Consider the following 1,130,363-nt stretch of genomic DNA (forward strand, 5'->3'; position numbering starts at 1 on the left):
ATTACAGGCGTGAGCCACCGCACCCGGCCTTGCTTTCAGGATCTTCATGGGGTCTCTTCACCTCCTTCCCCAACCAGGCCTGTTCTCAGAGTCAGCTTTGGTAAAATAGTTCACTCTGGGATATAAATGGTACTGTACCCTCTCCCAGGAGTCCTGTATTTTATCAAGAGTCAAAGTCCTGGCTGGGTGCAGTGGCTCCCGCCTGTAATCCCAACACTTTGGGAGGTCGAGGCCAGTAGATCACTTGAGGTCAGGAGGTCAAGACCAACCTAGCCAATACGGTAAAACCCTTTCTCTACTAAAAATACAAAGATTAGCTGGGCATGGTGGTGCGCACCTGTAGTCCCAGCTACTCAGGAGGTTGAGGCACTAGAATTGCTTGAACCCAGGAGGCGGAGGTTGCAGTGAGCCAAGATGGCGCCACTGCACTCCAGCCTGGGTGACAGAGTGAAACTGTATAAAAAAAAAAAAGGAATCAAATTCCTAAGCCAAATAAATGCATCTATAGTTGTGTAAATTAAGAAATCTGCCATCCAGGTGGGGAGGGGGTACCTGTTGCATCAGCAGGTTGATGGCGGGGCCCTGCCTGGTCGGTGTGGTTCTCCCTCTCCCAGGCCATGTCACCTTGTTCAAGTAGAACATTTATTCCTGCCCACCACAGGCATTTGACTCTCTGGAATTCATGGGAGGTTCTAGAGTGCGTCCGGCTCTGTGTCAACTACCACTGTGCAATTCCTGCAAAGGCAGTTGAGGCGGGGGTGGAGTAGCCCTGAATAAACTGACAGCCAGAGGACTGGGATATCAGCTGAGAACGTTCCCATGGAAAAGAAAAGTCCAGCCCCTTCCAGCAAATGCTGCCTGGCTCTGCAAAGAGTGCCTTGTCATCTCATTGGCATTGCTTCTGTATTTCTTTCCTATTTCAGACCAGAAGTGAGTGCATGGAGGATCTCTGTGAGCTGGTTTTCTCTATCTTCAGGATAATCCAACCTTTAGTAACAAAAGCAGAAAAATCTATTCCTATCCTTTGGCTCCCAAGTCCACATCTAAGTGATTCGTCCTAAGGATGTATTTCCAAAATTGTTTTTAAATCTTGTTTCAGGCCAGGAGCGGTAGCTCACGCCTGTAATCCCTGCACTTTGGGAGGCTGAGGTGGGTAGATCACCTGAGGTCAGGAGTTTGAGACCAGCCTGGCCAACATGGCAAAACCCTGTCTCTGCTAAAAATACAAAATTTAGCCACGTGTGGTGGCGGACACCTGTAATCCCACCTACTCGGAAGGCTGAGGCAGGAAAATTGCTTGAACCCAGGAGGCAGAGGTTGTAGTGAGCCAAGATGATGCCATTGCACTCCAGCCTGGGCAACAGAGTGAGACTGTCTCAAAAAATAAGTAAATAAATAAATCTTTTTTTAAATAAAGGTTGCTAGTATTATGCATGATTACATAAAGTGGGGCCTACCCAGGTCCCAAATGACAGGTGGATGAGCAAACTTTGGCCCCCATTTGAAAGAATACTATGATAAGCTTAAAAATGACAAAATGAAATTCGTCAAAATATAGAAAAGTATATATGAAAGAATGTCCAGGGAAAATATTGGAAACCCAAACTGCACAAATCAATCAGTTTCTCCCTGCAGCCCTGTTGATGAAAACTGGAAGAGTTCAAGAAATAGTTATGTAAAATTTAAATAAAGTCCATGTTCTTTTTTGTGGGTATTTGTGTGCTTAAGTAATGTAAGTATCATAATCCCTAAGAAAATACTTTCTAACTTTTAAACATTGTTCACTATAAAATTATCATTCACTTTCTTCAAAAAATAATAAATTATTTTAATAATTGCTAATTGCTCTGTCTAGAGTTAGGTGGTTGGGATACAGAAGTAATTGCTTCCTGGCATTCAGGAAAGTACGGGTCTTGTTTTGACCAGGCCTCTGCCTTCCCAGGGTTACTCCAGGAATTGGGATCTAGAACAGCATATGTTTACACCCAAAGGTGGGAGATCACTTTCTCAGGCAGGACTGGTCCTGGACTAGGGAAAACTACTCATCTAGCCCAAATGACTTGTCCTTCCAAAGAAACTATTCTGCTCCCCCAACTAATAATATTAGCCATATCAAGATTCTTAGCTGCAAACAAGAAAAAATTTGCCATGGATAGTTGCATAACAATGATCATTATTATCATCACTTTTGGTGCAGTTGTTGTATGCAGGCACTGTGCTGGGCTCAATGGGAAGGGTTTTATGTGCATTATCTCTTTTTATCAACAACCTAGAAAAGAAGGCAATTACTTCCTGTTATGGATGAAGGAACTGAGGCTAAGAAAGGCTGAGAAACTTGCCCAGAGACCACAGATTTAGTAAGTGGTAGAGGAGATTTTCAAAGCTAGAGCTGACTGCCAAGCTTGAGGTCTTAACAAGCTTAGTTTCTGCAATGAAAATCCTGCTGGGCTTCAGTGAGAATCCAGCAAGCTGGTGATGCAGCCTCCATCCTTGGTGGGCCCCTACTAGCCTTAATATTTCAGGGCAGTTTCCAGGAGAGCTGGCTGGAGTCAGTGGTTGGCATCCACACGCAGCAGAGCCATGAAGCTGGCTTTCCCAGCAGCTCACATTAACTGGCAGTGGCAGCCAAGGCAGGTCAGAAGCAGAAATGCTCTCAGGGCCTCAGGAAACATCTGCAAGTCCTCAAGGAGACAAGACCTGCCCCCTTATCACCTCTTCGGGGGAGAGAGTGGGCCTATCCCATCTGCAGGGAAAGAATGAACACATTGCTTTTATTTTCCAAGGTGTGTTCCTGTAAATGAAACAATTCACTGCTATGCAACTTTTAGGATTGGCCACTTGAGAGCAGGCCTTGTACTGGACAATGGGGTGGCAGTCCTGAAATCAGAGCCACCACCTGCCTGCCAGGGCTTGTGGGGCAAGGGTGAAGATGGTGACAAGTGACAAGCAGTATTTGCAATTCAAAGTGAATGGTGCAAGGAAAAGGGGATGTGGTGTAAGGGGGAGAGTATGAACTTTGGAGTCAGAAAGTTCTGTTTCTTCATGTCCTGGTTGTGAGACTTTGGGCAAATTTCCTAACATCTCGAGGTTGTTTCCTCATCTGGAAGAAATGTAAATAGTTATACTTGTATTGCATAATTACCATGAACATTAAAAGGTACAAGTATATCAATACTTAAAATTGCCTAGCAGATAATGGGAGCTCAATAAATGATAACATTACTAGTGTTATTAAAAAGGCTCAGTTGGAGGATCTATAAATGGTGTTGTTGAAAAGAAAACAGAAGGGACATATTAGCTGGGTTTTGATGGGGAAGTAGGAGTTTGTTGACTAGCTGGTAGGCAGGAAGGGTTTTCTAGTTAGCAACTTAGCAAGGACAGCTTTGTGAAGGAGCATGGAACATCCAGGCAACATGAGTGGACCAGTTAGGAGCTACTGAAATATTCCCATCAAAATACAGGGGCGTACCCCTGGGGCAAGATGACTCTCTGACGTCCACTTACTACTATTCTCAAATAAAGGACCATGAACAACCTCTCCGTGTAAATTCATAAACCAGCATTCTTGTTAGCTACGCTTCCTGAAATGGAGCAGCCTCCAGGCCCATGGCCTGACAATCCACAGGGAACAAACAAAGCTGAGAATCAGATTCCAAGAGCCCACGCTCTTCCTTCTCTGGAGTTAGACAGGCTTGAGTTTTCATTCCTGTCCTTGCTGTGTAAACTTGGCAAGTCACTCATCTCTCTTATCTTTCAGTTTTGCCATCTGAAAAATGGGAATAATTATACATTACACAGAAATTGTTATACATTATCACAGTACCTGGTGCATGGCAGGTGCTATCTATTCTTTAGAGAAAGGAGCTGCTTTCTTGCCTGAACTTATGGCAGAGTGAAGGCAAGACTGACATATTCTGGAAGAAGCCCCACAATCTCGACCATGAAATATCAAAAAAAGACTTTCACAAAAATGGCATAGGATAGATGTTATTCTGTACTTTGCTTTTTTCAATGAATAATACAACATGTGAATACATTTAGATCTTTCTCTCTTTTTTTTTTTTTGGAGACGGAGTTTTGCTCTTGTCACCCAGGCTGGAGCCCAATGGCACAATCTCAGCTCACTGCAACTTTCGCCTCCCAGGTTCAAGCGGTTCTTCAGCCTCAGCCTCCGGAGTAGCTGGGATTACCGGCACCTGCCACCATGCCCAGCTAATTTTTGTATTTTTAGTAGAGACGGGGTTTCCCCATGTTGGCCGGGCTGGTCTCGAACTACTGACCTCAGGTGATCTGCCTGCCTTGGCCTCCCAAAGTGCTGGGATTACAGGCGTGAGCTACTGTGCCCAACCCTTCTCTTTTTTAAAAATTGAGAATTTTACAGTATTATTACAGTATTAAAGCTCACCCTTTTAAAGTGTACAAGTCAGTGGTTTTTAGCATATTCATGAGGTCTTTCTTGCAATCATCACTATTACCTAATTCAGGACAATTTCATCATCCCAAAAAGAAACCCTGTATCTGTTAGTAATCATGCCCCATTGCCCCCTTCCCCTGCCCCCAAGGACTGCTTATCTTATTTTCCATCTCTATGGATTTGCCTATTCTACACATTTCATACAAATGGAATCATATTATATGTGGCCTTCTGTGTCTAATTTATTTTATGTAGCGTAATGTTTTCAAGATTCATCCATGTTGTAGTATGTACCTCATTCCTTTTTATGGCTGAGTAATATTCCACTGTATGGATATAATACCATATTTTATTTATCTATTAGCTGATGAGCATCTAAATTGCTTCCATTTTTGGCTATTATAAAGTAATCCTAATTTCTTTAAGTAGTTGCCTTGTATTCCATTAATTAGAGGTAGCATAGTTTAGTTAAGCACTTCTTACTGAAGGATAGTTCTGGTCTTCTTCATTGTTTGCTAAGCAAAGAAAGATATTGTTACCACAACATCCTTCTAGTCTAAGAGATAGTCAAAACTTACCCCATTTCCTGAGGGAATTATCCAACAGAAGCAAAAAGTTGTATTGCAAAATATACTAATTGCAGCAATTTTTGTAGTAACACAAAATTGGGAACTACTTAAAGAGTCCACAACAAGGAGCTCTTTAAGTAAATTCTATTGTTCAATTAAATAATGTACAATTACTAAAATGATAACTATGAAGGCAATATAGCAACAAGTGAATTGCAAATGGTGATCTTAAGTGGAGGAAAAACCATGACAAAATGCAAAATGGCATCCCTTGCCCACACTGGTTCTCGCGATAGTAAGAAGTAGGGCTGGGAAGCACATCCATGCCCTCTGGCCTTGAAATTCCTGTCTCTGCCATGTCACAAGGAGGAACAGAATCCAGGCTTCCTCACTAAGGAGCAGGCTGGGGATCACTGCCACCCTACAACTACTGTGGGTTCTAGGAGAGGGCCCGCTCAGGAGAAAGGAAGGCTCCCCTCCCACGTGACGAGGGGAAGCTGAAGTCACTGTTGCCTTCCCTAGATTTTGAAGGTCCTGACTCCCTAGGTCCCCAGGGAGTGGGTCATAGCTAGGCTGTATAATGGTGACGAGAATTGTGGACCCAAGTCATCCTGGTGGCTGTGGAACCAGTTGTTCATGAAGATAGTGGGTGAACTGTTGTGATGAGTACCTTCCAAACTTCCTGTGTGTGGTGCTGGGGTCTCTTGCCAACGTCCAATACCTAGGACAAATGCTGACTTCTCAGAGTGCCACCTGGCACTGTACTTTCCAGAGTAGTCATTGCAACTACATTCAACAGCAGTAACTGTGAATCCATTCAATTGAACCAATAATGTGAAACTGTTATTTATTTATTTATTTATAAGATGGAGTCTCACTCTATTGCCCAGGCTGCAGTGCAGCGGTGCCATATTGGCTCATCGAAACCCGGGTTTTGAGCAATTCTCCTGCCTCAGCCTCCCAAGTAATTGGGATTACAGGTGTCTGCCACAACGCTCAACTAATTTTTGTATCTTTAGTAGAGACGGGGTTTCACATGTTGGCCAGGCTGGTCTCCAACTCCTGACCTCAAGTGATCCACCTGCCTCGGCCTCCCAAAGTGCTAGGATAAAGATGAAACCCACCACGCCCAGCCTGAAACTGTTTTTTAAAAGTATCCTTCCTGCCTGTAATCCCAGTACTTTGAGAGGCCAAGGGGGTGGATCACATGAGGCCAGGAGTTCGAGACCAGCTTGGCCAACATGGTGAAACCCTGTCTCCACTAATACAAAATTAGCTGGGCGTAGTGGCGTGCACCTGTAGTCCCAGCTACTCAGGAGGCTGAGGCAGGAGAATCACTTGGACCTGGGAGGCGGAGGTTGCAGTGAGCCATGATCACGCTACTGCACTCCAGCCTAGGCAACAGAGTGAGACCCTGTCTTAAAAAATAGAATAAAAATGGCCAGGCGCGGTGGCTCATGCCTGTAATCCCAGCACTTTGGGAGGCCGAGGCGGGCGGATCACGAGGTCAGGAGATCGAGACCATCCTGGCTAACATGGTGAAACCCCATCTCTACTCAAAATACGAAAAAAGAAAAAAAAAATTAGCCGGCCGTGGTGGCGGGCGCCTGTTGTCCCAGCTGCTCGGCAGGCTGAGGCAGGAGAACGGCGTGAACACAGGAGGCGGAGGTTGCAGTGAGCTGAGATCGCACCACTGCACTCCAGCCTGGGCGACAGAGTGAGACTCCGTCTCAAAAAAAAAAAGAATAAAAATAAAAAAATAAAAGTATGCTTCTTATTGTCATGATCATGTAAACCACAATCATTGCCATTAAAAGTACACAATGTAGCAAAACCAGTGATAACCTGTAGCCTTCAAAGTATTATTAATAAGAGAAATTTATCCTCAATGGAGCATGTTGGTTGGCAGCTTATTTTTTTGGATACTTATAGTTGTGATGTTTACGTTGTGATTTTGTATTTTGTATCGACCATAAATTATATTTTTTTATTTCTAAACCTTGTAAACAAAAAATATACTAACACAGAATTTTGTTAAAGTTTATATGAAGGAATATAAAAAAAAAACATTTTCTAGTATTCAGGAAAGTATATAGTAGCTTCCCAGTCCTCTGCTACCAGCTTCCAATCAGCTCCACAAACTGTGAAACTGTCCCTAAAATGTCCCCAGTCTTAGGGAGAAGTTTGAGATTATTAGGGTCACAGCTACACTGCTGTAACAAAGAGGCCCCAAAATATCGTGGGTGCAAAAACATCAAAATTAATTTTTCTCTTACAAAACAAAACAACCAGGCTGGATTGGTCAAGTGATGCCGCCATAAACAGATACAGTTTCAGCCAGGAGCGGTGGCACATGCCTGTAATCCCAGCACTTTGGGAGGCCGAGGCAGGTGGATCACCTGAGGTCAGGAGTTCAAGGCCAGCCTGGCCAATATGGCGAAACCCCGTCTCTACTAAAAATACAAAAATTAGCAGGGCGTGGTGGCGGACACCTGTAATCCCAGCTACTCGGGAGGCTGAGGCAGGGAGAATTGCTTGAACCCAGGAGGCGGAGGTTGCAGTGAGTCAAGATGATGCCACTGGGCTACAGAGCAAGACTCTGTCAAAAAAACAAAAAACAAAAAACAGGTAGTTTCCCTGTTGGTCTCCATCCCCTAAGGTGTCATTATTTGCTTAATCAAGGCTGGGTTGCTAACTCTGGGAAAGGAGGAAGAACCAACATTCCAGATAAGGAGCTTAAATCTGGAGATGACCCAGAAAATGTTCACATCACTTCCTTTCAATATTTGGTTAGTCCACACTTAACCACATGGTCACATCCAGCTGCACAGGAGTCTAGGAAATGTAGCCTGTAGCTGGGCAACTGTGCCCAGGAAGAGGGGAAGAATTTGGAGGAATAAGTAGCCATCTGCTACAGAGATTCTTTTTAATTTAAAAAATTTACAACATAAAAGAATTATATTACAATCCCATCATACAACTACTGACATTTTTCTATTGTTCTTTCCACATTTGAAACATGTGTGTTCCATGTATTTTTATAAAGTTGTAAAAATAGTATGTATGCAATTTTACATTCTACCAGAAATAAAACAGTATAATGAAAATAACATTAGATTCAAACAATGATATGCTATTTTTTTACCTATGACATTGGCAAGGTCTTTTAAAAAACCACAATAACCAGTGTTGGAGAGATCATGGGGAAATAGCCACTCAAACGTTACTCATGAGAGTGTACACATGTGTAACTTCACTTGGAGGGCAATTTGGTGATACATTTAAAAGTTTTGGCCAGGTTTGGTGGTGTACACCTGTATCCCCAGCTACACGGGGAGGCTAAAGCGGGAGGATGGTTTGAGCCCAGGAGTTTGAGGCTGCAGTGAGCTACGATCGCACGACTGCACTCCAGCCTGGGTAATGGAGGGAGACACTGTCTCAAAAAAAAAAAAAAAAAATTTACAATTTAACCTAAGGGGAAAAATGTAGAGATGTGGGTACAGATTTGTATAAAGGCTGGTTGTCGAAGCCTTACTTATGCTAAAAAATAGAACTAACCTAAATATCCAATGGGGATTGTTTAAATGAATTATGATTCAACCTTCCACAGAGATTAGAATCATGCTCTTGAAGAACACTGATGATGTAAAAAGTCTGCTAACATATTAAGTGAGAAAGCACATTACAAAATGGAATATATGTTCTGATAATTTTTGGTAAAAATTATCCATAGCTGTAAAGAGGACTAGAAGAATATTCACCCAAATGTCAACAGTGGTTCTTCTGGGTGAGTGCTATTGACAGCGGTTTTTACTTCCTTATTTACTCCTTTTGATATTTTTCAAATATTTGGCAATAGACATGTATTAGTTTTACAATAAAGGGGTTATTTAAAACACTGAATTAGACATACAGAATCCTAATACATTAGAGCAGAAATGATCCTTGAACTCCTTCATGTTTCAAATGGGGAAACTGAGGTCCAGAGAGGGTGAGTGACTTGCTAAAGTAACACAACTAGTTAGAATTGAGATTTGAACTGAAGTAGTTTGTCTTCAAGGCTGGTGTTCTTATCACTATATAACTAAAAAAAAAAACAAAAAAAAACACCTTTTTTTTTCTTTTTCTTTTTGTAGTCAATGTTCTGCTGAATAAAAAGAACTTTTCTAAAAACAGCTTGACTCCTGGCAGCTTAGTCAGTGTTGAGGTACACAAAAAAACAAAGTGTCTGTAAGTCCTTGGAGAACTTAAAACAAAACAACTTAAAACATACACACACAACAAATTTCTGGTACATCCAGTGCTTATAAGGAAATATACATTGGGAAAACAAACATTCACACTGATAGAAACAGGATATGAGTGTCTCATTCATTCATTCAAAAAATATTTGTTGCGCACCTACTACATGCTGTTTTTAACACACTAGATCCTGGTAATCAATGGTAAACAGACATGATTCTCACTCTTCTGGTGCTTACAGTATTTAAATTCTGCTAATGTTTGTTGAACATCTACTATACACTTTACATATTTTTAAAGTTTTTTTCAATATAGAGATGGGGGTCTCACTATGTTGCCCATGCTGGTCTCAAACTCCTGGGCTCAAGTAATCCTCCTGCCTTGGCCTCCCAAAGTGCTGGGATTACAGGCATGAGTCACGACACCTGGCCAACGCTATACATTTTTTACAAACCTTTGTCATTGTACTATACCAATAATATTAACCCCCACTTTATGAGTTATAATTTAGCTACTAAGCATTGTAACTAGGCACTATTTCTAATCTTACAACAGCCCTATGAGATAGGTATCATTAACTCTATTTCACAGATGAGAGAACTAGAATCATAGATATTAAGTGGATTTCCCAAGATTACACAGACTAAGTGACAGATCTGTTTTCTAATGCTCATCTCATTGCCCTTAAACATAGGGTCCTCTTCCCACAACTGTAGCCTCAACCTCGAGCACCCACTCATTACAGAGGTTAAATAAAGGGCTAGGACTTAATGAATTTAGACCATTTCAGACTTATTGAACTTATTGGGATGGAGCCCAGGAATCTGCTATTCTTTTATTATTATTATTATTATTTATTTATTTATTTATTTGAGACGGAGTCTCGCTCTGTCGCCAGGCTGGAATGCAGTGGCGGATCTCACTGCAACTTCTGCCTCCCAGGTTCAAGCGATTCTCCTGCCTCAGCCTCCTGAGTAGCTGGGATTACAGGCATGCGCCACCATGCCCAGCTAATTTTTGTATTTTTAGTAGAGATGGGGTTTCACCATGTTGGCCAGGATGGTCTCGATCTCTTGACCTCGTGATCTGCCCGCTTCAGCTTCCCAGAGTGCTGGGATTACAGGCATGAGCAACTGCGCCCAGCCAAATCTGTCATTCTTGATAAGATCACTCTATAACTTGTATCTGTGCTAAAGTTCAGGGGCCACCGCCCTTATCTGTAACCTGGAATCCTACAATTCAATCTCCCATTAGAGAATGTATCCTTAGGTCTCAGGTGGAATGTACCAATTCTCAAATTCCACTAGGGGACAGTATAGGCCAATATGTCTAGACAAGTGGCACACTGTGGAAGACTGTGGAATCAATCACTGATGACATTCATTCATCCCTGGACCAACAGCGAGGGCTTGTCGGCTGCCAGGCACTGGGCTGAGCAAAGGTGGATGATTTCTGTAATGCTATTTACAAACTTAGAAAGCTGCTTTGGGGCCAGATGCGGTGGCTCAGGTCTGTAATCCCAGCACTTTGGGAGGCCGAGGTGGGTGGATCACCTGAAGTCAGGAGTTTGAGATTAGCCTGGCCAACATAGTGAGACCCCCATCTCTATATTGAAAAAACTTTTTAAAAATGTATAATGTATAGTAGATATCCAACAAACATCAGCAGAATTTAAATACTGTAAACACCAGAAGAGTGAGAATCATGTCTGTTTACCATGAATTACCAGGATCTAGTGTGTTGAAAACAGCATGTAGTAGATACGCAACAAATATTTTTTGAATGAATGAATCAATGAAGTACTCATATCTTGTTTCTATCAATGTGAATGTTTGTTTTCCAGTGAGCCGAGATCGTGCCACTGCACTCCAGCCTGGGCAACAGAGTGAGACTCCATTTCAAAAAAAAAAAAAAAGAAAGAAGGCTGCTGTGGAGTAATGTGGTATGTTGAAAAGCAGGACCACGGTGTTTTGTGGTTTCTCCCATCAAAAGGTAGATCTATTTCCTCACGCCTTGATTCTGGACTTGCTTTGACCAAGAGAACATGGTAGAAGTGACTTGCAGAGTTCCAGAGCCTAGACCTCAAGGTCTCACTGCTTCTCCCTTTGCTTTCTTGGGAGGCTTCTGGCATTGAGTTCAGAAGCCTAGGTTGAAAGGCCATGCAGAGAAGCCCAGCTGTCCCAGCTGAGGCCCCAGCCTCGTGGATAAAGCTGTCTTAGCCCACATATTCCCGGACCAGCCACCAGTGATTGTAAGCTGCCTGGTGAGCCCAGCAGACCCAGTCAACCCGCCAAATTGTGAAAAATAACAAATCATTATTTTAAGCCACTAAGTTTCAGAGTAGATTATTACACAGTAATAGATAACTGATAGACGCGGCCATGCACAGGGGATTTTTTAAATTAATTTAGCAATTCTTTAACTGAGTGCCTGCTTTGTACCAAGTATTGTATTATCTCACGTGTTAGGGATCTGTGCCTTGTGGAACAAGATAGAAAAAGCCCCCAGCCTCATATGGGCGAAGACGCACAATAAATTAGTAAATGGATAGATATACGGGGCAGTATAATACCATATGGAATAAGGGCTGTGAAGAAAAACAAAGTATGGAGTTCAAGAATGATTGAGGGTCGAGATCAGGTTCTTATAGACAGAGTGGTCATGGAAATCTTCTCTAGAAAGGTGAAATTTGAGGATAGCTGTGAGTACTGAGAAGGAGCAAAACCTGTGAAGATCCAGGAGAAACACTTCCATTTCAGGCAAATGGAACAATATCTAAAAAACTCCAAAGCGGGAAACATCTTAGTATACGCAGAGTACAGCCTGAAGGCCAGTGGGATTTGTTAAATGCAATGTTAAATGCAAATTAATACAAATTTGTTAAATGCAACTGTCAAATGTGAATTAATGGTTTAACTTGTTAGGCCGGGCATGATGGGTCATGCCTCTAATCCCAGCACTTTGGGAGACTGAGGGGGGCAGATCATGAGGTTAGGAGTTGGAGACCAGCCTGACCAACATGGTAAAACCCTGTCTCTACTAAAAATACAAAAATTAGCTGAGCGTGGTGGTGCGCACCCATAGTCCCAGCTACTCAGCAGGCTGAGGCAGGAGAATCGCCTGAACCTGGGAGGTGGAGGTTGCAGTGAGCCAAGGTAGTGCCACTGTACTCCAGGCTGGGTGACAGAGTGAGACTTCGTCACAAAAAAAAAAAAAAAAAAAAAAAAAAGTTTAACTTGTTAAACTGGTGTAAGATACCATTTTAACTTATTTAGGATTCCCTATACTTCAATTTTCTTAACACTAAGAACAGGGTCATGTCAGTCACTCACATTCACTGAATGCTAACTCAAATGAATATCATTCTAAACTATTTGTCAAAATATGTTTAAAAGTTCTTTATTTTTCTGGCTTTTGAATCAGTAAACTATTTTACACTTTTCTGTAGCTCTTATTGCCTTTAGTGTTACGATGCTCAGAATCTAATCTTCAGATCTAGACTACCTCATCAAAGAACACTACGGGAGAAAATATTTGCAAACTATACATCTGACAAAGGTCTAATATCCAGAATGTACAAAAAACTTAAACAACTGTGCATGCAAAAAACAAACAACCCCATTAAAAAGTGGGCAAAGAGTATGAACAGACACTTTCAAAAGAAGACACACATGCGGCCAACAGGCATATGAAAAAATGCTCAGTATCACTGATTGTTAGAGAAATGCAAATCAAAACCACAGCAAGATACCATGTCACACAGGTCAGAATGGCTATTATTAAAAAGTCAAGACCAGGCGCAGTGGCTCACACTTGTGATCCCAGCACTTTGGGAGTCCGAGGCGGGTGGATTACCTGAGGTCAGGAGTTCCAGACCAGCCTGGCCAAAGTGGTGAAACCCTGTCTCTACTAAAAATACAAAAATTAGCTGGGCAGGGTGGCGGCCGCCTGTAATCCCAGCTACTCGGGAGGCTGAGGCAGGAGGATTGCTTGAACCTGGGAGGCAGAGGTTGCAGTGGGCTGACATTGCACAATTGCACTCGAGCCTGGGCGACAAGAGCCAAACTCTGTCTTAAAAAAAAAAAAGTCAAAAAATAACAGATGCTGGCCAGGTTGCAGAGAAAAGAAAGCACTTATACGCTGCTGGTGGGAGTGCAAATTAGTTCAACCATTGTGGAAAGCAGTGTGGCAATTCCTCAAAGAACTAAAACCACAGCTACCATTTCACCTGGCAATCCCACAGCTGGATAGATATCTAAAGGAATATAAATTGTTCTACCATAAAGATAAATGCATATGTATGTTCATTACATCACTATTCATAATAGCAAATACATGGAACCAACCTAAATACCCATCAATGGCAGATTGGGTACAGAAAATGTGGTACATATACACCGTAGAATACTATGCAGTCATAAAAAAGAACAAGATCAGCTGGGCATAGTGGCTCACGCCTGTAATCTCGGCACTTTGGGATGCCGAGGCAGGTAGATTACCTGAAGTCAGGAACCAAGGCAGGAGCCGGCTCCCTCAGCTTGCAGGGAGGTGTGGAGGGAGAGGCGCCGGCGGGAACCAGGGCTGCCCACTGTGCTTGTGGGCCAGCGCGAGTTCCGCGTGGGCGTGGGCTTGGCAGACCCCGCATTCAGAGCGGCTGGCCGGCTGGCCGGCCCTGCCGGCCCCAGGCAGTGAGGGGCTTAGCACCTGGGCCAGCAGCTGCTGTGCTCAATTTCTCGGCAGGCCTTAGCTGCCTTCCCACGGGGCAGGGCTCGGGACCTGCAGCTCGCCATGACTGAGCCTCCCCACCCCTCCGTGGGCTCCTGTGCAGCCCGAGCCTCCCTGACGAGCGCTGCCCCCTGCTCCACGGCGCCCAGTCCCATCAACCACCCGAAGGCTGAGGAGTGTGGGTGCACGGCACGGGACTGGCAGGCAGCTCCACCTGCAGCCCGGGTGCGGGATCCACTGGGTGAAGCCAGCTGGGCTCCTGAGTCTGGTGGGGACTTGGAGAACCTTTATGTCTAGCTAAGGGATTGTAAATACAGCAATCGGCACTCTGTATCTAGCTCAAGGTTTGTAAACACACCAATCAGCACCCTGTGTCTAGCTCAGGGTTTGTGAATGCACCAGTGTACACTCTGTATCTAGCTACTCTGGTGGGGACTTGGAGAACCTTTCTGTGGACACTCTGTATCTAGCTAATCTGGTGGGGATGTGGAGAACCTTTGTGTCTAGCTCAGGGATTGTAAACGCACCAATCAGCGCCCTGTCAAAACAGACCACTAGGCTCTACCAATCAGCAGGACGTGGGTGGGGCCAGATAAGAGAATAAAAGCAGGCTGCCGGAGCCAGCAGTGGCAACCCGCTCGGGTTCCCTTTCATGCTGTGGAGGCTTTGTTCTTTTGCTCTTTGCAAGAAATCCTGCTGCTGCTCACTCTTTGGGTCCACACTGCCTTTATGAGCTGTTAACACTCACCGCGAAGGTCTGCAGCTTCACTCCTGAAGCCAGCGAGACCACGAACCCACCAGAAGGAAGAAACTCTGAACACATCCCAACATCAGAAGGAACAAACTCCAGACGCGCCCCCTTAAGAGCTGTAACACTCACCGCGAGGGTCCACGGCTTCATTCTTGAAGTCAGTGAGACCAAGAACCCATGAATTCCGGACACACCGAGGCAGGTAGATTACCTGCAGTCAGGAGTTCAGGACCAGCCTGGCCAACATGGTAAAACCACGTCCCTACTAAAAATACAATTAGCTGGGTGTGGTGGCGGGCACCTGTAATCCTGCTACTCAGGAGGCTGAGGCAGGAGAATCGCTTAAACCCAGGAGGCGGAGATCGCAGTGAGCTGAGATCGCACCACTGCGCTCCAGCCTGGGTGACAGAGCGAGACTCCGTCTCAAAAAAAAAAAAAAAAAAAAAAGAAGCCTCTGGGGTGAAAGAAATCTTTCTGCAATGATTTCTATACTTAGGGGCAAGGAGGGAAGTGCCTGCAGCCTGGGTGAAGGGCTGATGGAGGTGGCAGAGAGAGACTACAGGCCAGGAAGGTCAGCTGTTGCTCACCCAGGTGTTGTCTTGGGACAATCACGACCTACTTCCTACTTCTTCCCTTTAGAAACCATCAGCATAGCCAGGCCACCTGAATCAGTCTTCCAGGAAAGCAACATGCCCTAATAAGGAGAAAAGTTAAGTGAAATTAGAGATTATTTCCCGGAAAGATGCCTCCTATCACTGCTGGTTGTTTAGTATAAATTTAAGGGCAAATACCTGACCAGAGGATAACTCTCACCTAGAAAGATGTGATTAGACCAGAGGGATCAAGAGGGGTTTTGGGAGCCGGGCGGGGTGGCTCACGCCTGTAATCCCAGCACTTTGGGAGGCCGAGGCGCGTGGATCACAAGGTCAGGAGTTTGAGACCATCCTGCCAAACATGGTGAAACCCCGTCTCTACTAAAAATACAAAAAAAATTAGCCGGGTGTGGTGGTGGGCGCCTGTAGTCCCAGCTACTCAGGAGGCAGAGGCAGGAGAATGGTGTGAACCCAGGAGACGGAGCTTCCAGTGAGCCGAGATCGCGCCACTGCACTCCAGCCTGGGCGACAGAGCAAGACTCCATTTAAAAAAAAAAAAAAAAAGAAGGGTTTTGGACAGGTGTGGTGGCTTACGCCTGTAATCCCAACAGTTTGGGAGGCTGAGGTGGGAGGATCCTTTGAGGCTAGGACTCGAGACCAGCCTAGGCAACACAGTGAGACCCTATCTCTACAAAATACAATAAAATAATCAGCCTGGTGTGGTGGTGCACACCTGTGGTCCTAGCTACTTGGGTGGCTGAGGTGGGAGGATTGCTTGAGCCCAGAAGTTAAGGGTGGCAGTGTGCTGTGATCACGCCACTACACTCTGGCCTGGGCGACAGAGACTCTATCTCTTAAAAAAAAAAAAAAAAAAAAAATTCGGGGGGCACTCTGTGACCAGGGCTTATCTCCTTCTCTCTCCTTAAACCCAGTGGGAGAGACAGACTAGAGACTGGTCCTCAGCCCTTCCCCCAGAAGTTGCCATGCAGAGTGGCTGATACCCCAGGGGAACAGGAGCTCATTGACCAAACTAATTAGCCACCTGAGGAGTACAAACACAGTAAAAAGAGGACAACGAACATCTACCATCTGAAGCAAAATTATTGGAATAGACCAACCAAGAACATGCACGGTAAATAAACTTAGGAAAATAAAGATAAAGCAAGAACAAGAAATCATTCTGTACCACTTTAATGAAGTATACTTAACATACGATAGACTACACATATTTAAAACATTCAATTTGATGAGCTTTGACATAAGTATACACCTGTCAAACCATCACTATAATCAAGATAATGAACATCTCAATCACCCCTAAATCTTCCTGTACCCCTCTGTCTTAGTCTGTTCAGGCTGTTATTAACAGAATATTATAGACTGGGTGGTTTATAAACAACAGAAATGTATTTACTTATTTACATTTTATTTTTTGAGACAGAGTGTCATTCTGTCACTCAGGCTGGAATGCAGTGGCGCGATCTCGGCTTGCTGCAACCTCTGCTTCCCGGGTTCAAGCAATTCTCGTGACTCAGCCTCCTGAGTAGCTGGGATTACAGGCACCCACTACCACTCCCAGCTAACTTTTTTTTTTTTTTTTCTAGTAGACATGGGGTTTCACCATGTTGGCCAGGCTGGTCTCGAGCTCCTGACCTCAGGCCATCTGCCCACCTTGGCCTCCCAAAGTGCTGAGATTACAGATGTGAGCCACTGCACCCAGCCAACAACAGAGATTTATTTCTCACAGTTCTGGAGGCTGGAAGACCTTGATCAAGATGTCTGGTAAGGGCCAGCTTCTTCATAGACACCTGTCTTCTCACAGTAACCTCCCAGGCAGAAGAGGGAAACAAACTCACTGAGTCTCTTTTATGAGGACACTAATCCCATTCATGGAGGCTCTGCTCTTACCATCTAATCACCTCCCGAAGGCCCACGTCCTAATACCATCACCTTGGAGGTTAAGATTTCAATATATGAATTTTGGGGGGACACAAACTCAGACCATAGCACCTTTGTGGTCATCCTTTCCTTCAGCTCCATCCCAGATAACCATTGGTCTGCTTTCTGTCACTGGAGATTGATTTTATAGATATAATTTTGTATAAATAGAAGCATATAGTGTGCATTCTTTTTATCAGGCTTATTTTACTCAGCATCATAATTTTGAGGTTCACTCATATTATTGTATATATTGATAATTTTTCCTTTTATTGTTCAGTAGTATTTCTTTGTATAAATAGATCTCAATTATACATCCATTTATCTGTTAATACACATTTGGGGGTGTTTCCAGTTTGGGGGTATTACAAATGAAGCTGCTATAAATATCTAGGTACAAATCTTTGTGTTGATGTATGGGTTTTTTTTTTTTTTTTTTTGAGACAGGGTCTCACTCTGTTGCCCAGGATGGAGTGCAGTGACGCAATCTTGGCTCACTGCAACCTCTGCTTCCTGGGTTCAAGCAACTCTTGTGCCTCAGCCTCCCAAGTAAGTGGGATTACAGGTGCATGCCAACACTCCTGGCTAACTTTTGTATTTTTAGTAGAGACGGGTTTGTGCCATGTTGGCCAGGCTGTGTGTTGATATATGTTTCTATTTCTTTTGGATTAAAAAAAAGCTAAGACTGGAATGGCTGTGTCATATGGTAGGTGTCTATTAAACTTTAAGAACCTGCCACATATTTTTCCAAAGTGGTTGTGTCATTTTGCATTCCTGTTAGCAGTGTATGAGATCCCCAGTTGCACCACATCTTCTCTAGTACTTGGTTTGGTTGGTTTTTTAAATTTTAGCCATTCTATTTAGATGTTTCCCTGTTGACTAATGATGTTAAGCATCTTCTTAAGTTCTTATTCAAGTATCTTCTTTTTTTTTTTTTTAGACGGAGTTTCGCTCTTGTTGCCCAGGCTGGAGTGCAATGGCGTGATCTCGGCTCACCGCAACCTCCACCTCCCAGGTTCAAGCGATTCTCCTGTCTCAGCCTCCCAGGTAGCTGGGACTACAGGCATGTGCCACTACACCCAGCTATTTTTTTTGAATTTTTAGTAGAGATGGGTTTCACCATTTTGGCCAGGCTGGTCTCTAACTCCTGACCTCAGGTGATCCGCCCGCCTCAGCCTCCCAAAGTGCTGGAATTACAGGCATGAGCCGTCATGCCTGGCCCTGTCTCTTTCAATTTATAGATTCTTCCTCCACCCCTTTCATTTCCTTAGAATGTATCTGTTGAAAAACCCAGGCCATTTGCTACAGTTTCCTGCAGTCTGGATTTTGCTGATTTTATACTCCTGTTGCAGTTCAACATATTTCTCTATCCTTGGTATTTCCTGCAAATTGGTACCTAAGTTCAGAGAATGGTTCAAACTCACGTTTGGTTCCTTTGGCAAGATTACTGAGGGTATTTGGCATGACTATAGGAGACACATTATGATTTGTTGTCTCTTTGTGATCTTAGGAGTGGGTGAAGCTCAATGCCTATCTATTCATTCAGAGGAGTTGCAAACTGGTTATATTCTATCTTTTTCCCATTTAGAGTTGGAATACTTTTATTAAGAGGAATTTTTCCCCATCTACTATTTGGATGCCCAAATAATATTTGCTTTTTATTTAAAGTTTAATAAGTTTAATGGAATGTTTTAATATTGGTCACTCAGGGTGTATATTCTCTTGGTATACTTTCAATTGTAGTTTCAACATTTTTAAATTTCTGAAATGTTTTCTTGAATTATATCTTTTGGCATTTGTTCTGTTCCTCCCTTACTTGATTTTCTTCTTTAGGAACTCCTATTACCTGTATGTTTGATCTTTGCTGCTTTCAATATTTGTCAATTTCCCTCAAATCTTGTTTATCTCTTCATTTCCTTTTTATTTAAACATATCTTTCTTTTTCACTGTCTTTTATCTCTTAAATCATTATCTGTTTATCTGTTATTATTATTATTTTTGAGATGGGGTCTCACTCTGTTGTCCAGCCCGGAGTCAGTGCTCAAACATGGCTCACTGCAGCCTGGACCTTCCAGGCTCAAGTGATCTTTCCACCTCAGCTTCCTGAGTAGCTGGGACTATAGGCACATGCCACCATGCCCAGCTAATTTTTTTTTTTTTTTTGTAGAGATGGGGTTGCATCATATTGCCCAGGCTGGTCTTGAACTCTTGGGCTCAAGTGATCAGCCTGCCTTGGCCTCCCAAAGTGCTGGGATTACAGGTGTGAACCACCATGCCCAGGCTGATGTATTTGTTTTTAAGTTAGTCTTGGTCTGTTTTATGGTGTCTCCCTGGTGTGTTTTCATTGTCTGTAAGGATGTTAATCTGCTCCTTCTTCGCATTTTTTTCTTAATAACTGTGTATAGAATTTGATCTTGATACTTTTATATTATTTTTATGTAAAATTTGTTTTCCTGACTTTTTGGAATGAGTGTATGTTCAGGCAAGCTTTTCAACCTTCTCAGAGCAGTCCCTCTTCTCTTATGTATGGATTCAAACATATTGCAAGTTGCTTTCTGGCATTTCCTGCCTCTGTCTTTATCCTTTCTTGAGTCTGGGCCATCTCTTACTTTCCTCTCTTGTCCCTGTCCTGCTCCCAGGAGTTTTAGCCCCAGGAGTTTTCCCTGGTGTGGGGCCTTGTCCTAAAAGAGAGCCGATCAGCCTCAACTGTTTATAAGGGCTACAGTGCTCCAGCCCTTTCAGGCGTTCTTGCCTTAGGTCCTTGTTCTCATCCACTGTTGGAGAGCCTCTCCCAGCTTCAGCTGACATTTTAGGATTGGCAGCCCAACTCTCCATTGATCACCTGTTGCCTATTTTGGATTCTCCTGTTCTCAGGCCTCTCATATACTATCTCTTTTCCTTCCTTCATTTTCCTCCTACAAAAATGTTCTTGTGGCAATAGGTATTTCGCCTCAACTACTGTATTCTGGGGCTCATGAAGTTACCTTGTACCTAGCTTTGTTGAAAGTACTGTCTGGGCCCTTGGTTTTGCTATTCAGTTGCTGGGTTTTTTGTTTGTTTGTTTGTTTGTTTGAGACAGAGACGCCCAGGCTGGAGTGCAGTGGCATGATCTCAGCTCACAGCAACCTCCCAAACTCCGCCTCCTGGGTTCAAGCGATTCTTCTGCCTCAACCTCCCGAGTAGCTGGGACTACAGGCGCATACCACCATGCCCGGCTAACTTTTTGTATTTTTAGTAGAGACGGAGTTTCACCGTGTCAGCCAGGATGGTCTTGATCTTCTGACCTCGTGATCCGCCCGCCTCGGCCTCCCAAAGTGCTGGGATTACAGGCGTGAGCCACCGCGCCTGGCCTAGTTGCTGTTCTTTGTGTGGATTTGAAGAGATTAAAAACCAGGCTGGCACCACCACCAACCTGCTCATTTTGTGTTTTCAGTTGTTTAATGATTTTTGCCTTCAAGTTCTAGCAGTGTCTTCTGTGTTCCTATATTTAATAAAGACCCGATGAGTGATACAGTTCCACCAACCATGCATCTAGGTTAGCAACCTAGAGCCAGCAAACAAAGAGTATCAGTTTATAGAAAGTCTGTATCTAGAATCCTTCTACTAGCTTACAAATCTCTTGGAGAGTTACTTCCTCTATGGAACCTTGGTTATCACCCTTAAGTAGAACTTCTTCCTTCTTGGTGCTTCCTTCATGACACCTCTTGGGTTTTGTGTGTGTACTATCCTAGGGAACCTGAGCTCCCAGAAACAGTGACCATACACGATTAATCTACATATCCCCAGGCTCCAGCACGATGCCTGATACAGAGTAGAAACCTCATACGTGTTTCCTGAAAGAGGGAGTTTGAGCTAAAAGATGCCTGCAGCTGTATTATATAACTAAAAAAAAATTAATTATTCTTAAAAAAACTCATGCTCGGCCGGGCGCGGTGGCTCAAGCCTGTAATGCCAGCACTTTGGGAGGCCGAGGTGGGCAGATCACGAGGTCAGGAGATCGACACCATCCTAGCTAACACGGTGAAACCCCATCTCTACTAAAAATACAAAAAATTAGCCGGGTGCAGTGGCAGGTGCCTGTAGTCCCAGCTACTCAGGAGGCTAAGGCAGGAGAATGGCGTGAACCCAGGAGACGGAGTTTGCAGTGAGCCAAGATCGTGCCACTACACTGCAGCCTGGGCGACAGAGCAAGACTCCGTCTCAAAAAAAAAACAAAAAACAAAAACAACAACAACAAAAACTCATGCTCACTGTGGGAAACTTAGAAAATACAAAAATAAGCAAATAGAAAATATTTTTCTCATTCTTTTTTTTTTGAGATGGAGTCTCACTCTGTCGCCCAGGCTGGAGTGCAGTGGCTTAATCTCCGCTCACTGCAACCTCCGCCTCCTGGGTTCAAGCGATTCTCCTGCCTCAGCCTCCCGAGTAGCTGGGACTACAGGTGCGTGCCACCACGCCCGGCTAATTTTTGTATTTTTAGTAGAGATGGGGTTTCACCATGTTGGCCATGCTGGTCTTAAACTCCTGACCTCAGGTGATCCACCTGCCTCGGCCTCCCAAAATGCTGGGATTACAGGCATGAGCCACTACACCCAGCAGACGTGCATGTATCTTTATGGTAGAACGATTTATATTCCTTTGGGCATATACCCAGTAGTGGGATTCCTGGGTTGAATGGCAGTTCTGGTTTTTAAGCTCTTTGAAGAATCACCACACTGCTTTCCACAATGGTTGAACTAATTTACACTCCCACCAACAGTGTATATGTGTTCCCTTTTCTCTACCTCTCCAAAGTTCATTCTTTTTTTTCTTTGATACGACAAAGTCTCACTGTGTTGCCCAGGCAAGAGTGCAGTGGCGTGATCTCGGCTCACTGTAACCTCTGCCTCCCAGGTTCAAGCTATTCTCCTGACTCAGCCTCCCAAGTAACGAGGATTACAGGCACCTGCTACCATGCCCAGCTAATTTTTTTTTCGTATTTTTAGTAGAGACGGAGTTTCACCATGTTAGCCAGGCTGGTGTCAAACTCCTGACCTCAGGTGATCCACCTGCCTCTGTCTCCCAAAGTGTTGGGATTATAGGCGTAAGCCACCAGGCCCGGTCAAAAAAAAATTTTTTTTTTTTTTTTTTTTTTTTTGAGACAGAGTCCTGCTCTGTCTCCCAGGCTGCAGTGCAGTAGCATAATCATGGCTCACTGCAACATATGCCTTCTTGGCTCAAGCAATTCTCCCACCTTAGCCTCCCAAATGGCTGGGACTATGGGCGCATGCCACCACGTCTGGCTAATTTTTGTATTTTCTGTAGAGATGGGGTTTCACCCTCTTACCCAGGCTGGTGTCAAACTCCTGGGCTCAAGCAATCCACCAGCCTCAGACTCCTAGAGTCCTGAGATTACAGGCCTGAGTCACTGCACCTGGCCATGTTATTTTTTGACTTTTTAATAGCTATTCTGACTGGTGTGAGATGGTATCTCACTGTGGTTTTGATTTGCATTTCTCTAATGATCAGTTATTGAGCTTTTTTAAATATGCTTTCTTTGGACACACACATGTCTTCTTTTGAAAAGTGTTCATGTCCTTTGCCCACTTTTTAATGGTTTTTTTTTCTTGTAGACTTGCTTAGGATCCTTACAGATGCTGAATATTAGACCTTTGTCAGATACATAGTTTGCAAATATTTTCTCCCATTCTGTAGATTGTCTATTTACTCTGTTGACAGTTCCTTCTGCTGCCTACTGATGTCTTAGCATGACATGCCCTATGATAACTGGAAATAAAGTAGAAGGCAAGTACAGTATTAGAACACATTTAGGCTGGGTGCGGTGGCTCACTCCTGTAATCCCAGCACTTTGTGAGGCTGAGGTGGGCGGATCACCTGAGGTCAGGAGTTTGAGACCACCCTGGCCAACATGGTGAAACCCCATCTCTACTAAAAATAACAATTAGCTGGGCATGGTGGTGTGCGCCTGTAATCCCAGCTACCTAGGAGGCTGAGGCAGAATTGCTTGAACCTGGGAGGCAGAGGTCACGCCACTGCACTCCAGCCTGGGCGACAAGAACAAAACTCAGTCTCAGAATGTGCAGTAACCTTAAGTGCAAGAAAGTCCTTGGTATAATTAAACGTCTTCTACAGCAACGGAATCTGGCTCTCATTACTAGCTGCAACTCCCAAATTTTCCACTAGGTGGCAGAACAGGCTAGATAATAGCCGGGGGTTCTCAACCTTAGTGGGCATCACAAACACCTGTGGGTCTTCAGCCCCAAAGTTTGATTCATTAGGTCTGGGTGTGGCCTGATAATTAGCATTCCTAACAAGCTTCCAGGTGATGCTGATGTTTCCAGGTGATGCTGGAAGGAAAGTACATTTTGTGAACACTGGATTACAGAAAATCAATGTAGACCAACCCAAGGCCCATTCACCCATCCATCCATCCATCCATCCTTCCTCCAGTTTACTTTGTAGTTCTAGGTGATGTGAGCACAGAGAAGAATGAGACATGGTTTGTTCTCAAGACATAGTCGGGTGAGGGAGAAAAGGAAAATGAAAAAAATAACTCTTAGTCTATTATTTCCACCTCTCCATTTCTTCCAATATACAGACTTCCTAAGTGTTGTTTTTCTCTTCTTCTGTCAAATAGAGTTTAAGCCTTGTGCCCTTAAAGCCTGAAAGATCAACTAGCCCAAGAGCTGCCTTACATGGCTAAACCTGCTGAACTAAGAAACTCAGGAATGTTTGCTATCCTATAAAAAGTTTCAGATAGAAAATCTCCTCTCTGAACTTAGAAGCTGGAGATATAAAAGCACACCTGACACCCTCGAGTCTGCATTGAGTAAAAATAAAACACAGGATTACTATGTTCTTAGAATCTGTGCTTGGCTGCTTTCCAAAATGAATTCCTCATTTTAAACTTCAATATATATTATGGTTAATTTGGGGAAAAAACATTTTGACTCATGACTGTCCATATTTTCCTTTAAATAGTATTGTTGACTAGCTCTAATCTTTGGTACTGGGTCTTACTAGATCTACTTTTTGCATAATTTGTGATGTACCATATAAACCAGTAATATGTAAACAGATTGTGTATAGGTTTACTTGACACAAATCCTTTTTATGTAATGAAAGAACACTTCAACGCATGTCTTGGGTTGAACTATTATTTCTAAATCAGTGATAATTAGATTAGTGAAATTTTATTTATAGCCATAATTCATCTCGACCAATGATTTCACAAGTATTTGAAAGTGTAATGGGTAAAAGATGCAGACAGAATTCAAGAGATACAAATAAGCACACATAAAAATATGTCATTTTCTCTCTAGTCCCCTCCCCCATAAAAATGTTGTCATGTGTTAAAGAAATGTCAGTTAAAGCAACCTTGAGATACTTCCTTTATATCTATTAAATTGGCAAACATGTTTAGAAATGTTCTTTCTTGACTCGGGCAGTGGTTAGACAAGTGTTCACTTCATAACTATTCGACAAAACTGTGTGTTGTATGCACTCTTCTGTACCTGTAACAGAAAATACTAAGAAAAAATTCCACTGCTTTTGCGAGTAAGTCTTCTACTGGAACTTGTTCTAAGGAAATATGCACAAAGAAGTTCTCTGTAGTATCTTCTAAAAAGCAGAACTGGAAACTACCTAATTATCTACCAAAACAGAAATGGTTTAGCAAATTACAGTAATGAAGGAAAATTACAAAATATTATGGTAGTTGTAAAAACCTAAAGCACATTTTTGAGAATGTATTACAAAACAATGATTTGCAGTACATAAATCCATACACATGTGCATAAGGATTAGAAGAGAGTATTAAAAATCGTAATGATAAAGGAGCTCTGGGTAATTTTCTCCATAAGTTTTTATTACTGTTAGATTATCTTTACCACAGAGAGCACAGAACATGTGGTTAAAATGCAAAGGACAGGAACATCCCACTGGCAGGGACTACTCATGTCTAATCACAGTGTGATCATTAAATATTCTCTCCAAATGTACTCAGAACACTTCAGATGTTTACAGGATATGGCAGAAGAGGGACGTCTAAGAGAGGAAAAGCTGTGTGGAATTGATCTTTCATTTGCTTCTGATCTTTTATTTTCAATTTTAGATGCTCTGGAAGTTATTTTTCTTCCAAGTTTAGATAGCTCTTAAGACAATCCATGGAATTCATTAAAATCTCAATGAATTCCTACTCTCAATCTTACAATGTTGCTGGGGAAACCAGGTATTCACTTGTATTTTGGAAAAAACTGAGAATCAAGGATGAAAGTTAATAGTTGTCTACTGCAAAAGGTACAACAGTATTTATTGCTAAATGAACTGCACCACTAACCTTACACAAAAATGCTCAGTGAGGCTGGAGTGGGGTATGGTGGTCAGCAGAGGCTTTAAAGATAGTGGGAGATCAATGGGATTAAAGCCTGGCCCTAGGACTGGTGGAAAGGAACATCAAGAACTTTCCACGAGGATGGGAGATTAACACCCAAAGCGCAAGGGTGGAAATAAATAGAGGAGCAAGAACTGTTTGCTCGAAGAAATTAGCTAGGGCTCCATGATGTTAAGGAATCCAGATGTGCCCTGATGGTAACGGAGAGTTACCAAGATTGAACAAGAGCAAGTAAGTGCTCAAAGAAGTGGTTGGGGAGACTCCCTGGAAGCAAAGCATAAGACAGGTTGAACAGTGCACACAAGTGGTGAAGGCAGAAGGCAGCAGTCGGGATTTGAAGAGACTTGAAATACAGAAAGAACAGACAAACATGAAAACATGGAAAAAATCCAGGTGTGTGGGGGCTGAAAATCAGGGCTTCAGCCTCACCACTTACTATAACTCCTCTAGGCAATGAATCACTTTACCAAGCCACAGCTTTCTCATCTGTAAAACAGGAATGACAATCTGCCCTTAATGATGCTGTCAGGGGATCAAAGGTGCAGGGCCGTGGTACTCAAATGACAAGAAGCCCCGTAAGTTTAAGTTAGTAAGAAAGAACTCATGCAAAGATGTGCTGGATAGACACATCCTTGGGCAAAAGAGAGGAAGACTATTCCAAGGTCTGGAAGCAAAATGGGACTTTTACCCACCCCATCCCTTCATTTGCAACTATTCATGAAATTCACCAAAATTATTTCCTTGTGTTTTACCTTTATTGTTTTGCTTTTTGGATCACCTTCAGAAATGGTTATATTGTTGAGTTTACCTTCTAGAAGATGCAGAAACAGTAAAAAAACAGAGCCACCTCAGATCACTCAAGGGGTTGTTCTATTTTCAAAAACACACTGACTTTTGAAAAGTCCCTGCATTGGTTGGATAAAATGTCTGAAGTGGTTGGGGGGAAAGCAAGACAAAGTCTTAACTACAGAATATATTTTTAAGGAAATGCAGCTTTATTACTTTCAAGTACAAACAATAACTTGGGCTTGGCTAACCAAATTTGCCTAATTGAGGGAATCTGCTTTAATGTACAGATATAAATGATTTATAGTTAACACAATCACTCACGGGTAAAAAGAGTGCTTCTATGATGCAAGAAAATAACTTCTCATCTTAGAGACATCTTGTTCCACAATCACCCCACTATTTGCTTAAGCAACCTCTTCTTCCCCCTACCCCACACAGTTCAAATATAAACTTTATCTCATGCCCTCTAAATCACAACATACATCAAATTCGTGAAATATGAGTTGATTACTTTTTCCACATTGCTATAGATGTTGGATTGCTGACAGAACTATCTCTTCAACCTGAGCATTCTCATCAAGTATACTAAGTCTAAATCAGTGAAATATGCCTGTTCACAATCTGAGTACAAAGACACCAAAACATGAGCTTTTATCATCTGAATTACTAATTTTCCAGGGTTGAATATTAAAAACACATATTTACTTGGGCACATTTATGAAGAGTAGAAGTAGCTGAATTCTTTAGGCTGCAATAATTAAGTGGGTTTACACTGGTCAGGATTGAATTACTAAATTTAAACAACTGAACTGTTCCAGGAAAGACAAGAAACACTGAAACATCCTAACAGCAAAACAGCTTTTTGCACTGAGCGTGACCATTCAGTCTGATTAGGCTGATGGGAATGGTGCAAAGACTACTCAGTAATCCATTTGAGGATTTATTCTGAAAAAAGTTTACTTTCCTAGAGCAGGCATGGGGAACCTTTGATCAGAAACACTGCCAAAGATGGCTAATGGGCATTGTGTCAAAAAAGTGAATCTGTTCTTTTCATCAGACATTCTGAGGACAGCATAATTCTCAAGTGTCTTGGTTGTCTAAACCAAGCGAAAGCACCAGCGTAACCAGGTAGGAGGGCTGTGTCAAGAAGACGGACCTAAAGGGCTTCTCCCCTATCCTGACAACTGTGTCCACAGGCAAAGGTGACAGTATGCCCTGCCCGGACTGCATCATGAGTAGCAATCTGATTCTGCTCGCTTCCCAACAGAGAAAGGCAAGTGGCTTCATACACCAAGGCCCAGAGGAAGAGGCACAGAAAGCTATAAAAGTGATGCTGGGGCCGGGCACAGCAGCTCACGCCTGTAATCCCGGCACTTTGGGAGGTAGAGGCGGGCAGAACACGAGGTCAAGAAATCAAGACCATCCTGGCCAACATAGTGAAACCTCGTCTCTACTAAAAATACAAAAATAGCTGGGCGTGGTGGCACGCGCCTGTAGTCTCAGCTACTCAGGAGGCTGAGGCAGGAGAATCGCTTGAACCCAGGAGGCTGAGGTTGCAGTAAGCCGAGATCACGCCACTGCACTCCAGCCTGGGGATAGAGCAAGACTCTGTCTCAAAAACATACAAAAAAAACAAAACAAAACAAAAAAAACAGTGATGTTGGTAGGATTCACCTCTAGGCAATCTGGAAGCCACACAGTAACAACTTCAAGTTGCCAGCTGGGTTTGGTCAAAGAAATGTGTAAAGCCAGGATCCACTATCCTTAGCTGATTCTGTTAGATCAAAATGCCTAATACAAACAATTTCCTCATGTCTAAAATACTGTTTCCGAAAGTTATTTCTTTTGTTTTACAAATAGAGAGCAGTAATCATTTTCCTATGAATACTAGAATGATTATATAATCCTCATTCAAACCTCACACCAAGTGTTTTCAACAGCCAGAACAGAGCAATTTTTAAACTACGAAAAATGAAGTGCAAACCTTACAATTTCATAGCAATGTTCCCCACGTTTCACTCATGAACAGCTATCCAATTGCATGCACCTTCCTGCAGAACTTCTTCCAAGTCCAGTCCTTCCACTGGAGGGGCTTTCTTCCTATTTCTCCAATAGGTCTAAAATGTCAGGTTACAGTCAGATTTGGCAATGTGTATTACTTCAAATGATTGAGCTGGAGGAAACTACATTCCTTTGGAATGATGACAGAATCTATCAGAAACTTCACACATCCACTCAGCTCTCCTGGATCCCTGTCCACACCATGAAGCCTGAAGTTGTTATGATGGCCTTTATGAACCTGAAAGAAGCCGCTGGCTTCCACCACACCACAGTGTCACCCAAGAAATCCAATCCTTGTAAGAAAGGATAGGGCTTATCTTCTCATGACTTAGAATTTTTCAGAAATGAGAATATTCACAAAAGAGGGAAAGGCAATTCCCTTACCTATGCGCTAAGGAAGCCAAAGTCAGTGTGTGCAAGAGCTAGCTCTCAAAGGCAATGAAAGGAGAGTAAAGAATAGTTTTAGTTATCCCCTATCCACTTCTCATTCTGACTCCCCACTTTGCTTTCTTTTGCAAAAAGGATGAGCTAGTTTTCCATTTTTATAAAAACTGGCGATAGTATGAATAAACCCAGCATCTATAAAGTAGTTGAATAAAATCTCAGGCCAAATAAAGGCCTCCATAAGGAAGAACTGACATTAGGACTCCAATTACTGCCTGAAGTTCTGCTGTCAAAATCCAGCTGCATGATGATGCCACTGTACTCCAGCCTGTATGACAGAGCAAGACTGCCTAGGAAAAAAAAAAAATTCCAGCGGCACCAAGTACCACCTTGATGACTTCTGTATTCACCACTAAAAACTGAAATAGAACATACTATATACAGCTTCAAGTTTGTCACTTTTTAATAAAACTTTTCCCACAAATGATTATAATTACTTGCCCTTTGAAGCTATTGGATAGATCTGAAAGTGAGGTAGGGTGGGGATGGTCATTAGATCAGTAATAGTTATCTGTTCAGGCTCGATAAAAAGTAAAAACTCGGCCAGGCGTGGTGGCTCACGCCTGTAATCCCAGCACTTTGGGAGGCCAAGGCAGGTGGATGACCTGAGGTCAGGAGTTCAAGACCAGCCTGGCCAACATGGTGGAACCCTGTCTCTACTAAAAATATAAAAATTAGTTGGGTGTCATGGCAGATGCTTGTAATCCCAGCTACTTAGGAGGCTGAGGCAGGAGAATCACTTGAACCCAGGAGGCGGAGGTTGCAGTGAGCCAAGATCGTGCCATTGCACTCCAGCCTGCGCAGTAAGAGCGAAACTCTGTCTCAAAAAAAAAAAAATAATAATAAAGTAAAAAGTCATTTACCATCATCATTGCCCAAAGTCTCCTGGGGCTTCTGCAAAATAGATTCAGTTGTGATTCCGGTTCTATTTCTAGAGTACTAAGCAGAGCTGATGCACAGAACTCAATGTGAGATAGATTAAACCCAGATTTTGTGGGATGGGGGAAGATATTGTTCTTTTGCTTAAACCCCACAGAGTTTCAACATGGATATTAATGATATCTGTCCTTGAAATTCACCATTAATTTCTATCAACTTCACAGCACTCAGAGGTCCAGAGTCTGGCTCTATGCTAATGCAGATTCTGCAAGAGATAGGTCCCCACTCTAGAGTTCACATCATTCTCAGCTCTGCCAGCAACCCTTTTTCTCACCTGTAAAATGGATATGCTTTATACTGGAGTCAGCAAGAAGGAATAACTCATGTTCCCAGACATAAGCTGTCACTGAGGTTCCAATTCTTATGTTCATCTTCAAACTACCTTCCTATTGGTCTGTGAATGAAATACATCCCTCCCCACCACCCTTGTAATACAAGGGGAGACAGCTGAAGAGCGGCTGAGATTTTTCTACTGCTTGCTCCCTCTACTCTCTCCCTGATTGTGACCACTAACATTTCCACTGCTGAATCACAAAATTACCTAACTTTAGAGAGGGAGGAGGACACAATCTGGCAACCCAGGGACATGTTTTGTTTGGCTCACCTTATTTCAAATTTTCTTTAATCAGTTGTAACGTTTTAAAAATCCAGGATTTCAAATAAAAATCTGGATTTCTAGCTCCTCCTGAAACAATGTGAAGACCTGCCAACCCTGGGCTTGCTTCTCCTAATGACAAAACAGAGCTGAATAACTGCCCTATTAGATCAACTTTCCAGGGGACAGCACAATCCTCCCCAGAATGTTTTACTCATTTATGTTACCTGCACGGCTCCCTTAGGCATTTGGGTTTGTGAGCCCTCATCTAGGACAATTCCCTCACTTAAAAGATGAAGAAAATGATGGTCTTAGAAGAGAAAGTTAACTTGCCTGAGGCTGCAGATTAAGTTAGAGGCAAAGGAGGAAGTTAGGTTGGGTTCAGGTATCCTTCTAGTATAGCATACTGTGTCCCTATTTAAACCATGGCTTCTATCAGCATTTCTTCAACCAATTACTTAAACTGTCTAAGTGGAATCAGCTATATTTTCTACATTTCCCTTTTATTCATCCTTTTCATATAATTGATGTTCTTATAGAAAACTCTGTAACAGTCATTTCATTTAAATATTATCCGACCTGAAAGAAACCATGAATCAGGGATCAGACAAAAATACATGATCAACTTTTACACATTTCAGTAGGTGAAGGACCAGAAAGAATCTTAGAAATCACTGAGCTTCATACCTGGCTGTACAGACAAGGAAGCTGGGACCCAGAGAGGGTGCAGAGTTCCAGGGTAAGAGGCCCGGTCTCTAACCTTCCAGCTCACTGCTCTTTTCTGCTATACCAGGGCACCGCTGTGCAGTCATCCAGGCTGCCGGGGACTAGCTTCCCCGACATGGCAACAAAAACTACAGAACTCGCTCACATCTTAAACATGGCCAACCTTGACTCTGCCAAGATATAAGGTTTAGAATGAGTTGCTAACATTCAATTTACAGAATTGGATTTGAACTGGAAGACAGACTTTCCTTAGCACTGGTATTTGGTGGAAGTTTATAAACTGGTATTTGGTGGAAGTTTTAACACTGGCTCTTATAAGAGCTAAACCCCGTGTGAGGAAAGTTGCTGTAACAACATCATAGCACCTTTGCTTCAACTTCAAAAGAAAAAAAGGCTATGGTAAAAAGCTTTAATAACAGACAATGTGATTTCATAGGCAACCAATTAGCAGATTAATGGATCATTTAACTTTCTTTACTTAAAACCAATACTCCACTCAAGAAAGATGAACCCAAAATGCATCCTCTAACACTGACCAACATAACTAAGTACAAATGAAGTCAATGGTGTACCCCATTAGCATGCTGCGTTGTATGTCAATAAAACAAGCCCTCCCCCACCCCGAGCCCTGGCCCCTGGCAAAACATAGATAAATGATTGTGCACTGCGTGATGATACCATTAGGTGAGAACTTTGGTTCATGCAGTCGGCTGCCGCAGAGGTTGCACCCAAAACCCGCAGCCCCGGCACCCAAAGTCAGTCAGCGGTGGTGGCTCATGGTGTCAGCCGTGCTCCTTCCACAACACCAGGTGAATACTGTGGTCAGGCATGCTGGTGGCAAAGACCAAGCCCGTGTCATTGTGCCCATCCAGTCCATTCAGCCAGGATGCTTCGCCTGCCAGGAAGCTTGAGCCTCTCTTTGATTTCCTGTACTCTGGCAGAGGCCAGCGACTAATCAGGCTCTCTGTCCGCAAGTCCATGATGTACAGGTAGCGGTTGTCAAACAGCAGGGCAAAGATATCTCCAAAGCCAAGCAAGGCCAAGTTTGCTATCTCAGGAGTCTTGATGACCCTACAAGGATGAGAGTTAGGGACTGTGAAAGAAGGCAACCTTGCTTCTGTTTATGCTACTGTAATCTTTTCTGGAGATATTTAAAACCAATATTAAATTCAAGCAAATTTAGAGTTAAATGTTTTTGATAAAAAGTAAAATATAAGGAGAAAAGCTCAGCCCACTTATAAAAAAGCCGGGAGCGGGAGAGGTGCGTTCAGTCATTATATAATATTGGCATGGAAGGGAAAGGTGGTGTTTGATCAAAGTTTTTTTTTTTTTTTTTGAGACAGGGTCTCACTGTGTTGCCCACACTGGAGTACAGGGGCGTGATCTCGGCTCACTGCATCCTCCACCTCCCAGGTTCAAGTGATTCTCCTGCTTCAGCCTCACAAGTAGCTGGGACTACAGACGGCTGCCACTGCACCTGGCTAATTTTTGTATTTTTAGTAGAGACGAGGTTTCACCATGTTGGCCAGGCTGGTCTCGAACTACTGACCTCAGATGATCTGCCCACCTCGGCCTCCCAAAGTGCTGGGATTACAGGCGTGAGCCACCGCACCCGGCCTGATGAAAGTTTATAAAAGTACAAAACATCTATCCAGGCTAGAAAGGATCTTACAGATAACATTTAACTAAACAATCTATTTTTAAGCTGTGAAAACCAAAGCTCAGGCAGAGTAAATGCTTTGGCTAAGGATTCACAATTTGTCAGTTACCAGTGAGAACTAGAAGGCAAGAGTTAACTCTTACCACTAGGTAAAAAGATGTATTCATCAACTCCTAGAATACTGGAACACCCTGAAGCCCAGAAGAAACCTGAAAGCCAAGTGACTAAAGTGCTACTCTACTCAGCAGGCAGCAAACAAATGGGTTTCTCTCTAAAAACAGTAAAGGCTGAAAATATTTAAAGTTTCCCAAATAACTTAGAAACATTTATTAATAATAGATTCATAAAAAGTTATTATGAAAAAAACTAGGGAAGAAACAACTAGGGGAAGCAGAGAAAAGTAGGGAGTTGGGAGGACAGCCCTAACTTTCTCAGAGGCAGTTTCCAAGACATCAATGACAAAGGCTAGGAGACACCTAGCTAAACAGCAGCACAAAGGAAAACAAAAAACAACTTAGCTTCTGTTGTCTGCGCCCTTAGTGAAGCAAAAGATTAACAAGAAAAGCTGATGTCCTCTTTGGAGGAACTAAGAGCTGAGCTACCAGACAAGCAGTAGACAAATACTGCTCTGTGACATATGGTGGGGCTCCTGTGGGAGGAGAGTTTAGCCTAGGTTTTAAGGACACCACCAAACTAGTATAGGTTCAAGAGAGCAACCAGAATGGGAGGACCTGGAGACCAGGACAAGGAAGAACAGCTGAAGGCTATCAGCTGAGATGGGGAAGGAAAGAGTTGGCAGGCATAGGGTAACTGTATATGAGGATCACTTCTGAATAGTGAAAGATGTGTAAGAGACAGCCCAGACATTATAAGCTTTAGAAGACAGAACTAGGATCAGAGGCAAAGAGTTACAAAGGAGCCAATTTCAGTCTCATATCAGGAAGGATGGGGGACATTCAATATTTATCAAGCATTTACATGTGCAAGGCACCGAACTTCATAATTAACATGTTATCTTTTTTAATTATTTTTATTTATTTATTTATTGAGATGGAGTCTCGCTCTGTCACCAGGCTGGAGTGCAGTGGCGTGATCTCGGCTCACTGCAACTTCCACCTCCCGGATTCAAGCGATTCTCGTGCCTCAGCCTCCCGAGTAGCTGGGATTACAGATGCCCGCCACCACGCCCAGCTAATTTTTGTATTTTTAGTAGAGATGAGGTTTTACCATGTTGGCGAGATGGTCTCGATCTCAACCTTGTGTTCCACCCGCCTCAGCCTCCCAAAGTGCTGGGATTACAGGCGTGAGCCACTGCACCCAGCGTGTTATCTCAATCCTCATAATGCAGTTAGGTAGAGGTATTCTCTCCACTATATCAGTAAACAAGACTAAAACATCTTGCCATGAGTCATACAGCTAACATAATGCAGGCCTAGCAAATGTTTTCTGAGTATCATAGGTGCTGAGTGCTGGCTGGGCCCCTGAAGAGAGATAAGCAAGATAGTCTTTGCCCCTTAGAAGGGGAGGGCATAGCATATAACTGCCAGAGTATGTGAGAACATGCTCAGCACAAACACTCCAATGGATATAACAGGAGTATCAAGGAGTGAGCAAATCTTTCTGTCTTTTATAGCTGGACCTGGAAGAATATTTTTTCTCTTTCTTGAAGAAGAAATGCAACTGGGCAATATAGATAGAATACGGAAAGCCTGTCTAAATTTTACAAATTCTCTCTCATGGGCATGTGTTTCTCTTATAATTAATATCTGAAAAAAAAATCTATGATACTAAGAATATCAACAAGACATCACTTCTATGAAACTAAGAAAATAGTTAACAGGTGCTGGCCCCTGCTTGAAAAGCAGAGAGTAAGCTCACCTTCCCAGACTGAAAATGGAAGAAACTTCTGCTAAAAGAGGTAGACATTTAGATTAGATGACATGTTTGAGAACATCCAAAATCAATCACTGAACACTCCCTATGGTGTCAGCCTTTATAAACAGGTTTACAAGATGGAGTCTGATCCCAGGGAAAGCAGTAAGTTCAGATTAACTTCAAGTAAAGGGGAATCAGAGGTCCCAATATGTGTGTTCCAAATGAGTTATAACTGATAACTCATCCATCATTTTCTACTTAGATGACTCATATTCATTCACTCAACAAATATTTACTAAGAGCCTAAAGTGAGCTAGCCAATGTTGGTACCAGGATTTCGGCAGTGAATAAGACAAAGTTCCTCACACTCAAACTATCCAATACTGAATTTCCTAGTCAAACCTGTTTTTTCTATTTCTTTACTTGCTCATTCACCCAGGTGCTCAAGCTAGGAAACGTGGCAACCATCCAATTCTCCTCCTCCTCCTCATTCAAATCACAAATTCGATCACCAAGCTCTATTGATTTTATGCCCTAAATTTTTCTCTAATTTGTTCACTAATATATGCACTACCACAGCTCTAGTCCAAGACACCATCTTTTGCCTGCACTATTGCCAACAGCTTTCTACTGACCTCCCCACATCTACTTAGTCCCTTTGAATCAGTTAACCTCACATACAACCTGATGTTATCACCTTGTTTCAACTTCTAAACTCTTTGATGGCTCCTTATTGTGCCCCCATCTTTAGCCATGCTGATGCATTTAAGGAATTTCCTTCAATTTCTCAAATGTACCTGAGGCTCCTTTAACCTCAGGGCCTTCGAACGGACTAGTGTCTCAGTCTAAAATTCCTCACTGTACACCCACTCCTGGTACTTAGTTAAGGCATTTATACTCACCCTTTAGAGCTCAGCCCAAATGTCTCCTCTTAGAAGCCTTCCCTTACTCCACAAACTAGGCAGGGCCTCAAAGTACTCTGTACTAGGCTAGGCTCCTCTTAACCCAACCATTAAACAACCTGTTTGCAATTAGCTGTTTAACATCAGTCTTCCCCATCCTGCTGATCGGTAATTTCCCTGAGTTTGGTAAGTACTTCTGCTGTTTCCCAATGCATACCACAATGCCTGACACAAAGGTGGGTGCTCAATGAATATCTAAAGAATAAAGTAGTGGTGAAATAAACAAAGGCAAGTGCAAATTCCTACAAAAGAGATCTAAAGGAGGCTAGGAAGCCGGGTGCGGTGGCTCATGCCTATAATCCCAGCACTTTGGGAGGCGGGTGGATCACTTGAGGTCAGGAGTTTGAGACCAGCCTGGCCAACAGGATGAAACCCCATCGCTACTAAAAATACACAAAATTAGCTGGGCATCATGGCAGGTGCCTTTAATTCCAGCTACTCGGGAGGCTGAGGCAGGAGAATCGCTTGAACCTGGGAGGCAGAGGTTGCAGTGAGCCGAGATCACACCACTGCACTAGAGCCTGGGTGACAGAGTGAGACTCTGTCTCAAAAAAACATAAAATAAAAACGAAAAAAAAAGAGGCTAGGAAAAACAGCTAGAAAGTCTGGTAGGTCCCACATCATAACAGAACACAAAAAATAGGTGGCTACCGGGTTAGGGCTCAAGATCTGTGAAGATGAGCTGATTCCAAAGACTGAAACACAAATATGTTGCAGAATAGAGCACAGGTCTTGACAGGTTTGTGGCTTTCACTTTGATCACTTTAGAAATGGAACCAGACATCCCTGCTGTGCAGAGTCTGGGTCCTTGAACCTAAGTAACCTTACATGCTGTAGAGATAACCTAACTCAAGCAATCACATCATATCTCAGACTTATTGAGTAACATGCTGTTATTTGTGCTTTGCTTCTTTTCAATTAGCTTCAAAGCTAAGTAGCCCTACCTGGTCCTAGCAACTGAAGCCAGAGGATTTGTAGTAGGTTTCAACAGAGGTTGGTTTATCTGTGTTTGGGAGGAAAAAAGCAGACACAAGACAGACTCTTTTCGGAGAAAAAATCTGAACCTGGCAACTCCTACCCGCAAACAATCTTACAGGTTTATTATTTAAAACTATTATTCAAACACTAAAAACTAGCAACTTTCATCTAGGACTCTAGAGTCTCTATATGCCACTCTGAGTCACAAGCATACATGAGAAAGCAGATGTGGGACCAAATTAAACCCTTTAGAGATGCTAAGCATTAAAACAACTATGACATCTCTAGCCCACCTTGCCTTTGCACCTTCCCACCTAAAATTTTAATTCAAAACAAAAACAATATTGAACTATAAAAGATGTGATTTTCCCATGGTGATTACTTGAATATTTTGCTTTACAAAATATCAGATTCTTTCAAAACTTTATTTTCCCCTGTTTTTGGTGTCCCTGGCTTTCTAGTACCATAAGTATATACCTATTGGATAATCCAGCCATGCATGAATGGACGAATGTTGGAATACAGTGAGAGGTGGAATGCTGGGCAAGGCCCCTACCCTGTCTCAGCTTCAGTTTCCCTACCTACAAGAGGAAAAGCTTAAACAGATGTTTTCTAGGAAAGGTTTCAGTCTTTTTTCTCAAAGCATAAATATCAATCATTTCTATAACTGATTCTGACAGCTCTGAAACCTAACTGGTTAGAAATGTTGGTCTGATTCCAGGAAGACATAAATGGGGTTGTAACTTTGTGATCAGAGAGATGTGGCCCACCAAAGTTTTGTGGTTATTGTGATCAGATCCACACGAGCTGACCTCAAATAGTCATGCATAAAAACAATGAAGAGGCCGGGTGCGGTGGCTCACGCATGTAATCCCAGCACTTTGGGAGGCCGAGGCGGGTGGATCACGAGGTCAGGAGATTGAGTCCATCCTGCCTAGCACAGTGAAACCCCGTCTCTACTAAAAATACAAAAAATTAGCCGGGCATGGTGGCGGGCGCCTGTAGTCCCAGCTACTCGGGAGGCTGGGACAGGAGAATGGTGTGAACCCTGGAGGCGGAGCCTGCAGTGAGCAGAGATTGTGCCACTGCACTCCAGCCTGGGCGACAGAGCGAGACTCCATCTCAAAAAAAAAAAAAAAAACAATGAAGAGAATGTTCAATTTTCTGTACTCCTCCAAGTCCTGAACCATGCTATGGGACGCTAACTTTTTGAGTTGTTATTAATAAGTGTGTGCACAACAGGTGTGAAGTACAGTAGGTTCAACAAATTCAAACAGGTTTCTTTACATGGGTCCTCTCAGACTTATTATTAATAAAGATCTGCCAGGTGGTATACTAGGTCCTCATCACAAGCATTTCATTTAATAGTCACTTTATAGATGATGAAATTGAGCTACAGAGGAGTTAAGAAACTTATACTAAATCACACAGCCCATTAGAGATGGCACCACATCTTAAACCAAGGTTTGTCTATCACCAAAGTTCTCTTAATGACCACATGGCACTGGCTTCCATCAGCCCCAAATATGCTAACAGATACTGTCCTTCTCCAAGAAGAGCCTATGGTATGCAGTGAATCACAAAATTATTTGTCTATGGACTGCTGCTTATTTACTTCTTTGGAGGGAAACCCTGCAAATTTTATTTTTCTCTAAGTCTCTGTCTTTCTACTAGTCAACAGAAGGTCACTTGATCCCTAGATACCACTAAAGTTTACCAAGTTTGTAAAACAATGCAGAATTTCAACAGAATATGAAATAGGACTTAAAATATTAGAACTTATGGAGATCTGAAAGATCTTTTCATCCATGCCCCTCATTTTCCAGAAAAGCATGTTAAATCTGAAAGAAGTGGCTCATGACTCACAGTCAGGCAGCGGACGTTCCAGTACGTAACTCTTTTTCATTTGCTTACTTCCTCTAAAATATTTTTCCTGTCTGAGATGTTCAGTATATATAACCCTGTTTACAAGTGATACAGTATACATTTCCTAAAAGCCAGCTACTGACTGGTACATCCAAACATTTAGTCTTGTCTTTACTACTGAACTGCAGCAGGCTTTCAAAGGTAAAGCGTGAGGTCGAAGGAAACATTACCTGAGAATATCATAACTGGCAAAGTCCCACTGGTAGAGACCAAGTGCTGAACTACAGACAATGTATTTGCCATCAAAATGAAGTCTTGGCTGCAGGCAGATACTTCTATCCTCAGAGACAGACAATGTCTTTAAGCACTTACAGTTGATTTCTCTCCCAATTGGCCAAATCTACAGAAAAAAGAAAATGAGGAAAGATGAGAGATCACATCACTACAGAAAAGCTTGTCCTTAAAATGGTCTGCATTTGTGAAGTCAGATAGAAAGTGAAGTATACTGGAAAGACCCCAGGTTTTATAGCCAAGAATCACAGGTTCAAGTCTTAATTCTCCTGTGCAATCTTGGGTAAATTATTTAATCTCTCTTAACTCCAGCTCCTGCAATGAAGATAATGCCTATCACACGGGACAGTATAAAAGATCCAATAATGGGCCAGGCACGGTGGCTCGCGCCTGTAATCCCAGCACTTTGGGAGGCCTAGGCAGGTGGATCACCTGAGGTCAGGAGTTCAAGACCAGCCTGGCCAACATGGTGAAACCCTGTCTCTACTAAAAATACAAAAATTAGCCAGGCGTGATAGCACACGCCTGTAATCCCAGCTACTTGGGAGGCTGAAGCACGAGCATCACTTGAACCTGGGAGGCAGAGGTTGCAGTAAGCAAAGATTCTACCACTGCACTCCAGCCTGGGTGACAGAGTGAGACCCTGTCTCAGAAAAAAAAAAAAAAAAAAAAAAAGAGATGCAGTAAGAATGTGAGAGTACTTTGTGAACTCTTTGCAATTCATTACAATAAATATTTATGTTTTCATAGTTCAGATCTAAGAATTAAGGACGGTAGGAGATATGTAAAAAAGTATTAAGAATGGGCCGGGCGTGGTGGCTCATGCCTGTAATTCCAGCATTTTGGGAGGTCAAGGCAGGCGGATCACAAGGTCAGGAGTTCGAGACCAGCCTGGCCAATATGGTGAACTCCCATCTCTACTAAAAATACAAAAATTAGCTGGGCCTGGTAGCAGGCGCCTGTAGTCCCAGCTACTCGGTAGGCTGAGGCAGGAGAATCACTTGAACCCAGGGGGCGGAGGTTGCAGTGAGCCAATATTGTGCCACTGCACTCCAACCTGGGCAACAGAGCGAGACTGTCTCAAAAAAAAACCAACAACAAAAATTAAGAATAAGCTGAACATAAATTTATGTGAATTTCTTTTTCATTTACAAATCCAAGTTAAGAAACTACACAGGACATAGAGCTAGCAAATCATCTCTTCTTCCGGTGGGTTTAAAATGGCTTGGACTAAGACACTCCCCCTCCTCTTCCTAGAATGTTCACCCTTTGCCATACCACTTTCATTTTCTTATGTTTTCCAGTTTTTCTTTAATGAAGCAAATTAATGGAGAAAAAAACTCACCTTAATCTCATATTTGTCTGCACTTAAGAGGATGTAGTCTCCAGGACTGTGCAAGAGAGACTTGACTTTGCACTTCTGCAAAACTACCTGCAAATGTAAACCATGTTACGGAAAGATCCTTTTAATGCTGCTCCTATAATGATTTTATTCTTTAAATTAAAATACAAAAATGAGCTTAACATATGCTAGAATAGCTAAGCCATAACTCCATTACCAAATTAACCTCTACTAAAAGTTTTACTACAATATTCTCTGTTATTAGCAGTATCTAAAAGTGTCTAACGTTAGCCAGATGAGGTGGGTCACGCCTATAATCCCAGTGACTCGGAAGGCTGAGGTGGGAGGATTGCTTGAGCCCAGGAGTTGGAGGATGCAGTGAGCTATGATTGCACCACTGCACTCCAACCTGGGCAACAGAGCAAGACCACAACGCTTAAAAAAAAAAAAAAACAGTCTAAACATTGGCAGCATTTAATCTTAGCATTCGTCTAGAAGCAAACATTAGGACTGATTTTTTAAAATTATAAAATGTAACTTAAGAGAGGGAACAGAAAAGAAAAAAGCCCGTAGACACTGACGTAGATGCAAATGATCTGCTTTCATAACTATGTGAATCATAAATGAAAAAGCACTGGACTTGGGACCAGAATCTGCCATATGCTGACTTTGCAACCTTGGACAAGACCATCTAAACTCGGTCAGTTTCTTGATCTTTAAAACAGGAGACAAGCACCTATTATCTTACCTCATTTAATTACAGTAAAGATAAAGTAACAATGTAAATTATAGTAGTAACAAAATAAAAGCTAACATTCTGTTAGCACTTGAGATAAGTATATAAACATCAGGTTCTAGCTATTTTTGCAATCAATCAGGCTAAGGTGAGAGGGGAAGCAGGGTTCACTCATTCAGAAGTCTGGATTGCAGACTCAACTGAAACAGACCTATTACTAAGTATCAGGCACCTTGCTGGGTGCTGTCCCAACATTTCATTTCGTGTTCACAGGAACATTTAGCAGATGACACAGCTCAGGTCCTGAAGGTGGAGTAACTTGTCCAAGACATCACCGTCAGTGTCCTAGCCCCAATCAACTATTTTCCACAACACCAAACTGCCTTACACTATATAGCTTTTCCATGTAAAAAGTTAACATGGGCTAGGCACAGTGGCTCATGCCTATAATCCCAGCACTTTGAGAGGCCGAGGAGGGAGGACTGCTTGAGGCCAGGAGTTCAAGACCAGCCTGGGCAACACAGCAAGACCCCCATCTCCACACACAAAAAATTTTTTTTAATTAGCAGCTGGGCACGGTGGCTCACGCCTGTAATCTCAGCATTTTGGGAGGCCGAGGTGGGTGGATCACCTGAGGTCAGGAGTTCGAGACCAGCCTGGCCAACACAATGAAACTCCGTCTCTACTAAAAACACAAAAAATTAGCCAGGCATGGTGGTGGGCGCCTGTAATCCCAGCTACTCTGGAGGCTGAAGCAGGAGAATCACTTGAACCCGGCAGATGGATGCTGCAGTGAGCCGAGATCGTGCCACTGCACTCCAGCCTGCGCAACAAGAGTGAAACTCCATCTCAAAAAAAAAAAAAAAAAAAAAGAAATTAGCTCAGTGTGGTGGCACGTGGCTGTAGTGCTAGCTACTCGGGAGGCTGAGGTGAGAGGATCACTTAAGCCTGGGGATTCAAAGTTGCAGAGAGCTATGATCATGACACGGCATTCCAGCCTGGGCAACAGAATGAGACCCTGTCTGTATTAAAACAACAACAAATGATTCTTCTTTGTTTCCCACAGTGAATCTGCAAGCCAGGTGGCTTTACCTTAAAGACATATCCTTTATGGGTGCCCTTTTCATTATTGCCAGGAAAATCTAAGTTATGGGCATCTTTTGCTTAGATTACTGCCAAAGCCTAAATGGTCACCCTGTATCCACTTGTGCCCAACTCTAGTCCATTCTTCATTCAGCAGTTAATTTTCCTAAAACATAGATCGCACCAGACACTTGCTCAGAACTCGTGGATTGCTTCCTAGTACACTTCTGATGATATCCACCATACTTACTGTGGCCTTATAAATCATACAGGATTACCACCTCTCTGCCCATCTTCCCAACTACAGCATGGCTCCACTGGCTTATGTCCAGGTCATCAAATGTTCCAAGTTCTTTCCACCCGCTGGGCCCGTGCATGTATTGCACCCTCTGAAACAATCTTTCAGCTACTCTTTCCACAGCTATCTCCTATTTATTCTTCATGTTTAACCCCCTTCTCAAAAACTTTTTTCTGAACTAATTACTTTCCTATACTTTTTTTTTTTTTTGAAAGAGTCTCACTTTGTTGCCTAGGGTGGAGTGCAGTGGCACGATCTTGGCTCACTGCAACCTCCGCCTCCCCAGCTTCAAGTTAATTCCCCTGTCTCAGCCTCCTGAGTAGCTGGGATTACGCCTGGCTGATTTTTGTACTTTCAGTAGCGACGGAGTTTCACCATGTTGGCCAGGCTGGCCTCGAACTCCTGGGCTCAGGTGATCCGCCCGCCTTGGCCTCCCAAAGTGCTGGGATTACACATGTAAGCCTCTGTGCCTGGCCCTAGACTGTCTTATAGAACACTGTACTGTTCCTTCACAAAACTTAACACAATTTGAAATGATATATTTACCCATGAAATTGTTTAATAAAACTATTTCTCCTATTAGACTATCATCCACAGGGTAAGGACTGGGTCTATTTTGCTTACTCCTGTTTTCTCAGCCCCCTCATAGAATGGGATGGTAAACTCAAGAAAAGTGCTTCTGCGTGGTATATCCATTATTAATACTGCATTTGATCCTCACAACAATCTTGTTTTTTTTAAAAAAGAAAACATTACAATATTTTACTAAAGATCCTGTACAGTTTTCTTTGTCCTACTTCTTGTAAGCGTTATTTTTTCAAAATGAAAATTGCTTTTCTGATTAAGAAAGAAACATGTTTATTCTAAAGGGAAAAACACGCCCACAATCCCACCAGAAATACCCACCTTCAACATTTTGATGCATGAACACATTCAGAAACCGGTATCACACTCTACATATTTTTTTGTATGTAATCTGTTTTATTTGCCCCCTCTATCCACCTAATATATTGTGGGCAACTTTCCATGTCCATAAGTCATTTATTTGTTAAACCATGTATTAAGTACCTTCTACTTGCTGGTCACTGTTGTGTACCATTATGCTTTGTAGGTACAGCAATTCCATCTTATGACTCACCTAACACTTATAAGGCAGTGTCTACCATCCTCCACGCCCTCCCTCAAAAAGCCTGATAAGCAGGAGACTTCTTCCAAGTCTTCCTACCTTGGTGACCCATTCCGTGTGCCCGGTGAGTGTGTTCAGGCATGTCCCAGCAGATAAAGCCCATACTTTCACAGTGAAGTCTGCAGAGCCGCTCACCAAGATATCCAGTTCATCATTGTAGTCCACGCTAAATACTAGTGCATATAATTACACAAAGTTAAAACATGTCTCTGTCAGTGGGTCTTTTATAATAGAGTTCAATAATGTTTATTTTCCCCAATTATATAATTTCCCAACCAGAGACACCGTAAGAATGATGCTATTCAACTAGCAATTTTCTGATAAAACTATTTCAAAATTCTTACTATTATAGCTTATTATTCTAAGGTGGAAAGTCCTAGGAATAATACAATCTCTTTTATTTGTGGTAGCTACAGTGAGAGGCAAAACAAATGTTGGAGATAATGGCATTCCTTCTTAGGACTGCCTGCCTGACACTACACAATACTTTATCTAATTTATGCAGGAAAACAAAACGTACATGGTCCTACTCTGATACACACTAACAGTAAGACAAAATATAAAGAATGGAAGCTGCAAAACAGCACCCAGACTCAAGAAAACCCAATGTAAAGAGAGAAAAAACAAAACAAAAACAAGGATCTCAAAGGTTAGATTAAGCCATTAACTCAAAAGTGTCTGAATTTCTTCACAGCTGTATCCCCAGCGCCAAAAACAGTGTAAGCTGTATAGTGTGTACTCAAATATTTGTTTTCAAATGTATACCAGTTCTAAAGGAACATTAGGGACCCAGAGATGAAGACACTGATTCTTCCTTTAAGGAACTCAATCTAAGTAGGGAGTGGAGGAGGAAGCCCAGAAAAAAATAAATGTTTACCTCTTGCTAGGGAAACATCAAGGAGAATGACTAACTCTGCCCAGGGGTATCAGGGAGGACTTCAGGGAAGAGGCGATATTGGAGATGGGCCCTAAAGGATGAGCAGAGTTTATCAAGGAAAGAAAAAAGAATACTGCAAGCAGAGGGAATAGTAAAGGTATGAAGTTAAGAAAAACCTCAGCAATGTCTAGGCAACAGTAATAAAAATTTTTAGAGCAGGGTTCTCAAAGTTGATCAGGAATAAAATCACCTGGAAGTCATGGTACATCTTAACATTGTGGAACATAACACTCAATTTAACATATACTTCCATGCATACATGCACCTTCAAATATTAATTTCTAACAAGTGGTAGCAGACAGCAAAGACTGAAGAAGAGTATATAGGAGGACAAATAAAATGAAGCAAAAAATACGTGTTTTTATTAGCCTAACGGCTAGTTTTACTTCAAAGAATCACTAAGCACCAGGTACAGTGCAAGTAACTCCAGTCACATGGGTGAACAAGACAGATAAGATCACTGTCCTTATGGAGTTTAGTCTGGTGGGGAAGCAAGATTATATTTGTATGATGAGCGGTCTACAGTAATACAAGTTACTGGGAAATAGAGGGACGCAACCTGTTAAGGGAGTTTTGGAAGGCTGCTCATAAACGTAATGCTTGACATTACAGACTATGATTCTCAGAGGCTAAAGCAGTGGGTAAATGGGGGAAAGGAAGGGAGCTGCTCAACACAAGAGGCTGGGAAATAGCTCAATTTCTACACAAAGCCTCCCCACCCCCGCCCCCGCCAAAAAAAAAGCAACAGAGAGAGAAGCTCAAATCTCAAGGCTATATTCAAATGACCAGTTTTTGCAAAATAAGGATGCTATACATTTATTAGGAAACATTCAGGTATGTTTCTTTCGCCTTATCTCTAGGTGGTAGCTTGTTTTAATCAACTGTCAACCAAGCTCAAACTGGATGTAATCTGTGTAGACCACACAATCTAAGAACCACCGTCACACCAAAGAACTTTCAGCCCTAATGCTACAAATAAAGTGGAATTTACACAAGTAGGATTTACTCAGTTCAGAGGTATGGAATCTGATAAAAGCCAAGGGACTGTCTGTTCAATAGGATATAAATGAAACAGGAGGGGGGAGAGAGAGAATGAGAGAGAGAGAGAGAAACAGAGAGAGAATGAAAACTACCCTTCCCACCAGAAGGGTACACACATAGAAGAAAGCAAGAAAAAGCAAAACTGGGTAAAACATTCGAAATAAGAGTAACTAGAATAAAGGGAAATAACTGCAATGACTAAGAAAGAGGGTTGAAAAAAGCAGGTTAAATTAAAAAAAAAAAAGCATTTCACATTCTTGGCTCCTGGCTTAAAAGGATGAGGCTAAGTTGTAAAAACCCTTGAAAAAGGGCAACCCACCCGCCCCCGTGTGCCCCCGAAAGTGCTGGGTCCTGGCTCCGGAACTCCATTCCCAGCAAGCCACAGTGTTGTCAAAGGAGCCTGTCACAAGCTTCTGTTCATCAAACTTCACCGCTGCACAAGTGTGGGTCTGGATGCCATAAACGCACTGCCCTGTGCTCACATCCCACAGCTTTGCAGACAAGTCATCTGACCCTTCAAGAGAAAAACAGGGAGGTTAATAAGAAAACAAACACACTAAAGAAGGAAAATCAATCCCAAAATCATGGTGTTCTTCAAGAACATTAACGGTCCCTTCCTCTAGCACTTTACTTTACCACTGAAGAAATCAAAGCACGGAGAGAGTAACACAACTTGCTTAGAGTCACCAAAACGGAGTCAAAAGCACTAGGACAGAATCCAAGCTTTTTGGGTGAGACACTTTCCCTTAACTTTTCAGGCTACAGAAGGTCATTAGACTAAAAGCATCCCTTGGTGCTTCCACTTGAAAAATTTCATAAATCCTTGGCTATCACGAGCTCTCTGATTTGACTTCAAATAAATAGGTATTACACATGACTGCATGTTTACACTTGCATGCTTGTCCATTACCCAACAGTTCTGAACAAATAAGGATTGTTAAATAGTAAAGGTGTTTGCTGAAATATATTCCACTCTAAGGCAAGTCAAGGACAAACCTCAGAGCCTGGGCTAACTTCTGCAAAAGCTAACTGCTAATTGCTCCAGTCATCTTGAAATACGTGAAGGAAGAAACCTCAAGGAAAACCTGGGATAAATTATCCCCAGATATTCACAACTCAACAAAAAGTTTGTAAAGCCTCTTAAGATTCTGAAGGGAAAAGTTGGCTTTATTTCTGCCTCTGATGAAAATTCTATACTAATCATGGTGACAATTCAGGACTTTGCTTTAAGTTTAAAATCCTAATGATTAATTCATTCTTACAATGACCCTTCAATAAGCCTCAACAAATAAAAAGACATTTTTGAGAATCCACTAAATACAGTCACTATGATAATGGCACAGTATCCTAGGAAAGCACCAAATGACCAGTTTTTAAAAAGCTGAAATGACTAAAGCCAGCCACAATTCTACCTTCAGTCAAGAACCACTGTTTGAGACAATGGAAAAATAGCCATCACTTATGAAAGAGCTAGAGTATGAATTTTAACCTGGGAAAACTATGATAGCATACTGAAATAAAGACTGTATTTATTGTCACTTTGCTATTTAGACTGTTTCCTTCTGTATAAAAAGAGGGGTAGGACTTGGTTGGTTCTCAATGGCCATGTGATACAACTTTATCAAAACACACAGGCAGGTCCCTATTTTCAGAGAGTTTAACTTGGGGAACATCTGAGGCAGGGTCCAATAATCTTAAAAGTTTGCCAGGTGATTCTAACTCATCAGCAATATTTTGAGAGCCAATGGTCTAGAACGGTGCTATCCAACAGAAAATATAATGCAAACTGCAGATATAATTTAAAATGTCCTAATAGTTACATTAAAAAAGAAATGTTGGGCCGGGCGCAGTGGCTCATGCCTGTAATCTCAGCACTTTAGGAGGCCAAGGCAGGCATATTGCCTGAGCTCAGGAGTTCAAGACCATCGCGAAACCCTGTCTCTACTAAAATAAAAAAAATCAGCCGGGCATGATGGCGCGCCTATATTCCCAGCTACTCGGAAGGCTGAGGCATGAGAATCGCTTGAGCTGGGGAGGCAGAGGTTGCAATGAGCTGAGATCACGCCACTGCATTCCAGCTTGGACTACAGAGGGCCTCCACCTCAAAGAAAAAAAAAAAAAAAAGAAATGTTAGCCAACATGGTGAAACCCTGTCTCCACTAAAAAAAATACAAAAATTAGCCAGGCATGATGGCGTACGCCTGTAGTCCCAGCTACTCAGGAGGCTGAGGCAGGAGAATCACTTGAACCCGGGAGGAGGTTGTAGTGAGCCAAGATCACACCACTGCACTCCAGCCTGGGCAACAGAGGAAGACTCTGTTTCAAAAAAAAAAAAAAAAGAAAATGTGTTAAAATAATTAAATGTGTTTAACTCAGTATGTCAAAAATGTCATTTGAACATGTAATCAATACAAATATTGAGATATTTTATATTCTTTTACATTGTATGTCTTTGAAACCCAGTATTTCACACCTCCATTTGGACTAGCCACAGCTCAAGTACTCAAAAACCACATGGCGCTAGTGGCTACTGTACCGGAGAGCGTAAGCCTAGATAGTCTTTAAGGCCTTCAGTTCAGGCATGTTGTGACTGTATTCCTAAGGAGCTAGAGTAGGAAAGGAAATCATTTTAGGTCCTTTATGAGCTTGGTTTTGGTTACCAGTGTTCAACTGGGGTCTCATTCATTCATTCAACATATATTTATAGAACTTCTGTGTCAGGCAGGATTCTTGTTCTCATGGCACTCAGTCTACTTGGGAAGACAAAAAGGCTAAACAAGCAATAATAATTCAGTATAGTAGCTGGCAGGCACTACAAAAGCCCATAGCAAATACAAGGAGAGGACAAGAAGAGAAAACATCTCAGACGAGGCTCCACTGAATTTATGACCATGCTCTATAACACGTGCCTTAGGAACTGGCATGATTGGTTCTTCAACTACACTCCTCTTTTGTTTTTAAGCTGGGCTTTGGTATAGGACTGTTTCAAGAAAGAATATCATGGCAAAAAAAAAAAAACCTTTAAGTTTTAACTAATTTAAACCTAAGGATGAATAAGTTAGCCAGGCCAAAACAAAACAAAAGGAATAGTATATACCAAAACTTTTTCTGTAAAGGGCCTGATAGTAAGTATTTTAGACGTTGACCTATTGAGTTGCAATTACTCTCTTCTGCTGGATTTGGCCCACAGTCCACAGTTTGCCAATCCCTGGTATATACCTATTAAAGCAACTATTAAATATCTCTATATGCAACACAAAAATTATTGAAAAGGAACTGGGATCAAGTCATAAAGAACTATTTGGAATCATTCAAAAAACCGTCTAGGAGTTATTTACAATGCTTGTCAAAAGCACTGCCTAAAACATGAACACTGATTATGAAAACAGTTCAGTCTGACTGCGAAATAGTGGCAAGGTTTGGCTGCAGAACTGGGTTAGGAGGTTGTTTAACTATGACCTTATTTGCATATCAGAAAGATCACTATGGCTATATCATGGAAAAAGGTTTGAAGGGGGGAAAACTAGAGGCAAGAAGGCAGTTAAAAACCAGGGGAGAGGACAAACAAAATGTGACACATACATGGAATATATTTTATATACATACACACACACACACACACACACACACACACACACACACACATACACACACACACATATATACATACATGGAATGGAGTTATTCAGCCTTAAAAAGGAATAAAATTGGCCGGGTGTGGTGGCTCACACCTGTAATCCCAACACTTTGGGAGGCCGAGGCGGGAGGATCACCTGAGGTCAGGAGTTTGAGACCTGCCTTACCAACGTGGAGAAATCCCATCTCTAATAAAAATACAAAAATTAGCCAGGCGTGGTGGCGCACGCCTGTAATCCCAGCTACTTGGGAGGCTAAGACAGAAGAATTGCTTGAACCCGGGAGGCGGAGGTTGCGGTGAGCCAAGATGGCGCCACTGCACTCCAGCCTGGGCAACAAGTGCAAAACTCCGTCTCAAAAAAAAAAAAAAAAGAATAAAATTCTGAGATGTTATGATATGGAAGAACCTTGAAGACATCATGCTAAGTGAACTAAGCCAGCCACAAAAGAACAAATACTGTATGATTCCACTTATATTAGGTTCCTAGAGTAGTCAAATTCATAGAAAGTAGAATGGTGGGCCAGGCATGGTGGCTCATGCCTGTAATCCCAGAACTTTGGGAGGCCGAGGCTGGTTCACCTGAGGTCAGGAGTTTGAGACCAGCCTGGCCAACACGTTGAAACCCCGTCTGTACTAAAAATACAAAAATTAGCCAGACACGGTGGCGCATGCCTGTAATCCCAGCTACTCGGGAGGCTGAGGCAGGATAATCGCTTGAACCTGGGAGGTGAGGTTGCAGTGAGCCAAAATTGAGCCACTGCACTCCAGCCTGGGCACCAAATTGAGACTCTGTCTCAAAAAAAAAAATAAAACAAGCAAGCAAGCAGAATGGTTGTTTTGCCACAGGCTGTGGGGGAAGGGGCATGGGCAATGTTTAACTGACAGGGTTTAGGCTGGACATGGTGGCTCATGCCTGTAATCCCAACACTTCAGGAAGCTGAGGCAAGAAGAGTGCTTAAGCCCAGGAGTTAGAGATCATCCTGGGAAACATGGTGAGACCCCATCTCCATAAAAAATACAAAAATTAGCTGGGCATGGTGGCACACACACGTAGTCCCAGCTACTTGGGAGGCCAAAGTGGAAGAATCGCTTGAGTCCAGGAGGTAGAAGTTACAGTGAGCCAAGATCATGTCACTGTACTCCAACCACTCCAACCTGGGCTACAGAGTGAGACCTTATCTCAAAAGAAAACCCCCCCAAAAACAAACAAAAAAATTGGATACAGTTTAACTATATAGTGTATTATATACTGTTTATACAGTTAACACTGTATAGTGTTTAACTGATACCATTTTAGTTTGGGAAGATGTAAAGTTCTGGAAATGGATAGTGGTGATGACTGCACAACAACGTAATGTACTTAATGGCACTCAACTGTATGCTTTAAAATGATTAAAATGGTAAATTTTATGTTATGTATGTTTTCGCACAATTTGCAAAAAAAAAGGTTATCCAAACTAATTATTTAAACTAGTTTTTATAGGAAAACATTGTGCCAGTTTTACACCCTAAAAAAAAATAATAATAATCAGGTTGAGTCGAGTTCCATTTATAGTGATGCAAGTCTACTCCTGAGAATCCTTTAGGAATCACTGTTCTCTGCTCCTTTCTGGCTTTATGTCAGCCTCCCCTCTGGACTCCCATTTGCTGCACTGGCTAACCCAACATGTTTTCAAAGAGGTCACCAGTGATGCAGCATAGAGGTGAAAGAGGACTAAAGAAATGTGGACTCTCACACTGCACGAAAGAAAAAAATCCCTCCCCATTCAGTATCTTAAAAATCTTAATAATACTTTAAAAAAAATCAGACTATTGCACAGAACTCTAGATTTCAGGCTTCTCTTGAAGTCAGATCTAACAACTCTGACCCTGAATCCCACCCACATGGCAATAATTTATTACAATGGAGCACCAGCTGCACTCTTTAGAAAGGCAAGTGTTCTTGATTTGCTATAGTCCACACAGAGACTTTTACCTCAGTCAGGTCATCTTCCTGGTCCCAGTGTGTATGTTCCACAAGAAAAAACTGCTCTAATTCATCCGTGTATGCCCTCACATTGTTTTTCAAACAGTAGGCATCCCATAAGTAAATATCTACTGAACAGCACAAAGCATAATAGATTCCTTTCTTACCATTTCAGAAATAAATTGCGAAAGAGAAAGATAACTACCTCAATGTCATTAGCCATTAATCTCTTCAATAAAACTGTCTATTGCTTACTCAAGGCACTAATGTGAGAGTCACTAAGTTTATTGCCAAATTCAGGGTTTCCCAATTCCACCACAATGAGAATTCAATCTCTTAAGTAACAAGATGACACAAACACATGTACAATTCTGTCACAAATACCTCTCTTCACAGTTCCAGGGATGCTGCTGTTAGAAAAATTAAACTAATACTTTGGATCATTTTCAACCACTGCACAGCGTAATTTTAAATATGCAAACCTGATGAATTTAATCAGAATAAAAATCACATTAACATACAGACCCACCAAGAGAATAATCTTAAAATGTAGAATTGTAGATATTAACTTTCCAGGTAGTTAGAGAATTCAGTGAATATTTCCCATTTACTTCCACTCCAAGTAACTGCAGTTTTTACTACATTTCAAAAATAAGGTTTGATGAGAGAAGAAAAAAACTTTTTAAAGCAAGAGGACCTAGGCATAGTGGCTCACACCAGTAATCCTAGCATTTTGGGAGGCTGAGACGGGCGGAGTGCTTGAGCCCAGGAGTTCGAGACCAGCCTGGGCAACATGGTGAAATCCTGTCTCTACAAAAAATACAAAAAGGATCCAGGCATAGGGTTGCTCGCTTGTAGTCCCAGCTAAACCCGGGAGGCTGACATGGGAGGATCACCTGAGCCCAGGAGGTGGAGGTTGAAGAAAGCCAAGATCACATCATTGCACTCCAGGATGGAGCTACCCAGTGAGAGGTTGTCTCCAAAAAAGAAAAAAAAAAAATGCGGCTGGGTGCAGTGCCTCACACCTGTAATCCCAGCACTTTGGGAGGCCGAGGCAGGCAGATCATCTGAGATCAGGAGTTTGAGACCAGCCTGACCAACATGGTGAAACCCCTTCTCTACTAAAAATACAAAAATTAGCCGGGCTGTGGTGGCGCGTGCCTGTAATGCCAGCTACTGAGGAAGCTGAGGCGAGAGAATCGCTTGAACCCAGGAGGAGGAGGTTGCAGTGAGCCGAGACTGCGCCACTGCACTCTAGCCCGGGTGACAGAGGAGCTCCTGTTTCAAAAAAAAAAAAAAAAATGCTACAGGTGGTTGTGAAAAAATGGTCAACTGCCAGTAGGAGCTCCAAGCTCCAAGATGATACTGCATCTTAATATTTTTTTTTTTTTTGAGACAGGGTTTTGCTGTGTTGCCCAGGCTGGAGTGCAGTGGCACAATCTTAGCTCACTGCAACCTCCACCTCCTGGGCTCAAGCGATCCTCTCACCTCAGTCTCCCAAGTAGTTGGGACCACAGGTGTGAGCCAGCACACCCAGCTGTTTTTTTATTTTTTTGTAGAGATGGGATTTTGCTATGTTGCCCAGGCTGGTCTCAAAACTCCTGGGCTCACATAATCTGCCTGCCTTGGCCTCCCAAAGTGTTGGGACTACAGGCATGAGCCCCCTCATTTGGTCAACTGCATCTTAATCTTTTAAAATCATGAGGCAAAAGAGACATGGAAAAGCCATCACCACAACAGAGAAAGTACATCAAAGCCTAGAAGAACTGGTGATGTTGTTCTAGTAATCAGGCTTGTAACACAAGGAAAATAAAGTGTGAAATAACTTCAGGATGACAAACCAAACCATGAAATGCTTTAAATCAAATGTTTATTTTCCAAAACCAGCAGAGTGTCTAGCATTTCAGAGAAAATATCACCACATAATACATACCCTTAATGAATAAAGAAATGCATTGTAAAACGGTCTTGAGAAATGATACATCTCAACATTAAAAATATTTAAATTGAGTCTGGTGAGACTCCTGAGGGAGAAGCAAGTTACTTAACACTATATTGGTATGGCATCAATTCAATCTATCTGGAAAGGGCACTAAGAAGAGCTATAAAATTGGGCCGGGCACGGTGGCTCACGCCTGTAATCCCAACACTTTGGAGGGTGGATCACCTGAGGTCAGGAGTTTGAGACCAGCCTGGGCAACAAGGTGAAACTCCGCCTCTACTAAAAATACAAAAAAAATTAGCCGGGTGTGGTGGCGCACACCTGTAATCCCAGCTACTCGGGAGGCTGAGGCAGGAGACTCGAACCCTGGAGGCAGAGGTTGCAGTGAGCCGAGATTGCACCACTGCACTCCAACCTGGGTGACAGAGTGAGACTCCATCTCAAAAAAAAAAAAAAAAAAAAAAAAAGAGCTATAAAATAATTCATACTTCTGTATCTGGTGATTCTACTTTTAGACTTCTATCCCAAATGAATTCAAGGGAAAAAGAGGTAATACAAAGACACTAATAAAAACAGAAACAATCTGAATATGCATTGATATGGTTAAGCTTTGTGTCCTCACCCAAACCTCATCCTGAACTGTAATCCCCAGGTATTGAGGGACAGACTTGGTGGGAGGTGACTGGATCATGGGGGTGGCCCCCCATGCTGTTCTCATGATAGTGAGTGAGTTCTCTCCAGACCTGATGGTTTTATAAGGGCCTCTTCCTGCTTCACTCACACTCTCTCTCTCCTGCTGCCTTGTGAACAAGGTGCTTGCTTCCCCTTCGCCTTCCGCCATGATCATATTGCCTTCTGACATGATTGTAAGTTTCCTGAGGCCTCCCCAGCCATGTGGAACTAGGAGTCAATTAAACCTCTTTTCTTCATAAATTACCCGGTCTTAGGCAGTTTTTTTAGCAGTCTGAGAATGGACTAATATATGCATTAATATGGAAATGGCTAAATAATGACTATTGATATATTTACAAAAAGGAACAGTTTATACCGTAATACACAAATGTTTATTGGAAGTTATCTTGGATGAAAAAGAACACCAAGTATTTCTATATATTATATACAATGTAAGGAAACAGGCATTGGGATTATTAGCAAGAACTGCCTGGAGTTATTCTAAATGCTGCCTAAGAATTATTTACATTGCCTGTCAAAATGTATTATCTAACACATGGGCATTAGTTATAATCATATACAGAAACACACGTCCATTACAAATGGAAAATAACATATAATTTTAAATTTTTAATAATTATATTGTTTCATAAAATTACTTAATTGCCTAGTTAAAAAATATCCAGCTCTCTCTGTTCCCAGGCCCAAACTCCAACTTCTACTTCTTCTACTTAGAATCACAGGATTTCAGAGCAAGGAAGAAATATCTCCTTTCATATATACATATATATTTATTTTGAGATGGAGTCTCACTCTGTCACCCAGGCTGGAGTGCAGTGGCACCATCTCAGCTCACTGGAACCTCCGCCTCCCGGGTTCAAGCGATTCTCCTGTTTCAGCCTCCCGAGTAGCTGGGATTATAGGCGCATGCCGCCACGCCCGGCTACTTTTTCGTATTTCAGTAGAGACGGGATTTCACCATGTTGACCAGTCTGGTCTCGAACTCCTGAGCTCAGGCAATCCACCCGCCTCGGCTTCCCAAAGTGCTAGAATTACAGGCATGAGCCACTGCGCCCGACCTCCTTTCCCATATTTTAAAGATACAGAGAGGTTAAGTAATTTGGCCATAATGATCTAACTACTTGCTAGGATTAGATACCAATTTTTCCACTGTTTTTTTCCTCAAATATCAGTGCCAACAGAAAAAGAAACAGAATTTAGCAACAGAGGACTACACATGGAGGAAACACAAAGAAAAAGTAATCTATAGCTTTGTAATTCACATAATGTTTAAAAGACAGTCTGAAGTGTTTTTCTCATAAAATTTTATAAAAATGATTGTGTTCTCTAGAGAGAAGGAAGAGGATAAGGGGGGGGAACCACTCAGGATTAGAGAAAAAAAGTCACTGTACATATCTCATATAATCAACACTTGTCATTCTCAAAGCTCAAGACTGGTTCAAGATTACACCCTATGAAATACAAAACAAAACCCAAAAAGCAGTTTCAACATCTCTTACCTGTACAGAGAAGTCCATCTTTGTAGTAAAGTGCATACACTCTGGCACTGTGTCCAATTAATGACGAGGTTTCAAAGGCTTCATGGTCCTCCAGTTGCTTCATTCTCAAAATAGCCTTCAAATAAACCTTCTTCCAGTGCAAAGCGTCCTGAACAGAATCATCTATCTGCCAGCCCAAATTTTTACATGCAGTCTGCCACACCTCTGTACAGGCACTTATCACCTTATTCCACTGTTTAGAGACGAGGCAGCATGTGAGTAAAGTCTGAGGATCGAGCCATTTTAACAAATAAAAACTGAGCTCCAGGGGAAGGAGTTTGAGGAAGTCCCGCTTGAGGAGAGTCTCTAGGTTATTGGAGAGATGCCTGAGCTGGACTGCCCCACTCAGACTAATCAGGTGATCCAGAGTTTCATTTTTCTGCAAGTCCGTCAGAGAAAGAAATGTAACAGAAATGTTATCAAGCCATGTCTCAAAGTCCTTTCTCTCCATAAGGTTATGGAAAAATTTACCTGTGGCACATCAAAATATTGTATTAGTTCTGCTCAAAAAGACTGTTCAAGCAAGACTGCTAACAAATGAAGTATTAAAAATTAGTGTAAAAAATCTGCCATTACAACTTTATGCGTAGTTACATTACAACTTTACAGTTAATACACCATATTTATCTGAACACTTTCCATGCACACAAAAGAAAACACATTTGAGAAAACATACTTTAACAAATCATGAATCCAAAACATGTCAGTGAAACAGACTGGCGTGTGTGACTTATTCCTCTTGAAGTCTAGCACGTGCTACATGCATCTTCATAGTAATAGATTTACCAACAATTCATTATAAAACAGTATATTTTACAATACACCCTTCCCCCATCAAAACCATTATAAAACAATTTCCTTAATGAATTCCTTAATACATTCTATTTGGGTACTAAAATCACAAAAGCAAGCACCAGGATGTGACAATCAGAAACAGTCTCCTGAGCAGTAACCTGAGACACTGATTGTCATGGCAGGCACAACCTGTCACCAAAATCATAGAACTGACTACTTGGTTTTGCAACAGATGTTCAGATGAAAAGGTTTAGGGAAGAAAAGCAGGTGTGGTAAGTTATCTGCCTCAGGAATTCTGGTTCTTCCAACTTCTTTATGGCACTGCCTGTTTAGAACATGAATTATAAAAGAACTTATGTGGCTTTAGTCTGTTTTTCTAAACCTCATATGAGCTAGTGACAACTCTTAACCACGTGCCCCCGAGAGCCATGAGGGGTCCTGGAGGCCTGCACAAATAAAGCAAATTAATAATCCTGATGTTTATAAAACACCAGAAAATAGACATTATCATCTTCACTTTGCAAATGAGGAAACTACAGGTTAGAGAAGGTATGTGATTTGCCTATATTCACAGGGCTACTAAATAGCCACAGAACAGACTGGACGCCAGTGCTCTCAAGATCAGGTACCAAGCTCTCTCTCTAAAATAAGTGACAACCAGGAGAACCACGACCAAGTGGTAAGATCTGGAGGTAGTGTGTCTACCCGTTAGACCATTTTCTCCTTTAGGAGAATGACAAATTGCTCCTGAGCTAACTGTAACAAATAATTTTTTTTAAAGTATCCTGTATTAGTGTCAACAGGTGTTAATTCACTCTTAATGAGGATTAGACTAATGAAAGATTACAAAAAATATAACCAGTAAAAACTATCTTTCTCAAGACTATGTGTTGATAGATGTTAATGCTGGGTGATGTGTACATAGGGATTTATTATTCTCTTTATTTCCATATATTTAAATATTTCCATGGTTTAATAAAAACTTTCCTTCTGAATACTCAGTTTCTCACAAGACTGTCATATTAATTTTAAAAACATATGTCCAAATTAATGTGAAAAAGGAAAGTTAATTTCTTTCCAGACATATCACCTAGATCAGGTCTACACAAAAAGCAAGATCTCATCTTTCAACTTTGATAATGTAAGGTGAGTAAAATTGTAAGTGTCCAATATCAAATTTGGCAATAACATTCTTAGACAAATAAGCAATCTGATTTATTAGTAGAAGCAACCAAACCTTGCAATCACATCATCTGCTAACAGTTTTGATTTCTGGAACTGTGACTAGACTTCAAGATAATACGTTTCAAGCCAAAGTTTGGGCTAGAGAAGATTTATTAATCTGTATTAAAAATTTACCTAGCTGACAAAAAATAATCAGATGGCTAAAAGTTTTATCGACTTATCACGCAATAACAAGCCCCCTCCTTCCTCTAAATCCTAACAACCCTCTTATCTATACAACATTTCTTCAAAATCTCTACTTCTAAAAAATAATAATTTGCAACAAGACAAAGCAATTATCTTCTGTGGGCATCTGCATATTGTCACAATAGCTAGTTAATTAATACTGGTCAATTAAAAACACACACCAGGCTGGGCACAGTGGCTCACGCCTGTAATCACAGCACTTTGTGAGACTGAGGTGGGCTCGGCCGGATCACGAGGTCAGGAGATCGAGATCATCCTGGCTAACACAGTGAAACCCCATCTCTACTAAAAATACAAAAAATTCCCCTGGCATGGTGGTGGGTGCCTGTAGTCCCAGCTAGTCGGGAGGCTGAGGCAGGAGAATGGCGTGAACCCAGGAGGCGGAGCTTGCAGTGAGCCGAGATCACGCCACTGCACTCCAGCCGGGGCGAGAGAGCAAGACTCCATCTCAAAAAAGAAAAAAAAGAAAAAAAACCACACACCTGCTCCTGAAACATTTTTAACAGTGAAAAGTGTGGTGTGGCAAGCTTCCTCCATCACATCTACACATACATATATACACACATACATACACATGCTGACACACATCTATTGTAGAAATGCTTGTATTTAAGTGAGCTGAACTGTTATTCAAACGGCTACAAGGCAAATTTAGAATACTCATTAAAATATTATCAGGTTCCCATCATTCACAAATATCTAAGAGACATACTATAATATGCCAAATTCACATGTATACCTATGTAACAAACCTGCACGTTGTGCACATGTACCCTAGAACTTAAATTTAAAAAAAAAATGCCAAATTAATGTGCCCATGACACCGCTAAAGATTACGGAAGAAGCTTTTTCAGAGAGCACATCTAAAAAAATTCAGCCATGTCTCAGATTTATATATTCTCCTAACTCTTAATAAAAAAAATTTTCCCAACTCTTAGATTGCCTTTTAAACCACTCAATCCCTTGTAAGATTGAGCAGTTCACCTCTGATTATTCTGAAAAAGGCATTTTTTTCCCTAAAAAAGCAAGTCTCACTAACTGCAGAATGCACTATTTAAAAAACACCAATTTTTACTTTTCTGAACAGATCAACTAACTTTGGAGGGGGCCTTCTAAGGTAACAGGTCTAAACTGGACTCTTTTAGGCAGCCTCTAGAAATATCATACACTGGTTGCACAAACCTCAGGAAATGGGATTTCAATTCAACATGAGGAGCTTTTAAATCTCAGCGCTTTCCAACAATGGAATAGCTACCTCCAGAGTAGTGAGTTTCCCATTACCACGAACAGTCAAGGACAGTTGGACACAGAGGCAGAATGTGATAAATGAAAATACTTTGGAGGTTGGCCAGATGTTTTACTGATTCAGCCACTTCCTATGTGATTATGGGCATGTCCAACTAACTTTTAAGCTTCAGTTTTATCATCTGTAAAATGGAAGCCATCATCCAACTTGAAGGGTGAAACTCAGAAATATAGCAGGGACATGCTTAGCACAGTGTACAGTCTAGCGGGTAAAAACTCAAATGGTACTTTTTGTTAGTTTTACTACTATGAACACCTGGCAGTAAAGATTTCTGTGACACTAAGGGTGGAATGGACATGACCACTAACATCTCTTTTGACCCTATCATCTTATCACTAAGTTTCTCTTCAAAATACCTGGAAGAAAAACTCAAGGGCTCAAACTTACTAGGGGTTTAATTTTATAAAGAAGAGCACCTGTTTATTGGAGGCTCTAGTTTCCCAGTAGGTGCCTTATTCTACCCACATTCCCTGCTGTTTGGCCCCCTTACCCTACGTCCCTACCCCAGAGTTAACATTCAACTTGCCCTCTTGCCTTCAGTATCAATAATCACAAAGTGGGTCATGCAACAAAAAGACTCCTAAATTGGAAAATGAGAGCCTGGGTTTGGTCTCAGGTTCTGCCATTAACTCCCTATGTTACCTAGGCAACTCACATATTTATATTGGTTTTAAAGAAAAAGTACCACTGGTAAACATTATCTCATTTCATCTTCATAACCTCATGGAAGGTATCAGTAATGCCGCCCTTAACTAACATTAATGAGGAAATTTACGGCTCAAGAAGTGGAGTGGCCTTCCCAGAATGGCACAGGAAGTAGCAGGCTCAATATTTTGCCCAGTACCCATTCTCCCAAAACCTATACTCAGAGGTATTAGAGACAGGACCTTCTGGAAAACAGTGTAAATGTGTTTTCCCCTCCTCCTCTATCAGAACCTGGCCTAGTCAAGAGTGAAAGCAACATAATTGTTAGTGGTAGAGGGAAGGAGGCTTCATTTCCCCCTTTTCTTATCAAACAAAGAGCACAGAGGCGCTGAAAATGTATACACACCTATAAACTTACATATGCATAAAATGTATTCTGAATATTCAAGAAACTGATAACCCTGGTTGCCTCCAGAGAGAACTGGAGAGCTGCAGAATAGGAATGAGGGGTCCCTTTTTATTGTATACCTTTTAAAACTGAAAACCATGTTAAGTATAATATACTATCAAAAAATAGCCTTTAGTTTTAAGGTGAATTTTTTTAAAGCTTTGAAAGAATACAAATAATGTTTATAAAATATGTGTTCTGCAACTCCACTTGTTGCTGGGTGACCTTGGGCAAATCACTTCACCTGTCTCATGCCCTGTTTCCTCACTTGTAAAATACAGCCAAGAGCATTACCTACAAGGGTTTTTATGAGGGTTAAACAAGACAGTGCAAGTAAAGCGTTTAGCACAGTACTCGGCACGCTGTAAGCCTACAGTAAATGTCAGTTACCATTATTACTTAGCATTAATATTGTTATCTTTGCTTTACTTCAAGCAGCACCCCACATACACACCTGTTTTCATGGCATACCCACAATTATGGCGCAGTATAGCGCTTTGTACTTCATAAACCACCTCATCACACTTCATCGTCTTTCAAACGTTTGGTAGCCCTGGGACATCACTGTTAACTCATTTCGCAGCTAAGGAAATGGAGGCAGTAGGAGGCAGTAACTCCAAAACCCTGTTTTCCCGTCTCTAAAATCCAGATCCCATCAACCCATTCGTTGCTCCCAGGTCCCTTGCTCTCGGAATCGTGTTCCGCGCGGCACTGACCTGAGCGAGCGCCCCGGGGCCCGGGACCTCGCGCCGGGTTCACAGCTACTAGGCACGCTCGGACCGCCAGAGCCTTGCAGCGGCCGGGTCCGCTCCGCAGCCATGGCGCCTGCAGGGAAAGAAAAACAGCCAAGGCGCGGCGGGTCAGCAGAGCCGCGGGCGCCTAAGAGTCCCCTCCCCGACCGGCCCCGCCTCGCATACAGACCCGGACCTGCGGCCGCTGCTCCCGGTCCGCAGCCTCACAGGGGAGCGGCTTCCGGTGCTGCCTGCGTCATCTCCGCGCGTCCCTCAGCTCCGCGGCTCCCGGCGGAAGCGGCTGCACTTCCGGTCCCCGCCCGGAGGTGGGTGGTGGGAGGCTGGAGGCCGGGAGTAGGGGTGGGGAGAAGAGCGTCCCGGGAAGCTGAACGCGTGCCGCGCGGCCCTCACGGTGCTTAGGCTGGGTGCAACCTAGAACGGAGGTTCCTTTCGTACCGTACATCCAGGTTTGCACAGCGCGCTTATGTCCCTCCTCCAATCTGATCTTGCACCAGCTCTGCAGTAGTTTTTCTTATTATCCTCATTTTACGGAGGAGAGGGAGCTGTGGCTTAGAGAAGTTAAGAGACGTGTCCAAATTCATACAACCTGTTGGGCACCTCTTTATCCCGAACGCTGTTCTAGGGGATAGGGTTAGTGAACAAAAAACGCAAAAGCCCCTGACCGCCTGGGCCTTACATCTATTAGGAGGAGGAAGACAGATAAACTAAGGCTCGTGCAAAGGAGAAAAATAAAGCAAGGTAAGGAGGTTGTTGAATGAAAAGAGACAGTCAAGTGATGTAGATTTGAATGAATCACAACGTTTACACTCTGGCTGTGGCCCGGTTACTTAACCTCTCAGACTTTGCTTCATCTGCATAGCAATTATAGTGAGGTCCCCATCCGAAGGCTCTGAGGATTGAAGGAAATGAAGCATGCAAACCTTTTGGCGTCAAGAACTAAAACTGAGCTAAAAAATCCCACGCACTCTTTCTCAACATTTTTTGTGTACCATCTCACTCAGTTCCCACAACAACCCCACAAGCTAGTAACTATTATTAGGCCCCTTTTTAGAGATGGGGAAACTGAAATCAAAAGAGGTTTAGGCATCTTGCCTAAGGTCATAGTAAATGGCTGTCATAGGATTTCAACCCAAACCGACTTCAGAGCACAAGTTATCCTTTTTTTTTTTTTGAGGCAACGTATCACTCTGTCGCCCAGGCTGGAGTACAGTGACACGATCTTGGCTCACTGCAGCCTCGACTTCTCCAGGCTCAAGCGATCCTCCCACCTCAGCCTCCTGAGTAGAAGGGACCACAGGCGCGTGTCACCATGCCCAGCTAGTTGTGTGTGTGTGTGTGTGTGTGTGTGTGTGTGTGTGTGTGTATTTTTGTAGAGTCAGGGTTTCGCTATGTTACCCAGGCTGGTCTTGAACTCCTAGGCTCAAGTGATCCACCTGCCTGGGCCTCCCAAAAAGTGCTGGGATTACAGGGGTGAACCACAATGCCCAGCGCACAAGTTATCCTTGTTTCTCTGTAAGGGTTCCTAAGCCATACATGCATACACGCACATTCACATACATCTTATACCAACACTGTCCAATAAGCTTTTTGCCAGTGATGGAGTTGTTCTGTTGGTGCTGTCCAATAAGGCAGTCACTAGTCTCTTGTGGCTACTGAACATTTGAAAAGTACCTGATGTAAATGAACTAAATTCTTAATTTTATTTAATTTTAATTTAATAGCCACATGAGGCTAATGGCTACCATGCTTGATAGCACAGTCCAATAATATAGACAATAAGAGAGACACATATCCAGTAGATGGTAGAGCATGGCCAAGGTTCCAAGCATCCTGACTTCATTTAGGGTACTTGAAACATGGGAAATAAAAATTGATTATGTGGGGTGGAAGTCAACTACGGTGTCCTAAAAGTAAGGTCTCAAGAGAGCAAATTTGATTTGCTAAGCAACAGGATGTCACTCTAGACTTCTAAGTCAGAACGTGACTGATCACAGCATTATAAGACATTTAGGAAGACAGATATACAGATTGGATACTCTCTATGAAAGGGAAGGCAGTACCAGGGTAATCAAGAAAATCAAGCACCCATATCTCTTTGGAGCAAACATTCTCAACCCCAGTACAGTTTGATGAATCAAATTGAAAAGTCCAGATGGAGCTGCCCCAGAGATAATATTGTTTGGACCTCTCATAACAAAGAAACCAAATTGTGCAAATTTAAGCCCAGAGGGGATCCAGGAGCAAAATTCATGACTATAAAAAAATTTTTAAATTGCAAAGTGGACGTAATATTTAATTAAATACAAGACCTATTGAATTGTTAAATTCAGAATATGTAAAAATTCCCTTTCATTTGATATTTTTAGGTTAGATTTTTCCCACTTTGTAAAGATTTTCAAGATTGTATGATGGTTGCTGAGAAAACATAGCCAACTTTAAATATAAGAAGTTATTCCTGGCCAAATAATTACAAAAGCTGTTGTAAATGGCAGATAGGAAGATCAACATGTTGGATGTTGAAGGAAAGGACGAAATATAGCCTGGCATGAGAAAAGAATGCTCAGTATAATTGCTTGTGTGACAGGAACATGAAAATATGCTGAATGTTGTTTCTTTTCTCGAAATAAACTTGCTGGTAGAAATGATGTTTGGGATAATTCCTACACATGCATACTCCAGGAAAGGAGAAAACATCAAATGTTTAGTTTCTTCAATTCCGGCTAAAGTGGACTGTATGTTGTCTTCCATTTTGAGCTAAACTTGCCTGGGGAGGTAGTTTAGATGACTTAAAATTGATTTAGTAAAGTGCTTGCATAGCCAATACTAGGGATTCTGAATCCTTCCCAATGAGCCATACACCAGACCTCACCATATGATGTTTCTTTGGGAGAAAATAATGCACCCACTAGGGATGAAAAATCTTCCTCTATGTCTAGTACAGTTTTTGCATGTGTATGTACCAGGGAGCAGGCATTACTCCAGCTGTTTGGTTTCTTGAGATGCACTCCAAAAAAAAGTATAGGATATATCTACTTGTGCAATGATGCTATGGAGAAGTGATCTGGGTAACTGTTCTTTGAACTTCCACACACACTTTACCAGGAACTCAGCATAAAGACATGGGGTCAGTTTCATGAAGTACACAGGGTTGGAAGCATTTGAAGAGGTTTGCTTTGTCTGTTCTTTGTTCTGGATTCACTCTAGCTGTAACATGATCAGCACCCACTCTCCTATGCAGTCAGCAGGTATTCTAGGATAAAAGCTCAGGTTGATTGGCAAGAAACCTTATCCTCAAAAGTTGAGGCACAAAGTACTTTACTGCAATTGCTGTTAGACTAGAGTGATCCTGAGATGCGTTTGGGCATAATTGGCACCTGGACTCAATAATTTCTAAGACCCTGAAGTTGCTCACAGGCAACATGCAAGTAAGTTTCTTACAATCTTTAAAGCATTTGATATCTAGTAAAATAGGCTTTGAGGAAGCTGAAATTTTTTTCTATGTGTAAATGAGAAAATGGAAAGGAGTTCAGATTATAATTGCTGGGTTTTTTTTGTTTTGTTGTGTTTTTTGACTGTTTAAAGGACATGGGGGCCAGGTGCGGTGGCTCACGCCTGTCATCTCAGCACTTTGGGAGGCCGAGGCAAGCGGATCACCTGAGGTCAGGAGTTCAAGACCAGCCTAGCCAATATGGTGAAACTCCGTCTCTACTACAAATACAAAAATTAGCTGGGAGTGGTGGTGCATGCCTGTAATCCCAGCTACTTGGGAGGCTGAGGCAGGAAAATCACTTGAACCTGGGAGGCGGAGGTTGCAGTGAGCCAAGATCATGCCACTGCAGTCCAGCCTGCGCCACAGAGTGAGACTCTGTCTCAAAAATAAAGAGAAAGAGAGAGAGCAAGGAAGAAGGGAGGGAGGGAGGGAGGGGGAGACAGAGGGAAAGAGAGAAAGAAAGAGAAAGAAAGAAAAGAAAGAAAGAGAAAGAAAGAGATAAGTAAAGATAGGAATTGTGATTCTCCAATGGTTAAGAGCGAGCTTTGGGGCTGGGCACGGTGGCTCTCACCTGTAATCCCAGCACTTTGGAAGGCCGAGGCAGGTGGATCACCTGAGATCAGGAGTTTGAAACCAGCCTGGCCAACATTGCAAAACCCCATCTCTACTAAAAATACCAAAATTAGCCAGGCGTGGTGGCAGACGCCTGAAATCCCAGCTACTCAGGAGGCTGAGGCATGAGAATCCCTTGAACCCAGGAGGCAGAGGTTGCAGTGAGCCAAGATCGCACCACTGCACTCCAGCCTGGGTGACAGAGCGAGACTCCGTCTCAAAAAAAAAAAAAAAGAATGAGCTTTGGAATATGACAGATTTGAGTTCAAATCATGCCCTATCCCAACCTCTTACCCACTGTGATCCTGGGCAAATTACTAAACCATTAAGCTACTCAGATGCTCAGCTTAATTACGAAAATAACATATCTGAAAGGGATATTACCAGGGCTAAATGAATTAAGACACATAAAAGTGCTTATCGCAATGCCTGGCACAAAAGCAAGTGCATAATAGGAGGTAACAGTTATTATGGGAGGCTTTATTGATTGAAGATCCAATGAAAAGGGATTTAATTCATTTAATGTTCCCTGGCTCTGTTATACTACAATTCTGCACATGCCCTTTCAGACAGAAAGTTTCCATCTGTGTTGATGAGGTAGAGTAAGCTTGGCCTAGGTCTATCTTACATCTCTGAAGAGGTGCTATGCAGATAGCAGTAATCTGTCCATATTGATGGAAATGTCAGATAGATTAGGAGCCATTGTCAAAAGAAACTCTGATTCAGTATTAGATTAAATTGGAAAGTCATACTAGAAGAATGTAAATATTTGATAGTAGCCAGGGTGTCATGGCTAACAAAAGCAGCCACTTCATGGAAAAATAGCCCCTGACTTTTGTAATTAGAGAAGAAATGGATCCAGGTGTTCCCATTCAAGAAAGAACATCATGTATTTTCCTACAGGTTTTTATCACAGTGATACCACTTGTTAAGTTATATCCATGTGTCTGTGTCCAATTCTTCTTGGTAATCCCAATGTCCAAGACAAGTGCCTTGTATATAGTAAATAAGCTTTTATCCAAACAAGCAAGAAAACAACCAACTAACACTTTACTCAGTGTTCACTTTGTGCCAAATACTGGAATCAGCAGCACTGGAGAAGACAGAGACACGATGCCTGCTGTCCAGGAGACCATAATCTAGTGGAAGAAATAGATAATATATCACAATAAACACTTAAAATAGAGTGTACTGCTAAATGCTGTGAGAGGTCCGTATAGGGTTCAATGAGGGCAAAAACAGGAATAGAGGTGAAGCCTGAATGAACACGTGTCCTTTCCTTTTTTAGGTGACTTTCTGCAGACTTCGGACTCACCAGTGGTGTTTCATTCTATTTAATGTCATCCTATTTCATGCCTTGCTTTTTGGGACTGACTTTGTGGAGGAATACTTTCTGCATTCTTTGCCTTATATAGATGTGAAAGTTCTTGAAATTAAGAATAAGGCAAGAAAATTGAACATCGAACCCCTAAGAAGTAATCTCTCCAAATATTATGTCCTGAGCCAGTCAGAAATATGTAAAGGGAAGAACATTTTTTTGCTGTCTCTTATCTTCAGTAGCCCAGGAAATGGAACAAGACGGGACCTCATTAGGAAAACTTGGGGCAATGTGACCAGTGTCCAAGGGCATCCCATTCTCACACTGTTTGCTCTGGGAATGCCTGTTTCGGTAACTACCCAGAAAGAGATCAACAAAGAATCCTGTAAGAATAATGATATAATTGAAGGAATCTTCTTGGACAGTTCTGAGAACCAAACCCTGAAGATCATTGCAATGATACAGTGGGCTGTGGCTTTCTGCCCTAATGCCCTGTTCATTCTCAAGGTGGATGAAGAGACGTTTGTCAATCTACCAAGCTTGGTAGACTATCTTCTCAATCTGAAAGAACACCTAGAAGATATCTATGTAGGAAGAGTTCTTCATCAGGTTACACCCAATAGAGATCCTCAGAACAGAGACTTTGTCCCTCTTAGTGAGTACCCAGAAAAATACTACCCAGATTACTGCAGTGGTGAGGCCTTTATAATGTCCCAAGATGTGGCTCGAATGATGTATGTGGTTTTCAAAGAAGTACCCATGATGGTGCCAGCTGATGTGTTTGTAGGAATTTGTGCTAAGTTCATTGGCCTTATACCCATCCACAGCTCAAGGTTTTCTGGGAAAAGGCACATTAGATACAACAGATGTTGCTATAAGTTCATTTTTACATCCTCAGAAATTGCAGATCCTGAAATGCCCCTAGCATGGAAGGAAATTAATGATGGAAAAGAATGTACACTGTTTGAGACATCCTATGAGCTCATTTCCTGCAAACTTCTGACGTACCTTGACAGCTTTAAACGTTTTCACATGGGGACCATAAAAAACAATCTCATGTATTTTGCTGATTAGGATTTCTTTAATTTTCCTTATGAGTCTACTATTTTAAAGTTACCTTCTACCCTGTTATGGAAAGCATCCCTTCTTTCCCATGTTTTATGTAGGTTCTCTGAATCTTTAATTTTATTTGCAAAGGTACAAAATGTTTTCTGTGCTCTGGTGTGCTCAATTACTGAGATCTCAAATTTTTAAAAAATTTAAGTTGGTGTAGCATAATTCTTTTCAAAATGAAATATTTCTCTCAAAAGAGAGAACATTATGTTTCATTGTTTATTTAGTTTTCGTTTTTTTTTTTTCTTTTGAGACAGGGTCTGGCTCTGTCACCCAGGCTGGAGTGCAGTGGCGCAATCTCGACTCACTGCAACCTCCACCGCCTGGGCTCAAGGGATCCTCCCACCTCAGCCTTTTGAGTAGCTGAGACTATAGGCATGTGCCACCATACCCGGCTAATTTTTTTTTTTTTTTTTCGGAGACAGAGTCTTGCTCTGTCGCCCAGGCTGGAGTGCAATGGCACCATCTCTGTTCACTGCAACCTCTGCCTCCCAGGTTAAAGCAATTCTCCTGCCTCAGCCTCCCAAGTAGCTGGGATTACAGGTGCCTGCCACCACGCCTGGCTAATTTTTGGTATTTTTAGTAGAGGCGGGGTTTCACCATGTTGGCCAGGCTGGTCTCGAACTCCTGGCCTCAAGTGATCCACCCGCCTGGGCCTCCCAAAGTGCTGGGATTACAGGTGTGAGCCACCACGCCTGGCCTAATTTTTGTATTTTTTTATAGAGATGGGGGTTTCATGATGTTGCCCACGCTGGTCTTGAACTCCTGGGCTCAAGTGATCCTCCCACCTCAGCCTCCCAAAGTCCCAAAGTGTTGGGATTATAGGTGTGAGGAACCGTACCTGGCCAGTACACAATTCATTATAACTAAGTTTTTTTTTTTATAAACTGACTAGTAAAAATTATGTATATTTATGTTGTACAACATGTTTTGATATATGTATATGTTATAGAATGGCTAAATCAAGCTATTTAACACATGCATCACCTGACATACTTTTTTGTAGTGAGAACACTTAAAATCTACTCTACTAACAATTATCAGATATTGATATATTGCTGTTAATTGTCATGACCATGATGTATGATAGAGCTCTTGAACTTATTCCTCATGTCTAACAAAAATGTTGGATCTCTTGGCCATATCTGCCAAGTTTTCCCAACCCCCAGTCTCTGGTAACCTCCATTTACTCTCTGTTTCTATGAATTTGAGTTTTTTTACACTCCACATATAAGTGAGCTCATGTGCTTATTTGTCCTTCAATGCCTGGTTTATTTCATGTAACATAATGCACTCCAGGTTCATCCATGTTGTTGGAAATGACAGGATTTCTTTCATTTATAAGGCTGAATAGCATTTTATTGTGGATATATACCACATTTTCTTTATTCATGCACTGGTGGACACTTAGATAGATGCCACTAATCTTGTGAATAATGCTGCATTGAATGTGGGGAGTGCAGATATCTCTTTAACATACTGATTTAATATCTTTTGGATATATTTCCAGTAGCGGAATTGCTAGATTGTGTGGCAGTTCTATTTTTAATTTTGTGAGGAACCTCCATAATGGCTGTATTATTGGTTTACCATAATGGCTCATTGTGGTTTTACTTTGCATTTCCCTGATGATTAGTGGTATTGAGCATTTTTTTTTCATATACCTGTTGGCCATTTGTACTTCTTCTTTTGAGAAATGTCTATTTAGGGCCTTTGGTCATTTCTAAGTCAGGTTATTTGGGCAGGGCACAGTGGCTCATGGCTGTAATCCCAGCACTTTGGGAGGCCAAGGCAGGTGGGTCACCTGAGATGGGAATTCAAGAGCAGCCTGGCCAACAGGGTGAAACCCCGCCTCTACTAAACATACAAAAAATTAGCTGGACCCGGTGGTACGTGCCTGTAATCCCAGCTACGCGGGAGGCTGACACAGGAAAATCGCTTGAATCCAGGAGGTGGAGGTTGCAGTGAGCCGAGATCATGCCACTGCACTCCAGCCTGGGCAACAGTCTGAGACTCTATCTCAAAAAACAAAATAAAATAAAATAAATAAAGTGATTTGCTTTCATGCTATTGTGTTGTTTGAGTCCCTTATCTATTTGGATATTAACCCCAGAACAGATATATGGCTTGCAAATATTTTCTCCCATTCCATAGCTTATCTCTTCACTGATTGCTGCTTTTGATATGCACAAGCTTTATAGTTTGGTATTATCTCATTTGTCTATTTTAGCTTTTGTTGCCTATACTTAAGGGGTCATAGCCAAGAAAATCTTCGCCCAGACCAATGTCATGGAGCTTCCCCCACCTATGTTTTCTTCTAGTAGTTGTACAGGTCTTACATTTAAGGTCTTACATTTAAGTCTTTAATCCGTTGTGAGTTGATTTTTGTATATAGTGTGAGATGAGGGTATACTTTTATTATTCTGCAGGTAGATATCCATCCAGTTTTCCCAGCACCATTCATTGTAAAGACTATCTTTTTCCCATTCAGTGTTCTTGGCATCTTTATCAAAAATCAATTGACTATCAATGAATGAATTTATTTCTGGGCTCTCTATTGTGTTCCATTGGTCTGTGTGTCTATTTTTATAGTGTACATGCTGTTTAGATTACTGTAGCTTTGTAACAGATGTTCAAATCCAGTAGTATGATGCCTTCGGCTTTGTTATTTTTGCTCAAGATTGTTTTGGCTGTTCAAAGATTTTTGCATTTTCATATGAATATTAGGATTTTTTTTCTATTTCCATGAAAAATATCATTGGAGTTTTACTAGAGTTTGAATTGAATCTGTATGTGGCTTCAGGTAGCAGGGACATTTTAACATTAGTCCTTCCAATCCATGAACGTGGCATATCTTTTCTGTAATTTGTGTCATCTTCAATTTCTTTCATCAACATTTTACAGTTTTTATTACACAGATTTTTTTACCTCCTTATTTAAATTTACTCCTAAGTATTTTGGGTTTTTTTTCTTTTGATGCTACTATAAAAAGGATAGTTTTCTTTTTCAGATAGTACATTGTTAGAATATGAAAATGCTACTGATTTTCATAAGTTGATTTTTTTCCCTGCAACTTTACTGAATTTGGTTGTCAGTTCTAACAGTTTTTGTTTGTTTGTTTTTTGTTTTTGTTTTTGTTTTTGAGATGGAGTCTCGCTCTGTTGCCCAGGCTGGAGTGCAGTGGCACGATCTCGGCTCACTGCAACCTCCGCCTCCCAGGTTCAAGCAATTCCCCTGTCTCAGCCTCCTGAGTAGCTGGGACTACGGGCGCCCGCCACCACACCCGGCTAATTTTTGTATTTTTAGTAGAGACGGGGTTTCACCATATTGATCAGGCTAGTCTCAACCTCCTGACCTCAGGTGATCCGCCCACCTCAGCCTCCCAAAATGCTGGGATTACAGGCGTGAGCCACTATGCCCAGTGCAGTTCTAACAGTTTTTGATGGAGTCTTTAGGGTTTTCTCTTATAAGGTCATATTGTCAGTAAACAGTGACAGTTTCACTTCTTCCTTTCCTATTTGGAAATATATATATTTTTAATTTTTATATTATATATATATATATATTCAAGACAAGATCTCGCTCTGTTGCCCAGGCTGGAATGCAATGGCATGAACACAGCTCACCGCATCCTTGACCTCCCAAGTTCAATAGATCCTCTTGCCTCAGCCCCCCGAGTAGCTGAGAATACAGGTGTGCACCACCTCGCCCAGATAATTTTTGTATTTTTTACAGAGATGGGATCTTGCCATGTTGCCCAGGGTGGTCTTGAACTCCTGGCCTCAGTGATCCTCCTGCCTCAGCTTCCCAAAGTGTTGGGATTACAGGTGTGAGCTGCCACACCTGGCCTATTTGGCTAATTTTATTTCTTTTTCTTTCCTTTTTTTTTTTTTTTTTTTGAGATGGAGTCTCACTCTGTCGCCCAGGCTGGAGTGCAATGGCGTGATCTCAGCTCATCGCAACCTCCGCCTCCTGGGTTCAAGGGATTCTCCTGCCTCAGCCTCCCGAGTAGTTGGGATTACAGGCACCCATCACCACTCCCGGCTGATTTTTGTATTTTTAATAGAGAAGAGGTTTCACCATGTTGGCCAGGCTGGTCTCGAACTCCTGACCTCAGGTGATCCGTCTGCCTCGGCCTCCCAAAGTGCTGGGATTACAGGCATTAGCCACTGCACCCAGCCAATTTTATTTCTTTTTCTTGTCTATTTGCTCTGGCTAGGACTTCCAATACTATACTGAACAGAAGTGAGAGTGAGCATCCTTGTCTTGTTTCTGATTTTAGAGGAGAAGCTTTTAACTTTATTTTTCTGTTGAGAATGATGTTAGCTATGTGTTTGTCATGTGTGACTTTTATTGTGTTGAGGTACATTCTTTTAATACTTTATTTTTGAAAGTTTTTATCAGGAAAAAATGTTGAATTTTACCATATGCCTTTTTTGCATCTATTGAGATGCTCATATAATTTTGTCCCCTTCATTCTGTTAACGTAGTGTATCATCTTTATAGATTTGTGTATGTTGAGCTATCCTTGCATCCCTGGGATAAATCCCACTGGATTATGATGAATAATCCCTTTCATGTGCTGTTGAATTTAGTTTGCTAGTATTTTATTGAGGATTTTTGTACCTATGTTTATCAGGGATATTGGCTGGGATCTTGTTTATTTGTGGCTTGTAATTTTCTTTTCATGTAGTCTCTTTGTCTGGCTTTGCTATCAGGGTAATGCTGACCTCACAAAATGAGTTTGAAAGTATTCCCTCTTCTGTTTTGAGGGGAGAGTTTGAGAAGGATTGGTATTAATTCTTCTTTAAGTGTTTGGTAGATGGCTTCAGCAGTTGGTGGGAGATTTTTTATTGCTGATTCAATCTCTTTACTCTGTGCTGGTCGGTTCAGATTTTCCATTTCCTCATGATTTAGGATTGATAAGTTGTATGTGTCCAGGAATGTATCCATTTCTTCTAAGTTATCCATGTTGTTGTTGTATAATTGTTCATAGTTGTCTCTAAAAATTCTATTTTTTTTTTTTTTTTTTTTTTTTTGAGACGGAGTCTTGCTCTTTCGCCCAGGCTGGAGTGCTGGAGTGCAGTGGCGTTATCTTGGCTCATGGCAACCTCCACCTCCCAGGTTCAAGTGATTTTCCTGCCTCAGCCTCTCTAGTGTTGTGGGAATCAGGAGGACCAGAGAGACCTTGGGGTATATACAGGAGGATCTTTATTGAGTGCACTCAGACCCAGCAGACTTAACATCCAAAAACTAGGCCTGGAAAAAAGACAGCACTTGACTTTTATACACACTTCAAAAAGTGGGTGGGCTAGCTTGAAGCAGGCTTATAGTGGCATGAAAGCAAGGATACAGAGGCAGAACAAAGACAGTTAATCAAATTGTGACAGGTTCATAACTCAGGATTACACATGGCCGTTGTTATGCAGCCCAGATGTCTGTTATCTAGGTTTGCTCTAGTGCCTAGCACGGGCTTATCCATAACTTTCACTATGGTGCCCAGGTGGCTGTATCTCAGGCCTGCTCAGATGGTTTATGGCCTTCACTCCACTGCTTAGATAAAACAATACTTGAAGTTACTAGTTACAGAGAACAGGAATCTATAAACTCATACCATAAGAGAAAGGAAAATTTGTTTTTCTCCTCCTGATGTTGAGGGAGTGCTGGAAGAGTTCTTCGGGGCACATTAGATAGTATTAGCAAGACTTTTCCTGGGTCTGGGCTGTGCCTGTCGCTGCTGTGGGACAAGTCAGCCTAATACAGGAAAGCTTATTTCTCTCTCTTTTTTTTACATTTTACTTTTCTTTATTTCTTTAATTTCCCACCTCACTAGTAGCTGGGATTACAGGTGCGTGCCATCATGCCTGGCTAATTTTTTGTATTTTTAATAGAGATGGGGTTTCACCATGTTGGCCAGGCTAGTTTTGAACTGCTGACCTCAAGTGATCACCCGCCTCAGCCTCCCAAAGTGCTGGGATTATAGGCGTGAGCCACCATGCACAACCAATTCTTTATGTTTTTGTGTTATCAGTTTTAATATCTCTTTCATTTCTGATTCTGCTTGAGTCTTATCTCTATTTTTTTCTTATTTAGTCTACCTAAGGGTTTGTCAACTTTATCTTTTAAAAAAAAACAACTCTTAGTTTCATTAGTCTTTTGTGTCATTTTTCTGGTGTCTACTTTTTTAATTTCTGCCCTGATCTTTGTTATTTCCTTCCTTCTGCTACCTTAGTTTCTTCTTCTTCTTCTTGTTTTTTTTTTTTTGTTGTTGTTGTTTGTTTGTTTTTTAGACAGAGTTTCCCTCTTGTTGCCCAGGCTGGAGTGCAATGGCACAATCTCAGCTCACTGCAACCTCCACCTCCCAGGTTCAAGCAATTCTCCTGCCTCAGCCTCCCAAGTAGCTGAGATTACAGGCATGCGTCAGCACACCCAGCTAATTTTTATATTTTTAGTAGAGATGGGGTTTCGCCATGTTGATCAGGCTGGATAGTCTTGAACTCCTGATCTTGGGTGATCCATCCGCCTCGGCCTCCCAAAGTGCTGGTATTACAGGCGTGAGCCACTGTGCCTGGCCAGTTTGTTCTTTTATTTTTTATTTTTTATTTTGTTTAATTTTTTTGAGGCAGAGTCTCACTCTGTCACCCAGGCTGGAGTGCAATGGCACGATCTCAGCTCACTGCAAGCTCCGCCTCCCGGGTACCCGCCATTCTCCTGCCTCAGCCTCCCGAGCAGCTGGGACTACAGGCGCCCGCCACCATGCTCAGCTAATTTTTTGTGTATTTTTAGTAGAGATGGGGTTTCACTGTGTTAGCCAGGATGATCTCGATCTCCTGACCTCATGATCCACCCGCCTCGGCCTCCCAAAGTGCTGGGATTACAGGCATGAGCCACTGCACCCGGCCATTCTTCTTTCATAGTTTCCTTGAGATGTAATGTTAGGTTGTTAATTTGTGATATTTCTTTCCTTTTGATGTAGGCATTTAGTACCATGAACTTCCCTTTTAGAACTGCTTTTGATGTATCTTACAAGTCTTCATTTGTCACAAGATATTTTTAAATTTCCCTTTTAATTTATTTGACCCAACATTTGTTCAGGAGCATATTATTTTATTTCCAAGTATTTATTCATTTTCCTTGATTTCTCCTGTTACTGATGTCTAGTTTCGTACCAATATGGTCACAAAAGATACTTAATATGATTTCAATCTTCTTAAATTTTTAAAGACTTTTCTATGGGCTAACATGATGTATCCTGGATAATGTGATGTGTGTGCTTGAGAAGAATGTGTATTCTATTGCTTTTGGATATAATGTTTTGTATATTTCTGTTAGATCCATTTTGTCTAAAGTGTAGCTCAAGTCCAGTGTTTTCTTATTGATTTTCTGTTTGAATGATCTGTCTATTGTTAAAAATGAAGTATTGAATCCCTACTACTATTGTGTTATAGTCTCTCTACTATAGGCTTTGCTCTGTAATTACCCTGAGGCTTACATAAAACACCTTACTACAGGCTATTTTAAGTTGACAACAACTTAATTTTCATTTTAATGTCATACTCAAACTGTATGCTTTTATTCCCCCTCCTCTCATGTTTTATGCTTTTGATGCCACACTTCATACCTTTTTATAATTTGTATCCTTTAACCAGTTATTATAGCTTTAGTTGTTTTTAATAGTTTTGCATTTAATCTTTATACTATATACTTTAATCTTTATACTTTATACCAGAGATATAATTCATTGCCCACTGCCACTGCAGAAATAGAGAATTTGGATTTGACAATGTGCTTACTTTTTCCAGTGACTTTTATATTTTCATATGTTCTTATGTTACTGCTTAGCATCCTCTTCCTTCAGCTTGAAGAACTCCCTTTAGCATTTTTTGTAAGGCAGGCCTAGTGGTGACAGACTCTCTCAATTTTTGTTTAAGTCTTTATCACCCTTTCATTTTTGAAAGACAGGATTATTTGATATAGTATTCTTGGTCAGCAGGTTTGTTTTTTTTTTCCTTTTAGGATTTTGAATATACCATTCCATTCCTTTCTTGACTGCAAGGTTTCTGAAGATAAATCTGCTGATAGTCTTATATATGTTCCATTGTATGTGACAATTTGCTTTTTCCTTGCTGCTTTCAGCACTTTCACTTTGTCTTTAACTTTTGACAATTTGATTATGATGTGTCTTGATGTGGGTCTCTTTGGATTTATCATTTGCTGTACTTTGGGCTTCTTGGATCTGGCTTTTAATTTCCTTTCCTAGACTTGGAAAGTTTTCTGTCATTGTTTCTTTGAATATATTCTCTATGCTTTTCTTTTTCTCCCTCTCCTTCTTCTGGTACACTAACAATGCATAAGTTTTTCAATAGATGTTGTTCCATAAGTCTCTTAAATTATCTACATTCCTTAATTTTTTAATTTTTGCTCCCAGATTGAATGATTTCCAGTGACCTGTCTTCAAGTTCATTGGTCCTTTCTTCTGCTTGATCTGGTCTGCTGTTGAACCCCTCTATTGAATTTTTCAGTTTAGTTATAGTATTCTTCAGATTTGTAATTTCTGTTTGGTACTTTTTTATACTTTCTTTTTGTTGAAATTCCCAGTTTGTTCTTATATTGACCTCTTGACTTTGGAGAGCATCTTTATTACTATTATTATTATCATTATTATTATTATTATTATTATTGAGACAGAGTCCACTCTGTTGCCCAGGCTGAAGTGCAGTGGTATGATCTTGGCTCACTACAGCCTCCACCTCCTGGTTTCAAGTGATTCTTGTGCCTCGGCCTCCAAAGTAGCTGGGACTACAGTCATGTGCCACCACACCTGGCTATTTTTTTTCTATTTTTAGTAGAGATGGGTTTCCACCATGTTGGACAGGCTGGTCTCAAACTCCTGGCTTCAAGTCATCTACTCACCTCAGCTTCCCACAGTGCTAGGGTTACAGGCATGAGCCACTACTAGCAGCCTATCACCATTATTTTGAATTGCTGTCAGGTCAAACAATATCTCCCATTCGTTTGGGTTAGTTTCTGTAGAATTATCTTGCTCTTTTATTTGTTTCTTCATTTCCCTTGACTCTCTGTGTTGGTTTCTGTGCATTAGATAAGACAAATAACTCGTCCAGTATTGTGAGGCTGGCCTTATATAGGAGAAGAATCTCACCTATCTGTCCAGCCACCCGCCTTGGCCTCCCAAAGTGCTGGGATTACAGGTGTGAGCCACCATGTCCTGCCTACAGTATAAGTTCTTTCATGTTTTTGAAAGAAACTGGAACAAAAGATTTTATCATATTTTTTATATTCATAGGATTTTTCTCAAGTGTGAATCTGTTTATGTTTTTGAAGGTACCTGATATATCTGAATGCTTTCCTTATTCCTTACAAGGAACAGGTTTTCTATGCAGTTTGAGTTATTTCATGTATTTGACAGAAACTGGAAAGGCCACATTTTTTTAATGCTCATAGGATCCTTCTCCATTTTTAATCTATTCATGTGTTGGAAAGGAACTGGGATAATTAAATGCTTTCCTACATTCCTTTCCTTCATTGGATGTCTTTGTTTTTTTGTTTTTTGTTTTTGTTTTTTTTTTTGAGACAGAGTTTCACTCTGTCACCCAGGATAGAGTGCAGCGGCTCATTGCAGCCTTGAGCTCTTGGGCTCAAGCAGTCCTCTTGCCTCTGTCTTTTGGTTAGCTAGGACAACAGGTGTGTACCACCATGCCTGGCTGATTTTTCATTATTTTTGGAACAGATGAGGTCTCACTACGTTGCCCAGGCTGGTCTCGAACTCCTGTACTTAAGTGACCCTCCTGCCTCGGCCTCCCTGAGTGCTGGAATTAGAGGCATGAGCCACTGCACCTGGCCTCTATTGCACTTTTCATTGCATTCATTGTATTTTTTCAATTCCAGAATCTTTTTAATCCAACTGAATATATTTATTACAAGTGCATTGAGACTATACAGAATCATGGTTAAGAACACAGACTGTGTAGTCAGACTGCTTCGATTCAAAGCCCAGCTCTGCCCAGCTGTGTAACCTTGGGCAATTTTCTTAACCTCTCTGTGCAGTCATTGCCTCGACTGTGAAATGGGGTAAAAATAATATGTGGCTCATAGGGTTCTTAACGGAGTTCAATGAGTTAAAATATGTTCAGCAGTTAGAACTCATAGTAAGTACCATATATATTTATGCTATTATTTTCATGTTGCTACTTATCTGTCATACACAAAAGGTAATTTTTCCCCCTTTTTAACTGACATGTAATAATTATACATATTTATGAGATAAAGAATGATATTTTGACGCATGTATACAATGCATAATCAGCAAATGAGACTAGTTTCCGTATCTATCACCTGAAAAATTTGTCATTTCCTTGTGTTGGGAATGTTCAAAATTTTCTCTTCTAGATTTTGAACATACACAGTAAATTATTGTCAGTAATATTCACCCTACAGTGCTATATAGAACACTAACTTATTCCTCCTATCTCGTTGTAATTTTGTATCTGTTAACCAACCTCTCTATGTCCTTGCTTCCCAGCCTTTAATAACCATAATTCTTTTTCAATTCAATTTTTTTTTTTTTTGAGACCGAGTCTCGCTCTGTCGCCCAGGCTGGAGTGCAATGGCATGATCTCGGCTCACTGCAACCTCCACCTCCCAGGTTCAAGCAATTCTTCTGTCTCAGCCTCCTGAGTAGGTGGGATTACAGGCAGCTGCCATCATGCCCGGCTAATTTTTGTATTTTTGTAGAGATGGGGTTTCACCATGTTGCCCAGGCTGGTCTTGAACTCCTGACCTCAGGTGATCCACCCGCCTCAGCCTCCCAAAGTGCTGGGATTACAGGCATGAGCCACTGCGCCTGGCTCATAATTCTTCTATTTCTATAAGCTCAATTTTGTGCTCCTTCCCACAATTGAATGAGAACATGTGGTATTTATCTTTCTGTGCCTGAGTTATTTCACTTAACATAATGTCCTCCAGGCTAATCCATGTTGCTGAAAATGACAAGGATTTGTATCCTTTTTTATGGCTGAATAATATTTCACTGTGTATATATATATCACATTTTCCTTTTCCATTCATCTGTTAGTGGACATTTAGGTTGATTCCATATCTTAGCTATTGTGAATAGTGCTGCAATATACATGAGGGTGCAGGTATCCTTTTGATGTACTGATTTGATGTACATCAGTACATCAAATACCCAACAGCTGTAAATACCCAACAGCAGGATTGCTGGATCATATGGTAGTTCTATTTTTAGTTTTTTTCAGAACCTTTCAGACTATTTTCCATAATGGCTGTACTAATTTACTTCCTACGATAGTGCATTCCCTTTTTTTCTGCATCCTTGCTAGCATTTATTATTTTTTGTTCTTTTGATAATAGCCATTATAACTGGGGTGAGATGATATTTCATTATGGTTTTACTTTGCATTTCCTGGACGCTTATTGCAGTTCCTGAATTTCTGGATTTTTAAAAAATAATTTCAGTCTCTGTTAAATTTCTTATTTTGATCACTTCCCCCCAATTTCGTGAATTGTTTCTCTATATCTTCTTGCAGTTTGCTCAGCTCTCTTAAAAGAAATATTTTGAATTCTTTGTCAGGTAATTTGTTACCTTTGTTTCTTTGGGGTCAGCTACTGGGAGATGATTGTGTTCTTTGGTTGATGTTATGTCTCCTTGTTTTGTCATATTTCTTGTTGCTTTTATGGTAATGTATGCACATGAGATGGAACAGTCACCTCCTCCAGAATTTATAGGCTAGTTTCACTATGTAAAGATCTTCCCCTGTGTAGGGGTGGCAAGGGCACTTGCTGAGTGGGGTGCAGTGAGTGATGCCAATTCTCAGCTATGCCAATGTTACCAGCAGTCCTTTCTATATTCTCTGTATTTTTTGCTTCATTGTGTTGCTGAAGATTTTTTTTTTTTTTTTTGAGACAGGGTATCTGTCACCCAGGCTGGAGTGTAGTGCATGATCATGGCTCACTGTAGCCTCAACTTCCAGGGCTCCAGCAATCCTCCTGCCTCAGCCTCCTAAGTAGCTGGGACCACAGGTGTGTGCCACCATGCCAGGCTAATTAATTTTTTTTTTTTTTACTACAGGGTCTTGCTATGTAGCCCAGGTTAGTTTGCTGCAGATTCTTTAATGAACCCTTCAGATCTTTTGGGCTAGTTTGGTTTGTAAATAGCTGTCTATATTTGTTTGTTTTTGTGTTTTGTTTTTTGTGGAAGGCTGAAGGTTGGTAACTCCTATCCTGCCATCTTGGTGACCTCCCCTCTCAGGCTCTTTCAAGATGTTCTCTTCATGGTCTCTCTTTTTTTTTTTTTTTTTCCTTAGGGCTAGAGAATATGTTTATACGCTTCCACATTAGGTTCAGATGCCCATGCCACATATGGCTTATGGGGTGTCTCTGATGTTTCAACTCATTTTCAAGTATTTGATTCTAGCACCTTTTCACAAGCCTGTAGAGCACAAACAGGCTTTCCCTATATGTCATCATATTTCAATAGTGCTTTATTAAAGGACAGATGAATATGCAGCTTTATTGGGAAATGTTTACAAATATCAGAAAGGACTAATCAAGCATCCTATATAAAACTTTCCAAACCTCTGAGGATGCCTGTGAAGGAGGACAAAGTATACTATACCCAGAAATCTTAGTACATTCAAGTATCTGATATTTGCTTGGGGATAATCTAATCATTCTACACACATACACCAAGATTGGTCATTCTGTCAGGGCATGTTCTCAGGAGGGGCTGAGCAACTTGTGGGCAGCAGGCTCTCACTAGTGTACATTCCAACTGAACCCTCAGCTCCAGAAATGGTGCTACATGGGGCCTGGACTTCCTAACATCTGGGTGTCCATGAACATATGGTCACTCTTCCTCCTCTTGCGTCCACCTGGAAGCCATCTACATCCCCAGCTCCAATCTGCCTTTCATGGCTGTGCTTATTCATGAATTTTGTGATACACATGCTGCCTGGGGGCCTCCTTTTCAGAAGATGGGTGTCTCCTAGTTGGGCCATGGCAGGAACACCACCACTGTCCTCACTGGGGGCCATCTTTTCTGTTCTCTGAAGCTCAGGGAGGTTGAAGACTAACAGAACTTGAATGAGAGACACCCTGATAATATTAGCTCCCATTTGCTTTTCCCACCCCCCTCCACCAAGAATCAGCCAGATATTTCTCTCTTCTCTGTCCCTGCCTCCCAGTTCCTCACATCTGTTACCCTCAGATGCCCTTGGTACCTGGTGTGATATAGGCGGGCAGTGGTATCCTAGCCCTGAGCACTTGTGGCACCTACACTACACTGGGGTGACCAGGCAGCAGGATCCCACCCTTCGACCGGAGAAAAAGGCTCCCATCATCCTCTGACTCTGCCAGCCACGACAGAGCCCTAAAATCCACAGGTGCATCCCAAAGGTCCAAACCACCTTCTGTGCCTAACTTATTGCCCTGGTGAAGTAGATTCAAGTATTCAATACCTGTTTGAGGATAACCTAATCATCCTACATACATACACCTGAGTTTGTCAGTCTGCCAGGGATACTCCCTGTAGACCTTCTCCCATCAGACTTATATGACAGGGACTGACCAAGGGAAGAAAGGGCCCTTATACACAGAATACATTGTGGAAAAAAAGTGTGTGTGTGTGTGTGTGTGTGTGTGTGTGTGTGCTTACATATCTATAACCAAGAAAAATGTAACCAAGTCTTATTTTGCTTTATAATTAGTGGACTTTTAAAAATCATTCTATGGTACTGTTATGACTCAGTGATGGCAGCAGTGACTCAGTGATGGTGGTGAATGCTCAGAATTAAAAGGAAAACCTTAAATAGGGGAATTTTTGTAATAAAATGTTATTCTTGGCTGGGCGCGGCAGCTCATGCCTGTAATCCCAGCACTTTGGGAGGCTGAGGCAGGCATATCACCTGAGGTTGGGCATTCGAGACCAGCCTGGCCAACGCGGTAAAACCCTGTCTCTACTAAAAATACAAAAATTAGCCGGGCATGGTGGCGCACGTCTGTAATCCCAGCTAGTCACGAGGCTGAGATGCGAAAATCGCTTGAACCCCAGAGGCGGAAGTTGCAGTGAGCCAAGATCGTACCACTGTACTCCAGCCTGGGTGACAGAGCAAGACTCTGTCTCAAAAAAAAAAAAAAAAAAGTTTCTTGTCTGCAAGCAGGAAACATTTTAGTAATCTGGGTGGTAGAACTGCAAGTAATGTGAATCTATTAGCCCTCTAGTTTATATTAGCTTAAAACTTCACTAGTGTAAAGAGTTGGATGTCTAACTTTTGTCAAGTTCTACTTAGGCAGTATTTCACAGATGGGTGCAACAAATTCACATTTCATGTCATGAAATATACCCTATATTCATTTCCTAGGGACACTATAATAAAGTATCACAAACTGGGTGACTTAAAACAGCAGGAACTTATTCTCTCATGTTTTTGAGGCTAGAAGGCTGAAATCAAGGTGTCAGCGCCCTGTTCTCTCTGAAGCCTGTTGGGAGAATCCTTCCTTGTTTCTTGTAGCTTCTGCTGGTTGCCAGCAATCCTTGACGTTCTGTGGCTTGCAAACGTGTAATTTCAACCTCTGCCTTCACCTTTACATGGACTGCTGTGTGTCAGTAACTTCACATCATCTTCCCTCTGGGTGTCTCTGTGTCCAAATTTCCTTGTAAGGACACTACTCATTGGATTAGGGCCCACCCTAATGTCATCTTAACTTGATTACATCAGCAAAGATGCCCTACCTCCTCTCCATTTATTTATTTATTTATTTAGAGACGAGAGTCTCACTCTGTCGCTCAGGCTGGAGTGCAGTGGTGTGATCTGGGATCACTGCAACCTCTGCCTCCCGGGTTCAAGCAATTCTCCTGCCTCAGCCTCCTAAGTAGCTGGGACTACAGGCATGTGCCACCATGCCCAGCTAATTTTTCTGTTTAGTAGATGGGGTTTCACCATGCTGGCCAGGCTGGTCTTGAACTCCTGACCTCAGGTGATATACCCGCCTCCGCCTCCCAAAGTGCTGGGATTACAGGCGTGACCACTGCACCTGGCTTCCTCTCCATTGAGGAATATGATCATGTTCACAGGTACTGGGGGTACCTGAACTTGAACACATATTTTTGGGGAACATTATTCAACCCACAACACACACTTTCTGATTTCTCTTGTGTAATGATTAGATCAGTAGTTCCCATCTTGGGGCTCTTGAGATTTTTAGGTGTTCCCAAAGTTATATACCTTGAAAGTCCCTGCCATGACACTTATTAGACCAGATTTTTTGATATGTTGTTAAGTCATCCTGACCCTGTTTATGTACAAACTCAATCTTTGTGTGGTTGATGGTCTACATGAGATATGTCAAGTGTTTGTCAATGGATTTGGTCCATAGTAAATGTTCACTAAGAGGAAGAGGCAGTATTTAGGAACATATATTCTATGTTAAACAGCCTAGGTTGAAATGTTGACTTCTCTTATTTGCTATGCGATCCCGTGCAAGTTCCTGAATTTTGCTGTGCCTTGGTTTTGTTATATAACTCCTGGAAGTGTGACGATGGCCACATGAGTTCATACATGAAAACCTCTTAGAAAATGCTTGGGACACATTAAAAACTCAGTAACTGTTAGCTACTATTACCTTCAAAATATAACCAAGTGACAAAAGGGGAGTACAACTAATCCTCAGAAAATCAGATTAATATTCTGGCTTTGCGACCTGTACAAAGTACTTAATTTCCCAGTTTAGTGCCTTTGTCTGTGAAATGATACGTAACTTTTATGGCTATTATGATGATAAAGTAAGAAATGCATGCCAAGTGCCTAACATAAAATCAATGCTAAGAAATGGTAGCTATTATTAGTAATAATGATAAAGAATTTTGCAAAAATTTCCCTTTAAATCCTAGGCGTTGGTCATATTGAATTACTTGTAGTTTCTCAAACATGTTCTCTTGTTTTCATGTGTACCTGCTGTCTTGCTTTGCTACTCCACTGTATTCTTCACTTGATTGCCTCCTACTAGTTCTTCAAGATGCAGGTGTTTCCTTCCCTGGAAAACATTTCCTAAAGTCAGGGGACGTGTTTTCTGTTTTCCTCTATTATTGTACTTCTTATACTCTCTAATTTTCTATTGACCTATTTTCTTCCAATATAAGACACTTTCTTCTTGTGTGATTTTCAGATAAGCTACTAAAGTCTTGGTTTCCTCATCTGTGAAACAGGGATGTAAAAATTAAATGAGATGCACTTGGCACTTAGGCCAATGTCTAGCACCTTCCCCAATCCCAAGAACATAATAGGCAGTCAACAGGTGTTTACTTATGAAATGAAAATAATGATTTACAAATTTTATTCAATCTAAAAAAAAAATCAGAATGTGTAGACCATACATAGGAGAGAGGGCATCCCCCCAAAATCTGATGTTAAGTGAATAAAATCAATGTCATGAAGCAGAATGGTGGTTGCCAGAGGCTGGGGAAAAGAGGGAATAGACAGTTATTGTTTAATGAATACAGTTTCAATTGTATAAGATGAAAATAATTCTGAAGATGGATGGTGGTGATGGTTGTACAACTTATGAACATATGTAATATACTGAACTGTACACTTAAAATAGTTATGACAAATTTTATTGTATATATTGCACCACATTGAAAAAAAATCAACATCATGAATGAGATTAAAACAAAGGTCATTTTAAGAGAATATTTCTCAGGCCAGGAAAGACCTGGTTATAGCCTAATTAGTAGTGATATTAACAGTAGGGGACTAGTCAGCATGGAAACACACACAAAAAACAGAGTCACGTTGCCAGGGGAGATGATCAATCTGGGGACTAGATAATTCCAGTCACTTTAAAATAATTTTGTTACAAAGCAGGGGTGGTTTATCAACTTCACCACGGCCTAAAAGAAATATGCTCATGCATAAACCTCTGAACAGGTGATTTGGTGTGCAGAGTGCTTTGGCTTTGCTGTTTAGAGAGAAGAACACTGGAAAACAGGTGGGTGTAGGTGTTGTCAATGAAAAGAAAGATTATCCTTTGTAAATTAATGAGATGGTATCCTGATTTATGCATATGTCCCTTCTGTTCTGAGTCTGTTTATTAGGAGTAAGTTTCCCTTTCTCTGATCAACTCAAGATTGACTTTATAGGTATGAAAAATCCAAAGCAAAACCCTCAGCAATCATGACCTACCAATAAATGAAATGACAGTTTAGGAATCCTTCTGATCCCCCAAAACCACAACAGGGCAAAGTTCATTGGTAAACAGCAAAAAAAATTACATGAACACTATAAACATTTTTTAGATATTTTGTCTTTTTTTCAAAGGAATAATAGTAACAAAAAAACAAGAGAGCTCATAAAAAGTATTCTGAGTATAAGGAACATAATCTTAATATTCCATACTACTCATTTTTCAAAGAATATATCCAAGACTTTGAAAGTGGAATCAGAAATGGAAAAAGGACCAAAAAGAAAAAAAAAGATAGTGAAGAGAATCCAGAAATAATTTGGTGGCAGGTTTTTATTTTATTCATTTATTTTTGAGACAGAGTCTTGCTGTGTTGCCCAGGCTGGTGTGCAGTGGCAAGATCTCAGCTCACTGCAACCTCTGCCTCCCAGGCTCAAGCGATTCTCGTGCCTCAGCCTCCTGAGTAGCTGAGATTATAGGTGTGCGCCACCATGCCTGGCTGATTTTATATTTTTAGTAGAGACAGGGTTTTGCCATATTGGCCAGGCTGGTCTTGAACTCCTAGACTCAAGTGATTTGCCCATCTTGGCCTCCCAAAGTGCTGGGAATTATAGGTGTTAGCCACCGCGCCCAGCCCTGAAGCAGGCTTTTAGATAAGATTGCATGTCCATGAAAATTTTGAGGGAAGAAAAAAACTTCCACCCTGTTGCAAAGATTAAGGCAGTGAAAGGAATCTGAAAAACACTGGATCTATTATGACCAAGCTTGTCTGCTCTTAATGCATTCCAAACTCCTAGTTCCACTTTGCATTTCAATGTAGAAATATAACAGTGTTGGTAACAAAGTAACATCTGACATTCCATGATAATTCTTGGGGAAAGGAAGTCTCTTTTGTGAAATATAGATGGAGTCAAATGCCTTAGGAGAAGTTTTGGTCAAAACGTGGTCCTCTACATGAGCTCTAGAAGAAATCATTCGGCTCCTTCTACTGCTGTCGTGGAAACAGGTTTCACATAGTATGGCCCTTCACTCAGGTAAGTTCTGAGCCTCAAATAATTTGGGTTCCCAAAGATTTCTGCAATTGTCTTGGAATTGGCAAGTGCTTTCACTAGTTCATATTTGGCATCCTTTGAAGCTTTGTCATGCTCCACAGACCGGTCCACCACATATTCTACAAAACCTGGACTGTTAAACATAAGTTTCTGAGCCCAGGGTTGGTTTGCAATGGCCTGAAATGGAAGGCAGAAAGAATACAATTCCCCTGAGTGGAAGTTGTTTGTTAATGGGATGGCACAATATTTACAAAGAAATCTGGCAACATGAACTTTAAAAATGTTACCTTTTGTCTAAGTAAATTCCTTCCTGAGAATCTAACTTAATAAAATAATCTTAAATATGAAAAATCTTTGTATACAAAAATGTTCATAATAGTGTGAAAGTTACAATATAAATATCTAATAATGGGAGAATGGTTAAGTAAATTATGGTATATAGCAATAAAAATAAACATTAACAATAATGTTTACAAAAAATAGGAAATGATACAGGTAAACCTGTTATATAAAAAAAGCAGATTCAAATTATAAACAATGCATGATTACAACAGTGGAAAAATAAAAACTAAAGTAGAAAAGACTAACCTCAAGATACTCATATAGTGCACAAACATTTTCAAGAATGTTCATTGTGGTATCATTTGTAAGATACTATCTAAATCTTCATTTATAGGAGAATGATATATTGTGGCTATTCAATGAAATACCAACTTTCTAACTGCCTCTTTTAACATAGACAAATTTTAAAAAAACGTAACATTGAAGAGAAAAAAAAAAAAAGCAAAAACTGCAATTACTTTTGCACCAACCTAATGGAATGATACAAACAGCATGATACCACTTACAAAGTTTATGAATATCTAAAATACTGTGTTTTATTTAAGGATACACACAATATGTAGTAGAAATATGAAATCATTTATGGGCCCTGACTTTGTGATAGTGATTTTATCTAAGAACAGAGGAAGGGGAATAGGACTGGGCAGAGGTAGCAAGATACAACTATATTTGAAATATTTCACCAAAAATAAACACACACTAATACAAAAACTAAAAGGAAATACACCAAAAGGTAGAACTTTCTGTGATTTTAAAAAATTCTACTTCTAAGTCTTTTCCAAATTTTAAGATTAAGTTTTTCAAAACCTATTACGTTTTAATGAAAAAGAAGTAACAAGTTTATGGCCTAGTTTTTTCCTCTCAAAATGTGTTCCACAGACAAGTAGCATCAGCAACACCTGCGAGCTTGTTAGACTTTCAGGATCCCAGGCTCTGCCCCACAACTACTGAATTAGAATCTACATTTTAATAAGATTCCTAAGATTAATGTTTGAGAAACTTTGGCCTGCTTCACAACCAAGCATGAAAGTAGGCAGAAATAAAAATAGTTATCCCAACCAGTAAATAGAAAATTATTTCTACAATGGAACCAGCTAAGCACAGGATAAGGTAGAAGAGCAAAACCAAAATAAACTAATAATGAAAATACTAAGCAGGATCCAAAATGGCCATCTCATACAATGACCATTTACAAGGGTGAAGCAGTCTTAAAGAAATGTTTCTGGCTAGGCGCGGTGGCTCACGCCTGTAATCCCAGCACTCTGGGAGGCCGAGGCGGGCGGATCACAAGGTCAGGAGATCGAGACCATCCTGGCTAACACAGTGAAACCCCGTCTCTACTAGAAATACAAAAAGAAATTAGTCGGGCATGGTGGTGGGCGCCCGTAGGCTAGCTGCTCGGGAGGCTGAGGCAGGAGAATGGCGTGAACCCGGGAGGTGGTGCTTGCAGTGAGCCAAGATCACGCCACTGCATTCCAGCCTGGGCGACAGAGCGAGACTCTGTCTCAAAAAAAAAAATGTTTCTGAAGATTATAGGAATACCTGTATCCTTCAAGACCCAGATCCTGTATCGCATCCTCAGGAAGCCTTCCCTCTTTTGTCCCTGCCATTTTCCTTATTCCCTCCCAGTCTAGGCCATGTATGCTGTCTGAGATCCCATTATTGATATGATTACTAAAGCGATTACTATCTTGCTATGCTGGGGCTACAAAGATAAATCAGATATGCTTCCTGCTCTCAGCCAACTCTACTTAATAGGTAAGACAAGTCGATAAATAAACATTTGCAAAATAATATAACAAATAGAACACAAAGGTATAATCCTTACCACAGCTGTAATTATATAAGTAACTGTACAATTATATTTACTGCCTGGCTCCTTCAATAGACAGGAAACTACATGAAAGGAAGGTCTTTATATATTTTCTTCACTGTTGTATGCCCTTCACTGAGCAAAAACGGAAACTCAACAAATATTTGCTGAATAAATAAATGCAACATATGAGAACCAACATTGTTTAACTCAACCTTGTCAATCTGGGCAAAGTGTGCTGAAGACAAGGAGTTAGTCCTTGACGAGTGAGTAAGAGGTTAAGAAGCAAAGTTAAGGAAGAGTGTTAGATACGGAGACCCCAGCAAAGGTCCAGAGACACAAAACAAACAGTTTGGTACCACTGGAGCATTAGGTGCCAGAAGCCTTATTTTCTGCACGGGAAATAAGGATTAGGAAGACCAGGGCTAGGTTAATAGAGGATGGCAGATAAAAAGTCTGGAATTAACTGTGTGATCCCATAGCATCCTGTTCAAACCTCAAACAGCACCTAATATCTTTTACTGAAACAATCTGTTTACACATCTGTCTCCTTACTTAGTCTCTAAGGTAGCAGAAGGTAGAAACTATACTATGCACTTGTGCATCCCCAGAGATGGCACAGGCTCTGGCTCACTGTTAAGTACTCAAGTGTTGAGCTGGCAGGGTCCCAGAAGGACCTATGGAAGTGAATACCTACCGTAAACACTTTTAAGGCAGCACAGTGTAGTTCAGGGAAGGGCTGACTACTAATGCCACGGAAGAGCTCCAGTGGATCCCGAGATAAAGAAGAAAACCAGGATTCTGTCATCCTCAGAAGGTCATCAGTCTGCTGCTCAGGCTACAGGAAAGAAAAGGAAAATCTCATCAAAAGTTAACTGATCTGGAGAAAAGCACTTATTTAGAAGTCAGACACCTGAGTGCTGATGGCACTCTGTCATTAATTTGTTGTGTGAAACTGGCTAAGTCTGGAGGACTCTTTCTCAAATCCAGCCCAGACCTTTCCCAGTTTTCTTTGAATGTGGTTGATTAAGCAGTCTCTAGAGTCTCTTCAGTTCTAACACTCTATGATTCCATTTTAAATTAAAAATGTCACTAGTCATATAATGAGGGTTATCTTCTTGTATTTACTTCATCACATTTATCATGTTGATTCATACAGATTTATTCTCCCAAACATATCCCACTGTCCTTCATTATTTCCCTACCTACTTACTGGTAAGTACAGAAGAGATGAAATTGCATCCAAACATCTAATTTTTAGCTCCACTGGGGCATTCTTTGATTGATGTCCTATTCTCATAAGCAAGCGTTCAAAGCGAGTTCCTTTGAAGGATAACAGTGAGATTCTTCTTTATTATGGTAAAATATACACAACATAAAATTTACCATTTTAACCATTTTTAGTGTATAGTTCAGTGCTATTAAGTACATTCACACTGTTGGGCAACCATCATAACCATCCATCTCTAGAACTTTTTCATCAACCCAAACTGAAACTCTGTATCCATCAAACAATAATTCCCTTTCTTCTCTACCCTCATCCCCTGCCAACCACTATTCTACCTCCTGTGAACTGGACTCTTTTAGGCATCTCATCTAAGTGGAATCATACAATATCTGTCCTTATGTGTTTGGCTTACTTCACTTAGCATAATGTTATCAGTGGCGCAGGCTTCCTCCATGCTGTAGCATGTGCCAGAATCTCATTCTTTTTAAAGGCTGAGTAATATTCAATTGTATGTATATACCACATTTTGTTTATTGATTCATCTATCAATGAACATTGGGTTGCTTGCACCTTTTTTTGGTTATTGTGAATAACGCTGCTATGAACATGACTGTACAAACATTTGTTTGAGTCTCTGCTTTCAATTTTTTTTGGTATATACCTGAAAGTGGAGCTGCTGGATGAAGGAAATATAAAATGTACAAGGGTTACAATTTCTCCACATCCTAACACTTATTATTTTATGGGTTTTTTTTTAAAGTAATAGCCATCCTAATGGATATGAAGTGAAAAATGAGATTTTTTTAAAGTATGCTCTCATACACTATGACCTCTACCAACCTAAACCAATACAAAAATAAGCATGTAGTCAGAGAACCAGTGACAGGCCTAGAACACATAATTACACGCAACACAGCATATATAAGGCAAAGTTATAAAACTGGAATCAAAGGACCTGGACTTGAGTAGCAGCTGCCATAATTTGTATGACCTTAGAAATTTTCTTAACTCCTCTAAGTTTCATCTACCTTATCTGGAAAATGAAAATGACAATGTATGTTCTTTGCAGGACTGTAAAACGATTGTCATAGGTAAAAGCACTTAGAAAACGACATATAACAAAAATATTAGCTGTGATACACAACAGCGTATTAATTTTCTTTTTTTCTTTTTCTATTTTCTAATTTTTATTTTTTTGAGATGGAGTCTTGCTGTGTCACCCAGGCTGGAGTGCAATGGCGCAATCTCGACTCACGGCCCAGGTTCAAGCGATTCTCCTGCCTCAACCTCCCGAGTAGCTGGGATTACAGGCGCCTGCCATCACACCTAGCTAATTTTTGTATTTTTAGTAGAGACCATGTTGGCCAGGCTGGTCTCGAACTCTTGACCTCAGGTAATCTACCCACCTTGGCCTCCCAAAGTGTTGGGATTACAGGCATGAGCCACCTCGCCTGGCCTCTTTTTAAATTTTTTTTTTGAGATGGGGTCTCACTCTGTCACCTAGGCTGCAGTGCAACTGAGTGATCAAGGCTCACTACAGCCTTCACCTCCTGGGCTCAAATGATTCTCCCACCTCAGCCTCCCGAGTGGCTGGGACTATAGGCATGCACCACCACAGCTGGCTAATTTTTTTTGTTGTTGTTGTTGACGAAGCTGGTCTTGAATTCCTGGGCTCAAACGATCCTCCCGCCTTGGCCTCCTGAAGTGCTGGGATTACAGGTGAGATAATTTTCAACATATGTGTCTCAAGAATTTTAATAATTGGGCTGCATATTATTTTGTGTGTAAAATTTGTTGTGCTGTTGATCCTCATGGATGTTCCATAAAAGTATCTTTCTTTCTTTCTTTTTTTTTTTTTTTACAGAGTCTCGCACTGTCGCCCAGGCTGGAGTGCAGTGGTGTGATCTCGGCTCACTGCAACCTTTACCTCCTGTGTTCATGCCATTCTCCTGCCTCAGCCTCCCGAGTAGCTGGGACTGCAGGCATGCACCACCACGCTTGGCTGATTTTTGTACTTTTAGTAGAGACAGGGTTTCACCATGTTGGCCAGGCTGGTCTCGAGCTCCTGACCTCAAGTGATCCACCTGCTTTGGCCTCCCAAAATGCTGGGATTACAGGCATGAGCCACCATACCTGGCCTCTTTTTTTTTTTTTTTTTTTGAGATAGAATTTCACTCTGTCACCCAGGCTGGAGTGTAGTGGCATGATCTCAGCTCACTGCAACCTCCACCTGCCAGGTTCAAGAGATTCTCCTTCCTCAGCTTCTCAAGTAGCTGGGACTACAGTTGTGCAGTACCATGCCTGGTTAATTTTTGTATTCTTGAGTAGAGATAGGATTTTGCCATGTTGCCCAGCCTGGTCTTGAACTCCTGAGCTCAGGCAACCCACCCACCTTAGCCTCCCAAAGTGCTGGATTACAGGCATGAACCATTGTATCTCTTAACATGCCAAAAGTATCTCTTAACATGAAATCTTATAACAAACTTTTATTTTCCTTTCTCAAAATTTCATAAATATTCACAACAACCCTGAGAAGCAGTTGTTATGCCATTTTTATAAATGAAGAAAATGAGGCCTAGAAAAGTGAAGTGAGTAAATGAAGTTCAAAAAGCAAAGTCAGGGCTGGATACAATGGTGTGGACCTGTAGACCCAGCCAATCAAGAGGATGAGGCAGGAGGATTGCTTGAGCCCGGGAGTTCGGGGCCAGCCTGGGTAACAGAGAGACACTCTCAATCTCTTAAAAAAAAAAAAAAAAAAAAAAAGAATAGAAAACCCAAGGACATGAATCCAGACCTTTCTGACTCTAGCCCGTGGTCTTTGTACCATGAAATCTAGTCAAAGAAGACATCATAGAGGGGAAACAGGAAACAATGTTTGGTTGAAATCGATTGGTAGAAACCTAAACCAATGAAAACCTAAACCAGTGAAAAGTCAAAAAAAAAAAAAAAAAGGTTTTCCGTAATAATTATTAGATTTTCAGACATGAGTACAAGGTCATGGTTAACAAGACTGCCACCCATAAAATAGTTTCTACAATGTAGTTAACCCACCAGCAAATGAACTTACATATTGAACCCCTGTCAAAGATTAAGATATCCCTGAACAGGGCCAAGTCATACCAACCTGTTTTCTGTAAAACCTGTTTTCCTTCAACATTGGATCCCAAGATTCCAACTGTGTCTACAGCTACACCAATCATAGTGGGGTCCTGACTTTCTATCATTTCAAAGACTTTTTCCACAAAGATAGGATAACGCTCACAGATCTGTTGAGGACTATCCATGACAGCCAGGTTTCCAAAAAACTTCACGAATCCTAAAGAGATTTACAAAAATATATTTTAATAGGGGAACAAGACAGCATGAATTGCGGGCTCTATGACTTCACAGGAACAGAAATGAACTGCAGGCCAGAAAAGCATAGAAAGGTTAGAGTAGTGTGTTGCCTGGAGATCAGAGAGACCATTAGGAGATTCTGAAGGACCTGTGATGTGTGATCCTGAGAGAGGGCGTCAATGGAGCTGGGACCAGCTATTGAAGTACTGGCATATGCAAGAGGGAGAACAAAGAAAAAGGACCAGTGGATACAAATTACAGGAAGGCAAGTTTAGACTCATTACCAGGAAGAAATTTTTAAATGGATATGTTCATTAATAAAATAAGCTAGGCTACCTAAGGCAGGCATACATCTCCAATTTCTGGAAGTGTTCAAGAAAGACTAATCAACCAAAACCCAGAATAGAATGGCAAGAGTAGATCCTACAACAGATAAAGACTCCCACTCAGAGATGTGATTAATCTGTGAAACATACTGTAAATGTCATTACTAGTATTTTTATTTATGTTTTTGTTGATATTCAAAAAGAAAAATATCCTAATGTTCTAAATAGCACTGATGTTTCCAGAAAACCAAAGTCAACAGTACGTAGCTCCAAGAGCAACAGATTCCACCTCAATAAGAGGCTATAGGTATCTTTTTAAAAAAATTAACTTTTAACTGACAAAAAATCATATATCTTTATTGTGAACAATGTATTCTGAAATATGTATATTTAAAAATTATTTTTTCTGCTTTCGTGAAAAATGTCATTAAATTTAAAAATTTTGGAGGGAATGCACTGAATCTATATAGTGCTTTGGGCAGCATGAACATTTTAATAATATTAATCCTTCCAATCCATGAACATAGGATACCTTTCCATTTATTTGTGTCTTCTTCAATTTCCTTCATCAGTTTTTATAGTTTTCAGTGTACAGATCTTTCACCTCCTTAAATTTATTCATAAATATTTAATTTTTTTTGAATGCTATTGTAAATGGGAATGTATCTTTGATTACTTTTTCAGAGTTCACTGTTAGTGTATAGAAATGCTACGGATTTTTATGCACTGATTTTGTATCCTGCAGCTTTATTGAATTTATTTATTCATTCTAACAGTTTTTTGGTGGAAACTTTATTCTATATATTAATAAAACATTACATCACTTGCAAACAGGGAAATTTTCACTTCTTTCTTTCCGATTTGGATGCCTTTTATTTATTTATCTTGCCTAATTGCTCTGGCTATAACTTCTTGTACTTTGCTGAATAGAAGTGGTAATTGTGGGCATCCTTGTCCTGATCTTTTTTTTTTTTTTTTTTTGAGATGGAGTCTCACTCTGTTGTCCAGGCTGGAGTGCAGTGGCGCGATCCTGGCTCACTGCAATCTCCACCTCCCAGGTTCAAAGGATTCTCCTGCCTCAGCCTCCTGAGTAGCTGGGACTACCGGCACCCACCACCATGCCCGGCTAATTTTTTGTATTTTTAGTTGAGATGGGGTTTCACTGTGTTAGCCAGGATGGTCTCGATCACCTGACCTCATGATCTGCCTGCCTTGGCCTCCCAGAGTGTTGGGATTACAGGCATGAGCCACTGCGCCCGGCCTTGTTCCTGATCTTAGAGGAACGCTTTCAACTTTTCACCGCTGAGTATGTTAGCTGTGGGTTTGTCATACATGGCCTTTATTGTGTTGAGATAGATTCCTTCTATACTTTATTTGTTAAGAGTTTTTATCATAAAAGAAAGGTGAAATTTGTGAAATGCTTTTCCCGCATTACTTGGTTGCTGTCTTTATTCTGTTAACATAGTATATCTTATTTATTGATTTGTATATGCTGAACCCTCCCTGCATCCATAGGATAAATCCCACTTCATCAGGGTGGATGACCCTTTTAATGTGCTGTTGAATTTGAACTTGGTTGCTCTAGATATCTTCTAAACGAAATCAGCTCATTAAGGAAATCAGCTCTAAAGGAAAACAATCCCTGTCCACTCCCTACCCCAACCCCCTGATGTCAGAGATAACTCAGAAATAAAACACGCACCATCATTTCCATAGGCATCAGTGTTCCTTACCTGGCAGATAGAAGCTAGAGAAAGGGTCTGAATCTGCCCCAACAATTATATTAGAAATTTGGTCAATTACTCCTTCTTGAGCAAGATATTGTCGCCCATGATGAGTATATGCCAGTGATGTCACCATTTCTATACAGGTGGCTCTAAAATGTCAGAAGGACAAAAACAAGGAGATTTTGCACAGGATTTGCATAGTTTATAAATTGCTCTCATACAGGTTATCTTATTTAATTCTTCTTATCACATTCGAAAGGTCAATAATCTTGGCTCCTCTTTTCACATGAAGCCCTAAGGCCTAGAAATTTGCAGTGACTTCTCTGTAATCATATTGTTATTATAGGCAGAGTTTAGATTTAAATCTTGACCTTCTGATTTGAAGTCCACTATTGTTTCCACTATAACCTAGCTGCTTCCTAAAATATTTTCTAAATTTGTGTTTTATTTTGAAATATCATACACAAAAGTAATGAGAATACAATAAGCCCCCATATACACATAACCTGATTTTATGGTTATGAAGATTTTGCTTTACTTATTTCATCTCTTTTCCCTACTTTTTGCTGAACTATTTTAAAGCAAATCCTAGTCACCCTGCCATTTACCCCTGCATACTTTAGTATGCATCTCTACAAAACACATATGTTTCCTTACACAATTATAATGCCACTGCCACATATTAAGAAATTAACAATAATTCTTTGGTATCATCTCATATCCAACCATGATCAAAGAAAATAACTAAAAAATTTATTTAGTTGGTGGTTGATCCTAAACTGTTTTGACTGACCATTTACAGGTTTTTTTCTATGTCACAAAATTTGATACAATGCTAAAAAATAATTAACAAAATTAATTGTCTCATTAGGTTGAGACACTCAAATGCACTGAAGCAATGTAACTAGTGACTGATTTACTCATATGGGTTTAATAAATTCAGCCATGTTTAAAGAACACAGGACAATCAGAAAATCATTTAAGATAAGAAAAATCAAAACCTATATACACAAAGATAACTATAATGCTATCATAACAGCAAAATACTTGAAGCAAATCAACTGTTCAACAGTGAGGAGGTATTAGTAAACTGTGGAATATCAACAAAAGAACATTTGGCAGATATTAAAGGGGATTTAGGGAATAGCGGGTGGAAGAGACTGGAATTAACATTTCTTTGAGAACCTATGTCAGCCATTGTACTGCTTTCTATGGTCAATTAGCTTAATTCTTACAATATCTTTTTATTTTTTTTGAGACGGAGTTTTGCTCTTGTTGCCCAGGCTGGAGTGCAATGGCACGATCTTGGCTCCCTGCAATCTTCACCTCCCGGGTTTAAGCAATTCTCTTGTCTCAGCCTTCCCAGTAGCTAGGATTACAGGCACCCACCACCACGCCCAGCTAATTTTTTGTATTTTTTTAGTAGAGACAGGGTTTCACCGTATTGGCCAGGCTGGTCCTGAATTCCTGACCTCAGGTAATCCATCCGCCTCAGCCTCCCAAAGTGCTGGGATTACAGGCTGTGAGCCACTGCACCTGGCACAATATCTTTTTTAGTTACTGTTCTGAGAGATGAGGAAACTGAGATGTAGAAAGCTTATAATTATCTGTCCAAGGCCAAACAGCTAATAAATAGTAGAGAGGCATGCAAGCCAAGTCTTCCTCATTTTGAAAAGCTCATATTCTTTTTTTTTTTTTTTTTTGAGACAGAGTCTTACTCTGTTGCCCAGGCTGGAGTACAGTGGTGCAACCTCCACCTCCCAGGTTCAAGCAATTCTCCTTCCTCAGCCTCCTGAGTAGCTGGGAATATAGGCACATGCCACCATACCCAGCTAATTTTTGTATTTTTAGTAGGGACAGGGTTTCACTATGTTGGCCAGGCTGGTCTTGAACTCCTGACCTCATGAATCGCCCACCTCAGCCTCCCAAAGTGCTGGGATTACAGGCGTGAGCCACCGCACCCGGCCTAGCCCATGTTTTTTCTATCATGCCATAGTGTTGCTATTTAACAATGCCAAAATAAATGAATATGATAAAATATTAGTAATTCAAAATGGCAGTTACCACATGATTGCAACTTTTTAAGAGCACACAGGCCTAGGGACATGGAACAGAGTCACTTGAAAGTAGCTGAATTGTCATGTGGGGCTTTCCCAAGTTCCAGTATGTTGTCACGATGTAACTTGAACAATTTTCTAAAGATCCCTCCTTCAGGACACACATCAGTCATGAGATTGCAACCTGGGCAAAGTCTCTAATAGAGAAAATCACAGATGTCCCAAGGTTGTTTCCCAGCCCTTCAAAAGAGGATATTTCACTTTAAGAACTCAGTCAACACACCTGACCAACACATCCTCACCAGTCAGCTCTCTCAGGAGCTGGGTTACCAATCCACTTGTGGTACAGTAGTTTAAAGATTCTGGTGACACGGAAGAAATCTCTATAATTAGCTGAAATAAAAAAAAAAACACAGAAAAAAGAAAAAGGTCAAATCAGCCCTACGCCTGATAGATCTCATTTTAAGTTAAATGTAGGACTAGGTACTTTTTATAAATGAGTTTTAAAAAATCCATTATTTGTCTCTTTAAGTAGAAAAACTTCAGTGAACGCATAAGAAATTACTTTGGCACAGATTATTATTATTATTATTTTTGAGACAGAGTCTCACTCTGTCACCTAGGCTGGAGTGCAGTGGCGTGATCTCAGCTCACTGCAACCTCTGCCTCTTGAGTTCAAGCGATTCTCGTGCCTCAGCCTCCCCAGTAGCTGGGATTACAGGCATGCACCACCACACCTGGCTAATTGTTTTGTATTTTTAGTAGCGATGGGGTTTTGCTATGTTGGCCAGGCTTGTCTTGAACTCCTGCCCTCAAGTGATCTGCCCGCCCTGGCCTCCTGAAGTGTTGAGATTACAGGCATGAGCCACCATGCCCTGCCACCTTGGCACAGAAATGTTCCATTATATCTAGGTGTATCAGCACTTTCCCGCCCAAGCAATCATCAATCAGGGTACAAAAGCCTGAATCAGCCACAACAAACAGATTATAAAACCATTCACTCATTCAGGCATCCTGTCAGTCAGTCAGTCAGTCATTCACTCACTCATTCAGCAAGTATGTTCTGAGGTCTTACTGAGAGATATAGGAAGACACTGAAGGGTTTTAAGCAGAGAAATGACACAATCAGATTTGGACTTTTAAAAGACCATTCTGACTGCATGAGAAGATAGACTAGGGATGATAAAAATGGATGAGTGGAGACCAGTTTGGATGCAAATATAGTAGCCCAGGTGAGTGACACCAGTAAGTTAGTCTAGGGTGGTAGAAGCTGTACTAATGAAGAGAAATGCAGGGGTTTAAATAAAATCAACAAAATATGATGACCGAATGGATATGTGGCAAGGAAAACAGGCCTCAGAATGAGCCAAGGTCTAATACCCAACTAAGCAGACTGTGAGACACAGCCAGTTTGTTGTCTTATTTTTTATTAGGGGGATAGGGTGGATAAGGAAGATCAGGAATTTGATTTCAGCATGAGTTTGAGTGGCCTAGAATATACCCAAGGGGCCAAGAGTGAGTAAGCAGTTGAGCATGAAGGTTCGAGCTCAGAAGAAAGGTCTCAGTTGGAAGTTTACATCTGAGAGGCATCATCACTGATGGGAAGTGAAATCATAAGTGAGTAAAACTGCCTAGGAATGAGTAGAGTACCGTGAAAGCAGGGCTTGGAACTCTGTTTTCATCAACTCCAACAATTAAAGATTCAACGGAGGATAATGAGCCAGGAGGCTGAGAAGAAACTGAGAGGTAGAAGGAAAAGCAGCATAGTATGGTATCATGACATGCAAAGTAAGAAAGTGTTCTGAAGATGGAATTAGACTATAGAGGATTCTATTTCAAACATGCACCCTATTAACTGTGTGGTCTTGGATCAATTGCTCCATCAATATGAGGTTAATGATAACAACATACAAAGTTTACTGTAAGAATTAAAGATAATATATGTGAGTATTTTAGCATAGTGCTTAGTACAAAGCTGGTACAAATAAGGGCCATTTCTTATTACTACTACAAATTTTTTCAAGTCTGGTTTCAATATCTTCTCTATCATAGTAATTATATTGCACTGTAAATATATATATATATATAAAAAGGGTCTTGCTCTGTTGGCCAGGCTGGAGTGCAGTAGTGCAACCACGGCTCACTGCTGCTTCAACTTTCTGGGCTCAGTTGATCCTCCCACTTCAACCTCCTGAGTAGCTGGGACGACATGCACATACCACCATGCACAGCTAATTTTTAAAATCGTTGTAGAGATGGGGTCTCACTATGTTGCCCAGGCTGGTCTGAAACTCCTGGCCTCAAGGGGTCCTCCTGCCCTTGCCTCCCATAGAGCTGGGCTGTAAGTATTTTTTATGACTGTCTCACATACTAGGCTGGGAATGCATCCTTATATTCCCAGCACCTACTGTAGGGCCAAACACAGATTATATACTTAATGAGCCATCTTGCTTTTCAGCATAAGCCAAACTGCATTCTGCTTTGTAAGCATGAGAAAGTGTGCTTTTTATCTTACCTCATACACCCTGTATCGAACAATGTCATTTGTTTTCATTACACTTTTCAAATCATCCAGCAGATTGCTTTCAAATAAAGCCTCCAGTCCAGCTTGGGTTAGTGATATTCTTGACAGGGATTTGATAGCCTTATAACGAAAGAAAATATCTCTTACATTCCCAAAATGCAGGTTATTATCTACTTCATAAGAGTGATGTAAAAATAGTGCATGGAATGCACCTTGCCCATGTTTTAGCTATTATTTATAATTGGAAAAGACGCAAGGTATCCCCCATAGAATTATGATGGATACTGTAGATATGTATATCCTAGAAAATGAAAGGGGTTTACTAGTATTTACTTGACAACCATTTATTTTACACAATCCATATGAAGTTGTAAATTCCATTACGCAAATCATCCATTCTAAACCTTCACCTCTCAATTCAGAAGGCCTTTCTTTATCTTTTGGGACACCGATGTCTCTGCACATTTAAGTCAATGATTCTAGTAGACTCACCGCTTTTGCTACAGATAGATTCTCTCCACCAATGCAATAAACAATTTGTTTTAGTAATTCAGCATTATTTAGAATCTCAGTAACAGCATCAGAATTTTCAACAATTCTTCCAATCTGAAAGAAAAACAATCAGAAACACTCTTCTAAAGTAGGGCAACATACGGTAAACACACGATGGTCCAATTTCCTTAGTGCACAGTTATTTTAGGAGTTAGTGATCACAGCTATATATCAATTCATTAAAAAATCAAAATGACCTAAATTCATTCAGTCAAACACACATATGGTATAGTCACATCTTTGAAAGGAAAGAAAAAAGAAAGTGGGTAAAGAGGTAAGATAGTTCAGTGAGTGAAAACAATACAAACCCAGCTCTATGTTTAGCTACACTGACCTTGCACAAATTTTAGCCCCATTTCTTATCCGTAAAATGGGAACACAATATTTAATTCCAGGATAGTTACGAAGATTAAATGAGACCGAACAGGCAAAGCACCTGCTACAGTGTCTGGCATATAAATGGCCAGTGAATAAACTGATATCTTCCCCCTTTCCCCCAACCTTTTTTTTTTTTTTTTTTTTTGAGATGGAGTCTCACTCTTTCGCCCAGGCTGGAGTGCAGTGGCGCGATCTCAGCTCACTACAACCTCTGCCTCCTGGGTTCAAACGATTCTCCCACCTCAGGCTCCTGAGTAGCTGGGATTACAGGCACCTGCCATCATGCCCAGCTAATTTCTGTATTTGTGTAGAGACAGGGTTTCACCATGTTGGCCAGGCTGGTCTTGAACTCCTGACCTCAGGTGATCCGCCTGCCTTGGCTTCCCAAAGTGCTGGGATTACAGGCGTGAGCCACTGTGCCCAGCGCCCTTTTTTGCTGAATAAACACAGAAAAGGAAAAACAGTAGTTCAGTATCTACTGAGTAACTGTTTAGCTCCTAACATTTCAACAAGATAATCCTTAGCAGCAGCTCTTCACTCAAATAGCAAGGATGCTTTGGTTACCAGGATGATAAGAGTTACTGTCTTAATTGTTGGTTTAGTGACCTTTACAATAGCATTTGGTTCATCCAGTGTAAAGAATCTAAAATGGCAGAGAGCTATTTGAACACATAGGAATCTTTTTCTTTACACTAGGAGCTCCTTGAAGGAAAGTAATCAGTTTTGTTTATCTTGGTAACTCTAACAGCATATGGCACCATGCCTGGCATGTAAAAGGAACTCAGTCAGTATCTGATTAATGAATGATTTAGATGGTACTTAATGGAACTTCTTTCTTTAGCTTGTATCTCCCAGGTTATAGTTAGCTATGCACATTGGAATAGACCACACATTTCCTAGGGGGAAAGAGGGAGCAGAGGAGAGGGGGAGAAGGAAGAGGGAAGGAGAGAGAGAAATACTGTGCTTTCTTCATCTTTCTGTCCCAGTGCAGAACCTGGCCCAGAGCAGGTGGTCAATGTCGGTTCCTAGTAGAATTTCATACCTGGGAAAGAGTGAGGATTTTTACAGAATCATCAGGGTGAATTAGTCCCCTCTGCAGGTCAACCCTGAGGTTCCGGGCCACGTGAACCGGTTCCATAGCTTGGAGCAATCTCTCCAGAATGGATACACACAAAGTAGTCTTTTCCCTGAAGGAGACATCATAAATCTTATTAGTTCATATCCTGCCCAGGTAGGAAGTAACAACCTAATAATAGCTGAAGCTTGCGTCAGCGTCTCCTCCACACAGACTTCTTTTTGAAACAGCAGCTTTCACTCACCTACTAAACATTTGCTAAGTACCTATTATGCGCATTGCCTGTGCTGGGGCAACAGAGAAGAATAAGATATGCACTCTAGTCTTCTTTTTTTTTTTTTTTTTTTTTTTTGAGGTGGAGTTTTGCTCTGTCGCCCAGGCTGGAGTGCAATGGCCTGATCTTGGCTCACTGCAACCTCCACCTCCCAGGTTCAAGCAATTCTCCTGCCTCAGCCTCCCGAGTAGCTGGGATTACAGGGGCCTGCCACCATGCTGGGATAATTTTTGTATTTTTAGAGACGAGGTTTCACCATGTTGGCCAGGCTGGTCTCGAACTCCTGACCTCAGGTGATCCACCTGCCTCGGCCTCCCAAAATGCTGGGATTACAGGCTTGGGCCACCGCACCTGGCCTTTTTTTTTTTTTTTTTTTTTTGAGACAGAGTCTCGCTCTGTTGCCCAGGCTGGAGTACAGTGGCACGATCTCTGCTCACTGCAACCTCCGCCTCCTGGGTTCAAACAATTCCCCTGCCTCAGCCTCCCGAGTAGCTGGGACTACAGGTGCATGCCACCACACCCGGCTAACTTTTTGTATTTTTAGCAGAGACGGGGGTTTCACTGTGTTAGCCATGATGATCTCGATCTCCTGACCTTGTGATTCTCCCACCTCAGCCTCCCAAAGTGCTGGGATTACAGGTGTGAGACACCGTGCCTGGCCCGATATATTCTCTAGTCTTAAGGAGCTCAATACAATGAAAGATACAGAAAAAAAAGGCAACTGTAATCCAGATAAATAAACGCTATGGGCTAAGACTAGAAACTATAGGAGCTTAAAAAAGAACAGAGGGTACAGGGAAGGCTTCCCAGAAGGGTAACATCTAAACTAAATTTTAAGAAAAAGTAGGAGTTATCCAGAAGAAAAGTGTTCTAGGTAGAGGGAGTAGCAGCACATGAAAAGGCAGAGAGGAATAAGACATAGTATTATACTTTCAAGGAACAAGTAGTTTGGTATGATTGGGGTCAGAATGGGAGAGAGGTGGTGAGAAGGTAAAAGGGTGAGGTGAAGGACAAGAACTGAAACTGAAAAGATGCACAGAAGCCAGATTCTAACAGGTATTTTATGTCATGCTTGGAATTTAGACTTCTTCCAGAAAATCAATGGCAGGCCATAAGTGGTCTTAAAGAAGTAAAATGACGAGATCTGACTTATAGAATTCACTCTGCACCAGTGTTAGGGGAAGAATTTTCAATTACAAGGCAGTAAATGGTGAGAGGTGATGAAGGAGTAAACCAGGGGAGCAGCAGTGAGGATAGAGAGAAGAGGGAAGAACTATGTAAGAGAAACTGATGACTACCAGTGGTAGATACAGAAGATGTTTTCAGAACAATTTTCTTGTCTCTTAATAGACACTACAAATAAATGGGCTAATATATTGTTAGTAGTAGTACACAATTCAACTGATACAACCTTTTGGGTAGGTAACTACATGATACAAATGAAAAGCCTTAAAAATGAACATACTCTTTTAATTCAGGAATTTCACTTTGCATAATTGAACCTAAGGTAGTATTAAGAATGTTTTTATACCAAAGATAATTGAAAACATGCTATTTTCACAAAACTTGTACACAAATGTTCACAGCAGTGGAAACAATCCAAATGTCCACCAAGTGATGAAAGGATAAACATGTGTTATGTGCATATAATGAATATTATTCAGCCATAAAAAGCAATGAAGTAATGATACATATCACAATATGAATAAACCTTTAAAATATTATGCTAAGTGAAATAAGCCAGACACAAAAGGCTTCCTTTTGAGAATGATTCTGTTTATATGAAATGTCCAGAATAGACGAATCCATATAGAAAGTAGATTCCGCTAGGCTCGGTGACTCACGCCTGTAATCCCAGCACTTTGGGAGGCCATAGCAGGTGGGTCACCTGAGGTCAGGAGTTCAAGACCAGACTGGCCAACATGGTGAAACCCCATCTCAACTAAAAATACAAAAAAAATTAGCTGGGTGTGGTAGTGGGCGCCTGTAATCCCACCTACTTCAGGAGGCTGAGGCAGGAGAATCGCTTGAACCCAGGAGGCGGCAGTTGCAGTGAGTCGAGATAGCGCCATCGCACTCCAGCCTAGGCGACAAGAACGAAACTCTGTCTCAAAAAAAAAAAATAAAATAAAATAAAGTAGATTCCTGGTTGCCAGAGGCTGGAGGAACGGGGAAGAGGAGGAATGAGGATACTTACAAGTATGGTTTTCTTTTCCTTTTAAAAAAAAAATGTGATTACAGGTAAAATTTACCATTTTAACCACTCTTAAACGCACAGTTCTGTGGGAATAAGTACATTCACTTTGTTGTCCAGCCATCACCATCGTCCATCTCCAGAACATTTTCCTCTTCCCAACCAGAAACTCTGCATCCATTGAACACTCCCTATTCTCCCCTCCCCAAGCACCTGGCAACCACCATTCCACTTTCTGTCTCTCTAGATTTGACTACTCTAGGTATGTAAGTAAAAGCATACAACATTTATCCTTTTGTGTCTGGTTTATTTCATTTAGCACAACGTCTTCAAAGTTCATCTGTCAGAATTTCCTTTCTTTTTGAGGCAAGATGTACAATATCCCATCATATGTATATACCCCATTTTGTTTATCCATTCATCCCTTCATAGACACTTTGGTTGCACATGTGGGTTGCATTGCTTCTGTGCCTTTTAAAATTTTAGCCAATCTAATAGTGTGCAGTAGAATCTCACTGTAATTTTAATTTGTATTTCCCTATTTAATGTTGAATATCTTTCTACGTGCATATTTATCATCTGTACTTTTTTTTTTTTTTTTTGAGATGGAGTCTCGCTCTGTTGCCCAGGCTGGAGTGCGATGGCGTGATCTTGGCTCACTGCAACCTCCACCTCCTGGGTTCAAGTGATTCTCCTGCCTCAGCCTCCCGAGTAGCTGGGATCACAGGTGTCTGCCACCAAGCCCAGCTAATTTTTGTATTTTTAGTAGAGATGGGGTTTCACCAGGTTGGCCAGGCTGGCCTCGAATTCCTGACCTCAGGTGATCCACCTGCCTTGGCCTCCCAAAGTGCTGGGATTACAGGTGTGAGCCACCATGCCTGGCCCCATCTGTACTTCTTGTTCAAATCTTTGGCCCATGTTTTAATTGGGTTATTTATTTTCTTGCTATTTAGTTTTGAAAGCTCCTTACATATTCTGAAAAGAAGTCTTTTATCAGATATATTCTTCACAAAGATTTTTCTCCATTTGTGACTTTTCTTTTCATTCTCTTAACTGTATGTAACCTTCGAAGAACCGATTTTTTTTTTTTTTTTTGAGACTGAGTCTCACTCTGTTGCCCAGGCTAGAGTGCAGTGGTGCGATCTTGGCTCACTGCAACCTCTGCCTCCCAGGTTCAAGCGATTCTCCTGCCTCAGCCTCCCGAGTAGCTGGGACTACAGGTGCCTGCCACTATGCCTGGCTAATTTTTGGTATTTTTAGTAGAGATGGGGTTTCACTGTGTTAGCCAGGATGGTCTCTATCTCCTGACCTCGTGATCTGCCCACCTTGGCCTCCCAAAATGCTGGGATTACAGGCGTTAGCCACCGCGCCCAGCCAATTTTTGTATTTTTAGTAGAGACAGGGTTTCACCATGTTGGTCAGGCTGGTCTGAAACTCCTGACCTCATGATCCGCCCACCTCAGCCTTCCAAAGTGCTGGGATTACAGGCGTTAGCCACCACCTAGCCTGAAGAACCGAATGTTTAATTTTGATTAATTCTACTTTGTATCACTTTGTTCTTTTTTTTAGACAAGCTCTCTCTGTCACCCAGGCTGGTGTAGTGGAGCAATCACAGGTCACTGTAGCCTCCACCTCAGCCTCCTGAATAGCTGGGACCACAGGCATGAGCCACCACACCCAGCTCAATTTATTCTTGTATAGATCATGCTTTTGGTGTCATATTAAAGAAGTCTGTTTAACTCAAAGTCATACATTTTTTTTTCCTGTTTTCTTCTAGAAGTTTTGTAGTTTTAGGTTTTATATTTAGGTCTATGATCTACTCTCATACACTGCTGGTAGAAATGTAAAATACTATAACCACTTTGGAAAACAGTTTGCCAGTTGCTTAAAAAGTTAAATATACACCTACCATACCATCTAGCCATTTCATTCCTAGCTATTTACTCAAAGAGAAAAGAAAGAATATTTTTATGTAAAGACTTGTACATGAATGCTCACGGCACTGTCATTTGTAATATCTCCAAACAGAAAACAATTCAAATCTCAAATGTTCACCAACAGGGGAATGGATAAAAAACTGTAGTACATTCATACAATGGACTTACACTCAACAATAAAAAGGAATGAACTATTTATTCATGCCACATAGATAAATCTCAAAATAACTATGCTATGTGAAGGAAACCAAACAAAAGAATACATAATGTATGACTCCATTTGTATGATCCCTTCCCCCCATGTCTGGCCAAAATAAAGGGCAAGTTCATCTACAGTGAGAGAAAGCAGATCAGTGGTTGACTGGTTGAAACAGGGAGAGATTAGCAAGGGGTATGAGGGAGCCTCTGGGAGTGAAAGATACATTCACTATCTTAATTGTGGCGATGGTTTCATGGGTATATACATATGTCAAAACTTGCCAACTTGTACGTTTTATTAAGTGCAGTTCATTGTATATAAATTATACCTTTGAAAGCTGTTTAAAAAAAAGTAGTGGTACGTTAAACTGCACAGTGCACAAATTTCAGATCCTATGTGACCCTTCTTTGCCAACGAGCCAAAGAGTTAATGCTTAAAATTAGTCTTGTTTGATTTTCATGTTCTAAAGCAGTAATCTTAGGACTTAAACTCTCTCAAAAAAAACTGTCAAGATTCTAACTTACATCTGCAAGATCAGATTGTGAACCAACACACAACAACTTATGTGGTTTAGCCAGGATAACAGCAAAGTATCTGAAGACTGCCAGATACTATCCAGAGAATTATTCCCACAAGGTGCAGTTGGTATCTACTATGTATCCAGTTCTGAATTATTCTGTCTTTAAATTCCATTAAAATTGTTCCCTAAAGCACTGCTCCTTCATTCAGCAAACTATCTTCCCCATGGACCTGAATCCTCAAATTCTGCCTCACTTCAGTTCCTACTGCATCTCTGCTGTCAACTTGCGGTATGACCTCTGGAAGTCTCTTCATCTCTAATAGGAGAGGTTGGACAAGGTGGCCACTCTAAACTCTGTGAGTCTCAAATTTAATTGGGCGTATACTGCATTATGTGCTGGGCCCTAAGAGGGATGCAGACATGAACAAAATGCGGTCACTGCCTTCAAAGAATTTACAAACTGGAAATAGACACACAGAGAACTATAACATAGGTAATAGTGTCAATTATCATTAACAGAAATAACAATAATGTCCTTTAGCAGATCTAAGGAGCAGTCATTTGCAACTGGAATAATTGAGAAAAATATTTTGGAGGAGATGGCTCTTTAGTGGGCCTAAAAGGATGGACAGAATATGGACAGACAGCAAAGTATTTCAGTTAGAAAGGCTGGTATGAGTAAAGTTAGGAAAGTGCAAGTCAGGCTTAAGGAAAAATAAGGGTGCCACATGGTAGCTGGAGCAGATGAAAAGAAGTGGAGTGGAGGAAAAAAGTGAGGTTGGAAAAGTAGGATGGAAATATACTGTAAAGGGCCCAAATGGCATTCTAAAAACTCACTACAGGCAATGGGAAACCACGGAAAAGATTAGCACCAGCTGACTCGAGATGTATGCTCACTGGGGTTACAAGGTGGGAAGGAATTTGCTAGAAAAGGAATTTGCTAGAAAAGGAATTTCAGAGGTAAGGAGAAGTCAGACTAACACTACAGACCTAGCAATAGGGAAAAAATGAGGGCTTGAATTAAAGAGGAGACAAATAAGAGACATTTCATAGGCAGACCCAAATAATGTTAACTGATAGACATCATGAATGGAGAACACTTACAGAAAAGGAAGGAATCTTAGAAGGTCAGAGCCAAGAAAGCGCTCTGAAATCATCCACTGTTGATTCAGTGGTTCATAATCTTTTCAAGTAGTAAGGTCACTTGAAAGTCTTTGATCACAAACATTTCAAAACTCTTTTAAATGATCAAATTATCAAATACAAAGTGGTTTTTTTTTCCTTTTTTTCCCCAGAATCCAGGTAAGAATTATAAAATGTTTTTTTAATCTTTTTTTTTTTTTTTTTTTTTTTAGACAGAGTCTTGGCTGGGCGCAGTGGCTCATGCCTGTAATCCCAGCACTTTGGGAGGCCGAGGCAGGCAAGGCAGATCACTTGAGGTCAGGAGTTCGACACCAGCCTGGCCAACATGGTGAAACTGCATCTCTATTAAAAACACAAAAAATTAGCTGGGCGTTGTGGTGGTGGCACGTGCCTATAGTCCCAGCTACTCAGGAGGCTGAGGCAGGAGAATTGCTTCAACCTGGGAGGCGAGGTTACAGTGAGCTTACATCCTGCCACTGCACTCCAGCCTGGGCAACAGAACGAGAACCCGTCTCAAAAAAAAAAAAAAAAAAAAAAGGGCCTCACTCTGTCACCCAGGCTGGAGTGCAGTGGTGCAATCTTGGCTCACTGCAACCTCTGCCTCCTGGGCTCAAGGGATCCTCCCCCTCAGCCCTCTAAGTAGCTGGGACTATAGGCACGCACGCCCAGTTAATTTTTTGTTTTGTTTTGTAGAGACAGGGTTTCACCATGTTGCTCAGGCTGGTCTCAAACTCCAAAGCTCAAGCGATCCACCCGCCTCAGCCTCCCAAAGTGTTAGGATTACACGTGTGAGCCACTGCTCCCGGTCTACAAAGTGTTTTTATTATTATTATTATATTATTATTATTATCTTGAGATGGAGTCTCACTGTGTTGCCAGGCTGGAGTGCAGTGGTGCAATCTTGGCTCACTGCAACCTCCACCTCTCAGGTTCAAGTGATTGTCCTGCCTCAGCCTCCCAACTAGCTGGGACTACAGGTGTGCGCTACCAAGCCCAGCTAATTTTTGCTTTTTTTTTTTTTTTTTTGAGACGGAATCTCACTCTGTTGCCCAGGCTGAAGTGCAGTGGAGCGATCTCGTCTCACCGCAACCTCTGCCTCCCAGGTTCAAGAGATTCTCCTGCCTCAGCCTCCAGAGTAGCTGGGACTACAGGCACGTGCCACCATGCCCGGCTAATTTTTGTATTTTTAGTAGAGACAGGGTTTCACTATGTTGGCCGGGTTGGTCTCGAACTCTTGACCTTGTGATCCACCCGCCTCGGCCTCCCAAAGTGCTGGGATTACAGGCGTGAGCCACCGTGCCTGGCCTAACTTTTGTATTTTTAGTAGAGACGGAGTTTCACCATGTTGGCCAGGATGGTCTCGATCTCTTGACCTGGTGATCTGCCCGCCTCAGCCTCCCAAAGTGTTGGGAATACAGGCGTGAGCCACTGCACCGGGCCTACAAAGTGTTTTTAATCAAACACTACGGATGTGTAAAAAATCAAAAATAAAAGTTGTCCTACTATTTTCAGACCCACTTCCCTATTAATAGTTTCTGGTGTACCTTTGCAGATATTTGCAATGTTATACAAGTTTTACATGCCTGTGGGGGTTGGGAAGATTGTAATCCTTTTTAAAAATTACAGGTTAAAATTATAGATTGATATACCCTGCGATTTTCTTTTTCATTCAACAACACAGAGATTGGCCGGGCGCAGTGGCTCACGCCTGTAATCCCAGCACTTTGGGAGGCCGAGGCGGGCGGATCACGAGGTCCGTAGATCGAGACCATCCTGGCTAACATGGTGAAACCCCGTCTCTACTAAAAATACAAAAAATTAGCCGGGCGTGGTGGCGGGCGCCTGTAGTCCCAGGTACTCGGCAGGCTGAGGCAGGAGAATGGCGTGAATCAGGGAGGCGGAGGTTGCAGTGAGCCGAGATCGCGCCACTGCACTCCAACCTGGGAGACAGAGCGAGACTCGTCTGAAAACAAACAAACAAACAAAACAAAACAAAACAAAACACAGAGATCTTTCCATGTCCACATACATATATATACATCTACCTCAATAACTTAAATAACTGCACAGTGTTACAGAGTAATAGCGCATAATTTGGAATCCTCTGTTAACGGATATTTAGATTGTTTCTAGTGTTCTGGTGCCACACACGATATGTTATATTCTTGCATATAATGTTGTAGGGTCCTCCAGTCGCCCCCTTTCTTTCTCTGTCCTGATGGAAAATCAGAGTGCCTTGATTGCTCTCTGACCTAGCCAGCGGCAGGTTTCCCTAGCAGGCTTGACCATAAACCAGGGGCCTTGAACATTCACAGGCCTGATAAAGGTACCTAGGTTGTTGCCCAAAACACTGGAAGAAACTGGCCTCAACCCTGAGCCAAATTCCTTTAAACTCTCATCTGAACTCCATACCCTGACCCCCTCACTGCGGACATACCCAGGAACACCTTTCTCCCGGTGTCCGTCTTGACAATTTCTGCAGCCCTCTGCAGGTTTCCCCCTAAACGCTTTTGGACTGATCGCCTTGGCATTCAGTGCTTCTTTTTCTGTCATCCCAACCAGCCACATCTCGGGAAGGTTTGAAGCACTCCCTCGTGGGAACTCTCTTGCCGCTGCTTTTGGGGCGATTCCAGCCTCGGGTTCGAAAGAACAAAGTAACTGCACATTTTGTGCGCGTATACTTGCATTAAATTTTTTTAACAAGAATGACTGGATGAAAAAGCATGTGAATTTAAAATGCTGATGGTTCTTGCCACATTGCCAGGATAGGATCCTTTTAGAAGGGGAAACAAATCAAGAACCTGTACAAAGAGATGTGGAATGCTCCTTGTAAGTGGACAGCTTTGCTTTCCTCCTTTAATTTCTATTTGATGAAGAAGGCAGTGCCTCACTGCTCAGAGGCAGCGAGGCCAGGCGACGGGAGAAAACACCCTGGGGCACTCTCAGAGGCTGAACCTGAACCCCATCTCCTGCCTCTGAACCCAGGATCCTTCCTTCTCTGCAAATTTCGGCTACTTTCCACCTCCCCTGTGACTGGGAAAAGCGCTGTTCTTGCCCTCAACCACTCTCATGTCCATATTTAGGGGTGCCCCTCTCCTCGGCTCAAGCCCCCGGGGTCCTCTCACCTATGGTTCTCGTTAAGCAGGGAGAAGAGCGGGCCGAGGCGCAGCTCCGCCGCTTGCTGGCGAAGCTCGTTGAGCGGCACTGCCTGCAGCACGGAGTGAAGCGCGCGTAGCTCCTCCAGCGGCGCTTCCAGCCTCGCTACCTCTCTCAGCAGCGCCAAAGCCTGGGCTGCCATCTTGCCCCCCGACGCAGGGGCTGGCCCAGCGGCCCAGTTCCCGGGGCGCTTTCCTGAACCTCGCGAGATCTGATCACAGCCTCCTTGTCCCTGAGATGGCTATGGGGCTGCCAAGCCTCGCGAGAAGCCTCCGTTAGGGCCGTGTCAACTGTAGCCAGTGGTTGCGGCTCCCTCAGTCTGGCGTCATCTAGGTCGCTGCTCAGGGAAATGCGGAGGCCAGTAGGCTTACGTGTTTACCGCGTAGGGCAAAGCCTTGCCAAATTCCCGGCCAGCGGAGCGGCGAGGGTGGGGACTCACGGGAAGTTAAACAGCCTCGTCGGCGTCCTCGAGGCTCCAAAACCAGGCTCTAGGCGGGGACGACTGCAGCCGTTATGGAGGCCACCGCGGCTACGGCCGCGGCTGAGGCCTCCCCAGGTGGAGCGGTGGCCTGGAGGGGAATCTTGATCCTGGGCCAGCCACCTGTCAAGAGGAGGCGGAGCGTCATGCCTCTGGAAGACTGGATGAATATTCTCCAGGAGCCTGACGAAGGCGTGAGTAATAGGGACGTGCGCCGCCTTGTTGGTGTTGATCAGTCCACCAAGGAGAAGCAGCTGGTCGCAGTGGCCGTACCTGTAATCCCAGCGCTTTGGGAGGCCGCGGCGGGAGGATCGCTTGAGCCCGGGAGTTCGAGACCAGCCTGGGCAACATAGTGAGAAACCCGTCTCTACCAAAAAGAAAAAAAAAAAAAAAGGAAAAAAATTAGTGCGGTGTGGTGGCACGCACCTGTAGTCCCAGCTACTCGGGAGGCTGAAGCGGGAGGGTCCCCTAAGTCTAGGAGGTCGAGGCTTCAGTGAGCGGTGATTGTGCCACTGCACTCCAGCCTGGGCGACAGAGCAAGACCCTGCTTTCCCCTCTTGTCCTCCACTACCCTCAGGAAACCAAGAAAGACCAGCGTGGAGAGTTGGTCGCCCATCTGCTCTAAGCTGCTGTGTATTCCCCTGTAATGTAAACATCGTGAAGGTGGAGACCCAGTTAACCTTTTAGGTGGAAGGCCAGATGACAGAGGGCGGCATCTGACCCGGAAGGCCCTCTGCAACCAGGCCAAATACATCTACAGGGAACCAATGGGAAACATCTGGGGAGGACAACCCAAATAAGTATCATGCGAGCAAGGGATGGTTTGAGAACTTTAAAAATCGCTGCTGTTTTGCAACATACGAAGTTGATGGGGAGGAAGGACCCTTAAATCCTGAGTGGGTATCGAGTATTCCAAGCAACTGGAGAGAGGCTTTGTGCCTCAACAGGTCTTCAACGCCAAGGAGATGACCCATCTTTTGCAGTGCATGCCTTCCTACTTTTGGGGCAAAAGACAAAAATCTGGAAAGCTTAGAGGAAGCTAAGGACAGGATTTCCCTCATTTTTTTGTGGCAGTGCCTCAGGTGACAAAATGATAAAACCACTGCTGCTTTACAAAGACTCTAACACCCCACTTGTCTTTTAGAGATAAACGCCTTCCTGTTTTCTTGTAATCACACCCAGAATCACCACTGCCACTTTTTGGATTAGTTTTACAATTTTTTTATCCATCAAATCCGAAGTCATTTAACAAAAAAAATCTGGAAATCAGAATGTTGCTAACTGTGGACAGAGGTCCCAATCACCCAGATTCATTATTCTTTGTTCATTCTAATGTTGATACTGTGTTTCTCCCTCAGGAAGGCCCTAGCTTTCTTCAGCCCTTGGGTCAGGGTATAACTGAAGCATTTGAACATAATCAAGCATATGTTTGACCACTTTGCTGACTGTATTGAAAAAACCCTCACCTTACTCTGAAAGAAGCATGGCAACAGTACAATATTGCCGATGCTTTGGTAGTGATAAAAGAGGTGATGGGTGATATAAAATCAGCCACTCTTAAGCTTGCTGGAAACTGTGGGAGGATGTGTGAATGATGCATATTTCCCTAGAGCTAATGAAGAAGTTAAAAAAAATCTTAGTGTCTGCAAAACAGGTGGGTTTAAGATTTATTGATATTAGGGAAAGTGAAATTAATGAGCTACTCAAGTTTCTGTCTTTGGTCATCACTGAGAGTCTATTTCCATAGGAAGAAGTCTTTGCAGAGGAAATTGAATGCTGTCTGATGCTACAATTCATATGGATCCTTTCCTGGATTGAAGCCTGACTTTTAAAAAAGGTTTCAATAAATTGCTTATACCTATGAAGAGATGCAAAAGAACCTTCAAAATAAAGCAAAGGACTTGAAGAAAGAGAAGGAAGACATGAAGAAGAGGATGTCATTTAGGTGAAGGTGATGGATACAGAATCTGAGTCTGAGGGGAGCCTGGTTGACAGAGAGACAAAAAAAGAAATTTTTTTTTTCTGACTAAAAAAAAAAAGGAAATTTTGTTAACAAAATCAAGAATTTAAAAAAAATGCTGTGAGAGCTGATCTATGCATCTGGTTTGTGAGCCAGTATTCTGTGATGGCTGCAGTTTTTAGAGATCCTAGTAGCTCTACACATCTGTCTTCTGCTTTCCTAGAACCTGGGCACCCCATGGATGACTCACTGCTGGTTTTGTGTGTGTGTGTGTGTGATTTAAAATTACATTCAGTCAACTCTATAGCCCTATGGGCTTTTTGAATAACCAAATGCTCAACAGTTCTGTAATCTTTCAGGTTGCTGTGATCAGTCCCCAAGGAGTCTACACTCTCAAAGAGACTGGGAAAGGCCTGTGAGACAATGGGATTCTTTTTTCTAGAGGTGTAACTCTGCCTGTGTTTGCATGCCACCTCCAGAACCACTAAAATATAATTTCTCAGTGGGTGACTGAGTAAGACTGGCAGCAATTGCAAAAGCAGATTCATGCCATGTGTCACTCTTCACAGTCAGGAACTTATTTACCTCTTGGAACTTTCCAAAGGAACGATGATGGTGGCGGTAATGTCACATTAGTATGGAGCCCTTAAATTCAGCAGTGTTCAACCTGAGGGAAGACAGAGTAGGTCAATTCTCTTGGCAGCAGCTGAGGGAAGGAGAGAGCAGGGAGCAGGGCTCAGATAAGGTTTGTTTGGCAGGGTCCAAGCACTTCATGGAATGGAGACCTTTGGCTGTCAGAGATCTGAGGAAGATTTGTCAGGGCCTGCTACACTCTGAGGGCTTGCAGTTTGGATGGTTGGGAACACTTCTTCCTTGCACTGATGGTGCTCCTATTTCTATGACACGTGTACTAGTTCAGACACAATTTATTGTGTTCACCAATTCTATGCACAGCAATCAGACTGAGATTGAAATCCAGTATAATATTAAAGGTGATCTGGGCCAGGCGCAGTGGCTCATACTTGTAATCCCAGCACTTTGGGACGCTGAGTTAGGGGGATCACTTGAGGCCAGGAGTTTGGGACCAGCCTGGGCCAGAAAATGAGACCCCATCTGTAAAAAAAAATTTTTTTTAGGTTAGCCAGGCATGGTGGTGCATGCTTGTAGTCCTAGCTACTTGGGACACTAAAGTGGGAGGATTGCATGAGCCCAGGAGTTCGAGGCTGTAGTGAGCTAAGATTGTGCCTCTGCACTCCAGCCTGGGTGACAGAGCAAGACTCTGTCTCTAAAACACACACACAAACAACATCTGACAAGGCATTTCAGCCTGGAGTCAGTCAAAAAATCTTAGAGGTCTGTAAAGGAGATGACTATGCTGTTAGGGCTGTGGTAGAAACCTTTAATAACAAGTGAAAAGAGCTTGTATTTGCCAAAATGAACACAGGATATGATTCTTTTTTTGCTTTTGCTTTGGAGTTGTATCAGCTCTGTGCGGTCACATGGGTATCTACAAATCAAAGCACCCATCAACCAGATGCATCTCTGAGAGTTAACAGCAGAAGGTGGCATAATAAAAGAAGTTCTCGGTAGTGAAAAAGGTTGGAAACCACCAGCTAAACCAATCCTCTTGTACCAATAGGAGATTCAAGTTGAGAGGTGGGAAAGGGCCTATCTCAGAGTAGGTGCTTGAATACTTCTTACTAGAATGAAAGAAGGAACTTAAGATCACACAGCCATGTTACTGCAGGACGGGGAATGGAACCTAGGTCTTCTTATTTTTGGTTCAGTGTTAACTCCCATTCTCTAAGCAGACTGGGCCTGTTATTCAAACTGCCTTCCCATAGGTGCTTCCCTGCTTCTCTCCTCACCCAGAGAAGGACTTACAAACAGCTTATCTTCAGAGGTTTTGTGCCTGATAGTTATGGAATGTGCTGGTTTGAGCAGGGAGGATGTAAGGGGAGGGAATGCTAAAAGCCTGTCTACTTAGAGTCAGGTTTCCTGGGTAAGTCCCTGGAACCCCATCCCCTTCCCCTTTCTTGAGACCCCAGGACTTGCTCCAGTAACTGCCACCCTGTGCCTTTGCTTCAGGGCCATGCTGGATAAGGAGCTGGCTGCCTCTGTGAACATCCTACTCAAGGCATCTTCACTGTGAGTTTTGCTGTTGCCATTGGAGGGGGAGTGGGGGGAGTGTGGGGAGTGCTAGGGTCAGGTCCTGGCTGGTGTAAAGAACACTGAATTAAAGGAATTGTCAGAATAACTCAAAGGCATTTAGATAATCAACAGTCCATTTCAGTGTTTTTATTCAGAGATCGATCGATCAGTGGGATGTTGTCCAACAAAAGCAAAAATAGACTGTATAGAGAAGGAAGGAAAAACTGCATAATTTAGGAACAGTATATCTTGTTTGCACATTCTTTGGTTAAATCAATTAGCCTGCTGTTAGGAAGGAAGTCTGGGCATTTTATCCTTGAGTAAACCAACTAGGGATATCAGAGAAAACAGTTTCCAATGCTTTTGGATTCTCCAGAAAACAGACAGTTTAGCATATATGACAGGCTGCTTCTGCGTATTGTCTACCTTTCATTTCATTAACAACTTCACTTTAGAAGCCTGGTCTGCACCATTTCCCTCATCACAATACTTTAGCATCCTGGCACTAGCTGTGCAGGATTTGTCGTACGTCTTCCTTTCCCTGATGATCATGTTTCTCATTTCCTTCCCTCTCTCCCTTACACCCTCAAAAGAGAGAGACATAATATACATTCTCAAGGTCATATAAGCTATATAATGAAAGCTACCTTTTTCTCCCCAGTGATGTTATTTCCTCAGTGGCTCACACCATCTGTAGTCATAGTTCCCAAATTTGGCCATGCGGTCTATCCCTGAACTCCAGCCTCAATCTATTCAATTAGTCGCCCTGAGGATGGGGCCCAGGTCTCTGAATTTTTAAAGACTTGTATAGATAAGTCACATTTAGCCAGTCTGGGAACCAGTGTTGGGAAATTGAATAGAATTTCATCCTACTATTTCCTTTATATGCCCATCCTTTCTCGTGATGTATTATTTTGCCACAGTCCTGTGACACAGGAAGGGCCAGTGGCCTTGGTCATCTTAGATTTGCCCTTGTTGATCTTCTCAGGGTAAATGTCTTTCCTTTCCCCTGATGGTGTTCTTATACTGTCTTCTGATCATCATTTCTGACTTTGTTTTCAGCATCTAAAAGTTTCCATAACTATAAGGCTTACTTCTTCCCTGCAGTCTTCCGTGTTTTTAGTTATTCATTTATGGGCACTCTCCTTGGAAAGTCAGTGATCAAAATAGCACTAGTGTGTAGGATGAGCACTGGAAGAGCTCAAGCAGAGAAGACATAGGAGTTTCTGCAGGGCTGTCCTGGGGTGGTTCTTGATGAGGCCAGTTGGGGAAAAAGCTAGGTGGCAGATGTTGGCACACTATAAGAAAAAGCATCTTGTGAAAACCTTTAAGTTAGATGGACTTCATCAAGAGATGATGAACCTCCCACCTCCAGGAATGTTCAGGCAAATGCCAGATGCATGCATTGGAATCGTTGGACCAGATGACATGTGAGGCCTTGGTCAACTCTAGACTTGTTTATATAGGCTTGGAAAGATTTTAAAGTTTTCTCCTCAGTAGGTCACTTAGGTGGGCCAGGTTTGACACTTCACTGAGCTCCTCTTAGGAGCATCATAATTTGGTTTTGTTCCCTTCTCCAGGTACTTTTGGGAGGGAAAAATAGAAGCCACTAACATCCTGTTAGTGAGGATGTGAGTGTAGGGAGTCTTTTTTTTTTTCTTTTTTTTTTGAGACGGAGTCTCACTCTGTTGTCCAGGCTGGAATGCAGCGGCATGATCTCAGCTCACTACAGCCTCTGTGTCCCGGGTTAAAGCGATTCTCCTGTTTCAGCCTCCCAAGTAGTTGGGATTACAGGTGCCCGCCACCATGCCCGGCTTATTATTTTTTTTGTCTTTATTTTTTGGTAGAGACAGAGTTTTGCTATGTTGGCCAGGCTGGTCTTCAACTCCTGGACTCAAGTGATCCACCTGCCTCGCCCTCCTACAGTGCTGGGATATAGGCATGAGCCACCACACCCAGCCTGTTGTTTGTTTTTTCTTTTCTTTTCTTTTTTTTTTTTTTAACCATTAGTGCAAATGTCAACATAGTAAAAGGATAAATAATAAAATAATATTGTTATGAAAGTAGTTTTGACCCCATGGACCCCCTAGAGTCCTGGAGATCCCCATGGGTCAGTGGACCTTCACTTTGAGAACCTCTAGTATAAACCTTTATCATTCAGAAGTGGAATTTTTGGAATTGGCATCACCTGGGAGCTTTCAAGAACTGTAGAATCTCCTGCTCACCCCAGACCTACCGAATCAAATTATAGTTTAACAAGACCCCCAGGGGATTTCTGTGCACATTAAATCTTGAGAAGCACTGGTCTAAACCAGTGTTTCTCACCGCTGGCTGCTATGTATTAGCATCACTTGGAAACATTTTTCAAACTACCAATTTAGGCCCCACCTCACAGATTTCGACTTAATTTGGCCAGGGCGGGGATCAAGTATAGTGGTACTAAAAAGCACCTTTCTTTTTAGATGACTCTAACGTGGTCACCTGAACCTTCTGAGGTTGACTCTAACGTAGGGCCAGAGATGCAAACCACCTATATGGATGATGAAACCTTTTCTTTACTCCTTAGGGAACTAAGATTCTGTGAATACACCGTTCCCCTGGGTCTCAAACTAGCTCTAGAGGAGGCCCTCATGATACCACCTCAGCAGAGGTGAGAGAGTAAGGAACCATTGGTAGAGCCAGTACTGTGGAGAAATTAAAATTTAACTGGTGAGGGACAGCTTCAGGGTTAAGAGAGTTGGACCTCCTACCTTGAAACCTGGCTCCCCACCTGCCACTGTTCCATAGTGCTTGGAAAATATGAATATTTTATGTGCCTCAGTTGCCCCTTCTGTAAAATTGGGATTATACTAATGGGTTGTTATGCATATGGAAATTAATATGTGAAACCTGTACATGAAATGCTTTATCAGTCTCAGCTCTTATTCCTAATGTGTTAAAAATGTCTTTGAATTCTGTATGTCTGCTTATAAAAACACATAAGTTAACAAAATTCATTATCCTCAGGCACCCAACGTACAGAATATTTAAGCATACATTTGAAGCAACATGTGAATGTATACATATGCTGTGATTTATTAAGCATGTTACGGGAACTTTAAAACACCTCATTCAGCAGAAAGGAGGCAGAGGATTATAATCCTCATTTGACAGATGGGACACTGAGGCCCAAGTCCTCATGTTCCTTCAGTCTAGAAAGTGAAGAGAACTTGCACTGTGTGACAAGGGCCAGGCGAAAGACACAGGAGAGGAAGATAGATTCCTGTAGACCTTGTTTGTCAGGGAAGATCCCTTGGGAAAGGTCAGTGGTTGAATTGGACCTTGAGGGACAGAGAAGTTTTTTTTTTTTTAAGCAAGAATAGGCTTTTGATTGATCAGCAGGAGCAGGTGGAATCTAGGTGGGCAAAAGAATACAGAGATACTGGGGGAGGGGGGATTGTTTTGGGAAGTGATGTGTATAGGATAATAATAAAAAGAGTAGCTCACATGTAATGAATGCATACAGTGCCAGCTGGTATACTGGGTAAGTGCTTTGTATACCTTGTGTTAATTAATCCTCAGCAGTCCAGTCATGTAGGGCCTTTTTTTTTTTTTTAAAAATAGGAGCATTTAAAGAAAACTAAGTGACTTGTCCATAGTCAGACAGCTAGTAGGGGCAAAGTTAGAATTTGAACCCATGTCTGTGAGACTCTAAAGCTATCTGGCCTAACTGGCCACTTATTGACAGATGGGAAACATAGGCTAGGGAGTGACAGGCCGTGGGCCTGGACAGGTGGGGTGCGGCAGGTTGCAGAGGGCCTCCCTTGAGGCTGGCCAGTTGGGTTTTATCACGAGTTGATTCTAATCATAGTCACTTATAGGGCTTTGCTTTCTCTCCAAAGGCTGTACATCCTTTTGAAATCCCAGAGATCTTCAGTCTCCCTGTGGATTAAGGAGATGTGCAGTATTTAAAGTGGCTTCAGGAAGGCATGGAAGAGGACTGAGTGGGGAAAGCTTTTTGTGCATGCTGCTGGCTACCTCCAGCGGCTGCCTCCAGCCTCCATCAGCTGCACTCTGGGGAAGAGGAGGCTGCCTTCTACCTCCCAGCATCTCTGGATTTCATGTTCCTGTCAGCACAGAGGAGCTAAATGGCCTGTAGAGGCTGAAGGTCTGAGGCTCCTAAAGCTGGAAGAAAAGGCTGGGCCAGTCAGGCCAAGCAAGAACACAGTGTAACTTGTCTCTGAGTGCTTCATGGTTAAGGGGGCTAAGCAGGCACAAGGGCATGAGGATGGTTATATGTACAGACTGAGGGGAAGAAGCAGTGAAGATGAGACTTGCCATCTTCTTGAGTCAGTAGGCCTGCCTCAGGTGCCTAGGATGTAATTGCTCTGCTGCTTCTCATGGGGAGGAGTGGCCCTCATGACCTTGTTTACCTGGAAGAGTGTGGGATGAATGCCTCCTCCTATGGGGACTCGCAAGTGCTTTAGCAAAAGGATAAATTGCTAATTGTGGCATTTCGTGGATCAGCAGGATTATTTCTCCTTGCTAAAGAGGATTTTGTTGGTCCTGAATTCTGAGGAGGTGGGACTAGGAATGGGCTCCATGAGCCTGTGTATGACTCAGGGAATATTAGGACTTTGGCACAGCCTCATGGGTTGGGAGTAAGTCTTGGCTCTTCCCTAGCCTGAATGACAGACATCAGATCATTCTGGTGCTTTGTCCATGAAGATGTAGATTCTGAGCCCACCCAACTAATCTTTTCACTTGAGCACAGAAACAGCCCCGGGAATCGGACAGACCCGTGTCTTTCAGGTTTGCTTCACAGAGCCCCAGGGGTTGACAATAGGTGCCTTGGAGACTGCCTGCATGGGGATTTTTAAAAAGCTTTCTTTGTTAAAGGTTTGTAAACCACTCCTCTGAGCCTGTTTTCATTTTATAGATTATTCAGGGAACTGAACTGCACAGAGATCCAGAAAGTGGGTAGTGCAGGCTGTAGTGCTGATAACTACTGTACTACTTGGATCTTTGTGCTCCCAAATACCAAATGGAAGAGGATCTCTGAGAGTCCTTTGCAAAGATCTTGTAGGGACTTTAGGCTGGGGCCTTCGGAAAATTCCAGAGGATTCCAATGGAGATTTTGAGGGACTGACTCAGAAGAACAAAGAGAATGATAATGGTGATGTCCCTGCTTTTTACAACAGATCATGTTCTGATATATATGCAAATCTGTGTAAAGTAAACCCTACCTAAAATGTACTGGGGACCCAAGATGGACTGCCTGTATTGCTTCCAGGATAAAGTCCAATTTCTAGCTCTGGTTTTTATAACCTTGCTTCAGCTCACCTTTTCCGTCATCATCCCCTCCATCTCCTCTCCCACGCTGGGAAATGGATGGCTGCACTATACTGTGTGATGTTATTGCTATGTTCATGCCATCCCCTCTGCCTGGAATGCCCTTCTGCATGAATGCCTGTGAAATGTTGTTGCTCCTTTGTATGGCCTGGCTTCCGTGGTTGGCAGGAATCTCTTCTTTCGTGGTATTCCTGTCATCTTTGTGCATCACAGTCAGCTTTGTATTCCTAGCTTGTAAGCTACTTGAGGATAGGGGCATGTCTGAATCTATTTAATCTCTTGCACCTGTTTGGCAAATTGATGTTTTAAGTATTTAAATAACTAAAGCTCTCTCTACAGTACATACTCACTTTTGATTTATGAATTGGCAAAATTCAACTTTTTTCCTTGAATATTCTTAAAGTGAGATGAATTCCAAAGGAGAGTGTTCTGTGTGTGGCCTTCATTGAGTGGTTTTCTGTTACCAGAAAGCTCTTGGTGGCCTTCCTCTTCCCTGGTGTCAAGGTTGACTGTTATAGGAAATGGGAGGGGAGAGGGCCGTTTCTGCCACGCATTGTCCTAGGTTCTTAACATTATTTAATCCTTATAATGCAATGTTATCCTCATTTTACAGATGAAACCTGAGACCAAAGAACATGTAACACATAAAGTACATTGCAGAGTTAGGATGTGAACCCAACTCTGATTCTAAACCTAATGCTCTCACTCTTTCATTCAGAGGTTCAGTCAGTTCTTTGTAGGCTGTAGATCCAGAGAAGCTGCCGTAGCCAACAATGAAGTTGTTAGTTTTTAAAACATCTATGTGGTAAGTTGGTCTGGCACTTAAAAATGTATTGTTTCCCAGGCACGGTGGTTCACACCTGTAATCCCAGCATTTTGGGAGGCCGAGGCAGGCGGATCATTAGGTCAAAAGATTGAGACCATCCTGACCAACATGGTGAAACCCCGTCTCTACTAAAAGTACAAAAATTAGCTGGGTGTGGTGGCGCATGCCTCTAGTCCCAGCTACCTGGGAGGCTGAGGCAGGAGAATTGCTTGAACCCAGGAGGCAGAGGTTGCAGTGAGCCAAGATCATGCTACTGCACTACAGCCTGGCAACAAAGCGAGACTCTGTCTAAAATATATATATATATATATATTGTTTACTACTCACCACAGATCTGCAGGAGTTCACTGATCTCTAGGATCTGCCTTAACTCCAACTTACATGTTTTGGTCACTATTACAAACTGTCATCCCAGAATGATGCTGCAGAGGCTAGGGCTAGGACACAGACCAGTGTTTCCATGTGGGAATTCCCTCCCAGTATTTCTTAGGAAATGTATGTTTTTTGAATCCATAATCCCTAGAAAAATCAGTTGAGGAAATGAGAAGTATTGTAATTATTCTGTGAATAGTAACACTTACCATTATGGAGACATCACTAGTTTGAAAGAATCCAACTTCATCAAATATTAACGTACCGAGTTGAAGGCTACAAGAACTGAGACAGGAGCATAGCAGAGAGAAACGGTCACCATCTCATTAGCCCTATTTTTGGTTGTTGTGATGCCATTACATCTGTATATCTGGCCATATCAGCTGCTAATGGTGAGTTCTTGCAAACAAAATGATTTGATAAACAACCTACCATACTTTATACAAATCTTATGGTGTTCCGAGAAATAAACTTTGGAAGCAAAATAAGTTAACAGTCTGGACACGATTGATTCTATATTCTGTTTACCTTGCTCTAGGCTATTCAAATGTTATATTTATTTGAACACTATCCAATATATGTTCCCTGGCATCTTCCTGTCTTTTAAATATTCTCTGTACGCTACAGTTCTTTGTAAGTAAAAATAAGCTTAATATGTCTACTTAGCAAACAAAGTTTTTCCAGATACCTATAATAATGAGGAAAACAGTATAAAGAATGAAGTATTTGAAGAATAACTTATAATTTGGGGGATTTCTGAGAATTCTACTTCTTTGTCCCTAATTTCCGAAGGTAAATGTTTGTTGTGAATTTGGAAACACTAGACTACAGAAAAGCAGGCACTCTCTAGCCTGGGAGGCCCACTGATCTTAGGAGGGTCCATATAGCTGCTTATTGCAGACCTTGCACTAGAACCCAGGTCTTTTGACACCTGGTGCCACTTTTCATTCCATTCCATTAATTATAGCCCAGAGAATAACCACCACCACCCCCAAGTCCCATTGTGGTTTTATTCTGAGGACAGATAAAAGGTTGAAGCTGATGGAGTGGTAGAAAGAAGTGGGAGCCATAGTGAATGAAGACGTTTAAGGGCAGATATTAACACCACTGAGTCCTTCATTCGGGATTACAGGTTACACTTTACCCCTCAAACTGTAGAATTCAGTGGAATCCATGGCCTTTACCTCTCTATAGATGACCTTTTTCCTACCCCTTTACATCTCCTGTTTTTTTCCTCTCCAAACTGCCCTAAATTTAGAGGTTTATTTTGAAGTAATAATCAGTCACACACAGCAAAGTCTCTCCCAACACATGGGGAGCAGATGTGCTGGGATTATCACTGCCATTTGAAGGGTGATAAAACTGAAGGAAAGGAATCTGACTAAAGTGGCACAGGTTAGAACTAGCAGAGTCAGGTCTAGAACTCATTTCATATTTCTAGAATTGTGTGATGATGTACTGATAAAGTTTTACGATGCCCGGATCTAAGTATTATAATAGTGTCAATTTCTAAGTTCATTTTCCATCTTTTACCTCTCAGTGGCACTCAACTAATGTTTTTTGCCCCCAAAGGTCGGGTACTCACAAAAGATTCCATATTCTCTCTGGCAGTAAGGGTGAGAATGTTGCTGGCAGTGGTAGGAGTGGCAAGGTGGCCAGAGGACAGGGTCCTGCCATTCCTCCTCAGCCTCCAGTAAACCAAGTGCAAAAGCCAGAGCCAATTCCTTCTGCCACCCAGCAGCTAATTCACTATAGGGAAGACAAGTGATTGTTCAAAGGGAGGTTTTAAATCATAAATCAGACACATTAATTATAACTTTAACAAATGTTATTAAAAGCAGCAATTAAAAACCATGAATCTTTTTGAAGGTGCAGAGGGTTATAAGGTCAGTTGGCAGTAATGCAGCTATTATCTGGTATGAATGAAATGCTGGGGTGGGGAGTCAGGGTGACCTCATTAGGCCTTGTGCTATCTTCCCAGGTGGTGCAGACACCCCCTCCCTCCTTTTCCCTCTCCAGGCCCACAGCCTCCCCAGAGCCCAGGTAGGGAAGGTCCAGATGTACTATAACAGGATTGCTCATCCCAGGCTATCTCAGAAGTCTGGAAAGCAGGCCTAGAAGGTTGCTGGGCTCTCTGAAGCCAGGCAGGAAGCTACAAATTGGATCCCAGTTCCCACAGCACCCCTGGGCTAGGGGTTGGCTTCTCAGCTCCCCTTCCACCTGGCCCTAGTTGGCCCCTGTGGCAGCAGCTGTGGGGCTGAAAAGGGGGAAGAACTGGGTCCAACGCCAGCTCGTCTATGCCTGGGCTGTGCCAGGGAAGCAGAGGAAAGTGGGTGGGCTGTGCACAGGAGGTGAGGTCCCCCTTAAAAGGCACTGTGGGAGCTGAGGTCTAAGATGGGGGGGCATCTAAACTATCTCAGGGACCCCCTGAACGCTCACAGGTAGAGAGGGGTCAGGCCTAGCAATGGAAAAACAGCTCCTGCAGGCCTGCTGCCCCGCCAGTGCCTCTTGCTGTACTACCACCTTCGCCTTCCTGCTGGCGGCCTGCAAAACCAGCCAAGCTGGAGGCCACAGCAGCAGTTGGCAAGGCTGGTCCCCATCTGGTGCCCACCCTCCACGTCAAGGCACTTTTGTCCATTTTCCAATCAAGTGAGTCAGTTTCTAATATCTCTGGAAGCAGCAAAACATCAGGGGTCCTCTTCCCCCTCCCAATTTTGGTTTCCCTCCAGATGAGGCAGAATTTGAATGTTGGTTCCAAAAATTCTCTTTCAAACCCCCACTGGCAAGGGCTTCCCTTTGAGGGAACCAAATGATGCAGGCTCTTTAAAAATTTCAACCTATCCCAAAAAGTGATTGTCCATTTCAGGGCAGGGCAAGGGATATGAAAGAGGGTGAGTCCCCTGTGCTTCCCTATGGGACCAATGCTGGTTGATGGGCTGAAAGAAGGAGCGGCCACTGAGCTTTCACATTTAGTTGCAGCACCTGGGCCCTGGAAGTGGGCCAAGGGAAAGCCAAGGGAGGAGCCAGCAGGCCCAGAGGGACGGTGTGGCTCTGTGTGTGTACACTTGGGCATGTGGTGGTGTGGCCGTGTGGGGTTGTCTGCATGCCTAGAGCTGAAAGTACAACACATGTGGATGGAAGCTTGTGCGAGTGGGTGTGTATTGTCTGCTGTGTGGTGTCTGGTGGGTCTGGGGATGGGAGGCACCAGAAACAGGTTTAGCAAGACATGGTTTCCCTCCCACCACTACCACCCCCCACCCCCGTCCCCCAGGTTTGGAAGGATGCCTCCATTCCAGCAAGGCCAGGCCCAGCTCTATGGCGACTGAGGGGGTGAGGCCAGAGAACAGAAGACTTCTGGGACCTCCAAAGCTGACATTGGCAGCCTTCACTCTCAGCCTTAATACCTGGGCCCTGGTGCTGGTGCCTTCTGAGGCAGACCCAGCCCTTTACTCTTCAGATCCTCACAGGCTTTCACAGGGGCTCTCTCCCATCCCACCACCTCTCTCCGAGGGTAGTGGGGAGTGGCAGGAAAGTGGAAGAGAAAAGCACTGAGCAGCATCCTCTTATCCACCTTCTCCCATGCTCTCTCAAAGGTGCCTGTTATGTAGTCCCTGGGAGGACTGGCTGCCCCACGGGTCACGTGTGAAGGGGATCCAGTGGAGGGACAGCTGTGCACACACAGGATGTGCGAACACACCCAGAAAGGGGCGAGAGAGGTCAAGGCACACAACTGGGGACAAAGACCTGGGCCTCAGGAGGAAGGGTCCCAGCGCAGGGGACACAAGGTCAGAGAACAGATAAACAGAGTTTGAGGGGGTGTGGAGTGTGTAGAGACACAGGCACAGGGGTAACGAGCCTGAGGAGGCCCTGGAACAGAGCTGGTACAGCAGAGAGACGCAGGCCTTGGCCTGGCAGGCAGGCAGGCAGGGCATTCTGCCAGGCACTTGCAGCTCTGTCCTGCTTCCTTCTCCCACCCCAGCCTGGAGAAAGCTGGGGAGCCTATGGCTTCTGCTGCTCCTCCTTTGGTTTTCAGGACCCCTGGCACCCCCGGGGGCTAGTCAGTAAGGGGTGGTCCCTTCCCACTCCACCAGGTACTGAACCTTGCCCTCAGGTGTGACCCTCCGAGCCAACACCTGGTACTTCTCCCCACAGGCCAACCGCCCAGCTGCACCAAAGTAGTTGGTGATAGATGACTTGAGGTGGGACAGGGATGAGTCATCTTCACTGATGCTCTCAAATGTGTGGCTGTCAATGCCTTCGTCTGGCCGCTCGGGGACTGAAGCCCCCTCTGCACTGCTGTCCGAGGGGCAGCGTCCATCCAGCTCAGCTGCCCACCGCTTTGCCCGCAGGGGCATGTATGCCTTGGCTGCCAGCTTCCTCTTTCGGCTGCCCACTGTCCATCTGTATCAGAAGTGGGAGAGGAAGATGATGAGAATGAGGTAGAACAATCACAGTAAATTCCTCTCCCTGAGTCCTCCCCTCAGTACCAGGAAAGTGGAAGAGAAAAGCGCTGAACAGCATTCTCTTATCCATCTTCTCCCATGCTCTCTCAAAGGTGCCTGTTATGTAGTCCCTGAGATAATCTATGCCTTGGGCATAGATTATCTCACCAGATCCTCACAAGAGCCCTGCGAGGAGGGAAACTGAGGGTCCAGAGGAGAAAACCAGGTAGGGAGTGGCAGAGCCAGGATTCAAACGTAAGAACGTCCAACTCCAAAGCATATGCTCTTAGAGCTAGGATCCCGGCACTGCAAAAGCACAAGAGCACCATTCTCTGAGCCTCCTGAGGCCATGCAGTGCAGAGGCCCTGCTTATCCCACCTTGCCTCTCACCAGACTGGTGGAACAAGATAGGTCACATAGGGCTGGGGGTTAGGGACTGAAGGACCCTGTACCCTAGAGCCTGGATGGAGAGACTGACAGACATCACACACACACACACACACACACACACACACACACACACACACACACGGGTGTTAGAGAAATGGACACACAGACACACAGGACAAGGCACAGATTCAGATGCTTAGAGACAGAAACCAAGACCTGAAGTGCTGGTGAAACCAAAGAAACAGGAAGAAATAGGCCAGGCATGGTGGTGCACGCCTGTAGTCCCAGCTACTCCGGAGGCTGAGGCATGAGAATCACTTGAGCCTGGCAGGCGGAGGTTGCAGTGAGCTGAGATCATGCCACTGCACTCTAATTTGGGCAACAGAGTGAGACTGTCTCAAACCAACCAACAAACAGGAAGAAAGAAAAAACAGGCAACAGCAGAGGACACCTAGACAGATGTCAAGAGACACAGACTCCAAGACAGACCTCTACAGGCATTATACCATTGTCCTTTTTTTTTTTTTTTTTTTTTGAGATGGAGTCCTACTCTGTCACCCAGCTAATTTTTTTTGTATTTTTAGTAGAGGCGGGGTTTCACCATGTTGGCCAGGCTGCTCTTGAACTACTGACCTCAGGTAATCTGCCCACCTTGGCCTCCCAAAGTGCTAGGATGACAGGCATGAGCCACCGTGCCTGGCCAGGCATTATACTTTTAATTCTACTTTTGCAAGGGCCTCAAGTATCTTAAAATACAGTGCAGCTTGAGTGCAGAGGAAAGCCCTGTGCTCGACCACTCCCCGTACTGCTGAGGACCAGCTGTTGCCAGACCAGTTGTACTGGAGATAGGCCCCCAGGGATTTCTGTCCCCACTCCTAAATCTTCCACCCTGCAGGATGCCATCTTCTGTCAGGCTTCTAAATAAACGGCTCTTTCCCTTAGAGACCCCGGAAGACAGGCACCATATTCAGACAGCCAAGAATCAAGGTCAGGGAACTCTGTAGTCCAAGAGGCAGAGAGACACCCAAGCTCATGGCACGTGGAGGCCAAAAGTGAAAGAAACTCTGGTCCAACAACCCCAGAACTGGAATCGTCCAGTGAGAGGTGTGTACAAGCTTCTGCAGCAGGTGAAGCATTCCAAAGGGATGGAACCACGGGAGGCTGAATGCCTATACTTAGGTCCCATCTAAAGCCCCGTGACTCAGAACCAGAGGGTCCGAGAGCCAGACTCACAATTGCAGAAGGCCAGGTACTCCCCGCCAGAGACTGAGACACATAGAATGAGCCACACATTACAGAAGTGGGAGGTGGAGGGGCTGAGAGGAATGATGGTCCTTGCAAAATGTGAAGGCCAGACCTCTAGGAAGCTCACCTGGAGTCATAGGAGAGGCTGGTGGAGGCAGAGCCAGAGGTGCTGGCAGCGTCGGTGGAGTCGACATCTGAGAAGAAGGTCTGGCCTGAGCTGGCACTGAGAGGGGCAAGACCGTGAGCCTGCTGGTGGCCCGGCCCAGCAAGTTCCTGCCAACCTGGCCCGCAGGTTCCCCTAACATGCATCCTTCATCCCAGTGGAGGCCCGTCTTCCCACAGCTGAGCTTCCCACCACCACACCTGTCTGTTTCCTACCCAGCCACCCTTCAAAGTCCAAGAAGTCAAAAAAACCTCCTGGAGCACCCTCCCCTGGCGGTGACGTAAGCACTGGTGTCAATAACTCGAGCGTGATCCAAGGCACCTGTGCAACACTTCACAGGTCAAAAGTGCTTTCATTTGCATTATCTTGTTTGAGGAAAAGAGCTGAGGAGGTTCAGAGAGGTTAAGGGATTTAGGTAAAACTACATAGCTAGTACTGATAAGCAGGGTCTGGAGTTCAGGTCTGACTCTAAAGCCCTCCTCTGTGTCCTCAGGAAAATACTAAATGACCTTTAATAATTTGGAAAATAAAATGATGGAAGATGCAGTTCCTCCCTTGGACATACTTAAGCATGGGGTGCTATGGAACTACAAAGGAGGGCGTCCAGCACAGCCTGGGGAGGGTTAGTAAAGCCTTCCTGGAAGAAGCAGGGTCCTGAGTTTTCAGATGGGCTAGGGCAAGGCAAAGGGTATCTCAGGCAGAGGGAGCAATACGAGCAAAGATGAGCAAGCATCAAACAGCATGGTGAGTGTGGATAACCATGGGGCAAGGTGGGGAGGGCTGGAGAAGAGGGGAGGGCTGTGGTGCTCTGGGAACAGGGATGTTATGCTGAAAGCTCTACTGCAAAAAGCCCCTTCAGACAGACCTGCACAGCAGGGATCCTTTTAACTGAGGGCTTGGCTTTCTGCTTGGTTCCCTCCCTGTCTCCAGAGCAGACCTCTGTGCTAGGTCCCTCACTGATACCTTTTTAAACTTTGAATTTCATCCAGCGTGAAGTCAAATATGCTAGCCAGGTGGTGGTTGGTGCTCCAGGCTGAGGTGAAGTCACTCTGTGGACACAGGAAGGAGAGAGGAAGGGTCAGACAGCGAGTATCAAATCCACCTCCCACACAGGCTGCCTCCTATCCAGCCAGGGCCGCTGAGGGCTGGGCCCTCCCTAGGGTAAGACCATCACCTTTATTCCAAGTCCTGACCAGGGAGCCAAAGTCATCCCAGTTCTAGCCCTGCCTTTGTCTCTAGCTGACTGTACGACCTTCACGTCTCTGGACCTCAGTTACTTCAACTGCAAAATGGGGACAATAACCCCTGCCTTGCTTCACTCTTACAGATGTCAGGAAGTGCAGTAAAATTAAATAATGCTTCTAAACCGCAAAGTGCTGGGACATGAGGCATTGCTAATACTACTGCCCACAGGGAGGGCTTCAGGGAGGTGGTGGGGTTACTGAAGGAGGAAAGAAAGTGCTCTGGAACCCTGGTTCCAGGCTGGGCTCTGCCACTTTGATGTGTGGCCTCAGGAAAGTCACTGCCCCACCCTTCCCTCAGTGTCCCTACCTGGACAGTGGGGACAAGAATATTACCTGCCTTTGCCCCCCAACTTTGGATTCCTGGGAGAACTTGGGGGGAGATAAAGCAGGGGTCTTAGAGTGCCTGGCTTAGCTGTAATAGGGACTGGCTTCTTTAAGGGACATGAGAGAGTCCTCTGGGCCTGGGGGACTTAGTTTTCGGCACAGGAAGCCCTAATATGTGCTGACCCTGCGTATGAAAATGGAGAGTAAGAAAACAAGGAACTAACACTGGGAATAGCATCTTCCAGCAAAAACTTTGATCTTTTTCTTCTATAAACTCGCCTTTTCTGCTGCTGGAATTCGTGAGGCAACAAACTGTGGAGACAGAAGAGGGAGAAGGTGGCCCCGTCAGAGCCTGAGGGCCCTAGGGTGGCCCAGAGGGAGGCGCCGCAGGGGCGGGGGTCACAGCAGTTGGGGAGACAGGCTCTGAACACAGCTGCACCTTCACAGGGAGGCCTGGGGAGGAGGGAGAGTCCTCAGGAGCAGTAGGGGTGGGAAGGTGTGGAGAAGGTATAGTGGGCAGAAAAAGAAAAGGTGCCTCCCCAGGCACATGCATCCAGATGCCCTGCCCCCCAGTGCCAGGATGAGGGGGCTCAGCTGAGCCAGGAGAGAGAGGGACCCCTCACACACCCTGCCTTCCCCTTCACCTCCTTGCCCAAGTCCTAATCCAGCAAGGCTGGGTCCTCAGATCTGGCTTTTCCTCCTTGCGAGGTAATAAGGGGGCTGTGGTGGTGAAAGGAGTTGGGGATCTGGGATCTGGGATCCCGCTCAGCCACTATCTAGCCCTCTCAGGGTCCTACAGCTGGGACTGGCTGGGTGCAGGTCCTCCTTGCTTGCTTGGAAGCAGAGAAACCGAGTTTGGCGGCAGCCCTGGCCCCTGGGTCCCCGAGCACTGACCCAGGCTTGCTCTTTCCTCTCTTACGCAGCTCAGAGGAGGCGCTGTTCTCATTTGGCAGCAGTCCTTTGTCAGGCAGCAGCTTCCCTGGCGGGTTGGGTGGGACGCGGATGCGCAGGCGGAAGATGCACTTCTTCTTCTTGATCTCCTTGCCGCAGAGGAACCTGGGGGTGGGCAGTGGGAGGAAGAAGCTCTGGAGTCTGTCAGTCCATCCTCCTGGGGAGTGGGGTCAAGCATGACACAAGCCTCTCTGCCTCCTTGGACCCAGAGCTAAAATCCGGATGGTCTCTGCAGATGCTGACTTCCTCAAAGCCCATGGGATGCGGGGTTCCAGGTAGCAGCTGAGAACACGGCTGGTGCCTCCTCCCTGTGCTTCCTCCTGCATGAGTGTGGTTCTTGCTGCTCTTCTCCCTTTTGTTTGCCTCAACCAGCCCCAAGGCCACCTCCTGCAGGAAGCCCTCCTCCAGCTTACAGTGGAACTCCTATGGTCAAGATACTGGAATCTACTTCATTCTGTTCTCTGGTTTCCCCAGGAGACTGAAAGCAACACCGGCTGGGCTCCTCTGAGGCTGCAGAAGTGACTTAGACACAGCCCTACCCTCTTTAGTACAAGAGGCCACCTGCCCTCCCAATAGAGGACTGTCCATTGGGAGGGCAGGTGGCCTCTTGTACTGAAGAGCAGAGCTTTGTCTGGGCCCTAAACCATGAGAATGTGGAAGAGAGAGTGGATAATTCTACCCAGAGGTGTCTGGAAGAGTTTCAGCGATGAGGACCTTATTTTATTCCCCACCATGACCTCAGCACCCAGACAGGCCCGACATAGAACAGCAACTCAATGAATACTTGTTGATGGAACGAATGAGTAAAAAAGACTGAGGCACATCCTAGACAAAGGGCAGAGCATGAGTAAAAGTGCCAGGTAGGAAACCAAGGACTCAGGATGGCTGGCACCCAGAATACAGAAAGCAAAGGGACAGCGGCAGAGGACGCGGGCACAGCCTGGTCTTAAAAGGCCTTGAGTGCCAGGTTCAGGAGGCTGGGCATGCCTCTGTGGTGTAGTGAGGGACATGGCCAGCTGTGTGTGCTGAGAACCCTGGATGGGAAGACAGGGGCTGAGGGATGTCTTCCACCCGAGGATGTAGCCCACCCGAGATGATGCACCCATCCCTCAGTGCCTGGCCCCCAAGGCCTAGATGTCTAGAGCCGGAGGGGCCCTCAGAGAGCAGGGGTGCAGCCCCCCTACAGAGCTGAGCCCAGTACCAAAATACGGCAGGCTGCTGGGGTGGTTGGAGTGGCTGTGCAAAGGAGGTGGGGTACCCCCTGGATCTCGGAGAATGGAAATGATTCAGAGAGAAGGGGAGTATCAGAGAGGCAGGGAGCATAGCCTGAGCAAAGGCTATGAGGTAGGAAGGAATCTCACCTGTAGAGGGCCCCACCACACTCCCTCCCCTCCCTGCACGCACCGGCTTTTATAACTGTTCAGAGCGTTGAGGAGATGTGGTCCTCGATCTGTCACTGGGGTGCTGGTGAGCTGTGGGAGAGCAGGCCAGCAGGACATCAGACCCAGGCATATGGCGCATGGGGAGGCCCAAGCCCCTACTCCCTCCCTTCCATCTCCTGATGCTTCTGAGTCCTTCAGGTGAGGACCACTGACTCACTCCAGGATCTCAGAAAAGCCTTTTCACCTCTCCAAGTTCATTCCCATTTGTAAATGGAGAGAATACTTCCTGACCTAACTGTATTGAGAGCTTTAAAAAGTCCATACCCTTGACCCAGTAATGCTACTCCATGGAATCTATCATGGAATCTATATATCTGCAGATATAACACGAAATAGGAACAAAACTTTACATACAAAAAAAAATGGTGGCATTGTTTCTAATGGTGGACAAATGGGAAAGAAACTGCCCAACAGGAAGGAAACAAGTAAACTATGGTAGAAACCAATGCAGCCATGAAATTTGGCGGGCGCCTATAATCCCAGCTACTTGGGAGGCGGAGGCAGGAGAATCACTTGAACCCAGTGGGAGGAGGTTGCAGTGAGCTGAGACCGCGCCACTGCACTCCAGCCTGGGCGACAGAGGGAGACTCCGTCTCAAACAAACAAACAAACAAAAAATTTTATGAAGATTCTAATAATATGGAAAAGTATAATGTATACTAAAAAAAAGATTATTTAAAATTGTATATACTGTATCATTTAAACGATAAAACAGAAAAAGATATACATAGAAGAGAGTCGGAAAGGAAATGTACCCATGCATTAGTTCTAGTGATTTCTGGGTGGCGTGATATGGATTTTTTAAAAAGTATACTTCCTTATACTTTTTGGTACTTTAAAGATTTTCCACCACGAATATGTACAATTAAAAAAAATTAGAAAAAAGTTACTAAAAACCAACTCTACGTATCTTTTAAGGTTTTATAATATCTATTTTTTTAAAAAAATTATCAAATACTGTAAATGAAGATGTTATTACATGAAATATTTTGCAAAGCATAAAGGTTATTCTTTTTAAATTCCTTTTCATCAAAGAAAGATTTGGGGCAGTCCATAGAGAAGATGCCTCACTCTGTATGTGGTGGAGAGGATTCTAAGGATGTCATTAGGGAAAAGAAGACACAGCACCCCCGTGGGAGTGATTAGGGAGGCCCTGGCTCCAGCTCTGGCTCAGCCTCAAAGCTCTGCTGACCACGGGCAAGTCACTCTGCAACTCTGACATTCCGAAAGTCTCCGTTTGTAATTTCACTCCGTGGATCTGAGGCTTCCAAGGCCCTTGGTGACCCACTATTTAGCATAGGATCAGCAGTGGGCAGACCCACTCCATGTTGCAACCTAGCCAGGAAATCTGGAGTGGGTCAAACACTCAGCAGAGAGCTGTGTTCCAGCCAGACTTGATCTAGGGCCTCAGCTCCCCTCCACTGAACTGGGGAGGCCCCAACCTGCCCACTGCCAAAATCTGGGATTAGGAAGGCCCTTAAAGGACACAAGATCAGAGGCCTGGACTCAGGGATGCAGCAACTCAAGGGTGAGAGTTCAGAGACTTCCATCCTAGTCCTGCACTGCGTGGCCCTGGGCAAACCTCTCTGCCTCCTGCCACTGACATCCCACAACCCCACATACCTTGCCAAGCTGCAGGAGCTCCCAGTGGTGGTTGACAAAGGCCAGAATCTCCTCAAAGTCAAAGTACTTCTTCTTGCTCTGTACCCCCAGATTATAGAGGGCCAGGTGAACCACATCCACCCTGGGCAAGGGGGCAAGGAGGTGGGACCAGGTGAGGTGGCAGCCTGCTCAGCCAGGGTCACAGCTTTCTGGGTCCAGGCTGAGAGACAGGGGCAGGGTTGGGACCCAGTAGCTGGAAATGGAATTGTTCCAGGAGGGAGGAGGGAGGGGAGAAGCTGGGAGGAGCAGCGGTGGTTGGACTAAGCCCCACCCTCTCACCATCGCAGGGGCAGCCTCTCGATGTACTCTGGGCCCTGGTTACACACGGAGCAGAAGAACAGGTAAAACCTGTGGGTGGGTAGAGACGGGGGCCTATGGTGGGAGGGGCTCTGACACCCCCACCCCAGTCCAGCCCCTTGATCTCCTCATTCCCCACCTACCTTCCCATAATCTTCTCACTCCTAGGACTGCTGGCCACTGGGGGTCAAGGACAGGGCAGGACAGGGACTAAGAGATACCCCATATTCCTTCTAACCCATGCCCTCAATCTCCTTCCCAAATCTTGCCCTGAAGCGTGGCTGAGTTCACAGAGAGTGAGCTGAGCTAGGCTGGGCTGCCATGGTCACCCTCTTCCCCTCTGAGACAGCCACACACGCAATCACAAATGACATGAGACACCAACCAAAAGATGCATAACATCAGGTTTGACATCCATAAGGACTCCATTAGCTTTGCTCCGTCGGTTAGAAGCCACATTAAGCCATCCATTTCCCCAGTGACTCCCACAGCAACCCTGGGCAGGGCTGGCGCAAGGACTGTGTCATCCCTTCTTCCCCAGACACTTAAGAGACTAGGGCATAGGGAAGGCAGGCATTTATCTAAGGTACTCCAGAAATCAATGGCAACTAGGGATGTGGCCCAGCATACTTCTTTATTGCCTCCTGGCCCTGCATAGCTAGGGGATCCCCTACCTTGAGCTGCCTCCAGTAAACAGGTAGGCATACATTGTCACAGACCTCCTCTTGTCTGGAGCCTGGCAGTCAACCTGCAGGAGTTGTTGCTGCCATCCCTGCCCTCTCCCCACCACGCCCAAGGCCCACTTGGACCAAATTAGCACCTACCGGTCTCCAAACATCATGGGCTCATTGAGGCACTGGGTGCAGGCCTCGTGGAACCACTGCCTGCACCGGTAACATTGCAGCATCCGCAGGTACCATCTGGAGAGACAGAGGAGCCAAGGTCAGCCAGGACCACACCCCCAGTCAGGTATGAGCTTCGGCAACCTTTCCCAAGTTAAATTTGCCCTCCACTGGCAGAAAGGGAAGAGAATTCAGTTACTGAGCACTTAGGCTGTGCCAAGGGAGGACCTGAGAGTTGGACATATACTCTCATTTCACCTCACCACCTGGTAAAAGATGGGACACTGTCCCCATATTACAGATAAGTCACAGGTGAAATGGCTTGCCCTAGCTCACAGGCAAGTGGAGGATGGTGATTCAAATTCTGGTTTCCCTAACTTCAGAGGCTGTGCTCTCCTTGCCATGCCACAATGAAGCCACCATTTCTGGACTTGCTGCTTCCCAAACACTGCTGACAGGGAAACGTTTGCCTTGGAGACTTCACGGGAGAATAATGGTTTCTGTAAGCTGCACGGGGGCAAGACTACATCTGGCTTTTCTCACCTGCAACTGTATCTGGCCTATCATGGTCATCCAACAACTATTCATGGAATATGAAGAGCAAAATGCTCAATGCTTCATTGACACCTTGTCAGGTGAGCTCCAGGTTAAAACGCAGATTCCTTGGTCCACTGCAGACCTATTCAATCTTTGGGGAAGCCTCTGGGATGCATTTTTAACAAGCATCCTGTGCAACTCTGCCCATAGGCGTTGAGAAACACTGCATTAATGCAGGAAAGGTTTCCATAAGCATTTCTCCATCTGACAATACTTGGGGAAGCTCATGGGCCTGAAGTTAAGGTTAAGCCCATTTGAGAGATGAAGTAGTTCAAGCTTTGCCCAAGTTACCCAGCTGGAGCTTGGGGCTGAGATTCAGGACTTCAGGGGGTCCTGACGGCTGAACTTCCTGAGGGCAGAGACCCTCCCTCTTACATCTGTGGTTCCTTCCACAATGCCACGTGCACTCAGCCCAAAGAAGCAAGCTCAACTGCCATGGCTACATAGAGGCCCAGGTCGGCAAGGAAGAATCAAAGACTCTTGCCGCAGAGCCAGGACAAGAATTCCCTCCACAGTGGCCCCGACATAGCATGCCCCGCCCCCCGGCCCCCTACCCCTGCCTGATTGCACATCTCCAGGGAAAAGAATCTTTTCTATTTTTGGAGACAGGGTCGTCCTGCTTTGTCGCCCAGGCTGGAGTACAGTGGCATGATCACAGCTCACTGCAGCCTCCATCTCCCAAGCTCAAGTGATCCTCCCACCTCAGCCTCCTACGAAGCTGGGACTACAGGCGTGTGCCACCGCGCCAGGCGGGAAAAGGATCTTCATATCTCACCAGCAGCCGGTTCCACTGACTCTGACTGTGAAAAGGTTATCTTGACTTTCATGCATTAGTACCACCACTACCACCAGTAACAGCTCACATTTTTTTTGTTTACCAAATGCCAGGCACTATGAGAACCTCTATGTGAATTACGTAATTCATGCTCTGCTCATAATCACCACATGATGGGGAAACTATTCAGAGAGCTGAGGCTAAGGGGTTGCACAGCTGGTAAGGAGCAGAGCTAGGACGTGGACGTCCTGGGAGGATTCGCACTGTGTCCGGCCCAGGCTCTTAACCACTCTTCAATACTTCCTCGTTTCCTACAAAGCTCCAAGGTAACACCTCTGCCCTCCAGCCCTGCTCCACAGTGCTAGATGCCACGCGGAGCCGGCCTTCTGTTCTCCCCTTGAGGTCCCGCCCCCTCGGGCCCCACCCCGAGCCCTTCCCTTCAGGGACCGCCCCTTGAGGCCTCGCCTCCTCAGGTCCTGTTCCCGAGGCCTTACTATTCCCTCCTCCCCACCCCGCCCCTCCACAGGGTGCTTCTCGACCTGCCTCACCTCCCTGGGGCCCTGCTTGGGCGGTCGCAACCCGCCAGGCCCGCCTCCCGAGGCCTCGCCCCAAGGTCTAACCTTCCGGGCCCGCCCCCCGAGGCCCCGCCCTCAGGTCCAATCTTCCGGGCCCACCCCTCGAGGCCCCACCTCCGCAGCGGCTGACCCCCCCCTCCCCGAGTCCCGCCCCCGAGGCCCCACCCCCGCGGCTGACACTCCAGGCCCGCCCCTCGAGGCCCCGCCCCCACAGCGCAACACACTGGGCCCGCCCTCAAGGTCCCCGCCTTGGCTGACACGCCAGGCTCGCTCCCTATGGGCGGTCCCTGCTGGCGATTCTTGGAGACCTGCCCTGCCGCCCGGGGGGCCCTGACCCCCTGCCTTACTCTCCGGGCCCGCCGCAGTAGCAGTAGCATTGCTGCTGGTTGGTGCGATGGGGCGAGTCCCACTCGAGCTCCTCGGGCTGGTAGGACAGCACCATCTTCACGGCCTGCAGCGTCCTGGCGATGGCGCCCTTCTTCAGCGCGCCGCCTTTCTGGGGGGAGACGAGGGCCCCAGTCAACCACCAGGTCCGGGTGGACCACGCGAGTCAGCACGCGGCTGTCTATTGAGGGAAGTGCTGCCAGGGCTTGGGGGACCCGCAGATATTCCAATATAGTCAGAAAAGCAAGGAGCTTTTTCTCATTAATTCCAAACCCATCCCCTCTATCCCAGAAGGAACTCCGTTGATAACAGAATTAAGAGTAATAAGCGCAATAAAGGCAACAATTACCAACATGTATTTACATGGATTTTCTTTTTTAATAGTAAAGCATCATTTATTGGTCCCGTTATTCCCGACACCAAACCCATCTCCACTTTACAGTTGAGGAAACTGAGGCTCAGGGAGTCTACAAATCCTGGCCAAGGACAGTGGCAGAGGCGCTATCTGTCTCCAAAGCCCAGGTGTGGCCCTTCTGCTTGGAGCTCAGACTCTGTGATGGGAGTCTCTGGTCTGCCCCACTGGAGGAGGCAGGAGAGGCAGGGACTGGGGAGGATGGAAGGCTCACCCGCACAGCCAGTGCGAAGATGCAGCGTCGGCAGAACCAAGGTGTGAGCAGGGGCTGGTCAGCACTGCCCGCTATGGGGATGTGGCACTGCTGGTGGTAACCTACGGCAGAGGAGGGGGCGGTGAGCGCCCACAAGGACATCGTGGCCCAAGGCCAGTTGGCCCAAAGGAGGCAGGGCTGGGAGGGCTGAGGGAAGTCCTAGGAGCTCTGCCTGCCAGCTGCCGGGAGCCTGGCTGCTGGTGCCCACCAAGATGGCCAAGTCAGTGTCCAGGCTGGGAACTAAATGACAGCATTGGCCAGTTGTGGGGTTGGGGGGGACACAGGAAGGTCTGACTTCAGTGCCTGAGCCCCATCTTTCCCACCCATCCTCTCCATCTAGCTGGGCCCCAAATTACATACACCATCATACCCTCCCAGCTTTCCCCAGGATCTCTTCCCAAGCCCTCACTTACAGCAACTGGCCCCCTTTCACCCTGCAGTGCCAAGAGAAACAGGAAGCCAGCTGAGGCCCCAACAGGCTGCAGCAGTACCCGTCAGGGGCCAGTGCGTGGGGACCTATAGGTCGGGGCCTTCTCAGGGCCCTGCTCGCTCCACTCACCCAGGCCACACTTCCCGCAGATGAGGATCTCATTCAGCGGCCCTGATGTCTTCCCTAGGCAGATGTTGCACTTGGGCTCCTCTCCTGGAACACCGGCTGAAAGAGAGGGCCTCGAGGGTCGGGTCCAGCTCACAGGAATGGAAGTTTTATACTCACATTCCAGATGCCCAGCCTCTAATGTCTGCTAGGCCTAGCGCTGGGCCCCACATGCCACCTCACTGAATCTCCCCAACCACTCTGAGATGCCTATCATCATTACCATTCGAAAGATGGGGAAATTGAGGCTCTGAAAGGTTAAGTCCCTTGCTTAGCTAGTAAGTAGGTGAGGGGGGGATTAAACCCATGGCTGTTTGACATCAAACCCTTTGTTCTTTTGACACATCATGCTGCCTCTCCCGCCTTATTTAACTTGTTTTGTTAAATGGTTGTTATTTTCTTAAAACTTTATTATGGGATAATATAATTTGTTTGTTTGTTTTGTTGAGATGGAGTCTCTGTCACCCAGGCTGGAGTGCAGTGGTGTGATCTTGTCTCACTGCAACCTCCGCCTCCCTGGTTCAAGCAATTCTCCTGCCTCAGCCTCCCGAGTAGCTGAGATTGCAGGTGCATGCCACCACACCCAGCTACTTTTTACATTTTTAGTAGAGACAGGCTTTTGCCATGTTGGCCAGGATGGTCTCGAACTCCTGACCTCAAGTGATCCACCTGCCTTGGCCTCTCAAAGTTCTGGGATTACACGCGTGAGCCACTGTGCCCAGCCTAGAAGTTATAATGAAACTCCATCTTCTCATCACTTATGAACTCATGGCCAATCTCGTTTCTACTATATTCCCACCTACTTCTCCTTCCTGTAATTATTTTAAATTGAGTCCCAGATACCCAATAGTTTTTCCATAAATATTTCAGTATGTATTTGTGAAAGATCAAGACTCTTTTTAAAAAACATAATTAAAACACCTCTACTGCACCTATAAGTTAACATAATTGCTTAATATCATTAACAAATTCAGTTAATGTTCTCATTTCCAATTGTTTCTTAAGTACAAATACCTTAACAATTTTAAGTCTGTTCTTTTGAATCAAAGTCCCCAAGTAAAGTCCATACATGGTGACTGGCTGATGTTTTTAAAATTGCTTTTAGTCTACAGGTCCCCTCTCCATCTCTTTTTTTCTTTGCATTTTATTTTGGTTGAAGAATAAATATGTTTTTATGTGTGAAAGGTTTGTATGTATACATTAAACACATTTTGATACGTGTTTGTCTTATTTCCCCAGCATGCTGAAAATTTTGTAAGGGTAGAAATGGGATCTCTTCGGCCGGGCGCAGTGGCTCACGCCTGTAATCCCAGCACTTTGGGAGGCCGAGGCGGGCGGATCACAAGGTCACGAGTTCGAGACCAGCCTGCCCAATAGGGTGACACCCCCTCTCTACTAAAAATACAAAAATTAGCTAGGCGTGGTGGCACGTGGCTGTAGTCCCAGCTACTCAGGAGGCTGAGGCAGAAGAATCACTTGAACCTGGGAGGCAGAGGTTGCTGTGAGCCGAGATCAAGCCACTGCACTCCAGCCTGGGTGACAGAGCAAGACTCTGTCTCAAAAAAAAAAAAAAAAAAAAAAAAAAAAAAAGAAATGGTACCTCTTCATCTCTGTATCCCCAGGACCTCATAGAGTGTGGCATGTAACAGGTGTTCCAAGACGTTTGTTGAATATATGGCCAGGCAGGAACGTTGCCTCCTATTCTTGAACATGCTCCCAGGAAGGTGGTGCCCACAGTGCATCTCAGTAAGTCCTCACTGGGTTAATGAAGCAATGGATCAATAACTACAGTGGTGCTCAGCCTTATGCTCTCATCTCAGGAGATGCTAGAGGGTCACCATTCTGCCCGGAAGGGGCAGTTCTGGCTAGGAGACAAGCCACTCTTCAGCTGATCACTGTGGGTACCTCCAAGGAGCCTGGTATGTGGTGGGCCTCCACAGGAGGTCAGCTAAGGTGCATGGTCTTCTCCATCTGGCTCCTTATGCTTTCAATAAGGGGGTAAACCAGGAGAGGAGATCCTCATTGCTTTGGATATTTATATAATACTATTTCAGGGGTTGGAGAGGAATCGGTCTGCACTGGCCACAATTTCTTGGAGAAGGGGGCAATTCGAAAGCTTTACTAACTGGCTGAGTTCTGCAGCCTCTTCTTGGCAGGCTTCTTGGAATCATCTCTTATTGTAACAAATTCTTTTTTTTTCTTTTTCTTTTCTTTTTTTTTTTTTTGAGACAGAGTCTCGCTCTGTTGCCCAGGCTGGAGTGCAGTGGTGTGATCTCAGCTCACTGCAACCTCCTGCCTCAGCCTCCCGGGTAGCTGTATTTTTAGTAGAGACAGGGTTTTACTGTGTTGGTCAGGCCAGTCTCAAACTCCTGACGTCAGGCGATTCACCCACCTTGGCCTCCCAAAGTGCTGGGATTACAGGTATGAGCCACTGCGCCTGGCTGGTAACAAATTCTTGAGTAACAGCTTCTCTAAAACCAATAGTACTGAGCTAAGCATTTTACATGGATTAGCTTACCTAAGCCTCCCAACCACCCTATGAAGCCAGTACTTTCACTATCACCTCTCACATGAAGAAACTAAAACTCAGGTCATATTACTTGCTCCTGCAAATGCAGCTAGTAAGTGGCAAAGCTGGAACTTGGTCCAAGGTCTACCTGACCCTAAAATCTGCTTCTTACCCTGCTAGGGGCCATGTCTCTTCTCCTGTTAGAGTATAAATGGCAAACAGGTTTCTCCTCTTATGCCAACTCTGATTGACAGGCAGTAGCTGCTTGGGGCTCCAAGTTGAAAGTACATGTGTTGTCAATGGCTACTGATGTCTGTTGTGTGTATGGGAAGGGAGAATGGTGGCAAAGATGGCCCTGACTTGCCATCTCTGCAAGGGAGAGATGTCAGCTTTCTGAAGGCAGGGATGATACCCAACCCAGATTCATTTCAGCCCTAAAAGCTGGTCTAGCTCCATCCAGGCATGTCCATCTTCACCCTGCCTGGCTCACCTCTGCTTTATTGGTTTTTCTCCCATTCCTCCCAACTCCTTGCCCCGTGGAGAAGGCTGCTTCCATTAGTTTTATTCATATGTTAAATCAGGGACACTGTGCTTGCATCTAGAGCTGACAATTCTGAATACCTGGGCACGCCCCCTTTTCTAGCCCAGACTGACGCAGAGCTTTGAGCAGCTGCAGCTGTAGTGCAGCCAGGAAGCAAACGCAGGCCTGAGGCCCAGTCCTGGCCCTCCCAGCACCTCCCTAAGCTACCTTCCCCACCTGCCCATCCTCCCTCCTGGGGTATGAATTCTCAAGGGGATGACTCATGTCCTAAGTACCTTCCTAAGTCAATATACAACCAGATTTGATCATCATCACAGGTGGGCTTGGGGTTCATGGTCAAGGGCAGATGCCAGGAGTAAGAGATGGAAGGACAGAAGGAAGAAATGAAGGCAGCAGAGGAGAGAAGACCTGGGGAGGTTGGGGGCTACCCGAAATGTTAGGAAAACTCACCATGCTGTATGTCCTTCCATAGGACCCAGTATTTGGAATTATCTTCGAAAGTCACGAGGCAGCTTTGCTTAGAGCTGCTGACCTGGGGTACAGATAGGAAGGAGCAAGTGAGAAAGGGCTGGGGAAAAGCCAACCTGGAACATAGTCTTCCTCCCCCATTTTTGTCTCCGTATGTTCCAGAAAGCAGGGCTAGAAGGGGAAGAAGGATGGCAGTTCCTGGACAGGGTGTACTCCTAGTCACCTGGAGTCGTACAGCCAGGGACCGATGGATGGCAACTTGGTCAGAATGTTGAGGACAGAAGCACAAGTCAGATGCTCCTCTGTGATCCTCTCAAACCTGACTTTTTTGTTTTGTAGGCTCTCAGAGCACTTTTCTAAAGAACTAGTTGGATGATGTTGACCCTAGGGATGGTGCCTGCAAGACCAGGCTCTGGCCCCTCCCACCACCAGCTTTGGGCATGAGGGACAAGAAGGGAATTCTCCAGCAATCCCCCTGCCCCCTGGTCTGACAGCCAGGCTGGAACATGAGCAGAGAGATTCTGAGTCTGAGAACAGGGGCCAGAGAGGATGGGTTTACCCTCTTGATCTTCCCGAGGTAGTACAGGCCATCTGTCCACCGGCACAGCACATACTGGCCCTCCGTCAGTTTGGACATCAAGTCTTTGAAGTTGTTCTTGACCTTCGCCAGGGCCCCCTTGTTGGGGAGGTGGCTGGTGGCACCATAGGAGTCCCGAGTCCCTGGATCCAGAGCTCGATTCTCCATCAGCTTCCCCTGACACTGGGAGAGAAAGAACAGGGTTTTTGCTTCTTGCTTCCCTGCTTCAGAAAGCCCATCAGGGGAAGGAAGGAAACCACCATTTCTGTACCCTGTGCTATAAGCCAGACTTGGTTATTATCTCACTGATTCCTCGTGACCATCCTATGAGGGAGACATTATTATTATTCACATCTTACAGATAGGGAAACAGGTGTGGCAAGGAGAAGAGGCTGATGGGCCAAAGGCAGAGCCATGGCCCATACCACACTACCTTTTAAAGAGAATGGATCTCTCAACCCACACAGAACAAAGTCCCCTACCCAGCGGGCCTGAACCACTCCCTGTCTCAGGAGGCTGAGGTTTTATTCCTTAAGCAAACACAGTCCATGTGCTCTGGATGGAGGATCTTCTCCAGGCAAGCAGTTGGGTTTTGTTTTTACCCCCAACCCCTGCAACCATCCCTAACCTGAGATCTGTCCAGAGAAAATTCACCTAGAAAGGAAAACTGGGTGGCTTGTAGCTAGTGTAGACTGGGTCATCTGTCTTTTGTAATCCCCCCTTCTGTTCTCAATTATGAGATGATTTAATGGAAACCAATTCTGGGACATTTAAACCCACTTATGCTTTCACCCAGATACACATTTGCTCCAAGCAGTGAAGTCATCCATCCCCATGCCAGCCTCTCCACGCCTGTCTCTCACCATCCTATTCAACGTGCAGTTCACCCATCGATTTCTCTCTCCCTGCCTGTGGTACTGCCTTCATGCATCTCAAACTCCTCCAAGCAATTAGTTGCCACAGCCGGCCCATTTTAAGTGCCATGATTTCTGGCTTTCCAGCTCTAGCTTCCATCCTCCTGCCCTGGTCTCAGTTCAGGCCTCATCTTTTGCTTGGGCCATTCATTCATTCATTCATTCACCCAATAACAGTTTCCTGGGCCTTGTGCTTACCTCCACTAGGCACCTAGGGTGGGGAACGGTACTACCAGCACCCAGTGCTAAACAGGCCGTTCCTGCATTCCTGCCTCTCCACCAGACTCTTCCGCAGGGCCACCAATTTCCTTCCAGAAACTTTCTGGGGCTCCCCACTGCCCTCACTGGTGCTCAAAGCCGTCCCTAACGCCCCCTCCTTTCTGCTGGGCTCACCTGGCTCCAAGTCCCTCCACATGCTCTCCACTACAGCCACACACAGCCTCTCTCTTTCCCCGCGGGCCTACTCGGGTCTCCTCCTTGTGGCCATGGCGCTGGGCACCTGGTGTTGTGACTATCTGTTCACAGGGAGAGAGTCCAGTGCCTGTTTCTGTGTGGTGCGTGTGTGTACTCCTGTGAGACTGGGCAGGATGATGTCTACGGCATTGTGCCAGGGAGTGTGTGAAGCTAAGTATGTGCGGGGCCCTGGGGCGAGCCAGGCACTGCAGGGGTCTCGGCTCCCCAGATGGTGGCGTGGCCACGACCTTCTCCACCCCCACTCCCATCTCCTTTTTCTCCAGCGCAGAGCGCACAGGCTCCCGGGCAGGGGATGCGGTCTGAATCCCTGTCCTCTCCCTGCCACCTGGCTCGCCCGGCGCTGCGAGGTCCCCGCCCGCCCGGCCAGGGGCCAGGCCGGGGCCGCTGCAGGTTCACAAACTGACACTTCCTCTCCCGCTGCGCCTCTAGGAGCCGGCCGGGTCGCCGCACCCGCCTCCACCCTGGCCGGGCGGGGGCCCCCGGGTGGCGCCCCCCCAGCCCCCGCCTCCGTCCTCCCGGAGCGGGCCCCCGCGGGCTGTGATTGGCTGATTCAAACCCATTTGCAAAGAAATGCCTGTTTGCGGGTTCCCGTCTGCGTCCAGTTCAAATCCGCGGCACCGGGAGCGCGGGGCCGGGCGGGGGCAGGAAGCGAGGATGATTCATGCGCCGGGGCCTCTCCCAGGGCGGCCGTTGGCTTTTTAAAAAGGATGTTCAGGAGGGGGGAAAAAGCTTGCAGAAGCACCCCCTTCGGGTTCAGCGCTCCTCTCCTCAGTCGCTCGGACGCCAAGCCTCCCCCATCCCAACCCTGCCGCAGCCTGACTTCGGACGTGAGCGAAATGCCAAACGCCCGTCTGTCCTTCCCCCACCCCGATAGGAAAATTAAAGATCGGGGGCGAGGAAGAACGACCTGTCACCCATGCCCCCCGGGGCTCGGGAACCCGGGTGGGGCCCCTCTGCCCCGCAGGTAACCTGCACCCCCGGTCCCCACCCCCGAGAGCCCCGCTCCGCAGGAGTCTCACCCCCCGGAGGCGTTCGGGCCGCCAAAGTTCAGGGAGATTTCGAAAAGAGAGGGATGAGGGCCGGGAGGGGAGAGCGTGGCGGGGAGTCCGCCCAACAGCGCAGAACTCACCGCGAGGCTGCGTGTCCGCCGGTCCCACTTGGAGTCTGGCCACCAGGCGCATCGGTGGCGGAGGCGGCTGCGCTCGGCCCGCGGCTGCCCGGCCGAGTGTCCGCCCGTGGGGCCGGGGTCGGGGTCTCGGCGGGGGCGGGGCGGGGCGGGGGCGCCGCGGGGAGGAGGGGGAGGCGGCGGAGGGAGGGGCCGGGGCGCTCAGGAAGGGGCCCCCCGGGCGCGGGGCGCCATCTTTTTCGCGTTTTCCCGCGAATTATTGACGTCCCGCTTATGTAATTAGCGGGGGCCGCGCCGGCCTCGCCATTGGAGCCCGCGGCCGCCGGGCTCCGCAGCGCCGCCAGCCCCCGCCCGCCCCCGCCCGCCCCGCGGGCGCGCATCCTCCGCGGCCACTAGCCAGGACCCGGGCCCCCCGCCGAGGAGCGGCCACACCGCGGCGCACACGGAGACGCCAGGCAGCGCTCATGGCGCACACGACCGCTCGCACACTTGTTGAGGAAACACAGCTCTGCGCGCAGGCACCGGCGGACCCTGGCACAGACACACAGCAGGGCGGCGCGGACCCTTGGCGCAGACACAGACCCAGGACGCCCAAACAGGCCACACAACACCTTGCACTAACAGCACAGGCGTTCGGCACAGAGACACAGCACAAGTATAATGTAGATACACAACACACAGTGCACAACGCATGTTGTTCCGACACAGGTCAGAACACACCACAGCATGTACAGGACACAAACACACCACAAAGAGAAGTACTGTACACACCAGCCATAGGCATAGATACACAAGGGGGAACACACTGTACACAACAGAGACACACAACAGAACATGCATGTAAGGTAGACGGACATAACACATAAAGTCACAACACAGACGGGCAAGAGACACAAGTTTTCCTGAAAAAGTGGCATTCAGATAGGTTGTGGAAATAGGTTAGTGGGTGTGCCAGGTGGAGGGAATTCAGTGGGCTAACAATGCAATTTTTAAAATACGGGTTAAGGATATCAAAAGGCAATTCACAAAAGAGGAAACCTACATGGCCGAAATAGCCCCAAACAACAAATTGCGTAGAGACACAGTGCACAGAAATACATGGTACAATCGCAAATATATACCACACGCACAACATGTCATGTAAATAAAGGGCACACAATGAAAGACAACATGCACAGAGTCATAGGAATGGCAGATGGAGTCAGTGGGCAGAGCTCCAATCATAGGGACCCTGCCCTGTGGGGGAAAGGCAGACATGGCCCCACCCAGACTCACTCTTGGGGGAAGGGAGGAAGAACACTTACCAATAACCCCACCCCCATCCTTGCCCTCAGTCCACAGCGCCCACCTCTGTGGCTACCATCCCACTCTGCAGACACCCCCACCAGACAGGGATATGTGCTTTCATGGGTGTGGCCAGTGGACAGCACCTTCCCCCAGAGCCTTCCCTGTTCACTGTCAGTTGCTCACTCTGGGCCCTCTGCCTCCTGGCCTTGGAGCATGATCTGTGCAGCCCCCCACCTCACCTTCTCAGCAGAGATCCAGGAGTCCTTTCACCTCCTTCCTCACTTCCTTCTGCCCCTTGATCCCCCTGCTCTCACCTGCCTCACTGCCCCATTCTGGATCCTGGCGCCTCAGCAGAACCTAGCACTGCTGAGTACCTGCCTGAACCTGGAAGGAAAGCCTGGGAGCAGCCCCATGGCACAAAATCTCCCAATCCTGGAGAGCACATTTTCAAGTCCCAAAGGGGCCCTAGGATTGTGCTACTTAACCATGTTCTGCCAAGAGAAGGTGTGTCCAACGCGGGTAGGGCTGATGATGGGAGCAGAACACTCCCACTAGCTTCTAAGCTGGCTGGGTCTGCCTTCAGGATGCTGGGGGACAGAGATGATAGAGCGAAGTGCTCACCTCTGAGGCTACAGGCCAGCTCCACCCATTACTGGCCATGGGAGCCTGAGTGTGTCACTTCTTTCTTTCTTTTTTTTTTAAACAATTCTTGCTCCAGAGACTTTAAGTCTTAAGCCTCCGTGTCCTCACCTAAATAGAGTTATTGGGAAGGTTAGAGTTAATGTATGCAAAGCCCCTGGTGCCCAGTAGGTGTGCAGTAAGTGATCATTGTATTAATACTTTGTTAAGAAATTCTGTATTCAGAATCTTGATTGCCCCACTGTGTGGGACTAGAGCGGGGGGATGTGAGACACACAGGTGGATGGGAGACACACAGGTGGATGAGAGACAAGGAACTGGCAACCTCGTGGAGGAGGCGGTGTTGATGCATAGATAAATAAGAGGGGATTGTGCTGTGAGCTGCACGTGGAATTGAATTGTCCTGGCTTCAAGTCCAGCTCTGCCTCTGAGCCAGGGCGGGGTCTTGGGTTAGCTAGACCCTCCTACACCATGTTTCTTTATCGGTTGAAAAGAGGGTAATAATACTACCCATCTCGTGGGGCTGTTGCATAAATGTTCAAATAAGACAATGAAGGAGCAGGTGCTTTTGTAAACTAAAAAGTTTGATATGCAAAATAAGAAGTTAAAACACTACAGAACAGGAAATTATAAATGCCACAAGAAAGGTACGGTGTCACCAGTGATTATTTAGAGGCAACTCTAAATTCGAATTGAGGAAAGAGAACAAGTTTCCCGGAAAAAGTAGCAATCAGTTAGGTTGTGGAAATAGGGAGGTGGGTGTGCCAGGTGGAGGGAGTTTAATGGGCTGACCAACAATCCAATTTTTTAAATATGGATTAAGGATATCAACAGGCAACTCACAAAAGAGGAAACCTAAATGGCTAAAATAGCCTAAAATGTGAAAAGGTGCTCAACCTTATTGGCCACGTGAGAGACGCAAATGAAGAGAACTGTGATACACCATTACACATCCACCAGATGGGCACGGAGTCGAGTCTGTCAATATAGGGGGGTGGGGGGTGAGGATGTCGCACAGTTGGGACCCTCAAATACCTATGGAGATATGAACTGGTAAAACGATTTTGGAGAACAGTTTGGCAACTTGTAAGAAAGTGGAAGATACTCATAGCTACAATTCAATGACTCCACTCGTCATTCAGCGCATAATTGTGAAAATTTAGAAATTAATGAATTATCCATGAACAGCAGTCCAGATAGGCCAGGCACTGTGGCTCATGCCTGTAATCCCAGCACTTTGGGAGGCCAAGGCAGGTGGATCACTTGAGGTCAGGAGTTTGAGACCAGCCTGATCAATATGGTGAAATCCCGTCTCTACTAAAAATACAAAAATTAGCCGGGCATGGTGGCGTGTGCCTGTAGTCCCAGCTACTTGGGAGGCTGAGACAGGAGAATTGTTTGAACCTGGGAGGTGGAGGTTGCATTGAGCGAAATCGTGCCACTGCACTCCAGCCTGAGTGACTGAGCGAGACTCCGTCTCAACAAACAAACAGCAGACCAGATAGATTAATTGTGATGTAGTCATACAATGGAATAATATACTGGGAGTAAAAATAAACTAAGTCTGCAGCCTCAACATAGTTACACCCTAGGAAAAAAACTAACATCAAGTTGTAGCATAGGTACAGTGTGACACAAATGATAAAAAATGTTTCTTAACGCATTCAGCTGGGCCCGTGGCTCAAGTCTGTATTCCAGCGCTTTGGGAGGCTATGGTGGGAAGATCGCTTGAGCCCAGGAGTTCAAGACCAGCCTGGGCAACATGGCGAAACCCTATCTCTACTAAAAATACAAAAATTAGCTGGGCATGATGGCATGCACCTGTAGTCCCAGCTACTTGGGAGACTGAGGTGGGAAGATTGATTGAGCCCAGGAGTTTGAGGCCACAGTAAGCCATGATTGTGCCACTGCACTCCAGCCTGGGTGACAGAGAGAGACTTTCTCAAAAACAAACAAACAAACAACAAAAAACCCAAAGAAATACAAAATAAGCTATGTAGACATTTTGGGGCTACAGTCAGCTAGTAAAAGTATTGAAACATGCATGGGAAATCAAAGACCCTAGATTTAGAATAGGGTAACCTTTGGGAAGGGAGGGACAGGAATGAGATCAGAAGGAAGCACATCGGGGGTTTGTTTTTTTTTTTTTTTTTTGAGAGAGTCTCGCTCTGTTGCCCAGGCTGGAGTGCAGTGGCGCGATCTCGGCTCACTGCAACCTCCGCCTCCCGGGTTCACGCCCTTCTCCTGCCTCAGCCTCCCGAGTAGCTGGGACTACAGGCACCCACCACCACGCCCCGCTGATTTTTTATATTTTTAGTAGAGACGGGCTTTCACCGTGTTAGCCAAGATGGTCTTGATCTCCTGACCTCGTGATCCGCCCACTTCTGCCTCCCAAAGTGCTGGGATTACAGGCGTGAGTCACCGTGCCTGGCCCACAGGGGGTTTAATTCTATCTGTATGTTTTATTTCTTAGAAAAAAAAATTAAAATCTGAGGCAAGTATGACCAAGTGTCAAGATGTAACAGAGCTGGGTGGTTGATCCATAGTTGTTCTCTCTGATCCTTCTCCTTCTCAAGTCTAAAACTTTTCCATGTTTGAGATATTTGGTGATTTTAAAGGTGGGAGGGGCAGGAAGCTATGAGGAGATTGCAGCAGAGGAGGTTTTGATGATAGCATTGCTTGTTAGGTGTCCAGGGTGGTTACAGTGCACAGTGTCCCCTCATGCATGGGACTGATCACCCTTCTTATTTGTTTGTTTGTTTATTTGAGATGAAGTCTTGCTCTGTTGCCTAGGCCAGAGTGCAGTGGCACGATCTCGGCTCACTGCAAACTCTGCCTCCCAGGTTCAAGCAATTCTCCTGCCTCAGCCTCCTGGGTAGCCGGGGTTCCAGGTGCACGCTATCACGCCTGGCTAATTTTTGTATTTTTAGTAGAGATTGGGTTTCACCATGTTGGTCAGGCTGGTCTTGAACTCCTGACTTCATGATCCACCAGCCTTGGCCTTCCAAAGTGTTGGGATTACAGGTGCGTGCCACTGCACCTGGCCCACCCTTCTCTTTTAAGGCTTGTCACAGCGTGGTGAGCCAGGTGTGGCAGGCATCAGGTCCATTTTGCAGGGGATGAAATGGAGGTTTGGAAAGGCGTAGTGATAAACTCAGTGTCACACACAATAGAGAGTCAGGGCTTGTCCCCTCTGCTCAGCAGTGTCTCAGTACCTCTCTGTCCAGGGAGACCACCAAAGGGCCAGAGAGCCCTGAGAGAAGGTTCCCTGCCTCCCAGTGATCCATCCTCTTCCTTCTGCTGTGCTATTCTATGTTTTCTTTCAATTAAGGACAATTTGGAAAATGTCAAAAAGCACGAGGAAGAAAATAAAAGTAACTTGTGATTTTCACTGTTACTTTTAAAATCAGATTTATCGAAATATACTTCACGTATGACAAATTCACTTACTTAAAATATACAGTCATTATTTTGAGAGAACATCATTTTCTTTCAGAAATACTTATTTGAATACCAAACAAGTTAGCCTATATGAAAGTGCTCTACAGCCAGGCACAGTGGCTCATGCCTGTAATCCCAGCACTTTGAGAGGCTGAGGTGGGCGGATCACCTGAGGTCCGGAGTTCAAGACCAGCCTGGCCAACATGATGAAACCCCATCTTTACTAAAAATACAAAAATTAGTCGTGCATGGTGGCGGCCACCTGTAATCCCAGCTACTTGGGAGGCTGAGGCAGGAGAATCTCTTGAGCCCAGAAGGCGTAGGTTGCAGTGAGCCGATATTGTGCCATTGCACTCCAGCCTGGGTGACAAGAGCAAAACTCCATCTCAAAAAAAAAAAAAAAAAGAAAGAAACTGCTCTACACACAAGAGGCTTTTCACAAATATGAATAATTATTATTACATAATTTTTGGAAGTAATTATTATGCAGGTGACCAGTTAGACGAGCCCATGTTTTATGGCCTGAATTTCGGGGTTGGTTTATCATGTCCTCAGCATGGAGGTGTAGAGAGTTTTCAGATTACAGTAGAAAGCACGGTTATTAACACCAGTTTTAAAAAAAATGGTTGCCAGGGTCAGACTGTGACCTGTTGGCATGCCTGTGGCCTTGGTTAGCTGCCAAACTATAAACACCTTTACCTGTGGCTTTTGTGGGGAAATGAGAGAAGTCTGCCTGCCTTCTCTGTGAACCCAGGGGGTGTAGAAAAGAAAGGGGAGCCTTCACCAGACACTGGAGATCCTATTTCCCTGCCTTGCCAGCTTGCTGTGGAACCAAGGATCCCTTCCCTTGTCTAAATTTTAGTCTCCCCATCTGTTAAAGATAAAGTGGTGGTTTGTTCACCCTTTCAACATAGTGCACATGTGTAGCGAACCATGCTGTAGGCAGGCACCATGCTAGGAATGACAGGCGTGGCATGAAGATGAATAAGATGCAGCCTTTGATCTCAGGAAGCTCCCGGTCCAGCCGGGCACGGTGGCTCATGCCTGAAATCCCAGCACTTTGGGAGGCTGAGGTGGGTGAATTGCCTGAGCTCCGGAGTTCGAGCCCAGCCTGGGCAACTTGGTGAAATCCCATCTCTACCAAAAATACAAAGAATTAGCTGGGCATGGTGGCATGCACCTGTGGTCCTAGCTACTTGGGAGCCTGAGGTGGGAGGATCACTTGAGCCTGGAGGCAGAGGTTGCAGTGAGCTGAGATCACACCGTGCACTCCAGCAGCCTGGGTGACAGAACAAGACACTGTCTCCAAAAAAAAAAAAAAAAAAAATAGAAGCTCCTGGTCCAGAGCTAGGGGGTGGGGCTAGGGGGACAGACAGATTGATAGATAATTGTGGGAGGGTGTCGAGACAAGGAGTGATCAGGACAAGGAGGGTCAGACCACAATGACCTCTAAGTTGCCTCTGATGGCAAAATTATTTGATTCTATGAACTCAGTCTAAGCTTTGTTTCTCCCTCACTCGGTAACCTAGGATGGGTCACTTCTCTAATCAGGGCTTCAGATGGACTCACTGGTCAATATATGAAGTCTAGAACAAATGAGTTGCTCCCAGTCATTCTTTATAAAGGTTGTTATATAAAGATTTGACCCACCAAAAGCTGCATTGACTATTTGCGAGATATTTTGTCTTCTTGTTTTTTATCAATTAGGTCTACATACTACATTCAATTAGAGATTTTGATTGATATGATTAAAACAGTGTGATCATAAAAGACTGACTCAGATATAGTTAATTAAAGATACCTTTAAAGTTTTCCCCACGTTAAAATACAGAGGTGTCATTTTATTAATGAACTCCAGTATTTACAAGGCATCCTTTCTGGAATCAAGCAATCCATGAGTCGATCCGCGTGAGGTGGATGAGCTCCTGGCCCCAAGCTGGGTGTGTAGGAGAAAGAGGAAATGTATGAGATGAGAGCTGCTCCCCGGGAGCCAAGGCTCTTGCTGGGCATTTCATGAAGGAGACAAGATATAACCAACTGCCCAAGATATAGCCAGAGGAGAGCAAATAAGAAGATAGTGGATACAACAGGGTCATTTGTATGATTCAACTAGTATTGGTGGAACTGAGGTTTGAACCCAGGTGATATGGTGTATTCAAAAGCTAATGCCAGTCTGGGCACGGTGGCTCACACCTGTAATGCCAGCACTTTGGGAGGCTGAGGTGGGCGGATCACCAGAGGCCAGGAGTTTGAGACCAGCCTGGCCAACATGGTGAAACCAGATCTCTACCAAAAAATACAAAAAAAAAAAAAAAAATTAGCTGGATGTGGTGGTACACGCCTATGATCCCAGCTACTCCAGAGGCCGAGGCATGAGAATCACTTCAACCCTGGAGGCAGAAGTTGCAGTGAGTTCAGATAGCACCACTGCACTCTGGCCTAGGAGCGAGACTCTGTCTAAAAAAATAAAAATAAAAATTAAAAAAAGCCAATACCAGCCACTCATGTAAATCCCAACTACTTAGGAGGTTGAGGTGGGAGAATCATTTGAGGCCAGGAGTTCAAGACCAGCCTGGGCAACATAGCAAGACCACATCTCTAAAAATAAAAATAAATTAGCTGGGGTGGTGACATGCACCTGCAGCGCCAACTACTCAGGAGGCTGAAGTAGGAGGATTGCTTGAACCCAGAAGTTCGAGGATGCAGTAAGCTATGATTACATCACTGCACTCCAGTCTGAGCAACAGAGTGAGACCCTGTGTCTTAATGGAGGGAACCTTCCAAGTCAAGTTTTCCAACTTCTCATTTTCAGATGGGGAAACGGATATCTAGAAAGCAGGAGAGGTTCGGCGCAGTGGTTCACGCCTGTAATCCTAGCACTTTGGGAGGCCGAGGCGGGCAGATCATGAGGTCAAAAGTTTGAGACCAGCCTGGCCAACATGGTGAAACCTCGTCTCTACTAAAAGTACAAAAATGAGCTGGGCATGGTGATGTGCGCCTGTAATCCCAGCTACTGGGAATGCTGAGGCAGGAGAATGGCTTGAACCCAGGAGGCGGAGGTTGCAGTGAGCCGATATCATGCCACTGCACTCCAGCCTGGGTGACAGAGCAAGACTCTATCTTGGAAAAAAAAAAAAAAAAACAAAGCAGGAGAGGTCTGGCCAAAGTCCTGCAGGAAAGACGCATTCAAGATGAAGTAGTAAATCAGCACATGAGCCATAAGTGGGTCCAGGCCTCTGCCCCTCCCTTGCCCAGAGATGTATGCCATGCCACTTTTGTCAGGTCCCCAGCAGTCCTCTTGAGTTTTTTAATTGCCAAAATTTATTTTAAAATCCTTCTGTTTGAGTGTTCCATGACATGTGACCTTCTTATGAGTTTCAGAGGTAATCCCTGCCTGGGTGGAGGAATACCTAAGTGACCTTCAGGACCTCTTTCAGCTTGGAGAAGCGGAAATTCTGTTGCCAGAATTCCATGGCTCTTTAAAGCTAATCTTCACTCTTTTACAGCTCTCAGAAGGAACTCTCACGTCTGGCCTTTCTCTGTTGTCTGTTCTGCTCCCTGATCTTCGGCTTAAGTTGGGGCAATAGTTCCAAGAGGTTTAGCTGGGACCATTCAGATCTGTGTCTTATAGCTGCTTCTTCCAAGATTACAATTCAAAGTCCCAGATGCCTCCCCCTGCAGAGGAGAGGAAACATCTGGGCTGGAGCTGCACGGAGAGAGCCCAGCTGTGTGGGACATCCCTCAGGGTAGGAGCCTGTGAGCTGAGAGCTCTTCATTGCAGATGTGGTTCTAACCATCGGGGTCTGGGTCTCACCCATGAGGCTTCGACAGGCCCCAGGCATGTGTGTGCAGGGAATCTGAACAGTCAGCCTGCAGGAAAGAGGCTCTGGGGAGTTATATGTGGCTGGTGTGGTGGCAAGTAGAGTTTGTATGGACACCGAACCAAAATAGAGAAATGCGAAGGCAGCTAGACAGAAAGTGGGTGGGGGGAAGCATTCCAAGGAACAGACCTCTGCAGCAAGGAGCTTGGTCTGTGCAGGTCACAGGGAAAGCAAAGAAAAACATAGGCTCAAACCACGAGTCATTTATTCACTCATCCTTCACGGCTAACCACAGCATTTAGCCATGCACTCCTGGTGTGACTATGGAGATCCCTTCCACAGCCAGATGACCCAATGTCAGCTGGAGTGTTTCCCACTCCAACGGCTGGTTCATCCAGCCTGTAGTCACCGCCCTCTGGCAGAGGCACCACTCTGGGCTGACCCCTCTGTGATGGTCAATTTTATATGTCCACATGACTAAGCTATCATACCTAGTTATTTAATCCAACATCAATCTAGGTGTCGCTGTCAAGGCATCTTAGAGATGTGGTTAACATTTATCATCAGTTGACTTTAAGAAAAATTCCCTCGAGACCAGCCTGGCCAGTATGGTGAAACCCTGTCTCTACTAAAAATACAAAAAAATTAGCCGGGTGTGATTGCACACACCTATACAGCTACCCGGGAGGCTGAGGCAGGAGAATTGCTTGAACCTGGGAGATGGAGGTTGCAATGAGGCGAGATCGCCCCACTGCACTCCAGCCTAGGTGACAGAGCCAGACTCTGTCTAAAAAAAAAAAAAGAAAAGAAAAGAAAAGAAAAAAGAAAATTACCCTCGATAGAGTGAGTAGGCCACAGCCAATCAGTGGAAGGCCTTAAGAGTAAAAACAGGTTTCTGGCTGGGTGCGGTGGCTCACATCTATAATCCCAGCTCTTTGGGAGGCCAAGGTGGGCGGATCACCTGAGGTCAGGATTTCAAGACCAGCCTGGCCAACATGGTGAAATCCTGTCTCTACTAAAAATGCAAAATTAGCCAGTCGTGGTGGCGCGTGCCTGTAATCCCAGCTACTTGCGAGGCTGAGGCAGGAGAATCGCTTGAACCTGGGAGGCGGAGGTTGCAGTGAGCCGAGATCACGCCATTGCACTCCAGCCTGGGCAACAGAGTGAAACTCCATCTCAAAAACAAAAACAAAAACTGAGGTTTCCTGGAGAAAAGATTCTGTCTGAAGACTCAAGCATCAATTCCTGCTGAGTCGCCAGCCTGCTGGCCTGCCCTATAGATTTTGGACTTGCCAGCTCCCACAATCATGCAAATTAATTTCTTAAATACATCTGTTTATGAACAAACACACACACACACACACACACACACACACAGACACACACACACACACACACACAGATGGTCCCTGAATGATGATGGTATGCCTTATGATTTTTTGGCTTTACGATGGTGCAAAAGCTATATGCATTCAGTAGAAATCATACTATGATATTTGGTAGGTTAGGTATATTAAATGCATCTTCCACTTACGGTATTGGAGAAGCCCCATCGTAAGTGGACAAGCATCTGTATACATACCTAGTGTATCTCCCATTGGTTCTGCTTCTCCAGGGACTGACCGACCCACCTTCCTTCACAGTCCTTGAGAACGGAGCTCGTCCCCTGAGCACCTAATGACACGCGTGCACGTCTCTTGATTCCTTGTCCTCTTGCAAGTCCCCACACGTCTGTCGCCCAGACTGGAGTGCAGTCGCACGATCTCAGCTCACTGCAACCTCTGCCTCCCAGGTTCAAGCGATTCTCCTGCCTCAGCCTCCCAAGTAGCTGGGACTACAGGCATGCGCCACCACTCCTGGATAATTTTTGTATTTTTTTAGTAGAGAGGGGGGTTTCACCATGTTGGTCAGGCTGGTCTTGAACTCCTGACCTCAAATGATCTGCCCATCTCGGCCTCCCAAAGTGCTGGGATTACAGGTTTGAGCCACCGCGCCTGGCCCAGCCTCCTTCTTCACACTCATGACCCTTAAAAGGCTAGAAGCTCCCAGATGGGAATGGAATTGCAGGGAGAACAAGCTTGGTGGCAGCTCGAAGAGCTGAGAGGTGTGGAACCCAGCACTGAGCCGTGAACTTATGTCTGCCTTTCAGGATGCAGGCAGCAACCTGGACAACTGGGTCTATCTGCTGTGATAATTCTCAGGCCTTGGCAAGAGAGGCTATGCCAATATTTTCATGGCACCCAAAAATGGTTTTCCTGGGAAGAAACTCCTTGGTCAGTGTCCACAGCACCAGGGGAGGTGGCTATTTCCTGCCATCTCTGTAAACAGGATGGAGACCAAGGGCCTTGTATCAGTTGGAATTCTTGATTATGAGCAACCAGGACCAACTCTGTCCATCCAAAGCAAAAGGGGGACTTTCTGGAGGGTACTGAAGGTACACAGAATGAACAAGAGGCTGGAGAACAGGCTTGGACAAAGGGCAGGACCAAGAGAGGAATTCTGGCCAAGGGAAGGCTGCAGGCACAGTCTGATCCAGGGTTCTCTACTGTGGGTGAGTGATCTCCAAGGGTCCCCTCACCACTCACTCAAGAGTCAGCCCCAAGAATGATTATCTGATTGGCTAGTGTTGCATTTTCCATGTGCCTGTCCACTAGCCAGGCAGGATAAGATGCCATGGAAGGATTTAGCTCCACTAGGATTTCACAGTGATGGTGGCCTTGGGAGGTGGGTGCTAGTTTTATCCTTCCTCAAAATGGGGAGCTCCTCCAAAAAGGAACCAGAATTTTAAGGTGGGGGTGGATGCTGGACAGATCATAAGTGACAGCTAAACCTCTTGGAGCTATTGCCCACCTTAGGCCAATAACAGATGAGGCCAGGCGCGATGGCACACGCTTGTAATCCCAGCACTTTAGGAGGCTGAGGCGGGCGGATCACGAGGTCAGGAGTTTGAGACCAGCCTTGCCAACATGGTGAAATCTCGTCTCCATTAAAAATACAAAAATTAGCTGGGCATGGTGGCAGGCGCCTGTAGTCCCTGCTACTCGGGAAGCTGAGGCAGAAGAATCACTTGAACCTGGGAGGCGGAGGTTGCAGTGAGCTGAGATCATGCCATTGTACTCTGGCCTGGGCGACAGAGCAAGTCTCCATCTCAAAAAAAAAAAAAAAAAAGGACCAAGGTAGCCTGGGCGCAGTGACTCATGCCTGTAATTCCAGCACAGGAATTGGGAAGCCGAGGTAGGAAGATCCTTTGAGCCTGGGAGTTCAAGGCCAGCCTGGGCCACATGGCGAAACCCTGCCTCTACGAAAAATTAAAAAATTAGCCTGGTGTGGTGGCAGGCGCCTGTAGTCCCAGCTACTCAGGAGGCTGAGTTGGGAGGATCAATTGAGCCTGGGAGGTTGAGGCTGCCTTCAGTGAGCCATGATTGTGCCACTGCACTCTGGCCTGGGTGACAGAGCAAGACCCTGTCTTGAAAAAAAGAAAGAGAGAGAGAGAGAAAGAAAGAAAAGAGAAAGAAGAAAGGAAGAAAGAAAGAAAGAGAAAGAAAAAAGAGAAAAAGAAAAAGAAAGAACTAACAAGAAAGAAAGAGAGGAAGGAAGGAAAGAGTGGACAGGCTCTAGGATCTGGACTGGACTTGGACTTAGAATCTGGACTTGGACAACCTAAGGTCAGGTTCTGCCATGTATTAAGCAATGTGGATAATAATGGCACCCACAGCTCACAAAATTGCATGTGAAAACACTTTGTAAACTATAAAGTATTTTGAGCCCTGGAGGGCAGTGGGATGGGACCATCATGCCTCAGGCAGCTTCTCATCTCAGTGCCCAGTTCAAGACCTGGCACCCAGTAAATGTCCCATAAGTGTTTGCTGAGTGAATAGATAAACAAGTGATTATCATCATCCTTTTAACTTGATCTCAGCTTTGCAGAATAAAAACAGGCAGATGCTGTTGGACCCTGATTCAGGTTTTGTGAGCTGAGGCCTCACAAATGAGCCTGCTTTTTTTTTTTTTTTTTTTTTTCCTGTTAACGCTTTTGACGTTTTCATTTTAATATGTGAAACCTGGCTACTTGTCTCAGGGAGAGTTTATGGAAAAAAAGCTTCCAGCTGGCTTTGGGCAGCCCATAAAAATGTACTGAAATGTCTAACTTTGACCAGTTAGAAATTAGGAGCTGTTGGGGGATGCAGGCCGGTGACGCCACTCGCCCTGGTGAGGCCACTGAATTTCAGTAATTAGCTCTCTGGGCAGGAGGACTCGCTCCTAATTCCTTCCTGGTTCCGAGTCAAAGGATGAGGCCCTGAATCTGTTAAAGAGAAACCACAGCTTTCAGATAACAGACAAACATGTCTTTAACACACGCAATCTTTGATTCAAATGATTTCAAAGGGCATGGGGGAGGGAAGGGTTTTTGTGAGCTTTAACCGAAGCCGCTCATCAGAATGTCAGCTCTCCAAATCCTATCCTTCCCTCAGCTCAAGTCTGACCTCCTCCAGGAAGCCCTCCTTGGTAACCCCAGCCCATCACAGGTTTGTTCATCCACACGACTCCTTGCTTTAAAACTCTCCAGAGGGTCTGCCTAACTTCATGGTCAAGTTCAGTCTTCTTAGTTTGGCATACAAGGCCCTTTGTGATCTGACACCTTCTCACCTGTGTAGCCTCTTCTCCTACTCTCCACCCCCACCCTTTAACCCAGGTGCGACAAACAACCTTCACCCCTCTCCCCGGAATTTGGGCCTCAGAGCCTTGGACTGTGTTTTTGCCTTGATGGGGATTTTCCTTCCCCTTCGTCATGTGGCTGGATGGTCCTTATTCCCAAAACTCACCCCAAGCCTCTCCTGCAGGGGTGGGGAGAGATTGAGCCCCCAGGGCTGGGTTAGGTATCCCTGCTCATGCCCCAGAGCGCCTGGGTTTCTGCTCATCACAGTTAGTGTAAGGATCCATTTACTCATCTGCCTCTCCCGCCCTCTTCCCTTCTCTCCCCTCCTCTCCCCTCCTTTCCCCTTCTTCTCCTCTCCTTCCCTCCCCTCCCCTCTCTGAGGAACTTGGTCCAGCTACAGTCAATATCTAGAGAAGGTATTGGCCTAGAGAACCTTGCTCAATCTTAAGCCCGCACACCTGCCGTACTTTGGGATCACCCCGGGAACCTTAACATGCTGATGCCTGTGTTCTTATCTTCAGAGACTCTGGTTTGATTGGCCTGGATGTGGCCTAGGCATGGGGTGAAGAGTGTGGGTTGAAAAGCTCCCCGGGTGGTTCAAGGTGCAGCCCAGGTGGAGCGCCACCATAATTTACAGCACACGACTCAAGACCCACCCAGCCACTTAGAGGAGCTGCACTCCAGGCACCTCGGGGAGTATAACCTTGAACTCGGAACCCCACTATATTTGCCATATTTGTTGTGTTGAAAGAAAACTAGTCATCTGTTTATCTGAGTCAGTAGCATTGAGCAGCTGTATAGTCCCCCACAGGCCCCACCCAGTCTTCCGTGCTTGTTAGGAGAGACGGAAGCATCACAGTCACCTGGTAGAAGGATGCCTGTCTGAGCCCCACCCCAAATCCAAGGAGCCAGACCAGGGACCCTGTGCTATAAACAAGTCTCCTGGTGATCCTTCTGCACACAAATGTGCCAGGGCTCAAAACATCCTAAAACAGGCTGCAAACCCCTGACGCCTTGCAGAGCCAGGTAGGAAAGTTCAAAGCAAAGAAAGGCCTCCAGGGGACCATGCGGGGACTGGAAAACGACTGGCTCTAGCAAATTCTTGTCCTTTGGGAATGTGGGCCCCATGTTGTCAAGTCCCTCTTTTTTAAAAAGAGAATGCCAAAAATCTGAATTTTTAAAAAGGTGAAACTTGTTTAAAGCTGACAACTAATTCAAGCCATTTAAGTACACAGCTCAGACCAAACAAAACTTACCTGGGACCTGAATTTAGCATCTATTACCAATGTTTGCGGCAAACCCCACACGTGGATGAAGCTAGAGGGTGGTGTGCTTGCCTGGCCTTGTCTCGGCTCTCTCTTTTTTGAGCTGTTTTCCTGCTATGGGACTTGGGCCAGCACGGAGTAGGAGTGGGGAGGCGGTGGGGAGCGGGTACAGGAAACGGCCCCTGAGACTTGTGCCGTACGTGCAATTGGGAGGCTGTTTGGGGACATTGTTCCTCACGTTTAACAGTGTTCTCTTCATGCCAACTCTCTAAAAAAATACCTCTCAGGTCTCAGGGCCTAATAGAGTTTTGATTTGCCTCAGCAATGGTGTGCCAGTGTCTTATGGACACTGAATTGCGTGGGATCAAGTTTTAGCTGCTAGAAAGGTCAGAGGGCAATTTGTGGCCTGTCCCCATGGCATATAGGACCTCAAGGTCCACACTTGTATACCTGTCATTCCTGGGTGCTTCTGACCTTTCCAACTTCTGTTTTTCGTTTGATGCTTGTCACATGACCACTCCTGTAAAATTTTATGCTTGTATATCAAATAAAGAAGTTAAGTGCTTTCTGAAATAAGGCATGCTATAAATAAATAAGCCCATAAAAATAGTAAGTGCTGAAAAAAAGGGTTATTGAATACATGACTACTTGAATGATTCATTTTGTGGTTGCACACAGGGCCTTGCACAGAGCAGGTGTTCAGGAAATGAGGGCAGGATGGTAGAGTGGAAAGCAGCAGTTTAGAGATGGAAAGACAATAGCCCTGCCATTTCCTAGCGACTGGGACCTTAGCCAAGCTGACTAACCTCTCTTAGCCTCAGTTTCCTCGTCTGTACAATGGGGACAATCTCAGTGCCACCTTATCAGAGTTGCTGGGAGGATTGAGTAAGATGATGTAAAGTGCCTAGCATGTAACAGGCACTTAATAAGTGGCAGCTGTGATTATTTCAACACCAGAAATACCCTCATCTATGAATGTCATTGTTAAATGACTTAGTAAAGGCAGTAATGTGTGCAACATGAGTGAGGACGCTCTCCCTTTGCTCAAGCCAGCTAGAGTGTGACAGAGAAACCACATGGATTCACTGGGTCAATAAAATGGGGAGGCCTTCCAGAAGCTCTCGATTCCCTCAGCTCCTTGTCCCAGGTCTCTGCTCCCCTCCACACCAGGGCCCCTCTGATTATAGCAGTGATGGCAGGTGGCTCCCTGTCTGAGTGTGGCTGCCCCATCACTCCCCTCTCAGCATGCTTATGTGCTAAAGACCCTGTCCTGTCTGCCCCCGTCATCCAATCTCTAGCCCTAGCCCTGTACATTCCCTTTCTGGAAGCCTCTGGCAGTTTTCTGCAAGCTTCCCAGCCCTGACTGATCCCTCTCCTGGTCATCACTTAAGTGAGCAAATTCATCTTTGAACGGTTCCTTGACCTTTTGCTTGACAGATGCACGCATGCTTTAGAAAGCACACGTCATGCAGTGCACAGGAGGTGCACTCAGAGATGACTGAATGTAGTGTCTGGGGCTCACTCCCTCTGAGGGTTGGACACCAGGCAGACAGTCAGGAAAGCAACTCTCTAATACTGTTACGAGGGAGAAAATACATCATATAGATCCCTGCGATGGAAGGTGGTCTATGGTGAGTTGTAGGTTTCCCTAAGGGCCTAAAATTTATTCATAAGAGGCACTGTTGCATAGGGCAGTGGTTCTCAAAGTGTAGCTCCAGACCTGGAGCATCAGCCTAGACTGGGAGCTCTTATAAATGCAAAATCTCCAGCCTCACTCCAGAACTACTGACTCAAACCATGTGGGGCCCACCCAGCGCTCCCAGTTTTCACAAGCCCAGGGGTGATCCCATGTAGGGCCGGTTTTTGGACCACTGGAATGGTGGATTCATTTGGAACCTGTCACCTCATCTGTCAACAGGGACGACCCTAATCATGGCAGTGGCTTCTGGAAGGGCCACGAGATGAACGTGGGAAGCCTGCCTGGCACGTGGTTGGTGCTGAGCCACCGTCCCCTAAGACTGATCACCCACTACCTTTGGAGGGTCAGCTACCGCCTGGCGCTGTTCTCTGTCAGTCATGGAACCCAAGATAAGGGCTCCAGCAGAAAGGAGAAACAGGATGGAGGTCAGGGAAAGCTGATCTGAAACTTAGGCTAAGGCCCTGAATGCCAACCTTAGGACCTCTCTTTGCCTCTGTCTGCGGCGGAGACTCACATGTTTCCATTACTTTTCTGTAATACAACAAAGCAACGGAATCCTTGGGATTCTGGCCATCCCGGAGGTACCTCCCGGGTCCGTGGCGGGGCAAGCCCTTTTTCCACGACGCCTCCCACCCGCCTCGTCTGCTTTGGCCGCGCTCCCGCGAAGGCCGCGGCGGGAGGCCCCTGATAGGGCGCGCAGGCCCCGGCTGCCAAGAGAAGGCCGGGCGCGGGCCAGGAGCCGGCGCCTGCGAGCCAGGGCAGCCCCGCGCGTTTGGAATGCGAGCGCCGCTCAATGCGTTCCATATGGCGGCGGCGCGGGCCCACCCGGCCGCCCGCGGCTCCCCAGCCTCGCGCCCGCCCCGCGGGTTCTTGTCGATCTCCCGGACCCACCTGGGCGCTGGGATAGGGACCACGGATTACCAAGACCAGCATAGTGCAGGGCACGTAGGAGGCATCCGGAGGCTTTGATGAATGAATGCTAAATACACGACTTACTGGTAGAAGGCGTCAGAGAGTCGACTCCTTAAATAACCCAGCACACAGTCCGCCAGCCTCGGCTCCACCAAAAATCGATGGGAGCCTGCCATGGGCGAGGACCTTCTCTTGTATTTGTGTAATCCCAGTCCCAGATCCCCGACTGGTCAGGGACTTTGTTCTCCAGCTTTGCCCAAGATGACAGTTGGGCTCAGAGCTGGTGATGTGACTTGCCCAAAGTCACACAGGTAGCAAGTAGCACGTCGGGATTTGAATCCGGGTTAAAGGACTCCACGTCCAGTGCTCTTTCTATCCAAACTCCAGAGGGAGGGGACCCTGCTGACACCTTAATGTACCCTGGCCTCCCTGGAGGCTTTTCTCATTGGAATCCCAGAGTTACTAAGACTTATAAAGGATAGAACTGTCCCCTTAATCCCGGGCATGGGGGCTAATGCCAGTAATCCTAGCACTTAGGGATGGAGAGGTGGGAGGATGGATTCAGCCTGAGTTCGAGACCAGCCTGCGCAACATAGCAAGATCCCGTCTCAAAAAAATAAAAAATATGCCAGGGTGACAAAGAGAAACTCTGTCTCAAAAGAAAAAAAAAAAAAGATAAAATAAGAAAACAAAAAACAAAAACAACAAAAAACCCCAAAACAAAGCATAGAACCCCCCAGTGAGCTCTACTTTGCTCCCCTCTCCCAGGGTTTTGAGCTTTAAATTTAAGGACAAGTGATTGCCTTAAAGAGAAGCCTGTGACTTTCATGTTGCGTTTATCTAATTAGCTATAATGGCACTTTTTTTTTTGAGTCAAGTTCTCACCAAGGCTGGAGAGCAGTGATGCTATCTTGGCTCACTGCAGCCTCGACCTCCTGGGCTCAAGTGATTCTCCTGCCTCAGCCTCCCGAGTAGCTGGGACTACAGGCATGCACCACCACACCCAGCTAATTTTTGTATTTTTAGTAGAGATGGGGTTTCACCACGTTGGCCAGGCTGGTCTTGAATTCCTGACCTCAAGTGATCTGCCTGCCTCATCCTCCCAAAGTGCTGGGATTACAGATGGGAGCCACTGCGCCTGGCCAAATTATACACTTTAAGTGGGTAAATTGTATGGTGTGTGAATTGCATCTTTAAAAAGCTGTTACCAAAAAACTCCAAGCTTTGCTGCTCCTCACTAGCCATGTGACCCTGAAGAGTGACCTCACCTCTCTGAGCCTCAGTTTCTTTATCTGTAAAATGGGCAGGATAAAAGTAGCTGCCTCAGGAGGTTGTTGTGAGGTTTTAAGGGGAGGAATTATGTAACAAGTTAGCATGGTACTTGATATACAATAAAACCTTGATAAATAATAACACTAGCTAGTGTTTACTGAGGGCTCACTCGTACCTGGCACTCTGCTAAGCTCTTAGGTCCATGATCTCATTTAATCCTCTAACCACTCTCATGCCAATTGTGTAGTGGAGGAGACCGAAGCTTGGACAGATGAGGCACAGATTAGAACCCTGAAGCTTGGGTTCTGAACCATGAGACAGTGTTGGTTTTTGTGTAGTTTTATGTTTGTATGGTTCTTTTTTTTTTTTTCTTTTTTTTTTTTTTTTTTGAGACGGAGTTTCGCTCTGTCGCCCAGGCTGGAGTGCAGTGGCGCGATCTCGACTCACTGCAAGCTCCGCCTCCCGGGTTCACGCCATTCTCCTGCCTCAGCCTCCCGTGTAGCTGGGACTACAGGCACGCGCCACCACGCCCGGCTAATTTTTTTTGTATTTTTAGTAGAGACGGGGTTTCACCGTGTTAGCCAGGATGGTCTCGATCTCCTGACCTCGTGATCCGCCCGTCTCGGCCTCCCAAAGTGCTGGGATTACAGGCGTGAGCCACCGTGCCCGGCCGTTTGTATGGTTCTTTTAAATTACTGTAACCCACTTCATTTGGAGATGCTGCGTTGCACACCCTGAAATGAAGTTTCATCTACTTATCCACCTCCTTCCAAATCGATTGTTTCCCTTTCTCTTGTGTAGGATACTTTATAAGGTATAACACGCCCCCACTGAAAGGCTGCACGAGACCTGGCATCTGCCCAGAGTGTAGTGGGCAGGGCCCACAGCCCACCCCTGTGAAGTGTTAGGCCTTTGGGAAGAAGGCCCAGGCTAGATGACTTGCTTTCAAGCCCCAGCGCTGCCACCTCCTAGCTTGTAGAGACCTCCTCGCCTTGGTCTTGTCATCTGCAAATATGCGGATTACGATCATATGTACTTGCCAGGGATATTGGGAGCTTGCTCACAGGCTCTCAGAAGCCCCAGAGCCTCACAATCGAGTTCTCCTGAGACCCCCATTGGCAGGGAGATGGCAGTCCTGGGGCTGGCCCACGCCCAGCAAGCTCCCCAGCCAGCTGTGCTGAGGCGGCAAGTGCTAAAAATAACAGTCACGTCTTGCAGGGACACAGGCTGGCCCAGAGGCAGATGGGAGTCAGGGAGGAAGTGGTGGGGATGCACCACCAGGACTCTCCACCTGCAGTGTGAAGATATGTGGGTGTGTATGGGGGATGATTCCTTTACCCAGTGCAAGGCCCCTAACTATAAAGGAGCTTGGTTTCAGGTCACATGGAGTGGGTGGGGCCTGTTCCCTGTAGCCAAGGCACTGAAAAAGTCCTCTAGTGCTATCCAGTGGAAATATTACATGACCTGCATATGTAATTCTAAATTTTCTAGTAGCCATATTAGAAGAAAACAAGAAGCAGATGAAATGAATTTTAATATACTTTAACCTATCAAATTTTTTTTTATCATTTCAACATGTCATCAATATAAAAATACGAATGAAATATTAAATTCTCAGCCGGGCATGGTGGCTCACACCTGTAATCCCAGCAGCTTGGCAGGCCGAGGCAGGCGGATCACTTGAGGTCAGGATTTCGAGACCAGTCTGGCCAACGTGGTGAAACCCCATCTCTGCAAAAATACAAAAAATGAGCCGGGTGTGGTGGTGGGCCCCTGTAGTCCCAGCTACTCGGGAGGCTGAGGCAGGAGACCTACTTGAGCCTGGAAGGCAGAGGTTGCAGTGAGCTGAGGTCGCATCACTGCACTCCAGCCTGGGCAACAGAGTGAGACCCCGTCTCAAAAAAAAAAAAAAAAAAAAAGAAATATTAAATTCTCTTTCTGATACTAAGTCTTTGAAATCTGGTGTATATTTCAGACAGAGCATCTCAATTTGGATCAGCCACATTTCACGTGTTGTGTGAGTTTCAAACAATCTCTCTAAGATTGTTTGTTTTGAGACGAAGTCTTGCTCTGTCTCCCAGGCTGGAGTGCAATGGCACGATCTCAGTTCACTGCAATCTCCGCCTCCTGGGTTCAAGCGATTCTCCTGCCTTAGCCTCCCAAGTAGGTGGGACTGCAGGCACCTGCCACTACACCCAACTAATTTTTGTGTTTTTAGTAGAGATGGGGTTTTGCCATGTTGGCCAGGCTGGTCTCGAACTCCTGACCTCAGGCGATCCTCCTGCCTTGGCCTCCCAAAGTGCTGGGATTACAGGCATGAGCCACCGCCTCCGGCCCTGAGATTGTTTTTTCATCTATAAAGTCAGGAAAATAATACTTTCCTCTGAGGTCTGTTATCAGTATTGTGATACTTGCAAGAAAAGCGTATGCTCAACAAATGAGTGCTATCATCATTTTATCATGGCTATTTAAACAAATTAATGTGCAGTCTGTTCAGAACTAAAACTGGATGTCACAGCTGATAGGTGTTTTTGTACTTTTCCCACAACATTATGCTGCTTCTAGTCATGAATCAAATCACTGGACTTAAGGGTTTGAACCTGGCATAAACTGATCTTGGTTCAAGTCCTGGCTCCTGGTGCTTGTGTGACCTTGGGTGAGTGATTTTTTACCCCTTGAAGACTGGGTGTTCTCTACTATAAAACAGAGATGATAATAATCACACCTTCCTGATGGGTTTTTTATGAAAGTTTCATGGAGCGATGTAGGTAGAGCCTGCAGTGCCGTGTCTGGCACTAGCTAAGCACTCCATGATTGTTTAAGATTATCTTATTCCGGCCAGGCTCGGTGGCTCATGCCTGTAATCCCAGCACTTTGGGAGGCCAAGGCAGGTGGATTACCTGAGGTCGGGAGTTTGAGACCAGTCTGGCCAAGATGGTGAAACCCCATCTCTCCTAAAAATACAAAAATTAGCCAGGTGTGGTGGCAGGCGCCTGTAATCCCAGATACTTGGGAGTCTGAGGCAGGAGAATCTGTTGAACCCAGGAGGCAGAGGTTGCAGTGAGCCAAGATTGGACCACTGCACTCCAGCCTGGGCGACACAACGAGACTCAGTCTCAAAGAAAAAAAAAAAAAAGGCCAGGCGCAGTGGCTCACACCTGTAATCCCAGCACTTTGGGAAGCTGAGGCAAGTGGATCATGAGGTCAGGAGATCCAGACCATCCTGGCTAACATGGTGAAACCCTGTCTTTACTAAAAAGTACAGAAAATTAGGGCATGGTGGTGGGCGCCTGTAGTCCCAGCTACTCGGGAGGCTGAAGCAGGAGAATGGTGTGAACCTGGGAGGCAGAGCTTGCAGTGAGCCGAGATCACGCCACTGCACTCCAGCCTGGGCGACAGAGCAAGACTCCGTCTCAAAAAAAAAAAAAAAAGATAAAAAGATTCTGTTATTCTTACACTGGCACCCCCACAGTGGACAAAGCAAGTGGCTTCTGCAATTGGCATCCTTACGACAACATGGTGAAGTTAGAATTTTCACTCTCATGGCAGAAGTAGAAGCTGAGGCTTAGTTAGCCTCTGCTCTGGAGCTCAGTAGAGGAAAGTAGATGCTGTTTGTCTCACTGGGGCTAAGCTTTTTTGAATGCAGAGGCTGTGTTACTCTCCCCAGCCCAGGCTGTGAGCACGGTGTCCTGCCCACAAGCTTCTAAATCCATCAGCTCCTCCAGTCCCACAAGGCAAATCCCCTCCTCAGTTCCCCCAGGGTGAGTCCCAGCATGACACTGGTGCAGGACACTGCCCTTCCATGCCTCAGTTTCTCCATCTAAAAACAGTTGTGATCATTTCAGCCCTGGCGTTGGTATCAAAAGACCCGAGTGTGAATGTTGAGTTGGAATGGCCTTGAGCAACTGACTTTTCTTTTTTTTTGAGACAGAGTCTTGCTCTGTCACCCAGGCTGAAGTGCAGTGGCACAAGCTCGGCTCTCTGCAACCTCCACATCCTGGGTTCAAGTGATTCTCCTGCCTCAGCCCGCCGAGTAGCTGGGGTTACAGGCATGGGCCACCATGCCCAGTTAAGTTTTGTATTTTTGGTAGAGACAGGGTTTCGCCATGTTGGCCAGGCTGGTCTTGAACTTCTGACCTCAGGTTATCTGCCCACCTCAGCCTCCCAAAGTGCTGGGATTACAGGCGTGAGCCACCGCACCCGGCCTTGACTTCATTTTCTTAGTTTCTGTGTCTTTGCCTGGAAGAAGGGGCTAATGGTAGAATGTGATAACAGGATGTTAAGTGAAAAGGGAGAGCCCAAAACAGTAATCAATATGATTCTAATTACATTTTTAAAAGTCAATCTACATGTATGTGTTTGTATCTACTTTCTCAAAAATGCAAAGAAAATCAACCAAAATGTTCCCAGTAGTACTCTCTGGACACTGGGCTCATGGGTGATTTTTGCTTTCTTCTCTATATGACTTTTGTACTTTCCTAGTTTTTCTTTTATTTTCCTTTTTTGGACAGGGTCTTGCTCTGTCACCCAGGCTGAAGTGCAATGATGTGATCACAGCTCACTGCAGCCTCCAACTCCTGGGCTCAAGGGATCCTCCTATCTCAGCCTCTTGAGTAGCTGGGAGTGCAGGCATATGGCACCATGCCCAGCTAATTTTCAGTTTTTCTATAGAGACGGGATCTTGCTATGTTGCCCAGGCTGGTCTTAAATTCTTGGCCTCAAGCAATCCTCCTGCCTTGGCTTCCCAAGTGCTGGGATTAGAAGCGTGAGCCATTGTGCTTGGCCTAGTTTTTCTATAATGAGTATGTGTCTCTTACAATCAGGAATTAGTAATTGAAGGCATAAATAATAGTTGCCCTTACTGCCCAGGGTTGCCTGAGGATTGCCTGTGGACACCCGTGAGGTGGCCTCTGTGAGCAAGCTTGTATGGCACTGACTGCTTGCCCTGCCCTCCTGGGGTGCTGCCAGGCTGGCATCAGTAGGTACCACAGGGCTTGCCCTTTGGCTGGGGGTAGAGGGACCTACTGCCTCCATGAAGATATGATCTCATCGAAGCTGAAGATTTCACCCAGAAAGGAGAGGAAGGAAAGAAACTGGAAGCAAATACCTGATTTCTTTTTTTTGTTGTTTGAGACAGAGTCTCGCTCTGTCTCCCAGGCTGGAGTGCAGTGGTGCGACCTCAGCTCACTGCAACCTCTGCCTTCCGGGTTCAAGCAATTCTCCTGCCTCTGCCTCCCGAGTAGCTGGGACTACAGGCATGTGCCACCATGCCCAGCTATTTTTTTTGTATTTTTAGTAGAAACAGGGTTTCACTATGTTGGTCAGGCTGGTCTCGAATTCCTGACCTCAGATGATCCACCCGCCTTGGCTTCCCAAAGTGCTGGGATTACAGGTGTGAGCCACCACACCCAGCTGCAAATACCTGATTTCTAATGCCAGTCCCATCCCTGCCTCCTTGGGCCAAGCACTTGGCTTTTCTGGCCTTAGTTTCCTAATCTGTAAAAGAGGATTAAAGGGTGCTTGCCACACCGTTGAGGGAAGGGGTTGCATGTAGCCCCTCGGACCCTTGGCTCATTTGGATTAGGAGTCACAGAAACCAAGTAAGGAGTGCACCTTATGGCCAGACCCAGGGAGCCGGCAGCACCTGGTATTCTAAGTGCACTTCAGGGGCTGTTAAGTGATGAGGATCAGATGTTCCTCCCATCCAGCAGGAAGCAGGGGAAGGTTCTGATGCCCCAGTCAAGTCTGACTGGCCGTTGGGGGCAAAAGGTGTGACTGAAGCACTGACAAGGTGGGTGGAGGCACTAACCTGTAACACCTCCTCTGGCTTGGAAAGTTTTGCTTCATCAACTACAGCTGGAACCTCCGGGGGCAAGGCAGAAGGGCCAGAACAGGGAGGTCTTCTACTGAGGGGCTGTCATCGATGTCCTGAGACATTTGTGGAGCTTCTGGTATACACAGTGCAGACAGTTTCCCCTGAGAAGCTGATTGTCTAAAAGTGACACAAACCCTCTTCCCTGCCACGTGCCCCCGAAAAGCCCATCAGAAACCTGAATGGCTTCCCGTTGCCAACTGAAGCATCCTCACCCTGTACATTAGAACCCCCTGCGGAGACTTCATCCTGATGCTCAGGCTTTATCACTTACGGGGGTGAGATTCTGTCACTGGTGTTTTAAAAATCTCCCCAGCACCTTCGGGAACTGCTGGGGGTGGGGGACCTACTGAATCCACCCAGTGAAACGGTGGCTTTGCCTGCATCTTGCCTCCCCCACCCTTGAATCACCTGTAAAAGATGCAATGTCACATCTTTGATGCACTTAACATAGAGCTTTGTTGGAAAAGAAATCATTCAGTGTCTTAAATTATCATCTCATCCTGCTTTCAATAGGCCCAGGGTTACCAGCAGGTGCTCTGTGGGCAGGGCGGGGGGTGGGGGGGGGGGCGGTGGGCACTGCTGCATCTGATGCTGTCTACACTCCAGTTCATCTGACCCTTCTGACTCCCTCCCCCATCCTGCCACACAGACCCTGCCCTCAGCCAAGACAGCTCTCCGTTTTCAAGTCGGTACTCTTCCCTTTTCCCCATCCTCTGCATTTCACAATATTCTCAGGCTGAGCTTAAAGGCCTGAAGCCTTCCCTCCTTCACCAGCTGGATCTGGGATTCTGTGCTTTCTCTAAGCTTCTCCTACTCTCAATCATAATGATCTACTTATCTGCTCATTTCCTCCACTGAACTAAGAGTTTCTTGAGTCCAGAGTGCACATCTTGCCTTTCTCCCTTCAATGTCGAACACAGTTAACAGGTGCAGGTGTCAATGAAGCTTTGCTGAAAGAATGGCTGCATCTCATGCTCTTTGAAGAGAGTATGTATCTCTTGCCATCAGAAATAGGCAATCAAAAGTGTAGAGTAACAGCTGTTTCTCATGGGGGCTTGTTCTACAAATCCCCCCTTGGGCTCAACACTCGGTGAGTAGGGATCAAGAGGTTATTGCTAGGACATCAGTTTCAGGGCCTAGACCCATCACTCGCTAGGCCAGACCTTCATGTGTGACATCCAGCTGTCAGCAGGAAGAAGTCAGTCTCCACTGCCTCCACAGTCTCCGCTGCCACGCTGTCAGCCGTGGGAACAATAAAAAGCAGCCCCAGAATGTTTGCTGCTGTCGTGCATGGACGACACCATTGCACATAAAAGCACTAGTGCTCCATTATTGCAGTTGGGCCTCCTGAAAACCCCTAGAGCTGGAGAGGGCAAGGGAGAGGCTTCCTCTGATCTTCAGCTGAAGGACTAAGCATGACAGGATGCCAGGCTTAGAGCCCAGCTGGCCTGGGTTTCTGACCCATTGAGACTGCCGTGCCACGATGCTCCGTCACCTCCTTTGATCCTCCTGTATGCTGGGCTGGAGAGAACAGGAAGGGCTACTGACCCATTTTTATAGAAGCAACCCTAACGATTTGAGCAATGGAGTCTGGCACAGGCTCAGCAGGTGGAGGAAGAGTAAGCTGTCAGGAAAGCAGCAGGGGAGAGTAGTAGGGTCCTGACTTGTCTCAGGGTCTTTGGAAAGTTGGGTGTGGCCTCCAAGGTGAGAAGATAGGTGTGGGCCACCACCAGGCCATGACAGGCGGGCAGTATTGCCCAGGCTTCTCTCTCCAGTCTGTCCTGCGTGGCATCTCCTTTGAGGGTCAGAGAAGCCAGGGAGGGAGGCAAGCTGGGGTGGGTCTCATTATAGAAAAGAGAAGACTGGGGCTAAGAGGGGATGTTCCTGCCAGCATGCCAGCCTCTGATGCCACCTGCAAAACTGGTGGCACCACCTCAAACTCAGCAATGGCCTTTTCAAACCTGGCTCAGTACAAACAACTCCCAAACCATACACTTTAGGAAAACTTCGAAAGAGATTCTAAAAATTATTTCTTTGGGGTTATACATTGCTCAGTGGCTTGGAGGTCCTGATCAGTCTGCTGAAAGAAGTGGATGCCTCAGTTAATCAGGTGTTACGGGATTCTGGAAAGCACCAAAGGTGGGGCCTCTAGGCAGGAAGAGGAAAGTTTATGCCCCTCTTCTTCTTGAGGTGCCTCTGGCTGCACCTGGGAGCTCACAGTGACTGGGTTTCACCTGCATGAAGTGACGTGGTGTTTAGCTGATGGAGGCACAGGATGTGGGGGCTGGGTGTGCTCCTGCGTGTTGGGGAAGCTGAGCTGCCAGGCCCAGGGTGGCAGGTGCCCTGTGGACCAGGTCAGTCCAGTGGGGGTTACTGAAGGTGAGTGAGGAGCTGGGAGGACAGGAAGCTCCTGAATGTTTCCAGAACCCCTGTAGCTCTAGGACTCACCTGGGCCAGGAGGCCTAGAATGAGAGACTTTCTGGGCTGGAAGGAAACTTAAAAGTCTTCAAATCCAACCCCCAATTTGAAGTCCTAGTGGAGCCGTCTGGGTTTGCTTGTTCACCTCCAATGACGAGCCTGGACAGACTGCATTCAAACTGGCACCCCATCCCTTCCACCCGGTCCTGTTTCTGACCCTGGAGAAAAAGAGAGCAGGCCTGTGTCCAGGTCTCCCTGGCGGCCCTGCAGAGATCTTCCTAGCCCGAGAGCTTCTCTGCTTGGGTCCTACGGTTCCAAGCCTGGTTCCATTTTCTTCTCATTTGGTGAGAGTCCACCTCAACATTCGGGGCCGGAGTGGCTCACTGGCCTCCCAGTGTCGCATGGTCCGTGCAGAGGGGAGCAGCTCTGCCTGTCTCCTTCTGGACCCTTTGCCTTTGTGGGCCCAGCCCACGTCCTGCCATCCTAACCAGATGGCCAGCCCGAAGTCGACCCCTCAGTCTTGCTTGGATCATGCCAGCCTTCACCCATCTTTGTGCCCTGAGGTCTTGGGTGCCAAGGGCAGGGCATCACAGTCCTCTGGCTAGCTCCCTTCTGAGTTGGAGCTCCCTCAGGAGCCCCGCCCACCCTAAGTGCTGGTCTCCACAATGCACTTGAGGAACATTGTGTCGTCCTTCACGTAGGCGTGCTTGGGTGACTGCAGTTTGCTGAGGGGGAAGAAGAGTGGGCATCCACTGGCCACGTTGGTTTCACTCTGGGGCCTCTGGAAGGACGCTGAGCTTAGGTCAGGCCGGAAGGCGTCAATGGCGTGCTCACGGTTGTTCTGGTCCAGCAGCATGAAGGTGACCTGCAGGGAAGGGATAGGTGGGAGATCAGGCCCTACAGCAGCAGCGCAGCTTGGAGGCCCAGGCTTGGGCTCAGAGCTGTGCTCCACACCTACTGCCTGTGCAGCCCCTCAGACCCTTGGCTCATTTGGATTAGGAGTCAGAGAAACCAAGTAAGGAGCGCACCTGGCGTATGGCCAGACCCAGGGAGCCAGCGGCACCTGGTATTCTGAGTGCACTTCAGGGGCTGTTCCATGATGAGGATCAGATGTTCCCTCCAGCCAGCAGGAAGCAGGGGAAGGTTCTGATGCCCCAGTCAAGTGTGACTGGCTGTTGGGGGCAGAGGGTGTGACTGAAGCACTGACAAGGTGGGTGGAGGCAATAACCTGTAACACCCCCTCTGGCTTGGAAAGTTTTGCTTCATCAACTACAGCTGGAACCTCCTGGGGCAAGGCAGAAGGGCCAGAACAGAGAGGTCTTCTACTGAGGGGCTGTCATCGATGTCCTGAGACATTTGTGGAGCTTCTGGTATACACAGCACAGACGGAGGTTCCCCTGAGAAGCCGATTGTCTAAAAGTGACACAAACCCTCTTCCCTGGCACATGCCCCTGAAATGTCCATCAGGAAGCTGAATGGCTTCCCGTTGCCAACTGAAGCATCCTCACCCTGCACATTAGGACCCCCTGCGGAGACTTCATCCTGATGCTCAGGCCTTATCACTTACGGGGGTGAGATTCTGTCACTGGTGTTTTAAAAATCTCCCCAGCACCTTTGGGAACTGCCGGGGGTAGGAGAACCTACTGACTCACATCCAGACCAAAGCGGCACACCTGCCCTGCCCCACCTGTTTCCCCAGACCTGAGGTCTCTATTCTTGACACCCTCCCCTCATGCAATGCTGCTGTTCACCCACAGGAAATGCCTATCCCCCAAACCCCTCTATAAGAATTATGGTGTGTTTTTTTTTTTTTTTTTTTTTTTGAGACAGAGTTTCGCTCTTGTTGTCCAGGCTGGAGTGCAATGGCACAATCTTGGCTAACTGCAACCTCTGCCTCCTGGGTTCAAGCGATTCTCCTGACTCAGCCTCCCAAGTAACTGGGATTACAGGCATGTACCACTATGCCCAGATAATTTTTTGTATTTAGTAGAGACAGGGTTTCACCATGTTGGTCAGGCTGATCTTGAACTGCTGACCTCAGGTGATCCACCCACCTCGGCCTTCCAAAGTGCCAGAATTACAGGCGTGCGCCACCATACCCGGCAAAGAATTTTTAATAGATTGTATTTTTTAGAGCAGTTTTAGGTTCACAGCAAAACTGATTAGAAAATACAGAGTTCCCATATACCTCCTGCCCCCACCCAGTACACAACCTCCCCCACTATCAACATCCCCACCAGAGTGGTAGTTTTGTAACAATTGATGAAGCTGCATTGACACATAATTATCACCCAGAGTCCACAGTTTACATTGGCATTTACTCTTGGTATTTCACTTTCTATGGGTTTTGACAAATGCATAAGGACATGTATCCACCATAACAGTATCAAACAGAATAGTTTCACTGCTCCCAAAATCCCCTGTGCTCTATTCATCTCTCCCGGCACCTACTCTTGGACAATCACTGATCTTACTGTCTCCATAGCTTTTGTTTTTGTTTTTGTTTTTGTTTTGAGACCAAGTCTCACTCCGTCCCCCAGGCTGGAGTACAGTGGCGCGATCTCAGCTCACTGCAACCTCCACCTCCTGAGTTCAAGCGATTCTCGTGCCTCAGCCTCCAGAGTAGATGGGATTACAGGCACACATCACAATGCCCAGCTAATTTTTTGTATTTTTTGTAGAGACAGGGTTTCGTTATGGCTGGCCTCGAACTCCTGGGCTCAAGCGCTCCACCTGCCTCGGCCTCCCAAAGTGCTGATATTACAGGCGAGAGCCTCTGTGCCCGGCCTATCTTCATAGCTTTGGCTTTTCCAGAATGTCATATAGTTGGAAGCATTCAGAACATAGTCTTTTCAAATTGACTTCTTTTACTTAGTAATATGTGTTTAAGTTTCCTCCCTGTATTTTCATGGCTTGATAGCTCATTTCTTTTTAGCACTGAATAATATTCCACTGTCTGGATGCACCACAGTTTATTTATCCATCCACCTACTGAAGGACATCTTGGTTGCTTCCAAGTTTTGGCAATTATGACTAAAGCTGCTATAGACATCCTTGTGCAGGTTTTTGTGTAACATAAGTTTTCAACTCCTCTAAGTAAACTCCTTTGAGTCCAAGGAGAGCAACTGGCTATATCGTTTGGTAAGAGTGTGTTTGGTTTTGTAAGATCCTGCCAAACTGTCTTTCAAAGTGGCCGTACCATTTTGCATTCCCACCAGAAATGAATGAGAATTCCTGTTGCTCCACATCCTCGTCAGCATTTGGTACTGTCAGTGTTCCAGATTTTGGCCATTCTAGTATGTATTAATATGTAGTGATACCTGCCTCCTTCCTTTTTCCTGAAAATTCTGCTAGTTCAGGCTAGCCTCACGGCACCTCCTCCCAGAAGTTTTCCTTATTTACCCCACGATGTGAAGGAGGAAGAAGAGTGGGCAGCCACTGGCCATTCATTCCATCCCTCCCTCCCTCTTTCCTTCCCTTCCTTTCTTCCTTCCGTTCCTCCATTTCTTTCTTTCTCTCTCTCTCTCCTCTTTCTTTGAGGCAAGGTCTCACTCTGTCACCCAAGCTAGAGTGCAGTGGCAAGGTTATGGCACACTGCAGCCTCAACCTCCCAGGCTCAAGCAATCTTCCCACCTAAGCCTCCCAAGTAGCTGAGACTACAGGCATGTGCCACCACGCCCAGCTGATGGTTTTTATTATTATTATTATTTTATTATTATTATTTTATCAATAAAATATTTTTAATGCCTACAATTTCTTGTATACATAAATTGCAAAACTTTCACCTGTATATGCGAAAGTATATTCTCTTGCAGGTCAACAGCACCAGAAAATAAGCTAAGCTATCTAAAAAATTTTTTAACTTGATTTGTCCATTATGTAAAAGACAGGATGGATTTAATAACTCCAAAGAAATCTCTATCTCACTGTTAATCATACACTAAACGTCTGAATATTTAATCACATCCACTCAGAAAATAAATTGTAATCTAATATATTCAATACATTGAAAATAAAACAACCAGTCTCTCTTCATATATTTATTCTCTTTCCAAACATGTTTTGGTCTCCTGCTATATCTCAGAAATTTACCAATAGCTGCTTTTAAGTTACAAAATACAAAACAACAATTTATTTCTTGGAGAAAATCTTGGGGATTACATTAAAAATGAAAATTTTAGTTCCCACATTCTTTTTTTTTTCTGAGATGGAGTCTCGCTCTGTCACCCAGGCTGGAGTGCAGTGGCGCTATCTTGGCTAACTGCAACCTCCGCCTCCCAGGTTCTAGCGATTCTCCTGCCTCAGCCTCCCCAGTAGCTGGGATTACAGGTGCATGCCACCACACCCAGCTAATTTTTTTATTTTTAGTAGAGACGGGGTCTCACCATGTTGGCCAGGCTGGTCTCAAACTCCTGGTCTCAAGTGATCCGCCCGCCTCGGCCTCCCAAATTGTTGAGATTACAGGCTTGAGCCACCATGCCTGGCCAGATGGTTTTTATTTTTAGCAGAGATGAAGTCTTGCCATGTTGCCCAGGCTGTCTCAAACTCCTGAGCTCAAGCAATCCTCCCACCTCAGTCTCCCAAAGTGCTGGGATTACAGGTGTGGGGCACTGCACCTGGCCATGAATTTTATTTCTATATAACCTTCAGGAAGATTCCAGACATTTTAGCTCCTGGACTCATGGAGCTGGAGGGAGCCCTAGTTACTAGATCTGATTGTTTTATAAAAAGGGAAACTGATAACACAGAGAGGGTGGGGGACTTGCCAGGTCACATGGCCAATTCATTGCCAAACCAGGACTAGGACTCAGGCTTCCATGCTCCCCACCTTACCCCCATCACCTTCACACCCATACCTTGTTCCGGAAGGGCCACGGCAGCAGCGCATCATACTCCCCTCTCATGATCACGATGAAGAGCGACAGATGGGTTCTCTTTCCAGTGCCATCTCCATTCAGGTACAGCCGCAGGCACAACTTGTAGCCATACTTGGCAGTGTAGAAGGCTGAAACGCAGAAGCCAGAGGCAGTTGGGAAGTGCTGGACTTTGCAGATGTGGGACTGGGATCCAGTGGTCAGGCATGCCCAAGGTCAGCGGCTCAAAACCATGAAAGATGGGGTTAGAACCCAGCATTCTTCTCGAGTAGGGTGTCAGACAGGAATGGGCTCTTGGGGGTCATCTAGCTTAGTGTTTGTCAGCTGGCCATCCAAGTCATACACTGCCGGGCCCCACCCTCAGAGTTTCTCACTCAGTGACCCTGGGGTGAGAACTGAGAGTTGGCACTTCCAGCAAGTTTGCAGGGGTTGCCAATGCCACTGGTCCTAGGACCACACTCTGAGAACCACTGATCTAACCAACCTATGTTTTACAGTCTGGAAACCAAGCTGAGAAAAACAAAGTGGCTGGTCACCATCTCACGGTATGTTGGGGACCCAGCAAGAATGAGGGGCCAGGCTTCCTGCCTCCCAGCAGCAGTTTCTTTCTGCTGCCCTATGCCAACTGGCTGGGGTCCCCTGGAGGCTGAGGGTACATGGGGTGACTCACAGTTCTGCCCTATGCCAACTGGCTGGGGTCCCCTGGAGGCTGGGGGTACATGGGGTGACTCGCAGTTCTGCCAGCCATTCTCAGGTGGCAAAACCCTTTGAGGGCTGAATCATACCTGGTGAACATGCACAGAAACCCCCTGGGCAGCTAAAGGGGCCATCCCATGAGAGCATGTCCTCTGGCAGAGCGCCCTTCTGGGAGAGGCTGACTGGGGACATGAATTGGGGGCAGGCAGGAAGAGGGTGGAGGAGGGACAGGCTGGCAGTCTGACTCATCTTTGCCCATTACGTTTTGGTAGAACAGGAAGCACGAGGTACTGCTTGCTTTTTCCCTCTTTGAAAAGAATTGAGGGAAAAAGGTCTACAAGTAGGGCTCGAGGCCACCCCATGAAGAGAGCTGTCCCAACACAGTGGGATGAGCGCTACTCCTGCAGGAAAGGAGTCCCAGCCCTGCTCTGGGATTGTGACACACTCCGCTGCCTCGTTAAAAAAAAATTGTTTTTTGAGAGGGTCTTGCTTTGTTGCCTGGACTGGAGTTCAGTGGCACCATCATAGCTCACTGCAGACTCAAACTCCTTAAGCCATCCTCCCATCTCAGCCTCTCAAGTAGCTAGGACCACAGGTGCAGGCCACCATGCCTGGCTAATTTAAAAAAAATTTTGTGGAGATGGGATCTTGTTACGTTGCCCAGGCTGGTCTTGAACTCCTGGCCTCAAATGATCCTCTTGCCTCAGCCTCCCAAAGTGTTAGGATTATAGACATGAGCCACTGCACGCAGTCTGCTGCCTCATTTTTTGCACAAATATATGCACTGTTATATTAACAGATATCATTTAGTTAAGAGAAACACTTGCCAAGTAATTACTTTATGCAAGACATTGTGCCAAGCCCAGGGGCCCCAGAAATGAGTAAGAACTGAGTAAGACACTCATTCACATATGCTACCTGCAATCATACACAAGTGCATGTGTCTTACTCAGTTCTCTAATCTTATTTCAGACTGTCGGCTCTCTGAGGCCACGGTGTTCACTTGTGAAAATCATCATCCACATCCATCTCATCTGCACATACTGTGGCCCACAGCACACTTTCCTTCACATCCCAAACCCATGAAGTGGGTAACAGTTTTGATTCCTATTTGCAGAATGGGACTGACATTCAGGGAGGAGAAAGGGCCTGAATGTCAGTCAGCTGGGGCCACCGCTATGTGTGGCTGAGAGCCACAGGGCAGAGCACGGTTCACCCACCAACCTGAAGATCCCAGCATGGTTCCTGCCCATGGTGAGTGGCCTGAATGGGCACTGGCCTAAACTGGACACAGCGTGTCTGTCACAGAGCTGGCAGTTTTCACTGCTTGCTTCCTGGGTCCTGTGGGGCCTGTTTCCCCAGGCAGGTCTCTGTGCCCCTGGGAGGTGTTACCTGGGGAGAAGAGGCTGACGGTCCTGCCACAGGCCGACTCATGGCACCGCCTGGTGACATTGGTGATCTTCCACAGGAAAGTGCCATCGAAGGAGGCCTCCTCCATGAGGCGCAAGCTCTGCTCCAGCTTGCCCAGGGCCTGGTCTTTCTGGGCCAGGGTCTGCTGAAGCTCCACCACCTGTAGGGAAGACTGTTCAGCCAGGAACACCAGAACCCGGCTTGGGGATGGGATGGGAATGGCGGGATGTGGAGATTGATCTGCCCCAGATGTGTTTTGCTGACCACGCCTCACTCAGGTGTGCGTCTGCATCTGAATGTGCTGCCCCCTGCCTGGCCTTCCTTTTCCTTATCCACCAGGAATCCAGCTCATATGGCCCCTCATCTGGGAAGCCTTCAACCACTGTCCTAGCTTAGCTGCTCTCTTTCAATATGTTCTTACAGAGCCCTTACAATGATTTCATGAGACATATTTTTCTGGCTTCCCTACCAGATGGTCTCCTCCACCGAAAGCTGGGCCCATGCTCATTGTGTCTTTGTGTCCATGCCTTGCATAGTACCTGGTATGTAAAAGTAGAGCTGGGAAGTTTGTGGGTGAAATGAAGGTATAATTGTGGCTTTCAGGGAGGCTGCCTTTTAACTGGAGCAAGAGTTACATAAATAAAGGCTAAAGCCTCAGCCACTCCAACTCAGCGCCTGGCCCTTCTAATAGCTTTCCCCAATAAAATGGAAAGAATATAAATTTATTCTTGGGTGTGCTCAGGTAGGGAAGCCATGAATGGAAGTGAGCATCCTTAAAGAAAATTTAATCGTTAATTTTACTGATGGGGAAGGTCCTGAGAGGGAAAGTGACTTGCTCAGACCCACACGGCAGGTGGCTCTGATCACCTGCTGTAATGGTAATTGCGAATGGTGAGGCAGATAATGGTAATGGTGAAGCAGGAACTAAAATCCAGGCCTAACTCAATATGAGACAATGATGTAATGTTACTGCAAAAGAAGCAACATTAGAATGGTCATTGGCTACATTAAGAAAAGTATAGGCCAGGCGCGGTGGCTTATGCCTGTAATCCCAGCACTTTGGGAGGCCGAGGCAGGTGGATCACGAGGTCAGGAGATCGAGACCAGCCTGACCAACATGGTGAAACCCCATCTCTACTAAAAATACAAAAAATTTAGCTGGGTGTGGTGGCACACGCCTGTAATCCCAGCTACTCAGGAAGCTGAGGCAGGAGAATCGCTTGAACCTGGGAGTGGAGGTTGCAGTGAGCCAAGATCACGCCACTGCACTCCAGCCTGGGCGACAGAGCAATACTCTGTCTCAAAGGAAAAAAAAAAAGAAAGAAAGAAAAGAAAAGTATAAGCTCTAGAATAAGGGAGAAGACAGCCCTGTTGGACCAAGAACTGTGGCCAAGTGGATTATCTGGAGTCAGCCTGGTACCATACTCCAAGCGTACAGAATTCTTTGGAGACTGAGCCAGAGCGTAGGATGGCAATGTGAAGCAGCATGCTCTGAGGAAGACGTGAAGGCGCTGGGGCTTTTAGCCTGAAAAGGGAAGCACTCAGGTAGGACAGAATCTGACCCTCCATCCCTGAAGGGCTGTCATGGGGACTAGAAGGTGGATTTGTCTTGTGGGCTCTGAGGGGCAGGGCCAGGAACAATGCAGGGAAGAGACAGGCTGATTTTAGCTTAGTACAAGGAAGAACTTGCTAAGAGTGGAATATGTCCTGCACTGGAATGAGCTGCTCAGGGAGGTGGTGTCTTATCACAAAAGTTCAAGCAAAGGAACCGAAGCACTGGATGGGAGGTTATGACCTTGACTACAGCTTCTAACTCAGCGCTCTTCCTGGAAGGGTGTGGGATAAAGGGGAGATACGTTTTGATGGAGTGACTGCTGTAAGCAGGATGAATGATTAGGAGGAAGCCTGTCTGCCGCTCTGGAGACAGGATGGGGCTCAGCCGGGCTTGAAGGCAAACCTGCCTCCCACACTCACCCTCTGCTCCAAGCTCAGGATGCGCTCACGGTCCAGCTGGCTCTGGTGGATAGAGGTGGCCAGGGCCAGGTGGGAGGCCTCCACCTCCTTGTTGAGGACAGCAACAATGTTCTCAAACACACGCAGCTTCCCCTCCAGCTCAGCCAGAAGCTTCTCCTTCATGAAGTGCTGCAGGGCCAGCTCCTCCTGGCTCTCGGAGCAGGGTGCCCGGTAGCAATCGACCTCCAGGTCCCCCGCCACTTCCACGGCTGCCTGCAGCTGCAGGTCTGACAGGTTCTGCTCCAGGGCCATGGGCCCAGACTCCAGGCCACAGCCCAGCCGGGCCTTCCACTGTTTCATGAACCCCAACAGCAGGTTTAGGTGGGAGGTCTGGGAGGTGACCTCATGCTCTTGCACAGACTGTGGGCTTCCCTGACAAGAGAGTGGGGCTGATCAGTGAAAACAGAGGTGGAGTGAGGACAGGGGAGCAGTGGAGTGCCCTGCTATCAAAGGTCACCAAGGATTATTCATTCACCCAGCAAAAAGGAGTGGCTTTCTGTACAGTGGGAGGGATTCAGAGGAAGACCCTGGCATCAGACATGCCCACGATGAGCCACATGCATTGCAGCTTCTAATTCTGCCCTGCCCTGGAGTGCAAGGATGATTCAGGACCATGGAGAGGGGCATTGGGGGTGGGGGTCATTTTAGTGATGTTCTGCCTATGCTTAGGTAAGACATTAGGAAGAACTTCCCTGAGTACTGTGATGACTTAATAGTAGGCTCTGATGCTTGGGAAAGTCATTAGTACAAAGGACATCCAGATGAGTGGACTGATGTTACGGGAAAATCATGGAGGGGCTGCAGTGGGGAGACCTGGAGGTCTGGAACCATAGTGGATAGATCTCCTTTCTCACACTCAGATGCTTACCTTGAAGGAGCAGCCGACACCTGCAAAGGGGCACCCAATTCCAGCCTCAGCCACCTCGGGGTGAGCCTGGAAATAATAATCACATCACTGAATGTTATAGCGATCCCTGTGGCTACCCTGGGGCTCTCTTCAATGCACCAGGATCCACCAGGGCAGGAGATGGCTTGGGCCACATGACTTTGCACACTGCTGTTCCCTTTGGCTATCTCCTTTCCACCCTTTAAGCTTCCACCCTTCCATGACCTTCCTTCAAAACAGGACCTGGGCCCTTACTGTGATCCTGGGCAGCACTGCTATTTCTCCTGTCAGGGCACAGTCCACACAGCTCCGTAATCATCACTCACTCTCTGGTTGCCCCGACTGGTCGGGGGGGCTCTGTGAGGGCCATGGCTGTGTTCCCAGTGCTGAGGGCAGTGCCTGGCACAGCTGAGACACTCAGAACACACTGACTGCATGAGTAAATGCCTCCCTCCTCCTGAAGTTCATGGGGAATCTTGGGCTCACAATTCCCATCTGCATCCCTCCTTGGCCATCTATCCTTGACTGAGGTGTGTCCACTCCGCACAACTTTCCCTTCCAGATAACATCCAGCCTGAGGGAAGGGATACAGGAGGGTCTCAGTGCTATTATAATAGCAATTTGACCCCACTGTTAGCCTATTTAGGTCTGAAGCATTTACCAAATGCTTTCATGGCCATAATTCTTCCTAGGGCTCCTTACAGCATGGTGGGGAAGAGAGGGTGGGTTTTTATTCCTATTTTACTGATGAAAAAACTGAGGCTCACAGAGGGGAAGGGATTTGCCCAAGGAGGCCGAGCTGGGAGGCAGCACAGCCACAGGGCCCCTCCCACGCACATCACTACCTCTTAACAGGAGTCAGCCCAGGAGAGATGGGAAAAAAGTTTTTCCAACATATACAGTCATGCAACAGGAATACATTCTGAGAAATGTGTCATCATTGTGTGAACATCATAGGATGTATTTACACAAACCTGGATGGTATACCCTGCTACACACCGAAACTCTGTGACAGCGTATTGCCCCTAGGCTACAAACCTGTACAGCACGTGACCATACTGAATACTGTAGGCAATTGTTAACACTGTAAGTACGTGTGTATCTAAATATATCTAAACATAGAAAAGGTACAGTAAGAATACAGTACTATACTCTTCTGGGACCATCGTTGTATATGTGGTCTGGTGTTGACTGCTACATGGCACATGACTGTATCTTCATAAAGGCTTGTATCCAGAATATATAGAGAACTCTTACAACCTAATAAGAGACAAATGACCTAATAAAAAATGGGCACAGCCAGGCTCAGTGGCTCAACACCTGTAAGCTCAACACTTTGGGAGGCTGAGGCAAGAGGATTACTTGAGGCCAGGAGTTCAAGACAGCCTGGGCAACATAATGAGACCTCATCTCTACTTAAAAAAATTTTTTAATTAGCAGTCTTGGTGGCGTACACCTATAGTCCCAGCTACTTGGGAGGCTGAGGTGGGAGGATCGCTTGAGCCCAGGGGTTCAAGGCTGCACTGAGCTATGATCACATCACTGTACTCCAGCCTGGGTAGCAGAGAAAGACCTTGTCTCTCTTAAAAAAAATAAATGAATAATGAACAGATACAATCTATGAAAGTATCTTATAAAGTTAAATCATACTTATAAAATAATTTACTTATAAACCATACTTATAAAGTTACCATACAATCCACACATTTCACTCCTAGGAATTTACCTAAGAGAAAGTAAAACATATGTCTGCACAAAGGTGTGTATGTGAATGTTCATGGCGGCTTTGTTCAAAGCAACCCAAATGTGTCATCAGCTGGTGAGTGGGTAAACAAATTGGTCTATATATACTACAGAACAACCAAATGGAATTAAATACCAGCATAAATAATAACATGGATGAACCTCAAAAACATTATGCTAAGTGAAAGAAGTCAAACACCAAAGACTACATACTACCTGTTTCCATTCTTACGAGCTTCTAGCAAAGGCAAAACTAGAGTGACAGGAAGTAGATCAGTGGTTGCCTCCTGGAGCTGTGGGTGGGGAGGGGACTGACTATGCAGGGACACAAAGCAGCTTTATCCCGTGCAGAAACATTTGCCATTTGACTGTAGTGGCGGTTACATGATTATTTATATTCATCAAACTGTACACTTAAAATGAGTGAGTTTTATGGCATATAAATAAAATCTTGATTCTATAAGCGCTTTGTTATTTATTTATTTTTTTTTGAGAGAATAATCTCATGGAACCACGTGAAAGGGGATTTGGACGAAAGCAGGAGAGGACAGAGGTCTTTCGGACTGAGCAAATACAAAAAGTCACACTAGTTATTATTCTTTAAAAGTAACATAACCAGAGAGCTGTGGGCTTAATGAGTACAGTTGGGTTGAGACACAGAACACAGCCCAGCAAAGGCCACCCTGCCCCCACCCCCACCCACCAACTGCCCAGGGCTTCAGGGACAAGTTGTTCCCAATAAATAATAGAAAACAGATGTTCTATGGAAGGCAGGCAGAGGGCGGCCTTGGCAGGGAGACCGTGCTGGCTTCGGGAAGTCTGTGGTGATGAAACCTCCCCAAACATGTAGCTTTTGACATGTGAGAACAGTGGAGGGAAGATGCTATGTGTAGACCTGGCTCCTTGGTGAATATACCTGGGGGAGCCTTTCAGGTCCCACCCCTCCCCACAGGTCCATGATTCCAATAGTCTGTGGTTCTAAGGGTCAAAGCTTGGTGGGAGAGTCATAAAAGAGATAAGAACATGAAAATGATCAAGCTAAGAGTGAAATTCCAGACATCACCCCGCAGGTGGAGGGGATGTGTCTTTCAGCAGCGGAGCTGTCCTGGCGTTGTGTGAACAGCAAATGTCTGTTTTAGGGAGTGAAATGCTATTCAGATGTAGGGACATCCTTCTGTGATGCGTGTACAGATGTGGACTGTGATGAGCCTTGAACAGTTGCTGGAGAAAGGGGCAGGGGTGACTTGAGAGGCTTTCAGAGGCTTCTCCATCATCATTATTCATTCCTTAGAGTGCACGGGAGTTCAGGATGTGGCCTCTGGAGCCAGCCTTTTGGGGTTCAGAGCTTGTTTCTGTCACTTCACATACTAGCTTTGTGGCTCTGGGATAGTTACTAACTCCTCTGTTCTGCAGTTTCCTCATCTGCAAAATGGGGATAATAATAATACCCCCTTACAGGGTTATTGTGAGGATTAAATGAGATAATACATGTAAGCACTGGTATTAGTTACCCATTGCTGCTGTAACAAAATACCACAAACTTAACAGCTTAAAACAACACAGCTTTATTATCGTACAGTTCTGGAGGCCAGGGGTCCTAACATGGAAATGTCAGCAGGACTGCGTTGCTCCTGGAGGCCCAAGGGGAGGATGGCTTCCTCCCTTCCCCAGCTTCTCAGGGCTGCCTGCACTCCTTGGCTTGTGGTCCCTTCCTCCATCTTCAAAGCCAGCAGTGGAGCATCTCCCCTTCTCTCTGACCCTCATCTCCCTCTTCTGAGGACACTTGGGCCTCCTGGATAATCCAAGGTCACCTCCCCATCTCAGAATCCTTCATTTAATCGTGTCTGCAGAGTCTGTTTTGCCATTGTTATGGGCTCAGCAACCCCCACCCAAATCAGATGTTGAAGTCCTAACCACCAGTATCTCAGAATATGGAGACAGGGCCTTTAAAGAGCTAATTAAATTAAAATGAGGTCATTGGGGGTGGGCCCTAATGCAATGTGACTGGTATCCTTTTAGGAAGGGGAAATTTGAAGAAGGACCACATGAAGACATAGGGAGGGGACAGCCATGTCAAGGCAAAGAGAGAGGCCTTGGAGGAAACCAACTCGCCAATACCGTGCCTTGAACTTCTGGCCTCCAGAACTGCGAGGAAATACATTTCTGTTGTTTACACCACCCAGTCTGTGCACTTTGTTATGGCAGCCCTGGCAAATGCATAGAGCCATGTGAGGTCACATACTCACAGGTCCTGGGGATTCACATGTGGACATCTTTGGAGGACATTATTCTGCCTAACACAGTGTTCAATAAATATGAGCCATTATTACTAATAATAAATTAATAGTAATAATGGCTCATATTTATTGAAATTATTCCATACTACTACTGAATACTTGTTGAATACTACTGCTACTAATAACACTAATAATACTAATAGTAGTAATACTACTAGTATTACTACTAATTAGTATTCTTATTCCTGTGGATTAAGCACTGCCCCGGGACATCTCCCAGTCCCAATCCCTCAGTGGCTGTCATATACATGTATCTCATTTAATCCTCACATCACAAACTCTTTAACAATGAACTCTCTAAAACTCCATTTTCCCACTGGATTTCCTCAAGGTGGTGAGGAACATTCCTAAATGAACAGGACCAAAATATGTTTGAATGTTGTCCCATAGGATCCCTGTGACAATCATCTGAGGCAGGTGGGGCTGTATTAGAGTCACCTTAACACAGGCAGAAACAGAGGGAATGGCTTAAGGTCATGCTGAGCTTGTGAGCAGAGGAGCTGGGCACACCTGTGCATTCTCTCTCACAGTTGTGAGCCCCTGCATGGGCTTGCTGCTCTCCTGGCACTCATGTAGACACTGTCCCATCAGATCCTCACAGCCATGAGGGGGAGGTTGGGGCTCTGAGGTTCTGCTTCCCTCGGGTAGGTGGAGAAGCCGAAGCCCAGGGGCGATCAGTGACTTCCAGGAGGCAACGGGGCAGGCGAGGGGAGCCCAGGAGCCTGGAGTCCGTGTGCAGGCTCCGTCCTCCCCACCATAGTGTCCTTGCCTGGGGTGGCCTCACTCAAAGGCCAGGGACCGAGGGGACAGGAGAGGGAATCAGGAATCAGACTGCATTGCAGGAGAAGAACAGAGGATCTGTCCTGGGCCAACCCTGTCTGGTGTCACAAGTGGCCCCTGTGTGAGTGGCCTCACTGCTTGCAAATTGCTAAAAATAAAGTGTGCAGTGGAATTTCCTCCGAGGAGGAGACAGAAACAGAGAAAACAGATTCCCAGCCCTGAGGGAACACTCGTTCTTCTGTCTGGGTCTGAGGAGTCTCTGCGTGTGTGGTGTTTCCGGCCACCCTGGCTACCCAGGCCCTTTGTGGTGGGGTCACAGTGGGCCCTAGCGGGGGGCCCCATTCTGAGACCTGGGGCCTCCGGGAATGTGACTGTTAAGAGGGTGCTGGGAGCATGAGTGCCACCTCTGCAGCCCCTGCACAGAACAAAGAGGATCTGAGCAGGCCAGGCACTGCCTACCCCCACACTGGGCTGAGGTCAGGGATGCCCGGAGGGGCTGCTGTGACTCAGGTCTCAGCTGGTGCTGAGGGGGTGCTCTACAGTCACATGGGGAGCTTGGTCAGTCTGCCACTGTCCGCCCGTTCCTGCCCTCCTCTGTAACTGGGCCGGTTTACTCTCTGTCAGCCTCTGCTCAGCTCGACCGCCACCTCCTCCAGGAAGCCCTGCCTGATTCTCCTGGTTGAACATAGTCTTGCCCATTCCTGTTTTTCCCATAGCACTTGGTGGACTCCTGCACTAAAGCCTGACTGTGTTATTTAAGCAGGTATGAAACATTTAGGGGAGGATTCCTTGTGTAGAGGCAGCATAGAGAAGATGCCACCAGCTCAGGAGCCATGGGTTAGAGCCTGGCTTTGCCTCCCACTTGCTGTGTGACTTTGGTCCAGGCACACCTCCTCATGGAGCCTCAAAATATTACCTATTGGTAAAATAGGGCTATCACCGCCACCCACCACACAGGATGTCACAGGATCGGGGCGATTACAGATGAACACTGTCAAGCTCAGAAGTGTAAGGTTTGGGGGTTTATTCCCAGGTATCACACTTCAAGGAACACAGATAAACAGAAGCGCATTTACCCCAAATGCACAGAGACTGGGGAAAGACTGCTCAGTGTCTTTCCATGGAGGCAGGACTGACTCCAGGGATAGGAGGCTAAGTTGCCTTTTGTGACCTCAAGGGAGACAGACAGACTTCAGCTCAGTACAAAGAAAGAGGAGAATGTTGCATCACTCAGAGCTCCCCAGGGTAGGTGTGGTTGTTTCATGGAGTAATGACCTCTCTGCCATTGGAAGGACATGGAGCCACGTAGCATGAATCCAGTACAGAACAGAAATTGGACTAGACAGCTTAAACCCTTGTCACTTTCTGAGTCTAGACAAATTAAGGCTTTACTGTGAGCTACTGGCATCAGTTGTCAGCTTGCTTTTGACCTTCTTGAATGGGCCTCAGGGGGAGGGGGTGGGAGAAACAATCCCATTTGCTGATCCTCAGCAGACAGGACTGAAGATTATCTCCAGCCCCCTGGCATCCCCTCCTTCACTGTCACTTCTACAGGAAGATCACGCCAGGCAAGTATCAAGTCTCTAACTAGGTCAACATTAATCCTCTAATATCTGCTTCTTACATTAGGTAATCAGTCCATGGCTCTGGGCACTTCTTTGGGAGATAATCATCTAATGAAGTCACAGGCTGGGGACAAACTGATAAGCAGATGGCATGGGAAGTGTTTGCAAGGAGGGCTGGTCCTCAGCCCTCCACCCTGCCTCCATTTCCCAGGTTGCCCCAGATGTGCAGGCAAACTTAGGAATTACCACACATGCAAAGTGGTGACTTATCATCAGCCACTTTCCTTTGGTCAAAAGTCCCCCAAAGTTCCCACTGGGGCAAAAGTCAGAGGAGTCCCTGGTCCTTCCCCTATGTGGCTTTGTGTAGGTGATCAGACCATGACTTACCGCCCCTCCCCACCCCAGCTTTTCACCAGAAGTCCATGACTCCACGAGGTGGGGAAGCCAGCAGGGAGGGGAGGGGGCTGATGCCTCTCAGAGGTCTGCCCGCATTAAAGAAGGCTTCTTTGCTCCCAAATACAGGCAGCTTCCTCTCCCATCCTGTAGCCTGTTAGGGTGCCTATAATTCTACCATGAATTATAGTGCCTTCACTTGGCTTAAGGCAGCAAGTTTCAAACTGTGCTCTGCAGGGCCCTAGGAGTCCCCAGAACCTCTTAGGGGCTCGGATAGGAGAAAGAAATGGGGCAATTAACAGGTCGGGGCTCCAGGATCCCCCTCCATCAGAATGCTTTTACTTTCATCTGATTGAAAAAGATGAAAAAAAGCCATTGGATTAGGAGATATTAAAATATCTATGTGATCTAAGATTTACACAATAAATGTGTATTAATTTTGTTAAGAGGAAAGAATAAAACAAGCTAAAAACAACAGTCCTAGAGCATTCAAGCAGGTAAGGGCCTTTTGCAAGTGAGGCATAGTGGCTCACAGAGTTGAGGGTCTGCTTGTGTCTCACAGCCGATCCACCAAGAGCCAAACAGTGAGGCTCAGGGAGTTACTCCACGGAGCAGCATATCATATTAACTCTTACCACGTTGCAGAGTGTAAAGTTCCAAGAACATGCATTTGGTCCTTACTCTTACTCTCTGAGGGCCTGCCGATGGAGAGGTTGCTGAGAAGCAGATGGGAGAGTGCTCAAAACCAGCTCTGGGTGGGACAGGAAATTCCCCTGAACTCTCTGAATGAGAGGGACCAGCTCAGAGAAAGGAGAAGGAGGTGTGGACACTCGCCTGCCTCTGGTCCAGCGGTAGGGGGATAGCTGCCCTGCCAGCACTGCTATCACGGTCTGGACATCACAGATCCTGGAAAGGCCTTGCAGAGCTGACTTAATATCCTCATTTTACAGATACAGAAACAGGGCCTGGGAATTGCTGCTAGCCAAGCAGAGAATTATGCAGAACCACCCCTGGACATCAGGCTCCTGATCCCTGGGCCACAGTTTGCTGCAAGAAGAGGGCTTTGGCTGAAAGGAGCCAGGCACTTCCCAGTGGAGGTAGAGAGGGCGGCTGAGCAACGAGACTCCTCTGCAGGTCTCAGGGCCCCGTGTGTAAACAAGAGGATTTGATTTTGAGCAGTGACTCCTGCCTGTTTGGATTCGTGGACCAATACGAGTGTGTTTTTTTTTAAATTGAGAGATTAACAAAGAGATTGTCATCTTTTTAATTTTACTTAGCAAAGGCTTTGCCAAAAACTATCATCTACGATTACATCCTTTCATTTATATAAAGACATGCATAGGACAGACGCAATCTCAGAGTAAAAGTTTGGTTTTATAAATGGAAAGAATTTAGTTTACATAAACTGATTTATAGAATTGCCTTATTTTTATCATTTTGTCATGAGCTGGTGGGAATGGATCAGTTCTGGATAGCATGTGGGAACCTCTGAGCAGGACATGTAACCTATGAGGGTCCTTCCAGCTTGGGAGGGCCAGGGTTCTAAATTGTAGCTCCTGAAAATGTCTCTCTGGCCTATCACACTTCCAAATGTGTCTCTTATTCCTAGAAGCACCGTTTGACAGAGCTCAGGACGTGAGCTGATAATGGTCTCTCCCCACCTAAAGGCAAACAGAGGCAGACAGAACCATCTAGATGAGGAGTTTGCTAACCTTTTTTATGTAAAGGGGTGGATAGTAAATATTTTGGGCTATGAAGTCTTTGTTGCAAGTACTCAATTTTATATAATTTTCATGTGTCCCAAAATATCTTTTTTTGTTTTTTTGAGACAGGGTCTCATTCTGCTACCCAGGCTGGAGTGTAGTGGCACGATCATGGTTCACTGCAGCCTCGACCTCCCCAGGCTCAGGCGACTCTCCTACCTCAGCCTCCAGACTAACTGGGACTACAGGCATGTGCCACCATGCCAGGTTAGTTTTTATATTTTTTGTAAACATGTGGTTTCATCATGTTGCCCAGGCTAGTATCAAACTCCTGGGCTCAAGCTCTCCGCCCACCTCGGCCTCCCAAAGTGTTAGAATTACAGGCATGTAATTCTATGTAATTTGAATTCTAACACTTCAGAATTACAGGCATGTTTGTCATTTACCAAGGGGTTTATATTTGTTATTATAAGAACTTTTTTGATTATTATTGATTGGGGCTCATAACAATTCTGTGATGCAGAAAACAGTTTTACAGACAAGCAAGCTGTGGCTTGAGAACATTAGCAGTGCAGCAGGCCACACAGTGAGAGAGTGGCCTCACAGCCTCGAGAATTACAGGTCATTATGCATGGCCTATCATTCTTCTGATTTTTTCAACCATTTGAAAATATAAAAACCACTCTTAGCTCGTTGCTTAGGTGGTGGGCCAGAATGTGGCCCATGAACCGTAGTTTGTGGACCCCTGGTCTGGACTGTTCTCACTCTAAGTCTATTGCCAGGTAGCTTTAGGCAAGACACTTCACCACTGTGAACATCAGTCTCCTTATTCCTTATAAAGCAAATTCAGTCTGGACTCAGGACTAGTTGGGAGGTGCCTGCCAGGGGTGGAGTGGGCAGCTGTCTACTTGGCTTCAACCTGGAAAAATCAAGACAACGGACAAATGCCTTTCTGTGATGTGCCAACGTACCTTCTCCTGAGTTCGAAGACGGCTTCCTGGGCTTATAGACTGGAGGTCTTCCCCTCTGCATTTGGGGCAGATCTGATCCTCGCCATTCCTGGGGAAACATGGACAAAGCCTTGGAGAGAGGCACTACAGCTCCCTGCACCATCCACTCTCCTGACAGCTCCAGAAGCCTCAACTATCAGCAGGGTGGTGATCATGTACGTCCACAATCCCAGAGCCACAGTTCCTAAATCGCAAAACTGCCGAGTATCCCACATTTTTTGGTAGTTTGCAGTGAGCTTCCTGGGCTGCCAAACCTGCCGTGACTGCACTGACCGGAAGCTATTATAGCCCTTACTTGCCCCACTTAGTGTGAATATATACATGTTTCATTGCAGAAACATTAATGTGCTTGATTACAGGGCACTGCCGCATTCCCTGCCACAATTACATGATGCCCTGATTTGCTTTTCTAAAAAAAATTCTGAATTACAAAACACATCTGATCTCAGGGGTTTAGGCAAAAGATTGCTGACATGTGACTATATTTGCTCTTCTCATTTGGTCCTCCATTTGGTTTTGGTCTTATATGTTTAGTAATTACAGAGGATCATGGCCTATTAGAACAAGAAAGGGCCTCAGAGAACATCTGTCCTAGAGGTTCTTAATCAGGAATGGGTGTCAGATTCTAATGGGTAACACCTGGGTACCCGTGGGTTTTTTGTCTGTTTTTTGGGGGTTTTTCTTTTTTTGAGACAGGGTCTTACTCTGTAGCCCAGGCTGGAGTGCAGTGGTGCGATCTCAGCTCACTGCAACCTCTGCCTCCCAGGTTCAAGTGATTCTCATGCCTTAGCCTCCCAAGTAGCTGGGATTACAGGTGCACACCACCACACCCAGCTAATTCTTGTATTTTTAGTAGAGATGAGGTTTCACCTTGTTGGCCAGGCTGGTCTCAAACTCCTGACCTCAAGTGATCCTCCTGCCTCGGCCTGCCAAAGTGCTGGGATTACAGGCATGAGCCACTGCGCCTGGCCAGCAACTGTGTTTTTACAAAGCTCCTGGTGTCTCTGACCTGCTACCGCTACCGAGATAGTCTATTTTACAAGTGAGGGAATGAGGCCCCAGAGGGCATGTGGATTGGTCAAGGTAGAGTGAGTCAGGAGCAGAGCTGAGTAGAAGCTCTTCAGGACTTAGGCCTCAGGCCTCAGCCCTCCAACTTCCAATCAGCTCCCTCCTCTGCCAGGTTTTGGAAGGAGGGAGAGGGGAAACCAGGAGACCCACTACCAGAGCCTGAGCTGAACCCTGACAATCCGCTTGATGGTAAAACCAGTGAACCTCTGCTCCTCCACCTCCTGGCTGGCCTTTCCACGGCCACAGCCTCTCCTCGCTATTCTCACAGCCTCCTCCTTTGTCGTCATGTTTGAACTTCTCACTTGCCTGATTCAGCTTTGCCACCTTCTTAAGCTGTAAAACCGCAAACAAAAGGTCATCACATGAGATAGTTTAAGGGCATATTTGCCAGGAAACTGACCAAAGCTGACCTAATCTGTTAGGCCTCAGTGTTCTCATTTGTAAAATAGGATCATAATAGTATCCACCCCTCTAAGTTGTGCTGAGGACCCAAGGGCAGAGCATTTGGCACACAGTAGGTGCATAATTGCTTAAAGAGGGATGTCCACAATAGTACTGATATCATGCCTTTCTGGGTTGTTAATATTTTAAGTATCATTAAATACACAAATATATATCGATCTCTTTGTCCCCTCCAAAAGGGTTCCCAGCAAACGGTCTGAGGTGATGAGCAATGCTGTGGAAGGAGAGATATTCGTCTAACAGTTTGTCATTCACCAAGAGGTTTATATTTGTTATTATAAGGACTTTTGTGATTATTATTCATTGGGCTTCATTAACAATTCTATGACACAGAAAACAGCTTTACAGACAAGCGAGCTGCGGCTTAGGGACATTAGCAGAGCACCAGACCACACAGTGAGACAGTGGCCTCACAGCCTCGAGGCTCTCCTCGGTGTGGATGGCTTTCCCCTGTGGGAGCTGATGCCTTTCTGTGGCTTCCTCTCCTTCCACCACAGCCAGAGGGGCAGTGTCAGGGAGTGTGAGAAAAGGGTGTGGAAACTGAGGCCCAGAGAAGAAAAGTCACCGCCTGAAGTCACAGGCTCCTCTGCCCCTCACCTCCCATCAGGGGTCCCTCCCTGGCACCCACTTTCTGCCCACCCTCCGCTCCTCCATCACCTCACCTCGGGTTCTCAGAGAGACAGCCTGCACAGCAGAGAGCCCTGGGCTCCTTTGGGTCCTGGCAGACGGTGGGAGGGCACCCAAAGGGAAACTCATTCTCATCAGGGGCCGGGCGAGGACTGCTGCCTGAGCTGGAGGCCATCTCAGGGTTCCAGGCTGGCCAGAGGGCCTGTTTAAGTTGCTCCAGGGCAGGGGACCAGCCTTGTGGAGTCCTGGCCTGGGCCTCACTCTCTGGTGAGTAGGAGCTCTGATGACTTTATCTTCTTCTCTCTGGCTTGTGTGGTTCAACGTCACAGCTGAGTCACAGCAGGGATGGAGCAGGAATTACCCTTTGTGGCGATAAAAATCCCCTGGATGGTGACTGAAGGCTTTAGGAGTGTCCAGTCATTTTTTTTTTTTTTTAGAGTGAGAAAAAGCAAGAGAGCAAGTCAGAGAAAATGACCCGTGTCACAGACTCTCAGAAAGCACAGTGAGAGTTCCCCTGGTTGAGAATCGCAGGCTGCCGCTGGCTTCCCCCACTTCCCTGGGCACATCGGAGGAGGGGGCCACAGCTGGTCCCTGGTCTGTGTTCCCTGGCACCTCTGAGCAGCCTGGAATTCTCAGTGGGGGTGCTCACCTTCCTGGTGGAAATCCCCAGGGTGTTGGAGACAGGTCCAAAATTTCAAGTTCTAGGCGCTTTTGCTCTGCTCTGTTTGGAGTGTCTGGGTGACCTCAAGGAGAAGTCACTTCCTCACAGTGGGTTCTGATGACTCCATCTGTAAAAAAGAAGTTGCAACAGGTGGCCTCTGGGCTGTAAGATTCTGGGACCCTATCTTGCCTGGGACTGAGGCAACCAGAAGGAGCAGGAAAGCCCTGATGAAATCCAAGGCCTAGGACCACAGACTCCTCAGGGCCCTCCCCACACCACCCCACTCAGGAAGTCATAGGTGGCTACATGCTCCGGTCAGGTGCCACCACTTTACTGCCTCAAGGAGAACAAAGCGCTAAACAAATGCAAGATCACAGCAGCTGGTCTCAGCATCCAAGTGGGATGTAGATCCACATTTGCAGGAAAAGTGCACTGGGGAAACGATGGCTCCCAGAATGTGTACTGTGTGCTGGGCAACAGTTTCCCTCCAAATCCTTACAGCAACCTGCAAGGAATTCTTCTGCAGCTGTATATAGGGTCAGAGAAGCAAGATGCCTGGTCCAAAGGCACACAGCCTCTGGTAGTGGAGTGGGATTCACACCAGGGCTGTGGGGCCCCAAGCTCTGTGTGCTTGGGATGGAGATCAGAGTACCCAGCTCTTGTCTCATCTATCAAATGGAGAAGACAATCCCTACACATCTTTCCATCCTGCTTGGCTGCTACAGAGGTTTTGCAAACTTTCACAGTGGTTTCAGATCATGGGTTTTGAGGTCAGACAGAGCTGAGTTGAAATCCTGGGTCCACTGCTTACTAACTGTGGGCCCTGGGACAAAGTCCTTAACTTCCCTGAAACTCAGATTCTGCATCTGTAAAATGGGACAATAATACCTATTTCACCCATTTGTTGTGATGACTAAATGAGATAGTGGGTCAAAGTGTGGTGTGTAACCCAAGTGAAGTACTTGAATGACATTTGGCTCAGATGGTGACTACAGGCCTTCCAGCTCCTCAGAGAAAAGGATTAAAGTGGTGCATTATGCTTATACTGTGCTTTCACGTCTATCTACTGGAGCCTCAACAGGTGGGCAGGGCAGGTCATCTGGCCTGAGATACATTAAACTGCCCACCTGCCCTGGTGTAACACCAGGGCTGCCACAGGCTGGTGGCAAAGACAGCACGGCATCTTACCGCCACAATGTACATCAGGACCTCCACCCCCATAACAAACGACCTCCAGGCCTGCATCAAGACTATCAGAAGACACTCCCTTTTAACTGTGTACCCCATACCTGCAAGCTTTCCTGCAGCCAGCCCTACCTGTTCCCTCCTTCCCCTGGTTTGGGATAAAACAGGCACCCAAGACTTCTCTCCCCATCTGTGGGTCCCTTCTCTCCCCTCCGGCCTCAATACCACCCTCTCTACCTGCTCATTCCCACGGACATCAAAACGTGCGCAACCTGCTCTAATAAGAAAAGGGAAAAATAGTACTACTTTTGGGTACCGTCTTACGTAATTTTACAGACATCATCTCATCTAATTTTCACTCTGTGAAGCAGGTATTGCCATCATCATCCCCACCTTACAGATGAGAAAACTGAGGCACAGAGAGGCTAAGCGACTTGTTCAAGGTCTCACAGCTAGTGAGTGGGGACCCCTGAACCCAGAGCCAGTCCTGTAACCACGCACGCTTTTAAAACACTCTTTATTCTCGTCTCCAATTTCTACATCTACTCTCGCCTCACCTAACGGTAGAACTTCTAGAAAAGATTGTCTATACAGGCACTTGGATCTCCAGGGAATCATCTCTCCAAGTGTATACGCATGTCGGGGACGCCAAATGCCCTGGGCCCGCCCCAGTTTCTATCCAACCAGCCCTCCTGCCAGCACCTGACCCGGCTCTCAGCCCTTCCTTCCGGAATCCCTTCCTTTCCCCGGCTTCCCGCATCCTCTGCGGGGAATTCCCCCCGCGTCTCTGGTGGCTCCTTATCCGTCTCCTTGACCCCTTTCTCTTCTACACTGGGCCTCCATCGGCTCCATCCACGAGGAGTCTCTCTGCGCCGCGTGTCCCCATCTCCCACTCGTCCTTTGGGGCGCCCCTGCACCAGACCCCACTCCCACGGGAAGTCTCCGTGGGCCGCCCCATGATGAGGCTGGGCGCCCCGCTCTGTGATTCCTCGCGCCTGCCGGCGCCAGCACAGCCCCCGCCGCCCGGCTCTGCAGGCTGAGCCCCCAGCCAGGTCGGTGAGCCCGCCCGAGGGCGGGGGAGTGTCGCGTCGCCACCTCCACATATCCAGTTGCGAGGGCAGCGCTGGGAGCCAGGCAGCGCCGGTGCCCGCGGAAAGAGGAATGAGCCCCTGCGGGGCCGGGGCGCCCGCGGCTGGGCTGGGGGCAGTTGAGTCCGGGGCGGTCTCTGCAGCCGAGGTGCCAGGTCCCCGGCTGCACCCGAGGAGTCCCCGCCTCAGCAAGCGGGAGCTGGAGCGGGGAGTTCGGGGCGAGGAAGGGGGCCGGGGAGCCGCCCTGCGGTCCCGGGGCAGGGGTGTAGGGCAGCCAACCTCGGCGCCGCCTCCGCCACCGCCTACCGGCGGCCAGGCCCGGAGCTTCCGGTGGAGTGTGAAGGACGCAGCCGCACCGGCGGAAACCGGCAAGGCAGGGCCGGGGCCCGGGGCTGCTGCTCCCCAGACCGCCGCGGGGCGGGGCGAGCGATCCCTGTGAGGGGAAACTGAGTCTGAGGGCCGGGTCTGCGGCGCCACGGGCACTGTGCGCCCAGTTAACTGACACGCGTGTACGCAGCTCCTCCGCTTGCGGGGCTCCTGGCATCTGGTGCAGCACCTGCGCGTGTTTAGTGCTCAGTAAGATGCCCCCTGAAAAAACAAACACAAACCGGGAATTGGAGCCCCCACCCTGGTCCCCTGCCTGCCCAAAATCCGAGTAGTGAGAAGGTGAAGAGGAGTAAAACCGCAGTCTTACCTTTCTTGGATTTCTCCAGAAGATCCTAGCACAGTGCCAGGCTCGCCCAAGCTTATTGGGTTGGAGCAATCAAGTGATAGTACTTGATAGTACTTGATCAAAATGATAGTACTAAGTGGTTCAAGGCACTGTGCTTTTACAAACTGGATATTTTAAGGAACCGTTTCTGTTTTCGTCTAAACACACACACACACGGTCGCTAAATCCTTAAGAATATATTAATCAAAATAGTTATGGAACTTAGTGTTGGGGTAGAATTTTAGATTAAAAGCTACACCTTTATTTTTGCGAACTACCAATTTGACAAGGGCTCCTTCTCTGTCAGATGTCTTAACCTTGTAGGACTGATGGTGGAGGGAGGGATGAAGCTGCCCACCTTGTTGGTTTGGTTTTAACAGCTCAAAATCTCTTTATGTGTTAGGGTCTTTTTTTTTTTGAGATGGAGTTTGGCTCTTGTCACCCAGGCTGGAGTGCAATGGCCCAATCGCGGCTCACTGCAACCTCTGCCTCCCGGGTTCAAGTGATTCTCCTGTTTCAGCCTCCTGAGTAGCTGGGCCCACCACCACGCCCACGACCACGCCTGGCTAATTTTTGTATTTTTAGTAGAGACGGGGGTCTCACCACGTTGGCTAGGCTGATCTCGATCTCCTGACTTCAGGTGATCCTCCCACCTCGGCCTCCCAAAGTGCTGGGATTACAGGCATGAGCCACCGCGCCTGGCCTAGGGTCCCTTTTTATGTCCTGACTCTCAACTGGATTGTAAGAGCAGGGAACGATCTTTTACTTGTTTTTTAACCTGGCATGCCTGTAAGACTCTCACTTATTGGAGGCAGAGCTGCTGTCCTCCAACTTCCGCTAGACAGGCGGAAGCTGCGGAACACAGGGTACTCTAGTGAAAGGGGGACCTCAGAGGCCCACCTGGGAGGGAGATGCTGCTTGTGGACAAGCAGAAGATCTCAGGGGCCTCTAAGAGAGAATTTCTGCAATCTATGGGCAGGGGCCTCTAAGAGAGAATTTCTGCAATCTACGGGAGGTTGCCCAGATGTAGCCTCTGTGGGGCCATTCAATTCTACGGGAAAAGGATTCAAAGAGTTAAGTGTTTGAATTAAAAATTGATGGACTCGGCCGGGCGCGATGGCTCACGCCTGTAATCCCAGCACTTTGGGAGGCCGAGGCGGGCGGATCACAAGGTCAGAAAATCGAGACCATCCTGGCTAACACGGTGAAACCCCATCTCTACTAAAAATACAAAAAATTAGCCGGGCGTGGTGGCGGGCGCCTGTAGTCCCAGCTACTCGGGAGGCTGAGGCAGGAGAAGGGCGTGAACCCGGGAGGCGGAGCTTGCAGTGAGCTGAGATCGCTCCACTGCACTCCAGCCTGGGAGAGAGTGCGAGACTCCATCTAGAAAAATAATAATAATAATAAAATAATAAATAAATAAATAAAAATTGATGGACTCTGAGTCAATTAGTCTGATAGTTTTCCCATCATCAGAAAACATTTAATTATCTTTGACCTTGCCTTTTCCTGGGTGTTGTGAAGTTAGAAATAACATTCCAGCAAAAATTTGGGAAGAAATCTGGGGTTATTTGTTGAAGGGAGTTTCTAAGTCTAGTGATTTTCCCTAACTCAATAGATTTCCAGATTTTAAGAAAAGAAACAAAGCACCTCTGAAGTTATTTGAATTCTAGGCACCAAGCAATCCCTGGGGTTTTTCTAGTTGTTTATGGGACTGGCCACTTTGAAGGCGCAATGGGGATTTCAATTTCTGATGGAAGTGCCAGTGACACTCATGGTCAGGTGATGTGGTTCAGGGGAAGAGCTTGGCAGATGGATCAGGGACATGCTCTAAGATGCCAGTGATGAGGAAGACATTGATACTAGCCAGCTCACTGCCTCTCTTTGTCATCTGTAGCTACCCATGTGTCCTGTTCTAACAGACTGGTTTTTCTGTGTGGCAATTCTTCCTTTCATGGACTCTGGAAACAAAGACTCTTCCAAAGGTGGGCACACTGCACAAGGGCCTTTTGAAGAAAAGTTTCTCAAGGATTTGGGGCCTATAAAAGCCATTCTCTTCTGTCCCACCCACCCCTTCCTCTCTGCCCTAAGCCAGTGTAAGTGAAAAGAGCAGGCAGTCTGACCTCACTCTCTTCATGTGCCACATCCTGTTTTCAGATTAATGAGCTCATTTGCTGGAAATTTACCAAGGGAAATAGTTTAATTTTGGAAAGTACCAAAAACTTATCTGTAGTCATTCAGCTTCATTTGGGGGGCTCTTGAAATGGAGGGGCATCACCGGAGGACCTCTGAACGCCCAGGGAGCAGCAAGGCAACAGAAATTGAAAGCGAGCCCAGTGAGGCTGAACCTGACTCAGAAAGGAAACAAAATCTTTTGGAGGCCACTCATGTCTACCCAGTTGAATTTTTTTTTTTCTAAAAATAACTTTAAAAAGAGAAATAGTTTATCTGGCCAAAGCCTCATATCTGGTGGTCTGACCATGGAGCCATGACTGAGGAACAAGAAAATGAACACAGGGAAGCAGGCAGTGTTTGAGCCTCCACCCTCTACCTTCTTGTCCATGTATTAATATGTTTGGCTTGTTCTAAGAGGCACGGAAAGGCTTTCAGTCTCCAGTTTTGCCCCAATCCCTTAGCAATCCGACCCTTGACATTGAAGTTGTCTGCCTAACCTAGTAGCCTTTGTGGCTCCTGCAGCCAGGGGGATTCTAGATGATCACAGATTTGCAAGCCATTCTGCATTGGAGATGATGAGATGATGGAGCACAAGTGATGTGCACCCTAGACTTTGCCTCTAAGCATCCAACCACCTCCTGGCCTGCACTGTTTCCCAGAGTAGAGATTTATCATCCATTCTAAGCAGAATGAATGGAACACGTAAGTGAATCCAGCCGGCTAAAGGCAGCCATTTGGGCAGGCTCCTGTTTGTCAACAGCCCTTAAAATGTGGAGCCCAGAATGGTTCTCACTCCCTCAACCCCAGTCAGCCCTTTGGTGCCTTCTTCTTATTACCAGCAGCACGCCTTGTCTCTGTCATACGGCTTGTGTTCAGTAAAAACAATTAGTGAACAGCTTTTCTGTTAGCATCATTTTAATCTGCTCTGATAACTTCTGATTCTTGAACCAAGAAATTTAATTAAACAGATGATTACAAGCTGTCAGCAACCTATCAGATTAGAAGACCAAATGGTACTGGGTTCTTCAATCCAAATTCAGTATGTCCCTTTGGCACATTACACAGAACTGATATCAACAACAAAACAAAGAAATAAAACATGATCTTATAAAAATGACAGCATAACACGTGTACTTTTTGCTATGGTCTGATTATTAAAAATGTCCCAAATTTCCTTCTGTTAATCTCCATCTTGGTTCTTATTACACTTATAATAACTAGCATTTTTAAAAACGTGCCTGTTTACAGGTTTTTTTCTTTCTACCACAGAATTATGAATACACGAAATTGTAGGAATATATGAAAATGTGTATAGGAATATATGAAATTAGATGAATTAAAACCATGAAAGTAAAGCTGTATCTGATTTCATTGTTGTTTCCCCTGGCTTAGCATGATGCTAGTTACATAGGAGACATCACTAAATATTTATTCAATAAATGACTAATATGCAAGATGCTATTAATACAAATTTTACTTATGGTAACAATAGTTAATGATGATTTCCCCACCATCAGAAAACATTTATTAAGTATCTTCAACCTGGCCTTTTCCTGTGTGTTGTGAAGTTAGAAATAGCATTCTAGGAAAAATTTGGAAAGAAATCTGGGGTTGTTTGTTGAAGGGAGTTTCTATGTCCAGTGATTTTCTCTATCCCAAGAGATTTCCAGATTTTAAGAAAAGAAACAAAGAACCTCTGAAGTTATTTGAATTGTAGGCACCAAGCAGTCCCTGGGGTTTTACTAATTGGTTGTGCACTTTGAAGGCGCAATGGGGATTTCAGTTTCTGATGGAAGTGCCAATGACACTCGTGGTCAGGTAATGTGGTTCAGGGGAAGAGCTTAGCAGAGGGACCCTTTGATAGGGACATGCTCTAAGATGCCAATGATGAGGAAGACATTGATACTAGCCAGCCTACTGCCTTTCTTTGCCATCTCTGGCTACCTATGCGTCCTGTTCTAAGAGACTGGTTTTGCTGTGTGACAATTCCTTCTTTCATGGACTCTGGAAACAAAGACACTCCTAAAGGTGGACATGCTGCCCCAGGGCCTTTTTCCGGGCTACGGAATTATTGCTCTTTCTTCACACTCACCTTTGGGAGGCTTGGGTTCCCTGGCCACTGGCTAGTACAGCACAAGAATAACGCAGTGTTCGAACTCAACAGCTGTTAACATCTGGCTGAGGAAGGATACAGTATGAAGGTTCCCATCTCACTCTATCTTGAGGACTCAGCCTGAGAGAGAAAAATCAAGGAGTGGGGAAAGCTGTTACTCAGAAATCAGAAGATTTGCTTTGATGTTGGAGGACTGTGGCGGAAAGTTCCTCCCATCCTTGAACCTTATTTTTCTTACCTGCAAAGTGGGAGAATGACTTCAGGGGAATCCTTCAGCATGAACCATTTAATTCTTTAAACTTTAATCATTCAAGCCCTGGTCCTGGGGAAGAGGCACATTCTCCCATCTGTTGAGGGGCTGTTCTCCCCACCTGTACTTGGGGTGGTACCAGGAACCCCTATAACGGGTGCTGGAAGCTTCCACTAGAGGCATGGTCTTTTTGGACTCCAAACATTTTGTGCGTTTTTTTTTTTTAAGGGAAGCTATGTGAAAAACCTCCTCTGATGGATTTCTTTCAGAGCTCAAGCCAGGCAAATTCCCAGCACAAGCCAAGGCTTGGGAGCAAGAATATGTAGCAGGAGCAAGAGGCTAAGAACCAGGGTGCAGCTCTCACTCTCTCAAAGAATGCACAAGCTGGGGGTCGGGAGGGTTGTGAAAGTGGAGTTGATGTTTGCTCATCTCTTCTGAACTCCTTGTCTTACAAAAGGGGAAATGGGGGCCCAGAGAGAGAAATGAACTTGCACAGTCAGTCCAAGGTCCAGAAGCCTCTTCCTCTGTATTCTGATGCCCTATTGTCTCAAGACATCTTAGTAATAACTCTGTCCTTTTATTCCTGCATTCGTTTCTCCTTGGATATGTCTCCACAAGACTGAGTTTCCTGAGGGCCAAGAAGCAGGGCACAGACATCTCTGTAGGCTCCTTTGTGCCTAGCCTGCATCTTGTACACAGTGGGGGCCCAGTAATGATATATTAAGAGGGACTTCTTTGCCTTCATAAGAGGATTCTGGGATACTAGGAAATATTAACCCTACCTTTCACACCTGTGGGTTACCCAGATGTATTTAACAAATATGTGTTTAGCTTCTACCATTAGCCTTTTTGCAATTTTTTTTTGTTTGAGATAGAGTCTCACTCCTTTATCCAGTGTTGTGATCATGGCTCACTGTAGCCTCCACCTCCTGGGCTCAAGTGATCCTCCCACCACACCCTCCCAAGCAACTGGGACTACAGGCATGCACCACCACGCCTGGCTAATTAAAAACAAATTTTTTTTTTTTTTTAGAAACAGGGTCTCACTATGTTACCCAGGCTGGTCTCAAACTCCTGGGCTTTAGTGATCCTCCTGCTTTGGCCTCCCAAAGTGCTGGGATTATAGGCATGAGCCTACAATCTTTTTGTAAATTTTAAAAATAATTCTAGCATATATATCTAGCAACACTTTCTGGAGATCATTGTCTTAATCATTTCAGATGTGCACTTGTAACATTTTAAAATGCAAAATCAAATAGATAAGAAAAGCCATTCTGTCTACTGCCATCCTTGGTTACTATCTTCTGTAACCAGTGCCCAGCTGCACAGCCAGAGAGCTGTGGGTAGGGCCCATGGCTCTCTCTGGCCCCTGTGATTGCTGAAACTGGAACTGCTTGGGGAGCCCTGGGGCCCTGGCACCAGCTCCTGCTCAGTCCTGCTTCTCCTTTCACAGGGAACATGTCTACACACCAGCTCTCCTGAGCAGTCTTGGAACCCCTCCAAGGACAGCCCTGGACACTGGCCAAGGGGGAGGGTGCCCCTGGGAAGGACGTATCTATCAGGAAGCAGAGACTGTGGCAGGCAGGCATACACACGCACATGCTCGCAGGATGGCTGGCTTACCCAAGATTTCAAAAGAAGTTGGAAATCTGGATTTTTATGTGAAACGACTTGATTTTTAGAACACCCTATAAGCCAAAAAATAAACCCAAACCAAATGAGCATCCCTATGAACTGTGTCTGTGGGCCACTATTTGTGACCTCTGGTAGAGCCTGGCACTCCATAAACACAACAAAAGCAGATGTGTGAACGTGCCCACATGTAACTCACCCGGGCTGTTCACATTGTTCATCCAGATGTGGACCCTGCACACACATAATAGAGACCTTCATTGGACATTGACACACACATAGTATCTCCCGGGATGTGGTTTTAATATTTGCACTTTCCACCTAAGGAGACTGAATGTCAGAAAGATCTCTAAGATCATGTCAAAATCTAGGCTGCCTGACCACAAAGCCAGTGTTCTGAACCGCTGCACAAACCACCACCCAGATGCCTGCACTCTGAATTAAAATTGCCAGTTACTTTGCATCCTTCTCTAAACTAAGCTTTATGAATTTAGAGACTGTGTTTCATTTGCTGGTGCATCCCATCACCTGGCACTATGCCCAGCAGAGCACAGAAGGTGCTCAATACGTACTGGTGGGATTGTACCCACAGGCTCATACAAACGTGTACAGACAGGGCACATGTAAACCCACATAGCCCCACCATGCTGAAGAACACATGCACACTGACGTTCCCACATGCACACCACCCACCTCCATCTCCCACCCGCCAGGGCATTGGACCCTAAGCTGGGGCAGCCCAAGTTTCCCCTGCCAGCCCCCTGCCAGCCTTGCCCAAAGCCTTCAGAAATAGTTTCCTGGAAATCTCGAGGCGGCTGTGGTGTTCTTTTTCCTAACTCAGGAGACAACTCAGCAGTTTTGTTTTTCAAAGTCTGAGACTCATAAACCTGGAATCCTTTCTTCATTTTTTCCACCAGAATTTTCCTTGGCCTGTTGCCTTCCCCCAGGGCCTTGGCTAGGAGGTTACACTCGGAGCGCCCTCTGCCGGGCACTGTCCTCCCAACCTTGTGGGCAGTTGCAGATGGGACCTGCCCCAGGCTGCTTTACAGATGGGAACCTAAGTCAGATGGTGGTAGTGAGGAGAGGTTAGAGGATACTGGCCCATTGCAAGTGTGTGCCAGTGTTATTACTAGCAAGGGATCTTTTGTGATTTTTTTTTACGTTTTTGAAAATAAAAGAATAAATAGCTTCAAGAGCTCAGATGAAGGCCCTCTGCTCTCCCAAGGGCCTCTGTGTGGGGCAGATGACAGAGGTTTGGGAAAATCACCTCATTCAACTTTATTCTTGGGTCTCCATCACATTTAATAAGTGAGGAAATGGAGACACAGAGAGATTTTGGGGGAAGAGGTGCGAGGAATATTTATTGAATGGCTGCTATGTGCAAGGTATACTTATGAATCTCTGTCATTTCATCTTGGCAAATAAACCTGTAGGGTAGTTGCTTTTGTTTCCATTTTACAGATTAAGACATAGAGGCTCAGTGAGGTCTCTCAAGGTCAGAAAGGGAAGGGGAAGAGCTAGGATTTGAATCCAAATCTTCTTTTTCTTGGCTTCGTAGCCTCCTGGATTTTTTCCATTTGGCTGCAGGTCTGAGTTCAGTGGGGCCCAGGGTGGAGCCTTTGTGGCTGGACTCATCAGAGGCCAGGGTTCCTTGGCCTGGCTGCCCAGAAAGGCAAGCCTTTCTCCTTGTACACTACCAGAGAGCAATCTTTGGGGGACACAGTCTTTAGGGGACACAGGGGAATGGGTCAAGCAGCCCCACCAGGACTCAGAGCTGGGAATAGGCTCCTGGGACTGGCAGCTGTGCCAAGGCCCCTTAACAGTAAAAAACAGGATCAAATGCCTTTATCAACCAAACGCATGAGAGGCTCCAAAGGGCAGGGTTTTTTCTGGGAAAGAAAGCAGGTCCTGAAAGGTTTTTGTTTTGTTTTTCTTCTTAATGGGACCCTACATTTCACCAAGAGTTAGTCACTACCCTCCCTAATCCATCCTCCATCCTGCAGCGCTGTCCAGAAACTTTCAAAATGTCTCAGTTCCTGCAGGAAAACATCCAAACCCTTTATCTTGTTTGTTTTTGGTCTGGCTTGGCCTTATCTTCCACTTGTCTCATATAAGCAAACTGCTTAAGGGTCTCTGTCTGCACCTCCCTTGAGTCCCACTGCTGGGTGTTTGCTTACATTACTTCTCCTCTCAGAAATAACTTCATTTCAGTGTATCCAAACCTTAGTCATTCTTCCAGACCCAGCTTAGAGGCCATCTTCTCCATGGAGCCTTCTCCACTGCATGCAGCAGAAATGAACCTGCCTTGTACTTGTCTCATGGGCACATGTTGTAGTTCCCCTAATAGACTGAATCCCTTAAGAAACAGTGTTGGATTCATCTTGGATTCTCCTATATGGGTATGAGTGTGTGTGTGTGTGTGTGTGTGTGTGTGTGTGTGTGTGTATGCATGCACATAATAATGTCAATGGTAGTTTGAGAAGGGGAAACATGGTGAGCTTTGTCTCATGATAGCATATACCAGCCACCCAAGAAATCTTAACAATGAGATATGGGCACCATTTTAGACAAACAAGACAAAGGAGAGGTGGCTCTGCTCAGATCAGCCTCAATTCCTAAAGTTGGTGTGGGCAAAGAACGCTGTTCCCATGGACTAGAAGCAGGCCATGCACAAGGAAGCTGATGTGAAAGGCCTCTTAGTTTTGTCCAGTGGGGGAGGGTGACAAACTGAACACATTGCTGGATTCCTACGGCGGCAGAAGGAGTGAACGATGGGATACAGTGTGGTGCAATGAACGTGGAATGGTGAAAGGTCTTTAGAGACTGGGGGAGTGGCCCAGCACAGTGGCTCACACTTGTAATCCCAGCACTTTGGGAGGCCAAAACGGGTGGATCACTTGAGGTCAGGAGTTCAAGATCAGCCTGGCCAACATGGTGAAACCCCATCTCTACTAAAAATACAAAAATTATCCTGGCATGGTGGTGCACGCCTGTAATCCCAGCTACTCAGGATGCTGAGGCATAAGAATCACTTGAACCTGGGAGGTGAAGGTTGCAGTGAGCCAAGATCATGCCATTGCACTCTAGCCTGGGTGACAGAGCAAGACTTCTTCTCAAAAATAAAAAGAGAGAGAGAGATTGGGGGAGTGTCTAAAAAGCCCATGGACATGCCCATGAAAGAGTCCGAGTCTGCTTTAAAGCCCTTGAAAGCCATCTTATGGCAGTACTGGTCAAGTAAGCTCTTCTGCTCCCCTTTCTTCTACCTTTCCTCCCTACCAATCCCTCTAGTGCTGGAGAGGTCAGAAGTCACAGCTTGCACAGCAATGTGAATATACTCAACACTACTGAACTGTGCACTTGGGAGTAGTTAAGATGGTAAATCTTATGTTACGCATTTTAAATTTATTACAATCTTAAAGAAAGAAGCAGCCACACTAAACAGCCTTAGTAAGCTGAGAAGGAAACTCCAGGGAAAGAAGCAGCTGCCCGTGACACTATTCCCAGCTATAGGGGTCCCAAACCTGCAGCAAGCCCTGTTTGGGAGAGAAGATTGTATTTTAAATCAAGTTGAGAATTTTGCTTTTGTATGGGACTGAACATCAAATTTATGAATAGAGTTGTTTGGTGACTGAAGTGATCATAGGACTTTTTAGTTCCTAAGAGTGATCACAACAGTCATAAGATGCTTGAGTTTTCCTTAAAGGATAGAGAAAGGATATCTCTCCCTTCCCTTTGAATAAATCTTTATAGGGAGCTGGAAGGCAAAACAAAGTTGACTTATGAGTATGCACAGGGAGTCCTACTTACTTAATTTAGCAATTATATTTGCTTTTGTAAAATGGGATCTCTCCTTCCATTATATTTTTCTAATTGGTGTTGTTTGCCTCTATCACATCTTCCAAAGCAACTAAAAGCTTGGGCTTACCTCAGATAAAGGCACTTAACCATTACCTGAAAGATCAGCTGTGCTTCAGGCTTTAAACCCTTAATTGCTCGGTATTCTCATGTTCACAGGTTGAGGGACTCAGTATTAACGTGCCTTTGTTGCAAGTTCTTGTAAACAAAGACAGTAAAATTATGGTTCTGATGTTCTATTAATTGTCATTAATTTATACCTACCAAGTGTCAGGTCTTGTGCTTAGGATACAGAGAAGAACAAGATACAGCCCCTGTCCGCCAGGAGCTCACAGTGGGATAGAAGGCCATGATAAGAAATCAATGAGAAGGCTGTGGGTGGCAGGAGCTCCAGCACAGATGTGTTTCCAGAGAAGGACTTACAGGGGCTTGTCCTGAGTGTACCCTTGATGCTGGCACTATGTCTGGCCCATGATAAGCTTCCTGTCCCAGGCCATGTGCTTCCAGGAAGTTATCCTTGCTTAATTCTATGTCTACTCCGATTACTTCTTTACTTTATCATCTCAGCACTTTGCAATTCAGCCTTGTGTTCATTTACCCTGGTGCTGCAAATACAGGGAACACACATAATGCACAGGATACTGACATGCTGTGTATCTCAGGGCACTCAGAAGAGCTGAAGCTATGATTTGAATCCATAAAGTTTGACATCTGCTTCCCATTCGTAGGCAGTTATTACAAAGTGGCAATCACTGCCTTTGTGATGATCATAAGCATTTTTCATGCTCCTACCTAGTCTTTAAAATGATTCTTTTTAGAGGCTGCATAATATTTCATGGAATATGCATTCTGTCATTTACATGTAATTATGAGTAATAATTACAATTTCCCCCTTTCGAACTATTAATTTATATGTCAGGTTTTTTATATCACACAAAGTACTTCAATAAATTACAGTGGTATTGCTTTATATACCATAATTCTAGATTCATAGTAATTCTAGGCTAATTCCTACTTGATATCTCCACAAGAATGTCTAAAAGGCTTCTTAAACATAACAAAGCCCTGACAGAAATCCTTCTTCTCTTCTGTATTTGCTTGTGAGCACTGGGTAACAAAGTGCCACAAACTGGGTGGCTTGAAACAACAGAGATGTATTCTCACACGGGGCTGGAGGTTAGAAGTCTGAAAGCAGTTTCGGCAGGGTTGGTTTCTTCTGGCCGGCTCTGAGGGCGGACCCGTCCCGTGCCTCTCTCCTGGCTTCAGGTGACAGCAGTGGTTCTTTGCCTTCCTTGGTTTGTACATGCATTACTCCAATTTCTACCTCTGTCTGCATGCGACCGTCCTCTCCCAGTGTCTGCATCTTCACGTGAGGTTTTCTCTGCGTATCCCTGTGTCTACATTTCCCTCTTCTCATAAGGACACCTGTCATTTTAGATTAAGAGCCACCCTATTCCAGTGTGACTTCATCTTACCTTAGCTAATTACACATGCAACAAACTTATTTCCAAATCAGGTCCTACTCTGAGGTACTGTAGATTTGAATTTCAACATATCTTTTTGAGTGACGTAGTGTTCAACCCATAACATCTTCTTTCCTTGTTTTCCTAAATGTGTACCTTCTCCTGTCTTCTCCAGCTGTGTAAATGGCATCTGCAGCAGTGCAAGCCAGGAATCCGTGAGTAATCCTTGACTCCTCTGCATTCATTACCCCACCCTGATTCCTTCAGCAAATCCTCTCAGCACCACTTCCAAAACTATCCTGAATTCATCCCTGTCTCTTCATCTCCATTTCTTCCTTTCTAGTTGAAGCTACTGTTACCTGTCACATGACAATGGCACCAGCTCCTCACTGGTCTCCCCTGACTCTGTTCTCATCTACAACCTGGTCTCATGCCCTTTTGCTTAATACTCTCAACTGCATAGAATCCAAACATCTCACCAGTTCTTACAAAATCCCAGTGATCTGGCCCCTCTCACTTCTCTGACCTCATTGTCCATCACTTGCTTTCTTCGATCCAGCCACGTCAGCCTTCTCGCTGTTCCCTGGACCCCTGGGTCTTTACACGCACCAGCCTGGACCTTCATGTGGTTGTTCCTTCTTGTCAAGAAAATCTCAGCTTAAATGCCACCTTATTTAGTGATATTTGATAGACCTTCCCTAACCATGCAATCTAGAGCAGCCACTGAGTCATTCTATATCATAGAACTTTTAAAAAATTCTCTGCAGAGGCCAGGCGCGATGGCTGACACCTGTAATCCCATCACTTTGGGAAGCCGAGGCAGGCAGATCACTTGAGTTGAGAGTTTGAGACCAGCCTGGGCAACATGGTGAAACCCTGTCTCTACTAAAAGAAGAAAAATTAGCTGGGCATGGTGGTGCGCACCTGTAGTCCCAGCTACTCAGGTGGCCGAGGCAGGAGAATTACTTGAACCTGGGAGGCGGAGATTGCAGTAAGTCAAGATCATACCACTGCACTCCAGCCTGGGCAACAGAGTGAGACTCTACCTCAAAAAGAAAAAAAAAAATTCCTCTGCAGAGAATTTAGTAAATATATTATTTTCCCTCTTTAAGTGGGTATTTATTGTCTTTTTCCTCAATTATAACATAATCTCCAGGAGAGCAGGGACTTTGTTTATCTTGATTACACCATCTAGAACTGTGCCTGGCATGCAGGAGGCACTCAATAAATATTTATTAAATGAATAATCTTCCACAGAAGATCTTTGTGTACCAACTATTTTTTTTTCCTTTTGGGAATTTATATAAATCATTCAACAGGAGAAGGATTACTGGATCAAGAAATATAAACATATTTTGGCTCCTGAAATGCATTGTCGAATTGCTTTGCAGACAGATAAGATCAGTTTTCATTTGTTGGGCAAATTTTCAAATCCCAAGTGCCAAGACAGTGATTTCTGGTATGTGGGAGAGGGGGGAGGGGAAGGGAGAAAGGAAGGAGGGAGGTGGCGGAGGGCAGGCATAGGCCGAATCAGAGCTGCTGTCCCTGGTGGGTCAATGGAACTAGAAGCAGCAGCAGTAGTAATCAACCAAGCAGGCCCACCCTCCACAGCGTCTCAAAGGCCCACGCAGGGCAGGAAAGATCTGCTGTATGAACTTGGGTCTGGCCACAGGAGCCAGAGTGAGCAGAAAAGCTGACAGGAGCACCTGCTCTTCGGCTTGCTGTTGAAATCCTGAAGGCTGGGTCAGGGGCCAATGAGCAAGTGGGAGTGAGGACACAAAGTGAGGCTTGGATCTGGTACTGAAGGCTCCTTTGCAGAGGCTGTTTCTGGGTTGCAGCTACTCTGCTTAGGACACGGGATCTGGAACATTAAGTTACACAAGGACCTCTGTCCATAAACCTCCAGGAACACAGAGGCCTCTTCACGTAGTTCTGCTGCTGCCAGGCCCATTCAGCAGCATGCTGGCCCTGTATTCCTTTGCTTCCTGCTCCGCCACTAGAGCAATGGCATAATTTTTAAAAAGTGAAATAACATGAATAACATTTGCTAGGAACATTACAAAAAAGGTGAAGTTAAAAAAAAGAATCCCTAAGAACTAATACATAGAAGCTGAGAATAAATTAATCAGACTAAGGTACCAGTTGAGTAATCCTTATCCAAAATGCTTGGAACCAGAAGTGTTTCAGATTTCAGATTTTTTTCAGATTTTGGAATATTTGCATATACATACAATAAGATATCTTGGGGATGGGACCATGTCTAAATACAAAATTCATTTATGTTTCATGTATACCTTATATACATCCCCTAAAGGTAATTTTATACAATGTTTTAAACAATGTTTTACATGAAACAAAGTTTGTGTTAAGTACTTATGTGTGGAATTTTTCATTTGTGGTGTCATGTTGGTACTCAAAAAGTTTCAAATTTTGAAGCATTTCAGATTTTGGATTTTCAGATTTGGGATGCTCAACCTGTAATTATAAAATTATGGTAATTAGAAGAAAAAAAGAAAAATTATTAAAACCGTACAAAAGTTAACAGGATGACCCATCCCAGACCTATAGAATGAGAACCTGCACTTTCACAAGCTCTTAAACAACACTTCTGAAACTTTAACATGCCTATAATATTCCTGGATTTTTTTTTTTTTTTTTTTTGAGATGGAGTCTCACTCTGTCACCCAGGCTGGAGTGCAGAGGCGCAATCTCGGCTCACTGCAAGCTTCACCTCCCGGGTTCACGCCATTCTCCTGCCTCAGCCTCCCGAGTAGCTGGGACTATAGGCACCCGCCACCACGCCCGGCTATTTTTTTGTATTTTTAGTAGAGACGTGGTTTCACCGAGTTAGCAAGAATGGACTCGATCTCCTGACCTCGTGATCCACCTGCCTCGGCCTCCCAAAGTGCTGGGATTACAGGCGTGAGCCACCACGCCAGGCCTGGATATCTTATTAAAATATAGATCTCCGAGCTCTGCTCCCAAGATTTTCTGTTTCAGTAGGTCTGGGGTGGGGTCTGGGAATTTGCATTCCTGACAAACTCCCAGGCGGCCAGGGACCACACTTTGTATAGCATTGTTCTAAGGCTGACAGTCCTGAGGACCAAAAGAGGAAGGCAAATGGGAAAATTCGAGGCACTGGAGGAGGTTGTTTTTTAAGATAGTGGTCTTTTCCCAATTTTTAAAAAAGCACACCAGGCAGTCTCTGTCTATGGTATCTTAGCACAAAGATGCTTTTTGTTTTTAATGCTATGTTTATATTTGTGCAAGATTCTACATTTTAAAATTTCTCTCACTTGTTGGATCTTATTTCATCCTTGCAACAAATCTGTAAATTGGGTTGGGGGAAATTCTTTCATTATTTTTAAAAGATAGAACTGAGGCCTAGAGAGTTAAGACAGCTGGAAATCACACTCCAGCTGACTGCCACAGATTGTGGGCTCCTGAGTTGGCACTAAGGTGTTTTTCCTAATCATTATAACCCATTAGGGCTGATAATGTTACTTCCGCTTTCTAGATGGGCAAATTGAGACTTGATGAGGTTCAGGAACTCTCCCAAGGCCACAAGTCAGGGCAGCTCCTCTGTTTCATGGTTCAATGTCTTACTTCTTCACTGTATCACTTCCCCATACTAACTCCTCCTTTCTCTCTCTGTCTGTCAGTCACACACACACAACATAGCCAAATCAGTGAGCCATTTTAATTTCGACACCCAGCATTTATTTAATGAACAGACCACAGTTTGGCCTTTCGCCTTTAGAGGTGAAAGGAGGAGGCAAGAAGAGGATGAATGACGACCAGCCTTGCCCCAAGGCCCTAACAGACTCAGGAAACCTTTCTGCCTTCTCCTCCAACTCTAAGCATATCTCCTTTCCCTTCCTCTTCCTTTGCCCTCAGAGAATTACAGTCTAGTCCTGGCTCTAATTTCCTAAAGGTTCTTTATTTGGAAAATATATTATTAAGCCAAACAATCCTTTCCTTAACTCCAATTTCTCTTGTCTCATTCAGTTTCAACCCCCCTCCCACCGACCACCCTTCCAACACCAACACACACACACACACACACACACACACCCCTCCAGCCTAACAACAACAACACCAAAACCCTCTGATTGCTCCCAACTCATCTGTTAGACATGTTAGCCCTGGCCCTCACCACCAGGCTCGGGTCTCTGCTTGCCCCTGCAGGCAATGTTTCTATTAGGCCCTGAGGAGACACCAGGCTGCATATAGGAAGGCAGAGGAGCCTGGTGCTGCGGGTTCTAGCCCCAGCTCTGTTGTGGAACCCTCTTGGTGAGTCCTGGCTCCTCCCTGGGCCTGCTTCCTGGTCTGTGAAATGGGGAGGCATTGATGAGATGATCTCTAGAGGATCTTTAAATGTCAATATTTTATGAATCTAAGTAGGATGTTCACAGGTAAAAAATTATTGAATTTACCACCTCTAGTGTGCCAGAGAGGTATTATTACCCAGCCACAAGTTACTTTTATTGTGCCAGGCACTGTGCTAATCATTTTATGTGCATTATCTGTATTATCTCATTTGAGCCTTGCAGAAATCCTCTGACTTGGGTATTATTAGTACTTCTGTTTTTCAGATGTGAAAACTTCACCTTTTTATTAAAGCAGTCAAGTAGATGTTTTCTTGACTATTAAAAGTCTCTCAGCACTGAAGGGACATTAAGCCCCCTACCTTGAATTGCCCAGAAACATCCCTGGAAGGTGGCAGCTAGACTCTGCTCAGATGGCCCCAGCAATAAGGAACTTGGACCTGACTCTACTTTTGAATGGCTATGGCTATAAGAAAATGCTTCTTCACAGGGAGCCAAAACTGGTGTCTCTGTAACTCCTGCTCATCTCAGTGGTGGGAAGAATGCGGTGTTCAGAGGCCTCACTTGGGCTTCTGTCCTGGCCTTTCCATTTATCAGCACCATAATCCTAGACAAGCTGCTCCTCTGGACCTCCATGTTCACAGGCAAAAAATGAAGGAATCGGATGAGATGAGCTCTAGGTCCTTTCTGGTGTGGGCATTTTAGATTTGTATAATTCATGACTGTGCATGTAACATACACATATCTGACTATAATGATGGAAACAGAGAAGGAGTGGAATTTTGGTGGCGGGGGGCCTCTGTCAGGTATGAGGCTGTGAGCATGGTGTGTGTATGTGCATGTTTCTGGGACAGGGGTCTGTGAAAGAGAAGAGTGGCCCTGGACAACTGGCGTGAGGCCTCGGTGTCCCTGGGAGCCAGTCTGGTGCCCAGAGCCAGGCTGGGGTGTTCTCTGTGTCTGATGTCATAGAACATCAACATCAGACAAAATGGATCCATACTAAAAACGACTACTCTATAATCATGTTTGAGCAGGATATAAAAACAAGAACATTGTCCAAACCACAAAAATGACCACACACACCCTTTTCCTGGCTAAAGTGAGTAAGTGCTGCTACTTTTCCTCCCAGCTAGAAAAGAAATAAGATACTGGGTCATAGGATTGCCCCTGCTTCCTGAAAGCATCCAATCCAGAGTAAAGTTCCATTTCTTTGAGGCTCCTCCCAAATACTCTATCACAAGTACAAATCCTATAATAAGGCTTTTCTAATGCACTCTCACCGAGAAGCCTTATGGTCCCCATGGTGTGTGTTCTCCCTTGTTGCAAAGACTCAATAAACTGAAACTTGTTCAGTTCCAGGTATTCCTGGTTGTCTTGATTGGAGGGAATTGATAAGTCTATAGCTTTCATTAGATTCTGAAAAGGATGTGTATGTGGCTGGAGAAAATCCCACAACCCATGCTGATCAGTCCCACTTTAAATTCATGACTAGAAACTTCAAGTGGACCCTTAATACGAAGAAGCAAATATATTACAAGTCCTTAGTTGGTTCAGCCTCCCTCTCTTTTAGATAACTGTCTCACCCTTCTTTCCTCCCGTCACACCTCCAATTGCTCCTCCCTATCCTCCATCTCAGGTGATGATCTTCATCCTACTTCTCTGAGAAAGGGACTTCCACAGACTCTCACCACATCTACCCCTTGCCAGCGTCTGCTGCATGTGCTCAGCTTCTCTGCCTACAACCATGGGTCATGGATCAGGGATCGGTATGCTGCTGCCCAAGGGCTAAATCCAGCCTGCCTAGTCCATGCCCATTCTTTTCTGCATTATCTATGGCTGCATTTGTGCTACAATGAGAGAGTTGAGCAGTTGCAATAGAGACTTATGAGAATTATGGCCCACAAAGCCTAAAATATTACAGTTATTTTAATGCATGGCTCTTTACAGAAGTTTGCTGACCCCTGGCATAGGTGAGCTAGTCATGTTCTTATTTAAAGCCAAGTCCTCCACTTGTGCTCCAGATCCTATCCACTCTTACCTCTTCAAGGACATTACTCTAGTAGTTCTCCTTTCTCTCTCCTGCATCGTCAATTATTTACTCTTTACTGAGTCATTCCCTTTAGAACACAAATGTGTTATTTCTTCCGTCTTAAACTTTCCTTCACTCTACTCCCCTCAATCCATTTCTTTGCTCCTTGAATGAGTTGTCCATACTCCCTGTCTCCAAATCCTCTCCTCCTATCTACTCTTAAATCACTCTATTCAGGCTATTCTTCCCACTACTCCACCCAACCTGCCCTGTCAAAGTCACCAATGCTAAACCCAACAGCCAAGTCTTCATCTTACTTCTCTCTGAAGCATTTGATACAGTTCAACACTCTTCCTCCCAGAACCTCTTTCTTTTGTTTGGCTTGAGGGGACCTCATCTCTTGTTTTTTCTCCTAATTCAATGGATCCTCTATCTCTTTTCTCTAATAACTTCATCTTGGAATGCTCAAAATGTCTATCCTTGGTCTTCTTTTTTTCCACTCCTCTGTCTGTATTCACATCCTTAGTGATCTTAACTAGTCTAATGGTTTTAGTATGCTGATGATTCTCAGATTTATGTTTTTCAGCCCAGAGCTCTCTCCTGAACTAGATAACTATATGACCAATTGCCTTCCAGGCTCCTTCACTTGGATGTTTAATAGATTTCTTCTAAAATTCAACACATCCAAAACTGAACAGATTCCTAACTCCCCACAACCTGCTCCATCTGCAGCCTTCCTAATCTCAGGCAACTCCATCTTTCCAGTTGTTCAGGCCAAAAGTCTTGGCATCATCCTTGACTCCTTTCTTTCTCTCACACTTATTTCCACTCTATCAGGGAATTCAGTTAAACCTACAATATTAGTCCCTTCAATTAAGCCTACTGTATTAGTCCCTTTTGTATTGCTATAAAGGAATACCTGAGGCTGCATAATTTATAAAGAAAAGAGATTTGTTTGGCGCACGGTTCTGCAGGCTATACGGGAAGCATGGTGCCAGCATCTGCTTCTGGTGAGGCCTCAGGAAGCTTACAGTCATGGTAGAAGGGAAAAAAGAGCCTAAGTGGCACATGGTGAGAGAGGAAGCAACCAGCTAGAAGGAGGTGCCAGGCTCTTTATAAACAATCAGATCTCGTGGTAACTCACAGAGTAAGAACTCTCATTACCATGGGGAGGGCACCAAGCCATTCACGAGGGATCCACTCCCATGGCCCAAACATCTTCCACCTCGCCTCACTTCCAACACTGGGGATCACATTTCAACATGTGATTTTGGGGGACAAATATCCAAACTGTATCATTTACTTTTAAAGTATATCCAGAATTCAACCACTTTTCAATACCTCCACTGCTACCACTCTGGTCTGAGGCACCATCATCCCTCACCTAGTTTATTACAGTAGCCTCCTATCCGTTCTCTTTACCCTTGCCTTATTTTCAACAGCAGTTACAGTAGTCCTTTAAAAAGGCAAGACAGACCATGTCACTCTTCTTTTCAAAGCCTTGCAATGGCTCCTGTTTCCTTCCAAGTAAAGCCAAAGCCTCTTCCATTGGCTTCATAATCTGCACCTGCCACCCCTGCTTCCTTGCTTTTCCTGTGACACACCAGCATGCTCCTGCCTTAGGCCGGACACTATGTACCAAGAGTGCCAGGAACACTCTCCCCTTGGCTAGCTATGTGGCTCACTCTTTCACATCCTTCAAGTCTTTGCTCAAATTTCACCTTCTCATTGAAGCCCACCCTGACCTGGCCACCCTATTTAGAACTGCAACCCCTCCCCTGACCATTACCAGTCTCCTTTAGTCTGCTTTTTCTTTTTCCCATTGCTCTTATCACTTTCTGAGATCCAAGACTAATTGCTTAATTATTCTCTTTATTTTTTATTACATATCTCTCCCAGTTGGAATCTATGTTCCACAATGGCAGGGATCTTGGTACCAAGCACCTAGAATTGGGCCTAGCCTGCAGTCACCAATCAATACATGTTTGTTGGGTGTTGCTGAATACATCAGCATCATAGGGTCTGGAAAGAAAGACTAAACATGACTTTGGTCCAGAATTTCTCACTGAGAAATATGGAGCAAGGCTGCTTGCCTCAACCTTGGCTCACAGACCTCCACGTGTTTTCTTAAGACAGAGTATCTTAAACGTCAATCATTTGCATGCCAACTGCATGATTTTTGCCCTAAGAATAAACTTACTTTTATTTACTCAATACTTTTTCTTAAATAGACTTACTTCTTGGAAAATAGATTTATTTTGGAAGAAAATGTTACATCATGGCTTTGATGTGCTAATTACTTTTTTAAAATACATGTTAAAATAAACATATAGCCACTAAAGTGAACAATGTGCATCGTATCACCTAAGAACATCTTGCTTACCCCTGGGGAAACCTGCCTTAAGCGTTGCCCCTTAACCAGAAAGGCCTTCCCTGTACCTCCCACCTACCCAAATCCCAGTGTCCTTCTACAGAAAGCCTTGGCAGCTCTTCCAGCTTACTTCTCTGCACTGTCTCCATACTTACAGACAAAATATGTAAGCCCAGGCCGGCCATAGTGGCTCACGCCTGTAATCCCGGCACTTTGGGAGGCCAAGGGAGGTAGATCACCTGAGGTCAGGCGTTCGAGACCAGCCTGACCAACATGGCGAAAACCTATCTGTACTAAATACAAAAAATTAGCTGGGTGTGGTGGCACATGTCTGTAATCCTAGCTACTTGGAAGGCTGAGGCAGGAGAATTGCTTGAACCCGGGAGGCGGAGGTTGCAGTGAGCCGAGATTGCGCCATTGCACTCCAGCCTGGGCAACAAGAGCAAAACTGTGTCTCAAAAAAAAAAAAAAAAAAAAAAGAGAGAAAGAAAGAATGAAATACATAAGCCCAATATTTGGATGCTTATATGCCGTTTGGTTTTTCCTGTTTCACATCATAAGATTATAGAACATCTTCTTAGCTATAGATAAAAGAGACATTAGAGTGTCCAATTCCCTTATTTTATAGGCTATCAAAGAGATTAAGAGGCTTGTCCCAAATCACTGCCAATTAGGGCCAAAGCCAAGACTAGAACTTGGGTCTTCTGATTCTCTACACTGTAGGGGAATCCACAAACACTTATTGAGTCCCTATGATGTGCCCGACATTGTGCCAACTACAGGAGATACTGGCGAATAGAACAGACTCAGACCTTACCTAAGTGGAGCTTTCAGTGTGGTCACGCTAAACTAATAATTCAATCTGATTAAGTAAATCATTGCAAGAGCACAAGTGCCTTGGAGGAGAAGTGCAGGGTTGGGTAATGGGCCCAGCCTGGTTTGGAGGGTCACAAAAGCCTCACTGAGAAAATATGTTCAAATGCATAGGAGTTAGCTGAAGAGGAGCTGGCAGATATTTTAAATGGTGCCAGGCTAATTCACAAAACCTTCTTTGATATTTGACAGCTGCATTGTGGGTTAATTAGGCCACTGTGGCCTGCCCTATTTGCCAAAGTGCTCAGGAAAAGGCAGTCAGACTCCTGTGCCTTCGAAGCAGCACCAGTGGTTCCCTCCTCCCAGCAAGGAAGTGACAGGAGACACCGAGAGGCCTGCTCTGGAGAAGGTCTCCTCACCCCTCGCTGACAGGGAGTGTGGGCATCTTGAACATGACACATTGGTTGTTTTTGCCAAGGGAGTGCCTACAATGTGAGCTTTGACATTAGAGAAAAATAAGTCCTTAGTCCCTGGAAGTGGAAAATCTTAGTGTTATTTACAAAGGCACACTACAAGGCCTTGTGTAGCTTCACCTAACTAGTAAAAAGCAGACTCTTCAAAAGGAGATGCATTCCAGTCTCTGTTAATTACCGTTACATCCGGAGGTCATCTTCATGTTTCCTGTGATAGTTCAGTGGGGCTGGTTAATCTGTGTCTAAGAAACTTCTACTATATCCTGCCTTACTGTTAGAAAATTCAACCCAACAAGCAATATGTAGTGATGTGGAACAGAGATGTATTTAAACTGAGATAGAGTCTTGGGGTTTGATTTCCAATTCTTTTCCTTACTAGGTTGGGAAAACTGCTTTACTTTTCTGAACCTCAATTTTCTTTTCTTTTTCTTTTTTCTTTTTTGAGATGGAGTCTCACTCTGTCACCTAGGCTGGAATGCAGTGGCATGATCTCGGCTCACTGCAACGTCCACTTCCTGGGTTCAAGTGATCCTCCTGCCTCAGCCTACTGAGTACCTGGGATTACAGGCTTGCTAAATTAGCCTGGCTAATTTTTATATTTTTAGTAGAGATGGGGTTTCACTATGTTGGCCAGGCTGGTCTCGAACTCCTGACCTCAAGTGATCTGCCCGCCTTGGCCTCCCAAAGTGCTGGGATTACAGGCTTGAGCCACCATGCCAGGCCTAAATCTCAATTTTCTTATCTGTAAGATGGGGATGATAATGATAATAATTTCTGAATCTTGTGAGAGGCTTGAGACATTAAATGAGAATATATGCGAGAGCTTTTTAATATGATCTGAAGTGCTGCAAAATGTCACTTAAAAATTAACTTCTGTTATGTATCCTCTTTTATAAAGCTCAAATTGAGGCTCAGAGAGAGACCTGGTTAGGGCTGGAGAAAGGTCTCCCGATCCGCCACTCAGTTTCTTTTCACCAGGTTGCTGCACTGGGGCCTGTCTTTTAGTAAAGCAATTGTTGGCGAGAGCAGGTTCCTGGGGGAAATGAACATGTGCCGGAAGGGAGGGAAAGAGAGTAGAGGGTCTCCCTTCAGGGGTATGGAGAGGGCAATGGACGGGGAGGGGGCAGGGACAAACCCACCTACCTTCTCAGTGCGCTGAGGGCTCTGAGGCTAAGCCCGCTCAAGGTTAAGGTTCTCTACTGCTGACTTTCTCCATCTCTCTCAATTTGCCTGTCTTTGTGTGGTTGAAGCTGATCTAGCATAAAATAACAGGCTTTTTAGCACAGTTTGAAAGCAAACTCAGGCTTTAATGATCAGTTTCCTGTTCCTTGGTATTTTCTTTCAAGCAAAGGCCATGTTTTTGTAATACTCCCTTTCAATGGACTGTTCTTTCGGCCCCAGCAAACATTCCTGAGTGGTAGGTTTGAGGAGGTGTTCCAATTTATTGTTTCCGGTGTCCAATAACCTTGGAGGAGTATCTGTCTTCATGCCCTCCAAGGCCATGTTATTTCAGAAAGTTACAGCATTTGAAATCATTCTCTAATAAAAGCAAGTGCCACTAATTCTAAGTAAAGTGAGCTTTACAAATAAGACCAGCTATGAATGTTTAAAAAAAGAAGAAAACAAAAAAACGAACTTCAACAACAGGAGTCCATAAGTGCAAACTGTATGCAGCTGAACTTCAGGAATTTTAGCATCCATTTAAAAAGATATCTTCGGCAAATTCATCTAAATTAGCTAAAAATGCTTGACACGATGAACATGTTGTGTCTCTAGGCCAGTATTCAATCCAGGTCAAGGAATCTAAAGGGTAGATGTACCTACCAAGAAACAAAGTGTTTGTGAGGTGGCCACAAAACAGAAAAGCTGAATTTGATTTCTTTATTTTTTTTTGAGACGGAGTCTTGCTCAGTCGCCCATGCTGGAGTGCAGTGGCGTGATCTCAGCTCACTGCAAGCTCTGCCTCTCGGGTTCACGCCATTCTCCTGCCTCAGCCTCCCGAGTAGCTGGGACTACAGGTGCCTGCCACCACGCCCGGCTATTTTTTTTGTATTTTTAGTAGAGACGGGGTTTCACCGTGTTAGCCACGATGGTCTCGATCTCCTGACCTTGTGATCTGCCCGTCTTGGCCTCCCATAGTGCTGGGATTACAGGTGTGAGCCACCGTGCCCAGCCTGATTTATTTTATAAGAGCCCAGCTGTGGTCAGGTCCCCAGGGGTCAGGCTGTCCGCCAAACTCTTCTGTACCGGCCTCTCCTGGGGAGGGTTCACAAACCCTTAAGGAATTGTAAAGCTGCCTGGGGCTCCCATATTAAAGGCAGAAAGTACATCTATTTCAATGACTAGTTTCTAAAAGCAGATAATACAATACATATTTACACATTTTCCTCTTTACAAACAGTCTGAGAACTATCAAGGGAGCTGGTGTGGTGGTTAGGGGAGGTCCGGTGAGTACTTTCAGATTCATCATCAGGTCCAGACACTCAGATGGTTAATCAGGCAGCTAAGTCCTCAGCTGCCACGATGGTTTTAAATCATTCTTTGCTTGACATTAATATTATTTAGTTCAAAATGGTTTGTTGGTTAAGAGCAGGGCCATAAGAAACACGTAGTGTATTTAAGAATAAATTATACTCAGTTTTGGAGGGAAGATCAGTGACTGAAAAATATTGGTGACTTACCTGAAACTGAAATTGTATTTTATCTGGAGGGCTTCTTTACCCATAATTAAGTACTGTCTTCCTTTTACCAGCTCAGCGTTAGTACAGGTTACCTTTTTAATGAAGGTAATCTCAGAGTCTTTCTCAGCAACAGCTTCCCCTGAGAGACATGCAAGTCAAGTAAGGTTATACCATTCATGTTTTAATGTCACAATTATAAACTCTCAAGTTTTCTGGTTCCTCGTGGCTATTGAGAGGTTCATGGCTAGTGGACAGCCGTGATATCCATGTGGTTAAGGCTTCAGTCTCTGGAGCCAGACTGCCTGGGTTAAACTCTAAGCATGCTGCTTCCTGGCTATGTGACTCTGGGAAAATGATTTATGTTATCTGTATAAGGCCTTAGACCCTCATCTTAAGACTGGGCATGATAATAAAACCTACCTTGTAGAACCATCGTGAGATTAAATGAGTTAATACATGAAAAGTGCCTGGAACATAGTAGGAACTATGTAAGTACTTATTATTACTCTTATATAACCAGAATTAAAAGAACCTCTCTACAGTTGAACAACATTAATCTCCACATTATATAGTAAAATATAAAATTATTTGGTATTTGGCAACTGTTAACTTTGTGGAAAAGTACAAAATGTGAAAGACTTGGAAAACTTCAAAGATAGTAATTTTGGGATTCTCAAAGAACTCACAAGTAGCCAGTTCCCCTACCTGGAATGCATTCCTCCCCATGTTGGCCTCTTGAATTTCATTTATCTTGAAAGTCTCCTTCAATTCTCACAGTATCCAGTAAAATATTCCTGGATGCTCTTTGTTTTAAATATCTTTCTGTCTCCTCTTTACCTCTTTTACACTTGAATTTCTGTCACAATTTTTTGTCCCACATCTGTCCTTCTAGCTAGACTAGAAACTTCTTAAGGCATGGACTGTGTCTGATTTATCGCTATATATACAGGGCTGATATTTAACTATTAAGTTCTGGCAGAGTCATCTTAATTGTTAAGTCCTGAAAAACTTCTGAACCAATTGGCAAATAGTGTATAATAGAAACTGTGTAAATGGTAAACTTTCATTAGTGATATAAATTTCAGTGTACACCCATTAGTTCAAGCTGATTTCTTAGGCTGCCCTGATGGTGTAGATTCCTATTACGTCAATATCTGAGCAACATTACCAGTACTATCTGCCATTTCAGCCCCTGTCATAGTAAGCAGTGTAGCTGTGTGGGGCCTTATTATTTTTTAAGCTTCTCATCATGGAAAATTTAAAGTATATTCAGAAGAGAGAACAGGCAACTACCCTGGGCTTCAACAATAACTAAACTTTTATTCTTCTATATCCTTACCTATTCTAAGCACTCTGTGCTTTGGAGAAATACCAATTTATCCTTATCCTCAAACTACAGTTTGCCCTTGATTCTAAATGGCTTATGGTCACTGTGCCACAATTCTTCTGTAAGTAGTGTGTGGTATTTTTATATTTATAAAAATTCAAAATTTATGTGTTAAAAATGGGCCCAGAATGAGGAGATGAAGTATGCCAATGTTTCTTAACATTTCCTTTTAAATATCATAAAATGCATCTTTGGATCTACAGGAGAACAAAGAAGAAATGATACTAATAAAAAAATTGTAGCTTGGGAACCATCCGATGCTATGAAAAATTCAGAACAGTCTAAAATGTCTTTTGATACTATGCAAGAATCAGTATCAAATAAAACAAATAATTTGTATTTCTGGAATGAAAAGCACTTTGTTATTTCAGTAAAAAGAGAATGGCTTATTACTGCTTGTAATATGAACATTGGATGAAAATGTTGCTCAAAAGTTGGACTGTGGCAACATCAAAGTTCTAAACACTTATTTCATTAGAATGGCAACTAGCCTGCAAATTAAAAAATTGTGACCATCAATGAAGAAAAAAATAAAATAACTTCACAAATAAGTTTCATACAATGAAACTTTCAAAATAACAAAAATTTAAAAAAAATTATCAAAGTGTTGATAAAGCAAATACAAAATTGAAAAATATTACTAGAATTTTAAACTCTAGGGTATGGTTAGTAATAATCAAGCTGGGAGGCTGAGGAGAGAGGATCCCTTGAGCCTAGGAGTTTGAGACCAGCCTGAACAACATAGTGAGACCCCGTCTCAAAAGAAAAAAAATCAAGCATTTTAGGACTTGAAATATTTGATAGAATTTCAAAAGAGAAAAAAATTTAGTATAAACATATTATTGCAATTTAGCTTTATGGTCCTACTTATTGCAAAATTTATATCAATCGAAATGAGGCCAGGCACGGTGGCTCACACACGTAATCCCAGCATTTCAGGAGGCTGAGGCGAGTGGATCACTTGAGCCTAGGAGTTCAGGACCAGCCTGGCCAACATGTAAGACCCCATCTCCGCTAAGATACAAAAATAAGTCAGGCGTGGTGGTGCATGTCTGTAATCCCAGCTACTCAGGAGGCTGAGGCAGGAGAATCACTTGAACCTGGGAAACAGAGTTTGCAGTGAGCCAAGATCGTGCCACTGCGCTCCAGCCTGGGTGACAGAGTGAAACGTCATTTCAAAAAAAAAAATGTAATCCCATTCACAATAGCCACACACACACAAAAATGCCTAGGAATACAGCTAACTAGGGAGGTGAATGATCTCTACAATGAGAATTACAAAACACTGCTCAAAGAAATCAGAGATGACACAAACAAATGGAAAAACATTCCACGCTCATGGATAGGAAGAATTAATATTGTTAAAATGGCCATACTGTCCAAAGCAATTTACAGATTTAATGCTATTCCTATCATTTTTCATAAAATTAGAAAAAAACATTTTAATATTCATATGGAACAAAGAAAGAACTTGAATAGCCAAAGGAATTCTAAGCAAAAAGAACAAAGCTAGATGCCTCCTACTACCTGATTTCAAACTATATTACAAGGCTACAGTAACCAAAGCAACATGTTACTGATACAAAAAAAGACACGTAGACCAATGGAACAGGTTACAGCACCCAGAAATAAAGCCACTATCCTAAGTGAATTAACACAGTAACAGAAAACCAAATATCACATATTTTCACTTATAAGTGGGAACTAAACAGTGAGTACACATGGACACAAAGAAGGGAACACTAGACAGCAGAGCCTACTTGAGGGTAGAGGGTGAGGATTGAAAAATTACCTATTGGGTACTATGCTTATTACCTGGGTGACAAAATGATCTATATACCAAACCCCCAAAACATGCAATTTACCCATGTAGCAAATTTGCACACGTATCCCCTGAACCTAAAATAAAAGTTGTAAAGAAAAAGAAATTGGACAATTACGCAATTGAAAAAAACATTTTGCTGAAGTTTTAGAAAAATGAATTCAATGAGAAATATTTATACGAACATCTTTAAAAAATGTTTCTCCCCAAGTAGAATATAAGCTTTAAAAAGGCAAGAGCTCTGTCTTATTTGAGTTGTATCTTCTGTGTTTAATATAATGCCTGGCACATAGTCAGTACTAAATAGTTGCTGAATGAAGGAACGAATGAACGAATGAATTCTCACCAGTTTTGTAGATATCCAGAAGGGTTGCCTTGTACTTGACAAAAACATTTTCTACAGTGATGGATGTGATGCTAACTTTATAAGCTGGCAAAAGACAAACAACAATGAAACAATTCAGTCTTAATACTATTAATGCTATGTCCAGTAGAAGCCAGAATTTGTCAAACACGAGAAATGAAGCATGGCAAACTATTATAGTTCTTATTTCCTCCAAGAAGCCTTCCCCAATCCCCTCAGTCTGATTCAATCTCTCAATCTATTAGAATCATTAGCCCTGGCCAATGTTATAGAACAGGCTGATTAGAATAAGAGACATATTTAATAAAATAACAGAAGCACATAAAACAAACAAACAAGATAAACCTTTGTTAGATGTTAAGTTCAGAGGCTGATCCTTTAAGATGAGTGGAGTCATGCCCATGGGCATCTTTTGAAGAGCCCCTTCATTCTCTTCTCCATGGCCACAGAGGAGGCCTTATCTCTCATTCAGGTCTACCATGTGAGCTTTCTTGGTTCCTTGCTTTGCTTCCTCATATAGTTCCACTGGCTTTAATCCTTGGTTTTTAGGATGATTCTGTTTTCTCACTCACCCTTGCTTGGCAACTACCTAACAAGAGCTGCCTACAATCCTGTTTTCCCTTCATTCAGATATCAATGTTTGATGCATAATGTGCTTGACCTCAGGTCTGGAAAGACCAGCTTGAAGGGACCCATTCTTTCTATGTGGCCTCAGGAGAGATTTATTTTATTTTTGCTTTTGATCTATTTTTTGTTTTGAAATTAGTGACCTAAAAGATTTGTTCATTCTAGATATCCCTCAAGTCTTTAAGTCTATCCCAGATATAGATTGACTGATTGAGAGGTAGCTAGGTGAACTCATCATGGCAGAACCAGGGGCTATGTAAATTAGTGGCTTAAAATGCATGAAAAGTGTTCTGACTTTCAGATTCATAAGTCTTTATAATGGACATGGGCAATGTACTTACTATGTGGGCCTGGGTACAGAGAGAGAACTACTTAATTTTGTTTCTATTCTGTTATTCTGGCTTGTAGTCCAGAAAAAGCCAGCGAAGTCTTTTCTTGAAACAACACAATAAACCCAAATTGCATTTATTCTCTGTGTTAAAATAGATTTCTGATATTTTAGATTTAAAATAGTTCTAAAATGGAGGGAAGAAATAATTTAGTGGAACTTTTGTTTGTTAAAACAATATAGTATTCTCAAGTCTTCATGTATTTAACAAACTGCAGTGGGCCTAGGCTGAGTCAGGCAGCTTTTTAGCTTTTTTTTTTTTCCAAAATCAATATAAATTCAAAGAAAGAAAAGTTATTAACCATATAAAACTTATTCTGTTGCCTGAATTACTATTAAGAGAATTCAGTAGACTTCGATGGAAAAAATACTGGAGATCAGGATGCATCTTAATTCTATTACTTGCTTTCTGCATGACCTTGAGCAAATTATTTAATCTCCCTGAGCCTCAGTTTCTTCACTGGTAAATAGTGATAATACTCTGTTACATTTTTTTTTTGACAGGGTCTCACTCTGTCACTCAGGCTGGAGTGCAATGGCTTACTGCAATCTCCACCTCCCAGGCTCAAGCGATCCTCCTACCTCAGCTTCCCAAGTAGCTAGGACTACAGACATGAGCCATCAACGCACAGCTAATTTTTGTATTTTTTGTAGAGACAAGGTTTTGCCATGTTGCCCAGGCTGGTCTAGAACCCCTGAGCTCAAAGTGATCCACCTGCCTCAGCCTCCCAAAGTGCTGGGACTACAGGCATGAGCCACCGCACCCAGCCCTCATGAAGTTCTTACGAGACCCTTTCCGTAAGAATGAGAACCCTTTCCATTGCAATGAGAAACTGTTTATGGAAGCTGTTGCTAAACACAAAGTACCAAATTGGCTGTGTTTATTTTTTTAATTTATAAATAACACCCTTCAAATTTCTTTCTTTCTTTCTTTCTTTCTTTCTTTCTTTTTTTTTTTGAGACAGAGTCTTGCTGGTGTTGCCCAGACTGGAGCGCAGTAGCACGATCTTGGCTCACTGCAACCTCCTCCTCCTGGGTTCAAGTGATTCTCCCGCCTCACCCTGCTGAGTAGCTGGAATTACAGGCACGCACCACTATGCTTGGCTAATTTTTGTATTTTTAGTAGAGACAGGGTTTTGCCATGTTTGCCCCAGGCTGGTCTCAAACTCCTGACCTCAGGTGATCCACCCACCTCGGCCTCCCAAAGTGCTGGTATTACAGGCATGAGCCACTGCGCCCGGCTCCACCCTTCCAATTTCAAAATGAAAAAATGATTTGAGATAGTGTACAATATGCTCTCTCTCTCTCAAAAAATGCCAGCAATAAACATCAAAAACTGAATAGATAACAAAGGAGCTAATTTTATCAGGAACTGAGACAAGGCTACAACTGTACTTGAACACTAATTTAGCTCTAAGCGCTGGACAACTAGAAGCACTGAGATTTGCTTTTTCAAATGGAGAGTGTCTCAAACATGGATTGCAATCTTGAATATATTAAAAATTATTTGGTATTTATATTTTTACCCTGAAGATATTTTTTTAAAAACCAAGCCCCCTAAATCACCTTTGCCTCTGCCTCTGGTCTATCAATTGGAAGAGTACAGAACTGAAATCTTATACCTCTGTGGCTTCTCAAAAGTTCCCTTTGACTATGTTTTAGTGCCTGTAATTGAAAAAGCTCTATTGTGGGAAAGTATCCTGGCTGGGTATACATGTCACTTCTATTATTTATAATGAAAATCACATTTCTTTGCTGAGGAATAAAAACTTTGCATGTTAATGCTAAAAATCGATGGCATTTTCCTTCAGGGGATCACATGGAATGTTGTATTCATATAATCACTATATAAAGTTTTTGATCTTTCTAACTGAACACATATTCATAAAATTTCATGTTTAAAGGAGCTATATTGAACTTTTGAACTCACCATATGCAATCTCTGGTTTACATGCTGTTTGTTTTCTTGTCTCTGCAGAGATTGTCAGATCCAATTCTTCCTGCATTTGCCCACAATCAGCTGGATTTTGTGAAAATTGGTAAAAATAAGGTTAATGGAAAGAAGTAGACACTCTTTCCAGGAGTAAACACGGTTTCTCATGAGCCCAGAGACAACCCAATATAACCTTACAAATGTCAGATTTCTAAGACCTGCCCATTTTCTTTTCTTTCATAAAGTGAAATATTACATAAAGAAAACAAAACAAACAAAAACAAAAAACAAAATCTTGAGCATGTCACAAGCTTGTCTAACCCATGGCCCGTGGGCAGCACACAGCCCAGGGCAGCTTCGAATGCGGCACAACACAAATTCGTAAACTTTCTTAAAATATTATGAAATTTTTCTTGTGATTTTTGTTTTAGCTCATTAGCTATTGTTAGTGTTAGCGTATTTTATGTATGGCCCAAGACAATTCTTCTTCCAATGTGGCCCACTGAAGCCAAAAGATTGGACACCCCTGGCATAAGACTTATTGTTAGACTGGGTGGCTACTCCACATTCAGGTCTTTAGAAATGTATGTGGTTCCCTTGATGAAAGGGGGAAATTTTCCATTTTGAGTATAATCAGAAGTCCTTTGAAGGACCCAAAATGATAATGTGACTGATTTATAGCTATAAAATGGCACAATAAGTACCTAGAAAATGTGTAGATATTGAGGATTTTGAAAAAACCAAAACTAACTGAGACCCTCATGGAGCCAGCTGTTGATTATTGGTGAGTTCTGGATCTTTTCCTTGGCCAAGAAGGCTTTCTTCAATTTAGGAAAGACTAAATGGAACTGGACAATAAACCGAATTCCATTAACTGGGAAGTATAAGAGAAAAGGAACAGAAGCTAGTGGTTCAGTGCTGAGCCTCTTGTCTTATATGATAAAAAGACTAGGTGAAAGTAAAATCTCACATCATGTTGCCCCTATAATATTCAACAACCCTCTCGATGGTGTTTCCCTGCCTCTGTACAGCATGAACTATCAGGTTGTTCAGGAACTGTGAAAATGTAGTTTTACAATGCTCAAGGAATCATTAGCTTTCAATTAGCTGAGATAGCATTTCTACTTCTGAGAAAGAACAGTTTACCAAACAGTGTCCCCCAGATTAACCTCAGGTTATGAACGACTGCTTTAAATAAGCATGCAGCCTAAATATGTTAAATAAAGTTTACCTTCTACACACTTGCACGCGGCTCCTTCACAGACTTTCTGAATTTTGATATTGGAAGTGCTATAAAACATGGTACACTGTTTATCTGTGGCAACAAAAGTGTGGTTAAGAGAAGTGGTTTGATTGAAGAACAACACATTTACTAATTGGCAAGTGTCTTACATGGAGCCTCAGAGATTGCTTATTTTAAACCCTTCTTTTTATAGCTAAGGCCCAGGGAGGTAAAATTATGAATTGGCTGTCCTGGGAAGGGTTCCGCTACCCTCAGAAAGATCTCCCCTTTTTCACTTAGTTCTGTGCTTGAAACACTCGTTTCTCAGAAATAAAACATTTGATGCTTCTCTAAGTAAGAGGAAAATAAATTATGTTGCATGAGGATCTTTTGAAAGAGTTGGAATTGTTTAGGGTGGACAAGGGAAGAAAAGCATATATCTATGTATCTCTATATATCTATCTCAAGGGGAAGAGGGACTATGTATGTTCTATGTGATTTCAGAATATAAAACTAGAATGAATGGGTGTCAGAGTTTTGGTTCACTTCAAGAATTTTCTAACAAGTAGAACTGCCCAAGGTGGAGTCATCTGTCTTGTGATCCAATAAGCTCTCCAACCACATAACATTCTCAAAAATGGCTGAATAGTCAAATGTGGGATCACCCATTCATAAATATTTATTGAGTTCACATTCTATACCCGACGCTGCGTTAGATACTAGGGACACAAGAATGAAAACACCCTGGGGTTGATGAAAAAGACATACAAATAATTGAATGCAATGTGACAGCTGCTATAATAGAGCTATCTGCAAAGTGTAACAAGAATATAGATGGGCTAGAAGTTGTTCTGGGGGGATTGAGTTGATTTCTCTCAAAAGGAGAGATATGATTTATCTGTGAACACCATAGATAAACCTGAGGCAAAGAATATTGAAGTTGGAGGCACTATAATCCAGTTATTTTAAATATGAAGAAACTGAGGACTGAGGTGAAACGGTCTGCTCAATGTCAAGAAGTAGTTTATGTACAATATTTTGTATGCAGTAGTTTTGAATGTTCAAATTGGGACTTTCATGAAGAGTGGTCCCTAAGAGAGGCAATACATAAAATTTACAGGACTCTAGTGGATTTCTAAATGTTCTGGAAAGAATACAAAGTATTCTTCTGAAGAAATGTTAGCATGGAGTTGATTACCTGGTCTGTGGTATTCGTACACTGTGAAAGTGGCAGGACTGAGAAACCCAACTTCAAAGAGTTCAAATATCCGGAATCGTACACAAAGGAAATCACTGGAGGGAATCTGTTTAACAAATTCAAGGATTTAAGGAAATTATGGAGAGATGATATTTATAATCTTTTAGCCTGTATATTTTGAATAGTAATAGTAAAGGAAAAATGGTTGCAGGTGGAGCTTACCGAATTCAGTTGCAGAATAACATGTCCATCTTTGATTTGGTAATCAGTGAATAGTTGATCCACCCCTTCCACAAGCTAAGGGGGAAAAGAGAGAAGCTTGAATTTCATTTCATTATCTTTTTGTTTAAATGCATTCACCTGTTGATGAGATAGCACAATGCAGGGATGTGATCTGTAATTCAAAGAAATTGAAGAGCAGTTCCTCTTCTTGAAAAAGTCTGAACACATTAGCATATAAACTCATATTTTACAGAGCATGCTAGTGTATGCTTCTGCTTCACTTTGATAAATCAAAACTTAGGTTAATTATGTTTTGAAAAGAATATTCTGGCCAGGCCTGGTGGCTCACGCCTGTAATCCCAGCAGTTTGGGAGGCCAAAGCCAGTGGATCACCCTGATGTCAGGAGTTCGAGACCAGCCTGACTGACATGGAGAAACCTCGTCTCTACTAAACATACAAAAAAATTAGCCAGGTGTGGTGGTGCATGCCTGTAATCCCAGCTACTCGGGAGGCTGAGGCAGGAGAATCACTTGAACCCGAGAGGTGCGGTTGCAATGAGCCAAGACTGCATCACACTCCAGCCTGGGCAACAAGAGTGAAAATCCACCTCCAAAAAAAAAAAAATATTCTGGGTGATTCTATAAAAGTGGTATATTCAAATGAAAGAAAGTAAAATTGTCTATAAAATAATTCAGAAAAGAAAATGAAGCATTCACAACACGATTTAAAAGAAAACACATACGGCTTTTAAGTCTTCTTCATTTGCACTGATTCCAGTAGGCAAGGAGATGTCCATCACCGCATGAGAGGATCCAGATGATGATTCTTCCCTGCTGGGCTTGTAGCTAAAATAAAAAAGAGGTTAGAAAATATAATAAATAAGTGAATAAGAGTCTTTAAGAAAGGACACTCTTCCTTAGTAGACCTTAATTTTTAAATTTGGGTCTCCATTTATTTGCTTTTCTACAATGTATGGGTTAAAATCTCTGACTTTAGAGTTGCAAGAGATCTTTGAGTCATCTATTCTCTTTCCTCACTTGATCAATAATCTCAACAGACCACTCTACTGGAACACAGAAGTCATCCACACCAAGCTAACTAGCTGGGGAAACTCAGGATGAGAGTAAGGCACTGGTTCAAGGTCACATGGCTAATTCATGCAGAGCTACAGAAGAATCCAGGTCTTTGGATTCTCACGTTAGTTCATTTTCTAATGAAGCATATTCCAAGGAAAAAATCAGTTGTATGTTGAAAAGAGATTCAATAAACATGTCCAGGAAAAGCTGGAAGAAAATACACTAAGGCAAGGCACGGTGGCTTACGCCTATAATCCCAGCACTTTGGGAGGCCAAGGCAGGCAGATCACTTGAGGTCAGGAGTTCAAGACCAGCCTGGCTAACACGGTGAAACTCCGTCTTTACTAAAAATACAAAAAAAATTAGCCGGGCTTGGTGGGACACACCTGTAATCCTAACTACAGGAGAATTGCTTGAACCTGGGAGGCGGAGGTTGCAGTGCGCCGAGATCGCAGCACTGCACTTCAGCCTGGACGACAGAGTGAGAATCCCTCTTTAAAAGCAAACAAACAAACAAACAAACCCACAAATATTAGTAGCTACTTTGGATGGTGAGATTATAAGCAATTATCTCTTTTCTTTTTCATGCTTTTCTCTATTTTCTATATTTCCCATAATAGCTACTTTATATAGAAAATGTTTCAAGGACTGTCCTTTCAGTAGGAATTCTGCTAGTAGGAATTTAAGCGGAAATGCAAAAAGGGCACAATGGGAGGGTTTTGTTTTTGTTTTTGTTTTGTAAGAGAGAAAAGAATACTGAAATGGAGAATCAGGAAACTTGGGTTTTATTCCAGTTCTGAGATTCCCACAAATCATTTCCCCTTTCTAAGCTCATTTTCTTATTTGTAAAATTAACTGTGAAGAAGTATAAGTTTGTGTTTTAAATTTATCTTTATAATTCCCAGGCTTTGGTTTTGGGTGGCAGAGGCTTAGAGCTACCATTAAGAGATGTTAGAAGACATAAAAGAGACAGGCTGGCGGGGCTGAGGCTGGGGCAGAGACAGACGGAGTGTGATTCTGTAAAAGTTGATTTCAGGTTCCAGCCTCACCTCAAGATGCTTGAAAGGCAGCTGGATGTTTGAGAGTGAAGCTTGGGAGAGCAGTCAGGATTAAAGGAAGAAATTAAAAGACAGCTTCATAAGGGGTAAAATGAATTGATCTCACCTACAGGTATGAATGTTGGTGGAAGAGGAGATACTAAGCAAGTTAGTGAGGGGTCAGGGCATATCTTTTCCTCAATGACACCTCATAGAGCATATATAATGCAGTCCCAGCTGGGTGCGGTGGCTCACACCTGTCATCCCAGCACTTTGAGAGGCTGAGTCAGATCAGCTGAAGCCAGGAGTTCGAGACCAGCCTGGCCAACATGGTGAAACCACTTCTCTACTAAAAATACAAAAATTAGCTGGCTGTGGTAGCTCACACCTGTAATCCCAGCTACTTAAGAGGCTGAGGCACGAGAATGGCTTGAGGCTGGGAGGCAGAGGTTGCAGTGAGCTGAGATCGCACCACTGCACTCTAGTCTGGGCAACTGAGCAAGACTCTGCCTCAAAAATAAATAAATAAATAAATAAATAAATAAATAAATAAATAAAAGCAGTCCCCATTAGAAGTCATAGATGTAATATTTGCCACAATAAAGAAAAGTATTCTAAAATCTCTGACTCATAAAAATTTAACCCTATTCTTCACCAAATTAACAATTTAGAACAGAATATAAAACACTTGGAACTCTAATGTGACATCCGAACATCTCCCTAATTGGATGGGTAGAAGCAGAGCACTCTTGCTCACAGATGCAAACACTTTGTCAGCAGGATGGAAAAGGGCCTCCCGAGTGGAGAGTGTCTATGAAAAGGTTGCTGGAGCCTTGATGACTGGTTGCCATGGAGACTGTTTCAATGGTGGAACAGAAATCCTCCTTTCAAGAAGCCCTTTGCCTGCTGCCAAAACCAGCAATCTTCCCCAAAGGCATTTTGTTGTGAGGGAAATGAAATCCTTTTTTCTTTTCTTAGGAATACAACAGAGAGGTTGTAAAAAGGTAAATACACGAAAGAGACCCTCTGAACACAGAAACTTCATGCTGGCATTTTTTAATCAGGAGAGAGAATATTTGAAGGCAAAGAAGTTCCTACATGAATAAGTACTACACAGTTCCTTTTGGAATTTACCCAACCTAACTTCAGTGTCAACAGAGCCAAAAGCATATTCCACCCGCCTTTCTGGAACATTTTGTCCCCAATTTGTAAAAACCAAAGGATAGACTATTCAAGATTGCATTTCTCCTTGCTTTCTTTTGTATATTGATAATCTGGAATTAGGCCTCCTGACAATGAAGTCAAATGAATGAATTTTTGATAACAGCTTTTTTCTGTACGGCAGAATTGTGGATAATTAGAACTGGCAGAAAACTTGAGATAAGGTAGTGCAATATCTTTGCTTTATAGAAGAGGATTGGAGAAGTAAACTGATTTCCTGAAGGTCACTGGAGTTCTTACTGGTAGAGGCTATCCCACAGGTGTCTCACCCTATCAGAGAGCTCTTCTTTATTGCAAGTCTAGATGCCTCCCTGTAGGGTCCCAGGCACTGATTCGAGCTCTGCCCAGAAGTTTGCTTACACTTCCCTTTGACAACTGTTACAAATTTAAAGGTAATTGTGATCATGCTCCTCCCCAGCTGGTAGGTGCCCAAGGGTAGGAATGGCATTTAGGGGGAAAGAAGCTGCCTGGGAAAGGGCGACCTTACTGGAAAGACATTAGGGAATGAGGAAAGATGTTTGAGCGGGAACAGAGAGCAGGGACTGGCCACAGAAGGAAGTAGGAAATGCTGGAAGGAAGAAATGCTGATGAGGAAGGAAATAGGGCTGAATAGTGAAGGAATCCTAAGAAGCGATTGGGCTTGGGACATAGAGAAGACTGGGAAACAGCTGGGAGGGAGGCAGGGAGAAACTATGTGCTGTTCCTTGGGATTAGTGGTCTTAGATTACACTGATTGAAAGAGGTGGTTTAGGCTGAGCGTGGTGGCTCAGGCTTGTAATCCCAGCACTTTGGGAGGCTAAGGTGGGCAGACCAGCTGAGGTTAGGAGTTCAAGACCAGCCTGGCCAACATGCTGAAACCCCATCTCTACTAAAAATAAAAAAATTAGCCAGGCATGGTGGCATGTGCCTGTAATCCCAGCTACTCGGGAGGCTGAGGAAGGAGAATCACCTGAACCTGGGAGGTGGAGGTTGTAGTGAGCCGAGATCACGCCACTGCACTCCAGCCTGGGAGACAGAGTGAAACTCCATCTCAAAAAAAAAAAAAAAAAAGATGTGGTTTAGATACTGGATTGAACATCAGAGGTTGGGGATTTGAGCCCCTAGCTCTGCCTCTAACTCTGTGAGCATTTGGCAGGCGACTTTATCTCTTTGGGTCTTAGTTTCTTCATTTCCAAAACAAGAGGATTATGATATCATCCCTAAGGTCCTTCTCAGCTCTCATCTTTTGCACAACACTATTGAATTTCCAAGTTATCCACACTGGGTGCATGATTATAAGTAAAATCAGCAAAATGCCATCCACAGATATCACTGTTATTGACAATACAAGAGTTAAGAAAATAGAACACAATAGAAAGGACTGAGGGACGATGGAAAGAACAGGGAAGAAGTCTGTGTTTCAGTCCTGGCTCTACCACTCTCTGATCACACTGTGTGATCACCAAAGCCAAAAGTATATACATATTTTCAAATACCTACATATTCTTTTCTTTTTCTTTTTTTTTTTATTTGGAGACAAGGTCTCAATTTTTCGTCCAGGTTGGAGTGCAGTGGCGTGGTCACAGCTCACTGCAGCCTCAACCTCCTGGGCTCAAGCAATCCTCCTGCCTCAGCCTCCTGAGTAGCTGGGACTACAAGTGTGTGCCACCATGTCTGGCTAATTTTTAAAATTTGCTGTAGAGATGGGGTCTGGCTATGGTGCCCAGGCTGTTCTTGAACTCCTGGGCTCAAGCAATTCTCTCTCCTTGGCCTCCCAAAGTGTTGGGATTACAGTATGAGCCACTGTACCCGGCAAAAAACCTACACTTTCATAAATGTTTTAGGATGGTGGCTGTGGTAAGCAGAATAATGGCCCCCAAGGGTGTCCATGTCCTAATCCCCTGAACCTGTGAATATGTTACCTTATGTGGCAAAGAGAACTTTACAGATGTGATTAAATTAAGGATTTGAGATAGGGGGTTATTTGTGCAGGCCTAATGTAAAGACAAGAATCTTTATGAGGAAAGGAAGCAGGAGAGTCAGAGAAGGAGGTGTGATGATGGAAGCAGAGGTCACAGTCAGATTGGAAGATGCTGTGACACTGGTATTGAAGACAGAGAGGGGCCACAAGCCAAAGAACACAGGTAGCCTCTAGAATCTGGAATAGGCAAAGAAATTCTAGAGCTTCCAGAAGGAATACAGCCCTACCCAGCTCCTTGATTTTGGGACTTCTCACCTCTAGAATTGCAAGATAGTAAAACTGTGTTGGTTTAAACCATTACATTTGCAATAAATTGTTACCTAGCAATAACAGGAAACTAATACAGTGGCCAATTGAGGCCTCGGTATTTAGTTGGGAGAGGGTTTAACATCAGTGGTTCTCAACCCTGGCTACCATTAGAATGACCTCTGGAGCCCGGGACATTTGGACAGCTCTAAGAGCTCTCCAGCTGACTTCAATGTGCAGCTTGAGTTGAGAATCTAGCTGATAATGGATTTTGTTAGGTAAATGTGATTTTTCTAAGTAAGAGAGTAGGGGCTGTTTTTGAGAGAATCTTTTATATTTTTTTCCTAATTTTTTAAATCACATTTCTATCCCTCTGAAAGAGAAAAAATTAATATTACACTGTTTGAATCAGAAGACAAAACAGACAGAGAAAACTATTATGAGCAAAACCAAGGCTGTTTTTTATGGTAAGTAGCAATTTAAGAATATATATGTTCTGCATTTTTAAACAATTGAACAATTTTGTATCTTCTGGACATACCAAAATTTGAAAATATGTAAAGAAACAATACGTTAACAAAAATGAGAACTTGGAGTCTATGCTCCCCTTTGTGGAAATAGGCTCACCTGGCACATGCTACTATGCGTTTGTAATCAGAGTTTCCGTAGCCTCTGTAGTGGGATGCTGGCACATAAGACAAGAAAACAAACAGACAAATATAAGAGTAAACTGTTTTCAGCTGCTTTGGAACCTGTCAGAACAGAATCATTAATGAGCAAATCTTTGAACACACTTAAAAATGATTTGTGATTTGGAAGTTTAGATACTTTCAGTGGTTCTAATGGAAATTCATGGCTATTGACAATACCAGGAAGTCTTTAAATAATTAACAGTTCATTGCTCTCAAATAACTTATAATTTAATGAAGAAATTATTAAAGATAAATATGTATTGGTAATATGTTTGGGGGATGTTGGAGGGAGGAAGAACAGATGCCTTAATTTGCTGGTAGTTGGGAAGTTTCCTGTAGGAACAGGCTTCTGAGCAATAGATGGAAAATATCAGGGCAGAGGCAGCAACATTCATTCTGACCCTGGAGGCAATGGGGAGACCAGGAGGACTGGAGTGTGCAAGTGGACTTGCTTTTGGACCAGGAAGGGAGAACCAACCAGCAGAGGGATGTGAGGGCCTTGGGTTAAATAAAAGGGTCAGGGGTACATTTAAAGAAAGGATGGTACAGGAGAGACTAAAAAAGAAAGGGGTACAGGAGAGACTAAGTTAAAGATGGAGGCAGAGAAATGTTTATTTTCTGGGCCCCTTGGAATACAGAAAGGCTAAGGGATGGAAAACTAACAGGGTGATAAGAGAATTCAAGGTCCCAGATTGGAAGGCTAACACAAAAGTAACAGAAATTCCTGGTTCTGGAATTAGACCTTAATGTGGCTTTACAACTAGTTACACTCTTTAAAAATAACATAGTCAAAACAATTTATTGATCAATAGCAAATACATTTAGCTTAGTCATTGTTATTTAATATTAGCTTCCGACTATATTAAAGAGTTATCTATTGTAAAAAATGGAAGTAATATTTACTTGGATGTCAACCTGCTAAAGTATTTGGTTAAGAAATTTCACTTTTTGAGTAAGCACATTTTTACTAATCAGAGAAGCTCTCTATTTATACACATGCTTTATTTTTAGCCAAAATTACAGCGTAAATCCTGCTGTTTTTACCTTCAATATCCTGAGTATCGATTTTCAAATAAAAGCTGCAAACTTCCTCAGAGGTACTGGTTTTGTGAACTACAGTTGTTACCTACATTGGGGACAAGTAAGCAAGAAGATTCTATTTAAAGTGGGAAAGTGACAAAGGTATTATGGCAACACTGCTGCTGCAGATGGGATGCTCGAAGGATCATTTTCATAATCCAGCACAAATGGTGTACATTAGTGACTCATTTTTCCAGCAGCTGGACTTTAAGCAAACTCCATAATCTAAACCTGAGAGGCCCAAAGTAAGCAAAAAATGACTTCTGGCCGGTCAGAAGCTTGGTCTAAATTCCATGCAGTCAAATCTGGGCACCTCACTCTACAGGAGAGTTCCCAAGGTTCTTGTTTTGAACCTTTCCACTTTAATTTTACACACAACAGCACAAGGCTAAGAAGTGTGGGTTTCTTCCAGCCACACGCCATCATGGCAAACAACAAATTATAGGTGTGTATGAATGGGCAGAGGTGCTGCCAGAAGTAGATATATTGACACCAACCAGAAGTGGCAGAAAAGTGGACAATCTCTCCTCCCCCATATAAACTTACAACAGTCCTTGAAGGAATGAATGCACTAAAGATAAGAGCGTGATTAAAATTATTAATAGGATGTTAATTTATGCTCAGAACATGCAATTTAAGAATGCATGAAAATACTTAAACAGCCTAGAAAAATTTGCACCTGCCAGCTGGGCGTGGTGGCTCGCGCCCATAATCCCAGCACATTGGGAGGTCAAGGTGGACGGATCACTTGAGGTCAGGAGTTTGAGACCAGCCTGGTCAACATGGTGAAACTCCGTCTCTACTAAAAATACAAAAATTAGCCAGGCGTAGTGGCATGTGCCTGTAATCCCACCTACTTGGGAGGCTGAGGCAGGAGAATTGCTTGAACCTGGGAGGCGGAGGTTGCAGTGAGCCAAGATTGCACCACTGCACTCTAGCCTGGGTGACAGAGCAAGACTCCATCTCAAAAAAAAAAAAAAAAAGAAAAAAAATTGCAACTGCCAAGTGGCTAAAATGAAGAAATAAGTCTTTATGAATAACACATAAATCCCCCAAAATCCTGGATAAATGAGATGGGATAGAAAACATATATATATACAATGCACATATGTACACAGATATATGTATATACACATATGCCATATGCGTATACACATATATAATCATAAAATTATATATCTCTATAAATATATATAATTTCTATAAGTATACAGAATGTATACATATAAGGATTAAATTTTTTTGTGTGTGTGAGACGGAGTCTTGCTCTGTTGCCAGGCTGCAGTGCAGTTGTGCCATCTCGGCTCACTGCAACCTCTGCCTCCCAGGTTCAAGTGATTCTCCTGCCTCAGCCTCTGAGTAGCTGGGAATACAGGCGCACGCCACCATGCCCGGCTAATTTTTTGTATTTTTAGTACAGACGGGGTTTCACCGTGTTAGCCAGGGTGGTCTTGATCTCCTGACCTCGTGGTCTGCCCGCCTAGGCCTCCCAAAGTGCTGGGATTAAAGGCGTGAGCCACCATGCCTGACCAACATTGTTATTTTCAAAAAAATTGTGAGGATAGTTACAAAGATTGCTAGAAAGATTTACATAAGTGAATCCCACTTTAGTCATGGTTACCCAAGCCCAGATTTCTGTGACTTTGTGGCAAAGCTCCTAACTTTTATGTTACCTAGTACAAATGGACACATAACTCGTTATTGGATATCAATTAAATACTTACATGTACTGTAGCCAAGCCACTGCCAAATCCTGTACTGACAATGAGGTCATCATTGAGAAGCACCTGGAAAGATAATAGAGAAACAAACCATGCTTTCTTTCATCATTTGATAGGGAGGGAGGATAGAGCTATGAAAAGTGGGTTGACATGTACCAGCCTCCTCTCTCAGAGCTCTTCTGAGAGTAACTGGATGAGACACTGAAAATCCTATGCCCATGGCAGGTGCTAAACAAGGCTGGTATTTCCCCTTTCCCTTCTACATGTAAATAAGATGTCTGAGATCTCCTGAGTGAACCAACAAAAGCAACATGTCAGAGGTCACTTCTGGTTACATTTTCATTTACATATGGCTATGGTAAATCTGGATCTTCATCTCCTTTTGCCAACTGAATAAATTCCTTTCTGTGCCTAGCTCAGGAATCAGCATCCTGTGTGCCAATGGAGATCGTTTTCATTAGAACCCAGAGCAGGGAACCTCCACATAACTTGAAAGCGGGTGCATCTATCTTTGGTCCTCTCTGAGCTCCTCCTTTGCACCCCTTTTCCATCTCTTGATGATTTATCTTTTCCACTTGTCACCGCCTTTGTTTGCAGAAACCCCTGGTACCCCACCCCAAACCACTAGCACCCCACTCAAGCCTGCCAAATCCTTAGTTGCTGCTGCTCTTCTTCCCACTCTGCTAGGAGGAAACTGAAGACATAAACGGAGTTAAGTCATTCTCCTCTCCAGAGAAACTCTGTCATCCAAATGCTCCCTAATTTGTGGAAAGTACAGGAGAGATAATTTTGAGCCCGAGGGGTTGGCACTTCCTTTACTCCAAGCCTCCCCTTTCCTTTGCTTAGCACAATAATGCAAGATGGATTGGGCATATGTTAAAGTTTCTCAATCCTTCCTTCAAATTTTAGTAAATGTAGGAAAGTAGGTCAACATTCTTGTTCTCCCTGATAGAATATAGCAGCATTTGTTGGAAAACAGGTGTCTTGAGATACTGCATGTGAAAAGCATGCATGACAAATAAGTTTGGGAAATGCTGTGCACTGTGCCCTGCCTCTGCCCCTTTTCACACCCAGAGTCACCACACTTAATCACATACATGTTACAGAACAGGGGAATTCTGGATTAAAGAACTTGTTTAACTTAATTTAAATTAATTTGTTTAACTTAATTAATGCACACTCAACCACCTAACACTCTTTCATGGAACACATTTCAGGAAATGCTGGAGTAGAAAATTCCACACTGGATAATAACAGCCCAGGTTTTACATGGAAGCAGCATCCTGGGCTGGGGTTTAAATTTTGTTAGGATGACAAGAGGCCTCTTACAGCATTATCCCTATAGAGAAGAATAATTTCAGCTACCTCAGGTAGCTGGAAGGTCAAGAGATCCTTCTTAGAGCTTAGACTCAGAACATGAATCTCCGGTGAACTCTAAATGATCCCAGGGAAAGGAGACATATTCCCAAACTAGGGACCACAAGCACAAATGCCTGCAGAGGCCCGGGCACAAAGCAGGTATGAACATAAATGCACATGCATACGTCCTGTGACTGGTGGGGACTGCAGTAAATTGTAGAAGCCATGCCAATGCCTGGTGCTTTGCTTTCAGGTCTTTTGGTTTATCAAGGGAAGTTGGGAATCAGGTTTTTATTTGAAATATCTGGATCCTTAAATGTTGGCATATATCTATGTCTATGTTTATATCCATATTCTTTTTTTTCAGTATGGGCCACCAGTTTGCAATTTTTGCATTAAATTTTATTTCTCTGCTGGGCATGGTGGCTCACACCTGTAATCCCAGCACTTTGGGAGGCCAAGGTGGGTGGATCACCAGAGGTCAGGAGTTTGAGACCAGCCTGGCCAAATGGTGAAACCCCATATCTACCAAAAATACAAAAAATGAGCCAGGTGTGGTGGCAGGCGCCTATAATCCCGCCTGCTTTGGAGGCTGAGGCAGGAGAATTGCTTGAACCCAGGAGGTTGCAGTGAGCCGAGGTTGCGCCATTGCACTCCAGCCTGGGCAACAAGAGCGAAACTCCATCTCAAAAAAAAAAAATTATTTCTCATGCTTGTTTACTTTTAACAAACACCAATTTGTGAAGGATGTCAACAATGAGGATTATTTCCAATTACTGTACATTTAAATATACTTTAAAATAATGCAAACACAGTAATTAGAAAAATATGTATCAGCAGCTATATGTGGGCAGCTAATATTAATATAGAACCCAGTTTTTCCAACATGTCTTGTTCTTTGTGAAATTTTCATAAGCCATCAAAGTTACCACCTTTAAAAATCCAGCAGTAGCAAAGGACATGGGGCAAGGAGCTGGGGACCCTAAAGGCCAACTCCAACCTGGCCACAGTCTGCATGTATGACCAGGGCCAGAAGGGACCACCAGCAGCCTCCCAGACATGCCTTCCCTCCTACGCTCACTGTACTGCTCTGTGCGCTGTTATCTATGTCTGGAATGTTCTTCCTTTTTCTTCACTTGGCTAACTCATTCTGATTTTTTCAGATTTAACCCACACATCTGGACACATCTGACAAACTCCCTCCATCTTTCAGCCAGGATCAGGAGGGCCCCTCTGTACTTCCATGTACCTATCAAGACTCTTATTTTTCACTATCTGCTTAAATGACAATCTCCCTGCACTACGCTGATTGTTTGTGTTTTATTTTTGAATCCTCAGTGCCCAGGATATAGCAGGCATCCCTGTTTAGGACATAGCTGACACTCAATATATGTTTAAGTAGTGAAGAGATAGATTTATAAAATAAAGAGTGGAACAGATGATTTCAATGGTCTCAGCCAATTGTAAAATACTACAGAAAGTTCTTCATTTACCTCTACTGGCCTCCCAAGGAAATTCTTGTCTGTCATTTTATAATTATGTAAGGCACCTTTATGCTTGTAAGAAACATCGATGTCCATACTCAAGCGGAGTTGTTTAACCAGGAGTGAATATTCCGTCAGGCCCTCAATGGCATTGATTGTGTCCTGTCAGCAATCAGCAAGGCACAAAAATATGTTTAGTTTATTTATGTACTCCCTATTTACAAATGCCCTTTTTATGAGAGGGTAGGGCAGCATTGTCTGGAGATGAAACTCCAGCTGACTCAGTAAGACTGGTTAAGAGCCCCATTGTGGAGGTGGAAGAAAGGTCTCTCCCTCCTCAATAAAGATGCTGTTAGCAGGGACAGGAAGGAAGTGTGGCCTCAGATCTGGGTCCTCTATATATTCTGCAAATGTAACCTCAGGCAAGTCACTGTTTGCAGAATTCATCTGAGTCTTTGAACAATTATCTCTTCCTCATCCTTTAGTCTGACCTTAAGTATCTCCACAACAAGGCCATAAACTCCCCTTTCCCGTTATTCTCTGTTTTAAGGTTCCCTTTTTGCCCTTTCTAGCATTCATCTCAATTTGTAATGCTTTTATTTATAGTTTATTGTTGGCCTACCCCACTGCAATATAAGATTTGTGAGGCAAGTAGGTAATATATTTTTCTTGGTGCCTGCTGTGGTTTGAATGTGTCCCCCAAAGTTCATGTGTTGGAAAGCTTGGTCCCCAATGTGGCAGTGTTAGGAGGTGAGGCCTAATGGGAGGTGTTTGGGTCATGGGGCGTACCACTTTCATAAATGGATTAATGCTGCTTATTATAGAAGTGAATTTGTTATAAAAAGATGAGTTTATACTCCACTCCCACCAACCCTCCACTCTGCCTTCTCTTTGCCCTTCCACCATGGAATAATGCAACAAGAATGCCTTCACCAGGTGCAGCCCCCCTGATCTTGGACTTCCTAGGACCCAGAACCATGAGGTAATAAATTTCTGTCCATTGTAAATTATCCAGTGTGTCGTTTTTTCTGTTACAGCAACACACAATGGACTAAGGCAATGTCCATTGCATTTAGCAGGTACATAAATATTTGTTGAAGGAATAAATGAATAAACTTTATCTTTCTGGACCTCATCTTTCTCATCTATAAAACTGAGAAACATGACTAGATCAGAGATGTTAAACAATGTGGCCATTCCCTCTGCCTATATCTGTGGCGGCAAATGCTAATCAATAGGGCAGTCTTTTCTGCTAACCCTATAATTGTACCCAAAATAAAACACATTACATGGTCAGTAAATTAATACTGAAGGCCCTCTCTACATCTAAATTACATATATATAAATATACACACTCCATCATTATCTAAACATCCAGGCAACAGGGAAGATATTAACATTCGATCTAAACTTTGAATATAAACATGTATTATACGACTACATAATAATTAGTTGTAATAAAAATACATACTCAAATGAGTTTACATTAAATAGCTAGATAGATTAACATGTAACAATCAGTATTTCTCCCACTTTTTATTTATTTCGTTGTGGAGAAGGAGCATCAGTACCTTTGTCTACATGGCAACCACTATTTATTACATAGGATATGATATAATTGCCAATAACCTTACTAGCCTTTCATGGTGATTTAGAATCATGAAGGAAGTACTGGGCTTAAAGTCAGGAGACATGAGTTCTGATTCTGGCTCTGCCATGAATTCCCTGAGTAAAACTCCCTGGGCTAATTTCCTCTTCTGTATAATAAGAGTGTTGACGCAGATAACCTGTAGGGGTCCTTCAATTCTAGGCATTATTCATATCTATTGCATGCTCATTTGGTGGACAAAGGCATGGAGGCCAGATGAGTGTGGTGGGGGAGAAAATAAAAATGTCTACAGGGAGATGAAACAAGACAAAGAAATGTTACCTGGGTTGAATAAAAGCCACCTCCATACCTCTGCTCTTCTGATAGCCATTTGATGACTGGGTTAACATAATTTATATCTTTCAAGTTCAGACTGGTGAGTAAAGCATAGGCAGTTGTTTCTACCATACGTGCCGTACCAGTGTTAGGTACAGAGCTGTCTTTATGCTGAAGATTGTCTTTCCAAAAACGATAAATGGGTGGATTACCTGAACATCAACAAATTCCATTCATTAATATGATTAAAAATGTGAATTTGACATAATAATTCTACCAGGTGTATTATGGCCTTCCAGTTTCTAGAAGCTACTTACTTTTTCTTGTTAGAGGAACTTCCTGAAGATGACCAATGCAAAACGAGATCCCTTAATATGGTATTACTTGTCTTTACACATTGAGCATCCCTAATCTGAAAATCTGAAATATGAAATGCCCCCAAAATCTGAAAGTTTTTGAGCTCTGACATGATGCCACAGGTGGGTAATTTCACCCCTGACCTCATGTGATGGGTCACAATCAAAATGCAGTCAAAACTTTGTTTCATGCACAAAATTATTGAAAATAGTGTGTAAAATTACTTTCAAGCTGTGTGTAAAGTATATATGAAACATAAATGAATTTCATGTTTAGACTTGAGTCCCATCCCCAAGATATATCATTATGTATATGTAAATATTCCAAAATCTGAAAAAAATCTGAAATCTGAAATACTTCTGGTCCCAAGCAGTTCAGATCAGGAACACTCAACCTATTTTTTGTTTTTTTTGTTTGTGTGTTTTGAGACAGGATCTTGCTGGCACCCAGGCTGGAGTGCAGTGGTGTGATTGTAGCTCACTGCAGCCTCAATCTCTTGGGCTCAGTGATTCTCCCACCTCAGCTTCCTGAGTGGCTGGGACTATAGGGGTGTGCCACCATGCCAGGTTATGTTATCCAGCCTGGTCTCAAACTACTGGGCTCAAGCAATCCTCCTACCTTGGCCTTCCAAAGTACTGGGATTACAGGCATAAGCCACTGCACCCGGCCTCAATCTGTATTTTAAAATCAACATAGTACACATGTACTAGGAAGGGGCAGTTTAGTAGAGTCGAAAGTGCAATAAACTGGTATTGCACCCAGCTTCTAGTCTTTCTTTTGTTGCTAACTTACCATGTCACTTTGGGCAAATTCCTTTAGTTCTGTGTGACTCAATTTCCTAATACCTATAGTATAGATAATACTTTCTTCCATGCAGTGAAACTCAAATGAAATACTAAAGTAAAAGATTTTGTAAACTAGAAAGCACCATGCATATATAAGGGATTATTATTATTATTATTATTACTGACACTAAAAAATAAACTGGAGAACCTTTTTCCTGATAGGAAAATTTACATCCTGGAAATTATGAGATTAAACCTAAAGCCTTAGTTCAGTCTTTCATTATTTCTTTCCAATTTAAAGCACTCAAGACAATTTCGTACATGCAGCACTTTTCATAAATTAGGCTGTAAATTATATTTGTTATTTAAACCTGTAAACCTCAAATCCTTTTTGGAACAAACTATTTGTTTTAAAAAAAGTAATGCATATTTGGAAATCATATTTGAAGGTTAGTAAAAATTTTGATGTGTATGTTTATAATTCATAACTACATTATTTGCATGACCTTGAAAATGATATTGACCCTTCCTCTCAGAGTCTCAGATTTGCTGTATTTAAAATGAAGAGTTGAGTTTAGGATTTTAAAGAAACCCAACTGGAACAACTCTTGGATTATTAAGTTCCCTTCTAGATCTTAAATTTTATGATTTTATGACCCATATCTCACAATACCCAAGACATTTCTTTTGTGTTATTTTTGAAGTATCGTACAAGTGGTTTTGAGGCATATGTTAAAATATAGTAATTTTAAAATGATGGCACAAATCATATTTTGTAGATGGTCATAAACCTCAGTAAGATTTATAAAGCCTTAGCTAGAAGAGGACTCCAAAGTGCCCAACCATGCTAATAATCACTGCTACTCTCTTTCTATTTTTTGTCTCTTGACCTATAGGAAGCAGTATCTTTATTCTTCAAAACCAAACACATACTTTTATAGCAAACCTGGTAAAATATAAGCCAGGTCATGCACTCCTTTGCTCAAAATCCCCCAGTGGCTCCCCTTTTCACTCTCAAAGCTGAAATTAAAGTTCTAGGGCTCCTTCTGGTCCCCACAGCACATTGCTGTGGATAAGACATGGGCACTCCTTGCTCTAGGTGGAAGCAGCCCTAAACTAGGGTATGTGGCCGGGGGAGTGGAGCACAGGCTAGATTTCAGCCTCGATTCACTTGATTGCTTAGGTACTTTGTCCACGGCACAACTGTTTACAGAAGCCCTGAAGAGTCTCTCTAATGCCTTAAATGACCTTCCCTTGCTCCCTCACTTTTTCCTTACCTGACCTCACTTCCTACTCCTCTTCTCACTCCTCTGCAGTCACACTGGCCTCCTTGCCATTCTTGGAGCACCAGGCATGCCCATGCCTCAGGGCATTTGCACGTGCTGTTCTCCACCAGGTACTTCCTTCTAGATAGCCACAGGAATTGCTTCTTCACCTCCTTTCAGCTCTTGACTCAAACACCATCCTCTTAGTGAAACTTAAGCCCAGTCAGCTTGTCTAAAATTACAATGCATCCTCTCACCTTATTTTCTTTCCCTGCTCTATTTTTCTTCATATCAGCCATCACCATCTATTCATAAAGCTTTATTTATTTATCATGTTTGTGTCTCCCCAGTTAGAATTTAAGTTTCATGATGGCCTGGATTTTGGGGAGCCTGTTTTGTTTATTCCTTTATTCCCAGAGACTGGAATAGTGCCAGGTATATAGGGGGTGTCCAGGGTGTACATAGGATACTCAATGCATATTTATTGAATAAAGGAATAAATAGAGGACAGGTGTGGTGGCTCATGCCTGTGATCCTAGCACTTTGGAAGGCTGAGGCAGTAGGAGTGCTTGAGCCCAGGCATTTGAGATCATCCGGGGAAACACAGTGAGACTCGTATCTGCAAAATATAAAAAAAAGTAACTGGGTTCAGTGGTGGGCACCTGTAGTCCCAGCTACTGAGGTGGGAAGATCACTTGAGCCCAGGAGATCGAGGCTGCAGTGAGCCACGATCATGCCACTGCACTCCAGCCTGGGTGACAGAGCGAGAACCTGTCTTAAAAAAAAGAATAAATATTTGCTGAATGAATGCATGAATAAATGAATGAATAACGGCACACATTACATCGTATTGTGACGGTTTGTTCCTTGAGGACAGGAATTGCATCTTACTCAAGTTCACATGTCACCACCCACTTCCCAGACTAGCAGACTTTATGTCTTAGTGAACACTCACTGAATACATGTATGGAACAAGTTATACCTTTAACCAAAGCTTCTCTCTTCAAAGCTGAAACAATTGAACGAAACTGTGGGTGAGTTTTATCTCCCAGGGAAAGAGCATACGCAGAAATGGCCAATGTAAAGGTGCTCTGGGCTGGCAGTGTATTTTCAAGCAGAAAGTTGTCAGCTTTAATTAGAGCTGTGTCGATTTTCTGGAAACAAGAGAAGATACTTCAGTTTCTATGTCAAGCAACCACCTATCAATTGATATGAACTACCCTCAGATCCCACTATCCTGGAGCAAGCAATATGGGGGTGAAAAGAGGACTGACCTAATGGAAATGGATGGCTTCTCAGTGAAGCAAATCCCTCCGAGAGAAGGAGCAGAGCATAATCTTGGAAGGGACAATGAGGTTGTCCAAATCAGGTTAAGCTTTTTGCCTCTGAATTCTCACTTTCCTTTTAGAGGTTTTGTGCCTTTAGTTTCTGAGTACACCGTCAGACCTAGCCTCCAGGAAGAAAAGGCACCGAGCATAGACACAATTTCTTTTTTTTTCTTTTTTTTTGAGACGGAGTCTCGCTCTGTCGCCCAGGCTGGAGTGCAGTGCTGCGATCTCGGCTCACTGCAAGCTCCGCCTCCCAGGTTCACGCCATTCTCCTGCCTCAGCCTCCGGAGTAGCTGGGACTACAGGCGCCCCGCCACCACGCCCGGCTAATTTTTTTTTTTTGTATTTTTGGTAGAGACGGGGTTTCACCGTGTTCGCCAGGATGGTCTCAATCTCCTGACCTTGTGATCCGCCCGCCTCGGCCTCCCAAGTGCTGGGATTACAGGCGTGAGCCACTGCACCCGGCCCATAGACACAACTTTTATTGTTCCCTCTCAGCGTAGTTGCAACAGGCACACAGGTTCAAAAGGAGTTACACTTAAAAAAATAAATAAATAAAACAATAAGTAGCAGAAAGAAACCCTAACTGCCACAGTACTTTTAGATCCTAAGAATGCCTGGGTAAATAGTCCCGATCACTAGTCCTGACGCCACCAAAATGGTTGTGTTGGGCAAGTGGGCCAGCAGAAAGCCTGCTGCGATGCTGCTAACATCCTGCCTGCCTCCTCTCCCAGCTCCACATGCATCTCTCACCCATGTGGCCACTAGGTGCCTGGGAACTAGTCTTCATTGATTATTTTGTCTTGTTAAGCTTCTGAAACAAACTGAAAACAAATGGTTTTGTTTTGTGCTTCCAGTTTTGCAAATCCACTTGAGATTTTCCATCTCAACCTTGGAAATCTTCTATGTTGATTTACTTAGGTGGCTCATCACTTTTCTCCCGTTTCCAAGCAAATGTTGTTTGGAAGGATTTGGAGGATACACATTTGCTGTTGTGTATCCTCAGTACTTGCATGATACAGAATGCTTTCACTATAGGATAACAGTAACATATAAAGCAGGATTTAGCAAAGATAAGACAGAGAAGCTGGGGGCACTGGATCATTCTTCCATCCCAGTCCCAGCTATCAGTTTTAGACCCAGCTCTACAATTTATTAGCCTGTGACACTGGGAAACTGAATTCACCTTACTTAGTCCTCAGCTTTCTCAACTGCCGATGAGTAGGTTGGACTAGGTGGTCTCTAATATCTATCATTGTTCTGAAATCTTTCAATTCTGGAGTTTAAGTTATTTTCAAGTTATTGGAAAGAAGGAAAAGAAGCTTTTGAAACAAAAGGTCTTCTGATTGGTGGCCCCTCCAGTATATAGTACAGAAATAGATGATGGGTGTGAGAGAAAGAAAACTCTTACTTACCACCAGGGGGCATATATCGAAAGCCTTTCTAATTCCAATCACAGTAAAGGCTGTAAGATATAAGCTGTTCTCTCGGGCTTCAACAGGCAAGGTACCCTAAAAAGAAGCAATGTTTTAAAAGGGGAGTGAAATGGTGTCTTTAAGGCGAAATGACCTGATTCTACTCTGTTTTTTGTTTGTTTGTTTGAGATGGAGTCTCACTCTGTCACCCAAGCTGGAGTGCAATGGCTTGATCTTGGCTCACTGCAACCTCCGCCTCCCGGGTTCAAGCCATCCTCCGGCCTCAGCCTTCTGAGTAGCTGGTACTACAGGCGTGCACTACCACGCACGGCTAATTTTTGTATTTTTAGTAGAGACGGGGTTTCACCATATTGACCAGGCTGGTTTTGAACTCCTGACCTCATGATCCGCCCGCCTTGGCCTCCCAAAGTGCTGCAATTACAGGCGTGAGCCACCGCACCTGGCCTCTACTCTGTGTTTTAAGCCTTATCTCCCACTCTTTCCCTTCCTGCTTCCCATTTCTCAATAAGCCCTGGGTCTATCTCGCTTGAGTGCTTTCACTTGCCCATCTACCTCCACCCCGTTAAACGAGAGGTCTAAGATATCACTTCTCTGATCTCTAGTGAACTGTCTGAAGATCGCTTCACTTCAGATATTATGGGAAAGACCTTTGTATATTTTGCTTGTTCACAAAGGAATTTCTTGCAGAATTACATTTTTTTCTTCTTCTTCTTCATCCTCCCATAATCAGATGAGAATAAAACTCAAACTAAATAAAACTATTGCTAATTTGTGCATTTGGTTTCCTTACCTGTAATTTTATTGGTTGATACTGTGAATTTTCCTTGAAAGATCCATTATCTAATTGATAATTCTCAACTAGCCACAATAAAGAATTACAAATTGAATTTTGGTTCTGCTCTACGTATTTATTTACTTGTCCAAGTACTCTTAAAGCAAAAGCTGTTAACCTTTAAGACAAAATCAAATAAATAAATATTTAGAACGCTGAATCCCTTTTGACTTTCAATTAATTTATACAACTTTATTCTTTAAAAGAAAATAACATTTTAAAACATGCAATTCCAAAGTAAGTCATCATTTTACAAAGGAAGGGAAGATTTTTGGAATACCTCCAAAACATTCGGTAAACAAATGTGAACAGCACATCTTCTGTGATTACAACATTGTCCGCTAGCACACAAGCTAAAAATTGATTCCTGATGATAAGAATTACACTCTAAAGTTAAAGATAACAGAGATAAAATAAATAGTTTTGAGTCAAGGCATTGACCTATGAACATGAGACATGAAAGAGTAAATCACAAAATTCTAGATTGTAAAATTTGTGCATTCCATGGAATCTAAATTCCTATCTGAGGCCCCAAGTCCCCTTTCCCAATGTCCCTGGAGTGTTTATCTCACTTGTCCTTGAGTGCTGCCATTGACACAGAACTTACTACCCCACAGGAAATTTTAATGATCATTATTACTTAGTCAAAAAGCAATTTCAAGTCTCTACTAATACCCATCGAAGAGTATCAGAGAGGATTGGGTTCATCCCCCCATAACATCTCTTCACTCTCTCAGTCGCCCAGGAGGCTCCACTCCCCAGGTCCTCAAATGTCTGAGACTCAGACCACTTGACTTGCTCTCCCACTTCCCCCACTTAAAAAATTTGTGTTTCTTTTTCATTTTCATTTTTTAAATGTATTTTAAGCATTTTTTTAAAGAGGTAAAACCCTCACATGATTCAAAAATCCAAAAGTGAAGCCTGGGCGTCATAGTGAGACATTGTCTCTACAAAAAATGCAAAACATTAGCCAGATGTGGTGGCAGGCACCTATAGTCTCAGCTACTTGGAAGGCTGAGGTGGGAGAATTGCTTGAGCCCAGGAGGTAGAGGCTGCAGTAAGCTGAGATCCTGCCACTGCATCCAGCCTGAGTGAGAGAACTTAAAAAAAAAAAAATCCAAAAGCACAAAGGGATATTTTATGAAAAGTCTCCTTCTAGCAGTCCCTGTCCCCCTCCACCTCCCAACAGAAGATGACCATTGTTTCTTGTGCTTTCTTCCAAATAGTAGATACAAGATATAGCCTTCCCATCTACCTTTCCATCCCAACCACACCAAAATGGTGGGAGAATGTTTACATTATCCTGTACTTGGCTTTTTTTCCATTTAGTAATATGCCTTAGAGATCTATATTAATACATAAAGTTTCCTTGTTCTTTTACAAGTGATTTTATACATTAAATTATAGTATTTTGGTACAGATGCACCAAAGCTATTTAAGCCATTTCCCTTTCTGTAGACATTTAGGTTGTTCTCAGTCTTTGCTCTAATTGATTTAATTATTTTAAAGATTTTTTTTTTGATATTAATCGGAACTTGCCCCTCCACAACTAGGTGCCTTTTCCTAATTCTTTCTCTAGAAACATCAGAAATTTATTTTCTACTCTATTGACTTTTAGGGGGTAAGAGTTGAGAGCTCCTCTCTTTTTAATCCTCCCACACTGCTCTCAAGGATGAGAAATACTTCTACGGATTGCTCAGGTTCAAGGACACTCACATTTTCAAAGATTGGCCCACATTTTACATTGGGTCTCTCTTGGGATTTTGGCTTTTGGAAGTCTCTCTTCTTTTAGCAGGCTAGAAAGGCATATGAGTGCAGTTATACGGCCAGGCTGCCTCTCCACTTATCTATACATCTGTATATATAAAGATGCTTTAGTTACATCTTTGAAAAAAGGCAATGGCAATAAATAGAAACAACGGACTCATCCTTTGGGATCAATTATAAAGATTAAATATATGAACATACTTAAAATAGTTCTGGATTATAGTAAGTATTCAATAGGTATAAGCTCTTACTTTTTTTTTTTTTTTTTTTTTTTTTCAGACGGACTCTCTCTCTGTTGCCCAGGCTGGAGTGCAATGGCGCAATCTTGGCTCACTACAGCTTCCACCTCCCAGGTTCAAGCGATTCTCCTGCCTCAGCCTCCTGAGTAGGTGGGACTACAGGCACGTGCCACCATGCCAAGCTAATTTTTGTATTTTTAGTAGAGACAGGGTTTCACCATGTTGGCCAGGCTGGTCTCAAACTCCTGACCTCAGGTGATCCACCCGCCTCAGCCTCCCAAAGTGCTGGGATTATAGGTGTGAGCCACTGCACCTGGTTTTTATAAGCTCTTACTCCTATCTCTCTTTCTCTTTGGTACTCTTGGGTGTCTCATCCCTGGTATCCTTAAGGAGTGAGAGTCTAGACAGCACTTCCCTAAAGGTAAAGCAAATACAATTCGCTCTAGCTTTTTGCGTTCTCCTCTTCCCACTGACCTGTCCCTTGGAGACTGCCCTGAAATTCAAATTTTAAGTGTGACATGGAGGAAAAAAAGAAGTAGGCTATTTGATTTGCTTTTGTTCCAGACCCTAGGCTACCTCTACAAGTGCTTAATATGGTCTAGTTTAGTTCCTCATGTTTTACAGTAGGGTCTGGGACTAAAAATTTAGAGTAGAAAAGAATTTTTTAGTCACCTTGAAGAGAAATCTGGCAAAATCTGATGAAACTGTAAATATGCATTCCTTATGTTCCAGCAATTCTATCTCCTGGGATATACCCTAGAGAAACTCTCACACATGTGCACAAAGAGACATATGAAGATGTTCATTATCATATTGTTTGTAATATTAAAATTTGGAAATGGTTGTCCATCAAGATAGGAATAGATAAAGAATATATACTATGTGATATATTTGTAAAATAAAATACTGCATGGCAATGAAAAGGAGTGAGCTATATTTACCTATACTACTAGATCTAAAGTAACTAAAAAGTATTAAAAGAAAAAGGTAAGTTACAGAATGATAGGTATAGTATGATACTAGTTATAATCATTTAGAAATACAAAAAGGGACTGTAAACCCATCACTTCATTTTGGAAGCAAATAACCATTCTTTCTTTTACAATGCTTAACTTTCTTAAACAGTGCTTACTTAAGAATTCCAGGAACTAGCCATGAGATAAAAATCAAGGATGTGAAATGTCCCCTGGAGAAGAAAAATACTGAGCAGTTAATCTACAAACCTGTTTCAGTCTAGCTGACCACTAGATGGCCCGTTACTCAAGATAATAATCAGAACAAGACATGCTGACCTGTACGTAGCTAACTCTTGCACACAGTTTTCCAAGCCCCTTCCTCTTTAAAATCCCTCTGGCCAGCCTAGGGCATTTGGGATAGTTTCCTGACTCTAGTCTGCCATCTCCTTGGGTTGCTGGCTCCTGAATTAACCTGCTTTTCCTCCCACCAACCTTAGTCTCTTGAGTTTGGCATTTGAGCAGTGAGCAGCCAAACTGGAGTTAAGTTACAGCTATATGATTTCATGTATATATATACTATATAAAATATTAAAAATGTTCTGGAAAGATGCATAAACTCATGATAGTGAATGCCCTTGGGGGAAAGAAACAGAAATAAGATGGAGGCTTGTAGTTAAAGAGAAAAGTTCAATATCCACAATGTTCTTTAAAAAAAAAAAAAGACGAATATAAAAAATGTTCATCATCATCAATTTTGGGTTTTGCTAATATGAATGATATTCGTACTTTAAAAAATCTGCTTTGTATTTCTCAAGAAAAGTTTGAGGGTATTTAGGTGCTGGACATTTTCTTCTATGTCTATTATTTCTTTCAAGGAACTCATGGAGTTGGGTGTATGTTTCAGTCTTGCCCCAAACTCTTGAAAGGCTCTGAGTGTTTACTGAGAGGCTGTTGTACCTTCCTGTGGGGCTTTCTGCTCTCCAGGCATCTATTTCCCAGGTCCTGCTGTGTCAGTTTCCAGTCTTCATTGACACTCACTCCCACTCCTGCATCCTGGGTTATCCTCTGGTTGGTGTGCTGCAGGGGTCTATGAGCCTTTTATTTATTTTTTTATATTTTTATTGTTTTATTAAAGACAGGGTCTCCCTATGTTACCCAGTCTGGTCTGGAACTCCTCTGCTCAAGCCATCCTCCTGCTTCAGCCTCCCAAAGTGCTAGGATTATAGGTGTGAGCCACTGTATCTGGCCCTGTGTGTCTTTTGAAGTGTGTCACCCACACATGGTCAGACCTAATCCTAAGGTATAATCTATGGAACTTGGTAGCTGATCAGAGGTAAAGCCAAAAGGAAAGGAAGGAATCAAAAACCAACTGATGATTCTGACTTGATCCATGGGGGACAAAGGGCAGGGTATTGTTGTGCACTGAGTAAAGAAACAGAAGTGTATTTGAGGAAGAAAATAATGAATTTGGCACATATTGTGCTTGAAGGATCTTTGGCTTCCGGAAACCTAGAAATATGGATCTAGGACATTTCCTAACTTCTTAGGAAAGAAGTTAGGCCTTGAGACATTGATTAGGGGGCCATTGGCCTAGATGTTATGGAAATCATGGGCAATAATGAGACTGTACCAGGGGAGATTACAGAAAATAAGAGGGCCAAAGATAAAATTCTGGGAGATCTCAATAGCTAAAGAAAAAAAACTGGCCAGGCGCAGTGGCTCATGCCTGTAATCCCAGCCCTTTGGGAGGTTGAGGTGGGTGGATCACGAGGTCCGGAGATCGAGACCATCCTGGCCAACATGGTGAAACCCCACCTCTACTAAAAATACAAAAATTAGGCATGGTGGTGCGCGCCTGTAATCCCAGCTCTCAGGAGGCTGAGCCAGGAGAATCGCTTGAACCCGGGAGGCGGAGGTTGCAGTGAGCCGAGATCGTGCCACTGCACTCCAGCCTGGGAACAGAGCAAGACTCCGTCTCAAAAAAAAAAAAAAGAAAAAAGAAAAAAGAAAAAAATCTAAAATTAAAGTATTCTAGGTTGTAAACTCCTTAAATATGTTTCATATAGAACCTACAAAGCAGCTGGCACACCGTTTTTATTAAATATTTTGTCATAGCATGATGGTTTTTTTGTTTTGTTTTGTTTTGTTTTTTGAGACAGAGTCTCACTCTGTCACCCGGGCTGGAGTGCAGTAGCGCGATCTCGGCTCACTGTAACCCTTGCCTCCTGGGTTTAAGTGATTCTCCTGCCTCAGCCTCCTGAGTAGCTGGGACTACAGGCACATGCCACTACGCCCAGCTAATTTTTGTATTTTTCATAGAGACGGGGTTTCACCATGTTGGCCAGGATGGTCTCGATCTCTTGACCTCATGATCCGCCCGCCTTGTCCTCCCAAAGTGCTGGGATTACAGGCGTGAGCCACCATGCCCAGCCGGTATTTTTTGAAAATAGACTGCCATATGGACTCTTAATTAATTCAGACTATCTTTCCCTCAAATCATCAGAATTTTGGAAGATATGTTTCATTGAATAAATACTTACTGAGCATCTACTATGTGCCAGGTAGGTACCAGGCACTAGGGATACTTAGAACTTCCCGCATGGAGCTTATATTCCAGTGGGGGAGATACACAATAGTGGAATAAGCAAGAACGTTAGTAATCACACTGAGGAGAAAAGAAACGATATGAGGTGTTGGGAGGGGAGTGGATTGCAATTTTAGACATTATGATATAGCAGAGGCCTCCCCAAGGTGACATTTGGTAAAGACCTGAGGGAAATATGAGAGCCAGTCATGCTGACACCTAAGGAGGAGTATTCCAGACTGAGAAAACAGTGCAAAGGCCCTGAGGTGGAAGCATGCCTGGTGTGTTTGAGGAAGGCTAGTGGGGCTGAATTGGAGGGAAAGAGAGTATAGGAGATAAAGTAGGAGACATGAGGTGGAGCCAGATCATACAGAGCTTTGTAAATCACAATAAAAAGTTTGGTTTTTACTCTGGGTAAGATGGGAAGCTCCTAAATGGTTTTGAGTGGCATGATCTAACATATGTTTTAACAGGGTCACTTCAGTTGCTGTGTTGAGTATATACTGAAGAGGATCAAGGGCTGAACCCAGAAGACTAAGGGAGACTAGTGTAAGAATCCAGGTGGGAGAGGAAGGTGTCTTGGAACAGGATAGTGTGGTGGAGGTGGTGAGAAGTAGTCAAATTAAGGATATATTTTGAATCCATATCTGCTGGATCAGATGTGAACGGTAAGAGAAAGAGAGGAGTGAAGGATGACGAGGCTTTTAGCCTGAGCAACTGGAGGAATGGAGTTTCCATTATGGTTATTATTCTTTAGTTAATTAACCACTATATGAAAATGCAACTCAAAATCTTCTACTTACCAAGTGCTAGCACTTCCACCCTTCCACACACTGTAAGAGTAGTCAGCATTTCTGTAGGACATAATGCTCAACATCCCTAAGAAGCACAAGAAAAAGAACACGGTGCTTAACAGACCTCCGTTTCTACTCAAAGAACACTTTATCAGGCCCTGAGAATGGTAAGCTTCCTTTGGTGTTGGGCAGCAAGCATATGCTCTGTGGCCAGCATTGAACTTCTCAAAGGAAGTATATGAATTGCTCGAATTGGGAATTATCAAGTAGAACATTCTGATCTCATTCGAAAAGGAAGGAAGTGTTCTGTAGTTTGGAATGCAGGTGCCTTGCCTCTCATTCAGGCATTTTGGTAAGTTGAGCCAAAATGCTACAGAAATAATATTTATTTATATAGTAGAGTCCATCTCATGATTTTTTTGCTAAAATTCTCTTACAAAGTTTTCTATAATTCACAACTTAAATATTAGTTTAATAAAAATATTAGTTTAGAATCACCCAATTTTTATGTGAAATACTTTTTTTTTTTACCTTCTTTTAATTTTTTCTTCAGTTTCTGCTTTTCAATTAATGGGTCAGAATGAAAAATGTTCCAATGATTTCCTGTTTCCAGGTAGTGAAAAACATAGAATACTGGGACAACGCTCATCAGCTCCGCCTCTGCACTCCCTTTGGGGAGGTGGGTTAGGATATTGATGCCTTCCTGACTTAGAACTGCAGACAAGATCTCACCTACAAGCAGTCCTGAAACAAAAAAGATCAAAGTAGACACATTGCTTTTTATTAACTTCTAACAGTATGTTCTCAAGAGAGAAGAACAACCATCTAGAGATGGTTCTTCCCTTTTTATCTAGGCAGTTGACTTGCTTCTCAGAAACGGGGTGAGAAAAAAAGATCCGGTTAGGAACATGAATTTGAAAGAAACAAAAAAAAAAAAGACTTTAAAAATCACTAAAATATGGTGGTAGGTAATGTAATACAGTGGACTGATTGCTGCAAGAGAACATGGCAAATTAGTTGCCATTCAACCTGTTAGCTTTAGACATTATAAACCATATTTACCAATCCCTTCCAGGAAGCAAAGCAAAGAGCCTGAACAGGGAGTGCTGACATGACTGTCTATAATTCACTGTGCAACCTTGGACATGCCACTTTCTTTTATATCCAACAGCAGGGTTGCACATGATCAAAAAGATCCTTTCCAGTACTAACATTTTGTGATTCTAGGGTTTTATCTGAGATAAAATGTAGTCAGGACATTCTATCATTCGGTAATATGTTATTGAATTGTAAAGCCTGGAGACTAAGGAAAACCTAGTCACTTGTGCAAATATCACTTCTGCAAATGTATGCGAGGGGAGGAGAATCCCTGCTATGGTTTGAATGTATATGTCTCTCCAAAATTCATACACTGAAGCCTAATCACCAAGGTGATAGTATTAGAAGGTGGGGCTTTTTGAGAGGTGATTAGGTTATGATGGCTCCACCCTAATGAGTGGGATTAATAATCTTATAGACGAGGTAAGAGGAAGTTCTTCACCCCTTTTTGCCCTTTTGCCTTTCCACTTTCTGCCACAGGAGGATACAGCAACATATATCCTCATGGAAACAGAGAGCAGCCCTTGCCAAACACCCAATCTCTTGATGCCTTGATCTTGGACTTCCCAGCCTCCAGAACTGTGAGAAATAAATTTGTATTATTTATAAATTTTGTTATTTTGTTATGGCAGCATAAATGGACTAAGACAACCCTTCTGGGACCAGTACTTCAGCAGAGCAGTGCTGTTCTCGCTAGGCCATGTGCAGGCCATAGGCCTTCTCTGGAGCGGGACTGGCCACTAAGACCATGGAAAGTTCTTTAAGTCTAGAAGCAACTGGACCCCCATTTTAGAGACATCTTTGAGCCAATGACAGTCCCTACCTTCCATTGGAGGAGAATGCATCTCCATGTAAATCAGGCCGTTGGAAGAAGATAGTGGGAAAAGTGATTAAAGGTTTGAAAGTGGGGGTGGGTAGGGGTGGAGCACTCCTAAAGGTAGATTTGTGTGTGCTACTGAACACGGAAGTGGAGAAACAGAATAATCATGAGGATATTTGATTTTTGTTTGAAGCACCAAGTGAAATGAGAAATAAAAATGGCATTTGTTAATTTACCTTTTACACTCAAAATCCTTTTGATTTCTGTTTTGGGGACCAAATCTAAGGGTATCCTGTATGGGAACTCCTTTCGTCTGCTAATGGTACCTGTAATTTAGAAAATTTGGATTTATACAGAGTTTCCAGGGGAAGACTGTTTGCAGATTATTTATAATGTATCTACTTCCAAAGAATATTTCAAAATAAAAGACTTATAATTAGACTATTAAAATTTTAAAAGAAAGTTAAAAATCATCAAGGACTTTAATCAAACCCTAGGCTTGTATAATCTTATTAAATAAAGCATTAAATTTGGCTGTAAGCTTCCTGGTCATTATAAGATGTGAAATAAATAGGTTATATAAATCTTATTCACCAGCAAAATATAGCATGCCAGCTTGCCCAAAGACAGAAAATTGTTCCTGGAACTGAAAGCTAAGAATAACTAACATGTAATTTCTTAATCAACTATATATTGAACATTAGCTCCACAGGGAAGTATGATCTGAAATTCTTTCCACCTTCCCTTCCCAGTCTAGTTTTGATACTTTTTAATCTATGGGCAAAACAACAGAGTTTTAGCATACTGGTATCAGATAATTTTTCTACTGTGATCACTGGTTTATGTCCAAAAAAAGGTAACATTGATCATTCTACTGATAGAGTACCAAGCATGCTACTAAGTTCTTTAAATGAATTATTGCATTGGATTCTCACAACAGTCCTCTATGTTAGGTCTATTTTCATTAGTTTAATTTTATAGATGAGGAAATTGAGGCTTAGAAAGTAACGTGTTCAAGGTCCCAGAAACAATACAAGTGGAGCTGCAATCTGAACTCCAGAAGTTTTGCTGCAGAGCCCACACTAGTCACCACAAAGAGAATCCACCTCCCATTGTCCTGCTAAGAAAGCACTCTGGGGGCAGGAATCATTTCTCATTCCAGCTGTAGTCCTGGCACTTAGCACAGACCCTGGCATATGGAAGATGCTAAAGAAAAATGAGTCACATTTTGCAATTTAATGGACAAGCCACATGGCTTTCCTAAAAATGCAGGAACATTCCTCATAAAACTTCTTTCTTCATTAATCCTTGATAAATGCAGAGGATATATCAAAATAAAATTCAGAAGACATTTAAGAGGTTTGCACTTTGAGTGAAAGAGCATGAAGTTCAAAAAGAGCTTAGTATATATGTGACGCTGGGCAAGATACAACCTTTCTTAGCCTCAATTTGTTCATCAGTTAAATGGAGATAACAACATTTTCCTCAAAGGATTTTTGTGGGATAAAAATAATATAGACAAAGAGCCTGGCATACAATTCATGCTCAATATATGATACTTATTACAGATAGCCTTGAGATTATCTAGATTTGCTCCTTCACCATTTTCTCCATTGAAACCTGCTCTTGACTATTTCAATTCCATTGGCAACTCTACTACCAGGTGGAAAAGGTAAAGAGAAAGTTAAAACTAAGAGAAGTTAATTTTATTCCTCATCAGTGATCACGGTAAAAGACTCATCAAGACATCACATAAAAAGGCAGGTTCCAGACAGATTAAAACATTTTAAATTCAAATCTATAAAATTAACAGAATAAAATATCCAGCAATGTCTTTGTGAACTAAGAGTAGAGAAAGACCTCTTAAAGATTACCTCAAAAATATATAACCATAAGATGAAATTATGATGGATTTGACTACATCAGAATAAATAATTCCTTTTCAAACCCATGAAGGCTTGTTGTTGCTCAAAGAGGTACATCAGAGACAAAATCAAGAAGAAATTTTAAAAGGATAACCCAAATAGAAAATTTAAAAACGTGCAAAAGATATGAATAGGCAATTGACAGATGGGAAACCCAAATGGACAAGTATATGAAGAAATGCTTAAAATCATTAGTAACCAGAAGAATCCAAATTAAAACAATAATGAGATAGTGCTTTATACCCATTAAAAATGCCACATTTTAGAGAGGCAAGTGTTGGTGAGGTTGTGGAGAGACGAGAACCCTCGTGCACTGCTAATGGAAGTATAACCATTCTGAAGGGCAATATGACAGGACTAAATGGCATTAAATATGTATATATCCTTTGACCCAGCTCCTGGATATATGGTCCAGGTAAATGCTAACATGGATTTTTCAAGGGAAATATATTGTATATACAGTGATGGATAAAATGGTGAGGGAACATGCTCTGAAATTCTATGTAAGAAAAATGAATTAAGTATACCTATAACAATAGAGTTATATATATATATATTTTTGAGACGGAGTCTCGCTCTGTCGCCCAGGCTGGAGTGCAGTGGCGTGATCTTGGCTCACTGCAAGCTCCGCCTCCCGGGTTCACGCCCTTCTCCTGCCTCAGCCTCCCGAGTAGCTGGGACTACAGGTGCCCACCACCACGCCTGGCTAATTTTTTGTATTTTTAGTAGAGACGGGGTTTCACCGTTTTAGCCAGGATGGTCTCGATCTCCTGACCTCGTGATCCGCCCGCCTCAGCCTCCCAAAGTGCTGGGATTACAGGCGTGAGCCACCGCGCCTGGCCGAGATATTTCTTTAAAACTAAGCCTTGAGTGTAACAACTTAAGACAGAATAGGATCTATAGCACAATGTTACATATACATAGATTAAAGAGGTACATACATACAAAACAACATTACCTTTCTATTCAAAAGTATACAGCAAACACATTTGAGTGGGTACACTTGGAGGAAGGGGAATGGGAATGGGGTCCGGGATGAAGGAAAAAATAAAACGAGAGGGGCCTGCCTAAACCAATGAGGATGGTGTGTCAGGAAATGAGGGAGTGAGAAACTTAACACTCTGCATTTGAGATATGAGACGAGTTGGGAGAAAAGGGCTTATCAGGGACAGAAAGCAGAAACTAAAGACTAGAGCTAGTCTTAAGCATTGAGTCTCTGTGTTTAGTCTTTTTTTAAGCTGGTGTCACACAATTTTAATTACTATATACTGTTTGTTCTCCCTCATTGATATATTTTTTCAGATTTCCTTTAACATTATAGTCCATTTATTTTTCCAAACACTTTTTAGCATTTTTTTTTAACTGAACCCTGTAAAGTATCATAGTTGTATAGCGATTTCAATATATAAATATCAGAAATAGGCCGGGCACAGTGGCTCACGCCTGTAGTCCCAGCATTTTGGGAGTCCAAGGCTGGTGGGTCACTTGAGGTAAGGAGTTCCAGACCAGCCTTGCCAACATGGTAAAACCCCGTCTCTACTAAAAATATAAAAATTGGCCAGGCATGGTGGTGAGTGCTTGTAATCCCAGCTATTCCAGAGGCTGAGGCAGGAGAATCGCTTGAAATCAGGAGGTGGAGGTTGCAGTGAGCTGACATGGCGCCACTGCACTCCAGCCTGGGCAACAGAGTGAGACCCTGTCCCCCCACCCCACAAAAAAAAAATAATAAATATTAGAAGTATTTAATAAAATATCTGAAATAAGCTGAACAGAATTTTTATCTTTTCCCTCTTTAGCTCTGCAGAAATCAGGAAAGCTGCCTAAACCCAAGTTGCCTAAAATGTTAAGGGAAAAAAGTCATATGAGAAGATTGGAAAGAGGCACAGATTTTTGTTTTAACCCAGATTTTCTCTACAGAGATTTATTCCCAGATAAAAGATTGTTCCTATCCTGTGGCCTTGATGTTCACACCTAGGATGAGTAAGGCAAGACTGCTCTGGAAAATTGTTTGCAATAATGTCAGCAGAAGAAGCATCTGTGGTGAAAAAAAAAAAAAAAAGAAAGAGAAGCCAAGGACACAGTGGCTTTTGAGGCTTGATATAATTGCATGAGGCTAAAACCCTTGAAACTTGTAATATCTCTACCCATAGATCATTCACAATGAGCAGGCAAGGAGGAGGTCTGTGTGAAGAAAAAATTGGAGAAACAAGTAAGCATGTGGACGCATGTACATAGATGGATTTTACTTTTTATTGCTCTACTGAAATAACACTCCTCAGTTCATGATACTCAGATGAATTAAAGTGTAAAGGGTATTAATTCTTTGCTTTCCCAGAGGAAATGACACTGATGATAGTGATCATGATCTGTAAGTAAATTTTTTCCCCATTGTTATATCATTGAAATAAAACAAAAATTATTGATACAACGTTAAGATAAGTTGTAAGCATTTAATAAGAACTGCAGTAATCTGTCTTCTTTAGTTGAAAAGAGAATGGTTAACTGGCCACATCCTAAATTTCATAAATACATGTATATGTATTTAGGCCTTGATTAAGTACTCAAATGTTTGCAAAATTCTAGCTTTGAGAAGATTTGGAATATCTCAATTGAAGGAAAAGTAGGGAAGCAGGAGCAATGAGGAATGGGTTTGTTTAGTGATTAATTAGCATTATTATGTTTTCAAATAATGCATGTTAATTATGTAAATGACTTTTTCTTAGGTGTTCTTTGGACTGTTGGCTCAATAATAATATATTATAAATTATTATTGTGATGGATAGACAATGAATAATATATGAGGGAAGTCATGCAATTGTTACTATTTCAAGGCCTTGCATTCAAAATTAATGGAATTATTATTGTTGTGTCTCAGTCATTCAGATTATAGTAGTTGTACTATAATGCTATCAAGAAAGATAGTGATCTAAGAAGTGGATACTTTTTTTTTTTTTTTTTTGACACAGTCTTGCTCTGTCGCCCAGGCTGGAGTGCAGTGGCACGATCTCAGCTCACTGTAACCTCCACCTCTCAGGTTCAAGCGATTCTCCTGCCTCAGCTTCCCAAATAGCTGGGACTATGGGTGCCCACCACCATGCCCAGCTAATTTTTGTATTTTTAGTAGAGGTAGGGTTTCACTATGTTGGCCAGGCTGGTCTCGAACTCCTGACCTCAAATGATCCACCCACCTCGGCCTCCCAAAGTGCTAGGATTACAGGCATGAGCCACTGTGCCTGGCCAGAAGTGGATACTACTGATTTTAGACAATTCACTTTCTGAAAAATAGTGTTTTAAGTTACATACACACTTTAACTTCTAAAGCAAAAGATAACATATAAAATAAAAAATCATTTTGCCTACCATAAATACCCCTAGGATCCAAAGTAACACCAGAATAGCTTTCCCTTTTGACACCTTCTGGCTAAAATAAAGGCAGAAAACATTCAGTTAAAAACATAAGTTTATATAACCTGAATTCCCTGGATCAACTTTTCTGGACCACTTTTCAAACTAAAAAATTATTTTTCTTGGAAAAGGCAAACTATGTATAAATACTTACATGGATATAAGCAGCAATAAGATTTTATGGCTATTTGCATATTGACCAGAGCAAATGCTTAAAAAGAAGTTATTTATAAGCCAGATAATTGTTCTAAGTGCTTTATATGTATTAACTCATTTAACCTCTAAAAACCTCTATGAGGTTGGTGCTGTTATTACTCCCATTCGACAGATGAGGAGACTGACACACATGGAAATCAAGTAACACTGTCACACTGCTAGGAGGTGATGGAGCCAAGATTCAAGGCCCAGCAGCCTCGCTCCAGAGACTGCATGGAACCACAGTGCAAGGATGCATGGGAATGTGCTTTGCACAAAATAAGTCGGTACATGTTTACTGAAGTGAATTTCATAGCTGAAAACAGAGAGTGAAGAGCCAGGAAATCCAGTCTGTCATTAATTGGCCATATGACCCTTAGCAAGAATCTTAGTCCTTTAAAAGTACTATTATTTTTAATTGGTAAATCATACTTATATAAAATATTAAAATTATATAAAAATATTAAAATTACATAAAAATATTAATGTTAATAGCGTGAATACAATTAACAGACTGTGGGTAAATTGTACTTAACAAATTATACTTTTCTTCTTTTTTGGGACTGTTTATTTGTTTATACAATGGAAAGTTTTCTAGACTGCAAGTTCTTTAAATTCAAGGGCCATGTCTTATTTATTGTTTTATCTCCAGTTCCTTGCATAATGTCTGGCACATAGATTTCAAGACACATTTTCTGAATGTATTAAGGGGAAAAAAAAGCCTGTGTACCAATTGTACCTGTATACCAAAAAAAGACGTGTACCAATTGTTAAAATTAGATATCTCTGGGTATGGGAATTATTGATGATTTTTATTTATCTGTCGTTTTTCAGTATTTTATATTTTCTACGAAACAAATATTGTTTTATTAAAAATTTTTAAGCACGATTTCAGACTTACAGAAAAATTGCAAGAATAGTACAAAAAAAATCTGGAATAACCTCCATCCAGTTTCCTTAATGCTTAATGTTTCGTTAAATTTACACTATTGTTTCTCTCCCCCCCCTTTCTGTGTCTCTCTTTTGCAATAATTTAAGCATAAGTTATTGAAGCATGTTTTTCTTACCACCACTCGTAATGTTTTTACTAAGATTTCTTTTCCAAACCAAGTCTCCAGTGAAAAATTGATGTTGTGAAGGCCAATTTCCAGAGGAAGCACAGTGAATGTCACCAAGTGACTGGAGGAGCCCTCTACTTTCTGGCGCACACATTTGGAGGACTTTGTGCCCTGATGATCAATGACTGGGCTTTCCGAAGTGCAGATTCCCTCCACAGCAGACATTTTAACACAGAACTGAAATACAAGTGAAGAATTATATCAAAATACATTTTTTTTTTTTGAGACAGAGTCTTGCTATGTCGCCCAGGCTGGAGTGCAGCGGCATGATCTCAGCTCACTGCAACCTCCGCCTCCCGGATTCAAGCAATTCTCCTGCCTCAGCCTCCTGAGTAGCTGGGATTACAGGCATGCGCCACCACACCCAGCTAATTTTTGTATTTTTAGTAGAGGCACGGTTTCTCCATGTTGGCCAGGCTGATCTCGAACTCCTGATCTCAGGTGATCCGCCCACCTCAGCCTCCCAAAGTACTGGAATTACAGGCATGATGCTGTAATCCGTGCCCAGACTCGAAATACTTTATCTCTAAAAAAGTTGACCTTGATTATGCTTGTCTGGACACAAACTCTCCACTTTAACAATGTTAAAATAATCCCTTAGATTCTAAGGCACAGAAGAAAGTTCATTTCAGATTTCCTAACATAGACACACAAGTTGCCGTAGAGTTTAGCAATGCAAACAGATGTCTAGAAAAGTCAACACTGTCTCAGAAACATCTTACCTTTCTTAGACTGTTACGTACTAAATTGGGTACAGAGCTCATGCTGTTGTGATAGCACTTATTACCCTGTCTCTTTACATGTTTGTGTTTCAGATAGTGGGAGCCTTAGGCTCAGGTACTTTTTCATTTTCATCTTATTCATTTTTGTATCTTTTAGCTCAGCCTCTGGTATTCAGTAAATGATGGGTTTCATCAAAGACTGAAAATTCCCTATATCGGCATTCAAGGCCCTGCCCATTATGTCCCCAGCTTACTTTTCTAATTTTATCAACTTCCCATTTGTACCCCATTTTACAACCAAACTCTGGCTCCAGAAAGACCTGGATTCAATTTTTGGCATTCCTCTTATTAACTGGTGATGGAAACTGGTTGCATGAACTCTCTAATCCTCCATTTTCTCATCTTTGTAATGGGAATAATAATAGTGCCCACTGACTTCTGGCTCAAATAGTAAACATTTTTCATCTTCCCTCCAAATTCTGGTGAACTGATAGAATTGAGAACTATACCCAAAATAATAAATCCATAAAATCCAGAATAAGTCAAGCAGGTAAACAAAAGAGAGCACCAGCTATTCAACCACTAATTTTGAGGAATTTCTTGAAAACAGAAAGTTCCTTTTCCTTCTTAACTATCTTCTTGGGAGACAACCACCAGGGTGGGAGAAGCCAGAGCAAAAGACTATTGGATCACCTGCGGCCAATGATTTCCTTAGAACAGCAGGGGAGGGTGGGGAAGGATAGATATAGAAGAGTCATTTAATACAATTCAGCATAATTGCATTACAAAAACTCTTAGTAAATTGAGACTAAAAGGAACTTTTGAAACTGATAGAAAATATAAAAAAAAAAGTGGTTCTGGTTTCAGTAATAGCCAAATAGCTTATATTGGGCAACCTTTCTGTAAAAATAACCACAAACTCTAGACAAGATACATATTAAAACAAACTACCTGCAGATACTAGAGAGTGGGAGGGAAAGTGACACTTGGGAGAAGGGAATGACACTGAATAAGTGTCCCGCTTTTTATAGCTTTACCCTGAGGGCAGGTCCCATTGGTGCCTTGGAGTGGCTAAAACCCCAGTAGAACCTGACATCATACTGGTTTAGGAACTAGAGGACAAAGTAGGGAATAGTTACCACAGCTGAATAGTGAAGGAACTCCAAGTTCTGTGTATAATCCTTGCTCAAACCTGGCTGACCCTTGACCTATGCACAGCACAGATTTCTAGCATCCAGCTAAGGCTAAAAATACTGAACTGAGATTTCAGAGTCTGGAACTGAATCCAGCCAACTGCCTGCTAACACACACACACACACGAAAAATCTTCAGAGGAATGTAATAGAATCCAGAGTCTTTATAATATTTTTATTAATAAAGTAGAAGATTCAATCCAAAATTACTAGATAAAAAGAAATAGGAAAGTGTAACCCACACTCAGGAGGAAAGGTAATTAACAGGAACTAAGCCCAAAATATCACAGATGTACTTGTTTCTTATTTTGATATGATGGAAATGCACTGAAAATTTAAAGATTAAATAAAATATGGCAGTATAGTGATATGCATGACACTTTAAAATGCTGTCAAGTTGGCTGGGCATGGTGGTGTGTGCCTGTAATCCCAGCTACTTGGGAGGCTGAGGCAGGAGAATCGCTTGAACCTGGCAGGCGGAGCTTGCAGTGACCCGAGATCTTCCCATTGCACTCCAGCCTGGGCGACAGGGCGAGACTCTGTCTCAAAAAAAAAAAAAATGCTGTCAAGTTATATATAATTGTGTTATTGCAAAGGACATACAAAAGAGATGGCAGGCTAGATTTGGCCCATGGTCCATAAATTGCTGACCCTTGATTTAGTTCATAAAGCAAAAGGATAAAGAGATGTAAAAGATTCAATATGGCAAGTCAATTTCCCTTATATTAATTCATAAATTCAGGACAATATGAAAACCCTATTATAATTTTAAAAGGAGAATTCAACAAACTAATTCCAAAGTTTATCTGGCAGAGTAAATGTGTAAGAATAACAACATCAAAAACGTTTGAAAAATAAGAATACCAGAGAGTACTTGCCTAATAGTTATACAATATAACCACAAATCTATGGTACTTTAAATCAGTGTGATACTGATGTAAACAAAACAGAGGAGAGAATCTATAAATAGATCCACATATATGGAAATTCAATATATATGGGGGCAAGATGACATTTTAAATCAGTTGGAAAAGCATGAATTCCTTAACAAATACTGCTGGATCATCTGGCTATTTGGGATTAGATCCTTATTTCAGATAAAAAAATCTAAATGCTCACAAAAAACTATAAAAGTACTATAGAAAATATAGAAAAAACAGTTCTTTAGAAAAACATTTTATTTTAGGTTCGGGGCACATGTGCAGGTCTGTTGTATAGGTAAATGGCGTGTCGCAGAGGTTTGGTGTGCAGATTCTTTCATCATTCAGGTAATAAGCATAGTACCTAATAGGTCATTTTTTGATCTTTACCCTTCTCTCACCCTCCACCCTCAAGCAGGCCCTGGTGTCTGCTGTTCCCTTCTTTGTGTCCATATATACTCAATGTTTAGCTCCCACTTATAAGTGAGAACATGCAGTATTTTGTAGAAAAACGTTTTTAAAACTTGCAGTGAGAAAAGATTTCCAAAAACACAAAACTCAAATGACATAAAGGAAAAGATCTACAGATTTTATAACATACAAATTAAAAACACTAATAACAAAGTTAAAGACAAGTAGCAGATTAAATACCAGCAACATTTATAATCAATAAAGAATTTATAGCTCTAACATACAAAGTGCTCCTGTAAACAATAATAAGTACATTTGTTGAGTACTCACTATGGGCCAAGTACTATATTTACATGAATTAGCTCATTTAATCTTCAACTATGAAATAGATACTATTATCATCCCATTTGTCAGATGAGGAAACTAAGCAAGAAGAAGCTAGGTAACTTACCCCAGAAAAAAGGAACTCAATGGAAAGCAAAAGAAAGGATATTAAAGTAGTATATAGGATATCATAGAATACATGAAAGAAGAAATACAAATGGCCACAGACAAATGAAATGAGGTTCAACATTGCTAGTAATCAGGGTAGTGAAATAGAAACATCAGTGACATATCACTTGTGTCTGTCAACTTGGCAAAAATTTTATGTGTATTAACAAACAATATATAGCGCGGTCTTTCATGTTTTTAAATATTATGTAGTTGTATTCATTGTGTATACATATTATTCTGCAATTTGCTTTTTTCAGCAATGTTACATTTTTGAGCTTTAATCAAAATGATGCATGTAGTTATCTAGTCCATTCATTTCAATTTCTGTATAAGTGTTCATTGTATGAATAAAAGAAAAAATGTTTATTCCCCCAAATTATAAGAATGTGAGGGATCAAGGCTACCTGCATACACTTGGTAAGAATGTCAATTGATGGAATCCTTTTGGAAGATAATTATGGCAATATTTATTATCAGAAGGTAAAATGTCCATGCCCTTTAGCCCAGTTAGTTCACTCCAAGACAAAACATCTATCCTACAGAAATATACATGTAGGAAGATATGTATGCATAAATGCAGACTTTGCAAAATCAGTTATAATAGTGAAAACCTGTAAACAACCCAAATGTCTTTAATAGAAACATGGTTCAATAAATTATAGTATACCCACCATGTGAATTACTGTGCAGCCATTAAAGTAATGAAGTAAATCTGTATATACTGATATGAAAGGATGTCTCTGATAATATTATTGGTGGAAACACAAATTGCTGAGGCAGTGTGTGTATATATATATATATGTATGTATATATGTATAGATATGTACATATATGTATATATGTAGATATGTACATATACGTATATATGTATATATACGTATATATATATATGTATATATGTATATGTATATATATGTATATATGTATATATATGTATATATACGTATATATGTATATATGTATATATATATGTGTGTGTATATATATATATATATATATATATACACACATACCTACACAAGCCGATTTTATATGTCTAAGACTAGGTGAGCAGAGGAGCCCTTGCTGATCTCAATCCTACAGTTGAGCAGAGTTTGGCTGTGGCCTCTGTGCCTTACCCATCTGTTATGGCCACCTATTTATGTGTCTATCTCAAATTACAATTTACATGGTTTAAGAGTGACACCTCCTTAATCATCTACCAAAATCCTTTGGTAGCCAAGATCAGTGTGAGTTATAAAATTATGCTGAGTCTGTTTTGATGAGATGGTCTGACTGTCTTAGTATCTCAGTTTCCAAGCCTCAAGCCCATCTTGAATCAGGATTTTGAGACATGAAAACCACTACAGGAACCTGATGGAGAAATGGCCTTTGGTATCTCTATCTGAGTTATGATTATCTTAAATTCATGAAGCATTCTGTCTGCAGAAAAGCTAGTGGGTTTAAAAGAAATAATGTAAAGGCAACTTTACAGCTTCTTAATCAAGGTCCTTCTCCAACTCTTCACGTTGTATTTAGGGTGGTGGGGATGGAGCCAAATGAGGGAGGGCAATTCCACAGGGCTGAAGATGGTGGCATGATTCATAGGATTTATGCAAACCCTGTGAGTAAATTCTAAGGAAGAGAAATGAGTAACATTTTGATTTTATTTCTGTAAAAATAAGATAATACTGGCCGGGAACAGTGGCTCATGCCTGTAATTTCAGCACTTTGGGAGGCCAAGGTGGGCAGATCACAAGGTCAGGAGTTCGAGACCAGCCTGGACCACATGGTGAAACCCTGTCTCTACTAAAAATGCAAAAATTAGCCAGGCGAGCTGGCACATGCTTGTAATCCCAGCTACTCAGGAGGCTGAGGCAGGAGAATCACTTGAACTTGGGAAGCGGAGGCTGCAGTGAACCGAGATTGTGCCATTGCACTCCAGCCTGGGTGACAGAGCAAGACTCTGTCTCAAAAAAAGAAAAAAAAAAAAGATAATACCATCAGTATGGTAAATTCTGATTACTTAAGTTTATTCCCCATTTACATCCTGTGGCCAAGTAAAATTTGTGTGTGCATTCTCTGATATTTAGTGTTACCTGATGAAACAAGTTTATATGGAAAAGTTCATTTTTACTGAAAATTAAAATTGTGAAAAAAAGAGTGACATTTCTTAACATGATTTGGATTGAAAAATGAAATTGGCATTTCTATGACAAAGAGTAAGTCTGATTTTCGCTGATCATTTTATCAATGAGGACTGATTTTTCCAGTTAGATTATATGACAAACATATTACATAAATTGAATAAGCTAAATGTGAAGCTCCAAGATATAAGATTAAAATATATTGATAAAGGGGTAATAAAATTGACAATATTTTTATTTTATCAACCTTCCTGATAAAATTGGGTTGAACAGCAATGCCTACCTCTATAAAAATGAAAAATAAGAATAGAATTTATGCCAAACTCTCTCTCATTTCTAACAATAAATAACATTTATCCATAACTATTAAGCCAATTGAGAGAAAAATTTCATTTATCTAATGAGAAGATAATTTTTTTTTTGAGACGGAGTGTCGCTCTGTCGCCCAGGCTGGAGTGTAGTGGCGCAATCTCGGCTCACTGCAAGCTCCGCCTCCCGGGTTCACGCCATTCTCCGGCCTCTGTCTCCCGAGTAGCTGGGACTACAGGCGCCTGCCACCAAGCCTGGCTAACTTTTTTGTATTTTTAGTAGAGATGGGGTTTCACCGTGTTTGCCAGGATGGTGTCGATCGCCTGACCTCGTGATCCACCCGCCTCGGCCTCCCAAAGTGCTGAGATTATAGGCCTGAGCCACCGCTCCTGGCCGAGAAGAGAATTTTTAAATAAAATTTTATTTCTATATTTAATAACTTTAGAAATATGTTATTTTATCAATAGTATACTAATAATAATATTTGTAATGATACCTAAATCCACATATCATTTGATACTTGGAATTTTACAATCATGAAATTTTAAGATATTTCATTTTCAATGTATGTGCATATTTTTGTTCATTAAAGTATAATAAGGTGATCAACAGAAAAAAATTCATGCATAAAATATGTAACATTAGGGGAGTAAAATGGAAATATGAATTCATTGAGGAAAAGGAATGATATGTAATCTGTTGCTAAGAGCTTATTCGAGCCCAGGAGCAGTTCCTCATGCTTGTAATCCCAGTACTTTGGGAAGCTGAGGCAGGTGGGTCACTTGAGGTCAGGAGTTCGAGACCAGCCTGGCCAACATGGCGAAACCTGTCTCTACTAAAAATACAAAAATTAGCCAAGCATGGTGGCGTGTACCTGTAATCCTAGCTACTCAGGAGGCTGAGTCATGAGAATTGCTTGAACAGGGGAGGAGGAGTTTGCAGTGAGCGGAGATCGCACCACTGCACTCCAGCCTGGGCAATAGAACAAGACCCCATCTTGAAAAAAAAAGGCTTATTTGAGCATTTAAAAAATTGATTGCTATGGTATTTGGAGTCTGCTATACATAAGTTTGATAAAACAGTTTTATTTTAAGATACCAATATTTAAATATTTTAAAAGTAATAGATTGCCATCTTTTAAAAAATGTATGATAAAAATTTTAGATGCCAATTTTAAAATGTGTCAGAGGGCAGAGCGAGACTCCGTCTTAAAAAAAAAAGTGTCAGAGGGATACATAGTTTTTCCAAAACAAGAGGGTATGTAAGCAAAATTTTAGGAAACCACTGAAATTCTAATCTCTAAGAATAAAGTTAGTGTTTTAAAAAAATATAGCTAGAATTTTGGAACACATTGAATTCTCATGCAAAGTTTTGTGACTGTGATTTTCAAATCAAATCAGTCAGCCTATTATATAATTCTCTTTAGGGGTGTGCTGGCAAAGAGAAGATAAATGGTGGGTCCAATCATGGTTGGAATTGTGTCCTGGAGTGAGATAGGATCCAGGGAGTTGGCATAATTTTAGTCAGTGTGGTTTTAATGATGGCTGGTGAATTCTAATCTGAACAAGGAGTAAAGTAAAAAGAGCAGGGAAGTAAAGGACAATAAAAGGGATTGAGTCAATGGACTGAAGGTTTCAGTGATGCTACTGACCCAGAGCTATGGAAGTAATCTGGTTAATGAGTTAGGAGGACAGGAAGGAGGTTGTCACTGGATGGTGAGATGTGAATGTCTGAAATCAAGATTTCAGAGAGGATGATAAGATCTATAAAGTGAAGATGAGTATGAATGGCTAAAATGGAGGAAAGGGTTGTTAGAATCAAGGAAATCAAGGAACTCTGAGTATAGGCAAATAAAGGAACTAAAGATGAATTCACCCTTCTCTGGACTTCCACAGCACATGGATTATCTTATGCAATTTATTCTTTCAATTGAAGTTACATGAATACCTACTTGTCCTTCCTCCTTCCTTCATCCCTTTAATTCACATCCCTACACATATAGTACAATGCTCATTTTAAGTGTTTGGTTTCTATTGCTGAACTGAGTTGAACTTCTACTTTTTTGTGTATGGTAATTCCACTAATAGAATTCTCAGAAAACCAGAGAATGTTTCCTTTATCCCATAAATATTAACACCTACTTACCTGCATCCCAGAAGTCCTATAGTTGTAAACAGTTCCTTTCAATTGGATCTGTTCTCCTCGTACAACAGAATATGGTATATTCATTTCCAGGAAGACATCTTTGAACACCTTTGCCTTGACAGTATCAGCAACACATATACCTTCAGCCCAAAGTGGAAGCAAAGTAGAATCATATTAGGAAATTCCTATAATGTTTTATTGGTATTAAAATTTCTCACATTTGCTTTACTTCAAGGAAAAAATAATATTAGATCATGTTTTTCTCTGAACTCTCAACTCATGTCCTTGAATTTTCTATTCATTGATCTTAATTTCAATAATAATTAGTATTAACAAAAAACTTCATTTATTCAACAAATAGTTAATTCTATTTAAGGCATGAGAATGTTTATCAACTAACACACCAAATCTTTTTAGATATTCATTATTGGCTCCATGTTTAATGAGTATAAAATTTTGATTGTGGAAACCAAGATTTTAAAACAAAAGTAGCAAACAAACAAACAAAACCATTCCTGAAGCTATTTGGAAAGCATCTGCACTTAATCATCATAAAGATCAGCCCAAGAGAGTTCATTTATTTGTTTCTAACTCTACACAAGCTCCCAGTCAGTGAGAAAAGTGAAGGAAAATAAAGACTTGAGGCTGGGTGCAGTGGCTCAAGCTGTAATCCCAGCACTTTGGAAGGTGGAGGTGGGAAGGTTGCTTGAAACTAGGAGTTTGAGACCAGCTTGGACAACATAGCGAGACCCCTTCTTCATTTACAAAAAAAGGAAAAAGAAAAAAAAGAGAGGAGTGAAAGGAGAAATCAATATGTTCAAAGATGTGGGTATATCCAAGTCTTTTGGTAATACATAAAAAAAAGAATATTTTTTAAAAATTGCTACCATTTAAGTCCTGGGTAAACTAAATAGATACTAACAAAGAATTACATCTTGCTAATCAAATCACTATTTAAATGCATATATCACTTAAACCTGCTTACCAGTGTTTGAAATGCCAACGCCTTGAATTTCCCAGGTGGTTAGAGAATCAGGTAGGGCAAACTGCAACTGTTTTCTGGAAGTTAAAATGTTGATATTCAAATACAGTGGAATATTGATTAACCCAACTTAACAGAGACATCCATTAACAGAATTTTTGCTTCAAACTACTTTAGAGAAAGAAAAAAATTCACGAGATGAAATCACATCATTAAGGAAAACCTCATCAAGAAAAATATATTCAGTAACTCTCTTATATATTGCATGTTTTTAGACATTGCACCTCTATGATGAGAATTCAAGTTCAGAAGAATGCCTTTGAAACATTGCAAAATCCAAGCACACAAACAAAGAAAAAGATGTTTGTTGTGAGTATATTCTAAAATAGGGAAGCAAAGTGATGCATGTTAGCACTGCTCAAAACAAAGTTGACATAACTAAAAACTGCTGATTATGATTAAGCTTGTATATTTATTTACAGCTATTGTCTACCAACTTTGTATCAGGTATAGTGCTGAGTACTGAGTAAACAGCACTGATAAGATACAGTCCTGCTCTCAGGCAGTTTACAATCTAGTGGAAGAAATAGTTAAGTAAATAAATTACACTGCACTGTAATAATTGTACCAATAAGGCATTATAAGAGTTCAGAGGCAGTGTGCTTTCGTTCAACACATTTATTTTCAGTATCCTAGGCCAAGTCCTGGATATAAAACAGTAATCTGAATTTAGTTCATGCCTTTGAGGTATTTACATTTTAATGTGGAAGACAGGAAAGTAAACAAGTCATTATAATACAATATGATACACACAACAGGGTTAATTGAGGGTGCAATTAATCCAATCACTGGTAGTGTGGGGAGCAGTGGCCAGAAGGTTTACTAGAGGACATGCTAGCTAATGGGTAATGTCAGATGAAATGGACAATTGTGTGGAAGAAGGATTAGAGAAGACAAGGGTAGAAATAAGGAGATGCGTGAGGAGACAACTGCAGGCCTTTGAACTCATTCCTTGCCTTCTCATTGGAAAACCAGTGCTTTAAGCCCATCTAAGAAGAGTATGGCTCGAGGACTCAGCCCATCACTGTTTTCAGTGGTATAGAGGAAGTGTTTCCTTAAAATGTGTTGAATAGAAAACTTTAAAAAGAAAACTTTTCTTCCTGTTTATTAATGTTTGTTTTATAGTACAGATATTTTAGGATAAAAATAGTGGCTTAATATAGTGTATCGCACATAGTTGTGTGTAGTAAATGCATAATGAAGTCAAATAAAATTAAATGGAATAGCACCCTTCTTCATTCTGACCTGGAGCCAATCACCAGTACGATGTATATTAAAAAAATAAAAATTTAAAAAAGCAAAGCAAAACAAAACAAAATTTGATCAAATTGCAGGATCATCTTAACTCCTATGCAAGCTATTGGGAAATGGGTAGTTTCTAGATTTTTGGCCATAATACTTGCATTATCCACATTTCTTTCAAGGAAACATGAAAGAAGTATAATACCTTCTGGGAACAAGATGAACTTCCCACAACCAGCTTTCTGGAAAATAACTCCGAATTTCTGGCTTGCTTACTGGTAACAGGGTCTTCATGTCTGGACAAAAAAATCATATTCAATTATGGAAAAACAATATAAATTCTACTTATAGGTGAATTTTAAAATATGGCCATTAATCTGTAACTTAAGCATTTTCTGAAAGGTAAATAAAACATTTTGTTTAATGCTTCCAAAATAGAATTATAGGCAGGGTGCAGTGGCTCATGCCTGTAATCCCAGCACTTTGGGAGGCCGAGGTGGGCAGATCACCTGAGGTCAGGAATTCGAGATCAGCCTGGCCAACATGTTGAAACCCCGTCTCTACTAAAAACACAAAAATTAGCTGGGCATGGTGGCGGGTGTCTATAGTCCCAGCTACTCAGGAGGCTGAGGCACAAGAATCACTTGAACCTGGGAGGTAGAGGTTGCAGTGAGCCGAGATTGCACCACTGCACTCCAGCCTGGGTAACAGAGAGAGACTCTGTCACAAACAAACAAACAAACAAACAAACAAACTATAAAGGCCTTAGGATTTTTCCACTAATAGCATTGGCAAAACAAAGCATTAAATATCTTTAATGATTTTTTTCTTAAATTGCTAAATGTTTAGTATTCCTGAGATTATACAAGATATCGATCAGTCTATAAAGTTATTTGCACTTATATATATAATTGTAATAATTGTGTTTATATTAGAAAAAAGGAGGCTTTATATGGTTCTCTGCCTTCTTTAACTTGGTAATTTGTTTATATTTACTTTAATAAAAATGGACTGAACTTCTGTTTTCATATAAGATGCCTTAATAGAAAACAAAACATGATATGCAAAATAACAGTTTTCAGACATTAGAGCATAAGCAAGACTGTGATCTCTAAGAGAAAGGAAACAATTAGGTGAAACCTAAAATTGCCCCAGCTTACTGCCTAGAGGCAGTTTACAGACTAGGGCAGGGAGAGGAATACAAGCAGAGCCTGATGATTTTGAAGACTTGTGGCAACACTGATGGGAGTTTTGCAAGGCCAACTTGTCTGGAATGAGGGAGAGTTCCAGGAAGGAGGGGGCTGCAGAGAGAGACTTCTATCCAGCTGAAGCCAAGCCAGATGATTATAGTTGAAAAATTGAAAAACGAAAAAATATATGAGAGGGGAGAGCAAGATGGCTGAATAGAAGCCTACACCATTTGTCTTTCCTGTTGGTACACTAAATTTTAACAACTAACTACACACAAAAAGCACCATCAAGAGAACCGAAAATCAGGTGAGCAATCACAGTACCTGGTTTTGACTTTACATCACTGAAAGAGACATTGAAGAGGGCAGGAAAGATAGTCTTGAAGCACCAATGCCACTCCTCCCACATCCCCTAGCAGTGACTGTGCAGCATGGAGAATCTCTGTGTTGGGAGAGGGAGAGTGCAGTCATTCTGTGGCTTTGCATTGAACTCAGTGTTGCACTGTCACGGTGGAAAGCAGAACCAGGCTGTACTCAGCTGGTGTCTGCCCATGGAGGGAGCATTTGGACTGGCCCTAGCCAGAGGGGCATCGCTCATCCCAGTGGTTGGAGCTTGAGTTCCAGCAAGCCTCCCCACCATGGGCTGGAGTGCTCTAGGGCCCTAGGTTAACTTGAGGGGCAGTCTAGGCCACAAGGACTGCAATTTCTAGGCAAGTCCTAGTGCACTGGAAGTCCTAGCCAGAACAATTAGACAAGAGAAGGAAATAAAGGTCATCCAAACTAGAAAGCAAGAAGTCAAGTTATCCTTGTATGCAAATGATATGATCACATATTTGGAAAAACCTGAGGACTCCACCAAAAAACTATTAGAACTGCTAAATGAATTCAATAAAGTTGCAGGATATAAAATCAACATACAAAAATCAGTAGCATTTCTATATGTCAATAATGAACAATGTGAAAAAGAAATTTAAAAAGTAATACCATTTACAATAGCCACAAATAAAATTAAATACCTAGGAATTAAATTAACCAAAGAAGTAAAAGATTTCTACAATGAAAACTATAAAACACCAATGAAAGAAATTCAAGAGGACACTCAAAAAAATGGAAAGTTATTCCATATTCATGGATTGGAAGAATCAATATTGTTAAAACGCCTTAATACCCAAAGCAATCTACTGATTCAATGCAATCTCTATGAAAACACCAATAACATTCTTTGCAGAAATAGAAAAAAAATCCTAAAATTCATATGGAACTACAAAAGACCAGAATAGCCAAAGCAATCCCGAGCAAAAAGAAAAAAACTGGAGGAATCACATTACCTGACTTCAAATTATACTATAGTATAATTCAAAACAGCATGGTAGTGGCATAAAAGCAGACATATAGACCTATGGAACAGAATAGAAAACCCAGACAAATCCACACACCTATAGTGAACGCATTTTTGACAAAGGTGCCAAGAACATACATTGGAGGAAGGACAGTCTCTTCAATTAATGGTGCTGGGAAAACTGGTTATCCCATTCATGCAGAAGAATGAAACGTGACCCTTATCTCTTGCCATATACAAAACTCAAATAAAAATTGATTAAAGATTTAACTCTAAGACCTCTAACTATAAAACTGCTATAGGAAAACACTGGGAAAACTCTCTAGGACATTGGTCTGGGCAAAAGTTTCTTGAGTAATACCCCACTACACAGACAACCAAAGCCAAAATGGACAAATGGGATCACATCAAGTTAAAGAGCTTCTGTACAGCAAAGGAATCAATAAAGTAAGCAGACAACCTACAGAATGGGAGAAAATACTTGCAGCTACCCATCTGACAAGAGATTAATAACAAGAATATATAAGGAGTTCAAACAACTCTACAGGAAAAAATGTAATAATCCCACTTAAAAATGGGCAAAAGATTTGAATAGACATTTCTCTAAAGAAGACATACAAATGGCAAAAAAGCATGTGAAAAGGTGCTCAACATCAGTAATCACCAGAGAAATGCAATCAAAGCTACAATGAAATATCATCTCATCTCAGTTAAAATGGCTTTTATTCAAAAGACAGGCAATAACAAATGCTGGAGGGGATGTGGAGAAAAGGGAACTCTTGTACACTGTTAGTGGGGAATGTAAATTACTATACACTATGGAGAACAGTTTGGAGGTTCCTTAAAAAACAAAGAATAGAGCTACCATATGATCTGGCAATCCCACTGCTGGGTATATACCCAAAAGAAAGAAAATCAGTACATCGAAGAGATATCTGCACGCCCATGTTTGTTGCTGCACTGTTAAAAATAGTCAGGATTTGGAAGCAACCTAAATGTCCATCAACAGATAAATGGATAAAGAAAATGTGGTGCATATACACAATGGAGTACTACTCAGCCATGAAAAGAATGAGATCCTGTCATTTGCAACAATATGGATGGAACTGGAGGTCATTATGTTAAGTGAAATAAGTCAGGCACAGAAAGACAAAATTCACATGTTCTCACTTATTTGTGGGTGCTAAAAATCAAAACAATTTAACTTATGGAGATATAGAGTAGAAGGCTGGGAAGGGTAGTAGGAGGATGAGGGGGATGTGGGGATGGTTTATGGGTACAAAAAATAGAAAGAATGAATAAGACTTAGTACTTGACAGCACAACAGGGTGACTACAGTCAATAATAATTTAATTGTACATTTAAAAATAACTAAAAGAGTATAATTGGATTGTTTATAAAACAAAGGAGAAATACCTCAGGGGATAGATACCCCATTTTCCATGATATGATTGTTACTTATTGCATTCCTGTATCAAAGTATCTCGTGTACCCCGTAAATACTATTTACCCACATAAATTTAAAAATTAAAAAAAATTAAGAGAAAAAAAAGCCAAATCCTCCCTCCAAAAAGAAAAACAACATATGGACTAGACTGTTTATTAAAATTCTGCTTATAATAAGCAAATATTATTAGCCAGGCATGGTGGCAGGTGCATGTAATCCCAGCTACTTGGGAGGCTGAGGCAGGAGAATTGCTTGAACCCGGGAGGCGGAGGTTGCAGTGAGCTGAGACTGCGCCATTGCACTCCAGCCTGGGCAACAAAAACAAAACTCTGTCTCTCAAACAAACAAACAAACAAAGCAAAACAAATATTGGAAAACAATCTGAATCTTAGACACTGTACATCTCAATGAATATATTTCTACAAACATAAATTTTGTGGCCATTTACCAAAATTATGGTTATTAGATATTGCTTAACAATAGGGCTATGTTCTGAGAAATATGTTGTTAGATGATTTTGTTGTGTAACCATCATGGAGCGTACTTACACTAATCTAGATGGTATAACTTACTACAGATCTAGACTATATAGTATAGCCTATTTCTCCTAGGCTACAAACCTGTACAGCATGTTACTGAACAGAATACTGCAGACAACTGTAATGCAATGATAAGTATTTGTGTATCTAAGCATATCTAAACACAGGAAAGGTACAGAAAAAATACGGTATTATAATCCTATAGGATCACCGTTGCACATGTGGTCCATCATTGATGAAAATGTCATTACGCAGCACACATAAGTATAAAACAGAAGCTGTCATTTTGCTTTTGCTTGTTTTGTTAAAGACTATACATAGGCTGGGCACAGTGGCTCACGCCTGTAATCTCAGCACTTTGGGAGGCCGAGGTGGACGGATCACCTGAGGTCAGGAGTTCAAGACCAGCCTGGCCAATATGGTGAAACCCTGTCCCTACTAAAAATACAAAAATTAACCAGGTGTGGTGGCAGGCGCCTTTAATCCCAGTTACTCAGGAGGCTGAGGCAGGAGAATCGCTTGAACCCAGAGGCAGAGGTTGCAGTAAGCCAAGATTGCACCACTGCACTCCAGCCTGGGTGACAGAGCCAGATTCCTACTGAAAAAAAAAAAAAAAAAGACTATATATAAAGTCCTAAAAGTTCTGAAAACATGTTAATGAGAGTTCTATAAATTCTGGAAACATGTATTGTGGTTGAAACTGAAATAAGACATCAGCTTTTATATAAGTACACTTAACCTTAGGCTAGATTTAGAAATATTCTGCTTTATTTCATCAATGTAGATATAGACAGAATTTTTAATGGTTGTAATATCACAAAAGCGTAGACTTGTAGAACTCACAGGCATATTGGAGAGGATCTGGTCGAAGCTCCTTGCATGAGGCTCAGAGAGGATAAATAATCATTCAAGTTTATGGGATGACTTGGCTTTAAGGTTATGCCAGGTCTTAACTCTGGCCTAGTGTACTCTGCTCTGTACTGTACCTCTTCGGATGCCCAAAAATGAAGGATTTTTTTTTCTTATGGACATTTACAAGTTATCTTTTCTACTTTCAATTCTAAATAGATCATGAAAACTGCCTTTCTTAGCAGCATAAAATTACACAAAATTCCCCATATTGAGCAGAATTCTGATAGAAAATGTCATACTTACGTAGCCTTCCCAATTGCATGTCTTTATGAGAGATATTAGCACGGAGCTGGCTTGCGACGACACAACATTCAGTGAAAGCTTTGATGCATCTTGGCCCTAAACTAATCCGTGCAGCTCGCTGCTCACAGGTTTCATCATTATTAACGCAGGCTCCATCGTAACAACATTTCTTCACTACTGAATGTTTATATTTAGCAGCTGAAATGGTAATAATGCAAGTGCTCTTGATGACGCAGAGTGATAACATCTCAGGCTTAGAAGGAATCTCAAGGGATACCTGGTTTCTGTTGCTATATGATCCCCCTACCCACAATAGTTATGGCTAGTTGACTGTCCAGACTCCCCTTGGAACTATTCTAAGAATGGGGAGAATGTGACCTTACCAAATGGTCCATTCCAGCTCACACTAAATGGTTAAAGGGTTTCCTGCAATTAAGCTAAATACTAACTCTTGAAACTGGAACTTTGGGTTCTGCTGAAAATATGCAGAAAAATATAGAAAAAGAATAGAAAATGTTTTTTAAGAAAATAAGTTAAATATCCAAGAAGCCTTCAAATATTTGAAGATGGCTATCATCACTATACAAATATTTCCTTCTTCAAGCTGAATATCCTATTTTTCAAAAACTTCTTATATAACATGGTTTGTGGACTTCACCTAGTAGCATTATCCTTCATTGTAAGTGCTCAGATTAGTCAATGTCTCTCTTTTCATATCATTAGAACTTAGAATAAAGGTTAGAATTAAAATAACTCATATACAAATGGAAGAAACTATTATATTACCATAGGCATGATATTAGTTGAACTCAATTTGCTGACTCCCAGTTTGATATTCTTTCTACAGTAACATGACGAATTATCATAACCATTTAAATAATTATTTTAAAATAATTCTCACAAGATGTATTTTCCAAAGAACAATGCTACTAACAGTTAAATATATGAAATAGAAGTAATAGACTTCTAGGTATATCCCCAAAATAGTCAAATCATGGATTTTGTCAGAATAAAATGGAAGGATATGATTTTAATTGCCAGATGAAGTTATCAGAGAGAAAATATTTATGACAAATAAAAGCTAATATTTTGGATTTTAGAGCTTGAAGTAATAAAGACCTATTTCCTTAGATTAAGGCTATGGCAAATGAACTACTAGACTTTATTTGGATTAATCTTTCTGAGAGAGATAAGCTAGACCTCCATACATATCTTTCTTTTCATTCATTTTATTTCAATTAGGGGAATTTATATAACATTTAATTTTGTCCAGTTTTTGAATGATATGACCATAACCTTTTTACAATCACATGAATCTTACAGTACCTATTTCTTCTATCTTCTTTTGCAGCGTTCTTCTTGGCCTGAGAATTTCTTTACAAGGTTCATCTGGTTTTTTTAAAAAAAGATAAAGAAGAAGGATTAAAAAGGAGATAAAATCTCAAAAAAAAATTCCATGAAACTATTTAAGTATTTAGAGCCTTCACAAGTCATTCCTTAACAAATATTGAGGGGCTGCTTTGGATTAGGAACTGTGCACCATACTTCTTAATATGACTTGTTTTATCTTAGTGGAGTTCATGATCTAGTGTCATATCTTTTGACTTATTTTATCTGAATTTGGTTTTGAATCCTGCAGCCTCTCTGATCCACTGATTCCAGAGAAATACCTAAGCATTTAGAGTGAGTGATGCTTTTGTTGGGTATGCTATTTTTATTATTTGCTCTTTGTGCTATATTATTGCAAATATAACTATGAATACCACAGTATCAAGTATAATTATGAACAATTTTAAAACCATAGAAAGAAGATGATTAAGGTATGGTTACTATCCTTAAAGAGCTCCTGATGCAGTAGGTGAGCAGGACTTACAACTACATGTAAGAATGCACAATGACACAATGCTGTTCTATAACTTGTAAATAGATCTAGTCCCTGCAATAGCCTCCCTATTAAAGGAGGAGGGAATTATAAATTCTATGTGGGGAAGAGGTCTCGTAGAGGCGATGATTCTTACATTGCTTCTCCAGGCTAATGAAGGGGAAACCAATTCCAATAAATAAAGGCCCAAAGGTGCAAAATAGCATAATGCCACTCAAGAACTCCACTTGGTTCTGTAGAGCTTAAACATAACGTAAGGCACAGCAGGGTAAGAGCTAGTTGGAGAGAGCCAGGGCGAAGATCATGGAAGGTTTTGAGTACTACACTAAAGAATTTGTACTTTATCTTGAAGGCCAGTGAAACATTTTATACAGGTGAGTTATGTAGTCTTGGCATTCTAAGATCAGGGTACAGAATATTTGGGAAGAAGGATAAAAATGAGATCTGGGGGGCAAATGATCAATGGGATTTTCAGTAATAAACATGCTGAGCATTTTACCATTTTCTTGGGAGTCATCTGCATTTGCATTAGTGAGGAAGGTAAGTCCAGCTAGGTGGAACACATTGGCATTGTTGAGGCCACCACCTGCCCCACAGCCCAGATCACTCTTCTCTAAGAATTGAAATACCTGTCCAGAAAGGCAAAATGTTGAGCACATTGAGATGTATAAATCATTCCTCTAAAGATCTAAAAGGTACTAATTGTTACATGGTTATCACAAACCAGTGAAATACACAGATGATATTTTTCAAATGATCAAAGACAAAATTTCCCAACTTTGTTTCTAAGTTTGTCCTTTTGTATTTATAAATACATAACTATTCAAAGTTAAATCAAGAACTAAGTCTTAAACAAATAGCTTTGATGAGGAGTTTCTTAGAAACTGATATATAGTGTTTTGTACATAGAATGAATGCTGCAATCAATATAATGTTCCAAATAAATAAATAAATAGGTATGAATGCATGAAGGACTGAATTAACATAGAAATTAATTTTAAGTTGCTTTAAAAGCACAACTTTGTGCATTTTGGTGGGGAGGTCCCTAGGTTCTAAATGGCTGAAGACTTGTTTGGACAGGCTTATTCGTTCTCCGAGTATTTTTTAATTTTACAGTTTCTCAGTCCTTCCTTCCTTGTTCAAAGACATTCAAGCCTCGAAAATAATAGCTGAACATAATAAGATAAATAGGAACTTATGAGAATTGAATGATTTTGAGATTCTTCTGTGCTATGGATTTCAATGAGAATTTAAAAAAAATCCAAATGTTACCTATACAGGTCTTTCCTGTGCTGCTACTAGCTACTATAACTGCCATCAACACCCTACCCTAAACCTCCAAAGTATTCTGATAGTAATTTTTCCTCCATGAATGTAATTGCTACCATGATCATATATTCTTAAAGTGCTTACATTTACATTTGAAAAACAAAAGAGGATTGACCTGTGCTTTGGGAGCTGACAGGAGGATGGTTTACCTTCCTAAAAATGAGTATGTTGAGTAGATTACAGAAAAGCAGGCCTAGTCTTCCCTTAGTTCTTCCTCCATATCCTAGCCTGGTGGCCACACTTCATGCAACACTGCAGCGAGACATGCATTACTTAACTCTTTCCAAGGGCTTTTTGGCTCCTCTTTGGACTCCATACACAGCACTGTCCACTGCTGCTAATGCCACCCAGGAATCCATTCCAGTTGCCATATTAAGAGACACAGTTTGGCCTGGAGAATATGCATCTGCATCAGGAGACAGATGAACCTAAAAGTTCATTTGAAAAAGAAAAGAAAAGATCATTTGTATGAGACAAGACTTTTCAGAAGCAGCTAAAACTTTGGCAGCCTCCTTCATTGAAAAGAAAATTCAATTGTGACTTATAATTTGTGGCTTACCTGGAGCTGGTTGCCACATTTTTCTTCAATATTTAACCAGACTGAATCAGACACTAATTCTGCTGTCTGTTCTCCTGTGACGATGTAATAGACCAGAAGTCGGGATGAAGGAACCATGTTCTGTGTTACTGGAATGTTTATACTTTGATAAGATGCATCTGAAAATTTCTCCCTCGTGCCAAAGTGGATAATTTTGCCCTTGGATAAAATCTAAAAATAAACAGCAGCAGCAACAATAAGTAAAAAATAAACAAACAAAAACAAAACCTGTGCTTTAGGATGCAGCCTGGAGCTGGAGCAGAAATTATGTTAAAGAAAAATAAAGTTAGGCTGGGCACAGTGGCTCACACCTGTAATCCTAGCACTTTGGGAGGCCGAGGTGGGCCGATCACTTGAGGCCAGGAGTTCAAGACCAGCCTGGCCAACATAGTGAAACACCATCTCTACTAAAAATACAAAAGTTAGCCAGGCATGGTGGTGCATGACTGTAATCACACCTACTCGGGAGGCTGAGGCATGAGAATTACTGGAGCCCGAGAGGTGAAGTTTGCAGTGAGCTGAGATCATGCCACTGCACTCCAGCCTGTGCAACAGAGCAAGACTCTGTCTCAAAAAAAAAAAAAAAAAAAAAAAAAGACATACCAATTTTGGCTGGGCACGGTGGCTCACACCTGTAATCCCAGAAGTTTGGGAGGCCAAGGCAGGCAGATCACCTGAGGTCAGGAGTTTGAGACCTGCCTGGCCAACATGGTGAAACCCTGGCTCTACTAAAAATAAAAAAATTAGCCGGGCACTGTGGTGGGCATATGTAATCCCAGCTACTCGGAAGGCTGAGGCAGGAGAATTGCTTGAACTTGGGAGGCAGAGGTTGCAGTGAGTCGAAATCATGCCACTGCACTCCAGCTTGGGGGACAGAGTGAGACTCCACCAAAAAGAAAGGAAGGAAGGAAGGAAGGAAGGAAGGAAGGAAGGAAGGCAAGAAAGAAGGGAGGGAGGGAGGGAGGGAAAGAAAGAAAGAAGGAAGGAAGGAAGGAAAGAAGGGAGGGAGGGAGGGAAAGAAAGAAAGAAAAGAAAGAAAGAAAGAAGGAAGGAAGGAAGGAAAGGAAGGAAGGAAGGAAGGAAGGAAGGAAGGAAGGAAGGAAGGAAGGAAGGAAGGAAGAAAGAGTGAGTTAACGTTTATGGGCCTACTATGTGCCAGGAACTTTAACATGTATTTAACTCCTTTCATTCTCACAATACATCAATAAGAGGAATATTATTCTCCTCATTTAAGAAACTGAGGCTCAGAAACTAAAAGTCATACTGATTTTAATTCAAAATCACACAACTAGTAAATTAGAGAGCTAAAATTTGAACCCAAAAACTGTTCAAAGTCATCACACTGTCACTAAAACCCCTTTTGTTTCACCGATTAAAAAAAAATAGATGAATAAGTGGAGTGCATCTTATTTGGGGATTTAAAGCCAGGGTTTAGATTCTAAATTGAAGGTTTAAGATTAAAAAAAAAAAATCACGTGAAGCCAAAATGCCCTCAGAGGTCCCTTAAATTGTCCTTAGAGACCAGAACTGCATACATGGATTTGGTATCTAGTCCATAAACAGTTTCCCTTTATCAGTCAATATTTATCTATGGTCCTCATTACTGTTTTTTCAATTTCTTCCTCAAAAATGTTGAAAAGCCAACAGCATGTACTTGGCCTGGCTGTCGAAATAATTCATTCCATTTATTTGGTGATTGTCAGGAAGCTCTTAATATTTTCTGTAAGTTTTTTTCTTGGTTTCACCAACAGGCTTCATCGATCCACCTCTGTTTAATATAAATGATGCAATAGGGATGTTGCTCAGCTACGGAATTGGAACAGGCAAGATAGGATTCAATTCTCAGGAGAGGATTTTGCTTCCCCATTTTTTGACAATAAAATTCACTTATCCGAACTGGGTCTAGGCATATAATCTTTGGCCATGAAAGAGAACAGAGGCAACATGATTTAATCAGGTTCTCGCTTTGGAATAACTAGGCTCTCTTTGGTAAAAAGTGTTATTAGAACAGGAGTCAGAGTCCTCAGCTCAAATCAAAATTTTCCTCTTCCCAGCTGAGTAACCATCATAAGTCTTTTAACTTCTCTGTCCCTCAGTTTCCTCATCTGTGAAATGGTCATGAAAATCATGCCCTATTTCAAAGGTTTTTTGAGAAACTGATGTTCAAGTTAGATGATGCTCTTGAAAGTGCTTTGGGAATAAAAGTATAAAGGATAATTCTAATGCCTCTCTAGAGGCAAAGGAAAATGTTCCAGGTGGGGGAATAAGATGTAAATCCATCATTATGTACTTACCAAGTAATTATAGTGAGTTATTTTGTCAATATATGGGCTTTTGGGGGTAACAATAATATTCAGATGTTCTCCCACTAGCAAAGCCTTATGGTTATCAGTCCAATCAATATAAAGGTAACTTTGGCTGAGAGATGAGTATGCTATTGCTCGGTAACCTTCCCTGGCCTGATTTTCTTCTGGAAGATCTGGAGCATCAGTTTTGACCTGAAAAGAGAAATTTCAAAAAGACATGTATACTGTGATGTAATGCTTTCTGTAAAACATACCTTTCAAATTATTTTCCTTGCTTTATAAATTTCTAAATTTCACAATAACAAATGCTAAAGGGGAAAAAACCCTCCATTACTTCAGTGTTTATACAGCTGTGGTGTCAAGCAACTTTACAAAGACTACAGACAAGAATGATGGGATTATGGGCTATGGCGGAAAAGTCTGAAATGAAGAGAGAAAGATGCTCCAGGAATAATTATTGGTGGTCTTCCTGAAATGTCATGGTAAGTTGGGACTTCTCCTCGCATGGGATGATTACAGAGAGATGCCTAAGCATTTAGGAAATGGGGGTAGGAGAAGGGAAGTAGTGGGGAGGTAGCACTAACTCTTGGGGACAGGAGCTATGAACGAACATCTCAGAGACTATCTGGCCCAGTTTCATTGTGAAGTAGAGGCACAGATGGGTGCTTATAAATATGAGGTGGAGAAGAAATGATATCATGGCAGCAATATCTACCCTCAGACAGCAGAAGTGTTATTAGCTCATGCTCTGGAGTCAGGTACACACTGGTTCACATACCAGTACCACCACTTATTAACTCTGGATAAAATTAGTTAATCAAAAGAGAGGTTAGAAGCCTCCATTTCCTGAGCCACACAATGGCAAAGATAATATTCTAACTCATCTTGCTAATTAAATGGTGTTTCATGTATTCTTCATAAAGCTCTCAGCATGATGCCTAGCATTTAGTAAGTGCTCAATAGATGACAGTGAGCATATGCATGCTGCAGTCATTGGCCTATGTTATTATGTTACTAAGTTACTTTGTAACTATGTTACTATGTTATTGCTCATATTTTATTTGAGATTGGGAACTTAAATAATATTTGCTGCGAGAGAAGACTATTAAGTGGGCTCTAAAGTAGAATGGTTTCTGTAGTTAGAAAAAAGGGAGGCTTCCATATTTTTGACCCTTTTGTGGCCCTTCAGGGGATTAAAAGTGAGGGGGGAAGAGAGGATATTCCTAACACTCATGTGCACTGCTATACCTATTCTGAAGCTTCTAGAGTCTGATATGGTCTTAACGGTGTAAGATAAAACAATTAACTCCCAAATAAAAAATTGATACATTTATCTTCCTCAAGGACCATTCAATGGATTAGCAGATTGTCTCTGGGACTAATTTGTCTTGGATGCAAAATTATGGAACTGTTCACTGGACTCATGTGTAAAATCTGCCGCATCTGTTCTGCACACTAGCCAAAACACATGGTCAAGAGTACACATTGTCCTAGAAAATACAACAGGAGAATTCAGCTCACATTAAACTCCAGCACCGTCACTCCAGATGGGAGATTAAGCACAAAGGAAGCTACTCCATCATCAACACGTGTTACACTTTTGCTTGGATCCAAGTCAGATGTCTCTTGGTTTACATCAATTGTTTGTGCATTCAGTGTTACTGGGACTCCTCCTACCAACTGGTCAAGCGAATCTTTAACCTGCACCTGTTTGTCAAAACAATCCAAATCTATTTCAACAGCTCATCACTTATTTTAAAGCACAATTCTGAAATAATTTTCCTTCCTCCCCACCAAAGTATAAATTATTTATGTATTTTTTTCTGAAAATTTTTTTTCTGAGACAGAGACTTACTACGTTGCCCAGGTTGGAGTGCAGTGGCTATTCACAGGCACAATCATAGCGCACTGCAACCTTGAACTATTGGCCTCAAGCCATCCTCCCACCTCAGCCTCCCAAGTAGCTGGAACTATTTAGGCATGCTCCACCACACCTGGTTTACTTATGTTTAATTTAGTAAAGAGAAGTGTATTCTCAGCTTATAGAAAGATTTAATTCTATTTAGTTAAATCATTCTTGAATAGATTCTCCCATAAATCAAGCAAACTCAAAACATAAATATCATTCTATTAAGTCAGTCAAGGAGTAGGTGTGATAAGGTCTTCTGCTATCTAACTTCTGTATTTCTTTGATTGGTTTAGGACTGGATAAAGGAGAAAATGAGGCAATCGCTTCTGGGAATAAGTCCCTTGAATATGAGAAACAAAAATAGATACACCTTTTTTCCTTTAACATCTACCTCTCACTGCCATATATATATATATATACACACACAATTCCACACAGATATAGTTTGTTATTTTACTTTTATATAAACATATTTTAAGCTTATGTTCTATATAATATTGCTATATTTACATATTTTAGTATATATATTATATATTACTGTATATGCATTATATGATACTTTGTTATATATTATTTTCTATATATAGTATATATATGTAAGAACCTACAAGCATGTCCAAACCTTGCTTTGGGCTTGGTAAATCCTTTTTTTTCTTAAAAGCCCATGACCCACAGTAAATAATAAATAACACATTTTGATTGTACTTAAGTTGATTTTAAAAAGTAACACATTTTCAAAGAACAAAAAAAAATTTTGCTCTGGATTTCTAAATTAAGGGCAGGGAATAAACATTTCCATTTAATCAACATAATAAAATATATTATTTGTAATAAAATATATAATGATAGATAAAAATCTAAAAACCACATGAATGTTTCAATTCTATACTGTCAGCATTTAGAGGAGGAAAAGAAGGTGAAAGAGAGAAAAATGAATGCAGAGGAGTAAGCAAAAAAGACAGAAAAAAAGAGATTCAGGGACGGAAAGAAGCAAAAATGAAAAGAACAGAGAGCAATACAGAGACGAGAGATTGAACAGAGTTATGCACAAAGACAACACAGAGACAGAGGGAAACAAATGAGACACACTGGAGGCAAAAACATAGTGAGAGAAAGGAGTCTATTTTCAAGGAATGATATCTCCATCTTAAGGCTTTTTAAGAATTTGCCACCAAATAATTTTAAATGTTTGTATTTTTGAACTAGAGTCTTATGAGATTTTATTTACATATAATTTAATGCTTATTTATTACATGTAATTTAATGCTTATTTAGGGATGCCTAATACAAGGCTATCTTGCCCTCACTTTTGAAGTCATTGCCAAGGCTGCAGCTGACCTTCAATTTCCCATCCCTGTCTGTGTCCACCAGGAGGGGCAGGTTTCACAGAATAAGCTCCCTCTGTGACTTCATGGCAACATTCTTACCCTGTTTGCCACCCACATGTTTTCCATGAACAGAACAAGATGATCATATGTAGCAACGTCTACCCCCTCACCCAATCTACCTTGATGGGATATGGAATCCCAGGCTTCAGGAAAAGAGGAGTAGCAACCAAATTCAGTTTGTAGGGAGAGAGGACATATTTGATGCCAGGTATTTCTGCCTCTTCAGAAAATCCACCTAAGGAAATGGCAAGCATCATGTTGACAGTTTTTAGGAGTATCATGATCTGTATGGATATCCATTTCATCTCTATATGTCTCCACAGACTTATTCATTCACTCACTCCATTCTTGCATTCATTCATTTACCAGTAGTAAGTAGGACATAGGTCTTGCTTCAGAGGGGCACAGCAGAGAAGAGTTTAGACCTCAGGAGTTTCCAAGGCCTTATGCACAAGCTCGTATGTAGAGAAGCCCTTGGAGAAGTAGAGCTACAGGACTGGACTGAGGAAGGATGCCAGGAAGGGACACCACTTTTCATCAGTGGCCTGAGTTTCAGTTGACTGTATTCAAGGGATTGAGGAGAGAGGGAAGGGTCAGGCCAGAAACTGAGCCTTACAGAAGTGGAGGTGGGGGATGGGGGTTGGTGTTCACAGAGCATAGATACATAGAGAGAAATCAGAAAAAGGGAGCTTGATATAGAAAGAACCCTGAAAGGGAGTTCGAGACCAGCCGGGCCAACATGGTGAAACCTCATCCCTACTAAAACTAAAAAACGAAAACAAAAAAAGTGCCAGGCATGGTGGTATATGCCTGTAATCTCAGCTACTCGGGAGGCTGAGGCAGGAGAATTGCTTGAACCCAGGAGGCGGAGGTTGCATTGAGCTGAGACTGTACCACTGCACTCCAGTCTGGGCAACAGAGCAAGACTCGGGAGGGGAGGGAGGGAGGGGAGGGGAGGGGGGAGGGGGAGGGGGGAGTGGGAGGGGGGAGGGGGAGGGGAGGGGGAGGGGAGGGGAGCGGGAGGGGGGAGGGGGAGGGGAGGGGGAGGGGAGGGGGAGGGGAGGGAGGGGAGCGGGAGGGGGGAGGGGGAGGGAAGGGGACATGACCAGACAACTGGCAAGAGCCCAATAATGTTATCCTCCAGGTAAAGATTAAGTTAAACTATTAAGAATAACATTTGAAGCTTTAATATTCCCAAACTCCTTTCCAATATTACATCTCTAATACATTCTATACATATCCTATATTTTAGCCAAACTGGATGATCTGCTGTCCTCAAAGATTAAGCTTCACCATCTACTCTTCTTCATCTGCCCTCTCTCTGGAGGGTTTCTATTTCACCCTGTCTAGCAACTCTGCCTCAAAACCCTAATTATTTTTCAAGACTGATCATCTTCACAACACTGTTCTTGCTTGCTCAACAATCATCTAGAAGCTCACCTTCCTCTGAATCCTATTGCATTAATATTTTGCTTAGAGCTCATATGGAATTCTTTCTTGCAACAGTTCTTTCTTCACCTGTCTTATACCTGATGCTAATTTGTAAGCCACTTTAGTGCTGGCATCATACATCATTAATGTTTGCAAGCCTGTCTGTTTGGCAATACTTTAAATATCTCATAGATACTGCTTAAACTGAACTTATTTAAAATAAGTTGAGGAAAAAATAAAAAGAAGAAACATTAAAATAATGTTGAAAACTTTAGGCTTTAGGAAACATTCAGTTTGACTCCATCATTATGTAGACTATAATAATGATAATAGTAATAACTTTTATTTGTATAGTACTTTATCAAATAGTTTTACACACATAATCTTATTTTGGTTTTGATTTTCACCACGTGAGGACACTAGGGTGCCAAATGGTCAAGGCAGAGAGCCTGCAGAACTACTTTGGACATGAATTGGGTACTGTTTTCCCATTTTTGCAGTAGAAGTGGAGGTAATAGGGACCCAATGGCTTGTCCAATGACTAAAAAGAAGCAGAGCCCTACTGCCTTTTTATAACTATATAAAAGTCTACTTCTTATAATTATATTTAACTATGAAAGAAAATACAATGTGAAATAATTATAGAAATTGGAAATTATTTATATCTTTAATATTCTGTCTAAATATTTTTCAAAAGAAAGTATACACACACACACACACACACACACACACACTTACCTGTAGACTCTATGACTGTTACAGCAATATAAAGGTACTTGTTGTTTAAATCTTCTAAACTGTAGTATGACAGTTCTTTGACTGCTGTTTCAGAATCAAATGTGACTTGAGCAATTCCATTTATCAACTTTTTAAAAGGAGAAAAAGGAGGAGTTATTTCGGAGAAGAACTTATAAGGAAAAATTAATAAAATCTGCTTTTACTAACCTCTAAATTGAAGGTAAATGTCAGAAGAATGGTTTAGTGTCAAAAGTAAAGTAGATAACCGAGTCCACGATTAAGCCCAGGATGTTATTTTCTAATTATTTGTATAGAATTATAGAAGTAGAAGGGTCTTGAACATCACATGGTCCAACAGGTCTTTTTGGTAATAGCTGACAAACACGACTTCTTCCAATTCCTGCGTCATCATTCATCTTTATAGGCCTCTCAGCGTACTTCCGCCCTTAACTGAGAGTTTGTTGGTTTTTATAATATTTAATTTGTACTTCACTGCTTACAAATTTAAATACTAATTTTAAAACACACAATGAGTAAAGGGATGTGGGGTTAAGTCATATTATATTATTTAATTATTAACACAACAGTAAAATAAACTTTGCCTTATTTTTTCTTATAAAATTGAGCGACTTGAGGGCAGGCATTTTTGTCTTATTTAGCTTTACATCCCAGTGTCTAGCATAGAATTTTGCATTTTAAAAATGCATTTAATTTACATCTTGAATTAATAAGATTGTAGAGGATAAATGATTGATGATGCAAACCAAATGAATACGAAAAAGTGAGCAAAAATGACATGAACTCATATCATCTGTGGTATAATGTAAAGAATGCTGAATAAGGGAAAGGGAACCAGCGCCCTAATCTCAGTTCCAGCAATCATTAGCCCTAAACTATGGACAAATAACTTCATGAATATTTCCTTGCAAGAAACTATGCTGTCTCTGGGCATATAAGGGAAATGATTCAGACTCACAAATAGTTTAATATTGAAAATGATAGATAAGTAAACAAGCCATTCCAGTAAAGAAGGGTTTCTCAACCCCTCAGCATTATTGACATTTTGAACAGGATAATTCTTTGTTGTAGGGGCCTGCCCTGTGCATGGTAGGAATTTAGCAGCATCCCCGGCCTCTCCCTAGTAAACACCAGTAGCAACCACAAATGTCTCTGGACATTGCCAAATGTCTCCTTGGGAATAAAAAATCACCCCTAGTTGAGAACCGCTGCAATGAAATGTGAAGAATGTGTTAAGAAAAGAGGCTATACAGCCGGGGCAGCTAACCTAGTGTAGAAGAGTCAGGGGAGGCTTCCCAGAGAAAGGCTGTCAATGTTGAAACTTAAAGAATGAGAAGGAATTAGCCAGGCAAAGAAGGGGCAGGAGGTGACAATGGGAAAGAGCATTTTCAAGCAGAATAAATGATATTGTAAAGACCTGGAGGCAAGAGAGACTTTGGTCAGTTAGAGAAATTGGAGTGATTAATACAAAGGGGAGGGAGGGAGGAAAGGGCATGAGATCAGCTGGTAAGGGAGGCTGATGCCAAGGAAAATGAACTTTACCCTAAAGGCAAAGGGAAGCCAATGGAGGATTTTAAGTTTCAACCTATCTAAAATGGGGGATTGGACTAGATGGTTTTTAAGTAACTTCTCATCTCTCACCTCTGGATGCATCTGTAGGTGTGAGTGACTGTGTCTTAACATCTTACCATTGTGTTTTGCATTGCTGTTTGCATCATTTCTTTTTGATCATCTTTTAAGTCTTCTCTTATTCCAAATGTGATATAAACGTCAGCCTCAGTGACTACTTTATTATAAAAATATCTGTCAGACAATAGCATAAAACTGTTTTACTAACATGGTTACAATAACAGGATTCAGATAAAATGTAACAATTTGAAATTACGTAAAGCACTTGAGGCACTTTAAAGTGTCTTTCATCCTAAGCAAAAAGAACAAAGCTGGAGGCATCATGCTACCTGACTTCAAACTATACTACAAGGCTACAGTAACCAAAACAGCATGGTACTGGTACCAAAACAGATATATAGACCAATGGAACAGAACAGAGGCCTCAGAAATAACACCACACATCTACAACCATCTGATCTTTGACAAACCTGACAAAAACAAGAAATGGGGAAAGGATTCCCAATTTAATAAATGGTGATGGGAAAACTGGCTAGCCATATATAGAAAGCTGAAACTGGATCCCTTCCTTATATCTTATACAAAAATTAATTCAAGATGGATTAAAGACTTACATGGTAGACCTAAAACCATAAAAACGCTAGAAGAAAACCTAGGCAATACCATTCAGGACATAGGCATGGGCAAGGATTTCATGACTAAAACACCAAAAGCAATGGCAACAAAAGCCAAAATTGACAAATGGGATCTAATTAAACTAAAGAGCTTCTGCACAGTAAAAGAAACTACCATCAGAGTGAACAGGCAGCCCACAGAATGGAGAAAATTTTTGCAATCTACCCATCTGACAAAGGGCTAATATCCAGAATCTACAAAGAACTTAAACAAATTTACAAGAAAAAAACAAACAACCCCATCAAAAAGTGGGCAAAGGATATGAACAGATACTTCTCAAAAGAAGACATTTATGCAGCTAACAGACACATGAAAAAATGCTCATCATCACTGGTCATCAGAGAAATGCAAATCAAAACCACAATGAGATACCATCTCACACCAGTTAGAATGGCAATCATTAAAAAGTCAGGAAACAACAGATGCTGGAGAGGATGTGGAGAAATAGGAACGCTTTTACACTGTTGGTGGGAGTGTAAACTAGTTCAACCATTGTGGAAGACAGTGTGGCAATTCCTTAAGGATCTAGAACTAGAAATACAATTTGACCCAGTGATTCCATTACTGCGTATATACCCAAAGGATTATAAATCATGCTGCTATAAAGACACATGCACACGTATGTTTACTGCAGCACTATTCACACTAGCAAAGACTTGGAACCCACCTAAATGCCCATCAATGATAGACTGGATTAAGAAAATGTGGCACATATACACCATGGAATACTATGCAGGCATAAAAAAGGATGAGTTCATGTCCTTTGCAGGGACATGGATGAAGCTGGAAACCATCATTCTGAGTGAACTACCACAAGGACAGAAAACCAAATGCCGCATGTTCTCACTCACAGGTGGGAACTGAACAATGAAAACACTTGGACACAGTGCGGGGAACATCACACTCTGGGGCCTGTCATGGGGTGGGGGACGGGGAGGGATAGCATTAGGAGAAATACCTAATGTATGATGAGTTAATAGGTGCAGCAAACCAACATGGCACATGTATACCTATGTAACAAACCTGCACGTTGTGTACATGTACCCTAGAACTTAAAGTATAATAATAATAAATAAAGTGTCCTTCATGCACTATTACATTTCATCCTCATAAAGCCACATTAATAAAGCTATGTGCTAGATGAAAAAAATTGATCTTGGGGAGATCACAAGACTTAGAATCAGGGCCCTCTCCTATATGCCAAATTACTTCCTTGATAATTTTGATATCAGCTACTCTCTGTTTTCTTTTATGTTTTTAAAAGGTACGTGTCCAATCTCACTGTTATATGAGATCTATTCATAAAAAATTTAAACTGCATGTTTCCCTTTTTAGTTTAGAATTAAAGTAAGAATAAAGTAAACTTTCTACCCAGCAAATAATACTATAGCAAGAGCTAACTTTCCTTATTTATGGTTTGAATAAATAGTCCCCATTATAGGAGGTCAGTTTCTATAATTTTCTCTCAAGTGAGCCTTTTATGCTGGTTTAGACCAAGTAATAAACACTCTATTTTTCAAATCAATGCTAATAAGAGAGCTAGCATAGGGTAATGTTTGAGGCATGGACTCTGGAAGCAGACAGGCTGTGCAACTTACTAGCTGTATGATTTTGAGCAAATTATTAAACATTTATGTACCTCAGTTTTTCCACTTGTAACATGGGAATAGTAACAATATCAACGCATAGAGTTGTTGTAAAGATTAAATGTGCTAATATATGCTGAGTACTTAGAAGAGTACCCCACACATATAGTTATATAGATTGGTATAACTACATTATATTGTAATTTTAAAATGACCTAAGCTTTTGTGATAGGTTGCTTGCAAAACTAACCCCCAATTCTCTACCTCCCCATGTATCAACGACCTTTGCACAGTTCCTTGTGTCCACAAAGTGTGGGAGGGGTCTATTTCCTCTGGGCTGACCTTGTAACTTGCTTTGGACAAAAGAATGTGTGGAAGTGATGGTGTGCCAGCACCAAGCCTAGGCTCAGGGGGACTTTCATGCTTCCATTGCCTCTTTGAGTGTTGCTGCTGCTACAAGCTAGCCTGCTGGATGATGAGAGGCACACACACTTTTAGCCCCATCCAACTGCCAGACATATGGACAGGACCTTCCTAGACCAGCCAGCCCCCAGCTGACCTACCAACTGGCTGCAGCTACATGGGTGAGCCCAGCTGACACCAGCCTGGCCCAGATCAGCAGAACTTCCCAGCTGACTCATAAATGTGGGAGTTTCAAGGCACTGGGTTTTGAAGTAGTTACGCAGCATTAGCTGGCTGATTAAATCATTAAAAAAAGATAGGAAGTGAATCCTTCATATCTCAGTCCCAATATTCTAAGTTACCCTAGTTTCTAAACACATACACCAAACTTAGATCTTTGGCACTTTTCTTTGTTTTTGCTGTTGAATAGCCAACAAAGCTAAACTCAGAATCAGCTAAAATCAGAATAAGCAAATGAACTACCAGCATGATGTCTCCTTTATCAATTAGTCCCCAAATCATGGCACACTTTGATAATAAATCACAGATCTCACTTTGGGCAACTATCATCAACCAGAGTTGAGTTAATTTGAAAAATAAAAATAAAAACAACAAAAAAACAAATGTTCTTACCTTGCTTTTATAGTAATTTCAAAATTCTTAAAGTTCTTGTAACCAATGAAATTATATTCTGGCTCGATTGAGACAGAAAAATGTGGCAAGACTGAAAATAAAAACAAACAGGTAATATTACCATTTTGATTAGAGCAGACTTTAAAGCCTAGCAAACAGCTAGACTTTCTGGTATAGTTGGACAAGCTGTAACATCAACACAACATCCACTTTATTATCATAATCATCATCGTCATCATCGTCATCACCAACAACAATCTCTGCAGAACCTTCCCACTCCAACAATCAGAGGTCAATCCAGAAGCACTTTGCCTATATTTTGATTACAGCATTTATTATAGGCAATAGGTTATTTCTTCCATTAGAGTATAGGTTCCTTGAAAACAAAAAAACTTTTCAATTGTGACATAACATAATGAAATTTGCATTTCAAGATTATTTTGGCTAATACCAAGCAAGATAGCTTGGAAGCAGAGACATCAGTTAGGAGGCTTTTGCTGTAGTCCAGGAGGGAGAGTGCTGATGAATTGATGAGAGTGGCTACAGACAGTAAGAGGTGGGTGGATTCTAGATATACAGAGAAAATACAAAAACACTTAGAAGAAGGGAGATGGGTTAGGATTATATGTTACAGAGAGCCTGTAATCTTTAAGGTTGAGTTTCATCATAACGAATTTGTTTTGTCACTGTTTTTCTTGTTAATTGTTAAAATTTGTGTCAGTATTTATTCTTCTCCATGTCATTATGAATCTCTTGAGGGAATAAAAAATGGCTTCAAGCAGAAGAAAGTTAAATTTGATAGCAGAGCACACAGAAATGCTAGTAAACTACTATAAGAAATGAAAGATTAAACTATTTACGTTACTTGTTAGTCTATTAATATAATTTATTTCAAAATAAGAATATCTTAAATATTCAAATGAATATATTAGGAATTTAGGAGCCAGAAAATAGTGTTGGACTAGGGGTAAGGAAACCTAATTGTTGTTTTTGTTTTGTCACTAATTGGTTTTAAGACTCAAGTAAATCATTTATTGGTTTTACTGGGTTCCACTCACCTCATCTATGACTATTTAAGTTTCTCCTAATAATAATCACAATTCTAGAAAGGATCTTTACTAGTCAAGCTCTTCAGGGGACTAGATCTCTTCCAGCTCTCTGATGGGGAACACAAGTACACAGAGGTTGTTCTGCTTGATCAGGGTTAAAGGCATGCTGGAACTAGAATCTAGGCATTCAACTACTACTCCTCCCTCCAACCTCTAGCCAGTACTTCTAGCCATACGTACAGGCTGCCTCATCTTCATCTGGGAATAATTTTGCATTAACTACATTATTAAAAAGAATTATTGCAAAACACTAACTTTTTATAGAAAAACTTTTAATTGGCTGGGTGCGGTGGCTCATGCCTGTAATCCCAGCACTTTGGGAGGCCGAGGTGGGTGGATCACGAGGTCAGGAGTTCAAGACCAGCCTGGCCAAGATGGTGACACCCTGTCTCTACTAAAAATACAAAAATTAGCCGGCTATGGTGGTTGGTGCCTGTAATCCCAGCTACTTGGGATGCTGAGGCAGAGAATTGCTTGAACCCAGGAGGCGGAGGTTGCAGTGAGCTGAGATCGTGCCACTGCACTCCAGCCTGGGCAACAGAGCGAGACTCCATCTCAAAAACAAAAAACAAAAAGCAAAGAAAAACTTTTACTTGTCAGAAATTACCATATTCTTTAACTTCAAAATATGCGGTTCCAGTTGTTGAAAAGTCCTCTTTATATTTAGCCTTGATCGTCCACATACCATATCTGTGGAAGCAAAATATTTAAAATTATAGATGTCATCAAATGTTTTTAATTCACTCAGAGGAGATCTAATAAATTCCTGTTTTAAAGAGGGAAGAATACACAAAGATATATAAAACCTAAGTAATATATTTTATTTGTGACTGATTTTTAAGCAATAAATAATTGAGCATTTTTAGGATAATAGATAATAGATATTGTTTAGTAACCAGTTTTTCATATATTGTATTATTTTTCCTGGTATTTTATCTTAATACAGTCATTAGTTTTGATTTGAAGAACTTATTATTTCTGAGAATTTATTTAATCTTGGAGCCTAATTATGCTAACATAATACTAAAATCCAAAATACAGTACAAAATCCATAATAACGTCTCTAGAAACATATAATACAAGACAAGCTTATACAGATGATAAAATTTACACCTCACAAAAATGAATTTATGGTTGGAAACAAAGCATGGTTTTTAAAAGATGAAAATGACCTGGCTTTAATTAATAACCTTTATTCAAAAACATATACTAGGCCAGGTATAGTGGCTCATGCCTATAATCCCAGCACTTTGGGAGGCCAAGGCAGGAGGATCGCTTGAGCCCAGGAGTTCGAGACCAGCCCAGGCAACATGATGAAACCCCATCTCTACAAAAAAATACAAAAATTAGTCTGGTGTGGTGGTGCATGCTTGTAGTCCCAGCTACTTAGGAGGCTGAGGTGGGAGAATTGCTTGAGCCCGCGAGATCAAGGCTGTGGTGAGCTGAGATCACACCACTGCACTCCAGCCTGGGTGACAGAGTGAGACTCTGTTTCAAAAAAACTATGGGTGTGTGTGTGTGTGTGTGTGTGTGTATGTATGTATATATGTGTGTATACACACATATATATACACACACACACACATATATATACTGAGCCTACCTTGCAGATTGGCTATGAAGTCCACAAATGTTAATAGTATTATAATAATGATTATTACCATCATCATCAATTCAATGAATATTTATCAAGGGCCTATTATGTTGAACTGCTGGTGTGCAATACAGACAAGGCCCACCTTAAAGAGTTTATAAGCTAGTGGGGAATAAAAATGCCAGCAAGCAAGTAAAGAAATGATTATGACATTGAGATAAGTGTCATGAAGAAAATAAACAAGATGCTGAGATAGGGAGTAAAACAAAGCAAGAGATTACATTACATCATGCATCCAGGAATAGCCTTTTTGTAGTAGCTTCTACTCTGGGTCATAACAATGAAAAGAAGCCAGGCTTATGAAGAGCCAGGTGAAGCCCATTCCAAGTAGAGGGGATGACATGTGCAAAGGCACGGAGGTAGGAAAGCACTGGACATGCCAGACCATGGCTAGCACATAATTTGCCATGGGGCAAGTGGCACAAGATGAAGTTGGAGAAATGATAGCAGTAATAAAATAATAGGTTTAATTCTGCACTATGGAACATGTAGTATTTTCAAGAATGTACACAATTTTTAAATTATCCAAGTTATTTAAAACCTCCAAATTCAATTTAAATTTTTAGAAAAATTTCAGTCAGCGAATTAACTGAGGGCAGAGGAAAAATGACCATAAAAAGATGTTGTTCTAAAATTCTAGTGCAGCCATGTATAGATGCACTTGTCTTATTCATTCTGCTCTATTATAAATTTCTTTCTTTCTTTTCTTCCCTCCTTCCTTCCTCCCTCCCCTCCCTCTTTCTTTCCTTCCTTCCTTCCTTCCTTCTTCTTTCTATCTTAGTTGGAGTTTTGCTCCTGTTGCCCAACATGGAGTGCAGTGGCATGATCTTGGCTCACTTTAACCCTCACCTCCCAGATTCAAGCGATTCTCCTGCCTCAGCCTCCCGAGTAGCTGGGATTACAGGTGCCTGCCACCACGCCTGGCTTTTTTTGTATTTTTGATAGAGACGGGGTTTCACCATGTTGGCCAGGCTGGTCTCAAATTCCTGACCTCAGGTGATCCACCGACATTGGCCTCCCAAAGCGTTGGGATTACAGGCATGAGCCACCGCACCTGGCCTATTACAAATTTCTTGAAAGCAGGGACTGTGGATTATTTATTTTGTATCTCTCCCTCTTATTGTGATTTGCACATACCAAGAATGTGTTCATTGAATATTTATTACATTGAACCCTGTTTAAACTTTTTCTTAAATCCTTTCATGTGAGGCCAAATAATAGATATAGCTCTGAGAACTCCTTCCCTCTTGGACTTTGCCTTCTGGTAGTTTATCCAGGCAAAAACTACAGACGACCCTATTTTATAGCAACCAGAGCAAGGAACAAGACCACACCAGCCTTTTAAACTGACAATCTATTAGATACTTTGAGGGGTAGGAGTTGATGTTTTTTATGACAAAAAAACCTGGGTACTATTTTTTCCTCTTCCCAATTTTTATTTCTATATGTAAAAAGAATGGCTGAGAAGTATTGGAAATTTTTTGCCAAGAACAGAGCTTAAGTTCTTGCTAGAACTTCAAAAGATTTTGCATATCCACCTATGTGACACCCTTTGTTAACATTAGGTGGCCCCCTTTAACTGGTTACCTGCTTCTTCACCAAAAGTTCCGTATGTGGTTTTATTAACAACTATTTTTACATACCTAGGATTAGACGGAATCTTGAAGTCAGGAAAAGAGATAATTCCAATATGATCAATTTCTTCTACCATGTCAACTTCTGATCCTTCAGGATCCTGTAAATAAAAACAAACACCCTCAAAGGCCAGAAACTACATTTTAAAAAATTTAACTGATTATACAATCTTTGATGTACAAAATATTTATAGATCAAATATTTGAAGACAAATACCCATGTCTTCAAATTAAATATGAAGGATGAAGATCTGTTAAATGTTATAGAAGGGAAATATGGTTCATTTCAGCCATTTCCCTTCTTCTTTTTCCAATCTTCCCCATCTCTCCTCATTATCTTGAAGAGACTCAACTCTCGTTGTACATCTAAAAGATGAAGTGTAACAACACGTAAAAACAACAACAAACAAACAAACAAACAAACAATGATGTTTTTGATAAACTAAATGTGAATTTTGTTGGCTTTATAAACACCAGAATCTAATTTTTATATATGTTCATTTAAAGCTTTCAAAAGCAAATATTCTATGAATTATATTTTTTAGCCAGATGTTTTATAAATGTATAGTATGGGCATTTTTCAGCTTGGTAAAACTCTCAAATGGTTAAACAAACTTGACAGTTCTCGTAAAGCTTCCCCATAAACTTAATTTTGTGTTTGGGTTAGCAAATAATTGAAATGAGGTTTTGACTTTCTTTGGACTACACATGGGGGTCCAATTCAGCCTTAACTCAACACATAAACATAGCAGGCAACATAAGTGAGGCCCCTATCTGTACAAAAAACTTTTTTGAGACAGGGATCTTGCTCTGTGATCCAGGCTGGAGTGCAGTGGTGTGATCATAGCTCACTGCAGCTTTGAACTCACAGGCTCAAGCAATCCTCCCACCTCAGCCTCCCAAGTAGCCAGGACCACAGGCACATGCCACCATGCCCAGCTATTTTTTTTTTTTTAATTTTTAGTAGAGATGAGGTCTCTCCAGGTTGCCCAGGCTGGTCTCAATCTCCTGAGCTCAAGCAATCCTCCCATTTTAGCCTCCCAAAGTGCTGGGATTACAATTACAGGCATGAGTCACTGACCAGCCTACAAAAAAATGTTTAAAGAGTTAGCAGGGTGTGGTGATGGGTGCCTGTAGTCCTAGCTACTCAGGAAGCTGAGGTGGGAGGATGGCTTGAGCCCAGGAGTTTGAGGCTACAGTGAGCTATGATCACACCACTGCACTCCAGCCTTGGTGACAGAGCAAGACCCTGTCAAAAACATACAAACAAAAACAAACAAACCAACAAAAAACCCAAAGCAAAAAATCTTAGCACCATTTACCATGACTGAAATTCACAGTTGGATTTTAGAGGTTTTATTTCGTAATTAATTGTAAAACTTACAGAAGCCTATTTTGAACAAGAATTATACTTGTAGCTGAGTATTTTTATGGCTCTTCTTCATCGCACTATCCATTGTGCACAATTCTTCTAAGATCATCTTTCTCAGGTACTATTTTGAGGATACTTCCTCTATATTAACTCCTTAAGGCTCTGGGATCAGCTTTCTCAATCTTTTCTTCCTGGGGCAGCTCTTACAAGAGATGACTGACATTCATTTTTCTGCAGGTTATGCCATGATTCTGCATCACTTAAGTTCAACCATGAAGACGTTGGATAAAGAGCATACATCCACACCCCTATCATTCCCTGATAGAAAAAGGGCATTTGAGCTGACATTGCTCTCCTTAGTTCTCTTTCAGACATTCTATCAGTCAATCAGTTTATTTACTAGCTTCATTTTTTTTTATTTCTTCTTGCCCCCATAGCTTAACTCACACTGTTTCTTACATGGATGGTCTTCACTATTTTTAAATAATTTATGTCAATTCCTTTCATTAACACCCAACTCAGGGTTCCCTTTAACTACTCCGTTCCAGAGAAGGATGTGTATCACCCCCACTCTCACCTCTCATTGGTCTTCCCTCTGAGCTCATGGTATTTGTCCTACTGTATAATTTATTTGTTTTATATTTTAGTATGGTTTTGTTCTGTAGTATCTATGCTTTTGCACCTGCATTCTGATAAGTTTTTATTTTTATTTTTTGGTTTTTTTTTTGAGTAGCAGCAAAAGTGCTGCAGCCTATATTGAAGGACCATTAGTAGTATACCTACTGTTAATAACTGAGCAGTTATAACTAGTTGTATTATTTTATTTCCTCACAAAAGTGTTTGGGGTATGTGACACAAATTAGATGAGATCATGGGAGTTCAATGCACAGCGTCTGTTACATATGTCATGTCTGATAAATGGTGAATTACTGCCAATCTTTAACTCATGATTTAGCAAGATTTTTTGTGTTAGTATAATAGTTATTAAACTCTAAGTTCCTTAAGAGTAAGTACCATTAAATATAGTTCTTTTGCACATAATAAATACATAATAGATATATCCATTATGTATATCTTATAGTTAAATGGGTATTCAGTCAATTCTTAGTGATTGGTGGGTGGTTTTTTGTTTTTTGGTTTTTTTTTTTTTTTTAGATTTTCTTTTTTGAGATGGAGTCTCACACTGTCACCAGGCTGGAGTGCAGTGGCACAATCTCGGCTCACTGCAAGCTCTGCCTCCCGGGTTCAAGCAATTCCCCCACCTCAGCCTCCCGAGTAGCTGGGACTACAGGCGCCTGCCACTGCACCAGCTAATTTTTTGTATTTTAGTAGAGATGAGGTTTCACTATGTTGGCCAGGTTAGTCTCGATCTCCTGACCTCGTGATCCACCTGCCTCGGCCTCCCAAAGTGCTGGGATTACAGGTGTGAGCCACCACGCCCGGCCAGTGGGTGTTCTTTAAAAAATAAATCAGCAAGATTGTACTTAAATGGTTTAGCTCAAAATCCTTCAAGTTATTGAAATTTAATTTGTATGAGCCTTTCACATACGTGTATTACAGAGGTATAGATCTATGATTCTATACTCATTGCAGATGTTCAATAACCATTTATGGAACATTGAATGATTTAGTGTAGTGTGAGGACAGGGTTATGAAATGAGATTCTTGTCCTGAAAAATGAATTAAAGTATTATTTAAATAAATAAAATACTTACTATGAAAGTTAAGACAGTTTCTCTTTTGGCTGGCTTCAAGTCGTCATTCAACGAATAAACTCTAACTTTTACTGTAAGAATAATTGATATAATCAAAAACTCTGCTAAAAACAAGGATATTTTGATTTTTTAAAACAACCATCCTTAAAAGAGATGAATCTTACTTTAAAAAACTCAATACACAAAAGTCCATATTTGAAAAAAACAAAAATTAGTTTGCAGACATATACATTACTAAAGATTCTCTTATTTAAGAGAATCCTCAGGGATTCCTTTAAAGAACTATTTCTCTTAGTGGATTTAAAGTACAGTTCACTTTCTTAAAATACATTTACCTACAATGTTTTGAGAAAACATTCACAGTATGAAATTAATTACATCTGTAATTAGGCCATTATTTATTAAGAATTTCATAGTAGCAAAATAGTGACATCACCATATGGTTATAGAGGAGCATAATATATTGTCTCAGAGTTGAAGATCTTAATGGAAAATTGGGAGCTTGATTCAGACATACACTCTTCCACTTATGAAAACCCACAAGGCTCCAAATTAGCTCTTATTGCAAAAGGCAGCTTTGGATTATATGGTTTTGTTCTATTTATTGAGCCAGATCCTACACTTGTTCGCTCATTGTTAAAAGAGCAATGGCAGGGGCTCAATAACTGTTAGTTCTCTTCCATTTCTTTCTGTCAGTTAATAGATCCCTACTTTTTAAACAAAAGCATCTGTTTCGCTTTTAACTCACAGCTGTTTGAGACACAGTGATCTAATTCTTTCCAATGACAAACTTAATTTCTCTAGGGTGTTGCTGATGCTCAAATCATTTCATGGCCAAAACTTTACCCACAAAATAAAATAGAACTGGCACCATAAACCCAGTATCTTTTAAAAGATCAGTATTATGCAAAGCTCTATATAAGAAGCCACATTAACACTGGTTTTACTAAGTTCACAAGATAAAAACAATGTGCTCAGTAAATGCCCCACCTCTCTGCTCTCTCCTTCCCCTCACACCTGTCTCCCACCACAAATCCTATCTCCTGCTTTTTGGGACACACCCAGTCTAGGCCTGAGTATCACTGGGAAGCTGCCCAAGTCAGAAAGTCACAAAAGTTAAGAGCACAGGCCCTGGAATTAAACACTTTGGTTTCACTCCTGCCTCTGCCACTTTTTAGTATGACCCTGAGCAGGATACTTAATCCCTCTAAACCTTAGTTAACTCACTTGTAAAACAGGAATACTAGTGTGTGCTCATAGTGTCCTTGTGAGAATTAAATAATGCAAAGCTTTTGCATAGCCTGACACATACTAAGTAATCAATAAATGTTTATTTTATTATTATTTCTGTTACTACTATTTGGCTAGTTTTTAACCCAGTTTGTGTTTAGGTTAGAAAATTAATCTTGTCTTCACAGCGATGGTACATTGGAGGCAAGATCTATACAATTTTTTGTATAAAAGATATGGCTTATTGGCCGGGTGCAGTGGCTTACACCTGGAATCCCAGCACTTTGGGAGGCCGAGGTAAGTGGATCACTTGAGGCCAAGAGTTCAAGCCCAGCCTGGCCAACATGGTGAAATCCCATCTCTACTAAATATACAAAATTAGCCAGGCATGGTGGCACGCGCCTGAATCCCACTTACTTGGGATGCTGAGGCTGGAGAATCGCTTGAACCTGGGAGGCGGAGATTGCAATGAGACAAGATTGCACCACTGCCCTCCAGCCTGGGTGACAGAGCGAGACACTCACTAAATAAAAATAAAAATAAAAGATGTGGTTTATTAATTTAAAAAAAGTTTGAATGCCAGGCTGGAGTGCAGTGGCGCAATCTCGGTTCACTGCAAACTCCACCTCCTGGGTTCATGCCATTCTCCTGCCTCAGCCTCCCGAGTAGCTGGGACTACAGGCACCCACCACCATGCCTGGCTAATTTTTTGTATTAGCTCACATCCCGTGTGAGCCAGGATGGTCTCGATCTCCTGACCTTGTGATCCGCCTGCCTCGGCCTCCCAAAGTGCTGGGATTACAGGCATGAGCCACCGCGCCCGGCCTTGAATGCCTTCTAATGTGCCAGTCATTATGCTACGTACTGAGATACAGTAGTGAAACAAATCAGACATGGACATCTTTTAATGGTGTGGAGGAAAGAGGCAAACACAATTATATGTAAAATTCTAGGGTGTGAAGTGCCACAAAGGATATTTGCCTGGCCTTATGAGCATGTAGAAGAGGGAGATTTGAAGAGGTCAGGGAAATCAGCGAAAGCTGCCTTTAGAAGGATCTGTGATGACACGTGAGGGTGAAGTAGGAGTTAACAAGGCAAAGGAGGGGCAAGAATGTACCATGTAGAGGCAACAGCATGTTACACAGGCCTTAATATGGATGGGGAAACGGTGTGAGAAAGCATCTGAAAGGAGGTCAGTTTGGCTTGTGTCTATAGAGGGTGGGGCCGTAGTAGGTGATGAAGCTGGGGAAGAAGGCAGGACACAGGCTTTATGAAATTGAAGGATTTTGGGCAATATTCTAAAGTCATTTATCCAGTAAAGCCTTGAAGCCTTTATCCTAAAGATGCTTACACTAAAAATCCCTCAAGAATCTTCAGATTAAATGTGTTGATCGGGACATTATAGCTATAAATAACAAGACGATTAAAAAATACTTTTAAGTAATTATTTTTCTTTTCTGTAAATATGGCTTTGTGCTATTCCATAGATAATAATGGAAAACACTTTCCTAGTGCTTACTGTGTGCTTGGCTCTATCTTAAGTGCTTTACACATACTAATTCAGTTAATTCTCACAACTCTATGAGGTAAGTTGTATTATTATCTCTATTTTACAAGTGAGGAAAGTGGGAGTCTGAGAGGCTGAGTGATTCACACAGGGTCATACAGCTCACAGCAGCTCAAGCTGTGACTTGAACCCAGACAATCTGACTCCAGAGTCTGCTTTTAACCAATTTACTTCACTATCTTGCAGAAATGGGCCAATATTTATAGCAAACTTCTCTCATTTTACTCTACGATTAGAATGGATGAGGATATTACATCGTCTTCTTTTTTTTTCTCTTTTTTTTTTTTTTTTGAGACAGTCTTGCTCTGTTGCCCAGGCTGGAGTGCAGTGGCGCGATCTCACTGCAACCTCTGCCTGCCATGTTCAAGCAATTCTCATGCCTCAGCCTCCCGAGTAGCTGGAATTACAGGCGTGCACCACCACATCCAGCTAATTTTTGTATTTTTAGTGGAAACAGGGTTTCACCATGTTGGTCAGGCTGGTCTCAAACTCCTGACCTCAAGTGATCCACCCGCCTGGGCTTCCCAAAGTACTGGGATTACAGGCATGAGCCACTGTGCCTGGCCAGGTATTACATCATCTTACAGTAAAGTCCTGATAGAGAAATAATACATGAAGCCTTTTTTTTTTTTTTTTTTTTTTGCTGAGACGAAGTCTCACTCTTTCGCCCAGGCTGGAGTGCAGTGGCTTGATCTCAGCTCACTGCAACCTCTGCCACCTGGGTTCAAGCGATTCTCCTGCCTCAGCCTCCAGAGTAGCTGGGATTACAGGCGCCTGCCACAGTGCCTGGCTAATTTTTGTAGTTTTAGTAGAGACAGGGTTTCACCATCTTGGCCAGGCTGGTCTTAAACTCCTGACCTTGTGATCCCCCCACCTCGGACTCCCAAAATGCTGGGATTACAGGCATGAGACATGAAGCCATTCTTAAGGAAAGCCTTGATAACCGAGGAAGGTCCCAGCCTCTGGATATTACACTGCTTACTGGACAAAGACTGATGACCCTTAGTTGTGGGACGTGTCAACAGGATCCAAGCAAAAAAGAATCCTTCAATGTAGGAGGAGGACAAGAGAGATGATATGCTTGTTTCTAGGTATGATTATGTCTAAAAGGACCCAACCTTTGTGGGCAGAGACTATTTCCTTGTATAAAAAGTTGTCTCTTGGAGAAAAAAGATGCTATTATTCTGGAGATTTTATTCTGGCCAAGTAGATAGCAATATCTCCACCCCCTTTAGGCTTTTCCTTTCTGAGCTGATCATAACAAATGCTCCTGCTGAAACGGTAATGGTTCAGTCCAGTTCCACCCCACTATTCTCATCATCAACATCAACCAACATTTAGCAAATATCTACTGTGTACAAAGTTTTTCAACAAAGTCAGATGGTCCCCACTTCCTTTCTCTGTCCTCCTCCAAGAATATCATTAATGAAATTCCATAGCCTCTCCTTCCCATATATACATCTCTAATATTCTATTTCTGATGTACTTAAAAGTCATTGATGACGAGAGGGAGAAACGGGGGAATGGAAGGCTTTGCAAACACATGAATATATTGGGAAGCATTCATACTTTTCTGTGTTTTACTTTTGGTTCATTGGGAATAGGTCCAGTCATTCCTATTCACATGATTTTGATTGGCTATTCTGCCCTTTTGCCTCTAACAGAAGAACCATGAATGTTAAACAATGTTCTAACAGTAACTTTCTTAGGTAGATCCCCTTTGAAAATTAATATCCATATATTTCTGTGATCTAGTTTATCCTCTGCTGAAATATCTGATCCCCTAGGTTAGATTTATTTTTCCAGTTTGGGGATTAGCTCCAGACCCAGTGGAATTTTTAATGAACATGGTTCTACAATAAATTATATTTTCCCATTGCCAAATTATATTTGCAATTAAGTCTTATATTTGTTTAATAAATTGTAACATATTGGAAAACAAATTTTTCTTGTTTTCCAAACTTTTACAATAATTTCGCATAGCTAATTCTACAGCAGTTGGTTTTTGTAACAACATAACATTTTACATTTTTACATAACATTCAACATTTTACAATTTTGAAAAAGCATTTTCTACTTGGAAATAAGTGATGGGGCAGGTAATGTAATTGTTGGTTTTGTAATTTATTTAGCACTTTCTCCATAAATTTAAAATTAAAATGCTATTAAATATTTGTAAGTATAGATGTCTTTGGGAATTGAGAGTCTTTTGAGCAAATTAAAAAGAAACCGATCTCCACTCAATTTCAGGTATTAAAAAGCTCTACAATATAGTGTCAATACTGTCAAATCCCCCACCCAGAGGAAGAAATATCTTATAATCTACCTGACTGGTCTGGAGTATAAACAGGTTTGTCTGTATGAATGAAGAGAAATCCATTGTCATAGGTTATTGGCATTCTTTTTGATTTTGAAAAATGCTTTGATACAACTTCCAAATACACATAAGAAACTGGGTTTTGTCCTCCAGGCAATTGTTTTGGTTGTATCTGGAAAAGAAATTGTTGATGGAAAAAGTATAATAATTCTAAAGTTATTAAACCATTAACTTTCTAAATACAACTGTAATCTCATTAGAACAATCAGTATGTATATGTAATCATTTAAAAAGTGATACAGGAGCAAGAAGAGTAAATAAATTTTGCCCGAAGCCCTTCAGTGTCTAATTACATAATAAAAATTTAGCTTTAAGCAATTGAAAGTCTCTTTGGTTCCATGTTTCCTAAATTTTATATACATTTAGTGAAACTACTACTATAAAAGCCTTTAAGAAACCTTCACTCAATTAGTTTGCTGGGTTACCCCATGCTCCCCATTCCCTTTGTGAAACCTCCTGACCGATTCTCTGGACCCTTAGCTTTTTTTTTTTGAGACGGAGTCTCACTTACTCTGTTGCCCAGGCTGGAAAGCAGTGGTGCCATCTCAGCTCACGACAACCTCTGCCTCCCAGATTCAAGTGATTCTCCTGCCTCAGCCTCCCAAGTAGCTGAGATTACAGGTGTGCGCCACCATGTCCAGCTAACTTTTTTTTTTTTTTTTTTTTGTATTTTTAATAGAGACGGGTTTCACCATGTTGGCCAGGCTGGTCCTGAACTCCTGGCCTCAAGTGATCCACCTGCCTCGGCTTCCCAAAGTGCTGGGATTACAGGCATCAGTCACCGTGCCCATGTGTCCAGCATCTCTGGACCCTTAGTATTACCTCACATATTTCTGCTCCCCTGAGTTGAGATGCTCATTTTCCAATTTATGTTTGTAATTATCCCCTTTACATTCAATGATATGTAAATTTAATGCATGAAAAGTGATAAAAAAGAAAAGTGTATCTATGAAAAATTAGGCTTTGGAAACACGGGATGAAAGTTAATTACAAAAACCAACTGCTGTAGAATTAGCTATGCGAAATTATTGTAAAAGTTTGGAAAACAAGAAAAATCTATAAATATTCTGCACCCAGATTGCTTTGTAAGTGCCTTTAAGTTCTTTCTCCCCTTTTAAGAAACAGAAACTATAGAACAGGCTGGGCACAGTAACCTATGCCTGTAATCCCAGCACTTTGGGAGGCCGAGGCGGGCGGATCACCTGAGGTCAGGAGTTCGAGACCATCCTGGCCAACATGGTGAAACACCTTCTTTATTAAAAATGCAAAAATTAGCCAGGTGTGGTGGTGCACGCCTGTTAATCCCAGCTACTTGAGAGGCTGAGGTGGGAGAATTGCTTGAACCTGGGAGGCGAAGGCTGCAGTGAGCCGATATTACACCACTGTCTTCCAGCCTGGGTGACAGAGCGAGACCCTGTCTCAACAACAACAACAACAACAACAAAAAAGAAACTATAGAACAAAGATGATCCATTAAATTTGTAGCACGTAATAAATGAGATTTGACACTGCAATCCATAGACCCACACTTAAAAGACCTTGGTACAACATTAAACAATTGGCAAATAAAGATACATGATATTGCTATGATAAAATTAAATGGTTAAAATATGTATTGACTATGATTGCCCCACCTTAATCTAGTTTTTCAGTTAATCATATAGGTCAGCACTGTTCAGAGAACTTTCTGTGATGACAGAAATATTCTATATCTATGCTGTTTACTATGGTAGCCAATAGCTACCTGGGGCTATTTGAACACTTGAAATGTTGCTAGTGCAACTGAGATACTGCATTTTTAATTTCAGTTAAATTTGTTTGATTTAAATTTAAAACTAAGAGCCACAAATACATTGTATCAGATAAAAGAGTGTCTTTTGAAAGTAACACTTTCTTTTTTTTTTTTTTTTTTTGAGATGGAGTCTCACTCTGTTGCCTAGGCTGGAGTGCAGTGGCGCGATCTTGGCTCACTGCAACCTCCGCCTTCTGGGTTCAAGCGATTCTCCTGCCTCAGTCTCCCGAGTAGCTGGGATTACAGGCATATGCCATAAAAGTAACACTTTTAATAAATGAATTTTAATTGTTAACAAACCTAATAAGTGGAAGAATTTGTTAAGAGATATGAGCATTTACTGCTAAGAACATTAAAGAATTCCTATGTTTGACTAGAAATTTTTTAGATTAGTGTTTCTTAAACTTGAGTAATATGCATAGTCCTTTTAAAGGACAAAAGTCATGGAGGACCCTCAGCATTGGCTTTTTATTATTTATAACATAATCAAAATAATTTTTGATACAAAGATACTTAAATATATACAAACTTAAAACGGTACAATCTTATGCTTATGATTTTTGTATAATTAAAAACTCAAAACAAATTTATAAAATAAATTCAAAATGTTACAAAATCAATATAATTCGAATTTTAAGCTCTTTATTAAATTTCCATTTTTAATTTCTTTATAAAGAACTCACTTTAGAGAAACTCTGGTCTAAATGAACTGCAGAGCCCATTTTACGTCTGATATTCTTTGATTTTCTTTATTAAGTATCAGAATTTTTAGTAAAAATAAGTTGCAAGTATGTCTCTAAGCAATCTATACTACAATATCTTAATAGGAGAGTTATTTGATCAAGGTTGTTCTTTCTATTAACTGCAGGTTGTCAATGAGAGCTATTCACTTTAGTAATCACAAATTTTTTAGTTTTTGAAACTATAATTGTAGAATATTAGAGTTCAATCGAATGTTCAATAATATCCATGGATTTTTGTGGGCAATGTACTACAGATAAAATCATACTCATATTTCTCAATTTCTTTCTAATAGTAATTTTCATAGCAAACAAGTATTTTCAATTATCTCCAAATATTTTCACATTAGTACAATTTTATTTTCCAATAAGAATGTGAAAATGGACATGCATTGCTCAAAAAGCAGACATAACTTCTGTTTAGAATTTTCTGTTTCTGTTAGAATTTTCACTTACATTATCATTAGTGACTGACATCATCTAATAATCCCACAGTGGATGTAAATGATTAAATCTATATGTTATCAATATTCAAACTTTGTACACATTTTTATTGAGAATATTCTGTATATATATATAAAGAAAATAAAGGATAAATACATACTGTTAAGATTGCAGAGTTTTGGAATTTATTCTCTGAGGATAAATGAACATGGCCTGAGGAGTAACTAAATTTTTTATCAGGATAACTTTTAATAGAGATTGTTGCATCAAATGCTTCAGTGTATCCATAAACTTGAATCACAATATTTTCAGATGCTCCAACACGGAATATTTTTGGTGCTGAAATGACATATCTGTTGAAAAAGGAAAAGATAAGGCTCAATGTCTTTATATGACATATTTTCTTTTACTTTTGATTTTTTTCTCTCACTTGAGAGATTCCATTTAAAATACATATATTTCCTCACTTAAAAATGATACTAATAAGTCAAAATGTACTTGTGACCCACCATAACTTCAGCATAATTTCCAAGTAGTTTGGAATTAAGACCTGAGAAGCTGGAGGTTTAGTTTACATTTAGAAAGTTAAGGTGATAGCAGCACTTTCTCTTAGCTACTGCAGCCAAGGAAGACTTTTAATCATGTTGACCAGAACATGTAAATGGGGTCAATATTTTTTGCTCAATGAAGAAAAAAGCAGTGATTGAATTCCAGCTGTGGCATCTGCTGGCTGAGTGACCGTGGTAAAGTCACTAAGTCTTTCTGAGGCTAAAATAACTTACTGTGAAAATAATCGCCTTCTTTACCAGGCTCTGGTAAAGATTAAATAAGAACATATATATGAAAAGGTCTAGCACTCTTAGTACTCAATACATGTTAAGATTTATTAATCTCACTAAATTAGTTTAAAGGGAGTGATCTTAGAAATACTATGTTATACTAGTAAACGGATAACGGAAAGGATAGAATATGAGTGAGCTGGGAAGTGCATTTGGAAATGGAAATAGTGATGATGGTCCTTTAAGAGCAAATCATCATCTTCAAACAATAATGGTAATTAAGTACTTGCCACATATCAGAGGCTGTATCAGCACTTTACATACAGCTCTTGTTAATTTTTACAATAAGCCAATGATGCTGGTACTATCATTATTCGTACTTTGCAAGTGGTAAAAGGCTAACTTGGCTAAGGTTATACGGTTTGTAAGTAAATGGGGGAGGCCTTTATATGAGTTCTCAGTTGTTATGTGTACAGTTGAGGTCAAGTTTATATGTTATTCACAACCATAGACTGTTCTCTTATTTTTACTTTTCATGTGATTTATACAATAATGGAAGTGAGTCTATACATGCTTTTGAGTGATTTTTAAAAATTATTTTATTTAAAAACTTACAAATATAAACTGGATTACTAAGTGTATATCACAAGAGTATCTAATTTGAATAGCGAGAACTACATACGCTATTACATAGGAAAAAAAAGTGTTTTAACCCAAAAGGGCATAGTGATCGACTAATTCAAGTGGCCCAACAAGCTTGGAGGGCACCCACCACCCCACCTGGCAGAATTATTCCAGGCTTCTGCCAACATTGTGACATTTTAAGAGTCTGGTAAAAGCAGGAAGTTTTTAGTAACAATGGAATTAATTTATCAGCAATTAAATCCTTTAAAGCATCTGACAGTTATCCTGCATTACAATTAATTTGGATCCACTTACAGGCAAATTACAAAAGAGAGGAAAGAATTTCCAGATTTCCAACCATCATCTGAATTCCCCTTCCCCACATGCCTAGTAGGAGATGGCAGAAAATGAGAGGAGTTCAGTTTTTATGATAATAAGATATATTTACTGAAATTTTGCCCTGTGATAAGGCACTATTCTGAATACTTTATTTGTATAAACTCATTGTGTCATTACAACCACTCTGTGAGGAACTATTACTCCAATTTTAAGGTGAAGAAACTGCTAATTAATTTTCCCAAGGCCACACATATAGGATTTATGAATTCTATAATTCACAAATTATAGAATTAGAAATCGAACCTGAGCAGCCCGTTTCCAGAATTAACATTTTCAACTGTTGTACTAAATGGAATTTATAAAGAGTTTTGTAATTAGAAAAATTTAGGGATATAAAGCTACTTTAATTTCAGTATTTATAGAAGCTTTATGTTTTTAAGTTTAGTATTGCTTTAATTTTGAATTGTGTATGGTAGGGGTCCCCAACCCCTGGGCCATGGACAAATACCAGTCCATGGCTTGTTAGGAACCAGGCTACACAGCAGGAGGTGAGCAGTGGGGCAAAGGAGCATTACCACCTGAGCTCTGCCTCCTGTCAGATCAGTGGTGGCATTAGATTCTCCTAGGAGCATGAACTCTATTGTGAACCGCACATGCGAGGGATCTAGATTGCAAGCTCCTTATGAGAATATAATGCCTGATGATCTGAAGTGGAACAGTTTCATTCTGAAACCATCCCCACCCCAATCCTGGTCCATGGAAACATTGTCTTCCACAAAACCTGTCCCTAGTGCCAAAATGGTTGGGGACTGCTGGTCTATGTGATGGTAGCCGTCAAGCAAAAATACATAGTGTTTAGAAGCCCCTAAAAGAATATTCTGGAACCACCCTTTATAAAGATTTTGGTTCTTATTGACTTATCAGTAGCATAATCTATCCATATAAATAATTTCATAGTTTTCTTTGTCTTTCAATTGCTGCAGAGGAGCAGGAGCTTGCAGAGAGGCAAGAATGTTATTTTGGCCTCTATCTGGAATGCTCTTTCCTCAAATATTTGCATGGTTTGCTTCCTCACTTCCTTCAGGCTCTGTTTGAGTGCAGCCTCCTTAAGAGAACCTTTCCTGGCCACATTTTAAAATAGTGCCCCATAATTATTTTTTAATTCTCATACTCTGCTTTATTTTTTTCTTCATAATACTACCTACCTGACCTTACACATTCTTTCATTGGTTCATTCATTCATTACTTGCTTCTCCCACTAGAATGCAAGCTCTAGGAATTGTCTTACCGTTTGCTATATCTGCAGTGCCTATCATATGTTTAGATGCTCAATAAATATTTGTTGAATCAATCAATCAACCAATTAATTAAAGTGATTGATTGCCATGTTGTAAATGGTACACTCTGACTTCTTCAGAGAAAGTGAGGAAATAATTTTTATTAAGGGCTAGTAGAAAGAATTCAGAATAAGTCTGGACAAGAATCATGGAACCCAGGTCCTAGCCCTAGTTCTGCCACCAATTTGAAGTCACTTAATTTCAGTCTCTCTAAGCCTTAGCTGCTCGTCTTTCAAAAAGAATAAAGGCAGGATGCTAAGGTAGTTGAGTGCTTGTGGCCATGTAAAAAGATCACAGATCAGAAATACGAGGGTGCTAAAAAAGAATGACATCCTAAGTATGTGTTTATATATAATATATTTACATGTATACATTTATGACAAAATGAAAAAAATTGAAGTGATAAACAGGAGACCTTAATAAAAATCCTGTTTCTCTCTCTCTAGAACTGTGACCTTTGGTCAGTCACTTCCCTTATCTGGACTTATTCTCATATATAAAATGAATAGGTTTGATTAGATGATCTGCAGTTACTTTTCAGTATTAAAATATTTCTAGATATAAGATCATTATTTTTAAAACATTACTTAAAATGCATATTATCTCAATAATGACACTAAAAATTGTGAAAAGTCAGCTCATAAATGTATGGTAGAAGTCACTACAACAACAGATTTTCAGATCACAGTATTAGATTGACTCCTAAATAACCCTGGTTTAACTGTGTATAGTCTATGAAAAACACAAAGAAAACTAAACACCAAGTTAAAATAAGCAAAAAATGTCAAGAAAGTTTATTATCTGGAGTTTCTTTTGTGCTTTTTTGAAGAGGAATTTGAATAATCACTTAACGTAAATTTTAATAAATAACAATTCCATAAAAGCTGTCATGTTGTTAGCTACTCATCAAATCAAAATGCTTCCATGACTTTCTCATTCAGAGATGATACTATTCACTTGCTGTTCTCAGAAGTAGCAAGTTATTTTCAAGTTAACAGAATCTGTTAAATTTAACTCTTCATTCGTCATAACTAAGATGCATTGAAAAATGAAGATAGCTTGTTTTACTTACGTTTGCTCCTGTCCCCAGGTTTTCCCCAGGAAGATTAAAAAACAAAGTATTCCCAAAAGGCCCATGGTTGGAGGTAGCAGGAAACCACGGATATAACACTTTTGAGGATAGTCTCCTTTTAAATAAACTGAACTTGAAGAATTCAGATAATCTGGTTAATTATTAATGTCAGAAAGGTGAACCTCTAAGTGGGAAAACTAGAATTGGAACTAAAACACCCTTTCATGCCCAGGAATACAGATAGGGAGTACTTTACAGGAACTTACACCCAGGGAATTTATTTTTATTAATACAAATAAAGGGACCCTAAAATGGGAATTTGGCACTATGAAGAGTGGCTCAAAGCTAGAAACCAGTAAGCCCATTGCTTTGGCCTTTCTTCTCTTGCCCAGGGCATTTGCTTTGATGTTGCATCATCTGCAAGCATACATCTGGCAGGTCCACTCTAATACTGATGAAGACCCACCTGGACTCAGTTTCACACTGAAATGATTTTAGAAGGGGCCTGGTTTAGACAGGGCTCACAAGATGATCTTTTTTTGGTGACCTGAATGGCAGTGTCCTTGGTGCTGCAAATGGTCTGAGCATAACCTAGCTCTGCAAAGGAGGTCTAGGGAATTGTTCCTTGGTCTGTCTCAGTCTAGAGAACACTAGGTGGAGGAAAGTTGTGACTGGCAATGAAAACGCCATGTGGAGGATGCTGTCGTCATTCTCTAAGTATTGGAGAATAGATATTCTCCAATATTTATTAAGGCATATACCACTCGTTCAAAGTTTGTCTTTATTCAGATATAGAATATCTTTCTTTTAAAGAAAACACATGTTATACTTTTCAGTGAGGATTTTAATAATTTTAATATAAGAGCTCCAGAAAAACAAAGCTTCCTATAACAATTGAGTCTAGTAATTAATTCACAATATACTAAAATTTTATCTTTATACTTTTTTTTTTTTTTTTGGAGACAGAGTCTCTTTCTGTCGCCCAGGCTGGAGTCTAGTGGCACTATCTTGGCTCAGGGCAACCTCTGCCTCCCAGGTTCAAGGCATTCTCCTGCCTCAGCCTCCCAAGTAGCTGGGACTACAGGCATGTCCCATCACATCCAGCTAATTTTTTGTATTTTTAGTAGAGGTAGGGTTTCACCGTGTTGGCCAGGCTGGTCTCGAACTCCTGACCTCAGGTGATCCACCCACCTTGGCCTCCCAAAGTACTGGGATTACAGGCATGAGCCACTGTGCCTGGCTGATTTTTAATTAAGTTAATTTTTATGATGTTTTATGTTCATTAGAATTTTTTTATTTACTACCTTCTCTTTTTTAGTACTATTTTTACCTTAATATATAATATGTACTCTTCTTTAAAATAATAAAACAGATGTCTCTAAACATATTTCTATAATGAGATATTTATGATATATAAATGAGATATTTATGGTCACATTGGCATTCTTTGCTTTGAATTAATAAATAATAAACCAAAAATATTTATAAACACTTTAATGCTGAATTCACTAGGGAAAAAAGGAGCACAAAGGGAAATTTGATATACAAATTTCACTAAAGGTATCTCTTGCATATGTCATTGAAATGACAAACATTTGCCACTATTGTCTGATCATCTAGCCCATTTATTTCAAAAGGGAATCTGTGAAATGATTAAGCTGGGTTGCAAAAGATGGGTCAAGTTAAAACAAACAGTACTTTTGCCATCATTTTTGGGAAATGAAATTTAAGAGAGAACAACAACACTCAAATCAAGGTAGGTAATATTTGTATTTTAAGTGCAAATAAGTTTGTTTGCTTGAGCTATAGAGTAAATACTGATAACCAATATTTGCAAGCCATTGTCCTGTTTCTCTGGTAGAAAACATTTAGAGAATGATGGATCTCAAAGATTCTCAACAGAACTGAAGTTTAACAATTTATAGATTCTAAGCTGTGTTTAGTCAAAATTTTTTATCTACCTTCTAAATGTGGCTCACAGATGAACTTTTGAGGCTGGGCACGCTGGCTCACACCTGTAATCCCAGATCTTTGGGAGGCCGAGGTGGGTGGATCACCTGAGGTCAAGAGTTCAAGACCAGCCTGGCCAACATGGCGAAAACCCGCCTCTACTAAAAATACAAAAATTAGCCAGGCGTGGTGGCGGGTGCCTGTAATCCCAGCTACTTGGGAGGCTGAGGCAGGAGATTCACTTGAACCTGGGAGGTGGAGGTTGAGCACAGATCACGCCACCGCACTCCAGCCTGAGCAACAGAGCCAGACTCCATCTCAGAAAAAAAAAAAAAAAAAAAAGATGATTTTTTTTCTTTATAATTTAAAATGTGACCTTTGGTAAGCCTTTCATTTTTATACAAATACTGCATTTCTAAAAGAGAAGAAACTCAGATCTGGCAGAAAGTTTGGTGGTCACCTGACCTTCCTGCTAATGCTGCCTCAATTGTCCCCTCATGATTGAGCCCAAATGACCTAGCCTAGTGCACCAGGCCCCTCTTGAGCCCTGCTTAGTTCTCCAGCCTCAACATTCCATTCTTCACTCCGGCCAAGGAGCTGAATTACCTGATTATTCCCTGAAGTCACCTTGACACCAAGGTGCTCCTAGCAGGATAATAATTTTGTATCTTTCAAATGGATATTCTTTAGTTATTTTGTACTTACTTGGTAAAATATGTCTGGACACCAATTTTCTATTAATACAAACTACAGAACTCTTTTTTATGTATAATAAAAAGATTTTATCATGTATAATTTTCAAAATCAGACAGCTTACAGGGAGGTATATTAATGGGTTGTAAATTTAGAGAATAAAAAATAAGTGACATTGTGTTTGTTATTGTTTTCAGAAATTCAGCCCATCAGATTGCGAACTTCAAGTGCCTGCTGGCTGGCTAGAGTAAGAGAGGTGATGTGACCCATAGCTGCCCCAGGTAATTTTCATGTGCCTGTTCCATGTCCAGAGGCCAGTGGAGAAACAGAGGCGTCTCCTCAGAATTAAATTATTCTAAATGGAGACACGGGAATCATACAAGTTTTGTTCAAGAGTGGTAGGCTGGCACTAGGCAGGTGGGTTATTCTAAGTAAAACCCAGTATTTGTCCCTCTGACTGCTTTTTGGCTCAAGCCCGCAGTCTCACGTTTTAATCCTTTAGGAGAAAGGCTCTACTAAAAGGCCAACTGAAATCCAAAAAGAACTACTTCAGTAACTCTCCATGGGATATAGAGGAGAAAGGCACTGGAGGCTTCGGTGCCAGCAGTTTAAAGACTGACTGGAGAGAGGGCGGAGGTGGAGCAAGATGGCTGAATAGAACCCCCCCCGAGATAGTTCTCCACACAGGAACACCAAATAGAACAACTATCCACGCAAGACAGCACCTTCATAAAAGCCATAAAATCAGGTGAGTGATCACAGTGCCTACTTTTACCGTAATGATAAGGAAAGAGGCATTGAAGATAGGGTGGGGGTAGGGGGGAAGATCTCCCTGTATTGCCTATACCACCCCTCCTCCAACCACAGGCTGCACAGCAGGAAAGAGAATCCGTGTGCTTGGAGGAGAGAGAGCAAAGTGAGTGTGGGACTTTGCACTGGAAGTCAGTGCTGCCCCGTCATGGTGGAACATAACACAGGACAGAATTCTGCAGGCGCCTAGAATTCTGACAGTGCATTTAGGCAGGCCTTGGGACAGAGGAGAATTCTGTGCTCCAGAGGGAGAAACCCAGGTCATGGCTAGCTTCACCACTGGCTAACTAAAGTGGTCTGAGGTCCTGAGTCTATTTGAGTGGCAGTCAGGACACAAGGACTAAAGTGTGTAGACTAAACATAAAATGCTAAGCACCCCCAACTTGCCCCCTATTGACTGAATGAACTCCCACTTGGCCAAAGAGACCCCAGAAACATCTTAAAAATTGAATTCCTGGCCGTGATGGGAAGGGAGGTTAGACATGCCTTGTTATACCCCCTCCCTTTGGAGTTTAGGCACAACTGACCAGCATTCAAGTTAAAATATCATAAGACGGACAAAACAGACTCTGTGGCAATAAGATACCAAATTATAAACAAGACCTCAGGCCATTCATGCAAGGAATCACACCCTACAAACCATAAAATATCATTAAATGAGTTTTAAAAGTTAACCTGGTATAGTCCGGGCGTGGTGGCTCACTCCTGTAATCCCAGCACTTTGGGAGGCTGAGGCAGGCAGATCACCTGAGGTCAGGAGTTCAAGACCAGTCTGGCCAATATGGTGAAACCTCATCTCTACTAAAAATACAAAAATTAGCTGGGTGTGGTGACAGGTGCCTGTAATCCCAGCTACTCAGGAGGCTGAGGCAGCAGAATTGCTTGAACCTGGGAGGCAGAGGTTGCAGTGAGCCAAGATCGTGCCATTGCACTCCAGCCTGGGCAACGAGAGCAAAACGCTGCCTCAAAATAAATAAATAAATAAAAATAAACCTGCTGTAATATGGTTTGCTTTTCAACCTGACTCTGATATAGCATCACATGACAGATAGCAGACCCTGTAGGGAATAAAAATATTTTACCTCAAAATATATTTATTTGACATATTTTGAAATGGCCCTGCAAAGCTATCTTTTGTGAGTGAGATTTGCATCTGTAGATAATCTCCATTAATGCAACCAGGCCTTCCCTTTCTAGGCTTTTCCCAGTTCTGGCAGAGTTGAACTGAGAGTCTGACATCTCAAAGGTCTGCAAAGAGACAGACGTTTGCCATTGATTCTCTCGGAGGGCTGCTACCTATGAGGATTCATCAACGTAACAAGAACCTTGGACCCCACAACCTCCTTTAACTCAAGCATTACTTACTATTGACTTTAAGCCTTTAGACAATAGCTTAACCCTCTCAACCAATTGTCAACTGAAGAATCCTTAAGACCCACCTATAACTACTAAGTCCCTGCTTGGAGATGTCCTGCTTTTTTGGGCTGAATCAATATATACTTTCCATGTATCGATTTATGTCTTCGCCTGTAACTCTTTTCTCCTGGAAATGTATAAAACCAAACTATAACCTACCTGCTTCAGGCATACTTCCTCAGAACCTCTTAAGACTGTTCCCAAGACCATGATCACTCATATTGGCTCAAAATATTCCACTCTGAAATATTTCACAGATTTTTTTTCCTCTGTTAGCAAGTCCTTGGGCAAGGTCTAGTGCTGTCCTGGTCTTGGAGGCAGTGGACTTAGGGTGCAACACAGTTTAACACTAGCTGTGGCAGCCACAGGAGTATGTATGTCACTCCTTCCCAAACTTCAGGTACTGATGCTTGGGGAGAGATTCCTTCTGCTTGGGGAAAGAAGAGAGAAGAGCACAGAGGACTTTGTCTTGCAACTTGGGTATCAGCTTAGCCACAATACGATAAAACATCAAACAGATTCCCGAAGCCCCCGATTCCAGGCTTTGTTCCTGGATAGTGTTTCTAGGCCCATCCTGGGTCAGAAGGGAATCCACTGCCCGGTTGGTACGGACTTGGTCCTGGCAGGATTCACCATCTGCTGACTAATGTGGCCTTGGGCCTTGAATAAACATTAGCTGCAGGCATAACCAGGCAGTAGTGGCTGCAGGCCTTGGTGAGCCCCAATACAGAGCTGGTCTGGAAGGCCATGGGCTTCAGGTATGACCCAGTGTAATGCCAGCTGTGGCCAGTAGAGTGTCTGCATCACTCCTCCCCCAGCTCCAGTTAGCCAAGCCTGGAGAGAGATGCCTTCTGATTTGGGAAAGAGAGGGAAGAGAGAAAGAGACTTTGCCTGGTAACCCAGGGAATTCTCCCCTATCTTCCCAAGTCTTAGATACACCAAGGCTGTGTACCTAAGAGTCTGTAAGAGTTTCAGTGTTCCTGGGCTTAGGGCACCCCCAAGTGCTGAGATGGCTGCAGTAACCACAGGCTTAGGCCACAAAACTCAATCCCCTTTGAATTCTTGGAAAACCTTCTCAAGGACAGGGACAAACAAGCCTGGACTATAAAGATGGGAATAAATACCTAAATCTTCAAGGCCCAGACATGGACGAATATCCACAATTATCAAGAACATCCAGGAAAACATGGCCTCACTGAATGGACTGAATAAGGCACCATTGACCGATCCTGGAGTGTTGAAGATATATGACTAATCAGACAGGGAATTCAAAATAGCTGCCTTGATGAACTTCAATGAACTTCAAGACAACAGTGAAGAAATTCAGAATTCTATCAGATAAATTTAACAAAGAGATTGAAATTTTTTAAATCAAATGGAAATTCTGGAGCTGGCTAAAATATAGATTACTAAGACAAAGAAGTGTATGGCTACATTTCTTCCCCCAATATTTGTGACTACGTATTATTTTATCAATAAAATATGAAAATTTCTTTTAAAAAATCTTGGAGATAGAAAATTCAATTGATAAACTGAAAAATGCACTGGAGTCTCTCAATAGCAGACTTGATCAAGCAAAATAAAGAATTTGTGAAGACAGGCTATATGAAAATACACAGAGGAGAAAAAGGAAAAAACTAAAAAGAAAAAAGAATGAAGCATGCCTACAAGATCTAGAAAATAGCCTCAAAAGAGCAAATTTAAGAGTTACTAGCCTTAAAGGGGATGTAGAGAGAGAGAGAGAAAAATTGGGATAGAATGTTTATTCAAGGAAATGATAACAGACAACTTTCCAAACCTAGAGAAAGATATGAATATCTAGGTACAAAAAAATCAAAGAATGCCGAGCAGATTCAACCCAAATAAGACTACTTCAAGACATATAATAATAAAACTCTCAATGATCAAGGATAAAGAAAGGATCTTAAAAGCAGCAAGAGAAAAGAAACAAGTAACATAAAGGAGCTCTAATACATCTGGCAACAGATTTCTTAGCAGAAACTTTACAGGCTTGTGGGATGACATAGTCAAAGTGCTGAGGAAAAGAAACATCCAACCTAGAATATTATATCCAGCACAATTATTTTTCAGACATGGAGAAACACTTAGACAAACAAAAGCTGGGGAATATTATCAACATTAGACCTATCTTATAGGAAATGCTAAAGGAAGTTTTTTCAATCTGAAAGAAAAGGCTATTAATGAGCAAGAAGAAATAATCTAAAAGTATAAAACTCGCTGGTAAAAATAATTACACAGAGAAATACAGAATAATGTAACACTGTAATTGCAGTATGTAAACCACTCATATACTTAATAGAATGACTAAATGATAAACCTATCAAAAATAGTAACTACAATTATTTTTTAAGAGACAGACCATGTAAAAAGATACAAATAGATAAAACAAAAAGTCAAAATGCAGGAAAAAGTGTAGATGTTTGTTTGGCTTTCTCTGCTTGTTTTTAAAAACTTTTCTTTCTGATAATAGTTAAGTTGTTATAAGTCTAAAATAATTGTTTATGAGATGTTATTTGCAAGCCTCATGATAACTACAAACCAAAAACCTATAATTGCTACACAAAAAATAAAAAGCAAGGAATTAAAACATACTACTAGAGAAAATCACTTTTACACAAAGGAAGATGGGAAGGAAGAAAGGAAGAGAGGACCAACAAAACAAGCAGAAAACGAGTAACAAAATGTCAATACTAAGTCCTTACTGATTAATAATAACAAGTAAATGAGTGTAAATGGACTAGAATCCTTTTTAGAAGGCACTCTAAACAGTTTTGTCTCTTGTTATGGCATTGATTGCCTTTAGTAGATTCCGTGTAACCTACTTCTTTATCTCATAAGTTGTAGAAGTTCTTTGCTCCAAAATATCCTTCTCAGACTTTAAATCCGGTGTTGTTTGAAGCATTCTTCTCGCTTCTCAGTAATCAGTCTAGCAATTAAGAGGAAATGCCATAAATGTTAATCACGTCTCAATAAGACCTGTAAACTCCACTGCATTTAAACGAGATTTTATGAGACTCAGACATACAGGATGTATTCTCAGCCTTTAAGGAGCTTATCCAAATGGTGACAACACAATAGCTACCCATTATTAGCTTCCAACATTTATCAGTTATTGTGATAATTAACTTGCTAAATTATCTCTTATCTTGACAACCATGCAGAAGGGTGTTATTACCCTCTGGTTACCAATGAGTAAACTAAGGCTCAGAAAAATGTAGTGCTTCAGGGAACACATCTAATAATTTGCAGAAATTTCGATTTGATTGTTTGGGATCCATAGAAAAAAGCCAGGAAAGATACGAAACCATGCTGAAGTCTTACCTTCTCTTTGACACCTTCTCCAGATATATGTGTGTATATATATGTATATATAAAATTTTTTTTTTAGATGGATTCTCACTCTGTCACACAGGCTGGAGTGCAGTAGTGCAATCTCAGTTCACTGCAACCTCTGCCTCCTTGGTTCAAGTGATTCTCATGCCTCAGCCTCCCAAGTAGCTGGGACTACAGGGGTGAGCCACCATGCCTGGCTAATTTTTGTATTTTTAGTAGAGATGGGGTTTCACCATATTGGCCAGGCTGGCCTCCAACTCTGGACCTCAAGTGATCTACCCACCTCGGCTTCCCAAAGTGCTGGGATTACAGGCGTGAGCCACCATGCCCGGCCTTTTTTGTCTGTAACTAATTCTGTATTTTATAAACTCTTAAATAATTTATATCCCAGTCCACACATTTTGATTCTTATTATATACTATTGTGTATTCTAGGCAAAGGTTCAAATGCACAAGGTGGGAATAAATGTGACATAATTGAATACCTAGTCTGGCTTATGTCTGGTTCTCCCTTCCTCAATAGAGCTGGAGCAAGACTGGCTGAAATGACCACCAGGCAGATGGCAGATTGGGAAGACAAACTGAAAAGGTGAGAGGTGGAAAGAGTCAGAGAATAACTGGATAAGCCACATTCTGGGAAATACAGTGGTTCAAATCCACCGTGGATAAATTTGTATTTGAAGATTGAATGGTAACTGGGAAAAATAGAGAAGGAAGCCATTGCTTAAACTATGCTTGAAAGTCACCAAAGCAGTGGGTTGGAATAGCATGTCCCAAAAGGCCACTTCACATCCTAAATAATAATGGAATAGGATAGGATTTCAGATAAGGAAGTAGGGAGGAAGTGGAAAATAATAAGGCTAAGAGAAAATCCAGTGTTAATAATGGAATTTAGTTAAGCATATTTTCCTTAGAGGAATCAAAAGGAAACAACATACAAGGAGGAGATGCTCACTCTCCCTTTATCTCTCACAGTTTTATAACCTCACCTGAATCTGTTCTTTCTGTACCCTAGACCTTCTAATGAATCAAGCTCAGCTCATTAACCACCTTCTTTGGTTCCACTGAGCCACGCTTTTTCAGACAATGTTGCTTTTTGTTCAGCATAAGTTCCTTCATCTAATTCTAATACCTGTTACTCATCCAGTGGCTAAATGTGGTAGCCAGACTCCAAGATGGCTCCCAGTGGTCCTTACCTCCCTCGTATTCATGCCTCTGTGTGGTCCCTTCCCACACTGTATCACACCGATTCATCTGACCAATAGAATACAGCAAAAGTGAAGATGTGTGACTTCTGAGGTTAGGTCATACAAGACATTGCTGTTTCTGCCTTTTTCTCTCTTGAACGGCCTGTTCTAGGGGAAGCCCCCATGTAGTGAGCACACTCAGGAAGCCTATGGAGAAGCCCACGTAGAAAGGAACCACGGCCTCCCGCCCAGAGCCATGTGAAGTGAATCCTCCAGCCCTAGTCATGCCTTTAGGTGGCTGCAGCCCAGCTGTCATCTTGACTGCAACCTCATAAGAGAACCTAACCCAGAATTACCTAGCTAAGCCATTCCTGAATTCCTGCCCATAGGAACTGGGCAGATAATTAAGGTGTGTTGTTATCTTACGTCATTAAGTTTGGGGGAATTTATTACATAGCAATAGTAATTTTACACTAGATTAGCTGTTTTTCTAAAAATATAACTTTCATCAAAGCTCCTTACATTCACTACCACCACCCAAATAGGTCCTTGCTCCTCGGTCATCAATGCTTATAATTAGCAAGTGTACTTTAAGTTCCTGAAGAGCAGCAGCTTCAGGAGCCTACTTTGAAAGCGCCACCTGCTGGTATTAACTTAATAGCTTCCCAAAGAAAGCTGGAATAATTCGTGCTGATTAAGTCAATGCTTAGGTGCGACAGCTTTTCATGGTAAACTCTGGCTTCTCATCTTACATTAATAACTCTTCTGAGAACCAGCTTCTTTGCTTCCTTGAGATAACAGCTGCTTTGCCTTCTTCTTAAGAATGCTGAAATGCGATCTTTCTTAGCACTGAAAATCACATAAACATTTATGGAGTTCTTATGATTACTCTTTCTAGGATTACTGTTTCTTGCTTTTCCAACTCTTTTCTTTCTGCTTCAATTATTTTTAAAAGAAGACATGCTAAAGTCTCTGTTTTTTACAAGAAAAAAAACCAGGTATCACAAAATCTTTGAATTTTTTTTTCCTTCCAAAATAACTGCCAAATCTCTCAAAACACTTAGTCTATCCCTCCCCACCCCACCCAGCTGACTCTAAGTAATTTTATTTCCCCCTATTTATCCTGAGACCCCTAGAATGCTTTCTGGATCTCTTCATAAAAGTTATATAGAAAATATTAAATTAATAAAATAATTGCCCAGCAGCAGAAGTCACTTGATGTTGGTTGGAATGATTCAGCATTATACTCATTTTACAGACAAAGAATCTGATAATCAGAAGGTCTGTATTGCTTCATTTAAAAATCCCAGAATCAGGTCGGGCGAAGTGGCTCACACCTGTAATCCCAGCACTTTGGGATGTCGAGGCAGGCAGATCACCTGAGGTCAGGAGTTCGACACCAGCCTGGCCAACACGGTAAAACCTTGTCTCTACTAAAAATACAAAAATTAGCTGGGTGTGGTGGTGGGCGCCTGTAATCCTAGCTACTCAGGAGGCTGAGGCAGGAGAATCACTTGAGCCCAGGACATGGAGGTTGTAGTGAGCGGAGATCGTGCCACTGCACTCCAGCCTGGGTGACACAGCGAGACTCTGTCTCAAAAATAATAATAAAAGCCCAGAATCACACACACAAAAAAGTAGCTCTGGCCACTTACATAATTTGAGTGATCTTGTGCAAGATAAAAATGTGGCATCTCTTATTCAAAAAAGCAGGAAAAATGCTGTTAAGGTATTAAAATATAAACATAAAGCCTTTTCCTCTACCTTGGCCAACATGGCAAAAACCCATCCCTACAAAAAATACAAAAATTAGCCGGGCGTGGTGGCATGTGCCTGAAACCCCGCTACTTGGGGCGCTGAGGCACGAGAATTGCTTGAAGCCAGGAGGTCGAGGCTGCAGTGAGCCAAGATCATACCACTGCACTCCAGCCTGGGCTACAGAGCAAGACTGTCTCAAAAAAAAGCCTTTTCCTTTCATCTGTAGTCTTTCCCTCAATTTGTCATGGTGCTTTTTAAGATTTGCTATTTAACATCATTGTAAATAAAGGGAAATTAATAACTTTAATTATTGGCATGACTTTTATCATTCATCTTCATATTGTGTACCAGTTTAAGCTGCAAATATAACAGCATTTCACTTGCATGTGCAATTGCCAAAATTACACCATTTGTATGTCATAGTTCATACATGTATATATATTCCATTCTTCCCAGAACAGTGGAAATTATGCACAAAACTAGCTCAGCTGTTTTTATTTTACTTTTTGATATGTGTATGTTCTACCCACACTCTCCACCTTTGCTTTCTGAGGACAAGGAAAGCCTGAAAGAAAAAGAAACTGTGAATTATCCTATCTTTCCCTTTCTTTCTATGTTATCATATTCAAGGTACACATAATAGTTCCCTAATACAAGGAAATACCATGAGTAAGAAAGGATATGATAAGGCTCCTTGTTTTTTTGTTGTTGTTGTTTTTCTTTTTTTCTTTTTTAGCATGCCTTCACCATCTTTCTGCACTCAAAACAAGTTCCTGTTCCAATGGAGAATGTGGTCTCTTCAGGCTGTCAGTGCCCCGGCTTGCTCAGCCACAGACATACTTTTCTTAATACTTTGTACTCACTTTGATTCCCACTAAACTTCTGCACCTTGTGAGCCCACTGGAATTCTGTGTTCACAGGGTATTGTGAATGCTCTGTGTGAATGAGGAGGCAAGGAATTGTGGACATAAATATCGTGCTGTCAGACTTCATTTATAAAAAACAAGCTCAAAGATAAAATTATTAATAAATGCAGGACAACAACAGAGCATTAAACCAAGTGTGGGGCCCTTCTGCGTGTGGGGTTTGGGGTGACTGCATAGGTTGCATGCTCATGAAGCCAGCTTTGGAGTAGCTAAGTCAGGAGTAAACTCATATCTGACTTCAAAGACAAATCTCTTAACACTTCACAAGGAATCTCCTCTAATAACACAAGGCAAGGTATTGGCAGAGTAAACAAAGAATGTCAAGAACATGAGAAAATTTTAAGACAACTAGATAACATCAAGCTGCTTCCCTTGGGTTCTGTGATCATTAGTGCTACGGTCTGAATGTTTGTGTCCTCTTGAAATTCTTATGTTGAATCTTAATCACCAAAGTGATGGTATTTACAGAATTTTTGGTTGACAGTCTTTTTCTTTCAGCACTTTGAATATATCATCTTTCTACTTAGTAGCCTCTGTGCTTTCTGATGAGAAATCAGCTGTTAATTTTACTGAGGATCCTTTGTACTATCATGTGTTGCTTTTCTCTTGTTATTTTCAAGATTATCTCTTCATCTTTGACACTTGACAGTTTTATTATGATGTAGTCAGGTGTGGTTCTCTTTGAGTTTATCATACTTGGAGTTCATTGAGTTTTCTTGAATGTGTGGATTAATGTGTCTCATCACATTTGAAAATTTTGACCATTAGTTCTTCAAATATTTTTTTCTGTCCTTTCCTCTCTCTCTCGTCTCCTTCTGGAACTCTCTTCATGCATATGTTGGTATGCTCGATGGTATACCAAAGGTCTGTCTTTATGTATATGTTTGTGTTTTCTATGGCATACCAGATGGTCTACAGGTCTGTTCATTTTTCTTAATCCTTTTTTCTTTCTGCTCCTCAGACTGGATAATCTCAATTGATCTATCTTCAAGTTCATTGATTCTTTTTTTCTCCCTGCTCAAATCTGCTGTTGAGTGTCCCTATTGAATTTTTTATTTCAGTTATTGTAGTTTTCAAATACAGAATTTCTATTTGGTTCTTATTTATAATTTTCGTCTTATTCTTTGTATGGTAAGACGTAGCTCTTACACTTCTCTTTAGTTCTTTAGATGTGGTTTCTTTTAGTTATTTGATCATACTGAAAATATCTCACGTAAAGTCCATATCTAGGAGATCAAGATTTCCTCAGGTGGTTTTTATTATATCTTTTCCTTGTATGGGCTACACTTTCCTGCATCTTTGCTTGTCTTGTAATTTTTTGTTAAAACTGGAATTTAAAAAATTTAAAATTAAATAATAGAATAGAGCAACCTGGAAAATTTGACCTGTAGGTTAGATTTGAACCTTAATTTAGAAATGCTTCTATTTTTATGCTGTAGTGGCAATGTGCAAAATGTTTTTGAAAAATTGTTTGCAGCAATATCCAGAAAGGTCATAGGACTGCAATGCTTTTCCATGAAGGTAACCCTTTAACCCTATGAAATAAGATATGATGGTCCCCATTTAACAGGATAAAAAGTTAGTGATTTATTCCAGTGAAAATTATAAAAAGATAAGGATGCAAAAATGCCTTCCAAAATCTAGTTAACTTTTAAAACTGGTGGTTATTCTGGGGAAAATGGGGAATATTATCCCATTAATGAATCTTGAGATATTTCTTTGTAAGAAGAATTATATCACTGCTTCTCATGAATCTCACCAGCATTGACCTATGACCCCCATCTCTTCCATTTCAGTTCTTTTAAATTTTACTTATTCACTTTGTTCTTGTTGTTCTTTTTATTTTTTGTTTTTTTAAATTATTCTTTTTTCCTTTTCCTACTCTATTTCTCATTTCCATTTCTTTTCTCTGTAATATATAATTGAGTATGATTTTATGTATTTGAGATTTTATGTTTTTCAATCTTAAGTTAACTTCACTTTTTTCATTTGTAGAATAGGAGATATTGTCTACTCTGTCCACCTAACAGGGTCGTTGTAAGTTTTAAACAATACTTGTTATAGCTCCAGAAAACTATAAACTAGCTTCTGTTGCTTCCTAGTTTATTTCTTTGAGTGTTTTGTTAACTTTCATATTGAAACTGTTAACAAAAATACATTTCCTGATAGTTCTTATTAGACCCCAAGATTTCAGTATTTCATCTGTGATAGAATTATTGCTGCAGATTTTCATATGTGATAGAATCTGATATTTTGAATGTCATTTTATACTTTTTCAAATGTTAGCAATTTTTATATTCTCTCATAAATTCCTCAAATAATTTATCAACTTTAATTTTGTATTTCTATCAATTAAATTTTTAAAATTTAAATTCAAAAGCATTGGTAAAATATCAGATCTTCTAAGTTTGACTTCTAAAGCTGAATGTCAATTAAATTAAATTTTAAACATATAGAGTTAAACTTAATTCAAACTACAAATTTGGAATCAAAAATATAAAATAGTCTGGGCACAGCAGCTCATGCCTGTAATCCCAGCTGAGGATTTGGGAGGCTGAGGAAGGCGGATCAGCTGAGGTCAGGAGTTCGAGACCAGCCTGGCTGACATGGTGAAACCCCGTCTCTACTAAAAATACAAAAATTAGCCAGACATGGTGGCGGTGCCTGTAATAAATATCCCAGCTACTCAGGAGGCTGAGGCAGGAGAATCGCTTGAATCCAGGAGGCAGAGGTTGCAGTAGGCCAAGATTGTGCCACTGTACTGCAGCCTGGGTGACAGAGTGAGACTCCATCTAAAAAAATATATATATATATATATGAAAGTATAAAGTTAAATTTAGCTTTAAATTTAAAAACATTCTAAAGAAATCAGAATTAGCTGAAATCATCCCAGTATAAATTAGTATAAACTGAAAAATCCCCACAGGAACATTCCATCAAAGAGGACAAAAAGATTCTTGATAAAGCTGGTCCTCCTTTCAGTTTATAAATTTTGGATAGTCAGGGAGGAGGACATTAATCCATGGATCTACAGCCAATATATTTTTATAGGTAGAGAAAATTGCGGAGAAAATTGCTGGAAGGATATAAAAATAGTAAACAATGACAATATCTTGGAAAGCAGTTAGGTGGCAGGGCCAAGGGCTTTTACCTTATACTTCACATTCCTCTATACAGCATTACTTTTTTTGTTTTGTTTTGTTTTGAGACAGCTTTCTGCTGTCACCCAGGCTGGAGTGCAGCAGTGCAATCACAGCTCATTGCAGCCTCAAACTCCTTGATCACAGCTCACTGCAGCCTCGAATCGCTCAAGCGATTCTCCCAACTCAGCCTCCAGAGTAACTGGGACCACAGGCACATGCCACCACACCTGGCTAATTTTTATTTTTATTTTGTAAAGACAGGATTTTGCCATGTTTTCCTAGCTGGTCTGGACCTCCTGAGCTCAAGGGATCCACCCACCTCGGTCTTCCAAAGTGCTGAGATTACAGGTGTGAGCCACTGCGCCCAGCCCAGCATTACTTTTATAATAAAAACTAGTATAATTTTTAATAAAAGGGTAAAGAAGAAGGATATACCCAAGATAATCAGCAAAAAGCTGAAAAGGATGTAAAGAAACTGTAAGAAAACATATTCAATAGAAAATGTAAAAGAACAGGAATAAGTACAAATGCAACAAACTTGAATGGGCTTAAAATATTCTATTAAAAGTTAGACATTTTTGAAACAGCCAAAGAACAAAAAAAAATGCAGCAACAGGTTGGGCGCGGTGTCTCACGCCTGTAATCCCAGCATTTTGGGAGGCCGAGGCAGGCAGATCATGAGGTTAGGAGTTCAAGACCAGCCTGGCCAATATGGCGAAACCCCATCTCTACTAAAATACAAAAATTAGCCGGGAGTGGTGGTGTGCACCTGTAGTCCCAGCTACTCAGGAGGCTGAGGCAGAAGAATCACTTGAACCCGGGAGGCAGAGGTTGCAGTGAGCCGAGATCATGCCACTGCACTCCAGCCTGGGCGACAGAGCGAGACTCCATCTTAAAAAAAAAAAAAAAAAAAAAAGGTATACATCACCACTAAATGATATAGAAAGACTGAAAATTAAAAAAAAGAAAACCATATGTCAGGCAAGTACTGACAAAATTCAAGCTAGTAGAGAACTAATAACTTTAGGTAAACAGAACTCACAACTTTAAGTGAGCAAAGAGAAATATTTAATGTGGAGAATAATTATTATTTACTAAAAAGTTGCAACAGTCATAGCCTTCATGCACTTACGAACATAGCTTTGGGCCAGTTGTGGTGGGTCATGCCTGTAATCCCAGCACTTTGGGAGGCTGAGGTGGACAGATCACCTGAGGTCGGGAGTTCGAGATCAGACTGGCCAACATGATGAAACCCCATCTCTACTAAAAATACAAAAAAAAAATTAGCCGGGCGAGGTGGTGCGTGCCTGTAATCCCAGCTACTCAGGAGGCTGAAGCAGAAGAATCGCTTAAACCTGGGAGGTGGAGGTTACAGTGAGCCCAGATTACGCTACTGCACTCACTCCAGCCTTGGGCGACAGAACAAGACTCTGTCTCAAAAAAAGAAAAAAAAAAAAAACAAAAACACATGATCATCTCAGCTGACACAGAAAAAGCATCTTACAAAGTTCAACATCCTTTATTAATAAACAGTCTCAACAGTTTGGGTATAAAATGAAAATTCCTGGCTGGGCATGATGGCTCATGCCTGCAATCTCAATACTTTGGGAGGCTGAGGTGGGAGGATCACTTGAGGCCAGAAATTGGAGACCAGCCTGGGCAATGCTGCAAGACCCCATCTTGACAATAATTATTTTTAAATTAGCCAGGCATGGTAGCACATACCTGTAGTCCCAGTTACTCAGGAGATTGAGGCAGGAGAATCGCTTGGTCCCAGAAGGTCAGGGCTGCAGTGAGCCATAATTGCACCATTGCACTTCAGCCTGGGTGATAGAGTAAAACTCCATCTCAAAAAAAAAAATAGGCAGGGCGCGGTGGCTCACGCCTGTAATTCCCACACTTTGAGAGGCCAAGGTGGGCGGATCATGAGGTCAAGAGATTGAGACCATCCTGATGAACATGGTGAAACCCTGTCTCTACTAAAAATACAAAAAAAATTAGCTGGGCGTGGTGGTGCGTGCCCATAGTCCCAGCTACTTGGGAGGCTGAGGCAGGAGAATCACTTGAACTCGGGGGGTGGAGATTGCAGTGAGCCGAGATCGCGCCACTGCATTCGCAGCTTGGTTGGTGACAGAGTGAGGCTCCATCTAAAAAAAAAAAAAAAAAGAGGAAAATTCCTCAACATTTGAAACATATGGTATGGTTTGGCACTGTGTCCCTACGCAAATCTCATGTCAAACTGTAATCCCCACGTGTCAGGGAAGGTACCTGGTGGGAGGTGGGTGGATCATGGGGGCAGTTTCCCCATGCTGTTCTTACCATAGGGAGTAAGTTCTCATGAGAGCTGATGGTTTAATAGTGTGGCACTTCCCCTCTCCTCCTGCTGCTTCAAAAGATGTGCCTTGCTTCCCCTTTGCCTTCCACCATAATTTTAAGTTTCCTGAGGCCTCCCCAGCCATGTGAAACTGTGAGTCAATTAAACCTCTCTTCTTTATAAATTACTCAGTCTCAGTAATTACTTTATAAATTACTCAGTTCTTTATAGTAGGGTAAAAATGGACTAATACAACATAATAAAGGCTATTTATGAGAAGCCTGCAGCGCACATTATCATCAATGGAAAAAACCTAAAAACTTTTCCACTAAGATCTGGTACAATGCAAGGATCCCAAACTTACCACTTCTAATCAACATAGATTGGAAGAACTAGCAAGTGCAATTAGATAAGAAAAAGAAATAAAAGACATCAAAAATCAGAAAGGAAGAGGTAAAATTATTTCTATTTGCAGATGACATAATTCTATATGTAGAAAACCCCAAAGATTCCACAAAAATATATTAGAAACTAGTAAATGAATTCAGTAAAGTTGCAGAGTACAAAACCAACATACAAAAATCAGTAGTGTTTCTATACACAAACAACAAATGAGCTAAAAAAGAAATCAAGAAGGCAATCTCATTTACAATAGCTATTAAAAAAACACCTAGGAATAATTTTAAGCATGGATGTAAAAGACTGCTACAAGGAAAACTACAAAACACTGATGGAAGAAATTGAAGAGGGTACAAACAAATGGAAAGACATCTCACTTTTCATGGATCAGAAGAATCAATATTATTAAAATGACCATACTACTCAAAACAATCTACAGATTCAATGCAATCTCTATCAAAATACCAATGATTTTCTTCACAGAAATAGGAAAAAAATCTCAAAATTTTTATGGAACCACAAAGGAACCCAAATGGCCAAAGCAATCCCGAACAAAAAGAACAAAGCTAGAGGCATCACACTAACAGTCTTCAAAATATACTACAAAGCTGTAGTAACCAAAATAGCATGATATTGTCATAAAAACAGATAGCCAGACAAATGAAACAGCATAGAGGACTCAGAAATTAATCCATGGATCTACAGCCAACTGGTTTTTTGACAAAGATGTCAAGAACACTCACTGGGGAAAGAATAGTCTCTTTAATAAATGGTCCTGGGAAAACTGGATATCCATATACAGAAGAATGAAACTAGATCCCTACATCTCCCCCTATATAAAAACCTTGTACGTGAGTTTATATATAAATCAAAATGGATCAAAGACCTAAATGTAAGACAGAAACTATAAAACTACTAGAAGAAAACATAGGGGAAATGGTTCCGGACACTGGTCTAGGAAAGATTTTATGAATAAGACCTCAAAAATGCAGGCAACAAAAACAAAAATAAACATATGGGATTATATCAAACTAAAAGGCTTCTGCACAACAAAGGAAGCAATCAACATAGTGAAGAAACAACCCAGAGAATGGGAGAAAATATTTGCAAACTATTCATATAACAGGGAATTAATATCTGGAATACACACGGAACTCAAACATCTCAACAACAAAATTGTATAAAAATGGACAAATAATCTGAATAGACACTTCTCAAAAAGAAGACATACAAATGACCAACAAATATATGAAAAAATGCTCACCATCATCAATCATCAGGGAAATGCAAATCTGCAAATCAAAACCACTATGAGGTATAATCTCACCCCAGTTAGGATGGCTATTATCAAGACAGCAAACAACAAATGCTGGGGAGGATGTGGAGAAAAAGAAACTCTTTTTTTTTTTTTTGGTTTCTGTTGCCCAGGCGGCATTGCAGTGGCATGATGATAGCTCACTGCAGCCTCAATCTCCCAGGCTCAAGCAATCCTCCCACTCAGCCTCCCAAGTAGCTAGGACTACAGACAAGTGCCATCACACCCAGCTAATGGTTTTGATTTTTAGTAGAGATGAGGTCTCACTATCTTCTCCAGGCTGGTATTGAACTCCTAAGCTGAAGAGATCCTCCCACCTCAGCCTCCCAAAGTGCTGGGATTACAGGTGTGAGTCACCTTGCCCAGCCAGAAAAAGGGACTCATACACTGTTGGTGGAATGTAAACTAATATATCCACTATGGAGAACAGTGTGGAAGTTCCTCAAAAAAACTACAAATAGAACTACCATATGATCCAGCAATCCTACTACTTGGCATTTATCCAAAGGAAAAGAAATCAGTATATCAAAGACACGTCTGCATCCCCATGTTTATTGCAGCACTATTCATAATAGCCAAGACATGGAATCAACCTAGGTGTCCAACAGATGAATGGATAAAGAAAATGTGGGCCAGACGTAGTGGCTCATGCCTGTAATCCCAGCACTTTGAGAGGCCGAGGCAGGTGGATCACCTGAGGTCAGGAGTTCGAGACTAGCCTGACCAACATGGAGAAACCCCATCTCTACTAAAAATACAAAATTAGCTGGGTATGTTGGCAGGCGCCTCTAATCCCAGCTACTCGGGAGGCTGAGGCAGGAGAATCGCTTGAACCTAGGAGGCAGAGGTTGCGGTGAGCTGAGATCATGCCATTGCACTGCAGCCTGGGCAACAAGAACAAAATTCTGAAAGAAAGAAAGAAGGAAGGAAGGAAGGGTGATATATATATATATATATATATATATATATATATATATATATGTATGTATATTCTGTATGTGTATATATATATGTATATTCTGTATGTGTATATATATGTGTGTGTGTGCGTATTCATATATATATACATACATACTTACAATGGAATACTATTCAGCCATAAAAAAGAATGAAATACTGTAATTCACAGCAACACGGATGGAAATGGAAGACAGTATATTACGTGAATAAGCCAGGAACAGTAAGTTAAATGCCACATGTTCTCAGTCATATGTCGAAGCTGAAAAATGTTGATCTCATAGGAGTAAACAGTAGAACAGAGGATACTAAAGGTTGGGAAGGGTAGCAGGGGGAAGGGAAGGAGAGAAAGATATCTTAAAGGATACAAAATTATAGCTAGATAGGAGCAATAAGTTCTAGTGTTCTATACTTACTATAGGATGAGGATAGTTAACAATAATATATTATATAGTTTCAAATAGCTAGAAGGAGGGTATGAAATCTTCCTAAAATAAACATATGATGTTTGGGATGATGGATATGCTAATTACTCCAACCACTATACATTTATATGTATTAAAACATCACTATGTATCCCATAAATATGTACAGTTACTACATGTCATTTAAAAATAAAAATTAAGGTTGGGTATGGTGACTCACACCTACAAACCTAGCACTTTGGGGGACCAAGGCAAGCGGATACTTGAGGCCAGGAGTTGAAGACCAGCCTGATCAACATGGTGAAGCACTGTCTGTACTAAAAATACACACACATACACAAAAATAGCTGGGCGTGGAGTCACACACCTGTAATCACAGCTACTGGGGAGGCTAAGGCACAAAAATTGTTTGAACCCTGGAGGTGGAGGTTGCAGTGAGCCATGATCGTGCTACTGCACTCCAGCCTGGGCAACAGAGTGAGACTCTGTCTCAAAAAAACAAAAACAAGAACAAAAAACAAAACACACCAACAAAAACAAAAAAAAATAAATGAATAAAAATTAAAAAAAAATCAGGCTGGGCATGCTGGCTCATGCGTGTAATCCCAGCACTTTGGGAGGTTGAGGTGGGAGGATCGCTTGAGCCCAGGAGTTTAAGACCAGCCTGGGCAACACAGCAAGACCCCATCTTTACAAAAAGTTTAAAAATTAGCTAGGTGTGGTGGTGCACACCTATAGACTGAGCTATTTGGGAGGCTGAGGGAGGAGGATCACTTGAGTCTGAGAAGTCAAGGCTGCAGTGAGTTATGATTGTGTCACTGCACTGAAACCTGGGTGACAGAGTGAGACCTTGTCTTAAAAAACAAAACAACAAAATCACACTGGCCAGTCACAGAAAGAAATGGCAATAATGAAAGTTGCCATCCCTGTCTGACAAACTAGTCTGTTTCTTCTCTAAAACAAATTCGCAAAATGATTAAACTGGGTTGCAAAAAGCTGAGGGAAGTTTAAACAGAATAGCTTTGCTATCATTTGGAAAAAAGACTGAGTAAAAGCTTGGTCACCCTGACGTGGCTAATATTTGTATTGTAAATGCAACTCAGAGTACATTCTTCATAATATCAGATAAAGAAAAATAGTGTGGAACGCGAGTTGTCTGCGTTACTTTCGTATTCTCACTTCTGCTTTGGAGAAGGAAGTTCTTTTAGCATGCTAAGAGAGACAGTTAATATTCAAATTAACTGGAGAAAGGTCTCTCCTTTGAAGTCTCTAGCTTCGTTAGAGATGATGCTAGACACCAGCAGAGGTCTGTATGAGGAGGAAAAGGGGGCAACATGGGACCGGTGAGTGCCCATCCGCGGCTAACTGGATACGGACTGAGAGATCACCCAAGAGAAAAGTGTTTTGCGCCACCCTCTGGACTTTTTATGTATATTTGATGGCTATTAATTGATACTAATATGATTGATAATGAACTACATCAGCACACCACGGCTTGATAATGGATCCCACGTGAATACCATTACAGACTTTGAGGGACACAGCAATGAGGTTACGCAATAAATCTAAGTTTCTGGGTACAAGAAACCGAAACGATGGGTGTCAAAACATATGCAAATAGAACTGAAACTCAGCAACGTACACATTCCAATCTAATAAATATCACCTGAACTTCGATTAAAAATGAATGTAATCTCGGCAGGGCGCGGTGGCTCACGCCTGTAATCCCAGCACTTTGGGAGGCCGAGGCGGGCGGATCACGTGAGGTCAGGAGATTGAGACCAGCCTGACCAACATGGTGAAACTCTGTTTCTACTAAAATACAAAAATTAGCTGGCCTTGGTGGTGCGTGCCTGTAATCCCAACTCCTCGGGAGGCTGAGGCAGGAGAATCGCTTGAACCCGGGAGGCGGAGGTTGCACTGAGCCGAGATCCTGCCACTGCACTCCAGCCTGGGTGACAGAGCCAGACTCTGTTCAAAAAATTAAAAAAAAAAAAAAAAAAAAGAAAAGAAAAAAAATGAATGTAATCTCCTCTTAAGTGGAGCTTTTCAAAAATTCTGCGTTTAAACTCCAAGGGCTTCGTTCTGTGTCGTGTAAATAGTTGGGGAGAGGACAGCACCATTCACTTAAATGTCAATGGGAATCACATTTAAGTAAAAGGAAAAGGAAATCAGTAAATCAAAGTAAATCAAAGACACATCTGCATCCCCATGTTTATTGCAGCTTATTCCCTGTTGGACGTCCCCTGAATTTCCTATAGAGGTGAAGCCATCTCTGCCTTAAGGAAAAATGAAGTGCCTAATACTGCTTATAATATGGTCCCTTTTCCAGATTTAGCTTCTCCACCCCAGATTTTTGCACAAGCCATACTGAACTACTTCATGTTTCCATACTCATGTTTTGTTCCAGCCACACTGAATTACTTAACATTCAGCACATTGCCAAGCTCTTTTCCCCCGCTTCCGGGGTTTGCACAAGTTGTTCCCTTTGCCAAGCAAATTCTTCCCCACCTCCCTACTCCTTGCCTAAACTCTTCTTTTGGGCGTAGAAAGAAGTATTGCTTCTGGGTAACCTTTGTCTAATAATGAAATATCTAAGACATATTGAGAACTTACTATGGGTCCCTCACTGTTCTAAGTTCTTTCACAGAGATTCACTTTTATAATTATCAGGAAAACTGGACTTTTTTTTTTTTTTTTTTTTTTTGAGATGGAGTCTCGCTCTGTCGTCCAGGCTGGAGTGCAGTGGCGCGATCTCGGCTCACTGCAACCTCCGCCTCCCGGGTTCAAGCGATCCTCCTGCAGCCTCTCAAGCAGCTGGGATGACAAGCGTGCGCCACCACGCCCGGGTAATTTTTGTATTTTTAGTAGAGACGGCGTTTCACCTTGTTGGCCAGGCTGATCTTGAATTCCTGACCTCAAGTGATCCTCCCACCTTGGTCTCCCAAAGTGCTGGGATTACAGGCATGAGCCACAGCGCCCGGCCAGGATTCACTTTTATAATTATCAGGAAAACTGTAGGAAGTGTTAATAGGTAAAAGGACCTCATTTCATAGATAAGGAAACTGAGACACAGAGAGAGAGGGAGTTTCTAAAAGTGTTATACAGGTGGCCTATAAACTCTGTAGTGAAGAAAGGAAATGAAGACAGGATAGAATGATCGCGAGAAAATGGTAAGAACAAGGGACTGGAAGACGCAAGGAAGTTTAGAAATACGCTGGCATAGGGGTCTTTTGAGCAGGCACGCTGCTAAGATGATAGGATTATAGTCAAGGATGGGGAGCGATTGCACTGGGGATTTCTGGAGCGGGTGCAGCCTCTGATGGTAACATGGTCCAGGGTATACCTTCAAAACGGGAGGCTACTGGAGTGAAAGGCGTCAATGGTGATAACACTTTAAAAAAAACTTCAGTGTTTCCCTAGCATCCAGCCCAGTATCTGCTAAATTCTTTAAAATATCTGTTGAATGCATGTCGTGAACGCCGTGCTCATGGGCAAGCCCCAGATGAAGCCTGTGCAAGTGCTTCTTGCTTTAACTCCCTTGTAGCAATCAGAGGAACATCCTCTGCCTAGGATTCCCAAGCTCCCTGAACCTCACGCGACAGCTGGAGCCCAGGCTGCGTCCGCTTTGAGGTTCATCCGAGCCTGGGCAGTTCGGTCCCTGGAGGGAATTCGCTTTAGATACGACTGTCAGAGAGAAGTGTGCTGATAAGAACACTCGCTCATAGCGCGCAAGCATCAGAAGTGGGGGAGGCCGGGGAGGCGCTGCGCCGGTGCCTCAGGCCGTCCTCGGACACAGGCCCTGAGAAGCGTGTCCGTGTTTCAGAGGGTGGCGGCGGCAGCTTTGTCTCAGCGAAGGCCACAGCACTGCGGGCAGCTGCCGCATGAAACCTCGGCTCCCCCTGACTCTGCACCCGACACTTCACCTGCAACGCAATCCGAAGGCGAAGGCACCGCATCCCGTCGGCCCCGCGCGGCCGGAAGCCTCGCGCCCAAGACTCCCCGGCATCCTAGCGCGCTGGCTGCAAAAGAGGCGGGAAACGCCTCCGCGTCCCTTCCAACAGTACCGGAGAGGGAGAGGGGCGTGGCTGAGACTAGCCCCGACCACGCGCGCGCGGCCCCTCGGCAACCGGCACAACACAACAAAATGGCTGCCGCGCCGCTGGGCCCCTGAGGAAAGAGCCCGAACTTCTCCCGCTCTACCTCAGCCTGCGGGACTGCTCGGCTCGGCTTCTAGGCGGTGAGCGTCAGACCTGGCCGAGCCCGTTCCCCGGCATCCGGCCCGAGCAGTGGGGGCCGGCGGCAAAGGCGGGAAGGCCCGGACCGGGCGTGGTGTGGGCCGGCTTGGGATGGATTCGGGGCGGGGGCGCGTGTCTGGGAATTGGGATTGGACGGGAAAGAGGGGAGGGCCCGGAACGGGCGTGGGGCGGTGGATGAAGGAGGGAGGTTTGGATGGGAAGAGGTGGGGACGGCGGGGGCGATTGGGGATGAAGAACCAGAGTGTGGGGAGGTGTGGAAGTTAGGGTGCGGCGCCCAGAAGGTTGTGGGTCCTGCCACCTGAGCTGAGGGGAGAGCTGGGATGTGCCAGCTGTCTGTGGGGAGTGAGCGGGAGAAAGGACAGTTTGGGCGTCCTGACGGGTTGTCACGGTATCGGACGGAGTACAGTGCGTGGAGAAAGATGACAGGATATGGGGACGAAATGCTAAAAGAAGGGGAAGAACAAACACTTCCGTTATATTCGTTAAGGGACTAGAGAATTTTGAAGCCAGACAAACTTGGGTTGAAGCCTCAATTCTGCCACCTTGTGTAACTTAACCAGGTCTGTGACCCTGGATATGTGTCTGAGCCTTCCTGATCATGTTTCCTCATTTGTCCAAATAATTGCGAATCATTTTTGGGTGTTCACTATTTGTCAGATCCAGTTTTAAGCACTTTGCACGTATTAACCTCATTTAGAATTTAAAATAACTTGTATGAGGTTATCATCCCCATTTAAAAAGTGATAGCACTGAGGACCAGAGAGGTTAAGTAATTTGCCTAAGATCACACAGTAAGTGGAAAATCAGAATTTGAACTCAGGCTGTTTCGTTCCAGAATCCAAGCTTTTAACTGTTCAGGTACATTGCCATTTGTAAATCAGGTTAATAATTCTGATCCTATACAGCTAAATCTTTGAGGATTTAAATTTGGTATTGTCTAAGTGTTTAGTACAGTCCTTCAGTCAACAAATATTTATTGTTTATAGAACAACAGACAAAACCTCTGCTCTCTTGTAGCTTATAGTCTAGAAGGAGAAACAGGCAACAACCAAGTAGTTTCACAAATAATGGTTATAAAATGCTATGAAGGAGACTGCTTGGTGCAGAGATCATGGGTAATAGGGAGATAAAATCTTCTGCATCTTGAGCTTAGATTCTAGCATGGTTCTTCCTACATAAAAGTTGCTCAATAAAATTGAATAATTAATGGAAAGAGATGGGAAGCTTGAGTTTTAGGGTATCTGAGCAGAAGAAGAGAGATGGGAGAGGGGATTCAGGCTTTTAATAGGATGGAGAAGGATACGGGGGCTAGAGTATTAGGATGGAAAGGCAAATAGGCAGGCAGTTGGGTTGGGATGAAGAGGAATGGATGGAGGTTTGAGTATTTTGTTTAGGGAGGGGAGTAATTGGAGGTCAGAGTATTGGAACGCATTAGGATGTCAGGGTATTTTCTGGGGTGAAGAGAGATGAGCAGCTTGGGAAGTCTGGATGGATAGAGAAATGTTGAGTCTGGGCACAGGAAAGAACCATAGAGAAATGGGGGAGACTATTACTGTGTTAGGGAACTGGGATAGAATTTGTGGGAAAATTGGCAATCAGAATGGGATAAAGAAGAATGGGAGGCAGAGGTGGGTGGGCAGCACAGAATGGGGGAATTGGCTTTGGAAAGAAAAATGGCTGGAGACTTTGCAGAGGAATCGGAATCAGGATATTTGAAAGGAGGAGAAGATTAAGGAGTAAAAGTATTTCAGTAGGTCAGAGGGTATGGGATGAAGTAGACTTGGAAAGTACTGAAATCCAATTAAAGGGCTAAGGAGAGGGATATGGGGGTTAATAAATGGGGATGGGTATTTGCATATTAGGGAGTCTGTAGAGAGACAGAAGGAGGTCTGCGTTATTTGGAGATCAGAGAAGATGGGAAGTTAGGAAGGTTAGGAAAGGCTGGATGGAGGTGGAGTTTGCAGTCTGTACTAAGCTGTGATGGACTGAATTGTTAGATCAGAGCAACTATCTGGGTTTATAGGTGGCAGGATGGGTAGTGTTTTGTTGCCTGGACGTAGGATTCTGATTATCATGTCATTCCAATGGCTTTCTCTTGCTCTGCAGACAGCCTTTAAAATACAACTGCAGCTCTGAACTTTATTTGCTTTTTTTTTCTCTTTATCCTGCTCCTTTACTCGCCCTAGCCTACCTCTCAGTTGTCTTCATTTTTCCATTGCTTGCTTGGTCTTTGTTCATGTGATTGCAAACAACATCCTAGATCAAACTACATCCTCATCTCTCCATTAAAATTATAATTCAGCATTTACCACCTCCAGGCAGTAGCCTAAGAAATAATGCCAGCCATTCTCAAACACTGTAAACCCCTAAGCCCACTTCACTGAGTTAGCTATTCTCTGAGACTGATTACGTCTATCTTGTTTCAGTGTCCAAGCTTTACAGAAGCTGTGGCAACCAAGGGTTTAAGTCTATGAATGAGTAAGCCTGACTTTTACTAATCAGGAGAGGTAATAAAGGACCTCATGATAGTCTGGTGAGACCTAAAGGGTCTTGATCATTAGGATGTAAAAACTACAGGCTGGGCACAGTGGCTCACACCTGTAATCCCAGCACTTTGGGAGGCTGAGGCAGGAGGATCACTTGAGCCCAGGAGTTCAAGACCAACCTGGGAACTATAGTGAGACCCCCCATCTCTACAAAAAATAAAAAATTAGCCAAGCGTGGTTATATGCGCCTGTAGTCCCAGCTACTCAGGAGGCTGAGGTAGGAGGATCACTTGAGCCCAGGAAGGCAAGGTTGCTGTGAGCCATGAGCATGCCACTACACTCCAGCCTGGGTGACAGAGAAAGACCTTGCCTCAGGGGGGAAAAAAACGCCAACTACGTACTATACATACTATAATAAATGTCATCTTTTAATCCATTTAATTAGGAATAAGATTTTACCTAAGCACATGCCTCTTAGCTTTTCTCAAATTTTAGAGTATTATCCTTATTTAGAAGGAGAATGCCAGTGCAGCTTAGCAGCATCAATAGTATTACTGAGGGCTGGGCATGGTGGCTGTAATCCCAGCACTTTGGGAGGCCGAGGTGGGTGGATCACCTGAGGTCAGAAGTTTGAGACCAGCCTGGCCAGCATGGCAAAACCTCATCTCTACTAAAAATAAAAAAAATTAGCCGGGCGTGGTGCTGTGCACCTGTAATCCCAGTTACTCAGTAGGTTGGGGCGGGACAATCACTTGAACCTGGGAGGCGGAGGTTATAGTGAGCCGAGATCACACCACCGCACTCCAGCCTGGGCAACAGAGCAGGACTCTGTCTCAAAAAAAGAAAAAAATAGTATTACTGAGACTACAGATTAAACTCAATTTCTCCCACTATACGCTCACAACATGATTCCGTAGGATTTTCCCCCACACATTAAGCAAGCAGTTAGTTCTGCAGTGGTGGGCACCACAGGACTGTCCTCTAGTTCAGTTCAATTCTGACACTGTCTACCTGGAGACAGCGTCACATCCCTAAGGTTGAAGGCTGGCTTACAAGACTGCCCCCAAGTTCTGATGCCAACTGTAAGCCTCAGTTTTACCTGTGCTTCTGACTGACCAGCTATAAATCAGAGTTCCCACAACTCCCTCCTTGGGTTTGATTAATTTGCTAGAGCAGCTCACAGAATTCAGGGAGCACTTACTTACATTTACTGGTTTATTATAAAAGATATTACAAAGGATATAGGTGAAAAGATGCATAGCGTAAGGCAGGTGGGAAGGGGCGTAGAGCTTCCACACCCTCTCTGGGTGGATTCCCCTCCAGGACCCTCCCTGTGTCCAGCTTTCTGGAGGCTCCCCAAACCCAGTCTTTTAACTTTTTATGGAGGCTTCATTATGTAGGCCTGATTGATTACATCATTGGCCATTGGTGATCAACTCAACCTTTAGCCCCTCTCCCCTCCCTCTTTCTAGTGACCAGCCACGATCCTGAAGCTGCCTAGAGGTGGCTAGCCATCAGTCAACTCATTAGTATACAAAAAGACACTTACGATAGCAAAAGGGACTAAGACTAAGTATGTATTTCATAATATTAAAATTACTAAAAGACTTTTTTCCATGGCAAAATTGTGTTATAAGGCACAAAAATTGTTTACCACGCTTGAAATTTAGACCAAAAAGCCTTGTGGAAATGGCATAAATAGCAGTTATGTAACTTGGGGGAGTTTTTCTGATCCATATGTATAGTTTAATATGAGAAAATGAAGGAAAAAGTACAGATACATTTAAGTTCACAGTTTGAAGTACAGGTTGAAGGCCAGGTGTGGTAGCTCATGCCTGTAATCCTAACACTTTGGGAGGTAGAGGTGGGAGGATTGCTTGAGCTCAGGAGTTCGAGATCAGCCTGGACAACATAGTGAAACGCTGCCTCCAAAAAAATAAAAATAAAGTACAGGTTGATTATCTCTTGTCCAAAATGCTTGCTATCAAAAGTGTCTTGGATTTTGGATTTTTTCGGATTTTGGAATATTTGCTTTATACTTGTTTATATTTTTTACATTTATATTTAAATATTTCAGATTTTCAGATTTGGAGTGCTTAACCTGTAGTGAATGAGGCTATTGGAATGGGGCATTTGGCTATATTGTAATGTATGTGAAATAATAATCAACTTTTTAAAAACAAAAAAAGACGGGGTTTTTATTCCTTTCAAACTACTCACCTTGAGAGACCGGATCATGATATCAGAGATCCTTTCTTTGTATAAAATTTTCTGGGTTTCCTTCAGGATTTTTTTTGTTTTGTTTTTTTGAGATGAAGTCTCACTCTGTTGCCCAGGGTGGAGCGCAGGGGCACGATCTTGGCTCATCGCAACCTCCACCTCCCCAGTTCAAGTGATTTTTGTTCCTCAACCTCCCAAGTAGCTGGGATTACAGGCACCTGCCGCCCATGGCATCATGCTAGGCCATAGAGAACAAAGGAAACATAATCTAGACTCCAGGAAACTCAGATAGCTATATGACATGGTCATTAAAAACATGGGTTTTGAATTAAATCACATTTCAAGTTTTGGCTAAACCAATTAGTTAAGGAATTTTGGACAAATTATTTAAGATCTTCATCTGTAAAATGGGAAATAACACTTATCTCATAGAGTTGTTGTATTCAATTCTTTCAATATGATGATACACATAAAGAGCTTATCACAACATATATTTGTCTGTCTGTTTTTTAGAGACAGGGGCTCCCTGTGTTTCCCAGGCTGCAGTGCAGTGGCCAGTCACAAGGTTGATCATAGCACATTGTAGCCTGGAGCTCCTGGGATCAAGCAATCCTCCTGCCTCATCCTCTGGAGTAACTGGGACTGCAAGTATACATACCGTGCCTGACGAAATATCACAATATTTGGTGCGTGGTAAGCCCTCAGTAAATGTTAGCCACTAGTATGATATTCTTTAGAATTAACTTCAATCATCATCTTTTCATTAAATTTTTGGAAGTAGACAAAATTCATATGGAGTCAAATTTACTGAGTAAGGTTAGTGATCAAACTGGGAAAATAAAAACAAAGTGTACCTGAAGCGATGGACCCGATTTTCTTGTGAGACTTAAGAATTAGTTTGAAAGCAGAATCCAAAGAGGAATTCCAAAAATTGAATATATTAATAGATTATATTAGTGTAATCTCTCCTTTATATACTGTATAAGTTCTGTAGGGGAGGAAAGGGAGTAATTCCTTTCTGGCCCATCATAAAGGTCATGGCCAACACCCCTGTAACAAAGACAGGTTGACTAGAGAAAAGCATAGCAAATTTATTCGATCAAAGCTTTATGTGTCATGGGAGCCTTCAGAATGAAGACCCAAAAAATGCAGAAAAAATTATCCGTTTTTATGCTTAGGATTAGTGAAGTGTGGACAGCTGTATAGAAATAGGATTGGACAAAATGGGTATGATCTAACGCTAATAGACTGAGTGAGGAAACTCAGCAACACCTACCTCTCCAGATTTCTCTTGGCCTCTCTGTGCAGCATTCCTTCCTCCTGGGTATTGGGTAGGACCCCTATGGAATGAGAGTCTTAATTTCTTTATGGCCAGCTGTTAGAAAGCTGGGAGTTTGCAGGAAGTTTCTGTATAATCACAGCTTATATGTACCCATATGCTTGTGAAGTTATATTATCTTTTAATAGAGATATGAAAAACTCAAAATGTTCTTCCTACTGCCGTACCACACAGTACAATACTTGTGACATCAGACATGTAAGGGTTGTTGCCCCATACACCAGATACTTCTTCAGTGGACACCAGCTGCATGTCCTCTTATTCAGTTCAATTCTGACACTGTCTGCCTGAAGATAGCATCAGATCCCACAGGTTAAGGACTCAGTCCCACAAGAGTGCCACCAACTTCAGATGCCCATTACAAGTAGTAGATTGCCACCTATACTTCTGACCACCAAGCTATAAATTGGGACTCCCACTGCCCCCTCCTTGGGTTCAATTAATTTGCTTGAGTGGGTCACAGAACTCAGAGAAATACTACTTACATTTTCCCATTTATTATAAAGGATATTACAAAATAAACAGCCAGAGGAAGAGTTGCATAGGGCAAGGTACGTGGAAAGGGGTATGAAGTTTTCATGCTCTCGCCAGCATGCCATCTTCCAGACACCTCCACATGTTCAGCTAATTGGAAGTTCTCTGGACCCTGTCCTTTTGGGGTTTTATGGAGGCTTACTTATGTAGGCGTGATTGCTCACATCATTGGCTACTGGTTATCAAATCAATTTTAGCTGCTCTCCCCTCCTTAAAGGTTGTGGGGTTGGGCTTAAAGTCCCAACCCTCTAAACATGCCTTAGTCTTTCTGGTGACTGGCCCCCATCCCAAAGCTGTCTGGGTGTCACCAGTCATCTTATTAGTAAACGAAAGACACTCTTATCACTGTGGAGAACCCAAAGGTTTTAAGAGCTATGTGATAGGAAACAGGAGGAACATCAAATATATAGGTTAAAAGAGAAATTATCAACACATTAAATTTAACAGTTTAATTGAACAAAGAATAGTTCACAAATTGGGCAGCCCTCAGAACCAGAAGAGATTCAGAGAGATCCATTCTGCAATGTAGGCAGGCAGCATTTATGGATAGAAAAGGGAAGTGAGGTACAGAAATAGCTTGATTGGTTATAGCTCTGTGTTTACCTTATTTGAACATGGTACGATCACTTGACTGCCTGTGATTGAAGCTCAGCTGCTATGATTGGCTGAGACTCAGCTATTACAAAAACATACTCCTAAGTTAGGCTTTCAGTTAGTTTACCTTCTAAGTTAGGTTGCAGTTCATTATGTAGAGACTTAAAGTACAGAGGCACTTTCAGGCAAAATTTAGTTTAATTTAACATACAGTCATGTGTCCCTTAATGACAGAATTTGCTCTGTAAGATGCGTTGTTAGACAATTTCATCATTGTACAAACATCATAGAATGTACTTACACAAACCTAGATGGTATAGGATAGCCTGTTGCTCCTAGACTACAAACCTGTACAGCATGTTACTGTACTGAATACTTTAGGCAGTTGTAGCACCATGGTAAATATTTGTGCATCTAAACATAGAAAAGGGGCTGGGTGTGGTGGCTCACACTTGTAATCCCAGCACTTTGGGAGGCCAAGGCACGTGGATCACAAGGTCAGGAGTTCGAGACCAGCCTGGCCAATATGGTGAAACCCCGTCTCTACTAAAAATACCAAAATTAGCCAGGCGTGGTGGCACGTGCCTGTAGTCCCAGCTACTCAGGAGGCTGAGGCAGGAGAATCGCTTGAACCCAGGAGGTGGAGGTTTCAGTGAGCCGAGATCGTGCCACTGCACACCAGCCTGGGCGACAGAGGGAGACTCCCTCTCAAAAAAAAAAAAAAAAATAGAAAAAGTACAATAAAAATATGGTATAAAATGTAAAAAAAGTATACCTGTATAGAGCACTTACCAGATGAATGGAGCTTGCAGGACTGGAAGTTTCTTTCCCAGTTAGTCGGTGAGTGAATGTGAAGGTGTAGGACATTACGGTACACTACTGTAGACTTTATAAACACTGTACACTTAGGCTACACTAAATTTATTAAACATTTTTTCTCTCTTCAATAGTAAATTAGCCTTAGCTTGCTGTAATGTTTTTACTTTATAAACTTTAAACTTTTTAAAAACTTTTTGACTGTTGTAGTAAAACTTAGCTTAAAACAAACACATTGTACAGTTGTACAAAATTAATTTCTTTATAACCTTATTCTATAAGCTTTTTTCTATTTTAAAAACTTTTTTACTTTTTAAATGTTTTCTTAAAAACTGAGACGCAAACACACACATTAGCCTAGGCCTGTAAGGGTCAGGATCATCAGTATGACTGCCTTTCATATCTTGTTCCACTGGAAGGTCTTCAAGGGCAATAACATGCATGGAGCTGTCATTTCTTATGATAACAGTGTTATGTTCTGGAATACCTCTTGAAGGACCTACCTGCCTGAGTCTGTTTTATAGTTAACTATTTTTTAAAAAATAAATAGAAGGAGTACACTCTAACAATGAAAAGTATGGTATAGTAAATACATAAGCCAGTAACACGGACATTTATTACCAAGTACTATGTACTCTACATAATTGTATGTGCCAGGCTTGTGTACACCTTGTAGCACAGTAGGTTTGTTTACACCAACATCACTACAAACATGTGAGTAATGTGTAGCACTATGACATTATGACATATATGATGTTACTAAGTTATAGGAATTTTTCAGCTTTATTATAATCTTACGGGACCACTGTCATGTATGTGGTCCGTTGTTGACCAAAACATTGTTATGTGATGCGTGACTGTATGTATTTCACAATATCACATATATGAAGATGTTTGTCATTCCACTATCCCTTTCTAATATCAATTTATATAGCATTAAGACTTGAGCTACTCTAAATCCTTGGATTAAAAACTACTTTAACCTAATATCTTATTTCATTAAATTTTTTTTCTAAAAAATAATTTCTGTTTTCACATTTTCAGCAGTGACTATAGGGGAAATTAAGGTACTAAGCAAAGATAGCATCATTATTAATGTAGCCTTGCTCGAGATCTATACATCTTATAATATTTTTTGTCCAAAAGTTTGTAAAGTTTATAATTTTTGTACTGTTTTTAGACTAAATGTACTTATAAGAACAACTGTGTATCATGAAAATCATTTTTGCATACACCTAACCTTGCAAATGTAGGACTCTTGATGTTAAGGACTAGTATTGCTCATGCAGACATTTTTTGTTGAGATACTAACTAGTACATTTTACATTTTATGTTATTTATGATTAACTCATTCAATAAATGTTAATTATTTACCATTTGCTAGGCTCTGTTCGAGGCCTACAGTGTGCTATATACTGTACGCACACTGTAGGCACAGCACACTGTATGCCTAGGATAGAAGAGGATGTCATTTTTTTTTTTTTTGTGAGATGGAGTCTCGCTTTGTCACCCAGGCTGGAGTGCAGTGGCGCGATCTTGGCTCACTGCAAGCTCCGCCTCCCAGGTTCAAGCTATTCTTCTGCCTTGACCTCCTGAGCACCTGGGATTCCTGGCGCTTGCCACCACGCCTGGCTAATGTTTTGTATTTTTAGTAGAGACGGGGTTTCACCATGTTAGCCAGGATGGTCTCGATCTCCTGACCTCGTGATCTGCCCGCCTCAGCCTCTCAAAGTGCTGGGATTACAGGCATGAGCCACTATGCCCGGCTGAGGATGTAATTTTTAAGGACTAATCAAGTCACAGTGCTAAACCATTCTGAGCCTTAATGGTCATGAACTTTACCTTTCTTTCATATAGGAAAAGAAATATTTTTATATGAAAACATTTAAAGGAATTTGACCAAGGTCTCTTTCATTAACAAATGCTTTAGTTCCTTCTGGAAGATCTATACTTCAATAAAATTGATTTTGTAAATAAGAATAGTAGACACTGAAGTTTGAAGTGATCAGATGTTTTTCATATAGCATGAGACAAATATGAATGGATTTCAGAAACGATATTTAACAAAAAAGGCAGATTTAAAAGATATTTTATGGTTTCATTTCTCTAAAGTTCAAAAATAGTTCAAAAATCTCTGGTGTTGGAAGTCAGGATGGTGATTCCCCATGTGTGGGAGTTAGTGACTGGAAGGGGGCATGAGACGACTTCTGGGATTCTGGAAATATTCTGTTTCTTTACCTGGATGCTGATTACATAGCTTGTGTTCACTGCATAGAAATTCATGAAGCTATATACACTTATGATTTATGTACTTTATGTATGATACATTGCAATAAAAAATATGCATACAGAGAGAGAGAGAGAGCACATGCATGAAAGAGCACACTGTTGAAAGTATGGTTTTTAAACAGGGTGAATTCTAGTTATAAGATGTTAGATGTATTCATGACCTAGACACCATGGAGCTGCTGGGAATTCAGAGATTACTTCTCCACTTGTGGTTGTTACATTCTGAGCAAGCAAAAGATATATAGTAGGTATATTCAGTGTAATAAACAGGGAGGATTCATTCTGTAGGAAGAAAGTAGATTTCTGGAAAGTCTTCACAAGAAAAGTAACAGTTTAATTGGTTGAGAGAAATAAGAGGATGTTTAATTCCCTTTAACGAATTCCCTTTAAGGAAAGGGAATTTCATGAGCAAAAACTCATGATGTGTTCAGGCAATGACAAAAAGATGACTAGAGCAATGGTATGTGGTGGGGAGGCCAGAAAGTTTGGGCCAGACTGTGATGAGTCCTGTTTGTAGTGCATGGTGCCAAAATGTTTAGACTCATAGGCATTGGGAACCATTACATTTCTTTTGTTTTTATTATATAAGTGGGTCAAAGGTAGAGGATGGATTGAGGATAAAGGAGAACTGGAAGGAAGGTGGTTCTGAGAGTATCTTAATAGTCTAAGCAAGAGAGGATAAAAGTTGAATCTAGGGCAGTAGCTGTGACGATGGATAGAGACGAATTTCAAAATATTTTGGAGATAGAATCAATATTGTTGGACGATGGAGAGGGATGACTGGAAGATAACTCTATTCATTCATTTATTCAACAAATATGTATTGAGTTCCTGCTAGGTACCAGGCACTATGCTAGACTCGGGAGACAGTGTAAACAAAACAGACAGGCTCTCGTGGAGCATACAGTTCAGAATGGAGACAAATGTTAAGCAAAATGACATAAATGTGTAATTTCAAACTGATTATGTGAGGAAAAAATACAAATTCATTGAGAGTATAGAACCGGGGACTTCACTTCATCTGCCCTGCACTGGAGGCTTTCCTGAAGAAGCAACAGTTGAGCTGATCTCTGAAGGAAGACTACAAATTAACATGGTAAAAAGAATGAGATCAAGCATTATTATTACTGTGAGGAGGCCAGTGTGACTGGAGCCCACAATTGAGGGAACGAATGACAGAGGTGAATCTAGAGCAATAGGGACAGATCATGGGGGACCACCTTGTAGGTCATGGTAAAGATTTCCTTCATTACAGACTGCTGGATTTACTTTTTTTTTTTTTTTTTTTTTTCCTGAGATGGAGTCTCGCTCTGTTTCCCAGGCTGGACTGCAGTGGCGCGATCTAGGCTCACTGCAGCTTCTGCCTCCTGGGTTCAAGAGATTCTGTTGCCTCAGCCTCCTCCCCTCGACCCCAAGTAGCTGGGATTACAGGTGCATGCCACCACACCTAGCTAATTTTTGTATTTCTAGTAGAGACGGGGTTTTGCCATGTTGGCCAGGCTGGTCTCAAACTCCTGACCTCAGATGATCCACCTGACTCGGCCTCCCAAAGTGCGGGGATTATAGGCATGAGCCACCGCTCCTGGACTGGATTTACTTTTTAAATAGATCACTCTGGCTATCTGACTGCAATGTAATGATGGAAGAATAAGGCAAGAGAGCTTGTAGACAGATCAGTTAGAAGCTGTTATAGTAGTTTGATGAGGGCTTGGATTAGAGTGCGTGAGAGTGAAAATGGAAAGAAGCAGACTTAATTTGAGAGGTTATTTGGGAGTAAGAATTAACAGGATTTAGCGATTGACTGAGTATGGGACAAGGGAAGAGGGAGGTGTCAGGAATGACTCCCAGGTTTTTGGCTTATTCCAGCGAGCAGTGTTCAGTATTTAGGGAACACTGGAAGACGAAAAGGAGAGTGAGAGGAGGAACGGGGTAAATAAATTCAATCTGGACTGAGTGTAGGATGCCAATGAGATATCACGTAGGCAATTGGAAATAGGAGTCTGGAGCTCAGAGAAAGATTGGATTGAGGTTATAAATATCGGCTGGGCATGATGGCTCACACCCATATGTAATCCCAGCACTTTGGGAGGCCAAGGCACGTGGATCACCTGAGGTCAGGAGTTCGAGATCAGCCTGGCCAACATGGCGAAACCCCATCTCTACTAAAAGTACAAAAATTAGCCGGGCATGGTGACAGGCGCCAGGAATCCCAGCTGCTCGGGAGGTCGAGGCAGAAGAATAGCTTGAACCTGGGAGGCAGAGGTTGCAGTGAGCCGAGATCGCACCATTGCACTCCAGCCTGGGCGACAAGAGTGAGATTCTGTCTCAAAAAAAATAAAAAATTAAATAGAGTAAACACATGGCATTGGGAACCATGGGTGTGCATTAATTTGTCCAAGATAAGATTAGACAGAAACTAGAAGGGACCAATGAGGAGTTCTGATGTTTAAATTACACTGCAAGGAGGAACAAAAGCCAGCAAAGGAGTCCATGGAGTGGCCAGGGAGGCAGGAGGATACCAGGAGAATGCGGTGTCCCAGAAACCAAAGGAAGAAACTTTGAGGAAGGAGAGAGTGCTCATCAGTATTAAATACTGCTGGTTGCCAAATATTCCAGCTTCCTGCATTCTAGGACCCCGTTATGTGGGTAAAAGGGGCCTTGGGACTAGTTTGGTTCAATAAACAGAACAGGAATGACAACACTTCCAGCTGGAGCATGTGTCAATTCTATCCCCTCTGGAGATCCCTTTTCTCTCTGGCAAGGTCATCAGTGATGTTTGATACAGTGTCTGCTCCATCAGCTTGGAGTAGTATGGGTCCTAGCATTTATGGCCTCTGAGTTTATAACTTTATAGACCTGAAGGTTCTAGAAAGAATAGTTTTGATAACTCTTAAAAATTAATCTTGTTGAATATACTGAAAACTCTTACAGGTTTTGATGAACACCTGGCTTTATTCTTGCAATGAAGAAAGGTTCTCAACAAAAAATATTCTCCAAAGCAAAGATACCATCATCATCTCACTCTCCTATCCCATCATCTATGTCCAATATGAGATCTAGGTCACTTTCACCTTTGATTGGATCAGAGACTCTACCTTTTCATTCTGGAGGACAGTGGTGTGAGCAAGTTGAGATTGCAGATGAAAACAATATGCTTTTGGACTATCAAGACCATAAAGGTATCACTTTTTAATCTAAGAATTGGTCTGACCACATACTTCAAGTAGAGATGGAAAATTTTCGGCTTGCATTTTTGGTCCAACTGTAACATTCTGGTACTAATTTGATCTATTGTTTTTATTAACAGAAATTAAGGACTGTAAGGACAGTTGGAGGATTGAGGTTTCTGGGTGAGGGTAAAGATGTCAGTGGATTCAAAGAGGGAGTTTTCAGAAAGAGGAAGCTTTGTTTCCTGTGGTAGGAGAGTGTCTTAAAACTCATCCCAAAACTTGCCATCCTCTTTGGTTAAGGGGAGGGAAGATCTGTTCACTTCAGAGTGGAGCGCCTTAATTCAGTAAAAAAACGTTATACATACTTGGCCTATGCCAGTCTTCTTATTAGCAAACTGCTTATCTGTGAATGGACTGATTTCCACATATGGGACATGTATGTATGTTCCACTAGTGTTTTAGTTTTTTCTTAAAATCATCTGTTAGTCTAGGAATCTGTTCTCAAAAGTGCATTGTTGGGGGTATAGCTTAGTGGTAGAGCATTTAACTTCAAAAGTAAGTTATTCTTTGGTAAGTCATGAAATAATAGCCATTAAACTCTAATCAGGTTTTATTAGCATTAACAACACTGAGTTTATACTATATCTTTGCTGCAAGTTGGCATATTGTTATTTCTAATTTGATTAATATTTTAGAATGTTATCAAATTTAGAATATTAATCAATTTTCTTTCCAAGAACAAGCCAAGTTAAATTTAAATATCTTTTTATTTTGCACCAAAATAAATTTAATACTAACTTGTAAATAATCTTAGAGAATCTTTGGCTCACAGCCTGGATCTCAACCCAGGATTAATTTTTTCTGACTCGTAAGGCAGGAACCAAGAGGTGATTTACTTTTTAGGGCTACTTTTGTAAAATGTAATGTGGCATTAACAGTCTTTGACAACAATATCCAGGAAAGTTATAAGACCAGATTTGCCATCCATCAAGTGACTGCTCTAGCTCTATAAAATATGTTGTGATTTTCTCTATTTAAAAGTGCAACAAATTTAGAGTTTCTTACCATAAAAAAATAGGAAAAGAGGATTTTTAAGAATTTCAGTGTTTCTGAACTTTAGATTGGAATTTTCTAAAAAAACAAACAACTAAGTATTACCAGTTTATTTTTAAAAACTAACACGAAAATATTGCTGAAAACTTCATATAGTTAAAAGTGCAAGTTTTATATTCCTCTGACTGGATTCAAGTTCTGGATTTGTGCCTTAATTAGCTGTAGGATCTTGAGCAAATGATTTTTTTTAGTAAGTGATGATATTAATAATTTCTATCTCAAAGGTTTGTTGTATAAATTAAATTTTAAAAATGTAAACCACTTAGCCCAAAGCTTGGCACACACCAAATATTTATAGTGTGTATAACCATTATCATCTTTGTATCATTATAGTTACTACATTACAATACGTTATAGTATTACAATACATTAATTGTAATATACAATACATTATAGTTATTACATTATAATACATTATAGTATTACAATCATTACATCATTATTTCATTATAATTATGAAATGCTATGAAGTAAAATATTATTAAAACATTATGATTAGAAATAGCCAGCTTTTTTGGTATATTCATGGCTTAATTTTTGTTTTTGTTACATAACATCAAAACAACTTGTTCTTTGTGATATTCATGTCTTTCCTCTACTGATGATGATCTGTTTCTATAATTTCAGGAGCTGATTCACATGCAGGAGTTAGATATATTACAGAGGCCCTCATTAAAAAACTTACTAAACAGGATAATTTGGCTTTGATAAAATCTCTGAACCTTTCACTTTCTAAAGACGGTGGCAAGAAATTTAAGGTAGGTTACCAACAATTTCTGAGCATAGATACTGTTTTTAACTTTTCTGTGCTTTAATACTGCGAAAAAAAATTATCCTAATGTCACCTAATTTGTGGCAGACCTTTTATTGTTTCCAGTGAATGTTCTAAATCAGAAGTATATGACATTTCCAAATTAATAAGTTTCTATTACTCAATATTCTTACAACATTGACTCTGTAGAGAAGGGGTTGGCAAAGTACAGCTTACAGGCCAGATCAGGCCAGCTATCTATTTTTGTAAGTAAAGTTTTATTGGAACACAGTCACCCTTATTTGTTTACATATTGTCTGTGGTTGTTTTTGCACTACAGTAGCAGAGCTTAGTAGTTGCCACAGACTATATGGCCCGCAAAGCCAAAAACATTTACTATTTGGCCTTTGTATTCGTTCATTTTCATGCTGCTGATAAAGACATACCCAAGACTGGGCAATTTACAAAAGAAAGAGGTTTAATTGGACTTACAGTTTCACGTGGCTGGGGAAGCCTCACAATCGTGGTGGAAGGCAAAGAGGAGCAAGTCACGTCTTACATGGATGGCAGCAGGCCTAAAGAGAGCTTGTGAAGGAAAACTCCCCCTTATAATAACCACCAGATCTTGTGAGACTTACTATCACGAGAACAGTAGGGGAAGGACCTGCCCCCATGATTCAATTATCTCCCACTGGGTCCCTCCCACAACACATGGGAATTCAAGATGAGATTTGGGTGGGGACACAGCTAAACCATATCAGCCTTTTACAGAAAATGTTTGCTAATTCCTGCTCTAGAGTGTTTACAGCTTCATTCATAAACTATACAACATGAACACATTATAATAGACAACTTAATTCCTTTAATTGGAAGAAAAAAACCTTAGATTTCTACCACGTATTATTCACAAAAAGTATTTCCAGAAGGGTGAAGAACTAAATGAAAACAAAGCAAAATGAAAACACCAAGTAACAGAAATGCTATAAAAGTATTAGAGAGAGTATATGAGAATATTTTTAAAATCTTAGAGTGGTGAAGGTCCCCCTAAGCAAATACTAACCCTAGTACCACAAAGGAAAAATATTGACAGATTTAGCCTGCATAAGACTTAAACATTGTGTTTAATGAAAGATGTATTTTAATAAGTTAAAAGAAAAGCAGCAGCCGGGCGCAGTGGCTCACACCTGTAATCCCAGCACTTTGGGAGGCCGAGGTGGGCAGATCACCTGAGGTCAGGAGTTTGAGACCAGCCTGGGCAACATGATGAAACCCCATCTCTACTAAAAATACCAAAAATTAGCCAGGCGTAGTGGCGGGCGCCTGTAATCCCAGCTACTCAGGAGGCTGAGATAGGAGAATCACTTGAACCCAGGAGGTGGAGGTTGCAGTGAGCCAAGATCGCGCCATTGTACTCTAGCCTGGGCAACCTAGATGTTCATACAGCTGGCTTCTTGTTGTTAAGGTCTCAACTTAGTGAGGTCTTCTCTTTTTTTTTTTTTTTTTTTTTTGAGACAGGGTCTCACTCTGTCATCTAGGCCGATGCCCTCTCTTACCACCCAATCACAATTAGTCACCCTCTCCTCAGTCGCACTCTCATTCTTTTAGTCAACAAGTATTTATTTAGCACCAGGCAGTAATGCTAGAGTAGTGAAACACAACGGGCAAAATATATATATTTATATATAAATATAAATATATACATATTTTATAGATTTTTATAGCAAACATGTATTGCTTATATATTTATATATGCTTATATATAAATATATACATATTTTATAGATTTTATAGCAAACAAGATCTTCAGAAAATAAACAGTGCTAAAAAGGAAATAAAGACATCTTGTGACAGAATGCAAGGCACCAACAGGGCAGATTTTGCCCATTGTGTTCACTACTCTAGCATTACTGCCTGGTGCTAAATAAATACTTACTTGTTGACTAAAAGAATGAGAGTGCGACTGAGGAGAGGGTGACTAATTGTGATTGGGTGGTAAGAGAAGGCATCAGCCTAGATGACAGAGTGAGATATAGATAGATAGATAGATAATATATATCTATATATATATAATATATATCTATATATATAATATATATCTATATATATAATATATATCTATATATATAATATATATCTATATATATTATATATATCTATATATATAATATATATCTATATATATAATATATATCTATATATATAATATATATCTATATATATTATATATATCTATATATATAATATATATCTATATATAATATATATCTATATATATAATATATATCTATATATATAATATATATCTATATATATAATATATATCTATATATATATAATATATATCTATATATAATATATATCTATATATATTATATATATCTATATAGATATGTAATATATATATCTATATATATATATATTTTTTTTTTTTTGGAGTCTCGCTCTCTTGCCAGGCTGGAGTGCAATGGCGTGATCTCGGCTCACTGCAACATCCTACTCCCTGGTTCAAGGGATTTTCCTGCCTTAGCCTCCTGAGTAGCTGGGATTACAGGCACGTGCTACGACGCCCAGCTAATTTTTTTTTATCTTTAGTAGAGACAGGGTTTCACCATGTTGGCCAGGATGGTCTCGATCTCCTGACCTTGTGATCTCCCCTCCTCGGCTTCCCAAAGTGTTGGGATTACAGGCATGAGCCACCGCGCCCTGCCATATATTTATTTGTTTATTGTCTGTTTCTGTGATTGAGAACAAGAACTTTGTTTTCTTTATTCACTACTTTGTTTCCAGTACCTAGAACAGCTCCTGGCCCATAATCCATGTTTGATAAATATTTGTGGAATGGGTGAATGAATTATAATCTTGGAGAGAACCATTTGATGTGGTAGAAGATATATTGCCTTACCAATACAGGTTGAGCATCCCAAATCCAAAAATCTGCAATGCTCCAAAATCCAAAACTTTTTGAGCACTGACCTGATGCTCAAGGAAAATGCTCATTTGAGCATTTTTGGGTTTTGGATTTTTTGATTTGTGTTGCTTAACCAGTAAGTATAATGCAAATATTTCAAAACAAATCTGAAATCTGAAACTCTTTAGGTCCCAAGCATTTTGAATAAGGTATAGTCAACCTGTAGAATAGGAATGAATGGAAGACAGAATGAACAAATGTAGACAATTCGTGTGAGAACATTGGTGGTAGATAAGGAAGATAAGATGATAGCTTCATAGTAAAACAAGTTTAGTCCTAGGTGATTTATATAGAAGAAATCTGAACATATTGAATATAAACTCTGGGCAGCAGGGAAGAATTATCTAGTTCACGCCATATTCCCATTACCTGGTGCAATGCCTCATATGTAGTAAGTGTGTAATGAATATATGTTGGAAAATGACTGCTTTTAAACTTGAGGGGAAGATCCAGGAGGGAGAAAGAGGTTGAATTTGCAAGGGCATTGGGGGAGGAGGTGAGATCATGCAAGAGCATAAGTACTTGATTTAACTTGAAAAAGAAGACATTGTGGCTGACATGGTGAAACCCCATCTCTACTAAAAATACAAAAAATTAACCAGGCTAGGTGGGACGCGCCTGTGGTCCCAGCTACTCGGGAGGCTGAGGCAGGAGAATCGCTTGAACCCGAGAGGCAGAGGTTGCAGTGAGCCAAGATTGCGCCACTGCACTCCAGCCTGGCCAACAGCGAGACTCGGTCCCCGCCCCCTCCCCACCCCCGCAAAAAAAAAGAAAAAGAAGAAAGCTATCTCTCTTAGTCTCTTAGTCCATTTTCTGCTGCTGTAACAGACTACCACAGACTGGGTAATTTATAAAGAGTAAAGATTTCTTTGGCTCACCGTTCTGGAGGCTGGGAAGTTCAAGATTGAGGTGCTGCATCTAGGGAGGGCCTTCTTGCTGCGTCATGACATGGTAGAAGGCATCCCATAGTGAGGCAGAGCAAGAGAGCAAAAGATCCTGAGACACAGAGAGAAAAAGGAGACTGAACTGTGATAATTAATCCACTCCCAAGATAATGGCATTAATTCATTCCTGAGGGCAGAACCCTCATAACCTAATCACCACATGAAGGTCTCGCCTCTCAGAACTGTCACAATGGCAGTTAAATTCAACATGAGCTTTGGAGGGGACACTAAAACCATAGCACTATCTTTTGGAAGAAAGGAGGGGAATGAGAGGGAGAGGTATGGCAAAAGTGAGGTAGAGGGAATGACAGTGAGGGAAATCTTGTTGGATAGTCTTGAGCTTCTTAGTATATAGACAATGTTGTTGTCAACTGAAGGGCAAAGAGAGTTTGGTAGCTTGAGTAGAGTTATTACTCCTAGTCAAGGAGAGCTGCATCAAGGGATTCTCCAGGAGAGCAGTAAGGGTATATTATTTTCTGATGACTGATCAAACAGACCCTGATGCACATAAGTAAATGTTGTACTTTATGTCAAGTCATCTGTTGTGTAAAGTATTCATTCATTTGTTTCCAATTAGTATATTGAGAATTTGGAAAAATGTGTTAAACTTGAAGTACTGAATCTCAGCTATAATCTAATAGGGAAGATTGAAAAGTTGGACAAGCTGTTAAAATTACGTGAACTCAACTTATCATATAACAAAATCAGGTGAGTTATATAACAAAATCTTTAGGCAGCATTGCAGATAGCTTTGTTAGAGAGGTAGATTAATGTTATCCACATTACTGAAAGAATGATTTGACAGAAACAGAAGATATTTTTATCTTTATTCATCAATCAAATGAATGTCTGTCTCTTCACATATGGTAGGTAACTGTCTTTATGTTTTGGCATTACTGAAGTACAGAATAACATCTAGCATTATCAAAGAGATATATTTTTGAGCACCAAATTGTATCTTAATTTCATTTCTGACAGGAAGTTTTCCCAGATATTGTCTGTGATTTATTACCTTATTACATTAAGAATGTTGACATGAAGCAGAATGTTTTAACCCTGCCATTTTGACCCCCAAGATGTTCTAATCTGTTTTGATTCTGATGTTCTTTGCTTATTGCTACAAGAAATATGCTCTCAATCCTGTTTCCAATTCATAATATATATTACTGTGAGAAATAAACATACTAAAACTGACACTGGCTAAAACTTCATATAGAAAACTTGTTATAGACAAAATGATACAAGAATCAAATCTTGAAATTCTTAATATCTGCATGCTTTTCCCCCAAGTTAGACTTGGTAAATATGATGGCCAAGAAAATGACTAGCAATGGCAGAAGTTCTGATATGACAAAACTGAAATGAAAAAAAATGATTAATGAACCAAACCCTTATTATAAAATTTGTATAAAAAGTTGACTCTGATGAAAATATTTTCAGCAAAATAAAATTGAAAGTAGAGAAGCTTAGAAATATTTACCCAGTGTAGATAGAGGCTTTGAAGTATTTGTGCAGTATAGAAAATTGACCAAAGAATTAAATTGACAAATAAATTAGAAGTGACTTGGGAAAAACCTTCATCAATCAGAATTCATTAATATGTGTGATAAATGCTTTATTTAAAAGTTCTGGTTAAATTACTTATATTCCTAAATACAGTATCATCTATGGGCTCCCATATCCTGCTGGCATAGCTAATCTTTTTATGATAACTTAAGACAATAATTAGGAACATCTTTTGGACAGGAATGTAGCAGATAGGACAGGGTGCTATTGAGTTTCCCAGGTCTCCACTGGCTGTTTGCTAGTACTGTTCACAGTAGTCGGTGAGAATGCCATGGTCACATTTTTCTTTTCTATGTTATGGAGTTGCAAAGTCTAATAATAAGATTGATAGGATTCCTGGGCATAGTAATAAAAAGTTGGCAGTTTAGCTGTTCTGGTAAATTTGGCTTTAGCCACTTTTCTTTGTTCTCATTTATGAAAAGAGTTGATAAATTATCATTATGAAAAGTAATCTAACATGGAGCTAAAGCTGTTTATTCTAAAAATACAATGGAGAGACTCTATAATTGTACTCACTAAATTTTATTTTATCCTTTGCTTTCCAGCAAAATTGAAGGCATAGAAAATATGTGTAATCTGCAAAAGCTTAACCTTGCAGGAAATGAAATTGAGCATATTCCAGTATGGTTAGGGAAGAAGTTAAAATCTTTGCGAGTCCTCAATTTGAAAGGCAACAAGATATCATCGGTAAGTTATTCAAAATAGCAGGAATTTTTAGACTTGTTAAAAAATAAAAGATTAAAAATATCTAAGTTTTTTAAAAATGGGATTTCTTCTTTTAAAGATTTTGCTCCTTTGACTAAACACTAGATTCAGACATAGCCCATGATTTTCTAGATTAATTAAATACAAGCAGTCCTCATTTTGCATGGGTTCCTAGGTCAACCTAGGGTTGACCTCTTAGCATTTTTACATTTATCATTTCATGTAAGCCTCATAACATTCTTGTTAAGAAGGCAGTACAAGGATTATTTTTGTAACACTATGAGTTAGGTAGTAGCAAGTAAGGTCTAGGACAGGTTAAGTCCCTTATCTAGAGTCACATTTTGTGCCAGGATCCAGATCACTGAATGCCTAGAAGAAAGTTCTGGGTTTTTTTTTTTTTGACAGTATTAACTTCCAATTTCAAATTTACCAGTTTATTTTGATTATAATGTTAGGTGTTATAGGAGGTTGATCACTAGCTTTTCATAATAGAGCAACTTTGTTATGATTTACATATTTGGATGATGTTGTATATTTTTCTCTGGAATATAGTTTATGATTTTCTTATGGTATTTATTCACAGCTAGGTATTTAATAAGCATTTGCTTAGTAAATTTGTTAATTTATTTAAATTTGTATTAAAATTGGGAAAATTGTGCCATAATTTAATGAACATCAGTTGTAGAATAGAAAATGAAAGATGTGACTTCAAAGATGGGCCTCTATAGAATTGCCTTCCATGACCTTGGAGAATTCTTTAATCCCTCTAAAACCACTGTTTGGGGAAAACAATCCCTATACTGCCTCCTTTACAGGGGTATTATGGGGGCTCAGATGAAATGATAGATGTGAAAATGCTTTAAAAAAAACTTTAAAACACTAAATAAGTCTAAAGCTATATTCTTTAAGCCTTCACCAGTGGAGGCCAATAATAATAAGCAATATTCATTTAATGCCATGTTGTTAACAATACCTATGCTTTCTAATTTCATCCTGTGACAGTCAAGAGCCTCAGAGCCCAAGCCCAACCCCATGTTGTACAGCATCACCTTGGGGCTGTTGATGCTATGGGATGATGGGAAGAGGTAGCCATAGATCTAAAATTTGCCATAAATATTCCTGAAGTAGTTGATCCTTAGATAGTGTCAACTTAGTGTCAGCTGTGCAATAGGAAAATCAATAAATATTTATTTCTAATTTTGTATGATGTCCTCACCCCATTGATATTTGACATTGGCATTATGAAGAGTGCTGCACATTCACTTGGGAGAGAAGATTTATTTGTACTAGCTATTTGGAGTACTGTTTCTCAGCCTTTTTAGGTTGAGAATAAACTATCTGAATAAACTGTCAATTATAGCACAGTTATCTGAAGATTTACCAAAATATTTTTTATAACTATTCATTTTTTTGATTTGTTAAATCAGTATAATGAAAAGACAAAGTTGAGAGTTACACAAACTTGAATTCAAATCCTGTTTCATTCACTTACAAGGCTTTGAGCTTTGGGCAAGTCGCCTAACTTCTTTGATCCTGAATTTCTTCATCTGTAAAATTAAGATGATACTTACATGATAAGTTGTTGTGAGGAGTCACAAATGAAATAGTGTATGGAAAATACCTAATACTGCCCAAATACACTATAAATACTCATATACTCCCTTTCCTGACACCACTACTTTTGGGTAATTGGCTTCATGAATAGATTCCTTGCCATGTTAAATTTCCTTGATTTGTAACTTCCTTTAAGTATGTTATGATTTTTAAATTAAATTATACCAATACTAATGTTATATCATTTCAGCTCCAAGATATAAGCAAGTTGAAACCGCTTCAAGATTTGATTTCTCTGATCCTAGTTGAAAATCCAGTTGTGACCCTTCCTCATTACCTCCAGTTTACCATTTTCCACCTCCGTTCATTGGAAAGTTTGGAAGGTCAGCCAGTAACCACTCAGGATAGACAGGAGGCTTTTGAGAGATTCAGTTTAGGTAAGATTAAATTTAAAAAATAATAAATTTGGGTGAGGGAGGAATTTATTTTCAGAAGTTATCTAGAAATATGTATCATGAACTTTATAATGCTATTAAAATGTACATGGGAAATGGCAGCATAAATCAATTCAACAAATATTTACTGAGTGTGTACTGTGCACCAGGCAACTGGATTTGGCACTAAGGATACAATGGGAAGGAAGACATATGGTGCTGCTGTCCATGCAGCTTATGTTTTGGCAGAGAAGACAGACAAAAAAAAAAACAAAAACAAAGTAACAGGGGAACCCTCTTTGTGGCATAGAGGAATGGCTTTCTGAGGGAGTGACATTTAACCCGAAAGCAAAGAGAAGAGAGGGTTAGCCATGTGAAGAATGGCAGTAAGGGGAGGGAGCAGCTTGTTCTTTGAGGCTCAAAAGACCCTGTGAGTTTAAGGAAGTGAAAGAAGATTAGAGTTAAACGTCCCTGACTGACAGCTTTGAAGAGAGTAGTGGTTCTCCCAGCACGGAGTTTGAGATCTGAGAATGGACAGACTGCCTCCTCAAGTGGGTCCCTGACCCCCGAGTAGCCTAACTGGGAGGCATCTCCCAGTAGGGGCTGGCTGATAGTGCCCCTCTGAGACGAAGCTTCCAGAGGAACAATCAGGCAGCAACATTTGCCGTTCTGCAATATATGCCGTTCTGCAGCCTCCACTGGTGATACCCAGGCAAACAGGGTCTGGAGTGGACCTCCAGCGAACTCCAACAGACCTGCAGCTCAGGGTCCTGACTGTTAGAAGGAAAACTAACAAACAGAAAGGATATCCACACCAAAACCCTATCTGTACGTCACCATCATCAAAGACCAAAGGTAGATAAAACCACAAAGATGGGGAGAAACCAGAGCAGAAAAGCTGAAAATTCTAAAAATCAGAGCGCCTGTTCTCCTCCAAAGGAATGCAGCTCCTCACCAGCAATGGAACAAAGATGGATGGAGAATGACTTTAACGAGTTGAAAGAAGAAGGCTTCAGAAGATCGGTAATAACAAACTTCTCCGAGCTAAAGGAGGATGTTTGAACCCATCGCAAAGAAAGTAAAAGCCTTGAAAAAAGATGGCACGAATGTCTAACTAGAATAAACAGCATAGAGAAGACCTTAAATGACCTGACAGAGCTGAAAACCGTGGCACGAGAACTACGTGACACATGCACAAGCTTCAGTAGCTGATTCGATCAACTGGAAGAAAGAATATCAGTGATTGAAGATCAAGTGAATGAAATGAAGCCAGAAGAGAAGTTTAGAGAAAAAAGAGTAAAAAAAAATGAACAAAGCCTCTAAGAAATATGGGACTATGTGAAAAGACCAAATCTACGATTGAATGGTGTACCTGAAAGTGACAGGGAGAATGGAACCAATTTGGAAAACACTCTTCAGGATATTATCCAGGAGAACTTCCCCAACCTAGCAAGGCAGGCCAACATTCAAATTCAGGAAATACAGAGAATGCCACGAAGATACTCCTCGAGAATAGCAACTCCAAGACACGTAATTGTCAGATTCATCAAAGTTGAAATGAAGGAAAAAATGTTAAGGGCAGGCAGAGAGAAAGGTCGGGTTACCCACAAGGGAAGCCCATCAGACTAACAGCCGATCTCTTGGCAGAAACTCTGCAAGCCAGAAGAGAGTAGGGGCCAATATTCAACATTCTTAAAGAAAATAATTTTCAACCCAGAATCTCATATCCAACCAAACTAAGCTTCATAAGTGAAGGAGAAATAAAATCCTTTACAGACAAGCAAATGCTGAGAGATTTTGTCACCACCAGGCCTGCCTTACAAGAGCTCCTGAAGGAAGCACTAAACATGGAAAGGAACAACTGGTACCAGCCACTGCAAAAACATGCCAAATTGTAAAGACCATCAATGCAAGGAAGAAACTGCATCAAGTAATGAGCAAAATAACCAGCTAACATCATAATGAAAGGACCAAATTCACACATAACAATATTAACCTTAAATGTAAATGGGCTAAATGCCCCCAATTAAAAGACGCAGACTGGCAAATTGGATAAAGAGTCAAGACCCATCTGTGTGCTGTATTCAGGAGACCCATCTCATGTGCAGAGACACACATAGGCTCAAAATAAAGGGATGGAGGAAGATCTACCAAGCAAATGGAAAGCAAAAAAAGGCAGGGGTTGCATTCCTAGTCTCTGATAAAACAGACTTTAAACCAACAAAGATCAAAAGAGACAAAGAAGGCCATTACATAATGGTAAAGGGATCAATTCAACAGGAAGAGCTAACTATCCTAAATATATATGCACCCAATACAGGAGAATCCAGATTCATAAAGCAAGTCCTTAGAGACCTACAAAGAGACTTAGACTCCCACACAATAATAATGGGAGACTTTAACACCCCCCACTGTCAATGTTAGATCCACAAGAGAGAAAGTTAACAAGGATATCCAGGAATTGAACTCAGCTCTGCACCAAGCAGACCTAATACAGAACTCTCCACCCCAAATCAACAGAACATACATTCTTCTCAGCACCACATTGCACTTATTCCAAAATTGACCACATAGTTGGAAGTAAAGCTCTCCTCAGCAAATGTAAAAGAACAGAAATTATAACAAACTGTCTCTCAGACCCCAGTGCAATCAAACTAGAACTCAGGATTAAGAAACTCACTCAAAACCGCTCAACTACATGGAAACTGAACAACCTGCTCTTGAATGACTACTGGGTACTTAATGAAATGAAGGCAGAAATAAAGATGTTCTTTGAAACCAATGAGAACAAAGACACAACATACCAGAATCTCTAGGACACGTTTAAAGCAGTGTGTAGAGGGAAATGTATAGCACTAAATGCCCACAAGAGACAGCAGAAAAGATCTAAAATCGACATCCTAACATCACAATTAAAAGAACTAGAGAAGCAAGAGCAAACACATTCAAAAGCTAGCAGAAGGCAAGATACAACTAAAATCAGAGCCAAACTGAAGGAGATAGAGCCACAAAAAACCCTTCAAAAAAATCAGTGAATCCAGGAGCTGGTTTTTTGAAAGATCAACAAAATAGGTAGACCCCTAGCAAGACTAACAAAGAAGAAAAGAGAGAAGAATCAAATAGACACAATAAAAAATGATAAAGGAGATATCACCACCAATCCCACAGAGATACAAACTATCATCAGACAATACTGTAAACACCTCTACGCAAATAAGCTAGAAAATCTAGAAGAATTGGATAAATTCCTGGACACATACACCCTCCCAAGACTAAACCAGGAAGAAGTTGAATCTCTGAATAGACCAATAACAGGCTCTGAAATTGATGCAATAATTAAGAGCCTGCCAACCCAAAAAAGTCCAGGATCAGACGGAGTCACAGCTGAATTCTACCAGAGGTACAAAGAGGAGCTGGTACCATTCCTTCTGAAACTCTTCAATGAATAGAAAAAGAGGGAATCCACCCTAACTCATTTTATGAGGCCAGCATCATCCTGACACCAAAGCCTGGCAGAGACACAACAAAAAAAGAGAATTTTAGACCAATATCCCTGATGAACATCGATGTGAAAATTCTCAATAAAATACTGGCAAACCGAATCCAGCAGCACATCAAAAAGCTTATCCACCATGATCAAGTGGGCTTCATCCCTGGCATGCAAGGCTGGTTCAACATACACAAATTGATAAACATAATCCATCGTATAAACAGAACCAAAGACAAAACCATATTATTATCTCAATAGATGGAGAAAAGGCCTTTGACAAACTTCAACAGCCCTTCATGCTAAAAACTCAATAAATTAGGTATTGATGGGATGTATCTCAAAATAATAAGAGCTATTTATGAGAAACCCACAGCCAATATCATACTGAATGGGCAAAAACTGGAAGCATTCCCTTTGAAAACTGGCACAAGACAGGGATGCCCTCTCTCACCACTCCTATTCAACATAGTGTTGGAAATTCTGGCCAGGGCAATCAGGCAGGAGAAAGAAATAAAGGATGTTCACTTAGGAAAAGAGGAAGTCAAATTGTCCCTGTTTGCAGATGACGTGATTGTATATTTAGAAAACCCCATTGTCTCAGCCCAAAATCTCCTTAAGCTGATACGCAACTTCAGCAAACTCTCAGGATACAAAATCAATGTGCAAAAATCACAAGCATTCCTATACACCAATGATAGACAGACAGAGAGCAGAATCATGAGTGAACTCCCATTCACAATTGCTTCAAAGAGAATAAAATACCTAGGAATCCAGCTTAAAAGGGATGTGAAGGACCTCTTCAAGGAGAATTACAAACCACTGCTCAACGAAATAAAAGAGGACACAAACAAATGGAGGAACATTCCATGCTCGTGGATAGGAAGAATCAATATCATGAAAATGGCCATACTGCCCAAGGTAATTTATAGATTCAATGCCATCCCCATCAAGCTACCAATGACTTTCTTCACAGAATTCGAAAAAACTACTTTAAAGTTCATATGGAACCAAAAAAGAGCCTGCATTGCCAAGACAATCCTAAGCAAAAAGAACAAAGCTGGAGGCATCACACTACCTGACTTCAAACTATACTACAAGGCTACAGTAAACAAAACAGCATGGTACTGGTACCAAAACAGAGATATAGACCAATGGAACAGAACAGAGCCCTCAGAAATAACACCACACATCTATAACCATCTGATCTTTGACAAACCTGACAAAAACAAGCAATGGGGAAGGGATTCCCTATTTAATAAATGGTGATGGGAAAACTGGCTAGCCATATGTAGAAAGCTGAAACTGGATCTCTTCCTTACACCTTATACAAAAATTAATTCAAGATGGATTAAAGACTTAAATGTCAGACCTAAAACCATAAAAACCCTAGAAGAAAACCTAGGCAATACTATTCAGGACATAGGCATGGGCAAGGACTTCATGTCTAAAACACCAAAAGCAATGGCAACAAAAGCCAAAATTGACAGATGGGATCTAATTAAACTAAAGAGCTTCTGCACAGCAAAAGAAACTACCATCAGAGTGAACAGGCAACCTACAGAATGGGAGAAAATTTTTGCAATGCACCCATCTGACAAAGGGCTAATATCCAGAATCTACAAAGAACTTAAATTTACAAGAAAAAAAGCAGCCCCATCAAAAAGTGGGCGAAGGATATGAACAGACACATCTCAAAAGAAGACATTTATGAAAAAATGCTCATCATCACTGGCCATCAGAGAAATGCAAATCAAAACCACAATGAGATACCATCTCACACCAGTTAGAATGGCAATCATTAAAAAGCCAGGAAACAACAGGTGCTGGAGAGGATGTGGAGAAATAGGAACACTTTTACACTGTTGGTGGGAGTGTAAACTAGTTCAACCTTTGTGGAAGACTGTGTGTGATTCCTCAAGGATCTAGAACTAGAAATACCATTTGACCCAGCCATCCCATTACTGGGTATATACCCAAAGGATTGTAAATCATGCCACTATAAAGACACACGCACACATATGTTTATTGCGGCACTATTCACAATAGCGAAGACTTGGAACCAACCTGAATGTCCATCAATGATAGACTGGATTAAGAAAATGTGGCACATATACACCATGGAATACTATGCAGCCATAAAAAAGGATGAGTTCATGTCCTTTGTAGGGACATGGTTGAAGCTGGAAACCATCATTCTTTGCAAACTGTCACAAGGACAGAAAACCAAACACCGCATGTTCTCACTCATAGGTGGGAACTGAACAATGAGAACACTTGGACACAGGGTGGGTAACACCACACACTGGGGCCTGTCATGGGGTGGGGCTAGAGGGGAGGGATAGCATTAGGAGAAATACCTAATGTAAATGACGAGTTAATGGGTGCAGCACACCAACATGGCACGTGTATACATATGTAACCTGCACGTTGTGCACATGTACCCTAGAACTTAAAGTATAATTAAAAAAAAGAAAAGTAAAAATAAATAAAACTATCCAAAAAGAAAAGAAAAAAAGAAAATCAGATAGACTGGAGGACAGCTCAATAAAAAGTGTGTAGACATAAGTAGGTGTGAGATGGCACAGGGCCTTGGAATTTTGATTTTATTTCAGGTGCATTGGAAAGCCACTGGCAATTTTTTTTTTTTTTTTTTTTTTTTGAGACAGAGTTTCGCTCTTGTTGGCCAGGCTGGAGTGCAATGGTGCGATCTCAGCTCACTGCAATCTCCGCCTCCCAGGTTCAAGTGGTTCTCCTGTCTCAGCCTTCCAAGTAACTGGGATTACAGGCATGCACCACCACACCAGGCTAATTTTGTATTTTTAGTAGAGACGGGGTTTGTCTGATTTCTCTTACGGGGTCAGGCTGGTCTTGAACTCCCAACCGCAGGTGATCCGCCTGCCTCGGCCTCCCAAAGTGCTGGCATTACAGGCGTGAGCCACCATGCCCGGCTGCCATTGACAGTTTTTTAAAAAGCAGCAATAGGACATCATTTTTGATACAGAGAATGATTTGGAGCAGGGAAAATGGAGATGAAGGGACCTGTTAGGAGGCTAGCGTAGCAATCTAGGCTGGAGTCTATGCCATACCATCTGAATACATTCACAAGATCTTGAAAGCTAAGCAGAGTCAGCCCTGGTTAACACTTGGATAGGAGTGATCCAGGTTGGAAACGTTTATGGCCTGTAGTTAACATGCTGGATGTGGAAATGAAAGATAGATGGATCAGTTTTGAAGGTAGAAGCAGCAGCATTTTCTAATGGATTGGATAATTCCCAGGCTTTTGGCTCAAGTAAGTAAGTGGCTAGATGGTGATATCATTTATAAAAATGAAGAATTCAGAGTTTTATTTAGGACATATTCAGTTTGAAATGTCTGTGAGACAACTAAGTGGAGGTGGCATAGAGTCAGAAATGTGAGTCTGGAATTTAAAGAGATCTGGACTAGTCATACAAATTTTATGCTCAGTCACATCAGCATAAAAATGACATTAAATTGCATGGGAATCAGCTCACTCAGGCAGTGGTTGGGAGACGAAAGAAAAGCAGTCCGCTAAGGAAGCTGAGAAAGAGAGGCCAGCAAGGTAGGAGAAAACCAGGAAATAGTGGGAAATAGCCCAGAGAAGTTTTCAAGAGAGGAAGTGGTCAACTCTGTTGAATGTTGCTGAGATATGAAGTGAGAAGCAGAGAAGTGCTTTAGATTGGCAACAGGTGATAATGATCTTGACAGGAGTAGTTAAGGAATAGTGGGGACAGATGCTAGATTATAATGGCTTGAAGAGTGAATAGGAGAGAGACATTTGGCTGGAGATTTGAAATTTTTTCCCATAATGTCTCTTGTAGTACTTAATAAATCATTTTTTTAAAAAGATCAAAAATTAAAACTGAAAAATTCACCAGTGGCTTCCAGACCAGGAAATGGGCAGAAACAACAAATGCAGTAAACTTCAAAGCCAGAAAACAAAAAAACAAATGAACAGAATATTCAAAAGTGGAGTGGAGGCCGGGTGTAGCTGTTCACACCTGTAATCCCAGCACTTTGGGAGGCCGAGGCAGATGGATCACTTGAGGTCAGGAGTTTGAGACCAGCCTGGCTAACATGGCAAAACCCCATCTCTACTAAAAATACAAAAATTAGCTGGGTGTGGTTTTGGGCGCCTGTAATCTCAGCTATTTGGGAAGCTGAGAGAAGAGAATCACTTGAACCTGGTAGACGGAGGCTGCAGTGAGCCGAGGTCATCCCACTCCACTTCAGCCTGGGCGACAGAGCGAGACTCCGTCCAAAAAAAAAAAAAAAAAACCTAAAAGCAAAGTGGAGAAACAAGACATGGCTCAATTCTTTTGGTTCTGGAGAAGACATGAGAATGAGATTAGAGAAAAAAAGGAAAAATCCCTTGGTAGGAGTGACACTTTCTCCTTCAGAAAGGAGCAAAGATATGTGCAGGTGTGGGTAGTTTTGTTGCTGTGGTGGTGGGAAAATAGGGAGTTCTTATTGATGGGGTCATTTTCTTAATTAAAGGTGAGATAATCAGGTGAGAGAGAAAATAGAAGAAAGTGTATGGGAAGTTTGAGAAGAAAGAGGAAGGTATCAAATAGCCAATTTAGAGTGTTGGGAAATGAGCCTGTCTGTTCATTTGAAATTAGTTTTAGTCTGTTTTGACCTCCAAAAATGGCAATTTCATATGGTTTGATCCAACTTGAGAAACATGGCAAGTTTTTATTAGTTTGGAATCTCCCTAACTCAATATTTATTATTCTGAAGTTTATGTTTTGGAATCATTAAAAATATTAATAATGCAAAGGAAAGTCATCTAGATAACTTTTGGGTGAAATGGTTAGACTACTTATGGTTCCTTCATGCCTTCAGATATTAATTAGGAGACTTTAATGTGCTAGGCTATTAGATCTAGTCTAGGTGAGCCAGGTAGATGTAGTTTCTGCTTTTGTGACGCTTTAGTGGGGAAAGGCAGACAGCTAAGCTATTTGATCACATTTTACTACTCCCTGTGTGACAAGGGCCAAGCAGAATTTCAGGGTAGCATGGGAGTATACCTCAGAATCATCTAACCTGGTGACAGGATAGGGCCTGGGCAGGCTTCTCAAAATTTTTTTTTAAAACTTAAGACCTGTAGGATGCAAAATAGCCCAGTAGGAGGTAGAGGAAGACAGTTCTAGGGAAAGTGTGTGAATAAAAGCCTATAGGTGAGAAGAGGCATCACAAATCTGAAGAAATGGGATAACTTTAAGAAAGCTGCAGTAGAGTATGCTTGAAGATGAGGCAGAAGAGGGAGGTTGAGTCCAAATTATGAAGAACTTTATCAGCTTTTCGCAAGCCTTTTGGATCTTATCCTAAGAGTAACAGGAAGCTGTTGAAGGATTTTAAGATAATACAGAATTTTGCAAACATGTTTGCAGCATCCTTTTAAATGTAATTACTAATGTCTGATAAAATATTGCATGTTTTTCAAAGGTCACCTAGAAAAGAACTCATTTATCAGCACACTAATTGGATTAAATACTTGGAAGTAAAGTATTATCTTTTAAAAATATCATTGAAATGATGCCTTCTTGCCTCAATTTCAAGATCAGGATAGTCTTTTTTTCCAAAACCATGGTGGCTAATTTTAAAAGTAGAATTGTATTTACAATATTTTTAGACTTTTTTCACTATTGTTTGAGAAATATTCTTACCTTTTTAAAAATAGGAAATATAATGATAAATAAACTATTAAATTTTCATTGGCAGAAGAGGTAGAAAGACTGGAAAGAGACCTAGAAAAAAAGATGATAGAAACTGAAGAGCTTAAGAGCAAACAAACAAGGTTCCTTGAGGAAATTAAAAATCAAGATAAATTGAATAAATCATTAAAAGAGGAGGCCATGTTACAGAAACAGAGCTGTGAGGAACTCAAGAGTGACTTAAACACAAAAAATGAATTGGTAAGTTCATATTTTACATTGCTTTGGCTGTATTCTCATAAGACAGATAATTCTTTGCCCTTGGGTCTAAAAATACAACTTCCTGACCATATAATGGGGAAGATGTGGTTTAACAGAAATATGTGGAAAGGCTTATGAATTGTAGTTGACTGTGTGCTAGATGATATGGCTTCCCAAAAGACTAATGCTGTCTTGAGCTGCATTATGTACTCCTAGATATTTGTATTTTTTAAAAACAACATTGTAGGTGAGGCTGTTCATTGGCAAAAACATTTAGAAGGCGATCTGGCAAAATTATCCAAAATTTTGTGAGTTATAGGTCTTTTTGGACATGGAATCCATCTTTTATTACTAAGATAAAATATAATATCTTTATGCTGATTCCCTGGTGCACGTTACTCAGCCCATTGAAAACCTTGGCAAAATGTCAGACCTTAAGACTTTCCACTATCCCAAAACTATGAACTGTAGTTGCCTAGTTTTCTCTTTTGCTTATTTATAATGTTATTGATATGTTTGTGCTGTCAATAAATGTTTTGTAAACTGTCAGAAGTTTTTGCTTTTTTTTTCTATACCTATTTTTGTTAGAAGTCAGACTGTGCTCTTCTCTATGTCATTATGTTATTTTTATCATTAACCATTTAAAAACATGTTTATGCCAGGCGCCATCGCTCATGCCTTTAATCCCAACACTTTGGGATGCTGAGGTGCAAGGATCACTTGAGGTCAGAAATTCAACATCAGCCTGGGCAACATAATGAGACCCTGTCTCTACAAAAATAAAAATAAAATAAAAACACATTTATATACAAAATTAATGTATGTTCATTGTAACAAATTTAGACAACACAACTGTATTTAGCAGAAATGAAAGTCCACTCTTCCCTACCCCATTCCCCAGATATTAATACTTTGTTTTCCATGCTTCTTATACAGTATACATGTAATTACATAATGTATATATAATTAAGCATGTTATACCTTTGAATATTTTTGTAATGAAAAAAGGAATGTTACTGTATACAGTTATTCCTCTGTATCTGTGGGGGATTGGTTCCAGGACACCCCCATGGATACCAAAATCCATGGATGCTCAAGTCCTTTATGTAAAATGGTGTAGTATTTGCAAGTGACTTTCGTACATCCTCTAGTATACTTTAAAATCATTGCTAGATTACTTATAATACCTAAGACATTGTCAATGCTAATAAATATTATATTGTTTAGGAAATAATAATTAAGAAAAAATATCTGTACATGTTCAATACAGATGCAACCATCCTTTTAAAAAAATATTTTTAATCCGTGGTTGGTTGAATCCACAGATGCAGAACTCAGATATGGAGAGTAGACTGTATATTATTATTCAGCATCTTAACTTTCACAAAACAGCATACGTGGACAACTCTCCAAGTTAAAAAATATGTGTACATGCATGTATAAAGCCTTCTTACTCTTTTTAAAGTCTATGTTGTGTTCCATTAAATGTATTCTTCATAATTTAGTTAGCCTATTCCTATTGATGGATATTTAGGTTGCTTTCACAATTTTTGCTATTAGAGACAGTACTACAGAGAAAATCTGTGTGTGTGTGTGTGTCTATATATACCTTATGCATTCATACTAGTATTTCTTTAGCATAAACCACTAGAAGTGGAATTACCGTGTAATTTGCATTTAAAATTTTGATAAGTGTTAATGTACACTTCAAAAAGCTTCTAACCAATTTATATTTCAGAAGGGAAGAAAATACCCAATTTCCAACTAGGTACTATTATTTTGAATTTGTACATATGGTAGAAAAAAATGGAATCTTGTTTTAATTTTGAATTTTTATAGTTGTTGGACAGTTGAGTATTGCATATATATTTATTGGCTATTTTGTATTTCCTCTTTAAATTGCCAGTTCATATTGGTTTTGCCTATTATCTGTTAGTCCCAAGGACTATTAGATGCCTAAAATAATTCTGGGTCTTATTCTAAGAGCTTATATTTGAAAAACATTTTTATTATCTTTTGCAGAATATCTAATGATAATATCATCTGTGATTATGTGAAGTTTTCCATTTTAAAAAAGTAGTTGCTTGTGCATTAGGCCAATTAATGTATAAAAGAAAAGTAGCACTGAAGTAAGTCTTCTGGTGGCCATTTAAACCGTAGTAGTCCTGTCCTGCCACCAACAAATATTAACCAAATTTACTCTTTGTCCTTTTGCAAATTATTTAATTCCTGTGCTTCAGTTTAGTTATATTTAAAATGAGGATTATTTACCTGTCCTGCTAGCCTCACAGAATTGTGAGGATTTAATGAGCTAATAATGAAAATAATTTGAAATGAATCAAGCTAAGTAATGGAAGGTAGTAAATCTATAACTCAGAATGACAATAAAATACATCCATGTAAGAATAATGCCAATACTAAAAGCCATGTCTTCCTATGGTAAGTTGTCAGTAAAGAGCAACTTGTATTATTACAGTTTAACTCTCCAAGTGACGGTATCTGTTTGCTTCTTCTTTTAGCCCTTGTCTTGGTTTCTTGCAGGCCCTTTTCTGCTGATTCTTTATTCTTCCTTAAAGGTAGTTCTTCCAGGCCTGAACTGTGTTTTTCAGGGTTTGCATGATAACTTGCATTAATATGCTTGCTTACATTTTAAGTTTTGAAACTGGCTTGTCTTCTTGGGAAATGTGGTTGTGTGCGTATGTATTATTTTTTTTTAATGGATGTTTATATAGGAGAGCAAATTTGAATGTGGGGGAAAGAATTATTTTTCTGATTGGTAAATATGTTACCTTCAGTCAACTCTTGATTATCCAAAGCTAATACTGTGACTAGCCTACTTTCCAGTTCATTTGACATCTATTTTGCTTTTATTCATGCATTTCTTCAACAGATATTTATTGAGTGCTTACAATATGCTAAGCCTGGGGCTTATAAAAGTCACAAAAGTACTTTGAAATGCACAGCCTATTTATTATTATTTGCCTGCAGAGACCAGTTCATGTATTCTCTGTGATTCCAGTCACATTTGCCTGTTGTTTGCCACTATTGCCAATGAGTTTTGAGGAGAGAACCCAAGATTAGTTGACAGTGTTGATTGTGAGTTGCTTTCTTGAGACTCGGAGACTTATGATCATTCAGTGAAAATATCAATGTGGGTAATGTGCTGGACACCCTGCAGCAGTACATCGAAGGCAGCATGGAAGAATAGGCAGTATTGGATTTGAAATCAGGAGACTTGGAATTGAATTCTGCCTCTTCCACTACCAGCTGTGAAATTGGGCAAGTTATTTAACTTCTCTGTGCAGCTTTTATCATCTTATTGGGTGGTTGTGAAGATTTAGTGCAATAACATATGTAAAATGCTTAGCACAATGTCTGGCACACATTGAGTATTTGGCTCAATGTTACCCATTATCTAGGCTATTACTTCCATTTTGATGGATAATCAGGAGGTGACTGTGAGCTAAATCATGCACGACTTTGATTTCCTGGGCCTTGTAAAATGTTTGTGTTTGTTTATGTTTTATTCTCTTCAGCTTGCACTTTTATATTAATGAAATTTTTCTGCATGTTTTTTCTTTGATATCTACCATCAGATACTGGCCAAAAAAAGACAAAAATCACTTAGTGGATCTTTGAAATAAACTCAAAGTTTGGTTTAGTAGAAAGGAGCTAGTACTAGTAGTTAGTTAATAAAATATTTAGTTTCTGACACTGATCTAATATGTAACTTTAGACAAGTCAGTTCATCAATCTGAGACTTAATTTCTGTATTTATAAATTCAGAGAATTAGATTGGATCATTTGTCTTCTCCAAGCTCCAAAAATTTCTAAGAATAAAAAGTTATAGTAGAATTACTTTATTAAAATTGAATATTACATATTTGGATCTGGTTGAGCTTATTCACATCCCTTATTCTTTATTACAAAGAATAATATTCTGAACACTTAATACTACAGCAACAACAGTATGACAATTAAAACCAAGCTCTTCTTTTCATCCTTCTCATTCCTCTTTATTTCTCTGCAGTTAATGTCAGTTATCATTTTCCCTTGTAATTTGAAACTATTGTTAAAGTCGGAAAGTCAGTTTAAGAAATTAGTGCTAATTATTGGAAAATCAGGAAGCAGGTATTTATTAGGCCAGTTACACAAAAATAATTGATACAAAAATATTTTCATGTTTAACAAATTTAAGTGATTTTTAAAATCATTATTCATTATATCGTGAAGCAGCAGATAAACTTCAAAGGTCTTTTACATGATCTCTGATGAAATAATAATTTTGTATTTCATTTTTTATAATTTAGAAGTAAGATAAAATGTTCTGAGTGTTGTGCAGCTTACTGTGAAGTTTTTAAACATATATGATTATAACTTACGATGAGAACTTACCATATCATCACACCTTTATACTAACTTACTGATCCTGTATGTTGTCTCATATCAAATTGGGCCAATAGCTAAAACAGAAGACCATAGAATTAACACGAGCATGTCAGAAGCAATATGAGCTGGAACAGGAATTGGCCTTTTATAAAATTGATGCTAAATTTGAGCCACTAAATTATTATCCATCAGAGGTGAGTTATTTTAATTTTTTAGTAATCCAAAGTTAAAGCCCACATGGGATGGAATGGGGGAGGGCAGGTGGTGAGGACATGTAAGGGATTTGATCAGATATCACTCCACTTTCTTGTTATGAGAGGATTAAACTGTATTTTGGTTCAATCTATGACTTATTTGGCTCCGGGAGTTAGAACAGAATCCTAAAGAGGTAAAAAACTTCAAAAGAATCTTTGCCCATAGCCATATCCATTACCAAAAGCAGTCGTCTAACTCGCAGCTATCTTTCCCAGGTGTATGGGTTGATCAGCTCCTTTAAATCCAGACTTCTGGGAAAAGTGCTTCAGTACCATGGAATAGTCATCCCCTTACATGGTTTGTTCAGTAATTACTGGGTTCAGTATTAATCAATCATGACTGGTACAAATGCCATAAATGTCACTGCAAGTGAGGAAATGCCAAACTTCTAAGACCCAGTGATTCCAACCAATATCATATGATATTTCATTTTTAAAAATTCAATTATTAAAATATATTATACTGATGGCTACACACCATGTATCTGAAAAAAATATTAGACTGAGATTTTATTTATATGAGCCAAGAAACCAAAATAAAACACCCATATTTCTAATTTGAGAGATCAAGCAGTGCTAAAAATCACATAACTGTAGGCAGTTCTTTAATCAATCAGTCCAAACTTTCACTCTTCTGTGGTAAGAGGAAGAATTCTTTTGAGACCATTTTTAGTTCTAATTTCCTTTTTTGGTATATTAAGAAGAAGATAAAAGAATAATATATATCTTTCAGCTCCTAGGCATGTAGAATTTATATAAACTTGAGCAATTCTGTGATATGTTTGCCACTAATAAAATGAATAATGTCATTTGACTGCTTGGAGATCACTTATTAAACCATAAATCTATTATTTTGCTTTTAGTATGCTGAAATTGATAAAGCCCCAGATGAAAGCCCTTACATTGGCAAATCCAGATACAAGAGAAATATGTTTGCCACAGAGAGTTATATTATTGACAGTGCTCAGGCAGTACAGATCAAGAAGATGGAGCCAGATGAACAACTTAGAAATGATCACATGAACTTGAGAGGCCACACACCACTGGACACGCAACTGGAAGACAAAGAAAAAAAAATAAGTGCAGGTTAAAAAAAGTTATTTTAAATTCTTTAAAAAAAAATATGAAAACATTGAATATGTAGGCCAATTTTGTTTTATAAGTCTTTTAATTGAACATGTTGATGGTATTGTTTCCATGAAAAGTCTAAAACAAAAGTAGTGATTATCAAGCAGATTTATCGAGCATTTATTTTGTAATGATTCCTGTTATGGTTAAGAATGGAGTTTTTGGCAGTAATTTGATGGCAGCATGTCCAGGGGATTCAAGAATGAGTAAATCCCCTCCTTCAAATAAGCACTGGAACTATATATTCGAAGTCACAATTAGTAATAACTGAAGCAAGTAAAGAACCACTTGATTGATTACTATGCATGTAGCAAAAACCTAAAGCAATGCTTTGTATAAGCTGCAACAGAGCATTCTCCTCAGGCCTGGGCCGAAGGCTAGCCTCTGACTTTTCCTGACATGCCCCATGCCCCACAATCTAATTCAAGGGATCTTAATACCTTCTGGCAAGTCACATAAAGGAATAAGTCAAGGCAGGGGGACACTTTAGAGACCCTGCCAATGACAGACTTTGAATCTATTTACCCACTCAGCTGCATGGATATGGAAGAAAGAGAACTCTGACCAGGGTTTGTGCATCCCCCCAGCATTATGGCCCACTGTGGTGCTCTCAGTCAGACCAGCGGCTTATCTTTCCTTGACTGGTAGCTAAGTGGAAGGCATGGAAGGCAAATAGAGGTTGACTTGGTGAAGGAAGAAAAGAAACTGAGTTATTTATGTCTGCGTATACTATATGCAAGGCTCTGGGGGAAAGCAAAAATAAATCAGATTTTTATGCAGACTAGCTTTAAAGGGGCTGGCTCATAGTTTTATAGGACAGAGGGAGAGAGAAATCTTAAATTTGAGGTTGAAAATAATTGATTTGAGATCATCAACAGCTGGGAGAGAGAGCTCAGTAGTGAATTTCTTGATATTGAATTCCATCATAAAGCATTTGCCTCTAACACAAGGTTTTATGGGTTATTTTTAATATCCTGAACCTAATTATAACTTAGTAACATGTAAAGTGCATATTTCCCAATAAAAGTCTTATTCTCTCAAAAGGGTTTACTAGTGTTGGGAATAGCCCCTTTCATGTTGAGAATTTTACAAATAAAAGGATCAATTATAGTTCTATACCATATAATGAAACAGTTTATTCTAGAGATTAATAAATAGACAAAAGCGATCATAAGTAATTACTTTAAAATTTTTTTGTGAGATATAATGACAGTTTAATAGAGCAGGGAGAAGGTTATTACAAAGAAAGAATACCTGGTTGAAATTTCAGAATTCAAGATTTTTCTTGTTTCATATTATGTGAGCATGGTTTTTAAATTTGCAGCACAAACTCGACTATCAGAACTGCATGATGAAATAGAAAAGGCAGAACAACAAATTTTGAGAGCTACTGAAGAATTTAAACAACTGGAAGAAGCTATACAACTAAAAAAGGTATGTAAAAGCAAAGCAGCAATGCTAAGAGGAAATGAAAAATGAAATGTGTTTTTCCCTTCATAACCATATAAAACAATTTAAAAAGCAGTTAGCTGCCTAGTTAATTATGGAATGATAAATTTCAGAGTCAAATATGGTTCTAGAATTTGCCAATTGTAATTTTCTTCCATTTATGATGACATCCAATTAGCATTTTATAACATGTATAGAAATAAATTACTTAATTTTATGTAAAAAGGTGTAGTCTTGAGAAGTTGCTTCCTGATCTATCTCTTCTATTTTAATTAAGCACTCTCCACCTTTAAGATCCTGGGACTTAGATTAAGAACCAGGAGATATCTCTGCTATAGCATGAACATTGTCATCAAACACAAGCCAAAAAAAAAAAGAGATATGTGGTATACAAAAAGATTGATGTAACATATTCTCAAAAATTACCAAAGTGTGTTGTAAAGTAAGCGAGTAAGCAGCTCAAATCCATGATGTAATTGCATAGGGGCAAAAATTCAAGAAAAGGAAGTTGCTTGACATTTTAGTTTTTAAATGGGTAAAAAGGTTTTAGTTATTTGTAACTTTTAAAAATCAGTATTTAAAAATTATGATGGTAACTACATTCATACCACAGTAGGTAGAACAACAATGTGAAGTCCAAATTGTAGATTCTTTTAAAAGATACACTGTATTGTTACTTTCAGATTTTATACTAACTAGAAATTGACTCAAGTTTATTGGAACCTTACTATATGTCAGTCACTGGGCTGGGCGCTGATTAATGAACAAAATAGACATGTGTCCCTCTCATGGACAGACTTGTGGGGGAAATAAGGCAATAAACAAAAAGGAAAAAAAATATTTATTTAAAAAAAAGGAAAGAAGTTAAAAAGCATCAGTGTTGTAAGAAAAAAATAGAAAACTAGGGGAGATGTTAAAAGAGATATACTTTAGATTGTGGGGATTCACAAAGGCCTCTCTGAAGAGGTGACAGGCTAAGATACAAAGGATGAGAAGGAGCCAGTGAGGCAGAGCTGGCGGAAAGTATTCCATGCAGAGGTGACAGTGTGCACAAAGGCCTTCAGACTAGAGATTTCTCTGCAGAATAAGGGAGAGTGTAGAGGAAGATAAAGAGTCTTGAGGTTAAAGATCATGCCAGGCTTCATAGGCATTTTTTTATTTTTTATTTTTATTTTTTTGAGACAGGGCCTTGACTCCTGGGCTCAGGTGATTCTCCCACCTTAGCTTCCAGAATAGCTGGGACTACAGGCATGTGCCATCACTCCCGGCTAATTTTTTATATTTTTTTGTAGAGATGGAGTCTCACCATATTGACCAGGCTGGTCTTGAACTCTTAGGCTCAAGCGATCTGCCCGTCTTGGCCTCCTAAATTGTTCATAAGCCATCTTAAGAAGTTTGAATTTTATTTTGCATGCAATGGGAAATCTTTGAAGGGCTTTAGATAGTTGAGTGGCTGATCCTATTTGTCACTTTGCCTTACTTCATGAAGAGTGAAATGGACTGAGTGAGATGGAAGGGATGTGTGCATCTGTATCTGTCAGGAGGCTGTTGTTCAGTACAGGCAAGAGATGATACTAGCACCAACCAGGAAGGTGCTGGTGGATGTGGAGAGAAAGCCAGCTGATTCCAGGAAACACTGGACAGTAGAACTGACAGGACTTAATGATGGGTTGAAAGTAGGAGATGAGGTAGAGGGAGCTATCAAGACGGTTTTACTAATTTAAAAAGAATTTTTTATAATAGTACTGGCCAAAGCTTTACATAGATTGATAGATGTAAATAATGTACTTAATTTTAAAAGAAATAGATACTTCCAAAATATGCTTGGAAAATAGTTATTTAAATGAGTTAACATTAACAGTTAATAATTAATAATAAAGTTAATAGCCTAAATTTTTGTTTATACTGTTCACTTACTTGACATGCTAACAAAGGTAAGCTTCAGCTGGGTTCTGATTCAGTGAAATAAAAATCTCAATTTAATAAGAGTTTGCTGTATTTTGAAATTATTTAGTATGAGATGATTGTCCAGTGAACACGGAATTCTAAAATTTTTTCCTGATTATAAAGGTATTGCAGTTATGGGGAATTACATAATAATCGTCCATATTTTATTTCTTTTCAGTCTTTTATCTTCATCTTTTTTACACTTCTATACAGACTCTTGAGAAATTTTTATATTTGTTTAAATCTCTATGCTAAAAACTGTTAGAAATAAGAGATAGAGTATTAAGTTATTACTTCTATGTCAATACTCAATTTATTGGTTGACTATCTTCATATTAAAACTAATTAGGTAACTGTAGCGTAGTAGTCAGTGAAATTGTCTAGAGTCACACAAAGTCTTGCTTCCACAAACTCCTAGTATGACCTTGGGCGAGATATTTAAATTTTCCATGATTCAGTTTCTTTATCTATAAAATTGGGATAATTATACTTTTTACTTTATATGTTTTGAGGATTAGATTAAAGGATATAAAGAGGCTGGGCATGGTGGCTCATGCCTGTAATCCCAGCACTTTGGGAGGCCGAGACGGGTGGATCATGAGGTCAGGAGATTGAGACCATCCTGGCTAACATGGTGAAACCCCATCTCTACTAAAAATACAAAAAATTAGCTGGGCGTGGTAGTGGGCGCCTATAGTCCCAGCTACTCGGGAGGCTGAGGCAGGAGAATGGCGTGAACCCGGGATGCAGAGCTTGCGGTGAGCCGAGATCGCGCCACTGCACTCCACCCTGGGCGACAGAGCAAGACTCCGTCTCAAAAAAAAAAAAAAGTATATAAAGAGTTTAGAACAGTGCATGGCCCATAGTAAGTGCTATATAAAGTTGGCTATTATTAATACTATGTTTATTATTAATAATTTACAAGTTGCCTATACTATTATAGAATGACAGCTTATTTGTGCTTGCTATTATTAGTTTTCATAAACTTTTATAAAGTATGATTTTCTACATATAAGCATAAAAATATAAAATATGCATGGAGTGCTTAGATAACTCCCACATTTCACTTTTATTTTTAAAAAACTGATAGAATATAGAATACTTATTAAAATTATAGACATTGTCTTAATAAATCAGTGTTGTTCTTCTCTGTTAATTATATATTGGGGTTTGGGGAGATTAGATTTCAGAAGCAGGGAAAGACCTTCTTTACAAGCAGTTGAGTGGTAGACTACAACTTGTAAATAAATTACGCCAGGAAGCTCTGGATCTAGAACTGCAGATGGAAAAGCAAAAGCAGGAAATTGCCGGAAAGCAGAAGGAGATTAAGGACCTGCAAATAGCCATAGATAGCCTGGATTCCAAAGACCCAAAACATGTGAGTAAATTAAGAAATTTTGACTTGTTCTGTCTACATATTACATGTCTCATCATTGTTAGCATCAGAGTCCAGAGTCCTTTCTGAAAGTCTGTTTTAGTTTGATGTACAAATTTAAGTGATATATACATACAGTCAGCCCTCCATATCCATGGGTTCTGCATCTGTGGATTTAACCAACTGCAGATCACATATATTAGGAAAAAAAAGGATGGTTGTGTCTGTACTGAACATGTACAGACTTTTTTTCATTTGTCATTATTCCCTAAACAAGACAGTATAACAACTATTCACATAGCATTTATACTGTATTAGGTATTATAAGTAATCTAGAGATGATTTTAATATATAAGAGGATGTCCATAGGTTAAATACAAATATTATGCTATTTTATAGAAGGGACTTGAGCATCAGTGGATCTTGGTATCTGCAGGGAATCCTGGGATGAATCCCCCATGGATACTGAAGGAAAACTGTACATATATGTGTGTATATATAATGTATGTATGTGTATATATATGTGTATTATACATAAATATATGTGTGTGTGTGTGTGTGTGTGTGTGTATACACACACATATATGGAATGTGTATGTCTAAAACAAAACAACCTAGGGCTTGAAGAAGGTAGCTTTCAGTAAATGATGGCCGCATGGTATATTTATTTTTTTTTAAGTGGTTGAATTTCATTGTATTGCAGAGCAAGGGAGATTTGCTCCTTACCTTTCTCTCTCCTTGCCTTTTTTTCATCTTTCTTTCTCTCTCTCTCTCTCTTTTTTTTTTTTTTGCTCTGTCGCCAGGCTGGAGTGCAGTGGCGCAATCTCCGCTCACTGCAACCTCCGCCTCCCAGGTTCAAGCGATTCTCCTGCCTCAGCCTCCCGAGTAGCTGGGACTACAGGCACCCACCACCACGCCTGGCTGATTTTTGTATTTTTAGTAGAGACAAGGTCTCACCATGTTGGCGAGGATGGTCTTGATCTCCTGACCTTGTGATCCACCCACCTCAACCTCCCAAAGTGCTGGGATTACAGGCGTGAGCCACCATGCCCTGCCGAAGCGATTCTCCTGCCTCAGCCTCCTGAGTAGCTGGGATTACAGGCGCGCACCACCACACCCAGCTAATTTTTGTATTTTTGGTAGAGATGGGGTTTCTCCATGTTGCTCAGGCTGGTCTCAAACTCCTGACCTCCTGATCTGCCTACCTTGGCCTCCCAAAGTGCTGGGATTACAGTCATGAGCCACCATGCCCAGCCCTTCATCTTTCTTAAGAGCAGAAAAAGCTGAAGGGGGTTGCGAGTCCTTTTTCTACCTCTTCTATTTAATCCTTTTTGCAAATTTTCCACTGAACGTATTTGTTTTTTCATACTGTTTTGTTTTGTCCTTAAAAAAGGAAACATTCTCTGGAATGTTTCTTCCTGAGATATGGCTAGATATGGTCAGGTGGCTGGATACAGCCAGGCTCTTGTCTCTGTCTCTACTCTAAGAAGTTGTACTAATTGCTTATATTTTAGCTAATATTCCTAAAATACAAGGAAAAATATCTTCTACATATTCTCCTGGTATACCTTGAATAATAGGGGTTTTTTTTTTAAAGAACTTTAAGATCTCTGGATTAATAGAAATCATAGAATTTAACATAGTAAGGATATTGTAATTGCTTTAAGTACTTGACAAGTTGTTTAACTGTTCCTTTAAGCATTTTAGTACATATCATATATATTTTTTTGTGGGCCAGCTAATTTCAATAAAGGATAACCTTATGACAGATATAAGGTCTTTTCTAACAAAAGCCTAAAAATTGAAACCAAGGTATTAATATTGAAACCAAAAGTAGTCTTGATTATTTTAAATAATTTTGAGGAAAAATGGGGTATTTTAAGTAATGTATAATGTGGTCAATAATATCTTACTTTATTGCATATGTTTGTTCAATCTCCCACCCATGTAAGGTCCCTGAAGACATGAACTCTATCCTACTGGTATCCGTATCCCCAGGGACCAACCAGCCCTATGTTTATGAATGCTTGCATTGTGGAAGGGAGGAAGGAAGCAGCTTATAGATCCTACCCAAAACTCCTTTGCTTCCCCTTCCAGTTCTGTGATCTATGAGTCTAATTAGTAGCTGGATTATGTGTTTGCTTTCAACAAATGACTGTTATATTTCTGGCGGACAGAGAGTTCAATTCCCACTGGATTTCTGTAGAGAATTATACATGGAAAGGAGGTAAATGAGACATGGGAATGGCATCCAAGTTTTGAAGTTAGCTAAAATCAACCTGTGCAGTGGGGATGAAACATACAAACCAGATTTGAATTTCCTTTTTAATTTTATTAAAATTACTAATAGTTCTTAAGTTTGCAGCCTTAGTCCTAGCATCAGAGGACATCTCTTTTAAGTTTATCCAGCGGGAACATCTTTTTCTGATTCACAAAGTTTCATATTGGCTAGTGTTTGGCATCCCATTTTAGGCTACAAAATGTGAGCCTTTAAGCAGAAGAGAAATAATCAAGAGTGAGATGCCTGCATATTTTTCTATAGATATAGGTAGACTTTTATTTAATTAATTTTTATGTAATCAGATGAAGTATCTTTCTGAATAGCCAATAGAATTTAAAAGTAAAAGCTTCACTTTGATGAGATATTATAGAAAGCAACATATTAAGTGCCCACAATGTGTCATACATTGTGCTGTATTTTCCATGTTCTGGTGAGGAACTTTTATTAACATCTATCCATTTTTCTTTCAATTTGCAGAGGATGAAAATGTGATATAGAAATATTAAGTGAATTGCCCCTAAGTTATTGTTTTAGAAAGAGGTGGAGCCCTTGCTTATGCTACCACAATGACCCTCTCTTCACAAAGCAATTAAAGGTCTAAAGAGATTATTTTAAAATTAGCTCAGAACTAAGCCTAGGCAGGTTTTCAGCAAATATAAGCATTTAACTAGGTTTCAAATTCACAGACTATTTTAGTTATAAAATTATTCATAGAAGCACAAATTATCACCGGAGCAAACATAATGAAGATTTGTATTGCTTTTCTCTATTGGGAAATGTCCTATTGGAAGCAAAAGGTAACTGTTCGCTAGAGGGAACGAGCTGTAGTGATCTGTTGCAAAGTTTGGGCGTGATTGGCCCCTGGGAGCTTCCTGTGTTATGATTTAACTCGCGGAGGGTGGGGCCTGCCCGCAGAGGCTGCTGGTGATTGGATGGGCGGGGCCGCCGCTCACTCTTGGCCAAGAATGTGGTTTGAGGCTCTGCGAAGTTACAGAGGCTCGGAGGCGCTTGCAAAAATGTGGCTGTCAGAGAGGGAAGTGCACATGAATTTGAAGACAGCATTAGAAAGCGTTCCGCCCACAGTTTCTCTGTTCTCAACGGCTCAGTTTTAACAGGATAAATTTTAAGTTAAGGTATGATATTTTTTCTCTCTCTGTACAAAGGACTTAAAAGGAGGAGGAGTCAGAGATGTAAGTTCCTGTTTTTACAATAACTCTTTTGTGAGCTCCACCGTGGTGTAAATCGCAGAATCTACTTTTGTTCCCATGTATTTAATGTACACCATTGGCATATTGAACCAGATTTTTATCCTGCGTATAAAGGTTTTGGTGGAATTTTTAATGGTGAATTTTAAAGATTTATTGATATGAGTGCAGTCTTTTAAGAAATTATTTCTTGAGCCATAAAAACCCGAAATTTACTTAGAATGTAAGCTGTTATATGTAGTTAACTTTTCAGAAAGATTTCAAATGGGTATTTTGGGAGTGTAGGGAAAAGAGTTTGCAAAATACCATAAAGCTTTACCAGTAGTAAATTAAAAACCTTCCAGTTAAGCTGCCACTCTTTTGTTCATCAGAAATGAAGAGACGTTTCTTTCTTGTATTTGGGGTAAGCAAATACATAAAATTGAGTAATATTCTTTTATAATCACATGGGTCTTAGACTTGAGATCATTGGTGTTCATTTTTCTGACTGATACAGTTCCCTCTTTCGATAACTTTCTCTTCATTTATTGTTGTATTCCTCTGATCCTGTGGGTACCAACTTAAGAGTCATGAAGGTGTGAGTGGGAGGGCAAAGGTTCTCTGGGGAATTATTTTGTCTCCATATGAACAGTTGCCTCAGGAGACATGCAAGTCATTTGATGGATCTGAAATTCAGTTTTCTCATGTTTAAAAGGAAGGGTTAGACTAGATCATTGGCTCTCGATTTGCTTTCCCTAGCACACCTGAGAAATACAATCCATTCTTTTCAGTTAACAGTAGTTCCCTGATGCCATGACTTCAGGGTGCGGGAGGGTGTGTGGGTGTGTGAAAGCTCTGTTTTCCACCATGGGTTAAGTGTAGTTGTAGAGGGGTATACCTCCTTAGGGCCCTCCATTTTGAGACTCACCGGGCTAAGTGGTCTTTGAGGTCCCTGTCAGCTCTCAGTTTATTGAAAAGCCAAATGTTTGTTTGTGTAAGAGATTGAAAGTGAATTTGAATTTCAAGTATTTTATCTATTTCATACCTCTATTTTCTTCTAAGAAACCTTTTTTAAAAAGTAGATTTAATTTTTTTATTAAAAAGGCATTACTTATCTACTATAAAAGTTTTTTAAATATAAAAATACTCATTACAAAAGGAAAAAATCCCCATGTAATCCTTCCACCCAGGTATAATTCTTGTTAGCATTTTGGGATATAGTTTTTAAGTCTTTTTCTATAGATATATGCCATAACCAACTAATTTTGGAAACCTTTTTTAAAAGACACATTTTAGGCTGGGCACGGTGGCTCATGCCTGTAATCCCAGCGATTTGGGAGGCCAAGGCCGGCAGATCACTTGAGGTCAGGAGTTCCAGATCAGCCTGGCCAACATGGTGAAACTCCCGTCTGTACTAAAAAAAACAACAAAAAGTAAAAACAAACAACAACCTGGGTGTGGTGGCCCGCACCTGTAGTCCCAGGTACTTGGGAGGCTGAGGCAGGAGAATTGCTTGAACCCAGGAGGCGGAGGTTGCAGTGAGCTGAGATCGTGCCTCTGCACTCTAGCCTGGGTGATGGAGTCAGACTCCATCTCAAAATAAATAAATAAATAAATAAAAAAGAGAGAGAGAGACAATTTAATGCAACGCAAATAACACTGACCTACCTAGCTGTGCCCTTGGAAAAACCACTTAACCTCTTTGATCCTCAGTTTTCTCACCTGTAAAGTGGAAATGATTTCCGTATCAAGTTATCCTGAAATTTAAATGAAAACTACCCATGTGAAAACAATATAGGGCCTGACACAAATAGATGCAAATTATTATATTTATTTTCTATTCTTCCTTTAAAAATGTTGTTAAGGGTTATTACTTTTAAAGGAGTTTAAGGAACTTGGAGTTTTGTTGATTTTTTTTTTTAATTCAGTCCCATATGAAGGCTCAAAAGAGCGGTAAAGAACAACAGCTTGACATTATGAACAAGCAGTACCAACAACTTGAAAGTCGTTTGGATGAGATACTTTCTAGAATTGCTAAGGAAACGGAAGAGATTAAGGACCTTGAAGAACAGCTTACTGAAGGTAAGACTTTCAGTATGATTTAAGGTAAATCAGTGTTATTGCTGGTAAAAGAAACATTATAAAGACAAGCATTAATCCAGATAGTAGCTAAATACAGTTCACCTATTAGTACTAGTATTTGATAGGGAAATATTTACAGGATACCCAAAAGTAGTTAATGCAATTTTAAGAGTTTTGTTTTTGTTTTGTTTTGTGGCATTGATGCCTAGTGAGTCAGGTCATTCCAGTCAGTAGGCCAGAAGTCAATACGTGATCATGATAAGCTCTGGCATGTGATTGTCTATGACATAAAATCCATTCAGGAGCAAAGCACCCATTGGCATCAGGGAATTCAGTGTCTGGTTATAAGAAGAAAGAGTTTTAGGATCTAGTTTTGCAATGCTGATTTAAACTGCGACATATCCATAATAGTGGAAAAGGAAGACAATAGGCCATAGTGGTTTTTACACATAGGGCTCAGTGTAAAAAGATCCTGCTCTCTGTTTTGCTACTGTCAGCTGTGTCGCCTTGGACAAGTTGTTTTTATCTCAATCATTAGTTGTTGGGAGAATTAAATGAGCTAGTATTCATAGGCCAGGAGTGGTGGCTCACGCCTGTAATCCTAGCACTTTGGGAGGCTGAGGCGGGCATATCATTTGAGCCCAGGAGTTCGAGATCAGCATGGGCAACATGGCGAAACCCCGTCTCTACAAAAAAAAAAAAAAAAAATTAGCCAGGCGTAGTGGTATGTGTGCTTGTGGCACCATCTGCTTGGGAGACTGAGGGTGGAGGATCACCTGAGCTCAGGGAGGTTGAGGCTACAGTGAACCGTGATTGTGCCACTGCACTCCAGCCTAGGTGACAGAGTGAAACTTTGTCTGAAAAAAAAAAAAAAAGAGAGAGATAGTGTTCATAAAGTTCCTGGCACATAGTGCGTATCCAGTACTGTACATGGGATGTGTGTGTTTGTGTTCTAAGTGTTTAGGTTACACATTTATGTTGCCAGTCTTGGATTCATCTTATATACTAGGTGGTCTTGTTCTTTGTATTTAGCAGCAAGAACTCACAGTTTTGGTACATATTTTTTATTTTATTTGTAAATTAAACTTTTTTTTTTTTTTTGAGACGGAGCCTCGCTCTGTCACCCAGGCTGGAGTGCAGTGGCGTGATCTTGGCTCACTGCAACCTCTGCCTCCTGGGTTCAAGTGATCCTCCTGCCTCAGCCTCGTGAGTAGCAGGGACTACAGGCACATGCCCGGCTAATTTTTTGTATTTTTAATAGAGACGGGGTTTCACTGTGTTAGCCAGGATGGTCTCGATCTCCTGACCTCATGATCCGCCTGCCTTGGCCTCCCAAAGTGCTGGGATTACAGGCTTGAACCACCACACCCGGCCGAAATTAAACTTTTTACAGCATGAATCAGGCATTTTATAAGCATTGCCCCCTAAATGTACTATTTTTATTTTATACCTGCTTAATACTCCTTTGCTATCTATAATAGGAAGAAAATTTAACATTATGTTTTGAAAAAGAAAAATGATAGGAAAGAATTGAAAGCTTAGAATTTCACTCTTGGCTTATAACAAAATGCTGAGCAGACAATGCAGTACTTTAAAAAGATATATTATTACCCTTTTTGCATCTTGCTTAGGCCAGATAGCAGCAAATGAAGCCCTGAAGAAGGATTTAGAAGGTGTTATCAGTGGGTTGCAAGAATACCTGGGGACCATTAAAGGCCAGGCAACTCAGGCCCAGAATGAGTGCAGGAAGCTGCGGGATGAGAAAGAGACATTGTTGCAGAGATTGACAGAAGTCGAGCAGGAGAGAGACCAGCTGGAAATAGTTGCCATGGATGCAGAAAATATGAGGAAGGTATGATTTTTTTCCTGCCTATTTTCCGTAGCTTCATAAGTAGATAATGTCCAAATTAAGTTAGTTGGAGGAGGTAACAGTACATTTTTAAGTGGGAAAAAGTATTAGTGGCTATATGGTGATTTTTTTCTTTTAACAGTTGGGCTTTTTTTTTTCTTCTTTAGCTGTGATACATTTGGAATTATTATTTTTTCTTTGCTCAGAAAAGGAAGATTATTTAAGCTGCATTTCTATCCCTGAAAGGTATTGTTGCCAAATAACTCTAAAGAATATGAAATGGTAGCTATTACAAATATTGTATTAAATGCTCATATTTTATTTGTGCTGAAAAATTGAGCACAGAATGGTTTTTCTTAGTCTTGTTGTTACTGGATAATTTTAACATTATTTTATAGCTAACAAAACAGACATATTGTTTTAAATTATATCCTTATGAACCTGATTTGTTGCACATTCGTTTGGAGATTTCCCTTGCTCTATTTTAGTTGTTTGGAAAATGTTATCATACATGAGAACTAGAGATTTCCAAACTTCTTGTTCAGTAGAGCTGGCTCCAGAAATTGAATTAATATATTTTAATATTATGAAATATCTCAGGCATATTTAAAAAATCACAAATAATATTTAACATCATGTACTGACAACCCAGCTTAAGAAATAAAACATTATAGGTACATTTGAAATCCTCTGTCTACTCCTTTCCAGAAGTAACAAAGTTCTGAATATGGTTATTATTTCCCTGCACCTCTATTCTTTTATTATATATGTAAACATCCATAAGCAATATATAGTATTTTCCTTGATTTTAAGACTTATACAAAATGTATCATAGTGTACATATTTGGCCACTTTCTTTCTTCCTTCATGTTTATGTTTTTGTTTGTTTGTTTTGGTTTTTTTTTGAGATGAATTTTCGCTCTTGTTGCCCAGGCTGGAGTGCAGTGGCGCAATCTCGGCTCACTGCATCCTCCGCCTCCTGGGTTGAAGCGATTCTCCTGCCTCAGCCTCCCGAGTAGCTGGGAGTACAGGCATTCACCACCTGCCCGGCTAATTTTGTATTTTTAGTAGAGATGGGGTTTCTCCATGTTGGTCAGGCTGGTCTCGAACTCCCGACCTCAGGTGATCCGCCTGCCTTGGCCTCTGAAAGTGCTCGGATTACAGGTGTGAGCCACAGCGCCTGGCCTATGTTTTCGAGAATTATGCACACTGATAGATGTAGTTCTACTTTGTTCATTTTTACTGATATATGTACCATCCTGCTTTATGGACATACCACAAATTTATTATTTATTCCTTCTCTTTTTGGGGTGCATTTAGGTGATTTCCAGTGTTATGCTATTGCAAACAATGCTGAGCATAACATTCCTGCACACATCTTGAACACATGGGGACTATGCTCAGAAGCAGAACTGTGGGTCAGAGTATGTCCATCCTTCATTAAGTTCAGTAGATATTGTCAAATTACTTTTCATAGTGAGTTTATCAGCTTCTACTCCCACCAGCAATGTGGGGGCTACCATTCTTGCCACATCCTTGCCAACGCTGTAGTGTTGTCCAACTTTTTTTTAAAGCTTATATTTTGAAATAACTCCAAACTTGCAGGAAAGTTGCAAGAGGAATACAAATAACTCACATTTGCCTTTCACCGAGAGTCACCAATTACTATTTTAACACATTTGCTTTATCTCCTCATATGTAATTTCTACATGATTTTATATACTTTTTAATTATTATTATACTTTAAGTTCTAGGGTACATGCAGATTTGTTACATAGGTATACATGTTTCACGTTGGTTTGCTGCACCCATTAACTCGTCATTTACATTAGGTATATCTCCTAATGCTATCCCTCCCCCCTCCCCCCACCCCACGACAGGCCCCGGTGTGTGATGTTCCCTGCCCTGTGTCCAAGTGTTCTCATTATTCAGTTCCTACCTATGAGTGAGAACATGCGGTGTTTGGTTTTCTGTCCTTGTGATAGTTTGCAAAGAATGATGGTTTCCAGCTGCATCCATGTCCCTGCAAAGGACATGAACTCATCCTTTTTTATGGCTGCATAGTATTCCATGGTTTATATGTGCTGCATTTTCTTAATCCAGTCTATCGTTGATGGACATTTGGGTTGGTTCCAAGTTTTTGCTATTATGAATAGTGCCGCAATAAACACATGTGTGCATGTGTCTTTATAGTAGCATGATTTATAATCCTTTGGGTATATACCCAGTAATGGGATCGCTGGGTCAAATGGTATTTCTAGTTCTAGATCCTTGAGGAATCGCCACATTGTCTTCCACAAAGGTTGAACTAGTTTACACTCCCACCAACAGTGTAAAAGCATTCCTGTTTCTCCACATCCTCTCCAGCATCTGTTGTTTCCTGACTTTTTAATGATCACCATTCTAACTGGTGTGAAATGGTATCTCATTGTGGTTTTGATTTGCATTTCTCTGATGGCCAGTGATGATGAGCATTTTTTCATGTGTCTGTTGGCTGCATAAATGTCTTCTTTTGAGAAATGTCTATTCGTATCCTTTGCCCCCTTTTTGATGGGGTTGTTTTTTTCTTGTAAATTTGTTTAAGTTCTTTGTAGATTCTGGATATTAGCCCTTTGTCAGATGAGCAGATTGCAAAAATTTTCTCCCATTCTGTAGGTTGCCTGTTCACTCTGATGGTAGTTTCTTTTGCTGTGCAGAAGCTCTTTGGTTTAATTAGATCCCATTTGTCTATTTTGGCTTTTGTTGCCATTGCTTTTGGTGTTTTAGTCATGAAGTCCTTGCCCATGCCTATGTCCTGAATAGTATTGCCTAGGTTTTCTTCTAGGATTTTTATGGTTTTAGGTCTAACATGTAAGTCTTTAATCTATCTTGAATTAATTTTTGTATAAGGTGTAAGGAAGAGATCCAGTTTCAGCTTTCTACATATGGCTAGCCAGTTTTCCCAGCACCATTTATTAGTGATCCTTTCCCCATTTCTTGTTTTTGTCAGGTTTGTCAAAGATCAGATGGTTGTAGATGTGTGGTGTTATTTATTTCTGCAGTCTCTGTTCTGTTCCATTGGTCTATATATCTGTTTTGGTACCAGTACCATGTTGTTTTGTTTACTGTAGCCTTGTAGTATAGTTTAAAGTCAGGTAGCGTGATGCCTCCAGCTTTGTTCTTTTTGCTTAGGATTGTCTTGGCAATGCAGGCTCTTTTTTGGTTCCATATGAACTTTAAAGTAGTTTTTTCGAACTCTGTGAAGAAAGTCATTGGTAGCTTGATGGGAATGGCATTGAATCTATAAATTACCTTGGGCAGTATGGCCATTTTCACGGTATTGATTCTTCCTACCCATGAGCATGGAATGTTCTTCCATTTGTTTGTGTCCTCTTTTATTTTGTTGAGCTGTGGTTTGTAGTTCTTGAAGACGTCCTTCACATCCCTTGTAAGTTGGATTCCTAGGTATTTTACTCTCTTTGTAGCAATTGTGAATGGGAGTTCACTCACGATTTGGCTCTCTGTCTATTATTGGTGTATAGGAATGCATGTGATTTTTGCACATTGATTTTTGTATCCTGAGACTTTGCTGAAGTTGCATATCAGCTTAAGGAGATTTTGGCTGAGACGATGGGGTTTTCTAAATATACAATCATGTCATCTGCAAACTGAGACAATTTGACTTCCTCTTTTCCTAATTGAATACCCTTTATTTCTTTCTCTTTTCTGATTGCCCTGGCCGGAACTTCCAACACTATGTTGAATAGGAGTGGTGAGAGAGGGCATCCCTGTCTTGTGCCAGTTTTCAAAGGGAATGCTTCCAGTTTTTGCCCATTCAGTATGATATTGGCTGTGGGTTTGTCATAAATAGCTCTTATTATTTTGAGATACGTGCCATCAATACCTAGTTTATTGACAGTTTTTAGCATGAAGGGCAATTGAAGTTTGTTGAAGGCCTTTTCTGCATCTATTGAGATATCATGTGGTTTTTGTCATTAGTTCTGTTTATGTGATGGATTATGTTTATTGATTTGTGTATGTTGAACCAGCCTTGCATCCCAGGGATGAAGCCGACTTGATCGTGGTGGATAAGCTTTTTGATGTGCTGCTGGATTCGGTTTGCCAGTATTTTATTGAGGATTTTCACATCGATATTCATCAGGGATATTGGTCTAAAATTCTCTTTTTTTGTTGTGTCTCTGCCAGGCTTTGGTATCAGGATGATGCTGGCCTCATAAAATGAGTTAGGATTCCCTCTTTTTCTATTCATTGGAAGAGTTTCAGAAGGAATGGTACCAGCTCCTCTTTGTACCTCTGGTAGAATTCAGCTGTGAATCCATCTGGTCCTGGAGTTTTTTTGGTTGGTAGGCTATTAATTATTGCCTCAATTTCAGATCCTGTTATTGGTCTATTCAGAGATTCAACTTCTTCCTGGTTTAGTCTTGGGAGGGTGTATGTGTCCAGGAATTTATCCATTTCTTCTAGATTTTCTAGTTTATTTGCATAAAGGTGTTTATAGTATTCTCTGATGGTAGTTTGTATCTCTGTGGGATTGGTGGTGATACCCTCTTTATCATTTTTTATTGCATCTATTTGATTCTACCCTCTTTTCTTCTTTGTTAGTCTTGCTAGCGGTCTATCTATTTTGTTGATCTTTTCAAAAAACCAGCTCCTGGATTCACTGATTCTTTTGAAGGGTTTTTTGTGTCTCTATCCCCTTTAGTTTGGCTCTGATCTTAGTTGTTTCTTGCCTTCTGCTAGCTTTTGAATGTGTTTGCTCTTGCTTCTCTAGTTCTTTTAGTTGTGTTGTTAGGGTATTGATTTTAGATCTTTCCTGCTTTCTCTTGTGGGCATTTAGTGCTATACATTTCCCTTTACACACTGCTTTAAATGTGTCCTAGAGATTCTGGTATGTTGTGTCTTTGTTCTCATTGGTTTCAAAGAACATCTTTATTTCTGCCTTCATTTCATTGTGTATCCAGTAGTCATTAGGAGCAGGTCGTTTAGTTTCCATGTGGTTGAGTGGTTTTGAGTGAGTTTCTTAATCCTGAGTTCTAATTTGATTGCACTGTGGTCTGAGAGACAGTTTGTTGTGATTTCTGTTCTTTTACATTTTTTGAGGAGTGCTTTACTTCCAACTATGTGGTCAATTTTGGAATAAGTGAGATGTGGTGCTGAGAAGAATGTATATTCTGTTGATTTGGGGTGGAGAATTCTGTAGATATCTATTAGGTCTGCTTGGTGCAGAGCTGAGTTCAATTCCTGGATATCCTTGTTAACCTTCTGTCTTGTTGATCTGTCTAATATTGACAGTGGGGTGTTAAAGTCTCCCATTATTATTGTGTAGGAGTCTAAGTCTCTTTGTAGGTCTCTAAGGACTTGCTTTATGAATCTGGGTTCTCCTGTATTGGGTGCATATATGTTTAGGATAGTCAGCCCTTCTTGTTGAATTGATCCCTTCACCATTATGTAATACCCTTCTTTGTCGCTTTTGATCTTTGTTGGTTTAAAGTCTGTTTTATCAGAGACTAGGATTGCAGGCCCTGCTTTTTTTTGCTTTCCATTTGCTTGGTAGATCTTCCTCCATTCCTTTATTTTGAACCTATGTGTGTCTCTGCACATGAGATGGGTCTCCTGAATATAGCACACTGATGGGTCTTGACTCTTTATCCAATTTGCCAGTCTGTGTCTTTTAATTGGGGGCATTTAGCCCATTTACATTTAAGGTTAATATTGTTATGTGTGGATTTGATCCTGTTGTTATGATGCTAGCTGGTTATTTTGTCCGTTAGTTGATGCAGTTTCTTCCTGGCATTGATGGTCTTTACAATTTGGCATGTTTTTGCAGTGGCTGGTACGGGTTGTTCCTTTCCATGTTTAGTGCTTCCTTCAGGAGCTCTTGTAAGGCAGGCCTGGTGGTGACAAAATCTCTCAGCATTTGCTTGTCTGTAAAGGATTTTATTTCTCCTTCACTCATGAAGCTTAGTTTGGTTGAATATGAGATTCTGGGTTGAAAATTATTTTCTTTTAAGAATGTTGAATATTGGCCTCTACTCTCTTCTGGCTTGTAGAGTTTCTGAGAGATCTGCTGTTAGTCTGATGGGCTTCCCTTTGTGGGTAACCCAGCCTTTCTCTCTGGCTGCCCTTACATTTTTTCCTTCATGTCAACCTTAGGGAATCTGACAATTATGTGTCTTGGAGTTGCTCTTCTCGAGGAGTATCTTTGTGGTGTTCTCTGTATTTCCTGAATTTGAATGTTGGCCTGCCTTGCTAGGTTAGGGAAGTTCTCCTGGATAATATCCTGAAGAGTGTTTTCCAACTTAGTTCCATTCTCCCTGTCACTTTTCAGGTACACCATTCAAACGTAGATTTGGTCTTTTCACATAGTCCCATATTTCTTGGAGGCTTTGTTCATTTCTTTTTACTCTTTTTTCTCTAAACTTCTCTTCTTGCTTTATTTCGTTAATTTGATCTTCAGTCACTGATACCCTTTCTTCCACTTGATCAAATTGGCTACTGAAGCTTGTGCATGTGTTACGTAGTTCTCATGCCATGGTTTTCAGCTCCATCAGGTCATTTAAGGTCTTCTCTACACTCTTTATTCTAATTAGCCATTCGTCTAATCTTTTTTCAAGGTTTTTAGCTTCCTTTCAATGGGTTCAAACATCGTCCTTTAGCTTGAAGAAGTTTGTTATTACTGACCTTCTGAAGCCTACTTCTGTCAGCTCATCAGAGTCATTCTCCATCCAGCTTTGTTCTGTTGCTGGTGAGAAGCTGCCATCCTTTGGAGGAGAAGAGGCGCTCGGTTTTTAGAATTTTCAGCTTTTCTGCTGTGGTTTCTCCCCATCTTTGTGGTTTTATCTACCTTTGGCCTTTGGTCTTTGGTCTACCTCCAGATGGGGTTTTGGTGTGGATGTCCTTTTTGTTGATGTTAAGGCTATTCCTTTCTGTTTGTTAGTTTTCCTTCTAACAGTCAGGTCCCTCAGCTGCTGGTCTGTTGGAGTTTGCTAGAGGTCCACTCCAGACCCTGTTTGCCTCGGTATCACAAGTAGAGGCTGCAGAACAGCAAATATTGCTGCCTAATCCTTCCTCTGGAAGCTTCTTCCCAGAGGGGCACCCGCCTGTATGATGTGTCAGTTGGCCCCTACTGGGAGGTGTCTCCCAGTTAGGCTACACGGGGGTCAGGGACCCACTTGAGGAGGCAGTCTGTCCGTTCTCTGAGCTCAAACACTGTGCTGGGAGAACCACTGCTCTCTTCAGAGCTGTCCTACAGGGACGTTTGAGTCTGCAGAAGTTTCTGCTGCCTTTTGTTCAGCTATGCCCTGCTCCTAAAGGTGGAGTCTACATGTAGAGGCAGAGGTCTTGCTGAGCTGCGGTGGGCTCCGCCCAGTTCGAGCTTCCTGGCTGCTGTGTTTACCTACTCAAGCCTCAGCAATGGTGAACGCCCCTCCCCCTGCCAGGCTGCTGCCTCCAAGGTCTATCTCAGACTGCTACACTAGCAGTGAGCAAGGCTCTGTGAGCATGGGACCTGCTGAGCCAGGTGTGGGATATGATCTCCTGGTGTGCTGTTTGCTAAGACCATTGGAAAAGCACAGTATTTGGGTGAGAGTGTCCTGTTTTTCCAGGTACTGTCTTCTGTGAATGTACGGCTTCCCTTGGCTAGGAAAGGGAAATCCCCCGACGCCTTGCATTTCCTGGGTGAGGCGATGCCCTGCCCTGCTTCGGGTCGCCCTCCATGGGCTGCACCCACTGTCCAATCAGTGCCAATGAGATAAACCAGGTACCTCAGTTGGAAATGCAGAAATCACCCGTCGTCTGCGTCGATCACGCTGGGAGCTGCAGACCAAGCTGTTCCTATTTGGCCATCTCGGAACGGGATTCAATTTTATATATATTTTTATACAGATTTTTTTTCCTGAACCATTTGGAAATCAGTTGTAGACATCATGCTCCTTTGCTTCTAAATATTTCAGTATGTATTTCCTATGAACAAGGACATTTTCTAACATAAACACAGAATAATTATCAAATTTAGGAAATTCAGTATTTTATCAGACTTCATGTTTGCCAGTCTGCTGAGCTTTAAAGGACTTCTTTCCATCTTTCTATTGTGAAGATGTTTACAGTTACAAGAAAGTTGAACAAATAGTTTGGTGAACATCTGTGAACCTCTTGGATTCAATAAATATTTTGATTTATTTATTTTCTCTTTCTCATAGACACATACTTTTTTCCTTTGCTCATTAGAAAGTTGTAGATATCATAACATCATCCCTTCAACACACATTTTTTTAAGAGCATTTTCCTGCATCACTACGATATCATTATTACACCTAAGAAAAATGACGGTAATTCCCTAATGTCCTCTAATATCATTATTATTTTTTTTTTTTTTTGAGATGGAGTCTTGCTCTGTCACCAGGCTGGGAATGCAGTGGCATGATCTTCGCTCACTGCAACCTCCGCCTCCCAGGTTCAAGTGATTCCGCTGCCTCAGCCTCCTAAGTAGCTGGGACTACAGGCGTGTGCCACCACGCCTGGCTAATTTTTTTGTGTGTGTGTTTTGGTAGAGATAGGTTTCACCATGTTGGCCAGGATGGTCTCAATCTCCTGACTTCGTGATCCACCCGCCTTGGCCTCCCAAAGTGCTGGGATTACAGGCATGAGCCACTGTACCCGGCCCTAAGGTCCTCTAATATCTGAACCATATTCAGATTTTCTTGATTGTCCCAAGAATGTGTGTGTGTGTGCACATGCGTGTGTGAAATCCAGGCTGGTATTCTGTAGATTGAACCACGTTCTGGGTTTGACTGATTGTTTCCTCATGGTGTGTTTAACTTGTATCTCTATGTTCTATGTAAAATAGTATCTTAAGTTAACTGCATTTTCCCCTGGTTACTGGAGAGGCTGATCACCTTTCATTTGCTGTTCAAGTTTCCTCTTGAGTGAATTCCCTATTCTATTTTTTGTTGAACTGTCTCTGCCTTTTCTTAAAGATTTGTAGGAATTCTTTACATATTCTGGATAATAATCTTTGGTTGGTTATATGTAGTATCTATATTTTAAACAAGCAGCCCAAATGATTGAATTGCCAAGTGGTTTTTGGACAATTCTTTTGTAGAAGTTCTCATCGTAGAATCCTCCTCTTTAATCTGTAATAGTTTGATCCCAAGTAAATAGATGAAAGAGATAAGGTTTAATCACAAAACACAAATGGACTAAAATGAATCAGAACCATGGTATGCTAATAAATATGTACTTATATTCTTGTTAGCACTCATTTAAGGTACTCTTATCATCCTTAATATTAGAGAGTGCCGGTCCCATTTTGTTCTTCTGATAAATGAACATGCTATGGTTTAATAGAGAGAGTATGGGCTTTGGAGTCGGAGATCTACATTTGTATGCTGACTATCCTTTTTCTAGCTACATAGCCCTGTGCAATTTACTTAGATATTCATTCTACAATTCCTCATCTGTAAAACCGCAAGTTGCCTTATACAGTTATTGTGAAGATACAATGAAATAATGAATATGAAAACATTTTGTCCAACATCAGATGAAAAATAAGCATTAAATCTTATCCTACTCTTTTTTTCCTTCCTTTCTTCCTCCTTATGTTTTTAGACTCATAAGTATCACAGAACTGGTCCCTTTGAAAAACAATATGTTGGGAGCTTACTGACTTTCTTGATTACATTTAGCCAGGGTTTTGTTTTCCAACCAGGATATGCACAACCTGAGGCTTCGTCATATTGCTACTGAAAACTTTGTGGCAGGCATCAGTAGCTGGCCAGCATTTGGTTTACAGTGCTCAAGTTACTTATAATGCCTTGCAAATGCTTAAGCAGCACAGTGAGGGTTCCATAGTTAAACCCACTGAATCTTTCTAGGAGCTTGCAGAGCTAGAAAGTGCCCTCCAAGAGCAGCATGAGGTGAATGCATCTTTGCAGCAGACCCAGGGAGATCTCAGTGCCTATGAAGCTGAGCTAGAGGCTCGGCTAAACCTAAGGGATGCTGAAGCCAACCAGCTCAAGGAAGAGTTGGAAAAAGTAACAAGACTTACCCAGGTAAGTAGGAGCATGAAGCCAACTGCAAACTAAGGACCCTGTGCCTTAAGATATCATCCTTCTTTTATTTATGTCTTAATTTAAAATTAAGCGTTTTTTCATACAATATATATGGAGTGATGGGAAAGGCAGAATTTTGGAGTCAGACATTGTGAGTGCTAATAACTACCCCTGTGTGAACACGGGCAAATCAGTTCATAGCTCTGAGCCTCCCAGCCTTTTCCTCCTGTGTAAAATGGCTTATGGGGAAGATAAATGAGATAATGGACATGAAAGCACCTGACAGTTGATACTCAATAAATGCTAGTTTTTCCTTCTTAGAACAGGTTTAAGGACTTTTTTTTTTGAGACAGAGTCTTGCTCTGTTGCTAGGCTGGAGTACAGTGGCATGATGACGGCTCACTGCAACCTCCGCCTCCTGGGTTCAAGTGATTTTCCTGCCTCAGCCTCCTGAGTAGCTGGGACTACAGGTGCGCGCCACCATGCCTGGCCAATTTTTTGTATGTTAGTAGAGATGGGGTTTCACCATGTTGGTCAGGCTGGTCTACAAACTCCCGACCTCAGGCGATCCACCCACCTCAGCCTCCCAAAGTGCTGGGATTACAGGCATGGGCCACCGTGCCTGGCCGAGACCTCTTTTAGGTTGATGATAAGTTGTAGTTTGCTGTCTCCTTTTAGGGTTGGTTGAAAGATCCACTAGTTTAAATTATACTTGCAAGTTACAGAAAACATATCCAATAAATATTTATTGATTGGCCATTGAGGGCCAGGTACTGTGGATTCTCTAGGGAAAGCACAGACATGGTCACCATCCTGTGGAGCTGACAGATCTCTGATTGGTAAACTTTAGTCCAGCAAGTGAAACAGGTATGGAAGAAAGAAAGGGACAGGATTCTTTGGCCAAGGAGGAAGTAGTCAGGGAAGACCACCCTACAGAAATGATGTTTCAGCTGATGGCTGATGGATGAGTAGGATTTGGCCACGCAGAGGGGACAGGGTGAAAGGAGTAAAGGTAAGGTATTTGTATTCTAGGCAGAGAGGTGAGGAGAGAGAGCATATAGTACATTTGAAGTGCTGAACGTATGCCTCCAGGATGCCAGGAGCAGGGAGAGGAGTGAGGAAAGAGAATGAGAGGTAAAGGCAGAGAGGCAGGCAGAGGCCAGTTGTAATATATTCTTTATCAGATTAAAAATACAATTTATTAGCCAGATGAGCTGCATCTTCTTTCAGGAAGCCCACCTCAACCTTTCCTTTCTGCCTGCTGAAAATCTGGGTTCAGGACTCTACTTTGGTTTTCCTATAACCTGTGCACAGTAAAGGTATTTATCATGCATATGATGATCATCTGTTTAGATGCTCCTAGATGATCTGTTTGTTTTACCCCAGCTAGACTCAGAGCTCAGTGAATGCCCAAATTGTATCTGTTTGTTTCTGCTTTTTCTGTGCCTGGCATATGAGAAGCGTCAATATGTGCCTATTTGATGAAAATGAAATAAATAAGATATTTTGAATCTCAGGAATGCATGTAAAAATAATTCATATGGTTAGAAAAGGAACTAGAAATATATCTGGTTTATTATAGTAATTATGTATATTTCTTTACTTATGAGATATCAGATCATCACTTGACAGTTGTCAGGATTGTATTTCTCGAGTACCGAGTTTTGTAGAAGTATAGTTGACAAGATCAGAGTCTCAGAAATCAGGAGGTTTTAGGAAAACAATTAAAATAACAGTAAATATTTTAAAATAATAATAAATAAAATTTCTAGATGGCATTTTCCTTAATAAATTCTCCTCTTTTCAAGCCAGACTGTACTAGCTTGAAATACACTGTCCTTTGTACTTTGATTGGCTTTTATTTTCTTCTCATAAGTCTTGACAAAATTATTTTAAGAGCCTGGCCTTTTCACCAATTCACTTGGTATTGAAAGGGACATTCCCCCTCCCTCAGCACCAAGACTGCCAGGATTGGTCTTCAAACCACACATTGAGAATATGAAGCATAACAGATCTCCTGTCTCTGATCTGAAGATCTACAGATCTCTGATTGGTAAACTTTAGTTGCATGAACTCACTTGTGATGCTTGATAAATACAGATTCCTTGGCCCCACCCACTCTAGAGATTCTGATCCAGAATCTCTTTTCTGAGATAGAGTTTAGGTGTCTGCATTTTTAACAGACATACCTAGTGTTGATACAGTTTTTTTGAGGACCACAGTTTGAGAAATACTAGTCTAAGGGAAAGGAGAGCAATAATTGTTGGATCACTTGCAGAACTTTTAAAGGTAGGTGCCTCGGCCCACCCCTGAAGATTCTGATTTGGTGTATTTGGGCTGAGCTGATTCTGATGCTTACTCCTTCTTAAGTGTTAATAATAGTTTAAGGATTGTGTGAAAAAATTATCTTTGGTTTTTAAATTTGGGAGTACAAACATAAAATTGAGTTGTAAAACTATAGCTAGCAAGGGATTGTGTGTATATGTAAATTTATTTGTGCCTTTTAAAATCATAAATTATTGCTGTTTTACACTTTCATGTCATTGCTTCCTATGGTGACAGTTAGAACAATCAGCCCTTCAAGCAGAACTTGAGAAGGAAAGGCAAGCCCTCAAGAATGCCCTTGGAAAAGCCCAGTTCTCAGAAGAAAAGGAGCAAGAGAACAGTGAGCTCCATGCAAAACTTAAACACTTGCAGGTAGAGATTTGTTGTTTTAGAATACATTCTTACACAGAACACCCAAAGATGATGATATCTTTAGTCAGGCACTTAGCAACCTGCTCTAACATGTAGTAAGCAATTTGAATTACTAGAAAAAAGGGAATTCTGGGTGGAGCAGCACCATAGCTCCTGTTCTCTTGTGACCATTGTTTTAAGATTATTATTTGTGAATCTCCTTTTGTTTTTATGATGGTGCAAAGAGATAGAGGCAGTGTCAGTAGTAAACAATATACTGTGTAAACTCATGGGCAAAAGCAGTATCTTGCTTTTCTTCTAAAAGCAGATTTGTCACCAGACCAAACTAAAAGGATCAGATTGGTGCATCCTCTTCCACTGAAATGTCTTTGTAATTATCCAGGAATTTAACTAGAGTGAGTTGCAGTGGGATTTCTTATCTGTAAATAGTTTTCACTACCCTCTTCTCGGAAAGGATGCTATTAAAAATGTCATCATTTTTTATTTGTGGGAATGTATGTCAATATTTTTATAGCTGTTCTCACAGTAATCTGCTGAACAAACTGCAGGAAAAACAGGTGGATAGGATTTTTCAGATAATTAAACTCTCGAAGAAGACAGATGTCTGAACAAACAAGTACCTGAATCATCACTCAGTTCTCCAAATCTGTGAGGTTGCGGGCCTCTTGGCTGGCTGAGATGGTAGCTGTTATCACCAGAAATAAAAGGGCAGAGTTTATGTGGCTTGGAGGAAGGGTTCCAAAAAAAACTACGTAGGGGGATTTGAGAGAAATAAGACTAAACTCACCCAAATGTTCTCTTCTTCTAACACTTCAAATATTTGTTCCTTGAAGTTTAAAGAAATCTAATAACCTGGAATTTAATTTTTACTGCTCTCAGTTCCACTTCTGAAGCAAATATCATAAAAGATATACATGTTTTCCATTACTATGTGAGGTGTGTGTGTATGTTGGGTCTTACTTGAGTTATCATTTTCCATTTTTAGTATAGAAATTTGCATATAACACAAAAACAGAATAGCTTATGACCCTTATTTACCCATTGCCCAACCTAAACAGTTGTCAACATTCATTGTTTCATTTTGTCCACCTCTTTTGTTGCTGGAATATTTTAAAGAAAAATTTCATACATCTTTCTTTCACCTGCAAATACTTAAGTGTACATCTCTTGCAGAAAAGGACTAATATAATATTCTTCAGGGGGCTTCTCCAAAGTAGAAAGTGAAGTCAACTTTCTAGAATGCTGACACGTGTTGTGGGACTACCTTAGTTAGAACTAGATTCTTTGATTACTTGGCCAACTAACCTCCTGAGTACAAGTTAAACCCACTCTACATGTCTTTGTCAGAAATCATTTAGTTGCAATGAACCAAAACCTACTCACACTAGCTCAAGAAAGGAGACAGCTTGCTAGGAACCAGAGCTGCTCTGCCTTTCATGTTGATATAGGGGCTCTCTCATTTCTCTTTTTCCATCTCTCCGAGCATTGTATGTGGCCCAGCATAGACCCCAGCCCTGATTTAACATATTTTCAGGTCCAGCATTTATATAGGCTTGCTGTACTGAATCTTGCTTCAAATTATGGAGAGAATGAGAACCTATTTTCTGGCTAGTTGATGTGTTGACTGGCCTCTAGTCAGATGATCTATGGCCAGGATTAGATAGTACTACAGAAAGGGCTGCCTTGGGGCAATGGGCATGGACAGTTTACAGATAAAGAGGACTCCAGATGGAACAGGCACTTGAAAACATGTTAATTGCATTCTAAATTCTTCATTTCAGTTAACATTGTTACACTGAGTTTGAAGTAGATTAATCATACGGAAATTTTAGAAATTTCTTTTTACTTGAAAGAGGCATTGTCTGAATTTAGTTCTGTGGTCTAGATATGTTTGTTAGTTCGTTAGTAGTGAAAATATGCTGGCATGTAATAGATAATCCCTATTTCATCCCCCTCCATAGGATGACAATAATCTGTTAAAACAGCAACTTAAAGATTTCCAGAATCACCTTAACCATGTGGTTGATGGTTTGGTTCGTCCAGAAGAAGTGGCAGCTCGTGTGGATGAGCTAAGAAGAAAACTGAAATTAGGAACTGGGGAAATGAAGTAAGGAAAAAGCAAGACCTCCAAGTCTAGAGTGGGCCTCACAACTTGAGAGTTGTGAGTGTGAGGTTCAATGATAAACTCACCTTTCTAAGTTCTGTTAATGGCAAATTTCTTTTGTAAGGTTCTCCTTATGAAGTTTTCATGACTGAGACAAAAGATTGTTTAATTTATTTGTCTGCCACTGATTGTTTTTACATTTTGGATCTTTTTTTTGGTATTTAAGAGTAATATTTGGTATTTAAGAGTTATTGTTTCTTGAAAGTTAATTATATATGGTCAGGAAGTAGAGCCACATTATACATTTTAAATAGAGAAGAAACATCAAAAGAAAACATAATTATTTCAAATATATGAAATGGACATTTATTCTTGGAGCAAATATTGTTAGCCTGATATGAGCCTATGTTTTCAGAGTGGCAGCAGTCATTTGATAAAGCAATAATTTGCGCTTAGGAGATGGTCAGTAAATTGCTATAGATTGACACCAGTCCCTGCACACAGCTTTTTACTCTGGAGCTAAAGTTAATAGCATGTTTGCAGCCAGCATCAAAAATTAAATGTCACATTTATACCATTTTTCCCCCTCCTTACTAGCATCCATAGTCCTTCAGATGTCTTAGGGAAAAGTCTTGCTGATTTACAGAAACAATTCAGTGAAATTCTTGCACGCTCCAAGTGGGAAAGAGATGAAGCACAAGTTAGAGAGAGAAAACTCCAAGAAGAAATGGCTCTGCAGCAAGAGAAACTGGCAACTGGACAAGAAGAGTTCAGGCAGGCCTGTGAGAGAGCCCTGGAAGCAAGAGTAAGACAAGGGCAAGAGGCACCTGGAGGGAAGTGTTTGGCAAATATTAATGTTTTTCAGCAAATTACAATGCTTCCTTTGTCATGTAAATACAACATAATTGTTGTTATTTTCACTTATAACAAGTCAAGCTGGGTGTGACTAAAACTCAACCCTGAATGTGGTTATAATGTCAAAGTCAGGCTTGTTTGTGACATTGTGTTTTCCTTGATTTAGAAGCAAAGGCAAGTTATTTTATAACAGGCAGGTAAATAATGCCACATTCCTAGAGTATGGTGTGTTGCCAGAATCTGGTATTTTTTGATGTGATGATTTTAATGAAGAGGCAAACATTCCAATGACTCCTAGAGATCGTTCAAGATAAAACCATTCCTGACAACTCATTAGTAAAAAATTAAGTTACAGCCTGTTGTAAAATGGGTGATAATTCTATAAAAAGTTTTTATTTTGCTTAAAACATATTTTGCCTAAAAATCATTCTTGAAATTGTATTTCTTCACAGATGAATTTTGATAAGAGGCAACATGAAGCAAGAATCCAGCAAATGGAGAATGAAATTCACTATTTGCAAGAAAATCTAAAAAGTATGGAGGAAATCCAAGGCCTTACAGATCTCCAACTTCAGGAAGCTGATGAAGAGAAGGAGAGAATTCTGGCCCAACTCCGAGAGTTAGAGAAAAAGGTAGGGGAGACTTAGAAAATGAGACACATAAGTACCTGCTGCCAGTGTCCTGCCCACTGGCAACTAGGTCAGCTGAGATGGGTGTGATCTGTAGTCACCTCTGGCTGCATTGCTGGCACAGTGCTGAACCTGACCTAGGTGGGACCTGGATGCATGTCATTGAATCAAGAAGCTAAGACCATGTGTTGTGGTAGATGGAAACGAGAATTGAGAATGTAAGGAGTGACTTTCAAGTTAATTAGGTGGTACTTAACAAATGATATTGGGAGGAGTTTGACTCCTTTGAAACCTCTTGTCCAGTTGGATACATCCATGGGAAATTACTTTTAAACTCCTCATCATCCTTTCTAATACCCCTGCCTCTCTTTAATGGCTTTTCTCCATTCCACCTCAACCATCTACTCCCATTGTCACATTCTGGACTTTGTCAAGTTTAAAAATTGCACCCACCTCTGAAATCACAAACTGAAGTGTCTTGCTCTGATCATAACCGCTTATCTTGCTGGTATCCACACACTTAAAATTTGTCAGCCTTATTGAGCTTCCAGTTCATTAGCCTCACCCCCACCTTTGCTATCTGTTAAGCCCTTGTCTTTACTTTCTTACTTGTCCAACTTAAATTTTGTGGTCTACCAACTATAACTTTTTTTTTTTTAACAAATATCCTCAAGTTCCTTGCCCTTTTCTACTGTTTTATTTCCCTGACAAAACTGAAGCTCTCTGCTTTCTTTGGGCCAGCACTTCCACTGGTTGTTCCTGGAGAAAAAAGTCACCATCCAGTATTGTGGTGTCATTATAAACTCATAGTTACCAATCTCAAATAGACAATATGACCCTTTTCTGTGGTGAGCTTCCTCTCCCATGCCTCACTGTTTCACACCTTCTCATTCCTCACACCTGCTGTCTGCTTTCTCCCAGCCTCAGTGAATGCCTTGCTTCATCCTTCCCTGAGAACTCTTCAGTTTCCAAGTCCTATTGAATCCATCTCTAAAATGTATCTGGAATATATGTCCTTTTTCCTTCTCTGATGCTAGACCCTTGTGCTGTCATCATCTCTCTTCTGGATGACTACTGTGGCTGTCTGATCGATCTGTCACTTCTACTCATGACCCTGCTCCCCAGAGCAGCCAAGATGCTCTTTCTGAAATGTCAAGTGGCTGTAATCAGTCTCCCCTCCTGTAGCTTCCTTTGTTCTTAGGAGTAAGACCAAAATTCTTAAGCCTACGAGGCCTACATGATTTGCCTCTGTTTAGATCTCTCCATTTCTCACTGTGCTCCTCCTATCATTTTCTCAAAAATGCCAAATTCTTGTGCCACCATCCTATGCCCAGGGCCTGATTCAGTGATTTCAAAGGCAGGTTCATCCATGCCGTGGTGGTAGTGCTAGGAAATGTTTTTCCAATGAATGGATGAAGTTATGACCACTAAGATTCTTGACTAAGAAGACCTAGTACAAGTTTCTCACAGTTTTGAGATCTATTATTTATTCATTGGATATATGTGGAGTACCTCCTGTGTATCAAGTATTGTTCTAGGCAGCAGTGAACAGAGTCCCTACCCTCCTGGAGCTTACATCTGAATTCATTCCTGCCAAATGATTCATCTGTTTAATTAATATTTCTTTTATTTTAGAAGAAACTTGAAGATGCCAAATCTCAGGAGCAAGTTTTTGGTTTAGATAAAGAACTGAAGAAACTAAAGAAAGCCGTGGCCACCTCTGATAAGCTAGCCACAGCTGAGCTCACCATTGCCAAAGACCAGCTGAAGTCCCTTCATGGAACTGTTATGAAAATTAACCAGGAGCGAGCAGAGGTGAGTTCACATGTACAGAACAGGTTTCCATCAATGATGCTGCTGTCAAAAAACATGGCAACTTGTATTATTGATCTTGCTATAGACATTGGTTATTTTATAAACCACTGTAAAGTTGTCTGTTTTTCTTAAGACCTAAAGATTATATTCCCCCCATCACAACCCCCAATAATTTATTTTGTGCTGCCATGGATACTGCGTTCTACTGAGCCCTGAAAGGAATCATCAAATAAACATGCTATCCCTACCTTTAAGTGTAAGGATGCTTAGGGAGGTAGCTGTCAATATCTACCTGGACAAGGGTTCCTGAAGGATTGTTATATAATCCCTCTGAATCTCAAATTTTTCATCTCGTGCAGTCATGTGAAAATGTTACTTCATAGTATGACTCCTTACTGAGCTAATGTCTGTTACTGTGCTTTATAGGATGCAAATGCTAATGAGATTAAGATAGCAGATCATAGGAGACAAAAATCTAATGATGAGAGCCCAGAGAGACATAATCATGGAAGACGGTAGTAAAAGTAAAAAAGTAAAAAAATTAGCCTTTGTTCTTTCTGATGCCGCACCTTGGGGTTGGGAGCTGGGCAGGCTGCCCAACAATGGGAACAACACAGGAGAAGGTGGGGCTTGGATGTCCCTTTTCATGGACAGCCTGGTAGGCAATGTGATGAAAGCAGAAGAATCAATCCAAGAGGAAGAAATGAAGAAGACAACCTGTGATAGCAGTGGTGCCTTTCTCATACTTCTGTCCCAGTAGGAGTTGCAGGAAGCAGAGAGGTTCAGCAGAAAGGCAGCACAAGCAGCCAGAGATCTCACCCGAGCAGAAGCTGAGATCGAACTCCTGCAGAATCTCCTCAGGCAGAAGGGGGAGCAGGTCAGTGTTGGTACCCAGAGACCTCCTCTTTCTCAGATTCTTATCAGTTCCTAAAAGACAAAATTACTGTAGGTGATGTCTCAAAGAATTCTGAAGTGCAATCAATAGTTAATAAGTACTTTATCCTCTACTGTGTGCCAGGCTTGGTGCAGTTTCCAAGTAATGCAGTTTCCTCACTGGGAAAGTGTAAATAAATATAGAATCATAATCAAGTTGAAAGGATAAATGTGTTTGGGAAAGAATGAATTCATTGGCAACTTTGTATGTGTAATTTTTTTAAATAGTTTCGACTTGAGATGGAGAAAACAGGTGTAGGTACTGGAGCAAACTCACAGGTCCTAGAAATTGAGAAACTGAATGAGACAATGGAACGACAAAGGACAGAGATTGCAAGGCTGCAGAATGTACTAGACCTCACTGGAAGTGGTAAAGTATTGGGCTTTGATTTTTGGCAGTGGTTTTGTAGTCATAAAATTAAATCATCTCATTTGTTTTTTACCTTTAACTGTTACAAATCAAGTCCATGCTTGATTCAGAGAGCTGTGGTAATTAGCTTAATAAGTAAAATAAAATAAATCAGATAATTTTAAGAGTATTTTCTGTAAGTGTGTTACTGGGGGACTTGGTTGCCAAGATAAGAGTTTCGTATTTGTGGGCGAGCACAGTGGCTCATGCCTGTGATCATAGCACTTTGGGAGGCTGAGGTGGGTGGATCGCTTGAGGTCAGGAGTTCGAGACCAGCCTGGCCAACATGGTGACACCCTGTCTCTACTAAAAAATACAAAAATTAGCTGGGCATGGAGGTGGGCACCTGTAAACCCAGCTACTCGGGAAGGTGAGGCAGGAGAATCACTTGAACCTGGGAGGCAGAGGTTGGCAGTGAGCCGAGATTGGGCCGCTGCACTCCAGACTGGATGACGGAGTGAGACTCTGTCTCAAAAAAAGAAAAAAAGAGTTTTGTATTTGTAATTTCAAAATAAATAATGTTTACAAATCAGTTTGCCTTTTTTTGACTTACCAAAGGGCAGACTGAAAGTCAGCTTTGAGGAACTGATAAAATTAATTGGCTCTCTTAGAATCTCTTTTATATTTTGAGAAAGGAAGTAAGTGATTTCATATCAATTTCATAGAATGACTTTTCTTTACAGACAACAAAGGAGGCTTTGAAAATGTTTTAGAAGAAATTGCTGAACTTCGACGTGAAGTTTCTTATCAGAATGATTACATAAGCAGCATGGCAGATCCTTTCAAAAGACGAGGCTATTGGTACTTTATGCCACCACCACCATCATCAAAAGTAGGAATTCTGTGGTGTTGGGAATGTATACTGAATTTTCTTGAAGAAAGTGTGACATTGTCCCCTTCCCCAAATTTATGAACAGGTACCAAAAACAACATTTCTATGCTAAGCCGTGCATTGAGGTTCTGTAGCGTTTTTAATATTTGAGATGAAAATAGGGCCTTCTTGGGGAAGGTGACAGTTGACTGTTCATACTCGGGCGGTATGTGTTAGGGTCCTTGAATGTGGATGCTCTAAGGAGAAAAGGTGATTTGAGCCCAGAGAGCCTGCTGAAATGGACATAGAATTGTGCAGAGCCTCCGACAGAAAAAAAGGCACCTGGATTTCATGTCCTTTTAACGAACATTCATTCAGTGTTTACTGAAGCCTAGGCCAAGTGCTAGGTAGTGGTGGGGCATCACAATGAATGGTAAAGCCCCTGCTCTCAAAGAGTTCATTGGCCATGCCAGCATAATTGCAAAATGGTGACATACCTATGACAACAGACCTGACCTGTATTCTCTAGTTGCAGAGAGGTATTAAGGATTCATCTGATGGGAAGTTCAGGAAGGAATGCTTCACAAGCAGGGATGTGAAGTCAGCACTTAGCAAGCAGTGAGCGTTGGGCTTTTAGGAGGGAGGAAACAGCTCGTATGGAAGAGGAGAGTTATTGGCTTAGCAAAGACAAATAGCTTTGTGGGGCTAGAGGGTTTATAGGAACAGTGTCAGATGAAGCTGAAAAGTAGATTGGGGTCATGCTTTTGTTTTTCTTTTTGTTTTTTGAGACGGAGTCTTGCTGTGTCCCCCAGGCTGGAGTGCAGTGGTGTGATCTTGGCTCCTTGCAACTGCTGCCTCCGGGGTTCAAGCGATTCTCCGGTTTCTGCCTCCTGAGTAGCTGGGATTATAGGCATGCGCCACCACGCCTGGCTAATTTTTAGATTTTTAGTAGAGATGGGGTTTTGCCATGTTGGCCAGGCTGGTCTCAAACTCCTGACCTCAGGTGATCTGCCCACCTTGGCCTCCCAAAGTTCTGGGATTACAGGCGTGAGCCATCACCGTGCCCAGCCTGGAGTCATGCTTTTTTAAAAGGGCCTTAGAATCTCTTACACTTAATTATGTAGGCCATAATTATGTAGGCCATGAGAAATGGGTTGTGTACTAAAATGATCAGAGCTGTAGTTTAGGAATAATATTCTGGCTAGTATAGAGTCTATACTTATGGTAGGGTGAGCTTTCGGTGGGGCTCTTTAAACTGATTCAGGTAAAGAGTAGAAGCCAGAGCTAGATCAGTGGAGCTGGGAAAGAGGAGATGAGATTAAAGGATGTTAAAGAGAAATGGTTAGGGCCTGGGGCCTGAATGTGGGAAGTGAGGAGAAGACTGGGGCCTGAATGTTGAAAGTGAGGAGAAGACTATAGGCTGTATTCATCCAAAGCAGAGGGGCCTGGTGCTATCCTGCTAGAATCAGCCGATGAGCAATAGTCAGGGAGAAGCAGCTCAGACACACTAGGTTCTCAGGGCTGTGTAGACTTAACCAGACCCCTGAAGAGCAGAATCTTAGATTCTCCCAGCAATCCTAAAGGAAGCCAACTCCTTGGTACAACCAGAGCTGGAGGTGGAAGCAGTATAAATTAGAGCAAAACATATAAGCCTGAGCTGGGTGAGGGTTTAGAGGATGTACCTACAGACTGAGAAGGAGAAGGAGGGTAGCAGAGTAGAGCTTTAAAGCCATGCCAAGCTCCCAGGACCACAGAAGACTGGTGACCCCAGATTTCTTCGAAGTTCACTGGTTTCCTTTGCCTCAGTCACTGGGCCATCAAGGATGAGGTTAAAAACAAAACAAAACAAAAAACCACTAGGAAAAATGACTACAGAGAGAACAGAGGCTGACACCCGGGAGTCTCATCACTATGGAGAACTTATTTTCATTTCTCTCTTGGGGAGTTGCTGCATAAAATTAACCCAGTCAAACAGCTAGATAACATGCTTTTTCCATTTTGGTATGGCCAAGGACTTGTGAGTTCTAGAAAATTGTACCAAAAGAGAGGATAGGAGATGGATGTTTTAAAATGGCTTTTGAAAGGATAAATAGACATTAATTTGTTTGCTTTCACCACACTTTGAGCCCTTCACTTTCACAGACCAGTCTGATGTGACCCCAGCCATTACCCACATAGCCCTCCTTTCTGCATGGCTTCCCTGACCCTGCCATGTCGATCAAGTCCAGAGGGATGTTAATAAGCTGAATTGTGTATGGAACTGCAGTTTATGTGACCATGTAATCACCTCACTTCTGTGAAAAATAAGGATAATGAAAAGAAGCCAAGTTCTTTCTCAACCTTGCTACATCTCAACTTTGCTGTAGACTTTGACGTTTCTTAAAATCAGCCTTTCCATTTATAATAGATAGTGTGCTCTGCTGTCATTTGTTTTAGGTTTCCAGCCATAGTTCCCAGGCCACCAAGGACTCTGGTGTTGGCCTTAAGTACTCAGCCTCAACTCCTGTTAGAAAACCACGCCCTGGGCAGCAGGATGGGAAGGAAGGCAGTCAACCTCCCCCTGCCTCAGGATACTGGGTTTATTCTCCCATCAGGAGTGGGTTACATAAACTGTTTCCAAGTAGAGGTAAGTCAAATCACATAGGAAAGTTGCATTTCTCTTGCCCGTTTAATAACCTTTTACTGATTCTCTGAAACCCCTAAGACACAATCCAGACTCCTTAGCTAGCTCCATGAGGTCTTCTGTGATCTGGTCTTGGCCAGCGACCTCTTGTCGTTGTTTTAAACCCTGTCTGGAATGTCCTTCCTCCTTCCCTTCCCATGGTGATGCCTACTCATCCTTCAGTGAGACCTAGGTCCTCAAACAATGCTCCTAAATGGAGCCTTCTTCCACCCTGCTTCACCCAGGCTGACTAAGCAGCCTCTTTGACTGTACTGGAGCATGGTGTCTTGTGTCCTTGCATCACGGCATTAATCTCATCCTCCTAAAATGAAGTGTTACGGGTCTGTCTTCCAAAGCTCCAGAGGAAGAGTCAGACCTGAGTAAATCTTTTTCACTTATTAGCTGTGTGGTCTTAGGCTAATTATTTAGCTGCTGTGAAACTGTTAATCTGTAAAATGTGAATACTACCTTCTGAGAATTTGTTCATTCAGAAACTTTTTTTTGTTTTTTGTTTTTTTTTTTGAGAGGGAGTCTCGCTCTGTCACCCAGGCTAGAGTGCAGTGGCACAATCTTGGCTTACTGCAACCTCCGCCTCCTGGAATCAAGCAATTCTCTCTCCTGTTTCAGCCTCCCGAGTAGCTGGGATTACAGGCGTGCACCACCATGCCTGGCTAATTTTTATATTTTTAGTAGAGATGAGGGTTTCACCATATTAGACAGGCTGGTCTCGAACTCCTGACCTCAAGTGATCTGCCTGCCTCGGCCTCCCAAAGTGCTGGGATTACAGGCGTGAGCCACCGTATGTGTCCAGGAAGTGCTTATTGACTGCCTGCTGTGTGCTAGGTTCTCTGTTGTCAGTGATCAGCAAACATATTTCCTGGTTTTAGGGCAGATAAGTTAGTAAGCTATCACGTTGGAGAGTGTTACATGTCATGACAGTGGTAAACACTGAGTGCTGTAAGATCTTGTATGTAGCATGAATTAGATACCCAGATGGTCACTTAATAAATTAATGAATAAATTAGCAAATGCAGAAACAAACCAACAGATAAACATAAGAAAAACTCAAGTATCAGCCATAGAAAATACTTTGAATCCATGTTTTGAGCTGCTTTTCAAAAATAGTTTTGACCTTTTTTTCAGAGTTTTATTCTCACATCTGCAGTATCTTGGCTTAAATGCTGCTGTTCTCTACTAAATTTGTTTACCTGGTAAACCATGGGGGTAAAACACTCTTTTGTTGAATAAACTCTTCTGTTTATTTCTTTGAAGATGCAGACAGTGGAGGAGATAGTCAGGAAGAGAGTGAGCTGGATGACCAAGAAGAACCCCCATTTGTGCCTCCTCCTGGATACATGATGTATACTGTGCTTCCTGATGGTTCTCCTGTACCCCAGGGCATGGCCCTGTATGCACCACCTCCTCCCTTGCCAAACAATAGCCGACCTCTCACCCCTGGCACTGTTGTTTATGGCCCACCTCCTGCTGGGGCCCCCATGGTGTATGGGCCTCCACCCCCCAACTTCTCCATCCCCTTCATCCCTATGGGTGTGCTGCATTGCAACGTCCCTGAACACCATAACTTAGTAAGTGGAAAGACATACAACTCTCTTTCCACACTGCTTCCATGGGTGACTGATAAGGTTATATACTTAATGAGTTGACCTATTTATGACTGGATTATATGGCAAAGTGTGTTTGTAAGGCTGATGTTTAGAACTGTGCAAGCATTCTCTTATTAAAATTCTCTTATAAAAGCAGTGGCATGTGCCTATAATCCGAGCTACTCAGGAGACTGAGACAAGAGGATTGCTTGAGCCTAGGAATTCAAGGCCAGCCCCGGTAACAGCAAAAAACAAAAACCAAAAAAACAAAAATACCATGTACAGGAGTTAGGGTCTCAGGCCAGTCTACAAACCTGGGTTAGCCATTTAATAACAAATGTTTTCAGTCCAGAAATTTACCGTTTTTACAAAGCTTATGTATTTTTCTATTGACAAGTGTTATATTAATGTGTATGTATATATTCACTTACTAGTGCCTGTACTTGTACACATACATATATGTATAATATGAGTGTATACACATGTATGTGCACGTGTATGCACACAGGTATGGACAGCATACAGTAAGGTTTTGGTGGGGATTATCTCTAGGTAGGATTTATTTATTATTTATTTTCATAGTTTATATTTCGGTGGGGATAAGGTTTTGGGGATTATCTCTAGGTGGTGGGATTTATTTATTATTTTCATAGTTTATATTTTATTGTACACAATATTTTGTATTCTGTTTTTCCTACTTAATGTTATAAGCATTTGTCCATGGTTTTACAAATGTCTTTAAACAATATTTTAATGACTGTACAACATTTCTATATTTGTAGGTACTGTAGCTGACTGTAAATTCTTACTGTATCTCTTAGGCTAGATTCTAAGAAATAATTATTTCCTAATTACTAGATTACTTCCTTTTTCTTTTTTCTTCTTCTTTTTTTTTTTTTTTTTTTTTGAGACGGACTTGTTCTCTTTCGCCCAGGCTGGAGTGCGGTGGCGTGATCTTGGCTCACTGCAACCTCCGCCTCCCGGGTTCAGGCAATTCTCCTGCCTCAGCCTCCCAAGTAGCTGGGATTAGAGGCATACGCCACCACGCCTGGCTAATTTTTATATTTTTAGTATAGATGGGGGTTTCACCATGTTGGCCAGGCTGGTCTCGAACTCCTGACCTTGAGTGATCGCCTGCCTGGACCTCCCAAAGTGCTGGGATTACAGGCATGAGTCACTGCGCCCAGCCTCATTAGATTACTTTCTGACTTTTTGGTTCTAAAGAAATAAAATGGAATCTAAGCTCCTCCTTCAGACTCAGAACACCTGGAGTTTTTTCCTTCCTGTCTTGGCAGATTGAGTGGAAGATAAACTAGGGCACATGTCAAGTCACCAGTCCCATTGTAATAGGTCAGACTAGTTTTAGAGGGTCTGTGTGCATTTACAAGTTTAACTGTAGTAGTCACTCACATTCTTTTGCAGTTTTTCTTGCACATTGTAATTTGTAACAATTTCTTTCTATTCAGCATTTTTCTATAATCTCTTAAACGGGTTCTTTTACTCTCCAAACTTACCTGGCTGTTTATATAGTTTCTCAGGTGCACTTTTATACTTCCCTTCGTTTGCATGTGTTACTTCTTCAGCCTAGGTCTTTCCCCTTCCGTTCGTTCTTCAAAACCCAGGCAAAACACCTCTTCCTCTGAGCAGCCTTCTCAGAACTTTTCTCCCATGTGGCCAGAGGAAGGAGAGACTTCTGTCTATCTCTTCTGCTAGACCCCGAACTCTTTGGAGGCAGAGGTTATCCACAAGAGGCTTGGCAAATGTTTCTCAGTCATAGTTGGACTGTTTGAAAAATTAAAGGTTCTATTTGTCTGTCAGTTTCATCCGTGACATTTAACTTTTTATACCAAAGTCTTAGAATCTACCATCATTTTTTGGGCCATTGATACCACTTTAACCACAGTTAATTTCAGCTTTTGGCAGGAAAGAGAGGAAACATCCTGTGATGTTTCAGCACTGCATTTTTTTCCCCATCTCATTCAGGAGAATGAAGTTTCTAGATTAGAAGACATAATGCAGCATTTAAAATCAAAGAAGCGGGAAGAAAGGTGGATGAGAGCATCCAAGCGGCAGTCGGAGAAAGAAATGGAAGAACTGCATCATAATATTGATGATCTTTTGCAAGAGAAGAAAAGCTTAGAGTGTGAAGTAGAAGAATTACATAGAACTGTCCAGAAACGTCAACAGCAAAAGTAATTAATATATTTTTTATAATTCAGACAAATACGATATTAGTTCATTAATGCTGTCGAACAGAACTTTCTATAATCTTGGAATGTTCTTGATCTTCTGTCCAAAACAGTAACCACTAGCTCAGTGTGGCTGTTGAGCACTTGAAATGTGGCTGATGGAGCTGAGGAACAGAATTTAATTTCAATTAATTTAATAGCCACATATTGAGTACCATATTGAGCAATACAGGTCTGAGTTCTTTTGGCCAATAATACAAATCAGCTCTTATTGTAGTCCCTCTTGGAGAGTGGTATAACCATTTCCCCTCTCCAGTTACCCTAGCTAAAAATACAGCAGGGGTTCTCAACTCTTTCTTTTCCATTACTCTCCTGTGCTTCCAGTTGGTCTCTAAATCCTGCTGACTGCATCCAGAGAGCTCTCAAACTGGTCCCTTTCTGTCATCTCCCCTTCTCTAGCTTTTAATTAGTCTCATCCTAGCGATTGTAATAGTTTCCACACTGGCCTTCCATGTCTTCTCTCTTGGTCTACGCTGTATCTTGACACACTGCAAATCTGACTGTTCCACTTTCCCATGTGATTCTCAGTCCCATCAGAATATACACGACCCTTCTCCATCTGAAATCCACCCGTCTTTTTCTTTTATCACAGTATTTGGTCTGGCTCACTACTTTCCTGTGGTTTCCTCAAACACCACGTTTTCTCCTGCCTCTACACCTTTGCATGTACTGTCTTCTCCCTGCTGACCCCCTTACCTAACTCCAACTTGTCTTCAAAATAAAGGTCAGAGATCCCCTCTCTTTTTTTTCTCATTAAAAGCCTATTTCTTCTCAGGTGCCCACAATTCAAGGTTAGCAACCTTGGTCATAGCACTGTTCACACAATGTTCTGGGGAGCCCAGGAGCTCCTTGAAGGCAGTAGCTGGACCTCCATCTCTGTGTCCCAGCACCTGTCATAGGGTCACTTAGTGAATGCAGCATCTGTTGATTGGGTTAATTATGCAAAAGCCTATCTTTTGCAGTAGTCCATGAATTATGACAGTTCCCCAGTTTTTGTCATTTAACCCAGACTGGCCCAGACCCCAGGGTGGTAGGGAGGCCTGCAGAGGACACAAGTAAGTAAGACGTGGTCACTGCCATCTAGCAGCAGACATCTGACTAATAGTCCTGGCAAGTGAAAGCAAGGGCCACACCTAAAAGATAGGGGCTAGATGTTTGAAGGTTAGGCAGATGGTTATGTCTGTTATTTTTGTGGGTATACACATTGGGGAATGGAATTTTTTTACTTTGAGGTATTTTGGAGGGAGATGATAGGGTGGTAGGATTGCCACTTCTTTTCATAGTTATAAAAGTGTAATAAATACTATTCTAGGAAGTTTGGATAACACAAAAATGTCCCAAGAAGAAAGTAAAAATCATATGTATGCCTTCATTTAAAGATAATCTGTTAAATGTTGAATTTATTTTCATATTTTTCTGTCATGCAGTCATACATAGCTAATCTAATTTTCAAATAATTTCATCATGTTAGCCTTAAGATATTGAATTGTGTGTCACAGTTTTTGATGTGTCAAATGTTGTCACCAGAGTTTTACTTCAGCCGAATGGAATAAATCACAAAATCAGGTAGTCTTCAAGGGCAGCCTATGAACTGCCCTTGAAGGATAGTTTTGAGGGAATGGATGAATATTGTGGTAGTGGTTTGCTTTATTTTTATACCTCAAAAGAATAGAAGTATCAACATTTTCTTGGTCAAGTGCTGACAACACAATAATCTTTGTTGTTATATTTAAAAGGGCAAACAATTCCATGTCATGCATTTTACATATTATGCATTTATTGCCAATAGGAATTCCATGTTTAATAAGATGGTAAACCTAGACCTTGAACAAAATCAAATGTAGCAGTCTTTCTTACCTATTCTCATATAAAATTAGAAAATCATTGTAGATCTTTTTAGTAGTTAGGCTACAAGTATCTGTATTGTCTACATTTAACATTTTTTAATGGGTGTATATATTATTTTTTAGGGACTTCATTGATGGAAATGTTGAGAGTCTTATGACTGAACTAGAAATAGAAAAATCACTCAAACATCATGAAGATATTGTAGATGAAATTGAGTGCATTGAGAAGACTCTTCTGAAACGTCGCTCAGAGCTCAGGGAAGCTGACCGACTCCTGGCAGAGGCTGAGAGTGAACTTTCATGCACTAAAGAAAAGGTTTGTCTTCTTGTGGTTTGGGGTGTGAGCTCAGTGTGGGTGAGTCAGCTTACTGTCCACCTGAAGGATTAGAAAGAGAATGTGTGTGATAAGAGGACAGTTGTCCAAGTCAGACAGCCAGGTTCCAGGCTGGACTCTGCTAGTTAAGAAGATGTGAGAATTTATGCAAGTCATATAAGTCCCCTGGCTTTGCTTTTCTTATCTATAAATTCAGGCTAAGAATACGTAGGCTTTTCGGCATGGATTAAATAAAACAGCGTATTTAAAATTCCTGAAGTTACTTAGTTCCTAGCACACCCCACGTCCTTATCCTGTGTGTATCTTTTATATTTAATTATTTGGGTTCTGCTACCTGTGTTTTTTTAAATAGGTCAATCTTTATATTCTTATTAAGCTACAATGGACCTCACAAGTATTACTTTGGTCTTCAGGTTGATAATGATACAAAATATTTTTTGGTCAGAGATAATTTTCTTTTTTTTGTTTGAGATGGTGTCTCGCTCTGTCACCCAGGCTGGAGTGGAGTGGCGCAATCTTGGCTCACTGCAACCTCCGCCTCCCGGGTTCAAGCGATTCTCCTGCCTCAGCCTCCTGAGTAGAGACGGGGTTTCACCATGTTGGTCAGGCTGGTTTTGAACTCCTAACCTTGTGATCCTGCCTCAGCTTCCCAAAGTTCTGGGATTACAGGCGTGAGCCACTGCGCCTGGCCCGATAATATTCTTTAGACCACAACACAGAGGGAAGTTGGGGAGAAAAAGGAGTTACCTTTTATTGAGCCACTGCTGTGGCTACACATGGCCATTTTGTAAATGTTTCATTTAACCTTCCTGGCAGCCCTGTGTAGATGATGTTAGCTTGGTTTACTGATGTAGCTCAGAGAGGCTCATTACTGGCCCAGAGTCACATAGCCAAGGGCTCTTTTAGTTAGATGAGAATTCCAGGATGAAAAGAGTTCCTTACCCACATGAAACACCTCAGGAACTATTATTTGTATTTTGCTATTTCAACATGAATCTATTTAAATTAAAAGCAGTCTATTACCTAGGAACTAAATTATTTATTAAAGAAATTCTGTGAGTAATTAAGAATGGAAAAAGTCCTTTTCAGATGAGCTGTTCCTTCTGTTGTCATATGTTGGATTACTGTGAGAGAAAATAGATGTGAGCAGAACTAGAGGAAAAAAAATCACTGGTATAATAATATATAATAAGATATTTTGATAATATATCAAAATATCACTGGTATATTTTGATTATAAATTTTGGTATATTTTGGTTATATATTAATATATATAGGTATAGATATATAAAATCATCAAAAGAAAATTGATGGCAGTGGTAGTAGGCAGAGGTAGTAAGTCAACCAAGGCTGGTAAGTTCTTTCACCTTCATCCTCCCAAAATGACTCAGGGAGGCAGCTTGGTAAGAAGGAGGAGGAGAGAGAAAGTAGTGGTGTTTTGGAAGGAGTGTGCCAGACATGTTAAAACCTGACATAGAAGGAGACAAAAAACTATTTGGTGGCTTTTCTGGAATGCATAGCCAGTTTTATCCAGTGCTTTGCTGGTGAAACTGACAGAAACAAGCTATCTGAAATGGAAAGACGTATGGTAAAATATGTAGCTCTCTGGGAGCTTGCCAACCCTTTTGCATCCACACAGATATTTAATAGGCAAATTTAACATACGGACTCCTCTGGCTTTAGTACAATGGCAGACTTCAGTTTTTTTTGGCTGAAGGTGAGTCACTGCTCAACCAAGTGCAAACCACACTCTATTTATTTTTGGAACTTTTGATGTCATTGTTTTAAGCATCTTATGTTAGGCAGAAAAAGAAACCAAGTTGATTAAAACAAATGTGTTTTTACCAAATCTTATATAGGAAGATTTTAAACATTTGCAAAGTATTTAATGTTTGTGTTTGTCAGCCGTAATTACATTATCACCAGATCAATGCATTTTTACTTCGCTTGATAATAACTATAGAGTGCAGCAAGAATTTCTGTGTGGAGGAAATCTTGGTAAAATCACTTCCTTCCCACTTAGTTGGGTAGATAGTTTTAATATTTAAAATGATATAATAGTATTACAGATTATTTTGAAATAAAAAGCATCTTTAGTTCCACTACTTTCAAATGACTGTATTTATTTTTATATAGTCTTTCTGTCTTTGTTGACACATGTAGTTTTACACAGTTGCTCTCACAGTGCTTATACCATTTTAAATTTATTTTTCTCAGCCAACATAATATTAACATTCTTCCGTGTTGCTACATTGTCATCTGATCATTTGAAAGGCTACACAGTATTCCACTTTGTTAATGCATTATCACTTAGCCTATTATTATTTGTCAGGTCTTATATTATTATACATTGAGCATTTTTATATAGTAGTTCTTTGCTTCTGAATTATTTACCGAGAATTAGAGTTACAGTGAATGGACATTTTTATGTCTTTCTGTACCATCTTGTTTTCCAAAAGAGCTGTACTGGTTTACATGGCCAGTAGCTGTGAGTGAGTATTGTAACTGAATGGCTTTTAATGACAGTTTCTTTTCTAGACAAAAAATGCTGTTGAAAAGTTCACTGATGCCAAGAGAAGTTTATTGCAAACTGAGTCAGATGCTGAGGAATTAGAAAGGAGAGCTCAGGAAACTGCTGTTAACCTCGTCAAAGCTGATCAGCAGCTAAGGTAGGTGGATTCCCTAAGCCGTTGATGTATACATTGAGATGAATGAAAAGTTTGCTTCTAAGGGGATAATAATTGGTTTATGATAAATAATGCATGGTAAGTCTACAGGACCTGGGGGGAATAAAGCAATGTGCTTTAGATCGCTCCAGGCTGATGCAAAGGATTTGGAGCAGCACAAAATCAAGCAAGAAGAAATCTTGAAAGAAATAAACAAAATTGTAGCAGCAAAAGACTCAGACTTCCAATGTTTAAGCAAGAAGAAGGAAAAACTGACAGAAGAGTAAGTAAGGCCTCTGTAGGGCTACAAGGGGTTTGTGCTGGAAGACAGCTCTGGGGTTCCGAGTCCCTTAGGATCTGCTCTAGTGTTGCTGGTGCTTTGTAGGCTTCAGAAACTACAGAAAGACATAGAGATGGCAGAACGCAATGAGGATCACCACCTGCAGGTCCTTAAAGAATCTGAGGTGCTTCTTCAGGCCAAAAGAGCCGAGCTGGAAAAGCTGAAAAGCCAGGTATGGCAATAGACACCTTGAAAAAACAACTGACACAGCACTTTATGATTATAAAAGTAATACATGTTTAATTGTAGAAAAGAATAAATGCGGCTATGTATTATAGTTGTTAAGCATGAAGTCTGAACTAAATTTGAATCCCAACTCAATACAATACTTCTGAATAAAAAAAGTGGGTCTCAAAACATGGTATACTCTATGAGATCATTTCTGTTAAATGCCTTTATCAACACTTATGGTTGTATTTTTAGTCAATACCAAAGTACAAAAGTGGTCATCTGATAAGGGGGGATTTTGAGTATTTTCTGTTGTCTTCCTTTTGCATATCTGCATGGTCTTCTTTTTTTTTTGTAAACAAATACGTATTGTCTTTAAAATTGCAACGAATTTTTAATTTTAAAAATGAATACATTTTAAAAATCTCTGACTAACTTCCATCACCAAGGATGTCAAAATGGAATTAGGGTATAAAAATAAAAGTTCTTGGAAAACTGTAACCTGAGGGATGATCATGATTATCATATTGTTGTTCTTACTGTGATCACTGTGATTTGAGTGGTTTTAAGTATGTGAGCTCAAGGTTTTCATTAGGCATTTCACCCTTGCACTCCTTGCCTGGCTTTTCTGACTCTTGGGGGCTAGGATATTAGCTCCTGATTTTACCTCACAACTAAATTATCTCCAGGTTAGCACTGAGGGCTGTATGGCCTTTGTCAAACTTACTCTTCCCTTTTCTTTAATACAGGTGACAAGTCAGCAGCAGGAGATGGCTGTCTTGGACAGGCAGTTAGGGCATAAAAAGGAGGAGCTGCATCTACTCCAAGGAAGCATGGTCCAGGCAAAAGCTGACCTCCAGGAAGCTCTGAGACTGGGAGAGACTGAAGTAACTGAGAAGTGCAATCACATTAGGGTGTGTTTTTTATTAGGGTTTTCTGAAGAGTCGTAGGACAGTGCTATAGGTTTACTTTGATGTATTTTCATTGCTTCTCCCCAAATGAAAATATAAATTCCTGAAATCTTGCCTCCTCTGTAAAATCAGTTTGGTGTTGTTACATATCCATGCAGTGGCTGTCATGTGTAGTTCCCCCTCTGTTGTTTTCTGGATATGCTCAAAGTTCTCCTGCCCCTGTACCTTTCTCATACCATTTCTTCTCCAGGAATTCCCTTTCTCCCCTATCACTAGCCAGATCCCACCTGTTTCTCATGGCGCAGCTTCATGCCACCTCCTCTTAGAAAACTTCTGGCCGGGTACAGTGGCTCACATCTGTAATCCCAGCACTTTGGGAGGCCAAGGCAGGCAGATCACGAGGTTAAGAGATTGAGACCATCCTGGCCAACATGGTGAAACCCCATCTCTACTAAAAATACAAAAATTAGCCAGGCATGGTGGCATGCGCCTGTAATCCTAGCTACTCGGGAGACTGAGATAGGAGAATTGCTTGAAATTGGGAGGTGGTTGGTTGCAGTGAGCCGAGATTGCACCACGGCACTCTTGAACCCGGGAGGCGGAGGTTGCAGTGAGCCGAGATCGTGCCACTGCACCCTGGCTGGTGACAGAGTGAGACTCAATTTCAAAAAAAAAAAAAAAGAAAACTTCTCTGACCTTTTTCTTTCTTCTGGAAGAAGGAGTTTCCTTCTTTTGAGTTTAGAAACACTCTATCTGCATGTTTCCTAGGGCATGAAGGCCTAGCCTTTTGTGATCATGTTTATCTTCCCTGCCTTACCACTCAACAAGGTACTAAGCCCCTCCAGAGCAGGAGCCATGTCTCAGTCAGGCTTTTCTCTCTATAGACGTTGCCTTGCTTACAGTAATGTTGCAAATATATTTAGATGAAGAGAATATGTTACTTTCTTCTATTATATAGAAATAGGTTTCTGTAAAATATAATGCTGTTCTTGACATAAAAGGCAAAAATGAGCTTGTTTCCAAATTAGAATTTCTATGATATAAAACAATAAATAACAGAACTTATTTTGAAGTAATTTTCATTTACAGTCACAGGAGGGAATAACTTTTTTTTTTTCAAACACAGGAAGTAAAATCTCTTCTGGAAGAACTGAGTTTTCAGAAAGGAGAACTAAATGTTCAGATTAGTGAAAGAAAAACTCAACTTACACTTATAAAGCAGGAAATTGAAAAAGAGGAAGAAAATCTTCAGGTTGTTTTAAGGCAGATGTCTAAACATAAAACCGGTAAGTTTAAAGGAAAACAATCATACAAAGTTTGAGGTTGGAAATGTCTGTATTACAAGTCACAGAAAAAATAACAAATGGCCAAAAAAACTTTAAAGTTTAACCTTACTGCTAATAAGCAAAGCAAGCAGGTTATAAAAGGAATATGATATTTTCTGCCATTTTAATTGATAAACTTTATTTAAAAGCAAAATAATCATGCTCATTGCTGATCAGAGTGTGCTGAAAGAAGAGCACTCACAGTCTATCAATTGAGGTATAAACTGGAACAATCTCCCAGTGTTTCAAGGCTCTTAAAATTCACACCTGTTGAACTAGTCAGCCCATTTCTACTCCTCCAGAAAGGGCAAGTATGTACATCGCAGCAATATTTATAATGACAAAATTTGGAAACAGGCTGGGTGTGGTGGTTCATGCCTATAATCCCAGCTCTTTGGGAGGCTGAGGCAAGAGGATTGCTTGAGCCCAGGAGTTCAAAACTACCTGGGCAATGTATGAGACCCCATCTCTACAAAAATATTCAAAAATTAGCGATGCACATTGATGTGCACCTATAGTCCCAGCTATTCAGAAGGCCAAGCAGGGAGGATCCCTTGAGCTCAGGAGATCAAGGCTGCAGTGAGCTATGATTATGCCACTATGCTTCAGCCTGGGAAACAGAGGAAGACCCTGTTCCACCACACCCCCCAAAAAATTGGAAACAGATGACCAATTTAAAAGCCATATTTTTAACCTTTAATGACATGCAAACATGACCATGAGAAGAATGAAAAAAAGTAGGTAAAAAATGAATATGGAGTATAGTCCCAGTTTATTTTAAAATGTGTGAGAGTGTGTGTGTGTGCGCGCGTGCTCACGCGCACACACATGCATTCTTAGAAGGAAATACATCAAAATGCTATTGTAAAAGTGATTTGGGGTGGTGAAATAATGGTGGGTTTTCATTTTTTTCTCTTATGCTTTTTTTTTGTATTTTCCAGCTTTTCTACAGTAAGCAAGTATCTCTATGATCAGAAAAAAAGTTAATATTTAAATATCTGTATTTCAAAGGCCAAAAAATTGTTATATAAATCTCAGTCTGTATTTCAAAGTATTTTTAATTTATTTTGATCAATTTTATATAAAATGCTTTTAGTTGATTCTTTTATGTAGAAGCAAATGCTTTGGAACCAGATCTTTGTTAATTAAATGTTTTTGTTAAAATGTTTGTCTGTTTATTTATTTATATAGAGATGGGATCTTGCTCTGTCAACCAGGCTAGTCTCAAACCCCTGGGCTCAAGCAGTCCTTACACCTCAGCCTGCCAAATGGCTGGGATTACAGGTGCGTGCTGCTGCACCTGGCTTGTTAAAATGTTTTTAACAAATTAAATAGTATTTAGCGATACTTTTAGAGAATTTTTTATTAAAAATAAAATTAGCACCATTAATTCAGCTCAACAAAATTTTTAAAATTGTCTTGTATTAGTCAATAGCATTGTTTTCTGTTTCATTTTGTAAATGTTTTCCAAGTTCATTTAATATCATGGACCATGCTTTGTTTCTATCCCTTAGAACTAAAGAATATTCTGGACATGTTGCAACTTGAAAACCATGAGCTACAAGGTTTGAAGCTACAACATGACCAAAGGGTATCTGAATTAGAGAAGACTCAGGTGGCAGTGCTAGAGGTAATGAACAAAGCCAGTGTACCCTTAAGAAACTGAAGTCTTTCTCATTTAAGATGTTTGAGTCCTCTTTTATCTGATTTAGGAGAAACTGGAGTTAGAGAATTTGCAGCAGATATCCCAGCAGCAGAAAGGGGAAATAGAGTGGCAGAAGCAGCTCCTTGAGAGGGATAAACGAGAAATAGAACGAATGACTGCTGAGTCCCGAGCTTTACAATCGTGTGTTGAGTGTTTGAGCAAAGAAAAGGAAGATCTCCAAGAGAAATGTGACATTTGGGAAAAAAAGTTGGCACAAACCAAAAGGTGAGAGCAAGAACAAATAAGCTTGCAGGATCACTTCTTCAGGCCAAAGCATTATAAACACACTATAAAAAATTTGGAAAATAGAGAAAAAGATAAAATACACCACAAACTTGGTATCATAATACATTTTGCCAGTTGCATTTTTTTGGAGAATTTCCTTCTAGCTTTTTTTTTTTTTGCTCAAAAGCATTTTTTTAAAATCTATTTTGTTTTTTTTAAGTAAAATGATACATGCTGGAAATAAATGGAGATATATATCTTGTTCATGGACCAAAAGACAACATTGTTAAAGATTTAGTTCTGTTCAAATTGATCTCTAGATTCAAAACAGTTAACAATTAAAATCTCAATAGCCTTTCCTTGTGGAAATTGACAAGCTGGTTCTAAAATTATATGAACCTAGAATCGAATTATTCTAAGACCTAGAATAGAATTTATACAATTTTTTAGGTATGACACCAAAACAACTTTTAGAAAGTAGAACAAAAATTTAGGACTAACACTACCTGATTTGTAACACTTTTATAAACCTGTAGTAATCAAAACACTGTGGTATTAGTGTAAAGATAAACACATAGATCAATGGAACAGAATAGAAAGTCTAGAAATAAACTGACATATATGTGAACAACTGATTTTGATAAAGATAAAAAGGCATCTTTTTCAGTAGAGAAAAGATGGTCTTTTAGAAAAATGTTGGCTGAAACAATTGGATATACAAAACCAAAAAAAGAATCTCAATTCATACCTCACTATGTATAATATATAAATATGAATTTAAAATGAGGCCAGGCACGTTGGCTCATGCCAGTAATCCCAGCATTTTGGGAGGCCGAGGCAGGAGGATCACTTGAGCCCAGGAGTTTGAGACCAGCCTAGGCAACATAGAAAGACCCTGTCTCTGCCAAAAAAAAAAAAATAATAATAAAAATAGCCAGGTTGGGAAGCTGAGGTGGGAGAATTGTTTGAGCCAGGGAGATTGAGGCTGCAGTGAGCCATAATGATACCATTGCACTCCAGCCAGGGTGACAGAGTGAGACCCTGTTTCAAAAAAAAAATATATATATATATACATATTTATTTTATATTTATATATAGGACCATAAACATATATGTAAAACCTAAATATAAAACTTCTAGAAGAAAACATAAAACATAGCAGAAAACTTTTGTGACCTTGGAGTGGGCAAAAATTCTTGGTATGACACCAAAAGCATGATCCATAAAATAATAAATTGATAAAATTAGACTTCAAAATTTAAAACATCTCCTCAAAAGACACAAGGTAATGAAAAGATATGTCACAGGTTGGGAAAAAAATATTTGCAACCCATGTATCTGATAAAGGACTTGTATTCAGAATACATGTATAAAGAACTCTCAAAACTCAATAAGAAGACAACCCAGTTATTTAAATGGGCAAAAGATTTGAATAGACATTTCATTACAGAAGATAAATGGATGGCAAATAAACACATGAAAAGATACGCAGGATAATTAATCATTAGAGAAATGCAAATTAAAACCACAGTGAGATATCACTACACACCTATTAGAACAACAGCCATACCAAATGTTAATATTAACCAGGAACTTTTTTTTTTTTTTTTTGAGATGGAGCCTCGCTCTGTTGCCCAGGCTGGAGTGCAGTGGCGCTATCTTGGCTCACTGCAAGCTCCACCTTCCGGGTTCACGGCATTCTCCTGCCTCAGCCTCTTGAGTAGCTGGGACTACAGGCACCCGTCACCACGCCTGGCTAATTTTTTGTATTTTTAGTAGAGACGGGGTTTCACCATGTTAGCCAGGATGGTCTCCATCCCCTGACCTCGTGATCCACCTGCCTCGGCCTCCCAAAGTGCTGGGATTGCAGGCATGAGCCACCGCATCTGGCCGGAACTTTCATATATGATTGAGGGGCATGTAAAATGGTATTAAGTAACTGTTAAACTTTGGAAGACAGTTTAACAGTTACTTAAAAATCAAACATACGCCAATCGGAAGATCTAGCCATTCCACTCCTAGGTATTATATTTATTCAAGAGAAATGAAAGCATATTTCTACACAGTATATATGCTAATGTTCATGACAGCCTTATTTGTAATAGCCAAAAACTAGAAATGACCCAAATTGTCTATCACCTGGTAAATAGATAAACAAATTGTGGTATATCCACACTGTAGAATACTACTCAGCAATAAGAAGGGAATGAAGTATTGATATACACAACATGGATGAATCTCAAAGTAACTACGTTGAGTGAAAGAAGCCAGACCAAAAGCAAGTCCAAACTGTATGACTCCCTTTATGTACTACAATACATGCTCATGCATGTCTGCTATATGGACAGATCCTACTGTACACACAATTGTTTTCTACTCTTTCGATTGTCACAGCTCCATTTTTATCAGATTTTTGGAATTCTGAATGTTATCCATGTTTTTAATCCATGATTTTTATAAAACTTCAATTTAGTGAGTCAGTTTTTGAAAAAAGTCTCCACTTAGAAAGCTGATAATAAGATTCTGAAAATGAGTTGAGTCTTAAATTTTGTGAAGATTTATAATCATTTATACTTTCCATAACTGTATGTTGTGAAAGGATAACACTGTTCCTCAGTCATCTCCTGTGTGTGCTTGTATATTTGACAGTCTGACTTACTCTCTGTGGTAGGGTTTTAGCAGCAGCAGAAGAAAATAGCAAAATGGAGCAATCAAACTTAGAAAAGTTGGAATTGAATGTCAGAAAACTGCAGCAGGAACTAGACCAACTAAACAGAGACAAGTTGTCACTGCATAACGACATTTCAGCAATGCAACAGCAGCTCCAAGGTATAAGGCAGCAAAACAGTGAAAGTGTGTGATTTCCTTGCCCTTCGTTAGATTCTTTGATTTTTCTTACGACAAGTAATTCCTGCTAATGAGCATGGTGTTTCTTTCTAAAATTAGATTGTGGTAATGTTTGCACAACTTGGAATATACTAAAAGCCTTTGAATTGTACACTTTAAATAGGACATGATATGTGAATTTTATCTCAATAAAGTCAGTTAAAAAAAAAAACCTAATTCATGTTCCTTAGAGAACAATTTTAAAACAGCAAAAAGAAATAAAAATTGCTGTTGACCTCACTCCTCATAGATTCCTAGTAACAGTTTGGTGAATATCCTTCCAGATTTTTCCTAGGGGTGTGTCTAGTTTGAAAAACAAAAACAAAGATGTAAATAATGAAGATTTTAAAATTACCAAATGTTTATAAATATGATAATTTATTTAGAAGAAATTGCTGAGTAATTCTAGCTAATAATATACTTGTTGAACATTTTTTATATCCTTGGTATTTCATTTTCTCACTTAATCCTCATAACATTTTTATGAGATAAAAATTATTTTACTCATTTGTAAATAAGGAAACTGAAGCTTAGTTTTCTTGTGACTGCTTAAATGAGAAGTGACTTGCTAGAGGTCACACAGCTAGTAATTGACAAAGCCAATATAGATAAAAAATTTATTCCCAAATTGCCTTCCTGAAAGGTTAAGTTTCTATTTCTACCAGCAATGCAGAAGGTAGCTGTTTTTAAACACCTAACATTAAGTATTATCTGTAATTTTTTCGTTGTGAGATTTTGAACATGAAAATCTTTAAAAACCTGAGCTCCAAGCCCAAATCTGGATTGTGCATGTAACTCTCTTTTGGCCTTTAATGAGATAGTGTGGCATAGTCATACATGTAACAGGAGTAAGCTTAAAACAACTTCTCTACTTTTTGGGAATGCTAATGGGAATCTGTACAGTAAATACGTATGTATTTCTTATTTCATGAGAATGTCATTTCTTTAGAAAAACGAGAAGCAGTAAACTCACTGCAGGAGGAACTAGCTAATGTCCAAGACCATTTGAACCTAGCAAAACAGGTAAGGTTAACAAATGTAATATTCTAGTAGTATACTGAGGGTATGCAGACCATTGGTTTAAATAACAAAGAAATCAAGTAGGCTGGTTCCTCTTCACAACAGCAGATACCGTAGGGCCATTTATGTAACATAACCATCACATAAATAAAAGTTTTGATGGAGAGCAGTGGTTTGCTAATTTATTTTAGCCTTAGAACTCTTGATACAAACAGTTTTACTCAAAGCTAGTAAGTAGGGTGGTGGCTAGACCAGAGCCCAGCAGCAGTCTCTCAGCAGCCCTTCTTGGGGTTTCAGGGACCAGATGGGCCATCTCTCATCCATGACACAGATGAGGCCTCTAAAGGCTGGGCTTAGATTTGATTACTCCTTGAGCCATAGAGTACCCGCCAAATCTGGGCCTCTATCTTGTCAGATATTGAATATAGCAGATTTTTGACCCTCATACTTCTAATGATTTTCTTAAAGGTAATTCAGTGTTGTCCTGTGAGACTAGTGCTGTAATTCAAAGCACTTCAAACAAGTTCTAGACTTCAGTTTCTATTATGTAAATTAAGAGTTATGCCAGGTGCAGTGGCTCACACCTGTAATCCCAGCACTTTGGGAGGCCAAGGCGGGCAGATCACCTGAAGTCGGGAGTTCAAGACCAGCCTGACCAACATGGAGAAACCCCATCTCTACTAAAAATACAAAATTAGCCAGGCGTGGTGGCACATGCCTGTAATCCCAGCTACTCGGGAGGCTGAGGCAGGAGAATCGCTTGAACCCGAGAGGCGGAGGTTGCCGTGAGCTGAGATTGCACCATTGTACTCCAGCCTGGGCAACAAGAGTGAAGCTCTGTCTCAAAAAAAAAAAAAGTTAACATTAGACACAGGCCATCCCAGCACTTTGGGAGGCCAAGGCAGGTGGATCACTTGAGCCCAGGAGTTCGAGATCAGCCTGGCCAACATGGTGAAACCCCGTCTCTACGAAAAAGACAAAAAATTAGCTGGGTATGGTGGCATGTGCCTGTAGTCCCAGCTACTCGAGAGGCTGAGACGGGAGGATTGCTTGAACCTGGGAGGCAGAGGTTGCAGTGAGCCGAGATCATGCCACTGCACTCCAGCCTTGGCAACAGAGCAAGACTGTCAAAAAAAAAAAAGTTGGATTAGACATCTAAATTCTCTTGTACCTGTAAGTTTATTGAGATAATAAAGGAAATAAACTTTTATGCCTCTCGTTCTGTCAGACTTAGTAGATACTGGATTGGCACTGACCACCTCTAGTAAAGATGGCTTTATTAGTAGTTTCCACTTGTTCTTTCACCTAAAGGACCTGCTTCACACCACCAAGCATCAGGATGTGTTGCTCAGTGAGCAGACCCGACTCCAGAAGGACATCAGTGAATGGGCAAATAGGTTTGAAGACTGTCAGAAAGAAGAGGAGACAAAACAACAACAACTTCAAGTGCTTCAGAATGAGATTGAAGAAAACAAGCTCAAACTAGTCCAACAAGAAATGGTACTACACATTTATGATTTTACATAAAAAAAGCATTTTGTGGCTCATGTGAGCCTATTTTTCCCCTGGCAGAAAGCTGCTGAGAAATATCCCCAATGGGACTATGTGTCCCTTAACTGCCCTGTGTAGCCATGGGTGGCATTTATACCAACTGTGTGACTCTCTTACAGACCTTTAACGATCATAGAACATCAGTCCTGTAAAGATACTTAACAGCCACGTGCCATTTGCTGCTTGAATCCCCTCCTCACATGCTGGCCAGATAGCTTCCCAAGCCCTCTTGATCACCTCTGTAATGGAATTGTCCCTGTGGGCTGTCTTCTACTTTCTTTTGACCTGGAATCTGTCTCATGTCCATGCAGGTTCTCTGGGACACTATTTGTTGTTTAATGACTAATCAAGATTATTCTTTATTAAGATGTTTCAGAGACTCCAGAAAGAGAGAGAAAGTGAAGAAAGCAAATTAGAAACCAGTAAAGTGACACTGAAGGAGCAACAGCACCAGCTGGAAAAGGAATTAACAGACCAGAAAAGCAAACTGGACCAAGTGCTCTCAAAGGTGCTGGCAGCTGAAGAGCGTGTTAGGACTCTGCAGGAAGAGGAGAGGTGGTGTGAGAGCCTGGAGAAGACACTCTCCCAAACTAGTATGTATTCTGGAACTTCTCACTGGGAGATGGGGTATGGATTGGCTCTGCTGGTTGTCTTGCAAAAGTATTTAAAGAGATCCGGACCCCAGCCAGAGCCCAGGAGAGGAGGCAGGAGAAGTAAAGCAGGAGGTATGATAGCCCTGTGAAAGATGAGGAAGCAGGTTCAGAGGAGATACAATCCTGAGACTGACCAGCAAGTCCTTCCTTGCTCATATTGTCTCCTTTGAGAATGCCATCTCAAGAAAGTGGAACATTCACGTGAATAATTGCCAAAAGATACTCTTAAAGTATATTACCTATGAGCTTTGGGAATAATGATCTACTTCATCTCAAGTGTCAAAAAAATCATATTAACAGTTCTTTTGTCCAGATTTGGCATAGTGAATGGTACCAGAATACAGGTGTTTGCTTTTAGGTCAGTTTGTTCTCTCTTGAACCATATATAAATGAAGTTGACGTGGGAATCCAGGGTAAATGATTGTTCTCACATCAGTAAATGGTTTTTCTCTTTCTTAGGCTCCAGGGTTTAATAATGCTTGGAAAATGTTGTGGGCTTGGGGATCTGAAAGGGTTGTTATTCCTTTTTCCCTGGGAACTCTTGATATACCCAGACCCAATCATTTCATTATGAAAATGAAACTTAAAAAAATATGTCGAGTTCTGATCATGCCAGAGTTGTTGAAAAGTAAAATCTGGGCAGGGTGCTCCTCTAGGGTGATAAGAAAAATATTTTTTAAATGTCACTTTTATTTCGTAAGCATTATCTGTCGAGTACTCACTATGTACCAGGCGTTTGCACACATTATTCCAATTGAACATCAGGAAATGTTTTCCTCTTCTATAAAATGGGGCTCATGCCAGTGTAGGAGCCAGCTCCAAATCCTGTGCACTTTCCACTGCACTGCCTCCTGTGGAAGGAAGTAGTACTGGTGTGTCTCCCTTTATGAAAATCAATGTTTATAAAAAACATTTCAGCTGTTCCACACACTTCAGGATTGGTGCTGGGTTTCCTCTCACTGGTCTCAAAGACTTGAAAGAGAAGATAGTAGCTATCTGTCACTCTGGGATCAGGCCCTCCAGGAACCAATTACTTCAAAAGGCACCCTTATCTGGGTTTTTTCTGGGCCTTTGGTGTGGGTCAGGGTAGGCTTGTACGACTTTGTAATGGAGGAAAGCACCTGCATGGGTAGCATATCACCATTATGCATCTGCCACAAGGGAAGGGGAGCTCTGCCCACAGCTGGCTCGGGGTCTTTGGCTAAACCTACTGAAAATGCTCATTTCAGAACGGCAGCTTTCAGAAAGGGAGCAGCAATTGGTGGAGAAATCAGGTGAGCTGTTGGCCCTCCAGAAAGAGGCAGATTCTATGAGGGCAGACTTCAGCCTTCTGCGGAACCAGTTCTTGACAGAAAGAAAGAAAGCTGAGAAGCAGGTGGCCAGCCTGAAGGAAGCACTTAAGATCCAGCGGAGCCAGCTGGAGAAAAACCTTCTTGTGAGTACCTGCTGCCGTGGCAGTTTGTGAGGAAATGATAAATTTAAAATTTTAAACTGCAACACCACTTCAACACAGAGAAAATAAATTACCCATCAACCCAGTCCTGAACCCAGCTGTTGTTATTGATGTATTTATGCATCATTTGTCCTTGAAGTTGATGGTAAGTTTTACCTGGGACGGGTGCAGCCTCAATGGAGCTCTGGCTGGCTGGGGAGACTGTTGGTGTGAACAGCCATTATCAGCACAAAGTAGACAGCATGTTCTGCCAGCAAGCCTCAGTTTACACCTCCACTGGCAGGGAGGAGGGGGTGTTGAAGAAGCCTTCTCTAGACGGTTGTTTTTTAAGATGGCATCTTGCTTTGTCTCCCATGCTAGATTGAGTGGCGCAATCTCAGCTCACTGCAGCCTCTGCTTCCTGGGTTCAAGCGATTCTCATGCCTCAGCCTCCTGAGTAGCTGGGACTACAGGTGTGCGCCACCACGCCCGACTAATTTTTGTATTTTTAGTAGAGATGGGGTTTCACCAGGTTGACCAGGCTAGTCCTGAACTCCTGACCTCAGGTGATCCACCTGCCTCAGCCTCCCAAGGTGCTGGGATTACAGGCATGAGCTACCGTGCCTGGCTCATAGAGAGTTTATTTTTATTTTTATTTTCAAGACAGAGTCTTGCTCTGTCGCCCAGTCTGGAGTGCAGTGGCATGATCTCAGTTCACTGCAACCTCCACCTCCCAGGTTCAAGCAATTCTCCTGTCTCAGCCTCCTGAGTATCTGGAATTACAGGCGTGTGCCACCATGCCTGGATAATTTTTGTATTTTTAGTAGAGACGGGGTTCACCATGTTGGCCAGGCTGGTCTTGCACTCCTGACCTTGTGATCCACACGACTTGGCCTCCCAAAGTGCTGGGATTACAGGCATAAGCCACCGCGCCTAGCCAGTTTTATTACACTGCTGTAGTCAGTGCCTACAAATTTTTCTCATCCTGCCCTTTTTGGCCAACATTAGCTTTAATCATTATCCTAAAACCAGGAAGCTCAATCTACCATGCTTTCATCCTTGAAATAAATTTGGGAAGTGACACTCAGGTCAGAATAATTTATGGTGGATGGAGACAGGTGAGCAGCAATGGAACTGTCAAGGGGGAGGATTTTTCCACTACCCTCTGGAGGGGTTAGTGGAGCCCTGTTGTATGAAAGGAACTTTTAAACCATGTGTGTCTCTCAAAGGGGATACGCTGATAACTAGTGATAGGCAGATCGTCATAAAGATGGAATATAGATGTCTAAAATTTAATCCTACCAGTAACCCTGTGATGATGGGTATTATTATTCTCATTTTACAGACAATTAATGAAGACTCAGAAAGGGATAGTAGCTTATTATCAAAGGTAATGCTAACAGACTCTGACGTGTATATACGCCCAGCTGTATTTGATCTGCCCATGAAAGGCCGATAGAATTATCCCCATTTGACAGCTAGAGAAGCTGAGGCCCAGAAGGGGAATGAAGTTATAGAGCTAGTGAGTGTGTAAGCCAGCAAACCACACCTCCATGTGTTAGATCGCAGAGTTATTTTCTTCCTCCTGTGCTAGGAGCAAAAACAGGAGAACAGCTGCATACAAAAGGAAATGGCAACAATTGAACTGGTAGCCCAGGACAACCATGAGCGGGCCAGGCGCCTGATGAAGGAGCTCAACCAGATGCAGTATGAGTACACGGAGCTCAAGAAACAGGTGTGTGCCCAGAAAGCCCAGCTGGCCAGCCTGGGGAGAGAGGACTCACTGGGCTCAGGCAGATTGTATTGTTTTTAATATCCCTTCTATAGTAGTATAGAAAAGCTGATTATAAGAATGTTCTTTAAGTCAAATCTGGTTTTTTAGCCTTAAAATTTAGAAACACACCTTGACTATTAAAAATATAAATTTCTCTTAAATTTGACAAGCTCTTAAAATGTTAGTTTTTCAAGGAAAAAAGGTAATTCTTGAGCATCATATTTCATGTCCCAAAGAACTATGTTGAAATGCTAGATTTTATGCCATAAACAAGTCTATAGGAGCCAAAACCTCCCCTACCCCTTGAGCAAGAAAAGATGGTCCGGGGGAAACCTTTGATATCACATAATGTAGCCAGGCAGAGAGTATTAAACCAGTTCATGCCTGGACTGGTAGAGTCTCTAATCCTTGATATCTCTGGTGTCCTTTAGAGCATCTGGGCCATCCCTGAACTCTAGTCGGGCTGCTGTAGCCACTCATTTGGCCCTGCTATACTTAGTCTTTTGGGTGACCCCACGTGGCCATTCTAGTTTCATCTGTGCTTCCAATCCCCTGATGCCCCACATATACCCACCATTTAATTCAAGAAAAAATAACCAAAAAAAAATTATTTAAAGACCACAAGCCCTTAGTGATTTTGCCTTTGCAAATTTGGTAAGGCAATTAGCAGTAGGTATAAATTTCATATTTCACTAAGCTCTATATGGGGTAGAGCCACATAGAGTAGTCTCAGGCATCAAATGCAGTTGGTAACACTTTAAGAAACCTCTAGGCTGGGTGCGGTGCTGCATTCCTGTAATCCCAGCACTTTAGGAGGCCAAGATAGGTGGATCGCTTGAGCTCAGGAGTTCAAGACCAGCCTGGGAAACATGCCGAGACCCCGTCTCTACTAAAAATACAAAAAGTAGCTAGGTGTGGTGGTGTACACCTGTAGTCCCAGCTATTCGGGAGGCTGAGGGGGGAGGATTGCTTGAGCCTGGGAGGTTGAGACTGCAGTGAGCCAAGATTGTGCCACCGCCCTCCAGCCTGGGTGACAGAGCAAGACCCTGTCTTTAAAAAAACAAAACAAAACAAAAATGTATATTGCCAAGCCACCAGATTCTTCACTTATAAAATTCCAGCATTAGCATTTATAATCCAGATCACTTATGACTTATTTCAGTAAATGGCCCTTTTCTCATTTGTGGCTTATTTACTCTAGTTGCCAGTTGGGTGCCACTGAGGTGCTTCATGTAAATTCTCACTTAGTTTTTACATTTCTGAGCAGAAGGTATTTATCTCCATGTATAAATGAGGTAATGGAGGATCAGATGTTAGCCAACTTGCCCTGTCATACTGGTAATACTGGAAATCAGATTGGTAACTAGCTTTGTCTGACTCCAAAGAGATTGTCTTCTATAGAGTAATTCACCTTCAAGGAACTTTATGCACATGGCTTTTCTAAATGAAAGTTGTTCCAGTTAAAATGCCAATAAAATAATTTATTCAGTAGCTTATAGAGTCTTGAGTATCTGAAAAATCACAAGTTTTTACAGTTCTAGTAATCATAGTAGTTGATATTTATAGATCTTTAAATACATGGCACATCATACAGCTCAATTCCAAGTAAGTCTGAAATTTTATACAATGATATTTGACACCAACTCACTGTTTAGATGGCAAACCAAAAAGATTTGGAGAGAAGACAAATGGAAATCAGTGATGCAATGAGGACACTTAAATCTGAGGTGAAGGATGAAATCAGAACCAGCTTGAAGAATCTTAATCAGTTTCTTCCAGAACTACCAGCAGATCTAGAAGCTATTTTGGAAAGAAACGAAAACCTAGAAGGAGAATTGGAAAGCTTGAAAGAGAACCTTCCATTTACCATGAATGAGGGACCTTTTGAAGAAAAACTGAACTTTTCCCAAGTTCACATAATGGTAAGGGTTTATCCTGCTATTCTCTGGGTTCGTAGGATTGACCACCTCCCCCAGCTAAGCTAAAACACAGATGTGGGGGTGCTGGGGTAGGGGAGGGAAAGGCTGGTTGGCTTCCATTTGTAGCAGCAGATGATTCATGATATCTCTATTTTCCCTCTGAGAAAGGATGAACACTGGCGTGGAGAAGCACTCCGGGAGAAACTGCGTCACCGGGAAGACCGACTCAAGGTTGCCCTTTAAAACAAACAAAAAATCAGTATGAGATACTGGGCACATTGGGGAGGGGAGGGGAAAGTTACATTTACCTGATGCTTTCACATCCATGCTGTTGCAGCCCTGCCAGCAGTGTCAGGGATGGCATGTCTGAAGCTTCGAGGAGTTGGTGTCACACAGTAAATGGCAATCAGTGTTCAAAACCATGACTTCTTGTGTTGACTCCAGTGTTCTTTAACCTATGTAATGCTGCTTTACCTCAGCTAGAACCGATAGAATCTAAGTATTTGGGAGAGGAAGTAGAAACACAGTGATGAACTGTAAGGTTATCATAGGCCAGTGGTGGCAGGAAAGATTTGGGATACTGGAAAAGTAGGCTGAATGTCAGGTAAGGAATTGTTTGGCTCAGAACATGTTGACTTTGAAGGCCTTGTGAGATATCCAGGGAAGGATATCTGTCTGTAGGCAGCCAAAAATAGGAGTCTAGGATTACTGATCAGTGTTGACCTAAAGATTTGAGAGTTAAGAGTATAGGTGGGAGGTTACATTTATGTGGGGGGAATGGCTATGTAGACAGCATGGGATGAGAGAGTGCAGTGCTATAGTATTGAGTGGAGCCCTGTGATGTCCAACAATAGTCTCCAGCCATGTGTGGTTATTTAAATTTTAATAAATTATAATTAAGTTAAAAATTCAGTTATTCATTTGCCACATTTCAAGTGCTTAATAGCCACATGTGTCTAGTGGCTTCTATATTTATAGCCAGAGGTAGAACATTCCCATCATTGCAGAAAGTTCTGTTGGACAGCGCTGCTATAGACTTTGAGAGAATAATTTGATTATAGCAGGGGCAAAAGCCAAAAAGTAGTATGAAGTTGAGGATTAAATACCTAATCATTTATAGACAAGAAACTAAGACTTAGGAAAAAATACATAATCAGGAGACACTCCAGTTGTCAAGTATAAACTGATCTTCTCAGTCATAACAGAAAAGGAAAAAAGAGATGAGGCAATAATTTAATGGAGAAGCAAGGGATACAGAAATCCTAAGCACTGCTAGCATGGAAAAACTGGGCCAAGTGAAAGACCCCGTTAATGACAACACAGAAAAGTAAAGGTTTATGCACACTAAGTATCCACCTGGCACCTCCTACAATTCTTTTTAAAGATGAGCATTTTTGACAGCCATTCCTACTGTTAGCCAGATTTGCCTATCAAATGTATGTGAGGAAGCTGAGCGGCAGTTCTGGTACATTTCTTCTGTGTAAAACCCTAAGTCTTATCACACTTTTCAGGCCCAACTCCGACACTGTATGTCCAAGCAAGCAGAAGTATTAATTAAAGGAAAGCGGCAGACAGAGGGCACTTTACACAGTTTGAGGAGACAAGTAGATGCTTTAGGGGAATTGGTCACCAGCACCTCTGCAGATTCAGCGTCATCACCCAGTCTGTCTCAGCTGGAGTCTTCCCTCACAGAGGACTCTCAACTTGGACAAAATCAGGTAAGCAGCAGCTCTTTTTAAAAACAAAACAATAGCCTGAGGTTGTTTTTTGTCTTTTTTGAGACAAGGTCTTGCCCTACCGCCCAGGCTGGAGTGCATTGGTACCATCACAGCTCACTGCAGCCTTGACCTCCCAGGCTCAAGTGATCCTCCCACCTCAGCCTCCCATGTAGCTGGGACTACAGGCACACACCACTTGGCTTGGCCACTTTTTAAAATTTTTTGTAGAGATGGAGGTCTTGCTGGGTTGCCAGGGCTGGTCTCAAACTCCTGGGCTCAAGCGATCCTCCTGCCTCGGCCTCCCAAAATGCTGGGATTACAGGCGTGAGCCACCACGCTGAGCCAAGAGGAAACTCGTAAGATAGGATTTAATATATTACATAGAAAGTACTTAAAAGCCGTGGGGTGTATAATCTAGAGGAGATTCAGAAAAATATAGATTATGCCGCCTTCAACTCTCTGAAAAACTTGTCTTAGCAAAGACTTGGTAGAGGTAGATAAGCTGATGGCTTAGGAAACAGACTACGACTGCAGATTGGATGACCTGGCAGGGATATAGTTAATTCTACTATTCATGTCCTCCACTTCTGGATTTATTTATTTCCTACTCTGTCAATATAAAGAGCTTAGACCTGTGAGGCCAATATGAGTCCTAGTTTAGTATGTCTCCCTGCATTTTGTAACTTACATTTACAGAGTTGGAATTCAGACCTCTTAACCTAAGGTCTATAAAAACCCTGAATTTCACAAAGGTTTTCTGTGTGAGCTTAGATAAGGTTAATAAGCATTTAAGAGGAACATGAAATATACTCATGGAACTGGTAAGTAGTAGCACACACAACTGTCAGAGATAGGTAACAGCTTCCATTTTCCAGTGCCTATTGTGTGCACATACAAAACTTTATATATATCATCTAATTTTTACATCCTTGGAGGTAGGACTTATCCTTTTATATAGATAAGGAATCTGTACAAAATGATAAATGATTTGGTCAAGGACATAGCAAAGGACAACAGCAGGACTTGCGGGCTAATCTATCTTTACCACAGAGCAGTATATTTTAATGGTGGAGCCACAAGGAGCTTTCAAGGACAGTTGCCTCTTTAATGTGCCCAAGGTGGGCAAGTGACTTACCTAGTTCACACAGCTAATTAGCAGCAGGGCCATTAGCAGCAGGGCCATCTGAATATGATTATCTTAACACCATCTGTGGTGGACCCAGTCAGGTAAAGGCCAAAATCATCATGGGCCTTAGGGCAGGGTTCGAGGAGGAGTGTGAGAGGCACTGGGCATTGAATAGGGAAGCTTTGGGGATGAGACAGCCCAGAGTAGTGAGAGAAGAGTAGAGTGCACAAGGGCTTAAAAGCCAGCTTCAATTACCAGCTCAAGGTGGCAGCCAGAGTTATTTAGTTGCTTTAAAGGCAACCAACGCACAGTGGGTAGGGGCGAGATTGGTAGAATTATTTAGAAGTCTGGGGTTGTAATCCAGGCCTATATGGGATAAAAGCCTGAACTAGTTAAAAGTTAGGGGGCTGGCTTCTGAGCGTAACATTTTATTTCCCTTTTTTTCTGGTAAGAACAGATACTACACTTGATCTTAGTCAAAAGGCTGAGAGCTCCTTCCAGCAAGTTCTGCAAGGTCCATCAGAACCACTAGACAGTTACTGACACTGATGCCATCCCTGCTCACAGGATAGATGTTACAGATTTTTTTTTAAACTAGAACTTTTAATTGGAGGATCTTGAATTTTAGCAGTTTTAAGAATAACCGTTTAATTTTTTCTCTCAGAATTTTGTACACTGGTTCATCTTAAAACATTTTTCCAAAGAGGTACTCAAATATGTCATTTACCTATAAGCCATCATGCCATCACTTAGTTAAGACTGTTTTTACTGTTTCAAGAATTTGATTTATCCTTCCTTTTGTCTTACTGTAGGAAAAGAATGCCTCAGCCAGATGAGGAATACTGTCTTGTGTAAATATATTCAAGGAAAACACCTCCACTACCTCACTGACTTCATAATTGGAATGTCACATGGTTTTTTTAATCAAGATGCAGTGAACTGAGATTCTGAAACTCCACTGTAGTTTACTTTGCCTGTACCATTAATGCCAATGTTTTTATAAATCACTTGTACATAGTACATATGGGAATAGTTGCATATGGGAATTTAAACCAACATGTGGCTGAGCCTTTTTTTTTTTAATCTTCGTAACATGTTTAAAAAAAAACAGTGATTTTAACTGCATATTTGAACCTACAAACTGGTAAATCTTATTAACAAAAAGAATGTACTTAAGGCCCTCTTTATTTATAGTGTCGAGTTATTTTTGAATTTTGCTTAAAATCTATTTTTCATATGAAAATAAAAGATAACAATCAACTTGGGTCTGTCCTCTGACTTTACACTTCACAGGTCATTCTATGGAAAAGCCGTCAAATTTTTACCTTATTCCAAGTAAGTAATCTTTCAGGTGGTTTTCTTTTACCTGGAGGCTGAAGTACATTATACTTATCAATGAAGATTTCATCATTTGGAAATACATCAATTATAAAACTATTATGCTTCAGATGCCTTTCCTTAGCCAACATATTCTTTGGTGGAAAATCAGGAAAACTTTGTACCTTGGAGAATGTGACCCAGTGATAAATTCAAATTGTGTTGCCTTTCAGATTTTGAACTACCATAATTAACAGCTCAACTCCATGATGTATACATTTCTTTAAAAACTAGAATAGCAACTGCTCTCACAGTCTGGCATAATTATTCCCAAGGGGGAAATATGTAATAAGAAGTTTTAAAATATTCTCGGGAACTCTTTTCTAGATCACTACTAGACAGCTTTTGAGTCACAACAGGTATGTTACCCTGTTACTAATAATACAGAGCAGCACAGTGCAGTCATCCCTCACCACCAAGGTTTTTATTCCAAAACAGTTATTTGGCTAGACGTGAACCGTTAAGATACGGGATCAATGGAGTTACAATAAAGACAATGAAAGTGACAATTTATTAATACACAGTAAGTTCTAGAAGGCATCTTTCAAAACAAAACTTGATTTCTTTTGTATTTACATTTTTTGTTTCAAGTCTTAGCAAAATGCTAAAAGGCCTGGCCTAGTCACAATTACTGACATCCTTCTGGGACACAATTTTCTGGGCCTGTGTTGAATGAGGATAAATTATCTTTTCTCTAAAATGCCACATGAACCCTCTCTATATTCCCACATGAAGAGGAATGGAAGGTAATTATTTGGTCTTTTCTTCTGTTTAGGGGAATGAACTGAACCACTCATTTTTTTAAAATCACACTTAAAAGACACATGGGCAAAAAAGTTCCCCAAAACTACTGTCTTACCGAATTTGAGAAGGGAGGTAATGTATGAAGCTTAACAGCTGGCTTCAAAAGACACCTTTCCAAAGAAATTGTACTACCTCTATTAACGTGTAAACCACCAACCAAAAAAAAATAATAAGTTACTCCATCAAACACGTTATTATCCATAAAAAAGACTTCAACATTGTACTGGAAGATCTATTTAAGCATAAATAGTACTAAGCACCAATTACTAATCTGAAGGCCTCCTCACAGGTCCAAGGGCAATGAGCAACCTCAAGAGGCAGGTGACTGCACAAGCAGTAAGCTATGGATTAAAAATTAAAAGGATTTCACATTCTTTCCAAAGTGTACTGCCCGGTGTCTGGCACACGCATGTTACAATATGACAATCTGCTCTATTTGTGAGCACCTGAGTGTATTACAGGGGATTACACATGCATATGATAGAATCTGGCTCCCGGTACAGTCAAAGGAGAACAGCATCAGCCACCAAATGTGCTGATCTTACACTGAAAAGGGTTGACTGAAAACATTTCAAGGGTAATGTAAACACAAGAATAAAGCTGTGGGTCTATTACTTAGTGATGTGGTTTTATATGCTACATACGTAGACCTCTCTTTATACAATGAATATGGACAGTGCTGCAATAAAAACTGATGACACGTCAAATTGTTCACCTGAAGAAAAACCCTATTATAGTTCAGAAAATAATGCAACCAATTTTAATTTAATCTAGATACAGGTACTTTATTTACAAATATTTAGATTAATAGCATTTTGTTACATCAAATGAAGAGTACAGCAGTCTGAATAAATCCTTCAGTCACAAAAACAATAAAACCCACTGTAACTAACTTTGGGAGTCAGGGTATTGCACCTCAACAAGCCGCAGTCTTTAGTTTGTGATTGCTACCTTATATCCCAATGGGTGGTTTGTTTGTTTTGTTTTTGTAAATATACACACACACCAGCAGGTCATGGTCCCTGGGTGAGTCCCTTGTGATGCAACAGTGTAAGCAAAATGGATCACTGTAAGTCTTTAACAGAATATACCAATCTACTCCAGAAATCTTATTTTTTAAAAAGTTAAACAAAGACAAAAATAAAAATGAATCCACAAATTAACCAAAGCCTACTTTCTGCACATTCCAGTTTTGGCTTTTATTTAACATTGACTATACAATACTCTGGTACTACCACATGTTTACAACCCAGAAAGATGTACTTTTATGTTAGTGTCTGTAAAGAGGGATTTAAAATGTGTATTTTAAACACAGCAGTTGAGCTGAGTGCATTTTCTATAGTACGCTGAGGTGTTACCTATTCTATTTCAAATAAATTCTCAATTCCCAGCCACTGAATCATAAATGCAATAAAAAAAATCAACAGAAATGAAGAACTTAATAAAACATGTTGTCCAAAAAAATAAGATTGTTTCTCTTGCTATACAGTATTAATTCAGTGGCCAAACCACCTGGTGCAAAGTAATAACTTACTTTGTATCAGCACAAGCGCTGAAACACCTTTAGAAACACTTTCCCTTTTACAAAACAATTTATGCCAACATGACATAAAACAGCCCCTCACACTGTGAACACAGGGATATCTTAAGTTATTTCACTGTAGGGTTAAAAATGCACAATTTAAAATCCCTTAACAGCAGACCTGTGGTTCTGACTGTCCAGTTCAGAATCTGACCATTCCAAGAAGATAAAGGTATAAAAGCTTAAAATGTGCAATAGTAAACCCAGCCTTTTTTCTTTTTCTATACAGTAAGGCAAGAATGCAGCCTGTAATGCAAAAACGTTTACAAAAAGAGAAAAGCAGGTTAGCACATTGTCGATTGCACAAGAACAGTTAAGAAAATCAGCAGGTAAGCAACAGTGCAAAGATGGAACAGAATCTGCTAGTGTTAATCCTCTGATGCTAGGAGCTCTTTCCAGCATAATGTCCCCAAACACTGCCAGCACCAAGGGGTGGAGCCAGTACTACTTGTGAACTGCAGTTGTGTCTATTTCTTTGTGTGAAATGGAAGGGAGTAACATGGTCACATATAGGTCATACTGTACAAACTGGTATTTTATACTGTTCCAATGCCAGTAATCAATTTATTTTCTTCATTAAAATAATATACACAGAATGTATTGTTAGTTCGATTCCTTCAAATTTTATACATATTTACTTTCTGTTAAAGAGAAAAGGATAAAATGGTATAAAAAAAGATAAAGCTATTAATTAAGCACGAGAGAGAAGATAAATGGATATTTTCCCTGTGTGAGGCTAAGACAGAAGCAAATCTCGTTAAGAAAAATGCCACCCACACAACAGGAAATTTATCCAAAACAAAACAAAAGCAGTTATAGAACCCCTTCTCTACCATCAGAAGTAATTTCACAGCAATAAACTTATTGGTTACAACAGACATACTTGAACAGTTAAGGATGGGAAGAAAGGCTTAAGATATCACCAAATTAAACCGTACAGTGAGACAAAGCCTTGCCAAAGGGAGGGTAAAAATCATGAAGTCCAGCATCAGTGCTCGGTTTAAATCATATATTGGTGACATACTTATCACGAGGACAAGGGGGAAAAAAAGTCTAGATTTACCATGCAGGAGAGATTTATTACTCTACTTGCCTTTGATAACCTGATTACATCTAGTTGTTTAGCAGTTTAGTATTGTGTTAAACTGTTTTTACAACAGAGTTTTTTCTTTTTTTTTAATTAAACCCAGTAAGATGTACAGAAGACAATGAGGCAGTAAAAAGTACTGCTTCCAACAGACAGAGGTGAAAGGTCAAATGAGGGGCCACAGCAAAGAGGTCACTAGCAGCCACAGCCTTCTCTCTGGGGTTGGGGTTCACTGGTTAGCCGGCCTCCCTGCGGGGCTGAAGGTTTGTGTTGTACACCAGACTCAGCAGCATTCAGATCCAAGCTTCCATCCTGAATGTTCTGATAGATTTTCTTGGCAGCCTCAAGGAAGGCATCTTCTACATTCTCTCCCCTAAGAGGCAATTGATAACTTTATTGGAGAACCACAGTTTTCTACAAAAGACAAGACACTGACCTTTTGCTAATCTTTAGTTAACTGCCATGATGTCTCCAACTTAACCACTGTCATCTAATAAGAGATTACCAGAACACTGAGCTAAGAGAACATGGAAAACTATTTTCCTTTTTTTTTTTTTTTTTTTTTTGAGACAGAGACTCACTCTGTCACCAGGCTGGAGTGCAGTGGCCCGATCTCAGCTCACTGCAACCTCCACCTCCCAAGTTCAAGCGATTCTCCTGCTTCAGCCTCCCGAGTAGCTGGGACTACAGGAGCACACCACCACGCCCAGCTAATTTTTGTATTTTTAGTAAAGACAGGGTTTCACCATGTTGGCCAGGGTGGTCTCGATCTCCTGACCTCGTGATCCGCCTGCCTTGGCTTCCCAAAGTGCTGGGATTACAGGTATGAGCCACCACACCCGGCCGGAAAACTACTTTCTATGGAAAGCATACATACATACGTGTACTGAAAGCCCTTTCTACAAACCCTATTTGGACAACTACATGTGTTATATGCAATCATTAAAATACTGTATGTTAATACACACCATGACAATTCAGATAGGTCATTTCTGTGATAACAGAGAGGATACTCCAAACAGAAATGAAATCTCTCTGAACATGCTGAAAAAAATTCCAAGAATAATATGGTCTGCTCAGCCAAGCATGAACTGAGCTGTTTTTAATCGGGTAATGGTGACATAATCATGCTTAGCCACGTTAACACCTCCATTCAGTTTTCTTTGGACTAATAGCACAGCTGAGACTAAACGAAAACAGGTTAGCCTCTCCTCACCACAAGAAATTTTTGGCCTAATAAATGAAGAACAATGATGGGTGTACCACAGTTCAATAGCAGACATGGAAGAACAATTAGAAAATGTTCACTATGCTTCTGAGTAGACACTATTCCCTTAAATCATGCTTTTTAATGTGATCAGAAGTATTACAGGAAGAACAGATTGACCAAGCTTGTCTGAGATGCCAAACTCAACCTCACTTGTGAAAAGTCAAACACTGTCATTTGGGAAAAGTCAAACACTTTTGAAATGTAAACAAAGTTTCATTTATTAACCTGGGTTACCAACAGGCATAATCAAGGTACAATCTTTTAAGTAACAAAAATTCATATTATTTTGAAATGTAAAAAAGGAAGCAAAGAGATGTTTGCTGTTCTTCCTGCAGTAAGCATTACACATTTATAGATAGTACTTTATATGTGTATATACATTATATACTTTTCATATATACGGTTCTACTTTGAGAAACTTGAATATAATTGAAATATCTGTATTTTGGTCACACTTACGTTTTTGCACTCGCTTCGAGGAACAATAAGCCTAAAAATAAAATTCAGACTATAATTAGGACACTTCAAACTAACTCACAAGTGCACTTCTTTAGTAACATCTGAAAAAGTTTCCCATCAGTTTTTAGTACTCCTCCCATAGTATTTTATGAAAAAGTATGTAAGTTTGAGGTGGAGAGCATCTTTATATTTGTCACTAAATAACTGTACTGCTCCAACATAAATCACACAGAAATAGAAACACATTGTTACTTCCTCATTCTTGAGATTTCTGAGTCTGCATTTAAAAAAAAAATGCAAAAAAAAACCAACAAAACTGTCAAGCCCACCTTTCCTTAAAAATTCTCCCAATTGTGACCATTAAGTCTTAAAGAAACTCACCATTTTCTTCAGCAAACTGTTTGGCTTCTTCATATGTAACATCTCTCTGTGCCTCCAAATCTGCTTTATTTCCTATGAGAATTATTACCTAATTTGTGATCAAAAGAAAGACACCTTGTAACAAAAGCAGTAATTTAAACCAACCATGCAAATTCTGAAATCCAAAAATCTTGATAGAAAAAATGACTGGGCCTAAAAAGAAAACCAAGTACTAGCAATTATCCACTAGACAGGGCTACAGATTCATGAAGTCATTACTACAAAGGACCTTAGCAATGATCTAGGTCAGGGGTTGACAAACTTTCTGTAAAGAATAAATACTATATTCTTCAGGTTTGTGGGCCTCATATGGTCTCTGTTACATGTTCGTTGCTGGGTTTTTTTGTTGTTGTTTTTAACAACCCTTTAAAAATTTAAAAATCATCCTTAGTTCACAAGCCAGTCAAAAACAGGCTGTGGGCTGAATGTGGCCCACAGGCCATACATACTTTGGTGACACCTGGTCTAGTCCAAAGATTACGATATAGCTGAGTAAGATTACTAAGGGTTCATGGACAAGCTCCAGGGGATCTGTAAATACCTTGAAATACTGTAAATACTGTAATTGTGGGCATTCCCTAGAGGAGAAGATTCATGGCTTCCATCAGGTTTTCAAACAGTTCTGAGATCCTCAAAAAGTTTGAAAGCCACTAGGTTCAACTCCTTTAGGCTATCAGTAAGGAAACTGAAGCTCAAATAAGGCAAAAGGACTTGCTGAAGGTCACTCAGTGAGTCAGTGGTAGGAGGACATTAGATCTCAGGTAGAAACCCAAACTGAGATCTTGAGACAAATACTATCCTACCCCACACTATCCCTAGAAAGGATTGAGTTTATAGTTAACAGTAACTGATAAGAGATGTCTATGTGTATACACAAGGGGCAGCTGGGAGTAGGGGTTTGGGGGCACGTATGCAGTAAGTTCAAATCCAAGGCAAAATATCACCCACCAACCTATATCCACCTTGGAACCATTCATACAAGTGAAGTTAGGCCAAAGTTAAAGGCAGCTCTGCAAAGTTGTAAGAAAAAAATATGTACCCTTGGGAAACAGCAAAGGGCTTTGGCCTTTACCTGGGGTGGGGAGGGGGGTTATGGATAAACTGTCTTTGTACATTTATGAGCTTATTTGACACCAACTGGTAAAATCCTTCCCTTTTTCCCCCTTCCAAACAGATATGGTAATCTAGATATGAACACTTTAGGAATGGATGGTTTCAACTAAAAGGCACTTCAGCCATTAACTTTTTTTCATGTAAAATTACAGCTCCTGGCTCTTCCACTTTCAAAAATGTGTGTCCATAAACCAAATAATCATTTTTATCTGAATGTAAACCTCATGCAAGGACAGTTAAGTAGTACAACAAAAGTGAGCATTCTTTAAACAGTGTGGACAAAGTGCCCACTGTGAAGGGGAAGAAACTTTCATATACTATCCATTAGTATTTTAAAAGAATAAAATAATGATACTTAAAAAGGAAATCAATTTATAAAAAATCAAGTCTGGTAAAGCCACAATGACTAGCATAGGGCCATTACAAGATAGGTACTCAAAACAAGAAATACTGCCCTGCTCCTGATTCCCTATGAATCTCCAAATAAGGCTTCTTATCTCCCTGAAAGGGAAGACATAAAGTGGCATGCTAATTACAGAGATACAAAACATGCCCACAACAAAATGGTAGAGAACACAACTTCTACACAGAAATCAAGGGCAATTCTATAGAAAATGGAGCACTTAAGAAAAACTCAAGAAATTTTTTTTCTCCTGATCTGGTTCTATTTCAAAGCACATAAATGAGGCAGGAAGGACACAGGGCGGTAAGGTTAATTTTATTATACTCCTCCACGGGCCCTCTACAATGAGTTTTGTTTTTAATATTTTACTTGAAATAGCTATAGAGTCACAGAGACTTACAAAAAATAACAGTGAGGTCCTGTGTACCCTTCACCAAACTTCCCTAATGGTAGGATGTTATGTAACTATAATACACTCTCAAAACCAGGAAACTGACATTGGTACAATCTGCAGCCCTTATTCAGATTTCAGTTTTTACACATTCTCAGGCACATGTGCGTTCGTGCATGGGTGGTTCTATGTAATTTTATCTCAGGTGCAGATCTCCATCATCACTATCAGGATACAGAACTGTTCTATCACTACAAAGAAACTGCTTCTGTGCTGCCCTCTATGTCATCACACCACTACCACCCTCCACCCCCTTTGCTAATCCCTGGCAATCACTAATCTACTCCCCATCTCTACAATTTTGTCATTTTGAGAATGTTTTCTAAATGAAATCATACAGTATGTAAACTTTTGAGATTGGCTTTTTTACTGGGTATGATGCCCTTGAGAACCAGCTCAACTGCTGCATATATAAAGAATTCATTCCTACGTACGGCTTAGTAGTACTCCACTATAGAGATGTTCCGAACTGTTTAACCATTCACCTGTCAATGGCCAGGTTGGGAAACACCTAGGTTTCCAGTTCTGGGCTACTGGAAATAAAGCTGCTATGAACACCCATCTATAGGTGTGTATGTAAACCTTGGGTTTAATGCGATAATGGAAATGAAAGTTTCAGGCACAGTCCCTAGCATGATAGGCAAACAATGTTAACTGACTCTCAATATGATTAAACCACCATTTCCTGATAAAAGCTCATCTTACCACTGATAACACAGTTCTTGAAGGAGGCCTCTACCAAATGTTGGGGGTATAAAGCCAAGTGAGACACAAGCCTTGTTCCTGAGAAACTCAAGTCACAGCTCAGTGTGTCTTTCCTCACATTGTTCCTGGCATACCCTCAACAATATCTACTGAAACTTCACTCACCCCTCAAGGACCAGCTCAAACACCACTCCTCTGTAAAGCTGCTTTCTCTCCAGACGGCACTGATCATCCTAGGCTCTCCAGCACTGTGCCAGTCCCTCTATTTCTAATTCGTGCTTCAATCTACTTTGCAGCACAGTTATCTGCATATCTGCTGGTTCTCTCCCTGCTAGACTATAAGCTCTTTGGGACCAAGGATCCATGTTTATCTTTGTATACTGCAGAGTCTAGCATGGTGGCTAGCCTTTAAAATCTCAATAAATATCATCTCAGTCTGGTTAAGAAGCTAATGTTTTAACACATATAGAATCCTTTTTATTTTTGACTGAAATTTTTATCCTTAATTCTCCTCCTGTAGTTGAAATTTTTATTGAGGTAACGCAGATTCACATGCAGTTGTAAAAAACAGTACAGAAAGATCTCTTCTACGTTTTGCCCAGTATCCTCCAATGCTAAAGTTTTATGAAATTAATGCAGATCCCTTTTAAAATCATAATTTCAGATTTCATAGTCTTCACATGAGATCACCACTACATTCATAATAGTAATGACAAACATGAACAAAAAACCTAGGTATAATAAAATGCAAAACCTGGTTTAATAAGAACTGAAAAATAACTGTTAGGTTTTCTTCAACTAATTGAAGAATACAATAAAAATTCTCTCATTCTTAGTACCTGAAGACAAAAATCTCACCAGTAAATGGCTTCCCTTTTTGGGTTAGCTTAGTTCTTAAATTTTCTGTGTAATAAGATGCCATTTAACTTACAGTATTTGGATTGGTGAGATTCCTTGCATCTGTCAACCAGCTGCTTAAGTGGTTATATGTACTTCTTCTGCAAAAATAAAAGTTTAAATTTGTGACTGCCATATAATTATAGAAAAAAAACTTAAATATTTAAAATACATATTTAATCAACATATCCTAAAATAATAATTTTGCTTTGACCAGTTACTCAGAACAGTAGTTGTGAAATACAACTGCATACTTTTCAAAAATCTAGCCAAACCTAATATTTTTAAATAAACAACTCAATATCCAACAACTTTGATAATTACAGGTCAGGAGTAAATTGTTTACTCCTAAAAGCATACCGTAAACAGACCAATAAGCAAGCAAGGAACAACACAGTAAATTGATGGAAATGCCAATGTGGAGTCAAAACTCAAATTACTTTGAAATCATACAGACTTTCAATCACAAAGCACAAAGTTGTATCAAAATGCCTAAACATGACACATTTAATGGAAGACACTTTTGCTTGTCTTTAAATTTTAATTTCATTAAAAACCAAGTCACACTATTATAAGCTGGCATACAATTCACCTTTCCTTAATAATTTAAAGAGCAAGCTAACTATAACAGCATAAAATTGACTTTGAAGACATTTGACAAGAATTCAAGTCCCCAGATATCAGTGAAAAAGTTCGTCCTAACTTTGTTCTCTTATCTATCAGGCAGCTAAATTATTCTGGAATTCTAACTGCCCAAGCAAGAGTTTAAAAACTCATAGGCTCATTTGCACTAGCCAAGTAAGCTCTAAGATAAGTAAACAAACCCAAATATTTGTAATATCATACACAGTAGAATCTACCAAAGGGGTCAAAGATAATAAAATTTTTGAGGTTAAAAATGTTTCTGATTTATAGACTCACAGAATGTTAGTCTATCTTACTCGTTTAACATGTGAGGAAACGGAAGCCCATAAAGACTTAACTGGTGTCAAAATCAGGCCTAGAACTCTTTTACAAATACCACATGTCCTTTAAGTGTTTCTAGTTTAGTCCTGTGAATATATTCCATGATCTCTAGCTGCCAGTTCTCATAGAAAATCTGTTATTCAAAGTATATAGTTCTTTCCCAATGAGAACTGAAAAGAACTCCTTAGTCAGACTTTTATTGTGTTACATCATATTATTCATAAATCACCACTTAGATGTCAAAAAAGTCATATATATCAAAATAGCCCCTTTCCCCCCAATGTTTTAGAATTTTCTAAGTAAACAATGATAAAATACAATTTTTAAAAAGCACAAGCCTTATCTGTGTTTGATATTCGTATTATTGGCATATCTTGACTTTATACAACAGGTATGTTTTACTACTTCATGCATAAACCTTAAACAAGTCCGAACATTTCTACTGACTTTGATGAACTTTAAAATTTCAAAGCTGACACAGAGAGTGAAGTACACAGAAAAGCCTAGTACCAAAATCATATAAACCATATTACTTACATGTACTATAACTTCTGCCAATGATTCTGGTAATTGTTATTAATTTAATATTCACTATAATTATAATTTTAAATCTATAAATAAATATTATTCAAATATTAATTGGTGGTACTAGTACTAAAAAAAAAGTGCTAAAATACTAGATATGTCAAAATGTTATGGCAAAACAACTGTCACGACAAGCTACGCTGTCAATTTAGAAAAGCACCCTGTAACAATGAGAGTTAATGACAAAAATAAAAAGGGACTTTTACGTTTGTAAAATGTCAAAGAATAACAGAAAAAAATTGCTGTCATGACTGCAACACCAAAGTCACTATAAAGTATCACTTTAGCGCCTGACTAAAGCCTCGGGTACTCTTTTCCAGTAACAGTTTTTATTACAATATAATGAACATATCATAAAGCTTATTCTTTTAAAGTACGTAATTTAGTTGTTTTAAGGATAGTTACAAACCTGTGCACTGATCACCACTATCTAATTCTAGAACATTTTCATCACCCCAGAGAGAAACTCTGAACTCACTTAGAAGTCACTCACTCCCATCCTCTGGCAATCCACTTTCTTTCTCTATAAATTTACCAGAATATAAATTCTCGATATTTCATAAATGAAATCATACAGTATGTGTCTCTTAGTGTCTGGTTTCTTCCACTTAGCATAATGTTTTCAAGTTTCATCTATGTTGTGGCCTGTATCAGTATTTCCTTCTTCCTTATAGCTGAGTAACATTTCATTGTATGGATATATCACAGTGTTTATCCATTCATCAGTTGATGCATGTTCTGGTTGTTCCCAGCTGAAGTACTTTTTTTGATGACTTGAATAGACACAGATTTTACCAAAAGTATTAACTATGCTTAAAAGATATGCTTAAAAGCAAAAACAATATTCTTAGCACACATCACCATACTTAAATTTTATTGAGTTTTTAATTATGTGAAGTCTTCAGAAATGCATTCCTTATAAAATCAGACAGTTCTGCGTAGGCGGCCAGGTTTATTAACAGTCTTCCCATAATACTCTTGATCATATCACAGATTGCCTGGCTATAATGAAGGGCATTAAGGCTTGTTTCCCTTTGAGGCCACCCAATTCTAGAATTTACTGAAAACTTTAGGCACTATAATTATAATTAGTCAATATCTTTATTCTAAGGCAGCATTTCCCAAAGTGTGTTCCTCAATAAAATAAGCTTAGGAAACACCAAATTAAATAAAGTCATACAGCAAAGAATTTCTTACTGCAGAACTTCCCAGAGTCTTAATATGCTAACGCACATTATGACACATCAAGAGGAAACCTTTTAAGGCATTTTCCGAAAGGAAATATGCTTTAAACTCTAATTATCACTTGGTCCCACTCGCCCATCTTTACCCCCAAGAAACAGAGTCACATTGCTTTTGACTGGCACTTTACATCAACATGAAAGGTGATCCAGTTCATTTTCTAGCTTACAGTAGACAAACAGTGCAGGGTCTAATCAAGTGGCACAGTTTTCCATGTTCTCCAAAGTCAAACCTTTATGTACAGTAGTTTTATTACTTTACATCAAGTGCTTTGGAATTCCAGAAACAGTCATGTTGAAATAAATTTAAACCTACTGCATGTAGTATTTGAAGTCATTTCTATCCATTTTAAGAGAAAAAAAAATTAGTAAATAAATACTCAAACACCTTCAGATGCAAGCATAAAGTTTTTTATAATCTACCATGCTGGACTAGCAAAACTCTTTGCTTGGCCTTCTTTTGAGAGGTGTAAACTTTAACACTAGAGACTAAATAGAGTAAGTCCCAAGAGTGAGTTGCTTGCTTTCTACTTAAAAGAACATTTTATATAAAATATTATTTCTCCTCAAATCATTCAACTGAAGCTGCTTTTCAGAACTGTATTCTTCTATTAGCTTCACCCAATAACTAACTCCCTAAATTTTTCTTCAGTCATAAAAACTTTTGGAAAATATCAATGTGTTATATCAAGTTTTACATGGCAACTTAAGAAACCATAAAAAACAAGTAAGTTCATTCACAGTCATACAATTACAAACTAAAAAAAATGCCTATCAATTTTTTTTTAAATGCCCAAAGTAGATTTATTTTCCCCATATGAAGGTTGAAAAATTATCTCTTACCTAGTGATATCATAGACCATAAGAGCTCCCGCAGCTCCTCTGTAGTAGCTCCGTGTAACAGCCCTAAATCGCTCCTGTCCTGCCGTATCCCAAATCTGCAGTTTTATTTTTTGGCCACTAACTTCGATTATTCTTGTACCAAATTCAACACCAATTGTGTGAGGACAATCAGCCATAACTGTTAAGGAGGAAAAAAAGTAATAGCCCAATTTTCAGAAAACTTCAAATTAAGCCTAGAGGGGGAAAATCCACTAAATAAGCAAATGGCTTACTAATACTTACAGGCTATAAATAGACTAAAGCTACCGCTAAAAAAAAAATTAACAAACACCCAGAAGTAAGAAGTCAGGGAAATGTGACTGTACTAGAATCGGGGTCAGCAAACTTCTAGAAAGGACCAAGCAGAAAATATTTTAAGTTTTGCAGGTCAAAAGGTCTTTGTCACAAACTACTCAACTCTGCCACTGAGGCATAAAAGCAGCCAGAGACAATATGTAAAACAGGCATGGTTGTATTCCAATAAATTTTATTCACAAAAACAGGCAGTGACTGGATTTGCCCCACTGGCCACCGTTTGCTGACCCCTCGACTAAAATAATCTGCTAAGTAAAAATAAGGATTTTAATTAATTCTTCACAATATCAACATTATACCATTTAGCCTTCTTACAATCATTATCTATAACAGATCAATCAATGGTCTTGGTACCCTAGGAGTTGTTAGTCAAACAGATTCTTATCCCAGAAAATATCAGTGTCTCAAAGAAAATCAGCATGTTTTATATATATATGCATATATTTTAGAGACAGGGTCTTGCTCTGTCACCCATGTTGGAGTGCAGTAGCACAAGCATAGCTCACTGTAACCTCGAACTTCTGGGTTCAAGCAAGCCTCCCACGTAAGTCTCCCAAAGCACTACTGGGATTACAGGCATGAGCCACCACACCTGGCTAACATATACTACTTATTATACAATGACAAGTTATATATGTCTAAGCCAATTAACAAATTTATTAGTCCTTTCCTTATAATGAGGCCACTTAAAACCTAAACCCACCATTCTCCAGTACAAGGACACAGACTTCTGGGCACTTCATAAAATGTTACATCAAACCTCTGTGGTAAGCAGCACAAAAATGTCAAAGAAATAATTTCAACTATACAGAAACACTTTCAACTATATTTAGCATATCAGTTACAACACATTGGTCCCTTCTATCACCCAAGAAAGAGTAGAAAGAATTCCATTTTAAGTATTTCAAATCTGTTATTTAACAAATGATACATGCAGCAAATTTCTCCTAATAAGACAATCAATTCCTGTAACAGAAAGTCAGAGAATAAAAAGATTAAGTTTGACATTATTTTATGTATTTTTAAAAATTATTTTAACATCAAGAAATCAAAACAAGCAAATCAGATTATATAATGTGTATAAAAATCAACCCTAAAATATGCTGGCATATTTCATTTTATCTGTACCCATTTAAAAAAAGTACAAATATAGGGAAAGGTTATATTTAAATGCATGAAGTATACTGAAAATGACACTTTCTAAAAAGTAGAAACATGGCGATAAAGAAAACTATTAATGTTTACCTCATGTATTGAACTTACATTTTTTTTCTGTAAATTGATGAAGCAAGCAAGATTTTCCTACTCCCATGTCCCCTGTTTAAAAAAAAAGAAGTTTCAGGTGGCAATTACATTTCTCAATTTTATGCAATGATCGCTATATTCCTTACCATATAACATATCACAAGTTTCTGGGACACTTAACAAATTTTTATTTTCCTACTTTATAATGATTCAAAAGTTTTCACTGTGAGACACAAATGGAATATTATTCCCAATCTTTAGCAGTGACAGAATTTGGCTGTAAATTATTACTGTTAATAAATAGCCACCAGCTGGGAAGTGCTTATTTTTTTAATGGAATTTTTTTTACTTTGAGCTGTTTCAAAATTTTATGTTTTTGTTTTCTTTTGTTTTTTTCCTTAAACTCATGCATAAAAGCAACAAATTTCAAAAACTGACAAATGGGGTAGCATGTAACAAGCAGAAATAACAAACTGAGTTCTGGAAGCTTGATTCACTAGGTCCCTGTCTTATACTTCTTGTATTATTCTATGAAAGAAAAGAATTTGCATTACATGAAAACCCCAGGAGAAAAGATGTCATCTCTGACTGTACTATAGCAATGTTAACCCTTGATGAAGGAAACATTAGAAAGGACACATTAAGTTCAACATGAAAGCAAACTGTTCTAATGTGAACAATTCATTGAAAAACGTGTACTTTCAAATGTAGTTTTATGTTTGGATAAATAGCATTAAGACTTAATTTGAGCAAAACCTTCTTGAAACTTAAGGAAAAAAACACCAATTAAGAAAAATACTATATTTTATATATATTACACAATTGATTTGGAATCAAACAATATTCTCTACCAATTTTTCCTTATAACAGAAACCCAGGGGAATCTGAGAGCTTTCACAGTATTTTAGGAATGTTTCTGCACTCCTTGAAACACTGATACTTCCTAGCATCAAAAAGCTTTCAAGCAGCCCTCAAGAACAATGAACATCACTTCACAAGGTACCCACCAGCACTGTACCACAGAAATATCCATGGCCACAATGCAAAAGCTGCATTGCTAATGCAAAAATAAATCTTATAAAAGGAGTTTTAGTTTTACAGTAAGAAAATCACTCAGTCCTGAAGTGGTACTGTTTAAGTATTAACATATAAATATTTTGTATGTTAACCTTCTTTTGGGAACAAGAGTGTAAGTTAAATAAACTTACCAATAATAATATATTTAAAGATGTAAGAGTAGTTGTATGGTGCAGTTGCCATGGTGGCACTAAAAACAAAGAAATCTCTGTTACTTCAGAAGGAAAGCATATACAAGTAATTCAAACGGATGACTGATATCCTTTAAAGGTAGAAAAGGACACTGAATACAAACAAATGTTGGTTACAGTAAGTCAAAATAAAACTGCATTTCACAAACTGATCAAATACACAAATTCTCTTGGATGAATGATGCTTACACATTCTCATGTGCTATCCACAGAAATATAAGAAACCATTTATACCACAACTCCAATATTTCACTTAATATCCACTAGAACTTAAAAGTATAATTTAAAAAAAATCCAATAAGTATTAATCTGAAAATTGTCAAACAAAAAAATCTTTATAAATTTAAGTTAAACATCACTATAGTCTCTTCTCCCCTTAAAGTCCCCTTCCCTGTTAACTGATCAAGTAAGTTACTAATGATCTACTTGTTCAGAACTCTGATATTAAACAGAATGGTATATAAAGGAACCACTTAATTTATAAACACAAAACAACGTTTTTACTCTACTTTAAATCAACAGTTAGCAGCGCAAAGAGCAATCGTATGATTTCCAAATCAATGTTGGAACTAGACTGAATCACATGAAACTGTTCTTCCTATAGATTTTTCAAGTCAAAGTTTATTGGCATTTTCATATAGCTCAACCTAATACAGGACTTGCAGATTATCACTCACACACACACACACACACACACACACACACACACATTTTTTGAAGACCAGGCTGGTCTTGGGTCTTGAACTCCTGGCCTTAAGCGTCCCTCCCATCTCAGTCTCCCAAAGTGCTAGGATTACAGGCATGAGCCACTGTGCCCAGCCAGATTAACAACATAGTAAGTGCTTCCCATACACTATTCTAGGGACTGAAAGAAATAATGTCATAAAATTGTACTTATGGTTGCAAAATTTGAAAGCTTGTGTATTAGAAGATATTTCAAAAGATCACAGCCCATTTCTTACCCTCAAATAGACTTAACCTAAAGAATTCTAATTTCTCTTCTACTTAAAAAGAAAACAAAAAACTTTCCAATTTATTCAAATGAATTATCTGAATGTGTAAGACACGTGCTAGGTCCTAGAGAGAAACAAGGGGCTGAACTGTAAAACTGGTAATAACTTTCAATAAAGTTTATTCTCAAACCAGCTTTCAGCTTAAGACAAAAATTATTTATACATATAAAGATTTCACCCATTTAAAAAAATCTGACTTACAGTATTTTTAAGCCTGGCTTTTAGTGTTTCTGTCAATGTCACATTACACAAGCCAGACATTTAATATGACTGGAGAAATTTATTTACTGAAATTATCACCTTACTATATACCATATTTCAAGCAAAAGTTCTATATAACAACATTGAACCCGTAGAAAGAATATATATTTAAAACAAGTGTATTATTATAAGGGAAGAGGAAGTTGTTAATTACAGTAAAGTATTAATCACTTCCACACACTACAGTCTTCTCACTTAGCTATCTGTATTACATTTAGTGAAAGTAGAAGCCTTGTTACCCATTCCAGTTTGGCATGTTCTAACACATTTATAATCAGTCTCCTGCATCACAGAAAACTCCCTTAACCAGTTCTTTCAGGAAAGGGAGTTTTTCTAGTTAGATTAACTGATTCTGAACATCACAACAACTTTATTCCCTTTTCCAGGCACTAGGAACTCAAAACTTTTAAGAATGAACTTGGTCCTGAGACTAAAACTGGTCTGGATTATTTACCTGATCTCTGAACCAGATGCCAAACACAAGGGGGAAAAGTAATCTCTTACATTAAAAATATTTAAAGATTATTAACTTCTTAACTTGAATTCTTCCGACTCTTCTAATCAATTTTTAATTCTTCTAAATTCTTTCCCCATTCAAACCTGGGTAAAAGTAATCACTTAGTCACCTTCAAATTACTGTCTCTTCTGTGCTCTTCTCCCTTGATTTTCCTAATTTCTTTCCCTCTTCTAACTAAAGGTTGTAGCTGTACATACTTTGCTCCTTCTATTTTATGTTAAAGCTATGACTTCTAACAATCCCAAATTTCTACTTCAAATGCTTTAAAGACTATCATAAAATTGTGACCCAATTTTAGTTGTACTAATTTGTGTACCTGCTAATTATCATACATTCATTAAATGTGAGATAACTAATTTTGAAAATGTATCTTAAAATTACAAACATTCATATAGTAGAAACTATTTCCAAATAAAAGAAATGATCACTATTTCGGATTTAATACCAGGGCTCTGTCTCACCACACCACACATTTTTCTTGCTCGTTTCTTTAAAAATTACAAATAAAAACCATAAAAGCAGAATTAAAGGAAAACTACTCAAACTTACTAATTTCAGTAAACAAAGGCAGAAAACATTTAACACTGTAGCCACCAACACTCACAACAGGTCTTCCCTTTCTTATTCTAAGAAGATACTGTCTAGATTTAAATATATTCCCATAGTTGACTGATATTAATACATTTCAGTCAAAAGTATTTGCAGTAGAATTATATTCAATACTAAATAGGCTTAATGTTGCTTTAACAAAAGATTTCTCAGTCTCATTTCTTGAACATGAAACATACTATTGTTAAGGTGAGGAATATATTTTTACCTAACTTTGGAAGGGAAAAAATTCTTCCCCTATTATTTAACAGTACTTTTGCTTTACTTAGAGAACTCTTGAGTCTAAAAAAAAGGACAGGAAATGCTGGTCTGGTTCAAACTCTGAAAACATGAGCCCACTTAACATTACAATCCCCATAAATGAAAAAAAAAATCCTGGTAATATTCTATAACTTGTATACAACTACCGGGACAATTAAAATTCACTTTATTCCACATTTTACAGAAAGTATTCGAATCAAGTTCATATGTAAGTAAAAGATCTTTATTGCCTTTAAAGGAAAAAAAGTACCACATATTTAGACAACAGGCATTTAACACATAATCAACAATTTGCAAACTAATAAGAAATACAATTGTGAGTTACTATTTATTGGGTACTTGACATATGCCGGGCAATGTGCTAAATATTTTACATACAATTTCATTTAATCCTTACTACTATCCTATAACATAGTTAATTATTATCCTCATTTTACAGATGAGGACACAGACTCAAGAGGTAACATGCCCAGGTCACACAGCCAAGTCTGTACTGAACCTAGGACTGTTTTAACTACAGAGATCCCCTCTTAACCACCACACCATCCTGCCCTCTCCACCGTCGTGCCTCCTCCACATGGTTATCAGCTGTACCATGTAGCTCTGCAGTATTCACTCGCTTAATTATAATTTAATATTCTGAATAAGATACATGAATTACATTCAGAGGATGCACTGCAGTCAGAATTTATAGATATAAATGACTGGTAATACTAGTAATACTAACTTATAATACTATAATTCATTTACTTAGAAAAAGTTTCTTGAGAACACTTGAGAGTAAACCATGTAATGATCTATACTACTTTTTATAATTCTTACTTAATTCTCACAACTCTGCAGAGTCATTATCATTATGTCCATGCAAAAAATTAAAGAAACTGAGGTTTGGAGAAATTCACTCATTTGGCCAATGTTATAAAGTTTGTAAATGGTAGACCTAGAACTTGAACCCAGGCCTGATTCCAAAGACCATGATTTTCTCTAAGGTATTATTAGCTTATTTCAGGTATGTACAGGTAGACTGATAAAATAAAAATCAGAGAAAGAGGAAGGATATTAGTGCATGTAAAATTTAGCTATAAACTACCCTTGCTGCCAAGAGAAATATTTACTAAATGCATAGTAAACACTAACAACTGTGCCATGTATTCAACTGACTCCTTAAAAATATTAATATGCTTAATATTGCTTTAATAAAGGATTTCTCAACCTCATCTCCTGAACATGAAACATACCAGTTTTCACCACTGGGGAAACATACCATTTCACCACTGTGAAAATATACCATTTTTCACCACCATTTTCACCACTGTTAAGGTGAAAAATGTATTTTAAAATGGGGTACGCCATCTTGTAAAATTCTGCATATTTCTTTTACTCAACAAAATGATAGACACATTTTCATGTCAGTACATTTAGATCTAAGTGGTTACTGAACAAATATTAAACACTAATTATTGTTGTGACAAAAATAGAATGCATGGTTTCTATTTACTGAATCAGACACCTTTCTAAGATTACACAGACATATAAACGACTAGTTTTGAAACATGTAGGTACAGATGTGAAGGTATACACTTTCATACATACTGCTTGTGGAAATGTGCCAACATTTTGGAAAGTAATCAGTATGTTTAAAAATCTTAACAATAATCCAAATCATCCTTTGGCCCAGAAAGTATCCTACATATACAAAAGCTTCAGCCCATAAGGCTACAGGTATTAGTGCATTTAATGCACCATTTTTACAGCAAAAAACTGGAAATAATCAGCAAAGAAATGACTGAATAAAGTACATCTATAATACAAAATAATATCCATGTAGTTTAGAAACCATTTTGATTGATATGCATTAACCTGGAAATACATCCATGATTTTGTTAAGTGAAAAAACACATGTTGCAGAGTTTTATGCAACAGCATACCCCACTTTCAAACACACACACACACACACACACACTCAACCCTATATTCATATAATATGGAATACACACCAAATTGTGAAAAATACATGGACAGGAGAAACAGGGAATAGAGAAATTATTAACTTTTCTTTATATATCCCTGCACTGACTTACTATAATGAATTAAAAATAAAATTTTCTCTACCGATAAATATTTCAAAAGCCCTTTTCTATTTTAATACAGGTTAAAGAATACCCAAACAAAAACAAACAAATCTCCCACTCATAATATTCCCAACATTATTTCCGCATTTACTGATAATAAGAGGAATATCTTATGAAGCCAATAATACGATTGGGTTCAAAATAGAAAAACCAACACTCAATAGTAGAGGGCATATTTTTGGGAGTTTTTTAATAGCTTAACTACTTACTGTTTGCTCTGATTTTAAAAACTGTTATACAGCTATTCTACTCCTTAGAACCTATGATGTTACTGTATAATTTTTACATAGCTGATCCAAGACATAACAAGGGAAAAGCAACCCATTAAATATTCCAGGTAATTTAATTCTTATCCTTGTTATTTCCACTGATAAGTTTTTTGTTTGTTTTTTAACATGCACGACGTTTTGTTAAAAATACCAGAGCTGAGATGGACTGCTTCTGTAGTTCCAACATAAACATATCTGTTAAGTATCTACTAAGCACAAAGCATTGTGCCAGGCTTTAGCAAGACAGCAATGATCAAAAAAGACAACACTGTCTCTGCCTTCGTGGAACTCAACAACAGAAGCATGCTGACTTGCTTTAGAGGCCCACTAAAATGGACCACTACTACCTGATTTGTCAGTCAGGCGGATAAAACTTCTGTAGTTAATCTAATAATCTAATCTAATAAAAATGAGTGGTCAATTTCCTCAACAGTAGTACAAGTAGCCCACCCACTTAAAAAAAAAACCTTACTTTTGACAATATACTTAATGTCACTTTTATATAAATAATGTGAATCATTTTTAAAAGCTGGATTGCTTAATGTGGCAAAAGTAACTTTGATGGTCTTCTATATACAGGAAATAAAGTATTCTAATACTGGACCTCTGTTTACAGAAAGAAAGCACTTAACAACCAAAAAGCCAAAAAAAACCCCTGCACTTACTGCTCAAGTTAAAAGGATTAATAGTGAAAATTTTACTACCGATATTGTGTCTGAGATTTGCTTCAAAATAATTTGGCAAGGAGGAGGCAAGTGTATATTGATGAAGCAAGACTGATCACTGTTGACACTGGCTGATAGGTATATGAATGCTCAGTATGCTACCTGATTTTGTATATATTTAAAATTGTCTAGAATAAGAAGCTTTTTAAAAGTCAAGTACAGTACCTCTAATACTTCTATTTGTCAAACTGTTGTCTTTAGCCATGCCTGGCATTTTTTACCACATAAAAATGTTTCAAGCCTCTTTTAAAAAACATGAAACATCTCTCAATAGCCCAAGTTTTCACATTTTATTTACCTTAATCAAGTTTCCTCCACTAGCACAATATCTTACTGTGACTATGCAAAGATATTTGATATTGATAAAAATGAACACTCCAAATTCTGTTGCAAAGTTGAAGTATGCAACAATGATAAAGTTTAACTGTAATACAAAAAAAGCAACAACTTTTTAAGATGTAGCTTTAATTTCAAGGGATTTTTTAATAGCTATTATAATCTAAGGTTTTACGTCTTTACAATAACTGCCATTTATTGAGGGCCTAACACATGCCAGCTACTTTATAAACAGTCTCTAATCCTAAAAACTCATTTTTCAGATAAGGAAACCGAAGTGATCTACCCGTGGTCATACTACTACTAAATGGAGAGCTAGAATTAAGGCCCAGGTTTAACTCTACATGTAGCTCTCCAAAGCTATACTCCTCTCTCATTCATTCAAAAGATATTAAACACCCACTATGTGCCTGGCACTGTTACAGGCACTGATTTACTATATGCCAAGCAATGTGCTAAGGGCTTTCTTTAAACCCCATTTAATCCTAGCAACAACTCTAAGATGCAGGTCCAATTATCCCCTTTATAGATAAGGACACTGAGTCCGAAAGGTTAAGTAACTTGCTTAAGATCACTTAACTAGGAAGTGGCAGTACTGGAGGGAGAACCCTTGACAGTATGACTCCAAAACTCTTAACCACGACATACCTCTAGGCATGATCAAATAAAACTGCCTAAACAGAACTTGGAAGAAAAAATTTGGAAAGGCTTGGGGGAATAAAGGGGTAGGAGCTGGATTACTGCAAGGTCAAGTTTGTCTTCAACAATCAAATCTAAATAAAAGGCAGTTGTTCCTCTACAATATTTACCTTAGAAAAATAAAAGAATTTTTTAAAGGCAGTTGGGATAGTAACGAAATGAGCAGTAAACTTTGCAAGAGTTCAAATCTGGGCTCTGACACTTGCTGTGGGGTCACCAGGAAGGCACCTGTCCTCTTGGAACCCGTTTCTTCTTCATATATGAAACTGAAATCCTGGCATCTCTCCTTTGGGGTTTGTAAGCATGAGGATTTGCCAGTGTAGTGGTTGACTTTATGGACTTTAGGTCATAAAAGGGTAATCAGCTGTCATCCAATGCGAACACAGTAAAAAAGGAATAAAGTTGTAACTACATTATAAATGGTCATGTCTGTAACCCTAGCCTAATTTTTGAATGTAGTACAGAAACCACCAGCCACAGTGTGAGCCGAAGCCAGTTTGTAATGTACCATCAACAGCCAGACACACATCACAACTTTAGGCCTCAGTTTCCTCACTTATGAAGTGGAGACAACTTATCTCCGAGGGCTACGCGGGGCAAGATAAATAGGTACAAAAATACATAAATATGTACCTGGCCCACAGTTAAAACGCTTAAAACACTCCAGCTCTGTCGTCTTCTCTTAGATTCTAGAAATGCCACAACTTTCTCTTATTTCTAGATGCTCTGTAGGTTCAGGGCCGTAGAGGCTGTCCACGGGCCTCACAGGAACGCACCAAAACCAGGACATCGCAAGCACAGGCGCACAGACCCAGACCCCGGCCCCGGCCCGGCCCGGCTGCAGGGCCGGGCTCCCCACATCGACAAGGACACCGGAGCTGCCCCGAGACGCCAAGAGGGCTGCGAAGAGCTGCCTTTGTACTCAGAGCCAGACGCGGCCTACGGGACGGGACCGCCACGTCTGGGGCTTGCGGGCTGCAGGGCGGCGCGGCACGCGTGGGTACACCCTGCGGGGGCGGGCTGCGGCCGCGGGGAACAGCGGCGAGAGGGGGGCCCGCGGGAGATGCGGTCCTGCCCAGCCGCGCCGAGAAGGCGGGGAAGGCGAGGCCGGAACACACCCTTCCCTGCACGCCTCGGAGCGCCCCGCCGGTTGGGGAGGGCAGGAGGCTCAGGCCGGAGCCGCGCAGGGGACACCTCCGCCCCCGCCCAGGAGTCCTGTCAGGCCGGCGCCGCGGCGCTCACCGCCGACCCACGGGCTAGCCACGGCCTGACGGGGCCTGGCCCCGGGGCGCCGCCCGCCTGCGGCCCAGTCTCCACCGTCCCCACACACGCCCCTCTGAAGAACCCGGCGCGAGGAGGTATCAGCCGGCCGGACACTACGGAAGGCCCGGGTTACCTGGGGGGTTGCTGGTGGCTGGGCAGCTTTCCGGGCGGGAGGGGGGCGTCAGGACCAGGAACAGGAGTGCGGACGCAGCGGGAGAGGGGGCGGGGGCGGTCGACCGAGGCGCCGGCAGGTACACTGGCAGGCCGAGAGGTGCAGACGCGCCGGCAGCAGTAGCGGCAGTAGCAGTGGCAGCGGTGACTGCTCCTGTGCTCCCTCAGTATCTTCCTCGGGCTGGTCCAAGATGGCGGCGCTCCCTGCACAGGGTTTCCTGTCACCCTCGCAATGGGCCGGACCACAAAAGAAGGGGGAGAAGATGCGCGCGCAGCTGGCGGAGCCCGGAAGAGGGTGGCTGAGGCCAGCCCGCTAGCCACGCCCCTTCCTCAGCCCTCACCTCTGGACTTGTCGCGCCGCCGCTGAGGCCCGCCCCACGGGCGCTCGCGCCCGGAGGGAAGGTGGAAAGCGCGTATGCGCAAGCGCAGTCGCGTGTCCTCGCCTCTTGGGGGAGCTACTGCGCAGGTCTGCGTGGAACCTGGTGGGGTGCGCCTGCGTCTTGGAGAACTAGGGTTGTCGCTCGTGGAGACTTTTGAACAATTTTTAAAGCCAACATTTACCACTTATTGGACGCTTACCGTATACTGGCCACCATGCTAAGCATGCATTTACTGCATTCATTCAACGTGTATTTATGGGGGCATTTACTGTATATACCGCTGTATGCTTCGTATATACCGGTCCTGTCCAACAAACGTCGGAGGCACGCATCCCCATTGTATCCATGGAGAAACTGAGGCTCAGGTTGGTCAACTCTCTTGTCCAAGATCACGCAGCTAGGAAGTGACCCTGCATTTCATCTCTATTTTGACTTCACTTTGGGGTTGCCTTTGACAGGGTGAGAGAAATGTGATATTTTTCACAATTTGTCTACCACCTGCCATCTTCCAACTTGCTCTGCCATAATCACTGCCCCAGAAGGTTTCGTGCTTTTCGGGTGCAGGGACACGTTTTGACTTTCTTGGACCCTGAGCACTTTTGCCTTGTGGCTTGTACATTACACACACACATATATTTCACACACATGTAAGTTAAATATATGTATAAATATTTAACATATTTTACAACTGCATTGATATAAACATGACGTATCAATATTATATAACAAAATATTTTCTCTGACCTGAAAGTTCATTTTTTTCTTCTGACTTTAAAAGAATGTAAGCCGGCCGGGCGCGGTGGCTCACGCCTGTAATCCCAGCACTTTGGGAGGCCACGACGGGCGGATCACGAGGTCAGGAGATCGAGACCATCTTGGCTAACACGGTGAAACCCCGTCTCTACTAAAAATACAAAAAAATTAGCCGGGCGTGGTGGCGGGCGCCTGTAGTCCCAGCTACTCGGGAGGCTGAGGCAAGAGAACGGCGTGAACCCGGGAGGCGGAGCTTGCAGTGAGCCGAGATCGCGCCACTGCGCTCCAGCCTGGGCAACAGAGCGAGACTGTCTCAAAAAAAAAAAAAAAAGGAACGTAAGCAAGGAGGGCTGGTAGTCTGCGCCTGTAATCCTAGCTACTGGGGAGGCTGAGGAGAGAGGATCGCTTGAGCCCAGGAGTTCTGGGCTGTAGTGCACTGTGTCACTAGATAGAGTGTCTGCACTTAAGTTCAGGAGGGAGGGACCACCCAGGTTGCCTAAGGAGGGATGAACCGGCCCAGGTCGGAGATGGAGCAGGTCAAAACTCCCGTGCTGATCAGTAATGGGATCATACCTGTGAACAGCCACTGCACTCCAGCCTGGGCAACATGGGGAGACCCTGTCTCTAAAATAAATAAATATTCATTTTTGTTGGCCCCTAAAAGTATTGGAGGCCCTAAGCCCTGTGCATACTGTACTGTGCCTAATGGATAAGGTGGCCCTGCCTTAGTTCCCCACCCCCAAATTAAATCAATCTTTCTCTTAGCGTTCAGGACCTTTTATGAACTGGTTCTGCCATGAACAAGTGAGATTTCACTGTAAAAGTGTGTGCCAGTTTGTACATCTCATATTTTCAGAGACCTGGGTTCGAATTCCTGCTCTATAATCTAATGGTATGCAGTTGTGCATGTCACTTGATTTCTGAGATTGTCAGTCTTTTCTGCAATATGAAAATAGTAATATCTCTCTCAAATAGGTCTTTGTGAAAATTAAATGGGATAGTATATGCAAAATATCTGGTATATAATAAGAAATGGAAATGATTATTACATGATAATCTAATCTAAGGTGATATTGAAATCCTTTTGCAACCCTAGAGGTCTAGGCTTCTATTTCCACATTCTTTAATAAGTATAGTTTGTTGTCACACTTTAACATTTTTGAAACTAAGAAATTTGCCTGTGCCAAGTAAAGGAGAAAACTGTGAACCAATGATCATTAATTGCCCAGGTATGAACTTAGACCTGGCTAGTAAGTTTCCTTATAGCCATTATCACCTGAAGGGAGATCTTTATGTATAGCTGATGTTTATTCAACACTTACTATGTACCAGCAACTGTCCTAAGAATCATGCATATTTTCTCATTTAATCCTTACCACATCCGCATGAAGTCAGTACTATATTTACCCCATTTTATGAATGAAAAAACTGAGTGTCATACAGATCTAAAGTCGTTTAGGTGAAAATTGGGTGGGACTTAAATCTGGCAACATGTGACCTCAGGGCTGTACTAAGCCCTATTCCATTTCCTCCCTTATTTGCTCTTGTTTCACAATAGCCAGCTTAAATGCAGGTCCCTAACTGCTGCTTTCCTATGTGAAAGACATTACACTTTGATGCAGCTTTGAACAGAAACACTCTTGTGGATGCAGAGTGCCTATCACATGCTAAGGAATGCAATTAAAAAACAGTAGGAATGGTCAATTCTTTTAATAAGTCCCAGAATTTTCAAAGTGAGGAGAGTGTATGTGACCAGTTGCAGCATAATTAAGAGGGACTGTCCATTGGGTGCCAAACATCCATTGGGGTTTCTACTTAACTTTTTTAAAAAGTTGTTTCTATAAGAAGAGATGTATACATGGAATAGTCACTGCAGCACTGTTTGTAATAACAAAAAACTAGAGACAAACTAAATGTCTATCACTAGAAAGCTGTAATAGTAAATTATAGTACATCTATATTGTGAAATACTATGCAGCCATCAAAAAGAATGAGGCCCATGTATATGTCCTGATATGGAACAATGTCTAGGAAATACTTGGAGGGAAAAAAGCAAGGTGCAGAAAACTAAATAGTATGCCAACATTTGTTAAACTATAAGAGGAGGGCAAAGAAGACATGTATGTTTATGTAACTAGACATTGAGAGGGGTTTATTCCATGTATACATCTCTTCCTATTGTCCTGGATCTGTTGCTGAAGCCCAAACTTGAAAATAAAAAGCCCACAAGGAGCTCACATTCTACACTGAAAAAACTGCCAGTGGCTGGGGCCAGCTACCTTCTAGCAGGGAATTTGAAGAGCAGTTGTTGAAGAAGTCAGCTCTTGACCAACTTCTACCTCCACTCCACTACTCCCTCACCTATTCCCCATTTCCAACCCCATCCCCACAGACACACCATCACCAGTAATCTGTGGAAAGAAAGATTGGAGACATGGGAGGGAAGTCAGCCTTTAGGGAAATTGTAATGTCATGGAAAGAGACGCCTTCTTTCTGTCCCCTCATGGAGACTGTGTCCTCATCTAGAACCAAAGGAGAGGGGCTCCAAAAGAATCACCAGTGAGGATTGGGTGTGCCTGCAGGAAGATGGGACTGACAACTCCCTGGATATCTATCTGTTTGGGCAGCACTGATCTGCTCTGCCCTATTGCTTCCTGCACAAAGGAGAACACAGATGGAGAGAGACAGCACTGGAGGGGCTTTGGATGGTGTGGGGAGAACCTTAGATGAAGAGGGGCTGAAGTTGCTTCCCCTTATCCCTTCCTCCCACCTTGACTTTCTAGTCCCAGATTGGAGTACGGCAAAGAAGTGTCCATCAGAGAGGAGTGTGGCATAATGACACAAGCTAACCATCTGCTGGAAGATATAGCAAATGTGTGAGGGGTCACCTGTTCCTGGGAAGATGCCTGGAATCCTCCAGGTGTGCAGGTTGTTTGTCACCTGCTCTGGCTTCATTTCTGCTTGTATTTTTATAAATTGTTTTGTAAAAAGTAGATGTTATTTTATCCTTCATCTCTTCCCAGAGCCTAAACAATTAAAGTCATTTTCAGATCTCTCTGTTGTGTTTATTTAAACAAAATTAATTCATCTCCTCATTATAGGCTTAATTTTATTTGTTCATTTTCCTCTTATGCTTGTGAATTTTGGTTCATAGGCTTATCTTGAATTGGAGATTCCCCCCTACCCCTATGCTTGAATCTTTTTTGTTTAGTGGTTTTGGAGTTGCCACCGAGCCACACTCAGACTTTAAAATACTGGTGTCCCAATTCCTGAAGCAGTATTGAAGATTTAGAAGAACTAATACAATTTGTACTCTAAATTTTATTACCACATGTGTGTTCTACCTAATTTAAAAAACGAATATATTTTAATGTAGTTGATTAACTTCCAGTGATACATAATTTAATTAAAAAGAAATGGTCAAAAAAGCTAGTTTAACCAAAAAAAGTTGAGATCAGGTGCGGTCATGGTGGTATGGCTGTCGACATTAACCAAAACAGAAACAGCAATTAATATACTTCAAAATTTAGTAGGTTGACAAAGAAATCAAAATCAAGGGCATGAGACTCATTCGTCTCTGGGTATGAAAAAGGATTAGATTCAACTTATCACACTAAAAAAAGGTGATGCATAAATGTAACAATAAGTACATTCTGTATTCAATTGTAAAAGAAATTGTGTGTCCATTGAAATAGTGCCCTTTCATCTCCCCATACACCTTATACCACCCCCTCCCAAAAAATATCCTCTCGTGTCACAGCTTATGAGGGCATGACATTAATGAGGTAAAAAGCAAGCTTGAAATTTTCCCAGGAAAGCACCCTACCGGAGACTCATTTATTGTCATTGAAGCATTCCTTTGGCTGACGACCAGAAGTTGGTGGTTTCGACTTAAGAGGCCATGTTACATGAAAAAAAAAAAAGAATGCATCTTTGAACTTTGTTTGTTTGTTTGTTTGTTTCGAGACTAAGTCTGGCTCTGTCACCCAGGCTGGAGTGCAGTGATCTTGGCTCACTGCAACCTCCACCTCCCAGGCGCAGGCCACCCTCCCACCTCAGCCTGGGACCACAGGCATGTGCCACCATGCTTGGTAAACATCTTTCAACTTTAGATTCACACTCAGTGGGGCATAATGACCACACCGTGAGATCCACATGGAAACTGAGACCTACTGAGAAAACATTTAACTCTTTCATTGCATGCTCACTCCAAGGCATGCACTTATTCAGAAAAAGGGAAGGGAGATTGATATCTAAATTATTTCTTTATTGCTTTTTCTGACTTTGTACATTTAGTTGAAATAATGCGAGTTAAAAGCATGTGTGATGTAACACAACTGAATTAAAGTGATGATGAAGGTGCTGTTGAGAACTGAGATTTTACTCTACTTGCAAGCTAACAAGCCAGCCTGCCAGTTTCATGGATACAGGCAGAAGATGTGAGACTTCTGAGTCAAAGACAGAGGTCTGTATTATTCACAGCACAGCAAGCAGCATGAGCATCAGCATATGTGCATCAGTTCTCTTTGTGCCAAAGACCCATGGGCAGTGATATGAAGGGGTACCAGCACACACAGTGGATTGTATTACAGAAGAACCCTGAGCTTAGGGAAATCACATATTTTATAATGGGAAGTAATTATATCTATTTTTGCTGTAGAGGGAAACACTATCTCTATCCTCCAAGCCTGCCCTACAAACATCCTTGAAAAGACAGTCTAGGACAAAGGGCAGTCAGTGCCTATGCTCACAAAATGTACAGAAACATGAGACCCATGGAAGGTCATCTCCCAACAGGGGCAGGATTTTTTGTATTGTAGAATATAGTACTGTATTTGGTGGAGGGAGTTAATGAGTAAATGGTATGCTATGGAGGAAAGTATATGGTTTTGAGACTCAAACTGACTTCAGTTTCATTTCCTGTGACCTTAGACAAATCACTTAACTTCTCTCTTTTTTTTTTTTCTTCCTGTCTCACTTGGTCACACAGGCTGGAGTGCAATGGCACGATATCAGCTCACTGAAGCCTCCACCTCCTGGGCTCAAGCACTCCTCCCACCTCAGCCCCCCAGGTAGCTGAGACTACAGGTACGTACCACCACATCTGGCTAATATGTGTGTGTGTGTGTGTGTGTGTGTGTGTGTGTGTGTATTTTTTGTAGAGACAGAGTTTCTTGATGTTGTCCAGATTGGTCTTGAACTCTTGAGCTCAAGGGATCCACCCACCTTGGCCTCCCAAAGTGCTGGGATTACAGGCATAAGCCACTGTGCCTGGCCCAAATCACTTAACTTCTCTGAGCCTCAACTATAAAATCAGATAATAGATTTTCCCCTCACCCATACACACACGGAATTGTTGTTCAGATTAACTGGGAAAGTGTAACTGAAAGTATGTGGTACAGTATCTAGAATATTCCACGCATTCAACAAATGCCTGGTCCTTCTCTTCTCTCCTACCTTTATTCACTGATTCCCTCATCCATGTGAATCAGGCACACACTTAGGTTCCTGCCAGAGCCCTGAACCCCTTCCCCAGTTGGAAAGCACTTCTTGAGTACCTGCTTAGAATACATGGGTTCAGATGCTGCAAACAAGAGACTAAAGAATGATAGTGGCTTTCACAAGATAGAAATGTATTCTTCCCGCACATGGAAGTCTGGGTAAGTAGTACAGAGGTGATATAGCAGCTTGAAGGCAGCAAGATGTAAGTTCCTCCTTGGTTATGGCACTGCCACCCCCAAATCATGCTTCTATATCATGGCTCAAAATACTTACTCCAGCTAACACCAGGAGAGGGGAGAAAAAGAAGTAGATAGCACATGCCTTCCTGTTAAGTGTATGACCCAGAAGTTGTACCTATTGCTTTTGCTGACATCCCATTGGTAGGTCACATGGTCACACCTAGCTGAAAGGGATGCAGAGAAATTTAGTCTTTGTTCTGGGGAGGATTATTACTAATGAGGGAAGAAAAGAATGGATACTGAGAAACAACCAGCTATTTTTGCCATACCATCCTTCATTGCCTAAAAGGGGGGCAGGTGTTAGAGCACCTTGAAGGTCCAGGGAGGCTGATGTTAAACCCTGAGGCCACCAAGGTGAGGACAGGGACCATCAGTGGACCATGAAATCTTTCCCACCAGTGCAGTTCCCTTAGGATGCCCATTTGGGGCTCTATGCAGGACTCTGAATAAATAGCATTCCTTTGCCTCGTCTGACTTCTGAACAAGTTGAGATATCAACAAAAAGATGCAGAGGAAGGCCAGAATATTTTCTTTATTAGTGATATTGCCAGGTTGGAGAAGAAACTTTTAGGGTTGGTAGCTGAAGGGTGCCACTAATAGTGAACCCCAGAAGTGGGCTGCAAAGACTAGGGCAGGCCTCCTGCTGAAGGGAGCAGGGCTGAGGAGCAGCTCCCTCCCTATCAGAAGAAGTGCTGAGTTGGGCATGACCAGGTATTCTCAAATGTACAATCCTTCATCCTTCCAGGAATGGATAAAGCACGGAGAGGAACCAAGAATGTGCTCAGAAAAAAATCCTTCCTCACTGAAACCAGGACTAAGGAAAGGAGATTCCCTTCTACCATCCATGGTGAGCAAAGAGTGGGGCTTGGAATTAGCAGCGGGGGGTGGGGAGGGGGGAAGAAATACCAGTGGAAGCAAGCATAATAGTGCCTACAAATACATGAGGGACCCAAACTGACAAGTCAGAAATCATCCAACACTGTAATTGGATTTCAGTCCCAGCCTTGCTTCTTAGTAGCTGTGTGGCTTTGGAAAGTTCCTTAAGGTCTCTAATTCTTCATTTCCTTGTCTCAAAAATCAGGAAACAGCAGCATTTAATACCTATGTGAATTATTAAGAGAAAATGAAGCAGAGCATGAGAAGCTCTTAGCATAGTGCCTGGTAGGGAATAAACACTCAGGAAACAGAAGCTGCTAGAATTATTTCCAAGAGCCAATACATAGCTCCTGAAAGCAGTTTCCCCAAGTAAGTTAGGAAAGAAGAAAACCTTTATCTGCTATCATAGAATTCAACAGAAATCAGAAAGTTTTCTTTAGAGTAATACAAATAATTGGAGAGAAGAGATGAAGAATGAGAAACAGGCCTCTCTGCATAGTATCTGGAACAATTTGGGCTAGGCCTTCACTTTCTCATATTCTTTGTGCCATGAACACACATACACGCACGCATACATGCACAATAGACCAGTCAAGATTCATCTAGAGGTGATATAATAAATCCCTACTCTCAGGAAAGGATATTGCCTTTATAGATATATTAGTTAGGAGAGGCTAGGTTTTACTGTGTAAGAAATGACTCCAAAATCTCAGCGGATTTAAACCTTATCACAAAGGTGTGCTTCTTGCCCACTCTCTATGTCCATAATGTGTCAACTACTTCCCTGTTCCACACCATCTTCACTTTAGGACTCAGGCTGACGGAGCACGCTGCCTGTCTGTGTCTCTCCGTTTCTCTCTCTGGAACGTTGTCAGATGTCACGGCGGAGGGAAAAGAGACCTGGTGAGTGACGTGCTAAGTCTTCAAGCTTCTGCTCCAAAGTAGCACACATCACTTATGCTCAAATTTTCTTAGCCAGAGCAAGTCTTATAGCCTCATATTGATAGAGTTGGGGTGCATAATTCTCCTTTGGGGAGGTGAATATAGCTGAATGTAACCCAGTCTACCACAGTGGACTCCCCAAGAGCCAGAGAGACAGCCACTGAGAGCTGCTAATATCTGGCTGATCTGGGGCCTTCTCTTTGCCTCAGTTTATCCTCTGTGAAATGGAGATACCAGCACCCGTCCTGTGAACCTTACAGAGAAGGGCTAGGAATGCACGTGGGATCACCGACATGCATGTGGTTTGGCAACTGTAAACTACCACACTTGCATGAGAGGGTTTCAATACCAGTATGAGTGCATTGGAAGGGATAAGAACACATTATAAAACATTTCACCCCTTCTCTGCCCACAGGAATGACTTGCCGAATTTTTAGCCCATAACCAGGCACTGTGTAAACCGCTTTACCTCATTCAGTCTTTGCAATTATACCACAAGGTAAGTAATGTTATTAACTCCACTCACAGATGTGGAAACAACTGAGTGTCCATTGAGGAATGAATGGATGACAAAATGTGATACATGCCACATTTGGGGATATTGTTGATAATAATGGGATGTTATTCAGCCTGAAAAAGGAAGGAAATTCTGACACATGCGACAACAAGGATGAACCATTATGCTAAGTGAATTTAGCCCGTCACAAAGAGACAAATAGTATAGGATTCCACTTATATGAAGTACATAGAATAGTCAAATACAGAGACACAGAAAATTGGAAGGTGGTTCCCCTGGGGGTAGAGGAATGGGGAGGTATTATTTAATGAGTACAGTTTCAGTTTGGGATGATGAAAAAGTTCTGAAGATGGATAGTGGTGGCGGTTATACAACAATGTGAATGTACTTAGTGCTATTAAATAGTACACTTAAAAGTGGCTAAAATGGTAAATTTTATATTATCTATATTTTACCACATAAAAAAGCATATGACAGCAAAAACAAACAAACAAACAAAGCTGAAAAAACCCACAAGTCTTAAAATGCCTTGAAACTTTGAGCAATTTGGCTCACACAACAGATCCTTTAGCCACTATGTAAGTAGGTGATGGCATTTTAGTAGCTGATACTGCTTATAAATACTTCCAGGTGTAAAAGTTGCTATTAATAATTAATTGGGGATCTGGCTGGGATAGGGGTAAGGTGGATAAAGCACTGAACTGGGAATGAGAGCTTGAGGTTAGGACTTAGCTGAAACCAGCGGTGTGACCTTGGCTGGGTAGCTTCCCCTCTCTGGGCCTCAATTTTCCTATCTGGAATGTAGAGAGGTTAGTTGATCTTTTCAGTTCAATTTTATTTTTCAGACCAAAGGACCACAGTCTTGCAGGGCAGTTCAAGTAGATGGGGCTCTATCTCCTCTTCCGTTCTCTCCCAATAACCACCTCCCCACCAAAAGAAAAAACCCATAGCAAAAAAATATATTTTTTGAAGGGCTTTATGAATTGGACTTCTGTTCAAAAACTTTAAAAACAGCTGGATAAGGGAATCTCTGAGGGCTCTGATACTCTGTATTTGCTTACTGGTGAAGCTGTGAGATTAAGGAGAGGCCGCTGGGTTAACCATGCATTCATTCATCAATGACTAATGATTGAGCTCAAACCTGGGCTCCTGTCTCCTCCTGTCCACTGAAGCCCTTCAGTGACCACCTTCCCGTTTTTCTGTAGAGTCCCTTATATGGGCCGATGGGGAAGAGACTATGGATGCCTTTTAACTGAGCCCTCATAATGCGATAAAAAAACATAACAAAACAGATATCCCAGCAGCTATACAAGCAAGCGTTTTCAGAGCTCACACTGGAAACCAGACTCTCTAATCCTTATCAGTTGTTTCTCCAAGATTTAAATTCCAACTCTGCAGTTTATTAGCTCTGAGACTTGGGCAAGCATCTTAATCTCTCTGGGCCTCAGTTTCCTCATCTGTAAAATAGGTATGGTGGTCCCTAGTTTATTGGATTGTCGTGAAGGTTATAAATGTGTGTAAAATCCCACTTCACCGTAGCCCTCTATCATTTCCCACCCTCTTCTCTCCCTGCCAGGGAGTCAGTGCCCTCCTGGAGGAGGCTTACAATACAGCCTTCAAGGTTGACTCTGGGCATTGCTTCAGTACAGATTAGAAATTATTTTAGAATCCCCAGAGCATGGTATCTGCGACAAATTAAGCTAGACATAATTTTAAAGCATTTTTTATGTTTGAAAGTCTTTTGGTCTCACTCCTTGGCCTTTTTTTTTTTTTTCTGAGATGGAGTCTTGCTCTGTTGCCCAGGATGGAGTGCAGTGGTGTGATCTCTACTCACTGCAACCTCCTACTCCCTGATTCAAGCAATTCTCCTGCCTCAGACTCCCGAGCAGCTGGGACTACAGGTGCGCACCACCACGCCTGGCTAATTTTTGTATATTTTTTTTAGTAGAGTAGGGGTTTCGCCATGTTGGCCAGGCTGGTCTCAAACTTCTGACCTCAAGTAATCCACCCACCTCGGCCTCCCAAAGTGCTGGGATCACAGGCATGAGCCACTGCACCTGGCTCTTGCTCTTGACAAAGATCTTTTTCCCGTCCAGAGATTGGAGGGAAAGCTAAGGAGAAAAGGCAGCGTGAAGGAAGGAGAATTTCTTCCTGCCCATATATTTATTTTGAATTTTACAGGTTTAATGTCTGCCTTTCCTCACCCTGAGCTGAGTGGGAAAGGTACCATTTCTGGTGGGTTCACTGCTCGATACCCGGCCTAAGTATCTACAAGTTATAAAATCAGAAACAAAATATAATTAGTCTCATCAATAAATAAACCCAGGGCAGCTGGGCTTCACGGAGGAGTGACAAATGGCTCCAAGCAGTCTACATTTTAGGACAATAGCTGGGGTCACTGGCTTCCAAAAACTATGGGGAAAACCACTTCCGGCTTCCTGTATCCCTTCGTCTATTCTGGTATCAAAACGACAAATCCAGAGGAGCCGAATCAGGCGTGCTCCACCAGAGGGCGCAGCAGGCCCATGCCAGGCCCTCTTGACTGCCAGAACTCCCAGCCTGTGGCTACTGCTCCCATTTGTGTTGCTCAGGCACACCTGGTTTGGCAGCATTGTTTCCTCAGTCTCTTTGTTAGTTCCTCTGTTTTTCCAAGCCAGAAGAAAGTGAAGAAGTTTGCAGTCAGGTGGGCTTGGATTAAAATCCTGACTCTGCCGTCAGCTGAGATCTTGGCAAATTAGCATTGTGAGCTGTTGTATTAATATTAATTGGTGACTTCTTCCCAAGGCTGGGGAATCACAAAATCATAGACTCTTGGCACAAGAAGGGGCCTTTGAGATCAGCCCTTAGAGCCCCCACATGTCATGGATGGGGACACTGAGGCTCAGGCTAGACCAGAGCCCAAGTCTCTCAGCACATGGGCTGGGGTCCTCTCAGCTACACCCAGCTGCCTTCTTTCCAAAATCCATAAAACGATAAAGAGCATTCATCAATGAATGAATGAATGAAAAGATTAAAAGCCCTTTCAACCGACGAGCTCGTACCTTCTTTTAGAGCAAGGACTTTAGATCCAGACAAAAGCACAGACTGCTGTATCCCTCATCCAGCTTCAGCAATTACTTGACCTGTTCAGTCTCAGTCTCCTTATCTGAATGGTGCAGGGCATACTATGGGGATCATAAAAGCACCTACCTCACAGGGTTTCGTGAAGATTCAACGAGTGCATGCCTAAAATGCCAGCTCAGGCACCTAGAAGGCATTGAGAAAATGCTAGTTCTTTTTTTCTCCCTTCTCTCCTCCTCCTTTCTTTCCTTCCTTCCTTCCTTCCTTCCTCTTCTTCTTTCTTCCTTCTTTCTCCTTCCTTCTCTCTCTTTCCTTCTTTTTCTCTCTTTCTCTCCTCCTCCTTCTTCCTCTTCCTCTTCTTCTTCCTCTTCTTCCTTTTCTTCTTCTTCCATAAGCCAGAAACCAAAGGGTAGATGTTAGTTCTACATTTTAAAATCTAGGTTCCATAATCTTTCTGAGTCTCAGTGTTCTTGTCTATAAAGTGGAGAATTTTCAAAGCATTGTGGGAGGATTACATGGCACAACATATATAATAAAACCCACAAAACAAGGCCTGGTTCATGGTAGTGTACAAAATATATTAATAATAAATACTAGTTTATCCTCTTTCATGAAGTAAGGAATGACTGTTTCTAAGAACAAAGAGGGATAAGCCTGCATTCCTACCAATTCCAAAGACTTAGCAGATAGCATTCCCAGGAACACATCATTTCTCCTGAGTTATCCTATGTCATATTCCTACGGAGCTCTTGTCCAAGGTCTCACGAGCTAACCCAGTTTGAGACCCCAGGAGCTACTGCATTAGTTAAGTTCTTATCTTTTCTCTTCTGGACCTCTGTTGTAGCATCTATGCCTTAGATGGATGAGCGATGCCATCTGGCTGGAGATGTACCTCCTGGAAGTACCTTACTGGGCTGCAGCCACTGGTTAGGTCGGAATATAGGCTCCTTGTTGTATGAGCTTCCTAGGGCTGCTATAATAAAAGTACCATGAACTGGGTGGCTTGCAATAACAAAAATGTGTTCTCTCACAGTTCTGGAGGCTGGAAGTCCAAAATCAAGGTGTCAGCACAGCTGTGCTCCCTCTGAGACTGAGTAAATCCTTCCTTGCCCTTGCCCAACTTCTGGTGGTAGCCGGCAATCCTTGTTGTTCTTGGATTCTGGCTGCATCACTCCAGGCTGTACCTGTCATTGTCATATGGCTGTCTTCTCCCTGTGTTTGTATCTCTTCTCCTCTTCTTCTAAGGGCACCAGTCATATTGAATTAAGGACCCCCCCCCCCACACTCATATATGACCCATCTTAATTTCCATCTAAGTTGCATTTGCAAAGACCTCATTTCCAAAAAAGATCAGATTCAAAGGTACCAGGGGTTAGAATTTCAACATATCATTTTTTTTTCTTTTTGTGGGGCGACACAATTCAACCCGTAACATTGGTTAAAAGATCTCTAAAACACCTGAAAATTGGCCGGATTGGTGGCTCACACTTATAATCCCAGCACTTTGGGAGGCCGAGGTGGGTGGATCACCTGAGGTCAGGAGTTCGAGACCAGCCTGGCCAACATGGTAAAACCCCATCTCTACTAAAAATACCAAAATTAGCCAGGTGTGGCGGCGAGTGCCTATAATCCCAGCTACTTGAGAGGCTGAGGCAGAAGAATTGCTTGAACTCAGGAGGCAGAGGTTGCAGTGAGCCAAGATCGCGCCACTGCACTCCAGCCTGAGTGACAGAGTAAGACTCTGTTTCAAAAAAAAAAAAACCTGAAGATTTTAAGAGCTCTCCAATTTACTAATATTTATAATGTACATGTAAATCAACCAATAGAATTAACATGGTTATGTTAATTTATTGGAAAATTAATTATAATGTTTATGATTAGAAATTATATTACAAGCCATATATTTCAAGTATCATATAAATTATAATTATACCTATAATTGTTTGTAATTTATTAACTGTTAGAATAGTTAATTAATTTTGAAAAAAATAGCTGGGTGAGTGAAACAAAACATTTCTGTGGACTGAAAGGCTCTTAGGCCATCACTTTTCTTATTTATTTATTTATTTATTATTTTTTTCAGCTCACTGTAGCCTCTGCCTCCCGGGTTCTAACGATTCTCCTGCTTAAGCCTCCCAAGTAGCTGGGCTTGCCAGCAGGCCTGGCTAATTTTTGTATTTTTAGTAGAGACGGGTTTTTGCCATGTTGGCCAGACTGGTCTCAAACTCCTGACTTCAGGTGATCCACCTGCCTCAGCCTCCCAAAGTTCTGGAATTACAGACGTGAGCCACTGCACCCGGCCCATCACTTTTCAACTCCTGCCTCATGGACCATCAGAGTGATCATTCTACAAAGCAAATCCAACTATGTCACTCCCATGCTTAGTAACCCTCCATGATGGCCAACAGCTATCAAGAACAGCTGACAAATGAAACTGCCAACAACTACCTCCAGCTACGTCTCCACCACTTCCTGAAGCCTGTACTCAGGGAAAACATTGCTGCTTTAATCTGACACAGGACAGACATTCACTGGCCAAGACTTTGCTTGCTATATTTCCCCCAGAAACAGTCCCTAACTCTCCTACCTGCCTGCTTTTCTCTGTTTCTTATCCTTCATGGCCCAGCTCAAAAGCCACTTCCTCTGTGATGCCTGCCAGGCCTTGTAATATCCTCCTACCCCCAGGTTCCGTAGTACCTTGCTTCTGTATTTTGCAGGACTTCTCCCTGTTTTCTTGGTATTATAGTGAGATTATTCTATTACCCACTTCTCCCACTAGGCTAGGAGTTCCTGGAAGACAGGAATTTTACCTTGGTCATTGTATTAGTTTGCTAGGACTGCCGTAACAAATAGTACAGGCTCAGTGGCTTAAACAACAGAAAATTATTTTATTCTGGAGGCTACAAGTCCAAGATCAAGATGTCCAAGCGTTGCATTCTTCTGAGGGTTGGTTTCTTCCTTGGCTTGTGGATGACTGTCTTCTTCCTGTGTCTTCACATGGTCTTCCCTCTGTTTGTGTCTGCATCCTAATTTCCTCTTCTTTTTTTAGTTCTGGGTTTTGTCTTCCACTTTATTTAGATTTTTAAAGTATTTTTCTAACTTAAGGAGATTTCTTTTTTAAAATTCAACTTTGGCTGGGCACATTGGCTCACGCCTATAATCCCAGCACTTTGTGAGGCCAAGGCGGGTGGATCACAAGGTCAGGGTGGATCACGAGACCAGCCTGGCCAACATGGTGAAACCCTGTTTCTACTAAAAATACAAAAAAAAATTAGCTGGGTGTGGTGGTGGGCACCTGTAATCCCAGCTACTCAGGAGGCTGAGGCAGGAGAATCATTTGAACCTGGGAGGCGGAGATTGCAGTGAGCCAAGATCGCACCATTGCACTCCAGCCTGGGCAACAGGGCAAAACTCCGTCTCAAAAAAAAAAAAAATAACTTTTATTTTAAGTTCAGGAGTACCTGTGCAGATTTGTTACAGAAGCAAACTTCTGTCCTGGGGGTTTGTTGTACAGATTATTTTGTCACCCAGGTATTAAGCCTAGTACCCATTAGTTCTTTTTCCTGAGCCACTCCCTCCTCCCAACCTAAACCCTCCAATAGGCCCCTAATCTCCTTTTCTTATAAAGATACCATTCATATTGGATTAGGGCCCACCCTAGTGACCTCATTTTAATTTAATTACCTCATTAAAGACCCTGTCTCTAAATACAGTCACATTCTGAGGTACTGGGGGTTAGGACTTCAATTCAATTGGGATGTGGCTGAGTGGCACAATTCAGCCCACAACAGCCATTTCTTTAAATTTTTTAAATTTAATTAAATTTTTAAATATTTCAAATAATATAGAAATGTATTATTATTATTATTATTATTATTATTATTATTATTATAACCTCAAACAAAACAAGCCCTCCTTTCTCTGCTCTTTTCTACCCAACCGTTAATACTGCTACCAGGTCTGTTTCAAGCTTTTGCGTATATAAGGGTACATACATAAAGATATAACTTTGGTGTGTGTTTTCTCTTTTACATAAGTACGATCAAATTGTCCATATTGTTTTGCATATCCTGATCTTATTCATTCTTTTTATGTATGTGTCCAGTCTACCTCATGCCCTGACTCACAGTTTAGCTATGACTAAGCATGTTCAGAACATTTGTTGAGCTCTTAAGAAGGGTGGTCATGGAGTATAGGTCTGCTATGAATTGTCTGGCAGTCATTTAATATTGTATTATATTTTAGGTCTGTCAACCTGAAATAAACAGCAGAGAGACCAGTTCTCCAAAACAAAGAGTTTATTTGAGAATAACAGGGAATTGCGATTTTGGGTGCACATGCTGTGGTGGACCACAGGTGCACCAAAGGGGATGGGGCAAGAGGAAGCTTTTAAGAGAAAGGACGAGAGGCCAGGCTCGGTGGCTCATGCCTGTAATCCCAGTGCTTTGGGAGGCTGAGGCAGGTGGATCACTGGAGGTCAGGGGTTCAAGACCAGCCTGGCCAATATGGCAAAACCCTGTAACTACTAAAAATACAAAAATGAACCAGGCATCATGACGTGTACCCATAATTGCAGCTACTCAGGAGGCTGAGTCACGAGAATCACTTGAACTCGGGAGGCGGAGGTTGCAGTAAGCCGATAACGCACCACTGCACTCCAGCCTAGGTAACAGAGTGAGTCTCTGTCTCAAAAAAAATAAAGAAAGGAGGAAACGTACATGTAAGCTAATTTGAAAAAAAGACCATTGGTTACAGGAGCTTGTTGCAGGAGTTGGCATTAGCTTATTGGTGGAGACAGCCACTGTTGGACAAATGTCCCTGTGCAAGCCAGGTGGCTTATGTGGAATTTCTTGGATAGTTTCTGTTGTAGGCATACATGCATGAGGACCCTTCCTTCATGGCCTCCCCTCTCCATTTTGTGAGAGTTTAGCCTAAGTGACTCCATTTTGGTACTGGCAACTTTCACAAGTTTCATTTTTCTTGTATGTAAAATGGAGGACAATAATATTCATCTCCCAGGGTCCTGAAATGATCTGGTATTTGGAGGTTACCCTACCAGTTTTGTCCAAGCATCCATCCTGCATGACACCTGAAGTCCAATATCTTTATTCAGTTTCACTTCCTTGATGTTTCTCAGAGTCCTGAGGATGCTTCCTTGATGGACAGATCCACCTGGTGGGGGCCAACTCCTCTGGCCGGGCAGTTCTGCCAGGGCTCTGTGTCTGCTGCTGCTGCGCTTGCTGCTTCTCTTTACCCGGTCTCCTGACTCAGTTCCCCAAAACACACCAAATACCAGAAGGTTCAAGTTAGGGGATTTTTTTTTTTTTTTTTTAAATAGAGACTAGTCTCACCATGTTGCCCAGGCTGGTCTTGAACTCCTAGGCTCAAGTGATCCTCCTGCCTTGGCTTCCCAAGGTGTGGGATTACAGAGGGGAGCCACAGCACACCACCAAGTTAAGGGATTTTTACCAAAGCCTTCCTGATAGCATTGAGACAGGAATGATACAGCGTTGACACAGGAGAACAGCACATTCCAGGCAGCAGTTTTATATGACTAGCAAAAGGGAACTGTTTAAACAGCTGCAGAAGCTAGGGGCTGAGAAGACCCTGAAAAACCAGGGTGTGGGTCAAGCTGGCTAAGACCAACTAGACCCAACATGGCGCTGGATTTGACTTAGGTCTCACCTAGGACCTCATTATATGCTCATTAACATAGTCAATCACACACCCACCAGTGCCAGGACAGATCCTGGAACACCCATATTTGGTGTAAAAATGAGTGGCACCAGATTTCTGAGAAATCTTCACATTTTTCCAGGAATCTTCATGAATATTCCCCCTCTTGGTTAAAGAAACTCATGTAGATGGAAACTGCAAACCCGGTTGCATGACTGTCTCTCTCTTAAGTATACCTACACTCCCCTTTCTTTTTTCTTTTCTTTTTTTTTTTTTGAGACGAAGTTTTGCTCTTTGTTGCCCAGGCTGGAGTGCAATGGCGCGATCTCAGCTCACCGCAATCTCCGCCTCCCAGGTTCAAGTGATTCTCCTGCCTCAGCTTCCCGAGTAGCTGGGATTACAGGCATGCGCCACTGCGCCTGGCTAATTTTTAGTATTTTTAGTAGAGATGGGGTTTCTCCATGTTGGTCAGGCTGGTCTCAAACTCCTGACCCCAGGTGATCCGCCCACCTCAGCCTCCCAAAGTGCTGGGATTACAGGCGTGAGCCACTGCACCCGGCCCACACTGCCTTTTCTTGAGTGTGTACTTTTTGTCTTGCAATAACTCTCCAAACTTTCACTATTTTCTGATTTGTCATTGAATTCCTTCCCGCAGTGGCGTCAAAAGCCTGGACACCAGCCGGGGCCGAGGTCCTGCAGGTATTTGGGGAACTCCCCTAGCCCACTGATATCTGCATCATTAGTATTCTTACTATTCTCACCTCTCAGAGATCACAGTAGGTGAAGCTCTTCCCATACTTTCTGTCACTGTGTACCCCAGAAGCCGAGGGGGTAGGTTCTGTTAACACATCCATTTTGCAGGTGAAGAATCAGAGGCTCAGACAGGTTGAGGAACTTTGCCACGGTCACTCAGCCAATGGGTGGGAGAGCAAGGTCCCGTCCAAAGCATTTTCCAAGGTTTGGCTAGAATCAGTGGTGGAACCACAGCTAATTTCAGCTGTTTCACACAAACACATTAGGTAACTAAACCACCTAGTGAGATAGTTATTCTATTTTCAATTATTTTCCCTTCCTTTTGATTAAATCAAGGAAATTTTCCAGTTGTTTCTAATATGCCAGTAAAAGTTCTCTAATGCAATTCCAATCTCCCTTTCTAACAAAGACAGAACAGGCAACCGTATCTAGCCAGAACTTAATCGCGTTGTTTTGTTTTCCTTGTATTTATTTTTATGGAAATGAAGTTGATTTTCTATTGATGTAGCAATAGAAATTTTCTTTAAAAATATCAATTGTTAAAAGTGAATAGATGTACAGAAAAATATTAAGTAAACAATGGTGTGATTCGTTTGTTGAAATGTCAAAAATTGTGAGATCTGGGGCCTCAGGCTTGGGAACAGTGTACGTAATAAAGAGGAACTTAAGCCTGGATGGCAGACTCCATCTCCTGCTCTCTTCAGCGCCGAGGGGCCGCCTCTCTCACTCATTCTGGCAGAGACCCCGAGGAGGGGCGCCTCGGCCCAGTCCGAGAAAAGCCAGTTAACATCACAAACTCAACCTTTCCATGATGCCACTTTATTGTCCGAAACTTCTCCATTTCAAGGGGATTTCCATCTCCCTTTACATAACAAAAGTCCCCTGACCATGTTCTTCCCAAAATAAAAAAAAGAGCAGCCAGTTTTTCCTTCAGATGCAATTAAATGGCAGCCTGCTTTGCAAGGGCAGTTTATTGAAGGCCTGGTCTTCATTAGGTCTTAAGAGCAGCCCCAATTCCCAGCCCAGCCCCCAGAAGGAGAGAGGTAAACTCCTCCCTGCTCTAAGTGAAGACTTTCTACAGTGCAGCTTTGATGGTCCCCTCTCCTGTTCTAGCGTGCCATGTTTCTCTGGGACATGTTTCTCTCCTTGGCTTGGCATTCAAGGCCCTTCACAATCAGCCCAATACGGAGAGGTAAAAGAGCATTAGGCCAGAACTCTGGACATCAGGGTTCGAGTGCTAGAGTGACCCCAATTTGCTGTGTGCCCTCTGCCGGTTCCCTCCCCTCTTCAGGCCTGTTTTCCCATTCATAGAAAGAAGAGATGGGATTAGGTGGGTCTCTTCCAGGGCTGACATTCTCTGGGCCACAGCGAGAGTCTGAGCTAGTTGACCAGCACATAGTCAAAGAGGCTGAGCTAGCCAGAGCTGAGGCCCAGCTCTCAGGCTTGACCACCTCAACCTGGCCACTAAGATGACTTTGATGCTCTGCCACTTTCAATTGATTTTATGCCTAAGTGCGTTATGTCAGAAAAAACAGGTCTGCTGGGAAATAAGCTGGCCTGCCCTGCTTCTTAAGGGGTCTCCTTAGATAAATAACCAAGCCCTACAGAGTGAGGAAGCTGCTCACATCTGACCCCTCAACACTCTCTCCTCCCATCCCAAAGGACTGGTTCCAGCAGGAAAGTCTCCTGTTCTGTCTTTTAAAAGGGAGAATAGGTGGGTTTTTTTTTAAGTTGCTATAAAACAGATGCCCAGTATACAAATGTTTGGATCATATGAAATGTATAAAGAAGAGAGTAACAGGCAACTGAAATGTTTTCCACCTACCTCTGCCATGATATCCTTTGTAAACATTTTTGTGTTCATTCTTTCAAGTTTTCTCTAAGAAATAGAAAGACAAACATCTTTTTAATGAAGATAGGATCATACTAGAAATAGTTATAATTTTTAAAAGGTAAAATCATGACTCTTAAAGAAATATAAAATGAGTGCTTGTCAAAGATTTTATTTTACTCGATTATTAATGAAATAATATATTAAAGCCAGTTCAAAGGAGAATCTGATTAACAGACAAGTATATATAGGCAATCAAGAATGCAGAAATAAATTTGATAGATGAAAAATTGGTTATTATTTTTAGGGTAATAAAATGCGATGTTTGGAATTGTCTCTGTACATTTATTTATTGTACATTTATGGGACAAAATTTGCATTTCCATGGGCAAGGATAATTTGCATTACAATTACCTCTAGGGGGCGTATCTGAGTCTCACAGCACCAACGTATGTTAGCAGTGGTGAATCCATATGGATCTGCATCAACCTCAATTCCTGCCTCCTCAGGAGAAAGAATTTTTCTGAGGTGTTTAAGGCAGAGTAAGAGACTGAGGCAAATTTTAGAGCAGGAGTAAAAGTTTATTAAAATTTTCTAGAGCAGGAACCAAAGGAAGTAAAAAGCTACACTTGGAAGAGAGCCAAGTGGGTAACGTGAGAGAGTCCAGTGTGTGGTTTGACCTTGGACTTGGGGGGGGGTCTTACACATTGGCATGCTGGCAGGGTTGCGTTACTGTTCCCCTGATTCTTCCCTTTGGGTGCGTTGTCTGCATGCACAGTGGTCTGCCAGCACTTGAGAGGGGCGCATGTGCAGTGTGTTTACTGAAGTTGTGCACATGCTCACTTGAGGCATTTTTTTCCCTTACCAGTCCGGCGTTCCTACAGGAGGGACATATAGCCGTTACACTCCGCCATTTTGCCTCTGAGTGCGCATGCTTGAGCCCACTTGCCCAATTCCTGAGATCTTGTCAGGAAGCTACTAATCACCGGTTTCAGGTGTTTTCTATTGGGAAACTGCCTTTCCCTAGCCCTGGCTTTGACCAATTCTCATTTTAGAGAGATAGTATAATAACCACCTGATGATCACCTAACATTCCGAGTGAGAGGGGTCCCTCTCCTGCCCTGCTCATGTCTGACTAACTACCTACTGTAACATTACTATTACTTTTCTAGAACTCATAGACTTGTGAAATAGCCTAGTCAGAGACAGGGAAAGACCCCTATAGAATCAGGTAACCCCCAAAGGATCTAGACAACACAGAGTATGCCATTAAAAGGACACCTGATAAACGTTCACAATTTGTCACCAAAGTATATATCATGGTTACAATAGCTAGCTAATATTTGGGGAATGCTTACTCCGGGAGTGTCAGGCACTGTTTTAAGTACTTTATATAAGTATTATGTCACTTTTTATAAGTATTATTTTACTTATAACGTACTTTATAAGTATATTATTATTATTATTATTTTGAGACAGAGTCTCACTCTGTTGTCTAGGCTGGAGTGCGGTGGCACAATCTCAGCTCGCTGCAAACCCTGCCTTCTGGGTTCAAGCGATTCTCGTGCCTCAGCCTCCCGAGTAGCTGGGATTACAGGCGTGTGCCACCACGCCGGCTAAATTTTGTATTTTTAGTAGAGACGGAGTTTTGCCATGTTGCTGAGGCTGGTCTTAAACTCTTGGGCTCAAGTAATCCACCCGCCTCGGCCTCCCAAAGTGCTGGAATTACAAGCATGACCAACCGTGCCCAGCCTGAGATTTTTTTGTTTTTGTTTTTTAAGAGAATTTCCCTACATCTTTGCCAATAATAAGTAATATCAATCTTTTCAGTATTTGCCAGTCTGATAGGTTAAAAAAAAGGTATATCGGTGTTATTTGAATATACATTTATTTATTTATTTATTTTTTAGAGACGGAGTCTTGCTTTGTCGCCCAGGCTGGAGTGCAGTGGTGCGATCTTGGCTCACTGCAACCTCCGCCTCCCATGTTCACGCCATTCTCCTGCCTCAGCCTCCCGAGTAGCTGGGACTACAGGCGCCCGTCACCACGCCCGGCTAATTTTTTAAAAAATTTTTAGTAGAGACGGGGTTTTACTGTGTTAGCCAGGATGGTCTCGATCTCTTGACCTTGTGATCTGCCTGCCTCGGCCTCCCAAAGTGCTGGGATTACAGGCGTGAGCCACCGCGCCCGGTCTATACATTTATTTTTATCACAAGAATTCAAGGGTTATGCAAAGATAATTATCAGTGCCAGAGATTACTTTGTTCCTCTTCCTCTCTCCCTAGTGGTAGAGCTATAAACTCAAAGTAAGGTACAAAAAGAGATCCATCTAAGGCCATCCTGCAGGTTAGGGGCAGAACTAGGATTCTCTCCAGGGTTTCTGGCTTCTTCCTGAAATAGAGCCTTTCCTGTGGACTTTCCTGCCACCAATGTTGCTTTTAGTCTGAATACCAGTGGGAATGACTGGGGACCCATCAGTAGTAAACTCGTCCTTCAGTTGGTCAATCAATAGAGATATGATTAGCTAGGCTACCTGAAAAAAAAAAAAAAAAGAAAAGAAAACTGAATTTGTATGTATCACTAATGGGCCAAACACTTAAAATAATAAATAAATAAATAAATAAATTTATTGAGACAGGGTCTCACTCTGTCACTTAAGCTGGAGTGCAGCAGCACAATCATGGCTCACTGCAGCCTTATTCTCCTGGGCTCAGGTGATCCTCCTATCTGAGCCTCCAGAGTAGCTGGGACCACAGACGCATGCCACTACGCTGGATAATTTTTAAAATTATTTGTTGAGACGGGATCTCCCTATGTTGCCTAGGCTATTCTCGAACTCCTGGGTTCAAGTGATCCTCCCACCTCGGCCTCCCAAAGTGCTGGGATTACAGGCATGAGCTACCATGCCCAGCCAAATGTAAAATAAATAAATAGACTACAAGAAAAATGAGTAAGTTAGTTCTGTAGTTTCTTCTATAATTTATAAAACAAATCATAAATGAAAGTTTTAACAAATTGGACTACAAAATGCTTTAAAATGTCTACATGACAAAACAAAAACAAATTTTTTTGTAAAAAGTAACTACAAATGGACTTGAAAGACAAAAGGAGAATTCACCCCAGATCCCAGTCTTTTAAACACAAAAGCACATATCCGAAATCATTTATGCTTTCACCACTTGTCAGGCCAATTATAGGATTAGCAAAGATAATGCCTGTGAGCCCGGGCTGTTCAAAGGCATTTTTCATCAGCCTAGGCACGGCTGTTAGAGCTGTCATTATGATCTTTGTGATTTCCAGCTCTGCAGCCAAAATCTGTCTGGAAAAAGCATCGGACATGGATACAGGTGTGAAGGGGGAGTTGTCCGTTAATCACTTTTCCTCCAAAGTGGAAAAGAACTCAGGTTTTCAAACTAGCCACACCCAGATTAGAATCCGGGCTCTGCAGCATTTGCCTTTCCTTTGATGAGATGTACACCATCTCGAACTCTTATCTCCTTGCTTGTAAAATGGGTCTATTGAGACCTGCATCTCCGAATGTTTTTGAGGAATGAATAAGATGATTAGCGTAGACTGCCCAGCACACAGCCTCACAGGTATTTTTTCTTCTTTTTTTGGAGACAGAGTCTCACTCTGCTGCCCAGGCTGGAGTGTGGTGGCACAATCTTGGCTCACTGCAACCTCCAACTCCCGGGTTCAAGTGATTCTCCTGCCTTAGCCTCCCAAGTAGCTGGGACTACCAGCACCTGCCACCATGCCTGGCTAAGTTTTGTATTTTTAGTAGAGACGGGGTTTCACCGTATTGGCCAGGCTGGTCTCGAACTCCTGACCTTGTGATTCCCCCCACCTCGGTCTCCCAAAGTGCTGGGATTACAGGCGTGAGCCACTGCGCCCGGCAGAGCCTGGCACTTATTAGACAATCAAAAAATGTGTGCTCCCCCTCCCATTGCCTTCTCTGGGAGCTCACCCAGGCTCTTCAAGTCATTCCTCCATCAATATTGGTTGGGCAAGTATGCATGCTGGATACTGCGCAGGTGCTGCAGAGACCAGCATTAGCATGGGAGAGGCACTTTCTCCTTCCTGGAGTTTACAGTCTCACTAGGACATCAGACACGGGACAGATAATTTTACAAAAACAAATTATTTAGAATTGAAGGAAAGCTATGAGGAAAAGCAACCCAGATTGTATCAGGAGCCTCTTGACTGAGTCATAGGGGATGAGGTGGCAGGGAGGTGTTCAGAAAGGTCCTCAGAGAAAGGGAACTGATGGATGGGGGAATTTGTGTTTGTTGGAGCCATCCAGGCTGAGAGAAGACCTGGTAAGGTCTGAACAAGATGGCACAGGGTTACCTGGGGTGAAATAATAAGAAATATAAGTATTGGTCTCTGCCCGAGTCCCTGGCACAGAGCTCCTAAAATTCTTACAATTTCCTGAGACATAGGTGAACTAGGAGCATCTTTTATTCTAATATTTGGTCTTTGACCCCAGCTCCTGACACAGAACTCCTAATTCCTTGGAATTTCCTAGGTAATAGGGGTATCTTTGTTTCAATAAGGCAACTCTTATTGGGCTCCCGGATGGGGGCTGGTCACCAGAAAGGCCAAGCCACTGTTAGAAGCTTGGCGCTTTCAGCCCCACCTCCATTCTCTAAAGAGGGAGAAGGGCTGAAATGCAGTTAATAATCGATCATGCCTACGTGATGAAGGCTCTATAAATATCCCTGAAGTATGAGGTTCAGTGAGCTTCTGGGTTGGCCAACACATCTGAGTGCCAGGAGGTGGTGCACCCCAACTCTATGGGGACAGAAGCTCCTGCAATCAGCACCTCTCCAGACGTTGTCCCATGTGTCTTCTCATCTGGCTGTTCATCTGTATCCATTATTTTAACTTTTATTAAGACACTGAAGGCTTGGCATGGTGGCTCACACTCGTAATCCTAGCACTTTGGGAGGCCGAGGTGGGCGGATCATCTGAGGTCAGGAGTTTGAGACCAGCCTGGCCAACATGGTGAAACCCCGACTCTACTAAAAATACAAAAATTAGCTAGGCGTGGTGGTGCGTGCCTGTAATCCCAGCTACTAAGGAGGCTGAAACAGGAGGATTGCTTGAACCCAGGAGGCGGAGGTTGCAGTGAGCCGAGGTGGCGCCACTGCCCTCCAGCCTAGGCAACAGAGCGAGACTCCATCTAAAAAAAAAAAAAGAGAGAGAGAGAAGACACTGGTAAACGTGTTTCCCTGAGTTCTGTGAGCCTCACTAGCAAATTAATTGGACCCAAGTAGGTGGTAGTGGGAGCCTCGATTTATAGCTCATTGGTCAGAAGTGTAGATGATAACCTACTACTTGCAATGTGTATCTGAAGTGGGAAACAGTCTTGTGGGACTGAGCCCTTCACCTGTGGAATCCAACACAATCTTTAGATAGATAGTATTAGAATTGAATTCAGTAAGAGGACACCTAGCAGATGTCCCCTGGAGAACTGCTTGGTGTGAGGGGAAATACACCCTCACATTGGTGTCAGACTGTTGTGTTGAGCGGTACATGAGAATAGATACACACTTCGGTTTTTTGGGTTTTTTTTCTATATTTAATACCTGGGGATACCAAGCAAAGGCCAGTGTGGCTGGAGCCTGGGCAGGGCAGTTGCCACTCAGGCTCAGCACTCCCAGCTTAGGAATTCTGGCTCCAGCACCCCACATGGATTCATCCCAGCTTCAGCCTGGACATCCCGGGGCCAGGAATGCACTACTTCTGGGGTGACCTGGTCCATATGGGGGCTAGTTAGTGCACCCAGAATTTCAAGTGCAGCCTGCTGGCTGCTGCACCACTGCAACCAGGAAGTGGACACCCAGCCGCAAGTTCTTGATCTTAACGGTGGTGCAGTCACTCACTCTCCTTTGCCAAGGCTCACTTTCCCATCTCTGATATTTATCCTGTGTTGTAATTACCTACTCAAATGTCTACCTCCATTATCTTAGGAAGCATGCCTTCCTCCTCCTTCTGTCCCCAGCTCCTAGCACAGACCCTGCACACCCGAGGTGCTGCAGAGAGCACATTTGTTGAATGAATCATAAACGATACTTTGCAAATATTTACTTATTTGATCTTGGATAACTGTTACCCCCCAGTTCTATGTTTTGTTGAGCATCTACTGTGTGCTAGACACATAGACACATTAAGTATAGAATCTCATTGATTAACATATATATATATATATATATATTTTTTTTTTTTTTTTTTTTTTTTTTTGAGATAGGGTCTTGCTTTGTTACCCAGACTGGAGTGCAGTGGTGTGATCTTGGCTCACTGCAACCTCTGCCTCCCAAGCTCAAGAGATCCTCCCACCTCAGCCTCCCAGGTAGCTGGGACTACAGGTGTGTGCCACCATACCCGGATAATTTTTGTAGAGATGGGGTTTCACCATTTTGCCCAGGCTGGTCTCAAACTCCTGGACTCAAGTGATCTGCCTGCCTCAGTCTCCCAAAGTGCTGGGATTACAGGCAAGAGCCACTGTGCCCGGCCCTTAGCCCTTTATTTTAAAAAAATTCAGATAAACAGACAAGTTGAAAGAACAGTACACACACATCCTTCATCTAGATTCAGTAATTTTGCCACAGTTTTTAAATCTCTGTGTGCATGTATGTACACACAGACACACATGCACACATACACACATGCTCGCTCTGTTTCTCTCTCTCTTCCTGAACCATTTGAAAGTTGCTGATATTAAGACTCTTCGCTTCTAATATCTTTAGCAAATATCTCCTAAGAGGAAGGCCGCTTTCTACATAATCATGATGCCATTGTCACGATCAATAAACATAAGACACAAAAGTAGTGTCTAAGAGCAGACCATGTTTGCATTCTCCTGTTGGCCTGATATATCCTTTATAGCTTTTTAATTTTCGTCCAGTAGTATAGAGAGCACATAATTCTCATAACTCTCAAGTCTCCATTAACCTGGAACAGTTCCCTCCCCCTACTTTGTCTTCAGTCTTTCATAATGAAATTAAAAATTTTATTATTATTATTATTTTTGAGACAGTCTTGCGCTGTCGCCCAGGCTGGAGTACAGTGGCGCAGTCTCAGCTCACTGCAACCTCCACCTCCTGGGTTCAAGTGATTCTCCTGCCTCAGCCTCCTGAGCAGCTGGGACTGCAGGCATGCGCCACCACACCCGGCTAATTTTGTATTTTTAGTAGAGTTGGGGTTTCGCCATGTTGGCCAGGCTGGTCTCAAACTTCTGACCTCAGGTGATCCACCCGCCTCAGCTTCCCAAAGTGCTGGGATTACAGACTGAGCCACCACGCCCGGCCTCATAATGAAATTTTGAGAAATCCAAGCCAGTTGTTTTATAAATGTTCCACAATTTAGGTTTGTCATTATAAGATTAAGTTATACATTTTTGGGCCAAAATGCTATTCAGGTGATTCTGTGTCTTTCCAGGGTGTCACACATGTTGTCAGCTTGTCTCATTACTGGGGATGCTAAGTTTTATCAGTTGGTTAAAGTGGTGGTTATCAGAAATCTTCATTGTAAAGTTACCTATTTATCTTTGTAATTAATAAGTAATTTCTGGGGAGACACTTTGAGACTATGTGGATCCAACAACTTCTCACCCAGTGTTTTAGCATTCACTGATAATTTTACCTGAATCAATTATTTCTATCATGGTTGCAAAATAGTGTTTTTCTAATTTCATCTACACTTTTTCTTTTTGGTTAGAATATCACTATATACTCATGGATTCTTTTTTTATACACTCATGGACTGTATAAATTCAATGTGTAGAAATCCTTTTTGATTCAATGTGTAGAAATCCTTTGAGTAGAGGGATATTTTTTAATTCAGTGTGTAGAAATCCTTTCTGATCACTTTTCATTTTGATATTCAAATTGTCTCATGTTTGTCCAGTGTGAGCTGCTTGTTTGAGCTGGCTGCTGTGTGCTTTGATGTGGCTCCAATAGCTTTGAACCTTCTTTGTTTTCTGGTACCAGATATTCCAGGCTCAAATTTTACCCTTATTTTATGGAGGAGGAAAAGGAGGCTCAGAGAGAGAAAACGGCTTGCTTTCTCACAATGTTTGGGAGATCCTGCTCAAGCTCAGGACGTTCAATTCCAAATTTTTAGGAAAGTAGCTAAACTGGAAGGCCAGACAATCCTATAGTGCAGAAAGGACCTCATGAAGAGATGTAGCTAAATCGTTAGCTGTCTGCGCACAGAGCTTGCCTAATAAGATGGAGACATCTGGATGGTATCTTTGAACTTACACAATTAGTAACACATTTCAAAGATATTTTATTTATTGAGGAAGTTGCAATGTGGGGGATAAGAGCCTGGGTTTTGGAGTAAGGAAGAACCAAGGTCTCCTTTAAGACTCAAGCAGATTCAGCCCTTGTGTGTCTCTGGGTAAGTTACTTCACCTTGTTGAATCCCAGACTTTTTCCATCGGTAAAATGGGGTAATCATACCCACCTCATAGTTAAATGGGTTCATTCATAGAAAGTGCCTAGTGTAATGTCTGGCACATGCTGATGCTCAATAGACAAAAGCTACCTTTACCATCAGTGCCGTTGCTATTATTATTATTAAAATCTGAGAAAATCCTGTTATTCAGTGGGTTAATGTGATAGAAAAAACAATAGATTTAGATTCTTAAAGACCCTCGCCCACCCTCTGTGACCTAGGATAAGTCCTACTCCCACTCTCGTGAACTTCATTTTATTCACACGTAAATCAGGGTTCATAATCTCTTCACTGCAAACTTCACAGCATCACTCAATGGATTTCATGAGCACCTACTACGTGCAGGGTAATCACATTCCTAACGCTAAAACCAAAGGGTAAGCATCGCTATACTCCTCCTTTAGTACATGATCAATTGGCAGTCCAGGGCCAACGAGAAGCAAAGCTGGGATTCCATCAGGCACTCTCTGACCTCCATGTTTGTCCTTTTCCATAGGTCACACTGTTTAGAAGGAGAAAGAAGAGCTCGCTGTGAAAAACGCTCCACAATGCTGCAGAGCCTTGTGAAGGTGGAAGAGTACTCTCATCAGCAAACGGCATTCCTTCCATGGAAAATGTCATTGGGAGGAAAGCAGGTGACTTTGGATTTCTTTTTCTTCTTTTCTATCCTTGTAAAGGATTTCCTTCTTCTCTATCTTTGATAACTCGTGAAAGCCTTAGGTTAATATTATCTACCAAGGACTCTACACTTCAAATAAGAACTGGGTGAAGGTAGCGGAGACCGAGCCAGCCCAGAACCAACTGCCTCAACTGAAGAAACTGACCAGAAAAGCCCTTTGAAGCTGTAATTAACTTCAGACATGATTTTGAAGAAGAAGAAGAAAAAACAAAAAACAAAATAACAGTAATGTCAGTGGGTATCAGAACTCCAGCCAATTCAACTGAGAGCTGGGAAGAGGGAAGAGAAAGTGCTGCAAATTTTCAACAGAGTGACCACAGAGTCCTACAGTATGAGCTCTCGTGGTGATGTAGCAGGCAGGCTTCTATTGTTTTAAAGATGGGGAATCATGAAAAAGAGAGAGAGAAGGGAAAGATGGGAAAAAATTTTAATCTTAAAAATATAAAAGCAGGCCAGGTGCAGTAGCTCACACCTGTAATCCCAGCACTTTGGGGTGCCAAAGCGGTCTCAGGAGTTTGAGACCAGCCTGGCCTACATGGTGAAACCCCGTGTCTACTAAAAATATAAAAATTAGCCAGTCATGGTGGCGGGTGCCTGTAAATCCAGCTACTTGGGAATCTGAGGCAGGAGAATTGCCTGAACCCAGGAGGCGGAGGTTGAAGTGAACTGAGATTATGCCACTGCACTCCAGCCTGGGTGACAGAGCGAGACTCTGTCTCAAATATATATATGTATATAAAAGCATTTGCAGCTATTCCAGATTAATATGGGAGGAAGTGATGGGAGAGACCAGAAGATTTGATAATCCCAAACCTAACTTGTTATAATGTGGTACAATGTAGACTGGTTTTCCTTGAGGTCAGGGACTGGACCTGCTTCATGACTGTCCAGTGCTGAGCACAGGGTGTGGCATCTGGTGGGATCTTAGGAAACATTTATGTAATGAGGAAATCTAGGAAATGTGATTGAAAATCTTCTTGACACCTTAGGGCCCTCACTATGATTGCAAAAATTATTAGTCTGTATAGATTAAAGCCAGGCTTCTGATTTATCTGGTGGGGCTGGTTAGTCAGTTATCCCTTTTTCACAGCCTCAGGCACTCTTGGCAGAGTTACATAAGTAAAAAGCCATGTGTGTATGCATGATAGGGATGAACGTATCAGTTAAGGGGCAGACTCCAATTTTGCAACCTTTTTAAAAAATATATTTTATTGTGATTAGAACACGTAACATGAGGACTACCCATTTAACAAATTTTCAAGTGTACGATATGGTATCATCGACTATAGATGTAATATTGTACAGCAGATCTATGGAGCTTATTCAATCTTGCTATCCTGAGCCAAGAAAATAAAAAGTATTTGTGTTTGTGAAATTGATTGGAAGAACTCTGCCAAAGGAAAGGCAACAGTTAGGTCTCAGGCAGGCCGGAAACCAAAACTCCATGGATCATAGAAGTAGAGACTCATGGGTACTTCCTTTCAAGAACCTCCGCTTTCCTTGATGTTTGCTTTGTGGCTGAGGAGACAAAGTGGCTCGATGGCACTCTCAGCTTACAATTCAGAGGAACCATTGTTGAGTCCCCTGATAGAAGTTTTCATCCCTTGGGCTTTGTGGTGGATTAAAGACGGCTACAAATTCCCTATCACTTCTCTGTTGAGAGGTGAAATGTGTTTCCTCAGCCCTTGAATACTGGGTTGGCCTGAGACTGCTTAACCAACAATATGTGGTAGAAGTGATGCTCTCTGTCAGCTCTGAGGTAGGCCTTTAATAAGACTAACAACCTCCTCTTCCTCCCTCTTGGAGCCCAGAGCTGCCACATAAGAAGTCCAGGCAAGCCAGGCGCGGTGGCTCATGCCTGTAATCCCAATACTTAGGGAGACTGAGGCAGGTGGATCACAAGGTCAGGAGTTCAAGACCAGCCTGATTAACATGGTGAAACCCCGTCTCTACTAAAAATACAAAAAATTAGTCGGGCGTGGTAGCATGCACCTGTAATCCCAGCTATTCAGGAGGCTGAGGCAGGAGAATCTCTTGAACCCAGGAGGTGGAGGTTGCAGTGAGCTGAGATCACGCCACTGCACTCTAGCCTGGGTGACAGAGCGAGACTCCATCTAAATAAATAAATAAATAAATAAATATCCAGGCTATTCTGCCAGGCACACAGAATAAGACCACTGAGGCACAGGAGGTCAAATAAAGATGCCATCTTTGATGTCCAGTCCAGTTAAACCTTCAGATGGTTCCAACCCCACCTAGCAACTGGCTGCAACCTCGTAAGAGACTCCAAGCAAGAACCACTGAGCTGAGCCCAGCCAACTCATAGAACCATGAGAGATAACAATATTTTACTATTTAAAGCCACAAAGTTTTGGAGTGGTTTGTTGTACAGCAACAGATAGCCAAAAGAGACCCTAAAACCTATAGCTAGCAAGGCCTAGAGTCTCAGGACAGGAAGTCTAACATTTGGAGAGCAGATGTTAGGTGTCACCTTGAGCAATTCCACCCCTTCGTTCCTGAAGCAATTGTTTCGATTGGAATTCAGTTTGCCTTCACTGAGCAACAGAAAACCCCAGACAATAATGCCTTGAACAAATCGAAAGTTTCTTTCTCTCACAAAAGTCTGGGTAAGTGATCCAGACTGGAATAGTGCTCTAAGATGTCAGGGACCCTGGTTCTTTATGCTTTTTTTATGCAATGCATGACCTAAGCCTCGTGGGTCAAGATGACACTTCAGGCAATAGGACAGAGGAAGGGATGCAAACACAAAGGGTGCTTTCTCCTGTAGAAGGTTATTTAAAGCCACCACATGTGGCTTCTTCTTGTATTCCATTGGTTAATATGTATCTCACGGCCGTGCCTAGCTGCAAGGGAGACTGGAAAATGGTATCTTGATTTTGGGTGGCCATGCACCCAGCTCTAAATTCTACTACTTCTAGTAAGAAAGGCTATTGGGAGACACTTTGCAGTGCCTGCCTCACTGCTACATCTTGAAAAGTAATAGAGAGACACAGGAAATGGCATCACATATGGGATGCTGACTCACAGCACCGATCCCTTCCGGAGGGGAGCAAGCAGTTATCTCCCCATGGGCACTGTGAGCCTCCACAAGGCCATTCTACTGTGCTATAGGAGCCAGCTGCTCCTGGGTCATGGGTGGGGTCTGTTAGGTGAAGAGTGAATCCCACAGGCCTTAAGTCACTGCCACTTTTGCCATGAAGTGAATTCCTTGATAAGAGGGAGCATCGTGTGACATACGATGACTAGGTAAAAGCTTCTATAAGCCCTCAGGCTGTGGTGCTGGTGGAGGCACGAAGGGCAGGGAAAGCAAATCCAGATAAAAAATAAATGTAGGGTTGGGCATGGTGCCTCATACCTGTAATCCGAGCACTTTGGGAGGCCAAGGCTGGAAGATCGCTTAAGCCCAGGAGTTAAAGTCTGCAGTGAGCTATGATTGCATCACCATACACTAGACTGAGCAACAGTGTGAGACCCCGTCTCTAAACAAATAAATTAAATAGTTAAATAAATAAATGTAGGACATTGCCATGAGAACAATTTGGCTGTTCCAGATGGAGTTAGTTCCCAGCTGAGAAACAGGGAGGTGTGGGGCAGAAGGAAGAGTGTTAGCTTCCTTCCTTCTCCATGAGAGGGAGGCGCAGAGGAAAGGCTGCAGACCAAGATGGTTAGTGGGTAGGAATTCTCCAAGTTCTCTCGCAAGCCCCAGATATCACCATCCTTTCCTAAAGGAAACCTGGCAAAGTCATGCCGTTGGCTGTCACTGAAATTCAGCAACTCCCCGAATCCGAGTTTGGCTTTAGCAATCTCGCACCCATGGCCCCAGTGAACAGTTTCCATCTGGCCAGAGAAAAGTCGTGAGTTTCACTTTGTGCCTTGTGGCAAACATCTCAAGACGTGAGCTTGTCCTTATCCTAAATCAAGATACCTGATGCTTTCAGAAGCAGCCACCCTACTGGTTTCCACATCTTTCATCTCCCTTTTAGGTGGCTGAGAATTTTAGCTTCAGCTTGTCCAAAGTCCCAGATTACCCAAAGAGATTATGTGCTTAGCCACTGTCTTCCAAGGGCTGGTCGTTCCTATTCTGGAAGACAATTAGGATTCTCAGTGCCTCTCTCCCTGTCCAGCTCAAGAATCATGGATCACTTGGAGGAAAAGCTAAGCTCCTGTAATAAAAAGGCAAACTAGAGTAGCCTATTTCCCCTTGAGGTGAGTGGCCCAGAGCAGAAGGGCAGCTTTGGTTCTTTGTCGCTCATTCTTCCCCAGGGCAGTGTTCTCTTCTGCATCGGTGCAGCTGGGTTCTGGCTGGTGGGAAAGAAGACAGTGGAGAAAGCTTGCTGGTTATCTTAGAACCCAGGCCCGGAAATGACACGTGACTCCCACTTCATTCCCCTGGTGAGAATTCAGGCACCTGGCCACCCTAAACACAAGCAAGGCTGGCAAAGACAGTCTAGGGGGACAGCCATGTGCCTGGCTCCTATTATACTTAGGCAAAAAAGTAGAATGGAAAGCCTTTTGGTGAACACCTAGCAGTCTCGGCCACATATTCCAAATAGCTCTTATTTCCTTGAGGGTCTGAATGAGTTTTCTAGGACTGCCATAACAAAGTATCATGAACTGGGTGGCTTAAAACAACAGAAATGTATTGTCTCACACTCTGGATGCCTGAAATCTGAAATCAAGGTGTCCACAGGACCACATTCCCTCTGAAGAGGCAATGGAAGGAGCTGTTCTCCAGACCGCACTCCTAGCACCTGGCAGCCACAGGTGTTTCTTGGTTTGTGGCTGCCTCACTCTAATTCTCTCTTTTTTTTCTTTTTCCATTATTTAACATGTTGTTGTTATTGTTGTTTGTTTGTTTGTTTTTTCCCCAAGACAGAGTCTTGCTGTGTTGCCTAGGCTGGAGTGCAGTGGTGCGATCTCGGCTTACTGCAGCCTCCACCTTCTGGGTTCAAGCAATTCTCCTGCCTCAGCCTCCCAAGTAGCTGGGACTACTGATACACGCTACCACGGCCGGCAAATTTTTGTATTTTTAATAGAGACAGGGTTTCACCACGTTGGCTGGTCTCGAACTCCTGACCTCGTGATCTGCCCGCCTCAGCCTCCCAAAGTGCCTGGATTACAGGCATGAGCCACCATGCCCGGCCAACATGTATTTTCATTTATATCCAAATATCACATTTTCTACATTAAAATTATACTGACTTCCCCCGTACCCTACACCCTAAGAGAAAAAAAGAAAAGAAATTTACACAATTTGAAAGGTAGAATGCATGGAGTAGGGAAGTTGCTATTGCACCTGAGTAACAAAGAACAGAGAGACCAAACAGTCAATAAGGCACAACTGCATAGAAGACAGCTCAGGGCTTGCATCAGGAAGGAGCAGGAATAAAACTCCAAAACTTCTAAGTGCCACCACCTGTGCCACAACATTACCCTGAAAAGGCAGAGGTAGGTCCGAAAGCAGAACCAAATCAGGGATTTTCCAAAGGCTGCTTCCTAACAGAGATTAAAATATCCACAAACATGAGAGCCTTTGCTTCTCACCTTGCCTTCAGCATCTGGTAAACACTTTAGAAACTTAAACCACTGTTCACATGTCAGAATGTAGAATGGCTATAGGTTTTTCTTTCTTCTTTTGTTGTACCCCAAGCAACCACTCTATTAATGATTTTAGTCATGTGATTCTTCTGCATGGAAACTCAGTAAAGGTCACCAAAGACAAGGCTTTTCACTGCTATCAGATAAATATCAGCTGTGCAAAAGTTGCAGGATTTTGTGTGTTGCTCAGAGAGGGAGAGCTGTAAGACACAGGAATCTCAATGCATATGTAATAAACAGGAAAAGGAAATTTCTTTTGCTCATCTATTTATTGTATAAGAAAGAGCAAGTAGGCAGTCAAAATCATCTGCTAGGCTAGGGGTGATGTCTCATGCCTGTAATCACAACACTTTGGGAGGCCGAGGAGGGAGGATCACTTGAGCCCAGGGGTTCAAGACCAGCTTAGGCAACATAGTGAGACCCTGTCTCTACAAAAAGAATTAAAAAATTAACTGCATGTGAGTAGCACATGCCTGTAGTCCCAGCTACTTGGGAGACTGAAGTAGGAGGATTGCTTGAGCCTGGGAGCAGCTGTGCTCACACCACGGTACTCCAGCCTGAGCGACAGAGCAAGACTCTGCCTCAAAAACAAACAAACAAACAAAACCAACCAACCAAGCAACCAAAGAAACTATTTGCTTAGAGCAGCAGCACAGAACCACAGGCACATCAACAACCCAAAAGAAAATGCTCAAGAAAGAGCATCTTGGCTCTTTTGAAAGGAGTCATCTTTTAGACCTGATCTTGCCCCTTTAATTTAGAGACCAAAGCATTATAACTCAGAGGCTGATACTCTTGAGGAGGTTGAGAGGTAAAGTCCAAGAGACCCAGATAATGAGGACATTATTAGGTAACTAACTATATCACTGTGTACAATGCAAACATCAATAAGAAAACGTCACCTGCATCCCTGCAGCTACTTTTAGCAAAGCACTGAAGACCCAGGTTTTCTGAATAGGGAATAGTTTGAAGTCTGTTAGCAGTTTAAAGCATTCAACACTGGAACAATATGTTACGTATTCTTTGTTTTTAATTATAGGTTAACACGGTAAACTCCAACACAAAGATGAGGCTAGGGGAGTGCTAAAGGAATAAAGAAAACAGAACCAGCATTTCACAAGTATATTAAGCAGTGATGAAACAGCAGCCAGTGCTTTGCAGAGTCTCAAGGGTAAAATTTACTTTGCTGCTGTGATGGTTAATACTTAGTGTCAACTTGATTGGATCGAAGGATGCAAAGTATTGTTCCTGGGTGTGTCTGTGAGGTTGTTGCCAAAGGATGTTAACATTTGAGTTGGACTGGGAGGGGAGACCCACCCTCAATCTGGGTGGGCACAATCTAATCAGCTGCCAATGTGGCTGGGATAAAAGCAGGCAGAGGAATGTAGAAGGACTAGACTGGCTTAGTCTTCCAGCCTGCATTTTTCTCCCATTCTGGATGCTTCCTGGCCTTCAACATCAGACTCCAGGTTCTTCAGCTTTGGGACTCTTGGTCCTTCGACCACAGACTAAAAGCTTCACTGTCAGCTTCCTTACTTTTGAGGTTTTGGGACTTGGACTGGCTTCCTTGCTCCTCAGCTTGCAGACGGCTTATTGTGGGACTATACTTTGTGAGCGTGTGAATCAATACTCCTTAATAAATTCCCCTTTATGTAGATATCTATCCTATTAATTCTCTCCCTCTGGAGAACCTGACCAGTACAGGTGCTCTTCAGCATATCTTTGGGGAAGATTAGGAACAGTTGCCAACCAGTATCCAAAGTCTCATAGACAGTGTGATTTTCATGAGGACCCTGAAAAATAAAGTTCCTCTCAAACTTCTGCAGAAATTCCAAGTCAAGAAGATCATCTGAGCTAAGGGCTTCTTCTCCAACTACAGCAATCATGGCTTGTACATCCTTCCCAATAGCTTGCCTACAGCTGGTTACATACATCTGCATGATTCTTCCTGGTCATCCCTTCTCCAATAGCAGACTTCATGAACAGTGATAGTTCAGGCAGCACATTGATAGGTGGGTAAATCTCTCTCTTGTGTAGCTGTCTGTCCACATAGATCTGTCCCAGTCAGTTCAGAGATGGGTGAATGATATCGTTGGCAGGCATGGTAAGAGTAGGAATTTGAGTAATTGAGCCATTTCTACCTTCTCCTCGACCTGCATGTTCATATATAGTGGCTAAGTCTGTATAAGTGTAACCTGTGAAGCCTCATCAACCAGGAATCTCTTCTCTGGCTGTAGAAACCTCTTGAAGTGCTTCAGTAGATGAACTCATATCTGTTAGGATAACCAATACATGTTTCTCATATTGGTATGCCAGAAATTCGGCTGTGGTTAGAACCGGGTGAGGGATGGCAATCCACCCAATAGTTGGGTCATTAGCCAAGTTCAAAAACAGGCAGATGTTGTCCATTGAGCCATTTTCTTCAAAACCAGATTTGAAGAACCAGGCAGTTTCCATGTTTACATCCTTAGCAGCAAATACAATTGGAAAATTTTCCTCAGTGTAGTCTACGTCTTTGGATTCATTTAGCAAACCAGTCTGGTGGCAGATTTGAGCTGCAATCTTTGTGTAGTAACCCAGCAGCAGAGAAGATAAAAATTTTCTGCCCCGGCAATACTGTTCATACCAACTATGGCTGAAATGCTGGTCCGAATCATGTCCTCTGGGTAGATTTGACGTTGAGGATTGGTTGGCCATCGCATGATATCAAAGAAATCTTCAGCCAGTACAAGAGGACCTCTGTCAATGGGTTTTTCCCGATCCAACTAATACCCAACAAAGCATATCCTCAGACACTGATGTTTGGAGAATATCCCCAGTCCCTTGAAATACCTGAACCACTGCCTTGGAGCCACCAACTTCTAGAACTTGCCCATGTCTCTGTGCCATCTAGTAATGTCCAGTGGACAATATCAGCGTCTATGGGAAACTTAACGTGATCTAAGATCACTAGTAGACCATGGACTCTTGATACTGTGATGTATGTAAGGCAAGGCTGGGAGAGGTAGTTCCAACTAACTGCCAGCACCTGCTCCTGAGCTCCCACCACCAGCGGGCTTGGGTAGTTTGGGTGTGGCCCATTCATAACCCCACACATCGCCTGCAGCGCCATCATCTTGACATAGCATTTTCCCTGTGTGTCTGCACATTGTCTTCCCTCTGTATTTGTCTGTTTCTGTGTCCAAATTCCCCTTTTTAAGTGACATCAGTCACATTATATTACTATTAGGGCCTAGCCTGATTACCTCATTTTAACTTGATTATTTCTGTAAAGACCCTATTTCCAATTAAGGTTGCATTCAGACATCCTAGAGGACAGGACTTCAACACTGTTTTGTGTAGGGGTTGGGGATTCAACTCATAACAATTCAACTCATAACAAAGTCTGCTGTCTGCAATCAGCTCTTGGGTGCTGATATCTATATGCTCTGTAACAGAAGCAAACCTAAGCAAAGAAAGAGAATGTACTGGAAGTATATTGGGTGGCTCCTGGAACCAAAAGAGAACTTCAACAATCAGGCCTCGGGAGAGGCAAAAATTCCTGGACATCTCTTTAGGGCCTGCTTTCCAGATGATTCTGCGTCAATATCCTTCTGGCCAAGTATCCTTTTTCTCAAGATACAAATTCTTGGAAGAGTCAGTTGGGTTAGCTTGTGGTGGAACCAGGACCTGTTTGGGGCTTGTGAGTGGGATCAAGTGACGGACAATCCTGCTAGGGCCTCATGGGGTAGAGGAGGGGCAGTTCTCCAAAAGAAAGTGAGGGGCGGCCACTAAAGATGGGGGAGGCATGTGATGTGCAGGTGAAACCGCAGGAGTTTGCTACACATTGTACTTTGTTTAAGAAAGACTTCTGCTCTGCAGCTGTGTTTCTAAATGTTATGGCACTTAAAGGAGCCATTTTAGTCATCTGGAAAACGCAGAGTTGTGGGGAAATGCAGTGTCATGTGTTAAAAAGAGCACTCTTGGTGAAATCAGGAGAGCAGGTTTTGTTTGGCTTTTTTAAATATTTGCAGATGGTATAATTCCATCTTGAAAACAAGGGAATCAACTGAAAAGCTCTTGGAAACAGGAAACTTCAACCAAGTATCAAGTTACTAACTGGAAATAAAAATAATGCCATACAGATCAATTAGAAAGAAAGCATAAAAGAACCAAAGATGTTATTCAACTTAGCTACAAAGGCAGCTTGTAAAAGAATAAACTCGGAAAGAAGTGCAAAGGGCATCTATTAAGAGAAAACATCAGATTCTCCTTGGAGGCGTAAAAGACAAAGGGTAGAAAAACTTGGGATAATAAAGATGTAATTTCTCCCTAGGTAAATGGATTAATTCACTGAAAGATTTCAGGTGAGCAAACAAACAAAATCAAATCTGAGCCAATCAAAATCCTAATTAGGTCTTTTAACTTGAAAATATGAGTCTAAAACTCATAGGAAGAGTCCCTGTCCGTGGATGTCATATCCTCAGCCAAAAAACTTCCCCACAGGTTTTGATTTTTGGTTCTGTCATTTAATGATCTGTGAGACCTTGGGGCAGGTAATGTAACCTCTTCGGGCCTTAGTTTTTTCTCTTGTGAAGAGGGATAATCCTATCTTTCTGCTTAACAGAGCTGTAGCAATGATCATGTGAGAGAAAGTATTTGGAAGTGTCTTATAAACTGTAAAGCACGTTTCATGCTATAGTTGCTATTTTTATTCTTCCATGATGCCAGATAAATAGGAAAAATCACAATGCAAAAGGAGTCCATTGCTCTGCAAGAAGATAAACACCTCTTATTAAACTCGGATACATCATGATTTGTAAATATTTGATTCCTGTGAAGGAGAGAAAAAAGCTAATGCAAGCTGTTTGCTGCTCAGTAAGTGAGGGCTCACTCTCTGGTTATGGAACTGAGCAAAATGCTTATGGCCTCCCCTCTGTCTCCAACCCCACACCCCTGTGTTGTCATCTGTAGAGTGAAAGGTTTTGGACTTCAGGGTGTTTGACAGCATGAACTTTGGGTCTCTACAGATCTTGGTTCAAAATGTAGTGCCAGCAATTACTTTGGACAACTTATTATTTCTTTTCTTGGGTTCCAAAATCCATCAGACAGGCATGATAATAATCTCTATTATTATATCTATTAGTATTTCTCAAAGGGATGATACCTACCTCATCAATCTTCAGGAAGACTTGAGAGTTAAATGGGATAATAAATACTAAGTGCCTGGAACCTAGTAAAAGCTCAATAAATGAGCATTGTAAATAATTAACTATCATAATTACCATCATTATTATTACTCTAAGGGCCTTTGCAGCTTTAAAATCTAGGATAACATGTCAGAGAAAAGCTAAAACAGGGAGGAAACAGAAAAGATTCCCTTAATACGGCTTGAATCAGTACTTGCAAGGGAGAGATTTTTCTGGAAGATGGCTTGTGTATTCATCATAAGGCCTCATTTAACCTTGGTGACTCACAGAGTTCGGCTGGGCCTGCTGTCCTCTGGAAAAAGGGGGATAGAGGAGTAACGAACCAAATGGGGCTAGACAGGGGAAAGCCATGGCCTGGAGACCACAGTGGATGGTTCCTTAGAGAGTCTGGTCCAAGGTTTTTAACTTTTATAAAATATATGTTAAATTGAGAAATTTCTTTTTCTGCAAATAAGTTTTGAGGTAGGGACTGTTGGTTGCCAAACCAAAGCTATGCCCTTTTCATTCCTTGACAGCGCAGCTCTGATAATTGTTCAGGATCAGACAGCTGAGTGGCTCAGGAGAGAATGGTGCAGCCTCAGGACAAGGGGCAGGAGGAAGCCTGATTACTTTGGCCAGTGATTGGTTTAGAAATGGGCATGTGATGCAATTCTGGCCTATGAGATAACAGGGGATGTAAGGCATGTCATCTTTTCCTTAAGAAAGAGGAAAATTTTCCTATAGAAACCCTGCCTGCTCCTGGGCTTCTGCGTAAATTTTCCTCATCCTTAAGGAAAGGGTGATGTACCTACATCTCTGGCAGGAACATAAAACAGCACAACCCCTATGGAGGGTACATTAGTTTCCTATCACTGCTGTAACAAATTACCACAAACTTGGTAACTTAACACAACACAATTTATTCTCTTAAAGTTCTGGAGTTCAGCAGTCTCCCTGGGCTAGAATGAAGGTGTTGGCAGGGCTGTGCTCCCTCTGAAGGCTCCAGGGAGAATCCACTTCCCTGCCTTTTCTGGCTTCTAGAGTTTCGTTCCTTGCATTCCTTGGCACATGGTTCCTTCCTTCATCTTCAAGGCCAGCCACGTAGCATCTTCGGATCTCTGTTCTGTCTTCATACTGCCTTCTCCTCCATGGTAAAATCTCCTTCTGCCTATCCTTTATAAGGAAACTTACGATTACATTTAGAGATCACTTCGATAATTCAGGACATTCTCCCCATCTTAAGATTCTTAATCACATCTGCAAAATCCCTTTTGCCATATAAGCTAACATCCCAAAGTTCCAGGAATTAGGATCTGGTTATCTGTAGGGGCCATTAATTAGCCTACCACAGAGGGAATTTTGGTACTAACTAGCAAAATTACTTGTACATTTATTTTTTTCAAGGTCAGGGTTATTGAGGTATAATGTACATATAGTAAAATTCATTTTTGAGGGGGGTGGGAGCAGCGTTTTGCTCTTGTTGCCCAGGCTGGAGTGCAATGGCACGATCTTGGCTCACTGTAACCTCTGCCTCCTGGGTTCAAGAGATTCTCCTGCCTCAGCCTCCCGAGTAGCTGGGATTACAGGTGTGCACCACCACGCCCAGTTAATTTTTGTATTTTTAGAAGAAACAGGGTTTCACCAGGTTGGCCGGGCTGGTCTTGAACTCCTGACCTCAGGTGATCCACCCATCTTGGCCTCCCAAAGTGCTGGGATTACAGGTGTGAGCCACTGCACCTAGCCATATTTTTAGTGCACAATTGTATGAGTTTTGACCAGCACATATAGTTGTGTAATTATATCACAATCAAAATGTAGACCAGTTTCATCACCCCAAGAAATTAATTTATGTTGCCCCTTAGTAGCCAAACCACCCCCTTGGCTTAGCCCCTGGCAACCACTGGTCTGTTCTCTGTCCCTGTAATATTGTCTTTTTGAGAATGTATAAATGGAATCATAGCATATGTAGCTTTTTAAATCTGGCTTCTTTCCCTTAGCACAGTGCATTTGAAATTCATCCATGTTGTAGTGGGTCAGAAGTTTGTTCCTTTTTATCATTGGGTAGCAATTAGATTAAATAGATGTATCACAATGTATTCATCAGATGAAAGAAACTTGAATTGCTTCTAGTTTTTGGTGATTATGAATAAAGCTTCTATAAATGTTCAGGTACAGACAAATGTGAAAATATGTTTTCATGTCTCTTGAGTAAATATGTAGGAAAAGGATTGTTGGCCGTATTATAAATATATTGCATGTTACATTTTATAAGAGACTGGCAAAATGTTTTCCAAAGTGGCTGCACCATTTTGCATTCCCACTAGTAATGTATGAGAGTTCCAGTTGCTCCACAACCTCATCAGCATTTAGCATTGTCAGTTTTCTTTCTCTTAATTTTAGCCATTCTGAGAGGTAGGCAGTGGTATAGTAATCCCACTTCTAGATAGCTATCACAAATATGCAGTAGCAAAAATATAAAAAGGTGCATGTGCAAGGCTAGCCACTGCAGCTCTATTTGTAATAGCAAGAAAATGGAAACTCAAATTTTAATCGATGGAAAACTAATTGAATAAATGATGGTACATCCCCCAAATGAAGTATTATGCAGCTACTACAAGGGACAAGAAATTACTCCACTACTATGTGTGATCTCCAGGATATATTTTTAAGTAAAAAGAGAAAAGTATGTATAGTATGCAATCATTTATCTACAAATAAGAGAAAAACTATAAAAATTTAATAAAATATTCCCATAGCAAAAGGGAAAGAATAGAAAGGAAGGTACAGGGATGGAAGCTAGGCTTCTAAAAATATAGCTTTAGAAGCTAGCTTCTAAAAAAAAAGTAGATTTAACTTTGGAACAATGTAAACATTTTATGTAATTACATGCAAAATTAAGAAAAAATCAAATTCCTAGAAAGTAAAAATAATGTTAAATTAAAATGACCCTGTGTGTCCAGTTGATGACGTAACCACACAAAGAAGACTTTAGTGACCTTAAATCACTATCATTCGATTCTATACTCCTAGAAGACTATATCTGGCAAAAAGAGCTGTGTATTACAGGATGAAAATAATAATTATGTTGATGTCCTTAAAAATTAAGATATTTGGCATAGTTGATAGGAGATATAAATCTAAGATTGATAAGATTGAGCAAAAAGTCTATAGTCCTCCACTTCAATTGGAAGTATCAGTATGGATGCATTATACCTTTTCTTTCTTTCTTTCTTTCATTTTGAGTCAGGGTCTCACTCTGTCACCCATGCAGGAGTGCAGTGGCATGATCAGGGCTCACTGCAGCCTTGACCTCCTGGGCTCAAGCAATCCTCATGCCTCAGCCCCTCTAGTAGCTGGAACTACAGGTGTGCACCACCATGCCCAGTTAATTTTTTAAAAACATATTATTAGAGACAAGGTCTCACTTTGTTGCCCAGGCTGGTCTCAAACTCCTGAGCTCAAGCGATGCTCCTGCCTCGGCCTCCCAAAGAATTGGGATTATAGGCATGAACCACTGAGCTTTGTCCCTTTTATCTTTAGAAAACAATATACATCTCCTAGCTATGCCTACTAAAAATAATTGAAATTCAAGTAAACTGTGAAAAGAAAAACACTTTTTAAAAAAGAGACGAGGTCTTGCTAAGTTGCCCAGGCTGGAGTGCAGAGGCTATTCACAGGTGCAATCATGGCTCTCTATAGCCTTGAACTGTTGGGCTCAAGTGACCCTCTTGCCTCAGCCTCTTGAGTAGCTAGGACTACAGATGTGTGCCACCGTGCCCAGCTTGAAAAACGCATTTAAAAGACAACCAGAGAAATATAAATGTTATAGTATATTTACTGAAACTCAGAAATGATTGTCAATATGTTAAACTGTGATAATGGTATTGTATTTTTTAAAAAGAACTTGTACCTTTTAGAGATATATTCTGAAATATTTATAGAAGAAATAATATATCTAAGATTTGCCTCAAAATTATCTGAGGGCAGGGAAAGGAAAGGTATGTGAACACGTAGATGATTCAGGATGAGTATTTAGTGGCAATTGTAAAAGCTGGGTGGTGGGCACATTAGGATCATTATACTACTCTTTCTACATTTGAGTGGTTTTAACATTTTCCATAATAAAAAAGTTTTTTTTTTAAAAAGGAGATGTGAAGATAGTTGTCTGAGGATGCTATGCTCAGAGCTGCTGCAGTCACTTTGTGAGAATGAAAGAGCAAGCTTGAGGCCTAAAGCATCCAATTTGATAGGTATTCCATTTCTATGAATTCAAATTTCTTAACTTAATTATAAAGCTAGTTAATGCGAAAATGAGGCAATTATCATGGACACAAATATTGAAACTAGGGTTTATCCATGTATATTCATGAGACTTTTTTGGTTGCAACTAATAGAAACCTTAGCATAGTTTAGGCAAAATTTAGAGATTTATTATGGAAATTCAGAATTCTAGGACAGAAGTGCCACCAAGACTCATGAAGAACATAGTTCACAATATCAGGTCCCTCCATATCCTTTCTCCAGCTCTCATCGCCGCTCTTCAGCATTACCATGACTGTCTATCACCACCCTCTCATTGCAGACCAGCTTCCTTCATTTTCCAGCCCACATCATGGAAAACTTGCACAAGTCCAAGTTCAGCCATTCAGATAGAGACAGGTTTTTTTCTCCAGACCCAGTTCCAAAACTTCTGGAAGAAGAGCTTGATTGGTCCGGAAGCTGAGATTGTCCCGTCCAGTGGGGAGGGCCCACTCCTAAGTGAGTCATGGCCAGAGTTTAAGGCGTGTGTGATATGGCTGCTCCTGTGGTTCCTGTGGTGTTCCTGTAGGCAGAAGAGCAATTCCCAGAGACGTGTAGGTGGGAAGTGGGAGGCAGACAGAGCAATAGGCATCTATATAGTTGAGTCAGGCCAGATCATGAGATCATGAATGGGTGCAAAAATTGCTGAGAATGATGCCTTGGGCAGGTTGAATTTTGGTTGACTGCGGAAAGTCAGCCAGCAGGGGCAAGGAAGACTCGGTTCCCGGCTGCCCCAGGGTGCTCACAGGGGCTTGCTCAAGTTCAGTGGTCATTGCAGCCCATGGATAGTCAGGAACCAGCCAGACCAGAGGTGCTCAGGCCTTGGTGCTCAGGGAAAGAAAGGCTATATCAGTGCTCAAGGGCCCATCTACTCCCACGCAAGGGAGCCCCCGCCACACTGCTGTCTGGCATTTGTCCCACATTGTTCCAATTCTTACACCATCAGGCTTAAAAATACAACGCAACAACTGTAGCCTTCCAACTGTGCAGCCTCTGACTTCCACCTTCCATTCTAGTGACATAGTATTGAGAACATCCTGACTCACACCCATAAGTAGTTGCAAACTGAAATCGTTTTTCTTCATCTTCCATTGCAACGTCAGTCTGGCTTTTAAGCTACTTTTCAATTAAACTGATCCAGAAGCTTGAGAGAGAAGTGAGTAGAAAATGTTTTATTTGAGTTTAAATCACTAATCTAGGCAATAGCTGTGGGTATTCTGTAGCATTCATTTGAATCAGGAGGAAAAGAGCATCCAAGATTTAAAATAAGTACAAAAAGCATCCAAAATAGAATAATCAAATCACCAAATCAAATAATCAAATTGACTTAGTTGTTACACTGGGATCCTAATGAACCCCAATGTTAGCCCTACTTGACTCACGAGATTCTGGTAATGGGTCACTGATAAAGCCCAGGTAAAGCAACCTCACCCCCCCACCCCACCACCCCCAGTGCCCACCACACCCCGCCACTGCAAGGGAGTCTCACCAATGAAGGCCATCCATGAAGAGGGGCAGTCTTCAGTTCATTAGGAGAGTATGTATATGCTATGCTATGTATTTGCATAGAAATGAATAAGGTGCTTCCACATTCTCTCCTTTATTTGATCCCAACAAAGGGAGTTAGATAGGACAGATGTTATTTTATAAAGGAGGAGACTGAGTCTCAGAGAAGTGCTGTAAAGTATCCCCATTAGCCAGTGATACATAAAGAAGAAAACAATTGTTATAACTTCAAGCCCTTGACTCTTTTTTTTTAGCAGGGGGGTCAGAGTCTCACTCTGTTGCCCAGGCTGGAGTGCAATGATGCAATCTCGGCTCACTGCAACCTCTGCCTCCCAGGTTCAAGTGATTCTCCTGCCTCAGCCTCCTGAGTAGCTGGGATTACAGGTGTGCACCACCACACCCAAGCCCTTGTCTCTTTCCTTAATCCTCCCTCCCTCTCTTTCATCTTCCTCCTTCTCCCTTCTTCCCTTCCCTTCCTTCACTTCCCTTCTCTTGCCTTCCTTCTTTCCTTTTTCTCTCCTCCTCTCCCTTCCCCATCTCGTCCCTCCTTCCTTCCATAAATTTATTGAGTCTTACTATGGGTCAAGACCTAGGCTTGAAACTGGGGGTTTGAAAATACATGAGATCTGGTTACTGCTCTGAAAGAACACAGCAGGGGAACAGGTGTATCCAAAGCTAAAAATGGATACAATATGGAGGCATTCAGAGGCAAGGAGGACATTGAACTGGGCCTTGAAGGATAAGTAACACGACCAGGTAGAGGTCATGGAAATGGGAAAGGCATCCTAGGCAGAGGGAACAGAGAGAGCAAATGCCTTAGAAGACACACAAACATAGATTATTGGTGGGGTGGGCAGGGGAGAAGCCCTGGTGTCTGGGAAAGAAGGCGAGTAGGTGAGGCTGGTGCTAGATCAAGGAAGGCCTTGGAGGCTGTGCTAAGAGGTCTGGAAGGTGATGGGGGCTGTTGAAGATTTTTAGGCAGGGAAATGACAGGGTTATGTTTTTAAGAAAGATCATTTAGAGGCCATCGTGTAGTGGATGATTAGCACGAGATGAGATTGGGGGCACTGAGGCCAGTTAGGAGACTTTTGTGACAATCTAGATGTAAGATGATAACATAGGAGCTGAGGCAATGGGAGATGGTGAGGAGGGGCTTATTTCAAAAGATTGAGGAGATAGACTTGATAGGACTTGGCAACAGAGGTGCAGGCAGGATGATGTCTAAGGAGATGCAAGAGACTGGGCGTGGTGGCTCACACCTGTAATCCCAGCACTCTGGGAGGGTGAGGCGAGTGGATCACCTGACTCCAGGAGTTTGAGACCAACCTGAGCAACATGGTGAAACCTGGTCTGTACAAAAAAAAAAATTTTTTTTTAAATACAAAAATTTAGCCAGGCATGGTGGCATGTGCCTGTGGTCCAAGCTACTTGGGAGGCTGAGGCAGGAGGATCACCTGAGCCTGGGAGGTGGAGGCTGCAGTGAGCCATGATCGTGCCACTGCATTCCAGCCTGGGCGACAGCCTGAGACCCTGTCTCAATAAATAAATAAATAAGATGCAAGAAAGTAACCATGAAGTGGTTCATGCCACTTAATTCCTTCCCAAATAACATGTCCTTATCATCCCTTCCTTTCAGAGGATATATTTCTATTTATCTATTCTTTCTCTCTGATACGACTTTCTCAAGACTGGTTCTCCTTTCTGGTTTGGGCAGCAATATTTTTTTCCACTTCCTGTTTTCTGGTGTCTGATTCCTCAATAAACAAGGTCATGGTGAGAAATAGCCACATGTATACCTGGGGACTTTCTGCCCTGGTCACCAGTGATTGGACCAGGTGGGCACGTGAGCAAGCTGGGCCAATCAGAGTCCTTCTCTGTGTTCTTGAAATTAGGGAAAGAAAATGGCTGCTGCTTTCTTGAAAGAAATGGAAACTAGGTGGCTTTGGCTGATGATTCAAGTGGCTGTTTCTTGAGAAGTAAAAAAGCTGGTTTTTTAGTGAGTGAGAATAATGACGTCTATGCTCAGGGAGAAACAGATGAGAGAAGAAAGAGGGCTGTGTGGTTCCCATAGAACTTGGAGATGATGCTACCTTATCCTGAAGCCGGGATGTAAGTCTAGCCTTTGGCTCCCTGTTGCTTGAGCTAGCTCTGGTCGTACTTTCATACATTTGTCTACAGATGCTGTTACAAAACTCACACACCAATGACTATATCTTCTGGAAGTACCTTTGCCTTTGTGCAATTTACTCTCTAGATCCTTCTCTTTTTTTTTTTTTTTTTTTTGAGATGGAGTCTCACTCTGTCGCCCAGGCCGGAGTGCAGTGGCACAATCTTGGCTCACTGCAACCTCCGCCTCCTGGGTTCAAGTGAATCTCCTGCCTCAGCCTCCTGAGTAACTGGGATTACAGGTGCCTGCCACTACACCCAGCTAATTTTTTGTATTTTTAGTAGAGACGGGGTTTCACCATGTTGGCCAGGCTGGTTTCGAACTCCTGACCTTGTGATTTGCCCGCCTTGGCCTCCCAAATTCTGAGATTACAGGCGTGAGCCACGGCGCCCAGCCGATCTTTCCCTTTTTGGCTTATCACACCTGTTTGGTGTGTGTGTGTGTGCTTTGAGATAGGGTCTGGCTCTGTCACTCAGGCTGTAGTGCAGCTGTGTGATCTTGGCTCACTGCAACCTCTACTTCCCAGGCTCAAGCCATCCTCCTACCTTAGGCTCCCAAGTAGCTGAGACTACAGGCATGTGCCACCACGCCTGGCTTATTTTTTGTATTTTTAGTAGAGATGGGGTTTCACCATGTTGGCCAGGCTGGTCTCGAACTCCCGACCTCATGATTCACCTGCCTCGGCCTCCCAAAATGCTGGGGTTACAGGTGTGAGCCACCATGCCCCTCCAATCCTTCCCTTTTTTGCTTATCATGCCTGCTTGGGGTGTGTGTGTGTGTGTGTGTGTGTGTGTGTGTGTGTGTGCTTTGAGACAGGTCTGGCTCCTACCTTAGCCTCCCAAGTAGCTGGGACTACAGGCACTTGCCACCATGCCTGACTAATTTTTTGTATTTTTTTTTGTAGAGTTGGGGTTTCGCCACATTGTCCAGACTGGTCTTAAACTCCTGAGCTCTAGCTATCCTCCTGCCGCGGCATCCCAGCATACTGAGATTACAGGCATGAGCCACTGCACCCGACCCTGTTTGTTTTTTTAAGTAAATTTTTGAACTGAAGTATAACATACCTACAGCTGATGTGTTCTTTTTTTTTTTTTGAGATGGATTCTCACTCTTCACCCAGGCTGAAGTGCAGTGGCATGATCTCAGTTCACTGCAACCTCCGTCTCCCGGGTTCAAGTGGTTCTCCTGCCTCAGCCTCCCAATTAGCTGAGATTATAGGCACCTGTCACCATACTTGGCTAATTTTTAATTTTTAATTTTTTTTATTTTTAGTTGAGACAGAGTTTCACCATGTTGGCCAGGCTGGTTTCGAACTCCTGGCCTCAAGTGATCCACCCAACTCGGCCTCCCAAAGTGCTAGGATTATAGGCGTGAGCTACCGTGCCCAGCCTGATGTTCATTTTTAAACAACTCATTTGCAATTATTTTTAAAATCATCATTCTAAATTAAATATAAGAAATAATATTGTTATATCACCTCTAAACATTGAAAAATGTGCTGATGCTGGTAGGTAATGGACAATGGAGGTGTTGAGGGTAGGTGAATGGGTGTGGAGAAAGACATACAAATGGCCAGGCGCGATGGCTCACACCTGTAATCCCAGCACTTTGGGAGGCTGAGGCAGGAAGATCACCTGAGGTCAGGAGTTCCAGACCAGCCTGGCCAATGTGGTGAAACCCTGTCTCTATTAAAAATACAAAAAAATTAGCCGGGTGTGGTGGCAGACACCTGTAATCCCAGCTACTCAGGAGGCTGAGGCAGGAGAATCACTTGAACCCGGGAGGCAGAGGTTGCAGTGAGCCGAGATCATGCCATTGCACTCCAGCCTGGGCGACAAGAGCAAAACTCTGTCTCCAAAACAAACAAACAAACAAAAGACATACAAACAATTCAAGTATAATTTGAAAAATTAGAAGCATTTATTCAACAAATGCTTATTCAGTGCCCACTATGTACCAGGCACTGTAAAAAAAAAATGCCAGGAAGTCAGTCCCATAGAACTTAAGTGTTGATGGGGGTATATAAAAAGAGATGTGGCCAAACCAGGAAGGGTCAATTCATTTTACCCCAGGGATAAGAAATGGGGAAGGTAGCATTTGAGCTGGGCTTAAAAGGAGAAGTAGAATTTTGACAGTTGGAGTAGGTAGAAAAAGGGCATTATATGTTCAGAAACCAGCGTGAGCTAAGATATGGGGGAGTGATGGTTCAAGGACACGCTTGGGGAGTTGGGAGAAGACTCCTGTGGCCAGTGGTGGATTATGAGTTTGGGAAGGTGGACAGTGGCAGGAAATGAAGCTGGAGGGGCTCCAGGAGGCAGATTTCAAAAGATCTTGAATGCTACATATGACGGAGACATTTACTGTTCACCAAGTATCTATCTACCTACTTTCCACATTTCCTAGTCTTTTGGCAGTTGGAGGAACCACATGACTAGTTTCACCAATGGGCTATAGGCAAAAGCCACACATGTTAGTTCTGGGCTAAAGCATAAAAGAGTGAGTGTGAGCTCTCCCTTAGCTTTCCTGCCTCACTGTAATGAACAAGGCAGCCACGTCTTCCAAGTGCAACTTCAATATGGTGGCCTCTGCATCAGTCTGGGGTCCATGAGTGATTATGTGGAGCACATGCATTGGATATGTGTCATGAGCAAGAAATAAACTTTTGCTGTATTAAGACACTAGGATTTCGGGGGGGCAATTTGTTACTATAATATAACCTAACTTTTCCTGACTGATACACCAGGGTAAGAAATTCAGAATTTACCCTGGAGGTGGAAAGTAGCTTGTCTTAGTCAGTCTGGGGGGACTATAGGAAAATACCATGAACTGGATGGCTTATAAACAAAAGACATTTATTTCTCACAGTTCTAGAGGCTGGAAGTCTAAGATCAGGGTGCCAGCATAGTTGGGCTCTGGTGAGAGCCCTCTTCTGGGTTGCAGACTACCAGCTTCCATTGTGCCTCACGTGGTGGGAAGAGAGCTAGCTGGGTCTTTAGCCTCTTCTTATAAGGGCACTAATCCCATTCATGAGGGCTCTACTCTCATAACCGAATTACCTCCCAAAGGCCCCACTTCCAAATAGCATCACATTGGGGTTAGAATGTCAGCCTACAAATTTTGGTGGTCACAAGCTTCCAGTCCGTTGCATAACCCTTGACAGGTTTTAAGCAGGTGAGTAATGTTGTCAGATTTGTCAGACAACTGCCATCCAGATTGTCCCTATCTGTTTGTAACAGTGGTGCCATTAGCCATTGTCTCCTCTCAGGAGGGTTTGAGCTTGTTCAGTTCAGCTCCCATATTTCTTGTTATCTTTCCCTTACCAAGTACAGAGGCCCAGAGCTTTCTTGTCACCACTGCTCTGGGCCCAGAGCCCCATTCCCCTGCTATGAGCTTATAGGTTTTGTCCTGCAGCATTATGTAGGTATCAGCAACCTGGAGTCACGGGACAGGTTCATCTCGAAGTTATATGGTATGAGTGGGCATCTCTCCAGCTTGGCAGGCATCAATGTGTTCACTGCTAATGGAGTGACATATTTACCAGCTGCCCACAGTGAAACAAAGTGTGTAGATGAATTTGGTGCAGGAATAGGCGGTTCTCTCTCTATTTGGTGCAGGAACTGGCGGTTCTCTCTCTGGTTATGGCTGAGAGATCTGTGACAATGACTCAAGTCTCATCCTGCTCCTTGTTGCTCAAACAATGTCCCTTGAAACCCTTCTTTGCTGGTTCCATTCACCTGTCTCCACTGAGCTTCAGGTCCTCTTCCTTTTTGGTAAACTACCCTACATCAGCTCCCAGGCTGGCAGGGCTCTTGGGGTGACCCTCCCTTCACTTTCTTCTTCTCCTTTCCTCTGGTCTCCTACTCTTTTGAGAAAATTCTTCTTTCTCCTTTTTTGGCTTCCTCAATAGTACTTCCTTCTTTCTCTCTACCAGTTCCTCTGTTCTCTCGTTCTTTAGCAGAAGACTTGATGACCTATTTAATCTAGAGTCTGGATCATCAGCAATTAAAACAAGCCAAAAAAGAAAAAAGATCATTTCCTTTTCCTTAAGCGGTCAGGAGCGCTCAGCCTTCAAACTGCATAATACAGTTGGGGCAAAAATTGTGGCAGGTAGGCAAAGAAAGGGAAGCAACTACAAAACAGCTCAGCTTTGATCCTAACACAGTTTTAGCCTCCACAGCCTGCTACATGCGTAATAGCAAGACTTGGCTTCCCGTGAAACAAGATCACCTGCTCTAAATGCCTTAGGCTTTATACCATTTACAGAGTCTCTCAGTCCTGGGTTTCATTCTTATTTAAATGTAAGTTCTTTCTCTTCCCTTTTCTCTCTCCCAAGTTCCTGCTCCCTCAGACTCCTGTCTCCGGGGTCCACCACACAGGAGGAAAGAATTATTTAAAAGCAGAGCCTCTTTACCTAAAGAGGTCATACTTCTCTTTAGGATGATTTTAACCTTTCTTCTCCAGACCAGGCTCTGGTCTTTGGCTTTGCACAACCAAAAGACCTTTAGAAAGATTTTTCTCTCCTCTGAAAGAGCAATTTTCTCCCAAAGATGAATTCTTCTGCTAGCCCTTTTAGCAATGAGCACACGTAGCAATATGTTTGTGTCTCCACCACGTTTTATTTCTAATGTTATTATTATTATTTTGAATAGCTAATACATATATCTAGTTTAAAATTCAAAAGCAACAAAAGGATATACACAGAAAAATCTCCTTTTGCCCTGCCTGCCAGCTACCTAGTATTCTCCCCAGGGGTGACCAGTGTTACCAGTTTCTTATATACCCTTACAAAAGTATTTTACGTAAGTACAAGCAAATACATATATCTTCATTTTATTTATTTATTTGTTTGTTTATTTATTTTGAGACAGAGTCTCTCTCTGTCGCCCAGGCTGGAGTCAGTGGCGTGATCTCGGCTCACTGCAAGCTCTGCCCCCTGGGTTCACACCATTCTCCTCCCTCAGCCTCCCGAGTAGCTGGGACTACAGGCGCCCGCCACCACGCCCGGCTAATTTTTTGTATTTTTAGTAGAGACAGGGTTTCACCGTATTAGCCAGGATGGTCTCCATCTCCTCACCTTGTGATCTGCCCACCTCGGCCTCCCAAAGTGCTGGTAGTACAGGTGTGAACCACCGCACCCGGCCATTTATTTATTTTTGAGACAGGGTCTCGCTATGTCACCCAGTCTAGAGTGCAGTGGCACAACAGTCACTGCATCCTCAACTTCCTGGGCTCAAGTGATCCTTCCACCTAGTCCCTGGGTATCTGGGAGTAGGCGTGCGCCACGATGCCTGGCTAATTTTTGTATTTTTTATAGAGACGGGATATTACTGTGTTTCCCAGGCTGGTCTCAAATTCCTGGCCTCAAGTGGTCCTCCCACCTCAGTCTCCCAAAGTGCTGAGATTATGGGCATAAGCCACCATGCCTAGCTCATGTATCTATTCTTTCCCCTCTTTATTTTTAACACATATGCTGATATTCCATACACATAAAAATATAGATATAGCTTGAGAATGCCCCCATTTTACTACATAAGGATTTCCACTTTCTTTGTTTATAATGGAATGGCATTCTACTGTATGCATGTATTATGATTTATTTAAATAAATTTATTTAAATAATCTTCTTTTGGTGAACCTTTAGGTGATTTCCATTATTTTGCTATTGCAAGCAATGATTAATAACTTGTAAATATGCCATTTTGCCCATTTGAGTACATCTGTAGGAAAAATTCCTGGGGGTGGAACTGCTGGATCATAGAGAATAGCGGTTCCAATTGTCCTTTTTCATCTTGCATCAATTTACACTCTAACTAGACATCAAGAAATTCTGTTTTCCCACACAGTGCTTTACATGATTTCCAGAAAAATCCTTCTGGGGTCATGAGGGAATTGTTTGGAGGGAGAGGACTTAGAGATACCTATGAGAGAGATGGTGAGTTCTCGGTAAAGTGGGGCTGGGGGAGATCTACTCTCTTCGGGGGTCAAATGAGCCTTTTTAGAGGAAGATATTTTGAATTGGGTCTTAAGAAATCAAGAGCTCACCAAGTAAGAGCGGGAGGGGAAGGCTATGTGCCTGTGCTGGCTTTTCTTGGGAGTTTAATCTGTTTAATCTGAAGAGATTTTCTTTTTTTGAGAAGAAAAACATTGTATGCCTGAGGATATACCTTGCAGAAATTACCTATAGGAGTAAGGAGCCAAAAGAAAACGTGATGTATATATGCACTTGAATATTATTTAGCCATTAAAAAGAATGAAATTTTGTCATTTGCAGCAACATGGGTGGAACTGAAAGTCATTATGTTAAGTGAAATAAGCCAGGCACAGAAAGACAAATACTGCATGTTCCCACTCATCTGTGAGAGTGAAAACCATGGGTCTCGAGGATGTAGAAAGTAGAATTGTGGCTGGGGAGGGTAAGGAGGAAGAGAGGATGAAGAGAAGTTGGCTGAAGGCTACAAAAATGCAGTCAGATAAAATAAATAAGTTCTAGGCTGGGCTCGGTGGCTTATGCCTGTAATCCCAGCACTTTGGGAGGCTGAGGCAGGTGGATCACCTGAGGTCAGGAGTTCGAGACCAGTCTGGCCAACGTGGTGAAACCCCATCTCTACTAAAAATACAACAACAAAAAAAAAATTAGCTGGCCGTGGTGGCGGAAATCTGTAGTCCCAGCTACTCAGGAGGCTGAGACAGGAGAATCGCTTGAACCCAGAAGGTAGAGGCTGCAGTGAGCCAAGATCGTGCCACTGCACTCCAGCCTGGGCAAAACAGAATGAGACTCCATCTCAAAAAAAGAAAAAGAAAAAAAGGAATAAGTTCTAGAATTTGATAGTACAGTAAATTATAATTAACAATAATTTATTGTATATTTCAAAATAGCTAGAACAGAAGATTTGTAATGTTCCCAACACAAAAAAGAGAAATGTTTGAGGCAATAGAGATCCAAATTACCCTGATTCAATCATTACACATTGTATATGCATGTGTCAAAATATCATTTGTACCCCAAAATATGTACAACTATTATTTATCAATTAAAAAAAAGAGTAAGAAACAGGAAATCATTTGATAAAGGTCAAGTAATCATTATATATATACTCTACGGAAAAGAAAAGTATGATAATTAATAGTAACTATAATAATAGTAGCTATAATTTATTAAGACCTACCATGTGTCAGGCATTAGGTTAAATATTACACATACATTTTAAAAAGCCCATTTAATCCACATACCAATTCTCTGCATAAGGCACTATAATTTCCAGTTTGCAAATGAGAAAATCGGGAATCAAAGATGATAAGTAACTTCCCAAAGTTAACCTAATAAGGAATTTTCAGAGCCAGGCTTCCACGAAGGTATGTGACCCCTGAAACCTGTACTCTTACTTGCTAGAATAACCCCTTCCATTAGCTCATTGAACTCTCAAGAATTCTAGGGGAGGTTCCCTGGAGATGAAGTGATTACAGGTGAGAAAACTGAGGCTCACCCAGATGTGGTGGCTCCCGTCTGTAATCCCAGCACTTTGAGAGGCCAAGGCAGGCAGATCACTTGAGGTCAGGAGTTCGAGACCAGCCTGGCCAACATGGCGAAACCCCATCTCTACTAAAGATAGAAAAATTAGGTGGGTGTGTTGGTGTGCACCTGTAATCTCAGCTACTCAGGAGGCTGAGGCAGGAGAATCACTTGAACCTGGGATGTGGAAGTTGCAGTGAGCCAAGATTGCGTCACTGCACTCCAGCCTGGGTAACAGAGTGAGACCCTGTCTCAAAACAAAACAAAAAAATGAAACAAAACAAAAAGCCAGAGGCTCAGGAGGTTAAATGACTTGTTCAGAAAAAGTATAAAGAACATATGGCAACATGGAAAAATGTTTGCTTAATAATGTAAGGAGGAAAAAATGATAGTCTATAATTGCTTAAATGTGATGATCACAACTGTGTAAAAATAGAAACATCTGTGGGTGTGCTGACTACCCATCCGGAGTATTCTAGGGCAGTCCTCGGTTTACAGTGTCAGACTGTTGTCAGTCCTATATCTGGTGCTATGCTCTGATTTCAGGGAACTTGGGGAAATATGGCTACTTTACTTAAAGATAAGGACTGTATTGAATGAGAGGCTGAGGCAGGCGGATTACTTGAGGCCACGAGTTCAAGGCCAAGGCCATCCTGGCCAACGTGGTGAAACCCTGTCTCTACTAAAAATACAAATATTAGCTGGGCGTGGTGGTGTGTGCCTGTAATCTCAGCTACTCAGGAGGCTGAGGCATGAGAATTGCTTGAACCCAGGAGGAGGAGGTTGCAGTGAGCCGGGATTGCACCACTGCACTCCAGCCTGGGCGACAGAGTGAGACTCCTTATCAGAAAAAAAAAAAAAACTATATTGAAGATATTTAAGTAGTTACTGATTTTTTTTTAAATATGAAACTTGGAAAGACTAAGGGGTGATATCTGATACAAATCTAGAAGATTGCAGAAGCAGACATTTTGAGAAGGTATCTTAGCCTTACTAATTAACGTAAATTGATATCAACATCTTGCCTACTCGTTAAAAGGCTACTCCAGTTATTGGATTTCTGTGGTGATTGTTTTTTAAAGGTTAGCCTTGACCAATTCTATTACAAGTTTTTTTTTTTTCCCAGCAGCATAAGTGAGCAGAATCAAGAGAAGAGACTGATATTTATTTCAAATAGTAAAAGTAAAAAATATCAATTAGTTTCTTCAGAAAGGTTACTTGGAATTTCTTTATTTGATCATCTGTTCATCCTGCCTTCATGTTAGTTCATCTCTTTATTCATTTCATTCATCCATTCATTCATTCAACATTTACTAGTCTCCTAATGTATACCAAGTTCTGTGTTGGGCACTGGGAGCACAATAGTGAACAAGACTTGGTCCCTGCCCATGAGGGATTCACTGATAGAGCTAGAAACATAAACAGGTAAGTATACCACAGTGTGATAAGTGTCAGTGCAATTCATTCAATTCAGTGTGTATTGAGGGTCTGATCTGTCCAGGGTGCTGTGCTGGGCATTTTCACAGGAAGCAGAGATTGAGATATCTGGCCCTGCCCTCAGGGAGCTCGAAGTCTAGTGTGGGAGATGGTAAACAACCCAGTAATGAAATCATTACAAATAACCATCACTTACAAGGGAATTAAGCAGAGTTCTGGAGTGGAGAATAACGAGACAGGGGAGCCTATTTCAGCAGAATGGTCCAGAAAGTACTATGATGGAGGCATGTGCAAGGAACTGTGAAACCACGGAGGGGCTGCTAATGTAATACACCCTGGAGGAGACAGGGAAGGCTTTGCAAGGAGGGTCCTCTAAAACTGAGCCTGAAAAAATAAAGGAGAGTTAAACAGGGGGAAAGTATTAGGACACGCAGTCCCAAGAAAGAGAGCTGGGGTGCCAAGGTTTGAAGGTTTTGGGGTGATACAAAGCATGACCTGACAGGAACCAGCAGGATTCTGTGGCATAGGGGCATGGGGTTCAGGTGGGAAGGGGATGAGATGAGGCTGGAGGGTTAAAGCAAGGCCAGATCATGTGTGGCCACCAACGCCAGGCTAAAGAAGCTCAGAGCTTGTCTGGATTAGTGATAAAAAGTAGAGCTTAAGAGCCGTGACTGTTGGCACCGGGGATTCCCAGAGCCTTTCGTGGGTCTCATGAAGCCAGACTGCATCTGCTGTATTAATATTTTATGCCATGATCAAGTAGTATACTTTAAAAGAGAGATCACAGCTTGCTGCTGAAGATTTAACTGCTTTTCTTCTTCAGCTCTAGGGAAAAACAGGCTTGAAAGTCTTTCTGGGGTACTTCACCTTAAACTGTTTAAAGGCTCCTCCCCCATCCCTACAGGGGGACATGTAGGGCATCTGGAGACAAGAAAGAGGGACAGGTATACAAACAAATTTGATATAAGATTTCTAGCCAGCTAAGACTTTGGAGAATGGCTGTGTGAGAAGCTGAGCGTGAGTCTGGACTAAGCACAGAGGAAGCTGGACAGCTCCCTGAGACCCCAAGGGGGCTCACCTAGAGACCTGGATCTGCAGGGTCATCTGGCTGAGGTCAAGGTCAAAGCAGCAAGACTGCGCCAGGGAGAAAGCAAAACTCTAGACTGCCTGCTTGGTGTGGCAGGATGAACCCCTTCTCGCTGGGACTGCCTCAGCCTCAGAATTTGGGGAGCATTCAGGAGGAGAGGAAATCTCCATCGGGGAAACGTGCTTCTTGCTCATTAGGTATTGATTTCTCAAGTTGGTGGTTTTGGTTTGAGAAAAAATTAAGTGAAGTGATTGCATTTGCACTGTGCATTTTTGAAGACATTCTTATAAATTCCAGATGTAAAGTAAGACAACCTAGAGTGACTTGACCTAAGAGCTAACGTTTTGAAAGGCAATTGAATGGATCTTATGAGACAAATGCTCTCTGGTTCTCCCTGGGACAGGAAACCTGTGCTGGGGCTAGTGCAGCACAACCAGGGGCTGGAAAAGCTCCTGGTTTTATGAGCCAGGTATAATCTCTCTTGGAGTTACTTTGTTCTATTGTCCCAGTTTGCCGATGACACAATGGAGACTCAGAGGAGTGGATGACTTGCCCAGGGTCATTTGCAAGGTAGAGGAGACACGGGGTGGAACTCGGATGTTCTACTTCCCTGGGCAAAGCTATTAGAACTTCACAGCAAAGTCTGCTACTGCTGACAACAGTGATGAGAGAGGAGAAAAACCAGGAAAAAGAAACAGAAGTGCAAAAGAACAGGGAGAAGGGAATGTAAGAAGGAGAAAGTGGAAGGGGAGGAGGAGAAAGGAGGGAGATCAACTTTGGACTGAAACTTTAATCCAATCATCAGTTTTTTTGTTTGTTTGTCTGTTTGTTTGTTTTAAGTTTCTCTAAATTCCTAAGAAGGTAATGCATTGCTGGCCCGATTGTGTTTCAACTCCAAGAAACAGCACAACATTTGAAAAGCCCATTGTTCGGTGTTGTGATAATATAACTCTCTGTAAATGGTGCAGTCCACTGTACAAAGTACTGCCCCCTCCCATCCCACTGGTGGCCTGCGGGGACAGCTGAATGCCTTCTGGTCCGCTGAGCCCAGAAGAGTGGGGCTGGGCTTTCAGAAACAGCTGGGCTGATTCATCTAGAACAAAAGCCAGCTCTTCCTGCTAAATCCCTGGCAGGCATGGGCTGTTAGGGCTGTGGGCCCCTGTGCCCCTCCACAGGAAACGTCTTGATTTTGCTCCAACAGTGTCAGTCTCCTGTGTGAGCCTGCGACAGCTTCCTCCTGCCCAGTGCCTTCATTCAGCCTGGCATGCTCCCAGCCCCACATGAAAGGCAGTGGCTTTGGAGCAAAACCTGGGTTCCAGTCCCAGCTCTGCCATTCCCTAGTTGTGAAATGTAAATAAGAGATTTCACCTTGCTGTGCCTCAGTTTCTCGATCTATGAACTGGGAGTGAGAGTAGTTCCAATCTGAGAAATTTTCGTCAGCTTTGGAGGAGATAATGCCCAGAGCAGGCATCCATGAATATGGTTTCCTCCCGTTTTTTATAAGACCCATCCATCTTGCCATATGGCTTGGTCTCCCGTAACTCAGTGGATGTACCCTGTATCCCTGACACACTGGCTCAAGCTCATTCACCTTAAACACCTCCACGCCCGTACCTAGGGGGTTCCCATGATGACACCAGCCACTGTTGACAGAGCCCTTTATATGCCTGAGGCCTTGACACAGAGAATTCATTTAATTTCCCCATAATTCTTTGAGTGGATATTATCATCAGAGGAAGAAACCAAGGCTCAGAGAGGTTGAGTAACTCAGGGTGTCCTGTCCTTCAAGGCCTCTGAGTACAAAAATAGCACCATCTCCAAGATTTTTTTGGTGTGGGTGTGTTTAAGGGATTTTATGAATTACTTTTTGTTTCTAAAGCACAGCAGTTCACAATCTTTCTGAGAGTAGTTCCACATTTCTTGAACAGCTCCAAATACCTTCCATACAAAGAAACAACGAGCTGTAGTCAACCATTATATGAAGTGTACAGAGAGGGGCCTAACATCAGATCCTAACGTTGTCGAGATGAAATTAAATAATTCTTGATCCTGAGAAGGGAGCATGGAAAAGACCTTACCTTTCCCTTGGCCTTCTTTCACTCTGGCTATAGAAAGAATCTGGGCTTTGGAGACAGACCTGGATTCAAATCCCAGCTCTACCACTCACCTAGCTGTGGAAGCTTAAGCAGATTACTTATCCTTTTTGAGCCTATTTATTTTATTTGTAAAATTGGAGACAAGAATACCTAACTTAGAGGGCAATTGTCAAGCTTAATTGAAATAATAAAGTGACCGGCATAGAGTAAGCACTCAGAATGTGGCAGTTATAATTATGCTTTTAGTTATTATTATGCATGCCACTGTCATAGGGCCAGCTCTGTTAAGCTGTGGAGGAAGAACCTCCAGGCAGTTTTGCTCTTTCCTGAAAAATCTAACCTGGGAGGCTGGCTAGCTGGGAAATCCTCTGCTGTGTAACAGTGAAGTCACTGATGCTTATGCTGTTTAGCATCTTACTGGCATTTATTGGGCATAATTACAGAATCATAGCTGCTAGGAATCCAAGTCTTAGGGCTGAGCTGGCAGTGCTTATATGGAACACAAAGTTTTAAGTTCTCATTAAAATAGTGGGACAAACACATTCCTGCCTGGGGCATTCAGAACATGTCTAGAATAATGGCTCTTGAAATTCAAAGAGCAACCCTCTCTTGAGTCCTCCCGTAGTGTCCCCAATCACTCTATCTGACCAAACCCATCTGTGGTCACTTTCCTCATTCACCAATTCATTAATCCAATAAAAACGTGCTAAACATCTGCTCTGTGCCAAGCACTATTTGACACTGGGATGATGTCGGAAAACCAAGCAAACACATTTTCTCCTTCCACTGAGCTGCCAGTCTAATGAGATATACACATAAATGGACAATCTGAATGCAGTGAGTCGAATGGGGGAAGCCCAGGTTTTGAGCAGTGGTGTGCTGGTAAATGTTAAACGAAAGGCTCTTGGTGGAGGGAGAAGGAAAACCCTGATTTATAGCCTTTCCTGATCTCCATGGTGTAAATATTCCCACCGTGGGGACTGGGCTACCAGCATGATGTCACTGAGTGTGGAGTTGCGAGTAGAAATGCAATTGCACACAATTATACAGTATTTCTACCATATAGATAAATGGTGAAAATAAGAGCACAGATAATAGTGAAATATAGTAAAATAATTATGAAGTACTAAGTTTTGAGAATTTATTACCTCTATTTATGTATTAGTCATTTTCACACTGCTATAAAGACATACCTGAGACTGGGTAATTTATGAAGGAAAGAGGTTTAATTGACTCACAGTCCTACATGGCTGGGAGGCCTCAGGAAACTTACAATCATGGTGGAAAGGGAAGCAGGCAAGTCTTACGTGGTGGCAGGAGAGAGAGTGTGTGAAGGAGGAACTGCCAAACACTCCTAAAAGAATCAGGTCTCGGCTGGGCAAGATGGCTCACGCCTGTAATCCCAGCACTTTGGTAGGCTGAGGCAGGTGGATCACCTGAGGTCGGGAGTTCGAGACCAGCCTGACCAATATGGAGAAACCCCGTCTCTACTAAAAATACAAAATTAGCCGGGCGTTGTTGCGGGTGCCTGTAATCCCAGCTACTAGGAGGCTGAAGCAGCAGAATCGCTTGAACCTGGGAGGTGGAGGTTGCGGTGAACCGAGATTGCGCCATTGCACTCCAGCCTAGGAACGAGAGGGAAACTCCATCTCAAAAAAAAAAAAAAAAAAAAATCAGGTCTCATGAGAACTCACCATCATGAGAACGGCATGGGGGAAACTGCCCCCATGATCCAATCACCTCCCTTCCACCAGATTCCTTCCTTGACACATGGGGATTATGGGGATTACAATTCGAGATGAGATTTGGGTGGGAACACAGAGCCAGACCATATCAATTTATAATTTACTTAATTATAAGTTTATATAGATTGTTATTGAAGGCTGTGCTTAATACAGCCTTAATACAGCTGGGTGTAAGAATGCATGGAAATTTGGCCAGGTGTGATGGCTTACTCCTATAATCCCAGCACTTTCAAAGGCTGAGGTGGGAGGATCTCTTGAGCCCAAAAGTTTAAGACCAGTCTGGTAACATAGAGAGACTTCATCTCTACAAATAACATAAAAATTAGCCAGGCCTGGTGGGATGTACCTGTGGTCCCACCTACTTGGGAGGCTAAGGCAGGAGGATTGCTTGAGCCCAGAGGTCAAGGCTGCAGGAAGCCATGTTTGTGCCACTGACTCCAGCCTGGGTGACAGTGAAATCTTGTCTCAAAAAAATCCACAAAAATTCATGGAAATTGAGCAATCAGTTCGTAAGAAAACAACACTAAACACACTAAATCAGTTCTTAAGAACACAACACTAGCACAACACTAAAGGGGACCGAGGCTGGAGAAAATAACAGTCTCCTTTCCTTCTTCCAGCTCTGTCTTTCTCTGACCTCCACACCTTTGCTTATTCTGTGCTCTTAGCAGAAGATGCTGTTCCCTTCCTCACCTCCACTCTTATTCTTTCCATCCTTTCAAGGCTGACTGAATCCAAGCCGTTGTCTCTGCTTGGCTTCCCCTCCCCTTTTCTCTGGGAAGTGCACCCCCTCCACCCACAGGTTACAGTGGGAGCAGCCAGGTTTGTGCAGTAGGACCCTGTCACTCGGGCCAGAGTTAATTAGATAAAGGGTAGGCATCTGATCCAACTTAGAATGTGGACTACAAACAAAGATTCCAGCTTGCTGCTGGTAAAAGCCATTTTCTGGAAAGCAGAAATGCTTGTGTGATGTGAGCAGACAGGCAGAGATGAAAGATGGGGGAGAGAGTACTTTCTGGGTTCCCTTTAGTACTCAGGTCCTGCTTGTGGTCTGATCCTGAGGCCCAGCTGCACCCCTGCCCTAGTGTTCCATGGGATATTTCAGGATCTCCTGAGAGTGCTCTCTCAAGTAATCCCTTGTATGAAATCCCTGTCTCATCCTCTGCTTCTAGGGACAAACTACAAGGCATTCGATGCTCAACAAATACTTGTGCTGATAACTTCTCTTTCTGAAGCCAGCTCCAGGAGAGGTCTGTAATCAGAAGAGCCCCTGAACCCTGAAGCCTCCTGGGCTGCCCAGCCCAGGCATCTCCTCTGTGAGTTTTGCGACACCCTTCTAGTCATTTAACGAGCCTCATTGGCTTTCTCTGTGAATACGATGGAAGATGGCCACCTCAAAATGGCAGCCTTGGCCTTCAGAGATCATTGGTCCTCACAGACCCAGTTAATTAACCATGATTGTCATGTCTCAACTTCCAGCTCCAAATTCTAATAGTCCAGCTTTTTTCTGCCGTCCACTCCTCATGCTGTCAACTGTGTTGTGGGGGAAGGTTACAGTACAAACCTGGGTGCAAGTGAGGGCCATCCCCTTGGGTGGGAAGAGGCGTTCTCAGAGGAGAGAGCAGGTACCCCCAGATTGTCTAATGCCTGGCCTGTGTGTGGCCTTCATTTCTCCCCAGCCTCACTCTGGGAAGGAGGTGGTCTTCTGGCAAAAGAAGATATCAAAGTTCTTCCATCAGAGGAGATCCTTATCAGCAAGACATTCACTCTGAGGTGAGGATCCAGGACAAACAGGCCTTACCTTACCTAGATCCAATGGGGGGAGAAGTACAAAGAGGTATCTAGAAAGGAATGAAGACAGGATACCAAGAAGACTTCTAGGCATCCATGAAAGGCAGACTTGATATATCCTGCCAGCTATAAAATACACATGTTGAGTCATAAAGCAAAGCACCAGGAGATTTCTAGAAGTGTTCCTAGAGGAGCACTCCCATGTAAGTATTGGTTATCATCATCACAATCATCATCAATCAATCATCATCATCATTATCTTCATTATCATTTCTAATGATTCCTGGTGATACCCTGTTCCCATGTTCCTCTCCAGCCACCAAATGGAGCAATTACAGGGTTATGGGTAGGCATCTGACCCAGCTTAGAATATGGAACCTTAGATCTAGCTTAGAATGTGAACCCTTTTGCTCTCCTGGCCTCAGTTTCTCCATCTCTAAAGGGAGGAGTTGGAGCAGACATTCTCCAATGTTTCCTCCATCGTGATGTGGTATTCTCCAGTTCTATGGGGACACAGATTCAGAGTTCCACCTCCCTTTGTCTGAGAGCAGTTGCTGGGGCTGGAAATGATATGTTAGATAATTCCAAGGCATGTGTATGCCGGGGCTTGTAATCAAAGATTCCAGAGCCAAATAAGCCTGTGTTTTTGCTTTTCTCCCCAGCAGCCTTGCATTGGGCCCCAGGCAGCCTCTGGAGAAAGCAGAGAGTAGCAGAGATGGTGTGAGCCTCCCTGCGGGGTGGATACCTTGCTTGTATTCTCAGAGAAAGTGGAACTGGGCAGAATTTCCCAAGCCAGGAAAGGTGGCAGAGTGTGACATAAGACATTGAGCAAAGAAGCGAGGGCCAAGGACTCAGGCATAGAAGAGTAGACTGCACAGTATCAGTAGTGTGACCTCCAGAGAGTACTTAACCCTTTCTGTGGGCTTGGCCTGCTCATCTGAAAAATACACATGGTAATGCCTCCCTTAGGAGGCCAGGTAGGGAGGTGAGAATTAAAGTCGGTAATACGTGGGAAGCCCAGAGCATGGCATGAGGCATTCAAGAAATGGTTCTTGTATTTACTGGTGTTGAACAAAGAGAGAATGGCAGGAGGAAGAGCCAGGGTGAGATTCCCTGGGTCCTGTGGCTTCCCTGGCTGCTATTCAATGGAAAAACCAGGGAGTGAGCACTGTGCTCTTGGCTTCTGTGCTACTTAAACAACAGCCTTTTCTGCTCTGATCCCCAGCACCCGGCAATTACTGACTCTAGTACATTTTACCTTGTGTTAAGAGGGAGCTTTACCCTGGCTGAACATGGGGCTGCTGCCAGCACCCAGGCTGGGAATGGACATCTCTGTCATGTGGTGCAGTCTCCTGTGGAGTGTGTGAATCCTTCCAAACCGGAGTCACGCGGCAACTCCAAAAGTCCTGGGAACTCATGTGTGCACCAGGACTGCTGGGAGGCCGTCTTATGCCTTGCTGCATTATAAACGGCTATCGTCTCAAATGCATATGAGATGTTGTTGAAATCAACAAAGTATTACATTTGCTTAAAATTGACCTTGCACTCATCTTTCTACCCAATGTGGATTTCCTCAATCTCCTAAAACAGTATCTGCCATGACACTAATAAGAACATCCCTTCCGTTTATGCAGAAGCCACGGTCCCTGTCATTGTGCTGAGAGTCTTTTTCTCACTGAGTCTTCTCAACCGCCCCATGAAGCGGCAATTCAGGATGCCCATTTGACAAACGAGGAAACGGAGACTTAGACATGTGAGCTCGCTTGCCCAAAGTTACAGGACTAGTCGATGTCTGGGGTTCCAAACCAGGCCTTCTGACTCCGAGGCGCCTGCTTAATGGTCCACTTTAAGGACCAGGGATGCACTTGGCATTTTCGTTACTTCATTCGGAATGAGCTGGGAATCGCTCTTCCTCCTTATTCCCTTCCGTGGGAGGGAATCTCCCCTGCTTTGCATGCAGCCTATGTCACTCTTCGAGGGCTTTGCCTCCTGAAGTCCGTTCTCTCCAGGGCTGAAATCTGCCTCCGCTGGTGCTAGTTGAGCATTGCTCGCTTGCCCGTCCCATCTGAGCTCTTTGGCCCCAGCCCAGCTCAGGAGCTGCCCTGGGTCTCCTCCCCGACCCTAGGCCTCTTCAGATCTCCCCTCCGTGCTCCGGGCCTCAGTTTCCTCCAGGGGAAAGCAGAGGGCTTGGTTTGGTGCCTTCCTGCGAGGTGAAGCGAGGGGTCCCCCTGGACGAAGGCGAGCTTGGAGCCACCCGCCCAGCAGCCGACGGGAGGGCCTGGCGCTCCTCCCCCACCCGCCTGCCCGGCCGCCCCGCCCCGAGGGCGGCTCCCGCCCGCGCCCTGCCCACCCCGGCCGCGCGCACCACAACGCCCCCGCCCCGCCGCCCGGAACCAGCTGAGCGCAGCTGGACCCAGCAGCCGCTGTCTCCAGTGCCGCAGCAGCAGGTAGGGGAGGCGCGCGGCCCCGGCCCCGGGCATCTGGGGGTCCCGGGCTGATTTGAGTCCTTCCTCTCCCTTCCTTCCCGGTCCTATCTCGCCCGCGCCTGGAGCTCGGCCCGGCCGCGGGGGCATCGCTGGAAAAGGGCTTCCTCGCTCACTTTTCCCGTCTTCCAAGGGACCAAAGAGTGTGGATGGGAGTTGGGGGATGGGGAGACGCCGGAGCAGGAGAGGAGAGGGGCCAGGCCTCCACCCCGTGATTCCACTGTGCTGCTAGCACCTGAGCTAATAACCTCGACCCCGCCCCCGGGATGGGGGAACTGGCCCGGGGTCACCCCTGCACTTGGGTTGTCTGACCCGGGCATGCAGGGGACCACCAGCTACGGTCTGGGCGGTGACTCTGCTGGGGAGTCCACTCAGAGGACCCTTGCCTCCTGGACGATACCTGTGCCTGCTCTCCTCTCCAGCTGCTTCCTCTTTCTGGGGACTGTTAGAAAGTTCTTCCTTACACTGTCTGAAATCTTCAGGCGCCTGCTACCTGTAGGTGCTGGCTTCTCCCCGGCCCTGCAGTGTTCCCTTCCCTGACTCACACGGAAGCTTCTTCTGGAGTTGAAGACAGTGATTGGAACCCCTTCTCCCTGAGCCCCCATGTCTTCTGGGGTCCAGCCCCCCAGAACCTAAATAACAGCAACTTCCCTCTGGTCCAGTGCAGGCTGGCTGGTCTGGGCAGTGCCCAGGGGGAAGCCCCAGTCCTTGGAAGGCTGGGGGCTGGGGGTGTGGGTGAGCAGGAGACATTGGCTTTCTTCCTAGCTCCTTGTCTGCCCAGACATCTGTCGCTTTATCCTGTCTTCACACCCTCCTCAGAGCATGGAAGGGAGCTTTAAAACACCCAGAACTCATTCTGGGCTGTCCTGAGGGTAATTGGACTTTGTGGAAGGCGGGGCCTCTGGGGAGGTGCCTTTCGCTTTTGTTTGGCATCTGGGGACTTTTCAAACACTTAATCCTGTGTGTCCTGTTCTCCCAGGACCACATTTCTGACCAGGGCACCAGGACCTCTCACCGCTCTGCCGTTTACAGCGACCATAGCTTGCTAGAATCTTACCCCATCTCCATTTCCTCCATTTCACAGTTGAGAAAAGTCAAGGACCCAGAGAGTTTATGATGGGCTAATTGTCACACAGTGAGGCAGGGTAGGGCTGAGACCCAATTCCGGTCTGCCGTTTGCGGACTCCTTGCTGGGAGGGACTCTAGCCTCCTTCTTGGGTGTTCCGTTTACTAAAGGGACAAGCATTCCCTGTACATACACACTTGGGGGTGCTGGTTGGTGTTTCTTGGGGCTGTTAAGGGGGAGAGGCTTGGAAACAGAGGAGGAAGGATGGGGGTGGGAACGGTCGGCTTTCAGCTCCTTTGAAACTCCATTTTTCTTTCTGGGGCCATGCTATTTATAAATGCCAGGGAAATTGTAAACAGCCAGGGGAGCTTGGGTTGGCACTCGGTGAGTTACACAGCAGCAAAGAAGGTTTCTGTGTGAATCAGGGGAGGAAAGTTTACTCCAGAATTTTCCACAGTCCTTTTATTAGGGACTAACATGAGCCTGGAAACAGGCTGCTCCCAGGAGGGGTGGCTGCAGGGTTTGCCCCGCATGGCATTTCCTTCCTCCCCGCCTCCCTCCTTTCAGCACTTCTCTGGGCCTGTGTTCTGTGCCTTGCCCTGCGAGGGGCCAAAGAGCCTTGGAAGAGGACAGAGCTCTCTGTCCTCAAGATGCTTGCCATCTATACTGTTTGACACTTTTGTGCCATATTAAGAGTGACTTCAGCCTGCAAGAGGAGTGACTAATTTTGTCTAGGTGAGCCAGACCTCAGAATGAATAATCATTTACCAGGAGAAACAGGAGTTGGGGGAAAAGACATTCTGGGAAGCAGGAACCACTAGTGCAAAGGCACTGAGATTTTCTGAGCCATCCATGTGGCTAGAGTGGAGGATGGGAGAAGGGCGGGGTGGTGGGAGGTTGAGAATCTAAATGAAAATGGAACTAGATTATAAGCTAAGGGTTTGGACCTCATCCTGAAGGCAATGAAGAGCTGAGAAAGGGTTTTGACAGAGCAGTGATTTTTAAAAACTCGTTATTCTGAATGGCTGATGTAGGGGATGCATTGAACGAGGCTGATCTGGAGGCAGGAAGGCCCTGAGGAGGCTGTTGCATGATTCAAGTGAAGTAGATTGCAGGTCTGAACTAGAGCAGTGGCCACTGGGATGGGTCAGAGCAGCAGATTCTGGAAGCCCAGCTGAAGGTCTCAGAACCTGCTATAAATTTCATCTAAAAGCAGACAACAGGCTAGACCTACTGGAGAAGGTTGCTAAGGTATTCAGCATTGTAACTTTTTTTTCTTTTTCATGAGTTTTAAAACAAACAAAAATTGTTAAAGAATCCCTCCAAGCCCGCCTCTTTCCCCAGAGGTCGCCACTGTTAACAATGGTGTGTGCACTCCTGCCAAACACGTTGATTGGATGCCTTCACTTTTAGCCATCCAGTGACAGTGGGTCACTTTCCCCTACTCCATGTGAATAGTTTGGGTCATTTGTGATGTGGGTCATAGAGATGATTTCTGCTTGGTCTATGGTACGTTGCTGAGACACTGAGCTCTGGTTTTCTTTAAGAAAACTTTTACATCCTGTGTCTGCGGCCTCTGGGTGTGTATATTTGCTTATCAGAGACCACAGGTGTGAGAGAAGTTAGAAGCACTGACTTGGAAATGGACCCCCAGTCTTGGTTCTTTGGGTGACCTTGGGCAAATCCTATCTCTCTGAGCCTCTGGTTCCTCATGTGTAAAATGGAGAGATGTTGGTTTGCATGATAATAATAAAAAGCTATCTTTTAACTGGGCATGGTGGCTCACACCTGCAGTTCCAGCATTTTGGGAGGCCGAGTTGGGTTGATGGCTTAAGCCAGGAGTTTGAGACCAGCCTGGTCAACATGGTGAAACCCTGTCTCTACTGAAAATACGTGCTGGGATGCTCCTGTAATCCTAGCTACTTGGGAGGCTGAGGTATGAGAATTGCTTAAACCCTGGAGACGGAGGTTACAGTAAGCTGAAATCACGCCACTGCACTCCAGCCTGGATGACAGAACAATACTGTCTCAAAACAAAAAAAGAAAAGACAAAAAAAGCTATCTTTTAATATACCAAGCACTGGAACATTAATTACTTTATTGATTCCTTGCAACCATTCCTCTGAGGTAGATACTAGTATCTTCTTTTACAGATGAGGAAACTGAGTCCGAGGCTGAATAACATGCCCCGGGTTGTGTGGCTATTGGGTGATGGTGCAAGGATTCCAGAGGTCTGACGACAGAGCCATAGCTATTAATGACAGCACTAAACATTCTCTTGAAAATTCTTTCTAGTCCTGGTATTAGGAGAACTGGTAAGGGAGTTTGTTATGCTTTTATGAGGGGTGGGTGTCGGTGTGCAGAGCTTGGAGAGCTCAGCCCTGCAGCAGAGAGGCCTGGAGGGGCCTCCCGGGGCTGTTTGTAAACTCATGCTTTCCTGTGCCATCCGCAGGACCCTCAGTGCAGGTCAATCTCCCCTCCATTTCAGGGAATCCAGGCTCCAAAAGGACACAGGACTTGCCCAGCAAGGTCATGTGGTGAGGTGAGAGCCCAGCCAGGACTGGTCCCCCCTTTTCATCAATCAAGCTTATGCTCTGGAAATCTATCTGGCGAAGCCAGGAAAACTGGACACTCTCCTGCTCCTTGGTTATTCCCTGAGAAAATGCCAGCAGAAGCAGAGAAAAGCACGTCCCAGGGGTTATGCATTTTGGGGAGGAAGGGAAAAAAAGAGACCAGTGTTTAGGCAGCCGGGGGATGTTAAGTAAAAATATCTCCTCGCTTTCAACGGAGTGAGCGTGTGTCATATTTCAGCCTGATGTGGTTTGTGAAGTTGGAGACCACAGGCAGGCTCAGTTCCTGCTGCTGGCCAGCTTCCCCTTCCCTCTGTCCCTCCCCTGCCATATGCCTGCTCTCGTCTGCCCTGCCTGGGACCACATCAGCAATTTAAGAATAGGGCAGAGAAAAGCAGTGGGTGTTGTGGGCAAGGGTAGGCAGCTGAAGGCCTGGGCTTGGGTCCTGGCTTTGCCAGTGACAAAGTACTGGGTGACTTGGGCTAATGCATGCCTTTCTCTGGGCCCCAGTGTCCATTCTGCACTGTAGGGTGGACAGCATAATGTCAGCCTTCCCAGCTCTGATGGCCTCTGAGTTGGAGGGCTTTGTGCTCCCCACATGTACTTGGGTCCGGCATGTCTGAGACACAAAGTGAGCCCGCAGTGGTGCAACTGGTGATTCAGCTACTGTTCTTGAATTTAATCTTTTCGGACTGAATTGATTGCCCCATTTTGCAGATAAGGGAGTTGAGGCCTAGGATTTGTTGATGTATCCCATTCCCTGCTCTACAAGCAACAATAATAAGGGCCACCATATGTAACACACTTACTATGTATGTTCACCTTTTGCTTTCACTATCTGCTTTAATCTTTTAACAGATCTACGAGGGGAGAGATAGTGACTCCATTTTACAGATGAGGAAACTGAGGCTCAGTTTAGAAAAATGAAAGGACTTACGTTCTCTTCTTTGAGTCTCACAATAGTCCTGGGGTTGTCATTATGTGACCCATTTTACCAGTGAGGAAACTCAGGCCTGGAGACGTGAGCTCCTTTGCCCAGGGGTCCCCAGGGCCCACACACAGCCTGTCAGGTTCCTTCCCAGGCCCTCCTGCTCCTCCCTCCTCCCTTGCTTGCTCTGCCTCATGGGGAGCCTCTTCACCTCTTGCATTCAGTGCCTGGGTTAAGGGATGAGAACAGTTTTCTTCCTGGGCTATAAAGTATCCCTGAAATTGACTCTTCCCAAGAGTGATCCAGAAAGGCTTTAAGCCATGGAGCCTCGCAGGGAACTCCAGTGAAGGGGTCGCACCAGTGGGAGTGGATTCGTTTATTCTGCTGAGCTGGCTAAGCAAACAGTCCTGTTATTTTCCAACCTCAATAAGAATATCATCAGAGCCAAGCTTATTTGCCAAGCAAAGTATATATATTCTACATATGTGAGCCTTCAGGGTGGGGCTTGGCCCTTAATTTCCCTGCTACAGAGACTGTGGCTGAGCTGGGTTTTGGTGGGTACTAAGTAAATACTAGTTAACTTGTTGGGTGTGTGTTGATGATGTGGGTGGCATATGTACTTTTTTCTCCCCACCTCCAAGGACCTTTTCCCCCCACCCTTATTATTTCTATTACACTTGTGATAGAAAATTTAGGAAATAAAAAAGTATATATATAAAAAAGAAGTGTTCATAACTAACCAGAGAAAATCACTGCCAACACCTGGGTGCCCTTCCTTCCTGATATTTTCAGTGCATTTTTTTTTACCCCCACACAATTATCCTATATTTATAATTGTCTGTTCTGACTTTCTGTTTTTTCTCAACATTATATCGTAAGTATTTTTCTCATGTTATTAAGGATTCTTTTTAAATTTAATTTTTAAAAGTTTTAAAAGCATACTATACCTAAGTAGATAAATGTTTATTCTAATTTAAATCTTTTATTCCAATAGTCCTAGGGATTAAAAAATGAAATAATGCTTTTTATTTATTAACAAAAAGGCTGAGAGAAACAGGATTTGCCCAAGATCACCCCCAAAGAACCAAGACTGGGGCTCCCCAGGGCTGTAGTTTGCATCCATAAATACAGAGAGAATAATGTTTATAATCTTGGGTATAAAAACTTCTGGTGAAAAGGTTGATCAAATGCTAGCTGTATTTCTCCCCCTTCCATGGCTTTCTACTGAGTCTCTCTCTCCTACAGGACCCTACTTTGCTCCATAATTAAGCAGCAAAGTATTTCAAGAGCTGTTCAGATTCTAGAAACTCATAGCAGATGAAATCGACAGATAAGTCAGATATCGAATATAGACATTAAAAGATCTGGGCACTAGGCTGTACCCTGTTATTGTCAGTGGCTCTTTAGTCCTTAAACAAGGGTCTTGCCTCCTACTTTTTTTTTGTTATGGTAGAAATAAATGCCCACCCGAGTTTTCATCACTCACTATTATTCTATCTTTGGTGTGCCTGTACCATGTTCCCTTAACAATCCTCAATTATGAAACATTTAGGCAGTTTATAAACAATACTGCAATGAACAACCTAGTGCATACTTTTTTTGTGTGTTCTTCTTTTATTATTTCCTAGAAGTGAGCCCTAGAAATGGAGTTCCTGAGTCAAAATGACACATTTTATAGCTTTTTCTTGTTAAAAAAAAAATTCAGTGACACTTGTGAAAACACGGTAAGGAAGTCTTTATTCAGGAACATTGCCTTGGGCATAGGGACCACTGCAACAGGGTCCTACAGTGAGGGAGAGAGTTTGGGCTCAACTCCTAATACAGCATGGGCGAGTGGGAATTGATAGCTGCAGAGCAGGGTAGGGGTCAGCGGATGGAAAATTACTAAGAGGAAGCTCAGGAATAAGGGATATTCTTGCTAAACCGACCTAACAAAATTATTGATGAAGACAAACCAGGGTGATTCAAACATCAGTGGGGGCATGGTGGAGGATGAGGAGCCTGATCAGATATCAAGGATGAGGGGTTCTGGCTAAACAGACTTAGCAGGATTCTTTTGCTAAAACTGGATTTTACAAGGAAGTGCACAGGTAGGCCTAGGAGAAGGTTCAGAAGCCTGGCTAAAGTTTGGCCAAGCAAATAATCTGTGTCATGCTAAATTTTGCCAAATTTCTGCTCATAAAGGTTACAGTAGTCCTTATTCCTACCAGCCATCCGTGAGAATGGCAGCATTCTTCAGGAGCATCTGAAGCTGGTTATAAAAAGCTCAGCTGTCCTTTTATAGAATAGAGTACAGCGACCATTTTCCTGAAACGTTACATTTCATTCATTCATTTGGCAAATACACTTGCACAATTCAGCAGCAATAAAGCATAACAAGTTAAGATCCCAGGCCGAAGAAGTGGAGAGAACTTGGTTCTCCTTCTGGTTTATGTTTTGCACTTGCCCTAAGACCTTGAGGACATCACCTCACTGAGTTTCATTTTTCTCAGCTATACAGTTAGGGCTTCAATACCCACTTCACAGAATTCTACAAAGTACCTAACACAATGCTTGGCCAGTGCAATCATGTGGATGCTGGGAATTTGTATTATCTCATCTGACTCCAAAGAGCCCTGGAAAGGAAGCAGGTAGGGACAGATCCTTCCCATTTCATGGACTCAGAGAAGAAACGGCCATGTTTCTTGGTGTCCTGAGCTTCACTTCAGGAACTGGTAGTCCAAAGGAACTGTATCGTTCAGAACGGAGGTAAAACAGGCTTTTGTGGGCTAGCCTGTATCCATCCCCCTCCCACCTCCCCTCCCACCACAGTACCTGTTTCTCTTGGAAGGCAAGTTCCCAGTTCCAGTGGCAGCCAGAATTCTTTCTATGCTCTTTTAGAAGGTGGGAGATGCCTGCCTAGACTGTTCAGTGGTCTTAAAAAAGAGACCATAAAATTCATGGTTGCATAAAATATAGTTTTCATAGATTTAAATTGCATTTTAAATGCACTAAGGCTTCATCTTTGAGCTTTTCAGAAATGTGGGATTTCAGACTCCATCTTTAGGGTTGCCTTATTTAGCAAATAAAAAACAGTGTGCCAGTTAAGCATGAGTATGGCCCTTGGAATGTTTGGGGCATAATTATACCAAGACATCTTATTGTCTTTCTGACATTTAGATTTAACTGGGCATCTCATGTTTTATCTGGCAACCCTACCCACCTTGGGTCTACTGAATCCAAATCTGGATTTTCACAAGATCCCCATGGAATTCGTGTGCGAATTCAAGTGTGAGAAGCATTGCATTGGGAGCCTTGCCATCAAAGCCCTGAATGAATCCTTTTTGTAACAAATCTGTTGGTAAAATATAATGCACTATTTATAAAGAGCCTGATTATTCCCAAATCAACCATTTGCACACATCTGTGTGTTCATGTGTTAGGTTTTCTTAATACAGGCTACCCTTGCACTGTTGTCAGTTGAAGGGAAGAATTCCTTGCTTTGGTAAGAAGCCCTAGCCCCTCTCAAGGACCTATTTTCCTCATCTGTAAAATGGGCTACATCCTTAGCATCCGTGCCAGCCTGTGGTGACCAGCTGAGGTGGCCCCAAGGGGATGCATGGCTAGAGCCCACGCCAGGTCCCTCCTCAGCCTCCTCACAAAGGACCGAATGACTTGGCTCTGTGATCCCATCCCCCAGAGACTTTGGTGTGACTGTGGTGACCCTTGGCATAGCGCACCCCCCCGACTGCCTCCTCATCTCAAAACTTTCCAAACCATGACTTTTATAGCAGGGCTTTAGGAATCGCCTGGCTCTACCCTCTCACTTCATGGCTACAGATACTTGTGCCCTGAGAGAGCAAGTGAATTTCCCAAAGCCAACAGCAAGCCCTCTGATTGCTGCTCTACCAAACCAAAATGATTTCAGTTCTCATGAAACCTAAGGCCTGACTAAGGAAGATTAAGAAACCTGGTGGTGGTCGGGTCCTGTAGTGGGGTGGGAGGAGGGGGGAGGGATAGTATTAGGAGATATACCTAATGTAAATGACGAGTTAATGAGTGCAGCACACCAACATGGCACATGTATACATATGTAACAAACCTGCAGGTTGTGCACATGTACCCTAGAACTTAAAGTATAATAAAAAAAAAAGAAAGAAAGAAACCTGGTGGTGGTCATACGCCTAGTTTGTCTTGGTTGTGTGGTCTTGGGTAAGTCATTTCTCTCTCTAACCTATTCCCTGCCCCCACCCCTCCATAATATGGGGAATACACATTTTCCTGTTCCCCTAGGTCTCCTTTCTACCTGGTTAAGGTTTTATTTTAAGATCCAGTGGTAGATCTTGGTCTGTCAATTGGTCCTAGAGTGGAATGCTTTATGAAATCACTGGTACATGTGTTAGGTCAGAGACTTAATACCATGACATCATGAAAGATGTCTTTAGACCCTTTCTCTCCTCATTGCTAACAAAGATTTTATGAACTGTGTTTCAGCTGGACAAAAAAGATGTTCTAGAGCATTCTAAGATCGCCTGGGGCTTTTGTTAAAATGCAGATTCTGGTTCCACAAGTCTGGGGTGGGGCCTGAGGCTCTGCATTTCTAGTGATGCTGATGTAGCTGGTCCAGGGATCACACTTTCAGTTGCAAGATTTGAAAACAATCTGTTATTAGTGTAGAATCAATACTTATGAGATAAGGGACTTAAGAGGCAAGTCCCTTGTTCAGGGCTAAAGACCCAGTGACAGTAATAGGGTCTAGCCTGGAGCCCAGATCTTTTAATGTCTTGTCTTTGACATCTGACTTATCTGTCTATTTTATCTGCAGCTATGAGTTTCTAGAATCTGAACAGCCCTTAAAATACTTTGCTGCTTAATTATGTAGCAAAGTAGGTTCTTCTTTAGGAAAGAGAGTGACTCAGTAGAAAGCCATTGGAAGGGGGAGAAATACAGCTAGCATTTGATCAACCCTTTCACCAGAAGTTTTTATACTTGAGATTATAAACATTCTTTCTGTATTTATGGATGCAAACTACAGTCCTGGGGAGGCCCCAGTCTGTTTTTGTATGCCTCTGAGCTAAGAATGGTTTTATAGTTTTAAAGTGTTGTTAAAAAACAACAATAACAAACAAACAAGGAAGAATATGCAACAGAGAGGGTGTGTAGCCTATGGAGCCTAAAATATTTACGGTCTGGCCCTTTTACAGAAAAAGTTTGCTGACCCATGATCTAGAGTACCCAAAGATTTGCATGTTCTTTTTTTTTTTTTTCTAGTCAGCAAGAGGCCCAGCCTTATAGCTTTGAAATATAGTGAGGTCAAGACGTAGGGGAGGCAGCCTGCGTTGGTGGGAACTGCCCAGACATCTTAGCTGTGTGACCCTGAGCACATTACTTCACCTCTCTGAGCTTGTGTCCTAGCTTCACAAAATGAGGACAAAGATTGCTGCCTGGTAGAGTTATTGCAATGATGAGACATGCCTGTAGAGTTTAACGCTTGGAAGGTGCACAGAAAATGATAACTATTGTTATTAGGGGTGGCCATTTGAACGCTTATGGCATTAATGGACAGATATCATGTTACTCCCATCAGGTCTGAAGGCCCTCCCAATGAACTGGGAGCAGTCTTTTAGGAGAGAAAAATACTCTGCTCCAGTATCCCCCCATCCCACCTCCAGAGCAGAAAGCTCCTTTTTAGCCAGCTAGACAGACAGGGTTCCATGGTGGCTTGCAGACTTTCATCGGGCGAGCTCTCTCCCCAAAGACTGGCCTTTCCACAGCTGAGACTATTAGAAGGCGTCTTCTGTTCCTATGTCCTAGGATGTGATTCAGCAAACAGGCACGTAGTGAGAGCCCCAGGCTGGGATTGTGAGTGCTGGAATGAAACCCTTCTCTTTATGGCTCCATCTGGAGTGTGTGGGTGGTGGACTAGAATCAGTGGTTTTGCTGACCTTGTTTTTAAGCTGCTGCAGCCTTAAGGTCCAAAATGGAAAACAGACCAACTTGGAGTTAGCTGGGGCTAATTCTAAACCTGGCTGAGTTTGAAAACTCAGCTCCTGGGGTGTGTCTGAATCTCAGGGAGAGTGTAATGCTTTTCTTGCCCATAGATGGCAGCATCTGCACTCTTTGCCGGCTCTGTGAATGTGTGTGTGCACGTGCACGTATGTGTTACACACGTGTGCACGCATGGGAGTCATAGTTTCTTACTTTGGTAAATCTTGAGCTGCGGTGGTCCCAGCCCTAGGCCAGGCTCTGGGATACATGGGAGCAATTGGGGAGGCTGACTTGCAAATAGACTATTACAGTAGAGTGTGACCGGGCAGATTAGGGGGTGTGGAGGTCTGTACGGAGACTACACGGAGGACTCAGGAACAGAGTGCCATTGCATCTGGCTGGAGCCTGGTGGGGTATAGTGGAAGACAGGAAGCCATGAGGGCCAAGGCTCAAGGAGTTGAAGGGGACAGGTCATGAAGAATGTGGAGAGATTTGTTAAGGATCTTGGACTTTATCTGGGGCCATAGTGGAGCCATGGTAGGTCTGGGCAGAGGAGTGGCATGGTCTGGGCTTGCTCTAAGGAGGATGCATTGTAGGAGGGAGAGGTTGCAGGAGGATCAGTTAGGAAGGTTCTGCAGTCATGCAGGCAAGAGGTGATGGGGCTATGGACCCAGATGTTGGCATTGGGGTGGGGAGAAGGGGGGACACTCTGGATGCAGTCAGGGGTTGAACTAGCAAGACATGGTGATACACTGGAGGGGAGAGTGACAGAGCAAAAGGGGTGAGTGGTGTGTTGAGGAGGGTGAGGGCCTGGTGTCTGGACTGGTCCACCGGGTGGATGGTGGATGGTGGATGGTAGTGCTGTTTGCCGAGATGAGGTGCAGTAGGGGAGGAGCACATTGTACTTGGGAACAAATGCAGCACCACCATGTGCATCTGAGGATGAGAGTGCAATTTGGGGTGTGTAGAAAGAAGGGGGGCTGGATTCGAAAGGCTCATCCTCACACAGAGTTGACAGAGTGCGGGAGGTCATTAGTCATTTGCAGAAACAACAGAACCCAACTCTGCTTTGGTCTGTCCCTTGGAACCAGGAAGTTTCTGCCATAGTCTTTGAGAAAGACCCACAGAGGTGGGCACCAGGTCCTGCAGCCCAGATAAGTGTCTGGCCTCTGACCTCTCTGGTTTTGGGTACCGTGACTCCACTTCCGTGGCTGTGTCCCGTGTCAGTCACAATGCACAAGTCATCAGGACTGTCTGAACCATTTACTGTCAGCCTGAGAACAGGGCTTGTTTGTGTCTTAATCCCAGGAGCCTGCACGGCCCTGCCATCTTCGGGATCTTGGACTCTCCCCTCGGCTTAGGGAAGCTGGTTTAGGCAGAGAAATTTTCCAGTGTGGGCAGGAGCCAGTTTGCTCAGCTTCCCTCTGAATGTAGATGACTGGAATTCTTAGTGGCGAAGAACGGTGAAGATCCAAGTTGTCCCTGAGAGGCGGGAGGACTGAGCTGCATACTCCACGATGAGCTGATGTGGGATGGTCCTTCATCCACTCATCTAGCATATGTCCACTGGCACTGCCATTTGCAGGGCACATGCCATGCTGAAGCTTTAGAGGTGAAGCAGACAGAATCCTTGCCTCCAAGGAGCTTACAGCCTAGAGGGAGAGAAAGTCCTATCACCAGACACTGATAATGCAGTCTTGCTCAGCAGTAGTGCATTAGAACAATAATAGACTGATGCTGAGGTACAGAGCTGCGAATATGACATATCAACAGGGTGGGTCCCCAAATCGCACATGTGCAGGATGAGAAAGATACAATTTGCAGGCAAAAGACTTAGAAATTTAATTATTAATAATCAGGGTAATAATTAGAGTAAACACATGCCTTGTGCAAAACCCTGAACATGTTTTATCTCATGGTAGGTTCTAATATTATCCCTCTTTGAACAGCAAAGGCAACTGAGACTCCGAGAAGTGATGTAGCTTGCTCAAGTTACACAGTTAAGTGAGGGCCCAGTTTATATAACTTCAGAGTACTAACGTACAGCTCTGAAGTTGACTGTAAACTGAATTCAGCCATGCAATAGGGCTGCCTTAAATGCAAATGGGATTTTAGGCTCAATTAATAGAAGCATGATATCTCTAATGAAGGAGGTGAGAGTCCTGCTTGCCCTGTCCTGGATAGAGCTTGACTGATTGTCTAATTCTGGGTCTTGTGCTGTCAGTAGGGACAGGTTTCATCTGGAGCAGATCAGGGAACAGGGTGAGCGAACCGGAAACCCTGGTCTCAGGAAGAGCTGGAGGAAAGGGGGTGCACAATTTGTAGAAGACTTGAGGGGCCCAGGATCACTGTCTTCAAATCTCCAAAGAGCCATCAGGAAAGAGGGGGACAGACCTGTTCTGGCTGACCCAAAAGGAGGCAGAGCTAATACCAGCAGGTACAAGGCATAAGAAGAGAGAGATTTTAGTGCATCCTTAGGACAATTCTTTTACGCAGCCAAACCCTCCAGCAGCAGGTCTTGCAGCCTTGGCAGGTAGTGAGTGCGGTGTTGCTGGATGTGTGCAAGTACTGATTGTGTGACCCCTGGTGGAGGGGAGGAAAGGGGTTGAAACATCAAATGGGGATTTGACCAGATGACCTTGAACTCCCCCTGAGGCTGACATTCTGTGCCCTTTGTTTACAGGTAGTGCTCATAGCTCTCTTTGTCCAGTGCTTCGGCCTTGGTCCCAGCGCCTTCCCACGGAGCAGCACTCTTCACCCTGCACAGCCTTGTTAGGTAGGTAGAGCAATACAGACACCTGTCGTCCTCTTAAACCCCGCCCTGGCTGCCCAGGGAAGCCTGGAGGGGACTTCAGTGGTGGAAGCAGCCGCTGTAGCCACAGTGGATTCAGTGGGAGTCCCTGAGGTCTTCCTAATAAGGCTCAGAGTGCGTCTCTGCTCCTTTCCTGTCCTTGAGAGGGAGGTCAGGCGAGAGTGATCTTGTAGGGAGGAGGCCGGGACTGGGCTCGGTGCCCGGATGCCTGGCTCCCACCCTGGCTGTGCTGGTTGCTTGCTATGTGACTTTAGGAGAGTTGCTTTCCCTCTCAAGGCCTTGGTTGCTATTCTGTAGAAGAGCAGAGTCCCCATAAAGAGGAGGTGCAGGAATTCTTCCCAGAGGCTTTGGAGAGGTGAGAAAAATGGGGGTCCATTTGCCAAGTCTCTGGACTTGTTGACCAGAGGAGGAGCACCTGAGGTGTGTGAGTCATGGGGAAGCGGATGAGTCATGCCCGCTGGGGCCAGCTGGCAGGGTGGGGCCCACCTGACTATCAGATTCACAGGTGACCTGCTGAAGTAGGTGGGGAGGTGGGGGGAGGAGTGCAGAGTCCTGGGCTGGAAGCCAGGAGACTGGCTCACCTCCCAGCTTCAGCCTCGGTTTCTCCACCTGTAGGATGGGTGCCTTGGTCTCCCCCTACCCACCTAACAAAGCTGCTGTGTGGACCCAACGAGCTTGTAGATGCCAAAGGGCTTTGTGACCAGTGAGACAGGAAGGATCACTACTAGGGGGAATCGCCCAGCTTCCAACACCCAAACAGAAGTGAATTTCTAATGAGCAATTGTGCAAGAACCCAGGAAAACACCCCTCCAACCCACGCCATCCCTTTTCTGCCAAAAGGAGAAGGGGATGAATGAATACAGGACTTACGCGTCTGCTGTGGCCCAGCTGGCTTCCAGATGGTGACATGAGCCACCCACAGCCGGAGCTGTTCCTCTTTCCCAAAGCTCAGGTGAAAGGGCTTTTTGGTGGTCCCCAGGATGTTGTGCCCCAAAAGCCAGGGATTCCCAAAAGGTCTGCCGGGCCCAGAAAGCTGACTCACCCCATCAGCGGCTATCCAAAGGTTCTGCTGACAAAGAGGTAGCCCTAGTGCTGCCCTAATAGGAGGACTTGAGGGCCGGGTCTTGGCTCTGATGCATCTGCCTTTGAGACTGAGCCCTGATAACTCCAAAAGCCAAGTTGCCTCAATGTAATCTGTCAACAAAAAGAATGTTATGCTCTGTTGATGCTTTTGGTGACTATGACACAGGGGCCCTGTCTTCCGCAGACCCTGCAGGGCCAGGCTGGCATAGACCCAGCTGAGCAACCGTCGCCTGAGAGCTTTGCTTATTCATCCCTCTTTACTCCTCTGCCCCCTGCAATGTACCAGCCCTGTGCCCACCTCCACGGAACCTTGGTTCAATCAGGGAGGCCCCAGTGACCTCCTCGATGTCCAATCCAGTGCTCTTTCCTCAGGACTCCATGTGCCAGTCTCTAGTGCAGTTCCAGAAACTCCCTCCTTTTGCTTCTGGGAGGCTGCACTGTCTGGTTTATTTCCTCTTCTCTTTTTAGTTAGGGCCCTGTTTTTCCTCCTGACTTTTTTAGTTAGGGCCCTGGTTTTTTCAGTTAGGGCCCCTCCTCTCTTTTTAGTTAGGGCCCTGTTTTTCCTCCTGTCTTTTTTAGTTAGGGCCCTGGTTTTCTTTTTCTTTCTTTCTTTCTTTTTCTTTTTTTTTTTTTTTAGACGGAGTCTTGCTGTGGTGCCCAGGCTGGAGTGCAGTGGCACGATCTCAGCTCACTGCAACCTCCTCCTCCCAGGTACAAGTGATTCTCCTGCCTCAGCCTCTTGAGTAGCTGGGACTACAGGCATGTGCCACCATACCCGGCTAATGTTTGTGTTTTTAGTAGAGACAGGGTTTTACCATGTTGGCCAGGCTGGTCTCAAAGTCCTGACCTCAAGTGATCTGCCTGCCTTGGCCTCCCAAAGTGCTGGGATTACAGGTGTGAGCCATGACGCCTGGCCCAGGGCCCTGCTTTTCCTGCCTCAGTGTTCCCTAGGATTCTGCCCACCTTCTTGTCTTGATTTATGTATATAGGTTCATTCATTCATTCATTCATTCATTCATTCATTCATATATTCATTCATTTGAGAGATATTTAGGCTCTGAGCTGGGTGTTGAAGAATCAGCAAAAAACAAGACTTTCCCATTCCTCATAGGTCTTCAGTAGATCATTATTTACACTGAAGATTAATTCTTGCTGTGAAGGAAACGATCAGGTTATGGGAGCGTTTGGGATTGGGTGGGAGTGGTGAGGTCTTATCTGGACAGATCAGGGAAGCCTCCCCTAAAAAGTGAGACCTGAAGAGGGAGAGGGAGGTGGCTGAGTGAGCAGGGAATGGAGGAGCCCCCTAGGCAGAGAGGCGACCTGGGTAAGGCTTTAGTGAGGGGGAGTCCTTGAGGAACTGAAAGAAGTGAGGGAGGCTGGCCAGGGAGGGGGGCGTGGCAAGAGGAGGGCCTGGGGGCCAGGCAGCACCTAGGTTATGTGGGCCCTTGAGTTTGGATTTTATGCTAGACCTCTGGGAACCATTGGAAGTTTTAAAGCAGGAGGGTGACTTGCCCAGATTTCATTATCAGAACCCTTGAAAGGGACAGACACAAGGACCATCCTGATAAGCCATGAGGGTGCAATTTTTGGTTCTTCCACATCAGGGTATCCTGATGCTGTGCCTTGGTACGGGGCTTGTCATTGGGCAGTCCTGGGAAATGTGCACTTTCCCAGGATTCTCTCAGCTCTTTGCATTTTTTAGTTTACCCGGCCAGTCCTTGCTAAGCTGCTGCAGTGGAGAGGGAGGTGAAGCAGACACCACCGGGCCCTCTGAGATCCACTCTAATCCAAGACGGAGACAGTGGAAGTTAACGCCCAGAGTGCTCTGTGATAAGTGCCAAGGGGCTCAGGGAGACAAAGAGTGCTTTTCCTTACTTGAGAGTCAAAGAAGGCTGAGAAGGGGGAGTTGGGCATTCCAGGCAAGAAGGCACCGTAGGCACAGGCTTGGCCGCTGGAAGAGCCCACTGCGCCTGGGGGCTAGTGAGCAGGAGTGTGAGGGTTGAGGTGGGGAGCTGGTTAGAGAGGTTTTGAATGCTGGGTTTCTATCCTCTGGGTACCAGGGAGCCATGGACAGGTCCTCAGCTGAGGAGTGACTTGATCCATGGGATTTCAGAACAATTAGTCCATGGCAGGCAGAGCGGAGGGTGGATCAGAGGACAGCAGCACTGGGAGCTGGTTGGAGAGAATGAGTACCATTGCTGAAGCCTTGTCACTCCCCCCACCGCACACACACAGCAACATCCTCAACGCCCCTTTCTGTTCCATACCTCTGTTCGGTTATCCCCGAATTGGCCGGCCAGCCTGAGCTGTCCAGAGCCCTTTCACAGCAGCACTGGGGTGTGTTAAACCCTGGGCTCCAGAGGCAAACAGGTCTGGGCCTGAAACATCACCGTAGCCCTGACTTGCTCTGTGCCCTTGGACAAGTCCCTTACTCTTCTCAGCCTCAGTTTCCACATCTGTGAAATGGGGGTGATAATGGAGTTGGTGATGATTAAACAATGGGGAAATCAAGTCCTTAGCACATGTCTGGTGTATAACGATGGCTGTGTTAGCTTTGTGTCCTTGTTGATTGTAATGGCCCAGTCCATGTTGTAATCTGCCCCTCAGGGAGTTCTTGTCTTTGGACATAAATCTGAATTCTCAACTAGAAACAAGATGTCCCCAGCAGCCCCAAAGGAAGCCTCTAGTGGGACACTGAGGGGATTGGACATGCTGTTACCCACTGGGACCCGGCACAGGGCTGGGCACACAGAAGCCTGGACTGGGTTTTATTTGTTCCTTTATCCCCAGCACTCAGCACAAGGCTGGTACAGCATGGCCAGGTGGCTGGGTTCTCAAAAATACTAAACAAAAAAATGAAATTAAAAAAAAATTATTAATCTTGGACATCATCCCCCAGCACCTTTATTTTACAGCTGAGGAATCTGGGGCCCAGAGAGGAACAGTGGCTCATCCAAGGCCACTCAGCTCCTCAGTGGCAGGCCCTGAACCTGTTCATTTCTCCCTGCTCACATGTTTATTACAATTCTAATTTTTGAAATCCTGGTAAGTTAAAAATGGCATCATGTCCCACCTCCCTAATTTACCTTTGGGGAAACTGGGGCCCAGAGAATGGTAGTGACTCCTTCAGGTCCTCAGAGAGGGAGAAGCAGGAAAAGGGCCTCCTCTCCACAAAGCATACCCCCACTAATCAGCAGTAGGCAGGCAGGTTCTTCCCCCCAAAATTGACGGCCTTGTGCTTAAGGAAGCAAAGTGGAGTGTGAACAATAGTTTCCTGAGGAAGTGTTGGGTTTTAATTGTGTTGAGGAGAAGAACCATTTCCGGAACTGTGTGTGCCTGTGATGCCTGCGGAGTTGGCTTGGCACAGCTATTTCCAGACTAATCCTGAGTCCTATTTATAGGCTGAGATGATTAGGTTGGCCTGTGTCAGGAGAGGCCCACATAGCTCCCCCCAGCCTCGCGATGGCCGAGGAAGAAGCCCTCAGGGGCAATTCTGACCCATGGGTGAGTAGCACGGGATCTGGGGTGGTCCCCGAAGCCAGCTCAGAGGAGGGACGCCAGGGAGACCCGAGGGAAAGTCCCGCTCCTGACTCCTAGTTCAACACCAGCCAGGCCCCCTGCAGAGATGAAACCAGTTCCAATTCTATTCTCTCCCTGCTTAAAAATCCTCAGTGTGTCCGGTCAGGCCAGGACTCCGTAGCAGTCAGACCCCTTCTCCCCGAGGTATCCACTGTCTCAACCCCAGCCATGCTTCTCCAAACTGTTTACGCTTCCTTGTGCAGGCCACACCCCCAAGCCTTTGCGTCTGTTGTTCCCACCTTCCCAAAAGGGAAACTCCATTTATCCTCCAAGGCTCTGCCCCAATGCCCCTCCTCCGTGGCTCTGTTGGGCCATGGGTGCTCCCTCCTTTGTGCTCCCAGGGCCCACAACTGCTTGAATGACTATTGGTGTTCCTGTTTGTGTGCCCTCTGGGCCGGGAAGTCAGAGAAAGAAAGGAGACAATTTGTGATTGAACAGCCACTGTGGCCATCATTCTCCTTACCTGTCTGATGAGAGCTGATCTTCATGCCACTGTGTACAGTAGGTATTTTTTAAAGGTGTGTAGAAGTGAGAGTCAGACTTCGGACTTCAGAGTCAGACAGCCCTGAATTCCTAATGGTGTAACCTTGGGCTGAACCTCTCTGAGCTTTTGTTCCTCCGTCTATAAAAGGAGACAATGCCAGCCATGGGTTTTGGGGAGGATTCAACAAGACAATGCTTATAAAGTACTTATCATCACAATGGGCTTCTATGAGCATAGGAGGTGTTATTTGCAGATGGGGACGTTCATTCCGGGGACGTCCCTATCTAGGGCCCCACACAAGGGAGTGGCTGAGACTCCAAGTCTTGGAGCCTCCGACTCCACCCTGTGTTCTCCCTCCCCTCCCTCTCTTGGCCCCCTGGGCCTATTCTCTTCCCCAGATCAGGGAAAGCTTTGTTTGGCGATTGTTTTTCCTAAGAAGTTTCCTCTGTGGGGCCTCTGGGTGACTCAGCCCTGAGTCACCGGGAGGCTGAGGACAGGGGGAGGAGTGGGAGGGAGGCGGAGGGAATGGAGAGACGAGAAGAGGAAAGGGCTCTAATTCTAGCCCTGGCTCTCCCACTGTTTGATCAACTAGGTCTGACCAGGCCCCTCTCCTGCCTAGCCTCAGTTTCCCCAAATGTGAAAGGAAGATGTGGGCCCAGTCCTGGCTGAGCCTCAGAATCAGAGGTTCCCGGGCCCCACCCTAGACCTACAGACTCAGAGGCTAGGGGTGGGGCCTGGGAATCTATTGTTTCCTGAGCTCCTTGGGTGATCCTGCTGCACACCTGGTCCACAGAGGTGTTAGGGAACTGCTCGGCTCAAACTGGCTCCCAGCTGGGCCTCAGAGCAGCTCGGCCTCTGATTGAACTTCACTGACCCACAGGGAGCGCCCTTCTCTTGCAGAATGCTTTGGCAGAATAGTACACAGGAAGCGTGTGGGCTTTTTTTTTCTTTTTTTTTTAAAAACAGCTTTATTGAAATATAATTTACATGATTTATTGGAGTAAATTTACATATAATTTACATACACATAATTCACTCAATTCAATAATGTTTAGTACATTTACAGAGTTATGCAACCATCATCACAATCCAGTTGAGAAGATTTTCATCATCCCCAAAAGGATCCCTCATGCTTGCTTACGTCCATCTCTATGCACACCCCATAGCTGACCACGCATCTGCTTTCTGTCTCTTTGTTGTTTTATTGTTGTATTTTTTGTCACCCAGGCTGGAGTGCAGTGGCGTGATCTCTGCTCACTGCAGCCTCAACTTCCTGGGCTCAAGCGATCCTCCCACCTCAGCCTCCCGAGTAGGTGGGACCACAGGCACACACCATCATGCCTGGCTAATTTTTGTATTTTTTGTAGAGATGGGGACTTGTGGTGATGCCCAGGCTGATCTTGAACTCCTGAACTCAATGGATTCCTCCCGCCTCAGCCTTCCAAAGTGCTGGGATTATAGGCATGAGCCACCTCACCTGGCCTGCTTTCTGTCTCTCCGAAGATCCAGAGCTGTGTTCATTCCAGCTGGCCCTGTGACCTCATGCAAATTATTGCCCTTCCATTACTCCTCTGTATGAGAGGGAATAATCCTACCCTCCTTGTAGGGGGTTGTTTGAATTTCACTAATGTGCACAGTGTCTGACGCACCCGAGGAGCTGGGCACGTGGGAGGCTGGTACGCAGGGCACAGGACATAACACAGATGCCCAGGTACGGTTGGCACAGGCCTAGCAAACATTTTAAAGCACTCACTCTGTGCCAGCTTCTTAGATTAAGCATCTTACATGCATTACCTACTTTAATCCTCGGTGAATGTGAGTATCAGTTTCATTTTATAACTGAAGAAACGGGCACTGAGACGGGAAGTCACTTTTACAGGCTCACATAGATGATAGTTGATAGGGCTGGGAGTCCATCTGAGAGCCTGTCCTCCCTAAACATCATCCTGTCCCCTTCCTGATGTGAATCACCAAGCAAGGGACAACACAATTCATAGATCCAGGACAAGGTTTATGGCACATACTTCTAAGGGGTGGGACCTGGTATCATGGACACGGCATTCAAGAGATAGTACATGGTATAGAGTCTGTCACAAAACAGACATCACATGGTGCATGAAGCATGACCCAGGGGTAAGAGGCATGGGATGCCGCTAAAGGGAGACACACAGGACAAAGCAAGAGGAACGCAGGGCCTGCTACGTGGCACAGTCACAGGGTATGTGACACTGGGCATGACAAACTCTATGATGCAGAGACATGGTACTTAGGATTTGAGACTTGAGCTATGGCAACTGGGCAGGCTCTTGGCCACAGTGGGACCCTTTGTCATCAGGGATCCTCCATTATGTTGGTGCCTGGGGCCCCAGCAAGCAACAGCAGGAACCAAGTTCCTCCTCCTCACAAAGGCAGTCTGTTTTTTTTTTCTTTTTTTTCTTTTTTTCTCCCTCCTCCTCCCTGTCTCTTTGGATGCCAAAGAGTGGGAGGGGCCCAGCGGAGTGGTGGCCAGAGTAACCCCCCGCCATCCCATCAGCTCAGACAAGGGTCAAAGCTTGGGGCCAAGCCCACGGCTCAGGAAGGGTTTGCCAGGCCCCCAGATCCCCTCTCTCTGAGATAGCTGTGAGCACCAGTGTTGGCTGGGGTGAAAGCCGGGTAATTTTCCTCTAAGCTGTCCTCCCTCCGCTCCCCTCCCTGCCTGCTGGTGCTGGCTGTGAGCACGTCTGCATTCCAGAGCTTAGGAGAGAGAGAACCTGCTGCTGTTAAGGTTGAGGAAGTAGATTGCTAACAGCTGCTGTAGGAGGGGTTGGATGTGCGGAAGAGGAGGCCGTGGATTGCAGGCTAACATTTCTTGAGCCTCTTGGCACCTGGCACTCACTACCTCATCTTGTCTCATTTGCATAAAGCCCCAGTAGCCCGGTGAGGAGACAGGCCCAGAGAGGCAAAGAACTTGCCTAAGGTCACACAGGGAGGCAGAGCCAAGGCTAGACCTTGGTCTCCCGGAGGCAGGCAGGTGAGGTTGTATAGAGGTGATGGCACAGGGGATGTTGTTGGGGGGTTAGTGGGCAATGAGACTGCAAGGGCTTGTGGGCCCCATATCACAGAGGACCGAACTCAGGAGTCCTGACTTCTTTCTGTCTGCACCGAGGTCTGCAGAAGGGATGATGCAATCTGTATGAGTGACAGGCCCAGTGCAGAGAGAGTTTAAGGGAGTGAGGGAGCTGATGTTATGATCCCAGGGAAAAGATGGGGACACCAAACCAGGACAGTGGCTGGAGTGTGGGGGTGAGAAGTGGGTATAAAGTGGAGAGGAGATGAGCTTGGTCTCTGCTCTGGTCTCAGCCTTTATGTACTGTCTTGGTGGGATGACCGTGGTTGGGTCCTGCCTCCAAGGGTATCCCAGAGGGTTCTAGAAACTCCCACATGGACAGGCACTTGAAGGATAGTGCTGGTGATTGGGCAGGTGCCTGGATGGAGGTGAGGCCTAAAGCACACCCGGGGACAGAAGGCAGCACCCACACGGGAGCCCAGCTTCGTGCCAGGGACTGTATTTTAGGTGCTGGATCTTGTTTAAATCTTCCGGCTGGCTATGATTATCCTCTAAGCTGGGGAAGGAAGAAAAGCATTCCAGTACTATACCTCTGTTTGGGTTAAAGGAGGGGAAAGTATTTTAAATAAAACCTATTAGAGTTAAAAGGATGAGTAGCAATAAAAATATCTTTGAATCTCTGATGGTTCTATTGTAGTCAAAAGTTTTAGATAAATTGTGAAGAATCTCTAATCATGCTATGTGGAGTTTTTCTCTTTTAAAAAATACAAGTTATTGTATATACTTAAGGTATATAACGCGATGTTATGAATACATTTAGATAGTAAAAAGGTTACTATAGTGCAGCAAATGAACATATTCATCATCTCAGCTGGCACAAAAGTAATTGCAATTTTTGCCATTACTTTCAATGACGAAAACTGCAATACTTTTGCACTGCACTAATAAAATCTGCTCATTTAGCATGAATCCCAAAATACAGTACAACTTATTCCCTATAGTCCTCATGTTGCACATTAGTGCTCTTTTTTATTTTTAAATTTTTATTTTTGTTATTTTTAATATAGAGAGAGACAGGGTCTCACGACATTGTCCAGGTTGGTCTTGAACTCTGGGGCTCAAGTGATCCTCCCTCCTCAGCCTCCCAAAGTGCTGGGATTACAGGCACAAGCTCTCTACACTTGTTCATTCCACGTATCTGCTACCTTGCACCCTCCATATCCTCATTCGTGGATTCAACCAACCACAGATCAGAAATATTAAAAAAAAATAAAAATTAAAAAAAGTAAAAATAATACAAATTTTAAAAACAGTGCAGTGTAACAACTATTTACATAGTTTATTGTTACATAGAAATTTACATTTACATTTTTATGTAACAACTACAGTATAACAACTATGTAAATAGCATTTACATTGTATTAGGTTTTATAAGTAATCTAGAGAGATTTAAAGTTTAATACATGGGAGAATATATGTAGGTTGTATGCAAATACTGTACTATGCCATTTTATATATTGGTGTACAGCATCTGCAGATTTTGGTATCTGAGGGAGGTCCTGGAACCAACTGATCCCGCGTGGATAGGGAGGGACAACTATTCTCTGATATGTCTCCCCACTGGACTTTTTTTTTTTTTTTTTTTTGAGTTGGAGTCTTGCTCTGTCACCCAGGCTGGAGTGCAGTGGCGCGATCTCGGCTCACCGCAACCTCCATCTCGTGGGTTCAAGCCATTCTCCTGTCTCAGCCTCCTGAGTAGCTGGGACCACAGATGCCCACCACCATGCCCGGCTAATTTTTTGTATTTTTAGTAGAGATGGGGTTTCACCATGTTAGCCAGGCTGGTCTCGAACTCCTGGCCTCAAGTGATCCACCTGCCTCCGTCTCCCAAAGTGCTGGAATTACAGGTGTGAGCCACTGCACCTGGCCCCCATTGGACTTTTTCTCTAACTGATTTGTACTTGTATCAAGTTCTGGTGAGTCCGTGAGATAATATGGCCATTCTATCCCTGTGGACACTGAAGCTCAGAGAGGTTGTGTCCCTTGCTCAGCATCACTCAGTTGTAAGTGCTAGGACTGGGATCCAGAGCCCTCACTTTTTTGTTTTTGGTTTTTTGCTTTTTTGAGTCAGGGTTTCACTCTGTCACCCAGGCTGGAGTGCAGTGGCACAATCATAACTTACTGTAGCCTCGACTTCCCAGGCTCAAGTGATCCTCCCACCTCAGCCTCCCCAGTAGCTAGAACTACTGGTGCATGTCATCACGCCTGGCTAATTTTTTAATTTTGTGTAGAGACAGGGTCTCACTCTGTTTCCCAGGCTGTTCTCAAACTACTGGGTTTAAGCTATCCTCCTGCCTTGGGCTCCCAAAGTGCTGGGATTACAGGCATGAACCACCATGCCCAGCCAAGAGCCCTTGTTCTTTTGGGTGAGGCAGAACAGGCAAAGTCAGAGAGGAGGGGAGGGGGTGTCATTAGGAGTCTCATGGAGGGGATTGGGTAGCAAGGCTGGCTCTGTAGGTGTTGGCTTGAGGCCCTCTCCTGAGATGCATCCCCATCCCTGGTACCAGCCTTGTTTGGAACCCTCCCTGTCTCCCTTGCTTTGTATGCAAAGACACAGAGGTAGAGGGCTAGGTATGAGGTAGGTATAGGGCAGGTATAGGGGCCAGTGAGCTGTATGTGTGTATAGGGTCTGGACACATGCTGTAGGTCATCTTTGGATGTTATGCTTACTGAGCACCTGCTGTGTGCCAAACACAGTGCCAGGGCTCCTTCAGTCCTACCAGACACCCCACCAGGTTGGCATCTTCACCTCATTTTACAGAGGAGGAAATTGAAGTGCCGCAGAAGGTGCCACTGGCTCAAGTTCCCTGGTGGTAGGGATTTGGGCTCTGTCCAGATTCATCCCTGTACATTGCCTCATATTCCTTAGGTTGGAAGGTCACTTGTCCTCACCCTGTTGGTCATTTTTGGTATCTCCAGCCCACAGAGACTCCGCAGGCACTCCTGGATCCCATTGTCTTTTCCCTCTTCCCCGCACCTGCCCCCTTTTGTCTTTCTCAGGGAGTTCTCCCTGCAGAGTGCCTTTGCGGGGCATGGTCCACGGATCCCTCACATTTATGGTCTCATTTAATCGTCTCAACTAGCCTTCAAGAAAGGCACTTTGACCCCGATTTTCCACATCCAGACAATGGGCTCACACTTCCTGCCAGAGCCCAGCAAGGAGGAAATCTTGGCCATAGTTGGTATGGGAGGCTTGGGGACACAGAAGGGCTTTGTTTGAAGCCAGCAGCAGGAGGGATGTGGCACCATCATCTGATGTGCTGCATCATTCATTGTCCCCATCGGGAAGGTGGTTGGCCTGGGGAAGCTTCCAGCATTCCTGGTAGATCCCAGTGAAGGATGAATCTGATCCCTAGGCAGGCAGGAGGGGACCCTGGCCAGATGCACAAACTTGTTTGCTTTTTGCTGTGTGTCTTTTAGCATCCTTGAGTCCCAGGGCCTGAAGGGTTCTTGGACATGGGCCGATTTTCCTGTCACCTATGTCCCCTCAACCTCATCACCACTGGGCAGCTCATTATCTCTCTGGAAAAGGGGAAGGAAACCAGCATTTGTCTTTCCATTTTTTTTTTTTTAAACTGTGGAAACATACACACATCATAAAATTTGCCATTTAATAGGCCGGGCGCGGTGGTTCACACCTGTAATCCTAGCACTCTGGGAGGCCGAGGAGGGCAGATCACTTGAGGTTAGGAGTTCGAGACCAGCCTGGCCAACGTGGTAAAACCCCGTCTCTACTAAAAATACAAAAATTAGCCAGAAATCACTTGAACCTGGGAGGCGGAGGTGGCAGTGAGCCGAGATCACGCCGCTGCACTCCAGCCTGGGTGACAGAGCGAGACCCCATCTCAAAAAAAAAAAAAAAAAAGAAAGGCATTTTTAACCCTATCTTACATGTAAGGAAATTGAGGCTCAGAGAGATAGAAACTTATCCAAGTCTCTCTTTTAACAATAAAAGCAGCCTCCTTTATATGTGCTTATTCTGTACCAAGCACTGTGCTAAGCCCCAAATGTTCTTTACCTTATTAAATTCACACAACTACCCTAGGAAAAAAGTATTATAATCCCCGTTTTATAGATGAGGAAACGGAGGCTCAGAGAGCCAAAACAACTTGCTCAAAGCCACACTGCTAATAAGTGATAGACCGGGGACTTAAATGCAGGCATTTCTGGTGGGAGCTCTTTCCACGATCACATAACAGAAGGTTGCTCTCTGTTTTTCTCCCTCTTGGAAAGTCCTTCCTCTGCAGAGCAGGAAGCTGCCTCCTGTGGCTTCTCCTGCTCATTCTGGCTTGGGTTGGGGCATTGTAGACCCTGCCTTCCCCTGCAGCTCTGCAGAGCCTGTGACTCTCCAAAGTCTTCTGCTGGTTCCACGGTCCCAGCATCTGCAGCCAGGCCTCCCTGTCTTGTTGTGGATTTGCGTTTGTGCCTGGGCTTCCCAGGGGTGGGTGGTGGGGTGCTGAAGGGGCTAGGACAGTTATTTGCAGCCCTGGCTACTGACCCACCACACCTCTCAGGGCCATTTCCTCCCCGAGAGAAGGGGAGACAGACTGCTGAAGTGGGTCCTAGCAAGAAGGGCCCAGAGCTCATACCCATGGCCAAATCTGGCTGCTTCCAGGACATGGGGTCAGGAAGTAGCAGGGCCAGGCCCCTCCAGATGTCCAGCCCTGGGTCCCAGCACTAGGTGGGGCTGGCTCCGGAAGCTGGGAAAGGACCATGGCTTTGGTCCCTGAGACAGTTGGTCTCCTGGAGTTGGCTTCAGCCAAGCCCCGCTGGCCATCTCCCCAACAGCTGGCCACTCCCAGGATGGACTTGGCCAAAGCAGAAGGCCAGCCAGCCCCGATGGGGAGCACTGCTGTGTCATGGAGACCCAGGCCTCAGTTCTGGCCTGGTTGTTGAGAGACCTGAGTTCTAGATCTACTCTGCCAGGCACTTGTTTGACTTTGTGACCCTGAAAAGTCACCCTCTTGTTCTTGGTGTGATCATCTACAAAAGAGAAGACAGACTAATGAACACTGCTGCTAATAAGTCCTGCTCTGAACAACATACTCCAACAGTCTCACTTCTGTTCCCCCAAAAGTCCTGCAACTGGGCATCACTGTCCCTGTTTACAGATGAGTGACCTGAGGCTCAGAGAGGGAAGGTAACTTGCTCTGCCTTACACAGCCCAGACCTGAACTCTAGCGTCTCACCGTGAAATCTGTAACGTTTCTCCCGCACCATCACATACCGAAGGCAGGCGTCTGTGCAGAAAACAGGCTGCTCAGAAAGAAGAGTGCTTACTTTTGGCGAGCTCCTGTGCGTCACATCCTGGGCTTCCTCACTGCTCCATGCTCTAGGTACCATTCTCCCCCTTTTAGAGATGAGGAAACTGAGGTCTGGATTGCAGAAGCTGAGTCCAGATTCGCAAACCTGTCCACAGGGCTTGCCGGAACTTTTCCAGGCCCTGTTCAGTTCCACTGGGTTTCATAACTGGCTTCTCTGTTTACTGACCATTGTCCCAATTAGCAAAATCCCTGGTCAGAAGGGCGGGTGCTCCTAGGAGGACCCAGAGAACAGCAGTGAGCCAAAAAGTAAATAGACTCCAAGAGAGGGCTTTCCATGAGTGGCTGGCTGCCTGGAAAATCAAGAACAACAGTGTTTGGAGTGAAGAGAAAAGAACAGGGTGGTGTCTTCCAGGCCCAGCCAAGGCCTTTTTGTACACTGTGGCTGGGGATGGAAGGGGCGGGGGAGGCCACCTCCTCTGGTCTCTGGTAGGGGGTCCCGCAGACATACAGAGACCAAGGTTACAGAGGAAAGGAGGGCCCAGAGCTGGTTGTGTTGTGGAGGTCCTGGGTCAACTACAGGGGAGGGAGGGGTCCCCCAGGGGGACATGGGCTGTACAGCCCCCATCCTGTGGCAGACACAGAGAATCTGCCTACTGTGTGCCTGGAGCTGGGCAGGATCCAGGAATAGCCGAGATCAGAGGTCAAGGAGATCTCCGAGGTGCACAGAAGCAGAGACCAGGACATGCTCATGTACTGAGTTGGTAGCAGAAGGGCTGCCTCCAAATCAAAGAAACCATGCCAGACCTGAGTGCCATGTGGCTCAGAGGGCAGGTGCCACAGCCAGTCCTGCACTAAATGGCCACAGCCTGGGGATCTTCCAGGCCTTTGGCCTGGGCAGTCACATCAGGTGTGTGAAAGGCTAGAGGGCTTTCCCGGTGTCACCTCCTGCCCTGGCCTGGGAAGTGTCGTGGGGACAGCTGCTCCGGAGACTCCTGGCTGCCAGGCTTGACTTGGGCTTGATTGATTTAGCCTGTTACCTGGAAAGGGCACTGCTGCTCCCTGCCCAGGTCAGGTGGTGCTAGGAGCTCCTGCTTGGTCTCCGCAGACAGAGCCTGGGCTCTGAAGCCAGTCAGACTTGTGTTTGAATCTTGGCAACACCTCTTTCCAGTTGAGTGACTTGAACCTCCCTGAGTCTCAGTTTCCCAGGCTGGGCCCAGAGGTGAGGTGGCATGCTGCTATCAGTGACTGCAGTGCCTCCTTCCTCAAGTCAGGGGCTGTGGACTGTCTGATCCAGAACGGCCTGCAGAGGTGACCTGGCCGAATGTACCCATTTTACAGATGGAACCCTGAAGCTCAGAGACTTGTAGGTCCTGGATTTGGTTGTACAACCAGTATCTGGTACTGCTTGGGCTAGGAAAGAGGCTTCGAGTCAGAGCATCAGGCCCTACCCTGTATTTTGCATATGAAGACACTGAAACCCAGAAAGGTACAGTGACTTGCCCAAGGTCACCAGGAAGTCAGTGTCAGAGCCAGCCCTAGCACTCGGGCCTCTTCCTTTCCACCTAGGGGTCCTTCTCTTGTACCTGAATTCCCCCATTCCCTTGAACTCATACATCTTCTTCCAGGCTGGAAGCAGAGTAAGACAATGTTGCCCGCATCATGGTCTCCACTCATCAGTGCCCTGTAGCAAGGGCTCCAGGGTCTGTAGTGAGGGCTCCCAGAGGGCAAGGGTGGGGTCTGTTCACCAGCTCTCCTGTGCCAAGGGCCTGGGCTCCAGAGCTATATGGCAGGCAAAGCTGCAGGCCCTTTGTGATCATTAACGTGGTCCCTGGGTTGATGGCCAGTGGCCTCTGGGGCCAAGGTCAAGCCACAGCAGCCCCTCTATTAATCACCAACTATGCAGGTCAGAGTCACACTGCTCTGGAAGGGGCCCCTCAGCTGGGCAGTTGCTGGCCCAGGTTCAGTCTGGGGGCTGGGCAGCTAAGAAAATTTCTTCCTACTTGTTTGAATTTTCCAAATTGTCTAATGAGCAGGCATCACTATAAGCATATTTTAAAAGGGATTGTTTCTGGATTTGTGTTTTATAAAAGAACAAAACTATATTGGATATACACTTGTAAAGTTTCAAATGCTACGGCAATGCTTTTACAATTTTTTCGGCTAGTATATTAAGGTATAATTTACATATCATAGTGATTCACACACTAAGTATACCTATAGTTCTATGAATTTTAGTAGATTTAATTGGTTATATAATCTTCACCATAATCTAGTATTAGAATATTTTTATCACCCCGAAAAGTTCCCTCATGCCAACTGCAGTGATCTAGGCACTTCCTCCAGCCTCAGGCAGCCACGGCAATGTTTGAGGATGAAATTCTCCTCCTTCTTCCCTTTCCAGCAAACGGCCTTAACAGTTTGGTGCTTACCCTCTGATTTTTTAAGGGTATATGCAAAAACAGGCACCATTGTAAAAAGGAGAAGAGGAGATATACTATAGCCATTGTTGTGCAATTGCTTTCTGCACTTGGAGATCTCCCTGTGTTTATTGAGTGCCTACTATATGCCAGGCACAATCAGACGTAGCTCATTCTTTTTTCACAGCTGCATAGTGTCTATTGTAATGGTGGCTCCATCATTTATTTAACCAGGACTTTTGGGTCCTTTCCAGTTTTCTTCAAACAATGCTTCAGTGAACATCCTTGCACATATATTTTTGTGTTTGTTGGTAAGTAATTCTGTAGAAAGTGGAACTGTTGTTGCGTTGTGTGTTTTGAGTTTGGATAAATTTTTTATCTAGAGAGGTGAAACTGGTTTATGCTTCCATTAAGAGCCTATGGGAGCTGTGGGGTTTTTTATAATATCATCCTCCAAATGGCTAGGGGGAAGGGAGAGCTCTCTGAATTTAGGCCAGAGCTGGCCCACTGCAGGCTGGGCAGGCCCAGGCCTGGACTTGGAGCCCGGAGAACTCAGGTATCCCTCTGGGGCCCCCCACAGACACCGAGACAAAGTTCAGACTCTTCAGTGTGGCACACAGGCCTCGGTGACCCCTGCTGCCCTCTGCAGCCTCCTCTGCTCTTGCTCCCTGTGTTTCATACTGGACCCCTGGTAATTCACTGGATATGGTTATGTTTGCCTGCCCTTTGCCTATGCGTCCCCTCCCCCTGGAATGTCTTTTCTTCTTAATCTCCGTCCTCCCTGTCCTTCAAGGCCTGGGTCACAAGTCCCTTTCTCCACGAAGCCTTCTTATAATCTCTCCAGCCTGAATTGTCTTCTCTGTGTTCCTTTAGTCTTTTATCTGAACCATATCCCCCCTTAGGTGGGAGCAAGTTGTGGGTGGGAGAGGGCAAACTTCAGCCTCATTAGATAGAGGCTGGACTTCCGGAAGAGCTGGGAAGGGGGACCATAGTTTCTGGGGAGGGGTGGAGAACTCACATTTACCTAGCTGCTGGCCAGGCTATTTTCATACCCACAGACCGATTTAATTCTCAACTACTGTACTCATTTAGTAGATGAGAAGAATGAGACATTGAAAACATGCACAGTGGAGGTGGGAATGAAAGCCAGCTCTCCAACTCTCCAGTCCTCTTTCCTGTCACTGCATCAGGCTGCAGGGTGAAGGGGAGGTCTGGGATACAAAGAGAACTTAGAGGTGGAGCAGTTGGATTCTGTGCAGTGCTAGGAGGGAGGAGAGGGGTTGGAGTAGGTGGGAAGTAGGCCTCCTTCAGTTTGGATAGCACTTCCCTTAACCCAATGACTCTAGTGGGAGGGTGGAGGGATGGGGATGGGAAGGGAGCCTGGGAGTGAGGAGGAAAGGCAAACTCTGTCTTCCCCCAGGGGAGTCAATGAATAGTACCTAAAATGGAAACCAAACAAAACAACTTCAGGAAGTAACAAGGGCTTGCTTAGAGACATGACGGTAAACCCTGAACCATCAGCTAAAAGAGGTAGATAGCAGTGGTTGCCCCTGGGGAGAGGTAAATGTGATGGAGAGGGAACAACTGTGTACAAACATGTGACTTTACGTTTTGATCAAAATAAGACTTTTAAAAAACAAACACTTTTTAAAAAGAAGGAAAGAAAAGTAGGAGGGGCTATCCCAGGAGCTGAGCGTTCTGCCCCGCCCCTCTGAGTCCTGCCGGCTTCACCTGCCCACGGGAGCCGGGTCCCCTGCCCTGCTGCGGCGCATGCTGCCTGGTGGGGGTTCTGCCCAGGCCCACTACGGCCTGAGTTCAAATCCCGGCAGCACCATTTACAAGCTGTGTGCAAGTTGCTTCACCACTCTGCGCTGTTCCCCCCTCTGTAAAATGGGTTGGCCGTTGTACCCTCTCTGAAAAGGATGTGCTGATGCCTCGGTGAAAAGCTTTCAAAAATTGTTAGTTCATGTTATTTTTTTGCTGGAGGTGTTAGGTGCGGAGAGGCGAGGGGGCTCGCGTGCGTCGCAGGAGGCTCAGCTGGGCTCGCCGCCGCTCGTGCCTGCGCCCATTTAGTGTGCACACAGCTAGCGCCCGCCGTATGTCAGGCCTGGTGCTGGGTCTCCGCCCCGGAGCTGGGGTGCAGGGGCTGCCGCGCCCTGTCGGGTCGATCCGGGTGGGAACCCAGATGTCTCCAAGATCCGAGACAGATCCCCGCCCCGCGCCCTCCCTGGGGGGCGGTCCCCGGCTTGGGCGGGATGGGCGGGCGGCTACTTAAGGTCGGCGACCCGAGGCCGCGGCTGCCGACTGGGTCCCCTGCCGCTGTCGCCACCATGGCTCCGCACCGCCCCGCGCCCGCGCTGCTTTGCGCGCTGTCCCTGGCGCTGTGCGCGCTGTCGCTGCCCGTCCGCGCGGCCACTGCGTCGCGGGGGGCGTCCCAGGCGGGGGCGCCCCAGGGGCGGGTGCCCGAGGCGCGGGTGAGTGCCCGGGGGGCCCCGGGGCTCCCGGAGTAACTCTCTATTGTAAGTTCTTGCAGATACAGCGCTAGGAAAAGGGGAGTAATTCAGGTCTAGAATGGAAAAACTGTTTTGTTGCTTTGTAAGTATCTCTTGCTGCTTCCGGGGCTCTGGCTCGCAGACGAGGGTGGGAGCCTCGGGGCCCTGGCTGTTCCTTCCCAGGAAGCTAACCTCACCTTGGCCGGATTTCTTTTCCCCTGTCCTCCTCTAACATCTTACCTCCTGTCTCCTGAATTCTCCTTTTCCTTCTCTGATTTTTTCTCCCCTCTGCCTCACTTCTCTCCTTCTCTCTTCTGATGTCTTCTTCCATTTACGATTCCTTGTTCTCATTTGATCTCTCTCCTTCTCCAATATTTCCTTCTTTCTTGTATGACCTCGCCTGTCTGCTTATGGTCATTATTATCATTTCTTCTCTCCTTTCTGCTGTCTTCCCTGCCCTGTCTGGTTTCGTGTTTTTCCACCCTTCTGCCTGAGTTCTCCCCACCTTGTTTCTCTGACTTCTCTCCTCTGATTTTTACTCCCACCAGATCTCTTCTCCGGCCAGAGGTGACCTGCACCTGCTGATTTTTGTCCTCGACTCCAGCCTAACCCTCCTGCACCCTCCCCGGCCCCAGCCCCAGTGCATGTGTAATAGCCTCCCCATTTTTAACCACTTCATCTCCAACAGCCTCCTGCAGACCCTGGTGCATCCTCTTCTCCTCTTCCAAGAAATGAAATTTGGGGGTGGTGTGTTGTGGGGCAGGAGGGAGGAGGCAGACAGCGCAGGAGGCCACTTGGACTCAGCCATTTGGACCCTTCTTGGGGGTATGATGGGGATGGGTACAGAGAGGAGAGGGGGCTCCTGTGGATCACAGGAGGCTCAGGTGGGCTCACCTCGATTTGCGAGTGCACCCACTTAGCGTGCACAGAGCTAGCGCCTGCTGTCTGCCAGGCCCCGTGCTGGAAATCTTTCCACTTCCAAAGAGCAAAAGCAAACAGGCTGTGTGACCTTCGGTCAGTCCCCTCCCCTCTTTGAGCCTCAGTTTCTCTGTCTGCAGATTGGGGTTGGATAATGAGCTCTCAGAGGGCCCTTTGGTTTCAAGAGCCATTGAAGATGCTGGAAGGAAGCAAGCTGAGGCCCTGGGGACCCTTAGATTTACTATTGCCATCTGAGGGGTCTACCCATCATCCCAGAGCTTGTGATCTTGGAGCCTGGGGCAACCCCTGCTACACTGTTTCCTAGCTGGAGGTCCCTGGCAGAGTCCCTTCATCTCTCTGTGCCTCGGTTATCACATCCAATTGGCAATAAGAAAAGAAGGGAGGCTGGGCGCGGTGGCTCACGCCTGTAATCCCAACACTTTGGGAGGCCAAGGCAGGTGGATCACCTGAGGTCAGGAGTTCCAGACCAGCCTGACCAACATGGCGAAACCCTGTCTGTACTAAAAATACAAAATTAGCCAGGCATAGTATCGCATGCCTGTAATCCCAGCTACTCAGGAGGCTGAGGCAGGAGAATCGCTTGAACCCAGGAGGCAGAGGTTACAGTGAGTCGAGATTGCACCATTGCACTCCAGACTGGACAACAGTGCGAGACTCTGTCTCAAAAAAAAAAAAAAAAAAAGAAAAAAAGAAAGAAAGAAAAGAAAGGAGCAGGGAGGTAGAGCCCTCTGTACCCTCCATCACCAGAAAAAGCTGAAGAGGGGCTGAGTAGGAGGGACAGATGCTGGCCAGGGCACAGGTTTTGAAGCATAAAACTCTTGCCCTGTTTGCTGACTCGTTGAGACAGGGTGCCCAGAAGGGGATAGACTTCCCTGGGGCGTGGGGAGAGCAGGAGGCTCAAGTGAGATGCTCTTGGTGCTAGAAACCGCCCTCCCTCATGCCTGGGGTCTCTCCCTGCCAGGACCCTGCCCCGCTTAGGCTCTGCCCTGTCTCATCCCAGCCCAACAGCATGGTGGTGGAACACCCCGAGTTCCTCAAGGCAGGGAAGGAGCCTGGCCTGCAGATCTGGCGTGTGGAGAAGTTCGATCTGGTGCCCGTGCCCACCAACCTTTATGGAGACTTCTTCACGGGCGACGCCTACGTCATCCTGAAGACAGTGCAGCTGAGGAACGGAAATCTGCAGTATGACCTCCACTACTGGCTGGGTGAGGCTGGCCCTGCCCAGCCCCTGCCCCAGCCCCCATTCTGAACAGTGCAGACCTTTGGGGCATGGTCCCCAGGGAGGGAACTGATTATTGAGCACCTAGTATGTGCTGGGCCCTTGACTGGTGGTTCATGCCCTGAGACGCTAGAGCCAGCCTGGCCAAGTTCACACCCCCACTCTGCCCCTAACCCATGTTCTGTCCTTTGGCAAGTCACTTAGTGTCCCTGTGGAGTGGACATGATGATAGCTCTGCACTACCTCACAGGAATGTTGTGAGCGTTAAACACCTTACTGTGACACTCAGAACTGTGGGTGAATTGGAGACCCTGGACCTCTCCACAACTTCCCTGGCCCAGCTCCAGGCACTCCCCAGTTTGCCCTTGAGTCAGGAGCCCGGAGTCCCTGCCACACCTCTGCCGTGGGATGCTATAAGTTCTGCCCCCTTGCTGAGCCTCAGTTTCCTAATCTGTGAATTGATCTGATGCTCCCAGTCCTGAGTTTACGCTCAGGAGGGCTGAGAATGAACATAAGGGAATGTGACAGAGCTGGGAGGACGCTTAGAGAAAAATGAGGTCCATCGTCCTGTTATACAGATGGATTAACTGAGGCTCACAGAAGGCAAGGGCTTTCTCAGCTTCTACAGCTAGGTCAGGGCAGTGCTGGGGTTCCTCCTCCACCTCCTCTTCCTCAGGGGTCTGGGATACTTCTGGAAAGCCAGGCTCATATTGCTCTGATGTCCCGTAGGCAATGAGTGCAGCCAGGATGAGAGCGGGGCGGCCGCCATCTTTACCGTGCAGCTGGATGACTACCTGAACGGCCGGGCCGTGCAGCACCGTGAGGTCCAGGGCTTCGAGTCGGCCACCTTCCTAGGCTACTTCAAGTCTGGCCTGAAGTACAAGGTGGGTTGGGCCCCACCTTGCTTGAGCGGTAGGGACAGATGCACCAGTAACAGGGCTCACTCAGGCCCATCTATCTTTTGGCCTTGTGATGCAGTGGGCAGACCGATCAGAGGTCAGGCTTTGGAGTCAACCAACATTGTGTTTAAATCCTGGCCTCTTTCTAGCCATGTGAGCTTGGACAAATCACACTGCCTTTCTGAGCCTCTGGTTCCTTATCTTAAAATGGGGAGAAGAAAATTCCCCATAAGTTCATAGTGTTGTCTTCCTAGCCCCAACAGTGAGGAGTGGGCCAGAGGTGAAAATCCAGTTCTTCTTGCAGGCCCTGGGGGGCTTTGGCCTAGTCCTGTTCTGGTACCCCTTAATTCTTAAGGCCTTGCCAACAGAGGGCCCCGTGTTAAGTATTTAATAGGGCATTGTTAGTCACATCCCTCTTTCTGTTCACTAGAATCCCCTTTGAACTTGAACTCTTCAGAGTCTGGATCAAGACAGAGCTCTTTTCCCAAGCTCCTAGCCAGGTGGGGCAGAGCAAGGCCAAACTGGGAGCTCCAAGAGGCTGCACCCTAATATGCTGGTGACTTCCTGCAAGCCACTTGACCTCCTTGAGCCTCCCTTTCCTCTCTGGTTACCTGAGAGCCAGTTGTACCTGCCCTACAGGGCTGGGAGAGGATTTGGTGTGGGGGTGGCTGGGAAATGCCTTGCGTGGGGCTTGGCCATCTGGAAGGGCTATGGAAACACTGTAGTTTTACAAAGCTGGGGTTTTCCTTGGTCAGGATAGAGAAGGGGATCACAGGCTTTCACAGCCAGGTGGGCCTTAATGTCAGAGTCCAAATCTCATTTTACCAGGGGAGAAGGGGAACTGAGACACAGAAAGTCTTAAGCAATTGGCCCAGAGTCACACAGCGAATTGGTGCCAGACCCAGGACTAGAACCCAGATGTTCTGACTCTTAGCATTCTTTCCACTAAACCAACATACCTCTAATGACCAGGGTCCTAGGGTAGGGTCCAAGCCTGTCTGTGCTGCTGATGTGCTGTGTGACCTTAGAGAAGTCACTGTTCCTCTCTGGACCTCAGGATCATCTATGTCAATGGAGTGGTGACCTTGTCTGCCCTGGTGAGGCATAAGAGATTGAATGATGGGAAAGTGCCAGTGAGACTCAGATAGCAATGGGCAGGGTGTGTCCTGGGAACTCACAGTCCAGGGCTGGGCAGGGCTGGGCTGGATTCCCTGGAGCCCCTTGTGCCCTTGCACTGAGCTCCTCCTGCTGAGGTGTCCAGCTCTGCCTTCTTCCCACAGCCCTTTCTGGGGCCTTGATACCTTGCAGAAGGAGAGGTGAGAAGTTTGGGAGCCAGTCCCCTGAGCTGGAGAAGGACCAGGTCTTTTTGCAACTTCTGGAGCAAGAAATGGAACGAACACTTGCCCAGGAATCACAGAGATTGGGATTCAGGTTGGAAGGCTACCTTCTGTAACTGCTGTGAGACTTTGGGCAAGTCTTGTATCTTTGGGCGGGTGTTCTCAATCATCCTCCATTCATCATTCATTCAGCAAATATTTACTGAGCCTCAATAACAGCAGCACCAGCTCATTGTTGCTACACTATGGCAGATATGGTACTGGGAATGTAGGTTATCTCGTTTCAGCCTCACAACTGTCCTGGGAGGTAAGTAATTCCCATTCCATTTTACAGATGAGACTGGAGGCTCAGAGAGGTCACATAACTATATTCAAACCAGGATTGTGTTCCCTTAACTCTGCCAGGCCCTGTGATGGGTGCTGGGGTGCCCAAGTGAAGAAGGTGGGTCCCTGCCCTTGAGAGTGTTCTGAGGAGTTGGGGAGACTGGCAGGCTCACGAAGAGTTAATCCATTGCCTCCAGGTGGGGTGATGTGGGATCCCAGGGAGTGCTCAGCTCTGAGAGGGGTTCAGGGATGAGATAGATGAGTAGGTGTTTGCTAATCTATCTTGTCCTAGTCACTGTTTCTTAGGGCATAACCTGACAGTCTAACATGGTTACAAATATGAGAGTTCTCATATACACAGAAAGGGTGATTTTCCAGGTCAGAGAATGTTGCAGAGCAGGTCATAGGCTCCCGGATTTTTAGGAATAAACAAGGATGATAATAACCCTTACCGTGTGTTAAGCCTTGACTACAAGATCTCATTTAATTCTCACTGTAGCCTTTAGGGTGGATGGTAATGCTCCATTTCATAGACGAGGAAGCTGAGGCTCAGAGGAGCAAACTAACTTGCCTAAGTTCACACAGCTAGTAAAAGGTGCTTGTCATTGAACACTTATCTATTACTTTCTGTGTGTCAGGGACTCTTCTGGGTGCTTTACTCATTTAACTCATTTTACCCTAACAGGTAGGGTATCTGTTAGCACCATTTTATAAATGAGGCTACTAAGGCACAGAGATGTTAAGCAACTTTTCCAAGGTCACACAGCTAGTAAGTGATTGGACTAGTGTGCAAACCCAGGTGTGAAGGGCCTAGCACAGACCTGGTTCAGAGTAGACATTTGGAGGCTCCCTGATCTTTGATCCTCGCTCGGATATGGCCTGGGATCTACTTGGATAGCCAGGTTCCCCGGCCCCCCGATGATTTTCCAGGATGTTCTTGGATCACACTCGAGGAAAGCTCCAGCTGGGCCCAGATTTGGGGCTTCTGTCCTGAAAGGCGCTGGCTCCTGGTGTGAATGGGAGGCCCAGGGCTGGTCTTGTTTACCACCTTCTGTAAGTCCTCAGTCTGCCCCCGCACTTGGCAGGTCCAGCCCAAGGTTCTCGCCCCGGCGCCCTCATCAATTATAGATCCCGGAGGAGCAGGGCTTGTTATGCAAGACTTGTTCCTGTGAAAGCCTCTTCCTCTGAGCCAATTCTGTCCTCGGAGTGTGAGAAGGGGCAGGGAGGGGACAGCAAGCCACTAGAAAGGGCTGACATGGGGCTTGGCCCTCTTGTTCTATGACCCCCAAATCCTTAGATCACTGCCCTGCAAGAGAGTTCAGAATCCCTTGATTCCCCGCCCCTCCTCCTCCCACTCCGCAGACCCCCATTTTTGGACTGAATCCTGGAGACCCCGTGGGGCTGGGTTATTTGAAACCCATTGTTCAAATGGAATCTGGGCTAGGCAGAGACCTAGGAGCCCTTGGACCTGAGGAACACAATTGGGAACCCATAGAATCACTGGAACCTTTCTGTCCTCCCTCTCTCCTATTCCTTAGATAAGGAGCTCTGAGTTTAGAGGGTGGAGGGGCCCAAGCCTGATCAATTCATTTTTCTTTGTTTTAGAAACAGTTTAACTTTTGTTTTCATGTAAATCTTCATTGCTTCTTTTCCCCCTTCTTCTGACTACAAGAGCAATATAAGCTTATTGTAAAATGTCAAACATTACAGAAATATAGGTTCCAGAAAATAAAAGCCCTCCCAACATGATTCTCCCCTTGGAGATATATAGTGGCTAATTTCTTTCTGTCTCTCTGAACGTATATAGGTAGACAGACACATATATATGTAATCACTTTAATTTGGAAAATGGCTTTTAAAACAATTTATCCTGTAGAATTTTGTTCAAATAATTTGATGCCAATCTTGCTCACCTAATGATTAGACCACAGAAAGCAGCAATCAGTGCTAAAGATGATAGTCAAAAACAGGAAAAACTTCAAAAAACTTCTTTCCCCTGCCCTTGTAGATCCACTAATGTCTTCTAAGAGCTTGCTTTAATTTATTTTTGTTAATTAATCTTTCCAATTCTAATTCCCTAGACCAGTAAAATTAGAGGAGTTAATTAATCAGGCAGCTCATGGCTGCAATAATTCAACATCAAGAGTTATGTTATAAGGCCGGGTGCGGTGGCTCACACTTGTAATCCCAACACTTTGGGAGGCCGAGATGGGTGGATCATTTGAGGTCAGGAGTTCAAGACCTGCCTGGCCAACATGGTGAAACCCTGTCTCTACTAAAAATACAAAAATTAGCCGGGCGTGGTGGCGGGTGCCCGTAATCTCAGCGACTCAGGAGGCTGAGGCAGGAGAATCACTTGAATCTGGGAGGCAGAGGTTGCAGTGAGCCGAGATCGTACCACTGCATTCCAGCCTGGGCGATGGAACGAGACTCTGTCTCAAAAAAAAAAGAATTATTTTATAAATAAATACAGAGAATTTTTAAGAAGTGAGATTTATGACATGAAGCAACCCTTTTCCTTTTTAAAAAATAGGGTAAAGATTTTAATAACAAAAATGAAAGGCATACTTCAACAAGTAAAATATTTAGAGGGGTAAAAATTTTTTCTTTCCCCCCATTTCCTTGTCTCCGAGGAATCAATAGAAACAGTGAGTCCTTCTAGCACCTTTTGGAAAAGGTTTGCACATCCACTCTCTCATTATGTCCAGGTGAATGAAGTCCCCTGGTCAGGAGTTCCTAGGCTGACAGTTGAATGAAGCTGGGTCCCTGGAAGGGGGATCTTGGGGATAGAACCCAGCACTGCCGCCCAGCACTGGGCTCTGGACACAATGCTTAATCTCTTTGAATCTCAGTTTCCTTGCCTTTGAAGTGGGAAAATTATTAATAGTTCCTGCATCAGGGGCTTGTGGTCAGGACTTCATTGCATGCACTTAAAGCAGGTGCCCCAGCTTTGGCAAAGCTCGGTAAGTGGCAGCCACTGTGCTTGTTTCAGGTAAGCACAGCTGAGCACAGGTGAGCGCAGGTTGTTGCATTTTCTTCCCTGGCGGTTCTTCCTCACTTGCTCTGGGCAGGCTTGGTTACATCGGTCTCAGAACCCTCCTGTCTTTCTGCGCTTCCCCTGCCTTTCTGCGCTTCCCCTGCATTGCCCTGACCTATGTCCTTTGCACTCTGCCTGGCTCTCCAATCCCAGGCCTCACGGCCATCCAGCCTTCGGACCCCCTCAGTTGTGACTGCAGTTGTGACTGCAGCTGGTCAGTCCCTCACCCCAGAGTCCCAACTCACTCCTTCCTGATGATGGAAAAATTTACTGTCTTGCTTCCCAGTTTTGGGCAGCAAATTCAGGAGCAGAAGTCACAGTCTTACCCCTTGCTCCACACCGAGGTCAGTCATAGTGTGGCCAACCCACAGCTCCCTTGAAGGGGCCCTGGAAGCAGGGTGGAAAGATAGGTTGTTAGCTCTGTGAGCACTGGCCGCCCTGCTAGTCCCAAGGGACTCTTGAAAGGCCTTAGCTGAGACCAAGAAGGGACACCAGGGAGTCCTCCAGCCACTGGCAACCCAAAAACATCCATTACTTGAAAGAGGGCTCTGAATAATGGCTTGTTCCTGCCTCCCATCCTGGATGACTGAGTGATCTTTGCTCTAAGAAAACCTGATATTGGCTGGCACAGTGGCTCATGCCTGTAATTCCAGCACTTTGGGAGGCCAAGGCGGGAGGATCACATGAGGCCAGGAGTTCGAGACCAGCCTGGCCAACATGGTGAAACTTCATCTCTACAAAAAATACAAAAATTAGCTGGGCATGGTGGTGCACATCTGTAATCACAGCTACTTGGGAGGCTAAAGCACAAGAATCGCTGGAACCCAGGAGGTGGAGGCTGCAGTGAATTGAGATTACACCACTGCACTCCAGCCTGGGCAACAGAGCGAGAAAACCTGATATTGAGAGAAGAATGTGGATCTTACAGATTCAGACATGCCTGGGTTTGAATTCTAGCTCCACCACCTTGGGCAAGTCCCGTCACCTGTGGGCCCCATTTTGCACATCAGTGCGATGCAGCAATGACACCTCCCTTGCAGGCGATGCGTGAAGAATGCCCGGCACAGTGGGCATCATCATTTCACAAACACGTATACTGCTGACACAGGAAGACAGAGCAGGAGCCCAATATACACGGACTCCGTTTGTCCCTTGCCCTCCTCGAGTCTGTGCGGCTAGAATTAGACTTAGCACAGTGGGCTGAGGGGCCCTGGATGGGGTGGCTGCATTGCTGGCCTGAGTGGAAGCCCTCTGCTTCCACCCCCATGTGTCTCCGGAGCAGGGAGACGAGCACCCGATTGGGAGGAGGAAACAAGGTTTCCAGCCTTGGCTTGGCCACGCACTTGCTGAGTGCCCTTGAGTAAGTCACTTCACTTCTCTGGGCTTCAGTTTACCGTGGGTAAAGTGGGGTGAAGTAGAAGGACCTTTCCAACTCTGATTTGACAACTCTGGGGCATGGAGCTGGGGACTGCTCACAGGAAAGCCCAGCTGACTTTCCTTGGCTTGCTTCTGAGTGAGGGCAGTTGTGACTGCAGCAGGGAAGCTCTCCTGAACGCCTTGCTCTGGGATGCAGTAATGATTACAGAGGGCTGGGGAGCAGGAGCTTGTGTCTCCACTTCAGAAAGGAGAGGCCTGAGGCTCGGAAAGGGCAAGTGACTTACCCAAAGCCATCCAGCATTGTTGTGGCGGGGCACCTGTCCCTTACCCATAGCTGCTCTGAAGGGACTGCTGGGTGGGAGTTGCTGCGGTACCGTAGGGGAAAGCAGAAGGGTGGCATGGGCTGGAACAATCCAGAAAGACTTCCCAGAGAGCCTTGAAGGATGAGAAAGATTTGGATTAGTACCTCTCAAAGTGGCTTTTGCAAAATACTCAAGCTGGAGGCAGGATATGGTGAAGAAAAGTGGTTCTTGGGCTGGGTTCAGTGACTCACTCCTGTAATCCCAGCACCCAAGGATCTCTTGAGGCCAGGAGTTCAAGACCAGCTTAAACAGCATAGTGAGACCCCATGTCTACAATAAAATAAAATAAAATAAGTAAGCTGGGCACTGTGGCTCATAACTGTAGTCTTAGCCACTCGAGAGGCTGAGATGGGAGGATCATTCAAGTCCAGGAGTTTGAGGTTACAGTGAGCTGTGATTGTACCAATGCACTGCAGCCTGGGACAGAGTGAAACCCTGTTGAAAGGAAGGAAGAGAGAGAGAGAGCGGAAGGAAGGAGAGAGAGAGAGAAAGAGAGAAAGGAAGGAAGGAAAGGAAAGAGAGAGGGAAAGAGAATGAAAGAAAGAAAAAAAGAAAGGAAAGAAAAAAGAAAGAGGGAAAGAAAGAAAAGCAGTTCTTGGTTCAATAAGATAGGGAAATACTGTATAAAACAAAAGGCAAGCAGGTGTATTCACCATAGGATTTGACAGAGCCTTTATTATGCACATGCGCGTTGTATAACAGTCAGGGAGGGTGAGTGAGAAGCATTCCCTATGCTTATTTGACCGTGGAACTCTTTCCTTGCAGAATGTCTTAGGGGACTAGTGTGCCTTTGGGAAACGCCGGTTTTGAGGAAGGAATTGTTGCAGTTTTTTTGATTTAGAAAGTGGCTACAGGGGTCCTTGTTAGTGGAGTATGGGATTCAAAGGGGTGGCAGAAAGATGCAGTGGGCAGGGAATCTCTCACTTCTTAGCTGTGTGGCCTTGGGCAAATTTTATTCCTTTCCTAAACCTCAGTTTCCTACTCTGAAACAGTCTCAAACAAGATAATGGGTATGAAAGTCCTGAGTTAACTGAGAATCACTGTGTTGCTGGAAAGCCCCTGGTCCACAAGCCAGAATTTCCTTTACCTCAATTCTGTCCCCTTCTTCCATATCTGCTTCCCTGGGCCTTCTCCCCTGGGCTAATGCTGTCTCTTTGGCCCCACAGAAAGGAGGTGTGGCATCAGGATTCAAGCACGTGGTACCCAACGAGGTGGTGGTGCAGAGACTCTTCCAGGTCAAAGGGCGGCGTGTGGTCCGTGCCACCGAGGTACCTGTGTCCTGGGAGAGCTTCAACAATGGCGACTGCTTCATCCTGGACCTGGGCAACGTGAGTCCTGCTTTCCTCTTTCCCAGGAGCCACTGAGGTGCTCCTGGTCTGATCAGGGACTTGGGTACATCCACGTGAACAAATGCATAGATGCAGGTGGGCAAACCACAGGGACCAGCATTGTTCACGTACAGATATGTCTGTATGCAAAGACTCCCACAAATGTAGACTCACACCACGGGTATAGTGCGTACTTGGACTTTGATTGACATATAGACTTCCTGGCACCTTCTGTTCATATGTACGTCTTGTGTCCTTTTTCACATGCTTATAAATATATAACAGTCATGGGCAAACACTCTGGGCTTTTGCCCACCAGGTGTGCACATGTGCACCATCATGAATGCCCACACATGTATACTCGGGTATGTTGTTTAAGGTCCCACATGTGTATGTCATACATGTAGTTGCACATGCCCATGATCTATGGCAATGTGTGTGGGATGCCCTTACCCAGGCCCACCTTATAGATGTGTGACGCTTTGTACACACTTGTCTCACAAATCCCTGGAGCGCAGACCTGCAAATGGACACGGCCCTTCTACCCCAAAGCTCATATGCTTATACACCTGTGATATAATGTCCGTGCAAACATGAGCACACACTGATTTAGTGTAAGCTTTTTATTAAAGCGTCATGGGCACACAGAGGAGTGTGTGAATCCTGAGTGTACAGCTTGATGGATTACACAGAGCGAACACACTCACGTAACACTGGATCATGAAGCAGAACCTCACCAGCCCCTAGAAGGCCCCTTTTGCCCCTTTCGGTGCCCTCACCCCAAGGGCAACCATCATCCTGAACTTTCTCAACAGCATAGATGAGTTTTGCCTGTTTCTGAACTTTATAGACACGGAACCTTGTTCTTTTATCTCTGACCTTTTGCTCAACATTACATTTCTGAGATGCATCCGTATTGTTGCATTTAGTTGTAGGTTGTTCATTTTCCTTGCTGTGGAAGATTCAGTTGTGTGGGTGTACCATGATTTATGTATCCTTTATGTTGTTGATGGGCACTTGAGGTGGCTTCTGGTTTGGGGCTATTACAGACAGTGCTACTCTGAACATTCTTGCACAAGTCTTTTGGTGGACATACGAACGTACTTCTGTCAGGTATTTTCCTAGAAGGAGGATTGCTGGGTCATAAGGAAATAGGTATATTCGGCTTTAGTGGCTATGGCCAAATGGTTTTCCAAAATGGTTGTGCCAATTTATATTCCCTTCAGCAGGCAAACATTTTTGCACACATTCTAGATGTAGTTGTACCTGTGAAAAAATTCCTGTCCTCAGACATGCGCTCCCATCTCCTGGTGTGTGCAGATCACACTTAATTGTACGTAAATAATGCACGTGTGCAGACTGTGCCAGCCTTCACCTGGGCAAGTGCAGAACAGGGTGAGCCTGCACACCACACGCCACACTCCCCAAGCCCTGTCGCTGGGCGGGGCTTATAGGAAGGCGGGGCACTGACTTCCTGGGTCTCTGTCTTCCAGAACATCCACCAGTGGTGTGGTTCCAACAGCAATCGGTATGAAAGACTGAAGGCCACACAGGTGTCCAAGGGCATCCGGGACAACGAGCGGAGTGGCCGGGCCCGAGTGCACGTGTCTGAGGAGGGCACTGAGCCCGAGGCGATGCTCCAGGTGCCTGTGGGGTGCGCAATGGGGTGGCCATGGGGACACGCTGCTCATGACTTTCTTCTGTTCAGTAGGCAATTTGAGGTGAATTTGAGGAAAAAAAAAAACTTCCGCTCTACCCCACCTTTTTATTTTTAAAATACTTTTTTATTTTAATTTTTGAGACAGGATCTTATTCATTGTTGCCTGAGCTGGAGTGCAGGGGCGCCATCACAGCTCACTGCAGCCTTGACCTCCTGGGCTCAAGTGATCCTCCTGCCTCAGCCTCCCGAGTAGCTGGGACCACAGGCGAGTGCTACCAAGCCAGGCTAACTTTTGAATTTTTTGTAGGAATGAGGTCTTGCCATGTCGCTCAGGCTGGTCTCCAACTTCTGGGGTCAAACCATCACCTGCCTCAACCTCCCAAAATGCTGGGATTACAAGCATGAGTCACCATGCTGGCCCTGCCTCACTTTTGAGGCTGTTTTTCCATCAAACCTGATCACTTTAGGGAGCAAGGGAGATCAGTTTCTTGCACAACTCCCCGACTACCCTGAGAGGTGGGACTGGAACCCAAGGCTGTGCTGTGAGTGTGAGCCGCATTCTCCAGTGGGGAGGGCCAGGTCCTCTGCAGAGCTAAGGAGGGCAGTCTCTTAGCATCCCCAGAGGGCCAGCTTTGTGCTAGAATAAGGTCAGAAAGAGACCACTGAGCCCCAATCCCCTCTTTTCTCTTCTGACTATTTCTGGTAGTTTTTGGCCCATTTAGTCACATGGTGGGATTGCCAGCCATTGTGCGTTGAGGACGTATCAATAGAGGCAAGATTCACTAGGAAAAGGAGAAGACCATGAGCTCTGCTCCATGTCACTTGGTTCCTGCTTCTCTGGGGGCATCCAATTCCAGCTTTTGGAGAGAGCAGAATGGTGATTATTATTATGGGAAGGGACCTGGACACCAACCATGGCTTGGGAGGGACAGTGGGAGTGAAAATAGGCTCTGAAGCCACAGGGATGGAGGTTCAGATTCTGGCTTAGCCACCTAATAGCTGTGTGAGTAGGTGACTTCATCTTTCTGGACCTCAGATTCCTCTTCTGTAAAATGAGAGTGATAATCTGTGCCTCCTGGCCTGGCTGCGAGGATGCAGTGACATCTTTTAAAGGTAGGCGGTAGAAGGTGTTCAGTAGCTATAGTTATCACAATTAGCCGGTAGGCGAAATATCTGAAGCGCTGTCTGGAGGCAGAGGAGCAGGAGTGTTCTCCTGGAGTTTCTGAGTCAGGGAGACAAGGTGGAAGGGACCTCTGATGGACAGATCTGGACATGTGAGCAGATGCAGGATGTGTCTGGAGGAGGTCAGACTCCATGGGGAGGGTCACAGTGGATGTCCTTGTGATCCTTGCCTGCCTGGGAGCTATCTCAGGAGCCTGGCCCCTCCCTCACAGCCACCCTTCCTCTCCATCTCTCTATCTCCTACAGGTGCTGGGCCCCAAGCCGGCTCTGCCTGCAGGTACCGAGGACACCGCCAAGGAGGATGCGGCCAACCGCAAGCTGGCCAAGCTCTACAAGGTGAGCACCAGATGCACTGTCTGCCTGGGCATGGGGTCAGGACAGGGAGGTGGAAGACTTGGTCTTCCCCACTCCACTGCTATGGGACCTTGAGCAAAGCACCCCTTTGGAGGGGGGCCTCAGCTTTCTCACGTCTCCAGTGGATGCTCGTGTACTTCCTTTGCTTTCCTGCACTAAGAGCATGCGATCAACTCCGTACATATCTGTGTCACGCTCATACATGAGGTCTCTCTGAGTCTCAGTGTCCTAGTCTGTAAAGTGGGAAGAAGAGCAGAATGGTCGACTTTGTAGGATTTCTGGGAGTCCACAGATAAAATGGATGTGAAAACAGCTTAGAAAATACTTGGGGAAATACTACAGAAATGGTGTGTATGTGGGGAGGTTGGGGGTGTGGGTTATAGTTAATGACTTTATTTATGATTTCTTTCTTGTGATTTTCACAACTGAATTCAGGCTTAGCTTCAGCTAGGGAACTCTCTTGGCTGAGCTCTGGGAGAAAGCTCAATCACACTTACGTTGTGCCCCAAGTATTTTCAGTAAAACAACAAAAAGGGGATGTCGATTTTCACCACTGCCAAAGAAAAACTACTACATTATCGATTTTTTTTCTGATTATGAAGTAATACATGTTTATTGTAAGAAAAAAAAGTATTCAAAATATAAAAAGAAAATAAAAGTCCATGCAATTTCACTGGTTTAAAAAACCAGTATTACTTTTAAAATATGTTTTAATTACAAAAATGACAATACCCAGTTAAAAAATCAGCCTCTCCTCCTCATGAGAGAACACATCTTTGTCCAGCCACAGCTTTCTGTGCCTAGTTACTTTTCCATTTCCATCTTATTATTTTATTTTGAGATAGGGTCTTGCTCTGTCACCCAGGCTGCAGTACAATGGCACAATCACAGCTCACTGCAACCTCTGCCTACCGGGCTCAAGCGATCTCTTGCCTCAGCCTCCTAAGTGGCTGGGACTACAGATGTACGCCACCACGCCCAGCTAACTTTTGTATTTTTTGTAGAGACGAGGTTTTGCCATGTTGCCCAGGCTGGTCTCAAACTCCTGGGCTCATGTGATCTGCCCACCTCAGCCTCCCAAAGTGCTGGGATTACAGACCTGAGCCAACGCTCCCGGCCATTTCTATTTTGTGTAACTGGATCCAAACTATTCATGCTGTTGTGTGGTCTTTTTTCCACTCAACATGGTCGGGAATATCTTTCTATAATAAATCTCAACACGACCCTTTATAACAGCTGTATAGTATTTTATTTTATGAATGTAAGAATTTAAGCAAATCCTGATTGATGGACATTAGGATGTTCCACCTTTTCCAGTTGCAGACAGTCCCTCTTGGTGCACTTGTGCTAAGTACAGCATAGCACTAGGGCAAGTTCCTAGACAAGGAACTGCTGGTCACAGGCCGAAGAATGAGTCAGTAGTTGAAAATACTGGTTCTGGGCCAGGCATGGTGGCTCACCCCTGTAATCCCAGCACTTTGAGAGGCCGAGGTAGGCGGATCACCTGAGGTCAGGAGTTCGAGACCAGCCTGGCTAACATGGTGAAACACTGTCTCTACTAAAAATACAAAATATTAGCCAGGCGTGGTGGCGGGTGCCTCTAATCCTAGCTCTCCTCCTAAGGGAGGAGAATCACTTGAACCCGGGAGGCGGAGGTTGCAGTGAGCTGAGATAGTGCCATTGCACTCCAGCCTGGGCGACAACAGTGAGACTCCGTCTCAAAAATAATAATAATAAATAAAATAAAAAAAGAAAATACTGGTTTTGGAGTCAGGAGTCAGACTACCTGTGTTTGAATTCCAGGTCAGCTATTTCTAGCTGTGCAAGTTCCTTAACCACTCTGTGCCTTGGTTTCCTTGTGAATGAGACAGGGATAGTAACAGAACTATCATATGCAAGGATTAAAGGGGTTCTATAATTATACAAGTTATAGAAATTGCTTAGAACAGTGACTGGCACAGAGTAGTAAGTACTCAATTCATGTAGAATAATTATTATTTAAAGGACTGCTACCTCACAGTCAACTGTACTCTGGAACAGCTCCCAAATTACTGTCATCAGGGATCTTAAATGCCTGTTTACCCAGAGCCTTGCCAACTGGATATTGTTAAACTTTTGAATTTTGACTCTTAAGATAGAACTTTTTTTTGAGCTTGGTTGAACTTTTTATTTTAGAATAATTTTTAAGTTTACAGAAAAATTGTAAAGATAGTACAAAGAGTTCCTATATACCATTCACTCAGCTTCTCCTTAGCATCTTAGCATAACCAGGTACATTTGTCAAAACTAAGAAATTAACATTGCTTCAGTACCATTAACTAAACTATAGACTTTAGCCAGATTTCCCCAGTTTTTTATTCTAGGTTCCAATCCAGGATACCAGATTGCATTTAGCTCTTTTTACTTTTCTTTTTCTTTTCTTCTCTTTTATTTACTTATTTATTTTTGAGACAGAGTCTGGCTCTGTTACCCAGGCTGGAGTGTAGTGACGCAATCATAGCTCACTATAGCCCCGACATCCTGGGCTCAAGTGATCCTCCCACTTCAGCCTCCCAAGTAGCTGGGGCCACAAGCAAGCGCCACCACACCTTGCTACTTTTTGTATTTTTTGTAGAGATGGGATCTTGCCATGTTGCCCAGGCTGGTCTTGAACTCCTGGGCTCAAGCCATCCACCCACCTGGGCCTCCCAGAGCGCTGGGATTAAAGGTGTGCGACACTGTAACCGGCCTCTTCTCTTTTTTTTGAATAGTAAAGTTGAATACATTTTCAGCAAACTATGCAGTTCCCCTCTGCACCCAATTCCCCAAATTTTATCCCGCCCTCCCTTCCCATGTGCAGTTTGTGTTACCCCTGCGTGTAGGTCAGCAGATGTGGTTCTGACAAAGCAGAAAACGAAAAAGAACCTCTAAATGTGTGCGAGAGGAAGCCCAGGTGTTACTCTACAGGGCCATTTGGGACAGGGGGTGGGGCAAGATGGTGGAAGTCTCAGGGCTGGGCGGCCACAGACACTCATGTGCTGGTTCCTTCTGCTTCGTCCCCTCAGGTCTCCAATGGTGCAGGGACCATGTCCGTCTCCCTCGTGGCTGATGAGAACCCCTTCGCCCAGGGGGCCCTGAAGTCAGAGGACTGCTTCATCCTGGACCACGGCAAAGATGGGAAAATCTTTGTCTGGAAAGGTACTGGAGACAGGGAAAGGGTCCCAACTGGCCTGTAGGATCTTGGATGGGATGTTCTGCAGCTCCCAGGAACTCAGCTCCCGGGGAGTGTGGAGTGTGCCTGGTGCAATGGAAATCAGAAGTCTTGGGCTGAGGCCTTGGTTTTGCATTTGACATACTGTGTGATCTTGGGCACTTTACTTACCCTTTCTGGGCCTCAGATTCCTGATCTGGGCTAAAATGGGTGTTTCCCAAGTGCATTATAACGTCAGTTCTCTGAGAGGCTAATTGGCATCCTGTAGAAATTATGTAGAAAACATCTAACTGTATGGTCAGATAAATTCATGGGCAACAGTGGATTTTAAAATGTTCGAGTTTGTTTACTGTAGGACTTTTAACTTGTTCATTTACAGGGGGGCTTTTCATGAAGATGATCTGGTTTGGGAAATGCTAAGCTAGAAGTTCATAAACTCTTTCGGTACTATCTTGTGGGAATTCTCTTGGAAACCATTGGCCCAGATGTTTCCCAGAGGCCCTGAGATGTTCTGAGAGGACCCATCAATATCCTCCCCTGATTCTCTAAGGCTCATCTTGGGGAAGAGGACAGAGGAGAGGGAGGCAGTAGGAGGACAGAGAGAAAGGGAGACGGTGGGGAGAAAGAGAGAGAGAGAGACACTATTATGATTATTACTCTCTAGGCCCCCTGGGCCCTGGGCCAGCTGATCTGGACCTTGGCCTTGGCAGTGAGAAGGCTGGGACTGAGGCCCAGCACTGGCTGGCCAGGAGCTCCTTGGCACGGGAATGCCCTCAGGGTGGCAGCTTCTCACTCACTGAGTAACCTAGGTCAAGTAATTTAATCTCTCTAAGACCCTAGCTTCCTTATAGATACTCAGAAAAAGATAACAACTTTTTTTATTACTTAAGACTATTCTGTGAATTAAATAATCTATGCATAGTTCTAAGCACAAAATACATGCTCACTAAATGGACCACAGTAGTGTTGTGATTGGTGTCACTGGCCAGCCCCAGGCTGGACACCAGGAGCTCTAGTGAGTGGTCGGCTCTGGGGGTCTCTGGCCTTGGCTGTCCACAGTCTAAGAAGAGTAGGGAGGGAAGTTTGGCAGCTCCTTCTCCTGGACTGTTAAAGGTCAGGATGCAGCAGGATCCCGGGCCTCTAACCCTCCATCACTTCCTCTGGCTGCCAACAGGCAAGCAGGCAAACACGGAGGAGAGGAAGGCTGCCCTCAAAACAGCCTCTGACTTCATCACCAAGATGGACTACCCCAAGCAGACTCAGGTGAGTCTTGGAGGCCAGGTAGGATGGGAAGGGGTGGGTCCTGTTTGGAGGGGATGGGCTGGAGTAGGGCGGGTGTCCCACCCTCAGTGTGGATGGGGTATCTGAGGCTCCCCTGGGGACCCCTGCTGGGCAGCCCAGCCACATCCTGCTCCTCTGCCTCCCCTCCCCAGGTCTCGGTCCTTCCTGAGGGCGGTGAGACCCCACTGTTCAAGCAGTTCTTCAAGAACTGGCGGGACCCAGACCAGACAGATGGCCTGGGCTTGTCCTACCTTTCCAGCCATATCGCCAACGTGGAGCGGGTGCCCTTCGACGCCGCCACCCTGCACACCTCCACTGCCATGGCCGCCCAGCACGGCATGGATGACGATGGCACAGGCCAGAAACAGGTACGTTTAGGGCGTGGGGTGGGTGTGTCCAGGCCCCTCCCTCACTTTCCCCATGCACTGCCTCTTGCTTCCCCAAGGAGGTTTCTCTCTGAGGTTTGCACAACTTTGGTAGCTGAGATTCTTTGGTGTTACTTAGTTTTTACAGCCAATGCACCCTGTGTATCAGGCCCTGAGCCAAGTGTCTTGGCCCCACCTTGCCCCGAGGAGTGCCTGGTCTGGGAGGGGAGTTGACCATAGCCACAGACCTGTGTGATCAGTGGAAGATGGGAGGGAGCACAGGGGATTGTGCAGACACAGGAAGCAGTGGGGGTGGTTGGTCAGGGCAGCCTGCACAGAGATGGGAACCTTTGGGTTGGGTCTCAGAGGAGGAGTAGAGCTTTGCTGCCGGAGAGGAAGAGCGGAGAGTGATGGGCATTCCAGGAGGGACTCGCTATGTTCGGAAAGGAGGGAGCTATCCCAGGGGGCTAGTGCTGATGGCATCCCCAGGGAGGGGCCTTGAATGCCAATTTCAAGGGTGTAGACTTGATCCTCTAACCAGTGGGTGCTAGTGAGGGGTTTTTCTTTTTATTAAATCAGACATGCAACAGGCTCAGATTTATGCTTTATCTTTTTTTTTTTTTTTAATAGAGACAGGGTCTCGCTATGTTGCCCGGGCTAATTTCAAACTCCTGGGCTCAAGCAATCCTCCTGCCTCGGCCCCCCAAAGTGTTGGAATTACAGGCATGAGCCACTGCGCCCGGCCACCTGCTTTAGAAACTCACTGTGAAAATGGGTTGGAATATGACTCCAGGATATCATTAGAAGAAAAAAATCAGTTAAAAAATAAATAAAAGAAAAATAAAAAGAAAACTAAGAAAATGGATTGGAGGCAGGAAAATGAAGGTAGAGAGCTTATAAGGAGCTTGTTCTAATACTGTAGGGGAAAGATGATGACCTTGAGACTAAGAAGGTCACAGTGGAGAAGGGGAAGAGGGGTGTGGGGTTCAGAGGTGTTTAGGAGGTAGAATCCGCCTCAGGCAAACTTGACTCCGTTCCTAATGATAGGAATAACAAAGTGTTCATTTTTATATATTATTGTTTTTGGTTTGGTGCTAGCATTCATTTGTTGCTTCAGTGGCTAGGGAGAATGCAATGAAAATATTTCGGGTGGGGCGGTGTGGTAAGACCCCTGGCAGCCTGACTGTGAGACTTTGGGCAAGTTACATAACCTCTTTGAGCTTCACTTTCTCACTTGTAAAGTGGGGTTTCATCCCACTCCATCACCTTCAAGAATGTTCAAAATCCAGAGATTCTAGGATTCTGTTTCCCAGGACTTGGACGACTCCGTGTCTCCATAGCTCCACCAGGTGGCGCTGCCGGGCCTCGTGACCACTTGGAAAAAGCAGTGTCACCAGAACGCTGCGGAGACCTGCCAGCAGGGGTCACACTGAGGTTGCCTCGTGGTGTCCCTGCCTCTGCAGGTGACCTATGAAATTCCTGGCAGGCCCAGCACAGTGGCTCACGCCTGTAATCCCAGCACTTTGGGTGGCCGAGGCGGGTGGATCACCTGAGGTCAGGAGTTCGAGACCAGCCTGGCCAACATGGTGAAACCCCGTCTCTACTAAAAATACAAAACTTAGCTGGCCATGGTGGCAGGCACCTGTAATCCCAGCTACTCGGGAGGCTGAGACAGAAAAATTGATTGAACCCGGGAGGCAGATGTTGCAGTGAGCCGAGATTGCGTCATTGCATTCTAGCCTGGGCAACAAGAGTGAAACCTCGTCTCAAAAAACAAAAAAAAAAAAAAGAAAAAAAGAAAGAATCCAGGCAGCTCAGTAACAATAGAGGTAATGGTGATATTAGTAAGATAATAATAATAATTATGACAATAAGAGCAGCTGCCACCTACAGAGCAGTCCCTTTGTGCCGGGCCCTGTGCTAGACTTTCACGAGTAATCTCGTTTGAGCCTCACAGTACTTTGAGGTAGGTACTATGATTATCCCCATTTTTCAGATGGGAAAACTGAGGCTAAGAGTGGTTAAGCCAGTTGTCTGAGGTCTCATGGCCCGGAAGGGGATGAGGGGCCTGATTTGGGGTCTGTGTCTGGCTCCTCCCCTCACTGTACTGCATTCCTTTGGAGCTGCCTTGACGATCCTCAGCGAAGGACAGACGGGCTGGGGCAGGGCATGGTATGAGGAGCCCAGGCAGGAACCCTGACCCAGAGTCCCAGCCCTGCCTTCTAGTGGCTCTGTGAGTTGGGCAAACCATTTAACTCCAGTCCGAGCCCAAGTGATTAAAAGTTCATCCCATGGCCTAACCACAACCTACCACACTGCGGTTTCCTGGCTTGCCTGAGCTGGGGGGTGGGGGTGCTGCACAGCATCTGACTCCAGCTTTGCTCCTGCAGATCTGGAGAATCGAAGGTTCCAACAAGGTGCCCGTGGACCCTGCCACATATGGACAGTTCTATGGAGGCGACAGCTACATCATTCTGTACAACTACCGCCATGGTGGCCGCCAGGGGCAGATAATCTATAACTGGTGAGGTTCTGGGGCCATTGGTGTGTGTCGTGGGGGTACTGGCTGGGCCCTGAGCAGGGCTGAAGACAAACTGAGGGTGTGAGGGCCTGAGGTGGGACCACCACTCCCTGCTGGGAGAGGCTTTTGTCCACAGGGCAACACCATTTGCTTATTTCTCCAAACAACTTTGAAACTCTTCTTACCAAATGATTATACATCTATTGTAGGATATAGTGAATGTGGAGAAACAAACAGAACATCTCCCACAAATCCATGACAAGTACTAGGCACACTAGGGTTTATCCTCCCACACATATTTTTCAAGCCAAAATTTTTTTAAATTTATATTTGTTTATTTATTTATTTATTTATTTATTTTGAGACAGAGTTTTTCTCTTGTTGCCTAGGCTGGAGTGCAGTGGTGCGGTCTCGCTCACTGCAACCTCTGCCTCCCAAGTTCAAGCAATTCTCCTGCCTCAGCCTCTCTAGTAGCTGGGATTACAGGCACCCACCACCATGCCTGGCTAATTTTTTGTATTTTTAGTAAAGACGGGGTTTCACTATGTTGACCAGGCTGGTCTCGAACTCCTGACCTCAGATGATCCATCTGCCTCAGCCTCCCAAAGTGCTGGGGTTACAGGAGTGAGCCACCACACCCAGCCCCAAAATTATTTTAAAACAGAGAATACATTTACATGGTTCAAAAATCAAAACAGAATATAAAGGTATTTATTGAGAAATCTTATTCCCACCCCTGTCCCTCTCTACCCCATTCTCCAGACCCCACCCCTTCTTGGGTAACTGCTTTACTCTCTTGCATATCCTTCCAGTAACTCTTCGTGAAAAAAAATACATATGCAAATAATTTATAGCCTGGTCCCTCCCTTCCTTACACAAAAGGTAGCATACTTTGTATATTGCCCTGCACCTTGCTTTTCTGACTCCATTCTTCCTAGAGATCAATAATGTCAGTACATAGAGACAGAGAGCTTTCTCATTCTTTTTTACAGTTGCATAATAGTCCTTTGGGTGGCTGTACTATAGTTTATTTAACAAATTCCTTGATGATGCATACTTGGGTTGATTCCAGTCTTTCTCTATTACAAACATTGCTGTGATTAGTAACCTTAAACAAACATCACTTTGAACATGCAGAGACATGCCTCTAGAGTAAGTTCCCAGAAGTCAGATTGCTGGGTCAAAGAGTAACTGCACTTGTCATTTTGGTAGATAGCCCCCAATTTCCCTCGATAGTGTTCGTAGCATTTTACATTCCCACCAAGCAACCTGTGAGAGTCCCTGGTTCCCTATAGTCACACTCGTGGATTGTGTGGTCAAACTTTTGGGCGTTTGCCAATCTTATGGTTTATAAAATGGTGTCTCAGTGTATTTTTAACTTGTATTTCTCTTACTATACAGTCTAAAACTTTTTGTCTGATTATTGACTGTTGGATTTTTTTTTTTTTTTGAGACAGGGTCTTGCTCTGTTGGCCAGGCTGTAGTGCAGTGGTACGATCTCTGCTCACCACAACCTCTGCCCCCCGGGGCTCAAGCAATTATCGTGCCTCAGCCTCCTGAGTAGCTGGGACTACTTGCCACTACTCACCACCACACCCGGCTACTTTTTATACTTTAGTATGGATGGGGCTTTGCCATGTTGCCCAGGCTGGTCTCGAACTCCTCTAAGCGATCTGCCTGCCCCAGCCTCCCAAAGTGTTGGGATTATAGGCATGAGCCACCACGCCAAGCTGGATTCCTTCTTTTTTTAAACTTATTTTGAAATAATATTAGACACTTGCTGAAAAGTTGCAAAAATAGTACAGACAGTTCTCATATATCCATTACCCAATGGAATATTCACCTATGTTCACATCTTACATAACCCTTACATAACCATAGCACAATTAACAAAGCCAGGAAGTGAACATTGACACAATACTACTTACTAATCTATAGGCTTTACCTAAATTTCCTCAGTTTTCCCATTACCGTTTTTTTTTTTTTTTTTTAGACAGAGTCTTGCTCTGTCGCCAGGCTGGAGTGCAGTGGCATGATCTCGGCTCACTGCAACCTCTGCCTCCCAGGTTCAAGCAATTCTCCTGCCTCAGCCTCCTGAGTATCTGGGACTACAGGTGTGCGCCAACACACCCAACTAATTTTTGTATTTTTAGTAGAGACGGAGTTTCACCATGTTGGGCAGGCTGGTTTCGAACTCCTGACCTCAACTGATCTGCCTGCCTTGGCCTCCCAAAGTGCTGGGATGACAGGCATGAGCCATCGTGCCCGGCCCCCACTACTGTTCTTTTCCTGATCTAGGATCTAACCCAGGATCCCACATGGCATTTACTCATCATGTCTCCAAAGTCTCTGAATCTATGGCAGTTGCCCGGTCTTTCCTTTTTTTCATGCCCTTAACACTTTTAAAGGGTACTAGTCAGTTATTTTGTAGAATGTCTCTCAATTTGACAACCCCAGACATTTAAAAACAGCTTAATTTTTTTTTTGACTAGATAACACATTCACCTGGTACAAAATGTGTGAGAAGACTGTTTTAAAAATTAGCTGCATCAGCGCATTAATAGGTCAGATTTTGTTTGCTTATACGACGACATATGTTGGTTATGGAAAACTTAGACAATATGCAAAGAGGTGGGATAGAAAGGCAAAATCCCCCTAAATCTTCCCTCTAAGAGCAATCACCATGGACCTTTTTGGTGAACATCTGTGCAGACCTCTCTGCACGTGTTCATGGGAGGCTTAATCACTGACATCTTTTCCCACAAATAGGCTCTCGTAACACTTGCTATTCTGCGACCTGCTTTTCCGCCCAGAGAAATGTCCTGGCCACTTTTCTGCATCTCAGATTTGAGTCTCAGAGCATCTTCTCTGTGGCTGTTCAGCATGGGATGACCCAGCCAGTCTCCTGTGGGACACATTTAGCATAAGGAAATCCATGCGTTGCACTAAGATCTCTGTAAGCGGGCAAGATGCTAGGCTGAGAGTGGAAGTGTTGGTGTGGTTCCTGGCTCTCGTTGTTCTGAAAGAGTCCCCTTCCCTCTCTATCTGTTTCATTACTGGTAACAGGGAGATGTGTAGGTTTCTCAGACTCAGGGCAAGGGAGAGGCTCAGGGCTCTGTGTGCACCCTGATGCTGAATCTCACTTCCCCTTCCAGGCAGGGTGCCCAGTCTACCCAGGATGAGGTCGCTGCATCTGCCATCCTGACTGCTCAGCTGGATGAGGAGCTGGGAGGTACCCCTGTCCAGGTGAGCCCAGCCCACCGCCTCTCTGGGCTGCAGCCTGAGCCTTGTCCTTCTCTTCACTCATCTGTCTGACTCTCATCCATCCATTCGTTTGTCCATCTGTCTGTCTGTCCATCCATCCATCCATCCATCCATCCATCCATCCATCCATCCATGGAACAGGTATTTATTTAGGGCTTCCATGTGTTCCACACTGCATCTGTAGCCATGGACACACAGACACACTGTCCCTGCCCTAGTGGACTTTGCTGTCTTGGGTGGTAGTAGACATTCAACACACAGGCACACCAATGGCTATGACAGATGCAGTGAGTGAAATTGACAAGACCTTGGGAGAGAGACATGGGAGAGGCCATGTGGCTGAGCACGGATGTGGAACCAGCATGCTTGGGTTTGAATCCTGTCCTCACCTCTGGGCAACGTTGGGCAAGTCACTTAGCCTCTCTGTGCCTCTGTGTCCTCAAAATAGGGGTAATAACAGTACCATCCCACAAGATTGCTGTGAGGATTAAGAGTTAACATTTGTAAGCATTTAGAATCATGCCTGCCATATAAGAAGTGCCCCCTTATACATATGTGTTAAGTACAAGGAGGTAAATCCTAGGTAGGATCCTATTGGATTAGAAAAGCCCACCCCTGTCCCAGGAGGGGACTGTTCAACTGGGACCTGATGCACGTGTAGGAGTTGCCCAGGCAGAGTGAAGGAAAGCACATTGTGGGTAAAGGGTGGTACACATGCAAAGGCCCTGAGGTGGGAGGGGGCATTGGGTGTTAAAGCAAGGGGAAAATGCCATGATTTGAGGCTAGAGAGGTGCTCAGAGGGGCCAGACCACCAGAGGCCATAGTGACGATGTTGACCTTGATGCTGAGAACAACAGGAAGTTGCTGAATGATAAGTCTGAGGTGTAGGGATTTCTGGTTTAAAAAGTCACTCTGGCCAGGCGCTGGAGGGCAGCAGAGCTGGTTTGTGGAAATATAGGGGAAGCGGACAACAACTGTGCTTCCTCCGTCCTACGGTGGGAGTGGGCAGGGCTCTAGATTGGCATCGGGGGTTCGTGCCCTGACCTTTGACTATGATAGACTGGGTGCTGGGCACTAAATGAGATGATGACCATCTTAGCTCAGTGCATCCTGACAACAGCCTTGGGAGTAGCATCCTTGGCTGCATTTTTCAGAGGAGGAACTCAAGAGGTTGAGACACGTGCCCAAGTTCTCACCATCAGGGTGGAGTTGGGGTCTAAGCCCTAACTCAGCGGTGGTGGGTCGTGGTGGGAAGCGACTGCCATATGCCTGACGTACATGTGAGGTTTTCTTCTGGACATAGTTAGCCGGGGCCACGGTAAGGTGCCGCACACAGGGCAGGAGCAGATGTGAGGGTGTACATCTTCCCTGCCTCACTCCCACCACCAAGCCCCTGACTGCTGCCCGCATCTGGGGTGCACTGGCTCTGCAGGAGGGGGTTTTCTGGATCTAGAATGCTCTGTTCTTACCACTCCACCAGCAGTCATGCCCAGGCCTGACGTCAGCATTCTGGAAGAATGTCCACCAGCAATCCCTGTGCTTCTATTTAAGGGAACATTTGCAAACACAGGCTCTCCTGGTTCTTGGACCAGGCTGAGGATCAGGAAGGCATGTCGTCATGGAGATGGAGAGCAGCCCAGCAGCAGTGCCCTGGGGACCTCAGACAATAGCACTGTCTCCACCCTTCCTGGAATTCTGGTGTCCCTGCCTGTGTGTTGTCGGGTCACATTCCATGCCACACACAGACACAAGCATGATGGCTTCGTCTGGAGGGATGGGCCCAGTGCGACATAGAAGGACTGAAGCCTGCCCCCAAGGTCCCTGACTTGCTCTCCTGTCTCCCTGCCAGAGCCGTGTGGTCCAAGGCAAGGAGCCCGCCCACCTCATGAGCCTGTTTGGTGGGAAGCCCATGATCATCTACAAGGGCGGCACCTCCCGCGAGGGCGGGCAGACAGCCCCTGCCAGCACCCGCCTCTTCCAGGTCCGCGCCAACAGCGCTGGAGCCACCCGGGCTGTTGAGGTAATTTCCAGGTCCTGGAACACAGAAGGGATTGGCCTCCCTGAAACCTCCCAGCTCAATGACCAGATCTCCAGGCACAGGAACGGGGGCAGGGGATGGTGAATGACGGGGTAAGAAGCAGCTTTTTGTATTTTCCTGCCGTGGCCACAGGGTTGTCTGTCTTAGACTCCCCCCTGTTTCAAGGATACCCAGTGTCCCTTGCACACTTTGCACAGTGGACAGCTCACTACCTACCATTCTGTACAATCAGCATGCCATTCCTGATTACGTTCCAGTTGCCTACTATCCCTTTCACGGAGGAAGGCACAGATCTGGACTTGATTCCCAGGATGGTCTGAGCAGCCTAGAGGGGAATGGGACTCTCACCTCCTTTGTTCTGGGCATTCAACTTCTGTTAATGCAGCCCTGATTTTTAGAATCATGTTGGCTAGTCACAGTGCATTAGTGACTCATGGGAGTCAACCAAGGCCATCAGGGTCCAAAGTCTGTGCCCTCAGCTCTGATGGGCTGTGTTCCTCCAAGTCCCCACCTGAGAGCTAGTCCTGCTGCGGGGTCTCCTGGGCTGTGAGGAGGGGGCTGAGGGCTTTTTGTCTGGTTCCTGATTAACCAAGCTGTACCCTCCCAGGTATTGCCTAAGGCTGGTGCACTGAACTCCAACGATGCCTTTGTTCTGAAAACCCCCTCAGCCGCCTACCTGTGGGTGGGTACAGGAGCCAGCGAGGCAGAGAAGACGGGGGCCCAGGAGCTGCTCAGGGTGCTGCGGGCCCAACCTGTGCAGGTGGCAGAAGGCAGCGAGCCAGGTAGGAGCCGGGGTGGGGGGCCTGCTGCTGTCCGGATGCAGCTATTAAGTTTCCCCCTTCTTTCCTTCAGCTTGGGGGCTCTAAATCCTCCCCTCCATCCCACCTGAGGGCCTGTCCCCTAATGTATGTTAAATAAAAGCAGTTGCATTAAAATGAGGGCTGTGGCCAGAGAGAGGGAGGTCTCCAGGAGCTAAAGAAAGGAGAGCCTAGCCTGGGCGTGGTGGTTCATGCCTGTAATCCCAGCACTTTGGGAGGCTAAGGCGGGCGGATCACCTGAGGTCGGGAGTTCAAGACTAGCCTGACCAACATGGAGAAACCCCATCTCTACTAAAATACAAAATTAGCCGGGCATGGTGGCACATGCCTGTATAATCCCAGCTACTCGGGAGGCTGAGGCAGGAGAATCACTTCAACCCGAGAGTTGGAGGTTGCGGTGAGCTGAGATCACGCTATTGCACTCCAGCCTGGGCAACAGGAGTAAAACTCTGTCTCAAAAAGAAGAAAGAAAGAAAGAAAGGAGAGCCCAGTGTGGGAAGGAGCAGTTGGTCTGTGGAAGGAGGCGGTCCCTCGCTAGGAAGCCTTGAAAGGTGGTAGGCAGGGCTGATAGCGTCAGAGGAGCAGTGGTCTCCTTGCATCTCTAGACTCTCCATGGACAGAAATGCCACCAGCCTGCTCTGTTTCCAGAATGTGGGCCGGGCAGCTCTTCCTTCTGCCAGCCTGCAGTCTTTATACTGTTACTTTGAGTTCATTCCCACCTGCTTGATGCTTAACAGAAATGGTGAAGAGTGACTTGGTCTAAAGCAGCTCTGTCCAGCAGAACCTTCTATGCAGATGGACATGTTCTGTATCTGCCGAGTCCAATTTGACAGCCATTAGTCACATGTGGCTGTTGAGCACTTGAAATGCGACCAGTGGGAATTAGTGGGAATGAAGAACTGAACTTTTAGTCGAATTTAATTTTAATGAATTTAAATTTAAATGGCTGCACATGGACAGAGCAGGTATAGTGGAAAGAGTATAGGTGTTAGAATCAGACAAGATTTGTATCCTGGTCTTAACACTTACCATCTGTGTGACCTTGAGTGAGTTGCTTAACCTCTCCGAGCCACAACTGCCTCATTAGCTGAGTGGAGCTAATGGTCCTCATCCCGCAATGCTGTCGTCAGCCTCAAGCCAATAGTGGTCCTGGCTGTGTGACTACTGCCAAGTCTGCCCTCTCTGGGCCTCTATTTCGTCACCTTCCAATTCCCTCAGGCCTCTTCCCTCTGGATCTCCTGGGATTTTTAGGATGGAGGGAGGAGAGGGAGAGCAGTTGGTTGCGCTTGGGCAGGGCTGGTCCCAGGGTCCGATGAGATGGGAGAGAGGGGTGATGGCGTCCCTTGGCAACTGGCGTGGCCTCCCCTCACAGATGGCTTCTGGGAGGCCCTGGGCGGGAAGGCTGCCTACCGCACATCCCCACGGCTGAAGGACAAGAAGATGGATGCCCATCCTCCTCGCCTCTTTGCCTGCTCCAACAAGATTGGACGTTTTGTGGTGAGCCCCTGCGGAGGTCACACCTCTGCTTTCCCCTCGGGAGGCGAGTTCCACAGGACTGGCCGGCAGCAGGGGCAGGAGAAACAGTTCTGATGGTGTGGCACAGAGGAAGGGGCCCCCTGCCAGCTGCAGCCAGCTGTGCCACTCCCTCAGGGGGCAGATAAAGGAAGGCCACCCAGGGGAGGGAAGACATCTCACTGATGCTCTTTCGTTCCTTCCCAGATCGAAGAGGTTCCTGGTGAGCTCATGCAGGAAGACCTGGCAACGGATGACGTCATGCTTCTGGACACCTGGGACCAGGTGGGTGAAGGACAGGTGAAGGCTCTCTGTGCCAGAGGGAGTGGGAGAAACTAGACTTCCAGTTCTATGATCAGTTGCTAGAAGGACCTAAAGGGGGCAGTGCCAGGTGTTGCCAGAAAAGTCTCTAAGGGTACTGGAAGTCACTTCTTCTTTCTGAGCTTCCATTTCCTCATCTGTAAACTGGGAGTGGCGGTACCTCCCTTGCAGATACACTCACCTTGAAAGCTGCAAAACGCCCTATAAAGGCAAATCACATGACCTTCATCATTCTCTCCCAGACCTTGCAGGAGCGTGAACTCTTCCTTTAAATCTGTTGGCAGAGGAAGTTGAACTTAGCAGCATCTTGTTTGCAGGCATAAACTGTCCAGTGTCACCTAGAGGCTCTAGAGGGCTCCTGCTTCTGGTTTGAGGGCTCTGGGCTCTGTCTCCACTTCATCTCCTAGAGAAGGCCATTATGTAGGACTTGGCAGGGGAAGATGCCATTCACTTACTCAACCAATATTAATTGGGCACTGCTTTGTGCCAGGTGCTTTATGTTTGAGATGCTGGGATAGAGCAATGAATAAAGTAGGCATTTTCCTGCTCTCCCAGGGCTTACGTTCTCACAGGGGTGTCAGGTCAGTCACCTTTCCTATCAAGGTGGCTTCTCCCAGAGTCCTCAGAGTTACGGAGCAGCTGGCCACGAAGGCATAAGACTCTACACTACCCACAGGGATGCTCGGAATCCCCAGTTGGAAGATCGGGACCAAAAATGATTGCAGCTTGAGCCATTCAGCAGTTGTCATTGATTGATCCATTGGCTACTTAATCTGTTTGTTCATCTGTTAGGGATTCAGTCAGCCAACATTTATTCAGCACCATGGTCTTGCAGGCAAAATGCTGAGTGCTGAGAATCCTATGATGAGCAAAATAGAATGCCTGCCTTCGAGGGGCTTCCACTTTAGTTGGGAACACATTTATAAATAAGTAAGAGAGGGCCAGACATGTTGGCTCACACTTGTAAACCCAGCACTTTGAGAGGCTGAGGTGGGCAGATCACTTGAGGTCAGGAGTTCAAGACCAGCCTGGCCAACATGGTGAAACCCCATCTCTACTAAAAATACAAAACAATTAGCCAGGCTTGGTGGTGGGTGCTTATAATCCCACCTACTTGGGAGGTCGAGGCAGAAGAATCACTTGAACCCAGGAGGCGGAGGTTGCAGTGAGCTGAGATCATGCCACTGCACTCCAGCCTGGGTGACAGAGTGAGACTCCGTCTCAAAAAAAAGTGAGAAAAATGAAGTCTGACATTTTATTGTCTAATGCCATTTTATCAATGATAGGTGCTCTTTGAAGTAATATTTTAGATATGCATAAAAATAGATGATACATAAAAATCAGCTAAATAATGTGTAATAGAACTTGTAACAAGACTCAAAATGGTGATAGTGGTGGGTGAGTTATTTTTATTCCAAGCCTTAGGCCCATTTTGACAAAGATGCACACAGACCGGCACATAGTAGACTCTCGGTGCATATTTGTTGGATAAATAAATGGGTGAGAATATGTTTGGCCACTCATTTGTTGAACGAGTGAATGCTGTTCAAGAGATAACTCATGGACCTTTAGAGAAGAATCTCAAACTCAATGCCTGATGGTACCTGGTTGGCAATGTTAGCGAATGAAGCAGGCTGGGCTGGGGAGACGTGAAGGAGCAGTGGAGTCTGAGGCAAACTAGAACTGCTCATCTCAAAGGGGCAGCTCCTGCGCAGCTTGACTCAAGTGAGGTTTGAAGGCCCAGGCTGCTAGATCCTCCAATTTTTAAAGAGAAGTTGGAAATCTAGATTTTTATGTCATAACGGTTTAAAAAGACATTGTTGGCTAACACAAGGTGGTGGGTGAGCAAACAAAACATGTTTGTAGGTTGCCAGTTTTCAACCTCTGTTCCAAATCCTTCCAGTCTTAGTTCATGGGCTCTGTTAGAAAGGGGAGGGCTTTGTCTGGTCTGATACCTGGCCCCTCCCCAGTCTTCCTCCAGCCGTGAATTTGATCAGCACTCCTCATGTACCTTTCCTGTTGCATCTCACCTCCAGGTCTTTGTCTGGGTTGGAAAGGATTCTCAAGAAGAAGAAAAGACAGAAGCCTTGACTTCTGGTGAGGACCCGAGTGCCTGGGGGCGGGGGGAGGGGTCCGTTGCTTGTGGGGTGCTGGGAGTGGCTCCTGTACAGGTCTGGGAATGAGCATCTTTCCAGGGGACTGATGGACAAGATAGGGTGGGGACTTCCTCCTCTGTGGGCCAGCCCCTCATAAATCCTGCCTGGGATAGTGAAGAACACATCAGTTCCTTCAGAAACCCTGAGGCTTCTCAAAGAAGGCTCTCCTCTGTTCCAGGAGAAGGAAGGGACAGATGAGAAGTCACTTCAAGTTCCCAGAATACTCAGAAGCTGAACTTGTCAAGGTTTAGATGTGGCAAAGCAGGCCAGGCATGGTGACTCATGCATGTAATCCCAGCATTTTGGGAGGCCAAGGCAGGAGGATCACTTGAGCCCAGGAGTTTGAAAGCAGCCCGGGCAACATAGTGAAACCTCATCTCTAGAAAAAATACAAAAAAATTAGCCAGGCGTGTTGGTGTACACCCGTGGTCCCAGCTACTCAGGAGGTTGAGGTCAGAGGATTGCTTGAGCCCAGGAGTTCACGGCTGCTGTGAGCCATGATCGCACCACTATACTGTAGCCTGGGTGACAGAATGAGATGGTGTCTCAAAATGAAAAAAAAAAAGAAAAAGATGTTGCAAAGCAGATTCTTGGCAGCTGAATAGATCTGATTTGTGAGCTGGGAACCCAAAAGTTGGTTCCCATATCTTCCAGTAGGGGACTGCAAGGGAAAGTAATAAGCTTTATGAAGCAGGAGATTAAGCCGTAGCCCTGTTCCTTCCTGTGTTCCTGAGCAGGGTGGTGGAGAGCCCACGTGGGTATCATGCCTTTAAAGGAGGATGGTGCCCAGGGCAGGGGGTGGGCAGTAGGGACAGTAGGACCATAGACCCTCTTCTTTGTCAACTCCTGTCCTGAGTCACCCTCTCCCTGGTGTGGGAGGCACTAAGAATTCCTGGGGTTTCCTTTTCTTGCACGTGTGTCTGCAGCTAAGCGGTACATCGAGACGGACCCAGCCAATCGGGATCGGCGGACGCCCATCACCGTGGTGAAGCAAGGCTTTGAGCCTCCCTCCTTTGTGGGCTGGTTCCTTGGCTGGGATGATGATTACTGGTCTGTGGACCCCTTGGACAGGGCCATGGCTGAGCTGGCTGCCTGAGGAGGGGCAGGGCCCACCCATGTCACCGGTCAGTGCCTTTTGGAACTGTCCTTCCCTCAAAGAGGCCTTAGAGCGAGCAGAGCAGCTCTGCTATGAGTGTGTGTGTGTGTGTGTGTTGTTTCTTTTTTTTTTTTTTACAGTATCCAAAAATAGCCCTGCAAAAATTCAGAGTCCTTGCAAAATTGTCTAAAATGTCAGTGTTTGGGAAATTAAATCCAATAAAAACATTTTGAAGTGTGTACTCTAGTGTGGCTCGTTTCCTTGTGCCCATCTGACAGTGAGAGCCGGCGTCTTCTCTGCCTGTGTCCCTGGTAATTCTGAGAATGGCCAGAGAGGTGCCTAGCATTTGCCTGTAAACTAGTAGAAAGGCTACATCCACCCTGTGCGTGAATCCTGGTGCCCTGAGAGGCGATGCCACAGTGAGTTGAGAGGTGTGTAGATTGTCCTGGGGGATACCTATGCTAAAGGAAATAAGGAGGGGCCGGGTACGGTGGCTCACACATGTAATCCCGACACTTTGGGAGACCGAGGCAGGCAGATCACCTGAGATCAGGAGTTCGAGACCAGCCTGGCCAACATGGTGAAAGCCTGCCTCTACTAAAAATAAAAAATTAGCCAGGCGTGGTGGCACATGCCTGTAATCCCACCTACTCGGGAGGCTGAGACAGGAGAATCTCTTGAACCCAGGAGGCGGATGTTGCAGTGAGCTGAGATTGCACCATTGCACTCCAGCCTGGGTGACAGAGCGAGATTCTGTCTCAAAAGAAAGGAAATAGGTGGGGAACCAAGGAAGACTGGGAGAGCCATCAGACCCTCGACGCAAGTCTGACCCTAGGTGGAGAAAAAAGGGAGAGAAGGTTGTGCGGAAGTGTCTTAGTGGTCATTTATTTAATCCAGGAAGATTTGGCAAAGCTTGTCGGCAGTCCCAAAGCCAAATTCAGTGTTCTTTTTAAATTTAATGGTATAGTCCCATTTTTGTTGTTTTTTATTGTGGCAAACTGTACGTAACACAGTATTTATTTTAACCACTTGTATGTATTTCAGTAACATTGCATATACAGTGTTATGTAGCCATCACCACTCTCTGTACCCAAAACTTTTTGATAATCCCCAATATAAATGCTCTGCCCATTAAATACCAATTCCCCATTCTTCCCTATTCGCCAGCCCCTGGTAACCTGTATTTTACTTTCAGTCTCAGAATTTGACTATTCCAGGGACCTCATATAAGTGGAATCATACAACATTTGTCCTCTGTGTGTGGCTTATTTCACTTAGCAGAATGTTTTCAAGACTCATCTGTGTTGTAGCATATATCAACTTTTCACTCCTTTTTGTGGCTGAGTAATATTCTACTGCATGTCTATACCACATCTGGTTTATTCAGCCATCAATGGACTCTTTGTTATTTGTGCCTTTTGGCTATTGTGCATAAGGCTGCTATGAACATGAGCATCTGTTCAATTCAAAGTGTTCTTGAGCCAGAGTCAAAGTCAGCCAGCAAAGGAATTGTGTGTCTCTTGTAAGCAGGCGTGCCTTATCTGCCCCCTGCACTCAGTCTTTGGGAGGCCTGGCCTTGGGACACATGTGGGATGAAGTTCAAAGCCAGCAGTCGGAGCCCTTATCAATTATATGCCCTGCAGTAGAAAGCGGGCAGGGTGCATCCTCATAGCTGCCACATCCTGTAGCAGCTGCTTGGACCTTCCCTGCTGCCTCTGTTTCCCACAGATTCATTCTGCTGCCCCAAAGCTATGTGGAGAAATAACTGCAGCAGCTGCCAGCACAAGAGCTGCCCCCGGATGCTCTCAAAGTTTGCGGTCTTCAGGGTATGGGAAAGGGACTCTTCTGTGCCTTCTTGGTCCCCTGGGTCCTGACTCTCCACTCATGCTCAGCATGTCACACAGTCCCTCTTGGATATTTCTATGTTGTTTCATAATCTTTTCTCCTGGGAGACTAAACCAGTCCAAGAAACCTGCTGGAGGACATTCCCCAGTCCTCCCGCTCTGTCCTTTTGGTCTCTTCTCACCTTGTTTTCCCCCCGTCTTGTTCTGTGTCACCTCCCACCACCACTCCATCCCCATTGAGTTATGATGTGAAAGCTCGCAAGCATATGACTGTAAAAGAACAGAAACCAGCATGAGGGCTTAAATGATGGGCAGGCTGTGTGTTTGTGTGTGTGTGTGTGTGTGTGTGTGTGTGTGTGTGTGTGTGTGTGTTTACACTGTTGTCTCCAAAGCTGGCTGATCACCCAAATTGCCCAGGGAACTTTTTAAAAGCATGGATTCCCCAAGGGCCATTCCTCCAGAGATTCTGATTCATCGCAGAAGTGTCGAGGGTAGTGGAGAAGAAATTTTCTGGATGAAACGTGGAGGGAAGATGAAGTCACTTTCAGGCAGAGGGTGCAGCTAGTACAGGCAGGGGGCTGTGAGGGGAACAGCGTGCTCAGGGACAGACAGCAGCCTGGAGTGGCAGGCCTCTGAGCTGAGAAGCAGGCTGGGGCTTTGAATGCCATACCAAGGGTTTGGACTTGATCCCATAACGCTTGCCTTGCCTACCCCCAAAGGTTTGCTTTCATGGTCAAAGCAATCAACTTGACAAAGTCCTGGTACAGAAGTGGCATTTACCACCCAAAGCTTCTAGGGCTTTCACGAGAGGCAGGTAGAGGCCTGTCTAGACAGAGCTAGCTTACTTCCTAGAAATTAGTGGGAGGTAAAATTTCAGGTAGACCTGCCCATTAATTCTTCATTTCAGTTTATACCAGCATTCAAGGGTATGGCTGTGGCCTCAAAAGAGAGTTGTGCAATGCTCTGAGAAAGAAAATAGCCTGGGGCCACTGAGATGCTGCCTTCTTATTTTTCTCTCAAAGGCAGAAAAGCCAATCAGGAGCACTATCACTTCAACCGCACATTTTATCTTTCTAAAGTTGCAGACGTCATCGTCTCCTACAATGGAAAAATCATCGTGAAATAATGAGACAGATGCCAGAGGGACAACGCTAGGCTTGGATCTTGTGTCCAATCTTGGGCAATTCAGTTGAACAGATATTTTGTACTTACTTTGTGCAAGGCATTATAGATATAATACTTAAACTTTTGGAGCCTCAAGTTACCCACCTGCAAAATGGTAATGTTGTATTAATACCTAGCTGGAGGTGGTATAATACAGTGGCTAATAGCTGGCTTTTGGAGTCAGACCTCAGTTCAAATCTAGCTCTACCACTCATTAGCAGTGTGATCTTAAGTTCTTTGCCATTTCCTTAGCTGAAAAATGAGAATAAGAACAGTGTCACCCCACTTAGAATTCTCATGAGGATTAAGGGAGGTAATGCTTAGCACAATGTCTGGCCTATAGTAAGTGCTCGAAAATGGTTAAAAATAATGAAAGCACCTAGGCCACAGCAGAACCTAGTATTCAACCACGGAGGCAAAGGCCCAATGTACTGTGGATCAGAAAGGATGTTTTTGGCTGTAAGCAGTGGAGGGCTAACTCAAACCAAATTAAACTGTAAGCACACTTATGTGCTCTCATACATAATCAGTTCAGAGTTGAGGGGGACTTCATGGTTGACTAAACGTAGTGGGCCTGAGTTTCCTGCTCATTCTCTTGGCCCTTGCTAGTCTGGTAGTAAAATATCTGTAGGTGTTCTGGTTGCTCCACACCCATGAACAGCAATGCCCAGAGGAAAAGAGGACTGTTTCTAGAAAAGTTTTCAGAAAAGGGAGGAGGAACTGCTCCCAAGACCACGGAAAACCTTTCCTCAGGTCTCAAGAATCCATATTGGGTCACATAATCATTCCTGATGGAATCATGGGCTAGAAGGATGGAATTATTCATAGGCCAGTTAGGTTCATCCTAGCAGGTGGGGGTGAATTCTTCTCCTGAGGTCAGAGCGCTCAGGGGGAGGTATCTGAACAAAGTCATGGCTCCTAGGAAGGAGGGAGGAGATAAATGGATGCTGGGTAGACCGCCATTTTGTTGGAGACTTCTGGGGGCCAGATGCGGAAAATTAAAAGTAATGGCTCCTTACAGTTCTGTGGCATCCAGTAATTAATTTTCAGACTGTTCAATTTCCAGTCATTTTCCCCCGGAATCTTTTAGGGAAGATTTGCAGCCTGCATTATGATTACTATGTTTCTAGAGTTTATTGTAAAACCACAGTTTTAACAGCGGCTTCAATTTCCTTTCTCACTAAACTCTTCTGGCTACAGGGTAGATTGAAAGGGGCTGTATCCTATTAGCCAGTGTGACTGGTTTAGGCAAATCCTAGCTTGATCTGAGCCTGGGTCTGCTGTAGACCTGATGTTAACAACATCACAGGAAGAGATCATCACTAATATCCCCGGAGATTTTCCTGTGGCCTGGTCAACACAGCCAAATGAGATTATGCATGGACATGAAAAAAGCTGTGTAAAGTGTCTTGCACAGTGCTGGCATTCAACCGTGGTTCCTTTTGCCTTCTTCTTGGTTCCTATAAAGTAAAAACTCTTCAGGTAACTGCATAGCTGTGTAGTTGGATCTTAGACATGATCTAGCCCAGGATTTCTTAAGTCTTTGGATAGGTTTGGGAGTGGGGCCAGTGTACCCCCAAAGCATCCAAATTTGTGTTGTGCACACTATGTGCAGTTTTCAGACGAAGCTCTGTAGCTTCCAACACATTCTCAAAAGGTCTGAGACCCAAACAGCTGGACTATAATCTCCCTGTTTTACAGGTGAGGAAAATGAGGCTGAGAGAACATATGACTTATCCAAGGTCACATTATAAAGTGGATGCTATAGCAAGGAAAGCACTCCAGAGCAGTGATTTTCAAACAGAAATATGTAGAATTCTATGAGGTGCTTCTGTGATTTTGTAAATATTAGATTCAAATTCCATGTTTAAAGTGGTAATAAAAACAGACAAGCAAAATGGAGAAATCGAATGTAGACTCTGAATATAAGATTGGAACTCTTTCGTAACTCTAATATTGTTTTTCAAAACAGCCTCATTGTTCTCATTGAGTTACTTTATATTCAGTAAATGTTATAAATGTGAACTCAAGAATTTATCCTGGCAAAAGACACCGTAAACCTTTTACTGATGCAGTTACCTTTGAAAAAAGGGGTTTGCTGCTGAAAGTAAGAGGAAGAGGCACTTGATTCACTATTTACTAGCCAAGTAACTGTGAGAGCAGGTTTGTGAGTATCACAAGAAATGATATATTTTAAAATGCTACATAAGCTGAGAGTCTATGGAACACTGGTTTCCTCCTGCTCAGGACAGTGTGTTATGACATTTGTGGTTACAAATGCCCAATCGGGCCGGGTGCAGTGGCTCACACATGTAATCCCAGCACTTTGGGAGGCCGAGGTGGGCAGATCACCTGAGGTCAGGAGTTCGAGACCAGCCTGGCCAACATGGTGAAACCCCATCTCTACTAAAAATAAAAATACAAAAATTAGCCGGGCGTGGTGGCATGCGCCTGTAGTCCCAGCTACTCAGGAGGCTGAGGCAGGAGAATCGCTTGAACCCAGGAGGCAGAGGTTGCAGTGAGCCAAGATCACGCCATTACACTCCAGCCTGGATGACAAGAGCGAGACTCCATCTCAAAGAAAAAAAAAAAACAAACAAATGCCCAATTGACTCTCCTCTTTTTATAGTGAACTTTGGCTGAATTGGATGGCCCAAAACAAAAGTTTAAGTTTAGGGCCCAGTTAGGTGTGAATGTAAAGACAAATGAACTTTGATAGTCTTGGGAAAAGTTGTGATCTATCTACAAAATGGTGGTGGTGGTGTGTGGATGGGGGCACTAGAGGCAGGCAGTGTCACACGAAGATACACTGATACACCTCACAAATCTTTGGCATTAGACAGATCTGGGTTTGAATCCCAGCTCTGTTTCTTTCCGACCATGTGACTTTGGCTGTTTTAACCTTTGAGCCTTCAGTGTCCTCATCTACAAAATGGTGATAATAAAGTGTCTATCAAACCATTTTGAGATAAAATGATAGAATGTACATACACGTATTTGTGCACAGAGCTGAGTGACTGGTGCTCCCAAATGGTAGCCACTAATTCAAGACAGTTCTGTCAGATGTTGCAGGTAAAACACATTGGTTTTTTATCATTATTTGTTTCTTTTTAAGTAAAGGCTATGTCTATGTGATTAACTGGGTGACAGCAAGAAGTGGGTTCCTGTCCTGTTTGGAGGAAGGCAAAAGAAAATGAAGTCAGTTAAAGCTTTGTGGTGGTGGTGGAGGGTGTGTGTGGATCTTGAAACTCCCCAGGGAAAATGTGTGGGCCAGTGCACCAGAGGGTGCCTGGACCTGGGAGACAGCAGATGGCCCACAGCAGCCTGTCCCCTTCCCCTGGCCCACAAAGCACACGAAGAAGCCAACCAGCCAGCTCAGAACCGGAGGATCTAATGTACTACTTCTGAAAACGGAAATCCACAGACATTCAATACAGGCCGAAACAGACTCTCACCCCAAAAATATTAGTGAAAGTGCATACACTTTATTATGTACATTGTTGGAAAGGGAGGCCACCTGGAGAAACTTCTGCACTGGCACTGTGTTCCTAGAGCTCCTTCTATGCGTCCCTCCCAAGTGATTTAATTTCAGCTGATTGGACTACGAATTCACAAGGCAGAAAAGTCAAGGTCATTTGGTATCTGGAGACAGGAGAACTCAAGGAACCAAAAGCACTGTTACTCTAAGTCTCAGAAAAGGTTTTCAGTCAGGATATGGAGGCTCCTGGTCCTCAAGGGTGAACCACTTCACACAACAGATAAAACCATCATTTTAAAATTCAAAATGTAAGTGCAACTTGAGTTTAAGTTGCACTGCTCCATACCTCTAATAAACTCAGCTAGGAGCCAGGATACATGGTAGTTCAAGGCTTCCTAAAATAAGCTTGAAATTGGGGTACAGGGGAAGGGACATCCATTGGCTGGATGGACAGAGTGGTTGAGCTAAAGAGAGCTATAAAGGCTCGTGCTGGGAAAGAAAGCTGTTATGCTTAGACTTCTCTAGGTGAACTCAGAGTCTCAAAGAGGAAATGTTACAAATGTCACCCGCCAGCTTTCTGGCCAGTAAGCAGAATGCCAGGTTGCTCAGATTCACAGACATTTGCAAAACAGAAGATGTCTCCTAATATTATAGACTAAGAATTTGTTGTCCAGAGGAGCTGACCAGTTCCTCTTTCAGCATCAATATACATGATAGAAGAATGACTAGGTAAATTTAAAAAGACCTACATCTATATAGATATTGTAAGTTTGACAGTATCTGCCCAAGATCATTAGACACTATATAGTCAATATACTGTGAATTCCTTATACTATGTAATGAATGGGTTTGTAATCAACATATTTCACAGTGTACCACAGTTAACAGCATGCAGATAGTAAAATATAATGGTTTCCTGAAGTTATCTCTTAAAAAAGTATTTTAGTCCTTCAGCTATTCAAATAGATATATAACAATTGCATATAGAACGTAGAGAAAATTTTATTAAAAAATTAAAACTATTTAAAACCTGATATATGAAAATAGGCAACAGTGAGAAAAAAGCACTTTTGTGACAAATATTTAGCTGGTTTGAAAGACAGAACAAGGAGGAATCATTTACTCATAAAGAAGGCTCAAATAAGTTAAAACATGGATGTATTTTTAAAATGACCACTCTAGTAGTGAATTTAAAAGTCTTTTAAGGGTTAGAGTAATCTTTTTCATTAGTCTTGGCTATTTCCTCTAGTTCTGACAAGTACAGGCAAGAAAATGGCTACTCTCAAGTAAGGATTATTCTGAAACACGGTCTGGATTTAGAAAATAAATGAACATTAGGGAAATTTCCTTAATTAAGACTCTCCAAACCAGGTGTGGTAGCTCATGCCTGTAATCCCAGCACTTTGGGAGGCAGAGGTGGGTGGATCACCTGAGGTTAGGAGTTCGTGACTAGCCTGGCCAACATGGTGAAACCCCGTCTCTACTAAAAAACAATAATAATAATACAAAAATTAGCTGGGCATGGTGGCATGAGCCTGTAATCCCAGCTACTGGGGAGGCTGAGGCAGGAGAATCTCTTGAACCCAGGAGGCGGAGGTTGCAGTGAGCCGAGATCATGCTATTGCACTCCAGCCTGGGCAACAAGAGTGAAACTCCATCTCAGAAAAAAAAAAAAAAAGACTCTCTGGAGGTAAGGCACATATGACCTGGAGAAGCTGGTTGTGGTGTAAGGTCATCACTTTCTGCAAAGCATTTAGCCAGTCAGCGGTGTCAGGTGGCAGTTACAGCCCAGGTTCTTGCCTCTGGCCTGGGTGCTTAGGGGGTTCAGAATGAGTCAGTGGAAGTCAAAACAAGAGGGATCTAACCTACTACATAATAATCTAAAAATACAAACTTTTAACTATTTTAAGACTAACAGATTACCTTATATAAATCACCAATCTCTCAGTATTTACAAGCTAACAATTCTTTCACCTATTTTTATAACTGCTATACATTCTGGGAACACCACAATTGACATATGGAAAAAGAAAAGCCCTACCCTCTCTTTATGAGTTAAAGGCTAATTTGGTCCCCGACTTCATGCTTGGAAGGCTAGCGCTCATCTCTACACTAGCCTAGATGGCTGTGTTTTGCCCCTATGATTCCTTGCAGCATATCTATGGGCAGAGGGAAGACAATTGTTGAGTTTTTCTCAGCAGCAATGGTGGTCAGTGTCTGCAGGTATCGGAGCTGAAGGGCTGCAGGAGATTCAGTGATGACCATGGAGGCTTCTTTCAGAGCCCTGGATGCATTCATTTCTCCTTCGGCTGCAATAACCTATGGACAGGTGAAAGGAGGGGTTGAACTGGAGAAAACCTCATGGGGACACACAGCACTCTTCAACCGGGGGTATGTATACCTCAGGTGGTCCACAAAACTTTCTAGGGCGTATGCCAGAGTAGTTTTAAGAAAATCAATTTCTACATACTCAGTTTCCATATGCTTCTTTTTCTGAAACTGACTTGCCTGACTAGTGCCTGGATCAAGACATTCTCTTTTACTATAGCCTTTCTCCCATTTTCCAGGGTAACAAACAAAGGGATAATTCAAAATACTGTGCAGGATTGAGAAAGCAAGTAACTTTAATGACTGCAGGCAAATCCTTTTGCAAGTCAGCAGCATTTCCAATTCTCTGATGAGTACCTTACTAAACTGAAAGCTGACAGGTCATTATAAATATTTTTTGATGAAAGACTGTGATATGATTTTTTTAGCACATAAATTCAAAGTGCTAAGAACTGTATGATACTACTTTAAACAGAACTTCCATTTCCATCTACTTATTTATGTAAATAAGGTTTCAAAGTCCTTATAGCTATAAAAATGAAAAATAGGAATAAAATTGATGCTGAATCGTGTCTCATTCTAGCATTAAACAACAGCCATCTATACATGTACGATTTAATTCTCATTCATCTTATAAAGACAAGCATTTCTAGTAAAAATTGACTTCTGGTACTGGGTGCAGTGGCTCACACCTGTAATCCCAAAACTTTGGGAGGCCAAGGCGGGCAGATCACTTGAGGTCAGGAGTTCGAGACCAGCCTGGCCAACATGGCAAAACCCTATCTCTACTAAAAGTACAAAAATTAGCTGGGCGTTGTGGCAAGCACCTGTAAACCCAGCTACTTGGGAGGCTGAGACAGGAGAATTGCTCGAACCCGGGAGGTTGCAGTGAGCCGAGATCATGCCACTGCTGCACTCCAGCTTGGCTGACAGAATGAGAATCTGTCTCAAAAAAAAAAAAAAAAATTGACTTCTTATTTAGGAGAAATTCTGAAATGTTTGTAGAACCTTGTTTTTAGTTACAGGAAATTTTTAAAAATTAATTCTAACTTATGGACTAAATATGTTGCAGTATGTTAATAAAATAATTCATGACAAAATGTATGTTAGGAAAAGAATCTGGCGGAAGTGAAGATGCAATAAAAAACTTAGGTTTAAGAAGAAGAAGAAAAAAACAATAAAAAGCTCCTGACTGTTAAGAGTTTACTTACATATTTTTAATGGATAACTAAATCATTATTATTTCTCATTGGGTACATTTAAAAGAATGATGTTAACAGTTTTATTTAAAAATGTCAATATTTACAACATGCCAGGAATTATATTCTTGGCAAGTACATAAATTCAAGATGAAAAATTTTTACATGCCGATTTAAAATGTTTGATGGACTTTATAGTTTTTCTAAATTCTGTAAGGGGTTTCACAGGCAAAAAAGTTTGAAGATCACTCGAGTAGTAGACAGAACAGGAGTTCTGGAGTCAAATGGACTTGAGTTCAAATCCCAAATCTAACATTTACCAGCCGAATGTCCTCAGAGAGGTTACTGAACATCCTGAACCTCAGTTTCCCATTCTTAAAGCAGACTAACATGTACTTCAGAGGACCACTTGTGAGGAAGACAGAGAAAGTATATAAAGTGTTAAATGAATAAAGGGGGCTATTATAGAGGAATGGCAAGTGACAAGACCTGATTTTTGGGTCCAACTATGCTTTAATGCACAAAAGATTCAAGGTAGTTACTTTAATTCATAATCCTAGAAGAAGGAAAGGTATTAAGACACCATAATTATCAAGATTAAAAGTACAATTTCTCCAGGTTATTATCCTCACTTGAATCTTGAATAATTAATGGTCCATAATACTCCATGAATATCAGAATTGGAGGTGATGGTCTTATGCCCAGTGAGATTTCATTCACTCACACAGCAAAATTTGGGGGCCTTCTAGGGTTAATAAGCCCTGTGTAGGAAAAGCTAAGGATAGAGTGGAATCCCTAGCCTTCTTCAGCTCCTGGTCAGGTAGGGAAGGCAGACATGGAAGTAGATCATTTCATTCTAGTGTGATAAATGCTGACAGACATATGTACAAGGCACAGTGCAAGCAAACAGAAGAAAGCAACTTTTCCAGAGGGTGACGTGGTGAGGTTATAGAAGTTGAATATTAAATGATAAAATGTTTGCTGTTTAGAAAAAGATGAGGAAGAATATTTTGGGCAGAACACATGAAACGGTACTGAGGTATAAAAATGGTATATTCCAGAAAACTGTCAATGGCTGAATACTATGGCAGGAAGAGGGGAAAGGTGGGGGATGAATGGGGCCGGGTTCTGAAGGGCAGTGAGGGCCAGGGTGTTTGGTCTTCATTCTGTAGGCAATGGGAAGCTGCAGAATGATTTTAAGCAGGTAAGTAAACTCCATCAGATCTAGTTTGAAAAAGCTCTCTGACAGATGTCTGAGGTTAGAAGAGAAGGCAGTGAAAGCTGCTAGTGGAACTGCTTTAGAGTGGCCGGTGCGATTCATAGGTGGTGGGGACAGAGAATGAAATGGTTTGGGGAGCTATTCTCCCTCCCCGAAGGAGGGCGAATCAGTGGAATTTGGAGACTAGGTAGGAGGAGGAAAGGGGGACACAGGCTGAGACCCAGGTTTCCAGGTTTTGGTTGCATAGATTAGTGCCATTAATGGAGATAGGATACAGAATATAGTACTCACTGAGAGAAAGGATCCAGCTTATAGGATAAAAACCTTAATTTATCAAAGCCACACATCATGTCCTGCCTAGGTCTGTGAGAAGGGACAAGTGCCAGCTTTGCTCAAAGAAAACCACAGAACTGTATTCCAAGGTAGGCACTACAGAGAATACATCAGAAATCCCCTGCTATGAGAGCAGCAGGCTCTCATTTTTTCCATATCATCTCAGATGTCCAATTAGGCACTTTTTTCTTTGGACATGGACCAACTGAAAAGATATCTCATTTCCCACCACCAATCAATACACAATCGCTTGGCTGAGAAGCCAGACCCACCGGGCTGGGCACACATTTTGTTCATAGAAAAGCCACACTGAGCAAGCTGCCAAAGATGTAAACAACACCACCGGCTTTGTCTAAATACAGGCCAAGTACACTCCGTTGATAGGATCTTAGAGAGCAAAGCAAGCTATTTGTGGGTGTGCACGGCTTTTGTCGAATGTGCAGTAATCTCATAGCAATCAACATTTCATATTTATAGAACATCATTTTAAAGTCTGGCATTTTCATGTATGTGAAATTGGTGCTACCTGTCCCTTCTGCAGACCAGGTGGTCTGGGCAGAGGAAAAGGCAGAGAAAGGTGATCTGTATTTCTGCACTCCATCCTCTCAATTAATAGACTTCTACACCCAGAAACATGAGCCCAAAAGCATGTGCCAGGTGTTTTTCTGAGAGTTATGAAAAGGAAATAAAAGCTGATGCAAACACAAAAGATATTACATTTCAGGCCACTAAGAGCTGGTCTAAACACTTTAAAAACCAAACCTAACATACAGAGAAACACGTAGGAGAATCTGTCCTCTTCTGTGACCGGCTTCTTTCACTCAAATTATGTGTGTGAGCACTTACATTCATTCTCTTTGCTATGTAGTATGCCTACATGTGAATAAACCAGACTTCATTCATTCAGCTAGGAATGGACATTTGGGTATTCTACAGTTTGGGTCAATGTGCTGCTGTGAACATTCTAGTACATGCCTTTTGGTAAACATATGAGTGCATTTCTGTTAGATTCATACTTAGGAGTTGGAGCTGCTGGCTCATAGGGTATACAAATGTTCAGTATGAATAGACATTGCCAGACTGTTTTCCACAGTGGTTGTATTAAGTTACACTGCCACCAGCAGAATATGAGAGTTCTAGTTCCTCTCTCACCCACACTTGGTTCTTTTCCGTTCTTTTCAGGCCATTCTGATAGCTGTCTAGTGTGACATCCGCTTATAATGTGAATTTGCATTTCCCCGATGGCTAATTAGCCTAAGGAATTTTTCTATAAAGTCTCTTAATCTTTAGATTATTCCACTCTATCTCACCTTTCCTGTGCAATTTATTTGTTGAAGAAACTGTGACCCCCCTATTTTCCATGAGAATTTCAATACAATAAGCCTATGGTTGTTGCAGGGTTACTGTATTTTACAGAAGGGCTAGGCTCATTGTGATTCTATGTGTGAACTCCAAGACAGTCACTGCCCAGGTTCATGAGACTGCTTCTAGACTAACCCTACAGCCCCGTCCAAGTGGGAGCATGGCAATTCAGAATTCTAAGCGGTTTCTTCTATCTTTTCTTACTGTTATAAAGGGAAGATAGAAATTTTCTTTCCAAACTCTTAAGAATGCTATGGAAGAGGCTCATAGCCCATCCTGGGAAGTCAGTACTAGAGGAGGCAATGAGGAGCAGAGGGGAATTCTAATTTCCACTGCTACTAATCAACTGTGCGACCTTGCGGACGTCACTTAACTTTTCAGAGCTTCAATTTTTCCTTTGAATAGTGGGATGGCAAACAAGTTTCATTTTTTTTTAAGTTTTTATTATTATTAATTTTTTATTTAATTTAATTTTTTTGAGAAGAAGTCTTGCTCTGTCGCCTGGGCTGAAGTGCAGTGGCGCAATCTCAGCTCACTGCAACCTCCACCTCCAGGGTTCAAGCAATTCTCCTTCTCAGCCTCCCCAGTAGCTGGGATTACAGGCGCCTACCACCACACCAGGCTACTCTTTGTATTTTTAGTAAGGACGGGGTTTCACCATGGTGGCCAGGCTGGTCTTGAACTCCTCACCTCAGGTGATCCACCCACCTCAGCCTCCCAAAGTGCTGGGATTACAGACGTGAGCCACTGTGCTTGGCCTCAAGTTTTGTTTTTTAGAGCTAACTCTAAGCAGTTGAGGGTTGTTACCCAGAGTGCTATAGAAGGGTTCTGAGGCCAAGTCTAAGCTCAGAGGAAAACAGTGCTGTGGTTAATTACTAGCATGGGAATAGCAGGATGGAGTGCTAGCATCTGGGCTAAGTGTTTGCCACCTATGGAAGATAATCTCTGAGGATCCTTTGGGCTCTGACATTCTACGTAGTATATGTATGGTACATTCTACTATTCAATCTGGTTTGGAAATGAGGCTTTTGCCTAATAACATATTCTAGTTAAAAGCAATTCCTAATTTTCAAAATAAGGAGATGATAGGGCACATTTAATAACATCGTAAACATAATTTAATCTTCTAAACGTAACAGTTTTGAAAGAAAGCACTAGAGGGTTCTGTAGTACTACCAGGTTATCATCACAAAGCAACAATCATCATACCAGGAAAACCTAAACATTTTGGTTAATGCAAAATTCTGAAGTCGCATGTCAAATGAGCTACTATCCTATTTGATGCTGGCTAAGAAATTATAGTGACCAGTTTGTGGCTTAAAGGGCATCCTAAGAAAAGAACAGCGTTCTGTGGTCAGCCAGTGATGACCAGCTACTACTATTTTCTAACAACAAATTGGTTTGCTCCTTGTGTCTTGGGAGATTTGTCAAGTCCACAGCAACTCCTCCTATGAAAACTGCTCTTCTTCTTCAGCCCATTCACAGGCATAGGGCTGTGGAACCATATTATTATGCTATCTTTGCACTTTGACCAAAGTTGGACCAAAAAGACTGTCTCTTCTGTGAATGTGGAATTAGGGCTGGTCTGTGTTCTTTAGTGTTCACCTGGCAGACATCTAAACCTGGGAGCTAGACATTCTCCACCACAAGCTATCTACAGTGAGATGTGGCACAGGAAAGGGAATGACTAGTTCCCTGAACTGCCTTCTGGTTCCAATTTTGGTGAGACTTGCCCCTACTTCCTACCTTTGGGTTTGGTGAGATATCCCTGAAATTTTACACATTATCATCTTTAAAGATACTCTTTTCTAGGTTAGGTTAACAAATATTTCCTCAGTGCCTCCCAGAGGGGCCATGCCACCCATGCAGGGTTAAGACATAGGCAGATGATGATGAAAAGAAGGAAGAAAAAAGGCAGATGTCAAAGTAAGAGAATATAAACAAGAGGAAAAGAGAGAATGAGGAATAGGAAACAGTAAAAGGGAAAAAGAGCCTGAGAAAAGAAACAGAACAAAAAAGAAGCCAAAAATAAGTAAGAGATGGGTGGTATGGATGGAATGATGACCCACTTGCTCCGAAGTTGGAACTGTTAATTTGACCTTAATATGGAATCGGGAGAATAAGTATGGTACACACAGTCATAAAAGAATGAGGTAACTCTACATGTACTGATACGTCCATAGATATTAATATTAAATGAAAAAAGCAGAGCGCAGAACAACATGTGCAGTATAACCCTACTTTTGTAAAACAAACAAGCCAGTAATCCAAAAACCTGGTCAAATAAAATCCAAATACACTCAACTGTTAGGAGTGGTGACCTCTGGGGGAATATGATTTGAAGTTACGGGGAGGGTTTTCACTTCTAACTTTACCACTTCAAGATTATTTCAAGTTTTTACAGCAAGCATGTTTTACGTTTTTTTATAATTATTAATAAAAGAGAAAACTCAGTAAGAAAAACAAGTTTAAAAAAAAAGTTACCTTGGCGCGGGCCTCGCGGGACGCTTCTGCTTCTGCAGCCATAGCTCTCTGGAGCTGCACAGGTAGTTTCACATCCTTAATTTCCACACGCTCCACCTTTATTCCCCAGGCATCAGTGGCATCATCCAGAGTAGACTGTTAGGAAGAGAGAAGGCAAGCTAAATCTCCTCAGCCCAGCCCAGATGCTGACAGAGGCTGTATTCATTGGGATTTGGAGGAGATAAGGTGCTGGGGAGAGTTGTGGAGAGACAGTTACCCCACGGTGGAACGAATGGTGACGCAGGGGCTGGCTCACTGATCCTGATTCTGTTGCTAACAAGCTAATGCAGGGGTTAGCAGCTTCTTCTAAAAGGGCCATATAGTGATTGTTTATTTGTAGTCTCTGTCTCAACTATTTAACCCAGCTGTTGTAGTCAAAAGCAGCCATGGATAATATATAAATAAATGGCTGTGGCTATACTCCAGTCAAACTTTACTTACAAAAACTACAGCCTGTAGGCTACAGTTTGCCAACTCCTGAGCTAATGTGACTCTGTGTAAGTCATATTACTCCTTTGTGCTTCAACTTCCTCCCTTTAGAATGTCAGGAATGAAACCACACATCTATTTCATAGGTTGTTGTGCATATCAAATACAATCATAGATTTTACCCACGATGAAGTCTATACAAATAATAAGAATCCAGAGTTATAGCACTTTATCTTTTTTGAATAAGCTATGCTTAACTGAATATCTGTTACTCAAGAAAGACTGGAAAGCACAACAGTTATAATTCATGGGACTCACACACAGAATAAAGCTTTAGGAATACCTACACTATCTTGCAGAATAGCCTCTGTTCTAAACAAAAAGGTTATTACTGATTCTGGAAAAAAATACACACTGAAGAAAATTTTAAAAAAATGTACGCATGAGTGTTATGAACTCATGAACTGCTAATGTGAAAAATGTCCCCTCCTGCCAAATTTGAAAAATTTTACTATGAAGAAAAAAAAACGGTCACAGACCCCCACAACTTGAATTAATAAAAGGTTCTCAAACAACCATTGACTCTTTGCTTCATTTTTCAGCTTCTGGGGGGTAACAGCATTGACGTACTCCCCACCTGCATGTTGTGTGCAATTTCTTCTCTGTCAGAGAGGATCTGAGAAAGATTCTTGGTGCCCAGAACATTCCTCAGAGTAGTTTGTGCCAAAAGACGGGTTGCTGAGTCAGCGTTGGTGATATTTGCCACAGCCAGGGTTGCATTCTGAACGCGGTAATAGACCACACCATCCACGCTAATTGTCACTGAATCCTTTGTGAGGATCTACAAGATGAAGGAAGCAATTTTACATCTGTCAACGACTTTTTTTTAACATAACTGTAAGGAATGTTATTCTACAGAATATCTTATAACACTAGCTGATTTTCTTTAGTAAGGCATCAGAAAGTTAATTATATCTTTTAAAATTTAATAAAATAAATTATTCAAGTCCATTAATTCATTCAATCATACAAATAATATTGAGATATCACTCAACAGCAGGCACTGTACTAGGTACCAGGGATTAAGGTAGGAAAAAAACTTGGTTCCTCCTTTGAAGGAGGTTAGGGAATCAAAGGAAACTCTTAGGGGCAGCTGTGGGTGGCAGGGGTGATACCTGAATTGAATCTTGAAGAAAGGAATACAATTTTTCTGAGGGTGTTGGGTGGAGTGGAAGAATATTCAAGAGAGAGGCACTAGAGAGTCAAGGTTTGATAAACTACAAGTTCCACAATATTACTGGAACAAAAAGTGCATGGGGAATGTTTTTAAAGGGCAAGGTCAGCATCAAAACATATTTTACAGCATGCTACATAAAAATGCTAAACATGACATATTTTTGTTTTAAGCTAAGAAGTTATCTGAGTGAGAGGCTCCAGGAAAATAGTTACATCCATCACTTAAAACTCACTGGGACTCAGTTTTCTCATTTGTAAAGTAGAGATTAATTATAGTACCTACTTTGCATTCTTGCTAGAATTAATGCGTTAAATACATTCAAGTGCTCAGAAAAGTTCCTGGCACGTAAGAGCTGTCTTATTATTTCATCTTGGATAATGGTGGTAACTTTACTGAATAAAACACTGACTTGATTAACTGTAATAAGTTAATTTAGATAATAATAAACAAGCCAGCTGGGCATGATGGCATACACCTGTAGTTTCAGCCACTCAGGAGGCTGAGGCAGGAAGATTGCTCCAGCCTGGGAATTCCAGCCTCTCTCACTAACAACATCAGGCTGGCACCTTTCTACTGATCATTTAAATGTCCTTCTCTCTGTGAAACTTTCTTGGCTTACTTGGCAGAGTTAAGCACTCTTCCCTTGCACATCCACTGCACCTTACTGTAGTGACATTATTTATTCACATTTCTACTTCTCTCTTAGACTATGAATTTCTTCAGGGCAATTCTTTGTAACTCTAACACTGGCAGAGTGCTTGAAACATAGCGGGTAGTCAATAAATGAGAGAGGAGCTGAACTGAAATGTGGTCCTGAGAACAGTGACCGATGAGGAACACAGCAGTGAGAGTTAGGAGACCTGAACTGAGTCCCATCTCTGCCTTCAGGTCCCTGGATGGCCTCTAGCAAGGTTTTTAACCCATTTGACCAACAGATTCCTCATTTGTGAGATGGCGCTAATAATACTGCCTAATTCTATCCAAATTTCTGTGAAGATCAAATAAGAACATACTTGTGAATGAAGCCCTTTTGAAAGAGTAAACAGCTATGAAAATGGAAGGTAATAATAACAATGTTGTAACATGGCTGTTTAGCCCTGCCAGACATCAAAGCAGTGATCCTTTTTTAGTAATCTCAAAATACTTCTAACATGGAAGAGAAGTGGAGGATTTATAAATAAATGTACAGTGTATTACCATCTTGTATGAAAACTAATTATTTCCCATGACATGATGGGAAAATGTGTGTCATTCCCAAATTCTTGCCACTTTGACTTTGCCACAGCTTCTTTCTAAAGCTACAGCTTCTCTGCCTACTGTTTATCATCGGCAAGGGTTTATCTCCCTTCACAGAAACTTCACAGGGGATCAGAAAAAGGATTGCTGCCAAGTTCCAATCTGCTTTGCATTCAGCAGCTTGCAGAATAGGAGAGGGCCACTGGAAAGCAGAAGCTTAAACAGCAACTCTGCCAGATGTCTGTAATGTTTATAGTGGAAAATGCCAGAATGTCCAGCTACCCTGAAGGGCTCCTTCTGAGACTCAATCTTCCTTAGACGATGGGAAAACACACAGAGAATACAGTGATACTCTCAGTCTTGTTCTTATGAGTAAAATGTGGGCAAAATGATTCCTGGCATCACTAACTTTGGGTGGATTATAAAGTCTGACCCCACCCACTTCTTGGATCAGTACCAACAAGGAAGTTCCTAAGCTGGTTTCTGGTATTTGTGACATGAGAAGGCAACATGGCCAGGCTCCATCACCATGCTGAGTATCTGGCCTTTGGCCAGGAAACACTGACAGCATTCTTCTGTCCTTCCCCCTTCATGATGTTTTCAGGTTTTCTGTATGCAACGGTTATTAAGTCTCCTAAGGACATGGTTCCCAGGATGGCCATCACTTTTTCGGGGGCTATGAGGGAGCTCATGTACAATGCATTTAGCATGGAGCTGTGGAAAAAACAGCACTATACAAAGAATCCGAAGAGCTCAATTTTAGTCTTGGCTCTGCCACTGTAATCTGGAGGAATTCCTTTGTTTCACTGCAACTATATACTTTCTAGGGATTCTGCCATGAGTTTCATCTATGATAATACTTGTGAAGTAGTTTGAAAAGGCACAAAATAATCACTAGTATAAAATATTATGTTTTATCTAAAATGCCCAACAAGCAGTTTCTAATTCTTTGGTTTCTAACCAATTTATCTAGAATAAAACCTTAAGAAAAAAAATAATGAACTAATAGGGTTTTCTATCAGAAACCCATAGAAGAGAAATGTGGTAGTAAAAATGTTGATAGTAATAACAATGATGATATTATTATACTTACATTAGCATTACACTATGTTTTGTAATAATCATTCCTCGGTATCTGTGGGAGATTGATTCTAGGACCCTCAGAGGATACCAAAATCCAAGGATGCTCAAGTCTCTTATATACAGTGGCACAATATTTGCATATAACTTATGCACATCCTCCTTTATACATTAAATCCTTTCTGAAGTACTTATAATACTTAACACAATGTAAATACTACATAAATAGTTGCTATACTACACCGTTTTTAAAAATTTGTATTATTGTATCATTGTCAATTGCTTTTTTCCCTAAATATTTTTGATCCATGGAGCCAACCGTATAATCTATGTACATTTTCCTGTACACTTTAAATCATCTCTAGATTACTTCTATTATCCAATACAATACCTACACATCACTTTATTCATGTGGATTCAATGCCATGCTTGATGCATGGCAAATTCAAGTTTTGCTTTTTGGAACTTTGTGGAGTTTTTTCCTAATATTTTCAGTCTGCGGTTGGCTGAATCCCTGTATGCAAAACCCATGCATGCAAAGGGCCAACTGTAATAGTAACAGTAAGAACTTATATAGCACTTACTATTTGTCAGCCATTGCTCTAAGCACTTGGCACATATATCTCACTTCTCAGAACCACCTTATACAGTAGTTCTTACTATTACAAATGTCTATTTTCTGGATGAGGAAACTGAGGCACAGAAAAGTTAAAGAACTTGCTTAAGGTCACTGAGCTAGAAATGCTGAAGGCAGTCAAGGTCTAAAGCCTGTGCTCTGGCAGGGAACGGTGGCTCATGCCTGTAATCCCAGCACTTTAGGAGGCCAGAACGGATCACCTGAGGTCAGGAGTTCGAGACCAGCCTGGCCAACATGGCAAAATCCCGTGTCTACTAAAAATACAAAAAAATTAGCCGGGCGTGGTGGCGCACATCTATAGTCTCAGCTACTCGGGAGGCTGAGGCACGAGAATCACTTGAACCCAGGCGGCGGAGGTTGCAGTGAGCTGAGATCACACTACTGCACTTCAGCCTGGGTGACAGAGCAAGATTCCAATTAAAACAAACAAACAAACAAACAAAAATTTAAAATAAATAAATAAATAAAGCCTACACTCTAACTATTCTGTCCCTCATTGTAAAGCACTTTCACATATGATACCTCAGTTATTCAAAGAAAACCTTACCTCCTGAGGAGGAATATCAAATGAAATAGTTCTCATGTCCACTTTGATGAAGCTGTCAGTGCATGGCAGAATAAAAAACAAACCTGCAACAAAGATACACACATTATACAGACACCAGCAACCTAATCAGTTCACTTCTCCATTCAGTTTTAAGAAAATCAACCTAGTGAACTGAAAAGTCACCAGTTCATCTTCGTGAATGAGCCAGAAGCCAGGAATGATAACTTTGATTCCTCTTGCTTACTTCCCACATTTGACTGTCTCCACTAAGGTCTGTGGAGTTCATTTCCTTAATCTACTGTTGCTATCACTCTTCTCCCCACCGCCCCACTGGGACCAATGCAATCGTTTCCCAGGCCATCTTTCTATTTTTTGTAGTTTCTCTCCTATAATCTATTTCCTAAGCTGCAAGCCGAGCAATCCCCCCTAAAATACAAACCCTCCCCCACGCATGGTCCTGCATAACCCGCCTTTGTTCCCCTCTTCAGCCACTTCCTCTCTCTTCACACCCTGCACTCTTGCTGGACTGATCTACTTGCAGTTTCTTGAATCTGCAATACTCTCCTCTTTGTTGCTTTGTGTATGTTGCTATTTCCGCCGCAAACACCTCCTGTTGGTTAACACCTTTTCAGACCTCAAGACTCAGTCAAGATGTAACTTCCAGAAAGCCTTGACTCAGCCTACGACTAGTTCAGATCAGTAACACTTCTCTGGTTTTCTCTTTTCTCACAGCTCTCTGTGAGTACTTGATCATAATACTTATCACATAGGATTGTAGCTATCTGTTTCCTTGTTGGTTCCTACCACTAGATAGGAAGATCCTTGAGGGTAGGGACTGTGTTTTAGTCTCCCTTGAATTCCCAGAACCTGGAACACAGTAGGAGCTTAATTGAAGTTTGCCAAATGAATGACTGAAAGTCTTTCTTTGGTAGAGATTCTCATGCTCAAACTTGTATAGCTGTACTGTTCTTGGCCTAGGTGGTAATCTTATCAGCTCAAATGGGAAGGGGAGGGGAAGGGTAGGAAGGAAAGGGTAACAAAAGATTGGCTAGAACCACTGCTATTGTTATACAACTCCTGCTACATGAACTCTTATCTAAGACAGAGTAGAAGAGGCCCTCATAAGGGAAATCACGTCAATAAAAAAATTTTAGACTGGGCACGGTGGCTCACGTCTGTAATCCTAGTGCTTTGGGAAGCTGGGGTGGGATGATTGCTTGAGGTCAGGAGTTCAAGGCTGCAGTGAGACATGAGCATGCCACTGTACTCCAGCCTGGGCGACGGAATGAAACCCTGTCTTTAAAAAAACAACTACCTAAAAATAAAAAAAATAAAAAGAACTTTAGTTTTCAGATAAACAATCTAGAATCCCAGTACTGACCAGGTCCTTTGGCTCCTCCTTGTAAAATGCGACCCAATCTAAAGATGATGGCTCTTTCATACTCTTTTATAATCTAGAATAAAAACATGAATAATAATTTAACATGAAGAGTACAAATATATACATGCATGGCTTCTTAAATATATATTTCTGCTCTAAACAGATTAGATGCCTCATCTTTTTTCTTTAGAACCAGATCATATCTATAAATCACATGTCCAATGTTTACCTTCTCAAAGCTTATTTATTATTTTCTTACTGATTACAAAAGCAATAGATATTCACTGTATAAATTTAGGAAGGACAGAATAGTATACAGAAACAAATCCATAACCTCACTCCTCAGCTGTTAACATTGTTATTCAGTTACTCATGCAGGCCAGGCACGGTGGCTCACGCCTGTAATTTCAGCATTTTGGAAGGCCGAGGTGGGCAGATCACGGAGGTTAGGAGTTCAAGACCAGCCTGGCCAACATGGTGAAACCCTGTTTCTACTAAAAATACAAAAATTATCCGGGTATGGTGGTGGGTGCCTATAATCCAAGCTACAAGGGAGGATGAGACAGGAGAATCACTTGAACCGAGATCGCACCACTGCACTCCAGCCTGGGCCACAAGGTGACTCCGTCTCAAAAAAAAAAAAAAAAAAATAATAATAATAATAATAATCCCAGCTACACGGGAGGCTGAGGCAGAAGAATCGCTTGAACCTGGGAGGCGGAGGTTGCAGTGAGCCGAGATCGCGCCACTGCACTCCAGCCTGGGCGACAGAGCAAGGCTCTGGCTCAAAAAAAAAAAAAAAAATTACTCATGCATTGTTAATTCAGAAACACAAAAAGCTGAAGTCTTCACAGTTTTTCTTCTGATTCCCTTAAGAATAAATTGATCTGAAAATGCTTGGAGCATATTTTATCTTCTTAGAAATATGTAAATAATAGTCATATATCAAAGTATTAACAACTTTGTAGAAAAAATAACGAGCACTGAGGGTATTTATGACGTGCCAGGCATTGTGATAAGTACATTTAGACACATAATTCATTTAATCCTCGCAACACTCCTATGAAGTAGGTACTGTTACTTTCTCCCATTTTACAGGTGAGGAAACAGCAAAGGTCACACAATAAACAGTAAAGCCAGCAGTCAAACCCTATCATCCTAACTCTGAAGAACTTGTTCTCTCAGAACCATCTCACATCCCTGGCCCCAGGAAATTTTTGATGGTGAAACTTACTTTAGCCCACGGGGAAGGGCAATGGCTGAAAAGAAGTTTTAAGGTTCCATTTTAATAGGTGGGTAGAAGAATAAATTTTCCAAAGAAAGATGAAGAAATAAGAATTATAAGAGAGAGAGACAGTCTGTTTCTTTCTCACATACACACAGGCACACACGAAGTAGGTTTATGGAGGTAGGAGTTGACCCCTTCCCAGAAGTGAATGAAATGTTCTTTACCTTTATGCACATCCATATTGAGATTGGGAAAGTTATAACGGTGAATAAGAATGAGAACGCCACCAAAATCCATCCGCAAGGTCCAAGGCCCTTACTGGGGCTGTCTGTTGAAAACAAAAAATATACAACTCTCACAACTGTTACTAGCATAATCACCACCATCTTCATCCTTACCATTCGCTGAATACCTATGTGCTTGGCACTACACCAGCTGTTTTACATGAATTTCCCCATCTAATCCTCATACAGCCCTGAAGTGTAAGTACTACTTTCCCTTATCTATGTGATGTCATAACACAAGTATATTTCCACATTACTCATTACTTTATTCAGCAAACATTTATTAAGCATCTACTATTTATTAGGCCCTCTGCTTTGTACTGAAATGATAACAATGAGTAAGACCCAATCCCAGCTTTCAGGGTTAAAGTTTAGTGGGAAAGTCAGACAAACACATAATTATAATATTAGGTGGTAAGTACAGATATAGAGTATCTGTTCAGAATATTTTGAAGACACAGAATGAGTTAACTCACGCAGTTAGGATGGAGGTGAGAAAGGAATGGGGCGGGGAGGTGATTCAGGTGGCTGTCAGAGGGTTTCCTGAAGGATGTAATAGTAAGAAAATATCGACGAAAAGAAAGTGGAGGCTGGGCGTCGTGGCTCACGCCTGTAATCCCAGCACTTTGGGAGGCCGAGACAGGTGGATCACTTGAGGTCAAGAGTTCAAGACCAGCCTGATCAACATGATAAAACCCCGTCTCTACTAAAAATACAAAAATTAGCTAGGCGTTGTGGTGAGTGCCTGTAATCCCAGCTACTGGGAAGGCTGAGGCAGGAGAATTGCATGAACCCAGGAGGTGGAGGTTGCAGTGAGCCAAGATTGTACCACTGCACTCCAGCCTGGGCAACAGAGGAAGAATCTGTCAAAAGAAAAGAAAAGAAAAGAAAAAGGAAAGAGGGAAAAGGCATTAGAGCATTTTAGCTAGGAGTACAGTACGAATAAAGGTGAAAACCATATGATATGAGTATAAAGTTGTTTAGAGCCTCTTTTTAAAAATTACACCTGTAAAATATTTCACTAGGTTTATGCAGCATCATTTATTGCCCACTTCCTGATTACACAGGTTGTTTGATTTCTTAGTGCTATAAACAGTGTTGTAGTGAACATCTTTGTACACGGCTTTCCTCTCACATTTCTAATTGTTTCCTGTTCCTGTAATATGCAACAGCTTTTCCGTCTGATTACAAAGGTAATAATGCAAAAAATTCACAGAAGTATAACAAAGGAGGGAAAAATTACTTTAAATTCAGAGGTATTTTGGTATATTCTTTGAAAATTTTCCTAGTGTACACACCATATTTTTAAATGATATATATATATATATTTATTTATTTATTTTTTGAGACAGAGTCTTGCTCTGTTGCCCAGGCTGGAGTGCAGCAGCACAGTCTCACCTCACTGCAACCTCCACCTCCTGGGATCATGCGATTCTCCCGTCTCAATCTCCTGAGTAGCTGGGATTACAGCCACCTGCCACCACACCCGGCTACTTTTTGTATTTAGTACAGATGGGGTTTCACCATGTTGGCCAGGCTGGCCTCGAACTCCTGACGTCAAGTGATCTGCCCACCATGGCCTTCCAAAGTGCTGGGATTACAGGCATAAGCCACTGCGCCCGGCCTTAAATCATATTTTTAAAAATAAATAAATAAATAAAATGTGTAACCTATTTTTCTTCCCTGTAGCTATTCTCTTTCACCTTCTTTTTTGGCCTTCGTGGTTATGCATTTGTGTTTTTGAAGTTACACTTGCATAAAGTTTAAAAAGTCAAACCATTCTATATGATTAGTACAAAAAAAGGGCATTCCCATGCTCACCTCTTCCAATTTCCTCCTCCTCAAAAACATTTGCTATTTTGACCATTTTGATATCTACCTCCATATTTCTAAATAATACGCTTTGCAGCTGGGTGCAGGGGTCACACCTGTAATCCCAGCACTTTGGGAGGCTGAGGAGGGAGGATCCCTTGAGCCCAGGGGTTTGAGACTAGCTTGGGCAACATAGGGAGACTCTGTCTCTACTTTAAAAAAAAAAAAAATAATAATAATAATATGCTTCTGCCAGGCATGGTGGCTCACGCCTGTAATCCCAGCACTTTGGGAGGCCGAGATGGGAGGATTGCTTGAGCTCAGGAGTTTGAGACCAGCATGGGCAACCTAGTGAGACTCCCATCTCTACTTGAAACTTCTTAAAAAAAATTAGCTGTGTGTGGTGGCACACACCTGTAGTCCCAGCTACTGAGGAGACTGAAATAGGGGGATTGCTTGAGCCTGGGGGTTCGTGGCTGCAGTGAGCTGTGATGTACCCCAGCCTGGACAACAAAGTGAGGAAAGAAAGAAAGAAAGAAAAGGAAGGAAGGAAGGAAGGAAATGCTTGTTTTGTTACTTCTTGCTTTTTCAGTTTTGAGGACTATTAACTTTCTACTACAGAAAAAGATTTAGTTCTCTTTCCTCCCCGTTACCCCCACCACATACTTATACCCAGCTTTCCAATATAATTACATCATAACTTCATTTAGATCAATATGAGATTTTATATTATGAATTTGTAAGTGCAATTTAAAGCTAAGCCAAGTAGTGAGGTATCACTGGTTTTCTCTTCCTGTACTATTTTTGTTTTTTCTGGAATTACTGTCTTATTTTTTCCCTTTGTTCGGTTTTCAACGTACTTATTGATCCAACCTTAAATCAATTGCCTAAATTTCCTCTCAAAGAGGTCAGGTATACTATCAATTTTATCTTCTGGAAGAATTCTCTCTCAGAGCCTTGTGTGGACTTCCTTCATCTGGTGTGCACGGCTATCATTCTGCAATTGCTTTCACTATCATCCTGGGAACTCCCATCACCTCAGTGTTGTGTTCCTATTTTCTGTATCAAGTGTCATCCTCATTTTTAGTTTGCTTTTGCTTTCTGTAGAGGACATAGGGACTGAGAAGGCCAAGGGATATAGTAGGTTTTCTTATCAACCACTTGGAAGGCTTCTGCTGTATTTTCAGGAGCTATTTTAATGACAGAGGGGAGAAAAGGTATGCCAGGCACATGTTACTGCTCAGAAGAAAGGGCAAAATGGCAGTAAGATGGGGCTTGGAATAAATAGGAGGCCAAGAAATAAGCAGAGTGTTCAGGCTGGGAACATGGGAGAAGAGAGACACATGTTGGCACCCAGGTCAAGTGCTCTAAAACATAGGATGAAAAATCAGAAATATAGTGAGTACTTGGGTTGTATGTGACTTGGTAGTTTTCTGATCCTGTGTTATAGTGTGAGGTAAATGTCTTCATGTATACTTAAATAAAATGATCTAAAGTAATCCTGGAGGTTTCTAAGTTATAATTTAGGGGGTACAGACATATTCATTGAGAGAATATTCAAAGCAGGGCCATAGTACTGTTTGTGAAGAAAGCTTTATCTAGTATTACCATGACTGATCATAGCAACAGTGGCTGTTTTGAGGGGTTGTGTATACCCCAGGCATTTTTTAAAGTTACTTTAGACATGTATCTCATTTAACTCTTACAACAGCCCTGTGAGGGTATTTTTAAATCCCTTTTACAAATGAGTTACCTAAAGCAACATTTAACTTTCCCAAAGTCACACAATGGAAGACCTGGGACTCAAATATGGGTCATCTTACTCCAAAGCCCGTGTTCCAAATTCACCCCTCAATAAAAAAAATCCTCATTAAGAATGTTTTCGTGGTTGAGCACTTTCTCAAGACAGTATCCAAACTGAAAAGCATGGCTGGAGTTGTGAGAATGAAATCTGATATTTTTACAGAGGAAGTCCTCTTAATGCCAGCCATGCCTATTTATAGCAAAAGATAGTTTCAAGGCTCTGTGACAGACACAGGTCTAGGTTTCCAGGGTGAAATGAATTCCAAACAAGGACAGACTGACCACAAATACTTATTTATCTGACAGCATTTGGTGCCTTTTCAAATACTGTCCAAGTCTCCCATAACATACTAGAGTAAAAACTCCCTGAGGGCAGGGATGTTGCTTATTCACTTTTATATTCTCAATGTCTAGCACAGTATCCTGCATAGTAGAATAGATATAAAATAAAATACTTCTCAGCAAGTTTTCTAGCTAGATATGTCTTTTTCTTTCCTTTGAATCTCGATAGCATTTTTTGAAAATTATCTTATGGCACTTATATCTTGTCTAATCTTTTATTTTTTATTTATTTTTAATTGACCTTCCAATGTAGGATTTTAATCTTTTATTATTTTTTAATCTAATATTTTAATTTCTTGTGCATTTATATCCCTTATTACACTGAGATTCCCTGAGAACGAGGAGTAACTATGTTTGAATTTCACTTCTGATACTTCTTAGTTGCATGATCTTTACCTCTTTGAACCTTAGTTTCCTTACCGGTGGAAAGTAAAGATTATTAGGCTGGCCTTGTAGAATACAGATAAAATGATCAGTAAATGTAGATGATAGTTTTCTGTAATCCTTCTATTTTACTTAAGTGTTTGTATCTTCATGAAGAAAAATGGGAAAATAGCATTTACCCTTTTTGATCAAAAGCCTCTTAAACAATTTAATTTGCCATTTGCTTCATACCTGCCCCCAGTCTGGCTAGGCTGGGACATTCAAAGACTCTCAAAAAGTTCATTTATGATCTACATGAGGACAAGCCAAAAAGTTCAGCCCAGTTTTTTTTGTGTCAGTTCCCATGTCACATTGTGTTTTTGAGAACCCCAGATGTGTATATGGGATTGCAAATCACCAGGAACAAGGAATTAAGTACACATTTTGAAAACTGGATTTGGTCTTTCACATATCAAATGCTTGGCTAGAAATAATCAGTGTATACACTGGGAAAATGGCACTTTCATATTTTTCTAATGACTTTAAAATGAAAGTATCCTACCTTCACCTCTCAAAATTCTTCCCCACCTGGTTACCCCTCAAAAAGGTACACAGTATCTAAGTTGGGAATGCATCACTAGAGTTCTGAGACTGAAATCTGATGTTTTTACAGAGGAAGCCCTCTTAATTCCAGCTGTGTCTATTTATAGCATGTTGTGCTATAAATGCATAGCTCAGAGGTGAGGCTTAAACTCTAGCAGGCTTATAAATGAACCCTTAGTCATCTACCACTTCTGGGAATAAGAGAAAAGAAATTCTCACTCACTAAAATCTCAGGAAATTCATTTCCTTCAAGTTTCCCATGTATTACTTTAGGACTGAATCCTTCCTACCAGTTTTATGGGGAAAGGGACAAATAGTGATATTTTGGTTAATACACTTGTGGACTTTTTTTTTTTTTTTTTTTTTTTTTTTAGATGTAATCTCACTCTGTCGCCCAGGCTGGAGTGCAGTGGCGAGATCTCGGCTCACTGCAAGCTCTGCCCCCTGGGTTCACGCCATTCTCTTGCCTCAGCCTCCCCAGTAGCTGGGACTACAGGTGCCCACCACCATGCCTGGCTAATTTTTTGTATTTTTAGTAGAGACGGAGTTTCACCGTGTTAGCCAGGATGGTCTTGATCTCCTGACCTCGTGATCCTCCGGCCTCGGCCTCCCAAAGTGCTGGGATTACAGGCGTGAGCCAATGCACCCGGCCACTTGTGGGTATTTTGCTGGTTGAGAATGTTCCTAAAAATTAGGGATCCTATGATACTTGGTTGTAAATACTACTTTGCCATAGTTTAGAGCAATGGTCCCCAACCTTTTTGGCACCAGGGACCAGTTTCGTGGAAGACAATTTTTCCACAGGAAAGGGTTGGGGAACATGGTTTTGGGATGAAACTGTTCCACCACAGATCATCAGACATTAGGTTCTCATAAGGAATACACAACCTAGATCCCTCATATGTGCAGTTCACAATAGGGTTTGTGCTCTTATGAGAATCTAATGTTGCTGATCTGATCCGTCTGTGGCCTGGGAGTTGGGGACTCCTGGTTTAGAGTATTTTTTTTTCTTTTATTACCAAAATGGCAGTAGAATAAACTTTTAACTAATCAAAGAAGGGTCTGAATATGGACATAAGCCTGTACATTTGAATTTTTGTATTGAACATTCAAGTTGGGCTTACCTCCAGGAAACTCACATACATTTTCTAAAATTGCTTTTTTACTTTAAAAGCAAAAGTTACTATAAAAATTAGAAATGATAGCTCAACAAACAGAAACATTATCTATACTTTATCTCTGGATGTTTTTTGCCTTGATATACGTCTTTTAAACCTTTTCTAGCCTGTATTTTTTCAATAATGAAAGAATGGTATACACAGTGATTTAAAATCTTCTCCCTCCCATCCATGTTATGAACATTTTTTCATATCAGCACATATTCTTTATCATTATTAAAGATTAATTAATTAATTCCATTTTATATGATGAAATCTGTTGTGTCCAAATTTCTCACTTAGAAACTGCTGCATTGAATATATATTTAGCAGTGTTTCTGTACCTGCTTATTTCCTGTGTAAGTTAATTTTTCTGAAAAGATGAAATTATACAACTCTTAAAATTCTCTCATTCTGAAGGTATCTTTTGTTACTACTCCTAATAACTACCATTTATGAATTCCTATGACATGTTAGCCACATGTAGCTCCTCCTTACATACATGAGTATTTATAATGTTTACAAAAATCTGTGAAGTAGGTGTTAAAATATGCCTCCTGAAGTTCTAAAGTAATAAGGCTAAAGACCTTGTAGGAAGAAACAAAAGAAAACCAAGCAAACCATGAAACAAATGAAATTTGTTGTGTAGTAATTTTTGTTGGGTAAGTTTCTGGAAAGGCAGTTAAACATTCTTTCCAAGATGACAACACAGGCTGATTAGTCCAGAGGGCTGTAGTTGTCCCCGTTCCCCATCAGCTGATTTACTTTCAGATCTATTAACCTTAGCACTACTGGAAATCATGTGGAGTAATAAATCCACTCATCACTGAGATTTTATTATTGTAAAGTTCAACAGATAACTGGATTTCCTCTGCTGAGAATCTGACTGTGAGTCATAAGCATTATCCTACACAATAAGAAAGGATGGGCTAAGGAATTACTGAAATACCTAAACTGCCACTTTTTAACGGACACTTTTTTCCTTCTGCCTTCACAGAGTGCAAATAAAACACTTCATGTTGTAAATTGATGAGAGCAGTCCTGCCTGGATGGGGCAAGACAGAAAGGCTGGAAGTTTAGTCTCAAAAACACATGCTATTCAGTTGCAGCAGCACTTTTTAGGGGTAACAGTAGGCCAAATTGAAAAGTCTTGGCAATTTTTGAACTTTCTTCTTAAAAACATATGTATTCAGGATTAAGTGTTACTTTTGGCCACTATGATTCTTCATCAGTGATTCTTTGTCAGGATTGGCAAACTTTTCCTGTAAAGAACCAGGAACTAAATATTTTGGGCTTTGCAGTCTGTTGCAACTACTCAACTCTACTTTTGCAGTGCAAAAGAAGCCATAGATAGTACCTACATAAACAGCACAGCTGTTCCAATAAAACTTATGGACATAAATCTGAATTTCACATAATTTTCATGTGTAATGAAAAAGTATTCTTTTGCCTTTTTAAAATCATTTAAAAATATAAGAGCTATTTCATAACTTGTGGGACATACAGAAACAGAGTCAGCTAGATTTGGACAATGGGCTGTTACACGCTGTTCCTGTTTTATGTCAGCCAACTATTTATTTGAGGAGGAAGACTTGCATAAATTAAATAATGCATTTGATCTTTCTTCCAGCTATTCAAATAAGGGTACATTTCCCAGCTTCTCAGTTTCTCCCTTTTGCTTATTTTGAAGCAAGGCCTTTATAAGGCCTGATAAACAAAAACTCCTGGTGAAAATAAGCAAAAGGGCAGGTAGAGTAAGTGAATATAAATTCCTCTTCAATTAATCAAATTTTTACTATAACTAAGTTTTTCAAATGACTGGAATTTTAGGAGAAAAAGACAAAGAAGGGAAGGACATAGCAGAAGCGAAGGAAAATAAGAGAAATAGAAGGAGTAAAAATGGGAGAAACAAAAATGAAGACAGAATCCTACAAAGAGAGATAGATTAAAAAAGCTAGAAGTGAGAAAGAGGCAGAGTTTACCACATGGTAGCGTCTCGATAAACGTATGTTAAAAAATGATAGTGTTTCATTAGAGATCAAAACTTGCAATTCATTTAAGGCAGAAGATTTCAAAGCAAACAAGCACACACACATTATAGCCTGCCTTTCAAATTAGTATTTTAATTAGGCACGGCTTAGTTGTTCGAATGCCCTTATCCTTAAATCTCTAGAGAAGAAATTATTCTTGGGGCTAGAGTAGCTACAGGCCAGATGGTATCAAGTTAAAAACCATGAGTGAAGACTGTAACTTTTCCTCCCTATTAAAATCCATCTATAGTTATAAATGCTAGACCAAAAGAACTGATACTGATGAAGCACTATGTGGTTTGAATTACAAAGCTTAAAATGTGTTTACTGTGAAATACTAAGGAAAACAAATGGACTAATACTTCTAAGAAAGATTTGCAATAACAGTTATTCTTTGCTTAGCTCAAAAAGAATAAGGAAAGTAAATAAGCATAAATGTCTTATTTCCTAAATATTTTAAGGATTTTCTGTAGTTTTCCTGCATTCAAATGTTTCAGGCCATACAAGAGGAAAAAAATAGGTGAGAGCAACAGCAATAATTTTAAATTTGGACCTCTCAGTCTAAAATAATGCTGCAATAGCCCTTTACCCTTTTAAAACAACATTTATCACACTTGTAATTATTCTATTCAGTTGTGTGTCTTCATGAGATTTTGGTTTTATGAAAACAGTATAGCATAATAGGTTCACAGATGGCTCTGCCACTTACTAGCTGTGTGATCTTGAGAAAGTACCTTATTATTCAACTGTGCCTCAGTCTACCCATTGAAACATAGGGCTAATAAGAGTACCTCCTCAGGTTAGTGTGATGAGTAAATAAGCTAATATGGAAGACACTTAGTGTATATAACAGGTACTCAAAAAACATTTGTTAAATAGTTGCTGGATGAGTTGAGTGTGTTGTTTTTTTGGGGAAAAGAAAAAAAAAAGACTGCCTCTCACATAAGACAAACTGAAACAGCAGACAGGATCCTGGGATACAGTACAGAACCATCTCCTGCCCAAGCAGTTGTCAACTGCTTTCCTCAAGTATTTTCTTTTTAAAAAAAAAATCAGACCTTTTCCAACCATGACGTTAGAGAATTCAGGAAAGCAGAAGAATGGGCTGAACATGGCCCATGTCTGGAAGCACCAAAACATTTATGTTCAGGAAAATTGGAGAGAAAAACAATTTCATAATGGGTATTAAGTTAATTAAATTTCATCTAGGCCTGAAATACATGAAAACAGAACAAAAACCCTCCCACTTTTTAGGTTTTTTTTTTTTTTCCCAGCTCTTTTACTTGGACATCTTAAAATTATTCACAATTAAGTTTTTCTCATATAAGTCTTTGGAGGGTAACATCGTTTTCATTTAAAAATGGGAAATGGAAGCAGAAGAAAACTAGATGATAAAGTTCTCAGTTCTTCACTGTGATTAACAGCTAAGCAGTGGCTAAAAGCTTGCATTTTTGGTGTTAGATTCCAAATCTACCACTAAATTTTCTTATCAGTAAAATGGGGAAAAGAACAGTATTTATTTCACTCAGTTGTTGTGGAGATAAAACGAGAAAATATGTAAAGGGCTTGACACTTAGGAAGTATTCAACAAGCAGTAGCCATTATTATTACCACAACTTTAAGATCACTATTGATAAGTTTAGAGGAAGAAACTTTTTATGAAGTGAATTACCTTTTGGGATCTGGGCACTATGGAGAAAATATCAACTAACAATCTGCTTGGGGACTCTATCTCTGGAGGAGAAACAGACTACACTTGGGGCAGTAAGTCAGAGTTCTAAATGTTCTTGGACCATCCTTCATACAAATCTCTTAAGTGATGGTAGGGTGATCTCAACCTAAATCTTTTAATTATAAATTCCACTCTCATTTCACTATATTCTACTACCTTACCATAGTGCTCACTTTAACTGGACCACAAGTTCAGTATAGTTTTCATTGTCTGAGACTTTAGGACTTTATTGGTTGTATCTTCAAGGATAATCTTCTGAAATGTGAGGCCAAATGCTTGGAGTTCAAGTTTCTTTAGTAGTCCCAGCAGACAGAGAAAGATTAAAAAAGAATGTAGCAACAAGTGTGTGTCAATAGAAAATTATTTTAATTGAAATGATCTATTTTAATTATCAACAAGTGTGTGTCAATAGAAAATTATCTATTGACACACACTTCCTTCTTTCTACTAACCATGACCTCTAAACTTCTCTTTCCATGCTTTAATAAATAAAAGGAGATTTCTTATTAAGGACAATATATTATCTTGGCAATTATAATCCTTTTATTGATAATATAAACCCAGACAAATAGTCTATCTGTAATAATATATAATAAACATAATGGCCATGCCCTAAAATCAACAGCTTAAGTTATAACAAACTTAATAAAATAAATGGTAAACAGAAAAACTGCTCCACCAACATAAGGCTAAGGCAAACACTTAACAATGTTATTTACTCCAGGGGGATTTTTATCTCCCTGCCTGCTTCCTTTTTCTTTGAACAAATGTTTTTGTATACCTACTATGTACTTGATACTGGGCTACTACAGTGAAGAAGGACACAATCTCTATTTTCAAAAGTGTGGTCTAAAGGCCAGGCTTGGTAGCTCATGCCTGTTGTCCCAGCACTCTGGGAGGGTAAAGTGGGATCGCTTGAGTCCAGGAGTTCGAGACCAGCCTGGGCAACATAGTGAGACCCTGAGTTAAAAAAAAAAAAAAAATTAGCTGGGTGTGGTGGTGCATACCTGTAGTCCCAGCTACTCGAGGGGCTGAGGTGGGAGGATCACTTGAGGCTACAGTGAGCTATGACTGCACCATTGCACTCCAGCCTGGGCAACAGAGCAAGACCCGGTCTCAAAAAGAAAAAGTGTAGTTTAATTATGGGAGGGGAGGGGACAGATGAGTCAAACTGATAAATATGTTATGTAATAAACATTATGATAGAGATATGCACAGGATACCAGGCAGACGCAGGGAAAGGGTATTCACTTTTTTTGTAGTTACAATAGTTTTCAGGAAATTGCTTTTCCATGCCTTCTTAAAAAAACTGATTTTGAATTCCATCTGTATCACTTTATCAACATCTTTTTTTTCCCTCAAAGATGACTAGGAATCAGTGACTGTCTTTTACTAGGTAAAATTTATACCATCAAATGGCACCAAAAATCTATTTAATCATGAATAAATATGCCAGTTTTGTAGACTTGGTCTTCCATAAGTTAATTTATGACCACTGATGGAATAACTCAGATTAATTATTGAAGAAGTTACAAAGTTCTCTCCAATCTGATTGGCTATAACAACTGAAATAAACAATCAGTCTCCCAAAGGGTTTTATTTGTTGACATGGCTCTTAATTACAGTGATACATTCTTTGCAATTACTTGCATTATTTCATTACAAAGTGAATGCATCGCCTTTAAGAAAAACTAGTCTTGCCCTAGGCCTGGTGCTATTTACCTACCTAGGACTAATTCTCAGTAAAGACAAAGAGGCAGAGTTTAGGCTTTTAAAATTCCACTGCTTCTTTCACAAGCAGCCTTCTGGAAGTCATCACTGAAGCTGTGTTCCTCCAGGCTTTTTTTGTTTATTGTCTCTCAACTTAAGTAAAGTACTGAAGTTAGACAAGGTTCTACATTTTGGTATCCATCTCTGGGATAGGGAAAATGATTCAGAAAATCAGATAGCCGGGGTTTGAAACAGGGCTGAAAATTTTAGAAACTGTGATTTTGCCATGTGAGCCGCAGTATCCTTATTGTGAAATGGTGAATAATGACTTTTTCCTTGTAGAGCTGTTACAGAATGCAATTAGATAATGTTTGTAAAGCACTTAAACTGTCTTTTGGCACAGGGAAAGCATTCAATAACCTCTATTTAATAAATTCCAGCAATACCTTTCCTAGTAGCGTCAAATTTGTTAGGTTTACATTAAAAAAACACAGACTATGCAAAATTTTATTTGTATGTCTAATTTTTGAGAGGAAGTGGTGGTTTTCATTAGATCTTGAAAGATTTCTGTCTAAACAGTAGTTAAGTGTAGAACCAAGGAAAAAAACTGGAAGTTAAAAACTCATCTATGACCACTTGTCTGTAAATAAACATTAAGTACAAAGATCATGTTGATTCTCAAAGAACTCCAAGCAGATTTGCCACTGCAGTTTCCCACCAGGAGGTCAGGGTATTGAGGAATGCATGCTAATACCCACCTTTTTATCTAGGAAAAGACAACTAACTATCGAAGAGGCAGTTACCACCCATTTTTTCCCTATTCAAGTTTTAGAATCAGTCAAATCTAGATTTAAATACAAACTAAGTGACTTTAAGTAATTTAACTTCTTTGACTATCAGTTTCATCAAGTATAATATGGGGATAAGAATACCTACCACATCATCTGTTGTGAAGATTCAATAAAATAATATATACATAAAATACGTGGCACTGGGGGGGTCGCGGTGGCTCATGCCTGTAATCCCAGCACTTTGGGAGGCCGAGGCGTGTGGATCACTTGAGGTCAGGAGTTTGAGACCAGCCTGACCAACATGGTGAAACCCTGTATCTACAAAAAATACAAAATCAGCTGGGCATGGTGGTGCACGCCTGTAATCCCAGCTACTTGGGAGGATGAGGCAGGAGAATCACTTGAACTCGGGAGGCGGAGGTTGCAGTGAGCGGAGATCACACTCCAGCCTGGGCAAGAAAAGCGAAACTCCGTCTCAAAAAAAAAAAAAAAAGTGATACGGAGCCTGACCTATTTAGTTTCAATTTTTGTTGTTGTGGTTGCCATTATTCTCATCAACTCCTCCCTGTTACACTCTCCATTTGGGAAGATAACCTGCAACGTTATTAGTAGACAAAAAGTGAGGAATAAAGATTTCTGTAATTCCTTTGATGCTCCTGGGAAGGAACTGAACACAGGGATCCCTGGACAAGGGAAATGGAACTTATAGCTAAGATGCTGTGGATAAAGCTGGCTTTACAAATAATCAGAATAGATGACTCCAATGTCATGTTCTTTGAGGGGTCCTGGAAAGGACCACCCAGCCCTCTAAATTGCTTTCACTGCCATCCTGCCTGAAATTCCATCTTTAGAAACACTGTAATTCCTCTGGATCACTAAGAGCTCCTGAGTGGGTACCAGGACTCCTGAGAGGTCCACCATCTCTCTTTATTGGAACCCCCTCCCCAGAGTACCAGTTCCTCCACAGGGGAACGAGACTGAGCCACTTACAGCTCCTGCCTTGAAGACTGGGAAGGGAGGGTGGGGGTGAGGGTGGGAGAACTCAGGGTTCCTGGCGAGGAACAAAAGCCGGGAAGGAGAGTTCTCCAAAACGCAGAGGAAAGCGGAGGGGGAAAAATGGGGCAGAAAGTGGAGCTAGAAAGAGAGGTAAGAAGAAAGCCAGAGAGACTTCTTCCTTCTGCAAATCGGTCTAAGTTTCGGGAGGTGGGATTGGGGGAGGAGGGGGTTCACCCTGGGGCCAGGCCAGGGCTGGGTGGAGGAGGCGGCCTTCGAGAGAGTGAGTCGGGAAAGAAGGGGAGTGGGCAAAGGGTGAGATGTGGGGTCCCGGTCCCCGCCTCGCTGGCTGCCAGTTCCCTCTGCGTTTCCTAGTCCGCGTGCGTGACACGAGATAGTGCAGCCCTGGCATGGGGCTTGGCATCTGGCGGCCGCGAGATAACCAGGGCCCGTGCGATGGGAAACGTGCCGTTGGCAGCCCGCCACCCCTCCATCGTGACCTCAGTCTGCCAAACAGGGTTCGTGATGCTCAGTTTACTAGGGAGGAGCCGCGGCTTTGAGATCTCGCCCAGCCCGAAGCAGCGGAGACTGGCCAGGAGCCCGGCTGTCAGACCTCGGAGCGCACGCTGCGGGCGGGGGCTCGGTCCACGGGGGAGGGTCAGGGGACGCGGGACTCACCCTTGAAGGAGTCGGGGAGCCGCTGGGCTTCGGAGTCCCGTGTGTGCCGCTTCTCGGCCATGCTGCCCGAGACGCAGTCGCACTCCCCCGTCCTCGTTGCCAAACCCGGAGCCGCCGGGAATGCCCTGAGGAGCCAGAGGCACAAGACCCAGATTGCCGCCCCGCCCCCAATCGAGGTCCCGCCCTCGTGAGAGTTGGCCAATCAACGCCCAGGATCGAGGAGGACCCACCTCCCAATCCCCGCCCTCCTGTCCCTCCACGGCGCGACTGCTTCGCAGTCACTTCCCGCTAGTTCTGTGGGCTGAGGGGCGTGGCCTGAGGGGCGTGGCCTGAGGGGCGAGAGCCCCCAAGGCTGTGGGTATGAGGCCGGGGCCCTGCACCGGAAGGGAGGGCGGAAGCCACGGGACGTGGAGCAGATGGTGAGGATAGTGGGGAGGTAGCAGCAGAGGATGACCCGAGGCAAAAGTGCAAGTGAAGAAAAGTCGCCTTGCCGGGCAGAGGTACGGGACCAAGGCGCCTCCTCTGGGCTGAGGAGTTAGAGGGAAGAAAATGGCGCCCTGTCATGAGGGCGCGAGGTCCGAGTTGAGGGGAGAAGACTGAGGGACACAGAAGTGGCCGAAGTGAGGGCGCTGAGGTCAGCCTGAGCTGAGAGGGCCGGCAGATCACGCCGCAGCCGAAGTGAACGAACTCGAGTGAGGTGTGTTAAGAAAATCAAAATGTATAAATTTGGAAAAGGAGAGGAGGCCGGGCGCGGTGGCTCACGCCTGTAATCCCAGCACGTTGGAAGGCCGAGGCGGGTAGATCATCTGAGGTTAGAAGTTCGAGACCAGCTTGGCCAACATGGTGAAACCCCGTCTCTGCTAAAAATACAAAAATTAGCCGGGCGTGTGGCGCGCGCCTGTAATCCCAGCTACTTGGGAGGCTGAGGCAGGAGAATCGCTTGAACTTGGGAGGCAGAGGTTGCAGTGAGCCGAGATGGCCTGGGTGACAGAGCGAGACTCCGTCTCAAAAAAACAAAACAAAAAACAAAAAAACAGGAGAGGAGACTTTATTTCTTGTAAGGGGTTACAGCCTGCAAGGTGGCCATTCCGCAGGCTGGAGAATGGCCAGGACCAGAGACAGGCATTTCGTTGGAGGAGGGGTTGGAGTAGCGGCTTTATGCTGAACAGCTTGGGTAGACATGCATATTCAGCAGGTGACAGGAGGAGCTATGAATATTCATGAGGGTGGTCCTGACGCATGCCCATTGAGCAAACATGCATGTAACATACAACCCATGTTCATTTTGGAGTGAAGAGTTACCAATTAAATGTTAAATGCCTGGCCTGCATGGTGACGTCCCCATCTCTACAAAAAGTAAAAAAAAAATAGCCAGGTGGGGTGGTGTGTGCTTGCGGTCCCAACTAGTCAGGAGGCTGGGGCAGGAGGATCACTTGAGCCCAAGAGTTGGAGGCTGCAGTGATGTATGATCAGATCACTGCACTCCAGCCTGATGGACTCTAAAAAATAATAACAATACATGTATTACAGTTAGACCCCATGCGTCAAAAGGTCTTTTCAGGACAGGAAGGTGTGCAAGTATGCAGTCTGTGTAAACTAGCCAGAGCCAGTCCATGGTCGGTAGTTTTCCTATGAGGAGAAAGTTACTGAAATCAGCCTCTTGTCCAATTAAAGCTGTAATGATGGCTGGTGGAATAGGGGTTCCATTAGGCCACATCTGGTGGAGCTGCAAATTGTTTTAATATTGCTTATCTCGAGGCCAGTGCTTGTTAAGCTGCTAGAGAAAGAGAACAACCTTGTGGCAGTTAGAACACAGTTTATTCTCTAAGTGAAGGGATGTGTGCCTTAACCTTTGCCTGGCATGACCTTAGGTATAATTTGTTTATAATTTGGTATCTTATTGTCACAAACAGTCTGTTCTGTCAGTCTTATGATCTGTGTTTTAACGTTAATGCTGGTCAGCTGTTGTGTCTAAACTCCAATACGATGAAGTTATAATGAGGCGAGTCTGACCTTCTGTCCTGTCATTGGCTGGGAACTCAGTTTTAAAGTTTTCTGGAGTCCCCTTGGCCACAAGGGAGTCCATTCAGTCGGTGGGGTCATTTATTCAAACAAAATCTTCTTGGAGCATCTTCCATGTGGCAGGGAGTGTGCTAAGGGCCTCGTGGAGTTTACCTTATACTCTAGTTGGGAGATGGGCCACAAACAAGTAATTGAATCATTACACATGGTGAAGGAAGCTGTGAAAGGAGTGGAATATTCGGAGAACAGCAAAGGTTAGGACAGGGGAACACCTCTGTAAGGAAGGGGCTTTGAGATGTCGCCTGAGAAATGAGAAGGAGCCAGCCTGGGGAAGGGGAATAAGCGGTGCAGGAGGTGGGAAAGGGTATCCCAGGTAGAGGGAAAAGCATGTGCAAGGGCATTCCCAACCTCAGGCCTTCTCTTGGGGTGTGGCTGAAGACCTCATATTTGGAAAGTAGGCTGTGTTTGCATTAGACTTGTTCTATTGCACAATGTTCAAAGTATGTTAATGTACACAAGGTGCACTTATAAAAACATTCGATTTTGAAATAAGTACAGATTCACAGGAATTTGCAACAACAGTACAGAGAGGTCACATGTCCCCTTTACCCAGTTTCCCCCAATAGTTACGTCTTACTTAACTAGAGTATCAAAACCAGGAAATTGACAGTGGCACAAAATGTATTTATAGTTCTGTGCCATTTTAACATGTGTAGATTGATATAACCACAGTAATTGATACAGAACTATTCCATTACCACAAAGATCTCCCTCAGGAGGAGCACTTCTTTCTTAATGTGCTCAATATTTGGCTGTGTACTACCCAACACCTTGTGGTGCTTAGGTCATATGAAATGGTAGACTTTCTCTCTGATTTTACAGCTCTGGAGCTTTGTGACTATCAGGACGGAAACGGGAGCAGACACAACAGGTGTTAAGAGAGGCATTAAGATGATCTTTGCTTGCAGGAACAGGCTCCAGTGTGTGATCAAAACCTGACTCAGAGCTTGCAGTTGACTTTTAGTCAAATACTGGCCAAGAACTGTTTGTATTCCTGGGATGGAGTGCAGCTTGTGCAGTCACTTTGTTAGCCTTCTGGAGAAGATAAGGAGGGGAGTACAGTAATTTAATGATCCCTTCTCTCTAAATCATCCTTGAGAAAGTCCATAGCTTCATTTTTCCATTCTGTAACGAATAAGCCCTGGAGACATAAACTTCCCGTTTATCCTGTCATTCCCAGGAAAGAGGAGCAAATACACAAGAAACTAATTAAACCCTTCGGTAGAGGAGGCCTTGATTACAAATTGCATATTGTGAAAAAGGATTTAGGTTTCATTTTTGTTGGAAAGGAAAATGGTATTTCAAAATGAATTTAATATGTGTACCCCTATCAGTTACCTAAGCCCAAGTCTCAAGACAATCTTAACAGTGTAGTGTCCCTTCTGGAGAATTAGAAGTGTCTCCCTTTGGGGTAAAGACTTTGGTAAACACTTCTTGGCTCTGGTTTCAGATTGCATCAGTTCTAAAACTAATTCCTGGCCCTAAACTAAGAACAAGCTTTGACTTGATTTTTAAACTGCTTTTAGAATAGAGTTTCCAATTTTTTATTTAAATATGCTTACTCTCACTTGCCCATGAAATTGGTGTATTCTGGCTTTCTCGTGCATATTCTGTTATAAATGTATTGATTAAATGTACTTTAAAAATCAATTTCTCACTCTTAAGATTAGAAAAAAACAAATATTAGTACATCCCTTTCTCCTTTTGGAGGATTTTTAATCTTAAATTTTCTCCCAGTAATGATTAGAAGTTAGAATGATTTTTTTTAAAGAACCTTATGGCCAGGCGCAGTGGCTCATGCCTGTATCCCAGAACTTTGGGAGGCTGAGGTAGGCAGATCACTTGAGGTCAGGAGTTTGAGACCAGCCTGGGCAACATGGTAAAACCCCGCCTCTACTGAAAATACAAAAAATTAGCCGGGCATGGTGGCGCATGCTTGTAATCCCAGCTACTTGGGAGGCTGAGGCAGGAGAATTGCTTGAACCCGGGAGGCGGAGGTTGCAGTGAGCGGAGATCATGCCACTGCACTCCAGCTTAGGCAACAGAGTGAGATTCCATCTCAAAAAATAAAATAAAATAAATAAATAAATAACATTATGCTTTTTAAATGGAGACATATAAAATTGTGAGTACTTTGAAGAGAGAATTTCTTATCACCTCTAACAAAACTGCTATTACAATTTTGGTGAATTTTTCCTCTAGTTGTTATTTGAAGGATACTTATATATAGTTTGAAAATCAGAGTAGATGTTCCATATTTCCTTTATTTTTTATTTTTATTTTTTATTTTTTAGATGGAATGTTGCTCTGTCACCCAGGCTGGAGTGCAATGGCATGATCTCGACTCACTGCAACCTCTGCCTCCTGGGTTCAAGCAATTCTTCGGCCTCAGCCTCCCGAGTAGCTGGGACTACAGGCACCTGCCACCACGCCTGGCTAATTTTTTGTATTTTTAGTAGAGACGGGGTTTCACTGTGTTAGCCAGGATGGTCTCGATCTCCTAACCTCGTGATCCACCTGCCTTGGCCTCCCAAAGTGCTGGGATTACTGGCGTGAGCCACCACGCCTGGCCGTTCCGTATTTCCTTTATGTTTTATTTTGCTGTTATTTGCCTAGCATATTCAAGGTACCAAATTAAGTATTGATTGATGGTAATAGTGATAACATTAAGACTTGGAGATCAGGTTAAAGACAGATATGCACCATGAATCCGTAATTGAATAAGACAGAAGGAAATTTAATTAGCCTTTTTCCTGTGTCCATAGCAGTGCTTTAATAAGAACAATAGAAAAGTCTTTTTTTTTTCCTTTAAATTGCTAATCCAGGATGTTTTCGATGCTTTTATGGAAGTCAGCTAACTAAATACCTTGAGAGAACAGCAATACCATCAAATTACATCTGTCTGTGACATTTTCTCTAGGATGGGACTAACAAATTTGATCTGTTTTTTTTTAATATGTATTAATTCACACTTATTGCATTACAACAAGGTTTTTGTCTTCTTAGCTCTTCTCTTTTTCAGGAAATTACTCCAGGATTTGAATCATCACAAGAGATTCACCAGAGGATTTTATACACTTGGGCTGTGGCAGCAGACTAATTACATCACAGCACTAGGTAAGATACCGGGAGTCCGGATCCTCAGGACTTATGAAAATAAAAAGCATTACTGTAATATTAGTGCTATTTATTGGAGTTATCTATGAAAAGAATCTTATTAATCTGCTTTTTTATTAGCTCACTTAGCAAATATTTATTGCATACCAACTATGTGCCAGGCATTGTTCCAGGTGTTTGGGCCACATCAGGGACCAAAAAAGACCAAAATTCCTGTCCTCGTGGATCTCACATTCTAGTATTCCTTTCCATATGCATTAGCTTGCTAGGGTTTCCATAACAAAATATGACAGACTGGGTAGCTTAAACAACAGGAATTAAATTTTTTTTTTTTTTTTTTTTACACTTCTAGAGGCTAGAAGTGCAAGAACAAGATGTTAGCAGGGTTGGTTTCTCCTAAGGACCATGAAGGAAGGATCTGTTCCAGGCCTCTGTCTTTGACTTGTAGATAAATGTCTTCTTCCTGTGTCTTCACATTGTTTTTTGTTTGTGTGTCCGTGTCCAAATTTCTTCTTCTTAGAAGGATACCAGTCATATTCAATTAGAGTCCATCCTAATGACTTCATTTTAACTTAATTACCTCTTTAAAGATCCTTTATCCCAAGATAGTCACATGCTGAGATATATGGTGTTAGGACTTCAACATGTGAATTTTGGGGGAACACAGCCCATAATATCACATATGATTACTGTGTATCCACATCTTTGTGTTGTCTGTGTTCTCCTATCCACATCCCTGAGATATCCAAAGCCATTTATGTTTACTTGCAAAATGTGTCCAGTGACCTGTAATTATGAGTGATTACTTTTCTAGGTATGACTTATTATTTTGAAAGTTTTACTTTTTAATTGACATATAATAGAGGTATAAATTTTCAGGGCACATGTGATTATTAAATACATTTGTATAATTTGTAAAGGTCAAATCAGTGTAATTGGGATATCTATCACCTTGTTTGTTTTTTATTTATGTTAGAAACATTTGAATTATTCTCTTTTCGCTATTTTGAAATATACAAGACATAATTTAATTTTAAGCTATACTAAAAAGTTCTTGGTTAGGAAGGATTATTCTACTTGGAATGATGCTCCATCTAGTGTTCACCATATTCTACTACTTTTGTTAAAGTTTTAAAAATGAATAAAGGGGAAACTGTGTTGAAGAAGGGGTCCTCTATTTAACAGTTAGGTTCTTACTCACAGAGCACTATGGATTCATAGTAAAAAAAAAAATATTGTTTCAAATACCATATGTGGGAGGAAAGAGCGGTCTATATAAGACATTACTTTTAATAATTCAAGAAATATCGTTACCATCATTTACTGTCACCACCAGTTACGATGTACTTTTATCCCATGAGGAGACTGAGACTGAGTTTAGTCATTTACCCAAAATTTCACAGATCTTGGTCAGGTACAAGTCAGTGATGGAGATATTGTTTGCCCTACATACACTGTGTAATTCCTGAATTTGAACTCCTAATTATTCAGAATAAATAAAAAGAGACAAAAAGACACAAACTTGTCCTGATGCACTTTTTAGATATGAACACATGTAAGCATATACCTAATTGGGTACTGAAGTTTCCCTTCAATTTTAGTACATTTTAATCCTTGTCTTATATTGAAATGTTATCTTTTTGTTCAGTATTTTATCATTGTTGATGTGCTGTGTCAGAATGTGTCTGTCCATCTTAGATAGTAAATTTATAAATGACAGGACTTAATCCACAACCAAATCAGCATATTATAGTTTATTTCATTGTATATCTTGAATGAAATTGAAAAATTTAAATAACTATTTAAAAGTTTGGACTTTCCTCTTTGTAGTTTTAAAACATAATTTTTGTTTTTCTCTTGTACAAGTTGAATGGGGCAGCTTGACTGCTTGGAGACATCAGGAAAGACTTCCAGGGAAACAGGAGTTTAGTAGGATAAACATGGCTTACAATAGGATGCTTCAGGAATACAGAAAGGTCCTTGTAAATTCATAGGCGTGTGTCAGAGCTTGACACTTTTGGGTAAATGTAAGTAGTAACAGTGCAGGCAGTGGTGTTGAAAAATGACAGTGGATTAAAAGGCATAGCCTAAACTTAAAAGATAACTATGAAGCTGCTCAAAGAGCTTAACAATGGGAGTGGAATGAACATATTGGACTTATCAAAATATTATATAATGGACAATCTAAATAGGCTTATATATATTAAATAATTGAATTAATAATGATAATTTCTAGAACAGAAAGCACCAAGTCCAGATGGGCTCATTGGCAAATCCTACCAAATATTTAAGAAAAATATTGTACCAATGCTCTATAATCTTTCAGAAGACAGAAGCAGAGGAAACATTTCCTAACTCATTTTATGAGGCCATAATTACTCTAATATCTAATACCAAAATCAGACAGAGACATTAGAAAAAAAGAAAACTACAGACAAATATGGCTTATGAACATAGATGCAAAAGTCCTCAACAAAATATTAGCAAATCCAATCCAATGATGTATAAAGATAATTATGCATTATGACCAAGTGCAGTTTATTCTAATAATGCAAATCTGGTTCACCATTTGAAAATCAATTAATGTAATCTGTCATATCAACAGGCTAAAGAAGAAAAATCACATGATCATATCAATAGATGCAGAAAAAGCATCTGACAAAAACCAGCTCTCATTCATGATCAGAACTCTCAGCAAACTAGTAATAGAGGGGAACTTACTCAACTTGATAAAGAACATATGCAAAAATCTTTCAGCTAACATCGTACTTAATGGTAAGAAATTGAAGCTTTCCCACTAAGATCAGGAGCAAGGCAAGGACGTCTCCTTTGACCAACCCTTTTCAACATCATATTTATTGGAAGTCCTAGCTAATGCAATAAGACAAGAAAAAGAAGTAAAAAGTATACAGATTGGGAAGAAGAAAATAGAACTGCCTTTGTTTGCAGATGACATGATTATCTATGTAGAAAATCTGAAAGAATTGACCAAAAAAACCCTCCTGGAGCTAATAAGCAATGATAACAAGGTGGCAAAAATAGGTTGATATACAAAAGTTAATTGCTTTCCTATATGCCAGCAACAAACAAATGAGATTTGAAATTAAAACCAAAATCCCATTTACAATAATACCCCCAACTTAAATACTTAGGCATAAAACTAACAAAAATATGTAAGACCTTTATAAGGGAAGTTATAAAACTCTGATGAACATATAAAAAGCTAAATAAAGGAGAGAGATTCCATGTTTATGGATAGGAAGACTCAATATTACCAAGACATCACTTCTTCCCAACTTGATGTATAGATCCAAGGCAGACCAAACCAAAATCCCAGAAAATAATTTCCTGGATATTAACAGAATCTTTTTTTTTTTTTTTTTTTTTCCTGAAACGGAGTCTCACTGTGTTGCCCAGGCTGGAGTGCAGTGGGGCGATCTCGGCTCACTGCAAGCTCCGCCTCCCAGGTTCACACCATTCTCCTGCCTCAGCTTCCCGAGTAGCTGGGACTACAGGCGCCCGCCACCACGCCCGGCTAATTTTTTGTATTTATAGTAGAGATGGGGTTTCACCCTGTTCACCGGGATGGTCTCAATCTCCTGACCTCGTGATCCCCCCGCCTCGGCCTCCCAAAGTGCTGGGATTGCAGGCGTGAGCCACTGTGCCCGGCCTATTAACAGATTCTTAAGTTTATAAGGACAGGCAAAAGACCTAGTATAGCAAACATAATATTGAAGAAGCACAAAGTTGGAGGACTGTCACTACCTGACTTCAAGACTTACTATAAAGCTACAGTAATAAGGACAGTATGGTATTTGCAAAATAATAGAAAAATAGATCAATGGAACAGAATAGAGAGCACAGGTATAGACCCATACAAATACTATCAACTGATTTTTTTTATAAAGGAGCAAAGGGAATACAATGGAGAAAAGATAAGTTTTCAACAAATGGTGCTGAACAAGGGGATGTTCACATGCAAAAAGATGAATCTAGACACAGATCTTAAACTTCACAAAAATCAGCTCAAAATGGATTATAGACTGAAATGTAAAATGCTAAACTATGAAACTCCTAGAAGATAACAGAAGAAAATCTAGATGACCTTGGGTTTGAGGTGAATATTTTAGATCCAACACCAAAGGCATGATCCATGAAAGAAATAATTGATAAGTTGTACTTCATTAAATTAAAAACGTTTAATCTGTGAAAGCACTGTCAAGAGAATGAAATGACAAGCCACAGACTGGGAGAAAACATTTGCAAAATACATTTGATAAAGGACTGGGGTCCAAAGTACTCTAAAAACTCACCAAAGAAGACATACAGATAGCAAATAAGCATATGAAATTGTCGACATTGTATGCCATTAGCAAATTGCAAATTAAAACGAGATACCACTACATACATATTAGAATGGCTCAAATGCAAAACATTAACAACATCAAATGCCAAATGCTGGTGCAGCAAGAACTCTTCATTCATTGCTGGTGGGAATGCATAATGGTAGAGCCGTTACACAGTGCCAATCATAATCCGAAAGACAAAATCCCAAATGCCATAATCTCAAATGCCTATGAAGTGTTCGGTTGTGTTTTTATGTTTCTCAAACAAACCTCCTTTACAAATGTAAGTAAATGTCTTTAAAAAATTGTTTTTTAATTATCTTTCCAGAATTATATTGTGATTTTGGTCTATCAGGATCAGGATTTTTGGGATTTTAGACTTTAGGGATTTTGATCTTTTGGGATTTCAACATTTGATATTACAGCATTTGCAATTGTATCTTTCAGGAGTATGGCCCAAACCCCAGCCATGTAGAAAACAATTTGATAATTTCTTAAAAAACTAAACACCCAGCCACTGTTGAAAATAGTTTGTCAATTTCTTAAAAAAACTAAACACACTTTTGCCATACAATCCAGTAATCATGAGCCTTGGTATTTACTCAGATGAGTTGAAAAGTTATGTCCACATAAAACCTGCATGCAGATGTTTATAGCAGCTTTATTCATAATTGTCAAAAATTGGAGGCAACCAAATTGTCTCTTAGTAGGTGAATGGATGAATAAACTGTAGTACATCCAGACAATGGAATATTTTTCAGTGCTAAAAAGAAATAAGCTATCAGCTGGGTGCAGTGGCTCACGCCTATAATCCCAGCAGTTTGAGAGGCCGAGGTGGATGGATCACTTGTGCCCAAGAGTTCGAGACCACCCTGGCCAACATGGCAAAAACCCATCTCTACAAAAAATACAAAAATTAGCCAAACGTGGTGGCATGTGCCTGTAGTCCCAGCTACTTGGGGGGACTGAGAGAGGAGGATTGCTTGAGCCCGGAAAGGAGAGGCTGTAGTGAGCCATGTTTGTGCCACTGCATTCCAGCCTGGGCACAGAGTGAGACCCTGTCTCAAAAAAAAAAAAAAAAAAAAGGAAAAGAAAAAGAAGCCATCAAGCTGTGAAAAGACATAGAGAAATCTTAAATGCACATTGCTAAGTGAAATGAGCCAATCTGAAAAAGCTATATACTATATGACTTCAACCATATGACATTCTGGAAAAGACAAAACTATGGAGACAGTAGAAAGGTCAATGGTTGTGAGAGATTGGAGGGAGGGAGGAAAAACTGTGAAGAATGTAGGGAATTTTTAGGGCAGTGAAACTATTCTATATGGTACTATAATGGTGAATGAATGTACTTATGTGTTTGTCAAAACCCATAGAATGTACAACACCAAAAGTGAACTCTAATGTAAACCATGGACTTTGGATGATAATAAAATGTCAATATAGGCTAGTTGATTGTAACAAAGGCAAGAGGTGTTAATTGTGGGGAGGCTGTGTGTGTGTGTGTGTGTGTATGTATGTGTATGTATGTGTGTGTGGGAGCAAAAGTCATAAAAGAAAATTCTCTGCACTTTCTGCTCTATTTTGCTGTGAACTTAAAACTGCTCTAAAAAATAAAGTTGATTTTTTTAAAAAGCATGCTATCAGTAAGCCACCCAGACTTCAATCTGTTTCACTCTTGAATGAATTCACATCAGGCATCCTTTTTACATAACTTTAAATTGATTTTTAAGAATGAGACTTAGAATATAAACACTGATGATCCTGCCAGACAAAAAAGCTTCTTGTAAACATATATACCATTAGGAAGCAAAAGAAAGGAGGAAGTTAAACAAATAAAAGATACATAACAAATAGCTTCATATTTAATGAATTGATCCCAGTATGTCATTTGGGACTAGCTGACCATAAAATATCCTCCTACTACCCTTGAAATATTTTTTCTTGGGTCTTCAGCATAATAGCTGTGGAGCTACTGGGTCCAGTTACTGTATTATTGGGTGTTTTATGGGTGCTATTTGTACACTGTATCTTTATTTTAAAAACCTATTTTGGCTGGGTGCAGTGGCTCACGCCTGTAATCCCAGCACTTTGGGAGGCCAATGTGGGTGGATCACTTGAGGTGAGGAGTTGGAGACCAGCCTGGCCAACATGGTGAAACCTCATCTCTACTAAATATACGAAAAATTAGCCAGGCATGGTGGCATGTGCCTGTAATCCCAGCTACTCGAAAGGCTGAGGCAGGAGAATTGCTTGAATCCGGGAGGCAGAGGTTGCAGGTAGCTGAGAGCATGCCACTGCACTCCAGCCTGGGTGACAGAATGAGACTCCAATTCAAAAAAAAACAAACCAAACCAAAACAAAAAAAACCTGTTTTGAGAAGTCAGCAATGGTCAGTTCAATATTGGCCATTAAGTAATGCAAGCATTGTAATGTAAGGTTTGATTATTGTATTTGTGTTACCTATCATTTTACAGTACTAAATTCCCATAAGCCATGACAAGTTACCTTTACAAGTTACATTCATGTTTTACCTTTCTTTATATTGACTATTCTCTGTTTATAGAGAAGAGGTGAATGAGTGAAATATTAGCTACTATAAAATAATGGCTACCATGTCCATAAAATAATAGACTGCCTGGTCTACTAGATGCCAGTAATCATATTAATAGCTTTATATAATTATCTCCTTTAATCTTTGCAAAAAGTCTGCATTATAGTTCTCAGCCCTCTTCTAAATTGAGGGAACTAAGGTTCAAAGAGATCAACTAATTTGGTCAAAGTCACACAGGAAGGCAGTACAGAGTAATAGTTAAATGCACAGTCTTTGTGGCCTAATTCCCTGTGTTAGTATTCTTGTTCCACCATTTCCTAAATCTGTGACCTTAGGCAAGTTATCTAACTCCTTTAATGTCATTTTTCTCATCTGTAAAATGAAAGACTAAGTGAAATAATTCATGTAAAGTGCTCAGCACAGTGGCTGGTACAGAGTGAGTACTTCATAAATGTTAGTGGTTATTAAAAGTAATTGTATATTACACAGTCATTGTATATTCTTTTTATTATTACAAATAGGTGACAACATGGATTTAAACTTAAGTCTCCCTGGCCCTGAAGTTCCCTTCTTTTCCTTTACTCAACTCTCTCTGTGTAAATTTTTAGTCATTGGTGAAGAGAGAACTGATTCTCCTAAATGGCTTTACCTCTGTGAAAAAACAGATTTGCCAGTTTATCAGTCAGGTTAGGCTAGGTTTGCTGCATTAATGAACAACTTTTATATATCCTTAGTTTATCACAAACAAGTTTATTTCTCATTTCCATTTTATGTCCTATGTGGCTTGACTGGGAGACTTCTTTCATTATAGTCACCCAGGAATCTAGGCTGAGGGATGCTCCATTTGCCGTATGTTTTATCATGGCCAAGGCAGAAAAAAAGGGAAATGGTGACTTCTGCACTGGTTCTTAAATATTTCTTTTTAGAAGTGACAAGTGCCACTGCTGCTTATAATTTCATTGGTCAAAGCCAGTAGCATGACCAGGTCTAACTTCAAGGGCTTTAGGAAAGAGAGGAGAATTAGACATAAGTGAGCAGCATTAATAACTACCACAGCGGCCAGGCACGGTGGCTCACGCCTGTAATCCCAGCACTTTGGGAGGCTGAGGCGGGCGGATCACGAGGTCAGGAGATTGATACCATCCTGGCTAACACGGCAAAACGCCATCTCTACTAAAAATACAAAAAAAATTAGGCAGGCGTGGTCGTGGGCCCCTGAAGTCCCAAAAACTCAGGAGGCTGAGGCAGGAGAATGGCGTGAACCCGGGAGGTGGAGCTTGCAGTGGGCAGAGATGGCGCCACTGCACTCCAGTCTGGGCGACAGAGCGAGACTCCGTCTCAAAAATAAAATAAAATAAAATAACTACCACAGCAAATTGAACTTTTTGAGTTTCCTAATTTGATATTTCTCTTTTTGATTTCTAAATTTCTTCTTATGTGTATAGATTCACTTGGTAAAAACCTAAAGATAACTTCATAGAAATAGTTCTCTTTCAGAGAGGTCCATCGGAATTATCTGGATACAGTTTCCAAAATGATGTGCCCAGGCCCCACTCAAGACTTAATGAATTGAAATATATGAGAGTCAGGCTCTGGGCGTGTACATTTTGAAAAACTCCTCGGATGGTGCTGGCTTGCACTCTGTTGTGTTTATGCAATAGTAAACCGATACGTGTTTTCAAGGATCTTGCTGAAGACAGATGGGAGGAAGCAGAGCTGAAAGGATCAGAAAGAGGAAGGGACAAGGTAGAAATTACGACTCAAGTGTGGCAGGGTTCTGAGCTCAGACTTAAGCTGTACTTACCTTAGAAGTTCACATTGGGAGATATATCTGGGCATGCCTAGATGACTGGTGGGTCAGTCATCAGAGTTCCCTTTTTATAAGGTAACATGGATCCTCCTGGGAAAAACTTCATCTTAAATTGAGAGACTTTTTTCCCCAATATTTAATTGAAAAATTTTTAATCATACGGAAGGTTGAAAGAATTTACCCATCATTTAGATTTGATAGGTGCTATCATTTTGCTGTATTTGCTTTATTTGCTAATTTTTATAGCCACTGATGATCATTACCTGAATCAATTATTTCACTGAGGAGTGGGCATTGGCAAATGGTGATTTTTCCGATGTATCATTTCTTCTACAATTATTATCTACATTCTTCTATTAAAAGAGAACTTCCCTTTATCAATTGGAGATGAAGTAAATTTTCCTAAAAAGACATCATAAATGCTTCATTATTTTAATTTGGAAAGAGTTTTCAGGAACCTATGTTTGGTTTAAGGACAGTTGACCTACATTGTAGTGAACAGATGAGCTGAGTATAGCAGAGGCTTGTGCATATTTTTCTACAGCCCAACCCTCAGAATGCTAGAGCAAGGTAGCTGCGGTGAAAAATAGTGTAGAAATTACAGTGGCTATATCACTGAGGACAGAAAGACTTGGCAGCGTGATCAGAGCTCACTGCAAACTCTGCCTTCCGGGTTCAAGCAGTTCTTTGCCTCAGCCTCCCGAGTAGCTGGGATTACAGGCGCCTGCCACCACGCCTAGCTAATTTTTGCATTTTTAGTAGAGACGGAGTTTCACCATCGTGGCCAGGCTGGTCTTGAACTCCTGACCTCATGATCCACCTGCCTTGGCCTCCCAAAGTGCTGGGATTACAGGTGTGAGCCACTGCGCCCAGCCCAACAAGGTCCTGTCTAGGTAAAGGAAACGCATAGGCGAAAGTGATGGATAGAATTTGAAAAGCAGAGAAAAGATGGCAAGTGGCTCAGATTGAAAGAGAAATTCCAAATATACTAGTTAACTAGTTGAGGGAACCAGAGAGTCTCTGGATATTTAATGACAAGCTTAAATAAGCTAATCTCTGATGGAAGTCAGCATTGCATGAATGGTTGAAGGGCCAAAAACATGATATATCCCTTTATATGTTTAAGTGTTTTTTTGTGCTTCTCAATGCCATGTGATGTTTTTTATGGTAAATACTGAGATTTAACAAAATATAAATTAAAAGTTTATTCTTGATACAATTAATAGCTCCTGAAAAGTTAAAATGATCTAGAAATCAGAATTCTTTTAATCTATACTGAATGTAGGGGTTGTGGTTACTAAAAATTAGTCAAACCATATTTGGGAATTAAAGAAATAATGATTGCTGGCCAGGTGTGGTGGCTCACGCCTGTAATCCCAACACTTTGGGAGGCCAAGGCAGGTGGATCACTTGAAGCTAGGAGTTTGAGACCAGCCTGGCCAACCTGGTGAAATATATATATATAAATTTGCTGGGTGTGGTGGTGCATGCCTGCAATCCCAGCTACTTGGGAGGCTGAGGCATGAGAATCACTTGAATGTGGGAGACAGAGGTTACCGTGAGCCTAGATCGCACCACTGCACTCCAGCCTGGGTGACAGAGCGAGACTCTGTCTCAAAAAAAAAAAAAAAGATTGCTTTTTCCCTTTCACTTACCCTTTTTTTTGGAAAGATAAAACAAAGTGACTTTCTTATTATCTCATGTTTCTTGTAAACAGTGATTTCTTGGTAGAGAAATAAAAATTGTTTCTTAATTGGGAGAAAAGAAATTAACAGCTATTGCTGTGGTTGGTTCTATTTTTATTATTTATTGGCTAAATGTACATAGACTGAAAGGAAAATTAAAAGACAAACTATTCACTAAATCCTGGAAAACAGTATATGTTATAATCTGCATTTCATAAAATTAAGGGATAATTTTAAACATATTTCCTCAAACAGTAATATAATTAAGTTATGCTTAGTATTCAACTAAGTGATTAGAATTCAGTTGTAGTGGTACTTATCTTTTTAAAAAATATAAAAGTTACCATGTTTTTACAGAGTGGAAATACAGTAATTAATAAAAGTGTTCCATTGTGTAGGCTATTTTCTTCCCCCCGAGTGAAGCTAATCAGTTAGTTTCATGCTCCATATGCAGTCGTTGGATCATTTTTAAATGATCAATGATCATTCTTAAATGTGTCAATGAAAAGCGCCAAACTTTGTCAAATATTTGAAGAGATTTATTCTGAAACAAATAAGGGTAGCCATGGCCTGAGGCACAGTCTCAAGAGGTCCTAAGAACATGTGCCCAAGGTGGTTAAGTTACAGCTTTATTTTATAGGTTTTATGGAGACATACACCATCAATTATTACATGTGAGATATACATTAGTTTGTTCCGGAAAGGTGGGACAACTCAAGATGGGGAGGGGAAGGAGGGAACTTCCAGGTCATAAGATTTTCTGATTGGCAATTGATTGAAAGAGTTATTATCTAAAGACCTAGAATCAATAGAATGGAATGTCTAGGTTAAAATAAGGGGTTGTGAAGACCAAGGTTTTATCATGCAGATGAAGCCTCCAGGTAGCAGGCTTCAGAGCTCTTATCAGACCTGAAAAGGTGCTACTCTCTTAGTTAATTTTCTCTCCTGGATCAGGAAAAAGACCTGGAAAAGGAATGGGAATTCTCTATAGAATGCAGATTTTCCCCACAAGAGACAGCTTTGCAGGGCCACTTCAAAATATGTCAAAGAAATACATTTTGGGGTAAAATACTTCAATTTCTTTCAGGGTCTGCTATCCATTATGTGATGCTATACTAGAATCAGGCTGGAATTTGGTGTCCTATTGCTACAAAAAGTCTGTTTTGTCAGTCTTAAGATCTCCGTTTTAGTGTTAATGCTGGTCAGCTGTACCTGAATTCCAAAGCAAGGAGGGTATAATGAGGCATGTCTGACCCCCACTTCTCATCATGGCCTGAACTGGTTTTTCAGGTTAATTCTGGAATGCCCTTGGCCGAGGGGAGGGTCCATCAGCTGATTGGGGAGTTTAGAATTTTATTTTTGGTTTATAATACTAATTATAGTAAATGAATATAAAAATTTAAATAAAATATTTAAAGCTGGAATTTCTAATTTGTTTTGAAAATTTAATTAAATACTGGTAAACATCTTATAAAAATAAAACTAATTATGACTCTAGAATTAACACCCAAATGTCAGTATAAAACTGGGACCCCCAAACTCACTATGCTAAAGAGAATAACTTGCTTCATACTTATTACACCTAGACATATACACGCATAGATTCATGAGTAAGTAATATGAGCTGGGCATGGTTGGCTCATACCTCTGATCCCAGCACTTTGAGGGGCCAAGGAGGGAGAATCATTTGAAGCCAGGAGTTCAAGATCAGTTCTGGTGTTACAGGAAAAGGGTCCTGATCCAGAACCCAAGAGAGGGTTCTTGGATCTTGCACAAGAGAGAATTCAGGGCAAGTCCACAGAGTAAAGTGAAAGCAAGTTTTACGAAAGTAAAGGAATAAAAGAATGGCTACTTCCATAGGCAGAGCAAGAGCCTGAGCTGCTAGTTGGCCATTTTTATGGTTAATTCCTGATTATGTGCTAAACAAGGGGTGGATTATTCATGAGTTATCCAGGAAAGGGGGGCAATTCCTGAAACTGAGGGTTCTTCCCCCATTTATTTATTTATTTATTTTTATTTTTATTTTTGAGACAGAGTCTCACTCTGTCAACCAGGCTGGAGTGCAGTGGCACCATCTCAGCTCTCTGCAACCTCTGCCTCCCAGGTTCAAGCAATTCTCCTGCCTCAGCCTCCCGAGTAGCTGGGACTATAGGTGTGTGCAATCATGCCCGGCTAATTTTTGTATTTTTAGTAGAGACGGGGTTTCACCATATTGGCTAGGCTAGTCTTGAACTCCTGACTTCGTGATCTGCCCACCTCAGCCTCCCAAAGTGCTGGGATTACAGGTGTGAGCCACTGTGCCCGGCCAGTCCCCTTTTGGACCATATAGGGTAACTTCCTGATGTTGCCATGGCTTTTGTAAACTGTCATGGTGCTGGTGGGAGGGTCTCTTAGCATGCTAATGCATTTAATTAGTGTATAATGAGCATTGAGGATGATCAGAGGTCACTCTTGTTGCCATCTTGGTTTTGGTGGGTTTGGCCAGCTTCTGTACCACAACCTACTTTATTGGCAAGGTCTTTATGACCTATATCTTGTGCCGACCTCCTGTCTGAACCTGTGACTAAGAATGCCTTAACCTCCTGGGAATGCAGCCCAGTACCTCTCAGCCTTATTTTACCCAGCCCCTATTAAAGATGGAGTCACTCTGGCTTAAATGCCTCTGACACTGGCAACGTAGTGCGATGCAGACTTAAAAAAAAAGGTATTAGCCAGGCATGGTGGCTCATTCCTATAGTTCCAGCTAGTCAGGAGGCTGAGGTGGGAAAAGCTCTTCAGCCCAGGAATTTGAATTTGCAGTGAGATATGATTATTGCCGCTACATTCCAGCCTGGATGACAGAGCAAGACCTTGTCTCTAAAAAAAATTAAAAAAAACATTTTTTAAGTGTAATATGAATTGTTTAATATTACAGACTGTTTCTCAGCTACCATGAATAACAGTGCTGAATAGTATAGCAATCAGTGATTATCACTGGATATTCCAAGTGAAACCTGAAGAGAAGCCAAAAAAAAAAAAAAAGGGACATTTGACACTCTGAGACATTGGTAAAGTATCTATTTCATTCATGCTCTCAGAGAGGAAGGATTTGTCAAACTATTTGTATTTTCTCTTACTAAAGTGTTTCTACTTTTGTCCAAATTTTCTCTGTTGTCCAAAGCACAGTCTTGGACAGCAGAGGCACAACTCACACACCTACATAGAATGCCAGGGTAGTCACCTTTTTTCTTTTTCTTTTTTTTTTTTTTTTTGAGACGCTCTGTTGCCCAGGCTGGAGTGCAGTGGTGTGATCTTGGCTCACTGCAACCTCTGCCTTCCGGGTTCAAGTGATTCTCGCGCCTCAGCCTCCTGAGTAGCTGGGATTACAGGCGTGTGCCCCCACACCTGGCTAATTTTTGTATTTTTAGTAGAGGCGGGGTTTCACCATGTTGGCCAGGCTGGTCTCAAACTCCTGACCTCAAGAGATCCAACTGCCTTGGCCTCTCAAAGTACTGGGATTACAGATGTGAGCCACTGTGCCCAGCCAGTCACCTTTTATTTTGAGCAAGAGCTGTGGAGAAACATTTACTTGGAGCCTAAATGAAGTTAGTGTCACAAAAGGGAATGTTTAAGGTTATAGATTGCACTGTGGCAGCTCTGAGTGCTGGATGGTGAGTGACATACACCAGTGTGTTTTTTCATAAGTTGATAGCCCTCTCTTGATGATACATAGGGCCCTGTAATGTATGGGGCCTAGGCGCCCAGTTCTAAGATTGGCATTGAGTCTTAGCATTAAGTATGCACATGTTCAGATCATGCTCCTATTTTCCAGTAGAGTAATTATTCCCACAGCTGTTTCTTTTACTTTTTCTTTTTCCTTTTTATTGAGACAGGATCTCATTCTATCACCCGGGCTGGAGTGTGGTGGTGTCATCAAGGCTCACCGCACCCTCAACCTCCTGGGCTCAGGTGACTCTTCTGCCTCAGCCTCCTGAGTAACTGGGACCACCACTGCATGCTATACCTGGCTAATTTCTTTTTAAATTATTTGTAGAGACAGGGTTTCATTATGTTGCTCAGGCTGGTATCAAACTCCTGGGCTCAAGCAAGCCTCTCACCTCGGACTCCCAACGTGCTAAGATTACAGGTTTGAGCCACTGTGTCCAGCCACACGGCTGTTTCTATCATTCTGTATTCCAGAGATCACCAGTTCTAGTCTTCTGCAGGGGTAGTTGCTCAATGTCATGAGTAAGAGAGGGGAACTACAGATCTACCTCCTTTTAAGTTTTGTATTAATTTTTTTTTTAATTTTGAAATAATTTTAGATTTATAAAAGAGCTGCAAAGATGGTACAGAGAGTTCCTGTGTACTCTTCATCAAGCTTCACCTGTTGTTAACATCTTTCATAATCATGGTGCATTTATTGAAACTAAGAAATTAACATGAGTATGATGCTATGAACTAAACCATAGACTTTATTAGGATCTCACCAGTTTTTCTGCTGATGTCTTTTTTTCTGTTTCAGGATATCACATTGTATTTGGTCATCATGACTCCTTAGTCTCCAATCTGTGCCAGTTTTTTTGGTCTTGTCTTTCATGGCCTTGGGGATTTTTGAAGAATAATGGCCAGGTATTTTGTAGGATGCCCCTTAACTTAGATTTGTCTGATATTGGGATTTATCATGATTAGATTGGGAATATGGGTTTGGGGGAAGAATACTGCAGAGGTGAACTGCCCTTTCCATTGCATCATATGAGGGGTGCATGATATCCACGTGACTATGAGTGCTGATGTTAACCTTGATCACTTGGTTAAGGTGGTGTCTGAAAGGTTTCCTAGTTACTCTTTTTCCATACTTTATTCTTTAGAAGCAAGACACTAAGTACAGCCCAAAATCAAGGAGTGGAGAATTTATTTTAAAACTGCATTCTACCAATCCTTATTTGATACTCCCCCACCCCACTTCCAAAAGTCCACTTGGTTCCTGAGCCTTTAGAAGATTCTGTGGTATACATCAGCTTAGTTTTTGGCTTTTCCTACTGTATCCTAAGTCATTTTTCTGTTTTCCAGTCTCCACAATTTTGTTGCTATTGTCTCTTTTTTCTCTCTGTGAGTTTGTGAGTTTTTTTTTTTAATCCCTTTACTGTAGCTTAGTGGGGCTTCGGAGAGATTAAAACTGTATTTTTATGTTCAATCTGCCTTCTTTATTTGGAAGCTCTGGGAGAAATATTTTTTTTTTTGAGACGGAGTCTCATTCTGTCACCCAGGCTGGTGTGCAGTGGCGTGATCTCAGCTCACTGCAAACTCCACCTCCCAGGTTCAAGCAATTCTCCTGTCTCAGCCTCCCGAGTAGCTGGGACTACAGGCACATGCCACCATACCCGGGTAATTTTTGTATTTTTAGTAGAGACGGGGCTTCACCATATTGGTTAGGCTGGTCCCGAACTCTTGACCTCAGGTGATCCAACCCACCTCAGCCTCCCAAAGTGCTGGCATTACAGGCATGAGCCACCGCGCCCGGCCAGAGAAACATTTTATCATCATCAAAATTGATATTTAATCTGTGTTTAGATTTGTCATTTCTGCTTGTCATAATTCTGCCATTGATATAATACATGAAATTACTGAATACTTTTTGGGCACCATTGTTATGTTTTGTAAAGCATTGTGATCAATCAGAAATTCAGTTCCCAGCTAGAGAAGAAACTCTTCTAGTATTGGCTGGTGTGACTGGCCCTGATTTTCAAAGGTAAATTAGGGTTACTGCTATAAAGCAGGGATTACAATGGGGTGCTTCTGTATACTCCAATGCCCAGTTACTAAGGTTACCAAAAAACAAAGTGGGTTTGGGCACCTCAGGAGTCAAAGTTTGAGTCAGTCCACCAGGCAAAGAACCTTAACTGGCATAAGCTAGCCAAAGGCAACCTAAACTTGAATGGGTAGAGGAGGGGAGTTACAATATCCACTATGGTTTCTTGACCAGTTACATAAAGGAGGACTGTAGCTCTCTGTGTATCTGCTCTCTCTCCTTTCTTTTTCACCTTTTGTTTTCCTACAATTTTATAGAGTGTTTTGATATCAGAAATGTTTACCATTTAGTGACTGAGTTGCACTTTTTTATTTTTTATGCGTTTTTATAATTTTTATTACTTTTTCAATAAAGATAATGTATCTGTTACTACATCTGTGTAATACATCTGTATGGCTTATAAATACCATTCTATACTGTACTCAGAACAGCAGATACTGTTCTGTACTCTGCTTTCCTCGCTGCATGATATATATTAGTGCATAGGAAGAGTCCTTTTTTTCAGCTCTGTAGATGTACCAATATTTATTTAACCAATGCCCTATAGAAAATGTCTTGGGTTTGTTTCTCATTTTTGGCTTTACAAACAATACTGCAGTGAATAACTTCATATGAACCTCATTGTATAGGTTTGTAGGTATATTTGCGTAAACATTCTCAGAAGTAGTAGAGTTGTAGAGTATCAGTTTAGTATTATAATATATCTAGAGTGGGATTATCTATCATCTGTTTTAATATGGACAATCAGGAAAATAGCAATCATTTCTAGTACTTACAACAGGGAAAATTTAATGCAGGAAAGTGGTTACCAGGTGTTGGAGGAACTGAGCACCTAATGGAGAAAGGGGAGCAATTCAGATATTAGTAACAACAGAAAACCATTGCCTGTAGCCTGGAAAGACAAAAGAAGACAAGAATCACTGAATTCTGGAGCTGGAGGTCATTTACTGGAGGCTAGGGCCTCTACGGACCTGTGTGATGAGAACTGGAGCTGCTGAGGAGATGCAGTCACTGCCAGAGAAGTGACTGAGTTAGAAGAGGAAGGGGGAGAAATGTGCTGGTTTATTCCTTCCCTCCTCATCCTCCAATCTTTGAGAAACCAGCTGATATGAGTCTGGGAATCGCAGTCAATGGATCAACCCCTTGCGATACAAAACAGAGCAGGGAAGGGCAAGGAATGCATTTGAGGACAAATGGATTCAGAATCCATATTGTTCACCCCTTCTGCTACTCAGCATTCAAGTTCACCCTTCTACCCATGTTTAATACCATCATACTTCTGTCTGTCATACAAACAAGAGGAGAGACACCAAGTCCCATCAATCATTGTATCCATCTCAAGTTTGGGATCTACTGGTGATCCTCATTCCTTCCCATCAGGTCTGGATGTGTCTTTTTGTGGCCTGGTGACCTACGAACTAAATTGTAAATTAAGCAACCACTGACACTTTCCATGCAAAACTGTGGGGGAAGGGGAAGGGGAAGGGGACAAAATAGAAATCGTTGGTTAATAGATACATAACAAATACACGTGAATGCTACAATTCTTGTTGCTATAAAAAGTCGCAAGGATGAAGTTGATTTTTATCATTTCCTTTTTCTACCACTTATTCCATATTTCCTTTGCTTTTAGCTAGGACTGCAAATGGTTTGGGTTCTTTACTTGCAGGATGATTGTATCAGTCAGGATAAAGCCAGAACAACAGAAACCACACTTGGTATTTCAACAGAGATAATTTAACATAAGGAATTGGCTACGGAGTTTTGGGGAACCAAAAAAGCAAAAAAAAAAAAAAAAAAAACCAAAAAAACAGGTCGGGGCAGATATTGAACATAGATATAGTAACTATAGGAAGAAGCTACCACTCCTATGGCTGAGGACACAAAAGGAAGTTTGCACCAAAGGAAACTTAAAGGAGAGGCATCTCAGACTTCTGAGGAGGGGCCACTGCCTAACTCTTGCTGGCTCATTGATGAGACATGTTGAGGCTGGTTCTAGGAATGCCAAAAAAAAGTTGAGTGTTAGAAATGATAGCCACTTGTCAGGAAGGAAGCATATCCTGTCTCACTCCTTCTGCCTTGAAGAACTAACAGGAAGCCAACTGGCAAAGTAGAAATATAGCTCTCATAGTCCCAGCCCCGTGGTCATAAAGAAGAGTATAAATGTGTGAGTTTGGACTGAGAGAAAATGGCATAACAACTGGGACAGCTCATTACTTTGCTTACTCAATATTCATGCACAACTTTCTCTGTATATTTGAGCTTCTCATATAGCAATTTAAAAATGGCAGCTTTTTCTTTAACAAGATACAGCTACCCTTTGTAGAAATTGACACTCTTGGCCGGGCACAGAGACTCACGCCTGTAATCCCAGAACTTTGGGAGGCCGAGGCAGGTGGATCGCTTGAGCCCAGAAGTTCAAGACCAGTCTGGGCAACATGATGAAACCCCATCTCTACTAAAAATAAAAAAAATAGCTGAGCATGGTGGCACATGCCTGTAATCCCAGCTACTCAGGAGGCTGTGGCACGAGAATAGCTTGAACCTGGGGGGTGGAGGTTGCAGTGAGTGGAGATTGTGCCATTGCACTCCAGCCTGGGTGACAGAACAAGACTCGGTCTCAAAAAAGTAAATAAACATAAAAAAATAAATTGACACTCTCACCCTTTCCCCATAAACGGATGATCCCAAATTATATTAATCTCTGGATTATGTGTTAATTACTCCTCAATTCAGTAAAGTCCCTTATGAACCTTCTGTAACCTAAAGATGAAATTGTAAAGTTAACAATTGCCATTAATTTTTAAAATTACAGTGGGAAAGGAGAAGAAAAAAAGTTAATATATACAGAAATACATAAATACACACATATACATTAAGCAAGTAAGAAATAATGCTTAGTTATTAGTCTTTGTATCTGTCTAGTCATGAGCCTGTGGTTAGTGTCCCTTCCTCCCCAGCTCATTTCATGCTTCCTGTACTCTGAGCCAGTATATACCAAGTGGTGTGATCCAAACTGTCATTCCTGAAGGGTCTGAATTGTCAGTGGTCCTGTCTTTTCTTGGTTATCGTAGTTTACCATTAACTTTTACTGTCAGCGATGGGAATATAGGGGTGCCATGTTGCCATGAATGACAGCATCCCCATATATAGTCCTTCGTGGCCTCATTTTGTAGCAGCAACCCAATGTTTCTTTAGTTGTCAGGATCAATCACTCCAGCCAGTAATTCCCTTCTTTGCCCATTGGTTCAGTTGCATGTGGAGTCTAAAATGGCCATTTAGCTGTTAGAAATTCAATGGAAACTGTCTTGGGAATAAAGCAGAGTTCAAATTACGGGAAGCAGAATTCTGTGAAGAAGTATAACAGTGAGAGAAGCCACTTTCCCTTTTGCTCTTTGATTACGGACTTGTGTCTTGTGGCTTTGGGAGAAATAGTGCCATACATTGGTCAATGGCTCAAAGCATATGTTGTTCTTTGAAGACAGTCCCAGCCTTACAAAATGTTTCTCAGCTCATGTTGTAACTGAGTCTGTAGTAGGCCATTCCATTGTTATATCGGGCCAGATATTTCTAGATGGTGGGGTGTGCAGTAAGGCTAGTTATTTCCATGATTTGCAAACTCTAATTACACTTCTAAGATGTGTTCCTTAGAAGCTGTGTTGAGTAGGATACCATGATATTGAGTAAGGAATTATGTGGTAGTGTTGGCAGAAACACAATGGGCAGAAGAGGCAAATCTATACACAGAATAGTTGTCTATTCTAGCACAAACAAATGGCTTTCATTTCCATGATGGAAGGGGTGCTTTATAATCAACCTACCAACACAGAGTTGGCTGATCCCCTTGGGAAATGGTGCCATATTGGAGACTCACAGTTTAGATTCTGTTCTTGATAATTTGGGAACTCAACAGTGCCAACAGTCAGATTAGCTTGGTAAGGGGAAGTCCATTTTGTTGGGTCTGTGCTTCATTTCTGCCACTATGGCCATTTTGTACACAAGCCCATTAAAACAGAAGATGAGGAAAGGTGCTGACTGATAATCCCAGAACAAGTCACTTTGTTCACCCCTATTATTGAGGCCTCCTCTACAATGGATGTACCTTGGTAAGCACTCACACAAATTCCTTCACATTTAGTGCCCATTCTGAAAGATCTGTGCATGTGTCTCTTCTTCAGTCTTCCTTGTTATCAATCTTCCAGGCTTGTTCTTTTCAATTTCCTGACCAGGTGACCAAAGCATTATTCACTGTCCACAGATGAGTGTACATCTGTACCACAGGCCACCCCTCTTTCCTGGCTGAGGGGACTTCAAGGTATACTGCCAAAACTTCTGCCCTCTTGGAGGGTTTTCCTTCACCATTCCCCTTCAGTGGCATCTCTGAGGGAGTATACTGGTACTAGTGTAATGTGGACACACTTCTGTGAACCAGGCCCAAGTTGGTTTAAAAAATTTTTTAAATTTTTTATTTAAAAGATTTTAAATTGACACATAATAATTGTACGTATTTATGAGGTACATAGTTATGTTGTGATACATACAATGTATAGTGATCAGATCAGGGTAATTAGCATATCCATCACCTCAAACATTTATCATTTCTTTGTGTTGGGAACATTCAATATTCTTTTTCTAGCTATTTGAAACTATAAGATATTGTTAATTATAGTCATCCTATGGTGGCATAGAACACTATAACTTATTTCTCCTATCTATTTGTTTCCTTTAACAAAGCTCTATCTCCCTCTTCCCCCTACTCTTCTCAGCCTTTAGTATCCTTTGTTCTACTTTTTACTTCTATGAGATCAACTTTTTTTAGCTTCCACATGTGAGTGAGAACATGCAGTGTTTGACATTCTGTTCCTGGCTTATTTTGCTTAACGTAATGTCCTCCATTTCCATCCATGTTGCCCCGAATTACAGGATTTTATTCTTTATTATGGCTGAATAGTACTCCATTGTGTGTGTGTGCATATATATATATATATATACACATATATGTATATATATGTGTATATATATATGTATATATGTATATATATATGTGTATATATATATGTATATATATATATCATTGTGTGTGTATATAAATATATATATGTTTACCACATTTTTCTTATTCATCCATCTGTTGTTGCACACATAGGTTGATTCCTTATCTTGGCTCTCGTGAATAGTGCTGCAGTAAACATGGGCATGCAGGTTTCTTTTCAATATGTTGATTTCCTTTCCTTTGGATAAATACCCAGTAGAGGAATTTCAGTATCATACTGTGGCTCTATTTGTAGTTTTTTGAGGAACCTCCATACTGTTCTCCCTACTGGCTGTACTAGTTTATATTCCCACCAAGTGTATGAGAGTTCCCTTCTCTCTGCATCCTTGCCAGCACTTTTTTTTTTTTTTTTGTATTTTTGATAATAGCCAGCCTGACTTGGATGAGATGTTATATCATTGTGGTTGTGATTTACATTTCCCTGATAATTAGTGATATTGAGCATTTTTTCATATACCTTTTGGTCATTTGCATTTGAAAAATGTCTGTTCAGATCACTTGCCCATTTTTAATCATATTGTTTGTTTGCTGTTGAGATATTTGCGTTCTTGTGTATTCTGGATATCAATCCCTGGTCAGATGAGTAGTTTGCAGATATTTTCTCCCATTCTGTAAGTTGTCTTTTCACTGTGTTGATTGTTTTCTTTGCTGTGCAGAAGCTTTTTAGTTTGATATAATCCCATTTATTTTTGCATTTGTTGCCTGTGCTTTTGAGGTCTTATTCATAAAGTCTTTTCCCAGAGCAATGTCCTGAAGCATTTCCCCTAAAATCTTTCTTCTAGTACTTTTATAGTTTTGGGTTTTATATTTAGGTCTTTGATCCCTTTTTAGTTGATTTTTGTGTATGGTGAGAGATAGGGGTCTAGTTTCATTCTTCTGCGTATAGATATTCAGTTTTCCCAGCACTATTTATTTATTTATTTATTTATTTATTTATTTATTTATTTGAGACAGGGTCTTGCTTTATCACCCAGACTGGAATGCAATGGTGCAATCATGGCTTACTGCAGCCTCAACTTCCCAGGCTCAAGTGATCCTCCCACCTCAGCCTCCCAAGTCACTGGGACTATTGGTGCATGCCACTGCACCTGGCTGTTTTAAAAAAATATATTTTGTGTGTTTGTAGAGAGGGGTCTCCCTTTGTTGCCCAGGCTGGTCTTGAACTTCTGGGCTCAAGCAATCTTCCCTGCTCATCCTCCCAAAGTGTTGTGATTACAGGCATGAGCCATCGTGCCTGGCCCAGCACTGTTTATTGAAGAGATTGTCCTTTCCCCAATGTATGTTCTTGGTCCCTTTGCCAAAAATCAGTTGGCTGTAGATACATAGATTAATTTCTGGGTTCTCTATTCTGTCTCATTGGTCTATGTGTCTGTTTTTATGTCAGTGCCATGCTGTTTTGATTACTATGGCTTTGTGGTATATTTTGAAGTCAGGTAGTATGATGCCTCCAGCTTTGTTTTCTGGCTTGGGTTTGCCTTGGCTATTCAAGATCTTTCGTGGTCCTGTATAAATTTTAGGATTTTTTTGTTTTTATGAAGAATGTCATTGGTATTTTGACAGGGATAAGGCCCAAGTGTATTTTCCCCCTCTTTCAACAGGCCATAAGGAGCTCCCCATGAAACCACAAGTGCTGGTTGAGGGAGAGGCCAAAAGGCATCAGAAGTAAGTGCTGTGGGGGTCTGGGCCACCTGCTCGTGTAACTTGCTTGTGCTCTGAGCTTGCTTGAGTCTGATCTTGTACATACTATGTCTATTTGATAATGGATTGCTGCTGCACATTATTATAGCTAGGTCTTGTTCATAATGGGCAAGTTATGTCATGTAATTGTTAGGTCATGTAATAGGAATTCCATGGTTAAACAGTTTTTACCAGGGCGTAATAGTGAGCTATGAGCTGCTTCTTTAAGGGGGCAGAGGAGTGTATGGTTCTGTTAGCTAGCTATGTGTTGTGTCATTTTCCTGTTGAGGCTTGCGTGAGGAGCCATGCAGCACTCTTACCACAGACACTTGGAGCACCACTGGATAGACAGACTGGAATGACACTGCCTCGACCCACTGTAGAGCCTTCTCTTGCTTCAGGCACCATTCAGAAGTAGCAGCCTTACAAGTTACTTGGTGTAACCGGATCAGAGCAGAGCATCCACTTGTGGTTTGTGTTGCCTACAAAATCTAAAGAGGCCGAGGACTGGCACAATAATCCTGAACTTGGAAAACAAAGACTGCATAACATTACCTATTGATATAGCGGCCAGATGTGACTTTGGTTGTTTTCCCTTCATATGTGGTTGTATACAAAATAGTACATTTTGTTAAGTAGGAACTTTTTTGGACTTGTATTATGGTAAGAAACATGTATGTGTGTCCTCCTGTAGGCTGTCTGAATATTTCTTTCTGGTCTACATAGCATCTCTTGGTCTGGGCAAACTTCCCTTCCCAATTTAGGTGGTTCTGATGAGTAAAGGTAAATTACCAGATAGCAAAGCAAGAGGGCATTCTAGAAAATAAGATCAGTGGAAGCAAAGGCCTATGGGCATTGTGGGTTCTGGAAGCAGTAATTAGTTCAGTTGAGTAGTAAGTAGCACTAGGGGTGAAGAGTATGAAGAGTGGAGTGGTGGGAGATAAAACGGGAAATGTTAGGTAGGGCTATACTGGAAGGAGCTTTATGTACCATATGAAGAAAGTGGACAAAATCCTATGCTGAGGGAAAAGTAGTGATTTTTTTTTTACAGGACTGTGATGTGATCACATCACATTGATATGAAAGATATTCCATGAGGGAGAATTTGAGATGAGCAATACTAGGGGTAGAGCTATTATTTAAGATTACCTAGTAATTCTGAATAAAATGATGAGACATGAGCTAAGTAAGGTAGTGTGAATTAGAGGAGAAAATGAATTTAAATGATACATAGGAAGTGGAATTGACAGACTTGGTGGCTGACTATGTGGAGTGGGAAGAGAGAACAGGAATTTATGTATGTGGTTAAAAATTATATACTTGTATGAAACAATCTGGTTTGAGCTTGAGTGGGGTTCAGAGAGATCTGGGCCTAGTGTAGAGTGACCAGCTGTTCTGGTTTATCCAAGATTAAGGGATTTCGATTTCCTGGGATGTGAGACTTCCAATGCTAAAACTGTGAAAGTCCCCAGCAAACCAGGACAAATTGGTCATGCTAGCCTAATATGAATGGGCGGACAGATTAGTGACAGGAGCTTATCGGCATAAGCACTGAAACACCTTCTGGGATAACCATGACCTGGCAAGAGAGCCTTTAGTGGTGCAAAGAAATGGTGATCCTTGATAATGCATGGTAGTTGCTATTCAAATCTACCTCCCAATGGATCCAATCTGGGGTCCCACGGAGAAAGGAGGCTGGAAGTAAAATACGAAAGAACTGTTTCACTAATCTGTGACCCCGTTTAACAGAGTGTAACTCAGAGAGGACAGATTCTTTCTCACCGTGGACTACCCCACAGCTCTGGAAACCTGAGGGCTTTAGTACATTGGGAGATTCAGTTAAATACAGGTTGGGGGAGTTCCAAGGGATGGAGAGGGTGGGGAAAGGGAGAAGGAGGAACTGGTAACCTGTACTGGTACAAGAAAAACTAAAATACTTAGCAGAACAGAATAACATCTGTGCAGTGGGGTATAAGTCAGTGAAATATGAGTTATTACAGCACAGGTGACATCAGCAGGCTTTTCTTGAAGCAATTCCTTTCAGAAGGAAAGAATGTGTTGATTACTTTCTTTGTTATGTTGCGCCATCTACTGGTAACTCTCATGTACTTTTTTCCTAGTTAGATGTTTAAAAGAAGACAGATGAATTAAAAACTTGAGAACTGTTTCCAAAGTCGTCATTTATTCGTTCGTTCGTTCATTCATTCATTCATTCATTCACTTCACAAATACTGAGTGAGTATGTATACCTTCTATATTGCAGTTACATTTCTAGGCATTGGGGTTACAGCTGTGAACAAAACTGAAAGAACCCTGAACTCATGGAAGCTTACTTTGATGAAAGAGTACATTTCATTTTTTTCCCATGTGAATGTTCTGTTTTCAAAGCACCATTTACTGAAAAGATTATTTTTTTTTCTTTAGGACTCTGCAGTGCCGTTACTGTTATATATGAAGTGTCCATTTATATGTGAGTCATTGCCTATCTTGGTTATGCTCCATTGATTTATTTGTCAATTTCTGTGACAATATCATATTGTCTTTATCATTTTACTTTATAATCATTGTTAATATTTAGTACATCAAGAACTCCCACCTCATTTTTTAAAAGAATGTTTTGGATAGTCTTGGCCTTTAAATTTTCCATAAAGTTTAAAATCAGTCTGTCAAATTCTGTCAAAAAAAAAAAAACCCTCCTGGGAATATTTATTGGGATTGAACTGAATCATTAAATCATTTTAGAGTGAACTGATATTTTTATACTATTGAGCCTTCCAATCACGATTTACTTCAGTTTTCCTTAGTGTCTTTCAATAGACATAAAAGTCTTATATATCTTTTGGTACACTTATTTGTAGATACTTGATTTTTTTAGGCTAAAAAGGCATCTTTAAAAAATCATTTGCTAACAATTATGGCTGGTGTTTGGAAATGTAACTACTTTTGTCATATTGATTATTCATCTAGGGATTTTGCTAAATGCTCTTATAATTCAAATAAATCTCTTTTTCCTACATATACAATTTATCATTTGTAGATAATTATACCATTAATTTGTTTTTCTTATCCTTCATGTACTAGTTAGAAGCTCTAGTACAACACAGAATAGAAATGGTGATATTAGGCACCCTTTAATTGTTCCTGACTTTACAGGAAAAGCTTTTGACATAAAACATTACTTTTCTTTGGTTTTCTACAGATACTTTTTATTAGATTAAGAACTTTCATTCTATTTCTTTTTTCTTAAGTGTTTAAAAATCTTGAATGGATATTAAGTTTTATCAAATGCTTTAGAAATTTTGCATCTATGTAGAAATACTGTAACTTTTTTTCTGCTTGAATCTCTTAATGTGGTGAAGAACTGGTACCAATTCTACTGAAACTATTCAAAAAATTTGAGGAGGAAGGACTCCTCTCCAACTCATTCTATAAAGCCAGCATCACCCTGATACCAAAATCTGGCAAAGACATAATGATAAAAGAAAGCTACAGGCCAATATCTCTGATGAATGTATGTGCAAAAATCCTCAACAAAATACTAGCAAACTGAATCCGAAGCACATTAAAAAGTTAATTCATCATGATCAAGTTGGTTTCATTCCTGGGATGCAAGGTTGGTTCAACATACACAAATCAATAAATGTGATTCACCACATAAACAGAATTAAAAACAAAAACCATATGATCATCTCAATAGACACAGAAAAAGCTTTTTATAAAATTCAACATCCCATCATGATAAAAGCCCTCTAAAAAATAGTCACCAAAGGAACATACCTCAAAATAAGAGCCATCTATGATAAACCAGCTAACATCATACTGAAGGGGCAAAAATTGGAAGCATTCCCCTGGAGAATTGGAACAAGACAAGAATGCCCACTCTCACCACTCCTATTCAACATGGTAATGAAAGTCCTTGACACAGCAATCAGGTGAAAGAAAGAAATAAAAGACATCCAAATAGGAAAAGAAGAAGATAGTTTGACTTCTTCTTTGCTGATGATAGGAATCTATACATAGAAAACCCTAAAAACTGCCAAAAGTCTCCTAGAACTGATAAACAACTTCAGCAAAATTTCCAGATACAAAATCAATATACAAAAATCAGTAACATTTCTATACACCAATAACATTCAAGCTGAGAGCCAAACCAAGAATGCAATCCCATTTACAATAGCTGCAAAAAACAAACAAACAAAAACCTAGGAATACAAGTAATGATGGAGGTGAAAGATCTCTCCACGAACTACAAAATACTGCTGAAAAAAACCATACGTGGTACAAACAAATGGAAAAACAGTCCATGCTCATGGATTAGAAGAATCAATATTGTTAAAATGGCTAAAAGCAATCTACAGATTGAATGCTATTCTTATCAAGCTACCAACATTATTTTCCACAGAAGTAGAAAAAACTATTCTAAAATTCATATGGAACCAAAAAAGAGTACAGATAGCCAAAGCAATCCTAAGCAAAAAGAACAAAGCTGGAGGCATCACATTAGCAACTTCAAACTATACTACAAGGCTACAGTATCAAAACAACATGGTACTGGGACAAAAACAGATGCACAGACCAATGGAACAGAATAGAGAACCCAGAAGTAAAGCCACACATCTACAACCACCTGATCTTTAACAAAGTCATCAAAAATAAACAATGGGGAAAGGACTCTCTATTCAATAAATGGTGCTGGGATAACTGGCTAGCCATATGCAGAAGACTGAAACTGGACCCCTACCTTTCACCAAATACAAAAGTTAACTCAAGATGAATTAAATATTTAAATGTAAGACCTCAAACTATAAGAATCATAGAAGAAAACCTAAGAAACCTATTCTGGACATCAGCCTTGGGAAATAATTCATAACTGAGTCCTCAAAAGCAATTGCAACGGAAACAAATTGACCAGTGGTACCTAATTAAAGTAACAAGCTTCCAATTAAAGCTACCAATTAAAGTAACTATCAACAGAGTAAACAGCCTACAGAATAGGAGAAAATGTTTGCAAACTATGCATCTGACAAAAGTCTGATATCTAGAGCTATAAGGAACCTAAACAAATCAGCAAGCAAAAAACCAATAACCCCATTTAAAAAATGAGCAAAAGACATGAACAGACACTTCCCAAAAGAAGACCTGCAAGTGGGCAACAAATACATGAAAAAATGCTCCACATCGCTAATTGTCAGAGAAATGCAAATCAAAACCATAATGAGATACCATCTCATATCAGTTAGAATGGCTATTATTATTATTATTTTATTTTTATTATATTTTAGATGGAATCTCGCTCTGTTGCCAGGCTGGAGTGCAGTGGCACAACCTCAGCTCACTGCAACCTCTGCCTCCTGGGTTCAAGTGATTCTCCTGCCTCAGCCACCATGCCCACCTAATTTTTGTATTTTTAGTAGAGATGGGGTTTCACCATGTTGGCCAGGATGTCTCCATCTCTTGACCTCGTGATCCACACGCCTCAGCCTCTCGAAGTGCTGGGATTACAGTTGTGAGCCACTGCGCCGGGCTGGCTATTATTAAAAAATAAAAATAAATAGATGCTGGTAAGCCTGCAGAGAAAAGGGAAACTTATACACTTTTGGTGGGAATGTAAATTAGTTCAGCTACTGTGGAAAGCTGTTTTTTGAGTTGTGTGAGTTCTTTACATATTCTACATACCTAACTCATCAGGTAAATTATTTGCAAAAGTTTTCTCCCATTTTATGGGTTGTCTTTCCACTTTGTTGTTAGTATTCTTTGATACACTAAAGTTTTGTATTTTGATGAATTCTAATTTATTTTTTTCTTTTGATTGTGCTTTTGGTGTCATATCTAAGAAACCATTCCCAGCTGTGCATGGTAGTGTGCGCCTGTTGTCCCAGTTACTTGGGAGGCTGAGGCGGGAGGATCCCTTGAGCCCAGGAGTTTGAGGTTTTAATACTGTACTGTAGTGAAACAGTGTATTATAGTGAAACAGCATAGTGAAACTTTGTCTCTAAAAAAAAAAAATTCTTTTTAAAGAAATAAATCTTTGCTAAATCCAAGATAATCATTTATTCCTATATTTTCTTCTAAGAGTTTCATAGTTTTAGCTCTTATGTTTAGATTTTTTATCCATTGTGAGTTAACTTTTGTAAATGGTCTGAGGTAAGGGCCTAGCGTTATTTTGTGGGACAGTTTTCTTCTTGTGTCATTTGTAATTTTATATTTTTCTAAAATAATTTCTATTTCATCCATATATTCAAATTTATTAAAGTTGCTTATAATATGCTTTGTTAGCTTTTAAATATCTGTATTATTGGTAAGAGTAGCTCCCCCTTTTTATATGATACTGTTACTTGTGCTTTCTTTTTTTCTTGTCTAATTTTGCCAGTGGTTTGTCAATTTTATTAGTCTTTTTAAATAGAAACCACTACTAGCAAAGAAATAGAACATTGTCAGTCTTTCTTCTTTTCTGAGCACTGATGATGCTCTAGACCTTGGCCTAGATAGTTGGGTTTTATTTGTTTGTTTGAGACAGGGTTTCACTTTATCGCCCAGGCTAGAGTGCAGTGAGTGCACAATATTACCTCACTGTAGTCTTGACCTCCTGGGCTCAAGTGATTCTCCCACCTCAGCCTCCTGAGTAGCTGGGACTACAGATGTGCACCACCACTCTCAGCTAATTTTTACATTTTTTTGTAGAAACAAGGTCCCACTATGTTACCCAGGCTGGTCTCAAACTTCTGGACTCAAATGATCCTCCTGCCTCAGCCTCCCAAAGTGCTGGAATTACAGGTGTGAGCCACTATTCCCAGCCATAACTCGTTTTTGCTACATATTACTCAACTACATATTACTCAACTAATGTTTTTGCTAAACATTACTCATTCATTCAATACATATTTTGAGCACCTACTATGTATTGAGGATACATCAGTGAACAGACAGGAAATTCTGTTCTCATGAAGCTTACATTCTGGTCGGGGAGATAGATAATAAATAAAATAAGTAAATTACATAATATTTTAGTACCTTAGAAGGGATTAAGGGCTGTGAAGAAAAATAACTGGAGAAATGGATAAGGAGGGAACAGACTACTGGAATTTTTAAAAAAATGGTAGACATGTAAGACCTCATTGAGGGTACATATTTTTTAAAAATTAGTTTGAAATAATTATGTGTTTATGGGAAGTTACAAAGATGATTCAGAGAGTTCTATTAGCCTTCACTAGTTACCCCTAATAGTTGCATTCTTGTGTAACTATAGTACAGTATAAAAACCAAGAAAGTAGCATTAGTATAATGTGTGCTTATAGTAGTATGCCATTTTATCACACATATAGATTCTTGTACCAATACCACAGTCAAGATACTGAACTAGGCTGGTAGCAGTGGCTCACACTTGTAATCCCAGCACTTTGGGAGGCTGAGACGGGTGGGATCACTTGAGGCCAGGAGTTCAAGACCAGCCTGGCCAACATGGTAAAACCCCGTCTCTACTAAAAATACAAAAATTAGCCAGGTGTGGTGGTGTGCGCCTGTAGTTGCAGCTAGTTGGGAGGCTGAGGCATGAGAATTGCTTGAACCCGGGAGGCGGAGGTTGTAGTGAGCCAAGATCGTGCCACTGCACTCCAGCCTGGGTGACGGAGCCACACTCTGTTAAAAAAAAAAAGATGCAGAACTATTCTGTCCTCACAAAGATATTCCTTATGCTATGTTATAACACAAAGATGTCTTTATAGTTCACCTTACTCCCCTCACTTCTACCATCACTAACCCCTGGCAACCATTCATCTGTTCTCCACCTCTCTAATTTTGTCATTTCAAAAGCATTATATAGATGGAATCATACAGTATATAACCTTTTGAAACGATATTTTTTTCACTCAGCACAATGCCTTTTTGGTCTATCTGAGTTCCTTTCTTTGTGTATTCCATGATGTTAGTATACCACAGTTTGTTTAACCATTCACCCATTGAAGGACATTTTGGTTGTTTTCAGTTTCTGGCTATTACAAATAAAGCTGCCATGAGCATTGGTGTGCAGGGTTTTATGTAGATATAAGATTTCTTTAGGATAAATACTAAAAGTGCAATTCTTGGGTTGCATGGTTGTATATATTTAGTTTTTTAAGAAACTGCCAAAATACTTTTCAGAGTGGTTATACCATTTTATCAGTAATGGTGGGATGAGAAACGTTGTTTCTCTGCATCTTGCCAGAACATGGTATTGTTATAATTTTTTATTAATATTTTAGCTCTTCTAATAGCACCTGGCTAATCTGAATTTATATCAGAAATGAAAGCTTAATTTTGATTAATAAAACCAATCGATATAATTCACTTTATTAAGAAATACTGGAAAAAGTTATTTGATCATCTCCGTGGACACACAGTTTGATGAAATTTACCAAATATTCATGATAAAAATTCTTAGCATACTAGAATAAAAGAAAATTTCCTGCCAACTAGGTCAGGACAAAAATGAAAAAAAAAAAAAAAAAGAAAAAAGAAAATTTCCTTGGTACAATGAAAGGTATGTACAATGTAATACCTAGAGCAACCACTTAAAAAAATCTATATGAAGAGATACACTCGAAAACACTATCAATAAATCAAAATGGAATTCTGAAAAATGTTCAAGTAATCCACAGAAAGGCAAGAAAAGAGAAACAGAGGAAACAAAAAAACAAAGGGAACAAACAGAAAAGAAAAAATAAAATGTCAGACCTACGCCCTAACATATCAGTATTAATAATCAGTGAGCTCTGGACTCTCTTCTTTATCCCCTTTGCCGCTCAAGGTTTTCAAAAGCACCACTCATTCTCTTAAAGGACTTTTATTAAATAGGCAGATGACCCCAGGGGAAAGGTCATCTCAAATGCCGGGCTAACCCTCCTGAGCCTCTGTCTTTCTGGCTCAGTAATTACCCTCCTGGCTAAGTAATTCCAAAGAGTTATGGTAGATTTCTGATGTCACAAAGAAAATTTTTAAAAAATACTTTTTTCAGCTTTGTTTTAGGGCCTCAGCCTTAGATTGTATTTCCTAGTGCAGTTTTTTAAAAAAAAAATCGGTGACCTCTCTCATCTAATGCTTTCTCTGTTCTTGTAGATGCTTTACTTTTTCCCTGTCATTTTGATGAGATTTGGGGCAAGACCATGGAAAAGGATGTAAAGATGGCACAGGCTCATTATTCCCTGAGCTTCTATCCTCTAAGATCCTAGGCTGGGAATTCTACGTAATCTTGTTAGCTCTGTGATGTCCTCAATTGGTAAAAGAGTTGGATCTTATTTCCTAGACTAGAGATTGACAAATTATGGCCTGTGGTCTGCCTATTTTTGCATGACCCATGAGCTAATAATTTTTTGCTTTACATTTCTTAAACTTGTTTTTGAATAGTTTTAGATTTACAAAAATTTGTGAAAATAGTAGAGTTCCCATATGACCCACACCCTATTTCCCCTATTATTAACATCTTACATTAGTATAGTACATTTGTCACAATTAATGAGCCAATATTGATGCATATTATTGACTCAAGTCTACACTTTTGATTTCCTTAGTTTTTATCTAATGTCCTTTTTCTGTTCCAGGCTCCCAACCAAGATTCCTCACTATGTTTACTAATCAAATCTCTTGAGACTCCTCTTGGCTTTGACAATTTCTCAAACTTTCCTTGTTTATGATGACTTTGACAGTTTGAGGAGTGTTAATAACTGCAAAGTTTCGAGGGCCTACAGAATGTCTCTCAGTTGGGATTTGTCTGATGTGTTTATCAAGAACACACTAAAGTTATGGGTTTTTGGGTGGAAGACCACAAAGATAAATTGCCTATAATAGACTCATGAGACTGTCATAACAAAGTACCACAAATTATGTGACTTTCAAATAGCAGAAATTTATTCTTTCTCACAGTTCTGGAGGCCAGAAGTCTAAAAGTGTTAACCGGGTTGGTTTCTTCTGACAGCTGTGAGGAAGAATCTATTCCACACCTCTCTCCTTAGCTTCTGGCGATGACTGTCAATTTTTGGTGTTCCTTGGCTTATAAATACATCATTCTGATTTCTGCCTCTGTCTTCACCTAGCTATCCTCTCTGTGTGTCTGTCAAAATTTCCCTCTTCTTATAAAACACATAAGTCATATTGGATTAAGGCCCACCTTGATGACCTCACCTTAACTAATTGTAACTGCAAAGACTATTTGCAAATAAGGTTCCATTCATAAGGTTTGGGGTAGACAAAACTTGAGAACAGAGACTCATTTTCTTCTAAAATGCTTTCTCTGAAAGATTTTTAAAAAGAAAAGGGTGGAAATTTGAAAGAAAAATAAGTCTCAGGACCCCAAAATCAGTAAGCCAAAGGGAAAAGTCAAGCTGGGAACTGTGTTAGGCAAACTTGCCTCCCATTTTATTCCCAAATAAGATAGCCACAAAGATTTAAAAAAAAAAAAAAAAGCTACACACCTCCCTCACAATTTATCCACAAGGAAATTTCTTGTGGGCCTCAAGATCTTTACCCTAAAACAGTTCTGTTGAATTTCACCCTGGCAAAGTAAATTGGTAGCTTATCTTCACAGGTGCAGGTCAAAGACAGAACTCAAAAGTGATCCCTCTGCTCACCTGAGACAAACGCACACCTGATTGCTTGCTCTGCCCTGTTGTTTATGTAAAAATGTAGATTCGCTAAGCCAGACTAAGGCATAAGAGATTATTCCTCTACCCTCCTCTCACATGTAAATTGTGTATTCAGTGAAAGGCTAATCAGGCTCAAAAGAATTAGCCTTTTCTCTCTTATCTACCTATGACCTGAAAGTCGTCCTCCTTCCTACCTGTTTGAGTTGTCATGCCTTTTCAGACCGAACCAATGTACATCTTGCACGTATTGATTAATGTCTCATGTCTCCCTAAAATGTATAAAACTAAGCTGTGCCCCAACTACCTTGGACACATGTCGACAGGACCTCCTGAGGCGGTGTCGCAGGTGCATCCTTAATCTTGGGAAAATAAACTTTCTAAATTGGGGGAAAAAAAGAACTTCAGCACATCTTTTTTGGGGGACACAATTTAACTCATAACAGTGCCATTCTCATCACATCGTATGAAGGACACGAGTTATCAACATGGCTTATCACTGTTGATGTTAACCTTAATAACTTGGCTATGGTAGTTTTTGTCAAGTTTCTCCACGGTAAAGTTACTCTCTTCCTCCCTGCTTCTAAATTATTCTCTTTGGACAGAAGTCATTATGTTCAGCCCACACTTACTAAGCCAGAAGGATGGGAAATTATTCTCTACCTCCTTGAGGGCAGAGTATTCACATCAATTATTTGGAATTCTTTTGCAATCATTCATTTATTCATATCTGTGTGGACTCATGGATGTTTGTTTTATATTTTGGGTTAGAATTCAGTTCTACATTATTTATTTTGTTGCTCAAATTGTTCCATTGGAAGCTCTTTTAGTTGGCTTCTTTTTGCCTTTGACATACTCTTTTCATTGTGTTCTTTTTGGGCACTTCCTTGCTTCTGGGACTAGAATATACTCCAGGATCATCTTGGGATCATCGGCATGGGTAGGGAAAATGTACAGAAATGGTATGAGAATGTGTCCCCTTTTTGTACATATTCCATACCCATCCTCTGGAATCAGCCATTTCTTCAAGGAGCTCTGATTCCTTTTATTGGAGAATGGTATTAAAAACCAAAATTTTGGTTCTAGGTCTATTTGTTGCTACTGGAGTGTCATTGTTTCTAAGCCCCACTCAGCTGACAGAACAAGGAAATATATGTTTCTACTAACCTGTGTATACACACATATGTTTATAAACATTTCTACATGTATTCATTTGTATCGATATTAAGCTAAACATGAGTTCATATTGATGTCTCCAACTCTCATGCATTACCACATGGATCATTCCGGCCCCCTCCTCTGGTTTGTCTGTAATCTCACATTCCAACAGTAAGAAACATGGCCCCCACCATCCACCATCCATTTACTTAACTGTTCAATTCCAGTATGTCCATGTATGGTGGTTTCAGAATTATTAACCTGTACCCCCATGGAAACAACAATTTGACCAACTAGAGTCCAGCACTTATGTACAGTTCCTTTTTAGTCTTACAGTCTCCACTCATTTCCAAAGTTAGGTCAGGATGTTTTCCTCACAAACTCTTCAGTGAGATCATTTCATGCATTTGTAATACATTTAGATTATTTTTTGTCACACTCTATATTCTGTCCTGTGATCTCCTTACCCCCTATATGATTTTTCAAAAATTTGCATACATTAAGATGTGGTTGGTGCTGTAAAGTTCTATGGGCTTTGACATAAGCATAGTGACATGTATCAACCATTACAGAATCATACAGAATAGTTTCACTATCCTGAAAAATCCCATGGGCTTCACTTATTTAGCCCTCCCTTCCCCAAGGTCCTGGCAATCACTGATCTGTTTACCATCTCTATAGTTTTGCCTTTTCCAAAATGTCATGTAAATTGAATCATACATAATCTGTGATAGTCAATTTTATGTATAAACTTGAATGAGTTAAGGGATGCCCAGGTAGCTGCTAAAACATTATTTCTGTCTATGAAGGTGTTTGTGGAAGAGATTAGCATTTGGGTCAGTGAGACTGAGTAAAGAAGATCTGCTCTCACCAATGTGAGTGGGCATCATCCAATTTATTGAGTGTCTGAGTAGATCCAAAGGGTAGGGAGAGGGTGAATTTGCTCCCTCTTTCAGCTGGGCCATCCATCTTCTCCTGCCCTCAGACGTTGGCCCTCCAGGTGCTCAGGACTTAGTGTTTGAACTGAATTACACCACCAGCTTTCTTGGTTCTCCAGCTTGCAGATGGCAGAGTGTGGGACTTCTCAGACTCAACAGTGTGAGCCAATTCCTATAATAAATTTTCTCTTTCTTTCTGTGTTATCACTACACACACACACACACACACACACGCTACAGTCATTCTCAGTATCCATGAGGGATTTGTTTGGGGACCCCTGTAGATACCAACATCTGTGGATATTCAAGTTCCTTATATAAAATGGCATAGTATTTGCATGTAACCTACACACAACCTGCTGTATACTTTAAATCATCTCTAGGTTACTTATAATACCTAACACAACTACATAAATAGTTGTTAGGTTGTATGCTTTAGGAAATAATGACCGGAAGAAAAAGTCTACTTATTCAGGATAATTTTTTTTTCTGAGTATTCTTGACCCTTGGCAGGTTGAATCTGCAGATTTGGAACCTGGGGATATGGAAGGCTGACTGTATATATGTGTCTCCATCCTATTGACTCTGTTTCATTGGGGCACCCTGACTAATACAGTGCATAGTTCCTCACCTACTTTTGAAGCTGTGGTTGCAATGGCAATATAGGTTTCAGAGCCTATACAGAGCTATTCGAGTCTTCTTTGTTCACTTTGTTCACTGAAGCTCCCACTTGATTCTGCTGATGCTTCCTGCAGGGGTGAGTGCACTTTCTCAGGCCTGGTTCCACTAGGTGAAGTGTGGGAGATGCCAGGCCATGGGTCAGTGAGTGCTTCCCTGAACCTGACCTCTGGGCTGGCTAGTGCCAGTGGGGCTCTTGTTTGATCCCTGCTGGTGTTACCTGAGGGCGTGGAAGGTGCTTTCCTGCCCTCCTTAGTGCCAGCTTATGGGTGGAGGATGCTGGGGCTATGGATAGACAATAATTCTCAGGGCCTGCTCATCAGGTCACTTGGTGCTGATGAGCTTCCTTACTGCATCTCTGCTACTGCTGCTGAGGTGGGAAACATCTACCTGGGTGCCTTCTGCCACCGATGTTGGAGGGAGAGTGTCAGGAAACAGTGGGCTTGGGTTACTCTGGGTCAGGAATCAGCATGGCTTGGCTAGATCTTCTGCTTCTGTGTTTCTCACGAAGCTGTAATCAAGATGTTGGCTGCCAGTAAGGTCTCATCTGAATATTCAACGGGAGAAAGATCTACTTTCAAGTGCCCTGATGTGGTTGTCAGATGTATTCAATTCCTTAAGGGTTCTTGGACTAAGAGCCTCAGTTCCTTTCTGGCTGTTGGCTAGAGGCTGCTCTCAGTTACTTGCTGAAGGAGTCCAACATGGCAACTTGCTGCACCCAAAGCAGCAAGCAAGCAAGTCCAGTAGCAAGACAGAAGTCACAATCTTATGTAACCTAACCATGAAAATGACATCTCATTACCTCTGTCATATTCTTTTGGTTGAAAGCAAGTCACTACATTCAGCTCACACTCAAGGTTAGGGCGTGGGGGAAGTAGATTACATAAGGACATGAATACCAGAAGTGGATCATTAAGGACCATAGTAGAGTCTGTCTGCCACAGTCATCATCAATATTCCTTACAATTTTAGGGTTTTAATGGCCAATAATTCTTATCATTGTAGAATACTTAGTAAACCTCAGTTTTTTCAATTTTTTCTCTCATTAAAGGGGATTAAAATATAACTGTGACTTTAGAACCTCCAGTTCTTATAACATTTCTTTCTTTCCCTTTCTTTTTCTTTCTTTCTTTCTCTCTCTCTCCCTTTCTTTCTTTCTTTCTTTCTTTCTTTCTTTCTTTCTTTCTTTCTTTCTTTCTTTCTTTCTTTCTTTCTCTCCCCCTCCCTCCCTCCTCTGTCTCTCCCTCTATCTATCTATCTATCTATCTATCTATCTATCTATCTCTCTCTCTCTCTCTCTCTCTCTCTCTCTCTCTCTCTTTCTCCCCTTTCTCTCCTTTCTCTCTCTGTCACCCAGGCTGGAATGCATTGGCATAATCTCGGCTCACTGCAACCTCCATCTCCCAGGTTCAAGTTATTCTCCTGCCTCAGCCTCCTGAAGTAGCTGGGACTACAGGCGCACACCACCACACTGGGCTAATTTTTGTATTTTTAGTAGAGAAGGGATTTCACCATGTTGGTCAGGTTGGTCTCGAACTCCTGATCTCAAGTGATCTGCCCACCTTAGCCTCCCAAAGTGCTGCGATTACAGGCACGAGCTTTTTTTCTTTTTTTGAGACAGGGTCTCCCTCTGTCACCCAGGCTGGAGTGCAATAGCATGATCACAGCACACTGCAGCCTCAATCTCCTGGGCTTAAGCAATCCTTCCACTTCAGCCTCCTGAATAGCAAGGACTACAGGTGCATGCCACCACACCTAGCTACTTTTTTTGTTTGTTTTTTGTAGAGATGGGGATCTCACTATGTTGCCCCAGCTTGTCTCCAACTCCTGGGCTCAAGTGATCCTCCCATCTCAGCCTCCCAAAGTGCTGGGATTACAGGCACGAGCCACCATGCCTAACCTTCTTATAACTATGCTATGATGCCTCACTAAATTTATGAAAACATAATTAGTATGATTACATATTCTTATAGAGGCAAGTTCTTCCTTTCCTGAGCCATCATAGCATTTTAGTTATGTCTTCCTTGTGATTTTGAGCACTTTTAAACTTGCAAAAGGAATATTTGTGAATAGTCTTCTCTCCCTTGCTAGACTGTAGGGTCTTTGAGGATAAATTATTATTATTACTTGAGACAGGGTCTCACTCTGTCACTCAGGCTGGAGTGCAGTGGCTTGAATAAGGCTTACTGCAGCCTTGACCTCCTGGGCTCAAGCAGTTATCTTACCTCAGCCTCCTGAGTAGCTGGGACCACAAGTGCATGCCACCATGACCAGCTAATTGTTGTATATTTTGTAGAGATGGGGTATCACCATGTTGCCCAGGCTGGTCTCCAACTCCTGGGCTCAGGTGATCTGCCCACCTCAGCCTCCCAAAGTACTAGGATTGCAGGCGTGAGCCATCACACTCGGTCTGACAAATTATGGTTTTTAACATTTTTTACACCTGACTGCACCCAAAAGAGTACATTTACTATGGAGTTCAGTAAATATCTATTTTAAAAAAAAAGTCCCATAGCATTTTTAAAAATATGAACTCAACATCTCTTTGTATCAATAAAAGTGAGATATAGATTTGATTTATGTATCTCTAGTTCACCTAAGTTCACTCAGATAGTAGACAGACTGAATACTAATTGAGGAGATTAATCACAAGCAGTTCATATCCAAACACTGAAAAATGTAGTAAATATCTGATGAATGAGTTGATGAATATTCATTTTTCTCCATATATATATATATATATATATCCCTTTGACATAGTCTCTGTGCATGTTTTTGTGCATGAATGTATGTGTATGTGTTTGTGTATATATAGACACATGTATATATACACACATACGTATATATACATATATGTTTATATATGTATATATGTGTTTTATATATACATGTGTATGTGTATACATATATATGCACACGTATATACTCATATGTATATACACACACATATATATGTTTCTGAGCTAGAGTCTGGGTATGTTTCTTCATAAGAAAATTTTATGCCTCCAAAGTATTTCCACATTATTTATAATAATATATAATAACATCACATTGTGTAAGTAATAACATTAGTTTATCATCCATTTATTCTTTATCCAGCATAGGTAGAATTAGATGATTCAAAATTGCAAAGAGAAACATAATTTATTTTGGAAGATTGTACATTTTTGTAAGTTTCTAAAAAGCTAAAAACTTTCATGAATTTTGTACTTGAGAAATTACTGTGATTCCTTTGTTAATTCATAAACCTAATGGTATAACCATCACCTTTCTGACTGCCATGCTATCTTAACATTTTTAATTTGGGGAGGGGTTCTAAACTTTGTATCCCAATTATATTCTGGTGATAACAGCTTAGTAGGTTTATTGACAAAAAAATATTTGTTTAGGTAGCTTTCATATAGGCTGTTAAGTTTATTTGTGGTGTCCTGAACAGTTCCTTTCTGCTATTCTTTTTTTTTAAATTTTATTATTATTATACTTTAAGTTTTAGGGTACATGTGCACAATGTGCAGGTTAGTTACATATGTATACATGTGCCATGCTGGTGTGCTGCATCCATTAACTCGTCATTTAGCATTAGGTATATCTCCTAATGCTATCCCTCCCCACTCCCCCCACCCCACAACAGTCCCCAGAGTGTGATGTTCCCCTTCCTGTGTTCATGTGTTCTCATTGTTCAATTCCCACCTATGAGTAAGAACATGCGGTGTTTGGTTTTTTGTCCTTGCGATAGTTTACTGAGAATGATGATTTCCAATTTCATCCATGTCCCTACAAAGGACATGAACTCATCATTTCTTATGGCTGCATAGTATTCCTTGGTGTATATGTGCCACATTTTCTTAATCTGGTCTGTCATTGTTAGACATTTGGGTTGGTTCCAAGTCTTTGCTATTGTGAATAGTGCCGCAATAAACATACGAGTGCATGTGTCTTTATAGCAGCATGATTTATAGTACTTTGGGTATATACCCAGTAATGGGATGGCTGGGTCAAATGGTATTTCTAGTTCTAGATCCCTGAGGAATCGCCACACTGGCTTCCACAATGGTTGAACCAGTTTACAGTCCCACCAACAGTGTAAAAGTGTTCCTATTTCTCCACATCTTCCCAGCACCCGTTGTTTCCTGACTTTTTTAATGATTGCCATTCTAACCGGTGTGAGATGGTATCTCATTGTGGTTTTGATTTGCATTTCTCTGATGGCCAGTGATGGTGAGCATTTTTTCATGTGTTTTTTGGCTGCATAAATGTCTTCTTTTGTGAAGTGTCTGTTCATGTCCTTTGCCCACTTTTTGATGGGGTTGTTTGTTTTTTTCTTGTAAATTTGTTTGAGTTCATTGTAGATTCTGGATATTAGCCGTTTGTCAGATGAGTAGGTTGCGAAAATTTTCTCCCATTTTGTAGGTTGCCTGTTCACTCTGATGGTAGTTTCTTTTGCTGTGCAGAAGCTCTTTAGTTTAATTAGATCCCATTTGTCAATTTTGGCTTTTGTTGCCATTGCTTTTGGTGTTTTAGACATGAAGTCCTTGCCCATGCCTATGTCCTGAATGGTAATGCCTAGGTTTTCTGCTAGGCTTTTTATGGTTTTAGGTCTAACGTTTAAGTCTTTAATCCATCTTGAATTAATTTTTGTATAAGGTGTAAGGAATGGATCCAGTTTCAGCTTTCTACATATGGCTAGCCAGTTTTCCCAGCACCATTTATTAAATAGGGAATCCTTTCCCCATTGCTTGTTTTTCTCAGGTTTGTCAAAGATGTCAGATAGTTGTAAATATGCGGCGTTATTTCTGAGGGCTCTGTTCTGTTCCATTGATCTATATCTCTGTTTTGGTACCAGTACCATGCTGTTTTGGTTACTGTAGCCTTGTAGTATAGTTTGAAGTCGGGTAGTGTGATGCCTCCAGCTTTGTTCTTTTGGCTTAGGATTGACTTGGTGATGCGGGCTCTTTTTTGGTTCCATATGAACTTTAAAGTAGTTTTTTCCAATTCTGTGAAGAAAGTCATTGGTAGCTTGATGGGGATGGCATCGAATCTATAAATTACCTTGGGCAGTATGGCCATTTTCACGATATTGATTCTTCCTACCCATGAGCATGGAATGTTCTTCCATTTCTTTGTATCCTCTTTTATTTCATTGAGCAGTGGTTTGTAGTTCTCCTTGAAGAGGTCCTTCACGTCCCTTGTAAGTTGGATTCCTAAGTATTTTATTCTCTTTGAAGCAATTGTGAATGGGAGTTCACTCATGATTTGGCTCTCTGTTTGTCTGTTATTGGTGTATAAGAATGCTTGTGATTTTTGTACATTGATTTTGTATCCTGAGACTTTGCTGAAGTTGCGTATCAGCTTAAGGAGATTTTGGGCTGAGACGATGGGGTTTTCTAGATATACAATCATGTCGTCTGCAAACAGGGACAATTTGACTTCCTCTTTTCCTAATTGAATACCCTTTATTTCCTTCTCCTGCCTAATTGCCCTGGCCAGAACTTCCAACACTACGTTGAATAGGAGTGGTGAGAGAGGGCATCCCTGTCTTGTGCCAGTTTTCAAAGGGAATGCTTCCAGTTTTTGCCCATTCAGTATGATATTGGCTGTGGGTTTGTCATAGATAGCTCTTATTATTTTGAGATACGTCCCATCAATACCTAATTTATTGAGAGTTTTTAGCATGAAGGGTTGTTGAATTTTGTCAAAGGCCTTTTCTGCATCTATTGAGATAATCATGTGGTTTTTGTCTTTGGTTCTGTTTATATGCTGGATTACATTTATTGATTTGCATATATTGAACCAGCCTTGCATCCCAGGGATGAAGCCCACTGATCATGGTGGATAAGCTTTTTGATGTGCTGCTGGATTCGGTTTGCCAGTATTTTATTGAGGATTTTTGCATCAATGTTCATCAAGGATATTGGTCTAAAATTCTCTTTTTTGGTTGTGTCTCTGCCCAGCTTTGGTATCAGGATGATGCTGGCCTCATAAAATGAGTTAGGGAGGATTCCCTCTTTTTCTATTGATTGGAATAGTTTCAGAAGGAATGGTACCAGTTCCTCCTTGTACCTCTGGTAGAATTCGGCTGTGAATCCATCTGGTCCTGGACTCTTTTTGGTTGGTAAGCTATTGATTATTGCCACAATTTCAGATCCTGTTATTAGTCTATTCAGAGATTCAACTTCTTCCTGGTTTAGTCTTGGGAGAGTGTATGTGTCGAGGAATTTATCCATTTCTTCTAGATTTTCTAGTTTATTTGTGTAGAGGTGTTTGTAGTAGTCTTTGATGGTAGTTTGTATTTCTGTGGGATCGGTGGTGATATCCCCTTTATCATTTTTTATCACGTCTATTTGATTCTTCTCTCTTTTTTTCTTTATTAGTCTTGCTAGCGGTCTATCAATTTTGTTGATCCTTTCAAAAAACCAGCTCCTGGATTCATTAATTTTTTGAAGGGTTTTTTGTGTCTCTATTTCCTTCAGTTCTTCTCTGATTTTAGTTATTTCTTGCCTTCTGCTAGCTTTTGAATGTGTTTGCTCTTGCTCTTCTAGTTCTTTTCATTGTGATGTTAGGGTGTCAATTTTGGATCTTTCCTGCTTTCTCCTGTGGGCATTTAGTGCTATAAATTTCCCTCTACACACTGCTTTGAATGTGTCCCAGAGATTCTGGTATGTTGTGTCTTTGTTCTCGTTGGTTTCAAAGAACATCTTTACTTCTGCCTTCATCTCATTATGTACCCAGTAGTCACTCAGGAGCAGGTTGTTCAGTTTCCATGTAGTTGAGCGGTTTTGAGTGAGTTTCTTAATCCTGAGTTCTAGTTTGATTGCACTGTGGTCTGAGAGACAGTTTGTTATAATTTCTGTTCTTTTACATTTGCTGAGGAGAGCTTTACTTCCGACTATGTGGTCAATTTTGGAATAGGTGTGGTGTGGTGCTGAAAAAAATGTATATTCTGTTGATTTGGGGTGGAGAGTTTGGTAGATGTCTATTAGGTCCACTCAGTGCAGAGCTGAGTTCAATTCCTGGGTATCCTTGTTAACTTTCTGTCTCGTTGATCTGTCTAATGTTGACAGTGGGGTGTTAAAGTCTCCCATTATTTTTGTGTGGGCATCTAAGTCTCTTTGTAGGTCACTCAGGACTTGCTTTATGAATCTGGGTACTCCTGTATTAGGTGCGTATATATTTAGGATATTTAGCTCTTCTTGTTGAATTGATCCCTTTACCATTATGTAATGGCCTTCTTTGTCTCTTTTGATCTTTGTTGGTTTAAAGACTGTTTTATCAGAGACTAGGATTGCAACCCCTGCCTTTTTTTGTTTTCCATTTGCTTGGTAGATCTTCCTCCATCCTTTTATTTTGAGCCTATATGTGTCTCTGCACGTGAGATGGGTTTCCTGAATACAGCACACTGATGGGTCTTGACTCTTTATCCAATTTGCCAGTCTGTGTCTTTTAATTGGAGCATTTAGTCCATTTGCATTTAAAGTTAATATTGTTATATGTGAATTTGATCCTGTCATTGTGATGTTAGCTGGTTATTTTGCTTGTTAGTTGATGCAGTTTCTTCCTAGCCTCGATGGTCTTTACATTTTGGCATGATTTTGCAGTGGCTGGTACCGGTTGTGCCTTTCCATGTTTAGTGCTTCCTTCAGGAGCTCTTTTAGGGTAGGCCTGGGGGTGACAAAATCTCTCAGCATTTGCTTGTCTGTAAAGTATTTTATTTCTCCTTCACTTATGAAGCTTAGTTTGGCTGGATATGAAATTCTGGGTTGAAAATTCTTTTCTTTAAGAATGTTGAATATTGGCCCCCACTCTCTTCTGGCTTGTAGAGTTTCTGCCGAGAGATCTGCTGTTAGTCTGATGGGCTTCCCTTTGTGGGTAACCCGACCTTTCTCTCTGGCTGCCCTTAACATTTTTTCCTTCATTTCAACTTTGGTGAATCTGACAATTATGTGTCTTGGAGTTGCTCTTCTCGAGGAGTATCTTTGTGGCGTTCTCTGTATTTCTCTGAATCTGAATGTTGGCCTGCCTTGCTAGATTGGGGAAGTTCTCCTGGATAATATCCTGCAGAGTGTTTTCCAACTTGGTTCCATTCTCCCCGTCACTTTCAGGTACACCAATCAGACGTAGATTTAGACTTTTCACATAGTCCCATATTTCTTGGAGGCTTTGTTCGTTTCTTTTTATTCTTTTTTCTCTAAACTTCCCTTCTTGCTTCATTTCATTCATTTCATCTTCCATCACTGATACCCTTTCTTCCAGTTGATCGCATTGGCTCCTGAGGCTTCTGCATTCTTCACGTAGTTCTCGAGCCTTGGCTTTCAGCGCCATCAGCTCCTTTAAGCACTTCTCTGTATTGGTTATTCTAATTATACATTCGTCTAAATTTTTTTCAAGTTTTCAACTTCTTTGACTTTGGTTTGAATTTCCTCCTGTAGCTCAGGGTAGTTTGATCGTCTGAAGCCTTATTTTCTAGCTGTTTTGCGGTCTTCTCTTCCTTCCTTCCTGTATTCCTTTTTTCTCTGGTGATATGTTTCAATTTCTTCCTTTTTATTTTTTGTATATCTGTTGTAGGGTTTTTGGTTTGTTTGTTTATTTGTTTGTTTGCTTTCTGTTGCCCTGGCTGGAGTGCAGTGGTGCAATCTCAGCTCACTGCAACCTCCACCTCCTGGGTTCAAGCAATTCTCCTGCCTCAGCCTCCTAAGTAGCTGGGACTACAGGCATGTGCCACCACGCCTGGCTGATTTTTGTATTTCTAGTAGAGACAGGGTTTCACCATGTTGGCCAGGCTGGTCTCAAACTCCTGACCTCAGGTAATCTGCCCATCTAGGCCTCCCAAAGTTGTAGGTTTTTGATTTGAGGTTACCATGAGGCTGGCAGATAACATCTTATAACCCATTATTTTAAACTGATGACAACCCTAAGTTCAAAAACACACTAACAAGTGAGCAAAAAGAAAACTAATAAAACCTTTAAACTTTGACTTCATCCTTTTGCTTTTTAACATTTTGTTGTTTTTATTTGTATCTTGCTATATGCTATGTCTTGAAAATTTGCTGTAATTATTATTATTTTTGATAGGTTCATCTTTTCATCTTTCTATTCAAGATATGAATAGTTTATATACCATAGTTACAGTGTTATAATATTCTGTGTTTTTCAGCATACCTACTATTACCAGTGAGTTTTGTACCGTCACATGATTTCTTTTTGCTTGTTAACATCCTTATCATTCAGATTGAAGAACTCCCCTTAGCATTTCTTATAGGACATGACTGGTGTTGATGAAATCCTTCAGCTTGGTTTGTCTGGAAAAGTCTTTATTTATCCTTCTTGTTTGAAGGATATTTTTGCTGGATATACTTTTTTTTTTTTTTTTTTTTTTTTTTTTTTTGAGGCACAGCCTCACTCTGTTACCCAGGCTGGAGTGCAGTGCTGTAGTCTTGGCTCACTGCAACCTCTGCCTCCTGGGTTTAAGCGATTCTCCTACCTCAGCCTCCAGAGTAGCTGGGATTACATGAGACCACCATGCCTGTCTAATTTTTGTATTTTTAGTAGAGACAGGGTTTCACCATGTTGGCCAGGCTGGTCTCAGACTCCTGACCCAAGTGATCCGCCCTTCTCAGCCTCCCAAAGTGTTGGAATTACAGGCGTGAGCCACTGCGCCTGGCTTGGATATACTATTCTAATATAATTTTTTTTCCTTTGGCACTTTAAATATGTCATGACACTCTCTCCTTGCCTATAAGGTTTCCACTGAAAAGTCTGCTGCTACATATATTGCAGCTCCTTTGTATGTTATTTCTTCTCTCTTGCAGCTTGCTTGGTCCTTGCTTTATCCTTGACTTTCGGGAGTTTGATTATTAAATGTCTTGAGGTAGTCTTATTTGGGTTGAATCTGCTTGGTGTTCTATAACCTTCCTGTACATGAATGTTGATATCTTTCACCAGGTTTGGAAAGTTCTCTGTTATTGTCCCTTTGAATAAACTTTCTACCCTTATCTCTCTCTGTACCTCCTCTTTAAGGCCAGCAACTCTTAGATTTGCCTTTTTGAGGCTATTTTCTAGATCTTGTAGGCATGCTTTATTTTTTTATATCCTTTTTTCTTTTGTCTCTTCTGACTGTGTATTTTCCAATAGCCTGTCTTCAAGCTCACTCATTATTCTTCTGCTTAATCAATTCTGCTGTTGTGGGACTCTAATGCATACTTCAGTATGTCAATTAAATTTTTCAGCTCCAGAATTTCTGCTTGATTTTTCAAAATTATTTTAATCTCTTTGTTAAAGTTATCTGATAGGATTATGAATTCCTTCTCTGTGATATTTTGAATTTCACTGAGCTTCCTCAAAGCAGCTATTTTGAATTCTCTGAAAGGTCACATATCTCTGTTACTCTGAGATTGGTCACTGGTACCTTATTTAGTTCACTTGGGAGGTCATGTTTTCCTAGATGGTCTTGATGCTTGTGGATGTTTGTCAATGTCTGGGCATTGAAGAGTTAGGTGCTTACTATAGTCTTTGCAGTTTGAGCTTGTTTGTACCCTTCCACCTTGGGAAGGCTTTCCAAGTATTCAAAGGGAATTGGATATTGTTATCTAAGTCTTTGGTTACTGCAGCTGTATCTGCATTAGGGGTCACCCCAAGCCTAGGAAAGTAACACTGTGATGCTTGCAGGCTCATAGTTATACCATCTTGGTGGTCTTGCATAAGTCTGAGAGAATTTCCTGGATTACCTGGCAGAGACTCTTGTTCTCTTCCCTTACTTTCCCCCAAACGAATGCAGTCTCTCTGTCCATGCTAAGCTGCCTAGAGCTGGGGTTGGGGTGACACAAGCACCCCTGTGTCCACCACCACTGAGACTGCACTGGGTCAGAACTGAAGCCAGCACAACACTGGGTCTCACCCAAGGCCCGCAGCAACCACTGTCTGACTACTTGCCAGTGTTCACTCAAGGCCCAAGGGCTGGTCAGTCAGCAGGTGGTAAATCCAACCAGGCTTGTGTTCCCCTCTTCATGGCAGTGAGCTCCCCTCCCCAGCACAGGGAAGGCCCACGGATGCTATCTGGAAGCCAGGGCCTGGAGTTGGGAACCTTAGGAATCTACTTGATACTCTATGCTACTGTGGCTGAGCTGGTACCCAAGCCACAACACAAAGTCCTTCTTACTCTTCCCTCTCCTTTCCTCAAGTAGGAGTCTCTGCCTATGGTCACCATCACCTCCAGCCCATGGCAAGTACTTCCTGGCTACCACTGAAGTTCACTCAAGGCCCAAGTTCTCTTCAGTCAGCTTGTGGTGAATGTTGCCATGCCTGGGTCTCTCCTTTAAGGGCAGTGGGCTCCCCTGTGGCTGAGGACATGTCCAGAAATGCCATCCAGAAGCCAAGTCCTGGAATTGGGGTTGCCAGGAGCCCACTTCGTGCTCTAACCCACCATGGTCAAGCTGGTACCCAAGCTGCAAAACAAAGCCTCCTTTACTCTTCCCTCTCCTTTTCTCAAGCAAAAGGAGTCTCTCCTCATGGCCAAGGCAGCTGGGAATGTGCTGGGTCACACCTGAAGCCAACACTGTAATGGATCTTACTTAAGGCCCGTGCGGAGTACTGCCTGGCTATAGCTGATGTTTATTCAAAAACCCAAAACTCTGAAAACTAAGGCAAATGCAAATTAAAACCACTATAATATACCACTACACACCTAGTAGAATGGCTGAAATCAAGAACACTAACCATACTAAGTGTTGGTGAGGATGCAGAAAACCAGACCTCTCATAAGCTGTTGGTGGGAATGTAAAATGACACCACTATTTTGGAAAAAAGTTTGACAGTCTCTTAAGTTAAGCACACACTTACCATATGACCTGGCAGTTCCACTCCTAGGTATTTGTCTGAGGGAAATGGAAGCTTATGTCCCTAAAAAGACCCATACATGATTATTCATACTTGCTTTATCAGTAATAGCCAAAAAGCGGTAACAGCCCAAATGTTCAGGTGAATGATTAAACAAATTATGGTATAACCAGACAGTGGAATAATACTGAGTAATAAAAAGGAATGAAGTACTGATACATGCTACAACATAATTAAACCCCAAAATGATTATTCTTTGAAAGAAGCCAGGCAAAAAAAGAGCACATATGGCATGATTCTTTTTATATAAAATTCTCAAACTATCCACATAGAAAGGAAGTCAAAAAATAAAATACAATTCTTAAAATGTAAAACATGTAAACTATATAGTGCACATTTTTATGTTTTGGCTGCCCAGAATCCGAACACCCTTTTAAAGGAGGAATCCTAAATTTGAGAGGCAGCAGTATCCTTCTGTCCAGAATGGAAGTTGAAATAGAAATTTTCTCTTCCCACTTCTTGCAGCTAAAACATGGGCACATGACCCAAATTACCTGGCATTCTAAGGCCATGCTAATAAGATGGTACTACCCAGGACTATGTAAACTACCTGAGACTTTGACCCTTAAGGGGGTTCAGTTTGAGGTTATTTGAAGTGGAGTCAAGGATTAACATTACAGCGGATGTTTCCAAGAGTATGGAGGTCAGTAGTGAGATATTGAGTGTCAGGGTGATGGGGTCAAGGTTGGTGTTCAAACAGATTATTCCTATGGCAGGATCTTATCTGTGCATTTCCTCCCTCAGATCCTATTTCTCTCTCTGCAACTATTTGTAAACACTGTGAGCCACTTCCTACTGTTCTGTAGTAGACATTACTATTACTCACCACTATCCAGATCTCTCTTCCTTCCTAGACTCCACTTACTAGCCCTCTTGGACTTGGGGAGGTGCATGTGATAAGTCCAGTTGAGGCCCTGAAGAGCTCCTGCATGATTCTCTAGTGTCTCTCCTGACATGGCGACCAGCAGCATTCCAGAGAGTGGGCCTTCCATCATTCTGGGTCCCCAAATGACAATATGGAACAGACTTCCTCCCCCCAACCTTCACTGGCTCTGTAGGATGAGTAAGAAACTTTTCTTATGTGTGTTAGGCCACTAATATTTGGGAGTTTAATATTCTGATCCAATATCCAAGAATTTATCCATTCCATAAATTCTTTCTGTTTAGATGAATCAGGATTGGTTTCTGTGCCCTGACAAATTCAGGTGTTGGTACTATAGTGAGAATTGTAGGCAGCATAGAGATAAGAGGAATCTAGAATTGGTTATCAGGCCTTGTTTGGAGATAAAGGCAATTAAAAAATCATACTAGGAGCAAAGTCACCAAAATGGCAAAGAAGAAACAATCTGGCTTTACTGTCCCCCACAGAAAACCAAAAACAATATCCATTGCCAAGATTATCACTAGCAATGTCTCAGAACTCAAAGTTGAGGCTTAGACAATCCGTAGGGCCACAGGGAAGTGAAAAACTTCGAGTATACAGTAAGAGAAATAGGCTTCTCCATCCATGATACCCTTCCGCAGTCTACCATGCACCAGGTATGGAAAGTTCCTCCCAGACTCATGGTTTCTACACTGGAAAAAGTGAGATTGAAGCCAGCAGCCAGCTTCACCATCACATTGGGTTCCCTTGCAGGAAAATCATTCCTGCCTCATCTTATGGGAAGCATTGCGAGTTCCTGTAGGGAGAAAAACTCCTGAGGGCAGCTAGAAACAAAGAGAGGAGGCAGGAGTACTAACCCCAGCCCTCAAAATTCTGCTCTTTATCTCAGCCAAAGGAGATGCCAAATCAGAGTTGCTGTTCAGCAGCACCACGCTGTGGGAGGCACATGCTCCACAGGTCTTCTGGACACGAACCCCTAGCCAGCCTTCCCACACATCTGGGGTATTCCCTTTAGAACCCTTTGCTCAATCTAGGACCAGCAATGCTGTCTTAGTCTGTTTTTGTTGCTATAAAGGAATACCCAAGGCTGAGTAATTTATAGAGAAAAGATGTTTATTTGGCTCATGGTTCTACAGGCTGTATAAGCAGCATGGCACTGGCATCTGCCTCTGGTGAGGGCCTCAGCTACCACTCATAGCAGAAGGAGAAGGGGAACTGATGTGTGCAGAAATCACATGGCAAGAGAGGAGGCAAGAGAGAGAGGTAGGGAGGTGCCAGGTTCTTTTTAACAACTGGCTCTATAGCTTTCAAAGGAATTAACAGAGCAAGAAATCACTCATTACTATGAGGACCACACCAAGACATTCATGAGGGTTTTGCCCCCATGACCAAAACACCCCCAATTAGGCCCCATCCCCAACATTGAGGATCAAATTTCAACATGAGGTTTGGAGGGGCCAAATATGCAAACTATAGCAAGTGCTTTGAATGTTTATAAAAGCCGAGGCAAACTGGGGTTTAAGGCACCATGTTCTAGTCCTAAAAAGGAGGCAATGATCTGGGCTTAGGGAACTCACAGGCAGCTGCAAAGAACCTCTAAGGAAACATGCCATAGAGAGACCAAAACAAACCAAACAACAAAGATGGTAATAAATATCTAATTCCTCAATGTGAAGCCATAAACGTACATTTATAAGAAACAACAGCAAATGAAATCATGACCTCCACAAATGAACAAAGCAAGGAGCCAGTGACCAACACTTACAAGAGGTTAATGTGTGAGCTTTACTATTAATTCTACTCAAGCAATTCCAAAGAATTGAAGAGAAAGGAATACTTCCAAACTCATTTTACAGACCAGGATTACCCTGATACCAAAACCAGACAAGGACATAACCAAAAAAAGCAAACTAGAGGCCAGTATCTCTGATAAACATACATGCAAAAATCCTCAACAAAATGCTAGCAAACCAAATACAATAACACATTAAAAATATCATTCACCATCATCAAGTGGGATTCATCTCAGGGATACAAGGATGATTTAACATAAGCAAATCAATAAATATGATACATAACATTAACAGAATCAAGAGCAAAAGCCATATGATAATTTCAATAAATGCTGAAAAAGCATTCAATGAAATTTAACATTCTTTATGATAATAATTCTCAACTAACTGGGTATAAAAGGAACTTCAAAATAATAAAGGCATGTATAACAGACATACAGTTAACATCATACTTAATGGGGGAAAATTAAAAGCCTTTTCTCTAAGAACACTGTCTCCTTTTCAGGAGTAGATGATGCCTTAAGCCCAGGTTTGTCTCAGCTCTCACAAACATTCAAAGCATTTGCTGTGGTTTGGATATAGCAGGGAGGCCTACTTCTACCACTTTTATTCAACATAGTACTGGAACTCCTAGCCAAAGCAATTAGGCAAGAGAAAGAAATAAAAGGCATCCAAATTGGAAAGGAAGAAATCAAAGTATCCTTGTTCACAGACAACATCATATTTAGAAAAACCTAGACTTTACCAAAAAACTGCTTTTGGCATCACACTACCTGACTTCAACATATATACTACAAAGCCATAGTAACAAACACAGCATGGTACTGGCATAAAAACAGAAACATAGACCAATGGAACAGAATAGAAAACTCAGAAATAAATTTACACTTTTATAACCAACTCATTTTTGACAGACACCAAGAACATACCTTGGGGAAAAGGACAGTTTCCTCAATAAATGGTGCTGGAAAAACTGGGTAACCATGTACAGAAGAATGAAGCTAGACCCCTAACTCTCACCAAGTAAAAAATCAAATCAAAATGAATTGAAGACTTAAATCTAAGACCCGAAACTCTGAAACTGCTAGAAGAAAACCTTAGGGAAACACTTGAAGACATTGGTTTGTGCAAAGACTTTTTGGGTAAGATCTAAAAAGCATAGGCAACAAAAGCAAAAATAGACAAATGGGACCACATGAAGCTGAAAGCCTCTGAACAGCAAAGGAAACAATTAACAAAGTGAATAAACAACTCACAGAATGGGAGAAAATAATTGCAAACTATCCATCTGACAGGAGATTAATAACCAACATATGTAAGGAGCTCAAACAACTCAATAGCAGAAAAACCCAAACAATCCAATTTAAAAATGAGCAAAAGATCTGAGTAGACATTTCTTGAAAGAAGACATACAAATGGCCAACTGGTATATTTAAAAATGCTCAGCATCACTAATCATTAGGGAAATTCAAATCAAAACTACAGTGAAATATCATCTCACCTCAGTTAAAATGACTTATCAAAAAGACAAAAAATATTAGATGCTGATGAGGATGCAGAGAAAGGAGAATGCTCATACACTGTTGGTAGGAATGTAAATTACTATAGCCACTATGGAAAATAGCATGGAGGTTCCTCAAAAAACTAAAAATAGAACTACCCTATGATCCAGCAATCCCATTGCTAAATCCAAAAGAAAGAAAATCTTTTGAATCCAAAAGAAAGGAACCCAAAGGAAAGGAAATCTTCATTTGAATCCAAAAGAAAGGAAATCACTATATTGAAGTAATATCTGCACTCCCATGTTTCCTGCAGCACTATTCACAATAGCCAAGATATTGAGTCAACCTGTGTCCAACAACAGATGAGTGGATAAAGAACAAGTGGTATAGATACACAATGGAATATTACTAAGCCATAAAAAAGAATGAACTCCTGTCATTTGTGGCAACGTGGATGGAACTGGAGATCATGTTAAGTGAAATAAGCTAGGCACAGAAAGACAAATTTTACATGTGCTCACTCATGTTTGGGTGCCAAAAAAATGGATCTCATGGAGGTAGAGAGTTGATTGGTGGTTATTAAAGGTTGAGAAAGGTAGGGGTATGGGAAGATGAAGAAAAGTGAATTAATGAGTAAAAAGTACAAAAGTACAATTAAATAGAGGTAATAAGATCTAGTCTTTGAAAGTACAGTCGGGTGGCTATAGTCAAAAATAATATATTGTATAGTTCCAAATAGCTAGAAGAAAGTAATTGGAATGTTCCCAAGATAAGGAAACATGTTTGAGATTATGGATATCCCAGTTACCCTGATTGGATCATTATACACTGTATGCATTTATCAAAATATTACATGTACCCCCTAAATATGTACAACTATTATGCATCAATAAAAAATCATATTAGTATTCAAAAATAAGTATCTAGAAGCCTGAGGAATATATTAGTAAACAGCTAATTAAATTATCCCTGCAGTCACATGAATAAGGTCACTATTGATGCCAAAGACTTTTGGCATGCTGTGGTTTGAATGTGTCCCCCAAATTTCATGTGTTGGAAATTTAATCCCCAAATTCGTGTGTTGATGGCATTTGAAGGTGGGGCCTTTGGGAAAAAATCAGGATTAGATAAGGCCATCAGATGAGGCCCTCTGATGAGAATGGTGGCTTTATAAGAAGAAAAAGAGAGATCTGAGCTGGCAAGCTCTTGACCTCTTGCCATGTGATGTCCTCCACCATGTTATGATGAGGAAGAAGGCCCTCACCAGATGCCAGCCCCTCTCCCTTGGGCTTCCCAGCCTCCAGAACCATGAGCTAAATAAAATTCCACTCTTTACAAATTACCCAGTCTGTGGTATTCTGTTATAGCAACAAAAAAATGGACTAAGGGCAATTATGGTTCTTGCTATAAAAATGTGGGGAAAAGCAAGAGAGATCAGATTGTTACTGTGTCTGTGTAGAAAGAAGTAGACATAGGAGACTCCATTTTGTTATGTGCTAAGAAAAATTCTTCTGCCTTGAGATTCTGTTAATCTATGACCTTACCCCCAACCCCGTGCTCTCTGAAACGTGTGCTGTGTCAACTCAGGGTTGAATGGATTAAGGGCGGTGCAGGATGTGCTTTGTTAAACAGATGCTTGAAGGCAGCATGCTCCTTAAGAGTCATCACCACTCCCTAATCTCAAGTACCCAGGGACACAAAAACTGCGGAAGGCCGCAGGGACCTCTGCCTAGGAAAGCCAGGTATTGTCCAAGGTTTCTCCCCATGTGATAGTCTGAAATATGGCCTCGTGGGAAGGGAAAGACCTGACCATCCCCCAGCCCGACACCCGTAAAGGGTCTGTGCTGAGGAGGATTAGTATAAGAGGAAGGCATGCCTCTTGCAGTTGAGACAAGAGGAAGGCATCTGTCTCCTGCCTGTCCCTGGGCAATGGAATGTCTCGGTATAAAACCCGATTGTATGCTCCATCTACTGAGATAGGGAAAAACCGCCTTAGGGCTGGAGGTGGGACCTGCGGGCAGCAATACTGCTTTGTAAAGCACTGAGATGTTTATGTGTATGCATATCCAAAAGCACAGCACTTAATCCTTTACATTGTCTATGATGCCAAGACCTTTGTTCACGTGTTTGTCTGCTGACCCTCTCCCCACAATTGTCTTGTGACCCTGACACATCCCCCTCTTTGAGAAACACCCACAGATGATCAATAAATACTAAGGGAACTCAGAGGCTGGCGGGATCCTCCATATGCTGAACGCTGGTTCCCCGGGTCCCCTTATTTCTTTCTCTATACTTTGTCTCTGTGTCTTTTTCTTTTCCAAATCTCTCGTCCCACCTTACGAGAAACACCCACAGGTGTGAAGGGGCAACCCACCCCTACATAAAAATATACAATGATTATGACAACAATGATAATGACAGCTACCACTCATATAACTCTTACTATGTGCCAGCCACTGTCCTAAGAACTTTGTATATATTAACTTAATGAAATAAAGGACATAAATAAACTAACAGCCAACAGACAGATTAAATGGCTGCATCTAATGGTACTAGAGAGCTTAAATAAAAAGCACAAATCTGAAGTCAAAGTGTCCTTTGCAGAAGCTGCATCCTTCATGTATTTTGGACTTCCTCTGCCCCTCTAGCCCTAGGGATGGTTGCAGCTTCTCAGTTTCTTCACTGTCCCTTTTAGCTTCTTATCAATTCCATCATCTGTGTAACCAATTTTCACATGAGAATCTCTCATTTGAAATACCCATATTTTCCTGATTGGACCCTTATTTGATATAGTTTGTAGTACTAGGAGTTTTCTGTTATCAGTCTTTGCTGTATAACAAACCACCCCAAACCTGAATGGGTTAAAGCAACAATGCTTTAGCATTTCTCATGAATCTATGGGTCATTTGTGTGGTTCTGTTGATCTAGGCCCGGCTCAGCTAATCTCAGCTAGGGAGCACTCATGGTAGGTCTGTTGGAGGCGTGCTGGTTCATATTCACGTAACTAGCTGTTGGAAAACTGTCATCTGGGGGCAATGCAAAAGGCCATGGATAATAATGGCCATTTATGCAAACTACCAAAAGCCCTGAGAAATAGACCCTCACAATAATTCTGGGATTGCTCACTTATTTGAGTTGGAATACCATGAAACCTCCTTAAAAAGTAGAATAGGGTAACTAGAAATGTTTGGCACGTAGTAGTAGCATAGTTATTAAAATTATCTTATCACCTGTAGTTGCTTGGGAGGAAATGTCAATTGAAGGAAAGACTTTGTGACATTAAGTAGCTGCTGTACTCCATTGTGGTTATAATGAGTGCAAGGTCTATAGGATGGAATTGCTGCTTCTGATTGTCCTAGAGAGCTTATATAAGTAAAATAACAAGTCTAGAAATTTAAACTCTCACCTCAAAGCATGGACACAGAACCAGATGACTTTTATGGTGCCATTTAATTTGCGAGTGTGTGCATGTCCCTTTTAGCTCCTTAGCAATTTCACAAGGAATTCCGTGTGTGGCCATAGTCACACATGGCTGAGGATAAAACCCAAAATATACTTGTGTGATGTACATAAGTAGAATGAAATTTGAATATACAAAATATTCTATATTCTAAAAATCTCTTTCGTTAAATTTAGAGAATTGGGAAAGACTAGGACCCTCATGTGGGATGAGAACATTTGGGTGGATTCAGATGAATCTGAGAACTTGAAATTCTAAATCTCGAGGTTCCCATGTCAGTGGAAACAACTCCTCTTAGTATTCTGAGGAAATAAGTCTTTCCCTGCTTATAGAGGCTCTCATGACCCCATCCAATATAGCTGATTTATAGGGTGATGCCTATTTTCATTACTTGTAGACTTAATACCTAGAGTTAGACACAGCATGCCCCAGGGAGAGAATTCAAGATCTGCTCCAATAGTACATTAAAAGAATTTCAAGCTCTCACTAATTTATATTAGTAGGGAAACACATGTGGGAATGGATTATAAGACTGTTAGACCAAGATAAATGGAATATAATATTGGATTGAGCTGAAGTTACTAAAACAGGAACATTTACCTGAGATTCTGGATTTAGTATGTTATCTTACTAGTGGTTCTAAGCATTTTCTTGGTTGTTAAACTAAAATTTGGATTCAGTGGTAGTCCACAATTAATGAGATTGAGATGCCATAACTTCCCTGGCATTATGTGAGACATCCAAAGGTTTAGTTAGGGAGACAGGAATATTGGAGTGACTGAATTTATTATGTTCAGTCCATTCCCCTTCCCTCTATGTTCTTTGGTTGGGGGTGGGACTTAGAGGACATTTTTCTTCACCAAGTCATTAAGAAATGAATCAGTATGAGGAGATACTAAAATAGACTCTGATTTAAATAAAAATGATGCGTTTCTATATTACCGGAAAAACTCTAGGCCTGGTCAGCAGAAATGTAACTTGAGTTGCCACAATAAGTTATGGTCTCTTGCTATGTTCCCACACCTAAGTTAGTTTACAGAACTTGAATCCCTTGATTGAAGGGAGGCTATGTCACCTTGAGGGAGGACCTGTGGTTATTTGCTAGGACACCTATGTCCTTGGGGGAAATGTAGAATGGACACTAGTTCTGAGTTGCCAATAATTTCTAGGGTCTAGAAATGCTGTTGTGGTCTACTGAAGAGAGTGAAGACTTACAGAGAACAGGGGATAAATTGTGCCCTCAATGTATCTCACAGTGACCCCAGTATATAAGAGCCACTGTGTGGTTTTTGCTCTAGTTCCTGAATGTATGGTTGGAATATTTATACTTAGCAATTGGTCAAGTATTTACATCTGAACTTGACCCATGGAGAAATGGTTAATACAGTAAAAAGGGCCAAATGGAAGCCAATGGAAAAGGCTCTCCTACTAAAACAGCAAATCAAAACTAATAGCACCTCCCTGTAGAAATTGTAATTGTGAAGATCAGCGCTACCATTTAAAGACTTGAATATTGTGGGCTTTTGGTTCCTAGCACTTGCCTGCTTAGCCAGTATAAAACCCAGATGGAGTCGGAGAATGCCTGTGAATCACTGTAAAGTAAATTAAGTGCTGACTCCAATGGCAGCTACTTTTCCAGTTGTATCTTTGCTGGAGCAAATTAGCATAGTCCTTGGTATTTGGTATGCAGCTGGCAAATGTGTTTTTCCCTATATTGATTAGTGAGGATTATCAAAAGCAGTTTGCTTTCACCTGGCAGAGACATCAATAAACTCCAGAGGTATGTGAACTCTCCTATGTTGTTGTAATACAGTCCACAGGGTCCTTGATCATCAGAACAGCTCATAGGATACTATTGTTAGCAACAAGCTGATTGGATCTTTTCAGCAGAAAATAGCAAGAGTCACAGTTGTTATTCTAACACAAATGTATACAAAGAGGTGGAAGAAAAACCCCATAGAAATTTAGGGGCCTGACAATCAACACTATGTCTAAGGAGCATGTAGACATATTGCTCTAGACAAGCAAGTTCCTGTGCCTTGCACCACTTTCAACTAAATCAGAGGCACAATGCTCAGGGGGACTCTGGCTATTGGAGGTGACATATACTGCATTTGGGTTGCCACTCTTATTTATTGAGCAACTGGTAACCATTCCAATTTTGAGTGAGGCCCAAGACAAGAGAAGGGTCTACTTAAAGTCCAGTTTGTAGAGCAAGGTCTGTGCCACTTAGCAGACTCAAGTGGCAAATACAGACACTGGGTGAGGCATTTTGCATGACCCAGGTAGAAGATGAATGCCCGATACATAAGAAATTTACTTGAGCTATGACTCTTCTAAACACCATGAACTTAATGCTGTCTGATCCAACAAACTAAAAGCTTGGTGTATGCATCTGCGATCCATGAAATGGAAGTGGTTTATATGAGATTTGACTTGTGCAGATTGGTAAATTGGTGACAAGAAAGTCCGAGGTCCTTTATGGGCTTCTGAAATAGGCAGAGTGTCAGGATATATGTATCACATGAACATGCTCACCAAAGAGCAGTCTCAGCAGAGGAAGCTCTCAATAATCAAGTCGATGAGATAATCTATTCCGTGACTGAGTTCAGTCAGCCTTTTTCTACAGCCACCACAGTATTTGCTCAATGGGCCTATATACAAAGTGGCATTGGTGCAGGGATGGAAGCTGTGCCAAGGCTCAGTAAGATAGATTTCCTCTCATCAGTGATGATCTGGCTATCCCCACTGCTAAATGCCCAATGTGCCAACAGCAGAGACCATGGTGGCATATTGGTTACCTTGGATCTTTTCCATCATGTAAAAGTAAGAAATTTGTCCCCCAATAAAAATATGTTTGGTAGAGATTTGCCTTCCTTTCTTACAGTTCTTCTGCCAGGACCACTATTTGCAGCTTTATCCACTGCCTCAGACTAAAGAGGCTTTATCCTTTGCCTCAGACTAAAGAGATATATTTTTCTGTGAAGTAAGTGCAACAATAGACTCACACCCACGGAGTCCATTGCTCTTACCATGCAACTCATCACTGGAAGCAGGTCACTTTATGGCTTGCTGAAGATTCTGTTACAATGTGAGCTGTGAGACAACACTCTGTGTTGTTGGGTGCTGTCCTAAAGTATGTGGAATATGCCTTAAAATAGTGGCTACTATGTCATACTGTCTTCTCCATAGCCAGAATGCATGAGGTAGAGACGTGAGGCCCTCTTTTACAATTACACCAAATAACCCAATGGCGTCATTTTTGTTTCCATCTCTGCAAGCTTGGGTTCAGTGGGTTTGGAGGCCCTAGAGCCTCAGAAAGAAATGTATTCACCAGGAAACAGAATCATCATTCCGTCGACTGGAAGTTGAGACTTCCCCTTGGACATTTTGTATTCTCATCATGCTGAATCAACAGCCAGAGGAGTTCTCTGTATTGGGTCAGGGGACCCAATTATCAAGGGTCCAAAATTATCAAGAAGAAAGTTGGTTGCTACTATACAATAGTGGAATGGTGCTATATTTACAGCTCAATGTGTTCACTGGGGGTCTTCTACTACAATTTTATCCAACAGCCATTGTTAAGGGAAAACTGTGGCAATCCAATAAAGACTCACCAAAGACTCAGGTCCCATAGGGAAAACAATTATGCCATTCCACCAGGTAAAGAACAGTATCTAGCTGAGCTTTTAGCAGAGGGGAAGGAACATGGAATGGGTGGTGAAAGAAATGTGATAAATATGAACTTGACCTTGTGACCAGTTATGGAAATGAGGACTGCAGCAGGCATGCATATTCTTCTTATTTATATATTATAAACATAAATATATATTTCTATATGTTAGTCAATAATCTATTTTCTTTTTTCCTTCTATTATTTTAAAATGAGGAATGTTAGTTATTTTTGTGAAAGTTGTCAGGATCAAAATGGAGTCACTTGTGTCAAACCCTAACCACAACAAAAATAAAGCCAGAAGGCTGACAAGAAAGGGCCCTCATGCACACATGCTTATGATAAGAATGATTACAAAGACTCTCTGAAGAGCTCTTACACAGTTTGCTACATGAGTCACAAGGACAGCTAGCCAGATGCACAAGAACTCTTGTCTTACATACCAATAATGAACTGGTATTAACTCCTGCAATAAGCCCCTGTAACCAAAGTTATCTTTGTTTCAGAACAAATTATGTATACTTTTCCCTTTTACATTTAAAGGCATCCCCTTGCCTCAACCTCTTTCAATATGCCTGTGGGCTCCATAGCCTACATATCCCAGATTTGCAAATGCTCTGCATACTCCTGAAAAAACTTATTATCTGTGGAGAATCTCTCTCTGTTATTTACACTGATATTCTTTTATTAGTTTAGATCAGAGTTCACAAAACTGTGAGGAGCCAAGTACAGTTCTGATGGAGAGGAACTCACTTCATGTGGGCTTCCTGGACATGGTGAGAGACACTATGTCAGATGGTACTTTGTGTTCCATCTTTTTGGGAAGAGAGTGTCCATTTGTGCAAAAGTTAATTGAATTCTAGTAGGTGGAAGCACTAAGTCATTTTATGAAAGTTAAGTATGGATAGAAGGGTAAAAATGGGTGCTTTGTGGCACAGTGATTGGACTGTGTAGACATTTGCCTGTTTACTCTTGAATCTTCCATTTTTTCCTGTGCTCTGCTCAGTGTGGCAGAGGTCCATATTACCCAGACTCCCTTGCTCTCTGATGAAAAATACTAACAGAAGAGAGGAGGGTAGGAGGAGGAGAAAAGCCTGGATGTCCCCTCCACACCCTCACTATGGGTACCATATCAATTAGTAGCTGAAACTCCTCTCTCTTTTGTGTCACCTCATGCCAGATAACTTCTGCTAGGTTCTAGCTCTTTCTAGACATCCTACATTTTTCTCCTTCAACTTTCAGGATATTATTGCTTTTATTTAAAAATTATGGGTTGCCTCTTCTCCCTTGTATTTCTCCCAAGCTCTTTTATCACCTTCATGTCCAATTCCCTATATTAAATCCCCACTGTTTGAAATACCTAGAATAGTAGTTTCTGCTTTACTAGCTAGACTCTGACTATTGATAAGATGTGTGTGTGCATCTACAACCATCAGATCTTTGACAAACCTGACAAAAACAAGAAATGGGGAAAAGATTCCCTAGTTAATAAATGGTGCTGGGAAAACTGGCTAGCCATATGTAGAAAGCTGAAACTGGATCCCTTCCTTACACCTTATACAAAAATTAATTCAAGATGGACTAAAGACTTAAATGTTAGACCTAAAACCATAAAAACCCTGGAAGAAAACCTAGGTAATACCATTTAGGACATAGGCATGGGCAAGGACTTCATGTCTAAAATGCAAAAAGCAATGGCAACAAAAGCCAAAATTGAGAAATGGGATCTAATTAAACTAAAGAGCTTCTGCACAGCAAAAGAAACTACCATCAGAGTGAACAGGCAACCTATAGAATGGGAGAAAATTTTTGCAATCTACCCATCTGACAAAGGGCTAATATCCAGAATCTACAAATAACTTAAGCAAATTTACAAGAAAAAATGAAACAGCTCCATCAAAATGTGGGTGAAGGAATGAACAGACACTTCTCAAAAGAAGATATTTATGCAGCCAACAGACACATGAAAAAATGCTCATCATCACTGGTCGTCAGAGAAATGCAAATCAAAACCACAATGAGATACCATCTCACACCAGTTAGAATGGCTATCATTAAAAAGTCAGGAAACAATAGGTGCTGGGAGGATGTGGAGAAATAGGAACACTTTTACACTGTTGGTGGGAGTGTAAACTAGTTCAACCATTGTGGAAGACAGTGTGGCGATTCCTCAAGGATCTAGAACTAGAAATACTATTTGACCCAGCCATCCCATTACCGGGTATATACCCAAAGGGTTATAAATCATGCTGCTATAAAGACACATGCACACATATGTTTATTGCAGCACTATTCACAATAGCAAAGACTTGGAACCAACCCAAATGCCCATCAATGATAGACTGGATTAAGAAAATATGGCACATATACACCATGGAATACTATGCAGCCACAAAAAAGGATGAGTTCATGTCTTTTTAAGGACATGGAAGAAGTTGGAAACCATCATTCTGTGCAAACTATCACAAGGACAGAAAACCACACACTGCATGTTCTCACTCACAGGTGGGAATTGAACAATGAGAACACTTGGACACAGGACGGGAAAATCACACACCGGGGCCTGTCGTGGGGTGGGGGGAGGGGGGAGGGATAGCATTAGGAGATATACCTAATGTAAATGACGAGTTAATGGATGCAGCACACCAACATGGCACATGTATACCTATGTAACAAACCTGCACATTGTGCACATGTACCCTAGAACTTAAAGTATAATAATAAAAAAATAAAATAAAATAAAACTGGGCCGCAATCCTTGTACCATATACAAGAACCAACTCAAGGGATTAAAGACTTAAATATAAAACCTAAAACTACAAGAACCCTGAAAGACAACCTAGGCAATACCATGCAGAACATAGGCATGGGCAAAGATCTCACAAAGATGCCAAAAGGAATTGCAGCAAGAGCAAAAATTAACAAATGGGATCTAATTAAACTGAAGATATTTTCTCCACACAAAAATAAAATATCAATAGAGTAAACAGACAACCTATAGGATGGAAGAAATCTTCTGCAAACTGTACATCTGAGAAAAGCCTAATATTTAGTATTTATAAGAAACTTTAACAACTTTATGAGAAAAAAAAACCCATAGAAAAGCAGGTAAAGAACATGAACAGACATTTTTTGGAAGTAATAATAATAAAACAAGTTTTTATTATTCCTTCTTTGAAATGGAGGTAAAATACATATAAAGAAAAGCACAGATCTTATGTATTTGCTTGAATGAGATTTGACAAACACGTACATGTGATTGCACAACGCCTAGATGAACATATGGAACATTCATTTTACCTTAGGCTCCTTTTAAGTTCAGTTCCAGTTCTTCAGGGGAAATGTTATACTGACTAGAAACTCATACTCACCTGTTTTTAATCCTTATATAATAAAATTATGTAATAACATAAAATAAATAAATAAATAAATTTTCGGACTGTTTTTCTATTTCTGTGAAGAATTTTATTAGCGTTTTAATAGGGAATTACATTGAATCTGTTGATTGCTTTGGGGAGTATGGACATTTTAACAATATCGATCCTTCCACTCCATTAATATGGAATATCTTTCAATTTTTTTGTGTTCCCTTCAATTTTTCTCATCAATGTTTCATAGTTTTTATTATAGAGCTCTTTCACTTCTTTTGTTAATTTCTAAGTATTTAATTCTATGTGTGGGTATTGTAAGTGGGATTACTTTTTTTCAGATTCTTCACTGTTGGCATGTGGAAATGCTACTAGTTTTTGTACGTTGATTTTGTATGCTGCAACTTTACTGAATTTATCAGTTCTAATCATTCTTTGATGGAGTTTTTAGATTTTTTCAAATATAAAGTCATATCATCTGCAAAAAAAAGAAATTATAGCCATAAACTTTCCAAATTTGATTTAAAATAAAATTATAAACTTACAGATCCAAGAAGTTTAGCAAATCCCCCGAGAAATAAAAACACTAAAGAAACCACACGTAGGAAACCACAAGGCAAATTGCTGTATTTTGTGACAATGGTTCTCACACTTTGCTGCATACTATTATAGAATCACCTGGGAAGCTTGTAAAAATCCCAGTGTCCAGCCTTCACCCTGTGCCACCTGACTTGGAATCTCTGGGTGGGGCCCCAGACATCAATATTAGCTCTCCAAGTAATTCTAGGGTACAGCCAAGTTTGACAACCAGCATTTCATGTCCCCTATCTCTGAGAAAGAGGCATTAACTCCTGCAAGCAATGTCCCACACATGTGGGTGTCCAGCTGCTTGCCATTTACCTGATAAAGGTAAAATAAGTGAGCTTTTAGTGGGACCCTGGACAAGCTGTTTACCTGGTCCAGGCTGCCACAGCCCTTAAGACCAGTCATACTTTACATAGTTCAATGGGTCTGAAGTAGACTGGAATGGTGGTTGAAGAATGTGGCTAGCTGTGATTGGAAACTTACAGCACAGTCCCACTGAATTCCAGAGCAAGAAACCATCATTTTCCTCTTTAAATAGGAGTTACTACAATTTTCCCTTCTCTTTCTTCCTTGTCTCTCACTGTAGTGTGTTTGGATATGAGCTAAACTTGCCGTTTATGTCACAGATTGCAGAACAGTCATACAAGCTGTCTAAAGGATCAAAGGAGAAATGATCACTATCTGGAGAAGTAGACTCTGAGTAGCCTGGCCTCTGACATTATCTGTGGATTCAGTGGTCTGTTGGGAGAAGGGGCTGTGCTGGAGTAGTATATAACATTTTTGGATCATGGTAGAAGGGAATATTTTGAATGTATGGGAAGAAGTGATTGACAGCCAGACAGCCATAAGTGGAAAGTGGTAGATACTTTTAGAGGGTAGATACCCAGCTCACAACAATATGTGCTTCTCTGAGAACTGCCCATAGTGTAATCATTCTCCAGTAAACAAACTCCAGGACACAGCTGCTGGGAGCAGGAGTGGTGTTGTGACTTTTGAGTTTTCTTTCCTAGGAATTTAGAATTTTGAAGGAAGAAACCCTGAGACTGGAGATAGTTGGAACTGAGTCATATTAATGGCAGACCTCTAGGGAGAGTCCACAATTTTCAGTTGCAGAGGCCCCTAAGCTTTCCTGGTTCTTACTCATGGCCTGGTTGCAGTGATATACTGGTAAATTTTTAACAACTGACACTTTAAAAAAAGAAAGAAAGAAGGAAATTAAGGAAAGGAAAAAGAGCCCTGGTTTCTAGTGTGTGTTGACTCCCATGGTTTAAATACTCCCACCACGGCCTATTATCACAGTGATGTCACTGAACAGGGAGCTGGGAAGTATTGCCTATAATAGACTCTCACAAGCCAGTATAAGCTGGCTTCAGCACACCCCTGCTCCCCTGTCAATTCTCCCTTCTATTCACAGAATTCTCCAATAGTCTCCCAGTAAACTCCTTTTGGGGTTTATATAGCTAAGGCTTATTTTAACTAATTGTTAAACTCATTTATTTTAACTAATAAGGCTGTTTTTTTATAGCCACATCCTTTAAATATTAATTGCCATTTTCATTTGTATGCAAAATTAACATCTATTTCTATAAATGTGCAGAGTCTTCACCAGCTCCGGAAAAGAATATTTTTAATCACTGCAGTCGCTTAGGATAACAGGGTTATCTTTGGAAATTCCTGCCCTCTCGTGTCCAGTATAGAGAACTACTTTTGTGTTCTCTAAGGCTGTGAATGTTAGCGGACAACCAGGAGGTGAGTTAGAGGCTCTTGATGGCAACAGGGGACTATTCCCAGGGTATAGACGGGCGAGTGTAATGCATATTAGTTCCCAATGTTTGTTTATTACTGAAGTCCAAGAAACTCGGTACTAATGACATGTTGAGCTAGATAATTCTTTGTTGTAGGATGGTTTTTTGTTTTTTTGTTTCATTTTGTTTTGATTTTGGAGACAGAGTCTCGCTCTGTCGCCCAGGCTGGAGTGAGTGCAGTGGCAAAATCTCAGCTCACTGCAACCTCTGCCTCCTTGGTTCAAGCGATTCTCCTGCCTCAGCCTCCTGAGTAGCTGGGATTACAGGTGCCCACCACCACACCTGGCTAATTTTTGTATTTTTTAGTAGAGACAGGGTCTCACCATGATGGCCAGGCTGGTCTTGAACTCCTGACCTCAAGTGGTGCACCTGCCTTGGCCTCCCAAAGTGCTGTGATTACAGGCAGGAGCCATTGTGCCTGGCTGGTTTTGTTTTGTTCTGTTTTTAAGACAGGGTCTCACTTGTTGTCCACGTGGGAGAGCAGTGGTACAATCATAGCTCACTGCAGCTTTGAACCCCTGGGGTCAGGTGATCCTCTCACCTCAGCCTCCCGAGTACCTGGGACTACAGGCACACGCCACCATGCCTGGCTAATTTTTTTCTTTTTCTTTTTGTAATTTGTGTAGAGACAGGGTTTTGCCATGTTGCCCAGGATGTTTAGCAACATTCCTGGCCTCTACCCAGTATGTAGATAGCACCCACCCCTCCACCAACTGTGACAACCAAAAATACCTCCAGACATTGCCATTGCCAAATGTCCCGTGGGATGGAGAGGAGAGTGATTCCCAGGCTGAGAACCACTGCTTTATGCTGATGAAGCAAATTTATTTTACACATTGCTGACCTTGAAGTAGCACTGAATCCACCAGCTTATGGCACCAAGTTGGAGCTTAAGCCTACAGCCCAGGCTGTAACTCCTGAGTTCCCATACTGTATACTACAGGAGGAAAAGTTCCAGGTGCCAGATATCCAAACACTTGCTTTTTAATAGGACACACAGTCTATAATCAAAAATGTAAAACCTTCCAACTAAAGCAAAACATATCAAGGCATGATCGGAATGGATGTTGGTGCATTCATTCATTTGTTCAGTAAATATTTGTTAAGGAGTACTTCTGAAATACGTGATGCAGTAGGTGCTAGAGCTGATGCAATGTCAGACTATGGCCCTGCCTTTAAGGAGCTAATCATCCTAGAGGGGTTCAATGGAGATACTGTCAGTTATAAGTAAGAGAGAGTCCAATTCCAGCTGGCTTAAACAATCATGGGACTTTACTGGCCCATGCATTTGAAAAGCCCACAGACAGTGCAGACCTTAGGTAAGGCTGGATCCAATGGCTCAAAGTTGTCACCAGGGCCTGGGTTTCCTCCAGTGTCTCTGCTCCTCCTTTCCTATTGTCAATTTTATCCTAAGGTGGACTTCCCTTTTCCAGCAGCCCCTATTTTTACACGTGTCCTTATTTCTAGTAGAAGACTTGAAATTCACTTTGACTACTTTAGGTCACCTGCCCACCCTTGAATCAATAGTTGTCACCAGAGAAATGGAAAGTCCTGATGGATTGATTTAGCCAAGGGTACTTGCTTCAAGCATGGCACCAGTTTCCATAGAAATCACATAAATTCCCTGAAGGAGATCAGGGATTGCTGAGAAGGGAGAGAGAGCACCAGAAATGCTGGGTGAATATGGGGTGGTCAGCCAGCCCTTTTCACACAGGCTCTGCCAGGTGATTTCATCCGGTCCCAAAGCACCATTCCTGTGGATTTCCATGAAGGTCTTATTGTAGCACTTTGGGCTTCACACCTGCTGCTTGCCTCTCTGAAACCTCATTCCATCCACTCTTCACAGTGACCCTTTCTCTCCTTTCAAAGCTCAGTTCAGAGTCAGATTATCTGAGGCTTCTTCCACCTCCCTGAGCCATCCTTCTTTCATACTCCCTTAGCCCTGGTACTACCTATGCCTCATACCTGGTCAGGTTTCATGTTCCTCTTTCTCCAATTTTAGACTTACATTTTGCCTTTAAAGAGTTTGGGGTCTCCTAAATCCCCTCTCTTTAATGCCTAACAAAAGCATTGAGAGCATTGATGTTGATTTCTTTGGTATCTCCAATTTCAACAATAAGATGGTTAAAGTGTGTGTGTGTGTGTGTGTGTGTGTAAAACAGTGTGAGAAAGAAGTGTGGAGCTGTGGAAAGAGCACAGGATTTATAGTAAGATAATCTATAGGCAGACAGTCCTGGGTTTAAATCCTGGATCAGCACTCTTTCAGATCTCAGACATTCACCAGTGGATCCCTACTTGACTCTTTTCTTTCCTTAAAAGGTATGTATAGTGTGTTACACATTCACTTTCTATGACTTTTCACGCTTGTTAATATGCAATCATGCCAGTGTTATTTGTTTATGTTAGGCACATTTAACAAACAGTACATTACATTAAATAAGTGCTTGTAAGTACTGCCATAGTTGAGGTTCCTGATAGTGGTGGCTTTGGCTAAGAGAGAGCAAAGAGGGACAAAGAGAAATCCTTCAGGCCTTGAACACATTTTTCCCCTTTTGGCTGAATGTGGTTCCCAGATTTGAGGTGGAGTGGAAGGAGCAAGTATGGTTTGTTCCTTCCACCTACTCCTCTGCCTGATCACACCTCCTGAAGCCCCGCCCTGATATAACCGCTCAGTGCACGGCCATGGTGCTTACATCAGCCCTCCATGCACAATGTAAAGATAAGAATGATAACAATGTTTTATTTTTTGAAACAGGGTCTCTGTTGCCCAGGCTGGAGTGCAGTGGCACGATCTCGGCTCACGTAACCTCCACCTCCTGGGTTCAAGTGATCTTCCCACTTCAACCTCCTGAGTAGCTAAGACTACAGGCACACACCACCACACCTGGCTAATTTTTGTATTTTTTATAGAGACGGGGTTTCGCCCTGTTGCCAAGGCTGATCTCAAACTCCTGGAGTCAAATGATCCACCTGCCTTGGCCTCCCAATGTGTTGGGATTATGGGGGTTAAGCCACCGTGCCTAACCGATTTTTTTTAACATGGTGCTTTTAAACTTACTTAATGCATTTGGGGCAGGTTTCATGCATAAAAAGTGGGAGATGGTAGAGGCCTGGGAAGATATATAGTTGTGCTTTCCATGATATGAAACATGGCCCTCTGAATGCACTGTCAACACATCTGTCCTGTGAGTTTCCCTGCTTTGAGCCTCAGTTCAGTCACTTACCACTTACAAAAAGTTACTTGATGGGAGAGCTATTTCTCCAGTCTACTCCTTGATGTCAACCCTCCAAGTTGGGGTATGATGGGCTGAGGAACGCTGAGGTTTACACTAGCTAAGCAGTGGGACCAGCTGATGACCGACTGTCCTCTGATGAAGCCCACATCAGTCACCTACCACTTACCACTTGAGCCGAGTTCGAGGTTGCGGCCACATGAGCCATAATTACACCACCACACTCCGGCGTGGGCGACAGAGTGAGACCCTGTCTCAAAAACAAACAAAAATTTGGGAATCCCAAGTCTGTTCTATTTTTGTAATAGTGGACACATTTTCAGAAGGGCATGAGGACTTTCCCGAGTCTAAAAGCTTTCTGGACCTCATCTTCCTCTTTTATGAAATGAGACTAATTCTCCACTATGAGGTAATCATGCCCTGTTGCATATTCAGTGCATCTCACTAAATTAGCCTGGTCATCTTTAAATTTTTTAGTATAAGTACACCTGCTGGAAATCCAGACTTTCCCACTTGACCAGATATATTCCCCAGAGGTCAGGACTAATAATCCCCAGATATGGTGATGGCATTGTTTTCTTCCTCTGCCCTGATGCCCCACCCTGAGCTTCAGGGGCAAGCCTTTCCCTAATGATTCTTTCACTGGCAGTTCATTATTTCAGCGCATTGCTGTGGAAAGCTCTATATAAGTATTTGTTGCTTAAAAGTTGGGGAATCCCTTGGACGGGCATGGTGGCTCACGCCTGTAATCCCAGCGTTTTGGGAGGCCAAGGCAGGAGGATCACTTAAGCCCAGGAGTTTGAGACCAGCCTAGGCAACATAGTGAGACCACATTTCTATAAAAACGTTTTTTTCTTAATTAGTGGGGCGTGGTGGTGCCTGTAGTCCCAGCTATTCAGGAGGCTGAGGTGAGAGGATCACTTGAGCCCAGGAGGTCGGGGCTGCAGTGAACCATGATCACACCACTGAACTCCAGCATGGGTGACAGAGTGAGACTCTGTCTCAAAAACAAACAAAAATTTGGGAATCCCAAGTCTGTTCTATTTCTGTAATAGTGGACACATTTTCAGAAGGGCGTGAGGACTTTTCTGAGTCTGAAAACCTAAAATTCTCTAATTGACAATTTTGAATATCTTTGGGAGGAAATGCACAATCCATGACCAGACCAGAATATACTGAGAAAGTAATTTATTTAATTGTAAATTGGGACATTTTTTAAAAAGTTTAGTAATAACGATTAACAAGATTATGAATTTGTCCATTGGGGATTTAAACTTTAATGAAGTTTTTTAAAAAAATCAAGAAATTCCTTTAAAAGTAAACATTAGTCCTTTGCTCTAAACTTTCAGGCTAGATCATTTCTTTGGGTCAGGACTTAAAAACCCTTAAGCTCTGCCTACTCCAGACTGAATCCAAGACAACCTGACTAATAGAGAAGCAGGAGTCTTAACTGATGTGTGATCTACTTTTTCAAAGCCCTGCTTTTTCCTTTTCAAAGCCCACTAATTCAGGGTTTTTGTTTTGTTTTGTTGGATGTGAGATTTTCTGGCAAAAAATGAAGTAGGAGGCACGGTGAAATGGTCGAGAAAAATCTAAGTTTCATTTTATCAAAGAAGCTCATTGCAGTATACATCAGGCTAGTGCAATGGCTCTTCAAATAAATTGCTTGAAAATGGAAACAAATGACCGAGACTGGAACACAAGCAAAACATAAATATACGTGCATAGGTACACACTGTCTCCTAACTCCCTTTACATTGATTTGGTTAACTTTAAATAATATGTAGGATTTCACAGCTTCTCTTAGAGAAGGGAATTGAATGTTAAGCTGTTCAGTCATGATAACTAGATCTTCCATTGTTATGGCTCATGCTTCTGTTACCAAATCAATTAGCCATTTTGCCAAGTATGTCTAATTATTACACTTCTATAGTGCAGATGGAGCAGGAGAGAACAAGAGGTTACTTGATGGGAGGGCTGTTTCTCCAGTCTACTCCTTGATGTCAGTCCTCCAAGTTGGGGTATGATGGGCTGAGGAACCCTGAGGTTTAGACTAGCTAAGTGGTGACCGAGTGTCTTCTGATGAAGCCCACATCCTAGAAACAGAACTGCTTGCAAGCCTCTTCAATCCACTGCAGGCCTTTGCCTTCTCTGACACCATCCACATCTCTTTACCAAGGATTTGAAGATGCAAGTTGCAGAGTCTGGTAGACTGAATACCACTTAGGCAACACAAGAAACATCTTCCGTTCAAGTCCCTGAACATAGGGTCAATGAGATTGGAAATCACCCACACTTCCTCCCATTCAGTACCTGGATCTGTGATGTATTTAAGCACCAACCCCATACCCTAAGTGCCCTCAGGGTGGCACTGCCCCACAGTGATTGGCTCCTCTCTTCCACTCTCTCTTCGCTATTTCATGGCAAACTCATGTCAAGGCTTTGTTTTGACTTCATGCTGGGCACCTTGGCTCATTCAGGTTCCTTGGGACTCTGATCACACACCACCATGATATCTACTGGGACACTCCACCAATCTTTCGCACAGAAGCCAAACAACATCCAGATGAGAAAAGGACGGACTACAGATGGTCTGAAGCAATCTGCTATTGAAGCTTTTTGAGGATTGCCAAGGCAAATGGTGTCTTTACTGAGAGTTCTGCTGCACAGTAACTCCATGTTGCTTTAGACCCATCAGAAATAGGCAGACATTGAACTCAAGGGACAACCCCTTACAATCATATCTTGCTGCCAAACGCTTCCCTTAGCACCCTTTTCTCCAGATGTCATCTGGCATGTGTAGAGTGTTTCTGGCTTTATCTCTGCCTATGACAAGTTATTTTTGGTTCAGTTGATAGTATTTCCCCCAAACCCAGAATAGATAAGAAATCACTGGGAATTTATATCTGATTGCCCTAGATTCATTCTTCCACATTACAAAGCCCCAAGTTACAAGGAGGAATGGTATGTTTTTGCCCTGTTGGTGTTTCATTAGTATTTTTTGAAGTTAAAATTAAGTGTTACTTTTCTGAGGAAGTAGCCAGAATATTTCTCTCTTAAATTCAGAAATCTACTGGCACAATTTGAAGTCAGACATTATTTCTAACCAAATTATACTCTTTTGTCTGCCACGATCACTTGACAGTTTTAATATCTGAAGGCAGGCCTATATGATAATCCCAGCAGTATTTTAGGGATAAGATTTTAGAGGGTTTATTGAGAAGGAAATACTTGTTTAGGTGGCTTTCATCATGCCACTTGGCTTCTATGTCATTTTTCTTGTCCAGGAGGATTCCCTTAAAGCACTCCTGGGTGATGTTGAGAACCTGAATGGGTGTTCCTCCAGAAATGGCTGCATGGTAATAAAAATCCCCTGGCCAAATGGAATGTATCCTGCTGACTCTTTCCACCTCTCCTAGGTAAAGTCATAGGGATCTGCCTTGTACCGCCAGCCTGTAGCTGAGCCACTGACTGGCCTAGGGTCTCCACCCCAAAATGGTCTTGGAAGACCTGGTCCACATCCATGCAGAAGAGGAAGTCGACCTCGTGTTGGATGTGGGCCAAGATGTGCTCCCCAGTGATCTTCATACGCATCATGCTGATGTCTTGCCACCTCTTCTCTGGCTTGACCTCAAACATTTTGAAGGAATGCAGAGGACCCAGCTCTATAAACGGCAGCTTGGAGACATCATCCACCATGATGTAAAATATGACTTTGTGGCCAACCATGAAGTACCTATTAGCAGATGTTATGAACTCCTCCAAGTAATGATCATTATATCTGAAACAAAGAAGAAAAGCAAAACATTTATCCTCTGGGATTCCTGAAAGAAACCACAAGCTGAAAAAACCCACATGTGGGTTTCCTGAAAGAAACCACATGCTGGGATTCCTGAAAGAAACCACGTGATGTAAAATCATCTTGTCTATATTTTATGGTTAGTAGGAGAATGATTTCTCCTACCCCAGGTGTGTTTTCATGTTAGTGTAATACCCCGGCTACTCTCCACCATTCAGTCACTCAGTCCGTGGGGAGCTGGAATGACTTATCTCACTGCCAATTTTGGAAGAGCAACTAGAACTAGACATGCACTACCCTATCCTTCCTCTCCTCTGGCTCTTAGGAGCCAGCCAGTCCAAGAGAGCATGTGTTCTCAACTGCTCTGGGTTTTACAGGAAGCTTAGTACAGGATCTATTCTCACATCCAGAGGCCTGTAGGTGCCTGGATGCTTAAGTCTTTCTAACTCTGGGGGTTACATATTTAGGAGGCCCAGGGTTTGCAGATATAAGCCACATTCTCCAATATCAGCTTTAACTATAATGAAAGTAATATTTACCACCCTCTGCCTTCCTTACCCCTTTGTCCAATTTACCAATTGGTTCAGATTTTGGACAGTCAAAGGGGGTACTAGTTCTTGATCTCCATTCAAAAGCCCTAACATAAACCCCAATGTTGCTACTGCCAGACCAGATACAAGGGTGATGTGACCCTTGGATCCACTGGGGATGCATTAAGCCCAAACAGCAGCACTCTCTTGTCCTCTGTGATACAGAGAATGAGTTATGAGATCTAGATCTGCCTTCATGTTACATAGTCATCCTATGAGCCTCCCACTAGTCACTTAAAACACCAATCCATTGTCCACACACCATCATCCAAAATACTAGTCCATCCGAATACTAGAATGAGCAACTTCTGATTTAACCTTATTTTAACTACTTTATCTTAAAAAAAGGACTATGTTAGCAGTAAGCCACATTCGGTGGCTGAGTAAATGTAGATGAAAAGAGAAGATAAAAAAATTAAAAGAAATTTAAAAAAGGAAAAATAAGGACTATTTTTTTAGAGAAGTTTTATGTTCACAGAAAAATTGCGCCAAAAGTACAGAGTTCTCATATACCTCCTGCTCCCACATTTGCACAGCCCCACCCCTCCACTATCAACATCCCTGCACCAGAGTGATACATTTGTTACAATCGATGAAGCTACACTGACATATCACTATCACCCAACATCCATAGTTTACATTAGGGTTCACTCTTGGTGTGGTACATTCTAAGGGTTTAACAAAAGTATAATGACATGTATCCACCATTATAGTATCATACAAAATAGCATCACTGCCCTAAAAATTCTCTGAGCTTTGCTCATTAATCCCTGCCTCCCTGAACAACCCTGAACAATCACTGACCTTTTTACTGTCTCCATAGTTTTACCTTTTCCAGAATGTCATATAAGCACACAGCATGTAGCCTTTTCAGTGTGGCTTCTTTTACTTAGTAACATATCTTTTCATGACTTGATAGCTCATTTATTTTTAGCATGGAATAATAGTCCATTGTCTGAATGTGACTTAGTTCATTTTTCTATTCACCTACCAAAGGACATTGTGGTTGCTCTCAAGTTTTGGCAATTATGAAATAAAGCTTCTGTAAATATCCATGTGCAGGTTTTTTTGTAGACATAAGTTTTTAACTCATTTGGGTGAATACCAAGGAGTACGATTGCTGGATCGTGTGGTAAGAATATATTTAGTTTTGTAAGAAACTGCCAAATTGTCTTCCAAAGTGGCTGTACCATTTTGCATTCCTACCAGCAATGAATAAGTGTTCCTGTTGCTCCACATCCTTGTCAGCATTTGGTGTTGTCAGTGTTTTGAATTTTGGCCATTCTAGTAGGTATTTAGTGGTATTTTAACTATTCATCTATTCATTTGAAAAGCATTGCACGCCATCTCCCATTGCCGGGCACGGTGGCTCACGCCTGTAATCCCAGCACTTTGGGAGGCCGAGGCGGGTGGATCACAAGGTCAGGAGTTTGAGACCAGCCTGGCCAATATGATGAAACCCCATCTCTACTAAAAATACAAAAATTAGCTGGGTGTGGTGGCTTACACTTGTAGTCCCAGCTGCTTGGGAGGCTAAGGCAGGAGAATTGCCGGAACCTGGGAGGCAGAAGTTGCAGTGAGCTGAGATGGTGCCACTGCACTCCAGCCTGGGTGACAGAGCAAGACTCCATCTCAAAAAAAAAAAAAAAAAAAAGAAGAAGAAGAAGAAAAGAAAAACATTTTATTGGTGTCTTCTGTAAGCCTAAGCTATAGACTATTTGTGAAGCTATGCTATGGAGATTACCAGGAAGAGGAAGAATAAGCCAGTTGGCTTAATACAACTTGACCAAACCCTAAACACACGTGGACTGAATTTAATGTGCTGATCACACTACTGGCCAATCATGGTGTTTTGTGAGTAAAGTGAATGGCACTTCTTTTCGCTTTTTGTTGCTGCTTGGATTCCCTTTATTTGTTACCAAAATAAAGTGTGCTTTTAATGTTGGCATGTGGTAATCCAAGGGTTTATAGTATTGATTCTTTAAATGAAGAGAATATATCTGAGGAATATAAAAAGGGACTTCAGTGTGGCTCTGTGGCTAGTGGCCAGGAAATCCTTCAGTATTCTGGGACTTCGAGAAAAATCTATTGTGCCCTGAAGCTTGGGAAACAATACTGGGGTGGGGTGGCGGGGGGGTGGTTTAGTACAGGAGAGATTCATTTTGAGGTTTCACATTGTTTAGAGATTAAAGCACTGCAGTTGGCTCCATGCATTGTTGCTTGAAAACAAACCAAACATTACACCTCCTAAAAGTCCAAATCCACTTGTAAAGATTTATTGCTGCTGAGTACAAACAGTCCTCCCTTGTCTCAGAGCTGAGGGCAGAATGCTTTCACCAGGATGTGCAATTTACAGTTTAGTTGTGCAGAGTTGGAACTGGATGGCTGAAGCCATTGTGGGGCATTGGGCAACGTTTTGTTCTTTTTGGAAACACCAGGATCAAATCAATCTGCAACGTGGCTGGGTTATCCCCTTTTGTGCCAAAGGATTAGGTGAGCTGGGTGGTTCACCTAATCTAATTAGGTGGCTCCCAACCTATATGAGTAGAGATTCTTCTGGTAAACATGTCAAAACTCCACAGTCACCTTTCTCTGTTAGAGAGACCACATAGGTCCCTAGGATCAGCACATTCAGTGACATTAGAACTTGATTGGTATTGTTAATGACGGAACAGTAATAGCTGCTGGGCTCTGGGTTGGGGAAGGTTATCTTTGGAGAACTATCAGATCTTTACAGAGCTCTCTTTTAAGCCCCACCTTGGCAAAGCTCAGATCAACCTGAGCCTTCAAGTCTCTTTATACAAGGCAAAGGAATCGACTTTCCATGAAGCTTCTTCAGAAGAGATATAGAGGGAAAGGCCCAGAGGGCAGAAAAAAAAATAGGAAAATTGGACTTTTAGTTTTATTTTGAAAAAAAAAGGAAAATTCTCCAAAAAAAGCAAAATGGATTATCTTTAATAACTAACATTAGAGCTAGAACTTTCTTTCTTTTCTTTTCTTCTTTTTGTTTTGAGACAGAGTCTGCTCTGTCACCCAGGGGCGTGATCTCAGCTCACTGCAACCTCCGCCTCCCAGGTTCAAGAGATTCTCCTGCCTCAGCCTCCCAAGTAGCTGAGACTACAGGCATGTGCCACCACGCCCAGCTAATTTTTTGTATTTTTCATAGAGACGGGGTTTCACCGTGTTAGCTAGGATGGTCTCGATCTCCTGACCTCGTGATCCACCCACCTCGGCCTCCCAAAGTGCTGGGATTACAGATGTGAGCCACCGCACCTGGCCTAGAGCTAGAACTTTCAAGTAAGAATGATCGTAGTTTTTCTGCGTCATATGTTCTGAACAAGGGAGTTGAAACTGGAACCTATCCAACCTTTGGAAGAGCAAGCTCTGACCAGCAAATCTTCTAGGGCCAAATCCTCCATGAGAGAAAAAGTAGAAGTGATCTGAGGAACCCATGGAAGAGTGGTCAGCTGTGTTCCAGCGTGGAAAGCCACTGTGCTTAGGTCACTCAGCACCTAGAACTTGCTATAAATCTCTCTGTAGTTGGTCCTGGGCCGTAGAGCATAGGAAAAAGAATGATGCACTCTGGGCTGTCTAGCAGCTAGCACTTGTGGAATTTCTAAAGGAAGCCATGGTGGTCAGGGAGGAGGTGGTTGTGGGTATGCTGTTGACCCTGGGCTTGGTGGGTGGAACAGACATGTTTTCCTGCAACCCAAGTCCCTCATTTTGAGGTAGGAATGAGTGGACTTACCTACTATTATTTTGTTCTCAGCATTTTAGGGCCTCAGCAGAAAGGAGACTGAACCAGTTCCATGAAAACATTCTCCTATCTAATAAATCAAAAAATCATGACTGGCTTCCATCAGTTCAGGAGTCTCCACACAAATGTTTTGACAGTGGAACAAGAGACAGTCAAGGACAGTTTTATCAGTGACATCTACCTTCCAATAGCAAAAACCATCAACCGCACGGTAATTTTCTGTTTGGCATAATAATTTCCTAGGATGGCTTTGTTGAAAGTGCCTTCCCACACAACCGGCGCCTTCCATCTGGTCACTGTCACAACCTCTGGGTGTTTCCTGGTGATAAAACGTAGAGTTCCCTGAGTCAGGGCAGCTTTGCCATTGTGGGGCAGAGACTGTCCAAGGATAAGGGGGGTCAGCTATGATCTGCAGGGACTGTCCTTGAATCCTGACTGTAGCTTAACGCCAAACACTTGGCTGGGAGGTATGCCATTTGCAGGGGTAGCATCTTCTGGGTAAGGAAGATGAGGCTTTGGCTCAGGTGCCTCTGAGGGCTATCTTTTTTTTTTATTTTTATTTTTTATTTTTTTTTAAGACAGATCTCGCTCTGTCACCCAGGCTGGAGTGCAGTGGCAGGATCTTGGCTCACTGTAGTCTCTGCCTCCCAGGTTCAAGTGATCCTCCTGCCTCAGCCTCTCAAGTAGCTGGGATTATAAGCGTGCCCCACCACTCCTGGCTAATTTTTGTAATTTTAGTAGAGATGGGGTTTCACCATGTTGGCCAGGCTGCTCTTGAACTCCTGACCTCAGGTGATCCGCCAGCTTCAGCCTACCAAAGTGCCAGGATTACAGGCGTGAGCCACTGGGCCTAGCCCTCTCAGGGCTATTTTGGGGGGCCCTTATGAGGCTCTTATCTCTACATCTCATACCTTCTTACCTCTTCTACTTTATTTTTTCTCTTCCTACTTCTAAATCCCTTTCCCTACTTTCCCAGCCCCTTCCTAAGCTACTAGTAGCACCTTTGGGTGTTATTTATCCCTGTGGATGTCATCTGAGCCTAAGGAGATCCTAAGCCTTGATAAAGGCGGATGAGAGAGTGACATTAGATTAGAAAGAGAAAAAGCTGTTTCCATTTGCCTTTTGCTAGAAGAGATATCTGGGTGGGAACCTGGTCATTGGACAAAAAGGGCCCCAGATTAAAGGGATTCTGATGTTACTGCTTACTTTACAAACCAGGAGACAAAGGCGCCAGAAAGGAAGGCATTTGATGGAGGCCCAGCAAGGCCAAGACTGGAGCCTAGGGCTCTGGCAAGGACCTTCTCCTTAGACCAGGAGCATCTTTACTAGGAACACAAAAGGGGTGAGAGGGAGGGCTCTGTGCTGTGCTCAGAGAGCTGGAATGGGACTTGGCAAGGCCAAAGCAAAACAGGAAGCTATAACAAAGCACAAAACCCTGAAGTCCTGAAGGGTAAATGCAGAAAGCACAGAGCCGCAGGGGCCCCAGCATGAGGGTGAAGCTCCAGGCAGGGGGAGGCTCTGACTCCCTATTGGCTCAGGAGGTGGCTGCATTTTCCCCGTTGGGAAGCAGAGACTGGCACAGGTCATTTAGATTCAAACCCCAGTATGGGCCTGGCACCCTGCTTGGCATTTGCTTGTACTTTACTGGATTCACTGTGGGCAGCATCTTAGTTCAACCCCAGGAAGGCAAGTGATTGGGGCAAAGTCCTGGTGATCCCTACTGGCTGCACTGCCGTGGTCCTGGTGAGGCTGTCAAGGAGACGTTAGCAAATACGTCGGGCCAGCACGGCCAGTGGAGGCCTGGGTTTTCACAGAATCGCCCTACCCATCAGCAAAGTTGGGTTTTTCCCACAGCGAGGCTGATAGTACAGCTGGGTCATCCCCTGCCTCATCCCAGCCTCAGAGTGGAAAAGGGGCCTCAGTAGACTCTCCTCTCGGGCCTCCTGTCCCTTGTCCCCAAACGCTGCACCCTGTAGTTCTTGAGCTGACTCTGCCCTCCCACCCCAGCCGCAGGCATGACATCTGGTCTGCTTCCCAGATTCCACCACAGCTGGAACTGGCCTGCTTCCTACATTTCACCCCCAATGCTGAAATTGCTCCAGGTTTGTCCAGATGGCAGACAGGGGAAACACTTTCAGGGTGCTCTCCTGGTTCACCACATCTTGTCTGGAGTCTCAAACTCTAAGACTTAGCTCTGCCCTCAGCACCCCAGGTACGCCTGCTGCATGGAGGACACAGTTGCCCTTGGTTTCCTTCAATCATGAAAGAAGCTACTGTGCACTCTGCACCAACCTGTGCCAGGCACCCACCACGTACACTTTCTCATTTAGTCTCTGCAACAGCCCTGCAATGTATCATGTCCATGGTCCAGGTAAGAAAACCAAGTCTCAGAGCAGCTTATTATCTTGTCCAAGGCCAAACACCTGGTCACTAATGATGCAAGCTAACACACACTGAGCAATTCCTTTGGGACCACGCACTGTGCAAAGGGCTCACTCACCCTTCTGAGGTAGGTGCTATTTTGATTCCCATTTTATCAATGAAGAAACTAGCACAGATAAGTCAAACAACTTGCCTGAGGTTGCACAGCTGGTAGGGGTTAAAGCTGGGATTTAAACAAGATCTGCTGACTCTGGAGTCCATGCTCTGAGCTGAGCTACCACGTACACTATTTCTTATATGCCTTTTCATTCCTCTGCTGATGAAGTTGGGGTTAAAACCCAGGTTTGTCCAGATCTAAAGGTAACCCTATTTCCACTTAAAAAATAAGCCGGGCGCGGTGGCTCATGCCTGCAATCCCAGCATTTTAGGAGGCCAAGGCGGGTGGATCATTTGAGATCAGGAGTTCAAGACCAGCCTAGCCAACATGGTGAAACCCTGTCTCTACTAAAAAAATACAAAATTAGCCAGGCGTGGTGGTGCACACCTGTAATCCCAGCTACTTGGGAGGCTGAGGCAGGAGAATTGCTTGAACCCAGGAGGCGGAGGTTGCAGTGAGCCAAGATCGCGCCACTGCACTCCAGCCAGGGCAACAAGAGTGAAACTCCATCTCGAAATAAATAAATAAACAAACAATATAAAATAAAAAGTAATCATTTTTATTTGCATTGGCATTTTTGTCAATTCAGACTGAGAAATGATGAGCCTTTTTTGTTGTTGTTTTTAGTAGCTTACATGGTGCTTTTAGTTCTATAAAACTCCCATCTTTGTTGAATGACGAGATTGTAAACCAGAAACCAAAAACCAAAAAACACCCACACAGCTGTCTTATACTTCTGTAACCATTTCTGAACTTAAAACTCTCTTGTTCGTTACACCTCATTCATTGCATCTTAGTTTTAGCTTGTCAAAGATCTTTTAGTAGCTCTAACATAGCCCACTAGCTAAGTCTTGTAAATGTGTATAAGCTGGACATTTGGTAATATTATTTTTAAAAAAGGAAAAGGAGGAATAGGTATACTTATTTAATACTTATTGTGCACCAGAGGCTAAGTGCTTGACTTTTATTCTCTCATTTGATCTTCATGACCATTCTATGAAGTGGGTGTTATCATCATTCCCATTTTGCAGATAAAGTGGAGGGTAGGAAAGAAGGAGAAGGGTATGGAGCCTTTTGCCATTTAATTTATATAAAAGACCCAACTGGAGTGTCTGATCCCCTGACCCACATTTCCCAGTTCCCTGCTCTATACCAGGTCATCCTGCTAAGCGCTGAGATGGGAGAAATGAGACCCAGTCCTTCCCCTTGAGAATCTCGCAGTCCCAACAGGTGGTCCGCCTGTTACACACTCCTTAACCGCATGATCTCTCAGTCCAGGTCTTCTAGAAGGACTGAGTCAGAAAACCAGAGTCCAGTTTAGTTATTCGGATTCCTTCAAGCTGGAAGAAAAAACAGCAACATTAAAAATTTATGTTGAATTAAAAATTAAAATATTCTATTTCCCAGCTGTTAATTATTTGATTCCACTGACAATTCCAACAGGTCAGTGACCCTGACTACAAAGCCACACAACAGCCTGAAAATGCAGGCAGCTGGGGAGATGGGGGCGGAGGGAGAATGAGATCAAGATCAGCTTCCTGGATGAACCGCTGCATCAAGGAGTCTTAGTCATCAAAACCCACAAAACCCCCCAAAAAAGAAGTGACGGAGGGCAGCTCACACATGTGAAAAGCTAGTCTTTGATAATGTCAACTGCCAGAGAAGTCCAAGATCACAAAGATGGGGCACTAAAAAGAAAGGAAAAAGTGCCAGGAAAGAGCTGCTCAGATGCTTTCCTTCCACGTAGGACATGCAATGGTGTGATGCCAGTGTGAGAAGTTCCACAAAAGCTTCCCCCAAAATAAAAGGGCCCCCTAACCAAAGCACACACCTTCCTAGGTTATTGGCAGCTTTTAAATTTTATATATTTATTTATGGCACATTTTGGTACCCAAGGGGTGGGTAGAAGAAGAGTTAAAATTCTTTTTTTTTTTCAGACGGAGTTTGGCTCTTGTTGCCCAGCTGGAGTGCAATGGTGAGATCTTGGCTTACTGCAACCTCTGCCTCCTGGGTTCAAGTGATTCTCCTGCCTCAGCCTCCTGAGTAGCTGGGATTACAGGCATGGGTCACCACACCTGGCTAATTTTGTATTTTTAGTAAAGACTGGGTTTGGCACGTTGGTCAGGCTGGTCTCGAACTCCCGACCTCAGGTGATCCACCCACCTTGGCCTCCCAAAGTGCTGGGATTACAGGCGTGAGCTACCATGCCCAGCCGGAAGCATTAAAATTCTATGAATCATGGAGTAGGTTAAAAAAAGATGTGGAATATAGGTGATCCTCCCACCTTAGCCTCCTGAGTAGCTGGGACTACAGACATGCGCCACTGCATCTAGCTAATTTTTTATTTTTTTGAAGAGACAGGGTTTCACTAAGTTGCCCAGGCTAGTCTTGAACTTCTGGACACAAGCAATCCTCCTGCCTCAGCCTCCCAAAGTGCTGGAATTACAGGCATGAGCCACTGCGTCCAACACAACTCATTATTGACTGAATTCCCTCTAAGCAGGAGTAGGTTGGCTAAACAAGGACACAGAGAAAAGCTGATGGCAACATGAACAGGGATGGCATAGCGGCTGTCGAGTGGAGAGAAGGGGATGAAGTAGAAAGGATTTCGGAGGAGGAATTGACAGAACATGCTAATGCATTAGACCATGAGGTAGACAGAGGAAAAGGTCTCCCAGACTGTGTGTCTTGAGCCATTTACTGGGATGGGAAATGAGGAGAACAAGGGTGGGGTGGAATTGAGAAATCCATTCTGGCCATGTGAGACATGCAGAGATGTCAGGCAGACAGGTAGACACAAGTCACAGCTCAAAGGCAAAATCTGGGCTAAAGATTTAAATGTAGGATGGTATCTAATCTCACTAATGGTACCTAATGCCATGAAAATGGATGAGAGCACATTGGAAAATGGTGTATAAGCCGGGCGTGGTGGCTCACGCCCGTAATCCCAGCACTTTGGGAGGCTGAGGCAGGTGGATCACCAGGTCAGGAGATTGAGACCACCCTGGCTAACACGATGAAACCCCGTCTCTAATAAAAATACAAAAAAATTAGCCGGGTGCAGTGGCGGGCGCCTGTAGTCCCAGCTACTCGGGAGGCTGAGGCAGGAGAATGGCATGAACCCGGGAGGCAGAGCTTGCAGTGAGCCGAGATTGCGCCACTGCACTCCAGCCTGGGCAACAAAGCGAGAATCCATCTTAAAAAAAAAAAAAAAACAGTATATAAAGAACAGAGAAGAGGTTGCTGGACTTAGCTCCCATAAACTCTAATCCCTGACAGCTGGGAAGAGGGAGCTGCCCCTCTCGGGAGACGGTCACAAATGAGGATGTGGTGTCATGGAAGCAAAGCGACCTTGATATGGAAATATGCACAATATACTGTGGTTTTAGGTAGTTTACAGAAAAGGATACTTTTTTTTTTTTTTTTGAGACAGAGTTTCGCTTTGTTGCCCAGGCTGGAGTGCAGTGGCATGATCTTGGCTCACTGCAACCTCTGCCTCCTGGGTTCAAGCAATTCTCATACCTCAGCCTCCTGAGTAGCTGAGATTACAGGCACCCACAACCACTCCCAGCTGATTTTTTGTTTTGCAGTAGAGACGGGGTTTCACCATGTTGCCCAGGCTGTTCTTGAACTCCTGAGCTCAGGCAATCCACCTGTCTCGGCCTCCCAAAGTGCTAGGATTACAGGCGTGAGCCAAAAAGGATACATTTATACAAAGTATGTTTATTTGCTCATCCATTCCTTCATCCAATCATTCATTTATGCAAGAAATAGACTTAGATGCCCTGAGAAGACTTAAATTTGGTGCCACTTCAAACCAACATTCTTTAAATAATCTGCTTGTGTCCAGAAGCAGTGGCTCATGCCTGTAATCCTAGCACTTTGGGAGGCCGAGGCAGGGGATCACTTGAAACCAGGAGTTCAAGACCAGCCTGGGCAACATGGCAAGACCCCGTTTCTACAAAAAATACAAAAATTAGCCAGGCGTGGTGGCGCATGCCTGTAGTCCCAGCTGCTTGGGAGGCTGAGGCGGGAGGATCACTTGAGCCTGGGAGGTGGAGGCTACAGTGAGCCATGATTGTGCCACTGCCCTCCAGCCTGGTGGCAGAATGAGACCCTGTCTCAAATAAATAAATAAATAAATAAATAAATAAATAAATAAAGGATAAGATAAGATAAATTAAAAATAAATATCTGCTCCCTACTCATTTGGAGATGAAGCCATGCAAGGGGAAGAGTGAAGAGGGTGAAAGCTGGTGACTATGGTCTGTCCCTCCTCTCTGCCCCCAGTCATTCAGCCCCAGCCCCACCTCCCAAGTCCTGCTCAGCAAAGAACAAGTACCACAGTAAAATTGCCCCATTCTCCTTAGAAGGGACTTTGGGGACCATCTCTGGCCCATCTAGCCTGTCCCTGGCGGAGTCTCATTGCCCCATCTAAGGGGCTTTATCAAAGCAACAATGCTTCCATCTTCTCACATTTCTATGAGTGGTTTAGCATTTCAGAGATGCCTACCCTGTTGTGCAGATCATCAAATGACATATGGGAAGCCAAAATTCCCATCCCTTCACACTGGCATGGATCCCTTATCCCCAAACAATAAGAGAAGTTGCCAGAACATATTCAGTCTTTCCAGAGCCCAAGCTCCTTCACAATGGGATAGATGCTATTTTCAGGCTGGGCATGGTGGCTCACACCTGTAATCCCAGCACTTTGGGAGGCCAAGGTGGGAGGATCACTTAAGCCCAGGAGTTCAAGAGCAACCTGGACAACATAGTAAGACCCTGTCTCTACAAAAGAATTAAAAATTAGCTGGCCGTGGTGGCGCACACCAAGCCTCCTTACTCAGGAGGCTAAGCCTGGGAGGTCAAGGCTGCAGTGAGCCACGATTGCACCACTGCGCTCCAGCCTGGGTGACAGAGCAAGATCCTGTCTCAAAATGAATAAAAATTAAAAATCAAATGAAAAAAAAGGATTCCATTCTCTCCTGATTACTCTGATGATACCTCATTGCACATCTCCAGCACATACCATCTGCTAAGCTCAGGAGCACCCTGTGACTCTGTCCAGATGTCCCATAAGCACCTGCATCCACATGCATTCCTAATGGAGGTCCCCACCTCCCCCAGCTCTGAGGCCTGTGTCTCCTCCTCCAGTCCCCTTTCTGGCCAATGGCACCATCACCCACCAGTCTCTCAGGTCTCAAAGTCACCCTGGACAGCTCCCATCTCCTCACTCCCAGAACCACATCCTTCCAGTTGATCCTGCCTCCTACCAATCTAGGCAAATAATAGTTTCACAGTAACGACCCCTGTGAGACCATGAACTTCTCAAATACAACCATGTTGATTGATTTCTCCTGTCTCCTCTCCCTAACACAATGCCTAGCACAGTGTTTTTGACCATAACTCACAGTGAGAAATATACTTTACATCACAATCAAATAGATGCACATATACATATGTCTACTGTTAAAGGTCTAATATGCTAAGGCTCTTTCTCCTAAATCAGGAATGTTCTCAATGGCACTGTTGCCTCCACTGCCACACCACCCCCTGCAGGGCCATGGATTTGCTGCACAGGGAGTGACGCCGCTTTTCTTACTTTGGATTAAACCAGTCCCATAGCCGAAGCTCTGTTGTGTCATTTTCCTTCCTTTGGTCTCCTCTCTTCCTTTTTCTTTGTCTATGTCTTCTTCCCCTTGTTGATAATTGTGGATCCTAAGTACAAAGGGAAAGTAAACCAGGTAAGGCAGGGAAGGTGATTGCGGTGGTCAGAGAACTGGTGAATATCTTGTGGAAATGTGTTCCAAGGCAGATTATGCATGCACTAAGTGAACTGACCAGAAAAAGGCTCTAGGCACTAAGCGTTTATTCATAAAGACATATTTTTGATGAAAAGATGCAGTACTCAACTCATTACCCTTCCAAGTCACCACAGTTAACAATTTAATGACCCAGCAACCCTCAGGTTATTTCAGGGGGGGTGAGGGAAACTTGATAAGACAATTCTTCTAAGAACATTTTAGTTTATGATTGTCTTTCCTGCAATCTAAACTTTAGCCCAGGCCAGGCATGGTGGATCACGCCTATAATCTCAGCAATTTGGGAGGCCAAGGTGGGCAGATCACCTGTCAGGAGTTAGAGACCAGCCTGGCCAACGTGGTGAAACCCTGTCTCTACTAAAAATACAAAAATTAGCCGAGTGTGGTGGCGGGCGCCTGTAATCCCAGCTACTTGGGAGGCTGAGGCAGGAGGATCACTTGAACCAAGGAGGTGGAGGTTGTAGTGAGCCGAGACCACGCCACTGCACTCCAGCCTGGGCAATAAGAGCAAAACTGCATCTCAAAAAAATAAAAATAAATAAATAAACTTCAGCCCAAGCCTCAGCCCCCAAGTTAACTGAAACAAAACAAAACAAAAGACTTATTTATCTGGATGTGGTAGTGCATGTCTGTAGTCTAGCTACTCGTGAGGCTGAGGCAGGAGGATCACTTGAGCCCAAGAGTTTGAAGCTGCAGTGAGCTATGTTTGCACCACTGCACTCCAGCCTGAGTGACAGTGAGACCCTGTCTCAAAAACAAAACCAACCCTCAAATGTCCTAGTCCCACTCACAAAATATTCTTCATATAATTTCAATAAGCAAGAAAGATGAGTGACTGAGAAGGTCATGAACATGAAACCATTGTGTGTGGACCCTCTGCAAGCACCAGGCGGGTGGGCAAACACCGACTGCTGTCTGATCGCCTTACCCATTGTTAAACCAGCTCAGAAACCACCAGCCCTTCTGAGCACTGCTGTCATCAACTTCTGGGTTTCTAAGAAATGAAAAAGTTTACAAATATTTTTAGAAAATGTGGTGTCCCCAAACTTAGGGTTTCCAAATTCTTTCTATAGCCGAGATTACTTTAAAAAAATAAAAAACCTTAAAATGCCAATTTATAAAACAGACAGAAATGAGACACTCTAGCTGAATGAGAGAGAACAGACCTGAGACTCCCTCAATCTCTCCTCCCTTGGGTAGCCCCCAGCCCTCAGCTCATCCTGGGGGCCCTAGAGGAAGAGAAGGGAAAAGGGGGCTGGAGTGGGGGTGGTATTAATGCATAAACCTGAGTTCTAGATCTGCCACTTACTAGCTGTGTGACTGTGATAGGACATTTTCCCTCTCTGAATTTTGACTTTCTCCTCCAAAAAGTATAGTTAATAGTACTAATAACAGACCTACCATGAAGGTAATTTTGAAGACTGAATGAAATAGCATACATATAAGAGCTTTATGAGTTGAAAATGACTGTAACAAGTTATACGCTTCATGAAAAACCGATGCATGTTTCCATGTTTCTTTAGCTAAAACCAGCAGAATTCAGATTGTTGTAAAAGTCTAGAGAAAAATTTGGGTTGCCCAAAGGTTAGCAGTAACAGCCTCAGGAAATCTGAGGGTCACTGAGCAAGAAGTTCAGGAAACTACTTAGAAGCCACTGTAGCCACCCATTTGAGAAAGTTTCCACACTCATTCATTGTGAAAGTCTCTTCAAGGTGGGGGGTCGGGCACGGTGGCTCACGCCTGTAATCCCAATACTTTGGGAGGCAAAGGCCAGCTGGTCACCTGAGGTCAGGCGTTCAAGACCAGCCTGGCCAACACAGTGAAACCCCATCTCTACCAAAAACACAAAAAATTAGCCGGGCGTGGTGGCAGGTGCCTATAATCCCAGCTACTCAAGAGGCTGAGGCGGGAGGATTGCTTGAACCCAGGAGAAGGAGGTTGCCGTGAGCCAAGATGGCACCACTGCACTCCAGCCTGGGCAACAGAGCAAGACTCCGTCTCAGAAAATTAAAAAAAAATAAAAAGAAAAGAAAGAAAAGAAAAGGTGGGTGCCTTCTGGAGGATGGGGAAAGAGGAAAGTCCGATGGACAAATACGGTGGTGAGCTAACTCATGAACAGGCATAATATTATGAAATCTGTTTTAAAGCCTATTAACTCTTGGAAGTGTTTGAGATGGCTTCCAATACGTAGGTACAATAAACAGAAAAACAACACAAGAATAAAAAACACAAGAGAGAACAGAAAGAGATACATTGATTTCGTCACCCAGGTATATATTTTCACATGACCTCAGTCATCCCAAAGAAAAGTTTCACCTTTACTTTCATTTCAGAGCTGAGATACTGGCTGGGTGGATTTCAGCAAATTTCCAAGGGCACATGACATGTGGGCACAAAAGCCGGGATTTCACACCAGGGGATAAAGTATATCAGAAATGAAGGCTGGGGTAAGTACAAGCAGTTAAGTGCAATACTTTGTTCTGAGCTTTCTGACAACCAACCCAACCATTGGAAATATAAAGGTTTACATGGCTCTCATTTTCTTTTCAAAAAATACAAAAAGAAAATTTTAATGATACACACTAGTTTCTCAAGAGGCTCAAATTTTTTTCCTGATTTTTATTCTTAGAGCAATTTCTTATATGGGTCTTTATATAACATTTAAAGGGCAGAATAATAGACAATATCTCCCCGGATACTTTTTATCAGCAAGACAGGAATGTTCCCCAAATGACACTGCTTAAGAGAACTTTGAGGAGAACTGAGGGCAAGATACAAGCCATGGTTCTATACAGATAAGTCTACGGAAGCTGCAGAAATAACATTCCAGATCCCCAGGAATCCACCCACCCACCCCTCCGACTTTGGCCGAACACCATGGCTGGCTGCCGTGTGAAGAATGGACTGTAGGGGGTGCCAGAGTGGCTGTGGGAAACATCCCCTAGAAATCTAGAATTCAAAGCACTTACTTTGAGTGATATATCCACAAGAAAGAGCCTTCTGTGCTAAAAGCAAAAAAGAAATAAAAACATATCATGTTACTTTTAATTCTGAGAAAGGCGATTTTGTAACCATTATCACTGAGCCCGGGGCTGAGCTAAGAGCCTGGGTTTTAGCTGCTTCCTGGTTTCTACCTTCCTTTGAGACATAACCAATGACATCAGGAGGATGGAAATTTCCACTTCAGGATCTCAAGGGGAAACAGTTTTCTGCAAAATCTCAAATTGTGTGTTTGTGTGTGTGTATTGTAGAGACGGGGTTTTGTCACGTTGCCCAGGCTGGTCTCAAACTCCTGAGTCAAGAGATCCACCCCCGTTGGCCTCCCAAAGTGCTGGGATTACAGGTGTGAGTCATCACTCCTGGCCTCAAATTCTGTTTTGTTTTTGTTTGTTTGTTTGCTCTTTTAAAAAGAAGACAGCTCTCCATTGCAGAGATGGGTCCTCTCCTGCCACCTACTCAGGTGCCTGGTGATGACGAAGGCCCTGAAAGGACGGAAATGCCGTGGCCCAGACATCCTTCCCCCAGGATTTATCTTCCTCCAGAAAAAAAAAGCATCAACTGCAGAGCCTAATGCCATGGCCAACTCAGAGCCTTCTATAGAACAGCCCCCAAAAGCATTTCTTTAACTAATGAAGGCAGTGAGACTCTTAAGCCCCTACAAGTGCTGCAGCCTAGCACGCATAACCCTACCTGGCACTCAGGCCATGGATTTATAGATTCAGGTTCACCAACTTTTCATATCTCCTCAACAACCCTTCTCCTTACCCTCCTCTCCAGAATCCTTCAACAGCACAATGGTCACAGCAATATCCACATTGCAGTGGCTTTTAAACATGTATTCATGCTTTAAGCCTCCACTCAAATGCCACCTTTTCAATGCCTTGCTTGATATGATCCTAGCACAGTGCCTGGTACATAGTGGATACTCAATAAATATTTGTGAATGGATGCAGAACAATGGATCCTCCTCCAAGCCAAACATAATTTTTGCCTCCTTGAGGTTTTTTTTTTTTTTTTTTTTGAGATGGAGTCTTGCTCTGTTGCCCAGGCTAAAGTGCAGTGGCACGATCTTGGCTCACAGCAACCTCTGCCTCCTGGGTTCAAGCAATTCTCCTGCCTAAGCCTCCTGAGTAGCTGGGGCTACAGGCACACACCACCATGCCTGGCTAATTTTTGTATTTTTAGTAGAGACGGGGTTTCACCACGTTGGTCAGGCTGATCTCGAACTCCTGACCTCAAGTGATGTGCCTGCATCAGCCTTCCAAAGTACTGAGACTCCATCTCAAAACAAAAACAAAAACAAAAACAAAACAAAACAAAACAAAAAGAATCGGAGGTAATGCATAGCAAGGGTCCTGGCACATGCCCTCAATAACTTGTAGTTCCCATCATGATCACCACTATCATGAATATTTCATCATAATTTTGAAGGCTTCCTCTAATTCTCTAAAATTCGAAGATTATTTTTTCATCCAGCCTGAAATCAAATGCTATCCTAGATGATATTCTTTCAATACGCTTTACTGACAATTCTTCTATTTACTAATTGGTTGACATGCTTGAGTTAGTTATTTTTAATCCATTTTAGCTTAGTGCTGCCTACCTGTGTAAGGTTTGTGTCCTCGGCTCACCTCAACCTATCATGTGGCCAATTCGTAAAGTGGCAAAAAAACAAAACAAACAAAAAAAAAAAAACAAAAAACAACTCCTCCCCTTGAAGTTTTTTGCAGATGTTCAAGTGGATTCTGCACATCAGAGGATGTTGTGGCCAGAGTCCAGGTGCCAGACGATTAGCCTGAAGAGCAGCCAGAACCTGCTCTGGCTACCATGCAGAGAGAGTGTGCCCAGAGAGGCTGGTATATACATGCACGTTTCAGCCTTTGGCTCAGTTATGCACATACAACTCTGGCTACAATTCCAAACACCAAAGTTATCTGATCAAGTGTTCAAACTCAGAGCTTGAAGGTTATCCAAGCAGACATTCCGACTCCAGGCAGGAACCCCAAAGGGTACTTGTTCTTCTGTTGGACTCTTCCAACTGCTAGAGCTCTTCTATTTACCAAAATCTTTCTTGTTCTGCCCTCTGGAGCAGATCATGATGATGATGACTGTTACGAAGTGAATGTTGTATCTCTTCAAAATTCGTATGTGGAGGCCCTGCCCTCAGTGCGATGATATTTGGAGGTGGGGCTTTTGGGACGTAATTAGGTTTAGATGAGGTCGTGGGAGTAGGACCCCCATGAAGGAATTAGTGTCCTTACAAGAAGAGGAAGAGGCAGTAGCTTACTTGCTCTCCATCACGTGTGGATACAGGGAGGAGGTGGCCATCTGCCAGCCAGGAAGAGCCCTCACTGGGGATCTTGGACTCCCCAGCCTCTAGAACTGAAAGAATTAAATTCCTGTTGCTTAAACCACCTTGTGGTACTTTGTTATAGTGGCCTGAACTAAAATGATGATGAGGAAGAGGAGGAGGAGGATGACAGCTAGCATTTATTGTTTATTAAGCCCTAGGCATTGCTTCCCAGTGCTTTATACACAATAACTTATTTAATTCTCCCAACAACCCTATGAGGCAGGTACTATTATAATCCCTCCCCCAACTTTTTTTTTGAGACAGTGCCTTACTCTGTCACCCAGGCTGGAGTGCAGTGGCAGGACCACAGCTCACTGCAGCCTCAACCTCTCAGGCTCAAGTGATCCTCCCACCTCAGCGTCGTAAGTAGCTGAGACTACAGGTGCGCACCACCATGCCTGGCTAACTTTTTAATTTTACTTTTGTAGAGACAGGGTCTTGCGATTTTGCCAGGGCTGGTCTTGAACTCCTGGGTTCAAGCAATCTGTCCTCCTTGGCCTCCCAAAGTGTTGGGATTACAGGTGTGAGCCACCATGCCCAGCCTATTATCCCCAATTTTTAAAGATAGGGAAACTAAACAAGAACAGAGTGGCTGAGCAACTTGCCCAAGGAGCAGCCTAGCTCTAGAGTCTGAGTGGGAAACGTCCTCAGCCCTCAGTTGCCTAAGAGAGTTCCAGGGTCCCCACACAAAACTCTGAGTCATCTCTTCTTTGAACTAAATCCCCTCAGTTTTCTCAATTCAAAAGACCTAGTTTCCAGACCCTTTTAACTTGGTCACACTCTAGTTTGTCATGTTTTTCTTAAAATGAGTTGTGCAGAATGAAACAAAGCAACATTCCAGAAATGGTTACATCTGTGCAGCACCACAGGGACTAATGGCTCCAGCATTCGGAGAGTTCTTCTGCTACTGATGCACCTAAAGGCACGGTTCCATTTTTAGTAACCAAGACAGTCCTCCTAGATCATCAAATCTTAGAATTTAAGAATCAAAAGAGGCCGGGCATGGTGGCTCACGCCTGTAATCCCAGCACTTTGGGAGGCCGAGGCAGGTGGATCATTTGAGGTCAGGAGTTCAAGACCAGCCTGGCCAACATGGTGAAACCCTGTCTCCACTAAAAATACAAAAATTAGCTGGGCGTGGTAATACACGCCTGTAATCACAGCTACTCAGGAGGCTGAGGCAGGAGAATTGCTTGAACCTGGAAGGCAGATGTTGCAGTGAGTCGAGATCATGCCACTGTGTTCCAGCCTAGGTGACAAGAGAGAGACTCTGTCTCAAAAAAAAAAAAAAAAAAGAATCAAAAGAGATATTCGAATGTTAATCCAGGCTACCATCTTGAACTTGGGGGCCACTGAAACACTCCGCTATGAAAATATTAATGGTACCAAAATAGCTCTGTACAACTCAATTGTACAGTAGATTTTTTGAACCTTAAGGCTGAGCTTTTCCAGTCTTTTGAGTCAAAGGCATCAGGCATTTCTGTGGCTGCTTGTGAAGACTTCAGTCAGAAGCCTCTCCAGCTGGAATGGCCAGGCATTGTAGTTTCAAAAGGCACAGAGGTAGCTCATATATTTGGGGTGAATCCATAGATGAATTTGAAAACTTAGAAATGCTTAATTCATTTTGCTTTTCAAAGTTAAACACACACACACACCCACACACACTCTCTCTCTCTCTCAAAGATTTTAGCCAGGCACAAATGAATCACTAGCAATTCAGTATGTATTTTGCAGCAAAATTCAACAACTTAAGTTGCTCCTTTAAACTCTGCAAATATTTCAGGATTTCAAAATTCAGGGTGGATTTCTCATGGAATTCCTGTCTGAAATTTCTTAAGGTAATTTCCATATTTGATTATCCAAGTTATTTAAAATTACATTGGGCCTAATTTGATCTCATTTTCTCTGGATCTAGCCTACTGTTACAAAAATTATGATATTAGGAACAAGGCAGGAAGGAAGATAAGTAGTTAGCCAGAAGTCACTTGGGAGAGCTAATGATTTTAAAGACAGTCCAGGGCTTAGGAATTCAGGAAGGGTGGAATCCCTTATTTATGGTTTTAGTTAATCCTAATTTCAATTCAGCCTGGCAACTTGGATGATACTAGTAGGATAGAATCAAAGCAGTATTTTCATCCACATCACTTCATCATGTTTCATAATTACCTGTTGATAAATTCCCAAAACACAATGATCACAGTTGAGACAACCAGCATTGACAGAATTACTTTTCCTTTGACATTCATTATTTTCTCCTAGGAAAAAAGAAGAGGGGAGAAAAAAAGAGAACAGATTAAATCAATGAACTTCAAGAGGCAGTTTTTAAAAAATGCTTTTACCCCGTTCTTTTTTAAAATTACTACTATACTTTAAGTTCTGGGATACATGTGCAGAACGTGCAGGTTTGTTACATAGGTATACACGTGCCATGGTGGTGCACCCAGCAACCCATCATCTACATTAGGTATTTCTCCTAATGATATCCCTCCCCTAGCCCCCCATCCCCTGACAGGCCCCGGTGTGCGATGTTCCCCTCCCTGTGTCCAGGTGTTCTCATAGTTCACCTCCCACTTACGAGTGAGAACATGCGGTGTTTGGTTTTCTGTTCCTGTGTTAGTTTGCTGAGAATGATGGTTTCCAGCTTCATCCATGTCCCAGCAAAGGACATGAACTCATCCTTTTTTATGGCTGCATAGTATTCTATGGTGTATATGTGCCACATTTTCTTTATCCAGTCTATCATTGATGGGCATTTGGGTTGATTTCAAGTCTTTGCTATAGTGAATAGTGCTGCAATAAACACATGTGTGCATGTATCTTTATAATAGAATGATTTATAATCCTTTAGGTATATACCCAGTAATAGGATTGCTAAGTCAACTGGTATTTCTGGTTCTAGATCCCTGAGGAATCGCCACACTGTCTTCCACAATGGTTGAACTAATTTACATGCCCACCTAATTCTTTCTAAAAGGATACATTTAGGATGATCTAACTAGAGCTGAGGAGTCTGTTCTACCTTAAATTGCATAGACCTGCAGTGGCAGATCATGCCAATTTGGTTAATAGAGGAGGCTGCCTCCATTGGCAAGGGTGCTAAGGCCACACTGGGGCTCAGAGGGGAGGTATCCCTATCTGCCATGGATGTAGGAGACAATGGAAGTAGCTGTACATGGTTCCCAGGGACTCCAGTTGCCTCCCAAGTCTGATCGCCCCACCTTTTATCTCGTGACTGTGAGGAGCCACCCCATCCCCAACCTCCATGCCCTTGGTATAGTGATAACACATTCCCTTGCTCAGAGGAGAAAATGACCCTGGGTTTACAAGCTAGGCCCCATCCACTTCCCAGCTACCCCCAGCGTAGCCTCATCACACTCACAGGCAAGCAAAAAAAATGGTACACAGCAGGTGCATAGATATTCCCTGATCGCTGCGTGAAACTGCTTAAAAAAGCAGGGGTGCTGTGTGAAGAATAACAGGCCAGGAAGTACTTTAATGTGGGTGATCAGGGAAGGCTCACTGTGTAGGTAAAAGTAAAGTCGAGTCCCAAGGGATAAAGAGGGATGGAAAAGGATGAAAAGCACCATAAGAAGGAATGAGACTATTTTGGGAGCAGCATATGTAACAGGCTGACAGGTGAAAAAACTTCTTGTATTTAAACAGACAGCATTAAAGAAGAAAAATACTGTCACCTCAGCATGGCTGGATCCAAGGAGGGGTGCTAGTTGGCAACAGGATGGCGGACAGGGCAAATAGACGATGAAAGGCATGGGAGGGAGGAAAGGGAGCCACAAGCACCTTGGAAGCCAGAGAATAACCAGATTTAACTTCATGCAGAGATGCCTGCCTGTGTGCTGGGGTGTGGAGGGTAGATCAGAGCTGACAGCAGCGTGGAGAATGAGGTGGCAGACTACTCTGATGGCCAAAACGAAGGGGTGGCTGTATTGCATACATGTTTTTTTCTTGGCTATATGTTATGATGTTTTCACATCTTCAAAAACCTCTCTGGCTGAGGAGATAATGTCCTCTTCTATGACTAGCCAGTTCTTAGAGATAGCCAGGGCTCAGCTAGAAGCATGCCTTTGATATACAAATGAACCAATCCTGAGCTGTAGATCTTCACCTGCCCTGCACACCCCAGGAGGCAATATGACTTGGCCTTAAGCATCCCATCAGGGCCAGGTACGGGACAACTAGGGGCCATCCCTACAGCCTAAAGCCCTCTGAAATTACTCAAACTAGTCCATCCTAAACTGTTCACCCTGCACTGTCTTTCCCATGGAAACCTCAATAAGGGCTCTGGCCTCAGTCTTCCCCTTGCTGCCTGTCTTCTGTCTCCTGACCACCCTTGTGTCTTTCCCATGTGGTCCCATGTGGTCCCATATGGTGTGCTATGCCTCCTGTCTTTGGGACCCGTGAGCATAATAAACATTGTTTTTTCCTGAGCTTTTCCTGTGTCTCCTCTTGTGATCACACTGGACTGACCATCACATAAAAGAATACATAACAGTGGCCTGTGTTAAAAAGTAGGTAGAGAGATGGAAAGTGGTAGATTAATCAAAATATACCTTGGCAAGAGAATTGATAGGATTTGGCTGGTCATGTAGGTGTCAGGGACAAGGGAGAAGAAAGAAACAAGGTTTCTGTCTAAGCAGTCAGGTGGACAATTGTAGCATTTTCTGAGATGTGTTGGATGGAAGAGGAATTGGTTTGAGGGGTAAGAATCATGAGTTCCCACTTGAATATGTTAATTTTGAGGTGTCTACACACTCCTAAATGGAGATGACAAGAGGCAAACAGACATTCAAGTCTGAAGTTCAACAGAGATATGGGCTAGACATGCAGTTGGAAGAGTTGTTCACATATGGAAGGTAGTTAATGTGAAGGAAATGAATGAGGCTGTAACTGTCTTTGCAAAATTATAACTAAATAAATTATGACAGTGAAAGACATCAGACCTAACCAATTCCATCTTGCTCCTAACCTCTAACCTGTCATCCATTCCTGGGCGTAGGCTTAATTAGCCTTGGGAAGGAATTTAGTTTATAGTTTAAATAATAGCCCTTCCCAAAAGCTAAACTGTTCTTGTAAAATGAATGAAGGCCACCAGCCACCAAGTTAGAATGAGAGGGGCTGGAATTCTAAATATTACCAGCCATTATTCTGGAGGTCATAAGATTTTCAGGGAGACTGATTTGAGTAATAATAAAACTTCAGTCTCCCGCATAGCGGGCTCTGTGTGAATTACTCTTTTCTCCTTTGCAATTCCCCTGTCTTGATAAATCAGCTCTGTCTAGGCAGCGGGCAAGGTGAACCCCTTGGGCGGTTACAAGGTTACCTTGTGAGAGAATGTAGAGAGAGGAAAAGGAAAGAAGCCGGCCCTGGGCTGAAGCCTGAAAATGTCAACATTTTGAAGTAGGATTGAGAAGAAACCCGGGAGGGAGGAAGAAAACCAAGACTGTGGACCTCTGGAAGCTAAGAGGAGACAGTGGCCAGCCACACACCAAATGTCATTGCTTTGTGAAACCACATCCCACCCCTGCCCACCCAGCAGCTGAGTCCCCCTTCTCTTCTTGGGCTCCCCCTGTCTATTCACGTTGCTGTACATGTTGTTTTTGGAGGTGGCTCTGCCTCCGGTATCAGTTAGTCTGTGAGCTTCCTGAGTGCAGGAGGTGTGTTTTATTCAACCCTGAATCCCCAGTGCCTCACATAGAGTACACGAGGCACTCCATTAATGTTTGCTGAGTGAATGAAATCAAATAAGAATGATACTTAAATTTGTTCTCTGGACACAGGTCATTTTCCAATTCTTTTCAAAGAGATTTCTTAGATGATTCCAGACTCAGATCTCATATCTTACAAACCCTTTATTATGAAATCCAGTTAAAGAAGAGAAAGAGTGGGATCTTCAGAAAGTGAGCTCTGTTTGGAAACAAAAAAGCTGGGCTGAATTCAATGTTATAACCCAACTTCCAGCTTTCCACACAACTGTGATGGGCAGTATTCCACAGACCCTGAGATGACGAGTTTGCTGGGTAAAGATAGTCTCAGGCCTCTTCCCTCTAAGTACCATATGAGCCAGCACATACAGCCCCAGACCCGTGGCAAAGTCAGAAAAGGCAGATGGCTGCAGGCAACTCATCCCCCACTGCTGAGAAAAGTCACTAGAGTCTGCATCCGAAGCACCAGCATTGAGTGCTGGAAAAGTCTTAGTTTCGGGTGCAAAAACCTAAGGCTGTGGCCACCTCTCTGTGCCGATGTCCTCACTTCCAGAGAAGTGGGGATGGTGGTAGCCACAGGCTTTGGAGTGATGTGGGGATGTGAGTCTCAACTTTGACAAATGAAGCTGGGTAACCCTGAGCAGTGGCCCTCATCAACAACTCCAGAAAGCTCTGAAAACCCAACACCTTTTTGTAATTCAATTGGCATCAAGGCCCTAACTGACATGAGGCCATTTATAATCTTTATCCCACTGAGTGAGGCTGTTTAAACATTTCTATGCATAAATATTGATGTATTTTATTATGTGGTGCTGCTGCACCAGGAATGTTATATATGATACATAATCCATGTCCAAAAAATTCTGAATTCCAACACATCTGGCCCCAGGGTTTCAGATAAGGGATTGTGGACCTCTACTGGATCACATTAAATTAATAGTGATGATTACAAGAGATAATGTTGCCCATAAAATATTTAGCACTGTGCCTGGCATCGTATAAATGCAGAAGAAAAAAAAAAGTCCACTAGTTCTTATTACTGATAGCCATAAAACAGGCTGTTGGGAGGATGCAATGAGATAGCACAGTGCCTGGTATTTAGCAAGTGCTCAAAACAGATTTGAAGGAAAGAAAGGAGGGATTTGGAATAAGAACATGTTATACAATGAAGTGCAAATAAATGCAAATGAAGGACTCTAAAGGTTTACCCATCTGTTCTGTGTCATAGCCTGATTAAGGATGCCTCAGAAGTGGGATGTGACTTTGATTCTCTTTGATCAAGCCTCAGGCGCTGCTACAACCCCCTATGTGTGCCGAGGAGGCAACAGAGAGGCTGGCTGTGTGTCCCAAGCCTTGCCAACCCCACCTGCTGAGGATCAAATGCAAATTGTAAGGAACGTTAGGCAGAGAAAGGTGAAAACTCTCACGGTTGGAAACATTGGCGCTTACATCAGGGATAGCCCGAATCAGACATACCTCCAAATCCCCGCTCCAAATACAGAGATGTTTATGATTTTTTTTTATTCCAAAAATTAGCATCAGAAGCAACTCTTGAAGCCCACTTCTTTCTGGAGCTTATCTATGGCTTGAATCTGCCTGCTTTTTTGCTGTGGTCAATCGTTACTCTTGTTTAAGACTTACAATTGGATGACCGGGTGCAAACCTGTAATCTCAGCACTTTGGGAGGCTGAGGTGGGCGGATCACTTGAGGTCAGGAGTTCGAGACCAGCCTGGCCAACATGGCAAAACCCCTTCTCTACTAAAAATACAAAAATTAGCTGGGTGTTGCGGCACATGCCTGTAATACCGGCTACTTGGGAGGCTGAGGCAGGAGAATCACTTGAACCCGGGAGGCAGAGGCTGCAGTGAGCAAAGATCATGCCACTGCACTCCGGCCTAGGTGACAGAGCAAGACTCCATCTCAAAAAAAAAAAAAAAAAAAGACTTAGAATTGGAAGCCGTCCGAACGAGCCAATTTTGCATCCTTCAGCAAAGCACTACAAATAGGCGGTGACATGCTTCCTGGAATCTGGAATCCAAGCCTCCAGGGAGGAAAGGTTGGCAGGGTGGCCAATGGGTCTTTTAAAACATTTTTATTTTTCTCTCTGGACAAAAAAATGAGGCATTTGGCAGCCATTGTGGTCTAAAAGTTCTTCCCTTGTGTGTTTGTCTCTCTGAATTTTCAACTGTGTAATTCTGAAGACTGGTGGTTCACTGTCCTACCCACCAGTAAGAAACATGGGTTTGGGCCAGGCACAGTAGCTCATGCTTGTAATCCCAGCACTTTGGGAGGCCAAGATGGGCAGATTGCTTGAGCCCAGGAGTTCGAGACCAGCCTGGGCAACATGGGGAAACCCCCTCTCTACAAAAAGTAGCTGGGTGTGATGGTGCATACCTGTAGTCCCAGCTATTGGGGAAGCTGAGGTAGGAGGATCACTAGAGCTTGGGAAGGTCCAGGCTGCAGTGAGCCGTGATCAAGCCACTGCACTGCAGCCTGGGCGACAGAGTGAGATCCTGCAAGAAAGAAAGAGAGAAAGAGAGAAGGAGAGAGAGAGAGAGAGAGGGAGGGAGGGAGGGAGAGAGAGAGAGAGAGAAAAGAAAGAAAGAAAGAAACAAGGAAAGAAAGAAAAGAAAGGAAAGAAAGAAAGAAAAGAAAAGAAAGTTCTAAAATTCTCCTTTCAAGGGGTGGAGCACAGAATTAGGACCTTCCAAGTATTAACACCCTGTCTTAAGTGGGAGAGTGGAACCCTGATGTCCCCTGGGTCCCACCCCTCAGAGGACTGGGTGAACTTGGCCAGCCCCAGTTGCACAGCCTGCAATGGTCCAGAGCCCTCCTGCCATCTCTCAGACCCTCTGCCTTAATACTCTTATACTTTCTCTCTGAATCCATCCTATGGCCCCAGACCATTTGTAGAACTCAGTTAACCAGAACTCAGCGCCTGCACTGCTTCCCAAATGCAAGCACTCTCACCCCCATTCCTGGAACGTGTGCAGATTATGCTAAAAATATAGAGGCATTTTGCAAGGCAGGGTCACATTGTACAGCCTGTCATTTCTCCACCTTCCTCACTCTACCCTCACCCTCCTCCTTTTCCGCTTCTGTTTCCTTGTAGTGTCAGACAGACTTTTCCATATGGCCTATAAGTGAATTCTTCCCTACCACCCACCTCCAATCCTTCTCACACAGAACAACACACACACCCTCTGAGAATCTCACAGTTCCACCCCAACAGGGCGAAGTCAAGGTAATTCGTTCCAAACAGAATTCCACTCTGAAAGGAATTCTAGCAGATCCTATCTTCTCCATCTCGTGCCAGGGGAAAAGGTGAACCTCTCAGCTGAATGCCATGCACTCAGATGCCATGGAAAAGCCATTATCTCAGAGAGCAGGAATCCGGCAGGGTGAAAGTGGTGGCAGGAGAAACCAAGCCTTCTCCGCAGGCTAAAGAATTCTCCTCCCAGCCTGAGATTCCTACATCAGGCCCCTAGAGCCCACCCGTCCTCCGCTTGAGCCTTAATCACTTTCAGGCTATTGTGATGGGTCCAGACTGGCACAGGCCCTGGCTCCCAGTAGGAGCATCCCAAGTGTCAGAGCCGTTTGAACCACAGCAACTCCATCTTGAATGGGAGCTGGGTAAAATAAGGCTGAGACCCACTGGGCTGCATTCCCAGATGGTTAAGGCATTCTAAGTCACAGGATGAAACCGGAAACCAGCACAAGATACATGTCATAAAGACCTTGCTGGTAAAACAGTTTGCGGTAAAGAAGCCGGCTGAAACCCACCAAACCAAGATGGCGATGAGAGTGACCTCTGGTCCTCCTCACTGCTACACTCCCACCAGCACCATGACAGTTTACAAATACCATGGCAATGTCAGGAAGTTACCCTATATGGTCTAAAAAGGGGAGCCATGAATAATCCACCCCTTGTTTAGCATGTCATCAAGAAATAACCATAAAAATGGGCAACCAGCAGTCCTCAGGGCTGCTCTGCCTATGGAGCAGCCATTCTTTTATTCCTCTACTCTCCTAATAAACTTGCTTTCACTTTACAGATTCACCCTCAATTCTTTCTTGAGTGAAATCCAAGAACCCTCTCTTGGGGTCTGGATCCAGACCCCCTTCCTGTAACACAAGTGTTTGGGGTGAACAAATGAGTAAGGAGAGTTCTGAGGCACTCCAGTTCTGCTCTGCCATGGATTCATTAACAAACATGGACTAGGCTACTGTGCTCCAGATGGTTTTTGGAACTGGAGATGCTTTACTGAACAAGATTATCATAGAGCTTCTGTTCCAATGGGAGTCAAGAGACTCAACAGGATATATAATGTCAGGTAGTGACAGTGAACAAAGAGAAGGAAAACAGGTAAGGGAATGGGGAAGGGTGCAGTAATTAACTGGGTATTACTGACCTTGGACAAGACTCTAGTCTTAAGTCCTCCAGATCCTTGATTATAAAGGAGAGTGTTCAGCTCCAGCATTCCAGGTAAAAATTAGGCTAAGAGCAAAGACTCTTAAATCAGCAGAGTCCTAGATGTACACCTTAGGCCACTTACTTTAACACTCTGAGCCTCTATTTACATATACAAAATGGAGATTCTAACACCCTCCTCAAAGGGTTCTTGAAAGCATACTGTGCCCATGGTCTGTTAATGCCCCCCACACAGTACCTATAATAATGATGATGCTTTTTAATGGGAGAAATTCAGAAATGCATGGCTCAGAGCTTGGTGTGAAAGCAGGGCTGTGAGTTCATCTGAGAGGGGAATCTTGATGGGCAGCATCTCTCAGAACAGTCAGGAGCGAGTCCACACGCCAACTGCATGTTGTGATAAAGTCAGCTCCATGCCCTGCTCTATCCCAGGAACACGGCTCTGACCAGACCAGCTGCACCTCCATTTGCACCCCACCCCACCTCCTTGCTCCACCCCTGCCTCACCCTGTCCCCAGCCTTGTCATAGTCCTGCAGGTCAGCCCCAGCACCAACACAGTGCCAGCTTTCTAAACTGGCGTCACGAGTTTCTCTGGCCTCAGACTCCTTGGCCCAGAAACAAGTCCTTTGGAGCTAAGATTCCCCAGTAATCCCCAGTTCTTCTCTGATGAACCCAGGATGTGCATGAGAAATCAGCCTCAGGGATGTAAACCTCATTTTTTGAGGGCAGTTCTTTTAGCCACATAGAGCTCACCCTGCTGCAGTGACCTACACGGGCCCCTTGGTGTGATGATCAAATGATAGGATTCATCAACTATCACTTCTCAGCCTTTTGGCTCAGATCATGCATAGGAACCACCAACCAATATGCGCTGAATGCAGAGGCTGACTTACCAGGAGCTAATGACGCTTAGGTGTCAGGGTCCTCATGTGCACAAGCCCCTTTGCAAGACTGGGCCTGATTTCCCATTAGGGTGAGCATGAGAAAGCCCCAAATGCTTCCCAGAGGTAGAGTGTTGCCTTGCCTGGGAGAGTCACTCTCTAGCCTCAGTGCCTGTCCAGGGGCTGCAGGCTGAGCTGGGGTGCTGACCCATTACCTGCACACCCACCTAGGTCCCAGAAACAACCGGTCCCAGGTGGACCTTGTTGAGCACCTGGGCCCCTCCTCCTTTGGCCTCAAGAAGAAGGAGATGAACTACACACTACTCTCTCTGCTCCCTGCTCAGGGGTCACTATGATCCAGGTCTCACAGCCACCTCGTGCTCCACCCAGGTTCGTCTGCCTCACTGTGCCTAGCAAGGATCCAGGGCTGAGTTTTCTCATGATCTGGCTGGAGCCACCTGAGAAACTGTCAAATGACTTAGAGAAGTGGCATCGCCAATAACAAATTGGGAAGCTAAAATAAATTGCTCTAAACTCTCAGTAATAAAAAGCACCCATTGATTAACCATGCCACAGGCAAAACTGATTTATCTGTCTTTTCTCTTTTATTGGAAATGATTCTAGAAAACTGTTGTCAGATAATGTGGCAGTCAAAGAGTATGTAGCCCAAACATGACAGGTGTATCAGACAGTTAAGTAATACTAATCATTTTTGTATTAGTTTTACATCATTTTCTTATGTCGTTGTTTTCTGGATTTTGTTATATTTGGAATGTTTGTCAGTCTTTGTTATTTGTTGTGATATCACTTCTCATATTCCAGATACTTACTTTCATACCTAACATTGCATTTGCAACCTTGCTTTTTTTTTTTTTTTTTTTTGAGACGGAGTCTTGCTCTGTCACCCAGGCTGGAGTGCAGTGGCACAATCCCAGCTCACTGCAAGCTCCGCCTCCCAGGTTCATGCCATTCTCCTGCCTCAGCCACCCGAGTAGCTGGGACTACAGGCACCCGCCACCACGCCCAGCTAATTTTTTTTTTAATTTTTAGTAGAGACGGGGTTTCACCATGTTGGCCATGATGGTCTCGATTTCCTGACCTCGTGATCTGCTCGCCTCAGCCTCCCAAAGTGCTGGGATTTACAGGCATGAACCACCACGGCCAGCCCATTCTTCTTCTTAAAGAGGGCTCCCCAAATGGAATCAGCTTCAAACCCTGCAACACCTGTATTTTCCCCAGTCAAGCCAGGCCAGGCCAGACCCTGGGCTAAACCCCTTTTCAGGAGTCTCTTAGTTAAGCCCCATGACAACCCAGTGAAGTTACTCTATTATTATCCCCATTTCACAGATATGAAAACAGAGGCTCAGAAAGGTGAAGTAACTTGCCTAGTGTCACATAGCATAAGGTGGTGGAGTTGGGGTTCAAATCCAGGGAGCCAGGCTCTAGTGCCCTCTCTTTTAACCACTCTGTTGCTCTAGAAAACATGAAGTCTTCTGCATGGGTTAATTGCTGTGGGGCCAGCTCTTCCTTGGACCAGCTGGTGAGCATCAGCTCAACTCTCCTAGCATTTCCAGGCACCTTCTGTGTGCGTGTTGTGGGGTGTCCTCACTCACAGCATCTTGTTTATTCCTCACAATGGTCAGTGCGGTGGCCTTAGTGTGGCTTTTTTAGCTGAGGAAACTGAGCTTTAGCAAAGGGGCATAGCTTGCCAGAGATCACTGGGCATGCCCAGAAGTCTTGGTGCCAGATTTAAAATGCCTGCCTCCCAGGCCCAGCCCTTGGCATAGGGATGGTGCTGGGTGTAAGGAGGAAGAGTGCCTTATTATCCTAAAACCTCAGTGAGCTGGTGGGTCTTACAAGGAAATGCTTCCACGATACAATTCACGGGGAAGCAGGGGAAGTGCATGGAAGGTTGTCTCCAGTTTTGTTTTTCATTATAAGGGTCAGAGTAAACAGACACAAGAAAATAAGAGACAGGTCTCAGACTGAATACATGGCCCACTGTCGCTCCAGCCATCTCAAATGGAACGACCTGTTCTCTGAAGTATATCTTACAGTGCTTTCTCTCGAATCCCCTTTGGGAAATCTAAAGGCTGAATCCAGCCAGCTTTTCCATGCTGCCTGGTCTGGAAATCACTGCAAGGGTTTTTCCCAGAGAACCAAAGTAAGATAAATGAAAGATGCTACACAATTCTGAGAGGGCTCTGCCTCCATCCATAACTTCACCCTGAGCCCCAAGACTTGCCCCCTGCTCCTGCATTAACAACTTAAATCCTTCAGGAAAAACTCCAGGCTGCAGCTTGGCTGCAGCCCTGTGAGGTCCTACCAGGGGAGCAAAATAAAGCTGAACTTACAGTGAAGTCCCTGAGCCGGCATCCTTCTTCCAGGTCCACTGCTGGAGAGACAAGGACTTGGTCCTCTTCCAAAACTACTGAGGGGGCCACCGAGAGTTTAGGGCGATCCACCCGTGACCCCAGCATGGCAGAAGCAAATCATTTCACCATCTCACATACCTCCTGCCGCTTTCACCCCAGAGTAAAAGGCAAAACAACAAAGTTCTTTTGAGCTCCCTTCTGCAGAAGGAGGCAGGACTCAGAGAAAGGGAAGGTGCTGGTTTCAACTCCTGTCGAAAGAATAAACAGCTGTTTCAGGAGATGGGGAGTAGACAGAGCCCTCAGCAGCCAGGGGCTTTGTTCCTTGCAGGCCTTTGGGAAACGAGCTGTTTATCAGGCCTGTTGACTCAGAGCTGTGTGCCAAGGCAGAAATGTTCCTCTCTGGATCCATGAGCGGCCCAGCCTCCTTGCCAAGCAAAACCATGGTCCAAACTGGGCCTAGTATGGGAGGAGGAAAGGCCACCACCCACCCTTGAGAGGGACACCAAGGGGGCCCACATCACACACTACTGGATAAAAATGGAAACCATTCTGGACCCAAACAACTTCAAGTGACTGCTCCTAGGACCAGCCACCAGCCAATGGAGACGTTAAAACACACACACAAACACACACACACCACAGAGGAGTGGACAAAGGGCTATCTTGAGAGTCCTCAAGACTGGTGGAAATTCTACCTAAATGTTCCTCAAAGTTAAGTCCTTCCTCTACATCTTTTAGGCTTCAGAAGTCGCTGTTTGGTTTGAACACTACATTTTTATAGAATGTTACGGGATCTCCCACAGCACAAAGCACACTACAAGAACTTTAAAAGGTCACCAAGGCTCAACTCCGCTCTCTGGCTGAATAATGCTTAACCCTTCCCATACCCACCTCCTGCTCCCAAAATAGAATCTTGCAGCTGGAAGGGACCTAGGGGCAGTGGATTTTCTTTCTTTCTTTTTTTCTTTTCTTTTCTTTTTTTTTTTTGAGATGGAGTCTCACTCTGTCGCCCAGGGCGGAGTACAGTGGCGTGATCTCGGCTCACTGCAAGCTCCGCCTCCCGGGTTCAAGTGATTCTCCTGCCTCAGCCTCCCGAGTAGCTGGGACTACAGGCACATGCCACCACGCCCAGCTGATTTTTTTGTATTTTTAGTAGAGATAGGGTTTCACCACGTTGGCCAGGATGGTCTCGATCTCTTGACCTCGTGATCCGCCCGCCTCAGCCTCCCAAAGTGCTGGGATTACAGGTGTGAGCCACCATGCCCGGTGGGCAGTAGATTTTCCAATGTCGAAACAGCTAAAACTTTTTCAAAAAGCAAACAAAATCATTCTCAGAATCCCCACGACCTGAAACAGAGCACACGGAGTCCTTTGGCTAAAGCAGGGAAATGATGCTCAAAGCCCCTTCCTCATCCTCCCACGTGGCTGAGACATCTCCAGGGAGTACAGTCTGGAAACCCCAGACTAAAGACAGGGGACCAAAGCCAGACAGGAAGGAATCAAGGACTGGCCCCCCGGTCGCTCAGTAGTGCCTAATCCAGCCTCTTCCTCCCGTTCCCCAGAAGGAAATTTCACAGCTTCCGCCTCTTAAGGGGATGAGTTATTTGGCCACAACCTTTAGGGTCCAGAAGTCTTCCTAATACCTTGCTTAAATCCTTCCTGTGGCTAACTATTTAAGCCAAACAGATGCCCACCTGCCTATCCTATTGTTCTGCTCCCAGTTCCACACCCAAACGAAAGTGTGTGGATGTTCACCAAGACACAGGCATTAGAATATTCATAGTTGGCCGGGTGCAGTGGCTCAGGCCTGTAATCCCAGCACTTTGGGAGGCCGAGGCGGGTGGACCATGAGGTCAGGAGATCGAGATCATCCTGGCTAACACGGTGAAATCCCATCTCTACTAAAAATACAGAAAATTAGCCAGGTGTGGTGGCAGGCACCTGTAGTCCCAGCAACTCGGGAGGCTGAGGCAGGAGAATCACTTGAACCCAGGAGGCGGAGCTTGCAGTGAGCCGAGATCGCGCCACTGCACTCCAGCCTGGGCGACAGAGCAAGACACCATCTCAAAAAAAAAAAAAAAAAAAAAAAATTCATAGCACACCCCAAACTAGATGCTCTCCCAAGGCGTATCATCAGAACAGGTAAATTATCACCTAGTCCCACAATGGGATTCTACCTAGAGCAATGAGAATGAGCGAGCTACAGCTACTCACGTCAAGGAAAATCTCACACACACAGCACTGAGTGAAAGAAACCCAGCATAAAAGGTACACACTGGATGATTCCATTTATTTAAAGTTCAAAAATAGGCCAAACTGGCAGGGGGCGGTGGCTCATGCCTGTAATCCCAGCACTTTGGGAGGCTGAGGCAGGTGGATCACCTGAAGTCAGCAGTTTGAGACCAGCCTAACATGGTGAAACGCCGTCTCTACTAAAAATACAAAAATTAGCTGGGTGTGGTGGCATGTGCTTGTAATCCCAGCTACTCAGGAGGCTGAGACAGGAGAATTGCTTTAACCTAGAGGTGGAGGTTGCAGTGAGCCAAGATTGCGCCACTGCTCTCCAGCCTGGAGATAGAGTGAGACTCTGTCTCAAAAAAAAAAAAAAAAAAAAAAAGAATAAAAAGTGGCCAGGCACGGTGGCTCACACTTGTAATCCCAGCACTTTGGGAGGCTGAGGCGGGTGGATCACCTGAGGTCAGGAGTTCGAGACCAGCCTGACCAACATGGAGAAACCCCGTCTCTACTAAAAATACAAAATTAGCTGGGCGTGGTGGTGCATGCCTGTAATCCCAGCTACTCAGGAGGCTGAGGCAGGAGAGTTCCTTGAACCTGGGAGGCAGAGGTTGCAGTGAGCCGAGATCATGCCATTGCACTCCAGCCTGGGCAACAAAAGCGGAACTCTGTCTCAAAAAAAAAAAAAAGAATAAAAAGTAACAGAAATCAGAAATCTTCCTGCTGGGAGCTGAGCTCTCCTGGGCACTGTCTTTCCCCGCTAGGGCCACAGGACCTGGATGGGCCCTGCCTCCCCAATCCCAGGCACCACAAACACCTCAGGAGGGGCTCAGGGACAATCTGTTGTGCTAAAACAATCTAGGAGGCCAGGCACAGTGGCTCACACCTGTAATCCCAGCACTTTGGGAGGCTGAGGCAGAAGGATCCCTTGAGCCCAGGAGATGGAGACCAGTCTAGGCAATACAGTGACAGCCCATCTCCACAAAAAATGTAAAAATGAGCTGGGCATAGTGGCATGTGCCTGTAGTCCAGCTACTCAGAAGACTGAGGTGAGAGGATCACTTGAGACCAGGAGGCGGAGGTTGCAGGGAATCAATATTGCACCATTGCACTCCGGCCTGGGAGACAGAATGAGACCCTGTCTCAAAAAAATAATTAAAAAATCGGCTGGGCACAGTGGCTCATGTCTGTAATCCCAGCACTTTGAGAGGCTGAGGCGGGTGGATCTCCTGAGGTTGGGAGTTCAAGACCAGCCTGGCCAACATGGTGAAACTTTGTCTCTACTAAAAATATAAAAATTAGCAGGGCATGGTAGTGGGCGCCTGCAATCCCAGCTACTCAGGAGGCTGAGGCAGGAGAATTGCTTGAACCTGGGAGGTGGAGTTTGCGGTGAGCCAAGATTGTGCCACTGCACTCCAGCCCGGGCAATAGAGCAAAACTCCATCTCAAAAAAATAAATTTAAAAAAATTACAAAATTAGCTGGGTGTGGTGGCACGTGTTGTAGTCCCAGTTATTCTGGAGGCTGAGGCAGGAGAATCATTGGAATCCGGGAGGCGGGGAGGAGGTTGCAGTGAGCCAAGATCGCTCCACTGCACTCCAGCATGGGTGACAGAGCGAGATTCTATCTCAAAAAAAAGAAAAGAAAAATAATTTTAAAAGCCATTCATGGACCTATGTATGGTCAGTGGGGAAGGGAAGGAAAATTGATTTCGAAACCTAAAGAGCTAGGATGAGATAAAGTGGTCCTCTCCATGAGCAAGCAGTGATCCCCGGTCTCATGTGCCTCCCACTTTACAGTTTACAGAGCAGCCTCTCTCTTTTATCTCAATGGATCATCACAATCACCTGTGAAGTGGTAGGACAGGGCCCTTCACTATTTTCAAAGGTCAACATACAGAGGCTCTGAGAGTCTCAGTGACTCATTCGAGGTCACCAGCTGGGACCTCTTTTCGTTGGAGCCAATGCTGTTCTTCCTACCCAGGCGCCTCCAGGGAACACTACTGATCAGATGAATAAGGCTCCTGGCTGGTCAGCCACAGCTTGGCAGAGAGTGTGCAAACCTGGAAGGCAGACAATTCAATTTCTAGAAAATTCAAACACGGCCCTCCTCCTTCCCTGACACACTTTCATCCTCAAACTCTCAAAACAAAGGAGCACACATTTAGGGTCATTCCTTAATTGAAAGCCAGAGAACCGTAGCAAATGAGCCTCGGGCTGGAGTCCTGCTGATCAAAGCTGTCCAGAGGCTGCCCAGGTAAGAGCTTGGTACCGTGTCCAGCCCCGAGTTGATTAATCTCATCATTACAGCCCGAACAGCCCATGGATCTATCAGATAACAGCCAGCATTCAGTATCTGTCCATCTTCCACATCCTGAGTTGGAGAATTATAGGGCCTCACTGTTGTAGAGGCAGCTGCAGACCAAATGTAAAGAGCCCTGGCTTCATGTCCCAGGTCACTTCCTGCTGGGAAACTTGAAGGTCACGATCTCCAACCTGCTTACCTCTGTGGAGGTGTGAGGATTAAGTGTTCTTGGCAAAGAATGCTACAGACACAAAGGTTGCAAGTTGTTGCTATTCATTTAATCCTAAACATGTTTAGAGAGGTAGAAAAAGTCCTACTTGACGATGCTTGCAAATAAGAGAGCAATTTGGTTGGCTTCCTGATCTGTGTAAAGGGGATAATCATAATCCCCACCTCTCAGGGTGGTTGAGGGGCTGCAGAACGTGGTGGTTATGAGCATAGACTTGGGCTCATTGTGCCTATTGGGTGCAATGTTCACTATTTGGGTGACGGATACACTAAAAGCCCAGACCTCACCACTATGCAGTATATCCATGTAACAAAACTGCATTTGTACCCACTGAATCTATTAAAAAATTGTAAAAAGGGTTAAAATAGTAAATTTCATGTTATGTATATTTTATGACAATTAAAAAAAGAAAACATTCTGGCCAGAACTAGATTCACATGGCAACAGTGGTGAACACCAGGCAAGGAGATTGTGGGAGAGTCATCTGTTTTTCCCTTCTACCTCTGCATTTTTCTTTTTTTTTTGAGACGGAGTCTCGCTCTGTCGCCCAGGCTGAAGTAGCTGGGATTACAGGTGCCCACTACCATGCCCAGCTAATTTTTGTATTTTTAGTAGAGACGGGGTTTCACCATGTTGGTCAGGCTGGTCTCGAACTCCTGACCTCAGGTGATCCACCTGCCTCAGCCTCCCAAAGTACTGGGATTATAGGTCCCGCCGCTGTCTACATTTTTCAAATGTTCTACAATGAGAACATATTACTTTTGTAACCAGACAGAAAGTTATTTAAGTAAATAAATCTGGTGGTTCTCTGACACTGACAGTCTGAAATAATTCATTGTTGCTATTATGTAAATGTGAGCGATACTTTCCTTATTTAATACAAGGAACTAAGTTCAAGGATGCCAACTGAAGTACACACCAAGCTGCTCAGTCAAAATAAATGACACGCAGAGTGATCCTCCTCTCTAAGACTAGCTGTTCTTGTCTATATTTAAGGCAACTTAAAACAAAACCAGAACCAAAATAAACCCTCTAATGAGCCTCCCCAGAAGCCGTCTGGCTTGGAAAAGCTCAAACACAAACTAAAGAGAAACAGAGAGCTACAGAAAAGCAAGGAACAGCCAGTGTTTCTCCAGGACATTAACTCACTGCCCCTGGGAAAGTGACTCTGTCTGTGAATTTCTGTTCCTTCTGCTTCTGGAAAATAGTCCGGTGTAGAATGGAATTTGGAATCTGGAAGAGGCTCATGATTTGTATTCATTGCAAATCCATTTTCCCACCCCAGATAAATGCTGAACAAATCTTAAAAGAATACGAGTTCGAAGGGCAGCCAACGGGTCTGCCTGCCAGGGTGTCCTTGGTCCCAGGCCACATGGGCCTACCTTCTCTGGCTCCCTTGCCCTCTGCTCAGTGCTGGCTACAAGGCAGGCAGACAGAATGGAGCCTCCAGGAAAACCGTGAGGAGCTGGGACAATCCCCCGAGAGTCCCCCACCCCACTGGCTATGTGACAGAGTCCCCAGGCAGCCTCCTTCAGAACTTCAGTATCCCGTCCTAACTAGTGAACGAACAGGATTTTGCAAGGTTGTTGTGAAGGTTAAGTGTTGTCACGTGTAAAGTGTCTAGCATTATATTCCTTTGAAATACGTGTCTTCCTGAGTTGATGGGATAGAGGGAGTTGCCAAAATGTAGTCAGTGCTGAGTGGATGGCGGTGTATAGGAAAGCAGTGGGGTGAAGACAAGGTTCCCCAAACCTGGGACTCAGGCCGGGCTCTGGAGAAAAATGGGAGACAACCAGCAGCCCACTCCCGCTCAGTGCTAGCATCCACGCTGATTAGCACACACAAAGACCTTTGGTGGATGTCTGTATGGGATCAGCAGAGCAGGGCCTTGGGCTTTATTTTACACATGAAGATACAGAGGCTCAAAGAAGGAGGGAAGTGGGGAAGGTCCCCTCCCCTCTGCACCCACATACACCCACTTCCTCAGATCACATCTGTGGAACATGGGGAAGTGGACTGAGGAACAGCTTGGGTTTCTGCTAGCTCACCCATTCTAAGATTATATAATCTCAAAACAACAACACCACCACCACCAAAAACCCATTTGTGATTCCTGCGCACACCATGAACTAGGATAGATTCTTGCATTCTCTAGGCCTCGGTTTCCACATCCACAAAACAAAGGTTTAGGTGGAAACTTCTAGGCTCTTTTCCCCTCTGATAATTGTATTCCAGTAAGGAAGGCTCTGCTTCCATGCCCTTTGCCCTTCACCTAAAACTCCACTTGAGTCCAGGCTCACAAACAGGAAATGTGACAGAGGCTGATGAGTGGCCCATTTCTCTGCTGCAAGGGCTATCTGACAGGAGAACAGTGTTTTTGAACTTTACAGCTGAAGCCAGAACTCCATGCCCCAAGACCTTTCTCAGTGTGGGAGGAGGACACTGTTGCTATCTGGCTGGACCACCTACACCACGCCCACGTGGGTCTATTCGTAGGAGGTCCGCAGTGCACAATGAACAGGTTCCCAGTCTCAGGAGGTCCCCTGGTGATTGGGGATGGTGGACCCCAGGTGGTGTGCAGAGAGCACTAAGACAGCAGTCAGGACTCCTGGGCTCCAGTCTGGACCCAGTGAGCCTAGGGAAGGCCCCACAACCCTCTGGGCCAGGGTTTCCCATCTGTTGGGTGAGGGGGCTGCACACGGGGCTGGCTCCCTGCTCTCTGTGAGGTTGTTTTGTGCGGGTGGCACGCTGCTGTGATGAAGGGCACCATCTCATTGCCTGTGTCTCAGTCCCAAGTCTCTCCCATACCATGTGGCCCTACAAATGTCTTAATCTTTTTGTGCCTCAGTTTCCTCCCTTGTAAAACTAGAAAGATAACAATCCCTACCACCTGGCTTTTCTAGCTGCATAAAAGGCAGGGCTTTTATAAAGTGGCTAGAATATGTCCAGCATGAGTAAAAACAAATGGCCAGTACACATGAGCTATAATTGTCTCATTATTTGTTTAATCTGGTGTCTGGATGACTTTCCTTTCCCGGTTTGCCCATCTGCAGAAGAGGTGAGCAGAACTCAGGTACCCCTATTTGCTCTTCGGACCAGGTCCACACCACACGTCTCAGAAAACGAATCTGAAGACCAGCCTGAGCCACCCACAGCCAGGAAAGAAAACTCTGGGGGAAGAGACAGGAAATCCTCGATGCTGCCCCAAAGCAGATGGATTTGGGGGTTGGCTCTTGCCCCAGGTTGTCGGGCACACAGAGAAGGCCACCAGCTGCACCCAGATTCACTAGCAAAGGAAGAGTCCTCAGCCCATTCCCAGTTTGCCCCAGAGGGGACGACTTTTCAGAGAGGACAGCAGTGAGATGCAGGAGAAGATGTTTGTCCTGGGTTGATCTCTGTTCCCACCTCTGCCCCTGAGCCTCACGAGTTAAAGATGAGGCTCAGGCTGCGCGCGGTGACTCACACCTTAATCCCAGCACTTTGGGAGGCCGAGGTGGGCAGATCATGAGGTCAGGAGTTCGAGACCAGCCTGACCAACATGATGAAACCTTGTCTTTACTAAAAATACAAAAATTAGCCGGGCTTGGTGGTGCGCACCTGTAATCCCAGCTACTCAGGAGGCTGAGTCAGGAGAATCGTTTGAACCCGGGAGGCAGAGGTTGCAGTGACCCGAGATCGCGCCACTGCACTCCAGCCTGGCGACAGAGTGAGACTCTGTCTCAAAAAAAAAAAAAAAAAAAAAAAGCTAAAGAATCAAACCTACAGTCCTAAGAACCAGCGCACTAGCGCCCACCCTTGAAAATGCTCCACTGAGGATCTCTGTTTGGCCGTGCTGTGCAGAAAGGATGTCTTTACAAGGTATAGACTTTTTTCTTTTTTTGAGGTGGAATCTCGTTCTGTCACCCAGGCTGGAGTGCAGTGGCATGATCCCAGCTCACTACAACCTCCACATCCTGGGTTAAAGCGATTCTCCTGCCTCAGCCTCCCACGTAGCTGGGATTACAGGTGCGTGCCACCACGCCCAGCTAATTTTTGTATTTTTAGCAGAGATGGTGTTTCACCATGTTGGCGAGGCTGGTCTTGAACTCCTGACCTCAGATGATCCGCCTGCCTCAGCCTCCCAAAGTGCTGGGATTACAGGTGTGAGCCACCGCGCCAGGCCTACCAGGTATAGACTTTTTATAGCTGAAGGGAACCTAATTTTACAGATGCAGAAACAGGCTCAACCAGAGGCAGGTTGTGGATGTGTGTGTGTGTGCGTGTGTGCGTGCATGTGTGTGTGTGTGTGTTTAAAGTTTTCTTTTAGAGGCAGGGTCTCACTGCATTGCTCAGGCTGGAGTGCAGTGGCTATTCAGACATGATCATAGCACACTGTAGTCTCAAGCTCCTGGCCTCAAGCAATCCTCCCGCCTTAGCCTGTTAGGATGTGAACTCTTGAAGTCTCCATGTTCTGCCTCTCTTCATTTAATCAATTCATGTTCATTGAGGGCCTACTACATGCAGGCTAGCACCGTTCTAAACCCTGGGGATTCAGCTCTGAACCAAACGCAAGGGTTATAAGACAAATAAAGGATATTGGGCCTGGGCATGGTGGCTCACACCTGTAATCCCAGCACTTTGGGAGGCCAAGGTAGGTGGATCACCTGAGGTCAGGAGTTCGAGACCAGCCTGCCCAACATGGTGAAACCCTGTCTTGGCTCATATAAATACAAAAAATTAGCCAGGTGGTGGTGGACACCTGTAATCCCAGCTACTTGGGAGGCTGAGGCAGGAGAATCGCTTGAACCCGGGAGGCGGAAGTTGCAGTGAGCCAAGGTCTCTCCATTGCATTCCAGCCTGGGCAACAAGAGTGAAACTCCGTCTCAAAAAGCAAAAAAATTAGCCTCTGTCTCAAAAAGCAAAAAAATTAGCCAGGCATGGTGGTGCATGCCTGTAATCTCAGCTACTGGGGAGGCTGAGGCAGGAGAATCGCTTGAACCCAGGAGGCAGAGGTTGCAGTGAGCTGAGATCATACCACTGCACTGCAGCCTGGGCAACAGAGCCAGAGTCTGTCTCAAAACAAAACAAAACAAGGATGTTGACATCTTGAAAGTGATAAGGAGGGGTAGGGGTCACTATTTAGGGATGACCTCTTTGTGCTGACCTCTTTCTGGGATCCCCCAAGCCAGCAGTGTGATGGAGTTGGTTCATGCTGGCTTGCATGTTAAATTTTCAAGAATTTGGTAACCCAGTTGTTAAACATAGGCCTTATTAAAAAATTTAATTATGTAAACTTACAATTAAATGAACTGTATTAGGAACAAAGGTAATCATAAAAACTCATCACTTCCTAATTACTTTATTATATTTTATATATATTTTTTTGAGACAGGGTCTCACTCTGTTGCCTAGGCTGAGGGCAGTGGCATGATCACTGCTCACTGCAGCCTCTGTCTCCTGAGCTCAAGCGATCCTCCCACCTTAGCCTCCCCAGTAGCTGGGACTACAGGTGCACATTACCATGCCCAGCTAATCCTTTATTTTCTTTAGAGGTGAGGTCTTACTATGTTGCCCAGTCTGGTCTCAAACTCCCGTACACAAACCATCCCCTCCCAAAGTGCTGGGATTACAGGTGTGAGCCACTGTGGCCAGCCTCATTTGATACTCTTGAAGTTACTTACATCTATTGTATCTAGTCAGAGTGGAAAATACTATACATCAATGTGCTACTGTGCACCTACTCCCAGCTCCTCAAGTGGTGGTAACTTGAAATTGGCCTTGGTGGAAATATTGACACTATAGAAATTGGCAAAGACCACATACCAGAGCTTCCATTTTTCAAAGAACTGGTCATGAAACACTTCCTAGCACAACACTGCCAGCAGGCGTTCTGTGTTTGTGGGAAGCTGCATTCTTCGGGTGGCAGGGAAGAGTATGGTGGTGAAGCCCAACTCTCCTGGGGATGTGTGTGTGTTTGTTGGGGGTGGGGTGGGGTTGCCCCCAGTCACAGGAGTGTGAACTTTCTTCTTCCTCTGCTAAGCCTTCCTTAGTGAAGGAAGTCTGGGATCTCTAAGAAGCTCTGTCTGCTCCTGCAAAAGAACTACTTTCTTTAACAGTAGGTATCAAGGGTCTGTAAGATGGTGACTCATTCACGTATTTGATTATTTTTGGTAAATCAAATCCCCGTTTCAGTATACTGAGGAGGCAAACATTTAAAGGAACTTGCGAAGAATTTCTATGTATCAATGTGTGTGGTTACTGCTGAATTTCTCTAGATTTTCTTGCGTTGGTTCTCTTTCCCTCGAGGACATAACTGCTGTGGTAACAGCTGGGTGGAATTACTAGTACTTCTACTAATAATAATGATAACAGCACAGCCATTCAATAGTACCGCATGCCAGGCAATAGACACTTAGCTCTAAAAACCAACCTATTTTACACAGGTGGATTTTGAGTTTCACTAAAGTGCTCAATGTCAGGCTGCTGTTCTGAAAGCTCCCCAGAAAGTCTATGGCCATACCACTCTGAATGCACCCGATCTCATCTGAAACCTCCCCAGAAGGCTTTTGCCCTCCCTCAGCTGTGGCCCTGTGACCCTCCTTAGGCCAGCAGAATTCTGTGGCACTACAAGGTTCCCCATCTCTGGTGGCATCAGTGGTCTTGTGGCTGCCCAGTTTAGCATCAGCAACCCCTCACTCACCACCAGAGCACAACGGGCCGGATCCTCCCCAAGTCCATTCACTTACACCTGGAATGCAGGACTGACCTAGGCCTGGCCAGTTAGTGGCTCTGCAACCTAAGGAAGCCGCATGGAGGCAGGTGCTAGAGCAACGTTACTCACAGCAGCAAGAGCTAGAATTAGCTCCTATACAAGACCTTGTGTTTATTGCCTGGCCTTTACTGGTTCTGGCCAGCTTTGTTTTCTAGCCTTCTGAAAGATGTTGTCAGCAACAAAACATCCCTTCCAAGACAGGTGTCTTCTGCCTCAGTGAGCTGAAATCTCCCTCTGTTGCATACAACCGTGACCTCTGGCCTATATGCCTTCTCATTTGCTACTCAATGTAGCTGCCCCAAACATTTTCTGAGCACTTCCTATGTTGAATTTTCATGCCCTGGAATGAATTCCTAAGCACTTGATTAAATGTGCACATAGAAATATTAATTATCCCTTTCTCTGCATGGCTCTGGTGAATATAGGCAGACAGAGTTTGCTACATCAAACACCAATATCAGACAGAGTTTGCTACATCAAACACCAATCTATAAGCAGCCAGAGATTTAGGCAACCACAAGCAAACCCCGGCCCAGTCCTTGCTCTCGGGGAGCCAGGCCTCCTTAAAAGCTACCCCACTCCTAATTTTGAAAGTGTCTTGGCTTTTCCCACAGATGCCAGGAGAATTCCTCCAGAGGACAGCTGGCCTGCCACTTGAGGACTCATGGTTTCCCTGGGGCAGGAGAAGGTCAGGCAGCTGCTTCTCTGCTCACAGATGTTGCCAGCCCCAACATCACCCTTCGCCCTAGGCTTGCTCCTTTCTCTGTGCCCCTCCAGCCACCAGGGCTGTCTAGATTCCAGAACAGCTGGAGGAAGAGCAGGACGATTGATTCTCCTTGCTTCTTCCCTCTGCCTGAAACTCTCTACCCGGTTCCCCCTATAACTCCTGAAGGGCTCAGTGGAAAGGTCATTTCCCCTGGCCACCTCCCTGGCCAGGATCAGGCCCCTGTTATACACGCTCTGCACTTCTTTGTGGCTGTCACTGTGCAATTAGTTTTTTTTTTTTTCTTGTTTTCTTTTTTTGAGATGGCGTCTAGCTCTGTCACCCAGGCTAGAGTGTAGTGGTGCCATCTCAGCTCACTGCAACCTCTGCCTCTTGGGTTCAAGTGATTCTCATGCCTCAGCCTCCTGAGTAGCTGGGATTACAGGCTCCCACCACCAAGTCTAGCTAATTTTTGTATTTTTAGTAGAGATGGGGTTTCACCATGTTGGCCAGGGTGGTCTCGAACCCCTGACCTCAAGTGATCTGCGTGCCTCTGCCTTCCAAAGTGGGATTACAAGTGTGAGCCACCATGCTCAGCCATGTGCAACTGTCTCCCAAGCTAAGCTATGGCCTCCATGTGGGCAGGAATTGTGTCTATCTTGTTCATGGTGACATCTCAGGTATCTAGCCCAGGACCTAGTAGGTGCTCAGTAAATTCTGGGTGAATTTATAAATGAATGAATGGATTTGTGGTAGCTCAGTGAATGCTGAATGAGTATCTGATTCACAATATGAGTCTCTGGAACAGGTACCTCTTCTAGCGCCTCAGTTCCTGGTGTCCAAATTGGCAAGAGAGGCCCCCAAGTTGGGATTTCTTTGGGAAAAACAGCTGCATTTCCCTTGCAGGTTTTTGGTTGGAGCATCCATTTCCTGTGTGTTTAGAGTTTTTTTTTCCTGCTTTTGTTTCATCGCAGGCGTTGCTCAGAGAGAAGCTGGCTAGACTTGGGCCTTGTACCATTTGGCTGATGGGGAAACGGTCCCACAGTACCCATAGCTAGCAGCACCAGCACGGGGTAGGACGTGACCACCTCACATTCAGCCCAGAGCTCTTTTCAGTGCCTCACCCCTAAGGGGAGCCGAGTTCAGGTATTTTATTTTATTTTATTTTATTTATTTTATTTTTGAGACGGAGTTTCGCTCTTGTTACCCAGGCTGGAGTGCAATGGCACGATCTTGGCTTACTACAACCTCCACGTCCCGGGTTCAAGTGATTCTCCTGCCTCAGCCTCCCTCATAGCTGGGATTACAGGCATGGGCCACTACGCCTGGCTAATTTTATATTTTTAGTAGAGACGGGGATTTCTCCATGTTGGTCAGGCTGGTCTTGAACTCCCTACCTCAGGTGATCCGCCCGCCTCGGCCTCCCAAAGTGCTGGGATTACAGGCATGAGCCACCGCGCCCGGTCGAGTTCAGGGCTTTTAAAGCAGGCCCCCCTGAAGATGAGAGCACTGAGACAGAGGTGGCTTGAAAAATTCTTATTAAGAACTAATCTTGAGGCCGGGTGGTGGCTTGTACCTGTAATCCCAGCACTTTAGGAGGCCGAAGCAGGCAGATCACTTGAGGTCACGAGTTTGAGACCAGCCTGGCCAACATGGGGAAACCCCGTCTCTACTAAAAATACAAAAATTAGCTGGGTGTGGTGGCGTGTGCCTGTACTTGGGAGGCTGAGATAGGAGAATCGCTTGAACCTGGGAGGTGGAGGTTGCAGTGAGCCAAAATCACGCCACTTCACTCCAGCCTGGGTGACGGAACGAGACTCTGTCTCCAAAGAAAAAAAAAAAAGGAACTGATTGCAGGACAGGATCTGGCCTCTCTCTGCCCAGCCTCTTCCATTTCCTGCTTTTCACTCTCTCTGGCTGATTTCAGTCTGAGTAAAGCCAGGAAGGAGCCCTGCTATGCCCCAGGGAAGGTCACTGCAGCTGCTACCTCGTGAACTACCTCCATTCCCTACCTGTGCCCACCGAGGGCTCCAAGCCACCCTATGTTTGGCTTCAGGACCCGGCTTTCATGCCTCAGTTCTGCTACTTAATTTTTGAGGTTTTTCGCCCAAGACATTAAAACTCTAAGCCTCAGTTTCCCCACATGCAAAATGGGGAAAATCATTTCTGTTCTGCCAACTTCAGGGCTTTTGTGAGGCTCACGTGAGATGAGTACATGGTCTTACTTCTGAAACTATGCATCAGTGTAGAGAAATCTTATCATAATAATTTTATAATTATTTTTGTTTCCCTCGGGGGTCTTACTGTCAACCCATTCTGATCTCTGTCAGCCGCTGTCTTCCAGGATCCATTTTTTTCTACCCAACCTCTCCACTATTCAACCCTCTTGACCACATCCTCCTGGATACCCCATCCTCCTTCAGCTTCCTAGACTCACTCTCTTTTTTTTTTTTTTTTTTTTTTTTTTGAGACAGAGCCTTGTTTTGTTGCCTAGGCTGGAGTGCAGTGGCACAATCTTAGCTCACTGCAACCTCCACCTCCCGAGTTCAAGTGATTCTTCTGCCTCAGCCTCCCAAGTAGCTGAGATTACAGGCACGCACAACCACGCCCAGCTAATTTTTGTATTTTCAGTAGAGACGGGGTTTTGCCATGTTGACTAGGCTGGTCTCGAACTCCTGACCTCAGGTGATCTGCCCGCCTTGGCCTCCCAGCATCCTGGGATTACAGTCGTGAACCACCGCACCCAGCCGCTAGGCTCACTCTCTCTGGAATCTCCTCCTCCATCTCAGACCACTCACTCTCTGAGTTAGACCCATGCTTTTCCCTGCCATTCATATCTGTCAGCCACACAGGGTTTCAGAGAGGAACCCCAGGAAGCACGTGCACACCCCCAAAGTCTCTTGTGGATGTCTGTGTGGGGTTGCCCTGTGGCACAAAATTTGAACAGAAGGCAATGGGTCTCCACCCCACTGCCATCACTGCCTCTGCCTCCTGAGACTCTGTTTGGCAATGAAAACTGGCATAATGGCTGCTAAAGCCCAAGCCTTGGAAACTCTCATGGCCGGGTCTGATTGCACGTGACAGAGGTCTGTGGTCTCCTCGCCACATTTGGACAAGCTGAGCCAATCAGCTCTTTGGCTGGAGATTTAGACAGCAGATATTCACTTCTTCTTTTTAGAACTGAAAGGACTTTTAGAAGTAATTCTGGGTTGCCAGGCATGGTGGCTCACACCTACCATCCCAGCTACTCAGGGGGCTGAGGTGGGAGGATCACTTGAGCCCAGGAGTTCTGGGCTGCAGTGTACTATGCAGATAGATCAGGTGTCTGCACTAAGTTTGGCATCAATATGGTGATCTCCTGGGAGTGGGGAACCACCAGGTTGCCTAAGGAGGGGTAAACTGACTTAGGTTGGAAATGGAGCAGGATAAAACTCCCGTGCTGATTGGTAATGAGATCACATCTGTGAATAGCCACTGTACCCCAGCCTGGGCAACAAAGCAAGACCTCATCTTTTACAAATAAAGGAAGAAAGAAAGAAAAGAAAGAAACCTGGGTTGAGCATACTACGTGATGACCCCTTTGCCTTCAGCGCATGGACCAAATCTACATCATTCTTTTTTTTTTTTTTTTTTTTGAGACAGAGCCTTGCTCTGTCACTCAGGCTGGAGTGCAGTGGTGCCATCTCAGCTCACTGCAATCTCCACCTCCCGGGTTCAAGCAATTCTCATGCCTCAGCCTCCCAAGTAGCTGGGATTACAGGATTACCACACCCAACTAATTTTTGTATTTTTAGTAGAGATGGGGTTTCACTTTGTTGGCCAAGCTGGTCTCGAACTCCCGACCTCAGGTGATCTGCCCACCTTGGCCTCCCCAAGTTCTGGGATTACAGGTGTGAGCCACCACACCTGGCCTCTCCTGACCTCAAATAAACTTCTGGAAAGAGTTGACTATCCTGGGCCAGGCATGGTGGCTCATGCCTGTAAACCCAGCACTTTGGGAGGCTGAGGCAGGTGGATCACTTGAGGTCAGGAGTTCGAGACCAGCCTGGACAACACGGTGAAATCCCATCTCTACTAAAAATACAAAAAACTAGCTGGGCGTGGTGGTGGATGCCTGTAATCCCAGCTACTTGGGAACCTGAGGCAGGAGAATCACTTGAACCCGGGAGGCGGAGGTTGCAGTGAGCTGAGATCATGCCACTGCACTCCAGCCTGGGCAACAAGAGCAAAACTCCATCTCAAAAAAAGAGAAAGAGCTGACTATCCTCATTGTTTTCATTATGTCCTCCTTACCTATCAGCAATCTAGCTTGCCTACCCTCCACTCCATCAAAACTGCTCTCAGTATGTTCCAGTAATCTCCTAATTACCCAATGCAACTTCTAATCCTTATCTTCCTGGACTGCTCTGAACCATTTAGCATGGAACTAAACTCATTATCTCTCCCCTTCCCAAACATTCATTCTCCCTTACTCTCTCAGCTAGTGGCACCATCATTCATACAGTGACCCGTGATGGAAAGCCACCATAAGATAATTCTAGCTTGGACTTGTTGAGTTTGCAGTGCCTTTGAGACATTCAAAACAAAGATGCCCATTGGGCAGTTAAACATGTGAATTAGATGCCCAAAGTTTGAGATAAGATGAATGCTACAGAAGTAGCATTTAAAGCCATGAACATGGATGAATTTGCCTGGCCCACAGAGTACAAGTACCAGGTCTTTAAATCCCAGTTGACCCATAGAGACTAACCTGTTATGTGATTTTCCTTACTTCTCTGTTGATTCCCCATTGCTCACAACTCCTTATCATGGCATGAAAGTTTCATCACAATCTGCACTTATTGCATCTATATAATGTGTATCAGTTAGCTTTTGCTGCAGCCATGCTGCATAACAAACAACCCCCAAATCTTAGCTTTTGGCCACAAAAGTCTATTTATTTTTCACATAACATATTAGTGCCCAGAAATCCCTATTCCTGAGGTCATTATTCCAACCACCATTTGGTTCTTTCCTTCCCAAGCCCTGGCCCATAATGGTCTCCATATCACCATCTCCATATCACCATATCCCTATTCTGCCCTGACTCATGTTATTTTCTCCAAAAACTCTTAAAATTCAATCGTAAAAAATAGAAGGTAGGCCGGGCGTGGTGGCTCACACCTGCAATCCCATCATTTTGGGAGGCTGAGGTGGTCAGATCACAAGGTCAGGAGTTTGAGACCAGCCTGGCCAACATGGTGAAACCCCAACTCTACTAAAAATACAAAAGAAAATTAGCCAGTGTGGTGGCAGGTGCCTGTAATCCCAGCTACTCAGGAGGCTGAGGCAGGAGAATCGCTTGAACCCGGGAGGCAAAGGTTGCAGTGAGCCAAGATCATGCCACTGCACTCCAGCCTGAGTGACAGAGCAAGGCTCCATCTCAAAAAAAAAAAAAAAAAAAAAAAAAAAGAGAGAGAGAATCGCTTGAATGAACCTAGGGGGCAGAGATTGCAGTGATTCAAGATCCCACCATTCCAGCTTGGGAGACAGAATGAGACTCTGTCTCAAACAAACAAAAAAAAGAGTTGTCAAATCAAACACGTAAGATTTGTAGGTTTTACAACTGGGCATGGTGGCTCACACCTGTAATCCTACCACTTTGGGAGGCGGAGGTGGGTGGATCACCTGAGGTCAGGAGTTCGAGACCAGCCTGGCCAACAGGGTGAAACCCTGTCTCTACTAAAAATTAAAAAATTAGCTGGGTATGGTGGTGCACGCCTGTAATCCTAGCTACTTGGGAGGCTGAGGTGGGAGGATTGCTTTAATCTGGGAGGTGGAGGTTGCAGTGAGTCAAGATAGCATCACTGCACTCCAGCCTGGGCAACAGAGGGAGACTGTCTCAAAAAAAAGAAAGAAAATAAGTTTTACATATCCAACCTAAAATAAAAGGAAAGTACAGGGCAAAGAGTACATTCATTTCAGATAAAATTATATTTATGAGTTTATACCTCTATTAATGTCCAGTCCCCTACTGAAAGCTGCCCCCTCCTTCGGTTGTTCTCCCCTCACCTCTGCCCCGTCTCCATGACATTTGTCCATTAGCCATTTTTTAGCCATCATGAGAGGTGATGTAATGGAAAAAGCACCAACCTTAGAGCCAGAACTGCATTCAAATCCTAGCTGCCATTTAGTTGCTGAGTGCCCATATGTTTCTTGGTCTCTCTCAGCCTTCCTTTCCTCAACTAGAAAATGGGTTAGCCTGAGGGGCTGCTCAGCCCACAGCCCCTCAGGCTCCAGTCTTAGAAGGCTGGACGAAGGCAGGGACGGGCGCAGAATGGGGACAGAGACTGAGTCCGTTCTGACATAGAAGTAGCAACAAGAACAAAAGCAGGGACACAGGCAGGTACCTAGTCTACTCAGTTGGGCCAGGGAACCTCATTATTTTTTACCTCAACCTGTGAGACCAACTCACATAAATGGTCCCACTAAAGGTCTGGAAGTGCTCAGAGGATGAGATTCACAGGCTTCTTCTCCCAGAAGGGCCAGAAGGCAGCCCTGTGGCCCTGGAGTTGGAGTGTAGGAGAGCTGGTGGTAAGAGCTGGGGAAATGGCTGCTCAGAGCCACCATGGCCAGACAAAGGCAGCTCCTAGCCTATGATTTAGGGGACAGGTCTCCTGGTAAGGTGTGGCCACTAGAGAAGTTTGCCCAAATCACGTTGCACACTTCTGGACCTCAGCTACTCCACCAAAAACTGGATCAGGTTGGATCTGAGCAATCTGACATCAAAAACGTTCTCAGGAGTTTCCCAATACATAGAGGAGATAAAGGAAGAACAGAACTGGTTCTGTCTGAAATAAGATAGGGAAGGGGCCAGAGCCCTGTCCTCTAGGTTCCCCTCCCCTACCATGGTGGCCCTTGAGGCAGGATGCCGGGCCTTACAGGACAGAGTTGAAACTTCTGGACTGGGCAATCCCTAGGGACTCGTTCAGCTCTGCCTTATTCAGTCATTGAGCACCTGTTACATGTAAATGAGATAACTTAGATCCACATGCTGCCCCCATCTGGTAGAGGAGGCAAAATTCACCCAGATGTAACTCCGAAAGAGGTAGAAAGTGCCTGATGTAGTCAAAGAAGCACAGAAATGCAGCAGAATAACCCTGTCCTCCACACCCCCCACTCCCAGAGCCCTCCTTCGCCATGCACTTGCATTTCCTTACTCAGAGACTGGAAGGAAGGTCTCCAGTAGTATCCTTATTTCACAATCGGGGAAACTGAGGCTCTGTCTGGGAAGGTGGTTCCTTACTGGCAGCAAGCGGCAGGCCAGGGCTGCACCCTACATCTCCTGCTTCCTCAGACACGCCTGTTTCCAGGTAAAGGAAGGAGGCAGCCCGGCCTGCTCAGGAGCCCGAAGGAGTGCAAAGGAAGAGCAAAGCCTCAAAACACCTGCCTCGGGTCTCGGTTCCTTCCTGCCGGAGGAGCGGCTCTCACACCCTCCGCGCCTCCCAGTCCCTCCCGGCCGCCACAGCGGGAAGATCGAGGAATCTCAAATCCCTCTGCTTCTCTGGCTCTTTGCGCGCTGACATTTTTTTCTTCTTCTTTTTACTGTTTTTTTTTTTTTTACTTTCTTCAAGAGTTTGTGCAATCATTGTGTTTAGCCGTTTTCCTGCCATTTCCAAACGCGGGGTGGTGTCCTTTTCGAGTAGGAGCAAGGTTTGAAGAGTTGGAGGAAACTCCCGCCTCCCATCGCCCCAGTGCTGCAGGCACCCCGGATGCCAAAGTTAGTGTCGGAAACTTTCCCCATGCTGGGCGTCTGACTGAGTCCTCGGCTCTCCGAAGCTCTCTGACATCTCCCTCTCTATTCCCTTCCTCCTTGGGGTTCCTGCGACCCTCACTTTATCCCCCCACTCCCAGATTCCCCTTCCCAGAGGCGCGCCCTTCCTATCTTGTCCTGGGCAAGAGCCATTCCTCTGTCCTGCCCCACAGGCAAGGACAGACCCCTCACTCACTGCGACTTACTTGGTCGCATCCTGTGTCCCCTGCGTCTCCCCTCTCTTCCCCCACCCCAACCCCGCGGACCCGTGGGGGAACCTCAGCTTGCAGCTCTTCAGGCTCCAGTCTTGGAAGGCTGGACAGAGGGAGGGACGGCCACAGGATGGGGACAGAGGGACAGAAACTGGGTCCGATTTGGCACCGAGGTAGCGACAAGAACAAAAGCAGGGACACAGGCAGGGCAGACACCGGGCAGCGCCGGAGCAGCGGCCCGCCTCCACTCCCTCACCACCCTCTCCCAAGCGCGGAGCCCCCCGTCCGTGTCCTGCTCGTGGCCTCCGGGGACCTGGGCGGCTCCCCGCGGGACCCACCTGATCCGCAGAACCAGGGCGCCGAGGGCCGGCGCGCGGTGAGCTGGGCTGAGCAGGACCGCGCCCAGCTCCCGGCCCCGGCGAAGCCCTACGCGCTCTGATCAGCCACCGCGCCGCCTCCGCCCGAGCGGAGGCGCGTCCTCCCGCCCGTGGGCCGGCCGGCCGGGCTTCTGCTCTGGGCAGAGCGCAGCGGGTAGGGGCGCGAGGAGCCGGCGAGCGCTGACAGCGGGCTGCGCCAAGCCGGTCCCCGCCCCGGACACAGACAGCTGGAAGGCCGGCGAGCGAGTGCGTGAGTGAGAGTGTGTGTGTGCCGGGGAGGCGGATAAAATCCCCGGTGAGAGTGGCTGGGCCTCTTTTGCCTTCTCGGGCCTGCACGTGGTGGTGGTGGTGTAGGTGATAGAGCAGGAACCCCGGGCGTTGGAGGATGGGGTGGGGTCTGTGCTGTGCTGCTGGGAGGGGCTGCGCTGCGCTGGCGCACGGCCAAACTCTGGGAAACTCAGAGCCTTGGAGATCTGATCCACCGTTTGTTTCCCGAGGAAGGAAGAGCGCGAATGTAGACAGCGGCAGGCCGGGGCTGGAGTCGCTCTTGCGAGAGTCCTGAGCTCTGGAAGTGAGGGCTGGGCGTTGGGCACCTGGTTCAGGGTCTGCCCGCGTTTGCGCACTGACTTCATGATCTGTGAGCCCAGAGTGTCTCAAACGGGGCTCTAAGGCAGCCCCTAGGCTGTGGAATAACTCTTTAGTAGAATTATGTAGAAAGGAATCCAAACATTCGATTTCAGAGTGTGCGCTTCTGTGCCCAGTGTGGCAGCAATTCACTCAGAGAGTTGCTGTGGCCACAACTGGCTGCCCTCAGTTCTCTTGTCTTATACTGATAGCGACAAGGTCTTCTCACTCCCGCTCATATCAATCTACTTTACAGGTGGAAAAGTCAGAACTTCATTTTGCCATTTGCCGTTGAACGTCATTTTCATAGACTAAGAAATTCGCTTCTTAAATAATTCGGCCGGGCGCGGTGGCTCACGCCTGTAATCCCAGCACTTTGGGAGGCCGAGGTGGGCGGATTGCTTGAGCTCAGGATTTCCAGACCAGCTTGGGCAACGTGGCGAAACCCCGTCTCTACAGAATATAGAAAAATTCCCCAGGCCTGGTGGCGTGCACCTGTAATCCCAGCTACTCGGGAGGCTGGAGACTGAGAAAGAAAAGAAAAAATAAAAAATAAATACAAATAAAAATCAAACTGCCAGGCCAGGCGAGGTGGTTCTAGCTTGTAATCCCAGCAGTTTGGGAGGCCAAGATGGGTGGATTACCTGAGGTCGGGAGTTCGAGAGTAGCCTGGCCAACATGGTAAAACCCTGTCTCTACTAAAAATACAAAAAATTAGCTGGGCATGGTGGCACACGCCTATAATCCCAGCTACTTGGGAGCCTGAGGCAGGAGAATCACTTGAACCCAGGAGGTGGAGGTTGAAGTGAGCCGAGATTGCGCCACTGCACTGCAGCCTGGGTGACAGAGCGAAACTCAGTCTTAAATGAATAGACAAACAAACAAACAAAAAAATCAAACTGCCATGAAAACTACTTTACCCAAAATTTTAGTTCACAGCCTTCATTGGATTATCTATTGGGGCAAACAAAGTAAAACCAGCGAGCTTGTATTGCTATCTCATGGCTACAGTTCCAAGCTATTGGATCTTTGTTTGTGTCGGTATATACATGTCTAGATGTGTTTATTTGTAGGTACACTTACTGTTATATCTTGTGCCTACCAAATTGGCATATAAATAAAAGAGTGCTCATAAATTAACTAAATAAGTCTAAGCAATTTTCAAGTTCATATGACTTAAGTATAACTTTAATAAACAGGCTGGTTTTAAAATTATTGGTAAAATAGAAATGCTTTCAGAATTGTCAGCATACATTTTTGTCTGGACTTTATATTTGTCTCTGCTAAATACTTTGAGGTGTCAGAGTTTGGCATAGAAGGTTATAAAACTATAAACCCAGCCAAAACAAAATGATCTTGGTTTGCGTGCTTTTTTTTTTTTTTTGACAAATGAGAGTTAATTTAATACTATTAGCTAAATCTTCTGAGTTGTTGGCAAAAATAGCTATGTATTTAACTTTGATATCCTTCCTTATGTTTAGGTGAGCACCTGATGCTCACTGGCTATTAAAAACATGGTTAGGCCGGGCACAGTGGCTCACGCCTGTAATCCCAGCACTTTGGGAAGCCGAGGTGGGCGGATCACTTGAAGTCAGGAGTTCAAGACCAGCCTGACCTCCACCTACTGGGTTCAAGGGATTCTCCTGCCTCAGCCTCCTGAGTAGCTGGGACTACAGGCACATGCCACCATGCCCAGTTAATTCTTTTATTTTTAGTAGAGACAGGGTTTCACCGTGTTAGCCAGGATGGTCTCAATCTCCTGACCTCGTGATCTGCCTGCCTCAGCCTCCCAAAGTGCTGGGATTACAGGCATGAGCCACTGGAATATTCTTAATTCATGGCAATGTGTTTGTTTGCATACAGTCGAGCAGCATCATTTGGGCCGCTCAAGGAGAAAGAACCCAGAAACCTAACATGCCAACAATAGGGTAAGAATTTCTTTCTTTTTTTTTTTTTTTTGAGATGGAGTCTCGCCCTGTCACCCAGGCTGGAGTGCAATGGTGTGATCTCGGCTCACTGCAACCTCTGCCGCCTAGGTTCAAGTGATTCTCCTGCCTCAGCCTCCGGAGTAGCTGAGATTACAGGTACCTGCCACCACACCCGGCTACTTTTTGTAGTTTTTAGTAGAGGTGGGTTTCACCATCTTGGCCAGGCTGGTCTTGAACTCCTGACCTCGTGATCCACCCACCTCGGCCTCCCAAAGTGCTGGGATTACAAGTGTGAGCCACCGCGCTGGCCTAGGGTAAGAATTTCCTACCAGTTGGACTTCTGGCCCCTCTCTCTCTCTCTGCAAACTGGTTGAATGACTTATAAAAGATTATAATAATTCATGACAATGCAAATTTTTGTAAACCTTTTACATGTTTGGTAGCCTTCCCAGGATCACATTTCAGTTCTGAGGTTGTCTTTTTTTTTTTTTTTCCTTTGGGACAGAGTCTCGCTCTATGGCCCAGGCTGGAGTGCAGTGGCATGATCTTGGCTCACTGCAACCTCCGCCTTTCATTTTCATTACATCTCTGCTTTTGTTGCTTCATTTTTTCCTTGCTTTGTTTCTGCATTTTTGTCCAATTCTTTGCTCAGAATGCCAAGAACCTACACACCCTCCACCGGTAACACTTCCTTTTTTTTTGATATGGAGTTTCGCTCTTGTTGCCCAGGCTGGAGAGCACTGGCTCGATCTCAGCTCACTGTAACCTCCACTTCCCGGGTTCAAGTGATTCTCCTGCCCCAGCCTCCTGAGTAGCTGGGATTATAGTTGTATGCCACCATGCCTGGCTAATTTTTGCATTTTTAGTAGAGACGGGGTTTCGCCATGTTGGCCAGGCTGGTCTCAAACTCCTGACCTCAGGTGATCTGTCCACCTTGACCTCCCACAGTGCTGTGATTACAGGCTTGAGCCACCACGCCTGGCCTAACACTTCTGTTAAGCCCACCTGGAGCCTACTACTGGTAGGCCCTCCCCAGTGACTTGGATAACCACCTCTTGCATTTCTTGCATTTCCTCTTCCCATCCTCTCTCACCCTGTCCTCCCTCTGTCCTCCCCTTTCTTCCTCAGATTCTCCATGTCAGAAACACCAAGGTGAGGTGGCCTCTGGCAGGCAGGGTTTGGAATGCACTTCCAGAATGTTCTTGGCAGGGAAAATGCCCTCCTTGAGATCTTGGTGGGGAAGAGAAATGTCAGTAACAGTGAGCTGGGAGGCAGGGGGAGGATCGATTTCCCCAAAGTCTGATGAGCCTTTTTCACAGAAATACCAGATAAAGGAAGTGCAAAACTTCCACAGAACTAGAAAAACACACAGCCCAGGAACCCTGAGAGATGGCCAGTCCCAGCCCTCAATTTATAGATGAGGAAACGAGATCCAGATGGCAGTGACTTCCTCACAATCACAAGCTTGGCATTTGCAGAGCTAGGTTTTGTTCCCATAGCTCTCTCACTTGCTTCTCAGCCCCACGCAGGTGGGGAAACTCCTAGGTCTTGGGGGCCTGGGGGGAGGTGTTTTAAAGAAATTCCCAGGAGTGGTAAGGTTGGTCCGGAGAAGCAGAAGGGAACGTGAGAGTAGAGTCTTGGAGGAAGTGGAATGAACAGACAGCATTTGGAAGGGGTGCGGGGCAGGGAAAAGTATGTGTGCCCTGGCACGGGAGAAGGACCGTGAGATCCCTGCAGGAGGACATTGGGCCAGAGAGGCCAGCTGAGGAGTCACAGCAGGGAGGCTTGGAAGGGGAAGACCAGGGGTTTGCATTTTATATTTTTTCCTTTTTTTTTTTTTTCTTGAGACGGAGTCTTACTCTGCCTTCCAGGCTGGAGTGCAGTGGAGCAATCTCAGCTCACTGCAACCTCTGCCTCCCGGGTTCAAGTGATTCTCCTGCCTTATCCTCCTGAGTAGATGGGACAACAGGTACTACCATGCCTGGCTAATTTTTGTATTTTTAGTAGAGACAGGGTTTCACCATGTTGGCCAGGCTGGTCTCGAACTCCTGACCTTGTGATCCGCCTGCCTCGGCCTCCCAAAGTGCTGGGATTACAGGCATGAGCCACCACACCTGACCTGTAAACCTTTTTACACTTTCAGATTGTTGTTCCATGAGAATGTCTTATGTATTTTTAAAATTAAGTACATAAAAACAATTTTAAAACACACATTTAAAAAAGCTAACGTACCAGGTCTTCTCGAGAGTTTGCATGTTATCTTCTGGGCATTAGAAATAAAATTTGTATGTAGTAGAACAAGCCTGAGATAATCCACCTAGCTTCAGATTCTTTTTTTTTTTTTTTCCTTGAGACAGGATCTCTGTTGCCCAGGCTGGAGTGCAATGGCGCCATTTTGGCTCACTGTAGCCTCAACCTCCCAGACTCAAGCGATCCTCCCACCTCAGCCTCTTGAGTATTGGGATGACAGGTGCATGCCACCACACCTGGCTTTTTTTACGTTTTTAAGAGACAGGGTCAGGTCAGGCACAGTGGCTCACGCCTGCAATCCTAGCACTTTGGGAGGCTGAGGCAGGTGGATCATGAGGTCAAGAGATCGAGACCATCCAAGCCAACATGGTGAAACTGCATCTGTACTAAAAATACAAAAAATTAGCTAGATGTGGTGGCTCATGCATGTTGTCCCAGCTCCTTGGGAGGCTGAGGCAGGAGAATCGCTTGAACCCGGGAGGCGGAGGTTGCAGTGAGCCGAGATCACACCACTGCATTCCAGCCTGGGCAACAGAGCTAGACTCCATCTCAGGGGAAAAAAAAAAAAGAGAGAGAGAGAGTGACAGGGTCTCGTTGTGTTGCCCAGGTTGGTCTTTTTATTTTGTTTTGAAATGGAGTCTCACTCTGCCGCCCAGGCTGGAGTGTGATGGTGCGATCTCGGCTCACTGCAGTCTCTGCCTTCTGGGTTCCAGCGATTCTCCTGCCTCAGCCTCCCGGGTAGCTGGAATTACAGGCATGTGCCACCACGCCCGGCTAATCTTTTTGTACTTTTAGTAGAGACAGGGTTTCACCATGTTGGCCAGGCTGGTCTTGAACTCCTGACCTCTAGTGATCCACGCCTCGGCCTCCCAAAGTGCTGGGATTACAGGCGTGAGCCGCCGTGCCCGGCCAGCAACAGCCATTCTGATGACGGTGTTGCTCACTATGAAAGAGCTCGTCTATCTCTAAAATGGATTCATAGACCCTGTCTCTCAGGCGGATCCACGGGGACTGGATTAAGGGGCTGCGGGTGCTGTGCTGGCCCACAGAGAGCTTGGGTTTTGTTTTCCCGCTGTTGTAGAAAGAAGACCCCTTGGCTGAGCCAATCTGAGCTGCTGAGTATTGCAAAAAGGGGAGATTATTTGGCTCAGGAAGGAATGGAAGACATCCCACCCTCGGCGGGGAGCTTAAGCACCCTCCCTACCAAAGAGAGTATACAAGCCCTTTGCATTTCTAAGTTCCTAACCTTCCGGATAAGCCCTGAAGCCTTGGGTCAGAGAAAGGGGCAGAATGCATGCTTAATGTTTCTGGGGGATGAAAAGGAGAGTTTCCCCTGGGGGGAAGGGGCAGTGAGTGGGCACCGCAAACCCCCAGGGCACCAGTGGCTGAGCTCAGCACTGAGAGATGAAATTGCTGGCTGAGCCCCCATGCTTAGAAGGATCACGGTGGCCTGAACCAGAAACTGGGTGATATGAGGCAGCCACAGTGGATAGATACAGAAGACTGTCACCCAAGCAGTGCCACACAGCAGCTAGCAGCATGGCATTGGCGGTAGGGAAAACATAAACAGCGGCTTCTCTCTGTGATGCCTGTATCCATCCCCAGCATCCCTGACGACACAGCACTTCCTGGAGCAGCTGGTTTTAATTTAACTTGAAGAATGGAGATGGAGTATGATTTGCTGCCCAGTGAGTGGAAGGGTTAGGGTTAGGGTTTGTATTTGTCAGCAGAACTTAGAAGAGAGGGCTATGAGTCCCTGGTGAACACCTGGGGGATCAGGAGCAGGTTACATTCCCCAACTGGAACCAGGCACTCTTTGCCCTGTCCACTTCTGCTGGCTCTCAGCATCTCAGGCCTCTCGGGAAATTCAGAGACCCGACTATCCAGGAACAAACCAGACCTAGGCAAGCAGGAGGCCTCAGGGCAGGACTCGGACCCCAAAACACATGTCTGGCCCTAGAGCAAGGCTGATGGGGGAGGAGGGAGGGAGAGGCCGAGCAAGAGCAGAAGGAAATGAGCTGCACACGTCTGCAAAGGCTCAAAATGACTTTAGCATTGCCAAGACAACAAGAGGTTCAAATGTCCACAAATTATGTTTATCGTGCAAAAAACCCATTTTTTCCCACATTGGAGATGAGGAACAGCAAGCCATGATGTTAGGGGAGCCAACTGGAGTTCTGTACAGAGAAGGCTGGGCCCCGATTGACTAACGCCTGTAATTCCAGCACTTTGGGAGGCTGAGGCAGGTGGATCACCTGAGGTCAGGAGTTTGAGACCATCCTGGCCAACATGGTGAAATATAAAATTTTTAGTCTGTACCAAATTTAGTTAAATTTAGTTAATTTAGTGAAATACTAAATTTTTAGTCTGTACTAAAAATACAAAAATTAGCGGGGCATTGTGGTGCACACCTGTAATCCTAGCTACTCGGGAAGGTGATGCATGAGAATCACTTGAACCCAGGAGGCGGAGGTTACAGCGAGCCAAGATTGAACCATTGCACTCCACCCTGGGCGACAGAGTGAGACTTCATCTAGGGAAAAAAAAATGCTCTGTACAGAGAAGCTAGAGACTTCTTGTCTCTGAGCCTCAGTTTTCCCATCCATAAAATGAGGATTATAACATTTGCCAGATAGGGTTGTTGCGGGGAATTAAAATAAATGGAATATACAAGCAGTTTAGCATCATTGTCCTCATTATGACTTAAGGAGTGAGCATGTTGCTCTGTGCGGGCCTTTTTTATCTGCATGACCTCATTCAGTCCTCACTATGGTCCTACTAGACAGATGGCAGAGCTGGAACCCAGAGAGGTAGAGTGATTTTCCCAGGGTTGTTCAGCTTTACAGTGGCAGAGCCTGACCTGAAACCCAGGGAGTGTGACCCCAGCTTTCAGGCTCTGGGTCTCTTCCACTACTTCTTCTTTAAATAATAATAATAATTGTTATTATTATTTTAGAGACAGGGTCTCCTGCTCTCAAGTGATCCTCCCGCCTAAGTGCTGGGATTACAGACACGACCACCGCACCCGGCTCTCCCGGGGCTTCTGATCCAAAGCAGGTTGTTATCCATGCTCAGTGTAAGGTTGAAATCTATAGTGGGAATACAAAGACAGGAAGAGTCATTCTAAGAAGGGTTCTTGGATGGGGGCAAGATTTGAGCTAAAATTTTCCAAGGAAAAGCAGGATATTAGGAGGAGGAAAGTGGGACAGAGGGGAGGCCTTGCTAGGCAGCAGCTACAGTTGGAACAAAGTCGGGGCAGTGGAGACACAGGAGGCATACTGAAGAGTCGCAGGAAGATTCAGCCTACCGCTGAAGCCTCCATGGCAGAGAAGTGAGCAGGGGCTTCCCAATTGGAGCTATTTCTTTACAAAAAGGAGCTGTCATTTTTCTTTTCTTTCTTTTTTTTTTTTTTTTTTTTTTTTGGCTGGGGGGACGGAGGCTTACTCTGTCACCCAGGCAGGAGTGCAATGGCGTGGTCTCAGCTCACTGCAAGCTCCACCTCCTGGGTTCAGGCGATTCTCCCGCCTCAGCCTCCCAAGTAGCTGGGACTACAGGCACATGCCACCATGACCGGCTAATTTTTGTATTTTTAGTAGAGATGGGTTTCACTATGTTGACCAGGCTGGTCTTGAACTCCTGACCTCGTTATCCTCCTGCCTTGGCCTCCCAAAATGCTGGGGTTACAGGAGTGAGCCACTGTGCCCGGCCGTGGAGCTGTCATTTTTCTTCCAGGTCCCTTCACAAATCCATCAGACTGAAGTGCCATGTGGGCAAGGACTGGCTGGGTATCCTCTGCTGTTGCAGCCCCAGTGCTTAGCACAGTGTCTGGACCATGGTAGGCACTAGACATTTGCTGAATGAATGGAAATGGGAGGGTATGTATTCTCGTCCATTTCTTATTTTTGACAGACTTACTCCTCTGTGACCCTACAACCTTGTCTCTCCCTGCAAAGAAATCAGACTGAAAGTGGAGTGGGGGTGGGAATTAGGGGAGGGATATGATGGAAACCAGCCCCACTGACAAGCATTTATCTCAAGATACTGAAGCCACAGCCAAATCCCTTTCCCAGCACCTGTTCACTAGGGTGCATTGGGAGCCAATTCTCCAGTGGTTTTTCAAGTCTTACAAGCAGAGCCACTGACTGCCTTTTGTTCTGGACTACCTTTCCATGCAAATAGCCTTGGAAGGCAGAGCCTGTGGCTCTCTGAATTAAAGGGCAAGCATGCTTACTGCCCTTATAAAAGATTATAAAAGATTTAGGTTCTTCAAATCAGTGTCAGTCTCTTGTAATGCAACACACTGTGGGTGAACTCATACAGCTGAACTCATCTGTGTCACCCATGTCGAGTTGCCAGTTAAAATACAAGACTTCCCCTTCAATTTGAATTTCAGATAAATAAAGAATACTTTTTTTAGGAATACTTTTTTAGTATATGCACATCCCATGCAATATTTGGGACATGCTAAAAATGTATTCATTGTTAATCTAAAATTCAAATCCAACTGGGTGCTCTATATTTTTGTTTTCTAAATCTGGCAGCCCTACTCCCGTGGGACTTGGGGGTAAGAGGAACTAATGCAAATATGTTGATACTTATGCTGCTTCTCATGCTGTGAGGAATAAAATCTTTTGTCTCTGACCCAGGAATCTTGTGTGTTCTGTTAGCACTCAAGTTAGCTACCATGTAGGGTAAAATCTTATGCTCTCCACAGTTCTTAGTAGATATCCCCAACCTAAGCTTGGAGCCTGGCATAGATTTGACTGTGAAATATATCTGTAGGATGAGTGGTTATCAATCCATAGGAACTGCCGCCAAGTACACAGAATTCCTCAGAGATTGGGAATTTGTTACTGGTGCTTTGTGCGCAACTTTACATCTCACTAACGCATTGTTGTTACCATGGTTACTATAACTATATCGTGCTTCATAGCTTCCAAAGAGCATTCCATGCATTTCCTCATTCAGTTTCCCAATGACTTGCTGAAATATGTGTGATTATTCTTACTTTAGGAATTAGAAATTGAAGTTCAGGGTCAAGTGTTTTTTTTTTTTTTTTGAAACAGAGTCTCGCTCTATTGCCTAGGCTGGAGTGCCATGGTACAATCTCAGCTCACTGCAACCTCCGCCTCCCGGGTTCAAGCGATTCTCCTGCCTCAGCCTTCTGAGTAGCTGGGAATACAGGCGTGTACCACCATGCCTGGCTAATATTTGTATTTTTTAGTAGAGACGGAGTTTCTCCATGTTGGTCAGGCTGGTCTCGAACTCCCGACCTCAGGTCATCTGCCCACCTTGGCCTCCCAAGTGGTGGGAATACAGGTGTGAGCCACCGCACCCGGACTTTTTTTTTTTTTTGAGGTGGAGTTTTGCTCTTGTCACCCAGGCTGGAGTGCAGTGGCGTGATCTTGGCTCACTCAACCTCTGCCTCTCAGGTTCAAACAATTCTCCTGCCTCAGCCTCTCAAGTAGCCAGAATTACATGTGCCTGCCACCACGCCCAGCTAATTTTTGTATTTTTAGTAGAGACAGCATTTCACCATGATGGCCAGTCTGGTCTCCAACTACCAACCTCAGGCAATCTGCCTGCCTTGGCCTACCAAAGGATTACAGGCGTGAGCCATGGCGCCCATTCCTCCCCCCTGCTTTTTTTTTTTTTTAAGACTCATTAAGACATTTTGGAAAATGCTTAGAGGCAAAACATTACTTGAAATTTATTATTTTTTCCTATTTTTAGCAAAATGACGCCTTGATTTTTGGCACAGGAAATGAAAAAGAACACCATGAAGGCCACCACACTGCACAATTCCAGAGGATGTTGCAGGACTAGCAGGGATCCCAATGGGCACCATTCACTGTGCTCCATGTACTCTAAGTCAACAGTGCCTCCTGGAGTTGTGCAAGGTAGTAGCCTTGGCAGCATTGATTACCTAAAAAGAGGTGTTGAGACAGAGCTGCTTGTCTCCTTGTCTCTGGGGCCTTTCGCATATTTCCCATAAAGCCTTTTTTTTTTTTTTGGTGAGACAGAGTCTCACTCTGTCACCCGGGCTGGAGTGCAATGGCATGATCTCGGCTCACTGCAACCTCCACTTCCCAAATTCAAGTGATTCTCCTGCCTCAGCCTCCCAAGTAGCTGAGAGTACAGGCATCCACCACCATGCCTGGCTACTTTTTGTAATTTTAATAGAGACAGGGTTTCACCATGTTGACCAGGCTGGTCTCGAACTCCTGGCTTCAAGTGATCTGCCTGCCTCGGCCTCTCAAAATGCTGGGATTACAGGTGTGAGCCACCGCACCCGCGCCAGGCCCCATAAAGCATGGAAGGCAAATTTTTCCAATGGCAGACAGCAGTGAAACCACATTTAGCCTCTTGAGCCAGAGGAAATGCAGTGGAGGCCAAACTCCCCCACCATGTAAAGAGGGGAGGGAGCATTATCTGCCGTTAGAGCTAGCCTCAGGATGCAGCGGAAGCAGCTGCTGACTGAGTTTGACATACGGTGAGCCAGGCGGGCCCTGATGCCCTTATCTACTCTCCTGCCAGCTCTTCCAGGGCCTGAAAACACCAACCCCTTCAGCCTGTGGATGCTTTCCAGCCTGCAAGCCTCCCAAGAAAATGTAATTACCCCTCACCCCCAAAGAAAGACCCCCTTGGATCGCACTGTCCCCAAGTACTCAAGGGTGATATTAGTCAGGGTATGGCCGGAGGGTATAATACCTGGGACGTTAGCAAATGTTGCAAGAAAAAAACGGTTTCATGCTTATGTAAGTTCAGACAATCTGCATCCTGCACATTCTCTGAAGAGAGTCACAGTGCATGCTAAAGTGCTGAGAAGTCCTGGGGAACCAAGACTTTGACTTGTTAGAGCACAGAGTGTCTATTTATATCCACCCAGCATGGGAAATGCTGGGCATACGAGATCTGGTCAACAACTCATTAAGAACCAGGCTTGCAGCCAGGCGCAAAGGCTCATGCTTGTAATCCCAGCACTTTGGGAGGCCAAGGTGGGCAGATCACAAGGTCAGGAGATCAAGACCAACCTGGCTAACACGGTGAAACTCCGTCTCTACTAAAAATACAAAAAATTAGCCGGGCATGGTGGCGGGCGCCTGTAGTCAGCTACTCGGGAGGCTGAGGCAGGAGAATGGCATGAACCCGGGAGGCAGAGCTTGCAGTGAGCTGAGATTGTGCCACTGTACTCCAGCCTGGGTGACAGGGCGAGATTTCATCTCAAAAAAAAAAAAAAAAAAAAAAAAAACCAGGTTTGCAGGGATGGACCACGGGGGCAAGACAGATGTTCTGTAAAGTACATAACCATGTGGTTCAGATGTCAGGCAGGCATGAGTTCAAGTTTTGCCACTGTGATTTAGAACTATACAGTCTTGAGCAGGTTACTGAATTTCCCTGACCTCAAGTTTCTTTTTTTTTTTCTTTTTTTTTTATTTTGAGATGGAGTCTTCCTTTGTCACCCAGGCTGGAGTGCAGTGGCATGATCTTGGCTTACTGCAACCTCCCCATCCTGGGTTCAAACGATTCTCCTGCCTCACCCTCCCCGAGTAGCTGGGACTACAGGTATGCACCACCATGCCCAGCTTATCTATTTATTTATTTATTTTGCATTTTTAGTAGAGATGAGGTTTCACCATGTTGGCCAGGCCGATCTCGAATTCTTGACCTCAGATGATCCGCCTGTCTTGGCCTCCCAAAGTGCTGGGATTACAGGCATGAGCCACTGCTTGTGGCCAAGTTATTCTTTACTTTCGGATGCTACAACATCTTCTAATTTCATCTATATTTTCCCTGTTCCAATCCTGGAATCAACCATTTCTTCAAGAAAATGGAGGAGAAATTCTATGGAGTCCTTATTTCTTTTATTAGGGAACAGTATTTGAAAGTAAAATCTAGGTGCAGAATGTCCTCATTGTTGTTGAGGTGTCATGGATTCTAGTCCCTCTCCACAGACAGAGCTAGGGACTGTGTTTCTGTGTACTCATATGCCAATTGTGATGGTTACCTTCATGTGTTAACTTGACTGGGCCAGAGATGTGTGGTCATACATTATTCTGGATGTTTCTATGAGGGTGTTTTTGGATGAGATTAACATTTAAATTAAGCCAGGTGCAGTGGCTCATGCCACCGGGCAGATCACCTATAGTCAGGAGTTCGAGACCAGCTTGGTCAACATGGTGAAAACCAATCTCTTCTAAAAAATACAAAAATTAGCTAGGCGTGGTGGCGCCTGCCTGTAGTCCCAGCTACCTGGGAGGCTGAGGCAGGAGAGTCGCTTGAACCCAAGAGGTGGAGATTGCAGTGAGCCAAGATCATGCCACTGCACTACAGCATGGGCGACAGAGTGAGACTCCATCTCAAAAAAAAAAAACTTTTTAGTGGACTTGAGTAAAGTAGATTGGCCTCCATCATACGAGTGGGCCTCGCCCATCAGTTGAAGGCCTGAACAGAGAAAAATGGCCCACGAGCAGGAGGGAATTCTGCAACAGATGCCTTTGGATGTGAACTGCAGCATTGGGCCCTGGGTCTTAGTCTGCCAGTCTACTCTCAGATTTTAGACTTGCCAGCCTCCATAATCGCATGAGCCAATTCCTTAAAATAAATATATTTCACTCTATATACACATCCTACTCGTTCTTTTTCTGTGGAGAACTCTGACTAATGCACACACAAACATTTCTCTCTCTTTTCTTTTGTATATGCACATGTATATTGATATGGTTTGGATCTGTGTCCCTACTAGCATTAGTCCATTTTCACGCTGCTGATGAGACATACCAGAGACTGGGCAATTTACAAAAGAAGGAGGTCTAATTGGACTTACAGTTCCACGTGGCTGGGGAAGGTCTCACAATCATGGTGGGAGGAGAAAGGCACTTCCTTACATGGCAGCAGCAAGAGAGAATGAGGAAGATGCAAAAGCGGAAACCCCTGATAAAACCATCAGATCTCGTGGGACTTATTCACTACCATGAGAACAGTATGGGGGAAGCCACCCCCATGATTCAAATTATCTCCCTCCAGGTCCCTTCCACAAAACATTGGAATTATGGGAGTACAATTCAAGATGAGATTTGGGTGGGGACACAGAGCCAAACCATATCATTCTGCCCCTGGCCCCTCCAAATCTCATGTCCTCATATTTCAAAACCAATCACGCCTTCCCAACAGTCCCCCAAAGTCTTAACTCATTTCAGCATTAACCCAAAAGTCCACAGTCCAAAGTCTCATCTGAGACAAGGCAAGTCCCTTGCACCTATGAGCCTGTAAAATCAAAAGCAAGCTAGTTACTTCCTAGATGCATTGGGGGTACAGGTATTAGGTAAATACAGCTGTTCCAAATGGGAGAAATTGGCCAAAACAGAGTGGTTGCAGGGCCCATGCAAGTCTGAAATTCAGTGGGGCAGTCAAATTTTAAAGCTCCAAAATGATTTCCTTTGACTCCAGATCTCACATCCAGGTCACGCTGATGCAAGAGGTTGGTTCCCATGGTCTTGGGCAGCTCCACCCCTGTAGCTTTGCAGGGAACAGCCTCCCTTCTGGCTCCTTTCATGGGCTGGCGTTGATTGTCTGTGGCTTTTCCAGGCGCACGGTGCAAGCTGTCAGTGGCTCTACCATTCTGTGGTCTGGAGGACAGTGTCCCTCTTCTCACAGCTCCACTAGGCTGTGCCCCAGTAGGGACTCTGTGTGGGGGCTCCGACCCCAAATTTCCCTTCTGCACTGCCCTAGCAGAGGTTCTTCATGAGGGCCCCGCCCCTGCAGAAAACCTTTGCCTGGGCATCCAGGCGTTTCCATACATCTTCTGAAATCTAGATGGAGGTTCCCAAACCTCAATTCTTGACTTCTGTGCACCCACAGGCTCAAAACCATGTGGAAGCTGCCAAGGCTTGGGGCTTCCACCCTCTGAAGCCATAGTCTAAGCTGTACATTGGCCCCCTTTCAGCCATAGCTGGAGCAGCTGGGACACAGGGCACCAAGTCCCTAGGCTGCACACGGCACAGGGACCCTGGGCCTGCCTACAAAACCACTTTTTCCTCCTGGGCCTCCTGCCTGTGATGGGAGAGGCTGCCATGAAGTTCTCTGACAAGGCCTGGAGACATTTTTCCCATGGTCTTGGGGATTAACATTAGGCTCCTTGCTACTTATGCAAATTTCTGCAGCCGGCTTGAATTTCTCCCCTGAAAATGGGTTTTTCTTTTCTATCGCATAGTCAGGCTGCAACTTTTCCAAACTTTTATGCTCTGCTTCTCTTATAAAACTGAATGCCTTTACCAGCACCCAAGTCACCTCTTGAATGCTTTGCTGCTTAGAAATTTCTTCCACCGGATACCCTAAATCATCTCTCTCAAGTTCAAATTTTCACAAATCTCTAGGGCAGGGGCAAAATGCCACCAATCTCTTTGCTAAAACATAAAAAGAATCACCTTTGTTCCAGTTCCCAACAAATTCTTCATCTCCATCTGAGACCACTTCAGCCTGGATTTTATTGTCCGTATCACTATCAGCATTTTGGCCAAAGCTATTCAACATGTCTCTAGGAAGTTTCAAATTTTCCCACATTTTCCTGTCTTCTTCTTAGCCCTCCAAACTGTTCCAACCTCTGCCTGTTACCCAGTTCCAAAGTCGCTTCCACATTTTGGGATGTCTTTTCAGCTACACCCCACTCTACTGGTACCAATTTACTGTATTAGTCCATTTTCATGCTGCTGATAAAGACATAGCTGAGACTGGGTAATTTACAAAATACGGAGGTTTAATTGGACTTACAGTTCCAAGTGGCTGGGGAAGGTCTCACAATCATGGCAGAGGGCAAAAGGCACTTCTTACATGGTGATGGCAAGACAAAATGAGGAAGATGCAAAAGCAGAAACTCCTGATAAACCCATCAGATCTTGTGAGACTTATTCACTACCATGAGAACAGTATGGGGGAAACTGCCCCCATGGTACAAATTATCTCCCACTAGGTCCTTCCTACAACATGTGGGAATTATGGGAGTACAATTCACGATGAGATTTGGGTGGGGACACAGAGCCAAACCATATCACCACTCAAATCTCATAGTCAACTGTAATCCCCGGTGTTGGAGGTGGGGCCTGGTGGGAAGTGATTGAATCGTGGGGGTGGTTTCTCATGGTTTAACACCATCCCCCTTGGTGCTGTCATGGTGATAGTGAGTTCTCATGATATCTAGTTGTTTTTTTGTTTTTGTTTTTGTTTTTGTTTTGAGACGGAGTCTTGCTCTATCACCCAGGCTGGAGTGCAGTGGCATGATCTTGGCTCACTGCAACCTCCACCTCCCAAGTTCAAGCAATTCTCTTTCCTCAGCCTCTCAAGTAGCTGGGATTACAGGTGCATGCCACCGCGCCCAGCTAATTTTTGTATTTTTAGTAGAGACAGTGTTTCACCATGTTGGCCAGACTGGTCTTGAACTCTGACCTTGTGATCCACCCACCTCGGCCTCCCAAAGTGCTGGGATTACAGGCATGAGCCACCTGCCCAGCCTGTTTTTGTTTTTTTGTGAGACGGAGTCTCGCTCTGTCACCCAAGCTGGAGTACAATAGTGTGATCTCACCTTACTGCAACCTCCGCCTCCATGGTTCAAGCGATTCTCCTGCCTTAGCCTCTTGAGTAGCTGGGATTACAGGCACCTGCCACCATGCCCGGTCAATTTTTGTATTTTTGGTAGAGAACGGGGTTTCTCCATGTTGGTCAGGCTGGTCTCGAACTCCTGACCTTGTGATCTGCCCACATCGGCCTCCCAAAGTACTGGGATTACAGGTATGAGCCACCACACCCAGCCTGATATCTGGTTATTTAAAAGTGTGTGGGCCAGGTGTGGTGGCTTACGCCTGTAGTCCCAGAATTTTGGGAGGCCAAGACAGGTGAATTGCTTGAGCTCAGTAGTTTGAGACTAGCTTGAGCAACAGGGTAAAACTCCACCTCTACCAAAAATACAAAAAATTAGCTGGGTATGGTGGTGTGCACCTGTGGTCTCAGCTACTCAGGAGGCTGAGGCAGGATCGCTTGAGCCCAGGAGGTGGAGGTTGCAGTGAGCCAAGATTGTGCCACTGCACTCCAGCCTGGACAACACAGTGAGACCTTGTCTCAATAAATAAACAAACGAATAAATAAATAAATAATGAATAAAAGTATGTGGCATCTCCCCCCACCATCTCTTGGTCCTGCTCCTGCCATGTTAAAAGGCCCATTCCCGCTTTGCCCTCCACCATGAGTAAAAGCTGCTTTGCCTTTTGCCATGAATAAAAGTTTCCTAAGGCCTCCCTAGAAGCAGATGCTGCCGTGCTTCCTGTACAGCCTGTGGAACCGTAAGCCAGTTGAACTTCCTTTCTTATAAGTTATCCAGACTCAGGTATTTCTTTATAGCATTGCAAGAACAGACTAATACATATGTATTATATATTATAGTATATCTACATAGTCGATCTGGTACCAGATTTTGGAGGCAACATATTTCTCACTTGGGTGTGTTACTCTGGCCCATCTATTGAGTGACTTAAAAAGCTGCTAGTTTTGAGTGGGACCCAGAACAGGAGAAGACTCTGCAACAGGTAGGTATGTGAGGACAGTGGGGACGAAAGGCCATGGAGGGGAAAAGAGATAAGGGGAAAGTGACACTTCTCTGTGCAAGCAGCTCTACCACTTTGGCCGTATGATTCAACAGATCCAATGGTTCTTGAGGTGTCAGTGGCAAGAGGGGCGCTGTTTGGAGCCTTTGGCCAACCTCTATAGGTGAATTGCAGCACAGGCCCTTAGGATTTTGGAGCCAGGCCTTGCCATCATCTGCACATAACTATTCTCCTTTTGAGAGACAGCTCTTGGCCTGCGGCTGGACTTTGTAGTAGCTGGATGCTTGACCATGGGCCACCAAGTTATCATGTGACTCGGTGGGCATTATCTGACCCACCAAGCTGTAAAGTTGGGCATACACAGCAGCACTCCATCATCAAATGGAAGTGGTGGATACATGACAGGGCTCAAGCAGGTCCTAAAGGCACAAGTAAGTTGCATGAGGAAGTGGCCCAAATTCCCATGGTCCCCATTCCTGCTACCCTTCCTTGGCTCTTTCAGCCTGCACCTATGGCTCATGGGGAGTTTCCTATATTCAGCTGACAAAAGAAGAGAAGAGTAGGACCAGGTTTACAGATAGTTTGGCCCAATATGCAGGCATCAATCACAAGTGGACGCTGCAGCACTACAGCCCCTCTCTGGGACACCCTGAAGGACAGTGGTGAAGGGAAATCCTCTCAGTGTTCAAGACTTTGGGCAGTGGGCCTGGTTGTGCACTTTGCTTTGAAAGGAGAAATGGTCAGATGTGTGACTGTAAACCAATTCATGAGCTGGAGCCAATGGTTTGGCAGATGGTCAGGAACTTGGAAGAAACATGGTTGGAACATCAGTGACAAAGAAATTTGAGGAAGAGTTATGTGGACGGACCTCTCTGAGTGGGGAAAGGTGTGAAGATATTTGTACCCCATGTGAGGTCACACCAAAGGGTGACCTCAGCAAGGAGGAGTTTTAATATTCAAGAGGATAGGATGGCCCATTCTGTGGATATCAGTCGACCTCTTTCCCCAGCCATCCCTGTCATTGCCCAGTGGGCTCATGAACAAAGTGGTCATGGTGGCACTGATGGAGGTTATCCATGGGTTCGGCAGCTTGAACTCTCACTCATCAGAATTGACCTGGCTACTGCCACCTCTGAGTGTCCAATCTGCCAGCAGCAGAGACCAACACTGAGTCCCTGCAATGGCACAACTCCCCAGGGTGATCAGCCAGCTACCTGATGGCAGTTGATTACATTGGTCCTCTCCCATCATGGAAGGGGCAGCATTCTGTCCTTACTGGACCAGACACTCTGGATATGAATTTGGACTTATGGAATGCCTTATCCATCATCAATCATAATATTCCACATAGAATTGCTTCTTCTTTTTTTGAGACAGGGTCTCACTCTGTTGCCCAGCTGGAGTGCAATGGCATGATCATGGCTTACTACAGCCTTGAACTCTTGGCCCCATACAATCCTCCTGCCTCAGCCTCCTAAAGTGTTGGGATTACAGGCATGACCCACCATATCCAGCCTGTTTCTGATGAGGGAACACACTTCACAGCCAGAAAAGTGCAGCAATGAGCCCATGCTCATGACATTATTCACTGGTCTTACCATGTTTCCCATCATCCTGAAGCATCTGGCTTGACAGAATGGTGGCGTGGTTTTTTGTAGACTCAGTTACAGTGCCAGCTAGATGACAATAGGGCTGGGACAAGGGTCTTGAGAAGGCTGCCTAAGCACTGAATCAGCATCTGATATTTATACAGTATTGTTTTCCCCAAGCTAGTGTTACAGTCTCACCAATGCACCATAATGTAGCAGTCTCTCATTGTTCAAGGTATCATCTGGAGTTCTTTGTCTCGTGACCATGAAAATTAAGATGTGTGTACACCAAGGGTGAGATTGGAATGAAAGTTTAATAAGCAAAAGAAGAAAACTCTCTGCTGTGGAGAGGGGGCCTAAAAGAGGGTTGCCATTTTTACAGTTGAATGCAAAGGCTTCTATAGGAAACTGATGAGGGCTGGACATCTCATTTGCATAAGGTGCGAATTTCTACTAGCTCCACCCCATGCTCCTAATGTGCATGTGGGCCTTTAACTTGATTTACTCCATATTGCTTTGTTTCCCTTACTGCGCCTGTGTCAGGGGATGGAATTTTCCATTGCAGGTATGTCTAGGCAAGTTACCTGTGTAGGCTTTCTTATCTGTGCATCTGTGGGCATGTCTTAGGCAAGCCCCCATGCAAGTTCTCTTGTCTGTGTCTGCAGCTTGATTTTTCTTTTCTTTTTTTGTATTAAAAAAATGTATTTACTTAGAAGCATTCAGAATGTCAACAAAACAGCTGCAGCTTTTTTTTTTTTTTGCAATTACAGAGTGGTATTCTGTTAACAGAACAATTATTTTGTATAAGCTGCATCAGAGACAACTGAAGATGAAAAAACTACCATCCCCATATATAACTAAATTGTGCTGTGCACCAACAAGAACCTGCTTTAAATTTCCATGCCAATTTACAACCCCCATAGTGTACCAGGCAAGGTTAGTGTCTATTGAAAATACCACCAGGACAGGGCTATCTAAAGACACATTTGGTAGTGTGTTAACCATACAAAAAAAGACACTATACAGTTTAAAAACAAATCTTACAAAGCCTTGCATTTCAATTTTTTTCTTTAAAAGGAGTGAGTTGTGTACAGGGGGGTTAAATGCTTTATAGACAAGAAAAGAAACTGCGCTAGAACCAACTTATTCATCATCATCACCTTGTTCTTCATCTTCATCTTCTTCATCTTCCTCCTCCTCCTCATCCTCTTCGTCTTCCTCATCTTCCTCCTCTTCCTTCTTTTTCTTGCTTTTTTCAGCCTTGACAACTCCCTTTTTTGCTGCATCAGGCTTTCCTTTAGCTTGATATGCAGCAATATCCTTTTCATATTTTTCCTTCAGCTTTGCAGCCTTCTTTTCAGAAGGCTGCTTGCCATCTGCAGCAATGTCATTCCACATCTCTTCCAGTTTCTTTGCAACATCACCAATGGACAGGCCAGGATGTTCTCCTTTGATTTTTGGGCGATACTCAGAGCAGAACAGGAAAAGGGTCAAAGGAAGCCTCTTGGGTGCATTGGGATACTTGAACCTCTTTTTTTATCTCCCCTTTAGGAGGGATGTAGGTTTTCATTTCTCTTTCGTAATGGGCGTTGTCCACCTTTGCCATATCTTCAAATTTTCCTTTCTGTTTAGCAGGCATGGTCTTCCACCTCTCTGAGCACTTCTTAGAAAACTCTGAGAAGTTGACTGAAGCATCTGGGTGCTTCTCTTATGCTTCTCCAGACAAGTTTGCACAAAAAAATGCAAGTGAGAGCCCATCTGGCTCTCACTTGCCCCGGCACTGTCTCTATGGAGCTGAATGTACTGCAATGGCTGTGCAGCTTCGTTTTTTGGGCAGTTCTTTTGTTTGAAAGAATTTAACTGAGAATCCACCCTAACTGCCTGCCTCACCAGTTTCTTCCTTTCTCCTCTCTCATTCCCCCTCCTCAGGAGTGAAGACCATAACTGCTGTTAGGGAAGTGGGGAGATGATCCTTCTAGCTACTTTCTACTGGAGAGGGGGATTGTGTGGGGAACAGCTGGTAGGGTTCCTACTGAGGCCAGTCTAAGAGTCCTTGGAAGAAAGGTGCATCCATGTGTGGTTTCATTTGCATCACTATTTGGAGCTTGATAGCCTTTAGGAAAGAAGAAACAATTTGGATTATTAGAGGACATGTATTAAAACAAAGCAAAGGGGTGGGGGTAAGGACAGCCAAAAATCCCAAGGCTGCCAACATGCCCAGATAACTGGTAGCTATATTTCTGCCTGCTAAGATTTGGATGCATGGGGTTTGGCTTTGGTTAACTTCTTTGGTTCTATTTTCCAAAACAAAGAAAACTCTGGGTTATGGGAACTCTATTTACTCCCATCACCTGGCAGGATTTGCAGGATAATTGCTCAGAACTAGAATACTGATCTAGATTTTTACATTACCCATTTCTTTTTTTTTTCTGAGCTGCAGCCTGACATTGCTAGTTGGTTTACAGGAATAAGCAGGGTTAGTCTAAAATGTAGGCAAGAACTAAAAACAACCAAGGAGATTAGAATTTAATGACAAGTGTATAAGTTTTGAAATATAATTTGTCTCTCTCTGGTCCTCATTTTTTTAAAAACAAATCATGTTTTTAAAATTTAAAATTTTAAAAATTAAAAAAAAAATTTGCAAAATAAATGTTAGGTTTTTTTTTGTTTTTTTTTTGAGATGGAGTCTCGCTCTGCAATTCTCCTGCCTCAGCCTCCCGAGTAGCTGGGATTACAGGTGCATGCCATAACGCCTGGCTAATTTTTGTATTTTTAGTAGAGATAGAGTTTCACCATGTTGGCCAGGCTGGTTTCAAACTCCTGACCTCAAGTGATCCACCTGCCTTGGCCTCCCAAACTGCTGGGATTACAGGCGTGAGTCACCATGCCCAGCCAAACTTTAGTTTTATACTTGGCCTGATTATTTGGATAAAGTGCAACAAGAATAATTGTTTTTATATAGGCTTTTAAAATTGGCTTTGATAGAACTCTGTTCCATAAGAAATCTCAGATAGGAGTTTTTAAAGCCACGCCTAGCCATGGGTTTGTACCCTGAAATACCTATGAATTGGGTGAATTCCTCTCTTCTTATAGTTCCAAAAATATGGGGTTCTTAGACCTGTGAGAAAGTGACAATCTCTATTCACCACAGCTTAGGAACCCTGTATGGGGACGGTGTAGACAAGGTATGAGGCCAGTTTTCCCAAGGGGCTTTTATTGTCACTGTAAGTCAAGCTTGATTTACAAGGGAAGCATACCCTTCCAGTCAAAGCCAGTAAAACAACTAATTTCTCCAATTGCGTCCTGTTGCAAAATGAAATGGATTCTTATTGCACTGATGCAAACAACTATATTGCCATAAGTTAAGAGTACTCACAAATAGTTTCCAAATTTTGGAGAAGTCAGGCAGAAAGAAACAAACATGCTCCAAATTTTGTTTACAAGACTATACCTTACCTAATTATTAAAGGCTGTACATAGCTTGTTTCCTTGACTCTGAAAAACAAAACAAGGATCAGTAACTTTTTTTTGAGACAGAGTCTTGCTCTGTCACCCAGGCTGAAGTGCAGTGGCATTATCCTGGCTCACTGCAACCTCCGCCTCCCAGGTTCAAGCAATTTTCCTGCCTTAGCCTCCCGAGTAGCTGGGACTACAGGTGCCTGCCACTACTCCTGGCTAATTTTTGTATTTTTAGTAGAGATGGTGTTTCACCATGTTGGCCAGGCTGGTCTCAAACTCCTGACCTCGTGATCTGCCTGCCTTGGCCTCCCAAAGTGCTGGGATTACAGGCATGAGCCACGGTGCCCAGCCCTAGATCTGATGGCTTTATAAGGTGGAGTTTCCCTGCACAAGCTCTCTCTTTGCCTGCTGTCATCCACCTAAAATGTGACTTGCTCCTCCTTGCCTTCCACCATGAATTGTGAGGCCTCTCCAGCCATGTGGAACTCTAAGTCCAATAAACCTCTTTCTTTTGTAAATTGCCCAGTTTTGGGTATGTCTTTAGCAGCAGCATGAAAATGGACTAATAAACTCTATCTATCTATCTATCTATCCATCCTATTCATTCCATCTCTCTGGAAAACTCTGATTAATGAAACAACTAAATGCAATATGGAATCCCAGAGTGGATCTTGGACTAGAACAGGATATTAGTGGAAAAATGTAGGTAACTATTGTATTATATCAATGTTCATTTTTTTTTTTGAGATGGACTTTTGCTCTTGTTGCCCAGTTTGGAGTGCAATGGCGTGATCTTGGCTCACTGCAACCTCTGCCTCCTGGGCTCAAGTGATTCACCTGCCTTAGCCTCCTGAGTAGCTGGGATTACAGGCATGTGCCACCACATCCCGCTAATTTTTGTATTTTTAGTAGAGATGGGGTTTCTCCATATTGGTCAGGCTGGTCTCAAACTCCCAACCTCAGGTGATCTGCCCACCTCAGCCTCTCAAAGTGCTGGGATTACAGGCATGAGCCACCACGCCCAGCCCATTTTCTGGTTTTAATCACTGTGCAACAATTATGTAAGATGTTAACATTAAGGCAAGCTGGTGAGGAGTGTACCTTTTTTTTTTTTTGAGATGGAGTCTCACTGTGTAGCCCAGGCTGGAGTGCAGTGGTGCAATCTCAGCTCACGGTAAACTCCACCTCTGTGGTTCAAGTGATTCTTCTGCCTCAGCCTCCTGGGCGTGCACCACCACGCCAGGCTAATTTTTGTATTTTTAGTAGAGATGGGGTGTCACCATATTGGCCAGGCTGGTCTTGAACTTCTGACCTCATGATCCACCCGCCTTGGCCTCCCAAAGTGCTGGGATTACAGGCGTGAGCCACTGTGCCCGGCCGAGTGTACATTTTTTGTAAATTTTCTGTAGGTAATTTACAAAAGAACATTTCAAAAGAAAACCTTTTTTTTATTTAAAACATTAAAAAAAATTTTTTTTATTTCCATAGGTTTTTGGGGAACAGGTGATATTTGGTTGCACAATAAGTTCTTTCGTGGTGATTCATGAGATTTTGGTGCACCCATCACCCAAGCAGTATACACTGAACCCAATTTGTAGTCTTTTATCTGTCACCTCCTTCCCACCCTTTCCCCTTGAGTCCCCAAAGTCTATTGTGTCATTCTTAAGCTTTGCATCCTCATAGTTTAGTTTCCACTTATGAGTGAGAATTTTTTTTTTTTTTTGAGATGGAGTCTCTCTCTCACCCAGGCTGGAGTGCAGTGGCGTGATCTCTGCTCACTGTAACTTCTGCCTCCTGGGTTTAAGCGATTCTCCTGCCTCAGCCATCCGAGCAGCTTGGATTACAGGCGCCCACCACCACACCCAGCTAATTTTTGTATTTTTAGTAGAGACGGGGTTCACCATGTTGGCCAGGCTGGTCTTGAACTCCTGACCTCAAGTGATTCACCCGCCTTGGCCTCCCAAAGTGCTGGGATTACAGGCGTGGGCCACCGCATCTGGCTGAGTGAGAATTTTTTTTTTAATTACTTGAGGTCAGGAGTTGTAGACCAGCCTGGCCAACATGGTGAAACCCTGTCTCTACTAAACATATAAAAATTAGCCAGGTATGGTAGCAGGTGCCTGTCATCCCAGCTATTTGGGAGGCTGAGGCAGGAGAATTGCTTGAACCCCAAGGCAGAGGCTTCAGTGAACCAAAATCATGCCACTGAATTCCAGCCTGGGTGACAGTGAGGCTGTCTCAAAAAAAAAAAAAAAAAAAAAAAAGATCACAGCTCACTGAAGCCCCGACCTTCCAGGCTCAAGCAATTCTCCTGCCTCAGCCTCCTGAGTAGCTGGGACTACAGGCATGCATCACCATGCCCAGCTAATTGTTTTTTATTATTTGTAGAGATGAGGTCTCGCTATGTGGCCCAGGCTGGTCTTGAACTCCTGGGCTCAAGAAATCCTCCCTCCTCAGCCTCCCAAAATGCTGGGATTACAGATATGAGCCACGGTGTCAGGCTGAAAACTGTTTTAGGGAGAGAGAAATGTATACGAATGTTCTTTGCAGTGTCATTTGCAACAGTGAAAAACTGAAAACAAGAAAAGTAGTCAGTAGTAACCAACAGATTGAACAAAGTGTAATCCTTTCATAGGATGGAATGCAATGGCACTATTTAAAAGAATGAGAAAGACCTGAATGTAGGAATATAAAAAGTTCTCTAAGATTTATTACTAGCAGGCAACATCAATATGCAGAATAGGAAGTATAGTTTGGACCCATTTCAAGCAAAATTTTAAAAAAGCATATACAGAATTTAAAAATATATATACGTGCTGACATGTGCATAAAGCTTTTTTTTTTCTGGGAAGAATCACAAGAAATTATCAACAGTGGGGAAAAGATAGTTGGGGGAAGAGACAGTTTTCATTATATAACTGTACTGTCTGCATTTTCCAATTTTATTTATGTATTTATTTTGTTTTTTCTTTTTTTGAGACAGCATCTCACTCTGTCATCCAGATTAAAGTGCAGTGACATGATCATTGCTCACTGCAGCCTCCACTTCCCAGGCTCAAGCGATCCTTCTACCTCAGCCTCCTGACTAGCTGGGACTACAGGCTCGTGCTACCATGCCCAGATAATTTTCGTGTTTTTTTGGTAGAAATGAGAGTCTCACTTTGTTGCCCAGGCTGGTCTTGAACTCCTGGGCTCAAGTGATCCTTTTGCCTTGGCCTCCCGAGGTGTTAGGATTACAGGTGTGAGCCACTGTACCCGGCTGGTTTTTTCTTTCAATGCTTTAAATATTTCACTCTCTTGTTGACATGATTTCTGACAAGCAGAAACACTAAAAATTATACAAATTATACAAAGAGTTCCCATGCACCCTTCACCCACATTGATGCTCCTTTACCTCTAGATGCCTCAGTCTGTATTTCCCCCAAAAAATAACCGCAGGCTAGTGACTAAATCAGGAAATTAAGGTCGATACAGTTCTGTTGTCTTCCACAGACCCTCATCATATTTTCCCTGAATTTACCCTCATCATATTTTCTCTGAATCACACCTTGGGTTAGTTATTGCTTCTCTTTAGTCTCCTCTAATCTGGACCACCACACCTGGCTATTTTTTGTTTGTTTGTTTTGAGATGGAGTTTCGTTCTTGTCGCCCAGGCTGGAGTGTAATGGCGCAGTCTTGGCTCACTGTAACCTCCGCCTCCCAGGTTCAAGCGATTCTCCTGCCTCAGCCTCCCAAGTAGCTGCGATTACAGGCACCCACCACCATGCCTGGCTAATTTTTTTGTATTTTTAGTAGAGATGGGGTTTCACCATGTTGGCCAGGCTGATCTTGAACTCCTAACCTCAGGTGATTCTGCCTGCCTCAGCCCCCCAAAGGGCTGCAATTACAGGAGTGAGCCACTGTGCCTTGGCCAACGCCCAGCTAATTTTTGTATTTTTTGTAGAGACAAGGTTTCACCATGTTGCCCAGGCTGGTCTTGAACTCCTAAGCTCAAGCGATCCACCTGCCTTGGCCTCCCAAAGTGCTAGGATTACAGGTGTGAGCCACTGCACCCAGGCTTTGATAGGACTCTTGATAAAGGTTGGCCAGGTTAGTCAGATGCCAAGAGGAGGGATTTTCAATAAGCAGACCTAGCAGGATTCCTGCTCCAATTGGATTCTGCAAGGACAGAAAGGGAAGCCCAAGAAAGTCCTAATCAAGCAGAGAACTCAGAGGAGCTTGACTAATATTTTGGTCAAAGGAGTGAGTCTTTGCCAATATAATCAGAGTTATTTCAAAATTTTTATCTGATAATTCCTTATTCTGTTTTATATCTGAGTCTGGTTCTGATGCCTGTTTTGCCTCTTCATGCCGTGTTTTTTTCTTGCCTTTTAGCAGACCTTGTGATTTGTTGTAGAAAGCCAGCCATCGAGTATCTGGTGGTAGGAACCCAGGTAATGAGGCTTTTAGTGTGAGGTTTCATGTTAATCTACTGAGGAGTCGGGCTGTCTGGAATGTTTCCTGCAGCTGTAGGTGCCACAGGCTTCAAATAAATTCCTCTAGTCCCTCCTTGTTGTTTTTCCTGTTGTCTTTGGTTTGCTAAGAATTCTTTTTTAAAATATTTTTTCATTAAAAAATGTTTTTGGCTGGGCACGGTGGCTCACACCTGTAATCCCAGCACTTTGGGAGGCCGGGGTGGGCAGATCACTTGAACCCAGGAGTTTGAGACCAGACTGACCAACAGGGTAAAACCCCATCTCTACTAAAAACACCAAAATTAGCTGGGCATGTGGTGGCGGCCTGTAATCCCAGCTACTCAGGAGGCAGGAGAATGGCTTGAACCTGGGAGGCAGAGGTTGCGGTAACTGATTGCACCACTGCACTCCACCTGGGCAACAGAGTGAGACTCTGTCTCAAAAAAACAAAAATAATAAAAGTAAACACTTTTTTTCAAGACAGGATCTTACTCTGTTGTCCAGGATGGAGTACAGTGATGCAGTCTCAGCTCACTGCAGCCTCCACCTCCTGGGCTCAAGCCATCTTCCCACCTCAGTCTCCTGAGTAGCTGGGACCACAGGTGTGCCCCGGCATGTACCAGCTGGGACCACAGGTGTGCACTGGCTAATTTTTTAATATTTTGTAGAGATGGGTCTTGCCATGTTGCTATGCATTCCAGGCTGGTCTTGAATTCCTAGGCTCAAATGATCCTCCATCTCAGCCTCCCAAAGTGCTGGTGATGGCAGTGGTGGCCTGTCTAGAGAAACCGCTGTCGTGACACTGGCTACAGTGGGTGAGGTGCGGCCGGCGCTGCATACTCCATGGAGCCAGTGGGGGCTGGGGGCTGGGGGCTGGGAGCAGACAGGAGCCCCACCCTTCCAGGCGCAGCGGCAGCTGCCCAATCCGTGGCTGTGGACCCAGGCATTTCTGTACTCTCGGGGGCCTGGGAAGACACCCCCTTCCCCCGCAGGCTTGGAAGTTCCTGCTCCCGTTGCCTGGCCTCTCCTTGATCTTGGAGTGAGGTTGGGGCTGAGCCCAGGCGCTGTCACAGCCCGGCCGGGTGTGGGTACACTTGGTGCAGTGCTGACACACAAGCCGCCTGCCACCTCAGCCCCTTCCAGACTTTGAACACCGATGAGCAGGGGAGGGAGGCCAAGGAGGAGCTGAGGGTTCGTACCCTTCCTCGGAGGGAAGGAAGTGTGCACCAATTGGTCCATGAGCGGCCATGAGTGGGCCTAGAAAAAGCACCACAAGTTCCCACTCCTTTCCATGGGACTGGCAGCCCAGCCCCCAGGCTTCAGGCCCTCCCTGGCTTGAAGGTGGGGCCTCACCAGGGACCTGCCTTCTCCCACCCAGGAGCCTGTCTGCCTCCTGCTGCCATTCATGGCGCCCAGTCTGTTCATGCCAAGGGGCCTGTAATCCTAACACTTTGGGAGGCTGAGACGGGCAGGTCACCTGAGGTCAGGAGTTTGAGACCAGCCTGGCCAACATGGTGAAACCCGGTCTCTACCAAAAATACAAAAAATTAGCCAGGCATGGTGGTGGGCACCTGTAACCCCAGCTACTCAGGAGGCTGAGGCAGGAGAATCGCTTGAACCTGGGAGGTGGAGGTTGTAGTGAGCCGAGATTGTGCCACTGTACTCCAGCCTGAGCAACAAGAGTGAAACTCCGTCTCAAAAAAAAAAATTTTTTTTTAAATTTTCCTTTTCAAAAATTTATAATTTTGTTTAAAAAAGACCAAGGTCTCTGTCACCCAGGCTGGAATGCAATGGCGTGATCATAGCTTACTACAGCCTTGGATTTCTGGGCTCAAGAGATCTTCCTGCCTCAAGAAAATTTTTTTTAAACATTATTTTTCTTTTCAAGAATTTATACCTTTTTTTTAAAAAAAAAACCAAGGTCTCACTCTGTCACTCAGATTGGAGTGCAATGGTGTAATCACAGCTCACTGCAGCCTCAAACTCCTGGGCGCAAGGAATCCTCCCTCCTCAGCTTCCCAAGTAGCTAGAACCCCAGCCACATACCACCACACCCACCATGTCCAACTAAGTTTTTATTTTTTGTAGAGATAGGACCTTGCTATATTGCCCAGGCTGTTCTCAAATTCCTGGCCTCAAGTGATCCTCCCACCTTGGCCTCCCAAAGTGCTAGGATTACAGGCATGAGCTACCTGCTGGTAGATCACTTCTGGTTGCTGTTATCTGTAAACTAAGAGGTTTCTGCCCTGGAGGCATTTGCAGTCTGGAGGGGGAGATAGAGGGTAAACCTGTAATCCTGTCTGTAAGTAAATGCTACAAATTGCAAGAGGTGCTGAGAGGTGCCACAAGAAAGTCTCCAGGGGAACCTTGAGGCAGAGAGAGGGTCTTGGCTGGCAGCAGTGACTGCTCAGTGGGTGTCTGCAGAAGGTTCAGGCAGAGAGGAAGGGTGGAGGGGCCAACATTGAGAAGCCAGGAAGCCTCAGACTTTCCAACTCCCTGGCCAGAGCATGGCCCTCTGGCCTTTATATTATCCCTGTTCAGTCATTCTCACCCTTAGCTTCATTTGACAACTCTGCTGCATCCACTTGGGTGGTTGAGTTGGAGCCATTTTCACCAGGCAGATGCTGTCTGGGCTGGATGACTGTCCTCCTCTCTGAATAAAGTTGCTTGGGCCTGGTTGGTGATTCTAGGAGAAGAAACCTACAAACAGTGTTCTGATCACAGGTCCTGCTGCCACCAGCCTCAAGAAAGGTAAGTGATGATCAGAGCCAGAGTCCTGTTTGCTGCTAGATATCCTTGTGTGTGTGAATCACTCTCCTTGATCGCACACCCTGTGTGATAAGCATTATTATCCCCATTTTACAGACAAGAAAACTGAGGCAGCTAGAAAGGGCAGCAATTCAGACTCAAGTGTCCTAACTTTAGGTCTGAGCTCCACCCCCAACACTCCCACCAAGGTCACCAATGCTGACCCAATGTGACAAAGCCATGCGTCCTGTGGCCTCAGCTGCCGGCATCTGTCCCAGATGTACACACAGATGCTGTTGGTGATTTAATGGCAGGCCCATTGGAAATTTGGCTTGGAGCCTCCATTGTCTCTGCATTTTGTAACCTGGTCCTGGGCAGGGGGCTGGCGGTGGAGGCCACTTTTCGTGGGAACTCAGGCAAGGAGGAAGTGTGAATCGTCAGACCGGGACCCAGGCCAGGAGAGTGAGAAGAAAGCTGGGGCCTTTGCCAAGGCCCAGGGCCCTCGGGAGCTTCCAGCTGGATGGGGCCTTGTGGGCTGAGCCAGATGTGAACCAGGAACGGCACAGAGTTGCTGGCGACTCATTGACTGCAGGGGAGAGAGACAATGAGTAAGCTGACATGACGGTCCAGAGGGTGGAGTTGCCATCCAGGCACACAGGGGCCTCCCTTCACCCAGGAGAGCAGCTGATCCATTTTGAGGGAGCAGAGAGGAATCTTAGAGGAGGGACTCCTAGTGTGTCCTGACACCCAAGAGATGAACAAAGATGGACTGGGGGAGAAGGGAGAATGGCCTTTCTGGTGGAGGAAACAGCAGGAATAAAGGGCATATCAATGAGGAAATGTCTAACCCATTTGGGGAGCTTCTTTTTATTTTTTTAATTTTTGAGACAGGGTCTTGTTCTGTCTCCTAGGCTGGAGTGCAATGGCACAATCTTGGCTTACTGCAGCCTCAACCTCCTGGGCTCAGATGATCCTCCTACCTCAGCCTCCTGAGTAGCTGTGACTATAGGCTTGTGCTACCATGCCCGGATTTTTTTTTTTTTTTTTTAAGATGGAGTCTCGGCCGGGCATGGTGGCTCATGCCTGTAATCCCAGCACTTTGGGAGGCTGAGGAGGGCAGATCACGAGGTCAGGAGTTTGAGACCAGCCTGGCCAACATGGGGAAACCCCGTCTCTACTAAAGATACAAAAAAATTAGCTGGGCGTGGTGTTGCACATCTGTAATCCCAGCTACTTGGGAGGCTGGGGCAGGAGAATCACTTGAACCCAGGAGGTAGAGGTTGCAGTGAGCTGAGATCATGCCATTGCACTCCAGCCTGGGCGACAGGGCGAGACTCCATCTTAAAAAAAAAAAAAAATGGAGTGTCACTTTGTCACCCAGGCTAGAGTGCAGTGGCACAGTCTTGGCTCACTGCAACCTCCACCTCTTGAGTTCAAGCGATTCTGCTGCCTCAGCCACCCGAGTAGCTGGGATTATCGGCTCGCACCACCACACTCAGCCAATTTTTGTATTTTTAGTAGAGACAGGGTTTCACCATGTTAGCCAGGCTGGTCTCAAACTCCTGACCTCAAGTGATCCACCTGCCTAAGCCTCCCAAAGTTCTGGGATTACAGATGTGAGCCATCGTGCCCAGCCTAATTTTTTTATTTTTTGTAGATACAGGGTCTCACCATGTTGCCCAGTCTGGTCTCGAACTCCTGGGCTCAAGCAATCCTTCTGCCTCAGCCCCCAAGTGCTGGGATTACAGGCGTGAGCTAACGTGCCCAGCCTAGGGAGTTTCATGTAGTCCAGTCTGTCCCAAATTTTACATGTGGAAAACAATGTGGCAAGTAATAAGTTTGGAGATATGGAAAGAGTGCAGGGAGTGGGAGGCCCCGATGCCAAATACTGCATGGGACGTACTCATACTAAAAAAAAAAAAAAAAAAAAAAAAAGGATTTCGTATTTATCTGAAATTCAAATTTAAGTGGACATCCTCTATCTTTATTTGCTGAATCTGACAACTCCAGCCTAGGGCCAATTTGGACCAAATTCCTAGGTAGTGGAAGTCATCAGAGGCTTTTTATTTTACTTTTTATTATTATTTATTTATTTGTTTGTTTTTTTGAGACTGAGTCTCACTCTGTTGCCCAGGCTGGAGTGCAGTGGCATGATCTCTGCTCCCTGCAACCTCTACCTCGGGGTTCAAGAGATTCTGCTGCCTCAGCCCCCCGAGTAGCTAGGATTACAAGCACCTGCCACCATCCCTGGCTAATTTTTGTACTTTTAGTAGAGATAGGGTTTCATCATGTTGGCCAGGCTGGTCTCAAACTCCTGACCTCAGGTGCTTCACCCACCTCAGCCTCCCAAAGTGCTGGGATTACAGGTGTGAGCCACTGCATTTGGCCCCAGTGGCTTTCAGAAGGGAGGTGACAGGATGAGATTTGCGTCTGAGCAGATGGTCAGCAGCAGGACTGAGGGGCAGGACCCAAGCGGGGGAGACCAGCTGGGAGACTGAGGCTGGGCTGAGAGACAGGCTGTGTGGAGGAAGAGTGGGTGGACTGGTCGGGATTTATTAAAGAGGTAAAGGCAGGCCGGGCGCGGTGGCTCACACCTGTAATCCTAGCACTTTGGGAGGCTGAGTGGGTGGATCACCTGAGGTCGGGAGTTTGAGACCAGCTTGGTCAACAAGTTGAAAACCCATTCTCTACGAAAAATACAAAAATTAGCTGGGCGTGGTGCTGGGCACCTGTAATCCCAGCTACTTGGGAGGCTGAGGCAGGAGAATTGCTTGAACCTGGGAGGCAGAGGTTGCAGTGAGCCGAGATTGCACCACTGCACGCCAGCCTGGGCGACAGAGCAAGACTCTGTCTCAAAAAAAAAAAAAAAAAAAAAGGTAAAGGCAGTGAGTCTTGGCAATTAATTGGGTGTGGAAATAGAAAATGGGCAGTCAAGTTTGACATCCAAGTTTCTGGGCCACTAGACAAATGGTGATAACTATTTTCTTTTTTTTCTTTTTTTCCTTTTTTTTTTTTTTTTTTTTTGAGATGGAGTCTCGCTCTGTCGCCCAGGCTGGAGTGCAGTGGCGCGATCTCAGCTCACTGCAAGCTCTGCCTCCTGGGTTCATGCCATTCTCCTGCCTCAGCCTCCCAAGTAGCTGGGACTACAGGCACCTGCCACCAGGCCTGGCTAATTTTTTGTATTTTTTTTTTAGTAGAGACAGGGTTTCACCATGTTAGCTAGGATGGTCTCGATCTCCTGACCTTGTGCTCCGCCCATCTCAGCCTCCCAAAGTGCTGGGATTACAGGTGTGAGCCACCACACCCGGCCTCTTTTTTCTTTTACTTTTTTTTTTTGAGATGGAGTCTTGCTCTGTCACCCAGGCTGGAGTGCAGTAGCACAATCTTGGCTCACTGCAATCTCTGTCTCCTGAGTTCAAACAATTCTCCTGCCTCAGCCTTTCGAGTAGCTGGGATTACAAGTATGTACCACAATGCCCGCCGAAGTTTTTTGTATTTTTAGTAGAGACGGGGTTTCACCGTGTTGGCTGGGCTGGTCTCGAACTCCTGACCTCAAGCGATCCGCCCACCTTGGCCTCCCAAAGTGCTGGGATTACAGGTGTAAGCCACTGCTCCTGGCTGGTGGTGACCACTTCTGAGCTAGAAGTACAGGAGGAGAGGCAGGTTTGGGAGGAAGGAGAAGCAGGGTCTAGCTTCCGTCGTGTGGATCTGAACAGCCTGAGGCCATCCAAGAAGAGATGTCTGGGGACAGCTGGAGATGTAGGTCTGGAATTCAGGTGAGAGGTCAGAGCTGGAGGTTGACATTTGGAAAAGATCAGCCTTTGGAGTGAAATTGAAACCATGGGAATGGATGAACACACTCAGGGAGAGGGTGCAGGGTGAGAAAGGAAGGGAACCAGAACAGACCCCTGAGAATAGTCATGGTTTCGAAGAAGCAGAAGGAAGAGAAGCCAGCACACTGGAAGCAGAGACAGAGACCAAAGAGGTAGGAGAAAGGCAGGAGGGGTCTTTGGGACAAAATATTCCCCCGGCAGATAAAACAGGAGAGCACTGAAAGAAGGAGAGTGAGTTTGACGGTGTCAAGTGCTACCAAGATATCAAATAATACGGAGAAAAAACATAGTCTATTGGATCCAGCTACTGGGGACCTGATAAGGGAAGTTTCAGCGGAGTGGTGAGGGCAGAGGCCAGATTAGAAGGGTGAGCGGGGAGTGGAGGCAAATCTACTCTGGTCATGAGCCGCTTAAACATGGTGGATTGGCCATAGGCATGCATCTGCTTTCCCTCCTCAGACACCACTAACCTGACAGTAAAGGAATAATCTAAGCTGACCTATGATGACAAAGAAGCTGGGAGAGGAGGCATCTGCCAAGTAAAGATTCCAACCAACCTTTGGAAGATGGCATGCTAACAGAGAAGTACCAAGGTCACCAGTGGTTATGACCCAAAGTGCCCATGGAGGAGACACCAAGGCCAATTTGTCCTGAAACATCCCCGAGAGGTCCAAGTCTTGGAGGGAACAGGGTGCAGCTGGAAGTCTGAACATGGAGGAGTTGTCTCCCAAGCCTTCTCCCTATCCCATGCAGCCAGATGACTAAACCCACAGGCCTAAAAACAGCATTTTCTTCCTGGAGGAATTGAACTCAAAAGGCCCCAGACTTGTTCAGACCAGGCACAGCAGAGAACAAGACTGCAAACGGGGATTAGGGATACGCATTCTGAATGGCAGGATTCCAGACTTTTTTCCTTCACCTGCTCCCAGAATGCCAACAGCCCGGGGTGTCTCCTCCATGCCCTACCCCAAGCAAGAGATTGGAGGACTTTTCTTTCTTTCTTTCTTTTTTCTTTTTGAGACAGAGTTTCACTCTTGTTGCCCAGGCTGGAGTGCAATGGCGCGATCTCGGCTCACCGCAATCTTCGCCTCCTGGGTTCAAGCGATTCTCCTGCTTCAGCCTCCTGAGTGGCTGGGATTACAGGCATGCACCACCACACCCAGCTAATTTTGTATTTTTAGAAGAGACGGGGTTTCTCCATGTTGGTCAGGGTGGTCTCGAACTCCCAACCTCAGGTAATCTGCCCACCTTGGTCTCCCAAAGTGCTGGGATTACAGGCATGAGCCACTGTGCCCAGCCTGAGATTGGAGGACTTTTCTTTTTAAGCTGCTAAGTCCCAAAGAATATGCTTTCTGCTGATGGTATGATGAGAGCTCTGCACACACTTCAATCACCTTTCAGTGAAACCCAACTGTGAGAATCGAGCTTCCAATCACCTTTTTAAAGTTCCTTTCACGTTAGTGTTTTTTAAGAGACAACTAGAATTTCTTTTTTCCTTGTTTGGTTTTTGTTTGTTTGTTTGTTTTAGACAACTAGAATTTCTAAAAAGAATCAAATGAGGCTGGGCGTGGTGGCTCATGCCTATAATCCCAGCACTTTGAGAGGCTGAAGTGGGCGGATCACTTGAGGTCAGGAGTTAGTTGGAGACCAGTCTGGCCAACATGGCGAAAACCTGTCTGTATCAAAAAGAACCCACAAAAATTAGTCAGGCATGGTGGCGGTCGCCTGTAATTCCAGCTACTCAGGAGGCTGAGGCAGGAGAATCACTTGAACCAGGGAGGGAGAGATTGTAGTGAGTCAAGATCGTGTCATCGCACTCCAGCCTGGGTGACAGAACGAGACTCTGTCTCAAAAAAAAAAAAAAAAAAAAAGAAAGAAAGAATCAAATGAATATTCTAAAACTAAAAAATTACATGCTGAAAATAAGCATCCAAGGCCAGGCGTGGTGGCTCATGCCTGTAATCCCAGCACTTTGGGAGGCCGCGGTGGATGGATCACCTGAGGTCGGGAGTTCAAGACCAGCCTGGCCAACATGGTGAAACCTTGTCTCTACAAAAATACAAAAATTAGCCAGGCGTGGTGGCGGGTGCCTGTAATGCCAGCTACTTGGGAGGCTAAGGCGGAAGAACCACTTGAACCTGGGAGGTTGCAGTGAGCCAAGATTGTGCCATTGCACTCCAGCCTGGGCGACAGAGTGAGACTCTGTCTCAAAACAAAACAAAAAAAAAAGAGGAGAGAAAGAAAATAAGCACTCCATAGATGGGTTTCACAGAAGATTGGAAACAAGTAAAGCCAGGACTAGCATACTGAAAGATGGGTGTGATTAAAACTATCCAAACTGAAGCATAGAAAAAAAAAGTAAAAATAAAACATAAAAGAGCATAAGACATAAATACAACACACATGAAAGATCTAACATAATATAAATATGGTTTGAGAAAGAGAAAATTAGGAAGAAGCAATATGTTAAGAGATAAAGACCAAAACTTTTCTGAATCTAACAAAAGACATCATACTATAAATTCAATAAGCTCAGCAAACCCAAAACAAAATATAGACAAACGAGCTACATTAGAGTACATCAGAATAAGATAGTCAGAAACCAAAGGCAACGAGAAAATTTTAAAAGCACCATAGGACAGCCAGGTGCAGTGGCTCACACCTAGGATTACAGAATCCTAGCACTTTGGGAGGCTGAGGCAGGAGGATTGCTTGAGTCCAGGAGTTCAAGACCAGCCAGGGTAACACAGCAAGACCTCATCTCTACTAAAAATTAAAACAATGAGCCAGGCATAGTGGCGTGAGCCTGTGATCCCAGCTACTTGGGAGGCTGAGGTGGGAGGATCGCTTGAGCCTTGGAAGTTGAGGCTGCAGTGAGCTGTGATTGTGCCACTGCACTCCAGCCTTGACAACGGAGAGAGCCCCTGTTTCAAATAGAAGTAAAGTACCACAGGAAAGATGTATTTCCTTGAATATTTACCCTCACCCTCATCCCTAGAAATAGCAGCTGTTATCTACTTTTTTTTGTTTGTTTTTGAGACAGTTTTGCTCTGTCTCCTAGGCTGGAGTGGAATGGCGTGATCTCAGCTCACTGCAACCTCTGCCTCCCAGGTACAAGTTATTCTCATGCCTCAGCCTCCCAAGTAGCTTGGATCACAGGCATCTGCCACCACGCCCGGCTAATTTTTTTTTTTTTTTTTTTAGCAGAGACAGCATTTCACCATGTTGGCCAGGCTGGTCTCGAACTCCTGACCTCAAGTGATCCTCCCACCTCAGCATCCCAAAGTGCTGGGATTACAGGTGTGAGTCACTGCACCCAGCCTTTACTTTGTTATTTTTAAATTCCTTCAAGTCCTCCCTTACCTCCTTAGTGGTTAACTACCATGTTTCCTTTTCTCTTTTTAAAAAATTTTCTTTGAGAGAGTCTCACTCTGTTGCCAGGCTGGAGTGCAGTGGTGTGATCATGGTTCACTGCAGCCAGGACCTCCCGGGCCCAAGCGATCCTCCCACCTCAGTCCCCCAAGTAGCTGGCACTACAAGCATGGACCACCACGCCTGGCTAATTAAAAAAAAATTTTTTTTTTTTTGAGATGGAGTCTTGCTCTGTTGCCCAGGCTGCAGTGCAGTGGCAAGATCTCAGTCCACCTCCCAGGTTCAAGCAATTCTCCTGCCACAGCCTCCCAAGTAGCTGGAACTACAGGCACGCGCCACCATGCCCAGCTAATTTTTGTATTTTCAGTAGAGACAGGGTTTTACTATGTTGGCCAGGCTGGTCTCGAACTCATGACCTTGTGATCCGCCCACCTCAGCCTCCCAAAGTGCTGGGATTATAGGCGTAAGCTACCTCGCCTGGCCAAAAGATAGAAGAATTTTTTTTTTTTTGGTGGAGTCTCACTCTGTTGTCCAGGCTGGAGTGCAATGGCACAATCTCGGCTCACTGCAACCTCTGTCTCCTGGGTTCAAGCGATTCTCCTGCCTCAGCTTCCCGAGTAGCTGGGATTACAGGCGCCTGCCACCACGCCCAACTAATTTTTGAATTTTTAGTAGAGACGAGGTTTCATCATGCTGCCCAGGCTGGTCTTGAACTCCCCACCTCAGGTGATCCTCCCACCTTGGCATCCCAAAGTGCTGGGATTCCAGGCATGAGCCACTGCACTCGGCCAAAAAAAAAAAATGTTTGTTTTGTCAAGTCGAGATCTCCCCATGTTGCACAGTCTGTTCTTGGCTCAAGCGATCCTTCCTCCTTGGCTTCCCAAAGTGCTGGGCTTACAGGCATTAGCCACCACATTTGGCCAAGTCCAAGCTTTCAACCACACCAGCAGATACAAAATAAGGTTTTCAGGTTCTGTCTGCTGTTCTTTCTACGGAGGCTCACTGCTGGGGACAAATTGGGCTCCCGGCAAAGAGCCCCTCCCACTGACTTCCTCTTCTGGGAGAAGAAAAACAAGAAGGGCAATGAAAAGTGGGACAAGCTGCAGCTATTCCTACCATCTCTTCCCACCCACTGAATCTCACCACAGAACAAGCAGCTGCAAGAGAAAAGGACTGGCCTTGTCTCTCAGGGGTCGGTCCTGCAGAGGGTGGGCTCACGATGCCAAGGGAGAAATATGGTGGTAACAGCATGGACCGGACCTGGGTTGGGCTCCAGGCACTGGCTTTTATTTTATTTTATCTCATTTTTTTTGAGATGGAGTTTCGCTCTTGTTGCCCAGGCTGGAGTGCAATGGTGCCATCTCGGCTCACTGCAACCTCCGCCTCCCGGGTTCAAGCAATTCTCCTGCCTCAGCCTCCTGAGTAGCTGGGATTACAGGCATGCGCCACCATGTCCAGCTAATTTTGTATTTTTAGTAGAGACAGGGTTTCTCCATGTTAGTCAGGGTAGTCTCAAACTCCTGACCTCGGGTGATCCGCCCGCCTCGGCCTCCCAAAGTGCTGGGATTACAGTTGTGAGCCACCACACCTGGCCTGATACTGGCCTTTTAAAGGGCAAAGCCATCCAATCCTCCAGGAAAACATGGGGAAGGAGAGTTCCAACATTTCCTGAGCACCTCCATGTCCGGCACTGAGCACATTCCATCTTTTCTCTCTCTCGCTCCTGACATTGACCTAGAAGGCCTGTCTGACATTAATTTGCCCCGGAGGCCTGAGGATGGTGTCAGCCTGCAGACTGCTGCTGTTCCTCAGCTCTCTTCTGCCCTGCTCGCCTCCCTCTATAGTCCTCAAGGCCCATCTGCAACCACTATCCCATCCATACCTGAGGTTGCCCTGGCTCTGACACTTGCATGACATTTGGGAGCTGCTCTAATGCCACCTTCTGGCTGGTACTAGAAAGATGAGGACCTGGCCAGGCACAGTGGCTCACATCTGTAATCCCAGAACTTTGGCAGGCCGAGGGGAGCGGATCACCTGAGGTCGGGAGTTTGAGACCAGCCTGGCCAACATGGTGAAACCCTGTCTCTACAAAAAATGCAAAAATTAGCCAGGCATGATGGCACATGCCTATAATCCCAGCTATTCGGCAGGCTGAGGAAGGAGAATCACTTGAACCCGGGAAGCGGAGTTTGCAGTGAGCCAAGATTGTGCCATTGCACTCCAGCTTGGGTGACAGAGCAAGACTCTGTCTCAAAAAAAAGAATAAAGGAAAAAAAGACGAGGACCCGGTCGTGGCTTCAGCCTCTCTGACCCAGGCCAGAGGGCCCAGCAATCCAGTTGTACATTGTCTGATTGGTTGGTTGATTGGTTGGTTTGCTCCCTGCCTTGCTGCAGAGAGGACCTCAGGCAGCTTCCAAGGATGCGTGATACACAACCAGAGCAGAAAAAAAGAGTAGGGGGAAAACAAGAAAGTAGCACAAGGGTGGGAGCACAGAGGATCCAGGAACAAAGCTAAAGTGCAGAACATAAGGATCTACTGTGGGGGAAACAGACCACAGACTCAGGATTTTTTTTTTTTTTTTTTGAGATGGAGTCTCACTCTGTCACCCCGGCTGGAGTGCAGTGGCCTGATCTCTGCTCACTGCAACCTCCACCTCCCAGGTTCAAGCGATTCTCCTGCCTCAGCCTCCCGAGTAGCTGGGATTACAGGTGCACACCACCACGCCCAGCTAATTTTTGTATTTTTAGTAGAGACGGGGTTTCACCGTGTTGGCCAGGCTGGTCTCGAACTCCTGACCTCAGGTGATCCACCCACCTCGACCTCCCAAAGTGCTGGGATTACAGGCATGAGCCACCATGCCCGGCCAGGATTTTTTTTTTCTAACTTCTTAATTTTATTTTATAAAGAGAAGGGTCTCACTGTGTTGCCCAGGCTGGTCTCAAATTCCTGGCCTCAAGCTGTCCTCCCACCCCAGCCTCCCAAAGAGCTGGGATTATAGGTGTGAGCCACCTGTAATCCTGGCCAACTCAGGTAATTTTGAAGATGGCTTTTATGGTCTACTTGGGCACAAAGGAATGCGGGGAACATCCACCAGCCATGGCTGGGTGACAACTCATGTTCGTTCTCAGCCTATCAGTTTTACACGTTCTCTTTATAAATGATTTCACACACACACACGCACACACATACATACACTCACCACCTCCTTCTGGAGCTCATGTTGAGATGTACAGGGGAGGGAGACCCTTGTAACACAGATTTGAAAAATAATTCAGATATGCATCTTGAAAACAAGGAGAGGCCAGGCGCAGTGGCTCATGCCGATAATCCCAGCACTTTGGGAGGCTGAGGCAGGAGGATCACCTGAGCCCAGGAATTTGAGACCAGCCTGGGCAACATAGTGAGACCTTGTCTCTACAAAAATTTAAAAAGTTAGCTGGGTGCAATGGTGTGTGCCTGTAGTCCCAGCGACTTGGGAGGCTGAGGCGGGAGGATCACTTGAACCTGGGAAGTCAAGGCTGCAGTGACCTGTGACCAGGCCACTGCATTCCAGCCTGGGCAACGGAGTGAGAGCTTGTCTCAAAACACAAAACAAAACAAACAGAGAGAGTTTCAGTAAACAAAATAAAGTATTTGTGTGAAAAAAGATTCAGATACACATTTGAAAAGAAAGTATTCTTTTGGAAGACAAAGGGAATATGATTCTGAAGGAGTGAAACATGAAGGATATTTCTATTGGTTGAGCTTGTAACTTTTGGGCCATGTGGCATGATGTTCTTTTGCTATGAGGGGCTGTATTCCCTCATCACTATACTTTTGCCACACATTGACTTTAAGCTTCCTAGCAAGTGGTGTGAAAAGGGAAATGTGGCCACTTACACAATGTCCAAAGTCTAGGAAGGATGACAAACCAATTGCTTAGGAGAAGCAGGACGCTGGTACTGAGATAGGAATAAGGTGCCCCTGGGCCCAATGGAGGGTTCCAGGGGAAGATGACAGAGCGGAGGGTGAAGAATGCCCTCGGTGACAGCCTTCCCATCACGCCAATCCAAAGACAGTACACCGCTTCCAAGGAGGCCAAGACCATGTGGGCTGCATGGCCCACTCTCTGCTGGCCTAGCCTTTCCCCTGGAGGTGTTTAGACTATCAAGATACAGACCCTATCTCTACAAAAACAACAATTATAATTAGCAGGCGTGGTGACACACACCTGTATTCCCAGCTAATTGGGAGGCTGAGGTGGGAGGATTGCTTCAGCCCGGGAGGTTAAGGCTGCAGTAAGCCATGATCATACCACTGCACTCCAGCCTGGGTGACAGAGTGAGATCCTGTCTAAAAAACAAACAAAACCCCCCCATACACAAAAAACTATCAAGAGGGTTGGTTCCCCTTCAGAGGACTTGATTTTTTGATTTATGGGACTCTGTGAGTACTTTGAGTTTGTGGTCCCTGTGGAAGCCTGGGAACTGAGTCTTTCTCTTAAGCCCCGAGCTGTCTGGAAAGGTACAGTCTCATTCATCTGCCTTCCAGCATCACTAGCTCCAGGGCTCCTCCCTGGAATGGAGGCCTCTGTCACCCTGCCTGGGTGGTCCTGCTATCAGGACACTGTACCAGGCTCCGGTGAGGGTCTCAGCCCCATAACCACCGAGTCACTGTCTCAGGCTCTTGGTTCCTTCCAGGCTGTGGTGAGGTCCCTCTGTTTTGGTTTGGCTGAGGTGGTTGAAATGAACAGGACTGCTCTGACCAGCTCACAGAAGGGGAAGTGGATGGCACGAGCACAGGTAGGGCAGCCAGGGAGCAGAGATTCTCTCAACACCCCCAAATCTCCAAATCAGGGTGCCTTGGGATGCAAATGGCAAAAATCCCAAGCTAACCTCGAGCAAAAGAAGGAAGAGGAGGAGGTATTGGCTTATCTGGCTTCAGGTACTGCTGGATCCAGCACTCCATCTTGCTTCCCTCATCTGCCTCCTCCCTGCTCATTCAACCTCTGGCTCAATCCCACCCTCTCAGCTGCCAGTGAGCAGTTTTTCTCTTCTTATCAGTTCTAACCATGGTCCCAGCCAGACACAAGTCTCACTGAGCCAGATGAGGTACCCGGCCCTTCTCTGAACCAATCACCACAGCCAGGGGGAAAGAATTACACTGATTGCCTAGGTCTGTGTCTCCACCCACTTCTAGGCAACTCAATCCCCTAGACTAAGGTTTTAGGAGTTCCTTAGGGAAAATGGACATCCAGAAGAGAGGCTGATAGGCAGAGACAGATCCATCCTTTCTATCCAGGAAGCCCAATACCGCTGGGCTCCCAGAGCCAGGGAGCTGGTGGGGGGCTGAGGTGGGCCCTGCAGGGCTATGGCATTCTGCTTCTCTCCTGTGCCTTTCCTCTCCTTTCTTTGGTGGCCCTTCTATTTCCCCTCCTAGTCCCTAGTCTGCCAATATGGAGACCCAAGCCACCCCAGGGCCAGGTGACACAAGCTCATGGAATCAGTCCATCTGGGTTTGAATCTTGGCTCTGTGTTTCTTAGCTGAGGGACTTGGGACACTTCACTTCATCCATCTGAATCTCATTGTCCTCCCCTGTGAAGTGGGCCAGGACAGGGCCACCCTCGTGGGTGGTGGCTGCCAGAGCTTCATGAGATAAGGCATTAAGAACACTTAGCAGAAGCTGCTGTGGAAAACAGTCTGGCGGCTCCTCAAAAAGTTAAACATAGAATTACCATATGATCCAGCAATTCCACTCTTGGCTATAGACCCAAAATAATTGAAAGCAGGGACTCAAACAGATGTCTGCACACCATCATTCATAGCAGCATTAGTTACAACAGCGAGAAGGTGGAAATAACTCAAGGTCACCAACAGATGAATGGATAAACACGATGTGCTAATGTTGACAGGGCTCAGGGCAGGATACCCCCGATACGGCATCTTGGCTTTTTTTTTTTTTTTTTTTGAGAAGGAGTCTCGCTTTGTCACCCAGGCTGGAGTGCAATGGCATGATCTTGGCTCATTGCAACCTCCGCCTCCCCAGTTCAAGTGATTCTCCTGCCTCAGCCTCCCGAGAAGCTGGAATTACAGGTGGCCGCCACCATGCCCAGCTAATTTTTTGTATTTTTAGTAGAAACGGGGTTTCACCATATTGCCTAGATTGGTCTCAAACTCCTGACCTTGTGATCCACCTGCCTCGGGCTCCCAAAGTGCTGGGATCACAGGCGTAAGCCACTGCGCCAGGCCCATCTGGGCATATTGACTATTTCAAGCTGAAGGAATTTGAGAAATGGCATGTTCAGGAAAGACTTTCTGACCTTCCCCTGTCAGGTCATAAAACCCACTTGTGAGAGGTGCCCTCTCTCTACCCAGAGGAAAGGAGCCTCCTAAACTCTGAAGATGAAAGGATGTCAAGAGGAATCTGAATGAACAGGCCTCAGTAAATTTCCCCTAGCTGATTACACTCAGCTCTTTGTCTATCCCATTCTTCCGTGACTTTCTGCTTTGTCGAACCTACCATAAAACCAGCCTGGGCAACACAGTGAGACCCCCATCTCTACAAAAACACAAAAATTAGCTGAGTGTGGTGGCACGCACCTGTAGTCCCAGCCACTCAGGAGGCTGAGGTGGGAGGATCACTTGAGCCCAGAAATTCAAGGCTGTGGTGAACCATGAGTGCGCTACTGCACTCCAGCAGACAACAGAGCAAGACTCTGTCCCAAAAACAAAAAATAAAAAACCTAGCATAAAAACAGTCAGGTTTAATGGCTTCTTTGCGTCTTCATTTCTTTATGAAAGCTCCTGTATTACATAGAACTTACATAAAACTCATCTGAAATAAATTTATATGCTTTTCTCTCTTTTTTTTTTGAGATGGAGTCTTGCTCTGTTGACCATGCTGGAGTGCAGTGGCGCAATCTCGGCTCACTGCAACCATTGCCTCACGGGTTCAAGCAATTCTCCTGCCTCAGCCTCCCAAACAGCTGGGACTATAGGCACAAACACACCACCATGCCTGGCTAATTTTGTATTTTTAGTAGAGACAGGGTTTCACCATGTTGGCCAGGCTGGTCTCAAACTCCTGACCTTGTGATCCGCTCGCCTTGGCCTCCCAAAGTGCTGAGATTACAGGTGTAAGCCACTGCACCTGGCCCTGTTTTTTTGGGACAGGGTCTTGTTCTGTCACCCAGGCTGGAGTGCAGTGGTGTGATCTCGGCTCACTGCAGCTTCTGCCTCCTGGGTTCAAGAAATTCTCCTGCCTCAGCCTCCTGAGTAGCCGAGACTACAGGTGCCCGCCACCACACCCGGCTAATTTTTTATATTTTTGGTAGAGACAGGGTTTCACCATGTTGGCCAGGCTGGTCTCGAACTCCTGACCTCAAGTGATCACCCTGCCTTGGCCTCCCAAAGTGCTGGGATTACAGGCATAAGCCACTGTGCCCGGCCAGTCTCTCATCTTTAATATATATATACACAAACACACACACACACACACACACACACACACACACACACACACACACAGACATATAAATTCGTCAGGGTTCTCCAGAAAGACAGAACTAGTAGGATACGTGTGTGTGTGTGTGTGTGTGTGTGTGTGTGTGTGTGTGTATACATATATATATATATATATATGAGTTTATTAGAAAGATAAACTTTCAGTTTAAAAATCAGGAAAGTCCTGGGCAAGGCGGAGTGCTTGGTCACCTGGCCTGCTGCTCAACTCTCTTGGTTTCCCAGTTCCACAACTCAGCAGGATATTGGTTTGGTTCAGCTCATTTTTCCTAGCCAAGCCACTCAGGTCACTAACAGACCTGCAAGGGTGTCCTTGGGGCAGGGGCTGACCCCTGGTAGGGGGCCTAGGGTCACGTGGTGGGGCATCCCTTTGAAAGGCCTGTGGGTGAAGCAGAAGCAGAATGGCTTCAGGGTAAGACCCCACCTGGGAAGGTTGGTGGCCACTGACCTCAAAGCTAGCACTTTGGAAAGCAGCCCAGTGGTGAGAGCAGGGGGACATCAGGCTTTCAATCTGCCCAGCTCAAGCCTGTGTTCCTCAGCCAGGTGCACCTGCCTGTGATCCCATTTACTTTGGAGGCTGAGGCAGGAGGATCACTTGAGGCCAGTTAGAGACCAGCCTGGGCAACATGGGGACACCCTGTCTCTACAAAAATTTTTGTAAAAATTATCTGAGAATGGTGGTGCATACCTGTAGTCCCTACTACTGGGGAGGCTGAGGTGGGAGGATGATATGATCCCAGGAGTTTGAGGCTGCAGTGAGCTGCTACACTCCAGTGTGGGGGACAGAGCAAGAGCCTGTTAAAAAAAAAAAAAAAAGGCCAGGTGTGGTGGCTCACGCCTATAATCCCAGCACTGGGAAGCTGAGGCCAGCGGATCACTTGAGGCCAGGAGTTTGAGACCAGCCTGGCCAACATGACAAAACCTTGTCTCTACTAAAAATACAAAAATTAGCCGAGCATGTTGGCAGGTGCCTGTAATCCCAGCTACTTGGGAGGCTGAGGCAGGAAAATTGCTTGAACTGAGGCGGAGGTTGCAGTGAATCGAAATGGCACACTGCACTCCAGCCTGAGCAACAGAGCAAGACTCCGTCTCAAAAAAAAAAAAAAAAAAACATGCTCCAATTCGTTTACCGGTCCCTTCCCCCACCCTCCTTTGCCCTGATATCACAACTTTGCCCAGAAAGGACTCAGAGACCCCGCCCCTGTACTTGGGCGTGACAGTGCCCTGGTGTGAGGGGGCATCTTCCGCTGACCACCCGACTGACCCCATCCTCTGGTCCCTACTGTACGCTGTGAGTTACAACAGTGACCATGACCATAGGGCCTACTATGTGCAGGGTGCTCAACAGCCCTCACATAAGTGTCACAACAGTCCTGGAAGGTCCCTCACAAGCGAGGAAACTGAGGCAGGAGCCACGAGATCACTGGCCTGTCTGTGGCTGAGCCAGACTTGAACCTGGTCTGTCTGACTCCAGAGCACGTGCTTTTTCCGACACTTCCTGCCCCCCAGAGTCATCCCATTCCGGAATCCAGGCTCTGGGATCCCAGGGCCTCAGGGACTGGGCACCGTCCCCCCAACCACCGCCGAGGAGTGGGCGTTTCTACAGCCTTCTCCGTGGGCCTGCGACCCCCAGTGCGAGGGGAGGGCCGCTGGGGGCTCTGGAAACCCCCTCTTCCATGGGTGGGAGGCGAGGGGCTGAGGCGCAGCGCTGGGCTGGGCCCAGGCCGGCTTCGCCCACACCTGGGATGGAGGCGGAGGCGCTCCGGGTGTTCTGCAGGCGGGAGGCTTTCCACCCCGCTGGCCCCTCACGTCGGCGCATCCTCATGGGATCCTCACGAGGAGCGAGTGAGGTGGGCTCCATTCTTATTCTTTCCCCTGGCAGGAGGCGAGCAGAGGCTCCGGACTCCACAGGTGGCGCGTGGTGAGTAGCCAAGATGAGCTCAGGCAGCCTCTCCAAAGCAGGGGCGCTAACCTGGCCACCTCTCACACCCTGGCTCCCTGCTGGCCCTCTCCACCCCCGCCCGGTCCCTAAGGCCACATCTCTTCCCCGTCCTCGGCCAGCTCAGCCCAGGCCGTCCCTCCCTATGCCCGCCAGGGGGAGTGCGAGCTCCTTGCAAAGACCTCAGGAGGCCGCTGGGAAGGTCTGGACAGGCCAGGCGGGGCGGGAAGCAGGAGGACCCGCGGGGCGGGGACCGGAGCCGCTGGGAGGCCGCCCAGTTTGACGTCCTGCTCCTGCCCAGGCCTCGCCAGGCCCCGGCCCTCCGCAGGCCTCAGTTCCCTTGTCTATAAAATGGGAGGTGGAGCCCTTGGGAGCAGAGCTGCTCACCTTTTAAGAGCATGTGAGTCACCTGGGAATCTTTTTAAAGGCAGATTCTGATGCAGTGGATCTGGGGTGGGGCCTGGGAAGCCGCATTTCTAATGAGCTCCCAGGTAAGGTCCATGCTGCTGGATCCTGGATTCATCTCTCTTTTTTTTGTTGTTGTTTTGTTTTTTGAGACGGAGTTTCACTCTGTCGCCCAGGCTGCAGTGCAGTGGCGCGATCTCGGCTCACTGCAACCTCTGCCTCCTGGGTTCAAGTGATTCTCCTCCTTCAGCCTCCCGAGTAGCTGGGATTACAGGCGCCTGCCACCATGACTGGCTAATTTTTGTATTTTTAGTAGAGACGGGGTTTCAGTATGTTGGCCAGGCTGGTCTCGAATTCCTGACATCAGGTGATCCACCCGCCTCGGCCTCCCAAAGTGCTATTACAAGCTTGAGCCACCGCACCTGGCCTCTGGATTCATCTCTAAAGGACCCGCCAGCTCCGATGACAATTTGTTTTTTTGGGTTGAACGAGGAAGACCTGCCTGTGTCCCAAACCCTTCTGAAGAAGTGGCTGTTCATGTGGTCATTAACTTATTCCCTCATTCATTCATTCAACAAGCATCCTCTGAGCCTCTCTCTGTGACAGGTCCCTGCCTGGTGCCAGGGATATAGAAATAGACAAGATCCTGTCCTGCCCTTGAGGAACTCATGGACACAAGAACCAGAGATTAGCACCCAATGTGATCAGTGCTGGGGGAGAAAGAAGCCCAGGGCAGAGGTGCGAGAATACCAGAGGAGCCCCTCACTAGACATGTGAGGAGGTCAGGGAAGGCTTTTGGGGGAGAAGACCCCTCCCCCTCCCCCTCCTTTGTTTTTTATTTTTGAGAAAAGATCTTGCTCTGTCACCCAGCAATCACTGCTCGCTGTATCCTCAACCTCCCAGGCTCAAGCTCAGCCTCCTGAGTAGCAGAGATTACAGGTGAGTGCCACCACCCGGCTAATTTAAATTTTTTTTTTTTTTTTGTAAAGACAGAGTCTCACAATGTTGCCCAGGCTGGTCTCAAACTCCTGAGCTCAAGGGATCCTCCTGCCTTGGCCTCCTAAAGTGTTGGGATTACAGGTGTGGGCTCCACCTCCTCTTGATGAATGGGCAGAAGAGCACCAGGCAAAGGGGAGGGGAGGGAAAGGGTTTTCCAGCAGAGGAACGGGCATATACGAGGCCCTGAGCAGAGAAAGCCAGGCCATGGGGGTAAAGTGGTTATGCAGTGAGAGGGGCTGCACACAGACACACAAGAACACATAAACCCCTCACATAAAGCAAACACGCAAACACACCAGCACATACATACACCCCCTCAGAGGTGCAGATGTGGGTAGGAAGCTGCACCCTGAAAGAGAAGAGAGTTCTTATTCGGGAACTTCAGTGAGCTCCGACTGGAGTGGGTTGTTGTAGGACGGTTTCCTTAGCAATCCCCTGCTTTCCTCCCCAAATACTCTCCAAGGACCGCTTCCAGGGCTCTTTCAGCTCCACCGCTGAGGCTCCCCTGGCTGCCAAACTCCAGAGTCTACCCCTGCCCCATCTCCCTTCTCCACTCCCATCCTCAACTCCGGGCCCCCAGCTCTGAAGAACTGACCCCAGGGAGTGTCCTGTCACATACGGGCCCACTCTCATCCCCACCCCTCTCTGCCCCTGTCGCTACCTGCTTTTCCCTACCCCTGGCCCCATGCTGTCCCTCCAGCAACTTTGAGAGGCAGATCTGATTTGCGCCTTTGTTTTTGTTTTTGTTTTTGTTTGAGATAGGGTCTTGCTCTGTCACCCAAGCTGGAGTGCAGTGGCGTGATCTAGGCTCACTGCAACCTCCGCCTCCCAGATTCAAGCAATTCTGCCTCAGCCTCCCAAGTAGCTGGGACTACAGGCTTGTGCCACCACGCCCGGCTAATTTTTGTATTTTTAGTAGAGACAGGGTTTCGCCATGTTGGCCACGCTGGTCTTGAACTCATGACCTCAGGTGATCCACCTGCCTCGGCCTCCCAAATTGCTGAAATTACAAGTGTAAGCCACTGTGCCTGGTCTAGGCCACTGGTCTTACTGTTTGTTTTCTATTTGTCCCACTTACACGGTTATTTTTCTCTCTTTTCTTGCCTTCTCTTGCCAGCCTACACCAACGTACCCAGCAAAAAATACTCTTCAAAAACAAAGGTGGCCTCTTCTAGAAGATCTGATTTTATAAAAAGAAAAAGAAAATTTTTTTTTAAATTCAAGTGAAACTGAGACATTTCATACAAATAAAAATGGAAAGAATTTATCACCAGCACGTCCCCATCAAAGAATTAGCAAAGGGTGATTTTCAGGCAGGAGAAAATGGATCCCAGATGGAAACTTGGAGATTTGGGAGGAAATGAAGGCCAATGGAGAGAGAAAATATTTGGTTAATCTAAACAAATATTGTCTGTATAAAACAATAATAATTAGGTCTTGTGGAGTTTGAAATATATAAAGGATTCAAATAGCAGATGGTAACAGATGACAATAGCATCCAAGTCAGGAGGGGGTAAATGGAGTTTTAAGTGGTCTAAACTTCCTGCATTTCCCTACGAGCAGTGAGAGTTTGTCTGTAGCAGACTTTAATAAGTCAAGGATACGCATTATAATCTTTAGGATAACCACTAAAAGAAAGGAGTACTAACAAATTAATAAAGCAATGCCATGGATTAATTAAAAGTACTGTATCAGTCTGGGCTTGGTGGCTCACGCCTGTAATCCCTGCACTTTGGGAGGCCGAGGTGGGCGGATCACTTGAGGTCAGAAGTTCAAGACCAGCCTGGCCAACATAGTGAAATTCCGTCTCTACTGAAAACACAAAAACTAGCTAGGCGTGATGATGGGTGCCTGTAATCCCAGCTACTCAGGAGGCTGAGGCACGAGAATCGCTTGAACCTGGGAGACGGAGGTTGCAGTGAGCGAGATCGCACCACTGCACTGTAGCCTGGGTGATAGAGCAAGACTTTGTCCAAAAAAAAAAAAAAAAAACCCACCAAAACAAACAAAAAAACCCATATAATCCATAATAAGGTGAGAAAGGAGGGAAAAATATATTTTTAAAAGAAACTTCAGGGTAATTAAAATGTTCTTAAATTGGACGGTGGGCACACAGTGTCCCACTTCAACCTGATTCATATACTGCACGTATATTAAATAAATTTTTTTTTTCCAGATGGAGTCTTGCTGTGTTGCCAGGCTGGAATGCAGTGGGGCGATCTCAGCTCACTCACTGCAACCTCCGACTCCCTGATTCAAGCAATTCTCCTGCCTCAGCCTCCCGAGTAGCTGGGATGATGGGCACATGACACCATGCCCAGCTAATTTTTGTATTTTTAGTAGAGATGGGGTTTCACCATGTTGGCCAGGATGGTCTCGATCTCCTGACCTCATGATCCGCCCACCTCGGCCTCCCAAAGTGCTGGGATTACAGGTGTGAGCCACCAAGCCCAATCTAAATAAATATTCTTTTCTCCGAACTCCACAGTTGATAAAAATGTTTAAAAAGCAAAGCAAGTGGCAGAACATTAGGCATATGCAATATGACCTCATTTGTGTGTGTGTGAATATATATATATATATATATATACATATACATATATTCTTTCTGTTGAAGAAAATCTGGGCTGGGCATGGTGGCTCATGCTTGTAATCCCAGCACTTTGGGAGGCTGAGGCAGGAGGACTGCTTGACCTCAGGAGTTTGAGACCAGCCTGGGCAACAGAGTGGGACCCTGTCTCTACAAAAATAATAATGAAAAAACTACCTACATATGGTGGTGCGTGCCTGTAGTACCAGTTACTTGAGAGACTGAGGTGGGCGGATCGGTTGACCCAGGCAAGTGGAGGCTGCAGTGAGCCATGACCGCTCCGCTGCACTCCAGCCTGGGCGACAGAGCTAGACCCTGACTTAAAAAAAAAAGAAGCCAGAAAAATAATCTGAAGCCTGTTTGCCAAAATGCAATCAGAGGTTGTGGTGGGATGGAATTCTGCAGGGAAGCTGCCCATGCCTGCCTTTTTCTATAGTCCATGGAGTTTGCATGTTGTTTTCAGGAAGTATATTATTACTTAATAATTACAAGTCACAAACAGGCCGCAAATATGTTTCCGTTTTGAAAAAATTAATTTGAAACTATGTGATGAGAATAGGATCGATGGCTGCCGTGGGGTCCCCAACGCCTGCCGATCCCGCGGTGTCCTCCGCTCTCCCCAGCACCAGCACCTCCAGCTGAGCGCCCCGACCACCTGCCGTCGTGACCACCTCGCCCACACGGTGGCGCTGCGGGGACAGCCCAGCCTCTCCAGGCTCCGAGGGCAGGGGACTGTTGTGGCAGGGAGGGGGCGGCGTGTCTTCGGGACCTGATTGATTTCTTTGGCCTCCCGCCGACAGCCTTACCAGGTGGCATCCGGAGCGCACGCTGGCAGCCAGTCAGTCGCCTCCGTGGGTAGCTCCGGAGCATTCACGCGGTGGTGCCGCCCAGCCCACCTCCCCCCACCGGAGTCAAATGGGCTCGTGTCTCCTGGCGACAAGACTGGATTCCCAGAGCAGGCCTGGAGGGCTCTCACGGCACTTGTTAGGACAGGCTTGGGGCCTGCCTCCAGAGGACCTTAGGTTCGGGTCCTTGGGGGAGTGCAAGCCGTGTTGACCCACCTCACGCGTCAAGGGAACTACAGAGGAGGGAGAGGGGGGTCTTGCCTGGGCCCCTCTGGGCTGAGGTTGAGTGTTTCTGATCTGTCTCTGAATTCTCCCACATGCAAATCTGAGCAAGCCACTCCCTGCTTAAGACACGCAATGGCTCCCTATCGCCCTCAGGAGAAGGTCCAAGTCCCTAAGCCTGACTCCTGAGGTTCCTTACCACCGCCAACACCCAATGCTCCATCTCACTTAATCCCTTCATTCCCTTAAACCTGTCAGGCACTTTCTTACCTCTGAGGTTCCCACATGCCATTCCCATTCACTCAAACACCTTTTCACTCCTTTTTCTTCTTGGCTAACTCTGACTCATCCTTCAGACCTATAGTTTAAATGTTGCCTCCTCCCGGAAGCACCCCCCTGCCGCCCAGCCCCCAAAGGTCCCCCAGGCTTCCCTTTCTCAACATCACATGGAGTCTCGCTGTGTCACCTAAGCTGGAGTGCAGTGGTACGATCTCTGCTCACTGCAACCTCTGCCTCCCAGGTTCAAGCGATTCTCCTGCCTCAGCCTCCCAAGTAGCTGGGATTACAGGTGCACACCGGTTAATTTTTGTATTTTTAGTAGAGACGAGGTTTTGCCATGTTGGCCAGGCTGGTCTCGAACTCCTGACCTCAACTGATCCTCCTGCCTTGGCCTCCCAAAGTGTTGGGATTACAGGCGTGAGCCACCACGCCCAGGCTTCACACTTGATTCTAATGATGGGTTTATTGCCTGCCTCTTTCATTGGACGGTGGCCTCAGGAGGGCAGGGGTCTGTCTTCCTGGGTCATTACTGCTCTCTCAGGGCCAGGACCATGCAGCACTCAGCAGGTGCTCCATACATTGCTGTGCCATGAGCGAATGTTCGTGACCATACCTCTCCTGGTGGTGGGTGCTTGAGGGGTGTGCAAAGACACTCGGTGGCCTCTGGGTAGGTGGAGGTGGCAGGGACGAGGCACAGTTACCACAGCCTGTCTAAGGAACCACTGGGCTTCCCTTGGACTCCTGCTGTCTGGAGAGACAAACCACAATGACTGGTGGTTGCCAGGCCCCTCCCCAGCACCCAGAGGGTGGCTGGACACAGGCTGACCTCAAGCGGCACCAGAAAGAGATGAGTGTGTGTGTCCCTTCACCCAGCCCTGTCTGGCCTCCTCCCTGTGCACGCGGTCGCCTCCCAGACTCGATGCCCAGCCTGCATGCCCAGCTGATGATGGATATCGCCTCAAATGTCCTCCAGCATCCTAAAGTCATCTGAATTCTCATCTTCCTCAAATCGCTTCCCTTCCTGGTTCCCCATCTCAGGAATGGCTCCACCATCTCTCCAGCCACCAGCCTACTTTCCTCCCTCTACCATCACCCACCCATCACCAAAGTCTGGTCTCTAATTGAGGACCCCACCATCTGCTTTGCTGATCTCTCCAGGGTTCTAGGAATAACACCCTCGCCCACCCCTAAGCCCTCCTGAGCCCCATATCACAGCCAGGCTTATTTACTTTCAGTTCCCCAAATGAGCTGTGCCTGCTCTCTGCTCCTGGCCTCTGTCTGTGCTGTTCCCTCAGCCTGGCCTCCCCATTTTTACCTGGGGAATGTGTGTGCACCCCTCAGGTTTCTGCTTAGACATCCCTTCTTCCAGGAAGTCCTCCCTGATTGGGTGCCCCTCCTTGGGGCTCCCATGGTCACCTGGGCTTCCCTGGTCTCTGCCCTCATCACACTGTGTTGCTGTTGCTTATCATCTGTCTCCTTGTTGCCAAATCTTGGGACAGCGGTCAGTCCTCAGCACATACAGCTGCTCAGCCTTGCCTGACCCAGCTGGCCATGCCCTCCTTGCTGAAAGCCCTCCTCCCATGGCTTCCAGGTCACTGCTGTCTCTGAGGTCTCCTCCTGTTGGCTGGCTGCTCCTACTCAGTTCTCTTGGCCGGTTCTTCCTCATCTCCTGCACCTAATGTTGGTGTCTTCCAGGACTGGGCCGGGACCTCTCCTCTCCTCTCCTCTCCTCTCCTCTCCTCTCCTCTCCTCTCCTCTCCTCTGTCTACTCTCCTTCCCTTTGCACCGGCCTTCAGATGCCTGGGTTTCAATCCCATTTGCATGCTGACAGCCCCTGAATTCTATTTCAGCCTGAATCTGTCCTCCGGCTGCTCCTCACCTCTCCACTCGATGTCTAATGGATGCCTCCAGCCCAGCAAGTTCACATGAAGCTCTTGGCTCAAACCCCTTCCTCCACTGACTCTTCTTCTGGGACCCTCATCCTTCTGTTCAGGAAGCCAAAAAGCTTGGTGTCATCGTTCACTCCTTTTTCTCACCCCACATCCAATCCGTCAGGAAAGCCAGTGACCACCTTCAACATACACCAGAGTCCCACGCCTTCTCACCACCTCGCCTAGACCACCTGGTCCAAGATCTCTTGTTAAGGCACGTGCAGTGGCCTCCTGGCCCCATCACTACTTCAGCCCTGGCCCCCTGCAGTCTATTCCCAACTGGCACCTGGCCTGGAAGTGAGGCCATGTTCACCCTCAGGCCCCACCTCACTTGGAGTAACAGCCAAGCCCTTCCCTGCCTACGAGACCCTCGGGGGCTGACCTGTTCTCCCACCACTGCTGGCCTCAGAGCCTTCGCACTGTCTGTTCCCTCTCCCTTTGAAACTCCCCCCATCATATCTGCACAGTGCCCTGCCTCTTGCTTTCAGATCTCTATTCAGGGAGGTCTCCCCTGGCCAATCTGCATGCAGATGAGGTCTCCGGTACTTCCCGTCTTAGACATATGTTTATATGTTCCTTATCTGTCTCCTCTACTAGAAGTAAGTCTATGAGGGCAGGAATTTCTTTCTCCTGTGTTCCCTGCTGTATTTTCAGTATCTAGAATGGTATCTGGCATGTAGTAGACCCAGATAAATATTTGCTAAATAAATGAATGAATGAACAAGTGCCTCCTTCACCAGACAGTGAAGATTTAAATGGCAGACACATGATCGTACTCACCACCATAGCCCGAGTACTTGAACCTAATCAGGGCTCAGGAAATACTTGCTGAATCCATGGGCAGATGGATGGATGGAAGGATGGAAGGATGGATGGATGGATGGATGGATGGATGGATGGATGGATGGATGGATAAACTGTCCCCAAGGGTTTCTACCAAGACAGGTACCCGGCCCAACTTTGCAGGAGGAGGCAGGTCTGTCCACCCTGGTGATGCCTGAGCCCTAGAGTCTCCTAGGGGCATCTGAGACACTGAGGTCCCAGTTCCTGACCACCCCACAGGACTTCCCCAGGTCCCAGAGGGTTTGCAATGCTTGTTCCTGGCAGCAAGACAGGAAACTGCTACAGGATGCCACGCTGATCCAAAACTTCAGTTCTTGTGCCCTTTAACACAGCACTTTTGCTTCAGAGAATCTTTTTGACTAAAAGGCTGGCAACAGTGCACAGAGTTAGAACCGCATGTTGTAGGGTCACAGCAGCATGGCTGGTAATTGCCTAGAGAAGGGAGCAGCCTGGATGCCCAATGGTAGGGGACCGCCTGGGTGCAGGGTGGCATAGCCTGCCACGTGATGCTTGGTGGTCAATACAAAGATCAAAGAGGATGGATCCAGGTGCTGAGATGGGAAGACACGGGGGAGATGCTAAGTGACAGAAGCATGTCACGGAACCATCGTGTGGAATGAGCTGTGTGTGGTGTGAATAATGAAGCTTGTGGGTGCGTGTGTGCCCATGTGTACATGTCTGTGTGCATTGGAAAGGGGCTGAACTCACAGTCACCCACCTGGATGGGGAGTGGTCACCCCTGGATGGGGAGCAGGATTTGAAAGGACACTTCCACTGACTGGCCTAGATACTTTTTTTTTTTTTGAGATAGAGTTTCGCTCTTGTTGCCCAGCCTGGAGTGCAATGGCGCCCTCTTGGCTCACTGCAACCTCTGACTCCCAGGTTCAAGCGATTCTCCTGCCTCAGCCTCCCTAGTAGCTGGGATTACAAGCGTACACCACCACGCCCAGCTAATTTGTGTATTTTTAGTAGAGACGGGGTTTCACTGCATTGGCCAGGCTGATCTCAAACTCCTGACCTCAGGTGATTCACCTGCCTCGGTCTCCCAAAGTGCTAGGATTACAGGTATGAGCCACCATGCCCGGCCCTTTCCTTCTTTCTTTCTCTCTTTCTTTCTTTTTGGAGACAGGGTCTCACTTTGTCACCCAGGCTAGAGTGCAGTGGTGTGATCTTGGCTCACTGCAGCTTTGACCTCCTGGGCTCAAGCAATCCTCCCCGCACCTCAGCCTCCTGAGTAGCTGGGACTAAAGGTGTACACCACTTTGCTTGACTAATTTTTGTATTTTTGGTAGAGAAGGGGTATTGCTATGTTGCCCAGGCTAGTCTCAACCTCTTGAGCTCAATGGATCTGCCCGCCTCAGCCTCCTAAAGTGCTCAGAATAGCACCTAGCCTTTTTTTTTTTTTTTTCTTTTCTTGATAGAGTGGCTCACTCTGTTGCCCAGGCAGGAGTTCAGTGGTGTAATCATGGCTCACTGCAGCCTTGACCTCCCGGACTCAAGCAATCCCCCCATCTCAGCAGTCTCCTAAGTAGCTAGGACTACAGGTGCATGACATCTGCCCGACAAATTTTTTCTTTGTTGAGACAGGGTCTCATTATGTGGCCCAGGTTGGCTTTTTTTTTTTTTTTTTTTAAGAGACAGAGTCACCCAGGCCTTAGAAGACAGTGGCACAATCATAGCTCACTGTAACCTCAAACTCCTGGGCTCAAGGGATCCTCCTGTACACACCACACCTGAGGCTAACTTTTTTATTTTTTGTACAGATGGGGTCTCACTATTTGCCTAGGCTGGTATTATTATTATTATTTGGAGATGGAGTCTCACTCTGTAACCCAGGCTAGAGTGCAATGGTGTGATCTCGGCTCACTGCAATCTCCGCCTCCCAGGTTCAAGAGATTCTCCTGCCTCAGCCTTCCAAGTAGCTGGGACTACAGGCACACATCACCACACCCGGCTAATTTTTGTATCTAGGCTGGTCTTGAACTCCTGGCCTCAAGCAATCTACCTACCTCAGCTTCCCAAAGCTCTGGGGTTACAGGCATGAACATACACACAGGGCCTGTTTTCACATTTTTAAATGGTTGGGGGGAAAAAATCAAAATAATACTGTACTGTTTTATGACACAAGAAAATGACAGGAAATTCAAATTTCAGTGTCAACAAATAAAGTTTTATTGGTACACAGCCATGCTCATTCATTGACATATTGTCTATGGCTGCTTTTAAGCTACAGTGGCCAGTTGAGCAGTCGCATCCGTGACTACATGGCCTGGAGCACCTAAAATACCACCTGGCCCTTTACAGAATAAGTTTGCCAACCCCGACATATAATATATTGCTTGGGGCCAAACAGTAGCTCTGTGGCCTGTCTGGCTTTTTTCTCTTGTGTCCACCTATCCTAAATGCCCTCTCTGTCACTGGGAAATTAGCTACCCTAAAGGATCCTTTCAAACCCTCCCCTCCACCAGGTAGGCTCACTTTGCTGATCCAGCCCCCTCCTGGCTGATGCCTCGGGTATCCCTCCCCACCCTCCCAATCCCCGTCTGAGTGGAGAGCCTCACGGGCAGTGACTGACTGATTCATCTCTGTGTCTCCAGCACTTGGCATAGTCCCTGGTGAAAGTTTGCTGAATTGCATAAACTGCTGTCATTGCCGGGTTGGTGAAATGCTTCCAAGCTTCTTGAGGTTTATCCTGACTGGCCACAAAACCTGAAAACTAGCCAAGAAGCATGGGGAAGGGTGGCTGGGGAGGAGGGTCAGGTGGAATGCAGAGAGCTGAGCTCATGTGGGGAGTTCTGATGACTTCAGGGGCTTCCCCGGGGCAGAATCACTCCCTGTGAGCACAGAGAATAAAACTAGGATGAGAGATTAGTTACTGAGTACAATGGATGTTGTTCGCCTGATGGATACCCCGTAAGTATCCCTGACTTGACCACTACACAATCTATGCATGTAACAAAATTGCACATGTACCTCATACATTTGTACAAATGGAAACAAAAAAGAAAAGCTAGGGGGTGTGGTGGCTCACGCCTGTAATCCCAGCACTTTGGGAAGCTGAGGCAGGTGGATCACTTGATGTCAGGAGTTCAAGACCAGCCTGGCCAACATGGTGAAACCCCGTCTCTACTAAAAATACAAAAATGAGCCAGGCGTGGTGGTGTATGCCTATAGTCCCAGATACTCAGGAGGCTGAGGCAGGAGAATCGCTTGAACCCAGGAGGTGGATGTTGAAGTGAGCCGAGGTTGTGCCACTGCACTCCAGCCTGGGCAACAGAGCAAGACTCTGTCTCAAAAAAAAAAAAAAAAAAAGGAAAAAGAAAAGAAAAAGAAAAGCTAGGACCAGGATTGCCTGGAGGTAGGGAGTTCCCCATTTGAGGAGGTAAGCAAGCGGAGTTTAGATCAAGGATGTCAGGAGATTGCTGCCCTGTTGGAGGGTTTACTGGTTGAGATCTCCAGTTGCTTCCAACACAGAGCTCAGGAAGCCTGGGGTTCTCTTGGATGATGGCCAGGCCCTTGTGCCTCACCAAGGCCAAGCTCTGGGGGCTGGGAAAGGGGACAGAGGGCCCTATTCCTGCCAGCTGCTGAAGATCCCACTCCATCCACACAAGCCTGTGTCTCATCCCTGCCTTGACCTCCTACAATTGTGTGCCTGCTACGGGAATCCAGGGAACAGCTTCCTGGAACACGAGGCAGAGCCGTGGGACCCAGCAGCCAACACATCTCAAGTCCAGCCCCACAGTTCATCATGAAACTGATGATTTCCAGGAACTTTGAGGACCCTAGACCATCATCTCCGTCCACTCAGCCCTGGAAATCCCCCAACTCCAGGCATTTATTTATAGCTTGCCTTCTTTCCTGGAAAGGTTTGAGGTTGTTTAATAATTCCACCTCACATTTGTGCAGCACTAGGAGGAGGCCACAGGGCATTGTGGTTGAGAGTCTGGGCCCTGGAATCAGCTGTGTGTTGGGGGAGGGAGTGCCAAGTTATTTAACTTCCCCAGCCGCACCACAGCGGAGGACTCAAATTTCTAACCCAGCCCCAAAGCGTGGTGCCTGTCACATCCTCCCTCTGTGCGGCTGATTAGCCACTTCCTCCTCTGAGCCTGGGTTTCCTTGGGACAGTTGGGATTCCCTGAGAGGACGTGGGAACTCACGAGGACCCTAGGCAAGCACACACATGGGGCAGCTGGCTGTCTGTGGCCCCTGCTTGCCCTGGGGAGCCGATGACAGGGCCGCCGGCAATGCACCCTCGTCCCCTGGGGCTGGCTCAGAATTCCTAAGGCGGTGCCAACCCTTGGTTCAAGGCCTTTAGATGAGTCAAGAAAGCCTCTGTACAACAAACCCCTGTGACATGAGTTTACCCATATAACAAATCTGCGCCTAAAATAAAAGTTTGCAAAAATAATAATAAAGCAGAGACCACCGCCTCCCTAAATGCGGGGGCTGGAGAAGGACAGTTGTGGGAGGGGCCCGGGATGTAAGGTGAGACCACCAGGGAGCAGACCAAAGCCTGGCTCAGACATTCCCTCTTTGAAGGCCCCTTCCCACCTCCACACCTCCCTGCCACCCCCACCCAGACATACTTCTGCCCTCCTTGGCTAAGAGGCACTGGGTGTTTACTTGGGGCGAATAATGACTTCCTGTCAGGCGGACTCAAGCCCCAGCTCTGCTGCTTCTCAGCCCCTTGAACGCCTCTCAGCTTTCCTATCTGTGAAATGGGGCTCAGAAAACCTTTTTAGAAGGTTGATATATGAGGTGCATGGAGAGTACCAGGCCTCTCTGAGTACAAGACCCTCTGGTCTCCCTCCTCCCATTCTGGCCCCCGGGTACCAGCCCTGAATGAGAAGTGGGGAGGACCCAGTCCAACCAGAAAAGCATTAAGATGCAGGGAGAGCCAGGCGCGGTGGCTCACGCCTGTAATCCCAGCACTTGGGAGGCCGAGGTGGGTGGATCACTTGAGGTCAGGAGTTTGAGACCAGCTTGGCCAACATGGTGAAACCTTGGCTCTACTGAAAACACAAAAATTAGCTGGGTATGGTGGCCTGCACCTGTAATCCCAGTTACTTGGGAGGCCGAGGCAGGAGAATCGCTTGAACCTGGGAGGTGAAGGTTGCAGTGAGCCGAGACTGTGCCACTGCACTCCAGCCTGGGTGACAGAGAAGGAACCCAGTACCTCAATAAGGGCTCCTGGATGGAGTGCATACAAGGCGAGAGGGAGTGGGGAAAAAAAAATAACAACTCAGCCAACGCTTAGTCATTCCACAGATACTTTTTTTTTTTCTTTTGAGCCAGGGTCTTGCTCTGTCACCCAGGCGGAAGTGCAATGGTGCAGTCATGGCTCACTGCAGCCTCAACACCCCAGGCTCAAGTGATCCTCCCACCTCAGCTTCCTGAGTAGCTGGATCTACAGGCGTGTACCACCAAGCCCGGCACATTTTTGTATTTTTTGTAGAGATGGGGTTTTGCCATATTGCCCAGGCTGGTCTTGAACTCCTGGGCTCAAGCGATCCACCTGCCTCAGCCTCCCAACGTGTTAGGGTTACAGGCATGAGCCACCACACCCGGCCAAATATTTTATTCAGTACATGTTTATTGGGGGCCCACTGTGCTGGGCACAGTTCTAGGTGCTGGGATACAGACTGGAGCTTCCATGAAAGTAGGGGCTGGAGAATGATACACAAATAAATATATAAATAATGTCAGGTGGGATCCGAAGGGCCAGGAAGAAAACTAAAGCCGGGACAGGGGCAGACAGAGCCATGGGAGAGGCAGGGATGCAGGGGTCATGATATCTTAGAGAGGGTAATCAGGGGAGCCTCTAAAGGAGGCAGCATATGGCCAGGACCTGAACACGGGGGAGGGGGCTCTCATCCCAAGCAGAAGAAATAGAGGGACCTGTAATCCCAGCATTTTGGGAGGTGGAGTTGAGCAGATCATCTGAGGTCAGGAGTTCCAGACCAGCCTGGCTAAAATGGTGAAACCCGTCTCTACTAAAAATATGAAAATTAGCCAGGCATGGCGGCACACACCTGTAATCCCAGCTACTCAGGAAGCTGAGGCAGGAGAATCACTTGAACTTGGGAGGCAGACGTTGCAGTGAGCTGAGGTCGGGCCACTGCACTCCAGCCTGGGTGACAGAGTAACACTCCATCTCAAAAAAAAAAAAAGAATAAGAAAAAAAGAAGAAATAGGGAAGCCCTGAGGTGAGATGCACCTGGCAGTGCAAAGAAAAACTGGGAGGCCCATGTGGTTGGGGGAGGGGGGAGAGGAAGAGGGAGAAAGGAAAAGGAGAGAAGGGAAAGGAGGAGAGAGGGAGGGAGACAAGGAGAGAGGGGAAAGAGATGGGAGGAGGGGGAGATGAGCTGGTGGGCAGATTTTGCAGGGCCTGGCAGGCTGTGCTATGGGCTATGGATTTTAGATTCACTGAGCACCTCCTCTGGTCCAACTTCTATTTTTTTTTTTTTTTTTTTTTTTTTTTGCGATGTAGTTTTGCTCTTGTTGGCCAGGCTGGAGTGCAATGGTGCGATCTCAGCTCACCGCAACCTCTGCCTCCCGGATTCAAGTGATTCTCCTGCCTCAGTCTCCTGAGTAGCTGGGATTACAGGCACCCGCCACCATGTCCGGCTAATTTTGTATTTTTAGTAGAGACAGGATTTCTCCACGTTGGTCGGGCTGGTCTCGAACTCCCGACCTCAGGTGATCCGCCACCTCGGCCTCCCAAAGTGCTGGGATTATAGGCATAAGCCACCTCTCCTGGCCCCAAGTTCCATTTTAAGTTCTACCTGAATTAACTCATTAGTTCTCCTAATGGCTCTCCAGGCATGGCCTATTTTTATCCTCGATTACAGATGAGGAAACAGAGGCACTAAGGAGTGAAATCACTTGCCCAGGGTCATCCAGCTGGAAAATGGGGAGCTGGGATTTGGACCCAGGCAGGCTGATATCAGATCCTGAGCTCCAAATCACTAAGCTCTGCTACCTGTCCTTGGGGTGAGAAACCCAGTCGGGAGGCACCGGAGCCAGAGCCGACGCCGGATTCCAGCCCACGTGGGTCTGGCTAAATGGCTAGGGTCCGTGTCCTGCAGACGAGTGGTGCTGGGTTGAGGAAAGTGCCCCCGCCTTAGGTCAGTCTCCACCCTGGCTCCGAATCTCAGGAAGAGTAAGACATTCTGAGCCCTCTATGGGTTCCATTTGGCCTTCAATAGCAGGATGTAGCTAGAAAATCAGTGGCTTACTCATTGGCTTACATCTGTAATCCCAGCACTCTGGGCAGATCCCTTGAGGCCAGGAGTTTGAGACCAGCCTGGCCAACATGGTGAGACCCCATCTCTACAAAAAATACAAAATTAGCCAGGTACAGATGCGTGTGCCTCTAATTCCAGCTACTTGGTAGGCTGAAGAATGAGAATTGCTGGAGCCTGGGAGGCGAAGCTTGCAGTGAGCTGAGATTGCGCCACTGCACTCCAGCCTAGGGCACAGAGCAACACTCTGTCTCAACAAAACAAAACAAAACAAAAATCAGAACTCACAGCAGGAAAATAACCTGAAAGCAAACACAGCCAGGCTGTCACACATTTGCATGCCTTGATACACAGTAGTGCCACATGCCCGTCCTCCTCCAGTCTGCCTGATGAACTCCTCTTCATCCCTCATAGTCCAACTGGGCTGGCCCCACCTCTGCAAAGGCTTTCTGGATCCGGCTGAGCAGATCACTCCTCTCTCATGCTGCTCCTTTACCCTAGACCTGTCTTCTTACAGCTTTTAGGCCCCTGGGTTTTGGTTTCAATTATTCCTTTGTGTTTGGCTCCCCCATCTCCACCCAGCCCAGGCCTTGGCAGGGGCAGAGGGGGTGAGTGGGGCAGATGCCACATCTTGCTGTGCCACCCTCACTGGCCACATCCTCCCCAACAGGGCAGCCAATGAACAAGCTGGCCACCAGGTGCTGCTGTCTCTCCCTGATGCCCACTGAAGGACCCTGGTCCACCCACTCCCTCCTGCTGACATCCCTCCACGCAGCCAGACTCGGGGGGCCAGCTGCCACCAGTGACTCCTCAGCTCCTTCCTTTACATGGAGTGACAGGTCATGTCTGGAACCTGGGAATTCCTGCTGCTGCTGGAACAGGATCATGCAGTGGGCTGGTGGGAGCTATGGCTCCCAGAGCTATGCCCTCTGTCCCCACCACTCCACTGAGCTCTGATCCCGCAGCCAGTAGTGACCTGCCGGACATCGCCACATGTCTGTCTACATTTCTCAAACTTATCGTCACCACAGCAGAGTTCCCTCTGCCCAGCCCTACCCCTCTCTACACAGCCTCTCCCAGCTCCATGGACCAATCCACTTGCTCAGGCCAAGAGCCTCAGAGTCTGCCTGGACATGTTTCTTTTCTCTTCCTCCACATCTGTCAGGCTGTGCGTGAGGTCCCCACATATATCTTTTTTTTCTTTTTCAAGACTGAGTCTCACTCTGTCACCCAAGCTGGAGTGCAATGATGTAATCTCAGCTCACTGCAACTTCCGCTTCCTGGGTTCAAGTGATTCTCCTGCCTCAGCCTCCCGAGTAGCTGGTATTGCAGATGCCCAGCATCACACCCAGCTAATTTTTGTATTTTCAGTAGAGACGAGGGTTCAACATGTTGGCCAGGCTGGTCTTGAACTCCTGACCTCACGTGATCCGCCTACCTCGGCCTCCCAAAGTGCTGGGATTACAAGTGTGAGCCACCGTGCCCGGCCCCCACATGTATCCTGAATCTGTTTACTTTTCCCCACCTTTGCTACCAACACCCTGGTTGAGGTCTTTCTCCTTAGGGACCACAGCAGTGACCCACTGGCTTCCTGCATCCTCTTTGGCCACTCCTCCGGCCACCTTCCCCTTGTAGCCAGGGAACCTCTCATGTCACTCTCCTGCTTCAACCTGCAATGGCTCCCACATCCCCTGGCCCACAAGGTCCTTGGAGAGGTGGCCTCTGTGACCTTCCCCTCTTCTCCTGGACTACTCTTCCAGCGGTTCCCAGCCCTGGCCATGCTGGCCATCGTTCCTACCCTCCTGCTCAGCCAGCTCACTCTCACCCCGGCTTTGCAGCAGCTCTGCCCACTCCTGGATGCTCGGCCCCTGAACTCTGCATGGCTGGCTTCTGTTTGCCTGGCAGGTTGCTGCTTGGATATCACCTGCTCTGTTGTGCAGCCCCCATGTAATTCTCTGAATAGCACTCCTTTCTACCAGACAGCGTGCGTGTCTCCCCCCAGCTAGGGTGGAAATTCAAAGGAGCAGGGACACCCACCATCCCAGGCCTTCTACAGGGCCGGGCACAAAATCAGACTCAACAACAGCTGGTGGAATGAATAAAAGAACAGAGGGGGCTTGCACGCGCTTTGCCGCCACACTGGGAATTTTGCAAACACAGGCGCCTTTTGACCCAGCAAGTTGATGTCTAGGGTTTTCTCCTAAGGAGATCAGTAGACAGATGCCCACAGAAGTACAGTCAAGATAGTCCTTGCAGCGTTGCTTGTCATCATGACTACTGGCAGCAACCTAGGTGTCCATCAATAGGGGATTGGCTCAAAGCAGGTGTGACACAGCCAAAGGGTGGAATGTTACGCAGCCACTAAATAGATGGGTCTCTTATCATAAAGGGAGGGAAGCAGAGCCTAGTGCCCGATGTTCAATACGATTAATCCCTGGAGGGTAGGAGCTCTGGTTGTACTTAAACATGTCTAATTCATAACAAGAGGGAAATGGATTGGGAGGTGGGAACTGTCAGGGTCATCCAAGTCTGTACCTTGACTGGTGAAGAAAGTGAGGCCCAGGGAAGCAAGACCCTCTCCCTAGGTCACAGCACTGCCTAGAGGCACAGCCAGAGTTGGGGTCCAGATCTTCTTCCCACTACTTCTGCTCTCAGCAGGTTCTGGGGGTACAGCCAGCCGAGTGAAGGGTGCATCCTGAGCCTCCATGTAGACCCTCAAGTTGAGTCCTTTCTTTTGGAGCCTCAGTTTCCTCATCTGTAAAATGGGCCCATGTTCTCCCACGCTTCCTTTACTAAGCTGGGGAGATGATAAAATTTGTATGAGGAAGAGCAGTGCCCTTTACTGAGTGCTTAGGACACACCCAGACCTGCCCTAAGACTTTGATGCACATTACCCCATTTCATCTGCACAATAACTATCTGAAGTAAGGGCTTGAGTAGCCCCATTCTGCCAACGCGACTCACAAGAGTTGAGTAACTCACCGAGTGGCACCCAGCTAGTTGGTGGCAGAGCCTGGATATAAATCCAGATGGTCAATTTCAGCCCCATCCTGCTAACCACCACATTCTATCTGAAAAGAGACCACGTGTGCATATGTACAAATGGACACGCAGATCCCCTGGGGCCTTGGAGGACTAGGGAGACCTGGACCTGAATCCGTCCACTGGCTAGTGGTCCAAGGACCTGATTTCCCCCTTCTGCCTCCTCAACCCCCAGTCTGCCCTACCCACTGATTAGAGCCAGGGAGCCTGGTGCCTGCAGCTAGCCTGGGTAGGGCCAGTCTCCCTGTAATTAAGGCAGCGGGAGGTTGGGAGCTGGGATCCCTGTCATCCGAGGTTGGGGAGGAGGGGTGACGAGTGACTGAAGGAACCTCCCTGTAGCCAGGCCAACCACGTCAGCAGCCACTGGCTGCTCTGGGCAGCAGTGGGTGGCCAGGAGCAAGCCCGGTGGGTTCTTACCTCTCTGCCACCCCTGGCCTGGACCCTCCTGTTAGCCTCCTGCCTTCACTCCCTGTCTCCCTGTATCTCCCTTCTCTAAATGTCTCCTCCACCCCAGCACCAGAGCCATGTCTCCAAAAACCAGGTCACCAAGGCTTGGCTTCTAGTGTTCCAGCCATGCTGTGGGGATAGAGGATTTCTCCTGCTTTCAGAGCAGAGCGTTAAGAAGGCTGCGGGGAGCCGCTTGCAGGAGCTCCCAGGCAGCCATTGAGAAGGAGGTCATTTCCCTGGAACAAATGCCTGCTGGGGCTGTGTGTCACCCTCTGGAACACGCCCACACCCCCAGGCTGGCACTCCAGGCCCTTTCTTGATCTAGCCCAAACCTGCTTATCAGCCCTGACTTCCTCCCAGTCACCTGTCATTTCCATTGTGTGTTACCTTCTTGCCTCCACGCCTTTGCTTGTGCCATTCCCTCTAACTGGGACGCCCTCACTTTTCCCTGCTTGGCCCATCAAATTCTGCTCTTCTTTCTCTGCCCAGTTCAAACACCTCCTCCTCTCGGCAGCCTTCCCTGGTTGAGCCCAAATGAAGCTGTCTCCCATAAGCCCACGGTACTGCCCTGTGGCTTGGGTGGGCTTGTGGGAGAGGAAGATGCAGATTTTTTTTTTTTTTTTTTTTTTTTGAGATGGACTCTCGCTCTGTCGCCCAGGCTGGAGTGCAGTGGCACGATCTTGGCTCACTGCAACCTCCGCCTCCCGGATATAAGTGATTCTCCTGCCTCAGCCTCCCAAGTAGCTGGAATTACAGGCACGCATCGCCACACCAGGCTAATTTTTTGTATTTTTAGTAGAGATATGGGGGTTCACCATGTTGGCCAGGCTGGTCTCTAACTCCTGACCTCAGGTGATCCGCACGCCTCAGCCTCCCAAAGTGCTGGGATTACAGGTGTGAGCCACCACGCCCGCCTAGGAGATGCAGATTGAATGCAGATTGATTGAGATGCATCTTTGTCCTCCCCACCATCCCAGCACCAAGGCTGTGCACTCTCTGGGGTCCAGACCTGCCCTGGTGGTCACTCACAACTGTGGCCTTGGTCAAGTCACATCACCTCTCTAAACTGCATTGTCCCCGTCTGTAAAATAGGAGAACCAGAGTTTCTCCTGGAAGGGACCATAGTGAGGAATGTATGAGACAATGTGGGCAAATACTTGAAATGGTGCTCACCTCTGGTGCCTGCTTAATAAATAGCACCCAGGGTTCCTACAGCTGTGGCCGTGGAGCCTGCATCTCCCTCTCCCCTGGTGGCTTCCCCTCTTTTACAAGGTCACCAGGGAGGCCTTCCCAGAGGACAATCCGGATCATGTCATTCTCACAGACCCTCCTCCAGGCAGGCCTGGAGTCATCCCCAAAGGCTCTGTCCAACCCACTCCTGCCTCTCTCCCTGGCTCCCCCGTCCCATCTCTCACCAGCCTCGCATCATTTGCTCTACTCCAACCACCTGGAACTTATTCGGGGGGGCACTGAACGCCCCACGCACCCTTTCACCTCAGGGCTATTGCACAGGTCACTCCCTCCTTCTGTACCTGGCTAACTCCTTCTCGTCCTTTAGGCCCCAGCTTACGTGCCCATTCCTCCAGGAGGCCTTCCCCGACCACCTCTTCCATCCAGGTGAGGCGCCCCTTCTCTGTTCCTGCAGCTCTTGCACCACACACTGCGCTGCAATGACCTGCTTTCCTGTGAGCTCCAAGAAGCCAGGCACTGTGCCTCGCTCCCTGCTGCAAACTCAGCACCGGGCACGGTGTCTGGTGCAGACTAGATGCTCAAAAAACATTTAGTGACTAACTGAATGGATGGATGAGTCAATTTCTGCATCCCCCACACTGCGGGAAATGTCTGTAGAACAGATTTGAGTGGGAGGTTCCAGCAGGGCCTGGGAGAAGCCCTTGGGGTTTGGGCACTGGGGGTAAACAGAGCAGACCCCCCAACCCCTCCCCTGGGGGGCTGGGCTCCCCGCTTCCTGCAAACCCCCTGGGCCCCAGAGCCGGCTTCCAGATGCTAAGCCCGTCTCAGCCTCACCTCTTAGCTTTTCCATCTGCACAGCCGGGCCAGATCCCCGCAGCCAGCATCACGGGCAGCCAGGCCAACCGTCCCGGCGTCTTCCTATTTTAGACATCTCGCTGCCTCAGTCCCTTCTAATGTTTCCAGCCAGGCTGCGGGGGGAGGAAAAAGAGGTTACTGCTACTTTAAATGTACTGTATGAAGGCGAGGGCTGGAAAGGGGCCTGCTTGCAGGAATACCCAGTCATCTAGTTGGAAAAGCCGCCAGATGGAATACAAAAGGAGGAACCCAGACGCTCATGGAGACAGCCTCGGTTCATAAATCAGGTGGGGCCAGGGGCTGGGGGCCCACACGCCATGGAGCCCGACTCCCTTCTGGACCAAGACGACTCCTACGGTAAGACGGTGCCAGCAAAGTGCAGAGTTGGGGGTTTCAGCCTCTCTGCTCAACAGACTTTTCTCTGCTATAGGAATCTGAGTTGAAGCAGGGAGGCAGTCAGGCATCTGGGCACTGTCTGGTCTTGGGACCCATGGGTGGGCATGGGTGCGTTGGGCTATGAGACTCAGGGCTGGAGGGTCCCTGGAGCGGGCAGCCCCTCAGACTCCAGGCATTGACAAGGTCCAGGGGAGGGAGAGAGAGTTTCTCAGCTGCTTCTGTTTTGCTCCTGGCCAAGAAGGAAAGGAAGGAAGTTTTGCAGCCCCCCTGCCTGTCTGCCTACCTCGCTGTTCGCCAGGCCTGCCCTGTGCTGTGGGGAATTCAATTAGTGCGATCCTGCGGATAAATATAGATGGAAGAGGCAACAGGAACATACCTTGTAATTAAAGGCCAGGGCTCATGCTGAAAGCACTCCCCGTGTGACAGGGCCCCAGTGGCTGCCACCGGAGAGCTGCCCAGGCCACTGGAAGCTCTGCATGCATTATTGGGGGAAAAGTTGCTCGGGACAGAGCCCATGCAGAGTCTGGAAGAGGGATTTATAAGACTCGGAAGGGTTCCTTCGTGGTGGTTTCTGCAGGCCTGGGGCTCCAGCGACGCAGTAACTCAGCTCCTGCACTACTCAGCCTGGCCAGAGAGCTCACATTTGGCTGGGATGCCCGGCACAGCCTGGCTGTCTCTGGACAACCAAGGAGGGACGCAAGAGTGCAAGAGTGTGGCCGAGGCACCGAGGCTGGGCATGGGGGGGTGGGGCAGCAGGTTTTGGGACTCAGCAGGGAGAAGTCCTGTTGGCCTCGGAAGAGGTGGTAATTGCAGGGCGACCTCATCCCAGCTTGGGTCAGGTCAGCCTTCCAGGGGTTCAGGTCCTCCTGAGACCACAGTTCTACTAAGAAAACCAAGTGCTTGTTTCTCCGGACTTTCCCCCACCCCATCCAGGCCTGGCTGCCTGGCACAGATTCAAGGCCAAATTTCCTTCCTCCTGCAGGAGCTCAGCCCTTTCCAAGGAGAGGGGCCCTTTGCCACGTTTGGAGCTGCAGCCCTCAGGGAAGCTTGGCAAGGCCCAGCCCACAGACCTGGCATCTTTGGGCCCAGGGGACGGGGGGTCAGTTGATGCATGCAGAGTGACCTCCATGTGCCAAGCCCTGTGTCAGGGTCAGGGATGTGTAGGAATGAGGAACTCAGTCCTAACAAATAGTTGGTGCTTAGTGAATGGAAGGAGGAGGAGAATACAAAGGGAGGAGAGAGGGAAAAAAATAGGGAGAGCAGCCCTTGGCCTGGAAGAGCTCCCAGTCTGGAATGGGAGACAGACAAACGATCCCAGACTAAATTCAGAGTGATGCGGTCCTTGGGGAGGCCAGGGGCAGACAGCCTGAGGGTGTGGGACAGGCCTGCCTGCCTCCAGAGCTGTTCACTGGAAGCTTGGCATTGGGATGCGTATGGACTCATTGGATGTCTGGATGCTCCCCTAGGGAGGGCACTGACCTTTGAAGAGGCAGGCGAGGGGGTGGGAAGGACCAGCCCCAGCCAGGGATATCTCAGGAACCCACAGTCCCCACTTGCTGTCCTCCAGATTTGCTAGTAGCAGCCTCTGGGCTGGGCAAGGCTGGAAACTGAGGCTGCCTCCACCCTCATGGAAAGGCCCCATGCACAATCAGCTCCTTGTCCTGGCCTGTCACGAGGCCGGTTGCTGATCTCCTGGAAGCTGGCCAGGCAGGGAGGTAAGGGATTCAAGAGGAAGAGGAAAGGGACAGAGGGGGCCTTAGGAAAGGGACAGGCAGGCATGGAGTGGAGCCCAGGCTCTCTCTGGGAGCAATCCCAGGCCCAGCTGGAGAGGGGTCTGGCTTTTCCAGCCAAGGTCTCCCACCCAGCCAGCCTCAGGGGTCCAGGGCTGAAGGAGGCCATCCTGGGTCAGGGCAGCACAGGAAAACTGCGGTCTCAGTGAGTCACTTCCCCAGTCTGAGCCCCGGTTCTACATTCATCAATTTAACAATTACTTTCAGGTTCTGGACTGGGCTTTGGTGTTCAAGAACAAATCAAACTTTGTGACTTTCCTAGGCTAATCTGAGAGAGATGCAGGTGCACTGATGGGGGAAGTCAAGGCGTGTGGAAGCCCTAACCCTATACTTGGAATCCAGAAAGGCTTCCTGGCAGAGGTGACTCCTCCACTGAAGAAGTCAATGATTCCCTCTATATTGATCAGCTCAGGCTGCTGTAACGAAATAGACAAGGTGACTCACACAACAAAGATTTCAGAAACAGAAATTAAAACAGAAGGCTGGGCGCAGTGGCTCATGCCTGAAATCCCAGCACTTTGGGAGGCTGAGGCAGGTGGATCACTTGAAGTCAGGAGTTTGAGGCCAGCCTGGCCAACATGGTGAAACCCCATCTCTACTAAAAACACAAAAAATTAGCCAGGCATGGTGGTGCATGCCTTTAATCCCAGCTACTTGGGAGGCTGAGGCATAAGAACCACTTGAACTCGGGAGGCAAAAGCTACAGTGAGCCAAGATCACGCTGCTGCACTCCAGCCTGGGCGACAGAGAGCGAGATGCCATCTCAGAAGTAATAATAACATTTTGCAGTGATGTGATCAAAGGTCACTGCAGCCTTGAACTCCTAGGCTCAAGGGATCCTTCTGTCTTAGCCTCCTGAATAGCTGTGACTACAAACATACACCACCACACCTCACTAATTAAAATTTTTGTGTGTGTGTGGAGATGGGGTCTTGCTGTGTTGCCCAGGCTGGTCTAGAACTCTCGGGCTCAAGCAATTCCAATGCCTCAGGGTCCCAAGTGTTGGGATTCTAGGCGTGAGCCACAGCAGTCAGCCCTTTTCTCTTTCTCTTTTTTTTTTTTTTTTTTTTTTGAGATGGGGTCTTACTCTGTCATCCAGGCTGGAGTGCAGTGGTGCGATCTCAGCTCAATTGCAACCTCCACTTCCCAGGCTCAATCCATCCTCCCACCTCAGCCTCCCGAGTAGCTGGGACCACAGGTGCACAACACCATGCCCAGCTAATTTTTTGTATTTTTGGTAGAGACAGGTTTTCGCCATGTTGCCCAGGCTGGTCTCGAACTCCTGAGCTCAAGTGATCCACCTGCCTCAGCCTCCCAAAGTGCTGTGATCCTTTTGTCTCTTCTTATAAGGACACTAATCCTACTAGGGCCCCATCCTTATGACCTCATTTAACCTTAATTACTCCTTAGAGGCCCCATTTCCAGACAGAGCCACGCTGGGAGTTCAACATATGACTTGAGGATGGGAGGGATACACATGTTCAGTCCACAACACCCTCCTTTTTTATTGAGACAGGGTCTCACTCTGTCACCCAGGCTAGAGTGCAATGGCATGATCACAGCTTACTGCAGCTTCGAACTCCTGGGTGTAAGCAATCCTCCTGCTTCAGCCTTCAGAATAGCTGGACTACAGGCATGCACCACCATGCCTGGCTAATTTTTGTATTTTTTGTAGAGACAGGGTTTGCCCACGTTGCCCAGGCTGGTCTCAAACTCCTGGGCTCTCTCAATCTGCCCGCCTCGGCTTCCCAAAGTGCTGGGATTACAGGCATGAGCCACAGTGCCGGCCTGGCTTCTGGGACAGGCTGCTCTCGGGGTTTCCTCCCATTATCTCTGGCTGGCCCCTTCTCCTGGGGCTCTCTCTCCTGCTGCTGCCCACAGGGTCCCTTCGCCAGTGCCTGCCTCCTCTGCTCCTTCATGATTGAACTCTTCCTCCTTCACCCCTCACTCCCTCGCTTCCCGCCATCAGATCTGACCTTCCTCACGCCCCCAAGCTGTCTCCCCCCAGGGCCTTTGAGCATCCTTCCTCTTTCTCTTCCCTGAGCTAATTCCTCCTCCTCTTCCCAGTATCAACTGAAAAGTCACCTCCTCAGAGAAGCCCTCCTTAAACCATGTTCCCCCAATGCATCACTCTCATAGGCCCTCTTTTCCTTTATGGACGTGTTCATATGTGCACTACACATTATTGCATGCTGATGTGTTTCACCTGCATCTCCCGTGAGTCTCTAAGCAATCTGGATCCCCAGAGCATAGTTCTCCACCTGGCAGGAGTAAGCATCCAACAAATGCTTGTTGAATGAGTGAGTGAACAAATGCAGTTGGTGCAGGCAAAAAGGCAAGGAAAGGCATTCCAGGGCAGAAGAAACAGCAGGTGCAAAGGCATGGAGACTGGTGATGCTTTGGAGCATTCTCTGATACTTACAATCTTGGTCAGGGGTTGGCAAGCTGAGCTCCTTTAGGGGGCTCAGGAACATTGATGGGGATGGGGAAGGGTTGGGAGCTGCAAAGCTGGGGGTGAGGCTCTGGACATCTCTCCCTGCTTCAAGCTGAGCAAAGCGCCTTTCGTCTAGTGAAGACCCCAGTTCTGATTGCATCCATCAGGTGTTCAGAGGCTGAAAGGGTTCAGCCATGGCATGGTGGGGGATCCGCAGCCACTGGCACTGAAGTTCTGGAGGCCTAAGCCTCTTAGCAGGCAGGACTGAGCAGAGCCCTATTGGGTGGTCTGGCGGTGGGAGCCCCTTAGAGCATGGCCAAGAAGGGCTCAGACACAGCTGCAGCGAGGAGCAGACATAGGTGCAGAGGTTTCTTTTACAGGACAGTCAGAGGCAGGAAGGTGAGGAGAAGGGGAGAGCTCGGAAACTCGGCACTAACCCCTGCAGAGCCCTTGTGATTGGCCTTAGTTTCCCTAGGTGTAAATTGGGGTGACGGCCAGACAAGATGTGACTGTCCCCTCTGGTGCCAGCCCCTTGGAGCTGTGTGAAAAGTCCAGCTCAGAGAAGCATGTCCTTTCCGTCTGCCTTGTGATTTCCAAAGAAGGGGGCAAGACAGAGGCCTGGCAGCGGCCAGCATAAGAGAAAAAGTCCTGCCCTGCAAAATATGCTTTCTCCGGGTTCTTTTGGAGTCCTGCTATTTCTCCACTTCGTGGGTACCGTCCTCCTACCAGGACAGCTCCTGGTGCTTCCTCCGCCTGGGTGTGTTTTCATTGTCTGCTCACCAGCCTGACTCCCACATGAGACTATAAGGCCCTTGAGGGCAGGGGCTGTATCTTGTCTGCCACTGGGTTCCCAGGGTGCTGCACAGCACTGGTCCTGAGAAGGCACTCAATACATACTCAGTGGATGAATGAATGAATGAATGAATGAATGAATAAGTGAGCGAGAGTGAGTGAATTAATGAGTGGCATGAGCTGGATCCTGCCCTTAACTTGCTCCGCATCCTTAGGCATCCTCCCCGACTCTGGACTTCTGGTTCCTTAGCTGTCAGCTGAGGGTGCTGGGCCCCATGCCCCAAGAGAGCAGGCCTGCATCTCATCCCAGCTCTCTCGGTTATTGGGTGGCCTGGACCAAGTCCCTGCCCTGACTTAGCCTCAGCTTCCTCATCTGACAAATGGGCAGACTCAGCCCTGCCCTGCCTGTTTTTCAGGCGGTCTTGGAGCTCTGGAGGAGTAAGGAGGCAAAACAGTGTGAGGCTGGACACCTGTCAGGGGAGTCTGTGACTCGTACAGGAGCGGGGGTTGGGCTCAGACAGCCCGCTGGGATAAACCCTCCAGAAGCGGGTGGTTGCTTTCGATATCATGGAGGTGGAGCAGGCAGCTCAAAAGCTCAGAACTTTCCATTTCTTCCTGATGACAACCAGCATGGGCATCTACCTCAGGGTTGTTGGCAGATCCCAGCAGAGAAGCAGGTGGATGTGAGTTTGTAAACTTCCCAATGCTACTGCTGTAATAACTGTTTGGTAAGCACCTACTCCATGCCAGGATCCAAAGACACTTTATCTACACTGTCTTCTGTTTTGGTTTGTTTGTTTGTTTGTTTTTGAGATGGAGTTTCGCTCTTGTTGCCCAGGCTGGAGTGCAATGGCGCAATCTCGGCTCACTCCAACCTCTGCCTCCTGGGTTTAAGCGATTCTCCTGCCTCAACCTCCCAAGTAGCTGGGATTACAGGCATGCGTCACCAAGCCTGGCTAATTTTGAATTTTTTGGTAGAGGCGGGGTTTCGCCATGTTGGTCAAGCTGGTCTCGAACTTCTGACCTCAGGTGATCCACCCGCCTTGGCCTCCCAAACTGCTAGGATTACAGGCGTGAGCCACCGTGCCCAGCATTTTTTTGTTTTGTTTTTTGTTTTTTGAGATAGAGTCTCACTCTGTCGCCCAGTTTAGAGTGCAGTAGCATGATCTTGGCTCACTGCAACCTCCACCTCCTGGGTTCAAGCAATTCTCCTGCCTCAGCCTCCTGAGTAGCTGGGACTACAGGCGCGCAACACCAGGCCCGGCTAATTTTTCTGTTTTTGTAGAGATGGGGTTTTGCCATGTGAGCAGGCTGGTCTTGAACTCCTGACCTCAGGTAATCTGCCCACCTTGGCCTCCCAAAATGCTGGGATTAGAGGTGTGAGCCACTGCATCTGGCCTACATTGTCTTCTGAATCCTTGCAATACACCTGGTGGGTTGCAGTTAGCCTTATTTTCCAGATGAGAAAATTGAGGCCCAAGGAGGTTACGTGACTGGCCCTGATCACGCAGTGAGTGCACTGATTTGAACCCAGCTTTCTCCAGCTACAAAGCCTGATATCTTTATTTTGCTGCAGTCCTGAAAGCCATTGTGTGCCAAAGCTGCCACCTGGAGGCCCCTCCCTGTGCCTGTGGAAAATCCTCTCTCCCGGGGAGCGTTCACTGAAGCAGCTCAGAGATGTGGCAGGAGCCATGTCAGCTCAGCTGGCCAAGGCGAGAGGCAGACTCAGCTGTGGGACAGGGATGGTCTAAAGAGAAGACAATTTGAGGCCAAAATAGCCTAATGTCATCAGGGGGCCTGATATCATGACTCCCTGGGCCTTCCTTTGAGAGGCAGAGGGATTAGCTTCAACTGGTGACAGATAGATAATAATTGTAAAAAATAACAGCTATGTGTCCAGCCACTGGCCTCCCATCCATCGTCTCGCTTCCCCTGCTTAGGCCTGCCCTCCCTCTGAGGCCTCCTCCTGGCTCTGCCACTCAGCTCACTCAGCAGGTGCCAGCCAAAGACCTGGGCTCTCATCGAGCCTCCATTTCCCCATCTGTGAAACTGACACCAGCCTAGCCTGCCTGGAATGGGGAAGGGACGCCAGAATCTAGATCCCTTCCATCTTGTTCGAGGGCTCTGTCCTAGACCAGGCTGCCTGGGCCTCAGAAAAATGAAGGAAGAGAAGCCACATTCATACCTGGAGCCCTTCTATAAGTGAAAAAATTAGGCCAAGGATGCAGAGCTGGGGTCCTATTTATGAGCATTTACTGTGTGCCTGGCTCACTGCTAAATGTTCTCCACTGACTCCTCACAGAGGAAGGAACAACCCCACAGCTCAGAGGAGAAAATCAAGGCTTAGAAGGGCCCTGCCACACAGCGAGTGAGGAACACTTGTGATTCAAACCCAGGACTCCCAAGATCCTGTGAGCTTTCTCCACTTTGGGCTGCTCCCACCACCCCACTGGGTCTCCTGGCCCCCAATCCAGGGCCCTTTCCCATGCCCAGGGGGGCCTCGGTTCTGCTGGCCAGCCATGCGGGGGGCTTCTGAACTTGCCCAGCTGGGCAGCTGGATGAGTGGTAGAGCCACACGCCCCCTCCCCTTGCCCTGAGACTCTGGGAAGAGGCGCAATCAGGAGGAACAGACAATAAAGAACAAAGAGGCCAGCTCGGGAGGGGCTTAGGTCATTTCCACACACAAGCCTGAGCAGCTGGCCTCATAACAAGGTCAGGGGCTGAGGCTGCAGTGGGGGTTGGCTGGTGAGGAGGGAGCCCCTGTGCCTGGAGCAGGGCGGGGAAGAGCCAGGATAAAGCTCAAGAGAGAAGAGTTGGTTTCCCCAGAGAGAGGGACAGGGAAAGGGAGGGAGCACCTATGTGCATAGGACGCGGACATTTCACTTCCCATAGGCTCCTGGAGAGCCCCTCCTGAACTGTACTTAACACCCCCAGGCCTGGGCTTCTATCTGCTGCGCCTCCGTGTGACCTGTGAGCCAGGCCAGTTGATTCTCAGAGCCTCGGAGGGATGGGGACAGCAGCAGCCACCGCGCAGGGCTCCTCTCTTGTGAGGACCAAGCAGGATAGATCCTTCCTTCTTCTGTGGTCCTGGACAGCCACTGCCTCAGGCTGGCTCCTCCGCCACGGGACCTGGTGCAGAGTCAAAGATCTTTAAGTCAATCTGTAGCATGATCCGGGTCCCCTAAGCTTTCCTACCACCGAATGTGTTTCTTGGTATATTGTTCAATTCCCGTTTTACAGAGGAAGAAACTGACACACTCGCTTGAGTATCGGTCCTTCAAGTAATGTGGCCTGACTCATGCTCAGGTTGCTGGATGGCTGCCACAGCCCTCCTTATTCCAAAGAGGCAGGTGGACCCCACACATCAGGCCCAGTGTGTCCCCAGCTTCCCCTCACTGGCCTCCCTGGGCTGACTGCAGGATATCCAGAGTCTAGCCTTCTGCTCCCACTGCCCCGTCTGTTCCTTCTGCTGGGTGGATACGCCCTGGGCTGCTTAGCCCACCCTGGGCCTTCCAAAGCCAGAGCTGTGGTCCTCCCAGCTGGGATTCCTCCCAAGGTCTCAACTCTGGAAGCCCAGGGAGGCTGGAACAAATAGCAAATGGCCAAGGTGTAGGGAGACCCAAGGGGAAGGGTCTCTTGAGGTCCTCCTGTCCATTCTCTGTTACATCATGGGAAGATGGAGGTCAGAGAAGATGAAACCAGGCCCACTTACGGTCCATGCTACCTCCTAAGAGGTCCAGAGATCCACCCCGACTCTCCGTCTCCAGCCCCCACTTCAGGCCAGGCCTCACCTTGGACACCTGCACAGCTGCCTTGCCTCTTCCTGGGGCTGTCCATCTCTACCTGCCCCCCAACTCATCCTTCGTGCACAGCCAGAAGGGGCCACTCATAGGCATTCAAAAAACTTCACAGGGCCCACCGCTGCAGCAGGATAAAATCCAAACTCATTAACAGAGCTTAATGCCGTTCATGGTCTGACCCTGCAGATACACTTCTGCTCTCATCTCCAAGCCACACCCCACTTTCTTGCCACTCCCATCATCATGAATTAATTTCTGCCTTGAATCTGCCTCTCTCTCTCCCTTACCTTTGCACTTGCTCTTACCGCTGCCTGAAACACTCTTTCATCTTAGCCTTCCCTACTACCCCTCCAGCCCGGTCAATCCTGCCCATCCTGAAGTCTCAGCTCAGGTCACCTCCTCCAGGAAGCCTTCCCTGACTAGCTTGTTTGGGCTGCCTAGGCTCCCTGGGCTTTCTGCTATCCCACTGCACTTTGATGAGTAAAGTCCATTTGCTTTACTGTTTGTCCCCATCTCTGGGCTGTGAGCTGCTTGGTGAGCCACAGTGAAAACTTGGAGGGGAGGCTGGGTGGGTAAAGAAAGAAGTCAGGATAACCCTGATCTCTGGCCTGTGTGGCAGGAGATGTTGGTGTCCACACTGACATGGGGACCTGGGTGGAAGGGCAGATTCTGGGGGGGGAGGGGAAACGATGTTCTGGGCTTGCTGTGTCTGAAGGGCCTGCAGGGCCATCCAGTGGCTATCTCTAGAGAAGTTGGTGACGGTCACCTTTGAGAGAGGCCTGGATTCCAGAAGGGAGGGAGGGGAGCTGCTGGGGCCTTCCCAGCGTGTGTCAGAACCACTCCCTTTCCCAGGCTTGCAGAAGCCCTCACTCAACTGCCCAACCAGGGTCCTGTCACCTCCCCCAGGAAGCCAGCCTGGCCCTGACAAAGCAGTGCTCTGTTCTCCCCCTTGACCATTACTCGCCTCTGGTCTGAGGACATCTCTCGGGCTCTGCCTTAGAACTCTTCAAGGTGGGAGCCACATCCCTCCATGTCTTGTAGACTCCGCATCGCCCAGCACAGGGACAGACACAGAGAAGAAGCTGCATGGACAAGGAGCCCTGCCCCTTCCCCTGGACACAGCCCCAGCCAGTGGGATTCTGGGGAAAAGAAAACACAAGCCTGAGGAGCTTTGGGTCAGATTGTCTCGGGAGAGTGGGGGAAGAGGCGGGTGGAGTGGGGGTGGATTTCTGTCCAATCTGGAAGCCTGTGCTGGATGGCCGGATCGCCAGCACCCCAGGCTCGAAGCGTTCCAGCCGGTGACCTACATTCCCAGGGCGCCTCTGTGTGTGCGCACACGGGCAGGCGTGCGTGAGTGCAGGAGCTCCACGGTGTGTCTGCCAGTGGGCCTCTGTCTCGGCAGGCTGTCTCCTCAGGAGCCCGTGAGTGAGCACGTGAGGGCGTGGGGGGCCCACACTCCTGCTCTGGGGTTCCACAGACTGCACCAGAAAGAGTTGGTCTGTGCCCTAGAAAAGCCACAGCCAGGGACTGCAGGGACTGACATGGCTGGGGGTGGCTGTCCCACCCGCAGCCCTGCCCAAGACCCTCTCTCTCTCCTCCCATGCTCTCTCTGTGACAAATGGCCTCACACTGCTCTTTGCTAATGGTGGGGTGTTAGGCATGGAAAATGGAGGGCACAGCTCTTAGGTGGCGGTGGAGGGCGGGGACCTCAAACAACAGCCCGAGGCAGCCAGATGGCAACCAGAGGTCAGTAGGGTGGGTGGCTCAGCAGAGGGAGCAGGCACCAGGCTCTAGGCCCTGCAGCCTGAGGTCAGGGCGTCACTCAGGGGTCCTTGGGGGCTGTCCCGGGTCAGGATCCTCCTGCCTCCAGGCGGGGGTAGAGGTGGAGATCTCTCCCTCCTGGGAAGGCCTGTGCTTGACTGAGAAGCTAAGCTGACTCTATGGCCCTGAAGCCAGGGCACCAGGGAATCTGGGGGGTGGGTGCCCTGCTCAGAGACCCTTTAGTCTCTCCTTTGCCAGTTCTGTGGCGGGTGGGGTAGGGGTGGCTGTCCCCCAAACCCTTCTGAGCCTCTTCTTTCAGACTTGGTCCCTGACAGCAGGGAGGGGATGGGTAGTCCTTTCAGAGACTCTCTCTGGGTCTATCTCTGTCTCTTTCTGTCTCTCTATCTCTGTTCCTATCTCTCTCAGTCCTTCTGTCTCAGTCATCTCTATATATCTCTCTGTATCTCTGCCTCTCTCTCTCTCTTTCTCCCTCCTGCTGGGCTCCCCCTGCTCCCCTCTTCCCTCCTCTCCCCCTAGTGACTCCTGCAAAGCTCCCCTTCCCCAGCAGAATGGGGAACACAGACTTGGCTGAGGGCCTACCGTGCCCGGCAGCAAGAGAAAAGTGAGGCTCGAGCCCCCGACAGCTTCTCCGTGGCCCTTCCAAGCCCCGGGGGATTTTTGCTTCAGTTCTCCTCTCCCTCCGTCAATTCCCCAGCTGAGGCCAACCTTGGTCCCTGGGCTCTGCACCTCCTGCCCACCCTCCTGCCTGTATGAGGACCCCCCCATCGACCTCCCTTGCTGGCCCTTTCTCCGGCCCTGCAACGGGCCCAAGTCTCTCCCATCCCATCCTCACTGCCTCATCCTCTCCGGCCTATGTCTTTTTTTTTTTTTTTTTTTTTTTTTTTTTTTTTTTTGAGACGAAGTCTTGCTCTGTCACCCAGGCTGGAGTGCAGAGGCACGATCTTGGCTCACTGCAACCTCCACCTCCCAGGTTCAAGCTATTCTCCTGCCTCAGCCTCCCGAGTAGCTGGGATTCCCAGCCCATGTCCTTCTGATCTCTGCTTCCCCACTGGCATTGTGCAACTCAACACCACTCCCTGCCCCAAAGCTGCTCTGAACGGGCCCACCAGTGGAATACCAACTGCAGAATCCAGGGCTTTCTCTTGGGGCACCATCTTACCAGTCCTCTCGGGTGAGGCTCTGGTTGGGGGTAGGTCAGGGCAGGGTCCCTGGAGCCCCGCACCATCAGATCTCTGCCCCTTACCAGGGGAAATGATGTAACTTCTCTGAATCTCAGTTTTCCCACCTGTGAGATGGGATGGTTACCCTGGTACTCCTGTCACAGGTTATTGAGAGGAGTAACACTGTTCATGCTTATTTAAAAAATTCTGAGAACTGATCTAGCAGAGAATGAGGCCTCAGTTGATCTTGGCTGTAGTTATAATCATTTGTGTTTGCCATTGCTTGAATCTCTCTCCTACCCCCCCACCCTGAGGACCCCACAGTCTCCTCTCCTGGGTTTCCTCTCGCCTGTCTCTTCATCCCCTCTCGGTCTTTCCTGTAGGCTCCCAGCTAAGCCACCAGGTGACCAGGCCAGGCCCTCTGCAGTCCCCACCATCCCTCCTCACATCTGTGTGTCCTCACACCCCTGCCCACTGCAGGACCAAGTCCACCTCTGCCACCCACACCTTTGCCAGCCCCTACCTGGACCTTCTGCCTTGCCGGTACCACCCAGACCAGGGGACCTCCCTAACATAGGCTCAATACCCTCCTCCTCTGTGCACCTGACCGGTTCTGCTCAGGGCTCTGGGGGCAGCCCTGTCACACCTTATGGCCTTGTCCATCGATCTGTCAGTCCACATGCCTGTCTCTGCCACACACCTTGGAGCTTCATCTCTGTGGCCCTGGCACTTTCTGCTGCATATTTGTTGAATGAATAATGAATGAACGAATGACTTGATGCAAATCAAAGTACTTTGCAAGCTATAAAGCGCTCCTCCAATCAATGCCACACACAGTGGGGTATTAAGGAGCACTCAAAGCCTCCTGCAGGACTTGGCCTCACCTTGCCCACTGCACCTGGGTCGGGGGAAGGAAACCTCAATCTTCCAGAAAGTTCTAATCCTTCATCTGCCTCAGGATCATTCTGGGTAGGAACGATGCCCAGCCTCGCCCTAGAGATTTGGATTCAGTTTAGTCTAAAGGAGGCCTGGGCAATGGAATGTATAAACCCCTCCTCCTTTTTTCCCTCCTCCCCTGCCCCACCAGGTGACTCTAAGGGGCAGCTGCTGGAATTGGAGGAGGATTGTTGGAGCCCTGGTCTTTGCTCCCTGCCCAGGTTCACTTCTTTTAATTTGTGCCTTCTCTGTGCTAGCTCCATGCTGGGTGCTAGAGGGGAAGCACGCACCCAGGGAAGCATGAGGCTGGGTCTCTGCTTTAGGGAAGAGCTTAGAACAGGCACTCAAGGCTACAGTGACATCCCAGGGTGGAGAGACCTCTAGGGGTAGGTGGGAAGGAGAAGATGCTGACCTTAAAGATAACCAGAGACCTAAGGCCAGGTACAGTGGCTCGTGCCTGCTATTCTAGCACTTTTGAGAGGCCAAAGGAGGAGGATCGCTTGAGATTAGGAGACCAGCCTGGGCAACACAGGGAGAGCCCATCTCTAAAAACAAAGCCAAACAAAATACGGAGGTTGGCCTGGTGGATGGAGGTAGTGAACAGGCAGAGGGAACCACAGGGGAAAGGCCTGGAGTTGAGAACTACAGAGTAGCCCATCTAAGAACTTTTTTTTTTTTTCTGAGATGGAGTCTCGCTCTGTTGCCCAGGCTGGAGTCCAGTGGCGCAATCTCAGCTCACTGCAAGCTCCGCCTCTCAGGTTCACGCCATTCTCCTGCCTCAGCCTCCTGAGTAGCTGGGACTACAGGCGCCAACCACCACGCCCAGCTAATTTTTTTGTATTTTTAGTAGAGACGGGGTTTCACCGTGTTAGCCAGGATGGTCTCAATCTCCTGACCTCGTGATCCACCCACCTTGGCCTCCCCAAGTGCTGGGATTACAGGCGTGAGCCACCGCGCCTGGCCGCCCATCTAAGAACTTTGAGTGATTCAGTGAGGCTGTACCCCAAAATCCAGGTGCGCAGGCCTGGAGAGGTCAGCTGGGCTGGGGTAGCGGCCTCAAATGCCGGGATCAGGAGATTGGGCTTTACCTTGCACTGGGAGGAGCCATGAATAGTTTCAGGCAGGGGAGGAACAGGGTTGTGCTGGGTCTTCCTGGAATTGCTAAGACCCAAACCACCCCTGAGGCAGCTCAGGTGAGGCTGGGTGGCTGCCCACCTCTGGGAGCTCACAATCCCAGCAGGAGAAGCCTAGCCCAAGGAGGGAGGCCAAGAAGACCCAGAGCCAAGGGGGTAGTGGGGTTCCTGGACTGGCTACCTTCGCCAGACCTGCTCAGCCTCCAGTTCCCTGTTTAGTGGCATTAAAGGTTTCCGTCCCCCAATGTCCTTGGCAGCCCAGTGCATGCTCAACTTGTGGGGGAGCAGGAGGAGGGCAGCTCTGACTATCTTCCTTGCACCTTGCATCTTCAGGAGGGGAGCTAGTCAGACTCTTAGGGAACAAGAGAAAGAGAAGGGAAGGTGCATGAGCATTTTGTGCCAGAGCTCATAGAACTCTGGCTGGAAAACGTAGCCCCATTTTACAGGGGAGGAAACTGAGGCACACAGAGATTTGTGATTTGTCCCTGGTTGTACTACCAGGAAGTGACAGAGTCAGGATTTGAACTCTGGTCCTGCTGGCTTCAAAGCCTGCGTGCTTCCCACTGTGTGCATCCCTGCTCTGAGTCTGCACTGAGCAGCCCACGTGCCTAGTCCTGCTCCAGGGAGAGGCAGGAGAGGCTGTGTGAGAGCTACAAGGAGGCTGGGGTCTCTGCTCACCTCAGCAGTCCCAGTAAAGTAGGCAGGAACCATGGGAGAGATTCGAGCAGAGGAGGGACAGGTCCAAAGCTGCAGCCAGAAATCGCCTGTGCTCCAGCCCCTGTCCCCAGCCCCTCAATGCCAACTCCCCATCCTTCAGCTGACCCCGGGCTCATTAAGTGCTAGGAAACGCCACCAGCAGCGGGTGCAGGGCTGAGGGCCAAGCTGCCGGCTGGAACAAAAGAGCTTGTGTTTGGGGATAGGACCTCCCCCTCCTTCACCACGGTTGGGGGCCGTGGGGGGAAGTGAGGACAGTCATCTGGGGCCAAGAGGGGCTGCAGGGCTGGGGAAGGGGCTTGTCAGAGCCCGGATTCAGATAGAAAGGGCTGAAAGGGGGTTGGAAGCTAATGTGCCTGAGCGTCTCAGCACAAACGGGCCATTTTCAGCGGGCCCAGAAATCAAAACATCCCGGCTGGGGGAGAGCAAGCTTTGAACTTTTCCTGACTCGTGGTCCTGGGGGTGAAGAGGTCAGGGACTGCCTTGAGGTGGGGGCCAGGCCAGGGTGGGATGAGCAGCCGGCAGCCCAAAGCCCCCTTCCTTCTGTCCCCATGCTGAGTCTCAGAGGGAACCAGGGCTGCTCAGAGCATTCAGAGGAGGGTGCGGGCTGTGGGGGGTGAGAAGGAAGGGAAGCCCCATTTTCACTGTCTCCTCACTCCCAACTGTGGGCAGCCAGGTGTGCTTCTACATTGCAGGTCTGGCCCCACATCCCCTGCTGCAGACCTCCACTGGCGCCCCCGTGACTCTCAGGATCTGTTCCCAGCTCTGGAACAGGCTCTCCGGACCCCTGGCCACTGGCACCCTGGGCAGCTTACCTCGTCCCACTCCTGATAGCCCCCCAATGACCACTTTATGCTTCAGCCAAATCTAGCTGTTGACAGCTCCTCAAACGCTTGGGCTGGCTAAGCCTCTACAGTTTCCATGACTCTCTTCTGAGCCGGAAACACCTGCCTCCTCCCTACGTGCATTCATTCCCACCCCCGAAACGGGACAAACTCCTACTCACATGCTAGTGCCCTTTTGCTCACCACTGCCTCCAGAAGCCTTCCCAGCCCCTGTGAATGAGTTCTTAGTGCAATGGTGGCCACAGTCACTGCAGGATGCAGCTGTCTCCAGGTGAAGGCTCTGCCCTGCGGGCAGCCCTCATGTGTGTCTCATTCCCCTGTAGCCTTAGGCTTGGGACAGAAAGCTTGAGACCAGTAACCAGCGAGCATTTGTTGAAAGAAGGAGAAGGGGAAGGAGAAGGAGCCACGAAAACAGAACAAAACAAAACATAATTTTAGAAAACGGAGAAGCTGGCCGGCCGCGGTGGCTCACCCCTTAATCCCAACACTTTGGGAGGCCAAGGTGGGTGGATCACTTAAGGTCAGCAGTTCAAAACCAGCCTGGCCAACATGGCGAAACCCCGTCTTTACATAAAATACAAAAAAATTAGTCGAGCGTGGTGGCAGGCGTCTGTGGTGTCCCAGCAACTTGGGAGGCTGAGGCAAGAGAATTGCTTGAACCTGGGAAATGGATTTTGCAGTGAGTTGAGATCACACCGCTGCACTCCAGCCTGGGCAACTGAGTGAGACTCTGTTTAAAAAACAAAAAAGAAAAGGGAGAGGCCAAGAAAGAGAAAACAAATGGGTAACAGGGGTAGGGGAGGAGCCGGCTCTTCTGGCCACTGAGGAACGTGCCAGAACAGACAGACTGCACACCCTGAGCATCAGAGCAATACTATTTCTCTGTGGTGAGACCCCTGGACAGCTCAGTGCCCCAGAGGCAGGGTCCTGGGCACAGGCTGGCTTTGCTGGCAGGCCCCTCTACAGTTTAGCCAACAAGGCGGGGCAGCTGTTGGGGGGGATGGGTGGGGGGTCCCAGGTGGGCATTTAGCTGCCCGCATAGCACTTCGGCATCACCTGCCATCCGTGGATCCCAGATTCCTGTCTCTAAGAGCCCCAAGAGCCTATAGGCTCTGTCTAGGCCAGTGGTTTTCCCGTTGTGTCCAAGGAGAAGCTCAGAAGTTGGCGTGTAGGAGACACTTCCTTCCTTGAACCCAGCTTGGACTAGAGCAGCTCACCAGATCCAATAGAATACAAACATTGACGTCAGGCGTGGTGGCTCATGCCTGTAATCCCAGCACTTTGGGAGGCTGAGGTGGGAGGATCACAAGGTCAAGAGTTTGAGACCAGCCTGGCCAACATGGTGAAACCCTGTCTCTACTAAAAATACAAAAAATAGCCAGGCGTGGTGGTGCACGCCTGTAATCCCAGCTACTCGGGAGGCTGAGACAGGAGAATCACTTGAACCTGGTCCTGTGGAGGTTGCAGTGAGTTGAGATCGTGCCATTGCACTCCAGCCTGGGCGACGGAGTGAGACTCTGTTCAAAATAAATAAATAAATAAAAACTTTTTTGAGATAGATTACAGGTGTGAGCCACCACGCCCAGCCTCAAAATAATAATCATAATAATAATACAAATGTTGGGCTTGCCTGAAAATTTTCATTTAAATGACGGTTCTGGATCACTTGAGCCCAGGAATTTGAGGCTGCAGTGAATTATAATGTGATCACGCCACTGCACTCTAGACAGGGCAACAGAGCAAGACCCTGTCTCTACAAAAAAAAAAAAGTAAATAAAATGGGAGTTCCATGGCTCAAGTAGTTTAAAGAACACTGGTCTAACCTCTTCCCCTTGTAAAGACTAGAAGACAAGGCCTAGGGACAAACAGGTTTCATCCCAAGTGCCCAGGGAGGACAGGGTGACAGAGCTACCTCTAGCTCCTGGCCCCTCCTGCTGGACCACACAGCCCTCTGTTGAAAGTATAAACATATGACGGAATGATCAGGAATCTGAAAGTAGGTTTTGTTGGGTAACAGGGAATAGCAACAAAGGACACTTAGTTTCTGGGGCAAAGGGTGGGAAGTAGAGAAGAGGACCAAAGTGGGAAGCGGGGCGCAGAGTGGCTGGAGGGGGATTTGTGGGAGGACAATCACCGTGCACTTAGTTAATTAATGATAGCTAGGCTGCTGCCAAAGCCATTCAAAACCATGCCGTAAATTTCCCAGCTTTGGACAAGGCAGCACTAGGTTTATTTTTATTTATTTTTACTTACTTTTAGAGGTGGGGTCTTTCTGCATTTCCCCAGCTGGAGTGCAGTAGCTATTCACAGGCACGATCCTAGCCAACTACAGCCTTCAACTCCAGGCCTCAAGCTGTCCTCCTGCCTCAGTCTGCTGAGTAGCTTGGACTACAGGCGCGTGCCACTGTGCCCAGCAGCACTAGGTTTAGAATCAGAATCTCAGGGTTCAAGTCCCAACTCCTCCATTTATCTACTCACTGCATTGAACTTGGCCAAATCAATGACCTCTTGAGACTCAGTTTCTTCCTCAATAAAATGCGGCCAACAACACCTCTGTCCCAGAATGGCGAGGGGTCAATGAGAGCACAGAGTCGAGGCTGAACAATTCCTGGTGGGTTCAGGATTCTTCCTTGCATAGGAACTTGGGGAAGGTTCAAATCCCAGCTCTGTCCCTTACTAGATAGATTTGTGATTTGAGGCAAGTTTCTTAACCTCTCTGCCTCAGTTTTCTCATCTGCAAAATGAGGATAATAGTAGCATCCACCTCCCTCACAGGATGTAATGAGTTGATACGGATTAAAGCACTTAGAACAGGGCTGCACGAGGGTTTGTTATCATTATTTGGACTCTATTAATAACTGCAAAGATTAGGTCTTGCCAAGGAGAGATGGTAGAAATGGAATAAAAGAGTGCACAAGATTGGCTGGGCGCGGTGGCTCACGCCTATAATCCCAGCACTTTGGGAGGCCAAGGCAGACAGATCGCTTTGAGCTCAGGAGTTCGAGACCAGCCAGGGCAGCAAGATCCCTGTCTCTACAAAAAAATACAAAAATTAGCCAGACATGTGGTGCATACCTGATGTCCCAGCTACTCAGGAAGCTGAGGCTGGAGGATCACATGAGACCAGGAAGCAGAGGTTGCAGTGAGCTGAGATCGTGCCACTGGACTCCAGCCTGGGTGAGGGTTAGGGATTTAAAAAAAAAAATAGAATGGGTTAATGAATGAATGTAAGAAAAATTAGGGTTCTACCAGGAACCCTAATTACGGATCTAACTTGACCCGATCCTAACCCATCAGTGGCTTCCAGTCATTCCTCTGGGCTGGGAGCCCACCCTGGCTCCCTGTCGCTGGGCCTCTCCCTGCATTTTTCTGCACACACGTAGAGGTAGGCTACCATTTCGCCCCTAGATGACTTTGGGTGATAAAGAAGTAACTTCAGCCTCCTTGAATTGAATCTTCTATCCAGAACATGTAACAAACCTGGAAATTGGAATTGCCCTAAAGCTGATTATTCTGGGAGGGCACCTCCTGGCATTAAAACTAAATTAGATCAAGGTACCTCTGTTATTAGCAAAATAATTCCCTATGATTACCGAACACAGCCATGAATCCTGATGGCAGATGAACTTCAGGTGACTTACTTGAGACAAATAACTGTGCGAAAATCACAGGCTCATCGAATCACTTCTCTATAGCGTTGCAGTTGGGTAATTATGCTAATAGTTATAAGAAATCATCCTTTGTGGTCTAGGATTGGGAGGGCTTGAGACGGAAACGTAAGTGGCAGATATTACCTGCTTCCAGTTGGAGAGACTGGGTCCAAAATGGGCCCCTTGCAGGGAGCTGCAAGGGAGCTGGTTTGTCCCCTGTCTACAGGGGAGAAACCTGTTATGCAGCCTGAATTGCAGTGGCCTGGCACCTTGGGAGGCTGAGGCAGGCAGATTACTTGAGCCCAGGAGTTCGAGACCAGCTTGGGCAACACAGCAAGACTCCCTTCTTTACAAAAAAATACCAAAATTAGCCAGGCAAGGTGGTGTATACCTTCAGTCCCAGCTACTTGGGAGTCTGAGGTGGGAGGATCGCTTTAGCCTGGGAGGTGGAGGCTGTAGTGAGCCATGATTGTACCACTGCACTCCAGCCTGGGTGACAAAGTAAAAAAAAAAAAAATTGCAGTGACCTCATTAAGCATCCCTTTTCAGATCATCTTAATACAGGAAATTGAATTTGTCCAAGTTCCACTGTTGGGCATGGTAATTCCAAGAAGCAAGTTAAACTGTAAAAGCTCAGGACCTCTGAGTCAATTTGATTCAGCAAACATGACTCTGTGCCCACTGGGTGCCAGGCAGTGATCTAGGCACAGGCAGCGGGGGTGTCAGCATTCAAGGGTGTTTCTGATGCTTTCTTAACAGTCTCTTGTCCCCTCAGTAACCTGACGAAAAAGACAATATTGTGCCCATTTTAGAGACAAGGAAATGAAGGCTCGGAGAAGCGAACTGGTGCTACTGCTGATAATCAGTGGAGATGACTACTTCCATCCACCCACAGGGAATGTAGATCTGGGAGGCTTCCTGGAAGAGCGGATTTGGGAAAGTGCAGTGTAGGCAGAGGAAACAGCTTGAGGAAAAAACCCGGAGGCAGGGGATTAAAGTAGGGGTTCAAGAATGGGGTTGAGGCCAGGTGCAGTGGCTCATGCCTATAAATCCCAGCACTCTGGGAGGCTGAGGCGGGCAGATTGCTTGAGCCCAGGAGTTCAAGACCAGCCTGACCAACATGATGAAATCCTGACTCTACTGAAGAGACAAAAATTAGCCAGGCGTAGTGGCACATGCCTGTAGTTCCAGCTACTTGGGAGGCTGAGGTGAGAGAATCACCTGAGCCTGGGAGGTTGAGGTTGCAGTGAGCCAAGATCTCATTACTGCACTCCAGTCTGAGCAATCAGAGTGAGATCCTGTCTCGAAAAGAAAAAAAAAAAAAAAAGAATAGGGTTGAGAGGGTAGCCGAAGGTCAAGAAACAGAGGGCCTCAAATGACCAATTGAGGGTTTGGACAATGGGGAGCCACCAGAGGTGGTTGAGTAAAGGAGGAGTAAGATGGAACCTGAGAATGCCTGGGTGAGAGTGTGGGAGACCCACTGGTAGATAAGGCTGCTTACAGGGAGGGGGCCAAAAGGGGATAAAAAATGGGTAGTTTTTTCAGTATAAGTGTGTCCCAAATATTGCATAGGATATACTTACACTAAAAAAAATTCATTGTTTATATACAATTTACATTTACCTGGCATCTTGTATTTCATCTGGCAATCCTACCCCCATCTCCTCACATCAGTGCCTAGCTGGGTTCTCTGCCCATGATGACTTTCCCTTGTGGGCACACAGCCTGGTAAACTCCTATCCATGCGTTGAAGCCCTGAACTCCTTACCACTGCTGTGGCAATAATTATCATGCACTACGGTGATTACTTTCTTAGGTAATTGTTTTACTATCTACCCATCCCCTTAGCGGCAAACCTTACTTCTGGCTGCATAGGGAAAAAAAGGTCAAGACCGTGAGTCCTTCCATTTCCTGACCTCCTCCCCACCCCAAGTTGCTTCCAACTTCTGCTTCTGTCTCAAGAAGAGCCGGCCTCTCCATCCCTCCTGTGACCTTGCCTGATCCCTTCAGATCAGGCACCTCTTGAGATCAGTACACCTCTCTCACTGGCAGCCCCAAAATCAGACATTCTGCTGGGTCATTCCCACCAGCTGGGCACCTAGCGAGTGCTTCCCGTCCTCCTCATCCCAACTGGGGTTCCCCAGGAGCAGGCTCTGAGAGGTATTCATGCATAGGAGATCCATCAAGGGCTGCTCTCTGGCTCAACACCTGTGGAAGGGAAGGGAAGGGAAGGGGGAAAGGGGAAGGGTGAAGGGGGAAGGGGGAAGGGTGAAGGGGGAAGGGAAGGGGGAAGGGGGAATGGGGAAGAGGGAAGGGAAGGGAAGGGAAGGGAAGGGAAGGAAAGAGAAGGGAGCAGGACTGGGCAGGAGGAGGAACTGAGCTTCCATGCAGTCAGTGCAAGCCTCAGCCCACCCTACACCTGGAGCTGGGATGCCCCTTCAGAGTCATCCTGAGCTGTGCCAAACTTTTATGACCCTGGGTTGGTCAGTCACTGGATGTAGGACACCCCAGGAAGGAGGTGTCACCTCTGGGGAGGTGGCTGTCTTCAGCAGAGGCAACCCCCAAGAGCTAAGCACTGAGGGACTACTTCTAGCAGCCTCCCCATACCTAGGGGAGTGAGACCTTTACTCCTGAAGAGGAGATCCGGGTTGCACATCACACCCCCTACCCCCCACCAAACCCAAGGCATTCCCCTCCAGCAACCATCCAATCTCTTATCTTCCTTCTGACCTAACCCTTCCTGTCCTCCCTTCCCTGCCTCCTACTCACTCCCCAGATTTTTGTAAAACTCAAGAGTTGGCTCTGTCCCACCCCCGGCGTGATATGATCGGATCTGTGCTTTGAAAACCTGATAGGGAGAACTAGTAGACATGGATCCACATGGAGAGGGGCCAGTAAGGTCGCTCAGTAGCCCCCTCAAGGTCTCTCAGTAGCTCCCTAAGGCCAAGTTGCTGAGCATGGCATGTAGGGTCCCTCATGGTGCAGCCCTGCCTCTTCTCCTGCCCCCTCTCATGGCTGCTCCCCTCACTTGAGGCTCCAATAATACTTGACTGTAATTCCCTGAGCACGCTGGCTGTTTCATGGTGCCATGTTTTTTTATGGGCTATTTCCTCTTTGCCTGGCTAACTTTTCTGTCTCGCTTCCTTAAAGACACACTCAGAGGTCATCTCCTTGGAAGCCTTTCCTGGAGCCATTCCTGCCCCGCTCCCAAGGCTGGTAGCAGAGCCGCATAGCTGCCCACCTGTGTCTCAGCCATTACCAGCAGTGCTCAGCAGCATATGGGAGTGTCCTGCTTGGGGACCACCTGATGACATTGTTACCTGTCTCTTCCCCCTGCATCTGTGTCTCCAGCACCCAGCCCAGAGCCTGGCACAAAAGGAGCCGAATGACATTGACTTAGGCACGTGGAGAATCCATGGACAGCCGCCTCCCCAGAGGTGACAGCTCCTTCCTACACTGGTGCTCTACATCCAGTGACTGACCAACCCAGGGTCATAAAAGCTTGGCATTGCTCAGGATGACTCTGAAGGGCCATCCCAGCTCCCGATGTAGGGTAGGCTGAGGCTTGCACTGACTGCATGGAAGCTCAATTCCTCCTTCTGCCCAGTCCTGCTCCCTTCCCTTCCCTTCCCTTCCCTTCCCTTCCCTTCCCTTCCCTTCCCTTCCCTTCCCTTCCCTTCCCTTCCTGGGGTATGAGAGAAACTGCGGAGGTGGAATCAAAGCATCTGAGAATGATTAGACTCAGACAGGGATGTGTCCCCTCAGAACAGGTCTTCCCTGGAAACAGCTGTTCTCCTGTTCAGTATCACCTGGTCCTTCCTCCATGCATAGTGTCTGACATCATCTCATTCTCTCTGGGTATTGAATTCTCAATGCCTCAGAGGCAGAAGTGAGGTCTGTGCATTTCCACTACTTATGCTCCGTGACCGTCATGCCCCACACGCACACTAGATCGGAGCTGCTTTCTCCTTCTGGCCCCTCCTTCCCACTCCTCCCCTGTCATTCATACTATCCCTGCTCCAGGGTCTTGTGGGCCTGGGTCTTCATCCTATGATGCTTCAGTCACTGCAGTTTTGAGTTTCACTTCCATCATCAGGTAAGGACCCACCACCCCAGCCTATCTGTGAAAAGGGTGTTGTGGTTACAAAACCCAGGATCTGGAATCAAACAGATGGGGCTTGAGAACAGGCTCTGTCATCTACATGCTGTGTGATCTTGTGCAAGTTGCTTAAAATCTGAGCCTCAGTTTCCTCATCTGTCAAAAGGGAATAGATACTAGAACCTTTTCAGAGGCGGTCGTAAGAATTAAATGAGAGAGCATCTGGCAAAGCACTCAAACTTGCATTCATAGCAACGGGCAGAAATGTAGACATTTCTGGCAACAAACAGTATCCAACAACAATAAACAGAGCCTATTGATGGAGGTGGGAAAGCAGACGTGCCTTCACTCATTCATTCAACAAACATTCATTGAGCACCTACTACATGCCCTTGCTGAGGGTAGGAGGGGATACAACAATGAAGAAAACCAGGCATGATCCCTGTGTTTAGGGATGCCCAGCCCGGGAGCATGACACATCCATCCAGTGATCACACATTGAAGATGCCATCACCAACTGCAACGGACACCATAAAGGAAAGTGACTTGAGCCATGGGTGTGTCATGTGGGAGGCCAGGGAAGCCTTCCCTGAGGAAATGACATTAGGCTTCCATTGGGAGAAGTTAACTGGGCCAAGGAATGGAGAAAAGTGTTCTGAAGAGGGGAAACTGGTATGCAAAGGCTGTGTCGTGGGAAGAAGCGTTGTATATTTGAGGATCTGGAAGTTGGCTGGAGTGGCTGGAGGCAGAGAGGGATGGGGAAGATGGCAAGAAATGAGGCTAGGGCCAGGCATGGTAGCTTATGCCTGTAATCCCAGCACTTTGAGAGGCTAAGGCGGGTGGATCACTTGAGGCCAGGAGTTCAATACCAGCCTGGCCAACATAGTGAAACCCTGTCTCTACCAAAAATACAAAAATTAGTTGGTTGCAGTGATGCATGCCTGTAATTCCAGCTACTCAGGAGGCTGAGGCACAAGAATCGCTTGAAGCCAGGAGGTGGAGGTTGCAATGAGCCGAGATCGTGCCACTGCACTCCAGCCTTGGGCAACAGAGTGAGACTCTGTTCTCCTGCCAAGAAAAAAGAAATGAGGCTGGGGAGATGGGTAGGACCTGACCACCCAGGATCTTGGAGGCCACATGATGGCAACAAGAAACCATTGAAGCTTTGAACAGAAGTGAGGGTGATATGATTGGATCTGTGCTTTGAAAACCTAATGAGGAGAACTAGTAGATAGGGACCCACATGGAGAGGGGCCAGGTGGATGCATGGAACAAGTTCAGTTCTTAGCGAAGTCCAGGCAAGAGACCACAGTGTCTGCACTGGGCTGGAGATAAACATTTGGGAATCATCTGCATAAGGACAGTGGTTGAAGCCATGGCCTGGGTGTAGTTCAAGTTGCCTGTGCAGAGAGTCTAGAAAAATAAGAGGGACTCAGACAGTCTCAAACTCCAAGTTTTACAGCCCAGGGGAGTCAGATGAGGTAGCCAAGGAGGAGAAGTGACCAGAGAACTAGGGGACAAACTGGGAGAGTATGGTAAGATGGAAGGGAACAGAAGTTTCTGTGGGGTTAAGTATTGCCAAGAGATCAGGAGAGATGGAGGTGGAAATGTATCCTATGGTGTTACCAACAAGGAGGTCATTGGTGACCTTCCCGAGAGCCATTAGGAAATACTGCAGATCTGGCCAGGCGCCAGTGGCTCACGCCTATAATCCCAGCACTTTGGGAGGCCGAGGTAGGCAGATCACTTGAGATCAGGGGTTTGAGACCAGCATGGCCAACATGGTGAAACCCCATCTCTACTGAATACAAAAATTATCTGGGCATGGTGGTACGCACCTGTAACCCCAGCTACTTGGGAAGCTGAGGCAGGAGAATCACTTGAACCCTGGAGGTGGAGGCTGCAGTGAGCCAAGATAGTGCCACTGCACTCCAGCCTAGGTGACAGAGCAAGACTCCATCTCAAAAAAAAAAAAGAAAAAAGAAAAATGGCAGATCTTAAGCTGGGTCAGCTTCCTGTCTGGCTAGGCCGTTTGCATGGGACAAAGTGCCCCAGTGGCTAATGTCCATGTCACCAGGATAATATTACATTGTCCAGAGAGATCTGAACCAAAGAAGATTGGCACATTAGCTCAGAAAATCTCATTGGAACCCTTGAAGTACATGTTGTTCTTTTCCAGTGACCATATAGCCCTGTCAACTTTATATATTTGTTAGCTTGTACAACATGTAACATTAGCCAATTCATCGTCTAGAGTCTGAACCATAAGCAATTTGCTATCCTGTGTGTTGCCTTGATGGAAGAACTCGACAAGTGGACATACGTGGATTTTGCAGATATAGTGCAGACGATGCCTTTGGCAAATCACTCCAGACACATCCCTTGGGGAAGGTGCTGCAGGCTCTGTCGCCCCTACAGATGGAAGCTGACAAGGAAAAGACGGGTCCAGATTGGAATCCCTGGGCTACATGTGAGAACAGACTGGAGGGTGCCAGAGCGGATGGGCAGACAGAGAGGAGGGTCTTTAGTTCTACAGTGTTGTACAGCGCCTCACTCAGGGGGTGGCACAAAGGACAGGAGGAAAGAGCCCCAGAAGCACTAACTTCATGCATATTTTTGACCTTCTCATCTCCTGGGCCAGCCTCCCTGGGTGTGGTTTTGTTCAGAACTGGAGAACGCGCCTGAATTTTTTAAATAATTGAGACAGGGTCTTGTCTGCTGCCCAGGCTGGAGTGCAACGGCATGATCATAGCTTAGTGCAGCATCAAACTGCTGGGCTCAAGAGATCATCCTGCCTCAGCCTTCCAAGTAGCTGGGACCACAGGCATGCTCACCACTGTGCTTGGCTTCTCTTGGAATTTTGTTGTTGTTGTTGTATTTCTTGAGACGGAGTCTCACTTTGTTGTCCAGGCTAGAGTGCAATGGCGTGGACATGACTCACTATAGCCTTGACCTCCTGGGCTCAAGTGATTTTCCCAACTCAGCCTCCCTAGAAGCTGGGATCACAGATGCATGCTACCGTGCTCGGCTAATTGTCTTTTCAATTTTTTGTAGAGATGGGGTCTTGCCATGTTGCCCAGGCTGGTCTTGAACTCTTGGGCTCAAGCGATCCTCCTGTCCTGGCCTCCCAAAGTGCTGGGATTACAGACATGAGCCACTGTGCTCAGCCCCCTGGAATTTTTGATCAGCCTCCCACTTTCTTTCTTTCTTTCTTTCTTTATTAGTTTTATTTTATTTTCTTTTTCTTTTTTTTCTTTTTTCTTTTTTTTTCTTTTTTTTTTTTGTGACGGAGTCTCACTCTGTTGCCCAGGCTGGAGTGCAGTGGCATAATCTCGGCTCACTGCAACCTCCACCTTCCAGGTTCAAGCGATTCTCCTGCCTCAGCCTCCCGAGTAGCTAGGACTACAGGCATGCACCACCACACCCAGGTAATTTTTGTATATTTATTAGAGATGGGGTTTCACTATTTTGACCAGGCTGGTCTTAAACTCCTGACCTCAGGTGATCTGCCTGCCTTGGCCTCCCAAAGTGCTGGGTTTACAGACGTGAGCCACCATGCCCAGCCCTCCCACTTTCATAGTAACCTGATCAAGTTCTTTCCATCCTCCCCTGTAAACAACTTCCTCTTGACCATAGTCATATAATTGCTACCTGTACCAAGAAAGGAGCCATGCATTTTGCCACTATGATCTCATTGAATCTTTATAATAACCCTTGTGATAATCTCTAGTCAATGTTGGCTGTGTAAACCCAGCAACAGGCTCAGAGGGATGTAGTAGCATGCTCTAGGTCACACAGCTGGCAAGTGGGTCAGCTTGGATATGAATGCAGCATTTTTTTTTTTTTTTTTTGGAGATGGAGTCTTGCTCTGTCGCCGAGGCTGGAGGGCAAATGGTGCGATCTTGGCTCACTGCAACCTTCACTTCCCAGGTTCAAGGGGTTCTCCTGTCTCAGCCTCCCTAGTAGCTGGGATTACAGGTGTGTGCCACCATGCCCACCTAATTTTTGTATTTTAGTAGAGATGAGGTTTCACCATGTTGACCAGGCTGGTCTCGAACTCCTGACCTCAGGTGATCTACCCGCCTCGGCCTCCCAAAGTGCTGGGATTATAGGCCCCGAGCACTCTTTGACTTTGAAGTTCACATTCCCATCAAGAACACTCAATGAAGACCAAGCAGTCAGTCCAGCAGGTGGTGGGGTTGCTTTTTCCTTTTGACAGTTTGGAATGATCCCTTTTGGTTTCTGAGTTTTTGGGTCACTCAGTCCTTTTCTTCATTCAATAAACCTTCCTGAGGCCAGGCCTCTTGCAGGTGGTGGGGCTGCAAGGTTTGCGACCTGGAAGAGCTCACAGTCTGCTCCAGGACACAGACCCATAGCAAGGTGCAACAATCTACAATATGATAAATATAGATGGTGGAGTGGGTGGGTTCTGTGGGAACCCTCTGCTTTCCATGGGCTGGAATGCCTGAGCTGGATTATAATAGGAGAAGTAGGCACTGACTGGGTAGAGATAGGGAGGACAGACATTCTAGGAAGAGTAAACAGTGTGTGCAAATTCCTGGGGCATGATAGAGCTTGGTGGACTTGGGAGACCTGGTTGTATGGTGGTGCTTGGGCGGGGGCAGTCTCAGCTGACTGGGACTAGGGTGTGAAGGACCCCAGTGAAGATTGCAGACTGGGCTATTCATGTTCTTAAGATTTACTGAGCACTTCCTCATGAGCCAGTCTTTGTGCTAGGTATTTCCCAGAAAGGATGACCAGGTTATTAAAATACGGAAACTGAAGTTCAGAGTAGGACTGGGTTTTATGTGGCCTCCCACCATGACTCTCTGCACCTTAAAAAAAAAAAGTGATGAAGAATAAAACAAACACTGTGTGTCTCCTATCCTGGTCAAGAAATAAAACCAAGCATGAGCATGGTGGCTTATACCTGTAATCCCAGCACTTTAGGAGGCCGAAGCAGGAGGATCGTTTGGGCCCAGGAGTTTGAGACCAGTGTGGGCAACATAGTGAGACCTTATCTCTACAACAAACAAACAAACAAACAAAAATTAGCCCGCCATGGTGGCGTGTGCCTGTAGTCCTAGCTACTCAGGATGCTGAGGTGGGAGAATCCCTTGATCCTGGGAGGTTGAGGCTGCAGTGAGTTATCATTATGCTACTGCACTCCAGCCTGGTTGAAAGAGAGAGGTGCTGTCTCAAAAAAAAAAAAAGAAAAGAAGAAGAAGAAAGAAAGAAAGAAAACCTTACTAAGATGTGTGAATGTGTGAAGCTCCTTCCTATTAAACATCTCCCTCTATCCAGAGGTAAAAACTTTGCAGAATGGTGTATTTATCATTCCTCTGAATGTCTTTATACTTTTACCATATCTGTGCATTCCTATGGAATATATGGTATTCTGTTCGGCATGTTTAAAGAATCTATATGAAGGCTGGGCATAGCGGCTCATGCCACCAGTCACGTAGTTTGTGGAATTACAGGAATAGAACTTGAAGCCAGGGTAGGCACAGTGGCTCACATCTGTAATCCCAACACTTTGTTTGGGAGGCTGGGGCGGGAGGATCGCTTGAGTCCAGGAGTTTGAGACCAGCCTGGCCAACATAGAGAGACCCCTCTCTCTACAAATAAAAATATTAGGCCAGGCGCGGTGGCTCATGCCTGTAATCCCAGCACTTTAGGAGGCCGAGGCAGGTGGATCACCTGAGGCGGGGAGTTCGAGACCAGTCTGACCAACATGGAGAAACCCTGTCTCTATTAAAAAATACAAAATAATACAAAATTAGCTGGGCATGGTGGCGCATGCCTGTAATCTCAGCTACTCGGGAGACTGAGACAGGAGAATCTCTTGAACCCAGGAGACAGAGGTTGCGGTGAACTGAGATCGTGCCATTGCACTCCAGCCTGGGCAATAAGAGTGAAACTCCATCTCAAAAAAATAAAAAACAAACAAACAAACAAAAAACTAGCTGCATGTGGTGCCACTGCACCTGTGGTCCCAGCTACTCAGAAGGCTGTGGTGGTAGTATTACCTGAGCACAGGAGTTCGAGGCCGCAGTGAGCTATGATAGCGCCACTGCACTCCATCCTGGGTGACAGAGCAAGCCTCTGTCTCAAAACAAAACAAAACTATATGAATGATATTATAGAAATTTGATGTTCTGCAACATGTTCTCCCTCCCCTTATTTGAGATTTGAGATTCATAATGAATTTCTAATCATTTATTTTTGCTGCAGTATAGAATTTTGCTGACTACCCCACAATTTGTTTATGCATTCTTCCTCTGATAGGGATGGAGGCTGTTTCAAATTCCTTACTAGTATTATCATTATTGCAATGAGCAAGAGGTTCTCTATGTCAAGACTCTGGGTCACTGGGGTATGTGCACTTCGACATTTCTAGATGCTGCCAAATTGTTTCCCAGAGTGGCTCTACCCATTTCCACTCCTGCCTGCAGCACAGGACAGTTCTCCAGACTCCAGGTCCCTACTGTCCCACTTCTTTGTTTTTGCACCAATCTGACAGGCATGAAGTGGCACTTTACTGGGATTTTGTTTTATATTTCTCTGATTACTAGTGAGACTGACCATCTTTGCATATGTTTATTGGCCATTCATGTTTCTTTTTCTGTGAATTGCCTGTTCATATATTTTGCCCAATCTCCTATTGCCTCTTTAGCACATTGGTTTGTGGAAGGCCTTTGTATATTTTGGATATTATATTGTAAATATCATCTTTTGATAAACAGAAGTTTTGAATTTTAATTAAATGTATTGATGTTTTTCTTGATGATTTATGCTTTTGAGGTCTTCTTTAAGACATCCTTGACTATTATGAGTTTTTTTTGTGTGTGTAAGTTTTCAGTACACCTGGAACTGATCTTTTATGCATGGTGTGAGGTAGGGATTCAGCTCATCTTTTACTAATATGGACATTCTATTGCTCTAGCACCATTTATAGAAAAGTCCACCCTTCTCCCACTGACCTGCAGGGCCATCTCTGCTACATATCAAGTTTCCATACCTGTATGGGTCAATTTTTGCAGCCTCTATTCTAGTCCACTGGCCAATTTATCTACCCTTGGGCTAATACCAGATGCTGTGATTGTACATTTTGGGGTCCTTAGCACCTCCTCTCTCGAATTAGAGGAGTGCTAGTGACTTCCTGAGAGTAGAAACTTGTGTTCACCTTTGCAGCTCTCTCATCACGTTTTACATGAACATCTACATAATGCTTTTGTTTACAAAAGGATTTCTTGCATACTATCTCTTGGAGTTCTAAAACTCCCTTTTTGCAGAAGATAAAACTGAGGCAGAAGGTAAAACTGAGAAGATAAAACAGAGGTAAGATGATTTGCCAAGGTCGCACAGCCAGAAAGTGTTGGATTAGGGGTTCTATAAGATTTCAAAGCCACCCTGTGCATCCATCGCATATGCTCCGAAGACTTCCACTGACCCTGGTATCGGATTTCACTCCTTCCTGCCTTCATTCAACAAGTAGCTCCTGAGTGATGACCGTGCCAGCTTCTGGTGGGTGCTGGGGCTGAGACCCCATTTCTGGGAGGCTCTTCCCAGTGCTGGAGACCGGTGGGAAGGGTGAGACAGTAGATGGACATTTTATGGGACATCGTCTGCGGCTTGGCATCAGCATCAAGTCGCGCCAGGTTTCAGAGCCAATTTAAAGAGCCCCATTTTTGGCGTGCAGTTGGGCCCAGGCGCTGTCTTCAGAGAGGACGCTGGCTTCCCCCTGGAATTACAGGCGTCCTCCCGCCCTCCCGCCTCGAGAGGCAGGAATGCGAAGGATCAGCTTTCAGCAGAGCTCCGGCTGCCGTTCGGGGAGTTCACCGTGCAGGCCCGTCCCCAGCGGCCGAATTAACTGGTTCTGTCTGTACGACTGGGAGAGCAGCTCTCGCTAAAAATAGCGCCCTGCCCAGCTCGACCTGCGAGCCGCCGTTGGATTCTGAGCCGGGACGGCTCAAGGAGCCGGGAGCCCTGCACACCCCTCACCCCGGGCCTGGCCCGGGACCGACCACGGAGGCGGAGGCCGCGGGCACCGCGCTGGCCCCACAGGTGCCGCGGAGGGTGGCAGGCCCGCTGGCCGAGGCACTGCCGAGGCCGTCCGAGATGGGAGCTGGCGGTGCCTCCTTCCGCGCCCTCGCCTGGGCCTCCCTGCCCCTGCTGGGGCCTCCAGCCTGCGCGCTCTGCGAGGACACGCTCTGCTGCGGAGGTAAGGCCGTGCGCCTCCAGGCGCGCCCTCGCCCTACGCGGGCACTTGCCCGGGGCCTGTTTCTCCTCCTTGGCCCCAGATCCGCGACTGGCGGCAAGGTGAGGACGAACACAGGCATCCGCGTAGGGCTGGGAAAAGGAGGCAGGAGCTCTCAGCAAACCCACCTTTAGCTGGAAAACGTCGCTGTCCCGCCACCACGGTCCGAAAAGCGTTCGCCCCGCTCTGGCCTCAGTGTGCCTATCTGGGAAATGGGTCAATAAGATAGTCACGCTTTAATATTCAGTCACGCTTGCTGAAGCGGGTCGCAGACGTTCGCGGGACGTTCCCTCCAGCCAGCTGGAGTCCTCGGGAGTTTCTGTTGGTGGGAGTGCTGGGGTGCCTTCCCTGTGACACCCCGCACTGTCCCCTTCCCAAGCTCTAGTTCCCCCCATTAGTCCCCGGCTCCTGAGGTTGGAGATCCACGCAGGGCGCACATAAAAGTTTAAGGGGTCAGCGGATGCGGGAAGATTCTAGCGGGAAGGGGAGCTGTAGGGTGGAAGAGGGATAAGTAAAGCAAAGTCGCGGCCCACTCCTCGGTCCCGTACCCTCATAGCGCCGAAACGGAAGCAGAGGTTATCTCTGGACTCCTGGAGGCCTGGGGACTCCGGGAGGGGAGGGGGCGTGTGGTCCCGCCGGCATCTCGGGCCGGCACCAGGCTGGGGAGCGTGTGCTCGGAGCGGAGGGCCTCGGCTCTGCCCAGTCCGGCCTGGGCGGGGCGGTGGTGGGGAGGTCGATTGACCAAACAGGTGCGCCCCCGCCCCTCTGCTCCCCGCCCGCGCTGGGTCCCGGGCCTGGCGGGCGGAGCTGTGGGCGGCTGGGCCTGCGATTGGCAGGGCTGGGCAGGCCGGGTGGCCGCGGGAGCCCGGGAGCCGTAGAGCGGCGGCGCCGGGGGAGGCGCGGAGCCGGCCGTAGCGCGCTCCTGCCTGGCCAGCCGCCTACTCCGCCCGCCCCGCTCCACTCGGCCCAGCTGGCGCGAAGGAAACTTTCCTGCAGCCGCCCGGCGACACCGCGACTCCGCCGCTTCGCAACCCTGGCCCTGGGCCGCTCAGGCTCCGGAGCCTTTGGGATGGCAGCGCCCAGCGGCCCGGCCCGCGCGTAGAGGTAAAAGCTGGGGGCCGCGGCTCAGGTGGAGGGGGGCTCGGTGGTTTGCCGGGATCCGAGCGGCATCCCGGGTTCGAGAGGATCCGGGGGCTCCGATGCGAGGTGTTGGGGTAGGGGACTGAGGAATGGGCGGCGACTTTGCTTTATTTACCCCGCTTTTCCCCTACAGTCCCCTCTCCCGCAAGGAAATCTGCGCGATGCATTGAGCCTTTAAACTTTCCTGTGCGCCCTGCCCAGATCTCGACCGCCGGGACCCAGGGCTGGCGCTGGGTTCTTGGGAGAGTACAATACAGGGGATCGCGAGGAAGGCGCCCCCAGCTGGGGCCCGCGGGCGGCGGGAGTTGGGGGTGGGGGGTGCCAGCCTACCGATCCCCAAGGCTTCCAGCGGTCTCCCAAACTTCAGACCTTCCTCAGCTCACCCTGGGAATTGGTGATAGGGCAGCCAACCAAACCTCTTTATCCAGAGCCAGGCACCCCCTGGGGCACCCAAGTTTTGGGTGTTTTTGTTCAATCCTGGCCAATCCTAAATTATCAGGGAGGCGATTGGCAGGGCTGGGTCGTTGAAGTGAGGTCTCTTTTCCGTTTCCTGGGCTGCTCTGGACCCCACCTTCCGTGAAAACACCTTGGGCTAAGCAGAGTGGGAACAGGGACCAACGCCACCTGCTTCCAGTGCTCAGCCTGGTGGGAATGACTGCAGGGTGTTCTGGTCTCAGGATGGTCCACTCTTGAGCTATCTGGTGTGAGCCATATGGAAACTCCTCTCCCTCTGGCCCCTTCTGCTATTAAGGAGGGAAATTTTACCTTAATTTTGATTGTGAGTGGGTGAGTAGGTAGCTTGTCACCAATAAGGACCAATCTTTAACATTAGTCCTCCTTAATGTTAACTCCTTTCCGTGTTTTACTGACCCAGGACAGAATACCTAAGAGTAAAAAAATGGAACCAAACACCTAGCTCTGGAGCCCAGGGAATCTGGGTTCCAACATCAGCCCCTGCTGCTCACTAGCTGTGTATCTGTGGGCAGGTTTCCTAACCTCTCAGAGCTCAAGGGTCCCGTCCAAGGGGGATATAGGGAGGTTTTTTCGAGGTGAGGCGTAGAAGGCGCCTGGCTCGTAGGACAGCCATCTTAAGCAGCCGATCTATACCCTGGAGCCTGTGCCCTCTTGCTGTCTGAGAGAGCCAGCATCCTTGTGCCTCAGTTTCCTCTCCCCCAGAAAGTTGGTAAGGACCAGCCCCTCTTAATCAGCCCTTTTGAGAAAAGTGCACAGATGCACACACCCACAATTTCAGTGGGTTTGTAGGCTCAGGTTTAAACAGCCTCACACATTCTTATCCCTGCAATGAACTATTCAGAATGTACAAGGCTTCTGTCTATCTTGATCTTTCCCCCTTTCCCCACCCCTTTTAGACACCTGGAGGTAACTATTGTAAATGGCAAGGAAGAGCAAATGAACTAAATAACCAGCATGATGGGGAAAAGGGCTGACCTGCAGAACCTGGCCCAAAGTCACCTTCAAGATCACCTGGCCCTCCTATCCCCGCATTCTTCCTTCCCTGGTGCTGTGTCCCCACTTGGTGAACATCTAGTCTTTTTTGCTAGGATCCTCTAGTGACGGTGAGTTCACTAGACAGTTGGTTTCATGATTGGGAAACTCTTGGTTTCATGATTGAGCAACATTCTTCCTGTTTGGGACAGAAATCTTTGTCTCTATGACTTCTATCCACTGGTTCTGGAACAACCCTTGGGGCATTTCTTACTGTCTCAATTATTCACTGTGGTCCCCTGGTGCCTGGCATTCTGTTCCGTCCCTTCAGCATTCAACACACAGGCACTGAGGTTGGTAATGATCATAGCACTATTTATTGAGTGTTTATTATATGCCAGACCCTGCCCTGAGGACTTTACACATATTATTTTCTTGCACCCATAAAACAAACCCATGAGGTTGATTATTTTCTTATCCTTATTTTGCATATAAGAAACAGGTTTAGAGAGGTTAAGGGACTTACCCAAGATCCTACAACTGGTAAGGGGCTGGCTGGGCTGTGCACCAAACTCAGCATCTGTATCTGTCTTTAGAGCACATGCTTCGCTTTTGATCCTTGCTTGCATACATGCCTTTGTGTGTGTGTGTGTGTGTGCGCGTGCGTGTGTGCTCCTGGGACTGGTGTGTGCCAGCAATGCTTTTATCACAAGCACCTAGAGCACCTGTTAAAATGCAGATCCCTCATCTCTACTCCAGGCCTGGGATCTCCACTTTAAACCACCCGCCACTCCCACTCCCCCCCAACCCAGGCCATTTTCCTGCAGGTCACAGTTCGAGGACCATAGCACTAAGGTACTCTTAGGAAGAGAACGTGGAATATAGTTTTCAACAGATCTGAATTTAGTCTTGGCTTCACTCTCTGGAGCTGGTTACTCTTCCTTTCTAGGGCTTTCTCCCAACTTAAGATGGGTATGCTGTTCCACCCACTGGTGGGTGGAATGGAGCAGGCCCTTGGCTGACGGGAGCCCTGGTGAAGTTTCTCCTGCCACAAGTGGATGTACTTGCGGGCAGACCTGTGGCACCCCCAAGATCACTGGCCTCTGCTTTCTAGGATTGGTGTGCCTTAGACGAGGCCCTCGTGCTCAGGTTATTATATTTTGGAGACAGGGTCTCACTCTGTCATCCAGGCTGGAGTGTAGTGGTACTATCATAGCTCACTAAGGCCTCAAACTCCTGTGCTCCAGTGATCCTCCCACCTCAGCCTCTTTAGTAACTGCGACTACAGGCACATGCCACCATGCTCAGCCAATTTTTAAATTTGTTTTGTTTTGTTTTGTTTTTTGAGATGGAGTCTCCCTCTGTCACCCAGGCTGGAGTGCAGTGGCGTGATCTCGGCTCACTGCAAGCTCCACCTCCTGGGTTCACGCCATTCTCCTGCCTCAGCCTCCCAAGTAGCTGGGACTACAGGCGCCCGCCACCACGCCCGGCTAATTTTTTGTATTTTTAGTGGAGACAGGGTTTCACTGTGTTAGCCAGGATGGCCTTGATCTCCTGACCTCGTGATCCGCCCACCTCGGCCTCCCAAAGTACTGGGATTACAGGCGTGAGCCACCGCGCCTGGCCAATTTTTTAATTTTTAGTAGAGATGAAGTCTTGCTATGTTGCTCAGGATGGTCTTGATCTCCTAAGTTCCTGATGCTCCTGCCTCAGCCTCCCAAAGTGCTGGGATTGTAGGCATGAGCCACTGTACCCAGCCTCTGCTCAGTTTTTTCACCCAGAGTGGTGAGGACCCTGGAGGGGTTGGCAGAAACCTCTCCCTCCCCTCAACACCTTCTTCCTCCATCCTCCTACTGTGGCCTCTGGCCCTCCCAGCCAGAAGGTGCTGGGCCTGCATCTCGCGGGGAGAGGAGCGGGGTGGTTCTGTTGTGCGTCTATCTATGTTTTCAATCTCCATCCCTTCCCTTGGAAGACCGCTCTGTGGGCCATTGGGCAGCTTTGGGGAAATGTCTGGCCCGAGGCTGCCTGGCCTGGGCTGACTCACTAGGAGAGATACAGGGTGGAGGAATCGCCTGCATAGACCCCAGCTGTATCACAATTCTGGCCTACCAGCTGTGCTGCAGACAGGGTGCTTGTTCTGCCTTGGACCTATTTGATCCTGCTGAAAGCACAAATTATTAAACACCCATTTTATGAAAGAGGTCACTGGAGTCCAGGAAACTGCAGTGACGTGTCCAAAGCCCTAATGTGTGTATGTGGGCAGGGGAGGGAGCGGTGATAAGAGTCAGGACCTAAATCCAGGTGCCTTGACAATAAGGCACTCTGGCCTTTTTTGCAGTCTTGTTCATGCCTCACTATTTTTCTGCCCTATCTGGTTGTGGCTTTGGTGCCAGAGCCCTCACCTGGAAGCTTGAAGACCTGGGCCACGATCAGGCTGTGTGATCTTGGGCAGGGCTGGTCATCTCTTAAAACGTTAGGTTTCTTTTCTGTAAAGGGGCTGAAGGTGGGGCTTTTTGTCCAGATCTCTGAGGTTCTTTCCCACCTTGACATTTACAAGTTGGGCTCTGTCTGCATTTCCTGTCTGGGTTTCTAGGGAGAGGTATTCATGATGGGCTCAGGGCATGGGTGAGGGGTTGAGTTGGGCTGGAGGGCAGAGTGCTCCATGGGAATTACTATGAAAGGGGCCAGAAAGGCTCTTATGGGAATGGTGGCCAGTGGGGCCAGGACACCTGGGGGCAGTCCAGAGGGGGACAGGTAGTGGAGGAAGCCCAGGGAAGGGGGAGGTCACTTACCTTAGAATTACACAGTGTTTTGCACCCTGATCCTTGCAAGAAGGTGATGGTGGGAATGACTGGGGGTCAAGGGCAGGAGCCAAGGGGGAGCGTGGGGGCACTAGGGCCAACCCCACTGCAGGCCCTCTCAGCCCTGGGTAGTCTTGACCAGGAGACAAGGGGGACATGTAAGAGCCTTGTCTCCCTTCCAAGCCATCACATGTCTCTCCTCTGGGCTTCCTCAGCCTTTCCTGAATCTGACCTGAACGGTTCTAACCTCTCCCTGGGGCGAGCAGCTGGCTGAGGGGGTCCAGCTGCCTGTTTCCCATCCCAGGTGGGCCTCCAGCAACCCAGCTTCCTACAGTAGCCCTTAGTAACCACAGCCTCTGCTGGCCACTTACTGTCATGTGAGTGACTTCCTGTTAACCACGAGATCAAAGCCAAGCTCCCTGGCCTGGCAAACACGGCCCCATGTCTGGCTCCAGTTTTCCTCCCTGCCTCTTCTTTCTCTGCTCTTCAGGTTTTATGTTGCCTGGACTTGGCCTGTGACTTCCAGAATGCCCTTTTCTCTCTGCCACTGCTTACTGCCCAAATTCTTCCTGCCCCTCTGGGTGTAGCACCAATTTCACCTCCATTTGTTCTCATTGCCCCCCTAAGGGTGAGCCGTTCCTCCGGGCTTGTAGCTCTTTCTTACTAACTGCCCTGCTTTGCCTGTCGTTGTCCGCTGCCTGTCCCCCGTGATGGGCTCTGGGCTTTAGAAATTGCTCTAGTGAATGCCCTAGTGAATGCTTGGAAAGCTTTGTAGAGTTGGACTAGCTTTGAATCAGGCATGATTTTTCCACTCCTGCTCCAACTGCCGTGCCTGCACCCCCCTCCTCAACAGAGTCAAGTGGAGAGCCTCGCAGTCTGCTCTGGGCAGGGCTGGCTCTAGCAAGGGACAGAAGAGAGATGCCTTTGGTTTGCAGAGAACTTCTCTGCCTCATTTGGATTTTTGTTTTGTTTTGTTTTGTTTTTAATTGAGACACGGTCTCCTTCTGTCGCCCAGGCTGGAGTGCAGTGGCGCGATCTTGACTCACTGCAACCTCCGCCTTCCAGGCTCAAATGATCCTCCCACCTCAGCCTCCCAAGTAGTTGGGACTACAGGTGCTCGCCACCATGCCCAGCTAATTTTTGTATTTTTTTGTAGAGACAGGGTTTCCCCATGTTTCCCAAGCTGGTCTCGAACTCCTGAGCTCAAGTGATCCACCCGCCTCAGGCTCCCAAAGTGTTGATTACAGGCATGAGCCACCATGCCCGGTCCCATCATTTGGATTGTTCTTGATCTGCTTCTTAAAAAAAACTTTATTCTGGCTGTGTGGCATCAAGGGGGACCGGCCTAAAAGCAGGTTAGGGAAAGCCACCTGTCAGTGTCAGTCCCCACCTGCAGGCTGAATTTCAGGTCTCAAATGAGAATAGCCAAATTCACCTGCTTCTTTAGAATTATTGTTGGTTTTTTTTGAGACAGGGTCTCACTCTGTCACTCATGCTGGAGTGCAGTGGCATGATCTTGGCTGACTGCAACCTCCACCTCCTGGGCTCAAGTGATCCTCCCACCTTAGCCTCCCTAGAGTATCTGGGACTACAGGCGCTTGCCGTCATGCCTGGCTAATTTAAAAATTTTTCTTCTTGTAGAGATGAGGTCTCACTATATTGCGCAGGCTGGTCTTGAACTCCTAGGCTCAAGCAATCCTCCCACCTTGGCCTCCCAAAGTGCTGGGGTTGTATGCATGAGCCACCGCACCTGGCTTCTTTAGCATTTTCTTAAGAGTGTTTAAAAAGTACTTGTGAAGGGCCTGTGGGGGTTATTGGGATTGTGTCGGGGGCCCACAGACATGGTCCCCACAGACATGAACATCGAGGAGTCACATAACTGTTCTGGGGTTGCACAGTTATTTGTGGCCAGAAAGTCCACAGAAACATCTGTCCCTGAGTTCAGAGAGGGCTGTTGAGTCTCAGAGGCCAAAAGGGAAAGAAAAAAATGAGGACCAAAAATATATACTAAGGTTGGGTGTGCTGGCTCACGCCTGTGATCCCAGCAGTTTGGGAAGCCAAGGCGGGGGATCACCTGAGGTCAGGAGTTCAAGACCAGCCTGGTCAACATGGTGAAACCCCGTCTGTAATAAAAATACAAAAAGAAAAAAAAATAAAGAAAGAAATTAGCCAGGTGTGGTGGTGCATGCCTGTAATCCCAGCTACTCAGGAGGCTGAGGCAGGAGAATTGCTTGAACCCAAGAGGTGGAGGTTGCAGTGACCTGAGATGGCACCACTGCACTCCAGCCTGGGTGACAGAGTGAGATTCTGTCTCAATAATAATAATAATAATAATGTATGCTACAGCACAAAGCATTTATATCACACTTTCTGGTGTGCAAGGTGCTTTCTGCAGAGGGTCCCCTCCCAGTCCCCCTGTGACTTTCTGCTGAGGAAACCAAGGCTCTGAGAAACACAGCTCAGCTCCCATGGCTGGAAGGATGCAGCTCAGGACTTCCCTGACTCCCCTCACTCCAGGTCCAGTGCTCACGGGCAGGGCTCAGAGTGGCTGTTGGAAGGAGGCTCTCCTTATTGACGGCTCCCAATTCAGAGTGAGGATTTTTTTTTCTTTGACATTCTTGTGTTGGGATCATTTTCCCTGTTACCATCATTGGATGAGTGTGAACTCAGGCAGTGGGGGGTGAGGGAGGTGGGACCAGGGAGAATGGCAGCGTTCTTTGTTTTTTGTTTTTTTTTTTTTCTTGAGATGGAGTCTCGCTCTGTTGCCCAGGCTGGAGTGCAGTAGCGTGATCTCAGCTCACTGCAACCTCTGCCTCCTGGGTTCATGCAGTTCTCCTGTCTCAGCCTCCCGAGTAGTTGGGACTACAGGTGCATGCCACCATGCCTGGCTAATTTTCATATTTTTAGTAGAGACAGGGTTTCACCATATTGGTCAGGCTGGTCTCAAACTCCTGACCTTAAGTGATCCACCCACCTGGGCCTCCCAAAGTGCTGGGATTATAGGCATGAGCCACCATGCCTGGCCGGCAGTGTTCTTATGAACGTAGAGAACACCTGCGCAGATGGGTCAGGTGACCAGGTCAGAGATCTCTGTCCTGAAGTAGGAAGCCCCCTGTCCTTGTAGGTGACAGTGGCTGATACCTAGTAAAGACTCATCTTGGAGTGAGGTCTGATGGATGCTAGGGTACTGGAGGGAGAGGAGAGAGATTGATGATGGTCTGGTTTTATGTTCACATACTCCTATCATTCCTTTGGGTTTTTCTTATTTTTTTGAGATGGTGTCTTGCTCTGTTACCCAGGCTGGAGTGCAGTGCCACAATCATGGCTCACTGTAGCTTGAACTCCTGGGCTCAAGCAATCCTCCCATCTGAGCCTCCAAAGTAGCTGGGACTGCAGGCAAGCACCACCATGCCCAGCTAATTTTTTTATTTTTTGTAGAGATGGGGTCTTGCTGTGTTGTCCAGGCTGGCGAACTCCTGGCCTCAAGCAATCCTCCCACTTAAGCAATCTTCCCACTTTGGCCTCCCAAAGTGCTGAGATTACAGACATGAGTCACCACCCCATCGTTCCTTTGTTGCTTCCTGTCCTACTTACTATTGCCTTATCAGTTTATCTGTCTCTGCCCCTGCCCCTGTCCTTAGACAGAGGCATCCTAGCACAGGTGCCTCATGGTTTTCCCCTCTGGGTGACCCTGGAGCAAGACCAACCTCTTAAGAGGGGAGGGGAGGGAATGTGAATAAGTAAATAAATAAGCAGATGAATGAGGGACTCTTCTCAGCATCTTTGGTGACCCTGTCTGACTATCACTGGCTGTAGAATGTGTGACAACTGAGTCTACCAGGCAACGGCTGTTTGCCGGGAGCAGCAGGACCCAGCCAGAAGACATAATGGAAGCAGGCCCTGGCCAGAGCAGGGACCTCAGAGCCTTTCCCGGCAGAGGGAACGCAATCAAAGCTGGCGCTGCTTCCGGGAGGAGAGAATTCCCAAAAGGCTCTGTCAGCCCCTCTGATAGGGATCTGCAGGGTGTGTGAGAGATTTGTTTTTCAGCCAGGATGTGGGGAGTTAAAAATAGACACCCTAATCCCTTGAGTTCGTGTCACACTTGACGCTGTGCAGAGCCCTATGGCTCCATTATCTCACTTGAGTGGCTCGGCAGCCTTTGACGTGGGGAGAGGTTGCACTGCCCGCTTTATAAATGAGCGTGTGGAGGTGCGTGCCCAATTTCTTACTTGAGACTGTACCCCAAATTCAGTGGCAGAACCTGTCTGATCCTCAGCCCCTGAGGTCTGTGTTTTATATTCTTAGGAGAAGCCAGATGAGAGTCAACAGGCTCCAGGAGGGAAGCGGGTTGGTGGAAACAATAGGGGTAGATTTTTAAGCAAAGCAGCAAGGATGGCAGGGAGACTGAGAATGAATTGAGGTCCCAGGGAGCAAAGGCTCATGATGGGCTTGGGGAGCAGCCGAGGACTGTAACTGGTTGGAGCAGGAGTTGGGGGGGTAAGGTAGTGATGGGAATAAAGCAGAAAAGTACCATCAGGACCCCAAATCGAGGACCTAGAATGCTATGATAAGGATAGTGAACATAAAGCTGTAGGCAATAGGGAGCCATTGAGGATTACAGAGCACAGTAGCTTCCTGCTGTAACAACCATGCATTGCAATGATGTGCTAACTGGCTTTGCTGTAGGTATTACTTTATGGTGTTTGACAGAATATATATTTTTTAAACCCTCAGAAGACACCTGTCCATCCTGACCTCTCCTTATGGAACCTTGCATCGTGCTAGGGGGAGCACCCCGTTTTCTGCTGCCTCTTGGTTTGGGGAGGAGCCCCCTCTGGGGCAAAGTCTGTAACTAGGTTTCTCGGCTTTTTCTAGTTTTTGTTTGTTTGTTTGTTTGTTTGTTTGTTTTTGAGACAGCGTCTCGCTCTGTCGCCCAGGCTAGAGTGCAGTGGCGCAATCTCGGCTCACTGCAACCTCTGCATCCCAGGTTCAAGCGATTCTCCTGCCTCAGCCTCCCTGGTAGCTGGGACTACAGGTGTGTGCCATCACGGCCAGCTATTTTTTTGTGTGTTTTTAGTAGAGACGGGGTTTTGCCATGTTGGCCGGGCTGGTCTTGAACTCCCGACCTCAGGTGCTCCGTCCGCCTCGAACTCCCAAAGTGCTGTGATTACAGGTGTGAGGCACTGCGCCCAGCCTTCTAGTTTTTAATCTAGGTGCTCCTGGTTGTCCATCTGTCTGTCTTCCCCATGGTGGGAGGAATTAAGTGACAGGGAGGAGGTAGTGGCTGAAGTTCTAGCCCGACCTGACTCATTGAAACTTTTACAGGCTGTCTAGTGCATCTGACACCCTGCCACTGACAAGCTCCCAGACCACCAGGATCAGTTTTCTCCACTTCTCACTTCCATCCCTCCCGCTTTGGGACCCCCATTCGGCTCCCAACTTCTCCAGGCATCCTGCACTGATTGTTCCAGCAACACTGACCTTTTCTGTACATTTTAGTGCCCATGGCCCTCTAACTTGTATGTTTATTAACTCTTTGCTCCTTCCCTAGCTAGGCCAAGGCCCCTGGTGGGCAGGACAGGAGCTAAGCAAGATGTAAGCTGGACAGACCATTGGAAATCTTCTGGTGCGATCTATCCATTTTAGAATTAGGGGGATAGAGGCCTGGGTTTGCCTAAAACTTCATGACAAGTTCCTGGCAGAGCTGGGATTCAAACCTGGATCTCCAGGGCTATCTTGGTCCTTGGCTGCAACATCACCCACTTCTCAGAGCCACCCTGCTTCTCAGCTCCAAGAGCCAAGAATTCCCAGCTCTGCAAGAATCCCAGTTTTGCAGCCTTGGCTCCTCCTGGGGCTGGGAGCCAGCAACGCCAAGCCTGCAGGTTCCCAGAGAGGGCTCCTGGCGTCGGTGTGGCTTAGTCACAGGGATGAGATCACTACTCACCTCTGGATAGGGGAGGATGCCAAGGTTTGGGAACTTTCACTCTGAGCTACTTGATTTTGTGTATGTGTGTGTGTGTGTGTGTGTGTATAAGAAAAACAAACCTTTTGGTTGGGACTTTGTACTTGGCTCATGAACTGTGGGCTTGGGGAAGCTGCTGAGCCATGATAAGCACTTGTACTGTGCCATCTCACAGCTTCCCAGGATAGTGGCTCTGTGTTAGGAAGGAGCTTGGACCAGAGCCAGAACCTGGTGTTAGCATTTGCTCTGCCTCACATTGGCTGTGTGACCCTGAGTACGGTGCATGGCCTCTCTGGGCTGTAATGATAATACCTAGCAGCTCACACTTTCTGAGTACTTCCCATGGACCAGCCACTCGGCTCATCAGCCCATTTAGTTCTCACAATAGACCTGTGAGATCCTGTTTTCACCTCTGTTTTGCAGATGAGGAAACTGAGTCCCAGAGAGGAGGAGTGACTTGCCTAAGGTCACCCAGCTGGGAAGGGCAGAGCCAGGGTTGGAATGCAGGTCTTCCCAACTCCAAAGCCTCTCGTGTCAGGCACTCTGCTGCCCTGCCCTCTAGCTGCAGGGCTACCTCCTAAGGGATTGTGGAAGTGTAAGTATGGAGAAACCAGGTGTAATTCAGCACGTGAGGGGTGGGAAGGTGATGGATGAAGGGTCTTTTTCTACGCTGATATCGTTCTCCATCTCCCCACTGTCCTTGAGTAGTGCTGTCCTTGAATAGTCAGAGGGGGGCGCAGAGGAGAGCAGGTACAGCGGTATGCAGGCTCCATGAGAGGAAGGGCGTATTTGAAGATGGTTTCACGGACCGCCAGTCCTGGGCCCATCTCTTTCCACCCCCTGTAGGTCACTGGCTTTGTGAATGTTGATTGTAATTCCTTTCCCATCCTCCCCTAGAAGGTATCTTCAAGGCAGGGGCTCGCTAAGGGATTTCCTTTTGAGTGGAGTGACCATAAGATTTGTTTGTTTGTTTGTTTGTTTTTGAGACAGAGTCTCACTCCATCACCCATGCTGGAGTGAGTGGTGCAATCTTGGCTCACTGCAACCTCTGCTTCCTGGGTTCAAGCAATTCTCCTGCCTGAGCCCCCTGAGTAGCTGGGATTACAGGTGCCTGCCACCACGCCCGGCTAATTGTAATTTTTAGTAGAAACTAGATTTTGCCATGTTGGCCAGGCTGGTCTCGAACTCCTGACTTCAAGTGATCTGGCTGCCTCAGCCTCCCAAAGTGTTGGGATTACAGGCATGAGCTGCCATGCCTGGCCTTGACCATAGGTTTTGATTCAGATTTGGAACAGAAATCTGTTGATGGCCACTGAATCCTGGGCTTGGAGTAGGAGCTAGGGGAAGCACCAAGTAACTCGTTCCCACCCCAAGGAAGCTGAGTACAGCAGACAGGCTAAGGGTGTGTGTGTGGTCTAAGGTCCATCAGACAGACCTGGCTTTGGGTTCTGGCTGCTCTACCTACCAGCTGTTTGACCTTGGACAAAGTTATCTTATTTCTCTGATCCTCAGTATTCTTAACTATAAATTGCGGATAATAATACCTATTTTTTAGGGCTGTTATTATATTATTATTATTTTTTAATTTTTTGAGACAGGGTCTCACTTTGTTGCCCAGGCTGGAGTGCAGTGGTGTGATTTCGGCTCACTGCAACCTCTGCCTCCTGGGTTCAAGTGATTCTCCTGCCTCAACCTCCTGAGTAGCTAGGATTATAGGTGTGTGCCACCACAGTCAGCTAATTTTTGTATTTTTAGTAGAGACAGGGTTTCACCATGTTTGCCAGGGTGGTCTCAAACTCCTGGCCTCAAGTGATCCACCTGCCTCGGCCTCCCAAAGTGCTGGGATTACAGGCATGAGCCACTGTGCCCAGCCTAGATTAAAATTATACGTGCAAAGAAAGAACACAGTACAGTGTCTGCACATCATAAACATTTAATAAATGCTGCAGTTTTGTTATTACTTATTATTTGCATTATTATTACTGATGGTCTTCTTAATGCACTTTATAGCAGTCTTGGGATCCTCTGGCCATACCCCTTTCCAGAACTTACTGCCTTTGGTGAAGGTAGTTCTGGGTAGGGGAAGATCTGAATTAAAGAGTCAATCTACCAGCCTGGGAAACATAGCAAAACCCTGTCTCTACAAAAAAAAAAAAATTACCTGGGGCTGGTGGTGTGTGCCTGTAGTCCCAGCTACTCTGGAGGCTGAGGTGGGAGGATCGCTTAAGTCCGGGAGGAGGTTGAGGCTGCAGCGAGCCGGAGCCGTGATCGTACCACTGCACTCCCACTTTGGTAGCAGAGTGAGACCCTGCCTCAAAAAAAAATTATTATTTTTAATGTGAATGATTTTTCTCTTGGAGATACACAGGGTCTCAAATTGGCCAAAAAAGGTGTCTGAACATGGGTTTTTAAGGGAGCTGCTTTGATGAATAGAGAAAGGGGATAATAGAGAAAAAGATTTCTTTAAGGTGCTTGAAATTTATCTTTTGCATGGTATCCACAGTCCCCGTGAGCTTGTTTCTGCTGTGTAAGTCACCGGGGTGAGTGTCTGTTGAAGCAGGCATGCGGGGTAAAGGTGGGGCAGGGCGGAACTCCAACAAGTCTCAGCTGCTGCTCCTCCCTCTCTCCCTTCCGAGAACCGCCAGGGTCCTCCTTAGAGAGAGAGCCTGCTCAGCCTTTGGGGAAGCCACAAATTGGTGAAGTTGCTGTAGACAGCAGTGTGTGTGTGTTTGTGTGTTGTGTGTACGTGTTGGTGGGGGGAGGTAAGAGGTCAAGTGGGTTTCCCAGAGGAAGAAAGGCTAGAGCCAGGCCCAGGAGGACAACTGCTCAGGTTTCTGCAAACAGGATTGCAAAATCACTTTTCCCGAGCTTACCCAGTTCTCCATCGGAGTCTTGCAGCCAGGTCAGCTGGGAGCCCCCAAGCTTGGCAGTTAGGACACTTGGGGAGGTGTGGGGAGGGGGGATGTCAAATCCTGCCTCAGTTTCCCCATTTGTCCTGGCTATTCCTAGAGCCCCATTTATCTAGGCTATGCTTTCGGACAGGAAACAGAGGGATGTGGAAGGAGAAGATGCAGGTTTGGGATAAGAGTTGAGTCTGTCACTTCCCACTGTGTGCCCTCAGGCAGGTCCTTCTGCAGCTGCCTGGGCTCCTCAGTGTTTTGAGGCTTCGGTGAGGTAATGTGTGTAAAGTGCTTAGCACAGAGCTGGCATGAAGTAGTGTCTGTAATTATAAACCACCTTGGCCACTGTTGTTTTTAGCTTGGGACCCACCTTACCCCGACCTGACTGCCCTTGCCTCTTGCCTTCCCTGGAGTTCCTGTTTGTTGTTGACATCCTCCTCACCAACTAGTGCAGGGATTTTTAAAGTATTTATATCCTTGCTGGAATTTCTCTTTGCATTGTTTAGTTAATTACCAAATTGAATTGCGGCAAATAATTTCACTTCCTTTCCAGTGCTAGGGCAGGAAGTGGCCCGGTGCCTTTTTTTTACTGTGATTGAGATGATTATTGAGATATTTGATGATGATGATGTCTCCTTCCCCTGAGAGGTTCGCTTCCTCTTAGATCAGCTCCACTGGCCCCATAAATCAAGGCAGCAGCCACGTGCTTGGAACATAAATCTTGTCGAGGATGTTGATGTGTTTGGCCACATGTGGTTTTTGGTGTTTGGGCAACTTCTCGCAAACTCGCGGAGGGATAGTTGAAAAGGCTCCCTTTAAATACAGAACAAATGACCTGTGCACTTATTGGAGAAGTGCTGGGATAGTTGAAAAGACTCCTTTTAAATATTCAGAACAAATGACCTATGCACTTGTTGGAGAAATTCTGTCCAATGGCATACAAATTAAAAATCAAGGCACAGGGAGAAGTCTTCAGATGGCAAGAAATCAGTGGCTCTTCTCCGCAGCTTGATAGTGTTGATGGTGTTGGCTTCTGCCCTGTCCCTCATGGCTCTAGGGTGGAGAAGCAGATTGGATAAAGACATGGGGTTGAAACTGATGTGCTGGGGGGCTTCAGATCCCTGCCCTGCCACTTAGTAGCTGCAGGAATTAACTGCGGCCACTTAATTTTCCTGGGTTCTAAAACAAAGGATACAAGATAACCGGCTTCATAGGTCTATGTTGTAATAGTTTTGCTTCACACAATGCCTGGCACATGGTAAGCACTGGTAAGTAAGCCATTACTTTTAACTCAGGGATCCTCATCGTGTTCTTTACCCAAAGACCCTTCCCATCCTACCTTTCTAGCCTTGACCTCCTTCTTGCAAGATGATAACCAGGACCTAATGTGTCCAGGACTCTCCCACCTTTGCACTTCTTTCTTTTCTTTTTTTTTTTTTTTTTTTTTGAGAGGGAGTCTCGCTCTGTTGCCGAGGCTGGAGTGCAATGGCATGGTTTCGGCTCACTGCAACCTCTGCCTCCTAGGTTCAAGTGATTCTCCTGCCTCAGCCTCCCAAGTAGCTGGGATTACAGGCATGTGCCACCATGCCTGGCTAATTTTTGTATTTTCAGTAGAGACGGGGTTTCACTATGTTGGCCATGCTGGTCTCAAACTCCTGATCTCATGATCCACCTGCCTCAGCCTCCCAAAGTGCTGGGATTACAGGCGTGAGCCACTGCGCCCGGCCCCACCTCTGCAATTCTGTTGTGCGGTTTCTACTATTTGGAACATCCCCTATTTGGTCTCTGCCCATAGAATCCTTTCTTTTTCTTTCTTTCTTTCTTTCTTTTTTTTTTTTTTGAGATGGAGTCTTGCTCTATTGTCCAGGCTGGAGTGCAGTGTTGCGATCTTGGCTCACAGCAACCTCTGCCTCCCAGGTTCAAGCGATTCTCCTGCCTCAGCCTTCTGAGTAGCTGGGACTATAGGGGTGCACCACCGCGTTCGGCTACTTTTTGTATTTTTAGTAGAGACAGGGTTTCGTCCTGTTGGCCAGGCTGGTCTTGAACTCCTGACCTCAGGTGATCCACGAGCCTCGGCCTCCCAAAGTGCTGGTATTACAGGTGTGAGCCACCGTGCTGGGCCTCTTTTCCTTTCAGAAGTTATCTCAAGCACTGTGCCCTCCATGAAATTTCCTATGGCCCCTCAACCTTAACTGCCTTAGTGTATCCTTGTTACGCCTTATGTCTGCAATAGTTGTCGGCCCAAGTATGTTCCATGGAATGGTAACCTGGTAAGATGCTTTGTAGAAAAGAAGGTTAAGAAAAGGCTGCTGAATACTTTATGTACCTGTTTTGTATAGTACCAATCCATATGAACAATTTTAAAGGTTCTGAGAAATCCTGCAGTAAAGAAACCTGCTGAGATTTGTTTACTCCAGAACTTTCCAAACCTCTGACTGTAGAACACTTTCTTCTTGGAATGCCTATTGATAAGCTTTGCGACACTCCTGGAGAGGTGGCGTTGTAGACATCTATATAACAGTTTGATGCTATCTCCTCTTATAATGAAGGAAACCAAAGCCCAGAGAACTCAGTGACTAGCCTCAGGTAAATCCCAGTGTCTACCACTCCATCACCTCTTGGGTCAATTGGCAGGTCCTTTATAATGAGTGTCCAAGGCTGGGTGGCAAGGAAGGGCTGGACATGGTAGCCAAGGACCTGCTTTCAAATAACTTTCTTTCTTTTTTTTTTTTTTTGAGACAGTCTCACTTTGTTGCCCAGGCCAGAGTGCAGTGGCACAATCTCAGCTCACTGCAACCTTGGCCTCCCTGGTTCAAGCGATTCTCCTGCCTCAGCCTCCCGAGTAGCTGGGATTACAGGTGCGCACCACCATGCCCGGCTAATTTTATATTTTTAGTAGAGACAGGGCCTCACCATATTGACCAGGCTGGTCTCGAACTCCTGGTCTCAAGTGATCCACCTCCCTTGGCCTCCCAAAGTGCTGGGATTACAGGTGTGAGCCACTGTGCCCGGCCTCAAAGATCTTTTGGCCTTGTCGAGGTGGCGAGATGGACATATGGAATAGAGACAGATTAACTGCTAATCTTGTGTCCCTGGGCCCATGTGTAACAGGAGCCTTGGGACCCTGTTGTGTCCCTGCCCAAGAAGGGACATGAGAGTCAAATGTCCTTTGAGAACCCAGCCCTGTCCCTGGGCCTGGGACCCCAAAATTCGACCCCACCTTCCTCCCACCCTGATCCCTGGGGATTCCTGTGGCCCTATGTGGTTGCCTCCTGCAGGATGCAGGCGAGGGAGGGGCGGGAAGGCTGCAGGGAAGAGAAGAGCCTTCTGTTTATTGAGGCACAGCCTTCTCCTGCCTTTCTGGGGGAAAATGCTCTCTTTTAGAGTCCTCTTTTTTATCTGAAATTCTCTGGGGAGCAATTACCTGACAGTGGGAATTATCTGCTGTCTTTATTCTAGTGCCTGTCTGCCTGAGTTCCTTCTTGGAGTAATTGATTTTGGTAATTCAGAGCTTCTGAACGTTTCTTAGGGGAAGGTGTGGGTGCAGAGGCAGGGGGATACCCACATAGGCGTTTTTAAAGGCGTTGGCGGCTAGCGGCTCTGCTGGTGGTAGTTGGTGACAGGGATGGAACAGTGACTAAAAAGAATGTATTTTTTAGCTTTGAATTTTTCCCCACTTATACGGAAGGTGTGTGGGTTGCATGGGAGCGCTCCTGACTGTGGAACTGGGGCGGGTTTGCTGAAGGGAAGTAAGGAGTTGAAAGGCAAATTGTCAGGTCTGATGGGCTTGATCACTCTTCGCCACAGGCAGGTCAGTCCTGAGTACCGGCCCTGGCCCGACCCTGGCCCTCACCATCAACCTTTGGTCTGCCAGGGAGCCTGGGAGGTGGCAGAAACTCCTTGGAGAGCCTTTAAAGAGAGCAGCGGCTCCCAGTTGGCTTGACCTTTCTGCTGGGCAGACCGAGGTACTGGCTCCAGACCCTGCTGCCCCAGGCACTGCTGTCCCCTGGGAGAAGAGGGCTGGCCAGGGCACCTGGCTTAATAGGGGGACAGAGAAGGTCATGAAGGGTGGACCTCAGGGTGAGGGGCCTGGGTGACTGGAGAGGTTTATCTGTTCCGTGAATAAAAAGGGAGTAGGGTGGCCAGGCACGCTGGCTCATGCCTGTAATCCCAGCACTCTGGGAGGCCGAGGTGAGCAGATCACCTGAGGTCAGGAGGTCGAGACCAGCCTGGTGAAACCCTATCTCTACTAAAAGTACAAAAATTAGCCAGGCATGGTGGCACGCGCCTGTAATCCCAGCTACTCAGGAAGCTGAGGTGGGAGAATGCTTGAACCCAGGAGGTGGAGGTTGCAGTGAGCCGAGATTGGGCCACTGCACTCCAGCCTGAGCAACAGAGCAAGACTCTGTCTCAAAAACAAAACAAAACAAAAGGGTGAGGGGAGTAGCGAGTAAATTTGCTCCTAGAAATGCTCCCCTAGCTAATTCCCCAATTTCAAATGAGTGAATACTCTGGATATGGGAGGAAGAGCTTGGACTAGAAGCTTCCTCAGGCTCTCTCATCTCAAGCGTTCTGTGGGAGGGACAGCCCAATACAGCGGTTTCCGTGGAGTCTCTCTTCTCTGCACCTCACCCAAGGGAAAGGAACCTGTGGGGCACTGGTTTGGGTCCAGCCCCAGAGGCAGCCTGTCCTTTGTCATAGTGACCACCCTCCCCGCTGAGGTCTGGACACTGCAGCTCCATTCCATGGCCTTCGGCCTGGTGTTACTTGGCATTTTCATTCCTATTTTACAGATGAGGAAATCGAGGCCCAGGGTGATTGGTTCACACCATGAGTTAACAGTGGGGCAAGGCCTCATACCCAGTCTCCTGATAGCTGGTCCAGGATTCCTGTGAGCCTGAATGGGGGGTCAGGAGCTCATCAGATGCCCAGTGGAAGAGCGGGGTGCGTACTCACGTGGGAGGGGAGCCGGTTTCTCTGGTTCCATTGTAGCTCTTAGCTGGATTTTCAACTCCATGGCTGGTTACTTGAGTCTATGTTTAATCACCTGCTAGACTGAGAAGCCCCTAAAGGACAGGGACCTTTTGTCACATTGGGATCACCTTTTGTGGCCAGCTCAGTGCTTGCATGAGGTCAGCCAGGGCGCTTTAGGTACAAGACAGAAGGCCCCCCTCAAGCTGGCCAGAGTGAAAGGGATTTTATGGGCTCACCTACCTAAAAACCCAAGGAGGCCCAAATGGATTACGATGGGATTATCTGTCTGTCTGTCTCTCTCTTCCCATTTCCCCCCAGTTCTGGGTTCAGTTTCTCCACTGAGCTGGGAATGGGGAAAGGGGAGTCCCCAAGGGAAATGAGGGTGCTGGCCCCAGAAGAAGGAGGGAGCAGACACAGGCAAAAACAACAAAAGCCTCATAAACATACAATGTGCATGTCATGAATGGTAAATTCAATGGATTTTTTTTTTTTTGAGGCAGAGTCTCACTCTGTTGTCCAGGCTGGAGTGCAGTGGCACAACCTCGGCTGACTGCAACCTCAGCCTCCCAGGTTTAAGCGGTTCTCCTGCCTCAGCCTCCTGAGTAGCTGGGACTACAGGCGCCCACCACAATGCCTAGCTAATTTTTGTATTTTTGGTAGAGAGAGGGTTTCGCCATGTTGGCCAGGCTAGTCTCGAACTCCTGACCTCAGGTGAGCCTCCCAAAGTGCTAGGATTACAGGCATGAGTCATTGTGTCCGGCCAAATTCAATGGATTTTTGTAGAAACATTTTTTTTTTCTCCCAAAAGGAATTCACGCTGTAGGCGTGACATCCAGGTGCACATCAGCTCCTATAACTAAACAGAGCAAGCCCTGTGCATTGAGAAAGATTCTGAAACCACCTCTTGGCTCAGCAGAAAAGAGCATCATAATCGGTTTAATTATTTGTGCCTTTGCCTTGGTGGTGGGGGTGGCGGGGCAGGGGCTGTGTGTACGGCATCCCTAATCTGGTCCCAATTTTGGTGTTGTAGAAGTACTTTTAAGAGTTGAAAACAATTGGATTGAACCTAAATGATGTTGCAAGATTTCCCCAAAGCTTAAAGAGCCAATTATGTGGTTGGGAGCCCTTTCTGACCGGCTGTGATTCCATCCTAAGGACTGACAGATAAATTATTATGTGGAGGCCGTGATGAAGGGTGATTGTTGGAAGGTGTGGCTCTTGGCACTCTGATGGCTCCAGGGAGAGCTTCGTGTCCTTTGTATTGTTTTGTTTTTGTTTTGAGACAAGATCTCACTCTGTTGCCCAGGCTGGAATGCAGTGGCGTGATCTCAGCTCACTGCAACCTCTGTCTCCCAGGTTCAAGCAATTCTCATGCCTCAGCCTCCTGAGTAGCTGGGACTGCAGGTACGCGCCACCACATCCCGCTAATTTTTGTAATTTTTGTGGAGATGGGGTTTTACCATGTTGCCCAGGCTGGTCTTGAACTCCTGGCCTCAAGTGATCCTCCCATCTCTGCCTCCCAAAGTGCTAGGATTACAGGCGTGAGCCACTGAGCCTGGCCTTCATATCCTTTAACTGTGACAAGAGTGAGCTGCATGGCCCCTGCCTGCGCTAACGGTGTCAACACATATTTATTCAGTGCCTACCATGTATCAGGCACAGTTTTGGGGCAGATTGAGATAAATTTATCCCGGATTATATGTCACACTTCTGAAAGAGGAGATGTTGGAAAAGGAGGTAGCTCTTAAGATTTTTTCCTAGTTGGGACTTGGTAAGAATTGCAAATGTCCTTACACTTGGGTGGAGTATGTTGTGATCCCAGTAATGATTTCCGGGAGCGCTTGTAAACCACCTCTGGTGTCTGAAATTCCACCATTAGTGATTCATTCCTTTGGGGTAAGCATTGCCGTTTCTATTAATAGCTTAGGTATTAGGTACTAATGGGATACTAAATAGGGATCTCATTCATCGCTAAGGCCTCCTTAGGTAGGAAGTTATTCTTTGTTTTTTCTCCCATGACAAGGCCCTAAGAAGAGAACCCCTATTTGGGTGGAGTTAAACTGGGATACAACATTGGGTTGGTGGTGGAAGCCAGAGTATGTGCATTATAAGACGTGGTGCCTGCCCCACCCAGAGTGCTAAACTTAGCAACAGTCAAAAATTGTCATCATCAAATCACTTTTAGTGGTCATTGTTCTCCAAGTTTGGATCCTGAAGGCAGAACAAGAACTAAAGGTCCTTCCCGGCTCTGACCCCCTGCTGCAGCCTTCCGGATCCAGCCGCTCAAATGGGCGGCTCCGACTCCTGCTGCCTGGGCCAGCTGCTGGAGGAAGTTGCTGGAGCCCTGGCCAGGCACCCCTGCCCTCCCACCCTTCCCAGCTGGAGGTGTGGCTGTTTGCTTCCACCTGTTTACTTTCTGGCTTCTAGCAGCTCCTTCCACACTGAAAATGCCAGCCACTGACCGGTCCACAAACGCCGACCATCCCCCTGCTCCACTTGCAGTGGTTAAAGGTGTGTGTGAGCTCTGGAGTCTGAATGGGTTTAGAATGAGGCTTGACCTGCTGAGTAACTGAGCTGCTCTTTGCTGACATTCCCATCTGTAAAATGGGATAACAGTGCTAACCCCAGTAGGTTCTTGGAAGTATCAGTGAGGTAGCTAATACATATCAGGTCCCTGGTTAAAGGCCTGGCTTATAAAAGGAGCTCAATATATGTAAACTTTGATATTATGTTATTGCTTGGGGCCTTGGCCAGCCACCCTGGGGGGGTCCTGCCCCTCCAGCTGCCCTCTCTTGCCTTCCCAGACACTGTGCTCTTCCGGTGGCTCAGATGTTTCTCTATTGAGACTTCTCTGTTGACACCGCTTGACCCTCTGAGGTCCTAACCCGGGTACCCTCCTCACCTACCAGCTCTCACCTGGGAGCCCCACCCATGCCCAGGGCATTAACAACCCCTGAACCTGGGCTACTCCCAACACAGACTGTAAACCTCCCCTGAGCTCAGATGGAGAGAAGTGCTTTTCACTGGCTGCTCTAAAAGCACATCAACCAATCCAACATGAAAGGCCCTTCCTTTCTCCTAACAACCACTTCCTCTCTCGCATTCACCTGCTCCCCCAGGTCCCAACTTTCCTCTTTGAGGGGAAGACCGCACTGGCCAGCCCCTGGGACAGGGAACCACACCCAGGTGTTTCCTTCCTTCCCTTCCCTTTTTCCTACCTGCAAGTCTGGTGGTTCCCCTTGGGCACCATCTCCTGCACCCCATCCCTGCCCTCACTGCCCATTAGGGGACAGCCCAGCCACAGCCCCTTCTGGTGCAGCTTCCTGTTTTCTCCATGCTGCCTCCAGGGGGAGTCCCTGGACCTTGGTCTGAGGGGTCCCTCCCTTGCTCAAGGTATAATCAAGTCCCTGCTTGAGGGACTCCCTATTTTCCCTGAGATATAATCCAGACTTCTCAGCTCGGTTTTCAGGGCCCTTCTTCCAAATTCCAGTAGGATCCTCCTTGCCAACAGTTCCTTCCTATGTGCTCAGGAGCTCAGCTGACTGAACAACCCACTCCATGGCCTCTACCTGTTAGACTGCCTTGCCTGTGTTTCTCAAAGTTCCCCTGCCTGGTGTGCCTTCCCCTCAGCCCGGTGCCTGCCTGTGGATCTGATCACATTCACAAAGCCTGCAAGGGATGTAAGTCCTCGTGCAGTCCAGTCCCCTGTCTCCCATCAGAATATCATGGCTGTTTGTATTTCTTTTTTTCCTTTTTTTTTTTTTTTTTTGAGACCAGTCTCATTCCGTTACCCAGGCTGGAGTGCAATGACACAATCTTGGCTCACTGCAACCTCCACCTCCCAGGTTCAAGCATTTTTCAAGCAATTCTCCTGCCTCCGCCTCCCAAGTAGGTGGGATTATAAGAGCATGCCACCACACCTGGCTAATTTTTTTTTTTTCGTATTTTTAGTAGACATGGGGTTTCACCATATTGGCCAGGCTGGTCTCGAACTCCTGACCTCAAGTGATCTGCCTGCCTTGGCCTCCCAAAGTGTTGGGATTACAGATGTGAGCCACCATGCCTGACCCTGTTTGTGTTTCTTTTTCTTTTTTCTTTCTTTTTTTTTTTTTTTTTTTTTTGAGATGGAGTCTCGCTCTGTCGCCCAGGCTGGAGTGCAGTGGCGCGATCTCAGCTCACTGCAACCTCTGCCTCCTGGGCTCAAGCGATTCTCCTGCCTCAGCCTCCTGAGTAGCTGGGACTACAGGCGTGTGCCACCACGCTCGGCTAATTTTTTGTATTTTTAGCAGAGATGGAGTTTCACCGTGTTGGCCACGATGGTCTCGATTTCCTGACCTTGTGATCTGCCTGCCTCGGCCTGCCAAAGCTTTGGGATTACAGGCGTGAGCCACCGCACCCGGCCCCGTTTGTGTTTCTTACCCTCCCCTTGGCTCCTTCCATAGAAGCAATACTTTTTGCAGTCTGGGAATCTCTGGGGTCTACAAGAGGGGGATCTTGCCTTCTAGGAAAACTGCCTCTCAGGGGCAAGATGGCTGCCTCCAGAAGTGTGTGCTTTGAGGAGGCCAGGATGGGGACCTCCAATACCTGACACAGGGCAGAATTCTATTCCTTGTGACTCACTGTCTCGAAGGTTACGTGGGTTTTGTCAGATACGCTGGGCTCCATGGCCGGGAGCCCTCCACTGCCCTCGTGTCGGGGCTCTGCTTTCCTGTCTCTCTCTCGGGAGGTAAGATTTCCACTTCTCAGGGCTGGGGCTGCCGGGTGGATTGAGCAATGGTGTGGGTGAAAGCAAAACAGAAGTACACAAACTAATAATTAACAGATGTCAATTGTTAATAGCTGAAAAATACCACCACCACCCCACCCCCTGCCCCCAGGAGGGAGGAGAGCAAATGGTCACTTGATCCCTTGGAGGAGATTATTTCACAGCCAGCTTGGGGCAGGTTTGGCCAAGACAGTGACAAGTACTGTGGGGTATATGGGCAAGGGGGATGGGAATAGTGCCATTGCCAGGGCCACTGGGCTTTGACTTACTTTGATTCCCTTGTTTAATGCTCACAGCCTTAAGAGTCAAGGGCAGAGGCATTCCTGAGAATGAGCATGTGGGTGCCTGGGGGTGTGCACGTGGGGCACCCTGGGTCCTATCTGCCGAGTCTGAGCCTTGCGCCATCTCTCTTAAGCAAGTGAGATGCTTACTTAAGAGAGCAATTTTGCTCTCTTTCTCACCTCAGTTTTGCAGATGACATTGGCTTGACATGCCTGAGGTCAGCCCCAGATTGCCAAGCCGGGGTCCTCGCTGTGACACGGCATGGCCAGTCCCTACCCTAGACCCAGGTGGCAGCCCCACCAGATTTAACATCCAGGGGTGGTGCAGGGCCAGTGGGGACTTTACCTAGCTTGAGAGGCCTCCTCTTTGAGGCAGGGCAACCCCAAGGGTGGGTTTTAAGCTTTCAGGTTTAAGAGTTCAGTTTTGTTGTTGTTGTTGTTCTTTTGGTGGGGGGAATAGGGTCTTGCCCTTTTGCCCAGGCTGGAGTGCAATGGTATGTTCACTGCTCACTGCAGCCTTGACCTCCTGGGTTCAAGTGATCCTCCCACCTCAGCCTCCAGAGTAGCTGGGACTACAAGCATGCACCACCACACCTGACTAATTTTGGTATTTTTTGTAGAGATGGGGGTCTGGCTATGTTGCCCAGGCTGGTCTTGAACTGCTGGGCCTCAAGCGGTCCACCCACCTGGCCTCTCAAAGTGCTGGGATTACAAGCATGAACCACCATGCCTGGCCAGGGTTAAGGTTGTTTTGTTTTGTTTTGTTTTGTTTTTGAGATGGAGTCTTGCTCTATTGCCCAGGTTGGAGTGCAGTGGTGTGATCTCAGCTCATTGCCACCTCCGCCTCCTGGGTCCAAGTGATTCTCCTGTCTCAGCATCCTTAGTAGCTGGGATTACAGGCACATGCCACCATGCCTGGCTAATTTTTGTATTTTTAGTAGAGATGGGGTTTTGCCATATTGACCAGGCGGGTTAAGGTTTTGAGTTTACTTCACATCTGTAAGCTGCTTCTCTCCTTCCTTTGCCTCCATGTTTGTACATTTTCTAATGAGAGAAACCATCCATTTGTTCTCTCACCTGCCTTGGGCCCAGCCCAGTTGGTTCTGTCTGGACCGCAGTTCCCACCCCTCAGCCCCAAGACTTGGAGGTACCTTAGATTCACTCCTCTCCTAGTGCCACCATCTCACTACCTACCTGTGCACCTGTTGGCCCTGGCTCAGGTGTCACCTTCTCCATGAAGCAGCTTTTCCAGGCAGAGTCTATGGTTGTCTGTGCCACGGACCCAGCGGGGCTGCCCAGAGGCAGGAGCTGGTGTTGTTCCTGGTGTCCCCAGGACTGACCAGGTTAACACCTGGCAGCTTGTAGGAGTCACAGAGGTTCGTGGCAAGGAGGAAGGCATGCACCTGAGGAGCAGGGTGGAGTGGTGGCTGAGATTGCTGAAATAGCCTACGGCCAAATCCAGACCATGCCACTTACAAACCAGCCTTGGACAAGTCAGATCACTTCTCTGAGGCTCAGTTTGCTCATCTGTAAGATGGGGAGGTAAAAATACAGTCATGTGCCACATAATGATATTTCGGTCAAGGACAGACCAATAAGGTCCTTAAGATTTAACACCATATTTTTACTGTATTTTTCTGTGTTTACATACATGAATATTTACAATTGTATTGCAATTGCCTACAGTATTCAGTACAGTAACATGCTGTACAGGCTTGTATCCTGGGAGCAGCAGGCTACCCACCATCTAGCCTAGGCGTGCAGTAGGCTACACCATCTAGGTTTGTGCAAGTGTACTCTATGATGTTCACACAACAACAAAATCGCCTAATGATGCATTTCTCAGGACATATCTCCATCATTATGTAACACACAACTGTACCTACCTTCTGGAATTACTGAGAAAGTTAAAAGACAGGAACGTACATGAAGCATTTAACACAGTGCCAGGAACGTAAGTCTCAATAAGTATTCATTTCTGTTGTGGGGATTTAGGGGGCTGCGAGAAGAGCACGCTGCTATAAACAGGCCTTCCTGGGCCGGGATCTCGGAGGCTAAGCACTCGCACTGCCTGCCCCGTCCAGGGCATGGATGAGGGGCTGAGATGGGGAGGGAGGGGCCCTGCTTTGGCAGTCAGCCCCTCTGTGACGTGTCCACATAACATCCATAGGAAGTTATTGTTTTTCCCCATATTTTACAGAGGAGGAAGTAGAGGCTCAGAGAGAGAGGCTCAGAGAGGTGAAGTCATTCACCCCTGTCACACAGCTGGGAGCTGCAGTGCCAACATAGATGCTACCAAAGTGGCTGGGCTTTTTTTTTTTTTTTTTGAGACAGAGTCACTCTTGTCGCCCAGGCTGGAGTGCAGTGGTGTGATCTTGGCTCACTGAAGCCTCTGCCTCCTGGGTTTAAGCGATTCTTGCGCCTCAGCCCCCGAGTAGCTGAGACTACAGGTGCGCACCATCATACCTGGTGAACTCTTTTTTTTTTTAAATTTTAATTTTTACCTTTTTAGTAGAGACAGGATTTTGCTATGTTAGCCAGGCTGGTCTCAAACTTCGGACCTCAGGTGATCTGCCTGCCCCGGCCTCCCAGAGTGCTGGGATTATAGGCGTGAGCCACCACGCCTGGCCAATGGCTGGGCTTTGAATCTCCCTTTGGCAGTGAGGTTTGGGTTGCAGTGAGTAGGTTTTGGAGTTTGGGCTGATGGGATGGCAGGATCAGGAGGGCTTTCTGCTTTTTTTTTTTTTTTCCCAATGATGCCAGTTCTGAACTGTTGCTTCCTGGGGCACCACAGGCAGGGAGTCTGGGCCAGTCTGGCCTTCAGCCCTATTTGCTGTGACCTGTATGGTGTGTGTTTATTTTAATATGTGATCTAGTTGTCTCCATTGAACGATCAGGATTTTACATCCAAATCTGGTAGCTTCTTGTAAACTTGATCTTCCGGCCATCGTGGGCCCACATTCCAATAGGACAGTGTGGGCTGGAGTGTGTTCCCCATTTAGCCTGCCTGGCCAAGCCTGCTTCTCTCCTTTCCTTTCCCTCCTGGCTCACATTGGCATTTGCGTTTGTGATTCCTGAGCCAAGTGGGCTACAGGGCTGGGGCACACGTGGGGTATGGGCCCTGGGAGCCCCCTCTGAGGAGCTCCCTACTAAGAAGGGCAGGCAGAATTATGATTCAAGGCAAGATGAGTGGCCCCAGAGAGATGTCTAGACAGTGCTTGGGGCTTTCAGAAATGTTAATGTGTTCAGAGGAGGGCATCCAGTGACTTGGCACACGTTTAATGAGCTCTTGCCTTGTGCCTGGCACTGGGCATCCCTGGAGGCTGCAGAGATATATTCAGGACACAGACTGTCCTCAGAGAGCCTGTGTTTCCGGGGGTGAGGGCATCCAAAATGGGCTTTCATGGAGCAGGATATTTGTGTTGGTAAAAATGAAGATGTGAGGCACTCTGGGCAGACGAGATAGTGTAGACCAAACTTCAGACGAGAAACCTTTTTTTTTTTTTTTTTGAGATGGAGTTTTGCTCTATTGACCAGGCTGGAGTTCAGTGGTGCGATCTTGGCTCACTGCAACCTCCACCTCCCGGGTTCAAGTGATTCTCTTGCCTCAGCCTCCCGAGTAGCTGGGATTACAGGCATCTGCCACCATGCCCAGCTAATTTTTATAGTTTTAGTAGAGACAGGGTTTCACCATGTTGGCTAGGCTGGTCTCAAACTCCTGATCTCAGGTGATCCGCCTGCCTCAGCCTCCCAAAGTGCTGGGATTACAGGTGTGAGCCACCGCGCCCAGCCAGAAGAGAAACCTTGACAGCACCCCCTGGTTTGAGCTTTCGGAGAGTGGCTCTTGCTCAAGAATGACGAAGGCACAGGAAGATTCAACCTGGAGAAGCACTGACTTTGGAGGAAAAGGTTCTCTTGTGTTTTGAATTTCTAAAGACTTTTAATCTATTTTTTAAAAAATAGCCTTTATTTTTTAGATCAGTTTTAGGTTCACAGCAAAATTGAGCAGAAAGTACGAGATCCCATCTACTCTCTGTGCTCACACAAGCACAGCCTCCCCCACCATCAACATCCTGCACCAAAATCTGCTTCTTAGTCTATAAAAATGGCATGTCATGATTTTGTTTATTAAAAATAAAATCAAATATTATAGACTGAAAACTAAGCCTTTTTTCTTCACCCCTACTCAACACACACACACACACACACTCACACACACACACACACACACACACACAAGCATATGTAAGAATCTATCCACCCAGGAGATCATCCCACATATCCTGAAGTATCCGATGCATCTTCACCTCGAAGTCCACGGTGTCGGTATACACATTTCCACCTCGCGCTGCAGAACGGTCACACAGGATTCCATTTTCAGGAGAGACTATAATTTATTCAACCAGGCCCCCTGTGATGGACACAGACGTTGTTTACAGTTTTGGTGCTTTTTTTTTTTTTGTATGCTGCTTCAAACCGGAGTGCATAAACATCCTTGTACATCTGTTCTTACACGCTTGTGAGAGTTTATCTGAAGGATAGCATGTAGAAGGAGAATCTATGAATTTAAAATGGACGTTTATGGATTTTTAACTTTTGATCCATGTTGCCTACTCACTCTCTGCAAAGACTGTGGCTGTGTACTCTCCTGGCAGCAGGATGTGAGAGTCGGTGGGTCATGATCTTCCTGTGTATGAAGAGCGGGGCTGGGCTAGGGCTGGGGCAGAGTTGGGGTGGGCCCCTGGCAGCAGAGTCTAGCCAATGCGTGGGAGGCATTTGGAGGGCATTTTTCTCAGTGCTGCCTTGCACTTTCATGCACATGTATATATCCATAGAATAATATGATTCTGTTTAAATTTCTTTTTTAAAGTCATGTATCGTTCTGCAACTTGCTTCTTTCGTTCAGTAAGATATTTGGACACATTTTTCTAGTTCAGCTGTAGAATTCCACCTCACTGTTTCTATCTGCTGCGTAGAACTTTCTGCAGTGTGAGATTGACTTAGCCACCCCTCCGTGGGGGTTCTGCTTCAGGGAACATCCTTTGTGGGTCTCGTCAGGCTTGGGTGCCAGCATCCCTCTGTCTGCAGGAAGCACATTTATTAGGAAAGTGGTCATTGCTAAGAACGACACTGCTGTTATTCCTGCCATGCACCTGGAGCAGAGGTTGTGGTTCTTGCCTTGGCCTTGGGCTTGGGCCTGGCACTTCTCTGAGTTTTCTCAAGCTCCATGTGGGTGCAGTGAATCTGCTGACTTTGTTCCTGGAGCTGAGTGGAGATGCTGGCTCAGGGCTTCTCCTAGCTCAGAGAGTGGCTGTGATGTGATTCCTAGCCCCCCTTAGTCATCCTAGCAGACTGGATTAGGTGGGCCCCCCCCATCCTAGTGATCCTGAGGCAGATGCCCCCCTGCCCAGGTGTGAACAGACTCTGCCTCTGGGTGGAAGATTGGCACAAGCCATGGGATCACCCATTTATCTTCTAGCGAGATCTTCCTCCAGGTTTAAAAGAGACCCTGTAGGGCACCTGGTCCTGGCTATGGGTGTGGTGGTTGGAGGTGATAAGGAAAGAACTTAGGGGCTGCTGGTGGCCACTGCTGACAGCTTCTGCTAAGGGTGGGAGGCACTGGAAGACTTTTGAATCTGCAGAGTGTGGGCAATCAGGGAAGGCTTCCCGGAAGAGGTGGGACTGGGCCCAGTGGGAGTTTTAGAATGAAGAGGCAGTGTCTCTGGGCTCCAAGGCATCCCCTCGGCAGGGGCAGGGGAGGGAAAGCGGGGCATGCAGAGGGCCTGGCAAACCTTCTTTAGAGAGGCTCTTTGGCTACCTGTGGTTGCAGGATGACCACTTGATGTCCAGAAAGCTACTAAAGGGGAGATTTGGAACTGGACAGACTGGGCTCAAACCCTGACTCTGTTGTTACCAGCTGTGCCAGTCACTTACCCTCTCTGAGCCTCAGTTACCTGGTCTGTAAAATGTGATGATAACAGTTCCTTCTTCACAGGGCAAGTGGGACGGTGGCTTGAGCTCCTGTTTGGAGAACTGTTGGCACCGACCTGCAAAAGGTGACAGGTGTGGTCACACCTGAAGGTAACCCAATCACTTGCGCCTGGAGTGATGGCTAGAGTTGGCCATGGTGTCTGGGTGAGGCCAGAGACACTTGCCTAGTAGAACCCCCCAGACTCAGTGATGGACCCAAGGTGCTGGTGAAGGCGACAGAAATGATGCGATAGATTCCCTTTCGCTCTTGGGTCCCACCCCAGGGGCCCACCTCGGGGCCCTACCTGCAAAAAGCAGTCCCTCAGGGACATTGGACAGGTGAAGAGGCTTTGAGGGCATGACCCAAGTTGGAAGGCGCCCTGGAGTACCTGGGGAGAAGGAAAGCCTGGCCGGCTGATGGCAGAGGGTGGTGGGGGTGACAGCCAAGCTTCAGGCTTGGTGCTTCTCTCAGAAAATGCCACCATAGATGATGTCCCCAAGCAGCATTGGGTGTGTCCTCATGGCGCCCTTTCTTCCTGGGTAATTAATGGTGCTCTCATCCCCCTGAGAGGGTGGTGGTGGGTATGGCGGGCTGGCCGGGCAGGCGCCGGGCAGACAGTCAGAGCCCACTCCAGTCCTCCTCATCCATTTATTACCTGTCAGCTTTGCTCTTTCTGAACATAAAATAAGTGCCTGGGAGGCGGCCAGGGCCCCTGAAGCCCCGAGCTGGGCTGTCTGGGGCACTCTGGCTCCAGGGAGTCATTCCCTGGAGGCTTCTGCTAAGCTCACCCCACTGAGGGGCTTCAGATAAGCTGGGACAACCAGGCTGTGGGCACAGGCTGGGTTCCTCTGTGATGTGACTGAGGCAGGTGGGTGGAGATGCAGGACTGGAGAAGGTCAGGGCCTCGGCAGCCAGCTAGAGGCCAGAATTTGGGTTCTGAGACAAATCCTCCTCTTTTCCCTCAAACCCCCGCCTCTCAGCCAGGGCTTCTTAACCAGGGCTTCCGGGACCCAGTGAGTCTCAGGATGGACTCCAGAGTGTCCAAGAACTGGAATAGGAAAAAAAGAATCCCACTGTTATTTTCAAGAACCATTAATTAGAATTACAAATGGTAATTCCTGCAATTATAAATGTAGATGATCAACCACAGTGGCATTAGCCATTCTATGATGTTGCAGAAATCATAGGAATTGCAGAAATTCTCATGTCCTATTATTGTGGACCTGATAATAGGACATGAGATACCCAGTTGTCATGGGTATCCTAAAATAACATTTTTGTTCACCGTACTTCAAAATTACAATAGTTATTAGCCCCAGATCTTGTTCTCTAAGGCATTAATAAAGAAGCACATATATTGCTATAGCATTAAAAATATTTCGGGAGGTGGAGGCAGGCAGATCACAAGGTCAGGAGTTTGAGACCAGCATGGCCAACATGGTGAAACCCTGTCTCTACTAAAAACACAAAAAATTAGCCAGGCATGGTGGCAGGTGCCTGTAAGCCCAGCTACTTGGGAGGCTGAGGCAGGAGAATTGCTTGAGCCTGGGAGGTAGAGGTTGTAGTGAGCCAAGACTGTGCCACTGCACTCCAGCCTGGTCAACAGAGCAAGACTCCATCTCATAAAAAAATTTTTTTTTTTTTTGATAACCAGGCATGCGCCACCACACCCGGCTAATTTTTGTATTTTTATTTATTAATTTTTAATTTTTATATATATTTTTGAATGGAGTCTTGCTCTGTTGCCCAGGCTGGAGTGCAGTGATGCAATCTTGGCTCACTGCAACCTCCGCCTCCCGGGTTCAAGCAATTCTCCTGCCTCAGCCTCCCGAGTCGCTGGGATTACAGGTGTGCACCACTACACCCAGCTAATTTTGGTATTTTTAGTAGAGACAGGGTTTCACCATGTTGGCCAGGCTGGTCTCGAACTCCTGACATTGGGCAATCCACTCGGCTTGGCCTCCCAAAGTGCTGGGATTACAGGCATGAGCCACCATGCCCGGCCTGTTTTATGTATTTAAAAACATTTTTCTGAGAGGGGGTCCTTAGACCTTACTAGAGCCCAAAGGGCCCATGGCATCTAAGAAAGGTAAAGGGCTCCTGCTGAGGCCCAGGGAGGGGCCCTCACAGGCTGGGGGCTACCCCATGCTGACAGGGATGAGGTGTCTGACTGTCAAATGGACTGAAGTCTGCACTGGGCAAGGCTGCTCTTTGTACCCATCTCTGTGCTGGCCTTTGGGGGACAGCAGCTCCTGGTGAGAGAGGACCTTGCCTCAAGGAGCTCCTGGCCTGGTTGCGGGAGGGGGCAAGGCACACAGACAGCTGAACAGCTCCCTGCACTGTCAGGAGTTCAGAGGAGGAGAGAGAAGTCACTTCCACCACTGGGACCTGATTGACCATCCTGGGAAGGCTTCATGGAGGAGGTGGCATTGGATTTGGGCCTTGAAAATTTTGACGTAAGAGACAGGGGAAAGCAGGTCAGGCTGAGAGGGACCAGACTAAGCAAAGAAATGGAGTCCAGAAGGCTGGGGCATGAGTGGTGCCCAGGGAGGAGCAGGGTTCAACTGGAGGGTACGGGAGAGAGCAGAGGGAGGTGGGAATGGAAGTCCTGAATGCAAGGCAAAGAAGCTTGCGGCCCGACGCGGTGGCTCACACCTGTAATCCCAGAACTCTGGGAGGCCGAGGCTGGCGGATAACAAGGTCAAGAGATCGAGACCATCCTGGCCCAAATGGTGAAACCCCGTCTCTACTAAAAATACAACAATTAGCTGGGCGTGGTGGCATGTGCCTGTAGCCCCAGCTACTTGGGAGGCTGAGACAGGAGAATCGCTTGAACCCGGGAGGTGGAGGTTGCAGTGAGCTGAGATTGTGCCACTGCACTCCAGCCTGGCTACAGGGCAAGACTCCGTCTAAAAAAAAAAAAAAAAAAAAAAAAAAGAAGCTTGCACTCTGCTGTTGGCCCAGGGAACCGTGGCAGGGCTTTCAGCAGGGAGCAGGGCAGGTTTGGGTTTGAGGACAGACCCCCTGGTTGGTGTGTGGAGAGACGATGGGAGAGGATGGGCGGGAGGCTGGGTGGCCATCGTTGACACCTTGCAGTCATCTGATGGGGAATGTGGAGAGCTGAACTGAGCCCAGGGTCCTCGTGGGGAGAGACAGGGGCCGTCCCAGCCATGGAATGAGGTGGAAGGTCAGGAGGCTCAGACCTCTGGGGCTGGGACTGACCGCCTGGGTTTGAATTGTGGCCTCTGCGGGTTACTAGCTGCGTGGCCTCGGGCGTGTTTGTTACGCTTGCGAATTAATTTGCTCATCTAAGACGCACGGTGATAGCAGCACCTGTCTCGCAGAGTTGCTGTGGGCGTAAAATGTGACAAGGGATTTAAAGCTCAGCACAGTTCCTGGCACAGAGTAAGCTCTGGACACGCCATAGCTCTGGTTGTTTATTACCGGTGATAAAACAGATGGGTCCTGGTGACCCAGTGGACTGGAGGAGATGCAGGGACAAACGCGGCCAAGTCTGAAGTTTCAGATCAGGACCAAAGCCCGGGTCTCTGCAGCTGGTATCTGAGCACAGACCAGGTCTCCAGGTGCTCTCTTCCCTGCTGACCCTAAGGGCTGGGGCCAGGACACCCCCTCCCCTGCCCTCACCTCCTCTGCCCAGCTTTCCCTTAGCAAGGCCTCCTCTGGCCCCTCCAGCATAGACTCCCACCCCCCAGGAAGGGTCAAACACAAACTCCATCTCATTCCAACACCTGGTGCCGTCTAACCCCGTTCTTTTCCTCCAGGAGTTCCCAGGGTCGGGAAGGTGCAGTGAATGAGACAGGCCTCAGAGAGTGACACTGGGAGCTCCACTTGGGTTTCTAAGTCTCAGAGCAGGAAGTGTCTAGACCAGCGTCCCACTGTGAGTGAGCGCTGGAGCCTCCCTGAAGAGGAATGCGGTGGGCAAGGTGGTGTGACAAAGGTGGGGTCTTTGAACGTGGGATTTTGCAGGAGCAGCTTCACCTCTGGGCCTGCTCACACTGGGGCTGATACTTGGGGTCCTGGAATTCCATATGCACTTTCCCCTAGACCCTTTCGGGGGGCTCCCCAACCCTGCTCAGCTTCCCTCTCTCCCAGACTGAGGGGTTCCAGCTGCTCCGGGCAGTGGGAGCCCACTGATGCCGGAGAATAAATTTGCTGTTTTGTAGAGCATGTGGATGCATATTTGGGGGGCTTAATCTTCTTAATAAATTGTTCTCAAATTGTGCACTATTAAACTCCTGAAAAATTCATGAGCACGCTGGGAATAGAGACCTCATCGGGAAGGTTTGACATGAACAATACAATAAACGCAGCTTCTAAATTGGGTCAGGGAAGCCTTCGAGGCCCAGAGAGAGGACATTCCCGCTTGACCCTCCCCAGGCCTATAAATTAATCATGTGCACAAAGAGGGCCTTGTTCTCTCTTGTCAGAGCCAGGGGTTGTGTCTTTGCCCACTGACCCCACCCCCCCTACCAAACCACCTCTGCTGCAAACAGAGTGCCTGGTGAGGCCGTTCAGCGTCTGTGCTTTGTTATTCCTGTGTCTCCAAAGCAAGGTGGGTGTACGTTTCAGCAAGAGAGATGTAGGTTAGATAGGAGGAAGAACTTCCTGGCTGACTGTGGGGTGGTGTGAAATCCTGGAATGGGCTGCTCTGGGAACTCGAGGAGACTCTTTTCATTAGGCTTTTAAGACCTGGCAGGCTCTATCCCCCTTGGTGCTCTCAGACCATTGCCCAGAGACAGCAGTGACCAGGACAGACATTGCCCCAGGGTTTGGCCACAGGAGCTGGCCTGGATGTGCCTCATTCTGGACCGTTGTGGGAGATTTAAGGCTCAGCTAAGGGGACATCAGGACAGCATCCTCCAGGCCCAAACCCTCACCATAGTCTAAGTACATGGCATTTGGATAAGGGAAGTCAAGTTAGGTCTCTGCCATGGGTCTGGGGCTGCTGCTCTCTTCCTCAACACCCTCAGCCTCTTGGAGTCCTATTCAAAGGCTTGGCCCAGATGCCACCTCCTCTGTGAAGCCTTTCTTGATTTCTCCCTGCCCTGTCAGTCAAAATTAGTTACTTCCTCCCTTGTGGTCCCTCTGCCTTGGGCCCTTGTTCGAGACTCTCTGTGGAAGCCTATGTGTCCCACCAGACTGTCAGCTCTCTGAGGACAGGGACTGTGTCAGAGCCCTCTCAGGACACAAAGGGACACAGTTCTTGAAGGGTCCTCCAGAGACCATGCCATGACTTGCATTGGTTTTCACATGCCAACTCCTAGGAAGGGTCCCCTATGCACCCCGGGGTAGGAGCTGAATGGCCTGGCTTCCCAATGACAACATGGGAATCCTGTGCTTTTAAGACAGGAGTAGGGCCAGAAAGAGGAGAGATGGAGGAGGCAGAGGCCCCGGCCGGCCACACTTGACCCCGCCTTTACTCTCTTAGTTCTGACATTTCACAAGCCTTTGTTTTTTTCTGAATCTGCTCAAAGTCCTTCAACCCTGCAGGTCTTTGGAGGAGGGTGAAATGGCCACCCTTAGTGTACACAGGAGCCCCACCCTGAGCCACTGTGGCCCCAGGTGTCCCCTTGTGCCTAGAAAGCAGCCTCACTCCAGCACAAGCCTGGGCAGGTGCAGCCTCGGTGCGCAGTTTGGAAGGGGTGACGCGCAGGTCTGAGAATGGGTGGGCAGTGGGGGTGGAGTTCACTGTCAGCGCCAAAGAGGAAGTGGGGAGGCCCTCGTGGGAGTGTGGAAGAGGAGCACCTTTCTCTGGGGAGAGCACTTCCGGGAGATGTAACTGGGTAGCCTACCCAGACCCCTGGCCCTGGTGGTCTAGCCTCTAAAGGAAGCAGATGATAGCAATAGGAGAAGGCAGTGGACAGCCCCATTGGTCCTGCCCCCACCCCAGCCACCACCTGTGGCTAGGCTGGGAGGAAGCTGCTCTTCCACTCCCACCCTCACCCCGTGGGCTCGGCTGCTCCCTGCTGACTTGCACCTCAGAGGCACCCCCAGCCCCCTCAGCCAGAACAGCCAACACCAGGCAGGTTTGATGCCTGATACCATGGGGCCCTGTGTGCCAGTGCGGCCCACCCAGCCTCAGACCTGTGTATATGTGTGTGTGTGTGCGCGTGCGTGTGTATGTGTGTGTGCATGTGCGTGTATGTCTATGTGCGAAGGGGAAGCTTGGCAGAGGGTGGCTATGGAGTGGAGGGGGCTGGAGAGGCCAGGCCTCCGTGTGGCCGGTCAATGCCTCAGGAGGTCAGCAGGTGGAGAAAGAGAGCCGTGTGTGGGGTCAAGGAGACCCTGGGGCTGTTCATTGGACAGCACTAATTCAATGCCTAAAAATAACCTCGGACCTGGTAGGGCACTTCAGAAATTTCCAGGCTCTTTCAGACCCCCCACAAACTCATTTCAGTCTCCAACATCTTGTGAGGAAGTTAATTCCATCCTTATTTTACCACCAGGAGCACCAAGTTCTAGAGTAAATCTGTGAAGGGCTCACAGTTAGTTGGTGGTAGAGCTGAAACTGGAACTCTGGTCTCTCTGGCCATAGGTTCAGGGCCACCTCCTGTGGACCTACTGTGTGCTTAGCCCCGTGCAGGGCCTGGGCATGGAAACGGAGTGAAGGAGGCACTGGCTTTGCTGCCAACATGGCCTGTCTGCAGGGAAGAAGGCCACCTGAGAGAGAGGTTAGGAAGCACCAGGGCAACCACAGGAAGGAGGGGCGCTGAGATGGGAGCGAGGCCTTGGACAAGAAAGGATATCCAGAGCTAGAGAGGGTGGGGCTTGAGGGTGGAGGCCATTCAAACACAAAGCACTCTGGGTGAAGACAAGACAGTGGGGAGCGGGTTTTGGCCCAGCCCCACGCAGAGCCTTAAAGACGCAGCCATGGGCATCCCCTGCAGGGCCTGGCAGGCAGTCTGCCCAGGAGAGTCACATTTGTGGGACCCTGCTGCAGAGGACCTTCCCAAGGGACAGTCCCCTGTTTAGATGTCTTTTTTGGGGGGGGGTCTGGGGGATGGAGTCTTGCTCTGTCTCCCCAGGCTGGAGTGCAGTGGCACGATCTCGGCTCACTGCAACCTCTGCCTCCCAGGTTCAAGTGATTCTCGTGTCTCAGCCTCTTGAGTAGCTGGGACTACAGGTACATGCCACCATGCCCAGCTAATTTTTTGTATTTTTTTTTAGTAGAGATGGGTTTTGCCATGTTGCCCAGGCTGGTTTCGAGTTCCTGAGCTCAGGCAAACCACCTGCCTCGGCCTCCCAAAGTGCTAGGATTACAGGCGTGAGCCACGGTGCCCAGCCTCAGATGTCTTTTGGGGGTGGAACCAGGGCTGCACTGCAGAGGTCACCCCCCTACCCCTGGCCCTGTCACTCTCCATCCTCTTCCTCCTGGCCAGACCTCCTGCTCTGGCCTGCTTTTATTCTCCTTTTAGCATAAGATGGCAAAGTGACTGAGAAGAAGGAAACAATCAAAGGAAGAGAAGTGGTTGCCACGGAAACTATAAAGTGGAAGCAGAAACTTTCAGGAGCAGGAGGGAGGAGGGAAGCAGACCTGGTGGCTGGGTGGGAGGAGAGGCGGGAGGCCTGGCCTGGGCTAGCCTGGAGTGCCCCTACGCCCAGTTCTCGCTGCTCTCCCCAGCTGAGCAACGCTGGGATCTGTGCTCTCGGGAGCAGGAGGGCCGTCTGGTTTCTCCCAAGTCTGGGCAGGAGGTGGCTGGTACGAGAGTGAGGTAAGCAGCTTGGCCTGTGGGTGCATGGGGCTGAGGAGGAGCCCTGTCTTCTGCCCAGATCCCCACATTGTTCTGAACCGCCAGTCCCATGTCAGCCTGGAGGAGTCTTTGCATGTCTTTACACCACGTCTTGATTCCTCCGTTCTAACAAGCCAAAATGACACGGTGCAGGACTGGGCAGTTTACCAGGCAGCTTCCTGAGTGCAGTCTCATTCAAGTCTTGTGACAGTTCTGGGAGGATAGTATTCAGATTCTACAGAGTGGGGAGTTTGGGCCCAGAGAGGTTAGGGAACTTGCCCTAGGTCACAGAGCTGAGAACCCCCAGGGGTAGGATTTATCCCCTGGACTGTCAGATCCTAAAGCCTTGAGCTCTCTTTTCCTTCTGGACACTTTGTTTTGTAATGCAGGGCTCTGCATGAAGCCATGAGTTCTCTGTAGCCTCCAGCCCCTTCTCATCCTTCATTCCAGTAAGACTTTCCCCCAGGGAGCTGCTATTTGCTTCCTGGAGGAGCCTAGGGAAATTTAGTGTCTCTGAGGCTTGATTTCCCCATCTGCAAAATGGGCATAATAGCACCTTTTCCCTCTGAAGGCTTTTGTGAGGATGCAATGAGACAATTCAAGTCAAGCACTGGGTGCAGTGCCTGGCACAGAGGATACCCTTGAACTCTCTGCTGGCTGAGCCTAGCAAGCACCCGTGGAGTGGGCAGGGCTGGGGCAACCTCCCTATATTTCAGAGAAGCCACTTCGTCCGTGAAACGGTTCCGATGGGTTCCTGCCTTGCTCGGGGAATTGGAAAGGTAGATTGAGATCATGGCTGTGGAGCCTTGAAACCACTGAGTCTGGTGGGGGAAGAAGCAGGGTCTCCCCTGCTGTAAAACTGGCCACTAGAGCTCCAGTGGACATTGAGACGTCTCAGCCAATGGTCTCTCTGTTGGAGGAAGGGAGGGGAGAGGGATTGGGACCCTGCCCAGTTAGCCCCTGAGTAGGAGGCTCAGACCTGCTGAAGGTTTGGGTCTGAAATGACCCCTTGGAATTCCGCGTTGCCTGCCCCCGAATTGCAGCCAAGCTTTAGATTTCTCCCGGGAGAGGCCCAGCCAGTCAAATGTATTATTAAATGGCAGAGAGGCCGAGCGCTGCATGTGAAAGATAATGGGGGAATTTATATGATGGGCTATAAATCACAGAATGAGAAGCCCTGCAACCTGTGGGGAGGAAAATTAAGAAGTCCTGAGCAGTGACTTGTTTGGGGTGGGGGCGGAAGGCATTTGGCCCTGTTTTGCTGTGAGCCTGGCAGGTTCATGATGCACGAGGCCCAGGGGTCCGAGGGGCTCTGATGTGCACACTTCCTATGTACTCAATGGTGACACCCCCCTCCCCCCATTGGCAGCTGCTGTGTGACAATGCCAAGCTGGGCACTGGGTTATGACCTCAGGGAGAGCAGTGTGCCAGGAGAGACAGATGTGAGATGAATCATCAAAAAATATGCAGTCGGCCCTCCGAATCTATGGGTTCTGCATCTGTGGATTCAACCAACCAAGGATTGAAGATAGAAAAAAATTGCATCTGTACTGAACATGTACAGACTTTTTCTTGTCATCATTACCTAAACAATACAACTATCTCCATAGCATTTACATTGTATTAGCTATAAGTATTCTAGAGATGATTTAAAGTATACAGGAGGGTATGCATATGCTATATTTTAATGTCAGGGACTTGAGCGTGCTTGGATTTTGGTATCTGATTGGATTTTGGTATCCTGGATCCAATACCCCTGGGATACCGAGAGACGCCTGTATGGCACTGCACAAAGCAGTGGGCTCCCTGGAGGAAAGGCGCAGGGAGCTCAGAGAGAGTGTTGCAGGAGGGCTGTGGAGGAGGCGGTGAATTGAGAGAGGGGAGTGGTGGTTTTTCTGGAAAGGAAGAGTGAATGCGAGTCAGCCAGGTGGCTCAAGAGAGCTGTGGCAGGGAAGGTGAGCCAGAAAGAGTGGCCAAAGGCCAGCAGGGCCAGGGCAGCTAGGGCAGGGGCTGTGTTTCAGATTTCACTCTGGCTGTTTTATGGAGAACCACACTGAGGAGGCAGCGGAGGATTTGGGGGGACAGTTCGGGGGGATGGAGGTCCCCAAAGGTAGAGATGGCGATGCCCTGGTTCTGGGAGATGTCAATGAAGGTGATGAGGTGGACAGCCTCAAGCTGGAATTTGGAGCTCTGAAGAGCCCATTTCACAGAGCAGGCTCCAAGTCTACAAAGCCAGCCCCATGTCCTGTATCCTAGGAGGTGGGAATCATGGGAGCAAAGACACAAAGGAAAGAAGCAGTGAAGGGCTGGGGGCCAGGGTGGTTGGGGAAGGGATAGGAGTAGGGTGTGGTAAGAGGGAAGATAGGAGTAGGGCTGGGGCCATATCCACTGACCACTATCCTAGGCTAGGACTAGAGTCAAGGCTGTGTGGGATTGAATCCTGTCTCTGCCACTAATCAACTCTTGTGCCTGTAAAATGGGAGAGTAACAGGATTCACTGCTTTTGGTCATTAGAAGGACTTGCTGAATTGACACTGCCTGACAAAGGGGAAGCACTGAATTGGGATTAAGTATGCACTGAGTGGCCTTGGGCAACTCTGCCCTCTCTGAGCTTTGCTTTCTTCTAGCAGGTCTCTGCAAACCCTCTAGGCCAAAGTCCTCTAATCTCCCTGTGCTAGCAGTGTGCAGCTCCCGAGGGTGGTCAGAGCACAGCGGCAAGCTGGCTGTATTGCCTCAGATGGGACCGTGTCCCTCTCTGCCCTGTAAGGGGATACCATGCCTATCAGAGCTGTAAGGGGATATTTTAATCAGCCCAGGACCTGCTGAGGTCAGAGGGCATAGGGACCAGAACAAAGAATGCCAGTCACGGCTGCTGCCTGGCCCTAGATGACCTGCTGGGCCCCAGAATCCAGACCACATGGGGAGCCTGCGGAGGGAGGTGGAAGCTGGGGGCCTCACTGTGGGTCAGGCACTGTTCAAACTGGGTGTTCTCCATTTTGGGCCTCAGTTTGCCCATCTGTACCATGAGGTTTATAACCCCTCCCTGCCTGCAGCACATGGGGTGCTGAAAAAAAGGAACAGGCTGCAGTTTGGACAAAGCAGATTCAGGTCTTTATTGGGGGCTGTGGTCTCAAAGCCTGAGAGAGAGCAACAGGTGGGCGAGTGAGGCTCAGTGCGGCCCACGGATGACCTGCTTTGGAATCACCTGTGGGACCACTGCCCGCTGATGAAAAATGCAGACTCCTGGGCTGTTCCCCAGACTGGCTAACTTAGACTCTGCCCGGTGGGCCCAAGTGTCTGCACTTTAACCCACATCCCAGGGGACTGGAATGTCTCGAAGTCCAAGATCTGAAGTTCTGGGCATCCCCTTCCTTGCATCAGGGGAACAGGGGCCCAGAGGGCATGGGGTCGGCTGGCCCAAGTTGCTTAGGAGACTGGAATCCTATGCCATGCCACTCAGGGGTCCTTCCTGTGCATCGCCCCAGGAGCCCTGGGAGTCCTGGGTGATGCCTGGGGCAAGGGGTACTTTATCCTAGGGCTCCATAGCCCAGCAGGGGGCAGCGCAGATCAGCACCTGCTGAGGGCTCCCCGCTGCTGTGTGGGCCTGGGCTGGGTAGTGCGGATCTAGAAAGAGCTCACTGTTCCGGAGAGGTAGGTGTGGGCCTGGGTGGGAAGACGGGCCTGTGTGTGCATGGGAGCCTGTGTCAGGGGGGCGACAATGAGAGAGAGAGCACCAGGAGGACACAAGAAATGCGACATCAGAGAAAGCAGGCCCAGAACATTGTGAAACTTCCTTACAGCTTCCCGGGACAGAGGCTGCAGGGGAAGAGGAGAGGGCATCTGTTGCCCAAGCTGCCTCCCTAGGACTGTCAGTGGGATTGGGGTGACTTCAGGCCTCCCCACCTCCCCCCACACCATGTCCTCTGGGCTTTTAAATGAGGATCAATCAGAGGTCAGCCCCTCCCCAAGTTCAGCATCAGAGTCAGGAGGGACTAGGGGCTGGGCTACAGGCTAAACTCCAGCCCCAACTCTCCAACTGGCCCTTCCTTACTTTGCCTGCTACAGCTTCCTCTGCTGCTGGGAACCTGTGGGCAGGCCTACGGCGTGGGGTGGGGCCAGTCCTGAGCCTCTGGACCTCTGACTTGAGAGTGGGCTGACCACTAGATCTCTTGAGGCCTTCTGCAGTTCCCAGTTGTGGGAAGGCAGCTTCACTTTCATACTTTCTCAGGGCAATGGGGGGCTGGTTTGGTAGTGAGCTCCCTGTCACCAAAGGTATGCTAGACAAGACTAGGTGAATTTTTCTTCCTCTTAAGCCTTTGGTGACAGGCTAAAGGGTGGGTCCTGGGCCATCCCCTCTTTATACCCCATCTGTCTGTTAATCATTAATTGCCAAGAGAGCTCCTCCTGGGATGGGGTGACTCCTTGGCTATGGGGGATGCTGATATCCAGGATGACCTTGAACTTGTTTTTCTTGGCCCCAAACTTTCTGCTACTTCCTGTTTGAGCAGGTGCAGAAATTATAGGGGCCCAACCCTTCCTTGTTTTCCTGGTAGAATTTCCAGACAAAATGCTCTTCCCAGGATGGGGGCAGAGCTGGGATTGTTCTCACTCCCAAGGGGATTTGAGGAATGAGGATGGCAGAAGCTCCATTTAATTCCCACCTACCTGGTCTTAGGATGCTAGCTATGGGCTAGGTGGGATCCTCAGGAAAGGCCAGTAAATGTGAGAACCGTGGCTCTGGCAGTGCTTGCCTCTCCTCTAACACCAGCTATGGCTCCCATTTATGTTCCAGATTGGACACAGAGGCTCTGAGTGTCAATACCCAATGGCCTTGAACACCCACCCAGGCCAACCCCATTTTGTAGGAGGGGAGGCTGGGGCTGTGAGCCAGAGGAGCCTTGTTCAAAGGCACACAGCAAAGTGAAGGCATTTATTCATCCATTCATTCATTCACCGAGTGCAATCTCTGTGCCAGTTCCTTCACGGTCAGGATTTGCACCCTGGCCTGCTGACCATCCTCAGCTGCCACTCAAAAATAAACTTTCCAGCCTGCCATCCATGTGTCACACCAGGCCTCAAGAGGTAGGTCACTTGTTCCTGGTCCCACAGCCAGCCTGCCTGCCTGCCTGCCTGCCTGCCTGCCTACCTTCCTTCTTTCCTTCTTCCTTCCTCTTTCTTTCTTTTCTTTCTTTCTTTTTCTTTCTTTCTTTTCTTTCTTTCTTTCTGTCCATTTCTTTCCCTTTCTTTCTTTCTTTCTTTCTTTCTTTCTTTCTTTCTTTCTTTCTCTCTTTCTTTCCTTTCTTTCTTTCTCTCTCTCTCTTTCTTTCTTTCTTTCTTTCCTTTCTCTCTCTCTCTCTCTCTCTCTCTCTCTCTCTCTCTTTCTTTCTTTCTTTCTTTCTTTCTTTCTTTCTTTCTTTCTTTCTTTCTTTCTCACTTTCTTTTTTTTTGACAGGGTCTTCCTCTGTTGCCCAGGCTGGAGTAGAGTGACACGATCATAGCTCACTGTAGCCTCAACCTCCCTGGCTCAAGCAATCCTCTCACCTCATCCTCCCAAGTAGCTGGGACTACAGGCACACACCACCATGCCTGGCTAATTATTATTATTGAGACTGAGTCTCACTCTGTCGCCCAGGCTGGAGTGCAGTCGTGCAATCTCAGCTCACTGCAACCTCTGCCTCCCGGGCTCAAGCAATTCTCGTGTGTCGGCTTCCAGATGGGATTTCACCATTGCTGGCCAGGCTGGTCTCAAACTCCTGATCTCAGGTGATCCACCCACCTCAGCCTCCCAAAGTGCTGCAATTACAGGCGTGAGCCACCACACCTGGCTTTTTTTTCTTTTTTTTTTTTTTTTTGTAGAGACAGGGTCTCACTGTGTTGCCAGGGCTGGTCTCAAACTCCTGGGCTCAAGTGATCTTCCTCTCTTGGCCTTCCAAAGTGCTGGAACCACAGCTTCTTTTCTATTAAAAAAAAAAAAAAAAAAAAGAACAGGGGCTTTGAGCCCAGCTCCCTTCATGCACCTCGTTCATCACACATTTATTGAGTGCTATTCTATGCACTGGGCATATGGCTGTGAACTGGACTCACAAGGTTCCTGTCCTCATTAAAGTCTGGGGAAACAAATTAATGAACATCTGAATACACAGATTAGATAGTTTCAGGAAGCGCTATGTGGAAGAAAATAAAACAGGGCAATGGGATATCATGGAGAGATTGGGGCAAAGGCACTTGAGATAAGGGGTCCAGGGAAGGTCTCTGAGGGTGTGATATTTGAGCTGAGGCCTGAATGACAGGAAGGAGCTGTCCATCTGAAGATCTGGGGTTTGTGGGAATGAGGCAGCAGGAACTGGAGATGCAAACGCCCTGAGGTGGGACCACGTTTGGCACATTCAGAGATTGAAAAGTTATCAAGCTGAGTCCAGAACTATCTTAGCCAGTGGCTCCTCAAGAAAGCCACTAGAAAGCTCTTTTAAGAATATAGATTCCTTGGCCCTACCCATCAAAATCTGGATTCAGGGATGCTGGGAGTGGGGCCCTGGAATCTGTTTCTGAATGCTCCCAATGTAGTTAATGGCATCCAGTCCAGCCCCACACCTGTAAGCCTGCCATATGGAGCCATCCCCTTCTTTCATTTTTTGCAGAGGGAGGATCAGAGAGGCACCGTGACTTATTCAAGGTTGCACAGCCACACAGTGACAAATCTAAGCCTCAAGCCCAGATCTCCCACCAGAGTTCTGCCCTTACCACTTCTCTTCTTCCCCTCTGGAGAAGCTGCCTGGGCCTCACCCCAACTTGGTTCTATCTCCCTGTCTATTCTCCCTGATCTCACCCCTCACATAGCCTGCTCCCCAGTCCTCACTGTATCCTCTGCTCCAGCCTCACCATCCTACCCACTGTCTCCAGTACATGCTTTGTTCATTTCCACCTCTGGGGCTTTTCTCATGCTGTCTCTCCCTCCAAGAATATACTTTTCTGCTCGCTATGCAGTCAACTCCTACTCAGCCGTCTAGCTCCATGCCAGTGTCTCCTCCTCCAGGCAGTCTTCCAGGACTTCTCTCTTCTCCAAATTCTCTCAGTGCTGACTCCAGGTCAGATAGGCTCAGCCACTTTTTTCGAATGTTGCCATCATCTCTCCCACTGTTGCTAAGAGCCTGCTCTGGGCTGGGAGCTGTACTGATCAGCTCTGGACTGTCCTCTCAACCAATCCACAAATTAGTGAGAAAAGAAATAGCCAAGGCTAGGCATGGTGGCTCAAACCTATAATCCCAGTGCTTTGGGACAATAAGGTGGGAGAATCACTTAAGGCCAGGAGTTCGAGACCAGTCTGAGCATCATGGCAAGACTGTGTCTCTACCAAAAAGTTAAAAAATTAGCCAGGCATGGTGGCACACACGCCTGTAGTCCTAGCTGCTCGGGAGGCTGAGGCAGGAGGGTCACATGAGCCCAGGCATTCGAGGTCGCAGTGAGCTATAATCCCACCACTGCATTTCAGCCTGGGCAACAGAGCGAGACCTTGTCTAAAAAAGAAGAAGAAGAGGAGGAGGAAGAAGAGGAAGAAGAGGAAGAGGAAGGGGAAGGGGAAGAGGAAGGAAACAAGGAAGGAAGGAGAAAGGAGGGAAGGAAGGAAAGAGAAAGAAGGAAAGAAAGAAAAGAAAGGAAAGAAAGGCTGGGCGCAGTGGCTCATGCCTGTAATCCCAGCACTTGGGGAGGCTGAGGCAGGTGGATCACCTGAGGTCAGGCGTTCGAGACCAGCCTGGCCAACATGGCGAAACCCCGTCTCTACTAAAAATACAAAAATTAGCCAGGCGTGGTGACACACGCCTGTAATCCCAGTTACTCAAGAGGCTGAGGCAGGAGAATTGTTTGAACCTGGGAGGCGGAGGTTGCAGTGAGCTGAGATCGAGCCATTGCACTTCAGCCTGGGCTTGCTGAGACTCCATCTCAAAAAAAAATAAAAAATAAAAAAAGAGAGAGAGAGAAAGAGAGAAAAGAAAAGAAAAAGAAAAGAGCCAGGAGGGGAAGCTGCTTGTCAGTTTATACGCAAGGCTTTGATCCACTATGTTATTTGACTCTTCCACAACCTCACAAAATATTCATATACCCCTTTATACCTTAGGAAATGGAGGCACAGAGAGGTGAGGCAGTGATCTGGGGTCACACAGTGAAGAGGGGAAGGCTCATCACTCCAAATCCCCCACCTGAATGGGGGCTTCCTAGGAGCTGACTACAGGGCCCGTTCAGCTGTCCTCCTCTGTGGTCTCTGCAGGAGTTGAGCAAGGCCCTCCCCTGGAACCCAGGCCAGTGCCAGCCATGAAATGGTTCACAGATGACCAGGCAGGCCTGCTTGAGAAGGGAGGGGGCTCCCTGACCTCACACTGGGACCATATGCCACCCCCTCTGGTTTCCCAGTGGGTGCGGAGCTGTCTGGGCCCTTACTGAAGGGGGAGGAAGAAGCCCAGAGACCTGGAACCTCAGCCCCAGGCCTGGGCCAGGGAGAAAGGAGGGGCTGTGGGCGTCACTGGGGCCCAGGGCCCACCTGGAGCTTGGCAGCGTTTCTGGGTCAGGGCAGGGAGAGGAAGTACACAGAGAGAGTGGCTCCAGGCTTGGCCATCTGGGCTGAAATGCCGGCTGCTAGGGTTGGGGTGAGGAAGGAGGGCTGGGGCTGGGGCCTGGAGAGTGGATTAGTCTCCCCTGGGCCACAGGATTGGAGCCCTCAACTTCAGGGCAGCCAGTATGGAGGGGAAGCCCAGGGCTCCTGTGGGCAGAAGGCAGCAGGCATTCTGGGAGAGGTGGTCCAGGCTCTCGACGGAGAGAGGTGGTCTTGGCGGCTGTATTTGGGTTCCAAGGTGGAACCCACCCTAATCCCCAGCCCCATGTGACCTTGGGTGAGTCGCTCCCTCCCTTGGTCTCACTTCCCCATCTTCAGGAAGGGATGCTGCCCCACCCTGACTGCTCTGTGCTGGGATGAGAGAGCCAACCAGACCCTCAGTGATTGCAGAGTTGATGCCAGATCCCAGTTTGCCATGGGTTAGGGAGGGTCCTCTGGGTAAGCAGCTGATTTTGAGGGCCTCAGCTTCCCCCGTTCATCAGTTTCTCTCAAGGTTCCTTCTACCTCGGACATTCCGGGGCTTTATGACAGGCTGTCGACGTGTACGAGGGAGACGTGCATGTCCTCTTCTCTGGGCTTCTGGAGGACTGGAGGGGACCTGTAGGTGGCCCTTTGGGGAATGGGGAGATTTTTAGATCCTGATGGAATCTCTGGGAGGTGAGCTGAACAGAGCTGTCTCATCTCCATTTAACACGTGGAAACCTGAGACCCAGAGGTATCACACGGTGACCCCCTCTTAGAGTTCCGGCCTGTCCCGAGGGCTCTGCCCTCGGCCCAGCCCTGGGTGACTTGATTGGAAAAACACTCACACTCCCCGAGGCTCTGTCTCTGTGTGTTCAAATGTCCACGCTTGACTGGTCCCCCACTTCCGCCTGTGTTGAGAGGGGCAGAGCCATCCAAGCCTGGGGTCATCTTGTCCCTGACTGCACCGTTTTCTGCAAACGATGTCATTAAATATATCGGTGGCTTTTGGGAGGAAGTCTGGGGGGCGGTGGCAGTGGTGGTCGCCTGGCTAGCCTGGAGTGCTTTAGTGTGACCTCTTGGGGCTTGTCTATGCTTTTCCCTGAATGGGGTGACCTGGCCCCAGCCTCCCCCATCTTCCTAGTGAAGATCCTGCTCCTGGTCCAGCCTTATTCCCGGATGAACAGTGGATGCAGGAAGTCGTCATTGCCTGCCAGACAGGCCACCTCCTGGGGCAGAGGCCATGACCTTAACCACAAGTGTCCCGCCACCCCCCCCACCCCGACCCTCTGTCCCCCCCACCCCCACCCCTGCCCAGAGCTCCAGAGACTGAAAGGTTGAGACTGTCCTGGGAGGCGGATGTGTGCAGGCCTGCCTGGCTGGGGACTTCCCCGGTCACCACCACCCACCCTCATCCCAACAGGAAACCTGACAGGTCTGAGCCTTCCAGACACCCATTGTGTGGGGCCTAGTGTGGGCTCCGATGCTTCCCCTGTCAGGACTCCTGTCGCCCCTAGCCTCCTCCTGTCCCTTGACAAAGCTGGCTATTAAAGAAAGTTCTAGACTGTTTCCACTCCCCCGTCTCTGCATTCCGTACTGCTCAACCTTATGATCGTTGCTCCTTTCAGCCCCCTGGGTTCAAATCCTGCCTCCTAGTGCAAGCCCTGTGACTTTAGGGAACTCACCTACCCTCTCTCTGCCTCTTGACATTTCTTCTGGAAAAAGAAATAACCATCTGCCTCCTAGGATTATTCTGAAATTAAATGAGATGATGTGGGTAGAATGCTGAGAACAGGATCTGGGACAGTGCATGCTAGATGCAGTTCAGCTACCATGATTAGGATTAAACCCAAACTCCACCCTCAAACAAACCTCTTGAGGTCAAACTTGTAACCCTCCTCTGTTAAGAAGCCTTGGGTTTCTGTGGTGCCCCACGCATGAGCATCTCCCCTTCCCTGGGGGAGGCTGGTGTTTGAAGATAACTGGTTGTGGTTGCTGTTATCATCCCCCCTGTACAGAATGGCCCATCAATGAAGGCTGTGCTCTTCTGTTTTGTGCTTAGCTGCAGAAATGGGTGATCTGTCTTAAGATTGGAGGAAACACTATGCTTTATGGGCAATTTAAGGCTTTTCAAAGGTAATTTTGGCAATATGCTTTTTTTTCTCTCTTTTCTCACTGACTTCAACCCTGACACCGCAGAGGGACTCAAGACTGCCTTGGGCTAGCCTCCCTCCCCTGCATCTGGTGCCCCTGCTGACCCACCCTGGCCTGGCCCATGATGTACCTGGACTTTCAGCCCAGCTCTGATGCTACCCACTGCTTCTTTTCCAGCAGGGATGCTGATGGTTTTCTGCCTAGAGGGGAATTTTTTGGGTCCATCCCTCCCTGGTCTTCACAAGTAGCCTCCTGTGTCCCCATTATTCAAACTGACTAGTGGGGTATACCAGGAGCCAGGAGGGGGGTGTCTCTCCTTGGAGTCAGAGTAGACTTTTTTAAGGAGGGGGTGCTTCAATTTGCAATTGCAAAAATGTATATATACACACACATATATATACATAAACACACATATATACGTATATATACCCATATATACACATATATATACATACATATACATATATATTATATATATACATACATATACGTATTATATATATATACGGGTATATATGTATATATATGATGGAATACTACTCCGCCATACAAAGGAATGAATTAATGGCATTCCCAGAAACCTGGATGGGAATTGGAGAATATTATTCTAAGTGAAGTAACTCAGGAAAGGAAAACCAAACATCATATATTCTCACTCATAAGTGGGAGCTAAGCTATGAGGATGCAAAGGCAGAAAAATGACACAATGGACTTTGGGGACTCAGGGAACGGGTGGAAAGGGGGTGAAGGATAAAAGACTACAAATTGGGTTTAGTGTATCCCAAGTTACTGCTCGGGATATGGGTGCACCAAAATCTCACAAATCACCACTGAAGAACTTACTCATGTAACCAAATGCCAACTGTTCCCCAAAAACCTATGGAAATAAAAAATTTAAAAAATAAAAAACTGAGGGGATGCTTGAGCTGGGTCCTGAAGGGTAAGCAGGAATGCACCAGGTGGGTGCAGAGGGAAGACCTTGGTGGCAGCGGTCCAGGTCCCACCAACAGGGCGAAGACTGGTGGTGGGAAAGAGTGTCTGGAGGATGACCAAGGGGGCTGAAATGGGTTGGGGTGCAAGCGGGAGGTGGTCGCTTTTTGACACAGCTTGGTCTCTGAGAGTTCGCCTTGGGAGGCTTTTGAGGGGAGGGTAAAGGTGCTGGTGGTGGGGTTAGGTCAGATCTGATTTAGCCAGTCCTAGTACCCACACCCCTACTTACTAAACTTGCATGTTTCCAGGCCCCATCCAGACCCACTGAATTGAGCGTCTTGAGGGAAACTCAGAAATATGCCTGTTCACTGAGTGAAGGTGATTTGGGGGCTGCAGCCCTGTCCCCGCTAAAGCAGCACATGGGAGAGGTGGGAGCTGGGCCTATTCAGGAGCCCCTCTGGAGGTGGGAGAATAAGACCAGACCTTTAGCCCTGTAGGTACTGAGGCTCTCATGTTGGCAGGGCTGGAAAGTCCGATCTGTTGGTCTGTCACAGGAAGCAGTGGTAGCAATGGTGGTGGTGGGCACTGGAAGCAGGGCTTCTCCTGTTCAGAGAGAGAAAGCCACAGGGGCGCCGGCGGGAGGTGGGAGCAGATGGGGGGCCAGTTTCCCAGCAGGATTGATTCCAGGTCCCCTGCTGGGCTGTACAGGGAGCGGCCTTTAACTGCCCTGTTCCTGGGCCAGGAAGAAGGAAAAGGAGCCTGGGCTCTTTCTCTCCTAGCTCCTGCCCTGCCCCCTTCCCACTCAGTACCCGGAGAGTACCTGCCCCAGGCCCGTGGAGATGCTCGGCTCAGCTGGTTGGCGATGCCCATTCCCATCCCAAGGGTAGAAATGCACAAGCTTCCTCCATTTCACTAGCTGACCCTCCTTCCTCCACAAGGCAGATGGATTGGGGGTCCATACGTTCTCCCTATAGGTAGGGAAACTAAGGCACAGAGAAGGACTTGAAAAGCTGAAGTGGGGAGACCATGCCAGACCTTTGGAGCCCAGCTGTGCTTACAGATGAGGTCCTGAGTTCCAAGTTACTGCCCCCTCTCCCCTCCACACACACTCCTCAGACTTCCTGTTGGGGGCCCAGGCTAAGACCACTTGCCCACACCACTGATAACAGTGAGTTGATTGTGAGCCTCCCGTCCCCTCCAGGGAGGGCTGGAACCTGGCTGATCAGAGGGTTCCTGCTTTGGGAAACAAAATGGGCCAGATGAACTCAGGCCCTGGGAGCAGGACCGTTGCCCCCGTCCTGAGTAGGACTTCCTGGGAGTCCCTCACCCCCAGAACCCGTGGACCTGGCTACGGAGGTTAGTCATGCCTGGAAGTGCCAAGATGTGGACAGGTGGTGCTCAGAACCCCACCTACGTGAGGAGGCACTGAACTGGGTTCTGGCAGTTTGGCCAGAGGAGGATGCATGCTAACAAGGCCCCCAGCTTGCCTGGGGACTGAGTGACTGTGTGTGCGCTCTGTCCAGGGGCTTCTTTTTAGAGACGTTCCTGCACCATGTCTGCTGTTGAAAGGAGATAGGGCAATGCCTCCAAGCTTGTCTGACCTGCAGCCTACCGGCTGCATGTGGCCCAGGATGGCTTTGAATGCTGCCCAACACAAATTCATAAACTTTCTTAAAGCATGATGAGGTTTTTTTGTGTGTGTGGTTTTTTTGTTTGTTTGTTTGTTTTAGCTCATCAGCTATGGTTAGTGTGAGTATATTTTATGTGTGGCCTGACAATTCTTCTTCTTCCAGTGTGGCCCAGGGAAGCCAAAAGATTGGGCACCCCTGGCCTAACCCAAAGGAGGCTAAGGGTGTCCTCTTGGGCACCCTGGTTTTCCATCTTCCTGTGGGATTGGCCAGTATTCAGGGAAGAGGGGACCAGGGCAGCTGATAGCTCTGGACTCCTCAGACTGAGTTTGCTGGAGTAACACCCCTCCTGCCCCTCCCCCCTGGTCAGGGAAGGCGCCTGGCTTCCAGCTGTGAGACAGGCTCCGCAGGACTAGGGACCCTCCCCGCTGGCTGAGAGCGCTAGGGAGGGGGCTTCCCCTGTGAGGTGCAAAACCCGGCCTGGATTTCTGCCCAGACGGCCCCGCCCACTCCAGGGCCCCACCTTCCCCACTGTTCTGGAGGAAGATCCCCTAGCCGGCCTCAGGCACTTGCGGTGACTCACACCCCCCACCCCTAAGTCTGAATGTTGAGAGCCCCAGGCTAAGACCACTTGCCTCTGCCACTTTCCATGTGACTGAGGCAAGACCTCCTTGCCAAGGCCTCAGTTTCCCCCTCTGTACTTCAAAGGAGGCAGCTCAGGCAGGTGTCTTAATAATTTAAACGACGAATATTGCTAAAGAGATAAGGGGCGGGGAGAGAGAGAGATCACTGTGGGCCATGGTTAGGGAAGGGTGGAGGAGCTGGGTCCTGAAAGGGTGGACTTTGGTCGGGTGGAGAAAATAGCCAAGAAGGCAGTCCCTGCTGGCAGCACAGCAAAGAGAAGTGAGAATTAGGGGGAGCAGAGGTGAGGCTGGAGGGGACTTTGGTTGGGGCAAGATTATTTGGGGTCCAAATAACAAGGATGTTTAGACGTATTGCCATTGTGCTCTGGGGAGCCACGGAAAGCTCTTGAGCTGAGGAGTGACTTGGAGAAAGTTTTTCAGCCAATGCAATAGAGGGAGTTGGTACCTTTCCTTCTGCCACCCTGAGTTTCTGGTGCCTACGGTAGGGTAGGGATTGTTCTGCCCTGCCTTCAGTGCTTTGAGTGCTTGAAACAGACACCGTAATTTTAATTACATAAAAATGATACGTGTATCAGACGGGACAACCTTTAAAACGTAAAGAAGAGGCAAGTATCCTGCATCACAGGGGAGTCTTTCAACCTGGCTGGGCCAGGGCCTGCGGAGCAGTGAGGGTCGTTTCTCAGCCCAGCGAGCCTGGGGCAGGAACGGACCCTAATTGAAGGTGACCGTCCCCAAGCATGCGTCCTACCCCGGGCTCCGGAGAGCGCACAAGCAGGTGTGCACCGTCTACCCGCGCTGGCGGGATTGGGTGCCTGGTGCGCCCTCAGGTCGACGGTCGAACCCTCGGGGGCGGGGGTGGGAGCCAGAACCCTCGGGACGACCCGTCTGGGGTCCCGGGGAAACTCCGGGCCGCCTCGCCCCGCCGATTCCAGGCCGGGATTTCTCCCGCACTGACTTTCCGGGCCGGTGCCAGCCCGGCCTCCGGGTCCCCAGCCCCCGCCGCGGGGCCGGCTGCTCGGGGAGCGGGAGGGGGCAGGAGGCGGAGGAGGAGTTTGAGCGACTTTGTGGGGCAGCCAGGGCCTCGGCGGCCGCTCGGGCGAGCGCGGGAGAACGCGTGGGCGCCCGCCGGGCTGTCCGGAGCGGCCGATGGGGCCCGTGTGAGCGCGCCCAGGCCCGGCCCGGTGCCCGGCGGGCGGCAGCATGTCCGCGGGCGGCAGCGCCAGGAAGAGCACCGGGAGGTCCTCCTACTACTACCGGCTGCTGAGGCGGCCCCGGCTGCAGCGACAGAGGAGCCGCTCCCGCAGCCGGACCCGGCCTGCCAGGGGTAGGCGCCACCCCGACCCCTGACCCCTAGACCCTCCTAAGGCCACTAAGCCACCTGATGCCCTGGGATGCTAGGGACCGGGATCCTCCTTCCAGCCATTTGCCGGGGGTTTCCTCATCCGCCCCTTCCTGAGTCTGCCGGACCCCCCATTCCCCCAGCTTCTGCTTAGTCCTCCTCTCGCCGGGGGAAGCCGAGGCTCTAGGGTCTCCTCTTAAGCCAGGGACAGGGAGAGGGGAGCCTGGAATCTTTCTCCGCATCTCAGATCAGACCTCCTACCCCACTGTGCCTCAGTTTACTCAGCAGCCGGGCAATAAAGTAACCCAGGGTGGATCTGAGCTTTCCCACACCTTGCCTTCCCAGCCCAGGCCGCGGACTTCTTTCTTCCCTTTCCAGGAACTTAACGGGCTCCCCACCTCTTGGGTGCTAGGACAAGTGGGTGGACCTCAGGGAAGGAACCGTGACCCCTCGAGCGGGTGGGCGCCAGCTCCTTTGCAAAGTTTCTCTCCATCAAGCTCAGGAGGCAGGACGAGACGGAGGGGGAGGTGCGAGCAGCATTTTCTTTTTCCAGTAACAGGATCCTCGGCTGGAAATGCGTGTGATCCCGGGGGCTGCGTTTGGGCGGGTGGTGGCCGGGACTTCCTTCCCTGGCTGAGTAGGAGGGAGGGAAGCCCCTGGGAGGAGGAGGCCTTCAAAGGGGCTCTGGGGAGGCTGGAGTCCTAGGCAGAGGTTCAGGCCCACCGAGGGTGCCCGTGGGGTGGAAGGGAGGAGAAAGACGGCGCCTTAGCAGGGACCTGGGCCGAGTTGACACCATCAGGTTATCTTGAAAGTGGGAAGCCGGGCCCTGTGCCAACAAATGCCATGCAGGGAATCTGGTAGACCAAGAGGGGCCACATTCCCACCCTGCAGGCTGCCGTTGTGTGACCTGGGCTGAGCTGCCTCTGAACTTCAGTTTTCTTGTCGGTGTGAGGGTAAATGAAGCAGGCAGGTAGTGTTCGGTTGCTTCCACCAGAATGGGGAAGACTTTTCCCACAGTCAGGTCTGAGTAGCACTGTGCAGTCCAGGGCTTCCTCAGGAAGTAGTGAGTTCCCTGTGCACAGAAGGGTTCAAGCTGAGGCTAAGTGTGTGCACAGGTGTGTGCTGGTAGTTCAGTCCTCAAGGGTCTCTCAAAGCCTGCAATCCCCCCACTCCTGCCTTTCCTGAAGTCTTAGTAAGTACAGAATTAACAGTACTAAGTTACTTAGTAAGTACAGAATTAACAGTACTAAGCCTTTAGTACTCCTTGGAGGGAGTACTAAGCCTTTAGTACTCCTTGGAGGGAGTACTAAGCCTTTAGTACTCCTTGGAGGGAGTACTAAGCCTTTAGTACTCCTTGGAGGGAGTACTAAAGACCTGGGGAAGGCTTTATCTCAGTGGTTCAGGTTTTGGTTCTTCTATCTCTGTCCTTCTATTTAATTCTGTACTTGCTAAGACCTGGAGAAAGGCTTAGTACTGTTAATTCTGTACTTACTCCCTTCCCCTGGACTTGGTCTGGGAGACCGGGAATCTGGGCTCAAGCTTTGTGACTTTGGGCAAGTCATTTCCCCTTTCTGAGCTTAGTTTTCCTGGTTGTAAAATGGACCTGCCGTATGTGGAGGATTCAGTGAAGAAACTGAGAAATGGGAGCTTTGAAAATGCCCAGTACTGTTCAGACCACCCTGGGGCCTCTCCTTCTGCACCCACCTCACGTCACCTCACCCACCCGCCCCTCCTTTGCCTCAGAAATGCCCTGTGTGACCTTTTCCTCTTCTCACCTCAGCCCAGTTCCATCCCTGACTGTAATGGGAGTCTCGCTCCTGTTCAGCTGACCTCCTGCTCAGCTGACCAGGCAGGGGATAATCAATGTGTCAGGGGCTGTCACCTGAGCCCCAGCTCCCAGACCCCACATACACAGGATCACTGCTTGTGTCCCAGCTTGAAGGAGCTCACGGCCTGCAGAGCGGGGAGGAGACTGTCTCTGAACAGAAGTTATATCTGGGGAGATCAGGGAGAGCTTCACAGAGGAGGTGACATTTGGATGGGATCTCACAAAATGGATAGGGTTTCCCTTCGCAGAGGGAGTAATTGAGTCAGATCTGGGTTCAAGTCTCAGCTGTGCACACAACTATTCTACAGCCAGTTACCTCTCCAAGCCTCAGTGACCTTGTGTGGTCAATGGGGCTAGCAGTGACAGGGTCATGTGAGGGCCAGAAGCCAGTGCCTGGGACTAAGGCTGCAGCTGAGGGTGAGCTACTGTCTTCTCTCTGGACAGAATGAACAGACTGCGCAGTCAGGGAGAAGGAAAACGGCTTGGGTATTGAGAATAGAGTTCCTCCTGGGTTTGGGGAGGGGAGTGGATTGGGAAGGGGGCTGGGTGAGTGGGTGGGGAAGAGCAGGCAACAGTAGTTTGGATTTGATAAAGGGCCTTGAACTTTGGGAGGCCAAGGCAGGAGGAATCCTTGAGCCCAGGAGTTCAAGACCAGCCTGGGCAACATAGCAAGACCCTGTCTCAATATTGTTTTTGTTTGTTTGTTTGTTTGTTTTTTTAAAAAAAGAAGGCCTGGAGTGATGAGGAGTTAGTTACAGCTGCAGCCAGGGTGTAGGGTGGAGGCTGGAGGCACCCTGTCCTCCTCCTCCTTGGTGGGAGGCAGCTAGGGCAGCCATTGCCCTCCCTCCACTAAAGCCTCAGACGCCTGACTCTACCCCAGAGCCACAACCACCACCTGAGGGCAGGGCCCCACCCAGGGAGAAACTCAGGCTGAGGAAGCCACCCTGTGGCCTTTGAGCCAGTCCCTTCTGACCTTGAACTTCAGCCTCCCCATCCACATGGGGGCTTGGTCCCATGGTGTGGTAGCATCGGACCTCAGAGGAGTGGGTGGTGCCTAGCATCTCAGCCTGGATCAGACTCTTGCCCCCACACCCTTTCTGGCCTCTGGCACTAGCAGGGAAGGAAAATGACCAAGAACTCAGGCTGTGTATTTGTTCAGAAACAGAAAAATGCAAGGAAGAGTTGGTTGCTGCCAGGTTCTGCAGGTGGCCAGGCTGGGGGAAGGGAGCAGGGCTTTGTCCCTGGTAGGGCTGTGAGTGAGGGACAGTATCTGCAGTCTCCCTAGTTTGACCAATAAGGGACTTAGGTTCTTCCCTTTTCTGGGCTTCAGTTTCCCCATCTGAAGGATGGGCAGAGTGAGACCTGCTGTGGTGGGGGGTAGAGCACGAAGCTGGAGGGTAGCTGGAGGTGGGGTAGAAACAGTGACCTTCGGAGGGTGAGGGCCATTTGCATTTTCCCACTGTGTCCCTAACTCCACTTGAAGGCTGGGCATGTCCCATGGATTTGGGGGGATCCTTTCCCCAGAAGGGTATCATCAGCAAGGTGCCTCCCCACCTAGTCACACCAAAATCAAGAAAAGTTTTGTCTCTGACCCCTGTGTTTCCCCAGGGCTGCTAGGAGAAACAGAAATTTTCCTCTAGCCCTGGATAAAGTTCTGACCCATTCATTCAGCCAGTCAGCTCCTCTTAAGCACCTACTATGTGCTGGGCTTCAGCTTGGGTGCAGGGGCACATGGAGATGAATCACATGTGCTCCCAGCCCTTGCCAAGCCCCCAGTCTGTTGGGGAGGCCAGCTTGTTGGGGTGCACTAGGGCACAAGTCTCTTTCTAGGGGACAGAGCAGTGGTTAGTGGGAGGCAGGGGCTGTAGTTCCAGCTCAGCCGCGGACTGGTTGCATGACTGGGCACATCATAGGGCCTCAGTTTCCCCATCTGTCGAGGGGGGTTAATCTTGCTCTCCTGCCTCTTGGAATGCCTATACCCATAGCCATGAGGGGTTTTGATTATGTTGTTCATGTTTTCATCTGAGTTTTTCTAGGGGTCCAGCCACCTGCCAGGCCCTGGCTGGGAGCTGGGGGTTTTGCAGATGTTTTTCTCTTGAGATGGTCAGGTCCTCCTCCGTGCCTGTACACACCCCTCTTGCATGCCTCTGTATCTTGCCCGCGTGGTGGGAGAGGATGGTTTCATACAACTGGTTCCTAACCAAGAGAACAGTTAGGTAAGGACCTGTGTGCCACCATGGGGGGTGGGTAACTTCTCAGGGGACCCTGGCTTTTTTTTTTTTTGAGACGGAGTTTTGCTTTTGTTACCCAGGCTGGAGTGCAATGGCGCGATCTCAGCTCACCGCAACCTCTGCCTCCCGGGTTCAAGCGATTCTCCTGCCTCAGCCTCCCGAGTAGCTGGGATTACAGGCATGCACCACCACACCCGGCTAATTTTGTATTTTCAGTAGAGACGGGGTTTCTCCATGTTGGTCAGGCTGGTCTCGAACTCCCAGCCTCAGGTGATACACCCGCCTCGGCCTCCCAAAGTGCTGGGATTACAGGCATGAGCCACCGTGCCTGGCTGGGACCCTGGCTTTGATAAGGTCTGCAAGAGGCCTCTGGGGCAACAGCTTGGACTTCATGAGTTGGGCGAGCCTGAGAACAGCCCTGAGGTGGGGGGGTTTTGTGGTTCCCCAGTTTTCAAATGTTCCCTGCAAGGGCCCTAGGCCTGGCTCTCTGCCTCCACCTTGGATGACACCTGTGAAATCATTATGCCCTTTTCTGCCTTGTCTCTTCTTCTGTTTCTGCCAAGACACAATCTTTCATTTGGGGCTTGGCCCTAGCCTTTCCAGTCCCTCCTCTCCCTTACATACCTCAAGGATTGGGGAGCTCACTCCCTCTCAGGTTGTGTAATGAGGGTGAAAATGGCTCCTTTTTGTTACGGCTCCTGTGTGCTGCGTGCCTGCTCCATGCCTGGCAATGAGCTCAACTCTGAACTTGCCTTGTCTTATGCAGTGTTCAGAACAACACTGTGAGATGGATACTGATACTATCCTCATTTCATAGGTGAGGAGACTGTAGCCCAGAGAATGAAAGCTTTGCCCAAAGCCACACAGCTCAGAAATGGTGGAGCCCAGCTCTGCCCACCTCCAGGTCCTGAGATTCACCTTGCGATATCCGTGGGCAGGCAGACCTTTCTAAGGTCAGGCCCTGGCTTTGAGAAGGCCACCTCCCTTCACAGCCAATGACTTCACTGGGTGTTCATGGCAATTGTCTCTCACAGTCTTGGTCAAAGCTTGGGAGGGAGGCAGGGGAGTGGCCCCGTTGGCATCTGGTTGCCTCCTCCACCTGCCTGGGATAGCTCAGGTGGGACCTCCCCGGCCTGCCCCTGCCCCCTGGATCCTGCTGTCATTCATGACCTGCCAACCATGCCCTTTCCCAGGGCATGCGACAGGTCTCAGGGCCTCAGCCATGTTTCTCCACCAAAGCCCTTAGTGCTGAGGGTTCAGAGTCCCCTGGTGTGAGGTCCCTGGAGCCTGGCAGACACCTGAGGCCTAATCCCCAGAGCTCTCTAGGTCCTCGAAGGAGGCCACAGGCCCCAGTGAATCTGCTGGAATGTCAGCCTCTTGCCCTTGCCTTTGTCCTTCCTGACCCACCCTCATCATCTTTAATAATCAGGAAGAGAACAGCTCCCTTTCACCAAGCTGAATGTGTGCCCGGCCCCATGCCAAGAGCTCCCCCTGATTACCTCATGTCTCATCTCAGTTCTCCAATCCTCCTAGCAGGTAGGGGTTATTGTTGTCACTTTCCTTTACCAGGTGGGAAACGGAGCTCTGGGTGTGATATTTCCTCTGCATTTTCCTGTCGGGGTGGTGAAATAACTGGTTTGAACCCAGTCCACTGGACTCGAAAGCTCATGCTCAGAAGCCCCAGGGCTCCCTCTAACTTTCTTGGTTGCTGCAACTCAGAGAGCGCTGGAATGGACCCAGGGCATGCTCCTCATCTCAGCGGTTCAGGTTTTCATTCTTCTATCTCCATCCTTCTATTTAATTCTGTACTTACTAAGACCTGGGGGTACAGGGAGGGGCTTGGAGCCTATTTGCCCAGCTGCTGAATGGGGAGGTTGGAGAGATGGATACTTATGGCTCCAGTACCAGGAGCCAACTGTTTCCCTTGACAACTGGGGAAACTGAGGCCCACAGAGCCAAGGCCACTTGCCCGTGGTTACCTAAAGATGTTAACGAGAAATCCGGGTCTGGAACTCAGATCCCTTTGTATCCTGTTTCGGTGTTGGTGTAGTTTGTTGCTTTCCCTAAGATGAGCCCAGATAGGGAAACTGAAGTGCCTGGGCTCCTGGTTGGGTCTTCTGCGGGGAGAGAATGGCGATTCAACTCCCGTGTACTGTTGAACTTGACACAAACACGCTCACATCCCAGGCTGCATACGTGTTTTGCTTTAGAAATGACATGAAGCCTTTTGACTATTTTTAAGAGAAAGGCAATGGCTGTGATATTTCCCCTGCACCTCCCTCTCGGGGCCACTTGGTTAAATGTCAGGAAAGGGAGAGTATTTCCTGGTCAGGAACATTCAGAGCTTGCTGGGAGCTGAAGTTTTGTTTTCCATTAAGTAGGTATTCGGGGAGTCTATTTCCCTCTGCCTCCTCTGTTTCCCTGGAAGCTTGCGCTTGACAGTTGCAGGGAGGAGGGGTTTGAGAATGAGCAGCCGAGATGCCCACGTATCGCGTGCCCGCTCTAGGAGTGGCGGGGTGGCTATTTTTAGCCATCCCGATTCAGTAGAGGCATTTCAGCGTTTGTTCAATATTTAATTATCCATCTGAAATTGGCCCATGTGGCCTTCAGTTTGGAAGCAGCTCTCTGTGCTGTGATTTCCCAGTTGCATAAATAAGGAAGCAAGGGAATCTCAATAGCCCTCCAAATAATAATAACGAGAAAAAAAAGTAGACTCGATACTCAGCAAAGACAGGCTTGGTTCCTCGGTCTAGACAGACCACCTGTATGTTAGCAGAGAAGCACCACCGAGGACGCCCATCACGCCCTTGGAAATGCGGCGGTGCTCAGTCTCCGAATCTCAGATCCACAACTGCCTGGGTTTTATTGGGGATGGGTTTTCCTCCCTTCGCCAGGTTCCTGTGTTGACTTTGACAGCTGCTGGGTACCTGAGAGGTGGTTTGGGGATTTTGCTTTTGGAAGCCTTGTTAGCTTTTATTTCCCTCTTCTCTTCTCCCTGACAGACAGGAGAGTACTATCGGCATCTGGGCTGTGCTATTTCTTTTTCCTTGGCCTTTGGAGGCGATGTGCCGACATAGTTGTGAAATGAAAAAAGGCAGAGCACAGGGAGGGAGATGTTGGGGCCATGAGGCTCTGCCTTCCTTCCCCAAGCCCCTGGCTGATGAGGGAGAGAGGGGAGAAGAGGAGAGAGTGGGGCCCAAGGGTGCTGGGCAGTCGGAGATGACTCCTTCCTACTGTCCTGCTTGGCATGGAGATTTGTGGACTTTGGGTTCGGAGACTGGAAACCAATAAATTGGTAATCTGGAATAAGCTTGGTTTTTCTATCCATTTACACCTCTATTCTGGGGACACAGAGTTTGGCCTAGGAGCGTGTACAGAGTCCTGACTAGGTCATAAATGCTGTGTGACTGCAGACAAGTCACTGAACATCTCTGGGCTCAGAAGCACATGTAACAGATAGATATGATGCAGCATAGGGTGTCATTATAGGCCAGGAGAATTGTCATTATTAGCTGTTCACCCAAAGTCTGAGGGGTTGCTTGCAAATCAGTTAGGGCTGATCTAGAAAGAAAACGTTTGGGAGGCCGAGGTGGGCGGATCACGAGGTCAGGAGATCGAGACCATCCTGGCTAACACGGTGAAACCCCGTCTCTACTAAAAATACAAAAAAATTAGCCGGGCGTGGTGGCAGGCTCCTGTAGTCCCAGCTACTTGGGAGGCTGAGGCAGGAGAATGGCATGAACCCGGGAGGCTGAGCTTGCAGTGAGCCGAGATCGCGCCACTGCACTCCAGCCTGGGTGACAGAGCGAGATTCCGTCTCAAAAAAAGAAAAAAGAAAAGAAAAAGAAAGAAAACGTGATGCCAGTGGGGACTGGACCCACCTAGGTGGTTTCTCGGCATCCCTACCCTGAGAGGCTGCCACAGGTCTCACTGGTACTTGTTCAGAGCAGCAGAGCTTTAGCGAGCCACCTAGTATGTGTGACCTGGGTGCCAGGGGCTGCCACAGCAGATATAGCCAGCCCCCGCCCTCGGGAGCTCAGAGGCCAAGGGGAAGAGTCTTGGCATAAGGTTAGCAGATGGTGTGACTGGAAAGGTAGGCAGGGCCTTGAGTGGTGAGCAAAGAGGGGAGAACAGCCCCTGGCAGACCACTGGGAATCAAAGGAAGGATTTTGAAAATAACAGGAATGATAACAGTGATCTCCATGTCTTGAGCACTTACACAGCACCAGGGGTTCTTCTAAGTCCTTTACATGCATCCTGCCTTAAATCATCATTCTCCCAGGTGGTGTTATCAGCTCCACTTTCTAGATGAGAAAACTGAGGCTCAGACTGGTTAAGTGACTTGCTGAGCATCACCCAGCTACTGAGTGGCAGAGTCCAGGATGTTTAACCCTCACTATACTTACCAGAGCTGTGATTTAGGAAAAGAACTCTTAACAACCCTCAAGCTAGACTGGTATGGTGCAGGGAGAAGAAAGTGGGAAGAGGGAGCAGGGAGGCCAGTCCGCTTCCTGGGGAATTTTGAAGGAGGCCGGCAGGTGCAGGATGGGGGAAGGCAGAGGGCAGGTGGAGAGGAGCTGGGAAGTTTGGAAGGGCTGACACAGGAGAGAGGATGCCGCCATCTGAGGGCCAGTGCTGGGCTCCTGCCACGATCTCTCCCTGGCCTGCGGTGAAATGAGGACTGTAAGGGCATTGCAGCGAGTTTCCCATAACATCCATTTCACTTCAGTAACCCATTTTGATGCCTCTTTTTTATTCTGAGATGATGGTCTTTGGATTCTTTGGGGTTAGAACATTCCTTTTATGCAATACATAAATGTCTAGTATGCACCATACTAAATGGTGTTCTTTTTTTTAAACATCTATATTTGGCAAGAAAAGAAGTCAGTGGTTCTGTGTGGCCCACCCTCATATTATGCTACTTCATAGTTTTCATTTATAGACATTGAACTAGTTCCTGGAATTCTCACAGGATGGTAGGCTGACACCCACGAAGGAGAAGTCCAGGGGTCGTCCTTACAGCGAGAGGAGTGGGAGCTGGTGGTGGGATAAGGTGGTGGGATAAGGCCCTTGGAAAGGCGTGAAGAAGCGGGAGGATGAGGGTCATTGAGGGCTGGGGTGGGGGATGCCCGGCAGGCTGTGGACATGGCTGATGGGCCTGCCTTGGATGCTGATGCTGCAGGGGTTTTGGCACAAGACTGGGCAAGGGGCTTTTCAGGGAGCAGCTTCAGGAGAAGGCGAGAAAGGTGCTGGAGCCTGCAGGGGATCGATTATTTGGGGGAGAGGAGGTGTGGGGTGCAGAATAGGACAGGATTGGAGAAGTTTGGTGAAAATGGGGGTGCAAGAGAAGCTTGGATTTCCCATTAACTGTCAATACAGTCATGGTTCCACCTGGTATCTAGAAACCTGTTCACAATTGTAGGTTTAGCAGCACACAGGGTGGGGTAAGTGTCTCTCCCCATCAGGAGCAGCCTCTGAACTCTCCTGGGACCCTGAGCTTCAGGGAACCCAGGCTGTGGCCCCCCTCCCCCACTTTGGCAATGCTGTCTGCAGAGGGAAGGGCCGGTTTTACTAGCACAGGGAGTGCTCCGGCTCCTGTGTGTCGGGGAAATTCTGGAAGAGGCTCTCTTCCAGAAGTTATGGAAGGTCCCCGGGAGACAGACCACCAGTTTGGGCCAAACCCCTCCATCTACATGAAACAACAACAACAACAATAATAATGTTTACGGCCAGGCACCATGGTTTATGCCTGTAATCCCAACACTTTGGGAGGCCAAGGCGGGAGGATCACTTGAGGCCAGAAGCTTGAGACCAGCCTGGGCAAATAGTGAGACCCCATCTCTACAGAAAATTTTAAAATTTTTTGTTGTGGTGGCACAGGCCTGTGGTGTTAACTGTTTAAAAGGTTGAGGGTGGAGGATTGCCTGGGCCAAGGACTTCCAGGTTGTGATGACCTATGATCGCACCACTGCACTCCGCCCTGGGCAACAGAGTAAGACCCTGTCTCGAAAAAAAAAAACAAAAAAACCCAACTCCTAAGATTACAAAAAGCAGTAAATATCTATTACAGAACAGAAGAAAATAAAAATCACCTTTAATCCAGCACCCACCAATAAGCTCTGGGATCACTGGGGGGTTATTTCCAGCCCTTCCCCTTCTTTTCTTTAAGTTTTTGAAAATTCTAAAATATTCTAAAGTAGAACAGAAAAGCATAGAAAATAATATTGCAGACACCCACCTCTCAGGTTGAACAAACCTTAACATTGCCATACCTGCCTCTCTTCTCTTTTCTTTCTATCTTTCTTAGAAATAGAAATGATTCAGGTCCAGAAGGAGTCAGGACAGTGTGGTCTACTGGCCAAACCCAGCCCCTCATCTGTTTCTGTATGACTTGTGAGCCAAGAATAGTTTTTACATTTTTAAAGGGTTGGAACAAAAAGTCAGAAGAAGGAGAACATAGGGAGTTATATGAAATTCAAATTTCAATGCCCATAAATAAAGTTTTATTGGAACACAGCCATGTTCATTCATTTGTGTATTGTCTATAGCTGCTTTCACGCTACAATGGCAGAGTTGAATAGCTGAGACAGAGACCATATGGACTTGTAAGCCTGAAATATTTGCTATCTGGCCTTTTATGGAAAGTTTGCTGACGCCCAAGATACAGCTAAAGCCACCTACTCTCTCTCCAGGCATAACTGGCCACCTAAAGGTGGTGGGTATCCTGCCTACATGTGCTTTCTGCTTTTACATAGAAGCCTATGCTTCCAAGTGTGTCGAATTGCATTGTGTGTTTAAAAATGGATATGGTGAAATTGCACATGGCAGAGAGGAGCAAACACATATGGACACCCTGAGACCTCCTTAGTTTCCTGAACTCCAGCAGCACAGAGTAAATGCCAGCTCTCTGCCAGCCCTGGAATGGGCCCTGCAGATGCAGAGAAAAGAATCGTGGGAAGAAAACTCCAGAAGAAAAAATGGGGAAAGTGACACTGCCGACTCAAATTACTAGAAATCCTCAGAAAGTAAAAAAGGAAAAAGAAACTCAGGGTTGAGAGAAGACTTTGGGCCGGTGAATTCATCCTTGGAGTGTTCAGGAAATCCAGAGATTTTTGGAAGGCTGGGAATTCTTTGGAAGTGAGGCGTGTCTGGAGATAAGGAATAGGAAGCATGGGCTGTCAAAAGCAATTGTTAGGGAGCTCAAGTAGAGAAGCAAAAGGAAAACCTGGGGACAAGGTCGACAGATGCTGAAAACCTTGTAGGATTTATACTAGGCTACACCAGACTATTAACGCGGCCAACCAGAGACCAACAAGGGAGCAAACCCTTGCACTGTCCTTGCGGAAGGGCCCTACCCAGCATCCTGGGATGTAACTGGGAAGGATGTGTCTCATTAGCACCTCTGCCCCACCTCTGGAATACCAGCTCCAAGCCAAACACGTCCCCTCTGAGCAGCTGCTGTGCCCTGCCCCCGAGTGCTCTATGTTGAGGATCCTCCGGGCAGGAATGGTGGGCTGGATGCTGAGCCCTCTACAGTTGTCCCCATGTCCCTCTCCCACCAGACTCCACTCCCCAGCAGCAGTGGGCAACCTCCTCTGATTCTGAACCACCTCCTGAGCTTACAGACCATTGGAACTCGATCCCAGTTCCCTTTAGGAGACAGCAGGCTATCATAGTTCCATGGCCTCAGGACACTGTACCTGTACCACCTCCAAACTCAACATCATAAAACCAAAACGTGAAATCAACATCCCTCATCTCTTTCTGCCAGGTAGCTGGGACTGAGCTGGGCCCTGGGGACATAGAGAGAGGCCAAGGGCCAGGCGCGAACTCAGCTTCCTGAGTCACTTGGGAGCACTGTCTTCTCACTCATCTCTGCACAGTGCCATTCCTTTCCCACATTGGGGCAACCCTTAGATTCAGAGATATCCGGGCTTGAATCCTGTTTTCAACGTTTCCTAGCTGTGTGGTCATGGTTTGAACTTCAGTTTCCTCCGATTAAAGGTGGAGCTGATGTTTCTTAATTCAGGAGTCGATTTTAGGATAAAAATACAAATACGTGGCACAGTCATTATCTCTCTTAGATCTGTTTCTCCACATTTCCTGGTGATCCATTTTTATTACATAGAGACAACTAGTTGTTTTTTAGAACTATTTGTTGAAAAACATATCTTTTCCAGCATCAATTTACCTCGGCACTGTTTTTGAAAATCAATTGCCCATGTATGTATGGGTCTATTTCTAGACTCTATTCTGTTCCATTGATCTGTATGTCTATCCTTATGCTAATACTACACTGTTTTGTAAATTAGCTATGTTTCAAGATCAAAGTACTTCTTGAGACCAGGTAATGTAAGTCCCCCAACCTGTTTCTTCTTTCTCAACTTTGTTTGGCTGTCTAGGTCCTTTGGTTTGCCATCTAAATTTAAAATTCATCTTGTCAGTGTCCTCAAAATTTTTATTTTGGATTTTGATTGGGATTACGTTGACTCTATGGATCAGTTTGGGGAGAAATGTCAACTAAGCAATACTGAGTTTTCCAAGCCTTGAATGTAGTATATCTCTTTATTTAGATCCTTAATGTCTCTCAGCAGAGTTTCTGAGTTATTAGTCTCTTATGTGTTAAATTTATTAAGTATATTTTGGTGCTCTTGGCTAATCACTGAAGTGGCTGAGATTTTACTTTACTTGCAGCTAACAAGTTAAACAAGTAGTTTCATGAGTGCTGGCGGAAGACACGAGACCCCTGGGTCAGAGACAAAGGACTCTATGATCCATGGCGTAGCAGATGGAATAAGCTTCAGGTTTATATCAGTTCCCCTTCCCGCTAACTTCCTAGTGCTATTGTAGAACATAAAATCATCTATGCTAGAACATAAAATCATGATCTATTCTAGAACATAAAATGATCTTCTTTGTAGCTTTCCCAAATTATAACCTCATGTCCCCTACAGGATCTTATATACAGTCTGAGTCAACTGTTCTAGAGGCTAAAAATTACACAAAGGACTGAAATTCAGTTTTGCTTTAGTATCAAATCATTAAATTAGAACTTTGGAGATAAGTTAAAATTTGACTTCCAAGTTGTCAAATACAGAAAGGTAAAGAAAGTTTCAAAATGATATGGAAAAGCCAGTATGTACACACTTAAAACCTTATGCCTGTTTATATTTGTTAGAAAAAATAAGCCTGTTATTTCATATAGCCATGTTGTTCTAATTTAATAATATAGATTTCAAATAAACATGGGTTGGACATGGTGGCTCATGCTTGTAATCCCAGCACTTTGGAAGGCCAAGGCTGGAAGGAGGATTGCTGGAGGCCAGGAGTCGGAGACCACCCTGGCCAACATAGTGAGACCCCGTCTCTAATGAAAATAAATAAAGAAAAGAACAAAAGTGCAGAACATTACTAAGGTGGAAATTTGGGGGGAAAATAGTTTACAGTTAATGAATGAAATGAAAAATAAGATGAATTAAATAATACATGTGGATATTTAGGTTTTGATAATCATGGTTCCCTCTGGAGTGCTATAATTAGAATTTATATACCCTAAAGAAGTATTACTGATGTACTTAGTACCTATACTAAAGGTAAAATACACAGAGTGTGGAGTGACTGTATGAAAGGATAACATGTGTACAGATGTGAAAACATCTCCAAGCTATATTATGAAAGAAGCAACCAAGGTATCCTATATTTTTGTGGTTTTCAAGCTCTATCGCATATGTCTTTTGATAAAAGGTGCATTATGGAGAAAGAGCAAAGCTTACCTTATATGGGAATAAGTGTGGTATTTCTAAAAGGAAGCTCTTCTCTTTTATTAAGCCATTTGTAGATTTGAAAGAGGAGAGATGGGAGCCCTTGAAATTCCATAGTCCTGAATCAGACGATGATCTGAACCTGTATCTCTCTATCTTTACTTTAATGTAACTAGAATATGTTGAGCCTGGATCCATGGATGTATTAGTGCCTGTGGCTGCTGTAACAAATTACCACAAACTTGTAACTCAAAGCAACAGAAAGTTATTGTCTTACAGTTCTGGGGGACAGAAGTCTGAAATCATTTTCGCTGGGCTAAAATCAAGGTGTCAGCAGGGCTGTATTCCTTCTTGAGGCTCTGGAGAAGAATCCATTTCCTTGCTTTTGCCAGCTTCTGGAAGTTGCCTGGTTCCTTGTCTCATAGCCCCATGTCACTCCCACCTCTGCTTCCATCATCGCATTGCTTTCTCTGACCTGCCTATCTCCTTCTTGTAAAGACCCTTGTGATTATTTTAGGCCCACCCAGGTAATCCAAGATAATCTCCTCATCTCGACATCCTTAAATTAATCACATCTGCAAAGTCCCTTTTGCCATAGAAGGTGACATATCACAGGTTCTAGGGATTAGGACGCATGGTTCCTTGGGGAACATTATTGTGCGTAGCACAGGTGGGTAAGGTTTAGTAACCTCCAAGCAACACCTCTCCTCCCTGTCCCAGAGAGGCGTGCCTAAAGGCTGAGCTAGAAAAAGTGTGCAGTGGTATGTTCTCAATCATAAGTGAGAGTTGAACAATGAGAACATGTGGACACAGGGAGGGGAAGATCACAGGGAGGGGAAGATCACACGCCGGGGCCTGTCGGCGGGTTGGGGGGCCAGGGGAGGGAGAGCATGAGGACAAATACCTAATGCATGTGGGGCTTAAAACCTAGACGACAGGTTGATGGGTGCAGCAAACCACCATGTCACATGTATACCTATGTAACAAACCTGCACGTTCTGCACATGTATCCCAGAACTAAAAGTAAAATTAAAAAGAAAAAGTGTGCAGTGGGAGCCAGGAGAGCTGCCAATTTATCAATGCATTATTTTAGCAAACTCTTTATTTGGCTTCATCCCCTATCCCCAGCCCCAACACACACACACACACACACACACACACACACACACACACACACACACAACACTCTTAAATAGACGTACACAGAGGCATAAGCTGGACAGCTCTTCGTCTGGAAAGTTCTAACAATCTGAAGATTCCATGACTTGTTGCATGGTGTGTTTTGTTTGTTTTCGAGACAGAGTCTTGCTCTGTCACCCAGGCTGGAGTGCAGTGGTGCCATCTTGGCTCACTGCAACCTCTGCCTCCCGGGTTCAAGCAATTTTCCTGCCTCAGCCTCCTGAGTAGCTGGGATTACAGGTGTGCACCACCACGCCTGACTAACTTTTTGTCTTTTTAGTAGAGACCAGGTTTTGCCATGTTGGCCAGGCTGGTCTCGAACCCCTGACCTCAAATGATCCACCCACCTTGGCCTCCCAAAGTGCTGGGGAAAAGCACTTTGGGGTAAATTACAGGCGTGAGCCACCACGCCTGGCCTGCATGGTGTTTTTTACCTTTGGCTTCCTGCTCAGTTCACCTGGCCCCTCCCTCGGGGAGCACTAGCCAGTTCACTTTCCACGTGGGAGCTATGTTTCCCCACCCACAGGTATGTTCCTGATTCCTGATCTTTGGACTTCTCTGATCCACTTTTTCTTTCTTTCTTTTTCTTTTTTTTAGACAGAGTTTCACTCTTGTTGCCCAGGCTGGAGAGCAGTGGCGGGATCTCAGCTCACTGCAACCTCTGCCTGCCAGGTTCAAATGATTCTCCTGCCTCAGCCTCCTGAGTAGTTGGGATTACAGTTGTGCGTCACCACACCCAGCTAATTTTTCATCTTTTTTTTTTTAATACAGATGGAGTTTTGCCATGTTGGCCAGGCTGGTCTTGAACTCCTGACCTCAAGTGATCTGCCCACCTCGGCCTCCCAAAGTGTTGGGATTACAGGCGTGAGCCACCACGCCCAGCCAGATCCACTTTTTCTAACTGGCCATTTGTATTAGTCTGTTTTCACGCTGCTGATAAAGACATACCCAAGACTGGGAAGAAAAAGAGGTGTAATTGGATTTACGGTTCCATGTGGCTGGGGAGGACTCAGAATCATGGCGGGAGGTGAAAGGCACTTCTTACATGGTGGTGGAAAGAGAAAATGAGAGAGATGCAAAACCAGAAACCCCTGATAAACCCATCAGACCTCATGAGACTTATTCACTACCACCAGAACGCTATGGGGAAACCGCCCCCATGATCTAAATTATCTCCCACCGGGTTCCTCCCACAACATGTGCGAATTATGGGAGTACAATTCAAGATGACATTTGAGTGGGAACACAGAGCCAAACCATATCACCATTTGAGCTGTTGTTGATTTTTTTTTTTTTTTGAGATGGAGTCTTGCTTTGTCGCTAGGCTGTAGTGCAGTGGCACGATCTCCACTCACTGCAACCTCTGCCTCCCGGGTTCAAGTGGCACGATCTCCACTCACTGCAACCTCTGCCTCCCGGGTTCAAGTGATTCTCCTGCCTCAGCCTCCCAAGTGGCTAGGATGACACGCATGCATTACCACACCTGGCTAAATTTTTAACTTTTCTTAGAGATGGTGGTCTCGCTGTGTTACCCAGGCTGGTCTTGAACTCCTGGCCTCAAGCAGCCTTCCTGCCTCGGCCTCCCAAAGTGCTGGGATTACAGGTGTGAGCCACTGCACCCAGGCTGTTGTGGATTTTAATTTGTTTTGTTTTGTTTTCTGATTTTGTATTTTCTCTTCCTTCTATTCTTTTCTCTTCAGATGTATTCATCGAGTACAATTTGTGCTGAGTCATATCACCTATTTATATTTTAATTTTACTATTAGTTTTGGGAAGTCTTAATTATTTTTCATTCAGGAAATTGTACAGTCATCTGTTTCCATTCATAGCCCGTCCCCTTCTCCAAAGAGAACGTCTGATAACAAGTTTTTGGCTACTGTGTAATATGATATTTTTCTATGTAAGTGCATGCACATGTAAACAAAGTAAAACATCATATTAATCACATAGACAGCAAGTGTATTTCAGCTTAAAGGGTCCATAGTAAGCCTTACTTTTTTTTTTTTTTTTTTTTTTTTTGGAGACAGAGCCTTGCTTTGTCACCCAGGCTGGAGTTCAGTGGTGGGATCTTGGCTCACTGCAACCTCCACCTCCCAGGTTCAAGCAATTCTCGTGCGTCAGCCTCCCAAGTAGCTAGGTTTACAGGCATCCACCACCATGCCCAGCTAATTTTTGTATTTTTAGTAGAGACAGGGTTTTGCCATGCTGGCCAGGCTGAGTGTTGGCCAGGCTGATCTCGAACTCCTGGCCTCAAGCAATCCGCCCACCTTGGCCTCCCAAAGTGCTGGGATTACAGGCGTGAGCTACCGCGCCCAGCCAGCCTTACTTTTTATTTTGAAATAATTATAGATTGACAAGCAATTGCAAAACCAGTACAGAGAAGTCCCAAGAACCCAGTTTTCTCTGATGGTTGCATCTTACATAACTATAGGACGGATCCTCCAGCTGCAGTTGCCCTCTAGCCAAAGACCCACCAAGAGTACACCTCTAGTTGAATAAGTTGCATTTATTACTCATTGCAGTGAGGGAGAGCACGCACCATGGGGCATCTCAGAAAGTGTGTGTTAGGAAGAACCTAGTATAGGATTTGGGTTTTGGTTGGGTGACTTGGGGGAGGTCGAAGGGAGTGGGATTCACACTAGATGAATTGCATCTGCTGTCAGAAGGCAGAGGCAAGTCTATAACTGTGTAGCTTGAGTCCTATCTCTAGGGAGAGGAGGCTGGCATTGGGGGCTAAAGCTGTGACTGGTAAAGTAGCAGCAGTCACTGCTTTCAGCCAAGAGAGGGTGATGATTGGTATTTTGTGGGTGGCACAGTGACCTTGTCTTTATGGGTTACTTCAACAAAAATTAGGTAGTGACCTTGTTTTGTCTCACTTCATCATGGCCTCAGAGTAACCTTGTCTGAGGTTGTGTCTTTTGCGATTATGTCTAAAAGGAGAATAACGTGGTATAGCCGTGAATGCCAAGCCAGCTTCCCGATGTCAGGGGCTTTTATTCCAGATCTTTCGTGTACATTGGTACCATGCCTGCGTATAGTTCTCTGCCATTTCATCATGTATGTAGATTTGAGTAACCACCACTGCAATCAGCATCCAGGACTATTCCATCACCACGAAGATGTCGCTTGTGCTCCCCCTTTAACATCACATCCACCTGCCTGCCCCACCACCATCCCTAACCCCTGGCAACCACTAATCCGTTTTCCATCTCTATTGCTTTATCCCTTTGAGAATGCCACGTACATGGAATCATACACTATGTGACCTTTTGATACTGGCTTTCCTCGCTCAGCATAATGCCCAGGAGATCCATCCAAGTTGTCGTGTGTATCAATAGTGTGTTTCTTTTTTAGGGCTAAGTAGTATTCCATACTGTGTGTATTTGTTTTCTATGACTGCTGTAACAAGTTAAAACTTAGCGGCTTAAACAACACAGGTTTTTAATCTTACAACCCTGCAAGCCCTCTGGCATGGGTCTTGCCAGACCAAAATCAAGGTGTCAGCAGGCTGCGTTCTTTTCTAAAGGCTCTAGGGAAAAACCCATTTCATTGCTAATTCCTTGCTAGGGGAATTCAATTCCAAGTGGTTGTAAGACTAAGGTTTCTGTTTTCTTGCTGGCTATCAGCTGAGGGCTGTTCCCAGTTTCTAGATCAAGGCCATCCACATTCCTTGGCTCGTGACCACCTCTGTCTGTGTCAAAGCTGGCAACAGCAGATGGAGTTCCTCTCAGGCTTAGAATTTCTCCTGCCTCTTTCCTCATCACATTTCTCTGACTCACCTTCTTGCTTCCCTCTTCCACATTTAAGAATGCATATCATTTGGCCGGGCACAGTGGGTCACGGCTGTGATCCAAGCACTTTGGGAGGCCGAGGCTGGCGGATCACTTGAAGTCAGGAGTTCAGGACCAGCCTAGCCAAAATGGTGAAGCCCCATCTCTACTAAAAATACAAAAATTAGGCCGGGCGTGGTGGCTGAGGCCTGTAATCCAAGCACTTTGGGAGGCCGAGGCAGGAGGATCGCGAGGTCAAGAGATCGAGACCATCCTGGCCAACATGGTGAAACCCCGTCTCTACTAAAAATACAAAAATTAGCTGAGCATGGTGGCACACACCTGTAGTCCCAGCTACTCGGGATGCTGAGGCAGGAGAACCGCTTGAACCTGGGAGGTGGTGATTGCAGTGAGCCGAGATCGTGCCACTGCACTGCAGCCTGGCAACAGAGTGAGACTCCGTCTAAAAAAAACAAAAAACAAAACAAAACAAAGAACAAAAATTAGCCGGGCATGGTGGTGCATGCCTGTAATCCCAGCTACTCAGAAGGCTGAGGCAAGAGAATTGCTTGAACCCAGGAGGCGAAGGTTGCAGTGAGCTGAGATTGCACCACTGCATTCCAGCCTGGGCGACTGACCTAGACTCCATCTCAAAACAACAACAACAACAAATTCTTATCATTAGATTATTCTCACCTCGATAATTCAGGATGATTTCCCATCTCAAAATCCTTAACCTCAACCACATCTGCCAAGTTCCTTTTGCCATGTAAGGCAACATATTCACAGGTTCTGGGAATTAAGAGTGTGGACTTCTTTGGGGGACCATCATTCTGCCTTACTCATTCTGGATGTAACACAGTTTGTTTAACCATTCATCTATAGAAGGATGTTTGGTTGTTTCCAGTTTTGGGGCTATTAAAAATAAAGGTGCTGTGAACATTCTTGTAAAAAAAAATGGTATATAAGTGGATTACACACCATTTCCTTTTGCAACTGATTTTTTTCACTCGACATCATATTTCTGAGTTGTATTCATGTTGATCTCTATAGCTCTAGGTCCTTTGTAGTGCCATTGTGTTCCATGTGAATAGTGTCCTCCCTTCCTTGCTGTGTAATGTTCTATTGAATGACTGTTCCCCTATTGGTGGACATTTAGGTTGCTTCTAACTTTTTGCTGCTACAAAGAGTGCTGCGGTCAGTATCTTTGTGCAGATCTCCACGTGTGCAGGATGAAGCAGTTTTCTTGACTGGATGAGTAGGAGGGAAGGTTCTGGCCCTAGCACATATGTGTTGTCGGTTCCTACTGGCTATTGTGTAATTGTTCTTCAAGCCCTTTTCACTCCATCAGCAGTGATGAAAGTGTTCTGTGCATCTCTGCCAACATTTGGAGTCGCAGTTCTTTTTAATTTCTAGACTGGTTTCTTTTTCATTTCTTTTACTTAGTTTCTTTTAAATTCTGGACTGGTCTAGGACCTTTCCAAAAGGTATGAAATGGCATCTGAGACTTTTAATTTGCATTTTCCCGATCACTGCCGAGGACACAGGGACACCCCAGTCCAGCACCTCCTTGTTCTACACTCTTGCTGACTTCTTTTCTCCTGACGTTAGCGTTAAGAGGTTGCTGCCTCTACCTGCCTTTAAGTATTAAGATCTGGGCGATGCAACCCGACAACTGAAATTTGGTGTCTTGTCTGAAATTACAGGATGTTCCTCAGGCCGCCGTGTTTCCATGGGAACAAGTAACAGTCATCCTTCATGATTAGGTGGTAACCATGGCAACCAAGCCAGCAGCATTTGAATGAAACTGATTTTATTTTATTTATTTTTTGCAAACACATGAAGGTTAAAATGCATTTCTCCAGCTGTGGCTTCCAAGAATAGGAAGACAGCCTGGTAAATGGAGACCCTTTCCACCTCCTAGAGGAAAGGGGATCCAGGATCAGCTGGTCCCATGGCCTAATTTTGCAGACTAGGTGACCGAGAGGTCACATAGAAGTCATGCAATGAGTTTGAGCCGAGGAGGAAAGACTGCTGGATCATGCTCGAAGGTCTGGGGCGCACTCTTAAGAGATCGGCTGGGTCTCCCTTCCCGTGATCTAACCCTAGGAATGCCACTTTCATACTGTGTGATCTTAGCAGATTCACTTCACCTCTCTGGGTTTCTACTGGCACCAGCTGTGGTGCTAGACCTATGGGACCATGAGGCCAGGCCTCCCAGTGTCTGTTTGCCCAAATTAGAAAAGATTTGCTGCAAAATGAAAGGCCAAAGGCAGCATGCTGGGGCCTAGGACCCCGAGGCTGAATCCCCAGGGTCCAGAGTTAGAACTCAGGGTCAGTTCCCTGCCTTCTTTTCCTGTGTAAAATAATAGAGGGTGTGTGTGTGTTTTTACTTGGTTCCAAGGACTGGAGATGACCACTGCTCTTACTCCCTGACTCATTGGATTGATGAAATCAGCTCAGAGAGAGAAAGGGGCAGCCATGGAGTCACACAGCAGAGTCAGGGTTGAATCCAGGCTCCTGGTGTCAGCTTGGCTCCTCACCCAACCCCATGCTCCATGTCCCCTCCATCTTCTCTGGGGCTGGAAGTGTGGGTTTGGGGGCAGTTTAAGGGACTTTCGGCATATACTCTTGCTTCTTCCCTGGAGGACTTTTAGAGGTAGTCACTTTTGCTTCTCAGAACTTCAGTTTCTCCATCTGGAAAATGGAACTCACTATAGAGCTGCCCAGGTTGTCCTGTGGGATTACATTTGAAAGGGTCCAGAACATGCATTCTCAGCAGGGGCGAGATTGCCCCTAAGTGGGCAAAAAGTTGGTTCTTGGGCTAGAAGATGAAAAAAAACCTTTCTGTACAAAGCCCAGTATACACACAGTACATAAAAGATACTGTATGTCTGTGATATTAAAATTTTATGGAGGGGAAATTAGGAAAAAAGTGTCTAAGAAGACTTTTAAGGGAGAGCGACAATGAAAAAACATTGAGAAACGTGGGTCCAGAACCCAGCGATCCATGTCTTCATTAACTTTGTGTTTAGAGCTTACGGCAGGTGGCTGGCTCCGTGGGGAAGGTGTGTGGGGTGTCAGGTCAGGAGAGAGCCTGGCCTGGCCCAGACTCTGCCCTCGATGTTCAGTGTGACCACGGGCACATCACAGCTCCTCTCAGGGCCTGGTTTCCCCATCTGTGGGTAAAGGAGGTCCCATCAGCTCCATGGGTGACTCCCAGGCAGTTGAGCTCCCACCTGGTGGATCAGTTCAGGGTCTGGAGAAAAGCAGGTGGTGCCTCAGACTATGGTGATTAGAGGAGCGTTTAATAGAGGGGCTGCTTATGAAGGCGTGGGCAGGCCTCGGGAACCACGGGGCAGTGCAGGACCCCAAAGCTAGGGACAGCGGGGGCTGCTTCCCTGAGGCCCCATGGAGGAGGGGAGAGCGTGGTTGCTGGGAGGCAAAGGTCCAGAAGATAGGGTCATCCCGATGGTGGCTGGGACCTTCCGTGGAGGAGGCAGGCAGCCCAGATGACTCTCCCTCCTCCCCTCATCTCTTGCCAGGGTTCCTCTTTGGCCAAACCACATGGAAGTTGAGGGTCTAGAAGCTCAGATCATAAAGTCTATACAGGCCAGTGCCCTGGAGCAGAAGGCAGTGCACAGAGACGTGGAGAATGGAACTAGGGGCCACACAGGAGATACCTGGGAAGGTGCCCCAGGTTTCCCTCCAGTTTCGTATGGAGTGCAGGCCTTGCCCTGGGTGTGGGCTGGGAGACTGGAGAGGTCAGGGAGGAGAGCCAGCCGCCCTGTGCAGGAGGGAGAGTGGGCCCCTATCCTCCGGCCACCTGGGATCCTTGCGGCCTTCCTAGCTTCTCAGGTGGAGGGGTGTAGCCAGGGCTTCTGAATGGAAGTTAAAGACTTCTGGGAGCACTCTTTGCTATAGACCTGTTGTTGAGGGATCACACACACATTTCTTTGCTTCTGGTCTCAGCTTCATCATCTGTCGAATGGGAGATTGGACCAAGCAACCTCTGAGAGCTTCCTGGCCCAGACCCAGGAGGCAAGAGGCAGGATTCTGGGCATCAGTGTTGGTCTCAGTGGAAAGACATCCTCACCGGGCACCCAGTGTTCTACCAGGGCACTCCATGCACCTCTTGCCTGGAGTGGTGAGGGCCCACCTACCCAGGAAAGTGTAAAGCTGTGGCCAGGGTGGTGTGTGTGTGTGTGTGTGGTGTGTGTGTGTGTATGTGTCAGGAGAGGGAGGGTAGTTCCTGGAAGCTCCAGCTGCTTTTGTCCTGGTGATCCCAAGACCCCTGTGGGGCAGCCTGACTCTGCCAACCAGGTTCCATAACTGCAGTGGGTACCCCGTGTTTGTTGGTTTGATGGAGGCATCTTGACTAAGCACTGCAGGGTGCCTGGCTCTGGGTGGGGGTGGGAAACAGACAACCCATCTTCCTGCTGAGTCGCCAAGTAGCAAGTCTGCAGGGCTGACTGATGTGCGGGGTTGTGAGTCATCCTTCCTAAAGTGATCTGGGCGCCCCCAGCATTGCCCCAGAGCTCAAAGGATGACAGTTCCCGCAGGAGGCCATTCCAGGGAAGAGAATTCTAGGGAGGGGGAGAGCATAGGTAAAGGTGTGGAGGTGGGACATTCCTGCATCGTGGCAGGTACAGCAAAGAGGGTTAGCAAGAACAGAAGCCAGAGAGTGTGTGAGGTAGAATGGCTTTCGGTGCCAAGGTGAGGAGTCCCTTCTTTCTGAGGGCATTGAGGGCATTAGAAGCAGTCGGGCTTAGGGTCCTGACTGTGCCTGGCACTGCCCATCTCCCACTTCTACCGCTTTCCCTAGAAAGGTGGCTGAACCCGGGGGTCTGCCTCTGGCTAAGGTTTGCATCCTGAGACTAAGCCCTGAGTACCTCCTATGCGTTGGCCCCTTGGCTGGGTGTTGGGACCCATGGGACTTAAGGCTGAAGGAGCCATGGACTCGGTCCAGACACACTGGACCCTCATTCCTGTTGTGGTGCTCAGTAGCCCTGTGACCTTGGGCTGGTGACTGCACCCTGAGCCTCAGCTTCTGCTCTGGTCATTGGTAGCTTGGCTGAGTATAGCAGATGGGACACAGGTTATGGGTGACAGCCTCCCAGAGGGAGGTGGCATGTGCTGTCACAGAGGACAGGAGGGTGCTCCAGGTGGGTGGTGCGAAGGGGTGAGAGATGAAGGCAGACAGGAAAGCATGGGAAGAATTTTCCTAGCAAAACCTCCAGAAAGAGTGGTTATCCCCTGACTGTGACTAGAGAGATTGTGGAGGAGGAGGTCCAAGGAAAGTTCTAAGCAGGAAGCACCGTGCGGGAACAGCAAGGGCCTTAAGAGACGGCGCCAGGCTGAGGATGAGCCATGTGGGAAGGGAGCTTTTCTGGAAGAGGCGCCTGGGGCTGGATGGTCTGGACCTGGTGTCAATGCCTGCCCCAGGCCTGCCTGGAGGTCAGCGGGCCTGAACCAGTCTCAGGACAGCTTTGCCTGCTTGGCCATGAGCCAAGGCTCAGGATGAAGCCTGTGCTTCTGTGGACTCCTGTCCATGTGACTGTGTGGAGGGAATGGCCTGGAAAGCACACAGTGCCCCAGCATCCTGTTCTGCCTTCTGGAAAGCCTGCTCCTTGTGTGAACCCCATGTCATCTGTCCTGTGTGTGTGTGCGCACGTCCCCTGCTCAGTAGGTACCTGGGGTGGGTCTGGGAGTGTACACATTGGAGTATCTGCATGAATATAAACATGCACATGTGTTTGTCTGGGCATTACCGTCTCACTCCACACCCCTGTGTGTTCACACCTACCAGGGAAACCTCTGCCCTGTCCTTCTTCTCCCTTGCGAGTCAACAGGTCTTTCCCAGGCACCCCCCACGCACCAGGCTCCATGCAGGGTGCTGGGGAGGTGGAGATGCAACCAGCTTAGGCGTAGGTGTTAGGAGTTCTGCAGACGCACACACACACACACACTCACACACACACGCACACACACTGCAAATGAGAGCGTTGATAGGAGACTCAGGTCTAGTTATTGCTGTAGGAGCCAAAAGCGAGGCAAGAGCTGGAAGTAGAGGGGGTCACCCAGGACCTCCTCCAGGGCCTGCAGGATGGACCAGGCTGGGGAAGGGGAGCAGGAAGGGAGTCCTCTGTTGGGGGCCACCTCTGGAGCAATGGCAAAGAGGCAGCTGGTGCCACGCTGTTGTGGGGGAACCAGTGAGGAAAGTGGCCAGGTTGGCAGGTTGGACAGACTCAGGAGGTTTTATGTAGGTGTGCTAAGGCCATGACTAAAAGTTTTCAATGAGCTGTCACCATTTAAGAGTCAGAATACTTCATATTTTGAAAAACCCAGATTATCAGCCTCTCTTGAACCATGGCAGCTATGGCTGCCCTGAGCCCCTCCTTGTGATGTAGCAGTAACCAATTAGCGCCGAGTGGCTGGCTGCTTTCCTAGATTCTGGATTTCCTGCTGGCCTCTGTAGGCCTCCCAAGTTTAAAGCCTCTGGAAAATAACTGGAAGCCAGAAGTCACAGATTCTCATGTTTGAAAAAACGTGGGGGCTGACATAGTGGCTGAGCCCTGTAATCCCAGCACTTTGGGAGGCCAAGGTGGGAGGATCGCTTGAGGCCAGGAGTTTGAGACCAGCTTGGGCAACAAAGGAAACCCCCATCTCTACAATTTTTTTTAAAAAAATTAGATAGGTGTGTTGGGGTGTGCCTGTGGTCCCAGCTACTTGGGAGGCTGAGGCAGGAGGATTGCTCGAGCCTAGGAGTTCTAGGCTGGTTGAGTATGATTGCATCACTGCACTCCAGCCTGAGCGAAAGAGTGAGACCCTGACTCTAAAACAAACAGAAAACTTGAGAAGTCATCCAAGCTCCCCAAGTGTGGCATCCCAGGAGATGGCTCAGTTATCTGTCTGCTTATATGCCTCCAGTGACAGGGAGCCCACTACATTACAAGGAGTGGGGGTTTTGGGGAACCTTTCCCCCCGCTTTTTTTTGAGACAGAGTCTCACTCTGCTGCCCAGGCTGGAGTGCAGTGGCACGATCTTGGGTCACTGCAACTTTCGCCTCCCGGGTTCAAGTGATTCTCCCACCTCAGCCTCCCGAGTAGCTAGGACTACAGGCACACAACACCACACCTGGCTAATTTTTGTATTGTCAGTAGAGACAGGGTTTCACCATGTTGACCAGGCTGGTTTCGAACTCCTGACCTCAGGTGATCCTCCCGCCTCGGCCTTCCAAAGTGCTGGGATCACAGGTGTGAGCCACTGTGCCAGGCCTTTTTCCCCCCTTTTTAAAAAATTGCGATAAAATATGTAAAACATAAAAGTTATCATTTTAACTAGTTTTAAGTGTACAATTCAGTGGCATGAAGTCCATTTGTAATGTTCTGCAACCATCACCACTATCCATTCCTAAAACTCTTCATCACCCTTTACAGAAACTCTGTACCATTAAGCAATAACTCCTTGTTCCCCTCTCTCATCAGCCTCTGCTAACTTCAAATCTGCTTTCTGTCTCTACGAATTGGCCTCTTCTAGATAGTTCATATAAATGGGATCATACAAAATATGTCCTTTTGGGTTACTCAGCGTAATGTTTTCAAGGTCCATCCACATTACAGCTTAAATCAGAACTTCATTCCTTTTTAGAGCAGAATGGTATTCCTTTGCATGTCAGTACCATGTGTGTGTGTCCATTCTTCTGCTGATGGACCCTTGGGTTTCCACCATTTGGCTGTTGTGAACATTTGCATACAGGTATTTGAGTACTTGTTTTCAATTATTTTGGGTTATACCCAGGAGTGGAATTGCTGGGTCATGTGGTACTTGTATTTTTAATTTTTGGAGGAACTGCCAGACTTTTCCATAGTGCCTGGACCATTTTCTAGGGACCGGTTTGTCTGTTGTCCTGACTGGGATGGGAGTGGCAGGAGGCCCTAGCTGTGTGGCCTTGGCTGTTCTTGTTCAACCTCTCTCTCCTCCTCTGTTGGCAGAGTCGCCTCAAGAAAGGCCGGGCTCTCGGCGCAGCCTGCCTGGCAGCCTTTCCGAGAAGAGCCCCAGCATGGAGCCCTCGGCCGCCACGCCGTTCCGGGTCACGGTAACTATCTCTGCGTCACCAACACCGCCACTGCCACCACCATCACCACCTCGCCCGGGGTGCTGCTCTGTGACCCCACGGCCCCCCTTCCTGGAGCCTCATGGACCCGGAGAGCATCCGGCCTCCCTTGCTCTAGGTATCCGATCCCTCAGCTGCTCCCATCTCCGTGGCTCAGCCCTGGTCCCGGGGGCCACATGGGGGGTCCCATCCTGAGAGGGAGGGGGCAGGTGGAGGACAGACAGCACCGAAGGCTATGGGGCCCAGCGCTGAGCTGGCCCGGAAAGAGAAGAGGCTCTTGTTAGTTTAGATAAATGTACCCTTGAGGGCGCACACACACTGTGCTTCTGCAACCCCGAAAAGATGCACTATTTTTGTTTCCATATATTTTAACACCTCTCATGGCATACCATAATTTAAATCTTTCTTGGTGGTACATAAAATAATGCTATATATTATAACTGATGATGGCTTAGAACCGACAAAACACAGAATATATATCATAGCTATTGAACTGAGTGGTCCCCACAAGCACACAGACTTTTTAAAAATTACAAACCTAAACAACTTTATGGAAACAGAACCCAATGACCCTTAACGTCTGACTGTTCATACCCTTCTGCATTTGTGCATGTACACACACACACACACACACACACACACACACACACACACCAGAGTTCTGGGTCCCTTCACTCCCTCGTTCAGGAGCATTACTGTGTGTACCTCTCTCCAGGGCTGTGCCAGGCACCAGAAACGCAGCGATGACATAGACACATTCCTTTCTCCACGGAGCTCAGGTCTGTAGGTCAGGTGGATGTTGGATGGTTTGTTCATCCATTCATTCACTCATCAGTTATTCTGGCATGCCTGCTGTGTGCAAGCAGAGGAAAGAAGGTTCTGGGTGGCAGGAACAGAGAGTGTGCAGGCCTGGCTGTCACTGGATAGCATCATATAGGGGCTCCAGGGGAGCTGGAAGTGATTGGCTATTCACAGTGGGTTGGGAGGGGGTCCCACGGGAGCTGGCTTTTGAGCTGCATCTTGAAGGGTCCGTAGAAAATGGCTAGGCAAGGACAGAGAGAGAGAGAGAGGGACTTCCGGGGAGGGAGAACAGCAGTTGCAAAGGTATGGAGGCACCCTAGAAATTTCCTCTGCTTGCCATAGGGCTGGCTCCTCATCCCTTGGGCATCAGCTCAGATATCAGCTCCTGACCACACCACCTCAAGGAAGCCCTCTTGCTTTTCCGCCATCACAGCAGCCTGCTCTTCTGTTTCCTAATACTTAGTGTCAGCATGAGAATGTGAGCTCATAAGGTCAGGGGCTGATGTGTTTGTGGCATGCAGAACTGCTTGGTGGAGCTGGAGTTGAGGGGATCTGGAGGACAGTGTAGGAGGTGAGGCTGGGAGGCCTGGCCGAGTCAAGGTCACGTGGAACCTCCAGTACCAGGCCAAAGGGATGGGGCTTTCCCCAGGGCCACTGATTCTCTCCACTGCCAGTATGTTATAAAAATGCCTTAAAAACTAGCTTATTGTCCTTCTTTAAGATTTCAGTCCACTGGGCCAGGGCAGGGCCTGGGAACCTGCATTTTAACAAGCTTTCCCCAGGAGGTGATTCTGAGTCCCCAGCTGGGGGTTGAGCCCATGGGCAATGAGGAGGAAGCCTGCGCTGAGACGATTCAGGGTCATGGCCCTGAGTTTGGCCAGGGGGTCTCAGGAAGCTGGTCTCCAGCCTGCAGGGAGCGCTTGGAGGCTGGGACAAGGGTGACCCCCATCAGCTGGAGCGAAGACCAAGTTCTGATCTCTCTGGATCCCTGGGGCCACAGCAGGCAGGGTGGGCCTTCAGGGGGACCCTAGGGAACGATGACTAATAATAATTAGTAATAGTAGCCACCTCCATTGATGAAGTGCCTACTGTGTGCCAGGCACTGGGCTCACTGTCCTACATCCCTGATCTCTTTTTTTTTTCTTTTTTTTTTTTTTTTTGAGACAGAATCTTGCTTTGTCGCCCAGGCTGGAGTGCAGTGGTGTGATCTTGGCTCACTGCAACCTCTGCCTCCCGGGTTCAAATAGTTCTCCCACCTCAGCCCCCCGAGTAGCTGGGATTACAGGAGCCTGCCACCACCCCCAGCTATTTTTTGTATTTTTAGTAGAGACGGGGTTTCACCATGTTGGCCAGGCTAGTCTTGAACTCCTGACCTCAGGTGATCCTACCACCTCGGCCTCTCAAAGTGCTGGGATTACAGGCATGAGCCACCACGCCCAGCCTACCTGATCTCTCTTCATCCAGGAGACACACCTACAGCTGAAACATTGGTTACCCCATTTCCCAGGTGAGGAAACAGGTTCCGAGAGGTAAAGTCACTTGCTGCCCAAGCTCCAACTGCTACTAAGTGGCGGAACCAAGATTCGACCCCAGGTCTCTGTGACTCCAGGGCATGAGGCACACCCATCCTCAGGCTAGGAGGCGGATCCATTGCCCCACACCCCCCCAGAACCCCATCAGCATCGCTTTTCCGGCTATTTCCCTTTCTGAGTTGCTCTAATAGGGGTATTATCACACCTTAAAGTTTTTATAATTTGCAGCTCTTTAAGTGACAGCTAGGATCAGTGTTTTCCCTGTAGTGGTGTCTTCATTCTGTCTCCCAGGGTAGAAACCACCTTCAGTCAGAGCCAGCCTTGGGAACCTCGAGCTGCCTGGGACTCAACTCGCAGTCCCACCTGCCCGGTTAGGGTCTGCAGGATGGAGAGCGTGTTCAAGGTGGTCGTTTTGCCCACTTCTCATGGCAACCCTCTAGGGGAGGCACCATTAGTGTGCCCATTTCACAGGTGAGGAAACTGAGGTTCAGAGGTGAAATTCTTTAGCTGGTGTCACTCAGCTCCTGAGTCAGGACTGCCGGACATCTACGTTTTGTGTCCTTTCCTGGGCACCTTGGTCCTTAAGAGATGTGATTTGAGATTCTCTTCTGGGCTGGGTGCTGGGAGCTGAGGGGACTGGAGAACTCAGAGGTGGGGATCTGGGTTCAAATCCCAGATCTTCCATGACCCATGTGATTTCAGTAGCCACTGAGCCTCTCCGAGCCTTGTGTTCTTGACAGTAAAATCTGGAATGACAGACTTTGCTTGGACTGTGGACTTGGTGAATGTGGTCGCCCAAGTCTGACCCATGGTAGGTGCTTCATGGATGAAATCCATCATTAACATCCAAATCGGGTTTCCATTTTTGGCTGTAAAACATCAGTAAAGATCTAGGAGGGTTGGAGTACAGGCAGAGGACAAGGTGTTTGGGGGAAGGTCAGTGGTGAGCCTGGCCTGGGCCTTGGGGACAGTCCCTCACACAGACCCTGTGCAGGGCCAGAAGCACCCTCCTCCCTCCCCTAGCCCGTAGCACACACTTGCTCACTTACAGGCTCCCAAAAGCTATGTCCTCACGTGCTCAGCTGACTTTTGCTCTGTGTAGACCCTCGAGGGAACCCAGGAAACATGGTTTTGCCTCGGGGAGGCAGGGGAGATGCCACAGGATGTACTGGAATAACTGCCACCTTCACTGCCATTTCAAACCCAGATGGCAGGCTGTCAGCATCTCTTACAGGGGTGCTCCGCAGGGAGAATCAATGAGTCACGGTGTAAGGTCTACAAGGCTCAGCCTGTCCACCTTCTCCATGGAAACTGAGGCCTGGGAAGGGCTTGTCAGAGGTCACCACCCAGCTGACAGCAGTTCAGGAGCCTGGGTTGTTTACACCATCACATGCCACCCCTCCTCATTTTGTGAGTCAGCCGAGGACCTGCAGCCACTCTGTAGGGCATTGAAGGCTCAGTGCTAGTCCTGCCCCTGCCTCTTGTAGACTGTATGACCCTGGGAGAGCCTCAGTTTCCCCTTTTGTGAAATGTGGGGGATGGACTTTGTAAGGCAGCGTACAGTTCAGGCATAAATAGGTGCTTAAATGTTCTGGTGCAGTAGCTAAGAGAATGGGCTCTAGAGAGTTCCCCGACCCAGGTTTCAGGCCCTGCACAGCCTCATACCAGCTTTGTGGCTTGCTCAGGAGTGGAACTTTTCTGCCTATCTGGGACAACTCCCTCCCTCCTATAGGGAGAGTTGGGGGGTAGGGGAGTGGCTCTCCAGGACCACACAGTGCTACGAGGCTGGCATGTGCCCTGCAAGTTATAGGGGGCCCTGAATGAGGATGGGGGAAGGGGCCTGGGAGTAGATGACCAGAGAGGCTTCCTGTGCATCTGTGGCCATCAGCTCTCAGGCTCCTGAGATTCAAACCCAGGTCTGTCTGCTCTGTGCCAGTAGTGTCTCCTGGAAGGGAAGGAGGGAAGGGTGGCAGGCAGCAAGCTGGGGCCCTGGATCTGCATAGACCAATGGTCAGACTGGGTCTGGGGGCTTTGCATGTGCCCACCCAGCTTCCCCAGGCCCTGGACCCCTTAGCAGCAACAGCATGCTGTTCTTTCTCTCCTGCCACTCCATGGCAGAGGAGCCGTGGTTTGATTTGGGAGGCAAAGAGCTGATGACTCTTCCTGGTCTCCCCACGAGCTCCTTAGCCTGCTCCCTTCCCCAGCCCCAAACTTCCCTGTTGCGGGCTGGGTCCTTCCTCCCTCCCTCCTTCCTCTGCCCCCACCCCCCTCCCATCAACCTTGAGGATGGCTGGCAGGCCTGGGGTGTGGGAGGTGGCAGAGGCTCAGGGAAACTTGACAGCCAATTGATTCCTCCTCGGGAAGTTGAAAGTGGAGAGTCGTGTTTGAAGGTTTAGCTGAAATTAGGTCTCAGGGCTATTTTTTGCGAGATGGAGAAGGAGAAGTGTCAGGGAGGGGAAGGCCCAGGGGTCTGGCAGAAACTGCAGATAAACTCAACATTGGGTTGATTATGGATGCTTCTAGGAGCAGGTCTTTGGTTTCTTTCAACAACTCACTTTTATTGGTGCTTGGTTGTGCACACCCTGCATAGGATGCTGTGACAGAACAAGGAACAGTTATCTCTGGCCAGGAAGGACAGGGAAGAATTCTTAAAGAAGGGACTCTTGGGGCTGGGCTTTGAGGAGTGTATAGGAGTTCGTCAGGAACCAAGGGAGAAGAGTATTTCAGTTAGTGAAGTGAATAGAAGGAAACAAGCTAATGGCCCTGTGTGATTGGAGTGCTGGATGGGTTCAGGGCCTGGAGAGAAGAGTGAGAGACCTTGGTGGGTGAGCTAAAGCCTTTGGACTTTCCCCTGCAGGATACAAGAACCACAGTGGATGATGGCTGTGAGTGGAGCTAGCAGTAGACCTCTGAGCTGTGGACCTCAGGTTTTCCAGCTGCTCACCCCTTTTCTCACTCCTGTAGCCTCCCTGCACCCTCCCCATGTTTCAGCTGTCTTTCTGTCACACAAACTCAAGAAACAGGCATGTGAACACAAACATGCAAGCTAGTGGGTGACCCTCCCGCCCATGTCACCATGGAAAGGCTGTTGGAAATTAACTGGTTCAACCCTTCCCTATACAGAGGAGGGACTGAGAATCATAGACGGGAGGGTCCTTTCCTGAGGTCACACAGCATGTCTAGGGTAGGGCCTGGAGTTGAGCCCAGGTCTCTGTCCCTCTCCCCCGCATCCAGTGGTCCTCACCCCTTACTCCTTCCTGTCCTCTCCTCCCAGCACCTGGATATCAGCCACCCCGTCTGAGCTGAGCCCTTCTCCCAGCCCCCATCACATTTCCTGGGAGGAATGGGTGTTCTTTGGTCCAACTGCCCTCGGAGCCCCACGACAGCTCCTTCCCGCTCATCTGCACACTGCCCCCTCCTGGCCACCAGGCCCCAGCCCCAGCTGTAGAGGGACCCGAAGTTTGGGCTGCGGGCTGCCTGAAGGAGGAATGCATGACTTCAGGTCCAGGAGGGGGCATTCTCTGCTCCCTGCAGAGCCGGCCCCGCTGCCCCCCATTTGTGCCCCTTCCAAGCTACGGAGGCTCCGGGTGGCTGTTGGGGTGGGGAACAGAAAAGCCAGCCAGGCTCACAGATCAGACAAGCCAGATCTGTCCCAGGGTATATGGGGAAACTGAGGCCTGGAGAGGAGCAGCTTGCCCAGGATACTTGCTGGGGCTCCCTCCACTGGCCCAGGCTGCTGTGGGTCCATCTCAGATGGTCGTTCACTTGGGACATATTTATGTTTGTGGCCCATCAACCAGTGGAGGGATGTCAGCCACGTGGTCCTGGCTGTAACAGGGCGGTAGTGCTGGACCCCTGGGTGGGGTCCCACCATGGGCGCCCCAGTTTTCTCCTTGAAGTATGAGGAATTTGCTTAGTTCTGCTCTGTGAGTCAGTCTCCTGACCCAGCATCCGGCGTGTATTCAGCGGATGGGCGGGGTGGTGGAAGAGCAAACCCTGCCCCCTCCGCCCCCTCCACCCTCACTCCCTCCATCCCTGCCCTTCACGGAGGCTGATTGGTATTAAACTATTCAAACCCAAAAGGAACATTACCGTCATTTTGGTCTGTGTCTGCCTTCCGCGGGGGGCATCCCCCTTTTCTGCAGAGGGAGTGTTGGAAGGTGGGACTCAGGAGTTGTCCGGGGTGGCCAGGGTGGGGCAAGGATGTTCTTCGGGGCAGGAGTCTGGGGACAGGGGGTCTTGGAGCCTCCTGAATCCAAGACCAGGCTAGTCTGAGGCCTGGGACAGAGGTGGGACTGCTGCAGTATTGGTAGGGTTGGGAGGCTGTCGCCCCACCCCATTAATACACAGGAAGGTGGTTTCATCAGCTCCATTTTACAGTTGAGGATCCCAGGCTTAGGGAGGAGAGAGGCCTGGCCTCAGCAGGTCTCCAGCTGGTGGGTGGTAGGGGCAGGAGCCCAGCTCTCGTCTGCGAGCCTTGCTGCGGTGTGAACGAACTTACTTTCTTCTCTCCTTTTGCCTTTCTTTATTCTTTCTTTCGATAAATTTGCCATCATCACCAACTATGTGTCAGGGCCTATGCCAGTCATTGAGGATACAAAGAGGATGAAAACGTAGTTGCTACCTGCAGAAATACAGAAGGGCCAGCCGGGGCTTGGTGAAGTAATTTCCAGGCAGGTGAAGGGGAAAGGACATTCCAGGCAAAGGCCAGGACATGGGAAACAGCATGAGCAAATGACAGCAGGAACTGAGCGCAGTTTGGGGGCTGAAATGTGAGGAAGTGGCTGGAATGGAAGCGACAAGAGATCCACGGCAGTGAACAGAGCAGATGGGATCTAAGGCCATATTAACAGGAGTATGAGGTCCTCAGCAAGGGAGGTGAGGTGGGCCAGAGTAGGCCAGAGCAGACATGGAGTGCAGCATACTTGACCAGGCTAGGAGAGTCTGGAGCTCCTTCAGTGGGCAGAGACCAAGACTGGGTGGGGATCCAGCATGGGGTTGGGGGGACAAGCAAATTGCTTTTCTCAAGCAGGTTCTCAGGAGCCTGTTCCAACCCCCCCAACATCTGTGCTCAGAATGCCCTTGGGCAGGGGTAGGGGGAAGAGCCCACTTCAAGGATCCCTGGAATCTTCTGCCTCATCCTGGCAAGTGGCAGCTGGCTTGGGCAGTGTGAGTGAGGAGGATGGAAGTGAAGGGAACAAGCCAGCCTCTGTACCCCCTCCTCTTCCTGCCCTGGGGACTTCCAAATACATCAGAAGGCCATCCCTGTAAATTCCATTTCCCCAGCCCTGCACTTAAGCCTGTTGGGCAGCATGGAATCAGATGAACTGGTTCCCGTTAAGGTGTAAAGGCCACCACCCCAGTCCCTGCCAGGTTCAGTAACTGGCGAGTGGAATGCTCTCTGTGGGGGCCTTTCTTCCTCTCTTCACACCCACTCAGGGTCTTGGGGTACAGTGCTGGCCTCTCCCAGGGATAGTCCCCCCAACCCAGGGATGAAGCAGGATTAGAATCTTGGCCACTGCTCCCTTCTGTAGGATGGCTCAGGCAAGTTGCCCCACTCTCTTTCCCTGTCTGTAAATGGGCAGGAACCCCTCCCCACAGAGTGGCTGTGAGGGCTCAGTGCCTGGCACAAGGCAGCATTCCCCACACCTGTTCCCTTTGCTTGTGTGAGGGGTGCACCTCCACCCCACATTTCCTCCAGAGCCCCAGGTAACTGGGCAGACCCCTCCCACTTCCATACCCTTCCGTCACGGCCCCAAAGCAACATCACCCCTGACTGAACTTCTAGGGCTCAGCCCTGGCAGTAGAAGGTGGAGAGGGGCTGGAGGGGTTCCTAGGGGACCAGAGACCAAGTTCTTAGGTGGTGAGTTCAGATGGAGATGGAGGTGTCTGCGCAGGGTGGTTTCCTGCCAGTTGGGGGCAGCAGAGGGTAGCAAGTGGACTTCTGGGTGGCTCCTCCCAGTGAGTGTTGAAGTCCCAGGGGTTTGTGTGTCAGGGGCCACAGGGAGCTGGCCCAACAAGGTGTTAGCTGGCTAAACAAGGTGTAGAACATACTGCTGGGGGCTGGGAGCAGCTCAGATCCGGGAGCACCTGTCAATGGCTGGGCCTGGCATGACTGGCTGTGCCAGCTGGGCCTAGGTTGACCAGAAAGCCAGGGGTTCTGAAAGGGGACCCTGGTCAGGGACACTGGATGGAACAAGGTCTGGGGCTGGGACAGCTGTCCACCAAGAGAAAGGGCACAGGGTGAGGTGGACCAGCATGTGATCTGTCAGGCAGGGCTGCTGCACTGTGGTCACCAGGCTGGGGCCAACAGACACTCAGTCACTGCCACCCTTTGATGGGTTATAGGCACCTGTTCCACCTACCACTGCTTTGAGAGGGGGTAAGGCGGGCATTGTGGGAGAGGCAGGGTGGTGGTCAGAGCTTGCACTCCAAGTCCCACTGGCCTGGGTTCGAATCCCAGCTCTACCACCTCTGCTGTCTGTACGATGGGGGATTTTGAATCCTGTTCTGCATAGTACTCTGAGTCAGGCCCTGTGCTGAGCACTTTCTAAGTATTGTCTCATTTAATCCTTACAACTCGAGGCTCAGATAACACAAATCTCACTCATAGAAGGTGACAAAATCAAGGCAGATGGGGAGTGAAGAGATAGCTGAGGGTGGCTCCTCTCATGGGCCTGGATCTTGAAGTTCTCACAGCGCCTGGACCATAGCATGCAGCCCAGTCTTTGCTAGTCAGTGCTGTTTTTCTCTTCATCTTACGGACGAGGATGTTGAGGCCCAGAGAGGGGAGGTGCATTGTCCTGGGCCACACGGCTTGCAGGGACAGAGCTGAGATTTGGACCCAGGCCTCCCCATCTCTCTGCCTTATCTTGTCCTGCCCCTACTTTGAGCAGGCCTGGCCCTAGGGGTCAGACACCCCTGGGATAGGAGAGAACTGCTCTCCTCTTGTCATCCTGCCCTGTGGCCCTGCAGGTCCTCCCCTTTCCTGGGAGGTGGGGGAGCCTGCATGTCAGGGGCAAGGCTCAGACGCCTTCATTTTCCCACCTCCTCATGCTACAAAAATGAAACGATCAAGTGGTATTTTGGTGGGATTACAGACATAATTATATCTGAGTTGTCAAGCGGCAATTGTTGTTTCCAAAGCCAGGAGGCCCTCTGTGGAGGTGGCAGCAGTGACATCTGTTTCTAACACAAGGCTCTGCATCGGGATGAGTAACTTCTCCTGTGGAATTGCTTAAAGAACGTCTAAAACGAGCTGAGCTTGTTACTCCCCTGCTCCAGCACCTTAGATGGCTCCCAGCAGGGTGGGGGATCCAGCTCCCCGGCCTGGCATTCAAGCCCCCCAGGCTGTCCCAGCTTCCACGCCTTTGTGTGGGCGGATCCTTCTACCCACAATTCCTCCCCATCTCTCTCTGTCTCCAGAGCTCACTAGTGCCATCCAGGGCTCTGTCCAGGTTGCAGAACACCCCATCTGTACACGCTCCCTCACGGACTCTGTGACTTCATGATCCATCACTTCTGTCTCTCCCACCAGACGGTGGTCACCTTCTCAAGGACAGGGACTGTTTCTGATTTGTCTGAACTCCCAGCACTGGGGCAAGGACTCACCTGTGGCAGGCTCATGAGGGGCTTGCGGAATGAAGGTGCACGAGACAGAGAGAGACAGGGAGTAAACGAATTAAATGGAGTAAGCGCAGGGTGAGCAGGGAAGAGGGTGAGCCGTGACCTCTCCACTTCTGCCAGCCCCCACACTTCTGCCAGCCCCCACACTGGGTGTCTGAGGCCAGAGTGGTCCCCTGCCTTGGGAGGACAGGTCAAGACAAGTGACCCAGCCCACCAGAGGCCAGCAAGGACACCAGCCCTTGCCTTGAAAAGTGCCGGACGTGGTGGCTCATGCCTGTAATCCCAGCATTTTGGGAGGTTGAGGTGGGTGGATCACCTGAGGTCAGGAGTTCTAGACCAGCATGGTCAACATGGTGAAACCCTGTCTCTATTAAAAACACAAAAAATTAGCCGGGCGTGGTAGCGCATGCCTGTAACCCCAGCTACTATGGAGGCTGAGGCAGGAGAATAGCTTGAACCTGGGAGGTGGAGGTTGCAGCGAGCTGAGATCGCGCCACTACACTCTAGCCTGGGTGGCAGAGTGAAATTCCATCTAAAAAAAAAAAAAAAAGAAACTGACCTTGACTCCACCCCATACCCATGGGCCTTCTGAGGCCAGGACTCCCAGGTGAACCTTGGCCCGCAGATGGTAAATCACCCAGGAGAAATAGCCTATAAAATCCTCTCCTAAAATGGTGCATTTTGTATTCTGTAGTGAAAAGGGCTTTTAAAAGCACTGCTTACTCAGGTGGATTTATGGAGTTTCCCCCACCCCTCCCTCCCACTAGTGTTTACTGGTCCTCAGTCCTGGAGCTCCCTGGGGTCCTGTTTTTTCCTTGGTGGCTCTTGGTCCAGGGAGAGAAACAAGATAGCATCTCTTTCCTGCCTTGCTGCCTTGGGGCCCCCCGGGCCAGCTGGGTGCCTGGAAGTGCAGGGGAATCCTACCCAACAGAAGCTCCCTGTGGCCCAGCGCAAACCTGAAAGTCCCACCATTAGTGCCCATTTGTCCCCGGGAGACTCCCCCCCCATGTGTTGTCACCTGCAAATGGGTCACCAGGGAGGCACAACAAAGCTGGAAAGAATTCAGAGATCAGCTAGACTAATCCCCGCATTGTACAGCAGGGAAACTGAGTCACAGAGCAGCTTAGGTGCTGGCTCAACGCCTCAGTCTGGTAATGGAATTACATGAGAGCTTTAGCTCTGGAGCAGCCTGTCTGCTGTGTTGAACCCAGCTCTGCCGCTTCCTGACCGTGCGGTGCTGTGCAAATTAGTTGCCCTTTCTGAACTTCTGTTCTCCCATCTGCACACTGGGTTGTGAGAATTAAAGAGAAGTCATGGGAAGCTCTAATACAGTGCCTGAAGCTTAGACAGGGCTTACTAAACACATCTGACTAATTCTCAGCAGCGTGTTGGAAGAGCCCTCATTAGTATTAATAGCAGAGCTGGGTTTTGACCCCAGACTTATAGACTCCAAACGTGGTTTTCTTGCCACTCATGCAGTGCACAGAGCACAGGATAGGGGAGTTTTGCTGGGGAATGAGCACTAAAGTCAGCAAGCCCCGGGAGGACTGGCTGGGACCTCAGTGATAGGACGTGCAGGCAGGCGGAGATAGTATAGACCCTGCTGCAGGGGTGTAACCTCCTGGTGGAATCGGCTTCCTTGCAGCCACGAGGCCCTGGGTATCCAACTCCCCACCCCTTAGCCAGGGCTGGCTGAGAGCTTAAAGAGCTGATGAGGTGTTTGTAGCCATCCAGACCTCTGGGACAGGCTTATTATGCTAAGGCAAGTGTCAGCTGGAGGATCTATGGGACAATGAGTCACTCCCTGGCTGCTCTGGGTTGTCACATCCCAAGCTGAGACCTTGGGAATGCGTAACTGGTTTCTGTTCGCTGATGCCCGCCTAATCCTGGGCACTGGCAGGTACCAGGAGGGCTCTGCTGACGTCCTCAGCTCCCCTCCCAGCTTCACCTTTACCCTCTTCAAATCTGGGCTCCCCTCTTTTTCCTCCGTTAGACTCTCAGTGTTCCTTAGGGTTCCCCTTTACTTGGGTGTCCTCTGCCCTGGGGAAGGGATTACAAGCCCAGGCTCAGGTGGTGGTGTATAACTTGGAGGCTGGAGGGACCTGTGATAACTCCAGGGGCCTCCCAGGGCAGCCAGACTCCCCGCTGTCCTACCTCTACACCTCTGCTTATGCTGTGAGTCTGCCTGGAATGCCTTTATGTGGCTATCCTGCCCCAGCCAATCTCAGCAAGCCCACCTGCTGTCCCACCTTCAATGTTTCTAAAATGCTGTCAAAAGCTGCCTCCTCCAGCAAGTCTGCCCAGATTGCTCCCAAGTGAAATCCTTTTAAAAAGCCCCACAGAGCACTTTATCTTTTTCCTTTTATATCATTAAATATTTGTGAATTCATTCAAGAAATATTGAGAGAATACCTGCCAGGCGTCCAGCACTGGAGACCCAGGTTGCCATGGCCCCTGCTCTGGAGGCTTTACAGTCCAGTATGGGGTGGGGGAGGCACTAAACAAACACACTTATAATTACAACTGTGGTAAGTCTACAGGGAGACCTGGCCTAGTGTGGGGACATCCGGGGAGGCCTCTAAGAGAAAGACTGAGGAGGTACCTGAAGGGTGTGGAGAGTCTTCCTTCCCAGGCAGGAGGAACAGCCCAGGCCCTTCTGGCTAACGGCTGGGCTGGTCTCTGGTGGTCAAAGGAAGTGATAGCAGTGAGCCGAGATCGCGCCACTGCACTCCAGCCTGAGGACAGTGAGAGACTCCATGTCAAAAAAAAAAAAAAAAACTATGACCATGAAAGTGATCATGACCGCAATGATAGCAGTTCGTATTTATTGTATGCAGGGAAATGGGCTAAGTTTCTTCCATGCGTGATCTCATTGAATCTTCACAACTACCTCGTCCCCATTTTACAGAAGAGGACACAGGCATAGAAGGTTAAGTCATGAGCCCAAGGCCCCAGAGCCATTAAGTGGTGGAATCCCCTGCTCCCACCTTCTTCCGGAGGAAGGATGAAAATTATTTACATTTTACCTGGGGATTCCTAGAGATTGAATTACCCTTAGGACCTAAAGAGGTGTGTCAAACAGTGGAATTTCAGCTGTACTGATGGGCAGGAGAAATGTTTAGGGCAGGAAGCTTCAGCTCTTGCCAGGGAACAGAACTCCAAAAGTCACAGGTTCTGGGAGCTGTAAGCTGTAAAAACGAGCTTTGAGTGTGAGAGAAGCAAACAAATTGTCCAAAGTGAAGCCCTGCGAGAAAAGCAGGGGGAGTTATCTTGGAAGCCGTTAAGAGCTGTTTTCTTGCCTTGGTCCTGAGATCTGGGCTCCTAACTCTGGAGCTTCCTGGGCCACTTGCCCTTCCTGTCCTGGTTGTGAATGTGAGCACGTGAGGGCCAGCGTGTTTAGCTTGTGTGTCTGCACAATTCTGCTGGTGCCTGATGATAGCTGAGTACATGTGTATATTTATTGGCTTATTTCAGTGTATTTGTATGTTAGCTTGTATGTTTCATGGCTGTGTATGTGTGTATTCGTGTGTGTGCTGATCAATGTGTATGTGTTTGTGTGTGTCTGTATGTGTGGTGGCACTGGGGTACTTGTATGCTTACACATACATTTCTTTGTGGGATGCCTTTCCTGTGTGCATTTGTATGCATGCCTGTCCTTGAACTTGTGTATGTTTCTGGCCCTGTATATTTCTCTATGAGAACATGTTTAAGTGTGTCTTTCCAGGCAGTATTTTAACTCAACAGTGACCCTAGAGTGTCAGGGTCCAGCCTCTTCCTGGGGCTTCCCTGAAGGCTCTCAAGGCCTATGAATTGGTTTTCTTTGTTTGACTTAAGTAGTCTGGCTACCTTCTCCAGGCGGAATATGTGGCGATCTCACTGGTATGAGATTGTAGAGGATTCTGTGGGCATAGGGTGGCCTGTGAGTAGGTGGCCACCAGGAAGTCACCAACTTAATCCCAGCTTAAGGTGCCTCCCCTCTTTCGCCTGTCACAGTGTCTGACATTCCATTAGTGAGTCATTCTCCAGCTGGGACTCTCTTTGATGGTGCATACCCTTGAGGGGAGGAGGCCAGAGAAGCCCGGCAGCCTGCTGAGGGTAGAGACCGGGGAACAGGGAAGGGGAGGGCAGGAGGAATGACGCATCTGAAGGATTTGGGCAAAGCCAGAGAATTCCCTGATGCCATTAGTGCCTAGCTTGGGGCGGCCCAGGCACCCTGGCCCTGGCAGCTGCTCTGACTTTATAGAATCATCAAATATCAGCGCTGGAAAGGAGCTTGGTGATCACCCAGTCTAGCCCCTAGTGTTGTAGATGGGAAGACTGTGGCCCAGAAAGAGGAAGTGTGGGCAGACTGGGAGGTTCTTGAAGCGTGGATGCTGAAGATGCAAAGAGCACTGGGCAAGGAGCAGGGGACCCAGGTTCTAATGGCTCCGCCTGGTGACGCTGGGCAGGTCCCACTGCCCTCTGGGCCTCAGATGTCTCCTCAGTGTCACTGGCCTGGCTGCCCTCTGTGGGCCCTCCTGACTCTCACTCTGTGACTCTGGAAGCAGGACCCCCACCACCCCCAGCCCTTTTCTAGTGCCCCCACCAGCCTGCCGCGGTGTCAGGTCGGCCTGCCAGCTCATGCACCCAGCATCTCTCCCCTCCTGGAGCCGAGAGAGGTGGCAGGATCTGGATGGGATCTTCTCCTCCCTTTCCTGTTTATTTAGATGTGCTTTTGGCATTCGGGCAAAGCCCCAGAAAGATATTGAGAGACATGCCTGTCAAAACAGTCTCCCTTCTCCAAGGCTCTCTCTTTGGGGATGGGCCTTAGAAACTGCCATGGGAGGAGCCGGGCCTTGGCGGAGGGAGGGCCCACAGGGTTCTGCCTCCATCCTGAGTACTGTCTTGGGGTTCCCCAGTGGGCAGCTGAGAGCTTAACGGGTGACAAAGTTCTGCCAGGCCCACATGCCCATCTGCAGCAGCCCAGGTCAGTCTGTTGAAAGGGGAGAGGGTGATGAAGACAGGCCTGGAGGAAGAATGCAAGGACAAATAGATGCTGGGCTTGGGGGAAGGAACCCGCCCTTGATTGAGCACCTACTATGTGCTAGGCATGTTGCTCAGTGCTTCGTATTCAGTTGAGAAGCAGTGCCTTTGAGACCATTGGTGACGTGGGGCTCCCGGGTGTCCAGGTGGCGGTGCTGAAATGCAGATCCCTGGTTCCCTAGGGGCTGCCTCCTCGGCTGGGAGTGTGGCACAGACAAGGACAGCACTGGGCAAGGTTCCCCTCCCTGGGGGTGGGAAGCCTCCAGGTCTTCACTGGGAGCCCCTGTGGGACAGCTCTGCACTCAGGGAGTGAGCGGGCCTCCCTTTCTTCCCTCCCGCCTTGGCTTTGGTCCTTGAGGCCTAGTACAGTGCCTGGGGCTGAGTGTGGGGAGGATGATCAGAGCTGTCCATCTGTTTCCCTATATGGGGGAGTCCCCACGCTGCCCATCCCAGGGGCCAGAACTCTCTTGGTTACAGTCCCAGCTCTGCCACTTTCAGCAGGTGACTTAACTTCTCTGAGCCTGCATTCCCCCACCCGGAAATCCAAAACATCCTGAATTCTGAAGCTCTTATCCTCCCAAGGATTCCTGATAACAGGCATTGGGCGCTCCTAGGCATCCTCTCCTAGGGTGGGAGTGATTCGTCAGAACAGAAGCTTGATTGCTGGTAATATATCATCATCATCATGTGGAATTCATTGAAATGAGTGAATGAAGAAATCACGTGTCTTGAATTCTGAAAGGCCTTTGAGACAGTCGTTCAGGACCTTCTGGAGAAGCAGCAGGGTTGTGGGCCAGATGTCAGGATGGTGGTGTAGCTCTACTCCTGGGGTAGTAGAGCTGCTTAAGAACTTGGGTCCTTCCAGCCAAAGACCCCCCAGGCCTCTGACCCCCACTCAAACTGCCCTGTGCTTTGCTCAGTGATATGATGGAAGCCTAGGGCCTAGGGGATCAGCTGGCATAGGAAGGGTGTCCAGATGGGCAATGGGCCATCCACAGAGAGGGGCGGGGGCTACACAGCTATCCACGCCCAGCCGTCAGGGAATGAGCTGGGGGGGTGGCACCAGGCAGCAGCCTTGTGCAGCAGCCTTGTGCAAAAGCCCTGGGGCCTTGGTTGACCTCAGCGTCGTGGCACAGCTGCCTGACAAGTAGATGGGGACATGGGCTGCTTTAATAGAGGCAGAGTGCCCCATCTGGGGAGGGAGCCGCGGGTCCCTGCAGACTGTGTAGGCTGCTTGCTGAGCTTTAGACATCAGTCCTTGCTCCAGTGAATGAAAGCTGAGGCCTCCACCTGAGCAGCCCTGCCTGCCCCGTGCACTTTGGGCATCGGGAGTCTCAGTGAGGTTGCTTTAGGAAAAAAAAAAAGTGCTTGTTTAAGAGAGTTCAAAACTACCAAACTGGATGACATTCTGCGGCTCCAGAATCATTTTGCAAGCATGTTCATTCATGTCCCTGTCCCCCTGCCGGGCGGCCCACAGCCTCCTTGGAGAGCCCAGACTGACTCCCACCCTTGGTTGTCATTTATCCATTTGGGCAAAAAGAGGTGGTGGTGCTCAGCCAACATCAGTATTGGTTGCAATAAACCTACTACTCTGTGTAGTTGCTTAATAGTTACTGTCTTTCTGGCGACATTGTACCTCATTTCATCCTTCCCAGGTCCCATAAAGTAGGTATCATCATCAGTTTATTTTACACATAGGGACACTGAGGTTCAGAGAGGTCCAGTAATCGGCCCACAGCTTGTCTGAATGAAGATTTGAGGCCAAGCGATGTGAGGGGGCTAGAGCTGCCCAGTGGGAATGGTCAGCAAGCGTGGGCTCCTGTGGTCCAGCGCCATCTGCAGGAGAAGTGGGATACAGCCAGGCCTTAGTGGGTGTGGCTAGGGGGTCATAGTCTGTCCCTAGGCAAGGGAGTGATTATGGGGACCACCTATAATCTTTGCAGATGAGCTAGGCCCGACACATGTCACTACAAACGGAGTGTTTTTAACAGTCCTGTACATGTATATGGGAATTGCACATGGCTTTTGTTGAGCACTTACTGTCGGCTACACTCTGAGCCTAGAGCTTTATCAGTTTTTCGTTTTTGTTTTTGTTTTTTGTTTTTTTGAGATGGAATCTTGTTTTGTTGCCCAGGCCGAAGTGCAGTGGCCAAACTTGGCTCACTGCAGCCTCCACCTCCTGGGTTCATGCAATTCTCCTGCCTCAGCCTCCCGAGTAGCTGGGATTACAGGCTCGTGCCACCACGCCCGGCTAATTTTTGTATTTTTAGTAGAGACGGGGTTTTGCCATCTTGGCCAGGCTGGTCTTGAACTCCTGACCTCAGGTGATCCACCCGCCTCAGCCTCCCAAAGTGCTGGGATTACAGGCGTGAGCCACCATGCCTGGCAACTTTATCCACTTTTATCTGCCAATTTAATCCTCACTGCAGCCCCCCACCCACTTCAGAGAGAGGCAAGGGGCCTTAGCTGTCTTCTCTTGCAGTGAGGGGTCTGTGGAGCTGGGTTTGACTTGGTTCTTAGCCACTGGGCTGTCAGTGGGCTCCACTGCGGTCCCGGAAAGTGGGTATCAAGAACCCTGTTTGACTGAATGATTTGCCCACTGCCCCTCAATTAAAGGTTGTCTTGGGTCTAGAATAAGAGTTTCTGACTTGAAGACCAGTCAGCCCCTCTTCCCAAGTTAGGGGCTGTAGCTGCCTCCAGAAATCAAGTCCCAGGAGCTGCCTCTGAAGGGACAGCAGAAAAGGTTTGCCTCCCTTCATCTGGCGAAGAGGGAGAGGACGCCCTTGGCCCTCCACCCCCATGAAGGAGAGCAACAAGCTGTGTGGCTGGGCAGAGCAGAGCAGAGGACTGGAGTCCACGGTCCTTGATTAACCTTGCTTTGTGATCTTGGGGAAGGGCCTTCCCTACTCTGGTCCCCAGTCACCCTGTAATACAGCCTTTGCATCTGAGTCCCCTTCTGGCAGTGGCTTTCCAAGATGATGAGTATTTGTTAAGTCTGTCATATGCAGGGTCCTGAGCTGAGTTCTCTGGGGGACACAGGTCTCTAGGTGGATGTGTGATGTGATCGGTGGGTGGGTCAACGGGAACACTCTCTGTTCCCTGGAAGAATCTCTTTTCCCATGATCTGAGCTCCCTGACCTCTTGAATATCCATATACTGCTCACTCCATAATGTTCATGGCTATCTTGGCCACTGTGTCTAGCACATAATGGCTCTCATTAAGGTGAAAGAGTGAATATGACAGGGTATTAGGAGTCCCCAAGGTCATTGTCAGTTTGGGTGGGGGAGTTACCATTCTGAGTAGGCTTTAAGGAGGAGGCTGCTTGTCAGAGGAACATTAAGTAGAGTCACAGGGGGTGGAGTGGGGAAGAGGAAGTGGCACATGTGCATCAAACCTCCTAGACGGGAGAAAACTTTTTTGTTTAAACTCAGAAATAGGATAAAGCCATCAATATTGCTCCAGAATGAGCTACATAAATTGTGAAACATGCTTCTTTGTTCTTCATACCTCAAGATTGCAAAAATTGTGAAATTTTCATCAGTGTAGAAAATAAAAACCAAGAAAAGGTACAAGCCCATTGGGATAACTTGCTTGACCACAACCCCTGGGAGAAGAGAACCCATCCAAATTAGCCAGGTGCAGCCCCCTCTCCTATAGCTGGCAAGAGGCAGAGTTTGGGAGAGCTCAGAGCTCACGCAGAGGTGCAGGCCTCTGCCTCCATGCCATGTGTCCTGGAGAGCCTAGTGCTCTCCTGACCTGCCACCGTTTGGGGTCCCTCTGCATTAAGCATTGCCTTGTCTATGGGTCATGCCTCTGGAGAAGGGTCCCTCCTGCAGCCCCTAATACCTAAGAGATATTTGTGGCGGCTGATTAGAATACCCTGATGGATAATTCCAGGCTGCAGAGGTGAGAGGCATTTGGACTCCACTGCCTGGGATGGCCTTCTGGTGAGGTATCATTTCAGCTGGGCCTTGAAGGACACGCAGAATCCCAACAGGTGGCCACAGGGGTATGTCTCCTGTGGATATGAATGGCTGAGGAAGGAGGAAAAGGCAGAAGGAGAAAGATAGGAAAAGGGAAATCTTGAAAGCTCTTGAATTAGCCAGGCCCGGAAGCTGGGTGTCCTTGGGTAAGTCACTTTACCTGTCTGAGCAAGCTTCTTCATTTGCAGCAAATGTTTTTCTGTCATTTTCTGTCTGTGCGGGTGACATGAGATGACTTGTACAGCCCATGTTTGACCTTGTCATGTTGAAGATGGACAGATACAGCCCAGGGCCTGTGCCAAACATCCACTGCTCCTCTTGAACACAGAGAGGGCTGCCAAACTGACCCTTTATTTTGTGATGGATGGAATGTGGTATTTGGATTATGTACATTAACCTCAAATTAAATTAATATCCCACTTGCCACCTGGAATTGAGACTGGGGTGGGTGAGCCCCCAGAACACCCCCCTCTTTAGAGGACTCCCCCTCCTCCAGTTTTCCTCTCCCTCAAGCTGCCTGTAGTTTCCAAGCCCGGCAGGACACAGGCTGTGTCCCCTGGGGCCCCCACATCTATCCCGTCACCTGTAAAGGGAAGATTGGTTTGACCTGTGTGTATTGAACGCCTGTCTCCTCTGTCTCTGCCATTAGACCAGGAGCTCTTGGGATGGGGGAGGTGGGGGATTAAGCTCTGTTTTCAGTCAGTGCAACCTGTTAGGTGGATAAATGGCGTGAATAAGGTTCCCCAAATCTTGAAGCTTTTAATGGGGATACTCAGCAAACCCTTCAGCCCCTCGGGCCCCTCCCTGAGCTGAGCACTAGGGATCCCGTCCCGCAAGGTGGTTGTCCTTGCTGGGGTACATACAACGGTTCCGGGGAGGGGCCCCACCCTGACATCAAGCTACTGCCGCTCTGGGAAGGAAAGTCGCCCGGAATCGGGGTCTAAGTGGCCAGGGCACTGCCAGGCGCAGGCCAGCCGGCGCCTCAGCCGACCACGCGCCCGCTCTCATCGGTACCACCGAGGGCTGGAGAGCAGCGACCTCGCAGCGGAGGAAGGCGCTTTGTCAATCCCCGACGGGGTGGGGGGGCGTGGATTCCTCCAGGTGGGTGTGGGGGGTGTGACCTCGCACGGGGAGGACAAGCTCGGAGGCGGCAGGGAGGTGAGCGGGGCGGCCGGCCCTGGCGGTCCCCGGGGGTCTCCGCCCCTCCGCAGCCCCGCCCCCTCGTCCCGGTACTCCCCCTCGCCCCGGCGCCCGGGGGGCTCGGGCAGCCTCGGCCGCGGTCGGCGCGGCTCGGCTCGGCGTCGCCAAGGCAACAGCGGCTTAGGGGGCGGGGGCGACGTGGCGGGCGGGGTGGGCTGGGCCGCGCTGCGCGGGCCGGGCCGTCGGCGCTCGGTCGGCGGGCGGGCGGCGCGGGCCGCGAGCTGCTGGGGCCGAGCCCGAGCCCGGCCCGCCCTCGGCCGCGCGGCCGCCCAGCAAGGGTGCGGGTCCCGCGCGGGTCCCGGCCCGCCGCCGCCGCGCTAACCCCGCCTCCCCTTCCCCCTCTTGTCCCCCCGTGCGCAGGGCTTCCTCAGCCGCCGCCTCAAGGGCTCCATCAAGCGCACCAAGAGCCAGCCCAAGCTGGACCGCAACCACAGCTTCCGCCACATCCTGCCGGGGTTCCGGAGCGCCGCCGCCGCCGCCGCGGACAATGAGAGGTGAGCCCGCCGCCGCCGCCCGGTCCCCCGCGCCGCCGCCCCGGGCTGCGCCCCTGAGGACGCGGGGACAAAGCGCGAGCCCGGCCCGGGGCGAGCCACACGGCGGTGGGGGGACCCCACGCCGCCCGCCGGGAACTTATGGGGCCACCTCGGCCGGACTAGGGGGCCCGAGGGGAGGACCCTGTGCCTCCCTCCGGGGTTAGGTGAGTAGAAGAGAGGAGAGCAGAGGGTGCCCGCGGCGGCCCGGGCGAGGCCGGGCGCGAAGTCCCCTCGCAGGGAAGTCCTGCCTCGCCTGTCCGAGGTGGGCATTGTTTCCCGGGCCGTGCGGTGCCCGAACCGGGGACGGAAGTGGGGCCTCTGCCGCCAGGACCCATCCCCCTGCCTTGGGAGCCCCTGGGTATCAGATACAAAAGGCATTTTCGGCCGGGTTTGGCCGAGACCGGGCGCTGCCCGTGGTGAGGGGAAGGGTGAACATCTGGAGGGGAGGAGCAGGGGGCTGGGCCACTTAGGGGGCACATCTGCTCTAAGTAGGGCGCGTGCTCCACTGGGGGCTGGCGCTAGCAGAGCGGGCAGTGCCCAGGCCCTGAGCTGGGGGCACAGCCTGAGGCTGGGGAGCCAGGGCCATCTCCTCTCCAGCCTAGGCAGCTGCTTCTCTCCTTCCCTCACCTCTCCACTCTCAGGGGTGTCTCCTGCTTTCTGTTTCCTTCTCCTGGGCCAGCCGGGAGCAGGTGTGGAAATTCCGCGGGGAGGTGGCTGGTGGGGCAGAAGGGGAGAGGGAGGAGGAGGTGGTTCAACCTGCCGGGAGACGCTGGCCAGGGAGCAGGCTTCAGCTCGCAAGGGCAAGCCATCCTGTCCTCCAGGGGGCACTGGGCGGACACAGCCTCTCAGGGCCCAGGTCCTCCTCGAGTGGTGCCAGCCACAGGCACCTTTCCACTTAGGCACAGGCATGGTGATGGATTCCAGTGCCAGTTAGAACATGTCCCTGCCCAGCCTGTGGAGGTGAAAGTACGGGCAGGCACCGAGGAGCCTTTTCAGCATTCAGCCCGAACGTCTCAGACCACTGGCATCTGCCTTCGTAGGGCTGTGTCCGTGTTGGCACTCCCTGTAGGGGAGGCGTAGGTAGCATGAAAATGTCTCTCCCCTCCCCCTTGGTTCTAGCGGGCAGAGGAGTACAAGTTACAGCCCAACTCCTGCCCAAGGTTGAGTGACTGTTTAACTGACCCCTAGCATCTTCCTGGAGAGTAACACTTCCACCTCCCAGTAGAATGGCTAGACGTTTAATTTCCATCGTCCCAGAGCCGCGCTCTCCAGTGCATCCTCACCACTGCCTGCAGCTGGTTTCCTGCCCCAGCTGCCAAGCCCAGCCTGAGGCGGGACCCTCAGCCTTTCTCTGATGGCCCTGGTGCCCCAGGGGACCAGGCGTGCCCTGGCAGGAAGATGCAGCCAGGCCAGAGCTCAGCGCTGGGTGCAGTCACTGCGTCTTTGAAAATCTCGCTTCCCATCTTTGTTATTGTCTGGGCGGCAGGCCACCCGGTTTGCTGCCTTCCTCCCTCCACCGGGCCCCTGCCTTCGGCTGTCTTCCCCAGGAACATGCCCTTCTCCGCGCTTTCCTTGGCGGGGGTCAGGACCCTCTGCACCCGCATGCGGGGGCTTGTGTACGTACCCCGTTTTGTGTGCATGTGGTGGTTGTCCGGGGAGCAGGAGAGACAACAGGCAGTCCGGCTTCTGAGTGTGTCTGCTCTCCCGGGAGCAGGCGGCATGCATGTCATGTTTACCTCCTTACAGCGGGAAGCCTGTACCTAGAAGCCGGCAAGTGCTGGCTGGCCACCCTAGCCAGAGGTCGGGGCATGGCCAAGACGACCTCGTGCGGGTCCTGCCCCACTTGGCCTCAGGTCAGCCTTGCCACATGCTGAAGGGGCGCAGAGTGGGGGTTGGGAGTGAAACTACAAGCCTGTTTCTGGAAACAGTAGGAAACGGTAGCGGTTGGAGCAGAATGTCACTGGCAGCGGTGTGGAATTGTCTTATTAATTTTCTATAAACAAAATATGGCTTGGTGGCCTCTCTGGCACAGGAAGGGAGCCTAGATTTCCCATGGACAGGCAGAAAGACTGGGTTTGAAATCTCTCTACCCAGCCTTGGAGCTGAAATAGGCTTTCCCAGGACTGGGGTCTCCTGATTTGCTGCTTTGCTTAGGAACAGATTCGTCGGCTGCTGCTGGGATGGATGGGCAGAAATTTCTCTGGGGCTGTCCCTGGAGTCATCCTATTTGGAGTTCAGTGAGTAAAAACAACTATGGTGACCCCGCCCGCCCCCCAGCTCATGGCCAAACCTGGATGAGTGGAGCAGTGCCTCTCCCTGCTCTGATGTGGTGTGGTTGTGATGTTGAAGGCTGGGAGGGCAGGATGGGCTGTCTTTGGCTTGGTTTAGCAGCAAGGAAGGGTTGTGTCCTGGCTCCATGGGACCCCCACTGGCTGCCATGCCTCTGGCTGGGGAGAGGGTAAGTGCCAAGACGCTAGCCTCAGTGAGTGGGTGGGACACGAGTGGGAAGGACGGTGGGGGCTTCTAGGGTGTCGAGCGGGAGTCCTGGTCCCCATGGCCTTCCCGTGTAGATGAGCGGCACAGGGCACTCTGGGGCGGCCACTTGAGTTCTGACTTTGGATGAATCTATCTGGTTTATATGGCTGCTGAAGAGGCTTTGTTGAATGCTGTCTGCGTGCTCCGCAAGCTGCTGTGTTGGGGAGGTGGTTTTTTTGCGCTGGAATTCTCTCATCTGGAGGTTGGAAACCAGTTGGTTCTGTGCTGGGATTTTTTTGGCTCCCTGGAAAAGGAGTCGGTTTCAGGGGTGGGGATGCCGAACCTGGCTGGTTGGGATTGAGGGTTGCTATCTGGTTGTGAGGCTGGGGTCAGGCCAGGCAGTGCTTGGTTGGCACAGCTGGGCTCTGGGGGCTGGGGGCTGTAGGACAGGCTTGAGCCTTCGGACTTATTCTTCTGAAACGGCCTCAGGGGAGGTTGCCAGCTGGTCTCCACAGTCTCTGGGTCCCTCAGACACTCATTTCTTCTTCAGAAGCTTTGGCAGTAAGCACCAAGGACAGGTGATCATTTCTCCTGGGTAACAAACACATGCTGCTTGGAGCGCTTTCCAGGTGAAAGGTGTGCCGGCAAAAGCATTTTCATTTTGCACACTGGAAATGCTGCTGCTTCATTTACAGGGCTGTTTTAATGTTGGTAAAAGTGATATAGAGGATGTGGTTCTGTCAGCCCAGAGGATAATTTCCAAGTCATTCATTTATTTATTAATGTTACTGAGGAGCTAGGAGGGTCAGTTGGCAATATTATGCTTTCCTCATTCCTTCTCTCTCCTGATGCTGTTTCTGGGTGACTCTAGCCCTCCACACCTGCTGGGAATATGCTTCCTTTGGCATGCTACCTGTCTAAACTTACCACAGTAGTTACTCTAAAGTGTCTGTACCCCCATCAAGCTCTTCCCAGTCATCCTGGTGCGGAGCTTAGCTCATAAATGCAGGCAGCTCTGGGGCAGGTAGGCAAGGCTGCTATGTGTGGAGTTAGGGATCGATTCCCCCTTCCAGAGTATGTGTGTGCTGGCTGGCGTTCCCACACCTGAAAGTTACTAATGGTGGAATTCCAAGTGATAAGGGACTAGGGAAGGAGATACAGTACTTGGATGTTGGGGATGGCAGCTTCCAGGGACCCTCACCTGGACCTGGGTAGGCAGGAATCAATTCTGCCCCTTGTGGTGAGACAGTCCCTGGAGGAGGGAGAGTGAGGAAGGTTGATGAGGAACAGGGGAAATGGAAGTTAGGGTCTATTTTCCTGCTTTAGTTGCTGACAGTAAGTGCAGGCAGGACTGGGCACCCAAGTCTGGTGTTTCTTGCCCTTGTTCCCTCCCCTACTATAGACAGGGAGGGCCTGGTCCTTTTTTTGGGGACTAGTCTGTCTAGTGTGGTGATGTCAAGATGATAGTGCAGTTTAGACAATTGCCAGGAGTCATGGGATGTATGTGATCTTTGGATTTGAAGCCAAGCATTCCTGGGGCAAGTCACGTAACCTTTTGCAGCCTCAGTTTGCTCATCTGCAGAATGGGCATCATGATAATCATGTTGTTGAAGACATTAACATTAATACATTTAGCACACTTTTCATAGAAATTTTCTGGTTCAGTGCTGTTTTCTTAGCATTTAACACTGGGTCTTGCACATTTCTTAAATGTTTCTAAAATTTAATTAAATAATGTGTGAAAGAGGTTAGATTAATATGTCATAGGTTTTCAGTTAATATTGGTAGGGTTAAGTCACCTCGTCTTGGTAAGCCTCAGTTTTCTCATCCACAGTGTGGGAATAATAAGCAATCATGTGGCCTCATCCTGAGGTTCAAGAGATAATAGATGTTGCTGTGCCTGGTAAGGTGATTCGAGCTTAAGATGGGTCATTATTGCCTTAAACTTAAGAAACAGCCATTATTACCTAGAGCACAGGATGTTTTCCTAGGGATTCCTGCTTACACCTGGGAAAGCAAAGCTCTCATGTGTGTTTTAATAATCAGTTTTAAAAGTTCATTGTTCCATCTTCCGTTTGGGTCATACTTGTTTTTAATCATTTAGGCATTTAGGTTATGTCTAGGTTTTCTTTATTAAAAATGACACTGGGATTTAAATCCTTGAATATTTATCTTTGCCTACATTTCTGATTTTTCCCAAAGGATAAAGTCTTAGAAACAGAATTACTAGGTCTAAAAATATGAAGAGTTTGAGATTTTTCTTAGAAAAATGTCACCCACCAAAATCCTGTAATAATTCATACCCCTCCCCAGTGATTTTTGAGAGTGCTTACCTGTTTCCTCACACCCTTCAAAACATTGGATGTCATCATTAAAGCAGTCTTTATCGTTTGGATAGGCAGAAAAAGGGCATTTTTTTGTTATTTGCATTCATTTGCTTGTTGGTGATCGAATAGTGCTTTCCTGAGTTTCATGGCCAGTGGCAGTGCTTCTTTTGAGACTTGTCTATTCCTGTCCTTTGCCTGAGTGTTCTGACAAGCCTCTTGCAGGATTCTTGGTTGCCCTGTTTGGTCTTCCTCAGCTCTGAGAGGTCCCATGTAGGTGGATCCTACACGTTAAATGAGCCTCTGCCTTCCAAGAGGTATGACAAGGAATTCATTAATTACCTGTAAGGAAGGCTCACCTGGCTGTCCTCTCCTCCTCCCCCTCCCTTCTTCTTTCCACCTTCCTCCCGTCCTCTCCTCTCCATAAGGAAATCAGGTTTAATTCCTAATCCTATCATTCATAAGGATGCCCTGTATTTACACAGCACTTTAAGAGGTCTTCTGCCCTGTAGGGTAGGTAGGCAGTGAAAGGGCTGCTCTATGGCCAGGAAAACTGAGGCACACAGTCAAAGGCATGGAGCTGGGGCCTATGCAGAAGCCAGGCATTGGAACCAGATCCCCTCTCAACTGCAGCATTGTACTTGAGCCCCATGGGCACCTTTGGGGGCAGGGCTGACCGGCCCAGGAGCACATGATTCTGAGTCTCATCTCTAGAGAGGAAGGGGAGAGCCACAGAATACGACCTGGACGTATAGAAGAATCAATTTATTTTTTGCTTTCTCATTTTTATTACTCTCCTTTAGATCTGGAGCTCCCTTGTGTACCTTCCCAAGATCTGAGCTGGGCAATGTTTTTAGGAACGGTGGAAATTAGCTAGTGAGAATGGGATCAGCAAGGCTGGGGTTTCAAAGGCTGGAGAAGCCTTTCTTTGCACAAGCATATGTTTGTCTGTGTACGTCTTTTGTATGTGTTGCAAGTGTGCACCTGTCCTCATGAAGATGTGTGTACATTATATGTTAATGTCCTTATACATGTCTGTGCATTTAATTGAGTTAATACAGGTGAAGTATTTGGAACAGTGCCTGGTACATCATATGGGGTGAGACTGTATAAAGTTGCTGTTTTGGGAGGCCAAATACAGGCAATTGCATATGATTCAATCTATGTGTTCAGGTTAAGTGTTGGCTACTATTGTTATTATCGTGTGTTTTCTTCTTGGGTATGCATCTGCCAGTTGTTTGTACATGTCTGTGTACGTATACCCTGTTGTGCCCATGTGTATAGTGTGTTCTGTGAGCACTCACGTGCATACTTGTGTGCATGTGTGCACTTTCTGTCTGGGTGCATGGACACTGAGCTGGCCGGTGTGTGAATAAGCTCCCCACCTTCTTGGGGAGAACTTCCCAGAGAGCAACTCTTTGCCTCCCCTCTCACCTTCGGTTACCAGGCAGAGCCCAGGCCCAGGTGCCAGGCCTGACAGGTGCCATGGGACTGCTTTCATTCTCCTCCAGGTAGCCCTGCCTATTTCCAGGCCCCATATTAGAATATGCAAATCGACTCTTTAATGGAATTCCTTTGCAAAATATTACTTGAACCAGTAAGTTAATTACCAGGCTCTAATTAATGGCTATTTTAGAAGGCCACAGAACAAAACTGGAGGAGATCATAAGAGACCAAAAAGGCAAGAGGGAAAAGCATCCAGCTCCCCCAGTCGGCTTGGTGACTCCTTCCAGGGTGGCAGGGTGTGCTTAGCTTCTCTCTGCTCTGAGCTGCCAGTCCGCTCCCTTGTGATGATTGGCTGTAGGTGAGTGAATGCTCCCCTTGCACGAAGAACCTCTGGTGGTTCTAGTCTCTTGGCCATCAGTGCATCCATCTGCGAGGTGTGTCCAGGGCAGCATCTGCCTGGGGATGGGGTGAGAATGTGTGGATAGCAAGCCTGGGCTGAGGTGGGGCTGCACCAACCTCAGAGCAGCCGGGTGACATGCCCAAGGCTTGGGCTGTGGGAGGGACAGTCACTGGCCACTCTGTTTTCCCACCCCTCCAGGGGCCTGTGGGCTATCGCTGCAGGGAAGCCACCCCCCAGTCAGAGCCTGGGAGCCTGAGGCAGCTTCTCACAGCCAACTCTCCACCAAGGGCCCAACTCCCTCCCCTCCACTTCTCTCTGAGTTCGCGGTGGAGTCACCTGTGGCCCATGTGTGATGTGAGAGCTTGCTTGCACACCCCTTCCTTGGGCTCTTGGTCAGGCCCTGCCTCTGTGTGACTATGGGCAAGCCGTGGTTCCTCTCTGCCCCTCCTTCCACTCATCCATCAAGAGGAGTGATTGTACCTGCCCACCTACCTCAAAGGGCTGGCTGGAAACTCGCAGGAGATTTTAGTGATGGAAATGATAGGGGAGTTTCCCCTCCCAGCTGGGGCATGCCTGTGTTACCATCCCCTCCTGAGATAGAGGTCGTCTCTGTCCTCTGTGAGCATGTGGCTGTCCTCCCTTGTGTATACAGGCCATGCCACCTACCACCTGGGCATGCACACATGCACGTCCTTGTGGAAGCCACCAGCGTGCAGCAGATATCCCCTCTGGGCCACAGGGGCGATGGGGTGAAAACCTACGGGAGGGAGAGGGAAACAGGGTCCATCCCCACCCACAAAGGTTCCTGGCACCCTGCCTGAGAATTGGGGGAGGGGTAAGAAGTGATCCCAAGGCTGGAGGTCAGGCCCCATCTTGAGGGTTGCCCAAGGAGTAAGACCTCCCTTCCTCCCCTCCCTGTGTTGGCTTAGGAGGCCTGCGTTCTGCAGACCCCTAGGGTTATCCCCTTGTAGACCTCAGCTGATGACAGTGCCTTGGCGGTGGGCTGCTTGGAGGCACTAACAGAGCACTTTGCGCCCTGTGCCAGAGGCATTTAGAGTTGGCCTGTGAATAACTGAGTGTGCTTAAATTTTTTAAGAGGGATGGACTGACTGGTGGGCAGCCTGAGACTGTACTTTTTAGAGGTTGCGCAAAAGGCAGCCTGAGAAGGTTTTTGCCACCTCCACCCTTCTGCCGCCCCCCTCAGTTTTCCCATCTCTCAGGTGGGGCTAGTGGTACATTACTGCATCAGATGCTCTGCCGAGTGAGTTACTCCTTAGCACAATGAGATCCCACCTCCACTTTTCAGTGGGCAGCCCCCACGGGGGACCAGAGCAGCCCTTCTCCCTACTGTCCCAGTTAACCATCACCTCCTGCCTGTCGCCCTAACTTTTCTGGAACAAGCAGGGCCCTTGTTTTCAGGCTGGGCCTGATTGTAAAAGAGTGCACTGGGGAGAGATAGAGATGGCACCAGGGTAGCATGGGCCCTAATTTGATGCGACGTTGTCATGGGAAGTTTTCATACCAAGGGCAGTGAATTAGTGTAGTGTCTCCCTGTGCCCAATGACTAAGGGGAAGTTAATTTCATGCTCTGCCTTTTTGACATTCATAATCAGAACGTTGTATTGCAGCTGCAGATTGTTAGCAGGTGAAGGATGTGTGAGCCTCAACAATTACTGTTTCTGGCTTGGGAGGAGATTGATTAATAGATTGTTCCCAGCCCCACCCCCTCTGCTTCTTACTCCCGTTTGTGCTTTCTTTCCCTCTTTCCAACTTCACCACATTTCGTCAGGAAACTAAGTGGCTATGACTAAATCCCTACTCTTGTACTAGAAACCCAGGGCAGAGGAGGACCTGTATGAGGAGGAATTGCCTAGGACACCTGATAAAATGCAGATTCTTGGACTCCACCCCAGACCTTCTGAATTATACCCTCTGGGTGGGGTGGTCTTGCTTCCCCAAAGTTTGCTCCTTTTGCAGAGGGGCAGGCATTGTGCCCCAGCTGTGTGCTAGTGACTTGCCTAAGCACTTCCTGTGCTGTATTCTTACTGATTTCTCATAGCAAGAGGGCTTTTTGTTTCCCATTTCACAGGTGTAGAAACTGAAACCCGATGTGTGAGTGGCCCAAAGTCACACACTGGAGGAAACCCAGTAACCAGGCAAGTCCATTCCCTGGTTGATGTCAAGATCCCACCAGTAGCATGTCATGTCCTTTCTCATTAAGGCTGTGATGCCTTTTGAAATAAACCCTCTCCCTCCTCAGAGAAGTAGCAGTAGCCCCCTTCTGTGCTTGCACTAGGCTCCCATTGTGAAAAGCTCCTGCACACCAGTGCCCTGGGTCTCCTGAGGGTGCTTGGAACAGTCAGGGCATTCATGACTGATCTGCATTTTGCAGCTGTGGTGGGTGACGCTCAGAGAGGTGAAGGGGCAGAGGCAAGGGGAGCTGGAACTTGTCTCCTAACTCCAGGTCCAGTGCTCAGCCCACCTGTGCCACCAAGGCCTGCTCTTCTCACTGACTTCCTGGTTGCAGGTGGGGAAACTGAGGTTCAGGGAAGTGTACCCATTTACTTAGGATTGAGCGAGCAGCAGTAATGCAATTCAAGGTCCGCCAAGTCAAATTCCACAGGACAGGACTAGTCAGCATTTTAGGAGTGGATCTTGTACCCTTGGCTCCCGCCTGAGAATGGAAGTCTTCCAGACCCCTTGGAAGGTCTCGGCTCAGGGAAGAGAATGACTGTCTTTGGAGAGACTAGGCCAGGTGGGGTGGGCTGCACTCCCAACTAAGGAGGCCAGGCACCTGCTAGGGTAGTGGGAGGTGATGGGGGATCTGCGCCTGTGAGGTGGGCAGCTGGAATCTGAACCTAGGGCTGCCTTACTCTAAAACCCCGTCCCCCACACCGCCAGTTGCCATGGAGGTTAATAGCAGGCGTTCCTGAGTCAGTCTCCCAGAGCTGGTCCAAGGCCCAGCTCCACCAACTGCTTCCCTCTGAGCTTGAGATTCTCTATTTCAGTAAAGCAAAAACAAAAACAGAAACTAGTGTCTCGGGGCCCAGGATTCCTGGCACAGGGCTGGCCCAGTCTTTCCTGGGCTTTGGTTTACTGCATTCAGGTCATGAAGCCCCTGGAGCTGCTGGAGAATGGAGCCATCGTAGCGGGGCGGGGGACGGAGATGCCTTTCATCCTGCTCTGTTCATGGCAAGCTGCTTCTGATGCTGTGATAGCCCCACCCACTGCCCCACCCACTGCCCGTGAGTGGCCACTCAGGATGGGCCAGGCTCTGTGCCTGGTGCTTTCTCGTGCATTTGCTCAGCTCATTCTTACTATAGCCCTTTGAAGGATACGTGCTATTACTGTCCCCATTTTACAGAGAAGAAAATTGAGTCACAGAGAGACTGAGCAGCTTGTTGAAGTCCTACAGCTCATAAGTGGCAGAGCTGGGTTTCAAACCCAGGCGGTTGGCTTTATTATGTAAGGCCCCCTGTCAAGCACCGTTCTACATAGCCTGTGCTCATGTGCTCTGTTTCACATTACATGTTCTGTCAGTGATCACACTGATAAACCACCTGGTCACTTAAGAAGCACCCGTGTGGCAGGCATTATGCATGGTATGTGCATCATCTCTGATTTTCTTGACTACCCTCATTTTATCCTTCCCCCATTTTACAGGTGAGGAAACTGGCCTTAGAGTATAAAATCACATAGCCAGGATTAGCCTCAGGTTACCTTTAGAATCTAGATCTCTTTGTATCCACAGCCAGGGCCCTCTCTAGTATATTAGCTGACATGGCTGGGCACATCCTATGCGCCAGGCCCTGCTCTCTACACTTCACTGAGCTGAACTCACTTCACCCTCACAGCAGCCCGTGAGATATATACTGTTGCAGTCCCTGGTTCACAGCCAAGGAAGCGTGAGTTGCATGGCCAGAAATGGCAGAGCTGGGATTAAACCCAAGCCGTCTGGCTCCCACATCAGTGTTTTTAACCACCCCACAGTACTGCCCTCTCCCTATCTTACAGGTGAGGAATTTGAGGTTCCAAGAGGTAAAAGTCACTTGCCCTGAGTCGGACAGCAGGTGAGTGGCATAGACAGGATTTGCATCCAGGTCTTTCTAGAATGTTTTTCTGTCTCCCAGGTGAGAGAATGTGGCTGCTGCCAGGCGGTTTGGAAGTATGTCCCAAGGGCACCCGGGGCTCTGCTGGGGGCTGCTGTGGGTGCCCAAGTCCTGAGGTGGTAGGGGTGGCAGTGGAGGCAGGCCTTAAGAAAGAGTCATCAGGATGTGAGGGCAGGCTCGGCTCAGTGACTGCCCCTCCTATTTGCAACTTATCACTTATTCTCAAGCGTCTTTTTCTGTGGCTCCCCCAGGGTTCTGGGCTCCCACACCTCTTTTCACCTGGGCAGAGCTGATGAGCTGTGGCTGCGTTTGGATCTGTTGACTTATAATGCTGGGTGAGGTGGGGCAGGTACAAGAAGGGGTCGTGGCTAGGCTAAGTGGCCTTCCATAGCACTTCCCTTCCTCCAAGGTCAGAAGAACATAGAGGTGACTTCCATCACTACCCAGGAGGGTGAAGGCAAACAGGGTGATGATGATGGTGGCCAGGGACTCCCCCACCAGCCTCTGCTCAGGATCTGTGGGAAGATGGGTGAAGCTGGCGCTGAAATCCCCAGCCACCCCAGGCAGTACTACAGCAGACTCACCAAGGGAGTTGCCTATTGTGCTGCAGGCCACACTGCCCTGGTGTCACCACCTTCTGTGGACTGGATGTGACGTAGGGAAGTGGTAGTGCCAGGGCCAGATGTTCTGCCCGGAGCCCATCCAGCCTGCCTGAGGTGGTCTTGCTCAGTTGCCCTAGGATCATAAAGTCCACGAATTTGATGGTTGTTTATGAGGATAGTGAAAACCTATTCCAGAGAGTTTCAGAATTAAGGAAAAATGGAGCTGGCAGAGAACTTAGTCTTAGAGTCTGTACAAGCCAGGGGTGCACTTGAAAGGCCTTGTTGTCTTTCGTACCTCTGCTGCTTATTGTTCAGAGCACCCATAGGAGTGTTTTCCCGAACTGGGTTCCATGGAACACATTCTTAAAGATGTTAATGGGCGTTTGCGATGAGAGAATTCCATAGTCCAAACAGGACTGGGGAGCAGTCTGTCCAGAGTTTCTCAAACTCAGTGTCAGAGGTTCTTGGAGGTGAGACTTGATGTTTTACTCCAGTGGGGTGATTGTGTGCTCAAATACATTTTACATCCTCAAATTTTGCTTCCTCATTCTTGGGAAATCATTTGTGACCCAGGAGATGAAAGGCCCTGAGAGGTCCTGCAATGAAGAAGTCAGTTTTGCTTTGTTTAATCCAGGGTTTCCTGTCCCCCAACCCCAGGAGCAGCTGTTAACATCTGTGGAGCAGTTGTATTTTGCAGAACATTATTTGGTAAACATTCTTTTGAGGTGTTATGTCTCCTCAGAAGCATGTTTTGGAGGAAACTCTGGAAGTGTTCCCTGCCCTTAGTACCTGCAGGAGTAAGCCTTGAATGATGGCATTGCTGGCTCAGCAACAGGTAGTGGGTCATATGTATTTGAAAAAAGTCATCCTAGGTCCTCAATATCATTCCTCAAAGCAGCTACCAGCTCTCCTGTGTGTGGGATGGGGCCTGGCTCTGGTCAGAGAGCCCTCTGTGGGGAGGTGGTTTGTCTGGGACCAGCCTAGGCCTAGGGTGTAGGGGTTTATTCCCCTTTTTGCAGGCTGGGTGGCGTCCATGTACCTGGCAGCTTGGGCTCTGGGCCTCCCCATCCCCCTCTAGACTCCCTCTGCAGAAGGCAGTGGTCAGGCAGAGGCTGCCCACAGATTTGCATAATTGCACCGTCTCCTGAATAATTAATAAAGCTCTGTCCTTGCTGGGAGCAAAGTCTGCACCGTTATGGATGGGTTTGCCATGGATAGGTTTGCCGGAGCTCTTCCAGGGGAGCCGATGGTTCCTGGACTCCTCTGCTTTTCCTGGCATGGAGCCCCCAGAGAGAGGAGAGGGCACTGGGTTGGGGGCTGGCTCTGGTGTGTCCACATGGCTCCCATAGCATGATAAAGGGCAGGTGAGGGGTAGTGTGTGCTTTCTTCCAGGATCCACACATGGGTTTTCTAGCACACAGATGGTTTAGGATTCTTATTCTTCTTGCTTTCTGTGGTCCCACTAACCCTTTTTCTCTGAAGTGTGATCAGCTGTTGTGGGGCTTAGCCCTCTTTTCTGGCAGCCCAAAGGGAGCAATGCTTATGCAGCAGGTAAGAGCAATGAGGGCCAGTTTTCAGACAAGTAGGGGAGGGGGAGGTGTTTCTGCTTGGGGCCCTTCTTCAATCCCTCCCAGTTTCTGGGCTTGTTAAAGTTGGAGGTAGCCTGGGAGTGATTCCTATTTGAGATTTCTAAATCCCTTTTGATGGTGTTTCATTGACGTGAATTTTCCCTCTGACGCATGGCCTTGTCTCCCTTTCATGCTAGAAAGGAGAGTAAGGGGTGGGCCTGCCCCCAACATGTGGTTGACATTGGGGAAAGTCCTAGAGTCTCGCCACGCCATGAGTACTCTTGAAAGGCCTTGCTCCAAACCTTCTGTAGGAGTATTTCTTAAATGGGTTCTACTGAACATATTCTTACAGATGTTAATGGGTACTTGGGATGAGGGAATTCCACAGTCCAAACAGGTCCAGTGAACCAAGTCAGTCAGTTTCTTTAATGCATGGCTCCTTAGAGGCTTTAATGTGCCAGCGTGTGTCTGAGCCCCTGGGAGGGCGTACAGGATGCTCTGCTTCCCATCCACACCGGCACTCCAGAGTGTTGGCACATCTCCAGCAATGGGGAGCTCTTTCCACCTGGAGCGGCCCCTGCCCTTGGAGGACAGTGCCAACTCTTGTAAACTTCCCCCTTTGTGGAGCTTCCCCAGGCAGCATTTATGTGGCACCTTGTCATTCCCCACATGGCCCTCACACCAGCTAGGAAGGTGGCAGGGCAGGGATTATTCCATTTTATAGATAAGGTAACTGAGGCCCAGAGCGGGTAATTGTCTCACCCAGGGGCACATAGAGTTGATATTTAAACCCACGTCTGCCAGCTGGGCCTTCAGCTCTTTCCTCTTGGCCACCAAGAAACCATTTGCTCCCTGGATAGATGTCAGTATGTTGGCTGGGGTGGGGCCTTAGGACCTGTTGCTCTGACAGTGCCCTTCCCAGCTTGCTTGGAGTGTCTAGAGGGTGGAGGCAGGAGTGAGTGAAAGCCTTCCTTCAGGGTTTCCAAGCTGTGGGGCCTGGCTTTGGAGCCATTTGTAGACAGGGGCCTAAAACCGCCAGATGCCTGCTTATCACACCATTCCCGACTCTCACCCTTTTCCTTCTCCTGCCCTCTTGTTGTAGGGTGGGAATGTTTGAGGTGCCCCAGAAACTGGGTATGCACTCAACTTTGGCCAGTAGTGGTGGTGCAGGGGTGAAGGAGCAGGGCAGGGGGTTCCAGCTGGCTTGTCTTTCTCCAGGCCTTCCTGAGAGTTACTGGACAAGCTTGGTGGATGGCCAGGGGAGCCTGGGGTGAATTTGTTCACAGCAGCTGGGCTTAGAGGCTGCACCGGGGCTGAGATGTGACTTCAGGACTCAGGCCAACTGTTTTATATCTCAAAAATCTTGGGTTATACCATACACCATGAAAGGTACTGCATTGCCACACCTGACACTTCCATTCTGGTCCCAAAGCAAGCCACACGGGGGCTCTCTGATGAACAGAATCCTGCTCTGCTGACACATGGACCCAGATCCAGATCCGACGCCCTGACTTCCTCCATGATCTGGGACAAGTCACCTAATCTCTGAACCTCTGTCTCCTCATTTTTAAATGGGCACCATGATTGTGGTGCCTACCTCCCAGGGTTTTGAGGTCTACATGGGATCATGTTACATGGTAATTTGATCATATTCTGTCATCACACACATGTACTCACATTCTCACACACCATGCTTTTGCTTTTTTGTTTGAGATCCCACAACCTGCCAGCACATCCAACCCAGTCTTCCCAGGGTCCACCTCATCATATATATAGCAAGAGATGGCCCAAGACACATGAAGTGATGTTTGTGCTGACATTTCTCCCACTTAGAAAATCAATATTCTGTGGTCTGCCTAATTGCTCTGTTGCTGCTAAATGAGTCATTATGGAGGGAAAATAGCAAATGCATTGTGAGATTAATGGGAGAAAATGGTTGGCAAATGACTTTGGTTTGCTTCGGAAACTCTGAGAAGGTGTTACTACGTGAAATCTGCAGAGCCATGCAAGGCCGAGTCCTGAGCAGCAGGGAGACAGGCAGGCAGCTATTGGCGCTGTGAGCCTCCCTTTTAGGGCGGGGCACCGATTCAAATATTATAGAGGCTGGACTCAGGAGTTACTGAGTGATGAAGTCAGGAGCCAACAATGGGACAGGTGCTCTGACAACCTGGTCTCAAAGAAGAGGATACTCTTCAGTTAGAGCCAGTTACATGCCAGGCATGGTGCTAAGCTGAGGGATGTAATGGTGAGCAAAACCAGCCCCAGCTCCTCCCCTAGTGGAGGACACAGGCTGAAGTGCAATTGTCCTACAGGTGACTGTGTAATTGCAATTAAGGCATGTGTCCTGAAGGCAGTGAGAGCCCAGATCTGAAGGGTTTCATCTGGTGGGGGTGGTGGGGAGGGCCTCCCCGATGACAAAAGGAGTAAGCTGAGCTCTCAGGGAAGAACCTTCTGGGCAGTGGGAGAACTCGTGCAGTCCTGTTGGGTCTTATAGGAGGGGCTGCCACGGGACTTGTATGGCCTTAACCCTCCAGCCATCCTAAGAAGTGGATATTTCTCGTTTCACAAGCGAGGAAACCAGGACTGAAGGTGGTTAAGAGACTTGCCAGAGGTCATAGAACCCTTAAATGGCAGAGTCCAGATTTGAACATGGGGAACCCATGCCAAGGGGCATGCCCCGTTGCTCCAGGGAGCTGGCCTTGGCACTTGCTGCCCTGAGGGTGTCTCTTTAGCTAGGGTTAAGGACCTTGCTCCTGCAGGGCAGGGGGCTTCATGGTGGTTGCCTGAGAGTCTTTAGAGAGAGGGTTATAGGACTCTAGAAAGGGGGAACCCTCAACAGCCACAGCCAGGCCTCTTTGCTTTCTTGGGTCTTTGCTTCCTTTTAATGACAGCGTGACTTGGGTAGTTTTCTTTTTCTTTTTCTTTCTTTCTTTTTTTTTTTTTTGAGACAGAGTCTTTCTCGGTAGCCCAGGCTGGAGTGGAGTGCAGTGGCAGGATCTCGGCTCACTGCAAGCTCCGCCTCCCAGGTTCACACCATTCTTCTGCCTCAGCCTCCCGAGTAGCTGGGACTACAGGCACCTACCACCACACCCGGCTAATTTTTTTGTATTTTTAGTACAGACAGGGTTTCACTGTGTTAGCCAGGATGGTGTCGATCTCCTGACCTCGTGATCTGCCTGCCTCGGCCTCCCAAAGTGCTGGGATTACAGGCCTGAGCCACTGCACCCGGCCATGACTTGGGTAGTTTTCTGATGATCAAAATGCCAGGTCAACTAGTGACTCCTCTTTCAAAAGGCTCTGTAAATAACACACTTCTCTCCCCATGAAATGGGTTGGTTTATTCCCTGCCTCTAATCCCAGCTGGACTGTCATCAGGTAGGGCCTATCAGTTGTCTGCAGAGGTGGGTGGAGGTATGGTCACCTGAAGGTGCTTCTAAGGAAGGTGCTTGTGAGTTCTTGTAAACTTCCCAAGGTTTCAGGAGTGGCAGCAGCAGATAAGGAGAGTCCAGGCATTTCCTGTGGGCATTATGAAGGAGCACCAGAGGCATCCCACTTTGTCTTGGTGCCTGGTTGTAGCTGAGCATCATAGTGCCATGAGAACCTGGTAAAAAGATTCTGGAGCCCCACCCTGGGAGGGTCAGGGTCACAGGTCTAAGGGGGGCTCTGGAATCTGTATTCCTGACAAGCCCCAGGTGATTCTGAGACCCACTCAAGTGTTGAGATCCCCAGTTAGCAGCTCTGGATTCTTCCGTCTCTGAGAGGGTCACAGGCCTCCAAGGGATGGTGGTAGTGGAGTATACTTTTATCTTCCTGGGCTGGATGTAACACTGCCTGCTGCCAGCTCAGGAAGCCAGGCCACACTGTGCCCATAGGGCCACATGTAAGGCAGAGCCTGGTGCTCAGCTGAACCCCAGGTGAGGCAGGAACTTGGCCTGGGATGCTTTGCTACTGCTATTGTCCGGAAACTGAGTTTCATCCCAAACTTAGGTCTGACTGGCTGTGCCCTGTCCCTTGCGAAATATAAACTGCAGCCCTTCCTGGCGAGAGGCTAAGTGTTTATGTGGGCTGGTTGCAGAGCCCAGCTCTTTGTCCTGCTCAGGTTCCATTTCCAAAATAATTCTGCTTAGTTCTTCACATAAACAGCAGGGCCCTTAGAGACTGGCCCTGAGAGTATAGAGGGGATCCATCCCCGTCCCAGCACCCCAGTGTGCTGCCAGGAGACACCAGTGGGCATCCTGGGGTTGGTACCCAGTGTTCTGCTTTCTGCTCTTGCTCCTGCCTCCTTGGAGGCCAGGAGCCACATGCCTGAGGCCCAGGAATGTGATGGGGAAACAAGTTTCCCAGATTGGCCAAAGACCAAGATGGGAGCCATTGCACCAAGGTAGGCGTGGTAATTCAGTGCCACACGTTTCCCATGGTCAACCCTGCAGTCACTCTTCCCGCTAAGTCAAAGTGTCCACTTTGCTGTTGTCAGGTTATTTGGTGAATTTCTGTAGCCTCTAATGATGAGTAGTGAGTGGGAACTCTGTCTCCTTTGCTCCTAGCATCTACCAGGAAGACTGTTTCAGCGAAGGCAAGTCTCATACGGAGCTGGGCCTTGTGCACGCATGTGTCATAGCAAGCACTCATGAAGATGGGCCGGGGTCTCTTGTGAGCCTGGGGCAGCCCCGGGGGAATCTTGCCCTCAGAGAAGCACTTTTCACCATAGATTCACCCCTAGGTGATGCTATGCAGTCCTCATGGTAGGAATTACCAACTTCCACATCGGCTCAGGGGCCAGGATCTTCTAAGTGGTGGGACTTCGGGTCAAGCAGAATTCTGGACTCTGAGTGGCTTCCTAAGAGTTGGCCTGCTGCTTAGCCTGAATCTCAGGGCAGGTACAGACAGGATGGCGGTGCCCACAAGCCCTTTTTATCCAGCTAGCTAAAAGCCACTCATTGTACTAGCAGAAGCACGTTTCTACACATGAGAGGAAACACTGCATCCTTTTCGGTGCAGTTTTACAGAAAACTATTTAACGCGCTTGCTGTAGCTACCCCTGGCATGTGGATCCTGAGAATCCGCCCCTGGGCAGATTCACTCGGGTCACACACTTGTTTATCACACGGTGTGTAATTGACCTTAGTATGTGTGCATATGGACAGCATACCACGTAGCAGTGCCCTGGGCATTCTGACCTGCCCCTCCTGGCGTGTTTACTCCTCTCTACCCATAGTTCTGGCTGCCGTGCCTCACCCTGCCATGTGGCAACCACATGCCGGGCACTGAGAGGAGGCCCGGGTGAGAGTCTGGTCAGGGTCCTGCCTTCCTGGGAGCATTCTCCTTTGAGCACCACCTCCCTCTTCTTTCTCTCTTCCCCTCCCCCTCCAGTCCTGGACTTCCTGCTGTTCCTGGTCCAGGGGGAGGGCAGGTACCACACAGTGATGGGTGTCCTGCAAGCTGAGCCTGGGTTGTTGAAACTCCTGGCCCAGAAGCCTCTAGCCCCCAGCCAAGGTCCCTGTTTGGGCCGCGTTATGACAGTCTTGTTTCCGGCATGTCAGGTGTGACCATGCCTTCTGTCTCGATGGCTTTCCTTGCTGGTGGTCTCCCTGTGGGGCTGCTGTCCTTATGTGTCGAGGTTTCAGAATGGCCAGGCTCTTGGTGGGGAGGCCCTGGATGGACATGCTGGTGGCCCAGGAGAGAGCGACCCATCCTCAGTCCCTCTGCCTGTGAAGGCAGACTCTCCTGCCTGCCCTGGCAACAGCTCTGCGCCAGCCTGTCTGTGTGGCTGCCGGCAGCCGCGGCTCCTGACTGGCTGCCTTCTCCCAGCTCCCTCACGCCCTCCAAGGCTCACTCACTCACTCACTGGCTGCTCGCAGCAGCTCAGGCAGCGTTCAGGCAGATGGTGCAAGGGAGGCGTGGGCGGGGGTCCTCGGACTCTGCTTGCACACCCCCATGTGTGGGTGAGGTCACGCCCAAGGGATGTCATCAACATACGCTGGGATGGGCTTGGTGCCATTCAAGATCTATCTGCAGGGACAACAAAACCCGACTTCGAGGTCTTAACAAGTCCCTCGGGAGTCTCCAGACTCGAGTCCTTACACTGCATCACCCACTCCCCTGAGCCACCAGGCCCTGGTCTCCTCTCTTGACCCACAGGACACTGCAGGCAAATGCTGGGTTGAAATTCCAGCTCTGCCGCTTGTCAGCTGTGACTTTAGAGAACTTAGCTAACTCTGCAAAATGGGGGATAGTATCAGTTCATGGCATTGTCAAGAGGAATGAATGGGATTTGCAGCTAAATGCTTAGCAGCACCTGGCGAAGAGCAAGCGCAGGAGATGAGTTAACCGGGATTGTGTCATGGAGTTCCCCGGCTCGTGTTGTGTCCTCTCTCTGGAATGCTGCCTTCTCTTTCCCCTGTGATTCCTACTTTGATCATACCTGTCTTTCAGATCCTAGCTCCTTCTGCTTAAAGCTGGCTCTGCTCCCCCTCCCCCAGTCCTAGGCGGACTTCAAGGCCTTCACTTTGCTCCTCATTTTTTGTGCCTGATTTCTGTGCTTCACTTTTGGGTCCACTCCACCTGGTAGCAAGGGGGTGCTTCATGAGGGCACTGGATGGGATCTCTTGACATATACATGTCCTGCCCTCACTGGTAGAACAAAGCAAGAATCTAGCTCCTTCATAGCTCCTCAGAACCTCCGGGCAAACCTGGCTATGGTCCCCTTACTCCCTGCAAAGTGGAGCACATGACCAAGCCCATTCGCAAGGCCTTAGGATGAGAAGTCATAGTGATCCCTTTACAGATGGGCAGCTGAGGCCAGGAATGAGGAGGGGATGTACCCAAGGACACGTAAGAAGTTGGAGACCCTGGCCTGCTGCTTCTGTGCCTCTCTGCTGGGGGTTGGGGAAGGAGTCGGGCCATCTCTCAAGGAATCCGGGAGGACTTCACAGAAGAAGTGACAGGAGTTAAGGCTTGAAAGAGGATGGGTTCATCACATAACCAAGGCAGGGAAGGGCATTTAGGCAGAGGGAACCCCATGAGCCTAGTGCTCAGAGGATGAAAACCTTACTCTCTTCCTGGGACAGTCATTGAGACTGCAGTGAGAGGTGGGAAAGGGCCTGGAGCATCGGGAGAGTGAGAAATCATTGGGAAGGGCAGGAGCCAGCATTAAGGAGAGGCAGAGATAGAGAAGGTGAGCTGGTTAGAGGCTTGGCCCAGACCCGTGTATGTGCCAGATTAGACTGGGGGAGGGAGGGCCCAAGGATAAGCATCCCTTTGTGCCAGGTGCTTCATCTCTTAGTGCTTACAGTGACCTGAGAGGTGTGCTTGTTTTAGAGATGGGGAAACCAGATGCAGAGAGGTTTGGTGGCTTGACCAAGGTCTCATGGGCTAGTAAGAGGCAGAGCCAAAATGTGAACCACCAGCAACATGACTCTCAAGTCCTCTGGTGGCCACCACCTGTTTGGGATGGGGTGGCAGCTCCTCTCAGGGCAGGGGCCCTGTAGTCTACTCCCCAAGCAGGTGTGGGGGCCACTAAGAGAGTGTATGGCCCACAAGGTTCATTGTTAGGTCCTAGGCATGTGTCCAGGTGCACATAGACACCTTCAGTGAACCAGATTGTTCACCAAGCCTGGCAACTCTCTTCAACTAGGCCCTATTGGAAAATGGGTAGGATGCCAGGCAGCCTACAGCTGGGCAGCTCCAACTCTGGCCTCTGTTGCCCAGCAGCCAAAAGGTGGGGCTCTTGTAAGACCTGAGCCCCTCACCCCGTGTCTGGGTCCTGTAGCATTTCGGTCCTTACTTCCTTGCAGTTCTCAGGGTGTGGCAGTTGTCTGTGTGCCTCATTGAGTGGCAGATCTCCTGTGGACCGGGCCCAGGCCTCCTCTCTGGGCCTCTGGCACCTAGCATACAGCCTGGCCCAGCACAGGTGCCCAGTAAATGTTTGTACCATGAACGATACATTGAGCACCTACTGCGTGCCGGGTGCTGTGCCAGGCCCTGGAATAATTAACTTCGGCATGGCACTTTATGATTCACAGAGCTCCTCCCAGTCCCCTTAGGAGTCTGATTGTCTCAGATCAGGTATTTATTTCCCTGTTTTCCAAACAAGGAAACTGAAGCTTAGGAAGAGGAGGGCTGTAGCCTCAGGTCACATCTGTCAGCCAGGGAGGGGCAGAACCAGCCCCAGCCACTGCCCACTCCCTGCTCCCTGGGCAGTGAGCACACCCTGGAGGCTGACAGCTGTTTCTTTCCAACCCCTGCAAGCAAGAGATAGAGCACCCTGGCTGGCAGGGAAGCCAGGCCAACAGAGAATCCGTATCCCAGGAAGCAGGGCTCCTGGGGGCTGCAGTAGGCACCTGGCTCATCCTCAGGGCTCCACCCAGCAGGAGCAGGGGCCTCCTCTTCCACTACCAAGGACCTGGTTGCTGGGGACAATTGTCTGTGTCTGGGGTAAGTCAGAGGCAGGAGAACAAAGAGAACCCTTCCTGCCAATGCCACTCTGACCTTGAAAACCCTGTGGGGTTTCATTTACTCGAAAGAAAAAGGGAAGAGTTGGTTACCAGCTTCAAAGAGGGGCAGACCTCCTGCAGGCGAGCATTGAGGAAACCTTGGCTTTGTGAGTTATTGCTGCCAAATTTCTCCTTTTCAGTTTAACAGAAGTCCTGGGGATCACTGTCCATGGGCTGGGGAGGAATCCGGCCACCTTTTTTAGAAGGCAGGAAGGTGCCAGGATCACTGCTCTTACTTTGGTTGGGCTCTAGGTGGCACAGCTTCTGATGTAAAGATCAAATAACAATAGGGAGATCTGGATGCAGCCTGAAGGCTCACCCCAGTGTCTTGCTGCAGGTGTGCCCAGCTGTGGGACCAGGACCCCAGGAAGGAAGGGCATTGTTCTGTCCCTGCTGTGGGAGTCTCTCAGGGAAGCAGCATAGCACTCAGGAAATCCTGGGCACCGTGAAGGGCTGTGTATTTATTCCTTATTCCACAAACAATAAGCAAGTCCCTGCTGTGTGCCAGGCACTGAGTGGGATCCTGGGAGAAGGATTGATGTGTTGTGGGTCCTGCCATGTCCTGCCTGTTGTGACAGTCCACCACTGTAGTGGCATCTGTGTCCATCTGGAGAGTACATGTTCTGCTAAGGGGGGCAGCAGCCCCTGCACCATGGCACTGGGCATTTGGTGGCAGGCCTTTGGATTTATAAGAGAAGCCAAAAATCTAGAGGTTTTTTTGTGACATTTTAAAATTTCACATCTTTAAATGTTGGCATTTGATTCAAAACTTAAAAATGTCAACACTGTGTGGGCTAAACAAAACATGAATGTTGACCAAATACAGCTCATACTCTTTAGTTAAAGACCTTTATCTTAAAGGTTGGATAAAACCCAGATGGGCAGAGGGCAATAGGCAAGGTCTTCCTGGGGAGGGGGCACCTGGACAGAGGGGTGGTGGTGGGAATCTGCCTGAGCATTTTCAGGGCAGCTGGGAACTGGGAAGTGAGGGGCGGAACTGATGGGGCCCCGCCCAGTCATGGAATCCTTGCATGCCCTGGACGTGCAGATGTGCTGCAGGCCTGACCCAGGCTGCCCTGAGAGCCTCCAGCTGTGTCCATCCCTCCAGTCAGCAGCGTTTACCCAACACCGTCACATAAATGAGGCTTTGGCCAGGCAGGAGCTCAAGGAAGAAGGGTCATGAGTATTTAAGAGAAACCTCCAGGACACACGATCCTCATCTCCAGGAAAGCTATGGAATGGGGGCTGTCGATCTCTCCGTTGTCCATGCATGCATGTGACCTCCCCTGCCATTTGCATTTGCTCTCCTGCAGCTCCTTCAGGTTCTGGGCTGGGCCAGGAGGGCTTTCGCAAGAACACCTAAAAACCCTTGGAAAGGGGCTCTTCCCTTCTCCTCTTCCTGTTCCTCCCCTGCAGGAGTCCTGCATTGTTCAGAGGGTTTGAACGGCTCTGGCCAAAGCCTGTTTGGGTGTCTTCCTGTTCGGGGCCTGCAGTTATGACTCCTCCCTTTTTCTCAGTTTCTCCCCGTCTGCCACTCCCCCCATGATCCATATTTGAGTTTCTTCTAAATGATCACCTGCAGAAATGGTCCTTCAGATTGTCCCAGAGATTTGCCCAGGAAACTTTCATTGAGCCCCTGCTGTATGCAGGGCCTTGGGCCAGAGAGGGGACTGAAACCCAGGGCTCCCACTGACTGGTAGAGTAGACAGCCACACAGACAGCCAGTGGGTTTGAAGAAGAAACTCAAGTGTGGATCATAGGGGGAGTGACAGACAGGGGGAAGAAACAGAAAAAGGGAAGTTATGACTGCAGGCCTACCTGGGAGGCTGAGGCAGGAGTATCCTTTGAGCCCAGGAGTTTGAGTCTAGCCTGGGCAATATAATGAGACTATGTTTCAAAACAAGATAAGTTAAAAAAATTGCAAGTATAGAGTACCAAATTCCAGGCACTATAAAGCAAAAAGTAACAAAACTTCTATGCCACTCCCACCATAGAATCTCTTACTCCACCAAAAGCCACGGTGGACTGTTGGTCGGGGACTTTTTCTGCAGACTTTTTTCTGTGGCCAATGAAATGATCTTATCCACGTCCCTGTGCCTGGAACAGGCCACCCAGCATGCTCCTGCTTCCTTGGCCTGCAGAAGGACTGAGGGAGCCTAGCTGCCATGGCCCAGAGCCCTCTCTCCCAGCACCCACAGCCTTTAGTCCCATAGCTATGGTGCTGGGTGGCCCTCCATGGACGGAGTCTGTGGCTCTGGAAGGAAGAGGGCATGGTCTTTTCCCAGCAGTGCCACACAGACTCAGGCCGTGGGCTGCCTCAGCCAGCAGAGAGGGAGGCAACAAGCAGGCTGGCTGGCTGAGGACTTCGAGAGCACACAGGGCTCCCCCAAGGGATCCTCGGGATTGAGTTATTTCTGTTTTTGCTCACCTGTGCCTGGCCCTGGGGACAGAGACAGGAATCAGCTGCAGTCCCTGCCTCCCTGGAGGAGCTCCCAGTCAGGTGGGAGAGGTGCCTGCCACCCCTGATGAAACTGTCTCTACCTCAGGTTCTCCCTGCTGCTCAGAACAAGGGACAGCCAGGAACCAGGTCCAGGGAGGAGTGTGGTCTGGGCTCAGGGGAGCCCTGGAGGAAGTGGATTGTAAGCTAAGATTGGGAGGAACTCTCCCCACCCTGGTTTCACCTGATGGGTCTTGCAGCACCTCCTGCTCAGTAAGCAAAGAACTGGATGGGAAAGAACTGACATCTGTGCAATGCAGACACTTGGAGCTGTTGTTTCATTTAGAGTACAGTGTTTTCCCCTAGAGGCCCTGTGTGGATGAAGACACAGAGCTGGTTGAGGATTGGGCCCAGGGGGTAGGGCGGAGAGGAGGGTGCATGGTGAAGATTTGTCTACTTAGGCTGGTGAGCCCACTCGGGGTGGAGCACTGGCTTAAGGCACCTTGGCCCTGCCCACTGCTGCTGGGGGACCTTGATCAAGGTACTTCATCATCAGTCAAATGGGGCAGAGAGCCCTGCCCACCTCCCAGGGCTTCTCTGAGAGTCTGCCTGACAGTCTTTCTGCCTTGGGAGCAGCAGAGCCTGGGCCCATGTTGGGGATGATGAGGATGTTGATGGTAACGAGGATAGTGACAGGGACAACATGGGGGATTGTTTACTGAGGATTCCCTCATGCTGGCGCTTGAGGTGACACACCCTCACTGTGTGCTGTGTGCCCTGCCGTCATGGCTCCCCACTGGACCCTGCACCGAGCCCTAGACTTGCTCCCCTTTCAGTCAGTTCTCTGCCCAGGACTCACTTGTTATGACTCAGGTTCCTTCCTGTGGACCCTGAATGGGGAGCACCTGACTACCTTTCCAGTTGCACTTCCCCCACCCCTCCCCGTTCCCTGCCCCACGAGTGCTCCAGCATACATCTTTGTCCTTGTTCCCTCTTCTTCTCTTCCTGGAACATTCTTTGTTCAGATACCTGTGTGGCTTGCTGCCCCACTTCATTCAAGTGTGAATCCAACCACCCGGTCAAACACAGCCCCCTCCCATCCTCTAGCCAGGACCTGGCTCTGCATTTGTCTCTAGCTGTTGAGTTCACCTGATGTTGTTACATACTTCGTGTACTTTTCCCACACTCTAGACTGTACGCCACATGCAAGTAGAACATTTATGTCTTGTACCCTGATGTGTCTCTGGCACCTAGAATCGGGCCTGACAGAAAGTTGGTGAATGAACAAACAAACATTTAATTGTACCCCATAATGTGGACACATTGCTGTCTACATTTTACAGATGGGGAAACTAGACTCAAAGAAGAGGTGGATTGACTAGCCCAATGTCATACAGCTGCAGCGGGACAGAACCAGGATTTTAGCCCAGTGTCTGTGGCCTCTGAGCCCTGTCTCAGCCAGTAGACACTCCCACCTCCCCAGAATCTAGGATGGACAGGAATGGGAGGGGGCCCAAAAAGGTGGGTAGGATTTTACCCTGGGGATTGAGGGGTGAGGCCAAGGAGGGGGTGAACCATGAGGGTCTGAGAGGGCCAGGGGCAGGTCGGGGACTTCAGTGAGGGTCAGGACAGGGAACCCTTGCAAGACAGTCTCTGAGGAGAGCACCCCCGGCACCAGCCACTCCCAAAGACCAGCCGCCTCCAGGCTTCTTGTGCTGGCTTTGGTTCCTGGCACGATTTCTGTTTCCCAGAGGAGCTCAGGCCTGGCCCGGCTTCCCAGGGTGGAGAAACACATGGTGAGTGAGTGTGTGTGCGCGCGTGTGTATGTGTGTGTGTGTCCAGCCTTGCTGTTTGCGTTGTCGTCACGTCTTCTTAATCAGCCTATTTCTGGGAGCGATGACTTCATCTCCTGTGATTCTCGACACAGCCATTGTCAGGCGTCCATGGAAAGATTGGGCCTGGCAGTGTCCATATTCCCCTAACGAGCCAGGTTGGGAGAGCCAATTGGCGGGCCCTGGTCTGACCTGGCTCGGGGGCTTATGGTCAGGTCTATCTCCAAGAGACTCCACTGCCCAGGGTCACCCTTAGATTTGGCCTCTTTGACCCTGGGGTACCCAGTGCAGCAAATTCCAGCCATTGTTTCCTGTGTGCTTCCTCTGTGTACGCTCTGCTGTGGGCAGGGGGTAGGGGACAGTCACGCCAATCTCTGCCCTCAAGGGCTCCTGCTGTCTGACAATGCAGATGAGTCAACAGACCTCACCTTAGAGGGTCTGTGCGTGAACAGAGAAGGGAGTGAGGACTCTACCAGCGCTCAAGGAAGGCTCCACTGAGTTGGTGGTTGGGCCACAGGGTGAAGGTGAAGGTTCCCTTGAGGGAGGGAAAGGGCTTTTGGGCATGCCAGGTAGTTGGGTATCACTGGGCACGGGGCGGCTATGTGTTGGGCCTGGAGAGTGCAAGGAATAGAGGGGAAGGTAGCAGGAAGGCAGCAGGGTATGGACTTGATCCTGAAAGTAGCTGGGAAGGATTTTAAGAAGAGATGGGACCTAGATAGATCAGCGATTTTAGAAGCAAGTCCTTGGCTGTGTGTAAGGGTAGGTGTGGAAAGGTGTGACACTGGGAAATATATACAGTATTTGGTTTCTTGGCACACGACTCCTGAAATCCTTAGATTCTTTAAAGTGATGTCTACTTATTTGCTAATGAGTTGACTGATGGCTGGCAGCCCCTAGGTGGCTTCAGAAAGGGGTCACAGAAAAGACCAAGGCAGGATTAGAGGGTTAGAACTTTCAGCCCACCCCACAGCCCCTGGGGCAGGGAGAGAGGCTGAAGGTTAAGTTAGTCGCCAATGGCTAGTGCTTTAATCAATCATGCCTATGAAATGAAGCTTTTATAAAAACCCAAAAGGACAAAGCTTGGGGAGCTTTCAGATAGCTGAATGCTTGGAGGTTCCTGGAGGGTTCCTAGGGAGGGCATGGAAGCTCCACGCCCCTGCCCACATACCTCTCCCTATGCATCTTTTCATTGGTATCCCTTTATAATAAACTGGCAAACAGAAGTAAATATTTCCCTGAGTTCTGTGAGCTGTTGCAGCAAATTAATCAAACCCAAAGAGGGGTTTATGGGAAACCCAGTTGATAGCCAGTCGGTGGGAAGCACTGGTAAACCAACACGGGGCTTGCAATTGGCATCTGAAGGATGGGGGGATAGTCTTGGGGACTGAGCCCTCAACCTGTGGATCTGATGCTATCTCCAGGTAGATAATGTCAAAATGGAACAAAATTAGAAGACATCTGGGCTGGTGTCTGCTGCCCAACTAATCGCCTGCTTGGTGTGTGGGGACAACCCCTCCCGCCCCCACCACATCTGGTGTTGGAAGTATTCTGCTTTGTGAGAGTATAAAAGGAAAGGGGAGAAACTGAGTTGGGTTTTTTCTACAGAAGGTGTCTGGGACAGGGAGGAAGAAGCTGGCGACTGAGGGCTCAGCCCTGTATTCCCCTTTATCTTCAAGGGGAAGGGTCTCTTTCCCCACCCTACTCCCTCATACTGTACTTCAGGAACTGGTGCCAAGGCCAGCTGAGCTCAGCCAACTGCCAGGAGCTCAGTTCCCCACCCTGGAATGCTGGTGGGCTGGGGATGGGAGGTGGAGAGGAGTAGGGATGTGGGGTGGTCTCTCAAAAATATTGTGCTGGACTTACTGCAGGCTTATGTATAGCTTTGCCTGGAGGCAGGGGGACAGTTGAATGAGTGCCAGCAGGATAAAGCACTCTGAGGGGTGATACCTTGTGTCCTGCTCTTGGCCTGGACACTCGTTACCCCCTCACCTCCATTCCCCATCTGGAGATCCCTCAAGCCCCACCTTGAAGCAGAGACACTGATGTAACAGTTCAGGCTCCTGAGCTGCACTGCCCGCGGTGAAGCTGCTTCCCAGCGTTGTGGCCTCTAGCAGGTGACTTGCTCTGTAGTGAGTTTTAGTTTCCCTCTCTGTCAAATGGGGACAAAAAGTGTAACCATTTCCTAAGATACTTGTGAGGATTAACATATGTTTTAAGAGGGAGGCTTAGCAGAGTGCCTACACATAGAGGCGCCAGCGTGCCTTAGCATGGCAGTGGGGGTGTGGCAAGGGTGAGGGCAACTGTCTTCACCATAATTGCCAAGGCTCCCTTAGGATTCAAAAAGCCAGGGATCAGAGGAGTGAGGAGGTGTGATGGGAAGGCCCAACAGGAGAGCCTGTTTGGCGGAGCAAGAAAGAGACTGGGCCCTCCTCTCCACCACTCTGTGACCTCATCTCTCTGAGCCTCAATTTCTTGGCCCAAAGAAATGGTGAGAAAAGGAATGTTGGGGGCCCCCACTGCAGGGGCAGGTGAGGAGCTAATGTATCTGTTAACACTTGTGTATTTCCTTTTCCCTCAAAGCCGAGAATCAGCTGCTTGCCTCTCTCTTGGGCAGGCATCCAGCAGGGAAATGCTTTGAAGGAAGCCTTCCCAAGCTGAGGGTAGCCAGGCTCTCCCACCTCCATCTCCTTCTCCCACACAGGGCTGTCTGCCTTCTCCCTTGTCCCTGAGCCACCACCCATCATCCTTTGCATGCCTTCATTGTTCCAGCTGCTCAGTGTTGTCTTTTTTTGTAAGAAAACAGTCCAGTTCAGCAAACATTTCATAAGCACCTGTTGTCTGCCTGGGTCTTTTTTGGGCTCAGGGCATACAGGGGATGGTTAAAGTACCAACCCAGCTATTATAGGGGAGAATATTATGGAATTGTTTTGAAAGATCTGAATGCAAAAGCAGCGATCCCAGGGCAGGAGGCCCTGGGTTCTAGGCCCTTGTTCTCCTTTCTTCCCTTGGGACCTTGGGCAACTCATGGTACTTCTCTGAATCTCAGTTTCTTCAACTCAAAACCCAGGTCAGTCTGTTGATGCCCCTGGTTCTAAGAGGCATCCTGTGATCAGTTTTGGAGTAACACCCTGTGGGCTCATCAGTTAGAGAGGTCTGTGGGAACTGCAGTTTCAGGCCATAGTGAGAACAGCAGACCCCAGAGGGAGGAGTCTGATCCAAGTTTGAGTCCCGTTCCACTGCAGCTTTTGCTAGTTGCGTGAATTTGGGCCCGTTCCTTAACTCAAAGACTGGGTTTTCTCAGATGTAAGGTAGGCATTGTGATATGCCTGCCAATAGGGAACTCACGGGTCTTATTAATGCTACTGAGATCCTGTTCTCAGATACAGGGCCTGCTCCATGCCAAGAATACATACCCAACCCTCCAGAGCTCCTTGTATCAGAGAGGGGCATTAGTGCCCAACTTAAGAGGAGCCAGTGAGGGTGGGGAGGCCTGCAGCTGGCCCAGGAGCTCTAGAATGACTGCAGGTGGGCTGGGCAGGGGCTTCTTGATTTCAACATGCACTAGTGTGGAATTCTATCTAGCTTTATGAAGAAAATGTTTGCTAATGTTATTAATAGTGTAAATGAGATTTGGGGAGGGGGGGACAGCCAGGGGAAGGGGTTATTTAAACACACTTCAAAGAACACCCTTCTCCAGTATTTAAGCAGCATCATTTGCATATGTAATAATTGTGCTAATTATAGGTGGCCTCATCTGTTAACGACAAGTTTGCCTGGTTGAGTTACATTATTGTAATCACCCAATCATAATTCTCTGGCATGCTTTTCACTAAAGATAACAACAACAATAGTAATAATGCCTGTCATTTTTTAGTCTTTTGCTCTGTGCCAGGCTTCCTCCCAGGTACTTGACAGTCATCAGCTCATTTAATCTTCACAACACCTCTGTGTCCCAAAGATTCTTATCTCCTGTGTACAGAGGATGAAACTGAAGTGCAGAGAGGTTAGGTAACCTCCCTGGGCTCACACAGCCAAGAGCCAAGGGGGAAATGCCAGCTCACAGGCTCTTTCCACTGGCTAGCACTACTTCTCTGGGGACACTTGACATGTGTTCTCACCCTTTATCTCTAAGCCTTCTCTTTCTCATTTGCTCCTCTCAGAAACCCCCATTTTACCGAAGAGGAAGCTGAGACCCTAGGAGAGAATTTGGGGCTGGGCAGGAGGTGAGCCCAGGTCCCCTTAACTTTATGACAAAACCAGCCCCAGCATACCCACCTGCCTTCCTGCAGTAAGGGATGGAGGGCAGCAGCTCCTCCATGTTCTCCTCTGAAGTCTTGAAGGAGTCCAGCCTTGAGGAGGAGGGTGCTCCTTACCTCTGCTATCAAGCGGGGTAGGCCTGGCCTCTCCATCAAAGAAATTATAAGTAAACAGGTGGGAGGACTCTAGCACACCATTAATTGCTTTACATAGGTTGTCATTAAATCAGAGATAGTATATGGATGGCTGGTGGCCAGATGTAGCCCACAAACAGGTCTCATTTGGCCCGATGGGGTGGAAAGTTTTTGTTTTGTTTGTTTGTTTAAAATCATTCACCAACACTAGAACATTTACCTTAAACATTCACCTGAAAATCTAGGTTTCTGGCTTCTATTTTAAGACAGATGTGGCTTCAGTGGGCCTATATTCCTATAGGGCAAATAATTGGTTTCTTCAGTTCACCTCAGACTCCTTTTCTCCCTGGAAGGCTCCTCCCAGCAACCTTGGGAGGTGTGTGGGTGTGTGTGGGGTTATAGTGTTCCCATTCTGCAGATAAGGAGCCTGGGGCCCAGAGGGGACCAGCTGGGCCACTCCACAAAGCTGTTGGTAAGGTCAGGACTTGAACCTCCATCCTCATCTCCACGCTTTGTGGTTCTCACTCCACCTCGCTGCCTCCCAGCCATGTCCAACCCCCACTGGCCGCCAAGGAAAGAAAGAAACTTTTCACAGGCCTAATGACTCAAAAATAAGCAACAGTAAGCCTGAAGAACTGTTCCTATCTCCCTCCTCTCCCTTTCCACCCTTCCCGAGGCCAGAAGGGACATGGGAAACCTATTCATTTAAACTCAATTATTTTCTCGAAGACAGAACAGAACTGAATTGGGTCAACGGCTATATTTGCTGTGCTCAGCTGTTTTCCTGCAACAGCATCACCCGCCGGGTCTGTTGCTGGGCCCTGCACTGCCAGGCTCACCAATTATAGCTCCATATTGGTAGCCATTCCTTGGGAAGCTTGGCTCAGGAAGAGAGGAGTCAGTGAATAGAACCTATCACCCTCTCCTTTTTCGCCCAGCAGGCTGCAGGGGCAGGGTCCCTGGGCCAGTGTGGGTCCAGGCTCCGTAACTGTGTGGTCAGCACCTCCAGGGACCTAGGCTTCAGGTATTAGACATTTAATGTCCAACACCTATCTGTAGGGGAGGTGCATCTGCAGCAGAGTTTCTGCAGATGAGGAAACTAAGGCTTAGAGAAATGAAGTGCTTGTGGGAGAAGCAGACCTTAGAGTCAGGCACAGCTGGCACTTTCTAGCTGTGTGACTGGGAGCAAAGAACCTGACTGCCTTGCTCCTCTGATCCCACCTGTAAAGGAGGCATAATTTGACATACCTCACAGGGCTGGGCTGTCCTGTTGTAGATGGGTTGCAGTGTACATGCCAGCAGCCTGCCCAGGGTTAACCCTCCTGGCAATGAGAAGTGTGCACCATGTGCCAGGCACAGAAGTTGGTGGGGGCACAGAAGTTGTTGGGGACACAGATCTCTGAAGAAGGATATGCTTGGACATCGTTCTCTCCAGATACCTTTCCTGATTCCCTGCTCCCAAACTGGAAATGCTCCTGCAGTCTCTCTAGGTCCCCTGTTGGTCCAGGCCCTGCCCTGGACACTTTTCACCACATCTTCTGGGCCTACAGCCTGTTATATATATTTTTTTGTTTGGTCCTAATATTTGTGTACCTTCCCCTCTCTACTAAACTGCCAGTTTCCTGAGGACAGACCGGGTGTCTTGTTCACCTGTTTGGCTCCTGGTGTCACTTCCTTCCCAGCTGGGTGGCCTTGGACTGGTTGTTTAACCCGGTGCACCTGTTTTCACATCTGTAAAATGGGAACAGTGATCTCTCTCCCTCTGGCACATGTCACGGCAAGGAGGTTAATATCACACATGGCAGCACTGTGCCAGATGGCTGACGGAATGGAGTCTAGAGAAACATTGGGAGGAAACCAAAGCAGAGGCTGCCCCTCTGCCCTCCTTGAAGTAGGGAGTATCTAAGGAGGCGAGGCATAGTGGTTATAAATGCTGTCTTGTTATAGAATTGCTGTCTGGTTACATGGGGAAGTGGGAACAGAGTGGTGGCCAGTGGGCCTTTCCTTGTCTCCTCCAGCTTCTTGCTGCAGAGTGCTGGGCTTGCCCCAAGAATGGACTGCTCTGGCCTCACGGTCATCTCAGATTGCCCAGTGGGGCTGGGGCTGGGGCTGGGGCTGGGGCTGGTTGGGACCTACCCACAACCACTGACCTCCAGGTGCCCGGGTTACAGTACCTGGCATTAGATCTCTTCTTTTGGGGTCTGGGTGTAGAGCAGGATCTCCCTGCACTACCCCACGATATTATTGCTGATCTCAGGGTTGGGGAGTGTTTAGGGAGGCTTGAGTTCCCTGACCTTTCAGGAAGCATGCATGTGAACTTAGGCCTCGGACCTCGTGTAGACATGGTGTGGTGATGGCTGGGCCCTACTCTGGTGGGGTGGACGCAGGACTTGGGGACTAAGCAGCAAGTGACCTAGCCACAGACACAGAAATGGCTCTGGTGGGAGCCCAGAGTGGCACTGGACTCTCTGGGGGGCCAGGGCTGAGGGGACTGCCCAGGTTGATCCCGGCGTCTTGTACAATAGAACCAGCAGTCACAGGCTCATAAACTGTAACCGTCCTCTTTCCGTTGCCTCTTGGTAGCATTCAGCCCCTGGCACACTATGCTGGGTGTTGCCTAGTACTTGGCACTGTGACAACCAAGAAAGAAAAATGCTGACCATGTCTCACTGCTTGTTCGAGTAAATTTACTCTATATTTTTTAGAGATGTCGCATGGGTGGGAATTTACTCCCACTAAATGTTTTGATGGAAACATTACATTTTTGGAGTGAACATGTGTCAACATCACTGTGGAGAAAAGGTTCCAGGATTCTCTGCCAGCCAAAGTCATCACCATAAGACACTGGTTGGGGGCCTGGCAGGCGGAGGTGATGCGACCAGGCTGGTAGTGGGGCAGAGGTAGCCAGATGGGTAGGAGTCTGCCTGGCTGGTCTGGAGGGAGAAGGGGATCTGAGCTGGGGGAACTGAATAGGTGGTGAGGAGGAAGGGAGTAGGGAGGCTGTGGGCTGATGACATACATTAACCACCCACACAGCTCAAAACTAGGTGAGTGGGGAGCTTGAGGGGCAGGAACAGCGAGCAGAGGCTCTGAAGTGTTGAACACTGGCAGCTCAGACCCGAGGGACAGGCTGGGGCCAGATTGTTGAGGGTCCTAGAATCCCAGCTCCCACCAGTAACTAGCGATGTGAGCTTGGGCAACTTTTCCAACCTTTCTGTGCTTCTGCTTCATTTTTAGTAAAATGTAGCATGGATAGCCACAGCTTATGGCTCTTTGGAGAATTAAAGGAGATAATGTCTGTAAAATACCTAGCGCTGGGCCTGGCACATAGCAGGTGCCAGGACACATTTGCTGTTTGTTGGTGATGATAAAGCCACACAAGTATAGATGTACTCACATAAATTAACAGCTGGTGCACTGAAACTACTTCCTGAGTTGGCCCTCAATCTAATACCAAGTTTGTTTTCTCACCTTCAGCTAAGTACAACTGGTCTCTTCAGAAGCCCTTGTGGTCTCTTGTACCTTGTGGTACAACTGTGGTCTCTTCAGAAGCCCTTATTCATGAACAGCCAGGCCCTGGGCTGACTTTGCTACAGGGCATCCGTCTCTGGCCCTGTACCTGTTTCTGTCCTACAGACGGATCCTGGGGCAGTTGGTGGGTTTTAGCAGCACCCTCCTTTAGAAAAAGCCTCTGTCGTCTGCTCAGTCTCTAGAAAGAAGAGATGTCTCCTCTCCCAGGATGCATGCATCTCTCCCCACGGGATGTACAGGCGTTGCCTGGAGGTATTCCTTGACAGTCGTGGCCCAGACTCTCTTGTCATTCAAAGAAATGGGAAGCTTTTTGAGGTGGGAGGGTTTCAGACTCCCCCAGAGAGCCTAGCCCAGTTGCTGAGGACATCTTCAGATCTGAAAGAAGATAAGACAGGAGCATCCTGAGCTCTGGGGAGAAGACGGCCTGCAGTGTGTGTTTCTCCATCACTCACGTATGGAATCCCTTAGGCCCTGAGAACCAGAGATGAACAGACCCCAAGGAAGGCCTGGCAGGGCAGGCAGCAGTAGCCAGGAGAAGGGAGTCAGACCAGGAATTCAGGCAGAGAAAGGGAGAGATTGTGCACTTTCCTGTGCCCGGGGCCACTGGGAAGGCTTCCCTCAGGTGGGGGCAGTTGAGCTGGGCCTTGAAAGGTGAATGAAAATTAGAAATGGGGGCAGGAGGGGAGCCTCGTGGAAGCAAGTGTGTGACTGTGAGAAAGGCGGGGCATGCACTGGGAAGAGTAAAAAAGGAGGCGGGCTTTGTGACTGTTCCCTGTGATAAGCTCCAGGTATAAAGGTGAGGAGTGTGCAGGGACAGGTAGGACCTACTGATGGGCGAGGCCCAAGGCTCTGGACTTGTTCTGTGGCCACAGGAGATGCTGAAACCAGGAGTGACTGGATCAGGGCAGCTTCTGAAATTCCCCCAGCTACACGTGGCCAAGAATGGTCACTGTGTACTCTGTACTTTTATGTGTTACTAAAGATGTTGCTGGGCCGGGCGCGGTGGCTCACGCCTGTAATCCCAGCACTTTGGGAGGCCGAGGCGGGTGGATCACGAGGTCAGGAGATCGAGACCATCCTGGCTAACAAGGTGAAACCCCGTCTCTACTAAAAATACAAAAAATTAGCCGGGCGCGGTGGCGGGCGCCTGTAGTCCCAGCTACTCGGGAGGCTGAGGCAGGAGAATGGCGTGAACCCAGGAAGCGGAGCTTGCAGTGAGCCGAGATTGCGCCATTGCAGTCCGCAGTCCGGCCTGGGCAACAGAGCGAGACTCCGTCTCAAAAAAAAAAAAAAAAAAGATGTTGCTGAAAGGAGCCTGCAAGCGGTTATGCAGACTTCTGAGCAGGGGCTAGGAAGGAGGGCACAGAGGAAGCAACAGCAGACAGCTGGTGAGGGTGGGAGACCCACTGGAGATGGACATATTCTGACCCTCAGATGCAGGCTCATTTCTTGTTAGCTCGTGACTCCTTACTATGAGAGCTGTCATGCAAAGGAAAAGGCCCTGTTATGGGGCCCTGTTTTCTTATAACAAGATATTATAACAGTGGGGATGACTCAACAAGGGGATGCTTCTTGCCTGAGGGAAATCTAGGAAGGCTTCCAGGAGGAAGGACTATTCAGATTGAGGAGGGAAATGAGGGGGCTAGTAAAAGGTGCAAAAACAGTTGTCTAGGGGTGAGGCACACTTTCAGATGTAGTTGGGTCAACTTGAGCAAATGACTTAGCTATTCCAGACTTGATTTCATCTATAAAGTGGTCACAGTATCTGCCTTGCCTGTTTGTTGCCATGATCATGAAATCAGTGGGAGCAGACCTGGCTTGGAGCCTGCACCCTGGAGGGAGGTGGTGCTCAGAGGATGCACTCTGCTTTCGCCTTCCTTGTTGGTTTGGCTGCTCTGGAGCCAAAGGGGGCTTCTCTGGCCCCAGGACCTCTCTGAGACTCTATCTTCACCTCTCCCCTGCTAGGAAATTTTATTAAGACATTGGATAAACAGATGACAGCTCTGAGGGAAAACTTCTCAGAAGGAAGGGGACAGGACACTAAGTGCTCTTCTGGCTGGGAGCCTTTTAGGCAGTAGGGGGAGCTGGGTAGCTCTTGGGGCTTTGGTGGTGTGGACTGATGCAAATGTGGGCAGACGGGGTGGTGTTGGATCGCCTGGCCTGTGTGCACGGCAGAGCTGAGCCTGGAGCCTAGGGCCCAGCAGGGGATGGAATGAGTCAGGGACTTTCCAGGTTGGGGGCTGCTGCTGGGGACACAGTAAAACCTCTTCACCAGTCCTGCAATAACCCCAGACAGTATCCTGCCTGCCTGTACACAGTAGGTGCCTGACACAGTCTGCAGCTTAGTAGGAGCTCAGTAGTTGTTTGCTAAAACAGTGGCGCAGGCTGCAACTGCCAAGGACTGACCTGGGGTCTGTGATGCCTTAGGGTGGAGGATGCGAGGAGCTGGGCAGGACCTAGGTGGGACTCCAGGGTGTGGCTCTTGTTCTCCCACTGGCTTCTGTTCATATTTACATCGGGAGGCTGTGCAGCCTCGGGTTCCTGGCCTCAGCTGGATTAGCACCTCTTGCTGGTGGCTGTAAGGGAAGGAGGTGTGACGGTATGATACCCTGCATGTGGTAGAGACTCAGTAAGTGGATACCATTGCGGTGGCTTCTCTGGTGGGATGGGAAAAAGGGTGACCCCAGGCAAAAATACCTGGTTGGCTGGGTGTGCCTTTCCCCTAGGGGTTTTTGTTTCCGTGTTTAAATGACCCAAGGATGAATCTCCAGGCCAGCAGGTGGGGCAGGGGTTTGTCTGCCCCCAGGCTTCTGGGCGCAATCGGGAACCTGGGCAGCTCACACAGCTCACCAGCCTGTCTCCTCCTTCCCTGCACCCGACCTTTCCCTTCTGTCCTGCCGGACTAGCCGGGTGCTTTCCAGAAGAGAAAACCCGGGACTGCTGCCTGGGAACCCAGTGCCCTTCTCAGCTTAGGCTGTCTAGACCCAAGTCGGGGTGGGGAGTCGGGTTAGGGGATCATGGTAGACAAACCCCTGGCCTTGTCTGGACCTCAGTTGTGTTCACTTGTTAAAATGTTGGAATGGAAATGTGGGGAAGGGAGAGCGTTTGCCTTGGTTGGGTCTCTGGGCTGCGCTGGTCTAAGCCCGACGAACCCGGGGTGGGGCCAGCGGGCCAAACTGGAATGCGCCGCGAGAGCCGGGCCGCGGGCAAGTGAGGGGCTGGCGGGGCCGGTGGGGACCCAGACTCGCACGAAGGTGGGGAAGGAGTTGCAAGGCAGAGACCCCCGAACCCCTGCTCCAGGGCCTGCGCGTCCCGCCCGCCCGGCGTGCCGAAGCGCAGCGGCGGGTCGCTAGCGGGAAGTGGCTGCAGCTGGAGGCAGCTGGCCGCGGAATGTCACCCGCTGCCGGGCCTGGGAAGGGCTGGGCCTACTGCTGTGGGGTGGGGGGCGGGTGGGAGGGCCCGGAGGGCTGGGGCTGGGGCGGGCCGCTTCCGGGCTGGAGAGGGTTTGGGGCGTGGCGCAGCCCGACGTTAGTCCGGAATGCTCTGGGAGCAGCGCTCGGGGGAGGTTACCTTGGCGCGCCCCCAAATCTTTTGGTTCCCCCGCTCCTGCCTTCCACTGCTCTGGCTGACCTGGCTCAGACCAGCTTGAAAAATGCATTCATTCATTCAGTACATCTGTCGAGTGTCTACTCTGTGCCAGGCTCTGGTTCGAGGTGTGCTGGGCTTACCGGGGCGTGCAGGTCCCTGTTCTCGTGGACCGGACATTTTCATGATAGGTAAAAGACAGAAACAAACAAGATGACTTCAGGGTAGTTCTGTGGAGAAAATGAAGCAGGGTGATAACTTGGGAGGTGGGAGTTGCCCCTTTAGCTAGAGAGATCAGGGAAGGCCTCTTCCTGGGACGGGACTTTGGGTCTGAGACCGGAATGAGGAGGAACCAGCCTTGCCCACGGAATGGCAAATACAAAGGCCCAGAGGCGGGGCTTGGGGCAGGATATGACCTTGGGCGGAGTCAGTATGTTAGGGGAGGAGCCTGTAGGGACGGCTCCTCCCTCTTTCTTGACCCAGACCTCTGTGCTCTGGCCTGCACCCTGCCCAGAGGCCCCAGAGGGCGACTTGCCATGGCTGGAAGCGATAGTTTGCTTTCAGGAGTGTTTCTCGTCTTCTTGGACCTGGAGGTTGTGCCATGTGGTTACCTGCATGGAAGACGGTAATTTTCCACTTGTTTCCTGAAGGACACGGAAACCTTTAGATGTTGTCATCACTGTGTTTATTTAAGTCATTTTTGAAATTTCAGCTTGGAAGACACAGATTCAGCACGTGCCTTTCGGGAAGGGGAAGCCCTCCTAGGCTCACCTCTTAGATGCCGGCCCGGCCGAGAGGCCCCCTAATCTGTCCAGAAGAGCTGCCTGGGTGAGCACCACCCTTGGGAATGGGCCTCTGTGGCCTTGGACTTCTTAGTGACAACTTCGGCAAGATCCTGGGCCGGGCCGGAGGGGCTGCTCACTGGAGACCTGGCCATCTTCGGAAGCCAGATCTGGCTCCAGAGCCTCGGGGGTTGCAAGTGCCCAGAACCAGGTCAGCAGAGAGGCCTGCGCTCCCACCACAAAGGTCTGTTTGAAGTCCTGTGGGAGGGAGGACAGACACCACAAGGAAACTTCCTCCCCGGTGGGTGGGTCTCCAGCCAGGTATGGGGTCAGACAGGCTTTGGTCGGGCTGGAGGGTGAGGAGCTGTTTCTCCAATGAGGCCTGGTCCCAGGACTGAGTCCTCAGTGGGCAGGGCTTGTTGGTGTGCTGTGAAAGTGCAAGGCTTGGGGGACTGAATGGGGGACTCCCTTGGACATGGGAGGAAGAGTGAAGGTGGGGGCTGGGGTTGCTAAACTGGTTCCTCCTCCAGGGAAGCAAGCCCTGCCCTCCTGGAGCTTCCAACCTGGAGGTGGGGAGGTGGGCTGGGGGGAAGCTTTAGGGCACAGCTCAGAGAAGGCCAAGCAGGCAAGGTTGTGGGGCACCTGGAAGGTGGGTGTCCAGCGGCCTGGCTGCTGACCTAGGCTCAGGGAACCAGCATTTGGTGGGTGAGCTGTGAGGAACGGGCCTTGACCCTAGGCTGCAGGGCTAATGAGGGCCTTTAGCCAGAGGCTCCCAGCACAGGTGAGGGGGAAACTGCCGGTGCCCCTGTGCCCTCGCGCTCTCCCAGCCCTGCCTCTCTGAGACAGATTTAATAATCCATGTCTGTCTCTCTCTCTCTCAGTTAGTATTGCAGGAGGGAAGCTTTACTTCTAAAACTTTTATTGATCCAGACACTAATAAAAGTAAAGGGTTTTTTTTTCTTCTTTCCTGCTAGAGCAAAGAACATCAGACATCAGAGCCCTAAAACACAAATGTGTTTTCCTCCTCCCTAGATCTGGGAGGGAGTTGTGGGTTGGCCTTGTTCAGATCTAGCCTCTTCAAGAAGCCTCCCTAACTTCTCAGGCCTGCAGTCATCCACCTGTTCCAGAGCAGTTAAACGAAACTGCCACATGTGCCTCTGTCTGACCCCAGAAGGCTGGGCTGTCACAGAAGCTTTCCTTCCCACCTGAGGTCCCCAGGGTTAGGGAGAGACGCCATGGGAGGCATTCAAGACCTGGCTCTTGATTTCTTGTGTCTCTCAGGGTTTGGGGTTTGGTTCTTTGGCTGCTCTGGTCTTTGTTTTTGCATCTTGATTTCATCAGGACTTACTGAGCTCTTATACTGTGTCAGACCCTCTCTTAAGACACAGAAATACAACACGTAGAGCTTGGCCACACACAGCTTACCTTGTGATGGGAGAGGCAGATAAGAAATAAGCAGAGAAACAAAGTGATTCTGCTTTGGGAAACATAGTGAAGTTCCCCTACTGAAATGTGAGTCAGGGAATTTCTGTCTGCTTTGTTCAGCACCTGTGTTCCCAGTGCCTAAATAGTGCTTGGCACATAGTTTGCACTTAAATATTTGCTAGCTGCATGAGCAAGATGCTATGAAGGAAACAAGCCAAGTGTTCCACTAGGGAGTAATGGGGGCAGGGCAGGACCTGTTGTAGATGGAGCAGTCAGGGAAGGATTGAGTTGCAGAAGATGCCAGAAGCCTGCCAGTTTGCTGTTAGAGTGTGCTGGAGCAAGAACTCCTAGCCTAGGGAGCAGCAAGTACAAAGTCCTTGAGCAGGAAACAGAGACTTTGGTGTGTGTGGTGGGGGGCGTTGGGTGTTGCTGGATGAGGTCAGAGAGTAGGTAGGTCATGACTGCCAATGTCTTTCACCTGGGTAGCAGTTCAGATTTATTCAGTGCAGTGGGGAGTAATTGAAGGCTTTTAAGGTGAGGAGTTCAGTAATCTGATTTGCATTTCTGAAGGGTCCCTCTGACTCCCCTGGTAGGGGTAAGGGGAAGCCCAGTGGTTGGGGAGGCTGCCCGGACAGCAGGCTGCCTGGGGAAGATGGAGAGGAGTAAACAGGTATGAGGGATTTCAGAGGGGGTAGCAGCAGGATTTGTGTTGGATTGGATTCCAAAGGCCAGGGAAAGGAAGGGCTCCTGGCTTTGCTACTGAGGCTCCACGCTGGACATTTCAGACGTGAAGCTCCGAGAGGTGTCCCAGAGGCGCTGTCAGGCAAGCATGGAGACACATGGGTCCGGAGCTCAGAGGAGGATAGGGCTGGGGATGCACTTAGGAGTCGTGAGCATGCTGGAGGTATTTAGAGCTATGGGAGTGGAAAGAATCACCAAAGGAAAGTGTTGTGCTAAGGAAGTGTCTCCGAAACAGCCCTGAGGAGCTCCAGCACTGGGAGGAAAGGAGGTGAGGTGCTAGCAGCCTGTGAGAACAGAGGAAAGCTGGAGCAGGGTGGCCTGGGTTCACGGGGTAGTAAGGCACAGAAACTGGTTGACTTTGGCAACATGAAGGCCTTTGGTGTCCTCAAGGAGACCCAGTGGGGTCGGAACAGACAGGTGTGTTGAGTAGGAAAAGGAGGTGAGAAGGTGGCGGGGACAGCAGTGAGCAAAGAAGTGCGTGAGGACCCAGCTGGCCCAGGATGTTGAGGAGGGGAGGGCCAGGGAGGGGCCTGAATGTTCTCTGTCCACAGCGTAGGTTTACCAGCAGCAGCTGACCCAGTGGATCTCAGCCTGGAGATTCTGATTCAGGAGCGCCGATAGGCCCCCCACAGTGATCTTTCCCAGCTCTCTGAGCCCTCTCCACCCACTCTCTGGAAGGCTTGCTCACTGTGCCCTGTCACGTTTTTGGACTGAATGCTGAGTCTGTTGACCCTGTGTTCCCCCCGTCAGCCCCTTTCCTTACACCAGTCTCTCTGGGTCCACGGCCCCTAAATAAGAGTATCCTGGAGCCTGGCTTACCTCAAGTGTCTTTCCCAGAGCAGAGCTAGACTTCCTTTACACCAAGGGTATTTCTCTGGAAGGCTCCTTTATGTGTTTGGCTTCTGGAGAAGTTTGAGATGTTTTACACAATATTTTGGTGGCCAGGAGCTCTAACCCTCACCCCCAACAACCCTGCCCCAAGACTTTTTGCTGGCTCTGGGGAGGGTTCAGAATGCATCGGCTTGAGGGTGCAGGGTTGGCATACACAGCTGGAGATAACATAATGTCTGCTAGACGCCTGGTGGGTTTCAGTGTCTGTTGAATGAATGGCACTCAGATATTTGAGTTTGGGGTTCCCAGTTGCTTTGTTAAATGCTTTTCCTGGTTAACCAGTGTTTTTACATCTGTTATCTGCAGGGGATAGTGTATTACCTCATTTTATACATGAGGAAACTGAGACTCAGGAAAGTAAAAGGATTTGTCCAGGGTTCCACAGTTGCTAAATGACACGACCAGAATTGGAGCCTGGGCCTGCAAAACCCCCAAATTGGGCCTCTTCTTACTGACTAATCCTGGGGGTGAGGTAGTAAGGGTGGAGGTTAAGGCACCCAGGTCTCCTACTACCTCTCAAGAATAGTGGCCAGATGTTCTGCCAGGGCTCCAAGGCATTCCTTCTGCCTCCCACCCACCTGTTTCCTCTGATGCTCGACACCCCCTCCTCTCCCCACATGCGCACCAGATGCATTCGGCTCCAGGAAGATAGGATGAGGCAAGCCTTGAACCTTGTCAAACCTTGGGGATGCTTGCGGCAAAGCCTGTAGCTTTTGGGGAGGCTGTTTCTGCAACAGGCGTGTAGGGTGGCCCTATGGCTGATGCAGAACTCCCCATAGGTAAGGTGAGCTCAGCCGGATCACATGCCATGACCACACGTGAGCATGGAAGACAAACCCAGAGAGGTCTGGAGGCAGGGCCCCTCCCGGAGAGGCAAAGCCACTTATGCTGCCTCCTGACAGCCTGTGTGGCTTTAGGCTCTCGCTTCCCTCCTGCTCTGCCCCTCCTACTCACCCAGCAGACTTGCTTAGTCTGGGCTTGGGTAGCCGAGACAGGTTGTTTTCAGGCCTCAAAGGATTTGGGCCACAGCCCAGCCTTTCTCAGTGTTTCTCACCTTCTGTCCTTGTCTCCTTATGGGACGGAGCAGGCATCTGGAAGGTGGCAGAGGGGTGATCCTGCCTGGAAATCACTGAGGGTCCTTTTATAGAAAGAAACAGGCTGAGAGAAAGAAATGACTTGGCCACAGTCACTACCCAAGAGGCTAGTTTCCTGTTTGTGCCTCCAGCTATCCTGGGGCAGCTTCCTTCACCCCAGCTGAAAGCAGGCTTTTGTTACGCGCTCACTCTCAGCAAGGCTTTGTTCTGTATCCTCTCGGCAATCCTATGAGGTAAATAATATTATGTCCATTTTTGAGGAGGAAACAGAGAGGCCTAGGGAGGTGACTTAACCTGTCCAAGACCACACAGGTTACAAGTGGCAGAGTCCGGGTTTGAACATAGCCTGGCTTCAGAGCTCATTTTCTTTACCATCAGGCTACACATTCTGAAACTTATTTGGCTTCCAGGCATCACAGAAACAGAGTGAGGGTGCTAAATCCTTGAATGACTCAGCCCCTGTGGAGTTGGACCTGAAGACGCCTCCTGGCCTTGGCTTTTCTGACCAAAGATAGCCACACTGGGCAGGGCACGGTGGCTCATGCCTATAATCCCAGCACTTTGGGAGGCCAAGGTGGGTGGATCACCTGAGGTCAGGAATTTGAAACCAGCCTGACCAACATGGTGAAACCCCGTCTCTACTAAAAAAATACAAAATTAGCCAGGTGTGGTGGCCCATGCCTGTAATCCTAGCTACTCGGGAGGCTGAGGCAAGACAATCACTTGAACCCGGGAGGCAGAGGTTGTAGTGAGCTGAGATTGCGCCGTTGCACTCCAGCCTGGGCAACAAGTGTGAAACTCCATCTCAAAAAAAGAAGATAGCCACACAGCACCTACTGTGGGCCCAGCCACTCCAGGTGCCAGAATGGCCCACGCTTCTCTGAGGGTGCCGTAGACCAGGTGCTGAGACGCAGACAGTCCAGTCTCTCTTCCCTTCCTCTCCCCATCCCACTCCTATTCCAGTAACTAGGCAGGCCCTGCCCACCCTTGCCCCAGGAGAAGCTCCACTCTTGTGGACAGTGGAAGGGCCTCGGCCAGCTTGCCTGAGTCCTGGGCTTGGAAGGACGGTTGCCCCCATCTGCCTTGGTTCCCTGCACCTGCCTTTTCTTCCCCGCATCCTCCCTCTGACTGCCCGCTTTTCTCTGCTTTCACCTTCCCCTAGTGTTCCTCTTCTTTCGTGTTGTGTCAGAAGCCATGATTTCCAGTCTTCTCATCTGGAAGATGAAGGAAAAGATAGACCCGACCCCACAGGGTTCTGAGGCTCAAACTGAAAGCCTGGTGGTGGGGCACCTGTGACAGGTGAGACTCCTCATCTTGCCCCCTTCTTTCTTCATCATGAAGAAGAGACACTGGAGGATGTGGAGCAGTTGGGGCCTGTGGTCCAGGTGGGATGGAGCAGTCAGGGCCTCGTGGAGGGAGCAGGTGGGAGGAATACTCTGGCTGGGATGGACCTCACGGGGTGTGGCCCAGCTTTGCAGCTGACTTGCATGAAGTCCTGGCGAGCTGGGGAGCCCTTGCACCCTCAGCTTCCTCATCTGAAAGATGGGGCAATGGTAATGCCTGTCTGTGGAGTGGTGAGGAACAAATGAGACTGGGCCACAAAGTACCCAGTGCTGTGCCCAGCACATAGTGCCCAAAGAGGGCTGCTATCTCATCTCTTATTCCTGAGATTTAGCTTCCTTGTTTTGTTTTTGAGCTCTTTGGGACCTTCGTGGACTTTGAATTTTTACTATTGTTCATTGTGTCTAAAATCTTCCTCAGAAGCCGAGGGCCTCTAACCTGATCATGAATTTTGGAGTTTCGTTTTTTGTTTTTTTTTTCTTTCCTGTTTCCTGTATAGGAAAAAGGGACCTGTACCTTTAAGACCCCAGCAGGCCCAAGTAGGACACTGGCCCTTTAAAAGCACATTACAGAGAGTTGGAACATAGCCTTTGTTGAACTAGCCATGATTAGTCCCAGCGGACAGGGCTGGAGTGGCATGTCTGGGATCAGGGCGGGGCTAGGCTGGCCGGGGCCAGCCAGGAGCAGCGGACAGCAGGAAGGCTCGCCCGGCCACTCGGCTTCCCGAGCCTGGTGGCTATGCTGAGGGATGGTGAGTGGCCTGAGCGGAGCTTAGAATAAGAGAGGCTGGGAAAGCCAGGAGGGAGGCAGCCCCAGAGCCCAGGGAGACCTGAATGAGCTGGGCGGCAGCAGACACCCTCAGTGAGTGACTGTCACAGGAGCTGGTCCCAGGAGGGACTCCGGAGCACCCTGCCCCTCTACGCAGACATCCACTGCCGGCCCAGAATGTAGAAACGGTTAGGAGGGACCTGTGAAAAAGCGGGACACCAAGAAGAGCACTGTTGCTGTTTTTAGTTTTTAAAATAAGAGGAAGCCCAGTGTGAGTTGCTCTGTCCCCCAGGCGCGGTGTCCCCTGTGGTGTGCTCCGTTGAGAACTGGGAAATGCCAGGGACTGCTGACAAGTTTTCTGAGCTGAGGAGCTTGGCCTTTGCTCTGAGTGGCCGAACCTTTGGCTGGCTGGGTGGGGCTGCACTGGGGTTTGGGGGCCATGGTATCTCTGCCCCAGCTCCTCAGCAGAACTTTGTTTTTTCTTCTCCCTTCCTGCTTCCACTCCCTAGTCCATGGGGCCCAGGCCCACTGGGTGGGGTGGAGGCGGGTGGGAGACTGGGAAGACTGTGTCTGGGCCAGGAGCGTGTTTTGGCTCTGCTTGAATATTTGAAACAGTTGTCAGAAGCCAGATCACTTTGGTGTGGTAGCGTCTTTACTGGGCAAGTACCCATTTCTGAAAAAAAGTCAGAGGAAGGATTGGGCTTGTTACAGCCAAGTCTCAGTGCAGGTTGGTCCTAACCGCCTTCATTGCCACGGCTGGGGGCGGATGAGACTGCCTGCCAGTAGGTGTCCTCACTGTTTTACAGACAGCCACCCAGGAGGTGACAAAGGCAGGGCTCAGTACATTTCTGGTGACCCAGGCTTCCTGTAGTTACTTAAAAGTTGGTGCATTTGGTCATAGGATTTTTGTAGGTTTGGTGAAAACCTGAGGCATTGACGGGCAGTGAAGAGAGTTTGAAGTTAGAGCCGAAGTGCCAGGTGTCCTGTTCCACCCTTGTGCCTGTGAATCGTGACCTCAGGCAAGCTGTTTGACCTCTCTGAGCCTCTGCTTCAGAGCAGAGGGCGTGTGCATAGGCGCAAACCCTGGAGGGAGTTGTCAGTTCTGGGGGAGGCTTTGTGGAGGTGGTGGCCTTTGAGCCAGGCGTAGACGGATAGGCTGCTGGAGTGCAACCCCTTGAGCAGAGGCGTGCAGTTTAGCATGATGAGCCAGATAGGGCCAAGCAGGGCTGGCATGGCTGGGTTGGGACCTGGAAACGTAGCTTGGGAAGCTGGATTTTAAGTATGTTGCTTTCTCAGTTGGAATCCTGTGGGCCAGGTGGCAGATGACAGGGCTAGCTTAGCCTGGAGTCAGCCAGTGTGGAATGTGGGGGAAAAGGGCAGACGGTGAAGTCTGACACACTGGCCTTGGGAAGCCCCTGGAGGTGTCAGAGCCTCATTCTTTGCTGCAGTTAGCTGTGTGAGGGTCAGAGGTGCAGAGACAGCCCTACGTGCCCTTCCCAGGTATGTGGGCTCACTGTGGTGTGGTGGGTGAGCAGGTACTTGAGAGCCACAGGTGGCTTTGGTGCATGGTCACTGGCAGCAGGAGGAACTCAGCAGCCACACTCCTGGTTTTCTTTGACATGGTGTCTGAGTTTCTGCCCGTGCCAGTGGCCTGGAACCCTGTGGCTTACTGAGAGCCACTTTCCTGCTGTCTTGCTGCTGCTGAACACTCCTGGTTGTCTCCTGCTAGTTACAGCCTGAGAAGCAGCTGCTCTGGTGCCCCACGCAGACTTCCAGACCTCAGGCTTTGGGAGGAATGGGCAGCTGACATCCCTAGGCCCATAGCCCCACATGCTCCTGCAGACATAGTGGAGGCGCTCAGTGGCTGTGCTGGTGGCTGGATCAACTCTGCCCAGGATTGGGGCGGGGCGGGGGTGGGGGGTGGGGTGCCTTAGCATGATACATCTTCAGCAAATTGTGCCAGGAGGCAAGGGCAACCCACTTGACGGGGTAGGATGCTGAGGTGCAGGAGAGGCCCATCCGAGGTCCACACTCCTTTGGCCCAGTGCTCCTTCCCTTCACATCTTCACCTCTTCTGTCTCTCTGAGCTCAAGCTGCCAACAAGGAGGGAGCCTCTGTCCCAAATGGTGGCTGGAATTGAAGAGATAGCTGAGCTGGAGTGACCACTGGGGCTGGAGTCTAGGGTGCCAGCATTTGTTCGTAGATTTGTCCATCTCTTCTTAAATGGGGGTCTTTCAGATTCCTGCTTAAAACGGCCTGTACTCTGGAGCCTGCTCTTGAGGTAAGGGGGTAGAGCAGGTGAGGTGGTCTGGGGTCAGTTGGCAGAGGGGCTTTTTGAGAGCTCAGCTGTGGGGGGAGAGTCAGGAAGGATCTGCTGGGCAGAGTGAGAGACAGATCTTGGAAATGTCCTGGGCCCAGGAAGAAGCCAGGAGCATCCAGAGAAGTGCTGGCAGGAAGGGCGTGCGGGAAGGGACAGAATGCCCCGGGAAGGCAGTCTCAGCCCAGCCTGGATGGTAATGGGGGCAGCCAGGGCTGGTTACTGAGGCTGTGTATGGAGAGCTCGCTGCAGGTCAGTTGAGCCCTACAGCCAAAGGTGGTGGTGTCCCTGTTTTCCAGATGAGAAAACTGAGGCACACAGGTTAATTAATTTGACCAAAGTCACAGAGTTTTGTGTGTGTGTTTTTAAGGAACCATGCCTGCTTACCACCTTCAACCAGCATAGTGCCAGGAGCTGGGGCTCTGCGGACAAATGGCTGGTCCTTGGTTGAGGCAGGAAACCTGGCCCTCAAGGATGAGGGAAGGAGGCCATCCCTAGATCACCCCAACATGAATGGCCCACCTGGTCCCAGGAAGTAACGTGGCATGGCGCCCAGGTCTTGGGTGGAGGAGATGAGATGGAAGAAGATGCTGCCTCTGCCCCCGCATTCTAGGGGGGGCCCAGCATGAGCTAAGGAGGGCTTCCTGGATGTGGAGAGCTGGGAGGAATTAGATAAGCCAGAGGGGAAGCACTTCCTGGAGAATGGAAATACTCGCTTTTCAGCTAATTTATTCTTTTGTTTCATTATCATTTCCCACTTGGGTCTCGCATCCCCAGGGCCCTGAGGTGGCTGTTGGAGGTATTTATGGTCCCGGGTGGGGTGCAGGGACCAGTTAGAAACCAGTCCCACTCAGGCCATGATGCATGGGTGTGTTCACATGTGAGGAGGAGCCAGGCACAGACTGAGCTCAAGGAGAGGGAACGCATGGGTCAGGGCCTTGAAACATTCTCAGGAGTGGTGCTGAGTGGAGAGATGGGGGAGGGCAGTGGGCTAGCATGTTTGTGGTGGGCTCTAGAGCTTGGGAGCTTCAGAGTTGCTGCAGTTGTGGCTGGGGTTGGAGCCCCAGGTGCTGTGCAGGGAGGTTGGGCTCTTTTCCTGGGGCTGGGGGTAGGGGGACTGTCACTCTCCCTAAACTTTCTGAGCAGCCAGGCTAAGCCTGATAGTTTTTCCTACAGGCCAGGGAGGGCTGCAGGGTTGTCCCTGCTCAGAAGCAAGAGGGGCAGGGGCAGCTAGCCCACAGCTCACTTCTGATTTGCCCACCACTCACCCTCGTCAATGAGTGTTCCTTAGATGCTTTTTTTTTTTTTTTTTCCCCTGAGACAGAGTCTCGCTCTGTCGCCCAGGCTGGAGTGCAGTGGCACTATCTTGGCTCACTGCAAGCTCCACCTCTCAGGTTCACACCATTCTCCTGCCTCAGCCTCCCGAGTAGCTGGGACTACAGGCGCCCGCCATCACGCCCAGCTAATTTTTTGTATTTTTGGTAGAGATGGGGTTTCACCGTGTTAGCCAGGATGGTCTCGATCTCCTGACCTCATGATCCACCTGCCTCGGCCTCCCAAAGTGCTGGGATTACAGGCGTGAGCCACCGCGCCCGGCCTAGATGCTCTTCTTTTAAAATTCAGGGCACTTCGCTGTTCTGCTGAGGTTTATGAATGTTTAAAAACTGCTTTGCGGTCCCCAAAGTAATTTGACAAGTCTGACAGCTATTGATTAAAAACCCGAAATTATTCAGGCTGCAGGATGACTTGGGGGATTAGATGGAAAGTTTTTTGTTTCTTCTCTCTCTCTCTGCACCCCTCCTCCCCCGCAAAAAAAAAAAAAAGAAAGAAAGAAATAAGATGTGGAAAGGTAAATGTGTTCCTGAATGTTTTTTGAAAACTCCATTAGGCTTGCACAGTTTATACGGGGAGAGGATGTTGAAGGCTGCCTCTCATTCAGGAGCCAGTACCAGCGCCCTCTCGAATCCCTGGTCTCTCCGGAGCTTTGGCCCAAGTCACCCCAGGCAGCAGTGAGATGTTGCTATTACATTATTACAGGTGATGGTAGTGGTGTTGGTAGCAGTTATGATAGTTTATGGTCCCTTATGTTCTAGGGAGTTGACGTAGGGTTTTTGTGGCTTTCTCTGAAGTAGCTCAGCGTGTGAGGAAATGGCACCTAGAAGGGGGAGGAAACTCGTTCAGGGTCTGTGATAGACCTTAGATACAGCTGGGATAGAGACCAAAGACTCCTTCAGGGAGAGGAACGGGCCGTTGCTGGGGTGCTGGGCTGATTGGATGCCTGGCCTCCAGGCCTGACTCACTGTGAGGTAGGTGCCAAGAGTGTCCCACAGAGGGTGACCAGGCCGTTAGAACCCCAGCTTTCACTTCTGGACCATGTGACCTAGCCAAGCCACTCCCTGTCTCTAAGCCTCAGTTTCCTCTTTAGAGAACGTCCTAAAGCTTCCATTGAGCCTTTTGGATTAACTGGCTCATGTATTGCCCCATGAGCCAGGGCTTGTGGGACCTGAGCTTGAATACCCACTCTCCCTTTCTTCTGGGGCAGTGCTGCCTTTTGTGCAGAGTTGTTGGGAGAAGGCCATGAGATGATGTTTGTACTTTGGTGAGAACACCTGCAACTGGCACATGGTAGGTGCTTAGTAAGTGGCTGTTAGGTCCAGGCTGCCACAGTGTCATTCATTTAGTCAGCCTATATTGGGCACCACGGGACACCAGGCCTCACAGCAAGCATGAGCTGTCCCATCCTCCTGTTTTGGTTGCAGGGTGTGGACCCTCCTCTGCCAGCTCAGCCCTGTGATGTGGGGGGAAGCACAGGCTCCCAGGGGTGAGGGCAGAAGGCCACGTGTCTCCCTGTCTCACAGCCCAGGGCGTTCTGTGTGTATGGGGGCGTCACAACTGGGTCTTGGTGACTGCTAGGACCTACCCCTTACCTTGGCCTGAGGGAACCCTGGGTTGAGAGGGACCACGCCTCTGGGCCCTGTCATCCCTGGAAGACTTCCCAGGCAGGGCAGCCAACCTTTCTGCCTTTTTAGGACAGGCTCTGTCTCCCCAGGGCCCTGGGAGCCACCAGGCGGCTGCATTCCTCTCCTCTCCCCTGGGATCCCAGCTGGGCCAGGAGTGAGCACTGGCCTTCTGAGCAGCCGGTTCCCAGGCCAGCGGGGCAAGGCTGGGCTTGGGGAGAGAGCTCTGCTGGACATACTAGGCAGGGCGCTGCCCTGTTTATGTCCTGCCGTTTGATTCCCAGCAGGTCAGTGCATTCATTGTGACCATGTCCAGACTCTCTTTTTTTCCAGTGTGGGCAGACGCTTCTAGCACAGCCTCTGGACCTGCCTGGCTATGACAGGCAGAAGCATGATTGGCATGTTCTGACCTGATGAGGCCTAGAGAGTCTGCTGAAGTCCTGACTGCAGAACCATCAGGTCCTGCCAGCCTTTGGGTGGGCACCAACTCTGTGGAGACAAACCTTGTCCAGGATTTCTCTTCCTTCCAGACCTGGTTGGGGTAGTGGACAGTGGCTTGGGACCACACAGGCTGGTGGGCTGGAGACTGGGGCTGGAGATGGCTGTGCTTGGGAGTCCCAGGCAGAGGGGCTAAAGGGGCCTCCTCACGGGGGTCTACTGCCCACTGCTAGGCACACCTTCTTCTCCTTTCATTTCGCCTCAGGAAATGAAGGGCTTTTTAAAGAAATTTGAGGCATCCCAGAGCATTTGGGCAGATATGATTGATCCCCATTTTGCAGATGGGGAAAACTGAGGCATGGAGAACGTAAAGCGTTTGAGTCGTCACGGGACAGGAACAGGAAACAGCCTGGGAAGTCCATATCTTGTCACTCCAAATTGTCAAAAGTGTGACCTATCCCAGAAATGTCAGCCTTGATAGCAGCGTGTGCATCGTTCACCAGTGTTGTTCATAGCTGTGTCTCCAGCTCCTGACATCGTGGCTGGCAATGAGGTGGGCGAATGGAACAGACCAAAGAGGCATGAACAGTTATGAGCAATGGATGGGAGTCACTGACACCCCTGCCCTCCTGAGCCTCCCGCCTGCATGGTCTCATTTGATCCTTAGAGCAACCCATGAGGAAGGTGTGTCGTTATCCTCACTACGGATGGGGAAACTGAGTCCTAGAGAGTCGAATGACTTAAAGTATCCAAGGTTGTATATTTCATAAGGAATAGAGACTCGGTTTGCTCTGCAGCCAGGCACCCTTGACACTAGGCCCTCTGTCCTCCTGCCCGCTCGCAGCTGCAGGTGCATTTCTGTAGCATTCACTTGTGTGCGCGCGCGCGTGTGTGTGTGTGTTTAATCCCAGGGCCCACTGCACTGCCTGCCTTTGTGTACTGCCCAGCCCATTACCCTGGCAGCCCTAGCCATGCAGCATGTCTTAAAGGGGCCCCCCGGCTCCTGCTTGCACACTTTCAGAGACAGGGAGCCCACTCTCTCTAAAACCAGACGAGCCTGGCCCATTCAAGGACAGCTGTGACTGAGCTGGAAGTGGCCTCTCCTGGTCCCAGCCTTGCCCTTTGGGGCCACACAGGGCAGCTCCCTCTGAGCTTTCGAGATTTGGAGGGTGACCCTGAGCCCCTTATTTTCCGACCAAACAATCCCACTCTCAATTCCCCCCACCCAATAGTTGGGAACACCCTTGCTGTGTCAAGTAGGGATTTTTAATTACTGTAAGTTTCGGTTTGGGGTCCTTTCCCTCCTTGGAATAATGAGTTTGCTGAGCTTTTGTGTCACCGACCTTTTAAGAGAAAAAAGGATCAGAGTTGAAAAACAGCTTGTGGGTTGGCTGGAACGCTATCAGATAAGGCTAGGCCCCAGGAGCCAGGACAGTGTCCCCATTGTTCTGCCACCAGCCCTCACAATGAGCTGCTGTTGGGCCCTGGCGCTGTCTCTCATAGCAGCTCCCCGTGCCTTGTGCCCACGTTTCCTGGGCCCTGGGCAGGGGCTGCCCCATCCCTGTATCCCCCGGTCCTTCCTTCCCCACCTGGAGTGAGTGGGTCACAGCTAGTGGGTTAGCTGGCTGTGGACCTTTCCCTGCTGCCCGGCTGCTGTGGACCTTTCCCCCTGCCCGGCTGCTGTGGACCTTTCCCTGCTGCCCGGCTGCTGTGGACCTTTCCCCCTGCCCGGCTGCTATGGACCTTTCCCTGCTGCCCAGCTGCTGTGGGCCACCCCTGGACGATGGAAAGGCCAAGCCAAGGCTGGTGCAGTTAGTCTTGAACTCCGCTGAACTGGGTTCACATCTGACTCGGCCACTTGCTATGCATGTGATCTTGGGCAGGTCACCTCAACTTTCTGGGTGCACCTTTTTAGTCCTGACAGGATTGTCACGAGAATTAAGTGGAACAGGTGGGAGATTGTGGCCCTGAGCCGGGCTTAGGTAGCGTAGTGTGAGCTGTCTGTCTGGAGAGACCAGGGACCACTTTGTGGTGGTGACATTGGGCTGGCCCTTGAAAACTGAGGAAGGACTTTGTTTGGCAAAGAAGTGGAGGGAGAGGCAGAATGGACAGGCTCAGGAGACTGCTTGGACATGGACCCCTGGAGGATAAGAGTTTGCAGCTTTGTCAGGAAGTAGCTGGGGAGGAGAGTCCAGGTCACTTGTGCGAGGGGCCTTTCAGGAGGGCTCGGACACCAGCTTGAGGCATCTGGGACTTGATTATCTTACAGGCCATGAGGCGAGAGAGGAGGGACAGGAGTGAGGCCATGCCAGGCGGAGTGGCTTGTTCAGTGGAGGGTGCTGCTTTGGTCTAGACAGGAGAAGGCCAGTGGAACTCCCATTCCCCTCTGCCCTCCCATGCCCTGGCCAAGCTCCTCTGTAGCAGCGGAGTCCAGGGCAGGTCACCCTAGCCATGGCCTTGGCTGTCCCGTGTGTGACCTGGATGTCATGGTGCCACCTCCTTCCTGGGAGCAGTAAGGATTCCATGCCATGGAGGACAGGTAAAGGGTCTCTAGTCCCTGGAGCGCTGTCATGGGGCTAGTGATCTGCCATGTTTAGAAGGGTCTCGGCTGGGGCCGTGGGGAGCAGTGTGCAGCCACAGAGGGTAGGATGAGCCTCCTAACCTTGAGAGGGATGGGGGAAGCGGCCCATACTTGGACAGAGCAAGGGCAGGGGCATTTCCCGGAGACTCTGGAATGAACATTGGAATGCTGCTCTTGGGACTTGGCCTTGAACAGGCAGCTGCCCTGACGACCCACCCTCAGGCCTTCTTCGTCCCTCCTCCAAGGGAACAACCACGTCACCAGGGTTTGCAGGCTGAGGGAGGGCTATCCCTATCCCCACTGACCTCCCGTTCCCTCTGAGCTTAGCTGACCTTGGCTGCTGGTGTGTTGGGGTTTTGGTCCAGGAACTCTAAGGCTCTGGACCTTGGAGCCAGCCAGACCCAACTTTACCCACAAGGAGCCCCCTGCCTGACAAGGAGCCAGTTCTGTGACAGACCTTCCCAGCACAGCCTGGATATGGCTGTCTGCCCAGGGAGCCCAGGAAGGCTTCAGGGAAGAAGGGGCACTGAAGCTGGGTGCTGAAGGTTGGGTAGGAAGGGGAAGGACAGCATGTGCCTGGGGCCCTGCCTGAGACTCCTGCTTCCTGGGATGGAGGGGCCCAGCAGGCAGGCCGCTGCGAGAGTGGGCCTGGTCAGGTGGAGCAGGGAGGTAGATGCCAGCCAGTGGCTCAGAGTGCCAAGTTCTGGGGCTGGCATTGAATCCCGTGTGGTCTCAAGAGGGGATCCCTTCACCCCCACAACTCAAAGGGCTGGGAAATACCTCCCCGTGAAGGCGCTGTCTTCACAGCACTTTCAGCATGTGCCGGCTGCCAGTGTTTTCTGGGTGAAGCAAGCCACCTTCCTCCTTTTTCAGATGAGGAAATGGACCCAAGAGGTTTGGGTGTCGCAGCAACACTAGATCAAAGATGGGATGCTGGGGCACATCTCTTGCCCTCCCTGGCAGGCCTCAGTTTCTCCCCTGTAAAGCGGGGTGAGGTCAGCATCTGCCTCTTGGGCTCGTGGAGATTCTGTGAGGTGACTTGTGTGGTGGTTCATGTGACGCATGGCCCAAGGTAAGCCCGGCCTGGGGACGCCAGCTCCACCCTGGTGGGAGGCAGGCAGTGTGGAGTCCACGCCCTGGTTTGAGACCTGCTTCTGTAGGTAGTAGAGGTGCCACATCCTGGCAGGGTTGTTGTAAGAAGTAGCTCAGACCTGGGCCGTGGAAGTGATTTGCAGGGGTGGAATCCCCATGTGAAGGCCTTTTGCCCTCCTTGGTGCCACCTCGCCTAGGGGACCAAAGCTCTAGTCTCCAAGGACCACAAGAGGTCAGAGGGGAAAGCTGTCATGAGACTGAGCTAGGCACAGGGTCGGGAGGATGCCGTGGGCCATGCAATTGGGCCACCTTCTCTTCCACCCCAGCCTTGGGCAGCAGAGAGGGACTTGACCCAGGGCTGGGGGACGGCAGAAGCCCTGAATACAGGGGCATCAGCCCCCAGATACCACACCACATAGGGTAGCTGTGGGCATGGCTCCTGGACTGACCTGGTTCCCATCCCAGCAGGGGGCCTTGGGCGGCTCAAGTAACTGCTCCTCCCTGAGCCTGTCATACCTTTCTGTAAAATGGGTAGATGAATACTCCTGGCAGGGCTGTGTGCTGTTGAAATATGAAAAAAGGGATGTGCAAGTGACCAGCTGGGCGCTCACCTTGTGCTGACTAGAGGTGGGTGCCTACAGGCATCCCTTCCTGGGAGTGGAATGGGAGTGAGGTAGAGACCAGTGCCTGCTTCCCTCCTTTCACCTGAGCGTCCCGGGTAGGGAAGCTGAGCCTATCCCTGCCCCTTTGGAGCCTGGGCAGTCTTTGGTACCCATCTTCTGCCCTGCCTCTAATGCGCTGCTTCCCTAGGCTGGCAAGGCAGAGGCTGGAGGTGAAAAAGGAAGTGGCCCAACAATGCCAGCATGGGATGAAGCCAGGGTAGGGGAGAAGCCTGCCTTGGGTGACTGATGGAGCAAGCAGTCCCTGCTGTGAAGTGGCCAGGGACTGCTGCAAGCACAGGACAGGGCTGGCTTCCCAGAGAGGTGGTTCTTGGGCCTTGAATTGGTCCTGCTGGGTTCAGGAAGTGACCAAATGACCATTTTTCCTTCCTTAGCCCCCTCATCTTATCAGCTACCACCATGGGCACACCCTGGCAGGGTCACAGCAGACCAGCTCCCTCTGGGCCCAGATGAGGGAGGGACCGAGGACACTGTGTTTCAGGGCCTGTAGACTCCAGGCTGGTCAGGAAGGAAACGCATAGGAACGTGAGTGAGAGAGTACGGGTCCACTGGCCCTGCCTCCACCACCCACCCGCTTGCTGTACTATCCAGGAAGGAGTAGCCTGGGAGAGCTTGCGGGAACCACTTGGGGCCTCCCTGGGCCTGCCCTGCCCCTATTCCTCTTCCTCCCAGAGAGCTTGGGCTGCAGGGATGGATGCAGCCTCTGCTTTACATCCCACCCCGTGGAGAAGCTCCCAGGGAAGCGGGGAGGGTCATGGCTGCCCAGGTAGGCCGGGCCAGTCCAAGGTGTCTTAAGGGCCTTGAGCTTCCCTACAGCCCTCTCTTCTGCCAGGATCCTTTCCAGGTCAGCCAGAGCATGCTTGTGGGACATGGTGGGGAAGGAAGGGGAGGGCTCTGCAACCACAGACTCCAGGATCTGGCTGTTTTGGGGTCTGGCCTGGGCCTGCTGGGCTCCTGGGGTTGCAGGACCAGGGTCTCCTTGGGTTTCCCTGGGCAGGCCCAGCCTGCTGAAGCATGCCTCGCCTCTCCTCTCCACAGCCAGCTCATTCATGCGCCCCAGGCAGGAGGCGGCCTCAGCTCACCAGCTCCCCGCTCTGTACTTCCTGGGTCCCTACCCCACCCTCCCTGGCTCCCAGCATCCTTACCTGGCAGAGATTTTCCAAGCTAGGCCAGAAAGCAGCCCAATCCCAGCCAGTGTGACTTCCCTACTATCAGGCAGGGCGTCTCTTCCACTGAGGTATGAAGCCCCATGTGGGAGGGAGGCCTGGAGTCCACCCTGGGAGGTGGGCGGCTCAGGTGGAATCTCAGCCCAGGGAGGGCAGGCCCACCCACGGCACTGGTCATTGCCGTGATGGGGAGGAGGCCAGGCCGCTCGAGCAAGGCCTTGAGGGATTATCAGGAGAAGAGGCCTGTTCCAACACAGCGGTGTGGCGGTGTGATGTGGTGGTGTGGCGGTGTGGCGTGGCAGGTAGGCCAGTGCCCCTTTGTGAACTGGACCTCCCAGGGAGAGTGCCTCAGAGGAGCAGAGGCACATGCTGGGCTTGTCCATGGGCTTAGGCCACAACGGGAAGCCCCAGGTGGGAGTCCTTGTGGGAGTTGGGGAGGGTTCCCCCCTGTCTTGAACTTGTCTCACAGTTTTCCTCTGGCTCTGCCCATTCCCTCTGCTTTCAGAGGCCAGCTTCGTGCTGGGTGTGGAGAGGCAGAGGGAGCCGGTTGACTGGGGCTCCTGGGCTGGCCTCTGTGGGGTATCTAAGGGTTGGGATTCCCTCAGCTCTGACTCCTTACGGCATCTAGCATGGGACTCCATGTTGGGGAGGGCTCTTATGCTCAGAGGGCTGTTGCCATGGAGATGTGGAGCTTGGGGTGGGAGGGTGGCTACTGTCAGCCTGAGTCCCTCTGAGCAGGGCTCTTCCTGCTCACCTCTGGATTCTTGAGCACCCATGGAGTGGGCCTCAGCCCGCTGACCCGGGGCAGTCGCAGAAATGAGTGTACAGGGTATGCATCCTACAGGGAAGTGTCTGGTGGCTCTGCCAAGCTGCGAGCCCCTCAAGGTCAGGGACCAAGCCTCAGCATAGCCCAAGGTAGGGGTCTTGGTTTGGCGAGGCAGGGAGAGAATGATGGACTGAGCACTTGGACCATTGGAACCAGGAGCCAAAGGGCATAGGGCGTTGGGGGTAGGAGGTCCATGTGGGCTAAGCCTGGAGTAGGTTTTTCACCAACCCCAGGGTTTGAGCCCTGGACACAAGCAGGGCTCAGCTTCTGCACCAGAGATGGTCTTAGCAGGCCCAGCCTGTCCTCACGCTTTTCCTCTGTCCCACCGTGGGGGCTGGGGGCTCTAAGAGGACACTGCTCTGTGCTGCTGACTTTGGAGAGACTTTACCTAACCCTAGAGCAGGTGTCATCTGCGGTGCTTTCCCTGTGATGCACTGAGGAAACAGGCTCAGAGGAGAACGATTTCCCCAGGGCCACACAGCAGGGGAGCAGCGGGCCCAGGTCTGGTCTGCGTTTGGGTGCCGGGTGGCATCAGCCCTGTGCTCTTTGTGCCTGTGTCGGAGCCACTGACCTGGGCCCTGAGTCCCAGCATGGGGACCCCGATGGAGTGTGTGTCTTGGGTACTGTGCAGAGACTGCTGCATCCCTTCTGCTTCGAGACTCGCCTCGCCTCGCTGTCCTCATCTGTAAGATGGGAGCAGCAGGGTCCCTGTGGCTTTCCCTCGTGTGGGTCTGCTGGTGTGGGACAGTGTATGAGGAAGGGCTGTTGGCAGTGGTATGCTGGATAAATGTTGGGGCAGAGTGACTGCTCAGTCTTGGACAAGGACCAGTGCAAAAGAGAGGGGAAATGGGAAAGCGCCCAGAACTGCAGACAGCTGCCTGGGTCAGGCGGGCTTTCCTTGGGTCTCTGAGACTTCTCAGGAGCCAAGCTGGCCCAGGCCCCGCAGGCTCACTTGCAAATATTAACCCCGGAGTGGCGCCTAATCCTCACCTTCTTGCTCTCTGAGAGGCTGAGCCCCCAGCCAGACTCTTGCAGTCGGGAGGAGGTTCCCACCAGTCTCTGTGACAGCCCTGCCCCCAGATCTGTCTTAAGACAGAAAGGAGAGAGAGTGGAGAGGAGTGGCTGCCTGCTGGAAGGGGCACGGCCAGGGCAGATGGGTGGGACATGGCAACCAGCTTGACCCGGGCTGTGGGGGCCCACCTGACACACCTACTGCCACCCCAGGTCCCATCTGATGCCGAGGCTGAAGGAGTCTCGCTCCCACGAGTCCCTGCTCAGCCCCAGCAGTGCGGTGGAGGCGCTGGACCTCAGCATGGAGGAAGAGGTGGTCATCAAGCCCGTGCACAGCAGCATCCTTGGCCAGGACTACTGCTTCGAGGTGGGTCCCATCACAGGGGTTGGGGTGGACACCCCATCCTCTCCTGGCCTGGCTGGTCTCCTCCAGACATCCTCCTGGAGTCCAGTCTGCTGTGGCCTCAGCAGGGGCCAGGGTCTTGGGGACAGTGGCTAGTAGTTACCGATAGCTTTCAGCTCCTAAGAGACCTGGTGGAGCTGGGGTGGAGGCTGTCCTTCCTACTCTCTAGGTTCTCTGGAAATGGGCCAGCACCTGTTCTCCATGCTAGCCTGAAGCTGCTGGGGCCCCCAGTGGATGACAGTGAGTAGGGGAAAAGCCTGAATTTCTTAAGCACCAGAGCCCATGTCTTAGAGCCTGCTCACCTCCCAAATGCAGTGTGGATAGCAGAGAGTCTCCCCTTGTCTGGGCCTGTTTCCCACTGTGAACAATGAGAGCCCAAATCTGTCCTGCCCTGGCATTCTGCGACCTGAGGTTTGAATGCAGAGAGCCAGTGACCCACCTGGGGATGACCTGTCCAGTCCCTCATAGGAAATGGGGGATCTGAGGCCCAGAGAAGGCACAAAGACATCAGAGGTCACACAGCAAGGCTGAGACCAAGCCGGGAGCAGGGTTACTATTGTTGCAGGTGTTCCTGGGAGTTACTAATTGCTTCTGCAGTTATTCATATTGCTTCCTACCAGTTTCTGGGAAGATTCCTACCCCCAATAATCATGCATAACTAGGAGAGCTCTCTTGTAGAGGAATGAGCCTGGTAATGAAAAGCAGCCACTTGGGGACTAGTGTGACAATCTCCTGGCACCCCCAGCCCTGGGGAAAAAACAGAATGGTGCCTGGCACCTGCCCCATACCCTGTGCCCACTGGGGACCATTTCTGGTTCAGGACTCCTGGCCAAGCCAGGCTTGATCTGGGTTCTGACTTCCTTGCCAGGGATAGGGTGAAGATGGCCCTGTCTGCTGGTTCACAGCAGGGGGTTCTGTGGAGGGTGCAGGCCCTCGAATGCCGTGTGAGGAGTGTGCTTCCCCTGCAGAGACCCGGGTCTGCTGCTGGGGACAGTGGAAACACACAGCAGGAATTGCCCGGACTGGCTCCCTTACCTGGCAGGAGATGTCTAAGCTGGACCAGAGGTTGAGTGAGAGTCAGACAGAGAGGGAAGGAGAAGGGTCAGGGACTGGGGACCCTAGGGCCTGGCACATCCAGACAGTCCGAGTCTCATTTCTCCAGTCTGGCATAAAAAATATCAGGCTTATATTACCATTGTTGTCACTGCTGCTTGACGGAAGAGAACCCTCAGAGTTGTCAGCTGAGGACTGAGGGGATTCTGGTACCTACCTTTAGTTGTCTCCTTGGTTCTTGTGGTTCCGCCTTTAGGGAAAGTACGCTCGGGTTAAGCATTGCCCTCTGACCTGGGCAAGGTCTTCGTTCATTCCCTCTTCCCATCTCAGGGAGAGGGAGGTTAGAGTTAGGAAGATGCTTTCCTATTGGACAGAGGGCACTGAGGGACGAGTGAGGAGCCTGCTCGTGCAGGATGGGGCCACTCTCCGGCTGCTGACTTGCCCTGGGACAGTGGCTCTCAAGTGTACCACCTGCAAAACATGAAGTAGAGGCGTCATATGAGCCTTGTCCTGGCTCCTTCCTGAAGCTGTGATGCAGACCTGATGGCCAGAGTCCCCTGAGCCTCCAAGGTCTTCTTCCATCACTGCCTGCCCTTGCTGTGGTCCCTTCCCTCATAACACTGTCTTGCCTGCTCCCCACAGGTGACGACGTCATCAGGAAGCAAGTGCTTTTCCTGCCGGTCTGCAGCTGAGCGGGATAAGTGGATGGAGAACCTCCGGCGAGCGGTGCATCCCAACAAGGTAAGCCTGCGCCCCTCTCACCAAAGCATGGGGGATTGAAGGTAGGCTCAGATAGGAGGAAACAAGAGAGACTATCTCTGTGGTGTGGGCTGGGATTGGGGGTGGTCAGCCTGCATGGAGGCAGGGCCCGAGTGGACAATATTGGTGGACTCTGAAAGAGACGTTTGAGTTGACCAGGTTGAGACAGGTGCTGTGTGCCTCTGTTTTCTAAGCTACACATTGAGGCTGGGCTTGGGGAAATGAGTGCTGGACCCTGGGGTCCTTCTGCTGGGACCCCTTGTCCCTACTCCCCAGCCCCTGGCTGAGTTCTGCTCATCTTCCCCTTCCACCTTAGATGTCTGCCCCTCCTCCAGGTGAGGACCCCTGTCCCAGGCTGGTGCCCTCTGTGTTCCCACTGCCCCTGGGCTCCCCCATTAGGTCCTGGGAGCCCCCACTGTAATCCCTGCTTCTGTATCTGTCTCCCTAGCCGACTTGAGGGCTTGACCAAGTCCTGGTCACCATAGCCATCTCTTAAGTTACAGTACAGACCAGCATATTAAGGAAGAGTTAATAATGGCATAGCCTGTGACGTGTCAGGCGTTGTGCTGGCCTCTCTCAGTCTCGCCCTCTATGAGATGGGGGTTTTACCTTAGTGCCGTTTCATAGACAAGCAACCCAAGGCTCCAGTTAAGTTGCTTGCCCAAGGTGAGTGAGCTTCTGTGAGGTCGACCAGAGATCCAGCCCTTGTCCATCATGCCCTGCCTCATCCTGACTTAGGGCCTAGGCGCCCGCTGCCGCCTCCACCTTCAGAGCTCCTCCTGGGTCTGAGGACTCTCTCAGGCTCTGGGCTGGTTGGGGGTTGCACGTGGCACCCCCAGCTGACCACCCTGGACCCCCGTGCACATACAGGACAACAGCCGGCGTGTGGAGCACATCCTGAAGCTGTGGGTGATCGAGGCCAAGGACCTGCCAGCCAAGAAGAAGTACCTGTGCGAGCTGTGCCTGGACGATGTGCTCTATGCCCGCACCACGGGCAAGCTCAAGACGGACAATGTTTTCTGGGGCGAGCACTTCGAGTTCCACAACTTGCCGCCTCTGCGCACGGTCACTGTCCACCTGTACCGGGAGACCGACAAGAAGAAGAAGAAGGAGCGCAACAGTTACCTGGGCCTGGTGAGCCTACCTGCTGCCTCGGTGGCCGGGCGGCAGTTCGTGGAGAAGTGGTACCCGGTGGTGACGCCCAACCCCAAGGGCGGCAAGGGCCCTGGACCCATGATCCGCATCAAGGCGCGCTACCAAACCATCACCATCCTGCCCATGGAGATGTACAAAGAGTTCGCTGAGCACATCACCAACCACTACCTGGGGCTGTGTGCAGCCCTCGAGCCCATCCTCAGTGCCAAGACCAAGGAGGAGATGGCATCTGCCCTGGTGCACATCCTGCAGAGCACGGGCAAGGTGAAGGTGCGTGCAGGCCCCTCGGCTCCTGACACAGGCTGGGCGGCAGCACTGGGTTACCTGCCCTTCCTCACATCCGTACATTTCAGGCCTAACAGAGGCCTTGGAGGCACCGGTCACTACCAGAAGGGCTCCCTAAACCCAAAAGTTCTATCGTGGGCTGGGGGTTTTGTACTCCTGCTCTGTGGCTGGAGCTGATCACTGAGGCCTGTGTGGAGCCAGTGGATGGGATTGCAGCTGGTAGTGAGGGAGTGGGCTTGGGTTGAGGTGCCTTCCACCACTGCTGCAGAGGACCGACCCCCTGAGGCGCCAGGGGAACAGGCTGGGTGGCCACGGCTCTCCCAGCACACAGGTCCCACAACGCCACCAGCCGCAGTGAGCCAAACACACGTCCCCTGTGGGGTATGGAGTTCGGCAGACCTCCCCAGCACGATGCACAGATGAGCCTCCCTCACAGCTCTACCTCACCCCACACTCTCACCCAGACACACAGATTGTCACACAGGTAGACACAGTCAAAATTGTACTATTCGAGGGTTAGCCAGCCCCACCCCAGAGCCTCACAGAAGCGGGAATCGTCTGAGACCCACCCAGGCAAGTCCTAGTTCAGGGCCAGAGGTGCTCAATGTCCATCTCCATGACCCCTTTCACCTTCCGCTCCCGAAGATGGGCCCAGCAGCCCACCATGCAAGCCGTGCCTCAGCCCCACCTACCCGGTTTGGGGACAAATGGGCTCCTGGACCAGGGTGCCCCTAGGAAGGCAGTAGAGCATGGTCTGTGGGCCTCGAAGGCGACCTTCTCTCTTTACATTTGCCACCTGCCATTCAGGAAGCTGGCCAAAGAGGGTGGGAAAAAGGGGCTGGACTTGAGGCCTCTGCAGCGTGGATGGACCCTGGTGCTGGGCTAAGGACTGGGCCTCTGCCCTCTGGACAGTGGCGTGTTGTGAGCCAAGTGGCAGGTGGCTGAGGGGCACCCTGTGTCAAGGTCCTAGGCCCTTAGCTCTGGGTCGGGGAGGCACAGTTGGGAGCCATACCCCAGGGCAGAGTCCAGGGCACAAGACTCGTGGAGGTCCCTCACCCTCTCACCTGTTCCTAGAGGCCCTGGAAGGGGAGGCCATGGCTGGAAGCCTCAGCAGCCTCTGCAGCCCCCCTCCCTCTTGCACTTGCTGTATGCTGCAAGTGCAGGGCTGGGGCGGGGACCTCCTCCCCATGGACCCGCGATGGGGAGCAGTTTTCCTCTGTAGTGCTCAGCTACCTCCTCCCTCACCTTCTCCCCCAGCCTTCAGACTTGGCTGGCTAGGCTGCACGTTGGGCCAGCTCTGGCTGCCCCGTCCTTAACATGCTGGTCAACACTGGGGACGTATGCTGGGAAACGGAATGAATCAAGGACCCATGGGCACCAGAGAGGGAGTGATGGGGGCTGCAGAGGCTGCATTATTTTCTGCAGTTGTGTCTGATGTTTCAGTACCTGGTTCCCAGGGCTGGGCTGGGGCTGGCCTGGGAAGCGGATTCCTCCCTGAAGCAGCCTGAAATGATAGGTATGTCCAGGTGCTCGTGGAGGGAGGTGAAGTCAGGGCTGCAGCCAACCCCAAAGGCCCTCAGTGGGATTGGGGAGCAGTAGATAGAAGCATAGAAAGTAACTTGTGCTGCTGGGGTGACAGGTACCTAAGCCCCCACCCCTGGAATACTTGGGAACTAGCCCCTCTTCCGTCTCCACGGCTAGAGGAGTAACGGAGTCTGGGAAGCAAGGGACTTGGACCAGATCTGGCCCCAGGTGGCTGTGTGGCCTTGGACAAGTCATTTTCCTGCTGTGTGTGCATTGGTTTCCCCCTTATTGGGTCCTGGCTCTCAGGAAGTTCTCATCCCAGCACTGGGGCCTGGCTCTCATTGCGGGAGTTCAGGAAGGCTGCAGTCCTGAGCGGGAGCCCTGGAGGAGCCCCGGGGGAGATGCACCTCTGACCCCCGCTTTAGTGTATTCAGAGAATGAGACCCTGGAGGTCGCCTGCTGGTCAGGAAGGGGTCCTCAGGCCACATGATCCCCAGGAAGCCAATGACAGCTTCCCCTTTGCCCCTGCTGTCCCTCTGTGCCTCTGCTGTGCACCCTGGGTTCCTGTGTCTAGATCTCAGTTCTGTTTTAAAGGACCCCAAGGTCGTGCATGTCGGAGTGAGGAATTTCTTGAGCACAGATGCCTGGGTCCACCCCTCCTGGGCACCTTGCAGGCTCTGTGCTAGGTGGCCCCCTGCCCTGACTGTCACCCTCCCTTGAAACTATGACAGTTTTTCCTATTTTCTTCCCCTCCCCCAAGCCACAGGTTAGTTGTGAGCACAAGGAGGTGGGGGCTTCTGAGGGAGGGTGTTAGTATCTGCATGGTTGCTAGAGTAGGGGGAAGGTGTGGGTTCGGGCTCCTGTGCTGGGGTTTTCCCACAACACTGTGTGTGGGACCTGATGGGCCTGGGGCTGCTACCCTGGATTGCCAGGTGGGCAGTGGCGCCTCCACCTTCCCTCTCCAGCCAGTTGCACATCACTTCCTGCTCTCACCTGCCTGAGCATGGTGGCTCACGACCTCCCCGGGCAGTGGGGCTGCACAGAAGGCATCTGTGTCTGGTGTGGGAGCCCCCACCAGAGTCATAGGTGGATACTGATGGCCATTCTTACCATGAGACAGGGCAGCCTCATTTGTCCTCTTTGGCACTGATGGTGCGGGGAGAGGCGAGTCCTGCTGTGGTCACCAGGCCAGGCCTGATCAGGGCTGTACATGGAAATGAGTCCATTCTCTGTGGTGGTGGGGGCTTGTGGCTCCACGTGGCATGCTCTCATTCAGGCTGCCTCCATCCATAGACCCGGCTCTACTGTCACCAGTTCTAGGCTCCTACCCTGGCTGGGGGCCCCTGCCCTGCCCACACTCCCCAGCAGCCCCCAAAGGTGGGCACACTGTTCCTCTCCGGGACCCCCGCAGCTTGGTGATGGAACAGCCTCAAAATGCCAGGACTTCTCTGGCTAGGTCTGGAATCCTAGGGCCCTCCATGCCAGGCCAGCTCAGGTCCTGCTCTCTCCACCTCCTGCCTCCCCAGGACTTCCTGACAGACCTGATGATGTCAGAGGTGGACCGCTGCGGGGACAACGAGCACCTCATCTTCCGGGAGAACACACTGGCCACCAAGGCCATTGAGGAGTACCTCAAGCTAGTGGGCCAGAAGTACCTGCAGGACGCCCTAGGTAGGGAGTGGGCCAGCAGCAGGGCAGAGGGTGGGGCAGGGCCCGCCAGGTCCTCACTCCCCACTCCCTGCCCACTTGTCCATAGGTGAGTTCATCAAAGCGCTGTATGAGTCAGATGAGAACTGCGAAGTGGATCCCAGCAAGTGCTCGGCCGCTGACCTCCCAGAGCACCAGGGCAACCTCAAGATGTGCTGCGAGCTGGCCTTCTGCAAGATCATCAACTCCTACTGGTCAGTGCGGTGCCCAGGTCTCCCCACCCTGTCGCCTTCCCCATCCTGTCCTTCAGTGTCTGGCACCCGCAGTGTGCCTGATGCTGCCTGGCCCCTGAGTTGTACTGACTTGCCAGTCCCCTGGCCTAGTCCCTTTTGAGCTCTCAGGTGGGGCAGCGTTCAGCATGTTGCTGTGGTTTTGTGATGGAAAGAACCTGGACACGCCAGTCTGCCGTCTCTGGTGATGAGGGAGCGCCCTTCATGTGCCGGGGGCTATTGTGGGTGCTTGGGCTGCAGCGGGAGTGAGACTGGCAGGCCCTGTGTGGGCCCCCACTTGGGGTGGGCGGATGGCTTCACCTGAGGCTCCTCACCTGTCCGTGGGAGCTAAGGTGCTCATGTCACAGCCTTGTGATGGGGCCAAGCAGGGGCACGTTGGGGGCCTGAGCACCAGGCAGGCCTCTTGCTGGGACTAGAGAATAAACAGAAAGGACTAGACTTTGAAGTAGAACGGGGTCTGCAGACTCTGCCAGCCCCAGAAAGCAGCAGGGCATGCAGCAGTGGGCTGCTTAGACAGGCCCCTCAGCAGGACCGGAATCAGTCCCGGAGAAACTTGCGGTAAGGCCGACTTCACGGCCACCAGCTTGCTCCTGGGATATATGTGTGTGATGGCCAGCCAGCCTGGTGCCGAGTATAGCCTCGTTCTGTGGTGGCACACAGGACTGTGCGGGAGGGCCTTGCTGTCAGCCCAAGCAGTGGGTTCATATTCACCCCAGAGGAGCTGCCCAGGTTTAACCTGTGTCCCCCTCCAGCTCAGGGCTTACAGCCCCCACCCACCCAAGCCTCCGTCCACAGCCTGTTCTGACACCACTCTCTCCCCGGCCTTACCTCACTCCTTGTTAGGTTCATCTCTTTCACTCACCTGCACCTTCCCCTGCATACACTCCTGCCCTTCCTGCTCCGAGGCCACACCTGGTACCCTCTGTCGCAGCCCTGATCCCATCAGGATAGGGTTGTGCCTGTGCCTAAAACATTTCCTGTGAATGCTGGGGCACCCTGGGGGCAGGTGAGCCCACCACCTCAGGACTGGGCACACAGGAAGGCCAGAGAAGTGTTTGCTGCTCCCCAAGGACAAGAAAAGGCAGGGGGAATGGGCAGGCCAGGAGGGTTGGCACCCAGGGCCTTAGCCCCTGGGCTATACAAGGTGCTTGCCTGGGCCAAATGGGCACCTCAAGATGGGCCACAAATGTGCAGCTTTCCACACCCCTGGGCCGGTGGAGGAGAGCGACTGTAGGGCCTTGAACTCTGGGAACACACTTCCCATTCCCAGCTGGGCTGTGCTTTCCCCCTCCCCCTCTTCCAGGGGGGCTGGGCATGTGACTCAGGGAAAACATATTTGTGGACAGTGATTTTCCATTTCCTCTTTCTGGCATTTATCAGAGGCACCTCTCCATTCTGGACAAGGCCATTGATAGATGTCACCACTCAACACCTGCCCCCTGTCCAGTTCTGTGCCAGGCACTGTGAGAGCCACGGCTAAAGGTGGCTCACCTTCATTCCCCGCTAGGTGTGCCCTTGATGGGTCAGCCAGCATGCATTGCAGGAGAGCCTGCTGAGCAGGCTGCTGGGCCTGTGGGGGAAGAAATTTCAAGTTGGTCAAGCCTGTTGTAGCCTTGGGGTTTTAGCCTTACGATGGCTCTGTGAGCTTGGCAGGGCAGGCCTTGCTCTCAGTTTAGGGGAGAGAAAACCCAAGCCTTCCAGGAGGGCTAGGGCCTTGGTCAGATCACCCTGAGCTCATGGCAGAGCCAAGTGTAGACTGAGTTCACGGACCACTGGGGCCTGGCCTGCCCCAGGCTGGGAGATGCATCTTTTAGGGAAAAAAGATAGGAAACCCACTTAAGGGTTGGCCAGGTGGGCCTGACCATGGCAGGCCAGGATGCCCAGTGGAACCAGGAGCCCCATTGTCTAGGGCCAGCTCTGCCGGCTTGCTCCATCACCCTGGGGCAGTCACTACCTCCCTTTCCCTCCCCATGTAGAGAATGGAGAGCTGTGTTGTCCCACCGTGTTCAGGGGTAGTCCCATCTTCTTGATCTTTCTGAGCTTTTAGGAAATCCTGGATTCCTGTGACATTATTCAAGCAAAGGAAATTAGTCTCAAAGCCAGTGATGGGAACCCAAGGAATAGTGGTCTATTCCTGTTTTCCTCACTTCCCCCTAGACCCAGATGCCTGCTGTTTGGGTTGAAAAATGAAGTAGACACTGGCAGAGAGGTGGGGAGGGCCCAGACCAGAAGCTGGAGAGGTGGTTCAGCACTGGCCCTTGGCAGTTAATTCCGGTTAGGACGGAGAGCCAGCTCCTCATGCCTCCTCCCATCCCACCTGCCCGGCCCTTCACTGAGAACCCACTGCCCGATGGGAGCCTGGGTCTCCCTGCTCCTCCTCCTGCCTGGGCACTTGCTCCAGCCACCCTGTATTGACTGCTCTCCCCAGATGGCTGTGTCCTCAGAGCTCAGACAGCGGGGCTGACCTCACGCAGCTGGCGGGGTAGAGCCAAGGTTGGAATGCAGGTTCCTGCTCTGTGCACTCCTGTCCTGGGCCCCTGCCTGACAGCCAAGCCCACCTTTGTCTGTCCCTACACAGTGTCTTCCCACGGGAGTTGAAAGAGGTGTTTGCCTCGTGGAGGCAGGAGTGCAGCAGTCGCGGCCGCCCGGACATCAGTGAGCGGCTCATCAGCGCCTCCCTCTTCCTGCGCTTCCTCTGCCCAGCCATCATGTCGCCCTCACTCTTCAACCTGCTGCAGGAGTACCCTGATGACCGCACTGCCCGCACCCTCACCCTCATCGCCAAGGTCACCCAGAACCTGGCCAACTTTGCCAAGTGAGTGCCTCCTCCCTCACCAGGCAGAGTTGGGCAGGGCTGGTGTCCACAGGGCAGGCCCTGGGGGTGTTTCTGCCCCCAAGCTGAGCAGAGACCATAAACAGGCCCTGGTTTTGTCCCTGTCATCCTCAGTCCTTCTCCTTCCCGCTTTTTAAAAAATAAAATCTCCACACCCTGTCCTTCTACTCAAGGTATATGTCATTTTGGTATGTTTCTTAATTTTTAAAGGTGACGACATGAGACATTTTTTTCCTTCTGCTTTTTTGAATTAATGTATTATTATAAGGATTCTCACATATCCCTTAACATTCATTAAGCCCTGTTTTGAAATAAATGACTAATATTCCTCCAAGGGGGACTGGCCCATATTTCCTTAATCCATTCCCTGTGCTTGGGCACTTGGGTTGGGCACCACCATCCTGGTGTCAGGCTATCAGGATGTCTTTGCTGATAAAGCACTATTGGTGTTTTTGGCTGCATCCTTAGAGCAAGTGGGCAGAAGTAGAAGGGCTGGGTCGTCTCACTGTTGTTCATTCTCAAAACATAGATTGAGCCCCATCCTGGGGCCATCTGTGTGCTGGGCTCTGACGGCACCAAGATGAATCAGTCCTGGTGGCGCTCAGCACTTCAGCCAGGGAGACGTGTGGAATGAGCAGGAGAGCAGTGATAGACACACACGAGCCTCTTAGGAGGGCTCTCAGCTTGTTGGGAGAGGAGACAGGAAAGCCTCCAGGGTGACATGATCCCCCAACTGCATGTCAGGGTGAGGCGTTCATTGTCTCAAGAGGAGCAGAGGCTGGGCATCCCAGGGAGGGCCATGCACTGTGCCAGGTCAGGAGAAGCGGGCGATGAGACCTAAGAGGACAGCAGGGACCTGAAGGCCAGACAGGGCTGTGGGAGCCACCAGAGGGTTTTAAACAAGGGAGAGGATGGCCTTCCTCTGTTCTGGATCCTGAAAAGCTCACCCTGACAGCAGTGGGCAGATGGGTTGGAGGGAGCAGGATGGTAGCCAGGAGACGTGAAAGGAGAGCATAGCTGTGGTTCCAGCAACAATAGCAGAAAATTCGCAGGGAGGGGAGCGGGTACAGGAGGCAGTGGCTGCAAGGGACAAGGTTAGGGGTGATTAGAAGGCAAAATCAGTGGGCCGTGCCATTTGGGAATGAGGAAGAGGGAGGAGTTGACAGCTGCCAGAGATTCTGTCTCAGGTGTATCTGTATGGGTAGTGGGGTCTCCACTTAGGGTAGGGAGCTCAGGAGGAGGGCATGGGTTTGGGTGTTGATGATGACTTCAGGTGTGGCAGGCTGAGTAGGAGGGACTCCCAGGGGTGGTGCCTGCAGATATATTAATACATGCCTGAAAGCTCATTGGGAGACCTGGGTTGAGCAGGGATTGAGCATCATCTGCATACCAGGGCAGTGAAACTTGGAGGAAAAGCCGAAGGACACTGTTAACAGGCAGTGTATGGGGGACACAGAACATTCCAGGTCCTGAGATAAAAGGTTCAGAAAAGGATCGCTGGACTTACCATGAGCAAGGAGGGCCCTGGTGACCTGGGTCAGAGCATATTCAGCTGACTTGGGGAGTGAATGGAGTGGGAGCCTGCCATAGTGGGGAAAGCGGGTGGTGGTGTCCCAGTGGAGGGAGTTCCTGGGCAGGGCCTGCCTGGGCCCAGTAGTGCTCACCCAACTGCCCTCTCTCCAGATTTGGCAGCAAGGAGGAATACATGTCCTTCATGAACCAGTTCCTAGAGCATGAGTGGACCAACATGCAGCGCTTCCTGCTGGAGATCTCCAACCCCGAGACCCTCTCCAATACAGCCGGCTTCGAGGGCTACATCGACCTGGGCCGCGAGCTCTCCAGCCTGCACTCACTGCTCTGGGAGGCCGTCAGCCAGCTGGAGCAGGTGCCTGTTGCCGTGGGGCGGAGGTGGGGCCAAAAGCTGCCATCAGGCTTTTAGTGTTCCCCCTTCCAGAGTAACCATGGAGGGCAGAGAGTTTGCCCAAGTGGCATGATCAGGCCAGGTCCTGTCAGAACACACTGGGGATCTGTGGGCCCCATTTTCTCTGTGGGCAAATGCTATGTTCACTCAGCAGTATCTGCCAAGGCTGCCCCACTCTGGGTACTAGAGCTGGGGTGTTCCGCATGCACTCAGCCTTTAGTGGACAAGCGCCACTGTGCTGCCTGCCAGAGCATGTGAGAAATAGAATTGGATCGTGAATCCGCCTGTATGAAGAAGATGACTCAAGACCCTGTACCTCCACTTGTCCAGCAGGAAGTCGAAAACCTTTCTAGGATTGCCCTTGACCATCAGTTGACAAGGTTACTCCCTAGACACCTCTGACACTGCTGCAGTCACCTGAAGTGAGCCCTCCCTAGCCCGAGACTTCACTGACCCCCAGCCTCAGCCCACACAGTGAGCAACTAGTTCTTGGACTTAAGGGCTGGGTCTACCAGGAACTACTTCCCGAATATCTGTTGCTTTCTAGGGCTCCAAGGGACCACCTTACTTTTGTAAGGTGCTGAAACTGGCCTGGAAGGCCCTTCATGCCTCCTGGTCCCATTCCCTAGAGGTGACCGCTCAGAGCACTGGTATGCAGCCTTCTGGACACGATCTGTGCATGTGTAAGCGCACACACACATGCAGGCGCACACACATAGAGCTCTTTTCCTTCTTCAGTTTGTTTTAAAGCAAGAACATACTGTGTATGCTGCTGTGTGCATTTCTTACCACTGTGTTGTGGGCCTCTTTGCTTGTCAGTGCAATCTCCACCACCCCCAGGGACTTTTTAATGACTGCATTGTATGAATGCTATTTATTTCACCAGTCCCCTATTGATGGACACTTAGGTTAGTCCTGACTTTTCACTAGAAATAGGTCCTGTTGCAATCAAAGGCCATCATTTTTGCTCATTTGTATCCACTTGCCTTTGGCTGTGAGAGACACAGGAGGGAGAAATGGAAATGAGGGCTGAGACCCTACATTCCACCTGTTCCAGTCCCTGCACTGCAGCCAACACTAGTCACTGTCACTGCCACCACTTACCTTTCCCCTGTGCTGTCCACGTATCTGCACAACCAGGCAGGAAGAATGGAAGGTGATCAGTATTGTCACATCGGTGATAGGGTGCAACAGGGATTTGAAACTCAACTGTTTGCCTCTCAATTGCGTGCTCTATTGCCTGCATGAGTTTTCACACTTTGTTTTCTCACAGAGACCTCTGTGGAAGCTTGTGCATAAACAGGTGAAGGCAGTGTCCCCAAAGCCTAGAATCCTCTGCCCCTTAAGTTCTCTAAAGCGTGCCAGCAAGGTTCAGATGGGTTCAGGCACTGCCTTCTGCCTGACCAGCACCTGAGGGTGCCTGCAGTGTGCTTGGACCATCTCCACTGGGGCTCAGGTGCCAAGGTGGGTCAGGCCCCAGCCCATCCCGTGGAGTAAGTGATGTGAGAGGGGCTGTCACAGAAGCCTCTGGATGGAGAGGTGGAGGTGTGGAAATGCTGGGATTCCATGTGTGCTTTCCTCTCTGCGGAGGCACCAGGGCAGGGCAAACTGAAGGAGAGGCTTGCACTAGGTCAGCGTCTCCCACTGTGGGCCTCCTACTCCTGCCCTAGAAATGTCCGGGAGCTGGTTAAAAATGTAGATTTACCGATTCCTGGGCTCACCCCCCTCCCAGACCCAGTGGCTCTGACTGGCAGCAGGTGGGGATCTGCACTTCTGACAGGCTCCGCAGTGGTTTTGAGCCATAGTGGCTGCAGCACATACAGCCTACCCATGTGGTCCCAGGAGGTCACACCTGCCTCTTGCTGTGCCTTTACAGAGCATAGTATCCAAACTGGGACCCCTGCCTCGGATCCTGAGGGACGTCCACACAGCACTGAGCACCCCAGGTAGCGGGCAGCTCCCAGGGACCAATGACCTGGCCTCCACACCGGGCTCTGGCAGCAGCAGCATCTCAGCTGGGCTGCAGAAGATGGTGATTGAGAACGATCTTTCCGGGTAAGAGCTGCCAGCCATGTTGGGTGTGGTGGGTGCGTGTGCAGACTAGGCACAGCCCATCTGTAATCTCAGATGGGGAAAGAGGATGCCTACATAGTGTTTATAAAACAAGCCTGGCAAGACTTGAGTTGTACAGGTCCTAAGTGGTGAACCTCCATTTGGGAAAAATCAGGGAAGCCTTCCTAGAGGAGGTGATGCTATAGGTTTGTTTTGTTTTGGGAAAAGTAGCATTTCCATTGGTGGAAAAGGCATTCTAGACAGAGGGACAAGCACAAGCAAAGACATGATGTGTCAGAGAATAATTGCTGGTCCCAAATACCCCCAGCATTTCCAGATCCCCTGATATTTGTTAAAAATACACATGTTCCTGGTATTTCCTGAGCCTGAGTCAGAATCTCCAGAAGTGTTTAGTTGGGGGTGTTTTCAATAGGAATTCGGTGGCTCTGCCAGGCTTTGAGGCTGGGAACAGCAGAAAACATAAAGTGATGCTGAGACCCAGTCCTGGGGTCTGCTCTGCCTAAATAAGACACACACGGCAGAGTGGAAGGCAAAATGTTCTTGTTTAAGTCAAAATAGAGACATTTCTATCAGTTCATGTTGAAGCATTTCTGCTCTACCCCTACTCTCCCCTCTCCCGCCAGTGATCCTTCTTACCCCAGCATGTGAGGCCGCAGCTGTAGCAGCAGAGTTGGGAGTGTGGTCTCCCCCAAGGTGGTGGCAGGGCAGGCTTTTAAGCAGGGGAGGGTGCTGAGATCAAGAACCTGGGGTTAGGGGAGCCCAGGAGGGGCCAGAGATGCAGGTCCACTGAGTCTTGCATTGGGTCTGTTCAGTGAGTGTGCCAAGTGAAGACAAGCAGAGTCACATGCCAAGAGTTTGGAGTGGGGGGTGCAGTAGACAGCCCTTGAGAGGCTGAGAGGCAGCCGGGCCCGTGAGTTCTGAAAAGACTGACCTGGTGTGTGGCCTGGGCAGCCAGGCCCCCACTGCTCTCCGTCTTTCCTGGCTCATCTGCTGCTCTAGCCAGTTCTCCCAGGCCCGTGAGCACTGCAGCCCATCTCAGGGAGTGGCACTTCCTCTCCGTCTGAGGCTAAGCCAACCCATTCCCCATTCCAAGCCATATCAAGCCCCCCAAGTCCTTGCAGCCTTCAGTTCCCCCCACCCACATTCTTCTCTCCAAAGCCCCCCTGGACCCCGCCACAGTTGTGCTTTCTTCCAAGGAGCTAGCTTCTGGGGAGGGGCCAGGGAGAGGCCAGAGAAAAGCGTAGAATGAGGAGGAGGCCAGGGCAAGTGCAGCCCTCCCACCAAGTCATGCTCTCCACAGAGCCTGCTCTCATTCCTTGTTTTTGCCAGGAACTCCAGCCCCCGCCTGCCAGTCAAACAAGGGAGCGGCAGCAGGAGGCTGGGCAAGAGGAGGTTTCACCGGGCCCCCACTTCAGTTACCAGTCTGATTAGGAACAAGAGGGAAGAGGCAGAGGGAACCCAGTGACTCTGAAGTTGGGGTTCTCAATGCAGGATCCGTGGATAGCAGAGAGCCACTGAGTTGTGGCTTAGGGCTTAGCTAAGGAGGAGTTTTCCAGAGCAAGCCAGGCCCCAGTACCCATTGTCCCAAGATGCAGCTGAACAGGGAAGGGGTCTTCCAGGCAGCGCGGCCTGAAATGTGCAGTGCTGGCCCCTAAAGAAGAGGTTCTGTGCAGGAGCAGCCGCCTCAGCCTCTGGTCCCCGGATTCTCCCACTCCTGCCACCCCAGCGCATCCATCTCCCCAGCGCTGGCTCAGGCTGCCAGGCCCCGGCAGGTTGGCGGGTGCTGTCGGTTTGGACCCGCCTTGGCTGCACTCACAGTTCTTCTTTTCCCCTTCTTTCCCTGTGTGTGCTTGTCTCCCTGCAGTCTGATAGATTTCACCCGGTTACCGTCTCCAACCCCCGAAAACAAGGACTTGTTTTTTGTCACAAGGTCCTCCGGGGTCCAGCCCTCACCTGCCCGCAGCTCGAGTTACTCGGAAGCCAACGAGCCTGATCTTCAGATGGCCAACGGTGGCAAGAGCCTCTCCATGGTGGACCTCCAGGACGCCCGCACGCTGGATGGGGAGGCAGGCTCCCCGGCGGGCCCCGACGTCCTCCCCACAGATGGGCAGGCCGCTGCAGCTCAGCTGGTGGCCGGGTGGCCGGCCCGGGCAACCCCAGTGAACCTGGCAGGGCTGGCCACGGTGCGGCGGGCAGGCCAGACACCAACCACACCAGGCACCTCCGAGGGCGCGCCAGGCCGGCCCCAGCTGTTGGCACCGCTCTCCTTCCAGAACCCTGTGTACCAGATGGCGGCTGGCCTGCCGCTGTCACCCCGTGGCCTTGGCGACTCAGGCTCTGAGGGCCACAGCTCCCTGAGCTCACACAGCAACAGCGAGGAGTTGGCGGCTGCTGCCAAGCTGGGAAGTTTCAGCACTGCCGCGGAGGAGCTGGCTCGGCGGCCCGGTGAGCTGGCACGGCGACAGATGTCACTGACTGAAAAAGGCGGGCAGCCCACGGTGCCACGGCAGAACAGTGCTGGCCCCCAGAGGAGGATCGACCAGCCTCCGCCCCCACCCCCGCCGCCACCTCCTGCCCCCCGCGGCCGGACGCCCCCCAACCTGCTGAGCACCCTGCAGTACCCAAGACCCTCAAGCGGAACCCTGGCGTCGGCCTCACCTGATTGGGTGGGCCCCAGTACCCGCCTGAGGCAGCAGTCCTCTTCCTCCAAGGGGGACAGCCCAGAACTGAAGCCACGGGCAGTGCACAAGCAGGTCAGTGCTGCTAGTCAGAGGGCAGGGCTGGGCACTTGGGCCCAGCTGGGGCTGTCATACCCCATACCATGCTCCTCCTCTCGGTCATTTCACCTCCACCCTCACCCAGCTGCCATCCCATCCCACCAGCCTGCCACATGCGCCACCACCCCCTCCCCCTGGCTTCTTCCTGAATCCTGTGAACCAGGGACACTGTAGCCTTGGGGAACTCCAGGCTCCTCTGTCAGTGCCCCTAGGGGCAGGCTGGGGTCAGAGAGAAAGAGGAGGAGAGTGCATTCATCTTCGGTTCCAAGCCTGTCGAAGCGCCTACCCAGCTCTGCCCCCACACGCCCCTCCCAAAATGTTTTCACAGGCTGGACAGGCCTTCAGGCACAACCACCTGGAGCATGGATGACCCTGTCACCCAAAGGCTGCAGGCAGTGTCTGGAGTGGAGGTGCCTTGGGCTGACAGCCCAGCCTGGCCCTGTCCCCCACTCAGTGCAGCCTGCCCCGGTGCCCCCAGTGGCAGGGTCACTCACTGTCCTCTTGGCAGCAGAGTGTGGTGCTCAGGAGGCCACCTGGCACCTGTCAGCTCTGCCTTTGGCTGCCGTCTGAGAGACAGTTCCCGGGTGGGGACTGCCTCGGTAGGCGCTCAGTCAGCTGGAGGTCCCCTCTTCCCACCGTGTCCCAGAGTTGCTTGTCCTTGTGGCTCACCTGGGCCACTCCCGCCCCTCCTGCTTGCCCTCCACCTCCCTGCAGCCCCTCACAGCTGTGTTTCATTGTAGGGCCCTTCACCTGTGAGCCCCAATGCCCTGGACCGCACAGCCGCTTGGCTCTTGACCATGAACGCGCAGTTGTTAGAAGACGAGGGCCTGGGCCCAGACCCCCCCCACAGGGATAGGCTAAGGAGTAAGGACGAGCTCAGCCAAGCAGAAAAGGTAAAACTGGACCCTGGCGGCTCGGGACAGGGCGGGGCTGCCTCCCGGCAGCAGCTGGTAGGAGTCTCTCCCCCAGGTCCCCCAGCAACGGGTGCTGCTGTCCTTGTGAAGGGCCCGTCACCTCTGAGCCCCTGTTCCCTGTGAGAATAGCAGTCAGTGGGGTCTGGAAGAAAAGCAACAAGAGGGATGGATTAGCAGCTTAGACCTGAGGCTTCCCATCTGCAGATTGGAATCACCAGGGAATTGTCTTGGATACAGACTCCTGGGACCTCTGGGAAGGCTCCTTAGCCCAGGCAACTGAGGCAGTTGAGCTTCCTGAGGACCTGGGGGTTGAGGGCTGAGGGTGCCCAAGTGACATATAGAAGCCCCCCTGAGGGAACTTGGTACCTGAGGAGGCAGAGGCATGGGTCCCCAGGATGGCTGGGAGAGCCACCCCAGCCTGGCCCCCAAGGCTTGTGCCTGCCCACGGCCTGGCTCTTCACCCCTCTGGTCTCCACCAGGGCCTGGGAAAGAAACAGCAGTTACCAGCTTGGGGGGTGGGGTCAGGCTGCCATTGAGATGTTTTCTTCCCCACCCCCGGGAAAAGAATCTACTCTAAAAATGAAACTCTCACTCTGCCACACACTCTGCCATCTGCTGGGGCAAGGGGATGCTTCGTTGGTCTCCCAAGCCTTCCAGCTGTGGCAGCTGCTCTGGATCTGGGGGTAGTTTTTGTCTCCTACTGCCAGCTGCAGTCCATGTAGACGGAGGAACCAGCGCAGGCCCCAGAACGGCAGGCGCTTCTCCACTCCCCTCTGGATGCTCTCGCCCCGCTGGGCCCCAGGAAAGCCTGTGGCAACCTCTCGAGCAAGGGTATTGGGGTCAGAATGGCAGAACTCCTTCTCCCCGGCCTCAGGCGAGGCCCGTCTCCATGCTGCATCCTGCCACCGCCACCATCCCCGGTCCGCTACATCCACCTGCTTTCACCATAGTTACATGAAGGGGACCGGGGGACAGGGAACACAGTGCTCCCAGAGCCAGAGTTTGGCTGGGGAGTGAGGAGGACTGGCCTCACTCCAGGCTTTTTGCATCCCTGTGTCCTCATGGCGTCTGGCCCCTCTCGATCCCGGCGTTGGCCTTTCCTCGCTCAGCGCAGAGCACCTGACTCCTCTCTGCAGCCACGCCGCTTCCCAGCCTCGTCCACATCCCTGCTCCTCCCTGATGGTTGGGGTCTGTGCTGGACTGAGGCAGATCCAGAGCCTGGACCACCTGCCTTTCAGTTCTCTCTCTCTCCATTTCCTCATGCCACTGCCACCCCCTGGCTTTAGATTCAAACAGAGGCTGGGAAGCTGGGATCTTACCCTGCTAGTCAGTCGCTCTTCATGTGACATGGTCACCTTGTCTGGGCCTCAGTTTCCCCTCCTGCAGAGCTCCCACCTCTCAGGGTGCTGTCACATGTCCTTCATGTATCCAAGGGTTTTTTAACCTTTGTCATATAAAAGTTCAAAGCCCTAGTTACACCCTCAGTCCTGGGACTTGGGTCTAAGTCTTCATCCCCGCTGTAGCCATACAGGTCAGGCTGGGAGTTTGGAGTGGAGGCCCCACGGTGGGGCACAGGCACGCGTCTGGCTGCAGCCCCCACCAGCTGGGCTCCTTGGGCATCTCCTTGCTATGTGAAGTGGGCGGGTCACAGCCACTGGGGCCTTTCAAGTGGGGCTCCCTCCTACCCTTCCTCCCACTCGGGCTGACGAAGCTGTGCTCTCTGTGTCCTGGGTGCTGTGCCCGTGGACGCTGCCCTCCTGGTAGGACCTGGCGGTGCTGCAGGACAAGCTGCGAATCTCCACCAAGAAGCTGGAGGAGTATGAGACCCTGTTCAAGTGCCAGGAGGAGACGACGCAGAAGCTGGTGCTGGAGTACCAGGCACGGCTGGAGGAGGGCGAGGAGCGGCTGCGGCGGCAGCAGGAGGACAAGGACATCCAGATGAAGGGCATCATCAGCAGGTGGGGCCCACACCTGCCTGGCCTGGCCACAGGCACAGGCAGGGCAGCCATCGCTGCCTTCGAGGAGGCCCCTGGTCGGGGAGCCTCCTCAAAGGATAAGCTGAATGTGGAGAGAGGAGGGAAGAGAGTGTCTGGGCAGTGGGAGCAGCGTGAGCACAGGCCTGGAGGCAGGAGGTGGCCTGGAGGGTGGGCAGCCCATGCAGAATACAAAGCTGGGGATGAGGCTGGACCAATGACAGCTGGCTCCCGACGGGCCTGAGCCTCTACAAGGAGCCATACCATCTTAGTAAGCACTCTCAGGGGCGCTGAGAAGCTGGATTGGGGGGTGCCAGGAAAGACAGGGAGGACCCCAATACAGGGTAAGAAAAGTGGGAATGAGTCTCAGTTACGTATAGTAGATGAAGGTGGAAGACACAGCGTAGCCCCCAGATTCCTACCAAGAGTGTCTGGGTGTGGGCGTATCAGGGTACCAGTTACTGAGCTGGGAACTGTTAAGAGGAGTGGTTTGAGTGGGGAGGGAGAGGGGGATGGTGCCAGTCTGATATCCTGAGTTTTAAGGGGCCTGGGTTATCTGGGAAAGGGCTTCAGAGGAACAGCGGGTTTTAATGCTGACTCTCATCTTTTTGAAGGCTTATGTCAGGCCCCATGTTGGTGCCTCCATCTCTGTCTCTGGCTCTGCCTATGGGTAGGGCATCCCTACCTTGGTGTCAGGCAGGGAGTACAATCAACCCCAGGGTCCCAGTCGTGGAGTTTACTTCCTTCTCAGTAATACCAGGCACGGGAGGAGAGACAGTGTGTCTTGTTTGAATTGGCCTGGTCTAAGACCCCATCAGCTGGACAGACCAAGCAGGTGTGCAAGAGCCAGGAAGGCCTCTGCTCCATGTTTTGTCTATGACATAAGCCCTTCCCAGATTCCTCCTATTTAGACCACCTGTTTCTCTGTTCCTGACTGTTGTTTGCTCCATTTACTTGTAGTTTGGTTCATTATGAAATAGTTAACATGAGTGAAACCAGGGTGGCTAGAAACCTGCTGTTCACTTGTTCTCCAGCTCTGCTCTTGGCTCACCTTGTGTGTGTTTCCAAGAATGGAAATGCTTTTCAATTTAACTGCCTTCTCTACATTGTGTGTATTCTCTGATATTTGCATGTTCTGAATTCAGAGACTTGCTTAACACGTTCGTTTCTACTAACCAATCCTGGAATATTTCCTCCTTAATGTAAATGTCAGTTAGGTAGATAGTGTTCAAGTATTCCATATCCTTACTGGCTTTTCTATTTCTCCCTTCATTCCAACTGGTTTTTGCTTTATGTACACTGAAACTATTCTTAGGTGCATATACATTTAGGCTGTTTATGTACTATTGTTGAATTAATTCCAACTGGTTTTTGCTTTATGTACACTGAAACTATTCTTAGGTGCATATACATTTAGGCTGTTTATGTACTATTGTTGAATTAACCTCTTTGTCATTATAAAATCACTTTCTTTATCCCTTGAAATATTCTTTGCTCTGAAATCTGCCTTGTCTGCTATTAATGTAGCCACCCCAACTTCCTTTTGATTCGTGTTGGTATGGTATAGCTTTTTTTATCCTCCTGCTTTTAACTCATTGTCTTGGTCCATTCAGGCTGCTATAACAAGGTACCTTAGACTGGGTAATTTATAAACAACAGAATATGTATTGCCCTCAGTTCTGAAGTCTAACATCAAAATGCCAGCAGATTCAGGGTATAGTGACTCTCTGCTTCATATTATAGTGCACCGTTGCTGTGTTCTCACATTGTAGGGGGTGTGAGCAAGCTCCCTTGGGCTTCTTGTATAATATAAAAGCACTAATTCCATTTTTGAAGGCAAAGCCCATAGGATGTAATCACCTCTCAAAACCCCTACCTATTAAGATAATCAATCACCTTGGGGGTTAGGTGTCAACATATGAATTTAGAAGGTGACACAAACATTCAGAGCATAGCACCCATCTATATATATGAAGTGGGTTTATTTTACGGGCACCATACTATTGGGTCTTGCTTTCGTCTAAATGGTTCTGCCTTTTTATTGGAGTGTTTTGACCATTTACATTTAATGTAATTATTGATATATTTAAATCTGTTGCCTTGTTTCCTATTTGTACCATCTGTTCTTTTTTTCCTGCCTTCTTTTGGACTGAGTATTTTTTTATGATTCCATTTTCTCTCCTATTGACTTATTAGCTTTATCTCTTTGTTGCTCTAGGGCAGGGATTGGCAAACTTTCTACAAAGGAGCAGATCAAAAGTATTTTAGGCTTTGTAGGCCATATGGTCTCTATTGCAACTGTTCAGCTCTGCTGTTACAGCAGAACTATTTGTGTGAGATGGCTATTTACAAAAACAGGCAATGGTCCAGATTTGGCCCTCACCCTGAGGCTGTAATGACAGGGAGTCTGTCATTGTCTTTGTTCCTCTGTACTTTATGTATCTGTTTTCCCTGGCTATTTATAAGATACTTTTTTTTTAAATCACTGGTTGTCAGTAGTTGGATTGTGATGTTCATTGGTGTGGTTTTCTTCTAATTTCTTGGGTCTTGGATTTGTATGTCTGCAGTCCCACCTCCCCCCATTTCTTTCTCTGGGATTCCTAGCACACGTGCATTAGGCTGACTCATTTTGTCCCGTATCTCACTGATGCTCTGTTATCTTCTTTCTTCATTTTTTTTCTGTTTCTTCTCTTTGATAGTTTCTATGACTATGTCTTCAAGTTTGCTAATTATTTCTTCTTCTGTGTGTAACCTGCTATTAATCTGATCCAGTATTTTTTCACAGCAGATAATTATATTTTTCACCTCTTAGAATTTCATTTTGCTTTAAATTCCATCAGTTTTAATTCTCATTGTGCTTTTACTTCTGTTTTCTGAAACATGTAGAATATATTTATAATACCTTGTTGTTTTCATGTCCTTGTCTAATTCTATCATCTGTGACATCTGAGTCTGTTTTTACTGATTTATTTTCCGCCTGCTTATGAGTTTTCCTACTTCTCTCTGTATACTTGGTAATTTTTGGTTGGATGCCAGGCATTGTGAATCTCACAGTGAGGTGCTGAATGTTTTTGTGTTCCTTTAAATCCTTTCTGGGGGCTTTATTCTGGGAGACAGTGAGGTTACTTGGAATCTGTTCAATCCTCTCAGGGTTTCCTTTTAAGTTTTGTTAGGCTGCGTCCTGCAGAGCCTTTAGTCTTGGCCTAACGTGGCCCTGCTCTGAGGGGGTTTCCTTCCCCGGGTCCTCTGTGATTCCCAGTGTTGGTGCGTCACTGCACTCTCACTGGTACAACATGAACTGCTTCTGCGATTGTTTCGTGTTCTCCTTTCTGACGGTTCTTGCCTAGCCTGGTAATTTTCTCATCTGCATGCGGATATTATTCAGTCAGAGACACAAGGGGAACCCCCACTCGGGAGCTATGTGGAGTTTCTCTCTGCCTCTTGCTCCTCTCTGGCTTCTGCCCTGCAAATCCCACACCTCTTGACCTTCCTGACCTGCCTGTCTCCTCAACTCAGTGAGGCTGCTGACTCCGCCTTCCCTCTGCTTCCAGGCCGTTCACTGGGCTCTCCTTGTTGGTTTCTGTTCTCCTAGAAATTATTGTACTGCATTGCCTGTATTGTGTCCATTTTTCTGGTTTGTTTGTTTGGTTGGTTTTTAATAAAGAGATGGGGTCTCGCCATGTTACCCAGGCTGGTCTTGAACTCCTAGTCTCAAGTGATCCTCCCTCCCTGGCCTCCCAAAGTGCTGAGATTATAGGCGTGAGCCAATGTGCCCGGCCCTATTTGTTTTTAAGACAAGAGAGTAAATACAATCTCCTTCCAATCTAATTTTCCTTAATAAAACAAATACCCTCCTGCCACCCCACCCCCAGCACAAGCTTTCCTCAGAGTGATACCTTCCTGTACTGGGGAACCTGCCCCGGAGGGTCCCCCCCGCCACCACCGCTCCTCCCAGTTAGTGCTCCCTGAACTGCTGCCCTGCTGCCCCCATTACAGTCCCGTGCAGAACCGGCCCCGGCACAGTGGCTCCCTGTGTGTCTTCTGTGAGTGGGCTAAGTGCTTGCCCAGTGTGCGGTGGCTGCTCTAGGCTGGAGGAATCAAGAGGGCAGGGATGGAGAGAAGCCTTGGGAGTGGAGGGCTCATCTAAGAGTGTGTGGAGCAAGGAGAAGGGAGGCTGAGGCCAAAGCCCTGTGGACCCCCATGTCCAGAGGCAGACAGGACAAGGCATCTAGGAGACAGGCAGACCCAGAGAGTGTGGGGTCTCAAAGCCAAAGGAGAGTGGGAAGGTGGGAGTGCCCAGCAGTGAGAGTGTCTCAGGAACCAGCCAGGTGGGGCCAGGAGGGCTCCCAGGCAGGGAGCAGCAGGACGGAGCCGGCCTCCTGCCCACTGAGCTTCCGCGGGTGGTATGTCCCCCAGCTACTGCTCATTGTTCTGCCTGCACACCTGTCCTTCAGATGTCTCCTACTGATGTGCGACCTCCCAGCCCACCCTCCAGGGAACGTCACTGCTTCCTGCTCTTTGTTCCAGGGACCTGAGCTTTCCACTAGCGCAGCTGCTCCGTGCAGGGTGTAGTTAGTTACTCGTGCCTCCTGCCTTGTGAACTCCTTGAGGGAAAGGACTAGAGTTCATTCATCTTGGCACCTCGCGTACAACTTTGTGAAGATGGCGGGGGCAGGGTGGAAAAAGTTCTAGAGCCTTTCAGGGCCTTCGTCTTTCCACCACCTGCCTAGCTCTAGGGGTTTGAAGATCTAATGCCCATTTCCACCCATCTTGGCTCCTGGAAGAACATCGGGAAAGGGGCAGCCCGGGGGCCTCTGGGGCTTTAGGAGCAGCGAGTGTGGGATGTGGAGGTGAGGAAGGAGGCCCAGCAGTGTCAGTTGCTGGGAGTCGGCTGGAGGGCCTCTGCCCCAGGCAAGTATGGGAGGCAAGTCTCTGACCCAAGGAGGGGCTCTCCTAGTGTGTCCCTGCTGTGTGCGGGGGTGATGGGCTTGTTCTCACACCCTCCCCACCTCTGCTGCCTCCAGGGCCAGTCTGACTGTCTCTGTCTCTGGCTATAGGTTGATGTCCGTGGAGGAAGAACTGAAGAAGGACCACGCAGAGATGCAAGCGGCTGTGGACTCCAAACAGAAGATCATTGATGCCCAGGTGGGGGCTCCGGCCCTTTGGTCAGCCACAAGAGTTAAAGGGCCTGGGATTAGGAGGGGTGACTAGCCTCTCCATCCTCAGTCATACCTCACTGCAGACACTGAGGGGAATAAGAAACCAGAATCTGCCCTGAGAAGTCAGACCTGTGGTCTTAGTGGGCCACAAGCTCACTAGGACAGGCTGTGAAAGGAGAGAGGCAGCTCCTCCCCTGCCAGGGCTCTTGGCGGGCATTGTCTTTCACCAGGACTGCTGACCAAAGAGTGGAAGCCACCAGGAGGGCAGTGGGGGTAGGAGTGAAGGCAGGCTGGTCAGAGGGAGCAGTGGGGCTCTCGTTCACAACTATGGCATCCGGGCTGCATTGAGGGGAGACGTGAAAGGCTCTGTGGCCCCAGCCTCCTTTACTCAGGGCTGCACCGCTTTCCTTTCACTCACCCAGGAGTAGGCTGGGCCTTGCTCAGGCTGTAAACTGCACAGACCAGGAGCTGTGACCTCTGGTGTGTCATGCACACACATGTGAGCAAGGGTGCCTGCCCTAGGGGCCGCAGGCAGCCCATAGACAGCACTAGAGCTGCTGCATTTGGGCTGATAAGCAGGCAGCGAGGCTGTGTCCATGATGCTGCAGAGGCCTCTGCCTACCTTCTCTTGCCAGCTGCTCACAGCCCGGAGCCTGCCTGCCACCCTCATCTCCAGGCCACCCCCTTCCCCGATGCTTGTCGTAGGTATACACAGCCCTAAGGAGCCTGTCCCATGACCCCCGCTCACATCCCCATTGTCCACAGGAGAAGCGCATTGCCTCGTTGGATGCCGCCAATGCCCGCCTCATGAGTGCCCTGACCCAGCTGAAAGAGAGGTACAGCATGCAAGCCCGTAACGGCATCTCCCCCACCAACCCCACCAAATTGCAGATTACTGAGAACGGCGAGTTCAGAAACAGCAGCAATTGTTAACCTGCCTGAGGAGGGAGGAAGCTACCCAAGGAGAGGGGGACTATGGTGGCCAAGGGCAGGGTCTCGGCCTGGGGAGGCACCCACGGTTGCAGCCCCAGCGCGGGTGTCAGGAGGCCGAGCCTCCCCTCCCTGCCGCTGTCCAGGAGGCGGCCGCAGAGGGAGCCACCAGAGACTGAAGCAGCGTGAGGCGAGGTCACCAGCCGCTCCCTGTGGGGTGCGGGCAGAAGAGACTGCACGCTGGGGAGTGGGGACAGCCTGATGGGGCAGGGGGCCTGCCAAAAATATGTCTGTTGGTTCCTGAATGTGGTGTGTCCTTGTCCTCCTGGATCTGGCCGAGTGCATGTGTCCCCCCACACCTGTGCCAGGGAGGGGGCTTCCTGGAGGGGGGATTCAAGGGCTAGGGGCCTACACCTGTGGCTTCCCCTCGCCTCCTTGGGGGGCCCGGGACTCCCTGGCAGCCAGGCCCTGTCATGTGGGACCTGGCACTTGGCAGATCAGTTGGCAGGCAGGAAGATAGGAGGACACAGAGCAGGAGGTCAGTGTCCCCTGCCTGTCTCCATCCGAAGCACCTGCCACTGCATGCAGCCTGTTGGGACCTTCCTGGCTGTGAGGAACTGAGGATTCCTACCCACCCACCCCCTCTGAACCTGTCCCCAGAGCACCACCTGCTACCTTCTTCCCTGCCTTAGTTGTATTGCCAGATAGACCCAGTGAGGGCCATGGCTTTTTCTTGTGAGCTCTTGTCCCTGTGGGGAGGACCCACAGCTTCCCACACCTCCCACACAGGCCCAGGCTGATGCTCTAGGGCTCCCAGAAGCCAGAGATCTGGGCGGATCTGGCCAGATGGCTCTGAGCACTGTATCTGCCTTCTCCTGGGGCCCAGCACACCCAGGGCACAGTGGTCCTGTAGGGAGTGCCACCTGGTGCTCACCCTGAAAGAAAAGGTGATCCTTCCTCTGAGTGATGGTTTAAAAAAAGATTCTAACGCCTGCAGGCCCTGAGAAGGTGGATAACTGTGATTTTTTTTCCTTTCACAGTATGCATTAGAAACAAAAGCCCGCTTGCTCGCTTGCTGGAACACAGGGGCCTTTTAAGTTGAGCGTGCGCACTGCATGGGAAATAGCGGCCCTGGAGGATGTTAGACTTGCTCCCTCTCCAAGACAGCAGCAGCCTGCACCTGCCCCGTGTGTGTGGCCGGCCTCCTCCTCACCCTTCCCGGCCCCCGGCCAAGGACCCAGGCGCTGCATACAGGGGAGGGGCGCACCCCACAGCTGGGGCCGGTTTTCCTCAGCTCTAGGCTGTTCTGTAGCTTATCTGCCCCTCCCCCACTTTCAAGACAGATGAGCAGGAGCTTGGGTCTCTCTCGGCCCCTGTCTGTTCCCAGCCCCTGCAGATTCTGAGCAAAGGCCCTGGGTAAGAAGGGTGGGAGTGGGGCCTTTGCCAGCAGAGCCAGGGCAGGGCGAGCTGCAGGAATCACCCCTCTGCCCCTGCAGCTGGAATGTGCCACAGAGGCCCCACCTGAAGGGTGGATGTGCTGGAGGGGTGGCCCAGAGCCATACTGCGTCCACCCTGAGCTCGGGGACAGGTGACAGTGGCTGCTCTGGGAAGGGGCTTTTAGATGTAACCTACAATTCAGTTAGGCTAGAGACAGATGCTGGTGGAGGAAGGGCTGGGCCACCAGGGATCACAGACCACAGGAAGATGGGAGGTGGAAGCAGAGGCCCTGCCCCCACCCCTTCCTGTCTCACTCTTCTGTCTTGTCCCCACCCATGCGCCTTCGTGCCTGAGACCAGGGTGGCCACACAGGCAGGGCCTGGCTCCAGTCTCATCCTCCCATTGCCCAGTGAGCCCTGCTCTTCTCTCCCCAGCCCCCTCCCACCGCTGCCTCGTAGAGTGACCTCGGACAGAGCCCCCCTAGCAATACAGGGAGGCTCCCGGGGCCTGGACAGGCGGGCTCGGAGGCTACCCGCTGTGGCCGGTGCCAGCTGCCCTTGCAGGGTGGGTGAGCTCTCAGGCCGAGAGCCTTATTTACCTAGTGCAAAAACTGTAAAAGTGTACAGACTCTTCACAGATTTTTATCTTAATTGCAAGTCTGCCGATTTTGTAAATGTTCTTGGTGTTTGACTGTAATGTAACTATCTCACCTAATGGTTGTACATATCCTTTGGTCCTGGTGCTGCCGAGGGCTGGCCGGGACTGCTGCTCTCCCAAGGGTTTTATTTTATTTCTGAATCTAGAGAACAGTATTGGGCAGGAGGAAAAGGCTTGGTGTCTGCGGGGGGTGTCTTCCCTGCCTGTGGCATTTGTGTGTTGGCTTTGCAGCTGCTGTCTGAGTAGTGGCCACTGGGGTGCCTTCACTGGGCCAGTCAACGGGGGGCTCCTGCCCAGGCCACAGAGAACCTGAGTTCCCGGGAGCTGGGCCCTGCCTGCAGCCAGGGCTGGGGTTGCCAGAGGCCCTGGAGGGAAGGACAGTCCCTGCTGGGGAAGAACAGCCCCGGGGCCCCCTGGTCACCGAGACTCAGCCTCTGCTGGAGAAAGCCACGCCCTCCCTGCTAGCACAGAGGCCTGACTGACTTTTTTGCTTAACTTCCATGTTCTGGGTGATGGAAACTGCCAAACCTCCTGTCAGTGAGGACTCTTTCCGACTGCCCAGAAAGTGGGGGTGGAGGACCGAGGCTACAGCTCCACACGCCCCGGTCCCCCAGAGCATCTGCCCCAGGTACACCTCCCCCTGCGCCCCGCACGACTGCGGGAGCCAGACTGTCCAGGGAAACAGCCTCTCTCTTTTCTACACACTCAGCCACAAAGCCCCCCAGCTCCCACACCGCGTCCCAGCTCCCCTCTTTTGTAAGTATGTGAAAAGGAAAAAATGCAAACGTTGGAGTTTGGGCTGGAGCTCCTCCCTCCAGCTGCGACTTTTAACTATGTAATAATGTACAGAGGAAGCTGTTGGTGTTCTAAGACTCTGTGTGGCTGTGCAATTTCTGTACATTTGCAATTAGAAATATTAAAGATTTATTTAGCTATTTTAAGCCCGACTCGTGTCTCCATTCAGCTGTGTGTTAAGGGATGACCCTGAGTCCGGAGCGGACACTGTCCTTTACCAAGGGGACCCCAGCATCTGGTTCACTCTGGTGGCATTCGTGGGCAGGGGATACCCCTAAAGCCAGTGGTGGTGGTCTGGCCAGCTTGGCTCACTGGGAGATCTGGGATTGCCCCCTCCTCCTCTGGGTTGAGGGGTCTCTGCACCAGGGAGTAGAGCAGTTGTCCTCTTAAAGGCTCTTCTCTGGCTCTGATACGTTTGGAAGAAAAGTCTGCTGGTCCCACCACCTCCTGGGAGACAGGGTGGTCCCAGCACCTTCACTGCAGCACACACTGGCTCTTGCCAGGCCCTGCATTAAGCGCTTTCTCATCCACTGAAATCTGGCTCTGGGAGGGAAGAGACCAGGGAGAAGAGGTGGGCCCAGGTCCCAGCAAGTCATGGCAGGGCTGGACTAAACATTTCCAAGCTTTCAACACCTTGAAAGTCAGACTCGGGCTCTCCCAACACAGACCCACCTGCAAGGCTGAACTCAGGCCCTTGTTGGGAAATAACCAGCCCCCAAGCCCCTTCAGCTGCACCTGTACAGAGAACCTTGCAGCCCTGGGTCCTGCCCTGCATCTTCAGCATCTCAGGATCTGGTCTTTCAGTGCACAGTAACTCCAGACGCTCCAAGGGACAGGTCCTGGTCCCAGCCCTAGCCCAAACCCCTCAGAAACCAGATACTGCCTGGGCCGAGCTTCTGCTGGGGGCAAGGATACCTCTGGTCAAAAAGCCAGATGGAGCTCCGGGTCTGTCACCTAGACAGGTGCCTCTGGCTCCAGCTAGGGATTGGGCCCCAGAGAGAAGCCTCGGGCCTGTCCCTGTTCTTGCCCCTGCAGCCAGCTGGAAGCAAGTACGGCAGAGCCACACACCGGAGCAGGGCTGCACCGTCACCCTCACCGGTGGCCCTTGTGTCCCACCTCCCACCCTCCAGCACCCTGGCTTCTCAGGCTGTCCATCTCTAGCCTCCTGCCAGGACCCCCTTTGAGCCAGCCACTCCTGGGGCCCACCCTGGGCTGCTATCACCTCTGACCTAGGAAAGTGTCATCCGTGCTGCTCACAGCGGGCACAGCTGCCAAGCCTTCCCTGCTCATCCTCCACATCAGCACTGGTCTGCAGACCGGCCCCTTTCCTCCCCAGCCTGTGTGTTCTCTCTGCCTTCCCCCACCAAGCCTAAACCCTGTGGGCTCCCTCCTCAGCCCATCTTGACAATATTCCTTGACCACTTCGGCCTAGGGGCCACCCAACAGCCGTGATCTCCAGGCCACCAAGCACTGCAGGAGAAAACTAAAAAACACCCCAGTTCTGACTGCCCTGTGGGTCTGTTCCCATCTCCATTCTCAGCTAGGCCTTCCTCTCTCATTCTCCACCCCAGTTAATCCAAACTCGTACCTCTTTTCAGATCTCCCAGCCAGCCAACTGGCCCTTCTCTGAGCCCTGCCTCCTCCCACACTGGGTGACCCCCCCAACCACCACCCCCTCTCCTCAGGCCGACCACCAGCACAGCTACCCCAGCTCTCAGCAGCGGCAGGAGAGGAGGCAACCTGTTTCTTCCCAAGGCAGCCCCTAGCCAGTTCCTGCATCCCTGCCTCTTGCTGCCTCCGTGGCCTCTAAACCTCCAGCCTCCCCCGCCCCCACCCCGCTCTTTCCTACAGCATTTTAAAGTGCTAGGTCTCCACTTGCTTCAGGCTGTCTGCTTTTCTCCCCTTCAGCCAAACTTCTTGAATGTATACTGCCTGCAGCGGCCTGCCATCTCCACAGCCTCAACCCCCATTCTCCCCCCACCCATCAAAACCTGACTTTGACCTCCCGCTCCTCCACCGCCCCATTGCCTCTGCACTGCTGTCCCGTCCCTGGGTTTCAGGGACCACCATCCCTCTGCTGGGGAGATGCTCATAAGGAACACAGAACTCAAGGAGACAGCAAGGAATGGGACAAAGAAATCATTTGATGTTGATAGGCATCTATTTTATACTTGTATAAATGTAAGGGGTACAGGTGCAATTTTGTTGCATGGATACATTGCATAGAGGCAGAAGCTGGACTTTTAGTGTATCCATCACCCAAATAGTGTACATTTGCCCATTAAGTAATTTCTCATTACCCACCCCCCTTCCACCTCTCCACCCTTCTGAGGCTCCAGTGCCTACCATTTCACACTCCATGTGTACGCATTATTTAGCTTCCACTTAGAGAAAATGCCAAATTTGACTCTCTGAGTTCTTTCTGATAGGAGGCATTTATAATGAAGACATAAAAGGCATGAACTTCTATTTGTGGATAAAATAGCATCAACTAGAAAGCAAACTGCTAGAAATGCAAAGGAAGAAATTGACAGAAACAATTGCATTTGAGAGTAACACACCACTAGTATTAGCTTATTACAGATCAAGGAGGCAAAAAAATAAGAACCAAGAGGATTTTAATAATTAATAAGGTTTAATAACCTGGGATGCATCAAGCTCTTACCCTAGAGAGAGCACACCCTTTTTTCAATTATAATTTGGAAGACTACCCGAAGCTGACTGTATACTGAGGTATGAAGAAAACCTTAGAAAGTTACCCAAAGAACCAATTCGGGCCACATTCTGTGTCTTGAAGCAAAAACAAACAAAAATCCCAAAACCCAGAGATTGGTAACAAATGTTGAATTTTTTAAAACTACCATCAATAAGTTTTAAAAAATAAATACAGAATCAATAGATTCAAAAAGAAAATTGTCTTCTAATTGAACCAGGTGTATCGTTATATTGACCACATGCATTTCTCTCTCTTTCCTCCGCAAACCACTGTACTGACAGAAAAGAAATAAAAGCGTTAACCTCTATAAGGACAAAATTAATTTGGGAGATAAGAGAATTTGGAAAATCTTGGCAGATGGAAGGGGATGAAGGAAGGAAGGAATGAAGGCGAATTTAGCAGAGCAGAGGGAGAAACCAACCGGAAATGAGCTTATCAGGTCCCAAGGAACCCCCAGAGGCTCAGCAGTGGGAGGTCCCCCTGTGTGTTTTGTGGTGGGGGGCAGAGGAGGAGTCGGGGGGTGGGGAGGTACACCAGGCCAGAAACATGGGGATCAGAGCCCAGCCTCCTCCCGCTCCTCTGCACAGCCAGGAAACTACTCTTTCCCCCTCATCTCCTTGCAAGGGACTGGATATTTAGTCTCTGGAGAAATGGAGCCAGGTATACTCTGGACTTGGGGACTCAAGGCAAAGCAGAGGGCTCTGTGAGGGTGAGGCTGCCAACAATGTTCCTCTCCAACCCCCGCAGTCCCATCACTGCTCCCAAAGTGCCCAGGGCCCACGGGTCCAGCCCCCAGGGAGCTGATTGGAACATCCTTTGGAAAAACCAGCTCCCAGGTATTTCCCCCACCTGAGTCACTGTCTGAGCATCCCAAGGTGGCACCCCCCAATCAACATGCCCTGCACGCGCGTGCGCACACACACACACAAATACACACACACACAAATACGCACACACAAATACAGAAACACACACACATACACAAATACACACACACACAAATACGCACACACACAAATACAGAAACACACACATACACAAATACACAAATACAAAAATACGCACAAATACACAATACACACACAAATACACATAAATACACAAATACGCACACACAAATACATATAAATACACACAAATACACACAAATACACACAGAAATACACACGCACACGCACACACACAAAACACATACACATACACACGAATACACACAAATACACACACAAATACACATACACGCACACACATGCACACACGCATACACACATACACACACATACACGTGTGCGCGCGCACACACACACACACACACGAAGAACACAGATAGTTGAGGACTCCCCAGACCGCTGAGGAAAGCTTGCAGTGTGAAAAGGAGAGGCCAACCTAACCAGCCTGTAAAAGGAAACAGAGGCAATGCAGGGAAGAGATGAGCCTTAAAAAAATAACCCACAACTGGCTGGATGCAGTGGCTCACGCCTGTAATCCCAGCACTTTGGGAGGCCGAGGCGGGTAGATCACTTGAGGTCAGGAGACCAGCCTGGCCAACATGGTGAAACCCCATCTCTACTAAAAGTGGAAAAATTAGCCGGGCGTGGTGGCACGCACCTGTAGTCCCAGCTCCTCAGGAGGCTGAGGAACAAGAATCACTTGGACCAGGGAGGCAAAAGTTGCAGTGAGATTATGCCACTGCACCACACTCCAGCCTGGGTGACAGAGAGAGACTCCATCACCAAAACTATATATATATATATGTATATTTATATATACATATATATATACACACACACATATATCACATCACATCATATATATACACAATATATACACACACATATATATACATGATATATATACACACATATATATACACATATGTGTGTGTGTGTGTATATGATATATGTCAGGCCTCTGAGCCCAAGCCAAGCCATCGCATCCCCTGTGACCTGCACGTATACGCCCAGATGGCCTGAAGAAACTGAAGAATCACAAAAGAAGTGAATACGCCCTGCCCCACCTTAACTGATGACATTCCACCACAAAAGAAGTGTAAATGGCCGGTCCTTGCCTTAACTGATGACATTACCTTGTGAAAGTCCTTTTCCTGGTTCATCCTGGCTCAAAAAGCACCCCCACTGAGCACCTTGCGACCCCACTCCTGCCCGCCAGAGAACAAACCCCCTTGACTGTAATTTTCCTTTACCTACCCAAATCCTATAAAACGGCCCCACCCTTATCTCCCTTCGCTGACTCTCTTTTCGGACTCAGCCCGCCTGCACCCAGGTGAAATAAACAGCCATGTTGCTCACACAAAGCCTGTTTGGTGGTCTCTTCATATGGACGCGCATGAAATTTGGTGCCGTGACTCGGATCAGGGGACCTCCCTTGGGAGATCAATCCCCTGTCCTCCTGTTCTTTGCTCTGTGAGAAAGATCCACCTACGACCTCAGGTCCTCAGACCGACCAGCCCAAGAAACATCTCACCAATTTCAAATCCGGTAAGCGGCCTCTTTACTCTCTTCTCCAACCTCCCTCACTATCCCTCAACCTCTTTCTCCTTTCAATCTTGGTGCCACACTTCAATCTCTCCCTTCTCTTAATTTCAATTCCTTTCATTTTCTGGTAGAGACAAAGGAGACACATTTTATCTGTGGACCCAAAACTCCGGCGCCGGTCAGTGACTGGGAAGGCAGCCTTCCCTTGGTGTTTAATCATTGCAGGGACGCCTCTCTGATTATACACTCACGTTTCAAGGGTGTCAGACCACTCAGGGACGCCTGCCTTGGTCCTTCACCCTTAGCGGCAAGTCCCGCTTTTCTGGGGCAAGAACCCCCAATCCCTTTTCTCCGCGCCCCAACCTCTTATCTCTGTGCCCTAATCCCTTATTTCCACGCCCCAACCTCTTATCTCTGCGACCCAATCCCTTATTTCCGTGCCCCAACCTCTTATCTCTGTGTCCCAATCCCTTATTTCTGCACACCAACCTCTTATCTCTGTGCCCCAATCCCTTATTTCCATGCCCCGACCCCTCTTCCCACTTTTCTGGAGGGTAAGATCCCCCGAACCCCTTCCCTCCGTGTCTCTACGCTCTCTTTTCTCTAGGTTTGCCTCCTTCACTACGGGCAACCTTCCACCCTCCATTCCTCCTTCTTCTCCTTTAGCCTGTGTCCTCAAGAACTTAAAACCTCTTCAACTCACACCTGACCTAAAACCTAAACGCCTTATTTTCTTCTGCAACACCGCTTGGCCCCAATACAAACTCGACAATGGCTCTAAATGGCCAGAAAACGGCACTTTCGATTTCTCCATCCTACAAGACCTAAATAATTTTTGTCGAAAAATGGGCAAATGGTCTGAGGTGCCTTATGTCCAGGCATTTTTCACATTTCATTCCCTCCCTAGCCTCTGTTCCCAATGCGATTCCTCCCAGAACCTCCTTCTTTCCCTCCCACCTGTCCCCTCAGTCCCAACCCCAAGCGTCACTGAGTCTTTCTAGTCTTCCTTTTCTACAGACCCATCTGACCTTTCCCCTCCTCCCCAGGCCTAAGTCCCAATTCTTCCTCAGCCTCTGCTCCTCCACCCTACAGTCCTTCTACCACCTCCCCTCCTCACACCCGGTCCGGCTTACAGTTTAGTTCCGCGACTAGCTCTTCCCCACATGCCCAGCAATTTCCTCTTAGAGAGGTGGCTGGAGCTGAAGGCATAGTCAGGGTACATGTACCTTTTTCTCTATCAGACCTCTCTCAGATCAGTCAACATTTAGGCTCTTTCTCATCAGACCCCACTAAATACATACAGGAATTCCGGTATCTAACTCTGTCCTACAACTTAACCTGGAGTGACTTAATGTCATCCTGACTTCTACCCTCTCCCCAGATGCACAGGAAAGAGTTTTTTTCTCTAGCCCAATCTCATGCTGATAACCGCCGGCTTCATGAGCCAGACCTCCAGGAAGGCATTAGAGCAGTTCCCCGAGAGGATCCCCAATGGAACTACCAGGCAAATTCCCCAGGTATAGCTAAGCAAGATTACATGGTTTCCTGCGTAGTTGAAGGGCTTAAAAAAGCAGCTTACAAAGCTATTAATTATGACAAACTTAAAGAACTACCCAAGGTAAAGATGAAAACCCAGCCCAGTTCATGGCCCGCTTAGCAGCAACCATTAGATGCTATACCGCCCTAGACCCAGAGGGACCAGAAGGCCGCCTTATTCTTAATATGCATTTTATCACCCAATCCACTCCTGACATTAGGAAAAAACTTCAAAAATTAGAATCTGGCCCTCAAACCCCACAACAGGAATTAATCAACCTCGCCTTCAAGGTGTACAATAATAGAGAGGAAGCAGCCAGACGGCAACGCATTTCTGAGTTACAATTACTTGACTCTGCTGTGAGACAAAACCCAGCCACACCTCCTGCATACAGGAACTTCAAAATGCCTAAGCCGCAGCAGTCAAGCATTCCTACAAGACTTCCTCCATCAGGATCTTGCTTCAAGTGCCAGAAATCTGGCCACTGGGCCAAGGAATGCCCACAGCCCGGGATTCCTCCCAAGCCATGTCCCATCTGTGCAGGGACCCACTGGAAATCAGACTTCCCAGCTCGCCTGGCAGCCACTCCTAGAGCCCCTAAAGCTCTAGCCCAAGGCTCTCTGACTGACTCCTTCCCAGATCTGCTTGGCTTAGTGACTGAAGATTGACGCTGCCAGATCGCCTCGGAAGCCCCCTGGACCATCACGGACGCCGAGCTTCGGGTAACTCTGACAGTGGAGGGTAAGTCCATCCCCTGTTTAATCGATACGGGGGCTACCCACTCCATGTTGCCTTCTTTTCAAGGGCCTGTTTCCCTTGCCCCCATAACTGTTGTGGGTATTGACGGCCAAGCTTCAAAACCCCTGAAAACCCCCCGACTCTGGTGCCAACTTGGACAACACTCTTTTATGCACTCTTTTTTAGTTATCCCCACCTGCCCAGTTCCCTTATTAGGCCGAGATATTTTAACCAAATTATCTGCTTCCCTGACTATTCCTGGACTACAGCCACATCTCATTGCCGCCCTTCTCCCCAACCCAAAGCCTCCTTCCCTTCTTCCTCTCATATCCCCCCACCTTAACCCACAAGTATGGGACATCTCTACTCCTTCCCTGGCAACTGATCACATGCCCATTACCATCCCATTAAAACCTAATCACCCTTACCCTGCTCAATGCCAATATCCCATCCCACAGCATGCTTTAAAAGGATTAAAGCCTGTTATCACTTGCCTGCTACAGCACGGGCTTCTAAAACCTATAAACTCTCCTTACAATTCCCCCATTTTACCTGTCCAAAAACCAGATAAGTCTTACAATTTAGTTCAGGATCTGCGCCTTATCAACCAAATTGTTTTGCCTATCCACCCCATGGTGCCAAACCCATATACTCTCCTATCCTCAATACCTGCCTCTACAACCCATTATTCTGTTCTAGATCTCAAACATGCTTTCTTTACTATTCCTTTGCACTGTTAATCCCAGCCTCTCTTCGCTTTCACTTGGACTGACCCTGACACCCATCAAGCTCAGCAAATTACCTAGGCTGTACTGCCGCAAAGCTTCACAGACAGCCCCCATTACTTCAATCAAGCCCAAATGTCTTCCTCATCTGTTACCTATCTCGGCATAATTCTCATAAAAACACACGTGCTCTCCCTGCCAATTGTGTCCAACTGATCTCTCAAACCCAAGCACCTTCTACAAAACAACAACTCCTTTCCTTCCTAGGCATGGTTAGCACGGTCAGAATTCTTACACAAGAGCCAGGACCACACCCTGTAGCCTTTCTGTCCAAACAACTTGACCTTACTGTTTTAGCCTAGCCCTCATGTCTGCGTGCAGCAGCTGCCGCTGCTTTAATACTTTTAGAGGCCCTCAAAATCACAAACTATGCTCAACTCACTCTCTACAGTTCTCATAACTTCCAAAATCTATTTTCTTCCTCATACCTGACGCATATACTTTCTGCTTGCCGGCTCCTTCAGCCATACTCACTCTTTGTTAAGTCTCCCACAATTACCGTTGTTCCTGGCCCAGACTTCAATCTGGCCTCCCACATTATTCCTGATACCACACCTGACCCCCATGACTGTATCTCTCTGATCCACCTGACATTCACCCCATTTCCCCAAATTTCCTTCTTTTCTGTTCCTCACCCTGATCACGCTTGATTTATTGATGGCGGTTCCACCAGGCCTAATCGCCACACACCAGAAAAGGCAGGTTATGCTATAGTACAAGCCACTAGCCTGCCTCATAGAACCTCTCATTTCCTTTCCGTCGTGGAAATCTATCCTCAAGGAAATAACTTCTCAGTGTTCCATCTGCTATTCTACTACTCCTCAGGGATTATTCAGGCCCCCTCCCTTCCCCATCAAGCTCGAGGATTTGCCCCACCCAGGACTGGCAAATTAGCTTTACTCAACATGCCCTGAGTCAGATAACTAAAATATCTCTTAGTCTGGATAGACACTTTCACTGGATGGGTAGAGGCCTTCCCCACAGGGTCTGAGAAGGCCACCGAGGTCATTTCTTCCCTTCTGTCAGACATAATTCCTCAGTTTGGCCTTCCCACCTCTACACAGCAGTCTGATAACGGACCAGCCTTTACTAGCCAAATCACCCAAGCAGTTCCTCAGGCTCTTGGTATTCAGTGGAACCTTCATATTCCTTACCATCCTCAATCTTCAGGAAAGGTAGAACGGACTAATGGTCTTTTAAAGACACACCTCACCAAGCTCAGCCTCCAACTTAAAAAGGATTGGACAGTACTTTTACCTCTTGCTCTTCTCAGAATCAGAGCCTGTCCTCGAGATGCTGCAGGGTACAGTCCATTTGAACTTTTACGTGGATGCACTTTCTTGCTTGGCCCCAACTTCATCCCAGACACCAGCCCTCTAGGCGACTATCTTCCAGTCCTCCAGCAGGCTAGACAGGAAATTCGCCAGGCTGCTAATCTTCTCTTGCCTACTCCAGATCCCCAGCCCTATGAAGACAACCTAGCTGGACGATCAGTTCTTGTTCCTCCCAGGCCCTCTTGTTTACTTATACCCAGCCCCGAAAATAACAGTGAAAGGTTGCTCGTAGATACTCAACGTTTCCTCATACACCATGAAAATCGAACCTCCTCCTCTACGCAGTTACCCCATCAGTCCCCATTACAACCTCTGACAGCTGCCACCCTAGCTGGATCCCTAGGAGTCTGGGTACAAAACACCCCTTTCAGCACTCATTCTCATCTTTTTACTTTACATCTCCAGTTTTGCCTCGCACAAGGTCTCTTCTTCCTCTGTGGATCCTCTACCTACATGTGTCTACCTGCTAATTGGACAGGCACATGTACACTAGTCTTCCTTACCCCCAAAATTCAATTTGCAAATGGGACCGAAGAACTCCCTGTTCCCCTCATGACACCGACACGACAAAAAAGAGTTATTCCACTAATTCCCTTGATGGTCGGTTTAGGACTTTCTGCCTCCACTATTGCTCTCGGTACTGGAATAGCAGGCATTTCAACCTGTCACGACATTTTGTAGCCTGTCTAATGACTTCTGTGCTAGCATCACAGACATATCACAAACTTTATCAGTCCTCCAGGCCCAAGTTAACTCTTTAGCTGCAGTTGTCCTCCAAAACCGCCGAGGCCTTGACTTACTCACTGCTGAAAAAGGAGGACTTTGCATATTCTTAAATGAGGAGTGTTGTTTTTACCTAAATCAATCTGGCCTGGTGTATGACAACATAAAAAAACTCAAGGATAGAGCCCAAAAACTTGCCAACCAAGCAAGTAATTACTCTGAACCCCCTTGGGCACGCTCTGATTGGATGTCCTGGGTCCTCCCAATTCTTAGTCCTTTAATACCCATTTTTCTCCTTCTTTTATTCGGACCTTGTATCTTCCATTTAGTTTCTCAGTTCATCCAAAACCGTATCCAGGCCATCACCAATCATTATATACGACAAATGTTTCTTCTAACATCCCCACAATATCACCCCTTACCACAAGACCTCCCTGCAGCTTAATCTCTCCCACTCTAGGTTCCCACGCCGCCCCTAATCCTGCTTGAAGCAGCCCTGAGAAACATCGCCCATTCTCTCTCCATACCACCCCCCAAAAATTTTCGCCGCCCCAACACTTCAACACTATTTTGTTTTATTTTTCTTATTAACATAAGAAGGCAGGAATGTCAGGCCTCTGAGCCCAAGCCAAGCCATCGCATCCCCTGTGACCTGCACGTATATGCCCAGATGGCCTGAAGTAACTGAAGAATCACAAAAGAAGTGAATACACCCTGCCCCACCTTAACTGATGACATTCCACCGCAAAAGAAGTGTAAATGGCCGGTCCTTGCCTTAACTGATGACATTACCTTGTGAAAGTCCTTTTCCTGGCTCATCTTGGCTCAAAAAGCACCCCCACTGAGCACCTTGCGACCCCACTCCTGCCCGCCAGAGAACAAACCCCCTTTGACTGTAATTTTCCTTTACCTACCCAAATCCTATAAAACGGCCCCACCCTTATCTCCCTTCGCTGACTCTCTTTTCGGACTCAGCCCGCCTGCACCCAGGTGAAATAAACAGCCATGTTGCTCACACAAAGCCTGTTTGGTGGTCTCTTCACACGGACGCGCATGAAAAAATATATATATACATATATATATATATATACACATATATATGTGTGTGTGTATATATATATATGTATATATATATGCTGGAATGACAGCCTGCCTTCCTCTTGCCTTAGTTCCAACTTTGGGGTTGCTTTTTTCCTTAATACGCCTTGACAATACGCCATAGTCACAAACCCCAAAGCCTTGGTGACCTGGCAGCAAATGAGTAACTGAAGCAGCCCTGCTTGAGATGACACCCAGACCCAGTGTCGGGGACATCAAGGAGGGGTGGAGACTGGAGGGAATTGAAAAGCATATGCCCTTACTAAAGGCAGCAGGGAATCTTTGCTGTGGATTTACAAACCATCCATTCTCTGTTGACTCCTCCATTTCTATACCCAGCCCCACCACGCCCCAAGCTGCAGATTCACAGGGCTGAATGCCCACTTGGATAGTTCACAGGCATCAAACTTGTTATGTCTGAAATGGAACCCTTGACTTTTCTGACCCCTGAACCTGTTCCTCCTCTCATCTTCCAATCCCAACCAATCCCAAAACACTGCTCCACTCTCCTCCCCGTTGCTCCAGCCAAGAGCCAAGTGTGACTTCTTGATTCTTGCACATTAAAAAGGATTTATAGGTCTGGAGCAATGTTCATGATACATTGTGGGTGAAAAGCAAGCAGTAGATCAGTATGTCCCATTCCTTTAAGGAAAAATAAATAAATTACATATAATAAATTACATCAAAGAACAATGTGGACGCAGATGCATCACCCTGTTCACGGCAATTTCCTCTGGGTCGTGGGGCTCAGCAGGATAGGGAAGGAGGACTCGTATTTTCTACTTTATATTCTTTAGTATTGCTTGAATATTTTACAACCAGTTTTTGTTTCTTGTTTTGCTATGGAGCCATTTAAAAATAAATAAAACATACCCATATAATGAAACACTATGTAGCCATTAAGTTTGTAGAATAATAATAAATGACATTGAAAGATGTTAATAATATATTAAGTGTAAAAGCTGATAACAGAATTGTATGTGCAGGAGGATTCTAGTTTAGTTTTTGAACTATATTTGCAAAATCAGGTCTGGATTAGGAGAGAGTAGAGTGTAGGTAAGAGCTTGAGCTTGGGGAGAAAGGGGATGTGGATGTTGAGTCTTAATGGCTGTTGATTAGCCATAGAGCCCTAGGCAAATTGGGAAAGCCTCTAAGTCTCAGTTTTCTCTACTGTAAAATGGGGATAACAGTATCTACTATAGAGAGGTCTTCTGTAAGGATTTGGAAATAATGCTTTTCAACCCTCTACTTAGCACAGTTATTGACATATAAATAATACGTGTGACCTATAAGAGTAATAATAATTTTCTAATAAAATCACAAAACACTTTGATATATACTTATGATATAAATCACAAATAAATAAGATATATATTTGATATGTATCTTATTAAGGTAATAAGACACTGACCTAAGGATAATGAGATAATAAACGCCTTTATTTCTCTCTTCACTTAATTTTTTTCATTAACATACTGTTGCTTTTGTAATAAAAACACGTTAAAAAAGAATATCTCAAGCCAGTATTTATATTCAACATCATATTCAACATCATCCTTAAGAGCAAAACCTTCTCAATGAGGTAAGAAACAAGACTTGGATGCAGGTCTCTGCCACATTTCAATGCAAAAAGGCAGGAAATAAACTAATTATGGTTATTGGGAAAGAGAGGTGAAAGATGGAATTGTCTTCCTAGACTTTTCCAACAGAAAAATGGCCCCTTTTAGGTAAAGTGGCCTGAATACACAATAAATATACAAAATCGAGATTGCTTCCCCAGATACCAGTTGGTGCCTGTTAGTGAGATTGCAGAGGGTGGGGGTGGGCTGGTGATGGCTACCAGGAGAGGTGGGTGGATAGGGGACCGAAAATCTGGACAACCCAGTGAGGGTGCACACACAGTCTGGATGGTCACTAGACCCCTGGCCAAGGTGGAAAGCCTGTCTCCAGTGCACACCCCACAATGCTTCAAGACCCTGATCTTATTATCTGGTGAATATTGGAATTATGCTATACAACAGTTTACTTAATTTGTATTAAAACATTCATGTTATGTATTCAACGTAAGTGTTCAGAATTTATGGGGTTTTTTTATAACTCTCTTAGCATTTCTTTATTTTTATATATCCTTAAAACATCCAGAAAACAAATTAGTCGAAGATTCCTGTCCTCTGAGAGGCCCAGCCAGTCAGAAACAGAAACAGTCACTTCCCCAGGGGATGGTAGTCTGACTTTGGCCATGCCCTTCCCGCCTGCCACTGGTACAGTGGATACGAGGGGACCAGAGAAGCCACTCACCTGAGGTGCAGGGTCCCTGAGGAAGCCTGCAGTGGAGTCCCTGGGGGCCCACACTTGGTAGTGTCCAGTCTTTGCTGATGCGTGAAGTTTGGCTTCATGCCCATCATGGACTGACAGGAGGGAGTTCAAACTATGGAGTCAGTAGGTAGGGGGACCCCCCTGGAATTCGAAATTAGGGACCCTGGAGAATCTCAGGAATATTTTATTTATTTATATTAATTTTTTTTTAGATGGAGTCTCGCTCTGTCACCCAGGCTGGAGTGCAGTGGCACAATCTCAGCTCACTGCAACCTCCGCCTCCCGGCTTCAAGCGATTCTTCTGCCTCAGCCTCCCAAGTAGCTGGGACTACAGGCATGTGCCACCATGCCTGGCTAATTTTTGTATTTTTAACAGAGATGGGGTTTCGCCATGTTGGCCAGGCTGATCTCAAACTCCTGACCTCAGGTGATCCGCCTGCCTCGGCCTCCCAAAGTGCTGGGATTACAGGCATGAGCCACCGTGCCTAGCCTACTTTTATTTTTTAAAATATTCCTAGATATGACCCTCAGTGATAAAAATAACAAATGCGTGTGCTAAAGAATACATTTTTAAAACAGTAAACCTTGGCTCTCATGCAAATATAAAATGAACATATATTTAGTATTTTCAACACATTAATTGATGAGGGAACCAGTCAGTTGTCGAAACCAATTCAAAGGAGAATTCAAAAAACCACTCTTACATAGGCAATCACAATTGTTGAAACAAATTTACAAATAGATGCAAAATTGGTCTCTCTTCAGGGCAATAATCAAGTGCATTCCACCAAATACCACGTATTTGCATTTCTTTAATTTTTTTTATTTTAGATAAAGAAAACGTGGCACATATACACTGCAGGCTTCCTCAGGGATCCTGCACCTCAGGTGAGTGGCTCCTCTGGTCCCCTCGTATCCACTGTACCAGTGGCAGGCAAGAAGGGCATGGCCAAAGTCAGACTACCATCCCCTGGGGAAGAGACTGTTTCTGTTTCTGACTGGCTGGGCCTCTCAGAGGACAGGAATCTTCGACTAATTTGTTTTCTGGATGTTTTAAGGATATATAAAAATAAAGAAATGCTAACAGAGTTATAAAAATAACCATAAATTCTGAACACTTACGTTGAATACATACATGAATGTTTTAATACAAATTAACTGTTGTATAGCAAGGTACACAATGGAATATTATTCAGCCAGAAAAAAAAGAATAGAATCCTGTTGTTTGCATTCCTATGGATGAGAATCACACGCACCATGATCAGCTTTTCATGACTTAACGGAGTTAAAAAGCAGCTCAAAGACAATGAAAGGCAAGTAGTGGATGTAGGACATCCAGTAATCCTTTTTGCCTATTTTATTTTATTTACTTACTTATTTTAAGACAGGGTGTCGCTCTGTTGCCTGGGCTGGGGTGCAGTGGCACGATCTCGGCTCACTACAACCTCCGCCTCCCGGGCTCAAGGGGTCCTCTTACCTCAGCCTCGCAAGTAGCTGGGATTACAGGCATGCACCACCATGTCCAGCTAATTTTTCTGGGTTTTGGTAGAGACGGGGTTTCACCATGTTGCCAAAGTTGAGTCCTGGGCTCAAGTGATCCACCTGCCTTGGCTTCCCAACGTGCTGGGATTACAGGCTTGAGCCACTGCACCTGGCCCCTCCTAGTTTAAAGACTTTCACACATTTTTCTGCTTACAAAAAACCCTCAGAAATATATACAGTTAAAAGGGATTTCCTCACCTACAAATTCCCCCCTGTAGATATATACTGTTAACTGTTTATCAAGGTTTCTGACAGGCTTGATTCCTGCACACACAAAGTGATACTTTAAAGACAAAAATAGAATCACACTACACACAGATCAATAGTTGCTTTTTTTCACTTGGCAGTATATCATGAACATAACACTACAGATATAATTCTTTTTTGTGTGTTACTTTATTATTTTATTTTTAACCATTATACTTGCACATGGTCTAAAAATTTAAAATCCCTGGAAACAGATTTATTTTATTTTTTTGAGACAGAGTCTCACTCTGTCGCCCAGGCTTGAGTGCAGTGGCATGATCTCAGCTCACTGCAACCTCCGCCTCCCAGGTTCAAGCAATTCTCCTGCCTCAGCCTCTCGAGTAGCTGGAATTACAGGCACCTGCCACCACACCTGGCTAATTTTTGTATTTTTAGTAGAGACGGGGTTTCACCGTGTTGGCCAGGCTGGTCTCGAACTCCTGACCTCATGATCCACCCGCCTTAGCCTCCCAAAATGCTGGGATTACAGGCGTGAGCCACCACGCCCAGCCTAGAAGTTTTTAAAAAGCCTTTTGCTTTGGAAATCATTTCTGACTTACAGCTAAGTTGCTAAAATCAATGGTACCAGGAATACCGTGTGCCTTTTACCTGTAATCTATTAATATTTTTACCCCCTTAGCTTTATCATTCTCAGTCTCCCTCTTTCCGCACACACATGCACACACATACACACACAATTTATTTTCTGAACTGCCTGAAGTTAAGTTACATACATCATAGCCCTTTATCTAACCTAAACACTTCAGTAGTATATTTTCACTAAGATTAGGAATATTCTCTTACATAATCAACTTCAGTCAATTTAACATTGGTATACATTTTTATCTACTCTCAACATTCACATTCCAATTTTCTGAGTCGAACCAATAATGTCCTTTTTCAGTAATTTTCCCCTGTAGTACAGGAGGCAGCCTAGGGGCAGGGGCTGCAGTTAGCTGTCATATCTCTTTAGCCTCTTTTAATCTGGAACATTTTCATAGCCTTTTGTGATCTTTTATGGCATTGACATTTGAGAAGAATACGACCAAGCACACCCACCTTTTTCAAAAATAGAAAAGCATTTGTCTGATGTTTCCTTGGGACTAGTTTTTGGTTCTTCATTCTTAGCCAAAATCCTGCATAGAGCGTATTGAGTCCTTCTCAGAGGAGCACATCTGGAGGCACAAGACAGCCATCTGTCCTTCCTTGGTGATGTTAATTTTGATCACTCGATCAAGGCGTTGTCCAATTTCTTCACTGTATAATTACTGGAGTTTTTTGATCTTCTTTGCAACTAATAAGCAGTCTGTGGGGAGACACTTTGAGACCATGAAAACATTCTGTTCCTCATCAGAATGTTCCCCTAGATTTAGCAACCATGAATGATTCTTAATTGATCCCATCTTTACTAGGATAGTTGCAAAAGATGATTTTCCAACTCTAACAATCTCTCCACTTCGCCGGTTGACTCTCAGAATTCTCTCGTCAGCATAGGTCCTCCTTCTCCCCCACATATTGATAAATCTATTTACTATTGGTATAGATTCAGAAATTTCCATTTTTAAGGGTTTATATTTCATTACTTTATTATTTTGGTGCTCAAATAGTCCTAGATTTTGCCACCGGCAGCCCCTTTAAGCTGCTGACATTTCCCCCAAAAGTGCTTTTGATCATTCCTTATTTTCTGGTGTAACAAAACGTCCCAGGCTCACAATGTACCTACCCTGCCCAAGCTCTCAAATTAGTCATTTCTCCGAGAAACCCTGGGTAATGGTATTAAGAACCAAGATCTGCGAGCTAGTAGAATGGCTTTTCTTCTTGACCTTGTCAGCAGACAGAACTAGGAAATAAATACATATATGTGCATATACACATCCACGTGCACACAAAAGTGCATATACACATTCTACAAATCATGGGTTTGCATCTGTACCTCCAATTCCATGGAATCTGAAGTTTAACAGGCACCCCCGGGAAGCAAGCTCCTGCATCAGGCAAATCAGGAAGAACCTGCAAATGCTCATCAGAGGAGAAAGCAACCCACAGGAGGGAGAGGTGGGGCTGCTCCCTGCTCCCTGCACCGAGCAGGGCACCCTACAGGAATAGATGAGCCCGCTAACCTGCAACACAGGGCAATGGTGAGTCTTGCTTTGCTCCCCATCAGAGCATGTCGGAGATGCAGAACCCTCTTAATGGGTCTTAAATAAATGCTGGAGTGGTTCAAGTGATGTTTCCTCAATAAACAGGAGTGTGCTGCTAGGAGAAAGGAACGGGCTGAAAACAAGAACTTGGAAGGAAAGAATGTCATTGCTGATGGTGGACAACAGAATGTGTGTGCTGAAAAGTCAAATCAGTGATCCATTCTAGAACATCGGCTTGAAGCATCCAAGAATAAGGCAAAAGAGAAATAATTGGAAATTAAAGGGACAATAAATAAATGGGAATATCTCATTCATGGTAATAATTCAAGAAAAGCAAATAAAAATAACAAATATCTATATTTTTTGGTCCAGGAATGTTTAGGTAATAGAAACACAAAAGGAATCAACCTAAATAGAGAAAAATATATGAGATTTGTTAAAGAACATATAGGGGCTGGGGTTCCCTCTGCCACTGCATGTCACATTGCATCGCAAACTTTTTTTGGGGGTGGTGGGTATCCATCACTTCAAGCATTTCTCACTTATTTGTGTTACAAACATTCCAATTATACTCTTTTAGTTTAGGGTCTTTTGTTTTGTTTTGTTTTGTTTTGTTTTGTTTTGTTTTAAGACGGAATCCTGCTCTGTCACCCAGGAGTGCAGTGGCGCAATCTCGGTTCACTGCAGCTTTTGCCTCCCAGCTTCCAGAGATTCTTCTGCCTCAGCCTCCTGAGTAGCTAGGAGTACAGGCACATGCCACCACGCCCGGCTAATTTTAGTATTTTTAGTAGAGACAGGGTTTCACCATGTTGGCCAGGCTGATCTCGAACTCCTGACCTCAGGTGATCCATCTACCTCGGCCTCCCCAAGTGCTAGGATTACAGGTGTGAGCCACTGCACCAGGCCTAGTTATTTTTAAATGTACAAAAAGTTACTGTCAACTGTGGTCACCCTGTTACGCTATCAAATATTAGGTCTTATTCATTCTTTCTAACTATATTTTTGTACCCATTAATTATCCCCACTTGCCCCGTCCACCCTCACCCTCAACACCCTTCCCAGCCTCTGCTAATCGTCATTCTACTTTTTATCTTCATGAGTTCAACTGTTTTAACTCTTAGCTCCCACAAATGAGTGAGAACATGCAAAGTTTGTCTTTCCGTGCCTGGCTTATTTCATTTAACATAATGACCTCCAGTTCCATCAATGTTGTTGCAAATGACAGGATCTCATTCTTTTTTATGGCTGAATAGTATTCCATTGTGTGTATGTACCACATTTTCTTTATCCATTCATCTGCTGATGGGCACTTAGATTGATTCCAAATCCTGGCTATTGTGAATAGCCATGTTGCAATAAACATGGGAGGGCAGATATTGCTTTGATATACCTGTTTCCTTTCTTTTGGGTACGTACCCAGCAGTGGGATTGCTGCATCGTATGATAGTTCTACTTTTAGCTTTCTGAGGACCCTCCTTACTGTTCTCCATACTGGTTGTACTAATTTACATTCCTACCAACAGTGTATGAGGGTTCCCTTTTCTCTCCACATCCTTGCCAGCATTTGTTATTTCCTGTCTTTTGGATGAAGGCCATTTAAACTGGGGTGAGATTATATATCATTGCAGTTTTGATTTGTATTTCTCTGATGGTATTTTATTTGATTTGTAGCCATTGTAAATCGGATTACTGGTGGTATTTTCTTTGATTTGTAGCTGTTGTAAATGGGATTGCTTTCTTGATTTCTTTATGAGGCTGTTCTGTTGACATACAGAAATGCTACTTATTTTTGTATGTTGATTTTGTATCCTGCAATGTTACTGAATTTGTTTATCAGTTCTAATAGTTTTTTGAACTGCTTAGTTTTTTTCAAATATACAATCATATAATCTGTAAACAAGGATAATGTGACTTTTTCCTTTCCAGTTTGGATGCTCTTTATTTCTTTCTCTTGTCTTATTGCTCTGGCTAGGATTTCCAGTGCTATGTTGAATAACAATGGTGACAGTGGACATCCTTGTCTTGTTCCAGATCTTACAGGAAAGGCTTTCAGTTTTTCCTCATTCAGTATGATACTAGCTGTGGGTCTGTCATATATGACTTCTATTGTGTTGGAGTATGTTCCCAGTTTTTTGAGAGTTTTTATCATGAAAGGATGTTGAATTTATTAAATGATTTCTCAGCATCAATTGAAATGATTATATGGTTTTTGTCCTTCATTCTGAAGATACAATATATTACATTGATTTACATATGTTGAACCATCCTTATATTCCTGGGATTGTAAATGTAGATTTATTTATGCTCTCTGTTATTAGGCTGTGGGGCTCAAATTTTATTCAACCTAGTATAATTATCACCTAACATGATGCTTGGCCTGTGGTAAGCTCAATAAAGGAAAGGCCATATTTCTTAACCACAGAGCAATGAAAGTGGGAATTAATAACAAGAGCTTACCTGCTGCTTAGAAATCTCATCAACAGATGAATGGATAAGGAAAATATGGTGTGTGTATATATATATACACACACACACACACATATATACATATACATATATACAATGGAACACCATTCGGCCATAAAAAAATGAAATCCTATAATTTTTGGCAACACAGATGAACCTGGAGGAAGTTACATTAAGTGAAATAAACCAGGCACAGAAAGACAAATAGTAGTAATGTGTGTTCTCACTCATATGTGGAAGCTAAATAAATTGATATCATAGAGATAGAAAGTTGAATAGTGGTAACCAGAGCCTGGGCAGGGGAGGAGGAAGGGAGGATAGGGAGAGGATGGTTGACAAATACAAAATTACAGCTAGATAGGAGGAATGAGTTCTAGTGCTCACTGTAGGGTGACTGGATGTCATGGATGGAACTGGAGGTCATTATGCTAGATGAAATAAGCCAGGCACGGAAAGACAAACTTTGCATGTTCTCACTCATTTGTGGGAGCTAAGAGTTAAAACAGTTGAACTCATGAAGATAAAAAGTAGAATGACGGTTACCAGAGGCTGGGAAGGGTGTTGAGGGTGAGGGTGGACGGGGCAAGTGGGGATAATTAATGGGTACAAAAATATAGTTAGAAAGAATGAATAAGGCCTAATATTTGATAGCATAACAGGGTGACCACAGTCGACAGTAATTTATATAGTTAACAAGTATTTATTCTATATTTTCAAATAGCTAGAAGAGAGGATTTTGTGTGCTCCCAACACAAAGAAATGATAAACGTTGGAGATGATGGCTGTGTAAATTTCCCTGATTTGATTATTACATTATACACCTGTGGAAATATCAGACTGTATAAATATTATTAATTATTGTGTCAATTAGAAATAAAGAGAAAAGATGAGAGGCCAAAAGTAGATTGAATTATATATAAAATTGTAATAGAATAAAATAAGCATAAAAAGCTTTGCATTGAAAAAAGCTTACCTGCTGCTTGGAAATTCAAAATGCATGTAGAAATGTGTGTGGATGTATGTGCATGTGTATGAGTATATGTGTGTGTGTGGGTGTTTATGTGTGTGGATGTGTGTGTGTGGATTTGTGTGTATATACATATGAGTGTATGTGTGTACATGTGTGAGGGGGGATGTGTGTGTGGATGTGTATATGTGGATGTGTGAGGGTTTCTGTGTGTGGGGATGTGTGTGCATATGTGGATGCGCATGTGCTGTATGTGTGTGTGCTTGTGTGTGGGTGTTTGTGTGGATGTGTGTATATGTGTATGTGTGTGCTCTTTGTGTGTGTGGGTGTGTGGATATCAGTGTCCATGTGGATTGTGTGTGTGTGTGGATGTGTATGTGGATGTGTGTGTTTGTGTGTGTAGGTGTACTTGTGTGTGGGTGTTTAGGTGTGTGTGTGCTCTGTGTGTGTGGGGGTATATGTGTATGAATGAATTGTGGATGTGTGTGAGAGTGTGTGTATATGTGGATGTGTGTGCTTGTGTGTGTGCTTGTGTGTGGGTGTTTGTGTGGATGTGTGTATATGTGGATGTGTGTGTGTGTGCTTTGTGTGTGTATGTTTGTATGGGTATGTGGATGTGGATATGTGTATAAATGTATAGGTGGATGTGTGTGAGGGTGTGTGTGTGGATGTGTGTGAGGGTGTGTGTGTGGATGTGTGTATATGTGTATGTGTGTACTCTTTGTGTGTATGCTTGTGTGTGGGTGTGTGGATGTGAGTGTACGTGTGGATGTGTGTGAGGGTGTGTGTGTGGATATGTGTGTGGATGTGTGCTTGTGTGGGGGTGTTTGTGTGTGTGTATATGTGCCTGAGTGTATGTGCGGATATGTGTGAGGGGGTATGTGTATGGATGTGTGTGTGAATGTGTATCAGGTATGCTAGCTGTGATTAAGGTGTTGTGAGTTGGTGTGGGAAGGCATAGCCTCTACCTTGGGATGCGAGTGGGTATGTACGGATGTGTTTCTGCATGTGGTTCTGTCAAGGTGTGGTTTGTATACCAGCGTGGGCATCTGTCCCATTTAAGTTTGTGAAGAGGCGTGGTAGGTGTGGTGTGTCACCCGCAGTAGGCAGAAGCCAAGGCCTGTGTCTTCCAGGAGGTGCGGCAGAGTCAGCTGGCTGCAATGTGGCCAGGCTGTGGGCTTCCGGGGTTGAGTCCCTCCTGGCTGGCCCATCTATAGCCCTGCCATAGCAGGGGGCAGCGTGGTGGGGCAAGGGACAGGGGACGGGAGGACAGGGGCAGGGTGGCAGGGAGACACAGGGCAGACGACAGGGGTAGAGGCTGGAAGACAGTACAATGACTTGAGACCATCTCTGCAAATTGCACCAAAGTACAGCCCACAGCACCGGGCACCTCTCAAGCTGCAGCAGGGAGTAAGCTCAAGATCCTCCCACTCCTGTCTCCCTGGAGGTTTGAGAAAATAGTCCTGGCAAGGGGAGGGGGCAACATGTTCATTATAGGAAATAAGCAGCACAATTGCATTCTGAGAAATCCGCACAGATTTCAGAGCAGCACGGGGGCTCGCGGGCTCTGCGGGCCGTGGAATTCAATATGATATGCTTCAGCCTGTCAGCTAATGGCCTGCGGCTGGACGCCACGTGACCCAGCCTTCCTGGGGACGTTAAACGATGCTGAAAAGTGGCCCAGATTTATTTATTGGGACAGCGCTCCTGCCTGTGGGTTTGTGGGGTAATGACAAGTTATGAAAACAGGTGTGCGTGAGCAAGGGCGGAGGAGCCGGGGATTCCACACTACCCCAGAGCCTCCCTCCTGGCCCTACTGCTGAGTCTGCTGTGCACTGGGAACATGATGTCCCACCTGGGCGACTCACCTCCCCCTACCCCACCCACAGCATCAGTTTCCCCATCTGTTAAATCCATCCATCCATCCATCCATCCATCCATCCATCCATCCATCCATCCATTATTCCCTCTCACCTGTCATTCATTCATTCCCAGAACACTCCACCTTTTGTGTGCTGAGCCATGTTCTAGATGCACTGATGCAGCTTCCAACACAAATGACTAGGCTCTGCCCTCAGGGAGTTTCAATCCAGCAGGGAGGTGAGATGGCAATTGAACAGCCACTGTGAGAAGTGCTGTCAACCTGGCCTGCTTAAAACCCCTTGAGTGTGTGCCCTTCATCTCCAGGGCCATGCCAAGTTGGAGCTGCCAGCCCTCCCGCCTGGAGCCCTGCACCCACTCCCAGCCCACCCCTCCATGTCCTCGCTTGCCCCATCCAAATTGTAAGCTTGGTTACCTTTAAAAACACAAACCCAATAGTGTCATCTTCTGTGCACTCTCCAATGGCAAAGAGAAAATTTGCAACGGGGCCTGTGGGGCCTGGCTCTTCTCCTGCCAGCCTCCCCCTGCCCCAGGTCCTGGCCCTTCCCTCTGCTGGTAGTTGAGCCCTGCCTGTCCATCAGCAAGTTTCCCTGGCCCTTTGGCTCTGGGCAGGCAGGGGCCACATCTGGTTGTGCCCACACCAGGGTCCTGGGGCCCTGAGCCCCTGGGAGATCCTGATGGCAGAGGTGTTGGTGCCCACCAAGGTCCTCCTAGGATGCCCCTCTGTGAGGGGTCAGGGGCGGGCAGGGAACCTGCTCTCTGGAAAGGCCTCAATTGATAATCTGAAAAGCGCGCTAGACCTTCCAAATAAAAAGGTCTCCACTGCAGACTCGAGAGGCGTGCCATAATTACCTGGGAAGGGCAGGTCAGCTGCATTTTTTCAAATTTGCATTTTACAAAGTGTTTAATGGATATTTATATGAAAGAGCAGCCTATTGGGTAAATGCGTGACTTTAAATTAGGCTGAGGCCTTCCCCGCTCTGCTGTGCTGGCTGAGCTCGGCCATCAGTGGGGCCTTCGGTCCCTCCCTCCCTTATTCCTCCTACATGCAGGTCCTGAGGGCCCCTTCTGCGCCAGGCCCTGGCTGGGGTGGGATCCAGATATGAGGGGGCACAGCCCTTTCTGGGGTGTGCCTGGTAGAGAGTCACCATGAAGTGGCTTAAAGAGACACACCAAGGGGTGGGGGAACCACTTGCAAGAGCGGAGGTGGTGTACACCAACAAGCCCACATGGGGAGGGGCATTACGGGCAGAAGAAGGACCCGGATGCAGTGCTGGCCAGATGACAGAGCAAGGGGCATCTGGGGAGTGGCGAAAAGAGAGAGGAGCCATGAAGGAGTTCACAAGAGCTGGGCAGGGCTGCCTGGTGGGTCCCTGTAGGGGCGCAACTCAGGTTATCCGTGTGTCCCTGTCCTCTGTGCAGAGTGCAGCCTTCACGGCTGCATGTGGTGGTCCTGTTGGTTGGGGAGGGAGGTTGGTCTTGTTGGTGGGGGAGGGAGGAGGCTGGGCCCCAAATGGAAAAGACCCCCCAAACCAGGTGAGGAGTCGAGCTGAACCCCGGTGACGGGAAGCTGTTTTCTATCTGTGTGGGGGTGACACGATCAGTTTGGCATCCCAGAAAGGCTACTCTGGCAGCCTGTGGAGAACGGGCTGCAGGTGGAGAGACAGTTGGCCACCAGAAAATGGCCCATGTAGAATACATGTTTTTAAAAACGATGGCAAAAGGCTAATTCTTTTCATCTGCAAAGATGCTACAAATCAACAAGAAAAGGACCAGTAGAAGAATGGGTGAAGAAAGAGGCTCAACTGCATTCATAATATAAGAAATGAAAATTCAGGCCAGGCGCGGTGGCTCATGCCTGTAATCCCAGCACATTGGGAGGCCGAGGCAGGCGGATCACAAGGTCAGGAGATCGAGACCATCCTGGCCAACACGGTGAAACTCTGTCTCTACTAAAAATACAAAAAAAAATTAGCCGGGCGTGCTGGCACGTGCCTGTAGTCCCGGCTACTCGGGAGGCTGAGGCAGGAGAATCGCTTGAACTCAGGAGGCAGAGGTTGCAGTGAGCCGAGATCGCGCCATTGCACTCCAGCCTGGGTGACAGAGAGAGACTCCATCTCGAAAAAAAAAAAAAAAAAAAGAAAAGAAAATTCAATCTGTGATGAGATGCTGCCATGTTTTTTTATTTATCAACAGGTAAAAGTTGGCATTTTCACAATACGCTGTGCTGGGGAGGGCGAGAATCACAGAGCACTGGCCCTCTCACACATCTGGTGGGGCCAAAAGGTGGTGCAACTTATTTGGAGTGCAATATAACAGCAATATTGATTGCAACTTTAAATACATGCACCCTTTGACCCATTGATTCCAGTTCTAGTACACATTGTACATGCACATAAATGCATGTACCAGGAAGAGTCCTTGCAACACTTTTTTTGTAATAACAGAAAACTAGAAACAATCTAAATGTTACTTAACTGGGGACCAATTAACTACAATATTATACATAACTAGAGTACATCGTATAATGGCATGCCATGACATCATTATAAAATGGAGACCCTGGCCAGGCGCGGTGGCTTACGCCTGTAATCTCAGTACCTTGGGAGGCCAGGGCAGGAGGATTGCTTGAGCCCAGGAGTTCGAGAACAGCCTGGGCAATATGGTGAGACCCCGTCTCAATTTTTAAAAGATAAAAAGAATACGGAATGGGAGTGAACATTTTCTGGCTGGCCCTGAAGCAGAGAGCTCTTTGCCCCTGCACTGAAGGCCCCTCTCTTAATAAGTCTTTTGTCCCCTCCCCACCTGTCAGGCACCAGGTCGCATGCAGCCTGTGAGTGCAGAGAAAGAGCTAACAAGAGTGGCCTTTCTGGACCAAGCTGAAGCCTGGCGCTGCCCGGGCAGCCTCTCTTCCAACCATGGGGTCGGGAGTCCAGGCTTTGGGGCGGCCCCTCTGGATGTCATTTGCTTGCAAGTCGGTGGCCCCAGGTGGTTGCAGCCAAGGGACTTTCTGACCTGCAGTCATGTGGCCAGCTGCTTCCTTCTCCATTCTGTGGGGCTCTGCACCTGCCCTGGCCTCAGAGCTTCTACGGTGGCCATGTGGCCTGGGCAGGGTGGCCTTCTGTGGCCTCGGGCAAGGCGCCTAACTTCTCCAAACCTGTTTCCTCAGCTGTATAAGGGGGGCAATGCCACCTGCCTCTCCATGATGGCTGCGGTGACGCTGGCGCCTGGGACGAAGCTGGTCCTCAGCACACGGTCACCTTTTTCCCCACAAGCCTCCCCTCGCTCATTGCCTGGCCCATTTACCCCAGAGATGGAGGCCATCTCAGTGATCTCAGTGTTGCTCTCTATGTCCCTTCTGCTGTCACCTTGCTGCCAAGCGCAACAGCTCACAAAGGCTGGATCCTCTTGGGCGACCCTGAGGCCTGCCTGCTGTGTGAACCTCACTGAGTTGGGGCGTTTCCTCCAGGACTTTGAGTTCAAAGCTTTGCAGACAGGTTGCTATTCAAGATCTCCCCCAGAGCCTCCACTTCCACATGTGGCCGGCGCCCATTCCCTCTGCAGAGCAGCCTGCTGCTGCAAGGGGGCCTTCAACACCGTGGCACAGCACAGCTGTTTGGAGAGCGGGCTCTGTGAGGCCAAAATCCAAAACCCGCCTGGGCACGGACAACCTGCGCCACCTTGGGCATGCCACTGCACCTCAGCTTTGAACCTCAGCTTCCTCTACTGTAAAGCAAGGTGATAATAGGAGTAACCACTCGAGCCTGTTTCTCAGATTAAATGAACTAACGCCATAATGTGCCCTGCATGAGTCTTGGCCTTGTGTGTGAGAGACCCTAGCCATGAATTGAGAAGGTGCTTTACATTTCCCTACCCCCATTGTCTATGTTAATTGTGACACAACTTCCAGCAGCTACAGGAGCAGCCCGATGTCACAGGGTTCACTGCCTGTGAATCCTTGGCTTTGCACAAGGCCTGCCCTCCTCAGCAAGCAGCAGGGGAGCCCGGCTCATGAACGCAGGGTAGCTGGAGAGGACTTGGCCAGAGCCCCCTCTCTAGGCCACATGGCCCCCGGAGCGTGGTCTCAGTGCTCTGCTCCGGCCTGGGAAGGGTCGGCACTCTTTCTGGGACCTTCAGCCCCTACCCCCTCAAGGGAAAATGTCAGTTGGCTTTGGACTCAGTTTTCCAGGTGATGGGGAAACTGCCCGTGGAGTTTGGAGCTGAGCGGCACCCAGGCCACACAGCCTAGGATTGGCTTTCTTGGTGGGATGGCACAAGATACCCCCTAGCTCCCCTGTGGCTCTGGAGTCAGGAGATCCACGTGACCTCCATCTGCTCCAACTCAACGGAGAGAAGGTGATGGGGGCGGGGGCACTGTGGCGGCTGGGAGAGAACCACAGTCATTTCCTTGGCGCAGCCATTTTATGTGAAGATTGAAGGAGAGAAAAACGTTCTTTTATTGAAACAAATAGGAATTGTGGCAAAAACAATACTATGTGTCCGCCAAATCCCATTTTATTTTTGTCTGTTTGGGTGCCCAGGAAGGGGGCACGTCCCATTGTCCCAGCACTTCTGTCGGGGTCATGGGACTGCGTTCTGGCCAAGGGCTTGTGGGAGGCGGTGGAGTCAGCCCCTCCCTGAACAACATCCCCTGAGGACCCCTCCTGTCCCCTCATCTTGCCAGAAGCAACTGGGAGGCGTGGTTGAGGAGAAAGACCAGAGCCTGTCTGCGAAGAGGCATCCTAAGAGCCAGCAGACCCACGTGAACCTTTGAATTCTCAAGAAATAAACTTCCGCTGTGTTAAGCCACGGAGCCCTGTGGGTTTATCTTTTCAGGGTAGCCTAACCTAGCCTGGCTAATATGCGGATGTCATATAGAGCAGAATGCAGTATTTACAGGACTTTTAAAGCTAAAACAAATGGCTTCAAATAAATGGCTGCTTGTAGCTGGCCTCTCTGGGACATGCTCTCAGACTTCTGACCTGTCAATCTCTGCGGGTCAGTCTCCTCCCAGGATAGCTGGTGATGGATCCAGTGACCCACTGATGCCACCCACCCCCCAACCCCCCGCCGCTGGCTCTGGAAATAGCTCAAAGCAGGTTTATTTAAGTGGTGGGTGAGGAGCTGTGACGGTGGAAATTCTTCAGTGGATCCCGTCATCCACCCTGGGTATCTGATGATTAGCGCCCAGTGACAGGTGAGCCCAGGGCAGGCCTCGGAGGCTTCCAACAACCGTTCTACCAGGGGCGAGAGAAGCCAGGCGATGGACTAGATGTCTGTGTCCCTCCCAAATTCATCTGATGAAATCCTAGCCCCATTTAGGGAGGTGGGGCTTTTGGGAAGTGATTAGGTCGTGAGGGCGGAGCCCTTGTGAATAGGAATAGTGCCCTGGGAAAAGAGACCCTAGAGAGCTGTCACTCTCTTCCTACTGTGTAAGGATACAACCGGTCTGCAAGCCTGGAAGAGAACCCTCACCAGGACCCAACCGTGCAGGGATTGTGATCTTGGACTCACAGGCTCCAGAACTGGGAGAAATAAAATTTCTGTTGTTTATCCACTGCCCAGTCTACAGTACTTCGTTATAGCAGCACAAATGGATTAAGACACCAAGCCAATCTCCGGAGGGGGTTCACAGCTCCTCCCTGGGCCCCAGTGTGAGCCAGCCCAGCACCTGAGCACCGGTGCCAGTATGACATACACTCCAGGGCAGGGCTGGGGGTCCCAGCTGGACTCAGGTGACCTTGGATGAGTTACTTCTCCTGGGCCCCCAGCTTTGTGAAAGCCTGGATTTACCCCACAAGTAAAAAATTGGAAGTGATGATGGCATTTGAAGCTTTTTCCTTACATGCAGCCCCAATATATAAAACAGCTAGCTGAGCTGCTCTAAGGTTTCATGGGATCTAGCTTGAAAACCCCTGGGCCAGAGGCTCTCTTGGGTTCCCTTCTGTAGGTATTTGGCGAGGTGATGGGCTGAGGGTGGTGTTGGCTTCTGCCCCATCCCTCTGATCACACAGGGCAAAACAGGTTCCTTCACTGAAGAGGCCTTAATTCATGTCCTAACTTGCTGGGTATTTGGGGCAAGACCCCTCCCCTCTCTGGGCTTCCCTTGCCTCATGCGTAATATTGAAAGGCAGGCGTCAGCAGCTGCGGATACAACCTTATTGTAAAGCCCGTCACGTCAGAATGGGAAAGCCGCAGTTGCCTGGGTTAAAGACAGAGGTGGGGTCTGAGCCCTGAGGGGATCCTGGGGGGCGGGCAGCAGCGTGAAAGGGCCCTTGTGGCCTCCACAGTCCCCACTCGATCCCCCAAAGACATACCTGGCCCAAGCCAGCCCTAAGCTCTCATGCTGCCCTAGCTGCCTCCCCTCCAGGCTGCAGGGCCTCGGGCAGGCAAACCCGGGGTTCTCCAGCAGAGTGGCACAACAGCTCTGCCACACTGCAGAGCCGTGACCTGTGACACAGGAGCCTGGGACGGAGGTGCTGGTACATCTGAGGAATGTGCAGAATCTGAATGGGTCATCAAAAGGTGAACTGGGATCCAGAGGGCCACAGGGGTTACCCGCGGGAACAGGGCCTGCCAAAGTGGCCTCCCTGGGCGTGGGGGGCTGCGTGAAATGAACATTTCTCTGACGCCAATGGGTGAGGGGATTTCCAGGGAGCTGGGGTCTCACTTTATTTTTAACTCAAGGCCATCTGCTTTCCACTTGCCAAATATTCTTAAATATTCAGAGCAGATATATGCTGCTCCCCAAGGGTAGAAGGGGAGGAGGGGGTGATAGGAGGGGGCAGGGCCTCCGTTCCGAGGGACAGAGCCACCAGCTGGACCAGCAGCCCCAGGAATCACCTCTTTGGTGCAGGATGAATGGTTTAGTTCTCTAGGGAGGCACCTGCCTCTGGCTTCCCCCGTGAGGGTGAAACATGCAATGCTCACCGGTCTAGCCCAAGCCGAGCACTGTGGCCCCTCTTGCACACAGGGAGCTGCAAGGGGGCCATCCTGTCTCCCAGGGCAGCCACAGAGTCTCTCACCAAACTCTAGGGACAGATCCCTCCCTCCATACGGGAAACTGTCCCCAGCAGATCAATGGTTGAAAGATTTTCCAAACCCCTCCCTCTACCTCCCCCAGGATCTCACAGTTTCCTTGAGGCAATATTTAGCTTCCCAGGCAAATACTAAGCTTTAAGGGAGAAAAAAAATTAAAAGGTGTTTTTTTCTCAACAATTGACCCCAAGTGAACAAGTATTGTCCACCGCGGTGGATTTGCTGTCAAAAATTATCATGCAGAACAAACTGTCAATACTTCGCAGTCGTTTATACAATGAGCCTGTGTTTAGCAACACTCAGCTTCGTTTTATTATTGCGTTTTATGAAGTTGCCAAGACAACTGAGGCCAAGTAACAGAACCTTGACTTTATGCGCCATGAAAATTTAATAAAGAATTTTGAAAGGCTTTTTAGAGGCAGGAGCTGCAGTCTCTTAAAGGCAGAGCTCAGCACAGAGCGGAGGGGGCTGGAGCACGTGGGGCCTCTCACCAGACCTCCAGGAGCCTCCGCTGTCAGGGGCGTGGAGGTGGGCAGACGTATTTCCTGGCATCCGTCTTGTTTCCGCACGTCGAGACCCTTCCTTTTCTCGACAGACATGTATTAAGACACTTCCCAGGTGCCAAGTCCCGCACCCGGTTCTTTACATACATTACGACGTGATCCCCACTATCTAGGCAAGGAGCAGGGATCAGAGAGGTAAAGTCACTGGCCCGTGGTCATTTAGGCAGAGCGCAACAGATAGAACAAAGTGCATATGAAGGTCTGACTGCAAAGCCCTCGCTTTTCCAGAACAGTTCACGGCCTCCTCTGGGATTCTCAGCCCTCGCTTTCCCCATTCTGATGCAACAGGTTCTGAAGGGAAAATATCCCTGCGGTCTGCGAGGGGCTTGGGGGAGCAGTCAGTGTTCTGTGGCCCAAGACTGGGTCCTGGTTGGAATCTTAGCAAACACCTTCATGTTGGAGGACATGTTTCCCGTGAGCCTCTTGGTGAGCACAAGACACTACCGCAGGGCTGCAAAGAGCCCTCTCCACTCCGCTCTCTAAATAACACTCGGAAGCCAATCACCAGAAATGAGAAAAACATCGTAATTTTGCCATTTTCTACCAAAGCTCAACGGTGCTCAGTGTGTGTGTGTGCGTGCGCACGTGTGTGCATGCGTGTGCGTGTGTGCATGTGTGTGCGTGTGTGCATGTGTGCATTGTGTACGTGTGTGCATGTGTGGTGTGTGCGCGCACATGCGTGTGTGTGCATGTGTGCGTGTGTGCATGCGTGTGCATCGTGTGTGCGTGCGTGTGTGTGCATGCATGCGCGCGTGTGTGTATAAGCATTATGCTGCGTGGTTTTTCCAGTTATATAAAAATCAAGACTTTTGGCTACTAGAGATAAAGGTAAATGAAGACGTGGCCTATTCTGCAGAGCTCCTTCATCTCCAGGAACAGAAAAAAATTTAGACTTATTTTGTGAGGGAGAAATTCATATGCCATAGGGGAAAATTTCTCTCACATTCATCAAACCAAATGGGAGATTGGCAAAAATATCCATCAAGGTGAGGTGGATTTCAGGTTAATACACACGGTGGTGAATGATCCCTCCGTGCGAGGAGGACAGCGCTCTCAGCCATGGGGAATGCCAGCTCCCTGCCGGGAGAGCCATCATTTCTGAGCTTTCAGGGAAGATGCTCGTGTGCTGGCCATTGCAAGCCCAATTCTCAATTACAGGGCCAAGGAGTAGAGGACATTAGTCAAGAAATGGGGAAAAAATTAAGCTATTCTGGAGGGACACTCTGCCAATCACAAGGCACATTCCGGGTGTCAGAGGAGCAGCAGGAATCATTTCTCAGCCTACGAATGTCTTTAAACATGTGGGAATGAAGGGGAGGTGGGGCGTTGGGGGGAGGGCAGGAGGAGCTGACCAGTGTGGTTTCATCTGTCTTGATGGATAACATTATTCAAGAAAGAGCTTTTACCTTCATCCCTTCACACTTTGTAGGAAGCCAGTAGCCAGGCTGAAGATAACACTACGTTTGAGCAGCGCCTTCGTTTACAAAACACTTTCACATTGATGACATTTTCTGTGATCTCGTCTTATGCTCCCAAAGATCAAGTGAGACAGGACTTGCCACTCTCACTAAGTGGCTGGGAGACCTGGAGCCCTTCCTGGGGTGCTCAGCAGGAGAACAGATCAGAGAGCCTCAAGCTAAGTCCCCAGAACTGAGTGGAGCAAACACCCAGCCTCTGCGGGACGTGGGTTTCCACACCTGCAAAATGGGATGTTTTGGGGAGTGCTGAGGCACCGTGCAGAACCGAGGAAGTGCCGAGGAAGGAGTGTGGGATCTGGAGCCAGCCGGGGGGCTCAGGTGGATCCTGGCTCTGCACTTCACCAGCACGAGACCTCGAGACCTTGGTCAGTCACTAAGCCTCCTGGAAGCCACTTCCCTGCCTGGGAAAACAGAGTGCCAGTGATCCTCATCCTTGGTGGGTTGGATGGATCTAGAAGTGCTTTGTAAACTGTGAAGGATTGAGCATGTGCTGATAAAATCATGCAGGAAAGGGCCTGGGGTCTAGAAAGGCATGGAACACCATTTCAAGTGTCTGGGCTCCTATCCTCCCACTCCATTCCCCTGACTACCTACATGCACATCCGGAGGACCTGCTGGGAACTCAACAACCCCACACAAACTCAGGGCAATGCAGAGTTGAAAGGAGGCTGGCTAGCCGGCTGGAGGGGTGTTGGTGAGGACTGCCCAGCCTGGTGTCCTGTCTGTGAGATTGAATGGGAGGGGGTGCCCATGGGTACGCAGCCCAGGCCTGGCCACAAAGGGCCATGGAGAGACACCTAGAGTCGGAGGAGCTATTATCTGTTTACGGACACAGGACAGCTGCCGTGTCCCAGGGAGCCAACAAGGCAGCCGGGAATGTAGAGGTGTTCAGCGGATCGGCTTGGCAAGGTTTAGAAATCTGTGCTTCTTAAAGGCACCCGCAGGCAAAGTGGAGAGCAAGTGTGGTAACACTGTCTCCTCTCCCGGGTTCTGCTAAACGTTCCTATTCACAGCAAGCACCTGCTGGCCCCTGCTCTGTGCCAACGTGGACCCAGCACATGCCTGACCCTGCAGGAACGCACAGCTGGGTGGGAACCAATGCTGTGGTCCCACAGTGCGCGCGACAAGACAGGAACTTTCCAGTTCTTGGAAGTAGATGGAAGGAACCGCTCACTCTGTTTGGGGGATTGCAGCGGGGACACTGGAACTGAACCTTGAAAGTCTGTTTGCCACTGGGCAGAGGAAGGCCATTCCAGGCAGAGGGGCCAGCAAGACAAGGGTGGTGGGAAATAGCACATCCTCCTCCTGTCTCATGACAACAGATACAAACAGTCCTGGGAGCAGGGGTCGGACAGGGGCTCAGGGAGGCTGCAGAGCCTGGTCCTGAGGTGCAGGGGTCAGGTGCGGGCCTTAGGATGGAAAGAAGGGAAGGGTGCCGATAAGGGCTGCTTTCAATAGGTGACTGGACGTCAGCTCTGTGGCTCTCCAAGTTCCTTCCAGACCTATGGAGATGGAGGGTAGGGTGGAGGGGTGAGAGGCAGGGAGGCAGCGGAAGCCCAGGCGAGAGACCGTGTCCGAGTTTGGGGGACTGGACAGAGGCTGGGAGGAGAAGTAAGAGGAAGCCAGGTGGTTTGTTTTAGGGATGGATGCTGCTCTCTCCTGGAGGCCCTGCCTCTGCCCACTGGGAGGGGTCTGTTGGGACCAGCACTTGCTAACAGCTGCACTGAATCTAGCGGGTCTTTATAAGTATAAGCACCTATTGCAGGCTCCATTTTGGCCAGGCCGTGAGGACAAAGCTCCCGCCCCTAACAACAGAAATGCTGAGCCCGTCCCCCTAGGAGGTTGGAAGGAAGGGAGCAGGCAGTGTCAGCAAGGCAGGAGCAAGGAGGCTGCCCCGGGGCACACCCAAAGAAAGGGTAGGTGGGCCCAGTTCTGTGGGTCTGTCCTGTTCTCCTGATGCTTCCCTCCCCAGATTGGTCCCACTAACTTGTCATACTTGGATGTGAACCCCCCAAACTGAGCACAGGCTGAGCTTGATCTTCTTACCCGTTCATTCCAAGCCCCCGGAGTGCCCAGCTCTCCAGGAACTCAGCCAGCAGACTAGGGAGAGGACTGTGTGTGCATTGAGGGTGGGGAGAGACAGGCGTCAGGAGGAGCGGGAAGGGGCAAGAGAGCGGGAGGGAGAAGACGCTGGAGATGGATCCTGAGGGCGCTTGCAGGGATGGGGCTTATCCTGCAGCAAAGCACAGGGGCTGCCCAGCTATGTGTGCCGTGCCTCTGGGCCAGCCAGACTCCCGGCTCTACTTCCTATCTTCTCGGAGGAAGGAACCATCTGCTTTTGCTATCGTTTCAATTACATCCAATAAAACGAGTGGCCGATTACCAAAGGGGTAAACACAGTGGTGCTTCTTATTAGGAATGGAGGAGGCGGGGTGATTCAGTTATCACTCATTCTGACAATGGAGCAGCCTCGAAATGCTTTCAGTTAAACTGAAAAGGGCCAATCTGTCAGGACTGGCCTCTCATAAAACCACAGCCTCATTTCCCTAACAATCAGCAGGGAGGCTCTGTGCCCTGCGGGTGGGTGGGGCTATCGGGGCCTTGTCTGCAGAGGAGGGGGCTGCTCCCGGGACAGAGGGGCCATGGTGGGCGGAGCAGCCCGCCTCCAGATGATGGCATGGGGTGGGAGAGGCCCTCACCAGGAGAGCTGATGTTTTCATATCACCCCAAACAAGGTGGCTGGAATTCAACCTCTTGATTTTATTTTTCAAAATATTCAATGTGCTTGGTTGGTTTTAGACCTGAACATTGCGCTCCACTTTGGCAAGCGAGTACTTTCTGAAGACCAACTTCAAGAAATGGTGTCACGTGAGAGCTTTGTTAAGACTTCTGGTGGCTCCCAGCTGATGACAAGTGTGCCCAGACATGCTTACTCTGGTCTTTCTCTGGGAAATCCATTTGTTCTGCCAAAGGGGACTGGGAGAGCTGCATGGGGGCTTCAAACATTGTTTCTCACAATGGACCATTTAGGAGCCCTGACTGCCTTGTCCCATGCCACCAGACCATGACGGACCCCAGGCAGCCCCGAGCGGGGTAGCTGCAGGGTCTTTACTTGGAGCTGAATTCATTCTCACCCAGGGACAAGGAGCCAAAGACAGACACACCTGGACCAAGTCCTGACTACATGGCCTCCTGGGCCTTCCTTTCCTCATCTGAAAGGGGAGCAGCATTACAGACCTGCCCTACTACCTGGGGAACTGAGCCGATGACACCTCCACAGTGCCCCATGTAGAGAACACTCGACACACCTCAGGAGGCACATCCTGCCAGTGCCACCTTCCCACCTGTCCTGCCTTCTGCTTGGGAAAATAAAGTGATTGCAGAAGTCTGCTGTCACTCACTGAACACCCCAGAGTGGGCTCTGCAGGGCTCAGTTCCACGGCCCCTCTAGGCTGGGGAAGGGCAGCGGCCTTTGGGCTCTGCTAGCAGCAGGGAAGGGGTGCTGCGCGGCAGCCACACCGTGGGGGAAACAGGTTTTCCTCTTTGAGAGGGTGAACTCCTGGCAGGAAGGAGCTCCAGGCAAGGATGAACAGAGCAGCCCCTGCTCTGAAATCGCTTGCCAACAATTGGAGACATCTTGGATTAACAATCTTGCCTTTGGGTTTAAAAATATCTGGGGAGGGCGGATTCAAGTAACTTGTTTCCACAGATGCTTTTGAGTACCTGTTATGAACCAGGTCAACTGCTCTTATCAGTTTGGGTCAGGAGTCAGGGACAGGATGTTGGAAGGAAGGAGGAGAAAGCTGCAGGAGCTTATTTGGGATGCACCTCTGCCTCCCAGAACCCTCCCTTGCCACGCACTACGAGCATTTTCTGAGTCCTACAGTGCACCACACCAGGCACAGTACTAGCGCCTCAAATACTTTCCTGCACCTCGCTTGGAGCACGATGACTGACTCTTCCCAGGTTCCTCAGCATCCTTTAAAGGGATCCTCCAGGAAAGGGCCACATTAACCCCAAATCCAACCACACTCTGGAGAGCTTGGCTTTGCCAGGTCCTGCCTGCCTGTCTTCAATAGGCCCTGGACCTTGGCATGCCCAAGGCTGTTTCCAAAATGCCACCTTCTGCTGCCTGTGAGGCGTTTCCTCCGAGAGGGGGGCTACCTGGGGATACAGATGGAGACAAGGAAAGGGTCTCATGGAAGACAGTGTGAGCTCCCCTGACCCTGGCACCAGGTCTGACATACACTACTCCTCTTGCTCTGGTTCTTATCCATGTCTGATTTCCTTCCCTCACCCAGGGCTCCCAGCACAGTGCTGGGCATGCAGGGACCCCTGGCAGTGCTTGTTGTGGACACGCTGGCCACATGACCAGCACCCCACCTATGCAGGGGTCCACTCAGACCATCTGGTCAGGGAGGCTAAAGATGGGATTCCTGCTTTGGGGTCACAGTCAAACAAAATCAAACAAAATGATCTCTGAGGCTCCTGCCAGCTCTGAGGCTCCAGGAGTCTTAGTTACTTCTTAATTAATTTTTTCTTAATTAATAACAAACCAAATATTGCAGCAACAGGCAAGCTAATGAACTAAATGAGGTTAATCTGTTCACTACACCCATGTAGCACATGACTGGGATGGGAGATTCGCAGATGCCTACTTGATATTTCCACTTCCTTCTCTCGGAACGGGCGGCAGGAAATAAACACGATGTTCTCAGGCTTTTCCCGGTGGGCGCGTGGAGGCCCCGGCAGCAGATCCTAACACTCGGCTTCCTCTCCACAGCTCCGGGCCTTGGGATCGATTGTGTCCTGTGCCCCAAATACAACAGATTTGCCCCAGTTGGTGCTTCCTGTGAGCCCAGAATAGAAGGTGCCATCTGTCACGTTTTAGATGTCATATGTCCGATGACTGATGACTCAGAAACAGGGTGTATCACCAGGAGGTGTGAGGAGGAAGGCAGGTGAGAACCAGCCAGCCTGGTGAAGCACAGCTCAGCCGCACACAGAGACAGTTCGTGGGGACCTCAGCTGGGCCCCTCGGCAGCCTGCCTGCCATTCCTCTGCAGGCAGAATGCCTGGGGCGCTCCAGCCCTGAAAGCTGCTCTCGTCTTCCGTTTTCCAGGAGGACAGAGTGGCCCTCAGGACAGGGTATGTCTGGGATGGGAGAGCTTATTGGCACAGCTGGTGCGGGGTGGGGGGTTGTCCCCTGCTGGCTGGGCCGAGGGGGAGGGCTCCTGGGGAGGGCCACGGTGTGGGGGCCGGCCCCCCGACGGGACGCCCCGGCCACACACCAGGCGTTTTTCATCCAGCAGGGACAGGTGGTACTCGCAAAGGTCAATCAGTGAGGCCACCTGCTCATGAAGTGGCAGCATCTTGAACTTCCTCTGAGCCAGGAAAAAGAAAGCTTCTACGAAGGCCTGCAGACACATCCCTGTGAACAAAGAGACTGGATGAGGGGGTGCACACAGCTGCCCTACGCTGCCCTGGGAAGGCCCACCTCCAGCCACAAGGATGTCAGCAAGAGCTAGCCCCGCTCCCCACCACCGTCTCCATTCCAGAAACTCCTAACAGGGCTAACTCACTCACAGAGTGCCCACTGTGCCCACCAGGCACTAGCTGGGCATTTTATGGCCATGTGCAGACCAAATCTCTCACACAGACCTATGAAGGAAGTTCGGTTAACCCTATTTTGCAGATGAGGAAGTTGAGTCTCAGAGACACGGAGAGAGCTGGGGAAAGTTATATAAGATTTAAACCTAGCTCAAAGCCTTGTAAAATGTCCACAATGAAATGCCCCCATTAAAACCCAGCTCCTGGCTGGGCGCAGTGGCTCATGCCTATAATCCCAGCACTTTGGGAGGCCGAGGTGCGTGGATCACTTGAGGTCAGTAGTTCGAGACCAGCCTGGCCAACATGGAGAAACCTCATCTCTACTAAAAGTACAAAAATTAACTGGGCGTGGTGGCATATGCCTGTAATCCCAGCTACTCAGGAGGCTAAGGCAGGAGAATTATTTGAACCTGGGAGGCAGAGGTTGCAGTGAGCTGAGATCGTGTCACTGTACTCCAGCCTGGGTGACAGAGTAAGACTCCATCTCAGAAAACAAAAACAAAAAAACCCAGCTTCTTAACTTTTATAATCAGGGAACAAGGTTATGAAGATATGAAGATAAACCCGGTTTGACGGCAAAGTTCTATCTGATAACAGAGATGCTGGTTACATGGGTGTGTGCGTTTGTCAAAACTCAAGTTGTGCCTTAAGGCTCATGCATTTTGCTGTCTGTAAATTTTACCCCCCAAAGTAAAATAAACCCAACTGTCATTTCTCTGGCCCAAACCATATTCTGGAAAGAATAAATAGTCATCCCTACGACACCCCTGGAATGCTCTTCCCTGGTTTTGTCTTATAAGCGTCTACTTATCTTTGGGACCTGAGCTCAAAATCACTGACTCAGTAAAACCTTCCCTGATCCCCAGATTAGACCCGGCCCCGGTACAGGATTCCTGCACTTCTCTTTGCAGCACCGGCTGCGACTTGCTCTGTGTCTATCTGTCTGTGTGGTCTCCATCCTCCTCTCTGGACTGTGCGCTTCCCGTGCTGCCCAGAGGTGCTCAGTATAGATGAATGAGTGAATGAATGAATGGGTGCATTGACGCTAGGTACTTTACCAACAGTGCCACTAATTCTCACAATACCTTTATGAGGTAAATATTATTATGCCCCATCTTACAGATTAAGAAACTGATGGCAGGGTGCGGTGGCTCACACCTGTAATCCTAGCACTTTGGGAGGCCGAGGTGGGCGGATCACGAGGTCAGGAGATGGAGACCATCCTGGCCAATGTGGTGAAACCTTGTCTCTACTAAAAATACCAAAACTAGCTGGGTGTGGTGGTGCATGCCTGTAATCCTAGCTACTCAGGAGGCTGAGGCAGGGGGAAACGCTTGAACCAGGAAGTCAGAGGTTGCAGTGAGCCAAGATCACGCCACTGCACTCCAGCCTGGCGACAGACAGAGCGAGACTCCATCTCAAAAAAAAAAAAAAAAGAAAAGAAAAAAAGAAACTGATAGAGAGGTTAAGTAACCTCCCTAAGGCCACACAGCCAGGGAAGAGTGGCCTGGAAATTCAAACTGACTCCCATGTTTTTTAACTAAGTTGTTAAAAACTTAGTTAAAAGTTTCAACTGCCTGAAAGGGTCTGAGTCTTCCCAATGTCCAAGTAAAACTGGAACCCGGGGATCTAAACCTATAGGAGTCCCTGGGCTCTTCGGGAAAGGTGACAGTAAGGTTGGACTGAACACCACGTGGCATTTTAGATTAGGCTGGTGTCAACTCTGAAATCCACACCTTCCTGGTGACTGTGCATTATTTACCTGCTTCTGGCACTGGGGGCAGCAGCCTGGCCTAGGGTTTGTAGATTACAGGTTACATACAGACCCTGGGATCCCAGAGCTATTTTTGCCTTGGGAACTTGAGCTGGGCAAAGAAGTTGTGTTTTGCCTCCCTTATAGTCCATCAGAGCTCTTGGCCTTGGGTTCTTTTGACTGCAGACATCCTACAAGGGCGCTGCTCTGTTTGATCCTGATATGAGGAGTTGATAAAATGGGTTTTACACCAGGGTTACTTTTAATGTAAACAGCGGCCTGGGATGGTCAAAGACACAGGGGAGTAGGAGCCTTGGTCTGACTCAAGAGACAGATGTTTCCTAATCACCAGCTCTGGGCCAGGCCTCTCATAGGGTGGGCGTGTGCCCGTGCAAGTATGTGCATCTGTGTGTGTGTGTGAGATGGTCGGGTGGGAGGGTCAGATACACACAGAGTGAGAAGATTAGGATCTAAGGCCCGAGGAACCCAGTCCCAGTCCCCTACTTCCCAACGGTGTGATCTAAACAGCGCCACTCAAAGTGTGGCTGGCTGACAGTGCCAAGCCCATGAACTGTGTGTCCCTGGTCCCTGACAAGATAAGGCGCTTGGGCCAGAATGTTAATCATGGTCCTCATCAATCACATTGTTTAGTGCTGTTGACAGTATTTAGTATAATAGCACGTCTTCCTCTATAAAGGAAGCAGCGTGCTGTCTACATTCTGGCTCAGGCGTCTTGTCCAGGACTGTGACAATCTGTGGGTTGCAACTTTGAGTAACTCTGCTCTGCAAAGCCCTTCCCAGCTGTAATGCACACTCCAATCACCAGCTTGTTCAAATGCGAATCCTGGGGTGGGGCCCAAGGCACTGAATTTCTAGCAAGCTTCCTGGTGGTGCTGATGCCACACTTTGAATGGCAAGGATCTAGCCACTCACTGCACCTCTTTACTCAACAAATGTCAGTTTCGTTCCCTTAGTTGATGGTAGAATGTGATTAGAGCTATATGCATAGAAAACATACAATGAGGGCCAATTTGGAAAAAAAAAAAAAGCACAGCAACATCATCTAGAAGACATTCTAAAACGAGAAGTGGGATCTCACTGTGCTGCCTTGGCTTTCTTTCTGCTTGTCTGCATTTTGTGATTTTCTACAGTAAACATGGATGCAATTTAAACATCTGCAGTGGGAAATTCTGGTGTGTGGAAAGAGATGATGGAGGGGGAGATGCTTTTAATTATGAACCCCTTACTACTATTTGAATTGGAAGTCAGGCACATGTATTACTTTGAAAAAAAATACAATGCAAACTTTTTGCACATATATTCTACTTTTTATCAAAGTAGAATATATATATATATATATATAACCAGTAACCTATATATATATATATATATATATATATATATATGCACACATATATATATACACGCACATATATATGGGTTATATATATGGGTAAAACCCATATATATATGAGTGTGTGGGTGTATATATATATATGGGTTTATATATATATATGGGTTTATATATATGGGTTATATATATGGTAAAACCCATATATATATGAGTGTGTGGGTGTATATATATATGGGTTTATATATATGGGTTATATATATGGGTTTTACATATATATGGGTAAAACCATATATATATGTGTGTATATATATATATGTATATATATATATGTGTGTGTATATATATATATGTATATATATATATGTGTGTGTGTATATATATATATGTGTGTGTATATATATATATATATATATATATGTATATGGTTTTATACCAGGGTTACTTTTGGCAGGGCTGGGATTTGAACCCAATCCTCATGCACTGCTGCTTCTGCACCTTATTCCCAGAAACCCTCTGGAGCATCCGTGCCAAGGGTGCCTGAGGATGGAAACGGTAGAACCTGCAGGAAACACTGAACCCAGCACCTTGAAGGATCTAGGGGTTGGGGGCATCGGTGGAGGCTTTTGGCAAAGTGGGCATGACAGTGGGGCCTTGCAGAATGAGGAGGGCTTGGATGGGCAGAGATGTGCTGGGGGTGGTCGACTGGGCTGAGAGCAGGGACCTGTGGGGCAGGGAGGCAGGGTGGATGGCCCAGGGGCCTGCCACAGGACAGGCTGGGGAAGAGGCCAAAGGGACTAAACCCAGAGAGCACCGGTGGTCACTGTGGGGCTGGGGTCAATGTCAGATGAAGCCATTGGGAGCCCCTGCAGGTGCTGGGCAAGGCCCGCGTGATCCGAGTCCCATGGGTTTGGACCCATAACAGTCTGATCACATTTTCTAGTCTGATGATTTCTAACCATTTTTTTTTATAGTGATAGAAACTGTGAGGGTTTTCTTTTTCTTCTCTTGTTTTATTTCTTAAGTGAAATCTTCCGAGGGAGTCCAGTATGCCAGACAGGTAAAGGGACCCTTCTCCCCTCTCTGTTTAGGTCAGGTGAATGGTGGCTTACAGGCCTGCCACACAGCCCCTCACCCCTCGGGGCCCTTGGATCTTCACAAGCAGCACAATCACCGTCACCCTGAGGCCCTTGAACCCTTGTTTAGCATTTGCATTTTGCCGAAGGGTGGGGACGGGAAGTACCTGAGGCCCCCAAGTCACACTCAGCAACTGACAGGAACAGGGCTCGACCCCAGCTCTGGGACTGGAGCCCAGGGTACCCTCAAACCACATCTCCCCCTCCAAAAAGAAACTGAACGCAAAATCAAACCAATCACTTCTCTGGCCATGGGCTGTCTCCACTGACAGACGGTCCTATTGAATGCGTGCCAGTGAGTGTGGGGGGACGCGGGGATGCCCCAAACTGCACGCCATGAGCATATGGGCCTCTGGTCCCACAATGGCCCATTCTAATAGCCCTTTGAGTTTGACTAGATATTGGCTTTAATCCTCAATTCATCAAGGTGGCGCAGGAAACGGTGGTCAGACCCAGGCCAATATTCACTGAGCTTCAGAGAACGTAACCTTTTGAAGGTTTCAAGGGGGTGGGGATTGGGCGGGGAGGAGGAGTCAGCGCACTCAGATGATTCAAGTTACGCTGCAGGAGCAGGGCTGCTGGGGTTCCCCCTGAGAGTCAAGCTCAGGCTCTGGACTGTCCCCTCTGGCTGCAGTTTCCAGCCTTTTCCAGAGCCTCCACAATGGTTGACGTTCTGCCAGGCAGAACTGGGGCTTTCGCCTTCCTTATTTTTTATTTATTATAACAACATATAATGAGAGTCTTAGCAGAAAGTGCCATAGAGCCCATGCATGGCCTTCCCTCCAGCACTTACATGTTCTTGCGGAATGACCTTCCACCCTTACTCTTTGTCCACAGGAAGATGTATTGTCACTTAGTGATAACACACATTGAACTTTTTTTTTTTTTTTTTGAGATGGAGTTTCGCTCTGTTTCCCAGGCTAGAGGACAGTGGTGAGATCTCGGCTCATTGCAACCTCCACCTCCCAGGTTCAAGCGATTCTCCTGCCTCAGCCTCCTGAGTAGCTGGGATTACAGGCATGCACCACTATACCTGGCTAATTTTTTGTATTTTTAGTAGAGATGGGGGTTTCGCCTTCTTGGCCAGGCTGGTCTTAAACTCCTGACCTCAACTGATCCGCCCACCTTGGCCTCCCAAAGTGCTGGTATTACAGGCATGAGCCACCATGGCTGGCCACACGGAACTTCATTTTGCTTAAAATTATATCATTAACATTTTTGTATGTTGCTATGCAGCCTTTATAACCATTATTTTAATGGTTGCATAACTGTCCATCAAATTTTTGCCTTCTATGCCATTTCACCACCCCGTCCCTGTTGAACACAAAGACTATTTACATTTGCTCACTATTGTTGAGAATATTATAATCAACACTTGGTATTTCATTGTTTTTATTTATGATTCATTTATTCCCTTACAATAAAACCCTTGGGACCTGGGTGGTTGTTTTTGTTTTTAATAAATGTAAGGTTAGTTTAGTAATTGACTTCATGTTAAAAATACCTAAAACCTTACAGAGGCTGGGTGAGATGGCTTAACCCTGTAATCCCAGCACATTGGGAGGCTGAGGCAGGAGGATCGCTTGAGCCCAGGAATTTGAGGCTGAAGTGAGCTATGATCACACCACAGCACTCCCGCCTGGGCAACAGACAAGACCCTGTATTTTTTTTTTTTTTGAAACGGAGTCTCGCTCTGTCACCCAGGCTGGAGTGCAGTGGCATGATCTTGGCTCAACCTCTGCCTCTTGGGTTCAAGCAATTCTCCTGACTCAGCCTCCCTAGTAGCTGGGATTACAGGTGCCCATCACCATGCCCAGCTAATTTTTTTGTATTTTAGTAGAGATGGGGTTTCACCACCTTGGCCAGGCTGGTCTCAAACTCCTGACCTAAAGCAATCCACCCACCTCAGCCTCCCAAAGTGCTGGGATTACAAGCGTGAGCCACCGTGCCCAGCCAAGACCCTGTCTTCAAAAAAATTTTTAAAAAGAAAATCTCATAGAGTACCCAAATGGACAAAGCACATGAATGGGCAATTCACATATATCGGCAAATAAAAGAGAAGACATCCGGCCCCATCCAAGCCACAGGGGCTATTGCTCACCAAGTAAACTAACAAAAGTATTAAATACTGATAATGAGAGGTAGTGGTGAAATGGCTATAGACTTTTGAAAAGCAATTTGGCGAAAGTTTTAAGAGCCATTCAAAGGTTTATTAGGGAGGTAAGGAGGAAAAAACAAAAAATAAATGTGTTTATATCATTGAACACAGTGATCACAATCCTAGGAATTTTCCCTAAGAAAATATTCCTTCCAAAGGAAAACAATGTATACAATGGTATTCATTGCAAACTTATTTATAGTACCACGGGGCATGGGGGAAGGCAGTGCTAGACTTATAGGGTATTTTAATATCTTCATTCTTTTCTGAATTTTCCAAATAAGATAATGCATGCTCGTTGTTGATAATAATTCAAGTACACACACACACACACACACACACACACACACACACACACCACACACACACACAATTTTAAAAATACCCCCAACCTAGCCTCTGAGGTCACTGGTTCTGGGAATCTGTCCTTGACCATCCCCAGGTGGAGTTAATCACCCTTCATGGTGCTTCTTCTTGTTTCTTATCATATACTAGGATAAATCCATGGGTACATGGCTGTCTCTCTAATGAGACTCTGCTCCTACAGGTGGGGACCATGTCCCTGTCTTCTCTACATTCCCAGAGCCCAGCATAGCCTGGCACACAGTGAGCACCAATAAAGATGCATTTAATCCACTGAATAGAATGTGAACCTTGTAACAGTCGTGTGATGCAGGTGTTATTATGCCCACTTTGTAGCTGAGGACACTGAGGTAAGCCAAGGGGCAAAGAGAAAAGAGACCCATGGAAACCCTTCTCTTAGAAGATTTGCAGACTTATGAAACCGCAATGATCCAGACCAGAGGCTCTCGAACTTTCGAAACTCCCAGAGGGCTTGTTAAAATACAGATGGAGGGTCCAGCCCCACAGTTTCTGATTCAGAGGGCTGAGGTGGGGCTGGGAGTTTGCATCTCTCACAAGATCCCAGGTGATGCTGAATCCCGCTCCTTCCCCTCCCTGCTCCCCACTGCACAGTCCAGTCTGTATAAACTTCACTTGGAATGCCCATCTGCAAAGCGGGGCTTATTTGCAAAAGGACCTGCCCCCAAACTGAGAGAAGCTTGACTTTGGGCTAAAAATGTCTACATTTTAAAGACACTCTGATTGAGAGCAAACCCAACCAGTTATTTTTAAAAGACTAATGATGGAGCTGAAAAGCCATGGAATGGTTCCAACTGCACATTAAGTCCTTTCTGAGAAACCGCACAGCCCCAGATTCTTCCAGCATCACTGCTTGCCCACTAAGTAGGAGAGAACATTCTCCATGCCATCTCCTAGGCCCTGCCCTTCCCTGTCTGGGCTATGATAGAGGAGACCTGGAAGGTTCCAGAAGGCCAGGCCACAGGGGGCTCTGTAGACCATGGCAGGACTTTGGATTTCAAAATAAAGAAGATGGGAGGTCACTGGGGAGTCCTGAAGTGACATGTCACTGTGGAAGCTATGTTGAAACCCAGTGGTAGGGGCACATGTGAGAACAAAGAGATCCATTCAGGGGTTACTGCACCAGTCCAAGTGAGAGCTGACATGGTGGCTTGGACCAGTATGATACTGGTGGAGGTGGTGAGGGATGATTAGATACTGGATATGGTCCGAGGGTAGTGCCAGTGGCATCTGAGGTTTGCCCATGGTTGGATGTGGGTGTGAAGGCAAGCCAGCAATCTTATGCAGGAGGGCCTCTGACACCTCAGGCCGAGGAAACTGGCCTTCCCCTCAAGGTCAATGGTTTTCAAACATTTTACACATAAAATAATCTGGGGACCTTGCCAGAAATGCAGGTTCCTGTTCCCTCACCCTGGGGATTCTGTCTGTTGGCGATGAGGCCCCAGAAACTGCATTTGTAACAGCAGCGTTGGGGCTTCTGCCCCAGTGAGTGATCAGGAAATGGAATGAACATGCCAACTTGGCCATCTCTTGAAGGGCTCTATCGGAGTCAGTGGAGTGAAGAAGTTAAGAGAATGGTCTGGCTGGGCCCAGTGGCTCACACCTGTAATCCCAGCACTTTGGGAGGCCGAGGTGGGTGGATCATGAGGTCAGGCATTCGAGACCAGCCTGGCCAACATAGTGAAACCCCGTCTCTACTAAATATACAAAAAATTAGCCAGACATGGTGGCAGGTGCCTGTAATGCCAGCTACCTGGGAGGCTGAGCCAGGAGAATCACTTGAACCTGGGAGGTGGAGGTTGCAGTGAGCCGAGATTGTGCCACTTTACTCCAGCCTGGGCAAGAGAGAGAGACTCTGTCTCAAAAAAAAAAAAAAAAGAATGGTTTTTGAGAAACCTGGTACTGGGCTGGCTCTGCTGTGGGTGATCAAGAGCCTTTGGGGACACAGAACAAGCTTTATCCTCTGAAATCCCACTGTTCACTCTCTGCTCCTGGTCTTAGTCTTCTCGGGCTGCAAAATACCATAGCCTGGGTGGCTTAAACAACAGAAATTTACTTTCACAGTCCTGGAGGCTGAAAGTCTGAGATTGGGGTGCCAGCACGGTCATGTTCTGGTAAGGGCTCTCTTCCTGGTTTGCAGACGGCCGCCTTCTTGCCATGTCCTCACATGGCAGAGAGGCAGATTGGGCTCTCTGGTGTCTCTTCTTATCAGGATGCTAATCCTATTCAATAAGGGACCCACCCTTATGACCTCATTTAACCTTAATTATTCCTTAGAGGCTCCATCTCCAAATACAGCCACATGGAGGATAGTTAGGATTTCAACATATAAATTTGGTGGGAGACACAATTTGGTTCATAGCACCCTCAAACCCTCAGTTCTGCTGAGGTGCACCTAGCTCTTGGGGACACTCTCCTACTACTACTCAAGTCTCTGAATTTACCTGAGCCATTTAGAAAAAAATATAAGCAATCCTACACTTCTTCCCTGCCCCTTCGCCAGCACTCAGAAAACCCCTCACAGCTTGGATTGGGAGTTGAAAGGATCTCTTTGGTAACATTGCCTTAAAAGTAAAAGTAATGAAAGTAAACAGTAATCATTCATATTTATTTAGCCCTCATTATGTAGAAGGCCCTGGATTGTGGGGTGCCTTCACATTATTTAATTTAATCAGACAAAAACCTTAGGAAGCGGGTATTGACAATCCATTTTACATTCAAGAAACTTGCCACAATCGCATGGCTGGTAGGTGGCAGACCCCAACCACCATGCTCTTAAGTCCCTTACTCCACTGCTGCTTCGAGAGTTTTCGAAGATTTGGCCAGGTGCAGTGGCTCATGCCTGTAATCCCAGCACTTTGAGAGGCCAAAGTGGGTGGATCACCTGAAGTCAGGAGTTCGAGACCAGCCTGACCAACACGGTGAAACCCTGTCTCTACTAAAAATACAAAAATTAACTAGGCATGGTGGCACGCACCTGAAGTCCCAGCTACTCAGGAAGCTTAGTCAGGAGAATCACTTTAACCCAGGAGGCGGATGTTTCAGTGAGCTGAGATTGCATCAGTGCACTCCAGCCTGGGCAACAGAGTGAGATTCCATCTCAAACAAAACAAAAAACAGACAAACAAACAAAAACTGGGGGGGAGTTTTCAAAGATTTGACCAAGTGTTAATTACAGTCATTTAGAACAAAACAATACCGGCCTTGCAGCGAATGAGGGATGGAGCCTCATCTATCTCTGCTGGATGTCAACAAGAAGGTGCAGTTAGATTCGCTGGTCTTTGCAAACAGGCTTTCCCTACCTGCCCTGTATGCCACAAGATAAGCTGTTGAGTATTTTTCTAAACTTCATTTGGGTTGACAGATGTTGCTAGAGAAGGCAGCCTTCGAAACATTCCAGTTGCAGCCAGCCGCACGTCTCTCACCTGAGACCGCCTCTTGGATATTAAGAGGCGGCCCCTGACAAACGATGGCCTCATTCTGTCAATAGGCTGGGTGAGGATGGCCCACCAGCTCCTTCTAGGCCAAAGCCCCCTGCTCTCCACTCCCGGGAAGGCATCGTTGCACTCAGGGCTTTATGAAAACACTGGGAGCTGCTCACCAATAATCTCATCATCTCTTCACCAGCTTAAGGATGGGAACAAGAATCCTATCTTACGTCTGCATAGCACTTTCCAGTTTACAAAGAACATCCATTTTTCTCATCTACTTCTCAGGGTAATGGTGGGAAGAGGACATGTTTACGCGTATTCTTCATTTACAGTTGAGGAACACAGGCCCAGAGAGGCTAAGTGGCTTGTCAAGGTCATCGTCTAGGTGGGCGAGGCAGCATTTACATGCGTAGCTGACTTTCAAGCCCACACTCTTTTTTCTACATTACGCTTTCTTAACATCTGACATTTATGTATTATTTTACAGTTTACAGAGCACATTTGAATATATGATATAATTAAATCCAAATCATTGTCGACAGCCAGGGATATTATTCCAGACTGAATATGAGATATTTTCTTCCTCTTAAAAATACCTGAGCTTCCTTGCTAGTAATTCTGTTTCCTGGGATTGGGGTGCTTAAACAGAAACTTGCCAAGCCCTTCTCTCTCCCCAGTCTTTAAATCTCCTTCTTATTACTCACCTAGAAGAGATGTTTCTGTCTTATCGTACAATTCTAAATGTATAAGTATACAAGTTTGCTGTTTGGAATCATTGGTAGGAAATAAAGCTGAATGATCTTGACTAGAATTAGCTTAGTGCTTCCTATCTGTGTAGTGAAATGGCCCCCAGAAGAGCTATCTGTGAAGGCTGCACAAACTCCAAGGCGGTTCATCACAGGAATCTCAGCCTTCTCTCCATTCTTAGGGCATCTTGCAGCCCAGCTCCCTGTCTGCTGCTGCACGGTTCCCCTAGACTTGACCACAATCTCTCTAGGCCTGGGGCTGGGGTCTCGAAGGACTCTACACATGGTAGATCAAACCTGGGCATCTCCCAGGGAGAAGGCATTCAGCTCCATGAATAGGGACAGGGACTCAGATGAGCTGGTCCGGGTCCCAGCTCTCCCACTTACTGCCTGTCAAGGCATTTTACTTTTCTGGGTCTCAGTATCTGCATCTGTAAAGTGGGGATAGTAATAGCTGCCCTGAGTGGCTTTTTTTTTTTTCACAAGGTACCACACAGAAAAAGCAACACAGTGCTTAAAAAATGGCAGCACAGGCCAGGCGCGGTGGCTCACGCCTGTAATCCCAGCACTTTGGGAGGCCAAAGCAGGTAGATCACAAGGTCAGAAGTTCGAGACCAGTCTGGCCAACATGGTGAAACTCCGTCTCTACTAAAAATACAAAAATTAGCCGGGCATGGTGGCACACACCTGTAATCCTAGCTACTCAGGAGGCTGAGGCAGGAGAATTGCTTGAACCCAGGATAGGGAGGTTGCAGTGAGTTGAGATTGTGCCACTGCACTCCAGCCTGGGCGACAGAGTGAGACTCTGTCTCAGGAAAAAAAAAAAAAAATAGTGGCACAAGTGCTTCCCATCATCTTCCCACTTGGAAGTCTGCTCTCTCACCTCACTGGCCTGGAGCGCTATCACAATAGTGGTTTCATTTTCTCCTACTGAAGTTGGCCAATTTCTTTTCACCCTGCTGGACTGAGTTTCATGAGGCCAGGAATCTGAGTTAAGGGGCCTGGGATCTCCATGGTCTCTACCCCTGTGCACTGTGTGGCTTTGAACTGGTCACTTTCCCTCAGAGGGCCTCACTTGCTTCCCCTCTGTAAAGTGAGGGGCTGGACGGAGTGATCTCCGAGGATTCCACAAGTATTGGAAGTGATGTAGACTTCTGAATATTTTAAGAAGTGGAATGTCCATGTTTACTGAGGACATTCTGCCCACCAGGATTCCCACTCGGCATTACCATGTCCTACTGCCACCCTAAGAGACTGGGCTGCCAATACTCACATTGTTAGAGAAAGTGCTGAGCTCAGGGAGACCCAAGCACCTGCCCAAGGTCACACTCCACCTGCCCAAGGTCACACTACTGGAGAGTGGTAAGTGGTGGTGCTGCTCCCTACCAGTTCTCCCCCAACCCAGATGGAAATCTCAAGGAAAAAAGCCTTGCTTCTGCCACCACCCACCCCACCAGCTCAGGAACAGAAGTTGCACATGTGCAGTCATTGTATTAAGCATTACGGCAACAAGAAGTCACTATCACCTTTGTCCTTGGCCGGATGGAGAAATTAATTAAGTGTCACGACTGGACCATAAATAGAACTTGCAGAAAAATCATTACCCCCAGAAGCCAGCAGCACCAAAATAACAAACATAATCAAAGGTGAAAGCAACTCTTCTATCATTTCATTAATCACAGGTCATACTGCTGGCCACAGCAGAGTGGCCCAGAGGTCTCAGTCCAGTCCCATCCAACGTCACCCCTGATTCCATCATGACACGAACACAAGTTCCTGAGTCACCATCTGGGAAGACAGGGCCACAGTTCTAGTCACTGCTTCCTGCAACTGCTTCATGCTGTTGTGGACATTTCTCGAGAGATTAATGGCTCCTATAGAACCTTTGGAGGCTCAGGACTCATTCCTCAGCAAGTGGTCAAAATCTCTGGCTTAAAAAGGACTTCAGAGATAACACAATCTAGGCCCTTGCAGGGTAACAACAACACCCAGAATGACAAGAGGGATTACTAAGAGTGGTCTGTATACAACACGTGCTTAATATGTGTCAGGCACTGTGGTGAGTACTTTATGGGCACCTTTTGTTTAATCCTCAGAACAAAATCTGGATGGTAGATGCTTTTATGGCCCCTGATTGTCTGTGGTTGTTTGCCTTTGTTTAGTGATATGGCAAAGCTTTGCATTTGTCTTGGGCTCTGTGTGTTAGTTGGGTGTGGGCAGACCTAGCCATTCACTCAGAGTCCTCCAGGCTGGGGCTGGTAGTGGGGATAAAAAACCAGGGCAGATAAAGCATGATTTCTGGTCCTGTCGCTGTGGCTTTCTGTAGTTGCCCTGTGAGATTCTGAAGGGCATGGGTTGCCCTTCCTGACATTGCTAACAACAGCCATCCAGCCCCCCAACTTGGTTGCTTCCAGTGATGGGGAGCTCACCACTGCCCCAGGAGGTCCCTTCTCACTGCCATGTGCTCTCTGCTCTCTGCCTGGGAGCTGAAATGTGCAAAACCTCCCCCGACACCCCAGTTTAACACAGAGTAAATCAACCTCTTCTTCCATCACCACAGCCTTTCTCTACGAGGATCTGAGGATTCAGAAGGCAGTAACCATGACCACTCAGTTCTGCCAGCCCTGGCTGACTCCTCAATGTGCAGATTCACAGATGGGCAAGCCTCCTCTGATGCAGGGCAGGGAGAAGCAGGGAGAGGGTAGGATGACCCAACGTGAGATGGGGGTGTTAGAACACAAAGGAAGAAGCAAGTCATTGCCTGGAAGAGGCAGGATAGGTTACAGGGTGCCTGTGGTGCACATGGTGAGAAAATTCAGACAGAGGCAATGCACAGGTAGTGGAAAGTGAAGGTCCTGTTTCCCTCCTCTGCCTTGCGACCTCCAATTCCTGTGAGCTGGAAGTGAATGCTGTTTGCAATTTCTGGCATATACGCATAAAAATGAAATATGTGCACTGCTGTGTGCATCAATATCTGTATCCATATAATTTTGCACACAAATAGGATCACCTTATAGCTACCGTACTGCACTTACACAATTTTAACCATGCCTTGACGCTTCTCCGTGTCAGCATATATAGATCTACCCTGTTGTTTATAGACTGTATAGAATTCCATAGTATAGATGTACCATGAGTTTCTAAAATCCTTCCCCTACTAATGGACACTTAGGATGCTTTTCTCCTGTTTTCTTCTTTTTTTGATATTGTGAATAATGGTGCAATGAACATCTTTGTGTATATATCAGTACATACTTGAATGAGCAATCATCTCTTTCCAGTGGAACTTATGGGTCAAGTATTATTTTTACTAGTATGTTTTGATAGCTCTTGCCAAATTAACTTGGGGTTGGGATCTTCAAGGATCAGCACTGAGGAGGAAGATCTTTCTGAGGAGAGGAACTAGTAGTACAAAATCTTGGTGCTTTGAAAGGGCTTTTTCAGGGTGTTAGGGAACAGAGCTGGTGCTGTGGGCGGTCTGGCAGGTGGGCCTGGAGCGGGTGGGGGTGAGGGATGAGGGGAGGAAAGGGAGTTTGTCTACAGTCGGTCCTGATTAATGCTCCCAGCTTGTCAGTTTCTCCCCTGCTCCTGAATGCCACCATCTGCCATCAACCAGCCCTGGGATCTTGTGTGGTTGAAAAGCCTGCCTTCCTGTCACTATCCTCTCTCTCTCTGTTCCCTTCTCAGCCAGACTGCCCTTCCCTCCTGGGGTGGCACTGCCTCCACAGCCTCCCTTCCAGCTCAAGAGAGGATGTCCACTCCCTGTCTCTCCTCCCAAAGGGCTCACGCCAAACGCCTGGGTACCTTCCACTCCCATGTCAGCTCTGAGCTCCTCTTGGCTCTCTCCCCACAGCATGTGACCACGTGGAAGCCTCCCTCCTGGAGACACGGTCTTCCCACGTCTGTTTCATCTCGCTCTCCTGCTTCTTGCTCTCTCTCTCTTGCTGGCTTCTGTCTGCTTTTCCTTGCTGTGGGCCCCACAGGGCTCTCTCTCTCGCTCTCTCTTCCTGTCATTCATTCCCCAGGTTGAAATACCTTCAATGAATCCATGCCCTCCAAATCATTGTCTCCAGGCCAGCCTGCTTTTTTGCCACTGGGATATCGCATTAGCCTGTTAAAAATGAATCTCTTGGTCTTCCCTTCCCAATTCTGTTTTTCCTTGAGTCTCGCCCATTTTAATAAATGGTCTCTCCACCCACCTAGTTGTTCAAGCCAGAAGCCTGAGGTCATTTTTGAGACTTCTCTTACCTCCTCTCAACACCTCCACATCCCTAGGACCATAAACCTCTGCTCTCCTGCCCTCCCCCACCTGAGCAGCTGTCGTCCCTTGAAGCCCCCACAGCCTCCTCGCTGGTCTCCCTGTTTCCACTATTGCCCCTTTCAATACAGCATCCAGAATGACCTTTTAGAAACACAAATCAGGGCTGGGCATAGTGGCTCATGCCTGTAATCCCAGCACTTTGGGAGGCCGAGGTGGGCGGATCACCTGAGGTCAGAAGCTCAAGACCAGCCTGGCCAACATGGTGAAACCCTGTCTCTACCAAAAATACAAAAATTAGCAGGGCGTTGTGGCATGTGCCTGTAGTCCCAGCTACTCAGGAGGCTGAAGCACAAGAATCGCTTGAACCCAGGAGGCGGAGGTTGCAGTGAGCTGAGATTGTGCCACTGCACTCCAGACTGGGTGACAGAGTAAGATTCTGTCAAGAAAGAAAGAAAAGAAAGAAAGAAAGAGAGAAAGAAAGAGAGAAAGCAAGCAAGCAAGCAAGAAAGCAAGCAAGCAAGCAAGCAAGCAAGCAAGCAAGCAAGCAAGCAAAGATAGATCAAACCACGCACTCCCCCACTTTAAACTCTTCAACAACAACATTTCTTGCCCTGCCCACCTTTCTTGCCCTGCTCTGAGGGATCGAGCCCCGCCTCTCCAGCTGCCGCTGTAACCCACGCCCCTGCTCCCGTCACCCTGCGGGCCTTCATTTCGCAGAACCTGCTCCCCGCATTCCCACCTTGGGGCCGGTCCCTGGCCTCTGCTCAGAACACCCTGAGTCCCACCTGGCGAAGCTTCCATCTCAGCATTACCTTCACTGACACATCTCTTTGATCCACCTCTTAATATAAATGAGGTCCTCTCTGTCCTCCTCATTAAAACTTATTTCACAGAACGCATCACAACGTCTAATTACATGCAATTTCTGCGTTTCCATGTTTAATGTCTGCCTCGGCCACCGGATGTCAGCAGTGCTAGGGCTTGGGTGTTCTGTTCATCCCTGCACGTCCCCATCACCCCCAGTGCCTGGCGTGTAGGGGCGGCTCATTGAACATTAGGTGATCCACTTAGGGTAGAAAAAATCCAGGCTTGATATCAGACATGCCTAAGTTCAAATCCAGGGTTGGCCTCTTACACATTGCGGGGTGATCTTCGCTTACTCACTGCCCAGCTGGGAGCCTCAGTTTCTTTCTACCCTGCCCGGCTCTGGGGGGCTCAGTGATAGAAAACAGACATAAGGGGCTGGGCCTGTGTCTGGCACATGGAAGACACACTGGAAACATGGCCTTCTTTCTTGATTGTCTTTAAGTCATGAGAGGGGCCAAGCCTGGCAGAATAAAGAGTATTCTCATGGAGGGCTGCGGCTCAGAATTCCCATTCTATCCAAAGATGGGCAAATTGGAAGACGGGCAAATTGGCCCTAACTCAGCCACCAACAGCAACCCTCTTCCCCATCCCCCCGACTGTCCAGCAGTTAACTGGCGGGGCCTTCTAGAATCTCCAGAAGACCTCAGCCTCAGCCTTCTCAGCCTTGGGCAGGGCAGAGCAGTGCCCACTCACCAAGTGGACTGAGCCCTATCCTCAAGGTGAGACCCCTCTGAGGAGCTCTTCAAAGCTGGCCTGCCATTTGGAGCGGTGACAGGAGGCAGATCAGTGTCAAAAATAAGACAGAGCAGTGGGTTTCAACTTGACTCACATTAAGAATGTCACGTTAGAGCACAAATGAGAGAGAAGAGAAATGCTCTTTTATGCGGGAGTTTATTTTTGTCACTTTGTCAGAGAGAAACTGCAGCCTGGAGGGCACTGGAGCTGCATCGAATCACCCAAAACATTAACATGCAAATTGCCTTCTTTACAGAAGGTAATTTTATTAGTGCACGAAAATGTTTCTTTCACTGTATTCATGCCTAGGAGCAGTGCTATCTGGGGGCCAGTTAGGGCAACCGCAAGAGAAGAATTAGGGACAGTCCTGAACTCGGTTAAGATCTATTACCTCCCCAACTTGGGACCACCACGTATCCTCGGATGCATGGAACACAGTGCGCTGCGATGTGACAGCTGGCTACCGATGGATGCACAGGCTGGAGGGGGCAAGTGACTTGTTCAAGATCATACAGCTTCTTTTTTCTTTTCTGAGACAGGGTCTCGCTTTGTCACTCAGGCTGGAGGGAGTATAGTGGCTTGATGTTGGCTCACTGCAACCTCTACCTACCAGGTTCAAGCGATTCTCCTGCCTCAGCCTTCCAGGTAGCTGGGATTATATGCAATTGCCACCATGCTTGGCTACTTTTTGTATTTTTAGTAGAGATGGGGTTTCACCATGTTGCCCAGGTTGGTCTTGAACTCCTGACCTTAAGTGATCTGCCTGCCTCAGCCTCCCAAAGTGCTGGGATTACAGGCATGAGCCACCATGCCCAGCTGATCATACAGTTTCAATGAGGAGGCAGAGTTGAGGCCACGTGGCCTGTGTCCAGACACCAGGTGACCAATAGGGAACCATGAGGTCCTGGAAGTTGTCACTCTGAGAGTAAGGAGCCTAGTGAGACCCCATCTACCTATTTGTTCACTCACTTGCTTGATTATTCAATAAGCTTTCCCTGTGCTAGGCCCTGGGCCCCAAACATGAATCAGGCACTGGCACGAGGCACTTGGCCTCCACTGGGAGCAGGTGGAAAGGGGATAAGACACCTACAAATACTTCTGATCCAGCGAGCTATGACGGCTGGGGAGGTGTGCCTGGAATCAACAGAGCAAGGAGAGAGCATGGCTGTTTGGCAGGGAGGGCAGGGAGAAGGGTCTGGAAGCTTCACAGACAACCGTCTCACCCATGGGCCTTGTGCAGGCAATCAAGGCAGGGAGGGATGTTACAGGAAGGAGACACCATGAGCAGAGGCCCCACGATGGAAGCACGTTGGCTGGCCCCAAGCAGCACAGGACGTGTGGGCGAAGAGTGTGGCGGGAATGGGGGCTGTGGTTGTGGAGGATGGAGATGAGGCTGGCAAGTCTAATCTCAAAGGCTAAAGAGCTCAGATGTACCTGTATCCTGCAGGTAGCAGGCAAACCCTCCAGCGCCCATTCAGAACAGAACCGTGCTCCCCATGAGATTTTGGAAGGGAGGGGCTTCTCCAGGCCCTGTGTTGCCAAAATGACAGAAGGTTCTCTGAGGCTGCGCTTATGTAAGGCTTCCTCCTCCCTTCGCAGATGTGATCAGTGGGGAAGTGTGGGCAGAGACTCCCACCTGCTACCAAGAAGAACGCACTCAGTCATGTAAGGTCTCGTGGAACAGACGAGGTGAGCTCCCTTTCTCTAGAGGCTGCTTGGGGCCTCCCGGGCTGAGGACACATCTTTGCCCTGAGTCACGTGGCAGCTGCATGGTGTGGCTGTGGTGGGGCACGAAGAACTGTTACAGCAGCCCAGGAAGCTGAAGGGGAAAAGCCCAATGATTATTATCGTTGGGCCAGACCATTGTTTGTTGTGGGGGTCTGTCTTGTGCATTTCAGGTTGTCTAGCAGCAGCCGTCGGCTTGACCCACTAGATGCCAGTATAGCAACTCCCTTCCCCCAGTATGACAACTAAAAATGTCTCAAATCGTGGCCAGATGTCCCCCTGGGAGTTAAAATTGTCCCCAGTTGAGAACCACTCGTCTCTCTAGACTTCAGGGAAGACATGGATGCCTGACCACTGGAAGTGTCCCAATTCTTCCAGCGAGATGCAGAGCTCCCCGAGAGCATGTGCCTGCCTTCTTCCACCTCTCAGGGGGCAAAGGACAGGGTATATTTCATCACATATTTGTGGACTATCTCAAAAAGGAATGTGTCTAACTTACTGCTTAAAACATCTGGAAAAAGAGCAGGCTGGGGATGTAGAAAGTCAATGGACAGTCGGTGCTTCTTCCAATACTTTGCTAGGGTCTCAGAGTCCCTCACATGTAAAACAAGGGGGTTGAAAGAGATGATCTTTAGGGCTCCCTCTCCTTTTTTTTAAAAAAAAAAGACACGTGGTCTCTCTCTGTCACCCAGGCTGGAGGACTGGAGTGCAGTGATGTAATCATAGCTCACCGCAGCTTCAAGTTCCTGGGCTCAAGCAATCCTCCTGCCCCAGCATTCTAAGTAACCAGGATTATAGGTGCATGCCACCCTGCCTGGCTAATGTTTTTGTAACTTTGTGTATGTGTGTGTAGAGTCAGGGTCTCGCTATGTTTCCCAGGCTGGTCACAAACTCCTGGGCTCAAGTGATCCTCCTGCCTTGGCCTCCCAAAGTACAGGCATGAGCTACTGTGTGCCTGGCCCCCTTCTACTTTTGAACACTATGATTCCATGTCAGTAAGATGAATAAGGTGAATATGTAGGAAATGTTACCCATGAATTCTGAAGGTGGCTCCTATGGGCCAGATGAGTCTCTGTCTTGGGTAACCTGGGCATTTTTTGATGACAAATAACTGATCAGATGGTTTGTGAGATTCTCTCTGCTCTCTTGGGTTAAATGAGTAAGCCCAGATTTCCCCGGAGAATCTCTGAAAGGTAAACACTTCTGGAATGTTGGTCATTGCTGCAGTTTCTCAAAGACCATTAGAATCTAAAGACAAAGAATTATGGCTCTACCACTCACGAGCTGGGTGACCTTGGACACATTATTTAACCTCTCTGAGCCTTAGCTTTCTTCTCTGTAACCTGGAGTACAGAGCTTAAATCTCAGGATTGTTGGGAGATGTGCGAAATGCTAACAGAGGACTTTTAGTTTCAGCTCTGACGCATAAAGAGCTTAGAAGTCATTGCTCCTGGCTGGGCACAGTGACATATACCTGTAATCCCAGCACTATGGGGGCCGAGGCTGGAGGATCCCTTGAGCGCAGTAGTTCAAGACCAGCCTCAGCAACATAGTGAGACCCCCATCTTTATTTAAAAAAAAAAATGAGAGAAGTAGTCACTCCCATCTTTACAACAATAAAAAAAAGCTGAACAAATTGAAAAATCAATGACTTTTCTAAGATCCATGAGTACTGAGGTCACAGGACAAGCCACCACCCTAAAAACCATTGAGACCTGTGAATATAGAGAATCACAGCTGAGTTCAGCTTACCAGGAGCAGAAGCTTCTGGAGCCAGGAGCTGATAAGAACATTTCACTCGTAATTGATGAGTTGCTAGAGACAGTGTGAGGCTCAACCTTTAACTAGGTTGAGTTAAAAACGCCTGGGGGCCAGTCTTAGGGGGTCTCCCACCTTTTTGTGAGTGGGGCTCCAGGAGCCCCACCAGGTTCTCAAGAAAAAGATTAGAGAAAATCTTCTCATGCTTCAGAAAGGGGTGGGGGAGGTAACCATTTTGGAATATGCCTAGAGCACTCTCCATAACAAAGGCCTGCTAATGCGGGAAACTATTATTTATTTACTTATTTTTTGTTATTATTATTATTATTAGAGACAGGGTCTTGCCCTGTCACCCAGGTTGGAGTGCAGTGGTGCAACCACAGCTCACTGCAGCCTTGACCTCCTGGGCTCAAGCCATCCTCCTACCTCAGCCTCCCAAGTAGCTGGGACTACAGGCGTGTGACATCACACCTGGCTATTTTTAAAATTTTTTGTAGAGACAGGTGTCTCACTGTGCGGCGTAAGCTGATCTCGAACTCCTAAACTCACATGATCTTCCTGCCTCAGCCTTCCAAAGTGCTGGGATTACTTGGTGTAAGCCATCACACCCAGCCAGAAACTACTTTAGTAGAGGCTGATCTGACCTAGGGGAAGGGCAATTAGGTAACTCTAGCTTTTCTAGCCTTTCTAGTTTTCACACATAAAGGGAGAAAAAAGGGGCTAAGAAGCACTTCTGAAAGTCACAGCCCATGGACTCAAGCCCACTAGGAACAGATTTAATCTCAAGATTGTAAAATGTTTCTCTACCCAGCACCTTATCACCACATCAGCAGGGTTCACTCCAGTGCAATAACAGTGGATTCCAATTGAGAGAGATCCAAGAAAAAGATTCCATTTAAGGAGTTTTTAAGGAAATACGAAGGCAATAGGGAGAGAAAAAAAAACAAAACAAAAAAAACAATTGGAGGAAACCGAAGCTTCTGGCACCTATGACTACAGCAAACATTAAACACAGCCCAGCTCCTAGAAAGATAAATATAAAACCTCACACTGAAAGCCTGATTACCTTGGTTCCTATTATCAGGTACTTCATGGCTGGCTTTCAACAAAACATTACAAGACCTGCTAAAAGGCAGGAAAATATACAGTGCAAAGAGACAAAGCAAGCATGAGAAACAAACTCAAGTATGACACAGATGTTGGAATTATCCAATGGAGAATACAAAATAATGATTAATATGTTAAAGTCTCTAATGGAAAAAGTAGGCAACATTCAAGAACAGATGGAAAATGTAAGGAGAAATGGAAACTCTAAGAATCCAAAAGAAATGCTAGAAATAAAAAACATTATAACAGAAATGAAGAAGGCTCTCAATGGGCCCATCAGCAGATTGGATACAGTCAAAGAAAGAATCAGTGAGCTTGAAGATATGTCAATAGGAATGTCCTAAACTGAAACAATGAATTAAAGAAAAAAAATACTGAAAAAAAGGAGACTATCCAGGAACAGTGGGACAATGACAAAAAGTACAAAATATATGTTATGAGAATATCGGAAGGAGAAGAATGAAGGGAGCAGAAGATAGATTTGAAGCCGTAATATTTGAGAATTTTCCAAAATTACAGACAGACACCAAAACCACAGATCTAGAAAGCTCACAGAAAACCGTGCAGGACAAATAACAAAAATCTACACCTAGAGAAAATCATATTTAAACTGTAGAAAACCAGAGACAAAGAGAAAATCTTGAAAGAAGCCAGAGAGGAAAAATAATACCTTACCTATACAGGTAAGGTATATATGCCTTAGGTAAGGTATATATAATGCCTTAAGGACAAGAATTACACCAGCCATCTCACCTAAAACCATGCAAGCAAGAAGAGAGTGGAGTGAAATACTTAAAGTATTAGAAAAAGAAACCCCACCAACCTAGAATTCTGTATGGAGTGAAATTATCCTCCAGAAATGAAGGAGAAATACACTCTCAGACAAACAAAAACTGAAGGGATCTGTTGCCAATAGACTTGCTTTGTAACAAATATTTAAAAACAAATTTCAGAGAACAGAAAAATGATATGGGCCAGAGACTCAGATCTACATAAAGAAAGGAAGAGCATTAGAGAATAAATAATAGAAGATACAATAAAATGTTTTTTCTTAATTTTAATTGATCTAATAGATAATTGTTCAAAGTAATAATAGCAACACTGCATTGGGTGATTATAGCTTGGGGATAAGTGAAATGAATAACAGCAATGTTATAAGGCATGGAAAAGAGAAATCAGAAGTTCTCTGTTATAAAGTACCTGCACTATCTGTTAAAGGGGTATAGTGTTATTTGAAAATGGACTTATTAGCTGGAAACTAATTGTAAACTCTAGGATAATGACTATTTTTAAAAAGGAGTATAATTGCTAAGCTAAAAGAGGAGATAAAGTGGAATTATACAAAATTCTCTATTAAAACCAGAAAAGGCAGAAAAGAGAAGTAAAAACAGAAACAAAGAACAAGTCAGTGAATAGCAAGCTGTTACAAACATTGATAGGTATCAATCCAACTATATCAATAAGTATTTTAAATGTGAATGGTTTAAATAAATTAAAGGACAGAGACTGTTGAGAGGATTAAAAAACGAGACCCAACTGAAACACAGCTTAAAGATAAAAAGAAACACACTTTAAATGTAAAAACAACAAAAAAAAGATAGATAAAAAAGCAAAGGGTTGGAGGAAGATATATCATGATAACCCTAACTAAAAGAAAGTTACAGTAGCTATATTAATTTCAGACAAAGCAGACTGCAGAACAGGGAAAATTATCAGGGATAAAGGTGAGTAATAATGATAAAGGGACAATTCTCCAAGGAGACATAATAATCCTTAACATGTATGCACCTAACAATGGAGTGTCAAAATATGTGAGACAAAACTGATAGAACTACAAAGAAAAATAGATAAATCTACTATTATAGGTGGAGACTTCAACACCCCTCTATCAGTAACTGACAGATCCAGCAGGCAGAAAATTGGTAAGGGTATAGTTGAACATAGCAGCACCATCAATCAACTATGTCTAATTGACATGTATACAATACTTTATCCAACAAGAGTAGAATATACATTCTTCCCAGTTCAAATGAAATATTCACCAAGACAGACTACATTCTAGACCACAAAACACACCTTTTTAACACATTTAAAAGAATAGAGATCATACAAAAAATTCTCTCAGGCCACAATAGAATTAAACTAAAAATCAATAACAGAAAGACGGTTGAGAAGTCCCCAGATATTTGGAGAATAAGTAGCACATGTCTAAACAACATATAGGTCCAAAAAAATCTCAAAAGATATTTAAAAATATTTTAAACTAGGCGAAGATTAAAATATAAATTATTGAAATTTGTGGGATCCAGTGATATTAGTGCTTAGAAGAACAATTTATAGCAATAGATTAGACAAGAAGAAAGATCTAAAATCAATAAGCTTCCATTTTAGGAAACTAGGAAAAAAGTAAATTTAATCCAAAACAAACAGAAAGAAAGAAATAATAAAAATCAGAACACAAGGCCGGGCCCGGTGGCTCACGCCTGTAATCCCAGCACTTTGGGAGGCCGAGGCGGGCGGATCACGAGGTCAAGAGATCAAGGCCATCCTGGCTAACAAGGTGAAACCCCATCTCTACTAAAAATACAAAAAATTAGCCAGGCGTGGTGGCTGGCGCCTATAGTCCCAGCTACTCGGGAGGCTGAGGCAGAAGAATGGCGTGAACCCGGGAGGCGGAGCTTGCCGTGAGGCGAGATCGCACCACTGCACTCCAGCCTGGGAGACTGCGAGACTCCGTCTCAAAAAAAAAAAAAAAAAAAAAATCAGAACACAAATTAATGAATTAAAAATAGGAAGAAAGCAATAGAGAAAATCTATAAAACCAAAAGCTGGTTCTTTGAAAAGCCTTAAGATCAATAAAATTGATAAATCTCTAGCCCAGCTAACCAAAAACAAACAAACAAAAGCAAACAAAAAAAGCAACAACAGAGAAAGAGAAAAGGTTATTAGATTACTAATTAGTAATTACAAATTACTAATATCAGAAATGAAAGAGGGATCATCACTATCACTACTTATCCCATGGATATTAAAAGGAAAATAAAGAAATATTACAAATAAGTCTATGTCTACAAATTTGATTAGATAAAATAGATCCATTCCTTGAAAGAAATAATTTATGAAAACTCACACGAGAATAAACAGATAATCTGAATAGGCCTTTATCTATTAAAGAAATTAGATGAATAATCAATAACTTTTCAAAAAAGAAAGCACCATGCCAGCTAGCTTCATTTGGTGAGTTCTAACAAACGTTTAAGAAGGAAATGATACAAATTCTCTACAATCTCTTTCAGAATACAGAAGCAGAGAAAACACTTCCTAACTCATTCTGTGAGGCCAGCATTACCCTAATACCTAAACCAGATAATGATATTACCAGAAAGAAAAACTGCATACCAATATTCCTCTTGAGCATAGATGCAAAAACCCTCAATAAAATATCAGCAAATTGAATCACAGGCTGGGCACCAATATAATTCCAACACTTTAAGAGGCCAAAGTAGGAGGATTGCTTGAGTCCAGGAGTTTGAGACCAGCCTGGGCAATCCTGTGAGACCCAGTCTCTACAAAAAATTTTTAAAAATAAATTAGCCAGGTGTGGGGGCACATGCCTGTAGCCCTAACCACTCAGGAGGCTAAGGCAGAAGGATCACTTAAGCCCAGGACTTTGAGTCTGCAATGAGCCAAGATTGTGTCACTGCACTCCAGCCTGGTCAACAGAGCAAGACCCTATCGCTAAGGAAAAAAAAAGAAAAAAAAAAAGGAATCATATACCATGACCAATGCGATTACTTCCTCAACTTGATAAAGCAATATCTACAAAAAAATCTTATAGTTTAATGGAAATAAATTAGACGCTTGCCTCTTAACATCAGGAAGAAAAAGTCCCCCCCCTTACCATTCCTGTCCAACATTGGACTAGAAGTCATAGCTAATGCAGTAAGACAAGAAAAGGAAATGAAAGGTATAGAGATTTGGAAGGAAGAAATAAAATTTTCTGTGTTCAGTGGATTGTCAATGTAGAAAATCCCAATGAATTGACAAAGAAACCTCCTGAAGTAACAAATGACTATAGTATGTTTGAAGGATACAAGGTTATTATAGGAAAGTCAATTTTTAAAAATATATTAGCAATGAACAAATGGAATTTGAAATTAAAAACATATTTGAAGTTAAAACCATTTACATTAGCACCAAAATAAAATAAAATATTTAGGTATAAATCTAAGAGAATATGTGCAAGATCTATATGAGGAAAACTAGAAAACTTAGATGAAAGAAATAAAAAGAAGATCTAAATAAATGAAGAGCTACTTCATGTTTATGAATAGGAAGATCATTATTGTTCTTTCTGACTTGATCTATGGATTCAACACAATCCAAATGAAAATCCCAGCAAGTTATTTTGTGGATATTGACACACTAATTCAAAATTTATATGAAAGGACAAAAGACCAGAATAGCAAACATAACACTGAAGAAGAAAAAGAACCAAGTCAGTGGACTGACACTGCTCAACTCCAAAATTTACTATAAAGCTCTAGTAATCAAAACAGTATGGTATTAGTAAAAGAATAGGTAACTAGACCAATGGAACAGAAGAGAGAGTCCTGGTAGGCCCCTGTGAATATAGTCAACTGATCTTTGACACAGGAGTAAATGCAATTCAATGTAGAGAGGTTAGTCTTTTCAACAAGCTGTGCTGGCACAATTGTGCATCAATAAGCAAAACAAATAAATAAGAGAATCTAAACACAGAACTTACACCTTTCACAAAAATGAAGTCAAAATGGATCACAGACCTACGTGTAAAATACAAACTATAAAATTTCTAGATGATAATATGGGAGAAAATCTAGATGACCTCGGGTTTGGCTATAAAATTTTAGACACAAGACCAAGAGCAAGATTCATGAAGGAAAAAAATTGTTAAGTTGAACTTTATTAAGATTAAAAACTTCTCCTCTGAAAAGACATTGTTAAGAAAATGAGATAAGCCACAGACTGGGAGAAAAGTATATGCAAAATATATATCTGATAAAGAACTTGTCTCCAAAATATACAAAGAATTCTTAAAACTCAACAATTAAAAAAACTCAATTAAAACATGGGCAAAAGAGCTGAACAGACATCTCACCAAAGAAGTTATACAGATGACAAATAAGCGTATGTAAAGATACTCAACATCAAATGTCTTTAGGGAATTGCAAAGTAAGACAATGAGGTGGCACTATATACCTATCAAAATGGCTAAATCCAAAAAACTGAGTACACTAAGTGTTGACAAGGATGTGGGGCAAAAAGAACTCTCATTGATTACTGTAGGAATGCAAAATGGTACTACTACTTTGGAAGACAGTCTGGCGTCCCTCAGCATCCACAGGAGATCAGTTCCAGGTAACCCCACCGCTACCAAATTCTGCAGATACTCGAGTTCCTTATATAAAATGGTGTAGTATTTGCATATAACCTATGCACATCCTGCTGTATACTTCAAATTATCTCTAGATTACTTATAATACCTAACACAATGTAAATGTTATGTAACTGTTACACTGTATTTTTTATTTGTATTTTTAAAATTGTTATATTATTTTTTATTTTTCTTAAAAAAAACCTACCAATCCATGGCTGATTTAAATCTGCACATGTGGAATGCATGGATATGGAAGACTCACTGCATATATATATAGACAGAGAGATAAATAGATACAGATGTAGATAGATACAGAGATAGATATAGATATTCATAGATATGGATATGTGAAAGGGGATTTATTAGGGGAATTGGCTCAGGGCTGAGAAGTCCCACATACAACAGACCATCTTTAAAGTGGAGACCCTAGGAAGTCAGTGGTGTGGCTCAGTCCAAGTCTGATGGCCCACGAACAAGAGATGCCAATGGTGTAACTCTCAGTCCCAGGCCTAAGGCCTAAGTAGTTGGAGCTGGAGGGGTGGGGGTGAGGGGAGGACCTGGTGTAAGTCCTGGATTCCAAAGGTCAGAGAACCTGGAGTTCTGACGTCCAAAGACAGGAGAAGAAGAGTGTCCCAGCTCCATGAGGGAGCAGTGAAGGGGGAGGAGTGGGGAGGTGGTGGGCAAGAGAGAGAGAGAAAGAGAAAGAGAGTCATCTTGGCCTTTTTGTTGCTGTTGTTCTATTTGGGCCCCCAGCTGATTGGATGGTGCCCACTCACATTGAGAGTGAATCTTCGCCATCCAGTTCACTAACTCACACACCAATCTCCTATGGAAACACTGTCACAGACACACCCAGAACTAATGCTTTACCAGTTCTCTAGGTATCCCTTACTCCAGTCAAGTAGACACCTGAAATTAACCATTGCACCATACAATCCAACCATCACGTCCTTGGTAATTGCCCAATCGTGCTACAAACTTATGTCCACACAAAACCCACGCACGAATGTTTATAGTAGCTTTAATTATGATTGCCAAAAACTAGAAGCAAGCAAGGTGTATCTCAGTCAGTGAATAGACGAACAAACTGTGGCATATCTGTTCAATGGACTATTATTCAGAGATAAAAAGAAATGAGCTGGCAAGCCATAAAAGACATGGAGAAACCTTAAATGCATATTGTTAAGTGAAAAGAGCCAGTCTGAAAAGGCTAGATACGATATGATTCCAACAATATGACTTTCTGAAAAAGGCTAAACTATAGAGAGTAAAAAGATCAGGCGCTCACGGAGGGGAGGGCTGAACAGGGGGAGCACAGGGAATTTTTAGGGCAGTGAAACTATTCTGTATTACACTGTAATGGTGGCTACATTTGTCAAATGTCAAATCCCACAGAACTGTACAACACAAAGAGTGAACCTTAATGCAAACTACAGACTTGAGTCGATCATAATATACCAAGGTTTTTCCATTAATTATAACAGCACAATCATGCAAGATGGTGTTATAAGGAAACTGTGTGCATGGGAATGGGAGAGTGCATGGGAATTCTGTACTATCTGCTCAATTTTTTCTGTAACTATATGTTCTAAAAATATTAAGCCTATTAATTTTTTAAAAAAGGCTTTTACAGCACCTGGCCTGTGTTAGGTGCTTGATAAATGTAGCTGGTGTTGGCGTCAATCACCGGCAGTTGCATTAGGAGAGAGCCTGCTGGAGAAGATACAGTCAGGAGACCTGGGTCTCAGCCTGAGCACTGCAGGGGCTATTGGAGGTGGCCCCTAACCCGTCCCATCCTTATTTCCACAGCTCTAAATCTGGAATAAGAGAAATTCCTCCCCTCAGTGCAGTTGGGAGCACTGAGTGCTGTGTTTTGCAACAATAAAGTGTGTGCAAACAATTTACTGCCTGCTCCAGGCTGTGGGAGGAACGGATGGATGAGAGGAGTGGTGGGGGGGAAGCCCTCACAGCCCCGAGAGCTCCCTGGACATGCTGTTGTTGTTAACGCCAGGCTTAGCCAAGACCAAGGGCCAGACCATCCTACTAAACACAGCTCTGCCCAATTCTCAGGCCTGGGAGAATTTGAGGGCCGGGACGGGGCTCACATCTTCATGTGCCTGTGACGGTTGTCACTGCGCAAGGCAGACCAGGACTGAGACTCGGGGCTGGCCCCTGTTCTGCCCCTGCCTGCCTGTGGAGCTGTTTCTAGCCCTCTGAGCCTTGGTTTCCTCCTCTGTATATAGGGTCACGGTAGAGCTCACTGGGAGTGTGTGCACTGTGTGGACAAGTGACTTTGGAAATGGTTTGTAATCTGTGACACACACACCCACCAGGAAGGATGGTGGTGGTTAGACAGAGAAAAAGCTACTGTTTGGGCCAGGTGCATACTTTATCACTAAATCCTGACAGTGCCCCAAGGTAGATGTCATTGCCCCATTTCAAAGGACACTGAGGCTCCCAGAGGTGCAGTGCCCCCTCTCAGGGCTTCCCGAGGGAAGGTAGCAGAGTATTGAAACCCGGCCTGTCTAACTCAGCTGCCGGCTTTCTACACAACACTGGATCCTGCGGCTGCTGTTCCTACAAGATCTGGGGATGGTGGGCAACAAGTGTAGGGAGAGGGGAGGCCTACATCAAAAAGAATTCAGCTTTCTCCCCTTTGTCTGTTTTTGGGGGGTGGGGCCAGACGATGGGCAGAGATCCTATTCTCTCCACCCTCAAGGTGACTGAGGATGAGGAAGGACAGGCACTCGCCCGACAAAGGGGCAGCGGGTGTGACTCCACCTAGTCTGGTGGCACTACGGGTGCAGAAGTGGCTTTAGCAGGCCTGGGAGATCAGGGTCTGGGTGAGCGAGGGGGAGGTTGAGCCGGCATCTCTGCTGGCTCTCTTGCTTTTATTAAAAATAATTCTGACGCCAACTATTTTGTAAGCGTGTAGGGCACACATCCAGAGAGGCCCATCTGACTGCGAGATAATTTCAAGGCTGAAGAACATCGTTCGTGCCAGACACCTCGCACGAGGCGCTGCGTGAAACTGGCCTACTTATCCGAGGCCTCCTGTATTTCAGGGGGAGGGGGCAAGCCATGTTTATGTATAAAGGAGACTGCGCTCAACATTCCAAATGAAAATACTCTTCAATATTTCAGTGCATCGTTAACCAAATACATTTCAGCTGGGGCTTACTCCAGCCGATGTGAGCAGAGGCGTCAGATGACTCGCAGTCGGTGACTGAGGGATTTTGCTGAGAGATGGTCATGAGGCTCAGACACCCATGGGATTGGTGGGTTGCCGCGGCTGAGCCCTGGTCCATGGGACATGTGTAGCAGGGCACCTGCTAGATGCCAGTCTCAGTGCTTGGCCTCATGCAGGCGGGAACAGCTCTGTTTCCTGGATGTTGGCCTCATGTCGGGGGCAGATGTCCAGGCCCTTTCACAGTACTCAATGTGTGCTGTGGTCAAGGGCAGCGCTGGGTGCTGCGGAGCAGGTGAGACGGTACTGGGCCCAGCCTGAGCACTGGGGGAGGCTCTGTGAGGGAGGGGACCTGGGGGGTGGTGGTGAGCAAGGAGAGGGGGTTCCTGCAGAGGTGGGGGCCTGAGGGGGCCGGCCATTCTGGCTGGAGTGAGTGTGAGGCTAGTGATGAGTGGGGATGCAGAGTGGACAGGGGTCCAGCTCTCAAGGCCCTGAAATGCGCCAATGTCCTCCCCTGGGGTTGGAATTGTGAGACCAGTGACTGCAGGCAGCTGGGGGCCGGCACAGGCCTGTAAGTGATGGGAGCAGGCAGGGCTCCTGCTTCACACAGCCATGGACGAGGCTGCCAGCACCACATTTCCTCTGTCTTCCCCAGCCTCACTGTCCCCACTGTCGCCAGGGTGGGATGAGGAGGGCCTGGCACTCTGTCAGCCACCAAGGGAGAGTCTGTTGCGGCCACGTCCTGACCCTCTCATCTGGCTGTGAGGCAGGCCCTTCTTCCCATCTCTGTCCCCAGCACCTGCAGAGCAGCTGGCAGGGGTAGGTGCCCCAGAAGCACTTCCCGAGAAAGTAGTGCAGTAGGAGCAATGGGATCACACTAGGGGCAGACCCGCTTCCTGAGCATTTTCCACAGGCAGACATGGCCCTGAGCGCTTTCCGTGTTTTGTTTCATTTCATCCATCCCAAGGTTTCCAGGAGGCAGGCACCATTATTATCTCCACTTTACACCTGATGAACTTGAGGCTTGGAGGAAGTTGCCTAACTTCCCTGAGGTTAGCTAGCAAGTGACCAAGCGCAGATTGAAAGCCCAGTTTGTCTGATTCTGGAGACTGTGGCTTTGGGTATATAGCAAGTCAACCCAAGGCAGCCCCCGGAGCTGGGCACATAGCTCAGGAGGCAGGCATGTAGCTCATCAAGCAGTGGAAGAAATGTTTCTTATTTTGGTCAAAGAGCACTCAGCATATGTCAGATAATAAACAATGCCATTCTTAGATCTCCCTCTCCAAGCAAGAGGTGTGTGGTGTTTGAGCTCTCATGGGAAGGGGACGTGGGGAAGACTCCACAGTCAGTTTTTTCTTCCTTTGCTCTCATGTTCCCTTTGGTTACTGAAAGGGACCTTTAGCTTATATCTTAAAATAGCAAAAACATCTGGCTTTGAAGTAAACAAAGTTCAGAAGCCCCCAGATGTTGGTCTTTTGTTAGGACCAGGACAAGATTCTTGGTTGCCCAGCTCAAATGTTACCTTTGCGAGTAAAATGTTTGTCTCTCACAGCTGACACCATGATTTTGCCTTTAATTGCCTAATCTTGATGCTGTCCTCATCTCTTACCACGGAGATGTGAAATTCCACTCTGGAAAGAGCTGAGGGCAAAGTCTCCATGATAAGAAGGACCTCCTGAGTGCAATTTACATGAAATAAATGCATCTTCACTGACAAATTTGTTTCTTTATTTGAATTCTGGGCAATGAGAGGGCTACTCGAGGGCTACGACATCCCAGTTTTGCTGATAACATCCTCATTTAGAGTTCTGTGTCCTGCTGGAAATTCTAGAAGTGAAAATTAAAATTCTTATCTTTTTTTTAAATGACAATTAACATTGGCATGCTGGAGAGCATAAGCTACATGTTACTAAATTCCATCCAGCTCTTGAAGAGCCATTGACATTCTGACAGAGGTGAAGGCAAGCCCATTTGGGGAATGATGAACCCAGGGTGCAGACGGGGGGTTCCTTAGGTGGGGAGAGCCACATATTAGATGTAGGTCACTGTCAAATTCTAGCTTTTGTTTTGAGTGGTGAGTTTGCGGATGCTTATTCCATTATTAAAAATAGCTAATTTAAAAAGCTAACTAAATAAAAGTAGGTTATGCGTGGATCATGATGGAAGTGTCTCATGAACCCAGGGTGATGGGTGATGGCTAATCTAATTCTATGCACCTGAGGTCTAATAAAACACAAAACAAACAATCAAAAGCAAATTTATTTAAACGGATTATTTGAGTTTTAGATTTCATCATGTGCATGCTTTTTCTCACTAGTTTTTATTTTTTTCCTAATTATTTTAAGCACCATTTTTTCTTCTCCATTTCAATAGCAAGGTCTCCTTTTGCAGGTTATTTTTGTTCTTAAAGGTCTCAAGCATCAGGGATCTGGTTAACCCCTTCAGTGGGCACCAAAGTCTTATAACGGCAGAAGGAAGGTCTGGCTGGCTGCGGGAGAGGGGAAGATGCTTTAGCACTTTGACACAGCAGGCACTGGGTATGGGTGATGATCCAGTCCAAATGGGCGTTCAGAGGAGGGGAGGGAGACCCTGTCAAAGAGACCACCTCTACTCTGAGCCACGGTTCTCACACTCAGGATTCCCTGCTTTGAGGATGCAGGGCATCTTTTATTTTTGCATTTGTCTGCTCATCAAACATTAACTGGGCACTGGGCGAGATGCTTTGCATGTTCCAGGCCATGTGCTAGGCCCTCAAGGATACAGAATGCACAGTGGGTGGCTTTTCTGGGTCACAGCATGCTACGTGCCTTGTATGCGTTCTATCTTAACCCTCACAGCAACCTTCCTCTGTTGCTTCCCCCCATGATAGCTCTGGTCATATACTATTGCAATCGTCAACTGTATGTCATATTCATTTGTGACTGAGAGCACTGGGTATAATGGAAAGGGCAGCAGACACTGAAGTTAGACTGGTTTTTATTCAAATACTAGGGTCCCCACTGTAATATATTTTTTAGAGGCAGGATCTCTCTCTGTCACCCAGGCTGGAGTGCAGTGGCACAATTGCAGCTCACTGCAGCCTTGAACTCTTGAGTGCAAGCAATTCTCCTGCCTCAGCTTCCCAAGTCGCTGGGACTATAGGCAACTGCCATCATGCCTGGTGAATTTTTAAGTTTTTTAATAGAGACGGGGTCTTGCTATGTTGCCCAGGTTGGTCTCGAACTCCTAGCCTCAAGTAGTCCTCCCATCTCAGCCTCCCAAAGTGCTGGGATTACAGGCATGAGCCACTGCTACTGGCCCCCACTGTAATACTTGACGTGTCTGTGTAATTTCACCTCTTTGAGGCTCAGGTTTTCCATCTGTTGAATGGGAATAACAATGCTTATCTCACAGGATGGTGTGAGAAGTAAATGAGGTAATTCTTAGCAAGCATTTTTTATTTTTGTCTCACATAAATGTTCAGTAAATGGTCTCTTTTTTTCCCTTAAGAGGCTAGGATCTGTACCTAATTTATCTTTATATCCCTGCAGGGCACAATACCTGGTAACACATTCACTAGCTGTTAGTTGAATGGATGAATGAATGAATGAGTACGTGTTCTTTGAGCGTGAGAACCCAGGCTCTATCATTCTTCACAGGCTTCTTTCTTTTCAGCCCCCAGCAGCTGTGGGATGGGGAAAGCCGTCTCCCTCAGCATGGCACCCACACCTCCAGCCAGTACCTAACTGGATCTGAGGGCCTCGAACCCCTTGGATCCACACCATGGAGGGAAGAAAAGAAGACCCTCTGGTCTTTCTGCTGACACTTGGCAAAAGGAAGAACGACCACTTAACCACAGACTGCTCCTTTTGCTACTCAGTAGCTTCCTGAACGGTCCTAAGAAGGTGGCTGTCTCCAGATGCCCCTCTCCTTGAGAATCAGGGGCTTGGACCAGCCTTGAGAAGGAGGCAAGAACTGGGCCCTGGCTGGCACCAGCAGTGGCTCCTGAGACCACAGGCACAGAAGGCTTCCCATGTGTGGCTTTCATGCCCAGGCCCACTTCCTAGACCCCCAGGCCCTGCTATTTCCTTCCAGGAGTGAGGAAAACTCAGAGGACGGAGGAAAGGGAGACAGGAGGTTGGACAGGCACCCTCTCTGCTCCAGTTCTGTCCTCCCAGCAGGCCCTGTGAGTTGACTTTTATCCTCCCGCTGCTGCCGTCCCCTCTGACTCCTGCTTCACCAGCCCTGCCCCCTCTGTATCACTTAAGTGAACAAGCACTGCTTGGTGTAGCCCTGGATGGGGGGAGAGCACCCTGGGTGAGGAGGTAGGAGGACTGAGTTCAAATCTTGCCTTCTTTTGCTGCTCCCTGGCTGTGGGAGTTTAGACAAGTCACTTTTGCTCTTGGAACCTTAGGGTACTCATCTGTAAAAAGGGGTGCTGTTGCCCACCTCGAAGGCCTGGCGTGAGAATTTGCAGCGATATATGCACAAGTGAAGTAATCTCAAAACTGCTGTTACTACTATTCCACCTGGTGATGACTATTCCACCTAGTCAGGGGCTGAGGTCTGGCCAAGGGCCTGGGAGATCCCAGCCCTGAATTTGCTTATCAGTATGTGCTAAAAATAAGTATTTTTCTCATTTCCATAGCTTGGTCAGCAGAATACGGAGACCCTGGCAGACCCCAGAAAACCTCACCGGAGCTTGAATTGCGGACAGCCCCCGTGGATTCCGCTTACCGGGAGCAATTTAAGAGGCAAACAAAACATGAAAAACTACTCAGAATTAACAATGGGCCAGATGGTAATGCTAGTTTGCAGCAATAAAACATGATAAATAGCTTCCTGCTGCTACTCCTGATCAATTTCAATATTTAATAATTCCACTGCCACTCCCACCCCCTCATCTGGCCCCCTCCGTGGGATCCTGGATGACTCCCCACATTCAGCTCACAGAGCAAACACTTCTTTGCTTTCTGAAGGTGTCAGCAGAAAGTGCCGCTGCTCGATTGTCACATGAGCACTCTCAGTCCTCGAAATGATAATTAATCTGCCTACTTCTCCTGAAGACGCTCCATCTCACGCCTCTCCTGGTTGCCAGGGAGGGCTGTAAGGGAGCTGCCAACTGCAGAGATGCGATAGAGGCACTCATCTTGTTGATTCAATGACTGCTGCTATTTCCTGGGTTTTGCTTTTGACTTAAAGAAAGGGGAGCTGCAGGGAGCTCGGTGGTCATCTCACTCTAGGACCAGTGAGTAGGAGAAGGCAACCTGGAACGGGCTCGGGTGGATTGGTGTTTGAACCTTATCCACCAGCCATGCCTCTCTAGGCCTCAGTTTCCTCCTCTGCACAATGGAGATAATCATATCTACCTCTAGGAGAATTCTAGCCGGTGCTGCACATGTAAAGTGCCTGCAGAGTGCTTGGCATATAAGAATTGGCCAAGAACTGGCAGCCAGGAGCATCACTACTAAACACAAAGCCAAACAGCAAATGATGTCTGAGCGCCAGTGCCCTGCAGGAAGGACCGGCTGCATCTCTGTAGTTGGGAAGTTTCTGGCCCACATGGGTGTAGGGCAGGATTGGCTAGGGGTGCAACAGCTGCCAGGCAGACTGCCCCCAGGATTCTCCCCAAGGGGTGTCCACTAATAAGATAAACTGCCTCGCACCATCAGCGAGGACTCCAAAGACCTCAGAGCCACCCTGGAGAGCAGGGATTGTTGGCGCCATTTTACAGATGAGGAACTGGAGATAAGGAGGTGGAATGACTTTTCAAGCTGACATGGGCAGGAAATGGCATAATCAATTCTAATCTGGATCTCCCAACCTGACTTCATGTCCTCTCCACAGACTCACAGGAGCAAGCTGCCCCACTCCTCACGACCCGGTGCCTCCCTTCTGTGCGTCCCTTTTGGAGGGAGGCAGCCAGAAGAGGGCGTGGCGTGGGTGCCAGGGTGCTGCGGGCTCACAGTTCCTGTGTGATCTGTGTCACCTGAGCTGCAGTTTACTCGTCTGTGAAATGAGACTCATAATGCCTACTGCACTGGTTTACCGGGACATTTAATGAGGAAATATGCATGAAAGGACCTTGAAGTTTTGTGATGAGCTGTACAAATATCAGTTATGGTTATTATAATTTTTTTAGAAAAACACCCTCTGGGCTGGGCGCAGTGGCTCACGCCTGTAATCTCAGCACTTTGGGAAGTCAAGACAGGCGGATCACTTGAGCTCAGGAGTTCAAGACCAGCCTGGCCAACATGATGAAACCCTGTCTCTACTGAAAAAAAAAAAAAAATACAAAATTAGCCGGGCATGGTGGCTTGCACCTGTAATCCCAGATACTTGGGAGGCTGAGGCAGGATAACTGCTTGAACCTGGGAGGCAGAGGTTGCAGTGAGCTGAGATCGTGCCACTGCAACCACTCCAGCCTGGGCAACAGAGTGAGACTCCGTCTCAAAGACAAACAAAAAACAAAAGAGAGAGAGAGAAACACCCTCTGTGAGAAAAAAGATAGGAAACTCATCCACCTAAAGGTGGGTTCTTCTCACAGAACCCTTCACCACAGAACCTAGAGGATCAAGATCAAATTTTCTTGTGTGGCATTCAAGGCTTTGACAGCTCCCATAACCCCATCTCTACCCCTTCTCACATCCCTTTTTGCTCCAGCCCATCTGGGCTACTTGGTATGGTCTAAGCTCAACAGCCTCACCTGTGTCCAGGCCACGGCCAGGCAATAGCCCTGCCAGAGTGTCTGTCCCAGCCCTGTTCACCAGCTGATCCCGTACACCCTTCTCCTGAAGTCTTCCTTGGCCCTCCCTGGATGAGGAGCTCCTCCGCTGAGTTCCCGGATAGCTTCTCTGAGCTTCTCTCCCTCCGAGCCAGGCATCCTACTACCTAGCATCATTTTCTCATCTGCCTCCCAATGCTACAGTGAATTCTTTCAGGACGAGAACCAAGCACTATACCCTCCAGCCCACCCAAGGCTGGGCCCAGCATCTGCTCAGGAAATGTGTGTGAGGGGTGAACAAATGAATGAATAACTGAGTGTTCCCAGTATGGATGGAATCTGAGCCTTAAGCAAAGGCAAGGAATGCTAACGGTGGTATGAGAATTCGGTAGCAGACAGTGCTCCAGCATTTAAATTCAGCTCAATCCCTGGGATTATGTCTAGATCTGATGGCATCATCTTCTTCCCCCATCTGAACCCTTGACAAGAAGGAACAGAAAATATACCACCCATGCCTGTCAGGACCCCCACAGGCCATGGCAGAGGCATTTGTCAAATACCTGAGTCCCGCTGGTCCAGGGTCATGGAGTTCCACCTCCGTGTGATGTCAATGTAGAGGATGTCCACGGCAGCCATGGACAGGCTGCTGCTGCTGAGTTTGCAGCTCCTGCCAACAATGGGAAGTGACATGTCACTGCCAGCCTGAAACCTGTCCTGTCTATCTCTCCTCCACTCCTGTTAGGGACTGAATGTTTGTCCTCCCCAAATCCATAGGTTGAAATCCTATCCCTCCAATGTGATGGTGTTAGGAGGTGGGGCCTCTGACAGGTGATTAGGTCGTGAGGGTGGAGCCCTTGGGAATGGGAATAGTGCTCTTCTAGGAAGAGACACTAGAGAGCCTGCCTCCTCTCTACTCTCCACCATGTGAACATAGAAGAAGGCAGCCGTCTGCAAACCAGGAATTGGGTCCTCACCAGACATCAGATCTACCAGCACCTTGATCTTGGTCTTCCCAGCCTCCAGAACCATGAGAAGTAAATGTTTGTTGTTTAAGCCACTGAGGCTGTGGCATTTTTGTTCTAGCAGCCTGAACCGACTGACATTGTTTTTGTTTGGATTGTGTTCTGGGTCTGGAATGTCCTCCCTTACCACAGCTGGAACTACCGCAGGGTGACTGGCATGGAGCCATGGTAGAGAAGGCAGTGATGTAAGTGAGGTTAGATCCTCAGGTTCCTGTAAGTTCAGCCATTTGGTTAGTTATGGGTCTAACAGGCTGGAAAGAGCAAGAACTTTAGAAAAGCAAGGCAAGTGTTTTTTTTTTTTTTTTTGGATACAGAGTCTTGCTCTGTCATCCAGGCTGGAGTGCAGTATTGTAATCTCGGCTCACTGCAACCTCTGCCTCCTGGGTTCAAGCAGTTCTCCCTACGTCTGTCCCCTGAGTAGCTGGGATTACAGGTACCCAGCTAATTTTTATATTTTTAGTAGAGACGGAGTTTCACCATGTTGGCCAGGCTGGTCTTGAACTCCTGATCTCAGGTGATCCGCCCGCCTCGGCCTCCCCAAGTGCTGGGATTACAGGCGTGAGCCACTGTGCCTGGCCAGGAGAGCAAGTCTTGAGTTGTAGCCTGGCTCTGCCACTTGGAAGCTGCATGGCCCTGGTTAAAACATTTCACCTTTCTGAGTCTCGGTGTCCTCATCTATAAAACAGGTGGTCTTTATTATAGTCATTGTGTGTCAGCCTGACCTTGCACAGCAATGTGGGTCCCTGCTTGCTCTAAAAGAGAACAAACTCCACATGTCAAGAAATACCACCAGCAACGTGTCCTCATCTTCCTATCTCTTAGTCTCCAGAAGGAGGAGGGGAAGCTAGGCCCTCGGCACTGCCCTCTCCTGGAGTGTCCAGGCAGCTGACGGTGTCATGCTCAGATGACCCAAGGATGACAGCATGTCAACAGTACAGGCTGAAGCCATCACTACTGTCCAGAAGCAATTTCCCACTGGAAATGCTCACCAGATGAGTCCCTGAGGACAAATCTATGGACAAGGGCTCAAGGCTTCTGTACTTTACCCATCTCAATCTGTCACCTGAAGATTCTACATAAGCCCTGAATCAGCCACACTAAGCCCCAGATTTATAAAGCAGAACAGCACAGGCTGGGTCCTTGCTGCTCTGTGTGGGCTGACACAGAATTGCTGGGGAGGTTCCTTGTTCCTGACTTTAGGGGAGTCACCTGGAATTGACAGGAGGATTGTGGGGGACGGGCCTCTGAGCTTTGGATGCTCCACTTGTTTAGGTGCAGGGAGGCCACAGTAACCAGGTTTTCAGTCTGATGTCAGCATTGGTGCTCCCTGTCCATGCCACAGCAGGGGTGTTTAGAATCCTCCTACCCCTCCCCAGCTTTTTTTTTTTTTGGTCTGGAAATGTGGAGGGGAGGGCAGTCTGGTATGCCAAAAAGAGCATGATTTAGGCATCAGACAGATTAGGATTTAAATCCTGACTGGAATCTTTTCTAGCTGTGTGACTGTGGGGAATTTACTTAAACCTTCTGTGCTTTTATTTCTTGGGCTCTAAAATGAAGATGATAATACCTGCCCACATGGTTGTGAGTACATGCCAAGAACCCAGCATGGTGCCTGTCACCTGGTAGGCCCACAGCAATTGTGAGTTCCCTTCCCCAACTCTCTCCCCCTTTTCCCTTTTCTTCCTCTAGATCTAGAGCCATCTCACCCCAGAGGCTGCCTGGAGCCCAACCTTTCAGTGAGTGACCCTGCCCGTTCTGGAGAAATGGAGTACACCAGTTGGAATATCTGTGTACAGGGCTTGGGCTCTCTCTTCAGACTGGAAGCAGCCCTTGGCTTGTCCAGGTGCACCCCTGTCCTGGACAGGATCGTGCTGGGAGGCCTGTCCCAAGGCAGGCTAGATTTGTCCAGGGAATCCTGAAAGCTAGGCCTCTGGGCCAGCTGTCAGGTTGGCTGAACTACATTCAATGCCGCTTTCAACTTTTCAAACGAATCCACATCCACTGCCTCAGCTAATGGTGAAGTGGCTCTTTGATTTCCCATTTGCCATTATCCCTTGTGTGAATAGCTCTGTTAGGGACCGGACAGGGGAGGGGTTGATTGGCAAGCAGGGTTTGGGCATCAGAGGCCCCTCTCCAAACCCAAGCGCACCCCTAATGACAGTG

General features: G+C 45.3%; 13 protein-coding genes, 7 long non-coding RNA genes and 6 pseudogenes across 175 annotated transcripts in view, besides 113 other annotated features; 10 read left to right on the plus strand and 16 right to left on the minus strand.

Annotated features, from left to right (window-relative positions):
• Positions 1–24,375: 24,375 nt before the first annotated feature.
• FBXW2 (F-box and WD repeat domain containing 2) lies at positions 24,376–60,818 on the minus strand. Of its 14 annotated transcripts, none has more exons than NM_001375889.1 (8): positions 60,762–60,818; positions 60,551–60,659; positions 55,171–55,588; positions 45,753–45,947; positions 43,495–43,628; positions 40,156–40,242; positions 38,750–38,919; positions 24,376–32,249 (listed from the first exon to the last, which is right to left on the minus strand). In NM_001375889.1, exons 3-8 carry the CDS (start codon positions 55,271–55,273, stop codon positions 31,961–31,963), a joined length of 978 nt encoding a protein of 325 aa, NP_001362818.1. In that variant the 5' UTR covers positions 55,274–55,588; positions 60,551–60,659; positions 60,762–60,818; the 3' UTR covers positions 24,376–31,960. The 14 variants fall into 14 exon arrangements, with proteins under 14 accessions (NP_001362818.1, NP_001362817.1, XP_006717112.1 ...); NM_001375888.1 differs by having other exon boundaries at positions 55,171–55,680; XM_006717049.4 differs by having other exon boundaries at positions 55,171–55,680; positions 60,289–60,659.
• Positions 35,468–36,136: an enhancer, noted in NCBI's record as "OCT4-NANOG hESC enhancer chr9:123530344-123531012 (GRCh37/hg19 assembly coordinates)". NCBI's record gives its function as "activates a minimal SCP1, AML or CMV promoter by ChIP-STARR-seq in naive H9 embryonic stem cells {active_cell/tissue: H9 hESC(naive)}" and the evidence as "EXISTENCE:reporter gene assay evidence [ECO:0000049][PMID:30033119]".
• Positions 60,519–61,149: an enhancer, noted in NCBI's record as "H3K27ac hESC enhancer chr9:123555395-123556025 (GRCh37/hg19 assembly coordinates)". NCBI's record gives its function as "activates a minimal SCP1, AML or CMV promoter by ChIP-STARR-seq in primed H9 embryonic stem cells {active_cell/tissue: H9 hESC(primed)}" and the evidence as "EXISTENCE:reporter gene assay evidence [ECO:0000049][PMID:30033119]".
• B3GALT9 (beta-1,3-galactosyltransferase 9) lies at positions 60,869–69,189 on the plus strand. 2 transcript variants are annotated; one of them, NM_001386823.1, is made up of 3 exons: positions 60,869–61,324; positions 63,825–64,011; positions 65,977–69,189. In NM_001386823.1, exons 2-3 carry the CDS (start codon positions 64,006–64,008, stop codon positions 67,078–67,080), a joined length of 1,110 nt encoding a protein of 369 aa, NP_001373752.1. In that variant the 5' UTR covers positions 60,869–61,324; positions 63,825–64,005; the 3' UTR covers positions 67,081–69,189. The 2 variants fall into 2 exon arrangements, 1 of the variants encoding a protein (NP_001373752.1); NR_172066.1 differs by lacking the exon at positions 63,825–64,011.
• Positions 61,212–61,311: an enhancer, noted in NCBI's record as "active region_28894". NCBI's record gives its function as "activates an Ori minimal core promoter by ATAC-STARR-seq in GM12878 lymphoblastoid cells {active_cell/tissue: GM12878}" and the evidence as "EXISTENCE:reporter gene assay evidence [ECO:0000049][PMID:35858748]".
• Positions 61,742–61,831: an enhancer, noted in NCBI's record as "active region_28895". NCBI's record gives its function as "activates an Ori minimal core promoter by ATAC-STARR-seq in GM12878 lymphoblastoid cells {active_cell/tissue: GM12878}" and the evidence as "EXISTENCE:reporter gene assay evidence [ECO:0000049][PMID:35858748]".
• A 14,265-nt stretch (positions 69,190–83,454) lies between the features above and the next one.
• Positions 83,455–110,324, minus strand: PSMD5 (proteasome 26S subunit, non-ATPase 5). Of its 2 annotated transcripts, NM_005047.4 has the most exons (10): positions 110,139–110,324; positions 100,714–100,858; positions 99,234–99,347; positions 98,733–98,861; positions 96,501–96,610; positions 94,167–94,309; positions 91,896–92,087; positions 88,757–88,866; positions 88,241–88,381; positions 83,455–85,565 (listed from the first exon to the last, which is right to left on the minus strand). In NM_005047.4, the coding sequence occupies exons 1-10, from the start codon at positions 110,309–110,311 to the stop codon at positions 85,308–85,310; spliced, it is 1,515 nt and encodes a 504-aa protein (NP_005038.1). In that variant the 5' UTR covers positions 110,312–110,324; the 3' UTR covers positions 83,455–85,307. The 2 variants fall into 2 exon arrangements, with proteins under 2 accessions (NP_005038.1, NP_001257356.1); NM_001270427.2 differs by lacking the exon at positions 98,733–98,861.
• Positions 92,129–92,328: a silencer, noted in NCBI's record as "fragment chr9:123587005-123587204 (GRCh37/hg19 assembly coordinates)". NCBI's record gives its function as "represses an EF-1alpha promoter that drives an FKBP-Casp9 reporter gene in an ReSE screen in HepG2 liver carcinoma cells {active_cell/tissue: HepG2}" and the evidence as "EXISTENCE:reporter gene assay evidence [ECO:0000049][PMID:32094911]".
• Positions 100,761–101,304: an enhancer, noted in NCBI's record as "H3K4me1 hESC enhancer chr9:123595637-123596180 (GRCh37/hg19 assembly coordinates)". NCBI's record gives its function as "activates a minimal SCP1, AML or CMV promoter by ChIP-STARR-seq in naive H9 embryonic stem cells {active_cell/tissue: H9 hESC(naive)}" and the evidence as "EXISTENCE:reporter gene assay evidence [ECO:0000049][PMID:30033119]".
• Positions 108,335–108,836: an enhancer, noted in NCBI's record as "H3K4me1 hESC enhancer chr9:123603211-123603712 (GRCh37/hg19 assembly coordinates)". NCBI's record gives its function as "activates a minimal SCP1, AML or CMV promoter by ChIP-STARR-seq in naive H9 embryonic stem cells {active_cell/tissue: H9 hESC(naive)}" and the evidence as "EXISTENCE:reporter gene assay evidence [ECO:0000049][PMID:30033119]".
• Positions 109,945–110,474: an enhancer, noted in NCBI's record as "H3K27ac-H3K4me1 hESC enhancer chr9:123604821-123605350 (GRCh37/hg19 assembly coordinates)". NCBI's record gives its function as "activates a minimal SCP1, AML or CMV promoter by ChIP-STARR-seq in primed H9 embryonic stem cells {active_cell/tissue: H9 hESC(primed)}" and the evidence as "EXISTENCE:reporter gene assay evidence [ECO:0000049][PMID:30033119]".
• Positions 109,945–110,587: a biological region, named in NCBI's record as "Sharpr-MPRA regulatory regions 2033 and 13781".
• Positions 110,046–110,345: an enhancer, noted in NCBI's record as "active region_28896". NCBI's record gives its function as "activates an Ori minimal core promoter by ATAC-STARR-seq in GM12878 lymphoblastoid cells {active_cell/tissue: GM12878}" and the evidence as "EXISTENCE:reporter gene assay evidence [ECO:0000049][PMID:35858748]".
• Positions 110,233–110,527: an enhancer, noted in NCBI's record as "tiled region #2033; HepG2 Activating DNase matched - State 1:Tss, and K562 Activating DNase unmatched - State 1:Tss". NCBI's record gives its function as "activates a minimal TATA promoter and a strong SV40 promoter by Sharpr-MPRA in HepG2 and K562 cells {active_cell/tissue: HepG2 | K562}" and the evidence as "EXISTENCE:reporter gene assay evidence [ECO:0000049][PMID:27701403]".
• Positions 110,293–110,587: an enhancer, noted in NCBI's record as "tiled region #13781; HepG2 Activating DNase unmatched - State 1:Tss, and K562 Activating DNase unmatched - State 1:Tss". NCBI's record gives its function as "activates a minimal TATA promoter and a strong SV40 promoter by Sharpr-MPRA in HepG2 and K562 cells {active_cell/tissue: HepG2 | K562}" and the evidence as "EXISTENCE:reporter gene assay evidence [ECO:0000049][PMID:27701403]".
• CUTALP (cutA divalent cation tolerance like, pseudogene) lies at positions 110,477–121,775 on the plus strand (annotated as a pseudogene). 4 transcript variants are annotated; one of them, NR_152406.1, is made up of 4 exons: positions 110,477–112,301; positions 112,395–112,598; positions 114,696–114,755; positions 118,640–121,775. The product of NR_152406.1 is annotated as a cutA divalent cation tolerance like, pseudogene, transcript variant 3 (transcript). The 4 variants fall into 4 exon arrangements; NR_024408.2 differs by having other exon boundaries at positions 110,477–110,841; NR_152405.1 differs by lacking the exon at positions 112,395–112,598 and having other exon boundaries at positions 110,477–110,841.
• Positions 110,546–110,895: an enhancer, noted in NCBI's record as "active region_28897". NCBI's record gives its function as "activates an Ori minimal core promoter by ATAC-STARR-seq in GM12878 lymphoblastoid cells {active_cell/tissue: GM12878}" and the evidence as "EXISTENCE:reporter gene assay evidence [ECO:0000049][PMID:35858748]".
• PHF19 (PHD finger protein 19) lies at positions 123,053–171,530 on the minus strand. 14 transcript variants are annotated; one of them, XM_017014612.3, is made up of 15 exons: positions 169,292–171,530; positions 141,958–142,158; positions 141,381–141,462; positions 137,845–137,940; positions 137,247–137,347; positions 136,584–136,732; positions 134,272–134,367; positions 133,430–133,498; positions 133,112–133,232; positions 131,451–131,518; positions 129,990–130,151; positions 129,320–129,407; positions 128,491–128,576; positions 127,492–127,587; positions 123,053–125,688 (listed from the first exon to the last, which is right to left on the minus strand). In XM_017014612.3, the coding sequence occupies exons 2-15, from the start codon at positions 142,141–142,143 to the stop codon at positions 125,346–125,348; spliced, it is 1,743 nt and encodes a 580-aa protein (XP_016870101.1). In that variant the 5' UTR covers positions 142,144–142,158; positions 169,292–171,530; the 3' UTR covers positions 123,053–125,345. The 14 variants fall into 14 exon arrangements, 13 of the variants coding, with proteins under 13 accessions (XP_016870101.1, NP_001273769.1, NP_056466.1 ...); NM_001286840.1 differs by lacking the exon at positions 169,292–171,530 and adding an exon at positions 162,190–162,298; NM_015651.3 differs by lacking the exon at positions 169,292–171,530 and adding an exon at positions 144,493–144,590.
• Positions 123,137–123,638: an enhancer, noted in NCBI's record as "H3K4me1 hESC enhancer chr9:123618013-123618514 (GRCh37/hg19 assembly coordinates)". NCBI's record gives its function as "activates a minimal SCP1, AML or CMV promoter by ChIP-STARR-seq in primed H9 embryonic stem cells {active_cell/tissue: H9 hESC(primed)}" and the evidence as "EXISTENCE:reporter gene assay evidence [ECO:0000049][PMID:30033119]".
• Positions 123,639–124,138: an enhancer, noted in NCBI's record as "H3K4me1 hESC enhancer chr9:123618515-123619014 (GRCh37/hg19 assembly coordinates)". NCBI's record gives its function as "activates a minimal SCP1, AML or CMV promoter by ChIP-STARR-seq in primed H9 embryonic stem cells {active_cell/tissue: H9 hESC(primed)}" and the evidence as "EXISTENCE:reporter gene assay evidence [ECO:0000049][PMID:30033119]".
• Positions 135,866–135,935: an enhancer, noted in NCBI's record as "active region_28898". NCBI's record gives its function as "activates an Ori minimal core promoter by ATAC-STARR-seq in GM12878 lymphoblastoid cells {active_cell/tissue: GM12878}" and the evidence as "EXISTENCE:reporter gene assay evidence [ECO:0000049][PMID:35858748]".
• Positions 136,056–136,545: a silencer, noted in NCBI's record as "silent region_20224". NCBI's record gives its function as "represses an Ori minimal core promoter by ATAC-STARR-seq in GM12878 lymphoblastoid cells {active_cell/tissue: GM12878}" and the evidence as "EXISTENCE:reporter gene assay evidence [ECO:0000049][PMID:35858748]".
• Positions 140,367–140,990: an enhancer, noted in NCBI's record as "OCT4-NANOG-H3K27ac hESC enhancer chr9:123635243-123635866 (GRCh37/hg19 assembly coordinates)". NCBI's record gives its function as "activates a minimal SCP1, AML or CMV promoter by ChIP-STARR-seq in primed H9 embryonic stem cells {active_cell/tissue: H9 hESC(primed)}" and the evidence as "EXISTENCE:reporter gene assay evidence [ECO:0000049][PMID:30033119]".
• Positions 140,991–141,616: an enhancer, noted in NCBI's record as "OCT4-NANOG-H3K27ac-H3K4me1 hESC enhancer chr9:123635867-123636492 (GRCh37/hg19 assembly coordinates)". NCBI's record gives its function as "activates a minimal SCP1, AML or CMV promoter by ChIP-STARR-seq in primed H9 embryonic stem cells {active_cell/tissue: H9 hESC(primed)}" and the evidence as "EXISTENCE:reporter gene assay evidence [ECO:0000049][PMID:30033119]".
• Positions 143,427–144,018: an enhancer, noted in NCBI's record as "H3K27ac-H3K4me1 hESC enhancer chr9:123638303-123638894 (GRCh37/hg19 assembly coordinates)". NCBI's record gives its function as "activates a minimal SCP1, AML or CMV promoter by ChIP-STARR-seq in naive H9 embryonic stem cells {active_cell/tissue: H9 hESC(naive)}" and the evidence as "EXISTENCE:reporter gene assay evidence [ECO:0000049][PMID:30033119]".
• Positions 143,427–144,059: a biological region, named in NCBI's record as "H3K27ac-H3K4me1 hESC enhancer GRCh37_chr9:123638303-123638894".
• Positions 143,610–144,059: a silencer, noted in NCBI's record as "silent region_20225". NCBI's record gives its function as "represses an Ori minimal core promoter by ATAC-STARR-seq in GM12878 lymphoblastoid cells {active_cell/tissue: GM12878}" and the evidence as "EXISTENCE:reporter gene assay evidence [ECO:0000049][PMID:35858748]".
• Positions 144,340–144,389: a silencer, noted in NCBI's record as "silent region_20226". NCBI's record gives its function as "represses an Ori minimal core promoter by ATAC-STARR-seq in GM12878 lymphoblastoid cells {active_cell/tissue: GM12878}" and the evidence as "EXISTENCE:reporter gene assay evidence [ECO:0000049][PMID:35858748]".
• Positions 144,630–144,909: a silencer, noted in NCBI's record as "silent region_20227". NCBI's record gives its function as "represses an Ori minimal core promoter by ATAC-STARR-seq in GM12878 lymphoblastoid cells {active_cell/tissue: GM12878}" and the evidence as "EXISTENCE:reporter gene assay evidence [ECO:0000049][PMID:35858748]".
• Positions 145,030–145,079: an enhancer, noted in NCBI's record as "active region_28899". NCBI's record gives its function as "activates an Ori minimal core promoter by ATAC-STARR-seq in GM12878 lymphoblastoid cells {active_cell/tissue: GM12878}" and the evidence as "EXISTENCE:reporter gene assay evidence [ECO:0000049][PMID:35858748]".
• Positions 145,340–145,389: an enhancer, noted in NCBI's record as "active region_28900". NCBI's record gives its function as "activates an Ori minimal core promoter by ATAC-STARR-seq in GM12878 lymphoblastoid cells {active_cell/tissue: GM12878}" and the evidence as "EXISTENCE:reporter gene assay evidence [ECO:0000049][PMID:35858748]".
• Positions 160,023–160,242: an enhancer, noted in NCBI's record as "active region_28901". NCBI's record gives its function as "activates an Ori minimal core promoter by ATAC-STARR-seq in GM12878 lymphoblastoid cells {active_cell/tissue: GM12878}" and the evidence as "EXISTENCE:reporter gene assay evidence [ECO:0000049][PMID:35858748]".
• Positions 164,097–164,598: an enhancer, noted in NCBI's record as "H3K4me1 hESC enhancer chr9:123658973-123659474 (GRCh37/hg19 assembly coordinates)". NCBI's record gives its function as "activates a minimal SCP1, AML or CMV promoter by ChIP-STARR-seq in naive H9 embryonic stem cells {active_cell/tissue: H9 hESC(naive)}" and the evidence as "EXISTENCE:reporter gene assay evidence [ECO:0000049][PMID:30033119]".
• Positions 164,097–165,054: a biological region, named in NCBI's record as "CRISPRi-validated cis-regulatory element chr9.2278". NCBI's record gives its function as "regulatory_interactions: PHF19".
• Positions 164,346–165,054: a transcriptional cis regulatory region, noted in NCBI's record as "candidate enhancer chr9.2278 targeted for multiplex CRISPR interference". NCBI's record gives its function as "positively regulates PHF19 gene expression with high confidence in K562 cells {active_cell/tissue: K562}" and the evidence as "EXISTENCE:mutant phenotype evidence [ECO:0000015][PMID:30612741]".
• Positions 166,024–166,103: an enhancer, noted in NCBI's record as "active region_28902". NCBI's record gives its function as "activates an Ori minimal core promoter by ATAC-STARR-seq in GM12878 lymphoblastoid cells {active_cell/tissue: GM12878}" and the evidence as "EXISTENCE:reporter gene assay evidence [ECO:0000049][PMID:35858748]".
• Positions 169,254–169,343: an enhancer, noted in NCBI's record as "active region_28903". NCBI's record gives its function as "activates an Ori minimal core promoter by ATAC-STARR-seq in GM12878 lymphoblastoid cells {active_cell/tissue: GM12878}" and the evidence as "EXISTENCE:reporter gene assay evidence [ECO:0000049][PMID:35858748]".
• TRAF1 (TNF receptor associated factor 1) lies at positions 169,795–196,573 on the minus strand. 3 transcript variants are annotated; one of them, NM_001190945.2, is made up of 9 exons: positions 196,516–196,573; positions 193,952–194,090; positions 193,338–193,703; positions 191,107–191,194; positions 181,637–181,702; positions 180,730–181,140; positions 178,738–178,915; positions 176,632–176,780; positions 169,795–172,640 (listed from the first exon to the last, which is right to left on the minus strand). In NM_001190945.2, the coding sequence occupies exons 3-9, from the start codon at positions 193,475–193,477 to the stop codon at positions 172,422–172,424; spliced, it is 1,251 nt and encodes a 416-aa protein (NP_001177874.1). In that variant the 5' UTR covers positions 193,478–193,703; positions 193,952–194,090; positions 196,516–196,573; the 3' UTR covers positions 169,795–172,421. The 3 variants fall into 3 exon arrangements, with proteins under 3 accessions (NP_001177874.1, NP_005649.1, NP_001177876.1); NM_005658.5 differs by lacking the exon at positions 196,516–196,573 and having other exon boundaries at positions 193,952–194,198; NM_001190947.2 differs by lacking the exons at positions 191,107–191,194; positions 193,338–193,703; positions 193,952–194,090; positions 196,516–196,573 and adding an exon at positions 181,910–181,985.
• Positions 172,904–173,063: an enhancer, noted in NCBI's record as "active region_28904". NCBI's record gives its function as "activates an Ori minimal core promoter by ATAC-STARR-seq in GM12878 lymphoblastoid cells {active_cell/tissue: GM12878}" and the evidence as "EXISTENCE:reporter gene assay evidence [ECO:0000049][PMID:35858748]".
• Positions 180,914–181,418: an enhancer, noted in NCBI's record as "H3K4me1 hESC enhancer chr9:123675790-123676294 (GRCh37/hg19 assembly coordinates)". NCBI's record gives its function as "activates a minimal SCP1, AML or CMV promoter by ChIP-STARR-seq in primed H9 embryonic stem cells {active_cell/tissue: H9 hESC(primed)}" and the evidence as "EXISTENCE:reporter gene assay evidence [ECO:0000049][PMID:30033119]".
• Positions 186,767–186,916: an enhancer, noted in NCBI's record as "active region_28905". NCBI's record gives its function as "activates an Ori minimal core promoter by ATAC-STARR-seq in GM12878 lymphoblastoid cells {active_cell/tissue: GM12878}" and the evidence as "EXISTENCE:reporter gene assay evidence [ECO:0000049][PMID:35858748]".
• Positions 188,116–188,185: an enhancer, noted in NCBI's record as "active region_28906". NCBI's record gives its function as "activates an Ori minimal core promoter by ATAC-STARR-seq in GM12878 lymphoblastoid cells {active_cell/tissue: GM12878}" and the evidence as "EXISTENCE:reporter gene assay evidence [ECO:0000049][PMID:35858748]".
• Positions 192,827–193,350: an enhancer, noted in NCBI's record as "H3K4me1 hESC enhancer chr9:123687703-123688226 (GRCh37/hg19 assembly coordinates)". NCBI's record gives its function as "activates a minimal SCP1, AML or CMV promoter by ChIP-STARR-seq in naive H9 embryonic stem cells {active_cell/tissue: H9 hESC(naive)}" and the evidence as "EXISTENCE:reporter gene assay evidence [ECO:0000049][PMID:30033119]".
• Positions 192,947–193,016: an enhancer, noted in NCBI's record as "active region_28907". NCBI's record gives its function as "activates an Ori minimal core promoter by ATAC-STARR-seq in GM12878 lymphoblastoid cells {active_cell/tissue: GM12878}" and the evidence as "EXISTENCE:reporter gene assay evidence [ECO:0000049][PMID:35858748]".
• Positions 193,477–193,816: an enhancer, noted in NCBI's record as "active region_28908". NCBI's record gives its function as "activates an Ori minimal core promoter by ATAC-STARR-seq in GM12878 lymphoblastoid cells {active_cell/tissue: GM12878}" and the evidence as "EXISTENCE:reporter gene assay evidence [ECO:0000049][PMID:35858748]".
• Positions 194,157–194,476: an enhancer, noted in NCBI's record as "active region_28909". NCBI's record gives its function as "activates an Ori minimal core promoter by ATAC-STARR-seq in GM12878 lymphoblastoid cells {active_cell/tissue: GM12878}" and the evidence as "EXISTENCE:reporter gene assay evidence [ECO:0000049][PMID:35858748]".
• Positions 196,137–196,726: a silencer, noted in NCBI's record as "silent region_20228". NCBI's record gives its function as "represses an Ori minimal core promoter by ATAC-STARR-seq in GM12878 lymphoblastoid cells {active_cell/tissue: GM12878}" and the evidence as "EXISTENCE:reporter gene assay evidence [ECO:0000049][PMID:35858748]".
• Positions 198,763–198,862: an enhancer, noted in NCBI's record as "active region_28910". NCBI's record gives its function as "activates an Ori minimal core promoter by ATAC-STARR-seq in GM12878 lymphoblastoid cells {active_cell/tissue: GM12878}" and the evidence as "EXISTENCE:reporter gene assay evidence [ECO:0000049][PMID:35858748]".
• Positions 198,963–199,472: an enhancer, noted in NCBI's record as "active region_28911". NCBI's record gives its function as "activates an Ori minimal core promoter by ATAC-STARR-seq in GM12878 lymphoblastoid cells {active_cell/tissue: GM12878}" and the evidence as "EXISTENCE:reporter gene assay evidence [ECO:0000049][PMID:35858748]".
• On the minus strand, positions 209,654–220,233 carry C5-OT1 (C5 3' UTR overlapping transcript 1). The gene is made up of 2 exons (NR_148450.1): positions 219,594–220,233; positions 209,654–210,911 (listed from the first exon to the last, which is right to left on the minus strand). It is a non-coding gene; the product is annotated as a C5 3' UTR overlapping transcript 1 (long non-coding RNA).
• Positions 212,248–212,297: an enhancer, noted in NCBI's record as "active region_28912". NCBI's record gives its function as "activates an Ori minimal core promoter by ATAC-STARR-seq in GM12878 lymphoblastoid cells {active_cell/tissue: GM12878}" and the evidence as "EXISTENCE:reporter gene assay evidence [ECO:0000049][PMID:35858748]".
• Positions 219,737–342,267, minus strand: C5 (complement C5). Of its 3 annotated transcripts, none has more exons than NM_001317163.2 (41): positions 342,156–342,267; positions 313,593–313,785; positions 310,406–310,568; positions 305,283–305,353; positions 302,205–302,296; positions 299,515–299,597; positions 297,799–297,889; positions 294,562–294,676; positions 292,856–292,982; positions 290,806–290,921; positions 288,911–289,096; positions 287,378–287,581; positions 285,045–285,254; positions 284,764–284,913; positions 283,656–283,785; positions 282,601–282,663; positions 281,275–281,472; positions 275,810–275,900; positions 274,306–274,379; positions 273,321–273,460; positions 264,949–265,176; positions 263,642–263,702; positions 258,593–258,682; positions 256,970–257,182; positions 256,448–256,523; positions 250,057–250,216; positions 249,246–249,341; positions 247,485–247,656; positions 244,102–244,307; positions 242,181–242,333; positions 239,332–239,394; positions 237,572–237,653; positions 236,463–236,520; positions 231,038–231,140; positions 230,295–230,369; positions 230,073–230,178; positions 228,884–228,967; positions 227,650–227,739; positions 224,687–224,770; positions 221,132–221,270; positions 219,737–220,270 (listed from the first exon to the last, which is right to left on the minus strand). In NM_001317163.2, exons 1-41 carry the CDS (start codon positions 342,236–342,238, stop codon positions 220,141–220,143), a joined length of 5,049 nt encoding a protein of 1,682 aa, NP_001304092.1. In that variant the 5' UTR covers positions 342,239–342,267; the 3' UTR covers positions 219,737–220,140. The 3 variants fall into 3 exon arrangements, with proteins under 3 accessions (NP_001304092.1, NP_001726.2, NP_001304093.1); NM_001735.3 differs by lacking the exon at positions 342,156–342,267 and adding an exon at positions 317,584–317,677; NM_001317164.2 differs by lacking the exons at positions 219,737–220,270; positions 221,132–221,270; positions 224,687–224,770; ... (17 more) ...; positions 264,949–265,176; positions 342,156–342,267 and adding exons at positions 267,075–267,453; positions 317,584–317,677.
• Positions 230,693–230,876: a silencer, noted in NCBI's record as "fragment chr9:123725569-123725752 (GRCh37/hg19 assembly coordinates)". NCBI's record gives its function as "represses an EF-1alpha promoter that drives an FKBP-Casp9 reporter gene in an ReSE screen in HepG2 liver carcinoma cells {active_cell/tissue: HepG2}" and the evidence as "EXISTENCE:reporter gene assay evidence [ECO:0000049][PMID:32094911]".
• Positions 250,992–251,141: an enhancer, noted in NCBI's record as "active region_28913". NCBI's record gives its function as "activates an Ori minimal core promoter by ATAC-STARR-seq in GM12878 lymphoblastoid cells {active_cell/tissue: GM12878}" and the evidence as "EXISTENCE:reporter gene assay evidence [ECO:0000049][PMID:35858748]".
• On the plus strand, positions 320,259–326,406 carry LOC124902261 (uncharacterized). Its single transcript, XR_007061753.1, has 3 exons — positions 320,259–320,507; positions 320,729–320,974; positions 326,329–326,406. It is a non-coding gene; the product is annotated as an uncharacterized LOC124902261 (long non-coding RNA).
• Positions 339,529–339,578: an enhancer, noted in NCBI's record as "active region_28914". NCBI's record gives its function as "activates an Ori minimal core promoter by ATAC-STARR-seq in GM12878 lymphoblastoid cells {active_cell/tissue: GM12878}" and the evidence as "EXISTENCE:reporter gene assay evidence [ECO:0000049][PMID:35858748]".
• Positions 341,621–341,817: a silencer, noted in NCBI's record as "fragment chr9:123836497-123836693 (GRCh37/hg19 assembly coordinates)". NCBI's record gives its function as "represses an EF-1alpha promoter that drives an FKBP-Casp9 reporter gene in an ReSE screen in both phorbol 12-myristate 13-acetate-treated (for megakaryocytic differentiation) and untreated K562 erythroleukemia cells {active_cell/tissue: K562 | K562(+PMA)}" and the evidence as "EXISTENCE:reporter gene assay evidence [ECO:0000049][PMID:32094911]".
• Positions 341,932–342,321: an enhancer, noted in NCBI's record as "active region_28915". NCBI's record gives its function as "activates an Ori minimal core promoter by ATAC-STARR-seq in GM12878 lymphoblastoid cells {active_cell/tissue: GM12878}" and the evidence as "EXISTENCE:reporter gene assay evidence [ECO:0000049][PMID:35858748]".
• Positions 342,357–445,012, plus strand: CNTRL (centriolin). 44 transcript variants are annotated; one of them, XM_047422667.1, is made up of 46 exons: positions 342,357–342,469; positions 347,708–347,880; positions 355,698–355,945; positions 357,677–357,807; positions 362,290–362,420; positions 363,824–363,965; positions 365,788–365,974; positions 375,204–375,397; positions 377,917–377,973; positions 379,861–379,980; positions 380,904–381,126; positions 382,493–382,602; positions 385,748–385,942; positions 391,333–391,486; positions 393,118–393,338; positions 403,208–403,384; positions 405,947–406,081; positions 408,043–408,188; positions 408,783–408,990; positions 409,493–409,672; positions 411,305–411,484; positions 412,245–412,361; positions 412,646–412,787; positions 413,510–413,658; positions 416,074–416,263; positions 417,572–417,885; positions 419,887–420,095; positions 422,123–422,315; positions 424,872–425,002; positions 425,142–425,282; positions 425,385–425,511; positions 426,257–426,421; positions 427,545–427,704; positions 429,258–429,373; positions 429,456–429,673; positions 432,345–432,502; positions 433,509–433,582; positions 434,891–435,079; positions 435,498–435,723; positions 437,013–437,218; positions 438,561–438,605; positions 438,810–438,950; positions 440,645–440,911; positions 441,077–441,139; positions 442,420–442,626; positions 444,565–445,012. In XM_047422667.1, the coding sequence occupies exons 3-46, from the start codon at positions 355,729–355,731 to the stop codon at positions 444,586–444,588; spliced, it is 7,080 nt and encodes a 2,359-aa protein (XP_047278623.1). In that variant the 5' UTR covers positions 342,357–342,469; positions 347,708–347,880; positions 355,698–355,728; the 3' UTR covers positions 444,589–445,012. The 44 variants fall into 44 exon arrangements, 43 of the variants coding, with proteins under 43 accessions (XP_047278623.1, XP_047278627.1, XP_047278626.1 ...); XM_047422671.1 differs by having other exon boundaries at positions 440,759–440,911; XM_047422670.1 differs by having other exon boundaries at positions 385,823–385,942.
• Positions 342,442–342,501: a silencer, noted in NCBI's record as "silent region_20229". NCBI's record gives its function as "represses an Ori minimal core promoter by ATAC-STARR-seq in GM12878 lymphoblastoid cells {active_cell/tissue: GM12878}" and the evidence as "EXISTENCE:reporter gene assay evidence [ECO:0000049][PMID:35858748]".
• Positions 342,622–342,761: a silencer, noted in NCBI's record as "silent region_20230". NCBI's record gives its function as "represses an Ori minimal core promoter by ATAC-STARR-seq in GM12878 lymphoblastoid cells {active_cell/tissue: GM12878}" and the evidence as "EXISTENCE:reporter gene assay evidence [ECO:0000049][PMID:35858748]".
• Positions 388,817–389,318: an enhancer, noted in NCBI's record as "NANOG hESC enhancer chr9:123883693-123884194 (GRCh37/hg19 assembly coordinates)". NCBI's record gives its function as "activates a minimal SCP1, AML or CMV promoter by ChIP-STARR-seq in naive H9 embryonic stem cells {active_cell/tissue: H9 hESC(naive)}" and the evidence as "EXISTENCE:reporter gene assay evidence [ECO:0000049][PMID:30033119]".
• Positions 389,193–389,242: an enhancer, noted in NCBI's record as "active region_28916". NCBI's record gives its function as "activates an Ori minimal core promoter by ATAC-STARR-seq in GM12878 lymphoblastoid cells {active_cell/tissue: GM12878}" and the evidence as "EXISTENCE:reporter gene assay evidence [ECO:0000049][PMID:35858748]".
• Positions 389,273–389,472: an enhancer, noted in NCBI's record as "active region_28917". NCBI's record gives its function as "activates an Ori minimal core promoter by ATAC-STARR-seq in GM12878 lymphoblastoid cells {active_cell/tissue: GM12878}" and the evidence as "EXISTENCE:reporter gene assay evidence [ECO:0000049][PMID:35858748]".
• On the minus strand, positions 444,083–444,245 carry LOC124902357 (uncharacterized; annotated as a pseudogene).
• A 522-nt stretch (positions 445,013–445,534) lies between the features above and the next one.
• Positions 445,535–469,271, minus strand: RAB14 (RAB14, member RAS oncogene family). The gene is made up of 8 exons (NM_016322.4): positions 469,041–469,271; positions 460,763–460,821; positions 459,573–459,626; positions 457,956–458,133; positions 454,355–454,421; positions 450,713–450,800; positions 450,332–450,362; positions 445,535–448,975 (listed from the first exon to the last, which is right to left on the minus strand). The coding sequence occupies exons 2-8, from the start codon at positions 460,812–460,814 to the stop codon at positions 448,798–448,800; spliced, it is 648 nt and encodes a 215-aa protein (NP_057406.2). The 5' UTR covers positions 460,815–460,821; positions 469,041–469,271; the 3' UTR covers positions 445,535–448,797.
• Positions 468,453–468,702: a silencer, noted in NCBI's record as "silent region_20231". NCBI's record gives its function as "represses an Ori minimal core promoter by ATAC-STARR-seq in GM12878 lymphoblastoid cells {active_cell/tissue: GM12878}" and the evidence as "EXISTENCE:reporter gene assay evidence [ECO:0000049][PMID:35858748]".
• Positions 468,723–469,192: a silencer, noted in NCBI's record as "silent region_20232". NCBI's record gives its function as "represses an Ori minimal core promoter by ATAC-STARR-seq in GM12878 lymphoblastoid cells {active_cell/tissue: GM12878}" and the evidence as "EXISTENCE:reporter gene assay evidence [ECO:0000049][PMID:35858748]".
• Positions 468,723–469,422: a biological region, named in NCBI's record as "H3K27ac hESC enhancer GRCh37_chr9:123963761-123964260".
• Positions 468,885–469,384: an enhancer, noted in NCBI's record as "H3K27ac hESC enhancer chr9:123963761-123964260 (GRCh37/hg19 assembly coordinates)". NCBI's record gives its function as "activates a minimal SCP1, AML or CMV promoter by ChIP-STARR-seq in primed H9 embryonic stem cells {active_cell/tissue: H9 hESC(primed)}" and the evidence as "EXISTENCE:reporter gene assay evidence [ECO:0000049][PMID:30033119]".
• On the plus strand, positions 468,885–600,244 carry GSN (gelsolin). 49 transcript variants are annotated; one of them, NM_001353054.1, is made up of 26 exons: positions 468,885–469,002; positions 475,202–475,299; positions 476,698–476,799; positions 477,638–477,731; positions 478,186–478,269; positions 498,567–498,705; positions 515,678–515,725; positions 532,556–532,699; positions 533,063–533,156; positions 548,872–548,964; positions 569,365–569,569; positions 570,313–570,467; positions 578,086–578,247; positions 579,741–579,890; positions 581,336–581,425; positions 584,488–584,620; positions 585,808–585,896; positions 586,067–586,282; positions 588,670–588,803; positions 591,956–592,046; positions 593,914–594,084; positions 594,710–594,884; positions 596,293–596,417; positions 596,640–596,717; positions 598,790–598,850; positions 599,836–600,244. In NM_001353054.1, exons 11-26 carry the CDS (start codon positions 569,374–569,376, stop codon positions 600,003–600,005), a joined length of 2,196 nt encoding a protein of 731 aa, NP_001339983.1. In that variant the 5' UTR covers positions 468,885–469,002; positions 475,202–475,299; positions 476,698–476,799; positions 477,638–477,731; positions 478,186–478,269; positions 498,567–498,705; positions 515,678–515,725; positions 532,556–532,699; positions 533,063–533,156; positions 548,872–548,964; positions 569,365–569,373; the 3' UTR covers positions 600,006–600,244. The 49 variants fall into 49 exon arrangements, with proteins under 49 accessions (NP_001339983.1, NP_001339982.1, XP_047279229.1 ...); NM_001353053.1 differs by lacking the exon at positions 515,678–515,725 and adding an exon at positions 534,809–534,927; XM_047423273.1 differs by lacking the exons at positions 468,885–469,002; positions 515,678–515,725 and adding exons at positions 469,543–469,823; positions 549,277–549,355.
• Positions 469,203–469,422: an enhancer, noted in NCBI's record as "active region_28918". NCBI's record gives its function as "activates an Ori minimal core promoter by ATAC-STARR-seq in GM12878 lymphoblastoid cells {active_cell/tissue: GM12878}" and the evidence as "EXISTENCE:reporter gene assay evidence [ECO:0000049][PMID:35858748]".
• Positions 469,693–469,852: an enhancer, noted in NCBI's record as "active region_28919". NCBI's record gives its function as "activates an Ori minimal core promoter by ATAC-STARR-seq in GM12878 lymphoblastoid cells {active_cell/tissue: GM12878}" and the evidence as "EXISTENCE:reporter gene assay evidence [ECO:0000049][PMID:35858748]".
• On the plus strand, positions 470,574–470,837 carry RN7SL181P (RNA, 7SL, cytoplasmic 181, pseudogene; annotated as a pseudogene).
• Positions 475,286–475,385: an enhancer, noted in NCBI's record as "active region_28920". NCBI's record gives its function as "activates an Ori minimal core promoter by ATAC-STARR-seq in GM12878 lymphoblastoid cells {active_cell/tissue: GM12878}" and the evidence as "EXISTENCE:reporter gene assay evidence [ECO:0000049][PMID:35858748]".
• Positions 488,334–488,984: an enhancer, noted in NCBI's record as "OCT4-NANOG-H3K27ac-H3K4me1 hESC enhancer chr9:123983210-123983860 (GRCh37/hg19 assembly coordinates)". NCBI's record gives its function as "activates a minimal SCP1, AML or CMV promoter by ChIP-STARR-seq in naive H9 embryonic stem cells {active_cell/tissue: H9 hESC(naive)}" and the evidence as "EXISTENCE:reporter gene assay evidence [ECO:0000049][PMID:30033119]".
• Positions 506,076–507,481, minus strand: LOC645482 (ATPase H+ transporting V1 subunit B2 pseudogene; annotated as a pseudogene).
• Positions 517,222–517,271: an enhancer, noted in NCBI's record as "active region_28921". NCBI's record gives its function as "activates an Ori minimal core promoter by ATAC-STARR-seq in GM12878 lymphoblastoid cells {active_cell/tissue: GM12878}" and the evidence as "EXISTENCE:reporter gene assay evidence [ECO:0000049][PMID:35858748]".
• Positions 528,709–529,208: an enhancer, noted in NCBI's record as "H3K4me1 hESC enhancer chr9:124023585-124024084 (GRCh37/hg19 assembly coordinates)". NCBI's record gives its function as "activates a minimal SCP1, AML or CMV promoter by ChIP-STARR-seq in naive H9 embryonic stem cells {active_cell/tissue: H9 hESC(naive)}" and the evidence as "EXISTENCE:reporter gene assay evidence [ECO:0000049][PMID:30033119]".
• Positions 535,452–535,751: a silencer, noted in NCBI's record as "silent region_20233". NCBI's record gives its function as "represses an Ori minimal core promoter by ATAC-STARR-seq in GM12878 lymphoblastoid cells {active_cell/tissue: GM12878}" and the evidence as "EXISTENCE:reporter gene assay evidence [ECO:0000049][PMID:35858748]".
• Positions 548,170–552,932, minus strand: GSN-AS1 (GSN antisense RNA 1). The gene has a single exon (NR_103560.1). It is a non-coding gene; the product is annotated as a GSN antisense RNA 1 (long non-coding RNA).
• Positions 548,876–550,075: an enhancer, noted in NCBI's record as "CDK7 strongly-dependent group 2 enhancer chr9:124043752-124044951 (GRCh37/hg19 assembly coordinates)". NCBI's record gives its function as "activates an origin of replication core promoter dependent on BRD2, BRD4, P300/CBP, MED14 and CDK7 cofactors, with strong dependence on CDK7, by STARR-seq in HCT116 cells {active_cell/tissue: HCT116}" and the evidence as "EXISTENCE:reporter gene assay evidence [ECO:0000049][PMID:35650434]".
• Positions 552,159–552,659: an enhancer, noted in NCBI's record as "H3K4me1 hESC enhancer chr9:124047035-124047535 (GRCh37/hg19 assembly coordinates)". NCBI's record gives its function as "activates a minimal SCP1, AML or CMV promoter by ChIP-STARR-seq in naive H9 embryonic stem cells {active_cell/tissue: H9 hESC(naive)}" and the evidence as "EXISTENCE:reporter gene assay evidence [ECO:0000049][PMID:30033119]".
• Positions 553,474–554,673: an enhancer, noted in NCBI's record as "MED14-independent group 3 enhancer chr9:124048350-124049549 (GRCh37/hg19 assembly coordinates)". NCBI's record gives its function as "activates an origin of replication core promoter dependent on BRD2, BRD4, P300/CBP and CDK7 cofactors, and independent of MED14, by STARR-seq in HCT116 cells {active_cell/tissue: HCT116}" and the evidence as "EXISTENCE:reporter gene assay evidence [ECO:0000049][PMID:35650434]".
• Positions 554,813–555,107: a silencer, noted in NCBI's record as "tiled region #178; K562 Repressive DNase unmatched - State 1:Tss". NCBI's record gives its function as "represses a minimal TATA promoter and a strong SV40 promoter by Sharpr-MPRA in K562 cells {active_cell/tissue: K562}" and the evidence as "EXISTENCE:reporter gene assay evidence [ECO:0000049][PMID:27701403]".
• Positions 561,791–562,413: an enhancer, noted in NCBI's record as "H3K4me1 hESC enhancer chr9:124056667-124057289 (GRCh37/hg19 assembly coordinates)". NCBI's record gives its function as "activates a minimal SCP1, AML or CMV promoter by ChIP-STARR-seq in primed H9 embryonic stem cells {active_cell/tissue: H9 hESC(primed)}" and the evidence as "EXISTENCE:reporter gene assay evidence [ECO:0000049][PMID:30033119]".
• Positions 566,871–567,531: an enhancer, noted in NCBI's record as "H3K27ac-H3K4me1 hESC enhancer chr9:124061747-124062407 (GRCh37/hg19 assembly coordinates)". NCBI's record gives its function as "activates a minimal SCP1, AML or CMV promoter by ChIP-STARR-seq in primed H9 embryonic stem cells {active_cell/tissue: H9 hESC(primed)}" and the evidence as "EXISTENCE:reporter gene assay evidence [ECO:0000049][PMID:30033119]".
• Positions 567,109–567,288: a silencer, noted in NCBI's record as "silent region_20234". NCBI's record gives its function as "represses an Ori minimal core promoter by ATAC-STARR-seq in GM12878 lymphoblastoid cells {active_cell/tissue: GM12878}" and the evidence as "EXISTENCE:reporter gene assay evidence [ECO:0000049][PMID:35858748]".
• Positions 567,359–567,408: a silencer, noted in NCBI's record as "silent region_20235". NCBI's record gives its function as "represses an Ori minimal core promoter by ATAC-STARR-seq in GM12878 lymphoblastoid cells {active_cell/tissue: GM12878}" and the evidence as "EXISTENCE:reporter gene assay evidence [ECO:0000049][PMID:35858748]".
• Positions 594,427–595,340: an enhancer, noted in NCBI's record as "H3K4me1 hESC enhancer chr9:124089303-124090216 (GRCh37/hg19 assembly coordinates)". NCBI's record gives its function as "activates a minimal SCP1, AML or CMV promoter by ChIP-STARR-seq in naive H9 embryonic stem cells {active_cell/tissue: H9 hESC(naive)}" and the evidence as "EXISTENCE:reporter gene assay evidence [ECO:0000049][PMID:30033119]".
• STOM (stomatin) lies at positions 606,389–637,652 on the minus strand. 5 transcript variants are annotated; one of them, NR_073037.2, is made up of 8 exons: positions 637,529–637,652; positions 633,518–633,647; positions 623,455–623,558; positions 622,003–622,075; positions 620,622–620,704; positions 616,522–616,725; positions 615,417–615,551; positions 606,389–608,810 (listed from the first exon to the last, which is right to left on the minus strand). NR_073037.2 is itself a non-coding variant. In NM_001270526.2 (7 exons), exons 1-7 carry the CDS (start codon positions 637,587–637,589, stop codon positions 608,786–608,788), a joined length of 594 nt encoding a protein of 197 aa, NP_001257455.1. In that variant the 5' UTR covers positions 637,590–637,652; the 3' UTR covers positions 606,389–608,785. The 5 variants fall into 5 exon arrangements, 4 of the variants coding, with proteins under 4 accessions (NP_001257455.1, NP_004090.4, NP_001257456.1 ...); NM_001270526.2 differs by lacking the exon at positions 633,518–633,647 and having other exon boundaries at positions 606,389–608,791; positions 615,489–615,551; NM_004099.6 differs by lacking the exon at positions 633,518–633,647.
• Positions 621,405–621,624: an enhancer, noted in NCBI's record as "active region_28922". NCBI's record gives its function as "activates an Ori minimal core promoter by ATAC-STARR-seq in GM12878 lymphoblastoid cells {active_cell/tissue: GM12878}" and the evidence as "EXISTENCE:reporter gene assay evidence [ECO:0000049][PMID:35858748]".
• On the plus strand, positions 637,295–730,773 carry LOC102723324 (uncharacterized). Of its 11 annotated transcripts, NR_187160.1 has the most exons (7): positions 637,295–637,368; positions 642,633–642,727; positions 657,627–657,733; positions 718,774–718,904; positions 719,377–719,575; positions 730,059–730,172; positions 730,393–730,773. It is a non-coding gene; the product is annotated as an uncharacterized LOC102723324 (long non-coding RNA). The 11 variants fall into 11 exon arrangements; NR_187159.1 differs by lacking the exons at positions 657,627–657,733; positions 718,774–718,904 and adding an exon at positions 707,778–707,929 and having other exon boundaries at positions 730,435–730,773; NR_187158.1 differs by lacking the exons at positions 657,627–657,733; positions 718,774–718,904; positions 719,377–719,575 and having other exon boundaries at positions 730,439–730,773.
• Positions 637,657–638,617: an enhancer, noted in NCBI's record as "H3K27ac-H3K4me1 hESC enhancer chr9:124132533-124133493 (GRCh37/hg19 assembly coordinates)". NCBI's record gives its function as "activates a minimal SCP1, AML or CMV promoter by ChIP-STARR-seq in primed H9 embryonic stem cells {active_cell/tissue: H9 hESC(primed)}" and the evidence as "EXISTENCE:reporter gene assay evidence [ECO:0000049][PMID:30033119]".
• Positions 638,077–638,166: an enhancer, noted in NCBI's record as "active region_28923". NCBI's record gives its function as "activates an Ori minimal core promoter by ATAC-STARR-seq in GM12878 lymphoblastoid cells {active_cell/tissue: GM12878}" and the evidence as "EXISTENCE:reporter gene assay evidence [ECO:0000049][PMID:35858748]".
• Positions 653,641–654,587: an enhancer, noted in NCBI's record as "OCT4-NANOG hESC enhancer chr9:124148517-124149463 (GRCh37/hg19 assembly coordinates)". NCBI's record gives its function as "activates a minimal SCP1, AML or CMV promoter by ChIP-STARR-seq in primed H9 embryonic stem cells {active_cell/tissue: H9 hESC(primed)}" and the evidence as "EXISTENCE:reporter gene assay evidence [ECO:0000049][PMID:30033119]".
• On the minus strand, positions 712,392–767,246 carry GGTA1 (glycoprotein alpha-galactosyltransferase 1 (inactive)). 7 transcript variants are annotated; one of them, NR_168459.1, is made up of 8 exons: positions 767,052–767,246; positions 746,468–746,736; positions 735,245–735,333; positions 730,695–730,730; positions 728,654–728,719; positions 727,506–727,621; positions 719,546–719,683; positions 712,392–714,999 (listed from the first exon to the last, which is right to left on the minus strand). NR_168459.1 is itself a non-coding variant. In NM_001382586.1 (8 exons), exons 4-8 carry the CDS (start codon positions 735,322–735,324, stop codon positions 723,239–723,241), a joined length of 303 nt encoding a protein of 100 aa, NP_001369515.1. In that variant the 5' UTR covers positions 735,325–735,333; positions 735,654–735,868; positions 746,468–746,736; positions 767,052–767,246; the 3' UTR covers positions 722,442–723,238. The 7 variants fall into 7 exon arrangements, 4 of the variants coding, with proteins under 4 accessions (NP_001369515.1, NP_001369513.1, NP_001369514.1 ...); NR_168460.1 differs by lacking the exon at positions 719,546–719,683 and adding an exon at positions 723,057–723,243; NM_001382586.1 differs by lacking the exons at positions 712,392–714,999; positions 719,546–719,683 and adding exons at positions 722,442–723,243; positions 735,654–735,868.
• Positions 720,649–721,150: an enhancer, noted in NCBI's record as "H3K27ac-H3K4me1 hESC enhancer chr9:124215525-124216026 (GRCh37/hg19 assembly coordinates)". NCBI's record gives its function as "activates a minimal SCP1, AML or CMV promoter by ChIP-STARR-seq in naive H9 embryonic stem cells {active_cell/tissue: H9 hESC(naive)}" and the evidence as "EXISTENCE:reporter gene assay evidence [ECO:0000049][PMID:30033119]".
• Positions 721,151–721,650: an enhancer, noted in NCBI's record as "H3K27ac-H3K4me1 hESC enhancer chr9:124216027-124216526 (GRCh37/hg19 assembly coordinates)". NCBI's record gives its function as "activates a minimal SCP1, AML or CMV promoter by ChIP-STARR-seq in naive H9 embryonic stem cells {active_cell/tissue: H9 hESC(naive)}" and the evidence as "EXISTENCE:reporter gene assay evidence [ECO:0000049][PMID:30033119]".
• Positions 739,725–740,287: an enhancer, noted in NCBI's record as "NANOG hESC enhancer chr9:124234601-124235163 (GRCh37/hg19 assembly coordinates)". NCBI's record gives its function as "activates a minimal SCP1, AML or CMV promoter by ChIP-STARR-seq in naive and primed H9 embryonic stem cells {active_cell/tissue: H9 hESC(naive and primed)}" and the evidence as "EXISTENCE:reporter gene assay evidence [ECO:0000049][PMID:30033119]".
• RN7SL187P (RNA, 7SL, cytoplasmic 187, pseudogene) lies at positions 761,921–762,223 on the plus strand (annotated as a pseudogene).
• Positions 765,552–765,846: a silencer, noted in NCBI's record as "tiled region #3911; HepG2 Repressive DNase matched - State 25:Art". NCBI's record gives its function as "represses a minimal TATA promoter and a strong SV40 promoter by Sharpr-MPRA in HepG2 cells {active_cell/tissue: HepG2}" and the evidence as "EXISTENCE:reporter gene assay evidence [ECO:0000049][PMID:27701403]".
• Positions 767,196–767,295: a silencer, noted in NCBI's record as "silent region_20236". NCBI's record gives its function as "represses an Ori minimal core promoter by ATAC-STARR-seq in GM12878 lymphoblastoid cells {active_cell/tissue: GM12878}" and the evidence as "EXISTENCE:reporter gene assay evidence [ECO:0000049][PMID:35858748]".
• Positions 787,054–787,793, minus strand: HMGB1P37 (high mobility group box 1 pseudogene 37; annotated as a pseudogene).
• Positions 796,050–834,386, minus strand: LOC107987016 (uncharacterized). Its single transcript, XR_001746560.2, has 2 exons — positions 834,253–834,386; positions 796,050–797,321 (listed from the first exon to the last, which is right to left on the minus strand). It is a non-coding gene; the product is annotated as an uncharacterized LOC107987016 (long non-coding RNA).
• Positions 813,572–813,621: a silencer, noted in NCBI's record as "silent region_20237". NCBI's record gives its function as "represses an Ori minimal core promoter by ATAC-STARR-seq in GM12878 lymphoblastoid cells {active_cell/tissue: GM12878}" and the evidence as "EXISTENCE:reporter gene assay evidence [ECO:0000049][PMID:35858748]".
• Positions 825,432–825,726: an enhancer, noted in NCBI's record as "tiled region #14365; K562 Activating DNase unmatched - State 8:EnhW". NCBI's record gives its function as "activates a minimal TATA promoter and a strong SV40 promoter by Sharpr-MPRA in K562 cells {active_cell/tissue: K562}" and the evidence as "EXISTENCE:reporter gene assay evidence [ECO:0000049][PMID:27701403]".
• An 89-nt stretch (positions 834,387–834,475) lies between the features above and the next one.
• On the plus strand, positions 834,476–1,052,932 carry DAB2IP (DAB2 interacting protein). Of its 3 annotated transcripts, NM_032552.4 has the most exons (17): positions 834,476–834,630; positions 946,080–946,183; positions 966,727–966,860; positions 1,024,415–1,024,568; positions 1,026,300–1,026,398; positions 1,027,287–1,027,841; positions 1,030,907–1,031,051; positions 1,031,137–1,031,281; positions 1,033,896–1,034,132; positions 1,035,834–1,036,035; positions 1,037,948–1,038,126; positions 1,040,009–1,040,897; positions 1,041,662–1,041,814; positions 1,043,600–1,043,793; positions 1,048,866–1,048,953; positions 1,049,733–1,049,803; positions 1,050,938–1,052,932. In NM_032552.4, the coding sequence occupies exons 1-17, from the start codon at positions 834,591–834,593 to the stop codon at positions 1,050,945–1,050,947; spliced, it is 3,399 nt and encodes a 1,132-aa protein (NP_115941.2). In that variant the 5' UTR covers positions 834,476–834,590; the 3' UTR covers positions 1,050,948–1,052,932. The 3 variants fall into 3 exon arrangements, with proteins under 3 accessions (NP_115941.2, NP_001381939.1, NP_619723.1); NM_001395010.1 differs by lacking the exon at positions 834,476–834,630 and adding an exon at positions 919,036–919,301 and having other exon boundaries at positions 1,049,733–1,052,932; NM_138709.2 differs by lacking the exons at positions 834,476–834,630; positions 946,080–946,183; positions 966,727–966,860; positions 1,050,938–1,052,932 and adding an exon at positions 1,010,187–1,010,323 and having other exon boundaries at positions 1,049,733–1,050,277.
• Positions 864,968–865,935: an enhancer, noted in NCBI's record as "H3K27ac-H3K4me1 hESC enhancer chr9:124359845-124360812 (GRCh37/hg19 assembly coordinates)". NCBI's record gives its function as "activates a minimal SCP1, AML or CMV promoter by ChIP-STARR-seq in naive H9 embryonic stem cells {active_cell/tissue: H9 hESC(naive)}" and the evidence as "EXISTENCE:reporter gene assay evidence [ECO:0000049][PMID:30033119]".
• Positions 865,936–866,901: an enhancer, noted in NCBI's record as "H3K27ac-H3K4me1 hESC enhancer chr9:124360813-124361778 (GRCh37/hg19 assembly coordinates)". NCBI's record gives its function as "activates a minimal SCP1, AML or CMV promoter by ChIP-STARR-seq in naive and primed H9 embryonic stem cells {active_cell/tissue: H9 hESC(naive and primed)}" and the evidence as "EXISTENCE:reporter gene assay evidence [ECO:0000049][PMID:30033119]".
• Positions 871,950–872,737: an enhancer, noted in NCBI's record as "H3K4me1 hESC enhancer chr9:124366827-124367614 (GRCh37/hg19 assembly coordinates)". NCBI's record gives its function as "activates a minimal SCP1, AML or CMV promoter by ChIP-STARR-seq in primed H9 embryonic stem cells {active_cell/tissue: H9 hESC(primed)}" and the evidence as "EXISTENCE:reporter gene assay evidence [ECO:0000049][PMID:30033119]".
• Positions 898,920–899,668: an enhancer, noted in NCBI's record as "H3K4me1 hESC enhancer chr9:124393797-124394545 (GRCh37/hg19 assembly coordinates)". NCBI's record gives its function as "activates a minimal SCP1, AML or CMV promoter by ChIP-STARR-seq in naive H9 embryonic stem cells {active_cell/tissue: H9 hESC(naive)}" and the evidence as "EXISTENCE:reporter gene assay evidence [ECO:0000049][PMID:30033119]".
• Positions 901,770–902,432: an enhancer, noted in NCBI's record as "H3K4me1 hESC enhancer chr9:124396647-124397309 (GRCh37/hg19 assembly coordinates)". NCBI's record gives its function as "activates a minimal SCP1, AML or CMV promoter by ChIP-STARR-seq in primed H9 embryonic stem cells {active_cell/tissue: H9 hESC(primed)}" and the evidence as "EXISTENCE:reporter gene assay evidence [ECO:0000049][PMID:30033119]".
• Positions 902,559–902,628: an enhancer, noted in NCBI's record as "active region_28924". NCBI's record gives its function as "activates an Ori minimal core promoter by ATAC-STARR-seq in GM12878 lymphoblastoid cells {active_cell/tissue: GM12878}" and the evidence as "EXISTENCE:reporter gene assay evidence [ECO:0000049][PMID:35858748]".
• Positions 916,778–917,613: an enhancer, noted in NCBI's record as "H3K4me1 hESC enhancer chr9:124411655-124412490 (GRCh37/hg19 assembly coordinates)". NCBI's record gives its function as "activates a minimal SCP1, AML or CMV promoter by ChIP-STARR-seq in naive H9 embryonic stem cells {active_cell/tissue: H9 hESC(naive)}" and the evidence as "EXISTENCE:reporter gene assay evidence [ECO:0000049][PMID:30033119]".
• Positions 922,072–922,571: an enhancer, noted in NCBI's record as "H3K4me1 hESC enhancer chr9:124416949-124417448 (GRCh37/hg19 assembly coordinates)". NCBI's record gives its function as "activates a minimal SCP1, AML or CMV promoter by ChIP-STARR-seq in primed H9 embryonic stem cells {active_cell/tissue: H9 hESC(primed)}" and the evidence as "EXISTENCE:reporter gene assay evidence [ECO:0000049][PMID:30033119]".
• Positions 951,701–952,201: an enhancer, noted in NCBI's record as "H3K4me1 hESC enhancer chr9:124446578-124447078 (GRCh37/hg19 assembly coordinates)". NCBI's record gives its function as "activates a minimal SCP1, AML or CMV promoter by ChIP-STARR-seq in naive H9 embryonic stem cells {active_cell/tissue: H9 hESC(naive)}" and the evidence as "EXISTENCE:reporter gene assay evidence [ECO:0000049][PMID:30033119]".
• Positions 954,569–954,718: an enhancer, noted in NCBI's record as "active region_28925". NCBI's record gives its function as "activates an Ori minimal core promoter by ATAC-STARR-seq in GM12878 lymphoblastoid cells {active_cell/tissue: GM12878}" and the evidence as "EXISTENCE:reporter gene assay evidence [ECO:0000049][PMID:35858748]".
• Positions 966,869–966,948: a silencer, noted in NCBI's record as "silent region_20238". NCBI's record gives its function as "represses an Ori minimal core promoter by ATAC-STARR-seq in GM12878 lymphoblastoid cells {active_cell/tissue: GM12878}" and the evidence as "EXISTENCE:reporter gene assay evidence [ECO:0000049][PMID:35858748]".
• Positions 974,010–974,809: an enhancer, noted in NCBI's record as "H3K4me1 hESC enhancer chr9:124468887-124469686 (GRCh37/hg19 assembly coordinates)". NCBI's record gives its function as "activates a minimal SCP1, AML or CMV promoter by ChIP-STARR-seq in naive H9 embryonic stem cells {active_cell/tissue: H9 hESC(naive)}" and the evidence as "EXISTENCE:reporter gene assay evidence [ECO:0000049][PMID:30033119]".
• Positions 985,520–986,117: an enhancer, noted in NCBI's record as "H3K4me1 hESC enhancer chr9:124480397-124480994 (GRCh37/hg19 assembly coordinates)". NCBI's record gives its function as "activates a minimal SCP1, AML or CMV promoter by ChIP-STARR-seq in naive H9 embryonic stem cells {active_cell/tissue: H9 hESC(naive)}" and the evidence as "EXISTENCE:reporter gene assay evidence [ECO:0000049][PMID:30033119]".
• Positions 987,595–988,122: an enhancer, noted in NCBI's record as "H3K27ac-H3K4me1 hESC enhancer chr9:124482472-124482999 (GRCh37/hg19 assembly coordinates)". NCBI's record gives its function as "activates a minimal SCP1, AML or CMV promoter by ChIP-STARR-seq in primed H9 embryonic stem cells {active_cell/tissue: H9 hESC(primed)}" and the evidence as "EXISTENCE:reporter gene assay evidence [ECO:0000049][PMID:30033119]".
• Positions 999,646–1,004,452, minus strand: LOC105376257 (uncharacterized). 2 transcript variants are annotated; one of them, XR_930314.4, is made up of 3 exons: positions 1,004,235–1,004,452; positions 1,002,913–1,003,082; positions 999,646–1,000,881 (listed from the first exon to the last, which is right to left on the minus strand). It is a non-coding gene; the product is annotated as an uncharacterized LOC105376257 (long non-coding RNA). The 2 variants fall into 2 exon arrangements; XR_007061754.1 differs by lacking the exon at positions 1,004,235–1,004,452 and having other exon boundaries at positions 1,002,913–1,003,319.
• Positions 1,005,271–1,006,047: an enhancer, noted in NCBI's record as "H3K27ac-H3K4me1 hESC enhancer chr9:124500148-124500924 (GRCh37/hg19 assembly coordinates)". NCBI's record gives its function as "activates a minimal SCP1, AML or CMV promoter by ChIP-STARR-seq in naive H9 embryonic stem cells {active_cell/tissue: H9 hESC(naive)}" and the evidence as "EXISTENCE:reporter gene assay evidence [ECO:0000049][PMID:30033119]".
• Positions 1,010,064–1,010,763: an enhancer, noted in NCBI's record as "H3K27ac-H3K4me1 hESC enhancer chr9:124504941-124505640 (GRCh37/hg19 assembly coordinates)". NCBI's record gives its function as "activates a minimal SCP1, AML or CMV promoter by ChIP-STARR-seq in naive H9 embryonic stem cells {active_cell/tissue: H9 hESC(naive)}" and the evidence as "EXISTENCE:reporter gene assay evidence [ECO:0000049][PMID:30033119]".
• Positions 1,015,914–1,016,437: an enhancer, noted in NCBI's record as "H3K27ac-H3K4me1 hESC enhancer chr9:124510791-124511314 (GRCh37/hg19 assembly coordinates)". NCBI's record gives its function as "activates a minimal SCP1, AML or CMV promoter by ChIP-STARR-seq in naive H9 embryonic stem cells {active_cell/tissue: H9 hESC(naive)}" and the evidence as "EXISTENCE:reporter gene assay evidence [ECO:0000049][PMID:30033119]".
• Positions 1,019,836–1,020,336: an enhancer, noted in NCBI's record as "H3K27ac hESC enhancer chr9:124514713-124515213 (GRCh37/hg19 assembly coordinates)". NCBI's record gives its function as "activates a minimal SCP1, AML or CMV promoter by ChIP-STARR-seq in primed H9 embryonic stem cells {active_cell/tissue: H9 hESC(primed)}" and the evidence as "EXISTENCE:reporter gene assay evidence [ECO:0000049][PMID:30033119]".
• Positions 1,021,755–1,022,370: an enhancer, noted in NCBI's record as "H3K27ac-H3K4me1 hESC enhancer chr9:124516632-124517247 (GRCh37/hg19 assembly coordinates)". NCBI's record gives its function as "activates a minimal SCP1, AML or CMV promoter by ChIP-STARR-seq in primed H9 embryonic stem cells {active_cell/tissue: H9 hESC(primed)}" and the evidence as "EXISTENCE:reporter gene assay evidence [ECO:0000049][PMID:30033119]".
• Positions 1,022,493–1,023,076: an enhancer, noted in NCBI's record as "H3K4me1 hESC enhancer chr9:124517370-124517953 (GRCh37/hg19 assembly coordinates)". NCBI's record gives its function as "activates a minimal SCP1, AML or CMV promoter by ChIP-STARR-seq in naive H9 embryonic stem cells {active_cell/tissue: H9 hESC(naive)}" and the evidence as "EXISTENCE:reporter gene assay evidence [ECO:0000049][PMID:30033119]".
• Positions 1,031,132–1,031,426: a silencer, noted in NCBI's record as "tiled region #3775; K562 Repressive non-DNase unmatched - State 21:Repr". NCBI's record gives its function as "represses a minimal TATA promoter and a strong SV40 promoter by Sharpr-MPRA in K562 cells {active_cell/tissue: K562}" and the evidence as "EXISTENCE:reporter gene assay evidence [ECO:0000049][PMID:27701403]".
• Positions 1,048,997–1,049,986: an enhancer, noted in NCBI's record as "H3K4me1 hESC enhancer chr9:124543874-124544863 (GRCh37/hg19 assembly coordinates)". NCBI's record gives its function as "activates a minimal SCP1, AML or CMV promoter by ChIP-STARR-seq in naive H9 embryonic stem cells {active_cell/tissue: H9 hESC(naive)}" and the evidence as "EXISTENCE:reporter gene assay evidence [ECO:0000049][PMID:30033119]".
• Positions 1,057,295–1,057,835: an enhancer, noted in NCBI's record as "OCT4-NANOG-H3K27ac hESC enhancer chr9:124552172-124552712 (GRCh37/hg19 assembly coordinates)". NCBI's record gives its function as "activates a minimal SCP1, AML or CMV promoter by ChIP-STARR-seq in naive H9 embryonic stem cells {active_cell/tissue: H9 hESC(naive)}" and the evidence as "EXISTENCE:reporter gene assay evidence [ECO:0000049][PMID:30033119]".
• Positions 1,062,062–1,062,799: an enhancer, noted in NCBI's record as "H3K27ac hESC enhancer chr9:124556939-124557676 (GRCh37/hg19 assembly coordinates)". NCBI's record gives its function as "activates a minimal SCP1, AML or CMV promoter by ChIP-STARR-seq in primed H9 embryonic stem cells {active_cell/tissue: H9 hESC(primed)}" and the evidence as "EXISTENCE:reporter gene assay evidence [ECO:0000049][PMID:30033119]".
• Positions 1,063,536–1,064,273: an enhancer, noted in NCBI's record as "OCT4-NANOG-H3K27ac hESC enhancer chr9:124558413-124559150 (GRCh37/hg19 assembly coordinates)". NCBI's record gives its function as "activates a minimal SCP1, AML or CMV promoter by ChIP-STARR-seq in primed H9 embryonic stem cells {active_cell/tissue: H9 hESC(primed)}" and the evidence as "EXISTENCE:reporter gene assay evidence [ECO:0000049][PMID:30033119]".
• Positions 1,078,700–1,079,219: an enhancer, noted in NCBI's record as "H3K4me1 hESC enhancer chr9:124573577-124574096 (GRCh37/hg19 assembly coordinates)". NCBI's record gives its function as "activates a minimal SCP1, AML or CMV promoter by ChIP-STARR-seq in primed H9 embryonic stem cells {active_cell/tissue: H9 hESC(primed)}" and the evidence as "EXISTENCE:reporter gene assay evidence [ECO:0000049][PMID:30033119]".
• LOC107987125 (uncharacterized) lies at positions 1,080,038–1,080,584 on the plus strand. The gene is made up of 2 exons (XR_007061756.1): positions 1,080,038–1,080,127; positions 1,080,456–1,080,584. It is a non-coding gene; the product is annotated as an uncharacterized LOC107987125 (long non-coding RNA).
• Positions 1,080,585–1,083,075: 2,491 nt separating this feature from the next.
• Positions 1,083,076–1,130,363, minus strand: part of TTLL11 (tubulin tyrosine ligase like 11) — a 277,635-nt gene continuing 230,347 nt past the window's right edge. For 3 of the 6 annotated variants that reach the window (XM_047422825.1, NM_001139442.2, NM_001386833.1), the window contains 2 exons: positions 1,127,739–1,127,845; positions 1,083,076–1,090,281 (listed from right to left, as the gene is read on the minus strand). In XM_047422825.1, coding sequence (XP_047278781.1) covers positions 1,089,989–1,090,281; positions 1,127,739–1,127,845 — 400 coding nt within the window. In that variant the 3' untranslated portion in view covers positions 1,083,076–1,089,988. Of the gene's footprint in view, positions 1,090,282–1,122,716; positions 1,122,964–1,127,738; positions 1,127,846–1,130,363 lie in introns of those variants that run through there. The other 3 variants (NM_001386831.1, NM_001386832.1, XR_001746188.2) reach the window with 2 other exon arrangements.
• Positions 1,083,948–1,084,744: an enhancer, noted in NCBI's record as "NANOG-H3K27ac-H3K4me1 hESC enhancer chr9:124578825-124579621 (GRCh37/hg19 assembly coordinates)". NCBI's record gives its function as "activates a minimal SCP1, AML or CMV promoter by ChIP-STARR-seq in naive H9 embryonic stem cells {active_cell/tissue: H9 hESC(naive)}" and the evidence as "EXISTENCE:reporter gene assay evidence [ECO:0000049][PMID:30033119]".
• Positions 1,094,652–1,095,423: an enhancer, noted in NCBI's record as "H3K4me1 hESC enhancer chr9:124589529-124590300 (GRCh37/hg19 assembly coordinates)". NCBI's record gives its function as "activates a minimal SCP1, AML or CMV promoter by ChIP-STARR-seq in primed H9 embryonic stem cells {active_cell/tissue: H9 hESC(primed)}" and the evidence as "EXISTENCE:reporter gene assay evidence [ECO:0000049][PMID:30033119]".

The sequence above is a fragment of the Homo sapiens genome, chromosome 9 (genome assembly GCF_000001405.40).
Source record: "Homo sapiens chromosome 9, GRCh38.p14 Primary Assembly".
Lineage (NCBI taxonomy): Eukaryota > Metazoa > Chordata > Mammalia > Primates > Hominidae > Homo > Homo sapiens.

What these genes read in the sequence shown, in the direction of transcription:
- PHF19 (XM_005251906.4), bottom strand. Translation starts at nt 144,544, where the DNA reads ATGCGCCTGGTGGCCAGACTCCAAGTGGGACCGGCGGACACGCAGCCT. An exon ending in GGCCCGAACGCCTCCGGGGG is followed by an intron (nt 142,159 to 144,382) that starts GTGAGACTCCTG and finishes TTTCTCTCCCAG; the next exon opens with TGTCAGGGGAAGCTGATGGA. An exon ending in CCCATGATGTTTGGAGACCG is followed by an intron (nt 133,499 to 134,271) that starts GTAGGTGCTAAT and finishes ACCCACCCACAG; the next exon opens with GTTTTACCTGTTCTTCTGCT.
- CNTRL (XM_047422667.1), top strand. Translation starts at nt 355,729, where the DNA reads ATGAAGAAAGGTTCTCAACAAAAAATATTCTCCAAAGCAAAGATACCA. An exon ending in TTAACCAGGAGCGAGCAGAG is followed by an intron (nt 411,485 to 412,244) that starts GTGAGTTCACAT and finishes CTGTCCCAGTAG; the next exon opens with GAGTTGCAGGAAGCAGAGAG. An exon ending in TTTCATGCACTAAAGAAAAG is followed by an intron (nt 422,316 to 424,871) that starts GTTTGTCTTCTT and finishes TTTCTTTTCTAG; the next exon opens with ACAAAAAATGCTGTTGAAAA.
- STOM (NM_004099.6), bottom strand. Translation starts at nt 637,589, where the DNA reads ATGGCCGAGAAGCGGCACACACGGGACTCCGAAGCCCAGCGGCTCCCC. An exon ending in AGGAGGAGCCAAAGGACCTG is followed by an intron (nt 620,705 to 622,002) that starts GTCAGTACTGGG and finishes TCTTTGTTGCAG; the next exon opens with GTTTGTTTTTTATTCTGCCA. An exon ending in AAATTGCACACAACATGCAG is followed by an intron (nt 615,552 to 616,521) that starts GTGGGGAGTACG and finishes TCTTCCTAACAG; the next exon opens with TCTACTCTGGATGATGCCAC.
- GGTA1 (NM_001382585.1), bottom strand. Translation starts at nt 735,324, where the DNA reads ATGAATGTCAAAGGAAAAGTAATTCTGTCAATGCTGGTTGTCTCAACT. An exon ending in TTGTGGATATATCACTCAAA is followed by an intron (nt 728,720 to 730,694) that starts GTAAGTGCTTTG and finishes TTCATTTCTTAG; the next exon opens with AAACCCAGAAGTTGATGACA. An exon ending in CTGAGCTGGTTTAACAATGG is followed by an intron (nt 727,622 to 728,653) that starts GTAAGGCGATCA and finishes CTTTGTACTTAG; the next exon opens with GATCCACAATTATCAACAAG.
- C5 (NM_001317163.2), bottom strand. Translation starts at nt 342,238, where the DNA reads ATGCCGGGGAGTCTTGGGCGCGAGGCTTCCGGCCGCGCGGGGCCGACG. An exon ending in TTATACTCCAGACCAGTCAG is followed by an intron (nt 305,354 to 310,405) that starts GTAGATTATAAG and finishes TTATTCTTACAG; the next exon opens with TAAAAGTTAGAGTTTATTCG. An exon ending in GGATTCCATATCCCATCAAG is followed by an intron (nt 289,097 to 290,805) that starts GTAGATTGGGTG and finishes TTTGACAAACAG; the next exon opens with GTGCAGGTTAAAGATTCGCT.
- DAB2IP (NM_001395010.1), top strand. Translation starts at nt 919,178, where the DNA reads ATGTCCGCGGGCGGCAGCGCCAGGAAGAGCACCGGGAGGTCCTCCTAC. An exon ending in GCCAGGACTACTGCTTCGAG is followed by an intron (nt 1,024,569 to 1,026,299) that starts GTGGGTCCCATC and finishes TGCTCCCCACAG; the next exon opens with GTGACGACGTCATCAGGAAG. An exon ending in CCGTCAGCCAGCTGGAGCAG is followed by an intron (nt 1,036,036 to 1,037,947) that starts GTGCCTGTTGCC and finishes GTGCCTTTACAG; the next exon opens with AGCATAGTATCCAAACTGGG.
- PSMD5 (NM_005047.4), bottom strand. Translation starts at nt 110,311, where the DNA reads ATGGCAGCCCAGGCTTTGGCGCTGCTGAGAGAGGTAGCGAGGCTGGAA. An exon ending in ATCTATCTGTAGCAAAAGCG is followed by an intron (nt 98,862 to 99,233) that starts GTGAGTCTACTA and finishes TTTCGTTATAAG; the next exon opens with GCTATCAAATCCCTGTCAAG. An exon ending in CTGCCTTAAAAGTGTTTACG is followed by an intron (nt 85,566 to 88,240) that starts GTAGGTATTCAC and finishes CTTCCATTTCAG; the next exon opens with GCCATTGCAAACCAACCCTG.
- TRAF1 (NM_001190945.2), bottom strand. Translation starts at nt 193,477, where the DNA reads ATGGCCTCCAGCTCAGGCAGCAGTCCTCGCCCGGCCCCTGATGAGAAT. An exon ending in GTCTTCGAACTCAGGAGAAG is followed by an intron (nt 181,703 to 191,106) that starts GTACGTTGGCAC and finishes TATTATTTCCAG; the next exon opens with GCTCACCCCGAGGTGGCTGA. An exon ending in CGTGGCCCTTCCGGAACAAG is followed by an intron (nt 172,641 to 176,631) that starts GTATGGGTGTGA and finishes CCTTCCCTGCAG; the next exon opens with GTCACCTTCATGCTGCTGGA.
- GSN (NM_000177.5), top strand. Translation starts at nt 567,264, where the DNA reads ATGGCTCCGCACCGCCCCGCGCCCGCGCTGCTTTGCGCGCTGTCCCTG. An exon ending in AGCCCGAGGCGATGCTCCAG is followed by an intron (nt 579,891 to 581,335) that starts GTGCCTGTGGGG and finishes TATCTCCTACAG; the next exon opens with GTGCTGGGCCCCAAGCCGGC. An exon ending in GGCAGAAGGCAGCGAGCCAG is followed by an intron (nt 594,885 to 596,292) that starts GTAGGAGCCGGG and finishes CTCCCCTCACAG; the next exon opens with ATGGCTTCTGGGAGGCCCTG.
- RAB14 (NM_016322.4), bottom strand. Translation starts at nt 460,814, where the DNA reads ATGGCAACTGCACCATACAACTACTCTTACATCTTTAAATATATTATT. An exon ending in ATCTCACCAATCCAAATACT is followed by an intron (nt 450,801 to 454,354) that starts GTAAGTTAAATG and finishes ATCACAAATTAG; the next exon opens with GTAATAATTCTCATAGGAAA. An exon ending in ACAGTTTGCTGAAGAAAATG is followed by an intron (nt 450,363 to 450,712) that starts GTGAGTTTCTTT and finishes TTTTATTTTTAG; the next exon opens with GCTTATTGTTCCTCGAAGCG.
- FBXW2 (XM_006717049.4), bottom strand. Translation starts at nt 60,364, where the DNA reads ATGAAGTGTGATGAGGTGGTTTATGAAGTACAAAGCGCTATACTGCGC. An exon ending in ACACGGAATGGGTCACCAAG is followed by an intron (nt 40,243 to 43,494) that starts GTAGGAAGACTT and finishes TTACATTTGCAG; the next exon opens with GTAGTTTTGCAGAAGTGCAA. An exon ending in CAGACAAATATGAGATTAAG is followed by an intron (nt 38,920 to 40,155) that starts GTGAGTTTTTTT and finishes TTTTTTCTGTAG; the next exon opens with ATTTGGCCAATTGGGAGAGA.